Source organism: Psittacula echo (assembly GCF_963264785.1).
Source record: "Psittacula echo genome assembly, chromosome: 2".
In the NCBI taxonomy this organism is placed as follows: domain Eukaryota; kingdom Metazoa; phylum Chordata; class Aves; order Psittaciformes; family Psittacidae; genus Psittacula; species Psittacula echo.
Window position 1 is genome coordinate 107,400,924 of NC_137737.1, and position 1,153,433 is coordinate 108,554,356.

General features: G+C 38.7%; 6 protein-coding genes across 6 annotated transcripts in view; 1 reads left to right on the forward strand and 5 right to left on the reverse strand.

Annotated features, from left to right (window-relative positions):
• Positions 1 to 12,811, reverse strand: part of MTCL1 (microtubule crosslinking factor 1) — a gene marked incomplete at its 3' end in the record, with an annotated part of 96,300 nt that extends 83,489 nt beyond the window's left edge. Inside the window, exons 1-2 of the mRNA XM_080611184.1 lie at positions 12,599 to 12,811; positions 10,931 to 11,089 (exon numbers count right to left, since the gene is read on the reverse strand). Of these exons, the coding sequence (XP_080467310.1) occupies positions 10,931 to 11,089; positions 12,599 to 12,796 (357 nt within the window). The 5' untranslated portion in view covers positions 12,797 to 12,811. The remainder of the gene's footprint in view (positions 1 to 10,930; positions 11,090 to 12,598) is intronic.
• Positions 12,812 to 54,732: 41,921 nt separating this feature from the next.
• RAB12 (RAB12, member RAS oncogene family) lies at positions 54,733 to 81,847 on the reverse strand. The gene is made up of 6 exons (XM_080612020.1): positions 81,459 to 81,847; positions 67,923 to 67,983; positions 59,105 to 59,243; positions 58,514 to 58,603; positions 57,476 to 57,580; positions 54,733 to 56,966 (listed from the first exon to the last, which is right to left on the reverse strand). The coding sequence occupies exons 1-6, from the start codon at positions 81,700 to 81,702 to the stop codon at positions 56,853 to 56,855; spliced, it is 753 nt and encodes a 250-aa protein (XP_080468146.1). The 5' UTR covers positions 81,703 to 81,847; the 3' UTR covers positions 54,733 to 56,852.
• A 39,155-nt stretch (positions 81,848 to 121,002) lies between these two features.
• On the reverse strand, positions 121,003 to 597,817 carry PTPRM (protein tyrosine phosphatase receptor type M; the record flags this gene model as incomplete). Its single annotated transcript, XM_080610125.1, has 33 exons — positions 121,003 to 121,565; positions 125,568 to 125,703; positions 127,632 to 127,795; positions 129,603 to 129,728; positions 132,845 to 132,976; positions 135,336 to 135,509; positions 135,980 to 136,129; positions 136,724 to 136,859; positions 137,161 to 137,315; positions 141,951 to 142,067; positions 154,946 to 155,043; positions 173,271 to 173,307; positions 175,788 to 175,864; positions 181,947 to 182,034; positions 211,735 to 211,937; positions 216,483 to 216,509; positions 216,737 to 216,811; positions 219,360 to 219,511; positions 276,518 to 276,650; positions 295,270 to 295,344; positions 300,308 to 300,344; positions 301,556 to 301,829; positions 335,838 to 335,940; positions 340,452 to 340,653; positions 347,168 to 347,277; positions 349,775 to 350,083; positions 406,445 to 406,738; positions 414,920 to 415,094; positions 431,000 to 431,115; positions 434,207 to 434,285; positions 445,847 to 446,112; positions 485,253 to 485,375; positions 597,745 to 597,817. 33 exons carry the CDS (start codon positions 597,815 to 597,817, stop codon positions 121,512 to 121,514), a joined length of 4,470 nt encoding a protein of 1,489 aa, XP_080466251.1. The 3' UTR covers positions 121,003 to 121,511.
• A 99,167-nt stretch (positions 597,818 to 696,984) lies between these two features.
• LRRC30 (leucine rich repeat containing 30) lies at positions 696,985 to 698,029 on the reverse strand (the record flags this gene model as incomplete). The annotated part of the gene is given in 3 exon segments (XM_080609697.1): positions 696,985 to 697,932; positions 697,934 to 697,936; positions 697,940 to 698,029. Coding segments are annotated over 3 exon segments (1,041 nt in total).
• Positions 698,030 to 721,523: 23,494 nt separating this feature from the next.
• LAMA1 (laminin subunit alpha 1) lies at positions 721,524 to 836,963 on the forward strand (the record flags this gene model as incomplete). The annotated part of the gene is made up of 63 exons (XM_080611385.1): positions 721,524 to 721,602; positions 743,980 to 744,150; positions 744,537 to 744,649; positions 764,233 to 764,475; positions 767,918 to 768,097; positions 769,785 to 769,874; positions 770,330 to 770,447; positions 771,663 to 771,841; positions 773,339 to 773,444; positions 773,941 to 774,101; positions 777,110 to 777,250; positions 777,665 to 777,838; positions 779,430 to 779,531; positions 780,251 to 780,462; positions 781,759 to 781,870; positions 782,769 to 782,879; positions 783,687 to 783,814; positions 784,402 to 784,488; positions 784,734 to 784,945; positions 785,446 to 785,552; positions 786,548 to 786,728; positions 788,003 to 788,139; positions 790,729 to 790,965; positions 791,511 to 791,654; positions 792,027 to 792,206; positions 792,768 to 792,953; positions 793,231 to 793,358; positions 794,417 to 794,537; positions 794,676 to 794,813; positions 796,501 to 796,622; positions 797,525 to 797,611; positions 798,076 to 798,269; positions 799,220 to 799,362; positions 800,682 to 800,780; positions 801,989 to 802,100; positions 802,264 to 802,426; positions 804,699 to 804,909; positions 805,136 to 805,252; positions 805,348 to 805,511; positions 806,664 to 806,806; positions 808,063 to 808,152; positions 809,383 to 809,499; positions 811,403 to 811,585; positions 811,901 to 812,055; positions 814,285 to 814,428; positions 815,229 to 815,362; positions 815,493 to 815,643; positions 816,179 to 816,303; positions 817,243 to 817,393; positions 818,493 to 818,637; positions 819,892 to 820,033; positions 824,495 to 824,609; positions 824,786 to 824,956; positions 825,607 to 825,758; positions 826,267 to 826,452; positions 826,911 to 827,070; positions 828,174 to 828,286; positions 829,355 to 829,544; positions 831,506 to 831,664; positions 832,830 to 832,983; positions 833,579 to 833,712; positions 834,807 to 835,029; positions 836,803 to 836,963. The coding sequence occupies 63 exons, from the start codon at positions 721,524 to 721,526 to the stop codon at positions 836,961 to 836,963; spliced, it is 9,288 nt and encodes a 3,095-aa protein (XP_080467511.1).
• A 4,893-nt stretch (positions 836,964 to 841,856) lies between these two features.
• ARHGAP28 (Rho GTPase activating protein 28) lies at positions 841,857 to 913,097 on the reverse strand. Its single transcript, XM_080611520.1, has 15 exons — positions 912,900 to 913,097; positions 871,864 to 872,066; positions 867,053 to 867,270; positions 861,407 to 861,494; positions 859,274 to 859,431; positions 855,739 to 855,904; positions 855,533 to 855,624; positions 854,139 to 854,216; positions 850,909 to 851,071; positions 849,359 to 849,441; positions 847,885 to 848,082; positions 846,728 to 846,871; positions 844,694 to 844,848; positions 843,972 to 844,036; positions 841,857 to 841,987 (listed from the first exon to the last, which is right to left on the reverse strand). Exons 1-15 carry the CDS (start codon positions 913,028 to 913,030, stop codon positions 841,896 to 841,898), a joined length of 2,034 nt encoding a protein of 677 aa, XP_080467646.1. The 5' UTR covers positions 913,031 to 913,097; the 3' UTR covers positions 841,857 to 841,895.
• Positions 913,098 to 1,153,433: the final 240,336 nt, after the last annotated feature.

Genomic DNA, 1,153,433 nt, shown 5'->3' on the forward strand with positions numbered 1-1,153,433 from the left:
GGCCTTTCAATACTTAAAGGAGGCTTATAAGAAAGATGGAAACAGACTTTTTAGTAGGGTCTATTGTGACAGGACAAGGGGCAATGGTTTTACATTAAAAGAGGCTAGATTTAGATTAGGCATAAGGAAGAAATGTTTTATGATGAGAGTGGTAAAACACTGGAACAGGTTGCCCAGAGAGGTGGTGGATGCCCCATGCCTGGCAACATTCACGGTAAGGTTGGTCGGGGCTCTGAGCATCCTGATATAGTTGAAGAAGCCATTATTCATTGCAGGGGGGTTGAGCTACATGATATTTAAAGGTACCTTCCAACCCAAACTATTCTATGAAGGACCAGACTCTTGAGAACTGAAAGGGGACATGAACAAATAATCCTCAATTATTTTTTTGATAGAAAAATATATTATATATTATGAAAAACATTAAAGAAAAAAGGAACATATAGGCTTTCAGATTTAAATCTGCTTTAGAACTGCTTATCATGTCATTTAATTACTTCATTCCCTCCTTCATCACTTGCAAGTCTGCTGTTTTGACACCACTAGAAATCAGGAATGGGAATTTATACTGAACTCTGCAGACAGCGATGGTGGGGAGAGCTGCCTTCACCAATCTCTGCACAAGACCCAGTTTCTCTTGGCACAGCTGACTGCAGCAAGAGCATGCTGAAGAGATTGGACTGTAACTATTTTGGAGTGATCCCTGAGAAAGCAGCCTTAAATAGACCAATACGTACATCTGGCAATCTCAGATGGATCATTGTGCTCCTTCTGCCCACATAGACATTATGCTGATGTCCCTAAATATCACCACAATTTACCCTCCCCAGCACCAGCTACTGTCACTGTAGCAAGACCTAAAATTTCTATATTCTGGTAAGACTATCTTCTAATGCTTATATTCATTTGGACTGAAGCTTTCATCTAGCAACAAAATAGACAGTAAAAAGAAAAGGAACCAAGAAAACATAGGTAATGTACCCATTAGATGCAGATGGCATATTTTTTATAGATTAAATGAACCTAAAAGAAACTTTAGGCTTTCTCACATCAAGGCACGAACCCAAACCAAGTGAAGGTTTTGCCTTGCCTCCTCCCACAGAACAGAATCTACCTCTTTTCCTGCATTTCTCAGCAGGCTGAGTATAGGAACAAGGTGAAAAACTTGCCTTGCAGTGAGTTCCCTGGCAACAGAACTGCTGGCAAAACCCATGAGGGTGTGGGGATCACTCCTACGGGGGTAAGAAAGAGGCTGAAGTGCTGCATATACCAGCATTCTGGCATGAATTGGGTTTGCAAAAAGACCAAGATGGGTGAAAGTGTCCTCATCTGTGGCATAAAGGAAACAGGTTATTTACAGAAAAGTGCAAAATGTGCTGAATTGAGGTTGCTTGAAGACTCACAAATGCTCAATTCTACCTCTTTACCGCTTAAATCCTTTTCTTGACTTACTTGCATGGACCAACTCCATTTTTCCATTCCAGGGGAATAGAGAAACTACTTGGCGGATCCAGAGGACATGTGACACACTGCCAAGCTGGGCTGCCTGACAGCCAGTAAGGCTTTGGGTGGCAGAGCCACAATGCCAGGGACAGGGCAGGGGAAAACCCAGCGCTGGAGCATGGGGCAATGCTGAACTTACCAAGACCATCAGATCTTCCTTCTTCATTCATTCTTTGACAGCTTGAGTAGTGCAGTGTTAATAATTCATAACTTATCTGTGCAATAAGTTACATGGTCCTCTTAAAAACAGAGCTAGAGAAGCACGTGTAAATAATTAATCTGAGAAGAGAAATAATTAATTAACCCTTTAAAATAAGGACAAAAATCAATAGCTCTGACTTTTTTATCACCTGCCTAAGCATTTCTGGACAGTGCTGTCCCATGGTTGCCAACACTCTTATGCGACACATATTCCTACCCACAGCATCACCAACAACAAAAAACACAGGCAATTTGGGAAATCTGGTAAAAACCATGCATCCACAAAGCTCCTCTTCTCACCCTGACAGACTGTCTCTTCCTCTTTTCCATTCCGCTACCCAGAGCTCCAGATTCTGGGATGAAATTACCAGCAATGTGAGATGAAAACAGTTGGCACTTGCTCACTGTGAGCCAGCCAAAGGGCAGCAGGAAAGCTGTGCCTCGCAAGAGTGGTGGCACTGAGCTTGCTGGCAATGCCAGCTTCCTTTTTTAGAGGTTTATGTACCCTTTCTTCTTTAGCTGGAGCTCCCTGGTATGCTCAAGGCCAGATTCACTTATGATCTGTGCTGGCTCCTCTGAGCCCTGGGAGGAGAGCAGGGTGGGCAGGGCATGGAACATCTCTGAAACCATCACGCCCTGGGTACCTATCTCCACCCCAAGCACCGTATGACACTTTTTGTGTGAGCAGTTGCCAGATGGTGGCTGATCTGAATTTCACCAAAGAGCAGAAAGATGAGGGACATTGCAAATTAACTTCCGTGTACGTTCAGCTGTGGATATTCCAGCTTTAAATCCCTGCTTCTGTTCACAGAACAGCAGCACGCTGCGGAAACTTCTTTGTTCTGGAACAAAGTCTTGCCCACACCTTGGCAAGCAAAGCAAAGTGTACTGACTCCATTGAGGACTTATGCCCCAGTTGAATCATGATTTAGAATATGGAAAGCATGCCCTAATCTTTCCTCCCAAAACAGCACCTGAAGGATTTGTTACCAATTTTTCACAAGGGCTTGCTAAAGAAAACCTTTAATAATGCTGTGCATAGATTAAGGGAAGGAAAAATAAAAAAGTAAAAAATAAGCCCATCTTTTTCCCATGGAAGTTTTGCACAGATGTCACAGAGGTTACAGTTTGTTTGCACTGTCACTGCTGAAGCCCACGTGACAGACAGCAGAATTATTTTTGGTAGCTGGGTGGAGGATGGGGAGACCGATACACAATTTGAGCTTTGTGGAGGTTATCTCCATGCCAGTCTCTGTTATTAAAAGAGTAGCAGTCTTTTAGTTACTGGAAGACTTTTGCTGTATATTAAGAAAAACACATGAGAAGTGGGGCATTTCAGTTCCTACAGAAAGAAGGTTTCCTTATACCTAACCAGCACTTGGACAGCCATGCAGCTATGGTAGGTCATTGTTCCTCATGAAAATGCCATCACTTAAAAGTAATTTCTCCATATGCAAAAGCCACTTGAGACCCACCAAAGTGTTTGAGAGCAAGTGAGTTAGAGGAAGCCCACATCTGGGCTGAGAGGCTGCATTCAGACTAAATGACAGAACAGCATGAAATAAAACTCTGGATCTGATCAGCAGAGTCATTACTGTCTCTCAAAACCCCCCACTTCCAGCATTATAATAGGATTTGGAAGCAGTGTCAGATGATTGCTGGTGCGGACAAATAGCAAATATCTAGAGAGTAAAGACTAGCTGGAGCCTGGTGAAAATTCATTTTGTAAGTCATAAATTTAGACGCAGATACTGTTTGGGGTGGGGGGGGAGCATTTACAAGCATACGAGACTGGCACAAAGCACTTTGAAAATTTCAGGGAAGTGTGTTTAAATCTATGGTTTAAATTTCTAAAAAGAAACATGGACAGTGCATTATAAGACATAATAAAATTCCTTGGAGAAGAAAAGTAATTATATTACTGAGTTTGCTTCTTAGCTGCTATACATTTTGAGCCGAGTGAGATCTATTCCCACTTCTTCCCTCCATCCTGTCTGTACTAACACTGTGCAGACCATTGCACTATCTGTACAGCTCCTGAAATGCCATAATGAGTATAAATCATTCACTGCGGTTTAGGTACCAATTCATTATTTATCACTATGAAAAAAAGATACTGAAGACAAAAAGGTGCTGTGGTAAAATTTTCATGCAGTTAATGGTTTTAGTGATGATTATTGCACGAGACTTCATTACTTATAACTGTCACAAGCAGTAGCTTCTAAGCAGGGTTACGGAGTCAACATGGTGATCTTGCTTAGCCCTTTTAATGCTATTTGAATCTACAGCTTACAAGTGTTTTCAGCGAATTCCCATCATTTAAAGTCATTGATAACTACGAAAAGTCATATATTACAAAAATCAGATTTTTCACAGTATAGCCCCACTTCACCCAAAAGAACATTATGTGCTACCCTAACAAGCATGTATGAAGTCCTAGTTAATGGAAACATGGGTAATACTTTCTACAAACAAGTGTGTTTTCACCAAGAATAATTTCCTTGCCATTTGTGTATTACTGTGCACCATATCTTTATATCAAAGAGAAAAGAGGGAAAAGTGACTTCAGATTGGAATAATCACACTTTACACATGCTACATGATTATGCCCTACGTAAAATGTTCAGACTGTCATGCTCAGCCCTAAGAAATAGCCTCCAAATTTCTTTTTGCTTTATTATGTTTATAGAGTTAAATTCTTCTATCACCAAAATGCTCTCTACCTCTAGTGATGTTAAGTGTAGTAGTATATATGCACTTCAGAACGAAATTTGCCTCTAAATAATATGCCTGAAAGATCTCATCTCGCACATTTCTATTATTTTTATCAGCATCCGAATGCATCTTTTTACTCTGTTAAAAGGAACAGATATTTTAACAGAAAAATTACTTTGACTGTTAAAACAGCAGTTCTTGAACTGTGCCTCAAAAATCAGGAGCTGTAGAAGAGGAGGAGAGAGGAAGCTCAGGCATGACAGCATCCCCATTAGCAAGTAAACCTCGAATGAAAGATCCTTGAGAGAAGGCACTGCCCTAAAAAGCCCACAGGTAACATGGGAAAGCCCATTTACAGTATGTACTGTTTTTCATCTCAGTCTGCGTCCTAAGGAGATGTGCTAGAGACATTACTAACAGCCAGTGGACTTGAATTTCTGTCTTGTCATGCAGAAATGAACGGAAACAGTATTTCTTGCCTTTCCATTTTGCCTCTGCCTTTCTGTAAAAACACCAATGAACAGAAGTTGCAGCCATGGTCCTCCATCAACTGGAAATGATTTCCAGATGAACATGCCTAGAGAACAGCACTCGTGCCTCTAGCTTTCCCAATAATGAGGAGAATTCAAAGCACAAATTATTTCAACTAGTTAGGAGCTGGCCAAGAAAACATCAGCGTCATGGGGGAGGTTCAGCAGCAATAGAGACTGTCACCTACTCGGTATGGCTGTCCCACAAGCAATAAATGCCTCTTTCTTCCCAGTCACACAATTCTCATTCACTTCTTACTAAACCATTTCATAGCATCCACATCAAATCTTTTGGCAGCTGGTAACCCTGTCCTCTGCTCCCTATTCCTCCCCTCTCTTTGTTCAGCCCAGCAGGACCACCCTTCCCAGGCAGTGTCAGCACTGCCATGGCCATGCCTCTTCCTCTTCCCTGGCTCGCACCACCAAACCCAGGCTGCAAACATGCAATGGACTCACTCATTCTCCCCATGGGGAAGAGGAGAGGGTCACATGCTATCTCAGCATACTGCTACAGTAAGTAGCAAAAATGGTTTAGTCTCGTCCAGGTAAAAAGTTATTAGAGAGAGAATTACGCTGAGAGGTATTAACTGCAGGGGAATTAATGATCACTACGCATAAAGGTACCCAACACTTGCCAAGCATTATTTCATGGTTTAAACATACACTCAAGATAGATCATCTAGTTGTAAATTTTCTTTGCTAAGAAAATATAGGGAAGATGTTCCTTAAAGATGCCCTGGTGTCTCCAAGGAAGTGCTGTTTGGTATGGGCTAGAGTGGAAGATGTTCAGATCTCAAAGAAAATCTACTTGCTTTTGTCAAGCCTTTGTCTACTTGCTTTAGTCAAGGAAAGATCTGTTTTGTAGATCTGTGTTGCTAAGGAGAGAATTGGTAAGGGGTTTGCATTGGTGCAAAGAAATGAAGCTTTGGAAAGAGTTTCCTGAATGCTTGCTGGCTGACCACGTTAAATTCTTAATACACATCAGTATTTTTCATTACTTAAATTAGGATATTAAGAAGAGGAAAATTGCAGGGATGTTACTGAGGTAACCTGTTAGTGATGGAACAATTTTTTTCTCTCCTATTGACTCAAGTGGAGATGTTAATAACCTAGACTACCAGACAAAAAAGCAAGCAAGCCTTGGCAGTGATATGTGTACTTATTGAATCAGTGAGGGTACATTGCCTTTGCTTCTAAAGCTATAAGGGAAAAACAGCTTTTGTAAGTCACAGAAAATCCTAGCAAATTCCTAGAAGGGACAGTTCTAAGAAACATCCCAGTTTTGCAAGGATATGCTACAAAGAAGTGTTCACAGTGGTAGGAAAACTCTGAAGCTTTGACGGAGAATGCCACAAAAAAAGCATCAGAGGGAAGCTCAAAACCAGCTGAAAAGTTCACAGAAAAAAAAAAAAAAAAAGGAAGAGTTGAAAAAGGGAGTCTGAAAAAGCAGGTGAATAGAATTGTGGGGGAAAATAACCAAACCCAAACCCAATGAACTACACTGCTGCAGCAGTTAGAGAAGACTGAAACAGAAAAACTTGGTACAGCCAGTAAGGTTAAAAAGTATTCAGACAGAAAACATTATTACCTTGTGAAAGAAGTAGCTTCAAAAGAATTAGTGGAAGTATTTCAGCCAAAAGTAGCAGACTGATGAACCTACACAGTGGTAAACAAGATGTGAAGAAAAAAAACCCAAAATAGGAAACATTATGGGAAAGGAAAGCACTGTATTACCTTTCACGTAAGAGGACTTTAAGAAAAAGGAAGTAGAGTGGCATGATTAAGCAAAGTGAATGCCAGAGTGTTGATGAAGACATCAGAGGAACAGTGTCTGACTGGAAGACATCAGAATTGGATAAAATCCACAAGTATTGGTTAAGAATCCTTACCAGTTGTATCTTAGCTCAAAACACATCTATAGGACATACTGCAAAAGGCTAGAGGGATGGAGCATGCTTATGAATAAAGGGAAGAAAAAAAAAGGAAAGAGGTGGCATTGTCCTAAAAACCTGGCAGTGACTCACTGATGATCTGAGAGCTCCTTATTGAAACGTCTGAAAACCAGAATATTTTAATGATGGGGAGTAACTGGCAGATACCAGAACAAGAGTCTAGATGTGGTTTTGATAGTGCAAAAGCTTCGGAAAGCATGTAATCAAATGGGAATTCAAAAGCATCTGGGACTGGGGAATAAAGTGCATTATCTACGGGACAGCAGTAGGAGATAAGAGCACTGTGAAGGACATGGCAGGTGACTTCTTGTCATCCTTCCTCTGTTGTAACTTTGCTTCTTTTATTTGCAAAGCTGTGATACACTAAGAAGTGTTATTTAGTGGCACAAGAAGGAAGCCTATCTCATATGTACTTAACACAGCAACTGGAAATTACATGGTTAGGAGCAGGTGAAAATTAATTTCCCAGTTAAAACTGCAAGGCTTTTTATAAGGCAATAAGAATTTTATTTAGACAGAGCAACCTGTACGTACTTCACACACACACACAAAAAAACCCTGGTGAAAGTATCAGAGATCAAAACAAGTACTGGGGTGAAAGGATATATAACAGCACTAAACAGCATAAACATTAGAAATTCCTCAAAAGATTCTGATACAAAACCAAGGTGGCTCTAAAGAAAGAGTGCTTTCAGAGATGTGTACAATTCCTAAAGATATTTCATCATGCAAAATACATTACCAACATATATGCCATCCACTGTAGTGAGAAACTGGACCCGACGGAATTGTATGACAGGATGAAGCAGAAGTTAGCATTGAATGAAGCAATGAACATGAACGCAGATGTGAGAAAATCTTTTTGTTGACCAGATGATGATACAAGAAAGAACTGAGAACACTCAAGGATAGGCCAAGTGCAAGACCCTGCACCTAGGTTGGGGCAATCCCAAGCACAAATACAGGCTGGGCAGAGAATGTGTTGAGAACAGCGCAGAGAAGGACTTGGAGGTGCTGCTTGGTTAGAAGCACATGAGCTGGTAGTGTGAGCTTGCAGCCCAGAAAGCCAACCATATGCTGGGCTGCATCAAAAGGAGTGTGACCAGCAGGACAAGGGAGGTGATTCTCCCCATCTACTTTGCTCTCACAAGACCTCCCCTGGAGCACTGAGTCCAGCTCTGAGGACCCCAACAAGAGGGACGCGGACCTGTTGGAGCAAGTCCAGAGGAGACTACAAAGATGCCTAGAGGGCTGGAGCACCTCTGCTATGAACACAGGCTGAGAGAGCTGGGCTTGTTCAGCCTGGAGAAGAGAAGGCTCCAGAGAGACCTTACAGCAGCCTTCCAGTATCTGAAGGGGGCCTATAAGAAAGCTGGAGAGGGACTTTTCACAAGGGCATGTACGGACAGGACAAGGGGTAATGGCTTTAAATCGAAAGAGAGTAGATTTAGATTAGATATTAGGAAGAAATTGGGGAGGGGCTATTCATCAGGGACTGTAGTGACAGGACAAGGGGTAACGGGTTAAAACTTAAACAGGGGCAGTTTAGATTGGATCTAAGGAAGAAATTCTTTACTGAGAGGGTGGTGAGGCACTGGAATGGGTTGCTCAGGGAGGTTGTGAATGCTCCATCCTTGGCGGTGTTCAGGGCCAGGTTGGATGAGGCCTTGGGTGACATGGTTTAGTGTGGGGTGTCCCTGCCCATGGCAGGGGGGTTGGAACTAGATGATCTTAAGGTCCTTTTCAACCCTAACTATTCTATGATTCTATGATTGTGAGGGTGGTGAGGCACTGGCACAGGTTGCCCAGAGAAGTTGTGGCTACCCCACTGAACACTGGCAGTGTTCAAGGCCAGGTTAGACAGACAGGGCTTTGAGCAACCTGGTCTAGTGAAAGGTGTCCCTGGCCTGGCAATGGGGGTTGCAACTAGATGAACTTTAAGGTCTCTTCCAACCCAAACCATTCTATGATAATTCTATGATTACAGAAAATGAGCTCTGGTGACAGTGGGCTATATCACAGACTGAATACTGTCTAACTGAGTCTCAGGCAATGCTCCAGGGCTGGATAGGAAAGACACTTCTTTTAAGTGTCAGCCTTCAGATAGACAAGATGCATAGACAGGATGGATTGGGAAGAAGCTACGTGGCCTTTGGGCCACTTTCTCCAGGTATATAAAGCATTAGTTTTCCCACTGACATATCTATAGTACATTCCTTTCAGGCTTTGTACACATTAAATGTTCCTAAAGAGGCATTGCTTTTGGTAGTTACTTGAATACATCTTGAGGCAAGATTTTTTTTTCCCCAACAATGTCAACAACATTACAAACACATACTTATCTGGCACTCATATGACTGTGTTTCTCCACCTTTTGGCTCATCTGTCCTCGTGTGACCTACTGAGGATCCAAACCTCAGTCTTCTCACCTACTGTGACCTCCTGAAATTCTGACTCCCAGAGAAATCACCATTCATGCTATGAAAAACCAGACTATCTCTACTACTACTATCTTATGCCCTGCTATGCCTCCAGATCAGCATGAACACATACCGTCATTCTACCTGTCATCTCCCCTTTACGCTAGCTCCTGTCCAGCCTCTGCTCTTACAGGGCAAAGTCTACTTCCAAAGTAAGGGTACATTCACTTTGACATGTAATGCAGCAGAGACAGTTGGGCTTCCCTGTCCTGCTAGGCTGAAGCAATCTAAGAAGCAGGGTAAATTCAGCATGTTTAGAGCTAGCTTGGGACTCTGGCACTGCTAGACCAGTTTCTTTCACACTGTTCACCCACAATTTAGTTCCTCAAACTGCTTAATCTTAAAGACTATTAAGCAGTATCTAGCGGACCTGGGTATTAATCAGCAAGCAATATACTGGATACTGTTGATGACACAGTATTTTTGTATGGAATTTAGACTGCACACCCTGTAACATGGTATCATGTCCATTAAGCACAGCATTGAGAAATAAGAATAGTAAAACATCATGCAGACTTTACTTTTTTGTCAGGCTCCTAAGTAATATCTAAGAAACACTGATATTTACACAGGCTGATGATCTGTCCTGTTAGGTACAAATGCTTCAAAACTCTTATGCTGAACTCATAACCCAAACACAGAGAGAAATTAAATAGGGGTTGTCCATATAAAACTGAGTCAGGCACTGTTCCAGTTGACTTACAAGCAACGTTTGAAAGATTAAAATAACACACAGTTGCACCACCTCTCTAAATCTGACCAGAGCTCAGAGGATAAATGCCTTACCTCATTATGTTTAAATGCTCTATCACAACCTGGTTTAAAACAGAGCAAAAGCTGTGAGCTGCCAATCTGCTATACTATTAAAAGAACAGAAATACCACTACAGACTGGGATACGGGCTCTGGTAAAGAGCCACCATTAGTATTTGGCTTCCTTTAGTGATCCCTGCTTCTCAACTCACTTGCTTCCAAGGATCATCACTTCACTCAGTATGACTGTATGTCAGCTCCAATTGAAATGATCTCTTTTCTCAACAGAGAGCATTTCTGTGGCTGAAGGGCAATGTTATTTATACATTACAGACCACATTCCTGCTGCCTAGCTCATGTTGATGGCCCCCACTGTCACCATTGAAAAGCACTAGCCAAAACAACAGCTTGCCTATCTGAACCATCTCTCAGAGACAAGTCATGAACATCTCATTTGACTCTCAAATAGGTAGAAGTCCCAGTTTGTGTAAACGAGAGTCAGACATAGCTGAAGTCAAATGAAAGACAGTTTTACTCCAGTAGGAAAAGAGGCTTTAACAAGACAGTTTAAAATGGGACAGAAGCCCTGTGAGAAGCCCTGAACAAAAGCCCCAGCATTGTTCATGCACCTCTCTATTGCTTCTAAATTACCAACCCACTTGGGACAAATAGCAAAGGAGACCTTGGCAACTGTATAAGCATATCAGCAAGCATTTCATTTAAGAATTAGTCTAAGATGCCTGTGCGTCAAATTTCCCACAACACTAATCTGCATGGCTTCCCTGACTACTGCTTACCTCTTTTAACTTGTCTAGCTCATTTTGCAGTGTCTGCTTGGATACCTCCACCTCAATAATTTGCTGCCGAAGGATTTCATTTTCATCTTCTGCTTTAACACGTTTCTCCTCCACACTCTCCAGCTCATGGTGCAGTCTGACGGAGACATCTTTGGCTACCTGGTCAGAAGAGCACAAACACATGAAAGAGGATCCATGAGGGGCAACAGCTACAGTATGTCTCCTACAGTAAGAAGCATATTACAGCCCTAGACAGCTGAGAGATTTTTAATTCAATTATGAGACTGTTGATGACAGGCTCCAAGCCTTCCAAGTACCAAAATGGATATTCATTTCTAATACAGAAATTTGAAATGAAAACATATTTGATTACCCGTCTCCAGCTCCCTCTCCACATTATGCTAAGGCAATGTCATGAACAGTGGGAGGAAACAAGCAGATACCAAGCCTTCCCATCAAAGTCCTAGCATATCATGTCAATAAAACAAAAGACAAGGAATTGTGCTGTAAAGTTGAGAGGCCATCGATCAAAGCCGCACGCATGCAGCAGTCTCATCCACCCAAATTTGCTGCTCTAGCTGCAGCCACAGCTGGCCAAGAGTGATATGAAAGCATAGAAATATATGCTAGCTTAGGTTTTCTGAGTCCAGCCTAACAAGAATAAATATTTACTCAAAAAACATTTGGAAAGGTGATTCATCAAGCAAAATGATGAATTACTGAATTACAAGAAGTCAGCAAAACCAAACCAAACAAACTAAAAAACCTCAATATCTCTTTTATTCGAATCTATGTACAAGATTTTTACTGAATAATGTATCATTTCTATTATTATAAGGTTATCATTGTTTTCTATCATAAAAGAGAAAACTAGTTCTGACACTTTGAAATGTTTGATGACTTGGTATGTCATTCTTATTTCCATTGCTGGGAACCAATCATTCCAGTTTCAAAGGTTTCATGTTTTGCATTTTTAAGTACAAAATGTTTAATAATTCTAGTGGTAAGCAGTCCCTCCCTACAGAAGATATTTTCAAGAGAGCTACAGGATAGCAATATTAAGAAAGATGAGTAAAGCCAGATAAGCATCGTGCCTATGCAAAGCTTAGCCTTGATGGAAACATTTCTGAAAAAACATAAAAACTGTTTCAGTTTTCTGAACTTTTTTTACAGGATTTTGTGGTTTTATGTGAAAAGCATTTTGATTCTCTATCTGCATTGCTAAAGTATTGTAACAGTCTGTTCCTGTTAAGAGGCACTAAGAAATGCAACTTTGACTACATTTACTTTCCAGTTATTTCGCCTAAGCAAGAAGTGAAAAGGAAGGAAAGAACATGAATTGGGAAAAGCATATGAGGTTTGGTTTCTACAGTTTTGCAAAGCTAAGGTTTTCCGTGAAACTAATGAAACAAGACCCTTTTAATCTTTCAAATGCACAAATGTAACTTGACAGCATTTCTTTCATTCTGAATCTAAGCACATTGTTTTTACTCACTAACACATTTTTTTAGGATCTGAAGCTGAATATTTGTTCTCTACCCTGCAAGAAGGAAATTGGTCCCGACACTGGGAGAACTATTGCCTGTTTCATGTGTCACCTCCCTTCCATTGCAGGGAGCCACATTCTGGTCTGTTCTCTTTCAGTATGAATATGCATCTCTCACCCACCTTTAAATCTTGTTCCAGGCTCCTAATGAGCTCTCCATCCACATGGCCTGTTTGTGCAACTTTCAAGCTTTTCTGTTCTGCTTTCCTGAGACGATATTGCAGAATGCGGCAATTCTTGTTTGCCCGGTCCAGCTCTCGGCGGAGCTCCTGCAGCTGGTAAACATCTTCTTCTAAATAGCTATCACGCATTTCTTCCATTTCAGCCCGAAGTTCATCCAGCTCATCCTGTGGGAAGTCAAAACAGTGCTCTATCATACCTCTAAATCTCACCCATGGGAGCAAAATAGGAAACATGCTTGCTAGGATACCATATTAATGAAGTGATACAGATTGAAACATGCAGCTCCAGAAGTCACAGGCACAGAAGTTTTATCCCAACATTGACTAATTACGCTGAACTAAATTAATGAATATTTCTTGTATTTCTTACAATTGCTTTAATATTTAAAAACAGAACATATGCTTATCTGTCTCCTGAAACTGGTGACACCTTCATTTTACTATCTCTAATTAAACATGCATATCTGAATTTGCATATTATTTATATACATATGAAATGCATATTATTTAGACTACAGTAAACCTATTTAACCAGCTACATCAGCATCTCTGTGTTATGTCCCTTTTAATAACCAGCACTTCCTGAAAACAAAATTGTCCTTTTAAAACTTGAACGAATCTTTACACCAAATACCGAACTGCTCCAAATGAAAATACTGTCCCATCCGAGCCTAGCACCATGAACATGCTTAGTGACAGATGGGCTGGGTGTGGGAGAAACTGGGATTCTGTTGTATGCACACACATTTCAATAACAGGACCACCGGGACAAAATAAAACCTGTGCCCCTGGGAATAACCTGGTCATTCTTTTCTGGGCATCATGAACTGCCCCAGTTTTACATCATGCCATGAGCAGCACATGCTCTCTAAAGTCAGATTTAAAGATTTACGGCTGAAGAGGATAAGCTCTATCACTCCCATTTGTTTAATCTGTGCACGACTGAAGTTCCAAAGCTAAAACTCTTATAAAGGTCTTCCAAGCCCAAAGGTACAAGCCATTAAACTACTGCATGACACAAAAACTATGACTCTACTAACTTTGAACTAAGTTGGGGGAAAAAAAGAAATCAAGAGACAGGACAAGAATATTTGAAATTAACTATTAATTTTTAAATTGTTTTCTTCAAAATTGCATTTGACATTATAAAAACCAAATTTTCTGTGCAAAACATTGTTTGAATAAGTTTACAGGAGAACTTGCACCAGGGCTAGCTGCACCTTCACGTCACTTTAGATATGTAAATGACACTTGAAATACCAAGGATGGCTGGAGAATATTTCACACTTGTATTGGATGGAGAAGGCACTGCTCTGCAGTTAGCTCCCTTGACAAAGCTCTCTCCGAGGCTGGACTATCCCTGTCCAGTCTCTCCATGAACATGTCTGCCTGCATCCCCCTGGTAGTCCTCAACCATTCCACCTTCCCGTGTCCTACTCTGTATTGACAGTCATGTTTCTACCTGTATTCATCTTGCTCCACTGAAGCTTTTGTAACTGAGGGACAGAGGAGGGACAGCTGAGGGACAGATTTTGTCTCTGAGCACAGTCCTGACCAAAGGAAGACTTGTCAAACTTCTTTAGCCTTGTTAGCATGGTTATGTTAGAATTACTGCGTTATTCTGACCAAAATCCCATCCACATATAAAAAGACAAATATATATACAGCTATGTTTTAACTTCAGTCAGTTGAGCCATCATGAGTCAAATTTTAGGTAAGCACAAAGCTTGTTATTTCCAAAATGACCACTCTGGGCTCAGCAGCGAGGCTTTGCCCCGCCAGTACGGCCCTCCCAGGGCTCTACGGAGTTCTCCCTGGGTGCCCGGAAAGGACAGACTTTTTTTTCTCACAAGCCCACTATATCATCATGCATCCCCAGTATATTCAGATTTCAGCTGTAAGGGCATCCTGTCCCACAGTCTCCCTGGGAGATTTGCATGGATGGAGAAGCAAAAGAGTTATTCTCCAGTGAGCTGATAGAAACTGATTAGATAGTAGCAGGGGCTTTTGAACTTAAGAAAAGGAATACACTTTTGTGTTACCAGTTTATGAGCTAGGTATTTTGGCTAAGGTACTCATACCAAAAGTACAGTCTTTACCTGCCAGAGCTAATACAGCCCTCTGGGATGAACAGGACCAAAGTTATTGCTTAGGGCTTTCTGCAGACTCAGGAGTTGAACCTACCTGAACTAAACTTAAGTTCAATTAACTTTTTAATATAATCTTCAGAATGCTGATGTTAGATTAATAATTTGCTTGTAAATTGAGAATTTTGAAGCACAAACCCACAAGAAAGAAAAATATCTGTCAGCAAAAAATTAGTGGGATCTGGTTATAATCTCATGTCTATTATTTAAAAACTAAGCAATAGCTTTCATGTATTAAGTGGCCTGCAAGAAGCAACTATAATGTTACTGCTCATCTCTAACTTTCTTCTTATCTATGTATTTATTAGTAAAATACAGTTGGTTTCTAAAGACAAATAACATACAATATTTGACTTCAAAGCATTTATTACAACCAAATTTGGAAAGTGAAAGTCACAGCATTTTAAACCACCCAATCCCTGAAACAGTCATCCCAGTGAAAATTAATATTCCCAGACCCTTTCAGTGGGTATGGGAGCAATTCCAGCCTTAAGAGTCAGTCTGTCTTGGGACCATGTCCCAAACCCGTGTATTTAGGAATACAGCATAGAATCATAGAATCACAGAATAGTTAGGGTTGGAAAGGGCCTTAAGATCATCTAGTTCCAACCCCCCTGCCATGGGCAGGGACACCTCACACTAAACCATGTCACCCAAGGCCTCATCCAACCTGGCCTTGAACACCGCCAGGGATGGAGCATTCACAACCTCTCTGGGCAACCCATTCCAGTGCCTCACCACCCTCTCAGTACAGAATTTCTTCCTTAGATCCAATCTAAACTTCCCCTGTTTAAGTTTGAACCCGTTACCCCTTGTCCTGTCACTACAGTCCCTGATGAAGAGTCCCTCTCCAGCATCCTTGTAGGCCCCCTTCAGATACTGGAAGGCTGCTATGAGGTCTCCATGCAGCCTTCTCTTCTCCAGACTGAACATCCTTTGGATGAACTTTAGAACATGGCAAAACATATGCAAAAACAATGCAGGCACAGACATTTTGGGTGTATAAGACACGGAAACTTCACCATACGTCTACATGCAGCCCCCTTTCTGTTGTGTTACTGCAGTGCCTGAGGCTGGGACCTACATAGTTGGCTTAGCTCAGGGAGAACAAACCCAAATAGGACAGATGAGTAGCAAGATGAAGTCTCATTTTTATATATTAAAATATATATATACAGGAGCATGTCACCTCCAAACCACCAAAACAGAGGAAAAGAATACGTGATTCAGATTTTGTGTGACAGCACACAATTAAGATACTGGGATACTATTTTACCAGTTGTAGTAAAGATATAATCTTGCTCTCGATACAGGCCACAAAACCACTGGCAAGGCTGTAGATGCTTCCAGTTCATAACAGCTTGTTCTCCTTGGAAGGTACTTGTGAGTCTGCTGTAGATGCTGAAACCTTGTGTTAGCATCTTCTAAGTCAGAGCTGTTACGGTTACACCTACAAAACCAGGACACCTTAAACTCCTCTTCTGAAGTGATGAGTGCACACAAAACAGAGGAAGATAAGTTGAAGACTCAGAGAAGCAGAAATTACAACTGAAACTATGATGGTCCTACTTACTAAACTCGCAAACCTACCTCTTTGACGGAAAACACGTCAATCATTAGAGAAATCAAAGGTAAATCAGAACCTTGAAAATACCGAACTTAACAGTTTCCAAAAAAAAAAAAAGATGCTTTGGCTGTGAGGTGGTTGGAAACACTAGATAAACCCAACCTCTGACTTCATTAAAATGTATTCCTCATATTACTATGATTATTGTGAGTAAGAATTAAAGGTCTCTCTCAGGAGGTATTGTGCTTCATACAATGGATTTTAATATCGTAAAACTGAAGAAAGAGATCAGAATAGGCCCTTAAAAGTAATTAAACCAAACAAGTAAGAAAGCAGCCATCCCTCTTTTGAGTACCTAAAAAAATCAAGAGCCTGCTCCCTTCTTTAAACATGGAGGACCTTCTGCAGCATTCCAAAGTGGCAATTGAAACTGGGAGGTTAAGTGCAGGCATAAGAAGCTTCATTTTGCTGTACATTCCTGTAGGGGATGAAAGCCTCCTCTTGATCCCTTTTAATTTAATGGTAATTACATTATTACTTTCAGTAGGAACAGCAGCAGGCAGAGTCCTGGAATATTGTTTAGGAAAAAGCTAAACTGCTTTGCTTTCCAGATGTCACCCTGGTCATCAGAAAGAACAAATAGAAGAATAGGAAAGAAAACAACCTTCTAACTGACAACTTTTTCTAAATTTGCAGTAGAAATCTAAGTTGCTCCTGAGTCTAACCACTTATAGTTTCAGACACTTGACCCAAATGACTTCCTAGAGGTCAGCTATTTGGGGTGTAATAGGGATCACTCGTCTGAGATTCACAGAGTGACTGTATGAACACAGGGCAACTGCTCCATTTGCAGGATTCCCCTAGATGTCAGTGCAAAGGCAACAGAATTAGGATTCACTGTTTGCCTGTCAATATAAAAAGCCAAGGTGAATTGGCTGAAATGGGAAAGCCTGTGTGCAGTTTACATCACTGCATAGCCCAAATACATACTGATGGTGTCATTTCACATCTGCGCTGTGCAAATTGAAGACTTGCCTGTCAGAAGAGAAGCCATTATCTCATTAATACCTTTAGTGATGTCATGCTTGTTTATTATGGATTTAATTTATAATGAAGTGTAATTAAGGGTAAATTATAGGAATATGCCTTGTTCGGGATTCTGGAAAGAAAAAAAAAGGGAGAGAGAGTGAGGGAGGAAGAGAGAAAGAGAAAGAGAGAGAGAAAGAGCCAGGTCATGTAGCTATTACACTAAGTAACCCATACTCATGAGTCATTCCCACTGAAACAACCAGGCATACTTGTACAACTGATGGGCTGTGCCTACACAGCCAGCCTGGCTGAGATCCGTAATGAGGTTTGAAAGTAAATTTTCCAGTTATCCCCACCAACTACACACTCATTCAGCCCACAGAGCATGTGAGAAACAGATTCCTTCTGAAACAGAAGACAGATCTACACTCCAAGGGTGTACTGAATGTGCTCCATTCTCTTGAGTCCTCTGGACAACTATAAAACATATGTACAATAGGTAATGTTCCATTTAATGGGACAGAATAAAAACAATCCAAAGACCCCATAACTGCATATAAAAGCAGGAGTAAGGGCATCAGCACCTCTAGGTCAGCCTGCTTATCTACCCCCACCAAGCTGAGTTACTGGCTAGTACAGAAAAAGCTCTTAACGCAGAGTGTGAATAGCATAAAAGATGTATGGATACTGAATTCATTATTATGCACTTAGAGTTATGCATATTAGCAAACCAAAAAATTTAAGCCTCTTATGAATTAGAATGCATCAGTTAAATACTAAGTTGGAAATATCTGCCAGCTAGGATGACAAAAACATACAAAACCAATAAAATGTCCAGTATTTAAGAAAATGCAAATGAAGGATGAAATTCAATTGTCTATGTAAAACATAGAAGTATTTATTCAGTTATCCAATAGTCATATTTATAGATTATGCCACTACTACTTTTTTAAAATAGAAAGAAGTTCAATATACATTCAATGATATGAGAGTGGACTGGGGAAGGGAGGAGCGGTGGAAATTACAGTGGGTAGCTGCTATTGCTCTGGCGAATCCAGAACTTCTAGAAAGTCCTTGATAAATCAAAGATTCATGAACTGTGATTTTACATAACCTCTGGTTTTGTATTTTAAACATCTCAAACTGTCTATATGTAGGAGATGCTGCTGCTAAGGAATAAACACATCCCTCATATCACTTTACGGCAGAATTGCAGTAGGGATAAATATGCTCTAAACTGCTTTGTCCGGGAAGAAGGAAATAACCATTATTTTTGTCTCTTGCAAAGTATGTTAATGAACCTAAAGCCCCTGGGCCACTGATGTTATTGTTTAGCTCTCAAGCCAAACTACTTTACAAGTCATACACCGACCCAACATTGTTTGAAGCTTGTGCCCAAAATGAGAACTGAAAAATCACAGGACCACAAGCACCTGTTGACTTCAGAGCTGGTTTAAGTTTGTAGGATCTGAGAGCAAGAGCAGCATCTGGCAGCTTTTCTGCTTCATTCAAGCATTAGCCCCGGTATTGTTTCAAACACACTTCCTCAACTGGGGCGGCTGAAGCCGTTTAAGCAGTCATCTGGCTGGTGCAACACTGATATAATCTATTTAGGCCCACCGAGAGAAACTATTGCCCGGCGCATCACGCAGCTAAACCCCTCCAGGCAGCACTGGGGTTGACAGGGACACAGCTGGAGCTAACAAGGCACACTGTCTTGCTATTCTTCCCCAAAGTGACATCTCCGTCCAACAGCTGACCGCCCCTCCAGCCGGGCCCAACCACACAGGTTTGGTGCCCCAGGCAGGGTTATCACCTCCATTCTCTTTGGGACTGTCAGTCAGCAGGTGGGAATAGCAGCTTGTCAGGCAGAGATGGGGGACTAGCTTTGATTTGTTAGCTAACCCTGGTAACCCTCGCTAAACGGAAAAAATTGGTCCCATCACTTCACATGATTTTTGCCCTGCAAAACCCATTGACATACACAACTCCCTGCAGGTTAACAAAAGAAATGGTGGTATTACTCCTCATGAGTTCATCTCAAGCTACAGACTTGAAGACCTACAGTTTCAAGGATGCCAAGAAATACAATGTAATTGCTAAAATTGCTAAATTTAGAAAATTGCTAAAATTTGGGCCCTCTTCCTTAAGATCCCTTATCCTTTGGAGGGCTCTACACCACAAAGAGCTTCTTTCAAAGTTTCCCAAGGATTTACACAGTGCAAGACGCTTCTGCACATGCTGGACACTTTGAAGTAATCCTGAAAAACAACCACTTGTGAGGGCAGTATTTTGCTATTACTAACAGTACTGACTAGTAATAACTTAAACTTCACCTTTCACTAGCACTTACTGATGACCTCCTGGCTCCGCAACATAATTCCTTTTGCACATCAACAAATAAGCAATACCTTTCAAATGCTACTGTAGGATTACAGTCTTGCCCACAGGTAGCTCAAATGAGGTTAGGCAAGAAATATATGAAAGTGAAATCAATGATGAGCTCTTGCAGAAGTAGTAGAAGAGACACTTCCCGATGTAAACACATCTTCTCGGCCACTTCACTTACAGGCTTAACCTTACGGATAGTTAGCCGCTGCTGGAGCCAAAGTCTCATCTAGGGTAAAATCAAAGTTCCTGGAAATATATAAGGTAGTAACTTGATATCAGGTTGAGATCTAGCTCACAGGATATGAAGTCCGAGATGCTTGCATCACCAACAGTTTGCCCTGCAAAAGCTTCCATTCAGTATTCTGGGAGACCTTCTAGCGCTTCTTGATGAGAAAGAAAACCAAACAATTGTTTGGCTTGTTTTTCTGGTAGCCTTTTAATCTCCAGTAGTCTTTAGCACTAAGTCTGTGTGTGTGTGTGTATATACACACACACTAAGTTCTATAACCTATGTTCCAGACACATGAAAGACACGTGAAAGAGCTTCCTATGTGAAGGACAAATTTCCCTGAAACAGGCTTTAAAATCATGTGCATTTACAGTTGCACTCCAGCTGCAGAGAGGGATAAGGAGAAGTGAAAACAAAAAAAATTCAGCATATGGCTATGCTCAGGAAATTAACAGCTTCTTCTGGGATTTATCTCATTATTTGTCTCTTTACAGCTGACAGCCTCTCTGTTATCCCTTATCCCCCTCCAGTTAAAGGGGAAACAAAACTCTAACAGCAAACTAGAGAACTGCGCTGTAAAAAACACGAGGAACAAACCCACAAGTAAACAACTTGGGCAATTCTGTGGTTTTAATTCACGGAAGGTTTTTATAGGTTTCCCCAGAAAAGGAAAATTAAGTTTGGGAATCCTCCTGATAACTTCTACACCTCTGGGTTGTTTCCAAACATTTTGAGAGAGGAGCAGAACTGTTAGGACTTCATGCACTCAGGTGGCCAAGGAGAGCAGACAGACCATGCACTCATTCCCCTCAGAAGAGATGACAGCGCAAGCTTGTGGCTGTCAAGGCACCAGGACAAGCCCACTAGAAGTCAACTGAGACACAGAGCCCCAAGAAACCAGTCTGTAGCATCCTACTGGTCTGAGAACTACTTGTAGCCCAAAAAAGTGAAAAGAAGGATTGGGAACATCTGTTGTAGATGATGAAGACCTCAAAGTGAAAGACCTGAAGACACTGGTGCACAGGTTGAGAAGTTTGAAACTATGTAGAATAAAGTTGTTTCTAGAGGGGGGTTTCCCTGCCCATGGCAGGGGTTGGAACTAGATGCTTTTTAAGGTCCATTCCTACCCAAACCACTCTATGATTCTACGACTATATCAGTCAGGTCCTGTGATCAGAAAGCCCCTCAGGTGGGACACCCTACAGCGGCTGGTCCTAGACAATTCAGACATGCTCTATTTTTTTTTTTTTCAGTTTCCTATAGTTAAAAATTACTTTAAATATGAAACAAGAAGCTTAAACACTCTTCATAATGGGTTAAAGTACCGTAATTGTGCAAATCCTGTAATGCAAAGAGATGCTCCTGGGCTTCTGGCCTCTATGACTTCTAGTGGCAGTGCCAGTTCACCTACTCCTTCAAAAGCAATACCAGTTCAATACTTTTACCAGTTGTGACTTCATCACATCTCCTCTTCTTTCTGGGCTGTCGAGTAAAACAGCAGCTTATGATAAAGCCCTTCTCTGCTGCTCAGCATTTTATAGACTATTACATTTACCTAACACACCCTAGAGTTTTCCATCCAATAAGTGCTGTTAAAAAGGTTTGCAATGTGCCAGTAATTTTTATTGTTCTAGTTCTGGGTTATTCTTTCATAGGTGACCAGCAGTGCCTACAGTATTTCAGGTACACCTATTGATCTGTGTAACAGCTACAGATCTATAAAATATTATAATACTGTCTTTGTTATTCAAAGAATAACAACATTCATTTCCCACTGAAATCTAACATTTTTTTGCCTGCAGTGTCACATTGAGCAGAGACATTCATCGCTCCTTTTCTCATTATGCTCCTGAGTTAACACAACACATTTAAAACCCAGAAAGTGCGTACTCAGTCCTTCTCTCCAAGTGCTTCAAATTTCCAATACTGAGATTTATTTCTCATCTTTTGCCTTCATTTTTCACCCATTTCTTAGGGGTCAAATCTACAATTAAGTTCTGTCTGATCTTTTCTAGGCTTGAGTTAAGACAGAAAAGCCTTAATGTCATCTGCAAATTTTGCTGTATCATTGCTCGTTGCTTTTCCCACTTCATTAAGCAGCACCAGACCCGGCAAAGAAGCTTGCAGCACCCCCACCGTTAACCTTTTGCTACACTGAACACTGTTTCTTGTCCCTTAGTCAAAAGCCCTTAACAAGCCCAGTCTGTACCTTTACTACCCTTCCCTCCCAAGGTTAAGCCCAACTCCAGTCCTTATCCAAGAAACCTCCCATGGATTTCCGTGGTCATTTTGCTTAACAACAGAGTGTTTCCAACATCAGGGAAGAAAGATTGTTCTCACTAGCAAAAGAGTCAAATGGTACAGTGGATGTGGTTATACAATTATCTCAGCTTATCTTATTTATAGATCTTTATGGACGCAACCTCTTCACTGTGCCAAAAGATCAGATTGTAAGTGCAAGTCCAACTAGAGGTTCCCGCAGGTCACCCCAGCTCAGAGCATGCCTGCATTTAGCTTTTCTGTTTCTCCAAGGATGAATGCATATAGACGTACTTTTCTACCTGCACAAGGATGCAATGACACTTTTTATTGACGCTCTGTTATTTCACTAGTACTTCACAATGACTGCCTTCGCTTCCCCGTGATAAAGCAACACAAGAAACAGACAACATAAACCTGTCACTCTTTCCACAGCAAATGAGCGAACCAGTTTCTTTGGCTTGTCTTTAAACGGTGGTACTGAGAAAAACAGTTCCTGGAAAGCAAGGTCTTGCTAACCACTACAGTGATTGCAGCGCTTCAGAGAGAGTTAGGGTTTGCTGAGCTACCACCACGTCAACCAAACGCAGTGTTGCTACAGCACGTTGCACTGGATTTGGGTTCATCCAGTCTCCAGAAACCGGGCTTTACCGGGAGCCGTGATCCCACGCTGAAGCCCCGTGTCTGCTCTTATGTGGTGCCCTGTCCCGCTCTGGGGGCAGCGCCGAGGAGCCCGGAGGGCTCTCCCTGCCCCTATTTCTCTCCCGCGGGTGAAGTTGGACATTTGGTCTGGCAGGGGTGGCGTGGGGGGATCCTACAGGCGGTGTTTTCAGGCTGCGCGAATGCACTCGCCAACCCCAGTGCGGACCCTGTAGTCCCGGCCAGGAGGGAGCTGCGCCTCTACCGCTTCCTCTCCATCTCCTCCCCTTCCCCGGGCGAGGACCCGCCAACGCCGGGCTCCGCGGGCAATGCTCACCTTGAGGTACTCGTTCTCCGAGCGCAGCTCCTCCACCTCCCGCTGCAACTCCTCAGAGGCGGCCGGCGGCGGCTCCCCGCGGCTCGGGACTTGTCCCCCGCCCGGGGGCGCGGGCAGCGGATCCCTGCTGAGTCTGGTGGTCGGCGGGGCTCCGCGGCCGGCACCGGTGCGGGTCGGCTCGGCGGCGGGCTGAGCGGCGGGCGGCTCACGGTCGCTGGAACCAGTGCCGGACTCGGCATCGCTGCTGGCGGCCGGAGCCAGACGCTGCTCATCGGAGAGCGGCTCGGAGGGGCAGTCGGAGAGATCGGAGCTGCTGTCCGTGTGGCCCACCCGGGCCAGCGCCGCCGCCGCATGGCCGCTGCCCGCCGCAGCGCCCCGCTTCCCCTTCCTGCCCTTGCCGGGCGGCGGGGCCGCTTCGCCACTGGGCTGCCGCCCCCCTCCCCGACCGCCGGGGCTCTGCTCCGGCCCGCGGGCCGCCCGCTTGGAGCAAGGGGCGGCCTTGGCACCCGCCCTGCCCGCGGCGGCGACGGCGGCAGCGGCGGCCTTGCACCCCGTGGCGGCGGGGCGGCGGGAGAGGCGGCCCGGCGCCGCCAGCAGCCCTGCGGCGGGTGGGTGGGCTCCCGGGTGCGGCGATGGGGGTGCCCGGCTGGGGAGGCCAGGGGACTTGGGAGGGGCGGGCGGTGGCTTGGCGGCAACGGCGGCGCGGGCGTGGAGATCCTTGAGGAAGGGTCTGGCGGGTGACGGGGCGCGGTGCAGCCTCTTCTTCTCGGCGTGCGGGTGGTGGTGGCCAGGCGAAGACGGCGGCGGCCGCAACGCGTCGCCGGGCCCCGGGCCGGGGCCGTTCAGCGTCTCCATGTCGCGGGCCGGGGGCAGCGGGGCGGCAGCGGCGGCCGCGGGCGCGCCCGGCGGCGGCAGGAGCGGCGGTCCCCGCGGGGCGCAGCAGCAGGACGGGCAGCCTCCTCCAGCCTCCCCGCTCGCTCTCTCATCACTTCTGCTTCTCCCAGCCACAGCCCTCACACTTTTCTTTCTCGATCCCCCTCTTCCTGCCCCCACACCCCCACCTCCTCCTCTTCTTTCTCCTCCTCCTCGCCGCTCTCTCCCGAACACTGATTTGTTTCAATAAAGCGAGCCCAAATCCCCCGGTGGCAGCCGTCTCCACCTCCTTCTCCTCCCGCTCCCCTCTCTGCCTGGCTCAGCTTGATGCAGCTCAAGTTGTGATGCAGCCCTCAAACCCCCCCTCCTTCTCCCCTCAACCGAAGCAAACCCATGTTTCCCTGCCTGCCTTCGCTTCCACTTGCAAGTCCTCATTCAGCCCACCGACTCCGTTAACCCCATAACTCCCCGCTGCCCCCGACTCCAACCGCCGCTGCCGCCGCCGCCGCCTCCGCTCGGCTCCTGAAATAGCCCCGATGCTGCCGGGGCCGCTCCGGCGAGGCCCGCCTGTGCGCAGGATCCGCCCCCTCTGTCAGCGAGCCAGGCTGCTCTCCTAGCAAACTACTTTCGTTGCACGCTTTATTACAGAGGCGCCTCTGCCAGCCGCTTCCTAGCAGAAAGCCTCATGTGGGAAAATTTTAAATTCCCAGCCATGAGGTGTGTGGCGTTGCCCCTGTGTTATTTTATGTTTTGCTGTCGGAGCTAAGACTTCATGAAAACCCCCTCTCCAGAGATGGGCACCAACAAAACAACAGCCACTGCATTATCCCGTTTCTCAAGGCAGACACAGGTTCACCCAGAGGCAGAGCTGAGTATCCGGGTGAATACCCAGCAAGTTCCTGGCGGTAGCTAAACTACAAGAGGAACGGACCCAACCTTTTGGAGCGTGGGGATTAGAAATTACAGCCCTTGCATTTGCAAAGCACCCGGAGAGTAAATGGGAAGGAGTTGAGGCTCAGGAGTGGGAAAGAGGCGCAGCCCAATGGGCAGAGCAGAGGAACAGCACCGGGTGTTTTGGACTCCTCCGCTCGGGTACAGCGGGACCTTGGACCAGCAGCCCTGGCTCCCCCTTATCTGCCAGCCGGAGGCAGTAAACGCGCGCATAGCTCACGAAGGCCTTGGGAGGTTCAAGTCATCCACGCCTGAACGCCAGTGACCACAGCGCGCCCCGGAAAGGGCACTCCTGGGGTGGAGGGGGGCAGCACGTAGGGGCACAGAGTGTTACCCCGAAAGGTAAAAGCCCTAGGGGCTGGGGGCGCCTTACACCAGCACAGCACAGGCAGGGTGCCCAAGGTAAATTCGGGCAGCCGGCTTCGGCAGAGCAGGTCCCGATTCTGGTCCGGCGTCAGACGACCGGGCCGGGCTGCCTGGGGAATAGCTGGGGCGACGCTGGCATCCCAGAGACCATGTCCCGGTAAACGAAGGGAAAACCGATTTATCCTGCTGAGTGGCAACACCGTTGCTGCCGCATGAGTATGCAACAGGTAGTCCCTTATTTTGCAAAGGCTAAAGAGGTGGTGGGGGAGGAAAATATATATATATTCAATCAGAGCTGTATTTACAGGTCTTCAGGAACTGGGAGCAGCCCTTCGGGCACCTCCCCGGGCTACCGGCGCGGGCAGCGCAGCAGGGAGAGCACGGTGATGGGCGGGCTGCCGGCGGGGCCAGGCACCCCAAAGAAGTCCGGGGCCGGAGGGGGAGGCTGCCGGGGTCCCTCCCCGTCCCTACCAGTGGGACAGACACCCCCTTTCCCCCCCCCCCCCCGGCGGGTTCTTCCGCGAGTGGGTAGGAGATGAAAGCCCTGCTCCAGGGCACCCGCCAGCAGATCTGTTGGTGTCTTTGGGCTTTTTTTTTTTTTAATCTCTTTGTTTATCGGCTTCTGTCACTGCTCACGGTTTTTCCCCGTTGGCATCGCTGCCGGGATGCTTGGTTCCTGCATCCAGATGTGCCCTTTGGGTCACACCGCAAAGTGCCTTCTGTGGCAAAGATGCACTTGCTACTGCCGGGCTGCACATCAAGTGGAGCTCCCGGGAGACTTGGTTTGGCCAAGGCCTTTAAAAATTATGCAAAATACTCTGAGGAAGGGAAAACAGCAATCCTCCTCACAGGTGTAAGCCCCCTCATTCTCCCTCCGTGTACAATGTCAGTAATTTATGTGGTTGGGTGAGATGACCCAATGATGACTGGGTGATTCTGAGGCTACAGAAGCAATATGAAGTGTATCAGGTAGGCTTTGACACAGAAGATGACTTATGAAATATAAACTATTGTTACATTTTAATGACATAGCATTTGTGTCAGGCCATCACATGTTATCGGGGTTTCCTACCAAGCTGCTGTGCTCTTAGTTGGAGTTTCTTCTGGCAATATGCTGCTGGTCAGTTCAAGCAATGCTCCTTTTCAAGAATGCTAGAAGGCGAAAGAGATGGCAATTGCTGTGTTTCATCCTGAAAAATAGTAATTATTATGTAAATACTAAATATTATGGATGTTAACCTAGATGAGAGGTATCACAAAGGTTGTTTTGCTTTACTGTACTGCCACTCACACTTGGTTTTGGTTATAACTTTCAAGAATAGATGAGAATTCCAACTTCATCTATTAGATTTGCAATGTGTTTTATGACTGTGATGAAAAGGGAACTGCACTGTGATAATTTACGAGCACCCTGTTTTGACTTTGCCCCACGAACAGAACAGTTCAATTCAAAAGGAAAATGAAAGGAAAAATTATGGCTCAAGATAAGCCACTTTTCTACAAACAACAGCTGAGAGATAGTGCCAGGCTTCTTTGCACTGGAAGGGAAAAGAATTAGGGATGTGAAGAAAGAAGCACATTCACAAAAGGCTGGGAATTGTCCAGGAGAATTAATCTGAGACACTTGAGTGCCTGACAGAGTCCAGTTTACTCTCACAAATTTACCTTGCAAATTCTACATTGAAAATACATGAATAAATACCATTTTTGCAATTTTATGTTGGTTTTTTTTCTTTACACTAAGTTCTTTGTTTCAGCTGCTAAATGCTTTATTCTTTTAAGATGCCTTGTTCTATTGCTGTGCATCACTGATCACAAGCTCCTAAAGGCAAAGAGGACCAGAACTCAACCTGACTTCTAAGGAGGTGCTCTTGATAAATAAAGGCTCAGAATAATTGAAGGCCCATGACATGGCAGGGTGACCTCAGATCAGAAAGGGTACTGGAAAGCAGAGACTTCTGTAAACATGTATCCTTTTATTCTGTACATCTTCCTCTCATTGAAACATATAGTAAGGTTTGTTATTCCAGGCAGCACCAGTTCAAGTAGGCATCTTAATGAAGTGATTTATTCACATTAATGCTCAAGCAGAATAGCTGTGGAACTGAAAACATGCAGCAGCAAAACACGTTAGACTGAGACAAACGCTCAGTCCCACTAAGATCCCTTTATGTTGTGCTGGCAGTATGAAGCATTTAATAACAAAGAAATGCAGCCTCCATAACCCTCGCTGGGCACGTGCCTGGCTGGGTGCAGATGGCAGATTTGTGTGGTATGAGGAGGCCAGCTGTAGTGTTTTGGCTGTGTTCCTCTGTCCTCTGCTGTCTCTGCGATGCCATTTGGAGTTCCCTGTGAAAGTGGTGTAAATAGGCACGGTGTGAATAAGACCCTAATATGAAAGCTATGTACATACCACAGAAATCTCCACTGGGCTAGGCAAATGCCCAGTAAGGATTACTGATATCATATTTCCAATTTATTTATATCAAACCATTTTTTCCTTTATTTAAAACTCGCTCACAGTTCTCATAGGAATACCCAGTCACAGACGATCACGCCCGCCCTCATTCTCCTCTCCTTTTATTTGCTTGTAATGTCCAATTGTTTTCTCTTATCGTGAATTAGTCATACACTCCCTGGTGGTGGAACGGTTTCTTACATGCTTGTGTAGCTCTTAACATAACAGGACGTCTGGGTGTTGGTTGAATAATACAAATAATCAGACATAACACTTTTAAAACAGATTTATTTTGGCAATGCTGATATCCTTTGTCTGATTAATGCAGACATTTGATAAACCAAGTTGTACTTGAACAAATAATTATGAAAAGTAGATGCTAAGCCTGACTACTTAGATCAGCTATCGCATGTCTTACAAAGCGTAAGGCAGAGTTTCTGGCAGTGCAGGGCTGCCTAAATTCTTCTGTAGGGCTGAGGCATGAGAGAGCTTGCAATTACAGAAGATGTGAAGAGGCTCAATCTAAACGTAAATTTGTTCCTGAGCCAGCCCAGCTTACAGTAGCCTAAACCTAAGCTGTTATTTTCTCCTGTTTCAAATCCTTATTTGAGATTTACTTCAATGACACTGTAAGAACAGCCAACTTATAATGGCCAGGCTGAGAGTTATAAGGAAGCACTGATGCTCATGGGGCTAAAGCAAAATAGTAAATGAAGATGCAAATCCATCCATACTGGCCATATGTATGGATAAACCAGCATATATCTATCTGGTTGAGTCTATCATTTTTCCCCCTTTTTGTGCTGCAGATCATGAGTTGTAATTTCTTGGTGGCCACATTGTGCTCTGTGATTATACCATCCCGGAGGAATCCTAATCAGGGCCAGCAGGTGTTACAGTAACACGTTAACAACCGCAATGAGGCATAGCTGCAACAGACAAAATGTGTGACATTTTCAAGTACACAAATGCTATGGTTTTTTTGCAATCTCTCTCTCAACTGCTATCCCTCCCTGGGGGATTCAAATCCCCAAAGACCTTTTTTAAAGCTTTATTCCTAGTTCCAGGAGTTGTAGCTGGATTCTGCCTGCTTGCTCCTTATTTATACAAAGCCCCACTATTAAAAGTCTCAGTTCTTTACTGGAGCTTCTGTCCTGCAGTAACAATATTACTGATTGCCATAATTCCATCAGGGAATGGAAATAATTGCATGACTAATAAAGGACTTTAGCAGCAGCAGAAGGGTTTAGAGAGACTTTAGTCACCTTCATCCAAAACCGTGATCCTCCAAAGCCCATCACCCAACCCACAGACTCCTAGCTCTGTTTGCCATCTTAATTTTGGCCATAAAGCTCCATGGATGACCAGAGCTTTATCCTTGTGTATGTCCATCCGTACTCACTTAGAGTGCCAGCAATGCAGCCCAGGCATCATGTGTTCATCACTAATGCTTTCTGGTAAGGACCTGATCTGATGAGAAAACAGCAGCATCTCTTGCAGATGACCTGGTGGCCATGTGGCAGGGCAGCAAGTGGGAGGACTGGCTTTGAAGCCTTCTCCATTCTGCAGGGATTAAAGATCAAAACCCCAGATACCAAGGGGCTGATGGGGCTTGCTGACTGCTGTAAGTCATTTCTGCTGGTGCTGAGCCTTTCTGTGCACGCGTGAATCCTCCTGAGACTGGGAAGCAAACACGGCTCTTGCAGCCTTGCTGGGGTGAGAGCTTGGGCCTCCCTGTGCAAGGAGCCCAAGGTTGCCATGAGTGAAGCTCTCCTCCCCTTCCGGAGCATGAAAGAGGAGGAACCTTCCCCAGGTTCCTCAAACTCTGGGTTAACCACCCCTGCCTGGATTGAAATCTGCAACCCTGTCATGGGCGGGCATTCCCAAGTGTGCACACTTTCAATGGCCAAGGAAACACCAAAGAGCCAGAATGTAAAGTCCTACGTGTTCAGTTTTACAAGGCAGGTTTTTTTCCCAGGCTAGTGGCTGCTGGAGGGTCACAAAAGTTCATGCTGAGGCCTGACTTGGTCTATTACCCATTGTCCCATTTCCGCATAGTACAGCCGACTGTAATATGCAATGGGAAAAAAACCCCCAAAATTAATATATTGTGCTATCATACCAAGGGACATCTTTGAACCAAAGAGCACATATTAGGGTTATTGCCTATTTCAGAACTAAACAAGGCAAACATGCAGTTTCCAATATATTAAATGAATTTGTACTTCTCACAAACCATCTGCGACCTCAATAAACACCTACATGCACACTTTAATATTTATCACCCTCTCCCCGTTGTAGGCACAAGTACCTAGGATCTAGTGTTGTCTGTAGCATAGCACTGTGTGCCACTCATTTTCCAGCTCTCTAACTTTCAAGGGATCATTTCTTGCATTTCAACAAGTTTCTCTTAAAGTAGGATTGATACAGGTTCTTCTGTTTCTGGTTAACCCTTACATCCTGCAGGTGCAGCTCAACCCAGTTGGCCACTACTGTTTGTTTTAGGGTTTGAGGATTTTTGGGGGGATGGGGGAATATAACTGTACTAAATCAAGACTTACACAGCCATAAAACATTTGATTGCTTTGAATCCCTGGATGTTTGGTGATATTTAAAAGGGAGAGACCAAATAAATCAAGAATCATTGAGAACCAAAGACTGGCTTTAATCAGAAGCACCAAAGGAGGAACAGTGCATCTTGAGTCTTTCTTCACAGACAGTAAGGAGTGGCACAGAAAGGTAGCAGTAATTTATCAGGCATTCAACAAGGAAAAAGAAAGATGGGTTGTATACTTGTTATTGACTGAAGATAGAGGTTTTCACAGTTTCTTGTTGAAACTTGTATGCATTGGTATACAGTGGATATACTGTTTGTAAGATATAGCTTGATAGTACTTCAACACGAGAAATATTTCTCAGAATTATGTACATATTTGAAAAGCCAAGGGAGCAGACTAATAAGATGACTCCTGTTTGACAGTATTATTAGCTTGGATATTCTGCATGGAAAGTGTCACCTTACAGTAAGCAAAACATCAATCTCAGAATATTAGAAATTATTCATTTCTATTGGTACCATTGGCTGAAGAAAAGTCCAGAAAATATCATTCTGCACACACTCCCACTCTGATAACTAACTGATATCCCAATATAGCAAACATTCAATAGGATTAACTTCCTAGATATATCTGTGCCAAACTTAGCAATTAAAGAGTCAGTATTTTTCCACAGTGCTTCATTCCCACTGTATTATTTCCTCTTACTCCTAGCACCTCTTCAACTGTTTCTTTTCTGACCATTATTAAGAAGACTTAGCAGTATTGTAACTGTTCTCAGCAGTAACTAAATACCAACTTTTATTTTCATTTCCACTTCAATTCCTCCTAAGATGCTGTGGGCAGACATGCTGTATTCTCTATTTTATCTCCTTTCAGAAATTTCAATTAATCTACCTCCATTAGATCCCAAACCTTTAGGACCCCTGGCTTTAGTGCCAGTTCACTTCAAAGCTCTAGCTGGTTTTGATTTAAGTCTGTTTTTTTGAGACAGCTGCTCCCTACGTTTTTTCCTGCCTCTGAAAATCCTGAACAATTGCTTCTTACAAACACGCTGACTGTAATGGTTTAGGAGTTGCTTTGTCCTTGGTACATCTGCTGTTCTGTTAGGGTTCAGGAAAGCTGATTACTGAAGTCTGCTTCCTTGCCTGTGCTTCCACATGGAATTTCCTCTCCAACTCTCCCATCCAAATTTGGAGCATGTCATTGCATCCCTGTGTGACAGTCAAGCTCTTAATTATGCAGCACCTTTGAGGCAAGCCTATAGCTGCCTCCTGCAGTTCAGAGTCAGCCAAGAAGGTTCCACAACCTATTGAGAAATCGATGTTTAAGGAACGTGCAAACTCTCATCCATCAGTGTCTGAGTAGCATAAAACAAAGGCCCAGAAGAAGCAGAAACCAATGAACATGAATATGTTATCCTAACCTAAAGAGAAATGTATGCAAATAAGACTGCTTTCCACACATCAGAGGGATGTTTGGAAGATGGGCCACTGACTGCAGGGGTAGATGGAGGCACTATATACATACAATCTAAGCACAATATAACCCACCAAAAATAGTACTAGTGATACGTTCAGGGTTCCACACTCCTTCAGTAAATAAGTCATTGATGTTAATTTGTGAATTTAAATCATTACTGTTAGCATCTCCTATTCAGAATTCAAAGAACAAGCTTTGCTTGCATTCTTTACTTGCCTCATGGTGTATTACAGCTTGTTTCTGATCAGTAGCAGAATGGATAGTGATTTTTCCCTGCAACTGTAACAAATGGTTCATCAATACAGATTTTCACTAAAACAGGGAGTTAATGTTCACTAAAAAATATGTTCAGATCAGCAGATGCCTGTAGCATATCAAAGAAGTGTCCTTAGCACTGAATTATTAGAATCCCAAAAACAAGGCTGAAAAATTGGACACCCATTGTATTTTTACAACTCTTTCTGGCTCTTCTTTTCTGAGGCTAGTTTGAAGCAGTTCTTTATGTCATTTAGTACTGGAAATGCCTGCATTTTACACAGAATAATATACAATCTGATAACTAATTGATATACTGCATTTCAATTTGTAGAGTTGAACTCAAAACTATGTTGAAGTGCGCTTCCAGGTCAGAAAACAACAGGGGGAGGAAGAAGAGTTTTCTAGTATTTTAACTTGTAAGAAAGCTTGAAAGAAGAAAGTTTTGAACGAAGAAATATTTTCTGTTTAATTTCTTGTCTGGCAGTGGAATTACAGCTCTAATACTCTCTCTTTAATATTGTGAGGTGACAGCACAGTGCTAGCACTGACCAGTCTTGAGATGTTAAATGTACTTGATTGCCTTACCTGTGGATAATTTGTCCAAAATTCATATGAAGATCTTTTTACATTAAAGGCAAGATAAGCCAAAACCTCAGTTTCTTGAATATGTATCTTGGACTGGGAGTGATTACAAGTTCATGCTGCTGCCTTTCTTACACTGACACTGCAACTTCCTAAATGAACTTATTCTATCCGTCAGTAAGAACGGACACTTATTAGAAGGATGCCATAGCAGTGGGTATTTCAGCAGTGTCATTGCTGTGGCAGGAGTGACAACCAGCCCCCTTCACAGCAGGGTGCAGCACCACTGTGGGGTGCAGGCAACGCTGCCCACATCCACAGGTAGAGGCACTTGCTCCAATCCTGACCCCTCAGCCCTGAGCTGGGAGGATATAGGACTGGGGTTTGGTTTTCCACCTTTTCTTCCATCCATGCTGCCATGGGCTTGGCTGTCTGTCCCAGGGTTTTGTGTTGCCCATCTCCAAGGAGCAACTGGTGAGCTGAGTGATTTGCACATGGAGCATGTGGATGATCTGGGAGTGTGGGCTGGGGTGTGAGCTGGAGCCCTGTGTTCACTGTGTCCCTGCAGGAAGTTAAATCCATTGACTATAGTGGGCTAATCAGCTTGTGACCACTTGGGTCAGACTAGATTAAGCCCAGAATAAAGAGATAAAAGAGGAGGATGATTTCCCTACCAAGAGGGGATGTCAGCACTGAGCTGAAATCACAAACCAGCTAACCCTCTGAGAGAGTGCAGAAGGTGATTCAGCATTGGGTGTAGTGTAGACATTTATTAAAAGTAATAAAACCAAACTGTTGAGACTTTCACAGAACAACTAACATTCTTCTAAACACCAGGAGTTCATGAGACACACAACAAAGAGCAGCTGCCATTTATTTAAAGTGTTCTGAAGGGTTTTGATAAAATCTGTCTGTGGAGATTGTCTGGACAATTCACCTTGTGACAAAGTCTGAACTTACTGCAAGGTGGGAACTACACAGGGATAACTGGCAAAAATGGAAAGCTGTTACTTGTTGAATTAGTCAAGGAATATCACAATAGAATCGACATTTTGTTGGCAATTTCGAAGAGGAAGCGAATGCCATCATTCACCAAATTTGATGATGGCAGAATTTCATTCTGGTGGCTCAAGACTGTGACAGGCTCTAGGAAAATCTTAATGAAATTAGGTCATAGACAACTGTGGTAAATGAAATTTAGACCCATGCAAGACTGGGGACCAGAGATGAGCGAATAATTCTTTTTAAAACATATCCAGCATATTTAGCTTTTGTGTATGTCTGCAAAATCCGTTTACGTTTTTCCAAAACTCATCACTTGTTTCAGGAATTTCCAACGTAATTGTTCTGAATAAATCTCAAGTCCTAAATTATTTATAGCAAGTTCTCACCATTTCATTAGGCAGGACCTCGCAACACTTGTCCTGACTCCTGATGCCAGGTTGGTGGTATCTGAAAACAGCAGTGCAAACTGATTTCTGTGGTTTTAACCCCAGAACACCCTTCATTTATGCATGAATTAAATATGCTAAAGAGAGATTTCTAGAAGTTTAGAATTAGGTAAATTAAGTGAAGTTAAAGGGCAATGTATGATAGAGTAGAAAATGTCACGGTAAGACACAGAAAATAGATCAGCCTTTATTCACCTCTTTTGTATAAGAGGAAACCCTACAGGATTTTTAAAACATGAACTAAAATGTGGTCTTTATCAGAGCTTAAAGGAAAACTAAGTTAACACATAAAAAATGCATTTGAGAAAAATTACAGGAGTAAATATGGAGTGGAGGAGAACTGATCCTAGTAAAAATTGTATATTTGAAGGAAAACCATAGAAAGACTGTAGAGAAGCTCAGAAAGTTTGTAGCACCCAAAATGATTGTCCATTTTCACAGGACCCTCTCAGTGCTGTCATTTTACCAGGAAGGTCAAAAAAGCCTTCAATAGTTAAGAACATAATTTCAGTTTGCTTTGAAAAAGAATTAATCTGCGTGTTAAAAGTAAGAAACTACGTTGGTCAACAGCACCTAAAACCCCAGCTAATGGGCATTTTAACTGTGTGTGCTGAGAACATCTCAGAGGTGGGAACTGGATCAAGCTTTCATCATTCAATGAAGATTTGTGCTGAGCCTGTTTTGGCACATATTACAGACAACTAGCATTGGAATGTAATTATATTGCACACCAGATTTCTGTAACACTACTATCACATAGCAACGTGGAGAATTTGGGGGAAAAAACCTGGACAAGGAGAAAAAGAGAAACAAGCCATGTTACTTTCCAACTACTAATACCTCTAGTTCTAGGACATACAGTATATTTGGAAAACTATCCCAGTGCAGTCGAATGACAACTTATACCTTCCTCTCTTCCCGTGATTCACTTGACCTTTCCAAGTGGATGAAGAAGAGGTGGGTGATGGAGGGCAGGGAGAAGGAAGGGGCTGGTGGAGGCCCCATGAGACACCATAGCTGTGTATGATGCTTGCTGGCAGTGCCTTTTTCTAACAAATCCATCCTATGCATCACAGGCCTTGGTCGCATGAGGACACCCCTCTGCTTTCTGTGTGTCGTGGTTTAAGCCCAGGCCGTAAATTAGAACCATGAAGTCCACTTCCCCCCCCCCCCCCTTTCTTCCCTCCGCTTCTGGAGGGACGGGGAGGAGAATCAAAAGAATGCAGCTCCCACGGGTTGAGATAAGAACAGTTTAATAACTAAGGTATAACACAAATCACTACTGCTACCACCACCAACAACAATGATGAGAGAAATAACAAGGGAAGAGAACACGATACCGCTCGCCGGAAAAGAGAGCCCGACCGAAAAGAGAACGTGCCCTTCCGGGTAGCTCCCAGTTACATCCCCCGGCATGACATGCTGTGGTATGGAATACCTCTTTGGCTAGTTTGGGTCAGGTGTCCTATCCCCGCTCCCTCCCGGCCCCTCCTCCTCCCTGGCAGAGCATGAGACTCACAGAGTCCTTGGTCAGTCTAAACATCGGTGTTATCAGCTCTGTTCCCAGGCCAAAAGTCAACAGCTACTAAGAAGGAGAAAAACTGACTGCTACTGCTGAACCCAGGACACTGTGCTAGTGCAGAAGCCACTCACCCCCATGAGAGTAAGCAGCTTTGCTCTGAGGAGTGCCAGTATAACATGGTGGTTCACAGGAAGCACAGCGGTGCAGTTTTATTTCAACAACAGTGCATTTACGTTTGTGCCACCTCTCAGTTTTAATTCATGAATACATTCGTTTTGTATCATTTGCTTCATAAATAGAGCCTTTCCTGCAAAGGACCACTAAAGATCCATTATTTTTATTTCTTCCCCCTTTTCTGCTTTGCTGTTCGTTACCTTTTCTACACGAATCAATCTTGCTTCTCAAAAACCAGGCATGTGGGACTTATTCAGACAAAATGCTGATATTAAAATTGGGACACTTCCCTTTAGCAATAAACAGTGAACAATAACACAAACCATTATAGTATGACAGCCATCATTTGAATGAAGAAATATACACACCTGACTCATTCTTTTTGCTGTCTGCAAGCAGTAATGGATTTGGAGGTGGCAGTGTCATGCCACAGGAGGTGGCAGGAGCATGCCACACACAGATTATGTCCTTGTGTCTTTTGGACCTTTTTACTAAAAATCTGCATTGCCACACTCCAGAGATGTGCATCAATTTTTATAACAGTTGTGTTCTCTGCTGAAGACCAAAAAATATCTTTAACATCTGTTTAAATTGGCACTTGTCTCTCATTATTTTTAAGCTTATCAAAATTTGTAACTTTCAAGCTCTCTTTAATTGCTTTAATTTGGGGTTCTGTACACCATCCTTTTTCCATTCAAGAAAACAACTCACTATCTCAGGAGGCAAAGCCATGTACTATTTTAACACATTCCCAAAGAGATGAGGAAGGTATGAATGGATCCTGCAGTCTAGGTGAACACTCCTCATAAGAATATTATCCAAACAAAGCTATCAAGTATAAGGTTAAGAATTGGAATCTATATTGTTAGCCCAAGGCTAGCACACACTACACGCTACAGAGCAAAGCCTTTTAAAGAATACTATACAATACATTACAGATCTAAGCTTTTCAAAGCAGGATATGCAGGATTAAGGCTATATTTAAAACCAAACACGATAGGAGGGAAAAACCAAATGTGTAAAACATGACTAGTTGTTATGTAAGAACTTACACAGGGAAATAATTCATCCTCTGTAATGATATCAAGAGGGAAAAAGGTATTTCAGAATATTAATTCTTCCGGTTTTTTGTTTTGGTGTTTTTTGAGGTTATTTTGTTCTTATCTAATCTGACACCATAAACACTAAAATACTTTAATCCAAACTGCATGGCTGTTGCTATAACAGTGCAGAGCTCCTTTTGTTTGTGAGCCTCAGTCTTGTATTTTGTTTCAGCACATTTCGATTTCTCTTCAGTACCAGCTCAGGAGCTCAGGTCTGACATATTGGGTGTTTGTGACCACAGAAATACTTATTAGCTTCTTGACTCTTTTGAAATAACTGCAGCATTATCTGTACTACGCTCCATTTTCAAGTTTGTGACAGATATTCTCAGTACTGACTCAGTCTTGAAGTTACTTGTTTTTTCAGGCAAAAATGCTAAGATTAGTCTATCCTTTAGGACCATGTATACTGCCTATGTAATACATATCTATTTTGTAAGTGGCTTAGGATAGGGACTGTGTGTTACAGAGAGTGGAGTGTAAACCCAATGCCTTTATTTAGTAGTAACCCATGTTCTCTCTCCTTCTGACTGTAGTGCCCAGTGGCAGACTGGGATTTATTCGTGAGGAGATGAGCGGTAGCACAATAACATCTATTAAAATACACTTGTTATTCCTGCCGTTCTCATTCAAAGCTGAACACAGTAAACACCCAGCAACATAACCTCCTTTGTAATCGATATGTGTAAGAGGTTCCTAGACCCTATCCCTGTTGTTCCATCTTCCATCCCCAGGAAGAAACGCTGTGACAGAGATGGCAGCATTATCCACAGGAGGATACTGCTTCTCCTCTCCCTCCCCCAGGCTCCTAGAGAAATACATTGCCTTTGAAACTCATGTACCAGGATATTATTCAAAGATCTATGGATTCTGATTCTTGCTATGGTCTGCTCTTATGGCTTTGTTTTCTTGGCAGCGTGGGGGAGGGAGGAGGGAACTGGATTAGGCTCAAAACCACACGACAAAATGCAGAAAAAGCTCTGCATTAGGCATTTAATAATCTGCATTTCTAGAGAATTACTGAATATGATGGAATTATCTCCAGAAAATTCAGTGCATTTTAAAATAGTTATTCATAGCACTTAACAAACACTTCACATCAAAATAGATTTGAAACCAATAGTTTTGTTCCGATCTGGTAACCATTGTTACGTACCGTAAGAGAGAAACAAAACAAAATGCCCAGGTTTACCCTACTTTACCTTTAGAAGCATAAATGTTACACAGATAAAAATAATCAGAACCACTCAGATGGGAGTACTAGGAAAAAGAAGGGGATGGCAATTAATGTTTTCAGTGAAGTGAACAATTATCTTCCCATTTGTAAAGACCTTTACCGCTGGGAGAGGACTACAGTATTTCCATGAACATAATGTGGGGAGAGGGCTGGGGTTTTGGTTTTGTTGATTTATTTATTTAACAGAGGAAGAAAACTACCTAATCTTTGCTCAGGGTATTAGATAGATACCATGCAATGGCTCAAAACACTAATTTGCTTAATTGTATTAGTCCAGTCCCCTCCTGTTGAGGGAATTCAAGCTTCAATGGGAAATTCAACCTCCTAATGAGATTATGGTGATGTTCTCAATATGAAGCTGTAGGATGGCAGCAAGATGGGCAAAGGAGCCACGCGTTTCCTTGGTGACTAGCTGAGTGGTTAACCCTGGTAAGGAGGGGTGGAGGGAAGAATCAGTCTGAGTGACAACATTTCATCCTTTAAACTTCAGTTCATGGCTGAGCAAAGCAGAAACAGTGCCAAGGAACCACTATGGGGAAATTACCCTTGTTTTAATCTGTCTCTTCCAGCTGATGTCAGTAGAAGGGGACAAGACAAAGGACCTCAAGCTGTGGTGAAGATCATTAAAATAGAAGAATATAAAGCCATGGATGTCACTGTGCAATCTATTAAATATTAATTTCAGATGAATGCAGACATTTTTCTTTGTTATGCTGTTTGATTCTATTATTATTATCTTTAATCTATTTTGTATAGTTCTATTCCTTTTTTAAGCTCCTTCGTAATGAAGGTGCCTTTTAGACAGCTCCACCAGCTAATCAGATTGCTTTCTCTTCATTACTCACATTGAGCTTTCAAAGCCTGAAGCCTAAGCTAACTGGTATATATGGTCATGATTTAAGCTCTGTGGAAAAGCTGAAACTATGCCAGAAACACAACACATAGCTATGTTTTTACTGCCATCATATTGAGAGCAGGTGAGATGCTTTTAATTAGGGACTATCTAATCACAGAAATGCCCAATTACTGTACAGGAGTAAACCACATGTGTTTATCATTCAGAGATTGCAGTAGAAACAACTAATAGCCTTTTTTATGCCATTTACTCAAGAAATTGTGTTAAGACAAATTAAGAGCAACATTAAAGAGATGATGTCTGTGTATAGAGAAAGACAAGAATTTTAGGGGGATATATTATTTTTTCCCAAGGCAAAGATATATTTCTGAGTCAGAGGACAACATTGCCCACATGCAATTAAGCAGTCTGTACCCACACACATGGATCCCCTGAGCCCAGCTTAGTTCATTGCACTGCAAATCTAAAGGATTTCCATCACAGCCAGTAAAGTTAACCTGTTGTCAAAAACACTCATAAAGGCAAAATTGCTCCCACATTCACAAGACTGCATATGCAAAGAAAGATGGAGGTGCAGGCCCATGGGATAACTTGGAAGAAGGGCTCCAAAGGTTACATGAAACCTTAAGTGCTAGAAAACTTACTCTGACCACCAAGCAGCACTGGCAGGTGATTTACCTCTCTGGCATGTAGCTGCTGCCTATGAGCGTGGCGTCAGGGAACAGTGTCCTGGTACAAGGGAAAGAAGAAAAGGAGGTACCATTACAATGTAAAACCAACAGCAGGCGCTTCTAATTCCTCTAGGCTCTAATTTAGTACAACTGAGAGTGTCATCAATTGCTGAAATCTTTTCACTATTTTTAAACCTTAGGGAGCAAATGGAAATCACATTTTAAAGACAGAAACTTAATTAGAGTTTTTGAGAGCTAGTCATTTGCCAAAGGAGAAGCATCAAGGCCAGTACTACATTCCTTACCTTTTCTCTCCTCTGGGAAGGCTTCTGATGTCTGCTGCTGATCCAAATGGTGTTTCCTTTATTGTGGATTTGGCTGCAATGGCTCCAGGCAGATCATTTTGATGTAGCTGCTCATCAGGATTAAAATAGAAGAATCAATGGATTTTTCAGTTTGCTTGTGTTCTTGTTTTCCTCAGTGCTTTTAGGAAAGCCTGTAATTCTTATAATCACACCCTGATCTCTGTTCCCAAGATCTTCTGTTTTCAAAGATACCTACACTGTAATCAAAGTTGCCATTATGGCATGGGTAGGTGTACCTCCAGCATCTCACATCTAGCTAGATTCAGATTAAAGGTTTCTGCAACCTTTGGCCTAATGAAGCCAAGGGCAGGGAAGCTATCATAGCAGAGGGGCCCTTACAGTCCCACAGGGAATGCTGGCATCTGCTTGTGAGAGCTGTGATCTTGGTAGCCCTTCCTCTGATGGCTCCTGCCTACCTGGCTTTGCTAAAGTGACACCTCTGCCTCCTACCTCTGCCTCCTAGAAATACCTTGTTACCCCCATTATGATTGGATTGTCTGTAGTTAGGTCTTCAAAACATGACCTTCTTCAGTCCTTCAGCCCAAATATTTATTAAGTGCATGGCCAGTTTTGCTCATTAAGCAATCACATCTCACAGTTTATGTGGGCTGAGAGTTTATGTATCTCCAAACGCAGCAGCTATTGTTGTGGCAGTGACACACATCTGCGGCTCCTCCTCTTCAGCTCTGGATTTTTTCCTAAAACTGTTTCTTTCTTGGCTTTTTTCAAGATTTTTTTTTTTTTTTTTTTTTTTTTTTTTCTGTTTCTTGTTGGCCTAGAGCCCAAAGAAAGACGTTCTGGTGTACTTCTGAAAGGTCAGCAGGAGTAGCAAGCTGGCAGCCTAAGAAGTTGAGAGCCTGGGAGGAAGGCAAGATATTCACAGCACCTTTTTAAGGTATTTGATACATAATCAAATAAAATCAAACATTTTGAAAAATAAATGAGGAGCTCTTTTAACTTCCCTAACAGGGAAAGAGATGACTCCTCCTGACTCCACTTGGTGGAGGAACCTAATTTAAGCATCCAGATTTAGATGAGTTACGTATATGATGTGATGACTCCTTCCCACTCCTGTTCATTTTTCCACTGCTCACATGGGTAGGAGATTCAGATGTATGTTGCTATTTTTTTAGCCATGTGATGTGACCCTTTATTGCTAATGAGAAGAGATTAACCTTTTGAAATGTGAGTCTGAAATTACACTCTCTTCAGGGCTAGAACCAGGAGCTAATATAATCTTGTAGAGCATAGGAAAGAGCTATGGAGGCACCGGAACCTCAGATCTGAGATCTTTGTCTATAATAAGAAAATCTGAACCCTTATTAAAGGGCCATTTAAACTGGCTAAGGATCACAATCCCAACTAATTCTGCTTTGGCCAGGAACAGAGAATAGTTAGAGAGTAAGGATGTGAAACCAGATCTCCACCCACAGTTTCAATGGGAGAAAAAAAGTCGTCTTCCAGATGAGTTTTGCCACTGACTAATCCTAAAATATCAAGAATTTTGATTTTCATGGAGAGGCCTAGGAACTAACATGAGCTCTTAAAACACAGTCCCAATACTGTTTGGAACTGAATTTTGGGTGTGTAACATACACTCATGTCAGTCTTTGGTGTACTATGTTTTGAACAGAGCAGCAAGCACTCATGTAGTCATTCCCTTAGAAATATCCATCTTGGTTACAGAAACACTAGTATTATCAGAAAATAATTACTAGTCATTAGGAGAGAGCACCCTCAGCTGACCATATGCTAAGAGAAGGAGTGGAATATAGGCAATATTATGTGGAAATTTGAAAACAAATGATGTGAAGGCAAAGAAAGGCCAAGATATACCTTTGATGTGTTGCATTACCATAAAATAAATATAAATGGGATAAAATACTCTCATGATTCCAATTCAGAATTTGAGGAATTAACCTTAATTATGGCTCTGCCAGAGGTGGATGGTCAAGGACACAGGACTTCTAATTGCCAGCAACGTTTTCAAACTATTTGCCATATGCTTAGGTGCTTGTGTTTCCACAGGGAGGATTAAGAAGGTATAGTGTAATGGCATTAAATAGGTTTATCCAATCATTGTGGTTTAACCCCAGCTGCCAACTAAGCATCACATAGCCGCTCTCTCACTCCCCCTCACAGCAGGATGGGGGAGAGAATTGTAAGACTCAAACCTGTGGGTCGAGAGAAAGATAGTTTAACGGGACAGAAAAGGAAGAAAACAGTGATGATAATAATAATGTTAGAAGAATTGAAATATGCAAGTGATGCACAACACAGTTGCCCACCACTTGCTGACTGATTCCCAGCCAGTTCCCAGCAGTGGTTCCCGACCAGCTTTCCCTCAGTTTATATGTGAGGCATGTTGCTACATGGTATGGAATATACCTTTGGCCGGTTCGGGTTGGCTGTCCTGGCTGTGACCCCTCCCAGTTTCTTGTGCCCCCCCAGCCTCCTTGTTGGCAGGGCATGAGAAGCTGAAAAGTCCTTGACTTAGGGTAAGCGCTGCTCACCAACAACTGTATCATCGGTGTGTTATCAACATTATGCTTAGACTAAATCCAAAACACATCACTGTACCAGCTACTAGGAAGAAAATTAACTCTATCCCAGTGCCAAGTCCCAGTACTGCAATGGTAGAAAAAGGTTTTGCTGCTGTTACTGGCACAGTTTCAAACAAAGCAGAGGGCTGGTTTCCTGTGCCACCACAAAAGCAGACCTACATGTATATTTTAGAAATAACCAAAGCGCATACAAGCAGATTCTAGCTGAAAGATGCTTCCACTCACATGCTAACAATTTCGTTGGCAAGATCCAGACTATGCTTTTAATATTATCAACATTTGTTTCAGTTTTCCTCTTCCATTTCAGTCTGTCTGCTTCTTTCTTCCCTTTTCTTTCTCTCTTATAACTCTTTTGCACCCATTGCAATAGCGTTCTGCAGGCTCCTGTCAGTCCCATCCTGTAGGTATGAAATGTGCACAAGACTTTCATGCTATGGGTCCTTGGATCCTGGCCTGAGAATCTGAGCCCTGCTTGCTCACCAGGGCTGCCCAGGGAGCACTGGTGTGCAACTTGTATGGTGTTCAGCTACCCCCTCTTCTGACTGACAAGACACAGCTTTGATGGTTCGTCTGGGCACACCAGGACCTCAGCTCAGCTCAGCTAGTGCTGACAAGGTAGGCATCTCCTTCACTAACTCTGACAAGCTGAATGTACAGGTCTAATACTAATGAGCACAATTTCCTCCTCCAGTACCTCAGTAATATTTGCTTGATAATTCTCATGTCTTCTTCGTTTGCTCCCCCACTTTCACTCATCTAAATTCAGTCTACCTGTGATACACTCCCATCCATTCTCCACATTCTCTTTGTTTTTTACTCAAACACTCCTCTAATTCTCCTGCCTAAAGACACAGTAGCCAAGTGCACTGAGAAGTTAAAGCGCAGATAAGCAGTTACAGACCTTCCAGACCCCGGCTAACACAGCCTTGTATGGTGTTAAATGAGAAAGAAGGGTATGGGTCAAGAGAGAGGTCAAGGTTCCAGCCATGACTGAGACATACTTTCTAATTAAGAGCTTTTAAGGGAGGTCAAAGATGAGGCCAGACGGGTTAAGGTTGCAGTGTGCAAAAGGAGGAAGAAAACAGGGCCAGATCCCTGCAGTCAGCCTTCGCTGAAGCCTCCCGCAGGAGACTGAGGGGATGTAAAGAAGATGGAAAGCATAAGGCATTGAATGCCCCAAGCAACACCTGACAGATCTGACTCTTAGCTGAATTACTACTTGGTGTGTAACATTTGAGTTAGGCTTGACTGTCCCACATCCCTACTCACATTTGCATTCTCCCTCTTATTCATTTTAGTTACTCTTAACCTTTTGCCATACAGGAAAATGTGAGCCTTAATGTTTTATTGAAAGGCATAGCACTTTCAGAAAGCCATTATGGCAGCATAACCTCTTTCTCTTCGCATGGCAGAGCTGGGAAAAATTAGTCTTTCTCTGAAACCACTGACTTGAGAAGGGTTTTTAAAAAACTGAAACATACAGAAAAGCCCCATATTTAATGGGAATTCAGTTTCTAGATAGTGGCTGGTTAGAACTGGATGGCTGATGCAGTTAATCAACCCTCATGCCTGTTGATCAAGCTGATAACTGATGTACTCCAGGGACTGCCTTCTGACCCCTCCAAAAATGGACAGGCACCTGGAGGCAAATGTCCAATTTTCATTTGGACCCCTACATTAGACAAAACCCTCTTCAAAGCCTTTTATCCCTCAAACAATGATGTTGACTTAGAGTTGGACAATGCACAGGAAAAGTTGTCTTTATTGCAGAAAACCAGAAATGCTCATTTTCTCACCAACCAAATTGCATGCTGTGTCTATTTACTGGGAAAAGAGAAGTTGAACTGGTCAGGATAGCTCTCTTCCATCCTTTGGGTTCCATTACCAATAATGACATTTTCAATTTCAGCAGACACCTAAACTTTTTTATGAGCTGCTAGCACAGCCTGCCACAATTTAAATCTATACTATCCAAATACATTTTACCCATCAGTATCTTATGACCCAGGAAGACATAAAACTCAATTTACCCATTAACCTCAGCTTCCTGAAACTGCAATTACTGCCCTGTGGACAATCAGTAATTGAATTGAATGAGGGTAGCATGCAAATGCCAGCCAGTGCTAGCTACTGCTAAAAAGATAATCCCACATGCTTACAAAAATTTATGTAGTGCACAGACAGCAGGTAGCAAAGCAGAGTATTAGAAAGGAAAATGCATAAAGTAGCATGTGCAGGGATTAAGGAGATGCAAAAGATCAGACTCACAGGAACCCACCCAGTGGGAATAAACAGCATATTATATTAGCTTAGGTTTACAGTTACATTTAATAGCATGCAGTTATTACTTTTGCATTGAAAAGCATTTTCTGAGCGGATGGTTTCAACACAGAATCAGATCTTGTTTTTCTCCCTGACATTTGTAATTCAAGATGTTAGCTAGCATTTCATACAGCCTCGTGTGCCTTGCCCCAACCTCCATGAAAGGGATCAAGGCATCACAAATAAGGACTGGAGTTAGTAGAATGAGATTCAGTTTGAAGTGCACTTGTCTTTCAACATTGTTACTTTCCATTTTTTTTCCTCCATGACTGTATGCTTTTGAACCATGACTGTATGCTTTTCCAGGTCTGCAGACAGAGCTTTTGAATTTATCAGTTTGATCTAAGTGTAGGAGACCCTAGTCTCTTACAGCTACATTTCATATTTCATGGCCTCTGCAGAGATATCTCACTGGTTGCTTGAGTGCATTTATTATGCAATCTCACATTTCTCTCCCATTTAACTTGTTTTGTTTAGTTTCCTGGTTCCAGTCCTAATTTCTTACTTTCTTCCTTCACTACTGGAAGATGCTCCAGTAAGCAAAAAATGCCAGTTAAGAGCTTTAATCACCATGGTTTTGATCTCATGCAAGGCATGCCTACGTTAGAATTTTAATTCAGATCAAGATTATCCCTTTTACTGCACTTTCATTCACATTGCAGAATTGTGTAAAAGAAAATGAAGTGGATTTCTTCTAGAGGAGTCTAAACCGGAAGATATTCTTCAGAAGCACAAGATAACAAATTCTGACTGCGATCAGCAGTCAGTGTCTAAGGCCGGACCAGAGCAAGCCCAAAGCAATCCCCTCCCTATATCTTTGCAGATCCGTATGAAGACAGGCTGAGAAAGTTGGGACTGTTCAGGCTGGAGAAGAGAAGGCTGCGTGGAGACCTCATAGCAGTCTTCCTGTATCTGAAGGGGGCCTACAAGGATGCTGGGGATGGACTCTTCATTAGGGACTGCAGTGGTAGGACAAGGGGTAATGGGTTAAAACTTAAACAGGGGAAGTTTAGATTGGATCTAAGGAAGAAGTTCTTTACTGTGAGGGTGGTGAGGCACTGGAATGGGTTGCCCAAGGGAGTTGTGAATGCTCCATCCCAGGCAGTGTTCAAGGCCAGGCTGGATAGAGGGTTGGATGACATGGTCTAGTGTGAGGTGTCCCTGCCCATGGCAGGGGGGTTGGCACTAGATGACCTTAAGGTCCTTTACAACCCTAACTATTCTATGATTCTGTGATTTCTGTGATCCTATCCCCAGCACCAATTCAAGGTCTATTCATTTTGGAACACATTACTTGTTAAGACTGACATAACATCCACAGCATACTTAATTGTATACAACTTTATCTTGTTTTGAGTGATGCCTTGCAAGAGCCTACAGAGGATCTACAGTTATCTATAGAAAACAATATGCTTTTTCTGTATTTTTTTTTTTTTGTTGTTGTAAGTGATGTCTCTTTAATGTGATGTTTGACTTATTAGAGTGGTTGTCTGGTTCTCCTCTTTGGCTGAACTTGTCTAGGTCTGACTGGAAACCCTGGTTGAACTCGCTTAGCTGTAACAACACTTCTTCTAGTGATCAGATGGCTACTACCCATTCTGTGTACTTTTGCTTATTTTAATCATGTGATGTAGGAATTTTTATAGATATAGTAGTGGCAGTAGGTTATTTTACATAGAAAGATGTATTTAGGACTGACACCTATAGTGGCTGGTGTAATTAGATAGAAGAGGCAAGGTATGACAGCAAAGGCCTCCAAAATGGGAACATTAGATGCAATCTAGAAAAACAAAGGCCTTGCCTGCAGATAACACTAAGGATGTAAGTACTCACCCATGGTCAATTAAAGATATGCACAATTTGGAGCTGGGCAAAACCAGTGTTAGAAGTAAAAGAATAAAATGCAGTATCCAACACATGTAAAATGCACTGTGTATCATAAACATGGATGTAATGTACTTGCAGACCAGTGAAGAAAGAGCAAGGTGTATGAGAGAGTCAGCAAATACGAAAATAGCCCCAAGTGGAATCCAGAGTGATGAGGTGGCCAACATCATATTCCTCCTGGCAAAGAACAGAATGAAAGCCCATCATCAACATCACACTCCATCTAGTGTGTGTGCTCATTTGTGCTTCTCTGCAACAATTCAAACTGATATTTTTGTAAACAGTGAGAAGTATTCACTTAATTAGATAATTGGGACTGTGAAACCTAGTAACTGAACTAATAGTAGTAACTGTTTACTGCATTTTATTTAACTCTACTACAATTTTTGTTAGACCAACAATTCTCGGCTTTGCGTACAACGCATGTCCCTATTTTTGCCTATAACAAGTTTTTGAGAATAACAAGCTGATTCCAGTTAAGATTTATTTTGTTGCCATTTTGAGTAATCCTTGTGTGGATGCACAGAGTTCATAAGAACCTGCAAAGGTGAGTTATTTCAGTATAGATTTGTATCCAGAAGAACACCAGTGATGCAAGTTAAACATAACCAAGTTTAAACTTTTAAATGCGTGAACATAGAAATTTTCACTGCTTTTAAACTGCTTTCCATCTGTTCTTCAGCTGACAGAAATAGTGCAACCTGCCTGTGCTTTCCTTAGAGCGGTGACTATACACATTTAGTGCAAAACCCACCCATCTTGTCTGTCCTCCCTTGCACATTCCACTGAAGGGAATTCTTGAAGGAACATCAGACTGACATTGATATGGAGCAGTTGGTAGGTATGGAAATCAAAGAATAGAAGACACATAGAAAAATTACATTGGGGATCTAAAAATATTTGTGACATCCAGCCATCATGGACTGCATGAAAAGGGAGATCCATCTGATCTAATTTCCTTGGATGTCTAAAAGCCATTCAACCACATCCCTCATTGAAGGGTCTTAAACACACTAAGATGCCATGGGATAAAAAAAAGTCCTCTTGTTTAAATGATAAAAGACCTATTGTATAAACCTATGCTGAAAACACATTTTTGAATGCAGCACTGGCCTTCTTGAATAAAAGACAGAAATAAAAAAAAACGTACAGAGCAGGGCTGTAGTACATTTAAAGGTATGAAATGGCTTCGATAACACGAACAATTGAAGATATAACGACTTGTCAAGCCTGCAAAGGATATGACTGACGGAAACATTTGATAAAGGATCTTAAATTTATGGGAAGCATAGAAAAGGCAAAAAGAAAACAATTGTTCAGCTGTTTATTCTGGTAAGAACGCTGGAGAATGAGATGAATTAGCAGGTGATAGGTTGAAAGTAAAGGGAAGCACTTTTTCCTGCAATGCATTGTTTTGCTGTAGAACTTACTACCACACTATACTGAAGATATCAATAAGCCACATGGGTCTAAAAAAATGCAAGCAATCAGACCAATTCTTGGAAGAAAAATCCATTGTGCTATTACAATTAATCAGCTCAGGGATAGCAGAAGTTCACCACCAAGATGTCTCACCCAGCAGGGGAAAAACTGTATTTTCTTTAAATCCTTGTCTATTATAGGATGGCAGTATGGAAAAAGCCTCTATTGATGTTTGCCTATGATCATGGGGGATTAAGTTTAAAAGGCCTGAGCAACCCTTTCCACTTTTCTGTTCTTAAAAATTGAAATGGCAATGAAGCAAACAAAGCAAAGCCCTAATGCAGAGGTCATCACCGGCTACAGATGGATATTTTGGTTTCCTTTTTCTCCCAGCGGTTATCAGAGCTCTTTGGATTTTGCCCCCCTCCTGACATGCCACTAGAAACCCCATTAAGGGCAGCTTGAAGTATCCTCCAAGAAGTGACCCAAGTCAGAAACCTGTCACATAAAGTAAGTAAATTCTTGACTTGGCAGGTAACACATTTTGCCCTACTGCCTTCCCTCCCACTTTTCATGCAAGCGTGGACAATTCCATAAAACCTGTGTTTACATCGCTACTGTGAATTTGCATCACTGTCCCTGAGAAAGAAAACTGACTGCTTTCTTCAGTATCAGCCAGCTTCCAGGGATCCCTAATTTCCTGCCAGCTACTGAAGGTGTCTCTAGGATTGTGTTTCAATGTAACACATTGAGATACACCTGGTAGACTTTATAACCCTTAAATGCAACATGAGGAGGCCTTAGAGGATGTGGTAAGGAACTCTGAGTTAGAGAAAAACGTAACGATTTTAATCTAAAAAGCATCTTAATTCCCACAATAAAAATCATAGCAAATACCCAATAGGATTCCTCCTGCTTGACTCCAGGACCAAAATCATCTTCAAGAAATAAAAATTTGAAATTATAAATAAAACCTAAATGTTTCGTTAAGTATTTGTTAGGATCTACAGAAAGATGGATTCTTTTGCAAAGGCGGCACATACCCAGACCGACATAAAATTTTAATAGCATTGCCCCTGTAACCCTCTGTGACAGACCAGCATCCTTGAAGAATAATTTATAGAATTGGACCTCTGAAATACTTAAAATCAAAATTTTACCTTTACAATTTTCAGGAAAAACATCCTTCCCCAGAGATAATGTGGCCACAGATAGAAGGAAAAATAATTTTTCTCAAGACCACCTAACCAAGTAATAGAACAAAGAACAGATTTTAGAGGCAAATCTGAGAATTAAAAAAGATATTATGAGTCCTGATAGAAACACAAGTAATAAAACACACTGTTCGGTTGGGTTGTTTTTACATTTTGATTCATTTATTACAAAACGAAGAAGGCCCATCTGGATACCTAATGATGTCTGAATAGGTCATGGAAGGGGATCCTCAAGAAGTACAGCTAAAATAAATTGCACCTATCACTCAGACCACTGGAAGTTAGATTAAAATAACCTTTCTGTCAGATAAGATACTTAAGGAAGCACAGCTTCACATACAGAAAGAGAAGTGTCTATTTTTAATCCTTCGCTACTTCCTTCCTTGTATCAACACAACACACTCGTGCATTTCTTTGGCTATATTTTCATCGCCCACAGCTATTCACCGCTATTATGCTTTAAGTTGCTGCTTTGGAAAAAGCAGGAGTTTTGACAAAAGGGTCGTTCAGTCGGTAGGAATCAGTGAACAGCAATTCGTAATCCAACGGGCCAGGTAATAGACTCTTTCACAGGTGGAGCTTCAGTGACCCCTAATGGACATCTTCCATCGGTGCGCCTGCCCTTGAAGGACATTCAAGACATGCCACGAAAATTCGCAGTACTCAAAACTTGTCATTTCAGCCTAATCTGAACTCTGGCACTTCGGCTTTTCATTATTTAGCATGAACATATTTATAGCTCACACTCAAGACGGCTGTACCTACTAGGCTGTCGTCACCTTTGTATTGAGACCATATGAAATGTTCTAAATCAGAAGGAAGAGGAAGGTGAGCAAACAGTCTGCGTAATTCAGATATTCAGACAACTAATCAGAGCAAAGCAAATTCAACCTTTTAAGAACTAGAGCCAACTGGTTTTTACATCTTGCAACAAGAAATAAAAAATATCAAGGACCAGTATCTCAAATTGATCCATTTAAACTGTTTGAAAAAGAAGATTTGCAATCAGGACAATCAAGAGTCTGTATAAATGACAGTAGTAAGTTGAAAGACACAGTCCAAGTATTTCTGCCTTTTCCCCCCAGAGTGACACATACCTGCCATTAGTACAGGAATGAGACATTTTCATTACAGGAAAAGGATTCTTTGCTTCAGCAAAACTACTACTGTTTCCACTGAAAGAAAAATTGCCAACACAAGAAGGGAGAATGAATTTGTGCTGGTTAGTGCAGTTTCCTTTTGTCTTTCACAAACTGCAGAGATGAACTCATGTGAATGAACTCCCACTACAGGACTGTGACCAAGCTGGAAATGGGCTACATTCCCTACTCCCCTTTTAGAAAATGTTTTTGTTCATGTTGTCTTTACTAGCTTGGTTTCTCTGTTCTCATTTTCTTACGTACCTTCCTTTCCTCCTCACCTCAAAAACGTACCTGTTACAAATTTTCCTATCTCAGCGAGATTTTGACACACAGAAAGGTAAAGGTGTGGTACCAAAAGATCACAGAGCTGCTGCTAGCACTGCCAGCTAGCAGAACAGCCCCATTTAGACAATCGATAGCACTGGTCCGTAAGACAACTATTGGTTTCCAAGCCTAACTGGAATAACAATAAATCCTTGTCCAAGTTCGAAAGACCTACCAAATTCCCAATCCTGCTTAAATCTAGCATTCTAAGTAATGATCAGTTCATGATATCACCTTCACAAATAATAATGATAAAAATGCAAACTAATTAAGGCAAGCCCTTTGCTGCCAGAAATTCCTGATCCTTCAGTGTGGTAACAGTGAAGCAACAGATCAATTAAATTAATCTCTCATTGCCAGAGTCCCTTGGGAGGCAGTCCTGGAAGGGCAAAGGAGTCCAGGAAGGCTGGGCATTCTTCAAGAAGGAACTCTTAAAGGCACGTAGCAGGACATCACCATTTGCCAAAACATGAGCCAGCACATGAGAAGACTGGCCTGGCTGAAGAGAGAGCTTTCATTGGAACTTGGAGAAAATAAAGAAGAGTTTATGGCCTTTGGAAGAAGGGACAGAAATTCAGGACCACAAGGATGTCACGAGGTTACACAGGGAGAAATTAGAAGGACCAAAGCCCAACTAGAACTTAATTTGGCTACTGCTGTAAAGGACAATCCAAAATGTTTTTTTTTTAAATACGTTAGCAACAAAAGGAGGGCTAAGGAGAATCTCCATCCTTTACCGAATGTTGGGGGAACGTAGTGACAAAGGATGAGGAAAAGGCTGAGTTGCTTAATGCCTTTTTGCCTGAGTCTTTAACAGTAACACCAGCTGTTCTTTGGCTACCCAGCTCCCCTAGGCTGGAAGATAGGGAGCAGAATGAAGACCCCATAATCCAGGAGGAAATGGTCAGTGACTTGCTGCAACACTTAAGACATGCAGAAGTCTATGGGGCCAATGGGATCCACCCAAGAGTACTGAGGGAATTGTCAGAAGGGCTCACCAAGCCACTTTCAGTCATTTCTCAGCTGTCCTGGCTAACCAGGGAGGTCCCCATTGACTGGAAGTGAGCAAATGTGACTCCCATCTACAAGAAGGGCCTGGGGGAGGATATGGGGAAATACAGGCCTGTCAGTCTGCCCTCAGTGCTGGGGAAGGTTATGGAGCAGATTGTCTTGAGTGCCATCACACAGTATATACAGAACGACAAGGCGATCAGGCTCAGTCAACATAGGTTTGTGAAAGGCAGGTCCTGCTTGACTAACCCGACCTCCTTCCCTAAGTGGATGAGGGAAGGGCTGTGGCTGTTGTCTACTTAGACTTTTTCAGTGGAGCCTTTGACACTGTTTCCCACAGGATCCTCCTGGAGAAACTGACAGCTCATGGCTTGGATGGCTGTACTGCTTGCTGGGTAAAAAACTGGATGTCCAAGCTCAAAGAGTGGTGGTGAATGGACTTCAATGCAGTTGTCAGTCAGTCACAAGTGGTGTTCTCCAGGGCTCAGTATTGGGGCCAATTCTGTTGAGTATCTATCAATGATCTGGATGAGGAGATTGAGTGCATCCTCACTAAGTTTGCAGACAACACCAAGTTGGGCAGGAGTGTTGATCTGCTTGAGGGTAGAAAGGCTCTGCAGAGAGATCTGCACAGGCTGGATTGATGCACTGAGGCTAATTGCATGAGGTTCACCAAGGCTCAGTGCCAGGTCCTGCACTTGGGTCACAACAAAATCATGCAATGCTACAGGCTTGGGAAGAGCAGCTGGAAAGCTTGCCTGGCAGAAGGGGGCTTGGAAATGTTGGTCAACAGCCAGCTGAATATGAACCAGCCAAGGCGGTCAACAGCATCCTGGCCTGTATCAGAAACAGTGTGTCCAGCAGGGCCAGGGCTCCATCATCTCCCTGTACTCGGCACTGGTGAGGCCACACCTCAAATCCTGTGTTCAGTTCTGGGCCCCTCACTACAAGAGAGACATTGAGGTGCTGGAGCGTGTCCAAAGAAAGGCAACAAAATCAGTGAAGGGTCTAGACCACAACTCTTATGAGGAGCAGCTGAGGAAACGGGTTGTTTAGTCAGGATAAGAGGAGGCTCAGGGGAGAACTTACAGCTTCCTACAACCACCTGAAAGGAGGTTGTAGTGAAGTGGGTGTTGGTGTCTTCTCCCAAGTAACAGGAGATAGGATAGGAGGAAATGGCCTCAAGTTGTGCCAGGGGAGATTTAGATTGGATATTTGGAAAAATTTCTTCACCAGGAGGGTTGTCAACCATTGGAACAGCTGCGCAGGCAAGTGATGAAGTTACCATCCCTGAATGTATTTCAAAGATGTGCAGATGTGGAGCTTAGGGATGTGGTTTAGTGGTGGACTTGGCAGTGTTAGGTTAACGTTTGGACTTGACCATCCTAAAGGTCTTTCCCAAACTAACCAATTCTATGATTCTATAAATGACGGAATGCTGAAATCTCCAGCAAGAGCACAAACACACAGCCCTCAATTTGCTTTAGCAAGTTCGTGTATCCTGGCTTTTAACTTCCAGTCCTTTTTTTTCTTTTCCCCCCACATTCTTCTCATCCTCCTTCATCAGAAGTACCAAATGTTGACATTAGCTGTGTATTTCTGCTCTGAAGAAGCAGAACATCTGGTGGAAGGAAGATGTGACTGTCACTATTCCTCTAGCACACAGCACCAGTATGTAATTCAAGATGTCCTGGTAAGCCAGCAGTTTTCAGCTTTTTCTGTATCAAGACTCACTATTGCCCAAAAGAGAAATTTCTTGTCTTCCTGCTTTCCTTCTGCTCACCTATGAAGAAGCGGTCTGTTAACCACTGTTGGATGTCCATTATAGGTAGATCTAAAACTTTATGGACAAATACTGTATGAGTCTTTTGACGAACATGAACTTTGGTTTTGGTACAAGACACACTGCTAACCAGATATACCACTGAAATTGTGCAACTGCAGGAATTTAGTAGTTTAAAATCTAAACACGCTGAAATCAGTGGCAAACTACTGCTCAGTGACCATGACTTACTTACCATTAATTCATGAAAGTCAAGAAACCACCACTAATTTGGAGCAGATATTACTACCCAATTTCTGACACTCCTGTGATTTCTGCTTGCCATGCCTGCTTATCGAAAGACACTCCTGTGTATTTTTGTCAGCATGAAGTAACTGCCAGGGACTAGAGGACCTTGGCAGCACCTGATGAGTTTGGTGATAAAGCAGACTGGGCTTGGTATTAAAAGAAAACAATTCCCACACACCCCTGAAGACTGGGAGTGGGCTACCCTTAACCAGGATTCCTAAAGAACAGCCATCTGCTAACATAAGTTAAAACACACTTAAAGCTGCAGCTAATGGTCATCTTCCCTTTTCTTCATCCTGTGATCTCTCAGCGGTTGTGCAGACCATTCAAACGGTCCATCATTAGATGTCAGCAAGGGTTAGGCTGGCTGCTGAACTTCCAGATGAGGATACAGAGCAGCAAGAATAACCTTTTTCCCCACCCATCTTTCCATGGCACACTGCAAATGCCTAACTAGGTAGAACAAGGACATAAATGAACTTTTTTTAACTGATATAAAAGTTGCAGAGATAAAATTAGGAGAGAAACCCCTCTTTGGTCTCACAGTACAATGGATGCAAAGCAAACAGGCTTCCTGAAATGTTTTATGATTTCTAATGAATAATCAAACACATTCAAACACTGTTACATAAGTATGCCTTTCTCAAATGCAATAATTTTTAATTTTTGGTACAAGAGACTGGGATCCCAATCTACCTATAAACAAACAGCACAGAATTACAAAAAGAAAGTTTATCTAAGTAAAATTTCTTAATTTTTATTAAATTCAAAACTGCAGGAAAAAAATCACAAGCTTCTAAGTACAAATAAAAACAAATCAGCTAAAATAAAATAGTTGTCAAATTAAAACTCATTTCCATGATTTTCCCCTCCTTGCTACCGCCCACACTACCATCAGAAATCCTATAAGCACTTTAGAAACTGATTTCATCTTATCAATATGATAGTAAACCGAAAGTTTACTATGTAAAAAAGCAAACCATTTAGGCACAAGGTGGCAGAAGGCCAAATAAAAACCACGCTTCTTTACTTTGCCTGTTGAAATCCAGGTGTGCTAAGGACCTGCATGGTATTGTATTCAGAATGTCAGAGCTTACTCAGTGAAATAAGGGCTCATCTTTCATTTATTTATGAAAATGTTAACAGTTTGCTGTGTCTTTTTTCCTTCTAGAAAAAGAGAGAAGCTGTTTAAGTCAGCGGTATACTTTACTGGTCAATCCCAGTGTTCTCGCTAGAAGAGTGGCAAAAGTGACAAAATGGGTTCCAGCACCAGAGAATGAGAAGCAGAGAAGCTGTAGCGTGAAAAAGACTGGTTCATACTTGTGTTGCCAGTGTAATTAATAGTTTGGTGACCACCTGCTAAGAAAGCATGACAAGCAGTCACATGCTGTTTGAAGGTATCAGCTGGGCTAGGTCATCAGCTGCTCTCCCAACAGAGCAGCGATCAAGGTGCACAACTAACATCTGCTGCTTTTCTAACTACACCTAAAGGAACTGTCAAACTGAAAATTAAATCATAACAAAATTAAACCAAGTGTTGTTCCGTAGTCCAGATTCTGCCTTTTACCCATCATTTGATACTTGCCATTCTAATAACAGGTGCAGTTCCACTGTCATTCATAAATACAAAATTTTATTTGCACTTCATTAGTTTAGAAAGACCACAATGTTTTTCAATACCACAACATTCAGGACACACCAAGTTATTCAAATATGTAACTATTGGTTTACCACAGCTAAACTAAACAGTGCATTTTAATAAAAGATATACCAAAGATATAATTCACAAATTCATTATCAGACCAAAACCTAACACAGTATTTGCTTGATGGGAATAATTTCCATCATTAGGAAGGAAAATAATTTTACCTTAGATTCCCTTCCCCCCAACCCCACAGAAGTCCAGACAAATACACATATATATTCCTTACCACAGGAAAATGTATCTTTTTTTTTTTTTTTTTTTCTTTTAAGAATTTGTCTAGGACAGCAGCATTGCTTTTTATACCTTCTTTTAGAACTTGAATATATCTCCATTCTTTTACTGAAACTTAATGATTCTTGCAACCAAGTTTATGCTTACGCAGAAAATTATATATGCTATCTCAGAGTGCAATCTTAGGTCTGCACCAGATGTGGTACACAAAGAAAGGGTGCAGCATTAAACAAAATAAATAAAAGACTGCCAAAAAATTAAACTTAGCTTTCTAATAAATCCAGTCAGCAGAGGATGCTACAGCCAAAAGCATTTTCACTACATTAAAAGGAAACATAATGCTGATTATGGAAGCTTTGTACATAAAGTCCTCTGTTTTTAAAAAATTTGTCTTTAAAATAGTTAGCAAAGCACCATATACTTATCTTCATACCAGAAGAGCTTCTGCCTGCCTGTTTATAATAACAAAGAACTATTACAACATTTATGTCAAGAATAGGTATAGATTTAATTTTTCCTCCTCCTCGACCAGAAGTGTGGTAAACCCCCCACCGACTGTACAGTATTTATAACACTAGGGCAATGAATGAAACATCATTGTGAGGGAGAGGGGTAATAATTAAATGTTATAGCTGAATCCTATATAGGATCACATATTTGCATATTTACAAGTTAGTGTGTAGCTCTGACTCGAATAACAAAGTGCAACGAGAAACTGCCGAATGATTGTAGTGCAGAGTAGTACAGATACTTTCTTTACCCTCCTGCTCCTATTTTTCTCTCTGTATGGAGTAACAAGTCAACAGCAACGGACATGTGGCCTTGGAGGAGGCAGTTCTGGTGGGATTTCTGGCTCTGGTTGCAGGGACAGGATACTGTTGGACAACTCATTTCTTATAACATCCAGTGGCATCTTAAAGAAAAGAAAAATCACCTGTAAACAGTCATCTGTAAAGAACTTGACACAAAGAACTCGTTTCAAGAGTTCATTGTCAGCCAAAGCGTCTTTTGGTTTGTATGAGTGAACTACATTCAAGTAAGTTGTGTTAATAATTTCTTTCAGAAAAAAGTTACAAGACATTGGTGAAAATAAAGCCACTTCCTAAACTAATTACAACAAATCACAACAGAACTGCCCACAAATGAAAGCAGGCAAACATACAGTCAGCTGCTGATATATATGGAAGTTATAGCAAAGGAGAAGTATAGCAAATAGGAGATGTATACCAGATTTAAAAGCAGTATTTATTAACAAAAGTGTTCAGCAGAGTCTGTGAACTACATCATGCCCACTACATATTAACCAAAAATTTCACCTGATTGTGCACTCGCCCTCTACATCCTCCCAACAGTACCAGCAGTCACTACTTAAACACTGACCATTTTTGTGGTCAGAGGTGCTACCACCTCTATATATTTTACCTTTTTCAGAATGTCATCAACAAGTTTTAGAAATATTTCATCCACATTAAAATTATCCTTGGCACTTGCTTCACAGAACCGCATCCCAGTTATTTGCTGTGCAAACTGATGGAAAAGAAAACAACTACATGAAGATATGCACAAACAGCAACAAACAGCAAAACAAGCACTCCTCATAAAACCTTTAAAGAAAACAAAACCCACAACCTTCCTCAAATATGTGACTAAAGTCTAATTCAATTAATAATTCTGAATCTCCAAGGTACAGCAGATACTGCCAGATATAATTTTCACTTAAAGTCTGTTTACTGGAATAGTGTGCTGCATTTTTCCAGATTTAAGTCTGAGAAACTCATGTCTTCAGTTAACATGGATTGCTGCAGATTGCCAAAAAGTAGGAACTTTTCACAAGAGTTAATCTCAACCTTATTATTAAAATTCAGAAAAGAGAAGTACAGATGTAAGAATTAGCCTTGACTCCAACAGATGACAGGTAGCTGAAGGAAAATGTTTTGAGTATGTCCATGCTGATCGTGTCCTGATGAAGATGGTGCTATGAGGGTCACACTAAGACATATCCTCTTGTGAGGTTCCTTACCACTTTGGGAGTTGGAAGAGAACAAAAGAAACATGAAAATGTGAGCTAAGTAATCAAGCAGGACTGTTGCCTATCCTAAGATACTACTGAAAAGCAAATGTTTCGAAGAAGGCTCACAAAGATGTGCTGAGCACTTGTGAGTCAAGTCTCCACTATATAATGTTTCAGAGCCCAAAAAGGAGTATCCCCTGAACTACTGTGTAGTGCAAGCCAACTTGTAGTTTACTCTTTCTTTAGGTCAAAGACATGCTGCTCCAGTAGCAACACATGTATCTGCACATTCCATAGAATACCATATGGATTGTGACAGAACGCCATCACTCTCAATATGCTTCTCAGGTTTGACAGTCTGAAAAAGACTAGCTATGGACCATCAGCAACAACTCCACAGCAGTTTTGCTTCTAATAGTAACTAAGAATTTGGTTAGACCTTATCTTACCTTTTCTCCCTGCTGTCGAGTAATCTCTCGATCAACTTCACAGTCCAGTTTATTGCCAACTAACAGAAGCTCTGCATCTTCAGAAGCATACTGCAATTAGAACATTTTTAATGACCTAAATCTAGAAATTTAAAGATTTTGTAATGTAAACACAATATGAAAAAAGGGCATTTCTCTACTAAATAAGGAACCACACCTATACAGTTTATAGGTAAACGTTCTTTCCAAAAGGTATTTCAAAAATCTTTAACTTCACTTTTTAAATTCCATTTTTAAAACAAGACTTTAGAACTAGCTGTTCTAGTTTACCTAAGAACGAACAGAATGACCTTATTTCACAGACAGGAAATAAAACTCGCCCCCAGTGTGACTTACAACTGGGACAATTCTAGTTCAAGGAAGTGGGAATGGACAACCATTTTGCAACATCAATGCGTTAATGTTAACTCCTGGCTAAAAGAATCCGCTGAAAATTAGTCAGCATTAGTTTAACAATCCTGTATCAATGCTGTGACAAGTCTTACAGAGTACTTTTGAGGAAAAAATGGCTTCTTACAAAAACTACATAAAAAGAAAATACTTAAGGCCTACCTTATCAATCATTTTCATCCATTTTGGTAAATCGTCAAATGTTTCCTTCTTGGTGATATCATACACCAAAATAATTCCCTTGGCACTTCTGTAATAAGCTGAGGTAATGCTGTTGAATCTCTCCTGACCTGCTGTGTCCCTAAGAAGCAGCAGCAAACATTGGCACAAATATTTCACCAATTTGCAAAGTACAGAATAACTTTGTTTACATTTTAATAAAAACATCCCCACATTCATTAGACACTCTATCTCCAAGTTTTCCTTCTATATGTGGGAATTTCAGGCAAAAAAACTTAATGGAGCAGCACTTTCAAACATAGAAAGTTTTGTATCCGGACTACTTATCCCATACTAACTTCACCAAGAAAGGCCACCAAACAGTTCTACATGTGTTTGAGAATGGAGGTGCCCAGCAGATGAAGCTGGTTTTGTGTTGGTGGGGTTTGCTTGTGAGGTCTTTATGTTTGTTTGGTTTTTTTTGTTTTGTTTTAACAGCTGTGAAAAAAAAATAGAAAAAAAAAAAAAAAATGGATACATGCTTATCAAACACAGCCAGACAGCCAACTATAAAATGAGCAATGCACTGATCACTATGATTCGAGCTTTCAGAGCCTTTCTGGATCAACCACAGCAATTCAACCATGGTTCTAAAACTAATGCTACTGGCAAAACTGAATGAAAAGGGTGAGTAACCACTATGTCATATGGTTTTTGAAAGTAGATGTCTGGCTTTCATGCATGCATCTACTAATGCAGGTGTTCAAATAACATTTCCATTCTCATTTTTATCACTGTAGGCATTTCGGACAAGGTGTATTTACTCTGGAAGCTATTTTCCAGCAATGACACCATGTTGCCTGTACTAGCTATGGCTTATGTTCCAAAGTAGATGAGGCAGAAGGGCTATATTTTACTGAACCATGAAAACCAGTGAACTGCTTTTAATCATATCATCAAGCCTATTTATGGAAGACTTTCGGCAGTTATACTAAAAAAAGTAGCTGGTGCATAATCCCAAGTCTTAAAATGTGACTGGTATCACAACTGGAAAGTAAGTTATATGGTGCCCCGAAGAGATCAAGCATTTGCTGCTTGAGTTCAGTCTCCAGAGTCAATAGATAATCTTGAAATTTCACTGTTAGAGCAAGCCAAAAGATGGATCAAAATTAAGAGTGGGTGAGGGAAAAAGTTCATGTGTGTTGGCACTCAAAAGTTTAAAAGGAACTCTCTTCAGCAGTCACATTTTAGACAAAAGGAGGAGGATGAATTTGGGAATGAGATTAACAATGGAGACCTGAAACACTTGTTACAAAAAAAAAAGCAATGTTCACGACATGCCACACTGATTGTCCTGAAGAATTAATTCTTTTAAAGCCTATGCTCAACAAGCAGTAGACTAAAGTACCACAAACCTATCTTGATCTTAAAAAAGTCTTTAAGAATTTCAACTAAGCAGGTTTGTAAGTGGAATACTTTCTTCTGAAATGGCCACAAGTGTACTCGATAGCAACAAATTTTTGCTAGAGATTTCACAAAGTAAAAGCAGTGTTGATTAGAAATAGATTTGAAACCTCTGCTTCATAGTCTGTGGAAAAATATTGACTAATACTTCACTGCAAGCCAACAGCATTGCAGCAAGGGGCAGAAGAGAATATATCACACCCATTTTTATTTTATTCAAATCCCATTCTCAGAACTTCTGAGTTACATTCATACAAATTTTTGGGACTCTATAGAAGGTGAAAACAGGCAGCCTGTTTCAGTAAGGTCAGACCAACTTCAGATGGTTAATTGGTTGCTTTCTTATCACTAATGAGGCATTTTTATTAAAGCAATGCAAGTTCTGGCAGCTGAAATTACATATGTAATTATTACTCAGAGCTAGTAACTCTACTTGCTCTTCCATCACTTCTTTGCTATGGTCAGATTTAATTTTTGAAAGGTGCTTTGGATGTTCATTCCATTAAATATTTAAAAATTCTAGTACAAACCGTTGATTTTCCACATATGGATAACATTGCTTTAGTACTTATGAACATACTACTCAGAATAAAGACCTTGTAGAGCAGCCCCTGCCACGTCTTCTTGCTAATCCATCCTACTGATCAAGCGTATTAAGGATGAGATCCCTTTAGTTCCATCATTCTGCACAGACATAACTAGATGGCAGGTGGAAGGGCATATCTAATGTGGAAGAATGCATCAATGCCAGCTTTGGCCAGAATGATGGGAGAAGAAAAATGTTCCTTTCCCCCTCCCCCTCCCAACCTCCTGACCAATCTTCCTCATTTTCTCTGTGCCCCTACCAGAACACAGAACTAAAGGGGCTATTTCAGAGTCACTTGGCTGTGCCTTTGGATCACTGCTAAGGACTTACAGCAACTCCATCTCTGAGAGACTACCAGATCAGTCAATACATTAGAAAAACAAAGGAAATAAACACACCAATGTTCAACTACCCTCCCTGAAGACAGTCATCATCACTGGATAAGCCTAGGGGTAAGCGACAGAGCCAGTCATGTAACATTACTCTCTTCCACTCCAGCTATCTCCAACTTCACGTTTCCCAATGCCTGCTGAGTGCTGTATCTCCAAGTCTACCTGGTACTATCAGCCCCTCCTCACCCCACAACACCCTCAGGCTCTTTAAGTTTATAGTATTCCCAGGCTGTTGCTCTTCTCAGCTGCTGTACTCCCAGGTACTGCACTCCCCTTATGTAGGTTGTTCACACAAATATCACACAAAACTTGTAGGCTGGCTTGCTGGCTATTTGAGACACACCACATACTGTGGCCAGTTTAAAACACCCATGGACAGACAGCCTGGCTAATTATAGTGTATTATGGCTGACTTTCGTGGCCTTACTTTAAGTCATTGACTTCCCTACAATTCACGCAACCAATGCCTCTACTGATGCAGCAAGTTTAAATGAAACCAGTCAACAGGTTTCTGACTGCAAGAATGATAATCCTTTCCTTTGAAAAGTGGAAGAAACTAAGATGAATTTGTGGTCTCTAACATTATATAACATTGTACTAGCCTTCAAATAGCAAAGCAAAAATTGGAAAACTATTTCTGCAATAATTTTAGAATGCAACCCCAAGCTACCTAAATAAGTTGCTGTTTGAGAAGAGTATCAAGTTGATCCTTCATGTGGCAAATCTCATCTGGTAGCAGTTCCTATCTTATTTTTTCATGAAAATGTGCAGTAAATTCTTCTAACATTGAGGGGAAAATTACAACCCCTAATACTGAGCTAGTATTAAAAGCATATCCAACTTAAAATGCCTTCTTTCCATGTGCAGTGCTGGAGCAACTAAGTTGGTTACATGATTTTCATCAATGTATTACACTCCTGCAGCTGGAGAATTTTAGTAAGAATAGCTACTGAAGCACTAGTTGAATGCTGGAAAAAGAGTTGAGCACTTTAGTGATGGAACACCTTACCCTTGATGCCATCTTAAGGCATGTCAAGGATAAGAGGGTTATGAGGGGCAGTCAACATGGCTTTACCAAGGGGAAGTCATGCTTGACCAACCTCATAGCCTTTTATGAGGAAATAACATTGTGGATGGATGATGGCAGAGCGGTGGATGTGGTCTACCTTGACTTCAGCAAAGCATTTGACACAGTCTCCCACAGCATCCTCATAGCTAAATTGAGGAAGTGTGGTCTGGATGATCAGGTAGTGAGATGGACTGCAAACTGGCTGAAGGATAGAAGCCAGAGAGTTGTAGTCTATGGGGCAGAGTCCAGTTGGAGGCCTGTATCTAGTGGAGTGCCTCAAGGGTCAGTACTGGGACCAGTATTATTTAATATATTCATCAATGATTTAGATGAGGGAATTGAGTGTACTGTCAGCAAGTTTGCTGATGACACTAAGCTGGGAGGAGTGGCTGACACGCCAGAAGGCTGTTCTGCCATCCAGCGAGACCTGGACAGGCTGGAGAGTTGGGCAGGGAGAAACTTGATGAAATATAACAAGGGAAAGTGTAGAGTCCTGCATCTGGGCAGGAACAACCCCAGGTTCCAATATAGGTTGGGGAACGACCTGTTAGAGAGTAGTGTAGGGGAGAGGGACCTGGGGGTCCTAGTGGATGGATGGCAGGATGACCATGAGCCAACACTGTGCCCTTGTGGCCAAGAAGGCCAATGGCATCCTAGGGTGTATTAGAAGGGGGGTGATCAGTAGGTCGAGAGAGGTCCTCCTTCCCCTCTACTCTGCCCTGGTGAGACCGCATCTGGAATATTGTGTCCAGTTCTGGGCCCCTCAGTTCAAGAAGGACAGGGACCTGCCGGAGAGAGTCCAGCGCAGGGTGACAAAGATGATTAAGGGAGTGGAGCATCTCCCTTATGAGGAAAGGCTGAGGGAGCTGGGTCTCTATAGTTTGGAGAAGAGGAGACTGCGGGGGGACCTTATTAGTGTATATAAATATATAAAGGGGGAGTGTCATGAGGATGGCGCCAGGCTCTTCTGAATGGCAAACAATGATAAGACAAGGGGTAATGGGTATAAACTGGAACACAAGAGGTTCCACTTAAACTTGAGAAGAAACTTCTCAGTGAGGGTGACAGAACACTGGAACAGGCTGCCCAGGGGGGTTGTGGAGTCTCCTTCTCTGGAGACATTCAAAACCCGCCTGGACACATTCCTGTGTGACCTTATCTAGGTGTTCCTGCTCTGGCAGGGGGATTGGACTAGATGATCTTTTGAGGTCCCTTCCAATCTCTAACATACTGTGATACTGTGATACTATTTAACTGGGCTAACAGTACGCAACTTCATTAATTTCATAAGTGATGCTAAGGGCTGCTAGTTTTTTATTTGCTTTGGTCAAAATCAACATAACAGAATAAGACAGTTCAATTTAATTCAAACTCAAGAAGTCCAAATAGTAAGATATTACAACTTGATCAATGCTTCTGTCGTCACTAAAAAAAAAAACCCAGACAACAGATTACTCCTTTTTTAACACTAAAAGCAGTTTTCTTTTATTGATTTTTTTAAAATAAATTGTTCTAATGGAAAAACACTGGTATTTCTAATTGTAATCAGAAGCAGTGTATGACTCCTTGACTATCTATCATCTGCCATAATAAAATCCCCCTGCATGACTGTTTTTCTGCTTCCAAAACAGAAACTAGACACCACTCCAAAAATACAAACATTACACCAAAGTAAATAAAGAAAACACACTATGACCATTTTCAAGTGTTGACATGTCATATTCACACTACTTTAGACTGCATAAAGTACAATACAAATACAGTTGATCTTAATTAAAACAGGTCTGGATAAGTTTTGCTTTACATAAATGTTCTCTCTAAACGAACACATGGACAGACTCAAAACTGGAACAAACAAAACAAACACAAGAACAGACTCAAAACTGTCTTTGGCTCTGAAGTTAAATCAGTTTTTTATGACTGGTGGTGTGAAGCGGCAATAGAAAGGAAATTTTTTAAAACACAGATAAAAATTTAAGACTAATTTAACACTTCCAGTCTCTGTGCTTTTACGGACCCTACAAGCAGTATTTTTTAAAATGTTTTAAAGTTATTTTAGAGGTCGATTCTAGTTGTCAAGCTGAGCTTTCTTCCTCCTATAAAACACAATTATAGTTAAGATCTTTTTTTTATACGAAATTATTTATTTCAGAGGACCTGAACAGAAGGAACTACATTCTGTTTTATTCCAGGATAGCTGATCTTTTCCTCAAACTACTCTTCATCCCAGAGCTTTTCCAAGACAGTAACTATCCATTAGAAAATGCCAAGCTGTCACAATGTGAAGTTTTTATGAGAAGGAACCAATTTAAACAACCTTCAGACGCAAATCAAAACTCTTTCCTTGCCGGGTCACTGGCTTCCTTCCTTGGCATTAAACCTGCAGAGGTACCAGAGAGCCCCTTTGGCTCCCCCGCATGAAACTGGGTGTAGTGGTAGGGAAACACAGCTTCCAGCAACCACATCCTTTCATAGAGGAAGCCAGAAGTGACAGCTGCTTCTGTCAGCCAAGTGCCCAAAAGACCCAGGTAAGAGGGCACAGTCAGACACGCTACTGTCCTGCTGAGCAACTGCCAGCACACCTATTCTTCAAAGCATGAAAGGGGGGCTCCTATTATGGGGTCTAGCAAGCTCTGGAAAAACACTGACTGATTCACAGATGCTCTTAACTCACTTGGACACTTAAGCTATACAATAGTTGTCATTACTTTAACCCACAGCCTGAGCTGCATGCGTGCAAATTTCGTACAGAATATATGAGCTTGTTTCAGCCAGGAACTGTAATGTGAAAGCAAATTTACTCTATTTACGACTTCTGGCAGCCCAAGGCGCACTACTACTGTTCCAGGTGGCACAGAAAATATGGACACTACTCCGTGCTCTCAGTGCTGCTCTACCATTTCATACTCTTAATAAGCAGGATTATGCTCCTATCATAATGTTTCCTGACTGAAACTCAGGGACCAGATAGGAATAGGTAAGCTAGAGGTGAAAGCAGACGCCTCTGTGATCCTTAGCACACAGTATTCCATCAGCAAAGGGATACAGGAGACAAGTCCAATTTGTATACTACTCTACTAAGTGTGAAAGCAGGTGTGAAAGCTGCTTTCAAAAGGATACCTTGCACACCTAACTGCTTGATACATGTCTGACTTGGTGTAAATGTTTTACTTGGTAAATTGCTTTCCTCTTTCGATCTAACAATTGAAGGTACAATAAGGAGCTGAGGGAACTGGGATTGGTTGCATGGAGAACAAGGAGGCTGAGAGGGGACCTATTTGCTCTCTACAACTTCCTACAAGGAGGCTGTGGCGAGGTGCGTTTTGGTCGCTTTTCTCAAGTAACAAGCAACAGGACAAGAGGAAATGGCCTCAAGTTGCACCAGGGAGGCTTAGATTGCATATCTGGAAAAATTTGCCCTGAGACAGTTGCCAAGCCTTGGAATAGGCAGTGGTCTAATCACCATCGCCACAGGTATTTAGAAGACATGTAGATGCTGTGCATTTAATGGTAACACTTGGTAGTTTGGGGTTTACAGTTGGACTTGGTCTTTTTCAGCCTAAATGATTCTGTGATTCTATAATAGTAAGAGTTTATAAATAATCCCAACAACATACACAACATAATTCAGGATAAATTAGCAAAAGGAGTGCTTATCTAATTGCTTTTCCAAAAAATAAGTATGCCAAGACAGTTTTAAGGATAAGAACAGGATTTTAACAGGTATTTTTAACAGCCACTGTTGGAAAGAAGGTGACACTTACTGGCAGAATGTTGTATTAATGGATTTAATCATATTCTAAAATACTACCTTTTTATATTCTATTTTCTCCACCATTTTAGCAGGGCTTCACACAGAAGTAATGGTCACATTTTAGCAACCTACCAATTTTCAGTTTTTAAAGTTTTCTACATCCTACTAGCATATTCTCAATATGTGGAAAATAATGGTTTAAACATATCTTTTCCAACAAGACATCATTCCTATAAAGTATTTATTCAACATGAAGAAATTGTTTGATAAGCTTAGCACATTACATAGCAAGAATTCATATCAGGCATACAGTAGCATCTCCATATCAGAATTTTTTGTTACCTCTGTTAGCTTCAGCAGACCCTGGCTAACAATTGCTGGCTCAACTGCCAGCCTTGTGGTCACAGGTTTCCAAACAGGGACAGATGATGGATGAAGACATGCCACTAACATTCAAGTGTTAGGTGACTGATGATACCAAAGATGAAGCAGCAGTTAACTCAGAGGGAAGCAAGACAGACACATGGTGTGACAAACAGAGTTGATGGTGACCTGCCAAGAGGAGTTAGTAAGCTGAATTTACTGCATCCATGTAATTAATGAGAAACCACCAGAATATCCCAGAAGTGTAACAATGAGTATATTTAGAGCTTCCTCCCCACTATGAACTGTTAGCGACTTTAACAGTTTAACTACAATGCCAATTATGCATCACACACTGTTAATAAACCAAAGCTAAGCTTCTACACAGCAGTATGTAAGATTAATGTATAGAACATAGCTGGTTTATTCTCACATAAAAATGTTTATGTATTATATTACTCTGCATAACAAAGGAGCTCTTAAGCTCAATAATTTCTGAACTATAAAAACTGTATTTATCATTGACATGGAGAATCATTATCAGAAAACATGCAAACTACTCCAGAAAGGAAAACTTAGCTCAGACTTTGAGCATTCTGTCATAGGACAGCGGTATCAGTTAAGGTGTAGTCTTATTTGTATGGGATCATTTTACTTCTCACTGCTGTTTTGAGTAGATATAATTTACTTAGTCTTGAATGCCCTTCACTTTAATGTTCTTTAATACAGCTCTAAAGAGACAGCACTACCTATACCAAGTTTTAGAAAAACAGTTTAGAAAACACTGTACAGTTGTTTTAGAATTGTTGTTACAATTAAAGTCAGTTTTAAACAGCCCAGAAAATAAAAAAATAAAAAACAACAGCAGCAGTGAAGTGTACTTTTAAATAGTGCCTATTTAACACAGTCACCTTTTTTGTTTGTAGAAGTCCTAATTCTGTTCTTATGTATATGATGTCATTCTTTAAGGAAAAGGGGCTTGAGACCTCTTTATCTCCCCTTCTTCCCCTTTCCCCTCATAAAATTCTAAGAACTATTTGGTTTTGCTTAAGTCTTATGGGAATGGCAGAGAGGAGGAACACGGTAAGAGCTAAACCAGCTTATTACAGTTAATAGTATTAGACAAGCATATTAATTCATGCTAGAACATAAAAATTAAAACATACTGCTGGTTGCACATTTGTTTTACTTACCAGATTTGTAATCTAATTTTCTTTCCTCTTAGCTCTACTGTTTTGATTTTAAAATCAACACCTACAAATAAAATACAGTAAACAGAAAAGGAGGAATAAGCAGCAAAACTAATGAGGTTTTTTTTTAATATTTTTTTAATAATTTTAATATCCAGTTATAACAGTAAGGGTTTGCACCACTATGGGTCACCTTAGGAACATCATGGGGATTTGATAATCACAATACAGTCTGTGAGCCTTCCAATTTGGCAGCATCACACCATAAACCTTCCACTTTGTACAACACTTCCAGCAGCAGGTAAATCCAAGGGAACAGTAAAACAACAGGCAGGGTACGTCTGTTTCTTTCCTATTCACCTTGACTGTCAAGTACAAGCTTGCTCTCCTTCCAACTGGCACAGATGCCCTGGAGCCGTGGAGTGAACCACTCCCTCCACATCAGTTTTGCTCTCTGTTAAAAGGAGCAATACACATCTGGTTTCCAAGCTGGATGCTTAGCTTCTGTAAAGTACTTTAGTAGAAGTGCTGGAATAGTGGCTGGTTTATGAAGTTTGTCAGCACTGTCATTCTTAATTCCTGCAAATACATATTAGCAAACTGCTTAGATTTAGAAAGGGTATTTGACTTCTATAATTTCTTTTATACCTGTATGGTACTTTTATCCATCATCTCAAAACTCCAGCCGTATTTTGAATGCATGCTAAATATAAATATAAGATAAAACCATGAAGACCTTGTTATACAGAAAAATTTTTCTTCTATTAAAAAAAAAACCCCGTAAAAACAACCCTACGCTGGCAATCAACAAGTAAGACATACTATGATCAAACAATACCTAGACACAAAAGATTACCACCTCAACTACAAGAATATTTCAGGTTGTAAATGTCCTACAATATCACAGCCTTTGTAGATTGTGAACCTGTTGATTTTAGTATATATGTGTATGAAGAGTTTTGCTTCAGTTCTTTCTGAACATCATCCCTCATAACAGTGCTAAATCAAATAGGGGGAAATGAAAAAAACCAAGAGAACATGGTACAGACTGGTACACTTAAAACTCACACAAAAGTGCAGAAGCATAGTGTGAAACACTTTCACTACTTCACATACAATTGTATAGCAAGGATTGGGATGAAAGTGAAGAGGAAAGAGATTTTTATTTCCTCTAACTACACATTTTCCCAATGTCTGCCCTTGGTAAAAACTGAGTGCCCCTGCTGATGTTGCTAGAATCAAGACTGGATTGTAACTTTGAAAAAAAGGACTGAACTTGGCCCTTATGCAAAGCTTTTAAAAAATCCTAATAATATAGGTATGGGGGGAAAAAAAAAGTGCATTTTACATCCTGAAAACCAGCATTGTTGACTTGGCATATATTTCAAAATGTTTTAAAGACAGTTATGTCTGTAAAGTTGTTGATATGAGACAATAAAATGGAGTAAGTTTTAAGAAACTAGATACCCTTTACTGATTGAAATATAAAGGATACAGTCAATTCTATTTTTATCTTGCAAAACAGGTTGCTACTATTCAGCTAGACTAAACAAATGGAAGGATCACTGATCTTCATTCTCCTTAACAAAAATCCCTTTGAACAGCTTGCATTTGCACATCACATTGTGATAAAAGTATTTGTTATCACCATAACATTTGTCCTCCTTCTCCATGTCCTTAAAAGCATCTAGCACACTTATTCACCAATTCTAGGAGAACTATTCAGGACATATGATACTTGTACTTCACTTACTAAAATGTATCCCATTAAACCCTAGTAAGGTTCTTAGCCAGTACAGCAGCTAAAGAGTTAAACTGATTTGTACTATGGCCTACAATTTTAATGGTAATTTTCAAGTATTCACATGCAAATTGAAAAAAAAAAAAAAAAAAAATTAGAAAAATAGAATGATTATCATTTCAGGGCATTTATTAATCCTAACGTTAAGAAACAGTTTCTACACTTTTGAAAAACCACCATCTGTGTTAGTGTAACAGCTGAAGAGACTGAAATGATTCAGCTATTCTGTACTATCCAAAATATGGGAAATAAGAAAAGCAGTAATTACAAGAATTCTATTAATGAGAGGGTTTTTTATAAAGAGACATACAACCATTTCTACTTTTAAAAGTCTTCTCTACATAAATGCATTCACACTATGAAATACAATCATCTTAATTGTCATAGCTTTGTCTACAGCAAAGACAGGAACTTTACTTGCTAAGGATATAATAGGTATTCACTAAAATTGCTTCAAATCTCTCATTTCTTAAGGAAGTTTGAATTAACCGCCCACATGTCTCAATTCCAACTCTCAATCCTGCCATTACCTCACATAGAACAGAGTATACAACTGGCCTTTCATCTGAGAAGTTAGGTTAAAACAAAAAAATAATCTTGCTGTTCTCTCCCACAGAAACATAAGCAGAAAGAAGGTGGGTATACAGGTGGGTAGACTTGTCTTAGGCTAACAATTATACTGGTAGAGGAGCTTGATCTAAGCGGAGAGAGAATATAGCTCTGCTGTTTAAAGAAAAAGCCCCACTGTCACACACCAAAAGGAGTCCAAATCATCTCTGATCCAAAATTGTGTAATAAAAACCTTCAAAGAAATTTCATGCAAGTTTCACTAACTCCACCAAAAAATATTTTTATTTCTGTAGAAGTGGTTTATACGAACCAAGGAACAAAAAGGTTTTGTTGCATTTTTTAAACAGAAAAATAAATAATGAACTATATAGAGAAAATTCACCTGCTATAATAAATATTCAACTTGGGACTTCCTGGGACTAGCAGGCACAAGATATGAAGTAGAAAATAGCCTACATACTGAAGAGATGGTTTTAAAATATGTCAACAGTGTACTTACTTCAAAGGCAGATCTTTCTGTTAATCATCTTAAAGTCAGACCATGAAACATTTCCCCTGTTAAATTTTGCAACGAACAGGGCAAATCAGTAACAGTTTTGGAAAAGCAGATTCTTCTACAGAACTGTTTGAATTATTTAACACTTAAGTCAGATAGCTTGCCAGAACTAAACAAAGGTTGCTCAACCGCTTTTCATAATCAGTAATGCTCTGCAAGCATCAACACAATACCAAAAGCTTCATGTCTGCCAATACTGAAAGAAAAAATCTGGCAACTTTCCTTTTGCACATGAAGGAACAAATTCCTAAGCCTGTCAGGTTTCATCACCATGTTTCACCACAGACCTGCCAAAGGTAGTGCTTCCATTTTACATACAAATTAGTAATTTAACTAAAACAGCAACACAGTAATTTGTTTTCCACTTCAATTTCGAGTATCATCTTGAGTTAAGAAAAAGTTCAATGAAACAAATTATTTAGCTTGATTAATGTCAGCAAAAATACCTCAATGAAAAGTTTCTCTATCCATAAAATTACTCCAGCTACTAAAAACGATGAAAAACTGTTAATGTTCTCTGAAAGTCAGTCAGAAAACTAACACTTCCCATTATTATAGATAACAAATACTAGTCACACATGACATTCAGAGTTATACAACTGCACCTTTTCATTGTTTGTACCTGCAGTTGTAGAACAGAAGATTTGGACTAACTCCTGAAAACTCTGATTTTTCAGCAAAATAACTGAAAACAATTCTTTTAAGTATCTCTATTTGGCACAAGATAAAGAAGGTATTAAGTCTGCTCTTAAAAAACCCCCAAACACCATTTCCTAAGTGCTTTATAATACTTCAATCAATACAGTGTTGATGCCAGCAATACTTGATAAATTCTTTAAAATCCTTGCTTCAACAAACACTTAATTTACAGTTGCTCTAAGCAAGATACGTGTTTCTCAGTCTTGTTAAACCTAATTCTAAGACATATTAAGTAGAAGCAATTGTCAGAATTTTTTCAGGTTTCATGCTGTTTGTAATGATAGTTGTAGTCCTTGAGCAGTTACTACTCCCGTAAGCCAGATTCCAAAACACAACTAATACCCAAGTTTAATAAAATTGTGCATTTGTTCTGTGTTCAGTCCCATCAGAGGCTACTTGAAGCTGCGTAAACAGTGGTGTGCTAAGACACGTGCACTGACAGACAGGACTAGTATAACACTCTACTAGCACAGCTACACCAACACATTTCCCATCGTACACCTCCAGTTATGGTGGGTATCACCTGAAAGGATGTCAACACCAGCTAACACAAGCCATTTAAGCATCTTGTGTCCTTAATTATGCAAATAGAACTGAGGGCATGGATTTATATATAGTTCAACAAAACAGAGGAATCAATAATTACTGTTGACAACTGCATTAAATCTGAACAGCATGTCTTATAAAAAGAAAGGATTTTAGAAGGCTCTCTTCAGCTGCTACACCGCCATCAAACTATTGCTGGTTTGCATGCTACCTAGTTTGCATTTTAAATGCCTGCTGGATAATTTATTGTTAATGAATAACCAACTGTACCCATGTCAGCAGAGCCAACAAGTGCATGTGCTTATGATCATGTTGAAGTGTGCCCTTTGCCAGGTCACAGTGATGTGAGGGGAACAAAAAGGCTTATCACAACCTCCCCTGCAATTACAAATTCAGCCTCCTATCCACACATCAGACTTGCATAGACCACAGGCAATCAACGTATTCAGCTGTTCTAAAATCATTACACTCACACCATTAGTAAATCCAGATTACCACCTCTCTTTGTATGATTTAAAGGTGTGCATTTCGGATGTCAGAATTTGACCCTCATTTTACTCTGGAAAAGGTTTGGGTTTGTTTTGTTTTGTTTTGTTTCCAACAATCCAGACAACCCATACGCATGTAAGAATTAATGAAAAAGGCACAAAAATACAGATCTCAGCCCCCAGTTTGGGTTTCTGATTTTGTACCTGTTAAGTGTTTCAAAGTATACTTCTTCAGCTTGCCCTACCACTAGGAACTACAAATGAGCTACTTCCCTTTCCCTGCAGGCTAGGTACACATCAAATAAGGCATTGAGTATAGTAACACTTATATGGTGTGTGTAAGGGAAGATTATTAGGTAAGGATTTCCAAATTTTTATACAAAGCACATTGTCTTTGTTAATAGCACATGAACTTTAGATTAAAAATATGCTTCATGCAAATGAGAACATCTATTACGACAAGCACTCAATTGAAACTATGCTTTTTTTTTCCAGGGAAAATAAAGGGCTAGTAGAATAGAAGAGGTTTTTTTTCTTTTTAAAGTATATTAAACACCCTGTTAAGCAAACTGTCTGCACTCCTTTCAAAAATAAACAGCCTTAAAAGAAAGAAAACAGACATTCAAAATAGAAGTGCACTAATGAAGTTCTAGATAAGGGTAAGTCAGTGAGGGTGATTTATCTTGTCACTGAATCAAACCTGAGACCGTTCCAAACTTGAGACTGAAATCCAGTAAAAATGGAGTCTAGCCCAGAAAAGACTATAGCATATTATTTTCTTGCCCCAAACAGGAAATAAAAGTTATCTATGAAAGCACAAACTGAAACATACACAACTGGGTCTAGCCTCTCTCTCTAAAGCCAAAAACATTTGTTTAGGAATAAAACAAATAGTGAAAAAACTTGTTAAAATATATTTTGCATTTATGTTTTCAATACTTTTTTTTTCCCCTCCCCACTAAGTGCCAGAAAAAGGAAGTGGAAGCTGTTTTGCTTTATGCACACAGTGACCTTTCTGAGGCCAAGATTTCCTGATAATAAAGTTAAAGGAAGAACTGGGAAAACAGATGCAAACGGAGCACAAAAAACCCCTCAAACTAAAATCAATTCCAACAGACTAAATTTGCATAGGCCTATTAGTGATTTGCATCAAAGCAATTCGATCAGTGAAAAATAATCAGACTGCATTTAAAGAAACACAATCAGTTTAAACAATCAGAGGTTGTACATTAATTAACCATTAGAACAAACATATAATTCAAAGACCACAACAGTTTATTTAATTTGGACATCTGACAGCATTATATAGACAAATTTTCTTAACTTCTGCTACAACTGATGACTGAGGTCACATGCTTCTTGAGCTAAGAACCAGCTTCATTAGTCCTGGCCTGTAACTAAATACAGTACAACACTTAGACCTACCCAGAAACTATTGAAGTCAATGAGAAGATGCTCAATAGCTTCGATGCTGATTTGTACCATCTTTCTTGAGATGGCAGAAGCCAACAACAACAAAAAGTACATGGGGGGGGAAGATTACAAAAACTGAAGAAAAAAAACAAACCCAAACACATTGTATCTTATTTTAACTTAAGCAGTAGGACATGCAGTTAATTTTAACACACACTAAAGCAGAAACACCTCTTTCAAACTGCATGTTATAAATTAAAGATTTGGAAGCATTAAGTATTAGTCAGATATAAGCCAGTTTGGATATTATTTTAGAGGCAGGTAAAGTACATTGTCCATTAAGCTTCAGCATGTAATTCTAGAATGACTGACACGCAGACATTTGAGAACTGCTTGCCTAAAATAAAAGTGTACCCATATCTCAACTGGCAACTGTGCTACAGACCAGCGTGGAACAGATAAACCAACACCAGGAAAAAACCAATTTATTAGGGTATATGTCATGACTAAATTTTGAAGGTGTAATTTTAATGAGTTTTTGGGACACTAAGGTGATTTTTGAATGTCCATCATACAGCCTTTAAACATCCCAGATATTTAGTACTTCCAAACTCCATGAGAATGGAGAAAGTTACAACTTCTTTACATTCTTGTGGACAGTAAATTCAACCTTTCACAAAATGCAGGCTTTTGGCACTATTTATGGCACAAAGTTCAAAGCGTGCACCAAAATTTTGATAAACAGAATGAGGTGGAAAGGGAACTTGTAAGGAATAAGACTCTGTGTCTTCCTGAACAAGACTTAATTTCAAAACTTCTGATTACAGACAGGAAAACGTAGTGAGCCACTGATCTACCACTACCTGACCCGAACAGAAAATTGCATGTGAAGAAAACCTATTTTATTTAATGAGCAGCACTATCCAGATTTTAAAAAGTGGAATATATTTCAAAATAAGACTGAATTTAGTGTTTTGTTTTGGGTATTAAGTTTCCCAATCCTTGGCATATCAGAAGAAGTAAGTCATAAAGGTGTTGCTATATGCTGTTAAATAGTTGCAATCTTAACAACCGGAAATATTAATCCTCTTGTTTAAGGACAGCCTAATGAAGATAGTTGACAAAGATTTCAGCATGTTTGTGATGAAAAGCACTCTAAAAATCCTGTCTCTTCCATTTTTTAGTATAGGTAAACTACAATTATTCTGCATAGTGCATGCACTATTTTTATCAAATGAACATTTAAGCTCCCAGCAAAAAATAAGAAAGTCCGTAACTGAGACTCATATGGCCTGACTGTATTTTTTTCCTTTGCTACTGACGTGCTCAGCTGTTCACAGCAGAGACTGAGTTTGACAGCTGCATTCCACTCTCCTCGCAAACTAAACTCTACATTCAACACCATTCAAGTGGCCTCTTGATTCTGCCTGTTGCTTTATTTGTGCATTCTCATATATGTACTAACCAGGGTCTAGAAGGTGCTCTGACAGTTCTGTAGTGTTGATATAACCCAGTACCTGCCTATTTCTATCAGCTGAAGTTAACATCTAACTTACAAATGAAGAAAACAAAGTCAATTTCATATTTGCTTTTCTTTGCAAGCTTTTGTTAATTAAAACCCCCATACCTTCCCAAAACTGTGTTCTTGAACCCTGATAATTTGTATCGCCTACCTAGTACATATTCCTATTTTAGAATATAGTTTTGTTACCTTATGAGGATTCAAACCATTATGCACAGAAAACAATTGCTGATTACACCAAATGCTGTAAAATATGCTTAGTTGACACATAAGGTAAACCATGACTTGCCTGGTGCTTTAGGTTGCTGTAGTCTCTTGTGTCAACCACAAGTGGCTACACTGCTCCTAAAGGTAAAATACAGCTTGCAGGCAACAGAGGCTTCTACTGCAAGTTGAATTTCCTAAACTCATGGTTACAGAACTGAAAACAAACAAGTTAAGTTCATAGGTACTCTCTAATTATCTTAAGGTTTTGTGCAAGTCAAAATTGTTTTCTATGAGAGTTTCCAACCTCCTGCTCTCTTATATTTGTAGTTTGTCAAGTAGTCACAGCACCACTAATGAGATACTTGTTTATTTACATTATTCCTCCCTAGCCAAAAATCCAGTATGTAAGAAAATGTATGTATTAACACCCTGGACATGCAAAGATAAGAATGGTTAATTCTCACAGAAATACTTATGACTGATCAGAATTTTCTTCCTTTGTTCGTACAACAGCAAAAATGTATCAGAGTTCACAGCTGATTTTGTGTGTAAAGCAAGAACATCTTTCTGCTATTTTTTCATGATGTGGTAAAGCAAGAGACACCTATTTCTACTTTTTCTTCCCTTTCCCCACCCCAACTAAGTTTTCAGTGCCATCTTATGGAAGGCGAAAAACAAACTTTAAAGAAAAATTAAAACAAATTATACTTATCACAAAGAGCACACACATATACAAGCACAGCAAAAAGATAAATGTTGTTCTAGTTGATATGGGATGTTTTTCGGAAAATTTTATATAGACTGTTCTTCATCTCAGATTGCATGAAGTTACTAAACTCGTTTTTAAAAGAATTTTAATTATTATTTACAGAAAACTATTTTTCAAAACCACATGCCACATTTACAGTGCTTGTGAGAATAAACATTGAGTAGGTAACTGAAAAACTGAGGAGCAACTTCAAGGGCAGTTCTGAAAAATGACTAATTAATACTTTTTAAATGAATAGGCTGATACTTTTAAGTGAATATAATTATGTTACATGACAAGCCTGTGGGAATGGAACTTAACATTTATGTTGTTAGTCCACATTCTTTAAGGATAAGGAGAATGAGGAAAGGGTTTGAATTGTGTCAGAACCCCCAAATATATGTATGCATATATATATTTGTATATATGTATAACATATATATGTGTGCATGGATTAAAACCAGAAGCTGCCTTCCTTAAGATTACCCTGATAAAATATAAAACTAAAGTTTCAGACATTTTGCATGGACTTTTAAAAAGAACTTATAGAGAGGACTGCTTGGAAGAAAAAGCTACGGAGTGCTGTAAATCTAATGAGTTTCCAACTTACATACCATCTCACACTAACATCAAAGTAAGGTGAAACAAGGTCAAAGAGTATTTCTGTGAGTCAAAGGAGTCTTACACTGCAGTACATTTACATGCCACTGATCTGTATCCCACAGGCTACTATTAGTCCAAAACAGATCACAGGTTGCCACATTTCCATCCTGATCAACAACAAATCTTTCCATTACAAACTTAGCTGAGTAACTCAACCTGTGATTTTGCTTGTAAACCAGGACTGAAGAAACCTTCAGTGTTTACAAGTCCAACTGTAGTTTCCTGCGAATAGCTCTGACCTTACCAAGGACAAGGCCTCTATCCTGGGATGCTTTCAGACTTGGTGGAAAAGAGCTGAAGGATAAGACTAGGCCTCAGAAACTTCACATACTAAGCTAGCATGTAAAAGAAAAGCCAAGGAGCTCAACTTGATTTGAGTGGGAGAGCCAGTCATCTGAGAGGTGAGTCACTGCAAGGCCTCAGGGTCAGAGATTAAAACCCAGAGAGAAGGGTACTGCCTGCAGCAAAATTAGGTAGACAGGAAATACTGCTGAGTACAGGAATTTTTTGATCTGTCATGGAAGAGAAACAGAGGAGAGAGATCAGGAATGAGCTAAGATTTGGTGTATGCAGGTAGGACAGACAACTGCGGGACTTGGACAGATGCTGGGAAGAGAACAGAGAACTCTGCTAAATAAAGGGACTCTGATGAAAAAGAGGGTGAGACAGCACCATTAAAAATATATATATATATAAAAATTATAACATCACCACTATGGAGATCTGAATTAAGATGAATTTCTTTCAGAATAATAACTACTTGGGGCAGGGTAAGGAGTGGGAAGAAGCAAAGGCACGCATTCTTCCTTCACTTCCCATCTTTGAATCTTTTTACAAATGAGGCAGTGAGTATTTATCCACTACTTTTGGAAAGATCATCCTTTTTCATGCCAAATTTGGCATTCCTATTTTTAATTGTCAAGTCTGAAAAACCTCCAAGTGACAGTTTTGGGTTCTGCTTCTGTATGAATAATGGAGGTGCATGGGAGTAACGTAACAAATCATAAACAGAGAATCATAGAATCATAGAATAGTTAGGGTTGGAAAGGACCTTAAGATCATCTAGTTCCAACCCCCTGCCATGGGCAGGGACACCTCACACTAAACCATGCCACCCAAGGCTTACGTCCAACCTGGCCTTGAACACCACCAGGGATGGAGCATTCACAACCTCCCTGGGCAAATTATGTTTAAAAAAAAGATGCATATTTATGTTTGTTGACAAAGCTAATATGATGCCAATATTACCCACGGACAAGTGTTAATCCATTATAGAAAAGAAACTACCGTAACTCCCCTGGATTTAACACTGGCAAGAAGAGAGTAATTTTACATCATTGCAGATACAGAGGAACATATCTAAAAACAATTTCTTCACCCAAACAAGTAATAAGAATAGTTATAACCTAGTAGTAAGAATAAACATTCAAACCCTAGCACATAAAATTGGAAACAGCAACATCATTTCTCTGTCAAGCACATGCTAAAATCAGTAAACATTTGAGCATATTGAGTATTCTCAGTACTATGTAAATAGCAGATTAAGTAGACACAATATTCTATGCAACTAACTTAATGCCCAAAATAAATACATCAAAAGAATTTTAGATCAACAGCACATTGTGTCCCGTTACTAATAATGTGCTGAAATCTGCCAAGCTATTTTTGAACACTTTCAAAGAACTTCAGTATTTGAGACAAGACTGAAGATGTGTTGATGTGTTTTTATTACAGAATTTACTTTACCAATCTGGCAACACAGTCTTCTTAAATTAGCATTAAAATATTGTATGTTTCTTAATTGTATCCTCTTTTCAGCAGATACAACCCACTTTCCAAAGACACAGCATTATTATCCTAAACTGCTCTTAGGGGCAGGAGATGGCCAAAGATTTTGGACATGTGCATTTCTTCCACTGTCAGAGAAAGCCTTCAAGTAGCCTGTACACTTTCATACAAAAGGTTAAGAGTTGAAAGTTGTTCTGTTTGGTTTATGCTTCCACGGATTTAGAATTAAATCAGAAAAGGTGGAAACCATGATAAAGGTAAGGGAGTAAATACGTATTCTAGCATGGTATTTAAAATACAGCTTCACTAATATAAGGCAGATACAACAAATTTTAGTTGTTTGCCTGGTTACATCGCCTTTTCAAATTTAATGTTGAGGTATACTCAGTTTACAAAACTTCCCCTGGAATCAGATCAGCCACAGGGTTTTCAACAGCATTTCAAAATATGTTCTCCACTTGTACTTCTTGAAAACCACTGCAGCAAGTGGTGGCAAAGAAAGGGCTTTATGATTTCAACTGTGTATCAAAGTCTGACCTCAGGTCATTTTGGAGTGCGGGTTATTTTAAATTTACATGAAATGTTAATAGCAGAGGTTACTTTTTTTTACTCTGTAGTGCAAAAAAGTAGGGTGCAAGCTGCAAAAAGCTCTTCCACTTGGCAGTCAAAGGATCTGGGGGAATCTCAACAGCTGTCAAGTTTAGTTGGAGGACCTTGAAAGAATGCCGTTAGTGCAGGTCTTTCTAGACGTGTTTTCGTACAAGTTGTTTCCCTATGGTGCTTTACGTTGGCACACTTTGCACATCAAACATTACGTAATCTTCTGTCTAGCAGCATACCACATTTCTTTCCTGTTTCTTTTCTAAAATAAGGAAGCTTCTCTGCTTCAGTCGGTGTCTGAGTTATCTAGTAAATCAGTTTTGCTTACAAGGCACCAGCCTGGAAGTCTGGACTGGGGTCTAGAGCACCTCCTCTCACTTCTCAAGATTGGCATCAGGAAACTAACGCTAGCTCCGGACAGCAGCCCAACCTTGAAGGAACCCTTAATGCTGGTCAATCCAAAGAAGATACATATGAATTCAAAACAACATACAGACCTAGAAAACATAAGTAACACATTTCACTATTAGTTCTACTTCCTCAGCTGTACCATATCTTCAATGAAATCTGTCCATCTACAGAAGTCATCAGTATTTCTCAATTGCAACATATTACTTGAGGATTAATGCTTCTGACACACTACCATTGTCTAACTTCTACAAAGCTACCAGCTTCAAAACAAAAACAAAAATATTGACACTAACCATGCTAATCTGCACTACCAGATTTTGATTTTTAGAGGACCTAGAAAAGAGTGAAATAACTGATAAAATACACATTAAAACTAAAGTAAAAGTAACCGTGTATTGTTTTGTCACCACAAGACAGTTTTGGAGCGTAATAATTCGGCATCTAAAAGGCAATACAACCACTTTCCATCAGATGCTGTTAAGTTTCCTCACATTCCAACCTACAATTAATCTAAGCATACATACTATCCAATGACACAGAGTTAACAAGCACCTTGCTGCAACACTCAGAGTTCAACTCCAAGGACAGGACTCTAATAACAATGCAGACTAACTTGCTTGTTTTCCTTCTTTTACCCTTTTGTGTATATTAAAAGACAGCAGGCCTTAAATTACCCCTAAGACTCATACAGATGACTAAACCATAAATAAGTCAGTGTACTACAGAACCAGGAGGTTGCTCTCCAGTTAGCTACGTGAAGAGTAAACCACGTGGTGTGCTCAAGAGGTACTGCTACTCTTCAAGAAACAAAACATAACTTCCTCAGATCTAACATCGGGGGGGTGGGGTGGGGTGGTGTCTTGTTGAAGGTATAACAGCAAACTGAAGTTAATCAGACTATGGTCTGGAAGAGTGTTTGAAGTCCCGCTGACTACATTGAATGCACACTGTGCAACTTGTCAACTCCCGAAATACTTCTGTTTCCCTATATACAACAACTAAGACAAAAACCCACAAACAAACCCCACAAAACCCCCATTTTACCAACCATCCCTAGTTTACTATTTTTTTTTTAACCTGTGCTTTTCGTATGTCGTTAGTAAGGCTGAAACTGAATACCCAACACCACCTCAAAACTTGCCATGATGTAACTAGGCCGTCCACGATCTTCCCGTCAAGAGAAGGGAAGTTTGGCACCCAGGGCTCCCTCCCCACACTGCCCATGCGGTTTCCACTGTGGAAGTTGGAGGAACCCACCCGGCTTGCGTGAACCAGGGCGGAAGGGGGACGGGGACCACCACCACATACCCTGAAGGGGACGAGGCCTGGGCAGCCCCGAAGGAACACTCTCAGGCCGGCACGCGGGGAGGGGGCCAAGCTTGGGGAAAGGCGGGCGAGGGGCCAGGGAAGGCGGCAGCCACACCTAGCCCCGCGTTCCCCCGGCCGGGCCCTGCAGCAGAGTGGGCACGGTGGGAGGACACCCCCTCCCCCGGGACGGGACAGGCGCGGCCCGGCGGGCTCCCTTACCCACAGTGGACTTGCAGGCCTCGCAGAAGGTGTCGTCGGTGAAGCGCTCCATGAGGCTGGTCTTGCCCACCCCCCGCGACCCGATGATGATCACCTGCAGCTTGAAGTCGGCCGGGCGCGGCGGCTGCTTCCTGCGGCGTGACTGTCCCCCGGAGAGCGCCGGCGACCCCGCCGCCGAGCCCGCCCCGAGGTCTAGCCCGCCGCCCCCCACCCTACGCTGCGGCAGCCCCGAGCCCGGCTCCATCAGCGACGCATGCGGCGGCGCCGCGCTGGCGCCGCGCTCCCTCGCCGCGCCCCGCGCTCCCGCCCTCCCTGCCACCGACGCCGACACTGCGAGGCAGGGGGTAGAGGGGGGACAGCAAGGACGAGAAACGGCCGCCGCCCGGCCCGACCCGAACAGAGCAGCAACACCGACAGGAACGGGAGCGGCGCACCCAGCCCTGCGCCAGGCCGCGCAGCGCCCCCTACAGTGCCGGAGCCGCGGCCCCGCGCCGCAGTGCCGGGGGCGGGGAACGGCAGAGCTCCCGCGCCGCCCTTCCGCCGGCCGCGCGTCCCCGTCGTCCTGCTGGCGCTGGTGGCCGGGTCTTTGCCGACGTGAGCCCTGGCGCGGATGGGGAGGGCGGCCCGGTGGCCTCCCGGAGCGGGCCTTATCCCCGCGCTGCCTCGGCACCTTCAGTGAGGTGATCCGTGGTGGGCTCCGGCCTGGCGTACCCGGAACCTGCGCAGTTAGGCCTCGCTTAGTAGCCCCGTGCGGGTTGTGCCTGCCGGGGCGGCGGGGTTTACCCTAAATTTGCCTTCAGGTGGTCAGAGACCCCAGCCCCGGATGGAGGTCCTGCGTGCGGCAGCACTCGCGGTGCTGGGGTCGGCTGGGGTGGATCTCACTGTAAAATCCAAACCCAGTACTTGAGCATATGGATGACATCCTTGCTCCTGGGCATGGAGATTTCCCTAACCACCGCCTAGTGTAGCTGTTCAAATTCCAAGCAAAGAGGGGGAAATGGCATTAGAGGAAGTAGTGTCATAAATCACGTGAAGGAAAATGATCAGGATGAGCCTTGCTCACTGGGATTTTTGAGGAAATTTTAAGGGTGCACAGAATCCAGATTTTTCAGCAGCATCAAAGCTTGACTTCCAGAGGTAGGAAGGATTCTCAGTTTTAATTGAGATCTGTGGATACACACAGTATTCCTGTGAACATCAGAGGTGAGAGCAGCCAAAAAGAGTGCGTGTTTGCAAAAAATTGTCCCGTTTTCTAGATTCTCACTACTGTTTGTAAGCTAAGGAGGTGCCACAATGTCAAATTGGGTTTTACACATAGGAAACCACTGGCATACAGGAATGATTTCTCAAGAGCTAATTTTATTGAAGAAACGAGAGGCAGTGTGACAGCAAGGTTATGTTGTCAAGAACAAAACCCAAACCCCAACAGTAACAAACAACAAGATAACTAGAACTAGTTTAATATTTTTCTTACTGTCACTAATTTTCATCAGAAAATATTGGTGATTCTTCAAACAAGTAGAATGGTCTAAACCTTAAAAAAAAAATCTTCACAAACCAACCCCAACACTTCTTGTGCATTGCTGTCCCTCCATCCTCTTATTACCTAAAACTCTCTAATTAGGTATTTGAAAGGACAGTCCATCTCTGAGAGTGAAATAATCTAGCAAGTAGAAGATCATAACAAGATAACCTTTTTGTTCTGAGTTGTTGTGTTTTGTTTTCCCTTAGGTCCTTCCCCTAGAGTTATGTTCTCCAAAATCGGGCACTTGCTATGAGCCATTTGCAACACCAATAGATCCTCAAGATCTATCAGCTCTTCCTAAGGGTCAGCTCTTCCCATGAGGATCAGGTCCAATTCTCTGCTCCTCACAGGACTACCTGAAACAAAACCATATGATAGAAGATGTCACCCAGACAATCCTTGAACTCTGGCATTTTTGGTGCCATGGCCACTTCACTGGGGAGCCTGTTCCAGTGACCGACTGCCCTCTCAGTGAAGAGCCTTCTAATGTCCATCTGAACCTCCCCTGACACAGCTTCATTCCATTTCCTCATGCCCTACCGCTGATCACCAGAGAGAGATCAGCACCTCTCCCTCCCTCCGCTGCCCCTCTTGCTGTAGTTGTAGGCTGCGATGAGGTCACAGTGTCAATTGAGTACAGAGCCTTCTGTCCTCCAAGCTGAACAAATCACCCTAGCTGCTCCTCAGAAGTCTTGCCCTCAAGGCCCTTCTCCATCTTGGTCATCCCTCTCCAGATATACACTAATAGTTAGATGTCCTTATATTGAGGTGCCAAAAAATGCACACAGTGCTCAAGGTAGGGCCACCCGAGTGAATGTAGAGTGGGACAGTAGCCTCCCTCGACCAGCTGGCTATGCTGTGCTTGATGCACACCAGGACACAGCTGTCCGTTTTGACTGCCAGGGCACACTGTTGACTTAACCCTAGGCCAACAGACCTAAAGACTTATCATCAACCTAAACCAACCAGTAGAGCAATAGTTCCTTATTTGTCAAGAACAAATTACAAATCTCAGGCAGAAGAAGAAGCATATGGACAACCAGCACTACTGCAGAAATGAGTTTATCAAACCCTCAACTATTTCACTCCAAACAAATATTTTTATTGCAGGATTTTTTTTTATTTATTTATTTTCCCCAATAGCTGGGCTTGGATTTTCTTTAGAAAACAGACAACACCAGCAGTAGCTACTGATGGAAAGGTTTTCAAATAAACTTTCAAAATGGTCTTCTGAGTTCTGCTTATTTATGTCAGACAGTATCACTCACTGCTTGGAATGTAATTAATTTTCCAGGGTATTAGATATGGCACAGTATTAGTTAGCTGGGTGATCTGATTAGCATTTTAATCTCTCTGGCTATGAGGGATGGTTGGGACTGATGTTTTCATCTAGATTTCTTGTTCTCCTACCCATGCCAGCAACTGATTATTAGAGGAAGAGTCACTATCAAAGGCATAGAATATGGGTTCTTTTGCTCAGCTGGAAAGAGGTGATATTTCTGAACTGGAGATGATATTTAGGAACTGTAAAGTATGATCTATGGCATAAACAAATTATTCTGAATTAAGATTAAATACCATTTTAATTAGCTGCATTTCTCTCAGATGAGTTTAACTTTTTTTTGTTTTAAGAAAGTATTTGATTTCAGGGACAGAAGGGGCTGGGATCTGAGCTACACAGTTATAACATGGATCAGTTCATCTGAGGTCATGGGTTTTTTAAACCAAAATACTGTCACCATTCATAAAAAGAATGCTCTTTCACTGTTACAAAGAGATTTATATTGGTATGATTCATACACTTTCCCTAAGTGAGAGTCTGTATGTATGATCTACTAATGAATGTGCGTCAGTAGATTAATACCTACACAGGAAGGATGTGCTGATATCATTATATAAGAAAGTTTTGGTAGACCTATACAACTTCTATGGATACCATAGCCTACAATTCAACTCATTTACGTACAGAAACAAAAGATCAACATGGAAAAAAAACCCCAAAACAATAAAAAACTAGCTCAAAAAATAAAGAGATGGGATTTTGATTTCCTTGTAATTGTTTAGTGAAAAATAATCAATATGCTAGTAGGTGGTGTAGTCTGACTTGCAATGTTTTCGTTACAAATTAAATTGGTATTGTCCAGAAGAAAAAAGCCTGGGGCAATGCTCACAGAATTGGTACAGCAGCATGGTTGAAATGGAAAATGAGCTTCTGACCTCTTAAAAAGCAAAGAAACAAGCAGACAAAAAGTCCTCAAATATCTTGTTTTATTAATAAGCACTTGTATGGGAAAAAGGGCTATTTTTGTGTGTTTTCAAGCTGTGTTCTTAAGGTAAATCATAGTTAATATTTCCATCCCTCCTCTATATCCCAGAACTCTTAGAGCAGCTAGTACATGTGTATGTGTTTGGAAATGTGAAAAGAGACTTATTTCAATGTTTGAAGTTGTCACTTTGTGTCTGTACTGTTAATTTCTGCTCTACAGCCTTTAGCAGATATTCCCTATATATTGTATGTTGTGCCCTAGGCCTCAACTTTATTTTCATGCCGTTTCTTTTTCTTGCCTTCCACTATTCCTTGTACACCTTTGGTTTTGATCCAGGTTGCGTTTATTTCAAGACAAATATTTAAAAGAAAATACATGAAGTGTTCTTTTGGCGAGAGGGAGGAGAGCAGTGTTGATTGAGTAGATCAGCCTCCACGGCTATCAAACCCAATTTCTCTAAGCTTAAAGGATATTAATGGAATATTGACAGACTGGCCATCATTCCAGTGGAAGGAACTCATGCGACTCAATTGAGTACAGTAGTATAGTTAATTTACATGTCTCTCTAATCAGTCTTTCTCTCAGTCCGTTCTGCAATACTTATACCATAACATCTGAACTATGTTAGTGTTATAATTAATTTCTCTTTTCAGTACACATCTAAAAGGATGCCATTATGCCCATATTACAGATGGGGAACTGGGCTGTGTACTGTTTTAGACTGATAAGAAAAATTTTATGTGGTTATTTCATGTGTTAAATCTTGAGGATTTCCTTCATAAACTGGTTAGAATTTGCTGTTTTGGAAAGGGTGGCAAAATGGCAAAATAATTTTTAAAACAATGGCAGTCAAAATCAACACAAAAGAGGGACTGCAAGCTTACATGCACACACTGCCAGAGTAGTCTAAAAGCCAGGTTTCAAGGCTTATGCTATTGTATATTGGAAAAGTTCTAGCACCTCAGAAGAGCAATCCAAGAAATAGTAGTCTAGAGCTACTTTTATCAAAAATGTGAAGCACAGGGCTACAGCTAACATCTCTCTTCTCCACAGAGTTCAAAGTTTTATACAGACTCTTCAAGGTGCATAGAAGATTCAGAGTCTCCGTCCCAGATTAATATCCAAAGACAATCTCTTATCAAATATAAATGAACTCAGTGGGTCCTGTTAGCTTCATTGCTCTTTTTTCTACTCTCTATATTTGTGAAAAGATCAGGGCCGTGGATCTATATGCAACTTTTTTCTTTGGTGGAAATAAACAACTACCTTTTTTGACTTGTTTTCAGAAAATCCATCAGCTCTGAATATTTTCCCCTCTCTTTCTAGGGTGGTCAACTGTGATTCCCATGTGAATTTTTGATACACTTTCTAAACTGCTTTTAATCTGGGCAATAAACCCCCTTTCTAACATGTTTTTTCCTTTCTAGACTTGAATTAGTGTATATTATTATTATTAGTGTATATAAATATATAAAGGGGGAGTGTCGCGAGGATGGAGCCAGGCTCTTCTCAGTGGCAAACAATGATAGGACAAGGGGTAATGGGTACAAACTGGAACACAAAAGGTTCCACTTAAACTTGAGAAGAAACTTCTTCTCAGTGAGAGTGACAGAACACTGGAACAGGCTGCTCAGGGAGGTTGTGGAGTCTCCTTCTCTGGAGACATTCAAAACCCGCCTGGACACATTCCTGTGTGACCTTATCTAGGTGTTCCTGCTCTGGCAGGGGGATTGGACTAGATGATCTTTTGAGGTCCCTTCCAATCTCTAACATACTGTGTGTGATACTGTGTGAATATTGTATTTACTGTGTGAGTGAACTGGAAGAACCTTTTTCCTAGGCCATCAGAACCCATTCTTGGATTTGAAAGGATAGCAATTTTGAGTGATACCGCACCCTGTTTTAGTTCCTTAATATATTTGTTCCCCCTGAAAATTCAATATTAACATTATTGTATCCATATTGTTCTCATTTTTGACAAATCCCATACACACATGAGTTATTTATCATCCAGTATCAACATGTCAGATTGAGTATGATCAACTAAAAGAAGAAAACAAACAAAAATTGGAAAAAGTCCTACTGTAAACAGCTCTGCAGATTCTTTCTTATACTATTGATTTTAAGCAGGTCTCCTCATTGATTTCAGTGTGGAGTTAGGAAAAATCAATAGTGTAAGATGGCCTCCTGATTGTACCTTAAAATTGTACAAAGACAATAAAATGATTTTACGTGAGGGAGGGACTTTTTACTAGTGCCATTAGTGTGAGAGTTAATGGACTGTATTCTGATCATTGTCACTTCTGAATAAGTTTCCCTTTGAGACATTATGCAGATCATGCACATAGAGAAGAGGCTGTATATGTGTGTGTCCTGGATTCAGCTGTAAAAGTAATTTTTCTCCTCTCTAGTAGCTGGTGCAGTACTATGTTTCAGCTTTAGTCTGAGAACAATGATGATAACACACCAATGTTTTAGTTGTTGCTGAATAATGCTTACCCTGATCAAAGACTTTTCAGTCTCTCATGCTCTGCCAGTGAGGAGGGGCACAAGAAGCCAGGAGGAAGCAGAGACAGGACACCTGACCCAAAGTAGCCAAAGGAGTATTCCATACCACGGCATGTCATGCCCAGTATATAAACTGGGGGGGAGTCACCCGTAAGGCCCATATCGGTCTGAGTGTCGGTTGGCGGGTGGTGAGCAATTGTATTGTGCATCACTTGTGTTCATTGGTTGTTTTTTCCCCTTTTTTAGTTTTATATTCTCTCCCCTTGTTATTTCCCTTATCATTATCATCATTAGTAGTATTTTGTCTTATACTTTAGTTACTGGACTGTTCTTATCTAAGCTCATAGGTTTGTATTCTTTTGATTCTCCCCGAGTGGGTAGTGGAGAGGGGGAGAAAGGGAGGAGTGGGAGAGCGGCTGCATGGTTCTGAGTTGCTGGCTGGGCTTAAAGCATGACAGCATGTAATCCATACCTTTCTTCGTGCAGGAGCGAACAGCTTTCCACATTTTTCTGGGAGCAGGATTAATTTCTACATTTGCAGAGAACCTTGGGAGGACTGAAAGGAAATAAGCAGGAGAAACAGGTTTGCCTAGCCCTCATTTTTTAACAAATTTGAAGATACAGAACACCTAATACTCTTTAGCTATTGCCATGGATTTGTGTGGTCTGCTGCAGGAACTGCGTTCTGTCAAGGCAGGCAGCTCCTCATCCCTAATGAAAGGGTCTCTTAGAATTATATTTTGCTAAATTCCTTGGCTCACAAAAGAGCAACATCTTTCTTATTGCCTTCAGTGGAGTGGCTTCATAGCTACCTAGTGGCTTCAGATTTGGCCTTAGTTCTGTAGTCATGCTCCCTATTAAGCTTTCCAGTTCTTTATTTGTTTTAAATGTAGCAGGAGGTTCATTGTAAAAGAAGGCAGTTTTGAAAGCTTCAGTACATGTATAAGAAACACAAAATGCATTCCATTCATCCATCCATCATCCATGTAAAGCTGGCATACTCCAGGTGAACCGTTGGATGTACTGGGGGGGAACAGAGAAGTCCAGGCATGGGCAATAAGTGGCTTATTGCAGTTTCTGGTTACCAGTGTTTGACGCAATTCCCACTCTTCTCTTGGTCCACCCATGTCATGGCCTTTTGTGATACCCAAAAATGGAAACAGAGACTTTGTTCGTTGACTTCTATGAACTCAAACTGGTGCATATGCAATACTTTTATTTTTTTGGATTGAAGTTTCCGATAAAGTTTGGAAGAATACTAAAAAATTCAGAGTGGTTTTGCTGATGCAATCATATTTATCTCAGTCCTGTTTCTACCAATGCTTCAAATAGTCTTAGATATATTTGCTTTTGAAGTGAGAAACTTGGTAGAGAGCAAAAACAAATCCTGCAGATAAATGGATATACAAACAAATTCTTGGAATAAAATTAAAGCTAATGATCCAAAAATCTCTGACTGTTGTAATATGATAAAACATGAAACTTACCTTCAAGGTATGCATTCTTACGGAGCTCAGGTTGTTATAATAAGCTTAACTGACCAAGTTTCCTCCTTACTTTTAATGCTATGCTCTTCCTTGCAATTCTGGAGAGTTATTTGTCCAATAGCTTTCAAATTTTTGATTCATTTCAGCAGAAATAGACTCTGAGGTTTGATAATCAATATTGGTAATTATTATAACTAGCTTGGGGGCTTTGAATTTAAAATTGAAGGGTTACAATTAGATGGAGGCATTAAAGTACTTTATTCACCGTAAAGAATATCAGAATATCAGAATTTTTGTAAAATGTGGAGGCTTTGTATGGGTTGGCTTCATTGTAACCAATAGCTTTTAAAAACTCAAGAGTTTGTTTTCTTCCTTGTATTTGTCTGTGAAGTACTAAAAGATAAATTTGCTCCGGATGAAGATCTAGATCTCAGAGCAAGTCAGAAACTGAATGTTTTCTGTCCCCGGCAAACACATACACACACACTTGCACATGCACATGCACATACACATGTGAAAACCAATATTTAATTTTAGTTCATGAAATGTTTATTTCAAAAACTTGGAAGAGTTAACTTGAACTGTTCATGCATTTCAAGACCACTAGGTGCTGCCTGTTCACTGCAGTAAATCTTAGTCTCTTACAGTGAGTGAGAGGAAATATGTGAATTATTCATAGTATCAAACTGAATTTGAGTATAACCTGAACAACTGAGAATAGAGCTAAAAATGCAGTAGAGGGCTTATGTTATGTAATTAGGAAAAGCATTTCCTTGGCCACTTAGTTTTGAGCCCTCAATTACTGACATAGTGAATAAAAGGTATCAAGAAAATCCTGCAAAAAGCCTTTCCAATGTTTTAAGAAAGGAAAACTCAAAAAGTCTGTGTATTCTGGTCTGGCTGGCATAGGAGGGATTTACTGTCAGGCGATTACTAAAAATTGAAAAATGTAGTTTAGGTTCAGTTAAAAGTTACTAATCTCATTTTAGCTCTGATGCCCATTATAATCTTAAATGCGACGTCTGTTGTTTTTTAAATCACACATGGAGAGCTGGGCTTTTACAGTTAACAGTCAATCCTTCCTAATGTATTTCATTGCCAGCTAATTCTGTACATGCAACTGCAGATTAACAACAGACAGGAACAGAAGAATAAATTTTTTCTGCATGGTTACAAGAGAAATAGTACAAATCATAGAATTATAGAATAGTTAGGGTTAGAAAGGACCTTAAGATCATCTAGTTCCAGCCCCCCTGCCATGGGCAGGGACACCCCACACTAAACCATGACACCCAAGGCCTCATCCAACCTGGCCTTGAACACCGCCAAGGATGGAGCATTCACAACCTCCCTGGGCAACCCATTCCAGTGCCTCACCACCCTCGCAGTAAAGAATTTCTTCCTTATATCCAATCTAAACTTCCCCTGTTTAAGTTTGAACCCGTTACCCCTAGCCCCAACTTTCTCAGACTGTCTTCATATGGGAGGTGCTCCAGTCCCCTGATCATCCTCGTGGCCCTCCTCTGGACTTGTTCCAACAGTTCCATGTCCTTTTTATGTTGAGGACACCAGAACTGCACACAATACTCCAAGTGAGGTCTCACGAGAGCAGAGTAGAGGGGCAGGATCACCTCCTTCGACCTGCTGGTCACGCTCCTTTTGATGCAGCCCAGGATACGGTTGGCTTTCTGGGCTGCGAGCGCACACTGAAGCCAGCTCATGTTCATTTTCTCATCGACCAACACTCCCAAGTTCTTCTCTGCAGGGCTGCTCTGAATCTCTTTACCCAACCTGTAGCTGTGCCTGGGATTGCTCTGACGCAGGTGTAGGACCTTGCACTTGGCATGGTTAAACTTCATAAGGTTGGCATCAGCCCACCTCACAAGCATGTCGAGGTCCCTCTGGATAGCATCCCTTGCCTCCGGCGTATCCACCGTACCACACAGCTTGGTGTCATCGGCAAACTTGCTGAGGGCACACTCAATCCCACTGTCCATGTCACCAACAAAGATGTTGAACAAGACCAGTCCCAACCGATCCCTGAGGGACACCACTCGTTACCGGTCTCCAGCCGGACATGGAGCCATTGACCACAACTCTTTGCGTGCGGCCATCCAGCCAGTTCTTTATCCACCGAGTGGTCCACCCATCAAATTGATGTCTCTCCAATTTAGAGACAAGGATGTCACGTGAGACAGTGTCGAACGCTTTGCACAAGTCCAGATAGATGACGTCAACTGCTCTGCCCCTGTCCATGAGTTTTGTAGCCCCATCATAGAAGGCCACCAAATTGGTCAGGCAGGATTTCCCCTTAGTGAAGCCATGCTGGCTGTCACCAACCACCTCCTTGTTTTTCATGTGCCTCAGCATGTCTTCCAGGAGAATCTGCTCCAAGAGTTTGCCAGGCACAGAGGTGAGACTGACTGGTCTGTAATTCCCCGGGTCATCCATTTTCCCCTTCTTGAAAATGGGGGTTATATTTCCCTTTTTCCAGTCTTCGGGAACTTCACCTGACTGCCATAATTTTTCAAATATGATGGCCAGTGGCTTAGCAACTTCATTTGCCAGCTCCTTCAGGACCCATGGATGGATGTTGTCAGGTCTCGTGGACTTGTGTATGTTTAGGTTTTTAAGATGGTCTCAAACCAGATCCTCTCCTACAGTGGGCCTAGGGTCCTCATTCTCACAGTCCCTGCGATCGCCTTCCAAGACTTGAGTGGTGCAGTCAGAGATTTTGCCAGTGAAGACTGAGGCAAAGAAGTCATTAAGAACCTCAGCCTTCTCCAAATCCTCGGTAGCCAGTTCTCCAGATATCTTCCGAAGGGGGCCTACGTTGTCCCTAGTCTGTCTTTTACTCGCTACGTACCCATAGAATCCCTTCCTGTTATCTTTAACATCCCTAGCCAAGTTCAATTCTAACTGGGCCTTAGCCTTCCTCACCTGGTTCCTAGCTTCCTGGACAGCATCCCTATATTCTTCCCAGGCCGCCTGTCCCTGCTTCCACTTTCTATAAGTCTCTTTTTTCCTTTGAATTTTCCTGAGCAGCTCCTTATCCATCCAAGGAGGTCTCCTGGCCCTCCTGCTGCACTTCCTTCTACTTGGGGTGCAACACTCCTGAGCTTGGAGCAGGTGATCCTTGAATAACAGCCAAGAGTCTTGGGCCCCCCTGCCCTCTAGGGCTGTATCCCATGGAACCTTACTAAGCAGGCTCCTGAAGAGGCCAAAGTCTGCTCTCTTGAAGTCCAGGGCAGTGAGCTTGCTGCACACTCTTCTCACTGTCCCAAGGATCTCGAATTCGACCATCTCATGGTCACTGCAACCAAGGCTGCCCTGGAGCGTCACATTTCCAACCAGGCCTTCCCTGTTGGTGAGTACGAGGTCAAGCATGGCTCTCTGGCTTTAAACAGCCTATCCATGATAGTTGTAAAGATGCTTAAGAGTGAAATGCCAACAGCAATCACAGTATGTGAGTCACCTACCCATGGACAAATGGAAGCTCATGGCTGCATGAAATGGCTCAGAAACCTTTGTAATTTTGCTGTGCTTTGGAAATCTGTATTCCGATCTACTGGAAGATGGACTGGCTTGAAAATAAACATGGGACAAGAAACTGGAGTAAAGTGCATGGATAGTGTGCCTGTATTAGCATACTATGATACATGAAACATTGAAATAAAATGTGCAATATGCAGAAGGCAGGGTTATTGCTGCTACGCATGTTTGATACTACTGTTCTCTTTTCTAATGAAGAAGAGATGACATTTCATTCTTCTCTTGACTCAAATAGGCTTTTTTTTTAGGAGTAATGACAGAGATGTGAAACAAATTTTGAAAGGCAGATTAAGCATTATCAATTTTTTTTTTTGCAAAGATTTAGATAAAAAATTGCAAGAGAACAATTGTTCTCTCCCTGACAGTAAAATGACCCTAAGAATGAAGCTGTATCCACATTATTTTCAAAATCTGGAAAAAAAAAAAACAAACTCAAGTAAATAATGAAATATATTAAATTAGTATTTAATATATAAAATTAGTAACCAAGATCAAGAGATTAATCACTTCTGTAAAATATTTGTATGTTAATAACTCTTGTAAAGATAGTCTTAAGAGGGTATGTAGTAATGGAGCAAGCTGACGGTAAGAGCATGGGTAAGATTCTGAAGCAAAGTTTAGAAACCATAAAACCCTGGATGTTCAGATTTTGGTTTTCCCTCTCTTTAATTGCAAGGTGCAAATTACATAAATCAGAATGATGTTATGATCCAGAAAATGTAATGTGAATCAAAATACACTCAATGTTATATTTGTCAGTGGGAAATCTCAATTCTATTTGAGCTAATGGAAGGTTATTTTTTTCACCTCCAATTTCAGTATAGTGAGGCCTCAACCATCAGCACTTTGGTTGTTGGTTTATGTTAAGTAATGGCTAGGATGTGCAGGCTGCTACCAGTTGTATGGAAAAGGCACGACATTCCTATCCGTGTTACTGAAACCCTTGTTTTTCACAGCCACTGCCAGGTTTAGGACCATGCAGTCACAGTGCCCTCTGTTGCAGATGTTCTCTGCTTTTGCAGAACAAGAGATTTGGCATCAACTGTTCATACTGGCAGTGCTGTGTGACGTTTATACAAATGTGATCGAAACTGAAATGGTATGTACTGGAGGTGGGAACAGTCAAGCTCATCTGGCCCTTGTCACTACTTTATTGTAGCGCACATTTTGTTTCTCAGCAGTAAAAATGAGCATGATTCAGGGAAGACTCTAATTGTTTGCATCATTCCTTTATCCAGGAGGTCCACCAGAAAAACAGCTTAAATCATGTCTGGTGTACTAGTGGCAGAGCCTGCCCCATTGAGCAGTGACCATCTATGTAGTGCCAAAACTTTAAATGCCAAATTCCTGAAAACCTATCAGCTATTTAAAAGTGTTATTTTCAGTTACACATGACAAGCTTGACCAAAGGACATGCTTTGTGAGTGTCACTGTTCAGAGGTTAGTGTATAAATGCTGGCATGTGTCTGATCACACAGTTGCCCAAGTTACAAGGTGTAATGAAACTGGCTTCTTTATGACAGAGATGACAAGATCATTGTAACAAAGGTCTCATTTTCTGGATAGAACAGAACATTTACCTAAGAAAAGTAAAAAGGAGAATATCTGGTAGCATCTTCTAAATTTAAATTATATTTATATCAATAATTTATGTGCTGTTAAAGTTCTTCTTGGAATAATATTAAATAACCATAATTTTCAAATTATCTTGAAACCTGAGACATGCCAGTGAGGATTTCCATCACTGTCCTAGAAAAAGTGAAGGAAACTCAGGGATCTGCTTATTTGCTTGAATCCCATACAAAGTAGCAAAACAGTTAATTTTGTTTAAAATAAAATTATAAACTTAAACTGTCAATCAACATCATTTGTGGAAAGTAGATCTTTCTTTCAAAACTCATTTATTTTGTAGTGAACTATGGATGTGATAGAACAAGGCAGTTGTACTGGATTTTTCCAATTGGTTTGATATAATGCTGTACATTCTGAACAAAATACGTGATTCATGTGGGACAACCAGTATGCACAGCATACAGATTTAAAACTGGATTACTGAGAGGCCTTGAAGTGCAACTGACACCAGGCTGACAGAGCTGGGTGTCTCCAGCAGGCTCCAAAGGGGTCATTAAAGTACTTCAACACTCTTTTTAAAATCAATTGTGTAGATGATGATACAGAATCTTTGCCTGAATGGTTTAAAGATGACATAAAGATTGACTGGGAAGTAGGTGATGAATACAAGTTGTTTTATAGAGAGGACTTAGTTACCTAATTAAATGCAATTACCCAGTCCAAAGAACTGTGATTCAGAAGAGCCTCATCTATAACTAGGTGTCATTACAGGGCACAGCAAAATCTGAGACAGCACTGAGCACTCTTCAGCAGGGCTAGTTTGTCTTGGCATGTGGTTTTGGCTATGCTGTCCTTCCTATTAAAATTAACTCTTTCTGGGTCACCTCAGGTATGTCTATTCCATTGTGCAGACTTGCTAGCTCTGTCTTGGTAAATGAGTGACTCAAAGAAGAGTTGACAGTTCACTGTAAGTGATCATCTCAAAATCAAACATTAATGCTACATTTTAGGAAGAGGGAATAAAGAGAAGCAGGGAGGAGACTTTGCCATTACATGTATCAATAGTAACAGCATTACTAGAATACTGTCTTAATTTTTCACACCTACGCTATGAAAAGAGTGGGGAGATAGAGTTGAAAGATATGAAAGGGTACAAATCAATGTCATGATGTCTTCTGTAGATCTCTCTGCTTGGATTATTGGCTTCTGACTTTTAGGGACTTTGAAAGAAAGCAGAGCACCCTTCCACCAATGGCTCATGTTCACAGCTTCACTTGCTTGGACTGTTTATTACTGAGTTAGAAAAAGTCTGAGCTACAAGTATTCACATTTTTCTAAGAATCACGTGTCTGCTCTCCAGTTGGTGCCCCAAAGCAGTTCCTCTCCATGCAGTTGGAGTAGATGATCATTGTAGGTCTCTTCCAACAGAAATATTCTTGCCTAGGCTGGTTTAGTCTGTGCGTCAGGGTTCACCCAATTGTTGGTCCTCACTGCTTGGGCTTTCCTCTTCCCATTTGATTCCTAAGTGTTTTTTATCTTGTGATCTTTTTATGAAAGCCTGTTGCCCACCCTGAACAAATATCAGACAAGATGAGCAAAAGAGATTAACTAAGTAAGTTCTACAGAGGCAATTGCATAAGACTGTGTTTTTGAAATTTTATAACTGATTTTTTAGGAAAGATGCTAATTATTGTATACTGTTCTAAAGGCCCTCTAGTCATTTCCATTTTCATTGACTTCTCTGATAGCAGAGGGTGGACCAGTAATGATCTTTGGCTACATAGTGCTTTTTTCCTTTCAAGGAAAGGACAATAGATAATTATAGCTTATTAATGGACAAGAGAACAGTTCTATACATACAGGAAAAAAATGTTAAGGTCTCATTCAAAGCTGCAGAGGGAAAACTTTCGATGTATATAGGCATTCTGTTTTATGGAAAGACTTAGGTTTTGTTTTGTTTGCTAAACACTGGTTCTTCAGAGGCCTGGTAATATTTTGCACACTGCATTATTTTCTTATTAAACACTGTATGAGGGTTTACATCTCATGGAAAGGGAGATATACCAAAAATCAAAGCAGTTTCTGAATTGTTTTATGAACTGTTAGTTCATGTGTGTCTATCTTTTTCAGTTAACTACAGATTTGAAAACAGGAATTTTAAGTGGGATGTAATATGTCCTTGCCACTGGAAAACTCTTGCAATCTGCAAGCATCCCAAACAACACTTCAACATATACTTTTGCTATTTTTAAAGATAAGACCCCAGTAACAACAGGTATTGTTTGAATTTAAATGGTTTCCAGAATATTTCGTAGATCTTGTGGATGCAAAAGCTATATTTATCACGTTAATAAAGCCAGACCACCTGCTTCCTACCTAGATCAATACATCAGTTGTTAGGGAAGGGATAAAACTGTGCTGTAAATCGTAGCTGTTTGTTTGCACTCCAAAGCCTTTCAATTCAGTTTTTAAAAAAAGCATAGAGAAATATGTCCTCTTCCCCAGTCCCTAACAAATATTGCTATGACTCAGAAGTGCAATTTGAGATTGGGTTATTTCCATTTCAAAAGGAGTTTTGAGAAGACCAGAGATATGGAAGATCAAAACCACCAGAGTCTTTGTGGACCACAATTTCTGAAGTGTAATAGAGTGGTTTTTACTGTTTATTGTTAATAAGATGCACCACAAGATGGCTGTCTAACAACAAAAATAGTCACAAAATCCAGATCTGGTTCTAAAAATAGTTGTTGAGGTCTGACTAGTGATCAAGTTCACTGACACAGACCTGTGGAGCTGAAGAGGAAGAGTTTAACCACCCGGACAATACCACATGAATCACAGGGGTTTTTTTCTGCATGGGGTTATTTGCTTACAGGAAGCAAGTAAAATATAGTAGCACTTGCTTAAAGGTTCAGCAGTAAATAGCCATGCCCACCTGTCACAAGTTAACGGTTTATTAGTTAAGTGGCTGCTGAATGCGATTGCACAAGAACTTGATGGCATTTTTAGCTGAAGAATAATTTCAAAACAGTTTATACCCAATTTTGAGTGAAAAAGTGATGCATTTGTTCTTATTTTGTGCTATTTTGTTCTCTACTGTCCTGTTGAAAGAAAGAGAAGCATGTCCCAAACTTCCCAAATTTACATGTCCCAAATTTACAAAAACTATGTACATAGCTATTATTTGACCAATGTACAGGTTTGCTTGTTGGAAACAAAGATTTGGATGCAAAAGTGTGGTGAGGGAATATTCATGTGAAGAATACCTACCCAATAAAATTATCAGCCGCAACTTGCGTGCTGTAATAGTCTTCAACAGGTGCAGTCAGAAGTGACTACTCAGAAAGGCCATCTCCTAGGAACTATGCACTGACTTTGCTGGAAACAAAGCACCAATCTTTTGTATTTTTCTTCTTCATCTCATAGGTTACTGTCAAAAAGCAGAGTGTCCCTGCCAGGAGCAAAAGCTAAACCAAACTTCAGCTCTTTTAAAGGCAGCATCCATCCACTTTTGAAGTCACTGGATAGTTCTACACAGTCTCAGCACAGGACATTTCATGTCCTGAACACCCAAGACAAAAAGACTAATCTAAATTGTCCAGTTTAGCTCATTTGAACACCCCTTGAAACTTAAGTCTGAATTAACAGCATACTGGAAGACACAGGGTCAGCAACTAAGACGGAGTTCCCCATTCTTGCTGAGCAGACCAGAACACATGGAACTGAGAGGAGAAAGTCAGACATTGTCCTTAACTGCTGCTCATCTTTTAGTCTTGGCTGATAGCTGTAATTCTGTACTTGTCCACGTGACCACTTATGTTCCGTGTCAGGACAAAAATCAGATTAGTTAAAATTCACCTGTTTGAATTTCCCCCTAGATGGAGCAAAAGAGCCCTTGTAGTCCCTTACCAGCTCTCAGCTAAGTTATCCACTATAGCAAGGCAAAATAACAGATTAGTTTGAACTATCTTCAGTACCTTGTTAAGATAACATGCCCTGAAATGAAGTGCTCCGATAGCCAGGCATAGCAGAGATGTGATGCTAGAATCTCTTTTCCTTCCCCCTCAGCCGCTAGCTGCTGCCTCAGACCCATACCTGACTGTGGAAAGGCTTAAGGAGTACTAATAAATCAAAGGCAGGCACAGATTTAATGTGTTAGTGGGTTTGCTGTGACTGAACTTGGGATAGAAAGCTTAGCTGCAACCCATTGTTATTATGGTTCTGATAGAAACCACTTCACAGAGGCTTGTGGTGCTAGTAATGAAATATAAGAGGATTACTGTTTTGGGCAAAGATCTATATCTAGTCTTCCCAGCTTTAATAAGAAACGGTCCTAAGCTGCATAAAATGGGATCTAGACTTTGCTAAAGTTTAGTGGCATTCTGAATGGGGACTTTAGTTCAGGGAAAGTATTTATGAACTTACAGATCCTGGTTCGTCTACTCTCTGAGACGCCCTTGCCCTCCCTACAGCTCCCTGTGGAGCAGTCCAACAGAATTACTGTGATAAAAGTTCTGCCTTGCAGTTCCTCAACCCTGTCCCTGTCCAGGTTTCTCATAAAGGGCTCCTGTTGCTGAGATGACCTCTTTTGTTATTGGAAATCATGGAGTAGACTGTGTCTGTTGAATGACACCAAGTGAGATGATGTATTAGACACTGAAATAGCTGGATTAAACTGAAAGTCATGGCTGATTCCTTCCCTACTATGCTTATAAGACCCGTATCACTCTTCATTGGAAGGGTAACCTCCAGTTACAATCTGTTGCAAAACTTAATCCGATTAAAATAGCACATTTTAGGTGGTAGTGGAACAAAAAAAGATCCTTAGATCTGTGGAATGGACAAGTCAAACTATACCCATTGTTACAGAATCACAGAACAGTTGAAGTTAGAAGGGACCGTCTGGTCCAACCCCACTGCTCAAGCAGGGCCACCTAGAGCAGGTTTCTCAGGACCATGTCCAGTGAGGCTTTGAATAGCTCCACAGATGGAGAAGCCGCGACTTCTTTGGGCAGCCTGCTCTAGTGTTTGACCACCCTCACAGTAAAAAAGTGCTTTCTTGTGTTCAAATGGAATTTCATGTGTTTTAATTTGTGTCCTTTGCCTCTTGTCCTATTGCTAAGCAATGCTGATAGGAACCTGGCTCTGTCTTCTTCACTCCTTTCCATAAGTTAATTCTATAAATTGATAAGATCCCCCTCATCCTTCTCCAGGCTCAGCAGCCCCAGCTCTCTCAGCCTTTCCTCATATGAGACGTACTGCAGTCACTTCATCATCTTAATGGCCCTTAGCTGGACTTGCTCCAGTAAGTCCATATCTGTCTTGTACTAGGAAGCCCAGAAGTGGACTCATCACTCCAGGTGTTGTCTCATCAGTGCCGAATACGTAGGAGAGATCACCTTATCTGCTGGCAACACTCCTGCTAATGATATGACTAGATTGGTGTACAAGTGGAGAGCAGGAGAACAACCATCTGGTATATTAGTCACTCCATCCTGTTTTTTTATTGTCTGCTAACTTGCTGAGGGTGCCCTCTGTCCCATTGTCAAGGTCATTAGTAAAGATGTTGAACAATATTGGCCCCAATATTGAGCCCTATGGCTTGTGCCACCAGTGACTTGACTCCAACTGGACTTTAAACCACGGTTCACAACCCTCTAGACCTGGTCATTCAGCTAGCTTTTAATCCATCTCACTGTCTGCTTTTTTAACCCATATTTTGTCAGCTTGTGTATGATGATGTTGCAGGAGTTGATACCAAAAGCTTTACTAAAGTCAAGGTAAACAGTGTTGACTACTCTCCATTTGTCCACCAATCTAGTCATATCATTGCAGAAGGCTATCAGATTGGTCAAGCATGTTCTTCCCTTTGTAAATCCTTGCTGACCAGTCCCTATCACCTTCTTGTCTGTTCTGGTTTCCATGTACTCAAAAATGCTTTCCAGAAAGATTTTCTCTATCACCTCCCAGAGACAGAGGTGAGACTGGCCTGTAGTTCCTGGATTTGTTCTTTCCTTCTTGAAGATGGGAGTGATATTTCCTCTCTTCCAGTCATCAGGAGCCTCTCCTAGTTACTATGGCTATTCAAAGATAATAAAAAATGTCTGCTGTATCAGCCAGCTTCCTAATCACTCGTGAATGCAGCTTGTCAGGCCCCATGCAGTTATGTACATTTAGTTTGTTTAAGTGCTCCCTGAACTGTTCCTCCTCCACCAAGTTGTGTCTTCCTTGTACAAGATTTTCCCACTGTTCTCAGGTGCCTGGGATTCCTGAAGGATAGGTTTCCTTGTAAAGACTGAGGCAAGGAAGGCCCTGAGTACCTCAGCCTTCTCCGTATCATTTGTAACCAGTTCCTTGATTCATTCAGCCGGAGACCCACATTTTCCATGGTCATCCTTTTGCTGTTTATGAACTTGTAGAATTCCTTCTTGTTGTCCTTCATATCCCTTGCCAGACTGAGCTCCACGTCAGCTTTGGCTTTTTTAACTCTATCTCTGCATGATCGGACAGACTGTATACTTCCACTTTGTACATGTAACTGGCATAGCCATGTACCTGCTGAAAATATTTAAGCAAACACAGAGAAGAGCAACTCTACCAGCCGTTTGCAAGACAGACTGTGCTGAGTTTGTCAGCTTCTCCTTTCATTTGGACCTAGGGATTTAGCATGGCTTTTGCACCTAGCAGCTTCTGCCACAGAGGATACAGCATCACCAGTGCACCCAGGGGAAACACTGGAAAATCAGGATCTATTCCTACTTACCTGGCTCAGAACTGAACTTGGTACAGCGATGAAAACACTGACAGTTCAGAAATGCCAGCCATGCAACATGCAATCTGCTGTATTGCTCTTTGGCAAGTGATGTTTTGGGATGCACAGGACAAATTATCGTTACAGTTGGTGTATTGTGGAGACAACTGGAAAAAGATACAACACAGTAGAAATCTCATGATCTTGTTCTAGGCTAAGATTCACAAATCTTTGTAGAATTAAATGGAGGAAAAAATTCTTTTTTATTATTATTAAGCTATAGAATATTAATAATGAAAACAACAGCAATGCGTTGTAAATCAAAGTGTAACGGTATACTCTGTGCATGCTCAAAAGTTAGCAGTTTGAGTGAATTCAGTATAAATGAAAATAAACCAATAAATTTAAACTCTGGTGTTCAAATGTATCACTGCTATATTGTGAAATTTACAGTCTGTGACTCAAGTAATGATACTTGAAAGTCTTAAGTGATAAAGCCCAAGAGTGGCTTGTACAGAACACAGAAATTATATCAACGTGAACTCAACAAATAAAGCCACAATAGGGAACATCAGGAAGGAAGATTATGGAGATGGCCTCACTGCTTTTAGAGACAATGTGGGGATGGGAGAGGCAGATACGTGTTTGAGAAAAATGCTCACGTAAAAAAAATAATCTATCAATTTAGTCATCAGTGAACAATATTCTCAGGGTATTAAAGCATCAGCCAATGTATTTCATCTTGTGAGATTGGTAGCATTAATCTATACATGCCCCCAATGCGATACTAGGTTGTGTAGGTGCATGTGGTTTATCAAAGTGTACAATATTTTCTTAGATCTGGCAGTCCCTGGGAAGAAGTCACACTGCTAATCAGCATTAGAGAGGCAGCATTATTTCACTTCTCCACGTGGGGAGTCTGTGTTCCTAGACAGCTGGCCACCAGCACATGCCCAGTTTTAACTGGAAGGTGTAATTCAGAGCTAATGTTGATGAAGACGTCCCCTCAGGGGATACACTGAATGGACAGAGCATCAATAGAAAGGTTAAGAGGCTGCAAAGGCAGCAATAAATAGGTTAACAAAATATGAAAAATCTCTTCATCTAGCAACAAGATCTTTCAAGCTGGTATGCTACCACGTACGCTCATAGCAGGTCTTCCAGGGTCAGTCCTCTAAGCACTGGGGTGCATGAGTTCTTTCATGCAGATAAATAATCTGCAGCATAACTAATCCACTTGAAGGAGTTACTCACATGCCTTAGTGCATACAGGACTTGGCAGTTCTGTATGTGCATTGTGCAAGTTACAGATGTCAAGTTGAATGGTATTTAAGTAGTTAAATTTTTGCATGAAAGAAATACCATAGCACTGTAGTAGACATTTGTGCATTGGTTCAAGGCAGTGTTTTCTACAAAGGTCTGTACTAAATTACAATAATAATACTTTATTTGCTTAATATCAAGCTATCATCAATCCCATGCAAATTGTTTGTTAGCTTTGCAGCGAAACACCATGTAATTGTCTTTACAGTCTTAAGCCTCAGCAGTCTTGATTTTCAAAATACTAGTTCATCAATAAACCATTGTAGAGGCTTTAAGCTCCAAAAGGAAAGCAGTAAGGAAGCTCTTTTCATCTATGATGTCAATAATCTGAGATGAGACAAGAAACTAGATTCATGCGAGTGACAAGTGGATATATATATTTTAGCTCTAATGAATAAATGACTTGCCTATTAATGATTTACCTCCTTTCAACTTTAACAAACAGTTCTAGTGATAATGACTAATTTTTTTTTGCATTAGGAAAGTAAACTGACATATACCTAACATAGTCAAATACAGCCTAGTTCGATATTCATAAATGCTAGCTTTGTATATGGAACCTGAGTTGGCAATTACAACCAGAACTATTCATTTCCTTTTTTAAAAGTAGGTATCGGGGAATGCCATTTAGTCATTACTCAGAATTACTTGTTATCTTTGATGAACTTAGTCTGTGCTTTCATCTGGTACCAGACTGCATGCTAATGCCAATCAAGAGTGTAAATATGCACAGAAAAGGTATTTGGGATGCGAATTTTAAATATGCTTGGTGTCATTTTAATTCTGTTCCCATTTGAATCAGAGACTGCAGGGGCAGGAGCAGCCTCTTCAAAAATGCTACTAATGGGGTAAGAGGGGATATCACCATGCTTAGAGAAATCCATCTTTATTCTTGTGACAAGAATGCACTGCAAATGGGCATTTTTCCTATCCCTTAGTCCATTCCATTTGTTCCTATTCTTAATACCAATTTCAAGCCACTCACCCGTATCCTGCCCATTAGAGCTGGTTAGTACGTGCTGTTCATTTATCATACGGGAAATAGGCTGCTTTACCAGTCAGATGTTTTACAGGATGGTTTCTGTTTCAGCAAGGCCTTTTCTGAAGGCTTGAAAAGCAAGGGAGAAGAGCCCCATGCCTTAGGGCAGCCCTGCCATTGCCAGGAGTCACAGGCCCAGGCATCGGATACTGAAAACTGGTGCTTCAGCACAGCCCTGTTTTGGGCAGACAATGGAAACGGGTTGTTTTTCTCCTTGTAAGGAGTAAAAAAACAGCAGCAACAATAAATGTCACAACCTGAAGAGCAACCGCAAAGCAGAAATGTCATCCTCCGGTCAACTTTTGGAGACATTTAGTCTGGAGATCTAACTCAGCATCTAAGACAGAAGAAAAAAAGAGGTGATGTGGCTGGTTTTCTGCACTTGGCTCCTATTTTTCTTTTTCCACATCCTTATAGTTAAAATACCTATTTTAAGTTTTCCTGTAGTGTCTGTCATCATCCACTTTAGGTACTGCAGGGGAAATTTTGAAACACAAATAATAATAATAAAAATAAAATCAATAACAATAAATATGAATGTCAGCGGGGCAATTACTCCTGTTTTTACCATTGAAAAGTTCTGCCACTGAATCATTACACATCTCCTGTGTTCTTTAACCTCAGTACATTTATCTGTAGGGAGATTAATGCTCTTTTGAAGCTATAGGCAATTTTTCAAAATGTTGGTTTTCTGTTGTTTTCTGTTCATTTTTCTCAAGATGCTTCTACTCCACGACGGTGCCGGTTAGTGAAAAGCTAATGCTTTTCACCTCTGAAGATCTGGATGAAGGATATTAGGCTTTCACGCTTGTCCCTTACATTCACTCAGTCATAAACCGTAGCACAGCTACCAGAAAAACAGTAGGAAACGTAGAGCAGAGCTGGAGCAGGAGGCACAGTGCAAGCTTGAAGAGGGGTAATGTTAGTATAGCTACAAGGGAAACATTTTTTAACATCAGCAGACCTAGTTAAACCTGAGTTAGGCCATCAGCACTGAGGTCAATGCATCAGGTCAATGTATCAGATAGACCAAGGTGAAATGAGGATTTAACCCCTCTTTTTCTGCTGGTTGCAGGTTCAGTGTCTTGCAAGATTGCAAGAGCTCTCTCCCCACTTTCAGAGACCAGACAGTGACCTTGAAGGATAGCTATTTGCATAAAATATGTTGCAAATACTGGATTTCTGAACACAGGCTTCTGTTAACATATTTCTTCTATTTCAGTAAAAGCACATTAAAAAAAGATTGTTATTTGGAATTGTCATGCATTACAGTGACTACAAATACACTCTTTTAAATGAATAAAATGCGAAAGCTTCTTATGTTAGGATCTGTCAGTCAGTCTCAGTGGAACTTTATCCTCTTCGTAAAGGCTTAAATTTTCTACTGAAATAAATATAAATCAGCACCTCATTCTAAGTCACTGAAATGGTGGTTTGCTTTGTTTTTCTTGACCAAAATCAGATGGGATCCAGTTGGCAAGCCTGTGGTAAATACCTTAGTGGTCAGAGTAATCACCTTTAATCATTTCAAGCCCTGAGCCATTCTGACATAAAATGGGAAAATCCAGGCATTGCTGTCTGCACCTTCCTGAGAAAAACAAGTCTTTGTGAGCAAAGCCCAGTGCAGGTCATGGCCTGGATAAGATGGGGCAGAGGGAATAATAAAGTAAGTTCAGCATAGCCTGGAAATGTTCTTTGTCCCTGTGGGGACCCTTACAAGGCTCAGGAGATTGCTTCTGTTGCCCCTGAGACATGCTTTAACCTAACTGAGGAGTTTCAGGGGAAGCATACAGATAAATAGTGCCTCTTGTCACGGTGTGCAATGAGTTGTGCAATTAAGCAGAGCGGTGCTATTCAGGAGCTTCAGAAAGCGAGTTCTGAGAAGGTGGCTGGAAGGAAGAAGCGAGTTGTTGTTTGTGATGGCTCCCTCCCAGCAAGAGAACTCTCAATCTCTTTCCAATGTGGATCTTTTACAGAAAGTCATAGCAAGCATCAGGCCAAGCATTAGCCAGTTCTGTGGCCCCAGTGTCCTCAGATTTCAGAAATAGTGTGTGCAGACCATTTCGTTATTTACACTGAAAATCACAGCTTCCTAGCAGAGACTCCAGAGGTTAAATGAGATTTGTTAACATCTCTGGAATTCCTGCTGGGCTGAGGTCCATGGTCTGCATGCAGGTGTTGATAGTTTCTCTGTATGACAAGGAGACAGCATATAGAAATCAAAATGGTTGTTCAGCGTGAATGTGATTTGCGACCACAGACTCTGTGGTACATATGAACCATCACTGATCTTATAATAACATATAGAGGAAAATTGCCTTTGGAAGAAAAAAATGTTAACAGAGCATTTCAAGTGATGTTTCTACCATTTTGCCCAGCTTCTTTCAGTTATTATGAGAGTTGAGGAATACATGTACTTGCTTCTCCCTCCTCCCTCCCTCTTTTAGCTCTCTTTCTCTTTCAGTCACTAGCTGCTGTGAGGTGCTGTGCCTAAGGTGCTCTTTCAGAACTGACTAGTTTCCAACAACATCTAGGAAAAAACTTCTGGACTGGGACCAGAAGGCAGCAAATGGAAAGGATGGGATAAGGTATGTGTTACAGACCATTTGTTTTCAAACTTTTCTGTCCCCCACGGCATCATGCAATCAGTTCTTGATTATCCACACTAACAGAGACTTAAGCTGGCTCATGTAAAGCAAAATGTAGCTAATGCAAACCATATGGCAATTAGATTGTTGGAACATTCAGTGAAAAATATAATAGGGAAGGGAAATAAGGCAAGTAAAACTCCTGAGACTGAAGCATGACTATCCCCAAGACAGCACTGATTTGAGCTGGTAAGTCGACACTGCCCTGTGGCACCTGCTTCCAGACATAGAATCATAGAATCATAGAATAGTTAGGGTTTGAAATGTTCAAGATCAGGTCGAGCTTTAGAAATCTCCCTCTAAGAGTGGGTTACTTGTCCACACCTCAAACAATGTGCTGAAAAATAATCTAAAGGTAGTGACTCCAAAGATGTAGGGCCTCTTTTCTTCATGCGCTTCGTGCTGATGACAGTCCCCTGAAGTCTGTCCTGTCCTAAGACTGAGTTAGTAAAGAGTTCTTAATAGCCATGTCCTCCTTTTTTAGCTGGTGGATTAACTCGGTACCAATTTGTTCTAGTCTTCGTTTTGACAAAATTAAAGAAAATTTCAGAGAGTCCCTCAGTTTTCTCATCTCTTACCCAGCAGAGTTCAGAGCAAGATTCAACCCCTGGACTTATTGTTTGACACACATAAAGCAAAGGTTGTGATCAGCTGTTCTTTAATGCCAATGTAAAACACAACCCTCAGCCTTCAGTAACTGCATTTCACACCTGCCACTTGAATAAATGGCCTTGGGAGTCATACATCCCCTGTGGCTTCTCTTGGGGCTCCAGAAGAAAAAATCTTTGTCCATGCTCAGCAACCGTCCACTGCAGGTTAACTTGCCCAGTGGTCAGCACAGAGGAACAGTCTGTGCAATCACAACAGGTGAACACCAGTTAAAGCTTGAATGTCAGACATCCAAGCTGCTTAATGCCTAATGCTGTGACTGAGAAATGAAGGGGCCAGGGTCAGAAAAGGTTCCCATATAAAGAACTGAAAATGACAGCCTGTGAACTGTTCATTGTTTAGTTGCACCATCAGGCTTTATAGTGCTTTACTCACTGAGAAGATAAAGCTGAAGAAGTTGATTGACCAGCATGTGTAAGAATATCTACTTTGTTTGCAAGTTTACTGTGTTTATCCTGTCCCAGTACACTCCAGTTCTCAGTGAGAGGAAACAAGAAATAATTCATCTTAAAAATGTTTCTCTTAAAAACTGCTGTCTGCTTGATAGTTTGATTGAGATACAAACAGGCTTTGGAACATTGTGTGTTAGTCTGTGAGATAAAAAGCAAAGGCTTTGTAACACATAGGATTTCAGGAGACAGTGAAAACATTCAGGGGACTTAGATATAAAACTGTTGGGAGGGAATGAAGTAATCAGGACTCTTGCAATGATAGGACTGAACCCACCAAATTCCCAATGTGTTATAGGATGTTACTTGTCTTGAAATCTAGTCTGCTGATCCCCACCATACTGTGGTAAAATGAGTGGAAGGTAAAATGTGACCTCTTTCTATGTGCCATGGCTGTCAGAGCGTGTCTGGTGAGTCTAGTATCAGCCTGTTATTCAGTAATGGAATACTAAGGGTAAAAGAGCTCCATACATGTCTGGGAGATGGAAAATCCCCAGAAAAAAATCTACGCAGGTTTACAAAGAACAAATCATACCCCCCAAGTTAGATTATTTTTTGATAGGATTACTAAATTAATGGATGACGGGAATGACATCGATTAAGCAGTTCTGAGCTTAAGTAAGGTATTTGATACAGTGTGTCACAAAATCTGGTGTGAAAAATGAGTAGCCATCTGAGCTGCAAAGAAACTGCAGTGAGAGTTCACGATTGAATCAAGGACTTAAGGGGAGGGAAAGAAAGTTCGAAAATTAATGACAATGACAAACCAGAAGGAGGTTCTTTGAAATCCAGTGTTCATTTCACTGGTATTTCATGCCCTGTTAGGGAGCTGTTATGAGAGGTGGAGGTGACAGTAAATTAGAACATTCAACTGAGTTAGAAATATGAGCAGGAATTTGTAGGAACATGAATTTCCCCTCAGCCTCAGATTAATTCAGCAACAACATCCTCCATCCCTCTGGAACCCCTGACACCCTGTAAAAACCCAACCCAAACCTAATACACTGGGAGAAGGAAACACAGGAGGACTGAAATGTGTGCCTGGAAGGAGTGGCATGGGGAGGCTGGCACAGACCTTGGTGCAGAGAATGAGAGGAGACCTCTTGACTGGCTGACTGCTGGTCCAACCCATCTTACTGTCCAGCTGGGGACCCTTCAGGCAGTGGGTATTGCTCTTCTCTCACAGCTTGCTTTGACAGCTGTGCTCTGCTTGGGAGCCTGAGAAGCCAGCAGAGACAGACCTGTAGAAATGGGAATTGAAGGGAAATAAAAATAGCAATCTGACTCACATAGGACAGAAAAAGGGTATTTTAAGGGGTATGCAGAAATGTTTTATATCATGTCACAGGAAGGTCCTGTCTGCAGAGTGCTGATGAAATTGAGCTTCAAATATACAGCATTGCTGTACTGACTTTTGCTCCCATTTCTATGCCTCTTCAATAATATATGGCATCTTCTTCCCACCTCTCAGGTAAGCTGCAGCTTTTGAAAAGATTACTTCTTGAAAATAAGCAAACAGGTAACCCACATACTCAGATGAACCAGGCAGGGTAGCAGCACCCTGCTTGCTGCCAGGGGATGGGAGCAAGTAACAGTTTCTATGCCGCACCACGTAAAAGGTTGCTTTGCTTTGCCTTCTCCTGTATTCACTGCTGTTGAATTAAAGATATCTCATGGCTGTGCATATGAGACCTGTACTAGCAGCTTCCAAGAAATTACCAAATAATAGGGAAGGTATGGTCTTCTTTTTCTTTGTGTCCCACAACTGGAGAAATGGGAGGTGACACAGCCAAACTAAAGGACCAGCATGAGTCTGTGGCATAGCACAGAAGAGAGCCCTGAGCCCTTGATGCCTTACAACTGAGCGCCAACATCAATATTTTTCTCACTTCTTACAACTACTTAATTCCCTCCCTCCCCCATAATATTTACATTTCCTCCCAAAAGTGGTTGGCTGAAACCACTTGTAGACCTGGAAAATCCCTTTTATTCCTTTATACATGGTGCAGCAATTTTTTATCTTGAAGGTCCTGGACATTCAGTGATTCATTTTTTCAGGTGTTTTTAGATTTTTGAGCAAGTGTAGTAGTAACTGTGAGCAATAGTAAAACCTTGCCACACAGAGAGACTAATTTTCTTCTGTTACAGAGATTAATGTTACTCTTTTTGGAAACAAAAGAAATCTTCTGGCTGATGAACTTTGCTGTGACACTGGGCGGGAATGGTTCCAGACTGTTATTCTCTCTCTTTCTCCAGAATTGCTTTGCTCAGCAGCTATTTGTAGGATACTGAATAAGCCAAGGAGCTGTGCCAGTTCCTGCTGAGAATCAGCTCTTGTGCTGGGGGAAGAGGCATTAGGAGCTGAGCCTTTCTGAGGAAAAACTGCCTTGTTAAAGACCTGTCAGCAGCTGCCAAAACCAACAAGGCGAACAGCTTTCATAGGCAGCCATGAACCCGTGAGGTTTGGAGGTCTCTACTGGTGGCACAGTCCACTGGGTGGAAACACCTGGGGTTTAAAGGAGCCAGTGGTCCTTTCTGATTAACAGCCTCCTACAAAACACATTTTCATCTAATTTACCTCTTTTGGCTTTCAGATAAGCGAGTAACGTCACACCTGCTAAGCAGCTAGAATTATGCAGGATCATAAATTAAAGTTTTTAATTTGCCAAGATTCTTGGCTTACACCGTTTATCATTCAGAGCCATCCTTCAGGGAGGCAGATCTGTTTCCTGCATGGCTGCACACAAGAGGGGAATCTTTTCCCCTTGGCCCACAGCACAGGATGAGGCACAGGTGGCAGTGGGCAGTAGGTGCCAGCCAGCACCAGAAGCTCTCCAGAAAGATGCATCATTAGTGAAGTCATTAACCCCAGGACACTTGTGTGACAGTGCTGTGTTTTGTACCATGTACCCTCTGCAGCTGCTTTAGGCTGAGCAGCTGGTGATGTCCTGATATTTGGGTCCCCATGGCAGGAACCAAAGCCCTCTGCTGCATAGATGCCCCCGGGAAAGGGAGTGTCACAGAGGAGCCAGTTGCTTTGCTGCTGTCAGATACTCTGACAAGTTCTTACAAATGGGAGCACGATGCTCACATGAGTGATGCTGTTCTAGCTGAGTAGGCTGGCATCAACTACAAACACTGCCATACAGTGAGGGAAAGTGTCCTTATGAAGCTGGGTAGTTTTAACCTCCCTCTTCCTCTACCTTGACTCAGAGCTCAAAGCTACTTAACCCACAAGACAAGGAATCAGAGAAGAGGCTACTTCTGTAAATGGATTTCACTGATGGAAGCTGGGCTTTGAAGATTGATATCTCTTGAAAACTGCTTAGTACAGTGAATATCTTTTAGAAACATATTGATGAGACTGGGTTTTGCATACAAGAGCAAGGTGGTGCTCCTGCTTAGCACAAGCTTCCTGAAGAGAAATCAGAAATGTAAGTTTGTCCCAGGTCTGGTAATTGCGTTTTAAATAGGTTTTACTCCACTGCCTTTGCTTTCAGGCTAAATGCTGAGCCCTTCTCGTTGTCTGGAGAGTGGTGGTGGGTTCTCCTCCAAAAAGAGAAATAAAAACTCGCTCATGGTCTAGAATGGTTTGGGGTGGGACATGTAGAGTGGAAACATTATAGTGAAAAAATAATTTATTTTTGAAGAAAAATGAAATCACCACAATTTGTTTTTTGACCAAGTCTATGAAGAGTCACCTGGGCAGCAAGTAATACAAACTACTCATAGGCAGTTGCCCTTTTCCATAAGCAAAAAATCCATATCTAAACAGATATAGATATATGTAGATGAACTCAGGGTAAAATATCTGTCTTTAGAGAACATAACCCCCAAATGGTAGCACCATACAGTCTAATATAACCGAGAAGACGAGGGCGATTTTTGGTACCTTTTAGTAAGAGACAGGATTTAATTTGTATGCTACCCCTCCTTTCTGTAAAACGTCCACATAGCTGCTGGGAAAGTAAGTTAGGAAGGAGGCAAGAAGAACAGCAGTGATGGCATGAACCCCACAAAGGGAAAACAAAGTCCACCACTGCAGGCAGTGCAGCTTGGCTTCACCTCTCTGCTTTCCCTAGGTGAGAAGCGCAGCCTGTGGTCAGCAGGCAGAAGGTGGGTTTCATGTTTCATGTCTAGCCTGGCTGCTAGACGCCTCCTCCTGTTAATATCTAACAGCCTCCAGAGGACCTGCAGCTTCTCTTGACTTTTTACTGCCCATTTTGTAGCACTGCTCTTCTGGCAGGCAACTGTTCCAGGGCTGCTGCCCCGGAGCTTAGAGGAGATGCCTGTGGAGCAGCACACCGTGTGCTCTGCATGCTGTGACTGAGCCTGCGGTGCAGGGTTGGCTGATGCAAGGTCTGTCCTGTAATAAACTAACTCATAGCCAGATCTGACTGGAAAGGTATCCTAAAAAGGCTATGGTTCTTAATACTCCAGGCACCAACTTCAGCAAGGCTGGAGGCATTTGTGAGTTGCTGTTTGCACTGGCTTGCCTCTGTGTGTCTTGGACAGCCTTCTCCTAGTGGGAAACTGGGCTTGTCAAGGGGAGAGCAGAGGAGCCTTGGAGGCTCAGAGGTGCATGCACTTAACTCAAGGCACCAAAACTGCTCTTCAGTCTCAAGCAATCAAGACAGTGTAGGTTTTATCCTGTGGTCTTTTCTAAGGGAACACAATCTCTAATGAAGTTAAACATCAAAGGGCTGGAGCACCTCCCGTATGAGGACAGGCTGAGAGAGTTGGGGCTGTTCAGCCTGGAGAAGAGGAGGCTGCATGGAGACCTCATAGCAGCCTTCCAGTATCTGAAGGGGGCCTATAGGGATGCTGAGGAGGGACTTTTCATTAGGGACTGTAGTGATAGGACAAGGGGTAATGGGATAAAACTTAAACAGGGAAAGTTTAGATTGGATATAAGGAAGAAATTCTTTACTGTGTGGGTGGTGAGGCACTGGAATGGGTTGCCCAGGGAAGTTGTGAATGCTCCATCCCAGGCAGTGTTCAAGGCCGGGCTGGACAGAGGGTTGGATGACATGGTCTAGTGTGAGGTGTCCCTGCCCATGGCAGGTGGGTTGGAACTAGATGATCTTAAGGTCCTTTCCAACACTAACTATTCTATGATTCTATGATTTTATGCATATTGCCCATGTGATACTGATAAAGAATCTTTTACACTATATCCCTGCTGTTAGGGATATAAAAAGCCTTTGTTTAAATTAAAACTACATTATTGCTGTTCACATCTAAATTAAATAGTGGAGACCAAGTCTGGAGTAATTATATATCTCTTGTCCTAAGGGACTTTTTGCTGTGTTTATTCAGTGTAGGCATGAATGCAGGAGCGTTGAGGTCTGTAGGCATATTCATGGCTTGGATGTGTTTGCACTGCCAAGCCTCTCTCAGTAATGAGGATGCACCACATGGTCAGCAGTGCTCAGTTTGATTCAGCTTTTTGCTGGGCCTGGAACAGCAGTGACACTAATTCCAAGTCCAGTGGTGGAACAATCTCATCTCTATGAGTTGGTAATGTTAAACACCCTCCTGAAGCCAAATCAGACTGGATGCACATACCTCATCACCATGTGAAGTGTATTTAGAGCTTCACACCTGTGAGTTACAGTAAAATATATGCTAACATATACAGCAATAAGGTGTGATTTGTGATGTTAATGACTTTCCCATCTATACATTTACTGACAAAATATATTGCATAATTTATGAAATTGCTTTAGCGCTCAGAGCACAAACAGTGCCTCCTGATTGGCTCAGTTCTGTGCCATATGTTGTATAGAAAATGTATTTATACTCAATGAAGATGTAAATTGTAAGGAAGCCTTGAGTACAATGATAAAATTATAAACATATTTTCTGTCTGTTGAACACAGAATTTATATTTGTAATCTTATCTTGGTTGTGTTGCAACAGTCAGCTTGGCTTTTGCTTTTGCCCCTGAAGGCTTTCTTCAAATATTCCCTTCCTAGAAGTGTTTTTTGGAGCTCTACAACCAGACAATTAAGTAGAGTACAAAGAGCACAATAATTACTTCACACAGCCAGTATAGTGTCATGTGTGGCAAATATTTCTTCCTTTTTATTTATTTGATTTAGTGATATGCTACACCAATAGACTGGTTTCCAAGTCCATATTCAGCTTAGTTACCATCAGTTTTAAGAGAACATTACTGTTCAAAAAATACATTAAAAAAGCTTGAAAGCTGGAAAGAATTAAATTGATTCAGGGATTTTTTATTCTCATTAACTGATAAGAGCATTTCAAATTTAAACTCTCCTGCTATAATCATATATATACATAAACCTCAATTTCTCCAGTTGTTTATTATCATATAGCAAATTTCTTTAACCAGCAGGTTCATTCTTCCTGAAAGGATTTAGGTGTAAAACATACGAGAGGAGAGGTGGTGGTGGCCCTTGTTACCTGTACACCATCTACATCAGCCTGTTGAGACAGATGGACCCCTTAAAGGATGACTTAACCCGTGGCCATCTCTGTCTTCATGGGAAAACAGTCTTGGGGTAGGCACACTCCTAGCAGGGTCCTCGGTTAGGGGGCCATGATTTAATGACTGAGTCAGAGCCTTGGCACATGAGTTTCATTTGAAATACAGCTTTCTGACAATCCTGGTAGACATTGGCCAAATTGGCTAAGTCAGCCAAGTCATTTTTTTCTTCCACCATCCCCTTTTCCAGAGAGAAATGAAGATCTGCTTAACTGCTGCCAACTTTGTTAGGTGATGGATGGGTTTGCTGGCCTGGCCGAGCACTGCTGTGAAGGTTATGTTTCCTGTTAGCAGACGGAAAATCCCCCCATGACCACTCTGGCACTTGTCGAACAAGCAATTTGTCTGACTGGCTGCTGAATGTATTAATATTTGAAGTTAATTTGTCTGCTTGAATAATCTGGTGCCAAATCATGCAGCCATTTATCAGTTGTAATGGGAAGATGCTGCTCTTGCCTGACTGCCTCTGGAAGGTAACCACCATAACCTCGGTACATTTGACACAGCTGATTGTGGAAAATTGCATTGCAATATTGTTCTGTCTGCTTGGTTACAAAAAGTGTTTAGTAGCTTTATTTGCAAGGTTGGACTAAATTATACCTCTGTAGTCCAGATGAAGTGTAACAAATGAATTTGCAGTTGTACCAGCAGTATCAGTTAGGGAGGTTGTCTAATTCTTCTGAAGAGTCTCAGCTAAATGCTTCATGCAACTTCATGCAACAAGTGCATGTGTTGAAAGAGAATGTTCTGAGCAGAGGTTTTGGGATGGGAGAGAATGCTCTATTTAAAAACATGGAAAGTATAGACCACCCAAGACAATAAAACTCTGCCCACCTTCAGCAGACAATGCTCTGCCCCAGGCTGTGGGCTGACAGATGTGGTGGGATGGCAGACAGGAGCGCAATGCTGTCAGCATGAATGAGATCCTTCACTGGAGAAAATGTGTTTGGCAATGCTGCCTGTCGAAACAGACGCAGAATGACCACAAACTAATCCTTGAAGTGTAGTCAGAGATTCAGAATGTGGGTCAGTGTGATTTGGCAAGAGGGGATGTTGGCAGAGGGGAGGGAGGAGGGAAGGGAGGAGTGCCAGCAGGAGAGGAAAGCTTGATTTGACCAGCAGGCTTTGTCATCTGATAGAAAGACAGTACAGTTTAATATAACAAAAGCTTTTATTCAAATCAATTACAACAACACTGACTTACCGACCCTTTTGGCTGTCAGACTGAGGTGTAGCTCCACACTAGGCAGCCTAAAGAAGGCAGAAGGCAGGCTGATAGCAGTTGATTAGTCTCTTGCCATTGAAAAAGGTAGAGATTTGTGCATGTGCTGTCCTCTTGCTAGGTCTTGACAGGGGCTGGTACAGGCAGGCTAGAAGTGTATGATAGGAAGAATATCATGTTTGGGGGATGGCTTGTATTTTGCTCGTGCCCTACCAAGAGAAAGCCAATGTACACACAACTGAATATAATGAAGCAAGAGTTGCAAGCCATCAGCAGATGTTTTTTTCAGCAGTGCTATCTCTGTGGATTTGCTCAGAAGCTGGTGTTTTCAGATGGAGACTGTCATCGTTCCAAAATACAAGCCTGCAGCCCACCAGCATGGCTGAATCTGTGCTGATCTCCTTTAACAGCAAAGCTACATTTTGTTTTATGTGGTGTGTAATATTGATTAAATTCCTGTACATGACCAACTAAGGTTACTCTCCTTAAGCCTGGCTGAGCGGGAGTTTCACAGGCATTCCCAATCAAACTTTGTAAACTGGAGAACACACAGACGAACAGATAATGAAGTCTTCAAGGACCAACATCAAATTTCATCACACTTTTCATGTGGCAAGGCAGTAACTGTATTTCATTCTGACGGCTTTTCATCCCCCGAACACTCTATATTATAGGCTGATTTTTATATACCGTATAAATCAGAATTTCAAGGGGATGCAACAGCAGACTAATTCTCTGGGCATTCAGCTCAACTTCTGAAAGTTACAGACACAGAGAGTTACAAGACTGGGTGCATCCCAGAGTCTTTTCAGAGGCTGCAATCATTAACCTGATGTGTAATATGAGTATTAAGTATGTGATCCAGCATGGTGCTCTGCCTTCTGAGGGAGCAACTCATCAGGGTGAAATGCCACCTCTTTGTAGAGCACCTAGAGTTGTGCAGGTCTGGAGGCTCTCAGGCAGGGCTCTGCTGCTCCTGTAGCATTCATTCATGGCATAGCAAAAACAGTAGCAGAGTTTTGGGGTTTTTTTGGTGTAGTAACGGCTGGTTATAGATAACACTTAAAACTGACTGAATTCAGATACAGAGAAGGCCAAATACCTGCCCAAAATTTCCTGCAACACGGAATTCCATGTTTTTTTCACTTTGAGTGAGTCAATCTGCCTGTGTCTATTTAGGTTTATTTTAAAAATGTGCTTTTAATAACATACATAATATTTTTAATTTTAAGCACCTAAGCAATCCTATTTATTTTATAACAAGTAAGCTCATATTTAAAACTTTTTGTTGAAGCATATTGTGTATTGACAGCTGTAGACCTTAGGCTTCCAAACACTTCTATGCCATCTGTGGTGGGCTGACCCCAGCCAGCAGCTAAATCTCCACACAGTCACTTACACAATCCCTCCACCTCCGGTAGGACAGGGAAAAGAATAGGAAGAACAAAAGCATGGAAATTTGTGGGTCAAGATAAAGATAGTTTAATCAATGAAGGAAAGAAGAAGAAGAGCTGAGGGGAAAAAACCGAATCAAACCACTAATGCAAAGGCATTCACCAGTCACCTCCCACAAGCAGACCAACGCTCAGCCAGTCTCCTAGACATTCTTCCTCCTGCTCCACTCCCGTTTTTCTGCTGAATATGATGTTGTATGGTATGGAATACCCCTTCTTGTTCAGTTGAGCTTAGCTGTCCCAGCTGTATCCTCTCCCAACTTCTTGACCACCTCCAGCCTACTTGCTAGGGCAGAGGCAGATTTAGAAACAGAGAAGGCCTTCATGCAAACACTTATCAGCAATAGCCAAAATGTTGTTGTGCGATTGATCAGCACTGTTTTAGTCACAAATCGAAAAACTAGCACCCCATGAGCTGCTACGAAGAATTGTAATTTCATCCCATTCAGACCAAATACAGCATCATGACACGTAGAAGGACTGATGAGCTCAGATGCAAAATGTGTGAATTGCATTGAATTTTTTTTGTGCAAGTGGGACTAGACAAGAGGATATGAATGTAAATGTTTGTAGGACTAGGAGTTCTGATTGCATTTACTTAGGCCTGACAGAAGTATTAACGTATGTCTAGCATGAGTGAGACTTACGCTTCAGTTGTGGCACCTGAGCACATCTTCACAAAAACCCCAGTTATTAGAAATATCACAACTGCAGAGACACAATTAGAAGTCTTCTAAGGTGCTACTGAAAACACATCAATAGAAGAGCTCCAGGAGTAAAAATACCACTGCTTTGAAAGACTGTCAGTGAACATGAGATATTAATCTCCCCTGGTACATTCCCTCAGACAAGCTACAGCAAGCATTGCTCTCACTCTTCATTGTCAAAGCCCACCTTTTCTGTGCTTTTGTGCATTGAGTACTACCAACAATATTTAACAAAATCATGGCAGAGTATTTACAGACCCCAACCTCTTCCAGCCTCACATCTCTTTTGCACCTACCTCAAGTCATATTTCTAGAAAGAACATCATGGGCTGCATGAGATTTTGTTGCCTCCAAGTTGATAAAATAAGTGTAAAACAAATAATAAAATGTAAACCAATTTGATGACAAATCCTTCTGTTACAGTGATCTGCATTACATAGCTTGCTGTTTCCGAAGGCAAATGCACAACTGCTTGGAGAAATTACTCTGGGAAGCAGAACAACTGAATTACCTTTGAATCAGGAAACTAATGAGGCTCTAAAACCTCACGTAAACAACTTTCACATCACTTACTTTCTTTAGTCATCCTTGATTTGTGGGGGAAGACACAAAACTACCACAAGCAAAAAGAAGCTTAGCAGCTGATCCTGCCATGAGTGATTTGAACTGTGTAATGCCAAGGGGCTTTAGGTTTGCTGCTACCACTACACCCTCTCCAGGCTTCCCCAAGGGAAGTGGTCTGGAACAGCTGCCGCTGAAGGGGTCAATTTGTCTTCATTGCCACACCTCAAAGAAGGAAAACCTATCTATGTCTCTGCTACATGTTGTTAAAGGGCCAGTGCTGACTGAGAAGGGGCATATACAGTTAGACCTGGGGGAGCACCCGTATACAGTGAAACAAGAAGCAAATATTTCAGAGATATTGAAGATGAGCCCTAAGGATCTGAAGGAGAAATCCAAAATGAAGGTGATCTTGATGCTGCACAGCACTTCAGATCAAGTCTTTGTGTCACAGAGACCCTTTTGAGCCACACTGCAAACAGGTGGGTAGAAAATTGTTTCTATGGTTTATTTTTTTTAGTCTTACTATATGTAGTACTTAAGCTTTGCATTAGTACTCTGTGAAGCTACCCTGCCAGTGACAGGCTCATTTTGCTGACAAAGAAGCTCAGGAAGCTGTCAGGAGCATTGCTGTTAAAAAGATGGAGATCACCTGCATGTGATCATGTCTCTTAACCATCCCCATTCCTGTTATTGCAGAATAGCTTAGCAAAAATAATCTACCTCAAGTCCCAGGGAGATGATGAGTTGGGTGATACATATGGCCTACTGTTTAAAGTATCTCTTTAATCATTTATGTACCTCTTGTACACTGAGGATTGAAGAAAACAACCCTTCCTCTCTTCCTCTCGAACTAGGACTGATGTCTCCATTAAGTTCTGCAGCTGTACTGGGCTTGTAATTGCGTAACATTCTTCTGCAAAGGGAATTTGGTTTATGAACACTTAGAATGGCTGTCACTGCTGTTTTCTTTCTGTTGTGTCCTCTAAAATGCCACACTCCAGGGCAACTTTCCTAAGCTCAGTGCTGCTTCTTAAATACCTGCCCCCCACATTCATCTCTTCCTTCTGCTCCTGTCTGATTTCTTACACTCTCTTTTCCTAACTCCTGAAGTCCTCATCTGTTTTTACTTTCTGCCAAAATATTGTTTTACTTAAGCCTGGATTTCTCTATCATTTGTATGGATTGATAGCTGTAGTATGAGAGTGAGGACACAGCTTCTTACTGTGCTTTCTTTAGCTGGCTCCAGTTGTAAGGCATTGTAGTTCACAGAATGCCTTTTGGGACAACATCACACAGACTCTGTAACACAGGTTTGACTGTGCCGTTAGGAGAAGAACAACAAAAAGGTAATATCAGTAAAACAACAGGAAACACTGGAGAACTCCCTCCTTCTCATCTCCTTCTCCCCTTCATCCCCCAAGGCCTACCTGTGCAAAGTATGTCTGCAAGAGTACAGCAGCTGAAATAATGCCTGCCAGACGCTGGCAGTCTCTGTCCTTGGGGAGAGTGCCGTGATTCTTGCTGCATTTCAATAAATCTCATTCACATTTGGGATCACATGGCCTTCATTACCTTCTGTGCTCGGGTTCCTTCAGCACTCTTGTCCGTCTTACACTTCTTGAAAACATCAGAAAATACTGGACACATACATGCATATTTCAATAAATAGATCATGGAACTCAACTTTTACAATTATTACAAAGAAGCATGCCTGGCTGGCATTCCTGGTCTGTCAAACTGATTGTGAAGAATAGGAGGTTTGGATTTTATTTCCTAACAGTAGTGTTTCCAATGTGCAAGAGCATATTCTGCAACACGCTGAAGTGCTACAGGGTTTATCAGAGGACCATAATTCTTCTCAGAACTGGGGTTGTTTTTCATCAGTTTTTGTGTACATCTGTGCAATTTATAGCAATGACTGATACTTGCCAGCTACATTTTAAAGCAGCTTTAAAAGAGATGCTTTCTAGCTGCAGAGGAAGCCTATCCTCATGTCTTCAGATCTGAAGTGGTTTTGAACTGGGAGTTGACAAACGGTGAGTCATTCTGTCCAAGCTGGATGTCTTTAGCCATTTATAGGTTCTTGAAACATTTTGACTGATACATCTATATAGATACTGCCTCCATTCCAGATGGCTAGCACATGAAAGAATCTTTTTAAGAGCTGAGATACTCTGCAGTCTGCCCCTTCCTTGCATTAGGTTTCCCATATAGCCTTGGAAGGCTGCATATCGAGCAGTTATGTCTGCCATATCTCCTTGCCACTTCTGGGTGAGAGAAAGATCTGCAGTTGCAGTGTGATGGCTCATTCCCTCTTCTTTCTACTTTATTGCTGCACTTCCCGCATTTGTGAACATGAGGCAAGTCCCAGCCTGTTCTGGCAATGGTAAGTGCTTGGGAGAACTACCCAAAACACCATGGAAGTGCAGTACAGCCCTTATCAGGACAGGCAAGAGCCCTAATGGTATAAACCTGTCCACTGGCAGTACTGAGAACAGCACTAGTAACAGAGCAGTAGTTTTACTCACTTTTTAACACCCTCTCAGTCATTTCAGTATTGGTATTTTTACCACAAGGAATTACTTTCTCCTCACAGCAGTCATTCTTCCCCAGAACCAATGCACCATCACCCCTTTTGTAGCAGCAGATATAGAGTGAATGGCAGGGCATGCCCAGGGCTGCAGAGGAATGCTGTGGCAAGACTGAGTACTGCAAGCCCAACATCGCCTCTTCATACAGCAGGGAAGTTTTCAGGTTCTGCATTTGTACATTTGTGCATTTTTAAACATACAATTCACCTCTTTTTATGTATTGGCACGGCACATCTTGCTATTGGCTGGATCAACACTGGATCACACAATTCAACGTGCTCTCGAGGTAGCTCAGTATTTAAAAGAATTAATTTGAAAAGAGGCTCAGTTGAAGGCACTCAGATGCCAAGAGATATTAAATTAAACGAGATCTTATCATGTATGTAATTATTTATTGAGCTGAGAATCCATACAAGGTAAACAAATGTTTACACTATTGTACAGTAAGCATTTCCAGGGCTTAATAAAATGATTGTCACTCACTGTGCTTCACAAAAAAATTCATTTTAATGAATAAATAATCTGATGAAATCAAAAAATATTTACAATATAAACAAATGAAAAAGCTTTGGATATATTAATCTGAGCATCCTGTATTTTGCATTTTCTAACTGTATTTCTATCAAGATTCTCTCTCTCTGAAATGGTACAAAGTGGATAGAAATTACAACTCAACAAAGTTAACATGATTTGGTACATGTCTTTCCATTAGTTCAGATAAGCTACATATGATTCATTTATTATGCACGTGTTAGAATACAAATATAACTAAAATCATATATTATCAAAATGCCAGACAGCATTCTCCACAGAACAGAAATATACACGAGGCTGTGACAATAACTGAGAATCACAGGCAACGAAATATAACAGAAAAGTACAAATTCCTTCATAAGAATATAATTGTGCTGTCTTATTTACCAGAGGACTATGCTGCTTCACCACATCAATGGCTAGGTATGAATACGGCGTTCAACAACTGCCACGTGGTTTGGTGTATGTTGGTATGGGTGTCAGGCAGCGGCATTATAGTGGAAAACGGGCAGTGCAAGCAGTTTTATAAACATCTTTTAGGGCTCTTAAAAAGAGCCAATTATACAAAGCAGTATAAGCATAACACTGAGAAGTCTTCGTCTCATTTACACAGGTTTCATGAAGCGACTTGCTTTGTTTGTGGTGCTGAAAGGAGGAACTTTGTGCTGTTTATGCAGTCAGCCAGAATTCAAGTATTCCAAAGCCACTTCATAGCAGAATTTGTATTGATCCTGAAAAATCAAAAGAAAACCACAAAGTGAGTTATCGAAGGGACTTAATTAAGGGGATCAATATTTCTCTTCTGTTAAAATTATTTACTATCAGTTGTTGTCAATGGGAACCAGTTTGCAAATTCAATTTATATTCAGATAAGAAAATCTTTATTTCAACCAGACAACAGACATTACACACAGTAACTTACGCTACTGCTCATATTAGGTATGTATTTAGATGCTCTAATACACTTGTATGAGGAAAATTGACTACACATGAGCAAATTGACTTGCACCCTTTCTGTTGTCTGTCAAACTGCTCACGTAGCACTTCACCAGAACCGAAGATATTGAAATTCCTCCCTGGAAGTGTTTATTTTAAAACAGACCCAGTGTCTACTACTTCCCAGATAGTAACTTTTAGTTTAATGTCATTCATGCACTTGCTACATTTCAGGGTAAGAGCTGGTTACTGTTCCTCCTCTACATGCAGCCCAAACCCATGCCCAAGTACTGTCCTCTCCCAGGGTAATAGGCCTTTTGGATCAGGCCTGAGCTAAATTAATTGGATTCATTACAATTAGTTCTTAGCAATTAATGGTGATGGTTAAGTTAGGCTCTTAACAGCTCTTAACATTTAAATGAAACAAAAAAGCTGAAAGAAATAGTGGCTGTGGGTTCCCTGAATCCAAGAGCTCTGGCTACTAAAAATGCAGTTTGGAAATACCTGCCAGTTTTATGACTATGTCTGCCACTGAAATGCCTCTTTCTCTAAGGCACATTAATCAATTAATAAAAGATCACTAAGCATGTACTATCATATAGGAACAACAACAGACTTAGCTAGCAAACAGCACTCAGCCTTCACCTTCCCAGCATCACAAGTAGGAAGATTACAATTACACTTCAGATATATTCTGATTTTCACCAGAGTAAGCATTTTAAAGGATTAACTCTTTTGGCCTGTACTTGTGATTTTGGGTCACATTTTAGCTGAGAAGAGAGTCTACCTTAACATACAAGAGACAAAGTAATATTACAGCCATCAAAAAGCCATTAACACGGATGGACAATTTCCAAGTTTTTTTGTGGAGAGTTGTCACTTCAAAACAAAACAAACCTTAGGAGCATGTATCACCTAAGCTATGAATGAGTTGTATGTGATGTTTAAATATCCTGCAGGGTTTCACAAACTGCGTCTTCTTTGGAATGAGAAAAGAATAAAAAAGAAAGGATAGAAAGGAGTATTATGTAAATTATTCCTTTTCTGCTGTATTGCATATGTTTCTAAATAAGTGAAAATTGTGCTATAACTAAATAACAGATCAAAACAAGAGATCAGCCACTCATCCATTTCCATTTTTCCCATGCTCATTTTATGCTGATTTACTGATCCAGCAGAATAACTGTCATTTTTAGTGAACTGAATACCTGTCTTAAAGAGCAGTCATATATTATTTCCCACTGTGTTCACTCATGTATGCCCTTCATATGTTTTTATTATTCACTTGGTGGTGGATATTAAAAGTCTCTTTATGTTAGCTAGCTTCAGAGAGGTATATGTATTTTTTTTTGTCTGGGACACCTATTGGTAGGTCCAATAACATTTATCCCAAATGGGCACTCTGTAATAGACATTTTGTAATACCATGTGTTACTTTCCTACAATGGTTGAAGAATTTCACAGATATCCATACTGCATGGATGTGGCATTCTGATTTTTACACTTGCAGGAAAACCAAAGGTTCAATGAAAGTAAGAGATGAATCTCTAAGTATGGACTATAAACACTGCCCTTCATCTAGTCAGAAAGTGCGTAACAGGTATTGATAAAGCAGTCTTGAAACTGTTTTTGTGAAATACTCTTATAATTCTGAGTATTTCATCTTTTACCACAGAATTTTACAAAGGTAGATGAATATTACTGTTCTCACTTTTCAGATATGGAAACTGAGGAAAAGACATGTTAATATAAGAAAGGTCATAAAGGATAAAGTTAGTAACAGATCAGGAAAAGAACTCAAGTGTCCTGATTCCCTTTCACCATGAAACAGTCTACACGGAAATTGGAACCTTGCTAATTCAAATATTTGTTCTTACAAAGTAGCAGACCAAGACTGAATAGATGCGGTTCTAACTCTGCTTTGTCAGTGAATTACGTGCTAATGGCAAAAATCCTGATTATCCCCTGCCTTCTTTCCTCTCTCTGAAAAACAAGGAAAAAAATACTGATCTCCTTCACAAGTGCTTTGAAATCTTCCAATGAAAAGGCCTTATATGGCCTCTCAATGCCATCCAGACATTCTCAATACCATCCTTAATTTCCTAAAAGCTATTTTTATATTCTAAAATAATACGTTTAGCTTTTAATTAAAAAAATTCTCTGTTGAAAAATGGAGACCGCTGCCTGACAGATCTATACCTGGAGAACCGTCACAAATGGGAATTTATAGAGAGCATTTTTCTTCCACTGTACAGCTTCACACTGGTAATTTTCTTTTTATTTCTATAAAATAAATGAATAAGGGATCAGTGAGTTATGTGGACTTAAGCTCTGGGAGAAGGGAGAACAGCAGGCCTGCCAAGTCTCTATCCAAACTATACTATCTGAATGAAGAAGTAGGACATTTTTCTTAATATCTAGGAAGTGAAAATGTATGGCTGTCAGCATGATGATTCTCCTCCGAAGAATATAAACTAGAGGAGGAAAAGGAGCCAACTAAGCTGCCCCCTCCCACCATGGTAAAAGCTTGGTAGTTTCTCACTGATACAATGTTCACAATTCCATATTGCCCACTCATGGCCCTGGTTGTAAACTCCCTCCTTGCTTTGCACAGCTGGCAACATCTGGGTTTTTCCATGAGCAGGAACTAGGGGAGGGTCTGGGACTTCGCATGTAGGCTAGATGGGAGCACGTCAATGGAAGATGTGGTGAGACCTGTTCTTTGACAGGACAGATGAGGTGCAGTGATATGTGTAGTGGCAAAGCGGGTATCTCTGCCCATCTACACATGAGCCTGAAAGCTTCATTCTTCCCAACAGAAATTCCTGCTTTTGGCCCATTTTCCAGTGTGTTTCACACCCAGATCTTAGTAGCTCATCTGAGAGATAGCGATCTCTCCCAAAATTATAAGAGGCTGGACCAGCTGCAAGACACTTCCTGCCTCACCCTGGGCACCCTATAATGTTCAAATATGACCCAGATTTGTTTAACCAGAGCTTGCAAAAGCAGCTCAAATTTGGTCAGCATCCCTGAAGCAGCGCAGATGCTGCCTCCTGACTATGATGCTAAATCAAATACAGCTGCTTCCTAAGCAGTCACTTCTAGGGCAGGATGTTGTAAGCGGGTGTCTTTTATAGTCCCCACTTCAGAATCAGGTATCATGCTCCACCCGCCTCCAAGTACAGAACTCCATGCTGGAGTGTAAGAACCTGATGGTTTAAGCTGGTTCTGCAGCTTTTCTGGCATAGCAGCTGGCACTTGAGCAATGCTCCATTAAAAGAAAAAAAAAAAAAAGCTCATAAAACACTCTCTAGGAAAATAATTGCACGTGGCCCCTTGTTTCTGAACTTCTTAATCTTTCTATGAGATAGAGCAACCGTAATTAAATGCAATATTCTGGATGTCAAACTGAAATTCATAGCTTTGATAAATATTAGGTGATTAAGCTATTTATAAAATATGTAATTTGAAAATCTGGCATTTCATTTTACATAAATATTATTTCTACCATGCAAGGGCTGCTCTCCACTTGGTTCAGCCTGCTAGAAAAGAAAATTAATAAGGATGTTCGGCTGAAAGTTTAAAACTCTTAAAAAATTCAAATGAACTGAGACAAAGTCTCCTTGGGAAGAAAGCAGTGTAAAAATACTCTTACAAGTGAAGTGACTTCATTATCCCCTTTGAAAATTACTTCCTTGCTTTGTGAACAACTCCCACTGCAAATCCTAGAAATCTTACTGAGTCTTCTGAGAAAAAGGAACATCTTCTATTTAGTGATACAGTTAAAAAGCTCATACCAGAAGGTCCACCATGTTAGGCTTATTATTCCTTAGTGTCTTCACAGCATGGAATACGTCAACAGCCCTCTGATGTCGAAGCATTTCACAAACAATACTGATTGCACAAAATGTCCCACTACGGCCACCTCCATTCCTACAATAAGAGAGATGAAACAGCTCAGTTACAATTGGCTCCATATTACAAGTTTGTACAGCACCACGGATGGCTAAAGAAGACATGAGTTCTAGTAGGAAGAAACAACAGAACATTCCTGTCCCAGAAAGCTACCAAACTCTAGGCAAAACACAATTTTTAATTGGAATTAATGGGCCGAAAGACCTCAAGGCTATGATTCAGAATTCAACAGGCTGAAAGCCTAGCGGGAATACAATGGCTGAGTTTTGGACCAGCCTTCAGTGAACATTTAAGACAGCACAAAGAGGATGCTGAAATGATGACAAGTTACTCTTATATTCAACACCCCTTTGCACTGTAAACACACAAGGTTCCAATAAGCATCAGGCCTAGAAATATTAGAGAGAAAATGGATATTTGAGTTCTTTTACTCCAGATCCTTGTGCTTTCCTCCTGGACCAAAAGGCATTTCAAAGGAACAGCAGAAGTTCCAAAAGTCTCATTTGTAACCCTTCGGGCGGCTGCACATTTGGCACGGTAGGAGGTGGTGCTGCCACCTTCCCCTGTCAGCAGGTAGAGGGGCTGGCTGCCTGGCACTGACTACTTTTGAAAGTGTATGTATTCCTCCTTTACCCACAGTATCAGAGGATGAGAACCCAAAGTGACTTGCTAACAAAGAAGCCAGGCAGAAATGTTCATATGCATGATCAAATACAGTATTTGATAATACTTTATCCCCAGTTATTTTTAATCTTCAAGAGAATCTCTTTCTTTCTGGAAACCCTATTATTTCTAAAGCTATTTGAGGCTTTAGGCTACAATCTTTAGGCTGTGCTTCACCGAAAATAATAAACCTTAATAATTACCAAAGTGCAGACTAGTTAGCTAGCAGGTCTTTCAAACCAGCTTCACAAATGGTTGATTTTCAAAGGAAGATACAACATTGCACATCTGTCACATCCAGGCAGTATGAAAAGAATGCTCTCTGCTGCCAAAACATTGCCTGATATTGTGGGACTCTTTGAGAATTTTAATTAAAATAAAGTAATTTAAAGGATTATATTAGAGCTTTTTCTTTCTTTGCTGCCTGGAAGTGACGCATGTGTGATGTTGTACAACTATTTAATATCATCAGCCACCTCAGAGATAACAGTAATTTGCACTTCAAAAGGGTCTTTTCAGCTGAAGATCTCAAAACATTAATTAATCACACTGCACAATACTTCTTTGATGAAAGTATTATTATTCCCATTCTACAGATGGGGAAACTGAAGAGCAATGACTTGTTCAAGGTCAGTGATAGTGGGAGTTATTAATACACTCTTAGATTTTCCTCCATCTATCTAACATTGGGTCCCAACTTTTGGAAGTGTGTTAGTGTGTGCTTTTGCCGTTAGCATGCCTCTTTTCTAAAAGATGGTTAGAAGAAGGATACAACTTCAAGCATTGAAGACTCAGTCTCAAAAGCTCGGCTACTGCTGAGGGCAAACAGCATGTACAAGTATTAAGCCATATCAAAAGAAGGATGCTGACAGAGTGGATGAGAACCGGTGCCAGTGGAGCACAAAGGTCACAGGAAGACAAAAATGTATACCATTATTATAGAATCATAGAATCAACCAGGCTGGAAAAGACCTTTAACAACATCAAGTCCAACCATTACCCCAGGACTGCCAAGACCACCACTTAAGCCATATCACTAAGGGCCTCATCTACACAGTTTTTTTATGCTTTCAGGGACAGTGATTCCATCACTTTCCTTGGAAGCCTGTTCCAATACCTAATTACCCTCTCTGTGAAGAATTTTTTCCTAATATCTAATCTAAACCTCCCCTTGTGCAAAATGTAAAGTGCTTACAGGATCATCATAACTGGTCTATCATGCCACATTCACTGCTGTGCTTTACGTCTGGAAGAGGAATCACTCCTCTGTTTCCAGTACTTACAAGCAATGTACAACTGTGCGCCCCTCTCCCCCATTATATTCTTCTTGCCACTTCTCTACTTGGCGGATGAGCTTCAGGAAGGAGCGTTTAGAAACTGGAGTGTCTCTGTACATGGGCCATCCCAGGAATTGGAACTGCTGCACCATCCGATAGCCATCTTGGGGCTGCAGAGATTCAGGCAACAAGCAGGGAAAATAAAAGCATTTTTTTGGTACATAATTGAGATATTTGCATCAGTGAGGGAGGTTGTTCAAGAAGATCACTGCTGACAAACTACTGATGTAATTTCAACTGCCCCTGAGGAGTTATAACTTTTAATTCCAACAGAGTTATTAGAACAAGAGATTTTAAACAGAGTGCTGTACAAATAGACTAGACTAGCACAATGTTACAGCTGCAGGATAAAGCAAGTAATTAATATCATAGCAGAAACTTGGTAGCAAAGAGGAAGCTGCAACACAACTTCAATCACATACTTTTTTTTCTTTTTATATGCTTCAGCATTTTGAAGAATGCTTGTGTCCTTCTGTCTTTTTATATTAGAAAGGTCAAAACCTCTCAAGATATTTTGAAGCAGGAAACATTTAAAATCCCAAATAAAACCTTCAGATGTTTCTGCTTATAAAAAAATCTAACTACATTTTATTTGATTGTGTGCTACGGCAGCAGTCAGAACCCCTCTGGTGAAATGCTACTGAACAGTTGCTTTATGGTGATTTAAAATAAAAAAGGAGCATAGAACAAGTATTAGTGGCAGAAAATTACAGTCCTTTGAAAAGGGCATAATAAATACACACATGAAAACTGTTTTTTGTAGTCTAGGATTTGCCACTTTCATTTCTGTGCAAAGTGAGGGCATTTTAGTTCCACTTTTAAAATGAGCAATACACAGAAATGTTGACATTACAATTTTTTCTCTAGAGTAAGAGGCAATAGAGAGGATGCAATATTAACGAGATAAGGGAATAAACCAAAGTGGATGCAGCATTAGATATGTTTTTCAATGGGTTTTGTCTGCTTTATGTCAAAATTTGGAATCTACTGATTTCCTGGCCAGTTTCTTTCAGCTGACAGCCCCTCTTCCTAAAGCACATCAGCCAGACCCAGCTCCTGCTAAAGTTCACATTCACACTGCTGGAGATCGTGTTTTTTACATTGCCACAATTACTGTGAATGCCAGGCCTTCATAGTATTAAAGAAGTATCTTGAGGCTTACAGTCTGTTTCCCTGTTTGGATGTTAGTATGGTTTTGGGTGTGGTTTTGGGGCCTTTCACTGACCTGGGAGCTATTGGATCTAGGGCAGTGCCAACTCTTTTCAGCAGGAAGTGCTGCTAATTCCTAGCTGTGGTTCTTCGGTGACTGATACCAGTCCATTGCAAAGGCTCCCTCCATCTGGATGGGAAGAGATGCCTGGTCTGTGGTGGAATCTTTTTTCCACTCAGCTTGGAAGACATGCCTTGTCTCGTCTTCCGTCAATTTTGTGGGAGTGTAAAAGTTGGACATGAGAACATATTCGTCCCTCTGAAGTGCTTACATGTATTACGAAGTGTGATTAGTGGGACAAAGTCTTTGCTAAAAGCCTGGGACTAGTACTGGCAGAGATGCCTAGTACTGGTGCACAGCTTTCTTTGCATGACACAGGATACAAATACGCAAGATGGCTAATTCCACACTGTTGAAAACAGCACTGATTTCTGCATTTCTTGGCTACCATACAATCTGAATACTGCATTTATTTCATTTGCATTTAGCACACTTGAGATATGCATTCAAATATTTTTTACTTTAATTACACACAGAAGGCTTTTTTTCTCATTGATTATGGTGTGACTCAGTATTGCACCATTGCTTCCAAATAAATATGCTATGAAATGCGAATGGTTTTATATGAGTTTAACTTCCATTTTTGTGAGTTGAGTAGGATCGTGTCATCTACTGAGACAGAATTGTTTTGCAATTAATATCCTTACTCTGGCTGCATTATAAATTCGGAATATCCGGCTGATTATGTCTTCTTCTAAATCAGCTGATACAAACTCCACCTGAATAGGACCATGTCGGTGTACTCCATTTTCTGGCCAGTACTGAGGACACAGCTATAGAAGACCACAAACACAAAAGAACACAGTTAATAATTTTGAATTTCTCGCTGCCTCAATATACTTTTCTAGATTTTAATTTGTGCTGCATTTATTACTGAAATTGTCACACAGTATCTTTATAAAATACACAGTGTACCATCTTCCACCAGTTCAGAGCACTCTGCTTTTACTTGTATGGAGCAAGTTTAAACAAATGCCTTTTCACTTAACTGGACAAGCTATTGCTTGCTGCTATACTTGCCATTCTCTGGTATTTGGAGTAACACATCTGACACTCAACATCAATTCTGCAACACGTTATGACAAGACACGGGGGTGCTGTCAAATATTACTGTATCTCAAAGACAGTATGAAGCTGAAGGCTGGTATCGCCAAATGTTCTGAAAAGTTGGTAATAACTCAAACACACATCAGAATGAGTGCTTTATACTGTGAAGGGTGCAGCAGTTCTCAAATCTCAGGAGTTAACTTTCACATCTGTTTCACCTGTGACTGGTGATACTGGCTAATACCAGAATTGCTTCAAATTCTGCAATAATAACTACTCGGTATCATCTTACGAGTGCTACCTGAAAACAGTAATCATGCTTTCTTTAGTGCTCAGAAGACATTACTTCTAGGTATCTAAAGATCACAAAGTAATATTAACATTACCTTGCACAGTTTTAGTCTAATAATATCACGATGCCTTAATCCAGGAACCAATTATCATCTGTGTTAATACTTTAAAGACTAAATCACCACTTTACAAAGAGGATTTTGAAGCCAGACTCTGCTTGTCTGTTTTTTTTCCACAAAAACCCTAATGATTTTTTTTTTTTTTTCCAGGGATATTTAGAGCAGTTCAAGCATGCAGCTTTTGCAAACATTCACTAAAATTAAGCATGAACTCGTGAAATTTTGTTTGCTTGCAGAAGCACTGATGTCATATTTGGAACTTTATTTTATTCAATAAAACAGCTGTGGTCTTCATTCTGCAGCATTGCTGTTGGTGATCCAGAGCTGAGCTGACAAATCACATTTACTCCAGATGTTGTTTTGCATTTCTTCTAACGCTTAGTCCTCAATAAAGATGTTTAGAGATGACTACATTTTAGGAAAACATAACCACTTACTACATCAGTTAAAAAGAGAACAGGGTCTGATTTGCAGGAGTTCACTTTAACAAGTTAAAACCGGAAATTTTGATTTTTTTTTTCCTTTATTTTACCTGCCCTCCGCTCCCCCCCCCCCCCCCCCCCAATTTGGTCTGCTGAGAAAATTACTTTCAAATATTGTCAAATATTACATAAATTTTTATTATGAAGTATGCTTGTGTATAGGGTAGCACCATGCAATGCATACAACTAATGCAAACGCCACTGCTCAGATCATTTAACGTGCACAATTTAGTACCCGTCTTTCAAATACATTGGAATACTGTTCCAACAGATCTTTGAAAAATGCTTGAAAGATAATAAGCAGAGCTGTTTGCTGGAGCTGTTTTAGGAAGCCACAATTTCAGGTTCTAAAGAAACCAAAAGCATTTAGGTCTGCACATTTTGCATGCATGTGATGCTAGCGACACTCTTTAAGTCAGAGGCACTGTGAAGGGTTGAATTTAATTTCCCAATAGAGTATAACAATCCACATAAATTGTAATATCTAAACAGAACTATAAACACTCCACATATACATAAATAATAATGATAATACTGATTATTAATAAACATGAACGTAAAGCGTGTTTTTAATAAGCTCTGCCCTCTCTCCGCTTCTGTTTGCTCTAAGGGTTTTGAGATTTATTCCTAATGAAAAGATTGTTAGTCACATTAGAGGAAAAAGGTTTAACATACTGGGGAGGCAGGTGCATTAACTGCATATCCCAATAGCTTTTAAACCCCGTGAGGCTAATAAATGCTTGAAATAGCCATGCACTATTGTCAATTCAAAACACAGCCCACAAATTAAAAAAAACTCCATTCAGCAGTCCTTAAGAGTCTGACTCCCTTGAGTCTTTCCTTATTCACTCAGAAAATAATCTGAGGCTCATGAATAGAAGTTTTGTCTTTCATTTATATTTTTTTTTCCCTGTAGACAGTTAAGGGCTTGGAATCAGAAATTCAGTCTTTAAAATTGTGTGTGGAATTCTTACGTATTCCTTTGAAAGACAAAATGGCAGATTACTATGTTTTAAAAACAAATTCTTCATGTTAAAAAGAAGTAAGAGGAAACATTTTTCTAAGCGTACGCAATAATCAACAAAGCTAAAAAGAGTCTTGATCATGTCAAGAATAAAAAAGACATGTGGTCTGCTATAAAAAACAACAATTGCTCTTAAACCAATAATTAGCAAATATTTACATATTAAGAATCCAGATTACCACTGTGTTATTCCAGCAGATGGCTGGTGCAGTTTGTTGGAACCAAGGAAATTGTATTTGTGTAAGAACTTAGAATTGCACAGTTGTGAGCCAGGCTCTAGGACTCTCCGTGATTAATGCTAGTGATTAAATTGCCAAACCAGTAGGTACGGTTTTTCAATTTTCTAAAGAACATGTACAGCATGCACAACTCTTTTGTAAGGTAATTACATCCCCCCCCATACATTTCATTGCTCTGTTTTCTCTTCTGAAGGATGTTCAGTCCTCAGTCTTGTTTAGTTCCTATCTCCCTCCTAACAATATAATTTTATGTCAAACATAACAGATTTTTACACTGGGAATACATATCCCCTGGTAAGCAGACCAAGGTCATTGATCTGTTTCAGGTGGGCTAATGAATTGGCTTCTGTTTACAATTTTTGGCTATTGTTAGTGTGTTTCAGACTTGGGTCAAAATTCCACAACCATCATTTTTGGTTTTTAACAGCTCTTCCCAAAGCATGTTCACTTATCAGAATAAATTATGGGTACATGCACTTATGTGTGTGTGCGTTAACATTTTGGTAGAGAAGCTGCTGATTGTCTGATTTATTCCTCTTTCCCTATATGTATCCAGAAGCTACGAATCAATCTTTTAGTGTGTTAGTATTTAATGCTGTTTTATAAAACTAACTACATCCTAAAACTGTTCTGAAATGCCAAGGCACTAGCACTCTTCTTTTGAATGGACCAGTTTTCTTAACTTACTTGTGCAGGATCCACATCATTAAGCATAACGAGTGAAGTGCAGTGATAATCTAGGACCAGTCTCCAGAAATCTTTGACAGTATTTGGTAAGGGATGCTGTGTAACTATAAAAGCTGACGGTTGCTTGTAGCTCTGCAAAGAAACATCGAGTTAGTGAGAGGAATGGTAAGAGGTAAAAATCCATTTATCCTGTCATAGCCCCAAAACTTTGGGACTGAAAGCGTTATTTCTATTTTCTATGTAATTAATGCATTGTTTTCAGCTCTTTCCTGAGATTTTCTATGCTTCAAAGTTAATAAACTGTGTTTGGGCAGAATACAACTTCTGCAGATGTTATATTTCTGAAATTCATTTTATGCCACAGGCACAGAGTAAAATAATCATAAGGTTTTGCCTCCAATGCAACTCCTACAAATATCTGAGCAACAGTTTTATTTTGAGCTGTTAATGGACTGATTAATCTTGGCAGTCTGCACTTAGCTGTTAATTTGAATGATGCCTGTGAAAGGAAATATCTAGTTATTTTTCAGAAATACTGTTGAAATTCTGCTCTGACAGCCATGAAGGTACCCAGGGGATAAATTTCAGTGCTCTTTGTTTTATTTAGTACCAGACTATGTCGTTGACTGAGGTGTTTGGTGAAACTGTTCCATTGTGGATCTCGTACTAGCATTTTCACTTACATTCTCCTGAGTGTTGAAGGCCAGCGTGGCTGTATTGGGGTAATTGTTGGAGGGGTTACTGTTGCCTTCGTTAAGGAAGGCAGGGAAGCCTTCACATGCCTGGAACTGAAATATTTGGTACCACAACCAGAGGTAAAATCTCATCAGCTATTTGCATCTTTCTTTCAGAGACAGTCACTGTAGATACCACAGAAAATTAATCCAATGTGTTTTGGGGTACAGATGAAGACATGCAAGATTTCAGTTCTTTGTTTTCGTTTCAGCAAACTGCAACCAGCAGGTATCGATGCTGCTGGTATATCAGTCAGCTGCTTTCTATCTTACAGGTCTTTTCTTGCTGGAAGTTGCATGCAGATGACAGACGCTTGAAGGGCTCTCCATCACTTCCTCAGTTAGAAGCCCCAGCAGGTTTTTTAGGCAAACCATTCTCAAATTCATTCTGATACTGAATAATGAAAATTATGCTTCCTACCCCTTTTGCCTGAAGTGTGCTCTAAAGGCTTACATGAGGTGAACAGACTGTATCTCAGCTGATGCAAGTGAAGGTGAAATGCATCATCTTGCCTGCTGGAGAGGGAGTGCTGAGTTTTTAGAGAGAGGGACAAATGTCTGTTTCTGTTTGTCAGCACAGGGACATTGCAGGAGCCTCGCTAGGGTGCTTCAGGTGGAAAGAAAACCAAACCATCTCCTCCCTCAGAGCCTTGTGCCAAGACACACTTTTAGATGCAGCTCATCGTTTCAATAGTGAAGAAGGGAAGCACTTTCAAAGCAAGTATTGAGGCACTGTTCTTTCTGAGCAGTACTTAATTTACAGAACAAAACAGTACTGAACTTTCCAGGAAAGAAGACAATGTAATGGCAAAGTTGAAAAATTGCAGATCAAGTAAGCTCCGGTCTAATATGAAATGTTGTTGACCTACTGTGAGAACCTAGAGAGGTTGCTTAAACTTTTGTTCTCAGTTTCTCTACATAGATAAACATAAAGATAATACAGCTACCTTTTCAGAGGAGTGTTTTGAACTTAGGCTTATTTTAGGAAAATGCTTTGAGAACTTGGAAGGAAAGAAATGAAAAAACTGCTATAAACTGTTATTACTCTAGCTTCACTTTTTAAAAAGGCCATTTACAATGTGTTCATTCTTTGCTAACCTCGGGTTTCTTGTTGTTTATGTGTTTGACAACCGTAATTACTATAACTCTAAATTGTCAAAGATAGGCTATAAATATCTACAGACTGTAAAGGCGGTTTAAGTGTCTTTGTACTGATATTCTATTAGCAGGATTAAAATTACCATAGATGCATTAGAAAAAATAATCCACACACATATGAAGAGGAATCATTCATTCAAACAGAAATAAATCGAAAGATTGAAGTAATGGCTTGTGTACTATCTTGTGCTGACAGACAATGATTTTTTTTGTTAATTACTGTCTAAATTAGAAACGAAAGGAACTGAAATATTGCTGCAAACCTTATTATCCTATTTAACTCCCTTAGTATCTTAATAGGTAACTCTATTTTTCCTAGGCCAGATGGTTAAAAATTCAAGCACTAGGGAGAAATCCAGACACATATAATTTATCAAAACTCCCTGATTTGCTCTCTGAGCATGGCTTTGAATCTTGGCTATGACATAACTTATGTGGGATCCTAAATGTACTTGGGAGTTTAAAGATTTTGTGCCATGTTTTTGGAAAACAAGCTAGAAAGATTTCAGCTTTCTTATGCTGACTCCACTTTCTGGCATTGCTCAGTTTGGAGGGCTGCTTATTCCCTTTTTATTATTAATGATGTAGTAGAGACTTACATCCATCAGTGCAGCATTAATGTAGTTACTGCTCTCCCCATCTATCGTTATGAGGAAAGGCAGGCATCTGTCTGGAGGCAGAACATCCATACAGCGATTCTTTTCATGATTTCGTGGTAAAAGTGCTATGCTGCAGTCTTCTACACGCAGCGTCGGAGTCACCATATTTAAAGTCTTTCAAAAAGAGTAAACAATACAACAGAAAAATTAACACAGCAGTGAAAGCATCCCAAAATATTTAAGAATAGATCAGCTCAGCATTCAGTTTCAGTGGGAATCAATATGCAACGAGATGAAAACACATCACAGTCAGCAGGATTTAGAACCAAAAAAATCCTGGAAGCGTACAGATCTGAAAAATAACCTCAAAGACAGCTGCAGAATAACCTGCTTTCTGAAGAAAGAACAGTGGAAGGATCTGACATCCCTTGAGTAGAAAGAAGGTTTTACTGCTTCCTCACTGCATTATTTTATGATTTAGCATAATTCAATAATTCAATTAGTGACATGTTATTTTTTCTTTTTTGCAGTCTTTCCCTCCCAGCCCTAGTCCAAAATTCATATGGCTATAAGCAAGCACTTAAGCAGAAGTCTTTAGTATACCTGAACTGCAGAGCTTCTAGGTAATGCTAGCCACAACTTACCCTAAATTCCTCTTTGATTTGGCTGGAGTTAGTTTGAGGATCCAGTTTATTCATTTCATAGTAAGCAGACCTAACTTGAGAAGCTGGAATAGATGTGTCCCCACAAAGACAGGCTTCCAGGATAGCATCATGGATGAACACATACTGTTCCTGGTAAAGCAATTCAAATACTTACTGACATAGAGTGCATATGATACCAGTATTTTGGTAAATAAACAATAACAATTATTACGGTTGCCACTAATTCTCTCTGACTTTGGCAGCAACAGAAGCAAGACCAGAAGGAACAACAGCAGTTCATAAAACTTTATTCCACTCACTTAGAAATTAATATAGAAGGATTGACTCAAACTAGTTATAAATACAAACAGAAGTGCACTAAAACTCCATAATAAAACTCAGAATGTTTCTGGTTCCTCCATTCCTCTGCACAGTTCTGTAGGTGCTATCACATAACTGGGACTCGACAAGATGTACCCCAGAATGAATCCTTCCCAGAAAGAAAACGCTCATTATTTTTCTTTTTTTAAAAAAAAACCAAACCATTGTGAACCTTAAGTGCAGCATAACCGTGCACTCATTTGGCAGTGGCTCTTCAGGTTTGTGTGTGGATTTTTCTTCTGCCTATGACTGAATAAACTACATTCTGGGTGGTGCCAACCACAGAGGGGCTCTAGTTTTATGGGCCAGGAGAATACTTTTTCTTGCAAAGCATAAGGCACTATTCCAGTTGATTAACAATACCTCAGTCTGCACCATGTTAACTCTTCGAGATCGAAGCTCTCTCACGCAATTGTATATGTCTACAACACCTTCTCTTTCTGCCATATCTAGCATGATGTCAATAACAATGAAGCATCCAGTTCTGCCAGCACCCGCACTAAAGTAAAAGAAGAGCACAGTTAATGTTCAGCAGTGTACTGGAAAGTTTAAAGTGTAAGGATTCATATTGCACGTATTTGATCAGTGGGATGATTACTGAAATTAAGCCTTGCATTTGGGCACTTGCAGGACTTCAGACTCAGTTTTTCCATTCTTGTTTATATTTTAGGTATTAAGTTATTTTGTGCAGAGCTCCAGTGGCTTCAGCAACCTGTGTAGGGCTTACACAGTACAGAAGAAGCGAAAGTACGTCTGGAGTTTAGTGAACAATACAATGGAGGGATTTCTGTTCTACCTACCTGCAGTGAACAACCAGAGGGCCAGCATTTGGTGGGCTCTTGGATTTGACCTGCCGTACAAATCCCAGCAGGCCTGTCGCATGGTACGGTACACCGTGGTCTGGCCAGCCAGTGAAGTGAAACTGCCGAATTTCTCGAATCTCATGAGCACCTCTCTGTTGAAAAGACAAGTGTTGAAAAACAAATTGGAATGTGAAAGAAACTGGATGAGTGACTTCGTAAGAACATAACTTCAAAAGCCTGAGGCTTGCTGAAAAGCATCCACCCCCTACCAATACAATCTGTACAGACTGCTGGAGAGCTTTCTCAAAGCAGAAGAGCAAGTTCAAAGGTTACATATCAACTGGTTTCAAAGTCTTACAACAAAAATGAGTAATTTAGCACTAGATTGCTCAGAAACTTTTAGCAACAAGATAGATCTATGTCTCTACATTTAAGCACTAGGCTGCTTTGAAAACTGCGGCTTTAAGATGCAAGCCATGTTCACAGAACAGGTCAGCAGCAAGGCCATGAGCATACAGCACAGATAACATTTTTTCCTCACTGCTCTCCATGGGAGTTTTGCTGCTGACTTCAAGGAACTATATCTTCAGCCTAATTCTCCTTATCATTTGTCTCCTTCATTGGTCTGAAAGAAATAGCAGAATAGGAAGAAATCCTCCAATCATCGTGTCTGTGTTTGTAGCCCTCCACATGCTCACCCTTCAAGTGATTTGCCACAGTCTAGAAGGATATGGATATGGTGAGACAGGTAATTGAAAAGCTGATTAAGTAATTTCCCATATGGCTTTCTGGAGCAGTCTGAATATTAGAGGTGTGTATGCTAAATTTGGTTTTCTTAATGCTTGTATTTCCTCTTCCCTGTCTAAAAATGTAGCTGCCAGTATTTTATTCTCATTAGAAATCCACAGACCAGAGTCCATCATACATACCTCGTACGCAAACAGCAAAATTATGACATATCATGTTGAGGCTGGACTAAATGTCAGTGATATTAATAACTGGTGGCTTACAGGTTTTCTTCTTAAAGATGTATTACCTATCTTGAACTGATTTGCATATAAAAGGCCTAATTCTCTCTGCATAATGAAGCAATATAAACTTCCTAATTTATTGCTACTATGCAAGCTAAAAGAGTCTGGGATTTTCAATGGTTGTGAAATTCTGGCCATGCTACAGGACTGGAGTGGGCATGATTTATCTTGGAGTCCCGATGCTCTGATAGTTCAGGCTGTGGGTCTGTGGAATCTGGGCATCTGCTCAGAGGAATACTCATCTCCCTTAGAAACTGTGATGCAAAAAGGCAGGCAAGGGAGAAGATGAACAGTAGACACGACACTGATGTGGATTGAGATCACACCCTTGCAACAGAAATGACCTTATGCTCTAAAACCCCGTTTTAAAACATATTGAAACTCAGGAATAGGAAAAAGTAATTTGCATTTTAAGACAGTCTAGCGAACACATTCAAATACAATTTGGTCTCTGTACTCTGGGGATTTCAGAGTGTGTTAGTTAACATGTCTTTTTGCTACTGAAAGCAAGGCCTCCAACTCCATAAATAACTGTGCGTAGGTGGGGTATCCATGTCCCAAACACTTTTATATTGCTCATAACAACTCCCCACAATTCCCCAAGAAACAAAGATCCCATGCAAAAAAGCAATGTTATGACTATACAAACTGAGGACTGAAATGAGTACCCCACACAAATTCTTCATGCTGTACAAAGACTTGATCTTCAAGTGATTTACAAAAAGCAAACTGCCCCTCCAAAGTAATGTGCCCAGCTGTTGCACGATATGTACACAGGATATGTCCTATATATCTTGTGCATTAGTTTTGAAAATGCTGTCTGTCACGCTGACTGCATTTTTGTCTATTGTTGGCAACACTCAGCTGCTTAGAAAAGGTATTGCATATAGGGTACTTTTATAATGAGTTTGCTTATTATGCCTACAAAAGAATGATTTTCATGTCTGTAGCTTGCCTGGTGGTTTTGAGACCCAAAATAGCAGCACAACTGCATGAATCATAAAAGCATATGCTCAGCTTGGAGACTGTATTTTTTACTTTTTCTTTCAGCTGAAACAAACAGAAAAGTGGTATACAGTGCTAACAAACCCTAGGATGTTAGTAAATGCTACAAATACGGTGCTGCTGTATCTAACTATCTGAGTAATCATCTAAGTTAACTGTTGCACTGTAAAGGAACTGCTGCAAAGGAACTGCTTATGTACACAACATGAAGCGCATCTAGGAAGTGGCCTTCAGAATCAGAGTGTAATTCTGGGTTCAGTTTTCTTAGCATTATTCCCCTACTCCTCTATAATTACCAAATAGTCATTAAAAAAAAAGAAAAAAAAAAAGTGGCGATCAGTTTCTCTCCAAACAAATCAACTTCTCCATTGTACCTGAGGAGCAGGCATGAGACGTTCATCCACAAATAGAAAAGATGTTCAAAAGGGACTTCTGGAGGTCAGTAATCTAACCTCACACTCAGAGTGGGTCTATGGCCAACACAAGATCTGCCTAGCTAAGCCTTGATGATCTCCAAAAATCACAAGTTGTGGAGATTCCACAACTTTTTCTGGGTAACTTGCCCCAGCACTGCACTTCCCTCCTCCTGAAGCAGTTTCCATTGCAAGCCTTCCATGCTGCAACTTCTTGGCTGTTGCCACTTGTTTTGCTATCTACTACCATTGAGAAGAATGAGGAGACAACTTTGGTGCCCTGATTTTCTAAACGCCTTTGAAGTAGTTGCAGATGAAATTAGATCTTCCTTACCTCTCCTCCTCATCTCTACCACACTGAAAAAGGCCAGTTCTTTTAATCTCCCTTTCAGCTTATATGTCCTACGTTCTTAATAATCTTGGATGTCACAGCCTGTACTGACACGTGGGGCTAGTCCACCAAAGGCACAGAACTTAGCGTTTTCCCTTGTTGGATCACTAAAGTTTTTGTTGGCCAAATCTTCAGGTCCAAAGGAACTGAGTCTCCAATCTTCAGTGTTCCAATGCCATCTTTCCCTCAGTATTATCTGCAGATTTGGTCAGGGTGCACTCTGTTTCATCATTCAGCTTGTCTTAGGCTGAAAAGTGTAAATCCCAGTAGATCAGAAACATAAATTTAGGAGAATTATGGTGGAAGAGATGTAGAGACTTGACCTTCCAGTACCATTGTAAGAGTTAAAAAATATGGAAAATAAGGTAAAAACAACAGTACTTTACTTAAACTACACTGATGCTGCTTTTAGAGGCTTACCGAAAAACTACCAACTATTAAAAAGCAGTGTCTAAATGAAATCTTTTCAGATGGAGATTTTTTTAAAGAAATAAAATGTTTAGTGCCTTTTATCTCTATCTGTTCTAATGCACTTATTCAAGACAGTTTGGTTATGCTTAACTGTAAAATCCTCTAGGTCTTTTTTTTTTTCATTCCCAGTTAAGGAGCGAAAAGCTAACATCAAAGAATGGGCTTAAAATTTGCAGAATAGAAATCAACCCATGTTTCATCTACTTCAAAGTGTAGCCACCATTTCTTATCTGTTTATTAAAAATATCTAAATGCACAGAAACAACAGGCTTGGATGAATTTGATGTACAGTATGTATAGTGGTAAGCATGATACAATATTTCTGTTCATTCAAACCACATAATTCTATTATCATTACCCTCAGGTTGCTGTATTGATGCATATTTTAGTATTAGATTGAAGAATAAAACAGGAAAAAAACCCCAATTCCTTTGTTACTGTGGATGTATGTACAGAGACGCTGTTGGGTTGTCTCTTTTTGGCAGTTTCATCTACCTGGGTATAGGATTCTTTGATGCTAAAGATTATGTTCTTCAAACCTGCAACTGAATACTATTTCATCATTTGGCAGAACCAGTATATCATAGGTACTGCACCTAAATCAAAAGGAGTTTTTTTCTTAGCTAATTAGTTGAAAATGGAATGTGATACTGAGAGAACACCACTTAAGTGCTCCATTAGGAATATGAAATCTTCCAAAGAGGCGCTTTCCTTGTTGTTCTGCAATGCAAATGAGTCTTGATATATACAATTAAAACATTTCTGTCATATAATGAAGTCTGAATAAAAGCCATGAATTGACACGAAATGCACGACATACTTCAGCACTGACTGACCCTGCTTGTTCTTCCTTTCAGTAAGTACCTTATTTGTTAATTGCATGTTGTCCATATATAGTTAGCTGTTCTGGCAGAGCTATAAGATCAAGCATAGAACAAATTAATGTCATTATTCTAACTATCAGTAGTACAATGTGCTGATTTGAATTCTCCATATGAAGATGATTCCACATGAAAAGTGAAATTGCATTGAGAAGAAAATTAGTCAGTTACAGCTTTGTCACTGCAGACCAGGAACACACCGTCCCAACAGATAACAGTACTCTCCAGCATGGACTTCTAAATGATGGTGCATGCAGCCCCTGGCACAGACAGAAAAGATTGTAGGGAACTTAAGATGGGAAAACAACACAAATGTGTTTCTCAATTGATTGCTGGGAGGGAGGCTTCGATTTCTCCCAGACAAGGAACATCACTTTTTCTAACTCAGGCAGGGGCCAACAGTGATGGAAAGCACAGAAAAGTTGATGCATTGAAAGAAAAAAGTTTACCATAAGAGGGCGGTAGTCGTATACCCAAAAAATAGCTATGAAACCGGGCTATCAGTCAAAAGATATACAAATTCAACATGGAAAAGTTAAATAAGTAACTTAGGCAGACACCACTGTATTTAAGAAAACTGAATTTAGAAACTTACCTTTTCTACTGCAAATGTTCGAATCACATATTCAGCCAGGAGCTCTGTTTCTATTAGGGTAACTTTAATGTCTTTATATATCTCTGTGTCATCTGGCCAGTATTTGCAGCACTTGACCTTTAAAAAATACAAAAGAAATTAAGGGTCATTTATTTTAGAAGGTTCATGCTGAATCTATTCTGTTTTCTGTGAAATTATTTTGGTTTTAAAATTCAATCAGGTGCAAAGCAGTCACATTTTCTGCATGTGGAAATGATTAATGTTTAAGGGACATTGCCTCTTCTGTTTTTAAGACAGCTTTCAGAGTTGCAGGTGAGATTTGTGTTGTGGTTGGTGAAGTAAGGCAAATTTGCATGGAGCACTAGCGATATTTATACCCTGCACAACTCAGACTATCTGCTCATTTCCTGTGCTTTCCAAGACAGGGTGTGCCCAGAGGGACAACTACCACTAGAAGGCTTTTCCCCCAACCTCAACTTGGTGACTCATCCCTGTCGTGGTTTAAGCCCCGGCTGTAAATTAGAACCACGCAGTCTACTTCCCCCCCCCACTCCCCAGAGGGATGGGGAGGAGAATCGAAAGAATGTAACTCCCACGGGTTGAGATAAGAACAGTCCAGTAACTCAGGTATAACACAAATCACTACTGCTGCCACCAATAATAATAATGATAAGAGAAATAACAAGGGAAGAAAATATGATACCGCTCGCCGGAAAAGAGCCCGACCGAAAAGAGGACATGCCCTTCCGGGTAGCTCCCAGTTACATCCTGGGCATGACGTGCTGTGGTATGGAATACCTCTTTGGCTAGTTTGGGTCAGGCGTCCTGTCCCTGCTTCCTCCCGGCCCCTCCTCCTCCCTGGCAGAGCATGAGACTCACAAAGTCTTTGGTCAGTCTAAACATCAGTTGTTATCAGCTTTGTTCCGAGGCTGAAAGTCAAAAACACAGTGCTGCAACAGCTACTAAAAAGGAGAAAAACTGACTGCTACTGCTGAACCCAGGACAATCCCAAAAATATCTTCCTATCTTAAAAAATGAAAATGTGTTTTTCAGACAGGAAAGATCTTCTCTACTGTTAGGAAAGTATGTTTTCTCAGATTAACTTTGCAAAGGAACTGATGAGAGGTCAAATGGCAAAACTCAACACTTCAAGTCAAGAGATGTGTTTTATGTCTGAGCTTTAACATCAATTCACTAGATGACCCCAAACACTATGGGTAGGACTCATCTCACTTAGCTCAAACTAAAATGAGTAGCATTAATGCCTTCTAAAGGTGCCTTTATTTTTATTAACTATGAAAAGAGTTCAGGTGACCGCCTTTGCCTAGCTGTTCGGCTTCTTGATGACTAAAGTTAGGTGAATTGAATTCCCCTTTCCCTCCTACTCATTTCAGTAGGCTTCTGGAGCTCTGCTCTTTTGGCAGATTCATCCTGGGATATGGAGACAGAAAGAAGGTGGGGTTTGTGAACTGTGTTTCAGATTTTCTGAACCCTGATGCGGTCTAGATGGGACAGACTTTATTTAATGCATTCAAACACACACTATTATTCTGTTATTTTTAGAGTAGGTGGTTGTGGGCTCTGTATATGATGATGTAGATAGCTGACAGACTTAAGAACTTTCTCCTCCTTCCCATTTATGTGGACAAGGTGGTGGGCAGGGAACCACCTAACACATTATTTCTACATCTCTCTTTCATTCTGCTCTATCATGGTAATAGCTATGCTATCACCACTGCATCTGGCCATCGTCCAGTAGTGCAGTATGTGCTAGGAGTAACATCTGTTATACATCTGCTGCATGGAATGGTCTCTCTCTTTCCCTCACCAAAGGGAAAACTTAAAATGGATATTTTAATATATGCAAATCTAGTGGTTTACTTAAATATACACTTAAGTGGGTTGGGTAAAAAACCCAGACACTTGAAATACTCAATGGAAAACTGATAGGAAAACAAAAAACTTAAACTTCACAATATGCAGAGTATTTCGCAAACCTACTTTCATGCCAAAATATTAGGATTATTATCATGTCTAGTTCTGAGCAAAAGGTAGAACTGGTGAATGTGTGTGTAAGCATACAGTGAAAACTGTAATGCATGATTCCAATGATATATTTATACAAACTCCAGGTTCAGTTTATAAAGGATTACACAGAGAGTAAAACCTTGTCCTGTCAGGCAGAAGAAAATACTTTCCTTCAAAATTTGCTTCAAGTGACATAGCTGATAATCAGGTATGTGACCCCTCTTTACTGTCTGGACAGAACAGAGGTCTTGACACATCCAAGTAGTAACATGAGCTGATAAAATAACAGGTTTTTCCAGGCAGGGTCAGTAGCCCTTTCCCTTTTTCTGGGTTTAGCAGGCTAAATTTAAATCTGAATAGAACTGAGTTGAAGGGCTAGAAAAACACAGCCCAACACCAGGATCCTCTTCAGAGGAAAAAAAAGTAGCCTAGTTGTAAGCCTTGGCTCCCAGCCCCAAAATTATACAAGCGTTCTAACAGCTTATTCCTGCATACACAGCTGATGGAAAGCTCCTAGGGCAGAGCTGAAGTTCAGGTATCTATAAGCAGGTTTTTATTTATTTCTCTAAGTTTATCTTCAGACCTAGTAACTGCATTAGTATTGGTGAGGAGAAATCCTTTATCTTCTTCACATTTCATCTGGTAATAGGCATGTTTTTAGGACAACTGGCAGGTTATACGGCTCCCTTCCATAGTGAGAGGCTTGGAGCTGAGACACTGAATAGCCCTTACAGTGCTCAGCACTCCTGTAACAGGGGCAAGGGTAGCAAGATTTATCTCCCCAGCCATGCTCACCAGCCAGCAAGCTGACAGGGTGTCAGTGTGGATGAGAAGGTTTCCACCAGCCAAGGGCCAAGCCGAGGGCCAGTCCCAGGGTACCCAAATGACAGGATCTCTGGCAAATGCGTATTCATCTCTAAAGTGTATCTATCAGCTGTTAGCAATGAACAATCATTTCAAAAGCATTAAACGTCGCTGCAAGCACTTCAGTAGTTGATGCTGTTATCTACTGTTGCATCTACTTGATATTTATTCCCATCTTATCTTTGGATGTATTTCCAAAAGTCCTGTGATAGGAGCTAAGAGAAAAACATTTAATGCTTATTGTTTTGCCTGTGTTGCTAAAATAATCCAGAAAATTAATTTTGTTCAAATCCCTTAGACTAGCAAATTGACCCTTTTATCATCATTGCTGGGAACTCTCTGAAACAGAGTTTTCCTACCTATGGCTAAGATAATTTCTTGACTCTCCATGCAGAATAAGGGAATTCACACTTCCTCTAGACTGGAGCAGCACACTGACAACCCCATCTCCGGAAGTGATTCTCTTTTTCTGCCAGTTCATTCATCCTTTCCGTAGGTGGAACCTGAACCACATGAAGTCAGTCAATGCACGTAGGAAGGGAGCAGCTGCAGCAGTGATCTTAGCCACAGCACTACTGATTAACATGTCTCCTTGTTGCTAACTTTAGCCTTGTTTCTTTCTGATGGGTGCCTACCATCCTCAAAACAGCTCTAGTTTGGTAAAATAAACAATCAGAGGTAAAAAAAAAAAGAAACCTGGTTGAATTAAATTGCTCAGGCTTGAAGGAAAACATGCCTGTTTCTAACTTGGTAAGTCTAGACAGTCTGTATTATGACTAAGAACTAGGAACATTTGGAAAGATCAATTTAGAAGTGCACAGTACCATCTTCTTATGCCTCAACTGTTGGATGTTTCCATTCTTTTTTTAAACCTTATTTCAGATGATCCAGTGGAATAATTAGGGAAGCATCAGAGAATGTTGCACAGAAGTTAAAGCCTTTTGTGCCTCATGCAGCTCATGCTCACCGGAGATTTCTTACTCTGCTGCACAGGGGATTTTGGGCATGGCGCAGATTGGAGCTGAGCAGAAGGATCCATGACAACACAATTTCCTGAAAACCCTCCCAAGTGGAATAAGGGGCTGTAACAGCTGTCGGAATGGTGCCAGAGCCACAGTCAGAGCCACAGACCAACACTAAATGATTCACTCACTGGGAGGGGAATTGGGGGGGGGGGCAAATAAACTTCTTCTTTTTTTTTTTTTTTTTTTTTCAATTCAGGCTTTTTTTCTGCTTTTGACTTTTGTTCTGCAACGCTGCTGCATGTGCTGAGCTCTAGACATGGGAACACTGTGGACTCCTGATGAGCCAAAAGTTAAGTAAATGCTTAAATGCTTCAAGACCAGTCTCCCATCTCCCGCAGGACCTCTAAAATAAATGCTAAGGTGTTTTAAAGACACAAGTAGATTAAATAGTGAAAATCAAAATCACATTTATAAATGTTTATTGGATCAGGGCCTTTATTTGCACAAGGAAAGACAATTGCAACAAAATAGAATATGGTTTTACTCATCAAATATGAGAAACACTGCTGGTAACATATGCTCATTTTTTCTTTTTAGCACAGCTTTAGCTACTGTAACTTGACGAATCTCTTTCCTTTTTTATAAACATTTGGTACATGTTTTACAAAAAACCCTACTAACAGAAGGTTTAGCTAAATAATTGATAAATGAATCCAGAACTGAATATTAAATGCATTAGGGTTTTGTGTTTTTTTTTTTTTTTTCATGCAGTTGCTACCATAACAGTAAATATCATCCACAAAGTAGAAAACATAATTTTGAAATCTCATCTAAGCAGAACTATAATTGAGAGTTTGTTCAGATACACCCTACATTTATATCCTAACAACGTGCCAAAAAATACAGATGTTCATCACAAGATGAGATGAAAGGGTGATTGCCAGAGACATAATGAAAATGCTCTGGTTTAATCTATTCATCCCAAGGTACACTGTCCAGTTGTTCCAAACATGTTTATTTTACCAATAATTTTAGAAATTTGGAGAATATGATTATCTACTTTCACCCCTTAGCTTCATCCCCCAGCAAAATACTCTAATGTGAGAAACTAAGAATTAGAAATGAACTTGGAAAGTTGTTCCTACTTCTAAATATAACAAACAATGTAGGCAGCGGACAGCTAATGAACACAAATTGTGACTTCCGAAGCTGTGTATTTAGCCATTTGGCAATGTGACACATCTAGCTAAAGGCAGTATGAAATCCAGGACAGTAATTCATTTACTTAGAGGTTTGGAATAGGAGGAATATTACAGAATTAATATGTGAGCTGGCTGTGAAATATAGCTGTGAAATATACTTTGCAGTTCATACAGAACAGTTTAAATAACACTTATTATTCAAAGTTTCCAATTCCCTTTAATTCTGATATATTCTTATCTAAAAGGTGATATAACTGGCTATGCACTGCATGGATTGTGGTTAGTGAAGAGCAGTATTATACATTCTAATTTAAAATTAATCCTGAGCTAAGTAATGACGATAAGTCAGACATAAATTTTGAAGTGAAACCTCTACGATATAAAATGAAATAGCCAACCAAGCTCACCAGTGAAAATTTTTAACAGATTTCACAGACGTAGCTAGGATAACATCATATACTTTTATTTGGCTGACTTGAAGTAAAAGGACATCCGATAATTGAAACTATTTTTATTTAAATACTTCTCAAACAAAAAATGTATGGTGATTTAAGAACATTTTATAAGTTATGAAACAACCTTTGACAGATGATAAAAAAGTCTTTATTTTTTTTTCATTTTCTTTGTTTGCTTTTGAGCAAATCGGTTAATTGATTTATACCTCATTTTACAGTTTTCTAAAGGAGGTATGGAAGAGAAATACAACATTTAAGATACTGTTTGGCATCATTAGATGAATGGATCTGTATAAAGGCAGCCAGAAGTCTTTATATTGTTCACAACTCCCAGAGGGGGAGAGATGTCTCCATGAATTTTACTAGCTCAGTCTAACTTCTTCCAGTGACAACTCAGAGCTGACATAATTCTTCACCTTTTGCTGCCCTATGTTGCCCCAGCAGCGCAATCATAGGTTGCTTGGTGGATACACTCTCATTCAATTTCTGGCCAGAACAGCTGGTTTTCTGGACATTCCAGTTGTAGCCACACACTCTGCTTTAAGAGGGAATGAGCATGATGCTTTTTTCTTAAGAATACATGATACTGGTAGCATGACACCAACTCAGTGGCTTGGGTTAGATGAAATTAAGCTGATGGGCCAAACCCATGGTGTGGCCTTCCTTTGGCCATAAAACCAAATTAAGTCTACAGGAATTGCTTTAGTGTAAAGGTAACCCAAGGTAAAGCTGTTGTAGTGTTCCTGCCTCCATTGCTAATACCAATAGAAGAATATGGATTACCTCTATTTCATTTCTTATGTTTAGGCAGTTTAGTTTCCCACTGGCCACTAAAAAAGGCTGTAAATTACCTCACCTTAGTCAGGCCCTTGAGAAAGAAAGGCTGAGCACAGAAAGGATGAGAAGGATGGTTCCATGCAAAGGTAAAGGATGGTTACAGGACTACCTGCAGCTTCTCAAAGCCTGCCTTAATCCCTTACACAACTGTGAAAGTATGGGCATATTGCTTAGATCCTGTGCTCTGAGGACCTAATGTGCCTACATTGAGCAGAACAGCCTGTGCTCTGTTCCAAGAGCAGAATCATTACATTAGTTGAGTTACAAAGCATCACCAAGTTAGCAGATTGCCTTCTGGCTCTAAACCTGATCATCTGATGTTAGGTTTGAAAGCTCTACATGTTACTCTACTGGGTAAAGTAAAACTGTGTCAGTGCCTCCAGGATATTTTTTGCTATAGGAAAAGACTGAGAGATTAATGAGAGTGCTGAGGTGAGGAGACTTGCAGTGATGAAGCCATTTTGCTAGCCCCAACATTTCACAGAAGAACTTGAAGCCCTATTCGCAAACTGAACTTAACACTTGCAGCACTTCAGTGGCTAATGCAAGAAGGGGTCAATGCATTTGTGTATCCTTAAACCTCTTATTTATTCCTCAAAGTGAATTATCTCAATTGGATTAGTGAGCATTAAGATATTAATCTCTGTTGATTAGAATTCTCTGAAACATAGCTTTTGCTGGCAACAAGAATGCATCAAAACACTAAGGACTGCAACTATGTCTGCATTGAGTGACATGGGACACTTCTGAGCACTTGTAAATTGATGTCGTGTTTGATGATGATAACAATGCTAATCTGGGGACAACTTTATTAAATGACTGCAGAGTCCTTCTTTCTCTTTGCTGAAGAACTGCCAATTTTTTTTCCCCAAGGGGTCCTCCCCTGCTACACATAATAGAGTAATGTTAACTTGCTATTTCTGGTTAGAAGTCTAGAAACCTGAAATCTGTTTTGCTGACTAGAAGGGTTCAGATTCAAATGACTAACAATAGTTTTAAGTAATGATGGTTTTCTTTTTTTCCTCACTGATACTGTTGAAAGTACAAACTCTATCCAACAAGTGAAACTGGAATGATAGTGACACCAAAAGTGTAATAGCAGAATATATAGTAACATATATGTACCACAAGCACAGGTTCCAGGTTTTCTGGGTAAACATGATTGAGAAAAAAATCTCTAGATGGTGAAGGACGCTATCTATATAGGTTTTTAAAGCTGAGATTAGAATTACCTAGAGGAAGGGAAGGGTTTCATATAGCAACCTTTCTCCTTTTCATTTATAAAATGTGGTTTCTTTCTTTCAGTAGAAAAGTTAAAATGAAATCTTAGTTACCAGTAAGCTTAGAAATTCTTTGGCACATCTAAGGAGCATTAATGCCAGTATCCTGAACTAAAACCAATGTAAGTGATTTGGCTTATTACATTTAGAGGCAGTTTCAATTAGATAGTGTTCTGTTTATACCAAATGCAAAAGTATTGTTTGTGTGACCTGTTAAAGAGTTACCGTGTTTCATCTCTGCAATATCTCTGTGATAGCTGATCTGAATCTTAAATACAATTTGAATTTACCTTTGCTTATTAGAGGGTTCTTCCACATGGAAGATTCTCAAAACTTGTAAATGAGTAAGTTCAAGCTTCATAATAGGTTTGTGTTGAAAAATTCCTTTTTATTCTAAGAATAGCTGGCAAGTCCACTGGAAATTTTTCAGGTTTTATGTTGCTGGAATTTCATACAAAGTTTTCATTTAGTTCTTGCAATATACTTTCAGTTAGAAATCTTTTGACAGGGCCTTAATTGGCAGTTTTTCTTGGATGTCTGATGTCTGTCTATAGCAGAAACAGATCATCGGGTGGATCTGAAGAAGACCTGTTTCAACATAAAGACATCTGGGTTTTGTTTGTTAAGGAAACATATTTGCATATGGTTTAGAAATGTCTCTTGAATGATTATCAAGGCTGCTCCTGAGCACCCAAGGCCCAAGAACATACGACTGTTTAGGGCAGGGTCTATAGAGTCTATCCTGAGAAGAGCAACTCTTTTCTGACACGTTACCTTACAACAGGGAATGCTTTTAAGCCAGCCAGCATCAAGGAGATATTCCCCCTCTGTCAGAAAACCACTGTATGGGTCTCTTCACTCTCATGCGGACCCCAATACTCTTAAGCACGAAAAGTCAAACCCTCAACATTTTTGCAGCAAGGTAGATAAGAGTGCCATGTATGTAACATGTCAACCTCAGGTCCAGTAAAAAAGGCAAAGGAAAAGCTAAGCCACCACTGTGTTCTTTCTTTTTCCGTATGCAGACACAGTCCTGTTGGCTCTGGGAAGGGAAGAGTCACCTGGGAGGACTGTGAGATAGCTCTCAGGAAAGCACAACACAGTTGAGAGATCATATGGCAGTGAGAAGCTGTTTTGGTAATGCTAAGGCATGTGTTTAGGCATAGAGGCTATTTACCAGTCTACAGCTGACCTTCATTCCCCTGTTTGTGTCACATCCATTCTGTTGTCATCAACCTTGCCTCCTTTCAGAAAAGGGTCTTTTGTGTGCTTATTAACACTATTAGCACTGGCAGTTTTCTAATTCTGGATAATAATTGAGAAATTCTAATTACTGTAATTATTATGCTCCTGGGGTGAGGTTTTAGTTTTTGTAATTATTTCTAGTGATTTTGTTTGTAAATACTTTGTTATATTAAAAGCATGATAGACAACCATGAGTCCTTGCAGCACATTTATGTATTAACCACCTCCACTGAATTTCATCAGTGCCTTTCACCACTGATTAATCAGATATTAGGAAATCTCTCCTGCCTTAAGGAAAACAAAAAAAAAAAAAAAAGAGTGGGAGAGACAGTGACTACTGACAAATAACAAATGATGCGACATGCCAAGTCTGATTCTGCCGACCAAGTATTAGCACCAGCCCAACAACAGCAAAGACGGAGGTGACAGCTAGATGGCAAATTGAATACATTCTAAATCTTCCCAAAATAACTTTAAGGAGAAAAGAAATGTTCCAATGTGTGCAAACATTGAATCACTTCAAGAAGCAACCAGAGACTTTGGCCAGTACATAAAGACCTTGATCTAGTTCCCAATGCTTTCCACGGAAGGATCCAGGTCTGTCTTTTGAAGCTTGTACTCGGGAGCAGACTCTTGGAGTAAGCAAGATGTTCTTTTGTGTCCATTTTATGATCACACCTACTCTGCTGGGATAAACAGTTTTGCTTCGTCTAGAATAACCCACCAGAGTATGCTAAATCTCTCAGGAAGAGATTTTGTCTGAAATTACACTTCCACCTTCAGTTGCTTTACCACTTGCAAACCTCTTGCAATAATATAATCTGAAATATATCGCTTTGAAATAGCTTGGGGTCATACTGATATATTTTTATGAGTCTTGGTTTTGCTTTTTCACTTGTTAGGGTGTGGTTTGGAGAATTACGATTCTTGCACTAAAATGCAGCTGTATTATACCCTTAGTTACTTGTCATTCCCTTATTGTGAACTTCATTGTGAGTGGAAAGTTGTTGATTCCAGCATGAAGATGACAGAGCCTTTTTTGTTTTCAAAGGCTGCTTCAAGGTTTGCTTATTTGTTTAGTTTTTCTTGTAAAAGTTCTTGTCAGCCTAGGCCAATCTTAACTAAAAAAACCATCATCACCCATTATCAAAGAACTGTTCATGCAACTCAGCAATGATTTTTCTAAATGACTGTGAGACCTCATTTAGATTTTTAATAAACAGTCACATTCTAATGAGGTCTTCCTAAAACTGACTAAATATGTTTAGAAATCATTAGCTTAAATTACCAGTACAAAAGTCTCCTCTGGGAGCCCTGCAGATTTTGTGATAAGACTTTTGGCAGATGGATTAGTATAACAGCAGAAGTGAGTTCTGCATTTCCATACAAGCAGTGTAAATGTGAGTGACTGGGTAACAGGCTACTAGATAAAGAGCTAAATGTCCCTCAGGTGGATTCATTAAAAAGAGAAAACAATCATAACACATTTCTGTGCCATTTAAATACCAGGTGCACAGCAGTCTGCAGGTGCCAGAAACTCTGACAAGGGTCCCTTGCTGGAACACACAAGAGCTTAAAGGGATGCATGGTTTTGACAAGTGTGCCTCAGATAATGACAGATATTGGCAGATGTACCCAGACCCTGCTGGAGGGTAATTTGGGGACTGAGTCATTTGCAGCAGGTGCTTGTATTAGGGACAGCCTCATGGTGATTCCTCTATCCGCAATTAAAACAGTCCTGATGCTTAATGCTCCAGGGCAAGAAGCAAGTTCCTAGCACTGATTTAATGACTATCCAGCCAGTGCTGGTAAACAAATACACATACGCCCCCTTAATGATTAATTCATGAAGGATGTACACTGTATGGCAAACACGTTAAATAGAAATTCCGCTTCCCTGAAAATATAAAGAATTTTTTCCTCCTCAGCTTACAGTGGGTCAAGAGGGTTAAAAAATATAAATTATGAACCTCTATAAATCTTATACCAGCAATAGCAATTGAAATAGAAAACCTCAAGGTTGGGAAGGTTACAAGGTTTGCCGTGCAGGAATGCTACCAAAAGGTCCATTAAAATCATTACTAATCAAGGTGGCACAGGGCTTGTGTTAGGGGTTGTGGGACAGATGGTGTGTTTGTAATATGCCTCCCTGTTGCTGATGTTTCCAGCTCTAGGAGCGGGACAGAAGCACCGATGGAGGACTGGCTGCATTTTTCTGTGGCTCATATGATCTCATTTCCATTAAAAGCTCATTTCAATTTCTGCTCTCTGATCTCACCTATGTTGGCCTCCAGAGAAAGTGAGAACAAAGTCATTTTTACCACTGCCAGAAAAAACAAAACTGCAGATCTGTATCCCACTAGGATGCCTGCACCCTGAAGAAATCTCCATGGTGGCACAAACTGTTGCTTGCTGCTAAAGGAATGTGCTGCATACCTAAATGTTCTGAGTTGAGGCTGCCAACACCGGCAACAAGACTGGTGTCTCCCTAGCTGATACCTGACAGTTCACTCTAATTGATGCTTTCTAATACTGACTTTAGGAAAACAATCTGTGGTTTCATGCAGTATACTATTTTTGTTCTAAGGCTTGTTTATTCATACCCTGAAAACATTCCTTTTTAAGTTGTGTGCTTAGATACTTATGAATGTGTATGAAGCTTCAGCAAAGAGGTTTGCCTGAGAGCTTTTTACTCTTACAAATCAGTTTTGAATCAATATGGGACCATCCAACTATTTCTACCTTCCTCTTCACTCAAGGGACTGTACTTTTAAGACAGCTTCCATGATCCTTTTTCGTCTATGCAATTAGGTGTGCATATGCTTCTGCAGCAGGTGTTAACTGCAGTCACAAATCCCGTCTTTTTTATATCTAAAAATAATACGTGCACCTGATCTGTTGTCAGGCTTGGGCACACAGATATCTAAAAACATTAGGATTTATATTAACAATTGACAAAGGACATAAGGAAGAATAAATTGAGATTGTTGAAACTGGACTTGCTAGAAAGGAGGCAAGATCCAGCACTTTGACTCACATCACATAAACAGTGCTCTCTCCTCATGCAAATGCCACAGGGCAGAGGGGTATCAGCCACTCCTCCAGTGTGAAATTAAAAACATCTCTTAAAAACACGTGGCTCACACCAAGATATGTGCACTTGACTTCTTATCTCTACACTCTGATGTACAATAATTGCAGTAGTTGCAATAGAAGCAGTGGTTGGTTTTTTGGATTTTTTTTTTTTTTTTTTTTTTTTTTTTTTTTATTCCAAATGAAAGCTTTATGCTCTGTTCCCAAGCAAACTTCCTTGAAAAATACCCATCCCAGATGAGGACTAAGACACCAGTGCATAGACAAAGCAGTAAATTAAAAGACTCAGTTATTGACAGTTACGAGAAACAAAGAAAACAGTTCCTTTCATTACATGTTGAAAACAAAATTAGTATTTTTTGTTGAAAACAAAATTGAGTAGGAGGTCTACTTTAGAAGTTTAGAAAGAAAGAAAGAAAAGTACACGGTATCACCACCAGGTAACTTGAGCTTTCCTTTACTACTCAGCTCCCAAAGAAGACCTCCTGGTTCACAAATTTAGTGTACAAATAAGCAAAGCTATTTTTTTTCTGATTTAGTCCAGGTGGCTTATAGGACAGAAAACCCAAATAAATCACATTAATTTGGACTAATATACCATGGAGAAGGTGTGATTTCATAGTTTAACTACTTTCCTCAGAAATCTGTTTTCTCCCCCTCAGCCTCCCTTAAAAAAATAGATGACTCCATACCTCATTGTATAATCAGTTCCCTGGTTTCCCTTAATAGAAATGGTATGTCTGAGATATATACAAAGATATGACGCTTTCCCTGTTTGGCAGTCTTTGCAGGCTGTGCTTTACAGAATGCAGCTTTATCAGTTACTTTTTCATTGTGCTAATGTTATCAAAGCCAAGCATCCCAGGAATGTTGAAAAATAATTGATAATGAACCTCTTAGCACAGGCAGTCATAAATATTTTATGTGCTATACTCAGAATATAAGCATCTTGTTGGTCTGCTATTTAATTTCCAAAAGCAAACACCTTGGAAGTCTTTCATATTTTTAAGTACAAAAATCACTTACCCGTCCCACTTCTACGAGATTAGTAACCATGATTATGCTGGCTGTGTTTTCATGCCATACCATTCTCCAAAAGTCATATATTGTCTCCTGCATTGGTCCTGAAACAATAAATCAAATGAAAGGTTACTATCTGAAAGTCTTATGATTGGAAGCTTGTCTCTGGGGAACTTTGAGAAACTGTGACTACACACATATATTCATATCACTATAATCATATTTTTCATTTAGGGTCAATTTCTTTTCTGTCATCGCACCTATCTGCATTTAAGTCTTTTTTCCCTGAAACAGTGCTCTGAAAGAAAGTTAGTTCTCCAGCATTTAGGTATTTATCTCTGTAATACCCAGAGGTGGAATTATAAAAAATGGATAACATTACTCTTTCTCTTAACAATTGGATGATAACCTAGGGAAGGGGTATTTGGAATGAAATGAGCCTCATGAGATGATGTGGCTTCCTGGTTTCTAATATTTTTCTTAGTATACACTATCCATCAAATTACCCCAGTTCCCAAATCGCACTTCCTGAAGCGAGGCAGAAGTTAACGGTTTTTTGCAGCAGTATGTCACTTTGCAAAACCAGGGGGAAACTGGTAAAGAACTCTGCCATGCCATGGCAGCCATGTCCTCTGCAGTGCTTTCCCCAACAACCTGTGCCTTTGTAGACAAACACACAGGGCTTCCTCTAGCGTCATGCTCAAGCTGGGTACCAGCCCACAGGAAATGTTAAAGAAACGTAAAATGTTGCGAACCACCACACCACTTTATGTATGCCTCGTCCCATCCACTTCTACATGTCTTATTCATGGCATTCAATGTGCTACCCCAGTCTTAAACCACTACTTTAAAAACACTGAGCCAATAAAAATAAACAAGTGCAAAATACTATGAAGTACTATAAACTGCCACACTGCAGTAAGCAATTAGTGGCTTATCTAGAGGAATGTCTTCAATCAGCTAATTGGAGGACAAATGGAAAATACTTTGGCCTAAATGTTCCCCTAGGGAAGAAACCAACACTCTTAAAACATTACAAACTACATGTTGAAGATTTGGGCAGTTTGGCACCCATGTTTTGGTACTTTACGCTCACTTTGATAAAATTTTCAATCTGAAAGTCAAGTACTTAGTGAAAAATGTAGCAATATATTGTTACTGTATTATCATGGCAGGGGGTTGGACAAGATGATCTTCAAAGGTCTCTTACAACCCAAATAATTCTGTGATTCTATGACTTTGTGATTCTATGATATTACAGGCAAGTCAAAAACAACTCACTAGGCAAATAACATTACAGTTACAACCTAACTTACTTGGAACTCAAGTGTAAGGAAAAGGATGGTAATAGTCTAAAACTTCTGAATTTTCAGCAATTTCAAACGATAATTTTATCATCCATAATTTGCATAGACCAAAGATGGTATGTATTCTCTCCCTTATTTTCTCTGCTTTTAAGAATTCTGCATATATAGCAGATATTTCACAGGTTTCCCTATAGTCTCACAACTTGTCTTTTTCTGGCTTTGGTTGTTCATGTAACAGGAGAAAAAGCCATTTAAAACAACAGGAACCTATGACTGTTAGAACACAAAAGACATCAGAAGGTCTCAGAGTAGAAATAACAGCAGAATCTAAACCTATAGTATTTGAAATTACCAAATTCAAGATGATGTGGATGCAAAACTGGACACCCTTTTTAATTATTTCTTTTTTCTTTTAATTTACAGCACAGAGCAGGTGTTACTTTTGTGAGATTTCATTCTGAAGTGTGACAATTCCTAAATCACTCCCCACCATATGGAAATTTACAGTATTTTACTTACAAATGTCCTAGATACGTAATACATGCATGGTCCAAGTGTCATACTGAATGTCACAGTAAGATAATTAATATACATTACAGTGCAAGTTTAGCTTGCTTGTGTTTTAATATTGTAGGATTCAATATAGCTTTTTGGGTAATTAAAGTCATTTAGAAAGGTTTTGGGCCAACCTCTCCTACTGATAAAAGGAAGGAGAGTATTTTAGTCACTGTAGAAAAATACTTGTTCTCTCAAATCTTAAACAAATATTCAGCAAAATTACTATTGCTACCATCTTTTAAGGAGTGTAGCTAAAAATAAGATTGTGGAAAGGCAGATTTTCACAGAGTAGTGACCTGGAAAGATTCTGCAAGTTCATGACACATTATTAAGATTATTTAGGCTTGATCAAGGACAAAAAATAACCATGCTATTGCTTCGAGAATTCTGATTCACAACTTAGTTTAATGGAGAAAATCTAAATGGCTCCACTGCATTCTGTCAGCACAGGATTATGTGATGTTTCAAGATTGTTCATCTGAATATGTTTTGGGTAAAGCTGCAGGAAAGGTGAGAAAAGATCCTCTGTCTACACAGCCCTCTTCTTTTCCCCTTGTAAGATGCCAGAATCTTTGAGAAACTGAGGGGCAATGTAGCCAGTTTCTTTATGTGTTACTTCACTTTTCTTACAGATTCACTTGAGGTACAAGATGACTGGGCTCTACTTTGTAACAGTCATTTCTTTTTGACAGCCCTGGGATAACCTGGGATAATTTATTCCTGATTTTCTTTTTTTCTATAGACAGCATAATTCATCTCATGATTTAAAGTTTCCTACATCACAAAGTACAACTGGGGAGAGATCCTAAACACTAATTTCTTCCTAAGGATTTTTAATTTGTCGTTCTTTATAAAGAAAAACATTATGAGAAAAATAAATCTTTAGAAAAAGTAATAACATTTTTTCAGGCCAGAGAAAGAGCTGAGCTCTGACAAGTCCTTCAAGCTTGATTCCAGATCTTCTCCTAGAAGAAATGTCCTGTTCTTCAGTGCTGAGTACACTTTTCCCAATCTTACTATCCAAATGATAAGACAATCTAATTAAAAGTGCTTGACAGGATTTTCTGCTTTCCTCAAGTATTCTGAAGTGTTTTCTTGCTTTTCCCCTCCAACTCTTACATACAGCCTCCAAAATTTTTTCACATCCAGGACATCGAAAGGAAAAAAACCCAACCGAAAAACCTACCTTAAATTCTCAGAAAGTAATTCTTTTCTACTCCATTTTTCTTTTCTTCTTGACATTTTTCAAATTATTTTCTGCCATATGAATAAATTATTACTTGTCTCCAGCTAGAATTGAAAAGCGTTAGAGGCTAGGTAGGGTTGAGGATTTATTGTCATGAAGAACTGAACAATTTGATTCCAGAGACTTGTGATAGGGAAAGAGCCTGTAATTGTTCTAAGCATCAGCTTAACAGATGTGTGCACAATAGGCAGGAAGGTTATTCTCAGCAGTTGCCCCCTTGCAGGAGAAGAAGGTGTGAAGAGAAGGAACTGTGCTGCCTAACAGTAAGCCTGTGGTGTACCCCATTAGCTACACAATATAGTAGTTGGTATCAAAGATTTCTGCTGTGAAAAAAAGAAATCAACAACATACTGACACCAGAAGATGAAAAGAAAAGGAGAAATCAACTCTCCAAACCCCAATCTAATTAAATGCATTACTGAAAAAACTCAACAGAAATGATCAGTTGTATATATCACAACCATTAGTTGTATTACCAGTAGTTGTTAGTTGCTGCTCGGGGAATGCAAGCTTATTAGGAAATGGAAAATCACACAGCTTTTAAGAATGGTTTAAACTCTTAAGAAGCTGCTTCTATACACTGAGTTTTTTAGAGCCTTTATTTCTGCTTGTTATTGTGAGACCCAATTCTATCAACTGGTATTGCAAATAGGGTACGTGATCAATACAAATGCGATAAACTAGCCCACAATATAGGAAAAAAGTGTTCAAATGTAGGAAAGAAAGCAAATGCACCAAGAAACAAGTAAAACTGAATCCTGAAATGTCCCTGGCACTTACTGAGATGGACTTGTAAATCTATGGGTAATTTTTCAATTTCTAGAAAAGCTGGTGGCTTAAACAAAGAACAAATAGCTTCTTAAACCTTTTTTTAGTGTAGAATATCAAATCCAAAAGCTGATGTTTGGTCCACCTGAAACCAAATTCAATGACAGATATTAAAACTAGAACTGTGCAGAAAATGAACAGATGCCCTTAAGCTCCAAAGGCTCCCCAGGGACAGTGCATAGGTAGTTGTAGCCATTAGGCATGTCTTGATAGCAGCAGTGGACTGACAAGATGCAAGACTTATACCCGCAGCAGTTAAATTCCATCTTGAAAAGAGTGAAATAAACCTTCTTCCAGTGAGCAGGTGCGTCCACCCTGTCTGAGGAGGTGGTTATAAAATGGTGCCCTTGACTAACACTCCACTTTCTAGTAGCAATGATAACTGTCTTCACCTTTTACGGAAGTATTTTTCCTTTTGTTGCTTGCTGCTGTGGCTGCCTATCACTTGACCATTCAAGGACAACTAGCTGATATACTTGCATAAAGGGAGTGGTGTTCTCAACTATGTATGATCCATCCAACCTGAACTTGAGACATGGTAAATGCTTTCTTAACAGATGCATGGCAAAAAAAGCCAAAAGCAATGATTCCCTTTGCAATTACACTGTCAAAACCTCCAAACCCATTACGTAGCAGAAATTGCTCAAAATACACATGAAAGCATAAAACCAGAGATAAAAAAAAAATAAATATATTACTGGGAGAACAGGCTACAAGCTAACAGATTGAAAAGTTCAAGAATTCTCCTCTTCCTAATAAACCTTTTAAATGGCACAAACTAGCTGTTTATAGGGTAATGAAAAAAGAATTTCACAGATGGCCATAGAAGCTGTGTCTGCTCCATCCCTGGCAGTGTTCAAGGCCAGGTTGGATGGGGCTTTGAGCAACCTGGTCTAGTGGAAGATGTCCCTGCCTGTGGAACTAGATGATCTTTAAGGTCTCTTCCAAGCCAAACCATTCTTTGATTTTATGAAAACTACAGGGTGACTAATGCTCTCTCAGTCCAGTGATCTGATAATCCATAAATGCATGCTACTTGCTCTTTTAACCATGCTAGAATTCAGAAGTAAGAATAAAATGCCCTTTCAAAAGTTATGTAAAAAATTGCAGTTAAATGCTACTTTAAACTATAAATATCACTGACTGTAGGCAAGAGAACATCTCCCTTAACTGAAATACATTTTTTCCCTACTCAATAAGGCAATGTGCTCAAGATTTTAGCAACAGGAACCTTCAGGCGCATCATTAGGTGATCAGGTTTCCATGAATGTTCAGTTCTGTCAGCCTCCCAGAAATCTCATGGGAAGCTCATCAGTGGTCAGCAGCTCTGCAATCCTGGACACTTCTTTGCATGTCCAGATGTAGACTAAGGAGTTTAAGATTAGGTTCTGTTTTTTCAAAGCAAAGTAAACAAAAATAAAATGTCTTGATCTTTCTACCTAAAATAGTCAGCATACTTAATGAAAAGTGACAGATCCCAGTTGTGCTGATGCAGTCAAATAGCAAGTTTAACTGCTAATTCATTGTTTTTTGTAATTGCATTGCCACTGCCCCACAGCAGTACAGCTGTATGCTGGCTCATCCCTGCCCTCTCCAAATGAGGGGGTTTCTGAGTGGAAGACACTGTGAAGATCTGATCAGTTCCTGATAATCTGATTTTTTGAAGAGCAGCCTTTACCATATGCTTGTTGAGTAGATATGGTAGCATACCTTTAACTTTCACTCACATTTCCAGGAGTTCTTAAGGGTTTAGTGCCTCCATGGAGGCCAGCGAAGTGCAGAACAAAGCTTTGCTATAAAAACTTAGAAAATTCGGGCAGTGATCGTGCAGTCTTTCAGCTATAACTTCTCTCAAAATAGGTTTAGACATTTGTTTTCTACCACAACATATAGATTTAAATTAACTTTGAAACTTCTACAAGAGTATGTTTTCATAGGCACAGTATGTATGCTCCTATAAATAATGTGAATAATTTTTAAGTCTGAGATAAAGCTGGTCAAGATATCACTAAATCATATAGGCCCTCCACTCACCAATAGCTATCCAAATGCATACAGATCAATCTTTTGTATTTTCAGGTGTCAAGAAAATAATGATGAAAAAGAATCAGGTCATATAACCTGGATGCTTCTAATGCTTTAATTAAAGTCCTCCCAAGACTGTTCCAGAAACTCAACCAGCATCGAGGGTAAAATGTACCCCAGTGCCATGCATCTATTCACTTTTACTGAACCCTCTTATAGCATTATCATTGTAAATATCAACATACTTAAAAGGCAACAGACGTTTACACTGGCAAAACTTGGCCACAAATACTTCAGTTTTATTTATTAATTGCTGGTTTCTAGCTGCCATACTTCAGTATTAATTATTATTTGTTGCTTCTGCATATTCCAGCCCCAGACACTCTGTGCATTAAAGAATCTCAACGAAACTAAACAAAACCCCTGTGATGAGCTGAAAACCCACATTCTTGATTTTATCACTCTATTTCATTTGACTTATAGTGTTGACTGTGATGGCATTTGAAAAGCACTTTCTAATTTTAGCCTTACAAATATTAATTATTATGTAGTCTTTAGCAGAGCTATATTGTAATTATAGAGCTATGCTGGCTTTCCTGATAGGACTTCCTTGGAAATCTCTCTTGCCTTGGAAAAATGCAAACAAAGCAAGCTGTGGAGAAAGTTCTGTTGAAGTTGGTTCCCTGTAAGTGTGTTAAGCCAGGGGGCAGCCCAAGCAAGAAAGCTTGAGGCTATGGCTACTCCTATGTGAGGTATGGAAAATCCTCCCCCTGAGTTTTAAACCTTATTTTAACTGACTCCTCCGTGGTAGTAGATTCACAGATGGTGCAGAGAAGAGCCACTTCTTTGAAGAGGCAGTAATTAATTCAGAGTCAGGTAAGAAATGTCACCATTTTGTAAGCAAGAAGTCTACCAGAACTTCATTCAGAAACAAATAAAAAATGTTTCTCCTAACATTAGTTTAAACCCAGGCTTCAGAATATACCATGCATATCAATTACATGCAGAATCTATATTTGAGTTGTAGCCAGTCCACCATTTCTTTTCTGTCCTTTTTCAATGATACCACCTTGCAATGCAAAAAACCAGAAAACAGTATGCAGTAACACTATTCCACAGCAAGTCATCTCAGCTACACTCAAGTGAGTTAATCAGAACTGAGCTATGAATTTAAAATGTGTTTTTCATTATTTCCTCATCTTAGATGGATTGTCAATAAGACACAGATCTGACTGAATCTTGTTAGCTTGACATCTCAGGAAAACACTGCTTATAAAGCAAGCTGAAATGCTTTATTGGGACAAATCCTGCCCAATGCAGCTACTAGCACATAGAGGCTCTCTACTGTATCCTTTGCTCAGAGAAAACAGAACTTGCTCTCATTATCAGCCAAGAGACAGCACAGTGAATAGTAATCAGCTGATTTTCAAGCACAAACTAAATCCTACCTTCTTTGAGCTAGCCAGTCAGCAAGCCCTGCTGCCTGTGCATTGCTCTATGTGAAAATTGGCTTTCACAAAATGAAATTTTCAAAGTGCTTTCAAGTCCCATTAGCTTTCAACAAGGCTTAGATTACTTAGTAACTGAGGTGCATATAGAAATTTTATCTACAGCTCCCATGAGATTGACCCGTGCTTTGGCTGGCTCCCTATACCACCTCCTCCTATATTTAGAAAAGTCAGCAGGAGGCATTTCACAGGATGAAGGAAAGGATGAGATTGACCTCTAAATTCTCCATCTCTTTCCAAATGTAAAATAATATAAAAACATTTAGCCTGTAACATGCCATTTAAAATGTACAGTAGTGATGAGCTACAGTCCTATTGTTTTATGAAATATGCACAAGCATCTCACAGCTATCTAAAAAGACCCCAAACCCTCCATTCTAAATTCCCAGTTTAATATAGAGATGCTTAAAAATCATATCCTTTGAGTAACGAGAAAACCGATTATTCCAATGATTTTTTTTTTCTCTGAAATTGTTCATTTCACAAAACTAGATAATCAGTTTGAATACACTTATTTTATAAGTGTGTATATACACATACACATCAACTATTGGCTAGAGCTGGATCATTTCTCTTGCTGGCATTTTCTCTGATCCTATTCTTTGGTGATTCTGTAGGTAGCCAGAAAGTTTCATAGGGACGTGGTATTTATTCTCTAGAATATCATACAGCATTTTCTTTTCTTTATTGATACAGATCTAACTAGGCTGGAACAGTGCACATCTTCATACATTATTTTGTCTGCATTATGGTACCGTCTAGAAATCCCAGTCTGAGACTGAAGCTCCACTGTTGCGGGAACTGTATTACACGTTAAATGCCCATGAATACACGAAAGTTGTTCATGCCCTTCACAGTCACAATCCAAACATACCTTGAGAGGCAACAGGAGGCAAGGTAGGGTCTGAATGAAATGAACAGGCTTGGTATAATATAGAGCAGCCACAATATGCCAGTTCCCTAGTAATTTCTGAATAATTTTACCTATCCCTACTGCATATTAGTGTTTCCACCATGTTCACAAACAAGTCACTGTGGCACTTAAATATATTTTTAAGTCTGAGACCAGACTTTATTTGTGCACTCTTGGCAGGTGCTATTTAAGGCATTTTTATAACACTACAGCTAATTCTACCAGTTAAGCTTCCATCTAATAAACTGTTACGCATTCTTTGACATTCATTATTGACATTTGGCATTCATTATTGACATTTCTCCATGGCTAGATTTCCAATACTAGCTCAGTTTGTTCTGTATCAATAAAATAAAATGAAAATGTCGTACAATTTCCCAAAGAATAAATAGCACATTCCCATAACACCTTTTGACTACTCCCAGAAGTACTGCAGACTAGCAACAAAGGACTGGCAGCAAAAGAAATGCTCCAGATTTAGCCAGTTAGCCTGAGACTAGGCCAAGCTGAAAGCAATAAAAACTGCGTACATAGTACCACTATGCTATGCAAGAAAGCTACTTTTTCTGATCTTAATGGCAGGAAATCAAAAAAACTAATAAAATGATGTAGTTGTAGTTTGATGTAGATAACCCAGCATAACTGAAGAACTCTTACTTTCATAATGATTTGTTTGCTCATGGCAGGGATATTAAATGGTCTGTTCCTCTCATTAACATTTCCTTACACTGGATAAATCAAGTATCCTTCTAATTTTACATTACATGTAGCACTCCCAGGAGTCAGAGATCCCCTAGTGAGGGTTAAGTGGGATACCTGAACAAGGCCAGAGGCTTGAATATTTACCTCACACAGCTTTTAAGAGAGTACTGCTAGGCAATGGCTTGCAGTGAGTGTGTTTCAGTTTTTTCTGCTAGCCAACAGGAATACTTTGAATAACTATAATTGTAACTAGAGGCCTTAATGTATTTTGCAATAGAGCTTACTAGCTACAGAGAAATAGAGTTGGTCTCACTTGCACACGGCCTCTCTTTCTCTCTATGCCCTACAGACATTTAATTGTTTAATTACAGTCAGGCATGTCAGGAGGACAATGGGTAACTCATTTGGGAAACTAAGATGCAGGTCCAAATTAATGCAGATCAAATAGCAACATGAAGTACTGGCTCTCCCTGAGGTCATAGCTCTGACTGAAGGCTTATTCCAGGAGCCTTGAGCCCACAGTTTGAACCTGAACTGTCTTTGTGAAAGCAGTCCAAAAGAAAGTTTCACTTCAGCTGAATCAGTGTTTTCCAGTAAGAAAGCTGGTTTAGTTTTTAGTTTGTGCATTCTTCTCAGTAAGGGTGATTTGCACCATGGTAATATGAGTAACTACTAATCACTCATTCTAAATAACCCAGCTGAGCTTGGGAAGGCTAACAAATACAGAATTTATTTTGAAAAAACATGCTGCCTGTAACATCTCCAACAAAAAAAAAATCTCAGGTAATTGACTTCTTGGACTGGATCCTTCCTATCAACTGGTAATGCAGAATCAATTTTGATGATGGATAAGAAGTTTAAGATCATTTCATCCCCTTCAGTAGAAGGCTCCTTAGGGAACAGACAAAATTGAACCTAATTAGTCTTTCCCATTTCTACTTTCTATTTTCATGTTGAGTCAATCATAAGCATCAGAATGTAATACAATCATCACTATTCACAAGCTTGAAAATATGAGTTCATTTTGGCTACTAGTTTCTTTTATTTTTTCCCCAAGGACCTTACCGTGAAAGAATGTTGCTCATGCGTGTGAGTAAGATATTCAGATGCTGTATGTTTTAAACTTATGATGGGAGTTTAAGTGCATTAACATGAACTCTTTATCCAGATGAACAAAAAAGGTAATTTAGTCTACATTAAAGCATTTTTACAATGCTAGAAAAAACAAATTTGTCATAATTTATGAGTGAGCTCTATCTCTCACAATATATTTTTCTATTTAAGGCTGGAGAACTTTGGTACATTTGTTTCTTCCTCAGTCATAGAAATAGAATGAAACAAACCTTAGATGAAGACACATGTGAAGGTATTAACAAATAAATGTGTACCGGATGTTTTTCCTTTTTGACTTCAAGACAACTATGATAAAAATGAAATCTGCATGACAACAAATTTTCTCAGCTCTATTACTTATTGTTATCTTTGGGAGCACATTGGTTATTTTCACTGCTTCAAGTAGGAAAGAGAAACACTAACCTTTTCAGTCTATTTTTTTTTTGTTATATTTTCATGGGAGACTGCAGTATTCTATGTACAGTGTAAACAAGGAAAGCCACTCTAACATGCTGAGTGTATTTGTGCTTGGTACAGACACAGTAACAGGAGCATGCTTGCAACAGAATGAGATTTAGCAGCAGCACAGGGACTCTCCACAAAGTCTGCATCTGAATATGCAACTGTATGGAATAATACAGATGGATAGGGAAAGAAATTAATTCGATAAGCCTGTATCTTTTTTTTTTTTTTTTTCAAAGGCAGCGCTTCAAAATCACCCAGACTGTTGTGTGCATTGGTGGCCATACCAATATAGAGATTCAAGTTACTACAAAAGGATACAGAATAGAGAAAAGATGACACGTTGCAAATATTTGGATATGGTGATAATACAAACAAACAAACAAAAAAAGCTGCCTTATTTGTTTCTTGTTACATGTGTTTCTGAAATATATCCAGTTTGCCAATTTGCTACACTCATTTTTATCAGCAAATGAGAAGACAAAAAGCCGCCTTACACCTGGTACCAAGCTTCCTCCATGCTTCTGAAGTCCAGCTGGAAAATAAACTTCACAGAAAACCAAGATGCTTTGACTATGTGATTTTCCTGACAAACTGCATGTCTTTGCTCCTTCTGCTTTAGCATTAGGATTCAGGGATTGGCAGGCATGCTAAAGATACCCTGTCAAGAGTGCCAGGTACCCTTCCCATGAAGTCCAATTTATGGATGATTCTTTATGGAGGATGGACAACCTATCATCAAGCATCAGCTTTTCGTAATTTGCATCCCCAAGACATGTGAGATACATTTGTAATGCTGATGTACACACCTTCCTTGGACAAAAAAGTGAATTCTAGTGCATAATCTAGGTAACTAGGAGTCAGGAGCAAATATGCTAATAGACAGCCACCTCCATAATGTTCTTTTCTGAAAGTGTGTTTGGTTTACAAGAATGGTTTGCTCAGCCCTTGAGTTCCAGGAAGATCATAACTTCCTTGCCTGCAGGACATATTACATAGTCACATTTTTGAAAGGAGAACAGCTACATTACTTTTCACACAATCTTCTATTTTTTACAATACAACCTTAAAACATTTCCTTGTGCCTGATTCACCTCTGTCTACTTAATTATTGTAGTCTCTCATTTCTCTTGCTTCTTAATTCTGATATGCAGAAGTCTGTTGTAGCTACTCTAGACTGACTTCACAACAGACAAATCAAACCAATGTCTTGCCTTTGAGACAGAGATCTATGCAGACCTTTATGTCTGATTTCCTGCTGTTCCATCTTTGCAGGGAAGAGGATAGAAGGATTGCTTTTCTTCCTCTGTGGCTTTGACAATAGACTACATAAAAATCATCAGTTTCTCAAACTTTTGTTTCACAAGCCACATTAACAAGTAAGTGAAAAAACAGCCTTGTCCTGGGTTCAGCGGTAGCAGTCAATGTAGTCCTGCTAAACCCAGGACAAGCCTGCACAGCATGTCAGGCTTTATATTAGCAAATAAATATCAAATAATTATTTAACATAATTTCTAGAACTTGTTTGTTCTTATAAAAAACTTCCAAAGGTTTATTAAAGGCAGGCATGTACTTTCTGCAAAATGTAGCTGCACATATGTAAAGAACAATGTAAGTGGTTCTACCTAGCAATGGATCTGTCATCAGCTTTCCAACAATGCTCCTTTTTCTCTTGGTCTGCACACAAAGATTCAGAGAAGTGACACACTTCAACAGAGCCTAAGCCAACTTTGTATTTTTTAATAAAACTATGCTAGCTCTGCATTTACAGCCTTCTACAGGGGCATCTCATTCCCTGTACAGACAAAACTAACACACAGCTCATTAAGACAAAGACAGAAAAATACCGGAATCATGAAAATGGTCAAACTGTTCTAACACAGTTATCAATAAAATATCCTATTATGAACAAAGAGGCAGAGAGAAACTCTGGTATTCTCATGTACCATAATATGGCAACTGTTAAAAAATATGAACTTTTATAGTTACCATTTTTAATACACACTTTTTGTCCTCAACACTAGTATCACAGTATCACAGTATCACAGTATGTTAGAGATTGGAAGGGACCTCAAAAGATCATGCAGTCCAATCCCCCTGCCAGAGCAGGAACACCTAGATAAGGTTACATAGGAATGTGTCCAGGCGGGTTTTGAATGTCTCCAGAGAAGGAGACTCCACAACCCCCCTGGGCAGCCTGTTCCAGTGTTCTGTCACTCTCACTGAGAAGAAGTTTCTTCTCAAGTTTAAGTGGAACCTCTTGTGTTCCAGTTTGTACCCATTACCCATTGTGCTATCATTGTTTGCCATTGAGAAGAGCCTGGCTCCATCCTCATGACACTCACCCTTTATATATTTATATACACTAATAAGGTCCCCCCGCAGTCTCCTCCAAACTATAGAGACCCAGCTCCCTCAGCCTTTCCTCATAAGGGAGATGCTCCACTCCCTTAATCAAAAAAGTAACAATTTTCAAAAGGTGCTCAAATGTTGCAATTGTTATCATCAGCCTTTGGGGGGAAACAGTCATAAGAGAGCTCTGGTGAATTTACCATATGGCTTCACAGTATAACCTGGAGATAACACAAAGGGTCTAGTACTTCTGTATGCATTTGGGTGTGGGAAGAAAAGTAACTTCTTTGCCATTTGTCACCAGTATTGCAAAACAGGTGAAGGACATGTATCAGAAAGCCCCACCTATTCAATATAGTGTTTAAAAATGGGTTTATCTCCTTCACTGAAGACAGATTGCTTCAACCACCTTTTTAAAGTTTTGATGATTAAAAAGTAAAGAATAGAATCAAACACAGTTGAATCTTTAGCATTAATACAGGTATACAGAATTCAATCTCTTTGTGTGTGTATATATATATATGTATCAGGAAATCAGCCTGACTACCCTACATCCTGCAAAAATGACAGCATATGAAACGCTGAAAAGTTGTGCAGAACTACCTTGCTTTGTTGTTTTTCAATTCTCCCTGAAGTAATTTCAAATGTTAATTTTCATCTGGAGGCTAAAAACATGGCAGCAGAAGTTTCTTTGCAAAGAGACGTGTGGGGCTTCCACACTGCTGTAGTTCTGATAACTTTTTGTAACATAAAACCAAAAAATCATGCCACAGAAGTTGAGTATTACTATTCAAAGCAGTATTTCTGCTTCAGATGCCTGAAAGGGAACTTTAAGTTTGAAAGAAAATGCATTTTTGTTTCTGAAAACCCTTATTAAAATGTTCACACAACATACAGTCCTGTGTGGAAGAAAGACATATTTTGCAGAAAAGGGAAGGAATATGAAAGGGGTTATTACAGTGGCAAGTTTATGCTGCTGCAGTGAAGACTGTAAACATTTTCACAGTAAATACTTATTTTCAGAAGTTTTTAACTCATACCTAAAAAACTCCTCCTGACTGAAAGTTGACTTGATGTCTGTCTCCGTATTCAGTGATACACAAAGTGAAATGGTTTAGCATCTGCTTTACAACTGGACACAGACAAAAAAGAATTTGAAAGGCTACACTGCACTATTATATCTGAAGCTGCTTTATTTTCAAGAGCTTTTTACAGTCACTAAGAAATGCTCTGAAGTACTTCCACAAAATATCTTAGATCTGGTTCACCTGCAAGCTGCAGCAAGCAGAGACCATCTGAACCATGAGGAATATTCAAAAGTCTGAGACACACAAGTGAATGCACTTCATATATAAAGACATTCAGCTTGCATGTGAGCGTTTGCTGTTTCACACATGATTGGTCTGCTCAAAAACCAGCCCTGGTTGAAATGGCAATGAGCAATGCTGTAGAAATATATTAACATTCGTTTGTCACTCATAATTTACAGTGTCTGGTGCAGTGGTAAAGGAGGACGCATTACAAAACCTTTGATAGAGACTTGCTAAAAGAAGCTAAGTCTCAGCTAAGCTAACTCTACGAACTCCAGAGGACAGTGAACAAGTAAATACAAAAAAGATTAATTTTTCCTGCTTATTGATCAGGTGAGACACACAAGATTAACAACAGTCATCCAATAGTAAGAACATCCAGCACTGTGTGTGAGAATAAGTACTGTAGAGGTATTCAACCTAATGCTCCTACTAAAGGACCTGTTTAAAATTCATTGATTATCTAACTCCTGGAAAAAAAACCCCTAGCAGCCAGTAAATTGAACAGATCATACAAAAGCTCAATATCCTGCTATAAAAAAAATCTAAAGAATTATATCCATGGGAACAAGGGATACCTAAAACAAAATAGCGAGTTTTAAATCGCATCAGCTTTCTGGTTCTTCATGGCCCAATATGCCGGCTTGTGATGTGGGATTTTTCTAATCACGGTGACTCAGGTGCGGATCCCATCTGTTGATGCCAATTACAGCAGATCACCAAAAGTCTTTATTAGCTGTAAATTCAGTATACCACTCACATTATAGTTATCACATAAAAGAAAATTGATATTAATTTTATAATTGAAATTGCACCCTCTGAATGTATTACTCTTAAAAATAGAAGCAAAATCTTTTTTTATTATTAGTTGAGAAAGCCTCCATTAGACAAGTCTTTTAAAGAATGTTTCTCCCCCTAATTCACATTAGCAACAGGAAGCTACACATGCCAAGGTGGAAAGATACCAGTCTGTATGTCAAACTCTGCTTAGTATGGAAGACAGTAACACTTTAATAAACAGGTGATTATGCAACTCCCAGCTCTGTTAAAAGCAGATTGGTAATCTATTACAAACTGATTAAATTTGCCACTTCTTCACTTCAAACAATTATATTTGCTCATTAACACTTGATATGTTGAATGCAGCCTAAGAAGAACATAGGAAAATTAAGTATCAATCATTCTAACTCCTCAGAGATGTTAAACTGACTCACGTAATGATATTTTCCTTCAAAGAACAATAGGCACGTGCACCTGTGAAAGTTGCAGTGGAGGAGAAAAGGGAGAATGGGAAAAGTTATTTAAAGACTGATGTAAAGTAGACATCAAGGGAATTAAACACGCAGCTTAACTGTTGTACTGCAGTGATGTGTTTATACATATCTATATGAAAGCGTGCTCTAAAACAGTATAAACATCATCGGCTATATTGAAAGCCATGCCTTGTGACAGGCTAACTACTACTAAGGAAGGCATACAAAGGCATAGTCTGTTTGACAAGTGAAGCAAATGTCTTTCTTTTCATAGTGAACATAGAGCCTTAAAGAAGTCCTATAGATTATTCCCAGTAATCTTATCACCTTTGCAAAAGACAGAGACTGTATCTTACTGGAAGTGTTACTATTGTGCAAAAGCTTTGTCAGGAAACCGACATACTGGGGAATCACACTAAACAGGCTTTACACAGCTGCATCTATCAGGACATTGAAGAAAACTATAAAAAGCAGGTGAGTATTTTAAATTGTATTCTGCAGACAGGAAAGCTGAGACAGAGGAAGGAAAAGAAACTTTCTCATGATTCTTCATCAGGCCAGGGACAGAGCCAGAGAGAATTCATCAGCCTCCTGAGATGAGTGATATCAGTGCTCTTCATTCCTCCAAACTGGAGATACAAATCTGCTTCCCAACTGGCCTTAAAAATTAAGATGTTACAGATGTAATCCACCAAAAAGTGACAGCCAGATTATTCTGAATTTGCTGTAAATTGTATGCCCATTTAAAAATGAATTTTATATTCTTCAGAGAGTCAGTTTCTCACTCATTGCTTTGAGGGAAGGGTTACGCATCCCTGTGTCCACTTAGCTGCACCTACACAGAAGAAACTGGTGGGACCTGCCCCAAAGAATGACAGCTGAAACAGACATATTGAAATGCCATACAGAAATGCTAACTGTGTGACTTCTTATTCTAAGGATACAATTAAGGGTGAAAAGCAACAGCTTCATTAGCTAAAGGTTAAATGAAACAATTCATGTATTCTCAGAAGAGGGTGCAAAAGCCCAAACAGAATTAAGCAAATGTTGTATTTTTGTCCTAGTTTTCCTGTCTGTCTCCTCTGTAGAAAGACTGTGGATTGAGGAATGCGGTGGGTGGCTAGCAGAAGTGGAAGAAGCACCACATTTAAATGGCTCATATTCTAAGATCACAAATTCTAATTCTGGTCTAAAGTGTAATACTGACAGTAGTGAGGAGGTTCTAGAAATAAGGCCAGTGTCTTGCCGCACCGTCATCTCACATAAAGTAGCACAAAGGGACCTTTGAGAGCTGGAGTACAGAAAGGCAGAGATATGAATCCTCCCACTGGCAGAAGTGGGGACTAGGGGCTGCAGACTGGGTTACTTAAGGGACAACTGAAATCACAGTAAGAGCTCTTATTTGACATGGCCAACATTTTCTCTGCTTTGATAAAAAGTCATTAAAAAGTATGCATAACCTTTAAATCCAACACATGGTAAGATTATTCTGAGTATTATACTCAGTACTCCAGCTGGCTCTCTTAAAAGGTTGGGCATGTGTTGAAATAACGTATGTGGGTGTAGCTCAGCTTCTTCAGATCCATGGGCAAATGCAGGAAGCTTTGTCAGAGAACACTTATTACAGAGAAGATTCCCCCCAGGCAGTGGAGGAACTATCAAATTTTCACCTGTATGCTATCCAAGCATATGCAGGAGATTGGCATATTGTTCAATATTAGATGAAGCTGTCACAAAAGACTCATCTTTCCCACTTGTTCCAGCTCTAAACTTGACCAAAAATTAATTAAGAACTGCATCAGAATGAGCAAATTATGTCTTTGAAGACAAGTACAAATTGAAAATTAATTTGCGTGTTGACAAAGGGATGGGTTCCTGTCCACAAGCAAGCTTTTTAAAGATGGCCTGTAAAATTGTCTTTCTACATCCCTTTGAAGAATCCCCTCGCAAGCATAATATGTCTTTGGGTTCTCTAGTAAAACTTGCTAAATGAAGTGTTTTCTAGGACCTGAGGCCCAGTTATCATTGAACAATTAAGAGAACTTTCATTTTTATGACCCCATTGTCTCTCTCAAAAGCTTGCTGAACAGAATCATTTTTATGAAAATAGTTAGGGTTGGAAAGGACCTTAAGATCATCTAGTTCCAACCCCCCAGCCATGGGCAGGGGCACCTCACACTAAACCATGCCACCCAAGGCTCTGTCCAGCCTGGCCTTGAACACCTCCAGGGACGGAGCATTCACAACCTCCTTGGGCAACCCATTCCAGTGCCTCACCACCCTCACAGTAAAGAATTTCTTCCTTATATCCAATCTAAACTTCCCTGTTTAAGTTTTAACCCATTACCCCTTGTCCTGTCACTACAGTCCTTAATGAAAAGTCCCTCCCCAGCATCCTTATAGGCCCCCTTCAGATACAGAAAGGCTGCTATGAGCTGCTACGAATATTTATATCATGACTTATTCCTTTTTTCATGAGTAACAACATGCTGAGTAACCTCTACCAAAATGGGTGAATTTTGCTTTTCTACTCAAAACGTATTTGAACACAAAAGTAAGGGGCTGCTTACTTGACATACTTGAAAATTAGAAAATTAGGTAATAATTCAGTTTGCTAGCTTCTGCCTAAGTGATCGAGCCTACCGTGTCCTGGATACTGACTGTGGCAAGAATGCGTATTAGAGCATAAACTGTAATCCAGGCACCAAAACCTCTTAGGCTCACATGACTAACAAGAAAGGGTGATAAACTTACCTTGTGTAGCAATGTAGTGGTTTGGTCTATGATAACCCTAAAATAAATTGGGAAAAAAAAATAAGCAATATGCTCCGCAATGTTGCTATGAATGAAACTTCATTTAGAGTAGTATTCAGTAAAAATCACAATACAGATAATGCATAGATGCAAAAGTTCTTTCCAGTGGGGGAAGGGCAAGGGAGAAGGGGAACAAGAGGCAAATGTGTTTTCCGTAGGATACTTAAGTTGCAGCCTTGTACATTAAGGGACAGAAGTAATATGTTCTTTCAGTCCCTAGTTGACTTTGCTGAAAATGAGCAGCATGAAACCCTCTCTAGCACTTGCAGTTAATGGCATCAGATGCTCATGGAAGCTGAGATATACCTCCAAGCTATTGCTATTGAGTGCAAAGCCTATTCCTTTTTTAACAGCTAAAGAACACTAGATTTGCATTCGGCCTCGGGAATGGTGGGGGGATGTTCACTCTGTCCACTGTGATTTGTTCATTTTCAGTCAACAGCAGGAAGAACTTAAAACTGTAGCTTGCATGCCATTGCAATTTTTTTGTAAAGAGCAAGGGACATTGTGGTGATGCAAGGTGGGAAAGAACTCAAAACAACTGAAGATACCTTGAATATTAGAGAACGAATAGCATGAATTACAGAATTGATTCCTTTACATGCCACTGAAACAAAATTTGGAAGTCTATGAACTGAGAAATGTTCAGACAGCTACAGAGGAGATTTTTTTTCTGCTATGTGTTATCTAACATCCCTAGTGGCTGGGATCAAACAATTCCATTTCCCAGTAAAAAAAACCCATAGGAAAAAACACAGCATAACCATTGCCCCTCTCTTTTATCCAAGAAAATTTCATAGTGTCTGTGACAGTGCCATTCCCTTATTAGCATGTTTATTTTAACAACATGACAACTGTACTGACAAGCACATGCAAGAATAAAATTGCAGCTGCTTCTGTAGTAGAAAAACAAGCATTTCTAATGGAAACCTGACTTACAACATTATAAACAAAAAATGCTGTGTTTTGTGCTAGAGTTCTCTTTGGAAGATGTCTGCAGTCCTCCAAGCTCTGCAATGAAGCCATCTGCTGAGGATGGGGGAGATAATTTTTCGGTTCTCACTCACTGTTTCTTTTAGGGCCACATTCTCTCTTGTGCTTCCATAAACAAAAAAAGTTGCTCTGCAGCTATCTTACCAGCATTTTAAATGAGACTGTATGGTCCAATTCCTTATTACTCACATCTTTTAATATTTTTGAGTCAGATCAAAATCTGACACAAGAACATACTAGTAGCCTAAAATGGGAACAATCATGAATGTTATAGAAAGTGTATTCAGTTGAAATTGAATTCAGACGTAGGCCCCCAGTGTGAACTCTCTTCCTTTCATGACAGAAAATTATTCCCTTCAGAGTTTAGTGAGATGTCTAACTAAATATATTACCATATGTGCCTTTAACTCTTGGCGTCTGTGCTACTCTTTTAAGCAGCAAGGGACTGTGCAGAAATGTAAACTGAAATTAATGGTTCTTGAACATTCTAATAAACATCACTAGAAGGAGGCATCTTCAGAAAGTTACAACTCGAGACTTCAAATTGTTAAAACTGAAGTACCTACTTTTCTGGTACAGCTTTAGTTTCTCCACTCTCTGAGAAAAACATCTGTTACATTTCTGTTTCATACTGGTGATGAGATTTGAACTGCAGACTGTGACACCATTTTTCCAAGATGCCACTGCTGAACAAGACATCTTCAGCAGAGAGTTTCCCATGAAGCAACACTTGTTTTACTTAGCCTAACATCTAGTACTCCGTGTAAACAATAAAATTATTATCTTTGATATCTATAGATTTATGTCTTTAGATACTATTGACTTTCTAATGATTTTCAATTCTACTCTTGAGTTCATTCTTTCAACTAAAACCACCTTGACTCTTAAAGAATTTATTCTAATGTAAAACATTAAGTTAACATGATGCAGAATAAACAAAGAAGCCACCTTCAATAATTAAACAGCCTACATATTTAATGAAATGTCTTGCTTGCATTAGAAGTGCTGGTTAACAGCTGCAGAATATACTTTGAAGGCGACTTAAAAGTGCAGAAATGACAAGAGATTGCAAATATCTGCATTAGGCATTACAGAGTTTTGTCACATTAATATGCAAACAGCTTTCTTTTAAATGTGGAATGATGCCAAGCTGTTGACAGAAAGTGAAAATAACATTTTGTTAGCCTCTATAAGCAACAGCAGGCTAAATAGCCATACAGTGTTTCTGGCAAGGTTTCAGTCTTGTGGCAGTTGGAGGAAATTACTCCTTTCATTTGATTATTGACAAAACCTTTGAGGCTTTTTTTCCCCTTCAGTGTACACCTAACTTCCAAAGATAGTACTTTGCAACAATGTTTAGCATCTGTGATATCTATTACAAATTATGAATAACATGAGAATAATAAGAGCTCCCTCTTTAACTGAACACAACATTAAGTTTGTTGACTACATCAGTATACGCACATCAATATAATTTCCATTGATGTAATCAGAACTTGTTTCTCCTTCAATGGGCTGCAGTCTCACTCGAGAATGATCATCTGAAATGGGAACAATAGAGAGAGAGAAAAAAGTAATTAAAGACACATTCAGTAACAAAGCCTTCATCAAAACTCCTTTAAAGTTAAACTAAAACCTCAGCATTTGCAAGTTCATGCTTGTTTTGTTGTCCATGAAAACTCACATCAGTAATTTATAAGGTTTTACAAATCCCCTCTGATTTTGAGTCTAAATGTCTTATACTGTGAAACCTACTGTAATTATGTTTTTTTTTTTTTTTTTTTTTTTTTTTCTTTGACAGCCACTCCTTTTGTCAATAAAATAAATAACATTAAGTTGACAAAGGTCTAGTAATTTCAAAATGCGTCTGCCAGTACTCAAAATAAGCTAAAGTCATTCTACAAGACATACTGCCACCTCACAGTTTCTGAAGGAAACTCATTATGTTTTCAGTAAGGGAGAAAACAAAGCAATGACAAACCCCAAGCAGTCAGATAATGCCTTTGTCACTGAATTTTGCTCCACTGTGGCCATTTGTGTCTATTCAGAAATGTGCAAACAATTCCAACTCTATTTTCCATATTCCAATCCAAAACACCATGGAATGAATTTGTTTCTTGTCAGCTGCCTCGTTTTCATTATGACACCACAGCAGTGACTAAGAAGTGCTAGAGGCTAGATTCCCCCCTACAAAAGAATCTTTGCATGCTGATATGGCTTTTTCTTCTCTGAGACTTCATATGCTCCTCTTGATTCTTTTGGTTCAAAAGCAATCAGACACAATGGCTTTTCCAAAATGCTGTGTGGCTTGATTATAAAACAATTTGAGGGTATGATCCCAAGAACGGGGAGATACTAAGTAGCCACTTTCCTGTTGCATTGTTTACAAGTTACTCTTGCTAATTAGATACCTGTGTATTATTGTTTTGAATGCTGCTTGCTTGCTGAGCTAGTATTACGTGCAGCTGATGACAGACCTTTCTGTCATTATTTTGTTGTAAATGTACATAAGCATTAGAGCACCTGAAACTTGCCACTCATGTTCTGAACAGCTATTTGTTCAGCTCTAAAAATCCTAAATGTTAACCAATGAATGAATGAAAGAACATGAAGTGGGTTAAAAATCTGGCTTCTTCATAAGTAGCATAATATTGGCCCACATTATGGGGGAGGAAGGAGAGGGCAAGTGGTTCTTAAATTAACAGTGTGTTAGAATTACAAGTCAAAGAAATTTTCAAATGAATGAGTAGGAAAAGAAGAGGCAAATTCTTTATTTCATCCTCTTTTATGTTCTGAGTCTTTGGGACTAAAGATCTCAGAGCCTCATTTGCTTCTCTGAGACTCCCCTGGGAGAGAGAAAAGGCACAGTTTTAAACCAAATATTGGAAATTAGAATGAATTAGAATTCTAGCTCTAGGTTTTACACAGCTCTTATTTTGTTCTTTTATTGTGTTTATTTCACCCAGCAGTCTTCAAGAATGAGTTTTTCCAAACATGTTGCAATATTTAAATCGATTATGTTCATCAGGTCAGCCTTTTCAGTCTTATTCGCTTTTCCATGGCTAAAAATTTATAGAAATGTGACTCTCCATCACATAACCCGTGGTGGTCTGACTCTACCAAGCTACGCATATTCAAATGCTGTGCTATTCTCTGATTAATTAAGCTATTTATCAGCTTCTTCAGAACAGTTCTTTTTTTGTTCTACTTACAGGCCTGTAATTCTAAAACTCCATCTTACTTAAGAAAGATACTACATTAGGAATTACCTAAGCTCCAGACACGGCTGCTGCTTCTACGGTTTGGAGACCTCATCCAACTTCTGCTGAAGTCAGCAGACTCCAGAAGTTAAGACTCATGGTATGTTTTCATCCACATTTTCATAATTTCCTGCACCACTGCCTTAAAAGCATTCTCACCAGGACAAATCAGGCGAGTAAAAACCTATACTTTTGTAGTTCTTGAAGTACTTACGGGCACAATTCAGTTGTCTAAGCAGAAGCACCTCATGCCACTCTATACACCCAGGGATATACTGCCTAGACTTCAGCCGCCACTATGGAATAACACTGTGTCACATTTGCTGGTCCTGCACAGACTAGCTGTCTGTTTAAGGCACTGAATCCCATCTTTGACGACATGCACACTAATGAATTCCATATTGGGCTAAACAAGCTCAAATTTCCCCACTAAGGAACATCTTAAAAATATAACCACCTGTTATTCCTTTTAGATGGATTTATACAACTGAAAAAGAAGCAGTGGTACTTTTTTTGTACCTTTCCTGTTATTTTTTAATTTCCTTTATGTACTCCATTCTTTCCTTGCAATAACTCTTGCTTTGGATTGGACAAAACTAAGTAGTTACTTCATAATGATATCTTTGTACTATCTTTTTTTGCCTTTTTTCTTTTCAAGTGCATCCTTTCTAGTACTGCATTCTCAGTTAAGTTTCTGGGAATTCTGAGGTACTGGACTGTTCAATACCTATTTATTTGCAGTGAGCTGGAGTGACTTGTTTTTTATTGCTTTGAAAACTCTAGCTAATTAGTTACTGCATGGCAACACTCCTTAATTTGAAAAAAATCTTCAGTCAACAAAAAGAAATGTTACAGTGTCTCTGCCTGTGCCTATGTCTAGTAGATTTAAACCGAAGAGGTACCCAAGCCATATATTATTCCATCATGCATGCTGACTCTTAAATAGCCTCTAGCTTAACTGTCTAGAATTTTCAGAGTATTTTTTTCCCTTTAGACTTCACATGCTCTTGACAATTTTCGTAGCTTTTAAATGTTCTCTTTTCCAGCTTATTGTTATTTTGATATCTTTCTATTACGAGATCAAACTTAAGCTTGCATTGATCACTTAAACTTTCAAAATCATTTAAGTTAGAATTCATTTGACTTTGTAGAAAATGATAATAGATAATGAATATTATTCTTGCTCCCCTCACGTTACCTACAATATGTATATGCCAGGCTGCAGACTGTGATCTCTAACAAGCCCCTGGAGTAGCTGGCTGATTAACATGCCTAGCCAATGACCCTTGCTTGGGACGTGCCTTGCTGATTCTTTGCAAATCAAGCCTTTTATAAATGTCTCCCCTAAAATCTTTAGCTGCTTTTAAAAGCTGTGATCAATATTTTCTTCTCATTTAGTCAATATTGAGTTGGGTAAAAATAAATACAGAAGCCCCACCATGCCAAAATTACCTCAGGATCTCTCCTGAGGAAAACCCAATAGATTTTACCAAAACCCATGCATAACCTACACAATTACAGCAGCAACCAATTTTTTCTTAGGTAAAAAAATGTTTCATTTGGCAGATTCATGTCAGTTCTAGTTCCTAATGAGAAAACACAAAGCTTTTTGTGATCAGGAAAGAAGCAGCATGTTTTCTGTGAGTGACTGGACGGTGATCATGATTTAGCTTGTTGATACAGTGGCTCACAAGTTGTACTCACTTTCATACAGTGTGTAGGACGTGCTTGTAACCAATTAAACGCACATCACTTGGGCAATGTAAAGCATATTGCCATTTTGACAAGCTCCTGCAGTGCTGGCCACTTGATGCTATTGTTTTAGCTCTCTCAGGAAACAATAATGATTATAAGCAATAATATGACAGTAGTATCTTGGGGAAAATTTAAACAAAGAGGATAAATGGATGAAAAAAACCCATTAAATACTTAATAGAAAAAAAAAAAAATCATTATAATAATGTACCCATAGTCAGTGGCATCTGAACCAATGTATTTTTAGCTCTTTAAACATAACATAAAAGGACAGTTTAGTAAAATGCTTTCCAGCCAAAGCAAATACTTTATACAACTATCTGGGAGAAATTTTCAAAAGCACACTGCTAAAATTATACTCTCAGACTCTGAGAACAGTGATCATTTACCCAGCAGAAAGCCAGACAAAATAATTAAACAGTTAACTACCCCATTTGCATACATGTATTTAACAAATGACAAACTGCGGACAGTTTCAGCCTCTCTTTTAAGATACTGCCTTTAACGCTAATGGATTTTAATTTTAACTTGCGTTATCTGTGTTTTCACAGCCACATAAATAAGATGCATTATTGATAAAAACTCCATCCAATTCTTTCCCCTTGCTAAATACTGAGGACATTAAAGGTAAATTGAGATCTAAATGATCTGAGTTATACTTGCCCTCTCAGAAAGCCTTCAGTACCACTTGCAATTGCCATTGATTTGTGCATCTAATATCTTTTACTTGTTTTCCCTTGGCTACTCATCACTTCATTGCCTCAGACATAGAGCACTAGTAGTCTTCTGGTTTCTTCTGCCAAAGGGTGTCAGTCTGTAAGGTGATGCCTGACATGACATTAAAGAGGAGACTGACAACACTAAACTCAACTAAAAGAGAAGATCTATTGTCATAGGCTTGGACTGAAAATGAAAATTTCACAAAGGGAGGATTAGCATAAAACTTTTGGGTATTCTTCTTTACGCCTTCAGTGCTTGTACTTAAATGATAAATCATCTAATGTATTGCTACGGTCTCACAAAATAACAAGTTTGTTACACATTAAAGAGTGCCTGGAGGGAAACATGCAAAACCACATCTAGCTAACTTAACTTCTTTTGCATATGCTCCAGCACATCATGATATTCACATTTCCCTAGAAGATTTCATTTCCTGTTTCAGTAAGTAGCACAGTATACACCCAAAACACACAGCAGTACCATCAAGTCCATTCAAACCAATGTGGCATAGTATCTCTTTCTTAATTTGCGTCTGCCTCCACAAGCATTTCCTGTGGGTTCTCCTTCCACAGCAAGTTACAGAGCTGTTTTCTCTTTATAGACAGTTGCAGCCCAGCTGCACCACAGTGCTACAACAGCCTATTCATACCACGTACTGCAGGTCACTATGTTAGGCGTTGGTCTCTCTAGACTTGTAGCACTGCAGAGAGATCACCTGAAGCGGTGATACAGAGACATTCAAGTGGGCTTTTTGAGTCATTTCTCTGGAACAGCTGCTCCTCTCTGTCAGGTCCCTATGGTTCACTGGTAAGGAAACCTATGTACATCTGTACCTGGACAAGCATCTAGACTAGGTGTTGAAGTTAGTCAGTGTAAATATGCACTACATACTCCTACCATAGGATCTCCTAATGTTCAGAGAATCAGCACGATTTATTCATCTATGCTGTCCCATGTAGCCAGGGTTATACATGATTTCTAAACTCCAGCTGTATCATTAAATGATCTGTCCCTAAGGGCCATCATTTATTTTCATGCTTCCAAACCTTCTAATGTGCTGTGGCTGGTACTTATTTCTCTGTTTATACCAGCTTCATGGTTATCTGTCTGGCCGGTAGTAGAAACACATCCACTACATATCTTCAACTTAGATTTTGAAGAAACAATCACGGAAGGGATCATCTCCTACAAGGTCACTGGAAGTTACCCTTTAAGTGCAATACCACCTGTGTGTTCTTATCAAAATTGATATATTTTCTGTTCCCATGTTCATGTGCAGCATCTCTTGCCATAACATTTCTGATAATGCCAGGTTTAGGGGTTGTTCACCAAAACATGCTATAATTTCCTCAAGTTATTTGATTATTACGATATCTAATCTTTATCAAGCTTGGCATTTTTAAGTAAAACATACAGATTCTGTTTTTTTCCTTAGTCTGTCTAGAATTAAGAGGGTAAGTCAGGATAGCTGTCACTGTTATTAAGGAACAGTTAAGCAGCAGAATCGTCCACTCCTACAATATCCAGAACCCAATATCAAGGTACCAATGCAATCATAGGTACTCTTTCACTAAGCTGCCAGGAGCAATTTAAGAGCTGTTAAGAGTCAAATACTGGTTAAAGGTGTCATTCTCCATTAGCCAAATGCTGATCACAGGAGGCAAGTTGACAAAATGCATTAAATCTGACAGCTTTCTTTAAACAAAAACAAGAACAAAACCAACAAAAAGCCAACAATAAAACCAAGCCAAAACCATCTTCCCTCCCTTTTCTCTCCTTAATTAGAGAAGATGAATATAAGCCTGATGTGAGCATGAGGCTGGTTGTCATTCTTATCCAGTTCTGAAGGGAAGTTAACACAGTGCACAATTGTAGTGTCAATACTTACATGCAATAATATTTCCGTATCTATTTTTCATTCTGTTCTCATCTTTCTTAGCTGAATCCCACGGTGCAGACTGTCCTTCAAAGAAACTCTAAAAAAGGAAAGAAAGTGACATTAAGGATAGCATGCAGCAATATTTACTTTACGGATAAACCAAGGAGAAAGCCAAACAGTACTTGTGGGTATTGTTCTTAAAGTGTCATTTAACTGATTCTTTTATTGAGCAAAAATAAGAGTCTCCTGATTAGGTGGTATTTATGCATAGCTTCAGACGTCATCTAAAATTTTACATGAGATTCGATGCGTAAAAGCAAGAAGAATTATTTGCACGTGAAGTGCTATTAAACCTTTCCAAAGTTGTACACTTGCAACATTAAGGGTTCTTCATCTGTGCTATCCAGATCCTCTGCCCAGCTCTCACACATACACACAAAGCTGAAGGAGCTTCATCATCAGTGTTGGAGTTGCTTCAGTAGTTGAGTGCAGAATTACACACCGTACTAACATGTCTTATTTTCGGACATATTTTAATGTTTTAGTTACTTCTAGTAAGTCTTAGTTACTTCTTGGCAGATGACCTCATGGATCAGAGGTCAGATATAGGCATTTAAAAAGTCTGGATTCAACTCACATGTATGTATCTTTTTGTTTAAACACAATTTAGGACACCAATAAAATGATTATTTTGCCAGAGAATAAAAATAATGGGATTCTGTTAAGGATATAATGACATATTCACACAACTTCTGTGCTCTCATTAATAAATATAATGTAAATAAGAAAGTTGAAGGTGCTAAAAATATATTTTACATTCAGAAAACACACGGGCTTCCAAAAGGGCAGCAAAGAAGTTATGTACATTCTGTGTACCTAAAGGGCATTTGAACAACTTCTTAACTTACGCACTGTATCTGTAAGTCATATAACGTAGATGCATTTTATAATTTTTTATTGAAATAGTAATCTTGTGTTAAAAATATTTAATTGCCAAACAAACCAGTGGAATTCAGGACAATGGCCAGTCTTAAGTCATGTTTTGATCTTTTTACTGGAATGATAAGGAGATTAAATGAAGAGGGTCATGAAGCTACATGATTTACTTTTCTTGTAACAGTAGCCAAAAATGGCTAAGTCCCAAACTAAACAGGGAAAACCTCTGGAAGTCTGTATCTCTCACAAGACCTCAACATGTTCTGAGTGGTTTAAAATAGACAATGCCCATTAAAGGGAGTGTCCTCTGCTCTCACACTTTAAATACACTGTTGTTCAAATCCCAATGATTTCTGTTAGTAAAAAGTGTGAGAGTCAAAATAAACCCTTGACCTCTTGCTAAATTCAATGGAACACAAGCATTCATTGTCTGAAATGAGTTTTCTCTTAATAAGTTCACTAGAATGCTGTTTTCGAACTTATCATATGGAAATTCCTGGAAATACACAGATTATTTTTGAAAAGTTTGTAAATAATAACTGAAGTCAAACAGAAGCCTTGTCGAAAGGCTTCAACTTGTTTGTCCTTCATCTCTCCACACTTCCTTAGAAAATTCTTAAAGCTTTGCAAACTGAAATTATTAAAATCTACTAATACAAGTAAGTTTCTCCTTAATAATGTCGTACCATCGTTGGGTACAGCTCTGAGAAATGCTGATTGCTGCCAGAACAGAGAAGTGAAACCCTGCAAATCCTAAGATGGTTTACAGCTTTATGGCTGTTTGCAAAAAAGTTGCCAGTCGTTACCCAATGGCATCTAAAACAAGCAAGCCCTCCCACTCCAGAGCACTCTCAACTCAGGCTGGATGGAAAATATTTTTATAATAAGCCAGACCAAACAGCATAAAGAATTGCTCTCCACGGGCAAAAACCTATGTTGCAATTTCTTGCAAAGGTCACACTCTCAGATGTCTAACACTGGATGAAAGTTCCAAAGGCAGAAGAAACTAATCATTCATCCAGTCTAAAACTTGACCTGGTATCTTCCTCAGGATTTTCCATTTCAGACAGCTAGACAGACTACAAAGAATTCTAGTTTTCTTACAGTCCTTCTGCTTGAGACTAGTTCACAGAATTGACCTGTAAGACACTACCCAGCAAGTGGTCTTGGGTTTAATTCACTAAGCATTATGTGTGCTGTTACAGAGAAAGAGCCCTGCTGATAAGGTTCCAAGCCTACAAAGGAAAAACAAAGGACCCAGATAGACTCCTAAGGAAACCTCGCTTCTTCCTGTCCCACTAATGAACTTCTACAGAATTGTTTTAAATCATTCAATTAAAGTAAATCTCTGGAGACAACTGAGAGAGATTTGCATGGTACTGAATTCAGGTAAGATATACAAGAAGCAATGCACTTGTTTGGGCAGCTTGTCTCCATCTCATCTGCTAACATACAGGTTCAATTTCTTCCACCTGTTTGGAATTTTTGAAAACAATTATAAGCTTGATGAGCCTTACAGAGAAAATATTACCTAATAACGCATCTGCAACATAGATAATTCTATTATTTAGAATACATATATATCAAATCTCACACAATAACAAAAACCAGGAGACTGATTTATGTTTCCAGCTACTGCATATTGTCTTCACTTTCTTTATTAAAAATGTATTCTAGAAAAAGAACCCCAGATCCTTTTTTCTTTGAGATTTTATCAATAAATTAGTGAATGAAATAAACCCCATCACATAAGGAAAATAAATAGACGTAATTTATGTAGACCCATTGTTCTTTTTAATTCATTTTGGGATACACACACGTATTTCAGTGAGAACTGTACAGAAAAGATAACGTGAAGGAAGAGGTATTACAGTGAAAAAGCATAAAAAGAAACAGTTATTGTAAAAGACAGCTGGAGTGTCATTTCCTGAATTCCCTATGTGCTGCCATTACACAAACTGCACAGAATGATAATCCGCAATGAATTATAAGGAGAAATCCCATTTGTCCCAGAAGTAAAGAACAGAGCACCTACCTCATAACAGATGATCTGTCAAGATCTTTCCTTACTTGTGAGAAATATATATTTCATTACAGAAATTTTTTAAATCTCTTTCCTGACATATCACTCTCCAGGGAGACTGCTGCACAGCAGCCCACACATTATCTTAGTGGCTATTCATTCTAATTCATCCTTAAAAGTTTCTTAAAAATGTGGACTATTAGAAAGATACATGCCTCTAAACAGCTTCATTCCACCAAATGTTTGGCAAGGGCAATGGAGAACCGAAAATGAGTGTAGGACATTCTGAAATAATTAAAACCATGTATTTCTTTAACTCAAATCAGAGAAAACCTTGGCTACCCAGCCTCCATGATCTACTTGACAAATGAAACACTTTTCAAGCCAGCTGTTGGTACAGCAGACATTTCAGTATGCAATGTCAGCTGTCATTTGTTGTTAGAAAATATTTCAATAATCAGGATAAAACAGTTTCTGAAAAAAAGACCCAAAACCCCGGAATTATACATAACTGCTGTATATGCAACATGGAACTGGTCAGTGATCCAGCAGCAGGATCATCTGAGTATGAATCATAGAATCATAGAACAGTTAGGGCTGGAAAGGACCTTAAGATCATCTAGTTCCAACCCCCCTGCCATGGGCAGGGACACCTCACACTAAACCATGTCACCCAAGGCCTCGTCCAACCTGGCCTTGAACACCGCCAAGGATGGAGCATTCACAACTTCCTTGGGCAACCCATTCCAGTGCCTCACCACCCTCACAGCAACGAACTTCTTCCTTATATCCAATCTAAACTTCCCCTGTTTAATGTGAAGCTTTTGCTTGCTTTAAATCAATGCTGCAGTGGCCTCCATTAAAAATTAAGTATTTGCTAAGGGCTAATTCACTGTGACCCTCAGACTAGAAAATAACTGCAATATCTCAAATGAGAGGGGAGATAATCATTGCAAATACAGATTTTTTAAATTATCCCCTTTCCTCATTTAAAATTAATAAACCCAGAAAATATTGAACGGGACCTATATAAAAGGACAGTTTGAAGAGCCTGGAATGCAGAGATCTTCAGGATACAATTTGCAGGTCTGTTGACTGTAATTTTTGGCAACATTTTCCATCCTAGATTTTCCTGCTTCCAATTAAGGACAGTAAAGATAATGCATCTTTCTAAGTACTTTCACATCTACAAATGTAGTGTTGAGTGGAATTACTGTTTTTATTATTAAGCAGCAACTTTTTCAAAAAATACTTCACAGTTGCTAGGTGACAACATTGTAGTTTCCTAGGATGTCATTTACAAAATGCCAGCTCTTACAAGCAAAAAAAAGAGAAGTTAAGGACATCATAAATCTACCCTCTTAATAAGGAAGAACATTATTCACAGATACAAAGAAATATTTCACTGTATAACCATCTTACATTTGATCTCTGTATTTGTTTTCAAACGTATGACTCTACGATATCTGATTTTCCCACTTGACCCCAAGTTTCTCCACTGATAACATCAATTTCTCTATGCTATTTCTAGATAACCAGATTAAGATGTACTTTAGCAAAATGAGTAATTTGACCTATTCAGTTATAAATGCCTCAGAGGGTTTTTTTAAGCTACATGCAGAGAGTTATGCACATTGTCTACTTTAGGCCAGACCAGACAACTAATGGTGGTCCTAATGGAAATCCTTGTCTAAACTTAGTTACAGAAGAAACTTATATTTCTACCATAGGTCCTTTGAGTTGCAGCTAAAATAGATGCCTAAAATGCCCTGAATTAGATAGTGAAGAATCATCACTGTTTTACCTAAATATATCACCCTTTACTATTGCTATGTCTGCTTTATACGTGGAGATCACAAACAGAAGAAAATGCAGCCATTAAACTCTGAGTTAAATGCTAGTGTCACGTTAGACTCGTATTTGTATTTACAAACCCTAGTAAACACACATTTTATTTTAAGCAAGTCCATAAACGTTTGGAGGACAAGGACCTTTAGGCTCACTTAATGAACAGTGCAAGATTTATGATTATAGCAAATTTGTCAGTTCATTGGTTTTTCAGTATTCAGAATCTGCAGAATATCAGGCATGTGAGAACGTTCTTGATCCTTAACAACATGATCTGTTTTTTAAATAGAAAACCGATATAATCTTATTCAGTTTGTTGAGGAATTAAGAAGGAAGAGTCATTGACAGTTATATTAAAGAAATCTGCAGAGAGGTCCAAACTATGAAACAACATTGTTAATCTTCTAGCCACTTTGAGGAAAGATTTTGTCATTGAAAATGCATCACCTGCAAAGTAATAGATCACCTCAAGTGCTTGAGAGCAGTGGTGAATGATTTCACTGATGGCAACCCAGTGTATGCAAGTAGCTCTTCATACTTCAATCACTGCTTTGGTCACTGAAAGCATTTGTGGATGACAGCATGCCACTAGGGAACATATTCACCATCAGCTTTTTCTTTTCTGTCAGCTTCAATCATGGAGAATTATGTCCAGTTTTCAAATAATGGAATTTAAAAAAACATTTTACTATGCCTGCCCTTGAAAACTGTCAGTTGCGAGAGCCAATGTGAAAATGTATCTAATCAATGTAAACTGCCTTCAGCAGTTATAAGGCACTTACCAGTGTGTTATTGTAACCTAGATCTGAACATGGAAGGAAAGAAACCAATAAAGACTGTTGCAAATAGTATATATTGATGTTATCACCCAAACCCCCTAGTTCTGCTTGGAATTTTCTCACAAAAATAAGCTGATAGTTTACATAAGATTTTCAGATCAGTCTTAAAGCAGTTACAGTCCGACATATCAGCTCTCTAATATTGTTCCTGCTGCTCCTTTTTGTGCTTATGCCTCTTTTAATGATCCAGAAAACCCCACCAAAACATCTATTCAAGAAGGCTTGCATAGCCAGAGGCAGGAAACAGAGTTTTTTTCCTTCTCAGGTGCATTTATGTTAGTCTACGTTACACATGAGAAGAAAAGTAGGAAAGCAAAAGTCCTCCTCATCTTTTGAGACACTAAACATCATAGTCACTGCCTACATTAAACGCTGAAATGGAAGGGGAACCACTACCTCCTCCACTGACTAACTGCCACATAACTTGCCATTTGGAATTAAAAAAAAAAGGGCTAAAACCACATGGTAAGACAAAATCTGGTACCAATTCTGTCATTGGATTGGTGTGCTCATTTTCTTCAGCAGCAAGATGCTTTCAATTAGTGTATTTTCTAATACATTCGTATTTTTAAAGTCACAGACTTTGGTACTTCCTGGACACTCAGCCAGTCTAGTCAAGCTATTGCTGTATAATGAAAATATATTAAAAGGACTGGACTGCTTTGGTGTGGTATCTAATGACATAAATACTTGTAGGAGTTAGCATGAGATAGCTCTAGTTGACCACAGGGTTAGCAAATGCCTATAAAATTTAGTTAACACTACAGGATAACAGAGTAGCTCAGGTATAAGAATAGAGAAACGACTTGTCAGTCACTGTGAAAGTTGTGAAGATGTTGCATGCCTTCAGAAATAGCAGATCATGAGTGCCAGCTATGGTGAAACCTAGTTTTTAGGTGCCAAGTGCATTTGAACAAGATAACTGAGAATTAGGTATTCTTTTCTACCCAGTCCTATATCTGACAGTGACCAGGGCCTCTCAGGGAGAGTATCCAGAGGACAGGCGAGGAGGTCCTCTGAGAGACACTGTATGAAAATGCACAGCATGGCTGGAACCACTACGCAGACCCAGCCAACTTCACTACTGGACAGCATCATCTCTCCTGTGGAATAGGAAAGCACTGCAATTTATAAAATTGCATATATCTGTGATATATGTGCATATATCTGTGAAATATTTTGGTACCTGAGTACATTTAGTCTCAAATAACCAACTGTCATTTGGTCTTAAACCATGACAATTCCACAAAAGTGTCATGGAGTATTTCTAAAATAACTAACAAAGAATCACTTTCCATATATGCCAACCTGTTCATGACATCTGTTAATGGCATTTATTATCTTGGTATCTAAAACTGCCATACCTGAAGGTCACTTGCAAGATTCAACAGCAGGAATAGAAATCTTTGTAGATTCTGCACAGTGGTCTAAAAATTTGATACATAACCTAGTTTCTATAGGCTTTCAGAGCCATTTCCATTTTACCCACTTAAGTTTTAAAAACTCCATTACTTTAATTTCTTTAAGATCCTTTAAGTCTTCTGTATAAGGAAATATTTTAGAAATACGGTGAAATGTGAATTAGTAAGAGGACTGCAATAGAACATACAATTAAAATTCTAATTTAGAAACTTATTCCCTGGCATGCTAGACAGCAATAACTTAACCTCATTAATCTTCCTGATTTATCTCCATCAGAAAAATATAGTATATTGATGGGATTTTATGATCCTTTTTTTATAGAAAGAACTCTCTGGGTACAATATGCACACTTGCACTATAACTAATGTGCAGGATACGTTATTTTTAACTTGTGTGTAAAAAAAAATTACCATTGGTCTCATGCAGTGCTTATTTCCTATTATGAAAATAGATTTTCTGCTTTTGCAGGATTTAAACAAATAGTTTTCATGTACAGCATGTGGGATTTTCATATCTCCCTATTCCTTTCCCACTTTTAACACAGTATGTAATTAAAAAGTTTTGTCCTCAACTATTATACCTTGTGCATTTTCAAGAAGACAGTGAACTTGAGCAACACACAGCTATAATGTTTGTAAACATAAAGTGAATACACACAGGCTACAGTGAATATAAACTACTTCTGTGTGTTGACAGGAAACCTCTTCTAAGGAAATTACAGAAAGACATCGATCATCACATAGCCACTATCCATACTTTCGTAAACAAAATTATCCACTTCATTATTTAGTAACTCTGCTATCTCCTTGCTTCCTAACTATGTTGTTCCAAAGGATCCAATTATATGTGCTAATTGCATTGTTAAACACTACATGAGTAAAGGATGGTGCAGAGTTGTTTATTTCTTAATGAGAATTCCTACTTACGAAGACAAAGGTATTTCTTCGCTACAGGGGTGGTGAAGCACTGGAATAGGTTGCCCAGGCAAGCTGTGGCTGCCCCATCCCTGTCAGTGTTCAAGGTCAGGTGGGATGGGGCTTTGAGCAATCTGGTCTAGTGCAAGGTGTCCCTGCCCATGGCAGGGAGGTTGAAAGGCAACGATTATTAGAATCATAGAATAGTCAGGGTAGGAAAGGACCTTAAGATCATCTAGTTCCAACCCCCCTGCCATGGGCAGGGACACCTCACACTAAACCATGCCACCCAAGGCCTCATCCAACCTGGCCTTGAACACCACCAAGGATGGAGCATTCACAACCTCCCTGGCCACCCCGTTCCAGTGCCTCACCACCCTCTCAGTAAAGAATTTCTTCCTTATATCCAATCTAAACTTCCCCTGTTTAAGTTTTAACCCATTACCCCTTGTCCTGTCACTACAGTCCCTTTTTCCAGTCGTCGGGAACTTCACCTGACTGCCATGATTTTTCAAATATGATGGCCAGTGGCTTAGCAACTTCATTCGCCAGCTCCTTCAGGACCCGCGGATGGATTTTGTCAGGTCCCATGGACTTGTGTACGTTTAGGTTTTTAAGATGGTCTCTAACCAGATCCTCTCCTACAGTGGGCCTAGGGTCTTCATTCTCACAGTCCCTGCGTTCGCCTTCCAAGACTTGGGTGGTGCGGTCAGAGACTTTGCCAGTGAAGACCGAGGCAAAGAAGTCATTAAGAACCTCAGCCTTCTCCAAATCCTGGGTAGCCAGTTCTCCAGATATCTTCCAGAGGGGGCCTACGTTGTCCCTAGTCTGTCTTTTATTCGCTGCATACCTATAGAATCCCTTCCTGTTATCCTTAACATCCCTAGCCAAGTTCAATTCTAACTGGGCCTTAGCCCAGTCTCTTCCGATCCAAACAGTTCTGTGATTCTATGATTCTATAATTCTACGATATACGTTAAAGGAGCACGAATCAAGGTTACATACAGTGCACTGAATGTGTGCATTTAGGATAAATTCCCAATTAACTCTTTTATACCATCTTTAGAAGGGTAACACGTATATACCTCAAATGATTTGGACAGAAGGAAAATATTCAGCCTGATAACTATGACATGGTTTGAATGTCATAGGCCAGAAAAGAGAGATAAGAATTGGAGTGAAGGCAGAAACATCAGCTTTGAGCTAATGCTGGTATCCAAGACACCATTACAACCCTGGCAGTTTTCAAGGCCAGGCTGGAAAGAGCCTTGGGTGACACGATTTAGAGTGAGGCATCCCTGCCCATGGCAAGGGGGTTGGAACTAGATGATCTTACAGTCCTTTTCAACCCAAACCATTTTATGATTCTATGATTACAGCCATCTAACTATGTGTCCTAACTAAGACTTAATACAGGGAAGTTAATGATATTATTATTATTATTATTACAAGTAGCCACAATGATAAACCACTAGAACTTCCACACTGATATTGCTGATGTCTCTTCTTGGCTTTTGTGTCCAATTTTTAATTAATAAACTCTTTTTCAAGTGCCTTTCTAACAAACAGGAGATTACTTCCACAATACTACTTAGAACTCAGAAGTACATCACTCCTAGACTTTCTCTGTTGAACTCAGAATATTAGCAGGCAGATGGATTCTACAAGGTGTTTTTAGTTACTTCAGAGCTTCCAGAATATTATTGGGGTCTTTTTGCACACTTTAAATTTTAATTCAAAAATATAATAGAAAACTTTTATTCTTCTGAGTCCGGCCCATTTTTCCTCCTAAATATTAGCACTATGATATTTGATTTACTTTACAAATAATAAAAGCTTACCCCAGGGAATGGTTTGAACGAGCTAATGAAACGTTATTAAAGCAGAGCATAAAGATACAACTTGCTATGGAAAAAGTAGGCAGGAACTACAGAATTTTTCCTATAGCAAGGAGAAGAGTCTACCATTGGTTTAAAATAAAACAAAAAATGGAAAGAAAGAAAAAAAACAAAAAAAAAGAGAAATGGAAAAAATACAGAGAGAAAAAGAGAGAAGGGAGAAGACAACACTTTTTTTTTTTTTTAACATCAGAGGAAAAACAATCGTGTGCATTTTACTGAAGTAATAAGCTTTGTGTTGTAGTCATTAAAATATTCTGTTCACTCTTGTTTTATGTAGTGGTCAATAAGAGCTATTCCACTCATTGCTTACATATACCATGCAATGCACTAAACAAGGCTTAAGTATTCCAAGACACTGAAGTCGGAAATACTTTCTATAGAAAAATACTTACTTTCCATTGCTTGATTGACACTATAGGCTGAGATACTACTCTTTGAGCAACTGTATTATTTGAAGAGGTACTATTTATTTAATACTCATGCACTTTTTTATCTGCTTGCTGAAGATTATTTCTAATGAAGGTTGATCAACATTTCACTGGTTGACACACACACTCATAAGGAAGGTGACTTCTGACACATTTATAACTAATCCAGTAATAGTTTTGCCTGATTTTATCTGAATAAATTACTGTAATTGAGACAGGGCACTGAGCTCAGAATTCATAAGAACTGCCTGACTCCAAATTATCAGCTGACCCTAGCATAGAAAACCTGGTAACATCTTCAAATAACCTGTAAAAATAACCTATTTCTGATGTAGAATGACACAACTTGAAAAAACCTTGAATGTAATAAAGTTTACTGACGCAACAGAAAACAGCATGTGAAGAAATGAAACAAAGCAAACAAATGTTGAATCTGAAAAGTGAACAAAACCCCTCTTATCTTCATCCAAGCTGCAATGTACACACAGCTGAACTAACCTTTCAGAAGTGAAAAAGCACCCCTCAGACTTTGCTCACTAAGTAAGTCTCAAGGGTTTTCATGAGTGTATCTAGGCCACTGTAGTTAATACAGTTCAGATAGAAGATAAGAAAGAAACAAAGCTCACATAATAAGGTTTTAATTCTGCTACAGGACAACATTGACATTATATTAAACTATGAGATAAAAGCCAGAGTACCTTGGCATGCACAGATGGAACGCAAACATTTTGCACAGTGTTGTTTTTCCCAGTGGATAAGATAGTACTTTTCAAGGGAAGCAAGAGCAGTAGGGTAGCCTAAAATAGATAAGGGTCTACTTGCATTGCCCTTTCAAAGAAAGGATAGCACTTCATTGTGCTGGTTCATTACATTTTTTGATCTTCACAAGAAACTTTGGTGCCTCAATGTCTGCTTTGCTTGTTTGCAAATACACTATTTGCTAGCATATATAAAGACCATTATTCATTCCTCTAGGCCTGACTTTTAGGCCGGCATTTTCCTTGTTCTAAAAAAAAAGATCTCCTCCTATCTAAAGCTTCATGTCTACTTCCTGCTTTTCCTGGCTGGCATCCAGTCCCCATGCCTATCATCTGCTACACTCTTCTGCTCAGGGGAGAGCAGTAATGGGTCACCACAGAGCCGCTGAGTGCTTCCACAGCAATGGGAGCTCCTGCTATTTCACTATTTAGAACTCCTGGCTTTGGCTTTTCAAAGTTACGCTTCTTTTTCCCAAGCATACCTCTGCAGGCTCTCACTCTATAATTGCTTCCTGCCAATCATCTTCCCTTTGGACAGCTACACACTTACTGGAAAAGAGTGGGTGGGTAAAACCTTTGAAAGAATACGTTGTTGGTCCTAGACAATCCTAGAGCTCTCTGGGAAATTATTGAAAGAATAATACAAAGTATTTAAGAGCATATAGAGATAATCAGCATCAAAATAGTAGTGATAGTAATGGGATTGACAATGATGACAAGCGTTGCTGTCAGTTGTTAGCTAATCATTTTTAGCAGGCTCATTGTATAGTGACAGACAGCAGTGCTTCAATACAGCCTCAAGACTACTTGTTAGAACAAAGAGCATCTAGTTACGTGCACTAATGAAGAGCAGCAAGCTCACGAACCTCAGTTGTCCTATTTTGATGTCTGAAATGTATACTCAGTACTTTCAAATTCCAAAAGAAGTAACCCTGCAGCAACTGATCAACCAGGCTTAAAACTAGACTTAAAACTAGCTTATTCAAACATATAATACATGGGATCACAGGCTGCTCAAATGACCCAGCCTCAGCTAATGGATGAAGTGAAGTGGAAGTACTCTAGATTAAGAATAAGGGAGGGGTAAGAGGGGTTCCTATCTCTAAACACTGTCACTTGAGTTCCACTTCTGTGTTATTAATTTAACATCAGATATACAGTGCTAGTATTTTGTCAATGGGAAAGTACAAACACAACATACACAACAGACTATGGCATATACCCACAGAAGCTTATCAATGGACATTTGGGTTATCCTACTCTGTTTCCATGTAATCAGCTAGTATATCCCTGATGTCTGGGAAAGAAACTTTCAAAAAGGTTTGAGAAGTCTTTCAGATTTGTACTGACCTTATGCAATACAATGGAGATCTCTGAATGCCTCAGCGCAAACATCTCTTCCTTCTGATTTATCACTCACATGGCATGCATTCAGGGAATATATTGCGCAAGTGAAATAAACGTTGGACTAACTAACAGAAAAAAAATCTATCTCTAGCAGTAATGATGGAGATGACAATTTGAGTGCCATCAGCTATTTATTAGGCAGACGTGCAACAAGGATGCCTTTTCTACTCGAGTTTGGTAGTGCTTTACGCTACCAGCACAGTTTAGCAAAATAATAAAACTGGATGTAAAACAGAAAATGGACCTTGTCAAAAAAAAAAAAAAAAAAAAAAAGGAAGAAAAGTGCCATTTTTTGACAGGACAGTCTTTTTATGAAGGACAATACAGTGATGACATGAAAGTTAGTTGTTTATGGAGTAAGGGAGCTAACTGAAAAGTTACAAAGCCCATGTAACACAAATAGATTATGAAATAAGAAACTTAACAAACAAACAAAGGGTTAGTCAGAGAAAAAAATAGCACAAAATACTGTTTACATTCAGAGCTTTAAGGACAGAAAAGGAGTAATCATAGTTCTGCGGTTAGATCACACCCATGTCATTATTCTGTGGGTTTTTTTCCTGATGTGCAGGACCCTTTGCAAACATGTCACCTAGCTACTCCTTTGTTCAGATTCCGATCTTGCTGAGTATCAAAACAATTCTTCAGTAATGAAGATTGAGGTTTAACGACTTGATGTATAATTTTGTTTTTTGCAATCTGCTTCTTCATTTTCTCTTTTGCATAAACTGAGCAAAATACAGCAATTTATCGGCTCTCCATGGACATTTCAAGATTTATATACATTGCAGCTCTACATTTTTATTCTACTTTTCCTTTTATTAGAACACTGCACTCAAGCTAGATTAATTGAGGCAAGCCAACATTATAAAAGCTCTGTTGAATAGTAGCAGATGCCTTTATTCTCTGCATTCTTCTATAAAACAAAACTTTAAAAAATTTGAATCTCTATATAAATATTTACCTTACAAGACAATACAAAGATTCCAGGCATCTGTCTCTCATTAAACCAATTACTAGTTGTTTAAAATAATCCAATAAAGTCCACATTCATCAGATGTCTTATTAAAAAGTATTATTAGGTTCTATGTGCCAAATTCTGCCAATGCAACCAGATAAAACAAAGAGTGAGCTAGATGGACAAGGGTGACTTGGCACTGAAGTGCTTGAGTCTTGACATTTAGTGAAAGTTCCAACTTTGAGACAAACATCCATTTAAACAACAGGTGAAGACTTATTGCTATGAGACTCAGAGACATAGCTCAGCAGGTACTAGGCTTTCAAGCTGGAATACTACGGAAGACATATACTAGTATAGAGCTGGAATGTTAGGGCATTGAATCCTGTTCAACACCCTCGTTAATGACCTGGATGATGGGGCAGAGTGCACCTTCACCAATCATAGAGTTGTTTAGGTTGGAAAAGACCTTTAAGGTCATTGAGTCCAAATGTTAACCCCGCACTGCCAAGTCCACCACTAAACCATGTTCCTAGGTGTCACATCTACACATCACTCAAATACCACCAGGGATGGCAACTTGTTCTGGGTTCAGCTGTAACACTTTTCTCCTTCTTAGTAGCTGGTGTAGTGCTGTGTTTTTGACTTTCAGCCTGGGAACAATGCTGATAACACCGATGTTTTAGTTGTTCAGTAATGCTTACTCCAATCAAGGACTTTTCAGCCTCATGCTCTGCCACTGAGGAGGGGCACAAGAAGCTGTGAGGGAGCAGAGACAGGACATCTGACCCAAACTAGCCAAAGGGATGTTCCATACCACAGCACATCATGCCCAGTATATAAACTGGGGGGAGTCACAGGGAAGGCCCAGATCACTGCTCGGGTTGGGCTGGGTTTAAACCACGACACAACTCCACCACTTCCCTGGGCAGCCTGTTCCAATGTTTCACAAACTTTTTGGTGAAGAAATATTTCCTAATATCCAATCTCAACCTCCCCTGGCGCAACTTGGGGCTGTTTCCTCTCATTACTTGTTACCTGGGAGAAGAGACTGACATGCACCTTGTTGCAAGCTCCTTTCAGGTAGCTCTAGAGAGAAGTAAGATCTCCCCTGAGCATTCTCTTCTCCAGACTAAGCAACCCTAGTTCCTTCAGCTGAAGAGAAAGAAATGTCTCAATTTCTTTTAATGCTGGATACCAGAGTAATTTGGCTGTGGTACTAAAATTTTACCTGAGAGCTCAATGATTAGGATATGTTCCTGATACTAGCAATTTGCTGGACATGCGACATAATGTTCTTTAAGATTAGGTTTCAGCCAAAATTGCACTGCAAGTAGAAATGTCCTGGAATTACCTAAAATGGTACAAGAAAAGATTTGTCTTCCAAAAAATAAAATAGGCTCCTGGGACATGGGGAAGGTAAAAATAGTCAAGTTAGTAAAAGACAGTAAGATACTAAAAGACAGTAAAACTGATTCAGGCTCAGTGAACCTTAAATTCTGGTTTTCTCCCACATGTGCAGTATTCTACTGTCAACCACATTTAAGGTTCCAGAAGAAACCTTCTGGTATCTGTAAGCTGCCTGGATTTAGTGCAAATCTGCCATGTAACATGGTGGTCCCATGCCCCACTCTGGCTCCCTGCTTGGCCCTGTGTCAGCCTCTGTAAGCCGAATCTTAGTTCCATGAGAATATATGTAAAAGTATATCTGGGACAACACCCCCCAAAAAGGTATGGTTTGCTTTTATCATTCTCAGTAACTTCACTATAGTCATAATAGCTGGTATCTAAACTTGACATTTCAGTTAGAATACAAACACTTGCTATGATAGTAGATCAAACTTGAATGTTTTTCATTAGAAGATGCCTAAACTTTTCTAGGCATGGGCAGAACTGTACAGTGAATTGAGTACTTCATTGCTCTATGCACATGCATTTTCAGCTTTTAAAAATCTGGTGTGTATTAGTGTCATTAAAATTAGTCCTTTCTACAGGACTTTTTCTCCATGGAAATAGAGAGGAAAGCAGCCTTTTTTGCTTTTTTATGTTACTTCACTATGAAGCTTGAGGACTCCAACAGACAGCTCCTCCATGCTAAAACCATCATATGGGTAGCACTGTTCAAATCTTTCATGACACCAAAAAAATCATGTTACTATTAAACTTCTAGATTAATCAGTCAGGTTTCCAGGGACTTTGGCACGTGCTATTTTCCAAAATTGGGGAAATAGGTCACATAAACAGGTAACCTTTTCCTCTCTCAATCTCAGAGATGCAGAATCACTACCCTAGTACAACTCCTTCCTGCAGATGTTTTCACACTTTGGCCTCCCAGTCAGCATATCTTCTCCATGTTTTTTTTTCTGGGGGAAAAAGAAGAGTGTTGCTATCTGAAAGGAATAAATCAGGAATATAATCCACCTCCTGCTCCTCACTTTTCCTGGTGTTAGGGAGGAGGACCCCTACCCATTGCCCTACCTGCTGGACCCAGGAGAAGGAGATGGCAATGGCAGAACCTGGGTGATAGGTGCATGGTAGGTCTGGAAGAGGCCAAGTAGTGAAACACAAAAATTGTAGCATAACTTACATATTGTTCAGCATCATTTCCACTGAAGGCAGAATCACTGTTCCACACTATTTCTGTGTTTTAAATTTCCCTCAATAGCTATGTGACTATTTTCACCTTGCCCTCCTGTGGCAGTCGGCAGGTGAGTTGTGGGATCCCCACTTCTAGGAGGGAAGGTAGAGAAAGGTAAAGCTTTATCTGTGGGGAAGGGTCCTGGTAGCAGAAGGAGCACTTCTGGGAATGAGTGTAAATATTGAGTAAGCACCAGCAGACCTCTGTGTCAGTGTGTAGCTAGACAGAAGTTTAGTACTTCCACTCATTTCTTGGAACAAGGCTATTTTAAAAAGATCCGACCTGATACCTTAAAAGGTATTTAAGGCAATTGCACTGTAGCATACTTGAGCTAAAGGAAAACATACTCTATGTTATGTCAACAGGAAAGACATTTGCTTCCCAACTAGACTGTCCTTCTACCTCAGCAATGTTTTAAAATCAATTGATGGCAGAATCATAGAGTTTAGAAAAAAACGCCACCAAAAGAGCAACAAACACATAATCTCAGTAACAAGAAATAAAAAGCAATCCACAAAACAGTTAAACTTTATAGAAGCTCTAAATGCTGCAGATAGCATCGCCTTTTTTAGCTTTCTTTGTGTGCCAGATACATGTGCTTAGTAAATATCAGTAAAATAAACACAAATGCTGTGCAAAGAACTGACAAATGGAGGGAAAATATGTCAATCTCTAATCAGATCTACAATTAAACACATAAAAAGCATGAGTAATTTATGTGATTTTCCTTGGATTCAAACATTCTTGTATGTTCTAGCTACTGTCAGTTCTATAGACTTGATTCACAGTGCATCCATCAAAATGTAACATTCAAGCTGGTGATGTAAAAGAAGAGCCAATTACAAAGTCAGTGATAAAACTGAAATGTGTATATAAATACTAAGAAAGCAGCAAGACACCAAATTTGTTTAGATTTGAAATGTTTTACCCAGTGCAAAACCAAAGCAGATGCTTTGGTGCGGTTTGGAAGCTCAATTTGTTCAATTTCAGAATTCATATAACTGTCTCCCTTTTGCTCTCCAAAAGGCAAGAAATGGTTTACTTCCCATACTAGTTTAATTCCACTACTTCTATGTACTGTAAGTAACACGACTCTCTTGAAAGGGTCTAATGAATGTAAACAGGGTTCTTTGCAGAATAAGCATTATTTAAAATAAAGGCTTGAGGATTAGGCTTCAGCATAGCAGCTACGTACATTTTAAATAAGAACATTTTACAACTGAATTTCTTTTTTTCTCCTTCCATTTACAGCATTTCACAGACCCACAGTAAGACAGTGGACCAGGAGGACAGCTACTAAAATAAAAGAACAAAACCTCACAGAATGCTAGCTAACTTAAAGGGCTCTTTGTGTTCATTCTGAGGTGATGTTAGTTCTATAAAATTGACTACCAGTATGTAAAGAAAAAAAAAAAAAAGATTATCATTTCACATCACATTGTTTGCTTTGTATATACAGAAGGACTGATTTATTTTCGTCTTCTTTATGTCTGTTAGCAGACATACTGGGTCAAACCAGAGGTCCATACAATCCATTATTTTTTCTACAAAAGTACCAGCAGCAGATGTTTACAAAAGTGTATGAAGAATACAGCAAATAAAGAGTGAATCTTTCCCCAACATACCATCTTAACTTCTAGCAGTCAATGGCTTTCCTGAACAATTTCTTTCTCAGCCACACAGTGCACATAGCCATTGTGTTTAATAATGAATTTGTCTAGCCCATTTTTGAACCCATTTATAATTTTGGCTTCACAGCATCTTGAGGCAATGAACTCCACAATGTAATTATGTGCTGTGTAAAAAATATTTCCTTTTGTTCATTTTAAACCTGCTGCTTAATAGATTTGTTGGGTGCTTCTGATTCCCTAGATTATAAGCAATAATGAATAATTGTTGTTAGCATTGCAGAAGTAATACTGTTCTCTGGCACAGCTGAGACTATCCTAAGGGGGTATTACAGCAGCCAGGAACGAGTGATATTTCTCTATCCTGGAAACAAGGTAGAGACTTGATAGACCTAGTAGAGAGTCTTAGTAGAGAGACTGGAGCTGTTAAAGTGGCTCTGTGCCACTTTAAGGATTTCCTTACTCCTAGGATCTTTGCATGTTTTATTATGCCAACCTTACAGAAGCTGTGTACAGCAGTGTTACACAGAGCATAAAAGCTGGAGTTGATGTACGAATGGGTGCATGAACGAAACTAGTAACTGAAAACACAGAGTTTTAATGTAGTTATTTCTCCAGCTTAACCAGAGGCACCTATGACAAATAAAACCAGGCCTGGATAAAAATCAAGGCTAAGTGAACAAAAGCTCAGCTGATATCAGAGCCTAATGCAGAGGACAGTGTTGGGAAATACTCTTCAATCAAACCATAAACTAAAGCATTCTGGTAATGGGTAATGGTACACAGCACTTGGAAGAGCAATATTCAATACAAAAGACTGAAAAATTGTTATATGCAGTCTTTCTCAAAATTAAAAAATATATGTTTCAACTTGACAGTCGTGCCCAGGTTCAGAGGGTCTTGGAATGACCTGAAAATCTAAAAAGAGCTTTGAACCATAAGCATTTCCCCATCTATTTAAGTAACCTCATTTCTATCCTAACTATTCATGTAGGGTTGGAGATGGCTGCCTTTACTGATCTTTCCTGAGTAGAGGATATAGGATCTGACCTACCTTTTTAACATTTGTTCTGTCATACTGTTGCTTTGTTATCATTCCTGGTAAGGAAAAGCACAGTGATTGCTCACATGTAGGTATTTACTGTAAACAGTCTGAAAGCTAGTATTTTCTTATGTCAAAACTGTAAGCTCTGTGATACAGTCAAGTATTTAAGCATTGAAGGCAAAGTAGTCTTGTTGCCTTCTCCCAGATTAATCAGACACTATACCTTTATGAACTTTAGGCTTACTTCAGGAACCAGCACTGCACTGCATGGATGTTCCCCCCATCCCAGAGCAACCAGTAGCAGGCATCCTATACAGAAAGGAATCTTGTTGCTGTTTGGATTGGACAGAGACAAAAAATCTACAATTTTGAACCTTTACTACAGGCTACCTTTTTTAGCAGAAGGCAGATACAGCTGTGTCTGCTTCCAAACAGCCTCAGCCTTGGATCAAAGAAGGTCCTCACTTCTTTTGTCTTCCTCTGGTGTGTTGTGTATGAGTGGAGATAGACTCAGATCACTCTCTCAGAGCTTCTTTTCTGTTATATATCAAGAGCAGTTATTGTTGCACAGGCAAGCACCTTAAAGCTAGACAGGTAATAACTGAACTAAGCTGGTAGATGCATTTTAACCTCACATAGACACATGCTAGCTATTTTTTCCACAGACCAAAGCAAAGCATTGTCAGTCCTGACTCTTTTAAAGAACTTAAAGGAAAGAAACTGTGCCAATTGGGTTGACAGATATTCAAGCTTTGCCACCATTACATGAACGTGTCTAAACTATTATGCGTCTGATGGCCCTGGTGCTGCTTCCGCTTATGTGAATGGTAAAATGTAAAACAGGAAAGAATGTGTATTAAAAGCAACAGTCCCTTATATCCCTTTAAAACTAAATGGTTGAAACACATGCTTGAGGACTCCAAATCATGCTGTAAACCCAAATCTTTCAGCTCTTGTGCGTGGGTTTGTAGCGAGTGACTCTGGTCTGCAGCTTGTGCCTCATGAAGAAGAGTTATTATTACAAACTTTCATCAGTCCTGAACTGAGCTGCAAATCCAGTAACGCCAGCAATTTTACATAGCTGATGTTACCATTATGCAACTTCTGAAATACTGTCTCTTGCTGACAGTATTTCACAAGCCCCAGAAGCCAGCCCGCTTTTCCTACTGCCCACCTCCTGGGCTGCTTTGTTTCCACGGGTACTCCAGTCTTCCCCTCAGTTTTGCCCTGGGGGTGCAATTTTATACCATAGTTGCCCTGCTCATCTTTGCCTCACTGAGATGCCTGATATCTTCACAAGGTTGTTTGAAAGGCTAGGTCCTCTTCACCTCTCAGATGACTTCCTGAGCACCCAGAGTGACCTAACTGCTAATTAATAAGATAGATACAGAGCCAAGCAGTTAGAGAACAGCAGTAGCCCTACAAGAGTGTAGGCAGTGGCATCACTGAGATTCCACATGATGGGTAACTGAGGTAACAGCTATCACACAGAGACAGAGGCGATGGCAGGAAACCAGCAGGAGAGAAAAGAGGCTTGCCAGCCCCCTGATCTGCCCAACTGCAGTCCATCAGATTTTCAGTGGACTTCACGTTTCCCACGGACTCTTTTGTATGTTGTAACAGAAAGATCATTTCAGCTGGAAAATGATGATCATCTGTTCCATTGACAGAACAATTACTAAAGCACTACAGGAAACGCGTAAGAAGTCTCATATTCCAGTTAGAAAACTTCTTAAAAGATACACTGAGCCACAGGCTACATAAGGATACAAATTTTCATTTCTTGAAAAATTTATAATGGCTATTTTATCTGATTTAAAACAAATGCATTATAGAAAATAATGCATATTTTAGGTATGCTGTGGATAAATGTGCTGCTAAATGAAAACTCCTAACAGCTAAATTATGCTAATTTGATTTGAAAAGTGTTCCTCTCACTTTATAAACAGCCAGTAAAAGTGCTCTGGTCATGAAATCAGCAATGGACTAAAATCCTAATTATCTGTAGTGAATAAATACACTTGATAGAAAACACATAAGGTGTACACATAATTACTAAAGAATAGATTATAATTGCATTTAACATCATTTGCATAATTTAAAATGGAATAACTACATGACTGATTTTTTATGTCTTTTTAAAGGGCACTAATAAAATATGAAGGAGGTATGGAGGCTTATATGAGTAAGAAGTAATGAATAATATCTTTCACATTAAAGAACAATATATTATTCTGTGCACATGAATTGGACTAACTCATTTTTGCAGGTGCAATGGGAAAAGTATGGTACATCAGCAGTTTTAAAAAGTAAAGAATTTGCTAACCAAAGAAGGGATTAGGGATTCTGATCAAATATTAAATGTCCTATTTGAATAATTAATAAGTCAGTCTGGTGCAAATATGCAGCATATAGCCTGCAATGTTTCAAAACCTTTTTTTTCTTTCAAATCGTACTTGTCACTAGCATTTAGAAAGTTTAACCTATCACCTTATCGCTGTGAGCATTAAAGCCATTTTTGCAAATTTCCCTCTGGAAGCTCACGTTATGAGTGAAATTAAGTTCAGTGGCCTCATTTAGTTTCCTGCCATAGTGTTCAATAGCCCATAATGATGCACAAATTGGCTAAATCTGAAACTAAACCCTAATTTCAATAGGTACAGAGAGCATAGGTTTGATACTAGCCAAAGCATAGTAGCAAGGTCCCTCAGCAAAAATGACTTGCCTAACAGATAATGAGAGGGAAATACATTCTAAGAAGTCTGCTTAGTACAGTTTGACTGTTTCCCAACCTGTGGCTACTAAAAGGAAGAAAAGACAGACTGGAGAATAATAGTGCAACAGATTTCACATGCTAAAACAGTGGAGTGATGTGTAAGTGTTAGTTATTAAAAGAGTAAGCATATACCTCTGTGTACACCCAACCATGAGGAAGCAGTAAGATGGAAAAAGTTAATTCTTCCCGTTAAAATTATATAACCCCTGTGTTAATTACTTGGACTTACCAGATGTGGATACCGGATTTCCAAAGCCCTGCTCAGTGCCAGCTTGACAACAATCAGTGAAACTTGGAAGCTATTTCCTTTATTGCTCCAATTTGTCATTGCACATGTCCAAAAATCTTTCCAGAATAAACAGCAAAAGATTTTGCAATGCCTTCAGAGAATAAAAGATCCTAATGAGGAAGTCATAGGTTAGGACTAAAATTAAAACAAGTTTTGAAAGTTTGCTGTGGCGGATGGACCTAAGACGGGGAAAAGCCCACAACTTTCTAAAGCAGATTGAAACTTTATCGTTATGGATAATGAAGGACAAGAGGCACAACCACACAACTGCATTCACAGCTAAAATGATTCAATTTTAAATGCTTAAGTAGATTCACTCAATAAGGATCAGGAATAACATCAGAGGTGCTTATCATGCTTTACATTACTTTTTGATTTTCAGTCCAGCTATTCTGAAATATGAAATGAGTGCCTGCTAAATACCTGAACATGGGAAAGATCTTCAGGACCATGAGAACTAACAGGTTACAGCACTTTTTTTATTGCTGTTAGATTTTGTATTCATTCATGTTTGCCACTACATACACCAGGATTACCAGATTCAGTAGAGTCAGAGAATGGTTAGAATAGTTTCTACAGTTCCTACATCAAAACAATCTGCATTCAGTTCATCCATCCAATTGATCAGCTTATGCATCTATATCTCACAACTTTCGAGTGCATCAATGCTTTTCTGAGTGGATCAATACTACCAGCCTCTGTTTTAACTGCTTGGAGGGATACAGTGGTCATGAAAGATGCACTTAAAAGCTACAAGGCTTTCCTTAGGACAGAGTCTAATCTTTACATACAGGACTGAGTCTGGCAAACTCACAGAGTGAGTTAGCGACACTGCAGCAATAGGGCAGTGTCATGTGAATGATGTTAAGCACTGTGACAGCTTTTTTCATACATTTGAAAACTGTAAGAACAGATATTCACAGCTATGAAGGAGAGCTTCAGAACTGCATAAAACTGGCTCATGCACTGACAGACATTCAGCAAACTAAATGCCTCTGAACTGAAAAAAACCCAAACAAGCTCCTATTAACTGCCAGCCAGCCAAAACTGTTGACAACTGATTCTTGCTGATCAACAACTGGAAGTCACCCATCTTGCTACAAGACTTATTTAAGAATTAAATGCATACCTCATGCACTGGGAGTTGTGTCACTAATAACATAGGCTATTCAGTAGTGAATACAGTTTCTGGTTTGGGATGACTTTATTTGAACAATTTGGTATTGATCTGGAGTACCTTAGGATTTCCAAACCAAAACATGCTTCACGGACATGGTAGCTGTTAATTTTTACTACTGCTTTTGACCTTCCTGGATATGATCTCCCCAACGCTCAGGCTTCCAATAATCTGGGATAAACCCAAAAAGGAACAAGTTACTTCGGAATGATGAAAGGCTGCTGCAGATCTCACAGCAATTTGAAGAAACTGGGTTTTTCTGAACACAGTCTTCTGATAAATGAGAATACCTGTCTCATATAAAGGACGTTTATATCACCATTAGTTGTGGTTATCCTTTATGCATGGGAGAGAACGCTTACATAATATATGCCTATAATCAGACCACTCTATTAAAGCGGTATTTCCAGTATTAAAGATTAAAGATTCAACCAGGCATTCAGGTGATTGTTCTGAGCCGCATCTGAACAGATGAAACTTCACAGAAAATAATAGCAATGATTTCTACAGATTAATATTTCCAACAATTTTCCACACTGTTTTCACAGGACAAATTCCTATTTTACTTCTGTTTCTATTTCTGTCATGTCCACAGTCTCTAATAAGTTTTCTCATTATTACTGAAATAGACACAACAGTTACCTGTTCTCGGTTCCGAAGGACGCAGATGCTGCCCTTAGTGTATTTACAGTCGACTAATGCCCCCATTCCCACCCAGTGTTCCAGAATCTTTCTGCTTCGTTGTAATTTGTGTCTTGTGGGATAGAAAATAACCTGCACTGATTGTGGTATTGACTGTCTCAGCTGGTGCAGAATAGCAAATAAAATCAGAGAAAAAACATGATAAAAATGTACAGGTTGTAGGTGAGACAGACCGGTTGCAGTCACAAGGAATACATGCAGAAAAAGCAGCATCAGCTGGGTCCTGCCAGTAGCTATATCAACATAACATCAATAAAATACTGATTTTTCCTACTATACTCAAGGTATCAGAACAGGGGCCCAGAAGCACAGGGCTTAGAAGGGTCATGTAGCAGCAAATTTGTCTTCCAGCTGGAACCAAAGAGAAAGAAAAGCTACAACTGGAGGACTGGGTTGGCGTGACAGGATTCTAGTCTGTTATGCCTTTGCACAACAGCAGAAAATGGAAACTATATCAGACTTTTGCCCTAGGTCAGACATTTATCTAACAGCAGTCTGGAGAAAACAAAACCTTAAGTGGGCATCTACGTGGTAAACTTCCTCTATAAAAATTTCCTGCTTTCCTGCAATATTTTCGGTTCCCAAGAATTTGTATTTCTGCTGGTTTTTTTCCACTGTTGTTTCTTCAAACCATTTTCTGTGTACCCCAGATATTTCACTGCCCAATAGTACATTGCGTGAAAAACTGTTTTTCTCGCCTATCAGCACATCTTCCTGCAGATCTTCTGAAGTTCCATTTTAAGAAATATATTGCTATGAAGAGAGGATTTCTTTCTTACCCCAATTATTTTCAACACTCACCTCCAAATACTCTTGAATTATCCATTTTTTTATGATCTTCTTTGACCATAATCCCACAAGGTATAACTGAACCATGACCACGACCAAATAACCTATTTTAAAATCCTTCTACTAATCTATAATAGGTGCTAAGAAATGCTAAACTGAAATGAATTGCTTAACATACATTAGATATTTCATGTTCCTGACCTTGATAGGCCCTCTGAGCCTGTACCTATCTATTTAACTACTGTGATTTAGGGATTAATACAGCTACACTGGTGCAACCCCTCAGAGTGGAGACCATGCAGCATAAAAGGGGCATAATCAGTACAGTTTATCTTGACAGTATATAACTTCAGAGTATTAGGAATAGTATTGGTTTAATGATATTAATATAGAATAATTTCCTGACTAAAACAGTTGACTGCCACAAAACCTTGAGAAGGTTGCTGTTCGACAGAAGGGGTGAAGAGGGAACACAAGAGAGACAGTGGGGGGAAAGGCCTTAAAGTTAAACCTACATGAAGGAACTTTTTTTAAACTCTGTTATTGACACAGTCCTGTTACTGACAGTACGTGAGGCTGATCTGAACAGGATACCTTTTGCAAATCCTAGCTTTTCAAAGGAACCTCTGGTTCTGAGATAATGGAAGCTCACAACTCCCAGTCACGGAACATAATGTGAAATTGATTTTGTAAGGCTTTATCTACGCGAAGTTGCACTGTTTTAATTAAAGGTGTGTTTTTAAATCAACTCTGTTAAACCAGTCCAAGCTCCTGTGTGGACACTCAGAAACTGATTTGAAACTGTCTTATGTCAACCAACCTTAATTTGGCAAAGAACCAATTTACAATGAACAGGCACGAATTTTTGCTGATCCAAAAACAGGATTAAAAATAAAATCTTATTTTAAATTATAAGATTTTGATGAATATCTCTGTTTCTGCCCTAGCTATGCCAACCTATGCTGGCCTCCAGTAGCCTAGTCCATCTGTATAGGAAGGAGATGAACTTCTGTCCACCTATGTATTTATGGCCTTTTGATAGATACACGTCCTTGCGAAAGGAGAAAGTGTAAAGCACTGTGGAACTAGGGAGTCTAAAACCAAAAAATGGCAGTTGCAAGGAGAAAGAAATGATGAATTGCAGGGACCACTTTCACCCTCCTTTTCTATTCATTTTGTTTCTGTAATGCAGAAAGGTGATAAGCAATGAGCCTCCTTCATGATCAGTAAAAGCACTCTCATGCCATATATTGGGGAGCAGCTTAAATAACCCACAATTAGTGTAGGGGTGCATGTGGAATCAGGCCAATGTTATCCTGTCAGTCTAACCTTGCTAGAACCAAGCTCAAATCTCTCCTTTTTTAAGGGTCTGGCAGGGGATAGAAGGGATTTTAAAGATCTACTGCAGACTAGCTGTGTGGAAATTTCCCCGAGTTTAAGGATTTCTGTGCAATCCCTTCCAATCATTCACACTCCACTAGGCTGCAAATGAAGGTCTGCAAATGAGTCCACAGCTTACCGAAATTTGTCCATGTTATTTCCACACCTGAGAAACACATGGGAAAATGGGCACTAAACTTGTTACCCATGTGCCACTAAGGATACAGCTATATTTGCTCTCATTCTACAGACACAGCTAGACAGAAAACCAGAAGCTGCATTGCTACATCCAAGAGGCAGGGCCTAATCCTGCTCTAGGGAATGGAAGCTTCTGCACATGTCATCACAGGAACAGGGCCAGACTGTGAGATACTCCCCAGCTGATACTCAACCAAAGCATTTTCAGCGATGAGAGACAAAGTATCTCAGTTCATTGCAGAAGGAGAACAAAAGGGCACAATCACGAAAAGTACAGTGTTCCTCCCAACACCCCGTATATTTGGAGCTAAAGATACTCAGTAACTGAAGTGCGTAATCCTAATGCAGAGTTGACCAATTAGTGACTAAGTACCAGCCTAACACTACTTAAAGATAATTTTTCAACCTTTATCCTTTGAGTCAGTTATGGTACTCCAAAAACTCATGCATGAAACCAGTAGGACTTAGAAGTACGTAGATGTATTTAGATTGTGAACTATGGCCCTAATTATTGAGAATAGTGGCCTAATTATTAAGCTTTATTTTAAAGCACTTAAAACTATGCATGACAGTAAGTATTCTGTATCCTTGCACTCCTCTGAAATGCTGTTAATGGGTAATATGCTCCTTTTCTTTCTATTCAGTTCAACAGATTTATTTTCAGTGTGAATCCTGTGTGAATTTCTCCTGAATCAAACTCTTTCCCTGATGAGACTATATAATCCTGCTGTCTTGTTAAAGCAAAAATCATCTATGAGACTTCATTCAAAACAAATCCCCTGCCAAACTATTTCTTCCTTTTCATTTAGACAGTTATCCTTCTGATAATTTATAAGGAAAAAGATTCTTGCATTGTCTTGTTAAACTTTGTAAAGAGGACTGTATCAGTCTGACAGCAGCATAAACAGAGTTTTGCAGTCTTAGCAGTGCTAGAATATATTGGGCAGCTGTTTGTTGCGTATGGAGGAAAACCAGCAATATTGCAGTAGTTCAGTGGAAAAAAAAAAATAAATCAAAGATAAAGCAAGTTATGGTTCATTCTGATTATAAACAATTTCCATATATAAAGAGGGCTTTCTCAAATGCAGCTGCAGTATTTTAAGTCTCCCATCCCTGCCACTATTAATAAACAGCACTCTAGTGTATTGCATCTACTGACATTAGTCATAACTGCACCTACTGTCTGTAATGGGATGCCATTCATCAGCACGGTAAGCTCAAAATTAAGTGATTTTCCTGGAAACTGTTTCTCAGCAGCACCATTTGATCCGCTGTAGTTAAAAAGCCATGTCATTGGTTGCATTATAAATTCCATTTTACAGTCTTTTTTTTTTTTTTTAATATAAATTAATTGTAGCTTTCCTCTAGGCTTAATGCTGGTATAAAAGGTTTTGGCTGATGAACAAATCTTTTCCAAAGACAGGAATTTTCAATTCTATCATTTTTAAATAACGGTGGCATAAATAAACCTCATAGGAACAAACTTGTTTAAGTCAGCTACACAAATGAAAGTTGACAAGTGATTAGCGCCTTCTGGGAATTAATTGTTTTCTACATTTTAGAGGAAAAAATGTCATCAGTGACTATGAAAGTGGCCTGAAGCACGGGCTTTGGAAGTCTAATACTATAAATACCAGTTTAAACGATTACATATTTCAGCAATTTTTGTAACTTGGAGTTGGCATGACAAAGCACAAACTTCAAAAACCCCACCATCCCTTGTAAAATGCAAGCAGTATGCACGTAATTGTATGAGTCATTCTGAAAGGTCTGCAATAGTGACTACACTAGTTCCTACCTTTAAAATTTAAGCATGGTATATTGAACCTGTAGGGCAGCGCATACGTGTGCATGCCCAGAAGATGAAACTGTTGCTCGCCCTACAGGTGGAAGTAATTTAAATTACTTTTGCTGGCTGTCCTTCTCACTTCTCTTTCTATCAGATGAAAGAATGAGAAGGGATCTGGTTTTTACTGGCTTCTGCTTTGAGAAGACAGAGCTAAAATTGAATTTGTTTCATTCTGCTTCTCATCATCTATGTCAGAGTCACTTTACAGTAAGACCCATTTACACCTGTTCCTCTGATTCTAGTTTCACATTCTAGTTTCCAAGGAAAGGAAATTCAGGACTGTGCACTGGGTTGGAGTTGCAGTGCAATTTGGACAGGTTCCTCAAATGGACAAATGGATGGGACAGGTTCCTCAACTGGATAAAGGGAGACTTTCACATAGAGAGGCAGATACAGGCTTTGTTAGTGTAACCCACTCCTGGAAACGGTGGGGATGGGCTGCTGCTGATCATTTGCTTTCTAGACTACATGGCAGGAAATAGCTTTTTGGTAAATCTAATTACATCTTGGATCACAGTCCATATAACTTACTAGAAGTTAACAGAGTCTTTCAGAGGTGACAGCTTCAAGTCTGCCTACAGATCAACAGATCAGACCCCACAAACTTACAAGTGAATCTTCCTGATCAATAAAAATTATCTCATGAATTCTCATACACCTATGTCAATTCTGACAATTTACAGGCCAGATCTGTGGACCAACTTAAGTATGTTTCCTGTGTGAAGTAATATATTCATAATACTTGTTTTTCGGGTTCAAATCCACTGAATTGTAATCTTGTGGGAAACTACTCACTGTAGACATGTTATCAGTCTATATTAGAGTGTTCCCATAAGAATAATCCAGAAGAATAAACTCCTTAAAACCTGAGTTAAAAGACAGAAAAAAGTGGACAAAGGACATTTATTCTTATACCCTAACAATTAAAATACTTGTCCTAAAGTGACTTTAAAGGGCCTTCAATCCTCTCCCACATTAGACATGGAACCAAAGTTGATAAGGCTCTGTTCATTCAAATACATGATATGGATGAGGAGTAGTGCATTCTTGAGACTCTTCAGCAAAACTAAGCTTTTGAAGTTGGGCACAGTACTCCCCTTAATTTTGGGCATGAGAGCAAGTTCTGCTTGCTTTTCACTTTTTCCACTTAGAAAACTCATCTCACAAGGAAGACAGGATCTGCAGTACAATGTGCTGCATTCCTACAGTATTTGCCAGGATGTAGTAGTCATGACATTTAAAATTCAGATGACAACAGGGAGGAACAGGTCACTCTAGCATGAAATGAAGAAACAGAGTTGAATCAACAAAAAACGACAAAAGAGAGGCTGTAAGTTCACATGAAAAATAACGAGGCTTAGAGGTAGCCCCCAGCTAGTGGCAAACAGTTCATTCAGGCACCGCAGAATAAATTTTATAGCCCTACGGGGCACTCTGAAGATTTGCACACTTCTTCTCCATGACAAATATTATTACTCCAAGAAATACTGATTGTAGAAGTTGACTACTAAGCTAATATCGTGTTATAAGGCAACACTGATTAGACAATCTGTGATGCAGAACTTTGGAAAAAGCTCTATTCTTCAGTAGTAAAAGAACAACATGGGAAGTACTAGGAGAACACTAGTGGATCCGTTTCTTTGTATATAGAGCTTTATGCAATTAGAATTAGGCAGAGATTTCCAAGAAGGGTTTTTATGTCTCACTCCTCATTTTTGCAGGTTACAATCAGAAAATTTCCTCACTACAGAGATGATCTTTACCATCAGTATCTTCCCTCACACAGCAGCTGGATTACTGAGTAATTATTTTTCCTGATCTGTGGTACAGGTAGCAGATAGAAAAGCCAACAGTGCAGAAGACATAATCAGATCATTAGACCTGACACTTACTTCATACTCCTCTTTGAATCCATAGCCTTCTGCACATTTCATTTGGGTGATGTGCTGTAGCAAGTCAGCTACACGGATGGCTGGATGAAGCTGTCCAGTCTGGTAGGGAACATCCACTGGATCTCGCTTCTTGTAGGTATGGGACTGGACCAAGCTGCTTGTGTCACTGACCATCGTATGGGTTTCATCTAGAACAAGAGCAACTCATCATGTACTGGCTCGTTTTCACTTATTAATAGAAATATAACTTATACAGATTTCTAGAGGAATGACAGAAATCTGACACCATCAATATTGTTTCTGTCTGTGAAGGCTACACCAGAAGAACAGTAAATCCATGGAGCAGTTTACACAGGGAAATTGCAAGACTAATTGGCATGAGGCAAAGTCCATTGAGCATTGCAGAGCAGTCCGAACTCTAATATTGTTTTAAATATCACTAGCTGATTACAAGCAGGTTTTAAATCAGGCATTTGGTTCTAAACTGCATAGAAGTTTCATTCTGAAACTTCAACAAGTCCCCATGGAATGAAATTGGACTTGTATTCTTTTAATTACTGAAGTGCTATATTTCACACTGCAAATTTAGAGCAAATGTTTGGAGTGAGCAAAATAAAGATGCACAAAATGGCTTATGGTTTCATCAAGCTAGGACTGCAATGGAAATGTAGATCTGAGACAACATTTGGAGATGAACTGCGAGAGGACAAATGCAAAGGATCATCTGATCAGGAAAAATGTCTTCACTGGCTGCTGAACATGCTTTGGGACCATGGTATATCATGAGCCATCACATTAGGCATGGAATGTTATATGTCAACTGACATGCAAGCCAACAAACAGGAGAACCCAGTGGCCTGGTTAAAATTTTTATGAGACACATACTCTCCCAACCCTCCACGTCTCTTCCATGGGGCAAATGGGCAACTTACCATTGATTGGCACTTTTAAGAAGATACATATCAGGAGAAAAAAAGAGGAGGAGAAAAAGGAAACAGGGCATAAGCAACAGTACTACATTAATAATTACAGGTAATTTTATTTTGTAATTTAGTCTTTACAGAGTGGTTTCCTAAATGAGTCAGATTCTGATCTCAGTTTCACAGTATAAAATAAATGTAATGAAACCAAGGTATCTTACTATGAGTGAATTCACACAGATGCAACTGAGATCAAAACTTATACTTAGCAGTAAATAGACAGATGTGAAAGTGCACTCTACCAAAGGAAGCAATATGACTTTCTTCCTGCTTAGGTGGAACTTAAAAAAATTTGTTCAGACCTGACAAGAGAAAAAAAACAGCCCCAATTCTAAGGTCCAAATATCATCATAAATATATTTTCTGTTTACCCAAATAATAATTTTACATATCTCAAAGAGTTTTTGATTTTTAGCTGAAATTTTAAATGTGGTGCTTTGACTTATCCAAGCTATTCCTCAGTGGCTGCACATTAAACACTGCAAGGGGTTTATTAAAATACTATATTTATTTTTAAATTAATACTCTGTAAAATATGTTGTATGGAAGGGAAGTATTAAAATAATATTTCTACATTCATAAGTTAGGCATATTATAGTGGAAAGTTCTGCAAATATTCAGTATAAAAAGGTCCCAGGTTCTCATGTACACACAAAAAATACTGCCTCACCTCATTAAAGGTGCATTTCTGGTCTTAGTTAAATCACTGAAAATTGATGTTAAAGCCACAGAGCTCAAGAAAGCGTATTTCAAGGATGATTTTAGGCTCTCTCAATTCTCACTTATACTAAGACACATAAAAACTGGTCCTCAGTAAGCATACAGTCAATATGAACTACGCATTTAAAACCTAAAACAAAAATTACAAAGAAAAATTTATGGGTATTAGTATGGGAATTTCACTACCTTTCCTGTCAGTTTGCTAACCTGATCTAACGCAGAGGAAAGTGATTCATCTTTTACTCATAAAGTTTGACAACTTTTTCTAATGTGTGATAAAATTTTACTGCAAAGCACCTTGGGATGCATGGTATGAAGCGTGGTATACAAGTGTAGGTACAGTATGTTGCTGTTGAAATGGCACCTGAAAACTACAAGGTGGCTAAGACACAAAAGACAAAAAAAGTATAGGAAGTTGATCATGATTTTTTGTGTGGCTTATTTCAAATTTAGAAACAGGCTAGAAAACTGTGGTTTGGTTTTTTTTTTTTTTTTTTTTTTTTTTTTTTTTTTCCAAACTACAGAATTCCTTGTAACACAGACTGTTAGTAACTAAGATGAAGGCAGTTAACAGGGTCTTGTACTACGAAAGCTGCAGTTTAATCTTCATTAATCTCTTTCCTATGAGCTCCTTTGTTTTAGACTGATTTTTCTCTCTCCATTACTTTACCTCCATTAATACTATTCTTTAATCTTTGGGAGTGATCTTTTAAGATGTTTTAAATAAAATGCTTTCAATCCTTGTTTTATATCGTACATTGGGAGCCACATAATTTTGCTTTGCCTTTGAGCACTGTGGCATGAGCCTTTCAGGCATAACAGTCCACTGTTTTTCACAGGGTGACCTCTTCCAGATGCAGTGTTCAGATGCAACAGGAATTTTGTCCAGCTTAAATACTCCTACAGCAACAGTTGTTCTACTCTCCACTTACTCATTCTCATGCAGCTGTACAACACTTAATAAATAATATATTTATTTACTAGTTATATGAACTCATGGCATGGAAGGTAGCTGGAAACCCAGCCCAATATCTTTTCAGGGCTCAGATGCTCTCAAATTTCAGAAATATGCACATTGCTGATACTAGGCAAACATGAACTACACTCATGATCAGCATCTATAAATTTAGCCACTGCTATCTGAAGTGTTTAAAGCTCATTTAGTTTTAACCACAGGCTTGATTCTGTAGTCTAACACAATTTCTCCGGAGGTTGGAAGACAGCAAAAGCAGGCATTATTTGCAATTAAAACACAGCATATGTAGTTAATTCCTCTATTCCTCTACTGACTCAAGCATACCTAATTTGATTTACCTCAGATGAAACACTATTCCTATACAAGCAGTCATAGACACATTCTGGGAGATTGGAGCACCACTGGTCTGAATGGAACACCAGTTATAAAAAGGGTACTAATTTTTTTACATGTAAGCTTACAAAAACATTAATTTTCCACAGTGAAATTATTGGCAGATTTTCTGAGATGAGTACGCACAGGTTGCCGTAGCAGACCATAAAATACATATTTAACTAATTCAAGATTTTAAAGACTTAGTAAAAGCAAAGAATTTTATTTCCCAGTGTGTGTTTGTGTGATATTTGAATTATTTGCTTAGAGATTATTTCTTGTAGAGAAAAAAAAAAAGCTAACAAATATTTTTACCATTTCTATTATATAGCACAGGATCACAAAAAAAAAAAAAAAATAAATCAGAGAAACCATTAACTAAAATCTAATAATTGAGATAGGAAATCTCAAAGTTTTTCCCCTGATAATAGTACTTTTCTCCTTGCCCACGCACAAGGTCAGAAAGAACATCTACTGGATGAAGTGTTGAATGAATGCTAAAGCACACACAAAAAAAATCTAACATCTCAGGCAGTTAAAAGGCACTGCAAATTTCATTTGCATGCAGATTATTACATTGTTACAGTCACTACCATTACCTTCTTCCAGATTTACATAATGTATAAAACCATGTAAGTTCCTTCTCCAAGTTATCACACTGAAATGCACCGTGCTAAATATTATTTCACAATAACAAATTTTCAAGATCACCTTCCTAAACTTCCTATATGCTTCATTCTACTTAAGCCTGTTTAACTTGCAATTTAAGAGCAGAAATCAGTTAAGGGATCTAACATTTTTTACACTGATTTGAATAAAAAGGAGGAGAAAGAAGAATATTTGTCGTAAACACATCAATCGTTGTAAAAAAAGTAAAGAGGCTTAACACTGGAGTGTGAATTCTTGCTACAGTGCACTGTTACGTTTTAACTTCTTACTTAAAAAAGCAAAATATCTTCCTGTTTAGTTTGAAGTTAGCATGGGAAGGAGGTGTAAATGAAGACAAGCCACAAAGCAGTTAGAGTTACTTAAGCACTGGAAATGCAATAGCGCTTCATGCTTATTGTTTTATCACTGTGCAGAAACCTCTCTTTTTGACATTGCTGGTTTCCCTAAATTCCCCAGGTTTTCCTAGATTTCTTTCCCGTGACACCTGATGCATAATAAACTATATACTCTAAGTCTCATGTTATCATTCAGCTGTTCAAAACACCATCTCTCCTCTGAAACTTCACTTTGACAAGCATGTGCGGTATTGTGAGAAGAAATGATAGCTGCTGGATGGACAAAACTGTATTTTGTCTGATTTTCTGTATCATGAATAGTCTAATTAGGAAAAAATGTTATATTTAAGAAGTGACATCTTCAGTTCTGAGATAAAATGGAAAAAAAAAAAAAAAAAGGAGGGAAACTGTATCAATTGCTGCAATAATCAAATTCTTTTGTATCACTCCAAATACATGCATACACATTTCCTCGCAAATCCACTTGTTAAAATTATTTCTTTTCTCCCCTGACTTGCACTATGACAGTAGTAATCAAGCCTGATAATGTTCTTAGCATTCTCAGTGTAGCCAAGCCTACCACACCTCCCTTTAGGATAAAATTCCAGCTTTTTACATACTATTGTCTGTACCCCGAGAACTGTGACTTTCTAAATTACTTCAGCAATAAACTTTGATAAAGGGAAATGTTCTCACCTAAAATTGCAGTTGGCACAAATGGATCTGTCATACATCATAAGCAGGTCAATGCAGAAAAGGTAAAAAGAGAGAGAACAGTAAATGGTTGATAAGTGTTCCCGAGTTTTCTTTCAGAAAGCTACTGTAAGCAATCAGTATGTTGCTTATGTATGCATTAAATTTCTATGTCAAGAAGTATAAGAACATAATTATATGTGCCTCTATTATGAAAAGACCTATATAGGGTGGAAACCAAGAAAAAAATCGGTTACCTGGGTAATAAGAATTAGGCACTGTTGTGCTCAATGTGTTAGTTTTCATTGTAAATGAAGATGGTGAAGATACAGCTGCAAAGAGAAACAAAGCTGGTTAGTGGCAGCAAAGTGATACGTGGCTATTTAAGCTGAGTGATACAGTGCATGTGATTGACTTGGTTGTTTAGAGTCCATCCTGTTGTGTTTGTTGTGCTGGAATCAGGACCCAGGTAAAACCAGGTATGTCTAGTGAATATAGCTCATCAAATTTGATCAATTCTCTAAAAAGAAATGTCATTAGGGAAAGCATTTTGATCAGTGATGACAAATCTACTTCTTAAATCACAAGATGAGACTGAATAGCAATGCTACTGATACTACTGATACTATGATGACAGGTGTTTTTGACAGAAGCTTTGATCATTAGTAAGTTTAATTAATAATATGGTAAATACTATAAATACTGCAAATATTCTACTATAGTTCATTTTTTCTTCTCCCTTCTTCTTCTATTTGCTCAGACAGATGGATAATGTGTACACAGCTACCATTATGCTCTGAATATGCCTCTTTAACAATCACTTTCAAAGTAATACATAGATCAATGCTCACATTGGTATTTAATCATTTAACTATTTGTAAAACCTATGGGAAAGCCCAATGCAACAAATTAAGTTCAGTTTGTTCCCTGATATGAAAAGACCATGTGAATTACTTTTGTAAAAACAGATACATTCAACAGGTGGGAGTTAATCACAACATTTTACAGGATGTTCAGCCAAAGAGTCAATAAAGGCTTTTAAGCAAAACTCATTGCAAATTCAGCCTCAGTTTCTTGTCTACACTGAGCTCAAAAATCAGTGAATGTAAGCACATTCTGGATACCGATAAACAGACAAACAGGAATCCGCAAAACAAAACTTGAATTAAGGAAAACAGGATCTGCTGGATAAGGAGTGAGGTTACTCCTGCTAGCTTTCATCCCTTTTTTTTTTGGTTGATCTTCTAGGGCATACAGTTGCCAGCCCTTGTTAAGATGGAGCTATCTGAAAACTGGCTTAAATAATGCTGGCAGTTATCACTTGTCATATAAATGAATATATCTGAGACTACTTTCCTTTTATTATGTCTCCTGAACCACTGGATGGAAAGAACAGAGTGGGATTCCTTTTGGGTCTGAATGCAGAGATCAGTTGAGGTCAGGGCCGTTGCAGCTAATAAGACTGGCTAGATACGCAGAATGCAGCCAGGCTAATAAACCTTAATAGGAAGCAGGAATGTTCTAAATCTCTTGAGTACAAGGCCTTACACAAAGTATTTCTAAAGACTGTCAGACTGCTGCTTCTGGTGACCACTTATCTTAAGGGAAGGCTAACTCTCATGTGATACAAAATACTTGCTATGCCAATAATTTTAAACTGGTTTAAGGTGGTTTATATAACTTGATTTAGTTCCTGGGGGAACTCACTGCAGCTTCTCTGGTTGCTGGTGCTTATTCAGTATCACTATTGAAAACTACATCATGATGATGGAAGATGAAGTCAAACCTCTTGATTTCTTCACAGAAGTAATCTCATTAACTGCAATGCTATATTCTCACTAGAAAGGCAAGTCAGATTTTAAAAGATCTCTTTCAAAGCAATTTCAAAAGTACAAATTTCAAACGCAAATTAACATTGCAAATTCTGAGCCTAATGCTGCTGAGAGAAGTCTCACTGTATAAATCTCACAGTGTTTGTACAATTGAGCTTGTCAAAGGTAACTTCTTAAGCATATTATTAAAGAGTGAGATTTGGGCCTCATATACTGTTAGTACTTGAAACAAAATTAAATCTTTGAAAAATTCTGAAGATGTTCAAAACCATTGGTATACAAGAAAAACTGAGGTTCCTTAAGAACTACAAAACCAACAAAGTTTTTCAAACATAGTCATTCTTTCTTTTATTCTTCTTAACAATTATCAAAAACTACTGTTTTTCCTGGTCCCTGCTTAGTGCTAACCCCAAGACACGAGTGAGTCCCTAACTAAAATTTAATACAGGAAATCTTATATCCCAAATTTTGTTTCTTTTCAGGGTAGATTCAGGAATACCCAGGATATACAGAATCTCTTACGAAATTTCAGAACAGATAAATTCACTGAGTTCAGCCTTTGTGCAAGCAACAGAAAAAGCATCATCTAGAATTGGAAATAATAAGACAATCAGATCACCAATATTAAGTTATGACATTCAAAAATAAATTTCACCTAAAAAAAAAAAAAGAAGAAGAAGTGAGCAGGAGAAGCATTTGAAGGACTCAGGACAGCAGGAATGACACAAAATTTTGAACATAATAGAGACTGGAGAAAGGCAAAACAACAGCTGTTTCAGTAATATCTTTGCTCTTCTGCAGAAGAAAAGGATGGACAGAAAAAAGCTCAGTTATCCTTGTTATTTTTAAAGGAGTCTGTTGATGTCTGACTGTCTTGCTCATTCTAATACACACTGTTATGTGCTGCACAGTGGGAAACACTGGGTCCCATGGATTTTCCATGACTGAGAAATGAGGAATATTTTAAAAACCATTTGCACCTTTCTTCTACCTTCCAAAAAAAAAAAAAAAAAAAAAAAAAAAAAGGATAAGAAAAGAAAAAACTTACATCTCCCATTTAAATTGTGTGTGTCCATGAAAGAGAAAGCTTCGTCACAGTTGGTTCCTTGCTCATTGTAGCTTTTATCCATTGAATTCACCATCACTGTCATTTCCTGCCGTGTACTACTCAATGTCTCTTTCCGCTTTTTAGCCAATTTTCTTGAGAAATGAATGTTGAGGTTAAAAAGAAAAGAAAAAAAACATTCAGTGAGCAGACATAATCTTCATGTTTCTTAGATCAGTACTGTAGTTTGTAACCACATTATTAAGTAACATTTAAAATTATTTCTCCATTTCTAGAAACTTAAATTGATTTTGCACTCACATCTTTTGATGGCATCTGATAATCAAGCGATAGTTGCCAATGTCCTGACTTACGCTGGACAGCACTTTAATCCTCTGGGATGACCACTGAATTAAAGGGGACTACTTGGATACAACGGTGATGTGAGCTACTCCATCAGAGGCTATCTCAGTTTATATCCATAAATAAAAATCATAAGACAGAAGATTTTGTTGGAATTGACAAATCAGTGATGATTTTCACTTCATGTGTAGAAATGTCTGGAGCTGTTTCATTGAGACACCATATAATACAGGTAACTGGTTTATATCATACTGTACGGTTTGATTTCTCAACACGCTCTCTACAAGTAAGTGGCATTTTAAATTGAATTACACTTCTGAAGACTTATTTTCTGTCACTCTTCATTTCAGGAGAATTAGTCACAATAGTTAAGTTGCTTCTCAGCAGGAGTGGTCTGTTTGAGACAAGATCTTGATTCTGATACTGTAATAGTGATTCATTTAAGCTACAGAACTGCTTTAGATGCATGTATCTCTTTTTTCCACATCTGTCCGTTTCTGTCTAAACTAAAATCTCACTCTGTCTCCCCAGATTTATGCTTAGCTACCATCACAAAATAACATGTCCAAAACTTGATTTTTATTTCAACATCTGTGAGATGCCTGTCATCCTGATGATGGTGGATCCCATGCCCATTTGTCTTGTATCCCTGGCCTGTGGTTGTGTCTCAGACCAAGCCCTTCTCCTTGCTTGGTCTTGCAAGCAGTCTTCATTTAAATTTTCCAGATTCCATCTGTATAGTATTTTCAAGGTATGGGTTCTATATAGAAGTAACTGCTCTATAGACTTTGATCTTCTCATATATGTTCATTCCTCTGTGGAAAACATAATGAGCCAGCTCATATCCATCCTACAAAAAGATGGTTTAGCTATCTTCAACTAGAACCTACAGGGACTTATTATCTCATGTTTCCTCCTTCTTCTAGAGGCCTACTGCATCAAGCATAACCAATTTGTGCTAACTCTCAAAGCCTTTCTCTTTGTTAACTAGATTTTCAAGTGGGAACATGCTCGTCTTCCCTCACATTGCGTGGGAGGAGCTTTTTGTAAACCTTCTTACCAATAATTCACTGCTCTATTTCAAATCACTGCCTGCAGACACACTTTGCAAAGTACTGATATTTTTGCCCACTTAGCTGATCAGTATTGCCTTGAGTCTCCTCATGTTCCCCATCTACCTACCTGTTGTCTCGTATCCTACACCTAGAGAACATGCCATTTGGGCAGGAGCTATGGTTGTGTTCTATACCAATATAGTACCTTAATAAGTACAGGCTTATCAGAGTGACAACATGAAATGGATATATTATTTCCTCTTTCCACCCTTAGCTTAGATAGCAACACCCTGTCACACAGAGCTCCTCTTGTGATTCTCTTTAGCCTTAAGATGAAAGTACATACAGCTGCTCTCACCACCTGCCAACCACTGGGCAATTCCCACCTATTGGTTGTGAAACCGGAACCTTAACAGTGACAATGATGGCATCCACAGTGTGGTCATTAAAACTTCATAGGTAAGGCACATATCATACTCATTTCATGGCTGTGCAGGCCATATGAAAGTACTTCAGGACAATTCAGCACTAAAGCAATGCTTCGGGAAAGCATGCAGAGACAGCTTTTCTTATGAGACTTCCTTCTTTTCAGGCTGGAATCAGCAGCTTCTCTTTAACCAGCTGTCAATCCAATTAGCTACCTAGACGCTGCATACTCACTAAGCCAGAAGACTGTAGTACAGAGTGGTCTTTCCTTGCCCATCAGTGGACTTGTGAGTACTCTATTCACAAAACCTTTAATCGCCGTCAATGTCGCAAGCTCAGCACTAAGAACCTAAGAACGCTTGCATGTGAATAACGTACTAATGAAGAGGTAACAACTCTTCCTTAACAGCTTTTTAAAGAAAAGTTACTAGGAGAATTGCCCTGGGTTGCATTATAGTGATACTGATCCATATCTGAAAATCCATGAATTTATGGTAGAATATATGATACCAGTCCCTCAATGAGATTGCAGAAAAACCCCACGCTCTGTAGGGTGCACATCTCAAGCATCTGCTGTTACATGTTTTATTTTACAGTAAAAATGGTATCCTTCCCAAAGAAAGCCAGAATTCTTGCTTATTACACCAACAACATGAAGCTCAAATTTTATAAAAAGACAGCTAATTTTCTTAAAGAAATTACAGTAACATTTTCTCATTTCCTTAATTTTTGGGTTTGGTCCCATAGTACAGCTATAGCAGATTGTTTTTATGACAGTAACAACTGTACAGTACTTCTCAATCTGAATCTAATTCTGGAAATAGGTCTTGTGGGAAAAGTTCAAACCTGAAACAACTGTTACAGGAAGAGAGTGATACCAGCCAGACTTTTGTACTGTGAACAAAAACACCCAGTGGACTCAGTCAAGTAAATTTTAGCTGAATATAAAATTTTTTATATCTGCAGTTTTCAGATATTGCTGAAAGTGTTGCAGTGCTGCAGTCTCTGCAAGTCATCCATTCCTTAGATCTCTCAATCCCTGGGAGACTCTAGCTATACAAGATTTAAGAAACGTGTAAACCTGTAGTACTTCACATCACCATCACCACTCATGCTCTTAGATTTGAAGTAAATTTGGAGGAAAAAAAGACTCAAATATTTGATCATCTTCACTCAGAGAAAAGACAACTAGCTACTCTCTGATGTTTCCACCTTCTTAAAGGAAAAGAGATCTACAACCAGAGTTAAAAATAAAACAGATGGAAGCTCCCAGATGATTAGCTAGGATGAAATTCTTTATGGAGGGAAAGCAAAATGCTTATCACTCAAATATTGTTATCATCACTATGTGAGGAAAGAGAACATACTATATTAGTCTCAGAAAAGAGAAGCCTGATATTCAGAACAATCTCAAGACTGGCTAGGAATTGTTGGTATTTTAAGGCACAAGAAATGTTGAGAAGTGAGCTGGTGTAATGGTAAAAATACAGGTAAGTACAGGGCAGAAAAACATATAGACTCCCCCTCAAAAATTGCGTGAGATTTTGGGTATTGTTTACTCTGTTTTGTTGCAAATATTAATAAAATCAGCCTAAGAAAATAGTAAGCTAGAGGCTACATCACAATCTGTTCCCAGTTTTGTCTGCCACCACGAAACTCTTAAATGCTGCATCTTCTCCTGTGCAGTCCCATCTAGTTGAAAGGATCATCTTATAAAACTTCTTCACACCTGACTCAACACCTTTCTAAAAATCGTCTTTTCTCTGTGATTTCTCCCTCAAATCCTCCAACAGAACAATGCCAATAACTAAGCTGCTGCTATATTATCAGCCTCTATTTGGTTCATTTTCCATCGGCTTACCTGTATCCATTTTCTCTTTCCTGTCTTGACTTTAATAACAACCTCTTCAGGACCTAGCTTGCCTTTTACCTTCGTGTTTGTAAAGCACTAGGCATAAAGCACAAGGCACAGTGGGATACTACCATAGTCAGAGGATGCAAATAGTAAAAATAAAAAATAATAAATGGTGACTAGACTGATAACTGGGATCAACTTAGGCTCTGAAAGGAATGTGCCTTCCATTTTAATTTAGAAACAATAAGTAACGCATATTTAGGAATTTAGTGAGAAAAGCATATTTATTTGAATCAGGCAAAAGCACTCACTTCCTTCTTCACAATTCCAAAATGAATGGTACTCTTCCTTTTTGTATCAGTGTGCCTCCTTTCTTCCAAGCAAAGAAAGGAAAAACAAGATGCTGCTACTTTCCAGTGCTCCAGAAACACACTAGCAGTGTGAAATACAAACGCAATGAGATGAAATTTGTAATAGTATTGCTAAAGGGATTTCACTATTTTTTTCCTTTAATTAATTCTGTGAACTATTTCACTTACTGTAACTTTAAATAAAATATCTTCTTCTTTCCTACATATATATTGTTTCAAATTTTGCTTTTCTGTTTGTGAACAGTTTCAGATGAAGAAAGGATTACGGGCTTTAATGCAAGCCTCTGGTGTGGTGCAGCTGTAGTTAAGAAAACTTTTAATATTTTTATCACCACATCCCTGGATGAATATAAACTACAATCAGAATGATCCTTCATAAAATAATAGCTGTTTAAAAAGATAAAAAATACCAAGGGTAGAACTAAATGATCCTCAAGAGAGATACATTACTAGTGGGCATTCTACAAAAGTGCTAGGAAACGGCTGAACAACATTGCTGTCCACAATGGTTTTGGACAACAATTTTTAATTTACAGTAAAAACCAGAAATAGAGTAAAAAAGTTACAAATTTATCTCATGATGTAAAGTGACTGTATATTCGCTTAAGAAAGAAAATCAGTGTTGACAGACATGAAGTAATGCATATGGGAAAAAAAATCCTAACTATATACACACAATACTAGGTCTGTATGACTTTATAAACAACTGAGGAAAGAAATCTGGTAGTACTGTGTGCAGTTCTGGTGTCCTCAGGATAAGAAGGACATGGAGCAGTTGGACTGGGAATATAAAAGAGAAGCATGGAGAGAATAAGAAATTAAGAAAGAAGTACTATTTCTCAACAATATAAGAACTAGAAACAGAGGGTATACAGAATCTTTTTAAAATATGAAAGTAAATACTTCCACACAAGCCAGATAATTATGGAACACATCACCACAGGACTCTACAGGTACCAAAAGTAAATATCAATAAAAGAAGAACTGATTAAGGGCTGAGCAGAGGACAGTGAATACACTAGCTTATCTTTGCTCTGCTGCTGTATTTACCTACAGGTTTGTCCCTGGCCACAGTCAAAGACATGATGTTAAGTCTGGTGGACTTTTAATTCAAAATTTGATATAATTTTTTTATTATATTAACAATCCCTGCATGGATTATGCAAGAAACAGGAAGTAAATACTTTATCTGCTTTTCTAACACTTAGAATTACTCACCTTTCTGCATTGTTTAGACTACTACTGATAAACCAGGCAGGATTAATTAATTTATTAATTAATTACTTTGGTGAAAATGCTTTTTTCACCATATTTTGGTGAAAATTATTTTGGTGAAAGTGCTTTTGTTTGAAATTATTTAACCAGCATCACTGATTCAGTGACAATTAGTCCGAAGATGTAGCTTAAAAAAAGCTCTTCACAAGAGGCATGTAAGAACATCTGTAGCTGACTTAATCCCTGTTTATGGTGGTTTTATACATTTTTCATACCTATGTTGTAATTATTTTGTCTTTGACAACATGCCACTCCTTGTCAATAACTGTGATTGTTTCAGTCTTCAGCAATGGGTCCTCCAGACATAGAATCATAGAATCATAGAATAGTTAGGGTTGGAAAGGACCTTAAGATCATCAAGTTCCAACCCCCTTGCCATGGGCAGGGACACCTCACGCTAAACCATGCCACCCAAGGCCTCATCCAACCTGGCCTTGAACACCGCCAGGGATGGAGCATTCACAACCTCCCTGGGCAACCCATTCCAGTGCCTCACCACTCTCTCAGTAAAGAATTTCTTCCTTAGATCCAATCTAAACTTCCCGTGTTTAAGTTTGAACCCGTTACCCCTTGTCCTGTCACTACAGTCCCTGATGAATAGTCCATCCCCAGCATCCTTGTAGGCCCCCTTCAGATACTGGAAGGCTGCTATGAGGTCTCCACGCAGCCTTCTCTTCTCCAGGCTCAACAGCCCCAACTTTCTCTGCCTGTCTTCATACGGGAGGTGCTCCAGTCCGCTGATCATCCTCGTGGCCCTCCTCTGGACTTGTTCCAACAGTTCCATGTCCTTTTTATGTTGAGGACACCAGAACTGCACACAATACTCCAAGTGAGGTCTCACGAGAGCAGAGTAGAGGGGCAGGATCACCTCCTTCGACCTGCTGGTCACGCTCCTTTTGATGCAGCCCAGGATACGGTTGGCTTTCTGAGCTGCGAGCGCACACTGAAGCCGGCTCATGTTCATTTTTTCATCAACCAACACCCCAAGTCCTTCTCTGCAGGGCTGCTCTGAATCTCTTCTCTGCCCAACCTGTAGCTGTGCCTGTGATTGCTCCGACCCAGGTGTAGGACTTTGCACTTGGCATGGTTAAACTTCATAAGGTTGGCATCAGCCCACCTCACAAGCGTGTCAAGGTCCCTCTGGATGGTCCAGGTTTCATCTACCACCTCTCTTTTGCAATAGTACACATTTGATAACATTGGGTATTATTCTAGTTTGCACTAGAAAATTCAAAACATTACTTTCTGATTTTTAGGATATCCTTTTAGGGCATACCTTGAATCTGCAATGCCTCATCTGCATTATTCATGTTACTTTTCATTGATAAATAGTTTTCATATTAAACAAGTTTTAAACAAGTTTTAGGAACCTGAATATCAAATCCAATTCAACCAAAATGGGAAATTTCTTCAGGTGATATTAAATAACTATCATTATAATTAATTAATACTTTAATTATACTTTATATTTCTTATCAAAACAGCAACAGACTGTACTGAACCCTTTCTATCTCCCCTCAATGGAATGAGACACAGATACGAAGCTATTGAAACCAAGTGGGGAAGTGAAATAAACAAGGTATGGCATTAGTGATAGCAAACTTGTCATTCAATTTCATAGTTATATGCTTTATATTGAAATGTAATATGCTTAAGAATGCAATTTCACAGTGACACTAAACTGTGTACTGTCAACACTCTATCAGACAGAAATAAAGTCAGGAGAAGTATTTTTAAAGGCACTACAATTTGCAGCAAGGACTAGCAAACACTTAATAAAATGCTTTACAAGTTGTCCATACTTCAGGAACTCGCACTTCTAGAGAACAGGGAAAAGTAATTATCAAGAGAATTAAAAAAGAAAAAGCTAGGCAGGATCCCACTGAATTGTGTTGTTCCTTGCTTAGGATCTCTTAGTATGTGAACCTGTATTAGATTATAAAATTACTTTGTCCTAAGACGTCCAACATGTATTTTATATTGACATCCCAACAAAGTAAAGCTACAACAGTATGGAAGAGATTATGAATAGTTGACTATAGCTAAGGGTGAGTACACCCTTTTCCTGAATTTATAAAGTGGTGGTTTATTGTTATTTCTTTTAGATGCCTTCTCTTTGTTTTAATTATCAACTTCCTGCTTCAGAGCAAGTGCTCACTATAAATTTTGTTTTTATCATGCTCTTGCATTCTTTGATAAAGACAAAAGAATGAATTTAAAAACAATGCTGTGATGCTGCTTAAATTTGAAAACAGTGTTCCTGATACCACAGGATTTCATTTCCCTACTTTAGAATCACAGAATCATAAAATAGTTAGGGTTGGAAAGGACCTTAAGATCATCTAGTTCCAACCCCCCTGCCATGGGCAGGGACACCTCACACTAAACTTTCATTCACTGTGTCTTTCATTTTTGCCACAGAGTCTTTACAAGCACTTTCATTAACACCAGAAGCAGTACTGGAGGACCAAGAAGGCATCCCACTGCTAGCAGGACTGGATAGAAAGGGAGAAGAAGAAAGGAATAAAAGGGGAAAAGGAGAATTCACTTACACAATTACAAGAATTGACTTTAAAATCAGGATAAAATTTTTAAATGAATGTGGAGGTTAATGAAAAATGGTTTTGATTTATATCAGCATAAACAAAACCAGCTTTGATTTTCTGTGCCTTTTACTTGCCTTTTTACTCACTGCATATTAGAACTTCAATGGTGTTTTTTTGCACTTTATTGTTATTTATGATAGGTTGGTTCATTAGCATCACATGAGATGAAAACAAAAAGAAAAGTTACTTGGCTGCATCCTGTTCTCAAAATATCAGAAATAGCTCACAGTTAAAGTATAGCATGACTTAAGATAGAGTAGATCAGGAAAGAGATAGAAAATATGGAGGGAAATGGGAAATAAGGAAAGGATGATGGAGAAATATGACATAGCTGCCATTACAGACACAGCTCACCTACCCTTGCTGCTAAGTGTTATTTCTTGAATTTAGGTATTCAGCACGTGCTTTGAGGTTTGGTTATAGTGACATCATTTAAAACTCTGCCTATTTGTTTCTCAGCTTCCACTTTGCATGAACTCCATCAGATTACCTGAGTTTCTGCAAGTGAGGGTTATATATAGCACCAAACCCAAGAACATTTTAGGTCAAAAGAGGCATTGCACTGAGAGATTTTCTTTGCTGATGCAAATTGGCTGAGGGGAAACACTGATGAGTGACTGACAGCGTGAAAAAAATGGAGCTACATGGTGTGTCAGGTTAACGTAACATTTATTTGAAATGGGCTGACTCTTGTCTTAAATTTGTGGTTACAGTTTAGTTCTTGTTTGTCCACCTGGGAAGACCTTGGTGCATTTTACTGTGATTGACAGGATCTTCAGGGAAGGCTTTAGGCTGTGGCAGTAAAAAGGAATTTGAGAAGCTCTGGCAAAAGTATATATCTGCAAAGCTCCTGGCTGCACTATTTCTGCCTCTTGGTCTTTAGAAAAATGCACTCACACACTTTAAAAAAAAACAACTAACATTCCCCTGCCTCTTCAACAGAAGAACAAACCAGTAATGAGATGTGAACAGCAATATTTTTCAAAATTTACCATTATCTAATTTTGACCATGACCTTGATTATGGTGAGTTAAGAATCAGGCAATAAAATGTCCCATTCTATTCAACTGAATTAAGAAAGGAAAAATTAAAAGCCACAAAATCTCTGAATTTGCTTCAAAATTAAACAACTTTGCAATATCAACTTAAATTTGTGCTTTGATTCTTATGATATCTAAATTAATCAAGAAATAATGAATACTATCTTTAATTGACCTATAGGTCCTCTGAATTGTAAGGGTGTATAGGAAAAATACACAGAATATTAACACTTGGGTTTTTTTTCACCCCCAAATGAATTAAAAGGCAAACGCTTATGAATCTGTTCAGTTCACTAAAGACTTAGCCAACTGATTTACTTAGGTTAGAGCAGCCATGTGGAAGAAACTACTTGCAGGATGAGGATCAGTGTGGCACTTAGAACACAGGAGAGGCCAAAGTATGACAGAACCTTTACAAGCACTGGGAGGAACTCAGTAGCCCACCCAGAACGCTTGAAGGCCAAAGATCGCAGAGTGACAACAAACTGTTATGTGCTTGTATTCTCTTTCAAGGAAGAAAAGAGGACAGCTGGACAGTTAAGATGTCTGTTATAGTGAGAACTGCAGGGATCCAGAGCAGCTCAGAGTAGCTAAAACTGCGTAGGGAGATGAGGGATGAAACGACTGCATTATACAAAAAAAAAAAAAATCCCTAAAGTCCTTGACATAGAAGCAGACCAGCACCCAGGTCTCTCTCTCTCTCTCAGCTGACTAAACTAGAAAGTTATGATCTCTGATCTGGTCAGTCTTGAATTACTCTCTCCAAAGCAGTGTATTTTTAATGGCTTTGGGAAGTTCTTCCTATGAAAAACCATGTATAACCAACCAAGAGATTAGGACCTTCTGATAGGAAAAGAAATGGACTTTTAAATATTACCTGACTAAACAGGAAATTGAACCTGGATCTCTCTTGATTGACAATCTTGACTGAGGACATACTGAGAGAGCTGTGCTTGTTCAGCCTGGAGGAGGCTTTCAGGGGATCTTACTGCAGTTTTTAATTATCTAATGGAAGACTATAGAGACAGAACTAGACTCTACACACACGGTGAAAGGACAAGACACACTAGACACAAGTTGCAACTCCGGAGATCCTTACTAGATCTAAGTAAAATTTTGTCACTATCAGGGTAGTCAAACAGTGGAGCAGGTGCTAAGAGAAGTGGGATCTCCATCTTTGGAGGTACTCAAAACCATGCTGAACAATGGCCTGAGCAACTTGATTTAGTTTAAATCTGCTTTATAGAGGGAGGTTAGAAAAGAAGATCTCTAACGATCCCTTCTGATCCAAATTATTCTAGGATTCCCATTAAATGTCCTGGTAATAGGTTTGTTGGTTTTGGGTTTGTTGGCTTTGTGGTTTGGCTTTGGTTTGGGTTTTGGTTGTTTGGGTTTTTTTTATAAAAGGAAGCTGCAGGGATTTAAAGGATTACAGATTTAGAACAAAATTCTCAACTGTGCCCCTTCTTTGGAATAGTAACGCATCTGACAGGCACATTCAGAATCAATATAGTATAATAGTAGCAAAATTATATACAGTCAAATAATTAAATATAATGATAGATATAGATTCTTTTTAGTTATTTATTTAATTTTTTAACGACCTTTTTCTGCCACGTGTACTAAACCACCTTTCTAACTTAAGGAGCAAAGCTTGCATAAATATTTTTACCAATAAAGCTTTTTCAGTACAGAGCTAGCTATATTCAAGTTATATTCATACTGAAATGCATAATGAGACTGTGATCATTTTTCATGAAAAAAGGCAAATTCTATTTTGATTTTCTAATACGGTATTAATAATATACACATTCTCATTTTAATGAAGATGAAATGTTCCATTTTCCATTGTGTTTGATTTCTATTGATTTGTGGCACATTAATTGTGCATAAATGTAAAATGACATTACACTACTTTACATGCTTTCTATTGCCCTATTTCAACGTTATTGAAATGAAGCATTTGAAGTGTCTGAAGAGATTCTCTTCTGAATGTATGGTCACAGGAAAATTCCACACCTGACCTTTCCTTTTGCCTGAGGATACCTTTTTCCCCACAAAAAGAAATTTCATTTTCTTAGCTAACTCTATTAAGAACAGTAAATGAAATTTTATACAGAACCTGGATTTCTTTTTTGTTAGCATATACGCCATTTTACTTATCTATAGTTAACAAGAATATCTAGGTTCTTTTGTATGCAAATGAATATGCATACATGACTTCATTTTAAGTGATAAGACTTAAAAGAAACAATTCAGATGAATGAAAGATGTCTATGTCATATTGAGCTCACAGAGATATATATTCCCTTCATAGTATTGTCTAGATGGGTATTAAAGTCTCTCATTACGGTACGAGAACATCATATTTATAACATATTGTTTAAAAGATATATTTTGCATTTGACTTTGCAAGTCTTCTCCTTTGTCTCAACAGCTTCTCTTTTTCTTCTTTTCCCCCATTGTATTATCATATGATCTGAATAAAGAACTAAACAGACAACACTGGGGCCTACTCAGGAGGAGGTAGCTGTGTGATGTGTAGTGGCAGACAACATGAATATGAAAGCTTTTCACAGGAATACGTTCACAACAGATTTTGAAATTCTCTTCCTGAAACTAATTAACATTTTAGAAAAGGCTGGCTAATGATGAAAGAAAACACCTTCTTATCCCATAGCTGTCAGTTTTAAATAAAGCCTCAAACTCCAATGGGTGGTGTACACCACAGGTGCCCAGAATCCCCCTGCTTTCACAAACGGAGACAAGAGGCAGTGTTAAACTGATGTAAATTTGTTCTGGGATGATTTCCCCACACCAAATTTTCCCCACATTTTCAGAGGTGTTCTCAGCATGAGAAATTACAGAGCTGTATGGCAGATGTACCTATTATGTGGTAGTTTCATCCTCCTCTCTGCCCATTAGCCTCTCTCTTTGAGATTCACTATAATATTCTGAACTCCTTAAGCATGGCCAGGGAAAAGCCTTTCCTTAAAAGTAAATCTGCCACATAAGCATTTCCTTCCACAAACGGAAAATCCCTAGCCCCACAGTGCATCACTACCTGAGGTATGGGGACAGATATTTACTACATGAAATAACTTGTCACTTTCATTGAAAGTTTGTCTTGCAAGTTTCAGTGGAGGAAACAAACTCCAAGGTCTAACGAGACTCTAATGAGTCTAATAGTTACTTACAGGCTTTTGGCTTTATCAGTATAACGGCATACAATACAGTCAAAACAAATTGTTTAAAGTTCTCCAAAACATTCCTTAAAGGAATCTTTAGCATATTTGCTATTTAAATATATGTAAATATGTTGTACGTATTGTATATATTATATGCATACATGGATATATGTAAATATATAACTAAGTATATATAGTGGTGTAGCGCAGAACCAAAAGCAAAGGTTTTGTTAGGCTTAATCTAACCCAACTCATCCATTGGCTTGCTTCTCCCCAGTAACAGAACACAGAACAGCAAAAGGCTTTTTGCTGGTGAAAACTTCCACTGCGCTGGTACAGATGTTCCGGTAGATGGATTAAGTATCTTGACCTAGCTCCTGCAGCAGAGTCCTGCAGTGGGAGGTACTTCTTCACAAAACAGAATTCCTTGCTCAAACTGACTTTCAAACCATAGTCCTACCTACACTTGGCACTTAAATAGATAATTTTTGACTCTCTGCATCCCAGTACAGGCAGCAGTCTGTAGAACATATTTCCTAGTGTTGGTACTGAGCATTCACAAACTCACACACAATTTTTTCTGCACTACCTACACACTATCATGTGCCTTTCACTTTTTCAAGCAATTTTTTCCTTCAAGACACTTTGTTATATTCAATACACCTCAGCAGTTCAAAACAACTGCACAAGGTTTTTAATCAGCTTTTTAGAGGAGTCTATCTTCTTTTTCTTCCACAAGAACAACTCTGTCTCAACAAAAGTCACTGACTAAAAACTCAGAATAGGCAATACTCAGTCATGTAAGAAAGAAACTAACATTTTCCTAAGGGGCTGCTGAAATTGGGCCATCCCCTTAAGGCAGATAGAATAACTAGTGGGATGCATGAAGATACACCCGGAGCATAGTGTTCTTGGTAGTACACTAATTTAATATCGTTCTGTGATCACTGAGGGAAGGAAGGCACTAAGCAGTGGTTCTTTAGCAGCATGTAGCTTGTAAACTATTCAAGTGCTCTCCCAAGCCCTGGGTATATCATCTAATTGGCAGTGAAAGTGCAGTGGCAGATGGACTGCTGATAATCCAAAGCCATGACTACAGGAGGATGCAGCCCAGCTGAGATCTTGTGAGGCTGATACTATTTGGTCAGTTTAAGATGCAGCTGCACCCTCAATCCAATCTTATCCCACACAGAGGAATGGGGCTTCTGGGAGAAACTGTTATCTGTTCCCTTTACAAACAGATAATGAAGTTGTCCAGTCCCTACTTCTCTCTTAGCAGGTATGTGTATTGAGGTCTTATGTCCTATATTCAATGGCTCATTATGAACATGATAATACGAGGCTTGTCTAGCAAGGAAAGTTGATTTATCCACTAAAAGGGCTCTTTATAACACTGCACACCATGTCGGCTTTAGATGAGAACATTTTAAATACATGTATTTAGATCCCTTCAATTCTAATTCTGACAAACTTGAACCTATTAACACCAAAGGCTTTCTTAGTTAAAAGATGTAAGAGAGGTGTGAAGGAAAGCTTCTCTAAATCTTTCTAACACAGTTTCATCTGGAAAAAAAAAAAAAAATCAGTGTTATAGCCACAATAACTTTACCATTGGAGAAGAATGTTAATTAGTAATTGCACATAATATGGGATTTTCATCAATCAAACTTTGGAATCAAAATTTTTGCATGGAACCATGGCACCTTTAAGTCTACATCTCTCTCACAGAAAAACAAAGAGAAAATTAATGCCTTGTACTTTTTCTCAAATCTAAATTCTGTGAAAATACTTTTTCTAAAGACAGAAAGACACCATTTATCCTTGCAAAAGGAAAAATCTGAAACTTCTGAAGAGAGCTTGCATGACATAATTCCTTTTCAGCAAACAGAATACAAGCCATAAATGATGTCATAGTTGTTCCCCGATGGAATCATCTATTATAAGAATACTATATGTATTAACATGAGTTGCTAGGCACTGTGCTGTTCTTCAGAAGGCAAGAACCCCAAACAACTAAAATACTACTACATCATTAAAAATGTCAGTCAGCTGAAATTTGCAATTTAACACAAATAATAATAGCTGCTGATCTTACAGTGCATAGTGCAGTACTTCAAATATATTGGAATATTACAGCTTACAGTAGTGATGCAATACAGGAAGTATGCTGAGCTTTATAGAGATACAGACCTATCTGAAGTGTCGCAGGGAGGTGGCAGTGCAGTCAGAAACAAAGCTATCAGGCTTTTGTGTTGAAAATAACTATTTCTTTGCACTCCTCTAATAATAACAAACAACGATGAAGTTTCTAACTTCTAACTTGGTAGTGCTAAAATTAACTCTCCAACTCATTATTTACAAAGAAAGGATGTACTGTGACAGCTGCAAAGAAAATTGCTCTTTTTTTATTAAAAAAACCCCCAAACCAACCAAACAACAGAATTTGATAAATAAGGAAAGCAGTACCTCTGTAGTGAAACTTAAAAAGAGTTCCATATAAATGCTTCTGCAGCCCTGAATAATTTAATGGTTAATAATACCCTTTCTATGAGTTTACTGAATAATATAGCTAGAACCGGATTCTCTGTTAAACCTTTACAAAACCTGGGAGATGGTACTTGAGAAGGAGTGTCTTAACGCCTGTAATAATCTGCAGGTTAGGTTAGGAGACAGGTGTTGGTGGGAGTCCCATTAACAGAAATCAGAGGGAGAGGTTAGCAGGATATTAACTTACAAGACATCACCACCAGTCAGTAACATTTGGGAATATGTGGAATATATTGAATATATATGAAAATAACGCTGAAATACTTTTCTGAACTTAAAAAAAAAAAAATCAGTGGGTAGGAATGCTTCCAAAACAGTACAGTATTTATTGTGGAACAAGTTCTTTTAACGTTTTGGTATGGGTGTTGGCATATTTTCTACTAGATTAGGATAAGTAATCCATAATATATTAATTATAGCTATTTAATTGTACAAAACCACCTGAAAATACCTGTGGTGCTGTGATTGTTTTCTAAAGCTATACATCACTTTCAGGAACTAGAACATGGCAGTTTCTCTTTAACATTCTGTTTGATTCAAGTTATAATAAATTTAAGACCAGATGTCAAATATTTTGACATTTCCTAGCCTATCTAGACAACTTGTTAAAAAGGTTTATCTTTCAAATGAAATTACAAGACTCCTTACAGTTGTCTCCAGTGGAGAATTAAATGAATGAGAACTTCAGAATGGTGCATTCCACTTCTGACCTTGGAGAAAAGAGTGCTGCCTCTTTCAAGGTGCTATTGTTTCCTAACATTTACTTGTGCAAGACTCAATGTAAACCAAGAGCTTTAGTACATCCATTAAACTTGGTCTTTTAATAAACTTGGTAATGCAATCCTCTTAATGAAAAGATGACCCAAGTGCTGCACCACGGGTACTTACAAAAGCTTTATATTGAAGCATAAGTCACTGCATGGAATGACTTTATCCTTTATTATGGGGTAATTTTTAACAATTGCTAGTAACCTTTAAGCTTACAAACACTAGATAAAAACCAGCATTGTTCTAGTTTCTTCCATAGCAAGGAAATAAATAACCTGAAAACAGATGAGTGGACATCTGTGCAGTTCATTAGGGACACATGTTCACTATTTAAACAGTGTCTTCAAAAAACTGTAACACTATAAAAAATACCCTGTAACTAAATACCAGTGGGCAATGACCTTGTAGTCATATTTCGACATGGACCAATTACAGGTAAGGAGACTCTAGTTGACTTTAGATGAGATGTTATGATAACAACAAGCTAGATAAACAAGAATTTTTCTCAAATCCAGACTCAGAAATGAAGGCTGAAGGAGATAACACACACCTGCTTTGGACACTTTGACATAAATTTGAGTAGAATTTTAAATGGCAGTAGAACAGTATTTCCTCTACTATGACAGCTGATTTCAGAAATTAGGTGAAGTTTCTTAATTACTGCAATTACTGGTTAATAAAATATAAATTTACTCTGCCAGAAGCAGACAGAATGTTTGCATAATTTGGCATATCTTTTTTACACACCAAAATAGCATAAAGATAGGAATGTATTAATACTGTGGCCTGCATCCGATAAGGACATCTTATCTCACCTCTGCAGTCCTCGCCTGAGTTTGTCTCTGCCACTTTTTTCAATTTTTTTTTTCACTACAGTGAGCTACAAAGTTTGTGTTCCTATACCATATATAAGATTCTCATGTTATTTTTATATAACTTAAGCTTGATTCAGGTATATCTAAAAGTGCTGAACTTCAAGCAATGATGTAGTGATAAGGCTTATGGCAGCTATGGACCACTCTCACTGACAGACTATGAGCTAATCATGTCTGGTGTTTTAGATTTTAGGTTCAGCAGTGGTGAGACCTCCACTGATTAGGTGCTTGAATGCCTAATGTGAAAGTGTGACATGGAATAGCTTGAGTGAGGTCTTCAGATTTGATTTTTTTTTTTTTTTTTTTTTTTTAATGAGAAATTTTAAATTAAACAACAGGCCAAAATATCACAACAGAATTTCAGGTGAGCTCAGTGCCCTCTGGAGGTCCTCATCTCTATCCAAATGGAAGCCAGAGATAGTAATATGTTGTATTATGTATATTCATTTTGGATTTATATTAGATGGAAATAACCTGACCCCAATGACTTCACTAGGACATAATCAGGTACACAAAATATCAACCATGTTTTAAGTTTTCTTAGTCTGGGGCAGTTTTCTTAGTCTGGGGCACACTGATGCATCAGCCCTTAACTGCTAAAAGTAGTTAGGGGCTAGAAGTGGTTTGGGGCACAGAGATATCGGCAGATATATTAATTAAATTTTTATTTTGGCACTGATCACAACACTTTTCCTTTAACTGCCAAATAAATTACCATGACTGGCTTAGGTGCACATGCCATACTATTGCTTCCCACCTACTGAAACAGGTCCTGAGAATCCAGTGGAGTAACTGCTGGTAATTGTATTCAAAGAACTATTTTGCATGCATAGCCACATCTGAAATATTTTAATTGACTTCATGGAAATAATGTGGTTTATTACTTGCAGGTACTGCCAACACCACACAAGTCAAGTCATTAAGAAGCAGGAGGTAAAAATAAAAAAGAAGAAATTGTTCAGTTTCTTCTTCACTGTGTGCCATCATCACACTGTCTTTCTACTGGTTTCAGAAAGCAAAAGAAGGGGTGTAATGGTTAATTTATTGTTTATTCAAAACCACCAACAGAAGTTAATAGACAGTTATAAACTAATTGAGTGCGTCTGTAGTGCTATCTCCTCATTCATCTCGCTTATTCGATTTAGCTCTGTTAGTGTTCCATATGGTACAGTGCCCCTGCTGCTAGGAACAGTCATTCATTGCAAAGAAACCCCTGTAACAACAGGAAGCTAATAGTTTAACTGTTCCTCTAAATTTGTTTGACAAAACTGACATTTAGTACGTCACGTCACATTGTCAGTAATCTGCAATTTACCCTTAGGCAGGCAGTGGATGCTCATTTTATTTACCTCTCGTAGTTAAAAGCATAATTAATATTCCACTCTGAAACAAAGACTAGATATTTGACAAACACTGCAATTTAAATTCTCCATTATAGCAAACATTAAAATCAAACATCTTTCACACACCCCATTGCATAAAGGACACGTGTAGCTGTAATTTAACTTTTTAGTTTTTAATACCACAAACTAATTTCTGCTGTCAGTTTAATGAGGTGGAAAACACAAATCTTGTTGCTCTCTGTGTGTGCAGGCTGGGACACTTAGACTGCAGAGAGTGTGAATCAGTTTGCTTCACAATGTTTCAGCCAAAATACCTAGATTATTGTGCGTCTAAAAAAGAAGAACTCTAAAAAAAGAAAAGTCTTGGAGACTTTGTTTAACAAAAGGCTTCAATAAACAAAATGCTTCAGGAACAAAAACACTGTAATACCACAGTAGTTTTCTGAATTGCTGTAGCATTGCTGAAAAACTCCACAGCACTACCCATAACACAAAGCCCGGCTAAACTCCCCACAGATTGTGTAAGCAGGCCATGTTCCCCTTTTCAGTGTTTGACGACCTGCATCCTGCTTTACACCCAGTCTAAGTTAGGCAGTCATTCAAATCATTTAATCATGGGCTTAAAGCAGAACCAATTTACAGGGATTCCTGACCTGGGTCAGCTGCCAGGCTGGAGGCAGGTGCTCAGCTGGCATTCTCTCTGCCACTTTCCCAGTCCCTTCAAGGCGGGGCTGGCATACTCCTCCTCCTCTTCCTCATCCTCCTTCAACCTTCACTCCATGCCCACAAATTTTACACACGTAGCAAACGCAAAAACAATTGCAGTGCTTTCTACTCAGAGTAGTTACGCTCTGTATAAACATCCCATGGCAGGCTGCTCAGTGGCGTCTGCATTACAACTGCGTTGTGTGGCATCTGCATTACAACTGATTTACTGTGCCAGATTCTGTGACAACAGGGCATATTATCAAACTGGCAAAGTAGGGGGAGCTCTCAGAGAAATAAATGACTGCAGTTTTTACTCATGCTAATTTCAGTTGGAATTCAAGCTCCATAAATTCTGTGTGACTGATTAAAATTATTCACATGTAGAACACCTTTAGGCAGCCAGGCTGGCTCATTAAACATGGAAGCCTAGAATTATCCCCACTGTAACAAATGTGTGTGTGAATGTGTGTGTTTCAGAGATATACATCAGGAATTTTTAATTTTTGCTTTTTTTTTAGATTTTCTTCACAGCAGCATTGATAATGCCAAAACAACCCCAAAACAAAACAGCATAAACTCAACAAAGAGGCTGCTGTTACTCTCTTCTCAATCCATCCTATGTAGTAACGCACTGACTCCTGACTCCTTCACAAGACTTCATTAGTCACTGCCAACTTCAATCTGCTTCAGTTATTTTGCATTCAGTTCCCAAAGGAAAAGCACTCTCCCCACTGATCACTGGATAAACTAAACTGGCTCATTTTATAACACATCAAGCTAACATGTTCTGAACCATACTAGCATCACAAACCAGGAATCTCTGAATGTATCTAACCCTGTCACAATACTAAATAAGAGAGATGCATGTTTCTAAAACTGGGTCTTCAAAGCAGGACTTCAGGTTTTAGATGCAGGGAGGTTAGTGTAAGTACATTATTTCTTCCTAAATGTCAGAGGATACTTTTTCTTTCATAATGAATGTCTGCATATAAAAAATTCTTACTAGCAGTATTATACTTTAAAAGAGTGTTGTTGATGCACAATCTGAAATACTGCAAACAAATGATTTGAATGTCCCTGTTCAGAGCAAACATTTGAAAAGGTTATTTAGATTTTCATTTTATTCAAAATGAGATGCAGGTTATGAAGATGTATAAATCAGGAGATAAGCAGCAGAGCCATGAAGGTCAGAGTATCATCTGTTGATAATGGGAATCTCATTAATCTTAAAGTAAGAATTGCCATACTGGATTAGACCTGAACCCAACTGGTCTTATATCCTGTTTCTGTTAAGTTCTGGATGTTTTAGGGAAAGTATAAGAGATACCATAAAGTGCAGAAGTGGAAAAAACTGTTTCAAATTCCCTAATGGCAAGAAATTGCTTGAAGTTTTGAAATATCAAGTTTTACATGCCTTCCAAAAGGCTTTTAAGCAGTATTTGCAACTGAAATTTAACTGAAATTTTACCTCTTCATCTTCTTCAAACCCACAGAGATGTCCAGTTCACTTTTGAGTCTTACTACAATCTTAGCCCAAGCAGCATCTGGCAACTTTCATAACATAATCATACAAGCTATTAAAGATTTTGTTTATATTTTAAATGCAGGTGACTTTAAAAACCTGGTCCCTTTATGCTTGTATTAGCTGATTTACGGAGAATAAAAATTCCTGGTATGATCTCCAGTTTATTAATTTCTTTACTTTTACTGTGCCTATTTTTATCTCTTTCCTTGAACAGTCAATGCCCAATCTTTCAGTCCCTGCTCAAGTACCTTCTTCTGTGCCTGATTCTGACATTTCTCTCACCCTTCAATATTCTTTTTCAGATGAAGACAGATCAAAGTAAGAGTAGTTTAGAGTTATACAACTTGCCCTTCTGTGCACATTCGCCCTTCCGTGTTAAATTATTTCACTACTTTATTCTAGCTTGAATTCTTCCACTTTGTTATGAGATTGATTGCAGTGCGGACTCTTAACAAGATGGCTGAAAGCTTTTTGTGTTTCTGAACTGGTCTAACAACAAGGGCTGCATTTTGTAAGAGCAAATAACAAGACAAACTTGCACACCAGGAGAATATATTCCTTTTCAAATTCTAAATAGCAATGCTTGACTGAACACTGCTAACTTTTCCTATTCCTAGTAAATGGAAAGTCCAGAAGGCCTTCAAGGAAAATCAAAAGGGCACAAGGCTGGTAGTCCTCACATGTAATTAGAGTGCTCCATTGGCTCCGCATGACCAGAGCAAGAAGAGGGAGTGAATTATCCCTTGGGAGGTTTAGAATGACATACAATCCATTCCATCCCTGGGGCACCAAACTGTCCATAGACAGGAGAAATGTGAAAGCCAGACCGTCATTTGAAAAGGTAATAAACATACAGGGAATGCTCACGGTTTTCTTTTGTCAAAAGTGAGGTCCCTAAGTATGAAGGGCTTGTAAAAACCTGTTTTGAATCTGGTGTGGACATGGAGATCACACCATTTTCTGTAAACTAGTCAGAGCTGGTTTTGTCTGTCATCTGAATCTGCCCCCAGGGTCAGTCTAACAGACTTCAAACATGAAGACTAACAATGTTCTCATTAGGGTCTTTGGAAATTTTGTTGTGAGGTTTGCTCTGTTATCACAAAAATCACCTGCAATTATTTTGCAAGGGCTTTGCATGGCTCTCCCTCTCCATAAATTTCCTTCTTCTGATCATGGTACAACAAGCTAGAGAAACCAGCACAGGTTGTTTTATTCAGTCAGGACTTTTATGTATCTTCATGAGAAGAACAGGAGAAAAAACACGGATGCACGTACCAGATGTTTTTTCTTCTTGTCCTACTTCTAAGAAAGAAACTAAATATACAATTGCTGTGGCAACGGAACAGCAATAATTAAATCCTTGGCATTTTCATGCTCTTCTAAGTGACATGCTCTAATCGAGAGACCTTTAACTTCTGTGAGAATGGTCTTCAGAAGAGACAAAGGCAACTGTGAATAAAACATCCACTTTGAAGGTTCCACTTGAAATGTTCCTATCCTTGAATGATGCCGAAGGTTTGTTCACTATGTGTGAACATTTGCACTCTAAATGCTAAGATGAAATTTATGCGGAACAGTCTGGTGGATATCAACACAAATGTCTTTCTTTTTCCTTTTCCTTTCCTTTTTCTTTTTCTTTGCCTAATTGAAACAGCAACAACAAAAGCATGTCTTATTTCCTGAGGCATTCAAGAACTGCCACTCTTCTGAAGTACAATCAACAGAAATCACAGGAGTTCAAGAAATTATAGAATTCCTGATGTCTTTTTAGCCTGGTCCTGGGAATCTACCATTAAGTCATTCAGCTTACTTTGTAGCTGTGATCCATTGCAAACGTTTTGCTAAAACTGACAAAACTAACTTAGATTTCTAATCTTTTTCTGTAAAGCTTCTTCTCAAAGAAATGCAATTTTCTCAACAAGGAAGATGGCACCTAATATAAACTCCACTTAGGAAACTGAAGTTCATTATACACCTAAAATGAGACTGTATCATATTATGCAGAGTATGCCAACATTATGTCCACAGACGACTAGGTAGGCAATTAAGTATGAAAGCTAACTGAATAAACAGAGGAATTCATTTTTGGCAGTCTAGATAACAGCTAAAAATCTCCTTTTCTGATGTGTCAAATTATTTTTGTATGTATGTATAACATACATCAGTGTACATGCATCTTTCTGCGTTACCATGCTAAGGCTACATGGCAATATAATACAACAAGACTTTCTGTATTTCTGTTATATGTCCTCTTAAAGAACCTTTTCCAACTATAAACTCACATTATATGCAAATAGACAGTTAACTGACTGTACTGTTATATATTTCATAGAATCATAGAATAGTTAGGGTTGGAAAGGACCTTAAGATCATCTAGTTCCAACCCCCCTGCCATGGGCAGGGACACCTCACGCTAAACCATGCCACCCAAGGCCTCATCCAACCTGGCCTTGAGCACCGCCAAGGATGGAGCATTCACAACCTCCCTGGGCAACCCATTCCAGTGCTTCACCACCCTCACAGTAAAGAATTTCTTCCTTAGATCCAATCTAAACTTCCCCTGTTTAAGTTTGAATCCATTACCCCTTGTCCTGTCACTACAGTCCCTAATGAAGAGTCCATCCCCAGCATCCTTGTAGGCCCCCTTCAGATACTGGAAGGCTGCTATGAGGTCTCCACGCAGCCTTCTCTTCTCCAGGCTCAACAGCCCCAACTTTCTCTGCCTGTCTCCATACAGGAGGTGCTCCAGTCCGCTGATCATCCTCGTGGCCCTCCTCTGGACTTGTTCCAACAGTTCCATGTCCTTTTTATGTTGAGGACACCAGAACTGCACACAATACTCCAAGTGAGGTCTCACGAGAGTAGCGTAGAGGGGCAGGATCACCTCCTTCGACCTGCTGGTCACGCTCCTCTTGATGCAGCCCAGGATACGGTTGGCTTTCTGAGCTGCGAGCACACACTGCCGGCTCATGTTCATTTTCTCATCGAAATTCATTTAATTTGATGATGCTGAGGGCTTCTTTTTAAAATCTTTGCCACTGAACTAACTCATTCCATAAACTTAAACGTGCTACAATATTACTGTATGGTAAATTTGTTTTTTTCCTTCACAAAAGTATATTAAGAAATTGTGAATCTGCTCTGCCATTGACATTTGGGGATAATGAGTGAAAATCCTGCATTGGTAACTATGTGAGTAGAAACTATGTGTGTAAATACTCAACACATCCTGGGAGTCTGTACCGCAAATCCTTTATGAGAAAATTTGCCTTTATAATAGCTATAGATTCTTGAACTTCCTTACAATACTGAATTATTCATTCAGCCCACTTATCAATTCTTTTAGAATTTTCAGGAATTGAACAAAACTCTCCACACACTCTCTCATACTCCTTTTAGAACAGATGATTTACAAATCTAAAATCTTGGTGTGGAACGCAAACAAAGCTCTGAGGTGAATGTTTATATTCCAGCAAGGCTAATTTAGACATTTATCACTGTAAGAGATAAGTTACAAATACTTATTTGTTGTTTAGAAATGCTGGAAGCCCTATGATTTAATAGGTTGTATCTCAAAAGACTGGCTGAATCAGAGCCATGGCATTATTTTAACACTTTCAGAGCTGATTGTGCCAGTACAGATGTAAACAAAAAGTTCCTTTTGATTTGTCATGAGTGTGCAGTTGCACTGTACAACCGTTCACTGCTTTATCCCAAGAAGGATGTGGATTGAAGCTGTGCTGACTGTATTGGACATAGATCTGCTGTATAGAGTGACACACATGCAGTTTTTCATCAGAGGCATCCAGCGCAAACACATTTTTCTTTAATCTCTAGGTACTTCTAAAGTTCCTGGGATTTTGTAGTTTTCTAAGGAGCCTGGTAGTAAGTTGAAAGCTGGAAAATTTACAAAAAAAGCTCTTACTAGTAAAGCCCTATTCACTTGTGCAGTCCGCCGTGTATACACCGTGTCAATGTTTGTGTGTCTGTGATGGATGAATCACCAGGTAGATAAAACTAATTGAACAGTATAAAGCACAATATAGTTGTGCTGGAAAATTTAATTTTGCCTGTTTCAGATACTACCAAAACGTATTTCCTTGACAAATGACTACGACTGTGATGGTTTGGTACATAAAGCTCTTGCCACATTTCAGTCTTTCGTGGATGCTGTATCGCAGTTCCTGAATGCTACAACACTCTCAGCATTTGAAAACAGTCATTATATTCTGTTCTTCTGGCTAGAATCCTTATCTAATTGACAAGCAAATTCAATAAAATGTAACATTTAACTGGGCAATACTTGGGTCAATAACAGCAGAGAAGCCACTCCATAAAAGCAGCAGTAAAGTTACAAACAGTACAGGTACAAGCAACATCAAAAAATTAATATCTTTTGAAGTTTTCATATAAACTTTTTGAATACTGTGGCTATCTCCATTGCTAGACCTGAGCATTACAGATCACAAAGGAAATTCAAAGAAATAAAAGTAACTTAGGATGAAACAATGTTGAAAAGAATAAATCATCATACATGGAATAATAGGTTGAAGATGATGCCCAGATATAGAACTTCTAATCCAATCACTGCTCTGAATCTGGTGCAAATACAGCTTTAGATGAGTTTTAAGGGAGCTATAGAAGCGTGACACTTCTTACCACACCACCTTCCATTTGTTCATGCACTTCACTGGTGCAGATACTACGTTGGAAGCCATCTCCTTTCACCTCTGAATCTTCCTCTCCCTTCTTTCCTCCCTCCCCCACCCCTAGAAAATTTACTGACATCAAGGTATGCAATCCCTTTTTTCTACTGTTTTGTAGTCTGTAAGCAGCCATTGTGCTTTCAAAACTAATCTTCTTTCTATTTATATATCAATAAAAAAAAAAAAAAAAGAAGGCCTAGACTGCAGCATTTCACTAAACAACTTCAGGGATTTGAAAAAGAAACAAGCCTATTTCACTTCAAAATGTCAAGATACAATTCACCCTACCACGCTATTCAGCACACACAAAGAAGGGATAAAATATATCTCAAAGTGTAGTGAGTGACTACCAATCAAAAAATGTTACATTTAGGTAGACAGCTAGTGATCGTGGGTACTAACAGCAACAACTTTACACTTACACACCCTGAAAGGGGGGGGGAAAATGTGATAATTAAGACTGTAATCTGTGTACCTAGAATAAACATTAACTGACACTAAAGCAACAGAAATGAGTTCAGTATTGTCCCTGTTAGGCATCCACAACACAGTGACAGCATTTGTCTGTGTTCTGTTCCTACAAAAACAGCAATGGCAGTTTAAATAGAGAGACTTTTTGAAGATTTCTGAAGGGCTTTCTCCCCTCCTTTTCTTCCATCTTGGAAGAGTGCCTCTATTCTAAAGAGATCATTGCAAAATAATCTGAGGACACTTTCAACTTCAGTAGCAGCCACTAGAATTCCTTTGTGTCTTTCTTTTTTTCTCCAATTTTCATGACAGCATGTTTACTAAAAACAAATTCATAGACATAAGCCAAGAAAGAATAAATCACTCCTAGATATATAATGAAGGTTGGGCTTGAAAGCACAATTTTTAACAGTCTGCAAGGAACTAAATATGTAAGGAATGCTTTTCAGCCATTAAAGGTATGTTATACATAATTTGGAATATTTAATTAGCTGATTATTTATCACATTGACAATGCCAGCAGCAACCTCCACTGCTTTAATGTAAAGATATTTTTTGATCATGCAGCATGTTTTCAGTACACATACTGTACCACTCATGGATCTACTCTATTCTTGCTTGCATTGTGTTGTAATGACTTCAGGCGGTTCAAAGGGGTAATCCAAATACTGCAAAGCACACACAGAGATGCATGATTATTTTCTGCTGTTAAAATATTACCTTCTATTTAACTTCAGATTAGCACAAGATTGTATGTACAGCCAGGAGAAAGAGAATCTGGAGGAAGACTGACTGTCAGCTAAATTAACAAAGATGGCATCAGTGCAACTTGCTTCAGTGAACCAGTTATGCCTTATTCTCCTCATCACTGTGAAATCTTGCTCAAGTAAAGACCCATGGCTGCATGATTATAGTCCCCTGAGAACCCAGAGATCAAAGGACAACACCTCCAACCAGCATACCATGCCACCTCTTGGTCTCCTAGCTAGCAATTAACATGCATGCTATGCATTGCTTAAAGGGCACTGATTGTAATACAGTGTTCTCTTCACTGTTGAACTCCACCATCACCTTTCCAGTGCTTTTCAAGGTCCCCATTTCACCCTCATTTCCCAGTCCTTCAACATATTTATAATGCTTGCTAACTCATCAGTAATCTTCATTAGCACACTTCTGTGTTTTTGTGACATGATGAGCAATGGCAAATCAGGAAAAAAATCAGTCTTTAGACCAACACTTAAGAAGCTCCTAGGTCAAAAAAGAAGTTTTGCCATTAATATAACCAAGCACTGCCAGCTCTCCTTTGATCGCTTTCTTACATGTCCTACAATTTCTGTAATAATTGCCATCATGCTTACCTTAACTAATAAATATTCAAATGGCACTACATTGTCCTACTAATTCCAGGCAGACTGACAAACGATGCCTGCTGTGTAGAAGAGATTATATTATATATTATATATTATATATTATAATTATATATTATATATATTATATATTATAGATATTATACAAAAATATCTTCCTAATTTGGCAGTACCTACCTTGGTAAATCTATTTTCATATGAACCTATTGACATTTAATCTCATTTCCAAGTTATTTTCTTCAAAAAATCTTCTAAAGCCTTGAATTAATGCAAGATTATCTGAGACAATAGTTGCCTGCCTTTTTTTCCGCAAATGGGCACTACAGTCGATATTTTCAGTCATACAAAACCACTCTGACTCAATAGCCCTAGTAAAGATTTTTGCTAGTGGACCTCTCATTTCATCTGACAATTCTTTTGGAGCTTAAGAAGGTGCATCATTTGCTTTCTCCAGCTTGGGTGTATAGTTGAGTTTTGCTTTCACCTCACAGAGGAATTTCCATTTCTATGTCTTTATTCATGTCAGTCATTCTTCCTGACAGGCATTAATCCCCATGTTAACCATGATCATAGGATAAAACATTGTCTTAGTTCAAAAAACCCCTTTCAGTACGGAGACAAGGAAGAAACAGCATTAGAAGGGTAAATCAACAACAGAGAACAGATATAATGTCAAATGGTTAAAATGATTACCCTCACACCTTTGATGATTTGCTTGGTGAGTTGTATAATAACTGAACCATATGGTAATAACCAGAGCTAACTCAGAGCTAAAGAAGTTATTTTTGAAGAATACTAATTATGTTGATTTTGTGGTTTCAAACATCCCTTGTGGTTTCAATCATACTGCTAAGAAGAAAGAAAATATATTTCCAGTGGTGCTCTGATATAAAATATCACACTATCATGTTCCAGAGAGCCACAGAAAACCTGACTTGTACCAGATCATGAAGAAAATCTTTGGCAGAACCAGAAATTTTAACACAGCCTTGGAATCCAATTTGAAAATAATCCTTCCTTCCTATTCTATGTTCTATAATTTCGTACAAAGTTACATACTTACTCCTAATATTAGGAGTATTTAGTAAAAGCTGAGAGCACATTAAATCAAAAGGACACAGGAGCAAAAAAGACCTGGGTGTATTATTTATCACAATATTGTTATAAGCCATCAATATGATGCAGCCTTAAAAAAGGAAATCCAATTCTTAGCTGTAAGAAGACAGAAATTTCCAGAGATATGGAAGTATTAATGCCAGGGCATGAGGCACTGGCATGACCTCATCTGGACTCTAGCTTGTGACTTAACATTTTACTCGTTGTCAACAAGTCTTACAGCTGAATTAAATTAAAACTAGAAACTAAGTGAAGAATGTTTGGGTTAAACGGAGCTGTCCATCTTGATTAAGGGGAGTTATCTTCATGAAGCAAGGGCAGATGCTACACACAGTTCTACCCTGTTACTTGCCTTGTCTGATTTATTTCAAACGTAAGACTTGTGACAAGGACTTAGTACAACCCTTTGGGAGAGATTTTAGCAGAAACATAGCTGATTTGTAGACAGACATGCAGTGCTAAAAACAGTAGCGGGCATAAACAACGTACGAGTGCAGCAATGCCGATCTCACGTCAGCTTTGAATTTATTGCTTTTGTACAAAAAATCTTTCCCCTTCATTAAGTGCATAAGGCTGAGATTTGCAGATTTAGAATCATCCCCAACTTTCACTTAGTGAGAGTCATACACCCTCAGCTGTCTTGCAATGCTGCTGCCTGAGATAGTGAATGAAAGGAGTTTGGCGATCTAATAATACTGTAAAATGGAAAGCCAAAACTGAATCCAGCTGTAAAGGAACAGAGAGAAGCTCAAAAATGTGCTTACTAAAGCTGAATCTTTGGCGTTTGGTTCTACTTGCAGAGTGTTATGTCTGTATTGAAGAGCTAAAGTGGATTTGGGATGTATACAAAGATGTGATTTAAGCTTGCTATTTTTTTTCCAGAAATCAAGGAGAAAGTTCTCTTCCTACATGTCAGGAGTAGATTGGGAGGATATCAGACACAGAACAGACTTGTATTTCCATTGCCTTTTCAGTGGACCAAGAGAATCACAACTAAGGCTGCTTGTAAAGGCCTTACGTCTAAGATATCTCACTTAGAACATTTGGATCAATAGATTCTGGCTGTATTTTTCTGATTTAGCAGTGGAAAATGGACATAAAATTGACTTAACTGGGTAGTTAAGTCCAATTAATGGCTGATTTGAATCTCCAAAGTATCCCTTGATGCATTGAATAATCTTTGCAGTTATGTCTTTAATAGCAACATTCTGATGAGATTCTCCTAAGTTTAAAGTATATTAATTTATTACCTCAAGTCTGTCTTAAAGTATTTTTTGGGAAATTTATGATGGTGAATTGGATTTTGAGATTAAAAAAACACCCCAAAACAAATAAAATTAATTTTTTCCTACGAAGCCTGTTTCCACCAGTAAAGTCCAAATCTTAAACAGTTAATGTGTACACAAGGTATCTTATTCTTTCAATTTATTATTTTCACGTTTTCATCCCTTCACACCAACTGTAGTGGCAAACAGTTATTTCTTCCACATTCCACAATTATACCAAGTGATGGATTATGAAGTCTGGGGGCTCAGATATAAAACAGAAAATGGGTTCTCATATGTGTAATTAAAGAGATGGTCAAAAATAACTCTCAACAGACGATTTATTTAAAAAGTTAGTTACGTATTTTATTTTAAATACTGCAGTTTTTAAAGGTCAGTGCACACTGGTCTTTAATACGTTTATAGCAACTGGAGGCAAACTGCTGAGGTAGGTCAAGATGCAGTAAATCTGCAGCACAGTCTGGTTGACGGGCTCTGAAAACATCTTGTGAGATGTCTGCTTACACAGTGTATTGCCATGCAAGGATCGTTTGCAAATTAAAAGTATGAAAATGCTGATGCTACTCAAAACTGTATTAGCAGAATCACAAGACAGCATGCGGCCTGATTAATCTTATGAACTTGGCATTAACACATTACTAGATCACAATGTAGATTACTTTTATGAGCACATCAATGTTCAATGCAGAGTAAAATATGCCCTGGAGCACCTTTGAGTGTAATTTTCATTTGCAAATAAAAACAAGGGTTTCAGAGCAATAGCCACTAGCATCTTCAGGCTCAATAAGAAGTAACGTAGTCATATTATTATCAATTGCCACAAATGGCTGCTTCAAAATTCTGTCTCTGGTTAGCTTCAGATTAAGTCTGTCATTACAAAGTTTAAAAAAGGGCTTTTTTGTTATACAATCCCCTTTCAAGACATGCGGAATTCAATACCTATCACGTACAAGTGTTGCTACTGGAAGCAAGAATGGAACACCCTGATTTTATTTCTCTGTGCTGGTGGTATGTAGTTAAACACTGAAGGAAAGCATGCCAGTATATACATATACTACTTAAATGGCTGTTATGCTCTAAAATAACCAAACAGTAAAACCATCCTGCCATCCAACCATGGTTGAATTGTGTGATTAGTAATGTTGCCTATGGGATTGCTACTGCCCAATATTATTCCCTGACTTCACTGTGGGTGTAAGTGAAATTTTCAGAAGATAGGTAACAGCATCAAATCAAAGTCTGATCAGGAACAGAATTTATGAGTCTGAGATCTCAGATCATGCTTGATATAATCTTAATACAAGGTTTTCTATACATCTCAATATATAGATACAATAAATCTTTCTTGCTTCATTAATTCTGGTAAAAGGATTTTCATTGTTTTCTGATTCAAAGAGATAGCCTCTGAGCACAACATATCTACTTTGGGAGTGGGTCACTGAAAAGTCAGCATTCAGCCTAACTCTGAGCATAGACCCACTTGAGCAGTTTCCATGCCCACAGCTACAAAAAGCTCCGAGATTTACCCAGCAACATACAACAGGTCTGACAATGAACATGCCAAAGACACTGTGCCTTGTGTGTGCATACTAACTGTGATGCAGTGGACTTACTGGGTTGGGAACAATCATGCTCAGCACTTCCAGAAACACCTAGGCAGCCCAACTAACCGTGAGATAAATTCACCAGCATCAGAGGGTTTGACACAATGTAGAGCTAAAGTTTTGTCTTGTCCTTACTTGAGTTTCTAGATGCCTACACAGTATTTATTAGGCACTTCCATCTAGACCTGACACCAACTACATATAGGAAAGGAGACTTGGAAACAGGTTCTGGGTCCCCACTCCTTGTGCATACCTTGAAACTACACTGATTGCTTCACTCTAATTCCTTTCACCCTTCATGACCTCATTTTCATGGAAAGGAAACAGTGCATGCATTTTCAAATCATCTTACATATTGCCAGTGTGGTTCATCCTGGAGGAGAGCACTGGCTCAGGATACAGTCAGCCCAGAACTGTGGGAATGCAAAGATGTTCTTTCCAGCACACTTTCATGACAGCTTACCTGAACACTTACAGAGGGCTTGTTGCATAATTGCAACACAACTGATGATAGATTTTTCACATCTGATGTAGTGAAAAAGCTTCATGCAACTCAGCTGTAAGCTGATGAGACAGCTCACCATCTAACAAACTAAACAGAAGAAGTAAAGGTTGAAGGTATTGCTTAGGAGCGGTGAGCTTCAAAGAAAAGAAATAAATTTGGAACGTCATTCAGAATGACAAAAAGTTGCTGAGGTTATTTCCTACTTTCTTTATTTCCAAATATCTCAGGATTTTCTGCTTAGAAAATACATATTACAGCTGCTCCTAACTTCTGTATTCATGATTTACTGAGCGAGACTCTAAATGCTGTTGATATCAAAGGCATTTCTGAGCATACAGGACATTTAGCTAGAACAGACCCAGTGACTTGAAAAGCTGCCCTCACAAGGTCCTTCAAACCTAAATCATTCTGTAAGTCTGTGTCTGCTTACCTACTGCTACTTCTGATGCCTGGAATAGAATCATAGGATATCAAATTTATGAAAGAAATGGCTACAGGTAAATGAAAAACTATAAAAAGGCTTATCAGGAGTTCTGCTGCTCCTCTCTAGAGGTCTGAATATATGGTAGGAATTTGTACGTAGATGTATGTCAGTCCTGAGGGAGAAAGATACTCAGAAAAATATCAACTTGCCTTTCTATTAACTACAAATACTGTATGAAGAAACTCTCTCTTGTTCTGACTGTGTTCAAGCCAAATATTCTTAATGTAACCAAAACCCAATAAGAATTTTACTAAGGATTTCTTTTTTTTTTTTTGTAATAAAATCAGGATCTTTGTCTACCAAGGTTGATAATGAACTCAGATACATGCAATACAAAGACATAGACTGGGCAGAAAGAAATAAATTGACTCTTGCTTTTAGCACGTATGTCAAAATGAAATGTGGGCTTGAAGAGAAGTAACAGCATGACCAGCCTGGAATCCTTTGTTGCTCAAATATTATAAATAATAAAAAGCAAGTTGATTATAGTCACATTCTGCACTGTATCACTGTAAGTACATGCCATTAATGCAGTGGAGTGTAGGAAGAGACCTATTCTAAAAAATAAACATTTTAAATAAACTACCCAAAGGTTCTGCCATGGTCTGGAGCTCCACATTGACTCTCATCAGATAGAAGAGGTGGGTAGGTTTCAGCTGCAGCAGTCCTTCTTGCCTATGATATTTTCAGACTGTGTAGGCAAGAAACAACGCCTTGGCTACAATCACAGCAAATACGCAAGGGCTAATAAATAACTATTGCTATTTTAGACAAGTCAAAGAGTTCATGTTCATAAAGCAGCTTCTGTACATTTTTTCCATCATATATGTCCTTGTAGTTCATAATAGAACAGATGAAAAGTATCCTGCTTTTTACTTGCTAATAGGACAGGTGTTCACTGTGGTGTTACATAAGTTTATGAAACATTGTAAATTGCTTTATTTTGGAGTTCTCTTCTTTTTGTTAATACATCTGCTGACATTCAACTACACAATAAAATACTGTCTTAAAAATTCAGCTTCCACTTGGCTGACATAAAAATACAAACATATTTGATGTGAAAAATACCATTTGCGCAACTGGTCTTCAAACAATTAAATGTTTTTCAAGCACCAGAAAAAATAACCTCTGTGAAAACATACTGCAGCCTTACCATATCACCAAGTATTGTGAATGTCTGCGAAGTAAAGTAAGGTGTTTAGCAAACAAAAAGGATATGAAATGAGGGCTAAGTATAGCTGGAAGATGAGATACAGCCACCTGACTTTGGAAATAGCCTTTTAGAGCGCCAACTGTATAATAAAAGTAAATATCAGGTGAACATGAATTCACTGACAGTTGTTGAGAGAAAAACAGTTGGTATCAAAACAAAGTAGTCCCACAAAATTGCCACGGTAGGCTGCTTTTCTTAATAACTTGTTCTAGCTGGATTCAGCTTTTCTGCAATTTAACATATCTCTTCAGAAAGATGGTCTGTTTCTTTGCTAAAAGTAACCTACTCAAGAGCTGGCCGAATGCGAGGTTCGTTTGCAGTTCTTATTTGTTTGTCTTAGATCTGTTTGGCATAATTGCATATGCGAGAGTAATCATTAAATGCCTGAAATAGTGCTTCATCTATTTGAATAGAGCAAAAAAGGAGAACCTTCATAAATAATAGTGAGGTACAGTATTGATAGTCAAGAATTCTCTGTCCCTGGAGTCAATATGATTATATTTGGATGAAGATTGAATATTGAATATAAGAACTGCAGCATGTGCAAGCCGCACATACGTTAAAAATGAACAGCTGAAGGCCGAGGGACACATTTGGCTCAAACACTTTTTTATGTGAACTGCAGACTGAGATACAGAATGCTGCTTCTAGCTTCGCCTCTGATGTTCTTTGTGAAACGCCATTCTTTTTAAAATCCTCAATGGAATTTGTTCCAGAAATGCAAGCTTTTATACTGCTACATCAAATTCTGGAAGCTGATTCATCTATCACACTTTTAATCTTATTACCATGTGTAACTAAGTAATGATATGAAAAATGCATTTTCTGAAATGAACATCATCTGCAACTGCAGGACCACTGAAAGGACTACAGTACAGTGCTCTTTGCTTTCTTATGGCTGTACTGTTATTTATTTGGGAACTACTCATCCTTCTTGCTCCTCATTAAGTCATTTGCCACCTGAAAATGTCACAAGATGATTTTATACCATTACTGTTCCATGTCAACATGAAAATGTCATTTTCTTTAGCAGTCTCATACTGCCCAGAAATAAGAAAAAAGATGCAGAGGCCTGGTTCATTTAGAGTATCAGTATTCCCTGGCACATTTCTGGCAGAATTCGCTGCAAAATTATGGGTTGGTTTAATGCTGTGGAATAGAAAAATGGCAGCTGCTGCTGCTACAATAAAGGGTAGCAAAAATTCCAGCTGTGGATATGCAATCCCTCTTTCAATGTAATACAAAAAGTGATATTTCCTATGACTAAATGCTATGTGCAACTTTGGCTTGTTTCTCTCTAATCTTGTGTTTTCAGCTACTTAACTTTCTTCAGGATTGAAAAAACCAGATGCTCAATGCACCACTCCCACAAACAAAAGTATCCATGGAATAATTAATGAAAGCTGTGTAATTTCTTTTTTCTATTTGTGAATCAACCCATAATTTCAATCTCTTCTGATTTCTGTATAAACATTTATTTTTAGCTTCAGAGATGAAGAGCTGACAGGCTTGGTAAAGACACATTCAAAAGAAATAAGGCACAGGAAAATTTTAATAGCTATTAGATATAAGCGTAAAAATGCCATCTGTATATAAACTCCAAGATGCATATACAAAATAAAAAATGCAGCTGACATGTTGAAATGTCTATATATCACTGGCAAATTAGCTACTGCAGGAAATTTTCCAATATTCTTAATAAAAGCTATGACACTGTCTTGTAGTGCAGCTGAGCGGATGGTGAAGGAAACATAACATTGTCCCGCTTCCTTAGATATTATAAAGGCAGAATGTAGTAACAGAATGACTTGTTGCATTATATAACGGACTAAACCACTGAGATTCACAACTTCAAATTTGGGCCATCCTGAAGCTTCTGTGGACCTCTGTATCACAGCAAGTCACAACAGTGACAGTTCTCAAGTTCCTGCTGTTCCCACCTCCACTTCAGCAATAGAAGCGTGACAGCCTGGCACAATGTTGTGACAAGGTGCGTGGGTACTGGGTCAAAGAAAAGGATCCCAGTTACTTTTCTTCCCATAGGATACTTTTGCTGCTGTGTCACCAGCAATTTACAGTCCATGTGGTACCAGCTAATTATTTCTCTGGTCAAATGGATATTTGTGGATGTTTCATGAGGGAAATTCGTCAGCACCTGAAGCACCATAGCTGAGGATTTTCAATGCTTTTCCTTCTACTGAAAGTACTGCCTCAGTCTCACAGCTATTTTCCTTCTCTGTATTGACTTCCACTACATTTGTTTTCCTTAGCTGCTCCTCTTCGGGGCACATTTCTTCTTATAAAGCATATAGTTGTCTCCCAGCTCATGGCCCAGAAGTGCTCATTAACCCCAGCAGCCAGGTGCATGCCAACTTCATCCTGACTCTCAGGAGACACTGAGAATGATCATCCCAATGCACAGCAGTTTGGTTTTCTAGCAGATCCAAGTTAACCAACAGACTCAAGAAACTGGCATGTATGGTAGTGTCCACCTGTCCTGCAATAGAATTCCTGCAAGTGACTCAGTGGCTGAGGATGCACCAGCTGTCCAGGAGGTGTCAGGATGTCAGCAGGATGACACGGCCCATTGGCTGTTACCAGTTCATAGCCATTTGCCTCATTACTTCCATCTGGTGCCTATGGCTGCTTCAGTTGTCTCCTGCAGTAAAGCTAGTAAGCTGTAAATGTCTTATGTCTTAAGACTTATAACAAGCAGAATTAAACCCCCTGATGCACCTCAGCACAGGCTTTCAAATATTTTTTTTTCTCAAAAAGTTGTGTTGTGTTACAAGACAGCAATGTGAAGAGCTGAATGGCTTGCTTTGCTTTTTAAAGACAGACATTGCCTGATCTAAAAGGAGTATGAACAAGAAGAAGGAGAAAGCTTGTTCAAAGATGAGGTCATAGCAAGCCATGTGCTCTTCTGCAGTAAAACTTTATAGCTTAAACTCACAAAAAGCCCATTTTAGAATGGGAGAGTGAACATAACCCACACAGCATTACTTCTGCAGTAACCTGCAATAATGATGTTACTAGAGAAAGTCACAAGGCTAAATTAACCCCCTTAATTTTGAAAGGTGGTGCACACAGATTATCATCAAAATGTTGGCAACTAGATATTAGTAAGGCTTCACATAAAAAAAGTCTCAAATTCTCTTCTTCAAATCTTGATAAAAAGCCACAGCTCAAAATCAACAAAAGTAAGACTCAGAGGAGGCACTTACTTATTTACTAGTTCTTGGGACAAAAAACTGAGGTTTTATTGTGTGGTGCACATGTACATGCACACCCACAGACAGATTACAGCTAGCATAGAGGAAAGAGGTATGAAATACCTGACATTAGTACTCTGGCACTTCATTTCCTTCACTTCAGATACATCCTCAGATGATATAAAAATAGGTTAGCATTACTTTCTGACATGACTAAGGATCTTTAGTTTTGATCTACATACAACTGCATTAATAATAGATTAAGGGTTGCTTTCAAAGCATGATCACATGCTCTAGAAGGAAGAAACTACAAAGTACAGCTGTCAAATCACTCTCACTAGCTAAACCAAGGGCAAACTAAATGTAACTGAACTTCTAGGACATTTGCTGGTCTATCTTCAACATTTCATTCCTGAGTAATGACTTCCATGCCAATGACACAAACTAGCATTCTCCTTCTTACTGATCTTGGGCAGACAAGGAAAGAAAAGACTTTTTTCTTTAAAGGTGATAGTATCATTGTAGGACACAATGCAATAAAACAACAGCCTGCAGAGAGTATGAGGAACCATGGCATTAACATTTTATTAGCTGATACCTAAGAAGTAGTATGGGACATAGGTTTATTTAGTATTTCAATCCAGTTTCTCAAGGATTACTCAATACTGGCTGGATGATGCCACTTCAAAATGGTGTAACTCTGAGGAAGGATTTAACTATTTCTTGCTTCCTTGTAGCTATAACATCCCCTTAAATATGCAGCCTAGTCTGGCCTGTAAATGCTTTTGTCCTGTAGCTGTTTTGCTTTACTGTCTGGTAAGCATCTGGCAGCAAAACAAGCAACAAAAAAAAATTACACCCCATCACTGTCTTTCCTCAGAAAGTCAAAGACATTCTACCACAGCGTACTGTAACATCCGCAAAGAAGACATTTCTCAACACCAAATAGAAACCAACACACAGAAGTTACTAAAATGACAATGAATGGCTAATTTGCATGGAAATGCTTTTAGTCAGAAACAGACAAGATCTGCAACAGTATTTATGGAGATGATCCCAGAAGGAAAACCCTAGATCACAGGTACTGTGGAGGCTAATGCAATATGGGGAAGATGAAGATAGGCCAATTTAGCTTTCAGTGACTAATCAGTAGTATGAACCAGGACAGTGAACTTCCCTGCTGTGTTTTCACTCCAGGTTAGTCACTCCAATATATACACCTTTCTGGGCTCCCAGACAATGAAAGGCAGAGCAATTTTTCATTCACAGCAAATTCACAAGTACCAAATAACACCATTAACTTCTTATGGGATTTTACAACTTTCTGGACCACCATACTTCTTCACCCGTATTAAAAGACTTTGAGAAAGAGAACTGATTTGACTATAAAAGCCTAGATTCTCCATGATTAATCAAATGCAAGAGATATATTATGAAAATCCAACACTATAGATTTAGCACAGATTTTCATTAGACTCTGAATCTGGCAAGACACAGCAGGAAAAAACAGGCTCCCAAGAATGTCCACAAAAGGAAAATAAACCCAATATTAAAAAGGAAGAATCATGTGACCAAAACTTTAACCTGTTATCAATATATTTAACCTAAGAGGCAATAATGTAGCAATTGGAAACACCTACAAGAGATTAAGTGATGCTCAAACAGCACTGCTCAGATGAATCTGTTTACAACAAAATATGAAAATACTGACAAATTTGATAGGATATTAATGGATGAGCACCTGAGCACTAGGACCACACTAGGTATTTCTTGTATTGCTAAAAAGCAGTGTAAGTTAGAAAGAAAGGGGAAATAAGTTTTAATATTTGGATCCCATATTAAGGATGTTCATTCCTGTCTAAATAATCAGAATTGCAGTTATATGCATAGCTGGAAGTGAAAGATGTGATTAACCAAGACTAGCATATCTTGCAGAGCTCATAGTGGACAGTAACCTTTCATTTATTGTTGAGGTTAATTTCCCTTCCTAAGGGTCACTATCTTGATCTTATTTGCTTGATTTAACTGTTGATCTTCTTTAATCATAGCAAAAAAACCACTTCAAGTAATGCCTGTCTGAATGTAGCTAATTTAATCATATGACCTTTTCCATCTTATTTTCACCCTATGGCTACCTGACTTCTAATCAGACAGCAAATGACTACACTCTAAGTGGTATAGTATGCTCAGTTATTTTATTTATGCATTTCTGTAAATGAAGAGATGCCAAACAATTCTATTATTCTGGTTTACTGTTTTCATACCTTTATCCAAGGGACCTACTACTGCAGTATCTGGGCTTTAACTAACGGCTTTTGTTTTGGTTTTTTTTTTTTTATTTGTTTTGTCAAAAGAGTAATCCACATGCCCAGGAATTCAAGCAGTAAAACTCTGATGCTGATTATTCCTACTGTGGGAAAGGAGGCGCAGCTCTGCAGCCACTGAGGTGTCAAAGCAGCTAGTGTTAGAGAAAACACTTTACACCTCCCCTGGTGCTTTTGCAGGGGCTACTCATAAGACAACGTGTTTCTGCAAGTATATGTATGTGGCTAATCCTGCCTTAGCTGGTGATATCTCAATCTCTGATTTTAAGGTACTAGTATTCCAACAACATGTATTTTCAGGCGGTGATGGCTTTCTATTTAGAAACACAAAGATCAAATTTTCTCAAATACAAGTGATGATAAAGGAAGCATGAAGTACTCTGCCTCTCTGATTATCAGACCTCCAGCAGCCCTGAAACCACTGCTCTGCAGCAGTTAATGGCAATCAAAATTTAACTAATGTGAAGAATATGGCACCCAAAGGTTTAAGAACTTTCATCAGGAAGCCGGTGGCAGAAACCAGATCTCTTCATTCGCATGCTCTTCCTATAACCTATTTGGAAGCTTATTTAAAAACCAATTTCTATCATTAGATTTTTATGCTAGGAAGGTCCTACAAAAAAGAAGTGAACACAGGATTTCTGACAGGATTATTTCAAAGAACTGCAAAGTTATCGTCCATTCTGGTTTGAAAGGTTTCAGAGACGTATTAAAATTAAAAAACCTCCAGAAACTGTGGGGAAATTGTAGCCATACAAAGACAGAATTTCACTGAATGGCCAAGTTTTTATCTGCCACCACAGCTCCATCACTCAGCAGCTAATTTCTCTTCTATTGCATAGCAATATTTAGAAGTAATCAAAACCTGCTTTAATCAGCTATTATTGGGATCTGAGAGAGGGCAATAACATTGCCATGCCAGAACTATATCTCTCTTTATTAGCAAAATGTACAACTGGGCTACAGATAATTTTCAGAAGTCAGGATGCAGGACAAAAAAAATGACTCTTATGAAATCAAATCCACATTCTACCCATGTCTGCCTTGCAGCTTTACATATTTATACGAAACACAGTAAATCAGCTAATTCATTACACAACACAAGACAGGGATTTATTAGTTGTGCTGTGAAAAAATCTGGAGACTCTCAAATTTTAGTCTCGTGTAGTTAGGTTTTGCAGCATCCTAGCAATTCTGTCTAGTTGAAAACAGCATCTGACACCATGCAGAACACATTCCTCTATTTATCAGGCAGAGAAAAGATGGATCCCTATTCTTTAACCTTTAATTAGTACTTAGCTAAATTATGCACGCTGAGGGCAAGATTAGCCATAAATGCTTCCAGGGGCACTATACACTTACTAGTACCCTTTGCACGTAGAAAGTAAGTATTTCACTCAGAGCCAGCAAGTGGAAAAATATGTAGCAGAGGGGGTTGGACAGCATATAATTAAACTCACTTTGCATATTAGGTGAGCGACTAAAGTAGAAACCATTACTCTCTGTCTGCAAAGTAACTCCCAAGGTTGTTGCAGGCAGAACCACAGAGTATATGTCTTGCAAGAACAGGTATATGCTGCATACGACAAGTGAAAAAATAGGCTTTTTGTTATAGCAGGGTGAAGGCATCCAAATACAGGACCAGATTCTGCAAGGTGCTGAAGTCAATGGGAATTGAGGGCATTAAGCACTTAAATGAATTCACACAGCAGGGTATCAAAATGGTCTTTGTTTTAGATGTTTTACACAACCAAATTTAAGTGTTTATGCTGACTTTGTTTTACTCATTTGATGTTGGCTTTATCATTCCAAGATGTTAAAGCAGTGAAGCTTTCCGCTATCTAGTCAAATTACCAGATGTAAATATGACATTTTAAGGATATGATTTTAGGGAGCATGCTGATTTCATTACATTATATGGTGAGGGAAAAATATACTTATAATCTTAAAAATCTCAACTTCTATAAAGCAATCACACCCCAAACAACTAAAGCAATATGTTCTACTGAATCTTTCTGTGGTTTTTTTTCATGGATATGTCAGCACTTTGTAAATCTGAATACATCACCATGGACTCATACTGCCTTGAGTTACAAATATTTTTTTGTGAACAGTGCTTTCTACTTCTGGACTCCACGTAATTGAAAAGTCAGCTGATAACAATGCTTAGAAATTAATTTATTTCAGGTATGCTATAAAAACCATAATCAGCTATAAATCCTTTTGCCCTATTTGCATTTACCAAATTTGCCTTAATTATACTTCTGCCTAATTATGAATCTCAGACTAGAGGCGAACTTACAAGAAGCAATGATGCAGAAAGCAGAGGACAGTTTATTCCACTTCATGGATTTACAACTTTCTACTACTGCAAACTGTTTGGAACAGACTCTATTTGTGAGGTCATTAACATGTAAACAGTGTTACACTGAAGACGCATGACAATGACCTACCATGCTAATGAAAAGTGATATTGAGTTTACTAATTCAGATAAGGGTACACAGATTGCCTTTTCTCTAAAGCGCAAAGGCCTGTCACAGGAATAAATGCACGGTCCTTGTTGCTATTAATTTGAATCTTGTTCTTTTAAAGCTTTACTTGTAGATTTAATTAAAGCTTTCAGGCAGCATACACTTTCAGAAAGTATCTATGTTTAATGGCTTTTTCTCCTAAATTAAAGAAACGAGTGAAGGTTATGATTCAAAGAACAACAGGCAATCATAAAATGAAAAGCTATTCTTAATACAGTAAGCATTACCTTGTTTTGACATAAGTAAATACACAGTACTGTGGCTATTGATGCACACTTCTTATAATTAATGTTATATTGCAACTTCCATGATGACATCATTTTCAGTCGCTTAAGATGATTTTTTTCTTCTTTGAATGCAAAATATTGCAGGCTAAATTTCAACATGGAGGAGAATATTTTTAAAGCCAAAATTTTTTATTAGATTTATTTTTTTAATGAGAAAAAATGAGAAAACCAGCAATCCCCTATGCAAAAAAATCTTAGGTAGACATATAACTCAGTCTTTCCTTAATTTTACTGTGTTAAATGTTCCCACAGAGTAAGTCTATCTAAGAAATATCACTTTAGTAAATATCAAGAATAAAAAGAATTAGAAAACAAAGGTTGCAGAGTAACAGAAGGATATTCTGATGCTCTCAGATTTGCCTTTCCTTCTTCTGCAGGTTCTGAGGAGAGAGATGGTAGGATGTGGAACAAAACCAATGACTAGGCAGCCTGCCTAGTCTCAGGTGAAAAAGCGAAGTATAGAGAATGAAAACAGACCAATTTTAAGGAAGTTGTTTTCAGGACAGGACAGACATATAGTAGCTGGGGGGGGGGAGGGGGAGAAGGAGAGCAAAAGGGGCTAAAGGAAAGGAGAAGTAAGTAAAAGGAGGAGCAGAGGAAGAGAGATGAAAAAGGAAATGGTCAGTAGGATAACAAGGCAGGCTTAAGAGCTGGACACACACATTAGTGCTGAAAGAGAAAAAGAAACTAGAAGGAAGACATTAAGAGCAGGATCAAAGTTGTAAGATAAAACCCTTTGTGGACTGAGAACTGGACAAGACACTTCTATGAATACACAGTACTCCTGACTCAAAATAGGTTTACCGGGCTTTGGGTTCCAGCAAAAGGCAGCTGAAACTGCAGTAACCCACTGAGCAAAAGGAATAGATCACCTTTTGCTGAGAGTCTGTATTAGGACTCAACATGCAACGTACCTCACTTTTTAATTTATTTTTTTTTTAAGCATACAGTCTATTAACATCCTTGCATGTTTCTCTTTTTTTCTTAGTTTAAAAAATCTTCTCCAATCTTTATTTGGAAAATATTAAAACGCAGACATGACTCTTCCCTATTTGGTAAGCAGAAACTAAAGTTCTACCGCCAGTAACACTTGGATGTTACAGCTAAGGGTCAGGGCCTTATACTATCACATATCAGAAACATTACAATCTTACCATAAAAACCTCAGTAAATTCAAAGCCTTCAATATTTCATCTGCTTTTGAAAATACACTGTAAGCCATGAATGTAGTAGTCCCTTTAAAGTGACACTTCCATAGGCAGTTACTAAATCGAACCATAAGCTGCAAGATATATTCCACTATATCTAAAGCACAATCCAATACACATCTTTAAGCAAACTATCTATCTAGCACACCTAAATCAGTATTTGCTGCAGTCAACAGACACGCATTATCGTACTCAATATGAACATGTTGGCCAATTCCATAGTGGAAGATCTACTTTTCGCTTCTGTCATCACCATGCAGGAGGAAAGTATACTATCACTATACAATGGGCAATAAGGGAGTGGCATAATTGCTCTAAACCAGCTGATCCTCTCATTCATATACAACTGTGAAATGCACAGGTTAAGTGGAGGCTTTGCTTCCCCTTTGCTTCAGACAAGCCAGAGATGCCTCTGGTAGCTCTTATATCTTCATGATCAGGGAATGAGAAAGGAGGAGAGAAGCTAACTTCCTCTGCAGGTGAACTGAGTACAATTTAGTTACCCCTAGACATTTTGTTCAGTGTCTCACCAAGGGATCTCAGATCAAATGCGTAAGTGGTCCTGAACTCCAGCTGCTACAAGACGAAAAACATGTGCTTCTTTGTGTTCACCAGCTCAGTACTCACAGGAGCAAATATTTTATGACACAAGCCCTACAAAACTCTGCTCTGCTCCAACTGCTATTTCTTCATTTGGATCACTGCTGCTCTCTGGTTGGCACAGGAATTGACTTTCTGACAGTCCTACAGATTTCTCTCTGTAGCGTACACTAAAAGCTACAGCCTAATAATAATAACAACAATAATAAAATCTTTCTTGCACATTTGTAAGTGAAATAAACCCATGATTCTAATATCTATGATAAGCCTTGTAAAAGATTTTCTTCTGCAACAGGGTCTCTGGGACTAATAAAATGCCAGGCTTTGCAGGATTTATAAGCACACAGCACTGTCCATTCTGTTTTCTTGCTTGATTAGCTTTTGTAAGGCTCAATTTCAGGGCTGATGCAATCTTCCTACCTACATTTTACATGTGGGCTATTGCTTTGAATTTTGGAGGAACCCTGATCAGACAGAATCCTTTCACAGACTCTCACAATAGAGGCAGACGGCTTGAGTGACCAGGAGGGGAGAAGAAAGCAACTGAGGAATGGCTCCTTATGCTCTCATGACAGAGTCAGGTAATTCATAGCAGCAAAACAATGACCAAGAAAAATGACAGAAAATTTGGAAATGAATGATGATTTTGGTCAGCTAGACAATACAGAGAACAAATGGCCATTGTTCTTCCCTCCAGGGATCTGGCAGTCTAGACTTTAAGGGAGCTCAAGGAATACTGCAGATAAGAACGGAAATGAAAAGGAGTTGAAAGAAAAGGAGCCAAGATGAGAACATTTTCATTGTGAAATTAAGAGTGAACACTGACAGATGCTACCTTGAGGTGGATTATCATTAACCTGGCCATAAACCCTGCAGATAGGCTCAGCAAAGGCATTTCAGCTGAAGCATCTCCCATGGGATTCAGGGGTTAGAGAAAAGATTACAGATAAGAAGCTCAAACAAAACCATAATCAGTCAATAGAAGTTATTGCAATACGACTGACTACAACTCCTCAGTGCCCTCTCCTGACATCACTCAAGGGACACAAGCATCTCTTTACAGTTCTTATCTGTATCACAGAAGTCATTAAGCGTGTGGTTTACTGGAGCAAAGACGTCTGGCTAAATTCTACCCATTTTTCTTGAAGCATTTTTTCTCCTGCTTGTCCTCCTTGAGTCCAGGTGAGCTACAATGCAACATTCACCTTATTCTTTGCAGTCCCAACTTTTACAGACATCTTCTGTCGATCAGTTCAATATTTCATTAAGCCATTTTGAAAACTATCACTTCAATCTTGTAGAAAAAATAAAGGCCTTTAGCAACATAAATTCTGAAGTGAGTTTTAGTCTTAATATGCAGTCTAACTTCTTTCCTGTTAACACAATTACAGTCACACAAAGTGTGATAGCAAGTCTGGGGTTTACAGAAAATAAATTTCCAATGCCATTACTCCTCTTGTACAATAAATACAAATACTAAAATAAGGAAAGGTTCTGTTTTCTATTTGAAGATTTAAAATCATAGAATCTGAAGTCAGTTTTCAGTTATCCATGTATACAGAAATGCAACTTCAGAGTAAAAAGCACATGAATTGCACCTTTTTCCTGAGGTAAAAGTCTTAAACGAAGTGACTGAAAATTATTACCTTACACCCTCTTTGAAACTATAATTCAACAATGATGGTAGACAATGGCAAAATCTCAGTGTCTAGAATGATTACTCTTGACAGTAAGCATGACTTATTTGGGAACGAAATTTCTTAGGAAGCTACAATGTCACAGGCTAACTGAGGAATAATTCAATTCGCAATTTTATAGAGAAGACAGTCCACCCTGGTAAACTGCTAACATTAACTGAACAAGAATCAGCATAGGACAGAAATACTCAAATACAAAGGTAACTTCTTTAATACACGTAACTACCCCTATATTCTCTTCCCGTCCCAAATAGCCCGTTCCCGTCCCTAAAGTTAGGCTATCAGGCTTATCCTACAAGAGTATATGGAATCCACGATTTCTAAAAGCAATTTCAGTATCCAATTCACATCCCCGTATATTAGTTTAGAAAAGCAAGACAAAGGTTTTGTTAACATGGAAGGAATGAAGACGCCTCTAGATTGAACAAGTATTTTTCCTACATTTACATTGGTTCCCACACTAAATGTCTGTTACCTTCACAAAACAAGCAGTGTAAACTGAAACTGCCCCTTTAAGGACAGAAAAATCTCCAAATCCCAGCTCATTTGCAAACTTATTGCCTGACACTGAGGGACCAAGGACAGTAACTGAGTGTGATTGTGTGACCAGCATAGTAATCAACCACTTCTGATACTTCACCTCACTCTCTCTGTAGTACCCATTTACTTTATAAAGCCCAAACTTGCAGCACATTACAGATTACGGTTTCTCACTCAGCACACTGGGCTAATGTGGTTTTAAAAAGTCTGGGTAACTTCAGAAATTACTATGGGTCTTCTACATGTAGGTATTGTAAAAGTAACTTGGAGTGAGTAACTAAACATGCCCAGGAAAGATGAACTAAAGCAGAGCTATTTATCCACATGAATGACTTGATCTCCATTGCACCTCAAGCAAGCTATTTCACATAGTCAGATCACTGCCTTGGGGGACTCACGCATGTCAAAAAGAGGTAGTATAATAAAAATAATAATGAAATAATAATAAAAAAGTATTTATTTACTTGTGGTCTGAGTGTTCAGGATTATATACAATTCTTTTTCAACAGAGTAATGGGAATGTAAGTCTTAGCTGTAAAACGATGCAATCAGATCCAAAAGAATCAGAAGATCCAAAAGGAAGCAGTGTATCAATGACTTCATACATATTTTTAAAAATTACGTGGTGTATTTTAATTAAAAATAACATTCTAATTCTGAGATTGCTTCGTATCTCCACATGAAAGCTAGATATTGTACCTTCGTACTCAAAGCATGAGGCACACAGCCTACAAATGCATTTTTCAGTCATGGCAATTTTGTAAAATACCCTCCTTGCTATTTTCAGCACTGCTTATTATCCAAAGATTTCATTGTTGGCATTCTAGACTTTGCCAGATGCAACAAAACTCATGGGATAGCCCCAAATCATTTAAGTCTAGCTTACATGACAATTATAGAAATTCACGTTTATATTGGGTTACATGATTCTACAATACAAATCTATGTATCTATGCCTATTTAAAGATTCAGAAGAAATCACAGGCATGGTCTAACAGATCAAACACATCAAACAGTTCAAACACACTCATGTTTTTCTGTTCAGTGCTCTCCTCCCTCTGTAAAATGCAAACTGATGAGCTTTTTCTAGTTCCAGGGGCAGCTGAGCATACAAGATTGTTTCTCAGCTCTCTCACTGTTTTCAAATTATTACAGAAGTTTTAAACACAATGACTGCATATTTCCTGGAATTATCCAGAAATCACTGTTTAGAGTTTCAACAACACTGATGTTTTGGAAATTTTATTGACTGATTATTTGGGTCATTTTGCAGATTTGCTAACCTCTGCCTTCTGCCATAAGTACTTGATCAGTCACAATGACACTGGAGAAATGAACCACAAATGAAGTTTCTGTACAGAGCTCCAGAAGCCAGCACTGAAAATCTGTTAGCAAAGCAACAGACACATAGATAACTAAACTGAGAACAGACTCCCAGGCTCCTGAGCTCAAGTCAGATACACAAGTGTACTTCAACTGGGCCCCAAACTATCAAATTCTCATGAAAAGAAGGGTATGTTTTTAATCACTTTTATATGAAAAAGCTTGATGTTTGTAGAATTAATTTTGTTATAGGAGGAATTTTGTCCACTTTTGAATCATATGCAAAACACCAGGCAACAGGATCTCTAACCCTATACAGTCTGTTTTAGTAATGTTTCAACATTGTATTAGGCTTCTGAATTGAGATTTCCATATAGACAACAAACCTGTGATGCACTTCTGTCATAAGTCACCTAATTACATAATTAGTACAGGACAGACAATATCAGATTTCATCTGATCTATTAAGATCTCAGCATGATTACTATTTTATCAGAATACAGGCAATATTTCTCTCCTATTTCCCTACTTCTCCTTTCACAAGTTGAAGTGACTTGTGAAAAGGCACGGAAATAGAATAACATTATGCACCTAACTGCTGTGCAGCACTATTGTTGCGTATTTAATTTCAATAATAATCAGAACATACCATTTCGAAATCAAGTTCAAACTGAGGGACAATACTGAAAGCTACCTTCACAACTTTGTATTTTAATTGGGCGTGCATCCTACTCATAGCAATGTCTGAAGCCTTTTCTTCAAAGCAATTTATAATAGCTACAATCTGTAACTATCTGCCCCAGAATTTGGGGTAAATTGAACTCCCGAAATTCTCTGTCAGGTGCCAGCGTCCTGAGTAAACTCAGATGGTCCAAGCACTCATTTTGCTTCTCTGATGCTTGAATTTGCATGAATCTACCTGTTAGGTCCTGACTAATGATTAATGATTTCCAAGGGCAGAACCTTTCTCAAAATGAAAATCTCAAATACAAAAGTTAATGACCATCGTTCAGCATGGTGGTGCTCATTGTCACCTGAACAACAGGCTTATCTAGTTCATTTAACTGTAATTACACAATAAACTACTAATGTACTTATCCTTCTCTGGTCTTTCTTGAATGGGTTTTTCCCATCAGAAAACATGTCAAGAGAAAGCACTCATACCAGTACTGGCTGCCATGCTGAGAACACCAGTCATTACAAGTGTTGCTAATGACACCATCTCTATTCTTCATTTTTCTCACCTGAAATCGACTGCAAAGTCAAAAGACCTGCTGCAGAGTTAATGAGCACTATTACATTTGCTCTAATCTTAAGAACAAAAGAACTCACAGAGGACTAACTATAGCCAGACAGAAAAAAACCCCATAAAATCTGCTGCCTGACTGAGGTGAAAGGTAAAAAATGCGCCAGTTCTCAGGAAAGTAAGAGTGGGAGGAAAGATGCTGGCAAAGGCACTTAAACCCACTAAAAAGAAGTATCATTCTCAACAGCAATACTCAACTCCTTTTCTGTAATGTCTCTTGACTGGCTAACTGGTAAGCACAAGATAAAATTGGAAATAAGTCTCTGCCAAATCTGCACAGCTGTAGGCCCACCTCTGATGATTCATCAGCAGCTCTAGGAACTGCCAACTTTTTCTTTTTTAATTTTAATTTAGGATGGATCTAGAAGTGGCAGAGATAGCAGTCTACTAGGGAAAAGGAGCCCACAGCTCATAAGGAAAGCAGCACACAAGACAATAGTAACTATTTCAGTGCATAGATGCTTGTTTGGATGTTACAGCTTGCATTTACAATGACAAATCAGCAAATTTGAATATGATACTCAATATAGAAGTGGTAAATTAGCAGTGGCAGAGTACTTCAAATTATGTTTCTCAAAATATAGAACATTTTATAACTGGTACCAACTTCCTCAGCTAAAAATAAAACTGTAACAAATTCTGCATTCATCTAAGATTTCCACCAATTTCAGTGAAATTGCGTGGTGAATAAACAGGTGGAGAATTTGGCCCAAAATATTTCCTCCTGGGGGGGCCAATCTTGTCTGCTTTTTCCCGGGCTTGTTCTTCCCTTCTTTTGCCAGACAGGGAGCAAAACAATACAGAGTTAAGATCACACAGTTTCTTTTGGAAGAGTTAAGGTACCCAAACTACAAAGTCACGCAATTTGTATCACACTAACAAAAAGACAGATCTTTTCTTGAAGCCACTGTGAAAGTATTTCCAATAATCAAGAGAAGCCCTACCCCATCAACTATTAACAGTCTCTATGATTGCAAAACTCAAGACAAAACCTGTCTATAAAAACATTTCAAATCACGTGTTTTCCATTGTTGGTAAAAATGACAAAAAAAGATAGAATCCAATTTCTTTGAGTAATGAAACAGTGTTTCATTTAATGTTTGGGGTTTTTTTTAGCATTTTAATATTTTAAATATTAATTTAAGTATATTTACTTATTACAACTCACTACATTATATTCTATTGACATTATAAAGAACTACATTTAAATGGTCCCAAACGGGTTATTTTTTCCTTTTTAAGGCCTATTTCATGGAAATATGGTCTTTCCATCCTGGGAACAGAAACAAATTTTTAAATACTGTATCTGTGGAAGAGAAATTTTTTTTTCTGACCTTCGCATTAATACAGTCCTTTAAAGAACACTTAAAAAAATTGCACTGTGTCAAATAATGTAATATGAAATCTGAACTACTAAGTAAATAAGTAGTTTTAATGTATTCAGAAATCTTAGGGAATTTCAGCTAAGAGGTTTAAATTTTAGTTGCTTTAATTCATTTCAAGCATGGCTCTGCTTACCAAGTTTTCAAGTTAGAAAACACCTACTAATTTTCCATAAATTCTATAAATTAATGCTTGATGCCTTTTCAAAATATTAGTTGAAAAATATTTTAAAGGTTTGAAGGGCAACTAGAAAGGAATAAAAAATTTACTTACATTTGTGCCTTTCAAGAGCATGGCATTACCATATGTACCTGAAAACTTGTACTAGAATCCGTCTCATGCAAGTAACACCCCATCTTCTTTAAGTATATAAAAATATTTCCTAGTTTCCCATGACTTTTAAATCTGAGCTTTAAAAAACACAGGTTATCTACTGGACAGCTGATTTTTCTAGTTGCCAACAAGATTAAGCTTAAATGAATTGCATTTTGTGACTAAGACCCCTAATATTTTGCTAATCCAAAGCTATCATGCATTTCTTATACCTGGAAAGTGAGAAAAGCCTCAGAAAGGGAATTGCTAAATTCACAGAAGAACCTGTCTCATTCATCACCTGCTGACAGCATGGAATGAAACAAAGGCTTTGGGTAAATAAAGAATCATATAATGGTATTACTAAGGACTGTATCAAAATGAATCATTATTACTTACTGAAAGTTATGCTTCATCTTGCCCTCATTTTTTAGTGATCTCTCCTTTGAAATTCACTCCAGTAATGGCAACTCATAATGTTTATGAATGATCACTATTCATGAACAAGTAATAATATGTACACAGCAACAAATGGAAATGCTTGTACATTTCTAACCAATGCTATATTTTTCACAGAACAGATGAGAAAGAAACCACTAAATATATTCTAAATATAGTTACTTAGGCATGAAAATTTCTCACAGACATGGTAGTGATATTTATACTTAACTATGTTTTGATTAAGAAAATTCATGAATTAAGAAAATTCATTACATAACGATATTCAAAGGACTCTAATGCACAGCAAGATGCAAAAAATTGCTATAAAGCTTAATATTTCATTACAATACTGACCATGCTGGTTTTTTTTTTGCTAAAACTTTTACGAAGTTTGTTTTTATAAAGGAACTTTCAAGATTTGCATTCACTACTTATGCATGACACAACATGGCAGAAAGTGCGTGTCTGATGACAAAGAAGTTACTTACAGGTAGTAAGTGTAGGAGTGATAGCTTCTTCTGCCATGATGGTGGAAGGATTAGGCAGTGGTAGAAAAGATGAAATGGAAGGAAAGAAAAGCCAAATATTAATGTATGAAAAATCAAGATGAAACTGAGACCAGAACTGGCGACACAAATGAAAGGTAGCAAGAATGCATATCTGAGCATATCATGCAGTGTCTGGGACAGATGACATATTCAATCTCCATAAAACATTAAGCCATACAATATATAATGCATGTTCAAATTGAACCAACTTAAAGTAAACCTACTATCTAAGAAATGTGATGTATTTAATGCTCATTTATCTCTGCATGCAAACACTCCCAACTGAAGTGATAAAACACTTCCAATTACACCTCAACCGGACCCCACCTGCAGTACCGTGATCAGCTCTGGGGCCTGCAGCACAAGGAGGTGGACCTGCTCAAGTGAGTACATAGAAGTGCCACAAAGATCATCAGAGGGCTGGAGCACCTCTTGGTGCTGACAGAGTTGGGCTTGTTCAGCCTGGAAAAGACTCGGGGGACACCTAGCACCACATCTTGAGAAGTATGAACCCAGTCAGTCTTTCCTGCATCACCTCTTGCACAACCTGATCCTCCACCTAGACATGCTCTGCATAAGCACAAAGTACAGAAGCCCTCAAGTTACACTGTTCTGCTTTACATCTTTCTCTCCCTCACTTACAAGCCCATTACAAGCAGAATCGCAACCCTCCAACAGAGGCAAGTTCCAACCCAAATGAATTCCATATATTGACTGCAATTAAAAAGAGGCTGGAGATTTTAAAACATATCTGAGCATCATGTCAAGTAGCATTCACATGTTGGTAAGATAAAAGACTGAAAGTAATTTTGTAATTATTACAGCACATACGTACAGCCCTTTGACTACAGAGGAAACATATAAACAGGCCTTGCAAAGGACTATAACTAACGTTAACTTGCCTCTAGCTACATGCTTCAGGCATCTCTTTGAAAACTAGGCTTTCATCAAATTTTCTCTCTCATCTTCTTTGTGTGAAGATGCTGTTAGAAATATTTCCCAGTTTTTATTCCCATTTTTCTGGTGCAAACAGTATTGTTCAAACACAAGAGGCTAGATACTTAATATTTAATCATATGGCACATCTGCAAAAAGGCACACCTGTTAGGGTTGAGTTTTAAAAGATATCTAAGAACAGAGTAATGGGAAAGATGCAAAACAGTTATACGCTTCTTCTAACAGCACATATACCCCATTGCCTTCAGTAAGGAGCAAAGAATCAGGTCCTGTCAAAGCAGATCAACTTACCTGCTCTATTAGCAAGGGGTTGTTTTCTGGTTCAGTCATAATTATATCCCTCCCCACCCTTCTTCTCAGAATAACTCGTTCTCTCACTTTCATTTATTATCTCATAACACTGCCGTTGTTTCTTGCCATATGTTGCCATGACAGAGATTTAATGTAATTAGTACAAATGTTCTCATACTTCTAAAAGATGTGTAATAATTTGAGAAACAACAATAAATACAATTTATCAGTGGAGCACTGCTGGTACTTATATGCAGAATTCTGCCAAATATGTCATAGAGATAAATTATTCCTTATGAAAAAAATGCTGAAAATCCAGGAGCTTTAATTTCTGTAAATGTCCCATTAAAAATTTGTATGAGATGAGTAAAATTAAGTATCAAGATCCAGTTATTTTTATATTGTTACAGTTATGAGATTTTCCATATGAAAGTCCTTGAAAAAGAGCACTGTGTTTTTGGACTCTCAAGAATACCTGACACCAAATAAAAAATAGGCAAAAAGAATAAATTAAAATTCTACAGAAACAGTAAGTTTCAGACCTCCAAGTCCTTGGGCCACATGCAAAAGCAACATTCATAATAGAAAAAGATCTAACTTTTTTAAGAAATATGGACAAGCTCCATTTTACTTACTCCATAATGTACACAAACTTTCTCTCTATGTATGAAACGTCTTTTTCTCTTAACGAGAGTGACCCAAAAACTTTGGCCAATCTTTGCCAAATTTTCTTCTGTGCGTGGCTCTTCAGACACATCCCACTAGAAAGCTTGTCTTACGCCAATGAACTCTTTCTGTGTATAGGAATAATATTAAGCACTTTTATATCATTCAGGACTGAAGACATAAATAAATTTCGTAAGTATCACTTGTACAACAAGGCCCCACTATGAAATTTATCAAAACCAACCCAACTGGCTGCAGGAGGACTGTAGCACTTGAAGCATAAACTTCTGGAACTGTGTAATTACTGCAGTGATTTCTTTCATTCTCTCTCTTTTGCAGTTAGCCTAGAGGGAGCAAGAGGTTCAGGGGTAGCACTGGGAGAAGACTGTAGCTTTCCTTCAGCCCTGTTACCTCCAATTTCTATCCTAACTGCTTTAAATTGTTGGCTGGGGTGTATAACTGAACAGCTTGATTTGCAATCAGGGAATGGGACCAATGTATTCCCAGACCAGCTCCACTGAGTGCAAAAGCCTACCTTATCCTTCTGAGAACTAGGGTCTCGGAGTTAAACAGATACCACAATTACATATATTAGAATCTACTGGAAGACTCAGGCACAGAGACAGCTGAAAACAGAAACTAAAGATAGGCAAAAGAAGAGAACCTTTTCTCATGGAGAAATGCAGTGATCAGAAGAGCTCTAGTCTACAACTGAAGCAGAAGTCAATATAATTAAATTTTAATAACTGCTTCTTTACTTCACTCCCACTGCAGCAGCAAGATGGTAGCCCTGAAAGAAACAGCTGCCTCAAAAACATAAATACTATTAAGCAAACCTTGGACCAACAAATCTAATTTCTCAACTTCTGCATATTTTTTAAATTTAGCTGAAATAGAATATATATATAAAAAACCCCAAAAAACACAGAGAGAAAAGAGTAAAGTAGTAAGATTCTGACTTTTTCCAAGTTTTGATTTAATTGCTGTTGCTTTTCCAAAGGTTGGGAGAACATTTTCACCCCTCTACTTTAAGTTGACGAAAAGGTGAACTTACTTGCTGCATTTTATTTTTTATAAAGTCCTATGCAGGTGTATCAAAGACTGGCAGAGATCAAGGACCTTGCCTGACATTTAATATTCAGGATCAGATTCAAAATCCACTTTATTGTGGAGCAATATTGTGGTAACACATGCATTGGTTTCCACTGATTTTGTGTGACTTTCTATGGGAGAGATTCAGTACACAGCTGAGGAGAGGAAAGCCTACTGGCATTATTCCGACTTCACAGAGATGAATTCCCTCATTGATATGACCATACTGGTATCAGGAATAGCTTGCAGATTCCTAGTCTGCATTACATGACATCTTTATGCAGGAATATGGTTGACCGGATAAAGAAAAGATAGAACAGAACAGATAAAGAACTCTGAACAAACAAGTGGTGAGAAAAACAGGAAAGCACTAATCACTAACAGTCTTCCACTAGCCTTCCACTGACCCAGGTGACAAGCATACAAATCTGGTTTATTTTAGTCAAAGTCTGAGTGTCCACAAAATGTTTTAGTGTACATGATGTTCCTACCCTCACTAGTGATTCCATACCACACACTGAGGCTACCTAATCTCTTTGTGACCCAACTTACAATATAACTATTTCAGAATACCACTATATATTGAAATTAATAATAATAATAATGACTATTGATTTGCAGAACTTCTCTTCCTACTGCTCTGATAGTTGACCATATCCAAAGCATGTCTGTACTGCACTGAAAGCTCTGCTTTGATTGTTGGTCTTTTCTATTTGGCTACTGAATTAAAAGTCAAAGAGGCTGATCTGTGCAAACCTATGGTGCCTGGCATCAACCCTGCAAAGAATGGTTGCTGGATGAAATGAGGTGCCTATTAAAGGATTATACTGGACAAAGTCATGTTTATGAAATACAGTAAACCCGCTTTCCAAATCTCTTGACAACAGAAAGCAATGGTTTGAAATTAAGTTAATTAAGCACTGTGAAGCCCCAGAGACAGAATAAATTTAATCTACTGGTGAGATCTGGAGATCAGGTCTACGATTTCCATGAAAGAATTAATAACAGACAGTATGTGCCTTGGGATACGCCTTGGGATAGAGGAGTGTGAATGGTATACTGCTGTAGCCAACTCCAAGCAAGAAAAGTTTCAGAACATGTAGATCCAGCACAGTGAAACCTTGCACTGCAGCCCAGGGAGTCTGCACATAATAATGGAGAGAGGAAAGTGGCTCCCAGAGGAAAGGTGCCACTGAATTATAAGGTGCTATTTTATTTTTCACTCTGATCTTTACTCCAGTAAAATGCCTGATAAAGTAAATGAAATAAAATGATCAAGCACAGTAGTCAAATGACACGCTAGCTTGATAAAACTGTTTCAGAAAGTAGCACTTAGAGTACCATAAAACTGCAAAACCACTACAGTTATAATAAGCCTGGAGAATGATTTATACATTTTCTTCAAATCCATAATGTATACACTGTAACTGAAACAAGGTGAAACCATAGGGGCTCTTAGCAGCATAGTGAATAAATGCACCAATAACAAACTATTGAATAATTGGCTCATCTTTTGCTTAAGTCATGAGTATAATTGTATTCAGGACCTTCAATGCTACAGCATCTGCTTAAAAGGTCGGGGACACAATATGGCAACCTCCTGAAACACTCATTAAAGCCTAGTCACATCCTGTTACACAGATGAACCATTCTTACTTTTTAATATTCACTTCAACTCGTTTCAGTTTGTTTTGTTCAAGGCTGCAGCATCATTCTGGGATATGTTTAAGTTATTGGTACCACTCTTTTTGCACTATGCAATGAAAATGTTTGCATTTAGTAACAGAGTTCCTGGACTTGTACTTTTAATAGTTTTATCTCCGTCAAAAGCAGATTATTCCAAACCTCAAAGAAGCTCACATAATGCACTTTTCTTCTAACAACAGAAATACTATGAATAATAATTACTGTGCTGTGGTAGACAGAAGGAATCAAGTATTCTTCTGCATTAACATGCAAACACGTAGGATGTGAGCCTTCCTGCGTCTAACAATTAGATTATCAAAGAGCTATTCCCTAGAGAATGAAGCAGGAGTTGGTATAGCATCCATTTAACCAGAGACCCTGACACCTTATTTACTGTGAAACTTTTTGGATCATTTTACAACGCTTTCTCTTCAAGATTAAGAAGAACTTGTCTCCCTCAGCTGAATACATTCTACCTCTGGTGCAAACACTTAAGAAGAGGCTCAGAGCTGGAAGAGAGAGACGGGTGCTGGCCAGAAATTATGAGAAGGATTGGCCAGACAATGTGAGAAGCCTTCCTTCCTCCCTGCATAACAAGTGCTGTGTCTGGCCCTAGGGAGGAGTTTGGGAGTTCAACTGTTAAAATTGAAGGTATGAATGACGCAAGAGATCAGAAGTGGAAAGAAAAAAGTGCTTCAAAGTCAGAACAGATTTTAACTTAGCTACACTTTATATTGAGATTTGGTTACTGGGTCAATTTCATTGCCGCAGCCAGACTAGCCCTGGGGTTTAAGACTCAATCTCTTCTGTATGGTAGCTTTTGACTGTTTTACTTGCCTCTTGTCATGACCTATCCCTCAGCCCTGGCCACAGTTCAGTTCACCTTTCTCTGCAAAGAGCCCTTCTATCTCATGGCCCAGCTTCTTTCTTCAAGGAGAGTGAAAAGCAGCTACTTCTGTTGCCTGCCTGGAGGCACTCTCAGGCAGCTGCCTCCTTAGCTGTGCACCCCCTCTGTTCAAATTCTGGAAGAATTTCAGGCATCTCAGGGGTTTGGACTATCTCAGACCTGCCAAACTAGTTAACATACAGTTAAATCACATTTTGTTGGGATGAGCAAAACCAGACCAAGATTGCTAACCAAGGAAGAACAGGGGATAATACAGAGTGCATAGCAAAGAGGTAAGGGGTTAAGGGACAGTAAGGCAGACATGGAAGGAGAATTTGTGACTCAGCCCCTTTACACAGCCCTCACACATTCCCAAAACCTATCTCTACAGCTGTGCAGGATGCAACCAAAAAACTTAATTCTATTTGCTAATTAATTTCTTCCAATCTAGACTTAGCTCCTATGATCACATGGATTTTCTTCTTATCCAGGCCACCTCCCTAGTTATGAGGTATTTTTCCCTTTATTATTTTTTCCTTTTACAGTGTTGAGAAAGGCAATCAGGTTTATAATCCTTACACTTCTAATGTTGTACTAGTTTTCAAATGTTATTCAGAACAAAACAATCTCAGTCCATGTGTGTGTTGAACCAGCATTTGGAATCAGTCAGCAGCCTTGTAATGTTTTCATATTTTTTTCAGGGAATGACATTTATGCAGAAAATAGAGACCCCATTCTTAGCACAAATTACCTTAGAACTAGTTCTGGTTTGATTGAGGATTTCTTTTACATTCAAGAATGAAACTATATCTAATTTTCAGCTGATCTGTTGAATAGAGTGGAGACTCAGCTTTCAGGATAGAGGTACTGTTCTATTACTAGAGTCTATCATGCAGTACTAATGCATAAAGTGCTAGAACCATTAACCTTTGGCTGTTTTTCTTCTATAACAGAGCCACAAACATTAATTCACAGAAAATGAGGTGGGATGAAACAGATACTGTGGTTTTGTGAAAACTCAACAGAGCTTTGGGGTGGGAGGAAGCAGTACTTCCTAAGCTCTGTGGCAAAGGGCATGAAGGTGGCTGGATACTTTTGCCAATATCAAACTGAGAACTGCTGTAGGAGATGCTGTGATATGAATACATACATAGAAAACATCTACTAATTGCTCACCTCTTCTTCATTACCAGCACGACCCCCAGAAAAATAATGACGAACAGCAAGATGCCAGCAATCACTCCAGCAATTTTAACAGTATGGTCAGTCTGCTTCTCAGGCTCTGGGTCTGGTTTTCGAGTGGCAGCCCCTATGGAATCAGTTAAAGGAAAAAGGAGAGAGAAAAAGAATAAGGATGTTATTCTTTCGATGTTTATCATTTAACCTACCAATGTCATTAGACTTATCCACGGCCAACAGATATCAGTGCCTGGTCTTTTAAGAAAAAAATCCTGCCTCCATATGCGTTGATAAGAATATAATTCTTCATATTGTTCCATGACATTTTGCAAGAGCACAACACAGGTGGGATACCTCTGCCAGCCCTGAACCTTTTATAAGAGGCTCTTCACAGATTCACAGATTTCTGTATTTTTATTATCTGTGCTGGCTCCCCTTTCTTTCTGCCATTTAGAAACTTGCTAACAACACAATAACCAGCCTAAGCCTTTATCCAAATTTGATTTGCTGGAACATTTTCCTCAATTATTTTTCATAAATGAAGCTGTAATTCCATAACATATTAGCTTAAACACCTGGAAAAGTGAGATAAGCTCATTTTCCATGCATTTTACCCACAATTGTTTTTTACACAATAGACTTTTTTTTTTTTTGCCTTTGGAAATCTAAATCTAGGTCACATCTGGTAGGCAAAAAGACTCCTTCTAAGCAAATTATTCACAAAGTGGGAAGCAGCTGATGATCACACCACTGGCACCTACATTTAATATCTGTTTAAATGAGATAACCAGTGCCTTACAGCAGCTACTGTCTTAGCTCTTCCAGCTTCTCCATTTAAAAAAAATAACATCGTTTGTACTGTTTACTGTATAATGTGATGGAACGTCAAATCCACGTCTGATGAAATATCCATTTCCTCCTCTAAATGAGTTCAGGATGAAAAAATGTTAAGGAAGCAACATTCAATTCACTAAACCGATTTTATTTTTTTTATGGAGTTCCATTTTTTTTTTTTTTTTAATCAAAATGTGACAGCATTCGTTATTTGAGGCACCATGTCATGAAGTGGACATAGGGATTATGGATCACTTTCCTGCTACAGCTTTTTTGGAAAAGGAGAAGGAAGAGTAAAGCCTAAGTGAAGTGTAATATTTCAAGAACACATTCTACTCTCATTGTCTGGGTTTCACAGAGCACTTTGATACCACCAATTATATTTTACTTGTTTCTTCACTTCCTTTTCTTGGAAAGTGTATTGGGTTTGCATGACAAGGTTTTAGTAGTGGGAGGGAATACAGGGATGGCTTCTGCGAGAAGCTGCCAGAAGCTTCCCCTGTGGCTGATAGAGCCAATGCCAGACGGCTCCAAGATGGACCTGCTGCTGGCAAGGATGAACCCATCAGCAACGGTGGTAGCACCTCTGTGATAACACAGCTAAGAAGGAGGAGGGAAAAACCTGTGCAGCTGCAGCAGGAGAAGGGATTAAGAATATGTGAGAGGAACAGCCCCGCAGGCACCAAGACCAGTGCAGAAGGAGGGGATGAGGTGCTTCAGGTGCTGGAACAGAGATTCCCCTGCAGCCCATGGTGCAGACCATGGTGAGGCAGGCTGTGCCCCTGCAACCCATGGAGGTCCACAGTGGAGTGGATCTCCACCTGCAACCCATGGAGGACCCCATATGAGAGCAGGGGGACGTCTGAAGGAGGCTGTGGCCCCATGGGAAGCCCACACTGGGGCAGGCTCCTGGCAGGAGCTGTTGCCCAGGCAAGGAAAAATGCAACGTCAACAGCAGGCAATATCTTTATAGATGTAATTTCTAAGACTGGTTCCTTCCAAAGTCTAGTCTTCATTATCTCTCTCAGGCTACCTCACCTTCCTGGAATACTCATTGGCAATTCTTCCTTTAAATCAAATTCTGCCTCATGGTTTTATTCCTTTCGTTAAGACTCCCAATGCTAGTTTTGGGATCATAAATACTAAACATTAACAGTAAGTGAAGGCAGCTTTGCTACATTTTCACACGCAACTCTCAGCTACCCAATGTGTTTTATCTGTCAAGTCTCTCTTTGACAGCACGGGGTCCTCCCTTTAGTGGAACTACTCAGACTTACACCAGGCAAAGGAGACAATACTGAAATCTTTAACAGAGCACACACACTTTCTGTGTATCATGGAGCACAACTTTAATGAAATGCCTTCAATGACACAAAGTATCACTCTCTTGGGAGTCATGGACAAGCTGGGGAATCCACCACTACAGCAAATTCTCCAAAGCAAGCCTGCACAAGAAGAGATATAGAGCCTAACATCAGGACTCTGAACTCACCATACTGCATTATCTATTGATTATTGAAGTGAGGGATCATCTCAAGTTGTCTAAGAAAAGTGCATGTAATGCCACCCTGATTTAAAAATAGAATAAAGCTTCCCACTATGATGGACTCAGCCTAACTTGTAACAGATTGTCTTAAACCGGAAATGTGATGCTTGACATGTCTTTTAAAAACTCCTATCATTAATTATTATAAAACAACCCAAGACTGGCATTATCTTAATTCTCTTTTAGTTCCATTCAGCATCTCATTCATTCCCTGACTGACTGGTGCACCTTTCTTGATATCAGTGGGTTCAAAAATCCATTTGGGTAAATGAACTAAATTTGCCACCTTTCACCTTTCTTGAGCATTCCTTGAGCCTTTCAGTGTTATAAATTCTGGATCAACTTCCTTAATTGTGTTGAATACTGTTTATTCTTTTAACATACTTCAGGTTTTGTACAACAGGATTCGTAAAAATTGTTGTGTTCCAACCATTTCCTTATACCCTTTTGCATTACGTTTGGTTTTCTTTTGACATCAGATGAACACTGAATTGGTCACTGGTGCACTGTTTACAGTGAAACCTGCATCCCTTTCTTCAGTGCAGTGCTCAGTTTTGAAACTTGTATGAGTTAAAAGTAATTCAAATTTAAAGTAATTCAAACTTACCTCTGCTGAACACTACACAACATTTATCAAGACTGAGATTTGAGTTAGCACTACCTCTTTATTCAGTTTGCTTTTTGTTCTGCTGAAAACCTTCAGAGTCCAGTTTGAGTTCTGGTAACCCACATGACTTAGCATCATACTCAAGAGTTGCTGCTTCAACACTCACTCTTCCATATTATTTAACAAACATACTGTACAGCATATAATATTAAACTCTGAAGTGCATTTGCTATGATAAAAGCTGGCAGCTTACTTCTCTCTAGCTTCTGTCTAAAAGGTAGATTTTGGTCCAGAGTAATATTTGACTCTCACACCATAATTACTTCTTAATCACTTTTAACCTATAGCTACACAGGCAATTGCACTGGCACCATGGAGAGAAAGTTGACCATGTGCAAGGGGATTGAAGCAGCTAGGGCAGTAGTTCTGAAATTTGTTTTGTCACTTGATAAAATTCAATGTCAATTATCTCGAATGTCTACAAAAACGATGCCGTGGTTTCACTTTTACTCTGCTGTACCAACACAACTGAAACAGTTAAGTGAAATGTAATCTTTCTTTACAAAATTAATGTTAACGATACACTATTATTTTGAGTAATAATATTAACATACATATATTTGTATATATATGTATATACTTATATAGTTAACATAAATGATGTTAACTGTACAAGGCACAAGGCCACACTGGCTGGGGCTTTGAGCAACCTGGTCTAGGGGAAGGTGTCCCTGCCTATGGCACAGGGGTTGGAACTAGATGATCTTTAAGGATCCTTCCAAACCAAACCATTCCATGATTCTGTGATTCTATTGTATCATGATATTATAGTCCTGGTGTTTTGTTCTATTTATTATTATTGTTTCAACAAGTGTGTCTGACATAGCAATTTTTTATTTCCTTGATCACCCTAGTGCCTTTAACAATATATAACTGCAAGACTAGTGGAGTTCTGTATCTCCATTAAAATACCTGGTTTTAATTAGAACAATGCATATTGCTGCCAGCAGCTGAGCTAAGTCCACTGTCCTTGTAACACGGGATGTAATGACTTACTTGGGGGGTTTTGGTTCTATCCTTGTACGCAAGAAACCTGACTTCAAACCTTGCACAACAACCTCACTTCTGTTTTCTTACTGAGACTGTCAGGGCTAGTATAGTTAGAAGAGTCAATGTCAAAATGACACATAACACTGTGGTCCACCTCTAGAAAGACAATAGGTCAGCAAAGATCAGTGAGCATTGGACAGCTCAAGGTTGCTACTTAGAAAATGAAAGGACAAGGAAATGCTTCCTGCCAGTTTAAAAAGGATTAAGGTGCTGACTTTGAAAAGTCCTTACTTAATGAGAACTAGACTGCTTCCTGCCAGAAGTGAAAAACAGAGATACATTTATAGGTAAACCCCAAGGTGCCACAAAACCCAGTGAAGTATTTCCACAGTCTTTCTGCACTGAATAGAGTGGAAGACAGTAACATTGTTAGGCTTCATACCCTTAGTTATTTACTTTTCTAATTAATCTCAGTGATTTCAATTTCTGTCTTTCTTATTTATTGCCCATTCTTTGTGGCTTTCCCTACAGCAGCATTTTAAATCTGAATTTATTTTTTTTCCTTTGCTCTGAAAAAAATGGTATCCAGCTGGCCTGATTAATGACTTTCCCTCATGAGTCCCATTTTGTTCAGTACTCCTCAAGATCCAGGGATAATATTTTTAAGTAGTGTCCATGAAACACCTAAGAATTTTATTTCATTTTTTTCAACTTTCAGACCTAATCTATTACCTTTTTCTTAATATTAGAATCTCCTTTTCTGAAGTTTAGTGATTACTCAGCCACTTCTTGGATCTTACATCCTCCTCAGATTAAGAACTGAATTATATTCTAGCTGCTAATATTTAGTGTCTGCCATACTGTGAATTCTTAAATTACTTCATGCAATGAAATTTATATTTCTGTACCAAGGGTTACAAGACCGGGTAAAAATTTTCCTGTCTCTGAAGAATTTCTAGTTCTCATTAGAGAATAAGGGTCTGGTATTAGTGTTATAGGAATAATACTTTTCAGAAAAGGGTTCTCCCACTTTCTTTGCTGGAAAATTTCCCTTCTCTTTCTCACTGTCCTGGGTTCAGCAGCAGCAGTCATTTTTTCTCCTTCTTAGTAGCTGGTGCAGCTCTGTGTTTTTGACTTTCGGCCTGGGAACAGTGCTGATAACACCAATGTTTTTAGTTACTGCTCAAATGTTTAGTCTGACCAAGGGCTTTGTGAGTCTCATGCTCTGCCGGAGAGGAGGGTAAGCCGGGAGGAAGCAGAGACAGGACACCTGACCCAACCTAGCCAAAGAGGTATTCCATACCATAGCACGTCATGCCCAGGATATAACTGGGAGTTACCCCGAAGGGCTGGCTCACTGCTTGCTTGGGCTGGTTTTCAACGGGTGGTATCATATTCTCTTCCCTTGTTATTTCCCTTACCATTATTATTATTGGTAGTAGCAGTAGTGATTTGTGTTATACCTTAGTTACCGGTCTGTTCTTATCTCAACCCATGGGAGTTGCATTCTTTCGATTCTCCTCCCCATCCCTCTGCCGGGAGCAGGGGAAGGAAAGAGGGGGGAGTGAGTGAACGAGCTGTGTGGCTGGGTTTAAACCACGACACTCACTCAGAAGGCACAAGTGTCTTACTATTCATCAACCCCAAAACTTCATAAGCAATAATCTCCTGTAGGTAGTTTATGGATAGAAAAGTTTGAGCTGAACTATTCCTCATTAAAATGGAAGCTAAGACTAATCACTGAATGAAGTGTCAAGCAAAATATCATTCTTTTAACTTAAATGCAAGTGTTACTTTGTTTTTCAAAACCAACGAAAATGTTCTTTTGTAAAAGAAATGGACTTCAACCAAATTGAACAAAACTTCTCCTTTTCTCTTTGTAAATGAAAAAAGTTTGGACTTGCTTTTCAATGTTTATTAACCCCTTAAAAAGTGTACTTAGAAATGACTGAGTATTTTATAGTAAAGAATGACCAATAAAGTAATCCTGGTTTAATAATCTAGGAGCTGGTAGTTATCCTTTTGAAGAAAGGATTAAGATCAAAACTGTTTGTTAGTACTAAAAACTAGCTATAGGTTGTTTTATTCAAAGTCATCTTTAAAAGATCCAGACTTTTCCTCTAGTTGAGTTAACAAATATTCCCTTCCTTTAATTAACTAGCCTGGTGTAATTTTATTTTTCTCACTCAGGACTGACCATATCTGCCACCTTTTATACTTCCTTTCTGTAGCTTAGAAGGTTACTTGTTTGGTAAGTCACTTTTAAGACTTTACAACTGTATTTCATTCACAGGTGTTCCAGTGACTGATGTAATGCCTAACTTTACAAGGCCTTAAAGTAATAATGAAGTTAGTCCCCATCATCCTTTTTTCCAGTCAAACTCAAAACTAACTTGTGTTAGTAACTAGACCATGATTTTTTTATTGCCAGCAGTGTGATTCAACTATTTCAGCACCTACTTTTAGTATACTTTATAGAGAGAGTAGAAAAATGAAACATTATACCCCTGTGTGACAGCTACACTGTGATTAGGTGGCAGAAATCATGCAAAATGGTACAAGGCAGAAAGGAGGAAGAGAGGCGTGATGCTTCTTTGGAATACCCATCAGTAGGATCCTATTGTCCCTACCACAAAGTCAAAAGACTGAAAATATCAGAGAACTCATCTTTAAAGTCTCCGCCCATGCTCTCCAAAGACAACACAAATTACAAAGGCCACTATAATTATTATTCTCTATTATTTGTATGCCAGTAGAATCTGGAAACTCTAAATCAGATTGAGAGGCCCACTGTGCTAAGAACAGTGCAAGTACACAGCTGAGCAATCTTTGCCACTAAAAGCATACCATCTAGCTGACCTAGGCTGTAATAGGCAAGCACAGCAATCACAAGGGGGAGTGAAAGGCAAATAACCCTAAGAAAATGCATTTACAATGCCCAAATAAATGAACACTTCTGCCCTTCCTACTCTTTTAGCTAGCTGGCATCACTCAGTATTTCCAATTAGTAACACAGGAGAAACAGATCTTCAAGAATGATTTGCGGGACAGAATTTTTATGAATAATGGAATTTTTATGGATGATGATGGTTAGGGTGTTCCAAGGAAGGAAGGAACATAAAGGTAGGAAAAGCAGAGGTGCTGAAAAGTACAGGGCTGGGATAAAAGGCAGTATGACAAAAGAAGGTACACAAATATGTCTGTCCTACTGATAGGAAAAGAGATGCTCCACAGAGATAGGTCCTTCTCATAAATGTCAAATGATCAACAGGAATGACAGTCCTATGTCACAGACTGCAAAATACACCTGAATGGGGCAGTAGCATAAAATATCCAGTTCCCTCCAGAAGTTTCCACAGCATTTCTATCCCCATATTCCCCATGACTGCAGGAAACTGTACCCTCATTTTTAAGTAAGTCTGTAGCAGCACTACTGGTGTTACGAAAAGACAAGCCAACCCAATATGCTTTTTATTTGAGTTTCAAGTTCATTCCAGATGCCAGGATTTGTGGCTGTCCTGGACAAGACCCAAAACACATACAGATTTGTAGATGAAATGAATTACCACCCTGGTTAGTCTGTTTATACTGTAAGTGACTGGCATTCAGTCCTCGTCTGCTAGCCAGTGTGTATTCCGCTAATGAAGTCTTTGTTTTATTACTCCTGGTAAAACTCCAGCTTAGGGAGAAAGTTCTCCCTCCCCTTTCTCATTGTTAGCTTTCAAATCAGTGTTCCTAGTTCTCCTTCGAAACAGCACTGCTTTTTGTCCATATGGTAGAAGTTACAAGGTGGTGTTGGGCAGGGTATAATTCGTGATAGAAGGTGGTTTTGATCACTATTTTTTTCAGTTTTCTCTCCCTACTTCATGCCTCTAATATACTGGTTTTGTAAATGCCTCAGAGTAAGGTCTGCTTTACTTCACTTTTTACAGTATTTTTCCCTTTCTGTTCCTGGATTCTTTTGGAAATGCTCATGTATACACTGCTTTTCCACGGGGTAGGGATTATGTTTTCTTTCTGTTTTGCTGAGCACAGGAGCCATTTAAATGTTGAAATCAGTGTATCCTGATTCTCCCTCCTATGATGTGTTAGTGTTCCTAAATCCATTTCTTGAATGTCTGGGAAAGATGGCAAATAGCACATATTTTAGCAGGAGAGTACCTTCTATGTAATTTATTATCGTGGGTACAATACATATTGCTGTGTACAGATCTTCCTTGCCTAAAAAAGATTTTTGTACTTCCATAAGATACCCATGGTGATTTTGTACATTGTTTATTGGGTGTTCTTTAAATGCAGGAAAAAACTAGCCTTGTTAAAAGATGTGTGCTAAGAAGGGACTATCAAAATAAGGCTCCACTGTGTAACAGTAATTATGAATTATTAATTTTGTTTTTTATATTCTTTATAAAAATGTAAATATAAGCCACAAAGAACTGCATGAAAAGAAATGCAAAGAACTACTTCACTGATGAATATGACTCATTTAACTGACTATCAAATGAACTCTATCTCTCACTGGTAGATGATTCATGTTGGTGCATGTGAGCGAAAAGACTTTTTTTGCTAAACATCTGTGTTTCTGGTTGTCAAGTATAATAACATTCTTTACAAAACATGCCTAAACCAAATAAAGTTCCCAGTTTGACATCTTTTCATCTCATCACAATCTATTTTCTAAAAGGATTTTAATCCAGGCTCCTTAGACTCGATTTTTCTGGCAACTGTGTTTTTTGAAAAAAGGACAGACAAGAAAACAAGCAAGCAAGCCTTGACAAACAGCTCATTTTCTCCTTTGCAACAAGCCCACCAACCTTCCTGCTAGCTCCTTTTTTTCTCTTTCCTCTTAATCAAGGAAATTTAAATAATTAAAATACATAAAAATTTTCCTCTCCAGTGGGCACCCAAGCACTTGGAAGCCCTCACTCATACTGGAAGAAAGAAAGTGTAAGCTCGAGATCAGAATCAGAATCAGAATTACCAGATTGGAAGGGACCTTCAAGATCATCAAGTCCAACCCATGCCCTACACCTCGACTAAACCATGTCACCAAGTGCCACATCCAATCTCTTTTTAAACACATCCAGGGATGGTGACTCCACCACCACCCTGGGCAGACCGTTCCAATATTTTATTATTCTTTCTGTGAAAAATTTCTTCCTAATATCCAACCTGTACCTTCCTTGGCGCAGTTTGAGACTGTGTCCTCTCGTTCTGTCAGTTGCTGCCTGGTGAAAGAGACCAATCCCCACCTGTCTACAACCTCCTTTCAGGAGGTTGTAGAGAGTGATAAGGTCACCTCTGAGTCTCCTTTTCTCCAGGCTAAACAACTCCAGCTCTCTCAATCGCTCCTCGTAGGGCTTGTGGTCCAAGCCCCTCACCAGCCTCGTTGCCCTCCTTTGGACGCGCTCAATCATTTTCACGTCCTTCTTAAACTGAGGAGCCCAGAACTGGACACAGTACTCAAGGTGCGGCCTCACCAGTGCTGAGTACAGGGGAAGAATAACCTCCCTGTTCCTGCTGGCCACACCATTCCTAATGCAGGCTAGGATGCCATTGGCCTTCTTGGCCACCAGGGCACACTGCTGGCTCATATTCAGCTGGCCATCCACCAATACCTCCAGATCCCTTTCTACCTGGACACTATCCAGCCACACTGTCCCCAACTTGTAACATTGCAAGGGGTTTTTATGGCCAAAATGTAGGACTCGGCATTTAGACTTATTAAATTTCATCTTATTGGATTCTGCCCATCTATCCAACCTATCCAGGTCTCTCTGCAGAGCCCTGCTTCCTTCCAGAAGATCGACACAAGCTCTCAGCTTAGTGTCATCTGCAAACTTACTGATGAAAGACTCAATACCCTCATCCATGTCATCAATAAAAATATTGAACAACACCGGTGCCAGCACAGACCCCTGAGGGACACCAGTTTAATAGCACTGAGATCATTAAGGGATGTTTAAAGCAGGCTCAACAGCCACACCACTACCAGTCTAGAACATACAGACATGCTGTATATCCTTCTTGGAAATAAATAATTTCCTAAGTAAAAAAATACAAAGTTTTTGGTTACATATTTGTAAGTACTCTGTGTGGCCAAAGAAGCAGACACCATGGTGCACATCAGAGACCTCTGTGTCAACAAAGGGAAAAGTCATGGCAGCATATTTGAAAGACAGTAACTGACGCTGAAATAAAAGATAAAATTCTCGTGACTGCTATGGCAAGAAGAAACTGGGCTTCTTTACTAAACTGCTCTCCGACTAACCAAACACAGCAAAGGTCAATATGACTTCATGAGATGCAAATTTCTGAATAAGAGGGTTGACCAAGGAGCAACAAGAACATACCTGAGTCAAATTAGCTTTATACATGTAGGTCTCATACTATATAAGGAGGTCTGAGAAAGAGGCACCAACAAGGGCTGGAGCTGCAGGTGTCTCAGTACTTTGAAATGTAGGGCTCATTACCAGCTGATGCTCTGTGAAAAAGGTACCACCTGCAACCATTAGAACTGCAGCATCATCTTATAAATCTGACTTGTGTGAACAAGAAGTCCTAAAGGTATAATGTACAACAAGGGGAGCTTTTAGCCCTGAAACATTTGATTTTATGGTTCTCTAGATAACCTCAAGTCAACAGTACTCAGGGTAGAAGAGTGACACAAATTAGTTCCAAGAAAATGAAAGCAGTCAGCCCAACTGATCGTGTCCATACATATATTTTCTAAGCAAGTTAGCACCACTTTCTAGCCACTCCATTAGAAAGACTGGGTAATTTATCATCACTCTCACCAAGGACATTTAAATTTCACCTATCACCAGAGGAGACCTCTGGTTGACTCTCATGCTTTCAACACCAGATCTACTACAGAAAGTGTTCTGAAAAGTGTCAAGAAATATCAGACATCCCTGCAAGTTTATTATTTCAGCTATTTTCTGCAAACAGGAAAGGTGTGGATTTGTAGCCTGAAGATGACTCTGATCTCTTCAGGAGATGTAAAATGTGTTTTTCTACTACTCAGTTGGCCTCCATCAGGCAGAGAAGACGTGAAGTCAGACCAGAGTAATGTTTCTGGAGCTGACCTACTCAGGCTGAAGTGAACACACAACTGTTTTATTTTCCATCCATGCATGCAAGGGATCACATCCGGCATGGGAACTGGGTAACCTGAAGCTATGGGTAGGAAATAGTAGAATAAGATACTGTCATCTGAACTTGCTGCCACTGAGGACAGGAACACTGATGAACAGTTCCAAATTGAAAGTCAGTGAGGACCTGGTTACTTTGCCAATGTGTGGGCAGAAGGACAATGTAATATAGGAATCCCATTGGTAGGTCTGCACATCTGAACGTTTTTTTGGCCTGTGCTGCCACTAGCTCATAGATGAGGCTGACATTCCTGCTGATATCCACTATCAGCTTCCCTCTACATTGTATCCCCTATGAAGGGTTCTTCATAAATCCTCCACAACCACTCTCAGAATTTACTTATCATTACTCACTATCTACATATTTTCTTGGAGGAAAGCATAACAGCACATTCTACTCAAAGATACATGGAATTATACATGCAATGATGCACGAAGAAATTAAAAAATATATTTTTCATAAATTCATAAAAAGCAGGAAGAAACACATAAAACTGTTTTTTTAAAGCATTTCCAGGGTCAACACTGTTTTGGGGTAGGAAGGATGGCTACAAGACCTGGAAAGGAGAATCAGCATAAGAAAGGAAAAATAATTCCACAGAGTTTTAACTCTGTGCCAATACAGTGTAGTAATTCTTTTGTTCACGTTTCAGAAGCAGCTACAGTATTGCCAATAAAAAGCCTGTTCAAACCAAAGCAATGTTAGATGCACCAAATCTATTACAGGGAGAAGAATAGACTAGGCCTCCTCTGAATGGTCATCTCTGACCTACATTTCATTTATCATATGTTTCCTGTAGGTTTTAGGGGTTACAGAAAAATCTCCATTTGCCCTATTTGATTAAGAATGCCTTAAATAGCCATTTTTCTCATCAGTTCTTTTCATATCACTTTTAATTATGAACACACTTACATATAACCCGAAGCTAATTCAACCAAAGCATACTAAAAAGTGCAAAATATAATAATTTTGCCTCAAAAAGGTTTCATGAATGTGTTGTTTGCTTCTGACCAGTGACAATTTACTATTTTTCCTGTTTCCCTTTGTATTTCTGATGTGCACTCAAAAGATGAAACAACTTGAATCTGCTGTATTTTCCCTCTTGTCAGCTTGAAACCATGTAAGACAGCAACTTCCATTCACTTTTATGTAAAACTGTGACTCAACTTTCATTTGTATGGAAGTTTTCTATTTGCATAAAAACTTCTTAGTGGTCAGCAATAACAGAAAATCAGATTAAGAGAAGGAAATGAAAGTTCAAAGGTTTAGAAAATAAAGACTTGAAAATGCACACGTATACTTGAATGTTTTTCCTAGAGCTCTAAAATTATTTGCTCTGGCAGTCTAATTTCCATTACTGCAGAAAAGGACATTCTGGTATAATGACTGGAGAAGCGAGTGTTAAAAATTCATCAGTAACTATAGTCACAGCTTGAACGGTGTTTGAGTTTTTACTTCAAGCAGAAAAATGCAGCTTAGATATTTATTAAGATTTCAGTTATTTCAAGGAATTGCTGAAACATGAGTTTGCCCAAGGTAGTATGCTCTGTGTCTCTTGATTAAAGCCAACAGTATTACTCTCCTCTTCACTGTACTACTCTATTTAACTGTAACACATTTTAATGTTCACCTATACATGAACAGAGGAAATCTATGCAATACTGCATTGCACATTTGTTAAAACTCTCCAGTGATACAAACACCAGATTTGCAGTTCCTAAGAAATACAGGATATGTCACCCACAACTGATACCACATTTTCTTTCAAATTAGAATTCTAATTGCTTAGCATTTTATGAATACAGTTCATAACTACAGATGGAAAACACTGAAATTCACAGTTTTTTTTAGTTACTAATTATATCTCTGAATTTCTCTCTCTTCCCTTGTCTCCTTAATTTTTCATTGTGGTACATGCAGAATACGTTCTGCTTTGAATCTAAAAAACAGAGGCATATTTTCTTTTATACAAAAATGGAATAGCACACTATATGATGTGCTCTAAAATTTACATACATTTTCTGCTTCTCTGTGGATTGCTGCTGCTGAAATATTTTGTATTAGACGTTACACTGATCAGTACTACACAGATGGCAGAGATTCCTTCAGTTCGTTAAGAATTTATCCTGGTCAGTTCCCTCATATTGACATTTTTATGACTGGGTTTTACGTTTCCATTCTCTGTAATGAGATTAAGGAGAGTGCCCTCCCCAAGTCCAAACTCAAACATTCTCACAGATATCCTCATATTAAGACTACACGTTACTGTGCAAATTATTTTTTCAAGCTAGGATGAATCAAACAGACTCATCATTAGTGATCTAAGTTATATTTTGTTTCACTTTCTTCACGAAAGGGGGTATTTGACACTGTCACTCGGAATTATATTCTTCTCTCAGTTATAGACTGGAACACTCAAGTCTGCACATCAGTTATGCACTTGAGGGATGTAACACAGCTCCTGCAATGACTGACTATAAACTCTGTTGTAAACAACTTTTTAACACCTCTGAATAAAAGCCAAACAGTTTCTACAATGCAAAACATACCTAATTAGGCCTCTTGTCCTTCCTAAAGGGTAGAGAAAGATTGATACTTTCTTCTAGCTCCTGGGATCTTCTCCAGCTATTCCTGTCCCAGATCTGTAACACCACTGGCTCTGGTGATACAGTGCCAGGGTGGTGATGAACCCATACATCCTTGGCCAACCCTTGGTCAGCATCAATGGCTGGAGCAGAACTGTTGGTATGACCCTCTGCAGTTAATCCTCCCTAGTCTCCTAATTACGCAGGCGAGTTGCAAAGGTCCCACTGTCCCCAGCCCAACTGGTTCAGGGTGAGAGGAGCGGAATGGAAGGAATCCTGCCTCTGGCTTTTCTCTAATGATTTGAACACATTCAAAACTAAGGTTTCATTTTCAGAAAACCTTGTAGGAATCCTTATTATTGTAAAACATAACTGAAGCATTTAATATCTCTGAGAACCTAATTGGTAACTGACCTCATCAGCTCAGGTTCTCTACTGTCTACAGCTGGAAAGGGCTTGTATTTATATTATGGGTTATTTTAGCATTTGTGAATTGTTACCAGGATTATTTTTAGGTCCTCTTCATCTAATTGTTTAGCTTCAGGGTTTTTTTCAGGTTGGAAAATGTACTTAAGTTCAAAATCCTGGATGCTTTGGCAGCACTGTCTTAAAAACAAAAAGCCTCACATTTTACTCTGTAATGTACTAGGGGAAAAAAAAAAAAAAAGAGAAACGGCAACAGTAGCTCCCATGGCACTCCTGTATCCTCTTAACATTTTCTTGTAACTATACTGTTTTATAGATGAAACTGTCACTGCAAAAATTACAAATATAACACATGAAAGAACAAAAATGGGCAGTAAATCATGAGTGACACTCCAGGCCATTGAAATGCATTCAACTGGTGCTGTAGAAAGTAGGAAGATTTCCTCCTGCTTTGCATTTGCACAGCTGAGCAAGAGGACCAGAATCCTCAAACAATCAGTGCAACAGTTTCTGGAACCATCATGTAAAAAACAGGCTTAGAATTTCCCTTTGGAGAGTCAGATCCATTCTCACTCTGATTTCCTCATCACTTAGCCATGCAACAGCATCATAATATGGCTTTGATATTACACCACCTGGGTGTAATATCAAAGGTGCTTGCTTTCCCCTGGATAACTATTGACAGCTCCCACTGATATAAATGCTGTACAGAATAATCCAAGAGAAGAATGAACTCCTAAAATGGTGTATTCAACCTGCAGACAGACAAATTGGCATACAGTTTTTTGTTACAGAAAGAACTGTAGTCTCAACTAGGAAATCATGACTTCTCCATTACACAAAATAGCACTTCAAGTTTCAACATGTCAGAATACATCTAAATCAGTGTTACATGGTTCAGGATGGAGAAAAATGAATGTGAATGTCTGTCCAGCCCATGTTGCTATACCTGAAATGCATTGTAAAGGACAAGAAACTAGGTAAACAGGAAAACATTCCTTCTCAAATTCTCGGTTGTTTATTAACACAAAAAGCAAACTGTATTTTCAGTAATGCAGTATTAATCTGGAATAAATCCCTTGACATAAAGAAAATCCAATGAGGTTGCGATTTAATCAATCAATGATTTCAGTTGCTTTTTTTCACTTTTACAGTGGGATGGCTAAGAGCGGAATCTGACCCAGACTACAGCAATAAATTTTGCTCTGTATTAAACACACTGCGTATTTTTTATTATGCTACTAACTTCATAAGGGAGAAGAAACCCTTTGAGATTATTTTATGTCACTTTTAACATGGTTATAAAATATGCTGCTCATCTAGACCTTAATGTATGTCAGGTAAAAAGAATTTAAGATTGTCACTATCTTTTTTTAAAAAATAATTCTTCCCAATTCTTAGATATCAGTCATTCTGCAAAACTTCTGACATATCTTGCTGTATCTGATTTGTACCAAGAATTTAATCTACAAAGAGTGTACATTACAGAACTCTCTCTTCCAGCTGCATGTTTAATTAACAATGGGTAGTAAAAAAGGGCGTTCTATGGAAATCAGTCTTAATAATATCCAGTAAAGTAGTGGCTGCTCCACTAAATCACAAATGGAAATACTTTAATTTAAATATAAGTAGCTCAGACATATTTCAACAATTAAGAAAATGCCTGAAAGAATGAACACCCTAATCATAATTCCAAGCATGCTATTTTATCAGAATGCAGACAGAACAAAACAGATGAGGGCCAAGTGAATACCAAATACGGACAATTTAAACCTAATACATGAAGTGTCTCTTACAAAATAGTGAAGTAAACTGCAAATGCTTTCAGGCTTTATCAAAAACATGGATTTGTTACTCAACTTTAAAGTCAAGATCATACAGTCACTTATGCATGTGATAGGTTTTCTGTTAACTTTCTACATGATTTCAATCACCCTGTTAAAGTGTATTTGTTTATGAAAACATGGAGATGGTATCATGAGGACTATTGTGCTTCATGTACACATAGTCTTTTCTCCTGGTTGACAGATGGTAGATAGATATTCTCGCTATATATTTGAGGATAGAGTCAACTGAGTGAATTTCAAGTTAGTTACCTTTTGTAAGGTTAACACTGAAAGCTAAACACTATTCCCCAAAATTCCCCAAATTTCAATTCCTTAGTTACTAAGTTAGTGCATCAGTGATAATTTGCCTATTTTGTCTTGTAAGAATTAAAATCACACAGTTGCCTTTACAGCATGTTGTATTTTACTGTAGCCTAAGGACAACTACGTTGTAGGTATTTAAGTCCAACTGCAAGGAAAAGTTCCCTTTGCTACAGGCTGCAAAGGAGTATTGAAGGACTAGTTGTCAAGATATTCAAGGCAAATAGCAGGTAATCCTATAAAGGGAAATAATCTTCTTTTTGTATGAAAAGGAAGGAGAAGAGGAAGATAAAGATGAACTAATAATGCATTGTTTATAAACTGCACCCGTAAAGGCCAGGACGCATTGATGACAAGGGCGGAGGAAATGAGTGCCAGTAGAGTTGTTTTGAAAGCTGAGCTGTATTTTCATGATCTTTCTGAAGAAGAAGATCTTTCAAAATTGGTAACAATATTTAGGAATGCAGCCATGCTTCCCCGTGTCCAGTCCAGATCCTGTAAAACTCCATTAGGAAAATCTTTGGGTTCCTCGTGCATACTGCCAATACCTTTTTTGCTGTACTGCAATATGGTAGAAAAGCCTACCAAATGTATCCCTACACAGTGTGTCTCTGTAGAAAAACCATGAATTGCTGTTGCTGTCATGGGACCAACCATGTGGGTTGGGTGAGGTTTTTTCACTCCCTATTGCATTTGTGGCAACTTGGGAAAGAGTCTTTCAAGCATGAAAAGGTGTTGTGAAAATGATGAGAGGGTTTCAGAGGCTTTTTAAATACATTTCACAGAGAGCCACAAATGCTGTTTGCACATATCATTTGATACTTCTCTTTTTCAGTATAAAATTAGTTTCTGCTAGAACAAATCTTTTTTTCTTTTTTTTTTAAAGGAAATTAAAGTCACATATCTGGCAGACAGCCACAGAGTGCCAACGCTATGAGCCACTAGTGACAAAGCAAACAAATACTTTACTGGCTATCTTGTGCTAGCTATATGTCTGCAAACTCATTTGAATCTTTCCATGAAGAAATCAAAACTCATTGAAGTTCGAGGCTATGGAAGAGATGTTCTTTCTCTCTTCAAAGATTTACTTGTATTCTGAAGTAAAAAAAAAATCAAGCCATAAAAATATATGTGGACTGAGCATTAAGAAGAACAAGCTAGTACTTCCTGGCATCATTTAAATATGTTATTTTGGTTAGTTCATATGTTACTACATAACACAAATATACATGCAACAATTCTGTCTTGACTGACATGGCAGCTTGGCCATTAAGGATCACTCAGCTTTGTTACTATAACACATAGCCCAGAATCAAAAGCTGCAACAGGTATGTCACTAATCCTGTTATCATAAACTGAATCATTTAACTGTTTCTTATTGACTATGCCAGTATCCAGATTCTAAGCATCTGAACTCCTCTTTGACCCTTAGACATCCTGATAGCAACATTTACATGCTTCCCAAATAACTATGCCAGTATTCCTGATAAAAGGTAATGATTTTATCATATGCTAAATGCTGATGGATCAGGTCTTAACTTCCCCTGTTACATATTCCGTCAAACTCACCTTAGATTCTAGAGATTTAATGCTCTTTACGTTTGAAAATAAAGATTTCCAAATCTCTTAAAACCTTTATTCATGTAAGTATTTTCTGACTAAATGAGTACTTTCCCCAGGTTCATAAAGATTTGCTGATACGTTTTGAACCAGTCTTCAAGCCACACACAGACTAATAACTATCTCGCATACTGAATTTATGTTGACAATTAGATTTAGAAACCTTAGTCTCATTCATTCTCATATGTGACCTGCTAGGTTATTTTGTTTTAGTCCCAGAACTAGTGTATGCCATAATTAAAAGGGAATTAATTTTATTTCTTTATTTTGATTTTCTGCATATTGAAATGTTGCCAGAATATATGATCTTCCCAACATTCTGCAGTAAAAAAATTCAACCTATTAATGCAGATCTTTGTCCTAACTTACACATGCAAATCTTGAGCCTAAATGATTTAGAAATTCTAGTGTCTGGATCTATTAAAAGAGAAAAAAATAAACAGGTGCACAGATATATCTCTATATTTAAACTGTCATTTAATTTATGGATGGAGAAAGACCAGATTGCTTTACAACATCAGGCTTGAAGGAACATTCCACAGATCACACACACAATGGGCACATGCAGCGGAGTTGTAGATAGAGGTATGTGTGTGTAAGTTTTGGTGCCAACCACACCACTTAACTTAATGGAGCTGAAGAAAAATGTAAAAACAAAAAGAAACTTTTAACATAGGAAACTATTCATGAGCAGAGAATGACGAAACCGTCAGGGAAAAGAAGCCAAAGAAAATGAGACAAAATGGGCATGATGACTTGTCTATACTTGAACATCTGACCTGTTAGTTGGTCGTCGCCTGCAGCAGGGGCGATGCGAATGTATGGTGTTGTAAGCTGAGTCACGATTATCGCAGCTAAGGCAAAGGAAGATTTCCAGGTCAGCATGCATGAGGGAAAAAAAAGCCAGACTGAAGCTAGGCCAGCAAAAAGAATCTTGGTCAATAGTTTATTGTCTGAACTTCTTACAAAGAAACCAAAAAAACTCCCACAAGTTCCTTTTTATCTTCAGTTGTTAGTTTGGTTATTCTGCAAATTAATAAGCTTTCGTATGTGACTTTCATTCAGGAAGAGGACTAAGGCACATTACTTACATAAAATGCATTTAAGGAACTGGAGACTCTTTGGCTCTGCTAGTCACAGCACAGGTCTTTCTAAGTGAAAGCTAACTGCTTATTCATCTTACCCTAAGTATTAAGTTTTCCAAGTAATTTGAACTAGTTTCACTTCATTTTCTAGTTTGTAATAGTACACTTTTCCTAGAATTATTTTTAAAGGTAATTTTCATATAAAGTATTTTTGAGCTAGGTAACATTCATTTTTCTTGTACCCACTTGGGTCTTTGTTTTGAAAATGCATACGCTGCATGTATACTTAACCTTCATCATACAGAGAATAACCACTGAGAGTTGGCACGTTTTTAGCTAGGTATGTATGTAACTCTTTGGGGTCTGAGTTTCAAGTTCATGTTTTGCCAACTGAGACAAGAAAACAGCTGAAAAACGTGAATTGTTTGTGTGCCTGATGTATTCAGACTTTTCTGTCACAGCTGTAACAATCATTAACTGGTATAGATTACTCTTACCATGGCTGACATTAATAAATTCTTGTATTCCTTTGTTTGCCACCAGTTCTATGATTGCCTCTATGGTTAAGCACACTATGATACATATATATTAAGGAATATAAAAAAAATTAAAAGGTCAGATCCAACATGATGCAGCTGGCGAATGATGCAAAGAAAAAATATTGGAAAATTAAGGACAAAATTATATGAAAGATCACTCATTTACATAGAACAGCCTGGGTGCTATTAGAAATGTGGCAGTGAGTGAGGAAAATAGATCATCTACCATCTGCAGACAATTAAACGCAAAACTGCTGCTGCATAATATTTTGAAATATCCCTCTGCAACACTGAAATGCAGTGTTGATAATAGCTGCTAGAGTACTGGTGCTATTGAATTTAAAATATTATAATATCCTTTTCTCTCTAATAATTAATAATAGCCTTCGAATACTGCAAAATTAGAACAATGATGTCTCCCTTGAGAACTGGATTCCTTGGAGGCAACCAAGATATTTCTATCCAGACAGTGCTGTAAATCACATTAGAAAATATACTCTTAATATAAATCACAAAACACCACAAAGTTGATAGCAATAGACTTGGAGTAGTTTTGGAATGTTTTCAACTTTGTCTGCTGAGATTTTACTGTCATTTAGCTTGAAGAAAGCATAGGTATATGAAAGCCATATTTCAAGCAAAATACAACCTTTATTACCACTGGTACAAAAAATATCTTCCTGATTTTTGTTTGTTTGTTTGTTTAATTATCTTATAAAATATAATGGGAATGGAAACCCTGCAGTTTCCACATATATACACCAAATAGTCACAGAGGTCCTAGAAGCCTTTCTCCATAGACGACTAAGATCAGAAGACTCCGCAACACAAGAATATGCTATCTGATCCTTCCCCTAGCAACGTTAGTGGCAAAGGTTCCCTCTGACTTCAGCAGAAGCAAGAAGAGAACTTTCAGCTCTACAAACCCCAATATTCTGATCCTAAATTACACTTACAATCATTACAATCAGGATTTTTATATGATCTCTAAAAGAACACATTTAACAGAGGTTTCATTTGTAAAAATGTAATGGTCATAAACCAAGAGCATTTTACAAAATGTTACATACTTGATCGAATGAAAAAGTATTATCCAGCTACACATGCATTTGACTCAGTAGAGTTAGGTTGTACTATTCTAACACGAAGCCTGTCAATACAGTAACATGCTGTCTGGCACGCTTTGGCTCTGATCCAACAACGCAGTTTAGTTTGTGCCAGTTGAGCACATACTTAACAGTAATCACATGCATTATTCCCGTTGGCATCAACTGGAGTGAAAAGTGAAGTACACACCCAAGGGTTCTGCTGGAACCAGGGCAAGAACACTGTATCTTTATATTACACTTATTTATTTTTAGTTTAACAAAAATACAGAAAAGCCACTGAATGGACACTGCAAAACTGTAATAAAACAGAACCTCTCTGACCTTCAGAAGGTCTCAAGGGCACCAACAACTCATAGATAATCTGGAGTTGGGATAATTAAAGAAAAGAGCTAGCAAATGATACAGCTACACTCATATCAAGTTCTGAACTCCCATACTGGTCCTGAGAACAGACTGCAAACAGGCTAACCACACATCATTAATACAGACAACCAAGCTCAGCTGGCTCAGCTGAGCAGTCTGAAGGTTGACTTGGGTCACCTGGATCCCATGAAGGGCTGCTGATACTTTGGCAGGATTCCTTGGTGCAATCCTTCTATTCCACAGAAATGGAATTGCAGAAGCTTTCGAGAAACAAGCAGACAGTTGGCTGCATTGTCATGTTCAGTTTTACAGGATATACTTTACGGCACAGGCCTTTTATCCAGTAAAATACATATATTTCCACTTTAAGACAAAATAGTTGCAATTATTATGAGATTATCCTTTGAGCTCAATATTAGGTACACACCTGTCTTGATTAGAGCCTAAATTTCCCACATCCATATTAAATTATAGAGTACATCTGCTAACTCCAGTGGCCTACACACGGCTACAGTTATTTTCAGGATCAGACCTTAATTTAAAAAAATGATCGTACCAGTTTTATACATGAATGGCCTAAAGCACTCCCTTTTAGCTTTAAAACCCACCAAACATCAAACTTGAACTTTTAAAGATGACAGAGGCTCAGAATACAAAAGTTTCAGAAATGTTATTAGTATATGAAAATTAGATGTTGCACTGGAGAGTGTTCGCTACCTTATTTGGAAGAAGCACTGTAATAAATAGATGGACACCTGATTGAATATTGTTACTAAGCTGTTTGGGAGGGTGTGTACAAAAGGGGGAGTGTGAACACGAGAGAGTAATTCTCTCACACCTACAGAGGTCACCACTGTAGGTGTGGTGACTTCTGACCTATAGACATTCAGCATTTTTGCTATTTTTTCTAGGAAAAAGGAAAGCCCAAAAGGGGCACAGAACTCTACTTTTTTCTCAAGTATCTGTTGTCTAAATGAAAAATAAATCTGTACAGACAGCTATGATAATATCATATTGTAATATGCCATGACCACAATTTTTTAAAATTAATATAGTTCAAATTATAGTACATTCAGTGCTTTACAGAAGCCCCCCAAGAAAGTTTTGCAAGGGGGGACTATAAATGCCATAGAGGACACCTCCGGTTTCCAAGTCCTCAAAACAACCCCTCATATAATTTTACAGGCTTCATAAAGGTATTACAAAGTATTCTGAAACATGCTTCCAAAGCAGAAATGTATGGAGATTTGTTTAAAATAAAAGCTGCATTTCTCACATATCTATTGCCAAATGGGTGAGCTCAAAGTAGCTTGTTGCTATGGGAGCTATTCCAATCCATAAAGTTACCCTTGCTTCTCAAATGAGATAGTTAAGGTTTTCAGTCAGTCATGTAACTGAAATAGTTGATTAGGAATGCAATACTTAAAATAATTTAAAACCCATTCGTCTAATCACCTACTATGATTTCTGAGGTAATCTGTTCAACTTATAGTACCACTGGATCTACTCGAAAACAACAACAAAGGATTCCACTTGAATCTGTAATTAGTCTCTCATCTATATTTTACTGGGTTTTAGTTTAGATATTTGAGAGTTTTCTATAGTTTAATAAGCAGTCAGTTAAATTAGAAGTAAAATTACTTCCTTTGGCTTGGAAAAACTACCAAACCAGGAACCACTTCTAAGAGACATAAAAAAAAGAATTTGTCACATTAGGGAGGATCCAGCCTTTCAACAGAGGCAACTGTATGCTAAGATTTCTGTTAAGCAATGAGATTCTCATCCATCCGATTTAGATTTAGTGATGGTGGTGGAACTGTGAAGTCTACATGTAAAGGAAATCATGTTGGCATCAATTACATTAGGGATAGTCACTATGAGACATGCATGGTATCCCACAAGGAACAGTGGTACAGAGGTGAAGTAGTTTTTGCTTCATATTCTTACTAGGTGCCCAAATCGCAGGGTGGCAGTACCTGTTCCTACTCACAACAGAACTTTCTTCCCTTTTCCTCTATTACAAACTCCAAATAATCATATAATCATACTACCGCATCACTTCTTTCTTAGGCTTTGTAGTTGCTACCAGCTAGATGTACTAAAAAAGTGCAAAGATAATCACTGACAGATCGTAGCCTCCAAAGTTCAATATATCAGCAGCATGTTTATCTTTCCCTGTTTGCCGATCAAACCTACAGTTAGCACTGTCTCAATTCCACAAACTTGTCTCACAAATGGTAGTATCATGTGCTGACAGTTCGATAAATAGAGTTGATCTGCACCATGAAAATGAAGAACATGATTTCTCCACTTTTCTTTTATAAAACAATTAAGATAATTGCTTACAAGTAAGGGGTAATTTTTCAGTACAGATGTATAAGCAGCTAGTATGCACTCTGAAATTTGCAATTTTACAACTCTATTATATATAGAAAAGTGTAAAATATTTATTGTGAGATCATATAAAAACCCGCAGGATATATTTTAAAAACCTTGTGTTCAAGTAGACAACTAAAAGTGAGTAATAAGTTTATTATTTAAAACAAACAAACAAACAAACTTCCTAAATCTCAACAAGAGATGCAAATGAATCACTTAAAATTCTGTAATGGTTTCAGTGATGCCTTTTATGAAATAAACACTTCTGGAAGTTTGCAAAGACAGTGTGAAGGGAAGGTCAGCAAGCTGAAATACAGAATACATGACATAATATGAACATACCTTTTGTGGCTACCCTCACACAGTCGATTTTGGTTTCCTGCGTCAAATAAAGAGGAAAAAGGTCACATCATGTGTTTCTAAGAAAAGAAAGTAATCCATGCTTCTATTCTTAAAAGTACTGATAAAATGTCAGAGGACTGTTTATTTAATGTGCCTCATTACATATATAACTGCTTTTTAAGCAACTTCAATGTGCTTTCATGCTATGGACAAACACTGCCTGGGTATGGTACGTAAACATTTCACTTAAGAATCCTCTAAGAATGAAACCTGTATAGTAGAATACGTGAAAGATATTCACAAGAGCAAACATTTCACTTAAGAATCCTCTAAGACTGAAACCTGTATAGTAGAATATGTGACAGATATTCACAAGAGCACAAGCAAGACTTCAGCTTTTTTACTCTGGCAACACAATGACCTTGGGAGATCTTTCTTTTTCTTACAGATAGTACAGTTTAAGGCATCATGCTATACAATTTTAGAAAGAAAAAATAATGGTGTTTCACATTTCTGCACTGTCAGTACACTGTGAAAGAGGGACCATTATGGCTTCTGGCAGAAAACATTTCCAGGCTGTCAGCACAGACAGCCAAAGCTTATCAAGAATTGAAGGGCTCTGGGTAGGTCTGTCCAGGAAATGAAAAACAATTCTAGGAAGAATTAGTCCGATGAAACATGATCTGCAAAGCCCTTTTTACACACTTTTCATTTCGGTCCCATCTACTTATTTTCTTTTACTGTCTGAAGAAAGGGGAGAAAAAAGAGGTTTCTAATTCAGTCGGGGAGCCAAATGAGAAAATGGGTGTTCAAGATGTTACAAACTAAAATAATGGGACAGGATGTGCCAAGACAGATGTGCTAAAATTTACAATCAAGTCTGGCTTAAATTTCACAAAAGACACCACAACACTCTTCTCTTCAAAGCAACAGAACAAAAGAGAAAAAGAAAGAAAAACAACCTAACACACTCACTGGACAGCTTTTAAATACTAGAGATAGAATGGTAGTGCACTAGTTTACCTATTAACTATTGACAAAATGTGCTGTTTTCCCCTCCTCTTTCCTGTAACCTTTAAACATTAAGCAATATTGTGTTACGAAAACTGTTATTTTTTTAAAACCCAGTGTGTTAAATTTCATGGTTACTTCATTTTCTCATTAGCAACTAAAAAGGGTGTCTTAGTAGTTCATGATAATCATATGTTTACACACTGTGTAGAAAACCACACCTGTCATAAGACTTACCCCATTGGCTCTGCTAGCAGCTTGAAAATAGATGCTGTAGCTTTTATGAGGAAGAAGAGGGGTGTTCCAGAAACCACTGTAGGTTTTGTTATCACCAATAGTAAAAGGCTGAGCAGCTTGTAAACCATTGGCTGGAAACTCTGCAGCAAAGTAGTACTGGGAATTCAAAAGTGAGGCATTCTGGAAATGAATGGGCACTGGGTAGCACTTCAGGATTTCCGTTGTCTTTTTGGTCCTCCGTGGGCGTTCTTCTTCAACAACTATTTGATAGACACTAAAAGTGTATAAAGGAACAAACAAAAGAAACACACAGGTTATTTTAAGGCTTGGGCAGTCGACTCATTCTAAAACCATATTAGCATACTGGTATTTATAGAAAAAAAGAACAGTTAAAAGCAAAGGACATAGGAAGAAAATGTAATTTTGATATTCACAAATTTGTGGAATAGATTCATGCTTTCAAACAAATTAATTTTGTTTCGGAAAAACAAATCTAGCCACACACACCACAGCTTTTCATTCCAGCAAATGCACAGAACACTTTCTTATTCTAACTATTGCACAGAAAAGCTTCCTGGATTAGAGCTAAAATGTGAATTATGTATTGTTTTGTTCACAGAAGTATAAAGGTATAGATTCCATTCTTTAACCTGTTTATCTTGTTTAAAGGAAACTGAGTTAGCAGTAAGACAAAAATGAAGAAATAAATTACAGAGACAGGGAATAGTATTTGCTTAACTGTTGACGTTATAATTACTTATAAAAGCACACAAAAGTACAGTTTTTTTATATTTCAGTGGCATACTGATTGTTGCTGAGCAAGAATAAAACACTTTGATGGAAGTTATTTTCACTCAGCAAAGAACTTCTACACATCTGAAAGATAACCATATTTTTAAGTGTTTCTGCATTCTGCAAAGCAGTTTCCACTAGCATTCTTTGCTAGACTGGGACCTAAAGGGAGCAGTCCATCCTTCTTCATTGTAAAGGTGCTATGGACATTCAAGCAAGAACAAAGAAACTGTGATTTCTGCTGCATATGCAAACAGTGTAATTATTATACCCTTGCAGTTGCTGTAAAACCTGAGTCAGTGCTTTCAAATTTGTGAAGTGGGAAGTCCATGTCTCTAAAGAGGACTGGCTTGCAAGTTTATTGCTTCACTGGGGACCAGTGATTCTTAATCATTATTTGTCTCCTGGAATCTTGAATCTTGGTAAGCAAGTCAGTATAGGTAACTGATGTTGAAGTGGCAATGTGTCCATATTTTTGCACATCATCTACATCTAACAATAATTTATGATGTTTCAGGTTGATAATTCATTAAAAGCAGCATTCTCTGCATATGGTATGTTTCTTAAAGTTGAAATATCCGCACAGGCTTCCGACATGTTGTTCCCACTCCATCATACATAGGTACATGATTATGTTTGCAAAAGACTCTGCCAAAGTACAGGGACATGTGGTAGGGGCCCCTGCAGGTCTCAGTTTGGACCTAACAGGGCTTATTGGCTTAGTCATATCACTGCACAGCTATATTTTCTGAAGGCAAATCTGGTTTAGAAATAAAAAGGATGACTTTGTGCAGTCACCAAGCTGGTTCATAGCAAGTGAACTACACCTTCTGGGGCTCTTGTTAGACTCAAGCTGCTTTGAGTGCTGGCATACAGCTCTCTAGCTCTTGCACCCTCTGGAGACCTACTGACTCTGCACAACCAGACTAACACACTGCTTCTAGACTCGAACTGTCTTTGCATGTTTAGATAATGCTGAGAGATTAAATAATGGCCTATCAGTGGAACTGCTCAAGGTCAGGTTGGATCGGGCTTTCAGAAACCTGGTCTAGTGAAAGATGTCCCTGCCCACAGCGGGGGATGAGGGGGGTGGGGGTGGGGGGGTGTTGCCTTTATTATCTTAAAAGGTCCCTTCCAACTGCAACCATTCTATGATTCTATGATTCTATCACAGCATGATGCTAGGTCTGCATAGCCTTCATAGCTGAGTATCACCAAGAGGCAAAAGAATGCCAATTCTCTTGGTCATCTTACTGGTTGTTTTTACCAGACCTACTGACCAAGAGCAACAGACCCTGTTCGTTATGTTTTTAAGACCTAGCATCTCCACTAGGAGATGCTGCACTTCCCACGTTCACAAAAAATGCCCAGAAAGTTAACACTGAGAATGCTTAATACCTGTTCTTCTGCCTGATTTAGACTTTCACTATGGTGGCAATTTAGCCTAAAGTTAAGAGACTTAAATTTTAGTGTATTTATGAAGATGTTTATACATCTGTAAACTCTTACTACAGTCACTGGAGACCTACTCAGCTCAGGCAACGGATCTTCAAGACCTGACCAGACAGGGTCTACTTTTGGGTTCAATTCATTGATTTCTAAGCTTCATTTGACTATATTTAATAACTAAATACTCAGCTCACATGCAGACATCTACAAATGGCCTATGTAAATTTAGAAGTTTTAATCTGTGCTGAACCCCAGGAAGAAATTTAACCATGTTTATGTTTGGTATAGCCAGGAAGACAAACAAATGTCTCTAGGGTCCACTTGGAGGCCACCCTCTGTACATTTTGCAGCTTTGTGAAACAAAGTCTACTCATTTAGTAGAAAGATTTTTATTAGTTGATTAATTCCATGCTGAGTAGTAAATGAAGGTCAATATATGGCAACCTTTCTTTGATCCTGTGAGAACTGATCTGTAAAAACTAGCCCTGAAATAACGACATTAAAATCTTATTTTTTGCTCTTCCAAATCAATGTTTCACACAATTTCAGCAGTTAATTTTCTAGCCCAAAACACAGTTCCTTAGAATGGGATTCTGAGCTACTTTGAGGACAGCATGTTGCCTCCTCTAACAACTAATTTACAGTGAAACTAAAAAAAAATACCATTTGTAAATTTAAAGGGAGTATTGGAAAAAAAGTAGGGTGCAATGTTAACATCTTGAAAGGTAATGAAGCTGGATACACTTGCTAGTAGCACAGCAAACATAAGAATCCCTCAGTTTCACCAAAGTATGATGGACAGTGAACTAAGTTGTTTGGCTGTCACCTTCAGGAGAGTACTGTTACCATTTTTCTGCAACAGGACCGAATATACGAGGGACCTCAGACCAGACAACGTATTTCGCTATGGGTTGAAATGAAGATTCTTTTAATTTTTCACTCAGTGATTGAAGGTAAAGATCGTAGGTATTTTAGAAACATTAAAATGCTACTTTTCGCCTGGGAAATTCATGTTAGTTATACCACGTGTACTACTCCTTGTATATTGCATTTTAAATGACTACCATCTATTCATGTTCAGATACATTAAAGAAAGAACTAAGTTGACTGGAGCAATTTCAAACTCAAAATGTCTTTTCATCCTTACTCCACAAGCCAAATTAGATTTGCAAGCATCTAGACCTCAAATCTATTTGCTCTTTAATAATTTAAGCACTGAAAGGTCAAGCAGTTCTTTTCTGTTCCCCTTTATCAAAGTCCAAGTGCTAATGAAAAATAACTAAATCCTACCTGCTGCCCAATTTCCACACACTGCTGTTCCTCTGATGTAAATTAACACATTATAAGTACCTGGGTCAATGGAAACCTGACAGAACTTTATATGTGATACGTTTTACATTTGTACAAATGAGATGATCTTCCTAATGAATCTTACAAAATTACCCCTATTACAATTATAATCCAAAAGCTTCCTCTAATTCTTACTATTAAATTTGCTTTCTTTAATACATAACAGTTGAATTGTCTACTCTGAAAAGAGTTCAGGCTTAGTGAATTGAGCTAGCACTGCACCAGGACTATATTACTCCTCTTAGGATTTTCTGCTTGTTTGAGGTTGTATTATTCACTTTCCACACCTCTACATTTCAGAGAATAAATTCCTCCTACCTGTAATCCAAACAATAAAAGCTACACTACACTGAAAGGTGCCAAAAGCATTATTGGTTATTGGTAGAACTTCTTTCTGAAGGAAAGAAATGTAATTTAAGTTTAATTCATGTTACACAGATCTCCTGTAGAATTCCAATGCCCTGAAAATTGAACACAAAATCAACTTTTATATAGACTGAAACTTACTTTGCATCAAGAAAGGAACACATGGGAATTACTTTTAACCCAGGATTCAAATATTTCAAATTTGGGGATTAAAAAGGTGATTGAGAAAAAACTGATGTAATTTTTAAGTTAATTTTTACTTTAACAATTCCAAACCAATTCCAAATTTAAATGATTATGCAGAGATACAGATCTGAAAATAATGACTGTAATTTTCATTAGAAATTAGACATACCAGCCTTCTCAGATATTTACTGAAATCGGATTGCTTCAATTAAAATAGCCGGTCAATGTCTGCTAAATATACCAATTTTTTTCAGAGCGGAACAAGAGATATGAAAGAAGAAAGAAAACATGCTGACACAGTAATCAAAGATGCTAAGAATATTTTGCAAATGAACCAGACAGTTCAAACAATTCTAAAGACTTAAGTGTATATCTATTCCTAAGTACATAAACTGATGGGCTTTAGTAACCAGCTGAATCAAGACACTAGTCCACATTACTGGAACACAGTAAATCTAACTTTAATTAATCAAAGTCTTATTCAAAGTGATAGAATAATTTTTCAATAAGGGCCTATTGGATACCAGGATGGACTCTCAGATTCCTAATTCAGAAGTCCTTAACATGAATGATCTAGGCATTTATTACATAAGACTTAAGAATTTATAATTATACCTCCATCAAAAGTAATTTTAAATCAAAAACAAAGGCAAAACAAGCTTGATTACTTCATTATTAAAATGTCAGGTTTATTTCTTCTCTCTTAAACAGTCTTGATTCTTCACTTAACGGAAGCCATAAAGAATTTTTTTTAAATTATTTTGCAGAGGAAAGATGGGCTAAGGACCTGAATTTAGACTAAGATTATCTGAATTTATTTACTAATCTAAATACAACTGTTGTGTGCGATTCTAGGCAAGTCAATTATTTTGTGCCACAGTTCTCCTGCTGTGAAATGAGAATAGGAAAGTTTCTTACTCCCTCTAGCCTGCTTCAACTGTTCAAAACTGAAACCCCTTCAATATCTGCTTTTAGAATTGTCCTTGAAAAATTAATCTGAACAAAACCTGCAAAGTTGTTAAACTGCACAAACAGTGCCCTGACCAGCTGCGTAAACTCTTGGGTTATCTTTGCTGACTATTATGGTGATACTGTGAAGACTAATTTTAAGTTTTCTGCTCATTCTAGTAAGTCTGTTCTTAGTCTTGTACTTTATTATAAACATATAAAACTGGTACTTATAGATCTGTTTCTGCATCTCGACTGGCCTGCTTGCTTTGTTTAAATGCTAAGAGATCAAACAATAGAATAACCCTGAATCTGCATAATGACCATTATTTCAGTTACTTATTCCCACAGCCCTAGTTTATCTGTATGCTAGAATCATTTTACTGCAATCTTCTGATAAAATATTCAAGTTCCAATAGAGGGTAAAATTAAGAGACCCCAAAACCACCTTGTTGTCCCGGTTTTATGTCCATTAAGAAATTGATTGCCCAAATCATAGCAACCTATAGAGTCCCCGCAATTTCACGAATAGTTGTGTAGACAGTGAAAGTCCTATCAGAGAATCGTAGAATCAGCTAGGTTGGAAAAGTTCTTTAAGATCATCATCATACTGCCATTTAATTGCATTTTAAAAATATCAGTTATTTCATTCATGTTTTGCACCCACAGCTTCATCTATCTTTGCTCATTGTATGTTATGTAACAAGTTTATTATTTAACAATGCTTCTTTTAAAAAAGACAATCTTTGGACAATTTTTTAATATAATCTTCAACATAACTTCCTCTTCATCTCTTCATGTCATTAGTTGTCTCTGACATGTTCATAACACATCTATATGGATTAAAATTGAAAATTTTGATCTATTTTTTCCTGTCCTTATATTGCACTATATTCTTGTGATTAACCTATAACTTATGATTTTATAGTTCTGGGAATAATATGTAAACCATATCATGAAATGGAAGAGGGAAATTACTTTTTAAAGGACAGGAATTAATAATCTACAGCTAGCAGGCAAACAGAAGAAGGCCACAAGAAATTGATACTAACTCGCCTCCTACTGAGCAAGAGTCTGTATATTTATCATAGGTGGAATTAAAAGAATGTGATAATGACAATCCCCAATTTATCAAGTGTCTCACCATCACAGGCTTTGCCACTACTTCTGGAGTTGTGCAAAACATAATATATACTGAACAAAATACACTCCATGTGCAGTCATTTTCAGTACAGATGTGAAGCCAGAGAACCTTGCATGAACATAAGATTCAGATATGAAAATACAGAACTTGCAGTAAACAAAACCAGACCAAACCAACCCTCCAAATTAAGACTGCTGAACCAATGCCAGCAATGAGGCAAGTATTGTTAAAGTAATATACTAAGATCTAATTTATAACCGGGAAAAAAGAAGAAGTAGGCAACGTTACAAATAATAGTGGCAACGCAGAAGCAGTCAGGATCCTTGCAAATGTTCACATTTAAGTGCTTGACATGCCAGCTTTAAAGGTGTATTGCCTTTCCTTTTTGTGAGTAAAGGGTTTTAGAATCCTGTAACATTCTTTTTGCATCTTTACTTGAAGTCAGGAGGTTTTATGCAAACCAGAGTTCCATAGGCTAGCAGATTTCTATGTCTGTAGGACAGTTGGTGCTTCCAAAGTGTAAGAAAGGGACTAGGAAGTCCCTTTGTGAAATCAAAAATACTTTGTGCTGGTAGCTTGTTGAAACTTGAATGGAGTGATTCTTTCATACCTGGCTTTATTTACTGGCTTTGCAAGTCAAGAGATAAGTCTGGTTAGATCCTCCAAGGCATGGTCTGTCTTTGTTCTTGGAAAAAACTATTACTGGCACCTGAAATTTTCAGCCCATGGGAAAAATCAAACTGGATAAAGACACAAATCTTTCTGAACCAGACCTGAAGTGAACACAAGAGGGTCAAATATTATACAACACCTCCATTGTCATGCAAGGGCCCCTATTTCTCAATTAAAACAAAGCAGAAATTCCTAAACAGCTGTAAAGGAGGAGATAAGACAGCTTAGGTTCAGCCCCTTGAGATACTGCCAAATGTAAACTCTCAGGTGTCCTAATAGGCTTTATCTTCACAGACCCAAGTCCATTGGGGAATGGTTTCTTGTTTTTCATGTAAAACTCCTAAGCTGCTTTGTGACTGCCCAACTCTTTTGTATGGACAATCTCCAAGACTTAAAAGTCAGTATTTACAAAGGGGATTTTCTGGCAAAAATGCATCCAATCAAACCTCTCCTTAGCATTCCTATGGATTTATACAGGAAATCCTGACGGTTCTCATATGGGGAGCATTGTGTATGGAGTATTGTGTGCAGTTCTGGTGTCCTCAACATAAAAGGACATGGAACTGTTGGAACAAGTCCAGAGGAGGGCCACGAGGATGATCAGGGGACTGGAGCACCTCCCGTATGAGGACAGGCTGAGAAAGTTGGGGCTGTTCAGCCTGGAGAAGAGAAGGCTGCGTGGAGACCTCATAGCAGCCTTCTAGTATCTGAAGGGGGTATATAAGGATGCTGGGGATGGACTCTTCATCAGGGACTGCAGTGACAGGACAAGGGGTAACGGGTTCAAACTTAAACAGGGGAAGTTTAGATTGGATCTAAGGAAGAAATTCTTTACTGTGAGGGTGGTGAGGCACTGGAATGGGTTGCCCAGGGAGGCTGTGAATGCTCCACCCTCAGTGGTGTTCAAGGCCAGGTTGGACAAAGCCTTGGGTGACATGGTTTAGTGTGGGGTGTCCCTGCCCATGGCGGGGGGGTTGGAACTAGATGATCTTAAGGTCCTTTCCAACCCTAACTATTCTATGATTCTATGATTCTATGTCACTGGAAGTTAAAGATATTTTGCCTGTTCTTTCCTCCAAGGACAGTCACCAGGGGAGGATATGACAATGAATTCAATTCCCTCAAGAAGGAAACACTTACTACACAACATCGTAATTGCAGAGGAGTCAGGTGGGCTCTGAAAGCTGTAAAGCAATGGTCACCATAAGTTCATCATGGATTTAAATATTTTTTCCAAACACAGAAGAACTGATAAGTTCCTCTTTTACAAGTCTGAGCAAAGATTTAAGGGAGACACCAGAGTCTGGGCTCCAAAAATTCTTACAAGAAAAACTGCAAGAAAGGAAAAGTAGACAATGAGGCACACTCCTTCCACCTTCCATTGGCCAGATGGGTGCCACTTAGTCCTGATGACACAGTGTATTTAATTTTTTGCCTTATTTCCTGGCATATGGATTCACTGGTTTAGAGAATCTAAGCCCAGGGCCAGAGAATGTCCAGCAGATCTTCAGCCTTGCCATTGCAGGAAACAATGTACCATTCATGAAATGTTTCTGCCTTTGGATTCAATTATCATAAATGGTGACTGAAAATATAACTTTGTTTTGTTAGTAAATAAATCAGAGAGAGAATGAGGGAGGAATAAAAAAATCTTTTAAGGATTTCAGTTTGTAATATTTTTGCTTTTGCAGGATAATAAAAGATTATCAACATGTAAGAGGTAGTAGATACTCTGTATTCTGTTTTACAACATACAGTGTGCTGCTGGACTGCAGTTTTAACTTTGTCCCATCCATCCTTTGCAAAAATCAATAAATTCAATACAAATGCTAATCTAGCCTTATTCAAAGCAAGTATTAGTTTACTACTGAAACAGCATGTTAAAATTGATAAGAACTACTTGATTAACATATTTGTAAGTGGTGGCTAGACATAAAGCCAACAATAACTGTGGTGCAAGAGACTGCTCTGCTATTAACTGAGGTTCGCTGACTGGCAAGGGAATCAAAACTGTTCTCTTAACCCTCCCAACCCCTAAATCCTGGATAAATATTGATGGGTTGTGTTGTGTTTTTTTTTTTTTTTTTTTTTGTTTGGTTTTTGTTTTTCTCCCTGGCTATACAGCTCCACCTGGTTAATTATTTCTAATTATTTAAACACTGATGCCCCAAAAGGACTTGGGATTGATACTATCATACTGGTATGCAAGTGTAAGAGACTGTCAGAAACAGTACAAACAGGAAGAAAAGGACACAACTATGTCTCCACATACTTTTCAACACCCGAAATTCGTTAATCTTGAAATAAAGTTTCCCCACTCCCATTCTTCAAGGGACTGACTACTATTCCGTGCTGATACAATCACTTCGATGAGGCACAATGTATTAGCAGCTCCATACTTCAAAATAACCACATAATTCTTCCTCTTTTTTTTTTTGTTTTAATAGAGGTAAGAATATATGTCCCTTTGTCATTTTGAAGATAAAATTTTTCATTATTATTTCTTCTGCTGGTAAAAAAAAAGAAGCTCTAAAATACTGAAGGCTACAAAATCCTATGATCAGAAACATACTTCTTCAGAACCACTTAACAACCTCTCTGTGGCATGTGTTTTCCATACTTAATATGGATTTATGCAATTGGCTTCTTTCTCTGCAAACTCACAAATGCCAAGAAAATATACAGTTTCTGTACATATTCTGTAGTCTTGCACAGAATAAAGTGAATGCAATAAAATTTAACCTACTTATAATGGTACTGTTTCACACTGACTTCTACATCTTCTACAGGTGTAATTATTATAAGGCAAGAGAACATTTGGCTCTTTAGAATTAAGAGACTGTAAGGAGACATTTAAATAGTTTTAATTTGTAGATAAGTAAATGTGTATGTGAAAAAAGAAATAAAAACTGAGAAAAAAACCCCAAATAAAACTATTGAAAACTATTGAAATAATAAAAATATTGAAACATTTAAGACTACACATGTTAGGAATGTAGAGAAGGAGAGAAGAAGAAAATAATAGGAAAATAAAAGAACAGAAAATATACTGGAAACAGGTTGAGATGTACTTTTACCTTTGATAAAAAAGAAGTGAAAGAAAAAGTAGTAGGAAGAAAGGTAAAATAAAAATGGAATTCTGTCTAATACAGATGTATGTTAAATAAAACATTTTTTAACAGCTTACAGTCAGCTACTTTTTTTATAAATTACATGAAATATGTTTGTAATGCTGTTTGATTTCATAACTATATTATGAAACACCTTTTACAAAGGTACACATTAATAAAATTGCTAGATTTTTTATTTTAGTTATGAAATCATATATACTCTCGTAAGATTCAGGAGGTTGTTTATTCAAGAATGACTGCTACAAGATCTCTTTACACTCATGTTGATCTGCTATTTTTTTAATTGTTCTATAAACTGACACTTGGCTGCTCCTTTCAGCAAAGCATTTGACACAGTCTCCCACAGCATCCTCATAGCTAAATTGAGGAAGTGTGGCCTGGATGATCAGGTAGTGAGATGGACTGCGAACTGGCTGAAGGACAGAAGCCAGAGAGTTGTAGTCTATGGGGCGGAGTCCAGTTGGAGGCCTGTATCTAGTGGAGTGCCTCAAGGGTCAGTATTGGGACCAGTATTATTTAATATATTCATCAATGATTTAGATGAGGGAATTGAGTGTACTGTCAGCAAGTTTGCTGATGACACTAAGCTGGGAGGAGTGGCTGACACACCAGAAGGCTGTGCTGCCATCCAGCGGGACCTGGACAGGCTGGAGAGTTGGGCAGGGAGAAACTTGATGAAATATAACAAGGGAAAGTGTAGAGTCCTGCATCTGGGCAGGAACAACCCCAGGTTCCAGTATAGGTTGGGGAACGACCTGTTAGAGAGTAGTGTAGGGGAGAGGGACCTGGGGGTCCTAGTGGACAGCAGGATGACCATGAGCCAACACTGTGCCCTTGTGGCCAGGAAGGCCAATGGCATCCTGGGGTGTATTAGAAGGGGGGTGGTCAGTAGGTCGAGAGAGGTCCTCCTTCCCCTCTACTCGGCCCTGGTGAGACCGCATCTGGAATATTGTGTCCAGTTCTGGGCCCCTCAGTTCAAGAAGGACAGGGACCTGCTGGAGAGAGTCCAGCGCAGGGCGACTAAGATGATTAAGGGAGTGGAGCATCTCCCTTATGAGGAAAGGCTGAGGGAGCTGGGTCTCTATAGTTTGGAGAAGAGGAGACTGCGGGGGGACCTTATTAGTGTATATAAATATATAAAGGGGGAGTGTCATGAGGATGGAGCCAGGCTCTTCTCAATGGCAAACTATGATAAGACAAGGGGTAATGGGTATAAACTGGAACACAAGAGGTTCCACTTAAACTTGAGAAGAAACTTCTTCTCAGTGAGGGTGACAGAACACTGGAACAGGCTGCCCAGGGAGGTTGTGGAGTCTCCTTCTTTGGAGACATTCAAAACCCGCCTGGACACATTCCTGTGTAACCTTATCTAGGTGTTCCTGCTCTGGCAGGGGGATTGGACTAGATGATCTCTTGAGGTCCCTTCCAATCTCTAACATACTGTGATACTGTGATAAATAACTTCAGTATACAAAAGCTGGTAGTCTTTCTAATAGGTATGTCACCATTATATTTTTGGCAAACATGAAACTTCTTTGCTGATATCTCTTCAACATATATGTGATATGAGCATCCTATTTACATTGATTCAGTACTTGGCTCTTTAAATGCCATTTGGAACAGAAGATTCTTCAAAGCCTTATAAATAGACGGTACAAGTTTTACAGTAAGAAGTTGAGAACGCATGCCCAAGAACATGCCATAGTCTTATCTATACTCCACACACTGCCTGCGATACCCAGCTCCCACCCTCAATATGCTAAGCTCCTTTTAGTATCTCCCAAATACTGGCTGGAAAAGAGGCAACACATGCTGTGGCTGCTTCTGAGCTACATACAGGCTTGCTGGTACGTGAATTGCAGCTCTCTACTGATGGACCAAATGAAATGAACTAACTAGTTCATATCGTAACACAGCCTATCCTTCAGCAGATGCTAATCTGCTAATGTCAGTCTTTCCTCTGTATCCAGAGATGCCAAAGTGTGGGAGAAACTTACTATTCATGCAACCTTTAATCTATTTCATACGTGTTTGAAATCTATTCCAAAAATGTTTGGACCTCTGAGAGGTCCAAAATTAATGAGGGAAGGAAGGAAAATACAGACAGGTGAACAACATGATAAATAAGCCTTGTGGGGTTTTTTTTTGGTTTGTTTTTTTTTTTTTTTTTTTTTTTTTGTTTTTTTTTTTTTGGGAAACCAGGTATAAACTTTACCTTAGTTATGTTCCAGAAAGTTTAATTCTTATCTTGGATATGTTACATAGTGCACACAAGCCAAGGAATACTTCTTTTCTTCATTTTACCAGTGAACAAGTTTTTATTCCTACTGAGTATAAGGGCTCAGTCCCTCTAGACACCAGATACTATTGATCTCACTCCACAAGGCTTTATGCTCTTAATTTACAGCCCAAGCAGCAGTATCACTCACTTAAATGATGCTGGTCTAAACTGAACTAACCTGAGGCTTCAGATTCTCCAGGGCTTTTAGACTGACTACTACAGAGCAATATAAAATAGTGATACATTCTACTTCTTTTGTAGTCTGCTCACAATACAGCTTTAAAATAAGTGGAAACCAGGAGTGGATTGTGAGGATAATTCTACAAAACATTCCACAAAGCCACTACTCTGAGATCTTCTGGTGGGCATCACAGAATGGTTTGAGTTGGAAGGGACCTTAAAGGTCATCCAGTTCCAATTCCCCTGCTGTGGGCAGGACTTTCCACTAGGCTAGGTTGCATCATGGAAGAGGTGAGTAAAAAAACTTTCTCTCCAGCCAGTTAGCTATACATACAGCTGCTTATTAGGACAGTCCTCACCATTGCCAAGTTGTTCAGAACCATACATAGATACATTCTTCTCTTTTCCTTTACAGAGGAAAATGCTATTTCCATTTACTTTAATTTCAGAGATAGGAATGGAAAGAGTGTGATATGTTGATTTGCAGAACACTGCACAAATTGTCCCTACGTGCACCAGAAATAAAAGAATGCTCCCATCTGCATTGAGCTCCAGTGCTGTATCTTCCAGACCATACTTCCCACCATAGTAAGACTATGGTTTTCAGTAACCGGAAACACAGTAATTCCTGGCCATCTGAAAAGGCTTAGCTCTTCTTTATCTCTATAACCCATCTGAGACAGGTTACTCATTATCTGGGTGACTTTGTTGTGCACAAACAAATAAAAACAATTTAAAAAAATGTTTCAGAGATACATTTCAAGAGGCTATTTCTGTTGATAAAGAATGAACAAACCATTTCAAGTAAACAGCTTCTTCTACACCATCCTGATGGTGACCTCTGTCTTGAGTATGTCTTTTTTCGGCAATCACCTGTTCCAAGCAGGGGTGGGAAGAGGAACGGGGTGGGAAGAGGAACAGGGTGAGAGGGACACAATGGCAAAGAGGGAGAGAGCTCACAGATGTAGAGCCAGAGGGAGATTTCTGTAAAATTGTGCCAGGAACAGGAAAGCCAGTTAGTCCCAAATTATGTGTGAGGCTTTTATAACGAAAACCACTGATCATCAGTTATCTAGGTTTAGCAAACATTTCTCTCCAATCTTGTTTACAGTTTTTTATATGGTAAGACTGCCTCCATCTTTCAAAACTTGTACTAAAACCACCTTCTTCCCATCAGAATAGTTTAGAGTAACAAAGACCCCCTCAGTATGCAGTGCAGTGAAAGGAAGGCATTTTGGTTTATTCCACTTTAAAGAACAAATAGTGTATCAACTTCAGTGCTCAGATTTTTGCATCTGTCATGCTGTGGAGCTGTTCTTGCTTACAAAGCTCAGAAAACAATGTGTAACTCTTAGAACAAAAAGTGTATGACCTCAACAGTTCTTGCTCATAAAGTATAATGATGAAAACAGATAATAGCTGGTCTTGCACAGACAATTTTTGTTAGGTGCCATATGATTGCTATAATAACACACTGTTGAATATTTCATTCTTGTAAGTTTAATTTCTCTTTGTCCTGGTGTGATAAAGATAAGATCAGTCCTAAATTGCTTTCGAATATTAGCTGGGTACTATGAATGTATTTTGTGTTCTCTCAACCATAACTCATTACATGGAACTTACCTGACATCACTAAGTCACTATCACTTTTGTATGTGTACGTGTGTATGGAGTGTGCGTGTGTCTCAATACCCTGCTGCTCGGCTATTCAGTGATAAAATCTGATATAATAAAATATTAATTACATCTGAAAGGTTGGGTGAGAAATATGAACTCAATTACAGTCCCATCTTGTGAACAAAGGGCAGGGTGAAAAAATCCTTTAGTTATAGAGGTTTGGGATAATAAAAGAACAACCAGAACATTAAACTAAAGCTTCCTAAAAGGCCACCTGTTATTAATCTTCACATCAGGCATACAATTTCAAGTAAATTAGGTCAAGATGAAAGATTTTTGCTGACGATTTTTTTGACTTAACTGATTTAAAGATTTCTTTATCTGAGCAATTTTTATTTTGATGTCATTGCAATTTAGTAATTAGAAATTTGTAACAAGTACAAGGACACAGCACTTATAATGAAAGGTTAGATATCACACACAGTATGCAAAATGATCACCTTATTTGGTATAAAAAATTGATAAGAACTAGCAGCTGATTCTAAAAGTGTTCGTTTCAGTCAGATTGGCAGTTTCTCAGCACCAAACTGTAGCAGATGTGGTCCTACCATGTTATGAAGCCAAGGCTTTTTTTAAACAAAATACCAGCAATGAAATATAAATAATTTTAAGACTTCTTAATGAATACATTTCTCTTCATGTGCTCAATTTACCTGAGTGTAAGGTCAGGTGAATTACCAAAGACTTAATAGAACAAGACCAGATTGGAAAAAAGCACAACTGTAAGTCAAAGTTAGCCCAAAGCAAATAATATGACCTTGAAATCCTATGTGTAGTAGTGAATCATAAGAACTGAGCAATCTTATCTATTATTGCAGGCTAAAAATGTGCCATTATATCATAAAATAAAATTTTCATTGTCTGAAGAACTGTGTTTTTTATTAACAGTATTTTCTATTTCAACAAAATTTGCTGAGACTATAGCGATATATTTTGGTACCAAGCCAGAAAACATACTTTCAATGAATTTACATTTATGATATTTGGAACAATCCAAAGACAATCTCAAAGCTTCTTAATCAGCTTTATGTTCTTTGCTTAATTTCTTTTAAAAAGGAATAGAAAAAAAAAGGGTAAGTTCATAAATACAAGATAAGAATATCTTGGTACAGCAAGCGAGGTACTTTAATAAGCCAATATTACACCATTTCACTCACTAGTTTTCAGGTTGCCAAGGCCAATTTATAAAACAACCAGAAAAAATGAAAAAAGGAGTAAAGGCTTGTCACAGATTAAAAGAAATTAAAGAAAGCAAAACTGTCTAAAATAATTTAGCCCAAAAAAGAATGAAGCTAGAGGGGATCTGAAGCAAATATTCAAAACTAAAAGCCATGGCAGAGCTGATTGATCCTTTCCTTTCAATCTGTAACAGAGAAAGAAAGTATTGATGCACAATGGCACTGACGTACAGATCAACAAGGAGGAAACAAAACGAAATTCCAGAATTCTGAACACATGCAAACCAATATGCAACACCACGTGAGCTCACACAGCCCATCCTATCAGAATCAGTAGTAGCCTTTCTGAAAATGTAAGCCTGATTCTGATATTCAAAGAAAGCTCACTACTGCATGCAAATTGTAGCTCTGCTTCTGACTAGAATGGAAAGATTGATTACAAAACACTTTCAGCTCCACCAAAGTCATTGCCAGTAGCTGAGCCATTAGATTCCACCTGGTTCCTTCCTGCTATATAAGCCAGGGTGCAAGGAAGAAACAAACTAATTATTTTTCTTACTATAGACATGACACAATGCTATCACCCAGTCTTCACAAAGTAGGTAGAGAACAGATCTAGCAAGGTCTAAATGACTGGCTCACTTGGAATCCCAAGAAAGCAAGAAGGCAGACTTCCACATAACCGGGACATTTCTAGCTCTTTAAATCTACACGGGCTGTGTGTGTCATGTCATCTCCACTAAACAATTTTGAGAATCAAGTATTTTTTTAAGAAATACTATACTATGTTGTTATCATTCTACAATGTTCAGACTTGCTGGGTATAATATGATAAAATACAGTACTGGAATTAAAAGGGATGGAGTAACTGAAAAAGAGGCAAAATGAAGAAGCTTGCCTGCAGAATTTCTACTTTTAAAGAAATCCAGGGCCACCTGCAAACCCCAGGTCTCTTCCCCAGTGGCACTGAAGATCAGTAGCTGCACAAAAATGGAGGATAAGAATAACGGAAAAAAATACTTTGAGAAATAATGTGATTTTCTTAAAGAATAGAAAGATGACAACATACACTATTGCTCATCCTCCTGTATTCAATTCCCAATTTATGTTTATTACATGAGATGCTGCACCCTGGGACAGCGGTTTACATTCTGTTCTCTGCAAATTCCTAGAGATACACAGTCTGCAAAAGGTACGAAAAACAAACCTACAGCTTATATATTTAAAATCACAACAAAATTAGAAACAAATTAGGAACAAATCACTTCTACTAAGAAAAACTGATCACAAGTAAGCAATATGCTACTGCAATACTTTTTAATAAACCATATAATCCTGCAATGCTGTGCCCTGCCTGTGACTGTGCCCTGGAGAGTGTCCATGAAGTGTGGACACTATGCAAATATAACAGCGTTCACGTGTGTGACCATGGCAAGTTGCACTGCTCTTATTTATGAATTCAAAATAATATACACATGTGAATTGATTAAGGAAATTGTATATTACATAGAAATGAAGAAGTAGCACGTAGAGCAGGAGATCGGCTAATTGATTAATGACAATATTAACACTAAAATAAAGAGAACTTTCCATATTCTACAAAGCTGTGCACTGGAAACTCACTACTGAATTGGGCTGGGGACTTAAACAAATAGACGTGTTAAAACGAGCAATTTATAAGTAGAGGGAGAATGTTTATTTTCTACCTTTTTCAAGGATGCTCTGCAACCTGCTGGTTTGCATGCAGCACAGAAAGAAAAATATTTGCTGAGGAAGCTGAATGAATACACAAGCCAATTTCAACAGGTTTTGGATTCAAAGCTTGAAAACTGTTTACTGCTCATTAAAGCACTCACAGAGGATATGAAGTTTTTAATCTATTCAGCTAGGGGATACAACATGGAGCACAGAAAGACTAGCTCCAGCAGATCCACTGTGGTGGTTTAAGATGTTGTCTCATTTGTCCATTTTCTCATTCTGCCAGATGCTATGCTTTCACGGGAGACTTGGTGGAAAGCAGCACATGCCTGTGCTGTTGGAACAGAAAAGCCTAGCGTTATCACTTAAGCAACCCAAGGCACAGATACATTTTCTCCTGCCAACTCTGCTGGGGGAGAGCAGGACCACAGCAAGAATATCCACAACAAAATTCTCAATGCTATCGCTTCTTTCCACAACTTAAATGCAGTGGGGCCTGGTCCAGCAATTTGGAAATGGAGATTACTGTCTGTGTTCATTTTCATCCTTTCTTCCCTACAAAAAGACTCCACAGGGCACTCTAATCAGCAGTGCAGAATGATGCAGGCAGATACAGAAAACCAGTCAGCTTTTGAGGCATCATTCCCAGTTTCTCAGGACTTTTGTGGCTAAATAGAAAGCTGACCTTCTTTTGTCAGTGAAGGTATAACTCTTCCTCTTTCCTGCTCTGGGAACAACTCTGGTAGGATTAGATGGCATAGAAACCTCGGCAGCATGACATTGTATAGATCTTCCCACAGGAAATCTGGCTGTAGATAAAAGATTCTGCACAGTTCAGGATTAGCACAACTGTTAAATACAGATGAGATTTTGGACTTGTGCTTCTACTACCCTACGAGACTAATCTTGAAAACAGCTTCAAACTCTAGATGGGAGAACACAGTTAATTCATTCGCCCTCATCTGATTTCCCCATGGCAATTTCTCCCTAAATTTAACATTTTTATAATGCCTTAGACATCTATGCTACTGCTCTCTGAGACTGTTTCAGGCTGAGGCATTTATAGTGCTCCCGACTAAAGAGCTGCTGCTTTCAGCTGCTGAGCCCAGTAAGTGACTCTAATGTTTCTTTATGTCATTTAATGTAATCCAGTTGAGCAGATTAGCTTTTACTTAGCAATGCTTTAAAGTCATGATTCTTGTTGTAAATGCCAGTGATTTCCTTTCCTACTTAAGTGAACACTGTAGAAGAAAGAAAGTTTTCATGTTAATGTTCAGTAAAATTAATACTCGTTCAGCATCCAGTACAGGAAAAGACAGTGTTGCACTCAGAGCACATCTATAGCTTTCTTTCCTCTTTCCATGTAGCATTTCTCTTTATTCTGTGGTCTCCTTTAATAACACTTAACACCAAATAAAGTATTCACTTGGTTGCTTGCCATCCATGATCAAAATACTTTAGTACACACAGAATACGTCATAGAATCATAGAATCAAAGAATAGTTAGGGTTGGAAAGGACCTTGAGATCATCTAGTTCCAACCCCCTGCCATGGGCAGGGACACCCCACACTAAACCATGTCACCCAAGGCCTCATCCAACCTGGCCTTGAACACCGCCAAGGACGCAGCATTCACAACCTCCCTGAGCAACCCATTCCAGTGCCTCACCACCCTCACAGTAAAGAATTTCTTCCTTAGATCCAATCTAAACTTCCCCTCTTTAAGTTTGAACCCACTACCCCTTGTCCTGTCACTGCAGTCCCTGATGAAGAGTCCATCCCCAGCATCCCTATAGGCCCCCTTCAGACACTGGAAGGCTGCTATGAGGTCTCCACGCAGCCTTCTCTTCTCCAGGCTCAACAGCCCCAACTTTCTCAGCCTGTCTTCATACGGGAGGTGCTCCAGTCCCCTGATCATCCTCGTGGCCCTCCTCTGGACTTGTTCCAACAGTTCCATGTCCTTTTTATGTTGAGGACACCAGAACTGCACACAATACTGCAAGTGAGGTCTCACGAGAGCAGAGTAGAGGGGCAGGATCACCTCTTTCGACCTGCTGGTCACGCTCCTTTTGATGCAGCCCAGGATACAGTTGGCTTTCTGGGCTGGGAGCGCACACTGAAGCCGGCTCATGTTCATTTTTTCATCGACCAACACCCCCAAGTCCTTCTCCGCAGGGCTGCTCTGAATCTCTTCTCTGCCCAACCTGTAGCCATGCCTCAGATTGCTCTGACCCAGGTGTAGGACCTTGCACTTGGCATGGTTAAACTCCATAAGGTTGGCATCAGCCCACCTCACAAGCATGTCAAGGTCCCTCTGGATGGCATCCCTTCCCTCTGGCGTATCAACCGAACCACGCAGCTTGGTGTCATCGGCAAACTTGCTGAGGGCGCGCTCAATCCCACTGTCCATGTGACTGACAAAGATGTTGACCAAGACCGGTCCCAACACCGATCCCTGAGGGACACCACTCGTTACCAGTCTCCAGCCGGACATCGAGCCATTGACCACAACTCTTTGCGTGCAGCCATCCAGCCAGTTCTTTATCCACCGAGTGGTTCACCCATCAAATTGATGTCTCTCCAATTTAGAGACAAGGATGTCGTGTGGGACAGTGTCAAAGGCTTTGCACAAATCCAGGTAGATGACGTCAACTACTCTGCCCCGTCCATCAGTTTCGTAGCCCCATCATAGAAGGCCACCAAATTGGTCAGGCAGGATTTCCCCTTAGTGAAGCCATGCTGGCTGTCACCAACCACCTCCTTGTTTTTCATGTGTCTTAGCATGCCTTCCAGGAGAATCTGCTCCAAGAGTTTGCCAGGCACAGAGGTGAGACTGACTGGTCTGTAATTCCCTGGGTTTTTTCCCCTTCTTGAAAATGGGGGTTATATTTCCCGTCTTCCAGTCGTCGGGAACTTCACCTGACTGCCATGATTTTTCAAATATGATGGCCAGTGGCTTAGGAACTTCATTCGCCAGCTCCTTCAGGACCCGTGGATGGATTTCGTCAGGTCCCATGGACTTGTGTACGTTTAGGTTTTTAAGGTGGTCTTGAACCAGATCCTCTCCTACAGTGGGCCTGGGGTCTTCATTCTCACAGTCCCTGCGTTCGCCTTCCAAGACTTGAGTGGTGCGGTCAGAGCCTTTGCCAGTGAAGACCGAGGCAAAGAAGTCATTAAGAACCTCAGCCTTCTCCAAATCCAGGGTAGCCAGTTCTCCAGATATCTTCCAGAGGGGGCCTACGTTGTCCCTAGTCTGTCTTTTACTCGCTACGTACCTATAGAATCCCTTCCTATTATCCTTAACATCCCTAGCCAAGTTCAATTCTAACTGGGCCTTAGCCTTCCTCACCTGGTCCCTAGCTTCCCGGACAACATCCCTGTATTCTTCCCAGGCCGCCTGTCCCTGCTTCCACCTTCTATAAGCCTCTTTTTTCCTTTGAATTTTCCTGAGCAGCTCCTTATCTATCCAAGGAGGTCTCCTGGCCCTCTTGCTACACTTCCTTCTAGCTGGGATGCAACACTCCTGAGCTTGGAGCACGTGATCCTTGAATAACAACCAAGAGTCTTGGGCCCCCTGCCCTCTAGGGCTGTGTCCCATGGAACCTTACTAAGCAGGTTCCTGAAGAGGCCAAATTCTGCTCTCTTGAAGTCCAGGGCAGTGAGCTTGCTGCACGCTCTTCTCACTGTCCTGAGGATCTCGAATTCGACCATCTCGTCGTCACTGCAACCAAGGCTGCCCTGGAGCATCACATTTGTAACCAGCCCTTCCCTGTTGGTGAGCACGAGGTCAAGCATGGCACCTCTCCTTGTTCGCTCCTCTGTTACTTGCAGAAGGAAGTTGTCTTCCAGTCAAGTATTATTTATACTGAGTCAGGAATTCCCCCAAATTACTTTGTCTTGGAAACCACGGTCCTCCTGCCATACATTTATATATTATTAACATCTTTTTTAATGCATCTATTTAGTGTTTGCTGGTGAATAAAGGGCTCCTGCAAACTTACTCATAAAACACAATACTGGAAGAAAAGCAGGGCCTTGGCACTGGAAGAAAAAATCCTAAGGTTAACAGCAGTATGAAACTGCACAATTGCCAGAAGATCTATGGAAAAGGAAATTTAAATGGTACAGCTTACTTCTGTGTTGTAACTGAGATGAGAAAAAGCCCTGCTGACTTTTCGCTCCTTGATGAACACAATCCTAATTTGTGTGAGCTTCTTGACAAAAGCTTGTGCTTTTTTGTGGGGTGTCATATATAGAAAACTGAAAAGGGACTTTTGGCACCACAGTGCCATGTGACTCTCACACAATACCACACCTCATCATCACTTCTATAAATCTAATCTAGCACCACCTTCCTGACATTAACACCTGTACCTCTTTCAGTGCTTCAATTCACCACTGGGAAGAGGCTACATATTTGAGATGTTTATGCACGTGCTTTCTGAACTGGAATTGTTCTTTTTCCTCTCTGAAGTTTACTCCTCTGATCTATTTTTAGAAAACAACCATGCCTTCTCTTGGCCTTAACTGGCTGGCTGAAACAAGTCTAGTTCTCCTGGTCCCTCCATATGTAACACAGGTTTGCCAATTCCCTGATCATTTATGCCGTAATGGTCTGCTGCTGTGGTGCTGGTAAATTAATATTTCTTGGTAGATCAGATTTAGGCACAGGAGTTCACATGAGGTCCTGCCAAGTGTCTTGTACAATGGCTTTTATAGTTTGTCACCTTTGCTGGAAACCCCATCTGCTGTGTAAAGTCTATTCGACTGTTTCACAGTCATGCCACGTTTTGATGATTTAGTTATACCACAAGTCACCAATACACACTTTCTTCTCTGTTATTTCCAGATATGAGGCTGTATCTTACAACATGCATCCCTGCTATTAGTTCATAAAAAGCAAACTTTGCATCTCATCCTATTTGTAGGAGGTTAATCCTGAAGACTACTCAATATTTTTTGTGCAGCATTCCAATCCAGTGCTGCAGGTAAGATCTACTTTTGCTGCCAAATGGATTATAATGTGTTGTATTTATGTTTGATATCTATAAACAAAACATTCAGAATGTTATCAGGTCTCCTCTCAGTTGATAATTCAGTACTTCACAATACAGCACACTGAACATTTACTTACATAATGGCCGCTGGCTTAGAGCTCTTGTGAGCCTCTTCAAAATACATAGTTAATTTAAATACTTATCAAAGAAAAGCAACTGAATTTCAAGAACAACAAAAAAATTTCAAGTATATGATACAGCTAAAGCATAGAAAGACTGTCTGCAACATTACCAAGGCTTCAGAACTAACAGAACCCAAGCAGCACGACCTGCAAGACTGACTTTTGAGTGCTTATTTAGCCAAATGGGTGAACAATCACTAAATGCAACTCCATTCTTTGCAGTAGCAACATCTCATGGCATCCAGCACTTGAGCACAAAAATATCAATGAGATTCTAACCTCCATGAAAACAAAAGAACTGTAGGGAGATGATAAGCCAGAGTGGAAAATCTAATTTCACATTGACATTAAGGATATGAGAAGTGTACATGCATAATATACAGTAAGATCAACAGTGAAAGCTCCCAAAGACAGTAATGGGTTGTATGTGCCTGGCAATTCCTAACAGTTTTCCAGGAATTCAGAATGGGTCACTCAACACTATGGCTACAAACTAACGTACAGCTACTGTGATACACATTGTCAGAAAATGACTTTAAAATGTTTCCAGAAACTACATCCCCACATAATCCTGTACAACAGCCATTCAGGGAAATGTAGCTGACCCACATACTCCCCCTTCAATCCTCTCACAGCACACAGCTAAATGAAAACAAATCTCTGGCATACTTCAGTAAAAACACGGCAACAGCATCTCTTTCTTACATTTTCAAGGAGTGCTCTGATTGTTCAGTGTTTGAATTCAGGTATGTATAAACCAAATACACTTTTAAAATCATGCAATGCAGTAATTACCAGCAATTTTCACTACTTTTTCATTATGGTCCCTAAGTTAACACCTCTCTCTCTCCCTCTCTCAAGGCAACTGTCCAGAAATACACTTGAGTCCCCTACACACTTTGTGGGAGATAGAAACACATCTCTTTACAACTACAGAGGCTACTTCTGAGATGAAGCTGGTATTGTACCTCTCATACTGTCTCTACAGGGTGATCAACGTGCCCACAACTGAGGAACTACCTAAACACAGCCAGAAGTGGATGCTCACATTTAAAGACCTGAAACACACTTTATCTGGGGCTTTATTGTGTAGGGCTACACCTGCTTAGGATAAATGGCTGAGCTGTCTTAAGAGAGATGTGACAGTCATACCAGCTTTTTCCACAATAACCTAACAACTTAAGCATGTTATCAGAAACTGGAGGCCAGGGTTCAATACTGTTTTCAACCTGAGAGTCTTTCCACCAAACTGCTCCCACTCCACAGCCATCTGAGCAGCATTACTGTGGTCTCCTGCTGAGGCTGGTCTAGTATGCAGACAGAAATACAAGAATCACAGAAGTAGGAGAACATTCATGAAGGAAACTATCTAATCAAATGGAGATTCCCCTTACTCTCTTTGTCCATTATTTCCCTTTTAATTCAATGACCATCTAAAATATAACACATTTAAGGTCCCATGAGAAAGGAGCAAGAACTTCAGGTCTCTTGCTTGCTCAGGAGAAGCTTCAGAAACTTTGGGCTCCTAGTTAGAGGTTTCTACTGGTTTACTGAGATACTCAAGTGATAATTCAGAACAGGCTGGTGGCTTACACTTGCTAACACTGGGCTGCCTTAAATGCATCTAAGCTATATGTCTAACAGGAGACTGAACACAGAAATGCAACATTGTCCTCCCTGTTAAATGGTTTGAAAGGTTCCCAGCAGGGCTTTGGCACCAGCCAGCTACCAGATCCCCAAAATTTCTAGACAAGATCAGGGCCTGTTCTCAACTGGCAATCTAGAGGTGATCCTTGGGCCTGTGAGCTCTGCAGTATGTACATGGACCGTTTTTAGCCAGCTGGCCTCATGACCAGTGGTACAGGGCATACAAAATTCACTAGTAAATACGCACACCTAAAGTCTGAACTCAAGTAGGCTAAGCTGAGCGCTAAGTAGCCATTCCATGGAAAGAGATCATGAAGAAATGACACTGTTTTGTTCCTTGCATACTGAGAGTCTGAGCTGTTCATTTCAGTCAGTAGATTTAACAAAAACATGTTTTATCAATTTTGATTGAAGTTGGCAGTCCAGAGCCAGCAAAACAGGGTATGAGTTCCAAGACTTTATGATTCACCAGTTGAATTGCTGATAGATCCAGTGGTCCAAAGGATGCTAGCAGAGAACTAGCACAGCTGAACTGGACTATCACACTGCTAGCATGAGAGGTGAGCAACTCAGAGATGACTATCATTAGGAATTATGCAACGATATGGTCTCCACTGCATTGTACTTAAGACCAGCATGTAGAAGGAAAGCAAAAAAACCCCAGCCAAATACCCAAAACCAAATCAAAAAGCAGAGCATCGTAACAGTGCAGCAAATGTTTCACGTGTTAATTATAACTGTAACCCACAAGAAATTATTGGTGAGATATGAAACTGAAAAATAATCTCATCGGATATACAGAATAATCTCTTCTCTCTTTTATTCTGGAATCACTATGGCTTGCTTTATTTATAATAGATTAATTTTTATTAGTCATACTTCTAAATGACAGCATTACATGCTAGGCTGTCAGTGACGCGAATAATTACATAAAGAAATCAAGAATTGATGCTCCTTTTACCAAGGGACTATGTGAGAAATCACAGTAAAAGGACCATAGAAATTTCTGAATAAGCCAGCAGGACATGTGAAGCTGCACCAGGCATGCCCAGACAATATATACCATGAATTCTAACTCAACTCCCAGTAACAATCCAAGGGCAAGTTCTACTGCATAACAAAAAAGAATTACAGCATTTTTACAGCATAAGTAATTACTGTACTGTTCTCTCAATGAAACTGAAATTGACCCTTCTGTTGTAAATAATACTACTTGTTGCTATAAAGAAGGACAATTTTGGGTATTAATAAAACCCCATTCCTTCTATATCACAGACATTCTCAAACAAGTTTACTGGCTGCCTTACAGGTTGCAAAACTATGATTTGAAAACACAAGTTGCAGGCAAGAGCTGACCCTACAGCATACAACTCAAACCTTTATGTTTACAGACCCTTAAACAATAGAAAGGATGCTTGTGGCAAGCAAACTGAAGAATGGTCAGTAAGTTCCCTTCATGCTTTTTAGACCTGGTGGTCTCACACTATTTCTAAAGGCTATATTTTGAACATGACATTTCAGAATACTACTGAGTTAATAATGCTACTTGAACATGTACAATAACATTATTTCAACATAACCATTCCTTTATGATAAATCCACCAAATATCTAGACTGTTTTATCAGTGAGCTTTTAAAAGGCCAAAGTTAAATTTTCATTTTATTGGAAAGCTTTCCAAGCCCCTGGTTAATGTACAGTTTTGATATTTCTCTCCTCATCTGCATCTACATGAGGTTTTTTTTTTTTTTTCTCATTACCCTATTATCATATAATGCTACTGGGAATGGAAGGAAATTAAAATAACATGCTAGCACATTACATAATGTGTTAGGTAGGAACTGTGAGAGGATGGAGCTAAAAATACAGATATTGCAATGCTTTTATTTGCATGTGCTGTTGCCATGTTTTTTTCCCACACAGAACGCTAACACATCTTTTATTGTGCAAATCAGCATTCTCTCATTTCAAAACTCATTTGTTCACTTATCCTGAACTTATAATCATACTTAAGATGTCTGCCTCTATAATTCATGCATGGGAATTAATGCTGCATTCTATGCAACATATACACTCAAGACTGATGTGTTGAGAGTGGCATCGTTCCATCCCAACACACCCAGTCAGTTGCCAGCACCTACAATAAATGCTCGGAGCGATGCAGAGATATTCCAGCTGCTCCAGCCAATGAGCCGGCTTCATTTGGAGCTCGGCTCAGATGCCTCTATACAAACGCCCGTAGCATGGGGAACAAACAAGAGGAATTAGAGATGTGTGCACGACTACGGGAGTATGATATAGTAGGCATCACAGAAACATGGTGGGATGGCTCCTACAACTGGAGTGTTGGAATGGAAGGTTACAGGCTCTATAGGAAAGACAGGCCTGGCAAGCGGGGAGGGGGAGTTGCTATTTATGTTAGGGATAGACTGGAGAGTATGGAACTCTGTCTGGGGACGGGTGAGCAGTCGACAGAGTTTGTGGGTCAGGGTTAAAGGGAGAGCAGCGATGGGTGACATTATTGTGGGGATCTGTTACAGACCGCCTGATCAAGAGGAATCTGTGGATGAAGTGCTCTCTAGGCAGATAGGAACAGCCTCACGCTCGCAGGCCCTTGTTCTCATGGGACACTTCAACCACCCTGACATCTGTTGGAGTGAAGGTACGGCCCAGCACAAGCAATCCAGGAGGTTCCTCGATTGTGTGGAAGACAACTTCCTTCTGCAAGTAATAGAGGAGCGAACAAGGAGAGGTGCCATGCTTGACCTCATGCTCACCAACAGGGAAGGGCTGGTTACAAATGTGATGCTCCAGGGCAGCCTTGGTTGCAGTGACCACGAGATGGTCGAATTCAAGATCCTCGGGACAGTGAGAAGAGCGTGCAGCAAGCTCACTGCCCTGAACTTCAAGAGAGCAGACTTTGGCCTCTTCAGGAACCTGCTTAGTAAGGTTCCATGGGACACAGCCCTAGAGGGCAGGGGGGCCCAAGACTCTTGGTTGTTATTCAAGGATCACGTGCTCCAAGCTCAGGAGTGTTGCATCCCAGCTAGAAGGAAGTGTAGCAAGAGGGCCAGGAGACCTCCTTGGATAGATAAGGAGCTGCTCAGGAAAATTCAAAGGAAAAAAGAGGCTTATAGAAGGTGGAAGCAGGGACAGGCGGCCTGGGAAGAATACAGGGATGTTGTCCGGGAAGCTAGGGACCAGGTGAGGAAGGCTAAGGCCCAGTTAGAATTGAACTTGGCTAGGGATGTTAAGGATAATAGGAAGGGATTCTGTAGGTACGTAGCGAGTAAAAGACAGACTAGGGACAACGTAGGCCCCCTCTGGAAGATATCTGGAGAACTGGCTACCCTGGATTTGGAGAAGGCTGAGGCTCTCAATGACTTCTTTGCCTCGGTCTTCACTGGCAAAGGCTCTGACCGCACCACCCAAGTCTTGGAAGGCGAACACAGGGACTGTGAGAATGAAGACCCCAGGCCCACTGTAGGAGAGGATCTGGTTTGAGACCATCTTAAATACCTAAACGTACACAAGTCCATGGGACCTGACGAAATCCATCCACGGGTCCTGAAGTTGCTAAGCCACTGGCCATCATATTTGAAAAATCATGGCAGTCAGGTGAAGTTCCCGACGACTGGAAGACGGGAAATATAACCCCCATTTTCAAGAAGGGGAAAAAACCCAGGGAATTACAGACCAGTCAGTCTCACCTCTGTGCCTGGCAAACTCTTGGAGCAGATTCTCCTGGAAGACATGCTAAGGCACACGAAAAACAAGGAGGCGGTTGGTGACAGCCAGCATGGCTTCACTAAGGGGAAATCCTGCCTGACCAATTTGGTGGCCTTCTATGATGGGGCTACGAAACTGATGGACAGAGGCAGAGCAGTTGACGTCATCTACCTGGATTTGTGCAAAGCCTTTGACACTGTCCCACACGACATCCTTGTCTCTAAATTGGAGAGACATCAATTTGATGGGTGAACCACTCGGTGGATAAAGAACTGGCTGGATGGCCGCACGCAAAGAGTTGTGGTCAATGGCTCCATGTCCGGCTGGAGACCGGTAACGAGTGGTGTCCCTCAGGGATCGGTGTTGGCACTGTTCTTGGTCAATATCTTTGTCGGTCACATGGACAGTGGGATTGAGTGCGCCCTCAGCAAGTTTGCTGATGACACCAAGCTGTGTGGTACGGTGGATACGCCGGAGGGAAGGGATGCCATCCAGAGGGACCTTGACACGTTTGTGAGGAGAGCTGATGCCAACCTGATGAAGTTTAACCATGCCAAGTGCAAGGTCCTACACCTGGGTCAGAGCAATCCCAGGCACGGCTACAGGTTGGGCAGAGAAGAGATTCAGAGCAGCCCTGCAGAGAAGGACTTGGGGGTGTTGGTCAATGAGAAAATGAACATGAGCCGGCTTCAGTGTGCGCTCCCAGCCCAGAAAGCCAACTGTATCCTGGGCTGCATCAAGAGGAGCGTGACCAGCAGGTCGAAGGAGGTGATCCTGCCCCTCTACTCTACTCTCGTGAGACCTCACTTGGAGTATTGTGTGCAGTTCTGGTGTCCTCAACATAAAAAGGACATGGAACTGTTGGAACAAGTCCAGAGGAGGGCCACGACGATGATCAAGGGACTGGAGCACCTCCCGTATGAGGACAGGCTGAGAAAGTTGGGGCTGTTCAGCCTGGAGAAGAGAAGGCTGCGTGGAGACCTCATAGCAGCCTTCCAGTATCTGAAGGGGGCCTACAAGGATGCTGGGGATGGACTCTTCATCAGGGACTGTAGTGACAGGACAAGGGGAATGGATTCAAACTTAAAGAGGGGAAGTTTAGATTGGATCTAAGGAAGAAATTCTTTACTGTGAGGGTGGTGAGGCACTGGAATGGGTTGCCCAGGGAGGTTGTGAATGCTGCGTCCTTGGCGGTGTTCAAGGCCAGGTTGGATGAGGCCTTGGGTGACATGGTTTAGTGTGGGTGTCCCTGCCCATGGCAGGGGGTTGGAACTAGATGATCTCAAGGTCCTTTCCAACCCTAACTATTCTTTGATTCTATGATTCTATGACGTATTCTGTGTGTACTAAAGTATTTTGATCATGGATGGCAAGCAACCAAGTAAATACTTTATTTGGTGTTAAGTGTTATTAAAGGAGACCACAGAATAAAGAGAAATGCTACATGGAAAGAGGAAAGAAAGCTATAGATGTGCTCTGAGTGCAACACTGTCTTTTCCTGTACTGGATGCTGAACGAGTATTAATTTTACTGAGCATTAACATGAAAACTTTCTTTCTTCTACAGTGTTCACTTAAGTAGGAAAGGAAATCACTGGCATTTACAACAAGAATCATGACTTTAAAGCATTGCTAAGTAAAAGCTAATCTGCTCAACTGGATTACATTAAATGACATAAAGAAACATTAGAGTCACTTACTGGGCTCAGCAGCTGGATGATCTTGAGGTCCTTTCCAATCCTGGCTGTTCTATGATTCTATGTAGAAGTAGGAGTAAAGTCCTGCTCTCAGACTATGAGAAAGACAGCAGTCACAGTGACAAAACAGTCACTGAAAGCTGATCCTTATGGCACCTGTCATGCTGAAGGAAAGAGATGAGGCCCTTAGACATGACCTCCTACCTTGCAACATGTGTGGCAGGACTGGGAAGGCAACTGTGACCTCTGCTTAGTGTGGAGTGTGTGGTGGTTCAAGTAGGGAACTGTTTTGTTATATATGAGTCTTTGCATCTCAAAGGTGACCGCCTCAGTTTAGTCTACTCCTTCCTACCACTAGACAGTGTGTAGGAATTGGGTGTTCTCTTTCATTCATTTAAGGATCTTTATACTATGAGATTTGTTGAAACGCCTAAGCCATTTACAGAATTAAACTCTGGACTTGAGCTGACAAGGGATCCTTTACACCATGCATCTTCCTTTAAATCATGCCTTTCCTATCCTAGGGACCGTGTGCAGATGGCCTTAATTCCACCTATGACAATGAACCCAGAATTTACAAGGTGCCTTTAAAGGTCTGCATTAGGCCAATAAGAAATGTAAATCTCGGTGGAATTCAGACATTCTGAACAGATCGTGAAGTGTTTATCTGATGAAGTAGTAGAAAGGAGTGCTCATCACTTTAGATAACATGCAGTTTGAAATTTCTATGGTAGTTTTCAGCTGCACTTCAAAATAATAACTTCATATGGCCTTTTGGGCTGAAATATAGTATACATTACTTCTTCAGAAGGGAAGTAAGAGAAAAGAGATTAACAGTATGATTCAAAACTAAGCACTTCAAGTAAAGAGGTGTTTGCTTTATTTTCCCAGCAGAGTTATCTATGTATGTTGAAGATGTTGGGCACATTGATGATAAAGGGCATGCATTGAAAATACACAGACTGTCTTCACTCTAGCACACTTTCAGCTTTCAACTTACATAATTTGAAGTTTATTTGCTTCCTTCTGCATATTTTCTTTAAGGTACTTTTAAATTATAGTACTTGGCAATTGCTGCAGTTCTCTCTCTCTTGTCTGGCCTTTGCAGCCCCAGGTGCTGTGGGATAGATACCACATACTCTGCACAGGAGGCACTTTGGCATCCTTAATGTCAAGTATTGTACCCACAGGGCGTTGCTAGCTGACACACTTGGCCCTCCTATTCTCTTGCTTCAGATTGGAACAGAAGAGTACCAAGTGTCTATGGTGTCTATAACAGCAGAAAGGGTGTCTGAACGAGCCATTAACTGATTAAAAGGGGCAAATCCAGCTGAGCCAAAGTCAGTGAGAGAGACCAGAAAGCAGAGCAGAACCTGGATGGTCTTGCCTTCTTTCTTATCCTTGCTCCTTTCCCCTGTCTGCTGCTCCCCAAGTGCCTGCCATGTCCAGGTCATTCTGGTGTTACCTGGGCAAAAGTCTTTGGGATGTTTGCTACTAACGTTTTTTGAGGATATGGCACAGAACAGCAGGAAGAGGGTGGTGTGGCAACAGTATTTTGCCGATTATGTAAGCAAGACAAAGGAAGTGGGAACACTCAGCCTTTATTATAGCAAGACTAATTGGAAATCTATGTGACAAAGAAAACTTGCTTCTCCCTGCTGAAGCTTGGAGGAAAACTTTTCCAGAGAAGGTCACAAGAACCTCTTATGGAATGCGGCAAACAATTTAAAGTTCTTTCTAACATAGATAAATATATAAATAACATTAAATAGATGCAGTCAGTGAGCACCACATTTTTAATTTCTGTGTATGAGCCAGATCTTTGCAATAAATCAGTGTTCCTTGGCTGATGTATAAGGACCTGACCATTTTATGAACCTGCAGACAATTTAGCCTCAGGGTCTTTCAAACTTCAGCTTAACTTGCCCTGAAGAAGTAAAAGATACAAATGATACTGCCTTGGAAAAGTGAGTTCTTCAACAGATACTGAAGAACCCTCATAGAAAAAATACTTGCATTTCCATGCTTTTAATGAAAATTCTTTAGAACTTTACTGTAAAATACTCATCTTTGAAAAGAAGACAGAATATCCACAATAGAATCATAGAATCATAGAATAGTTAGGGTTGGGAAGGACCTTAAGATCATCAAGCTCCAATCCCCCCTGCCATGGGCAGGGACACCCCACACTAAACCATGGCACCCAAGGCTTTGTCCAACCTGGCCTTGAACACCGCCAGGGATGGAGCATTCAGAACTTCCCTGGGCAACCCATTCCAGTGCCTCACCACCCTTACAGTAAAGAATTTCTTCCTTAGATCCAATCTAAACTTCCCCTGTTTAAGTTTGAACCCGTTACCCCTTGTCCTATCACTACAGTCCCTAACAAAAAGTCCCCCCCCAGCATCCTTGTAGGCCCCCTTCAGATACAAGAAGACATGTATTATGCAATTCTACAGAACCATCATTTTAGATATAAAAAAAAAAAAGCCTTGAAAATTACAATAATTTTAAAAATCAAAATAGCTTAGCCAGCTGTTAAAGAAGCACCTACACTCATCATTACTGAATGCATTACTGCTTTAAACATATATAATTCCAAAATAATCTCCTTGAAATAAATACAACAGTCATAAAACATGATGGAAATTGAAGACAGAGCAAGCAGTATTTTTTGTATTAAAACTCTGACAAAATACATTTTAATCTTGTCCAGTCTTATGAATTCTAAAACAACCTAGAATGCCATTTGGCCTTCATGATTAATGTGTACTTTATCATTGTAAACAGGGCTTCCTGAACATTCTATAAAGTCTGCTTTTTGAATCAACATCTAAACAATCAGCATTGCCCGTTCTCTCCTTTAATGTTGTGGTGGTTGTGTGCAGATTCTAAGTAAGTTGTAAGATACCAGGATGTTTCATACTAAATAGAGAAGAAGAATTTAATCACAGAAAAAAAGCTGGAATTCTGAATGACCTCAGGTATTGCCTTTGTTGACTTGAACAGCAGAATTTGTGCTCTCCTTATCCATCTCAGGAATTTAAAAGTTTTATGTGACATGGCTGATGTGTTGATCAATAAAACAACAACAATCATTTACACTGCAAGTTTAGTGCAGTTTCAAAAATCTGCATTAACCAAGCTGGTAGTTGTAGCAGAATCAATACACAAGGCATCTTGCTTAGTGGTGTGCATAAATGAAGTACGACTAAACTTTTGAATATAGATTAAGATGATAAAATCCGTATGCAGAATGTGTTCTACAATCTGTGCAATGACAGTGTGCTTAAGAGTGTAATGCACAATAAAATGTTGTAGGTATTACGAAATTCTTTAACTTTCACACTGCTTCACTCAGTATTTACATTGTAAGTTTGCAGTCAGCAATCATTTTAAGACCTGTTGCAAAGGACCTTGGTAAATTTGCCACTCTGTGTTCATCTGTCAGTTCTACAGCTTCATGTTATATTAAATCTTCCCTCCTGTTTTCCTAACCACTCAGCCCCTCATTTAGCATACTTTAATCTCCTAACTAGCTCCTTTCTACTGTCAGAAGTTTCTGACATGTCAATACTGCTGTAGAAGTCAATCATCTTTAGTTTAGGATGCAGATAAAAGGAATGAATCTTTTTTTTTGTTGTTGTTATTATTATTAATGGTCTAATACGTTTGTGTTTAAATAACAACTCCAACTGGTATTATTTTAATCCAGATGCTTGAATTTAGAATGACTACATCATAGTTTTGTGAAATAAAGTCAGACAAATATCATACCATTCTGTTTCTAATCTAACTTGCTAAATCAGTTTCATTAAACCTGCTTTAAATGCTTTCTGGTTTGTTGTTCTTTTTTTTTTTTTTTTTTTTTCTCAGCTGGTACAGAGTTACCTAAAGTCTCACATGTTCTTTTAAAAAAGTTTTCTTAATGACCAACAGGATAGCATTTCCTACATACCTAAACCTACATACGTATAATACATAAGGCAGCAATAAATATGTTGCATAATAAAAAGAAGACCAAACCACTAATTATATGGAACACTGAATATTCTGAAGAAACCCAAAACACATTTATTTTCATTCACACATATACACGTCTACCAGATCTATATTTCCCAAAGAGAAATTTCCAAAGACCTTAGCATCACAATGAAAATAATTGACAATCACGCACTACAGATGGAAACTTCTTCCAGTAATAAAAAAATTCACCATTTTTGATGATACATGGTCAGCCAAAGGGAAGCATCCTAAACCTCTGAAAAATCTGTACTTCTCTTATCTATATTTTCATTATTCACAGTACTGAGCTCATTACCAGTTCGCATTCAAAATAATCTAATCATTCCTTTGTTTTCTTCAGATAAAAGTAGGCATCTTTTATTCCAATCAATGAAGGACTTACACAGTACCATGTTTCTGGCAGTGAAATAAACCTCTGCAAATTGGAAATTCATTAACAGGTACTATATAACACTAAGAACATCAGCTACCGGTTTTCCAGGTTGATTTTTTTCCCCCTATTTCTGCTATCATGGTAAATTAAATGTAAATCCTTTCTGAATGTTACAGTACATATTGTTTAAATGGGCTAACTTACTAGGAGTTTATCTTAAATCTGTGAAGTAAACAAGAAGACTGACTATTAAAGACAGTAGCTCAGCATAAAATATGTGATATGCCCTTGAACTTATAACACTGCAGTAAGCAATTACCTTAGAGAAGCCACCCACACAACCGAACTATGGCTTTGTTCCTTATCTTCAAAGAACAAGCCACTTGCATCTGGATCAAATCCTTTAAACAATACACAAACACTCAACATCAAAGCACTTCATTTTCTTCAGTTATTTCATTTAATTAGAGCTAATAAAGACATGAATTTAGACACTGATTGCTGTGTAGAAAATCCCCAAAAAGCATGTTCAAGAAATTAATCAATTTGGTTTTAATTTTATGAAGATTTTCCCCCCAGTACCTGACAGGAGCGCCTCTACTCTGTGCAGGTTTCAGCAAGACTGTCACAGTGCTGTCAGTTTGATTCAAAGGTGTTTCAAGTTCATATGGTGGCATAGAGGGTGCTAGAATAAGAAAAGAAAAGAGGCAGAAATAATAATTATTCCGGTTTTTCTTCTTTCAAGAGCTATATCTTTATTTGAATAGGTAATTTTAAAGACCTCTTCAAATACGAAGACCATATTATACGTCTAAGATGCTTTCCATTTACAACACAAGTGTGAGACCACTGTTAAATAACTTCGGGGAGGTGTGGGGGAGAAAAAAAGAAAAAAACAAACAAATTTCATCTCGCTGACAATTTCAAGACAGGAAACAGATACTAGTAGGAGTCAGTTTGCAGAAAGTATTGAGAATCCATGACTTGGAAACAGAAAACTTATCTCAAGAAGAGCATCTGCGAACGCGCATGCTGAAGTGACTGTATTTTTTGAAACTGAGCCCAGCTTTCTCAACATGGCAGTTGTATTGGGATGCACTCTCAGAATTTGTCATTCCTGGAATTTTAACTAGTGCTGAAACTGTCTTGGGCTCATTATCCACCACACACATATTTTACAATAATGAATCAGGATTATCACCATGAGAGAGTATCTTCATTTGAAGCCATACTCAACAGCATTTTTGCAAACTATGTTATCATTAAGAACTGCAGTTGGGATAAAATCAAACGATGCCCCAGTTATTGTCTTTTACTGTTGCTACTTTTTTCAGTGCTATCATCTAGTCACGTTTTATCATTATATTGGATGGAAGGCTGCTTGCTTAATTGGTTGTTTAGCAGCCTGTTGTATCCTTAGACTCCAGTTGTTAATGATGACACACAATTAGCAGATTAAAAGACTACAGAAGCAAAAAGCTGTCATCACAATGATCTTTTCTGACCACGAGAATAATGCTGGGCAGTGAACTTCCCTAAACTAATTCATGCTGAAAAACAAAACACATTTAGCAGGGGACAAGATCCTTTTTTTCCAGCAGGTTCTTCTAATGGTTAATTATACTTCATGCTGAATATGGAGACCTATTTGGAATCTCAGTTTGTTTAGCTTAAACTTCCAGGCACTGGACACTTTGTGTAACATGCTGAAGAAGTTACTCATAGTATGCTCCGCATACATATAGCAACCTGTGAGCCCCTTTAGCAAATTAAATAGCTGCAACAACATGAGTCTTTCATTCAAGTGTATTTTCCAGTCTTTTTCACCTTCCCAGGAGCAGCTGCATCTACTTGAAAGGCATATGAACTCTCTCCATTATCCATATTGCCTTACATATCCAAGTAAAGATTGCATTAACATTTTCGTCCACAACGCCTCAGTCTGCTGTGAAAACATTAACACTTTCATTGCTTTTCATTGATATTCACCAGTCTTGAAATGCTTTACAAATGTAAAAAATAGTGTTCAAAAACCTCCTTGTAAGGTGAGAGGGGTTTATTCTGTTTACAATCCTGGATATAAGGTACAAACATATAAACTAATAATTTTAAGTAAATTGGGTACCCACTTTGACAAGTCTAAAGGCTTCAGTATTACAGTACTTTAAAGATTCAGACACATTTTTCACATATTTTAGTTTTGCAGTTCTGAATATCCAGAATTTGTTCACATAATGCCCCATTTTCAAGTTGGCCATCCTGAAGAAAATAAGGGAAGCACAGAGTAAGTGCATCTCCAAAAGCTGTGTGGACTTTCAACGTTTTTGGAACACTGCAAGTTTCATTTCTTGCCCTTGGTCTCCTGCCCACATTTTAACAAGTCTTGTAATCTTCCTAACTTATGTGTCCTAGGTCCCCGCATGCACTCTAAGCTAATCTTAGTGCCTCTCCACTACAGCTGTCTTCCTGACCAGAGTATGAGCTGTGGTTCTCCAAGTCCTACCTTCTAGTCCTGGCTACGTTTTCTCTTCACCACAGATACTTGGACATTATCTACTTTTGCATTTTTCTCCTGCTTAAGTTAGGAGTATTTCTCCTTCACACTGCTGACACGTAAAGAAGGAGATTATCAATAAGCAGAGAAAACAGGAGATATTTTTCCTGTCCACAGTTTTTGCAACTGCATGCCTTCATCTTTGGAAGCAGAAGGCTCAGACGCACTAAAAGGTAATGCCTTTAGAGATTCTCTGTGTTGGGCCACACTGAGTTGATGAACACACAAGCAAGGCTCTCAAAGCTCAGAGAACTTATATCTATTCAGTAAGTATGGTATCTATGGTAATATTTGCTGCCCAATTCTGTCAACTTTCCATCATTTATGTGCAAACTGTAAAAATTACAAATTGCCCAAATCTGGACAGATTTTCAGAGTGATGGTCCAGGTTAATGTCTCTCTTCTTGCTAAATATTTAAATCCCAGTTTGGAAACACTTCAGTAATGTATCAGTCAGCAGAAGTTTTCACAATGTCAGCCACATTCCTCAGATGGATGAAATTCTTCTTAGTATGAAAGGCAGCATACAAAATTTCAGCCCACATAGCTGACTTTTCACAAAGTTATACACAACACAAAACAGCCTTCTAATAGAGTGCCCATCATTTCTGATAGCATGCACTGCTACCAGCTCTGCTTTTGGTAATACATATTTACATACAGATCACTTCATCCATCAGTGCCAATCACACTACTGTAGAATGAAACATACCAACTATTTACAGTACAGAACAGTACTCAAACACTTAAGACAGGAAATTTGAGTATCTTATTCAAATGAAAATGCAGTCTAGAGTTAGACAAAGTAAAATGCAATGACTCAATCCAGAAATTGGTCAGAATGCACTGTTGCCACCTCATCTGTTCTAAAAACCAAAACTCTTTCATTCATAAATGCTCATCAGTTTTGTTTCATGTATCTCCAAAATGGAGAGCACTGGCCACATCAAGAGCCTCAAAGCTTTACAGGAAGACAATGAAATCACAGGCCAATAGCACTGCAGAGGATACCGTATTCAACAGCTAAAATTTCAGCTGTGATTTTTCAACAAGACTAAGAAATATATGCATTCTGCTTCTGTTTTAAATTCCCCAGGAGATTAAAGCTTGTCCATGGCTTTAACTACCCATGGACAAGTCATAAACGTTCCTTGTTAGTGCAGTAACTAACACAAAGTAATGAGAGAGTGGTGTGTAGACAAGATAGCTAGCAAAGCCTCATCACATAGTAGCCTGGAGGTCATCCTCATCCCCAAACATGCCTGAAATGCTTGTTCACACTACTGAGTTTTAGTTGGGGACATATCAAATTTAGAAAAGAAAAAAAATTTAAGATCCAGTACTATTCTCAAACATCTGAATTCTCATCCATTCTCAATAGTCTTCTTCCTTCCTTCCTTCCTCATTCTAATAAGGGCTGACTCTGCTATCTTAAGTCCTATAGAGTCTTGATGTGTCAGAAATTGATTTCTGATGGAGAAAGATTTTGCTCAGTATAGGAAATGGGATGAAAAATGAATCCCATCTTTACTGATCACTATTAATAGTGTTAAGACTTCCTATAAAGAATTATTTTGTAACTTGAAAATTATCAACTAACTTCTGTAATGGCAGTAATTTCCACTATGCATTAACTGCCCTTTCCTGTAAATAACAAAAAAGAAATTGGTCTATCTACCTCTGATTAACACTTGTTACTTGTTTCCATTCCAGTGAGGACAGAAAATGAGTGATGAGGACAATACACAGAATGAGAGCAAAAGAGAAACAAGATGTTGCACCCAAATGCATTCCTTTATCTTTTCTGAAAAGCACAGTTGACCACAAATAGATAAGGCAATTTTCTATAAATATTACTAAGGGGCCATAGTTCAACTGTCAGGTTAATTCCCAAGAAGATTGTAGAGAACTGAAGAGTAAAGGGATTCCAACTGTAACTTTGCAAAACATTTTGTCATCAATTACATAAGCATTTTAGAGGATGCAATTGTATTGCATCCCATCACCTAGAGAAATGAAGTGTTTCTTTGCCTCTGGGAAGGCTTTAAAACATTGTTCATGGATTTGCAGAAGCGACAAAGGCATGCTGCTGCTATTTGAAAACCACTAGTCCTGATGTTCTTGTCTAATACAGTTTCATATCCACTTCAGTCCACACGCCTGCTAGGAACATACCCAGGCTGGCAGTTAGCTACACTTTCTAAGTAAGTGCTAGACATACAGTATTTCTGCTCTACTCTCAATTGTTCATGGCTTATTGAAGAGATTTTCCAGCACCGTTACTGTACTAATTTAGAACCACGTCAAGGCTGACTAAGCTCTGAACGAAACCTTCATCCTCATGTCCAAAAAACCCTATGCTAAATGTTGCAACAGCAGCTGGCACTGAATACGGGCATATAATTCATAGGGTTTCTTGGGTCATAAGTTACAGTTGTGAAGAGGAATATCAAAGTACTAGCTGGTATTTAAGCACTTGGAAGTTTTTCAAATATGTTGATATATGTCACTTTGACATCTTCAGGGATGAACATGCATTTTACTTCTTCAATTTGCTGCTTGTTAAATCCTAAGGAGGAAGTAAACAACAAAAAGAATTACGTGTGATGTTAAGCAAATTATAATATTCTTTAATCAAGTACCTGATATTTTAGTGGTGAATTGATTTGTAATTGGAGGTCCAAAACCTTTAGCTGTGCTGGCTCTAATGGTGAAAGAGTAGGTAGTTCCAGGATACAGTCCAAAAAAGAGATAGTGCGTTTCATTTCCTAGCTTTGAGACTCGTCCACTTTGATTGGATAAATCTATTTCTGGGTCAAAGGAACTGACTGCTTTGTAGGTGATCTGCAAAAGAATAAGAAAGTTATAAACTGCCTTGAACAGATGGAGAGAGATTGCATCTTTATCCAGTAAACCCTTTGGATGTATGCGCTGTCAGACATTTTATGATAAGCTATCTTACTCTCTTGTACTCTTCAAATTCCAAATCCCATGAAGGGACACAGAAATTCAGCTGTAACTGGTATGAGTTATTACTTTTATAGATACAGAGACTTAGAGGCGGCTGGATTACAACTCTAAAGGACAGGCTAAGGCTTACATTAATTCTTTCAAGATGCTGGCTTTAACAGTGTCATTTTTTTAATTCATCTTACTGTTGGTTTCGATCAATAACAACAGGAAAACCAAAACAACCAGGTAAACAGATAAGCAAATAACAGAAGGTGTAGCATCCAGTTCCAGCTGATTTCATTATAATTACACTTTGCTCTGAATAAGATTATTCATAAAAGATGATAAGGGCAGCTTAAGGCAAATTTTTCAGGAAGTGGGTAAAGCTTCCATTTTAGTCTGAAGCTTAGCTAACGTAACTGTTAATTTGGACTTTTTCAGGTTATTATATTGTACCTAGGTCAGATACTCATTGGAGGAAAACAGAGATAAAATGTTAAGTAATATATGCAGAGTGTATATTGTATCCTCAGCTCTTTCTTTGATTCAAACAGTATTTTCAGTTTTCATTAGAAATGTTAATATAAGTTCACAGTAAAACTTGATCCAGATTTCTTCTATTAATTACTAATTTCTATGCTCTGTAATGAGAATTTAAAAATAAGAAATCCATTTAAAAAGTAAAAATGATTCATTCCTCCTTTTTAAAGTTTCATTTTTATGCAAAAAATTCCAAACACTCTTATTATACAAAGTGATAACTGACATTCCTTTAGCTATATTTATTCCATATCATTATACTTAATAACATAGAATATAGAAAATACATAGAAACATCTAAGCGTATACTATTGGTTGTTATTCAAGGATCACGTGCTCCAAGCTCAGGAGTGTTGCATCCCAACTAGAAGGAAGTGCAGCAAGAGGGCCAGGAGACCTCCTTGGATGGATAAGGAGCTGCTCAGGAAAATTCAAAGGAAAAAAGAGGCTTATAGAAGGTGGAAGCAGGGACAGGCGGCCTGGGAAGAATACAGGGATGCTGTCCGGGAAGCTAGGGACCAGGTGAGGAAGGCTAAGGCCCAGTTAGAATTGAACTTGGCTAGGGATGTTAAGGATAATAGGAAGGGATTCTGTAGGTACGTAGCGAGTAAAAGACAGACTAGGAACAACGTAGGCCCCCTCTGGAAGATATCTGGAGAACTGGCTACCCAGGATTTGGAGAAGGCTGAGGCTCTCAATGACTTCTTTGCCTCGGTCTTCACTGGCAAAGGCTCTGACCGCACCACCCAAGTCTTGGAAGGCGAACACAGGGACTGTGAAAATGAAGACCCCAGGCCCACTGTAGGAGAGGATCTGGTTTGAGACCACCTTAAAAACCTAAACGTACACAAGTCCATGGGACCTGACGAAATCCATCCACGGGTCCTGAAGGAGCTGGCGAATGAAGTTCCTAAGCCACTGGCCATCATATTTGAAAAATCATGGCAGTCAGCTGAAGTTCCCGACGACTGGAAAAAGGGAAATATAACTCTCATTTTCAAGAAGGGGAAAAACCCCAGGGAATTACAGACCAGTCAGTCTCACCTCTGTGCCTGGCAAACTCTTGGAGCAGATTCTCCTGGAAGGCATGCTAAGGCACATGAAAAACAAGGAGGTGGTTGGTGACAGCCAGCATGGCTTCACTAAGGGGAAATCCTGCCTGACCAATTTGGTGGCCTTCTATGATGGGGCTACGAAACTGATGGACGGGGCAGAGCAGTTGACGTCATCTACCTGGATTTGTGCAAAGCCTTTGACACTGTCCCACATGACATCCTTGTCTCTAAATTGGAGAGACATCAATTTGATGGGTGGACCACTCGGTGGATAAAGAACTGGCTGGATGGCCGCACGCAAAGAGTTGTGGTCAATGGCTCCATGTCCGGCTGGAGACCGGTAACGAGTGGTGTCCCTCAGGGATCGGTGTTGGCACTGTTCTTGGTCAATATCTTTGTCGGTCACATGGACAGTGGGATTGAGTGCGCCCTCAGCAAGTTTGCCGATGACACCAAGCTGCGTGGTTCGGTGGATACGCCAGAGGGAAGGGATGCCATCCAGAGGGACCTTGACACGCTTGTGAGGTGGGCTGATGCCAACCGTATGAAGTTTAACCATGCCAAGTGCAAGGTCCTACACCTGCGTCAGAGCAATCCCAGGCACAGCTACAGGTTGGACAAAGAAGAGATTCAGAGCAGCCCTGCAGAGAAGGACTTGGGGGTGTTGGTCAATGAGAAAATGAACATGAGCCGGCTTCAGTGTGTGCTCGCAGCCCAGAAAGCCAACTGTATCCTGGGCTGCATCAAGAGGAGCGTGACCAGCAGGTCAAAGGAGGTGATCCTGCCCCTCTACTCTACTCTCGTGAGACCTCACTTGGAGTATTGTGTGCAGTTCTGGTGTCCTCAACATAAAAAGGACATGGAACTGCTGGAACAAGTCCAGAGGAGGGCCACGAGGATGATCAAGGGACTGGAGCACCTCCCGTATGAGGACAGGCTGAGAAAGTTGGGGCTGTTCAGCCTGGAGAAGAGAAGGCTGCGTGGAGACCTCATAGCAGCCTTCCAGTATCTGAAGGGGGCCTACAAGGATGCTGGGGATGGACTCTTCATCAGGGACTGTAGTGATAGGACAAGGGGTAACGGGTTCAAACTTAAACACGGGAAGTTTAGATTGGAAGAAATTCTTTACTGTGAGGGTGGTGAAGCACTGGAATGGGTTGCCCAGGGAGGTTGTGAATGCTCCATCCCTGGTGGTGTTCAAGGCCAGGTTGGATGAGGCCTTGGGTGGCATGGTTTAGTGTGGGGTGTCCCTGCCCATGGCAGGGGGGTTGGAACTAGACGATCTTAAGGTCAATTCCAACCCTAACTATTCTATGATTCTATTCTATGATTCTGACTCTATGATTCTAAGTGTCGGAATTACACACCTTAAAAACTTGCAATTTCCTAGAACCTCTGACTAAATGAAAATTGATTTTTATATGACCCACCTAACATGACACCAATAAAGTGTGGAAAATTGGTAATAAAAACTTTGATATCACCTAGATAAACCCCGGCATTATTTCAGTAGATAGAGGCAGATCTTCTACAACTCCTCATCCATAAACTGCACTGGAAGTGCCTTAAAAATGGCTCAACTCAACATTCACTTATGGCAGAATATTACATTAGCAAATATCTGAACTTTTATCAGTAAAGAAATAAAGGTTACATATTACCCAAAATAATCTCCCTTTCTGATGGTGACTGTTATGTCTGCTTGTGGGAGAGTGGGTCAGAACTTTTTTTGGAGATTTTGAAAGACAGGTTGAACAACTGCATTACAATTACATCTGTTTTGTCAGATAGGTGAACTAAATGATGTCCTGCTGCTCCCTTTAAACTCTGTTTTCTGCATTTCCATGATTCTTAACTGGATTTTCCAAAATCTCATTTAAGTTCTATTCAAATAATGCCAGGATATTGGAGACTCCACAGTCTATGTTAGATTTTAAGATTTTTTTTGCAGCATTTAGTTGTTAGATAGCTAAGAGCTGATGTTCCAGAATGATGGATGAAAAAAAAGGGCATGAGGGTCATTTTCTTACTGGATCCTGACTATTCTTTTCAAATTTAGACAGAACCTTGCCCAAAGGACAAATCCCTTTATTCCTCCAACTGTGGATCTGTACTGGTGCTAGTGAAGCAAAATAGTATAATTCGTCATTATGTCATTTCTTCATCTAAAGGCTTTTTCCTTTAAATATTGGTAAAATAATTGGATTTGCATGTAATTTCACAATAGCAATGAATACTTTAATACCTGATATTTCAACACACTTCTAATATATGTGATATCCACATATATTAAAAGACTGTCTCCTTCAGGCACTGAAAGCAAATGCCTGGCCCCGAGAAACAGGCTAAGTTATGAGATTTTTAACAACATGTAAAGTTAGGTACTCAGTAAGAAATGCTAGATACAGAGGTGAGAAGTTTGAGCTTTCTGGCTGCAGGGATGCAGACTCAGGACTGCACATTAAGTTCATGTGTCTGCTGGGATAAAGACCCTGGGACCTCTCGCTGAAAGAAGGTGTCTACTGCTGTAATTTTAAGGCTACCCCTATAAAAACAGCTACCAGCTAAAGAGCTTGCCCTGGAAAGAACAACTTTGCTCCTAGGTCTGACTCAGGCTTACATACTTGCAGTTTTGCTTCACCCAGGCTATGCCTCCTCAACTCCAGACTTAAGTGTTTGGCACTCTCATAACTGCTTTCCTCTTGGCACTACAATTCTTTTTCCCTTGGTTGTGTACAGACCAATGGCAGGTGACAGGTGAATGGAAGGACCATTTGCCGCTCGCTGCATGCCTCAGTTACTCCCCTGCAAGCATGTTATAATGAACTGAGGAATCCCTCAATCTGAAATGTCCCCTACCCTGACCTTCTCCTTACTAGGTTAGTGCTCATCTGATAGACCATTCTCTGAAAGATGAATGCCAAGGGCACCGTAGTTTTCATGAACATACCAAATACAGCATATGTTTGTATAAGAGCAACTTTAATGACTGTGCTTTTCACTAATAGAATATTTGATGTACACACAGCCAGGGCTTAGATGCCTCTTTTTCTAAGCTTTGGCTTGCAACAAGTTGTAGGCAGGAGTTAGACACCTCACTTCTCCAGCTTGGGTTGGTTGGAGCTGTGCTGGATCCACTACCTTGACAGCACAACGATCAGCCACAGAGGTGCCTACTGAGACATCATGAATAGTCTAAATCAATCTATAAACCACAGGTACATAAATTTCATTTAACTTGTCTGTATCTTACACTGTGACCTGCTTCAGTTAGACAAAATATGTCTGAAATATACTTTTATATTTCACCTCAAGCATACATTTCAAATAGATGAAATGTCCCCATGATTCACTGTGTATATTTGCTTGCTCTGGGTAGTTTAGCAGTCATATTTATAAAACCTTTGTGATACATTTTAGGCTTATAAGCAAACATCAGGGCAGAAAAACTATTGACAAATAAACTTCCAGCAACTAGGTGTCTGTACACATTTAGCCACCTGACTGGACTGAGTCAGCATCTTTAAAACAAGGAACAGTTTGGTTGTTGGTTGTATCAGCCTGTTGGTATCTTCTACTTAAAAAGTAATTAAAACAAGTTTATGACTTAACTGTTTGCCTTGCTCCCTCAGACTCTGCTTTGAGATGCATTAGATAAACAGTATACGGAGATACCGGCATTTACTTTTCAATATTCTGTTCACTGTTGGACTACTAGTTTCTTTTGACTTGTACAGTCCTGACTACCTTAGAAAGTCTGGTCATGCTATTCTTTTCCATCTCTGAATACATCTGCACATCTCCCATTACAGATGACGGAGTTCTGTATGTATATACATTACAGAATGAACTCCATGTATACAGCGCATATACTTCTCAGCAATACAATTAGACGTGCATGCGCGTTTGTAAGTAGAAAGATGGTTCATCATGGTGTGTGTCTATGTACATAAAGCCTAACATCAGTAAGAACATTAACATATTAACTAAAATACTCTGATCCCTGAAGATAGGGAACTGTTGAACTAGCTGGAAAGTAGTTAGTTTTATAAAAAAATCAATTCATACTTTTTCATAACATTTTATCCTCTTACAATAGAGTAGTTTTCAAAACAGTATCAATAGGTTACCATTCAATTCAACTTTTCTTTTACACAGGATCTCATTTAGGTGGGATTTTTTTAAACAAAGCATTTCAATACCAATTTTGTAGTAAGGTCAGGTAAGAAGCTTAACAGTGATTACTGTCTGACAGCTTAATCTGTGCAGTCTTTTGTCAATTTTTCTAAAAGGTATTCAGGCAAAGGTTCTACACGAGGAAAAGCAGCGATTTTTAGACATCTAGCAACATGCAATTTTGGTTAATTTGCATTTAAAAAATGTTAGGGGATTTTTTTTTTTTTAATTATGCCTGCTTGTTTCTATTACAATAGGCTCCCTGTAATGAGTCTTATCTAAACATGATGTTGACTGTCACCACTGTGTAATGCCTCCTGTTTTTCAAAAAATTTACTAAGATCTCTCTTTCAATCTTTATAATATTTGATCCACATTACTAGGTAGAATGCTGTATCACATGGTTCTAAAAATATCAGGTTTCTTAAGAGCTGATAACCCAGGGACAGTTTGCTTCCTGCATAATTCACTCCTACATTACGTATGTGATTTTATTACTTTGCAACCGGTACTATCTTCAAAAAGAAGATTAATTTTACATACACTGTAAAAAAATAAAACTATTTCTTACAAATTATGCATTTTGAAAATCAAAACTATACATAAAAATTTAAACATGGCAAAATGCTAGGTACCTCATAGAGAGTAATTACACCATATGTTTGCGCCGGCTCTCTCCACTGAAGAAAAATCTTCTCTTCAAAGGTGCTCCCTTGAATGGATTCAAGTGGCACAGCACTCGGGACTAATGGATAAAAAGAGGAAAAAAATGATCTTTTAAGAAAAAATTCAGAAGGAGACACTCTGCTTAGTATTTAGGCTGTTGAGGCATAAAACCCGTCCCACTATTAATTCCTTAAGACTGAAGCAAAGGCCATGGCAGCTCAGCAGGAGAATGATTAATTTAACAAAACTGTGCCATAAAGGAAACGTGTCACCTTCAGTGTAAGAAGGAATTAGTGAACATAACCCTTATCCCATAAATACTACTAATGAAAGAAAAGGACAAGCCAGCAATTTATAAGGAATTAGGCAATATCTCAAATATAAATTCCTGCAAGTAAAATCTACTTGAGGTACCTACTTATCAATAGTGTTACTGTCCCACAGTGAAAAACATAGTAAACATTCATATATGAAAATGGACAAGTATTGAAGTAACAAGGTATAGCTTCAACAGACTAAACTAGAATGGTTAGCCAGGAAAGATGAGCCACATGTTGAACAGAACAGCAATGCTGACTGACATCAGACCTGAAGACCTACAACAGGGTGAATGTAAGGAAATTATGAAGCAGCCAAACCAAATATCTAACATTATTAATTTTTCTTAAAAGTCTCTTAATTTATGAGAATGAACTCTGAAGAGTCAGGGATGTCAGACCACTGTCAGATATCTATTTCTGTTTATTGTTTGTCCTGCAACAATTTCCTTATCCCTCAGCCAATCTCAATACAGTTTTCAGAGAAGAATATGTGTAAACAGCACATGGACATGTATTTGCAATTTTATTTTTGGAACACTTGCAATGGAATGAGAAAAGAAAATCCCGAAAAATGCACACAGGACTGCTGTGAGGCAACAGGCATTGATGGATAAGCACTTTTCCACAAACTATATGTGAAAATACAGTAGAACATGCTCTGAGCAAAAGGTTGGACTAAATGAGCTCTGGAGGTCCCCTGCAATCTACACGATTGTGTGATCTGAAAAATTATGATGGTTATTTGGGTCAGTATACTCTGTTGTGTTACATCCAGATTTATGTACCTTACTGGAGGTGTACAGTATACTAAAAAGTAATTTTTGTCCAAGGCATTCTCTCAACTACTGATGCCGGTTTTCAATAGGTCTTGGAATAATATAAAGTTCTACAGGGCCAGGAATAAGAACATACTATGCGAAATTCTACAGAAAATACATGAACAGCCCAGATAACAATAAGGTCTTTAGCTTTGTCATCCTACAGTTGAACTGAATCAAAATTAGAGGATGACAGCAGAATTAATTTTAATTAAGCAATGTTTTGTTAGTTATGCTTTGTCAAATCTTTTGCAATAGCAACTATACATTCCTAAATTGTTTAATTTATTCTCTCATATATTTTGATTAGAAACTGGTAGTTCACAAAACCAAGACAGCAGATGGTAAATGATTTAATAGGTTTAAATGACAGACTCCAAGTATTTGTTATAAGAGGAACGCATCATTGTTGATTTTTTTTCTAGAAATCTTTCCAACATGTTTGCTGTAAATCTATCACTGATCTGGAAGAAAATACAAAGCCATTCCTGTTCAGATCGCAGACGATAAAACTGGGAGGAGGACAGATCTGTTATACAAAGCAATGCCAGTCATTTGATAAGGTTTCTTTGAGCAGTATGCATTTTAAAATAGTTAAAAGCAAGGTCAAAAGACTCGGGTGCACTTGTAGAGGGCATGAAGGGGCTATATCAGTACAGAACACTCTGGGAAGGTGAAACCGATTCTTGATGCATGACCAATTCAACAAAGAATCACATTTTGGTATCATAGATAACAGAGTTCCAGTAAACTCTCTGCAAGTATTATCACAATATCACAATAATGTCACAGAGGACTTAGGAGGACAGCATAACCTTTCCATGTAATATTATTAGAATATTATAGAGCCACATTAGCCAATTCTGCTGTCATGCTTTTTTGAAAAAAGACATTCATAAATTACATTATTGCTCAAAATTTAAAAAATGAGATCTGAAAACCCCCATGTTAGCTGACAATACTGAAAAGGAAGGGAATATATATATATATAGTTCAATGTCAGTATATTGTCTGAATAAGCAACTAACAGTGTCCAGTAGTTGGAAAGCCAAAGCTAGAGAAAAAAAATTAAACCACAAATCAAGAACAAATATTTAATGTTGAGCACATCATTCTATAGGAAAGCTTACATGAAGATACTGTGGGACAATCACCTGAAATTTCTTCAAAATGATACTGGAACTTTTAATAGGCAGAACATAGCTCAAGCATAAGTTATAAGTTTAATGAAAAAATTATTAAATGACATGCAATGTTTTAGGTTATTTAAAAACTCATTTTAATACTTCCAATGGACCTTTTAATACCTTAAAACTGGTGAAGAATTTGGTGGGAAATTTGATACAGATTTGAGTGAAAATAGAACATGCATTTATATGGAAGTGTACTGACTATTAGACAGTATGCATGTATAAGTATTTGTAAATATAAAACTCACCGTCTTCATCAGTTTGTACTACAAGTTCCTGGCTTTCTTTTCGTCCTTCTGGATTCATTAGTACTAATTTGATGCTGACATTTGTATATGGTGATAAATTAGTAATTGTGTGCTGGGGATGTGAACTTTCTGTATCCCAGCTTACTTCTTCTCTCACTTGCTCTTGTCCTCCAGCCTGGTAACGGTAATGGACTGTGAGGTTGTATCGATGGCAACGTGTGACATTATATCCAAATGGTTCCCAACAAATGGTGATTTGTCTAGATTTGATCTCCACAACCTCTAGTTTTCGTGGCCCACGCATTGGATCTGCAAAATTACCAACATAATTCTAGGATGATTATTCATGTTATAGTAGTAAGTAACAGGAGTAGCAAGTTTTACATTTCCATAAATATGACGTATAAGCAGAAACAGAAATTCACTGCTTTATCTCTAATAGTGCAAATGACAACGAAATGACAACACAGATCCCAAAAATCAGGGAAAAAAACCCAAACAAAACATGAGAAAGGGACAGAAAAGTCTTGGATGAAAAATGAAGTGCAAACAAAGCACCAGAAAGTTTTTACGCTTTAACTCAAAGTGCATGATACAGTTTAAATGATGTTTATTATTTTACTTGCTGCCTGCAAAAAACAAATGCATCCATTTTTTTTTTACAAATTAATTTGCATTAACACTTTTAGAGCAAAAACCTTAACAAAACCAGCATCTAACAAGAAAAGTTAATTTAAGGGAAAACTTGCAAATACATGGTGATTTTCTCCCAGGACTGTTTATACAAAGAAGAAGTGTTAAGTGGTTCTTCAGCTATTTCTTATTCATTTGTTTTTAAGTTAGACCGAATGCAATTACTCAACCTCTATTTGGCCAGGACATTAAGTTAATATTTCAATTCCTTTAAAATAGTCCATAGGGTTCTTTTCCCATAAACATCACCTGGTAATAGTCTGTGTCCCCCCCATTCCCCGTCTAAAATAAACAGTACAAATACCTCAGTTTGTCATAGTTGTTTAGCAAAGAATAAAAAGAAACAGACGAGGCACATCAGCTGATACCCTATTGCACGTGTGCTTTCCTGGTGATCTCTCAGTTGATAACCATAGCCATAGATCACATCTAACAGAGTCATACCCAAGAATATGGCTACTTATATACAAGAACCAAAGATTGTCGTTGATGTAGTTAAAATTTTCACCATAGAATCATAGAATCAGCTAGGCTGTAAAAGACCTTTAAGATCATTCAAGACCAGCCTTTACCCCAGGACTGCCAAGTCCACCAATAAACCATGCCACCAAGGGCCTTGTCTACATTCAGTCCTACTGGTCTCAGCAACTGAGACAGAAAAGTGAACCCAAACTTCCACCACATTACAACAAAACCAGTGAGTTGACAACCCCCACAAACGTTTTCAAAACACTGTCATTAATAAAGCTATCATACATATTTAGCAATAATCTGGGTTTTTTTCATATTGGAGCCCTCAACAAGATTAAAGACAATGTCTGGTTTTATCCACTGCTTCACTAGTTAAATACTTAGAAGAGTTTTAATGAGCTAGAAGCCTCTTACATGTAAACAAATTAATATGCATTTTCCCTCTTTTATGTTTATTAATCAACATGTCTTCACTAGGAATGTTCTAAACAATTTACACAGGATTTCATCTTTTTACTTTTTAATAAAATCCCTGCATGCTTGAAATAATTGTTCAAAGATGTTATTCATCTTAACTCCTTGAAGAAAAGGTGTTAAGAAATTGCTTGTTCTCTCTAACATCTACAAAGCATGGTATTTTTTACCCCTTTCAAATTCTCCAGATTCTTTTTTCTTTCTCTGTTTAATTTATTTATTTTTTTTTTTAATTGCCACTACCCAACAGTGTTGATCACCAACATAGAATATTTGACAGTTGGTGACAAAATGGCAAAGTACAACAAATTCAGTAAGAGATCTAATTCTGGTCTCCTTTCCAGTGACTGACTGGCAAAAATATACTCACCAAGGATAAACCACGACAGAGCCATTTACCTGCTTCCACACACAGATACCCCAGCTAAGAATCCTGGTGTCTGGGACATTTTCTACTGCTACAACAATCAAGATTAATGAGGGCAAAGCTCAAAGAATAGCAAGTCCTGGAAGTTTCATCTCTTTATTTACTTCTGCATAATTCAGACATAAACGTAATGAAAAAGTACTTCTATTTTTTTCTTCTTTTTGTTTCCTATTAAGCATTTCTTCATGTAGGTGAGACTGTGAATAGCAAAGGATATTTGGTGGGTATTGTGTAACAGTACTGCTAGCTGGGCTTAATAGGACTAGAAAATCAACAAAATTGAGGTGACCCTGACATATAACATTATGCAGCTGAACAAAGCTCCTAGCTGCAGGAATATGGAACAGCCTGCTTAGCTCCACAGTAGGCACATCAGAAAATTCACACGGGAGCTGAGAAATCATTTTATTAGAGATATAAAACTAATTCATAGCATTTTGAAATTAAAACTGAGTGTTTCCAAGCTGTAAAAAAAAAAAAAAAAAAAAAAAGTAAATGGATCAAAACCTATCCAAGATTTCTGCCCAGGAGGAAAATATTCTTATGTCATGTTACCGTAATAAAAAGCATGAGTTAGCCCTCTAGTTAAATCCTGAAGTCATTGCTATGAGAATGATAGATACATTTTCACTTCTAACAAAACAGACCAGGGTAAAAAGAAATTTGACTGTAAAGATGGAGACAATACAGTTTTTGTTGATATTCACAGGATAAAGCTCATCAGATAAGGCAAATACCCTGATTGTTTTGGTTCCTGTCTTCTGTAATCTGTAGTATCAGACAGCTACACAGCTCATACCTGTTTTTCTTACCATTCATTAAGAGGTTATGGAACTGATAGGGCCCTAATTACCCCTTCATAGGTAAGTGTATAGTGTCAACAACTCAGTGACAGCACGTAGTGGAAAGAAAGGAAGAGTTAGAATATAAAAAGAATCTTCTGGGACACAGCACAGGAAGCCATTAAGGCAACGTCCTGTATGAAGCACCAAGTGGTATTACTGCTGGTTTTGAGGGATGTCTACTGAGAAAGTGAGGTTGAATATTCCAAAGAGGTTTGTCCATGAAAAAGCCTCTGAAGATACAGGCCTGCACAATGAATTTACTCACTTTGTGTCCTCAACATCACTTTTAAATTCTCAAAATGGACATGGTTAGCGGAAAAGATGATGCCTTATTATTTCTTTCATCAAATAAACCTAATTCTTGATGTACCACTACTTCATTCTGTTTATTTTATTTTTCTTTTCAATACCACGCTTCTTTGATTTATCAGACGTGACTTCATTAGAGATCTGAGGATATCAGTTCTCATCTGCTCTATATATTTGAGTTTTTAGTCAAATATAATTTTTGGTTAAGAACAGTTAATTCATACAATAAGCAGGAAAGAGATGAAGGGGAACATTTCTGCTTTTAACCAGAAATAATAGCTAATGCAACACTGGAATTTTTTTATTAAAACCCCACGTGGCTCAAAACAGCCATGAAAAATAGCAGTTACTGCAACAAAAGATAGAAAAAAAAGTTTCCATTTGATCAAGTTAGCACTGAACTTCTCTGGAGGTGTCACTGTATACCCCAGAGGAAATATTTAATGTGACATGCTTCTGAGAGCATAGTAGATCACTTCCTATACCTGGAAAGTATATGTTCTTAATGATGAAGGATGCAGGATACTTGGGGAAAGAAAAATGTTAAGCAACACAAAATGAATGACAGCTAATGACTATGTTTTAAAAGGGGAAGCTGAATTAATTACCACAGCATACTGACTTAATTTATCTGATTTTATTTTCTATCAGATCTTTTTATCACTTTCCCATAGTGAGTTCCCAAATTTAAGTGAAAAAATAAGCATTCGATAGAGATGCTGCTGTTGTGGTCAAGAGAGTTGCCCTACCTATTCATGTGGTACTTGAAGATTGTCATTCTAGAAATGGACTGCTGTTGCTCCCTTGCATCAAGTAAGGTAAGGAATAGCTACATAGACAATTGTCATTTCACAGCGTTAATCACAGCTGAAATCACATTTTTAAGTACAGAAAATGAATAAAGAGATTAATATGTCACACTATTTGTTATGCAACATATATATCTCATACCACAACAGCTATTTGCTGAACCTTTGTTTCTTCCTCACTTGCGAAAGGCCCACCTTGCAGAGAGGTTATGCAGCCACGCTTCTCAACTCACTTGGGAGTTATCCAGATGAACTGAGCCTCTGTCATTCCTCAGTATCCCAGCTATCTTCTTATGCCTCACTGGTAAAATCATGAGGCAAATGGGGAGAATAAGGCCTAGCAATTCATGAGAGACGAGGTTTTCCTCCCAGAGGAGTGCATTGCCTGTCATGCCTGAAGCTTAGCCAGATAGTTCTTACTAATTCCCCTGCTGGCACCTGCAGCATTTTTCATACTGCTCTTCTTCTGCCAGTTTCAGCAGGGTATCCAGGAATGAATTCTGGCAGTTGCAGCTCCGATCTGAGGGACCAGCAAGCCTGGTTCTAGCCCCTGGCACTTTAGCATCCTATTTAATTGGTGATCTTGGCTCCTTCTCTGCTCCACTCTGTTCTCCTGAGAATATGGAGCAGAGGCTGACAGACAGGATCAATTTCCATTGCAGCTGCAATTCACAGCTCATCTCTCTGGAACTTCACACTTTACCTCTTGCCACAAGTACAATGCTTTTTCAGAAAGTCAATTTCAGAATCATGGAGACATTTAGGTGTATTTTTAGGATCCTGTCATTGATCATCAAAACTTGGGTTAGAATGAAAACTGAAGTCTGAGAAGTTTTGTCTTTTCACCACAGACTGCACAGACCTACTGAAATAAGAGATGAAGAAAAGAATGGTGGTGTGGTGATTTTTCTGACACTCCATGCTACTCCAGTAGCTGCAAACATCTGGTGTGTGTTAGATACTATTCAAAGACATCTGAATAGGAATGAAGAATTTATTTCTTGTCTAGGCAAACTATTAGCGTGTTTAGCTCTGTAACAACTCTCATTATTTAAATTCAAGATTGGACTCCACGGTCCTTCCACAGGATGTAAAGTATGAACAGAACAAGAAAATATACATGTTTAAGATTAAAACTGAATCATTTGAGATTTAAGAAATTATCCACTACAGCTTTTTTAAACACAGAGGTTAACTTACTTTAATTGCATTAAATTACAATTAAATGTATAGACTTTGTCACAGATTGCCTTAGCAGTCTTGTTCAAAATGCTTCACATTTTTCACATCAAGTACTCTGGGTAAAGTAATCTGAAGGCAGAGTACTCTAGCATCAGTATCAGAGGGTGTCGCAAACAATTTCACAAATGCCATACTACAGTGATTGAGACCAGAAGCACATACACACTTTAGACTTGATTCTACATGCTAAATCAGGGCTACATCTGATTCAGGAGACAATTTAAGACATACTTTGTTTCAAAAAAGACTACTTGTGTTTTAAGTCAAACACATGTTCTAAGAGCTCACCAGAACTGGCAAAAGTTATCAGGCTGTCAATGCACTTCACTGAATCAGATGTACCTTCCAGGGAAGAACAAAACAGAACAGCTGAGGAGGTGACACAGAAAGTTTAATTCTCCATGCAGGAAAAATAAAACATTAAACAATTAACCAAAAATTAATTGAAGAGATCACAGCTTTAAATATATTTATGCACACCATACTTCATCTGTATTTCTCTTTACTTGGTAAAACTCCACTCTGCAGAGGTTTCAAAGCCAGACCTCTCTACTCACTCTACAGTTCTCCAGATAAACAGATACTCTGCTGTTCCTCAGTAGTCTAGATATTATGTTATGCCTCAGGGGCACAGATCATGAGGTAATGAAATATAATTTCATCTATAGGGGAAGAGACTATATTCCTTCTGAGTCAGCTGCTATCAAAGCAACAATGTTTGGTTTGTTTTTAGAAAACAAATCTCAAGATTTGTATACATCTGTAGTTGACAACAAACAAGAAAGTAGGCAAAATATGTTAGTTGTTTGGCTTGTTCTTATTTGATTTGATATACACAAGTGCAAACAATTTGAAGCTGCTTGCAAACTTGGTCAGACAGTTTTGTAAAAGGTCACATTAAACTGTGATGGAATGATTTTTATCCTGTAATTATTCTTCATCTGCATGCTTCAACAACAGATTGAAGTTCAACAAGAGCTCCTCTTTACTCAAATTCCACATGATTTATCAGATCTGGTAACAGATCTGGCTGTTTCGAATTTCAATTTCCAAAACCTGAAGAATGCTGTGAGGAAATATCCAATGGGCAAGATTTCAGGTGATGTAATTTTATGATTTTTTAACACATTTTTATTTTGGTCAACAGAAGTATTAGATTTATGCAGCTGCATCTCAAAGCCAAAGGAACAGTTAAATCTGTTACTATGAAGAACTGCTTTATAGTTAGGACTAAAGGAAGAAAAGGGTCACTTTACCCTTGTGATTTTTCATACCTTCTGTTATTTGGGTTATAAAAGAAAGGAATCAAACAAAGAGAAGGAAAACAACGAAACAAAGGGACAAATGGCTCATGATCAAAATCAAAATCCTAGTATGACGTTGCTGATGTCATCATCCTCCTTAGTCCCATCATTTTAAAGTGAAACCAAAGACTAAGCTACCAGTGTGCACAAAGCTGCTGAAGATCCCAAAACGAAGTGAAGAGGGGCACATTAGAGAGTGGTCATCTTCCTTATCTAAGAACATTGCTTGTTTGGGCAGAAAGGAAACATATTAAAAGCATTAAAGATCAGTTGTAAATTTGCAAAAAATTTGAAACATTGGTTTCATCTAGGAAATCTCTACTTCCTGGCACGGAGCAGCTATGGAAATTGATAGCAATAGTTACTAAGATTATTCAGGTAAGAGTAACAGAAGATAAAGAAGATAGCTGGAACAGACCACAGAAGATAGCCAGCATCTTCTGGAAAGGTTTCAAGCTATGGTATTTAAAATTCTCACCAGTCTTTCACTGTTACTTCCTAATAGCATTTCCAAAAGAACATGTCTCTCCTTCTGCAAAAATAGATGCCTCCCACAGACAAGCAGCACTTTCACAAGTCTTCTAAACATACTCCATGACACTTCAAAAAATGCTGGGATGCAGAGCTTCAGTGCTAATTGAGAAAGAGCTATGAGACAGCAGAACTGAAATGACAGACATCTGCATCCCAAAAGAGGAATGATCAGGTTTGTATATATATATAAAGTACGATGAAAACTGGACTATGCCTTCTTTTCTTTGAGCAAATTCTGCTGGGGGGGTGGGGGAAGAGAAATTAGTTCTTTTTAATTAAAGTCTTAAAAAAATTATCTTCTTTGGAATTATATTCGTCTTCCACAGTCAAAATGCCAGTGAAGGAAGAGGAACACAAGGGTGTATGTACCCTGAAGTTATCAGAATGCTAACTTTGAGCAGTAGCCTGTGGGGATCCCTTCTGCACCCTTCAAAATTACTGCAGACTTTAGAGCATTCACAAGCAGATGTTTCCTGCACATTTTGCCCAGCACCTTTACTCAGTAATCAGCATCCACTCTGTAACAATGGAGGGGTGTCCACGACAAGACTTAAGTATAAAAAAACGTATCTCAGGGCAACCCACCACAGATAGTTTTCTATCTCTCAATAAACCACTTCCAGCATCTGAAAACTGCAAGATTCATACTGACAGCATGTGCTCATACTCAGCCTCATTTTCCTGCCAGAGATGCCAGCAGGCTAATGGGCAAAAGTGAAAAGCTAGCATCTTCCCAGATATAATGCTGTTAGTCAGATTATAGCTAACACCATTCTTCTTCAGCATGGAACCAGACACAAGACTGTGTTTCCACTGATTTTGTTCTAGCATATACTTCCGAAGTATTGTGTAATTAAAACTTATGTATCTGTATGAGGTACAATAATAGCATTTCTCCTAGCTTATATAGAAAGAAACTCAAGCTCAAAAGAAATTAATTATCTGCTAAAGTTTACAAGGCATCAGCAAAAGCTGTGGAATCCTAATTCTCAGTCTTATTTCTAACTCACTACAGCACAGCACAGCTCTCCACGGGTTTTTCTGTACTTTGTGGCCAGAATTGGTTAGCTCCACAATGTGTGAGCTCAGAAAACAACAAAACACATACTCACCGCTCACAGCACTAAAATGAGCAGGCTAAGTTCTTAAAATGAGCCAGCTTGAATCCTCACTCACTTCTCCACAAAAATTCAAATGTGAAATATAGCAGCAGTCTACTTTTTTCAGGAAGGATCATAAGTACTAATATTACCTTATGACTAGGAAATTTTTCTTAATGATATTTATAGCTGAAACACAACCTAGAAGTATAGGAATTCTTGGGAGAGAATGATGATATTTCACCAATTATAGAAGATTTACTGAAAACACATTCTAATAAGAATCTGAGACATCAGTTCACTGCTTACAAAAATTAAGTGTAGCTGTTGCTTTAAACCAGATGAGGTATTGGATTTAAGCTTTTAGTAATGTATTATTACAAGCACTGGATACTGAAACATGAATGATGTAATCCTACCTGAGATGGTTTCCCTAACTTTTTCATCTCTTATTCTCCAATTCACAGCTACACATATCCCATGAGGCCTACGCCTTCAGGTTGACATTCACAGTTGCGAAATATATTGGTCTAATCATCAACATCCTTTTAATCATCAAAAACACCCTTTTAAAAGTAGCATTTTTTATGTGTTAGCTTCTATACAGCATTTTCTTTTATGAGAGGTGATACTCAAACTTTTCACTTTATTGCAAAATTTGAATCTCAACCAATGCAAATTGAATCTAATATTTCTTTATGTTGTCATTTTATAGGTATACTGTGAATGGTGAGTCATTTAAATTCTAATACATTTAAATAAGGAATGAAAGAAAAACATCAGTCGATATATTTTTGTCAAATTACCTACATTACATGATTACTCCTCCACAATCAAAATCAGATTTTAAGTATGAATGATACAAACAAGATTACATTCCAAATCTGCAACCAAGATTTTAGTTGCTTGTTTAAAATGACATACCTAGCTATTCAGTAATCACTTTATAATAACCCCTTTCATTTCTAAATCTACTTAGCCATCAGCCACCAGTGAGGAAAATGCTGGCAGTGGTTTTTACAACTACACATTAGTTTTACATTTCATGACAAGCTAATTCTAGAGAGTTCGAAAGACAGACAAGCATGTGTTCTTAAGGTTTTCTTTCTTTTGCATGAAGGGAGTACACATCTAACTGAGAAATGAAAAATAAAGAGTGCAGACATATACTTTTCACTTCACAGATATGGCAGTGACAATTTATCCCCACTTCACCCCAGGAACCTCCATGAATATGTAAATCAACAAGAAATAAAAGGTTGTGACAAATAATTCTCAGAAGAATTACTATGGTAATATGGCAAATAAAGTGCCTATTTCTGGTAGATGCTACCTTTGGTAGAACCACCTTTTGTAGATTTGTGGATCAGAATGACCTTTGAGGAAAACTGAAGTCAAATGACCTATACTGTCCCTCCCAATTGAATCTATCAATCACGGTGTTTAATCCTTTTTCTGAGTCGATCACATGGCTGGTTTACAGTATCATTATTGTCCCTTTCTACCACGTCCATTGTATGTTAACAAAGCAGATATAATTATCTCCTGATCTGACACAGAGCCACATTTAACCAGTTATGCACTCCACACCTGTGGCACCCTTCAGAAGCTGGAACAAGTAGCAGAGTTATACATCAATTTATACAGCGTGCAGCCCAGATGCTGCTCATATTGAAGAAGCTGCAAGCAACACAAAGGAACAAGAAGGCCTGAGGAATTGCTCATGTGGCCACCAGACATAATTCCTTTACACAGTTACCACACAACAGTATTGTCTACACTGAACATGAAACCACCTGGTAATACGGGGTCACTTCAGAAACTTCCAGATATATAAAAGTTTGTGCAGGTGGCTGGCTCATAATCATACAGCTGTAATTTGCCCAGACACCATAAACAGTGGAAACAGCATTAATGTAACACACACTCTTCTTCTTAGTGGTCAAAAAATGGGAACCCAGGAGAAGAGTTTAAGTTATAGCGCAAGAGAAAAATCTTTTTTTTTCTAGCCCATTTTCCTGGAAATGGCTAGAATACATCTATGACACTGTAGTATGGCAAACTGTTCTCTTTGTACACCAGTACAGTACACGTATTTTTGTACAGTAAGTGCCCCAATCACCTTCTAATTGTGACTAATATTAATGGCAAAACATGTACCATTTGCCCTGTTGTGTGACAAATTAGCATGTTTGAACTCATTAAGTTTTACGGCGTAGCTGCTTGAGTTGCCCCTGAAGTCAACTGGAGGAAAGATAAACCATTGTGTAAATTAGTGATTGCTTCAGCTGCTCAATATTTGCCCTGAAAGTAGAAGCCCAGTGACTGTTTATTACGTTGTGCAAAAGAATACATGGGCAATGTTGTTTCATAGATCTGTCAGAATAAGATGTAGCAGTATGTTCAGATTATCACTGTGGCCTATTGCTACTGACAAATCACATTAATTCAGAGCTCTTATGTACAGTGGTGTTAGCTACATTGGGGATTGAAAACAGGCCTTTATTGAACCTAGATGACAGGACAACATGGTCTTATAAATCCAAGTAAAAGAGAAAATGCCACCAATCGATGTTACTTGTCCAAAAAGAATATTTACCATTCTTTCTAATCTGACATGTGCAATCAACCTTAACCAAATGATGTAGAGTGAGATCAGTTTTGACAAATAACTCTCAAATGCATAAACCTGATAAATGAATCAGATTCTCTGTAACAACTGGTAAAAGAAACTTTGAACTTACATACATATATGTCAAAAGGGAAGAGAATATTCTGTCTTCCTACTACATTACTATGTGCTAACTACTATTAACATGTAAGCACAATATTAAATGAGAGGTAATTACTGTAAAGCTGAGAAGATCACCTGTTTAATATCTGACAGACCCTTTACGCAAGAGAACCTCATACATAATTCCCAGTCAGTCTAGATACAGCCTTTAACTTTCCTCAGGTTAGGCCCACCCTCAGGACTTTTCCAGGAGCTTCACACAAGCCTGAGGAGTTACTAGCTACTGAGTTAATGAAGATGTTTTTTCACCCACCAATCTAAACTCCCATCTTTGTCTTTCTATATCTTCTGTCACTCATAACTTGGGCCTCAATATCAGTTTAACATTGAACTCCGATTCCTTTCTCAAGCTAGCACAAACAAAACCAATGGTTTACTCAGGCTTTCTTAAAAGAAGCAGAATACAAACTTCCCTTATGCTATCTGGGTAACTTAATGTTTGGGATGTTTTAATTTAGAATTATGTAAGAACTTACATAAATTACGTAGGTAAAGCAATTTTTGTTTGCCTGTGTATCAGGCCACCTTGCCTGAAAGGAGCTTCTTGTTGATTATCTTTTTCACTCAGTAACTGTACATAATGTCTTTATACATTGAAGTATTTGGAAAATACCTGTAATACGAGTATACAGTCTTGAATGTGCTAGTTGAATATAGTCAGCTTTTTTTTTCTTTTTTTTTTTTTTTTCCCCTGTTGCACCACAATATCTAGAAAATTTCTTGAAGAACTCCCCCAGATTGCTCCCTTTCTGGCAGATTTGTTTGAATTTTCCTGTGACAGCTGAATTGCCACCAGCATTCTCTGCTATACCATTCCCTGTAAAAAGCAAATGTAAGAAAACATGCTTGCTCATGAAGGGAATTCATACTGTTAAACTGTACTATTAAATACAGAATAAATCAGCCCATCCTTGCTTCTGACACATTCGTAACAACAAAATAACATTCCAGTGGAGGAGGAAGGAAAAGAGCTGGGGAAAATAGGTGTAGTGGATGGTAAAGTGCTTCAAAGTTAATTCTCTTTTTCCTCATGAGATTTATCAGGGTCCTAAGATTCCCACAAAAATGCATATATCCGGGACTTTGATGGTGTGCCTCAGGTACAGAAATATATGATACTAATGAGAAAAAGAGTAAACAAAGGAATTGCAAGCACAGGATAAAGAAGAAAATATGCTTTTGCGTAATTTGTACCACAGGTTAGTGCTGTTTATTTCTTTTAAGCCATGCTTTATTTCCACACTTGGTCTTGAGTCTGTGTCACTTCCTTTCTCTAGTCATAGAAATTAATCATTTATCAGGACTACATTTTCCTCTTTTGCCTGCAGCATCCCTGGCTTTAACTGCTACAGGTCACTTTGCATTTGGTTATGTCCTTTTGCTTCCTTCCCTCTTCTAAATTTGGTCCTGTCAAATGGATTAAAGAATGTGTGCATTTATGCCAGAACCATAACTGACATTCAAGAACATAAAGCAGCCATCAAATATTCAGGAAAGTGGAGGTTATGGGAGGTTGGTTGCTAAAGTACCTGCAAACCTGAGCAAAGGAGAGAGGCCAGGACTAGATTACAGTTTCACTGGTCCTACACAGACAGTTGCTATCTGTTGAGTCATAAGCCAGTTCCACAGGTCACTAAGGAGCTCTGGACTGCAGTTTTACCAAACATCTCACGGCAAACACATAAAAGGTGACTGGTGAATGTCCACCAGAACTTAAGCTCGTATGAGAAATTATGGAATGGCATATGACAGCAATTACATAAACTTGAAAACTATCTGTCACCAGTGATGCAGGATTCAAAGTCCATTAAGCATTTTTTTTTTCCCCAATCAAACTGAACTAATGGAAAATAATTGCTACTCTGAAAAAGGTCAGACACAATGTAATAAAAAAGCAAGGGCTATACAGCCACTATTTATTTTTTACTCTAGTCTGAATTTATAAATTACTGACATATATTATAAATCATGCAGTTTTCTTCCAAACACCGAAGTATCTCACTGCAAGTTTTCCCCTGTCTCTATCACAATGATGAAACTAAAAAAAATTGAAGATAATAGGTTACACAGTTTGTGAAGTCCTCAACAGGAGAGGCGGACAAGATGGAAAAGCTCATGGGTCAAGGTGAAGAGAGGAAGGCCGCTTAACAGTTACTGTTACAGGCAAAATAGACTCAACTTGGGGAAAATTAATTTAATTTATTGCCAGTTGAAATAGATTTAAGGAGCGAGAAACAAAGGCAAACTGAAACAAGCAGATTCCCCCTCTTCACAGCTGTGTCCTGCAGTGAGTTGGCTGGAGCTCAGTACGTGGCAGCCCTGGCCTCTCCTCACAGAGACCATGCTGCAGCCCGCATTATTCTGTAGTGTATCTAACTAACTGTTTAGTAGGGGTGAAAATGTCTGTGTCTTTAGTTATCAGAAGAAAGGTGTTCTTTCTTGGATATTTCCCTCTTATATATCTTGAGTGTTCTGTTGTCATTTTCAAAATAATACTGTTTTATTTACCATGGCTACGTGCTCCTAGCGATGATAAATCTAAAGTTGCTTTCTGCTCCAGTACTTAATACATTATGGATTCATCAAAAATTAAACAAAAACATTTGTATAGCGTAAAATTTCTTGTTTATTTTAGTCTGCTATTTACTGAGGTCTTGTTACAGTATTCTTCATTCAGGGAACACTCCCTTGTAACTGAATCCAACCTAAATATTCAAAATACCAAACCAATCTGTGGTGGGTTGACCTCCACTGGTTTTGGCTACTAGACACTTACCCAGTTGCTCTCTCAAAAAAACAGAAACAAACAAAAAAACCCCATCGCCACCACCACCAAAAAAACCCCACAAAAAACCAAACACAAAACCAACTACACCAAAAAGAAAACCAAAAGCAAAAAAACTCCAAAACAAAACAAAGCAGCAAGCCCATAAGAAAATCAGGCCAAATCATAATCCATATATAAAAGTACTGCCCAAGAATTCACATAAAATAAGGCAATATTTCTATCTACAGTTTCCAATGACATGAACAAATGACTCAAGATTCAAACCTGTTGTTTATGATGTTGCTAGAATCTCTTGATAAAATCAAAGCCCAATGTTCATAACCATAGACACATTATTCTTTTCAGCATGTTCAGCAGACCATAGGATGGTTTGTATACATGACTGTATGTTGTTGAAACAATTGTACTCTCAGTACAACCAAAAAGCTATTTAAAACTACAATAAATAAACCTACTCGTTTCAGAAGAATTTGCAACTCATTTAAAATCTTAAAAATAGAAATAGCTTTCCTGATGTTAATATACAGCCGTCTCTTAAGTCAAGAGGGAAACACATGGACAACAAAACAAATACAGCAATGCTATGGAGATAAAAGAAATACGTGCATGAAGGCTGTCCTATATACACATGAAGATACTTTATTCTTGCCTAAGGCACTGTTTGGAATGTCATGGAAGAAAATTACTAATAGTTGGTTTGAGCTTTCTTCATTTCCTTAACGAAAAATCAAGAAGAGCATTGGAAACATTCTGAAGGCAAACTACCAAAACCACTGACTAATACAGAGCTCTCATAACACCCAATAATAATCACAAAAGTACTGTATATACAAAAACGCCATTATGAAAACATTATAAACAGGTGGAAAAAGGCCAGACAGTATCAGAAATATCACTGAAAATCCTGAGTTCCTTCACTTGGTTACAAAAATTAAAGAATTCTGTTCTTTCTCAGAAAAGCTACAGAAATGCACAAATAATGCTGGTATCAATCTGAGTGATCTTGTGGTTATCTTGTATATGCCTTTAGCATTACATTTAGAGGTAGGTATAGCTGTTTGTCTTATCAGGAGAGGAATTTAGCAGTGGCTTGCAGGTATCTCACTCCCACGTAAATTTATTTTTACATGCATTTAAGTCTGGCAGTCCATATGGCATCATCAGTGATTGCTGTTCCAATTTAAAATACATTTACATATCCAAAATGTAAGTAACACAATGTCAGGACATTAATTTTTATCTTGAACTCTAACACTAACTAATATAAAAAGCCATATTTAAAAATTTACTATCATTGACTACTTTCTTGAAAATAGACAAAATAGCTCTTGAATAGCTCACCTTTTAGTTGAAATAGAACTGGATCATTCTAGAAGTTATGTAAAGAAAGTAAAGAAAAATCACAAACTGCATGAAGATACAAACTGAAGAAGAGCAAAGAAGCAGTACTACCAGGACTTAGGTTAACACATCAAAACTTTCTTTTTATTAAAAGCAGAATTTCACAAAATAAAGGTTGGGTTCTTTACTCCCATCAAGTTTATAGGTGCAATGTCATGTGAGATACTTATTGATAAGCATGTTTGTTGAAAAAAAATTGGGCTATTCGTGTGACGTCTGATCTTCAGAATTGTCCTATGCCACTGCAGACTGCAGATCACCGCCAGCTTGGTAGTCTAGGTATGAATGTTCAAATTAGCTGCAACGGCAGGAAGAGACATTCCCAAACACCACGGAGCAAAAGGTGGCTTACACCACATCGAGTACTTACAGGTGAGCACCCTTGTTATTGAACAGAATTTAAATAGCAGTAAAGACAAGGCTGAAGCTTAAGGAATGGAAGCCGCTGGCCAGATTGCAGAGGAGAAAAAAAGGAACATCATCTATACAGGAAAATTGAAAAGAAGAAAAAGGATAGAAAAAAGCCCTCCAACTTTAATTACCAATTTTATTTAGCAATTATTCCAATCAGAGAAATATATGTATAGCACAATCTGTTTACTTGTTATGCTGCGAATAGTCACTGCTTTTTTGAGTTTGTTTCTGTAAATAGAGTATTTTTTCAGTAATATTGTAGAAATAACTTTTATAATATAATATCTGAGGTTGAAGAAGAAAAGAAGTCCTTCATATAAATCAAACATTTATAGCTGGAGGTATATGGTAAAGTAAAGCTGATAATTCATAAGGTTATTTCCTTTTTCAACTTCCATTTCCTTTTGCAACTCACTCTACTTTCTAAAATGTGTTTGTCTCACATCCAAAATAAAAACAATTTTATCAGATGGCAAATGGCTCACCTTGTGACCACAGGCTAACATCTCAATCTTGTACTATAGTAAAACATTGCCTATAGGAAAACACACTCTGTCATTTTGGTTCAGGCAACCTGATACCTAATGTACACACCCAGGGGCAGAATTTGGCCATGTGAGTGCAGAGAAATAAATCTATCCTTTCAACAAAAAGACAAATTACAACATTACAAAGCTAAGCCAAGCATATTGCCTACAGTATCTGCAAAGCGCCTGCAAACTGTTCACCTACTAGTTGTAAAGTAAGAAGGCAAAAGACTAGAGGCTCTTCTATCTAAAGCAGACCTGAGGCCCTTGAATCTTCAAAAAAGCAGTACATTTAAAATATTTTTCAACTCATTTCTCTTTTTTGTTAAGTGCATATTTTCACGTAATGGTTTTCCCTTACTCTACATGATGGTTCTTTAATCTTTCATACCAATTTCTAGCATGATTAAACACAGTCAGCATCCACTTCCATTAAATATTTGATGATGATTTAGTTCTCACAAGGTGAAACATTTCTATGATTTTTATTGTAGGTTTTAGATGTTTTGCAAAATCCTAAAAGTACACCAAGAAGTGTTTATGCCTTAAAATCTAACTAGGTATACACTGTGATACAGCTCAGTTAGTCTGCATTTTATGTGAGAAATTCATTCATTCACAATAATGCATAAACATTTAATACAGGGTGACCAAAAACTTGAGCACGCAGCTTTGTTTTTATCCATTCATTTCAATGCCTTCAGGAGTAACACAAATTGTCTAAGCTGTTACACATCATTGGTTTATTTTATTAACAGAAGTTATGAAGGTATTGCCTAACAAATGAAAACACCATATCTAGAAATATGGCGATATGGAATAGCTAGGAGTAGTGAGAAGCCTCCATCAATCTACTTTCCCATTATTTACAGAATAAAGTTGGCAATTGATTTTGTCTGTAAACTCAATCTGGAGACATCTTGTGCTTGGAAAATATTCTCTCCAGTCTTCACAAGCTTTGCTGTCTTTGCTTCATTCGCAGCATAGCCCTTCAAGTTTGTAATTGCTAGCAAATGGATTTGTAATTAGGTTTGGTGCTAATGATATTTCTGTTTTGTATATGCTTTCATATACAAAATGTATGTAACGTTTTGATAAGTTTTTCAAGAAAGCACTGTATCCTTAGGCTTTGGAATGGGTGTAGCACACACCTCAAAAGTCCATGTGACAACTAGATTGTTGTGATTGTCAAGCAGTAAGGCTGTCCTACCAGACTGATTACAAATTTAGTCTTGCAATCTGTCATGACATTTTCCTAGAGCGATTCAATTTCTGTGAGCAAGCCAGTTTTGCTTGGTCATTTTCCTGCAAGGTAGAAGGCTGGCAACTTCATTTACTAAAGATGAGCACATTTGTTCAGCTCTTAATATCCAATCTGAGATGAAATATCAGATCCATATTTATCCACTGGGCAAAAGATTTAATCTACCTGATTCATATGGCTTCTACATGTGATAAAAGACAAGACATTAAGTTTACAGATCACCCTACTGAAAAATGAAACAGCAATGAACAAAGAGTGTTGAAGCCTGAGATTTCATGATGAAAGTCAGTGTTCTCTAGGGAGTCTAAGACCCTAATGGAAGTATCGAAAGCACATTATCACTGCTTGAAGCTAATACCATAAAGTCACAATATCTTAATGCTGTATTCATTTCCTATATGAAATCTTTGCTTTGCAGGCATACAGATATATCAGGAAAACACCATTTCTGGAATACACTGATTTCTCTTACTAAAAGGCATGGAAATAGAAGCATGTTCCCTCTTTTCAGTTCACTGTAAAGTTTCCTTCAGCAGTCCACTGACTAGCTAATGATACCTACAAATATAAGGTGAGAATTGCTTAAAAGCCTCATGGTTCTGTTTTCAGATGAAAGGTACTATTATGAAATAAGGTGAATTGGGTACCTAACTGGAGGCAGGTACCAAAGCCATGGCGTCTTTAGCAAAAGCTCCTGATTTACTAGCAGCTTTGATGAGGAAAGCAAGCAGTAGTTTAAGGTTTATTTAAAAGACAGGCATACTGTAACTCTTTGTCCCATGCCAGGTCTTTTTCTCGGGTGACATGGTGTCTCAGTGAGAAAGCAGCTCTGCACATACTTCGTGTCTTGCTTTGCTTTTGCAAAGAAGAATTGTGCTAGAATATCCAGACTTTGTGATTTATTCAGTATAAAAGTATACTTAGAATTAAAGGTCAAGCACGTCTCCTGCAGAGCACTGCAAGTGTACAGATGTCAGCTGCGAGCCACCAAGGGAGCCCCAAGTCTTCATCAGGACTTGCCCAGGATAGGGCAGCTCTGCTGACACAAGTAAATGACTCAAGGGGTGGCACTAACCCTGAACACTGCTCTTGGGAGCGCAAGTGACCAGGAGCATGGTGTGGCAGCCTGCACAGGCAGGGTGAGTGCAAAGGGCCCAATAGCCCGGCAGGCATCAGAGGTGGGCTCAGCTGGCGGTCATTGAGAAGGTGCTCAAGGATGGCATCCTCTTGACAGAAAGCAAAGAAAACTACATCCTTTCTGCTGGCCAGGAAGGACATGTCAGCACCAGAATTTTGCGGGTTTTGACCATAGGTCAGTCTATACAGCACCAGGGCTGCTGGTGGCAGTTGGGGCACACCTGTCCCAAAGTGAGAAAAGGATTCTAGCCCAGGAGCTAGCAGGGCTTATAGAGAAAGCTTTAAACAAGATTTAAAGGGGGAAGGGGATAACACTAGGCTCACTGGACATTAGCCATGGGCTAGTGTGCCGCTGTTGGAGTCCAGATCCACAGGGCAACTTAAATGCATCTATGCCAGTGCCTACAGCATGGGTAAAAAACAGGAGGAGCTGGAAGCCATTGAGTAGCAGGGAAATCATGACACAATCACCATCACAGAAACGTGGTGGAATGATTTGCATGATTGGAGTGCTGCAGTGCATGGCTACAGGCTCTTCAGAAGGGACAGGCAAGGAAAAAGAGGTGGTGGGGTTGCATTGGGCATGCATCAACTGCCTTGAACTCAATGTTGTGAGTGAGAAGGCTGAACGTTTGTGGATGAAGATCAGAGGGACGGCCAATCAAGCTGATATCCTGGTAGGAGTCTATTACAGATCACCGAGCCAGGCTGAAGCTATAGATGAAGCGTTCTTCAAACAAGTGGGAGAAGTTTCACGATTGCTTGCCCTTGTTCTCATGGGGGACTTCAACCTAACCAGATGTCTGCTGGAAGTACAACACAGCAGAGAAGAAACAATCCAGGAGGTTCTTGGAGGGTGTGGAAGATAACTTCCTAACCCAGTTGGTTAGTGAACCAGCTAGGGGAGATGCCTGCCTGGATTTGCTGCTGTTCTCAAACAGAGAAGGACTTGAGGTGGTGTGATGGTTGGAGTCTGTCTTGGGCAAAGTGATCATGAAATGATTGAATTTTCAATCCTTGGAGAAGTCAGGAAGAAGGTCAGCAAAATCTCCACCTTAGATTTCTGGAGGGCTGACTTTGGTCTGTTTAGGATGCTGGTTGGCAGAATATCTTGGGAAAGAAGGGCAAAGGGGTCCAGGAAGGCTGAACACTTTTCAAGAATGAAATCCTTAAGGCGCAGGAGCAGGCGGTCCCTATGTGCCGAAAATCAAACCAATGGAGAAAAGACCATCCTGTCTGAATAGGGAGATACTGCTTGAACTCAGGAAAAAAACAGAGAATCTATCATCTGCGGAAGAAGGGACAGTCACCCCATGAAAAGTACAAGAATGTTGCTATATTACGTAGAGAGAAAGTTAGAAAGGCGAAGGCACAGATGGAACAAAATCTGGCCACTGCCATAAAAAATACTAAAAAGGACTTTTTCAAATATATCAGCAATAAGAGAAGGGTCATGGAGAACCTCCATCTTCTGCTGGATGCTAGGGGAAAGCTAGTGACCGAGGATGAGGAAAAGGCTGAGGTACTTAATGCTGCTTTTGCCTCAGTCTTTAATAGTCACACCTGCCATCCTCTGAGTACTCAGTTCCTTGAGTCAGACAGCAGAGATGGAGAGCTGATTGAAGTTCCCATAAGAAAGAAGAAATGGTTAAAGACCTCCTGCTCCACTTAGACATACACAAGGGCTATGGGTTACACCCAAGAGTGCTGAAGGAGCTGGCAGAGGAGCTCACTAAGCAACTCTCCATCATCTATCAGCAGTTCTGATCTAGTGGGCAGGTCTCAGAGGACTGGAGATTGGCCAATGTGACACCTTTCTACAGAAAAAGCAGGAAGGAAGAACCTGGGAACTACAGGCCTGTCAGCCTGAGCTCAGTGCTGGGGAAGGTCATGGAGCAGATGATCCTCAGTGACATCATAAAGCACGTGTGGGCAAGCGGAGGGATCAGGCTCAGTCAGTATGGGGTCATGAAAGGCAGATCCTCCTTGACCAAGCTGATCTCCTTCTATGATACGGTGACCAGCCTGGTTGATGAAGGAAAGGCTGTGGGCATTGTGCATTTGGATTTAAGTAAAGCATTTGACACTGTCTCCCACAGTGTACTCCTAGAGAAACTGACTGCTCACAGCCTGGATAGGTGGATTCTTCACTGGGTTGGAAACTGCCTGGATTGCCAAGCCTAAAGAGTGGTGGTAAATGGCATCACATCTAGTTGATGACCAGTCACTAGTGGTGCCCCTCAGGGCTCGGTGTTAGGGCCAGTGTTGTTTAATATGAAGATATTAAACTGATGATCTGGATGAGGGGATTGAGTTACCCTCAGTAAATTTGTGGACACCACCAGGTTGGCTGTGAGTGTTGATCTGCTGAAGGACAGGAAAGCTCTGCAGAGGGACCTGGACAGGCTGGATCAATGAGCTGTGGCCAGTGGTATGAGAATCAACAAGGCTCAGTGCTAGCTCCTGCACTTGGGCCATGACAACTCCATGCAATGCTCCAGGCTTGGGGAAGAGCGGCTGGAAAATTGCCAGTGGAAAGGGACGTCAGGGTGCTGATTGCTGGCTGGCTGAACATGAGCAGATTGTGCCCAAGCAGCTAAGCAGTCCAACGGCATCCTGGCTTGTATCAGAAATAGCGTAGCCAGCAGGGCCAAAGCAGAGATCATCCCCCTGTACTCAGCACTGGTGAGGCCGCACCTTGAATCCTGTGTTCAGTTCTGGGCCCCTCACTACAAGAGAGACATTGAGGTGCTGGAGCAGGCTCAGAGAAGGACAATGAAGCTGGTGAAGGGTCTGGAGAATAAGTCTTATGAGGAACAGCTGAGGTTGTTTAGTCTGGAGAAGAGAAGGCGCGGGGGGGACCTTATCGCTTTCTACAGCTACCTGAAAGGTGGTTGTGGTGAGGTGGGGGTTGTTCTCTCCTCCCAAGTAACAAGTCGTAGGACAAGAGGTGATGGACTCAAGCTGCATGAGGGGAGGTTTAGACTGAATACTAGGAAAAATTTCTTCAGAGAGAGGGTGCTCAGGCATTGGAACAGGCTGCCCAGTGAAGTGGAATCACTGTCCCTGGAACTGTTCAAAAAACATGTAGATGAGGCCCTCAGTGATATGGTTTAGTGGTGGACTTGGCAGACTTGGGGTACTGGTTGGACTTGATGATCTTAAAGGTCTTTTCTAACCTAGCTGATTCTATGATTCTATGTCTGACATCTTCTTAATGTTCGTAAAGAAATAGCACGGTATCATGCTGTTCATATTTCCCACAATTTGTAGATGAGAATTTTAGTAGCTGCTGATGCATTTGGCAATACTTGGAGTTGATAGAGTGGCTAGGATACCTCCTGTTACCACAAGAGGAGGGAGGAAGTGGGACTTGTCAAGTGACGGAAAGACAGCTCCAAAGATGAGCAACTCCCAACATAACAAGAGCAGCTTATCTAAAATGATCACTTTTCCCTGATGCCAGACCTGAACTCTGCACTACTAGAGCTGCAAAGTCCTACAGAGTTTGGAGAGATCCCTTTCCTGAATGATGCCATTACTTCTGTATTAGCATAACTATAAACAGTATTTTTCATCAACCAGTGTGTACTCAGCACATCATCTAAAGTGTTTCCTAGGCTTATAAAGTATAAATAATAGCAAAGACATGTTCTATTCAGTCTCTTCTGTTAAAATGCTTCCTGAGAGATGGGTAAAATTGAACTACTATAGGAAAACAGGCTGCAAAATCAGAGCTTTCTGATACAATGGAGAAAAGCTTCCTATTTTTAATTTTAATACAGCACTTGGTTTTATTTTTCATCACAAATCACACTTTTAGAATTTTTATTTTTGTGTTAGTGTTTGTGGCTGTGATGAAGAAATGTGTTTACATTTACCATCTCTAAGTTCTCTTTCTCTGGCCTCAATGGTTTTTTAATCTTTTAACATCTGCTTAGAGTTTGCATGACCACATAGAGTCACGCACACAGAGACATGCACAGAGTTTGCATGTTCCACTCTTCTGAGCAGGAACTGTTAAGAACACTGACACACTGCACCTCTTTCCTCATGACGTAATTGAACAAAACCAGGTAGAGAACATATATTTTGTATTATGAATTTCAACTTGAAAGAAAAGAGAGGGAGAAGCGATGTAAGATAAAACCAAGAAGAACATATTAGTGAAGAACTCAAGCTCACAAATGAGAACCAGAGTTTCTAATTTTGCCATTAATTCCTCACATACTGCTATGAATTACTGCTATGCTTGCTGACACAATCCACGGGCCTCCAGAGATCACGACAGTAATGCCCCTGCCAAACCTGACACCTGTTTTTCATTTGCAGACATTGATTCTACACCTTATAACCAATGTATTTCACAAGAATAAACTGATATCATTACCAGCAAAATATTGATTAGACTGAAATCCCTACCTGTAAATTTATAGCCTTAATTTTCAGTAGGTTTCACCAGTTATCTTCAAGCAGATGAAGATGTAAGGGAGTCATTAACATGTGTCAAGCAAAATGTTAGCTAGTCTCTCATGTATTTATTAAAGTTTAACGAAAACAGTGAATAAATAATTGCTTCTATGTAATTGGAGAGAAAAAAACCCTGAAGCACCTGTTTAGTGTCAGACAACAGAAACTCAGAATTACAAGCCTGTTAACTGAGTAATAACATGGGCAGAAGCCTACAAGGAAAGAGCATAACTCCTCTAATTTCAGAGCAAGGAAGAAGTCAAAGCTCCCCCATCTCAACCCCTTCTAAGCCCCTCTACATTCAGCCTATTGCCAAGGCCAGTTCTCTCTGTCCTTGTGATATTATTGAAAACCAACTTTTAGTCTCTGGGTTCCTGAAAGCCCTCGTACCTGAATTATCCTGGATAAATGAAATCCTCTCTGTTCTCAACATTTCTTGAATTCAACCTGTAACAACAGAATCACCTTCTGCCATTTGTCACTTTACCCTGGTACATGCTGTTTTCAGTTTGCCGTGCGTGGCTTTATTGTATTTGACCTCCTCATAACAGGGGGATATTAATTTTCGCTACATATTCCCACAGTCAAGATTGTCCTAATTCCCTCCTCATTCACTAAGCTTCCACTAATTATTTTCTTTGTCTCAGTTCCTCACTCTTGGTCTTTGACTTTTCTTTGTGTGAATCAGTGTTCTGTATTCTCTGGGTCTTTTTTGCCACCATTTTCATGTTCTGCCCCTAACACTTTTTCCTGTTATTCTTCAGGGACATGATACTATTTAGCTACTGTAGAAACACTTCACGACACTCTCAAGAACCATCGTGCTTTCAGTGGGTGCCTTATTTTACATGTGCAAATTGAAAACTTGAATCTGAAAACTTATGATCATTGAAGACCAGGGTCACAATTAGCTTCTTAAAATGCGGAGCGATTTGCCAAAGTGGCTTACGAATAAAAGCTCTTCTGAGCCTTAGACACACAGAAGGATACCTTCCACCATACAGTGCACCTCTGAGATGAGCAAGACCTCTGGGAGATCAAGGGTACTCTTGTTTTTTCACTACCATTAAAAACAAATTAATAGATCTTCTCCTTCAGTTACAGATCATCACCATCACCCCACCGAACATCTGAAGAACAAATGGGGCATTTTCAGAGGGAATAAAAAGTAAACTGTATTTCTAGAAATTTCACAGTTTAATTGATCCAAAATGCATTTAAATGACTAAACTAAGGATCAGAAGTTTGCCTTTTTCACCACCACAAACCTCTGTTTTTGTTACTTATAGCTGAACAAAAAAATGCATGTGTATGTACATACTACTTATGTGAACCCTGTCAGCTGTAACCATTGACAACTGGAATTGTAAGTGGAAATTTATGGAGACTGGTCAGGTTATTTTCATGAAACATATTCCAGAAGAATCTGAAATGGCAATACGTCAATGCCAAGGGTTCCATTTACCTACAGGAATACTTTTCTGATAATATATGACTTGTGAGCTGCTTAGTGGATGATGGGAAGGCTGTGTATACTGTCTACCTAAGGTAATAGACTCAAATTGCACCCAGTAAGGCTAAGAATGGATATTAAAAAAAATTCTTCATAGAATGATTGTCAAGCATTGGAACAGGCTACCCAGGGGAGTCACCATCTCTGGAGGTATTTAAAAGATGTGTAGATTAGGGACATGGTTTAGTGGTGGACTTGGCAGTGCTGGGTTTACTGTTGGATTTGACGATCTTAAAGGTTTTTTCTAACCTAAACAATTCTATGATTCTATGATTCTGTGTAATCCCAGAAACATCTGTCTCCTCCCTATAACATGGAATTCCTCTATTTCTTCTTGTTTATCACTTGAGAAGTTATTTTACTTACTCAAAAGAAAAAAATGTTGAAAATATCAATCTAAAATAAATTTATTTAACAATCGCTGTTTTCAGCTGCACATATAATTCTACAGCTACGAATGAAAATCCTATACATTCATTGCACTTTTCATATTGTAAGTAGAAAAACCTACCTTTCATTCATTAACCATATACTATGTCTCACAAATGTGAAAGAGACAAAGTAATTGTAAGAAAAACACTAAATCTTTGGCTATTCATTTTGTCTAGCTCTGCAATATTCTTGAGATCTTTTATAGGGACAGACTCAAAATTCTCTGGAAATAAACAGATAATAGCTAGACGAGATTTATGTGCTGAAACAGCAGACAGCATAAAACTCAGGAACTATGCAGGTTCCTCGGGCAACAAATATACATGTATTTTTCAAATTATACGCAAGTCATTCACACTGCTAATGTTGACATGCATTTCAGTCAAAGAAAAATGCACAGTTTTTGTTGCAACAGACAGTTGTGTCTAAAACCAGAGAGGCACTTTTCAACATAAAAACTTCAGTTTAAAAGTCCTTCAATTTACAATACATAATACAAATTTTGCAACCTGTACAAACATTGTGTTCTGTTCTATTCTGCTGTGCTGGCTGGTTGGACTGTCATTTTTTCTTTTGAATAACACAGAGATTCAATATGCTTACACAGAAGGGTACATACAGCTGGGGACTTGCAGAAAAACTGTACTTGGACTTTGTATATGAAACAACACCCAAGAATCCACAGAGTAATACAGATACCTAAGCAACAAGGTCCAAATCCTCTATAAACTTTTCTATACAGAGAATGGAAGGCTTTTTGCATTTCTTTCTTTTATAACCTATGAAATTCTCATAGGCCTCTAAGTCTTGAAAAGATTTCGTCTTCTTTGGAGCAAAAATAATGATGGTTAATGAGTTACCCAAGTTGTTGGCTGAATATTGATTTTATCCAACAAAAAATACAGAAGTTCAAGTGGAAAATGCTCTTTACTTTCAAACCTTGCATACCAGAAGCCAATGACAAGTCAGCCAGATCACTAAGTACAGATGCCTGGCCACAAAGACAGAATCAGTAGGGTGCAGCAAAAATGTATAATTGATTTAGAAACTATGGTAAAAAAGAATACTAAAGAGAATGCTGGCTTGCTAGTGAACAAAAAGGAAAAATATTCAGCATGCATACTAAGGTAACTGAAGTATGTAATGTCCTTTTTGTATCAGTCTGCACTAAAAAACTCAACTATGACTTACTGATTATCAAAACCACAAATTCAAGGGATTAAGATCTTAGCCTGCAGTAGAGAAGAAAGAGGTATGCTGAAGGGCACTCAAATAACTTAGATCTCAAAAAGGCAAAAGTAATGCTGTTCAGGTGGGGTTTTTAAGGCTATTTCTAAGACTAAAGGAATATACATAAAGAATTATAAGCCTATAGAACAACTAACCAGACTACTTGCATCCCTGCCAAACTAGTAGAAGACAATACAGACTTGCTAAGAAAACATCACATAGAAAATTACAGTATTTTCTTTCTGTGACAAAGCAACAGGCCCTGAGTTTGGAAACTGTAGAAGACAGTCTTGTAGTTAGGATGAAGTTTGCACTGTTAGAGTCAAAGAGTATTGTCCAACAGTTTAACGTCTAATTTATGGCTGCTTAGTACTACACCTTGGGGGATGACAACACAGTTGACATTGTTCACTGTATTCACTGAGGATTTGAAGAAAGTGATGGAATGTATTCCCAAGCTTAGAGATGACAAAATCAGGGGAGAACTTGCTATGTGAGAAGGCATGACTACCTATCAGAGAGATCTCAACAAGCTGAACCTGGAAGAATTGATCAACCTCATTAAGTTCAGCAAAGGAAGTGAGAAGTCTTGCACTGAGGATGGAACAATCCCATGTGTCAGGAACAGCTGGGAAACAATAGGTTAGGCAGCAGCTCTTCAAACCTAGAGATCCTGCTGGATGGAAAGTCAAACATGAGACAAGAAACGTGCCCTTACTAAGTACGTATGAGACTGCATTAGCAGTAGGTGAAGGAAAATGACTATTCCTCTGTATAGGGCACTAGTGAGGCTGTATGTATGTGCAAACGTTTAGGTTGCCTAGTGCATGAGATTTGACAACAAACTGGAACGGCTCAGAGGGTGAATAAAGGGGCTGGAATGCATCAAATAATGAGAAGAAGCTGGGGGAACTGGGCATGTGGGCATGCTCAGTCAAAGAGACATTTCTAATTACTGTATTCCTGCACATGAAGGAGAATTGCAGACAAAAACAGGTCAGGCTCTCGGATGTGCAAAACAAAAGGATGAGAGCCAACTCCCATCTTGAAAACTTCAACTCACTACGAAGAAAAAAAAAGTCCTCCACAGTGGTCAAGCACTGCATCAGGCTGTCCAGAGAGGCTGTGGAACCTCAGTCTTTGGAAATATTCACAACATGCCTGAAAAAGCTCTGAACAAGCTAAGCCAGCCTTTTAAGGATTGCTTGTAGATGGAGATTGGACTGGCTGACCTCCGAGACAAAACCCTGCCATGATTCTTTGATTTTATGATTTAGCAATATCACATGTGAAAAAAGCAAAACTGCTGGGACTGCTTAGGACTCAACCAGAATGTTCAGGAAGGGAATTACCTTTTCTCTGCATCTACAGATGAAAAATAACAGGTTTGTACTGCAGCAAAGAAGACTGAGCTTCAAGATTAGGAAAACTTTTAACAGCATGAACTGCTGGTATTGGTAGGATGAAGAAATTACAAGATCTAATTCCTTTGATAAAGATGGACAAAAAGATGTCACAGACAAGAAAAGAAAAAAAAAAAAAGAAATCTGGCTGACATGCTGCATGGCATATTTCAGAACAGGAAGAGTCTTTCTACTGAAAAGCAAACCATGGTGATACACAGAAATGGAAAATAATACTAAACTATTTAGGCTTTTACTAAGAAATATTCAAATACTAGTACTCAGTTACTAATGTGGTTTGCCTTGGGCAAGCCCCTAAAAAACTCAATTCAACATCATTTCCTTGAAAATAGACTCTTAGTAAAAAACATGAGAAATCCAAAACCAAAGCCAGAGATAGCTGCTTTCTTTCTAAGTAGAAGTTTGCCATTAATTGTTCCCTCCCATGCATACCTTTTGAAATGCAGTGCTATGCGTGGACTAAGAATGCAGAGCTTCCAAAAAATCTAGACAAAGGAAAATGTAGCTTGCCCATTGGCAACAGCTGACATCAGCATTAGAAAGAAAATGTTATGGATTCCTTTGAGACTAAAATATGTGACGAATAAACAGAGCTCTAGGCTGACAGGTGGAATGCAGCAATCTCTTGTATATTTTGTGTTTGTAGCTTCAGAAATCTATCTATAGTTCTATACTCCAGAAATTAAGCTTTAATGTTAGCTTAAAAAAAACCCCAAAAAACCAATAAAAAAAAAAAAAAATCCCAAACAAAAAACCCCCAAAACCACAAAACATGTAAACCATTTTTAACTTGAAGTTTTGAAAACAAATCACAGTGATTACAATAGCCTGTGTAAGCCTGTGTAAGACACACTCTTCTTTAAAATCTGCCAGCAATTTAAAAATAGCTTCAGGAGACTTAAAATCCAAACCTGATGTCAATAAATCCCAAAACCTGTCTACACATCAACATCATTAACTCCTTGCTCTTGCTGACTGGTTATTCTCCTTTCTTTCTGAAGTGAGGCTGATGGCCATTCTGATGTAAAAATCTGGGATATAATTGTTCCAAGGGCTTGTGTGTGAGCAGGAGAATACACACAGAGGTGCATGAACTTGAGTGATCATTTACAAATTAGCACTTCTGTCTGCTAAAAGTAGGTAGTTCATCTAGATATTAAATGGCACCCTAGATACCTCAAGTTAGTATTTTCTTCAACTTTTAAAGAAGCTTGAATGCAATGATGTCATGCCAATAAAAGTTTCATTTCTTTTGATAAGTAGGCCAAAGTAGCAGATGTCTAGTTTAGCCTAGGGGAAAAGATGTTTAATGGTGTGTGACAAATAAGAAGAAATAGAAAAAACAAGTGCCATTTTTTCAATACTACACACTTTTAAAATGTTACTTTACTCTCTTAACTTGCATTAATTAAATAACTTTATCCAACTTGCATTAGAATGACAATAATAACTTCCCATTCAAGAATGGGTATTAAAAATCACAACAATGACCTTTAATATACTTAACAGCTCTCAATTTTATTAAAGTCTTCACCCCCGACTTATCTCTTGAATGGCCATCTACCAAAAGTGAAGGAAGGAATCAATTGTATCGTTCCTTTCAAGCCCTTCGCACATGTACACTGCCAAATCAAGTCAACACACCTGACTGGTTTAAAAAGCAACACTGGTTTCCCAGAGAGGATAACAGACTAATGTATAAACAGAGATTTAAAAATAAGTAAGTAAATACAATCAAAAAGACAACCCAAATGATAGAAATCTTTTGGGGGTGGGGGGTAAATCATCTATTGAAAGAGAACAGATGCTTTAGATACTATATGAATGTAGTCCTCAACAGCAGCCTACTAACAATAACATGACCTTTTGAATATATTAAAATTAATAACTTGTTATATCATTAAATGATCAACAAAGCAAGCAATACTCTCCCAGTAGTGCCTAATCTAACGGCAATAATATTAATCACTTATAATACCATTGGGCCTAGATTGTATAGTTATTCAGTATTTCATTGACCTAAGAGACAAATATATACAAAACTAAATGACAGTACCTGTCTCTGTTGACAATCTCAGTAAAATGGAAGACAAAATCAGAGACTACAGAACAGATTCAGATGCAAGGATTGCAGAGAACAAGTGAAACATCAGATAATATTAGATGCATACGCATCATGTACTTTATGCCAGGGAGGAAAAATTTCTACAGTATGTATTTTAAAACTGTGAAGAAATATATCTTTATATATCTCTGACAAATCTCTTTGATAACTGCATCTTATCTGGAACTCATTTCTTTTCACATAATGAATAACGGATGTTATAGATTTAGATATGGAGAGATTCTCACCATCTTGTTTTTCATTCTGGATAGTCCATTAAAAATACTTAGTATTATATAGAATGCCATTAATTTTTTTTTTTTGCCTCACATACCATTGTTTTTGAAATAAAAAGTCCTTAGTGTGGCAGTCTAGAGTCTTTAATTCACTTAGATTTAAAAAAATCTCTACAGTACTTATGCATATGCTATGATCTCAGAGCAACACAAGGGTATTGGACTCAATGGGCCTGGAAGGAACAATCCTCAGCACTAAATTCTGTCCTCCAGTCTGTATGTAGGCTACATTCCTGCCTTTCCATTCTCACAAGGTATAATATTTAACAAACCTCCTATTTTTCACCAAAAGACATGGACACAGAAACAAAATCTGTCTTTCACTGTTCAACTGCATGTTTTTACATTTCACAAAAATTCATATTCTGATCTCCAAAAGTCCCTCTGGAGAGCAAGGTGGAAAAGGCAGGATCTTAATTTAGGATGCTTCAAAAAAAAAATTTAAGAAGTGTGTTTACTCTTTTTTTATTGTTAAGATTGAAATAAGGAAAATAGTAGCAGGAATTGTGAATAACCCTACTTTATTTTGTCTAGTATGTGTTGCCAATGTTGTGTAAGGCATTCTTTCAAAGCAGTGTTCAGGGTCAGTGTAGATAGAACTGTACACATTGTACTTGTTATTACATACACATTTTATGCCCTCTCATACTGTGATTTAGTTTGCACTGGATGCTCTAAAATAACATGTGTAATTGTAGATTTATTGAAATGAGACAATTTCAGCAGTTCAGTGAGTTTATCAGAATGAGTTTTGCAGAAGAAACTGTACAACATTCTTAGAAATGAAATGTGAAGGACAGAGATGAGCAAAGCCCTTTTCTTCAAGGCTCTGCCTGGCTACCAGAGCATGCAAGTGGATATTTGTAACTGACAATTTTTCTCTGGATTCATAGCAATAGACTACTGGGTTGCCACATAAATGATGAACAGTCACAGGGAATGGCACATATTTTCCACAGTAGAAGGTTTTTTTGATAAGATCTGCAGACTTGCCTGACTGTAGACTCATGCTCTTCATACATAAAAAGAGTTCCTCACTCAGAACACACAAGCAAGGAATAAATTCCCTTCTGTCAAGCTCTTGCCTTCATTATTGCCTGCTTTGGTATCAGCTTTTCACGTTTCACTTAGCAGTAAACAACTGAGGCATAATGCACCCATAAGAGGCAATTATCCTCACAGTTCTAATTGCCATGTAATACTTCTGCACTTCAGAGTAACAGAATACAAATGCTTGACTTCCACAGAAGCAGTATGAGGACGAAGATGCTACAGCACTAATCTATCAAGATTTCACCCACGCAAGTAAATATCAAAATCTGAAAATATAAATGAATGAACAACAAATTCATCCACACAATTTATTTGAGCATGACTCAATAAAGTGTGTTTGGGCACAGTTTAGTTGCCTAAACATAGGTGCCTACTGCTGAAATGTTCCAGCACATCTCATCTGTACAAGGATTTCAGATAAGACAGTCAATGTGAGAGATCGTTTGCCCTTCTGGATTGTCAGAGAGACCAGGAGCGACACTACAAAGAATCTCCAAAGATACTCACTAGTTACTTCTGTTTAGGAACCTGAACTGAGCCTTAAAGTAAACAGAGTAAACACGATTAGTTAGTAGTTTTTAAATATAGTTTTATCATGCTCAGGACCCAGACTATCAGAATCATTCATGAAAAGAAGGAAAAGAAACAAGAAAAATATTCAATTATGTGTTTGACTGCCCCAGATGGCTATTTCTATTATAAACCAATCTATTCTCTTTTCTTCTTTAGTATTACATGTATAATGGGAACAAAATATAAAAATAGGCAATTATATCAACTGCACACATCAATCTGACACATTCTCATTTGAGTAACATTAGTTTTACTTAAGCAAATATACCACAGGTCTAGCTTGACTAAGTAGACTGAAAGGAGTAGGAGAAAATAAAGCAAGAGAATAAGGGAAGCAACTCAGACAACGGAACAAGAGAATCCAGACTTCTTCCTAGGTTTATGATTTCCTTCCATATCCACTGCTGCTTTATTTCTTTTTCTGTTCCCTATGAAGTCATAAAGGTAAACAAAACTAACTCCACAGTTCCAACACACTACCTACAAAATTCCTTTAAGTGCTAGTTTTGCTTCAGCCACGTACAATGTTATATATCTGGCACTAGATAAGATCAAGGTGTGAAATGAATGCACATGAATGGAGGCACACACTAACAAAAGTTAGCTTTATATTCCAAAAAAAAGGCAGCAAATTAAGACAAGGGAAAGACTTAGAAGTAAATAAATTACTCAGGTCTTTCTCTGTCTTCTGTGCAGTTCTACAGTGATATCAATATTAAGCTTTGTAAGCAAAGAATAATTTTGATTCCAGTCACAATACGCAATTACACTCTGCTGGAGGAAATGTATTAGGGAACATAAATATTGCCCTTTGCAGGTCATTAATGTTCTTGACTGCTTGAAAAGTAGTGCTAGAATGAATTATCAACACATGCATTGCTGCCCTAACTGTGTTTTTTCCCATCATCATCCCTTTAGCTATTTCCAACAGCATTTAAAAAGAACCAGTCGCCTTTCAATTTTGCTTTTGGATGGTGACATTAATATGATATGAAGCCACATGACAAAAATCTACTCTCAACTTTTCATGGTGGAGCTTAGAAATGCTGCTGTAGTTGATTGTGTGAGATTCGCAGATGTTCCTCTTTCAGCCCCATGTGTCTGGGTGACACAAGCAAAGTCAAGCTCTACAAGCTCAGTCTGAGAACATCATCTGCTTTCAGAACCATGTACCTTTATGCAGGTAAAATTAATGTCTACATTCAAGTTTTTCAAGCTTTTGCGCAACACAGGGCCATGTGCAGGTGCATTAGCAGTTCTGTACAGTGGAACAAGTAGAGGTGTTCCTTGTTTGTCTTATGGGCAACACCCATTTCCAAAGAAAGGAGTGAAGCTATTAAAGACCCAGAAGCTATTTCTGTTACTATGACTCCATGGAAAATACAACCATCCACTTTTGAAAAGTAAATCATGTGCTTTCTTGAACACTTCCTAAAAGCATAGTTAGAAAAGTATTTGTTTCTTAACACATTCACAGTGCAAAATGAAGAGGATTTGCCTTTTTTTTTAACAGATCTGTTCTAAAAACAATATATACAGACAAAAAGAGGTTTCTTTTTTCCTCAAAAAATTATTTTAAGCTTAACAGTGACACATTTCACCACCTTTCTTCCTCCTCCATTAATTTTCCCATAGTGTGTCAGCAGCTGTTTATTGATTTTCCTTGACATCTATTTTGCATTGTACAGGACTTCACTGACAACCTCCCGCTGTACACATCTGATAGTCTGCAATTTCCATGCTATGTAGGAGGATGATCTGATATTGGTAGTTAACATGGCAGCAATATTAGCACTTTGCTAAGATGGCGAAGACCTTTTATGTAATGTTCCTCTGCTAATTTTACCACATACTCAAATCGTAACTATTCACCTACATTTTACAGTTCATCTCCATACCAAAATACTTGCTGATCCTCCGAGGTGGCCTGTCAGGGCATATGCCATCTAAAAATTTTGCAATCTGCATAACCAGGCATGGATGGTAGATAATTTTTCAGAAGTATTCCAGAACAGTACTGAAAATCTGTCTCTTGTCTGAACATTACAAAGATATCTGACAGCATTAAAAATTAGAATGCATTATTTTCTTACAAAATTTGCATCAGACTTGAGTTAGTGTCATAGAGGTTCATCCAAGTAAGGATTTTAGTTTGTTAACATGCCCCAGAGTCACAGCATGCCCCTATTCATTCAGAAGCTATAAAAGTTAAAATGCTTTGGGGCATTATCTTACTTTGCCCTTCAACATAACTACTGTAGTTTGTGTATGCAGGACATAATTATTACAGAAATCAGTCTCGTTTTAATTTTGCACCTTTCTTGTTTTGCTAACCAAGTACCTCCAGACTGGAGGTAAATCTGACTGCATGACGGAAGAGGTACTGAACAGCCATTCAGTTAAATAGTACATGCCTGGTTCTATAGTACATCACCAAGTCTGGCAATCCAAAAGCTTCTGCTCGGACCTTTACAGCATAAACTATAATCCCAATACATCATACTTCCTGCCACCACTTAGAGCCTATTGCTCAGGAGGAGAGAGATTTGCCAAAGCTTTAGTTTAACTACAGAAGTCATTTTTTGAGAATGGAAAGTGTGTGAATATGGCTTTTCCTCAGGATAACAAGCTTTTAAAAATTTAAAGATCCCAAGGGACTTGTTCCTTCTTTGCGGGACTAAATTCAAACTGACAAGTGGGAGTACACAGCTCACATGAAACCACATAAAACCATAGATTTTGTAGATCATGCCTCAAAAACCAGTCTAAGGCCAGAACTCCAATTAAACTAGTACAGTCTTACAGACATATCATAAGATATAGTGCCAGTCAAATCTATATGGCTGTAAGCAACCAAAAAGCAGATACAATCAATTATCTATTGTTCAGATAGTGGTAAGATGAGATAACCAAGACAGAACAAAAACTCTCCAGGTGATACAAAACACTTTATATAAATTAGGCCACTACCAAGTTGAAATGGGAGTGTGCAATATGGGTCTAAGGCAGAAAAGAGAATGTGGAGAAGCCTCAGGAAGCGATGTCAATTCAGCCTGAGGGCTCCAATGCACAACCTTTCACAAACACAGCCATGTGGCTTCCAGGCCCCACCTAAGTTCACTGGCAGCTAGCTCAGGTCTCTGCACTGGTGGCCCAGCCTACTGTAAAGTTGGATAATTTACCAACAGATAACCACGGGCTGACTGTGGCTCAGTTTCCTGGCAATGTACTCTGTGAGGACAAATTATAACTGGATTGCTGTTGCTAGAAAAATACTAGCTGCAAAAAAAGCAACCAAGCCAGTAAATGTAAAATAAACATTTAGTATTGTGGGCTTCACGTGGAATTTCTTCCTAGTCTACATGTCACATATATCGTATGTTTCCTTCAATGTACGTAACTACTCATTTTATGTGATATAGCTACAATATGTAGCTAAAAGTATAATATTAGGTAATAATATAGCTGAAATATTATAGCAGATACTATATTTTGTATAATATAGCTACCACTTCTATAGCCCATATAATTACTGCTAAAGGATAACAGTACCTTTAGAAACTTGTTTACTTCCTCAGCTTTTGCAGTGAGTTACTGGCTAATGAGACTTTGGTTTTGAAGGGTAAAGAGGAAAAAAAAAATCCAAAAACCAAAAAAAGAATGATAAGGAAGTCACCACATACCATTTTCTTTACCTGAATTTCTAAAATTGTACTGTATCTGTAAAGTGTACAAACTCAAGACGGTTCTGCTGGCATAAAAGAATCTCAACCCTTTTAGCCCAGGCTTGATTTTTATCAAAAAACCTAGAATAGAATACTGCATCCCTAATTAGAAAACTTATTTTCAACTGTAAATGATTTGTCTAGAAAGAACAAATTAACATGGTAAGACACTGGTGCACACAAGCATAAACACAGCTTTACTTGTGTTCATTATTCAGGAAGTATTTTAGAAAGAGTTATACAAGTTTGTAGGATGACTGAATTTTCAAAAGTCTAGTGTCTAAGGGAATTGTGCAAGTAGGGAGTATTTTCAGGATCCGTTCCTTCAACTACAGAAACATAACCCAGCTGGTAAACTTTCTGAAGCATAAACACAGTAAAAGTGCATTTTCCAAATTCTCGTCTGTTTTTCACTGGTAGTTTCTTTTTCCTTGACTAAATTTTTTACAGGTTTGTTTTTTTTTTTTCTTTTGTTGAAGTCAATCATAGTTATCTGATATTCCTTACTGACACCTAGAAACAAGACATATATACATAATATTTAATCTTTGAAAACATCTCTTTCTACTGGCGCTAAAATAAAACTAGCTTAAAACTTTAAATAAATAAAGGCCATCAACAATAATGACATTTCCTTATTCTCTGGACAATGTAACCTCTGCTTTGGTATGGAACAAATTGCAGGAATAACCATAAAACTTCACAATGCAAGCGTACCTGCTTGCTCCTTGTTAATCAAGCTGTACCATATGGAACATCTTTTTTGTGTGCTGAACAATGAGTATCAATTATGACCAGCAATTATGGCATACACTGTTTATCTGAAGTTTAGAAAACCTCTACCACATTCAGGCGAGGTAGCTTTTATGTTGGGTTATTTTAGGTACAATAAATTTAGTATTACAAATGCTTTATGGTAAATAGAGCAAATATGGCCTAACTTTTGTATCACTATTACTGCAGATCTCTGATCTTATCACAGGGTCTTGAAACTGAGGCTATCAGATGAAACTCCTGGTCCCTTGCTTCAAGTTTCCAGTTAATGGGTGTGAGGCATCAGCTGGCCTGTCTGAGCTTTGAGACCTCCTACACTTCACCTGAGGTGCTACTATGAGAGTGCAATACAGCACTGACATAGCGGTTCCAAAGAACACACTGTGTTTTCTAAACAAGGCAAACAGGACTTTCAGCCCAGCTCAGAGCCTACAAGCATTCCTCTCTTAGGAATACTTATACAGACCTAATTTGGGTTAACAGAAATCTTACCTTTCCCCTCTACTCCTGGAATAACGTAATTCAGTTTTTTCTGTTTCCCATTATTCTTTGGTCAGCACATGCCTTTAACCCATGCAGTTCTGAACTGAACATTCAGAGATGGTCAAATGAAAAAGCCTAAGAAGTCTTGTGTTGTACTAAGAAGCTAAAGGCATGGAGATGGATCAGTATTGCTTCCTTTTTATGCAAAATTTAGCCCATGTCTAAACCACTTGCTAGGAAACACACACTAAGCATGGGAGCAACAGTCATGTGGATTTACAAAATTTGTAATTCCCAAAGCAACACTATCCAATTTAGTCTAGATGAGAGAGTTTACCATAAACCCTTCTATAAAACACCAGGATTGGTGTTTTTCAGCTGAGATTTCTGTGGCTCCATCAATTATTTCTGTATAACCCTCAGCAGGTAACTGAGCAGACCTCTGGTCAATAGGCTTATATGCATTATACAGTGTGCTGTAAGCAGTAATGGCACAGCTGTATGGCTGTTAAAATTTGTATGGAGGCCTGGAAATGAAGAAAAAAAAAAAAAAAAGAAATCCTCAACTGTGCTTTACCAAACAAATTAATGAATCATTAAACTTTGTGCCTTTTCATGTTACTTAATCATTCCAAAGCTATCTGATCTGCCAACACCATGAAAGCATAAATTGAGAGCTCTAACCTCCACCTTGTCTCAAAATCTGATTTTTAAATTAAAGAATACATGAAGTTACTAGCCAATGCTGGGGGAAATATCAATTAAACTAGTGAAATTACCACTCTGCCAGCAATGTTATACATATACAAAAGATGTTTTTTACCACTATCTGCACCCGAGACCAGGCAGTTTTGGCATACACTGAACATCAGGGCCTGAGACTTCTCACATTCATAGTGATGCTAATTACACTGGTAACCGCGAAGATTCTGTGGAGAAGGCAAGGCCCCTAGACCTGGACTTTTTTATCTGCAGTCTAGTAAATGCAGTTCAGCACTAACCCTGCATAGTCATCAAAAAGGAAATCCTAGCAGTTAAAAGGAAATCACTAACTGGTAAGAGAACTAAGCACAATAAAATAAAAGCATGAAAAATAGATGAAAAAGATCCACAACCACAGTAAGATTGATTCTACACGAGTTCTTACAGTGAAAGTCACATGGTGTAATCAGTTTGTATATCATTAGCGCTATATGTTTTGGAACCACACTTAACTACAGGTATCATTATAGTTAAGGAATTGCCTTTTTTTATGAGAGAAACATTTGCAGCTCTGCAAACCACAGACTAGCCACCAGGGAAAACATGCTAACATCTGAATTTAATAATATGTTCCTTCCATCTCAACAAATTAACTCCAGAAAAGTCTAGTATCTACGCAGTAATAAGAGTCCAAGCTGTGGAAAATATTCTTGTGGTTAAAATATACTTGGATGAAATATTTCCGATATTTTTGTAGTTGGAACTCCCATTTTCATATGCCAAGCTTCCTTAAAGTGAGTTTATAAAGAAAACGAAAATACTTTTTCCATCTACTTTTCTACACCTATTTTTTTTATTTGCCACTTGTATGCATGTTAAAGAAAGTGAAATATTATGACCTGCAGATTGTTAAAAGGATCACTACGTATCTCCTCTAATTCTTTTCCTTTTGCTATTAACACATTTCCAAGCAATACCTATATTCTCTATAACTATTTTGACAGCAGATCTTTACACGTCACCATTTATGATATAATCCATGACATTTAAGATTTGCAAGTGCTGCTCCTACCTGATGGTGATCCTGCTACTTATTATAGCACAATCTGGTTCTGTAAAGTGTGGCTGAATAAATTTGCTAACTTTTCCAAGAAAGGATAAGGTATCAACTTCTGTATTTTCAAAAGATCTTTCAATCCATGACGTAAGAGAAACTTCGCTATATATTTGCATCGTAATAGGATTTATACAGGCTGTAAATCTCTTTTCATCCCCTTTTAAAATACCGACTTCATGATCCTTTCTTAGAAGACTAGGCACCAAAAATAGCTTTCTCTGAATATCTGAGTTCTGTCAAAATTTGACTTTCAAAAGCAAAGCAGTAAGACTGAAAGAAACTGGTCTGTGAAAAAGGAAAAGGCCGCCAAGCAAGTATTTTGTCTTGTGTCTATCTGATGAAAAAAATCTATAGCTAACTCTACTTGGACGTTTAGTTAGCTGCACGATAGTTTTCAGTTCTACATTTCTAGAGAAACCATGGAACTGGCAAAAAAAAATATAGTAAAACATATGTGCTGGGGCTGGAATCCAACCCTTTGGGAAGCCAATACTCCTCCTTATGTTTTTCTGCAAAAATACTAGTTGAAACTAGTCCAGGAACTATTTCCTAAAAGACTTCTCATTACTAGGACTTTCCTCGCCAATTTAACACTCCCAAATTCCAAGACACCGAGGCTGTGCCGCCTTCTGGCTAACGTTCAAATTCCTAAGCTTACTCCTTTTTTCTATGTGCTCTGAATTCCAGAATGACGCTACCTACCAGTGGATCCCCCCTTGTACACCGGGTCACACAGGTCAACGAGATTATTATTAAGTGGATCCTAGCTACTCCTTTGCATCCAGGAATGGTTCCATGCTAAAGTTAGCACTGATTAAGCAGGTGCAATATCTCTGTGGGGAAAAAAATCATTAACTCTGAATAATCCAAAACTTGATGCATCTCTGAAAATCTGTGCAGAAATACAGCTTTCATTTTTCTAAATCTAATTTCTGAAAGAACAGCTCTGCCTCTTTTGGTGTTTATCTGAATCCCTGGAGGAGTCAGTGCTCTACTGAAGATGAGATTGCTTTAGTCTAGATTTATTGCAAATCAATGTGTGCTGAGTTCACAATTCACCCTGGTTATATTCTAAATGACTTTGCTCTTGGATGATAGCTTGATGAAAGTGTCATCCAAATAAAGAAAAAAGTTCACCACCACAAGTTTCAAAAACTCTTTACTAATTCTTGGGATCACAGAGAAGCCAAATGGCACATATGTATCAATGACAGACGTCCTTTCAGGTTAAAAAAAAAAAATCTTCACTGGTTTGAAAAAACATCAAAGAAACTGTCAAGAGTTTCTTAGATCAAATTCAACTCTGAAGTAGCTCTCTATTTTACAAGGAAGATTAACCAGATGATGCAGGACATTCACATTTCTTTGATTTCTTTGACAGTATTCCCTTTGGGTTTTTCTGATCTGTTTCACAGGCCAATCCTGCTTGAAGCACCTGAGGACGGCCTATGCCAAATATAATTCCTCCACATGACAGAAAAGAGCTGCTTCTCCTTTATTTGTTGGCATTCCCTTTGGAGACTTCAGCAGACCTTGGATGGCCAAGGACAATGGATCATAAGTGAAAAAAGTCACTTAGCCAAAGTTTCAGAGAAGTTTATAACCCCAAAAGTGGAGCCCAGGAGAAACGGACATGCCCATAGCATAATCTATAAAATTCCAGCTCAACTGCCAGGTGTCTAAGCCTGGAATCATTTTTATGGTCATTGCTATGGCCAAACCTCTTCCATCCTGTGACAATTCATATTGCTTTCTGAAAACATTGCAAGGAAGTTTCATCATTGAATTCAGAGAAAGCAATACAATGTATTATTTTAAATAATGCCTCAGTCACCTGTATTTTTAAAGAATTCTTTCAAACATTTCTAGTTTTGAAAATTTTGAAATCCCATAGGTATTACCCTAGATTTTTTTTGTTAAACTATTTCCTATACAAAGGGAGGAAAAAGAAATAAAGATACTGTCCCTTAGATCATCATCTTTGAGTTGCTTTATTTCTAGCATTTCCATTTTCTGGTGGACAGGATAGTAAGAGTAAAGCAAACATAAAATCTGCATCTTAAAACAAGATATATTTTGATATTTTCACTCTTACCATACCAAACACAGTAAAATGGAAAAGCACAAAATTTACTACACTCTTTCAGGTGTGCATATTTACTTTAATGAGACTTAAGTGTAATGTGATCCTAAATGCCATGCTATAGAGGGAGGGGTTGTCTAAACCAAAAGAAAAATATGCAGCAGGGGAAGGAGACTAAAAAAAAGTAAAGAAGATTCTAGAAAAAATAAGCACTCACAAGAAGAAATGAAGAAGCAAGCAGCACAAGATGACATTCTAAGAATTATTTGATGAAAAATAGTAAAACATTTTTAAAAAATCAAACATCTCAGATTTGAACCTACTGAACTTAGTACATATTTTGGTAGGGAAGAGGGAGGTCTGGCATGCCTATGTTTCTTTTTCCATTGTGCCACTCTTTTTTTCAGTCACCTACAGCCTGAAGAATCTTCTCCTGTCTCTCTCGTCAGCTTTGGAGGGGACGTTGCTAAAATTAAGAGATTTGTTCTTCCAGCTGCCAATTTTGTATAAAGGAAGTCTTGTTTTGAACTATCAAAATGTGAGAATGTAAATGTAAGCTATCTCAGTCCAGATACTGTACTTTCTAGTCTATCTTGACTAGCAGTGGTATGGGCCTGCAATGTTTTTTTACCATTCAGCTGTTTACAAAAACCCTATACTCAAAACATACATTGGTATTTGTTCATTGTTTTATAAATAAAATAAATTTTTTAAAAAAGTGGACATATAGGCAAACTATTGGCATATAGCAATCTGGCAATTGATTTAGCTTCAGCAGTATATTACATATATACTCCTTGAAATGATCTTTGAGAGCAAGGAAAGTGTTATACTTTAACCCTGGCAATGACCCATCTAAAAATGAATTAACAAAGTCTGGAAGATTAAGGAGACATTTGTCTTCTCTTCAGAGTAAGAACACATTTTGCTCAGAATCAGAAAGTCAAAGCACCACCTCATATATTATAACACAGAACTTAATCAACAAAGACCTAAAAGCGAGGCTTTAAACAAGGTGCTCCTGACCTTAGTTTTGAATTTGGCCCTTCCTCCGTAGATATGATGACGGACACTATCACTGTGCCAATAGCCTGAGCAGGTCTTTACACATTTTATAATAGCAGCAAATCTCACCTTCATCCTAGAATGTTTTATCTTTATCCCCGAAGATACATGTGGGTATTTACAAAAATGCAGGAGGTTGTCTCCCTTACAAGCATTTTCTCATCAATGAAAAGATAATTAAATTTAAAAAATTAATTTAAAAGCTTCATTAAAAAACAAAACCAAAACCAAAAACAAAAATTCATTTAGAAGACGAATAAGAACACATTGGATACTGCTCTGAATCAGCTTTTTGCAAAGCCTTTCTCTCCATGTTGACTACACTGAGCAGCAAAAGCACAGTTTCTGACAGCATATGTAAAAGCTGGAGGTAATTCTCAATTAGCAACCCATACTTTTGCTAAATCTTAAAAAATACATTTATGGGAGTAATATTTATTGTTTCCATAGGCACTAAGCTGTCTAAGAAACTACAGTGTTCCCTCAAATTACTCACAGCAATTCTTTGGAAAAGTCAGCAGAAAATTTATTGTGAAAATATTGACAAAACCTTTCCAAGTTTGATTGCAGAAGGCAAAATTAGTCTAGTGTTACTGCCTATATTTACTTTCCCCAAAATAAAATCACTTGAAATAACAGCATGATGGCAATACAATTATACAACATAATCAGATTACTTATTAGTACCTTGAAAACAAACATTTCTTTGCTACTCTGATTACTCCTGATAAATACCACAGACTTGCCTTGGATTTTCGTTTTCTGCAATAGATCATTATTAGTGAAAAAAAAAAAAATTAATATTATTTGAATTCATGCTTTATCAGCTGTGGTTTTCAGGATTACACCTACACAGCCTATTTTGTAATACAGTTTATATATGAAATGCTACCTAAAACTAGAGTCAAACATGATGAATAAAATGGGAAAGTTAAGGAGGAAAGAAGTTCTCTCCATGGATATAAGCAAAATAAAATGCTGGAAATCAGCAAAAAAATGCAAGCCGAGGTTGAAATGGATTAATGAGCTTCAGCCAAAGCAACGGACTCAAGAATCTCCTGATCCTCATCTAAAAAGCTTCCATCTGAAATGAGCCTTCAGCCACCCAAGTGTCAACTTTCACAAGTCTTAAGCTCTAAGCAGGTAAAGGCTTAGCGATCCTTCAGGCTGTCTCATTCTAGAGCAGTCTTGAGTTGCAGCACATTTCAGCTTCTTTTTTTTTACTGGAAAAAGTGATTCCAGTCATAATTTCAACATCTAATATCACTGCAACACCATTGAAGCCTTTTTCCCTCTTCCAAACAGCAGTAATTGTAATTTTTGCAATCCATGGAAACATAAAACTGAAAATAAACAAAAATTACTTCTACATCATGTGCCCTGTGCTTTTAATTTAATATGACAAGATTCTGATTTGAATTCATCGTCATTTTTGTACTATCTAATAAAAATGGCATCACATTAAGTTTCTTTAGAAAGGGTATTTGAGTAGCATATATTCTTTAACATTTCATACCAAATAAAATCAAAGCTATTCACTACTACTTTAAATGACACTCAATGTATTTTATTGTAGGCAGGCATCAGACAGTGCATGTTAAACTAAAGCAACTAATTATTTCCTGAATTGATTTGGTAACCTTAAATTTGGTGTTTTGTATGAGAACTAGCACAGTAATAGCAAGCACAGGCCTGCAGACACCAGCGCACATACTTGTCACATATATTTCATTAGTAGTCTCTTACCAACTCTTTGTGTTAATTTTGCTGAATATGAACAATTTAGACTGAAACAACTACTTTTCCTCTTTTATCATGCTGGAAAATTTTAGCAAATATAGTCCATTTTTTTCTGAGAATGAGTTAAAAATAATTTTATCCAATATTACATGTCTTTCCACCATCATTTGATAGCTCCGGCATTCTTTTAAGGCCAGAAATAATCTTGTGCAAAAAATTAAGAAAAAAGAAATTGGTTACCTGGGCTCATAAAAATAAACCTAGATTTAAGAGTTGTAAATCTGAGCTGTAACTCACCATTTATCTACAATCTAAGAATTTTTATAAAGATTTGATTTAATCTGTTGCTGAGCTGTACTAGATGTGCCCATTTTTTATCTAGATAATAAGCTATTCCCTATGAAGAAGTAATTCAATGTTTATGTGTATCTATGATGTACTCATGTTCACTAAATTCCATGAGGGATGCCTTTTTCTGCTTCATGCATCTTTAAGACACTGCAAAGGCAGAATATTGTGTCACCCTGCCATTTCAGTATTTCAACTTGTCAAGTCAACTGATATTAGACTACAGTTGTTACAGAAGACATCTAGGGCCATGCCACTTAAAACTTCTCAATAACAGAAGACAGCTCAAACCTTTAAATTTTAAGGAAAAAAAACCCTCTAGTCTGATCCACTGAAGAACTGTCTGCCTATAAAGCTCCAGATGCAGAATAAACCCTAAGATGTTACCTAATTGCAAATTGTATAGTTTTAGCAATCAGTGTGTGTACCAGTTTGCCGAGTTTAAAGCCTGTTGTCTGAATGGAAAGAAAGACTACAAAACGGCCTCCAGTACCATTCAGAAAGCAGCTATTGCACAGTGTAAAAAGGAATACAGAACAGTAATTTTCTGACAGATTTTAAGATATTAACCCTGACTGCTTTCATAAGCAATGGTCTATAAGTCAAAAGACTAACAGTAAAGTGGTAGTACGCACAGAAGTAAATGATCACTTTGAATTTTAGTAGACAGTCTCTGAAAATTGTTGTTATGAAAATCACCTGTTTTCAAGTCAGTTGTCTCAGGAACTCAGTGCAATATTGTACTTTAACTGCTCAGCAGAGAGTGTGTCACTGTAACACATAATAAAATGAATTAGCTTAGGGAGATTCATGCCAAACTATTCTGTTGTGTTAATCGAGCAGAAATAGATTCATTTATTTAACAGATTCACTGGTAAGATGAAAAGCAGTTTCACTTCGTCAAGAGTCTAACTTTTCTGTATATGCAAGTATCACATTTTGAGATTAATGGCATATACATTTCAAGTAATGAAAAGATAGTATAGTAAGAGGAATCAGTATACAATTAAACTTGTGTCTAATTAACAGTGCTAACAAAAGCACACCAAATAATTCTGTAAATACAGAGCTCAAATGAGCATATGGAAGAAGCATTACCTATTTGTTAGTTAAATGAGAGTGATTCTGAGCTTTGCAGTTGCATTTGAAAATCTGGTTCCAAAACTTTTTAGAATACGGATCTTTGATGGAGCTCCCTTTGAAAGATTATGTAAAAAATGAACAGGGTAGTTTCATAATGTTTTAATTAATTTTCTTTGAGACCTCAGTATCAGAAAGCAAAGGGTCTGTTTCAATCAATAACTGGAAAGTTTGAAAACCAAGATATGTTATCAGTTCTTCTACTGGTAACAACTCTGTTCTAGATTAAACAGAAGTTGGTAAGATGGCCTTTAGAAAGATCCTACTTCTACATGAACAGTCTTAGATACAGACTGAGACAAAGTTAATGTTAATTAACAGAAAAACAGACTGAGCACCTTATCTGCATGATATTGCTCTGAATTACTGCAAGACTTGATTCAACCACCAGAATTTTTCATCTCCTTTTACAGTGAGTGAAAACATAACGAGAAGACATTTTCGATTCTTTTTAAAACAACAATGCAATGCTATTTGTCAGTGAAAGGTTTTTTTGACAAAAGAAATGCTTTCATTGATTATCTTGAATTATAAATTATAGCTCTCTAATTCTTCCTCTTATAAATGAATACTCTTCACAATCTAGCCTTACATGTCAGACAAAAAAGATGAAACTTTTATAATGGAAATTTAATTATAGTACAATTTTTGCCAGTTGTCATTCCAAAGCCATCTATAATTATGCTCGGGTCATTAAAAGTTATTTTTTTTAATTTACTTGGCCAAACATGCCAGTTACACATTGGTTCATCCTCTCAAACTCAAAGCTGTACAACAGTAATTAAGTAAATTATTGATTTTTTTTTTTTTAGCTAAATGCAAACAAAACATCTGTAGAAACAGTCAAAACAAAGAGTAACTGACAGACAATTTGATTTTTGTTTCCAAAGAATATATTTTTTTTAGAAATGAAAAGGCGTTTCTTCATGTCAAGAGTAAACACTTATTATTGCCTTTCTGCTTTATATGCATTTTTCCTGTATGTATAATACTAAAAGATAACAGTCCACTATAAACATCCTTTCTACTGCAAAATTTCTGAACCAAAACACCTTCAGAGGGTTCTGAATCATGAATTAATGGATAAAACTGAACTCTACCTTTCCCAAAAGAAAACCTTTTTTTCTTACCAGGAACTGGATCAAGCTGAACAGAATGAATAATTATGAACTAAATGCACTGATAATTGTTAATGCATTTAAAATAATAAAAAGAGTGCTCAAAGCATGGTATATATTGAAAGACAAATGCAGACATCAGAAGTATAAATTTGAAAACACAACTGTTAAAGTATTTTAGATGGTTGGTCATAATTCTCATTCTAAAAAAGATCAACCTATGGATGAAAAAGCATACTGAAAGGCAAGACCCTTAAATCAATTTCATCGGCAGTCTTATTTTGCTCTCCATTTTCTTCTTTTAATACAGTACTTCACAATAATGCTATGCACAGCGTCTCCCAATTTTATTTATTTCCTTTTAGATATTTAAGTAAGTATTTGTTTGCTCAGTGTCTTCATAGTCAAATGTTCTATTTTCTTTGGGCGAGAATCCATCTAACCATGTAAATACAGTGTAGCGAAAAAGTATATAGAGCAACTTTTCTGTCTGAAATGTCTGTTGCCTGCGAGAGTCTGGAAGAATCTCACTTCCACAGGGATGCCCATCCCTGCATAACCAGCACAATCAGCAGTAACTAGGTGGATTACCAAACAGAAATATTCTTTTAAATCTATCAGAACAGAGGTCTAGTGCTCTCTGAACTGTATGAACTTTCTCAGTTTCTCAGTTAGAAACGTGATGTACACTTGCTGACCAGAAGAGATACTTAACTGTAGGATGGCGTTATCTATGTTCAGCACTGCAGTGAGCCAGCACTCTGAAGAGATTTTTTTCTTCTGAAGTCAAAAAATAACTTCATCAGCATCTGTCCTGATTTCAGCTTTAAAACTAGACACCTCATCTACAGTCCACGCTATAAATATGTAAGTGTAGTTTATGGCAAAAAAGTAGTACCAGAAAAGCCACAACTCACAGCACAGGCTCTTCTTCCTGGGAACTTTCAGGAGGTTGGACTAGATTCAGTGTACAATTCTACATTTGTAAAACAAACAGCTTTGGAAAGCCAAAATGCCTCCCAAGCACTGAAAAAAAGAACAGAAGCACCTGAGTGGTGTCATTGCTAATTTTCCTTTGAAGTGAGGCAGAATTAATGTACCATTCATTCTGCAAACCTGTGATTCTACTTTTTCGTAAAGCACTTACAAAAAAAAAAAAAAAAAAAAAGGAAAGAGAAAGAAAATTAAGAGATTTCAGTGTTTCTACCTAAGTCCTGGACGTTTCATGCTTCACAGATGCTCCAATGGAATTGTGCAGTTCTGTGTTTTTACAAATAGCCAAAGATGCTATGCAAGCTAGCACATGGTCTAACAGTCTCAAACAAAACAGTAAGCCTTAAAATAATAAAATGGAGGAGCATGCCTGTCCATTCATCCATCCATCTCTCAATCCCCTTTAAAACCACTGGCATATTTTATCCAAATTGACTTGGATCAAATTTAAATTTGACGCAGACCTGCTAGAATTTAATTCCAGAAGATAAGAGAGAGCCAAGCTAGAGCACTCATTCAGGAGGCTCAGGGTAGAGAAGCAGAAGTCTTGACATCAAATACTCCATTTGACAGCAGACTCCTGGCTAACTGAGTGCTGCCTCCTGCCTTGCAGGCCTGTCATAAGGGAAAATGGGATTACCATCATAAGGTGATGATACTTAGTTGACAAATCTTTCAGAAATTAGGCTTCCATTGTCCATGGGATATCTTATTTTCCTGGTGTCGTGGTTTAAGCCCAGGCCGTAAATCAGAACCACACAGTCTACTTCCCCCCCCCCCTTTCTTCCCTCCACTCCCAGAGGGATGCGAAAGAGAATCGAAAGAATGCAACTCCCATGGGTTGAGATAAGAACAGTCCAGTAACTAAGGTATAACACAAACCACTGCTGCTACCACCAATAATAATAATGATAAAGGAAATAACAGGGGAAGAGAATACAACACCTCACCACCCGCTGTCCGATAACTCCCCCACCCCGCAGTGATCCAGCCCTTCCGGGGACTCTCAGTTCTACCTCCTGGGCATGACGTGCTGTGGTATGGAATACCTCTTTGGCTGGTTTGGGTCAGGTGTCCTGTCCCTGCTTCCTCTCGGCTTCCCCTCCTCCCTGGCAGAGCATGAGACTCATAAAGTCCTTGGTCAGGGTAAACATTCTGACCAGCAACTGAAAACATCAGTTTTATCAGTATTATTCCCAGGCCGAAAGTCAAAAACACAGTGCTGCACCAGCTACTAAGAAGGAGAAAAAATGACTGCTACTGCTGAACCAGAACACCTGGCTCCTAAAACAGAGGGCTCAGAATTTCACCCAACTGTTTGGCATTTAATTACAAAACCTGTTCTTCAGAGCCTAAATCCCCTTTGGTCATAGGGGTGATATATTCATACACATATGAAGGAAAAAGGGAACTTAATTGATGGGGATATATATGTGTGTATGTATACAGACATATACACAATCTCAAGCACATATAATTAGTTATTCTTTTAGACATAAATTAAAGAAGCAAATACACTTTATCCACTTCAAACATATAAAAGATTTTGCTCTGCTTTTAGATAAAACCCTCTCCATTGACTAAATCAGAGGAAAACCAATCCTTTCCTGTCTCATTTGCTAAAGTGAAGTTTGCCTATAACTGGAAGGCAGTATGACACAACTGGACATGAAAACTGGAATTACTGATGTGTAAATTGCCCTCAGAAGAGGCGAGAAAGTGCTCAGCAGAAAGTTTTTAAGGATAAATTCAAGGCACCCATGGAACTTCACAGGGAAGGCACCTATACCCAAAGCATTCCTTTTTCTGTATTTCTAATTCTTCTTAAAAATAGAGAACAACTGTGTGCATATAAATCTTCACTAATAATACTCCTGAAAAGAGAGGTTCAAAGCATCCATGAAACAGTTCATGTTCCATTTGTTCAGAACAGAATAATCCTAAGTAATGCCCTATCAATATTTATCACAAGTATACCTAATCTACCATTACTATAAAAGGTGCTCACGTACCAGTCTTTTATTTATAACAAGCACACTCCCAGCTTGCCATGTTTTTTTCACTCCATACTGAGAAATTCTTCACAAATCAAAGTTGGGTAACATCGGGTTTTTGAGTGGGGTTTTTTTGAGATTATCCTTAGAATTATTCTTAGAATTAATAAGAGACTGCAACACATGTGGAGATGGAAATATGTCATAAGAGGAATAATATTATCTACTTTTTCTCAAGGGTCATTATGTTTTCTTCACATTCCCTCTACCTGGCAGATGTGAAAGTTGGAAAGCCAACCGTATCCTGGGCTGCATCAAGAGGAGCATGACCAGCAGGTCAAAGGAGGTGATCCTGCCCCTCTATTCTGCTCTCGTGAGACCTCACTTGGAGTGTGCAGTTCTGGTGTCCTCAACATAAAAAGGACATGGAACTGTTGGAACAAGTCCAGAGGAGGGCCACAAGGATGATCAGGGGACTGGAGCACCTCCCGTATGAAGACAGGCTGAGAAAGTTGGGGCTGTTCAGCCTGGAGAAGAGAAGGCTGCGTGGAGACCTCATAGCAGCCTTCCAGTATCTGAAGGAGGCCTACAAGGATGCTGGGGAGGGACTGTTCATCAGGGACTGTAGTGACAGGACAAGGGGTAACGGGTTCAAACTTAAACAGGCGAAGTTTAGATTGGATATAAGGAAGAAATTCTTTACTGAGAGGGCGGTGAGGCACTGGAATGGGTTGCCCAGGGAGGTTGTGCATGCTCCATCCTTGGCGGTGTTCAAGGCCAGGTTGGATGAGGCCTTGGGTGACATGGTTTAGTGTGGGGTGTCCCTGCCCATGGCAGGGAGGTTGGAACTAGATGATCTTAAGGTCCTTTCCAACCCTAACTATTCTGTGATTCTATGATTCTATGAATTAGGGGTGAGGCTGACCAGCCTGTACTTTCCTGGGTCTTCCTTCTTGCCCCTCTTGAAGATAAGAGTGGCAGTTGTTGCAGCTGCATTTACTTTCATGAACTTACCAGACTCACAGAGGGGAATTTTGCACTGTGAGATGGAAAGGATAAGTGGATTGAAAAAAAATGTATTTTTTTTTTGTGGGAGAAATTTATGTTATTTTGTTTTTTTCTTGACTCAAGATCTTCAATAACACCAAGGCAGGCTGTTTTGTAAGACAGCATCAGAGAAATCAGGTCAGTAAGGAACAATGGGGGTCCTAGTTGCCAGGCAAGTGGCTGCCAAGAAAGAACTTTCCGACAGCAGTTACAGCTGGACATCATTTGTATTTTCAGTAGGGCCTTTTCCAAGAAGAAATTTTTCTTGTTTGTTTCCAAATCAGAGGGAAGCGACAACTGACAGAGAGACATGGACATACATCCTACTAGGTAACATTTTCTTTGAATTCTATTAAAATCTAAGAGCTTACCTTCTGCACATCTAAAAGCTGTGATTCACTTGCTACACTGCAAAAAATCCAGCACTAGCCTTTACCCTTATGAGAAAGTGAGCCTTATATAGGAATGATTTGTATATTGGAAAGGTATTAGTAGAAAGGATGGTATACGATACAGTAGGAATTCTCAATTTCAAATTCCTATTAAAACTAACTTATTTTCACAATAAAACCCACACATGAGATGCAAGTTCACTGTGGACTTCCTGTTCAGATAAATCAATCCAACTTCCTCCTACTAAAGTTTATTACATCTTCAGGTTTTGAATGGTGACTTTAGAAATACCATTGGACTTTTCCATGGAATATAACATGGTGCAGTATCTGCAACTCTCCTCCTCAGGGTTCAGGTGTCTGTGATCTGAGGTCTAGCTCTGATTCAAAAAAGCTGCACAACCTTGGTTCAAACTTCTGAGATAAAATTGCAAAGTTCTGAGAAACAGCTGTAGAAAAGAATCTGCAGTACAGCTTCAAGTTGACATTTTCTTATGATCACAAAAGTAAGCCACGGTAAGACTTGGTTATATGCCTGAAAAAACTTGAACTTGTTCACAGGCAGTCTCCCAAGGTATAGCAACAAGAAAGAAGAACTTAATTCCCAGTGACATACAAATTTTCCCTCTTTTCTTGAGACAAAAGGGTCAAAAGATCCAAAGAAGCCTGCAAGGACAGAGAAAGGCAGCCACCATTTTAACCTACAGAAGCTCTTAGGAAGAAACTCATTTCCTAATAGTGATATAGAATGGGGAAGAGCATGGAAATAAGCAGTACCACTGAGACTGAAGACAGGCTACTGCATGAACACTGACAAAGGGAGAGACTAACTACAGAATTAATGCCAAAAGAAGAGGGTGGAAAATAGGGAAAACCAACTACAAAGATGACTGAGCATTCAGAATGTCATACACCAGGGGCTGCAGACTGTCCACCATATAGGACTTGGCAAAGTGCTCCACGTCATGGAACAGGAGGAAAGTGGTGGCATAGAGTACTCTTTGGTGTGCCAGAAGCACATTGACTTTGCACGCAGGGTTCAAGACAGTTGCTGGCCCGTATCACCTGCCTTAAGATACTTTCCTCTCTTCCAATCTGATGCAGTTAGAGAGTGTATGACAATACAGTACTGTATAATTTGTAGGGACTATTTAAAAAGTCCCTACAGTTTTTCAAATGGCTATAGGTCTTATATGCTTGTAAATTATGCCCCCTTTTAATCAATGAAAAAGAGCAAACAGGCAACTTAATTAACATTCCATAGTCAAAATAGGGTTGTTGCTCTGGTCCACATCTGATAATTTTCACAATCTGGTAATAGGAGAGGAGGTCTTCATTGATCAGAGGGAAGAGGATGTTCATTCTATCCCTGTTCATTCACTGTTCATTCCAGTGAGCATTTTGGCACATGTAGATTTTTTTCACAGAGCAAGTAGATGCCAGCACAGAACTAGCTATTTTGACACCTTGGAAAATCACCCAGCTGAAGCCAAAGCAGTGATCAAAATGAATAAAATGAAAAAGAATAATCTTTAAGAGTGGGGATTTGAAGAGTTCCTTTCCTCTGTTCTTCCAGATTGTAACAAGCCTTCTAGGAGCACCAGACAGTTTACAACTAACCTGCAGCAGTGAATCAAGAGCTCAGTTGTACTGTGAGTAACAGCTTTCCTCCTGACAAACTCTGGGGACAGGGTAGAAGAGACAGCAAAATGAACTATGTTAATTAAGACATTCCTGTTACTTCCTTGTACAAGGAATGTGTGAATTCTCTGGCTGGAAAATTATTGGTAAAATTGTCAGTGATTTTTTTTTTGCAAATATCCCAAGTTTTAGTTCTGACTGTTAAAAAAAAAAACAGAAATTGAGAATAGTTCATCAGAAGTTTCTTTCATGGACTCTTTTACTTCTTTTTTCAATTTCTTAAATTACAGTCGAGTTTTCTGGTTTAGGAAAGGAAAATATGCTGATTTTCTAGAATTATTCAAAATGTCACAGTGAAAAAAGAAACATGATGAGAAAAGGTAATGATTTTCCCTAGAACGCCTTAAAAATCCCCTCCCTTAGCAGGAGAAATGATTTTATTTTACTTTTTCTTCCTCCAGTAGCTTGCTTTATGCTATTTCTGTTCACCAGAGGATTCAAGGAATGACATTGTTAAAAAATAAAGTTGCCTAATAGAGAGGCCATAGCAGTTCTGCATTTTCTGGGAGACTGTTTTAATTGGGGCACTGCCTCACCATCAGAGTGCAGGTACATACACTGGATCAAGACTGGTATCATGCAATACATGTCAAAGACAAAACATGCTGCAAAACATTGAAATGATTGTACCCACAGAAATACTGATACGGATAAGGGGAAACTACAAAACATAGTCTACCTTATTAATCCTTCAACATTCCTACTTAGGTTTTACTATGGGTAGTTCTACTGGGTTTGGGTCAGATTTAGAGATTTGATTCTGGATGTTTTCAGGCACAAGAGGATTCCCAGTCTACTTCAGTAAAGGATAAGAGCATTTTTTTCATAACTATTGATTCTCAGATACTCAAACTTATTATATCCCATATGGCAGAGCCACTGTTCGTTCTGTGCTTACATACAAGGTGATTTCTTTTGTTCAAATATTTGTGCAGCTATTTAACTGCTAGCAATGGCTGGGTGGTTGAGATCTCTATAGCAGTAGTTGACATTGTGAGCATCACACCAAGCTAAGAGTCTTAATTCTCAAATAACAGTGTCTTTAGTGTGCAGCATTCTGGTATCCTGACTCTAAATAATGCTAATTGTGTGTGACTACTCTGGAATCCTTATTTTACAACTATGCCAGAGCGGAAATGTACATCAGAGTAATTTGAGATATGCTGTATAATGGAAATGTTCCGTCATGTATCTCCTGATGGATATTCTTCCCCTCTCCCCCTTTTTATTTTTAAGCGGCAGCACTCTTCTAGGATCATAACACCATATGAAACAGCTGTAGGAAGAGAAAGCTTTGGGCACAGCAACTGGTGATTCAAATTCCAGACAACCAGAAGTCTTGATTTCAGATCTTGAAATGAGAAACACTCCTTTTTCTAAGTCTGACTCTAATGTGGTTCCACAAACCAAAATCCACAATGGCCAAAATCCATTAAACTCCTCTTTTTCAAACCTGAACTCCACGGTCTAGGTTTAATCTAATCCAGACCAGAATGTAATTCCTTGGCCTTCCTGAACATTACACTGGAAAAGCACTTACATTTGTATTACATTTCATCAAAAGGAAGCAAAGCACTTTAGAAAGCATGTAACTGCTCCACTGAGTGTGATGCAACCAAGTCTGGAGAGATTGTCTTCCTTTGCATTCTAATTATAGATGCTTTTATTTACTAAAGTTGCAGATAAGACTTGTCTATTACAAGCCTCTGAAATCTCATTTTGCTAAAATGAAAACATATTTCAAATGCTTTGGAGAAATATTAAGATTATTGAATATCTAGCATACTGCTTCAAGTCTCCAAGTGGTTCACTAGACCCCTAGGGAACAGGCAAGCAGCATACAATTATCACAGTAATTAAAAAGGTGCAATGACTCTCCTCTTAAAGACTCCTGCTTTATTAATTCCATGGTATGCTTTGGAGACTGGCATTATTTTACTCCTACCAGCTTAATTATACTGTCATTAGTTTATCAACATCTCTTTTTAAGCCCTTGGGCCACTTATTAGCATGTCACTTGCTAACAGTTAACCAATAACCACTACACCTTCAAAGCAGGATCTTCTGCTATAAAAAAAGACAATTTATAGAGATGGATTTAATACCATCACACAGTTTACATTTTTCAGTCAGCTATCACTTTCTGCTTTTAATTGAAAAGAGTTACCATTTAGCTTAATGAAAACACAAATAAAGCTGATATATTACAAGGCATTATCAGATAATAAAATACTTCCAGTACATAACTGTTTATGAGACTGAAACCATGTTTTAACACTTAACAGTATGTACCACTGAAAAGACCAAAAGGATATGATGCTCTTAAATATACCTAACTTGTGGACTTCTCTCTCTACAGAGTCTGGCTGGGGTGGAGTCAATTTCCTTCACAGTAGCCTGTATGATGTTGTGTTTTGGATTTGTGACTACAAGAAGACTGATAACACACCAGTGTTTTAAATGCTGCTAAGCAGTGCTTGCAGGCTTTCTCTTTTTCCCACTCTGTCCCTGCAGAGAGTAGACTGAAGGTGGACAAGAGTCTGAGAGAGGACACAGTGGGAACACCTGACTCCACCTGACCAAAAGGATATTCCATACCATATGACGTAATGGTCAGCAATCAAAGCACAAGGGAAGGAGAGGAAGAAGGGAAGCTCATTCTTATGGCGTTTGTCTTCTCAAGCAACCATTATGTGTGCCGAGGGCCTGCTTCCCAGGAAGCCGGTAAACATCTGCCTGCTAATGGGAAATGCTGAATAAATTTCTTATTTCACTTTGCCTTCAAGTGCAGCTTTTGCTTCACCTATTACACTGTCTTCATTTCAAACCATAAGTCTTCTTGCCTTCCTTCTGTTTTCTCCCTGTCCTGCAGCAGAGGTGACTGAGTGAAGTAGCTGTGTGGGTACTTGGTTGCTGGCTATCAGCCCACCACACTCTAAGCCTTCAGCACAGACAGGCTCACTTAAACAGCACCCTATGTTATATTATGATCAAACTATGAGAAAAACTGTTTTAATTTAAAAACCCTGAAATATTTGTGTATTAAATACATACTTACCTTGACTAGACAGATAATTTTACATTATGAAAGGCATAGTCATCCAGAAACCCTCCTGAAAGGAACTCTAACTTTTTTATGCCTCACTTTTGACTAAGCTGAAGTTATCTTGGTCTAGTAAATAAAAATCTTATAAATACTAAATACTTAACTGTTATGATAACAGTACTGTTTTTTGGTATTTTTCATTAAATACTTCTTTCCAGTAATGACAGTAAGAAAACAAACAAAAATAATATAAAAGGGCTAGTACTTGTATAAGCTTGCATCTTCAAAACATAACACTGGGATTCTGACAACAACTATATTTCATTCTATGTTTGACATTTCACCAATCAGTTCACCTAAAATGCCATTTAGCCACTGACAGGTGGCCAGGTGACTTTACAAAAAAGTAACTTTACTTTCATATCCAATGGAAATAACATAGAATGACAGAACCATAGAATGGTTAGAGTTGAAAGGGACCTTAAAGCTCATATAGTTCCAATCCCCTGCCATCGGCAGGGACATCTTCCACTAGACCAGGTTGCTCAAAGCCCTGTCCAACCTGGCCTTGAACACTTCTAGAGATTGGGCAGCCACAACTTCTCTGGGCAACCTGTTCCAGTGCCTCACCACCCTCACAGTAAAGAACTGAGGTATGCAATTTTTCCTATTAAAAAGACAAATAACACTAAGTCATTCTTTAAAAGATTAGGATCAATAAGCTAATACCATTTGCTTAGTTCTATTTCCTCTAGATACACTTCTGCCTATCTTCTACCAACTTTACAGCAGCAGAAAGAAAATTCAAAATACTGGGGAAAATACTAATGACAAAAGAAACCCCTCCAGGTCACAGTATACTCTGAGCGGTTGAATCCCAAATTAATATCACTGCCAGTCTTCCTGAAAATTACTGTACAATTGCTTTTGTATAATAGGTCTACTCTGAATTCTTTTTACAGAGGTCAGCACTATTAATTATAACATCCAAAACAGGAGCCAAGACTGCTACACAGCAAAACAAATCACACTACCTCACTTAAAGAAAAGACATGCTGTCAGTCTCTCAAGAAAGCAGTCCTTTGCTAAACCTCAGCTGCTAATTGAGACTTAACAGTGCATAGTTTTCCTGTTACACAGCATCTCTTTCCACTTTGTATGCAAGTTCGATGTATCTGACATTGAAAAAAAGGAACTTTACCCAAAAGAAAGAGAGTTTTTATCAAGCTTGGGATACTAGGGAAAAAAAGAAAAAAAAAAAAAAAGAGAAAAGAAAAAAAACCCCTGGAATCCAAACATAAACTGGCAAGGGGAGGGTGTAATGAATTGGAGAGAGCTCAGCGCATACCTGACAGTAAAGAATGCACAGGCATGATTTCTCTACAGTGGCACTGAAGGTTGGTTTCAAGGTCATTGTAGCTGGCATACACCAATAGCTTATACTTAAAGGCATTCAGTCTTAATTCCTGCAGCCTGATGGTTTAAGGTTCACAGTAAAAACTGCTAGTGAAATAACTTACATTTTCAATCCTAGAAAGATGCTTACAAATTTCCAGTTGCTTTTAAGTACTCACCAGCACATTTTGTTCTTGTTCTGAGAGCTGGGCCAGGAGAGCCGGTTCCTCCTTCACCTGGTCTTGTAAGTAATACGCTGATTTCATATTCTGTGTCAGGATCCAGGTGCCCAATCTTATAGCTTGTGGAGTCCACAGGTTGTATGTCATACCAGCTTCCACTTGAAGTTCGATACTCAACTTCCCTTTGAATAATGGGTCCATCCCCATTGATAGAATTTGCATTCAACTGTATCCACAGGTAAGTTGCACCAACAGAGGACAGCTGAGGTGGAGCAATGGGAACTGGTGGTTCTGAAGCACAGTAAGTTACAAAAAGCAGCAATGATTATACTGGAATTCTTTTCTGCTTCTAAAACATTCAAATAAGCAATGGGGTTTGCGCTATATTAGAGCTTAAGAATCCATAAAACTAGGGTTATGAAGAAATAATCACTAGGATAAACTTATTTCCAATAAAATCCAATATGCAAACTCTGTTGCTTATGCACTTGGAGATTCTAATATGAAAATTTTGTTTTATTCTGAGTAACTTCAAACCAGGTACAACTGGTACTCTAGCCACCAGACATTACATGGCAAATTAGAACTTACAGTTTGAAAATGAAGATGATGTCAGGTTTTCTTATCAAAATATTGTTCTTACTGGATGTAAATATAAATCCTACACAAAACTATATTTTTTAAGCTAAAATTGATATTGTAGTCTATCCTTAGACATAACCAGAATGGTGAGTTTTGCGTGAAAACAAAAAGAATTTTTTATTCATTATTTCTCATGGACTGTGCTACTCAGCCTTCATATTTTCATAGACTTCCATGTAAGCAGAATAAATATAGCATTTTTTCAAGTCCTTTATCCTGGTTAAACAGAAAGAGCTTCTCAATGAAAGCTGGGGGAATTCTTTAGTCTTTAATACGAGTCTGATGCTATGGCTTATTTTTGCTGCCACACAGAAGCAGCACTTGGTCTCATAGAGCAAGCGTCTTTTAATAGTTTGCACTCTAAAGATTTCAAAAGTTTAAATTTTAAAACAACTTTTCTTTATCACATGATGGACACCTCATTTAAAATTAGACTGCAGAAATAATTTGCAGACCTCATCTCCTTTTAAAGGAAAATAAATTCTTTTTTTTTTTCCTATTGATTAACCAGGAAATTACTCTGCTGCTTCATGCATCACAGCTGCACAAAATACCCCTTCCATTGGTTAAATATATTGAAGTAGAATGAAACCAGGCTGCTGTAATAAGGCACTGTTTTATCCAATATTCTGAACATATCTATCAGCAAACACTGCCACCTTCTTAAGGCTACACAGAATATGTAATGAATGTAGAACATCTGTCTTCCCTAAGCTGTAGATTCAGATTTATCCTCTTCTGCTAACCATTTTCCAGCGTGCTGAGATATAGGTAGTCAAATAGAAAAGAAGGTGAATTTATATACTTCATACTCTTTTCAAAGACTTCAAAGTCAAGAGTTAAAGCAAAAAACATACAGGAATGATGCACACAGGACAAACGAACTCTGGAAATTGGTATTACTATTTCCTGAGAAATAGTAGGTTTGCTGGTTTAACAAGCATAATTATCCTGCATTATGATACCTTTCTTCATTTACAGAAAGAGTACTCAACCCACAGAGCACAAAGTACATTGAAGATTAGCTGTGCTTCAGATATAGTCGCTAATTAGCACTGCACACTTGTATGTAAGCTTCGATCTGTGTGACTTGTTAGTAATTGCTGAAATATGCCATCACAAAATGGCAAACATAGGCACCAGCAGTATGTATTTTCATCTTAATAGAGCAAATTGATTATTGTAATAAAGTACATGATACAGTGAGCAACAATCCGGAATGCCTCTGAAAATATCTAACTAATTATCACTGATTGGGATAGACATAAAAATTGCTTATTATATTATGGTAGATTCCAATACATAACGAAAATAATATTGTTTACATTTTCAAATTAGTAAGGAAAACAGGGCTATATGTCAGTAGCAATATATGGCAGACTGATATCTTTTGGTTAGAGTCATACTGCAGTTTTATTGAAATTATTGTTCCTAAAGTATATAAACTCAGGCTTCATACAGTAATAACATGTCTGGAAACAGCTCTGACTTGCCTCAAAATGATTTAGCATCAATTTAAGTCATTAGGCTGTTTTGTGAACCAAGACATGAAATGGAACTTTTATAGAGCATCCTAAGGCATTTACTTAGCCATGCTGAAAGAACAGTTAATTACTTTCAAGTTTCAAATGCTACTAAAGGCTGTTGAAGTGCCATTCAAAATGCGAACTCAGGAGTTAGGTCACTAAGGTTAGTGGTTACAACAATTCATTCCAAGTATTACAAGTACTTGAAACAGACAGTATTTTATTGTCTTTTTATCCCTCAGGGCATATTTTTCATTCCTTTGTGACCACAGTGCAAAAGGTTAATGCAACCTGCATTATTTTACCAAAGCCTACATATACTGCTGTTTAATTCTAGTAACGCAGTTTAATTCTAGTAACGCAGTTTAATACTAAAAGTAGTCTTCTTACCAGAGATTGAGGTTACATAAAATGAACCTTTCATTACAAATATGATGCTCATTTTTAAATGACTGGTTAAAAACATGAGATCCAGAGTTAAGCAGACACTTTAATACAGTGGACTACCAAATATAATGAGCCAATTTCATGACTGAAATATGAAAGTTGTTCTTCTGACTTTTTATTTATGTTATATTTTATTGTTATTTTTTATTTGTTCTTTAGATACGGTTTATTTTTTTTTAGGATACTGAGAAATTTCAATCACTTAACCAGGTAAGTATCAGGCTGCAGCATCACCACCTTTCACTAAAAGCAGTTTTACTGTTGGCCACTAGGGTAGCCTCAAATACGTACCATGCAAATTACTTTGCCATTAGTACCTTTAGAAAAATGGTACAATAACCTGTGTTTTTACAGCTGAGGATAGTCAGAAAAAGAATTTCAACTGATTGCAGAAACAAGTTTGTAGCACATGCTGTTTAGTACAATTGGTTAGCTTAGAAGAAGGTAAGCTCATCCATAATTTCAAATTCAGTGCTTTTAAATTCTGTGACAAATGGCGATAAGCATAATCTCTTATGGAAATAGTGGCCACCCTACTAAATCAGAGATCTGCAGATGTCAGAAGGCTTTAGGCAGATGTTCCAATGTTACCCTACATAAATACATCATTTACAGTAAATATGAGAAAAAGACAAAGCCTTTATGATAAGGAGCAACCCTTCTCATAGGCAGAGAGTAAAAACAAATTTAACTGTACATGCATAGAAACTTTATTCATAGAAACTATTTATTCTTATGCCTTCTATATTAACTGGAAACTTGAAATGTCAACTCCTTCATTTACACTGCTTTGTATTTTAAATTATACAGAATAATACAGAATTTCCAGATATTTTCTATAAGATCCTAAGATCTTTATGTTTTGCAGTTCTTTTAAAATTTTTATAGGGAGAGGAAAGGCATCACACAGAGATGCCAGTGGAGATAATGTAAATCTCTGAGATTTAAGTGAGTTCTAGAACACAAAAAATGCATGTTTCTACTTGGTGGCTCAGAACAGCTAATTTAAAAAAATGAGGAAAAAAAATCTACTTCAATAATAACAATAATATTTTCCAATTTTTCTTCTGAGGTGAGTGAGTGGGAGAATGGAGCCAGGCTCCACTTACAGGAGAACAGGGAAAAAACATTAATCCTGCAATCTGATTTTTTTTTACAATTAAATAGCAACTGTTAGAAAGTCAATACCGTGGTATTCCCATGTGATACTGTTCAGCACATCATGAGCAGGTGAAGTGATAAAAATAAAGTGTCAATCATCTCTGATGCTATGTCCATGTTAATAAGGTCTTAATAATTATAAAACTAATCACATCATCATAATTGTATAGTCTTGAAATCAACTAAACAGCTTTAATACTGTTTTCTTCCATTTTCCTACATTTTTAATACATATATATACACATATACAGATATACATATTATTGTGCTCCTCTTTTGAGCATGCAAATGATTTCATGCCATTGGGAATGATGGAAAGCAGTATCATTTTTACAGCATTTAATTGTGGATGAAGGGCAACAAATATCCCTGCTGATAACAAAAGACATGGAGAACCACAGCTCTTCATGCAATCTATTTTTTTTTTTTTTTTTTTTTTTTCAACAAAAGGCTTTCAATAATTCCTGCCAAAACATTTAATTAAATAATACCTCTAAACAGTATGATGCATAACACGTGAGGTAATTTTACACTATTCCTTTACTGAGATTGTTTAAGATGAAAACTTGACCTGGCCCAGTATTCTAATGTTCTTGAAATTACCTTTAAAGTCATTATTTTAAAAATGTAACTGTTGCATTTTATACCTATTATTTAACTTTGGAGAAAAACAAGTGTCCTTGTACTATACAATGGTAAGCCTATGCACACATAATTAATTAGCTGGCATTCCTGCTAAACCCTATAGTAGTAGCAGTTGTACTTTTACCACCCATGCCAGCAAGGCTCAAACAGCTCTCTTCCTCAAACATGATTTCTTCCAAACCCAAACATTCTGAATTGTCCACTCCTGACTTGCCAACTCTCTTTTTAAGACAGTGGTGCCTCAGTCTGCACTATACTCTTACTCCATCTGCATCTGTTTACCTAAGTGTTCTAAATTCATCTACCCTTCCTGTTCTCAGCTTTGCTCAGTTTTCATTTTTAACCCATGCTATGGTCACCATCACCACATTCCAAACCACTAAATTCCCACTCCAAGTTTTGGTTTTATTCAGTAGCTTTTAAATTGACTTTCACGGGAACAGAAAAACAGTGGGTTTGATCTATCATCCTCCTGAAAAAAAGTTTCTGCTTCAAAGCCAGAGTCTTCAGCACTTTCTTAAGACAAGTTTGCTAAGATGGCTGAACTATCTCATCTGTTTTGCCTGCAGATTTTTTCAAAACCTTCAGGCTGAGGCTCACACCCACAAAGGACAACATCAGCCTGAAGTCAGTTTGTCAAAATAGCAGCATCTGAAAGCAGGACTTCATGACAGGGTTTGTAAAGCAACCATAGAGTCCTCATACCAGCAATTCGTAAAAAAAAGGGGTACAGACAGACTGATGGATCCAGCATAAAAGGGTAGTTGGCAGAGAGAAAAAAGAGATGTTATGTACCTGTGTATACTTAATGTATAAGAACAACTGATACTAAAGATAAGCAACCATTAATATTTTCTTACTGTCTCTTGCTCTGAAAATGATTTTGTCCTCCAGAATAAATTGTTTGCTGTAGATATCCAAAGACGTTTGTTTCTGTTCTTGATGTTAAATCTTCCATTTGGAAAGATGCAGACATTTAAGCTGCCTCCATTACAGATGGCTACCTTTCTATGTCCTTGCTTAAAAACATAACAAAAATCCTTTCAGCCAATCTGACACCTAGGTTTACCTTGTTTGAACTCAATAAGCAGTCTGAACTCTGTAATAATCTGATGTCTGCTCAGACGGACTCATTCTGTTCTTCTAAACCTAATCAGTGCTGGATCTGACCACTTTTAGAAAAATTCAACCTATGGACTGTATGTAGAAGTCTACTTTACTTCACCAAAGACATTTAATCAATTCCACCCTACTATTTTCCTTTTGCTCAATGTTTGATTACTTTTATGTCACCTATTAGATATGAACTGCTGTTTTTTACAATAAGTGGGTGATCTGACAAGGCAAGGGAGACAAGAATTTCATGTCTCCCATTAGATAAAGTGACATTTCAATCCAATTCTCCGACAAACTTAGATGAGGATAGTGTGCAGTTTGAGCACACACAATGACAAGGCACTTGTCTTTTCAGCCTCTCCTATCAGAACAAACACTCAAGTAAATTGAAAACCTCCCCTTCAGGAATTATTTAAATAGATCAATCAATACTTTATTTCACCATCCTCTAAAAGGCAAATAACACAAACAAGTTTTCAAAAAACACCCCCTTTTTTTTCCGCCTTGTTTAAGTCCAGACTACTTGTTCACTGACAGGCTTTTTCGCATTATCTAGACAATATTCACGTTTACAGTTCTTTAATGAGATAACACAGGATTAACTGACAGCTCTTTAATTGCCTTTTTTTTTTTTTTTTTTTTTGTCCTCCATACAGATTAAACCTTGCTATAACTGTATCTGCTCAGGTAAAGAAGCAAAAGAGAGGAAAAAAAGAACATTAGGCAGTTTCTTACATATCTCTTATCTTCAAGGTTGCATTCCTATTCCTTTGTGATTTCAGGTTTATTTTTCAGCACCTGCTACTAGCCCTTCTGCTGATTTCAAAAGTTCTGGTACTTGGCGTCCAGTGCTACACATCACCATGCTACAGCAACACTACAAACCTTCAAGAGGTTTATGTAAGTAATTGGAATTTACTTAGAATAAGTTCCTACTTAGCGAAACTATGTCTACAATGAAGTAGAATGAATGTTGTACAGAGCTGTAACGTGCTCCCTACTTAAAAGATATTTTGAAAAAGATGAATTTACTTATTTCTAACTGGAGTTACGAATTCAGCAACCAGAATGAAACAGCACAGTAACAGTGAAGAACTGATTCTGTTTAATTTACAAAAGCTAGGTTTGATTGTCCCGTCATCCTAGCAATGTAATTCCAGGGCAATTCCTACCAAGTCAGTTTAGTTACACCAGTGTAAATGAGAAGAGAATTAGATTCATTGTTTCCAACAAAGAGTGGGGAGTAATTACACCACTGTTTCTACACATACTATTATTAAGCCATCAGTAATTCCCAAGTATACTAAGCATTACATGCAATATGGTTAAATGTACATTTTCCATGATTTATTGATGGTAATGGATTAAAAAAAGATATAGCTGCAACAAAATTGATCCATTATTTTTGAATTCTGCTAACTAACACTGCAGAAAGGCTGCTGAAAAAAATAGGAAATACAATTTCTTAATTATATGCCATCAATGTAAAAGCATAGTTACTAATTAGCCCCTAATGCTGCTATTTCAGTATAGACATCTAAGGTTTTACAGCACAATGTTTAAAATGGGTCTTTTTAGGTCAGAAGGAATGACCTGCAGGTGGTCTCATAAAAGCTCCAATACAGGCAACAGGGATTACCATAATTACTTCGCCACTCTACAAGTAGTTAATGGGATTACACCCTAAGGCTATCAACATGTCCGCAGTGTCCAGTGCAAATTTTCTGAAAGAATCTGAGTAAGCACAAATGCTGTAATGATACACTTCATAATTTCAACTACTATACCTCAAAAGGAGCACTAATAAATTAAAACTCCCTAAATTAAAGAAATTGGAAAAATCTAACTAACTTCTTCAGTTACCCCCTGTCACTGATGCAGTCAGTCTTCCATCTGCCTTCTTCAGGCAGCCTCCATTCTTCCTCATTTTCACTGCTGTTATGTGTGAAAGATGCTATTCCTATTGGGGCTTATAGTGCACACTTTCTCTCCTTGCTGACATTGCCATTTTTGGCCACCCCTTGTATTTCCCTTTTATTTCTTTTTATTTTTCATGCTTGAACTGAAATAACCTAATTTCTTTCACCATGCCTTATAATTATATTCTCATCTCACCCACTGTTTTGTTCTCCATCTGTCCGTTCAAAAATCTCAGTTTTAATGCTACGAATTGTTTTGTCTTGTTATCTTCATACACTGGCAATTTGCAAGCTGCTTCTCTTTGTCTTGTCCTGTTTCTGTCCATTTTTCCTAATCCACATCCATTAAAACCATATTCCTGCTTTTGGAAAATCGTTTCTTCATTATGATTCTCTTAAATCTTCTACTGGTAACCTAGTATTCCCCAGTCTAACCCATAGCTCAAGTTTCTTCCTTTCCAATCAACACCTGCTCATCTCACAGACAAGCAAGCAAAATGGAATTTAAACATAATGAATGTTAAAAATCGGTTTAGCACAGTTTTCTATAATGAGGATGTACAGACCTGTATGCATTCTATTTAAGTGTTTCCTGCTGTTTTTAAAAACAGCCCTGCATATGTTGGAGTATATATATTTTATGTTCTCATTTTAGTGTAAATCTCTTATATTTTGCAGTAAGTATGTTTTTAGAAAGCAATCTCCACAAAGGAGGTAAACAGCCAGTATTATGCTCATACTTTAAAAAATCTTGAAAGATATACAGTTCTAAACAGTGCATTTTGGGGAAATATTTAAAACAACAATCAACAAGTAACTGGTTAATTAGCCCTGGCTTCTTCTGTCATTCCATTGTTACAGCTGGATAGACTCTTAAGATTTACATAAACAGAGTCTATTTATTGAACCTCTTATCGACTTTAACAGGCTATGGGTGATACTCTTACTGAATTAGCAATTGCAGGTCCTTATTCCATGCACCAAGCATGCAAATAATGAATTTTATTTTGATATACCTTTGACTATCAGTTCTGCATAGTTTGATACACCAACTCCTCCTTCTGTCCGAATCATGCAGCGATAGTTGCCAGCGTCCCGCTTTGTGGCATTTACCACACTGAAAAGAGCTACAAATCGGCGAAAGTTAAACACTTTTATGTCCTTCAGAGGTGCGTCCCTTACATAAATACCCTAGGTAAAGAAACAAAAATAAAAAATATTGTTAGTCATACTTAAGAAAAAAAAACCTGACAACCAATTATATTTATCTCAAGTTCCCCAAGAGGAGAGGCAAGATAAAAGCAGAAGTCTGTATGTTACTTTTACAGATGTTTACTCTGTGAGACTTTACTGCCTTCCCATGTGAGTTAAACCATTTATCACCACTGGGCAACCACTCATCTGGAACAGCTGTTTTCAACTCTTTATAGATTAACTAATAGAAAGATTTAGGAGCAATGTAACATTTACTTGCTTGGCTTGCTTTACACAAATATTTAAAGTTATTTCTTTTAAAGAAACATGAAACCCAGCATATTCAGCGTCTGCTTTCTCTTTCTGCTCTGCATCTGCTACTTGGTGTATGCATCTTGCACAGCTTGCACAGAAATGTCAGTGGGTGGTTCTCATATAGCAGCACGTACAGGTGAGGATATTAGTGACTCAGAAGGAAGAAACTAGGCACAGATTTACCAGGCAAACGACCACAAGGCTGAAGTTGTCTCCGTCTCTCACTTCCTCACTGTGATAATGGGAACTGGGCAGTTTCTACTCTTGTGCAGTGTCTCACCTTCAGTTCAACATATTGTGCATCTTTTGAAGGCAGGGCACAAGAAAACGAGCTGTGTAACAGCTGAGGAGCACAATGCCCAGCGTAAGTCCCATGCTACCAGCCTGCTCCTTCATGTGATCTGGCACATGGCTGGAGGATTGAAAAAGTGAGGGTAGTAGGCATAAGAGGACAGAGATGACATCTTGTCATGTTCTCTGACACAAAGATGAGGGCATTGAGACTTGGCTTTCAGATCCTCATCAGAAAGTGTGTTCCACCTGCCCATGAACACTAGCAAACCTTCAGAAAATATATCATCATCACATTACTAGATTACTAGAATGACTAGAATTACAAGAGCTGGCTGAAAAAACCTGTACATACAAATCTAGCGAAAACATTCACTCAAACAAGCAAACAAGAAAGATGCACTTTTCACAGAAACATATATATTTCAACAAGCTGAAGGCTATAGCCATCATCAAAACATCAAAAGAAACCGGAGAACACCAATAAGCACCTCCCAAAAGGCATTCTTCAGGAAGGTATATGCCCAATCTGATGCTATATAATGATACCAGATCTTTTTAGTAGAATTTCCTGACTTCAGAAGCTTCAAGCAGGGCAAGCCTCCTGCAATACAAAGCTTCTATAAACCATCAACACAAGCTGGTGATTTCTGCTTTTCTGCCCTAGAGTCTGTAGTTTGTCCAGCAGAATTTAAGTTCTATATCAGAAACAGTAAACTCATTTTGTTATGGCATTTACTTAGCACTATATTGAGAGTACCCTTAAAATACCAGTTATAACCCAGAGTTTCAAGTACAAGGTACATAAAATTAAACTCATTCACAAATCACAAAACCACATCAAAATTCATCATGCCATTAAATGCTAAAGAAGCAGCATAAGTAACAGTAAATAGGATTACTCTACAGTAAGGCAGTTATTTCCTCTTCAAAAATCAACATGGGTGATGCACAGCTTATTTAAAAGAAAAAAAAAAAAAAGGTTTGTAAGATGCCCAAAGAAGAATGTACTATTATGCCTTAAAAATTACTTGGTCTTAAATTATTTCTTGGGAAGTACTTCAAGCAGTTACCAGCTCCTTAGAATTCCTAGAATTCTGAGTTGCTGATAAACCGGCCTCTCTGACATGGCATGACAGTTACCAAAAACAACACTCGGAAAGAAACATTTCACACTACTATTTCTAAACTACTGGTTTTACCACTGTAATATCCTTCTAGCAAGAATGGCTGCAGACAGCAGAAAGCAAGTAGAGCAGGTTAGTTATGATTTTGGAGAATTAGTATTTCTTTTAGCAACATTATATTTTACCCAAGACAATAACTGATTGATCCTAATTATCAGAGCTGCTGACCAGTCACAAACCACCTTTTAAGAGTTTCATTTTAAAGTACATTTCTTCAGCTTTCAGGCTCCTTAAGGACTCTATGCATAGCCAAGTCATGTGCTTACATTACATCCACCCACGCTAGTTTTTCCTTTTTACTAGTCACAACATCAGGAAGCTTTACACAGGCTACTTTATCCTGCCAAGAAACAGGGTAATTTATTCCCTAGAGAACAAAATACTGCCACACACTGATTAATTTGAGTACCTAAACTAGCCCAGCTCATTTAGAGTGCTAACAAGCCGCTCTGCGCTCCAGCCTGCACAGTACACCCGCCCTTCCATGCAGGGCAACTGCATTCAGACTTTACCAGGACTCTCACGAGTTACAACACAACTGAAGAACCATATGAATATTTTAAGAATTATTTCTTGCTGTTCCCACCCAACAAAAGCTACAGTATGCTGCTAAAGAGACAAAAAGGTGAAGGGAAAGGACCAGGCAATGCCATGAAGCAGTATAATTTCTGCCTTAGCTGCCGCTCATGAAGAGAAGAGACCATGGAAAGGTATGATGCATGCACACTCCCCACTGGCCCCAGACACAGAGGGGACTATCTCTTACCACACAGGCCCCGACCAGGTCTCCCAGTAGCCAACAACAACACAGCCTGAGGGACACCAGTCCACAAAGGGAACTGCTCAAATACTTGGTCCCATAGGAAATATTTCCCATGGTTTTTGTGGCTATGTATAAGGAATCATAGCATGTATAAGGCTCATAGCAGCCTTCCAGTATCTGAAGGGGGCCTACAAGGATGCTGGGGGGGGACTCTCCATCAGGGACTGTAGTGACAGGACAAGGGGTAATGGGTTCAAACTTAAACAGGGGAAGTTTAGATTGGATATAAGGAAGAAATTCTTTACTGTGAGGGTGGTGAGGCACTGGAATGGGTTGTCCAGGGAGGTTGTGAGTGCTTCATCCTTGGCGGTGTTCAAGGCCAGGTAGGACAGAGCCTTGGGTGACATGGTTTAGTGTGAGGTGTCCCTGCCCATGGCAGGGAGGTTGGAACTAGATGATCTTAAGGTCCTTTCCAACCCTAACTATTCTATGATTCTATGATTCTAAAATTGGAACTATTAAATGCTTTGCAGCTTTTGTAGTAAATTATCATTTCACTGGGGTCCCATAATCCTTTTTACCTTCTGCTGATTCTTGAAAACACTAATCTCACCTGGTTTCAACTCTTTTAACTGCTGTTCTAAAACAGGAAATCTTAAGTTTGACCAAATAATTGACTTATATGGCCATGCAACACATGCTATGCATTCACATCAATAATTTTGACTGAAAAAGAAAGAAGCCAAAGCACATTTCAGAGGCACACATCATTTTGTTCAAATGAACAAACTAAATGAGCCTTATATGTAACTCAGCTTGGTTCTACAGAGAATTTGAGCATTTTTGCCCCCCACCAAAATCCAGATGTGAAATGGTTATAAATGGTGGATTCAAAATTTTTCAAGGAGCTCCAGAAAAAAAGTCTTTATTAGTATTATAATACACTTGTAAAATATATGTGAGATTATTACTCATAAGGATTATCTTGGCTGGCTTCTCTTAAACATTACAAACTCAATGAGACAGTGTAGAGTATCTAATTATAAGACAGAACTTAAATTGATGCACAGAAACCAATAGCATGATACTTCCTACTAGAAGTCATAGGTGAAAAAAACCAACCAAACAAAAAAACCCTAAACAAAAAACCCCAAACCCACAGATTTTCTTTCTTTAGTCTTTTTGGGGAAAATATTTTCAAGGAAAACAGTGTCTGGAATAGACAGAGACTAAGAAATGTAACTGGTTTACTTTCCACAAGAAAAAAAAGAACCACCTCAAGAGAACAAGTCTTCTCTCTCTCCTAGGACTACAGCAAATGAATAGGAGAGTTGCCTAATTGATTTAAACCTGAACATAAAGGAAAGGTAATGAAGGTAATGAATTCAAGTATAAGAAAAGTTCAATCCACAGGCATTGGAGAAGAGAGCTAAAAAGGCTGCACAGAAAAAAAAAATAATTAAAAAATCCTACACCTACAACCTCTCCCAGACTCTTTATTTTAGTAAGGGAAAAATGGCAAAAAACTATTTTTAGTCTGAAAAAAGCTATTTATAATTTGGTATGTATCTTTCATATATAAGTACAGAATGGCTTCTGTTTTAACTCTATGGACATGGCCAGCTTTGCTCCCTTTATTTGTGATTCACATTTGTCTTCAGGAAGCTGCACAGGTATGACAGTGGTCACTTTTATGGTTTTCACTATCCGAAATTTGGAGGAGAGAGTCAATAATATTTCCTTTTCCATATTTAACAGGCATGTTTTGGTTGCGAAAAATGACAAATGGCATGGTGTGAAAAATGACAAGCTCTCAGTAGTGATTGTCAATAGATACTATTGGCTAGAATAACTTACTGATATCAAAGTAACATTCATTTATTGAACATATTAGTTCACCCCACTACACTATTTTTTACAAATTATTATTTTTAGTAGTATTCACAAGAAGTACTTAAAATTAAACAAAAATTGCTAAGTCTGTAATTTACTAATCCCGTTCCACAGGCGACTATAAAACTCATGATCCACAATGCAGCACTGTGGTACTCTATATTAGAACTCATTAAAACAGTTAAGTGGAGCAAACCTGTAGTATGCTTCTCTTTTCTGGATGGGCTTTATTTGTTTAAATACAATTTAAACATAAATAGGGGTTTTTTTACTTTTTTACTTCAGCCCTGCTTTGCCATGTGAAAGACTGACTGAGGCTTTACCGTAGACTAAGCCTGTAAGATCTTCCTGCCTCTGGGAATCAGAGAACTGTGTGAACAGGACTCTTCAGACTTTGGAAAGAGGAAACTGCCATAATCATTTAATGTTAGACCTGCTTGGACTATAAAGGCCACGTCCCCAGGGCAGAGCTATCTAACCTTCTTAGAGCAGAACACTTTTGACCACAATTGTGGTCAAAAAAAGACTGCAAGACGTTGAGACCCAAAACGGAAAATAACAGATTCTACTGGCTGCTGAGCAACCCATAATGTTTTCAAATGCTCAGAAAAAGCTTTTCAAACAAACAAATGCACAACTTTAAAAATACAGTTTAAGACAACTAACAAAAACATGTAAGTGGTAAATCACTTGTAAGAATAAATTTTCTGTTAAACAACGTGTTACTTAATATGTAGAGATATGAAAAAAAAAAAAAAACAACTTAATTTAACTTCAGGATATACACAGCTTGAAAATCCATATATTAAATCCATCATATTAAAATGCATGCAGAGACAGCTTAAAGCACTTTAAAATGCATATTATTTTTTCATTTTAGGCAAGCTAGAAAGAAAATAAATAAGCTGATGGTTATTTAAATGAGACTTAAAGTCTCTTTTACGCAATGAACTAACACTAAGTTTTCTAAATGAACAGCAATTTAACAGCAAGATATATATTAAACCTTTCAGAAATAGTTTTAACAAAAATGCAGCAGTAATTCAAAGGGATTGAAGTTCTGGGATGTTACATCCAGCAATACCATTGCATTAATCACTCTCAGGGTATATTTCAACAATTCTGACAGAAGAGACTTAAAAGGAACCATCAGTCAGTCAGTCACCCTCTGTCCATACAGGTAGACTAAGGAGCTTTTCATATATTTAATAAAAGAAAGGGTCAGCATTGTCCCAATTTCAAATATGCACATTTATAAAATTGTGATTAGAGCCATACTAGTGGGATCTCAAATAACATCAGCAGTGTCAAAAGTAATTTTGTTTAAAATATGTATAAAATCTAAATCAAATAGTAATTAATACCTCAACAAAATTGCTTTGCAGGGTTCATATCATTCCAATAATTAAGACAGTTGGCTCTACCTCTGAATTTCTAGAACTGCTTTCATGACCAAGACAACTGTTTGTCAGTCTATATCAAAACTACCACAGATCCTGTGATTATCCTGTATTACGCATCTGTGTAAGTTAACAAGTGTATTTCATTTAAGTAATGAAGCCGTGCTGGAAGAAGATTAGTATTGTGCTATTTGGAATTATTCTGCTATGAGCCAGAATTGCACTCTGCATGTGTAGCTAATGAGCACTCCAGCAAAATGTTATTATTTTACCTTTCAAAAAATATTTCAGCTTTCAATATTTTAATGTTCGGCAACTGAGCCTTTTCTTTAAATCACATAGCTCTCCATAAATCTCTGTTTATTATGACTAAACCTAAATGCTGGCTGGAGCTGCCAGGTAATAATGTAAAAAAAAAATTACTAAAGTTACACATCATGTAGTTACATTCTCAAATATTAAGCAATGACATCTACTTGAAGATACAATTAAACACACAGAAAGTACACAAAGATATTATTTCATTTCTTGCAGTCATTAAAATCAGTGTAATTTACTTAAAGCAGCTACTCTGCACATACAGAAATTGTTTTCCATCATTCTGACAGGAACAAATCTGTTATTACTACACAGAGATTTTAAGATTTTAAAAGAAAAAAAAAACAAAACCAAATCCCAAAACAACACCCCCCAATCTATTTTTCAGTTTTCCAGTAAATTCCAAAGTGTTTGAGAAGAGTTTATATTATCTAACAATATGTCAGTGCTCATAAAATACATAAAAATTCCAAATCTTCTTTCCATTCATCTTTAAAAGCATGCAATAGAATAAAAAATGACTTGTAGGAAGCTATATCCTCAGAAACATCTGGAGAAAACAGCACTGTGAAATCGCTCTCTAATGAAGAGTTTTATACTTTGGACAGAAATTGCGCCAATGATCCATGTAGCTGCTAAGAATTCTGCTGAACTCATAGCCGTACTTATAAAATCATTTAATCTAATACGGTATCTTAATTCTTTGAAATACACAACACTAAGTACTTCTCATCATCCTTTTATTTGTATTAATAGAGAAGAGATCCAGAGCAGCCCTGTGGAGAAGGACTTGGGGGTGCTGGTCGATGAGAAAATGAGCATGAGCCAGCTTCAGTGTGCGCTCGCAGCTCAGAAAGCCAACCGTATCCTGGGCTGCATCAAAAGAAGTGTGATCAGCAGGTCAAAGGAGGTGATCCTGCCCCTCTACTCTGCTCTCGTGAGACCTCACTTGCAGTATTGTGTGCAGTTCTGGTGTCCTCAACATAAAAACGGACATGGAACTGTTGGAACAAGTCCAGAGGAGGGCCACGAGGATGATCAGGGGACTGGAGCACCTCCCGTATGAAGACAGGCTGAGAAAGTTGGGGCTGTTCAGCCTGGAGAAGAGAAGGCTGCATGGAGACCTCATAGCAGCCTTCCAGTATCTGAAGGGGGCCTACAAGGATGCTGGGGGGGGACTCTCCATCAGGGACTTTAGTGACAGGACAAGGGGTAACGGGTTCAAACTTAAACAGGGGAAGTTTAGATTGGATATAAGGAAGAAATTCTTTACTGTAAGGGTGGTGAGGCGCTGGAATGGGTTGCCCAGGGAGGTTGTGAATGCTTCGTCCCTGGTGGTGTTCAAGGCCAAGTTGGACAGAGCCTTGGGTGGCATGGTTTATTGAGAGGTGTCCTTGCCCGTGGCAGGGAGGTTGGAACTAGATGATCTTAAGGTCCTTTCCAACCCTAACTATTCTATGATTCTATGATTAAAAATTCCAAGAATCAGGATGAACACCTTGCTAAAAAGATGAAGATAACATACTTTTTTATTTTATTATTTATTGATTTTAAATACTCTGGTTTGACATTCTGCAAACACCAGGCTTTATGGAGGGGCTAGGTAGGAGCAAAGTAATGAGGAGAAAATGAGAAAGTAAAGATCATTAGCATAGTTTTCATCTGTATACGCAATGCAAAATATACTAATCCAGGCATTTGTCTGCCTTTTCTATCCAAGCACATAACAGGACAGTTAAAAAACAGTGCCTTCACGTCCCACATTCTCTTCATTGGAAAAGTGTTACCTTGTTGGGAAGAAAAGCAACATGGGATGCAGGAAGACCAACATGTCTTCTGGGGCAACCAAGGTTTTAAACAACCAGAATAGCGGGTAAAACCAAAGAGATACTAAGTCCCACAAAGCAAGTAAGAAGAAGTAGCCAAGAAAGTAGCACACGCATTTCAGGATGAGAAACCATGCCCTGTTAAGTGTGAGGCAATGGCCTACTGAAAAGATTCTTTTAAATGGAAGGAATGAATGGTAAGAAGAGACACATGCCTATGGTTAAAGGGAATTATAGTAAACTCCCCAATGGTGAGAATGCAATTGGTGAAGAAATGCAACCATAGCAATAATAAGCTAAATAAATAAGGTATACATTATTTCATGTAAGAGGGAAGCTAATGCAGAGGGGTTTGGCTGGAGGTCTTTTGGTCTTACTAAGTCAGTTTCACAGCTCCCACCCCCAATACACACTTTCCCCAATGCTCTATTTTTCCTTCCTGTCATTTTCCCTTTGGGTTTAATTTAATTTAATCTTTACTTTCATTCTCCTTGTCTCAAAGAAGTTTCAACAGCCCTTGGTTTTAAAAAAGAACCCCCCATTCAACTCCAATTAGAACATGATACCCTCCAACAGTAAGTTTGTACATTTTAAGTACAGTATTCATTGTAAAGGTCACTCTTTTTTTTTCTTCCAAAGGTCCAAGAGCTTAGCACAGAAAGCTTATCGAATTTACTTCATCAATTGCCTAACTTATATGTGTCCTTAAGTGATTCTACTGCTGCTGAACTGTGTTTCATATCAAGGCAGTCTTCAGAGTCCAGAAACAGGCATACTTAACACACTTTTAAAACACAAGCTGAATTTAACCAGCCTTCCATGGCACAGGTCAATTTCTCCATTATCTCAAGTTTGCTAATCACCATGTACTATGTTATTTAACACTCCAAAATAACCATTAGATTAACACATTACACTGAGTTTCTTGAAAAGAGAATACTACTTTCATCACTTCACTTTCAAATTCAGACAAGAATGTCAAAAAGGTTAGACTAATAAAGGTAATACCAGCACAACTTTTCTTATGGGTCATTTCATCAAATGAGATTATCTATGGGAGTGGAATAAGGTTGGAGGAAAGGAATAAATTTAATTGCATTTCCTCTAACTTGCTTATGTCCACAAATGTCCACAAATTTTCTGCAAATCAGTGTAGTATGTAGTCAATTCATTAGTATCTGGTAGTTTCTGAATACTTGAGAAACGGTTCTAAAATAGGGAAAAAGGAAGAAGAAAAAAGAACAACTACCTGTTACCACAAGATTTTTGTCCAAAGTCCAAGTGTCATATCATCCTTGTTAAAAAAAATAATAATGGCTCTCTTAAGTGGCACTTCTGACACTACGCACATAAGGTGTAAGAAGACATCTTCAGCAAATGAGGAGGATCAAAAGCTACTGACTTTTCAGGTTACTTGCAAACAAACTTTGTCGAGCTGCCACTTGACACTCCCACAGTACACAAAAGCACCTACTGATCAAACCCATACCATTTTTTTAATATTCAAAGGAACATCTTCTTTAGGCCTACCTCATAGTACAGTTTACATTAATGGTTCCACCTGTTTGTGTTACTAAGTTGTTACATATGCATATGATTTAATTTTAACAGGTAAAATACTGCTTCATTATCTTAGCACTCAAGAATGGCTGAAACATTTTTTCCTCAAGTGCTTCCAGATGTAGCAATGAAAATTGCACTTATATGAAAGCATCAGAGTTTACAGCCTAACAAAAAATTCTCCCAAAACTCTTGTACCTTATGGTATACTTCATGTGATTCACATAAAGAAGCATATGTGCACACACAAGCACGTACATACTTTGTATATCCTATAAATGTACTTTATCTTCATAATTTGCCAGGAGTCATTACACTGGTTCTACACTCTCACAAGGATGTTTTTGATACCTCTCATTTGTGTGTGTGTGTGTGTGTGTGTGTGTTCCTACAGAAAGTAATTTGCTTTCCAGAACTCCCTCTGACACAGGGTTAGACCTCTACCTTTGACTAATAATACATAATGCATACAGGTTTTGCAGTTCTGCATGTAGAGGAATAAAACCTTTCATACTCTTCATACCTTCAGCAAAAGATTACTGAAGATACACAAAAATATACATTGAGTAAGGGGAAAGGCAGCTTTCAGGAAAGGCAAGAAGAAAAGTGAAATCCCTTATTAACAGGTTATAAACTGTTTACACAGGGTAGAGTGGCCATGAGAGTGATACTATTCAGTTTGTTGGCTGCAAATGAAGTAGCATGTGTTCCGCAGGTACACATGGTATGGAGGTATGAAAGACTTTACCCGCTCCCCTTCTATCAGAGAATACCCATTAACCTCTTGCTATTGGCAAGTCTGATGATGCCATTTATTACAGCTGTCAGATACATCCAAAGATGCTATTGTTATTTGCTTACCTTCAACAAATTACTGCACTTAGGTCTGTATCTCTGCAATAAATGTTACGTGCCTGAGAATTAAACTTATAAATAATTATTTGAATTTCAACCACGTTTTAGAATGAGGCTAGGAAAAACAGTGCTTCACTGAAATGATGACCTCTCTTTCTCATCAACTGTAGCTTTCCACTATTTGAGGAACCTCGCCCAAAGAAAGGCTACCCACAGAGTCAAGGTACAAGTCCCTGAAAAAGGCAACTGTCACATGTTTAGTGATGCTGTAACAAATCTTTAGAAATTATTATCAAAAGATTCAGTTTTATAGTAAAACTGTGCCTCTGTCATGTCACTTAAAGTGCATCCAAGACTCTTCTGTTTGCTGATATTCTCAAAGCCTTTGAAAAAAACTCTTTGAAAAGGTCAATTCCCCAGAGTACTGGCCACTCATAGTTGCAATTAACATCAGCGGACACATGATCAGTGCCTCACATGCAGAGAATCAGGTCCAGATGTCTCAGAGACTGTTTCCAAACACAAGGAATACACGTTGATTTTGTTTATCAGTGTCTATGATCCTCAACTATTACATGAAGATCATATCAATCCATCCCACAGAAACAATATTGTGAAGCTCTAAGATTATAGTAAGCCATTAGAAAATTAATAAACCTGGTTTCAGAACTGATTTGTATAGTATTTAATAGGCAAAGTGAAGCCCTAAATATACTTGTGTGAAGGAACCCACATACTAATGAGCTACTCATCAACTGAGGATGTCCCCTGTGTTGAATGAGATGGGAATTTTGCAGGAAAAAAGGAAAAAACCCAAAACATTAGTATGTAGCTTAAAAAAGGTAGGCTCAAAAAGTTCAAACTTTTAACTGCAGAGACATGACTTTTCCCAAGTATTGCCTTGGAAACATTTATTTTAACACTTAAGCAATATTCACTTGATAACAATTTTTATTTTGATTACTATTTAATATAATACTTTGTACATATAAATATTCAATACATGATAGTTCAAACCTCATACACTTCCAGAGCAACAAAGTCTATGTATGTGTATATCTCAGGCTTGCAGTGCAAGAAACCTACCTGATTTTAAATAAATCTTTATTTTTCTAAACTTCATTCTAACTTGCAAGCACAATTTAGATTCCTGGCTCAAAGATGTTTCTGGAAAGCAAAATATTTGCTTTTTCAGTCTTCCAGGCTGCATCAAAAGAAGGTTATTTCCAAATAAGAATTCTGCTCTCTTTCTCCTATAATACATATTTGTGTTTCTAGTGCCAATCTACCAGACACTAATAAAAGAACAAGCTTTTCAGAAGATGTTGTCTCAGCTGCTTTCACTTGACTATTAACTGTTCTGTGTTCCACATGTTAATTTCTTCCAAATTCTAACTCTGGCTTCCACCTAAAGATGTATTGGGTTTGTTTGCTTGCTCCTTCTGAAGTGTGTTTCCATTCCTTGGGATTCCTGGCTTCTGTAGTGCCTAGTGCTTTATCTTATTTTTGATGTCAACTTCTGGAGCTTGTAGTATCAAGAAGGCATTTATTTAATTAAAAGAAATAAAACAAAATTAATAATATAGCAATTGCTGTAATTCCCACTGTAAGGGCTATATTGTATCCTTACAGTGGAAGCACAGGAATGCCATTTTTAATCCATCATTCAATAAAAAAGAGAGCTATCCCATACTAACAAATAACCTGTGTTGTCCACAGATGTGTTAAAGAAAATGCAAGCAGAGGGGACACATCTATTAATTACAAACATTCCTTCATTAGTGTCAGCAGATTTATTTTTAAAGTATGTTTATGTTTGGAACATAACCTAATTGGGATGTGAATTCACAGACATCTAGTCAATGACCTTCTACAAAAACAAAAACAGAGTTGTATAATGCAGAGTGGTGTTCTTGAGTCCTTTTGCTTGACTTTAAATGATACCACTGAAAATACCCACAATTTGTTGTCAAATCTTCTGACAAGTTTGCAATCCTAGCTCATGCACTACTGTTCTCAGCTGCCTAGCAGGATCAGGAAAAATGTTTCTCTTGCAAAACACTGCACTGTGGAATAGGAAAACAGCTTTCTGTCTTCCTTCTCCTCAAAGAGTAAATATGGATCACAGCATCATGAAACAAATTTCATGGCTCAGTGGTCTAATTTGGACAGCTAACCTATACAGTGTGGTTCCCTTATCACACTTTTAATTGCAAAAAAAATCCATAATATTCCGTAAATTAGTAGACTTCATATTCCATAGGAAATAAAAATGGGATAGGCTTGAAACGAAAAATAATTAAAAAAACCCCCAAACAACTAATGGACTACAGATTTCACTTAAGACTGCTTCAAAGCCTGGACATTATTACACTAAGAACATCTATGCTGTTTCCAACAACTATTCAGCCAAGAGGAGACTGAAATAACCAACCAAGCTAGGATTATTCATTTGTTTTAAGGAACATCTATCCCTTGCAGTCTCTAAAAGACTGCAAAAAGTAAAATATTTGTTTGCCAGAAAAATTCTGTAGTACTAAACTTAGAGTCTTCTGCTACATACAAGGTGAGAGGTACAAGATAAAAGAGACAGAAGTATAGGAGTAAAATCCTGCCAATGCTGAAGACAATCAGAAATGTCACTAAACTCAGTGGGTTTGTAATTTCACTCTGTCAATTTACCTGTACTTCAGACTAACAATGTGAATCTGAAAACAAATGACAGGTACTGGAATCACTTGGGAGCAAATTATCTCATGATATTTTGGAACCGTAAATTCCAAACAGATTAGGCCTCCTCATATGACTTACATGGCAGAAATGCTCAGGAGGCCCTGATAAAAATCACACAACCATTATTTATTTATGTATTTACTGCAGCTTGCCCTCAAGGTTTTATAAATCTAAAGGAAAAAAAAAACAACAAACAAAAAAAACCCCAACAAAACCAAACAACAAATCAAAAAAAAACCCCACCCACCAAAAATAACCCAACCAAAAACCAAACAAAAAAAAACCAAACAAACAAGACAACACAAAAGGTCCCCACAACGTCAAAATAATTCTAGAAAGGGCTTAGTATTACTGATGGACAAAGTAGGCATATCAGAGAGATTGCATGACTCATTTGTAATACCATAAAACCTATTACCTGCATACTAGCATAAAAGTCTCCAGAGAATGGTGCTCATTTTATTCTGGCTCTAGTGTACATAAGAACATCTTTCATTAAGATGTTTTGTAGTTGAATATTGCTTCTATCTGGGCAGGAAAGGATCTTTAACATCCATTTAACAAGTCATATGACATAGAAGATATCATGTTTCCTGACAGCTATTACAGATAGCTCCATTGTACTCATGGTCCTGTGTCAGTGTCATGAGATGTTATAAGTAGGCATATACAAAATTCCTTAATATCACACCATGAAACCAGATGGTCTCAGGTGATTGATGGAGAACTGCAAGGCCCAGGGATCTGTTACCAAACAGTGACTTAGTACACTAAAATACAGCTAATCCTGTTGGGAACTGTATCTCATAGCCTTCATTTGCAGTGTTCTACAAATGGAGCTGTCTGATCACCCTTACAGTAAAGTTGCAGCAGACATCTGTGGAAACTGGCAAACAAGAACAAAAATAAATCAAAGCTATCCAGGAGATCCTGTCAACTTTTAAAATGTTCTTACACAAAGGCACACCTGGAATTTGCACAACCTTGGACTGATTACCAGAGCGACTTGCATTTTGAATGGGCAGGATAAGTAAATAGTGGCCCTGCAGGAAGATAAAATTCCTCGAGCAGTCAATCTGTCTCTACTTTCTTATTCTTCATATATAGGAAAAAGAAAATAAATCTCATAATCATGTACATGATTATACATTCCATGCAAAAAAGTTCAAGCTGAAGTTATACTGTCCTGAAATATATGGAAAAACTGAATGGAATCAGGATTACCCTATATCGAATTCTACTTTCAATTTTACAAAAGAGCATTATGCAAAGGTTCAAACGCTCTACAAAGGTTATCATTGATGAAATAACAACCCTCTATTTTCCCATACATGCTAAACTCTTTTCATGACTGGAAAAAATCATTCTTTCAAAAAATCTCACTGGCTTAGGAAAGATGGGAGTCTAATTTTATCAATTCAACACTGTAATACTGGCTTTAAAGGGCTGGAGAGAACTATCATTAGAGAAATATCAGCTTTAAATCAGCACAGAGATTAAAAACACCCTGCAAAAAGAAAGTAACAGAGGTTTCCATTGTCCTCTACTGTACTTGATTAGGCTCTTTCTGGACAGACATAACAGTTCATCATTCGTATATGGATAAGTATGTCTTCACTTTTGAAGTGGTTTTACTTATTTGCTTGCGCACTGGTTTCCTTATAACTATTCATCTGTTTAATCTGTCATATTTAAAATGAATCATTTCTGAAATGCTTGATGAAATTTTGCATCAAGTGCAATGTCAAAGGAAGACTATAGTAAAAGTCTGAAACTGTTTAAACAACAAAAACAGAGAATTTCATCTCTAAGTCCCACCTGTTACTACTGCTTCAATATTCCTATTCCACCTTCTCCATATACTGCACTTGCACCTGACTGATCTCCTTAGGCATTATTTTAGGCATCCTTATTTACTTCTCACAGACAATGTCTCAGTTTTAGCAAGCTGTTTTTCACGTATGGAAAGCATAGGGAACTGGAGGTTACTATATCCTAAAGCTAAGTCCAAATACAGACTACTGTTTGCTGTAGAGGACAGACAACTCTGGAATGATGGCAGTAAGACAAGGCAGCAGTTAAACTTGCATGCCCATTACTAAAAGAGATCAAGTAAGATGCATGGTTTTAATACAAGGTTACATATATGGATAAGGGGAGACTGTCTTTACTGAAAAAAAATGAGTTGGAGAGAGTCTTTAAATCAAGATCTGACACCTATCTAGAAGTTACATTACTGAATAAGTAAAACATTACAGACAATGAATATAGGCAAGATCCTTTGGCTCTATAATACAAAAGGTCAGATCTGACTGTCATACTGGTCTTCTCCATGCTTAAAAAGTAACAATGCAATTCTAGCTGAAAATACTAAACAGAGATAGAGGTAAACAGAGAAAATCATTGTATTTAATGTTGCAGTTAGCCAGCATAGACATGAGAAAGTCATGCGCTCTTCATTGGCCTTTCTCTTGGCCAAGAGGAAGAGCCTTCCTTGGCTCTTCCTCTTAGCCTTTATTCATGATCACCACAAGTAACAAAAACAATACCTTTATTTTTAATAAGGCACCCCATTGGAACAAGAGAAGAAAATCTTCCAGTATAATTTTCTACAGTACAACATCTAATATGCGGCAGTGCAAAGCGGCTATAAAAATCTAATACTGATGAAATGGACAGCCCTATCATTTTCATGTTTTACATTCCTTTTAGAGTGGCAAACTCTCCTCCCAGCAGATCATTGCATTAGTAAAGAAATTACCTGTAACCAGAGTCTGTCACCTGAGTCTGTTCCACCATTGGCAGTGCATTGAAAAGTAGCAAATTGTCCTGCATTGACTTCCACACTCTGAAGACGCAAGAAGTGGGGAGTTTTTGCTGTTGGAATAAGATAAGAGTACAGGAGTTATACAACATGGAAGTACTGGCTATGAACAATACACCGAGCAAATTAAATAGCCTTGCTTTAAAAGATTTAAATTATTGACTACACATTAGATTTTACATTGATTTACTTCTGTACCTGGGAAGAGCAGAAGAGAAGGGTGCTCTTTAATTGTTCTTGCTGTGTAAATTATCTTAGCTCAGCGCCCCTCTGGTAATAACACTCTATTAATAAAGATCATATTAGAAACTAATTATGTTTTGAAAAAAACCCACCAAACTATTAGATACTTACACTACCAACTAGACAAAACAGTAAGAAGTTGACTGATGTTGTCAGGGAAAAAAGTTTTTTGTTTTAACCAGGTACTGCGTCTATAGAGGAGATGCTTGAGAAATGTAGCACATAAAACAGCTAAAATACTAACACAGCACTTCTCACCAACTACAGCTGTATTCTTTAAATAAAATTATTTTCAACAACACTGAAGGAAAAAAACCCAAACAAACAAAAAAGACCCAAAACACAATGCATTCTCCTTACCAATTCGCATTTTTCATTTAGAAAAAGAAAACATTTCCAGTAAAAATTTAAGCATTAAAGCTACAAATAACCTAATAAATGAAATAAATATTCAAACAAGAACTATGTTCACTGATGGAGGAAGGATAGTATGAATATTTTTGTTTCATTGGAAAGAGTCAACCACATGACACAGAAAAATATAGAAATTTGATATAGAAACTTATCCTTGAAAAGGCAGCATTCTCAACCATTCAAATCCTACTGCAGGTGACTTTTTTGCACTGACTAATACTAGTAAATAAGCCAGGCTCTGAATATTACTTTCAGACATGGAAATGCTCGTGCTAGAAGTAAACTGGCAAAATAAACATGCATTTTGTAGCAGAGCAGCACAACCATTTACAGTGTTGGTGACATTTTCTTAAAAGATCTCATCACCGGGAGAAACTGCACTTGTTTGTTAGGAATTATAAGTAATCAGCTACCAGAATTCAAGAAAAAGTTGGTTAATATCCAGTGCAAAGCAGTATAAGAAGGAGAAGATGATGGAATAAAATAGTTCAAATTAATATCTAACTACAGAACAAAATCTTTTCATTATAACTGCCCTTAGAGCAAATGATTAGACATACTGTTTCTTTTTTTTTTTTTTTTTTCTGAACACTTCCCAATTAGAAAAGACAGCCTTATCAAACCATATAATGGTGAGGGTTTGAAAGAACCTTAAGATCATCTACTTCCAAACCCCCTGCCATCATTTGGGATGCCTCACCATAGACCATGTCGCCCAAGACTCTGTCCAGCCTGGCCTTGAACACTGTCAGGGATGGAGCCAAAGTCACCTTTTTCTTTGCCTATCTAGCTATTAATGTCTAACTAACCACTACATTCACCAGCAAGTTCCCCATTTCTCAGTCAATTTTTTTTTTTTTTTTTACATCTGCTTTTACCCCACTTGGTGAAGAGGGTGAAGAGGGGCATTAGGTCTTAAAAACAAATACACACACAAGAAAAACCTCACCCACCCACCACAATCTATCCCTTTCAGTTCTACATGCCTAGAGCTTGTGTTCTGCTTGGTCTTCATCCATCCTATCCAGAAAACTGCCTAGCAAATATTTTTCCTATTTCAGTTTGTGTTTAAAGAGTTAATCATTCCATAAGTACTTTTTCTGGCAATATACAGAAATAATAGCATTATGAGTCTTGCAAAGTTTTAGACATACAGTAGCTCTATTCCAATTTTCACACGATTTTCAATTTTCCTGTAGACAATATAACTGGTTTGATGTCTTAATTTCTAACATTTTAATTACTTGATCAAAGAACTTTTCATTAAAGCTTTTGCATTTCAGCACTGCCACGTTAGAACTCGACGCACTATGGCGTATAACTCAGTCTCCACACAAACAAGAGCTATTTGCAGGTTTTGAGAATTGATTGGTACAAATGTACAGATCAAATCTCTCAAAATCTGTATGAGAAAAATTATTAAGCTGATAAAATGCTGCCTTAGACTTACCCTATCTGAACCAAAGATAAAAATTCAAAATGCAGAAGCACAAATACTGTCTAACAACATGAGAGCCTGCTGTGTTTATTAGAACTAAGTGATTCAGAAGTAACAGTTGCTGATTCTGCATAACTCTCTCTGTATTTGAAGAAATGTCTGTATCTTCTTGCCACTAACACTAAAGCCATTTTTATGAGGTGCTCTGTTACTAACAGATAATCACTTCTTATTTTAAATCACAGCTCTTAAAAGCCATAAAGAACTCATGCAAGCACAAGATGCTGAACAATTACACAGAAGTTAGGTGTCTTTTTCCCCACTCTGTCATTTGGTCAGGAAGTTAACAACCTACAATTCCATATATGATCTTAACACATATAACAAATAGCAGCTATGTGAAATCATCATTTATCTTAAGTAGTCTGTTCAATTACGTCTGGATTACTGTATTAAAGCATTAATTTACAAGGGTTTGTTTTGACATCAGTTTTAAAAGAACTTAGGATAGCTAAGTATTACATATCCTTAATAATGGGGTACGGAAACCTACCTGAAATATAAGTAAAACAGTGCAGAAATTAAGCCATGAACCTCATGAAGCACCCTAAGTAACCTTGCTTAGCAAAGCCTCAGCCCTCAGCCAGCTGAGTTTTCTTCTTTCTAAGCCTTGGAAAGAAAAATCATATATATTCGGCTCTTGTAAATTTCATCTGCTCTCACTAACGTCTCAGCTTGTGGTTGCACAGATGTTTTCATGCAGACAGAAAAATGGTCAACAAATCTTGATGACTTTTGTTCTGAAGGAGTCGTTAGATGGCTCTGGGGCTCATGCCAAGTGCTGTACACGAGGTGCATGTAAGAGATGTCTCTAAAGCCAGTAAGGTGCAGTGCTCAAATGCTAGAAACACGTTGTACGTACTCAGCCTACATTTATAGCAATTACATTGTTTTCTGATATTCTTCTTATCTTTTGCTCCACACGTGTTGAAGCATAGTGGCTTATTCATTTTAGGGAGCTAGCTTTAAAATAGTGGATAGGTACTTACTACATGGATGTCCTAAAACTTTCACTTCATCAATAGCCACATATCCTGGATGACCTGAAGTGACCACTTCAAAAACAACCTGAGAAGCAAAAAGAGAATTTCAGTTACCAGCTTTGTAACACAGGGAATATAAAAATATTCTGTTATGGAAAATACATCTAATTTTTTAATATGTTGAGAAGACTTTGAAAACAAAATGCAATCAAAAAAACCCTCAAAATGTGTTGTTCTTCTCATTAAAATTAGCGAGAACATAAATCACATTTTTTCATGTTTATACTATTTTTGGAGATTTGTAAGTGTGATCATATATAGCTCACAACGAGGAATAACCAAATGCTCCCAGTATTTGGTCTGCTAAAGTAGTTACCAAATAATCATCTTAAGATGCGTATTTTATTTTCAATTCTTTGTCTTGCAGAGTAAACTCCTACTTTAAATTTAAAAAATACAGTTCTGCATTATACAGAGATTTCCACAGAGTGTCAGAGACAAACATATCTATTTTCATGAATGTATTTTCCATGCTCTTAATCTTCCACCAAATGTAGTGAATTAAGTAAAGCAGATCCATTTGCCACGGTTTGTTTAATGGCTATAAATAGGTCACAAAATAAATGGACCATTCTTGTAGTCAGAATTAAGTACACTCAAAAGTAAACCTCTCCAAACTTTGACAGCCTTAGCTTTGAATAGCCAAGAATGTTTATGTGGAAAAGAAGAAAATATGCCAGTAACATTAACACGTACATTTCCAAGCCAATGCTCAAGAACTTCAAGATCAAATCCAGGTTGTGATTTTTTTATTATTTATCCTTTTGCTTGGAAAGTTAACTCTAACTGCCTCTTGTAACTGGTCTCAGGAAATGCACTGAGGAGGAAAGTTTAGAAACTATTTTAATGCATATGCTTTACTTGACCTTGGAACAGATGCAGAAGGACACTACGCATCGTATCCTTTATTGCAATTATTTCAGCAGAAAGAGAGCGATACAGAATGGAAATACGTCACAAGGATAACATACAGCCCATAATATTATATCATAGTTTCCTGGTGACGAATAAACACTGATTCTGATTTTAAAACAAGCCTTGAGGTGAGCAAATTCTTCACCGTCTCTTGCCTCTGCCTTCTCCAATCTTTCTCATTGCTATATCCACGGACACCAATCCTGTTCTTGTCCCTCAGACATTGTCTTCCTAAACACTGTCCATTTCTCCCTTCCAATTTCACTTGAATGAAATATAGCTTTAACTCCACATGGCTGACCAGGAAAAAAACTACTTTCATTTTAGTTCTGCCTCCTGCCTACATAGAATTTTCAACCTACAGTGCCTATATTGCTCCTAGATAACCAGGCAGCAACAAGAAAACACAAGACAGCAATGAGGAAAATTCAAAAGCCACCAAACAAACTGCAGAAACAATTTCTACAAGAAAAGAACTGCTCAGTCACAAGCCCCAGTCTGTGGCCTTTTAAATGCCCAATAGCACTCCAATGGCACTTAAAAGTTGATATCACTGATCCGAACAGGGCATGGATTTGGCTTTCAGCATTCATTTGAGCATTCAGAGCAAGACCATTCAAAAATTCACAACATCTTTTTCCTACAAAGAAGAATATCTCCTGGTGGAATAGGTCTTAGGAACTGTCTTGGGAAGCAGAAGTTCTTGAACTAAAAAAGCAGAAGCTGTTAAATAATAACTTGCACTCGAAGACCTGAAAGAGCTTTTCCAACCATGATCATTCTTACGCTCACCTTAACAGCATTACAATGGAAATACAGAGAGATGACTTGCACAGAGTAGCCCTAAGTTTTGACAGCAGTGCAAGACGCCGAATGCAGCTCCTGGCTTCACTCAAAATTTTGGAAAAAGAACAATCTCCATTAATAAATGTGACAAACAGTTGCATGTTTGTGTTATGCTATCTGATATAAAATGGCTATGCTGGTGCCCTTGGAAGGAGGAGGAGACTGCTCCACTTCCTGAAGAGCTACCAAGCCTATTCAAAATGGAGATCATCTGAAAGACTGCAGGGCACGAAAACCATGGCATAGTCCAGGAACCTGCAGTTAATGCAAGGATATTACAACACAGCAGTGAAGAACAGCCAGCAGACAGCCTTGTCTCAGAAATGGTGGAAGTTTCACGGGGAAATATACTGCCACTAGGAAAAGCATTACGTTAACTGAATCTAAGTGTGGAGGCAAAGACCTGCCTATAAAAACACAGTGGGTTTGGAACAGTTACTGATTTCTCTCCTGTATGCTGCTATGAAGGCGGGAAAAAAATAATAACTTTCTAATTTTCATTGAAATACAGCTTATTTAAAAAAAAAAAACAAAACAACACACAAAGAAACAAAAAAACAAAACAACAAAAAACCCAAAACAAAATGAAACACCTCTCTCTCTTTTTGAGCACTTACTATAAGAAGCATATCTGTGCAAAGCCAACTGAAAAATCTACTTGATCCATGAACCCATCACTGCAGAGCAGAGGAGGTTTTATCTGGATCTTCACTTTTAGGTATGCTAAATTCTAGAAAACCCTGGGAGGAACTAGCATATGCACATCTCTGAAGCAGCCAAACCAGTCAGAAGTTTTCTGCTAAAAATATTACTACCAGATAATAGAGTTTAAACTATTTTTAAAAAATGTTGCATAGAAGTATCTTTTCCAAAGTATTACCTGATTTCCAGCAAAACCAAATACCTGAGGCTTTAGAAAAGAAAACATACACAATACCTGAGTTGAAGTTCTCAAAATGATTTCTATAATTCATAACAGGGGAGCTTAGCTACAGGCTCTCCAAGAGCTTTCAGGTAATTCACTATTGCAATATACTTGCAGACAAAACTTGAAGATTTTAAACTTAAATCAGTTCTTTCAGTTCACAGGCAGGAACTGCAACCTTGAAATAACTGAATCGGACCTGTTTATGACAACAGAGAAAGACTCAAAGAGTGATTTAAAATACCTTGCCATATCTCTGGACAATATATCAAAAATATCATTACCACAAATAAGCAAGGCAATGTATCAAGAAAGTGCCAGCTGGACACACTATTAAATTACAATTATTGGCATTAAAGAGGACATGTTCCAAAGAAAAGTAATATAAATTGAAATATTGATAGTTTATTCATGCTTCTATTGAAAGCAATAGCCAACCTGGTATCAACTTTAATAATTGTAAGTCTTAATCTCTTCTGAGAAAAAAATTGCAACTTATAGTAAATGGAGAGAGACACTATAGCCAGTAGCGTCATACCAGTGTCAGAGACATCACTAATGTGCCTTTTACTTCATATATAAAAGAACATGACACCTATTCCAAATACAGTAACATAATTTGTGTTCCGTTCACAGGCTGTGAAATACTATCAAGTGCTGTATCCAAATCCACTGTTTTGTTTTATTTAAAGTAATAAATGAAAATTATTGACCAAAATATCTGCTTAACTAAGCATTTTAGATCTTTTACATTTTAAATTTTTTTATATCTTTTTATATTTTTTAAATTTTTTACATTTTAAATCTTTTACACTAAAAAAAAAGAATTCGATCCTATGCATGACACATTTCTAAAGTCCTAGTAAGTGTGCTGCACAGTGTTAGAGGGGTTAGAAGTTGCTCAGAAATCGACCTAGAAATATTTCTGTTGCCTCATTTATTCACTGAAAAGCATGTATTAAGGTTGTCAAGACTATTCACAACTCTGGATCAGTTTTACTAGTAATTTCACTAGAAATGAAACCTAGAAACTTATTTCACATCCATTTTTTCCCATCACTTCACAGCTGAAAAGTAGCTTGTCTTGTAACATTTTGACTTCCTTGGATTTTCCTTTTTTTTTTTTTTTTTTTTTTTTTTTTTTTGTCTATTATTTCTCCCTCTTATCAGTCCGGAAACAACTGGTTAAAAAATTCAATTCACTTGCTCAGGAAGAACTGCCGAATGTCAGCCTGCGAGCTGTTTTACACCACTCTTCCCCTCGCAGGCCTGCCAAACAGGAACCAGGGAAGCGGCTTAGCACTGCACTGTCCCTGATCCTCCCTGCTTCAGTGAAGAGCAAAATTAGCTTTTCATTCCTGCCACTTCCCCTTGCTACATATGAACAAAGAAAGGGGGTCTGCTCACTAACATAAATGCTTACTGCTGAAAATGTGCGACTCAAGATAACCTGCCTATTCCAAAGAACAATAGAAATAAACAGATTTGGTTGCCACACAACCTCACTCCGTAAATTCCTGCTTTTGTTGTAGACAAATTACGCCTTCAGTCAAAAGGTGGATTGTACTTAATATAAACACACTGTACTTCACAGGACTTAAAATAGCACTTTGCAAAAACAATAAAGAGAAAGGTGTATTCATAAAGCTACTTTACGTCAGGCTGCACTCCTGCTTCCCCGCACCCCCAGTAAGGGGACAGTGATGTATTACATGTTGCTTACAGCCTTTCCTTGACTATATTTTGCAAGGTGTTGGGAACAGTTTCTGTTCAGAAAATTGGCATTGTCTTGTACACATGTGGGTTGAGTTCTTCCGGCCCCTTTTGACTCATCCTAGGACTACCCACTTTACCAACAGTACACAATCACAGCAACTGCTGCCTCATCAAAGACATGGGAGGTTCCTGGCCTTCCCAGGCCCAGCAGAAACCCATCCCAGCTTATTGACTTGGGCTGTCTAATACGTGTTCAGGCCTCCCTAGCTAGGAGTTCACTTTATTCCATTTCCCTCCCCACCCCTCACTCCTGCACAATTACCATTCACCATTCACACAAGCACTCAAGCCCATTAAACCCTTCGGTGGTTGCCGCCAGCCTGAGTGAGACTCCAAAGAAACCTCTTACAGCTGAGCAACACTGAAAACTGAGCTCTTGACATTAAGACTTATTAAATCTTACTTGTCTGTATTTGTTTCTAAATCAGTTGTCATCTTACATTTCTCTACTGAATGCCCAGAAGCTTTCTTGGTTTAGAAACCACAGACGGAAGAAAATAAAAGCCTTGTGTATATGACAAAAAAGCTCACACCTGCTTACTCTTGGCCATTTTTAGACTGCTGGGGTTTTTAAATTTAGGTATGAGGTTTGACATGGTCATATCTTTCTCAAAATAACTACTCCCAAATCACCCAACTCAATGAAGAAGAACTATTTAAGATGCCTGACACAGGGTGGTGATTCAAAACGCAATATGCATTTCAAAGTTTCTTTTGAGTTCAAAGCACAGTTCAGGAACTGTATGCGCACAGCTGAATGCAATACACACAACACACGAGAATGTGAGCCTGACCTTTACCGCACAAGAAGCTTAATTCTCAGTCCTAGCTGATGACTTAAATGCATTGTATGAGCCAAACTCCAAGAAAAGCATGTAAAAAGCAGGTTATGGAACAAATGAAAGTTTAAGACCAGATTTGAAAAGGTAGGTTAGATCTACTGCTTCTTATTCCCTAAACTCCTAATTTACAAGAGAAAGTGTCAGACTGGTAAAGGATAAATCTCATCTCTGTGTGAAGTGATACTGTAACTCCTTTGTGTCCTTACTGAAAAAGATCACGAATTACTGCCAGCCTCTTACCCTATTTTCTCATTCGAGCTTCATAGGAATTTATGTTTAAAGAACATGCAGTGTCATAGAGAGTAGTATTACTTCACTGGAAGCTATTCTTAATCCTTTCAATTCCCTTTCTGGATTTTAAAACTGCAGTGTTTGTTGTTCTATTTAATCAAGATTTGGTTCAGCTCACTGCTGCCATACCTGACTCCCAGAAAAGTACAAAGTACAAAGCAAATAATGCAAAATATAAAAAATGATAGGGGAAAGGTGTGTAACTGGCAATAGCGCTGTTCCAAATTGTTTGCTTAGGAGTAGGGAACACAAACCACTCACCAGACTCGATCCAGCAGTGGCATTTTGCATCTTATAGAGTTCCAAAACTGCAATGCTTCAAAACCATAAAATATATTTTAAATACTACTAATTGCTCTGACAATCATTACCTAACCTAGGGGGGAAAAAAATGAAAAAGAAATTAAAAAAAGAAAAACAAAAACCACCCCAAAGACACAAGCAAGAAACAAGTCTGAAATCAACAGATTTTCCTCCTGCTAAAACATCCAAACGAGGAAAAAAAAATAAATAAAACAACAACAAACCCCCAAAAACTTCCAACCCTTTCCTCACTAGGGAGCAGATTTTTCAGAACTCGTATCTCAAGCATCAATTTTAATGTTTCTTAACCTACTGAGACTGCTCCTCAAGAACGTAAAAACCAGCTCACCATTACCCATAGAAATCTACATGGTATTTAATCCTCTTTTTCTGTGTACATCCTAATTCTATTCAAGTATGGAGGGTGAAGGTCTTAGTAATTATGCGAAGCCTTGTTTTGTTTCAGGCTGTCTCTAATGGCATGATAAACTCCTTGATTCTCTTGCTTAAGATGCACCAAGTAGACAATAGCTCAGCAAAACAAACTTCTCTTGTGACCAATGATAAAAAGAAGGCAGAAATGCGCTCTCTGGGGAGCACTCCTAAAAGGATTTTATAATACAGAAATAAGACAAGCTCCTGTGGAAATATCCCAGCTACTTAGAAACAAATAGCTCAGAGACCAGGAGACCCAGCAGAAAAGAACAAGCTGTACTGATTTCTTTAACCCTCAGAAGGTGTTTGGCAGCTTGAACCTATGTTACTACAGTAATCGGTAACTGGACTGCAATGTAAACGTACCCTAAAGTCAATGGTAGATGTTAAGCAGTAGCACTTAGAGGACCATTAATTATCGAATGAAACATATCCTTAATCACAAGAATACTTGACAATTTAAGTTTAAATAAGCAGTAATTAAACTACAATTACTGTTGTTACATGCCAGTTATCATTGTGATTTATACATGTAGTACAGATTTCATATGGGGTGAAACCTACACAAATAATTACCTACTAAAAAGAAAAGTGCACATTAAAAGAAATCAATTACTTTGTTCGGAGACTGTACTTCCAAATAGTCAATTCTAAATGGAAACCCAACCCTAAAGGTATTAACAAGCTTGGGTAACTGGTGTTACGATAATAAAATACTGTTAATTATTAAATCTTTTGAATGCTTTGCACTTATGTATTAATAATACACAGTTTAAAGAAATAAATCTTTAGAATTTGGAGTAAAATTCACTCCACATTTCACAATCTAATTCACTTTCTCACAGTCTAATTTCTGTCAGCTACCTAGTGGGAGTTGCCTATGTTTTCCATGAATCAACAGCAAAACAGACCACCACTGTGTTTTTAAACATCCCAAATTGTACAAATACTATAACTGTGAAATGTTATCACATGTAATTTGTCTTCAGATTTTTGTACTACATTTTGCTTTCATTTGCAGCTGGACACCTTGTAGGTGTCCTACTAATGGAACAAAATTATAAGGCATTCACAAACATGCAGATGCCTACATGGATATATGATACAAAAACAACAAAGAAAATCACATTTTTACATTGCTTTGCCCCTTCACATACTAACACCGAGTGTGTTCCCAAAGGTTACTCATTGGGAAATTACCAGCTTTCATATATGAATTTAACATGGCCCTATCATTCCTTAAATTTTCTCTTCGACTTTTCTTAATTCTGTTCAATAAGGACAGATAGCCTCAGAAAATCTCTGGGAGGAAGTCTTGTACATTTTGGAGGTTATGTGATAAATGTGGATTTGTGCCAAAAGAGGTCAGATTTTGGAATCAAATTAATAGCAGCTCAGGAAACAGACCTGGGTGCTAGACACCTGTCAGATGGGCCCTCTGCCTTCTCCTACCATACATGCAGTCATCTGAGCTCTCACCTAACTTAGACACACATTCTCACAAAACCACAAACACTCCTTCTCCTTTCCCTGCCCTTCTTCCAGCTGCATGCAGCAAACTTCCTGCCTCCCCCCAAAATAGACCCTGTGAAGAAGGAAAAGCATGAAAACAGATAAAAAGAGTTCAAAAACAATGAGAAACTGCAAGTGTCACTGGGCAAGTGAGGAAACTGCATCACAGATTTCTGAGAGGATGGAGAAAACAAAATGAAGATGATTGACCATAACTTGTCAAAATGGAGACAGAGCTTCCTCAAGAATAAATGAGCTTATCTACAGTGAAACCGGTGAAGTTACACTATTTTACGCTGATTCCCTGGATTGCCATGGATTTACTATAGCACACGACATTCTGGCACATCAGCTAAACTGTGATGCCCAAGGAGGTATTATTTCAGACTATATGCAGTAAATGCAAAGAAAATTACTTACTATATATTCCTCAGAAAGAGAAAGACTATGTAAAAAATTCTGTATTTCCAGAGGCAAAGAGAGAACAGGGAATCCACTACAGACTCACCCAGGTGTTTATTATATATCAGTTGATACATGGTAATTTGCTAAACTACAGTACCCCATCCAAGAATATAAGGGTTCATGTATGAAAAAGGGTGAATCAGTCCAGATGGCAGGTCTATAGAAGAAAGTGGACTAGAAAGCTTATCTTTCTATTTCTATGGCCAAATATCCATATTATTCAGACATCAGTTACATGTATCATACTGTTAGAAATCTGACACAGATTATTACTAATATCAGTAACATTCAAAACAGTCAGAGCTTGCCTAGATTTTTGTTAACATGTTAATTTAGCTTAAGTTTACTAGTCAGAGTCAAGTCTTCTTCTATTAAGATTCCCCTGTCCATATTAGCATTTTGGTTCAGAGCTAGAGTGAGGCTATGAAGCACAATCTTCATCTTCACCAGCTGCTGGTTCATAGACCAGTTACTTCTGTTGCATAAAAAACAGACTCCTTTCAAAAGACAGGAAATTAGAAGCCCCTCTCCAGATTCACTGCAAACACAGATGGGTTCATAGAATCATAGAATAGTTAGGGTTGGAAAGGACCTTAAGATCATCTAGTTCCAACCCCCCTGCCATGGGCAGGGACACCTCACACTAAACCATGTCACCCAAGGCTGAGTCCAACCTGGCCTTGAACATAATGGTCCAAACTGAGGCATGTGCGACAGTCACACATTCACTCAGTGCCTGTGAAATGTACACACACCACATAGCACTCCTGAAACACCCAGCATGCTCACAGAACCCTCCAGTACATTCCATGTTACAAACTGTCCAGAATTATATCCAATGTCAGCCATGAAGTTGTCTGTCAGATGCTCTACTCCCACCAACTACTGAGGCTAATAATAAGACTGGTCCTAATTATTTCAGTCAAGACAGGAAGGCTATTTGGCATCACTGGAGGGCATTCTCAACATCTGCATAAAATTGGTAATGTGGAGTCTTGCAGTAAGGTCATAGAATCATGAAGTATCTTGAGTTGGAAGGGACCCATAAGGATCACTGACTTCAACTCCTGCTCCTCACAGGACTACCTAAAACTAAACCATATGATTAAGTGCATTGTGCAAATACTCCTTGAACTCTGACAGACAACAAAACAAACATTGACCTTTCACCCTGACACATGTAAAGATATGGCTAAATCAAGCTTGGACTCCGCAATCAGGATACAGCCTCATGCTCCAGAGAGATGGGTAGTACACAGCTGCTCCCACAATGCTGAGGTAAACCTCAACTCTGCTAATATGCCTGCCCTTCTGCCAGTATTCACTCATCAAGCCTGCAGCCAATTATACAAGATCCACATCATGACTCCTCCCACTTAAGTTTGCCAAGATGTCCATAAATTTACCCTGAATTGTTTCAGGAAGCCCCAACGATGTAGCAATTCCTAGCCACTTCAGGCACAGCACAGCACACAAATGTGGACCCTGCAAATACCCCCTACACAACCTAGGAACACGCTATCTGACACAAGAAGAGTTAAGTGTGCTCTTTTGGGTCTGCAAATATTGCACTCACTGCCACTTATCCCATGTGCCAAGGACAAGATGGGCTAGGCACTCCAAACTCATCTTTTGGACCAGGCCTTTTGTGTCGATTGTGGTTGAAACAATCACAGAGGGAAAGACCCCAGAAAGTTCTTCAGTGTGTTTTTTCCTTAGATGTAAAACAGTTCAAAAGGAATATTTTCAGTTCACCTGAGATACCCTTACAGAACAGATGCTACAGCCACAGGAAGACAGCCACAGGAAGAAGTCCACTATAATCCCCCCAAAGAACCTTGCAGTGGACATCACCATACCATAATGAGAATATGATAGGGCACCAAACACCTGGTCACCCTAAACATCACATGCAAGAACAGAAAAAAAAACTCTGCTGCTTGTGACATTGGTAATCAGGGTATTGATGTAGGTATTAAAATGTTATCACCCCCTGCAACAACACTATGGAATGACAATACTGTACTTCCTAGGGAGGTCTGCAGTCAAAAAACTCCCATCTATGGGACAGCTTTTCTTTAGAAAACTTCAAACCATATGAAAACAGGCTGAGAAAGTTGGGGCTGTTCAGCCTGGAGAAGAGAAGGCTGCATGGAGACCTCATAGCAGCCTGCCAGTATCTGAAGGGGGGCTGTAGGTATGCTGGGGATGGACTATTCATTAGGGACTGTAGTGACAGGACAAGGGGTAACGGGTTCAGACCTAAACAGGGGAAGTTTAGATTGGATCTAAGGAAGAAATTCTTTACTGTGGGGGTGATGAGGCACTGGAATGGGTTGCCCAGGGAAGTTGTGAATCCTCCATCCCTGGTGGTGTTCAAGGCCAGGCTGGACAACGCCTTGGGTGGCATGGTTTAGTGTGAGGTGTCCCTGCCCATGGCAGGGGGGTTGGAACTAGATGATCTGAAGGTCCTTTCCAACCCTAACTATGCTATGGTGCACAGGACCAAATAAAATCCAACCCAAACTTTCCAAACTGCAAGTGAAGATGAGAGGAGCCCCAATAACATCTTTGATCGACTGGTCTGCTGTTATTACACCAAATAACTTGCTTGTGGAGACAGACTATACTTTCACGTGAAGGAGGAGAAAACTGTTGAACTATTATTCAACAATAAATAACTGTATCATCTGTAAACTTTCCTACAGAAAAGCAGCACCCTTAGGAACTGTCAAGAGAACTTCTAAATCTTTAGGATGTAATCAGAAGACTATTCCTACAATAGCGTTGTGGTTTAAGCTACTGCTATATTTATGTCTACTACTGGCCAACCCAAATGGATATTGCATTCAAACTGAAGACTTAAACTGAGATTTCAAAGGATTATGCTGGTTCTAAAGCAGCAGCTACTGGTGATCTAAATCAAACTTGAGGATTCTACTGCAATCAAAGCTACTGGCATTCAATTCCAGCATCCCTAATGAAACAAATGCAACTGACTGACATCAATGGTTAAATTTTTACATTGGTTCAATTTAATTGTTTCATCCACCTTTAAAACATGTGTTTGTGCATACATGTCATACTCTTCTAAAAATAGATATAAACATATAAACACAACCACATATATGTAAAAGCAATCAGCATTATCTACAAAAAATAATTAAGATAAAGATAAAAAAAAATACAGAAAATATTTTGATTTAAAGTCAGCATTATGATTAAGAACCAGGTAACTACTATGAGAAACAACATTTCATAAAAAATAAAACATACCTGATAAAAATTGGGCCAGAAAGTACTAATTGCCAGTTCTGCTCTGTTCCAAGTAGCAGCGATAGATGTGTTCCAGATGGGGCTACCGATAGGACCATCATTAACTTTCACATATATATTCAAAGTGCCAGGGCTAGATCCAGTCTTGCTTGAAACATAATAGTGGAAATCAATACAATGTGTATCATTTTCTTTCAGATGGGGCAGCAGGAGGTGAGCTTTCTGTCCCGCATATCTCCCAGATGTATTCACCAACATGAAAGAACCTGCAAAACAAAGTCACTCATTCAATTTCTTTATTTTCCTCCCCCTAATATGGTGATCTGTAATTAAAGGGTCACTAAAAAAAACACCCCAAAAACATTTTGCTTTACTTCTACTAACATGACAGTAATTGTATACGGTAGGTATTCAAATCTCAAATTACATTAGAGAATCTCAAGATACTTTTTCAAATCTTATATTAGAATCCTTATTTATAGTTGAACAAAGAAAGAGACAAACACTAAAGTGATCTGCACTGCGCTGAATCTACATGTTAAAAGAGAATCTACTGCAGGTCTCAACTATATGAGCATTTCTATATGAAGGCCCTGTATTGAGTTTTGTGTGGCAAGGTTTTGGTAGTGGAGGAAACACAGGGGTGGCTTCTGTGAGAAGCTGCTAGAAGTTTCCCCTGTGACTGACAGAGCCAATGACAGCCGGCTCCAAAGCACACCTGCCACTGGCTAAGTCTGAGCCCATCAATGATCGTGGTATGGCCTCTGGGATGATAGACTTAAGAAGCTCGGAAAAAACCCAACAACAATTGCAGCTGTGCACAGATGGTGGAATCCAGTATATGATGTAGACAGAGCCTAAAATGTTTTCGATTCCTTAGCCTTACTCTAACTGATCACCAGCTACATCCTTGACTGATTGTGACAATTGTGTGCTGCCTTCAAGAGCTCAGAAAAAAAGGAACAAATAAAAATACTCAGCAAACTAATAAACTTTGTAGGGGAGGGGAAAAAAAAAGGGAGTGAATGTTACACTGTGGTCCCAACTTCAACATCAAACAAGAAATGTGAAGGTAGAGTTCAAAGACTTAGATTCAAACAACCCTCACATGAACAGCTAGTCAATTCATGCCCTATTTTTCAGTGTTATTAATGTGTCTCATTGATGTTTACCTTCAAATAATCATGTTACAGAACACATGCGAATAAAGAATTTGAATGACTGCATAGACATCATATTAAAAAATACAACATGATTTTAAAAACATTAATATTTCTGCGTTGAACAAATTACAAGGAAATAATTCTATTAATACGTATACTATGATATCACAGAAGGAAATAAAATTCAACACAATGTCTACTTTGGAAAGAAAAAGCATCAATAAAATGCATGAGGTAATTTAAACCCTACATTTTTCATAAAAGTCAAGAAATGGATTTGTTGCAATTGCATGCTATAAATGCATAGCTAACTGCTCTCATAAATATATAAGCATACACATTTCTCAAACAGTTATTAGAAAACAATTTTTAAGCCGTTTAGTTGGTTTTCTTTATTATTATTATTTTACTTTGATGGGTGATGATACCTTGGAATTTTAATGAGATACAGCTTCCTCAGCCATTTCTCAAGATGGAATGTGTTTAGAGAACCTTGGTCCAGACTGCACCTTTATCTGAAATAGGTTTACCTATTCAATAGTACAGTTTTGCAGTTACTTTAACCTATTTATCAAGCATAACTTCTCATTAATTTTCATTCTAGAGGAAATAACTGAGTTTGTAAAGTTGAAAAAAAAAAAAAAAAAGGAAATTAACTGTGAAATTTGAAATTTTCTTCCTAAAAGGCATTACTCTGTACTAAATTTACAGACTGCTATTATAACATAATGGGAGATATCCTTAATCATAGGTAATACAAATAGAAGTCATTGAACTAGTATCCATTCTTTCCTAGAGAAAACTTTTAATTTTTAGTTTAGCAGAAGGAAAGAAGGCAAGAAGACAAGATCCATGTGCTTTTCCAAGCAATCACTGTTTTCTAAAAATTTCTGATTACATTATACTCAAATCTACAGTACACACATCTGCAACATTCTATTTCTCACTATGTTTCAGTAATCTAAAATGTAAGAAGGCCATAATCACCAGAAACACACAGTGGGCCAGATGAGCATGAAACATTCACAAAAGAAGTCTCAGGTATACACAACCACCAGCATATGGGTAAATCTAAAATCCAGAGGTAAGCCATTGAATTTTCGTGGGTTTGACCAAGGTCAAACAAAAAGAAAATACAGTTGGTGACAGCCAGCATGGCTTCACTAAGGGGAAACCATGCCTGACCAATTTGGTGGCCTTCTATGATGGGGCTACGAAACTGATGGACAGGGGCAAAGCAGTTGATGTCATCTACCTCGACTTGTGCAAAGCTTTTTACATTGTCCCGCACAACATCTTGTTTCTAAATTGGAGAGACATCAATTTGACGGATGGACAACCCAGTTGATAAAGAATTGTCTGGATGGCCACATGCAAAGAGTTGTGGTCAATGGTTCAATGTCCAGCTGGAGACCAGTAACAAGTGGTGTCCCTCAGGGGTCAGTGTTGGGACCGGTCTTCTTCAATACCTTTGCTGGTGAAAGAGACAGTGGGATTGAGTGTGCCCTCAGCAAGTCTGCTGATGACATCAAGCTGTGTGGTTTGACTGATACACTGGATGGAAGGGATGCCATTCAGAGGGACCTTGACAAGCTTGTGAAGTGGGCTAATGCCAACCTCATGAAGTTTAACCAAGCCCAGTGCAAGGTCCTACACCTGGGCTGGGGCAACCCCAGGCACAGCTACAAGTTGGGTAGAGAAATATTCAGAGCAGCCCTGCAGAGAAGGACTTGGGGGTGCTGGTCGATGAGAAAATGAACATGAGCCAGCTTCAGTGTGCACTCGCAGCTCAGAAAGCCAACCATATCCTGGGCTGCATCAAAAGCAGCATGACCAGCAGGTTGAAGGAGGTGATCCTGCCCCTCTACTCTGCTCTCATGAGACCTCACTTGCAGTATTGTGTGCAGTTCTGGTGTCCTCAACATAAAAAGGACATGGAACTGTTGGAACAAGTCCAGAGGAGGGCCACGAGGATGATCAGGGGACTGGAGCACCTCCCGTATGGAGACAGGCTGAGAAAGTTGGGGCTGTTGAGCCTGGAGAAGAGAAGGCTGCGTGGAGACCTCATAGCAGCCTTCCAGTATCTGAAGGGGGCCTACAAGGATGCTGAAGAGGGACTCTTCACTAGGGACTGTAGTGACAGGACAAGGGGTAATGGGTTCAAACTTAAACAGGAGAAGTTTAGATTAGATATAAGGAAGAAGTTCTTTACTGAGAGGGTGGTGAGGCACTGGAATGGGTTGCCCAAAGAAGTGATAAATGCCCCATCCCTGGCAGTGTTCAAGGCTAGGTTGGATGGAGTCTTGGGTGACATGGTTTAGCATGAGGTGTCCCTGCCCATGGCGGGGGGGTTGGAACTAGATGATCTTAAGGTCCTTTCCAACCGAAACCATTCTATGATTCTATAATAAATTTCATGGAAGCCCCCAGTACATGCCTTAATCCTTTACTAGCCCCTGTCTTTGAAAGGCTGCCATCTCATGAAGGAATACAATATTTTATTTGACAGTATCTGTTTCACCAGACATGGGAATTCTGATAAAGATCAACTCAGCTTCTACACTAACTGTGGATCTCCCAACAAGAAAAAAGAAAAAGTAATAAAATGACAGGGCATAATCATTAGACAGAAATCATCACATATATTTTACTTAAAGCTATACTGTCTGCATACAAAAAAAAGTGAATTGAATGCATTGAAGTCTTTCTTACAATGTTGGGGTTTTTTTTAATCTAGTCAACTTATCTTCAGTGTTAAGTCATGTAGAAATTTCCTCTTTCAGCTTTTACTATTGTCATCTGTTAAAAGGATTGCTGAATAATGGATGCTATTCCAGATGGCTATATAAATCTAAAGCATGTGGATAAAATAAATACACAAATAAACACTTAATATTGACCAAAAAAAAAGGGGTGATTGGGCTGAGGTGTGGGGGGGAAGTACGTCAACCTTTCAAATGGAAAAACAAAACACCAAAACAAAACAAAAAGCCCATGGCATACTTTCTTATGGTGGATCACTTCTCCAGAATCATTTATAACATATTTGAGCACATAAGAAATACACACAAAATATAACTGCATCTGTTCACTTGTATATCTACTAGGAAACAAGTTATCTGCCAGGAATAAAGGATTCAACAAGAAAATGTAAAATTGTAATCAATTCAATACTCATTCATAAGAGGTAGCAAGTTCACATATTACTATAAACATATTCCTTCTAAAATGTCTAATTTCCCTAGATGTACTTTCATGTTTTAACACATGGATGATGATATTTCTTCAGTCAAAAAGTTTAAATGTGATGCAGTAGGTTCAGTGGTTAGGTCTATATTTAGGCACTACATGTAATTTAATAGTTTGAAAGTACACACTGAAATCAAGCTGAGAATAAAATATAAGGTAGCTGATGGCACTCAGCATCCTTTAAATTCAGGCTTCTTTCATCCACAAACTTGCTAAATCATCCATATTTCATCATTTTACCCAGAGGGTTTAAATCAACAAACTGATGAATTTGCTACAGTTGCTGTTGTTGTTTACAATTCCTTACTGCAAAAATGTTTCAGCAGTAATTCAGCAAACATTTGGTTCATTAAAATATTAATTCTAAGGAGGTGCAATACTTGCAAAAGAAAATACACACTAGAGTTGCTCCAGAGTAAATGGGCAATCACACATCCTGGTGAGTCTCATTAGTATCAGTGGCAATTTTCTGTGAAGTAAGCACAGAGGAAAATAAAATTTTGTACACAAAAAGATGCACAAAAGATAGAGTGACACAAGAAGTGGGGGGAAAAAAAGAAGTATTTGTTTAAATAAAAAAACCCAAAACTGACAACTGGAAAAGCAATGTACTGTCCTATGAAAATGATGGAAATGGCACAAGTGAAAAGATCCACTCACTTTTGCAGGTTTTCACCATGTCACATCACCTTGTTAAGAGATACTTTTTATATTTGGAATGTCAAATGCAATGAAATTGAATGCTATATAATTTTTCATGCATGAAGAAAATGTGACTAGTGAGTAAAGAAAGCTACTTTATTCATTTTTCACCAGTCTTATTTATGGTTGAGGACAAATGATCAGTTTTCCCTCAATGTGAAAACAGATATGACGTTATTGCAAAGTTTCATTTCTTACAAGGGGCCTATAAGAAAGATGGGGAAAGACTTTCTAGCAGGGCCTGCTGAAATAGGGCAAGAAGTAATGGTTTTAAAAAAGGGAAGATACAGGCTGGATGTGAGGAGAGTGGTAAAATACTTGCACAGGTTGCCCAGAGAGGTGGCAGGTGCACCATCCCTGAAGACATTTAAGCTAGGCTAGATATGTTTCTGGGCAACCTGATCTAGCTGAAGATGTCTCTGCTCATCACAGGCAGGTTGGACTAAATGACCTTTGATGGTTCCTTCCAACCCAAGTTATTCTAACATTCTAAGACCTATATAGGTTATAGACACAATCCTGTTGTGATTTCATTTAGAATTATATTTATTATTGTATCAATGTAGTGGCATTTAGCTTATTTAAGCATCAGTATTGGTCAATTCTGACTTTCAATATTTGAAAAATGTGGAAAGCAGAAAGTCTGATTTCAAGAACAGATATTCTATGTAGTATCTTACTAATAAAACACCCTTCAGGTGCAGAAACATCTCTATAAGGCTGAAAGGTACCAAAAATGCTGTGATTAGGTGGATATAAGGGGTTACTTTTTATTAACAAATGAGGATTCCCTAAATGCCAGCCAGTACTACTGCCAACACAAACAGGGGCAGCTGCCTTTCACCAATAAAATACCACTGAGCGTGACTACTTTGAGTGCCCAAGACTAAGCATGTCACTGTCCAATATGCTGGAACTGCATATGTGCGGATGAGATGCAAGGCTCAAGTGCCCACTTTCAGGCAAGGCAAAGTCTCTCTCTCTCTCTCCCTATATATGCATATATATATATGTTATTTTATTTATTATACTTTATAAAGATGTGTATGTACTGTCTTGGAAGTATTGCAAAAAGCAGAAGATCTGAATTTAGTAACAGCCAGCCTTGGATTTTAATTCCCAAAGCTAGTAAACAAAAGAGGTTTTGTCTTCAGTATTTTTTCCTACTATTTATTAATGTTACACATAAAGGAATATAGATTTTCAAGTAGCATTTGAAAATTATGGAACTCCCATAATTTGGAAAATCTCTCAAAGCATGACTAGCAGTACCTAAAGAAGCTGGAACTTCTGCTCAGGTGCACCACTTCCAGATACCAAGCACTTGGTACCTGCACATAAACATCAGTGCTGCTTGCACATTCTTGTTTTAATTTCTCTAAGATCTCTCATCCCACAGTTGGCCTAACACAAAATGCTCTGGCAGCTCCACCAGTAGCTCCTACAGCGAGTGAGAACTGTGCTACAAACCGTTACAACAGTAAACTGATCTGTAAAAATCACAAAAGAATCTTCCCACAAACAGTACACAAAGCTTTTTTCAAGTTTTCTCAAAGAGTGTTTATGATGCAGTCAGCTGGATTTTTTAAAGGTGGCTAATTCCTTTTAACAGCTGGATTTTTTAAGTTTTATGCTATGACTTGATCTCAACCATGAGACAGACCTGTCTGCACCTTTTCTTTAAAGTGAACACACAAAAAAATACAGAAAGGGCTTTGAAGAAGCGATGTTTTATTAGAACATAAACTTGAACAAACTCTCTTCTGTCTGACAACCCAGATTGTTTTGGGTGAGAAAGATAAAATACAGCTGTTTGAAAATAAATACCTTTTCTGCCCAACTGTGTCTTTGCAACAAGGGCCCTTTTCCTCCAGAGCTGCTTCTCACACTAGCAACTTTCAATAGCCTCTATAGTTTCAATGAACATTACTTGTTCTACTCTGGGTCAAGAGAAAAATCTCCCCTTTTTTCATCATCTCTGGCCTGGTTTTGTATCTCTTCCCCATCACTCTAAGAAAACTCTCAAAGTGTGAGCTCCCCATTCAGCACCTCTATTACTACTTGCCCTGTTCTTCCCTGGAAAAGCTTCTCCTACAGCCAGGTGCTCTCAAAGAAGAAATCCTCTCTTCTCACTTCAAAGAACCGTTCCTGAGCAAAAAGCACACTGTTACCAACCATAGACTTATCAGAGCATATAACATGCATACAAAAATAATTTTTAAAGACTCCTTGAATCACTGCCTCATTTGTCACACACAAAATGACAATATGTGCATGAAGAATTTTTTGCATGTTCCTTCCGTTTTCAGAAAACTAAGATGAAGTTTCCAATCTCAGAAACAGAATAAAATTTGTTTAGCAAAAAGGCTCTTTCCCTGCCTCCAAGGGCTACACTCATGGATCTTCCTAGCCTTGTCTGTTCCTTATAGGGCACAGCTCCACCAGTTGACTCTTTAGTCTGTGTACCTGCAGTGAGATTGGAAGAGGCTTGCTAGACACATCTGCTAGATCTATCCTAAACAAAAGAAAAAAAGTCAAAATACAGGATTCAGTGAATGCTGGACTAAAGGATATGAATAGAAATAGTAACAATCAACATGGCAACTGACAAACAGGTCTTGCTAAAAATAGCCTGGGTTTACAGATGGAGGGGATTGCAAGTATTGGTGAAAAAGACAGCAGCTAAAGATATAAAAGACTTCAAAATTATTAGAGCAGCAAAACAGAGCACATCAAGTGTATTAAAGCCTGAATCACTGAAGCAACTGTTAATGAAGAAATCCCAGTAAACAAGGGATGAGGTTCTGCTAGTGAGATTCTCTTTGGATCAGCATTAAACTAGATGCTATTTAACTTCTTTAATAAGGGTGTTACAACAGATGTCAAATAGTTTCTAGGAAAAACTGTAATGATACAACAAACTCTGGCAAAACAACACAAAGTGTCAGAGTACTCAAATCTAGGCTCCTCTCAGGACCCAGGGTGAATCCTCCTCTCCCAGCCTGACAAAGACAGGACTGCTGCAGTTCCCTGTCCCCAGATCCAGCTGGTGGTGAGGCTTCCCGATGCAGACAGGCATGCGTACACACAGAGATGGCCTAAAGATCAAATACAGACAAAAATGATGCCTCTACAAGCACCCCTATAAACACACAAAGCACTCACACGAACAGCATGGGCAGCCCTACCCTGTTCCTCCTCTCCAGCTAATGTGAATTTCAGTCTGCTAAAGAAACCTACACCCTGCTCCTCCCCAGATGCTCAGGCTCCCAGACCCGAGTCCCTGACTTTCATGGTCCCACACCAGCTGCTGGCACTCAAACCTTTTTGACTACTCTCTGGTTAGCCTACTTTGAAGCTCATGAGCATTCACACACACACACTGAAGATGAGAGTGCACCTACACATAAGATGGTTAGAAATGGGACTTAATAAGAACACAGGATAGTCTGGTGATCGAGCATCAGGCAGTCACATCAGTACACTGACTAGTCAAAGTTATTTTACACTTGATGAACCTCTTGAATCCCTTTACCCCTCTATTTTTCCCATGCTGGTTCCTTCCCAATCCAACTTTACTTCTTTGTGTGTTGCATACACAATGAGGGGAAGCAAGCAAAATTGCAAGGTGTTTTTCAATGAGTTGCTTACCTATCAACGTGTGTTTTATTATAACTTTGCGTTCAAAGCATGAAACAGTTGTTTTGTCACCGAAGATAAGTAGCTGTAAAACTAACCAGCACATGCTAACAATTAATGCTGTAGCCCTGAAATTCTCCCTTTTTTTCTAAGCACATTCTTTTTGCTGAACCACTAGTAACATTAGTTGTTATTTTTGTAAACCATTCAACCACACAATTCAGCATTTAAGAAACAATGCTCAGGAGACAAGTAGAAATCAGCTTTAACATGTTTCAGGGGAGCTCCTGGGGTAAACCAGTTACTCTTCAGCTAACAGCTTTGGGGAAGTAAATATAATAAGGTCCATCTCCAGGAACAGGGTTAAGTGCTGCTGGTACTCCTCTCCCTTCCTGATGACTGGCTGAAAGGTTTGTTAAACAGAGGTTAAAACAAAAAGCTTCTGAAGGCCCAAAGACAGTGAGCTGTACAACTTTCATAGAAACTCGATTTTTTTTCAGCTTTAGGTTGCTAGGTTAATGTTTGACTAACAATCATACCTTGGTATACTCTTCCAAACTTCAGATCACTTCAGCAATAAGTTACATTTCATTTAAAAGCAGACTGTCTTTCTGCATACAATATTCTCTGGAAAGTATACTGCCAACTGGCCCATTACCAATTTCCTAACCACTAATAAAGGCAAACTGTCATCATAATATCAGGTGCGTAAACTACTACTAAGTTGTTACACAGATTAGTATCTGCAGTAACACTGCACAAGCAAATGAAATCCATTTTTTGAATTTCACCCATAAGTCTGATAGCTTGTCACAGACCTGTAAGACATAAACCAAAACATTACTGTATTGCCTATGGTGCCAAATCCCACAATATGGAGTCTTCTGCAATCTTGTTTGACATACCAGTAATTTTAGAAGCATATTAGCCTCAAGGGCCATTCTGTTACTGGAGTAATTTACTCCTAGTTTAATGAGTGTGAATAAAGATAACTCAATAAGAAATCTACCTTATCTACCTTATCTAAAGAACAGGGCAGAATAAAACCAAAACAACTTCACAGATCTGTAGTAGATGACAATGTAATGCTTAATCTACTCTTTTGAATCAAAGCAACCATCTTTTTCTCATCTGCTTAATACATTCATCTGAAAGCTCCCTTAGCAGGAACTATATACAGCTTCAATTCTCTCACTTCCATGTAAAAAATCCTACTCAGAAATTAGAAGCTTACCCATGTAAGTAAAATCAGAGATGCTTCCCTAGAAGATACTTCTATATTTTGTTCGTTCACTTGTTTTTGTGAACCAAATTACTCATTGAAACTACAAAACACAAGTAGTATGCTTTTTCCCCAGTTATACTACAAAATTAATTTAGATTAGCATTCACAGCATTTTTCTTCCATAGAAACACTTCTGAGACCTGAGGCTTGCTGAGTAAAATTTTAAGCACATCAGAGCCTGTGTTTAGCTGATGAGCAACAGGACGGTGCAGAACCTTTACTCTTGAGCCCATGTACCCACAGGAAAGCACTATGTTAAATCAGCATGAAAGCACTCATGTGCCCCACGGCAACTACACAACAGTTTAAAAAAAAAAACAAACAAAACTTAAAAAAAACTTTTTTTAAAAAAATAGGCAAAACCCACCACCCCCACCCCCCAAAAAAAATAATTAAACAAAACCAACCAACCAACCAAAACCCCACCACCATGAATTCAAAATCTGCTTTTGAGATGGAATTTAACTCTGGTCTACACGAAGATTTATATTTGTGTGTGTATATATCAGCTTGGAAAGTGCATTAGTTGGACTGACTTTGTATAGGAATTGGAGACCCATTACATCTCCATTCCAGAATATCTTTCTCTCTTTTTTAATGCACTTTTACCTTTGCCAAAGAAGCTGCTGGCAGCATTTTCTACAAACTGGTATAGAAAGCCATATTTCACTTAGGTTTTCTTCTTTTAGGGATCCTGTTACACTTAGCAACGACAGAGAAGACTGACATATCTTAAGAGTTCAGATTTCTTTTTTCCTACCTGATTTCCAAATGCTAAAGCAAGTAAAAAGTACAGATGTATTTGTTATCGAAGGCCTAAGTTTTATGACGGGGTTACATGATAGGGTTTCAGTACATGACCAATGAAAAAATCAAAAATAATTTAAGGCATAAGGATCATATTTGTGTCAAGAACATATTTAACTTAATTCCACAATTTTGAAATCTCACCTCTAAAAAAAAATTCTTTTGGAAAAAAAAAAACCAAACAACCAAACCAAAAACCTTCTTGTCATTCCAGGAAGGAAAAAAAAAGACTCAATTATTTTGTTCTAGGCATGTGAATCACTACAGTGCAATCTGTCTTTAAAAGCTCTTATCTAGAAGAGATTACGTCACAGACCACATCACAAGTAATGAATACTGTGCAGGTTGCCAATTTATCAGTGTTTATTCACACAATAATTTCCTTCACTGTGGCAACAGGCAGACTTTCCAAAGCCATCTCCACACTGATAAAGTAGGAATTTTCTTTCTCATTCATTTAAAGAGTCTTTTTCCAAGCCTGAGATGGAATTGGTTTTAAGTCTTGTGCTACTACAGCTATTTGCTGTGTCCTAGTTAGTCTCACATTATCTCCACCTTAAATATAGTGGAAAACATCCCTAAATTATTTAACCAGTGTACATAATGAAATTAACATACTTACCCCATGGAACTACATATCTGTTTTTCCTGTGCAGTCCCATGGAAGATACTGTTTGTATTTTCAAGTTCTAATCTGCTATAAATGCATTAAAGGTATTAATTTGGGCCTGATTCATCACTGAAACAAGCCTTCCAGTTTCCATGACTCACAATCCCAGGAACTAGACTGTCACTCAAGAGAACAGCAGGGTTGGGGTTTTTCCCAAGAAGGAAAGCTTAAGACTCTAATTAACAGAAGAGTTTGATGATGTGCTTAAGTACTGTTCAGGAAAGCACTTAGATACTTACTTAATTTGGCTTCAATAGGATTAAAAATTGAGAAGGTACATGCATAATGCTTCTTCATGATACTTCTGTAGTTCTAAATTCCTGCTGTTGAAAGAACCTGACATTTCACAGCTTATTTAAAAATTGTTAATTGAAATACCATTGTATTCACGCATACAAATTTTCAAAAATACCTAAGTGATACAGAAATCCTAAAGTTGATTTCATAAGAGCTAATTTCTAAACAAAGTACAGTAGCTAAAGAGCAATTTAGGAGCTAGGAGCTGTAAAATGATGCTAGCACGTATATATATATTGTGCACATTAGTAGAACATCTGAACTAACCCTTGCCCTGAGAAGGAAGCACTAATTAATTCAGTAAACTCAGACTCCTAAGCCCTGAAACTATTTTTTCTAACCATTTTTCTTTTTTAGGCACTTCTTGGTAGACCTGTAATTCCGAAATTAACGAAAGTAAATGAACCATGCAGAACCATATTTAGCATCATTCCATATGGTGTTTTCAGTTAAATTTTACATTAAAGTTGGCTGGTGGTCTATAAAAAAAGTTAAGGCTTGGTAGTAATGCTCAAGCCAAAGAAGTTTGGACAACACTGACTTATACTCTTGAAAATGTTTTCAAGACGGAATTTAACCCAGATGTTAAATATTCAGGCATGAGTGGTTCTGAAGAGGGAACAGGGATAAATAAGTGCTTTAACTGCTGTGAAAGAGGAACATGTATTTACATCTATTTAAAATATGCTGCAGCATAAAGCAGAATCAACCAGAAACCAAACTAAAATATAACAGGGCAGAGGTATTTTTTCCTAATATCTAGATTTAGATTTAAATCTACCCTCTCTTTATCTTAAAGCCATTGCCCCTTGTCTTATCCCTACAGGCCCTTGTAAAAAGTCCCTCCCCAGCTTTATTGTAAGCCCTCTTTAGGTATCAGAAGGAGAGGAATTTCAACTGTTTGCTTCAATTAATGGTTACTGCGATGCTGCTGCATGGCATAAAGTGTTCCTTAGCAATCCACCACTAGAGCAACCCATCCCCATTGCACTGCTCTCAGCAGCAGGGAGGTGAAGGCTGACCATGGTAATGATAGCTACAGCCGGGTTTTACTGCAAATACACCTAATGCTTCTGCCTGTTACACATCATTAATGGTTTTTACATTAACAGTTTCTTATTTCTGTCACCCTAATATTAAGAGCAAATTGCTGTGTACAAGCAGGTAGCCTTAAGCTGAGCCTCATACCTAGGTAACCATAAAAACAAGCACTGTAGGCAACAGTTTAGGTCTAGGTATGTCAAACCACTCACGAAGTAATGGTTCTGTGTTTATAACGATTAATGAAAAAAAAAACCCAAACAAACCAGTTTCCAAACTGACTTATTGTGTCTGACTGTAGTTTGTTTTAAGTTCACTTAAAGATACGATTTAAAGTCTCAATTCCTTTAAACTTCCCTTCCTTGTCTGCAAATGGGAACCATTTCAATGTATCTTCTGAAGTATTTTCAAAGCCTGTTTCACATAACCAAATAAGCCGTACTTCCAACAGCATTTTATAAGTAAAAAGTCTTCAGGAATATTACAAAACATTATAATAAACCAGACTATATTAAAATTTTAAGGAAAAATTAAATCCTACAATAAATAATTGCTAGAGTCAATTATCCTTTACAGGGTAATAAAAACTTTCTGTTTCATTCAGACTACAACTTGTTAACAAAAGCTGGAATCCAAAACATAGTGACATAAATTCATTTTTAGGCAAACAACTTGGCTTTACTTCAAACACTGTTGCATTCGTTTTCTCTTCTCTCATTTGTTGACTTCTCATTCTGCCTAATAAGATGATTTTACCTGATATCATTTTGGTTTGATATACCAAAACCAGACTTGCAACACCACAGCTCCTTCTCCTAGAATTTTTGCTGTGATCATTTGAAGGCTGGCTACCTTAGATTTGCAAATATTTTTAACTGGTTTTGCAGTGAAAGTTTAAAATAAATGAAGTGTACACCAATTTCAAAGACTTATCTGCAATCATCCCAGGAATAATTTGCCAAGGAAATATCAGTGGCAGAACATCCTCCAACTAAAAATTTCATTTATAGCCTCAGTATTTTTTTACTCAGCTCCTTATTGCAAGCAATACCTACAACTCTAGTACTTAGCCAAGCTAAAAATAATACAGTCCCTATTTTTCCAGTGTACTTTATATGTTTTAGACAGTATATAGAACATCCAGACTCCCAGCTATTTATTAAAACCAAAATAGAGATGGAATTGAAAAAAAAAAGGGAGGGAGGAGGGGGAGACTGGTTGTAGGTATGGTACCATAAATACACCTTTTAAAGTTAGTTTGGAAGTAGACTTGTTTTAAAATAGATGGCTGCCACTTCAGCTTAAGAGTCCTAGGTGCCTTCTTCAGAAAAGCTAGAAAATAAACTATAAACACAACAACCCCTTAGAAAACACCAACTCTCTGAAGCACAGTGAAATTCTCAGCTCCACAGGCAAACTGGATTGTTTACTAAATCTGTTGGATTAATCTGAACACTGAACACTGCTAACTTGGTCACTCCCTATTACACTTGTAATTTGTCCAAGTCATCTGTCCTCTATTGCTTCTCATCACCTGCTGAACACAGGAAAGTCAAGAATAGTCTGCTGAAAACCAAATGTACATTTAGTTAGCAGACGTCAGCAATCTTTTTTATTTGTTGCACAATTATGGATTTACAAGTTCAGAGATTAAGACTTTGGAACACATTGAAAACATTTAAAATATAATTCTTGCAAACATATCTCTTGAAGTAGGGGGATATTTTAAATAAATATTCTGAAATGCCTGCTGAGACACCCATGTTGCTATGCAAAGCACAACAGACAGCTATGTACTGAACGTCATTTATGCACAGAATGAACTGTCATGCCAAAGATGCTGAGCGCGGCTGTTCACACCTTGTTTAAAGTTTGTGCTAACTTTTGTAACTAAAAAACTCTTCTTACTCTTATGTAAGCCTCTCAAGAGAGAAGTTCTTTGATAATTTGTAATGTACTTACTCTAAAAAGAAAGATTTTTTTTTAGTTAAGCAGCAACATCACCCATTTCATAACATTCAAACTTGATTTTTTGTGCAGACTGTAACTCCATAGATTTTGCCATATGATGAAAAATTAATAGACAAATGCATGTAGGCTATTCCTAGCCTTTGCTCATCATTTTGATAAGGCTTGTCATGATATAAGAGGTAAAACTCACTGAGTTTTAACAGAGTGTAAGTTAATTTCCTGAAAGAATAATGTAAGAGAGATTTTTATTAAACCTTAATTACTTCTACTTCATTATCACTTCAGTAGGTGGATTGGCTGATATCATTATTGTAATGGAGGTCACTGAGAATTAATCAGTCCAGCCTTACAAATATACTGCTTCCTCTCATCTTTTTATAATAGTCTGTCACCTTTTCATGTATTTCAGCAATAAAGTCACAAAAGTCACACTGCAAAACTGAAAAAGCAATGAATGAAAAGAGCCAATGATACACACAAGTTCCTGCTGCCTTTTCTTTAAAAAGAGAAACCTCCAACCAGAACTTCCCCTGGTTGTAGGGGCTGGCAATATTGCTAATATGAAATAATTTAATTTTCAGCCTAGTTTGGCAGATGAGGAGAATTGTGTTATGAATTTCCTTGTTTTGTCAGAAGTCAGTGACAAAAATGCTGGAATATATTCTGACAATGGCTACTCCAGGAGGGACCTACAGCTTTGCAAGTCTAGTTCAAGCAAGTAGACAAGAATAAACTTGAACTTCTGTTTTCCCTAGAATCCTCATTTTTCCTCAACCAAATATTTTAAAACAAACCAAGACCAGCACTAAAATTTACTTAAATTATTACAATTTATATGCCTGTTTCACTGATTTAAAAGTCATTACACTTTATTAGAAAAGTTGCTGTCTTGATACCTCCAGTGTAAACTTTTCAGCAGTAATCCATAACCACTATTTCTGAATCCTTCAGAATAAAAAGCAAAGGAGGAAGCAAAGACCTGGGAGAGGAATAAAATCCTATGAAACCTAATTCTCTTAAGAACTAGAGTCTGTAAAGACTATTTCTTTCTATGAAAATCCAGGATTCCTAAGAAAGAATGCGTTTTTTGAGTATAGCTATACAGTTCATTATGTGTAATTATTAACAAGTACTGATGCTTATTTCACACCTACAAAAATTAGTTTAAGACTCACAGTTTATCTGCATAATTCTTTCTTTACATTTCTGGAGTTTCTTGTACTGCCACATTCTACATAACTTCTTTGCTCCTTTAGGAGCAAACCTCTTCAGTCAATGGTTTCCTCAATCATGTCCCTGTGTACCTTCCCTCTCAGTGTTCAACAAGTCACCCTCTTCCTTCAACTAAATCAGTATGAAAGTGCATTCAATATATTAACAGACTAAAGAAGTTAGTTGTTGAACTTCGCTTTTGCTTCTGTCTTGAATCCTAATTCCTTAATTTCTGTTAATGGGGGTGACAGCTATCATAATTTCTAAAACCTTAGGTGGATTGTATACAGAAGCATTTACACTGTATCGTTTGCCCTGACCTCATGCATACCAGGAAGATTGCTACAAAGTAGATTGAGACTTCAAACTTAATTAGAAGTGAAACTATGCAAATAGCAACATAGACCTGATCTAAGCACACAGTCAGGGTCTGAAAGCTATGGAAAGCATTGACAACCTTACTGCATCCATCAGTTACCTATCTACCGATTATACGTGCTAACATACATATAAAAATCATTCTTTAGATGAATTAATTTTAATAATGCATTAAACAACAAAAATAGTATTTCGTACTTTTAAAATCCCAAATGATTTTCTAACAGATGAAAAGGCAGTGGTTGAGCCAAAATAACAGCACTTCAGCTATTCTCTGTAGCATTCTTTTTATTTCATGGCATCTAAAAAGATTTTTTTTTCTTTTTTCTTTAAAGAATAATACACTAGTTCAGTCCATTAAAAGAAAAGGGGTGAAGAAAAAAACCTGACAAAAAATGTTGCTTAAGGATTCTCAGATGCCCAAGAAAATCCTGGCCAGGAAATTACTTTTTAATCAAGCATGAGAAGAAAAGCAGTAAGTATTTTATTCCCTACAACAGTATAAGAGCATGCTTAAACACTTAGAAAAGATTGTTTGCACTTCAAGAGAGACCATATCCCCAGAAATAACTAAAATTCTCTAATACTTAGCTTATATCCACAAAGAGATTTAAACTCATATTTTCCCATGGCTTACGTTTCCTTACAAATTTCTAGCACAAACACGTAGTCATTCTACTAATTATGATTTTCTATCTGTCTCAGCTAGGACAGCAATTATAGACCAGCTACTTCTCTTTTTACACTTTTGAACTTTGGTTAATAAGGTTACTAAGACCAAGACAGAAACCTGTAATCCTCCACAGAAAGTAATCTTTCATTTTATTTCTTTTTTTAATTGTCTGAGAACAAGGAGTATTAATACTTAGTACTGTAATTATTTAACAATGGCTTAATACTTAGGTAGCACAGACAAGTAGTATTTTAGGGTTGGGTTCTGTCAGGAAAACGTAGCTAATATGATAATAGAGTAATATAAACATTCACTATTTTTAAAAAAATAGTTGTCATTTTAATAGAAAATCCAGTGGAAATAATTCTGCTGCACAGACTACTAAAAGCCCTGTAATTTATATGTTTTCTTTATCCTTCTGCTTTGTTCTCCCATAGACCTTCATGCATTTTGCAGCTGTTAGCCTCAAAATGGTCTAATTGACCCCAGGTAAGAAGAGACTCCCAAGTCTTTCAAATCATCACCAAAAATGCTGAAAAGCATGACTAGTGCCCATGTACATCTGCACAGTGACTCCGTCTCTGAAATCAAAGACTTAGAAACACAGACTTAAAAATTTCAACTGCCAAAGAAAATCTCTAGCCCTTCAAAAGAAATCTGTATCACAAATCTCTATCATATGACCAGACTCAGAAATTAAAAGAATTACATTTAGTACTGTTGGCAAGTAATATCAGAATACTAATGTTTATAAATGATTGCAAAGTAAAATGAACCTCGAGAGAAACTCTCGAATTTCAAGCACTCGAGACAATGCTCTGTCTTTGGGTAAATGCTGAAGAGGTATAGCTCAGGCTTTCTGCAACAAAATTTCCTAAGGAATGACAAGGACTTTTGCCAGCCTTGCACTAATATGAAGAGAAACTTCACCTGAGTCAACTGCAAGCTGGAGCTCACTGGAGTGAGAAAGATACGCAATATAGAAAAAAACATCAATATCTGTTATCTTATATGCAGGGATACCTGCACTGCTTCTAGTGCATTCCTTTAGAATAATCGCCCAGTGCCGAGTTCAAACATCCATTATAAGAAGTTTATATTTTAATAATGGCTTTTTCATTAGGGGTGTTTTTAACTTAAAAATTTTAATTGAAATAAAGGGTGGACTACAAACTTTGAGGTAGCATTGGTGTTTCAGAATGGAAAGCACTATAGGCGTCCTGTTAGGAATCATGAACTAGTCTAAAGCACCTCTCAGCTTTATTCCACACTCTGCCACTGACTCATTATCTCAAGTGAGTCACTTAACCTGTGTAGGTCAATAAGATTGTCTGTAAATTATGCAGGATACCACAGGGCCTCATGGTTGTTACGAGTTATTACTCATTCCTGGAAAAACAGTTGACATTCTTGGATAAATAAGAGTGCAAATTTTATTACTGCCAGTTAATAAGAAATCAGCTTATGAGGGCCAGGCTATGCGCCATTTGCAGTTATTTTGCATGATAAATGATTCTCCCAAATAGTCATCAGTAGTGAATGTCACTTTTCTCAGTCCCTGCCCTGTTTTTCATATTGACAAGCTTTTTTGCGCTCGGAATGCAAGACAGGCATGAAACAAGTACAGTAATCATCAGTTCACATAGAATTGAAACAAAAATTGGGACAATGGCATCCACAAAAATAAGACAGTTCATTTTGTTCTGGAAAGTAAAACAAACAGTAACCTTTTAGTCATGATTACTATGTCCTTGATTAATTTTCTGGTTTAGTAAAAAGTAGAACCATACTCCCTATGTAATACTGAGTCCAAGAAATTACTTTACAGGATACCATTATTCATTTGACAGGTATGTTAAAACCAAGCCCATTTGAGCTGTTTATATGTAGTTTACTATTTTATTATTATTATCTGAAGCCAGAAGCAGAAGACTGCTTACTACACAGTAATATGCTTGCTAATGCCAAATATTGCTTACGAGATAGAGAGATCATCAACTTGTGGTGAGGGAATGCATGTTTATTGGTCAACTCACAGGAAACATCTTACTAACACCATCTTCTGAGCTTTTTCTCTTTTTTTCCCCTTGTCTTAATTAAAATGGGAATAAACTGTTTTCCATTTCTGCTACACAAACAGAAAAAAAGATCATGCTGACAGAAGGAAGAAAAGGTCTTTTCTCAGGAGACATTTCTTAATGCATAACCTTCAAAAAACTTTAGCTTCCCTAGGTATAACATGAAATTTTGTTACAGTCAAATGTAATTGTTTGTTGAAATGGGCAAAGAATTATTTCAACTATTATTGATGAACCATCTGTTAAGCAGCGTATCAGGTGGAAAGCAGAAGCTAGGCTAGGAAGCATTTCAACGCCTATCTCTGTAGCCAAAATTGCTCTTTAAGCCATTAGAGACCAGTACTGCTACAGAAAGCCGTCCACACCTTTCTACTGTGTACTTCTATTTCTGCTCTATGAGGCCACAGAGTAAACCAAATCAAGGACCCAACTGATCTGCTGTTCTTCCTGGCAATGATGGAGGAGTGCTCATCCCCAGCCCTGTCTCTAGGCCCTTCTCCTTCAGCTCCTGCCCCAGGTCTCTAGATGGACCCTGGACCTAGGGCTTTCCTTGGATCCCACTAGCAGGATATTAGTCCTGTTAGTTGCTCTGTCAGCTGTGTTTATATGTTGTGAGGGCATAGCTGGTGCTGGGGTCACCCTTGGCTCCCAAATTCCCTTTTCCTAAGAAGCAGCCAGCCCTTGCTGCTCCCTAACAGGGGAAGGAAGGTGTTGATCAAGTTCATATAAGCATGTGTAAAATGACTGAAACCCAGGCTTCATCTCAGCTCATCCACAGGAAACAATAAGATATGTACTTCCTCTCCAGTTGTACAAACCTCATTAAGAAATGAAATCCTAAGCAACATTTAAAATATCACATTTGTTACATGAGGTAGCGCTTACTAAAGAAACCATGAATTACTGATTCAGGTCTTTTGCAAAAGCAGTTACAGCAGAGTTAAACACTTCCATCACATTTTAAATGTTTGCAATATAATAGCTAAAGAGGCACTTCATTGATAGCAGTGAGAAAACGGATGCAGAAAATTTAACCCTACCCAGACAACTGCATATTGTTGGTAGATCCATCATCTATCTTAAGCAAAACCATTACAGCCCTCCTAGACTTCATGCTAATGTTAAACAACAAAAAAAAGTAAAAAGATCACAGGGATGAACTGATATGGCCTACCTGTAAACCAGAAAGTAACAGCAGTGTGGACCATCACATTTCTTTCAAAGGATGATCTTGTAGTACAGGAAAACAGAAGCTGAAAGCATAGCTATCATGGTTTAAGCTCAGCCTCTCAATTCAGCCACGCAATCCTCACTCACCCCCCCCTCCTTCCCCCACTCCCAGAGGGATGGGGGGGAGAATTGAAAGAATGTAACTCCCATGGGCTGAGATAAGAACAGTCCAGTAACTAAGGTATAACACAAACCACTGCTGCTACCACCAATAATAATAATGATAAGGGAAATAACAAGGGAAGAGAATATAATCGCTCACTACCTGCCGACTGATACCTAGCCCAACCCAGCAGTGATCCAGCCCTTGCAGGTAACAGCTCCCAGTTTATATATTGGGCATGATGTGCTGTGGTATGGAATACCTCTTTGGCTAGTTTGGGTCAGGTGTCCTGTCTCTGCTTCCTCCCGGCTTCCCCTCCTCCCTGGCAGAGCATGAGACTCACAGAGTCCTTGGTCAAAGTAAACATGACTTAGCAACAACTAAAAACATTGGTGTTATCAGCACTGCTCCCAGGCCGGAAGTCAAAACCACAGCACTGCATCAGCTACTAAAAAGGAGAAAAATGACTGCTACTGCTGAACCCAGGACAACAACATAATCTTGAAAAGCTTCTAAAAGCAGGAGCTATTCCACTCCATTTCAAAATGTTGAAGAAAGGTGTTTCAGGATTAGAAAGGTGGATTCATTTGACAGAACCCAGAAAGGCCTCATTTCAACTTTAAATTGATCCAGTAAAAGTGAAACTACTGGAAAACACCTAAAAGAACTGCTCTGGGAATTTTATTATGCATTAGACTTGAATGTTAACATAGAATCACAGAATCATAGAATGGTTAGGGTTGGAAGTGACCTTAAAGATGATCTAGTTCTTCCAGGATCTCATTGGATGTTCTATTTTTGAAACATCTCTTGCCCTCCAAATTCTGTTCCAGCTGCTACCAATGCTATTGACCACAGAGCATGATTTATCAACTTGCCCCACTCAGACTACAATATGATCTTCATCTGCTTATCCAGCACAGTTTCTCCTGACTCCCATCCCCAGATAAAAAGGGACAATATTTATTAATTGGATGGTGTCTTGAACTAGACTTTAAGATTAATTGTTGATGGACAGAGTACTCAGCAAAACAGAAAATTAAGGAAAACTAAGACATTTGTCTGACAGAAACAAAACCAACACAGTTGGTTTTTTTTTTTTTGTCTGACACCAACCAACCAAAAACAAGACCATAAAATGAGTACATACTTTTTCTGTTCTTTTCCAAGCACCCTTTTCCAGATGTATCTCTTGTATTTGTTCTTTCCCCAGCCAATCCATGTCTGTGCTGAAGTGTCTTGCTTCTGATCTAATTTCTTATACTTAAAGAAAGGTTTCAGAAAAGGCTGACTTGGTCATTTAAAAGTTTCCTGCATCCTTAAACAAACAAGTGTTGTTTTGCATACAATGCAGCTAATTAAGAAAGCTTAAACTCCAAGAGGAATTCACCTTTAAGCACTAAGTCTGAGCAACATTTCAGCTCCTCTCCTCTGTCTATTGAGATGTATGGCAAAATACAGACGGGAACTGTAGGAACCTCAACTGTGGCAATACTAGGTTGCATCTAATGTCAGCTTATTTCAGCAGCAGGCATCCTGCCTGTGATAAAAGCAAGTCCTTTAGAGACTAGGACACCCCTTAAGGAGGCCAGCATGAGGCATATTAGTCTTTTCCTGACCTCTAATATTCAAAAAAACCCCAAAATTTTAAAGAGGCAGAGAAATTCCCAGCTTAGAGAAAAAGCCTATGTCCTGGGTTTAGCAGTAGCAGTCATTTTTTCTCCTTCTTAGTAGGTGTTGCAGCACTGTGTTTTTGACTTTCGGCCTGGGAACAGAGCTGATAACACTGATGTTTAGACTGACCAAGGACTTTGCGAGTCTCATGCTCTGCCAGGGAGGAGGAGAAGCTGGGAGGAAGCAGGGACAGGACACCTGACCCAAACTAGCCAAAGAGGTATTCCATACCACGGCACGTCATGCCCAGGATGTAGAACTGAGAGTCCCCGGAAGGGCTGGATCACTGCAGGGTGGGGGTGAGGTACCGGTTGGTGAGCGGTTGTATTCTCTTGCTTGTTATTTCCTTTATCATTATTATTATTGGTGGTAGCAGTAGTGATTTGTGTTATACCTTAGTTATTAAACTCTTCTTATCTCAACCCGTGGGAGCTGCATTCTTTTGATTCTCCTCCCCGTCCCTCCAGAAGCAGAGGGAAGAAAGGTGGGGGGGGGGAAGTGGACTTCGTGGTTCTGATTTACGGCCTGGGCTTAAACCACGACAGCCTACTACAACACTATGCAACCATATTGTACACACAACTTTACTGCCTTGAATTTTTTCTTTTAGTAAATTGTGTAGTAACATTTAATATCTCTTATATATACATTTAGCGCATCAGTATTTAAATATTATGCTACTTCACTACACAATTGTTTATATGAAAGTGGTTGGTTTATCCTTTCAAAACTGAAATGGTTTTGATTTAATGGGGTTTGGGGTTTTTTTGTTGTCGTTTTGTAAAGAAACTTAATATTCCACTTGCATTGACCAGAGCTAATACATATATTTGGAAAGTACAGTTGTCTGAGTGCATAGAATATTAAGGCATGTGGTGTGTTCCTTGTAAAGAGACAAACCCCCAAAAAAACCCTCTCTTTTCCCCTAAAGGAACTCCACTAAAATTAAGAAGTACATTCCCATCCAAGTCTAAAAGTAAAAATATTTCAGGCATCCTTACAAGCAATCTGAACTGCAAAGTAAAACTACACTTATGTTTCCTTAGTGTAACAAAGTTTTAAATATAATCCCCCAAATTAAGGTAAAGTACCTACACAAAATAGGCTACTCTTTCTTTGTTGTTACTGAAAAAGGATGTGAAGGCAGAAGAAGGAGTAAAAAAAGAGCAGGAGAGGAAAGAATGACACAGAAAAGTTATTTTATTGTGTTCTTTTCCTAGAAGTTTACCCTTATTTTGAATTACAAGCAATTTATACTCACAAAATAAAGTCCATTACAATTTTAGTTTCGAGCATTTGCATGTATCTAGCCTAGCATAAGTAAATGAGGCCCAGGTGAAGTCAGGATGGACAGGATAACTGTAATTGAGCTTCAGCCCCTGGTTGAGACACAATGTGTTACTAAAAATCAACATGTTCAAGTTCCAAGTATGCTGTTCTCACAACTTCCATCAGGAAGTTTTGTTTTCTTATAATAAAACATTTCTATTCCAAAAAGACACTTCAAAATTTACCTAGGGTTTTCATTTTAAACGAGATATGTCTCTTTTAAAAGACTGTTAAAATTTTTGAGGCAAAATGCTTTTTGATACCATAACAAAGAATGTACTGGACAAAGAAAAACAGTGATTATACTTTTAATTACTATGCTATAATTAACATGTCTTGTATAACAAACTTCAGAATTGTAGACAAAGAATACCAGATGATGGCAAAACCTGGTGTTATCTGCTACTATTTACACTTAAATAGCAACCCCAAAATCGCAGACAAATTGTATCAATTTCTACAAACATGCTTTCTCACAACTTAATTCTGACATAAAAAGAAGCATGCATTATGAAGCTTTGCATTAAGTATTGAAGGATGCCTTGGAAGAAAAAGCAGCCTGAAACATTATTTATCTTGAATTTAAGTAATGTGTCTGTGCATGGGAAAGCTAAGTTAAACTGAATCTCTTCATGTGTTCATTTCAAAGTAAAGGCAGCTACTTTGCTCAGAATATCCTTTGGCTCAGCACATTTACTGAAAATCATCAACATGGTTACATCCAGTTCTGGAGTTGAAATAAATGCAACCATAAATATTAATACATGTGCTTTTTTACACTTATCTTCAAATGTTCCATCAGATTTTCTTTATATTAGGAAAACCATCAAGGAACACATTTTAATAGTCAAAGCAAAGCTCAGATGGCTATTGAATAAAAAAGGATATCCCTGAATCCTTTAGGGAATTTGACAGTTTGCGCTTCCCTAGACTCCACATCATTGATATGCTAAAACGCAGTACACCAACAAAGCTTTCTTAGGAAATGAATCCTTGAAAAATAATAATGCTTACAAAAAGCATCTCAAGTTAGAGGTGGCAAAGAGAGAAATTTGGAGCACAATAACAAACACAACAGACAATGCAAAACATCAAGTCTCTGGCTACTGGATTCAGCAGACTTTAGGAAGGTGCTATGAAGACTTCCTGACCATAGAAATCTTATGCACATACTGAGCTTAAAGCAGAAGGAAGAGAGAATTAAATTTTTGCAAATATGTATATTCTCTCAAGATGTATCATAGTAGATAAACTGTACAGAATTGGGACAGTAACAGAATCTTGGAAGTAGCAGAACCTCAGAATCAAAAAGTAACAAAAATGAATAAATCTTCTGGTAATTACTGTCTGCCTTCATTACAAAGATCTGTCATTTAACAAATGTAGTACAAAAATTAGGACTTCTGTTAGGCTTCAGCCTAACAGCCATTGAAAAGCTCTTAAAATGCACTTCATCGTAAAAGCCACCTACCTATTAGCACGCAAAATAGAGGCCTCAGGGTACATAATTTCAAATACTTTCCTTGCAATATGAGTAAAATTTACCAGTGAAAGAAACTAGACAACTTAAGATTATACCAGAGGATTTTCTATATTCCCTTACTAGATGATCTAGAACTAGATGATCTTTAAGGTCCTTTCCAACCCTAACCATTCTATGATTACACATGATAAGCTCTATTTGCCAAACACAAAAGATAAATAGCAGCATTCTGAAGCATCATTGCAGTATCAATTTTTATTTCGTCTTCACAGGTAGAGAGTTAGCTTCTCCAAAAGTGTACTTTCATTTAAAGACAGTAATACAGGTAAAGAAAAGATCTCAGAGGAGCTCTTTCCTGGAAAAGAAATTCATTAATGGGAAACAAACTCACTAAACTTTCCATTTATGTCTAGACAATTTCACATGTCGTTGCTAAATATCTTTCACTAGATCACAGCAATTACAGATTTCAGACTCCAGAAATAATCCACTTTTGAGAACATTTTTTAGTGACCCATTTGCTACTGAGTCAAGAGATCACTGCTGTTCAGGGAAAACGATCTCTAGCAGCTATAAAGGGGAATAACTTGATAGAAAAGGATGCATGTAATCTGAACCTCAATGCTACAGAGAACATCAAATCAGCTTGAAGAGGAGGAACAGAAAATAAAGATGAAACTAAAGGGGAGGCTGGACAAGGTCAATTGACATGGATTTGTAACACAAGAGAAGTACTGCCATACTGCTGGTGTTGTGCAGATGTGAAGACTACACCTAATATAAATCCATTTTATACACATAGAAATCCTAAAGATTGACTTCACTTGTAAATAAACACCATACCTAAGGTGTGTACCAAGGGCTATTTCTTTTTTCCTTCTTCATTTTTTTTTATGAACTTTACTTCTTTATTGACTTGCACAGGAGGTAAACTGACCTGGTTTAATACTTTGCATTAACTTACAAGTACAATCGGATGTAGACATACTACAACAGTTAGCATGGGTAATTTAAATTCAACCGGCGCTATAATATATCCTTGCAAAATATAGCTTTTCCTTGCTGTAACTAAAATAATAATTAGCTTCTTACTAATTACATAATTACTGTTACTGCTACACTAAAAAGCAGTGGGAGGGGGTGGAGAGGAACAACGACAGGGCGGGGGAAAAGCTGCCATGAACTCAGTAAATCTGCTTATGTTTTTCAACCCATGCAAGTAAAATGTCTGAATTGACATTTTTCCAAACAACTTTCTGCCTTCACAAACATGCCTCAATGCCAAAATGAAACATCACAAGAAAAGCGCCACAGCACGGTAACATCTAAGTAATACTGCTGAAACATACCACATCTCTGTATACAGGTAAACTGTACAGTCATGAAAAGAACGTGATACTGCCGCTGCCCAACTCCAGTCTAGAATACGGTAACTTTTTGTTTCAGGTACTGAAACAAAACCACTGTTAGTGCTGCTAGGTGATGAGCTTCCAGAACGCAGAACTCAGGACTCTCATCAACCCAGCCTGGACCTTTCAAAGGCATTTCATTTAATATGTGGCTGCATAATAAGGAAACCTCATAAGGAAATACCAAGGAAAATAGTTTTATATCCCTTTCTTCAGGTACCCTGCGAGATTCTAGAAAAGCACCCTTCCCTACCTGGGATACAGAAAGCCCAGAATCCTCCTCTGAAAGCCTGTTCTCTCAGTTCCTTCTTTGGGTACTACTTGTAAGAGATCTCAACACCACCCTTTCAAGTAGCAGTATAGCAGAAGGATCCCTTTCCTAAGATGTGAGAACCACAGGGTCAGTGCTGTCTGCCACTCAAACAGTAATTAGCTTTGATTCCTGTTCACTGAAAACCGCTAAAGTACTGTAGAGGTAAAAGACTGGGCCAGGGACATGCTTCTCTTCACCTGCTGTTTTCCTTTCAGAGCCTTCTCAAGTCCCTGACAAATCTTGATTTCTCTTCTACACACCAATTTCTCATGTTGATTTCTTTTCTACAATAGCTCATGTGCAAAAGGAGAGCTAATGACCAGCTTAGGTTCTCATCTTGGAGACAGGGCCATTTTCTTGCAACTGTAAGATGTGAACTTAAAGAAGCTTCAGAAAGGAGCATCTCTAGCTCATTTGAACAGTGTTCTGATCACACAGGTCTTGTGTAAAAGAGCGAGCTACTTTAGCAAATTACCAGTTCCCCTCCCTTCTTTTTTGGTGGCTTGTAACACATGAGAAGTGAGAGAATATATTAAGGATCATCCCGTTGTCACTACATCTGATGTATTTCTTGTGCAATTGCAGGAGACAGACACCCTGGGAAGAGCAACATTTGACTACTGAGTTCAGGCTGGCACCACAATGCTCAGCAACAGCAACTAGTGAAATGTATTCCACCAGGTCATGCTCCAGCAGAAACCAGAATGACTCAAAAGTTAATTGGCAAGAGTTGTGACAGCAAGGAGAGGCGAAGACTGCAAGAATATGGGGAAATCAGGAACTCAAATTTGTCAGAAGGACATTCTTCCCCTTGAAGGTAAGGGAAAAAATGAAACAGTAACAATATAATCACATTTAAGTAACAATATAATCACATTTAAACTCACTGTAGCATCCATGTTCTAATATGAATATGTACATATTGAAAAGTGTTTTTCAAATCTGTATCATGTGAGAAGCACAGAACTGTGATCAATTGCTTGCATGCAATTATCAAATATTTGATGCTATTAGCTGCTGCAGTATTATGACTTGGATAATTACCTGCACCTGTTTCCTCATAATTAAATGGCTGTGTACATCATTACATTTTCAATGAGGTCCAGACTGGGTAGTTTTTTAGCTTTGTGCTACTGAAATGCAGTTGATTAGAAATGTTGTGACTCCTAGATGACGAATGCATTATTTCAGCTAGTGAGGGAAATAACCATATAGCTTTAACACTGAAAACAAAGAAGTACTGAGCTCTTTAATTCAGCTCATGGAATTCATGAAAGCCTTTTAATTGCTTCTTCTCTGACTCCGAGTTCTGTGAACATATACAAGGGAATTAAGACTCTGTGCCGATATGTTGCGAAATCTGATTGCCTCGAATACAAGAAGACTTCAATACAATAGCAAATATGACCCATCCATCTTGCGTATGTACTAACCTAGCTCTGCAGACACATTTGCCACCTGGCATACTGCCAACATGACTATCCTCAGCTTGGGCGTAGCAGCCCAAAAATCATAGACATCTGGAGACACTTGCAGCCGCACTGCAAGCAGAACTTCTACGTGGCTATACGCAGTCTGCTCAATGTGCTGTTTTTGGCTGAACCAATTCCTTTCATCAGAAAAATGTTGCTTATGCATATTATTCAGTACACTTCTATTGTGCATCAGATTTTAAAATATTACACAGAGTATTTCCTACAAGGCTTGATTAAAGTTAACAGAGCAATTTAAACCACATAATTCCCTGGTAAAAGGGGGAAGACAAAAGGAGATGCTAAAAATACATTGTTCTTAAATTGTGATCAAAAGATGGGTTTGGTCAGAATATGGGCCTCATTTTAGACACTAATGAGGAAGAAGCTTTCTTTATCACTATCTTGTACTTCAGAGCAATTTCAAATTCAACCTAAAGAACAAGTACTCTGTGAATGACAGGTTTGCCAAATAGCTTTCTGATGCAGCATTTAATGACCTCTGCCTCAAATCACTCAAATCAATGACTTTTTGGCTGCTCTAACTATAGTCACAGCTCGAGCCACTAACATACTATCAGTCATCAGTGCCTGCCAACAAATTAAGTGCTGTAAGAAGGGATGAAAAAAAATCTCCCATAAATCTAATTGAGACAAGAATTCCCTCTTTAATTTCAGCAAAAATCCTTAAAATAATATGCCAAGAAAATGATTCCCTGAGGAATCATAACGTTTGCGCTCCTAAAGAGGAATGATAGAGTCCATCTGCCGCTCGCTGGCATTTTAACTGTGACTATGATCTTGTCCTATAAAAGAACTGTCTTAAAAGATAAACTTCCAACTCAGGAAATAACCGACTTAAGCCCTCAAATGGAGGCAGTCACGTTACATACTTTAGAGCCTATAATGCAAGGAAAGGTTTTGATCCACTCTTTATTAGTTTCTAAAGGGCAGGATGGATGAGAAGAAATCTAATAGGATAACCATGAGACTGAAAGAAAAGCCCTGAAGACTGCAAGAAATTAAGAGGCTTTTTTTCCAGGAGATTAATTACTAAACAAGAAAAAGCTTATTTAGGAATACTCTGATTGTTTCTCTTCCTCCTGATCTTGTAATGCAGTGAGTGCAGCTCCTACAGGCACATCTTCAGACTCACTGTTTGCTCACAGTCCCCACAGGCTTTTTACTGGTCACAACTTTTCCTCGAACTGGCTAAGTATCTTCATTCTCCAACAGAAGAAAATAGGTAGGCAAACAAGCACAAAAATTCATATTGTTACTTAAGACAAGTCTGCTGAAACTGGAGCAGAAACTGCAGTGCTTTTACCCATGGCAGGGAATGTACAGTAACAGCCTTCAGCACTGAGTACCGAAGGCTACAGAATGTGCTATTTCATTTGTATTACTATGAGATCCCTAACCACCTAGATTAAAGCTTCCCGGGGTACATTTACATGTCTTGGGCATATCCCCAGGAAAGAAAATTCACATTCTGTGTGGTCTTTTCTGAACCAAGAGCCTTCACAAGAAGTAACTGATTTTTTCTTTTCCAGGCAAATATTCCAGTTTAGAAATGCCGGTTCATCAGAAGGTAATGCAAAGGTAGCTGTCCTGAGTCCCTGCCAAAATACTTTAGCCATTATTTACTGGCTGCACAACACAAAGCACTTTCCCTCCCTCTTGCTGGGATTCACCTACCTCACTTTCCCTCTCTCCAATTGGGATAATCCTACCTCATCCAAAGTAACTCCTCATGAACACCCCCAAGAACATAAAAAAAAAAAAAACAAAACCACACACACACAAAAAAATCCCAGTTATTCAGTGTCCTTTACTTTTCATTTAGCAGGGAAATCTGAAACAAGATTCTGATGCACTTAACCAGCAAGACAGTGTCTGGCACTATGGGCAGAAGATGGAAGGAAGACTGGGTTTCCAATGTGTAACAGTAAAACTTTGCGATCCTAAATATTTTTGTTGTCAAGAAATCCATTTTAAACCCAGCTCCAGTGTCTAGCTTATTATGTTAACTTTTTCAGCATATATGATGGCAGGTGTTATATACTTCAGCAGGAAATATGTAATCACAGCAAGTTAAATGAGTTAGGCTAGAGGGCCTGCTTAGCACTGTGTGGCACTACATGGTGTTACACAGAAACACCCTCAGCAGTCAATTTTATCTTCCAGGTTGCTTTGAGAATACTTCGGTTTAATGAAATGTGAATTCCCAGACCTCTCACAGACTCTCTCTTCTACATGAAAGTTCCTCAAACATAATTTATCATATAATTTTCCAGTCAAACATCTTTAACAAATCTTTATCAACTACTGATAGATTCTAGTGTGCAACATGTTCTGCACTTTTGCAAGCATCAGAGGGCTGCTGGGATGCGTAAGAAAACAGGACAACTGCTCTACTCCTGTTAAGTTACAGTTATAAATGCTAAAGAAAGCCCACTGCTTCAAATGCAAATCTGAAAGTCAGTCATCTACACTGAGCATTACTTCATAAATCACAGTGCTTATATTCAAAATATTTTTCCTACAAAAGAAGAAAAAAGTGTAAAATAAATCATATGTAGAGAACATCTACAACAAAAGATTAAATAATACATTACCATATCAACGCAACTATTATGTCTGAAACTACTAGGTTTGTAGACAAAATACATTCAAATAACTTGTCTAGCTGGTCTATTAAGCAAGCTAGGACCATTGTCCATCATCGATTCAGATTAATCTTCTACTTCCCTTTGCAAGAATACTGGAGGCTCAACATTTGTAATAAGCCCAGTATTTGTGTCAGGTGCTGAAATCTGTTAGGTCAGAAGTTACAAAAAAGACCTCAAGATTCCCATAAGTTATCACAACAAGCAATACTTCAGACATAGCTGGTGGCATTACTTTGGTAGTTGAACAAATCCATGAAGCACACTATCCACTAAAGTCTTCCGGTATGTTTTTAAAGTAGCTAACCCCTTTAGTGCTTGGACTGTAGCCATGGCAGCACAAAGCTAGCTGGGTCCATACTCGGGTGGTTTGCTCAGGCTGACCTTCACGTTGCTCCATATTAGCAGCAACTGATATTAGCTTAGGCAGTTAATTGGAAACTGGCTTGAATATGTCAACACAAGCTGAAGCTGCTTGCAAAACAAGCATGTCCTTAATGTCTGTAGCTATTACCTGGATGTGCAATAAAATGCTAAACATGCCAGTGTTCTAGGTCTAGAAAATTCTATGAAAAAAATGTAACTTGAACACAGTGGCTCAGTGAACAACAACCACACCTTGGCAGTACTTTACTTTATCTCTGAAGAGTATTCTCATGAATTAAAAATGCAGCTATTTAATCTGGGAGAAACAGCACTGAATAAGAAACATTTAATTCTCTTCTGTCTGAATCTAAACAGAAGAAAAGCATCTCTGCTAACACAGGATAAACACATAGTGCAGTGCTAAAATATACTTAATGAGAAAATACTCATCACAATGGAAAGTGACAGCACCATAACTTCACATGTTGAGCCACTGTAGTTGGCTTTAACATAGACTTGCCAACTGATTGCTTTATCTGTCTTTAAAACAGATCACAACTCTTCCACGCACAATAAAACAACAAGGTACATTTTTCACACAACTACTTCACAGCCTATAATATTAAATACTCCTTTAAATCAGTAGCTTGGTTTATGGAGTATCTCCTAGCTACACGTCTGCTAACTAGGTATCAAAAAGCCATTTTAACCAATAATTAATATAAGCATTATATGCATTTTCTGCAGACACTGCACAGATATTACTAAATATTTAAAGCAACACTAGATATTCAGGATACAAATAACAACAGTAGGCCATTCAAAAAATTACATATAGCCATGAAAATCACATATTATCACTTTGAATAGCACAAACAGAATCTTCATCCTGGCTTTGATCAGCACTACATCAAACACATTAGTCTTTATTGCTGAAAATATCCTTTCAATGCACTGAATGGCAGCCTGTGAAGATTTGATTTGTAATTGGTTTTGAACAATTCTAAAATGAATGGAAAGCTGATGCCAGTGACTCATTGCAAATGCAGTGACATCTCTTCAGTGCTATCAAACCAACCTCTGCATCAAAGAAAAATGATGCTACTGTCCTTTAGAAATCAAGTGGAACTGTGAAACATTGCAGAAAGATTTTACACAACTGAACACAGTGTTTAGTAAAAAAATACATGGACAGGAACAGAAAATATATCTAGAAAATGACAAATTCAGCAGGCACTTTACAATATTTAAATTTCTTACTGTAAGCTCTAAAATTCTAATTGCATCGCTGTCTGTGACGACTCACTGTAGCAGTAATTGACACTACGCACTCAAATATGTCAAAAATTCTATTTTAAGTCTGCATACTTACCTGTGGTCGGTTTGTTTGGTTTTTTTCATCATCTGAGTTTTCTCAACTCTCACCCTACTCATCCTTCAGACCACTTCAGATCCTACCAAACTCACTGTTTCAGAGCTCTGATGCTGCGTTCTGTTTGTATGCCAGCTGTTCTCAAACGGTAAACTGGCATCCATATGTACGCATGCATGTGCCCATATACATATTCTTACACACTTCTTCATCTTGTACCTCCCTTCTCTCACCCTTTAATCCAACGAACACCTCTGTTGCTCTCAGTAATTCTGTTCTTCCCTTCTAGGACGCACTGCCAGGTGTCAGAGAGATGGCTTCACTACTGCAGTGTTACGCACTCAACCTGCATCCCTTCCTATAAACATCTAAGAATAAGCAATAGTTTTGAGCTTTAATTTGAAGTACCAGAGTACTCTGTGGGAACGCCACACCACGAAAATGGGGACAGGCCACAATGAGCTGGATGGGACATGAGCATAAATGGGACTATGGAGTCAGGGTAAAGCAGGCATAGGCCAGAGGAAGAAAAAGAGCAACCAATCTTTTATTTTGGAGATCAAGTGAAAATCAGATCAGAAATGCAGGAAGCTCCAGAAGACTGTTTATGCTTATTTTCAGTATCACAGGACCTTAGAACACTAAACAAGAGCTGCTAGGCAAACACAAAATGGAACAAATGAATGAGGAAACAGTACTGATCAGAACAGTGAAAAAGGACTTAAGCACAGCATTTTTTTTCCTCATAGACGTAACAACAAAAGGAAGTTTTAAAAACAATGAGAAAGCATCATATGTATTTACAGGGAGCAGCTTTCAGTGGTGAAGCAACATGAAGGAAATCATAGAGGTCTCTCCCTGAGTTTACCAATTAAATGATGAAGACTGCTGTCATGGTACAGCAGAAAGCAAAACTGGTATAACACCACTTATGCTAATGTGCAATAACTAAGGAGGCAGCAGACAAAGAACTGAGATAAATAGCTCATATTTGATGCAGTACAGGAGGGGAAATTTAAGGAAAAAAAAATAATGTAAAAGCAGCTGGTTTGGAACAGGATCTTTGCAACTACATTTCAAATGCAAAGTGGTTTGTAGATACCAGTGGGACATAAATCTGCAAGAATTTGGCATAAATTGTTATGTCCTAAATTTGCTATTTTCTAAAAGGAAGGCAAAACTGAAGATGCCATCAATGTGATGTAAACAAGGAACGGTGCTACAGTCCACACTCACCAAAAATGTCATTAAAAAGACCCCGTGGCATCCAAGTGATTAATTGGATTGGGGAAGCCTTTACTGGTGGGCTGACCTTGCCTGGCTGCTAGACACCCACCCAGCCCCTCTTCCACTTTCCCTTCTTAACAGGATAGAGGGAGAAGATGAGATGAAAAATCTCGTGGGTCAAGATAAGGACAGGACACTCACCACTTCTGCCAGGAGCCTGCTCCAGTGTGGGATCTCCATAGGCTGCAGCTTCCTTCAGGGCATGTTCACCTGCTACAGTATGGGGTCCTCCCTGTGATGTGGGTGGAGTCCATGGGTTCCACCATGGACCTCCATGGGCTGCAGGGGCACAGCATTATATATGCCCCAGTATATAAACTGGGGTGAGTTACCTGGAAGGGCTAGATCTCTGCTTGGGTTGGGCTGGGTATCGGTCGGTGGGTGGTGAGCAGTTGTATTCTCTTCCCTTGTTACTTCCTTTATCATTATTATTGGTGGTAGCAGTAGTGGTTTTGTGTTATACCTTAGTTACTGGACTGTTCTTATCTCAACCCGTGGGAGTAACATTCTTTCGATTCTCCTCCCCACCCGTTTGGGAGCAGGGAAGGGAAGAAAAAGCAGGAGTGAGCGAGTGGCTGTGTGGTTCTGAGTTACCGGCTAGGCTTAAACCACGTCACTGCCTCCCAGTGGTCTGCATCACAGGCTGCAGGGGAACCTCTGCTCTGGTACCTGGAGCACATCCTTCCCTCCTTCTGCACTGACCTGGGTGTCTGCAGGGCTGTTCCTCTCACTTTTTTCTCTGTGCTCTCTCCCACAGCTGCTGCCCAGCATTTTCTAGCCTTTCTTAAACATGCTATCCCAGAGGGCCACAGCTCAGCTGTGCCCTGAGGTTGGCCTGCTGGAGACAGCTGGAACTGGATTTGTCCAACATGGGGCAGCCCCTGGTCTCCTCTCACAGAAGCCACCAGTGCAGCTCCAGTGCCAACCAGTTGCCAATAGAGTAATCTAATGTTTGGGCATGTTTTTCTGAAGACATCTTTATTGGGCTACAGCTAGAGGGTCTACAGCTGGAGGGTCTACAGCTAGCTGTAATTGTAAACGTGGATTATATATATACATTAATATCAAACTGCTCTAACTGTTCTATAGAAAAATGCAAGATGGCATTAATATGACTGTTTCTATAATTATAGTTTAGAACTCTATTATAAACACCCATTCTTGGAACAGAAAGACAAGGAGAAAGAGGCTGAGAAAAGTGAAGAGCCACTCTTTCTACAGCGTTTACTCCATCTGTCTCACAGGTCACTTGAAACAGAAGAAAAGTGCATTAATCACTCTCATTTTAGCCATACAAATACATATAGAAATACACATGCCATTGCTTTTTGGGTCTGTTTAACAGTTTTAGATTAGCACTGACTCATTAAAAGTGATGCTTATATTTATCAAGAAAATTACAGTGCTATAACCCTACTTACGTTAATAGCACTAAATTTCTTTTTCTCTACTAAAGTAACAATTCAACAAAGATTAAAGTCCACCGTAAGAAACACTTCTAGAAACTTTTTATTATCATCTTTGATACAACTTACCAGTTTTCATCTGAAGCTAGATCTCCTAAAATACTATTAGTTCTCACTAACATTTAAAATATAGTGTGTACATGAATGCATGCACACACATGCATAAATGTTATACGACATTTCTTTTGTCCTCCTGAAATAACACATCAAGCCAAAATATTTATCTATCTGAAGTACAGCTATGCTCTCAACAGTCTCACGTGGATTAAAAGAAATCAAATGCCATAACTAGTGTGCTTCCCCCTGACTGCCACCAAATTATACAAAATATTACATATTGACATCAACTCACTCACTGGAGCATACTGCCTGAAATTAGGAATGTGCATTAATGTTTTCTACTGACAAGGGACTACTGAACTGGGAATTCTTGTTTCAGTCTAGTATTACAACATTGTTGCATAAAGCATTTTGCTTTGAAGCCAAGAATTCCCTACAAACCATTAATCTGAGATGTTCTATTCATTATCATCTGAATTTACTTCTAAAATATGTAGCACAGAAACTGCTGAGAAACTACTTGCAATAATTTTTTAAGTGTATCACATAACCTTTTGGCTAAGGCTAACTGAAAACTAATTAAAATCATTAAGATGATTTGAACAAGAACAGGAAAAAACTGTCTAGATGAAATTATAAGGAAAAATTAGATACCACTTGACTGAATCGTGCCTTTAGACACAGCACTTCTCATTTGCAAAAAATGAGCATTTCTTTCCCTCTCAAAGGGGTTTTTGACCTTTTAAGGCACCAGTATCCAAACCCTCCTCAGACTAACTCGTTCATCTTCTGACCCAAGCCTCCCAAAGCATATTTTACTTGCTCTATGGGCAGAAATAAAACTCCCTAAACTCCAAATATAATTTGTTACCAAATTTAATATCTTCTTAGTTGACCATCAGAACATTATTTTAGTCTTCTGCTAAAAAGGCAGGAAGACAAATAACAAACAAGTTGTATGACATCTGATAAATGAAATTACAACTATATCATTCTTCCTTCATAAAAATACCAGTCCCTAGTCCAGACTCTTGCCCCGGGAAAACAAAACAAACCAAAAACTCTTCATGCCTATACTCACACCACAGAAAAGAACACAGATTTGAATCTCTTCTATCTACCAAGAAGGCTGAACAACATATACCAACAATAGCTTTCACAAAACACAAGTGGGGAGAGTAATGAATGAAGTTTGCAATAGAAAATGAATTTCCAGTGGTGTGATTGAGAAAAAGAATGTATGACTCGTACTGCAAGCCAAAATGTCTGATAAACTATGTGTATTAGCTCCAACTTGAGAAACAATATTAAGCACTAATGAAATAGTCCAGAAATTTTTTAGCAATGTATGCCAAGACCACTGGACAAGATCCAATTTAAAAAGGAATTTGCAAGAACCTCCTTTATCTGTAATGATGAACTCAATCAAGCACAACAATCCAAGCGACGAGACTAAGGCAAACTGAACATTCATCTTGAATTTGGGATTCCTACCTTTGCCAGGGGAAATGAAGTGCTGAAGGAAAAGGCGCTTCTCTTCAACCATCAACCTCAAATGTGATATTGTCCACAACATATAGCAACACTGACAAATCTATAGTGAGCATTTTCAAACGTGAATGATATTTAGGGCTGATTAATGCATATTGTACTTTACTGCATTTATTAGTCCATTAGTGATGAGTGCATACATTCTGGCTTTGCTTATACAGTCACTTCTGAAGATTCACACTGTTTATCTCCTAATTCCCTTATACAAAAATAAGAGAGGAACATTTACTTGAGAAAGACAACTGTTAAAGCGATTGTACACAAATGACAAAGTACATTATGGGTGCTTTAAAAGTATAATTTTAATGGATATGAAACACCAGGACATTCGTCTGCAATGCTTTTAAGTGATCTGGATATATTTATACTAAATTATGAGGCTAATACAGAAGTCGTCCCGTGATGCTAAAACGAGTGATTTTATAATTCTCTTTTATTCTCTTGGAAGGCATGCTAAGGCACATGAAAAACAAGGAGGTGGTTGGTGACGGCCAACATGGCTTCACTAAGGGGAAATCCTGCCTGACCAATTTGGTGGCCTTCTAAGATGGGGCTACGAAACTGATGGACAGGGGCAGAGCAGTTGACGTCATCTACCTGGACTTGTGCAAAGCGTTCAATACTGTCCCACATGACATCCTTGTTTCTAAATTGGAGAGACATCAATTTGATGGGTGGACCACTCGGTGGATAAAGAACTGGCTGGATGGCCGCACGCAAAGAGTTGTGGTCAATGGCTCAATGTCCAGCTGGAGACCGGTAACGAGTGGTGTCCCTCAGGGATCGGTGTTGGGACCAGTCTTGTTCAACATCTTTGTCGGTCACATGGACAGTGGGATTGAGTGCACCCTCAGCAAGTTTGCCAATGACACCAAGCTGTGTGGTTCGGTTGATACGCCAGAGGGAAGGAATGCCATCCAGAGGGACCTTGACACGCTTGTGAGGTGGGCTGGTGCCAACCTCATGAAGTTTAACCATGACAAGTGCAAGGTCCTACACCTGGGTCGGAGCAATGCCAGGCACAGCTACAGGTTGGGCAGAGAAGAGATTCAGGGCAGCCCTGCAGAGAAGGACTTAGGGGTGTTGGTTGATGAGAAAATGAACATGAGCCGGCTTCAGTGTGCGCTCGCACACCAGAAAGCCAACTGTATCCTGGGCTGCATCAAAAGCAGCGTGACCAGCAGGTTGAAGGAGGTGATCCTGCCCCTCTACTCTGCTCTTGTGAGACCTCACTTGGAGTATTGTGTGCAGTTCTGGTGTCCTCAATATAAAAAGGACATGGAACTGTTGGAACAAGTCCAGAGGAGGGCCACGAGAATGATCAGGGGACTGGAGCACCTCCCGTATGAAGACAGGCTGAAAAAGTTGGGGCTGTTGAGCCTGGAGAAGAGAAGGCTGCGTGGAGACCTCATAGCAGCCTTCCAGTATCTGAAGGGGGCCTACAAGGATGCTAGGGATGGACTATTGATCAGGGACTGTAGTGACAGGACAAGGGGTAACGGGTTAAAACTTAAACAGGGGAAGTTTAGATTGGATATAAGGAAGAAATTCTTTACTGTGAGGGTGGTGAGGCACTGGAATGGGTTGCCCAGGGAGGTTGTGAATGCTCCATCCTTGGCGTTGTTCAAGGCCAGGTTGGATGAGGCCTTGGGTGACATGGTTTAGTGTGAGGTGTCCCTGCCCATGGCAGGGGGGTTGGAACTAGATGATCTTAAGGTCCTTTCCAACCCTAACTATTCTATGATTCTATCAGTACATGTGAAGAACTCTTAACATGCCTGGGTAAAAATACGAAAAAAGAATAATTGATATAATTTTAACCTAGTGAATATTTTACAACCAATGGTCAGATTTTATATATTTGTGTGGGTGAAAGGGCAAGCAAACTACTGTATTACCAGAGTAAGTTTATAGCTCAGTGGGTTGTTGCTATGAAATTAGGTCCAACTGCATGCAGTTCATCAAGTGCAGTAAATAATAGTTTCCCAACTGTTTTTTAAGCATAGCAAGCATTGAGGGCCTTTGTTACAGGATACCTCTCTTCTCCTTTTTCATAACTCTTCTTCACTCTCCATTTCTTTTCAGAACAGATTTTGATTAATATATTTTTCAATGAAAATGCCTAAGGCCATCTATGGTTTATCTCTTTCTCCTTCGAGTCCTGTCTGCCTCTTTCTAGTACTACTTCATATTCACTTTCATGCCATTGTTCTGTTTTCTTTCTGCCTTCCCTCATGACATCAAGGTTCTATTTCTACTTTCTAACCTTTACGTTCCCCACGCCACAAAAGAAAACCTTTGATTTCCAAAATACACCTCACAAAAATCACTTGGAAGATCTGAGTATTGCAATTAAACAGAATGCTACTTTGTCCAAATCTAACAATAACTGTCAAGAAATGTTAAATAAACACATAGGCTAAGTCAAGGAGAAACAGAGCAAAATCAATGACCAACCAGATGGGATCCCTTGGCCTGACGAGGGCTTTAGCGGTGCGTTCACCTGATCCCAGTTAAGATCGTCATCATCTGACTGACTATAGCCACAGGAACTGAGAGGCTCATCAAAAGTACAGCATCCTGTAAAATAAACACAAAGATAAAAACTAAACAAGGCATGCAGATAGCAGTCTGTGTAACTTTTAGATGTCTCAATGCAAATTATTATATATTTATTAATCATCACTTTCGGAGAGGATGCAAAACCTTCTTGCCATGAAAACAAAATCTCAAGGGTAAAGGAGCAGATTCAAAACTGCAGACAACTTTTCTCCTATGACACAATCATCAGGTATCAAAAACAAACCAGCAAAATAAAAAGCAGTAGAACTCAGAACAATGTAAGATTGAACGATTAGCACTCTTCAGGGAAAACAAACTACTCCATGCCCGAGAACATTTCAGAAGAAAACTCTGAGGGTGGGAACATCAGCTTCTAGCTGATTCATCCTGGTTTCTGAGTAATGGGAGGCCTACATGCTTCCAGGCGCACTGTGCTACAAAAACATGTACCAGCCTGGGTGTTACTGGGGTCAGTGCCTCTGGTACGATACAGCACATCTACCTCAAAATGCCAATCTACACATAGCCTCAAACTCTCTGAAAGAAAGCAGTATTATATCCTCTCTTTTTCCCACTTTCTTCTAAATAATTTAGAAAAGAGTAACATGTTATAAAAGCTCACACTATCCAAAGCTGGGACAGGGAAAAATCTAAAGTCACAGATTTAGAAGAATGGAATTTAACATTATCCACAAGAAAATGGAAAAGCTTTGCTTTGTTCCTCTGGTACAGAGGAAACTTTTCCAGCTTTTTTACACTGTTCTTTCCTAACAGGAGACTAACACAGGGTTACAAAACTCTGTTTTCTTTGATGATTGAAGTTTCACTCCAGTGAAGAATGACATCTTTCCTATACAGGAAAACAAATATAACCCTAGTCACAGATATTTCTATCCATATTCAAATACATGCTGCAGCTGTTCAAACAAAACTAAACTTTAGGGCTATTTATCATCTTTGCTATCTGTCCACAGGCACAGTAGGCTTAGCCTTGCCAAGCTGTATTAAAATAGGAAACAGACAAAATCTAGCTTTAAGAAAGACTTTATAAAACTCTTTTCTAGTTTTCCTAGAAGTTTATAAATGGCAATACAGAATACCTTATAAATAAGCAGAAGACAAAATTTGGCTAGTGGTCACCCTATACTCTTTCCTAAAATATCTTTGTATAGGAAGTTTTCATTAGCTCTAAGTTTATCAGGGAAATTTTGGCACCTCTGGATGCTGCATCTTTCTGTACAATTTCAGGTGCACAAGATTCAATTAGATAATCTAATGGGAACAGAAAACCCATTAAGGAACTCGCAACTCCAAACTCTAATATTTCACCTCCATGATAACAACACATATAAATTCTCTCTCTCCTAAAGTTAAAAACACTTCACAAATTCAAGAGATTTGTATAAAGTATACCAAACAGCATCTGCAACATTTCCAGTGGGAAAGCTTAGAAAATTAGGCAGCCATTTACACATTTGTTCTAGTACTTGCATAAATGTTATTTCAAACTTCATAAAATATGCCACAAGCTAAGTTTCAGACACAAAAGCAAACCATCAACTCTCACAGACCTATTTCTCCTTTTTTATAAAAATAAAAAAGCCCAAACCACAGGTAAAGCAAAAGGTAATTTCCTTGCAAAGGTACTGCAAGTGATACTAGGAAATAAATTTAAATATCAGGCCATGCAATGTGCAATGTACTCAAGCTTGGCAAAAAATATACACCAAAATAAAACCTGGCATAAGTAACGGTTTATATTCAAACACAGGACTAATGAATATGTAGAATGGCTCCCATACCTCATTATATCATACATATCTCTAGCAATAAGACAACATAAAATAATTTAAGGTGTTTCCTTGCTCAAACCCAGAAGTTCAGTCAAATACTGCAAAATGACCAATACTGGAAAAAAGGGAAGAGTTTGTGATTCTACATGGTTAATAAAGGGTTATCCCTTTCTCACTAGTTAGGAAGATGTCAAAAACATGGATAAATAGAATGACAGTTCTACCTGTCTAGACCATTTTTCTGTCAAAGCAGGACTGTTTCTCACTGCTTGTTTTTCTTCATTTCTGTTGTGAGTCTATAGCTAAATCACTGTCAGGATTTATTTTTTCTTTTCTTTTATCTTTGTCATTGACATCCTTCAAACCTTTGTGAATTTACTATAACTTCTCCAAAGTGGATATCTAACCTTTACATCTGCTACAAAAGGAACTTCTGAATTCCTTCCATTCCTAAGTCATTTCCATCCACAATTAATAACCAAACTGCACGAAGTATTAGCCAGTTCACAGATGATCTCTAACAGAACAGTTGCCAAGTCATTTTTCTTTCTATAGCCAGCCACTAAGATGAATACTAATGAAGGCTATGCCCAACCATGGCTTTCTGGCAAGTCATCTGTAGATTAAAATAGCATACACGGCATATATAAGTGTTAGAAGTCTAGGCAAGTTTATAGACTGGACAAATAATACAGAACATCTTACTGGAACAAAAAAAAAGACGAGTCATCAACCGTCCTAATGGCTTATGCCTGATCCCTAGAGTTCAGACTCTCACATCTGACTGTATCACAAATAAGACGAAGTTCTCTAGAAACCGGTCATGACATTTGACAATGCCCTACATTCACATCTACTCAAGCCCTCCTGCCCTCTTCCACAGCAATTTACCGAGATAGGCAGCTATTTATAATCAACTAGCACACTTGAGAAATTCTGCCCATTTTTGCTATTAGAATTTATAAATTACAATCAAAATACACACTGTCTGCTATATAGTTTAATCAAGCAAAGTAATTTCTCTGACTATTATACTTGCATTACAGTTTGGATAGCCAAAATGTATTTTAAAGGATGAATTCTGGGCTGACTGAAATATTTATAAGTAAAATAGGAGATACGTATCCCATTAAGATTCTTTAGCTTATGCTGCATTTTGTAGATATTTTTGGATTCCTAAGAGGAATCGAATTGACAAATGTACAAGATACACCACAGTCTATTACAGCCTATGGTTCTTTCAAGTGCAATTATCCATTTAACCACCATGAATCTCGTTCAATATAACTATGCCATCATCCAAACATAGCCCTTTTTGCGTGTTTCTATTTTTATTTGGTTAAATTACTTTAGGTCTTGAAAAATTTATGAGCTTAAATGAGGAATATAATTTAAGATGAAAGCAACCAATCAAAGTAAATGGGACAAAGAATACACTACGTTTTTCCTAACGTGAATAAAGTCTTTTTCAGAAAAAGTATTCTGTCTTGCAGATTATGACACCTGTTATGAAGTATTCTCAAAGAATACCTTATAAAAAAGTAGGATAATAGAAGACAAAGACCAGTTAAGTCACAAAAAATTACATAAAACAAGGTTCAAATTAAGCTGGACACACCACTTCCTGCAAAGATCTCAGATCAGTATGTACTTTCCAGAAAAAATATGCTGCCAAATGTACAAGGGCTAAAACTTCTAATGCTTATGAGTATCAATGCTAGCACTGGCAGGGAACATACGTACATACTAGAACTGATACAAGGGCCCTATCTAGACACTTTCATGACAATTAAAAACTAATCCAAGAAACAAAGATTAGGAAAACAGGATCCTGAGTGCCTAAGCTGACAAACCATCAAATCAGAGAATAAACTACTCCCCTGTGGGCAAATAAGAAGTTATAATGTAGAAAATAAAATGCCATTCTCAATTATAAACTGGCTAACAGAGAAAGCAAAAGTGGGAATCAATGGACAATTTTTGATCTAAAAAAATATTAAAATGCTATCTCTAAACCTGTATAATGAGTCTGGTCTGCTGCAGAACCTTCATTAAAGATAGGGTGATAACAGAAATCACCTAATAAGAGATTGTTTAACTCTGAAATCAATAAATGAGCCAACAAAACTTCAAGTAAACTAATTACAGCTACATAAATGGACGGTTTAAGGAACAGATTAGAAACTGGACATAATGGCCTGCCTTGATTCTGCTTCTTGTTTGGGTTCTCAGGAAAAAAGGCCCTACCTGCCTTTTCAAAGGTGTTACAGCATCACATGTTAAAAGGACTGTGCAGACATGCTAGCTCAGAGATAGCTATTGAAAGAAACTTCTCTGTGTGCCCCCAAAGTGCACACAGAGCAGTTGCATATCTGCTGTGGCACACACACCAACAATTCTTATCCAGGCTTTACAAGTGAGCTTTCAACAGTGGGTAGTCTGTTTTAAAGTAAGTGGAACATTTATTTTCTCTCAAAATATACCAAGTTTTTGGTATATTAGAGGTAAGTGTCCAGAGCTCTAAAATCATACTGTAATCCAGATTACTGGTCAGGGAGTCTGAAAAACCATGTGCTGAATAAAGGTGATCTAATTTAAAACAGGGTCTACACTTTGTCAAGTCTGCATATATGTAGGGGTGAGGGAGACAAGCAAGATGAAACTGATTTTACAATTAAAGAACTTCTCTAATCACAGCTGTGCTCAAGAAGAGTTTTAGAAAGGTAGAGGATGAAAAAGCTATCTGGAAAAATCCCATGAGCCAGAGTGAAGATGCTAAGGTAGAAGGAAGTGTTTTGCAACTAAGAAAGGCCAGATATTAATTCTGGCTGTGAGGGAGAGTAAGAGATGGAAAATGATATGAAACTGTGTTAAGATACGTGGAAAAGGTGGTATGAGAATGTTAGTTCTGAATTGACGGATCCAATTCAGCAGTATTGCAGGTGATGACAGTATACAGAGAAAAAAAATATGTTTTGGATAAACATTAAAAGCTGTTATTTATGAGACTTCAAAAGCTCACTACGTGTTCATAAAACATTTACAATTGTTCTGTCTGTTCTCCCTCTGCTCATCAGACAGAACTGAATCAACACAAATGTCTTCAAAATGTTTCAATTTTGGTGACACAGGATACCGTAAGCAAAGTTGCATTTTATGGAAAACATACTTGTTAGTTGTGAGTCCCCCTGGAAACCTGCCCACATTTAGGCAAATAGAATGTTTTCTAAAAAGTTACACTTGCCTAATAGGTACTGAGAATGCTTCAAAATTGGGTTCCTGGACTCTAGTGAAAAGCTCTGAAAAAGAGAAACAGTTTCCGCAGAAAATGCGTATTTAAACTTCTTTTAGATACCAGAATATAGGAACAGATGCCACTCACCAAGGATAAAATATATTAATAAAGGTTCCTAAAATAAATATCGCTCATGTAAGCAAATAATATCCACACATTTGTGTCATTTTTATATCAGTGAATATTTATGAGGAAAAATGAGTGCACATTACTATTATGTGAGCAAACCTATTCCTGGCATTTTTTAATGCCAGGGTGTTTGATTTTACAATATTAGTGATAGCTTCCCTTAATGTATAGTATGGCTTATATGGCCAAGTGTACATGTATGCTTACATACACAAATTATATCCCTACTACAGTTATCATTAATTAAAACAGATCTACAAAAAGAAATATTTGAGAGTGTTCAATCCAGTAAAGAAAGTAGAGGATTATGTAGAAACATATTTAGGAAACCCTATTTCGAAAGGTATTATTAAAACAAGCATATTTGCAGAAATCAGAGTTTATGCTTTAGTTATAATGAAAGATAGCATGATGGGTGTTAAAAGTACTAGCTGGTCTTCCGGTCCTAGTAAACACTGAAGAGAAATTCCCTGTACAAATAACTGTTATGGATAAATATTAGTGATTTAAGGGGTTTTAGTGGTTTGTGTGGGGTTTTGGTTTGGGTTGTTTTGTTGGGGGTTTTTTTTCCAATTTTCATATTTTTGTATCCATACCATTGTACCTTATTAATTTAATGCTTAAACTTAGTTCCAGACCAGGGAATTCACAAAAGTAATAAATATCCTTATGACAGATTTTTTGAAAGGAAGCCTTATAAAAAAATAAATAAATAAATAAATAAATAAAAATAATCTCCATATGATGAGTACTTTGGAATGACTTTTCAGGAACAACTAGAAGTCCAGACTGCAACATATATTTAACTTACAGAAGTATATAGCGTATTAAAAAAATTTACATCAGGCATACCAGTTGCAAAAGGAAGGCAGGTGATATACATGTGTTCTGAAGCTGTTTCAACCTGCCCAAATTCTGGACTGTGGTCAAAACCACTACAAAAATGAATAAGTAGAAGGCAGATTTCCTATATGTTTTGTATCTTGTTTATCACAAATACATGACAAAACCATGCTTCAAAGTGCAGAAATCTCTTGTGTAAACTGCCTGAAACATTTTGACATTAAGCTTTGACCCACGCATAACTAACAAAAGGAACCTTCTCTTCACATACTTAAAAAAGAAGTAATAATTCAAAAGATACTCTGGCAGTGGAATAAACCCCTTGAGAAAAACAAAACCTCCTCTTTTATATAGTTTATATCACAGGATTCACTTAATTTATTTTTATAAATACCACCCAGAAGTGCAAAAAAGCCCTTCATTAAACGTGTAAAAGCATTCAATCACCTTGGTTGGTAAAGAAAGATGATACAAAACAGAGATGTGGGAGAGGTATTTTTTCCTATTTACTTGAAATGCAGACTAGTAGAGATGTATTGGAAGGGTGGGAAACATATACATGCTGCAGTAATACATATAGAAGGCAACAACTGGACATAATTTCTTTTGACACATTAATATGCAGTAGCTCTAAAGGATTTGAAATGACACCTCTGTTTTGAAAAACTACAGTAAAACACAGGACAGTGTTTTCTTTACCTTTTCCTAGGGAAGAAACTAAAGAAGGTAATTTTCAGCATAGCTCCTGGCCCATACATTCAAAGTTTTGACTTTGAAGCAGTAGTCTGCAGCACCTCACCCTTCTGACAGCCGAGGGACAAAATGCATACCATAGGTTCCTCTTTTCCACTCAACATCTATTTATAATTTCTTACACTGGTAACAGAAACTGCTCCTATCAATTTAAGTATTATGAAGAATGCCCTCATCCTTCCCTCACTTAGATTTTATTGCAGTTCTATCTTCACTTCTTTCAGTTCACTGAGGACAGCTATCACCAAAACATAGAATCATAGAATAGTTAGGGTTGGAAAGGACCTTAAGATCATCTGGTTCCAACACCCCTGCCCAAGCACATGCAGTTGGAATTAGAGAAAACATCTAAACATATTAAGAAATCATTAATTTGATTTCTTTTTTCTTGTTTCATTTGCACCTACAGAGCTACTGAGGCATAGTGGCAAAATCCTAAATTGTTTCCTTATGTGAGGTGCTGCCCTGACAAAGGGTAAGCTCAAGAATCACTCACCATTAATTTCTCAATATAGTATTTACAAAGGATCTAAGTAGTTGTTCTGATCTACTGGAGATAAGCAAATTTCAACAAAAGACAACAGAAAGCAGACAGGTGTCTGCTTTCAGTATTTTATATTAATCCTACTTTTTTAAATTGTTTATCCTAAAAACTGCTTACTCCTTCCCATTTCACCTCACCTGAGTACTCCAGCATCATGTATCACTAGAAATCACATGTATCACAGTAGAGCTGCTCCAGAAGCAGCTAGGTAATGGGAGAGGAAAGCAGGGGAAGGCATTTTGGAAACAATACAACTGTACAAGTGGGAAACAATACAAAATTGCACAGATGACATTAAAGAAAAAAAACATAGGGGGAAAATCTGAGATGAAATGAAATGCAATTCAGAAGGAAGGAAAAAGCAGGGTGGGGATATTTAGTCTTTTTTTTCACCCCAGCTGAGAGGGGGGGATTGAAACACATGCCTTGCAGCCAAAATACATCATAATAAAGGGTCTGCTCACCCCAACACTTTATTTAAAACAGTGTAACCTAAGAAACATACAGGCATCAAGACTGAAACCATGAGACCAAAACAGATCATTTCTCTAACATCCGTTCAGGAAAACTATATTAGATATTCAGTTTGTCATGAGGACAAACCTTTTCATGATACACCCATCCTAGGGCTCTGGGGATATACAGCCTAACAAAAGACAGTCAAACCCCAATTTTCCACAACCACCACTGCCAGTCATTAAACTCACAAGGCCATTAAGCTCCTGATCTCAGTGTAATATGATTTTCACTAAGGTACTTTTTAATAACTTTGAGAAATAGCACCTGTGACTTAAAGTTACTAAAATCCAACATCTTCATTAGAAATTGTACTGTACAATTATCTCCCCCATGTTGTAATAAGGGTGCATGAATTAATGGATATGAATGAAGGCAAGAATAAGCAACACAGTAAGCAGTCACTGTTCTTACATCTGTGGTTGTGCCAAGTCATTCAAGTTTTCATAAAACAAATAAGATTTCTGCTGCATACTATGAAACTATGAAAAAAAAAAAAAAAAGACTATGTTGCTTCAATACATTCATCACATAAATTTACAATTCAGATTGAGCTAAAGAACACTTGCTCTGACTGTACAAACCAACGCTACTTCACAGGTCAAAGTCACTTTGCTCACTCCTTGCCTTAACAGCATTAGGTAAATGGGCAGTCAGAGACAAATCCTCATGCTGTCACAGAATAATCAAAACCTGTGATATTTAAAAAAACTTTCCTGTGTACTTGTTAACAGCATAAATTATATCAGAATAAGAAGCAAATAAAGTTCTGGTTTTGAAGTTCAGTATCATTATGTTTTTCTAAGGTCAATAAATACAATAGCGCAAAATAGTTTGAAGTCTTGGAGTAGGTAAAAGTCAGCTCTAAGACAATAGGCCCACAGCAAACTTTAACATACCAGGGCTGGATTGCTAGTAAAGCATAGGATATCCTCGAAGCCCCAAGGCTCATTTTTTCCCCAGCTTCCACAACTTTCACAGACAGTTAATACTCCCTCTGAATTCATCAAGACCGAAGACAACCTGTTTTAGCAAATTGATAGCTGAGAGATTAACTATAATTTCATCCAACTATCATAATATTCTGAGCTGAGAAAGTTTGAATTTTGGTGGGCTTCTTTGCTGTTGTCAAAAAATAACGATAATATCCTATTTATCCATATATAAAGGGATTTCATTGAGAAACCTGACAGCATTCTTCTCATCTGCCAGTTGAGTTTTTAAAACGTATCTTCACCTTTAAACTCTTCAAGCTAAAGAACACAAGTGTACCTGAAGCTAGATCATTCTTCTGGTGTTGCTCATTTTTAATGAGCCTCTTGTCCAGAGATCTGTCTCCCAGGCGACAGACTCCACAAAGCAATCTCAGGTGATGTGAAACCAATGCTTGATACTTCTCCAAAACCCCTGTCTTTTTGAGCCTGAAATCTTTCTGTTAAACCCTTATGGGACTGATGGGCCATTTCAGTCAAACCCGATTTCACTTATTTATCACAAGCTCTACTTAGAAACTCTGCTGTGGATTGCTTGTACACACAATCTGTTTCCAGCTTTGAACTTTAAAAAGGATTTAAGCAGTCAATCTCAATATCATTATAAATCCAGTGTGCATTACTTGCCTATTGACTGTGAGAAAATAAAAGTTTGAAGCTTGATTTCAGGGCTAATCTTTCCATTTGCTTGATGAGTTCTGCAGTTGTTACAGAACACTTAATGCATCCTGTCAGATAACAGCATATTAAGCTTGGATGAGAAATCCAGACTATTTACAACACACTTCCAGCTTTAAGTAAAGAACAAAAGCAGCGTCAGTTTTACTAGTCTCATGAGGCTTTTCAGCTATACCACTATTAAAAAACCCAAAACATTAACCATTTCTGCATAAAGGATTCCACAAAATTAAAATATTTTTATAAAACTAGTAATGTTAAGATGGACTTTATATTTGTTCTGCCCAGTATATCAAATGCCTAGATTTGGACAGAATATACGGAGGTTTATATTACACTTCATGAATGGATAGAACAAATGCAAAATCAGACAGGACACATTGGTATTCACTCCATTTGCTATTAGCCTATCTTACAAATGGTATTTTCCCCTATAAATTTTAAGTGAAATAGTTTATCATCTAATTAAACAGGCTGTTTATGTTCTGAATTGTAATGTGTGTAGTGAGACATTTGAGAACAAATGCACTAAGAGAATTTTATACACAGAAAGAATACAAACAGATATTTCCCTGCAGCACCCTCCTTCCCTGGTGCTTATCAAAAAGTTTGGGTTTTTTTTAAATCTACAGGTTTTCTGCTGTACTTTTCCTCATTTAATCTGGGGGCTGTTTTTCAGCTAAGAAAGGCTGTTAATCATTTTGTTTTGCCTTTTAAAGCTACTGCGTATGTGTTTTCCCATGCAGTGACTATGAACTGCTACAGATGCATCCCAAACCATTTAGTTCCATGATACAGCTCCAGCTATTTGATCAATAATTCAAGAAACTATTCATTCGATTTAGTTCTGCTGTCAGTACAACTCCTTGTGCCTGGATGACAAGCGAACAGGACCTCCATCTGGAGGTTTTACCTGTGCTCCTCAATGAATTAACCTGTAGGAGGTGCCACAGTGACGAAGCAGTCAAAAACTTCCAACAGGCAACTTCATCACATGCGTAATTAGTTTACTACATCAATAACTCCTCCAGTCATTAGCAGCACCAAGGCTGAATCCCAGATTCGTTTGTTAAATTCAGTCAGCACAACAGGCTTTCACTGTGCTACAGGTATAAATAACTTTCGATTTTTAAATGTAGTTAGCTACTGCTTTTTTTTACTCATTTTTAGTCATTATCTCTTGCAATAAATCATACTTTTATTTCATTCACAACATCTATAACCTTCCAGAAAGAGAAGAAATAATTAATTTTAAAAACTTCTGACACTTTCACAAGGTCTGATCAACTATAAGAGAGACACATATTTGACAGCATTAAAAACACTACTGCTGGAACATTGACAGGCCACATCTTGTATGACCCAAGGAGCAAACTCTTGAATTTCCCACATAGCAGAATAGCACACTATCACTACACTACCCAGATAAAATAATTACTTCCAATTCTTGCCTACAAGAGGATTAAGTCATTAGTAAACTCACTTAAACCTTGTACCACAACTAAAAGACAAATCAAGGCCAGAGAGAGCTTCACACTTTCTAACCTTGTAGAAACCATTTCAGGTCTCTGTGTGAGCGACTGCAGTATCTAAGTACCAACAAATCCAAAGACTGTCAGGTTGATTCAAATTATTTTTTGCTTTCTATTAATTCTTGTTCCATGCTGATGAAAGCGATGTTTGGTTCAGGTCTTCACACTGGGCTAAACAACTCCAATACTTTGTGAAAAGGGTCTGCTATTCCTGGGACCTCAGAACATTACTAAACTGGGAAGGTCTTGCCCTCTGTTGCCAAAGTTCACTTCAGGGCAGGATAATCTAAGAAAAGCTAAATGTATGCTCATGTCTCCAAACAGTATAGGTTAGGACAGTCACTGGTTTATAACAGATTAGACTAGCTCAGAGTTTTTTTAGCTCAATTACTTTAAAATACTCCAATTAAAAGTGGAATTTTCATAAATTTTAACTGTTATTACAGTGTATACAGATGTATATTTTACCTGTATTTTGAAGTATCTTTCTTAGTTTAATTACTTACAGAAAGAACAATAACCAGTTGTGCTCTTGACACAATTTTCTTCTTATGTAAATGCATATTACTTAATGTTTGGCCTCTATTTTTGAGGTTGCCAAAAGGTCTTAAGGCTTCAATGGGTGCAAATTGTGTGTCAAATGTCAATGCCCTCCAAATACAGAAATAGTTCAAGTGAATGCAAGACAGTGGTACAGTAATCTGCCATCACCAGTCTAAGGCAATACACAGCACAGACCTCAGGACATAAAGTAATTAATTCCTGCCTGAAGCAGAGCCTATCTTTTACTGACACACGCAAACACAGATTTTAAACATTTTAAATTATAGATGCCAGTTACTAACCTCACTGTGTTCCCTTCTTTCATAGTCTATTTGAGCACCATTACAAGCCTTAGCTCTCAACTTTTTTCACAGGTAGAAGTCAATATTTCTCCTGCTATCACATTATATTATAGACTGCAGTCCTCCATCCTACTCTCAGCCAGCCCAACCTATTCACATCTAAAGTTCCTCTGCTCCTTTTGGAGCCAAGGATGATAGCCCACAGCATCTTGTAAATGCAAAATAGTATTTGTTCAAGTTAAAAACATACTACAACAGTTTAACACAGTAAGTTAGTATGTTTTGCATGGGTTTTTTTCCCATAATGTTTAACAGTTTTAGGACTTGGAGGTAGTCTTTAAAAAACAAACAAACCAAAAAACACCCTGCCTTCACAAAAAGCCTCTCTCTTTCTCTCCCTCAGCCTCCCTCTCTATTAGTGCTGTACAGATCCTGATGAATAGTTCAATCTTTCTCACTTCAGCGAACATTCCTAACTGCTTACAGCCCTTCAAAGTACTGTTCCCATGAACTAACAACACAGTCTTCTTTTCAGCTTCAGGTGTGGAAGCATGATGCTCTCCTACAACTGTCTCCTGATACTAATTTGACAATTATGCATCTAGCTATTGAGTTCTCTTCTTGTTTGTCAGCCTCCCTGGAAAATGAGTTTGGGCAGAATAATCCAGTTATCATCACAACACCATCTCAAAATATCACTTGAATGTATTTGCAATATTACTTCTCAGCATTTTTAGATTCTTTAATCACAGAGTCAGAGAAGGGCTGAGGTTGGAAAAGGACCTGGGGAGGTCATCTCGCATTCCCCACCCCAAACATGGACAACTTAGAACAGGAGACTCCAAAGTGGGGTATGTGCTAGACAATCCACTGCAGTGTGGAAAGAAAATATTAGAACTTCTACTTTTTTTTTCTTTTTTCTTCTTTTTTTACATAAAAATAAGAAATAAATTAAGCTTTACTAATATTTGATAAACAACTAGACACTAGTACTCTCAGTTGTTCTGCATATTAGACGGTCATGTCTTCCACAAAGCAGGTGACAATGACAACCTCACTTGACCATTTGCCTCAAATAAACTGCAATGCACTGCAGTTCAGTTGTCCCTGGATTTATGGATATTATCTAGTTTTAGAAGTAACCCTCACCAAATGGACAAGCAGCTTAAAAAAATCCCTGCAAGAAATTCATGTGAAGATGATACTAATAATGCAAGCACAAGTGATCAAGAAAATGTCAGAGCTGACATTTCTCCTTAGTAAGAGTCAGTCACATTACAAGGTAACAACAGTGATGACCTAATGAGCTCTCACAAGAACCTGTCCCCAAAAAATGTGATATCAGTACTGAAATAGACTGAACTTAAAGGCAGACCTTCAAATTGTTGCTCTCTGTCTGGTGAGAACCCAGAGTGTATTGATGCGTGGGGTTGTTCCTCCACAGACGCAGGACTCTGCACTTCCCTTTGTTGAACAACCCCTAGTGTAACAGTCACCCCTACCAGATGTCTTCTACAAACTTGCTGGATGTACACTCTGCCTCACCATCTAGATCATGAATGAAGATGCTGAACAGGACTGGACCCTGTATAAAGACCCCACAGGTATTCCACCAGTCACTGAGTCACAGTGGGACTTTGCATCACTGACCACCACCCTCTGGGCCTGGCTATTCAAACAGCTTTCTGCCCATCCCACCATCTGTTCATCCAGCCCATACCTCATCAGCTTCTCTGTGAGGATGTTGTAGGAGACAGTGTCAAAAGCCCTACTGTAGTCAGGGTAGACAATATCCAGTGCTCTCACCTCATCTACCAAGCCAGTCATTTAATCATAGCAGGTTATTAAGTTGTTCATGCTCACTGCTCCTTTTTCATATGCCTGGAAATGGTTAACAGAATTAGTTGCTCTATCACCTTCCTAGGGATTGAGGTGAGGCTGACCTGCATGCAGCTTCCTGGATTTTCTGTTTTGCCCTTTCTGAAGATAGGAATGATGTCTGCTTTCCTCCAGTTCTCAGGCACCTCTCCCAGTCGCCAAGCTTTCAAAGGCTATGAACAACGGCCTCACAGTGACATCATAGAATCATAGAATAGTTAGGGTTAGAAAGGGCCTTAACAACAGCCAGCTCCCCCTCAGCACTCATGGGTGCATCCCATCTAGACTGCAGGTACCAAAGAAATACCCACTTCAACTCTTATTTTTTTTCCAAAACTTAATTCACTTAACTCTCAGCCTAAATTTGTTCAGTCATTCAGGCTTGTTTTACTAGTGGCCTGTTACCCCGTGGCTTGCCTCAAGTATCAAACAACGATTCTCTACAGAATGCTTGCAAACCCAGATCAAATGTAGTAGATTTGATTTATTGGATATATTCTATTTGGCAGATTTAAGGAACTTCAAAGGTATGCTTCCAAACACTTAATAGTTCAACATAGCCCTTCTGAGCTCCCTTGAGTTTGTAGTCCTTCATGAGTTGTGATGGTGCATGAGCTAGATGAAGTATTCTTATGACATTATAATAATGCCAAGTATTCCTCCTGTTTCAGATACTTCTGATCAGACATCAAAAAACATGGCTTCCAAGTCTTTTCCAATTACTGTTTGCTTGATAGTGTTTCTTGAGGCCAGAGGCATGTCTTCGTTTCTGTGTCAAAATACGCAGTGCTTTCTCGCACTCCAGCTTGTAAGATCACTCAGCTCACCTCTGATCACTACATAACATGGCACTAACCCTGTTGTCATCTGCCTGCTTTTATCTGTATTTATCTGTATGGAATATCTGTAGTTCTTCCTTATCACTAATAAAAAGGTTAAACACTCCTGAATCTAAAATTAATCCTCAGAGGACCTCTACATACTCCACACTGATTAGCAACTACAATTATGTTATTGAGACCTATTAACCATTTTTAAAAAAACACACTTGATTTATGCTGATGGTTCTGTATTATTCCAATTTCTAGATGTGAAACGGCACCAAATAAAATATTTTGCAAATATTAAATGTCACACATCTTTGAAAAGTCAATCTTGTCTCAAAACATCACATTCTCTTGAGAAAAGATCTATTTCGCATGACCTTGTGTTGATTGGAATTAATTATTGAAGAATTACAAATCCATAACATAGGTGACTCCCAGGCAGCCATTCTATTGTTTTGCACTTTTTTTACAGATGATTACTTGGTCTTCCCTATTTACCCTTTTAATACTTTCTCTTACCAGTTTTAAACAATTCCTAACTTTTTTAATGCACATCCATTTCTCCTTTACCTCTTTCCCCCTCTTCCTCCCCAGTTTTATAACCTATTTTAATTTTCCACTTTACTTAACAAGTATAAATCAAACCAATTATTGCTATTAGTAACATTCTGCATATAAATTTGACTACCTCATTCTCTACTACTTCCAAATCCACATTACTTCTGGAAGCACAAATAAGCACCTATGAATTGTTAGAAAGAAATGTTCTTATGATAAACAAGCCTATCAATGTAGTTATGTGGGTTTATGATTCTAGTAAGTAAATTGCTAACAGTAGTAGTAAGGACAGTATGTGACATTTCCTAAAAAAAAAAGAAAATAAAATAAAATAAAAAAGAAGTCCAAAAAAACCCCAGAGACTTAAACATAAAACCAGATACTTTTATATAGACCCTACCAGTCCAAACGGTTTCATGAAAATAACATATGTAGCACAAGAGTAATGATGTAAAACAATCAGCTATAATAGAAATCATCATCACAATCACTGTAGTCACTGCCCTTTCAAATATTTCCACTAAGATGGATTGAGGCTTTTAGGAACACACACATGCCTTTTCACACACTTTGTTTTATTCGCAAGGGAAAGAAAAATTGTGATATAACTCACCTGTGACATGAAATGATTAGCAGTGTTCTGGGAAACGTGGTATTTTATTTAGAAACACATTGATTTGCGAACAATGGGACTACAGAAACAGAGCTCAACAAAAGTAAATAAAGGACTAAACAAACATTCATGGAGGCAGGAAATTCTGTGCATGAGAACTTTCTGGAGAAAAATTTGTAATGAGCTTTTGTTCTTTTAAAATGGAGACTAGTAGTTACAAGATGAACGGCCAGTTTCACGGTGTTTAATAGTTTCTATTCCTTAGAAAGTTATCGATGTAAAATTTAAAACATAGTTGACAAAATGCACCTCTGCTTCTCTACAGTTGTGAAAGTAATACAAAATAATGGATCTCCTTTCCAAGGAAATTGCCTCATTTACAAGTGTCCCACATTTTATACGCACATTACATTCAGCCATATTTTCCCAGGTCCTTAAACGGTTTTTATTTCCTCTTTTTTCCCTCCTAACCTCAGGTAAGCCCAAGAACAACTGAGAATTAAACTAAAGGAACCACAGTGGCATAAAATTTGTATTTCTTATTTTTCTTAGTGTTGTTTGGCATACTTAGCTTCCCATTTTTTACAAAAATATTTTAGCCTAGCTTCAAATTCATGCATATTGGAGGCTTATTTAAGGTAAATGCAATAATAATACTAATGCTAAAGTCATTTTCCTCTGCTGATTTTCAGTAGTAGATCAATTCTTCAGTCCCAAAGGGCTAGTGGCATTCACCCATACCCCACCTCCTACACCTCATTTTCTGGTTGTTTTTTTTTTATTTTCCCAAGATAAGCCTATTAAAACAGAAGAAATGGCCTACCTACAATCTGTACTTTTAACCAGCTATACTTCAGAGCCAGGTAGACATAGGACATGAGGGCAATGGGGATGATGCACATTCACTCAGCTGCCCTCTGATCATATTCTTCCTTGCAAAGAAACGATGTTAGAGCCTTTTTATCTGCTTGCGTGCTGTTGAATTTATAGCTTATATATGGTAATGTCCCAACTCTGGCATTTTCTTTGCAGGAAACTAATCCCTGCATTACAATATTGTGAGCACTGTGTGGAGCCATCTGACATGCACAAAACCTGACAAGAATGGAATTGTTTTTGAGGTCTTTTTTGGTACAGCTAACAGTAGTCCCTGTGAAGGCCCACCATAAACAGACAAACAAACAAAAAAAAAAATGAAGCAACAAAGATGGCTTCACTATTTTAAAAAGGGCACACCACTATCCCAGAGTTACTCATGCAGACAACCTCAAGATAAAACTTCCAATTAACACTCTGCAGTAGTTCTCACAGATGGTGAATCAACAACAGCTTCTGTACTGTAAATCCTTTACTAAAAACTGTAAATCCTTGCCTTTAAGGCCCATCTCTCTGTAATCATCTTTGTTCATCTTTCACATTGCCAAAAGCCCCTAATTAGTATCATCTTAGGCTGCCTTTGACTGCTCTTCATCCTAATCAGTTGACTAATTACTTGCATATAATCTCAGTGTCAGGTTTGAAGATGTTTTTTGAATTCAGATAAGCATGTGGAAGAAGTCACTTGACTAGGGGGCATGAAAGATGGCCTGTAGACAGCTACAAGAAGATCGCAAGTAGCAGGTAGGTAAAGCTAACTAGCCTTGCTTAAGGGAAGAGGAGAAGTTACAGCCAACAGCAAATTTACAAACGTGATAATCCATAAAAGCCGACAGCAGGAAGCTTTTAGTGAAGAAGGCAAGTCAAGCGAAAGGCTGCAGCATTAACACTCATTCTAGCACAACAGCAGGGAATGTGTTTCTGGATTTCTAATGGGCTGTACAAAGGAACTCCAGCAGGTGCTGCAGTAACTGATGGAGGAGGCGAGGAAGGCAAATACAACGTTTTTCTGCAAAGGCAAGAAAGGAACACATCTGATTTTAGAATTATGTAATATTTGAAGACAATATGCATGTATCAAAGAAAACAAAGCACTAGAGCTGTAGTCCCAATAAAACATCAAGTTTCATTAAATCAAGAAGCATGGAAAAGAGTAGAAAGAACAGTGTAAAGAGCATCATCTAAAATGAGTTAAGCACCTCCCTACTTTCTCAGCATAAGGATGGTGCATTCAAGAGTAGAGGAGATAATCCAGGGAAGATGAAAAGGACTGGATTAAGAATAGACTATTATTCAGACTCTTCTGCAAAGAACAGGGCCAGTGTTGTTTAATATCTTCACTGATGATCTGGATGAGGGGATTGAGTTACCCGCACTCAATCTGTGGATGACACCAAGATGCCTGGGAGTATTGATCTGATGAAGGACAGGAAAGCTCTGCAGAGGGATCTGGAAAGGCTGGATCGATGGGCTCTGGCCAATGGCATGAGGACCAAGAAGGCACAGTGCTGGATCCTGCATTTGGGTCACAACAACCCCATGCAACCTGCTTGGGGAACAGTGGCGGGAAAGCTGCTTGGCAGAAAAGAACCTGGGGGTGTTGACTGATGGCTGGCTGAACATGAGCCTGCAGTGTGCCCAAGTAACAAGTGATTTGACAAGAGGTAATAGCCTCAAGCCTGCACCAGGGAAAGTTTAGATTGGATATTAGGAAAAGTTTCTTCACAGAGAGGGTGATCAAGTCTTAGAACAGGCTACCTGGAGATGTGGTGGAATTATAATCCCTGGAAGTGCTCAGAAACTGTGTAGATGAGGGCCTCAGTGATATGGTTTAGTGTTGGTCTTGGCAGCCCTGGGGTAATGGTTGGACTTGATCCTGAAGGTCTTTTCCAACCTAATTGTTTCTATGATATCATATTATTACACTTCAGAAGAGATGGGATACAATACAAGCTTTTTTTAAAAAAATGTTATGGTGACTTAACAAAAACTCCACCAGGTAGAAATATCTTAAGGATTTCTCTGGATATTTTGAAAGCAGTACTGAACTTGTGAAGAATGAAGAAGAGCATTTCGCAGGCATATTTTTATGATGTTGCTAATTCAGTAGTTACTTATCAACGGAGTAAGAACTGCAAAGACTCTAAGCTGACACGAAGGAAAATCTGCAGGGAAGACTTTTTACTATTAAGATAAAACAAAACTATGTTAATTTGAGTTTATGAAGTTTATATTAGTATATCAAGAAATACTAGTAATTCAAATCCACAAGTTACAGTTCTATGTCCCGCTCTTCTATTATGCTTTTTTCCTTAACTAAAATGCACACAGAGATACTTCCATTTTGTGCTTAAGTGCAACAAGAGTACTACATTCAAAATTAAGAACTCATCTGAAAACACAACTGCAACATTCCAGGAACAACATCTGTCCTCAGCTCAGCTTCCTAGCAGAATTCCCCATGGCACGGACAGTGGTATTTTGCCTGACAGTCTGCTCCATTTAGCATTTCTAGGGGCAGGTCCCAAGTTTCTTCAAGCCAAGTCATACAGCGCAGTGTAATGCTGCTCAATCACACCCATGCCATTATACTGACCAGCAGCCAAGTGCATTTACAATACAGCCAGAATCTCCAAGCTGATGACCTGGGTCTGATGGCAGCTACATTCCAACGGCTTGAAGAAGAAAGCCTGACAGTTAAATTTGTCATATTTCAGATCCTCTTAAGATGGGAAGAGGATGGCAACAGTGGTGCAACATATCCAATATAAGTCGCAGACCTTGGCTATGTTCAACAGCTAGTGCCTGCCCTGCACTACCAGCATTGCTCTTACTGTATCATCTCAATAATTTCTACTGATCTTTGCTAGTCTCTTTCACAGTCAGTGATGTGGTCCAGAAGCAAATACTCATTCTAAATCACCACATGCCAATAAATCCAATATTAGCACACTATAATTTCTTTTCTGTGAAAGTCTCTTGTGGAATAGCAGAACTCAGAAAAAATGTGCTAGCTTTCCCTTACCTAACACATGTAAATCTAATTTAACAGCTAATTGTCACATGTAGCAAAGTACAAAGGAACTACCTGGTTAGCTGGATTTTCCTCTTTATTTAGCTTGTCTCTTATTAATGGGGAGAAAGTTTATTTGGCTAAGCTGTCATACAAGCAACATACAATACTCAACAAGGTAAGAAAGCTGAGGCACATGCTGAACCTAAGGGCTGAAGAGTCTCAGGACTGCAACAGGATTTATGTCTACTTGACTTTGGACACAACTGCCTAAATTAGAAAAATCAGTTCCCTTAAGGCCCTGGCCCCCCATCATCTAATCCAGGAAACAAGCAGGTATCTCTGAAACAGTTCAGATTTACAGCAGTATCGCTTCCAAATTTGGTTGCAGCTATTTATGTTCTAGACACATACAATGTTTTACCTATGCAAGTTTGTTTTTAAAAGAGCTTTGAAAAATATCTAATTCAAATTAAATGCTTTGTAACAAATGTCAAAATTGTGAATCACTGAACAGTAGCAGTAAGCTGATAGAGAAGATGCAACTTGCTCAATACAATCTCCAAATCTGTTAAGCCAAAAGTTGTTTAATACAATTTAACTCACCCTGGAGTGTAGTTAAGTAATTGTGATGGATGGCAGCTTGTCTTAGTCTTTTCCATTTGTTAAATTATGATAGATGAATTATGCATATTACTGAATTTCAATGCATTCTTTCTGTTCACCACCCCTGTTTCATGAAAAAACATCCAGTCAATAAATAGTCTAAATCCATCTCCATCAGAACAGTACAATGTTCTGTAATTATGATAAAGAAGCTGAAGGCCAAAAATGTTGCAGAATAAGTTCCTTGACATTAAGAGCAACAATAAATGTATGTGTCTACTGTAACGAACACTTGCTACTATCTCTATTTTAAGTACAGTAAATGAACCCATATCTGGTAAAAAATGTTTCTTATTAGCCCATTATGAAAACTTGAGGAACGGCAGAGTATAGTGAATCAAACCCCCCAAAAGACATAGGCTTTTCCCCCACACCTCCTTGAGCAATTAGCTAACATGGCACTGAAGTCACATATTGAAAATTATGTAAAAACAATTCTTTCATAAAAGAAGAAAAACAAGAAATACATTGATAATATTTTCTAAGACAACTTCAATTGAGCAGCCATTTCGTAATTATTAACAAGTCCAGAGGAGGGCCACGAGGATGATCAGGGGCCTGGAGCACCTCCCGTATGGAGACAGGCTGAGAAAGTTGGGGCTGTTCAGCCTGGAGAAAAGAAGGCTGAATGGAGACCTCATAGCAGCCTTCCAGTATCTGAAGGAGGCCTACAAGGATGCTGGAGAGGAGCTCTTCATAAGGGACTGTAGTGATAGGACAAGGGGTTATGAGTTCAAATTTAAAGAGGGGAAGTTCAGGTTAGATATAAGAAAGTTCTTTACTGTGAGGGTGGTGAGGAACCGGAATAGGTTGCACAAAGAAGTGGTAAATGCTCCATCCCTGGTAGTGATCAAGGCCAGGCTGGACCAGAGTCTTGGGTGACATGGTTTAGTGTAAGGTATCCCTGCCCATGGCAGCGGGGTTGGAACTAGATTCTGTGTAATTACCTGCTTTTTGACAACACCTGCACAGAGACTCCCAGAATGTACATTTTGTCACTTTAACACATTCCACAAAATCCCAGAGCACTAAGCTTCAGAAAAGAAAATCCATATTCTCTACTTTTTTAAAGGGTTTTTAACTTGCAGCAATTGTTGCATGTGACAGCATCTGACTTCTAGCCATTTCAGTATCCATGCTCAGTGTGCATTTCAGGAGAATGTATTTTTACGATGCATTTTGTCCTTCAACTGGATTGCTCTTCATTTAACCACAGATGCACAGTGTCTGGAGTTCCTCAGTTTGGAAGAAATTATGAAGTGAGAATGGCTGATACAGAGATTTTCTTTAGAAAAAGACAGTGTATGCCTCCATGTGTAACTCCAAATGTATTCATACTACCATAACTCAAAATATCTGGAGGGATGTACTGGGAGATTAACAGAAACCACTTCTGATTTCAGGTGTGCTGACGTTTGCCAAGATAAAGTCTATGAAACCTGTGGGGGTACATCAAGGAAAGACAAGTCTACAAGAAAATCCAGTAAGGCTTTAAAAGTGTCCCTTGAGACTTAAAAAAAAAAAAAAAAGGAAACAAAACCAAGAAAACAAAAGGAATTGATTTGACAAAGTACCACACATTTCAAAGATTACAGAGTATTCACTTCAGCTGTTGGTGAGGTATAATTTAGCACAGCTGAAGAACAGCATTATGTACACAATTCACACTACAGAGTGAGGTACCTTCCACAGCAGGTTTCTGTCAAACAGATGGAAGAAGGACTCAACCTAGAGTGGCTTCTTTAATGAAAAAAGGGCAAAGGAAAAAAAAAATAGTAATAATAATAACAAAAAAAAAAGTTAGACTATTAACTTCATTAGCAAGTTTCTCCATCTTTGATGAAAAGACTTCTGAAAAGTTTATGGAAGTACAGACACGAGGCAGTAGCTCTGTCAAATCTCACTGATGTGGTCTGACTGACAGGTATACAGCTTCATAAATGCATCCTGACAGTTACACACACAGCAGCACAAGGAATCCTATTTTAAGTAAAGTTTGCAAAAACTCAAATGTGACATTTACAAGATTTCTGAGTAAAAAAGCTCAGGGACAAATTCAATTTGTATTACCTTCATTTCATCCTAGCTTTCCTTAAATATATTGTCCCAGGTTGTTCTTCTGATGTTTCCCATCCTGCTACAGACCTAATACATAGGAGCTACCTTGTCACTTTGAGTCTGCCAGGAGCTTTCAAAAACTATTTTTATCTTAAATATGAAGTGTTTTCCTGCTGGTGAAATGGCATTACATCTTGCAGAATTCTTCATTCAGCCCTAGTGATACCACCTACTGTGGAAGGTTAGATCTGAATCATCTTCCTTTAAGGAAGCTTGACAGTTCATTTCAGAGGTGCCTTTTTGTCTCAAATTTCTAAGCAGAAAGTAGTGTACATTCAGAAATTTCAAGCAGCTGTGCACCACTCCAAGTGCCACAGAACTAAAATAACATTTCTTAGAATTAGTCTGTCATAGTTTAAAGCATCAAAATTGTTAAGCAATTCTCAAGTGACATTGTAATTACAGAGTGCAGCCGCAGCAATGCTATACTTAAGGTTGAAAGAGCTATTTCTATCTAAATCACCATTTTTGGTTTCTTGCAACTTTCCCAGCACCCTTCCTTTAAGGCATACCTGACACAGGGCAGACAGAAGCAGACTTTTATAATATGGGCCTCCTTCATAATTCTTATTTCTCTTTGGAGAGATTAATATTCAAAGCGCAGACAGAGGAAACTGCTATACATCAATGTTAGAGAAAAACAATTAAGTAAAATCATACACTCTTGTCCCACTGGGTCCTACTTGGTCAACAAAAGCTATGTGTGTAGTTGAAAGCAGATTACAATACCAGTACAGACACTATGGTAAAGAAAACATCAAAATTCCCTCAATTGGGTGTAGTACAATTTGGAGAAAATTTTAACATGAAAATCAGTTGGTATTTGTTGTTCCTATTTAGCTGTCCCCCAATCCCAAACCACCTAACCTCATTAAGTGACAGAATTTCAGTTCTGCATTCCCTAGAGCTAAGGCTATGATGAGCCCAAACAGGCTATATGAAATGCTTGCATCTGACTGCTTGCAGCAGTCTGATTATTTTGAAAGCTCAGCTGAACTATGAGGTTTCAGCTGCGCCCTGCTACTCTTTCTCCACAAGCCTGACTTGTGGCAGGTGCTATGAGCCCTACTGACGTCCGAAAGTGAGGTGCTATTTGCAACAGAGACCTTGCCTAGCATACACCCTAGGGAAGGAACACCACACAACATAGCAATAGACAAATTTTCAAAAAGCAGCAGAGGGGGCTTGCAATGTTCCTGGTTTAAAACAACAGATTCGATCCCAGTTTACTGGCCAACATAAACCTTAAATGCTCTTGAGGGAAGATATCCACTGTCCCGGGTTTGGCTCATTAAAATGTACTGCTGTACAGAAAAGGATGCAAGACTCACCAGTCCAAAGACAAGAAAAGAGAAGGCTGGCTGATGACACTACAAGAGAAAACAACATAACCAGAAGAAGGGGAAGCAGCAATTGTATAAAGAGCAAGTCCTGGACTGTCAGGAAGATGCAGTTGCCAGAAGACTCACTGAAAGCTTTTGGGCATTCTGTTTTCTTCGGTGTTTCACTGCTGGTTAATTCTAAGCAGAATTGGCAAAGTGAGCTGGTGAAGCTGCCTGCCTACCCTGCCAACCATCCTGGAATGTGTGGCTTTCTTCTTGTCCCACAGAGAATGCCCCAAATGTATTAGGAAGACCATGCATGCCCAACGAGAGTCCAGCATTCACTGCAATACCCAAAAAAGCTCCACAGCATGACACCTAAGCTCTTCAAAGTATTTTTACTGGATTTGAAACTAACACTTCTCACTTCAGGCCCTGAAAATCAGAAAGATGATGGCCCACTGACAAATTGCATTCACTGCTTGTTCTGTCTAGTTTCAGTAGATTTCTGGTAACAGTCAAGACAAAGACTGAACCATGTTTATCCGTCCCTTTCTGCACTAGCCTACACTAGATGAATACAGAGAGCAAGTTTTCTCCTTTTCTTTCCTCTGACCTTTTCATCACTTCATATTATTCAACAACTTCTCGCAGTTCCGTAGCTGCTTCTGGGCTTTCTCAGGTATTTATTATTTTACAAAGCTTCCCAGTGCAGGAATTTGTCAGGTTTTATATGAAGGATAGCTTTTTTCCCCCCACTAACAGTCATCTTCAGTAACAAGTCAATAAGCAAAAAATGTCTATTTAGGCATATAAAAATCCTTCCCAGAAACACAATAACAGTTTCCTTATGAAGAATGCCTTTCTAGTTGTCAAGGCTGATTGAAGAATATCTGTCATTCTTTCCATCCTACTGCATCTACATTGCATTTAATCCAACATGGATTAAATGTTGGAGACATGGCAATTTCTCATACAACACATGTGCAAGATCACAAACATGTAGATTTTGTTATCCTGCTTCCATATTTCAGCAGACATAGTTACTGAGATCAGTCCTTGGACTGCACATTACAAGTGAATAAGCTGAATTTTCATTGAGATAAGAATAGTAAATTCTCTTGGACTTATTTATGTATCTAGGGAGTGGGCACTACTGGGGTACCAGAAGTGAACTTACGCAAGCTCATTTCAAGACTGCTAAATAACAGAACTCTTGCTAGAGCACAGACAACCAATACTTAAAAAGCAATACTGGCTATAAAAATAAGAATAAAGGGAAGTCCTCAGGTCCTTTCTTTCTTAGAAGAAAAACTAAGAAAGCAAAGGGAGATCAAAAGATCCAAGCATGAAAACTGATTATACAGCAAATAAAATAATAACTAAAAAAAAAAAAAAAAGCAAAACCCAAAAAACCAACCCCAACAACCAAACAAAACATTTTCTCAGAAATTGTGAGAGAAATACAGGAATTTGTGAAACACTGATCACATGAAGGCAGATAAAATCATCATTATTATTAGAATGAATAAAAAAAAAAATACTAAATTTGTTCCTTTCCAGCTTCCAATCACATAGTTCTAGCTAAGTTTATGTTAAGTAGCTTTGAAATAGAGCTATTGAAAGAGGATGACAGAATAAAACCAGCAAGTACCTTTTCCATCTGCAAAGGCCAATCACTGAAATGCACCAACACCAACTAAACACTCCATCATTTTAAACTTGAACTAAAACTAAAATTAACATATTATCAACAATAAAATGTATTATGTGAATTTTATTAAGACTTAATAAAAATTCTTCCTCCTTTGTACGTCCAGTCAATGTGACATTTTTCCTTCCTCTCAAAAGCTGGAGACATAAGAGTTAATTTCACCCCATTTTGAATAATCTAGACCTATTTCAATACTTATTATAGTTTGCTGCAATAATTTTTAGGCTGAACACTTGCAGTGACAAACACTAGGCCAGAACTTTTCAGTAAAGTGATGGAAAGAGCACTGTAAGTAAATAACATAAAGTGTTCTCACCAAATAAATTGCTCTCTTAAAAATGTAATCCCCAGTAAATTCTTCAAAAGAAGCCTGATTATAATGGGCAGTCCTTCGGAACAAGTTAATTTTATATAAAGAAACTAGAGGCCAATTTGTTTCACAAACACTGCTAGTTATGTTTCACATAAATCGTGGCAGTAAGAGATGTATCAAATTTAGCCTAGAAAGCTATATCCTCTCTTAGGTTCAGCTACTTTTTCCCCACCCACAAAATCATGTAGAAATACCTATGTGTTGTGGTTTAAACCCAACCAGGCAGCTTGTTCACTCACTCCCCCACTCCCGGAGAGATGGGAAGGAGAATTGAAAGAATGTAACTCCCACAGGTTGAGATAAGAACAGTTTAGTAACTAAGGTATAACACAAATCACTACTGCTACCACCAATAATAATAATGATAAAGGAAATAACAAGGGAAGAGAATACAACACCTCACGACCCGTCAACCAATACCTCGCCCCCACCCCGCAGTGAGCTAGCCCTTCTGGGTAACTCTCAGTTCTACCTCCTGGGCATGACGTGCTGCGGTATGGAATACCTCTTTGGCTAGTTTGGGTCAGGTGTCCTGTCTCTGCTTCCTCCTGGCTTCCCCTCCTCCCTGGCAGAGCATGAGACTCAGAAAGTCCTTGGTCAGAGTAAACATTCTGACCAGTAACTGAAAACATCAGTTTTATCAGTACTGTTCCCAGGCTAAAAGTCAAAAACACAGCACTGCACCAGCTACTAAGAAGGATGAAAAATGACTGCTACTGCTGAACCCAGGACACTATGACATAGATCAATGTAGAAATTTCATACACGTTCCTGACAAAGGCAATCAGAAAGTCAGAATCAATCCTTTCAAAGATGAGTATTTCAAGCTGAGGAACAGAGATGCCCCTCCAGGCCTTCTGCCTGCTGTCAATGATGACAGTAAGAACAGTCCAGGAAGAGGCATTTACAGTCCTTCTGCATACAGATATTTCCCCAGTAATTTTAGTCACTCAAGAGAACTACAAGATGTATAGGTTTCCATACAAGAATAATCTATGATCTGAGCTTAAAAAATTGTTGGACTTCACTCACACCATTTTGAGACGACTTCTACAAAGACTACACTCTGGTTTTAACACATAAAACAAATACAGGGATTTGCAGCTTATTCAGTGACTCTTGGATGTTACTCCTAACTAAAATCTAATTAACAAGAATATAACCCACACATTATGTTTAAAATAACTACAACTGCATAAATACCTTAAAGATTTGTCTTGAATAAAGATCAGAATACTGACATCAATGTTAATGTTTTAAACAGAAACTTTTTTATAGCAATCAAGCTTTTAAGGAAATTAGTCAAAACATTAGAAAATTAATTTTCCATCAATCACTAATAAAGTTTGGAAATAACATGACTGGACCTTCAGCCTTCAAAATTAAAAATGCAACACTCAATTTATACATCTTTTTCAGTGTAACAATGTCATTTATTCCTCCTGTCTTGGCAATTTGCAAAAGGTCAGCTTGTTATACATTAAGGGAAGAATTCTTAGACCATAAATTAATAAAGTGAGTTACATGACATTACTTATCAACCTTCAAGTTATTACCCATTAAGAAGTTTTGTGGAAAAACACTCAATTGCAAGATTTTTATAACTACACCTCTAAACTGTAAATGCCTTTCAAATATATTATTAGAAGCAGAGAGAAGGAAAAAACTTCTTACGTCTAAAAGGCAAAGCAGTGACAGAAAGAAATTGTTTTTAAAAAATTCTTAATTCTCCCTGTGCACTACAGAACATCAGAAATCCATTCTTTGATGATACTGTAATGAAAGAAAGTTGCTCTGGTAATATATACAAAGCCCCAGATAAAAGCTTACAGGATTAAAGGATTACATGAAGGTTATTAAAGGGGTTCGGGAGGGAGGGAGGGAGAAGGATGCACACTCTTCTAAATAGTGATCATCATTCTGTTTGGAAATGTGATAAGTTTGTTTTTAAGTTGCGTTTTAGCTTTACTTTCTTTCTTTTGAGCAAAACCAAATCAGTAATATGTAAGGAAATATGTGTTTAACTTGATCTTCAAATGCACAAGAAAGATTCGTTTGCAACATAAATCTGTTGCACTGGCACAGCTTTATTAAATAGAGGCTTCAGTTCTGCATTGGCACATTATATATTGCATTTTTATCCATAAGACTGTCAAGCACCATATTTTCAGTATTTCTTCTTATGGAAACACAGATCTAAATGAAAAATTAACATATCAGTGTAATTCATTACACCGTTTATTACTTCTAAAATGAATGACTATTGTTAATTTACGTATGTCATCCATATACATTACACATGAGTTTCACAAAGTTGACCCAGATTAAATCCACTGTGGCCTCTTCACTTATTGTTGAAAGTAAAAACAAATCATCATTTGAGCAAAAGTCTTTTAAAAAAAAGAAAATTATTTTTCTCACACATCTCAAGTCATCAGGTTTCAGCTCAACTCCAAAAGAAAATTCCAAACCTAGGTATATATAACTGCCTCCCAAGAGGGAAATCCTCAACATGAAATGGAGTTACTATGGTTATTTACAAACACTGGTTGCACCATACTCACTATGGCTTTATTGACTTTCAGTGTCGTTAAACTGATTTTATTAAATATAAAATACTACCCTCAGACATGTAAGGCATTAGACTAATGGGCTATTACCTTCTAATGCAGGGGTATATTTTACAATTAAAGCTTCCTTGTGAATTACCCGATTTCATGAAACTGTTGAAAATGAGGACGAAAAATAAAAACGCAAACATTATTTGATTCTGAACAAAATCCTGACTTTCCCAGTGTAGCGGGTATAATTGGCATACGAAGAAACTAGTAATGTAATTAGAACAGCACTCCAGCTCTTTTCAGATATAATGAAATACATGACATCTCCTTGGGGACTCATTTGTTCTTAATAATTAAGCATGAACTGAAACTCTTGCTGAGGGCAGATCTGTAAACAAGTATTTACTGCAGCTATCTAAGTAAACAGGACACTGCCTGTTCCGCAACCAGCAACTACTAGCAACTTTTAAGGCAATACATGAGTTTATATTCAAATATTTGGTTTGTACTCACTAAACATATTTAATTTTACACATGCCAAATTATCTTATTATTATTATTTTGAATTAATTATATGGTATTAATATTTTATTGAAAAATTAACTGAGGCAGTTTTATCACTTTCCAAAAGCAGGTTATTTTTCAAGTTCACATAAACAAGCATTTTACAGTAAAGTATTTTTTCTACACCTCATAGTACCTATCAAAACTGGTATGGGAACTAGCTGAACGCTTTGTGACTGGGTTTTTTACAAAGTTTTAAAGCAATCCATGCGAAATATATTCACAAATTATGTAATAACTGAAAAAATCCAGAAATCAATAACATAGGTATGTCTTTGATGTCCTAGTTAAGAGGAATTTACGTCAGTATTTTAAGTCTTTTTGCCAATCATCAAGTCATCCAACAGATAATATGGGGGAAAAAGGCCAGAAAGTGAATATGCACAACAATGGGATATGTAAGAAAGCAAGATAAAATAAAAGCTTTACAATTAACACTGAGAGAACATGGGAAAATTGTTTAAAATATCAATTTTATCCCTCCAATACTCTTGACTTTTAACCTATTATCCTAATACACATGATAGAAAGAGATACTGCAAAGTAAACGCTGGATGGGTACAGTGGATTTACAGCGATAAACATATTAACATTATTGCATGCTACTAGTGTAAATCATCACCAGAAAAAAAAAATACCACTGTAAAACTCCCAGCACAGACACCATATGTACTTACTTTTGCTTGCAACTATAACACAAGAATCCACTATTAAAGCCTTGTGTTGCAGAGTGGCTGCACAAAATCCCATCCAGTACTGGAATCCTAATGTAGAAAATGTTAAAATGGTGGTGAGAAATTTCTGAGTGATTGAGAGCATTTCTCAATTTCTACCTCATTATTTCCTGTGTACCTTAGATTCATCAAGATACATGATAGGCTTTACGTCTGTCTGTAAGTATCAGATACTCACAGGTCATTGGCCTCCATTCTACCAGCAGGGAGAGATGATGAAGAGACACAGTCTGGAGAATATACATAGTTATGCTTTTTCCAAACCATTTTGTCAAGCTCCTGGCAGCAGAAGAACCAGTAGCAAGACTCTCAGCACTCCAAAACTGTCTCCTAATAGAGCTAAAGAGTGGCCTGATAAAAGGGTACAAAATCTAACCACTCATTCTGTGATGCTGCCTTGGACCTTTTCTCTGCTGAAGAGTCCCACATTTCACTTTACCCTATATTTAACTGTAAGCTCAAATACTCTGTATCCCAAGGCTTTTGCCAAAATCTCCTACAGCTGGGCAGTACACATTACCTTGGAAACATTCGAAATGCAGCTTCTTTGAGTAGTTTACTCAAACACATCAGCACAGTAGGCACATTCATAAATTATCTTTGTTGTGCTTTATACTTTTCACTTGCATTACTCGCCCAACTTGCTCCAGTTATAAAGCTTCATACATATGGATAATGCACCATTGTACGTGCCAACAACCCTGGCAGGTTTTCCTTCAATAAACCACTCCAGATGTTAGTCTTGGTAATTATGTCTGACATATTTCAGCTTTGGTAATGAAATACTGCTGATACAATTCCTTGTTTGTATTTCTATGGATCATCTTCAGACATAGAAACTACAGAGTTGAAATAGCCAAATCAATGGGCACAGAATGAAAATCTACAAATATGAATATACAGCAATTGCATGATTAGCATAAACAGGATAAATACGGAAATATATGATTCTATGAGAAAACTATCAGTTACACAGTATATTTCACTCTTCTGTTTAATAAAGATGCTCTGTCAAATAGTATACACATGGATGTATGACTACACGAAAGACAAAATTACCAGCATTATCAATATCATGTAACACCGTATAAGATAGAACCGCTTTCTTGTTTCGAAGAATTAAAACTCAACTTTACGCAATAGAACTGTTGCCAACTAGGTATGAGAAGAAAGATGCACACTGGAATTTCTAACCCAAAAAGCCAAGATTCAATGCTTATATTACCTATTATTATCACATCAACTAAACTGAATATTAGAAGTGCTTAGGCAAGAAGTGTGGTTAAATAATTTTCATCCAAAAAGCCTGAATTTTGCAGATGTGAACTTAGAGAACATGGATTCTGGAAGGTATATTATAAGAACTGTACAGCTCCTATATTGATAAATAAGCCTGCTCAAGAAGTTGTCACTGACTAATACTACTCTCTTGGGGGTTTTAAATTATTATGTTCGATGTTGACACTAACACTAAAGTGATTAAAACAGTACACAACTTCTACTGATGCCTGAAATTTCAAGTATTAGTAGTGATGCCAGTGTTGTATGGGGCGCACAAAGGAACTGAATCATGATCAGATTTTGCATTAATAAAAACATTCCTTATGGTCTTAAGCTGTAATAGGCACCAGGCCAATATTTCTGCCAACATCATTTTATTTCAGATGAATTATCAGATAGTGTTCTTGGTGATAATAGCTTTCCTACATACTACACAGAAATATTACTTATTATGACTGCCTAGCAACACTAAACCCTATCACTAAGAAGCAACTTTTGCCCATCAGCACAAGCCAACTTTCATCTTTTAAAAAAGTAAGAATAACGTAAAAGTCACTTTATTGACTTCTAAAGGGCTGAAATTAAGCCAAGTCTCTTAGATCAGTAGGAAATTAAGTGACTGCTAATTTGGAAGTCTACTTACTTGAAATTCAGGAAGCTATTCATATTTACTGTAATATGCAACACCAACATTTTCACCACATAAACCAGCAGCTTCAGCAGGACAATGAACTTCCCCCCAGTCTACATGAAGAACGTGAAATGGGCTGTTTCCCAAATAGTATTGTGACTGTTCATGCTGTTGTTCTGCAACTTAATGTCATAACTGAAAATAATTTATAAAAAAAACACAACTGCAAGAATGATGTCTTATAACTGAACATTTTATTTATATAAGCATGAGCAAATGTTTTGAACAGAAATATGTGGACATGCTTACAGCTGCCCATCCCCATGGCAAAAACCCCAGACTTAGAAAAGCACACGCAGCACGCTGGATGTGCTTTTGTAAACTCAAGGTCATCCAAAACAGTTAATGGTTTTGAACTTCACCAAGTATTTTTAGGTATTTTAGTCAGCAAAATGTTTGCCTTACTGCAACATTCAGTTAATGATCAAACAAGAAAACCAGTACTAACTGGCTACCCATGGCAAAAATCTCATGACTATAGTTTACTAATGAAACGATAATTATGTTTTGTAAGAAATAAGGAAGTATAGGTTTCAAAGGGATTCACGTATTAGAAAAATCACTTTAATAACTCAGATGAATGCACTAGAGCTTGTCCCATCAAATGAGAGAAGAAAGGTGAAAAGAAGTCAGAGGATCATTATCTGCAATTCTGAACATCTCAGTTTGCTCATCGCATGAACTCTGTTAACAAGACCACAGCATTTAAGTGAAAGAAGCAAATCAGTGCCAATGCTGTCATCTATAACAAGTTATATGAAATGTCCTGATGATAAGGTGATTTTATTTAACCTAGACGGGCTAATTAGTTGGCAGGTTATCTTTTTCCTGGTAGGATGAAAGGATACAAAAGAAAAGGACTAAGAAAAGCTCAAGAGACTTGGAAGGGAACAGTTTCAGCAAAATCTGAACAGTGTATTTTGGTAGGGGAGACATTAGGGGAAATATATCAAATGCTTCTGATGATTCAGAAAGTTCAAGTAGGTAGGTGTTACAGACACTGTATTTTAAGACACCACTGCTATATCTGACTAAACAGAGAACTGTCAAGCTCAGAAATAAAAACACAGTTCTGCACATTTAAGCCACAATTTTAATTCTGCAGATTCATTAAACTCCATGTTTTCTTCTAGAGAAGCCTGGTGAAGTAGGAAAGTAGGAAAGAGCTAACACTGAAGATTAAAGTCTGTATGAGTACGTCAGAACTTACAAAGGCAGTCACTCCTTACAGACAGGAAAGAAAGCCCAGCACAGTACTGGTAAGGCCTTTTCTAAGTCTCAGCTAAATGACTCCACGACCTGGGTAAAAGCTGACATGTTGGTAAATGAAATTCAAAGGCAAACTTTTTCCCTTTGTCCATGCTAACCCTCATGACCCACCTTCAAGGTATACCATGAAGAGGGATAAACTGATTCTCCTAGAAGAAGCAGTGAAAAGTGACACATCAGAGGCACAGACAGAGCTTTTTCTTTAAATAGATTGGGCCACCAACCTGTATTTTGAAATATTCACACCACACAAAATAAAAATGTTAAATCTTTTATGTTGACTATACAAAAAGGAGAGAAGAGCCAGAGAAAGAGAATACAGTAACAACCACTCTTTGTGGAAAGCAATAAACTATGCATTAGGAATACTTGATTATGCAGAGTGCTTAAAACCGTTTTAAATAGCTCTACAGTACTATTTTCTGTGTCTTCTCTGAGAGGAGACCCACCTCCAGCTGAAAAACTACCCCTTGATCTCTCTGTTCTTCACCTTCCACATTTTTAAGACATAAACATGTGGTTACTTAGGATCTAAAGAGCATCATCATTTTGACAGGACTGCCTACATAACAATATGCTTGTGCTAGGCTACTTTGCTTAATTGAGATCTAAAGGCTGAAGTAATGAGAGAAAAAACATGAACCCTGACACATTCTCTGAAGGTAAATTGACTGAATGCTATGCAAGACATCAATTTGAAGAGCCAGAACTTTGTTAAGAACTTTTGTTCTGCAATTCCCTTCGAAACTGCTTAACAGCAGAGCTTGAACATCTCAGTTTAAGAGGACTCTCCAGAGAGAAAACACTCACCACCCTGAAATCTATCAGAAAGAAATAGGTAGCACATGCCATGTCTGGAAATATTCCCCAAACAAGGTTTTCCACAGGATCAAGGCATTATGAATTCAGATATCAGTTTTGGGTTTTGTCATACAACATTCACCAAATAGATACTTTCACCTATTCCCCAGTAAAAAATATTCTGAATTTTCTAAAATACAGACCACAACAATCTTCCATTACTGGATATAATCACTGTAACTAAGTCAGTATGAGCCTCAAGTAAGCTAGCATTAAAAGTTTATAAGTGGTATTAATGAATTCTTCAAAAGCAACATTACCACCTTTTGCCTTTTGAACAGTGTAGGAAGGTGTGCATAAAACAAAGCCACAGCTTTCTCCTTCCCGGCCTATGTGGAACAGAACCAGTCAGCCATTCTTTAAAAAGGCAGATTCCCTATTTGTGCTACTTAATCCCAAGGCTAAGCTAGCTGCATCCAGACAATAATAACTGTTTTTATTACTTGGTTTCTAAGATAAGAGGATTCTGTCATTAAAGTATTCTCTTAAGCAGTGCTTATTCCTGGTCTAATATACTGGCTCAGAAAGTGGGAAAGCTTGGAATTGATAACTTCCATTTGTTTTAATAAACTGCCCTACTTAACTCTCAAGACTGTATCACAGCTTCATTCTTCAAGTCGTTTCAATGCTGCTGATTACTTATGTAATTTTTAGATAATTTCTACCTCTTACTTCAAAAGCAGCATTAATTTATGATGCATTTTCTAGGAAGCTGCAGTACACAGATACCCCATGTAAATTATGATATGTAAAAGCCTTGTTTCTGTTCTCAATAGAATAAATAGTAATTTGGACAAAGTTCCTGTACCCTCAGTGCCATGCGATGCAAAGTATTATTAGCGGACTTGATGAAAGTGTTTTTCTTTCTGTATGTGAAAATATCGTGACAGTTGCATTGCTTGAATATTGTTATGTGTTCACCTCATCATATGGTTCCAGTAGGTTTTGTGTACATTTTCCAAATGAATTTTTTTATCTTATTTTTAACCCAGCAGTCCTGTACCCATGCAAGCTGAACACCACTACTATGTACTTGTACTACGTCTTAAGGAACAACTATAGTTTACTCTCATTATTTCTCCCCACATTAAGTGTGCAGAACACAATAAACCCAACTTCAGAGGATCACAGAGGAATGGGTACAAGGCAACACCACACCACTGAGACTGCATCTTCAAGTACAGACAAAGATGCACATCTTCTGTAACGAAGCAATCTCCTGCGGCACTGATACACAGCACAAGTGAAAGTTGAATACAAAGATCCAGACATGAATAACCGTAAAAACTCCTGAATCTTCCCAGAAGTAAAGAGTTGAGCTGGGATAGAAGGAAGGTCTCATAACCTCAGACTCTCCACCCTTGGCTTTCAGTGTTACTGCACCACCAACAGGTTGGAAATCACTGTTTTTCCCTCTTTCTCCAACCATTCCCACCAGACCGTGCCCATTTCTAAGCTCTCTAATACAAGGAAGACACAGACATATGGGATAGAGTCCAGTAAATGGCCACAAAGATGATGAAGGGATTGGAGCATCTCTCCTATGAGAAAAATCCTACAGCTAGAACTGTTCAGACTGGAAAGGAGAAGGCTCAGGGGGATCCAATCACTGCCTATAAGTACATAAGGAACGGTGCAAGGAGGATGGAGCCAGGCTCTTTTCAGTAGTGCCCAGTGACAGGACCAGAGCCAATGGGCACAACCTTAAACACACAGGAGGCTTCCTCTGGCAGTAGAAAATGCTTTACTACTGTGGTGGTGGCTGAGCACTGGCACAGGTTGCCCAGGGTGATTGTGGAGTCTTCATCCTCCTCAGAGATATTCAAAAGCCATCCGGACACAGTCCTGGGCAATTGGCTCTGGATGTCCCTTCTTGAGCAGTGGCATTGGATCAAATGACCTCCAGAGGTCCCTCCCAGTCTCAGCCATTCTGGGACTTCGTGAATTATGGAGAGGTAGAATACAGGCCAACAATAGTGCCTGGTCCAGCATTTGCCTGGAACACCCAAATGAAGAGAACACTTACTTTAAAATGTCCATTACACACCTGACCAATTCTTTTACATCTTGACTTCTAAGAGATGAATATAGTATTTTATATTACCCCAATCAAATGAAATTAAATGATCTTAGGAAGAAATTAATCTTTTCAAGACAGATGTGAATCCCCACCTGACTTCACCATTAACTTCTGGCACATTCTGAGGCATCACATCAATTTTTAGAAACTCACTGAGACTTATACATAACTAAAGCACCTAATGAAAGAGGACTGAAAACAATTGCTAAGTACGTCAGAAAATATTTACTGTGTTTCTGTAAGAACAAGGTTAAAGTCATGAAAATCATAATTTTTTTGAACTTTAATAACATGGTATCTCTTTTTCTGTGTTTCAGCAGCAAATAAGATTTCTTTATTTTCCCATTAAAGAAATTACCTTTCTATTTGACTATCTCATAATATGAAATAGAAACTTTAAGTCTGATCAGTGTAATTAATTTTATATTACACAGCATTGCCATTTAAATTCTAAATTCAAATAGCTAGCCAGTATCATCCCAAACATAACCCATGTAACTTATTTCCTGCATGTTCACAGGAACATGAGTTTAAGAATCTATTTACCAGAAAATGTGGTTTTGTGTGGACACAGAAAATACACTTCCCTTTGAAACAGTTATTTGTCATAAAGCAAATACTGCAGCCTGTTTTGTAAGCTGCTACTCTCCTACTCAAATTATATCTTTCAGGTTTCTGTAGCTGTCATTAACTTTGGCCTCTCCTTTATCTTCAATCTGAAGTTAATTCTCTGGCCAGCATGTTGCTTGCTGCTTTGAGGGATTAAATATAAGGGTTTATAAAGAAAAGAAGCTTTTCATACAATTCTATTACACCATGATAGCTTTCACAGAAATTATTGACTCTTAAAAATGCATGTTAAACATACATGTTGTTCATTTAAAAGGAATATTATCATATTGCAAAATAATAAAAAAGGATTATTTTAAAGCATTCACTAAACATAAATGCAATCCTATTATAAGAAGCAGATGGTAACATACCCATACTTTCAGTACAGCACACAGCCATTGGAAATGCTACCTGTTGGTTATATACAACGTACAATTATTCTTCTAAGACATATTCAAAAACAATACCTAATTTTTCACTTCTAAAGGAAATTCTTTTAAGAAAATGGTAAATCTAGAGAAGCATTTTACTGTTTCAGAGTTAAAAATCAGTGTTCCTGTTGTTCCAGCCTTTCATTTTATCTTACTTCAGCTGCTGATGAAGAAAGGCATTCATCTACAGACCAATTTGGAAATTCAGGACAGTAATTAAATGGTTTATGCTAACCATACTATAGTGTGTCTGTGCTAACACCTGTCTAACCAATGGATGCAATAATAGAGGAGAAATGTTGTGTATTTCTGGAATGTTGTGTATTTGTGGAGCACATTTCCTTTCATACGTGCTTCAAAACAGAAACTCCCAGTGATAAAAAAAAACATACATACTTTCATTTAGAAAAATGAGCAACTTCAGTTGATCCTGCTGATCTACCTGAGCACCAGTAGAGTATCTCAGGCTTTGCAAGTACAAGCAACTGGGAAAAATCTTAGAAAGGTAACATACATGTGAGATGCTAGCCAGGCTTCACAGAATCACAGCATCCTTAGGGTTGGGAGGGACTTCTGGAGATCATTTAGTCCAACTCCCCTGCCAAGGAAGGGCCACTTAGAGCAGGTTCCACAGGAACGTGTCCCAGCAGGTTTTGAATGTCTCCAGAAAAGGAGCTTCCACAACCCTCCTGAGCAGCCTGTGACTTCACCTGGACCAGGTCACCAGTTTGAAACAATGGCAGTTTGACTCTTCTTTCTCTTCCCAACATATTTTCTATCCCATAAAGTGGTGAATGGTGTAGGAAGCTACTAAAAGTCTTCACAGCTGAGGGAATTTTCCATAGCATTAAGTGAGAGCCTAAACATCATCCATCACTACCTAACACTATGCATTTAAAACCCCAAATTCTGCATCACAAAAAAAAAAAATATAGCAAGCCACCAAAGGAACACTTCAGTCAATGTGCCAGCAAGCCCACCTCTATGGCAAGAGCATGTTGCAATATGATTTTGTTTCACTGAAAATCATATTGTATGCAAAAAGCATGTACCTATCAGTATCTTTTACAAGCAATAATCAGATGTGTTCTTTTGCCTGAAGTGCTCTGAAATGATAGACTATTTCTAATTTCAGTTAATTTGCACTGGATTATAGCTGAGTGACTTAAGTAAAAAAATATATATATTTTATTAATATTACATCTGTTACAGATGGAATAAGCATGGATAAGCATAATCTTTTCATTGTTTTATGGAACCACAATCCACCAACAAGTCTACAAATCCGCATGATATCCCTGAGTGCCGGATTTAAATTTGGGTCCCGGAGAGAGATGAAAGATGTGCAAGAACTTAAGTATATAAAGAATCCTTAGCTGACTAAACATATAAGCTAGCTTCTGCAACTCATTTGCAGGGATAAAGCACATCTTTATTTCATCATAATCAACATGATTTCTCACTTGTTCCTGATTTTCCAGACAGTACAGAGAATAAACACCAAATGGGTACGACTGGGGACTTGGGAACCTGCAGCTCAGTATGGCACATAACAATATACTTCCTGCACACCCTCCAGGAAAACCACAGATGAAAGTTTTGCCGGGGCAGCTCTGCAGGTAAAAGCCCTGCTATGTACTTATATACCTATTCAGCAAGGGAAACAACTGTTAGCAAAATCATCTTCATTCCAATATAACTGCACCTACACTAGACTACAGCAGTTAAGCACTGCAGAACAAGCAGCCTACATAATGTATACATTAATTCATAATCCGCATATTTCAAAGACCTGTATCTCACTTTTCTAGATGACACTTACCTTTGAAAATATTTTGAGTTTAGCACTTTAGACCTTGGTTTCTGATTAAAAACCCCTAATAGTACAAGCACTTCTCCTGAAAGGGCTCCAGAGGACTGATACATCAGATTATGAAAGATGCCAGATAATCAGACAATGAATAGTAGATAGCCTTACAGCCAGACATCTAAAGTATCCATATTTTCCCATTATGTACCAAGTATCTCTCTCCTTCCCCTAACTGTCCACTACTGACAATGACAGTAACTTTCCAAACAGCTCTTCAGTTCACTTTCCATTTTTAAATATGTTGAATATGCAAGCACAGAATTGCCATTATGACCATCCACAAGAGATTTTATTTGGCAGAGTACTGTTCACCTACTTCACATGCACAGGCCGAAGGGGAAGATGGTGTGCTGTCCATCATTTTTACATTCCTTCTTTTGCCTAAATACTTCAGGCAATTAATTCTGAACATTTCTTTAAAATTAAAGTTACATAAAATTCACCTTTCTCCCTGATGACTAGTTATACATTAGACCAGTCTTTATACCACGTGTTCAAGAGATGATGGACAGCATATTTACAATGTGGCTCACAATGAATCTAGCTGCCACTCCGGAAACTTCATGAAGACTGGCACTAATGACCAAGGCAGAGAACTGAATAAGCAACATACTATGAGGTAACCTACGAAGGTTAGCAAAGTAACATGTCCCAACAATACTCACCAATTATTAGCCACTGGAAGTTGGGGAATAGCCCCTCCCCTTCCACTTCTAAATGCAATCATGACCCCTGCACATGTGGCCAACAACCTCCACTATCCGGGAAAGAGGGTTTTAGTACTTCAGCATCTGCTCGTCAACAGGCAGCCTGCTGAAAGCCAAGGGGAGGCCTTTAACACATGGAACTCTACAGAAAGGAAAATAAATGTTGTTTCCTTTTTAAACTAAGTTGCTTAGTGAAGACCTCTTTATTGTGGGTGGTGGGCAGTGTTAACTGAAAAGGGCAAGGTAGTTATGAGGTTCAAAGTGAAATCTAACAACATGTACTCAGTCATTTTGCTTAACCAAGCAACATTCAAGACAGCACTAGTCTCTTGGAACAGTACACTGTTTGAACATTGGCTCAGCCTGTATGTGAAATCCAAACCTGATTTACTTAATTATGATTTTAAACTAGGCATGAAGCAAGTGAAACTCAAGAATACGGGTATAAGAATGGACTGTAAACAAGCTTTTTACAAAAAACACCAGCACAAGACCATACAGGAGAGATACTCTATAGAGTGTTTCACAAATAGCGGATGAATTATTATCTAATTAAGCTTGCCTTGCAAGTGTATCTAAAGAAGCTCTGAGCATCTGCTTCTTACATCAAAGAGCTGAAAAAACAGTAAATTTTTAAGTTGATTATATACCAAATTTTGTCTTCATAATGCTGACTACCCAACTGACAAATGCACGACAACTGAAAATTCCTATCATCATCCCTCTTGGCTGACTACTAACTCTGTCTGCACAACTGAAATAAGTCATGATAGTTAACAGCAATACGGAGACTTGTAAAAGCTCCTCAATGGCTCGAAATAGAAATTTAAAAATAATTTCATAGTCCCAGATCCTAAAGAAACTAAATGCATTCTGGAAAACTTCGAACTTGAAGTGCCTTGCCCAGAAAGTTTTTGGACACCATCAAATCCATAATGTAGTCTTCAAATCATAAGAAAAGCTTGCCCTTCAGAATCACTTGATTTGGACAGGAAAATTTCTTTCTTCCCTCTCCCCACCACCTGCTGGGTCACAAACCATTTGTGATTGAAGCTAAGCCCAACAGTTAGATCTCAAAGGTACTTTAGAGAGAATTAAATAACCAACAGTCAAAAAAACGCAGCCAATATCAAGGAACTTAATGTATCACGCTGTAGTGTCTTCTTCAAATGAAGAACTGAATTCAGTTCAGAACTTCCAGCCGAACAATGTGAATTCAGAACCTCACAAGAAGTACCCTGCCCTCTGCAAAGGCCATCCAGTGGTTGGAAGCCTTTTGCCTAATAGCAACCTGAACTCAGCTGAGAGAATAAGATGAACCAACTTTAAAGCACAGCTTCACGTTCCTAAAATTAAAAGTCTACCAAAATATTAAATCAGTTAAAATAATCTTGTGAGCATAGAAGTTCCAATCAAAATCTTAGTGGAAAAGACAGCAGAAACATAAACATGACACAGCAGGTCAGCTAAGCCTGCTCTTGACAGTATGCAAGAGAAGTGCCCCAGTATGCCCAGCATATGCTCAGTACTCTGAGTCAACAGCCAACCTGAAGCTTGCACAGGATGCTGCAGTTGGTTAACAAGCAGAGCTTCTTGACATAAAATTCAGATTGTCAGGTTTTCCGCTGAAATTTAGATTATTCGTATTTTATAAAAAACCTCATATGGCCCAGTTAACCTTATAGCTCACCTGTCCTCCTCATCCCAGGTTCCTCTAAGAGAACAGATGCATGCTAGTAAGAATTCCCCTGTCAGAGGGGAGAGAATTCATATGACAAAGTTTACTGTAAAAGGCTGATAATGCTGGTACTTTTTCCTTAATTTCCATTTCCCACTACAGCTTTCTTCTTGCAGCTTTACAGATTGTATGTAAAATCTGATTCCCTCTCCACCACCTCGCCTCAGCTTTACTCTGTGGGCTGAAATCCTACTTACCATATTTTCTGAAGACATTTATTCAGTAAAACTAAGGTAAAAATCTTTTGCTATACATTTCTTTGTGTATTCAATTCTTTTATTCACAGGGAAAAAAGTCTAGAGCATTGAGTCTAGAGCAAAATCTAGAGCATTGAGTAAATGCCTTGAGAAAACTAAACAATTTGGAATCAAAATCATTTGGCTCCAGAACAAACTCACCTAGTTTCTCCCCAAAAGTGAACATGCAGTTAGTTTTGTTTGAACAGACAAAAACCAGGAAATTGTTAGATAAAGGAAAAGGAAGTCAATCTAAATCTCAACTGTTCATGAAGCAGAGGATGGCTCAGTGCTGTGTGTCAGGACGATAACCAGTTTCAAGTTTGTCAAGTGTAGTTTCTCTGACAAGGGCAGGTAACAGTTCCACTTTTATTTTTTTACCCCAAGGCCGAGAAAAGAAGAAAATTCTTGAAGGAACATTTAACTGACCTCATAGTGCTAACTTAGTCCACTTTAAAGTGATAAATGAGCAGGCTCCACAGGGGTCCATTTAGAAGAACTTTAAATAGCACAGCTGACCACTAACACTAAAAGGTTCTGCAGTTTTGACCTACCCTTTTCCAGTACAGATGCAGGGAAAGGGAGGGCGGAAGATTTTGTCCTGAGGACAGGGAAGAAACACTGATTGAGATTTTACATGATACTTCCATGCTAAGACATTAGAGAATATACTTTTTTATGTTATTGAGAGCAATAAATATGCTTACTACATGTTTAACCTTGACTACTGAAGTTTTTCTCAAACCACATGAGACAGAAGTATGGTATACATAGGCAATTTTTTTTTCCTGGTATATAACTGCTCAAAGGTTTCCAATTTAATTGAAATTGTTGTTAATTGATTGTCAGTTCCACTTGACTCCACTTTAAGTCCGTACCATTGATTATTTTAAGGAGAAATTTGGTGGGGTTTGAGGTTTTTTGGGGGTTAGGTTTTTTGTTGTTTTGGTTTTTTGTTGTTTCAAGGGAGATTTTTAAACAATTCATATCATTATCATCTACAGTAGATGTGCAAGTCATCAATTTTGCTTATACCCTTGTAAGTACACACTCCTCTTACTTTAGTGAAATGAGTGTTTCCTGCTGACATCAGAATCCAGAGACTATATGTATTTTCAGAAGGTTAAAAAGTATATTTAAGAATATTTATTTTACATATCACAGCTACACAGCAGTATGGCATGCCAGCTATGATTCTATACAAACTCTAAATTGCCTGTTGGAAGGCATTCCTAAGAAAATACTTTTATAAGATTGATATATTTATTAAAGATCTTTCAAAAAATTCCCTTATTGTTCCTATTCCCACAACAACCGTATATAGTAATTCATCTATGCATACAGAAACTAGGGTTATGACTACATAGCATACACTCAGATGTAAATAACAAACATATTAAGGAGAGTTACTGATATTTCATATATTTATTCCACACACTATGTGACGCTTCAGAAGACACTGGAGCATTTTTCCCCACATGAATAAAATTTAACATGCCCTAATCTACTTAAAAAAAAAAATATATATACAAGTGCTTTCACTCAAAAAAAAAAAAAACAAAACAAAACAAACCAAAACAAACAAACAAAAAAAAACACCAAAAAAACCTACATACAAAAGAAAAGTAATCGGGAAGGTGCGGTGATAAGTTACTCTGTCAATGTTCTGCTGGACTCAAAGTGTCGAAGCGAATAATTGATCGACTGCAACACCGCAATAGCTGGGACTATATAGCAAAGGGGAGAGAAAGATCCCTAAGGACCAAAGTGCACATCTTTGTAATGGGAGCAGCTATAATAAATCTAAGCTGACAAGTATTCAGAGACTGAAGCAATGTTCCATCAAATATTTTTAAAGTCAGTTCCACACAAGTCAACCCAGCTTCGCCTGGAGATTTATCAGACATTTAGCTGGTGCACACGTGATCACTTATTAAAGTGAAGAGGAAAGCAACAGAAGTGGACAAATGGGAGATATCAGGCAAGGCACAAGAAGATTTTAATGCCTAAGGACGAATGTTCACATTTTATAAACATCGAAGAAACTGTTCTCATACCTTGCATCTTTAAAATATCTTTTGTTTTCCACTAAAAGTTTATATTTAGGGAAAACAACTATTTCTTTCTTTTCCTAAACTTAACAATATGTTTCAATCAAAGCTCTTGAATAATTTTTTTTTTTGATCTGCACACTGAAGTTGCTCTTTATGTCCTAACACATTTGTACATATTTAACTTTTGAAGTATTACAGACAGGGTTATAAAATTCTGTGGAAAACCTTGACCAACTCAGAGAGAACTGAGACACGAGTAAAATGGACTTCGAAAACAGTACTAGAAAAATAAGATATCATTCACTGAAGAAAAATCAGTTTGCTTTAAGTATCAGCTTAAGCAAAAGAATAAGATCAGTCATTCAGGAACCACCATCCTTAAAAGCAGACCAAGCCTGTTTAATATTGGGAATTCTTCAAAGTACTTATCAAAAAGAACAACTTTATAAATCCTGATGTCAGCAAAACCCCCAGCATTTGGCAACAAAAATAGATACATTAAGTACCTGACAAAATGCCAGGCCAATTCTGTATCTTGCTTCCATCTACACCCACATGAGAAACGTGAACTGAACAGCTTTCAAATGCTGTAACTCAACACAGTTCAAACACAGACACTGCTAGCAAAATTCTGCCAAGATCAAACCTTCCCCAAAATTTAGAAATACGGAAAATGAGAAAGCAGGGAGTGGAAGGAGGAGATGGGTCAGGGAGTAGAGCGATAAGGAGAGGAGGAAGAAAGTTCAGCTGAAGTTAATGAAATTAAACAAGAAGGTAGAAACCTGCGCCATTTCACACAGACTATTCAGGGACAGTGGAGCTGAGACAGTATCAGACACTCTCTGATATGAGCCCTGGATCCTCATTCCTTCTGTGCATATCTCTGGTAATACCACACAGTCCAAACATGACCTTGTTTGTGGTGTTAATGCTTATTTTTGGTTTTATACAAGTGAAAGTTTAAAAATTATGTGGAAAGTCTTCGGGTATTCCAGACTGGAACAGCCTGTCTGTCCCCAAGAACTTCACGGATCTGAGTCAACTGATTTAGAGATCTAGGAGTTTGAAGATATTTCTACAGAAAGTCACTGAGTCTCACTGTCAGGAAATTCTGTGATTCTTCTATTTATTTACATTCACATTTTCATATCCAAGTTTGATGACAGCCATCTACTGACAATTAGGTTTATGGAGTGAACAGAGATGGATAAACTGTCACACAAACTGACATCCACAGTTATACTCATCTGATGATGGAAGCTGGCACCAGCCTGTCTATGTGAATGAGAGAAGACAGCTCAGGGTGGAGATGCATTGTAAGGAGCTGTTGAGGTCCCTGAGCACAAACACAAGCAGTTCATAATTGATGAGGTAAAGATGTAAGAGCCAGATGGATTTCTATTACCCAGACTTTTTTGATCCTCTATGTTCTCTTCTGTTAAAGTATGTGGGATGTTGCTGGTTTCAGTGAGGCAGCACTACTGTACCTAATACTCACTGAAAACACCATTACATCCGACAGACCTCCTATTGCAACTGCCATAGAAAGCTAAGCCCAGTCTCTCCTCAGGAGAGGTAATTCTACCTCTGCTAAACTGAGATTATCTCAGTTTAAAAAAGAAACAAAGACTACAGCAAGGTGACTCATTCCACTTTGAAATATCAGTCTGTTGGGTTTTTTTTCTTTTGAAACTCTAGATTAATTTTAAAATTAATTTATAGTTTCAGAATTTTGAAACCATTAACATATATCAACTACAAACTGATCGATGAAACCTACTTATGAGAAGACTTAAGCACAAAACCACATTTTCTCAAGACCATTATATATCCTTATTAATTTTGTATTTTTGTCACTGGGCCTCTCCAGAGTTACTAAATTATTTACTAGTCTGTTTAGATAGTAATACATAAAGGATGACTTTTTTTTCTTCAAAAGTTCCTAATACAGAATTACATTATAACCACATTTTAATTCAAGCTCTGGAAGGGTCAGGAACAGATCAAGAAAAAGCAAAGAGCACCTATTTATTTCTGCTTTCCAACAATGACAATGATGACAGCATTGATGGTGACACTATGCACCTGCAGCACCATATCTGAAGAGGACTCCCAATGGCTTGAGTTGCAAAAATACTAATATAACCACTCACTGGTTTTCAGCTCTTGGAAAGTCATTATTTTAAGTTAGTCATTTAAACTCTCCCTATAACAAAGAGGAGACAGCCACTTTCTAAGGTAACTCATCCCCAACTAAGAAAGGTGAGACCCGGTGAGACATCTCCTGCTGCTAACAAGTGGAGAAGCCTAAACAACTAGGTTACACAATATGTGTGACTTCAACACACTAAGTCAAAAGAAATAAATTGGTCCCCTATTTTCTAGACTGAGTTGAGGGGGAGGGGGAGTTTGATTTTATTTTAACTGAAGAACTTGCTTTTGATGACTTGCTCTACCTACAAATGGATGACAATGCTTCAAAAGAAGCAGAGAGCACACAATGAAATTGATTTTAAAATTAGTTCCAGCTCTTTGTTGTACTTAGAAAAAATATAATGACACCTGAAGGCTCTTGTCATTCACAGAAATGCTATAAAATCACACAAGAAAGAGGCCAAAATTAATTAAATAGAAAATATGCATTATCTTGCTGTTTTTCTAGTTTTTACAACAGCTGAGAGGCAACATGGACACTGCCTCTACCAGCTATTGCAAAGCACAGAAAGAGCTCTAATAAATTTTGCACTTGTTTTGGAGAGGCTGGAGTATTGAGTCCTTATCTTAAACACCAAACATGATTAATTTTATTCAATGGGACGACTCACATTAGCAAAAACATTTGTATATATGGCTGTTCGAAGAATGAGACCTAAAGCAATTTTGTTCTCCTTGGCATTCTGTTTCAAGCAGAGGCCTTTTATTTTCCACATACAACACTCATATTTTATAGATGGCAGCTTGGAGAGCCCCACTTTCATCAACCTCGGCACCTTTTTGAAATCCTCTGATGCATTACAGCTAGTCTCAGAATATGGCAAGTCTGTATTCTGCAGCTGAGATAAAGGACGGAGTTGCTTAAAAACACAACATGCAAGAGTGAAATAAATTACATAATTTGCTGCAGAAACATTAACACATTATTCATGCATCTTTCATGATTTTTGGGTCACAAAGAAAACGCATACAAAGTATATGTACATTCTATGAGCTGGACGCAGACAATTTAGAATTAAAAACTGAATAAAAGCAAGTAAAATAATTATCTGAATAAGCAAACATTAATAGGAAATAATTTTCTTCATTTTCACTTCTCTGAATAATTATACCTGTGGGCTATGGTGAATAATTTATAAGATGGCATGCAGTTTACATGTAGCCCTGAAAGTCTCTGCATTTATAATACAATCATTCCAAATAATTCTGGGGCAAACCATGCCCGGTGACTTCTGCACAAGCAGTCTTTCAGCCTTAGGATAATTCAAGCTTCTGCTAACAAAGCAAGGCACTCCACTTAAAAAAAAATATATAAAATATTATTTTTAGTTTATTTAAATCTCTCTCCTGCAAGTAGCATTCAATAATTCATTAAAATTTTGTAACTCCAAACTTCCTTCAAGCTTTGCAAAATATTGAATACTTTATATATTGATCTTTACAGTGATTAAATTTTCAAGGCGCTTGAGACTAAATTCTGGTAAAAGCAATATCCTCTTTTTCCCAGCAGCATACAAATTATGTCACGCAGCCCAAACCCAAAACACTCCAAGTACCCCCATGTTAAGTTTTAAAAGTACAACATTGTTCCAAAACCAAAAATGTGACTCATGATTCCAATATTCTATTTTCTGACTCAGTGGAATGCATGGAGACCATTTAAAACAATTACATACTGTTTCTTTACTGAAAGTCCTATTTGCCAAGAAATAGTTTATTGTACACATGCTAAAAAAATCCAAGAATATGCAAATCCCTTTGTTTTCTTTTTTGGTCTATTTCAGTGAATTTCAGTCTCGACCAAAGATGAAAAAGGCACTTGCAAGGGTACAATAGGACTACACATTCTTTTCTCTCAAGATCATTGTGCAGATTTGTAAACATACAGAACTTTGTCTTCCAGCATAAGTAAACTATATTTAATGACTAGAGGAGTATTGTATAAAGAGATAAACTAGAACAAAAGACATTCTGCAAAACACAATTCAGTCTTTATGCATAAATTATGCATTCACAATACTGGCGCCTTTTAACAAATTTTGGCCTTTAAAGTAAAATTTTCTTAGCTTTGTTTCCAACACATTTACTGCCTTTATAGCACATTTTATTCCATCCTCTTCAAGATGCAACTAAATAACAACTACCAATAGAAACTGTATTTTCAAAGCCTGTAAGTTTATTTATGAATTCTTTTCTGCTCAAAGTATGTATCTCTAAAGCACATCTATTGTGTTCCTGTGCACTTTCAGTTCACAGACTGGAGTATGTCTTTTCATCCACATTTCACCTGTATATCTGAACCAATATTTACAGTACACTACAATGTTACTTACTTAAAAAGAAAAAGAAAAGAAAAAAGCAGAAAAAAAACAAAACAAAAAAAAAAAAAAAAAAAAAAAAACCACCAAGAAACATGCTCCTGACAACCAACATCCAACCAAAGCACTGACATAGTTCTATTTCCACCCACTGTATTTTGCTAATTAAATCTCAACAGCTCAGCTCTCTCAAGACAGAGAAGGAAGCAGATGACACTGTCAGTATACTGGGGGAAGAGTAAGCTGAGTAAGCTAAGTAAGCAAGAGAACCCCAGGAGGGAGGAGAATTGAGAGTTGCTAAATTTTGCAGCAACCACCCAAACCCAGCCCAATTGTATGTAACAATCACATGTGCTTTAAATCTGCACTGAAGCCATTGTGTGACAAGATCTACCAGTACATACTGCTTCTGCACAGAAAAAAGGTGGTTTGGACACAGAATATTATGTCAGAGAAAAAGGTGTAAGAAGAAAAGAAAAATTTCATGGTCAAAATAAGAAAAATAAAATGACTCAAAGTTCTCCCCTTGAAATAACTTTCCTTGATCCAACATTCTCCATCTCCTCCTAGCATATACTTTTACTTCTCTCCAACAAAAACATTGCCTTTTGAGGTTGGACTACTCTATCTTTGATATCTTCTCCCTTTCAAGATCTTTCACTAACACTAAGCATCTTGCCTACTTTCATCCAGAGCCACTCTCAACCTACTAGCGCTTTAACTTACTGAACATGTACTAAAAATGCTAATTTTTATAAACAAAGTTGGCACTGGACCGATGACAAAACTTGGTAACCATTACCCCTGCCAGGAAAGGGTGGTGACCCTACTTAGAAGTTCTTGATGTGTTGGAAAATTACATCCACTTCCTTCATGAAAAAGTAAAGGTCACTGTCCAGAGAACAGGATTCCAGATGTCCTTCCTTGGCTTTACTATTTGTTACTTTGCTGCAAGAGTGATTACTCATAAAATTCTTCTTCCATAAACATATGCTACATCATATCCAAGCATATGCTTAAGTTGCTTATAACGTTAAAGTACACTAGCAAGTTTCATAATCAAAGCTCTAGTATCCTCTTCATTATAAATGAAACAAACGTTTCATATTCTTAATTTAGAGACTCATTCAGGGAAGGGAGAGAAGAAAGAACACAGCAATGCAGCACTTACTTGTGAAATAAATGAGAATAAATGAGTTAACTTTGAATGGGGGAGAGAGGCAGCAAAAACAAACATACTATTTTAATTCTGAATTATGAGTACAAGCATCCACATTTCACATTAACCCACCCTTCTCTGGTATCTATTGCCAATGCACATCACAAGAAAACTTCATCAAGATTGGTAATACATATATAGTAACTACAACAGATTTTTATGGGTAAGATATCCCTGCATATTACTTTTAACGCATGAGAAAGCGAGAAAGAGATGATGTTCCATGTAACAACTCCCTTGACAGTATTCCTTAGCTGATTTCATACCCTTCTAGTGGAAAGGGCATGTCAAGAGGAGAGATGACAAGACCAAAAAACAACATGTTCAGCCATATCCTAGCAAATGCCAGTATAAAAAGAGCATGAAATGCAACAATGATTCGGAGGAATTCATCTTAACTTTATGTGAATGCCAATTCTGTTATATAGTAAAAAAAGCAATACGCTGTTCCTCTGCTATCACCTTGGAATTGCAATTGAAATGTGAAATACAACATATGATGCCAAACATTTTCTGTATTACAGGAGACACGGATGGCACCAAACAGTGTGTAATTTCCTACAGAAATACAGAAAAGACTTTTCATCCTTATCAAATAAGTGGCCATTCAAGAAATTAATCTTAAAATAACTTCCATTGTTCAAAAACCAGTTAACAAGAATACTGTAACAGAGCAGCCTTTTACCTTAGCATAGTTTGGAAAATTTAAATGTCTCAGCAGAAGAGCAGCAGACCTAGGAGGTGGCCCGGATATCACATGCCAGATGTTGACAATCCATTATTTCTATGCAATTTCTATAAAAACAAAGCACTGCAGCATTCTGGTGTGCCCCAGAACCAGCTGAGCTATTTCCCAACAAGCAAATGGGTAATTTTCATCTGCTTCTTAGACAAAACTGGCCTCTATTACCTACACCAAACCACACTTCCTCACCTTTAACAGCAAGGAGACACTAGAAGAACAGAGAAGCCGAGTTAGTATTCCTTGCGCCTGAGTTATACCTGAGAGGAAACTGAGACATTGGATTCCACCCATCCAATGGAAGAAGTGTCTGGCACATCACTGGTGTTTAAGTGTAGCATTTTAAGTAAGAGCAGCTTGAATTTCACTCATGTGGCTATTCAACATAAGAAACTCCATCAAATTGGATCTTCATTTAACGTTTTCTTCTAACCCCAAGAAATGCACTATCCTTCAACTAGCTATTCTAGGAATCACATGGGAGCAGATAGATTTCAGAAAGCACAGAGGTCCACTGAATAGTGAAGATCCAGCGAAATGCCAGTTATCAGTTGAGCATACTCAGGAAAGACAACAGTCAGCTCTCCAAATGAGACACACAGTGGCAAACAAACTCCAACATGTTTTTTTGATCTTAAGATGGTAATAGCAAGCAGAAAGATGATGGAAGCTGCTTTAATAATTGCATGTAACCCTTGTACTCCAAATAGGGAAGTATGTATGAAGGCAGTTGCAGAGTAAATCAATTCAGCAAACTCTTGATAACTAAAGAGTTCCCAGAAGTTTTATTGTCATGGGGTATTAAGATTCATATGCTTACAGAAAAATATGATACTTGTAACTTTCTCACCAGTTTTTGCTACCTCCTTAAGAATTCAGGATTATAATTTATTTTATAGACTGGGTTTGCCTTTCTGTCCAATATTATTCATCTAATAAGAAGGTATTAAAAAAAAAAACAAACCAAACTTTGTATTCTGGAAGTTAACCATATGTGCATCATATATAGAGAAGCATGCATGTCTGATTAGAGTATTTATGATTAAGCAAGTTTTATGCCCTCATTTTCTGCAGATACTCGATACGGGAATGTGGTGTTATATCATCACACATGAAGTCTAAATCCTGTCATGTGCTCCTCCTCAGAGTACAAATGTCTGGAATAATACAACCTGAAATAAGTAATTATTTTAATGCAATCAGAAATATTATCTGAAAAACTCTTGCTAGGCACCCTGTACTTTAAATGGTTTATTAAAAAGGAAAGATGACTTATCTCTAGAGATCAGTATTTCAAATTAGTATCTTTTATGTTCTAAATAATGTATTGTAGCTAAGTAGCAGAGAAATTGGAAAATTTATGAGTAACATTATAAATGGTTATAAAAAATTAACCTTTCAATTTTTTCTTGAAGGAATCCACAAACTATTCTCTTTAAACTCACAGTAAAGCATCTGCAAATACTCATGATATTTCTTTTTATATATTTAACTACCATTTCTTCTGCATTAATGCTAAATATGCAGTAGCAGTATTCTTTTGAGACCATATATGACTTTACATGCAGTTTCTAGCCATAAAATAAATTTGGACAGCCAAATCAGTCGCAGATGGACATCCAAATCAGTCACAGTGGCCTGCAAAGCTTCCTAACCCAGTGTAATGAATTTCTCCATGAGAAGTAATGAGAATTTTTGTATTTTCAAGAATGGGGGATTAGAAATGAGAGATGCACATGACTGCAATACCTATATAATGCCCAAACTTTTCTCTGTCTTCATAATCTGTCCCATAGCAGTTCAATGTGCAAGAGGATTAAATAGCACATTTATCATCACATTATTTCTGAAGATAATGTCCATGTTGTCAGGAGGCTATAATGATAGAAGGCAAGAGAGACATAGCAAAGCCATTATAGCTCTTCACGACCCTTGGGTAAGTGAATATATATTGCTAAGTTCTTCAGCAGTCAAAATCCACAGCTGATGAGCTTTCACTTTCCATTATTATAAACCACATAAAACAATACTAATAGTCACTTCACAACTGAGCAGGCTACAGTTTGTCTGCCCACCTGCAGGTGGGACTCTCAGTTTAAATAATCCCATAGAACTTGATTTAAATAAGGTTTTTTAATTCAAATCACAGCCCCACAAACTGTTCTACACAATGCACTAAAGCATCTGAAAGCAGAAGCAGCAGAACACTGGAACCCTCTTTTTCTGTTAATTCATCCTTAACAGTGCCATTTGTACCTTCTTTTCAGTGGGTTTGAGTAGGTAATTATTTCTTATTACAAAAGACTACGTTTCTTCCCTTTTGTGATTACGATAAAACCATGCTCGCAGGTTATGAGACAGAACACTTGATCATAGATTTCTGATGAGTTCAGTATTTCCTTCTTAATGGAAATAATCCTCAGAAATAGAAATGAAAACATAAACCTCAATCCAAGTGTATAAATGGACAGTGATCTGAATTACTGAAGATCTCTAGTATCTTCTTCCTAGTTTACGGTCTCCCCAAGGAAGAACAGATTTAAAAATGAAACCTCTGCATAGTATCAGTGCTGTTAATCAAAAATCTACACTAACGTATACTAGTATCATCATCTAGAATTATGCCTATTTTAATCCAGCCTCATTTCAGAGCATGAGAAGTATCAGTAATAAGTTTCTGAAGATATTTGCAGAAGAGCTTCCTCCATCATCTTACCAGAAAAGGTCAGGAAGAAATGCAGGGGAAGGCTGGATGACCTTATAGATCTCTACAATTACCTGAAAGGAAGCTGTAGTAAGGTGGGGATCGGTCTCTTCTTCCAAGTAACAGGCGATAGGACAAGAGGTCACAGCCCCAAGCTGAGCCGGGGAGGTTTAGATTGGATATTAGGAAAAATTTTGTCACAGAAAGGATAATCAGGTCTTGGAACAGGCTTCTGAGGGAAGTGATGGAATCACTGTCCCTGGAACTGTTCAAAAACTGTGTAGATGACGCCCTCAGTGATGTGGTTTAGTGTGGTCTTGGCAGTCCTGGGGTAATGGTTGGACTTGATGATCTTAAAGGTCTTTTCCAACCTAGCTGATTCTTTGATTGTATGCCAACAGTACAGCTATGGAAAAGCATGTTCTCCTTACTGGTATCGAAGAAGAAAGCTAGGATTTTTGGTGAATACACCAATTAGGAATCATCTCCTGCAATGGTTCACATGGTTGCTGTGGTTCTTCTGAGAACTTCCTCACACTGCTATGAAGAACACCAAACTATGCATCGCCTGGGCCCCTATCAGAGACCAGAATCAAAATTATTATTAAGGCATTTCTCCTTCTCCAATTACCAACCAAGCTGGTCAAGATTCTAACTCCTCATCATCTCTCAGTTATAAGAATATGCACGAAATTGAGATAAATTCTCCCTAAAGCTCTTTCCTCTGCAACATGAGCTTGTATCTTGTAACACTGAATTGGAAAATACGTGCATGCTCACATATTTGGTCTATAAAGGAATTTGTTTTGCACTACAGTTTCTCACTTCCGTATTAAGATTCCACCTGAGCAAAACACAGGAACAAGACAAGAAGATTATTTTATATGCAAAGCATATTTTGGTAGTGGTACTGTGATGGTAGTAAACTCAGGAAAGTTTTACGGAGCAATAAATGAATACCTGCACATTCATGGGTATCGATGCTTCATTAAAAACAAACAAAAAAAACCCCCACAAAACCAGAAAAAAACCCAAAACACAAACAAAAAAATCCAAACAACTTTTTCATCAATGACAGCCACATAAGGTCAGTGTCAATTAAATCTTAAGTGTTCCTCTCATGGTTCAGCTGGTGAAGCTTCCTATATAATCTTAAGTTTTGCTAGAATATGCAGCATATAAAATGAGTAATGGAGATTGTATTTGTATTCTGTCATTCTCTATTAGTGTTGTGTACACAAAACAAGACCCAAACAGTTAGTGATGAGTGAGGTGAAGAAGGGAAACGAAAATGTCAAATGCAGGAAGAAACTGTTAAATGGCACCAAGTGCCTGGGTGAGGTGTTTGTCTATCCATGTGCTGCTTGTCTTTCTCAATCTATCATCAGAAAGGACAAGGAACCTCAGGAGGGATGCATGTCCTAAGTCAGAAGGATGGCGTGGTCTACATCCTTGACTGCCTCAGGCAATAGCATGCTTGCCCTAAACTGTCAGTTTATGGTCTTCACTGCAATCTGCCTCCTGTCAGTGTAAAATTCAGAAATTGAATCCAATATGACTTGTAGCCTTCAACAATAAAGACTTTTTTTTTTTTTTTTTTTTTTTAATGATAGAGCAATGATTACAGCCATTTTCGCGGGGGGGGGGGGAGGGGGGGAGGAGAAGGAATAACAACATGGGAGAGGACACACATTTCAGTGTACCAACTTGCCCCGTTTTTCACTCAGACTGATGCTGAGAGGTAAGAGACTGACTGGAAGCAGTTGGCCCAAATGACCATCTGACCATGAAAGAGAAATATGGTCTAGAATTTGAAAGGAAGTCCTAATGGAAATGTAAACCAGAGAGAAGCAGCACTGCCATTACCACCAGTAAGAAAGGACTGGAAAAACAGAATAAAGTTGATGAAAACAGTTAAAAACTAGAAAAGAGAGACAGAGAAACATGCTTAAGTTTCTACATATCAGTTCATCGATCCTGTTTCATAATAAGCAAAGAGATGATAAACAGGAGGCAAGCTAACAGGTTGTATACTTATCACTGCTCTCAGAGATCAGTAACACTTTACTGAAAGACCAAAGGCCATCTACAAATGATGCCATCATGAACATATAAGTTACATTCTAGTTTATCTTTTGTCTCATGGTAAAATATTTTTATTTTTACATGGGACACTGACTGTTTGACACACGGCAAACAGAAGAGGTCTGTATGAGCATTCAATTCAGAACAGCCATTTCTCTTTTACAGCGTGAAAGCTCACTGAGAGGATTATACCCTATTTCATCAGAACATAGTGATTTAGATTTCATTTTGTTAAATCTTTCTTATACCTGAGGATTTTAAGGAGTTACATATACATTTGCTAAGAATAGTTTATAAATTAAGGCACATTAATATTAAATATTCTGGAATGTTTACAACAGTACCACAAACCACAGATGTCATCCCTCAGTCATCCACAGACACAAAGTCAAAGCATAGATCTGACAGTCTCTTACCAAGGGACCCTAAAACTCACAACCATTTAATGAAGTGCAGACCACACCGGAGTCTTGCACTGAAAATTTTCATTATAGACATTTCCTATTAATTTACCATGTAGTCAATTAAATCAACTGCATTTTGTTTAAGACTTTCACTTACAGTCAGCTAATAACTTCTAAAATTATTTTATACAAGTTCTATAGTAATAAAAATCAACAGCACAAAACTTCACAAATTTTATATTCAGAAGCATCCTAGATCTACTTTGTTTTCAACTGAACTCCACAGTCAGGGTACCATTGAGTTGAATGACAGCACAGTTTAAAGCATCTGAGATCCAAACTCTACACCCATGTGACAAAGACAAACGTTTGAATCTTTTCGGTTTTACATGTAACAGACTGAAGATTCTGCTACAACAGAGCCTATTGGCACTCTCAAGCAAAATGGGAGGTGTCCTCAGAACAAATCACCAAAGCCCAGCCAAACATATGTTGGTAATTTAACAACAGACAGAACAGGCAAGAAGGGTGTTGAAAACACAGGCATGAACACACTAGCTCTGGTGATTTGTATGCAATTTGCCAGATGCTTTAAGCAGGAATCCAGGCAACCTGCGCTCACTGCAGTTAGTGTCTTTAGAGCAACTGCATCGTAATCAACAAGATTTTTCTGAACAACCTCCAGAACCTTATGTGGTTGCTGGGACAGGTTACAACTTGGTAAAGGTGGATGCTTTAAATCCGATACAGTCCTCAGAAGCTGACTGCATATTTCTAATAAGGTTCTGTGCCAAGCCAGGCCATACTTTCACCTTCTTCCCTACAAAGTAAGCACTGCTTCCAATCCAATATCCCTACATAAACAGGAAATAAAACAGTTAGTAGAAGATTGTCACACAGCATGAATATCTGTTCTATATTCTTCTAATGGTGGTGCTTATAATCATGAAAAAACAGTACAGTTTTTACCAACATATGTATTAATGCAAGAATTACCAAACTATTTATAGGTGTTGAGACATAAAAACTGTTTAACTGTAGCATAATTCAAATCAAGGGCTATTTACACACTGGTTTTGGTTTTGCAATGTTAATCCTATTATTTGATCCCATCAGGAGAAAGCAGCTGAAAATGCAGACTCTGAAATTCTATCATTTCTTCACTGTTTGTGTTTTTAAATGCAAAATTGTCTAGTTATCTCAAATAGCAGCCTTTTCCACTTACAGACACACAAATATATATATATATATATGCAGTGGATGCATGCATGCGTGTGTGTGTATCTGTTTCTATCTACATCCTCACTGATCAATAATTCGGTGTGATGTCAGATAAAAGCACCATAACACCTTTTCCCCCTCCCACTCTTCCACTCCCCAAAAAAGAAAGTTAAAAATTAACTTATCCACCTTATGCCCCCCCATTCCTTGGAAAACAAACCCCAGCAGAAGACCAGCCACTTTACTGAAGACCCTCCACTCACCTTCCCTCCCTGGTGACTCCTACCTTGCTCTCCCCAGGCTCTGACCCTTCACAAGCTGGTTTTCCTGCCTCTCAGCAGGCCCTCTACACCCCACTGTCTCTTCCTACCTTCTCCTAGGTCTCTGCTTTTGTACAAGCACATATGGCAAAATATGCTCTGTAAGGCCCACTGATAACATCTGGGGAGTAGGGCACAGGAAGACAAAATTATTTTTCTGAAGGCATAATTATTTTTAAGGAACCCCCTCAAGAGCTTCTCAATATTCACTTTCGCAAAACAAGAGTAACACAGCTAAGATTGCCATTCTCCCTCCATTGGCACAATATTCTCTGTGAGGAAGAAGCGAGAGAAACAGGGCAGGGGGGCAAGGAGGGAGAAAAAGAAATAAGCAGCCTCGATGACTTATAACACAAAATTTCTCTCCTAGCAGGACTAATATCCATTTACTCTCCTAAAATGGAGCTTCTTTATGGAACATTTCATATACAGCAGGAGATTATTGATTCACCATCCATCAGAGGCAGATTTTCTTTTTTTTTTTAAGCCTGCTAGCTTTATAGAGTAAGTTCTACTGGATACGTGGAATAAGATTGTTTCTTATTTAGTGGATTAGTCCCAGGTGCAGAAATAGCATCCCAAATTTAAAAATAATTCAGCTTTACCCTCATGCCACCATAACTATATACCTGTCTTAACAGTACTATCATCATTGACCACAGATCAGATTGCCTCAGGTCAGATGAATCTGCAATGATGTCATGATGCTAAAATAATTTAATGTGAAGGGAAGAGAAAGCCCCAGAAGATACAAGTAAATGGCAAATTGCTCAGTTGTTCCTTCTAATTGCAACAACCTTGGAAAGAACGGCTCACACGCAGCCACAGTTTTCCAAATGAAAATGGGCTATCACCAGTGCCCCAAATGCCCATCAGTGAAGCCAAGAAAGGCTCCCAAACAGCCAGAGGAGGAAAAGCAACTTTCTGATACAGCCCAGTGGAAAACAATCCTGATCAATTTTCCAGTATATGCAGATTATATATTATTACATATTATTAGTCAACTGGATAGTCTCTCCTTATAACATAAGATGCAGCTACAATCTCAGACTTAACTAGCTCATACAGTGCCTATACATTAGGATGTTATTTGGCTACTTTAGAAATGTGGAGATAATACTCTCCATCAGCCAACAAAAACAAAGTGAAAGTGCGAGGGCTAGAATGAGATTGTAGCCACTCAAATTAAGGGTACCAACATTACCAACTTCAGCTATAATAAGCATTTTTATTGTATTTTATTGTAGTCTATTTTTAAAATCAGCTCTCTTGAAATAGAAGTAGTAATTAGATATTGAGCAGTTAAGTGGCAAAGACATCTGCAAAAAATTAAAATGTTTCCATGTATTTTTCATGCTATTTTTATTCCTGCAACCTGCCTCAGTATACAGAACAGTAAATCAGCTTTCCTTGCCAGAAACTATGACTTTCGTATTCTTTCTTGACTCCTCTCTCGTTTACCTGCGGACTTGAAGATTCTGCTAAACACTGTAATTACCTTCTGTAGAAATTACAGAAGGAAATTACAACAGTCAAAAAAAGAGTTAGAAGGTAAAGTCCACAAGTTTAAAGATTAAAATCAGTATTCCAAAACTACTATATCTTCGTCTTTATACATAATACTGGTAACAGGAGGTGGTCATTCAAAAATAGGGAAACCATGAAACCAGGCATCATAGCTAGCAAATTTCTAATCTATCCCAGTTTACACTGACTTGTATTTCTTCCTATGTCCTTCCACAAAAAAAAAAAACCACAGAATATAAAGAAGCTGTGAAGACACAAAACATTTCAGACCAAAGTTAGAAAGGCAACATAGGAACTCAACAGATAACAGAATCTAAAAGCAAATGATTTGTTCAAGCAGTTGTTGCTAATTTCAAATTAAGAATACCAGGTACGTAAGAAGCCAGTGCACTGAATTAAACACAAACAAAATTCTACCTGGCTTTGCAGGGTTGTTACGCCTTCACATCAGCTAATACATTTCAAGATAAGAAATAAAAGCAAAGAGGTTCACTTCCCTCCCACCCACCTCCATACTGCTTCCAAGCAGGGATCTGCTTGGCCTTAGAAAGGACTGGGATAGGATTGTCCTCAACTAGGTCCCCCCCCTAGTGCTTGCAGTAACAGGAGATAAGGCAAGAGTACACTTTGGCAAATGGATTTATATATAGGTGATGGCTGACCTTGAGGCTGTGTTATTTTGGCAGAAACAGGAGGAAGCCCTTAGCTCCTCACTTTCTGTGCAGCACAGCCATCAGCACAACCTGTGCTATGGGCAGTGGAGCCAGCCTGCAGCCAGAGGGCTCAGGAAAATGTTTTCCGTGTTGGGACAGGCCACACATTGGCTGTGGCTCCCTCACAGTCCTCTTCCTGACACAACAGGCAAAGGAAGACAGGCTGCAAGTGCTAATTTTCATTTCATGTAACTTAGCTCATCCTGGAGAAAAGAAGACTACAAGGAGACCTTACTGTGGCTCTTCAGTACTTAAAAGAGGCCTATAAGAAAGATGGGGAGAGACTTTTTAACAGAGCCTGTTGTGACAGGACAAGGGGTAATAGTTTTAAACTAAAAGAAGAGATTGAGGTTGTACATGAGGAAGAAATTCTTTACAATTAGGGTGGTAAAATACTGGCACAGGTTGCCCAGAGAGGCGGGGTCAATGAGCCATCCCTAGAGACATTCAAGGCCAGGCTGAATGTGGTTATGGGCAACCTAAAGATGTCCCTGCCCACTGCAGGGGGGTTGGACTAGTTGACCTTTGAAGTTCCCTTCCAGCCCAAACTGTTCTATGATTCTATGATCTTACAGGTGAGGTCTGAGGGAATTTGGAAGCCAGTGAAATGACCTAAAAGCAAAAGATACGAAAGAGGATAGTGGACCTGGTGTCAAAGCCAGTGGCTGATTTACAACAAGAAGTAGCCTGATAGTCTTTAAGCATTAGTAATACCAACAGGTTAAAACTATCTGGTCACAGTGGAAAACCTCTCCTAACTCTGTCACACAACCCTTACATGGGACTTTGACATTTCTTGATAACAGACCTGATACTGGTAATACAGATGAACTAGAGCTCATTTATGCCTTGTTGTGATTGTACTGTAGACAAGTTGCTATCTGCCATTCAGTCCTGTAGGATCTCTCTCTGTCTCTGCATACGAGCCAAATAGGATTGCGAGGTTCATCACTTCAGCCATTGTGCACTTACAGTGTTCTTGTGACAGTACCATTCAATCAAAAGGAGAAAGCACCTATAAATCCTCTTTTATCTCTCTAATGGTACAATAATTTGCAAGTTCAATATACTGTGTAATTTACAAATTAAATCAACTGCTAGCATTCTGAAGAGTTCTTACTTTTAAAAGCTAGTGCTTCAGCACAGAAATCAAGTACGTCCTTATAAAAGCTTACAAGGAATATAAAACCTCCTCTGGTTTCATACAACTGATGTGTTGTACAAGGAAACACCTCAAATGCATTTTGCATTAATAATAATCTAGATGCATTTAACAATGAAAATCAAAAGTGAGCTCCTTTCAGTGTGAATTTGGTATCAGATCTGCTAATGACACAATGAAAATAACTGCCCATAATGTTTCTTGCTTATGTATGCGTATAAAGCTGTCCAGAATTAAGTCCTATAGGGACTTACCAACATGAATGCTGGCAAGTATTCTGAAAGTTCAGTCTGATATATATGGATATCTTATAAAGTTACTTTGTGGAGTTACATTTATTTTAACATGGTAAAACAGGTATTTAGAGAATACAACCTACTGATTCAAACAACAAGGAAATATAAACACACAGCTATTACTCAAATTTATGTAAGCTGCAATACCTGTTTACCAGCTTAAAGGTACAAAGACAGCACAGCAGTCATTTGACCTTAGAATACCAACCACAGGCCATGTATCTGCTTTAGTTTACCGTTCTGCCACCATTGCTGTTAATGACACACTGCAGCCTGATGCATCAAAGGCTAATCCTGAGGTTTTAACAAATGATTCCCTATTATCTCTTGGTTTTAGAATGTGCCACATCAGAAATCTGATGGATTAATGAAACACTGCTACCGCTAATTGCTGACACAGGAGTATTCAGGGCACTGAGGCAATCACAGGAATAAAAATTATCATTAAAAAAAAAAAGGAAAGAAAAAGAGAGGTTTCCAGTTTTCCTCTGCAGTACATTAATCAGTCAATGTCCTGTTGTGAGAGATCACTAAACATATGCTTTATCATAGAAGAACTAAGCATGTTTTTCTATGTTAAGTGTTTGGTTTAGCAGCTGTACAGCTAACAACCAAAGATACTAAACATTGACACAAAGCAAACTCTCAAACTAGAGAACTTGGGGTCTGATCCCAAGTTTGGGATCTTTTTTGGGCTTCCCAAAAAAGAACTTGGGGCCTGATCCCTAGAAAAAAGTGCTGGAGAACTTCCTAGGTTACACTGCTTTTATTGACATAAAAATCTAAGTTTGATTTTGTTACTAAACAAAAAGACAGGTAGACAGACAGTTTAACTCAGCAGAAATCACAGCTGCTTTTGCTGAACAGTGTTGGTTCACTGTAAAAAGACCTGTAAAAGAGGTGGAGGTGTTATATTTTGTTCCGAGTGAATGACTCTAAGTCTCTAAATACAGACACCTCAATTGTTGATGATCAGCATACTGAGCTCTTCCACACTCTCACCAATTTAGTAACAACATGTTTAGTAAGTTCTGTAAATTTGAATGAAGTTCGCTCTAAAGTCCCTTTAAACGTACACACACACACCCCCTACCCCAAAAAAAGACATCAAAAGAAATTAAATATACGATGGAAATACACAGATTACAGAGATGTATACAATAGATTTTCTTTATACTTCATAAAAAATACCAGTCATTCTTTGCAATCCAGCAAATGCCAATAGGGATTTTCATTTATGAGATCACAACTGATAGAAACAAAAGGACAAACCCAATCTAAAAAAAAAAAAAAATACAAAAATAAAAAAACCCCAAACCAAACACGAACACACACACACAAAAATACCTGTCTTGCTTCTGAGTTCAAGACAATCACCAATTAATGAAATATACATACCAAGTAATCCTCCTGACTTTTTGTACAATGAACATCTGAATTTCAGCTAATGAAAAGGTAACCCAACAGTGGTTTTCCAGTACCATGTGCAGTTTAGGATTTCCAAAATTCAGAAACTTCTCCAGCTGCCAATATGTGCAAGTTAAATGACAAAGCAGCACCGAGAGGCAGCATTTCCAAAGAAAACAAAGGCATGTGCAGCCTTGTACTGCGGGCTGTGCTTCACCACTCCAGCCTCCAATAGCTGAGGTGCAGAACTGATCTGGATTTTTAACTTCACTGCAAAACTTGTTCCACGTATTCAAAGTGAAGTAACCACAGATACCACAGCATTTAATGCCTGGGTATCCCACAGCTGTTATCAGTGCCTTTCCTGTGGTTTTTAAAAAAACTCTAGAGGCTTTTCATGACCAAAAGTGGTTGAAGAAATTAGCTCCCATTACCAGAAGATTAATGTCCATAAAATTCATTCCCATGCATGTAAGAACTCGAATTCAGCAACAGAAGTCCTGAGAGAGCAATTCTATTTTATCACAAAGAGTGTCTAATGGCACTAAACAAAAATCCAAGTGTTAAAACTCTAGAAAAAGTGACATTAAAGAGATCTGCCTCCTCTTACTGATATTACAAAGTAAATGGTAGTTGTTGCTGTACCTTGCTTGTGTTTTGAGTAACTTTTCTAAATGGAATGGGCAGAAAAAATATTTGCTAACTTAGATGATCCACGAAGTAAACCCAAGAAACTGAAGAATGCACAAAACAGAAATATGTTGAAATTCTAACTTATTTCTTTTACCATACACATGTCTACTAAAATGCCATTCACATGCTCTTACACGTTACTTTCCAGATTTTTTGCTATTCAAAGATAAACTGCATCCATCTTAGAAATCAATATGAAATGTCACTGAAGTTACCTATTGCAAGATCAGGTGCTACCTGAAGATTAAAAAAAAAAAAATTAAGAAGTTTTGCTGTAGGAAAAGAAAAAGCCAAAGACTTGCTGTACTGAGATCTTTTAGAATATACACTATAACATATAACAGGCTGGAAAAAAAAAAAGTGATACTGGTATGCTTGTAATGAATGTTAAGTTTCATGTAATTAAATACATTGCATTGCCTTTTTTTTTAATTAGGTATTTATAAAAATTTTAGCACTTAGAAAAGACTAATGCAGTAGAAGCAACCTCCAGATATCAAGATTCCCAGAATATTACAGTGTGTAGTCTATTACCAGAGGTGAATAACATCCAAGTAACACAACTTCTTGCTGTCACCTCCAAACACAAGCAAGTTAGGAAGTGAAAAAGGACTGTTAGAAACCACAAAATTACTGAAGGCAAGACTGAAAAATACTGAATTTACACATAAAAAATTGTTTTGAACTTTAAAGTGGTCATAAATATTTTTACTATCACCTGAAGTTGCTCCCTTCATAACGTCTAGAACTATTAGAGTATTGAAAAAACAGCCAACAGACTTCAGCATATACTGCAGCTCTGTTATGTTACAGGAACTGCTGCACTTTACCAGATTGTTTATCCCAGTAGCAGAAATCAGGATGATCACATATGTTTTGTTAAGTGAAAGTGAAATGTGTTTTGATTCAGAGCATAAGCTAATTCAGTACTCTTAAATATACATTGCTCTTTTTGGTTTAAAGTTACCTTTTGGCTGTAGCTATGTTAACAATGGAACAGATATCTCATACCTTTGCTTTAATGACTACTCTGCAATTTTCCTGAGATATAGATATAAGAGCCAGCAGGTGTGGGAATATCTGAAATAGGCTATTATTACATGCACATACAGCACAGAACTGGAGAAAACACTGAATTACAGACTGGTTTTGATTGTAAGGGATCTTACAGATGATATGTCACAGGCAGGGACACCTTCCACTAGACCAGGTTGCTCAAAAACCCAGCCAACCTGGCCCTGAGCACTTCCACGGATGGGGCAGCCACAGTTTCTCTGAGTAACCTGTTCCAGCGTCTCACCACCCTCACAGTAAAGAACTTCTTATATGAAAGCAAGTCAGAAGCATCAACCACTGCAGCCAGTATGTGATTCCAGCAGATCACCTATGAGCCAGCAACCACAACCATTCCCAGGTTTAACAATGCACTATGTGCCTGGGAAGTATCTAGAATGGAAAAGTGAAACATTGGAAATTGTAGTTGTACAAGCTATGGAAGTGGTTTCATCGCATTATGATATTCTCAACCAGATCTAAGACATTTAGGATCCTAAAATAATGGGATTTTCATCTTCGTACCATAACGAACTTTTGACAGATGCGTAATTTCAATAACTGAAGAGACAGGAACAGAAAACTATTGAAGATATTTTAGCTGTATCATTTTTTTAAAGATAGTAATAGACAACCTCAACACACGTGGCATTAAAAAATTGCAGAAACTTTAGCAATTTGCTAACTCACATTCTAGCGTATGTCCAAATGTTACCAACTACCTAAATAAATGCTTACAATGAATTAGAACTTTTTTCTCACACTACATTTCAACTGATTTTAGTAGCAATTATTTTCTACGCCTGTTGCTGTGGGAATAGTGGCATAAACAACTACAACAGTGAATGAGTAGGTAGACATTGATAGATGGGAGTAAAACTTATGGTCATATAAAAATCTGCAGGACAAAGAAAAAACGGAGAGAAGAAACCTAGAAAAAGTGACATTTTGCAATGTCATTTAAACTGTTAAAAAGGCCTTAAATCAGAAATCTTGTCATTTACAATACTTAAATAAGACAGTGTATTTTACTGCTAAAAAATTCATCCTGTCTCTTTTTTTTTTATTCAAAAGATAAATTAATAGACTACTTATCATATGTCATTGCATTTTGGCTATCTTTCCATCTAATAAAGCTGTAATGGTAATTTTAACTAAAATTATCATCAAAAAATGGCAAATCTGTCATTCTGCAAAGATCAGATTTTCAAGGGTTTTTTTCCAGGACTAATTTGCTATGATTCTCTTTCAGGCTTTTTCAGATCACACCACGATGGAAATACCTTTTCTATTGGGAAACATTTATTAGTGAAACTCCAACTGTGTACTACGAAAAAGATATTATTTCTTCTTATTTTACTACTCTTCTGACAGAGCAACCACATCACCTACTAATATTTAGAGTAATTACTGGTGGTATTACATCTACTCCTGACTAGAATGGTTACATTTTGATTTTAAAAGCTAGTGGGTGGAATATAACCAACCCACTATTATTCAGCAAAACTAAACCACAAAATATGTAGATTAAACTCCCCACCACCATCACCACCCCCCTAGCCAGTAAAAGCTATTTAATTATTTAAAAATTCAATTTTATTTTTGAGGACATATAAACGGGGTGAATCTTCAGAGACAATGGTAATGTCTCCTCTGCTTAATTTAGTTCTTTAAATTAGTATTGCAGTCCTAATGTTTTCATTATTTGGACTTTAATCTGCTGATTACTTTGTTGCTGTACATTTATTAATGGATGGGCTTAGTGCCTCCACTTACTGCCTTTAATTATTGGTTCCTTGCTGGATTTTGTCTTCATTTTGTAGTTGTTAGGCAGCCTGCAATTGTTTGGGTTTTTTCTTCAGTTTCTTCTGCTGTTTTTCTTTAAAGATAGGGCATTTGACTCCATATAAGTACATTCATAACAGCAGTGATCATTCAACCACACTTTCATAACTGGCATTCTTACCAGGGTCATTGTATTTAATTTTGGGTTTGTTCCCTTGTTTTTTGTCATCTTTGTGACTCATGTTCTTATGGCCAGAACCTCATTCACATGTTTTAGATTCACTTGCCTCTTCCCTATGTTATAATGCAGCTCTTGTAAAAGTCATGATGTTATACTGGCCACAAAGTGACACATCTGTTTACTGAGATCGTCTCTGATCTTCGCTATATGACAGCTGATTTCCAAGGGTTCAGTGAGTTATTTGTTAGGGAGAGAGGTGTGGAGGCACAGGATTGGTAGCACTGACATTAATTTTGAGTCAGCTACTTAGGAAAACACTTTTCTTTTTGTATTATGCTCTGGCAGGGCTTTTCAGCAGGGGTGCCCAACTCTGAAATTGGTTGATTCTGCAAAACTACACAATGCTGACCTTCATGAAAAGATGCAAAATGTTCCAGTTCTCTCAGGATTTTTCAAGGAGAGGAAAGCTATTAAGGAACAAGCAGATCAGGAATGCCTGTAGCTTTTCTGAAGACAGCTGTTCTTAATACAATATTTTTGTTCCTTACACAAAGTTAATTGTGTATTTCCACCACTGGTCTGGTAAATATTTGGGGATAGAATTCTATTTCAATTAACTTAAATTGGCTTTCATCTTTGTGAGAAACTGCCTTCAAAGCTCCTTGTATTTTTGAGCATTTTTTTTTCAGTTCAGGGATGAACTCAAACAAGCTAGAAATCCCTACAACATAATTCAACTTCTAAACAGAACGCCCATTAGCTGTCATTCAGTCCACAAGCAAAAATTACAAGCCAGCATCTTGGTCGCAAGCTGCATCAGGACAAAGGTCTTGGATGGTACTGTCCCTGTCAACATGCAATTCAACTCTTCCACTTCATGTCATTCACAACAAAAGGTGAACAACCTACTAAAGTCTAGTTGGACAACTGTAACTAGCAGTGTTCCCCAAGGTTCAGCACTGGGTTGAGTATTATTTAACTTACTCATCAATGACTTGGATGAAAACTGCCCCTCCTCATCAGGTTTCCTGATAATACAAAACTAGGAGAACTGTCTATTGTCCAGAGTGCTGTGCTGTGACTGAGGAGGATCTAGACAAGCTGGAGAGATGGGCAGAGAGGATCTTCTTGAAATTTAACAAACGCAGGTGCTGGGTCTTGCATCTGGGGAGGAACAACCCCACAGCCCAGTACAAGTTAGGGCTGACCTGCTGTAAAGCAGCTCTGCAGAGAGGGATCTGGTGATCCTGGTGGACAACAAGTTAACCATGAGCCAGCAACATGCCCTTGTGGCCAGAGTGGCCTGGGGTGCATCAAGAATAGTGTGGCCAGCAGGTGGAGAGAGAGGTGATCCTCCGCTCTGCCCTGGTGAAGCCTCACCTGGAGTGCTGTGCCCAGATCTGGGCTCCCCAGTTCAAGAGAGACACGGAGCTCCGGAAGCAAGCCCAGCAGAGGGCTACTAGAATGATTGAGCATCAAGAGCATTTCTGCTATGAGGAAAGGCTGTGGGAGCTAGGCCTGTTCAACCTTGAAAAGACACAGGTACTATATCTGCAGTTACTTAGAGTAGCGCGCTCACAAAGATATGCAACTTGACAGGAACGCAAACAGCCTTCATATTTCTTCTTCTGTCCTTTATCTTTTTTAAAAAGAAATTATTTTTTAACTATCATGGAAATATATAATCCATGCTTTGTCATGCAGATGTCCTATTTGTGTTTAGGCCAAGACTTAAAGTCATGGCAGACCAATCAGCTAATCATATTCCTCAGCTTAGAACCTCAGGCAAATGACCTTAAACACTGAAAAACCTAATCTTCATCAAGTCCATATAACAGTAATAATTAATTCAATAATGTTAACATACAGAAGCTTAAGAACTACCCTCAGGACACAGCAGAATATTAAATATACTAAAAACAACTCTGAAAGAAAACACAGCAATGAAGAGCCAAAACATCTTTTGTCAGAAGTCCTCCACACTGCGTGCCTCTTGAAAGCAAATTTTAAACTTGCATATCCGAGTTTTATTGAAGTTACAGGAAGAAAACCATCTCTTTGGCTTCTTCCACAATGAAACAAAGCTCTAGGAAACAGCCCAAGATTTCCTCCTGCAAATTATAACAGCTTATCACAACTTCCACAAACTGGTATCTTCATGTTTCCCTCAATATCCTGATGCTCCCTCCTTCCTCCCATCAGCTGTAACAGAGCATCCCACAGTGACAGTTCCAAGTTTGCAAGCATCCAGCCACGCTACAGCTGAGCTTCTGCAGCAGCAGTTTCCCCCGGCACACACTAATGTGAATCTCTCTCCTTTACTCAGTCACCAGTTTTCACACAACTAACAGGAACTAATTAACTCTGAGGGCTTTTTCAGCTGTTAAATGTGGAGAAGCAAGTTCCCGTGTTGCAATGAGGGACTGACAGAGCAACAAGCAGAGCAGTCACATATACCTCAGCACTTAGGACAGTTAACTGCAGATACAATGCATTTGGCAAAGCTAAAGCTTTTGTTTCTGACTCAAGGTTTACATAAAAAGGGTGTACAGCCAAGATAAACTACTCTTAATTTTGCCTGAGACTTCCTGTCCTTTGTATTCAAATAGCACACTTGGTGACAATAGGGTACAAGATTACAAACCAGCTTTCAGTACAGTTATATTAGTGTTAATCTCACAAGTATAATCCCATGCACCTTCCTTTGCTTCCAATGCATTTCCCCAGTCCAGTTCCAGACGAAGTCGGTTAAAATTACCCAGCTGTATTACTAAGCACAGCCTTATGAACCTGATGAAGTTACTGACTGCTTTTGATCATTTACTAGGGCTGAGGAACTCAAAACCAGAAAATATATCAAGTTACATCAAGTTACACAGTTCATTAAATGAAGATACAACTAAACTTTAGGTTTACAGACTTGCTTTATCCCCAATTTAAGAGCAGCACTAGAAAAAGCATCCAAAGCTGCAGGTATATTACCTGCATTATAAGACAGGGGAGGGATCCTTCTCATACAATGCAGTCTCTAATATTATTTTTGTTTTAGTAAAGGAGAATGTTAATGAATGACTAACATCCCACAGGCAGCTCTACTGAGATCATGTAGTGTAGACTTTCTGAGAGAGATGACTTAAGCAATTTCTTAGTCATGCATTGTTATTTCAGGAAATAATTACGCAAGAATTTAAGTCCTGGAACACCAGCAAATTTCAGAAAATAAAGTTGCAATCAGAAGATAAAGCTGCAATGGCACAATAAATAAATAAATAGACAAGAACAAGAAACCTCTCCGTATCTCCCTGAATTCTGGAACAATCCCCAGTGAGGGAACAGCTGCTACAAAGTTAAATTACATCAAACTTACACCAGTTAAATTACATCAAATTTGCACCAATTTATAGTGAAAACTGAAATATATAGTTAAAAGCAAATTTATCGAAATATAACAGTTTTGATGCACTTTTTTCATGAGGACTTTAAAACACTGTATAAAGAAAATCAGAACACTAAATAAAATTTCTGACGTTTCTTCAATTAACTAAAACCTAGGGGAAAACCTAGTACCTAAAACACATCTCAAGTGGTAACTATTTAGGGGGAAAAAGACCAAAACAAACCAAAACTAACTAGGTGTACAGTGGAAGGTCTTAACAAAAATGTTGAATACGACAGCATTAGTGACCTTTAAGAAAGCTGCACCAACTCCAAATTCAGTTTGAAGATGTCAAAAAGACTGAGAAAAACATTAAGTAATAAAGAGTGTTACACAGCAACCTCAGCTACATTTAGTAAGTAAGAGACTAGTAAATAATCATTTGGACAAGCACATACAAAACCTTTTGTTCAGAGGTAGAGGATAAGTATGGAGAACAAGGGCTTCCATGACAGGAAGGAAGGATCAAAGCTAAAGTATTCAAAAACAAACACATGGAGCTCTCCTCCCCCCTCCAAAAAAAAAAAACAACCAACAAACAGACAATCAACCAAATGTGGGTTCTTCACAGAACGGTGCGGTCAAAGAAACACGTATGAACAGCAGGTGCAAGTTAACTACCTGGACATTAAATGCTGGGATACAAGGAGGATTTAACTGTGGAAACTGCTACAGCCTAGCGTTCACAGGCAGACAGACCCACTTACCCACCCCCAGTACCTTCTGGTAATATAATCTACAAATCATGTAACAATTTCCACAAGCCAAAAAACAGATTAGCTTCCTTTGCAAGGAAAGAGAAACAAAAGAAGGAAACTGGCCTTTAACAGGCAGTTAACAATCTCTTAATCTTTCATTTCTTAGTTAAAAAATACCTTTCAATTTATTATTAAGCCCAAAACAGGGGGAAAAGTTCTTGCCCAGTAAAATCAACCTTTCGCAACAGCAAATTCGGTTGATTTTTTAAATAAAAAAGATCTCCACAAGATTGCCATAGCAAAGGACACAGACTACTAAAGCAGAATTTCTGTTCAGAATTTCAGTAAAGCTCTGACACAGGATGTAGAGGTCAAATGTGTGGATACTATTAAAGCAACAAAACATAGGAAAACAAAAAGCTGTAAGAAAGGGCAACCCTGGAGGTTATACATATTCCACTGACAGAAATATAATTGATATCCTCTGGACTTTTTCATGAGCTCTAGCAGCTTCCAAGATTGTGTATGCCACCGTGTTGCAGGGAAACGAAATACCATGTGTTTTCGTATATATACATAGACAAATTTCTGCTTCACAGAACAATAGTTATGCACATATTTATCTCATGACCATATGTTTCAAAGGCAAATAGGTATGGAAATTCACTGTTTCTGTAGTAAAGGACTAATGGCTGTTAGAGTATGGGTGTGAGAAAGCAACATCTACTTCTGAGTTTCTGAGCATTGTTAATATCCGTAACATGACTTCAGCAATACGAACATAGACCTTTTAAAAACTGGCAGCTAGGGGGAATCCTAATTTTTACGCTATGGGCTCTGCTCAAGTAGTGTTAAAATGCTGGGCAACAAATGAGCCAGGTAACACTGATGTGCAGAAACCACAGATAAAAGACATCCCTGAAATATTCTTCTCTTGCATACTTTAAATAAAATAAACGTATGCAAAATACTAACAGAAACAATACAGCAAAACAAGGAAGGCTGGGTTCTCTCAAAAGTGAACATTTATTTCTCAAATCCAGTACTTGTAAGACTATAAATTGATAACAGAAAAAAAAAAATCCACAAAAAAATACAAACCCAAAAACCCAGTTAGGAGCTCATCTAGCTAGGCTGCCTCTTAGCTTGGGTGACCCTCAGCACAAAATTTCCTGTCATATACTCATAATGCAGAAGGCCTGGAAGACTATCTCAAGACCAGTAAACAAAGATTTCACTCTAATTGGTGATTACCAGCAGAAACAGAACTTTATTATCGTATTTTAGAGAAACTGAGAGTCATGAAGCGCAGTATTTGCAAGCACATGCATATAACCTGCACGTACTAGCAATTTGTTTTTCCACAGTAAAGAGCAATTCATTTGTTTTAATTCATTTAATACCCATTCTTTTGTAAATTAGTTAACACTGCAGAGCATCCATCTATCCGATTTCTCTAAATAGCTATTATATTTGAATTAATGGAGTTCCTTTCATCACTGTTAGTTGCCATGATTTGCTTGTGGAAAACTTCAATCCCCACTACAATGACCTCTGTATATACAACTGGAATTTCAACATAGGATTTCTGATATCCCTCCCATCCTTTTACAAGTACACTGTGAAGTGCTAGGTATTAAACATCAAGGATTTGTAACGATCAGATCACTAAACTATCCAATCTAATACAAGGACACAGAGTGTTGTGCTTGTAAGATTAAGATTTCAGAAGTCAGTGTTTCTTTAAGAAAATTAATTCTCTACCATGCGTACACTCTCACAGCAGTTAAACATCATCTTCTTGCCAATGTCTTCTTAATATTAACCCAGTTATTTCACTAGCATCAATAATCTGAGTGTGTATCCCTCTACAAGTACAGACAACTGAATTGCTAGAATTGTATCTACCTTGCCTATGAGCTTACAGGTGAAAATCATTCACTAGATCAACTACTTCCTGGTTCATGCCAAGGTTCACCAAACCTCCAAATCCACAAGGAGTTCATCCCAAACACTTTGCAGGCATACTGGTAAATACAAAACGCCTTATTGCATTGATTCCCAAAAGATTCGAGCAGAACAAACCTGTCCCATTTCATAGTCTTGATTTCAAAAGTCATGTGCCTCACTGCACAGCTGAGGAAAAAGAGCACTTGACCTGGAAAACAGCCTTGCCTTTCTTTTGAAAGAGAAAAGAAGCTTGTAAAAGTTGGCTATGCCTGAAAACGAGCAGAGTTTTAAGTACGCTATTTCTCAGATAACAGGAGGTGACTAGTCTCTAGGTTCCCAAGAACACGTCAGAGTTTGGCCAAGTAGGTCCCTGAAGAGATACTCATTCTTAGAAGGCAAGTAATTTAACAATGCCTCAGGATGAGGTCTGCTGACCTGAACAAAAGTGCCCTTATCTTCCACAGCAAGAGGCCACAAAATGAAGTGTTACTCAAAGGAAGACCTGACCAGGAAAAAAAACAAAACAAAACAAAAAAAGCCTCACCAACCCCCTCTCCCCCCAAAACAATAATACAAAAAAACCCAAAAAAAAAATAGCAACAAAATACCCCAGGAGAGTGACTAAAACCTACCAATAGGTCATAAGTTTGTCAAAGATAGTGGGAGATTGACATAATTTTTCCATTCTTCCATGGAAACTGTGACTTCATCTACCATTTTGACAGAACCCGTACAGCACAGAGCACATGTCCAGCTGGACATTCGAGACATTATCTGAAAGTGTTTTGGTTTTAATTTGGGGTGCCCCTTATCAATATGGCTCTTTCCTAGAAATAGCAAAATGTGTTCAACCACTATACATCTTCTTTGTATTCAGCCTCCTTGGAGCAAGTTCTGCACAAGATAGTAGTATTCTCTTATCCTGGCAGTAAACCTCAAAATGCCTTCTACTTGTCATTACATTCCACTGACGAATTTTTGCAGAAGACAGCAAAACAAGACCAAATCAGAGTGAATGTGCTTTTTACCTGTAAGGGAACCTAATCAGAGTGATTCTGGCTCTACTGCAGACTAGAAGCAATGTATTAGGTGAGACAGTATGTATCAACTATATGAAGGGACCAACGGAAGATACAGCATATTGGCTTTCATGATGTCACCACTAGCAGTCATAATAGTTGAGCTTTTTCATCAGACAGGAACTTTAGTTTCTGAAGTCTCAGATGTTAACTTTTAATGGGCTGGGTAGATGGTGTAAGAGAGAATCTAAAGAGAAGTAACCTAAAGGATTAAAAGCATGAAGCCAAGCAGCCTTCTACTGCTGATACTGCAATCAAAATATTCATTAACAAAATACAGTATCAGTTATTTTAGCTAGATTAATTAGCCAGCTTCAGTGTACAGCAGACACTTTTGGCAGAAGAAAACAAAGAATTACTAGAGAAGAATTGCAAGCATTAATAAGGTGTGGGAAATCTGTCATTTGATGAGAGACCTATAAAGTCCAAATAAAGAATTTCAGAAAGGTTTAAGAGGTGATTTGCTCATGGTCTAAAGAATTTAAAGAACAGGGAGATTTCTGAGAACAGGCAACTACTTTACCTAGTGAAAGAAATGCATAATGAGATACAACAGAGCAGAACCTCAAAGTCAGACAAATTCAAATTAGAAACAGGCATTCATTTAAATTCTCCAAGTGAGAGTAATTTACCACTGAAACCACTTGGCTCAGGATATGGCTCGTTATCTATCAGATAGACTTTCTATATCAAAACCTTTCCAGATACAGGTCCAAAAAGGGTGCAAAATGCAATGGGAAAGCCATTACATAATGGGAAAGCAACAGAGAGGATTAAAATCTAAAAATCTATAAATTAATCTGTTTGCTCTTGGACCTTCTTACAAATGAGTCATGGCAGAGACTTGATAGCCTTCAGAAGAAAGATTAGAGAAGCTGAAATTTAAGACTTCAGTACAAACTCAGCAATTAGTGTGGGCAGAACTGAGTAGGCAAGGATCTTTTCAAAGCACTGAAAATTAGCTCAAGTTTGTGGGTATTCAACCAGAATAGTTTCTCACATTACATTTTCATCCCTGTAGTAAAGCTTCTAAATAGTAGATATCTCATTGGCAGGTTTAGTAAGAAATTTAAACGGCGAAGGGGAGAGAATGGGTGGGAATGTTTTGTACTTCTTTAAAGTCATAAATAATGCTGTCCCACTTGGCAGAAAAAAAATCATCACACAGTAAGGGAATTTAACAGCAAACATCTCAAACACTGAGAACTCTCAACTTTTTCATATTAAAAATTATGAAATAATTCAGTAATTGTAAGCCATTCCACAAAGATAGCATATGCCTTTTTATGAAGAAAATTTTGGAATCTTAAATCGTTCTGTACAAACCTCAACCCCAACAGACTGGGTTTTGTTTTGGTTTTTAATTATTATTATTTTATTTCCGTATCACCAGTAAATGTTCCCTGGGGTAAAGCTCATAAAAACTACAGAATGTCTCCTAGCACTAAATCTTCTGTGAATCAAGCTTTTAGATACTTGCAATGTTCTGCCATCAAGACGTTCCTACAACTCTGAATTATTTATTCACCAATCCTTGTGCAACTTTACAAACACCAATGGAGATCAAGACAATTTCAGCTATTTGATGTTATACCTTCTCAAGTGGCTAAAGAGGCTATAAAGCACCCCATTGCTTAAGCCTGCCATCTCAGTTCCATTAGCAGTAAAGACCTCTCTATTCAAACTGCTAAGTAAATCCTCTGAGAGCCCAGGGACTGTTTCATGCTTGAAAGCAACTGTTAAGAATTTGACAACAACCAAACTGTTCCTAGTTAATCCTTCTCCCAAGGTAAAAAGAATTATAGGTAAACATATGCCTTCATTATTTGCTTTGCTGCATTTCAATACTCAATCCCACACAAAATTGCCAGCCAAGGATTTAATGCAACCTCTTCTGTATTTCAGAGCTATTGCTTTTACAGAATGGAAAAAGCTTAATAAGGGCTATAGAGTTGGTTAGCAAACAACTCTATTTTCTAACACACACTAGAGATTTTGCAAAGGTAACTTTAATGATGCAAAGAGTTTGGGAACATTTTTTCAAGTTAGGATTTTCAGGTAAACCAAAATAGTTGTTAATCCATTCAGTCTGGCAGCAAATATTTTTCTTTTTAATTAAAAGAAACAAAATTCATCTATTACAGAGTACCATAAGTCTAGTTTTACTATGTACACAGATTTACATAAGCTTTCTTTTGGGTTAGTAACATGTATGTTAATCAAATACTAGAATATCAAGGAAAGCTTCTTAGATACACCCTGGAATGTATTAAAATGAAAATTTCAAGTCTTTGGTCAGGTTAAGTCAGAAAAGAAAGAATTTCAAAGTTTTTCAAAGAGCCCAACCCTTTGTCACTCTCTTAATGATGTACAGTGCCCTCGCCCATGCAGCCAGAGGATTCGTTGTCTAATCGCTAGTTTTTTATGAAGAATGTGAGCCACCAAAAACACAGAATAATGACGGAATGAAAATAAACACACAGTTATGTTCTGTTGCAATAGTCACTAACTGACAACAGGCACATGGGCATCACAAAGCAGCAATGCCTCCAAACATCTGCCACGGTCCTGGCAGCAGCATCGTCATACCCATAAAGGTTTCAAAACGAAATGGTGCTGCATGGTGGGAGGGCCCTGCACAGCAGAACAGCTGAGCAAGGCCATCCGTCCACACTGGACTTGACTTTAGAGTAACGGCAGTGCAGTCTCAAGGACTGGACACCCAGTAGCTTCAGGAGGTGATACAACTCCCGCTTTAGTTTCATCCAAAAAGAATCCAAATCTGCCTCCTCCAGGAGGGTCTTGCAATACGAACTGAGGTGCACAAACCCAGCCAATTCCAAAATTCATGTCAGAGGTACATGCCCAGTTGAAACTAAAACATGAACGTCAGTGCTCTCTAAGAATGTAAGACAGGCACAGATATAAAGGACAGAAAATAAGTGTATTAACGCACTTAATCTAAATTAAATTAAAAAAAAAAATCATTAAAAAAATAAAACCTCCAAAAAGCAGACCACCTTTCAAGCACAAAAGCCTTTCCTCAGAATGTAGTTTTATGCAGTACTGGAGACAAAACTAGGCCTCATATTAAATTTGGGAATTTCTTTAAGCAGACAGAAGAAATTCCCAACTTAAAATGAAGGCTGTGAACAACTCATTAGACATTAGAAACCAAAGGTTAAATCCAGATCTCTCATTAAATTTCATGGATTTCAACCGAACATACAGTACAGCACAACAAATACATCCAAAACAATCTATACAGTTAAGTAACATTCATACCACATCAGAGGAGTTGTTTTGCAATTATCTTTGCTTTACAATTATCTTTGCTTTACTAAGAATCAAAAAGAGCAAGAAACATGTTGTGGCTTCTCTAATTGACACAGGACAACTTATGACTGGAAAAGTTAGACCCAAAAAGCAGAACCTTAAACCTTAATCCTTTTGATGGAATTTAAAACCAAAATCCCCAAACTATTTATCATACTGTGCATCATTTATGGTACTCCCCTTTTTAGTGTGTTTCTCACACACACCCTACTGAGAAAAGCCTGTAAATTATTTTAATAATACTTCTTACAAATAAACAAGCAGGTCATGAAAACAAACATGAGACTTCAAGACACACAGTTACTGTAGGGGTAATTATGCTACCTAGTGGAAAAGAAAGCCTTCTTCCTAGCTTAATTTAAGAAGCAAGAAAAAGCCACTGCTAGCTTTGAAAGCTGCAGCTTTCCCCACCATTCAATTAGGCTTTCCTCTTTTTTCTGCACTTTCACACGTTAAAACTTCTTGTTCTTTTCATAAACATTTAAATAATAAATTCCCTTTTCCGCTCTGTACTGCTTATGGAAATCGGTGTATTACTTCTAAGCTTTCTCGCCATGTCAAGACACTACAGATGTCTTGGTTGTGCTTAACACTCTACTAAAGCACTGCTGAACACATTATGTCTGGAGCAGCAGATTAAAAGGTAGTATCTTAACAGCCATTACTTTTCTTTTACTTCAACTCTTTAGAAACTTCTAAAGCTGATTTTGTATGAGAAACATCATTCTTTTTCCTAACTCATGACATCTTTTTTAACCTGTGCTTCTTCTACAATGACATTTGAGTACTGTAGTGCACAAAATTGGTACCTTTTGAAGGAAACAAAATATAACTAATAATATGTCATCCAATCCATGTGCATAAAAAAGCTGAAATGAGGACTTGTGTGAACAGATGCTTAAGTAAATATACTGAGACTTCTTCAATATATCTAGTATATTTCAAGTTTCTTGTTATTCTTCCTGAGAAGAGCTGCTCCACTGAGGAGCCTGCTTGTTAACAAAGCTCTGTTCTTACGGAAAAAGAGGGATAAATATAGTGCGACAATAAGTAAAATAAATGCGTACAGAAAAATCTTTCATTCAAATGGAGATGGAAAAGGAAGGTGATGATGGAGAGTGAATGATCTTCCTTAGATGTATTTGCAAGGCCTTGTACATTTGTTCCATAGTGTATCATAGAATAGAATCATAGAATCATAGAATAGTTAGGGTTGGAAAGGACCTTAAGATCATCTAGTTCCAACCCCCTGCCATGGGCAGGGACACCTCACAATAAACCATGTCACCCAAGGCTCTGTCCAATCCAGCCTTGAACACCGCCAAGGATGGAGCATTCACAACCTCCCTGGGCAACCCATTCCAGTGCCTCACCGCCCTCGCAGTAAAGAATTTCTTCCTTAGATCCAATCTAAATTTCTCCTGTTTAAGTTTTAACCCATTACACATTGTCCTATCACTACAGTCCCTAATGACAGTCCATCCCCAGCATTTCTACGGCCCCCTTCAGATACTGGAAGGCTGCTATGAGGTCTCCAGCAGCCTTCTCTTCTCCAGGCTCAACAGCCCCAACTTTCTCAGCCTGTCTCCATACGGGAGGTGCTCCAGTCCCTTGATCATCCTCGTGGCCCTCCTCTGGACTTGTTCCAACAGTTCCATGCCCTTTTTATGTTGAGGACACCAGAACTGCACACAATACTCCAAGTGAGGTCTCACAAGAGCAGAGGGGCAGGATCACCTCCTTTGACCTGCTGGTCACGCTCCTCTTGATGTAGCCCAGGATATAGTTGGCTTTCTGGGCTGTGAGCGCACACTGAAGCCAGCTCACGTTCATTCTCTCATCAACCAGCACCCCCAAGTCCTTCTCCACAGGGCTGCTCTGAATCTCTTCTCTGCCCAACGTGTATCATCTGTATTTAGCAACAATCAGTAAGAACAGTGCACAGTATAATAAAATATTTCACACACAGAGTCAAGTACAGAGTAAGGAAACAAACAAAAAGTATCTTTGTAAACAAACATAAAAAAACAGCCACTTAAGATGTTAAGTGTGTCAAGAATGACACTATTACGAAGGCTACTGCTAGACAGAGATTTCTGCTACATAACTAATAGGAAACCATAGAATCATAGAATGATTTAGGTTGGAAAATACCTTAAAGATCATCTAGTTCCATGGGTAGGGACACCCTCCGTAGACCAGGTTGCTCAAAGCCCCATCCAGACACAAACTAACCAGAACCTTGTAATTTATTTTTTTGCTTTTAGTTTATTTTGTTTGTTTGCTTATTTGTGGGGTTTGTTTGTTGAGGAGGGGGTTTTGTTTGGGTTTTCTTTTGCAGAAGTTACTCTAATAAAGCTGCTGTGATCAATGTTTTATTCTGAGTGTGTCTTTAATCTTCAGCTATAGGCTTCTCCTTGGCCAAAAGCATCTACTGCTCTAGCTTACACTGTGTCAGCCATGACACCAGTCTAGGTCGGGAGTACTGTCCTGCTTCTCACAATGAATATACAACAGCTTTCTTGCTTTCTCCTGCTTCCATGATCCTTTTTCCTATGTTGCAGTATAGTAGTCCTAAGCAATAACCAACTGTTCCCTTACACTATGGACAACACTGGGGGACAAGAAACTTGAGAGCTAGACACACACACATGTTGTGTATATCCCTCTTAAAAAATCCAAGACTGTATGAGGCACAACTCATCTATATTCAAGCCCCCTACATCTGTACATTTCTTTCCATAATTATGATATTGTATAGCCCACAAACAGCCTAAGCACTAAATAATACACTCCAGCTGTTGCTAAGGCAGCAGTAGATTTACATGGGTGAAATCCAGCCAGTGTACCACCCTTGTAAATTATCAATAATTAAGCTGCTTCTCCATTAAGGCTGCCACAACTAAAAAAAATCTTTATATGTTATGAAAACTTCACATAAAATGAAATAAAGGTCCATACAGTAAAGACAGCAAATATTTTTCAGATTTTAGAGCATTTATGACAATTGTTTTTTGGAGGCTCAGAGGCAACTGAACTGGAGGTCTATGTGCCCAGTCATACAAACTACCTCAGGAAAGAAAAACACAAACCCAAAACCAGTTATGCCAAAACTGTTTCATAACCAGTTTCACTGTGAACCACCATACTTTATTTAGATTAACTGCATTGAGGGCATTCCCATCTTTGGGTAGTTTCAATAAGCTCCTATTTCTGTCTCTTTTTAAGTCAACAAAAATAAAACAGCAAGAATGTGAAAGACTTTTCTGCAGAAAAAGACATATTCTGAGGAAATAGTGGTTTGTTCATTGTTTTTTCCTAGCTTAAATACTTTCAGAACAAAAACTAAAAATAACAAAAATATTTTATTCTGAAGCAGATCAGGGATAAAGCCTTTCTAAAACACATTACTATTCTAGCATGGAAATCTCTACATATAATCCAATTATACTTAAGACGAACTGCAAATAGTTCAACTATACTTTTCCAGAACTTAGTTCCAAAGAAGCATCTGGGTTTGTCTGTACATAGCTTTTAGAAAATGGGAAACATACTCTCAGCAAGTTGTATACCAGGAAGTGAGCACAACAAACTGTATATGCTCTAACACGGAGTATCAAATCCATCGCAAATTGTTAATATCAGCCATACTGATTTTATTAAAACTTCCAGTGATTATGTTAATAAAGAATTAGCGGCAAATTAGTAAGTCACAGTAGTTGCATTACAACGCAGTGATATCAAACATGATACTTTAAATGAGACTGGTAAAAATATACTTAAGCAGATTATTTGCACAAGGAGCTTCATAACTGATATAAGTCTTGTTTAATTAAAACAAAAATTAAGCTAATTTTTTTTTTGCTATCTCCCCAGATCACTCCAATCTACACATAGCAGATAAGCATTCTAATCTATACTACTTATCATTTGTTGAAAGGATTTTTTTTAATTCTAGATATTTCAAATAAAAATTGTTTCGAGAAAGTTTACATTGCATAACTTTCCCCTTACAAAATGTGTTTGATGAACGGGAAAAAATATAAAAATAAACCTATTATAAATGCCTGCCTTCACTTTTGGAGATAAATGTAAGTATGTGTGTGGATACACATATGTGCAACCACACATCTCCCCACTCCTATTTGACTTGTTTCCTAGCCATTAAGAAGAGTTATCCAGATCTGTCTGGAGACATATATTTTTCTAAAGTTCAGTAGAACATAATAGGGATAGAAAAACTATGCTGAGCATACTGGAAAAATGTATGTAAAGTTCTCCTACAGTATCTTCCAAATTAAGTAATTTTTATAGTAAATAATCCAATAGTATTAGATGGCAGGGATAGTTTCCTTTCAAATTCTACAGGCCTTTGCCACAAGGAAGACCAGAAGTCCAATCCTCTTTTTCTGCAATACAGTAGCCACCTGCCAACTGCATCCTCTTTTGCTGCAGAATGGAGTTGAAATATTGGAAAATAGAAAGCAATAAACAAGCTTGAAGTAGTATGTACTACTGTGGAACTGGACATCAAGGCTGCTTGAGAAAGGAACACTTAAAATTGCCCTGCTGTTAACATCTTGGTTGTCTCATCGCATCCTCAAGCTGCCCTTCAAGTCCCACCTGTGCCTACAGGGTGTACCACAACCTGCTTCCATCCTCACCAACCACTTCTCAACTCTGGCTAAGGCAAAACTTTAGATGTGTACAAACATTAATAGTCCATGCTATGTGTTGGCAATTATGATCCAAACTAAAGATGGTTCTGGATAATCACAGCCTGTCACTCACTCACACTGTAAATGCCATAATACAAGTGTTATTTTGAGGCCATTAGCCATAACTACATCCGATCATTTGGCCTCCTAAAAAGACTCACAAGAGCATACAGAAACCTAAAGCTAATATTGCAAACACAAAGGCAGAGATGAAGACTCGTCTCCAAAACCCACAACATATATTCGAGAGGATTTCCTCACGTAGTTAGCGAGACTACTACATCATGAGATTTTGTGAAGGTTTGCTTCTGCTAACCTTAAAGCATCACTGATCCCTCTAACTGAGCTGACACTATCCTCTATCTTCCAAGGACCAGGAAGGTCTCAAGAAATTCCTAAATAATGCTGCAATCAATGCCTTCCATATTTTTCACATAAAAAGTGTAACAGTCATCTCATAAGAAAGTATGGTAGCTTACCTCTCTTTATCAAATAAAACACCTAACAAAACGTGAAAATGGAACAGTCAAAATGCAATCCAAACATTTTCAGAAGAGACTTTTGGGACATTAGACCCGCAAACAAAAAAAAACAAAATGCATCAGACCTAGAATTTTGAATGTTATAACCAGTGTAAGTGGTCAACATTGTGACTTTCATAATCCTGTGGTACACACATCTTTCTACAGTTCCTCTATTACAGCACTGTCAAGCTATTCCAGTCACAGAAGAAGAAAGCTGAAAGAAGCCTTTTATGTTGCCTTAAATTTATGACTGTAAAATGCTACATTAGAAACCAAGTGTTACATCCATGGAGGTTTATTCAGCTCAGATGTCTGAACTTTTGTAAATGCAGTACTGACGAAACCTGAAATACCTTCTTTGCTCTTTGTTGCATTGGGTAAGGAGAAGGGAAAGTTCTATAGAAGGGCCATATCTGATCACATACATAGGCATTGCACCAGAATGCTTCTGAAAGACAAGAAAATCTCATCATTACTTACAGCCTTCAAGAGCTCTTGAGGCAGAGCTGTTACAACATACTCAGAAAAAAGTATTGCATCGATCAGCAAGGCAGAGGGTCAAAATCGCCTCCATAAAATGAGGAAACATATCTTCCTCTGTAATGTGCTCTGAGATCTGCTTAGAAGAGACAGCTACAGATGATGAGTGTGGAGGGAATAAACAATTGGAACTATTTTACTGTCATTATCTGAGATCTTTTCAGCTTGGCACACGTGCTAAATGGTTTTTAACCTTTAAATCATGTGACAGATTTATATTTCTTATCTAAGATGTATTTTTACATAAGCACCATTTCAACAATATTTAAAAGAAATAAAAATACCTCTGGCTTTAAAAGTGAATATTCTTTTAATATATTTATTGAAAAGTTAAAATATTTTAAAATTAGCCCTGCTAAACTTGTTAGACTGAATTAAGAGCTCACAATTAGCACACTGACAAATAGCAACATACGTTTTATTTATTCCAAGGTTGTACTGTTATTAAGTTATAAATATTTTGCACCTGTATAAAGTATTCTGTCTTATCTAGAACAATATTCTATGATTCTATGACTAAACCATCTGCAAACTGGAAAAGCACCGAGACATCACCAACCTCTTATTCGATTACTACCAATATTTAAGAAGTATTCAGAAAGCAGCAACTCATTTGCTAATATTAGCTAAGCCAAGACAATTAAAAGCTGTTTCTCTAGACATCAGAAACTGTTATTTGCAGTGACATCTAAGGGGGTTCTGTTTCACCCACATCAGCGTGATAGAGAACTTGTCTTCTCACTGCATCCAGCATAACTTTAAAAAGAACAGACTAAAGAAATATTTCCCTTGTACAAAAAAAAGACGCTTTCTTTAACAGCAAAGCAGCATACAACAAGCACTATATCCATGAAGAAGCAGCTACATGAGAGGAAATCATGGGAGATCTAATTAACATAAATTTTGAAAGTCTGAGAATGGAAAAACAAAAGCTGGGGGGAAATGTTATTTTTATAGTGCCTATTCAAAATATACACACTCAAAACCATATGGAATCAATATTAGGCTAGTACTGGGGGACAAAAAGTCTGGTCTCTATTTACAATTTAGGCACAAACTTTAACGGGAGGTAGATGATATGGTATAGTTACTATTCTTGCCTTGAGATCTTCTGAAAAAGGAAACGAAGCACATTGCCTAGCTTCTGGTTTACTTATCAGTTCACAGTTCAGAATTGTATTGTTGCAAAGTAAGAATAAATCAGCGTAAGAATGCCTACTACAGCCCTAAGCAGCAGCATTTGAATTCAAGAGATGAGAACTGGACTGTATAGTACCACAAAGAGGGGAAGAGAGTCACTTGGAGGTTAAACATTGAAAAAACAGAAAATATTAAACAGTCAAAATAACTGTCATATTTACGCATGTTCATCTAACTTTGAACAGCAGTGGCAATGTAATTTGCACCAACAGCAATAAATTCCTGTCTGTGTGTACATCTTTCACACTGTCTCTTGGGTTTTTTTGTTGTTGTTTCTTCAAGTTCTTAAGATGCCAGCATCAGGAACAGCTAGTGCAAGCCACCCCATAACAGATGCAGGGGAAGCGGGTGGGAAATCTGTTATAATAATCATAATCTTTTGACTAACTCAAAAGATTCCCTTGAATCTACTGCAGAAGACAGTAATGCAGTATAATGAAATCAGAACTTTAAATCCTTTTAAAATAAGACATGAAATATACCAAAGAAAAAAATTATCCCAAGAAAATTATAAAATACCACAAAGATTACGGAGATACTTTCCACAGTGCAGTGTGAATATCTTCAAGCTGGGCTGTTTTGCAAGCACTGGTGGCTCATACACCTATTTCACACGCACAGCTCTTCAGGAACTTCCTCTTGTAAGCTAGTAGAGAATTGCCAGTACAATGTAAATTCACACCTTAGTCTAGTGTGCAGTAAATTTATTCATACACAAATCCTAAAAGCAAGGTAATTTACTGTATTTTTCAAACAGTTATCCACATTGTCAGTGTGTATTCAAAAGGGAGTTAGTGCCATCTGAATTTACACACTAACTCCTGAGCACTCCTCTCCTGGTGCTCCTAAGTGCGGCTTTACTTGTTCTTCATTCAGCAGTGATACTTGATCTATGCCCCAGAGATCAGAGGAGATCATGATCTAATGGTCCTCCAAGCCTTAAATTACATTCTATTATACATTTGCAGCAAAAACAATTAGCCACTGGAATGCCATTATGTAGTTAATATTTAAAGTCAAAAGATAATTTTGTCATAATATATAGGGCATTTTCTACAAGAGACAGAATTCTATTTTAAATAACTCATTCTGGATAAATGTACTCATAAAAGACTATATGCAACACCGACTCATATTAAACACGTCAGTTCAATCACAAATTCTCTTCCTGAACGGCTGTACAAACACCCAGATAAGATCCACAATCGTGTTTCAATCATCATCATCATGGCTTGACTTCGCAAACGAAGGTTTGGGAAGGGTTTTACCCATGCTTACTACAAGTGTGCTGATGACTAAAAAGGCCAATGTGGGATAGGCAAATCTGGTTGCAAAAAGCACAATGAAAGGTCTCCTTGGGTGGTATAGGCGGGGTGCGATTCTTTCTACGTTGTCTTTTCTCCTCGAGACTAATTCTGCGTGTGCTCTCAAAGGAGACAACGGCGTTATGTACGGTGTGTCTCCAAGTCTCCCGATTGGAGGCCAAGGTGGACCACTGGTGGTAATCAATATGGCCAAGGCTGAGGTATTGTTTCAAGGAGTCCTTATAGCTCTTCTTTGGGGCACTTCTCTTGCAGTAACCGGTGGCGAGTTCACGGTAAAACACAATCTTAGGGAGGCGGTGATCCTTCATCCTAGAGATGTGCCCTGCCCAGCGCAGCTGTGATTGCAGCAATAAGGCCTTGATACTGGTGACCCCTGCCTGTTCAAGGACAGTAACATTTGACACATAGTCAGTCCAATGGATGTTTAGAATTGTACGGAGGCAGCACTGATGGAAGCGTTCGAGGAGTCGCAGGTGATGGCGGTAGATAACCCACGATTCAGACCCATATAAAAGAGTAGACAGTACAATGGCTCTATAGACACTAATCTTTGTACTTTTCTTCAGGTGTTTATTGCACCAGACTCTTTTATGGAGTTTTCCAATGGCTCTATGCACATTTGCTATTCTGTTGTCTATCTCTTTGTCGATCGTGGCATCTGAGGAAATAATGCTTCCCAGATAGTTGAACTGCTGAACTGACTTAAGCTCTGACTTGCCAGTGGTAATGTGGGGATGATGATATGGTGCGGGTATGAATGTGATGCAGGTTGGTAGAGAACTTCTGTCTTCTTCAAGCTGACTTCCAGCCCAAAAAGGTCAGCCGCCTCCGCAAAGCAAGATGTTAAGCGCTGCAGAGCTGCTTCTGTGTGGGCAACAAAGGCAGCATCATCAGCAAAAAGCAGTTCATGGACAAGATGATTTAGAGTCTTAGTGTGGGCCTTCAGTCGCCTTAGATTGAACAGGATCCCATCGGTATGATATTGAATATAAATGCCGTTTTGTTCATCAAGGTCTACTGTAGCCCTTTGGAGCATCATGATGAAGAAGATTGTGAATAAAGCTGGTGCGAGAACACAATCTTGTTTCACACCATTGGTTATTGGGAAGGGCTCAGAGAGTGCATTGCCATATCTGACTTGGCCTTGCTGATCCTCATGTAACAGAATAATCATTTTGAGGAACCTGGGGGGACAACCTAATCGTTCCAAGATCAGCAATAGGCCTTTTCTGCTCACAGTGTCAAAAGCTTTGGTGAGGTCAACGAAAGTTACATAGAGCCCCTTATTCTGTTCTCTACACTTTTCTTGCAGTTGTCTGAGAACAAATATCATCTGTGGTACTTCTGTTAGCTCTAAAATCACACTGACTTTCAGGTAGAAGTTCTTCTGTGATAGCGGGTACTAATCTGTTCGAAAGTATTCTTGGAAGAATTTTTCCAGCAATGGAGAGCAGAGTTATACCTCAGCAGCTTGAGCAGTCTGACTTTACACCTTTTTTTCTCAATCACTAAACTTACATACACCAAAGAAATATCTTTTGCTGATGAAGTGACAGTAGTGAGGACCAAAGCATTTTTCTACATTTGCCTGAAGAACTCAGACACTTGAAGCAAATATATAGATCTTTCATTGCTGTAGCAATTCAATTTAATAAATACATGTTATATTTCATTAAAATACTTAACAGAATATATTAGCTTAAGTTCAGTAGTATATAATTTTCTACAATGACTGTGACAACACATATAGTCCTACATACAGATGTACGACACTCTTTCAAAACATCCATTATTTACTTTGTACATTCAGCCTGCTTGAGAAGGGGATTGAGCATCAATGATTATATTTTTTTAACCTCACTCTGTGGGGTTTCTTTGTTCATTTGTTTTTTGTTCGCTTTGGTTTTTAAGTTATAAATGGCTTCCAGCAAATGTCAGAAAGAAGAGCAACATATTAGCCTCAAACTTTGCCTCAATGCAGTTTTGCCAGCATCAGCAGGTTGGATAACACCAACTAAATGAGTAGACAAATCTACTTTATTTTCACGGTCAACTAAAAACACAGTGGGTTGCCCAGACTGAGAACAGTGTAGAAAATGGGGGGAGAGAGGGAAGCGGGAGGAATATCCTAATTTTTAAGGTTTTTTTTAAGGGCAAACTATCATTGCAAAGAAAGAGACAATGCAATACCTACTCACTTGAAAATTTAACTTGATGTCCATTACAGCAGCAAATCTACCTGATACCTAGACTGGAAAAGGCATGTGTCATCAGGTGCCCAAAAAAAAAATAAAAAACCTCTTCAAACATCATGTAATTCATTTAGTTGCAACATACTATAACTAGTTTTTATTAAATACACTGAAAACACTGTTTGTTGCTGCCTCTCATTTCATTTTTCCTTTTCTTACACATAATAAATGAGATAAATACTCCCATATGTTCCACATCCACACACATTTTGTTTTTCTTTCTCTTCTGTCTGGCTATGTTCTCAACAATTTTTTGCTCTTCTGCTTTGCAGGGTTTTCCACCCTGCCTTTTCTATTCCCTTTCTTTTCCCAGTTCTGTCAACATCCTCTCTCTCTTCACAATTCCCTAGGTCTCCTTTCTCAATTATCCCTGCAATCTGTCTCTAACACAACTAGGATTGTCTCACAAAATTTCACTTTTCACAACTAGGACATTTTAAATACATTCTGAAGAACTAATGCTAATATGAAAAACTAAGAATAGAGGCCATATGTAACGATGTGCTGGAAAGCAGATCTGTAGGGTCTAACCTATGGACGGAAAGGAAAGGGAAGGGAAAGTCACTGGAAATCTAAGAAAAAGAACAGACAAATGCAAAAAAACCACCTTACTTTTATTGTCTCATTCTTACAACCCTCTGGCACTTGACTGATGTGTGCTACAAGTGTGGAGACTTGCACGCTTGCAGCCTCCCTGCCACAGCCTGCCAGTATTGTTTTTGTCTTCTCCACAGTAAACTACTGCAGTGCCTGCTTCTGCATTTATAGTTAGAAAGCAAAACTGCCCCGACAATTTACAGCTGTACTGGTACCCACAGTGTTACACTGAAAACAGCATCCATATAAGAAAGAGTATCTATAAGCGGAGCATCACTGCAGCAGTTAGCATAGAGTCCATGGTTTCCAGCTTTTCTTTCCAACTATGACACCTAAAAACACTCCTTTACTCCTGATAGCTTAAATTATAAAGACGCTGGCCTAGCACAAGGCTGGGACTGTATTCTGTTCATCAGAATCAGGTGGGTTTCCAACCATGCAATGAAACATAAAACTTCTCAATTGTGTAACTTCTGCTTGCTTGTTTCATCAATGTCCCTCCTATATTACCTTCTCACAATCCTGATGCTCCCTTTTCTCCCAAGTACCAAAAAACCCAAGGCCATTACCACACACACAACCCACAGCACCACCATTTCTGTGAAGACGTTGTTGTCAACTACTGAAATTAAGACAAAGAGATAGTAAAATGGAAATGTAGAACATCATGCATTGTCTACTGTATTTCTCTAACTTCACTCTTACAAGTAACAGTCCATGGCATAAAAAAAACACTGTAAAATTAGACAGAATTTGAAGCTTCAAGTTGTAGAACCATTAGCTGCTGTTCAAAATGCCCTCCTACCTATAAAAAGCAATACTCCAAACAGCCACAATTACTACGTCAGCGAGGAGTATGGTAAAAAGAATGTTAATGCTGAAAAAAAGTAAAGGCTAAAAGTAGCCTGTTGAGTTCTGTTAGTGTCAAATAATGAGACTGCGAATGACAAAAGAGGATCCACACTTCGGAGGTTTCGCTTTATTTCCCTGCTGGCCTGAGTCAAACAGGCTACCTCTGGGAAAATGCTCACAGATACCTTTTATGTACACCAACTCCGATATTCACAATCCTATTGATCTACAAGTACAAAGTGGGTTTGTTTAAAACTACTTATTTTTGTCTTGCTTTGAACTGACAGTTCTTAAAATTGGCACTTACGTGTCCATATACATGCGCACACAGATTCAAATGATAATAGCAGCTACGTGACTACATGCAGAAGCATGCTACTTAGTCTTCTGCATTTTATCCTCTAAGACAAAAATCAGCACAGTTAGCTACACCAGCAGTAATAAAAAATAAAAAGAACCCCTTTGCAATGTCCTACAGAACTAAACAAACAAACAAACAAAAAAAAAAAAACCCTAAACATCAAACCATCAAAAAAGCCACAAACAAGCAACAAAAAAAACCCACTATGCACCTAGATTCTCAGGTGTCACTTTTACAGAGCCTGTTGAGATTCCTGAAACACTCAAAGAAAGAAAGAAATACAGATTTTAGTCATTCATGAAATCTCAGCTATAATACACCAACTCCTAATTAGAAGTCTGACATGGTAATTAATTTAAACACAGAATAACCCATAACCTTTTCACTGTTCAGTGATTATCAGCAAGATGTTTTTACTGTGACTATAAACTCTGGAATTCTCTGAAAACATGAACTTTAATCCCCTGGAATGACCAGCATATGTCATCTCATTACTTTGCACATTTCTGGCAAGAACAAAATTTATTGCAAGAAGGATAAATAAGGAAAGCAGACAGCAATGGAGACTTATGTTAAATAAGTCTCAAATAAACAAATAGCCCTGTGAATACCAGCATGCCTGAGATCCAAAGCATGTCCAGTTGGGCCCATTTCTCTGACTCTTTCTTAATTCGGTTTCCAAACAAAAAGAAGGCTTAGGTTTCTACAGCACTTGGAATGAATAAAACTCAACTGAAAGTCAACAACAGTTAGATAAATTAGGGGGTCGGAGGGAAGCATAGGAGCTTCAGACTTTGATGGAGAGAAACATAATGAAGCTCAACAAAGACAAGTGCAGGGTCCTGCACCTAGGGAGAAATAACCCCACAGCCCAGCACAGGTTAGGGGCTGACCTGCTGGAAAGCAGCTCTGTGGAGAAGGACATGGGGGTCCTGATGAACAAGTCATGAGCCAGCAGTGTGCCCTTGAGGTCAAGAAGGCCAATGGTAACCTGAGGTGCATCAGGAAGAGTGTGGTCAGCAGGTCAAGTGATGTGATCCTCCCCATCTAGTCTGCCCTAGTCAGGCCTCGCCTGGTGTACTGTGTCCAGATATGGGCTCCCCAGCTCAAGAAACACAAGAAACTACTGGTGAGGGTCAAGAGGAAGGCTACAAAGATGATCAGGGAACTGGAGCATCTCTCCTATGAGGAAAGGCTGAGAGAGCTGGGCCTGTTGAGAGAGGATCTTACCAACGCATACAAATAAATATCTTAAGGTTGGGTATCAAGAGTACAGGGCAAGACTCTTTGGAGTGCTGTCCAGCAACAAGATGTATTGCAATTGGCACAAACTGAAGCACAGGACGTTTCATCTGAATATTAAATAAAACTTTATGTTGAGGGTGACAGAACACTGGAACAAGGCCCCCAGAGAGATTGTGCAGTCTCCTTCCCTGGAAATTTTCAAAACCTGCCTGGACATGATCCTGTGCAACCTGCTCTAGGTGAACCTGCTTCAGCTCTGGGGTTGGACTAGGAGATCTCCAGAAGTTCCTTCCAACCCCAGCCATTCTGTGATTCTGTGAAAAAAATCTTTTAATACAGCATAATAGCCTCTAATTCCCCTGCAAGAAGAAAACATGTTTGTGCTTGTTGTTCCTTTCCACAAACTACTCTAGAGGCACCACTTCTCCTCCCTTTCAACTCCCCACTGAGTCTCAATACTAACAACATTTCTTTTGCTGCCAGTGTTATCTGGGATAAAACTGCAGTTCTTATCCTTCAACTACTAATTTCCCTCCACAGGGTTTTTTTTAAATACATTTTTTTCATTTTAGTGGTTCTGCAATTTGTTTTCTGTTTAGTATCAGTGTGTATTTTCTTTTTGTTGAAGTTTTTAATTGAAAAAACATCTTCATTAGGGAGAGCTCCAGTATTCTCTATCATTAGACAAGAATGCTGGTATCATACAATAACAATTACTGGTATGAAAGTAGTTAAGCTTATGCCTTTAAGCTATGTGAATTTGAAAATCAAATGAAAATGTTTTGTGGAACAACTATCTCTTACTTGATATAGGTCATCATCTTATTATTTGAAAGTAACACAATCAGAAGCAGTCACTGGTACAACTGTATTCATTCGGAACAAAACTAGACAGAAAGCAATAACATTTTACATTACTGGCACCCTCAAAATTATTTGTCAACACTATGAAAAGATATTTAGAAAGACCTTCCTGACAGATGTATTTCAAAAACCGTGTATTCAGAAACCTAAAACATCCTTTAGCTTTTACCTTCTATGTTTTAATACACTCTGGAATATCTTCTCTTCAGTTTTTTCCCGTGTATAGAAATATTGCACTAACATGCTGAAAAAAAATTTAAATTTTACAAGTTCATATTAAGCAGAGAGGTTGTGGAACTTCCCACCATCCTTAAAGATATTCAAAATTCAAACAGACAAGGCCCTGAGCAACACGATGTAGCTTTGAAGTCAGCATGCTCTGCACTGGGCAGTGGGCTGGGCTGCAAAGTCTACAGAAGTTTCTTTCTACTTTAATTGTTCTGTGACTCTAATCCCTTCCAAATGTAACTGAAAAAAACCCTGCAGAACATTGATGCGAAGCTTTACAACCAGTCTCAAAATCTGCTGCTTTTACCTACATGGGGTACTGTGAAGGAAAGCCTCTCTCCAACTCCACATCTATGTTTCAAAGTCTCTTAAAGCTTGTAGAAAGCAATATTCATTCTCTGAGGTGGAAAAAATTAGTAAGCATGGACCAAAGCTGTGTTACTGCTCCTCCTTTAGGTTTCTGGTCCTGCTTCTTGAAGGGAAAGTCTGTCAAGAATTATCCATGGAAAAGCTAAGAGAAGAACCTCATAGTTGAGAATAATTTAGCACGTAGTGGCATTTCATGGCTCCATCTTCTACCTCCATCTGGTGAGGCTGCCTTTCAAGATTACAGTATGACAATCAAGCCAAGCACCAACACAACAAAGAGTGAAAGCCACAGCCGCCAGAAGTCAATCATGAGTATGCTAATTCCTTAGGTATCTTACTCTACCTGTCACTGTTCAAAAGCAGTTGACATGTGAAGAAGCCATCTACTCAGTGCAGAGCTCATCATAATGAGAACTTTTCTCATTTATAATTTTTGCCTATTATCTTCTGGTTACATTCTATTCATATATAGACAATTTGGCATAAACATCAAAGTTGTATATGCATTTTGTGTAGAATAGTTAGAGCTGGAAAGGACATTAAGATCATCTAGTTCCAACTCCCTTGCCATGGGCAGGGACACCTCACACTAAACCATGTCACCCAAGGCTCTGTCCAACCCAGCCTTGAACACCGGCAGGGATGGAGCATTCACAACATCCCTGGGCAACCCATTCCAGTGCCTCATCACCCTCACAGTAAAGAATTTCTTCCTTAGATCCAATCTAAACTTCCCCTATTTAAGTTTTAATCTGTTACCCCTTGTCTTATCCCTACAGTCCCTAATGAAGAGTCCATCCCCAGCATCCTTCTAAGCCCCCTTCAGATACTGGAAGGCTGCTATGAGGTCTCCACTCAGCCTTCTCTTCTCCAGGCTCAACAGCCCCAACTTTCTCAGCCTATCTTCATATGGGAGGTGCTCCAGTCCCCTGATCATCCTCGTGGCCCTCCTCTGGACTTGTTCCAACAGTTCCATGTCCTTTTTATGTTGAGGACACCAGAACTGTACACAATACTCCAAGTGAGGTCTCACGAGAGCAGAGTAGAGGGGCAGGATCACCTCCTTAGATCACCTGCTGGTCACGCTCCTTTTGATGCAGCCCAGGATATGGTTGGCTTTCTGGGCTGCGAGAGCACACTGAAGCCGGTTCATGTTCATTTTCTCATCGACCAACACCCCCAAGTCCTTCTCCACAGGGCTGCTCTGAATCCCTTCTTTGCCCAACCTGTAGCTGTGCATGGGATTGCCATGACCCAGATGTAGGACCTTGCACGTGGCATGGTTAAACTTCATAAGGTTGGCATCAGCCCACCTCACAAGCGCGTCAAGGTCCCTCTGGATGGCATTCCTTCCTTCCAGTGTATCAACCGAACCATACAGCTTGGTGCCATCGGCAAATTCTTTGCGTGCAGCCATCCAGCCAGTTCTTTATCCACTGAGTGGTCCACCCATCAAATTGATGTCTCTCCAATTTAGAGACAAGGATGTGTGGGACAGTGTCGAATGCTTTGCACAAGTCCAAGTAGATGACATCAACTGCTCTGCCCCTGTCCATCAGTTTCGTAGCCCCATCATAGAAGGCCACCAAATTGGTCAGGCAGGATTTCCCCTTAGTGAAGCCATGCTGGCTGTCACCAACCGCCTCCTTGTTTTTCATGTGCCTTAGCATGTCTTCCAGGAGAATCTGATCCAAGATTTTGCCAGGCACGGAGGTGAGACTGACTGGTCTTTAATCCCCCGGGTCATCCATTTTCCCCTTCTTAAAAATGGGGGTTATATTTCCCTTTTTCCAGTTGTTGGGAACTTCACCTGACTGCCATGATTTTTCAAATATGATGGCCAGTGGCTTAGCAACTTCATTCGCCAGCTCCTTCAGGACCCACGGATGGATTTCATCAGGTTCCATGGACTTGTGCACGTTTAGGTTCTTAAGATGGTCTCGAACCAGATCCTCTCCTACAGTGGGCCCAAGGTCTTCATTCTCACAGTCCCTGCATCTGCCTTCCAAGACTTGGGTGGTGTGGTCAGAGCACTTACCAGTGAAGACTGAGGCAAAGAAGTCATTAAGAACCTCAGCCTTCTCCAAATCCAGGGTAGCCAATTCTCCTGATAGCTTCCGGAGAGGGCCCATGTTGTCCCTAGTCTGTCTTTTATTTGCAATGTACCTATAGAATCCCTTCCTGTTATCCTTAACATCCCTAGCCAAGTTTAATTCTAATTGGGCCTTAGCTTTCCTAACCTGGTCCCTAGCTTCCCGGACAACATCCCTGTATTCTTCCCAGGTCACCTTCCTTGCTTCTACCTTTAATAAGCCTCTTTTTTCCCCTCAAATTTTCCTGAGCAGCTCCTTATCCATCCATGGAGATCTCCTCACCCTCCTGCTGCACTTCCTTCTAGTTGAGATGCAACACTCCTGAGCTTGTAGGAGGTGATCCTTGAATATCAACCAACAGTCTTGGGCCCCCCTGCCCTCTAGGGCTATATCCCACAGAACCTTACTAAGCAGGTTCCTGAAGAGGCCAAAATCTGCTCTCTTGAAGTCCAGGGCAGTGAGCTTGCTGCATACTTTTCTCAGTGTCCTGAAGATCCCGAACTCGACCATCTCATGATCGCTACAACCAAGGCTGCCCTGGAGCATCACATTTCCAAACAACCCCTCCCTCCTGGTGAGCACGAGGTCAAGCATGGCACCTGTTCCTCTAGGCTCCTCTATATACTTGCAGAAGGAAGTTGCCTTCCACACAATCGAGGAACGTCCTGAATTGCTTGTGCCAAGCTTTTTGTTTGATCTTGTACACTATTTTTTTTTAAGGATTCCTCAGCAGCTTTAATAAGTTACTTATAGAATGGACTGCTATGCAGCTGTATCTAGGAACTGCTGCGCACCACTTCATCCAAACAGCATCCAGCTCCTTCTTTATGCAGAATGCAGAGAAAAACAATTTAACTCACACTTGCTATGTAGTAGACTGACAGTAGAAACAGATGTTTGAAACTTAATTTTTTAGAATACATATTAAAAAAAAATAAACTCAGGCATTCTTCACCAGTGATGATTTTACTTTTTGTATTTAGTCAGTAAAAAAAAAAAAATATTCCTATTACTTTTCAACTACATAAGCAAATACTTATTTCCCAATGCCACAGGATTTTGCATGTAAACACTACAGGAAAATATTTTCACATACAGACTATGTTCATGATGATATTTTTCAGTTTGTTAACTTTCTTTTAGTTATGAAACTGCTTAAGTTTATCACTATTTTATTTTTAAGAACAAGCTGAGTTTAGACTCAAGTTCTTTTTAAGTGTTTGTACTACCAAAGTATGTAAAAATACAACAGTTACACAGGTTTTAGCGCACAGGGTCAAACAACCACATTTTCAAGTGCTGCACGCTGCCTCTGGCAGAAACCATTAACTAGAATTTCAGAAAATAAAATACCCATAATGCCCCTGACTAGTTTTGTAGAGTTTTTCTGTGCACTTTAGAAAAACAATCCTGCCATCAACAAGTCTAAACTACTGCAGGTAACACACTTAGGCATTATTAAATGTTCTTAGTCTTTAACAAGAGCACCCTTAATCAATAAAAATGTCAAAGCCAAATCAGTTTTGTTCCTTTCTTCTACTTGATCATACCAACTCAGAAATTCCCTATGCTACAAATTACCACTTCTGATCCTTCTTCTAGCATCTCTCTTCCTTTACAGGAAGGGTCAAGGTGAAACGCTTATGATGCAGAGCTGAAGCCTGGCGGTTCCCTATTTACCGAGCCCTCCAGACATGAAAACTGGTGCATATGAATCAAATACGAGCAACACTAATGCATTAATGACTGACATGTGGCAGAGACACAGACACACAGATGCAGCTTGACATTAATGGAGAGATTTGCCTGTGGTCATGTACATAGAGTAAGGGGGGAAATAGACCCACCTGCCTCATGTTTTAACCTGAGTATGAAATCAAATGTCAGGCAAGATTAATTAGATGCCTAGAGTTTTATTTTTTTCTGTTGATAGAAAAGGCACATTTCCATAATGTGAGGAAGCATTTATGTGGATAGCAAATCAGCTTGACATTGAGGGAAGGTTTACTTTATTGTGAATGCTAGCTGTGTGGCGCTTGTCAGTGCAATTACTTTCTACTCAAGTGGTTTGCTTTTTAACATTTTATTATCTTAACAATAAAAACCCTGGAAGCAATAATTATTTATTATGCTAATTCTTCAGCTTTTTTTCTTATTAATTTCTGCTAGACTATTAAAACTTGCTGTTTTCCAGAAATGAACCAGATTTATTAATATTCAGGCAATTAAAAAAAAAAAAAAAAGAGAAGGCAAAACCAATCTTTGTACTGGTAATTACTTACTAACCAGTCAATTTGTACACTTATAAGCTTCCCCATAAGTTCTATTTTCATTTATTCAATACCCAACATTTCCAGCATAATTCTTACTGAACAGAGCTTCAAAACACGAAGTAAGTCCACTGCAGCATTTTTTATAAATAATGATTTAAGCAGTCTGAGAGGCAGCAGGGTTTTAGACCACTCTGAAAATGCGCTATACTCAAGGACTACATTTTAATTATGGAAACCTTTTAGAACATCCCTGTTTTATTAACAGTAAGTGAAAGACTATAAACACGGCTTTAGTATGCACCACTTCTTCTCAATCCCGCCTAAAGCCCTCAAGGGGAAACAGCTTCAATGTGCTTTCATTTCTCCCCCCAAGCATTCTCATCTCTGAATGCCTCTTCTCACCAGCTTTAAAATTCATTTAACATAACAACCACACAGTTATGTTTCTTTCTTCCTCTCCCCCCCCTTTTTTTTTCTAATATACAAGTGTTCCCTTCTTTAGGAATAAACACCAAGGCTACAGCTCTCAAACTCCTACAGCGTAAATGCAATATAGGAGACCATAAGCAAGTCTAAGCAGAAAAGCACTGCAACTAAATGTACCTTGAAAAGCTCTTAGTTTGCAATGCTTTTGTAAAGCTTCATGTCCATTCACAAATTGTCCCTACATTTCATGCAGTGACAGTGGTAGTAATCCCTGGAAAACTTCTAGAACAAATTCCCTAGCTCAAAGCGCAGTTCTCTCCTGAGTCAGTACAGCACTAGCTTCTTCTGTGGCAAAGATGCAACTCTTACAAGGTTTTCGTAAGCCCTCCCAGCTCCAACAAACAATACCAATTCCCATGCTGCCATGCACAAGAGCGGAGCCAGGTTTCTCCATCACTCTGCTTCTGAAACACCTTTCTCCTGTACCTCCCACTGGGAGGTTCTGCCCATGGCAACAGAAGGTTCCTTATTAATATGTAACATAAACCATAATTAGCAAGAAAAACACAAACAAAAAAACCCCATCACAACTTACTCAAAGTCATAAGTACTGTTTCCTGAGTTGAATCCCTGGTATGCCATTGCCCACTGGATGGGCAAAACAGGGGACAGATAATTTGCTTTTTAAGTTGTTTAAGCCTCCCTCTTCCCAGATACCTACAATCCAAACCAGGCAACTGTGCTGTTCCTGCAGACAGGTGTAGAAAGAAGGCAGGCATCAAAAGTGGGAAGAAAAAGACATAAAGTAAACTCTTGCTACAGAGCAGTAGCAGGAAGAAGTATGCTTTGCTGGAGTGAACATTCTGTAAGAAGAACAGATTGTGGACGGGGCAACTTTTGCCCAGTATAAGACCTCAAAATTTAAGTCCAGGCTCTACCAAGGTGGGTCCATCCTGACCAGTACTAATGACATGAACCAGTTGCAGGCTAGGGTGTAAGCCAGATGGGCACATAGTTACTGAGTTCAGGACAAATTTTGTTAAAACTATGACTCCTTGATATGGAAGTGCCCTACCTCTCATGTACTCTCCCAACATTATAAGCCACTTGTGTTTGGGGTTCAAAGGGCATATTTACTAAAACCGATATTTTTAAATTTTATTTCTATCTCAGTTCATTAAGTAGATAAGGTCACCACATGGAGCATAGATGTAGAAACATTCAGAGACACTTGTGACCACCACACTCCCCAGCTACTCCATATCTGTAACTCTTGTAGCCCTCTGCTATTTACTGCAACCAGCTTCCCTCCCAGCCTCAGGAAGCTGAAAAACAGCAGCAAAATCTTCAGTGGAGGTAGTTTTTGCACCTAGTTATCTGATTATCATCAGATGAGGCACTATGTCTGCAATGTTTTCTTCAAAGCACCAAAGAGAATATAAAAATTCAAAATGCTGCTATTTGAAGACATGAAATCCATATTCCATTCTCTAACTACAGGAATATTATAACAATACATTCAAGCATCAAGCACAGAAGTTCTCAAAAAATCAATTAAAAGGGCACTTAATTATTGGTTTAAATCAGTAGCTGCAGTTGAAAATGAAGCTGTTACACACAGTGACACCAGCCCTGAAAGACGTAAAGCATGGCAATGCTCTGTTTTCTGTTGTACTACCTCCAGTCAAAGACACTTGTACTTGAACAGTCATGTGAAAGAACACTGACCCTTCTAATTTGCTCTTGCCATTTTCTATGTACAAAAAGAGAACACAAAGAAAACCACCACAGGAATGCTACCGATGCTCAATTACCACTTCTCATCCTAAGGGGAAAAAAAAACCAAAACCCAAACTCAAATAAACCTCACAAATAAATAAAACCAATCAAGGCTAGACTAAGAAAATTACCAAGACTATTAAACAAAGATCAGAGTAGAAGGACACTGTACTTTTTAAGCACAGAGTCTAGAAATCGAGGAAAAGACAGCAAGTGGGCAGGAATGTGGATATAGAGGGTCTCAACAACCTAGTCTGTCCTTTCCTCCTAATACATGTCAACCAGAAACAACATCTGCCTGGTCAACCTACAAACAAGATAACCAGCTTCCTAGATAACATCCACCTTTGCTTTTCTTGACAGAAAGCAAGACTGGGGGTGAGGTGGTGAAATCCTTTCCTATAACGGACTAGAGGTCTCAGGGTGGGCACACAGTAACTCACTTGCCTTTTTTAATACATACAGATTGCTTTAGTCCCTCCCAGAACATCAGGTTAGGCCATTAAGGTTTGTAAGATTAGTTCTGCCTTTCTAACAAAGTATGAGCCTCAGTGACCTGCATTATTCTCTTCTATGGAAGTAGCAGCTTGATTTGGTCCAATCATTACATTCCTAGCCACACCTCTGACAAAGTATGCAAAAAGCTCTGAAGTTCATCATTCCTGGATCCCAAAAATTATTTAATCTGCAAATCTACGCCAATGCAAGTTGTATTTGTTACCAAAAGGTATAAAGTAAATTGTGAGTTTCAACATGACTGCCCTCCTGTCAGCAGAAATTTAGTATGTAGTGCTCTTAAGCTTTTGTCTCAAGGGCGGCTGTGTCTGAATATGGACTGGTTTTCATAAAATGGACAAACAAAAAATCTCTCAAAAACCATTCACCTACCAAAATACTTTAATAAGCATGACAATCAGTTTGGGAGCTAGACAGAAATACAGGCTTCTACAGACACACCTGAAGACAATTAGTTCTTGGCAATGTGCTATGGCAGCTTTACTCAAAGGTAACATAATAAATACACAGTGTGTAGGTTGAGAGAACCAATGCACATGAAACAGAACAATGCAAAAGCCTCTGAATTTTTCTTTCTCAGGACACCGTATGTTTATTAATATACTTTACAAAGTATATTACAAAATGTGATGTAGAAATAGAAAAAAAGCTCTTTAAAACTACAAGATGATATATCCTATTATTTTCATTTATTGCCCATGCATTTCAAATAGCATTAATCTACAATAAAAAGCAATGCCATTAAATACATACAGGGCCCTAAGAGCTTCAGGTGTAAAATAAGAGTAGCTTCTCACAACAGATTACAGTACTGTTGTGTATCAAGTGTGTAAATTAAAACTTGATACTACTGCAACTCTATCTCATGTATACACAAGAAAATGTATGGAGTAGCTGTGACTATTTTCTCTTAAAGAAAATTAATTACTATGGGTGCAATATTTTTGTATCAAAGGCGCAACAGTTCACAGCCATCTTCTACATCAACATAAAAATTTATTGCAAGTGATGTCAAAATCCATTAAGTCTCCCTTTGTTTATTACCAATTTGCCGCTGGAGGCAATCAGCTCTGTCTCCAACCAGGCTGCATTAGCAGGCTGACTCCAGTGCAAAGTCAGAATGGGGAGCATGAACCACCTCTGAAAATAGTTTCAGTTGACCCAGATAGATTTACACAGAAACAGATGAGTGCTATGAAATCTAGCAGCACAGGTGAGTGATAAGTGGAGTATCCTCCATCCTAGGTGGGTAGTGAGCATATTTGGAAATAAGAATCTAACTCCAGTGAGCTGTTGAAGTTAAGAGTTTATCTACCTGAACTCTTACAGGAATATACCTCTAACAGACTCATTATCCTGTTACATAACTATGGCCATTTTAAAGCTTTTGCAAAAAAGTCATCCATAGCTGAACCTCCACATAGTGTGTATACACAAGATCAGAGTAACCCTTCTATATTCCAAATCATGGCCTCACCTCAGCTAACACAGAATCTTAGTCCTTCCACGTAACTGAGACCCTGCTTGAAAATCTTCATCTACTCTAAAAGTCACTCTGCTTTCCAAACTTGTGATTCTACAATACTGTAGAAGGTAGCAAGAGAAATCAGTTGGAAGTCTCAGAGCTATGCAGCTCTGAAGACGTCAGTGAAACTTGCTTCCATCATTAAAGACAAGAGACAGAACCCAACTAGGATTCAGCTTCCCAAAGCTCTGTGATCTAATTCTACACAAAAGGCTTAATAAGGTTTAGACTCATAATACAATTAGTAATTTAGCTCACAAATTAGACTATCTATTAACACTCCAGCAGAGACACCAGCCATACGAGGATTAAGAAGAAATCTTCTGCCCTCAATATGCGGTGAGAACTTGAATGCTTTAATAGATCACTTCAGCTTCTGCGCAGAATATATATTGCATTGTACGCAATGATGCGAGCATGGCCTGCATCCTTATATATTGAACTTTCATCAATAGGAACCACATTAATAATTTGCACAAAGTACAGTGGAAACTTTCAAACTCAAAGCACAATTTTCACTGATAAAAATATGCACTGATAGCACAGAATACACTATGCATATGCATTTATATGCATTAAAAGTGCACATAAAAACAAAGGCCAAAATAGCATGGACAGAACACAGGTTAACCCAAGCTGTATTTCCAGAAACTATACATGCAACTACATTTCTACAAAATGTTGATATTAGTGAGTTCATGCTGAATTTTGTTAACACCTGATTTACTTGCAATTATTGTGTCAACAGGAGCTTTCTGTAATTACTTTCACAGTACGCCCAAAAATGGCCTTATTCATCTTTAGGTTTTGAGCTTGTGTCTGTGTAAATAATGCCAGTAGTACTAATTCATTTTAGCTTGGAAAACAAACAAAAAAATCTTCATCAGTTTACTTCACACTCCAGTAAAACCCATTCACACTCAAATAATATTACAAATAATGTCCATCTGGTCTGAAAACTAGATCTAGCCAACAGTATCTCATTTTCCACTAGCAGCACCTGCTGTTGCTATCAAGCATTCAGTGTGAACGTACTCAGTGCAGAGACTTGAACTTCACTCACTTACTATACTTACTAATAAGCACATGCTTTGCTGCCATGTCTGTTAGCACATGCACAGAATCATTTTGATCTCATCTGTCTCAGGAAAAAAAGACAAAAAAAAAAAAAACAAACCCACCCTGAAAAAACCCAAACCATTTTATTATAAATAATATTGAGGCATTGAGGAATTGTATTCCCACATGTCTGTCACAGCCTCCCCACCAGAGCCTCTCGGGCTCTCTCAAAACCCACACGTAGCTTTCCAAACCATAGGGGCAACAGGGTGGCCCATGGCACGACAGGATATCCTAATGCGGCCTACCATCCTCCAGTCTTTGCTGTTTTCTCAGCTCAGTCACAGATGCCCAAAGGACTGAGGTGGCAGAGGAAGGCACAAATGATTTGCAATTTGTGGCACACAACAATGAGGAACAGACATGAATAGAGAAAAGCAGGGGGAGAGCACAGGAAGTGGCAGGTAAGCAGTATGTTCTTAAAGGAGGCCTGGTGGTTGCAGCTTTGCTAAATATGTATGTTATTTGCTGTAGGATAGCTGGTACTAAAGTGTAATTGTAGATGGAACTGAGAGTAGGTAAGAACCCTCCCTCTTCTTCTGCACAAAATTCCACAGTACACAGCTCTGCAGATTACTATAATTGGCCAATTCTTTCTTTTATTGCTAGACCACTGTGTAGAGTCAAAGCACTGAAATCATGTGAATGGGGCTGCTGGTGAATGCCACATATTTGCTCAATGCCAGTTTCAAGCATACAGATCTCTCTCTCTTTTTTTTTTTTTTTTTTTTTCCCCCTCCAGTTCTGCTCCCAGAAGTCCAGAAATACACATCAGCCAATTCTGGCATACAAGCCAGAATTGAGTTTTCACTGCTGCAAACCTAGCACTCTTCAGCTTGCAAAGACTTTAACATAGCAAGTTCTGGAAAAGTGCAATTTCTCACTTACAGTGAGTGGTTCACACACTGCGGTTTGAAAAATTCCTGTGATCCACCCCCTACAAGCATTGATTTGAAGCAAACAAGCTTGTCATATACTACTTCACTGAGGAGATTTACCGTGGTCCAATTGAGGAAGCTACAAGTTCATATTCATTTTGAAATTGAGATCTTCAAAAATATTGACAGTTTTCATTACAAAGTGTTGGAGTTTGTGCTACACATCAGAAACTGACTCAATTTCTGCAATGAATGCAACAGAAGCGACAGGTAAGCAATGACTTTCAAAATACAAGCTTCAATGCTGCAGCCTAAACTGCAACCCATGTAACCAAAACGTCCAAAGTAAGCCCCCGACTGATGAGTCCAGAGCTGCTTTCTATTTCTATTCATCACTGAATCATAGAAGGTACCTTCCAAATAAAAATTTAGACATCCAAAGATTGTATCTGTTTTCTCAGTAGAAATCAGACAAATAATTTCAAAAGCAGCAGACAATGCATGCACAATTTATGTTCCCTAATTCCCCTCGAAGTAACCTTGGCAATACAGCTAGACCAAACCCAGACAGCCTTTACCTGTACTTCTCAGTCTGAACATATGCAATACCTAAGGCTTTACTCCCAATTTGAAAATCACTACCTGTACTTCTAGACTCTAAGTCCACTATACGACAAAGAAAGGTACAGGTGAATAAGGCTGAAGTGCACTTTGACCAATGGATTTGCCAGTGAATCAACCCACAAGCACAACAGTATCTTTGTCTGCGGTTGAAAATAGAACAGAAGTAGCTGAGTAATATTATTCTTAAGGGGCTATTTCCACATCATTTCCTGGCATGGATAATCTGATGCTAGACACTGGGCTACAACTTGAAGAACATTTTAAGGCTTCTTATGTTCACACCTTTTTGTGGTTGTGTCAAATTTTTTACATGGGTAATATTTAACTCCCAATATTCAGGATGTAAAGAAGTACCAGATCCTAGTGGACAAACTGACTTTCTGTCAAGCAATTGTACATCTGAAAACGCAACGCTGAAGTTTCTGCAAGACTCGTTTACAGAACTCAAGAAAACCCCAATCCATTTCTGCTGTTGCTGAAAGACTGCTGCAGAAGCCAGGCCTTTATTTGTCAAGAGTGTATTTCAACTTGTCTTGGGCTCCTGAGCCCTAGGCAGTTTCAATACATATTCGCTCTAATGGGTGTGTGCTAGTCTCAAACACTCTTAGATAAATAAGTCAAACCCCAGTGTTTTCCAAACCCCTGAATGAAAATGCTATGCTAATTCACATAAATTCCTTACTAGCCTAGATTTATGTAGGCAATTCTAAGAGCAATTCTTAAAATAAAAATAAATAAAACACACCTCATGGGCTTCATACATGCTCTTCAATCCACGTGCTCTGCTGTCACTATAAACAGAGGCTAGTAATGCTTCCATTTCCAATTTTCAACCTCTAACATTTTAACTAAATATTAACTTTAATTGTGTTTTGGTTTTGTTGGTTTCTCATGACACTCACACACCTAACCAAAAGGCTGCCTTCATACTTAGAAAGTTGCTTGCAAAGGTTTTCTTCCAAGCTAGGACCTAGTCAAGTTGACATCTTTCAGACACAGTAAAGAGGGCATCAACTGCAGTGTCTTAAAATTATCGCTGGGACAACAATTTACCTTACATAACTGAGAAATTACTTCAGTAACAGCTGTCTCTGCAGAAGTTAAAAAGAAAAACAGCTTAAGTGATGTGTTATGTAAAGTGCTTATGTTAAAGTGTTGAATGCAGCACTTTGTAAAATAATCTTCATCTACTCTGCAAGATTCAGAAAAGGTAACATTAAAGGAAAAAATGCTATAGCAATTCTCAGTCATTAACATAGGAACTATCCCACCGAGAACTATGGTTCCTGAAAATGTCCACAATTGTCCCTATCTCCTAAACATGTGACATTATTTAAGCACATTGCTAAGGTTTAAGGGAAAACTGAAGTTACAGGTGGTGACAAATGGCTGCTGTAGATTTTCTGTAAATACACTGGGGGATCTGAACTGCCACCTTTCTTTTTTTTCTTTTTATATGAAAGTTTAGCAGATTTCTCAACCATGGGGAAAAAAAAAAAAAAAAACCTAAAACAACCCTACTGATCAAAACTAAACAAAAATCCACAGAAAGAACAGAAAAGCCTGGCTATGAAAATCCTCACCCATAACACAATCAAATGTCAGAGCATAGACTTAAATCCTGGTCTCCCACACCTCTGTAGGAGTTCTGATCGCTAAGCAACTGACTATTACAACTGGAGTTAAAATACATATCTGCCTTTTTCATGCTGTGCACCGGTGATATGATTCATGTTAGGCTATGTCATCCCAATGTGCAACCAGAAAAATTGCCAGGCTCAGAAAGTTCCACTGAGAGAAAATAATTTCCTGGTTCAGATTATATGACACATCTTTAAACAATTAGTGAGAGATTTTACACTATCAAAATAGTAACTACTTCCCAAAATTGTAGTCGTCAGAACTCTGTTGATCCTGAATTATACTGGTTGACATAAACATCACAGTAATTACAACAGATTATATATAGTCCCATACAGATACGCAAACAGTGTCAACCTTGAAACAAATGTATTTCCTCACAAGTTTCTACCAAGCCTGTGAGCATACTCTGAACAGCCTGTAGAGTTCTTAGGAATCATTGGACTTCTCACACCAATTTTATTTACTGGAAGGATGGAAGAGGAAATAGGTAATAATGAAATTTTTATTTTCAAAGAAAAACAAAACAAATAAATATACAAATCACATAAGAAGAAAGAGCAACTATAAAAAAATAATACAGAGAAAACAGTTACATCTGCTCTGGGGCCTAACACAGTTCATTGAGATAGCAATTGACTTTCATGTTTGTTTTCAACTTTTACCTGGACTGTTTGTTAAAACAGTAAAAAGCCATGAACCTGAGAACAGCAGAAGTGAGACAAACAAGAGTTTGTATGCAGGTAGAGGACAACATGAATTCCTTTAGGAAGATCATAGCTTCTTCTTGAGATATATAACCTGGTAATACCCCTTTTTCAAACCTGGAGATCCTTGTTCTCTACAGAAACTATGTAAACTTGGTAACCAAAACTTTAAAATGTGCATGTAGATGACAATTTTTTGATCATAAATTATTGTTACAGCTATAAAAGAATTACTAAGCATCAGCTCCCAAAATAAGGAATTGTTTGACCTTAGAAGGAGAAGAAAAAGAGAAGGAAAAAACAACCAAACCAACCCAAAACCAAAAAACCAAAATAACTCCCCTGCAACCCCCACTGCTGCAAGTACACCATCGAAAATGCAAAAGTCTGCTAAAGTGTAACAATTCATCAACTCTTTCAGACACAAACATACAAACTAGTGCATAGATTACAAGCATGTACACAAGTACAGAAATGCACATTATGGATGGAAATCATTTACTCAGTCTAGCCTATATTCAGTAGAAAAATAAATGTGAAAAGCCCCTCTATTCATTTACCTATAAGAACAACTCCATTATGAAAACCTCAAGACAGTAGAGGTCCACTATCTATTCACCTGAAAGCACACAGAAGCTACTGTAATAACCTCTTCAATCTTACGTTAGAATCTTCCAGCACAACTAAACAGTTCTGTTACCTAATCAACCTACCTTTACGCACTACAGAATTAAAACAAAAGGCCACAGACAAAAGTATTCTATCCAGTATATTAGTTTTGAAAATAGAATCTAAACAATATTTGGTTTTAGAGTTAAGGACAAAAGTGGCAATAGGATCCAAGGTAATAAAGCATGATCTTTCTGAAAACTTCCCCAAAATAATTGTGCCATAAACCTCAAAGAGCAAAACAAACTCCAAACAACCCTGCTCTGATGCAGCCATAAGATGCTCTATTTCCTTTTCCTAGAAGATGAAGAGCTAAAGTGATGAAAGAGGCAATTAGCTGTTATTTCAGAGCAAAAACACATTTCTCATGATTAACAGAACACTGCTGTAAGAGATATTTATAAAAGCTGAACACTGAAGATTAAAAAAAAAAAGGGGAGGGGTGGGTAGGGAAGAGCCAAGCCAACCTAAACCCTACTGCAACCAAAACTTATTGCTCTCTAAATCAGGGCAGGTTACACGTTGGGGGAGCAGGGGGGTAACAAATATACTCATAAGCAAAATGTTGGTTTTATAGCATTCCACAGAAAAAAATTAAAGATTCATTAACATCATTACAGCTAATCACATGTGTAAAGATAATCAACTACTGTTACGTAACACTGTCAGAAGACATGTTCAAGCCTTGAAGATATTATTAAAGACAAACATGTTCAAAACTAAGATGACAAAAATATGTGAATAATTACAAATTAATTTCTGTTTTCCAGATGTAATTTAGATACTTTTAGGACTTCAGATCTCTTTTTCTAGAACATCTTCTCCTTCAGTAAGTTTCATCTCTTACGCTCTTCCAGAAAATATTATACTTTCCTTCCCACCTTTCCTCCTCAAATACCCTAATTCTCAACTGGCTTCAGTACTCCTTCCTGCCAGTCCTGCTATGGGTTTGCCTGAACAAATGTGGTCATTACATTGTTTCCTACCCTTGCTCCTCAGGTGGCAAAGAGTCACTGTGGAGTCAGACTCTTCTGACTGAGACACTTCTTTCCTTTTCTCTGCAGCTACTGAACATGAGTATGTGTTAGAGGCATAAATACACCTTTATTTTTACTATGATTAAACTCAGAAACTACTATTATTACACTCAATCACCATAATTTATGACTAAATGTCTTTCCTTCATTTTTAAAGAGTATGTGGGGACTTACTCTTTGTACCTTCTTGTAACCCTAATGGAAGTCTCGTGGCTTAAAAACCAACACACCACCTTCCAAAAGCAGAACAGAACTCCACTGACACCAACATCATTTCTGAAAAGAATTCTTTTGCATGAAACAGAAAGCTTGGCAGGTTGTGAGAAGAGATATATATACACTCACACAACACTTAAACTTTTCCTTAAGACAAGGATCAATCAAGATGGTTAAGATATACCCTTATTAGATCTCTATAACAATAAAGCTTGCATTTAAAACCACTATGAAACTACTGACAATTTCTTTGTAATCTCATGCATTTTACTATGTATTTTTATTATGTTATTCATTCATCCTTCTGTCGTATACTAACAATGATACTGAAAGTAGCCTTTTTACAAGTAATTAAAAATTCATTTGTATTATAATCAAACCGGTGCAAACAAGCCACCAATGGATTAAAACTCTCTAGGTCAAAAAATCCATCAAATATTTTCACACCTACCCAGCTCCAGATATACCTACATTCTCATAAAGCCCAGTTTACAGCCCTTCCTCTTTCTATGCTTCAAAAAGTGGATTTAGAGATGCAGCTACACCTAGTGATCAGCAGCAGATCACAGCAGGCAAAACTCAGACACTACAAAAATCAGAAAGGAGTATTTATTCACTCCATTATGTTCACATGAAGTGACAATAAAATTTCTCATACTTCTCCTTCCCTCCCTCTCCCCCTTCCCCCCCCCCCCCCCCCCCCCCTCAAATATACAACCATATGCTCCAAATTGGTTTGGGTTTTTCTAAATGCTTTTTAATACATTGATAACATTACACATTGAAACAGAAATACAGATCTAGAAGTTATCAGCAATATCAAACAAAGTAAAGAGGACTCTCTTGATTTTTCCTAAAGAAACTGAGCTAATAATTCAGCTACATTCACATATCAACAAAGAATTTATTCCCTGGAAAATTTTCAGAACTACTTTTTACAATAGTTGTAAATGTGAGCTGAAAGGTTCATAAATGCATGTCATTTTCTGGGGAAACATCTTTAAAATTTAGTGATGTAGCTACCTCACGTAAGTTTTTGACAGTGATACTAATGAGCTTTAAACACAAGAGAGATCCCTCTCAAATAGCATTTCCTTCAGCACAGAGTTGCAACATGTGAAGTGCAGGATCAGTTCACAGGTCCTGACCCCACAACATCACTGGACTTTGCTCTGTCAAGTCTACACCTATTATCTTCCCCTAGATGAATCTAATGATGCGAACTGAACGGACTTGTCTCAGCAATAATGTGTAAAACTGACCTGGCCACTGGCAACTAGGTTGTTCGACACATTTGCTGACCATTTCAGTGCATGAATACACACACATGAAAAATAAATGATCTCCACATTTCTTCAGGTCAGACTCAAATGACATTAGTGAGATGGAGTTCAGAAGCTTACTCGCTCTATCCTAACATGTTCTGTGATTCGCCTGAGGATTTGCTCTCCCTAGCTGTCAATCTAGCAACTCCTTAGAGCACTAAATACATTATTTTTTTTCATAAATTATATGCTCCTATATTGTTTCAGGACACTGATTTGTTTTCTTTGCAGATTCTGACAAACGTTGCATCGAGAGGCCAAATAAACATCACAGGATTTTTTTTCTTCTCCCTGTGTTATTACATCCTTATAATATTTTGCATGATTTATTTTTAATTTCTGATGAGAATTCACCACTAATTTTTGCAACCAGAACAAGACCAGAATCACTAAAAAAAAAAAATAAACGCAACCCACATACCCACTACACAGTTTCTTTTTTGACAAACTGTTCGACTTCCAAAGCCCAGACCCATTTTTTCCTGAAACATTCTAAAGTACATCCCAGTTTATAGAGAAAAACAAACTTCAGTTCCTCTGTTTCTGTCAAAGGCTGGGGGTTTTGTTGTTGGTTTTTTGGGTTTTTTTTTAAAGGGCAAAACTTAGAAGCAAATTCTTCAACATGCTTCCATTAATTTGCTGGACTATTTTAAAGATTAATACCTTTAGGTGTAAAACACAAATCACGTAATTCACCTATTCACCTAACAGCTGTAACAGCAGCAGCAAAGATCTCTGACAGAGGGAAGTTTGGTTTAAGAATCTTCCCCCACAGCTCTCACCATGTAGTGAGGCCAAGTCCACACTATGAACTTTAACTGGAAGAGTTTTGTTGATGAGCTAACAGTGTCAGCCACTAATAAAGCTGTATTTTCAGTAGCATATGTTACTTCCCCTTGGAATACAGACTTGATGGATGGGTGAAGAGGAAGGAAAGCAGGTGGAATAAGCAATGCAAGCAACAGCAGAACTTGTTAAAATGATATAACCACACTTGGAGCTCTTTGCTGTTAAGAGTGATCAGAATATCTATTCAAGATTTCCAAACAGAGATCCTAAATACTCTGAGAAATCTCTTTAAACACGGTCAATTATAAGAGAAACTTTTTATTTTCTATACATTGCTCCAATTGCCAGAAGTTTCATTTCAACTGGGATAGGAGCTATAAAGATTTAACGTATATTCTTTCTTTCATCTTCCCTCTCTGCAATCACCAAGCATCAACTTCATCACCCTAAGTTTCAGCTTCAGCACATCAAACTTCTTCCTTACTTCTGTTTCTGAAAAATGCAGTTCCTGTTTGAGAGCACCCATACCCAGAAATGAAACAGATTAATATAAGACACAACACCCATCCAGAATGCAAGTTTTTGTATTTTTAATAATAGCTTGAGGGCTACTATTCTCTATGTAAGGCCTTTACTAGTCACTATGAAAAGTAATTTTCAATTTTGTACAGCACTTTTCCTCCTATTGTTCTAATAATTGCCACTAGTCCTGGTGCAAAGTTCATTACGAATGGCCTCTGACAAGCACTTTTAGTCAGTCAGTCCACCCATCCAGATCTCTCTCTCAATAGCCCTCCCTTAGTCAGATTCAGGTCATAAGCAAGAAGCATCAATTTCAGTAAGCTGTGTGCAAATCTGCATCTACCTGCACACAATACCTAATTAAAAAACACCATTTCCAAGTTCTATTACACATCTCCTTGCCTTTGATTTCAGCTCCCCATTTTGCTATTTGACAGAAATCTTCTCATCCAGACCCTTTATTTTATATAAGGCCTGATATTTAGGCTTGCAGTGCCCCTTCTAACTTTCCGCATCTCTGTGTTTGACTTAAATCTCTCACAGGAGTGGATTGCTTTCCCTAGCCTGAATAATCTAGCAAGGAGATGGAAGAAGAAACACAGTGGAGTCAGGTGGCATTACGCATGACAGGAATGCCATGTTTCAGGAACTTTTGTAATATTAGCATTTAGTCTTCACATGAGACCCCTTAATATTTATGTTAAAATTATAAAGAAAAGCAGCTAAATCAAGTGTGCTACGGTTTCTCAGAAAAAAAGCTAAAAAAAACCACAACCATATAAAAAAACCCCACCCAAACCTACTCTCGCAGAAAGACTCCAGCTACTTTTAAGATAAGCAGCACTGCCCATTTAAGATACTGCTTGCAGTAACATCTCATGAATTCAAATTCTTGAGACCATTTGCTTCTTGAACTGATGAATCCAGAATTTTAAATTCTTTAGTTAAGGACTCAGAGAAAATCTCATTGTTATTAACTGTTAAGCTGCTTTCAAAAGATTACTCGAAAGCTTCCAGGCCTTAAAAAGCCAAGATCTGATGTTTCAGTAAGATTATTTTCTAAATAAGAAATTTAAATGAAACAATAGCTGAATGCAAACTTAGAACCAAGTTCTGTAAAAGAAATCAGTCATTTTAGAAAAGGGTAAAAATAAAAATGGAAGTAGAAATGCCAGAGATTACTTAGCTCACCACTGCTATTCTTTGCTTAGAACAAGTATCAAGCTAGTTTTGTTTCTTTTTCCTTTGTTTTTAAACTTTTTATACATTACTCATATAACCCATCTGCAACAAGGGATAGCTATTACAAAAGACAGTTACCCAACTCAAGGACAGATTTTTCTGTAATTTAATTTCTATGACACTGATACATCAAGCTTTTAACAAAAGCAACAGCAATTTTTTCCCCCAAGCAAAAATAACTCCCAGGCACACACTTCAAATGGTAAAGTACAAAAACAGAAATTTCATCAGTTTTGTTCTGACCCTAGTATAGTATCAGCATATCGCATGCACAAGTCATTTAAATATCCAGAAGAGTTGCCCCAGCTTATCTTTAAACAAGAAGTAAAGACAGTTCATGCAGGTCAGCAATGAGTTATGGATTTATCTTAATAAAGCAAGAGATTTCACTGAAGTCTGGACACTAGACTTACAATATTAATGAGTTATAGGGCTAATATACATGAGTTCAGTTTCATAATTCACTACAGAGCATAGTTTCTTCCTAACATGACTGTTTGGAAAAGATTTCATCATTGTTATATATCACCACGGTACAAAACATTTTTCCTGCTCAGGGATCTTCTGTCTCATCTGCAGTAAAAATGCTGGAGAGAAATTAGGGGAAATGCAGCTACGTATACAAAAGGTCCCTGGAACGTAACATAAACCCAGAAATGTTTATTTTTTTAAAGCAAGTTTTAAAACAGACCACCAATCCCTAGCCATGAAACTTGATGTAGCTACAGTGTTGCACAGAAGCAACATATAATATACAAAACATAAACTGTTCTGCAGCGTGAACAAGGACAGTCAAACGTATTGCTTCCCACCACCAGATCAAAGCACACTTCGCATGAACCGAAGACCAGATGTCTTCAATTTAACGTGCTTTTCAGTTGCACTAACTTCATGTTAGGAACAAAACAAACAAACAAAATCTGAAGTTACTCTTCGCAGTGAAGCACACAGAACTATTTCACAATCCCAGTTTCTGTCTAAAAATATGGGTTTCTTCAACATATATATAGAGCAGGGGAGCAGGCAGAGGACTCGAGACCAAGATAACCATCTGCAGGTCTAGAACTTCAGGGACCAGATAAAACGCTGTTGACGGAGCACTTTGCCGGGCTCCTCGCTGGAGGAACCCTGACACCCTGCAGAAGAGGGCAGTTGCTACCCTGCCCTCTGAGGTGACAATCCTGGGGGGCTGCAAAACACGAGGGGCCAGGGCTTTACCTCCGGCTCTGCTGGCGTTCCACAGCCGTACTTGGGATAGCGAGAAAAGCGGGGAGCTCCGGGGGAGAGTGCGGGCAGGCCGCCGGGGTCGGGCGGGCGGTGGAGCACTCGCCGGGCAGCACCCCAAGTTCCCGTTTCCCCGTCGTCAGCCCCGCGGCTGGGCGGTGGCTCACCTCGCCCCTCCGCCTCCCGAGCCGGGACACCGGGAAACTTTCGGGAAGTCGGCGGCCGGGGTGAGCCCGAGTCCCGCCCGTCCCTCTCCAGCCCTGCCCTCGAACTGCCCGAGCCCCGCCGGCCTCTCTCCTGCCTCCTTAGCGCCCTTCCCCTTTGCCCGCAGGGGCATCCCGGCACCACCGCCGCCTCCTCCGGGCACTTTTTTCCCCCCGCTATGTACGCAGCGGTTCCGAAGTGTCAGCCCCGGCAGGAGACAGGGAAGGGAAATTAAAAAAAAAAAAAAAATAAATTAATAAAAAGCAAATAAAAGAAAACCCCAAAGCAAAACCCAACCAGCTCCGAAAGCTCAGCGCTTCCCCCTCGCACCTCTGCTGCCCCCGCCCGCAGCCAGCGCTACCGAGCCCTGGGGCAGGCGAGACGGTTTCTTACCTGTGAACGTCTGCGCTCCCGCCGCCAGTAAAAGTCCGGCCAAAGTAACCAGGCAAGTTCCAACTTTCCCCATATTTCCACCCCTTCCTGCTCGGGATCCAGCAAAGTGCCAAAGTGTTTGCCAAAGTAGGAGGCGCCCCTCTCGCCCCCCTCCAAGCAGCGGTGCAGGCGGGGAGGGGGCAGCCGGACTCCCTCACTCGGTACCCCGCGGGCTGTATTCCCCTCCTCGCTCTCTATTCGCTTTTAAGGGCAGGGAAGAGGGGTGCAAGGGGCCGGGGGCTGCCCGCTTTCCTCCGACCGCGCCGCTGCCCTCACCCCAGGGGCCGCTCGTCTCTCTCGGTGGCCGGGGAGAGGGGGGCACCGTGAATCCCAGAGTCTCCTCGCCCGGCGCCGCCGTTAGTCCCGGTTTAGCTCGGCTCCCTGACTGACTCGCGGTCCCCTCCGGCAGGCAGGCAGGCTAAAGGGAGCGCGGGAAGTCACGCCCAGCCGCCGGCTCCGCCGCTCTCTCCCGCTAGAGGGCGAGGCTCGCAGCGGCGGGGCGCCGCGGGCGGGATCGCGGTTACGGCCGTCGCCTGTGGAGGCGAAGTGCCCAAGCCTCCCTTCCCCCCCCTTCGCTGCCCCGAGAGTGGCTTTGTGAGCAGAGGAGGCGGCTTCGTGCCTGGCAGGACGAGGTAGAAAGTTCTTCGGTAGCGGGGGAGAGAAGAACCGGGGGGAAGAGGGAGGAATAACAATAACGAAATAAAATCTCAACCCAGCGACTCGGTAACTTTGCTGCGGGCCGGCCCCGGCGAGAGCCGCGGGCGCTGAAGTTGGGGCCGTCGTGTCTACCTGTCCCGACCCTGAGGAAACGGCTGCCGCCGCCGCGGGGCAAGGGCCCCTCTTTCCCCGCCCCACCACGCTGGCGCTGTGCCGGGGCAACGGGACAAGGGGAGGATGGGTCAGTGAGAGACGGAGAATGAACTGGCTCCTCATAACCGTTTTGTTTTTACAGGCTGCCTGGAATCTGTCGGGAGAACTAGTCCGAGGCCACTACTCAGCCTTCCGCAGAAATCACTAGCATAAGAGCCCAGCTCTCGCAGCGAAAGGCTGATGGTGAAAGGAAATTGAGATGTAAATGGGTTTCTCCGGGCTGGCAGCGAGCGGCACTGCGTTGTAAATAAATTGCTTCTCATTCGTGTGCCGCTAATAAAACTTAAGCGGCTTGCGCAGCCCCCGTCCTAGCCGCTCCGCGTCCCTCCGCAGCGCTCTGGGGCGGGTGGGAAGGGACCGCTGGAGATCGTCCACTCCGTCCCCCCGCTCAAAGCAGGGGCGCAGCTTTTAGCCCTGTGAGTGAAGAATGACGTCATAAGTTGGCAGGGTTAGGCAGTAAATGGTGGAAGTAAAACCGCGTTAAAAAGGCAGTTACCTTTCGTTATTTGCACTCTGTGACTTCTGGCATTTATCTCTACATCACGAATGAAATACAGCTGCTTGACAATCTTTTCCGCTTTGGGGCTTTGTCTCCTTTTGTCCAAGGCACTGCAGGGATGTGTTTGTTGGGTTTAAACCAGTTTCTAAATTGGTCTTCTAAAGGTGGACATATTTTTGTTGGCTATCGCTTTCAGTGCAAGCTTTCTTTTTATTTCAAGAGCACGTGTGGCCAAAATTAATGTCTATTTGTTATTCCCCGTGGGTTACAAATAAAAGGGTAAAAACCAAGATTCTAGATAATTAAGGGTCTGAGCTGGCAAAAACAAATGGGAGAGCTCAAGTACTAGATTCTCCTTTTTTTTCTCCAGCACAGGTCTTCTGTTTTCTATGCTACTCATATACAGTTAGCTGGCTTCACTCCCATTTCGGCTGAAGTCTTAACTCTACCCATCCCCCACATGGTAGTGCAAGTTACAACATATTAATGATTTGTGCATATTTTGCATTAGTTTTACATATAATACACCATCTTCAAACATAAGCACGCAGCTTTATCATTTCTAGTGGTCGCCCAGCCATGCTGTTGTCAGGACACTGCTCTATTATGTTTTCGCTAATGCATCTGTTATGTGATGCAGTCTTCACGAAGGGACGTGAACTTCGAGATGTGTGGGGGTAAGGCAGCTACCTCAGAAGTTAACGCAAGGGGGCAGAATAGCATTAATTGTTGTGTTTCCTGACGTCAGACTTCCTTTGAACTGTGAGCATCCTTTTCGTTTATTACTGCCTGAAAATTCCCAGTCTTCTCCCCGAAAAAAAAGTTACCTTGATCCCCCAAAGCCTTGGTAACCTAGAGGTGTGTTGCAATAAAAAATCCATTTTTTTTTTATTTTACAATTTTTCCTGGTTGCGTAATTTATGCAAATTTTATGTTCTTTAAAAGCTGCTGTTCTTTAAAAGTTATGGCTTCTAAACTTATATAGCTAGTCTTGAAAGTGCTACCTTTCTAACTACAAAACTGTTAAAAACCCTCAAGAAGTCTCGTAAGTAACTCAATTTAAGGTACATTTAACTTTAAAATGTGTGTTCTGGTAGATCTGTCACTAAAAATCCAGAAATGGGCAGTTAAAACCAATTCTTATTCTAACAATGACTTGTCTAGATTCACAATATCCAGACACACGTAAAATTTTATCTCTGGTCAGGCAATGTCAATCCTAACACAGTGTGGTGAGGTATCATGTTCAGACTTAAAACCATAACTTTCAACCCCATATTTGTTACAGGGAATCAAAAACTCCATGCCTATAGCCACAGCAATCTAGCATTAGCTTAGTGAAGATGGAATCGAAAGTGACCGAGTTCTGTGGATTACAGAAGAGTATCTAAGACTGGTCACAGTTATAGTAGCAGTAAGGCTAAAGTGCTTGACCTTCATAGACATAACCATTCTGCTTTAATTACAGTAAATCTAAGAAACAGTTAAGCTCCAGGGAAGAGCTAAACCAGTGAGAACAATAGAAAACACAGGTCATGCGTGGCTGATCAGGAATTGCTAGCTCTGTTTTGCTTTGCTTTAGTACTGGAGCATGTATGAAAAGAGTCCAGAAACACTACCAAAAAAAAAAAAAAAAAAAAAAAACCCACAAAAAACTAGAGCATCAAGAAAACACTAGAGAAAAAAACATGAGTTCACTAGTGGTGTGATTCCAAGAATGCCTTCAAGAGAGTTCATTAAGAGCTAAACCGTGTTTACGTTCCCTGCTTACACTTCAGCTTAGGAACATAGAAGATCACAGATATCACAAGTAGAATTACTCCTGCTTGAAAGGAGTCAACAGAATGAGTAAAACATATGGAATAAAGAGAAAAAATAATCTGGACATTGCTGTGACTATCTCCTAGATTTTAATGTACAGCAATAGGAAATGCACACAACCAGCCTTCATTGCAAAGTTTTTGTTTTATTTTTTAAATATGGAATTTGTGTATATTCCACTGGGGGAAAATGAAACAACCTGATGATAAATTACAAATAATTACATGGTTTATTACACAAACTTCACTGGCTCAGCTGTCCTCTCCCTGCTAATCATTCTCTTGCAGATCTGTTTCCGATATTCCAGATCTCTGAGCTGCTTCTAACAAATAATTTATAAAAATTCCAAACTGAGAGAGAACTGTGTTAATGGTTGGAGAGGTGTAAGGTGCAAATACTTATAATGTGGAAACAGAAGTTCTTGACCAATGTCAAGGAAAAGTTCTTAGGATATGAATACATATATGCTGAACAATTAGACATAGATATTGTTTATCTATTTAGCTGTTGCCTTTCCTGTAAGGTACTAATGATATTCGCAGGGCTATTCATTCTATATTACTGGCACAAGAACAAGTAAACATATCTCAAGTTCTGTAAGACATCAAGGCCGTCCTGCATAATCCGTTGCATGAAGTCACCTTTCCTATAATGATATGAAGCAGGAACATGCTCTTGCTCGTGTTACAGCACAAATAGAAAAGTGAGGAGTCCAACATCCTGCCTTTTTCTGACCTGTGACAATGCTGATTAAGTGGCCAAGAACGTGGGCTACACAGCTGTAACCTGATCTTTTGGATCTGTAGCAGATAACATCACTCACAGCTCGAAGCTATTTTTTGCACTATAAAGTAGTTGGACAAGAATGATTTTCAGTAGCCCACTCCATCTTGTTATGAAGCTCAGACAGACAAGCTTCATGAATCTTTCAATGACACAACTGTTTACATACGAAAAAGTAATTCTGTTCACAGGACAGGGGCACATTTTCTTAGTTAAGTACAGTTAACATGCAAAAATAAGATATTCTTTCTTAGAAGGAATACAGACAATGATTCAGATTCTGTTTTGATTGAAACTACTTCTCTGCTACAGTAAAAGTCCAGAGTAAATCCTTGGCCAGGAGGACCATGCAGGAGAAGTCCCACTATCTTTGTAAGTGGAGGGAGAATATGCCAAACCTAAAAGGTTTTGGGCTTTTTATCCTTTTGTTATTCTTTCTTCTTAAATACAGAGCAATATCATCTCCTTTGCCAATATTCACTTATCTTTATCAGTTAGCTTTATCTTCTCACCCAGATTTGTATTTATATTCTTCTCCTTTCACTGCTGATTTTTTGTTGAAAGCTTTATAAATAAAAAAGTGTTTATGTATGTACCAGGATTTATTGATTGTATTATACTCAATTATATTCTATTTCATAATGTTTAATATATCTGTATCTTTAGCTGCTGTAAAAGCTTCATTTGTTACTGAAGAGCTATTTCAGTGCTAAATGTAGTGTTCTGAATAAATCTAGTGCTTATTCAAAATGTCAGGTGTGCCCCTTTTTTATTTTTGAGGGGTAAAGTGAGGACATAATATTGTTCTTAAAAGATCACATCCATCACATACCCTGTCTTCTCCTGCCTCTGAGGAACAACAGAGGACTCCTTGGAATCTAAGGTCAACATAAACCAGCTGCAAAAGCTGCTGCATACAAAATGTTCCATCTTCAGTAGAGGCTCATCATCTTTCCTGCTTATTGCTGCTGGGGCTTGCTGGCACTGGAATTGATCCCTGATTATTCATTTGGCACTGAGATGTGCTAATCACAACTGTGGCTGCTCCCTATCAGATATTGTCATGTGTAATATGACTGCCTGCTTCTTTCTCTCTCTTTTTTTTTTTTTTTTTTTTTTTTTTTTTGGTACTAATGATTTGTGCAAGCAATGATAATGATCCATTTTGTACCAAGGACACCTTGCCTTATTCTCTTGCTCACACTAAGGTTTGGTGGAATTAAAAACCGAAGTCCTCTCTGTTTCCAACTGTTAAAAAATAACATTTTTTTATGATAGCTGAGGAAATTCTGCATGTCCACTCTTGGCCTTTGTATGAAACCATAGATAGGACTTGAGAGAGAAAACACATCTAGATCTGTGGAAAGAAATTATTTAAAAGACTACAGAGAAGCAATCTTTAATGAGCAACTGCTGAAATAGAGGTGGGAGGTCTGAAATAGCCAAGGAATCAGTGGGGGACCTTTAGGATCTGAAGGTCAGGAAAGAAGCAAAAAGCAACAGATGGCATTGTGGCAAGATGGTTACTTCTAGTTCAAGCCCAAGAACAAATAGCTACATTGTGGAATAGTATTTATTTCATAATGTCACACTTTGCTATAATAAGGCAGATAAGATAGAGGCAGGTAGAAGCATGTAAACTTGTAAAAAAATTAACTCTTTATGCACTGCTGTCCCTTCTGCTGGAAGCAAAGAGCAAAGTTGGAGGGGGGTTTTGATCATTAATCAACATAGTCTCCTACCCACGTGTGATTTGTACAGACAAGGAAGAACATGTAACTCATTCTGGGTTGTGTTTGATGTGTTTTGATGTCTGCAAGCCAAATACTGTCTTCTTGTCTGATTATCGGCATCTTATTAGAAATCTATTGTGTTTAGGTGAAGCGTGGGTAAAGCCCTTCCCAAATGTTTGTTTGCGAAGTCAAGCCATAAGTGAGTGAGTGAGTGAATGAATGATTGTGTTTAACAATCTACAAAGACTTAAAACCACTGTGGCTTTTAACTCTAAGAAATAGTTAATCACTGTATAGTATACATGAGAAGCGGGGCTCTTCAAAGCCAAAGTTCCTGTCAGGGAACAGAAAGGGTCAGCTCGTCCTTAATGGATGGGGAGCCAGGAGCTGAGAGCAGTAACACCTCCCAGCAGGAGAAGGGCCAGGGTCTAATCCACCAGCCCCAGCAAGCTAAGTAGGGCATGCTGAGAGAGCACGGCCAGATTCAACCAAGACTCCAGATCATCAGGCAAGTTCATGTTGATAAGGCAGGTCTGAGATGAAGGCAGGAAGACAATCTACAAGTCAGAATTAGGATCATGTTTGGTGATCACCAAGCAGGTCCACAGTGACAAGACAGGTCCAAGATCAAGCCCAGAAGTCAACCCAAAGGCCGGGGGCTGGGTAAACAGGGTCTGTGACCAGACACATGGAGACCAGTGTTCCTACAGCATAGCACCAGTAGACGCTAAAGGCCCCAGAATGATCTTTAATGGGTCTCCTGGGAAGACCAGGCAAACAGTAGCTCCAGGTGAGGCTGATCAGGACCATTAAGACTTGTTACTGCGCTCAGAGCCATCTCACTTTCTACCTTTGCATCTTCAAATATATTACATGGCTTTCAATATTTTTTTCTAGCTCCTCGTACTTCCCATGCTTTTCTAGCTTTCCCATACAATGAAAATATTTTACTTTGTAAAGAAAAGCATCTTCACTGTTCTTCTTTTACCACTTGTTCCTAGCTTCTCCCCAAAAGTGTATGTCCTTAGCTGTGTCTCTATCAACATTATGAGGAGGTACATATAGGAGAGGAGAGCAAGATGGTTCAAATACCTAATACTATTAAACAAACACCTACTTATGCCAACTGAGAGCAGTATAACCTTCAGATTTGTCTGTGGCTGAATAAGATTGATCAGGAGTAGAAAGAAACAGAAACACAGGATTGATCAAATGCAAATACTTGCAAATATTCATATATTCAGTCTTCAAAGTCTGTACAAATACAGACTGTAATATCATCTTTGTCACTCGTTGCTTTGATCTTGTCACTCATCTGGGTTAACATCCTTTCCTATTACAAATTTAGGCTTAATTTCATTGTCTTCAAAGTTCTGTACTGCTCTACCTCTCCTTACTCATTTGAACTTCAAGTTGCCATTCTTTCTGTTCATTGCTTTTACAATCAACTGTGTCAAAGAGCGAGACCAGAAGAATCGAAATTTAGGAGATAAGCAATATGAAGTTAGCTAACTTCTCAGTCTTTCAAGACAGAGTTATTGTTCCGAAAAAATTAACATTTACTACATAATAGAAGAAACACACACTGAATTATACCAGCAGAGCTATAGCATTATATTTTTTCTGCTAAAAATTAGTCCATCTCTCTCCATAGATATTTCTAAAATGTGTTTTTCTGCAGACTCCCATCAGATGGAATATATTCTTTAGTAGCAATCTCTAGAAATACTTGGCAAAAGTTTGGTTTTTAGTTGTCTTCATATAAGGCAGAGGACAGAAGCAGAGAACTGGAATAGTAATGTCTGATGCCATCAGTGCTAGCATTGACTGATCACATCTGTGAGAGCCCTTCTGATGGTATCTCCAGTAAGGAGAACTGACATCTTGGATTCATTCCACCAAAAATGAACCCAAAAGCCAGCTGAAAAAATGAAGAGAAGCAAAACCAGCTGAAAAGCCATCTTCAGCATAAGGTTAGTTTTCTTTCTGCCTGTTGACTTCCCTTGAGCTTGTTCACTCATATATTTTTCTTATTTTTCTTCAATAGTTCTGAATTAGCATCAGATAATGGTAGCTGTGCCTTGGCATAAGATTAAGTTTTTACAAAAGTTCATTTACAGCTAATTAGGAGTTTGTGAAGCAGAAGTGAAATATGCAGCCTCTTTGTTTCCCTTCATGGGTCTTAAAAACAGTTGTTGATGGATAGAATTAGAGTTTCTTCTGCCTCTTCATTACTAACTCCCATTTAGCAATGTAGCATTCATGTTAACAGCACCTCTAGACAACTTCCTACTATCACTTCAATGCAATTGTCATATGAGATGCATGAGATGTTATAAAATTGGATCCAGTTGGCAGGTGAAATGAAGATTTTTTCCTACAGTTGTAGTTGAAGGAAAGGAAATGCACTTTTTAAATTGTATTTCAACAGGGGAAAAAAAAAAAAAAAAAAAAGAAAAGATTTTTTTTCGATGAAGTCTACTTTAACAGCAATTTATACTGTTGCAAAACACTGTGATACCATCTCATCAGAGGCAATTCTGAGCCCACAGTAGTTAGTGATGCAGAATCCATCAGAGGCAGCATGTGAACGTAGATGTAAGTACAACTGCTCACACCACCACCTGTGCTGACTGCAGGTTTTTACTCTAATGTGTTAAAAAATTCTTGATAAGTAAATTATAAGTTCTACTGATGAAAAGTCTAAATTATGCAGTTTGTGTTAGTCATTTGTGGAATTTATTTCATATTTGTGTATTTGGAAGTTGGGTTTTTTTTTGAAAAATGGTAGTAATTGGTCAAGGGTGGTACTACAAAGCTGAAAGGTTCACATCTAAAATCGACTTATCTTCAGTATTTTTTCTGATTACTTTATTTTTTTATATTTTTGCTTTTTTAGAAAGGGGAGGAATATATTTCGACATATTTATGATTGAATTTTTGTTGATGTTCGCTTGTGCAGAATGATGAAGAGGCGTGAAAGTTAAATGTGCTTCATACCATCATTTTTTCCTCTTGATTGCTTTCATACCAGCAGCAGATGTCCACTGAAGGGACACAAATATTTCCCTTTAGCAAGTCATCCTACTGAAAATAATGGAAGCGTATTTAAATAGTGTGGCCCTGAGAAGGCAAAGAGGGAAGCAAGCACAGGAGAGAATAAGAGCAGAAATGTACTTAATTGAAGAATGACTTTTTTGCATACAGTGAAATTTTTTAGCAAGCTACACATAATAAAATTAGTAAGAATTCAACTACCCATTGATTTGTCAAAGACATCAGGAATGATAACTTGAAATTCTTTGTGGCCATGAATGCTATTGATTCTCCTGCTCCATGTACTATTGTGCTAAAAAATCAATTATTTAATAATTGATTTTATGCTGTTAAATTGTTTTATTAAGCCTAAATTAAGAATTATGATGGGTACAAATGTACGTGCTAAAACATAATACTGAAATGGATTCCTCTCACAAGTTTAAATAACCATTCTAATGAGGCAAGAATGATTACCAAAATAAAAGCATGATAAATAAAAGTCAGGAAGGCATTGCACATGTGGTGAATCATTACATACTACTTTGCTTTTCAAAATGAGTGCTGATCCTGCTGTTGCTTGTTGTGCAGAACTTAGATAAAAGTTAATGGAAATTCTATGCACAGGAAAGCTTCAGTGTGGTAGAATTGTTCTTCTTAGCCTCACATCAGTATTAATGGGAATTATAGGTGTGTTTGGAGGTGAAACCATTACCAATATAAGAACAAAAAACTAAGGTCTACTCACCATCAAAGGGTGGTAGACTTCAAAGGGCTACATAGTAGTATTAGTTAAAGCTCTCAGAAAGGTGAATCTGTGTGGCAAACAATACAATGTTGTTTTCTCCTTTCTCCTATGCAGTGATCAGATGTGAGCATTGCTAAGGAAAGTTTTCTCATGTTGAGGAACTGACCAGTCATTGATTGTCTGAAGCTATAAACTAAAGATACGTTTTTTCCAGAAAGACAGATGCTAAATCAGGGGCAATAAGTTTTCATCATGAAACTTTATTTTTATTACAGTGCAAACAGAATATATTGAAAAAATACTACTAAAATCAAGCACTAGCAAGTTTTAAAACACCTAGATTGAAACATTTCTATAACGTCAGAGTTACTTCTGCCAAATTCAAAGGTTCAGGTGCAAACATTGAATTGAAAGAGCTTTTCGGAATATAATTGCGTGAATTATGTACAATAACTTTGTGGTCACAAGCGCTGCAGATATGAGTTAAAAGTTTCCTAGATTAGAATTTCTTCTATCTAAGCACCAAACACTTTGGAATAATCCATAGCATAAATGGAAGTAACTGCTTCTGTCTATCTCTGAAATGCCTCAAAACCAGGGATACACAGCTCCTGGAACAGAATATCTGGAGGAAAACTGAAAAGCAGAAATCAAAATATTTTTGCTTTTTCGCAATCACACTAGTAAGAAGAACAAGCCTGTGCCTGATTTTTCTGCCTTAACACTTTCACCAATAGTACTGTTTCTGTTTGATCAAGTCCTGTTTCCAGTGAAATCAATAGTAAAAACACAGCTCCCTCAGCACTTAACACTGGATTTCAGGATGCTAAGCTTTCTTACATAGGCATAACTTTGTATTCTTGCATGCTAGCTTGAAAATACAAGGAAATAGCACTGAGGCTATACACTGGCCTTCTGCTTGGTAGAAAAAGGATTGAGGAGAAGGGATAGGCAAGATCACAGCAGTGGAGACTGCCTTGGACCACTGGTCCACAGCTAAGGTTGGCTGGAAGCATCCTGGGCTTAAATGCAAGAACTCACAAGGCAGATGTCAGGTGACCCCAGACTCATTCTACTGCTTCTTTAAGCAGAAAACAATTTTGTAAAATGTGATTTCCAGCAATGGCCAGGGTCAAAGTTGAAGTGTGGATGTTAGCTAGTATGTATGCTAGTACAGCAGTTCCTGTACCTTCTTATCTCTGCTTTTTCCTTTCTTGCTTCATCCTCAGAGTTGTGAAGCTGAACCTCTGGATACTGTGCTATGGTCTATTCTGGATGGTTTGGAATTAGGAACCTCAGAAAGATATTCGCTGGGTCTTGTTTTCCATCCTGCATCAACATCCGTGAGGGTCTGGAGAAGAGGTCCACTGAAAGAGTTTTTCTCTTATTCATTTGTATCTTATAGAAAGCAATGTATAGCTAAAGGCATGCCCCTAACTGACAAAGAGTAGGTCATCTGTATGGCAGGACTGAGGCTACTGGTGGCTCTATGTAATGATACAAGGACAGGTTGTGTAAATCTTGACCTAAGGAGGATGTCTGGGGAAACTTGGATCAATGCAGAGTGGATGGTATTCCTGCAGCTGCAGCAGAGTGGATTTGTGGTAATGTGGATTATGCTTTCCATTGTCTAGGATGATCTGGAAGCTTTTTGCACTAGTCTCTCACCAGTTTGGGAAATAATAGCCTGAAAATGATTGTGAGTGTCAGCATGAGTGGTCTGTAGAGTGCATTTGGCCTTAAGACTGTCTCCAAAGATACTTTCACAGATAGCACAGTGGTAGCTGTTAAAGATACAAAAAGGAAGTCGCTGAGTTTACTCTCATCTTTTTCTAGGTCCAGTTTTGAATTTGTGTGTTTGGTTCTGAAACAGTCACCAAGTGCACTGGTAAAATAACAGATTTGATTTAAAATAAAATCTGACAGGAATTGGGAGAGATTTGAATTGTAAAGATGAATAATTTTTTAATTAATCTAACTTCTATATGCATGTCAATATTTTTGTTAATATTGAAAATGGTGATTTCACAAGAGGATAATGTAAATAATGTTACAGTTTTGTACTGTTCATAATACCTAGCACACGATTAAGTTAGAAGGATGTCACTCTGCACATTGCAAAAGAGAAAAAAAGAACAAAGAATTACATATAATTCCTCCTGTCCTAACTTAACAGGCTTTTTTGTCCACTTAAGGTTACTCTTTCCAAAACCAGTGCTTAAATCTTCAGTCCCTAATTTATATTTTGACCTTTATAAATACCATTTTGCCATAAATATGCTGCAGCTTCTTTAATCTGTTGCAGCTCACATGGCCACAAGACTTTCTTCACTAATAGCAGAACATCAGCTGTATTAGCTATATCTATTTTAGATAAATGTAAGTGAAAATGTCCCTCACATTCACTGAACATTTTATGTTTTACTGAGAAGCAAACATTTCTGCACTGCTCCTAATGCCCTTGAGAACAATTTTTCTCATTTTTCTTAATTCTCTGTGATTTAGTTTCTATGAAGAGGATGAATATTCAAGGAAAAAAAAAAATAGAAATGGCAGGGGAAGGAAAGGAAGGGAAGGATAGAAAAGAAACAAAGAAAGGAAAGGTGCGGTTAAGAAAGAAAACAGCATGCAACAAGAGCACTAATGAAGTGGGAAGGCATGAAGGGGGAAAGGAATCACAGACCCAGAATGAAGGGACCCAGATAATAATGAAATCATTGTGACTGACAAAGAAAAGTGGAACTTACAAATAGCTAAACATGAAAAGGTTATTTGGAATAAAAATGGTCCACTTAGATTTCATGGTCCTTTTGGTCCAGCACAATTGAAAAAAAAAAAAAATTACTGGAGGAGAGCACTCTACCAGGCAAAATGAAAGACACAGAAAGTCCCGATTCAAAATATATATGTTATGCAATTGCTGATCTCAGTTGATGACATTTATCTTTCTGAATTCACTGAGTTCTTTAGGTGAGGGAAATCAGAAAATGTATCAGTGGCATTCTCTTGGCTCTGCTCAAACAAAATGTCAGCGTCATCATAAAGATGATCTTTCATTTGTAATACATGTGTAATAATGGGTTTATGATGAATTATAATCTATAAAATGCAAACTATTTTAAAGACTTTAAGAAATTAATGCTATGGATATCACTCATGTACCAGTAAAAGAAGTTTGCAGAAGACTGACCCAGCATTAAAAGATAAGTTTTCGTGCATAGAATGTTACAATGTTTTAGAATGCTGCAAACTGTAGGAAGAGGGTGTTTTTGTTAAGATATTGCAACAAAGTGAATTGTAACTTAACCAAATTAAGAGGTCTGCTTTGTACCCTGCACTCTGTGTGTATGTTATGTCATCCTCAGGAGCTGGCTTGCTTGAAAAAGACATTTGAAGTTCATCATCATCAAACAGTGAGAGGTCAGAGTGGGATTCAGCTGTGCAGAAGAGAGTAGGACATCATTGCATAAAGAGAACTAAAGGAGGAAAGAAGAGAATGATGAGCCTCAGCTGCCGACAAAAAAAATATAGATGTAGAGATCAGTTTAGATTAGCAGAAAGTGTGCCAGAGCACCTGTGGATGTTGAGAACTTGCAAGTTAAACTAAAGGCTTTTCTTTCTGAACTTGAATTCCATGTTTTTCTGGAACATGGAGCCTGAAGGTTATACACTTAATCTGCAAACCACTCTGTCACAGTACATGACTGGAGGGCTTGGCAAATGTAAGGAAGGCTGGGGGACTATCAGGCTTTTTCTTTTTTTTTTTTTTTTCTTTTTTTTTTTTTTTTTTTAATTTTAAAGGATGTTAGACTCTAGTCAAGAAATCTTAAGCTCAAGAGTCTTAGTTTCAAACTGGAAACCTGAGAAAGTTAGAGGACTCAAGGCAGAAGCACTTTGCCTGAAAGCATATGAAAGTGAACAAATTACTCTATTTGTACCAGTTTAATGGATAATGAGATTAATTTGTAACTGTATAGCTTACACCATATTCCTGTGTACGTGTGTATGTGCTTATGTACAGCTAAAGAAAACAGGCATATTTATAGGGGAATAATTAAAACAGATACATGCATACATGACCTGCACAGACATTCTTGGCAAGATCATTTGCTCTGAAGATTATATTCCTGCTGGCAGAATGTAGATCAGATTTCATTTAGACAAACCTTTCACTGCTTTTTAGTAACAAATGAGAGACAAACCTATGCATTAAGTATGTGGCTAAGATGTCACACATGCTGAGAGAAAATCGTTGTCAAAGTAAATGAGCATTTGGATGATACAATGATAAGAATAATGTAATTAAATTCATTTTCATACCACTGATTTTTATCACCCCATTTTCCACACTGTTCCTTCTAGCCACATGCTTTGTTTCCATCCAGATTTGCTCATTAAGGAACAGTGACTAAAATTTGTTAACAGACAATGCTGAAGATCAGATCCCGGGATTGTCAGAATAAGGTTTAATTCATCTGAAGAAATAGGAACATAGTAAGAAGGAAGAGAGGGGGAAGCTGATATAAAATGGAAAAGCCCATGAACACAGTTGGGTAAAGAACTGTGGGTCTGAGGAGACAAATGACCAAAAGGATTTGGAAAAAAATTAAAGTAAGGGAAAATGAAAAAGACACAAACAAGGATGAAAGGGAAAGAAGGAAAAAGGATAAGAAGGGGGAGACTGAAAAAGAGTCTGTTAATGGTAGCTGGAGATAAAAGTGGAGAGGGAGGGTAAGGCGTAAAATGAAGCAAAATTTAATTATGCATACTTTCTCTAAGTGGCCATCTAGCCTTCAGGCTCATGGGCCAAGTGTCTGTTTCAGTTCAGTTGCTGAGCAAGCATGTTGTGTATCCCAGCTGAAATATTTAGCAACAGTGATACACTGAATAGAGTGCGGTTTCCAGAGAGGGGCTAGGCAGGGTGTGATGCTGGGGAGCGGGCTGCTAAAGGAGCAGGAACTCCAGTAGCATGACTCATCCATAAGACCTGGCTATCAGGATTTCACATGCACCCCTCTGCCAGTGTGAAACTGACTTATGAACTCAAAGGCTCCTTTACTCTTTCCAGTGTGGAGACACAGATTTGACTGTTTTGCTTATAAGGGCCCACAGGGCCAGGGTAGTTGGACCATTTGTGATTTGCAAAAGCTCTGGGTACCTCTTTGATTGTAGCACTCTGCCAAACTGTCTTGACTGCTGCAGCCCTTCCTCTCATGTCCCCACCTCCAACAGCACTCTTTGTTCTAGGCATTAAGAGAGAAACCAAGGAGTCAGAAACAGGCTGGTTTTTGTCAGACATAGTCATTATTGCGCAGTGTATTTACATAATCAAAGGAGCAGAGCAAGAGTTAGGATAAGCCTTTTTCTGTTTGCCATTTTTTAGGACTGCCATCTTGGTGTTATGTTTAACCTATCAACATACCAATGGTTTTCTAATTACTATATTTATAAAAACTTTATATTCCAAATTTGAGAAGTCCAATGCACAGATTAAATGTTTAGCTCCATCTTTATATAAAGAGATCTATCTTTATCCTCTTTGTGTGGTATGCTGGTACTTGAAAGGAGCTTCATATATTCATGTAGGAATAGTCGGTCAGGGAGGGAACCACTACTGCTCTCAGAGAGGACTGACCTCTCCAACTGAGGCCTTTTCTGGGAACAAACCTCAAAAGACACTCTATGAGATGCCTCTTCTCTTTGTCCCAGATATTCTCCGGTCAGAGACTAAAAATAGTTTATTTTCTGCTCTCTCTGCTCTCTCAGAGACAAAACACCATTGTCAGAAATGTTAAAAGGATTGCTCTAGAGTCATGATGACTCACAGCATTGAACCACTCTTCATGATACGGATAATAAGACTTTACATTTTGAGGCCTCTTTTCCAGTTCAATAAGCATCAACAGGTTTTGGATCTATTTTTCTTTTAATAGCTGTGGTACTGTTACAGTTACATTAATGTTACAGTTACATTATTTTTTTTGTATACTTTGGGGGGCATCTTGCTGTCTAGTGCTACCATGTAAATAATATGTACAGGAATGTGCACTACATTTCGTCTCTCCAGGAATGTATGATTTATAACAGGACTAAGCCTGCTAAACAGTGAGGTCATGGCATGCTCTGGCCTCTTGGACCCTCAGCAGAAAACCAGGGTGTGATGTAACACCACTTCTGCCATACAAGCTTTCTCTATTTTGAAAAGAAAGTGCAGAGAAGCTAGTGGATGGTTACGGCAGGGATTCACATGACAGTACAGGATGATGCACATGCTTCTGAGACCAGCAGTTTAGACATAACCAGAAAGACCAATTTCCTTCTTTTTCTACAAAAGACCACTTTGTGTAAGGCTATATTATCTTTCCTTAAGGCTACAAGGCTATAGCTCTAAGGCTATATTAACTTTGCTTTTTCATTAGCTTTCTTTCCCCCTTGCCCTGTCATCTCATTTTTCTCTCTCCTTTCTTCACCTTGTACCTATGATTCTGTCTTCTGTAAGAAGTTTCTAATAACATCCCACTATTCACTAAATGAGCTCTGGCTTAGAACTGAAATGCCAGCAGGCCATTGCTGACTTTTTTAACACTATTTCAGGTTCATCACCTGTGAACCTCTTCTGAACACACTTGCAACATAGGGGTTTAAAAGTCACTAAGGCCTGATGCTGGTGGAATATGCACATTCTGTTGGTACGCAGTATGTACGATACTACCCATTCCGCAGCAGGTTGGTCATGATTTGGAACTCAGGGAAAGCCACAGCAAAAAGAAGGAAGCCACCTATTGTCCTGAACATCAAGAGGTCCATAACAGTAATTTTTTCTACACTTTTGTGGAAGTGTCATAATTTACTTAAGTCTATATATGTGGTATTCTCTTACATAGGTAAGAGAGGTATATAATTATACCATCTGACTTGGCATGTGGCTCTTTAGATGTATATTTTGGAAAAATAAGTGTATCACTGCAGGTAGGAGAAAATCCAGTTTAACCACTGAAAAGTCAGGTTGAGTTCTTTTAGCTATTAGAAAAATAATTAGCAGATGAATTTGTTCTTTTCCTGCTGCTGAGAGGAAAAATAATAACTTAATGATCATAGGATATATAATAAGCCAGTTAGATGTCTGAATTTAAGCAAGTCTGCATCTAAAGCACTTTTATGGACATTATGGCTATCACACCAATCAGTTCTCTGTTTCACTTCTAAAATAACAAAGAAAAAACTAAGAGGACACAGAATGTTAAATTGTTCTCAAACTCAAGTCTAATCTTTGGATTTAAACACAGCCTCTCAAGGGACTTCATAAAAGGCTTTACACTGTCAACTAGGGAAACAATTGAGCCACAAAAAGGGAATTCTCACATCTGAAATTCCTTTATTTATCAGTATTTCATCCTTAGACATTTTGTGGAGCAAGGCTTGGAACCCAAATTTGCTTCTGGGTAAAAGGATACCTTAACAAACAAGTAACCTACAACATGATCTGTTTCTTTTTTCTTTCTATTTGTTTGGTTGTTGCTGTTGTTGTTTTGGAGGGGCAGTTGGTTTTGGGTTTGGAGGTTGGGGGGTTTTTTGCCTAATGGATATTTTAGTATTCCAGGCAAAACAAAACAAATTTACCTGAGGGATTTAGGGAGTTTGCTGTTATTCTAGAAAATGTTGAAGGTAGACACTTCAACAATTTGTTAATTTCCTTCCCAAAATATGTCTTTTCCACAAACAGAATACTTTAAGTAAAAAAGTGTTTTAGTGTTTGATTCTTTCCAACAGCTTCCTTACTTGCAAAACCAGCATGGCTACATTGTTGTATATTTAAGATCATAAACATGCATTGTTCTTCAAGAAGCAGAGGAGAAAATTATTGTTTCTACTTCAGTCAATAAAATAATGTTAAAAATTTCTCACACATTTCAAATTCAGATTTATGGGAGCTTACACTTGTTTTGTAGGGAGTGGAAAACAAACTTTAATAGACCTACAGAATGTGACAAAAGAGTTCAGACCTGTCATTAAATCATATTTTATGGTGAGAGAAAATGGTAAAAATGTTATATGGTAAAGAAATTGTGGAAAGAAAATATAGGGTGTCTTGTCCCCTAAAATTTTCAGAAGTGCAAGGACTAAACTGTCAAGATTCCAATATTTTCATATTTTAAAAGACTATACAGAAATATTCCCTTCAATATGGATGTGGCAATGTGAGTGGTTTGCACATTCTGAGTGGTTTGCACAGGGAATAGTAAGATTTGAAATGTTGCCCGATCTCTATGGTGGAGCTGTAGAGGAGAAGTGCACCTCTTAATTTCTCTCCTGAAGCAGCAAGATCTATAATCAGATCATGAAATATTTTTGTGAATCAAAACTAGTGTATTTCATTCAAAGTATATTGTAAGATAAAGCTATCTGAAAACTGGTTACACTATAATGAGCATGCTTTATTTTCAAAGCAGAGAGAGCAGGGCTGCATTTCAATCAGCACTGAAGTTAAGTGAAGGGATTGTTTCTCTGAATGTAGATGTTTCAAAAAATTAAGCACTAGCTTTGTTACTTTTTAAAGAAAGCTACCTTGGTAATACAATTTTTTTCCCATACAAATATAGAAAAAGGCAGTAGATGTGCAAAGGAATATATTATATTGAAGCAGTAACATGCTTTAGTACCTACGGATATATAAATTAATTTTCTTTTCATTTGTTTGTTTTTCTTACTATACCTTTCCTTAAGTAGCTTGAGGATATATCCAAAGCAGTTATTCCATATTTCATCTATTCTCACCAATGAATTCTGTAGCAGACATAGGCTTCTGCAGCTATAATGATTAAATAAATTCACTGGCTGTGCTGACAAAGAATTGAAATAAGTCCAGTATCTGTCTTTACCACAATTTACATAGTGCAGATATTAATTTCAGAAAAGAAATAATCAGAATACATTCCCAAGTAAAATATTAAAAATATGTTAAGAAATTGGATTGAAGTAGTTAAAATATTTCACGGAATTGCAAGAAGGATATGAATTGTGTTTTGTTTGGGGTTTGTTTTATTTTTTTTTTTTAGACTGTAGGGAAGACATTATCCACAAAATCATAAGAAATAGAGCAAATATAACCTAGATTTATTCCTAACAGAAGACTATGTTAGGAAATTACAAGATAATAAAATCTCCACTATAAACAAATAGGAACATTCTAGGCACATTTTTCGAAAGAACCAAGGGGCAATATTGACAGCATGAGGTTTTACTGGGAAAATGAAAGCTAACCTCTAGAGGACTAGAAGAATTCAATGCTAACTGCTGTGAACAGTGAAAGTTTTCCTTAGAGAGAAAACACCAGCAAAAAATTATGTTTATCTGCTTCCAACTGTAAGTTTGAAAAAAATAAATGCAGAAAACAAGAGGAATTAGTTTGGTAGAAGAAGGCTTCTTGAATGACTTATTGTCCAATTTTAAAACACTGGCAGAAATTAGTAGAGAATTCATATTCAGTATTGCCTACTTCTGTTGTTTATTGCTTATTTTTATAGCTACTTCCTCTCCTTCTTCAAGTAGAGGAATTTATACTCTTCTAGCATTTATAGATTTAGGTTTTTCCATTCCCATTATTAATTCTTCAGAGACTCTGAAAATCCAGCAGGTATTGTGAGCAGTCTCACCATTGTATCAGGCGCAATTGTGTGAAGTGTTATTGTGAAGTAGGACCTAGTGCTTGGGAGTGAGGACAGAGCTTGTTTGTGTCCTGTCTACAAAATAAATATGTTTATACCATACAGGTGGCTAAACAGGCACTGCAACCGTTGTCTGGTGATTGCAGAGGGAAGCAGGGTCTGGCAACCTTGACTATTTATTAGGCAGCTTGAAGTGCATATTGCTCTGTTGAACTTCAGTGGCCACAGTAAAGCTGTAGAAAAAATATGGTCTCTCCCAGTGCACCAGGACTGCAGTTTAAATACTTGATTCTGATGGTGAAGTCTATACTCTGAATCTGCAGCAGAGGAGAGAGTATTTATGGTCGATGACCTTGCTATTAATTGATCCAAGCACAAGTTTGATGACCTTCAGGCATACACGAAGCTTGTTCGCTTACGCTGACTTTTACACTGTAGTGACTGTGGGATTCCTGGAGGCAAGATTTTGAGGAAAATTCCTTTGGGTTGATATTTATTGACGTTTGCTGTGAAATATAACACGAACAGGGTTTGATAGGCACATTTTTATAGACCTTGAGTTAAAACCAAAAATTACTTTAAAATGCAGTATTATGCTTGTTATCCTATCCTAGTAAGCAGTTAGATATATTTAATATGTGTATTCAGGTTTGGGGTTGTGGGCCTTATGTGCTGTCTAGAATCCTGCAATATTAACTGGTATTCAACCATACGTGCTGTCCTGGGTTCAGCAGCAGCAGTCAGTTTTTCTCCTTCTTAGTAGGTGGTGCAGTGCTGTGGTTTTGACTTTTGGCCTGGGAATAATACTGATAAAGCTGATGTTTTCAGTTGCTGGTCAGAATGTTTACCCTGACCAAGGACTTTGTGAGTCTCATGCTCTGCCAGGGAGGAGGAGAAGCCGGGAGGAAGCAGGGACAGGACACCTGACCCAAACTAGCCAAAGAGGTATTCCATACCACAGCACGTCATGCCGGGGGATGTAACTGGGAGTTACCCGGAAGGGCACGTTCTCTTTTCGGTCGGGCTCATTTCCGGCGGGTGGTATCATATTCTCTTCCCTTGTTATTTCCTTTATCGTTATTATTATTGGTGGTAGCAGTAGTGATTTGTGTTATACCTTAGTTACTGGACTGTTTTTATCTCAACCTGTGGGAGTTACATTCTTTCGATTCTCCTCCCCATCCCTCTGGCGGGGGTGGGAGGGGAAGTAGACTGCGTGGTTCTAATTTACGGCCTGGGCTTAAACCACGACACATGTAGACAGTGTTCTAATGTAGAGCTAATTAACTGAGTTGTTCTCTATTCACTTATTATTAAAGCAAAAGTTTTAGTGAGCCATATTTTGCTCTGTCTGAAGTCCACAGGAGCTGTGCGGAACAAGTCTGCATGGAACTCTGCGGAACATTATTTAAAAAGCACCATTTGCTAATGTAATACCAATGGTAAGTAAGTTAATCAAAATGTTTTGTTACAAGAGCTGTAAAATGCAACATTTACTTTCAGTACACCTTTAAATTGTTTTCCTTGTAACTGATTTTTTTGTGCCAATGTTAAATAAACATAAGCAAAATATTCCTTTTTCTTCATTATTTTGAGTTTACTTTAGAGTACAATGACTGCTAACAATCAACTACATGTTTATATAAAAAAGTAGTTTAATAAGATGATTATATTTTAAGTGCTTTTCTTGATACAGCCTCATCACATGATAACAGATGAGACTTTTTAAAGGAAGCTGGATTTCTACAAAATTGTAAGTACTTGATTTTTAAATGATGATACTTTCATTTATTCCCAACTCAAATCAATCAAAGCAAAGTAATCCAGTTGATTAAATTTGAAAGATGATAGACTGATCAATATATTTTTAATATATTACACTTAATGATCACATAATGCCTTTTAAGGCAAGCTAAAAAATCCTGATTTCAGTATGTCAGCACTAGTAAAAGACCACAACTCATAGAAAACTTTTCTTCTGAATTTATAGAAACTATGCCTATTTCAAGCTTTTATCTGTCAAAAAAATCTCCAAAATTATCAAGTTTAATTTTATTTGTAGGATATACGCTATAGTTTTCATATCACTGTAAGAATCCTAATTTTCCTACTAATCAGCATTGAATGGTCTAAAGAGGCATTCACATAATTTGCTTCATGCGGCAAAAAGAATATTGAGTAAAGCAGTAAAGCCTCTCTATATATTAGAGATGTCACCAGACAGTGATTCAGGTCACCTGCAGCTAAAAATATACAGTGTGAATCTATTGCTGGAGGTCTTAAAAATATTCAGACTTAAGTTGTAAATTAGTTCTCTTCCGAAGGGCCTTTTCCATCACCAGTATTTGGTTCACAGTTCAGAAAAAAATTGCCTCTGCACCCTCAAGCACAGGTAACAGCACTGAAAAGTGACAAAACACGTGTGGATGACTAAAGCAAATCCTCTTGGCTATTGCAGCTGCTGTTGTATACATGTATGCCTGGAAATGCTTGCTGTGCTGTCAAACATGAAGCCTTTCTCTCAATCATATTAGCAAATCAAATGTCATTTGAATAATATATTACTTCAAATACCTCATTTCTATTCAAATGCATAATGTAATGCATTAAAACAGTTTTTATCTTTTTCTGTTGCGTTTCTAGTTTGGCCATGCAAGCAAAATCATCCTAAAACAGATAAAATGTAATTCCATTTTACTCTCTATAAATTGATTATGAGATCAGTTTTTGATCAGCAGTTGGCAAAAATCTAATGATCCTCCATGAGAAGGCATAGTTCTTTGAATACTATGTAAGCTGATTTTAAGAGGCTTTGATCTCGATAGAGATCCCTCTTGGACCTTGCTCTTCCATAAATTTTAAGGCTTTTGTAATCTCAACCATTTGCTTTTCTCCTCCCTGATGTTCTTTTTTTTATTATTATTATTATTTTCTTTTATTTTATCTTATTTTACTTTATTTTATTTTATTTTATTGCCTGTCCTATATTTGAAAAGTATATTATGTCACAATAATCCATCACATATAAAGTCGACTACAGGTTTGTGCAAATCCAAATACGTTAAATCTGCTGGCTATATCTATACCAATAGTTATTTCATTAAGTACTATGATTTGTCTGAGATGATTTACCTTTCAGAAATCCACAATGACTCATGCTTATTAAATTGTTCTCTTCCAAACTGAACCACTATTTAAGATAGCCAAAAATAGCATCTCAAAAGTTCTGTTACTGTTGGCTCAGGCTTTGACACATTTAAACAGACGGCACAGTATCTTCCTTCACTAATTTCCAGTTGGGATTTCTTTTCTAAGTAAGTTATTATTAAGCCTGCATAAAGGTGGCAGAATCTTTCTCATGGATGTTTTTCTTAAGATTTAATATTTTGTTAATAACTACAGCTTCTGAAAATGATTAATTTCTCATCTAGGTTACTTTCTTTTCAGCTGGTGAGGCATTTGTAAGTTCTTATTCATGATATTTTAAAGGTATAGCTATCTAAGATTTATTATTTTTTTTCAAAGACATTAGAGATACTTTTCTACTTATCTATGGAGGGGAGAGAGAAGCCTTAAAGCACTGGGAAGAGCAGCTGTAATAAACTATTTGAAAGACTTTGAAGAGTATTTATTTTACCATCTCCCTTGATAAGTACAAAATATGTAAAACTACCATGACTATAATTTATTTTACCATGACTATACTAAGACTTTTTTTAATATTTATTTTACTTGTCACACACATTTTATATGCCTTTCATATGCTGTCCAAGTTAGGGAAAAGTTAGTAATGCTTGTGAAATCAGTGCAAGATTTTTATCACAGTTGCTGTTTAGGCCTTTTTATACAGTGTTTGCTTCTTCCCCTTCTGTACTTGGTAAGTTAAGGACTATTACTTAGTGCAGTCAGTTTTATGTAAGCCATACAAGAATAAGAAGGCAGAGCTGGAGTGGAAAGTGAGCCAATTAGTCTCCAGGACAATGAAAATTAATGTCTTACAAATAAAAGAAGTCATTTTGGAAGAATGAAATCAGAGGATCAAGGGAACAAAAACAAAGCAGGAAGGTGAGGTGACCACAATAAAATGAAATCTTAATGATACAAATTATTTGTTTGTTTGTCCCACCATGCTGCACTGTTCTAATGATGAATTTGCCAAAAAATCTGGAATTGTCTCCAAGACCCCAGGAAGCAGCTCTAATTTGTGCACTGAAACGTCAAAGAGTCAGTCACTGGCACATGTAGAGACTGGAGAATTTGACTTGCAGTGAGTTTCTCATATTTATGAACATATCTTCTAAAACCCCAGAATTTTCTCCATTAATTTTCTTGTCAACATTACTCAGTAGTTCATTGAATCTGACTAGGAAACCCAACAGGAACTCCTGCTTCCTCCTCCCGCAACATTCTCAAGCCATTTTTTTCTTGTGCAACTCATTACTATAGAAACAATATTTCCTAAGGTATTTCAGCTTCAGAAAGCAATGCTGTATTAAAGCCATTCTGCTTATAGAACATTTTGTATCTTACTGAAAATGTCTCAGGTGAAATACTCCATGACAATAAATGTTTCCAGGAAAGAATTTCTCCAAACATAAATGAAATGAGCATTTACTGCTATGGTGGTATTATCACAGTTTCCACAATAACACCAAAGAAGGTCACATAAGCTTTCATATTACCCATTTCATGTTTCATCTAGTTCTAGACATATGTGTGTGTAAGTTTGATATATTGTAGAAATAGAGGCCTGGGAAGATTAATTTCATATAATTGTTTTCACGGAGTGATCAAGCACCACCTTAAACAAAGGTGGTGGCTTCACCTCAGAGTTCCCACAAAGCCTAATTGTTAGGAAATCTCATTAGAATTAGAAATATCGCTTCCACTCTGATTTTATCCTGAGGTAATGGTTGGACTTGATAATCTTAAAGGTCTTTTCCAACCTTGTTGATTTTATGATTCTATGATTAAGTTTCTTCCTTTTAGGTAAGTTCAGTCCTTTAGTTTAATAAATTCTCTGCTCTCCCTGGAATGTATCCTTAGAAAGAAATTACAGACATCAACAAGATGCACACAGTCTTCATTTGGCTAAGCTGTGCATGCTACACGCATGCCACACCTATACATTCTCCATAAGGAGAGATCTCCTTTCACAGTGCATTTTCAAATTTTTCTGGTTCCTTGTTCCTCTTTTCGGTTATGTCACATAGATACCTCTATATTCCTGTCTGTCTCTCCCATTCAACTCATCTTTGCATTCCTCATCTCTTCAGTTTTCTGTCTCACAACCTCATTTGAAAGCTATCTATACATTCACTTTCGTCTGTCCCTGCCATCACGTTAGGCTTCAGGCAGCAGCTGGCAGCCTGTTCCTCAGCTTAATTAAAGCCCACTCTTGAACTTCACAGGAAATACTTGTATTTGTGACCTTAGGACTCTAGTGGTACTTGAAACAGTGAAAGAAATTTTTTGTATGATTCAATTCATTAATACTTCTGGTGCTAAGACTTCCAAAGTGTCTTCCAGAATCCATACGAAACAAACCCCCACAAAACCAGATTTTTTTTTTTTCATGAAATATAAGAATTTCAAGGTACAATGTGTGGAATAGAAAAAAAAAGAAAAAGAAAACCAAACAAAAACCCCAATGCTGATGTTTCACTATGCGAAACCAAGTCTTAAAGAATAATCAGTAATTGCTGTGTTTCTGTTTTCATGTACTAAACTTAATTTTGCACCAGTGGCTCACAAAAGCCTATGCCAAGTAAGATGTTCTGAGAATTAACAAGGAAGGAAAGAAGTCTGTGGTTTGGGAGGAGAAGCAAATCTATTCTCTTTCAAAGGCATCTAAGAAATAAAAGATTCACCATCTTCTGTTTAAAATCACTCTCCAGCTGGATCGGCTTTAAGTGTCACACATTCCAAATCTGTGCCATATATTTGGACAGAAGTGCTTTAATATCATGAGTCCTTCTGAATCATCTCTTCCAGTAGCACATCCAGGACTTTCTTCCCCAGCAGGCTAAGAGCAGCCTGGTCTGGGTCTGGGTTGCCTTGGAAGACATGCACTTACAGTGCACTGTACAGAGAGGAAGATTTCTGCCGAGAACATAAATGGCAGGAAAATCCTGTCCAGCTTTTAGCATCACAAACGGCAAATTAAGAGATGCTCACACATATAATGTCTGTGAGCCAAAGAGAGGAAATTGTAGTAATCACCTATTGTGTTTGAGTAGTACTTTGTGCTGTGAAAAAGCTTAGCATGAATATAGTATATAACACATTGCATCAGGCCTGTCATTTGGAAAGTGGGAGGGAAAGAGTTTACCTCTTCTCCACCCTACCCCTCATTTGAGTTTCTCCTTGCAAAGTCATGTCTATGGCAAACAAAAGCTCACAGTGCAGTAAGTATGAAGATTATCAGCTTACAATGGCCTTTCCCACTGGATTTTAAATAACAGAATCCCCTGAGCATAACATAGTTTTATCAGAGTGCTTTGTTAAAATGGGGGCTCTGCTGTTGATGTTCAAAAGCATCACTGCTCTGCAGGTATATACATCATCTACAAGATCCACTGGCCATGTCAGTCCTTGCAAAGAGAGGTCTTCCACATGTATGGGAAAGCCCAAGACAGACCTTCCATACCCTTGTGGGAACTGATGACATGCTTGCAAGTGGGAAGCTGAGTGGTGATCCTTGAAGTACAAGCAGCTGCCACTATCCTTCACTCCCAGCACAGAACTAGAGCTAATAACCCAGGGAGTCTGCCTCCATAGATGCGAAGTTTCATTTGTTTTCATCTTTCATGTAAATTTTATAATATAAGAAGTATTAAAAGTAAAGGGCAACAATTGGAAGCTCCAGAAATAGTTTATATAAAAAAGCTATTTCCTATTATGTGGACAAAGCTTGTGCTAGATTTCAATTGCCAAAGAGTATATGAGCTGCCTGTGAAAGGTCCAACATTTTCATCTGGAAAAACTTTCAGATTTTATTCCTTTATTTGGCTTGAAAAAGAGCTTTTTTGCTTTTGTTAAATCTTTAACTGAGGTCTGGGACACAGGAAAAGTAAAATGCAACATGCTGGCTACAGGCCATCATTTTACATTTTAGAAGGAGGATTTGGAGTGAAAACAGATGAAAGCTATGGGGGCCCTGATCAGATGGCAGTCAAAAGATCTGCAGGAGCCAGAATGAACGGAGTCCATATTTGAATCCTGGCTCAGAAGAAATCAATGATCAGCTGAAATGGGGGATGATGCAAGGAAAAATAAAAGAAAACAACATTCCTTGAGGTATTGCTTCAGCATTTTGTATAGTGAATAATGGAAAAATACCATCAAGAAAAGATTTTCATAATTCTGGCATCAAGAAATTCTGTGAAGTGTTTGTGTTAACCACTGTCACTCCCATGATATTTCTAAAAGGAACAGAAGCTGCAAAAGCGCAGAAAGCAATGAATGGCACAGAACAAACAAGAAAACCAGAAGACAGCAGACTAAAGAGTTGTATAGAAATCTAGATGGGCTCAGCACCAGATGGGAATTAGAGAAGTAATAAGGGAGGAAGCAGTCATACACACACTGAGTGAGGTAACCCATCAGGGCAGAGGAAGAATTTAGTTTCATGTTAGAGAAGATGTTAGTAAAGGTCATTGTTTTTGTGGAAGCTAATGAGTCAGTTAACATATAGCAACTCCAAACTTGCTGCCTCTGAAACTTCCCTTGCCCTTGTTTAGAAAAGTCATGGAGGTCACAAATTGCAAAGGAACCTTTTAGCTTCACTGTGCAATCTTAAAGAGGTGCACCAACGCAAGAAACGCTTGCAAGGAACAGGGCAATCATAGAATACTTAGGGTTAGAAAGGACCTTAAGATCATCTAGTTCCAACCCCCCTGCCATGGGCAGGGACACCTCACACTAAACCATGCCACCCAAGGCCTCATCCAACCTGGCCTTGAACACCGCCAGGGATGGAGCATTCACAACTTCCCTGGGCAACCCATTCCAGTGCTTCACCACCCTCACAGTAAAGAATTTCTTCCTTAGATCCAATCTAAACTTCCCCTGTTTAAGTTTGAACCCATTACCCCTTGTCCTGTCACTACAGTCCCTGATCAATAGTCCCTCCCCAGCATCCTTGTAGGCCCCCTTCAGATACTGGAAGGCTGCTATGAGGTCTCCACGCAGCCTTCTCTTCTCCAGGCTGAACAGCCTCAACTTTCTCAGCCTGTCTTCATATGGGAGGTGCTCCAGTCCCCTGATCATCCTTGTGGCCCTCCTCTGGACTTGTTCCAACAGTTTCATGTCCTTCTTATGTTGAGGACACCAGAACTGCACACAATACTCCAAGTGAGGTCTCACGAGAGCAGAGTAGAGGGGCAGGATCACCTCCTTCGACCTGCTGGTCACGCTCCTTTTGATGCAGCCCAGGATATGGTTGGCTTTCTGGGCTGCGAGCACACACTGCCAGCTCATGTTCATTTTCTCATCAACCAGCACTCCCAAGTCCTTCTCCGCAGGGCTGCTCTGAATCTCTTCTCTGCCCAACCTGTAGCTGTGCATGGGATTGCCATGACCCAGGTGTAGGACCTTGCACTTGGCATGGTTAAACTTCATAAGGTTGGCATCAGCCCACCTCACAAGCGTGTCAAGGTCCCTCTGAATGGCATCCCTTCTCTCCAGCGTATCAACCGAACCACACAGCTTGGTGTCATCGGCAAACTTGCTGAGGGTGCACTCAATCCCACTGTCAATACTGGAGGTTTATCTGGAAACAAGCAAACCCCCAGCTAAAAGTTTTTCTGTTCTCAAATTGTGAATAAAAACAGTTCCAAGCATTTTTATTAGAATAGTTTAAGTGGCAAAAAAAAAAAAAAAAAAAAAAAAGCTCACAAGAAATGTTTTACTTCTTTTGAAACTAAAACCTAAGGTGATCATACAACACACTAAACATTGCACTCGGGTGGTTCTCAGGTGGATCAGGTTCTCAGGTAGATTTCCTGTTTGGAAAATCCTTCACTCATAATGATATCAAAACGTTGCTTTACATGATATTATAGATATTTACATTTCTATTGTTGGTAGCTGTGCCATTTCAGTCAAATCACATTTCCTTTATCATCCATGTATGGTTAGTGGAAGTAGGATATCCTCTTCATGCTCTGGGGCACTGTTTCGCTTTCCTTTCTCAGTGTTTTTTCAGTGGCAGTTTGTATAACCATGAAAAAGCAGAACTGAGTCCCTGCGTCACTTCTATGCAGTGGATATGACTCAAGAAAACTATCACTAGCTTGAGGTTTTACTGCAGTACTACAGACTCACTTTAAGGTACTGGGCTAAAAAAAAAAGAAATAAAAACCCTAAAACAACCAACAAAGATGACTTTCTGTCACCTAAATATAACCACATGCAAAATTAACTTTGGAGTGTTGTAAGGAAGCCAACTGAGCTTATATAGTTCCTGAGGTGGTGGTGAGAGAGATAAAAAGGTGTCCATCCTTCACATAGAACAGGCTGAATTACCCTCAGAAATACCTCCCTCTGCTGACTATACTTGAAGACTTAGCTCTTCAGGTGTTCTCCTTGCTCTGAAGAACTTAGGTACCAAGAAGAGGCACACATTAGAGATTTATCTTCATCAACTAGTTTGTACCAGTAAAAAAAATTTTTAAAATGAAACAAAACACCTAACCTCCCCCTCAAACTTTCCTGCTCCTATTCATGCTCAATGTATCATGTACCTAATTTATTGTATAAATGCTGAACTTTCAGCTATAATATAAAAATCTCATCTAAATTTACCGGGGGGGGGGGGGGGGGGGCGGGGGAGAGACGGTGCGGAGCAGGGAGGGAGAAGGCTGAAGGAAGTTAGATCTAAACATTCATTGTTTCAGAAATTCATCCCTGACTATTCAAAAAAAATCGCTTAAACACTTTTCCACATATGCTATTGTTAAAGCCCCTGTGTGTCACACAGGAAGATGTCTTGTACTGCTGCACCGGGCCCTTGAAAAGAAATGGAGTCAGTCATTCAGAATCACTTTTTTCAGTTTCTATCATTGTGCCAAGGTTAAGGTTTGTTTTCCTTAAGGATACCAAGCGTAAACAAGCACACACTAACACTGACAGTCTCAAAAAAAAATGTGCTTTTGTCTTTTAACAGAAGTTAAAACATCTGGTAGTCTTTAAGACTGGAGTTATAATGCATGCTTCAGCTTAGCAGCACTTAGCATTGAATTTAAAGGACATTTCCTTCATTAGAAAGTTTCACTGAAAGGAGCAAAAAACATAAATGAAGTCTCTCTGGAGACATTTTGCTTTTAATTGGTACTCGCAACTGCCTTACACCACCAGTCACCTCACAACAAATGCTCCCCCACCTTATTACATGCCTCCGTTTATCTCTACTTTCTCCCTAAAGAGGAACTGAATAATCTTTATATGTAGAAGCAGGGTTTGTTAGCAGAAATAAATTACAAAATGCATATTCACAAACATGTAACCACTGGCTAAAATTTTGGGAAGTACAAAAATAAATATTGACTACAACTTGTTTAGCAGTCAATTTTTTTAGCCCTTGCTGACCTGTAACAACAAAGGAGATAAACACATTTATAACACCTGTAGGTTTTACAAATAGAAACAAAAGAAACTGTATTATTGGAATGTATCTGTATTTAATAGTTACAAAATGGTGAATAAATTAATAAATTTTAGTCTCTTTTTTTTTTTTTTTTTGTCTTTCAGTATCATTTTCCTTGGAAAAAGGAAACTGCTTTATAAATCTAAAATTAATACAGAGAATTTCTCTCTCCCATTTTCTCCACCATCATGGGTAGAATCCTCATAGGAAAACCCTTTCAGGAATATTACATTCTAAAAACCGTTGATTGTTAAACTGTATTACATTCTTTTTCTATCATCTTCCTGCACTGAACAGTGCAAAGACACAAATTGTTATTGCTAACATTATTGTACCATCTCACATTGTTTCCAGTGGCTCATCAAGTCTGTATGTCATCATATCCTTTTCCTATGACTTTACATTAGCACTGTAAAAGCCCAGAATACGGATTACTATTTAGGGCTTAATTTTCTTCTTTTTTGGATTATTTTCCTGAATAACTTTTTCCTTTACATGAAATGTATGTCAGATGAACAGCATATTATTAAATAGCATGTAATCTTTACAGATATAGCCCAACTCATCTTGAGCTGCTCTAGTACAGAGTTGCTCTAGAAGAGGCACAGCACCTTTTTGCCATGCTTATGTTCAAGGTCTTTTTCTAAGCCATCTCTGCTAGTTTCAGCTGCTGCAAGGAAAATCCTTGGAACCAAACCCAAGAATTTGATATTGGCCTAGGTTCACAGAGAGCACTGAAGAAAAGATCAGGAGCTAAAACCAGTATTTTAAACCATTTTCACTGTTAACTATTTCAGTACTGATGAAAAAAGCAACAGGTGTGAATGTACTGGGAACATCTGCCGGTTGGCTAAGAGCTTTACCTTTCAGCTTGTACACTCAGATGGACAGGGCTTCAAGTGCCACCTTCTCTTCTCTCCCAATCCAGGTTAAATATTGACTGCGCTGAGCTTAAGGCCATTTGTTATTTCTGAGCCAAGATCATTATTAATGCAACAGCTCGCAGGGTCCAAAATGTGCTAAATACTTTACAGAACTAAAGGGCAAGCCAGGACTCAATCCCACAAAGCTCATTTATGTCAGTATCAATTTTAAGTAAAACAACCAAACCTGCCACACCTCCCTCTCCCTCCTTCCCTTCCACGTCCGTTTCCCTGGGCTGAATTGCCTCTCGTGTCGTGTGGAAAATCAGAACATGCGTTTAGCTTTAGGAGACTAAAATTTGCCTCAGTGTCTAAGTTCTGAAAACACTCACCCAAACCCAGGTATTTTTGCAAAAAGAATCAATAGCAGACTGTGGAATCAGTCACCTCTGGTTGCATGGTGAGAAGAAAACCTCTTCAGCCATATCAAGGACTAAACAGATATTTGGAATCAGCACTGCCTAGATCTAGCCATGGCTTCTTTGAGTAAAGGCTCCTGCACTTTGTGGCAAAGGCGGTGGGGAAATGGCAGGCTCCATCACTTATAAATCCATCATTAAATTATCTTTTTTTCAAAGAAGAAATATTGCAATGGTACAAATATTATTTTTTAAAGCAGCTTGCAATAGACTAGTTCCAACTTGTCTGTGAGACACTGGCAAGATCATAGCATTTTCAGAAAACAGGTTTTTGCTTCTCACATCTTCTGTTTCTTAGTCAATTCAGTGGAAATGACAGTTCAGGGCAAACTGGCAAAAAGTTATTTAGTCTAGATCAAAGGTTAAATTTTCAGCTCCCCTCTCTAATCATAAATAAAGTTTTGAAAACATGTTTTGGAAATGGCATTTTGTGAAATGAATTTCAAGGTAGCCTTTTAGGTAGTCAGTGTTACAAAAGCCAATATGACGCATATTGTGTAGGAGAGGGAAAGAAAGAGCTCATGTATAAGGGATTTAAGTAAGCTTAAAAACTGCTCTTGTTGAGTTGCATTTTTCTCCAGCTGAATTCCTGCTCAGTAGCAGTTTAACAACTGGGTCCTCCTCAAATTAAATCCACAATTTTCTCTGCAAGGGAAGGGAAAATTAATAAATCAAAACTAATGAGGTATTCTTTATAGTATTGACATCTTCATTTTTTCTTTCTGTGTCACTGTTAGATTTGAAAGGAGAAAACAAGGAGTGATATTGAATGTGAAAAATGAAAACTGCCCACCCAGTGAAAAGAAGAGAAAAAGGAAATCAGGAGCGTGAGTTAGCAATTCCTTAAGCATATGAAATATCTATAATTTTCAAGCTTGGCAATTGCACTGAGACACAGAGGGGGAAGTGAACTGATTGGGAGAGTGTTTGCTCTTTCACAAACAGCATTGCGGGAGAAGTACATCAGTCATTTTGTCCAGGCTCTGGGTAGCACATGCACATCTCAACACAGGAACAGAATGGCAGCCACAGGAGGGAGAAGGGTTCTCACCTGTTTTTCCTCCCCTACTTGCTCTGCCTTCCCTGCAGGGAGAAAATTGACACAGCCTTCCTTTCTCCAAGAGGAGCTGTTAGCTCAAAATCCAGTCAATTAAAACACTTTCCTTATCCTTCTCTAGATGCATCCACAAACACCTGTGTTATTTTTATCCCCCAGATTTTAAAATCATATTATCCTATTTATTTTTTAATTTCTTTTCTTGTTGCTATGTGATGCTCTTCTCTCTGTCCTTCCCCAACCCCTCCTTCAGCTCCCTTTCCCCAGGATAACAGAGTGACTAGACTGAAACAGGCAAGGTAGAGACTGCTTTCAAATGCACAAAAAAAAACAAACCCACAACAAAACAAAACCCCCCACCCAAACAAACAGGAGGAAAGAAAGAAAAATCAATAGGTTTCTTTTTCCTCTTTTTAATCATAGGTGTTATTATAACAATATAGGTAAAATATTTTCCAACGGAGGTGTGATTTTTAAATTGATAATGGCTGTAAGTTCAGACAGTGTTTGAGAAGTTGGAACTCATCAGCTTCTGTGTGCTGAAGCACTGGCATGCTAGGCAAGATGAAGAGTGCAAGGGTTCTGCACAGAGCTGTGCTCACCCATATCATCACACATGATTAAGATCACACGTGACCTTCTTGCAGTTCTGTAGGAAGATATATAGAGAGTTTGACTGTCGCTAGACTGTACTGAATTTAGGAGGCCTTTTTGTTGCACTCATCTTGCATCTTGATTTTTCTGTCTGGCTGCTCCTGATTGTTATCCAGAGAGTCATTCCAATGTCCAATTAATTGATGTTATAGTCTTGCTAGGGTTTGTTTTCATCTGTACACTTAAATAACCATTTGTCTGAAGGCTGTTCTTCAGATACAGGATTTTGAATAAAATTAACAGTGAAAACAGAACATTTTCTCATAAGTAAACATTTATAGTGAACAGACATTAAAAATTATATATAGCATTCCACACGGTTACCAAATTTGTTTTTAATGCAGGCGTGTATATCTAAGCGTCTTGTTCTTACTTCAAAGATGCTGTATACTCACAACTTTGCCTTCAGTGGGGGCTGCAGGACTCCATTTCTCCGCAAACAACCAACTTGCAGAAAGATAACTAACATTTAATCCATCTCTTCTACAAGACCAGGTATGTAAATATATTTCCTCATGACCAGAAAGCTTCCGTTATCTCCTGGTTTAGGATATTTGAATGCTGTCCCTGTGCATATATCATCTCAATAATTAGCTCACACTCTGTAAAAGCCATCAGTTGTTTTGCCTCAGATGTGTGCCTATGTGCACAGTACAGAACATTGGTATACATGAGACATAAGAACTGAAACATCAACCTGTATTTTTGATGAGGCAGTGCAGAGGGTTTGGATATGGGTCTAGGTCCAAGAACAAATAGAATGTGTAAGTAGTTTGGGTGAAAGAAAACTCTTTTCCTTGCACTTTCTGTTATTTTCTTTCAGGACTCAAAGGATCATTGTCTGTAGCAATCAAAAATTCCTCCTTTATATGACAAACTAGAACTAGAAACAGAACCTCTGTTGCTAGACTGACCCACCTGTCTTTCCCAAACAAGAACAATATGTACCTTTATAGCCCCTCTCACTTCATACTGGGTGGATCCTGTGACTGGTTTAATACAATGTGCTTTGCCTTGATGTCTTTCAGACTTTCCAGGAGACATAGACAATCAGAGGTAAAATACACTCTGTGCTAGGATGTCTTTGGCTTTCACCTGCAGGAGAATACCTGCACAAGCTTCGGAAAGAGAGCATTCCTTTGTATTAATTCATCATAAGTTGTGGGCAGCAGCATGTTTTCTTCTAGTAGCCATTACAGATCTCAGCACTTTTTACAAGAGTAAGACATTATACATTGCAGGACAGAGAGAAAGAGTGCAGTGTAGAAACTAGTGACAAGAGCCGACCCTTCCATCAGAAAAAGCCTGATTATCAGCCTATTTTTTATTTGTCTGTGTAACACTCAAGACACCAATTAACTACCTGTCTTTCCCCGATTAGGAATATCTACACTGTGCTATGCAGGAAAAGTGTCTTAGTCAAAATCAACAAGGCACAAAGCACTAGTTGGATAGCAATTAGCAGACAGTTTCATTGCTGTATCTTGCTAATAAGATAAAACAATAGAGAAGGAAATATATTCTGTGTGTCTAATGGATGCTGTAGATCAAACAATGTCAGAGATTTCTGAAGTGGTGAAAACAGAACGATTCCCTGTTGTGATAAGTCATCTTGGATCAGTGGTGGAAGTGGTATAATCACTGGCATGTAACTGATGTGGAGAAGGAAAAAATATACTGAATTTTATGCTATCCGATGAATGGCTTCATTTGAGTCTCCAAGAGTTTTTGACCAACTCTGTACTAGCTAGGAGACAGACACTAATGGGGCTGGTTTGTTTTTGCAGACAGATGTCTACCATTCCACTCTTTCTCCCTCTTGTTGCGCAACCTCAGCCCAAGATCAGCATGATTTAAAAGCAGGTTTCACTTATCTGACATCCACATGTGCTCCTTTAGGGGACAGAGGCTTAGATAAATGGTCTGGGTTTTAAGGTCATCTCTGTAACAGGATTAAAAATATTAACTGGCTCATAAATTTGTTTTAGCAGAGTAGCGTTGCTTGACTGAGCCTGTATCATTTTTATTGCTAGCTACATTTATGTTTATTGACAGACAAGGATTATAAAATGATGGCACAAAGCAGTAGTTATTCTGGATTCCAGCGGGAACAATAAATTCTCTGCTTCCAGTTCTGGAAATGTTTCAAGGCTTTTTCTTTGTGAACAGTTACTCTATAAAGCCACAGTGTTTTCTTGAATAACATTACTCATTTAGTTCACCTGTGTTGCTCCAATCAGTAAAACAGAGATGCAGAAGAAAGTTGTATAATACTATAAAATTTACAAAGCCCTAAGCACACAGATCTGAAATTATTTTTTTTCTGTAAATCTTAGTTACCAACATCAAGAGCAGATTTTCATCTGTCTAGGGATATTTCTAAACACAAAAAGACAAACTACCATAAAGGCAAAGAAGAAAAGTTGATGAACTTTAGGGGCTTCAATTGGAAAAAAAGAAATAAAGAACTTCTACGCTTCTAAATATACAACAAAATGACACAAAATCAGAAGTCTGTTGAACACCAAGTTTTCGAATGTTAGTTACGTGTTTTAATGACGCTAAGAAGTTGTTTCAGATGTTAGGATTTTCAAGCCTCTATCATTTATCTTATGTTCTTTTTGCCCTTTTAATATTTGTTTACATCTTTCCTATAGTCTGAAGCCTGAAACTGCAGTCTAACTGAGGCATCAGTGGTCTCAAGAATAGCTAGATTTATGCAGAAACAGAAAAAGATTGAGGTTGGAAAGGACATCCGGAGGTCGTCTTGTCCAACTCCCCTGCTCAAGCAGGGTCGCCTAGAGCCGCCTTGAGCTCTTGCCCTTTACAAATGAAGATTAATATATCCAAGAAGAATCTTTTTCAACATAGTATCACACTGTTGCCGCTGTTTGTCCCCCTAACTTCTAACTCATTTTCTGTCTGTCCACTGTCACTGCTTCCTAATTTTTTTTTCCCCATTTCATGTATGCAAAGCACTTCTATAATAATTGCATATGCTTGTATTAAATTCCCACCAGCTGATTTCAGAACAACTTTCCAGTTTCTGGAACTTCCTCCAAATTTAAAACGTCCTCATCAATTTTATCATCCAGATCATTGATCAGCAAAGGATTGAACAGAACTGGGCTCAGAAACACCCTATTTTAAATGCCCTCCCAGTTTGACAACAGACCATTGATAGTTTCTCATTGATTTTGTTTTCTCAAACAGCTGTGAGCCTTCTCTGCAGTGATTTAATCATATGCCTTAATTTGCTTATGAGAATGCTATGTAGGAGACTCAAGAGCCTTACTGAAGTCAAGATATATCACATCTACTGCTACCCCCTTATTCACTTATGCTGTCAAAGAAAGAAATTAGATTAGTTTGATACAATTTGTCCTTGACAAATTCGCATTCACTAGGCTATTATTACCCTCGAGGTGCTTATAAATTGATTGATTGGTCCTCCACCATACATCTTCAGTTCAAGGAAAAGCACTTCACCAGCATCTACTCTGATGTGCAGCTAATTTGGCTTGGTTCTGTGATTTCAGATCTGCTTCTGCTGGTTTCATATTGTCATCCCAAAGAGGCCTTCTAACTATCCTGACCATGTGTTATCTTCAGTCCCAAAGCTATAAGCAGGTTATATGACCTTTACCTGCCATTCTCATGAGCACCAGACCTATGAACACTATCCATGCTCATAAAAAGTCCATGCACCCTCTAACTGATCTTTTACTACTCTGCTGTCAAACATGACTACCTGTTGATGAGAGTGACTGACCAGTTCTTGGGGGCATGCTGCTAGGGTGCATGAGCAATAATCTTTCGTCATTCATGCAGAAAGAGTCCAGCTGAAGAGCAGAACTCAGTAGATGGAATTATTGATAACAGTATTTGTTATTTATGTAAATGAAGCCGTCTGGAGCTGTCTCCTTTTCCACTACAAAGGGAGTGGAGAGTTTCAATTTTCTAAGCCATTTGACCCTGAGGCTTACATTTGGAATTCCATGCTAATAGGAGCTACATAATTATTATTTTAATTAGAAAAAGTGCAGAAATATTCTACTGAGTCTCTTAATTCAAATGGTGTCACTGCCACATAGGGCTTAGTCCTACAATGGTTTCGGTACAGTTATACTCAGAACAGTTGGTTTGTTGCTCAAAACAAGCTCAATATCTTGGCATGACATCCTCATAATGCAGAATTAGGTTACTGAAAGGGTATTTGCATTCAAGCTGACCACAGGCAAATACTGCACTATTAAATACTGCAGATTTGACTTTTATATTTACGACCTAGGAGTAAAGGATTTTATTAAAAATGTTAACATGTATAGAGACCTAATTTTAAAGTATTACTTGGGCAAAACTCCTGCTGCAACTATGGAAGGATAGTTCAAGCTCAGTGTGAGGTGATCTAGCTTCAGTCACAGTCCTGTCCTCATTTCTGTTTGATCTTTGTCCTCTGTTGACTCTGCCATTGCAAAACTTATGTGCAGAATTTCACCAGGACCTCTCCCACCAGTAAATAAGATATTTAGGATCACAATACCTCAGTTTCCTATTTGTGAAACAGAAATATACGTTACTTTTCTACATCAATGTTTGAAGAGCTGAGACACATTTTTAGTTGCCAAAGAAGTACTGAAATAATAGACGATTTGTTTCAAAGATAATGCAAAACACTGAATAGGTCATTATAGGATAATTTGATTTGAAGAAACATTACCGCAAAGCAAAATGAACAGATTAATGGTATAATTTCTCTATTTCTTTTCTTTCTCTGTTTGCAAACATATAGCATTTGCAGAATGATAACATTTTTTCTTCCATCATCTGGCAGTGCAAGTATATCCATTTCCTTCATTTTATAAGCTGTTAAATTACTCTGACTCCCTACATACCTGCATGAAAAAGGATGTTTACCTTGAAGTTTACACACACACCCCCCCTTCATTCATCACTAAATGTATGTTTGTCTTTTGCAAAGGAATACAGCATGATGCCTGCAATAGGTTTCATCCCAGCTTGTATGTCCACACATTGCTATATACAGAGGTCTGCTACTAACCTAAAGTGGAAGCAATTGTAGTTCTAAAACACAGCACTGTACCTCCACTGGTAGAGTAGAGCCTCATATCTCAGCAACAGGACTGGGATTCAAGCTGTGATGGGGCTGGTCTGCTTCCTGCTCTAAGAACAGTCCCATCACTGCTTTTATGTTTCTGCCACAGGTCTTTCAGAAAGATATGGAAGCTGAGATTATACAACAGGAAAACAAGCATATTCTCAAATGTTCCATAAAAATTTAAGAGCTTTATAAAAACAGGGAAATAAGTTCAAAGATGCATTTCACCATAATTACCTATTAATTTGAATATGAGACTTGGACTGTATCTTAGTTCTCTGCCATAGCTTTTTCTACCTAAGCAACAGCAACAACATAAGCTTGCTTTGTGATTCTGTAAGTGCAGCTGGCTAAGAACATTGTTCCCAGGGCTGTGTGTGCCCCTCCTGACTGCCAAGGTTACTTGTGAATAAGAATCATGTTTGCTTCTGCTACATCAGAAAACAATTAATCTTCATTGTTTACCAACCAGGAGTAATCAAAAGCAGTAGGGAAATGAACTCTATTTTCAGGTACCTATGAAGATATTACAAAAGCAAAGGCAAAAATGCAAACTAAAGCTCAGGAAAGTTCCTAGAATGTATTTTACAGGAAAATTAAGATTTGGGTATCTTACAGATAATTTTTTCACATTTCTGTGAAGACATATTTGATGGAACAAACTCTGGATGTATGGCAAAGAGATTCACAATTGCTTACCCACTCTGGAAGCAGCAAAAGTTGAAGCACATACACAAAAGCTGTTTTTTTTTGTTTGGGTTTCATTTGTGAAGTTGATTTTAGCAATACAAATGGGGAAATTTGGCTCCTTTGTACTAGAGTAGAGGATAAAAATGTTCTGAGTAACCAGGAGTACACGTGTCAGGTACTGACACACTGCTCACCATTGTAATTACAGCAATAGATAATTATCTAGTTTTGAACAGAGTGCAGAAATTAGAAGAGTTGAACTGCTGACTCTATATTAAACTGAGGGCTAGAAGCAATAAAGGATTTATAAGTCTACAAATTAGACACTGCTCTGCCTGAAACAGAAAACATTCAGTTCACTGAGCAGAAACTAAAATCCAGCTGGTCCAGAGAACCCTAAACAGGTACCTGCTTTCAGCTAGTTAGCAGGAAAGACTAAGCTTCAGATTGTGTGCCAAACCATCCAAGGCCATGAAGGCCCCTCCATGTGGTGGGGATCCAGAGCCTGGTACCTCAGGTGAGGAGCTGAGTTTCTTCCTGAGAAGACCAAAGGAGATGTTCCCTCCATGCGTCTTTTCTGCAACAGCATGTGCTCAAGTACCGGACTCAGGCCTGGCAAGCCTGGGGGAAGAGGAAAGGGGGAGGATATGGAGAGGGACATTTCAAAAGAAAGCAAGAGCTCTTCTGTTTTCTGTGGGGGCCCTCAGAGATGTACTGGTTCCTCAGAGGAAGTAGACTGTCCCTTGATTAGCTTTTGAATATCAGTAGAAAATGAATAAGATCTGGGCCAAACTTTCTGGCCAAAAATAGCCCAGCAAGTTTAGATACTGCTGGCTAGCTTCTGAGTGGGTTTAAAAAGCAAACAAACAAACAACAAACTAAAATCACAGTTTCAGATTTATATACCTAAACACTGCAAATGCAGCTGTTCTGGAGAACAGAAATGAAGGTTCTAGAGAACTCTCTTGGGTTCAGCATCACATGCTTCTCACTATACTTCCAGGCTACAATCCCCTACACTACAGCAGTCCACTACAGTACCCTGCTCTGCAGCCCATGTGAGGTTTCTTCTCCTGCATGCTGCCCATGTTTGTGACAGGGACTCAGTATCACTTTAACTCAGTCATAGCTTCCTTTAACACAGAACATTCAGCTACAGACTGGCTTACTGAAAAAAGATCACAGACTTGGAAAGGTAGATCTATCAATTTTAAGCTGTAAGCTCACCATAGCAGAATGACATTTGGGAAAAAATCCCAAACATGCTGACAGTCAAATAAAAAATGATTCAGCTTGTAGTAAATACCAGCAGGAAAACAGGCTGCTTTCTTAGATTTAAATCCTAGGCTAGTGTTATGCACATTGTTAAAACTTCTTTCTATGTGTAAGTTTTTCTACAGAATTTATCCTGCAGTATCTGAGTCTTGTACAGCTGCTCCCTCACCACTCTCTGATTATCTGAGAAGCCAGTTACAAGCTCAGTTTTAGGTTTCTCCTTTTTCATGCAGTATTGCTTTACTGCAGTTATTTGATGAAATGCTGTGTGTGACAGAGACGTGGTCCAGAACATAAACAGAAATATCACTGTAAAAATATTTAAAACCTCAGGCCTGTCATTAAACTGCTCATCAATGGTTGTGGTCTCCATTGATGTTGCTCCCATGGTGCCAGAATGGTGCAGAGCTTCTTCCCTGGGCACAACATAGGATTTGAAATAGGAAACAAAACCACAAAAAATTAGGAGAGAAACATTAGTAGTTAGGGTGGTTATTTCAAATGGGTTAGAGACAGGGTATGTGAACAGAAAGACAGCAGGCAGGTGTGCAGCAGCAGTCCTTTTCACAACAGTAGACTGTAGAGACATAGTGGTCCTCTACTGAGGAACCATGAGCTGAGACATGGGGGTAGTAAATTATCATGTCCTAACAGATATCTAATATACTAATCATAAACTAGTCCAGCAGACTCAAGCAGGAGCCAGTATCTCCCTGCGTCTAATGGAGCTAACACAGTGAAGAGCTAAGAAAAGAGGGGAAACTATGAGAAGCTTTAGAAATAATTAGGTCTGGAGATGAAACCAACTCAAAGTCTGCTGCCAAAGCATAATTCTCACAGGAAGCTTTGTACTGTTTACCTAACATGCTGCATGGCAAAATTTCTTCTAGGTGACCACTTAAGGGGCTGAAAATACATTGTTTTAGGAAAGATGGTCTCTTCAAATAAAGTGAAGCATAACTAGTCAACAGGCTGGGAATGCTTTGGGACAGTCTGTTAGGACAGATGGCTGCTTAACAAGAATGGTCTCTTGACCAGGTTTCTGTCTGCATTCCAGGTGCCTGCACGTAAGGCAGCAGATCACATGTGCTGTTTCAAATGTGTATCGATTTGCCAGTGGAGAGAGAGAAAACTCCATCTTTGATAGAGAATTTGATTTGATGATCGTTTACAGACCACACCACACGAAATCTTGACGCTGTTTCTTCACCCTAATTACTTTGTGAGCCATATGGTGCACCTGCTGTTGCAGTGAGGCACGAATAACAGTTTTACACCCTCCCTCCCTTTTCTTTTCCTTTTTCTCACACTGAGATGGATCTTTTAAGTGAACATCCACCTGACATGGCCAGACAGTGCAGATGTAGACACAGGTGCAAACTCGGTCAACCATGCCTCCAGATGGCTCTTACTTATTAAGACAGCCAAAGTAATAACCCCAGACAAAGGGCCTCCAAGAAAAAAAACAAGATCATTCTACAGGAAAGCCTTGTGTCAGAGATGGAGTTTATGAGGATCCCAAAGAGGTAATCAGCTTTGTATCTGTGTTGAAAACAGGTCTGGTCAAGCTCCCTTGAAATTTGGATGAAATGACAGATTGATAATTGAGCAATCAGGAAAATGGTTAAAATGCAACAGTTTCTCCTAAAGGCTGATAACATAAGTGCCAGTAGCTAGAAGCCAAGATGAAAGCCATAGCTTCCTTTTCTCCTGCTGAGTAATATGGTCTGTCACTGAGAAAGCCAAGAGACAAAAGCAATAGGATATTTTGTAGTCTGTTTTCTTCTAAACATCAGAGGAATCACACCTCCAATGGCTCAACTCCAAACAAACAAACAAACAGGTGAGCAAAATGCAGCAATTGTGCCCTCCCTCAAATTTTCCTTTTAATATCTTTAATCACTGGCCCACAAAGTGTGAAAGTTCAAAGGAATGAGTTGCAGGCTTGGGAAGCTTCCTCACTAGACAAGTTCATTTGGGCATAAGAGGCTCATAGGAGTCCAGAGGCCACCTCTACTTCTACAACTGAATGAGTTTCTCTTTGTTAACCTGAATACTTTATAGGGGAAAGACATCAGAAAGAAAAACATCTGCTTCACCCAGCTATTCCCAACATACCTTCTTTGGGACTATCACAGGTCGCTTTGGCCTTGAGCGAGAGCATTTAAAAGTACCCTCCTCTCTGGTGATCATCCCAGCAACCATGCTGCCTAAGTGACTGTGCTGCTGAGCAGTATCAATAGCTGCTTTCCACCTGTATTTTCTTGAGAGAGGATTGGTGGCACAACGCCTGGCAGACACTGTGCACTCAGGACAGCGGGTCCAAAAACTCAGCATGTAAAAGCGATGGGAGGTGCGAATCCGCAGGCAGGACTCCCTTGGCCCTGCCGTTCTGATGGTAACACACAAATCTCTTTAGTGTTGCCCGTGGAGCACAGTCCGCCCTGCTCCAGGCCCTTTGCAAAGTGGGAAGGAAATGCAGGGTGGGGGAACTTCACAGTATCAAATCTTAATGAGAGGTGGGCTTGCAATACACACAGGTCATGCCAAGCTCCCCAGGTTTAGTTCACAATGACCATGAAAGTAGCCTAGAATGTATGTCTCTTCTGACAGGTGTTCCTCTGAATTCTTCTGCCTAGAGGGATCCTCAGAGCCTGAGGTCTCATCTGACTCCATCTCTCTGACTTCCATCACCATGAAGGTGATGACATCCCAAAGCTGTCTCATGACACACCCTAGAGAATCATATCAGTTCCAGGTGTCTCATGTATCTGAAAAACATCTTCATCCAGCTTGTTTTCTTCCTCAGTGGCTTACTCCCATTTTTTCTAGAGCAGAAAAAGTTACAGTTTTGACTTTCTCTAAGCTACGTCTGACATTCTGTAAGCTATTTCCTCCCCTCCCCTCCTCTCCTCTCCTTTCCTCTCCTCCCCTCCCTTCTCTCTCCTTTCTCCTCTCCTCTCCTTTCTTCTCTCTCCTTTCTCCCCTCCTCTTCCCTCCTCTCCCCTTCCCTCCTCTCCTTTCCTCCCCTCTATTCCTCTCCCCTCACCTCTCCTCTCTCCTTTCTCCCACTCTTCCCTTCCTCCTCCTCCCCCCCTCCTCTCCTCCCCTCCCCTTCTCCTCTCCTTCTCCTCCCCTTCTCCTCCCCTTCTCCTCCCTTCCCCTCCCCTCTGCCAGTGGGGTCCATGAACGAAGCATTTGCAAGCAAAGAGAAAGGCAAGAGCAGGCTGGGAGAGTTGCGTCTTGGCTCTTTGTGTGAAGGTGTCTGTCACTGCCATAAATACCACTTTGCCAACACAGTTGAGGAGCCTTGAAAATTATTATTATTTCTAGAACTTAGAACTAAGAGTTTTATCCTTGTACCAGTACCTCCCACATAAACCCACAACAGTGAGACATCTCCCTACCACAAGAGGTTCAAATGGTATATATTAGGCAGCAGATGGAGATGGGGATTATAAGGAAGAAGTAAAACCTTCTCCACCAACCTGATAGATGCTGTTCTTAGCACAGCAAAACCTAACTGTTGCCAAGGTTTTGTAGGTACATTGAAAAAGGAGAGTTTTACCGAGGTTTTGAAAGAGGATAATGCAAATAAGAAAAGAAAGGATTATCATGCTTTTTCAAGAATTCTTTGTAACAAAACACACAGGGACAGCAAAGCTACTTCTTAAGTTCTGTACTCCATACTGTGTTTTGAGAACAAAGCTTTCCCCAGAAACCCTGTTTTATTTATTGCCCATTCGTTTTGCTAGCCATATGTAAAGCTAAACCTTTGCTAGTCTTGCTGGAAACTAAGGCAGCCAAACCCCAGAAGAGATATATTTAGGACGGAGGAGATGTAGTGGACAGCTGGAGCATACCTCTTTTACTTTACTGTGGCACTATTTAGTCTTGTCACTAGGCCCAGAGTGAAATAGCTGATACTTATATTTTAATGAATGACAGCCAAGCAGATTCAAGTGATGAAGTGATCAGCTCTTCCATGGTAAAACAAGAATTTGACTAAATCCGTATTTGATTTGGCCTATAAATATATTGTCCCACTAACAACCTCACCCAAAGGCAGCTTTAAAACTGGAGCAATATATTTTTTCTGAAATCAGGGCTTTGATCTGGATGTAAAGCCCAAGGACAATGCATGTGTTTTTTAATGCTAGAGATTCATTGGACAATTTCTGAATTCACTGAGGGGAAGTTATCACAAATACTGGGATTTGCATGACAAGACTGTGCTATATAGATGGATTTGTTTTACAGTGTTGTCTCTCTTTTGGGCTCACTGTGATCTACAGTACATGTATATCGGTTTACATCCTGCATTCAAAGTGGCCTGCACTGACAGCAACACAAATTTTAGATCACTTATTATGATATTTATTATGATTATGTGATATAAATAAAGCATTCCAGCATTTCATTATGGTTAATTTGAGGTCCATAACCAGAAAAAGGAAAATCATGATGCTCCTTTTATGACAACAGGATGATTCTTTCAGCAACTTGTCTCTAACTCCAACCTTTTTCTTCCATTTTTTTTCAGCTTTTGAATTTCCATTTGGAAAAGTAACAGGGCTGAGAGCCTTTACAATACACTGCAGTATGCAAGAAGCAGAAGGAAGACCTTACAGCCTGGCTAAAGCAACCCAACTCTGTAAGTGGGCAGCATCAGAAGTGAGCACTGCAAATTACTCAGAAACCATTTTCAGTAGCACTGAAGTTACAGTTTCCATAGAAGCAAGGTATCCACTGGTTTCGAGTAGCTGGGGGACAGGATTTCCACTGGGCAAGGTTTCAGGGAGTCTGAAAGACTGAAGTCTGCGGTATTACTGCATACAACAATTTGTCCTTTGGTTCTTCACTCACACTCTATTTTCTGCCTAAACCCATGATTTTGTTTGAGTGAATCCTGATTTATACCACCATGAATAAAAGGGAGCTGAGGCCATCAGTAGTATAAATAAAGTCTTAGCTCAGTGGCAGTCTTGCCTGTGTGAGAACTGCAGGATCAGGCTGCATAGTACTTGTAGCTCTTTGGAATTTGATGAGCAAGTTACCTTTATTTATAACATGGTACAGCAGGACGTGTCGTTGCGATTGACTTACAACAGCTGCAAGGTCAGAAGTTTGATACGCTGAGGGAAAAGTGCCCTGGCAATGTGTATCTGGAGATTGTGTTGAATCAGGGATATGTAAAAGGTTAAATAGGGTAAGTCTAGAAGCTTGGGGCTTTTTTATATCTCAGACTAGCTGTTTAGAAACATCCTTGGAGAATGCTAAAGAGCGCCTTCTATGGCAGAATGCTGAATTTACCCTTTTTGCCACCTCCTGTGACCTTTTCACCACCTCCTTCCTTGTACTTTGTAAAACAAGAACCACTGAAACAGCCCTGTCATCAAATCCATGGCATCTATTTCTTCATTGATTCTTGAGAGGCGATAATAAGCTCAGCTAGGAACATATTTTAATAATTATATAGCTATAATTATAATTTTGGCTTTGCTAGGATTTTTGAAAGAATAACTGTACAATCTTTTTATAAGCTTGATAAACAGGAGGACCTAGTGCCCTTTCCTTTTAGAAAATCATTGGGAAGTCTCATATGCAGAGTGAAATAATCTAAAAGAGCATCAAATAAAACAATGGTGCTTCCAATTAAGCATAATCTCGCAGTAAGTGGGTGCAATAAATACCTCACCAGTGAAGGGAAAGAAAGCATTGTATTTTACACAGAAATACAGCTATTTCAGTAAATACTTAGAAAGTAGTAATCTTCCATGAGTAGTCCAATCCATTCTAACACTTATCCCAGGACAAATAGTGAGGGTGAAAAGCTGTTCTAGGAATATATTTGGTGTATACCACAAGGATACATTTTGAAGGAGAGCTCCATTTTGCACAGCTGGTTAGTTACATGATATGTATCTGCTCATTTGCAAAATTCGATTTTGTAAGCAAAAAAAATGGAGAAAAATAGCAGGAAAGACAATGAAAAATGGAAACACAATTTCAAGCATGTCAGAGCAGGGGCTTTGGGTAAAGTATGAAAGCAGTCCCAAAGACAAGGCTTGTGGGGTCCTGATAACTGTTTCCTAGCAACAGGAATACTATTAAGGGGGATGCTGAAGTCCAGTTTAATACGTTTATCCAGTACTCTAAAGGACAAGTAGGTAACATCAAATTCCTCATTTTATACAGGGCTACTCAGTCAGGTTTTGTAACTGTCTTTACAAGAAGAGTTTCTCCAGAAGTCAGTCCTGCATATGTACCTATATGTATGGCTGTTATATATATGTTAGTCCTTTCCCAGCAGAACAGGGAAACAATGTTACTTATTGGCATATTTGCTTTGGGTTATTCAATTAGACACAAGACTGCAAACGAGTTAAACACAATTATGTGAGAGTAAATAACTGGGATATTTAGACTTCAAGGCTCACAAAAAACCCCAAACCTATGATGGTATTTACAACTGACTATCATAAAAGTTAGTTCATGGCAAAGCTTTAATATAATTGAGTATAGACCAACCTGGTCTAGTGGAAGGTGTCCCTGCTCATGGCAGGGGGATTGAAACTAGATGATCTTTAAGGTCCCTTCCAATCCAAACCATTCTGTGATTCTATGAATAACTATTTTCATGAAACAACTGCTATGTTATCCCATTTTATCATATTTTTCCTAGTAATGCTAATCTAGACTACATCTGTAGTTTTTTGTTAGGTTTTTCTTGTTAAAGAGAGTTCAGTATAAGACTGCAGAAGTTACAGATTGAACGCCATGTGGTATCAGAAATTTGTTTTAAAGGTCTGAGCAAATTTTCCACAGAATAATCATCAAAAGGAAAGGCTAACACCACGTAAACTTTTGGGAAGGAATTTGATAACTCTCTTGAAAACATTACGTAATGAAGTAGAACGCCTTAAAATCACAGGTCAACAGCAATTTTTATATATACACTGAAGTGACTAAGACCAATGCAAAAATTGAATCAAAATGTTGGAAAGCATGGAGAAAATGATTCAGGAGCCAAGCACTGAAAAAAGCTAGTTGATGCACGTCATCATGCTTATGTCAGTGCAGTATTACTCTAGTAAGCTTCAAACGTAGGTGATCAACGATGACTGTAGCCTGGGTAACCTCCCAAGCCAGCCCTCAGAGGACTGCTGTCTAATTTGCACTGCAGATGACCTTTGAAATTGATTCTTCATGGTTTGTTTTTTGTTTCGGGTTTTTCTTTTCTTTTCTTTTTTTTTCTTTTTTTTTTTTTTTTTTTTTGAGTGGGGAGGACAGGGAAAGGTGGGGGAACATAAAATAGGACTTTTTCTATATGCTTTTGCTGCTTAGACTCAGGTTCTAGTTGGTAATTGATATCTATGGATTTTCCAGAGCTGTTTCAGGGGTTTGATTCTCTTCTTCAGCATTTGGCAGATCCCTAGACCCAAACAACAAATCCTAAGCTCCTTTCTTTTCACAGCCCAAAATAAACACAATGCAAATAAGCTCCAAGACCCACAGCCATCCTCTGGGAAATTTTCAGAGTAAGCTTAGGTAAAGAACTGGTTTGTCATCTCTCGTTTCCCATTTGGATCAGGATTTTTTGTTAACCAACAGATGCAGAAGGCTTGACAGCAGCACTGTTAGGCTAGAACTGGCAGACTTTTCAGAGTTCTCTCATTAAAGCAAGACAGGTATTTTTGCTGCTTTCCCTCCATTTCGCTCAACACGAATCACTGGCTAAGTCTGCCCTCCTTTTAAGGCAGGGATCTCCAGAGAAGTTGGAGGACCAATACACCCCTGTCCCATCTCATTTGACAGGAGACCTCAGGAGCAGCCTGCAGATATGCCTATGGATAGGCTCTCTAGCTGGGCCTTGCTGGCGTAATAAGCTGCCTCATGGCATACTAAGCAGCCAGGCAGCTGGGAGTGCTTGAGCCATCAATTCAGGTGACTCATATTGAAAGTACCTGTACTTTCAGAAGCTGGGGAGATCAGTCGTGTCACTTTTTGGGCTTTCTGTCAGGAATGGGATAAGACAAAGCTGGCAACCGTAGCAGAAACATCATTTCCCACCTAATTTGGCAGGCTGAAAATCCTGCAACCATCTTTGCTTCTGAAAATGTCTCCATGCTCTCTCTGTATGCCTCTTTGAGGAAGTCAGACTAGAAGCAGGCTTACATCACTTAAAGGATGGGACAGGCACCTTTACAGAAAGCAAGGCAGAAGACAGCTGCTTTCAGACTATGCAATTTCTAGAAGTCAAAGTGCAGTTTTAAGAAATTGTTTTGTCTTTATCCTTCTTGAAGAAGTTCTAGGTTTTACCTGAAATAAACAGATTATTTATTTTAAAGGAAAGTTGAGGTACAATTAAGATACACTCACACAGAAAGAAACATTCAAGTAGTGAAATCATTTTGCCACTTTGAACCCATCTGCAGAATACCTTTGTGTACTTTTTCTATAACCTTCCCACAATAAACAAAACCCCTATCCAAACACATCTCTATGTAGAGCTTTAGGCACTTGAAGTTTTTAGTGGAATTCTTGAGACACTTGCCTGTAGGCTCTACCATCACTCGCAATTAAAGGAAAGCCAAGTACAATTTCTGTAGTGAAATAGGTTTCATACTTGCTACAGTCTTCAGCTTTTATTGCTGTTTCTCACTGCTTTCAGTGTCAAAAACAAGGGCCTGTTCTACCTTTTTATCTTTATACCTGAGCACATGCTCAGAAAATGGTTGTGTTTACGTAAAATAAACCAAAGGAAGGAAACAGCTGAAGAAACAAACTGCATGAAGCACACACGAGTTTACACTTTTGCTGTTCTAGTTAAGACCTGGGGGAGGTTGTCATGATCTGTTCCTCCTTGTGGCCTTATGTTTGAAAAATGACAATGCTTTCTACAGCCGTTAGCTGCCTGCGCTCCTTTTTTTGTGGCAGTAGAGGGAACCGATACTTGGGGAATCTAAAGGTGTCAGGTCTAACTTCCTGCTGAGTTGGATTCCTCACAAAAGCACAGAGAGGAAATGCCAGATGAAGGGTTTTCTGTGTTTGACATTTTTACAGGTTGTTACAGAATGGTTTATAAACCATGAAGTGATAAATAGTCTTTCATTTCCTCTGTTAGCTGCCTAATCCTTGTCTGCCTCCTTAAAAAACTAGGAAATCTTGGCAGACCTAGCTTGCCTTTCACACATTCTTGCAGAAGTTCATAGATGGGGATCTGTTTACATTTGATATGAACATACAATTTTGCTGTCTAAATTTGATCACGTTAAGTCTTGCCTGCTTGCATCTGAGGCTGAATGCCAGAATATCTTAATTGTGGTGCCATTAGCACTTAAAGTTTTTAAGAGACCCAGCAGTTGCACATCCATTTTGGTACTGTGTCTTACTCCAAGTGAACTTACTTACTGCCAGCTCCTGCTGATTTAGAAGCAAAAACTGAAGAAGGCTCCACATGGATTAGAGACCATGGAGCCCATTCTTTAGTGTGTGGTTGCTATTAAAAGTTTATTTAGGGTCTCTCTTATGGGGGTATCTCTAGATTAAGGATTTATGGAGATAGACCAAGGATTTCTTGGTGGGTACTTAATAGTCACATATGTACCATATGTTGCTGTTTTTGAAGTTTCCCTGTGTTTATTGGCATTACATTTTTCGGATTTTCCTAAACATTATTTGCAGTTAAGTGAGAGGTCCATAATCCTAAACCCTGATCTGAAGGCACTGCAAATACAGTGGTGTCTGAATACAGCCGTTTTCAGTAAACCTATATGGATTAATAATCAGCTATTAAGTGAACTTAGCCCATAAACAGATGTGGATTGCAGGAGAGAGATATGATAACTTCAAAAGAAGCGAATCATAGAATACATCTTGTCAGAAAGCCCCTGAAAAGATATTAGGGACTTCATGAAACTCACAGTGAAATTACATTTACTCAAATCAGCATGGGATCACGTAAAGAATTCAGAAGACAAAAATCTCACCACTCCTCAGGCTGGAATGAAAACAATATTCAACTTAACAGTAAGCATTTCTACCACAACACCTTGAAATTCAGTTGGTTAATGATGGTCAGATAGGAGCACTTGATATTTGCATATCCACTTACAATGAAACAGATAAACATGTGTGCGTATCCACAAATGCAGACACCTGTTTCATGTGCATTTGAATACATCCCTCTTTGAATGATAGCTTTCACTTATCAATCATAACCTGAACTTATAATTAGTTTATAATTATGACCCTTACATGTTCTAAAAGTAAGGGCTTACTTTCCACATGTTAAGTTACATACAGAGTTTTGCCTGCAGGAGTGTTTCTCAATAGTAAAAAATGCTCATTCTGTCAAAAAGTGCCTTGATCAGAGTAAGCAGGAGCTTGATTTTCACCTGTTTGCCTCTTCAGTCTGGGTAGAACAGGTGTGAAACACTCTGTAATTGAGCGAGTGGTTACATCTGCTATCGGAGTCCCAAATGAAACTACTAAGAAGAATTAAAGATTGAATGAAATAGGGCAGAATATTTTGCTTTCATGGAGGCTTGGGTTTTTTGATGCTGCTGCTTAGATCAGTTAATGTTCTTCTGTTGTTGGTCATGATCCCTGTCCATGAGTCCTTTTGAAACACAAACATTTCATTAGTTTATTTTGGAAACTCTACTGATTTTTGAGAAGCAAATATCATTACAGATGCTGTTATTGGCAAATCATGGCAGATCTTGCTATGGAGTTCTTTCAGAGAGTATCACTCTATCACCAGTATTACTCTGTGTCAGCTTTGCTGCTGTTGCTGTGACAAATTTTAAATTAAATTTTAAGAAGCACAGGAAGATAATGATTTCCAATAAATTCTGTGAAATTCACTTCCTATGGTAGTAAAAGACACACAAGTTACAACACACTAAAATTTATACATTTGCTGCAATTCACCTTTACGGAACGCAAGAGGAAAGTTAGTGATTTTGAATAGATGATGTGGTTTATTTTATCGGTTGGAAGCATGCCCGTTATTCAAGATAGCAGAACTCATGAATTGATGATCCAAAGGGAGACTCTTTTACTGTTACATCTCCTGCGTTGCCTCTATAAATATCTTTTTTATTATTATTATTCTGCAGTTTTTAGATTTGTTTTATGGTAGTGGTTATTAATGTTCTACCTCTGACTGTTGAGAGAATTCATAGCTCTGTTAGAAGTCTGACATATCTGGGAGATTTGCCTGTGTATGTAGTTTTCTTTCACTAAACCAGTCTGCTGGACAGGGAGGGGAATATTCTGCCTTTGATAGCAAGTATATTTCTGATTAGTTAGTGGGAATATGTGGCTGCAAACAAAACCAGCAGCCCCAAAATTTTAAATTACTGCAAGTGTGGAGTGTGTAAGCTGTTTGTATATGATTGCATAGCCTAGGCAAAGAACAAAGAAATAGCTATTGCTATTTATTCCTGCTGGAGAGTGAGGATTTGGCATGAAAATCCCATGCTCCCAATTAACTTCTCTGGGAATTTAGAGGATTATCCAGACCTTGGGCAGATAGTGTCATGAGCTCACCCGAATGCTACTAAAGGAGATCAGCGTTACTAACAGCACTGACCTTTTGTTGTTTTTAAAACCTCCACAGTTTCTCTCCTGAAAATGCTATTGTGACTATATCAAGGATCCCCTCCCCCTGCCTTTGGGATGTTTCAGAGCCTGGAATATACTAAAATCTTAGTAGATGTTATTTTGTATTTTTCTTGCATCTTTGGGGTGTAGTGAAATGACAAAACACAATGATGAAGAAGAGTCAGCAAAACTATGGCAACAAAGACTTTAATTTCTCTAGCAAGACAGACTAACTGGGAGTCTGCAACCTACAGCAAATCATCTCTAACACACCAAATGATTCACAGACCTTTAGTGAGTAATTGGATAGCTGCTGGTGCCGCAGCTTGACAGTGAGGTCGGTCAGGAGCTGATTTATCCATGAAGGCTACAGTAAAAAAAACAAAAGCATGGTTTTCTTATTATTTTTAAAGAATAATCATCCAGGAGGTTAGATAGCTCCTCCCCTCCAGGCGTGACTTGCAGAATAGAATGAGTTTCTTTTAGGTTATTTCCTCTCTAAGAAATACTCACTGGAGAAAAAGCAGAGGGAGAAAATGCATGCACTGCTTCATACAGCATGTTTTGTCATTCTAAGCGGGGTGAGGAGACCTGGGGAAGCTTTGCACCTAGCAGCTACATTTATAACACACCTTTCAAAGAAAAGAAAGACTGTCTTTAAAAGCCCTAACATCATGTTTAAGGTCCTCTTGACACTGGGCTTGTTTTGCTTGCCTTCCAGCCCTTTCTCTTCCACAAGGAGGGAATATCTCTCTAACAGAAAGCCCCCCAGACAAGCAAGCATGAGAAGGTTGGTTCTTGTGGAAAAAGCTGACAGTATGGTCTGGACTCTGGCTCTCATGGGAGCCCTGCTATTGACTTTAGCTGAGCCAGGATTTCACCCGTCGCTTGTGTCAAGTTTGGCAAGGATTACTGGCTTGAAGCTGATCCTGAGGGAAGAAATCAGACCTCTTTTCTACTGAAATGCCCAAATGTCCAATGTGTATAAGAAAACTGGAAGGATCATAAAAAAGACTAATGTTTCAGATGTGCTTAGCAGACCCGATGATGCTCCCACTGAGGCTATGGAAGTTGACTTGAGAAGCAAGCACAGTACACTAACACAAGCACTTCCCCTCTGTCCCTTGTCAGGTGTCCTTTACAACCATTGCAGGACAGCTATTTCTTTACAGTACAGCTCCAAACAAAAGAAGCTAGAGTGGCCCAGGAGAGATTTAAGCTGGTCACTGCAAATTGATTCACGCAAGTGTCTCTGGTATGAGGATGTGCTACTTCCTAAGCAGCAAGGGAAGGGGAAATGAAATGAAGAGGTTGTATGGCTGCTCTCGGGAGAATGACAAGCTAACAAGAGCAGATTGGTGTTAATTTAGCTGAGAAAAGAAGCCTCCTCTCTTTTAGTGCTGAAGGATTTGAGATTCCAGCAACAGGTTGGTGAGGCAGGCAGGGGGAAGGAGTAGGAGGGAGATAGCTCTTTCTTAAGCAATTGCAGAAGTGTGGAAGTAGGTTATAGCAGGTTAGGGAACAGGAAGAAAAAGGCATAAATGAAAGGGAAACACAAGAAAAGAGGAGAGCACAAATCTGGGAGAACAGCTGACTCTCTGCTGTTTCAAAAGCATCTCCGTTGGGAGAGCAGGGCAGGAAATTGCTGCTCTTCTCCACAATATTAAAACCCAAAAACCGAGCAGAACTACTCCCATTCTCAGCAGGACAGATCCCATATCCTGTCTTTCAAGAGGGTAACATTAATATGGAAGCACAGTAAGGCTTTGGAACAGTGTTTATTCTTATCGGGTAAGACTAGAGCATGGCAGGAGCAAGCTGCAATGTTACTAAGTCAGCCCAAGAAAACGTCCTGCAGCCATAATCAGATGTACAATTTGAGCAGTTAGCACTGCCCGTGAAAAAAAACCAGTTCCTGTCATGTGCTCCCTAGTTACAATACCTAGTTCAGTGCAAAACACCTAAATAGCTTTGCCAACATAAACTTGAAAGCGTAAGAAGTGTAAATGAGTTACTGGGGGAAGGGACAGAAGGTTGAACCACTCTTTCAGAGTCTTGGAGTGTGTGCAAAACTATGGCTCAAGAAAGACTTTTTGTAAAGATAAGAGAATATCCATCTAAGAAGTACTTCCTTCTGGACAGCCATGAATTTCTGATTAAACATTGCATTTAAGAGCTGCTAAATATAACCTTGAAGAGAAGTACTGCTGACATAGCATGTGGGATTTTTTAATACAATATATCATGCATATGAAGATAATAATAATAAAACATAGGTGATTTTGAGTCTTTCTACATCCTAGGGTTACTGTTGTTTGTGTTTGTACTGTCAAGATAAAGCAGAAACAAATGGTTACCCAAGTGCTCAGTATCCTTGAGAGAGCTAAAGAGCAATTTTCTGAAGATGCAGAGAAGGATAGATTGGCATGAGGTAAACGAGACACCTGCTTCAGTTCTTTTTGTTGATCCAAAGCTTCTGTTGATTCAAGCGATAAAAGACGTCCCCTGATGAGATGTGCCAAGAGACACTCTTAATCTCTTTTTGCTGGTGTGCAAGGGGTTCTACTGCCAATGCTTGCAGTACAAATTTCATCCAATGTTTATTGTGTGAAGAGACAAGATGAAGGGGTAGCTTTCCCTCCACCCCTCAGACTTAAATAGAGACTAGGACCTAAACTCCACACACACCCTTTAATCTTTTAGTGGAAGGGTGGAGGAGACACAGGTCCAAATCCATAGGTTCAAATTAATGCCAACATCTTTGGATCTCAGAAGACCCTTATTTTTAATGTGTCCAATCCTCTGAAAAATGGCAGGTTTATTGAAGATTTAACTCAGTGTGGTGAAAAAGCAGCTTTCAGAACATCAGCTGGTGAAACACTGAGTGAAGCAGAGGTCTGGGACAGCTTCATCCTAAATTCAGGGCAGAATGAGATCCAAACACACCATCTGGAAATTTTCATATCACCTGCCTGGTTACATAAGGGAGATTAATGGCTTCTTATGGCTCACTTCTGTGGAGTACAGTAGTTGCATTTCCTTCCATTTCCAAAGAGGTTAACTTGCCTGCTGATCTGAACAGTCAACTGAAGTGCTGCCTGGTAGGAAGCAAAATTCATGCCGAAACTAGGTATCTGTTATGCATTCTAATTTATTTTCTCTGATTACAGCAGGAATCAAACAACAACTACAAAAAAAGGCACACAGCAGTGAGCAAAGAATCTCTTTGAACTAGCACCCAACCCAAAAGCTCTCCAGGCTTTTTCTCTGAAACTGTTCTACCTGTCCTTCTACACCTGATGGTTTCCTCTTTGTTAGTCTGTTGTTTGCTTCCTCCCTTTTTTCAGCTTTTCTGTCCTTGCAGCAGTTTCTTCCTGCAATACAGAAAATTTCCAACAGGACAAGGAGGGGTGAGGCAGCTCTGCTTCTGAGTGCCTGTTCTCCATCTTTGGGATGTGGAGATGAAGCTGTAATGGTATTAACTCCCCCATATGTAAAAGAAATCAGAGCCACTCACTTGTATTCTTGCAACTATATTGAAGTGGGGAACTGTGACCAGACATTCCCTTAGCTACTGGTTTCAAAGAGATTTAACCAGGAGTATAATTACACAGCTATTTCACCTTTACCACTTGAGGCTCATATTGCCAACACTTCCACAATGCAACCACTGGCAAAGCCTTGCTGCATTTTATTTTGTCAAACCTCTTGAGTATTCTGTGGGATGCACTTAATCCCTTTGCATCTGAGAGGGTGCTTCGGACACTTCAACGGAAACAAAACAGAATTCAGTGACAAGAAAAAAAAACCCAAATAATTCAAGACATTGAAATCAATACATTCTTGAGTAGCTTTGCTATTAAAGGTGTACTCCTGTCTGACCAACTTAGTCACCTCTTGTGGCAGCAGCCTACTGAGAGACCTGGATACACTGTTTTCTCCCTGATTTCTTCTCGTCCTGTACAGCGTTTGACCTATCCATTTTTGTATCAGACTCCAATGTAGACTTCTCCATGTTGTAACCTTAGAAATTGGCCCTCACGGTTGATGAAAAGTTAAGCCCACTAAAATTTCTGTTCTCTCAGTATGCTTTGTATACTCCTATTCTCAAGGTACTGTTAGACCAGGCTCTTGCAGTAATTTGGATTTGAATGTCCTATTTTCTGAGCTAGTTTTCTACATCGTGCCTGTATAACACTCAGTAGAATTTTCTCCCAACTTTGATAAAGGCTTTGTGGCCCCAAAATGTCCAGGAGTTTTACAATCATCTTGTTACTTATAACTTAATCTCCCCTGCTCCTCATTTAGCTGCTCTCTTGAAGCATGTCTCAGGCTATATCCTTCCAACTTTGGATGAATGATCAACACTAAACATCAGAGAGAGGCAAACACTGTAATGCTTTTATGAATATTCATCTGTATTTTGAAAAGAACTCTGCATTTCCTTGGTTTTAATTTTCACACCATAAATTTACTGACAAGTGATATCTGTACAGAAATACTTGCTGAAACAGCATATACTATTAGAATAGCATCAAGTAGTACTAGAATGTTAAAATTCAAATGAATAATTGATATTCACATCAAAAAGCTGAATCAAAGAATTATCTAATTGAGGCAAGAAGACATGCCATGTGATCCCTGTGTTAAATTGGATCAGACTGAATTTCTTTTTTGAAAACCTGCAATAAGCTGCCTGTGAATGGGCCTAAACTTGAGTTTCATTCACTGTAAATCATTCAGAATGACAAACAGACTTGCAAAAACATGTTTATAGACAATTTTAAAACAGAAAAAGAGGCAAATACACTTAAAAAAGTATTTACCCTGAAATATTCTCCCCGCTGAGGTCTCAGATAAGTTACTGTCAGGCAATCCAGGATGGTGCTTTCCCTTTGCATTCCCTCTCTCTTAAGTGATGCCAAGTTGAGGAGCAAAAGATTGTGCTTTGACCCTGGCATGTCAATCTTCCGCTCATCTGTGCAGAAGACTACCTTGGAGTCAATGGGCTCTTCTAACTTTAAGTACCCTTCACTTCCTGGCCAAAGTGTGCCCATACAGGGAGTTTAATTATCCACAAGTATTCTTGCTTCACCCACTGACCTACATAGCTATGACCATTACCCAAGGAGATGCATTACTGCTATTTCTGCTCCAGTAAATTACCCTTCTCAGGTCTAAGATGCTCTTTATCAAAACATTACAAGGAAGCAGCAGAATGTACTAGACTGGTCACCCATGAGAAAAAACAGCCTTTTTCTATGGAAGGTGGTTTTACAGAATATCCCCACTCAGTGGGATGAAACGGTAGTCATCAGAGGAACCAGCACTGTTTCGTTCCTATCCTGGAAGAGTAGGGGAAAGGCCAATATAAAAGGAGGTCAAAGGAAAGGTCCCATATGATATGGCACTGCTGGGCTTTTTCTGACTGGTCTCTTCAGCCAGAGGAGCAGAAGAGAAATCAGGGGAAGCCTTGCAGATCTTTGAGTAGCTTGGTCATGCAGGTTAGGCCATTAGTATGCATTACAGACACTGTTTAATGAAGTAGGCTCACAAGAGGATGCAATAATTGAAAAGGGGTGCACTGCTGCAGGTCCTGGAGAGCACCCATTCATCTGCCAGCTGCAATGTGAGGGCTGGAGCAGCCAGCTCATGTTTGGTCATCTTGGGGTATGCACAACCCAGAAAAGTCGTCTTGGAGAAAAGGAGGCGATGGATGCAGCACTGCAGACCTGTTAGAGAAGGGATGCCAGGTTGCTCCAGGCAATCAGACAAGCCATGTGCTTCCCTGGTTGGCAGTGTTGTCAAATCAGGTGTAGTGGACAGTAAGCATAGTGAGGGCAGCAGGAAAGCTGCATTTGAAAGAGGTCAAAATGCCAGCAAGCATGGGAAGAGGTGATATGACTCACAGGGAAAGACACTACATATGCAAGGAGTGGTGGAAAAGGAGTTTGAAGTGGTGGGAAATGCATCCATCTGACAGCAAGAGGTTTATAGACATATCTGGATCACGTTTTTTTTTAAATAAGCCAACCAAGAAAAAAAAAATCCCATGATGTAGGAGAGGAATAATACTTTGGGGGATTGTGGTACACCACCTGGTATGGCTGGATGCAGTGCAAGCCAAGAGCCACCCAGCAGTAGGAGACAGGCTGGCTTATGGGCCTTGAGCTCTGAGAAATGAGGGTGAAACCTGGGACTGTTGGATCAGCTTTCCTGTGCTTTTTCTGACCATGAGCCCTAAGAGGATTAGGGAATCTTGGTATCCTTTGGCTTACCCCATAACCTTTTAGGAACTGTGTGCTGAGAATAAATGTAGGAATCCTGTTATATTCAATAGCTTTTATTACATTATCCACACCTTATGTGTGATAGTGGCCTTGTGTTGAAATTCAAATCCGGTGCTCATGTCTCCCTTTCTTTGTGTCTACCCATGAACTGTATGATATCAGAATTTTTCATAAATCAGTGTCATAACACAAAAATCTATCTTTGATGTTACTTCTCTTGCATTTTCTGTCTCCTAATATTTGAGCTAAGAAAAGAGTGGAAAAATACCAATGAAAACCAAGCCAGCAACAAAATCCTACTCTGAAAACATGTAGCACCCTATTATTTGGTGAGAGACCTTTCAAACGACAGTCTTTGCTTGTTGTATCTTTTCATGCAAAGAATTGTGAGCACCTCCTTTGTTCCCAAATGAGGTAATCCAAGAGACTGGTGGCAGTTTGCTGCAGTTTTTTAACACAATCCACTTGGAAGTATTCAATGCAGAAGGACATTATTGGGCAGCATATTCTGGGAATCATTTCATCTTCCTATAGAAAAGCAAAGCTCGGATACATTCATTATCCTTTTCTATAAGACAATACTTTTCTACCTAGATATTGCCTTCCAAAATTCTGGCAATATTGTATGAAACAATAAACATTGGAGCTATCACTGAAAAGCATCTTTCCTGTCTCTGCCAGCAAAGCTTTTTTTTCTGGGGAAATGTGTGCAGACAGGATGCTCCTCCCTTTCCTTTCCAATGACCTCCAAGCCAGCATCTGTCTGAGGACAAGGGGCCTGCCTGAGTAATGTGATTGCTGTTCAGCTGGGCTTTAAAGGACATGATTAGTCCATCTAAGGGCAAGTAGGATATTTAGTAGGCTTTTGCCATCCGTGTAAATTTTGGGTTATTTCCTCCTCTGCACAAATATTACAATTTAAAAACAAACCAAGCAAACAAGCAAAAAAACCCCAAAAACCTAAAAAAACCACCCCCAACCCACCACATAACAAGAACAACAGAAAAAAACCCAAACCAACAAAAAAAAAAAAAACCCAGAAAAACAAAACCCCTTCTTGCTAATTTGTTTATTCATTGGCTGTCATGTAATACAGGAACTGGCAATTGGGGTCCCTGAGCTAGCTCTTCCAGTATCACCACATCAGTATTCAGGAGTCCAACTGCTGCTGTTTGCAAATCTGTGCAGCTGAACACAGTCCAAACATACAAATTGGACCTAAACATTACATTCTATTTATTATAGAATTAAAGGTAAGTCTTCAACCAACAAAAATTGAAAGATGTGTATCTGCAAATATGAGCAAATACAAAATTCTGATTTTAATATGCTGGGGAAAAGGATTTTCATTGTTTCTGTCTCTGAAATTCTCCTGGTTTACATACATTTCCTCTTAACAGATATGTCTGGACTTTAAAAAATAGATTTGGAGGCTAGGACTTAAGTTGCAACATGAACAGTTGCTTACTTGAGTCCTTGTAAGTTGTAGCCAAAATTCAACAGCGTTGATGTGGTAGATCATGCAATTAAAGTGAAGCACCTTCCCGCTGCCTGGCAAGGCACCTTAGCACATGCCAGACTTCATACATGTGGGTACACACACCAGCGTCCAAAAGGATATTTATGATCCTGCTGTGCAGAGAGGTCTACAATGGCTTGTCATATGAAGGCCTTCAATAAAGCATTATTTTTTCAGACTTGCTGAGTACACCTATGTCAGATTTATATTACCTTTTTTATACATGGTAAACTTGCTTCACTTTGTGTGAAAATCACAGACTCATAGACTGGGTTGGGTTGGAAGAGAACGACCTTAAAGATCATCTGGTTCCAATCCCTGCCATGGGGTTGGAACACCTTCTACTGGACCAGGCTGCTCAAAGCCCTGTAGCTTTTCTAATTGAACACAATGTAATATACTAGTGCACAAATGAAAGAGGAAGGCCATCAGAGGTACTTGGGTTTCCTACTAAAACATTCCCTTGATCTGGATAGAGGAATTTTGAAAAGACATATTGTGTACTAGCATTAAAAATATCTCAACACCTGGAAGATTTGAATGCCAGCCCAAGGTAAAAGTGAGACCTCTAGACACTTGAACTTCACACTGATGGAACTTGAAGAGCATCTTGACAGTGATGGAAATGAACCCTAGACTGAAAGCCAAGGTGGAGAGGAGCAGTTAAATTTATGCACCAGCTATCCAAAGTACTGAACATGACTGGAGCCAACTGCATAACAACTTGAATTGCTTGTGAAGGGAACACCAGCCTCTGAGGGGAAAATCACCAGCAGTGCCACTTCCTTTCTGTCAGATGCTTGGGGAAGAAACATGAATCCATGGAAACATGCATCCATGGAAATACTCTCTTCGTTTGAAAGCTGATTTGTCTCCCCAAAATACACTTCATAGGGCATGGAGCTATCTGAAGTATGCAGAGGTTTTTGTGCAAGAAACCAACCTATTTACCTTTACCAACAGGTAAAAAACTGGTAAAAAATGGAGTCTTAGGAGGAGATTTGCATGCACATTGTGTCATATTCAGCAGAGTGAAAAAAAAGAGTAAATACTGATTGTCAGTGTAGGATTTTGATTATAAAAGCCTTTCTGTGGGTAGGTACTGCACAGAAGTTTGAGCACAGAAGTGAAATCAGTCTGACCCTGACTGTTAGGAAGCCAGGGCCAGACCCAACCAGTCTGTTAAATGCCTGTAACACTCCCTAGGTGCCAACCTACCAAGCTGATTCTGCCCTAGATACCACACTGCAGCTGATAGCCTGCTCCTCTGGACGTGGGTTGCACTTGGATCATTGCCTTCTGGCACACCACTAATGAATTCCTTCTTGCCCTGGATAGAAGTAAACAGTTTAGTTGCTCAAGAGCAATCTACAAACCTAACAACATTTGTTATTGTGTATCAGTCATTAACTGGCATTTGCATGTTTTGCCTAATGTCCACAGTCCAAAAATACATATGCACACAATCAGATTTACATGAGTCTGTTTGTGCTTTCTTCTTCCAGTAACTAAAGAGAACAAAGGAAGTAAATTCTCTTTGGATCACTCCAATTTGTCTGGCTATATGCAACCTTTTGGGGGTGCCAGATCAATCAGCCGGCAGGTGGGGGTCCCTCTTTCTACTGCTTCTCAGAGGAGTGACTCTGGTCTTAATGTTTCTCTGCAAAGATGAGGCACTTCATCCATCTTAGCTCATTTGTGACACAAACCTAGAGAAAGGGTAAGAGGAGATTGGCTAGGCATGGGTCTGACTTGCTTTTAAAGGTGATAAAATTGAGAAACAGTCAGAGCATCCAGTAAACGACTAAATAAGTGCAACTGCAAATAACCCTGTATGACCTACAGGCTCAGCCTAGGCTGTTATGAAATTTTAGCCTCCAGCCAGGAAGAGTGGATGGATGCCCGGCTTTCTATAGATAGTAAGGCTACTTTGGGTGCCTTTGGCTACAGTTTGGCCTAATGTTATGAAATCTAACTTTATAGATTCAGATGTATTTTGCATTTGTTCAGGTGAAGTCTGAATTTAATCAGTAATGAAAAAAAAAAAAAAAAAGAAAGAAGAAGAAGCAGGATGATTATTTAGGAAACTGAAAAAGCCAAGGGAGCTCTTGGACACTCTGCTTCTCTTCCCATCTTACTGCATGCAAATAACAGCTTTCCTTACAATTTCCGACAGAAAGTATTTGGAGCGCTCATTTTGACTTCCTGATTTGAGTGTGTGCTTGACTCTGTGCAAGTGGCTACAGTTACCAAAAGCGCTGAAACATAATGCTGTGCCTCAACATGAATATTCAAATTCTTTCAGGAGGACACCACTAAGATCATTACAATTGCTAATTATAAAAGTGGTAGCCAAAACTCCCGCTTCCTTCTATTATTCTTACATCCTGCAGATGTCCTGATTTAGCCAGTTAATCATCAGATTCTCTTGGGATTCATCTGGTTGTTCAGTTTTCTGTTTCTTTTTTTTTTTTTTTTTTTTCAAAAAAATAAGTTGCTTTGAATTTTTAGTGTGGTGTTTCTCATTTTCTCCAATGTTGTGTTTAATTGCTTAAATATTGTATGTGATGTTGCATTTCTTAAATACTGTGCTTGGCATGTGTGCATGCACTTAAAAGGTCCCCAAGCCACATTTTAGTTCCTGGGAAAACAGTACATATCCCTTTAGTCAAAACAAACATTTCATTTTGCCTTCCATCATTAAACCTCCTGCTCACTGTTAGCCACAGCAGGTCTTCCCATAGCTCTGGCATGTGGTTTCTGTGAGTTTCTCTCACATGAGAAGGTACTGCTCAAGTGTAGCAGCTCTTCTGAGAACCGCACCAAAGACTGGTGTGTGCTTGTGGGCTGGTGTGGTGCCCTCCTCTGCAACAACGTCTTGAAAAGTGATGTTTAGGGGAATAATAAGCAGAGTGAACGGTTGGCCAGAGTCCCTTGGCTGTTCCAAGCACTTTTGTGCTACCTGTCAGCTGTAGATATCCGAATGCTCCCTCATCTTTTCATATGCATTAATTTTCCCACAGCTAATGAGATAGCATGGGACTGTCACACCATGATCTGCAAGTAAAAGGATTTGAAGGGAGGAAAGGTCACCCATTAGGAAACCATAACCCCGAGGCCTAGAAACACATAACTGTTGTGTTCCACCTACTGTTGCAAGAGGCTATATTTGTAAAGCATTTAAGTTTGTAAAGCTGTATTATGTTTGTAACCTACTGATGGTGTGGTATTCACTGCATGGCATAGTCTGACACTGTGAAAACTCATATCCTTTGAAAAGGCCACTAATGGAGAATGGGAATGGAGATAATTACAACACTTGGCGGAGCTAAACCATCAGACCACAATAGCAAATTTGGCCACCAAATTGATTAGCAGCATGAGAGACTCTTCTATACGAGAACAAGTTCTATTTTTACCTCCTCCTCTCTTTCCAATAAGACAGCAGAGCCCAGCTTCATAGTTCCAACAGAGTCCACAGATTATTCTCTGTACCCAACTTTTCTTTTTTTGTATGTTTTTTTCTTCCTTTTTTTTTTTTTTTTCCTCAGTAAATAGTGCAAAAGTTGTGTGTTTATTCCTTCTATGTGGGTTAGGACATCTGAAGATAATCCTCTCCCCCTGCACATGCATAAACCTCTGTCCTGTATTACTACCAAGGATTCAAGTCCCAAACTGTGTGTGTAGGGGTGCAAAGCGTAGGGGTGCAAAGCACGAATCTTGTCATATTTGCATTACTTGCTGGCTTTTCAGTCAAGCCTAAAATACCACAGGTCACCCTCCTGAAGCACTGGAGCTCACTGCTCAGAAGCCAGCCCCAGGGAAACACTACAGGCTCTTCAGAAGTGATAGCCAAAGCCACAGGAAGACAGGATACATGAAAATGGAAGAGGAATGTGAAAAGCGAGATAGGTGGGTAAAGTGGGTGATAAAAGGGATAGTAGGGGAGGGAAATAGGAAACAGAAGTAGCTCTAATGGACCTAAGAAAAAAATCTCACACAAAGAGAGTTTGAGGGAATGGAAATATGTCAATCCTTTATTTATTTATTTATTTTTCTGAGGATGGCATTACTCTGGAATTCACATTATCCAGCTGTTAGGACATTGTTTCCTCATTGCACCCCTATGTCTGCGTGATTTATTACACCATTTTAGAGAGCAGATACTGAAGCCCCAAAGGAACTGGGGCTTCCTCTCCCTGCTGTCTTCCACTGCATCTCATCATCTGCATTGATGTGAAACACTGCCTTTGGGATTCAGTAGTGGGCAACATCTGCTTTGTGTGGGAGTACATACCTGCACAAAGAAGCAGAAGTCAGTGTCCTCAGTATCCTCCCTAAGGTCCTTCAGCATGCTCATGTGCAAACTTTACACAATCTTCCAGGCCTCTCTTATGTGTCTGAGCCTCAGGAGCAATCCTCCTTCCCCAGAGCCATGTGGGGCACCAAGTTGCCATATCCCTCTGCAAGCAGATGTTCTGCAGCACCAGAGTGAGCTGCTCTGCAAAGTCCCCCATGGGGAGTCAAAGTAAGTCTATCCATCCATAATTGCTTTTATTCATGAGTGCTGAGGGTTGAAAAGATACAAATGGGCAAGCAATGAGCACTTATGATGCCACGTGAACTCCAGGCCACTAGTCAGTATATCAACAGGCATTTGAGCTGTCTGCAGTTCTCCTGCTATGGGATGGAATGAGAGGTGAGTACTCTCCTGATTTCATCTGGGATAGAATTATTTTTCTTCCTAGTGGCTGGCACAGTGCTGTGTTTTGGCTTTAGTCTGAATCAGTGTTTCAGTTGTTGCTAAGTAGTGCTTACCTTGATCGAGGAATTTTCAGTCTCTCATGCTCTGCCAGAGAGGAGAGACACAAGAAGCTGGGAGGAGGGAGTACAGGCAGGACAGCTGACCTGAACTAGCCAAAAGGGTATTCCATACCACAGCACATCATGCCCAATGGCTTGGCAGCCATCCAGCATCCATCCCCTAATGCTGGACTATGTCCTCCCACATTGACTATCCTACACATATCTTTTAACCTTGCTTTTGTGCAGCATTTCACATCTATGCTGTGTAAAATCAAATCCTTAGATAGCTTTCTTAATCATGGCTGATTTTATTAGCCAGATTATTCTCTCGGTTACTTGAGGTAAATCCAAACGTTCTCCCAGGTATACCTGAGGGGAAGACATTGTTGATGATGTTTTTGAACCTTTCCCCTTGATATAAACAAACACTGGCCTTGGAAAAATTCATTCCTGCTTTGTGAACTTACTTTTCCCCATTTGGAAAAGTATAATAAATGAATAAACTGAACAACTTGGAGGTACATTAAAGTGTGTTTGAAACCACACATAATAGATTCTGTGCAGCTCAAATGCCAGAGAAATATGTTCACATGTGATTGAACATAATAGTCCAAGATTAGAAAATCTAGCAAGAAGCAGGGGGGATTAAGAGCATGCTCTTGTGAAAACCTTTGTAACTTCAGATGAAAGTCAATGCAATGAGTTACCCAGAGGAGACTAGTTTGCTGAATCTTATCACTCTACTACAAAATAAGCAGTGTAAGAAGGAAAATTGTACTCATTCCACCTCCACTGTTATCCTGCATCTAGGCATGAATATAAATTCTTAAAATCTTGCAGCATTAAAACTGTTTATTTGTGTCAGAAAATTGTACATAATCTGTTTCATAAATATTAAGAGCTCTAAACCCTTGGGCCAAATTCTGTGATGAGATGCACACATACAACTCTGGTAGTCTACAGTTGAAGTTATGCATGAAACATCAGTAAGCATAATTTGACTGAGTCAAATCCATTCTCTTTTACTGGAAAAATAAGTTGGGCTAAATTCTGATCTCAGATGCATTATTATAATTAAGACAATAACACCGTCAGCTAAGTTATTGTCATTTAAAAATATGCTAGCAAAAAAAGAGCTGAAGTCTAGTTGATTTGTTGTAGAGTCTTATAGAATGATTCTCCTTGTTGAGATTCTGGTCTTCAAAAAAAAAAAAAAATAAAATCTATGTTAAAAAAAATAAAGAAATACCTATGTCAAGAATCTTGTGCATTTGGACAGAATAGAACTGCAAAGTAGTAAGTTGTCAAACAGATCTCACAAACTATTATTTCCGGTTCACTCCACCAGAAAGATGAATCTGTGAGATCAGCTACATTGGTGTGTGGTTCAGTGTTGTTACACCTCGCTAGTGTGATTAATAAAAGAGATTAGAATTTTCACCCACCGCATCCTGAAAAAACTAAAATGGTCTATTCCTCATCTAAAAACATCCTACAGTCAGAATTAGCCTCCATCACCATAATGGAGCTTGCTGTTATAGTGGTACATCTTTATTATAATCAAATTAAAACCCCCATGTTTTAGAACCTCTGTTATTACTATAGAACCTCCATTATTTTAGAACCATCCCATACTTCTGTAGTTCTCTAAGCCTCTGGTAAGGTACCAGTTCCAGAAAAAGAACAAAAGGGCTCAAGATGAAATTTATCAAACAACCCATCTCGCATACATTTCCTCTGCTCTGCACTGTCACAGAGCCTTCTACTTGCCATTTCTTGAGCAATAAAACAAACTACGCAGCTCTAAGGATGGCCCTGAACTGAAAAATTTGGTCTTTGGCACAGATTTTAAGGGGGAATTATTTAGATGTTTGGGGATTTTTTTTAAATTTCATTTTCAAGGAGAAATATTTCCTTGTTTATATTGTCTCATTTTGTTTGCAAAATTAACATATGGATCTAGAACTGAATTTTGAAAACTGCAGTAAGGAGCTGTTTGACCAAGGCTGGGGAATTGGCTCATCTCCTTTTATCTCTGTGATTTATAGTGTTTTGTCACAAGGACAATAAAGTGTTATTACAATTCAATGTGTGTTACTACTCTCTAAGGAAAGAGCAACCAATTAGGAAAAAGGCACAAACCACAATGTAATTTGAAAATAACACAGTGTAACTGGCATTTCTTTAGAACAGGCTTATATAGAAGGAAACCAGAGGTTAATTGTGCAAAATAATATTACTGCACATCCAAATGCCATTTCTAAATGTTATAGTACATTAAAGTATACTGCAGTGAATTAATAGTCCTAAAAGTGATGATAAGCACAAGTGGACTTAAGGAGGTATCTTGCAACTGCTTTTTGTCAAATATCATAGAATCAGAAAATCATAGAATGATAGAATGGTTTGGGCTGGAAGGGACATTATAGATCATCTATTTCCAGCCCCCTGCCAGTGGCAAGAACACTTTCGACTAAACCAGGTTGCTCAAAGCCCCAAACCTGGCCTTGAACACTTCCAGGGACAGGCATCCCCAGCTTCTCTGGGCTATCTGTTCCAATGTCTCACCAACCTCACAGTAATGAATTCCTTCCCAATATCTAATCTAAGTCTACTCTCAGTTTAAAACCATTACCCTTCGCACTATCCCTACATGCTGTCCTGGGTTCAGCAGTAGCAATCATTTTTCTCCTTCTTAATACCTGGTGCAGTGCTGCATTTTTGACTTTCAGTATGGGAACAGTGCTGATAACACCAATGTTTTTAGTTTCTGCTCGTAATGTTTACTCTGACCAAGGACTTTCTGAATCTCATGCTCTGCCAGGGAGGAGGGGAAGCCAGGAGGAAGCACAGATAGAACACCTGACCCAAACTAACCAAAGAGGTATTCCATACCACCATTCCATACCATCATGCCCACTATATAAACTGGGGGTAGTTACCCAGAACGGCTAGATCACTGCTCGGTCGGGCTGGAGATCGGTCGGCAGGTGATGAACGGTTGTATTCTCTTCCCTTGTTATTTCCCTTATCATTATTATTATTATTGGTGGCAGCAGCAGTGGTTTTGTGTTATACCTTTGTTACCGGACTGTTCTTATCTCAACCTGTGGGAGTTACATTCTTTTGATTCTCCTCCCCATCCCTTCAGGAGCTGGGGGGCGGAAGGGAGAGGCGTGAGCAAGCGAGATGCATGGCTGACTGGGCTTAAACCACGACACATGCCCTTGTACAAAGTCCCTCTCTATTTTTCTTGCAGGCCTCTTTAGGTACTGGAAGGCTGCTATATAAGTAATATTAAAGAAATATAAAGAATATTAAAGAATTAGAAGTAATATTAAGAAAACAAGTGCATAATTAATGAGTTAATGAGACATTAACAGTGAGTAAAGCAACTTTAAATAAAAAGCTTATTATCTTTTAGAAAAATATTACTAAACATATTTTCTGTAGTGATAGAGGTGAAATGACCTTACAGAGGAATTTGGCAAGCCTGTATAACATACAGGTTGCTTCCCCATTTAAGTTGTCACTAGTAGGGTATCCTCATGGCATGCAAATTGCCACTCAGCCTCACTTGGTGCAACCTGATAATTTTTCCACAGTTTGAAATCACTGTCAATGGTGGATATTGGTGTAGTGTTCCCAGAATGTCTGGACCAGTATTCAGCAACTGAGGCTGAACAAATTATTCTTGCCAATGACCCCATCAGACAGTGGCTTTCTATTGCTGAGTTGCTGTGAGACACAGCATAGGAAAGGGTGAGTGAGTGTCTGTCTTGAAAATCCTGTAGCTTTCAGTGTCACCTGCCTTGTAGTGGTAGGGGTCATCTTTAAAGGAAGTTACTCAGTGCTGTGGAAAGGTAAGTGGACTTTTATGAGAATTTTTCTAAGGTAACCAGAGGACTCAGGTCCCTTTTATCCATTTCTTTTTGAAAGCTTGGGGCACATGCTCTGCTTTTGAAAAGTCTCCCTAGAAATGCTCCAGAAATGTATTCAAAATTCTGTTGCTCCACAACCTCTCCATGGCCCCAGTGCTCATGGCTGCTGGAAAGATCTGAAGGAAGCACAGAGGCAAAGGGCTCTTAATGGATTGTGTAGTGTTTCAGGATACATGAGGATGTGTTTATAAACCAGACTAGAGGAGTGACAGCAAAGGAAGCAGTGTTCGAGGTGGCTGACCTGCCCAATCTCTGTATGAGAGAAATAAAATTTGCTCTGCAGTCTGAAGTTATGTGGTTTTAAATGCGGGTGAAGATTCCAGAGATACTGGATAGAAGAAGCACAGAACTATCTACTGCAGGAGTAACATGTTCTGTCAAAAGAAAAACTTCTCTGAAGGTTGGCATGCAAGTTACCATTGACTGATTGCCGAGAGAAACTCAAATTTCTCTGAGTTTCACTTGCATCTATCTTAAGGAAAGTTCACTCACATAATGAGGCATAACAATTTCCTTTGACTTTCAAATATATGTACTGATGTATTATTGCCTTAAGCAAAAAGGTACAGCATAAATAACTGCATTACAATGCAATGCACACTCTAGTGTGTTGTAATCATAGCACAATTGTACCAGCAGGTCTATGTTGTCCAGCTAAATAGAGATCTGTAATTCAGACCATGCAGAATGGAGTGTGGTTTGCACCTCTCAGTATCATAAATCTAAGGTGGCAAATTTACTGTTACATTGCATCTTTATTCACTGCGCAGTATTGCCATCAACCACAAGGATAAGCTCCTACAGCAATTCAGTGCTAACAGGACTCCCTGGATAACATCACCCAAGTGTCTGTGGCCAATTAAAGTTTTTAACTTTGTCATTCCAGCATAAATAATCTTTAATGCCAATTAACACAAGTCATTAGTATGATAGTTTTATAGTTGTGCCAGCTTTTGCAGACCTTGGAATACATACAGTACAGAAAAAGCCCCACAGCCTGAATGAAACATCATCTTGTTATTGAAATAGAATCCCAATGTTTTTACATGTAATACAATATCAGAAAATGAATGAATGCTCTAGGATAGATGTTCAATTAAATCTCTTGTTTTCATTCCTGAAAGACTGCTGCCATACATTGTAGATTGTTCTGCTGTACTATATTATTAGGAGTAGAATATATTATTAAAAAGGCATCTCTTCCCTTTAAGCAAGTTGTATTGGGAGGGCTTAGGGGTATTTTTTCATCCCCAGTTATATTACCTCCCCTAAACAAGATTGTAATTACAGTGTAAAGAAGAAAAAAACAGATTTACAGTTCGACAACAGTGAAGGCAATAATCCTAACAAATAGAGGACAGAGCCTAATAAAAAACAGTTATGATTTTTGCCTTGTCCCTGACTATGTAATTTCCTTGTTCTATCTGTGGGAGGACACATATTGCCTGAGCTACTACTGAGGCTCTCCAAAGTCATCTTTCACTCTCACATTTCAGCGGCAAGCACTTACAGCAAACTTTCATTCTGTCTAACAGCTGCGTATTACCTAAGAAACCTCAGCTGCAAGATTGTTCAGTGTGATTCTTGGAACATAAAAATGATTGTTTTTCATTGAAATGTTCTGGTCCAATTTGACCCACAGAGACCAGCAAATAGCAAGTGCCTGAAATAAAGCATTTTCAGATGACAGGAGAAAAGGACTGGGAATTATGAGACTGAGGGTATTAGTTCTTGCTCTGCCACTGGCTGCCTGCATGACTTTGGCCAAACTGTTTTTTTTTTTTTCATGTTCCTCTTCCCCTATTCTGTCTACTTTGATTGCAGGCTTTCTGTATTTTTTTTGCACAGACAGTAGCACAGTGCAATTCCATCTAAGAAAGGACACATTTACAAAACCACGCAGGCTTTCTCTCAGTAACTTCAGCAGTTTCATGTTGTCACAGGGTTTGTTGCAGTTTCTTTAAGGATGACGATTCAGAACATCAGTTGCTGAAACTGTATATTTTTGGTTTGGGAGAAAGTAACTTTTCAGGTTTTGAGCCCACTCCCTCCCTTCTGAGCCACAGGCTCAGCGAGATGCTTGTGGACAGGGGTGCATGTAGCTCCTGTGTAGGCAGCTGGGAAGGGCTGCTGGCAGCTGCTGGTGCCTCTTTCCCAAGTTACCTCCCTGTCCCAGACCCACTTCACCACAGCCAAGAGGGCAGTTCCTTCACCTGGCTTCAGGAAAACACTGGGGTTTAGCCTGCTGCAGTTGTTCCCACATTTTGGGGACTTGAGCAATTTTCCTCCATCACCAGATTGATTGAGATGGGGTGAATCATTCTGCCTTTCCCAGGAACATGGCTGGGACCCTGGAGAGGATGAGTTCAGACTGGCCCATTTCAGCAAGTTACAGAAAGCCACTTTAGACACTTATCTGATGAGGAATGTGATCCCTTGCTTGATAAAGCCAAATCAGATGAGAGCACGGTGGAAAGCAGAGCTCCTACTATGTCCCTGAAAGGATACAATCTCCTTTTCCTAGGCTTTTAGTCTTTGCAAGATCAGGGCACCCCAAAGTTAGGCTGGGGATTAGCCACAGAAAGAAGCAAAGGAGGAGATCTTCATACAGTAGGGAGATGACAGGGAGTGGGGTGACAGGGAAGGAGGAAGCAGCCTTTAAGCAGCTGAAAACAATTAAGGAAGAGACTGTGATCTATCCTGCACAAGTTATTAACAGCTGTTCCCAGGTGATTTTTATTAATAAAATTGTGACCTAATTATGGCATCTCACTTGAATTTTGTTTTACTTCTATGCTTCTGGGACAAGAAGCGAAATATGTTCAGGAGAAACGAGAAGATGGTCCTGGAGACAAAAATTCCTGACATTTTTAAAGATATATTAACCAATATACCAGCAGCTTTGCTCATGGGAAAGCAGACAATATAGCAAAAACATGGAGATGGAGACTAGAAAAGAGAAAAAATAGAGTAAACAGAAGAGCAGAGCAATGTTCAAGAAATGAAAGACATAGAACAGCTTCTTAAACTTATATGGGGAAAATATTATTGTCAAATACCATGTACAAACATGTACGAACAATGAATATTTGCTAAATCCTGTACAGAAGCATGAAGGGTATAGAAATGTCTGCCAATACATCCTTTCCTAAAAAGATACACCCAGCCAGGGCAAAATCATGCAGGCAGCCTCACAAAAGCAAGCTCTGAGGAGGCCAGTTATTTCCCTTCCTGCCTTCTGGTGTTGCTAGAAGAAGGCAACCTTGAAAAAAAACCAGCTTTTTTGTTCTTAGCAATGTAGTACACAGATCTTAATTTATAAAGACTCACTTCAAATAGTCCAAGCCCCAATGGACTTGGTAAAGTTGAGGAAGTTCAAAAACACTTCAGGCTGAAGATGTCCTCTTGTTTTTTTCATTTTACTTATTTCTAGTTTGCAGCTTGGTTTTAAAAAGCCTTGTGTTACTCTGGTTATAACTGTGATGGTCAAAGCATATGGGCAAGGTAAAATTTGCAGGTCTTTACTGGAAAAACTAATACAGTGGGAAAAAGGAGATAATCTTCCTGGTGTATGAACCCTTTCTGCCTACATTTTCCAACTATAATAGTTGGCCTAATAAAAGAAGCTCTTCCCACCCACAAACCTTATCTCACCTGCAAAGGGATTGTAATTCATTTACCTCTCTAAAGGCCTCATAATACTATTTTTTAAATGCTGGAACAATCTTGGACATTGTGCCAGTGTATTTGATAGTCTAGATTTGAAGCACTAACGACAATTGGTGACATAACTCACTCAGGCTTTTATTTTATTTTTTCTTGGTCTCAAATGCATAGCTTAACTCACATAATCAGAAAGTGGATTTACAGAAGCCATTGCAGCTTTAATAGCTGGGGAAGCATTAGCAATTTAGGAAAAGGTGGCAGATAAAAAGACTGGAAATTTTAGAAAATGCTAATCCTTTTCCTTACTGAAACACTCTTGCCTTGCCTGAGGCATCATTCCTAGGGAAAAAAAAAGCAAGCTGCATTAAGATTTAACTGCAGGGTTGAATTTAATTTCGGTTTATCACATTTGCACATTTGTACACAGGAAATATATGTGAATAACTAGTTCTTCCTGCAAAAGGTATCATCAGAGCCTTGTCTGACATGTTTGCAATTGCTTATGCAAAGACTGGGGAATGTGATGCGGAATGTAATGTCCCAGCAGTGGTAAACTGTGTTAAAATCCAGTATAAACTATTGCTAGTTGAAGTACTTGAGCAGACCAACTTAAAACACATTCATTGCTGCTTGTGCAAGAACAGCTCCTCCGTGAACACAGAGGAGGCATTTTGCTCAGTTGTAGTATGTAGTTACAAATTATTTACATTTGGGGTGGAATCACATTCTGTTTTGTTTTTATGAGGGTATTAAGCATTTTTTTGATAGTGGATAAGTAGTGAAAACCAACAATATTAAGGACATAGCAATACATCCTAGGTACCTACCACTGCAGTAGACAAGCACCTTGGCAGATATGGATATGGAGACAGAGACTTTATGGAGTCAGCTGTCACTTTGTTGTATCAGCTTACCTTCTAAACCTGTCTGGAAGAGAAAGGGAATAAACTGCTGTTTGACATGCATGCAAGGGAATTTGTTCTGCTGCTTATGTGCATGTAAGATTGAAGGATTTCTTTGGGGTTTATTATTAGCATAATCAGAAACACTGTACTCCATCATTTTGTAATAGTAATCCTTGTTGTTGTTATAGGGACAACATAGACAGCAGGATAAATCACTTGCATTGGGGCAAAGCCAAAATAATCATGTTCATAACAGTTTTACTCTGGAGTTTACACTGGAGTAAATGAAATCAGAAAACATTGCAAACATATGCATTATGGACAGTGATGGGTATCAAGTGTAGAAAACACAGCATTACCATTTGAACTCAGTTTTACCTTTCACAGCATTATTGGGATCCTTTTTTTGCTCATGTCAGCTGCTCATGAGTCTAACATCTCGTAGAAAAAAAAATTCAATTTTTTACAACCAATATCTTTAAGTTCTTGGATTTCCAGATTTCATGCTTTATCCAATGTGATCTCTTCTGAGATCCAAAATCCCCCACCTTTTAAACTGACAATATTATACCTGAGGCAAAAGTCAAATAGAACTCCTAGTACTGGATTAGCTTTTTTTTTTTCCTTTTTTTTTTTCCAAAGAGGTAAAAATACTGAACAAAATTTGCCAATGACTCTGCTACGTGTACTTAAGGTGCAGGCAGTCTGAGAAGCAGTCAGTACCTTCAGAGAAGTGATTCGTCATCCACTGGGTGGTTCTGAATGTACCAGCTTGTTTAAATAGCAAATGATTTTAAATATGAAAGGAGGCTTCTTCCCAGAATTGTTATATTGAGCATCACAAAATTACCTTGGGTTTTTTTGGTTTTTCTTTTCCCCAGTGAGCCAACCTCCATCTGTTCTGAAAGAGCTTAGCGTTCATGAAGGAGCAAATTATATTCCAGAGCATAGCTCTTTATCACTCTCCAGTTAAGGTGGCTAAGAAAAGATTTTAGAAGATTTTTCTGGCTGCAGAGGAAACAAAGGCAGCTGCCTGGAGATGCTGTGAAGACATAGTTATTTTATTACAACTCAACCTCTAGCAATCAGAAAGCAACAGAAAGACACATGGCATTTAGGTCACTACAGAAAACGCTGGCATTAGGCTGGTCAAATTTCAATGGATTTCTGAAGTCTGGAATGCTATTAGGCAAGCAACAGACTGGAAGGAATATGAAGAGAGAAAGCACTGAAAAATGCGAGAGGCCAATAGCGAAGGACAACATATTTTAGAGAATACACAATTTTCAGCTCCCTCCTCTCGAAGTTGAAGAGTAAAAGGAAGCCGCAATCATTTGGTACATCATTGACCAAGATATTTCAGGGACTCAGGATTCTTCTCTGTGTGCATCTGAAACCATTGAAGAATTTAACTTTGTATTAATCATTCAACTTGTTTCTGCCACCAACAGGTTGCTGTTGCAATGTTGGTGGTTTGTTACTGTATATTTGTGGCACATGTGGGAAAATGGGCCACCTTCCCCCTTACCCCATTGCCTCTGAGCAAACCAGTGCTTAGCCAAACCCTCCTCTGTCTTGCTAGGGTTGTTAGCAAATGCCTTCCCTCATTTTCCTTTGGTTCCTTGTCTCAGTGAAGGCACTTGAAGGAAGGTCACCCAGTGGATAAATATTCAGTGCATGTTTCTTATCCAGCCCTTCGGTGGATAGTCCTATATGTTGATTGGTCTGAAACTTAAAATACTCAATAGAACTACTTTCTGAATAGGGTAACTTTTTAAAAAAATATTTTAATAACGGCAAAGAAATATATTTTTCCTTTATTCTCTTTGTCAATGGCTGAGCTTGGTAACAGAAATATTTGCTCCCTCCCATCCCCAAAATCAAGCTCCAGGCATTAAAAAACCCATGAAAAGTTAAAAGCAACTGAAAATCTAGATCTGATAATAGATAATTTTCAGTGTGGCTGTCACTGCTGGTAATACATAAATCCTTTTGTAAACATTCCCACACCTCTCCATAATGTACATAAATGAATACCACATATAGTAGATAATCACAAATGTCTTAACCATGACAGTTTTATTAGTGCTAATGATACTATTTTATATACTTACAAAACATATGGGAAGCAAGTTAATACTTTTAAATTGGCTGACTCTCTCTCATTTGTGCTGTACTTGTCCTGAATTTTCAGAAGGATTTATTGCAGTTTTGGTCTCTCACCTTCAGGGCAACCACTTAGAAGTGCCCAAGAGGGGCTCAGTATTTAGCGGCAGATCAGCATTTCTAAGGGCAGCTCCTTCAAGGTAACTCACTTGGCAGAAGTCAATGCATAACACATACATAGCACTGCCAACAGCATAAGAACAGCTGTGGTACTATTCAGCTGAAACTGGGATAAAGGATGCATTTAAGGAGACACAATACATTTCTCCGGTTGACTTGGCATAACCTGATGCGATTTTCCTTTCAATTTGCTGCAGTCCCACATGTAAGTCAAATGGAGCAGTAACACATGTATCTGCAGAGCTGTAACAGTAAACTTGCTTGGACGTTCCTGGTTTGCATGGGGGGGGGGGTGGGGGGGTGGGGGGGGTGGATGGGTGTTTGAGGTTTGTTTTCTTTTTTAAAGTGCAGCTTTTGCTATGACTTCAGTATAGCGACATTATTTACTCCAGTTTTAATAGGGTATATTTTGACCTGATGATGTGTTGCCCATATAGGTTAACTGGTGTGTGGTTACTAGAACAGCAGCAATGTTTTCCCATTCTTAGTAAACTGAGGGCAAATCACACAAGAAGGTAGGATTTTGGAGGTCATAAAAACTTGTTGCTGCATACCATCTTCTTACTGCAAGCATTCCTGATGCCTCTAAGCCCTCTGGCTGCGCTGCCCACAGTCAGTTAGAAGATATAGTGGAAAGTCTCATCTTTCAGCCTAAAATAGCATCAATCTGTCCCATTGCAAAAGCAATCTGGAGGACTAAAACCATTACAAAAATCAGTTCACTAGGGTTAAGTGAGTGTCACTCAGCTTTTAAATACCATGTTGTGAAATTCCCATAAATGATGGGAGGGGAGAAGGGAGAAGTTTCTTCTTTCTATGTTGCAAAAGCCATGTTCCTGCTCTAGGAATGAGCAGTCCAGTGTAAAAAGGCAGCTGCTGAGGAGCTATGGTCGTAGTCAGCAACCAGCAGTCAAGAGCCCTTGTTGGAAATCCTTGCCTAGAAATCTTTCTGGCTTTACCAATTTGATAAGGATTTCAAACCAGGAAACAAAGACCCCTTAAATCATTTATGTGCACAGACCGACCAAAAAAAATAAAGGGAAAATAAAGCTTTGCATACTGTCCTGGCATGCACATGAAATACGCAGCAATTCTGTTTTTCTTTTGGGTGTGGCAGAAGTGGTTGAAAGCATCCTCCTCCTCCTCCTCCTCAGTGATCTCTCTCTTCAGCATTTGCCAAACAAGAGTTTGTGTCGTTGCTAATGGTATATGATTTCTCATACCATTTAAATATCCCACAGTGAGAATGGGGACAACCTCTAGAGACAGAAGGAAGAGTTGCAGTAATATGGATCATGAAGATACTGAAGTTTGCAGATGTAAATGGTTTTGAAGGAGGGAAACTGAAAACAAGAAGAGTATCAGCTGAAGATACTTTTGGAGTTCTGCAATTTTTATCCTTTGTGAGGGAAAAGAAAGCAGAAAGTTTATTTTATGCAAAATCAGAAGAAAGCTTCAGGCTTTTGATTTTTAGAAAATAAATCTTACTACTATTGTATAGTTAAAAGCTGAAAATAATAGCTTGTAAGAAGCTTTTTTCCTCTAAAACAACAAAAACCTAAAAAATACCACCTAAACTTAATATCCTCCTGTATCCAATGCCAAAAGGATTGAATAGACTAGTAACACTAAACACAAAGTAGCTTTGCACTAAATGGGGAAAATTAATCATTTTACAATTCAGCATATATGATGGCAATTGAAAGAAACGAAAAATACAGGGAGAGAGTGGGAACAAGATAAAACGTGAGCACACATGCACAGGTGTGGGTGTATGCATGTGGGTGACTTGCAGAATGAATTAAGAATACATAAAAAATGCAATATACAATTGACCCTACTGCTGCGATCTTGACAGATAAGGCATTTGGATAGGAGTTTTCAGATGTTATGGGAAAATGTTTCCTCTGGAAATATTTTAGCTGCCTCTACTGAGTGTCTTCCCCTCCACAAATACCACCTCATGTTCCATTTTAGTAAGGAAGAAAGTTTTTCCTTATTTTCTTGGAAAGCACTGAAATGTACCAAGACATATGCTGTTTTAGGGCTTAGAGCTTAAAGAAAATGATAGCTACCTCATTCAGTAGTATTAGCACTGCTACTGTTATTACTGTGTTTCTGCTAAGTAGACGTTTAGGTCAAAAATGATGCAGAAGTAAGTTTGCTTTTTATAAATCATAAAGATGGCAGAAACATTTGCATGGGTTTCCTGCTAGAACTGTAGGGATAAAAAAACCCCACCACCAAAACACAGAAAAGAGAGCCCAAAGAAATTCAGATTTTGCTGCATTGTGCTGTCATGTGAAGAAGTCTACTGGGGTTAACACCTATTAACATACCTTGAATTATATCCATCAGCATCTTGATTGATGAACACGACCAGCAAGCTCATGCCTTGTGCTAACTTAGGGTGAGGCATCCATGCACTGAAGGGTACAGTTGACACTTACATGAGGCTCCACAAGCAGAATTAATAAGCTGACAGGAGCCTTCTGGCATTCAAAGTCCTTCTCCCAAGACAGGGTAATCCTATGCTGTTGCACAGGCTAGGTTTTAGAGGAAAGGCAGTTCTGCAGAAAAGGACTTGAGGCCCTGGTGAGCAAATTGCACAGAAGACAGCAGTGGAGGTGTACTGGGAAATGTGATTATTCCCCTCTACATAGTACTGAAGACGCTGTACATGGAATACTGTATTTATTCCAGGGCCACTCAGTCCAAAAGAGACACGGACAAGCTGGACCATTGTAGAGCCATCAAGGTGTTTGTCAGCTGAGGACATGACACAAGATGAAAGGGAGCTGGGGTTGCTTTGTTTGCAGAAGAGAAAGTCAAGGGCAACGCTAACTACCTTCCACTGCCTAAAGACAAGTTACAGAGAAGGGAAACCGAATGCTTCTCAGAGGCAAAAAGTGAAATACAATAACAAGCTGCATCCAGGGAAATTTGAAGTGGATATAAAAAAAAGTTTTTCTTTACAGTGTAAGTGTTTAAGTCCTGGAGCCAAGAAAGTTTGCGGAAGCTACCACTTCGGATTTTAAAGCTTGAAAGGTAAAGGCCCTGAGCAACCCTAATCTGACTTTGAAATCACTTCTGCTTTGTAGCAGGAGGTTGGACTAGTTGACCCCCAAAAGTCCCCTCTGATGTAACCTTTCTATGATGCTACTCTTCTTTGAAATTATTTATTCACATGGGAAATGTAACTGTCCAGGATGAAAGAAAAACAGAAGTTTACAAAATCCTACAAAACTGAGCAGAAATAATTAGAATTAGAAACCTGTTTCTATATCACTGCCCTAAATTTCTAATTTATATCCATATAGCTAATTTAGCTGATGCAAGCACTCCAAAGACTCCAAATGATCCAGATCCTGAAAGGAAGTTTAATGCAATGGTATGGAGTGGGTCAGTCCAGGCACCAGGAGGCAGGGAACATGCATGTTTTCTGCCCTGTCAGGCTCTGGAGATTGATTAAATGCAATGTCTGAGTGCAGGTTTGAATCCTGACAGCTCGTCTTAGGGCATGGAAAATTTGAACCCTTATTCTATTGTACCATTTGAAATACAGTGAGGAGCTGCCTGTAGGCTTTTAGTGAAATAAGTGTGTGGATCTGGGATATAAGAGAGCTGCCTGCGCCAGGAGACAAAGCAGAGTTTTGTGAGCAAAGCTATGCCTTAGGTCTGCAGTCCTTGAGACAGACGTGGATGGAAAGCAGTAATATTCCTCTTTTCTCACAAGGTTTACAGCCTGCCGCCATCTGAAAGTGGGTATGAACATTCTTTCTTTCAGAAAGAGCTAGGCAAGTCAGAGGACAAACATCTTGTTTTCCCTTTGTATGTTAGCATAGAGGCTAGCCAGCTCTTTGTGGAAGCAGAAGATGTTTTCTAAAAAGCAATACTCTCCCTTCTATTCCCAAACTTGAAGAGTATTCCAGCATCTTAGGACATGGGCTAATCGTCAGTTTACAGCTTTGTGAGGGAAGGAGGAAGCAGGAAAGGGAGGCATTCCCAACTCTGCTGTGAGAGCTCTTCAGCTGCTGAGAAAACAATTTATTTTTTTTTATTTTTTGAAAGGGAGGCAGGGAGAGGAAATTTGGTTTGGTCACATCTCAGAGGTTTCTGGTTTTCAGTTACTTATACACACTTCTAATTATTGCTGGCTCTGTGATCCTTACTAATTTTTGACTGGGCAATTACTTACTTGAAGACATATGTGCAAGCCAGAGATCGTTAGAGATGTGTTTTACTTCAAGCATGTTCACAGAAACCAGCACCCCCAAGCTCAAATATACAGGGAGCAGTATGCAGATCCAGCCACCTCATCCTTGCATGATTCCATGGCACCTTCACCTTCTACATTTAGAGGAGAGACAAGAGGAAGAAGTCATTCATTTCAAGGGTGTAGGCAATTTTTTACTTCAGGGGTGTTTCTTCAGGTGTTTTTGCCAGAGCAGGACACAAGGAAAACTGCAGCACTAATTGAACATGTGAGTAGTGGCTGTGCTACAGAAGATGGGTGGGAGTAATAGCTTCTGATATTCCCTAGTAAGCATGTGCTTGAGTGGTTTTGCTGGTAAACCACTGTCTGTGCTAATGAGTAGTTCAGTGCTGTGTGGTTGTCCTGTATTTTGGCAGCAGCAGCATAAACCAGGGTTACTTCCCTCTTCTGAGATAGGAGGTTTAGCTGTGTAAGTCTGTAGATAACTAGCTCCAGTGTGTTTTAGGTTTGGGTTTTTTTATGTATGTTGAATAAATTATACTCTCATGTCAATTTATCTACTAGACAACATATTTACTTATGTAGCAAACTGCACGGAGAAGTACTGTCTCTGTTACCAGACACTTGTTCTACTAATGCCTTAGACCTCAACAATGAATTATTTCAGGTATTTTATGCCAAATATATTCTTGCTCTGACTACACAAATAATATTGTATAAACTGTTTTGCCACTTTGTGATGGCCTTGTGCAACATTACCAAATATTTGCATGTTTGTTTGAAATTCAGAAGTATTTTTTGATTCAAGAAAACTCAGAACCCAAACTGATTGCAATGAACTTATTTGCAATGGTTTTTTTTTTCAAAAGAAGATGGTCTGAGATGGTTGCTCAAGAGGTAGGAGTGAAAACCATGCAGTCTTAAATTTGCATTTTCATGAAAGTATGTCCTTGCTTCCAGACTTCTATCAAATCTGCTTATGTTCTTCAAAACATGATGCACCACATCTTTTCCTTCTCACAGGTGAAGCCCTGAGCCTGTCAAATGAGGCAGAATGTTAGGTAAGATAAGCAAGGATATATCTTAAAGCCTACATCGCCAACTGGGCTCAAGCTCTAGCTTGCCACGGTTATTCTGACAGCTTCACTCAACCTGGAAGTTCATTATTTCTTTTCAGTTTCTAAAAGCTGCATTCACATTATAAAGCAGAAGATAATCCCTGTGAGTTAAGATAAATCCATAGACAGTGCTCACTTTAGTTCTAATTAGAATCTGCACGTTCATTATGGAACATGCAAGTTGTATGATGTAATCTCTCTTATTGCCAACACTGACCATATTATTTCTGTATTAAGCTTGCCTTTCACATATATAGCAATATGAAAAGGATTATTAACTTAAATCCTGTATTACAAACACTGATCCACATAGTGAAGCAATTACTTTACAGCAGTTAAATGTATAGGGGGATAGAGCTCTTCCCACCACAGTCAATAGCAATTTAGCCATTAACTTACATGAAAGCAAGATTAGGTCTCTATTCTAAAAGAGGCAAAATGCATTGTTATAGCTACAGTTAATGGCAATGTCAAAGTAAAAATAATGAGTCAAATCATTAATTGTGTACAACTGCCACTGCTATCTATAAAAACCCACCCAAACCAAAAATCTTTATTGCTAATGGCATTTATATCATCAATCAGAACATTTACAACATCTGGAGAAGGTAATAATTGCTTCAGCTTGGATCTAAACTTCAGCTTGGATATAAGTCCAAATAGTAATTAGCAGGGGCTCACCTTCATCAGATCTCAGAGACGTCAAATCTCTGCAAGCTGCTGGGACCTGTGCCTGCCAGCTCCCCATGCATGTGGAGCTTGATGCAATAGATGAGTTCTGAAAGTACCATTGGCCAGAGCTGCCTGTCCACACAACCTAGAGCACTTGCTATTTCTCATTAGCTGCTCCTTTTCCATTTTTATACCTGAGGCTGAAAACTCTCACCTTGAAAATTAGAAGCCAAGGTTCAATTTTCTCCTCTGCTGTGACTCTGATAAAGGAGTGATCGGCCTAGCTCATAGATGAGCTCGTAAACTAATCTGGGGTGGAAGGCCCCTTTTCCCTTGCTGTTGAAGCAATACCATCACACACAAAAACAAATGAGAAGATGAAAAGTGAGCACAAAAGAGGCCACCTGTACATGCAGATGCACCTGTATGGCCACCTAGAAGTGAGGTGAAGGAGGTTTCTTGTTAATGGCTCTCAAAGCTATGTGAAACTTGTTCAAGATGAAATGTCTTCACCAACAAGCGTTAAGGCTTTGCAGCCTTGCTTCTCCTTAGCTATTCTGTGCAAGCAGCTTAAATTGAGCATGTAGCAGGATTCCCTGCAAGATGAAAAATTAGAGTTTGATTTTCACAGGCTACAGCAGAGAAATGAACTTGTGTTTCTCATAGCTGGTACTCTGACTTCTGCATGGTGTGGTACTTTCTTATCACGTCAAGGCTTTTGACAATTCGAATACAGATTTCTGGTTCCATCTCTATGTGAAGTGAACTTGAGCAACTTCTCTCTCAAATTATTTGTAAAACCAGGGACTAAAACCTGATGGCTTCCTAGAATGGTGCCAGTAGGTCTAAAACAATGGCTGGGAACTACTAGGAAATAAAAACAAGACTTGGCAGAACTGGTATTAAATGCTAGCTTCCAGCTCTGTGCAGATTCCCAGAGGCTGTTAGGCATTTTGTGTTTTTGCAGAACACTGCCTGTCTTTGAAGTGCTGGAGATGAGGCAGTCTACTGTGCCAATATGAAGAAAATATGGCAAAATCCGGTGTACATAAGAGGAATGAAAATATCAATGTTTTCTGCCCCAAAGAAAAGCTTGAGATTAAAAAAGAACCAAACCAACCTTTTCCTGTCTTTGAAACCAAACATTAGCAAGAGCTTTTTGATGCTTGAAAATAACTCTTTTATTCTTTTCTTACGGACACTGCTGAAGAAATGAGTGGGTGGTGATGTATTCAAAGCATGTCTTGTCATGTCTAATTGGATGCATAAAGAAATCAAATAGCCTCCTTCTTCAAAAATATGTAGCACATTAAAAAGAAATTATAATTTTATTGATTGAGATTACTATTGGCTAGAAGAAAAAAAATGTTCTTGAAACAAATCAAGACTCAGATTTTCCAGAATGTTACAGAGAACAATTGTCGTTCAGCTGTCTAAAGCATCCCTCCATCAACTGAATTAATAGAAACAATATTATTATAATAAAATATTGTCACAGAATATGTCTCATAGTTTGAAAAAAACATGCCTGTGACTTTATTTTACACCTGTTCATGATTTGTCTTGGGCTCTTTTAATCTAACAAATGGAGACCATTCTCTTATGATAAAGTTCTAGCCAATTGACATTATCTCTTAATTATTTTTGTAACATATTCATTGCAGAATTTGCTCAAGTAAGAAGTTATTGTTTAATTTCCATGATGGATGTGCTCATTTCATGAGTATTTGATTAGTGGAGAGTATGCAATTTGTATTAACATCCATATGTCATTAAAGAATACATTGTTTTCCAGCTGTCTTCAAACAAAAGCAAACCTATGAGATACTGATTTGCTTTTGCAACGTCTACTCATGTGAAGAGCTCCAGTTAATATTCATGTGAATAAGGATTACACAATTCAGTCTACAGTTCTTGCATTTATTTTGTTTTGTTTTGCCTGATTTGTCTTTCATGCTCATTCTCCTAGGAAACATATACACAGTTTTTTCTTGAGATTGCTTTCATAGTTGTGATGGTTTAAAGATTAATTTTTAGCTAAATGCAGACACCAACAAACCAAAAGGGCAATACTTCTGGCCTAAAGAGGATGAACATTTCTGTGGTGTAAGGAACAATCCTGCGCTTCCAGGAAAACTGACGGGAGGACATAAATACAGGTCTTTCATTCTCTAAATCCTTTCATGTCAATTTACTCCTGTAACAAAGGACTGAACATTTACAGGGTGACAAGAGGACACCACAGACTTTCAGAATTTCACACCAAATTAGTAGTTCCTATACTTTCAATTGCCCTACCAGCCAGGAAGTTCCTGCACCCAGAGTCATATATGTTTCTGATTCAGCCAGTCCATTGCCCCCATGTGCATCCCCAAAGATCATGTTTTAACATTCTTGCCTCAAAGCTTATTAAGAGTTAAAATTCTGGAAGATATGTGGGCTTCAGGGGGACACAACAATCTATCTTAAGTTGCTGTGGCTCAAATATGCTTCTAGCTCAAATATACAAGGGAAAAGTGATGAGGAAGGTAGTACTTTCAGTAATTCTTGTGCCTACACATTTAGACTGAATCTATGCCGAATTTTACTGCATTACCCTGTAGAAAACTCTGGCACTCAATAGTCACTTAATCCTGGTGGCACCTTTGCCAAGTGCCTCCTTTTTGATCCAAAGTGCTGGGAAGCTGGGGTCCAAAGATTAGAAACACCTCAAGAACATGAGGGGATCCAGGATCTCAAGTCAGGCTGGCTTTTATATTGTAGAGAAAGAAAGTAACTTTTCTTTCTCTACTATTCCACCACTTCCACAGGAAGAGGTAAAAATAGGTAAGAACAATCTCAGCCTGGGGGGAAGGTTTCCTACTTCTCAAACAAATACAACATACATGCCAGAACCCTTACGTCATGTTCCAGAGAAAACCAGTGACACATGTCCAGCTCAAGCACAAGAGAAATGTGGGTCACTAGCCTCAGACAAGTATCCTACCTGTCAGACCCAGGGGCACAGCAGGTCTTGCCTGCAACTTTGGTTCAGGCAACAGGACCTGTGCTGATTGCTGTAATTCAGACCCTCCACTGTGCTCGCAGTTTCTTATTGACTGCACTAGGTGGCTCCCATTGCCCCTGGGGGATGTTTAACTCCCTGATCTCAAACACCAGACTTTTTTTTTTTTTTTTTTTTTTTTTTTTTTTCAGAAATAGTGCCAAATGGTGGGGGTTGGTTTCCACACAGGTGGCTGGGCACCTCAGAGGGTCACATCTGGGCACCAAGCCTGTGCTTTTTAACGGGACAGAATTCTGTCTGGGTGAGCATTTGCCAGGATAGACATAAAGCAGTTGCAATTTCTCAGTTATCTTTTTTTAATGACTAAATCTCCGGTATGTTTCCAGTTGCCTTGATGCTGGTTGATTTTAGTAGAAGCTTTCAGCAGCTTTCAGGATAGGACCGCATTAAAAAGCCAGCTCATGCATATGCAGCTAGTGGTAAATAAACAAGTATATAATTAAAACACATCTATGAAAGTCTAAACTAATTTAACATCTAAATGACTGACAATAAAGGGGTAAGGGAAACCCAGAAATATTAGCCTCTTAAAAAACTGTTTGGCATAACAATTGTAAAATGAATGGAAATAAGCATCAATGCATCTAGCATGAAAAAAGAAAGAAAAATATCACTGAGACAAAGTTAGATAAAAGTCTGTGTGCATTGCAAGTGAAAAGACATGGAAGAAACGTGCTCAGCTTCCCCAACATGCTATTAATGTCTGAGAAAAACACCACTGAAATGTTACAAACTAATTAAATTGGGCATACAAGGGAACCAATGGGAATAAATTATTATGCAAATGTAAGATTTTCCCTACATAAAGCAACTGCCAGGAGTTAGTGTGGTGTTAAGCAAGGAGTGGGGTGGATGTGGGCTGCCCAGGAGGAGATGCTCACACCAAGGGACCCTGGTGCTGCAGCATTGTGCTTAGGTGTGGATGGACCTGATCACAGAGAATGGGGTAAAATCCCACAGAAGGAGGTAGGAAAAATTTACTTGGGACTCCCTACAAAGGGAAAAAAAGAGAGACTGTTGCAGGACTGCTAAAGCAACAGTGCCATCTGCTGCATACTCCTCTGTGAAAGCAAGCTCTGCTCTGATGCGGAGATAGCAGCAAATCTGAAATCCCCAATGTAGCCCTGAGCTGAGCAGGGCAGGCTGAAACCCAGCCTTTCCTCTGGCCCAGCCTTTGTGCCCAAATATGTATACAGGCCTCCTGAAAAAACATTTCTGTTTCACAAGTGCCCATTAAAAGCAGGTTTTCTCTCTCTTGGCACAGCAGGACCCTGTGCTCAGGCAGTTCTGAAGGATCAGTCCACTATAAAGCAGTCCATCAGGGACACACGTATCGTGAAAGTGTAAGCAACCAAATGGCTGCTGTCCAACCTGTTTTCTATGAGGCATTTCTGCCACCTTGTAAAAGGGCTTTCTGTTACTTGTGGAAATTTGTTGTCAGTTTTGATCCATATTTTTATAGACAATTCTTTTCACAGTGTTCATTACATCTCTGAATACCTTTATACATTATATTATCTGAAGCAAAGATATAACATAGAAAGAATAACAAGAAAATAATATAAAAATAATATTAATATAACATATTATATATAAATGTTATAAATATATAATATAATATATAATATATAATATAATAATGTTATTATATAATTATTAAATATTATTTATAAATTTTATAAATATTCTAAATATTAAAATACATATATAATATATATATAAATTATATATAAATATATATAAAATAATATAAAAATAATATTAAAAATATAACAAGAAAAAATAACAGAAAAGTCTAATCAATACTATGAATTTTTATAGTGCCTTTCATCATAGCTCTAAAAACTCATTTCTAAGGACTGAACCTGACAGAACCCATAAAATACAGGTGTAGCCACTCCATGCACAATTCTGGTGAGTTTAAGTCTGTAATCCACACAACCAGGTTTATGCAGGTAACACTTTTTAGCGTTTACTCAAGCATGCTTACATTTTAAGAGTTTCCTACAAACATGTCCAGGGCAGTGTAGGAATGGACTTTCGATAAAATGGTTCTCTGTCCTATGACATCCCTCTGAATGCTCAACTTACTCCTTAAGGACATTTTGCAGGACGGATAGTCTAACATCATGAGCCCAGGTGGTGTTTTATTTAATAGGTCCCATTTAAAAAAAACAAACAAACCATACTAGGACATTCCTCTTCTGAAACCTTGTAGGAAAAAGGCTGTTCTTGACATACTACAGCATCTACTCATTTTCCCCATTACACCATTGCTCAGGCACCTATCCATTTTGCACGTGTGCTACAGAATTCCTGCAATTTGTCTGCTGTAGGTGTTGAACTTCAGTTTCCTATTAATTTGCAGACTTCCAAGCTGTCCTCTAAGTCCTTTGCTACTGTTCCTAGGCTCATTAACAGTGCATGGAGGAGAACTGCTTTTGGAACTAAATGGTGTGGGATTCTGGGGCAACAGATGTTCTGTGGTAACTCAGAGATGCTTCATATTGCAGACCTTATCTTTGCAATCAAGGGTCTAAATTTGAATTTCAGAAAATGGTAAAACTGGTGATGAGGTGTTTGCTTTGAAGAGAGATGAATTCCAAGAACTGAAGTCAGCTTCTGCATGGTTCAAAATATGAATCCCAGTCTCTACTGGTAATGAATGAACACACACTCCATGGCTAAAGTACCTGAATCACTGCCTTAGGACACATAGGCTCTATTAAGGATGTATTTCTTGTGACTTCCTTTCTGCCTCTTTTTTGGCTTCTTGGAACTTTATATGATTACTTTTGATTGGAATAGCTATAAGATCTGGAGGCTTCACATTAATTATTAACCTCAGTATCTGACTCCTATATTTTAAGATCTCCTCTTGCTGGCAGCTACCTTGGGAGGGTCAAAATTTATTATAAATCAAACTAATCTATACTGTCTCCTGCTCAGGAAATTGAATCCTGGGAGTTTGTAAGAGTCAACTCAGAGTTGACTGAGACTCCTAATTCACATAGAAGAGGAACATTTGCATCAAGATAAGAAAAATCTGTTGATCTGATTCTTGTTACAAATCAAATTTTAGTCATTCTGGAATTCAATCTACCATATTTAAATGAGTTAGTGGGACCTTCAAAAACAGAGAGTGGAAACTTTGTTCATTAAAAACAGATGCAACAAGATTGTCTGTTAAAAATAAGGGGTACTAGTTTTGTGCATATTTAACCAACACATACTTATAATCAAAGAGTGATAACAAGTTCCCATTATTTGGTTATGGGCCTCTGCTGGCTGAGGTCCCACAGTGGCAGTTTTTGAGAGAGTTCTTTGTACTCATGAGCTTAGCTAAAAACAAGACTCAGCTCTGTATTTTCCTGCACAGTCAGTGGACTAAACTCATCAAAGTCATGGGGTTAAATTTAGCTCAATGTGTCTTTGTTAAAATGTCTATAATGCAAATGGTGGCTGCTCACAAAAGAAGTAGCAGAGAGTCTGTAGATAGATTTGTTTCTTGCTACCTCACTGAGCAGCTGGAAGGTACCTCCAGAAAGAAATATAATATGTCTTCTTGTGAGTCTGAAAAAACCCCAACCTCCTATTGTGCAAATTCTTGGCCACTAATTTCCAAGGTGATGGCCATCTTTGTGCCGTGCTTATTAGCTACAGTTGAGAACAGTATTAAAAGCTCATAGGTGCGAGTTATTCTAGCCAGCACAATAAAAACTAAATAAAGTAATATATATTCCTTCTGAAGTCAGAAGATTCAGCATTTGCTGTGCCCTACACCTGCTGAGGGAAAGTAGCTGAACTTCAGTGAGGTCTCTGCTGGAAAGGTAGCAGAGGGAACTGCCTCAGGGAAATAAAGAATCACTGTAACCCCATCCAGAGACCACCAGGCACCGTCTCAGACATCTTTGTTACAGCAAATGCCTGCAGAAATTCAGTTTGCCTAGAAACAGTTTTCTGCTGCCAGCAGTCCTCTATTTGGGATGAAGGGATGAACTGGCATTAGCAAAAGAAACAACTGCTGAGACTGTCGAAGCAGACAGTGGGGGAACTCAGACAAGGGCTGGGAGGCTTTATGAAGCTGTTAGTAGTATCTCCATGTTCTCGCTAAACCTGTGTGAGTGCTGCTCCAGCTATTCAAGCTGTTGATGTGCTTTGTCAGCAGTGAGTTAAATTCTTAGTACAAACAAAGCTGAAGACGTCCACATATCCTGATTTCCAGCTTTGCAAACACCTTTGACCAGCATCTCAAAGCATGACAGACTGAGAGCATGTTAATGAGCAGCTACTTCCCAACAGGAACTGTTAGATCAGCACTTCTTCTCCCCATGTTGTTTCCTGCCGTTACCCTGAGAGGTGACACAGAGGTGTATGGGCAGCTCAAAGATGACTGAAGCAACATAGGCATCTAAAACAGCCAGGAGGGCTTGGGATACAGAACCAAATATCCTAATCTTGGACTGACAGCTCTTTTTCCTTTCTAGGTGGGGTTATGAATATAGTATTTACTTTTATACTGTCAAATAAAAACGCTAACATAATGGAGTGGCAATTCTGTTGTTATTCCACAGCTACGAAAGCACATAAACCGAAAGGCCAGGGGAAGGATTCTTTTGCAGTTAGTCTTAATTCCTCTGCAGATACAAAAGTATAATGGGAAGCCAGAAATGGAACTCTACAATGCCCTGTTTAACCTATGGGAATCTTTCACTAGAAGAAGGGGTGGGCACACTATGTGAGGAGTTATATACAATGATAATGATATATTAGACAGGAGATAATAAGCCTTTCAGGGATTCCTAAATGTATTACTTGTTAATTTAGGAGGTACCCTGGGTGCAACTTATGAGGTGGTACTAATTTAGAAGGTATCATGAGTAACTCTCCTTGCTGGAGGGCTGAAATGTAAATTCCATTGTTCATCAGGGAAAACAAAAATGGTCTTTCCATTAAGTCTGTGATCTGTCCTTCACTTGCCATGGGGAATAACATAATTTAGAAAGCTGCCTTCTAGGATGTTGAACAATCATGCCTTATCAGTGAGATCTCTAGATTAAAAATGTGAACATTTTCATGTTAATAGAGGGATTATTATATCCTGCTTAATAATTCATATATTCAACATCGAATGACCATGTATGAGTATAATATATTAAAATGCCCTTCTAGTCATAATATTTGCCTGCTTTTATGTCATAAGACTCTAACTGCATGTATTCAGTGATACTGTGCAGTGATTTGATTTATGTTTTGTAGTGTCAGGCTGAGAAACAACTTCTAAACTGGCATGGCTGGCTCAAATCTATCTCTGATTTTCAGGATCCTGAAACAGGAGGTTGTCCTTGGAGGCAGAAGACTTTTTGTACCCTTCCCTTAAATGCAAAACTGATGCAGCCCGCCTTCATGGAGCTGGCTGCACCTTCAAGCACCCAGTAAGCAACATCACTATTTTCAACCCTGACTGATTCTTTTCAGAATGTGGATAAATTACACTATTATGCTGTTACCGTACCTTATGCCATAAGATCCTGTGTACACCAGCTTTGTCCCTCTTCACTTCTGCATGCCTACTATTCTGACTGTACTCAATAAAAGGTGAGGCTTGTAGCGGCAGTTCTCTTGATCCTGCTTTGCTGGGGTGAGTACCCCATTTAAGGAGAGCCTCAAACCCCTAATTGCCTGACAATCATGGCAAGGCAGTGCTGAGCATCACATCGCATATGCACATCAGCTGAGTCAGTCTAAACTAGGCAAGCAAATTTGTGTTTCTTTACTGGATCCTGTTGTCTTCCTTTTCTTTATCCTACCTTCTTTCCTGTTCTTTCTGTGAACAGTGTGATTGTCACCACTCTTTCTTTGTAAATCGTGGCTATGCATCCTTGCTCCAGCTTCAGGCTACAACTTTTAAAGGACCAATACGAAAGAGTAGTAATGTATTACACACAGGTGAAAGGGAGTGAGGCAGGCAGGAGTATTTTTACAGCAGAAATGGAGAACTAGACATAAATCTCACCATTTACAGCACATGTCAAAATCTGGAGCTAGACAAGTGAATCTGTTCCTGCTTTTATGTGTTTCTAAATCATTCTGTAGCAATGTGACAACCGGGGGGACCAAAATTTCCTCATTTCCAAAATACAGGTAACAGAGGCAGTGAATTCACGTAGAGCTTCATAGGAACCAAGGGGGACTTCTGGATTATAAATCGGGCGAGGACAGGACTTGTTGTTTGTTCACAGTTGTGTATAGACTGTTTCCTATGTCTTGAATATTTGCAATAACCCTTTGGTAACTGGTTAACATAAATGTTCGTCTTGAACTGTATTGGAGACTGAGTATTTATGAGCTACAGGGGCACAGAAAAATGCCACTAAGAGCTAAGTATATTCTGCTGTTCTGGCTAGTTACTGCTTCCTGAGGCTTGTATGCCATTTTTCACTTATTCTATTTGGTTTTTTCTTCCTTTTTTTCCTTTTTCCCTTTTTTTGTTGTTGTCATCCCCCACTGTAGTTGATGAAGAAAGGCCTCTGCTAATGATTAACCTGTTTTGGAGGGCAAATTCAGAAAAGGAGGGTTGAACTGGCATCACTCAAGCCCTCAACTTTAATTAAAAATGTTGCAACTCATTAATATGAAACAAAGAGGCAAAAGAAAAAAAAAGAAATAGAGTGGGTAGCAATAGAAAAGAGACAATATAATAAAACAAAGAAAGGACAAATGAAAAGAAAAAGACAACAGAGTTAATGAGAAAATGCGGATAGCTAGTATAGGAGAAACTGTACTTCAGCTGCCCTGGCTTCTTTCTAGAGAGACTAGATGCCAGCAGTAGCTTCTAAAGTGGTAATTCTTTTCCCCTTGCCCCCCTTTACATTTATTATTTATTTGATATTTTAAAATATCCTGTTGCTGGTATGAACCATGGCAAGGAAAACAAGGGGCATTTCTGCTGTATTTGTTGTTGAATATACACACAAGCCTAGGTCGTGCTCAGAATAGCCAGCTGCTGGTTTGGGGTTTACTAGAGGGAGGGGGGACTGTTGCAGAAATCCCAGTTTGGTGACTCATCACCCTGGCTACACTGGCAAGAAAAAAAGGAATTCTTATCTTTATCCAAATCTTGGCTATGCTAAAGTAATGTGAATGTGAAAATTACTTACTGAGAAGAGCTATTAGCTTCACAGATTAGGTTTGAAATGTCACTGCTTTGCAACATATTAGTCTAGCCTAAGAACATTAAATAGACTCTCTAATGGACACCTCTGATACACCAGGGAGAATTCTGAGTCCCTGGTAAATTTCCATATCCTCCTGTAAGGCTAGTCCTTATGAGGATTTGGACATGCTGGATGAATTTTCCCACCCATGCACTTTAATATCTGCATGCCAGTCCAAGGAAGACGAACCATCTTAACCACTGTAAATTCATAACTTTGAGACAAATGAAAAATGAATCAAATCTATCCCTGATATGGGCTTTGTGAAACTGAAAACTTAGCAAGTGTAACTAAGGACACTCATTTGCTTTCTGTTCTCCAGCCCCTGGGGGATCACCACTGACTTTAGGAGTAGCCCAGACAATTGGGTGGCAAAATTGTCTGAACTTTTCCATTTGAGCATTCTAAAAATATCTGTGGCAAACAGAACTCCAAAAGTACTCAATTTGGTGTCAGATATACAGATTTTCTTAGACAGATCAGGCTGTGTAGAATTTAACTTCTTTTCTTGTTTGATGGGTTAAAGAATGCATTTTAAACAGTTCACTGCAAAAGCTACTAAACTTTTAGTAACTAACAAAATGAATGTACCTGACTTGTATGATTATTGATCAAAATAACCCAAACTAGTCCAAATTCTCCCATATTTTAAATCCCACATTGCTTAGTAAAAGTCCCAATGGACTTTGTGATATCTAACACTTAAAAACACCCAAAAAACCTCATGCCCTAGAAAGTCAAAAGCAGTGTAATTTACCACCATGTGTTTTAAATCCTATTTTGATGCTAAATTACCAGCATTTCATTTGCAGTGGAATATGCTACTTTTCAGTCAGCTCACACATATTCTTCAGATACAAAATTGCAAAGATTTGTAAAAACCTCCCAAATACCTCCAAACATATGCACACGCAAATGCACACACATACTCTCTCAGAGGGGTTTTTCTTTAATGAACTGAATTCAAGGTTAGTATATTTAACTTCATTTGTATGTGGACAGAACACACAAACACCATGTTACAGTCTGTTCTTTACAATGTTATTTTCCAACTGGAAAAAGAAGGTAAGTGTGCTGAAAGATATACAGGACCCTTCTGCACAGAAATGGCTATGGAAAAGAACTATCTTAACCAAGCCACATTCAGTTGAATGAATTTCCCAAAGTGAAGGTTTTATTCTTCCGGATTCTTCAGCTCTCCCATCAGTGCCGTTTACAGGGCAGGATATTACTCTATGCCAGAAGGACTTGCTTACACAGGCAAACAATTTAGGAATCACTAATAGCCTCTGTTTTCCCTATAGGGGAAATGCAAATGCATGCATGGACCAATGCAAACCCCCATATATACATACAGAGACTTCCATGATGCTTCTAAAAACAAAAAGGACCAAAAACAAGACAGGAAAGTATAATGAAAATAGTTTTGTTTTCTAGAAGGAAGTGATGTTTTTTACTGTAATTTTGCTGTAACTCACTTGGTAAATTTTTTTTTTTTAGCTGATTTTGGGATGCCACCTCTAAAAACTAGAGAGGCTTCTTTTAAATGTGTCCTGCTTACCCCTGTTTTGAGGTGGAGCATTTTAATAGCTAGGGAGAAAGCTAGTGAGAATTTTATGCCATTGAAAGCATTTGGCACAGAGTGTTGTAGATCTGTTGGTGTGTTTCTGATGTATCTTCCAACCCTTCTCAGTAAGTCTGAATGTTATACTATATTGAGAGAAAGTGCTTTGTGTCCTTTGCATGCATGCTGCAGCGGGAAGGCCAGGCAAAGGGAGGTATTTGTAAGTCAAAGGAAAGTATTTGTACCCTACAGCTTCACTGGCCTTGCTTCAGATGCCTAAATTAGTCTGCAGATGTCCTGGGGCAATTTCTGGCCAGCAAAGAGAGACCCTGAGACAACATGGGGCATTAGAGCAATACTTCTTTTCCAGTGCCTCCCAAGAGTAATGCATCTATCTTTCCCTATCAACCATAGAAACTGTGTCTGGATACTAACCACTGTCTGAAACCTCTAAGGCAGGTTCATAAGGTTGGTGTTGTGATCATGGAGCCTGTTTTGGGTAGGTTACCAGTCTCATGACCAGTGGTTGTGGAGCCTGCCATACAAGTCCTGCCCTCCTTGTGTACGGGTAAGGGATCAGACAGTTGGTACATTTTCACACCCACTCTCACCTGTCAGCACAGGCTCTGCAGGAGGGGAAAAGCTATTTGCTGTTTCTGTGAATACACCCACGATGCAGAGGCTGGACATCAGATCCAGCGTAGAATGGAGCAGGATATATTTCCCTCAAAGAGTTGTATAAAAAAAAAAAAAAAAAAGAAGAGAAATTTATTATTATTTTATGTCTGGGAAGTGGAAATTAAGAGGCTATACATCAATGAACTTACGGTATCTGAAACTCCTCTGAGCCCCAGGAAAACATAAAGCTCTGCCCTTTGGTCTTCTTTTCAGTCTGCCTGGGTAAGCTCACTTTATGAGGCAGCATAATTTGCAGTGACCTTTTCTAAAACTGTTGCTACACTTCCTGCTTCACTGGAAACCACCTTTTTAGCTATGCATGATGTGACTCCACATACATGGGAGTATGAATTTCAGGCTTTGTCGCTAAACCCTGCAAAGTTATTCAGTGCAGTAGGTGGTTGTATCGGTGCAGGACACTGTCAGCATCACTGGGTTGCAGAAGACAGTGATGAGGGATGCTTTCTGAAGGCTGGTTGGCCTTTAAGGCACCACAGACAAACACATGGAATCAATGGGGGTATGGGAGTGAAAGAAGAGTTTAAAAGCAATATTGTCAGCAGTCTGCTTTTCTCTGGATTGCTGGGAGGGAGAAAAAACATTTCTTATGTAATTCCCACTTTAAAAAAATCTTTATATGAATTTGATTTCCTCTTGGGATAGTCAGGGTGTTCAGATAACCTAATACATTTCTAAAGAGGCCTGCTTCAGTGTCTCTTTTTTTCATCTTTTATAATTATTATTCTGCCTCTTACTTGTACAGAGAAAGGATTATGCAGTTTTACAAAAGGATTTTCAGGCTTACTCCACATATGAATATTAAAGTGTACCTCTGTCCCAATATATCTAAAGCTTCACACCCATTTAAACATCTATTGAGTCTTTAAATCTTTTTTATTGCCACATATAAAATGGTGAATGTATATATTCTCATACAAATGCAGGCCCTTCTATACAGTCAGCAGAGGTTTTACTTTGGCTGTAGGTGTTTCAGTATTTCAGCTCCCACATATGTGGACTATAGAAACACATGTGACGTAATAATATGACTATTTTCTTAATATTTAAAAACCCCTTATATAGTGTTAATCTTATATAATTATTTTCATACCTATTAATTATGCTTAACGGAACTGTGCAAGGCAGACTGAAACACTCCTTGAATCACTCAAGAACAATCATCTGAAGGTTCTGCAGCAAATTTATCCTTGGAATTTGGTGAAACCATACTGACCAGATGTTTAGTTCATTTTCCTTGCTTTTTTTCTTTATCTGTCTTTATTTACCTTTATTTAGCTCTCATCTGCTGAAGGCCTTAGAAGCTTCTTTTTTCCTTTGGTTAAGGACATAAGCTGAAGTATCAATGATTTTTCTACTTCTGTAAATTATATGATGAGATATGGTTTTTTTTCAAGTAATGTGCTGGTCTAGCAAAGTAAAGAACGTGTTCAGATCTCTTCAGGATCAATGCAACACTTCTTTGATGCATCCTCCTTCACTTAAATGATGACGGTAAAGTTCTTAAAAATACTAACTGAAGGATATGGTTTCCTGAAGTTACAGCATAGTAATAAGAAATTCATTTACATCCGAAAAACCTTAAGCTGTAGACTGCATATCATTATAGTAAAAATACCTAAAAATTGTTCTTGAGTTTGAAAAAAAAAAAAAGGAATTTTTATGAAAATGAAAAAAAAACTATGGAGAAAATACTCGCAAGTTAGAAAAAAAAAAAAAAGTTGACATTTTTCAACCAAAATAATAATCATAACATATTTAACCGAAATTTTACGAGCTTCCATCTGGAATCTGAAGAATTCTGTTTTGAAATGCCATCCCAGAGCATCTTAGAAATTGGTCTTTGTAGTTCTTGCTGCTACGCTCACATAACAGGCCACTGTTCTTGGCCAGACTATGTGTTCATGGGTGTCCCGTGGGGTTTCTGGGACATTGCAATAGATTTTGGGAAATCACAAGTGCATGAGGAAGTTTGCCCACGTATCAAGTTTGCCCAGTAACCCCACAGCAGCAGGTACAACTTATTTCAGCTTTAACTTCCAGTAAGATGCTACAGCAACACTTCAGACGAAAACATTTTCCTTTCAGTCAAAGTTGAAGTCGCTAACTTTGGGTAGGCCAAGAGCCGGAAACCTTCCAGTTTTCAAAGGCTTTGTTTGTTGACTAGACTTGAAACTTTTCACAGAAGCTTTCTTTTCGATTTAGAATGAAAATAGATAGAATCTGTTCACCTCACCAAAAGTACCACCAGTGTATTTGATGATAGCTGGGGAACAAATTGTATAGCCCTGTTGTATACTACATTTATCCCAACCTTTTGACCCCTGATTATATTCTTTCGACTTTGTTCTTGTGCTTTGCCCTTTGTTTCATCCACATCAAGAATCTTTCTAAGCTCTTTGAGAGCTTCTTTGAGCAGTAACCATAGAAAAGTCACCCTGCTAAAAGAGTATCCTTTTCCACAAGTGGATCCCACTTCTTCCATTCCTTTGAAGACCAACACCACCAATAACAATAAAAATAATAGATTCATCAAAAGTTATGCTGTTGTGAGCTTCAGGTGAGAAAACTTCAGTGAGTACTAGTAACAAATATAACACTCTGTGTATAGTTCTCTCAAATTTTATAAGTCAAAATTGTATCATTTAATATACACATAGAAGTGGTACTGTCATCACATATTATGAGATATGACTACAGTCCCTACACTGTTCAGATCCTTTATTCCCTGTCGTGTGTACAGCTCATATCAGATGACAATGCTGAGATCCACTACTTCTTTGTTAATGCCCTGCTCAAAACTAGGGCCAGGGTGTGACATCATACTTTCTATCTCCCTCCTGTGCCTCTTGATTGCTTTCTCTATCTTGCTTCCTCTCAGATGCAAATACATATGTCTTTATTTGCCTCTCATGGATATTTCTATATATTAACAGTGATATACAGTATTTTTTAAAGGTAGAATTCAGAACATGACCTTTAGTCATGTGAGATCATTTTCTGTATCTCCAAGAAAGATATTTATAAAGGTCTTGGTTGAGGAATGAAAGACTAAAGCAGTTCAATAGAAATTATCTTCTTAATGGTAAAATCTGAATTATTCATTAAAGTACCATTTATTCAATGAATTTTATTATTCTGTTTAAGAAGGCAGAGACTTTTATGTGTTTCATATGCTTACAAAGGTTTATTAGCTTGAGTAAAAGGTTATTATTATTCAATTGAGTAATTGAATTTTAAATTATTGGTACTGCACTTCATATTATATCTGCTTTTCCAGATGCACTTGATTATGTCAAATTTGCCTTTCAAGCCCCTGTCTGGAGACCATTTTCTTGAATCGTGCACATTTTCTCACCCTCTGTAGTGGTATCCTAATGAACACACACAATCCAGCCTGACATCTTCCATGTAAACGACTGTGCATGCCTCTTCTAGTCAGATCGCATCAGCGGCTATCTGGTGTCATATAATCCTGGATACTGTTATATGGAAAATCTTATCAGGTGATTAATGCCATAGGCATCTAATTTTCCTGCAAAGCACTATTGCAGGACTGCAGTGTTTACATGAATGTCAGGCTCAGGAATATGAACTGGACATTTATAAAAGTTAATAATATGTGCCCAGTCCCCTCCAAGAATTATCTGTTGGTATTTCTATAAATAATTGCAGCTTTATTTCTTGTCGCTAATTGAATCAGATCTTAATTTACTAGGCGTATTCTTCATTTAAAAACTTGGAACTTTGCTATAAATCTCATTGCACGGGTGAAATAAATGTCCTTAAAGCCACACATAAAGTATCTTCGCATTTGAAACATACATTAAGTAAAAAGAGTCACAAAAAATCTGCTTTGGTGTTTGTTTACTTGCCTTGTTTGTTTGTTTGCTTAACACTTAAGCAGATGTGCTCTTCAGAAAGGTTTCTTGTTTGCTAGAAATGTAAGATTTGTCCTTGACTGCACACTTGGAAACTGTGATTCCTGGGCATAACACTGAAATTCTCAATTAAGATAAGAAATGATACACAAAACAATTCAATGTAACAAAATATCAGGGTAAACAGCCCCAGAGCGGAATATACTCTGAGCACCGATTCTTCATTGCTATGTTCAATACTGCACTTAAAATTTTAGCATGGGCAAAGGTGATGCATCTGCTTGCATCTGCCTATGAATTATATAATTGTTGGCTGTTATCAGGCTTCTTCTACCTCTGCTGAAGAGATTTTCCCTCAGCCAGGGGCTGTCCAGTAAGTTCACTAGAAGCAGGCTCAGCCTTCCACAGCATTCCCTAATTTCGAACAAATTATGTTTTAGAAAGTAATCATTGATTCCTGAGATTTGACATAGGATAGGAAGCACTTTAGAAGTGGCTTTGAATACTCTTAATTTGCCCAAGAATTACAGGCTCATTCCTCTTTTATGCTGCCATTACAAGCATTTATCTCAACTGATTTCAACAGAGTTGCTCCTGTTTTACACTGGTGTGAGAGAACAAAAAAACCCAGGTTGCATAAATTGTTAACAGCTCTTTCATACTGTCTCTTTATTACCAGATAAAACTTTGATGAAGGACACTCACAGAAGATCAATATGAGAAACCACATAAGACCTGAATTTTATGCTACTGGCTGATACTGAAAATCACAGAAATAAGTACTTGGTTTTGAAGCGCTTGCTTAAGCCAACAACTGGTTTGAGGCTGCTTTTCCTGAAAGAAATATTTCACCTCTAGACAAGTACTGCCTCCTGAGTAAAGTTACTCCATGGCTCTGATTGCAGGGATGCAGGAAAGGGAATGGAGAGCACTTGTTCATCTAGTAATGAGCAACTTCATCTGACAACCTTCATTTGAAGGAGCAAGGACCCATGTTCTTTTCTCTGCTTCATGGGGGTGCTGCTCCTGGCTGATGTGGTGAACCACTGTCAGCATCCTAGAAGGATCCTTCGGAAAGGCTGCATGTCTCATGAAGGGAACTAGGGACTTTGGGGAAGTTTGGGGTCTTCCAAAAACCTAGGAAATCACCTCCTCAGCAGCGATCTTCACCTGTAATTTATAGAGTCTAGCACAGAGCTGTGGGGTAAACAACAAATGGTATTGAACTGGCCAGGAATACACTGTCTGTGAGCTAATATAGCTCAGGATATATTCACTACTGAAAGTAAATTGAACATTTTCCTTGAGAGTCACTTAGTAGTGTTTGTTTATATTGTGGTTTATATGTGCATGAAGAAGTGAGCAGGAGTTAAAGTGCAAGAGCAATCACATATAGTAAATCCAATTTATATTAATATTCCTCTAACCTAATAACTGGCAAATACACATTTCTTCACTTCCAGCAGTCTGACTTAATTTGTTTCTGTCAAACAAAGAGCAAACATTTTATCACAAGTTTGTTGTTTGATTTTTCAATTAAAAAAACAAACCAAACCAAACAAACAAAAACAATCCAAAAAACCAAACACACCAGAACTAAGGGTTGCGGAGGTGGCTACTTGTAGAAAGTTTACTCTTCATACAGTTAATCAAGACCATCATACTTTACTTGCTTTCCTCCAACCTTTACTAAAGCCATCCACAGTCTTCGACATCCGGGCGTTATAAAGTGAAAATGCCAGTGCAGGAAAGTGCTCCGATACAAGTAAGTCTTGATGACAGGCTTAATCCCAAGTTTGGCAGAAACTCAGCTGTGCTCCTTTTTATTCCTGAGATAGGTGTAGAGGGCATCCAGTCCCCCCTCTATGATCTCAGGCAGAGGCCGGGACAAAGGGTTGTGGGTGATGTGGAGACCTTTGTCCATTGGGTTCCAAGCAATGCGTGGCAGCTGGTGCAGCAGGTAGAGGTCATCTGGGACTGTCTGTATAGCATTGTAATCAACATTTAGTAATTCCAGAGTGGTGATGAAGCAGAGAGACCGTGGCAGAATGCGTATGTTGTTATTCTCTATGATAAAGATTTGCAGATTGACCAGATACTGGACACTGTCTGCGATGTTTTCAAGCCTGTTGGACCCTAAGTGCAAAAAGTCTAAATTCCTCAGTGCAAAAACACAGAGGGGAATTTGCACAAACCTGTTGTTACTGAGGTTCAGTTTCCTCAGACTTGTCAGGTCGCTGAAGCTCAAAGGCAGTTGAGAGATGCAGTTGTGTGAGAGGCTCAAAACCTCCAGCTTCCTGCACAAGCTGAGCTCTGCTGGCACTTCTGTCAGGCAATTCATATTGATGAACAAGACCTTCAGGTTCCTCAGGAGCCCAATCTCTTTAGGCAGATACTTGAGACAGTTGTCACTCAAGTTCAGCACTACTAGCCTGTCCAGTTTCCCCAGTGAAGGAGGAATCACCACCAGCTGGTTGTGTGAAAGGTTCAGTTTCTGCACCTCAGGCAGTCCCCACAAGAAGTCAGGTGTGTTGGTCATCCCTTTCATTATAAGGCTCAAACTGACATAACGCAATCCCTGTTTCAGCAGTGACTTAGGCTCTTTCCCTGAGAGAAGAGAATCTTCCCATGCAGGCAACTTTGGACCTCTCCTCAGAAAACACATGCTCCTTCGCCCCTCGTTCTTTGAGTGCTCAGTTCCCATAACACCCTGGATCCGTTCTGAGAGATGAAGTGAGGTTTTCTTCCCTTGCAAGTGCTTACACCAACATGCAAATGCCAGCAGAGGATGACAGCTTGCAGGAGGTGGGAAAGTCAAAGCAAGGAGACAAGGAGGAGCTTGTGAAGTGCATCTCAGTCCACTGGGGCAGTTTCCATAGCTGCTGAGGGAAAGTTTCACTTCTGGGGGCTTATGTTGGTCTTGGTACACAGACTGTAATGAAATACTTGCTCCTGACTTGTGAGCAAACCTGTTCAATTCAAACTGAATGCCACGAGGCAGCTGTCACTGTCATTTGGCCTGGGCTTTATTGGACAGATATGTATCTTCACTGGAAAAAGGTCACAAGGATGCTGTATATAACTTCACCATGTCAGCTTTCTTGGCTATCTGGTTCATATCATGGCTACAGGACAATTAACAAGAGTGACTTCAAAAAACAAACAAGCAAGCTATAGAAGAAAACAAGCAAACAAAGAAGCCATCATTTCAATTCAGTTTTAAAGGACATTTTCCCATTATTTTTATTTTTGTGTTCCTGATTTCACTGAAGTAGTTACCAGTCCACCAGAAAACTGCACACTGCAAAAACAACGGTAAAGTCTTCTCTTGTGAGTCCTTATTTTTTGTTTACTTAAAAAAAAAAAATAAAAGGGGGGAAGAAAAAGTTAATGTTCATAAAAAGTGTTAACTTTTATATCCCCTTTGAGATTAGGATAGGCCTCTTTCTTTTCCGAAAGGATACCACCCTCACTGCAGCAGCAATGACATTTTCCAGTGGTATCTGAGCCCACTTGGGTGACTGCTTGCTACCCACATCGCCAAGTGTGAGTAGTCATATCACACAGTTCTGCCCAAATTACTCTGTCCTAAATATCCTGTGCTACTTTCACATCTATTAGTGAGAATTTGGGGGTCTGCAATATTTTGTGCCGCTTGATGTTCCTTTCCCAAAAACTTTCCTGTCTTTCTGGACTATTCTGGGGTACAGGAGGACTAGCAGTCAAATAGCTCAAACTATAAGTGACATTTAACTCCAGGATAGAGGAACCGATGGGAGAGGAAGGAAGCACTGAGGTATAATAATACCCAACAACAGCTGAAGCTAGCTCTGCTGATGAAAAGAAATTGTATTGTTACAGGAATCTGCAGTGAATTTAAACTCAAAGGGACCCTAAAAAGGATATGCAAAAACTTCAGGCACCATTTAAACTAGATGAAAATTGCAGCAGATAGTAGAGGACTTTCAGGGCTTTTCCTTTCCAGTGGATCTGTGGTGATGGAGATGCTTTGCTGCTGTCTGAGAGATCTGGTGATGCCTATACCACTCCCCAACACCTCATTTCAGAGCACCTCTCCTTAAAACCCTGCATTAGTTCAGATGCTAAAAGACTACGTACGAAGCTGCAGCTGGGAGTCGGGGCACTCCAGCAACCTCTTTAGAGTCAATCCCTGCAGTCCCTTTGTACTGCCAGTTTTTTTGGGCCCCTCATAAAGCTGTGCTTGCTAGAGAAGAGAGGGGAGAGGGGATGTATCCCTGTGGTTGTGTCTGGCAAGTGGGGTCCTACAACAGGAAAGGAGACAGAACCACAGGAAGAAGCATAAGATGGTGGAAAGCTGAGCAAACTGACCAGTTAAGATGTGCACCTTAACAGGGCTGCATTGCATAAAATCAACTGGTCCTGAGGCTGATGTATCGCTTTCCCTGGAGTGACTGGACAAGCCTGAAAACGGCTGAAGCCTAAACATGCTGCCCCAGAGACACAGAGATAATCCTGATGCTGTAGGCAGAGTAGTGGCTCTGTGGGGAGAGGAAACCCAACAGGAGGGCAAGCTCAGCCAGATTTGGCCTTGCGTGACAAGGGGAGCTAAGGCTAAAATGTGGCCCTTCAGCCCAAGCAGGTGGAGAAGGAAAAATGAGAGCCTCTCACAAGTTCTGACTCTGGGTTGTCTGCCCAGTTGCTGTTAAAAATGCACCTATTATAAGACAGCATAAATGCATTTGAACAAGGCATTCTTTTCTGCAGGGAAGAAAAAAGCCTTTTAGAGACTGTTTACAAAGTTAGGCATTTCCCTTTTAGTCACACTGCTGGAACGAGGAACCTGCCACAGCTTTGCCTGGTGGCCAGCCTCGTTCCCTGTGCCTGGGCTGACACGTGTGCCCATTTCCCCACAGTTGCTTCAGAGCTCTTCCTTCTGGAGGTTGCTTTTAGTAACAAATGAAAATAAAACACAAAGGAAACACAGTCTCCCTGTAGCCACAGTCTCCCCCCTGGCTGGCCAGATACTTTTGGATGAGAATGTCATCCCCATCTCCAAAATGCATTACAGTTCACTCCCTGCAGACTTGGCAGGGTATGGTCCAGCCTTTCAGTACAGAAATCCCCATTTCCTAACAGCGTGACTCAGTCAAAGTGCTCTGTACCCTTCCCTGGTTTTGCATCACACCACTGATTTGAAACTATGCCTGTGATAGAGCCCAGGGCAGTTTGGGTCAGGCTGTTGTTGGAAAGCTTCACCCGGGGCTCTCTATCGAACAAAAATGTTTGCTCTGCTTCAGTCCCGCAGCATCTCCTGCTACTGCACTGCTGTATCTCCACTGCCTGTCAGGCTGCAGCAGAAGCAGCAACGGGGTTTTAAAAAAGAAATTCCACATCTGCAGCTTCCATTGTCCAGTTCCCTTCCTGCCTCCACGACTGCCATAACCACTGCGTGAAACAAAAAATATAGCCATTTCCTTTTCTTTGTTCTCCAGCAGAAAAACAGGCTATTGAGCACGCTTGCAGTTGGGGAGACGGGAAACTCTGAGGTAACCAAATTAAATTCCTTTCTCGACATCGAGATAATAAAACCACAGTGGCCTCATCTGGACATCTCAGGAACTAAATTTCTGAACAAAAATAGCCCCTTATCAGTTGGTGTCCTGGGCTGGCTTTGTCCAAACACTTTTCAGTTCCCTTTTCTCCAAGTTGCCTGCTGCCCTGCCCTGTGTTGTGAGGATGGATCAGTTCTTTTGGGCTGCTTCTAGGTAGCTGGGCCAGTGAAAAGCTGACCTGTGTTGACACAGCCTGTCAGAAAGCACAAATTAATTTCATGCATGCAAGTTTGGCAGGAAAAAAACAAAAACAAAAAACCCCAAACCCCAAGCTAACAGGTAAGATGTACGTGACACTTTGTAGTTGATGATTGTTCCATGGATTAACCAAAAATGTTAGTGTGCAGGGGGAAAAAATGACCCAAAACTTGGCTGAAGAACTCAGTAGTCTAAGTACTATAATAAGAGAAACTGCACTATTGGCAATGATAAAAAACCTGGTAAGCTGACAAAAATGACAAGCTATATTTTCTGATGTTCTTTGACAACGCAAATTATTAGATTTTATTTTGAAGGAAGCAGGATTGTCAGCCCTGAAAAAAACTGTAAGATGAGTGCACAAAGACCTGGAATGTTAAAGTCTATTGTCTATGGGCTCTTTTATTTGCGTGTAGATTTGGAGTCTCTTGAATACACTTGGGAATATTTTTAAGCTTTTCTTTGCAGCCAGGTGGGGGGCTGGACACTTGCATTGTTTTTAAACGAAAGCTGAGATCATCACGTAATTACTTTTCCAGAAGATTTGAGTTTTTAAGGAAATACCCGACAACTCCTAATGAAACCGTAGCTGTCTTGACACACTGAGTTTAAATTTTTTTTTCCTGCAAAACCAAATTCTGACATTGTCTTTTAAACTGGTGAGCATACAAGATACCTATAGTTTCATCAGCATATACATACAGGTTTGTAATTGATTTGGAAGCAAATTTCATGTTCTCTAGGAAGGCAAAATCCCATACATTTTCTCTGGCTCAGCTTTATTAAAAAATGTATTACTATAACAAGGAATATTTTAAATCTCTAAGCATAGCTTTTTCTAAAATGCTGGGAAGTTCAACTCATGCTCTTTCAGAAGAAATTTTCCTTTTCATTCATTATCTGGGTGTCCTTAATAATGACCTGGCTAAAAAAGGATGCAGAAAGTACCTAACCCATCCTTAATAAATACCTGGTTGAAAAAGGATGCAGAAACTGCATAACCTGACTACCTAACTACTTACCTGTGACAAGCAGGATGCTTTGACTAAAAAGGCTTAACTTGTTTCAAGTTCAGCAGAAAGCAACAGCCATGCTGGAGAAATATTCACTACAAACACAAGTGCAGCTCCTGAACCATCTTCTCTTGTACTGTTCCTTTCCTCTGAAGTAAACAAAGAGTTTTAAAAGTATGGGTGCAGCACAGACTCTCAAAGATAGCCTCTGGTCTTGGTGCTAAGGAAGCAAATTTTGTAGGTTTTTAACTACTCTGTAGGTTGTTGGCTTGTTGATCCTGCAGCTATTCTGAAATACTATGTCAAATTTCAAAGGCAAATTGAGATTTATGAGATGTGACACAAGACAGGAACAATTCTTACGGCAGTTTCAGATTTCCTGTTAATTTGTTTTTAATTATGGTGCTGTTAACAGCCTTTAATGACTGCGTGTCCCTGGAGCTTTCCTGGAATGCTTTAGTAAGGTCCCATGTGGAGCTGCTGGATTGCCTGACCCATGAAGAACTGGACCTGGAGGTGAATGACTGCCTGAGCAGGGGCTCATTTAACAAGAGCTTTGGCAATGTTCTTTTCTGCAGACCTCTTGATAGAAGATAAGCTTAAACTATCCATATTTATTTATGGAATAAAAAGACAGAGATTGGGTTTTGTGAGTGTATGTAGACTAGAAATGACAGGCTTGATCCCTGCTGGTATTCAGTGGCCAGAGCGACTCTCATGTTAGATGTAACTACAGGAAGTTTTATTTCTTTTCCACAAACTTGCAGGAGTATTTTGAAATTCCATAAAATGCATAAATGGCTGTTTGGTCAGCTCCTACTTCTGACACAATTTCTCTGTGTGTACACAAGACAAATAGGTAGTCCATCTGGCTATATTAAACAGAGGCTGCCCATGACCCTGCACTGCAGTATTACCTGTGTCCTCTGGGGCACTGATTCATCCTGTGCCTACCACAGTTCTCCCAGGCACCACCAAAACCCACTTGCTTTCCATGCTTTCCCTCTCCTTTGCAGGGAAAGGACAGTTTAGTACATGGACATGTCCCAGGGTTCACCATCATCCTCATGAGTACACTGAGGGCCCTGTCCTGCTTTATTTAGTCATCTGTGCACAGCCTCTGTGTCTCAATCTTCTCCTCCTCTTAACAGTCAGTGTGGTGACAGATTTGACACCATTTATAAATGTATTTGAGGTCATCACATGAAGGATACCATTGCAGTATAGAAAGCATTTGCTGTTCTATTATTCATCACTACATTTATGAGCAGTCACATCTACATTCATAAACACCCATAAAACAGCTTGTACCTGCCTGATATCAATACGGATGTTTGCTAGATGCTACTTGTGGTCTGTGGCTTTCTGAATCAAATTGAAAAAAAAGTTGGAACAGATTCTCCAAACTGTACAAAGTGGGTTTTAGTACAACTGCTGCCACACCACCTCTATTACAGGTGCTCTATTTCACAGAGTTCTTGAAGGTCATTTTGTGAGATTCTGAAGGCATCATAAGAAACAAAACAGCATTTTTGGAAAGCAGAAAAGAGAGCCTGAATTCTCCTTGCCTATATCTAATCTGATCTAAAAAGAGGTATTTCTTGCCTTGCCTCACAGGAGTCAGATCAGTTAACTGTCCATCACATGCCTCTTCAGTTGGCCTTCACATAGAATGCATTGATACTTTTCTTTCTTTGTCTGTCTGTCTGTCTTTTAGATGACAACTCCACCCAGACTTATTTCAGTACCTGGAGCAGGTTCAGTTCAGCTGCCTGTGGCATACAACCCACAGCTCTCTGAAGTATCCTGTGACCAGCGACTTTGCATCACTCTGAGATGAGGGAATATCCCCGCCTCTCCTAAAGCTGTTGCTCAAATTAGCAGGGTTTTCTTAAACATCCGTGGGTGCAGAGAGTCCAAAAATAAGTGTGACTGTATGGTCTGCTGGCAGAACTCCCAGTCCCTCCTCCAAAGACTGTTTAAGTATTTTACATTTAGTGTGTCACTGTAGTTACCTACTTTTCTGGAATCTGAAAATCCATGCTCTGTTCTGGAAACAAAAGGCAGAGATGACTCTGAGGGTCCTGAGCAAAAAGAAGCATTTCCATGTGGTACTGAGTATAGCACCTGCAGTTTAGAGACAGATGGGATTTAAGCTAGACCTAAGACAGATAATTCAGCATTATCTAGTAAGAGTCTTACAGACTCCTTCTGCTCAATCTGCCAATATGCTGACTTTGATAGACTTTTAAAAATAAGTAATTCTCCCCAGGCATTGTTAATGTCAATGTGCATGTGTCCTGGCTCCACGGGGTTCTGCATGCCACAGTAAAGACCAAGTAACTGAATGTTATTTATTGCAAAGTTAATTGCTTTTGCACCTCTTTTATGTTCTTATTGCTTAAGTGTGTTTCAAAATGCTGTTGTATCATAAAGTCTTAAGGGACAAAGCCAGAGGGAAGTTATAAACTTATTTTAGAAATAAAATCAAACACCAAACTATCATTTTTTGTGCCTGATTTTGTGTTTAAAATAAAAGCATGCTTCTCCAATAGAAAGCACAAGCCCTTTATATCTTAGTCCTCATGAAATTTGGCAAATCATTACTGCAAATCAATGTGACCCAGTGTGAAGGGGTTTAGATATTTCCATCCAGAGTCTATTACAATAATGATGCAAAAAAGAACTGAGGAAATAATTGAATCAAAGCTGCTGTGGAGCCTTAATCCCAGATCCATGACTCTTACACAGATTTTACTGATAGAAGAAGAAACTCTGCATTTACTTTCGTATGCCTGACAAATGATAAACCAGAATCTAATTAAAACTCCCTGAAACACATACCAGTGTCTCAGTTTGGGATTTTTCAGAGACATTATCAAACAAAAGGGCAGACAGCCCTCTAGACATTTGAAGACTCAATGCTGACAATTAATAGCTTGACTTTTAAATTTCCAAGCCCTAAGTTAAAGAAAGATATTGATGCTTAGATTCTGGGGCTTGAATGAACAAATAAAACTTTTCAAGCAATCAGTAAAGCAATATATCTTGCTATTATTGGTATGACAGCAATATGTGAAATCCTATGAAATAATACGAGTCACTATGGTCAAACAAAGGCTAGTGAGATCTGAGTCAAGTTGCAGTTAAGGGGAGTTAAGGACACCCCTCAGAGCACAGCCTGGTGGCAGAAGGTATAGCCCAGTAGGTGAAAAAAGCACATGAAAAGTAACTTGCATAAAAAAATTATCTTAAAAGTAATACAGTAGAGCAAATCAAAGGGAAAATAAGATCTTCAAGCTGAAGTATAGGCAAAATTAAAGAGTACAGGCACAAGAAAGGAGAAGAAAGGCTCACCAATAATCATCCTTTCTCTTATTTTACAACCTCTAATGAGCAACTTTCCAATAGAGAGAATCAAACATGTATCTGTTCTGTACCTGAACATCACAGGAGATTAATTGTGGTCTACAGCCACAGGGTTTCAGCAGTTACGGGAGTGCGGGCAGACAGGATATTGTAGTTAATGATTCCACCTGAGGTGGAATGACGGCATATTCTGTAGCTGTGGAGGTAAGTTAAAGGTGAGCTCTGATGCACTGATACGTGGCCAGGTCAGCTAACAACAAGGCAAGCTTTTTTGGAAAGGTGGAAAATGATGTGTGCCAAATGGCAATAGTGAAATTTAAGAATGAAATTAAAACAGGAGGTTGGATTGGGGTTAGCAGGGAGAGGGGGTGGAGTATTTTATTTTTAATCTTATCTTTCTGGACCAGGGAAGATAACAAGCAATATTTGCAAAAGACTTGAAACAACAGTGCCAGCCTGGGCATTTGTCATGAAAATTTACTGCACACAGAGCTCAATAAACTGATAAAAAGCATTCTATGATATGGTTGCCTGCAAGATCCAGAGACTAGACCTGGTGACCCATATTGTCCCTTCTCAAGCTGCGGTCTTAAATCTGACCTCCTCTCCCGCAGTCTTCAGCTCTCTGACACGAGCAAAATTCAGAAGCCTCGGTTCACAGGCCACTGCATTCACATTATCTTTGATGCTGATCTGCACGTTTTCTGCCTCGATGCATTTCACTTTTAGTTTATTGGATTTGAACAAACATAGGCAATTAGAGGAAAATGCAATTATAAGAGTTGCAGCCAGTTGTTTTCCAAATGATAAGGAATCTTATCTGTAGCCAGGGCTGGGTGCAGGCATAAGCTGGACTGGTGGGATCAGAGCAACATGCTGGCAGATGCTAGCAGAAGGTTACAGTCTGTTTCCCTCCCTCCTCCATGGAAATAGATTCAACTTTTACAAGGCTAATGAACTTTGCTAAACCATTTCATGAGTCCAGGCTGAACATACAATGTGTTACAAATGTCTTAACTGAATCTGTTTGGCAATCTAAAGATGAATATGCATGCATCATCTTTGTCAGATATATTTAACCAGCAGCCTGGAAACCACCAGTGCTCTGGAACAGAGATTTTGGCAGCTTCACTTTAAAAGCCGCTTGTGGACGCAGCAAGCAAAATATTTTTTAATACGCTGTTTTTACCTACCCCTCAAATGATAGTGTCATGGATACTGCAGTAATATTGGGTAATATATGATGACAAAGGAACAGTGATATTCCTCCACTGATAAGACAGAGCAAACATTTGTCGGCACCCACCTGTTCTTGAACTTCTTTAACTGCACTTTTACATTGTTTCTGGAGCAAACTATGTGCAATGCAGGTGGAAAAGGGCTATGTGCTCTTGCTTGGGTGGAAACTGATACGAAAATACCGAACATTGTCTGCTACCTGACATAAATACTAATGTAAAAATACATCACTTTCCCCCCAAACCCTCACATCATAAATGAAGCATAAGAAGACCCTAGAAAGATTGAAGCAGAATGTCTACTGAATTTATGATTAATAAGCTTGTCAACTTTTATAACAGCATCCTTATGTGGACACAGCTAACGGCCTTAACATTGCTTCCAGAATCAAAATTGAATGGTTGAGCAGACATAGCCTCAGGAAGGCTCACAGTGATAAGGGAACCATCAGAGAAAATAGGTGTATGCATTTTTCAACCTGTCAAGTGAAAAAAAACCCACAGATGATGATAAGTCAAGGATATGCCCTCTCATATATGAGTTGTATGAATGTATGTGCTAAACAAGATTGCCTCCTAAACAAGAGGGAGAAGGTGAATGTAAGCAGCAGAAAGCTGCATGATTATCTCATAAATTACACTCATCCAAGAGCAATAATTACTAGCATTTAAACAGCGAGAGAGTTGTTTTGTGCTGCTTAAAGCTGTTGTGAATTGCTGTAAGAAGCACAGAAAGAAAGAAGCACACAGGTAGATGCAGCAAAAAGGAGGGGGCAAAAATTTTAGATAGAGCAACACATAGACTTAAGAATGATGTAGAATTTTAGGAGGATTTCACCTGCCAGTGTTATCAAAGGCTCTAGAAAACATCTCAGGCCCCAGGGACTGAGCCAGGCTATAGGTGCTGAGGATTGTAAACTGTAAACTGGAGGGCAACCTCATGACCTGCCAATCTGATATAAGCTCACCTACCTCTGAGGCACCAGCCAGGTTTCATACAGAAAGACTCAGGTGCCAAACATATTTTTTTTCTCTAATTAGCAAAATGATGTGTACCAATATGGACATAGGAAAGCACTGGACATGGCACGTTGTCTTTCAATATCAATAGTTGCTGATATTCTCCTGAATCAGTCTTCTGGGAAGGACAATAATTGGCTAGTTAGACCTGTTATTTGTGTCAGCCTAAACTCTCCCTAGTAAATCTCATAAACAAATCTTAGCTATTACTATAATGCTTACATGCTTTATTAGTTTTCAAATAAATGCTTTCAATAATAAAAAAAAAAAAGTGCCATAAAGGTAGAAGTCATAAATTAAGGGGCATTCTCCATTAGCAGCCTGTATACAGCCATAACATGTCCTTGCAGAAGTGGTGTCTGTATAACTTATTGAACCATCCAGGCAGTCACTGGAAAAGCATTGGAAGAGGGACTGCCCTTTGAGTAGTTTATGTGCAGCATATAGCATCTGCTGCAAAAATGAGAACTGATTTTGCAAGAAATTCTGTTGCTATGTAATAAGCACAGCTCTGCACCACTGGTTCGTGAGATCATCAGCTGTGATAGACTAACAGTCTCTCTCTCATTTCAGAGCCTGGCAAACTTTTTCCCACTTTGCTCTTATTAGGAAAGCCTCACCGATTCCCTCTGTGTTTTACCACAGGACTGACCAGTGGCATTTGACAGTGCTACAGAGGCAGTTTTTTTTACCAAGTAGCTTCTGAAAGGTGTTTGTACCCTCTGATGCAATCAGGGCTATATTTATTCCACTACTATGCGTACAGCCTGTAGGAAGTATTATTTTTCACTCTTATGGCTGAAAAAAAGAGAAAGGAAATAGAATTAGGCAAGACACTGCAGCAGTAACCCCCGGGCTCCTCTTAATGTGCTCCACATTGAGTCCTTCTCAAGCCATGTATGGCCGTAATTTCAGCTGAGGTGTAAGCTTTGGCAGCACCGTGTTTGCTACAGCAGAGCTCTAGTTCCTGATCTGTGCTGACTTGAAGGCAAGAGTGCCCCCTCATGAAGACATAGCTCCTGAGGCATTTAGGTCATTTGGGGGCTTCTAATACAAGTGCTGACAGATAAGCTTTGTTTTAGACATGAAGAATATGTGTGATACAGTGATACAGTGAAAAAAATCTTGCTAAGAAAATAAACATAGTGCTAAGTATTACTATGACCTCTTGTTATATCTCTTTGTAGGTGCCTGCTATTTCATAAAGTATAGACCTGCAATGTATATTTACAGGACAATTACTAAAAATCTTATGTTCTAGAACTGAATAACATTTTTATGCAATCCATTGCATTTAGATGATCTGAGAACATCTGTGACCGTGTGAAGTTATTTTGTATTCTGAGCCTTTGAGCAGACAAAAATATTATCTAAACAACAGGCCAAATTCAGAATCAATGTCAGTCAAAGTTGTTTATTTTGGAAGTCACACCTGTTAATTCTCAGCTGGAATGTGACCCTCTGGCTTTGCATCTTAAGCATTCCCATGTAACTCAAAGTCAAAAATGAGGGAGCTTTCTTACAGACTCTTACAAGCCCATCATTGCATCCCTTCCATACTTCTGACACTGGGAAGAGCTCTGTCTGCTGACTAATACAAAACTATGCCTGAACAGATAATTTCCTTTTATTTAAACTCTCTGTTGACATTTTAGTGGCAAATCCACTGAATTTGTTCAGTTGTTGTGGCAGTTAAGATGGAAATGTGTGAGTCTGTGCACCCTAATTGAATAGAGATTTGCTCACACTCCTGAAGTTATCAAACGTTCATGGCATAATTTATTAACTGAAAGCCCATTAGCTCCTGACAAAAGTGAGGAAAAGGAGACATAGTATAAAAATTTAAAGTACTAATTCAAAGACTTTTGAGGAACATGCAGATGACACTGGAGGTATAGGAATCAGGCTTTGTGTGAGGCTTGCTGTCACAAGATTTGTTTGTGAGATTTCTCCTCTCTAAACCACTGAGCATCCTAGCAAGAACCTACTGAAATACTTCATTGGTTATGTAAGAATGGGTACCTAAATACAGAATCATAGAATCATTTGGATTGGAAGGGACCTTAAAGATCATCCAGTTTCAACCCCCCTGCCACAGGCAAGGACAGCTTCCACTAGATCAGGTTGCTCAAAGCCCTATCTAACCTGGCCTTTCCTATATACCAAAACATGCGTACAGTTCAGTAGTTGTGATTTTGCCAATTGCCTCAAATGATGGTGTGATAAAAATATGCCAATGATGGGTGTTTTCAGGAATACTCTAATTCTGCTTGCATTCAGGTTAGAAAAAATAAGACTTGAAGCCAGTTATAATACTGTAGCATGTTATCAGAGTATCTTTTATTCAGAGATGGTTTGAAACTGGGATCTTTAACATCGCTCAGTGGCTTACGGCATTGCCTCACCACTGCCTCTTACTGTTCCTTGCTCTACCAGCTGGACTGGGGCTGCCTGAAAAGCATGGCCACATGCCTCTTTTTGAAAAGCTATGGTATGCGCTTAATTTGCTGTTTGCAAAACAAGTGATGCCATTTGGAAACATACAACGTTCATCTCTCTGTTCAGTGGGTGTGCTCTGGCCAGAGAGGGGCATTCAGGTCCACAAGCAGCATCTGGCCTGCTTTTATATCATGTCCTGATTACAGCTGCCTCTTCCTTCTCTGCCCCTGGAGGTCAAGAAGGCAAAGCCTGGGCAGCGAGAAGACAGACAGCACAGACATGCTCTGCCTGTTGGCACAGATATGGTTGGGAACCCGGTAGCTGGGAGCAGAGCTGTAGGGTACTTGTTGGGACTTAGTGCCTTTACTTTGGAGGCATTACTCCTGATTTAGCTGGGCAACTCCCAGCTTATACTCCTTGTATCCATGTGACTCTGGTGGATCCCACTCTGTCTTTAAAGCAGGTGCATTTCTGCAACTCCAGCACTTCTGCAAGAGGAGTTTAGTTAGTGTATGGCGACCACTACCCTGTATGCTAATCCCCTCATCCAGTCACTGACCATTTTCTACATCTGCCCTGTGAAATCTTGCCCATAAAGTAGAAATCTGGGACATTGGCTGTTCAGAGAATAGAGGGAATCAAGATAGGAGAAATATTAGTGCTCCAAACCCACTTCCTCCCAGTGCCTCAGCCCTGATTCAGAAAGATCACTTTTCGAGATAAAAGGATAATTCAATCATTGTTTAGTTTCTCTTCCTCTGAGACTCCCAGCCAGGAATGATGTATTGAAAATTGTCAAGATAGCTGTTATGTTTCAGACATTCTTGGAAAGGCTCTTTTATAACACGTAGCCAATTCACATGGGCACGAAAATGAACTTTATTTTAAAGACAGGTGGTTTAAAATACGTATTAGAGAGAGAAAAAAAGACATTTGAATTTAAATTGAACAGCTATTAGCTTCCCTAGATAATCTCTTTCAGTAACAATTGCCTATTAATTATTTACTGCTAGCTAAAGATTTGATCTCAAGCAAATTCTTTGGATTTTGTTGGCTTCACTGCAGTCACTGCTGCAAAATCTGGCATGTGGTAATTCCAAATTCCAGGCCCAGTTATTCACTCTTTTTTTTTTTTTTTCCTGTGGTAAAGTTCAAACTAACTTTAATGAGAGATTTGCTTCACGAAGGGTTGTGGAATTCATTGTCAGTATTGCATAAAATATGTAACAGTTAAACCCGTCACGTTGGCAAAGCAATCACACCCATGAACTACGACAGTGTCCTGCTTGCCAAATGGAAATAAGCTAGCTCAGTATGATGCCAGGAGGAGCTCAATATCAGAATTTTTCAGGGAATAAAAGGCTCCATGAAAGTTGTTTTTCTTTGTTTTTCAAAGAGATGAGGCTCATGTGGCATTTAGATGAAGCAAGAGATAGATATGATAGATCTATCTATAGATAAGTGCTGTGAAATGCTACAGCCAATAAGTCCCCATCGCACTCACATTAATTTTCAAACTTGCACATTAGCTCCTATCTTAGTGCCTATCCTCATCTCTCTCCCATCCACCCTTCTGCCATCTTCTGTGGGCTCTTACAGAAATGCTGTTGGTGGAGCAGTGTGTGAAATAAGCCAGATATTGTCAATCTTCAAGCACTATATGCATGATGAAGACATTCAGACAGCCAATGAGTTACTTAAAATTAAATGCATAAACCTCATGCTTAATGAAATAAGCTAATGCTAAGCTGTTCAGGAGCAGAAAAACTCCCCTACAGACAGCCTGTCTCATCATTTTTTTCCATCAGAGTGACTGTTTTTTCTGCCTGAAGCATCCACCCAGAGCTGGCCAGCCTCCTGCAGGGTACCACGGGCCCCAGCCTGCAGTAGCCAGCAAAAGGCAAAGTGTGGCACTGCACCCGGGACTTCTGGTTTGTTTCGTGTAAGGTGTGGAAAACCAACAGTTACCACTTCAGAAGAAGCTGGTGGGCTCTCCTTGGCAATACATGTTACACTGATTTTATTAACATGTTAAAGTGGGCGTCAGCAGGAAAAGAATTCAAGGTTTTGACTTGCAGGTTTACAGTGCCATCCAGTGGCTACCTTAAATGACTGCAGAATAAAATCGGTAAAACCGGTTTACTGGAGATTACACCAAGCAGTAAAATTTTTAGATTTGAATGAAACCCAACACAGGTTTTAAAAGTGAAATTTTAATAAACTGATTAAATGTAATTTATATGACAGGCTAAGAAAATTTGGACTGTTCAACCTGGAGAAGAGAAGGCTGTGTGGTGACCTCACAGCAGCCTTCCAGTATCGGAAAGGGGCCTACAAGCATACTGAAGAGGGGCTCTTCATACAGGACTGTAGCGACAGGACAAGGAGTAATGGGTTCAGACTTAAACAAGGGATATTTAGGTTGGCTATAAGGAAGAAATTCTTTACTGTGAGGGTGGTGAGGCACTGGAATGGGTTGCCCATGGAAGCTGTGAATGCTCCATCCCTGAAAGTGCTCAAGGCCAGGTTGGACAGGGCCTTTAACAACCTGGTCCAGTGGGAAATGTCCCTGCCCATGGCAGAGGGGTTGGAACTAGATGATATTTAAGGTCTCTTCCAACCCAAACCATTCTATGATTCTATATTTTTAATAACTAACTTTATATTACAAATATTTACTTTTTCATGTTTTTAAGTACTTTTTCTAGCTTTTGAAGCACTTCTTTACTTTTAAAACAAACACATTATGTATATTAATAGTAAAAATTTGATTAAAACCCGAATTAAATATCCTGTAAGAACACAATCCACTAAGGCACAGCCTTGTCACAAATAACTTAGCAGCATCTGAAAACTGAACCAGTGCTATAAAAACCAGTCTCATTAGGAAATTCTTAACCTACATGTTAGTGATCTGTTTATGGATTTAGTTGTTGTTTGTTGCTTTGTTGGTTTTGGGTTTGTTTTTTTCTTTTTCCCTGTACGATCTTGTGTTTGTGGCTTCATTGTCATGCCAATTAATTGAATCTTATGTGGGGTTTTTTGTGTCATCAGCTTACAGTTTATAGAGTACTTTGGAGATGTTATAATAGAAAGTATTCACCAAAAATCACTGTGCAAACTCTATGTGCTGACTCATTAACTCATTTTCAGTCACTCTTTGAGAGAGCAACTTTCAACCATCTGTAGTTCTTGATATTTTAAAACAAATCCCACAGCAGTAATAGCTATTTTTCCTGTTCCCTGATGGCATTTATAAAAAACTTTTATAAAAAAGTTCGCTTGTCTGTACTGTGCATGCAATACACAGGGTTTTCTCTCCCCCCTGTACCAAGAAAAACTGAAATAAAAAGAGAAATCAGTGGCTCCACAGGCAGCTCAAGATTACCTACAAAAGTTATCTTCAGCCTGATGGTGCCTCTAAGCAGGCAGGTGCTCATTCCTGGGAGTACCTGTGGTGGGTCACCTCTGGCTGCATGATAGTGGAAGGGAATGGAGGAGGAGAAATGAGTTTTTGCAGATGGGGAAGAATTTCAATTGCCACTTGCAGGACAGCATCTGCTCCCTGATGAGAAATGTGCAGGAGCAGTAAATATAGCGCTACAGTGTCGCTGCAGATAACCACTGACTGAACCTTGATAATGTTTTCATTTATTTAAACACAGGCATTTCTTGATTGAAGTCAAAGACTAGCTAGAGAAACTCACCCCCTAAGCTCTCCCCTCATCGAGCTCATTGGCTTTGTGTCTCATCCTCCAGAACAAACCTATAATTAGCAATGGAGTTTACACAGACAACACCTTAGTAAATACAGACTGACGATCCTCTCCTTCCTTTCCTTCCTTCCTTCCTTCCTTCCTTCCTTCCTTCCTTCCTTCCTTCCTTCCTTCCTGACGATCCTCTCCTTCCTTCCTTCCTTCCTTCCTTCCTTCCTTCCTTCCTTCCTTCCTTCCTTCCTCCCTCCCTCCCTCCCTCCCTCCCTCCCACCCTCCCTCCTTCCCTCCCTCCCTCCCTCCCTCCCTTCCTTCCTTCCTTCCTTCTTCCCTCCCTCCCTTCCTTCCTTCCTCCTTCCTTCTTCCTTCCTTCCTCCTTCCTCCTTCTTCCCTTTCTTCCTTCCTCCCTCCCTCCCTCCCTCCTTCCCTCCTTTCTCCCTCCCTCCCTCCCATCCATCCATCCATCCATCCATCCATCATGTGTATAATATTTACATAGTGTGGTCTCTTCTTGCTGTGCAATTCAGATTCTAAACATTTCCAGTGCCTCATGAATTTTTTATTATAATTCTTTTTAAAGTGGAGCTGATACCTTGCTAGATATTAAAATATGTTGGACCGCTTCCTCACTGCTGAGCGTTTGTTTACAGAGTACCAAAAAGGATAGCAAAGACTATCGTCAGGCTTGGTAGCATTTAAGACTGACTTTGCACTCAAGTAGAAAGGGAATTAGGAAATGAGTTCTAGTCAGTTCAATTTAACTTGAGAATAATTAAACCATGATTGCCCCATAAACTTTGTCCTTTTGCCCATATTTATTCATTTATGAATTAATAGGGCATCTGATTTCCCCTATTTTGCAAGTCAGGTTATCCTTTCAACACAACTTAAAGACAGATTCCATAACTATCCATAGGTAGTTCAAGGTAAGTGTATTTAATTGAAGATCATATGCTTCAAATAATGCAGAGTTAATTTCAAAGACAAAATGTAAGCATTAACTCTGCTTCCATTTTATATATTAATGGTAATATTGGAGCAGCGGAGGATCTCTCTAAAAAGCATTAGAAAAGTGAAGCACAGAGATTTCCCAACCACATTGTCCTCTTTTAATTCACTAGTGAAAATTCAGTTCAAATACATGTAAGGGTACCTATTAAGTAGTAGGAAGGCATATTCACCTGCTTTTGTAGACAGGAAGAGTTACTGCTGGTTTTGAAATGATAGTCCCTAAGCCTCACCTTAGGACACTCCCACTGTTTCTCAAATTAGGAACCTGATACAGATCTTTAGATTATTATTTTTTAAATGGCTTCTGGTTTCAGTCTTAGGCAGAGCTAATTTCTTGAAAATTGGAGGTGATAAATTATTCAGTTTGCTAATAATGACTTTCCAGATAGGTGTCAGGCACTTTTTTGCAACAGCAAGAATGGCAGTTAAGATTAAAAAATAGCTTGCATTAGGCACATTTTTCCTCCCACGTTAATAAAGTTAAATTACCTCTTGAATTAGATTCTATAGCAAATTTCTATAACAGAAGCTTACAGCTGACATCAAATTCATGTGTAAGTGTATAAATAAATGACTTCATTTTAAAAGCTACAGAAGACAACTGGAGATGTTCATTGTTCCAGAAATTGGGCTAAGGTCACCTATTTAAGCTCCTGGCTTTCATCTTCTGCTTTCTCAAAGCTTTGATTCTTGCATTATCTGTAGATATCCTACCAAAAAGGTGATGAAACATTGATAATCCCACACCAAGATACCTTTCTTTAACACAGATTTTGCTCAGGCAGGTATGTCTCTGAGCAACAAAATCTCAACATTTGCTGTTAAAAGCTCAACCACCAGAACAACGTGAATATCCTATGGATCTTTTCCCAGCTGCATACCTGACTGCACTTGGGAAGAAATGCAAATTCACTGAAGAAAAGAGCAGAGAGTATGATTAACTGATTAACTCCTATTTATTTCTTTATTTTTGCAAAAAAATAAGGAAGAAAATAGTCATAAACTTTAATCTGCTCTCACAAATTAATAATGGTTTGAAAGTATAAGCTTATTTTATAAATTAGTATAAGTTATTTTATAAACTCTCTATCCATTCAGAACTATGTGAGATGTTAGGAACACAAATGCCATTCAGCTTGCATATCTCTGTGAAGTCCAAGTCATACTCCTTCCCCTTCCAAGAAAAATTCGGAAGTGATGGGTTTGGATCCTTCAAGTCCCACAATTCCTTTCTTTAAATCCAAGATCAGTTTGGAGATGATTGGTGAGGTTTTTCCTGCTTGTAACACTTGTTCTTCACATTAAGAATGTAACTGTGGCTGTTCCTTTGCCTACATGAGTCACTGGAGCCTTCAAGCTCTTGCAAACAGTTTTGTCAAAATATAAGGAAAAGTCCCATTCCCAGCCTGGGAACTGCATCATGGAAGGGTTCCTGCTGACTACTAGCAGTGACAGTATTCTATTTCCTATTGCCTATGGGTTCCATTTTTTTTCAACAAATGAAAATGTGAATTCACTGTGATTTTGGGGGAGGAATAAATTCACCATAATACAGTACACCATCCAATCATTCCCGTTGGACAATAATCACAGTTTCCGGCCTGTGACCTGTTCACAGAAAACATGCTCAGTCTTGCCTTCAACACCATTGATGCTGATGCATCAGTTCTAGTAGGAAAACAGCAGAAACCTATCAACAGAAAAACATCACCACTTATTTTGTAATGTGGAACCTATTTCCAAACCATGTCACCCTCTGCAGGCATGGCTTCCTGCTACCCTGTATCTCTTGCCACCAGCATCTCCTGCTTTGGTAGCTATAAAAAGACAAGAGTTACAAGAAGTATCTGCATAGTCAGGTGCCTAGGCATGATCCAGGCATGAAATATTTTTACCACAATACAATGAGATAGTGACATATTTAATTTCAAAATTATCTGGGACAACTATGTTGCTTGCATTGGGTCTATCCAATGCTGCATGAAAGTAGGGTTCCCAAGATGAAGAGATCTAAGAACTACTCACTATTCCTCTTCTTATTCTTCTTATTATTGCCTTATTGTTAAATCACTTTTATTACACAATTTGATATTATGTTATTCTTATTGAGATTAGGGAAGGACCATGCACATTCCCCATGCAAGAACAGCCAGTGACAGTGCTTCTGTACTCTCCTACCTCTACGCACATCTCCTCCTCAGCAGGAGGATGTTGGCCTCTTTGCTGTAGCCCTTAGGACCTTATTCCCAGTGGCCTGGCAGGAGATGGCTGGATCCACTGCCTTTAGCAGCTGGGACAGATTATGGCTGGTAATAGGAGGGGGTGACTGGGTGTTCAGAGCCCTCTGAAAGCCTGGAGGAAAGGGTACCACTAAACATAGGTGCTGTCAGTGTGAGGGATGTGGAAGTGCATGAAGGGGGAGACATATACCAGGCATGGGCAATACCCCAAGGATTAAAACCCCTCTGTGTTATGGCACTTACTGTTGTGGGAGCAGAGTAGGAATTCAGTTTCCCATTTTCTTCTGCTCACACTTTTTTCCATCCAAACTGTCCTAAAGTGCCTGCTTCTCCCCACAACCTGCCCTCCTCTTTGGTGAGCACTTAAGTTCGGGCAACTTCTGAGGTCAGCAAGACTTGTATCATGAAGCAGGCAAACCCTTGAGGGGCAGCTCATGCAGTGCCTTTGCTGGCCTGGCAGGAGGGATTAGATCCACTTCTGCCTTTTCTCTGCTCTGTGACAGCTCTGTACAGTCTCTTGGAGCAGCTGTTTCCCATGTTCCTCCAAAACAGCAGATTCTCTTTAATACTCCTGGAAGCCTTTGTCATCTAAGAGCCAAGCTGTCATAACATATATTCCAAGTTACAGCTGGAAATTACTTTCACGATTAGAAAGGGCAAAGACTTTTGCTGCCAAAGCTGAGTGTTAGGCTACCAGCTGAGGAACACCAAGAGCGACCTGGGAGATGCCCCTGCATACACCTTTTTTCTTGGGTTGCATTTCCAGTCCGTCAAGCTGTGGAAATCGTGTCTCTGCTGAGAGGAAGTTGTGCGCAGGTTGTGCTGTGAAGGGGCTTTTGCTTTGCATTTACTCCTCTCTTTGGTCTGTCACAGCTCAGATTTAGGAACTTCTGGACATACTTCTCCGAGGGAGGGAGAAAAGCACTTGAAAGGTTCTGGGGAACAACTAAAGAGTTATCTAAACCAGCTTTTAGTAGTGGCTCAATGTTTATTAGAGGCAGACCAGCAGTTTATTGCATTGGTTTTTTCCTCTGATTACAAGTGATAATTATTTCCAGAATGCTTTTTCAGAACACTTTGGTGGTGCTCATGAGATAATGGGACAGAAAGGAAGACTGGATAACAGGTGTGTGCAAAAGAGCCCAACAAAAATCACCTAAAAATTAGAGACCCTTTGTTGTACAGTATAGCTATTGATAAAAAAACCTTACTTTGCCATTAAATGTAGTTCTGGGTGGGACTGGTTGTATCACTGTGCCTTCTTCCGGAAACTATTTCAAATTCCCTACCCCAATTCCAGCACATATTGTGTCAATGTATTGTGTCGCTGGTGTTCGCAGTGCAGAAACCATAGAAATATAGAATGGTTTGGGTCGGAAGGCACCTTAGAGCTCATCCAGTTCCAACTCTTCTGTCATGGGCAGGGACACATTCCAGTAGACCAGGTTGCTCAAAGCCCTCTCCAACCTGGCCTGAACACTGCAAGGGATGGGGCAGACACAGCTTCTCTGGGGAACCTGGGCCAGTGCCTCACCACTGGAATTTTTCCCCCAGTATGTCCCTATATCTGGTGAGGAGAAAGGATCATTTTGAGAGTGGGATGGGTGGTACGGTGGGATATTGGAATGTGAAGTTATTAAATACTACAGATGAGGAAAAGCCTGGCACTGCTGACAGCTACGGGTGCCCCCACTGCCCTCTGGGGTCAGGAGGTGACCTCACGCTCCTGAGGGGCCTGAAGGGAACCTGCCATTAATACAATAGTTCAGCCTCAAGCACAGCAACACAGACAAAGGCTGAAAAAACATATTTGGTGTTTACTTGGAGTTTACTTAGGTGCAGGATAGCAGAGTGGTTCTATTCAGACTTTGTGTATTTGGGCTTTCTCTAGTTTGAATTTTCCCAAATCTCCTCTTTTGCCAAAGGCAATGTTTTTACCCATAGGTTGCTATCCACAGATGGCTAGATTAACACATTCACTTTGTGCTACATCATCCTAAATATTAGGATTTTCCATTCCTTTGTAACTGAAACACTTAGCCCTTTCCTAATTCATGAAAATTGGTGAAAAACAAGATTTTAAGAAGTTCCCTATAACTGCTTCTCTGAATATTCTCTGCGTATTTACAAATAGCTTTTTTCTTGTCTTAGCAGTGCTCAGTTTCTGTTTATGCAGATGGTTTTCGGGGACTGTATAAACATGCACGAAAGTGCAGTGCCCTAAAATGCTTCCATTCTCACACATATTTCTTGACTCAAGCTCTTGATTCATGATCTTACCTGTACCATGGCGTTCCATTTTTTCATTGGATTAGTTTGTCACAGACTAAGAAATTTCTAATCTTCAATTTGTAATACCCAGTGCACTCGCTTGGTGTAAATGTGTAGTGGAGTTATACTTGATTAAGAAGCTGAGATTCTCATCTAATGTCATAATCATTCATTAGAAACACAGGTTAGGAAAGAATTATATTAATAGTGCCATGTCTTGAACCAGGGGATATTATGATTGCGTGATACTTCGTAATTCCAGCAATGAACTGTGGAAAAGGGACCATAGTAATCCTCTTCTCCAAGAAGGTATGTACTCAAATGAAATTTGAGAAGAGTCTGCTTTCTCAGGGAATGATTATAATGAATGCTGAAAAACAGCTATGTAGTCCTGCAGAGTAATTCAATGTATATATTTGAGTTACAAGTTGTACACAGAGATGTTTAGTTAAACTATAATAATTGAGTCAGACGATAAAGTCCAGAGCTGGATCTCAAGATTTGTTCTCTAGCTCTTGTGGAATATTCTGATGGGGATAAATGCATGTAGTAATAAACTGGCACTTATCACTGCATGGATGTCAGACCGCACTCTTCAGCATGCTGCAATTTGAAGAAATGGTTAAATGCTGTTATAAAGCTGTAAGCTGGCAAGATTTTACGTTGCACAGATGCTCCCTCTTTGCCTTTTCTTTGTACTTGGCTCCCAACTGGTACTTGTAATCCGGCACAGAGGATTCCTTAACCTGACCTCTATGATTTTAGAACAAATGACACTCTGGCTCTTGAAATTTGTTGACTTTTCCCTCCACAGATGTTTTGCTTTCCTCCTCCTTGCCTGTCCTGAAATTTAAGAAGTGCCTGGTGTGAGCAAACGACAGATCTGTTGGAACGTACAGATGTGGACTGTTATTTATTTGCAGTCTCAAAGGCCTTTGATAAGGTTTTATGGCAGAAATTACTCATTTTTATCTTCTTGACCCACAGTTTTTTCCTGTTTGCCTATGTTTTGAATGTAAATTGCTATGCCTTCTCAAGTATAACTCATAACTCTGAGTTATATGATAAGAAATAGCTTTATTTTACATGAGTATGGAAATTTCTATTATTTCCCTGAATTTCTTTACCCCAATCCATAAAAGTAACCAGCCAACCAAGCTGAAGTCTGAACTCAGCAAGCAGCTGCCTCAGATTCGAAGAACATACTTGCAGCTTAACTCTGCTCATGCAACTCACACCTACTATAGTATTTTAACACACAGTTTCATGTGCAATTCCATGCAGAGAAGCACAATGTTTTACTAAAAAATAAGCAGCGTGCCTTGTAAGTGGGGATTCGCATTTGAGGGACACTTCTGCCTGAAATTCTCCCATCTCAACCAACTTATTTTGGTTCTTTTTCCCAGGAAAACACTGTTCCTTGCTGCAACCTACTTGAAATATTCGTTAAGGAGCATTGTAGATACGAGCTCTGCAACCTGACAAACCTTGAAACAGGAAAGCCCAATAGGGATGCACTCTCCTGAGGTATTAAAGAAATGTATTTATCTTGAGGAATTTCTACAACCCGTTTGTTGTAGTTTAAGCTCGTTTCAAGAGGTAGCTAGGCATTAAGAAGGTGGAAAGGCTTCCTCCAGGACAAAAGTAGTCAACCTCTTAGTTTTCCTACCAAGGAGGGAACTCATTTCATTTACAAACATGGCTGATTTGCTGTGTTTATGTGGAGCGGAAGCTCGAAAAACATCGGCACGGCCATGAAGTTTCAAAGTTGGGGATGACAAATGCCCAAGGAAAGCCTCAGCAGCGGATTGTTTTTAAAGCACATGAAAATATCAGTCGTACAGGAAAGCTGCGTGTTGAATCATCTTAGTAACGCTTTCTCCCCCCACGCACTTTTACCTTGTTATTTCGGACACTCACCTTTCCCTTCTCTCTCTCTTTCCTTACAAGTCTCAGTTCATTAATTACACCTTTCCAGAACGTTTTAAGACACTGGAGTCGGGACTCGCCGCACGCTGCGCATCTACCGCAACGAGCGGCCGGGGCCGCCGGTGCTTCGCGGGCGGTTTTGAGGGAACGCACACGTGTGACTGAGGTCCCCAAGCGTAAAGCGTGCGAGGGGTGTGTGTGTGTGCGACCGAGTCCCGGCGGTGCGGACGCGGGGCGGGGCGGGCGGGTAGGCTATAAGGCGGGCGCGCTCGGCGGGGCGGGCAGCGTCTCTCCCGGCTGCAGCGATAACGATGGGCAGCGGCGGCGGGCGGCTGCTGGCGGTGCTGGCGGCGGCTTCACTGCTCTGGGTGTCGGGGGGCCAGCCCCGAGGTGAGCGGGCGGGAGTGCGCGGCTCTCGGGGTGCTTAGTGCCGTGCAGTGCAATGCAGTGCAGTGCCGTGCGTGCGGAGTTTGCCTGCAGTCCCGAGGCAGGTTTTCGTCCCCGCGGGGCAGGAGGAGCCTTGGCGGCGTGTCGTGGGCAGAGCCGGTGCGGGTGGCTGTACTGTGCGGACAGGGGAGACCCACGAGATGAGGCGGACTTGGGTCCGGCGGTGCTGGCTGCCTCGCTGCCACGCTCTTTCCCCTCCTTCATCCCTCCTTTCCCCCTATCTCTGCACTTCGCAGCCGCCCTCCCCCCCTTCCTGGAGCCCTTTCTTCTCCCTTGGCGGCGGGGGCCACTGCGCCCTGCCGCCTCCGGGGCCGCCCACTCCCTTTGTGGGAACCGAGGGCCGCTGCGGGGCAGCAGGAACCCGGGGAAGGGGCGGCCCCGGCGGCGCGACCGCTGCCCTGCTCCCGGGGGCCGGGCGGGGGACTGGCGGTAGGACCTGTTGCCTACAGCAGCGCGCCCCAACCCGGCGAACCCCCCAGCACAGTCCCTGTCCTGGCGAGAGACGGGGCCGCAGCCACGGGGATCTCGCTCCGGGGAGGGAGGGGGCGCGCAGGCACGAAGGGAACCTCACGCTGCCGCTAATGTAACCTAGATCAAGCTTTGTTGGAAGGAGTGAGAGGATCAAAATCACTTTCCAAGCATGAGGCAGGGGTAGCGTGAGGATGTGATGGCGATAATTCACGACAGTTTTATCTTCTTTTGCACGTGGGGCTGGGCCGTGCATTGCCTTCAGGATGCCGGAGCGCTCCGCGGCGAGGTCTTAGTTTGCGAATAACTTCATCGGAGGCATCCTCTTTGTTCAGAGTGCAGTAGCCTGTATTTTCTTACCGAGACTGAAGGCAGGGAGCAACAGCGGTTCGCTCCCTGTTCCTGTCTCAACAGTAGTTGACTTCGGTACGCTCGGTTAGGAGAGGAAGCGCTGGTAGGCACCAGATGCTTTTACCTTTGGCTTGATTCAGCTTCTGCTGGAGTCAACATCAGAATTTCTGCTGATCCCTACTCCCTGCACACTACTCCCCAGCTGCATTTGTTCTTTCTTAGAAAAAGAGTGTGGAAAATGGTCGGAAGACATATGTTGTGCAGATGCGTGAATGGATTTCTTTATGGTGAATTGTGGTGTTCAAGATGGATACACTGTAAGAGATTAGCATCTGGATGGTTACACACTGCAGTGTGTTTATTAGTATCATTGTGTGTACAAACCATCATCGTCCAGATAAGGACACAAAATCAAGCCCAAGTAAATTGCAGAGTCTGTGTATTTCAGCTAGTAAATACATACACCTTGGTTATGAAAATTCAATCTTAGAAACAAATGAAAAGCCAGAGAAAATGATGCACAACTTACTTTTTACTTTTTTTTTATAAGGTACCATCTTATGCACACCAAAATAACTTTCACTCACTATTGACTCATATTTGAATATGCATGTTAGCACTCAGCTTTAAGAGGTAGGAAATTTCGTAAAGCTGGTCAAGTACAATTAAGAAGAGTCCATACCTTTTTTGTAGAAATTCAGTGATCTTCTGCAGCTTTTGCAAATAGTTTAGTGTTTAGTGCTGATATTCCAGCTTTTATATAGCAGATCACATTGTTAGAGGCATCTTGATAAAATGCATATTTTTATATTAGTGATGGAAGATGCCAGTATCTTTGATTGCTCCTAAGCCACCAACCTGGGGCTATTTAAATTCATAATTACATTTTTTGGAGTTGAAAGATCAGGTCAGGAGACCATTATTCCCATTTGATTAAGTTGATAGAATTTTTTCTTTCTCAGCATGAGAGCACAGATCATCCAAGGCAGCAGTGAGTATCAAACCCTGCTGGTGGATAATTGCCTTACAAAGACCAGAATTCAAGATAACTGATCCTAAAACAATGTGAAGAATGCAATGCAGATTAGAATAGCCCTGTTGCTTTCGAAGAAAGTAAACAACTGAAGCTCAAACTTGTAAGCATTGTGGTGATATGAAAATACAGTTTGTGGTGAGGCTGGAAAGATTTCTCAGAGCCATTGTGAGAACATTGGAGAGGTTTTGGGGAAAGGCGTCTTGGCACGACCATGGAGAGTGCTTCCAGCATTTCTTGGGATTTTTTTGCCCTGTCACTACGTAAGGAAACAAGTGTATGATGGTTGCAAGAGTCTGTTAGAAAGTGCTGAAGTCCAATCTAAGAAAGAGAATTGCAGAATAGTAGTTACTGCACTGAACAGCTCTGAAGATTAATAGTTGGTTCTTACAGCCTAAAGATTAATAGCTACATATGTGTAAAATGTAGTTGATGCTTTAATTGCAGGTATTTTGTTAAAGTGTCCCTATCATGTTGAAAAGTTGAGTTTGTATTTTCAGTAATGTCTTTTGTTTCCACTTACTAACTTTTCCTGAAGCATTTATCACTATGGTTTGGATCTAGATGAGAGTAATTTTACAACCTCAGAAGCAAATAGCCATTTCAGAGGCTTATGTGCAGCTTTGCTCTGCTGGAATGCATTCTTAATTATACTGGAGGTAACAGTTATACAGGCCTACAAAGTAGAAAGGGAAATCAGTTAATGGTTTTGCACATTATTGCCTATATTTCATAAATTTGATTCTGTCCCTGTCAGGTGATTTTTCTATAATTAAGAAAAACTTCCTGCTACTGTAAATGTGTAGTAAGGGTAACTTTCAAGGCTGTAGTTTTAGACTAAATATTTCCTCAGCTGCACTTATCTCAGCTTGTTTGTTAACTGGTATGCTGTAGTAGCCTGCTCAGTTGTTCCTGCCTGGAGGTTTGGAAACAATAGTCTTTAAGTGCTAATGCTGAGGGGATTGAATGGCCCCAGGAAGGTGCCTCAGGTGCTTCATCTGGGCAGAGCTGGACACATGCATTTCTCACACTTCTCATCATTTGGGTTTCAAACCTACCTTGCTTACAGAATCTGGTTTGGTAGTTTAAATACACTTAGGCTATGACTAATACACAAATTATGACTTTATAGTCAGCAGCCACATTTTTTGATGAAACAAGTGATATGGTTTGCATGTAAATCAGATTGTTGGAGCACTTGCCCAGGAAGTGGGAGATTTAGGTTAATCTCCGTAGTTTGAGATAGTTTGAGCCCACATCTCCAAGTTCTGAATATACTACCAAGTTGGTGTAACAGGTAATGCAGGGGAGGAGGAAGCATGTATGAAATCTCTCCAAAATGAGCTACTGTGCAGCCAAGAATGCAAGTTTAATGTGTGCAGAGAATGGGCAAGAAAAAAACCTGATGCTGTAGTTGGATTATTGGGGCACTCAAAGGGTGGAAGGAGAATCCAATTGCAGGCCTTACTTTCTTTTGTTTACTTGCTGCAAGCAGTAATCAATCAGATGTCTGAATTCAGGATAAGAACTTTTTTTATTGTACCCGTGTCTGCTGTATTTTTACTGGGTCAGTCAAGCCTGGCACCACTCAGTAGGATGACTGTGCATCCCACCTGGTAGAGAAAGACTTTTTAGTGCCTAATGGAGGATGGCGAATTAGTTCCTCTGAGGTGATGTGCCTAGGCAAGTAGATTTGGTTGTCTTGCTACAGCCTTATACAGTCAAGGGTGTTCTGTACATTGATACGGTTTCCTCTGACACTTCCAAAACTAAGAGTCGGACCTCCCAGAGTGTATTTGGATGGCCATAAAACTCTGAAGAAAGTCTTCTTCCACTTTCAAGATGAGCTGGATTTTGCATTCCTAAATGCTTTTTGTATGAGATGAAAAAAAATATGCCATAGGTACTTTACGATATTGCAGATTAGTGTATGCTAATGGCCTGAATAGAGCTTGTTTCCACCAGTCTTAAATACCATTTTTTTTCATGAAATCTGCAGCAGAAACGTGAAGTACCTTGAGACTTGTAGGAAACTTCAAGGCAGTGCTGTTTGCAACTGCAGAGTGAGGCAGGAGTTAAAAATATGATGGGAGTCTGAGGCAGAATCACTTAATATTGTGGTAAGCCAAAACCTTTTATTTTTGGCAAAATTGGACGGAATGGTTTACTTGGCTTAAGTTCTCACTTTTTCCCTCTGTCAGAAACCTCAGATACAGTGAACCTATACACCCCTTGTGTCTTCATGCAGGTTAAGTAGTACAGCCACAAGATATTTAACTGTCCACGCTCTATTTAACCTGTTAGATTATGCGATAATTTCCATATCCACACACACAAAGGAGCGCAGAGGAACAAGGTGGGACAACCTAGTAATGAGCCTACAGAAATGAGCTACTGGAGGGAACAGGAGATCCAAGGCAACTACTGGCTAGACCACGGGATCTAGGAGCCAACCAAGAGACCCATCTGCATGTTTGTGTCTGCCTCAGACAACTGGAGATGAGACAGATCCAGGGCCAGCTGCAAAGCAGGCTGAACATATTGGTCAGTAACTAGAGGGATCCATAGTGGGTGTGTTTTGGTGTGTTGGATGTGATAAGGTGATGGTGTTGTGTGTGAGGAAGTCTATGAACCAGTGGCTGGAGTGGGGCTACAGGCATCAAGGGGCTTTACATGTGCAGGTGTCAGCAATGAGAGAGACCCTAGCATCTAAGAAGGGGCAGTTACTGGCCAGACTGAGAGTCCAAGTCAGGCTACTGAAGAAATCGACATTGCATATATATCTTTACATGAATATATGTTTTCTTCTTTCTTTCATCCTGATCAGCAGGAGCAGTGAACAGGATGAGACTTGTTGATGGTTGCGTTCATGTGTTTCTGTTCTGTCTTTGTTGATCTATGTGACTGGGCATATGTATATGCATATATGTGTTGCATTATGTGTGTGTGACTATGTGTGTGCCTGCTGGGATCCTGGCTGGATCTGGGAGCATGTAGCTGCATCATCTGCCTCTCTGTTGGGCTACAGAACTTTGCACACCACAGCAAAACTTCGTATAAGAACAGATGTAATTCTGGAGCTTATGTTTTCTCTGATGCATTTTAGCTGTTGAGGCCTTTGTGTAGTGGACTTCATTCTACATAGTACTCTACAGAAGTCAATTTTAGATGAGCTGTCTATGAAGTCACCTCCAAGGCCACGTTGCACATCCCCAGGAATGCTGCCTTTGAGGGTACCATTGCGTTAAAATGATAAGATTCCCTAAATTCATAGAAAGCAACACAAATATATTTTCAAACTTTTACTAAATAGAAATGGAGCTCAATCATATTAAAAGGAATCTCTAGTGTAAAAAGAGTAATGTAAAAGGTAATGGATCTCAACTAGGTGCACACTTTGCTAACTGGGGTCGGACAAGGATGGGAGAGAGGAATAAAGAACAAGGAGGAAATTTAGTTTTTCTGATGGTCTACAGAGAACATCTTGGACATTCTGTGGGGAAAACGTTGTGCTTGGCCTTGATTAGAAAGTCCTATATTTAAAAGCTGCTTTGATTTTTTTTCCCTGCTTTTTTAAAAGAAAGCATCAGCAAGCCACAGACTATTTCTTCTTTTCTCAGAGTACAAAGGTATGTGACAGACAAATCCCATGAAAGCATTCTAAGTAGACTGAAGATTAAGATAAAAACAAAAAATTGTCTGTCATAAATATTTTCTCCATTCCCTGAGGGCCTAGAAAATGCATCTCTGGAAATTCAGGAATATCAGTGGGTGTTGATCAGTTGTTGGTATTTACAGCAGTCTCACACAGGATCTTCAAGTGGGGTTTGCTGCCTTCTCCTAGATATATTTTTTCTGTCCTTCAGGTATCCCTTTCTGACCAAACAGAGGAATGGTGTATTGGGAAAGTTTTGCAAGATGAGATTGGTTAGGTCAGCTTGCAGGAATTGTGATTTGTTAATTGGCATAAACCTTATATGCACATCAATCTAACTTCTCATTTATATATGTTTTTAGGTACTTGAATGATATCTCAGAGGCTGTGTACAGTGCCTCTGGGAACTAGGATATAGGTACAGCTCTCTCTGACTTTGACATTTGAGGCAAGTGCTTAATTTTCTTGTGGGCCAGAGGAAAAGGTTAGGTATAGCTGTGCTCATTCTTTTTTAGCTACTTCTGCTATTTAAGGGCTTTAATGATTTCTCAGTCATTCTGTGTTTTTTAGAGGGGAAAAAAACTGCTTTTGCCCTGAGATGTAATTATTTTATACCCATTTTTTTGAGTATTAAAAGCTGTATACATCACAATTTTACAGGAAAACTAGATGACTTATTTTGTAGATACAGTACCTATAAATAACACTCTAAAAATCAGAAAGCATAGAAGTGTAAGACTAAAAATACTTTCAAAGTGTAAGCCTTCAGTATCCTTATTGCAAAGGTAGGTAAATGCACATAATTTAGACTTCCTCTCCTGATTATGAAACAGCAGTTACCATTCCTGAGTTTTCCCTTGTGTTCCTGGCAGAGCAAAATGGACTTATAGGATTCTTTGATTTTACCCCAAAACTTGATTTTATTTATTTAATTAATTAATTAATTTTATTTTAAGGTCTCCCTGGAAAATCACTGTGAGCATGTGAGGTCAGAAGGCAGTTGGAAGGGTGTGGGATACGTGGCAGACAGTCCCACCCTCTGCCCTTTCCACAAGTGGTCCAACCTTGCTGGCTGTGTAAAGCAGCAGTTACTGGAGATTGACGGACTGAGTTGTTTCGTCTTGTCTTTTCTGGGCTTTTCCTATCAGGCAACACCATGAAGATCTCACTGCTGCTTTTGTGTAGGCAGAGTAGATTTCAGCCTTCAGCAATCCTTTCTGTTTTATCATCTTTAAAATGTTAGCTTTTGACGATTTTTTTTTTCTTAACTGTCGTTTAATACAGTGCCAACTCCACCGGAGATATTCCCTAACCAATTCTTTTAGGTTAAAGTTTCAGATTTGAAAGTTGTTTTGCAAACAATGTAATTCCTTTCTGTGAGCTCACTTATTGTGCAGTGAGATCCAGCCTCCCTCTTAATTCCCGCATGAGAATAAAGGTTAAAAAGCTGTTTAAGAAATGGTCTTCCCAAAGTGGAAACTTTATTTTTCCCTTTGCTCTTCCTATATTTTTTACTGCTGTTTTGCTCCAAAATGACCATAAAAATAGGCCCATGTCCACTGCTTTTTTTATCATATATCTATAAGCTTTTATTTGCTGAAAGGCTGAGAGGACAGTTCACAAAACCAATTTCTATAGCTTTGATTTGACCACCGGATTTTATTTTCTTGTATATCTGATGAAGCAGAACTTTTCAATAGCAGATTACTAGCTCTTCACAAATCAGTGGCACAATTCATAATAAACCTTGGAATTCAACCATTGAGCATAAATGCATACTGGTGCTTGCTTAGATTCATATTGATAGTTTATTCAGTTTTCTGAAGGCAGAACTGGCATTTTGCCTTCTGTCACAAAACTCATCTAATCAAAGAAGCGTGTAAAGAAATGCTTGTGTGAGACAGAGAGGAGAAAACCTAGTAGTGGCTGGTGCTTCCAGTGCAGTTTGATTTTGGCTGAGTGCTGCCCTTCCAGGGAGGCCTGGAGGAGGGTCTAGGTTGTCCCTCACTTTGTATCCATGTGCGCCAGCAGAATGAGCTCTGCAGCCATGGCATGAGGTGGTGGGCAGGCTGGATGCCTGGGAGGATGTCAAGCTAGTGCTCCTCCTGGCCAGTCACTGCTGACTTCTCTGGGCTATTCCAGATCCATCAGGGCATATCTAGACAGTGATTGAATAGATTTGAGTCTAGCACCAGCAGTAGGCTTGTGCTTGAAAAGCTGATTAATCAGATTATGCCCTCCCTGTTTCTGGTTGTTGCTTTACAGAAGTGAGAAAACCAGCTCCTGAAGGTGCTTCGCTACTAATAAAACTGCGAAAGGAAGTCCAGTGTGTTTCCTTGTCTAGTTTTCTCTTACAAACATAGAGGAACTTTCTCATTCAAATGCATGAATAGCTAATATGTGTTTTGTTATTCTCCATGCCACACCATTCATTTATTTCACTTGCCTTTGCAGTGCTGCCTTTTGTGTCCTATCTTGCACTGTTGTAAGAGGGGACAGCAAGATAGGCTTATAAGTGTGTGCTAATGCCTCTGATAATTAGATTTTCTATTTTATTGGCTGAGAAGGGCTAGATAACAGAAGCTTGAAGTGAAATTCCTTTGAATTGTCAGGATCTGTGGAAACCCTGGTTTAAATTAGGGTTGTGAAATGCATGCTGTTGAAATTTTTAGGATTCTTTTTATTTACTTTAAGTTGAAAAGCCTCTAAAATATGTACTCAATTACTTCTACTAGAAAACACCCTTTAAAATATCCTGAAGAGATGAAAATGAAGGCTCAAATAAACTCCACTCACTTTGGGAGAATTGCTGTAGATTTAAATTTATCTACCAACAATTGTTCATTTATTCCTTCAGTAGTTGCTAACTAGTGCATTAGTTTGGCAAGGGCCTTATTTAATTGCCCAACTAATCCAATTTGTTTTTATGGGGTAGTAGTTCTCATTTGCAGAACTAAGAAAAACATTTTTACAAATAGAAAGCAAATCTAACGTAAAAACAACCAACCCAACCAAAACAAAACCAACCGACCCTGAGTATTTTTTAAGGGTTATTTTGGTTATTAATGATGAATCTCACTAAAAGTTGATCAGAATTTTAGGAGCCGTAATTTTTTTTGCTAATGTAAAAATGGGAGCTTGTTACTGAAATGGTCTTTAGAAGTAAGCAGAATTTTGAGCTAAAACTTACAGGAATAAGGCTTTGCAAGACTTATCCCAATTTATCTTCCTTGAAGAAGGTTTACAGTGTGTCTGCCAACATCATACAGAGCAAGTTTATCATAGCTAAAGGCTTGTAGCAGACGCTAATACTAGAGTCAAATGAATGACCACTCTTTACTTGAGTGGTTACACAAGGGACAGCTTAGTTGCTTGCATTTTTGATAATACTGTAATGAAGACATTTCTAGTTGAAGAAATGATTCTGCAGAGTACAGCACAGGTTTTCTGTGAGGTGGAGGCGGCTGCTCTTTGCAAACAATGAGAAGGAGATGTATGTGGCAGGACAGAGAGCTTCAAGATTAATTGTGTGATGACTAAGGGAGAATAGATCTTTCCAATGTGATGAGTGATAGTATATGGTGTGAAGGCAGCAATGAAACAGTAGGTACAAAGCATGACTGCTAGTGGACAATTGTATTCAGTGTGTGTCTTAATATGAGTTGCCACACTGATCTTTAGCTCCAGGGACATGTCAGGTTGCTCAAACTTTTTACTGTGGGTTCTTGGTATAAGGATCTGCTATTGCTGTGCTGCCATGGCTAATAGAGGCAGTGGACAAGTCCAAGTTTGGGTATCTCTGGTAAGCTGAAAATCCTGCTGTAGTGATAGGAAAAGAAGGCAAGAAGGGGCTTCTCAGTGGTGCAGTGGCATGGAAGATGTCAGGATATTTGTCCCAAAGAAGTACTTCTGTGTACCACATAGCACCAGCTGATGATACATTTGCTCTCTAACTTGAGCAGTCTTCCTCAGCTTTTCTGTTCTTAAGGACAACAAGAAACAAGGCGCCCAATCTGCAGCCCTACCTGTATGATCACTGCATTTCCCACAGTAATCAACAAAAATGTGTGTTTCAGGGTAGGATCCAAAGTATGCTTTGCAACTTTTTTTAGCGTCAGTGTAGCGTTGCTGAATTTTAAATGGAACTGCTTGAACACTCAGTCGTGGTCTTCAGGCTTTTAGATTTTTCTATAAAAATTGCCCTTTGGGTTGAAATGCATCATTCTTGTTTTCAGGCCAAAGGCAAAATACTTTCAGGACCCTTGATTAAAATTCCATGTGGTTGGCTGAGTTATCGAGCACTGATGGCAGTACAGAAGAGAACTTTATAAAAAGTTTGCAATATTGGTTGTTATTTTCCCCTCTTTATTTTTGTGTCCTTAAAATCACACTTTTTCCAGGATTTATCCTGTGTGACACAAATGCCTTTGATTTTCATGAAGGCATTTACTGTAAAAATAATAAAATGAGGGTTTGAATGTGGTGAGGGTTTGAAACATAGAAAATGTGCAACAGGTGACTTGTTATTAATATTTTTAAAACAGTTGCAGTATAGTATGTGCACTGTACATTTGTTAACCTGTGTGCCTGGAGACCAGCAGATGTAAGTAAAGAAGGCATTGTGATTTAGAGTTTTACTTTGTTGCTTGGACTAAAATACCTAGGAAAAAAATGTAGCAGGATATGGTTTTTTTTGCAAAAAGCAGAATGTGTTCTGCAGCACACTGAACAGCTGGTTAGAACTGAAAAAAAACAAAACCCAAACCCAAAGCAAACCCTACAGAAGTTATTTCCCAATTAACTATTTAAATCAGAGATTGCAGAGTCTCCTCAGTAGAGATAAGGGAATGATCAAGTTTTGCATGCCTTCAGTGCTTCACAGTTGCAAATCCTTTCAGTTCCATTTAAGCTGGAGGAAATGTGCTTCCTTCTACCCAAGAAGATCTGGCAGTGATACAGATCTTATGTGCCCGGGTAATAGCTTTGTGCCTGCTGGAATGAAAACGTTTTTCTTCCATGTCTGAAAAAAACAGGTCCTTGTAGAACAGGAGTGCTGGTAGTTCTGAAGCGCTGAAAACTCTTCTACTTGAAATAGCTTTTGTTCAATAATGTGAAAATTCCACTTATTTTAAATTGAAGTTTAACTTCATCTAAGAATTAGATGAATCTAATATTAAGATAATGCATTCATATTGAATGCACTAGTAAAAAAAAAAGTGAAATAAATTTTGTTTTTACATATGGCTGGTGAATAACAACCTTAAATGAACTAAGTGCAAAATACATTTCAGAGTTCCTTTGTAGTGCAGCTTCTTACTGTAATACTTCATTTATGATCACAAGAAGCCAGCTGCCTCAAGGGGTTCTTTATGTTTACCTGGGAAAAGAAGTAGTAACATTTTGTTTCGTTGTGATACTGAGTCACAGTACAAAAGTAACTGGGACCACTAAACCTTTAAAATTCTTCTCAAGCTCAGGTCTCTTAGACTTTACTAATTCTAAATATAAATTCAGAATTAGGAAAGAGCTAATACACGCTTGGGTCATAACTTTCTATTTATTATAATAAATGATTCAGTGTGAAGCCTAAAGCTCACATTTATGCATGCAAATTTAATTTGGATTAAACACAGACAAGATTTCCATTTACAAGGAAGACTGTTGCCTCATCTTGAAGACAGGTTATAGGAACGAAGGGCAAGGTGAGCATCTATTGAGGTAGTCATAGTAAAAGGTAGGGGGGTGGAAAAACGCTGCTTTAGATCCAACATTAGAAAGACCAGAAATATTCTGTCTTGTTGATACTAGGGCATATGAATGACAAATGACTGAGGTCCCTAGTCTTTGACATGCCAATCACACTGCCAGTACTACTGTCACATTGATCTAAGCTAATACGGTGTCTTAGGCTGCATGTAAGCAAAGCTGACAAGACACTTAAGTATTTTAATAGCTGTGGCTTGTATTTACTTCAGGTTTGGGTGAAAATTTTTCCCAGGATTAAGGTGACTTCAGGAAAAAAAGCTAGTGTAATGCTGAAAGAAATAACAACCCCCAAAACAACAAACACAGTGATGTAGATTCCTCAGTGTGTGGAAAAAGCTTTGCGTGAACAAGAAAGAACTAATTTCATGGTCTAGCAGGTTTGTTGTTCCCTGGCAGCCTGCCCATCTGTCAACTTTTGCCTCTTTTGCTTTGGTTTAAATGCTGTGACAATTTCTAAGCAGATTCTTGAACAGGCCAACACCATACAGAAAACCAGTACTTGCAAGACATGACTTGATGGAAGAAATATTGATTATGCTTTGAAAATGCTTGATAGTGCTCCCAAATTACCCACCTTTTATATCAAAAAGTTTACTGTCTGATGCTGAAAACTAACATGAAGGCTAGTTTTCTTCTCTTTTCCAGCCACTCCTTAGTTGTTCTGTTCGAAAGAAAGCAGAGAGTTACTGCCAATATTGAAGGCATTAGAAATTGCTCTGATAAAACTTTTTGATGTTCTTATTCTTTATCCTTAAGAACTGTAACTTATTTTTTTTTTGCCTCAGATCCCTGAAATTTGTGAAGGTCTGAGCCATACTACTAGAAACCACATTCAGAGCTGTAATGTGAGCTATTAGACCTATTGTATTTACCAATGTTTTTCTGTTCTTTTAAAACATGCTACTGAAGGCTGTCAAGGGTGAGGTGCACTCCTTTGGGAGACAAGGTAGCTCATTTGTAGGAATCTCAGGATGGGACTGAAAACCAGTTGCTCAAACTCCTTCAGTGTTAAACATTTGCACATTGACCCTTGTCTTTGCATCCTTATCCTCTCTACTTCCAATTGGAGTACATGTGTTGTGAAATAGTCTATATATGTTCTACATTTGCAAGCTCTGAGTATGAGAGGGCCTGAGAAGGTAGGACATTGTAAAGTTTGCATTAGTTAACTTATTAACACTTAGCTTCATGATCTAAAGGATTAGATTTTGTATTAGTAGTCAGTCTAAACTAGTATTTAACTAGTATCTAAACTAGTGGTATTAAAAACCTTAGTATTTTGTGTAAGAAAATGTTAGTTACTATGTAACTGACAGAGGTGGCCAAGCTTCAGTTTCTTGTACAGATGTATTGTTTGACCTTATTTTCTTGCTAAATATTTAATCTGGGGTTTTTTTTTGTAGACATTTTTCAGTGAGTTTGAGAATTCCCTAATTTTAACTCTCTATCTTTCCAGTACTGCATATTGGGAAACTTAGCATTTTGCAATTAAGTCTAACTTGACATGTAATGCTTTCCTCCCTTAGTTTTGTAATGTTTTCCTCGATTACTTTTCCATTGCCTTTTACATTTAGCATTCTGCTCCTTACACTCTGAAGTTTGAAATCCTATTAGGGTTCAGTTTTTCTGTCCCTTTTCTGGAAAAAACATTTTGCCTTGCTCAAATTCTCTGCTACATTCTGGCTAGCAACCTGGCTGTATGCTAGTGTTTGAAACTTTCAAGAAGTCATGCAAGTTATACCAGACTTTTCTCTTTAACCCTCACAAACTACATGGAGGAAACTAGGGGGGGAGAATAGTACAGCTGATGCTCATTACTGAGTGAGCAAACTTTTGCCTTCTGTGTATGGTGTCTGAATTTAACAGAATGTTATTTATTTGCAGTGTTATACTTCTTTCCAATACATTTCTGAGTACTGAATGTATAATTAGCACATCACCTCACCCAAGCAAACCACAGTAGGGAAATGCCTGTTGCTGCAGTACCCTGTCACCGTCAAAGCTCTCATTAATAATGCTGAATGCACATAAGCAACAGCAGAAAATGTTTGGCAGAGAAACCCTTTGCCATTTGGATGGAGAAAGGGGAAGGGTTTGGTTTTCTCAAGCTTGTTTGTGCTCTAACAGCTTGCAGGGTTCAAGCAGAATATTTTGGGTCACACTGACTGCTGTAATGGATTTTTTCGTTGCTCTTTCTTCTGGTCTCCAGTTGGATTATTTAAGTATGATTTCCAAAAGTTTGGCAGAATCAGAGCTGTAAAATAATCAGCAAATTGTTCTGAAAGCAAGTGTTTATAAGTGTTCAGCAAATGGCTGCACAGTAATCTGTTTTACAGACAACCTGAGCTCATCTCAGGGCCTGATGTGGCATATGCTTCCCTTTCATGACTGAAAGAGAAGAAGGCTGATAGATAGGAGGCTGAAAAGGATGTTTTATTTACGTTGGTATGCAAGGCAAACTGAACTGTAGGACCTCAAAAAGCAAGCAAAACTTATTCTCAGATGTGTTAACAAAACTGACAAGAATTTAAGAAATTAGTCTACTCCAGTTGGTGCTGATGAGGTCTGAAGAGCCGCACTGTTGGAGAGATGCAAACTGCCAAGAGTTCAGAAGGATGAGAGATTTAAAAAATCGACTGTGTAAAGATTGAAAGGATTATTTACTTAGTCTGGAAAAGAGAAAAGGGTGTGTGATAACAGCCTTTCAGGTAATCAAAAGCTGTAATCAAGATAATGAAAGATCATGCGTGCAGCAAAGAGAACTAAAAAAGTTGTAACTTTAAGTGATTAAACATCAGAGTAGACTTGTCAGGGATGTTGAGGAATAACCCTCATTGAAAGCGCTTGAGAGCAGGCAAACTTAGTATGTTCTTATATGGGAAACTGTTCGAATTAAATAAGTGTAATCTTCCCCAGCTAGTGTTTTTATGATTGACTGATTAATCAGTTTTGCTCTACAGTATCAGAAGAAATAGTTAGCAGGTTTTAGGAGAAGATACTGGTGTATCATGGTGGTGAGGTTTCATTTTAATCTGAAGTGGTTTGATCTAAACATAGTAAATTAAAGTTCACAGGGATTCTGCTAATAAAACTATACCCCTTAGTTAGCTCCTGTAAACTTTATATTGTGCTAGCAGAAATTCTCCTCTCCACAGGGCTACAGGAAAACAAGTGATCAGTTTTTGAATTAACTTCTAAGAAGTGCCTTTCTACCTAAGCCTATTGTCTAAGTTGTAGTGAAGCTTTCAGCTTTTCAAATGCATCAATGCTGCAGCTAATGCATGTTTTTAGGCAAGCTTTTCACAAAATGGATTATAAGGCATGTTGAATGTTACACCCCAGATTTCTTGGTGACTAAGAACCAGGAATAAGTGCCTTAATCCCTGCAATTAGAAGTTAGCGATTTCAGCCCTTTTGTTTTAGGAAATCAGCCTGGATTTTTCATTATGATTACAGGATAGGATTCTGATGAAAGTATATAGAAAAGGTTAAGGGGACATTAAGGGACATTTGCTAGCAGAATATAATGAAGGTAAATCAATTGAGCAGGCAAGGAATCTGAACCCAATCCTGCCTGACCAATTTGGTGGCCTTCTATGATGGGGCTACGAAGCTGATGGACGGGCAGAGCAGTTGACGTCATCTACCTGGATTTGTGCAAAGCATTCGACACTGTCCCACATGACATCCTTGTCTCTAAATTGGAGAGACATCAATTTGATGGGTGGATAAAGAACTGGCTGGATGGCCGCACGCAAAGAGTTGTGGTCAACGGCTCAATGTCCGGCTGGAGACCGGTAACGAGTGGTGTCCCTCAGGGATCAGTGTTGGGACTGGTCTTGTTCAACATCTTTGTCGGTGACATGGACAGTGGGATTGAGTGTGCCCTCAGCAAGTTTGCCGATGACACCACGCTGTGTGGTTCGGTTGATACGCCGGAGGAAGGGATGCCATCCAGAGGGACCTCGACACGCTTGTGAGATGGGCTGATGCCAACCTTATGAAGTTTAACCATGCCAAGTGCAAGGTCCTACACCTGGGTTGGAGCAATCCCAGGCACGGCTACAGGTTGGGCAGAGAAGAGATTCAGAGCAGCCCTGCAGAGAAGGACTTGGGGGTGTTGGTCGATGAGAAAATGAACATGAGCCGGCAGCGTGTGCTCGCAGCCCAGAAAGCCAACTGTATCCTGGGCTGCATCAAGAGGAGCGTGACCAGCAGGTCGAAGGAGGTGATCCTGCCCCTCTACTCTGCTCTCGTGAGACCTCACTTGGAGTATTGTGTGCAGTTCTGGTGTCCTCAACATAAAAAGGACATGGAGCAGTTGGAGCAAGTCCAGAGGAGGGCCACGAGGATGATCAGGGGACTGGAGCACCTCCCGTATGAAAACAGGCTGAGAAAGTTGGGGCTGTTCAGCCTGGAGGAGAGAAGGCTGCATGGAGACCTCATAGCAGCCTTCCAGTATCTGAAGGGGGCCTACAAGGATGCTGGATTCATCAGGGACTGTAGTGACAGGACAAGGGGTAACGGGTTCAAACTTAAACAGCGAAAGTTTAGATTGGATCTAAGGAAGAAATTCTTTACTGCTAGGGTGGTGAGGCACTGGAATGGGTTGCCCAGGGAGGTTGTGAATGCTCCATCCTTGGCGGTGTTCAAGGCCAGGTTGGACAGCGCCTTAGGTGACATGGTTTAGTGTGGAGTGTCGCTGCCCATGGGAGGGGGGTTGGAACTAGATGATCTTAAGGTCCTTTCCAACCCTAACTATTCTATGATTCTATGATTCTATGATAGTTCCAGGGCTTTTATTTAGTAAACTCACTTAATTCAAAACTTGAATAAGACAGAAAAACTAAACCAAACCTGTGGTATTGAAAACTGTCTGAGATTGTTATAAAAAAAAGGTGACCTCGAATTCTGCAGTAAAATACTATTACATACTTTAGACATTCTAATACTCTGTGAACATTCTATTACATTTTGTCCTTACCCTTTATTTTCCAGAAGTGCAACAAACTATTCTGAACAACTATCACTGTGTCCTCTATAAATGTTTTCAGTAAATGGAGAATTTATTGCTTGTGAGCAATCTTCAACATTGCCTGCTTGTTATGAACCACTGATTGCTTTAACATTTTTAAAAATGCTAACTTGCAAATGAGAGCAGACCCCTTCAAGTATTTCTGTGTTCCGAGACATTACACAAAAAGCTTATTGTTACTACACACATCAGCTCTTTATGGTTTTTAAGTCACATCTACTTTGTTCACTTGCAGATTACTGCTTTATTATGCTCAGCACAGAAAACGCAAAATACTTGGGGAAAAATCAGGCTGTTGCTTTGCTGAATGCCCTTAAGTCTAGTTGGGAGTCTTCATTGCATACACTGATGAACAGTCCAGGAAATATGTCATCTTCTGGACTCAGTTCTTTGCTTGCTTCAGATAATCTTTTGCCTTCATTCTTCATCGTTTTTGTCTTCTGATTTCTTAAAAAGAACCTCGACAAACACCACCCTACTTTATTCAGCCTTCAGGTGGTATCAGGCAGATTAGCAAACCCGGATTCAAAGGGAAGCTGTCTTAAATGTGGCCTTCCCGTAAGTTTTTCCATCCTCAATGTGTTAATCAGGATAGCAAAAAGTATTATCATCTTTACTGAGTTTATTGAACATATTTCCTGACACAAGGAAGCCTATGTAAAGCAGAACAGTTGTAGGTACCCTTCTGTTTGTACAACTGTGTTTGTAACAAAATGAATTTAATCAGCTCTGCCTCTGTTAAGAAGATTGTTATTCTGGTGACTCTCTCTCCATGTGGCACTGTAAAAAGTGAAGAAGTACAGTTTTACCCTATATTAGTCACATTGTGAGAATCCATACAGTCAAGCATGGTCAAAAACACAGGCAGTGTGTGGATTTTTCCAAAATGCACAAATCCACTTTCTTTCCACCTGAAACAGAACACTGGTTAAATGTTAATTTCCTGAGTGAAAAAAAAACCCAAAAACATTAGTCAGCGATGAAATTGGGATTTCATTCAGATCTAGCTATACAGAATGCAGCCAAGGGTCCTGAGAGTACTTTTTAAAGGGAAGGAAGGGAATAAATATGTCTAAAAAGCCTTTGACAAATGGCACACAACTGTATGTGGTTTCCATATTTCCATTAGCGATGTGTATGTGCTGTGGTCTAAGCATTGAGAGTGAGTCTAATGTCTTTGAAGTGCTTTCATGCTTCTGTATGTGGGCAGGCTAGCTGAGCTAGAAGAAATGTGCACGTCTAGGATACGTCAGATCCACTGTGCAAATACTATGGAATTGATCTACTCATGTGCAGTAAATCACGTATATCCAGAATGTATCAACAGATATGCATTGGTCACAATTGGAGTTGCCGGAAGCTTGGAAATGTTCCAAATCCTCAAAATTCTCTGTAAAAACTCCCGAGGTGCTTGGTAGTCTGTATCTGTAACAAAATCAAAATTTATAAAACCACAAAGAATTAAATTGAGTCTCCAGGGAAGATGATGGTACTTACATCTGCAACAAGGAGCTTGGGAGGACTTCTGCAGACCCTGGTTTCAGGTAGAATAATTCCCAAAGAAGTGTAGGCCACATGATTCATCTGTTATTCTTTCTTAATGTCAAATTAGCATCTATGCACTACTCGTTTTCTAGTATTGGGTGGTGTGTGGTTCTCTGGTTTGGGGAAAATGGGTAGCTGAGTAGCATGAAAAAAATTAAGTTAGAGAGTTTTCCTTACAATGAAAAGAGCTGGGCAGCAGTTAGAAGTAAATGAGTTGAATTTGAAAGTTCTTCCAGCTTTTCTCAGGACCACTGTAGCCTCTTCTAAAATGCTGAACAGTTATTCCCAAACAAAGGTGAGCTTGATGGTGAAAAGAGGAAGTAGCAAGTACTTATGTGCAAAGCTGACCGCAAGGTATTTTAACAAATAGGGTATAGTCAACTGAACTAGATTAGCAAGCTGAAAAGTCTTCTACTGAATTCTGTCAAATCCATATGGATCTGTTGGCATCCATACAGAGGCCATACAGAGATCTCTCAAGGCTATTTCAAAAATATGATTGTCTAATGTTACAATGGAGCCTGACAGCTCTGCAGTGAAACAGTGAGGATTTTGTGTGTAGCACTTGCCTTCCTTTCTAGTGGGAATAAGTATGATAAATAAAATTTGATCAATCATATGTGTTTGACTTTAGATGGCGAACTGTAAAAGTCACATCAATGTCTTCAAGAATGCACAAATCATGTGCTAAAATTTCAGTTTAATGAAACGTGGTATTTTCTATTGGTTTTATATCTGTTATGGCCACTGTCACCACTTATAGCAGGGTGTGGTTACAGTCACCTGTTTATCTGTAACCAGCTCATTTAAGTGACTGATTTTGTGCTCATCTTAATCATACCTACTTTTTTCAGGACAGATAAAAATATATTTTACCAGATGGTTTTATTAGTCTCTGTTATTATTATTATTATTACTATTATTATTATTATTATTATTTTATTTTGGGGGTGAGGGGAAGGGAGGCTGGCAGAGGAGCATCTAAGAGCTCTTCACAATTCTGGGTACCCAGATTTTCTTAAAAGACTGAATAGGATCAATATTGTTTAAAGATACAATTCATTTGTCTTTTCCACATAACTATTGTTTCTTAATAAATCAGCTCCTGTGCTAATCTCATTGTCCCCTGAAATCAATGGCTTCACCTTTGCAGATTGCCTTAAAATATGATTGCATTGAAGAGAATCGAATTAAAGTGAATATAATCAGCTAGGATCATAGAGTTTAGAATTGAAAGGGACCTTAAACATCACCTAGTTCCAACCCCCAGGGACATCTACCACTAGACCAGGTTGCTCAAAGCCCTGTCGCTGGCCTTCAACACTGCCAGGGATGAGGCATCCACAGCTTCTTTGAGCAACCTGTTCCAGTGTCTCATTGCGCTCAAAGAATTTCTTCCTAATGTCTGATCTAAATCTCCCCTCTTTCAGTCTGAAACTATTTCCCCTTGTCCTATTTGTATGTGCCCTTGCAAAAAGTCCCTCTCCAGATTTCTTGTAGGCCCCACTTAGGTACTGGAATGCTGCTATAAGGTTTCCCCTGATCCCTCTCTTCTCCAGCCTGTCTTTATAGGAGAGATGCTCCAGCCTTCTGATCACCTTTATGACCCTCCTCTGGACTCGCTCAAGCAGGTCCACATCCCTCTTGTCTCCCCCAGTTAGGATATCATGTATATATTGATATACGTGGATACCTGCTGGCACCTCCACAGTATTGAGGCGCTTAGCATTGTGGGCAGTAGTGGGTGAGTGTTTATACCCTGCAGGAGTTGGTTAAAGGGATACTGCATCCCCTCCAAAGTGAAAGCAAACTGAGGTTTGTCTTCTTCCTTTAGGGGACCATAAAAAGCATATCCAGCGCCTGTTGTTTTTATTTGGATCCTGGGGCAAAACTCCTGTGCAGCTCAGATGGGTTGAAGTGTTCATTCTTCTTATTTCTGTGGTACCCAGAAAACTCATCATGAGACCTTAATGTTACCATACACTTATTCACTTCATTTTCAGTTGACAAATATATTAGAAGTCAGTGAGATCCTTGATGTTGAGCAGACAAAAGGGCTGAGTCCAGGGTGAACGCTACGGTGACTTGAGCTTCGGGTTTTGGAATGAAGCTTGGCCAGCACAGCACTTGTCATCAGCACTTTTTCTTCAGAGCTTTGCTGTTCCTTTGGCACAAGTCTGTTGACTGAAGGTTATTGTAGGCAAATTATGTCACTGTAACAAATGACTCTGGAAAGAAATGGCAGGGCTGCTGTGTAACATCAGTGAGGGTAATGAATGACCTGGGAAGTAATGGGTAGCTCTGAAGACTAGCTGATAGACCCCTGCATGAAGAGTAGTGAATATTGAATAAGGAAGATTTTTATATCATTAAAGAGTAATCTAAAAAAAGGATACCTTGTTCAAGCACTGAGCTTTATTGTCCATTGGAAAAACGGAGGGCAGCATTTCTACTTTGCTTTCAGCTTTAGGTCTGGCAGCAATAGTGCGCCCATACTGCATGAGATGAAAGAAGACTGTGCAGAAAGCATGTTACTGGCAGAAGAGCCTCACCAAAGTGGCCAATAGGATGTCTTCAGCATCCTCATCTGAATCAGATTTGGATATAATGAGAACAAGGCATCTGACCAGGCCTGGAAATTAATTCAAAATAAAAAAAAAAAAACAAACCAACAAAAAAACCCTCCATCTCCTTTAGGTTAAGTTTTGAGTACAGCACAATTGAAAACACACGGTTATTCATACTCTGGTGCAGAGGGTTAGTATTTATCCACATTTTCAATAGCTGAAGCCAAGGTTTAAATAGCACTAAAACTTTTCTCCAGGATTTCCAGTGTAATGCAATTACTGGGCAGAGACAATTGAAGGGAATATTTAATGTTGCCTTGTTGAGATAAACATCTAGTTGAGCTGTTGAGATGAACCCTCTATGTTCAGAGACTTTTTAAGAAAAGAAAAAAGTTGATAATAGAATCTTATTTGATGAATGTTTTAGATTAATGAAGCAAAATAATTCATATAGCTTTAGTAGTGAAAAGGCATATATTTTCACAAATATGAGTGGATTTTTTTCCCACAGTATTCCTTTCAACAGAAAATACTTCACAATTTGCAACAGTAGCAATTCTTGCAGCGCTGTTAATATGCCATACCAAGGCTGTAGCTTTGATTTCAGCCCATTGTGTTTAATCTCTAAAGACAGGACTCTTTTTTCCCACTGTAGTTTCTGTTTTTTGGAGTTGCTTCTGAGTGAAAATGGATTATCTCTGTTATACCATAAACATGCAAGAAATAAAAGTTTTTAGCTCAGGACAGAAGACTGGAAACTGGTAACAGTGTTGCCGAAAAGCTGTCCTTAACTTCTTTCTGTGGCATGCAGTAGTCTTTAAGTTTTGTGAGTAGATTTCAAGCCAAAGTACAACTTTATTCCTTTTATAAAATACTAATGATTCCAGGCCTGGTAGCAGTAATCTTGAAATGCTTAGTCTGTTGTTTCATTATTCCAGTGCACAAGAGCACTTTAACTGCAGTGCACTTTAACTACAGTAAAGTGTTTGTGTAAAGATTAATAAGTGGCAAGCAAAAAATCCTCTAGACTTTACACAGGCTGCAGAAAAGCCTGGAGCAAAAGTTTAAAGTGCAGTCCTTAAAATTTGTGAGCCCAGAGTGTGCTGTTCAGGGCGGTCCTGTTGCTGCTGTGGAGAGCTCCTGTTGAACACCATTTTCTACACTAGCCAAGTGCCTGCTATACAGTTCCTCCTTGCTTCTGGCAATGGGCCAGTTGTCCTGGTTTTGATCAATGCGAAGAGAAGGTTTGGTAACTGGAAGAGTTAATTTACTAACTAACTCTTGTGTTCTTCAGCAATAAAGCATCCAAAATTGGAGTGAAATGGCAACGTTATTGCGGTCAGGGTGCCATGAGGACCAGGGGCTCCTTGAGGGCCATGGGGGCTCTCTGTAGGGTCTGTCAGGGCAGGACAACCAGTGCCCATCCTACCACCCCATCCAGGAGCAGGGCAGCTGGGGTCACTGGGGCAGCCCCAAGCCCCAGGCATTGGGCACCTCCCTGGGGACAGGCTGAAACAGGGTTGGGATGTGGGCCCATGCTTGGCAGGCTCCATGGCTGGGCTTTGGGGAGCTGGAGGCTGGTTTTGCTGCAGTATTGCTTGGGCAGGGGTTGATGGCCCTTCAGAGGCTGAAATGGAGCCATAGGCAGGGTGAGAGGAGCTCTGGGAAGCTGAAACTGGGCTATAGGCAGGGACAGACTGGGCTGCAGCACCCCAGGAGTGTGCTGGTGTCAGTGCAGTGTGATAATATTTTCACAAAATTAATTGTTTTCTTTGTATTTTTCTGTATCTCTAAGCTAGAAGTTTGTTGTGAAACCCTGTATGTTCAGAGCCTTTTCTCATACCCATGTCTGTATTATGCTTGCTTTATGGTGTGGCTGATAACTGTTATTTCTTTCCAGGCCTGTTCCCTGCCATCTTGAACCTGGCCAGCAATGCTCACATATCCACCAATGCTACCTGTGGGGAAAAGGGACCAGAGATGTTCTGCAAGCTGGTGGAGCATGTCCCAGGACGGCCCCTGCGCAACGCCCAGTGCCGTGTCTGCGATCACCACAGTGCTAATCCCAAAGGCAAGTTTCATATGTTTGGGCTTTTTTTGTGTGTTTGTTTGTTGTTTGTTTTGTTTTGTGGGTTTCTGTCATTCTTTTTGACCCTTCCCTATGAATGCAGGGTGTATTAGGGTCAAGTACTTTTTACTTTTAGCCTCTCTACTACGTGAGTGAAACTACCTTTGAGTAAAGGGCTGACAAGTAGGCTTGAACGTTGAACATCTTAATCACTGTTAATCACTCCAGAGTCCAATGATGGCCTTTTTGTCAGGGAGTAGTTTTCAGTTTTTGCTTGTTTATGACAGGAAGAAACTGTGCTCCATGTGAAATAAATGTGCTGGTTTGGAGAAAATGCAGCAACATGTAGTTTCAAGAGATGTTCAGTTTCTTTTTTTGCCTTGAAACAGAACAGCACCCAATTTCCAGTGCAATCGATGGTACCAATAACTGGTGGCAAAGTCCAAGCATTCAGAATGGGAGGCAATACCACTGGGTCACTATCACGTTGGATTTAAGACAGGTGAGTAATATTTAGGTAAGCATCATTTATTGTATGTAGGATATAAGCCAATGCAATTGATTGCATTTTTCTTTTTAAATTATAGATTATTTAGCAATTAATCATTTAGTAGCACATAGCTAAAGCTAACATGATCTGAGTTTAACTGAGTTGTCAATTATTGTTCTAGAGTATCTTGGAGATTTCATTCCTATCAGACTGGAGTGAAAGTGACTATATTTGTAAGCATATAGGTCACAGTTTGTTACAATTTGTGGCACAGTAACAACTGTGTATGTGTGGATGGGAGTGTTTATACAGGCCTTCCTTCTGTCTCAGTAACGTTCTTCTACCTGACCTTACTATATTTTCCCCAACATTCCTCTTAATATTTTTTCCCCCACTTTTGATTTCATGCAAATTACTTGCAACCGTGTTATCAAAGGCTGATTTTCAAACAGCAAGCAGTGTTTTCAGGGTACTGTCATAAGCACAGATTTTATATGTGAGGATGCATCTGTTTCTGTTTATTAACTTTATCAATCTGTCACCTGATCGCTATGCAGTTTCTTAGTAAAAGAGTAAGTGATTTGGTGTAGGACGTGGCAGAAACATTTGAAATTTACTGTAAGAAAACAGAACAACATACTTCCAAATACAAACTCTTTAGATCCATAGGTATTGTAACTCAGATACTGAGTTTCAGAGGAAGAGAGAAAGGCGACTCGAGGATTATTGTATGCATATCAGTTATCTTACACTAGATCTCAAGTTAAACTCTTCTATTTAAATTACTCAGTATTTTGCATATTTACATTAAATCTGTAAACCTGTTAATGCAACGTAATAGTCAGACTGAAGTGTAAAATGTCAGAAAGTTCAATTGCAGGATCTCCAGAACCCTGGAAACACAAACTTTCCTCAGTTGAGAGATATTCTTCAGGACTAGAAAGTGAAACGTTCATAAAATGGGGCAAAGTTAGTGTTGCTGCAGGAAAAGTTGTTTTGTCACTTTATGTGCTTTTCTTCTAACTGATTCTGATCACCATCTTGCTGGAAGAAGCACTGGGAAGGAATGTTCTATATTACACCTTCTATGAAAGTTTTACTAACAATTGGTCTGAGTTGCTATGGATTATGTCTCTAAAAAGAGTGATTTCTGACCCTGAGGAGGCTGTAACTGTCTGGGCAGTTATGGCAAAGCTTGGAGAGATTCATCATTCTTAGGTAGGAGTTCACTAAACTGCACAGACCATTTGCTAATTTATTAGTTTGTCTGTTAAATATGGAAGAATCAGAAGTCTGTCTCTTTACCCTGCTCCAAGAAAAGGCAAAGTGATTTCTGAAGAACAGATATTTTTCTTAGTTTTTTCTTGTTGTCTTGCTTTGAACAGGTCTGTGCGTTGACCTAAGCTGTTTGAAAATCAACAATCCATTATTAATATGGGGATGCTTCCAAACTCTGGAAGAAGCTTTGCTACCAAGAAATGCATACTTGAGTGTACAGCTGGTAACAAGCTTTTGCAAGATCTGTAGACCTTGCACGAAAGTTATTTTAAAGATTAAAACAGAAGGGTTAACTTTGGTGTTTTAAAATGAACCATAGGTTAAACAAGTGTCTAGTTTGCTTTTTAATTAGAAAGCTGAACTGTTAGGAAAATAATCACAGGGTGTCTTTTGTCAGTAATAGAAGGTTTGGATAGGACTTTCTTGTTGTTTGAGGAGTTGCCTTTGTGTTTGCTTTGTAAATGGACAAACAGGAAGGAAAAATGAAGGAGGAGGGAATGCCTTAGTGTTTTATCCTCATAGAACATTTTCTGCTTTGGAAACAGACCAGCTGAACAGCCTTAATGCTGTTGATGTTTCACCAAATACATATCTTCCCTCTCCTGACCCATGCTCAGTTTCACTAATTCGATTTGAAAAGTTTCCCCCAAGGGGCCTTTCTTCTGTGTTTTCCTTGGAGAGTTTGAGAGAGAGAAGGCATCTAAGGCTATGCAAACTGAATGTAAATTACTGCTCTGTGAGAAAGGATTTGGTTAATAGAGATCGCTTGAAGTCAATGAATTATTAGAGCTGACTTGGTGTGCTTACTTTAAGCGAGTCAGCACAAGCAAAGAAAACACAAAAAAGAGTTTGAAAAACCTTAGTGATTTTAGTAACTGATTACTTCATAAATTTGCTTGAGAATGAGTTAAAATACTCTCTTAGGATCTTTAAAAGTATTCCTGAAAGTCAGTATCTGTATGTTGCAGTATATCTTTAGCATTGGTACTTTTTTATACATTTCAAGCTTTGCGCTCGCCAAGTACTCTTGTCAAGTAATGTATCAAAGTAAATGTCCTTTAACTTTCCTTACCACAGTATAGAATATGTTCTCACCCTTTTGTGATGTGAAGAATGACCATCTGGTCATTATTTATGTTTTTTTAAGTAGAAGTTCTAGCAGTAAGAGGTATGGATTTTTTCTTGGGATCGTTATCAATGTACAGTTTAGAGGTATAATCCAAGCAGTCAGGTTGGTAAACGCTGAACATAGCCTTGGCTGGCATATATGAGGAAGATTCTCTGGTGAAAATTGGCTCCAATCCAGTTTACCCTCGGTGGAGTTCTGGCCACAGTCTGTGTCCTGAATTTGACTGTATTCATCTCTCTGCTCAGAGTTGAAGGGAGTAGAGGATATTCTTTCACCTAATATTCTACCTTGCACTTAGTTTATTTATTCTAAAAACAGCTGGACTGAAGAGCAGTTCAATGCAATCTTATTAATAAAAGAAGGCTAATAAAATCAGTACTGAAATTGCTGTTTAGATCCTTTTCCTTTGCAGAGTCTGTGCTATTTATAACTAATGCTAATAATTTTTTAAGGATAGTCAGTGGGTACGTCATGGTTTTTTTAGCTCACATGGATCATAACAACTAGGTACATGTATTCTGATAATCTTTTCAGTTTTTCCGGGACCCAGATGTATGATAGTCTTGCCTGTCCTTCACCTTTCATTAAACGTATGGCAGAGGTCCAGAACTGGGGAAAGAGTGCTTTAGCAATGAAGTGTAATATTGATAGCAAGATTTTATTTATGACTTTGAGCTTCCTACACTGGCAATTCTACAGAAACAATATTTTAGATAAAACCAGCATTTTTGCCTCTGGACAGCTAATTTGTGAAATTTCAATGCATTAAAATGAATGCTGCCTATTGTAAGGCTCAGCAGCATGCTTGGGCCAGCTGTAAAGTATTCCTCTGTCACACCATTAAATGAAGAACACTTCCCTCAGTTTTATAACCATGCATCAGGCATTTAAAGGTATTCAAGGGTATTTTGTATTAGGCATAGCAAAAAGGCACAAGTTTGTATATCACAAAGTTCTTTAATTATAAAGCAAGACCAGTTTTTCTTGGAAAACCCATAGTATCAAGTTGAGAAAATACCTCCACTCTTGATTAATTCGTAGATCATGAATATTTCGTGAGTACTGGGTTACCACTCGGGGGCTGATGTAAGACCAATTTGTAGTTTCTGCTATTGAAGAGTGGAAAAGAGTGTAAATGTCCTAATACAGAATCATAGAATCATAGAATAGTTATGGCTGGAAAGGACCTTAAGATCATCTAGTTCCAACCCTCTGCCATGGGCAGGGACACCTCACACTAAACCATGTCACCTAAGGCACTGTCCAACCTGGCCTTGAACACCGCCAGGGATGGAGCATTCACAACCTCCCTGGGCAACCCATTCCAGTGCCTCACCATCCTTACAGTAAAGAATTTCTTCCTTATAGCCAATCTAAACTTCTGTCCTGGGTTCAGCAGCAGCAGTCAGTTTTTCTTCTTCTTAGTAGCTGGTGCAGCGCTGTGGTTTTGACTTTCTGCCTGGGAAAAATATTGATAAAATCGATGTTTTCAGTTACTGGTCAGAATGTTTACCCTGACCAAGGACTTTGTGAGTCTGATGCTCTGCCAGGGAGGAGGAGAAGCCGGGAGGAAGCAGGGACAGGACGCCTGACCCAAACTAACCAAAGAGGTATTCCATACCACAGCACGTCATGCCCAGGATGTAGAACTGAGAGTTCCCGGAAGGGCTGGATCATGGCAGGGTGGGGGTGAGGTACCGGTTGGTGAGCGGTTGTATTCTCTATCTTGTTATTTCCTTTATCATTATTACTATTAGTGGTAGCAGCAGTGATTTGTGTTATACCTTAGTTATTAAACTGTTCTTATCTCAACCCGTGGGAGTTGCATTCTTTTGATTCTCCTCCCCGTCGCTCCAGAAGCGGAGGGAAGAAAGGTGGGGGGGGAAGTGGACTGCGTGGTTCTGATTTACGGCCTGGGCTTAAACCACGACAGTTCTATTTTGGCGCCCAACGTGGGGCACGAAGGGTTGAGATAACGACAGATCTGACCGAGGCACAATGCTGATTTATTGGCTCTCAAAGTTGTTTCTCTTGATGCCACAGTTTCAGTATGCTGTAGCTTACTTAGAGCCGGTATTTGCTGTGTTAGTGTTTATCAAGTGTGGGCCTTGGGCTAAGGTTCTTGTTTCATTGTATTTTATGGTAATGGCTTGTAATACGGGGGGGCTCCGGCAGCAGGGCGGGATGGACGTGGCCGTGGACTTGTACCTGGCCGTCCCGCTGCTCTTCACTGTCCTGGCCCTCGTCCTCGCGTCCGTCTTTGTGAGGCTGCGGGGAGCTGAGGGGGAGCGGCCCCGGGAGCTGGCGGCGGCCGAAGCGGCCCGGGAGAGCGGCCCCGGGGACCAAGCGGCGGCGGGAGCGGGGCCGGAGGCCGGGAAGGAGGCGGCTGCCGAGCAGCGGGAGGAGGCGGCGGAGGAGCCGAGCCCCACAGCTGAGCCCAGCCCCGCGGTGGCCGAGAGCATTCCCCAGCAGCAGCCCACTGAGCCCCGTGAGCCTGAGCCGCAGGAGGATGCAGGAGACCCCGCAGCGCTTTCCAGCAAGGCAGAGGAGGAAGATCTGGACTCAGAAAAAGAGAAGCTGGTGGTGAGGGGGCCTTCAAGCACAGCAGCTACACCAGCCCCAGTGACAAGTACAGCAGCAGCATTTGAGAGTTTTGAAGGTTTTGAATGGCCTTTCGGTACCCTTGGGACCTGCCTGCTCATTGTGATGGGGATCACCATGTTGGCACACACACAGAGTGTGTTCTACCCACGACCATTTTGTCTGATCCCGAGAGTTAAGCAGAGTCAGGTTTGGGTCTTGTCTGGGTTTAGACAATACAGGGGGACCGAGAGGTTTTCCCCAAGGCTGGACAGTCATGAGTGTCACGGTGTGTGGGACAGTATGGGCGAGTATCTAATCCACTGGGCCCCTCCAATGCTTTGGAAGCGTCGGAGATGGAAGGCAGCTGTGTGGAGTCCCCGACAACAAGTTGCAGAGACTGCTACAGGGGAGGGTGAATTATTTTAAGCCTGATGGGCCCATCCATCAGGGCGGAGATGCAACATAGAGATGGACTCATGATCGAGGGGTGGACTTTGCAATGGGCCTCACCTGCTCTGAAAGACTGTTACAAGAGATGGAGCCCACCATCATGGACCAAATGGACTCAGCAGTTTTATAGGGATTGGTCCGTGCACTAAGATAAGAGTGCACTGAAATGAGAGTGAGGGTATATTGAAAGTGTGGGATCTGAGCATGACGTGAATGGTATGGAATAAGGGGTGGATACTGTCCTGGGTTCAGCAGCAGCAGTCAGTTTTTCTTCTTCTTAGTAGCTGGTGCAGCGCTGTGGTTTTGACTTTCTGCCTGGGAAAAATATTGATAAAATCGATGTTTTCAGTTACTGGTCAGAATGTTTACCCTGACCAAGGACTTTGTGAGTCTGATGCTCTGCCAGGGAGGAGGAGAAGCCGGGAGGAAGCAGGGACAGGACGCCTGACCCAAACTAACCAAAGAGGTATTCCATACCACAGCACGTCATGCCTAGGATGTAGAACTGAGAGTTCCCGGAAGGGCTGGATCATGGCAGGGTGGGGGTGAGGTACCGGTTGGTGAGCGGTTGTATTCTCTATCTTGTTATTTCCTTTATCATTATTACTATTAGTGGTAGCAGCAGTGATTTGTGTTATACCTTAGTTATTAAACTGTTCTTATCTCAACCCGTGGGAGTTGCATTCTTTTGATTCTCCTCCCCGTCGCTCCAGAAGCGGAGGGAAGAAAGGTGGGGGGGGAAGTGGACTGCGTGGTTCTGATTTACGGCCTGGGCTTAAACCACGACAACTTCCCATGTTTAAGTTTGGACCCGTTACCCCTTGTCCTGTCACTATAGTCTGCAGTTATTTTCTTTTTTCTTTTTTTTTACATATGATTTGTACAGAGCTTTTATACTGAAATCAGTTGGCCAGAAGGTATTTCTCTGAGGACAAATTTTTTGCTGATGTAAAAAGACATTATTCTGTTGACTTCACTGGACCAATGCTAATTTATTGTATGTGACAAGCTTCCTTAAAAGGTTTTTGTGGCTTTGCAAAACTGATGGTGCAAGATTCAGGGTGCTCATCTGTACATTCTTACAGTGCAGTTCTTAAGTAAAATGAATTTTTCTTCTATTCCAAGGCAACAGTTGCACATAATGAATCAATATCAAGTAGAATGTAATTCAAGAGACTAGAAATTCTACTGGATTTAGTTTGTTTTGCACTTTAACATCACAGACTTCTCAGAGCAAAGTGTCACAAGGAATTGCTGGGTCTCACAGTCTCTGATAAGAACGTGGAGCCATGTTTATCCCTTAAGAAGGTATTTTCTGTGAACAATATAGGCTGATACTCAGAATATCATCAAGTTATTTAGGGTAGAAAAGACCTTTGGGATCATCGAACCCAGCCACTTCCCTAGCAATGCTAAGTCCACCACTAAACTGTGTCCCTATGTGAGACTTCTACATATATTTTAAATACCTCTAGGGATGGTAACTCCACCAGTTCCCTGGGCAGCCTATTCCAATACTTGACAACCCTTTTGGCAGAGAAATTTTTCCTAATATCCAATCTAAGCCTTCCCTGGTGCAACTTGAGGCTGTTTCCTCTTGTGCTATTACTTGTTACTTGGGAGAAGAGAGCAGCACCCACCTCACTGCAACCTCTTTCCACCTAGTTGTAGAGGCCCCTTCTCATGAAAGTTGTTCCCTAGACCCTTCACTAGCGTTGTTGCCCTTCTTTTGACACACTCCAGCACCTCATTGTCTTTCTTGTACTGAGGGGCCCAGAACTGAACACAGGATTTTAGGTGCAGCCTCACCAGTGTCAAGTACAGGCAGGTTATTACTTCCCTAGTCATGTTGGCCACCTGCTCTTGTCCTTCTTGGCCACCTTGGCACACCACTGGCTCATGTTCAGCTGCTGTTGACCAGCACTGCCCAGGTCCTTTTCCTCCCTTCATGTAGTCTTCTACTCTTTGAGAGTTTGCACAGATTAATTTTAGACTTTTTGGACTGTAAAACAAAATCTGAGAAAAAGAGGCTTTTCTGGTAACCAGGTTTGTATGTGTTCACAGCTCTGAACAGAATGGATTTTGCAGTTCCACTTAAAATGTGGAGTAATGTTAATTGTAATAAGCATTTTTGCCACAAGGCTTGTCATGCTATTTTGACAAACAGCTCTTTTTTAGATTCCCTTTCTGCACTCATCTTTAAGGAAAAATTCAGCTGAATTTATAAAACTTCAGGAACCAGTCTGCCAAGAGCCTTGCATTCCTCCAGGGTTGTTCATTTTGTGGTCTTCTGCCTTACATGTTTTACATTATGTCAGTGTGATTTCAGTAAGGTATGCAGTAGGACACTAAAAGTGATCCTGAGGTCCTAAAATCGTATCTTTCTCTCAGGTTTTTTCAAGGTCAGGTAGAGTTTGGTTCTGAGTTGGGGTGTAGATTTGAAGTAGCAGTTGGTACCTCTGCTCTCAATAGGTTAAATATTTCTGAAATGTAGGGGTGGGAGGGGGAAATGTTTTGGGACTCATCTTTCCCTTTAATTTTTCACTTCTGAAGTCTGGGGCTCAAATACTCATAGCTATGAAAAGGCAGAATCTTCCCTTATTGTTGCCTGCATTTGCATAAATTGAAAATTATAACTGGGAGTCTGTATCCAAAAAGACTACCAGGAAAACTGCTTAAACAGGGCATGTACCTGTGTGGGTTGTAGAGCACTGGCCATGCCCTTGGAAATGGGGACTTTTGGCTAGTATCTGCTGCATGGCCACTGCTGGCTGAGTTTAGTCTTGAGAATAAAAATGTGCAAAGTTTCCTGATGAATGGGCAGAAGGATTCATTCATAAATGCCCTCCAAGAACAATGCACTTGCTGTTGCTGGATCTGCATTCAGGGAAACAATGTCGTTACAAAAGCTAAGTAAAGCAGGAGTGACTTGCTATGTTGGTATTGCTGCTGAAAAGAAAAGGTTCTTCAGTGCTAGTTTATTTGGCTGGTCTTTACAGTGAGGGCTGAAATGCTGTAAAATGACTCTTTCAATCTATGGCTGCTTGGGAATTGGTAACTTGCTTAGGCTTGTCCTTTTTTACCCTTGTAGCTCAGTAAGGAAATGAGTTCTGGGAAAGCTATACAGTCAAATTAAAGTATACAAATCATTAGCTCTTGCCACACAGGTCAAGTTTGTCACGTGGCTCGTTGGTGGGCACTGGATGTGGAAAACGGAAAGAAACTGCCTTTGGTGATGTTGAAACCTGAAGAACTTATAAAAGTAAAATATGTGAAGAAGTGCTCTAAGGATGTTGGAAAATCAACTCACATTACATAGAATTCCTGACTCAGATCCATTTGGGGTTGCAGAAGCTGTGGGATAGGAGGTCTACGAAACCCCTACCTGCTGCCATTCCTTAAAACAACTTCATACGCAAATACTGGGAACACCTTAATCCCTTCCACCAGTTTAATTCCTTTGCTAGGGAACAGAATCTCTGAGAATGTAACTCCTACTAATAGCTTTTCTTATGACTTGTTGTCTGCAGGAGCATTTATACAAAATCCTTTGATTTCTATTTAACTTGTATTACTTTAAAGACTGACTAATTTTCCTGGTGTTACTGATATTTATTATATTGTGAATTTACCTATGAAATATTTTTGGGAACCTATGAGCTATGTGTGTAAATGGACAAGATTTGAGAGGACTGGGGGAAAGGAAGGCAGTGGTTTGCTACATTTTGCATATGCAAATGCTTATGGAAGCATTTGCTGATTTTTGAATGTGTCTTTTGGGTTTATAGTATCAAATACCTTCATTTCAGCTGTTGATAAACTGTAGGAATGTGGGAAAAATTAATTCCTAGATGTGTTGAGTACCAAATATGGCCGTACTTTTTCTGGAAAAGCATTGACTTGAAAAGATTTAACTTAGTGCACTGTGCATTGAATATGTGCACAGTTGCTGTGAAAGTTTTTAACTGGCTTTTCCCTTCACTCCCCCCTCACCGAGCAAAATGATATTTAAAATAAATTTAACTGGCATACTCTTGTGAATATCTTTTGTTTCTGTAGCAGTGGCTGCAGTTAGTTTCTGATGAAACACAGCTCATTGTTATTAGCTTGAACTGGATTTAAAACTAGCTACATCAGCTGCAGACTATAATGGATCCTGAAAAATCTCACTGTAATCAGAAGTTGATCATTTGTTGTTCAGCCGACTGTGTAATAAGTAGGGAAGTAGTTTAATTGATGACAGCAAGCAGAGAGGAAAAGTAAATAAATAAAAGACATCATAGAAGAGTTTTTCAGGAAAATTTTTTACTGTAGCACTGAAAAAAAATGGGGCTCCACTCTTGCATCTTTTATGCATTTGAGCGAAATTATTGACTTCAAAGGAACTTGGAGGTACATAGCTCAGCCAAAGAAAGTTTCCTAGTTTTAATAGTTTTCAGCAGTTCTCTGATGTGATGGAGAAAATGCCCATACAAGTGACTTGTGTCACGTACGAATGTCTTCAGGTTAGGGGTACCAAGATGATAATATGACTCAGTGTGAAACAAGCATATAACTCAGCTACCACTGACTGAATCAACGAATATATATGTAAGGAATACTGTTGCTTGACTTGGAGTCTGCCGAGTTCTGTTCTTCTCCCTTTAAAAGCATCTACTTTAGATTTTATTTTTTTTTTAGCTGGAGCTTGTTGGCATGATGTAAGTTTTGTGTAAAAGACACTCTTCATGGCAGCTGGATTATCATTCTTGGTATTCACTTAACTTTGAAATTTCAAGACTGTGCTGGACAGCAGAGAATTCACAGACCTCAGAGAAATTTTGTTTCTAAGACTGTGAGGCTGTGACTAAACAGTGAGCAGACTTCTCTCTTTTTTTTTTATTTTTTTTACGTCTTACATTGTTGAAATGTCAGAAAAGTCAGTGGACAAAATCCTCAGTTTGTGTCATTTTTTTTTCTGTTTTTATTGGAACAACTGGAAATATCCTGTTTGTATATGCTTGTTGTCTCAAAGGGTAAAACTGGAGTGCCTGAAAGGAAAATCAGACTAAATGAATATCACGGTTTAAGTTACATCTGATTTTGATCCAAACTGAGATAATTTGACTTTTTTTAAGGTATTAAAACTAGCAAGTCATTTGAAGATAAGTGCCACCATTTTTTTTTCCTTCTCATGTCTGCAAGATCTCCTAAGCAAATCTCTGTTCACTTAAAGAATGTTTTTGTTATTGACAAGTGAGCCAATCTCGTTTTAAAATATAAATTTATTAATTTGAGCAAGCGATAGCAGATAAAAAACAGCGCTGGGTGCGCCGGGAGGCTCCGCTCCGCCCCCCTCAAAACGCACACCGGGTCCTTTTGGAGGCTGTCCCTTATACCTTTTCGGCTCGGGACTTCAGCCAATCCTGTGGTCCCCCCCACCCGGACATCCTGACATGGCTCCTTTCCACTGGTTCTCCCCACCGCTGGGGTCTCACCGTGGAGAAACTTTGAGATGTTTCCAGAAGCCTCGCGAAGCTCCCAGAAGTTTCGAGAAGTCTGCTGGAAGTTTCAAGGAGCTCCCGCCCCCAGCTCAGTTGTCATAGCAACCTCCATCCCCCATATGCTGTAACAAGACACTACCTCAAACTACTCAACCCCCCCCTTTTTCCCTCTCACAATCCCCTGCAGTAACACAACTGACTTCTCCCTCCCAATACAGAAGTCATAATGCAAAAATACAACAGCTACAAAACAAAAGAGAACATGTTTCTACACAAAGTGACAGTCACAGAGAGCTTCCCAAAATGTAACAAACAATTTCCTCCTTTAAAACTTTTGATGAACAAACTCTACACATTACAATTTCCCCCTTTTTCTTTTTCATCATTTTTGTTCATCAAATCGTCGCAACATATCTTGGCTTAACAGCAATGAACGCTCTTGTTCCATAGGTTCACATTCAGCTCCCATCAGCATTAGGCGAGCTGCTTCAAGTCCATTTCGCACAATTTCCAATACTTTACCAAAGATACATGGTCCAAATGTTAATCCCAACATCAGGGCACGTATGGAATCCCAGATACTTCCAACATCGGGGTCTCTGGACAAGCTTACATAGAGTCGCATTAAAGCTTGGTCCTTCCAGTGTTATTTGGGTTGTGATAACCTGTCGATCCTTAAATCGAAGTAGGGTCCAGTTAAAGGGTTGATGGAGTTGGTGATTTATCCCCTTAGCCCACATTTGAGGTAGATATAAGTAGAATAAACAGTTCGTCTAGGATGTGCCGAAAAGGGTGGAATCTTTTCCATTTCCCTGTTGTTAATAATTTTGGATTAATTGTACTTAATATTACCCCTCCAATTAGAACTTCTGGTATGTTTTCTATAAGGGGCTTTCAAGTCCCTTTGAGCTTTGAGGCAGTTCTTCCAGTACTCCCGTGTAGCTCCAATGACAGGAGTCAGTTCTCCACAGTATTTTACCCCTCTACCTCGCTCGTCGACTCGGTTGCCTCGAGCCACGAGGGATAACATCTTCTCGGTAGCAGGGGTAGTCTTCAGGAGAGGGAGTGCTGTTTTGGGTGTTTGCCTCTGATTATATAGCTCTCTTGCCCAGCTCCCTTTTTGGAGCAACAATTTAATTTATATATATAATCCGATGTAGTCTATTACCACCGTTCTCGGCACTCCTGTAGATAGCTGATTTACACCAATATCAAAATGTTAGCGTTATTATTACATATCCTAGTCCCCTTTATGTCCATTTAAACCTTCTTGAGAGTGACTTTCAGGTCTCCAGGTGGGCTCACAACTTCCCAAGACTGTTCTGAATCTCTGATAGGTCCTTTCACACGGCTTGCGTGAGTCCAACCCTTCTCTGCTGTCCAGATGGCAGTTTCTGTAGTGAGTAAAACAAGATATGGTCCCTCCCAACGAGGGGTTAATGAGGATTCCTTCCAAGTTTTAATTAACACTGTATCTCCTGGTTTTATCGAATGAATATGCATATTTAAAGGAGGTCATTGAGATATCATACCTTGTTTATGTAACTCCTCCCTTCGTTTGGTTAGATGAATTAGATATGATTTTAACATTACATCTTCAATTATTGTTCAACTGGCATTTCCATATTGTAAGGCATACCATATAACATTTCAAAGGGAGAGAATCCCAAGTCAAACCTGGGTTGTGTCCTGATATTTAACAAAGCTAATGGTAGACATTTAATCCAAGAGAGTTTTGTTTCTATCATGATTTTAGTTAACTGTTTCTTAATTTCTCCATTCATTCTTTCCACCCGTCCGGAGCTTTGGGGATGCCACGGGGTGTGGTACTCCCATTTTATGCCCAATTGTTTCCTTCCTTAATTATTTTTGATGTAAAATGTGGGCCTTTATCTGAGTCTATGACTTAAACAATTCCTTATCTTGAATTTATTAGTTCTGAAAGAATTTTTACCACAGTTCGTGTCATTGCCCGGGAGGTGGGAAATGCCTCTACAAAATGGGTTAAATGATCTACCATCATTAAGAGGTATTTATAGCTACCAATCTTAAGCATTTCAGTAAAATCTATCTGTATTCGTGAAAAGGGTCTTACAGCTAATTCGCGACCTCCTGGGATTGTTTTTCGTTGATTTTATTTTTTTCATCCTTTGACAAGTTGAGCAAGATCTTAACATTTCCTTTGCTATATCATATATTCCTATACACATATATTGTAGGGTAAATTGGTTGACAAGGGCTTGCGTTCCCCAATGTGGTTTTTTTTTTTTATGTATTCTCATCATAGTTTGTCGGGCTAAGGTTTTTGGGACAACTTGTCTCCCATCTTCCAATTTCCATTTTCCTTGTTGTTCCTTTAGACCCATTTTAGCCAATTTTTGTTTTTCTACTTGAGTAAACTTATGTGTATCATTTATTTTTTCAGACTTCATAAAAGAGTTTTGCATTATTTTTATGACCCCCAGAGCTGCCCGTTTTGCCTCTGTGTCTGCTAAATTGTTTCCTCTTATTTCAAACGTTGTTCCCTTTTGATGTCCTTTTATATGAACTACTGCAATGCTTTCAGGTTCTGTCAGGGCCTGGAGGATTTGAATTATTAGCTCTGCATGGATTAGGCCTTTTCCTTGAGAATTTATCAATTCTCTTTCCTCCCAAATTTTTCCAAAAATATGTATTACACCATATGCATATTTGGAGTCTGTATATATCGTGCCCCATCTATTCTTTAATAGTTTCAAGGCCTGTAATATTGCATATAGCTCACATGCCTGCACAGACCAACTGGGATTAAGGGGTCCCAACTGCACAGCACTAAAGCTTTTCCCATCTGTAATGGCATATCCTGACTTCCTTCTCCCTTCTATCACTCTTGAAGAACCATGTACAAAGAGTTTTTCACCCCCTATTAATTCCTCTTCCTCTAAATCTGGGAGTATTTTTTAGTTGTTCCTCTGTATTATATATACAATCGTGATAATTCTTGAGTCTGTTTCCCATATAAAAATTGGGCGGGGTTTTGAAGGCTCGTACTTTCTAATTCCAATTTAGGAGAAGAAATTAGAATTCCTTCATATTTGAGGAGCCTAGCATCGGTAATCCATTTGTCAGCTTTCTGCTGTAATATTCCCCGGATGTTGTGGAGCGATAGCACTTTCAATTCCCCCCCAAAAGTAATTTTTCTTGCTTCTTCTACCAGAAGTGCAGTAGCCACCACGGCTTGTAAGCAGGTCGGCCACCCTCTACTGACTGGATCTAACAATTTTGATAGATATCCTACAGGTTTTCTCCGTCCTGCCCAATCCTGTGCTAAAACCCCATATCCTGTACCTTCATCTACATTTACAAACAAATAAAAAGGTCTTTTCAGATCAGGTAAACTTAGAACAGGTGCATTAACTAAATCCTCTTTCAGCTCCTGTAACTGAGTCTCATCTGATTCAGTCCATTTTAACAGGGCATCTTTGGTTAATTTTTCATATAAAAACTTAACCTTTTTACTATAATCTTGTATCCATTGTCTACAATAGCCAAGTAAGCCGAGTAGTTGCCACACCTGTCTCTTAGTAGTTGGAGCTTTCAGAGATAATATACCAGTGACTCTTTCTGGATCTAGCTTTTTTGTTCCCTTGCTGAGCCAGTGTCCCAGATATTTTACTTCCTCCTCCACAAACTGTAACTTCGATTCAGACACTTTTAATCCCTGTAAACTTAAAAAAAAAATTAATAATCTAATACTTTTTCGCCGAACATCCTCTTCTTGTGCTCCTGCTAATAACAAATCATCAACATATTGCACTAATGTCACATTACTCCCCTTTTCATATTTTTGTAATATCTGCTCTAAAACTTGTCCAAATAGATTAGGGGATTCTGTGAAGCCCTGAGGAAGAACTGTCCACCTTAATTGCTGCTTTCGATGTGTCTCAGGGTCTTCCCATTCAAAAGCAAAGAAATCTCTAAAATCTCTTGTAAGGGACAAACCCAAAACACATCTTTTAAATTTATTACTCTATACCAACAATCTTTGGGATTTATTTTGCTCAGGATTGTGTATGGATTTGCTACTACAGGGAACCTAGAAACAGTTCTTTTATTTATTTCTCTCAGGTCGTGGACCAACCTGTATTTTCCATCTGCCATTTTTACAGGTAATAATGGAGTTATTAAAAGGGGATAATACAGGGTTCCAACAGTCCCTTTTTAAGTAAACGATCTATTTCAGGTTTAAATCCCCACCAGCCCTCTTCTGAGAGAGGGTGTTGTTTGATCCTGACAGGTTTATCTGGGTCTCTAATTGTTATTGAAAAGGGTTCGATGTCCAATTTTCCTATTGTGTCAGGATTATACCATACTTCCGAATTTATCTTTTCTTGGTCCACTAATCAAAGGGAACGTAATTTTACTTGTAGTTCCTCATCTTGAATTTCTAAACTAATTCCTAATCCTATCATTAGATCTCTTCCCAAAAGATTATAGTCTGCCTCAGGTACAAGCAGCAGCGACTCTACCCCAATTTTAGAACCTGTTTCAAATATTGTGTCTCTTAATTACAGGTACCCCAAAGGGTTCCCCTTTCGCCCCTATAACTTGCACAATTTCTTAAAATTTCTTTTATAGCCGCAAGGAAGTCTTTGAACAGTTGATCTTTGCGCCCCTGAGTCCATAAGGAACTCAATTTCTTGTTGCCAGGGACCCACTTTACATTTTATCAAGGGCTCTTTGGTCTCTTGGGTCCCCAGCAAATAGAGCCCTGACCTCTTCAGCCCTCCTTCCACATTTTCTCATCAGCTATACGCTTCCTACATTCACAATTGTTAAAATGACACAAGTTGGACGAACCTTCGCCCTCAAGCGTAAGAGATGGGTTTGCTTATGCAGCCTGCATAAAACTGCAAGTGCCATACAATTATATCTAGAGATACAGATGCAGATATATCTATAGATATTTATGTCTTGTGCAGAACATCCTCCCCTGTGCTAGAAATTAAATGCTAGCACATGCCTCCATATTTGATCTTGCACCTGTTGACAGCAATGTACCATAAAGGGAGTACAGTACCTGGACTATGAAAGGCAAGAAAAGAAAGACACGTTGCTGCTGACAGTTGTGACAGTCAGCAGCAGGCAGTATTCTAGCAGCTGCCTGGAAAACCTGTGAAGACCACTTAGCATACATTGTATATTCCCAAGTACTTCTTGCAGGCACTGTGTGTGAAGGCACAGCCAAAAAAGACATCAGCAAAACCAAGCTGGAATATAAAGGCATGAATTCAACTGCAAAAAGTGTGACTATGCCTCAAAAAGCAGAAAACTGACACATCCTGACATTAAAGGCTGAGATGCAATGTTTTCTTTTAAGCCCACATAGGCTAAAAACACAATGGTGTAAGTCCGCTCTGCTTAAGCAGTTCTTAGATTTTAAAGACCACCACAGTCAGGCTGTATCTCCAGACTTGCTTGTCACAGGCTATTAAATAGAAGCAAATGAACACAGCAGGTTGCAATCAGCATGTTTCAGGGCTACCAAATGCTTTCTACTACAGTTCAGGCTGGGTTTTTTTTTGTTGTTGTTTTTTTTTTTTTTTTTTTTTTTAAAAAAAAAGAAACCCAAAAGACAAAAAACGAAACACAAAACAAAAAGCCCATGCATTCCCTGTTAGGATGCTTGTCTGCTATGGAAAGCTGTAATGAGCATATATATTCACAGCCCCACAGAGTTCTTAGGTGGGTCTGTTTCTCACGTTTACTTAGTGTGACCGGCCTCTCGGTCTCAAGGGTATCAGGGGGTGCCTCCGGGTACCTCGGAGAACTTGGCACGTTAGAGGGATTCTCCGGTGGAGGCAGAGGCTGAGGTAGAGGAGGGGGACGTATATACGGTGGGGGCGACATAGGAACATTTTTCTCTGCCCTAGTCTTTTTTCATCCCCCTTTTTCCTTTAAAGGATATAGATTGACCCTAGTCTCTGATCCTATCCACAATTGGGCATATTCATTTTCTTCCAAATCAAAAAGCTCTTTCAAATTGACGTATATTCAGGGCCTGACATACCCGATTTTCAAAAGACCCATATACTGGCCAACATAGGTGATCGGCTCTGTTTACCTCCCCATACTTCCATACAATAATTATCATTTTTTTTGCCCTATGCCTCCCTTTCCTGGAGAGAGAATCATTCCAATGCTTAATCATTAAACCTAAAGGACTATCTGGAGATATCTAAGGTACTCTAACCTCTCCTTAGAACCTCCCATGGGACCAGAAACCTTGCTCTTTTTTTTTCTGTCCCATCTTCCGGTGTGGCTTGTTTCACTCAGTCTTTCATATGCCCTCTCCTCGTGGCCCAGTCCCTCGCGGGAGATGGAAACCGCACTACTAAGAGGTCCGCACTCGCTTCGTCCGTACCTGGACGTCTCACTCATGCACACACCAGGATTCCCAACCCCAACCGAACGGATCCCAGTTTTGCAATATACTCACATGTCCTCATGTCTGTCCTCTTCGTTCGGGCTTCGTGCACAAAGATTAAGGGGTTTGCCGGCTTTACCTTTTATCTGCTACCGAATTTAGGTTCGTCGGTGGAGAAAGGACTGAATCACAAACAGGAGGCCACTCCTGGGAGTGGGGCGCCTCCTCCTGGGATGTGAATCCCGTCAGAATTTCTCCATCCGAGTCACGGCACCAATTTGTTATTGACGAGTGAGCCAATCTCGTTTTAAAATATAAATTTATTAATTTGAGCAAGCGATAGCAGATAAAAAACAGCGCTGGGTGCGCCGGGAGGCTCCGCTCCGCCCCCCTCAAAACGCACACCGGGTCCTTTTGGAGGCTGTCCCTTATACCTTTTCGGCTCGGGACTTCAGCCAATCCTGTGGTCCCCCCCACCCGGACATCCTGACATGGCTCCTTTCCACTGGTTCTCCCCACCGCTGGGGTCTCACCGTGGAGAAACTTTGAGATGTTTCCAGAAGCCTCGCGAAGCTCCCAGAAGTTTCGAGAAGTCTGCTGGAAGTTTCAAGGAGCTCCCGCCCCCAGCTCAGTTGTCATAGCAACCTCCATCCCCCATATGCTGTAACAAGACACTACCTCAAACTACTCAACCCCCCCCTTTTTCCCTCTCACAATCCCCTGCAGTAACACAACTGACTTCTCCCTCCCAATACAGAAGTCATAATGCAAAAATACAACAGCTACAAAACAAAAGAGAACATGTTTCTACACAAAGTGACAGTCACAGAGAGCTTCCCAAAATGTAACAAACAATTTCCTCCTTTAAAACTTTTGATGAACAAACTCTACACATTACAGTTTTGTTTCAAAAGTAGTTTCCTGAATTGCACACACATTGCAGTTACTACTTACCTCTGTGTGTTTATTTCCCCTTTGACAAAATCAAAATCTGGTCTTATGTGGCAAGGCTGTTCTTGCTCTGATTTTAATCAGTATTGCAAAAAAGTAAGAAAACTCCAAAAAATTTTAAATCTAAAATGTCTCAAATTGCTGATTGTGGCCAAATTGGAGCTCAACATAGTATTAATACTGCACATGCACACAGGAGTTACGATTATACCAGCTGACCAGGCAGTCTGCTCAAGGGTGGGAGTACATGCCTCTGAGATGGTTGAATAATACAGCATTTTTCATTCATGTAAATATGGCTTGATACTATAGTGTACGTAAGACGTTAAACTCCTCATATAGAAGTCTTAAAAGTTTGCAAAGACAGCCTTTTTAAAGGAGGTGATGTAGTAGGTATTGGGTAAAGAAGAAGATACAGCTTTGCAGTAAGTGCACTTCAGTGTGAGTGTCTAATGCTGTGGCTGGCTGCGGGCCAGTGTGAGTTATCTGTCTGCCATGACAAGGTCATTTAAAAGGTGATACAAACATAATTACTGCCCTGGCTACTCACAGGAGTGATGAACAGTGCTGTTCACTTTGGACCCAGGATTGTTAAAAAAGTAGTCAATACCTGTATAGCTCAAAAAGTACTCATCTTAAAGAAGCTACTATTCTTAAATAAGGTTATCATGCTTATATTTGTCACATTAATCTTATTTGTCTCTGCGTGTTTTCAGCAGTGTCTGTAAATAGTCTTCTGCTTAAATAACTTTAACACAATGAAAATGGAATGCACAGAGAGCTTTAATATAGAGTGTAAAAAGCTTATCAGAAATGCTAGTACTGAGAGGATTAAACTCCCAGCTAAAATCTGAAACAAAGAGTTGTTTAAGTTGCAGCTGTTCTGAAAAGAAAAAAAACCCGACAACCTAGTTCTTTGAAGCCCTCAGTGATGCAGTGAAGCTAAATAGCAATTTCCCATAGAAAGAATGTTAGACCCAAGTAGTGCTGAAACATACAGTGTACATGCAGATTTCAGCTATTACACAGAATGTTGTATGGAATATATTGTCTTTTTTAGTCACATAAACAAATGGTTTGGTGTAATGTTCAGAGTTTGGGCAAAAAATGATAGATGCTTCTGTTAATAAAATATTAGACTGGCCTTTTGTCAAAAGTTTGTGCAAAAAATTTATCCAGTCACTGCATCAAATTTTACCCACTTCCCAGACAAGCTATATACTGCTTTAAAAATTAGAATTTATTGCCCACTTGGCTTCTAGCAGTCTTCTACAGCATAATGAAGTGTTAAAATTTCCTTCTTGCATTTTTTCAGGTCTTTCAAGTTGCATATGTCATTATCAAAGCTGCTAATGCTCCACGACCTGGAAACTGGATTTTGGAACGCTCCATAGACGGCACAGAGTTCAGACCATGGCAGTACTATGCAATTAGTGATACTGAATGTTTAACTCGTTATAATATTACACCAAGAATTGGGCCGCCAACTTATAAGAGAGATGATGAAGTGATCTGCACCTCCTATTACTCCAGACTAGTTCCTCTGGAACATGGAGAGGTATGTTTGGTTTTGAGCTTGCTATTTGTAAGAACATGGACTGATAGCAGTTTGGGTTACAGCTACAGAGTTCATTGCCTTCAGCACTACCAGATAATCTATTATCCTTCTTTAATGATACTGTCTTTACACCATATACCAGTATAGCAAACTTTTAAATGTCAGGATGAAACATGTCTCTGGCTCTATGTATTCCCATTACTAAACATTTTTGTTCTCTCCAGATGATTTGATGATAGCTATTAGCTGTGAATTCTTAGTTGCTTTATCCTGAAAGACTATGACAGAGGTTCTATGTTTTGTCAGGTTTTTTATTTAATAAAGAAAACCCCTGTGTTAGGAGCACCTGGTTGTGTGAGATAAAGCCGCAGGCACTGTTCAAGTGCTTGGCACAGCTGGAACTCCTAAACAAGCGTTGGCATTGTTTCAGGGATGTAGCATAATTAAAAGAGCTACGAGTTGTTCAACCTCGCTGTTGATTGTTCTTGCTTTTAGCAAACTATTTATCGTACTTGTGTGATTTATTACGTAGTGTCAGCCACATAATGAAATGATACATTAAACCCAGCGGTTACTCCATTGTGTATGCTATAATGTAAGGCTGTGATAATAAATGTGGTGTTACCCCATGGAGAATGCTAGTAACTCTTAGCATAACAGAAGCAAATATGTTTTGATTTCTTGGATAAAAAAAGAATGGAGTGTTTGCAGCTAAGGGCTAAAGTGTGTCAAACTTTCGCATAAACTTAAAACAATGTTTCAGCAAGAAAAAAAAAAAACCCACAAAGCAATTTGGTTACATCAAGTCCCATTCACTTTAATCAAATGTTTATTGCAATGATGTAAGCATATACCCCACAGATCAGAAGGATCTAAATGTCTAAATGTAGATGTCACTTACTAATAGCATTTTTTTGCCATATCAGACATTTTGTCAGTTTGGCTGCTAGATTTTTCACAGATTTGAAGAGGCATAGCTGCTCTACTGTAGGCTCTGCTGTCTACCTCATTTATACTGCTTGGAGATCTGCTTCTAGAAATCCATGTAATGAAGTCAGTGCTCATGATGAATTCCAAGGCTTAAAGTACAGTTGTTTGGAAATGGTCTTGAATTATGGAGGACAAGTAAGCCAAAAATATATAGTGCAAATATATCCATGTATGTAAGCCATTTGTAAGCAATATATTAGAGTGCACCAGTGTACATGGAGAAAAAAGTATTTTTCTTCCTTAGTGTCTTAGTTCCTATACCGTTTCTTCCTTTTTCTGCTGGGAAAGATTCCTTTTTTGTCTCTATAGAATTATAGTGCGGTATTAAGGAATTTATCCTGATCAAGCCAGTAGATAACTTTGGAGTTAAAATGTAAATAATGTTTCATATTTCATCATTTGAAGGCACTACTCATGAGTAGAGAGAGTATATATTACCAGAGAATTAGAGGTTTAGTTAGGCAAGACTACGGAAAATGCAATGGCGTGTGTCACATAGGAGGTGAGGCCAGCTGGTTTTAAGAGGCCTTTCTGAATCTTTAAATCTCTAGGGTCTAAGTGATAAAGAGGAAACACAACATGCTAGAACTCTCAATGCCATGGTTAGGTCCTTCTCTTTTTGTTGTAAAAATAGCACTGAGCCCAGAAAATTCTACATCTGTAGTTAAGGTTTAATAAGACTAGGATGTGGTGTTCTGTAATAAAGTTGCGTTTGTCTATAGTGAGTGTATATATATAGAGTATATTTTTCCAGTAGATGTAGTGTGGTGATACTTGAATATTTGGCCAACAATTCTGTCTTGTAGTTCCCAGCAGAATATGACTTCTGAATGAATATTTTGCACCTGGTATGCCTAGAGAGAACAGATTGAGATGGGGCGGGCATGTTCAATCTTCAGTTGTATAAAACATGGGTACAAGGAGGAATAATCTGTTCTGAATGTCTGATGGGATGGAAGAAGTGGTCTGAAATTGCAACAAGGAAAACATTGTTTAGAGGTTAGGAGATTTCTGACAATAAAGCCAGAAAGGGCTGGAATAGATTGCCTTGGAGGATTGTAGAGTCACCACCAACAGTGGTCTTCAAGAACAGATTGGTCAAACATCTAACAAAAGTCTACTAAATTCTACTTTAAAGTAGGAAATGGACTAGAAGAATTCCATGTGTTTTTATGAGAGCTGAATATTACCTAAGGCGGTGTTAATTTGTAGATTCAGACCTGGAAAAAGTTATGTGTCTCATAACTATTATTCTGCAGTTGGAAAATTGGTGATGGGTAGTTTCTGAATGGGCCATTAGAAAAGTGACATTCTGTGAACGCAGTATAGGATACTTTGAACACAATATTAGAATATTTAGAAGGAATGGTAATAGCCCATAAATGGCAAAATTATAATGTTGGGAGTGTGCACGCCGTTATTACTCCCTGTATGTCCTTGAAATAACACAGTTACTGTCTCAGAAGCCCCGAGCTCCACTACAAAATTAAGATTTAAAATAATAACAAAATTACGTAATATTTAGAAACATTTTCAGAGGAACAATTTGACAGTACTAGACAAAGTTGAAACTATAAAGAGTAGCATATGAGACAAAATTACTCCTCATAACTGAAGGTATGTCACGCACTCTAAAACGTAGCTGACAAGCCAAAAGCATGATTCCTTATTTGCTGTGATACTGACTGAACTGTTTAACATTTGTGTGAGGCCTTTACGGTCTTACTTTCCAGTTTCTTGCATGAAACAGTGCAGGAACTGCATGGTCATATGAGACTAAATCCTTGTGTGTTCCTAAGTCGCTTTGGAGAGAAGGAAGGAGCTGTTGCCAGAATAAGTTGTGCAAATCGATGCCAGAAGCCATCACAGTGGGGCCAGTTGGGATTGTGGGAGAAACATGGAAGCCAGATGGGTCGGTTTGTGATGGCAACACTTCGCTTTCAGTTATCTGTGTTGTGGTTTCCCACTGTGGGCTCATATCACTTGTGTAGTCTTTGCTGATTGGACAGCCCTGTCCCCACGAAGCAGTGGATTAATGACCCAGATTGGGCATGTACACCTTAACGGGTTCTGTGATGCAATCTTTGCAAATTCCAGAGGAGAAATTTGGAAAGACAAAACTGTGCTTATGACTAGAGTTACATGTTGCATCTCAATAAGGAAGAGGAAGGAAACCCACGAACTATTTTTTACCTTTATGCTATCTCTTTGAAAGTCCAGGAGACTTGAGGCTGTGATCAGCTGAGAGTGGTGGTTTCGGAACTCCGTGAGTCAGGAAGCGGGAATTCTATCTGCAAGTAGAGGGTGGGAAAAAAAAGAGAATTCCAGGTACTTTAGCATCACACCATCCTGAGTTGCTGGAAAACAAGCTTACATTCTGTATTTTTAATTCTCACACTAAGATGTTTATTGTTGCAGTTATGTTTATGATTGAGCCAGTCTCTCTTTCTAGATTCACACGTCCCTGATCAATGGTAGGCCTAGTGCTGATGATCCTTCACAAAAGCTTTTGGAGTTTACTTCTGCACGGTACATTCGCCTACGCCTGCAGCGCATTCGAACTCTTAATGCTGATCTCATGACTCTCAGCCATAATGATCCTAAAGAACTAGACCCCATCGTTACCAGAAGGGTAAGCCGAATCTTCATAAATGGTATTCGGTATGACTTGATGGGAAAGCCTTTTCTGATCTATTTGAGGTGGAGACAGTACTTGAGCCTTGACGTTCACAGAGCTGTTTTGATAGGTTATTAAATAATTCTTGCCTTCCCTTTGACATTATTAACATCAATACTTTGTGAGAAACAACTTTGAAAATATGCTTTTTAGAGATAGTTTTTTATTTGTTTGCTTTTTTGGTTTATTTGCTTGTGTAAATGATTTATGTTAGGAACATTTTTATAAAGCTTTATCAATAAAATAAAAAATACGGTTTGCCTGATGGAAATGTCATTTGAGGCTGCTTTTGATGCAACTGCAATACCTTTTCTTCTTCAATTGTGTTTAGTTTCCATAGTTTTGTAAAAGGGCTGATGCAGCTCTTTTCTAAGTGTTCAGCAACATCTTTATTTTGTATTACATTTAGGTATTTATTTCTGTCTATAGCATTTGGTTAGCATTGGTTTCTCATTCAACTTCAAGCTGAACACAGCTGCTGTGAGCCATACACTGTGAGTTTTAAGAAAACCGACATAAAAGCAGATGAAGCAGGGAATTCAGTGAGAAACACTGTTCTGCTTTTGTCGTCCTACTTTTCTCAGCCTCGACATTCTTCTCTCCTCTTCTGCAAAGTTAAAGGCGTAACAATTCATGATAAGTCCCTGAATGTTTTCTGCAATTCAAGCCCATAACGTGAAAAAAACCCACCATAAAATACTAAACATTATAAAAAATTTAAAAGCATAAAAAATTAAGTATGAAATTGAAGCTAGTTTGCTCCAGCTCCAAGAACATTCAAAGAAATAACAGTCCAGGAGTCAGCATGTATGACCACCCAGGGCTGCCTTGTCTTCCTGAAGCAGATCACTGTAGGGTTGTTAGGTCTGGGATTCTTGAACTCTTTTCATAGAAGTATCCTCAAAAAGTGTTTCTTTTTCATTCCCTGGGACTTCATGCTTCCCAGGATACCAACTGGCCAATCATGCTGATACTGCAGCTGTAACTGAACCCAGATGGTAATTTCCTGCCTCTTCTTTGCCTTGAAGATTAAATCCTTTCCTTATGTATGTTGCTTTTGCTCACCACCTGGCAATATTAATGGACTGTACTCTGCTGTATCACCGATTTTTAAGCTAAGAATTTGGATAGAATAATACACTGCCTACACACTAGTAGCAAAAAGCTGATCAGGAAGTGAGCGCACAGACTGGTTTTAAGGGAAGTCGAAGTTCCCGTTTTAAGAAAGCATATTGTTACTCCACAGATTAAATTAAAATATAGCAATTTGTTATGCTTCATGGCTTCTTACAGGATCAAAAAGGTTGGATTTTTTTACAAGTAAATTTTTGCTGAGGTTACATTTGGTGGTCTTTCCTGAAGCTGAAGAATTGTGCATACTTATTTAAAGTTAAAAGTCTGTTAATGTTTTGTACCAATGAGGAAAAATAATGGTGGGGGGGGATGAATCACAAAACGGCAGGTTTCCAAAACTGGCAAAAATTCAAAACTTCTATAATTTTCAAGTATTTCTTTTATTTTTCAAGTTGCAAAATAGTTGAATGCTGGTATTTTATTTTCCAGAGTAGGGTGGAAGATGCAAATACAAATAAATGTCTTTTATTCATCCCTTTTTCAACTTTGTTGTTTTTTTTTTTTCTAGTACTACTATTCCATAAAGGACATCTCTGTTGGTGGTATGTGTATTTGTTATGGCCATGCTCGAAGCTGCCCTCTGGATGAAATCACAAAGGTATTCTTTAATCTCATTAATTTATTTTCAGAAAACAACTTTTCCAATTTAAAAAAAAAAAGGACTTTGCCTAAGGAAACCAAGAAAGAGGAGGCTAAAAGAGATCTTACAGTATGGTGTACACAAATTATTTGCTATGATTTCCTTCCTGTTCCGTGCAATCATATCTGGGTCTCTGGTAATGTAACTTTCTCAAAATAAACTCTTTGGTATTAAATTTAAGCAGTTTAAGGGACACAACAGGAAATAATCTCTCTTGCAACACAGGAGATTTGTCCCTCCTGTTCTAGAAGGACTATTCCTGGGTAGATGATACAGCATAGTCAAGCAGTCCAATGCTTATTCTGGGTCTTGACATTTTTTTGAGTAAATCTAATATTAGACAGACTTTTGGCAACATTGATTAAATTATCAATTAGAAATATATTTCAAGAAAGCAAACTTTTTATTCTTAGAAATTGCAGTGCCAGTGTGAACACAACACATGTGGAGAGAGCTGTAACAAGTGTTGTCCGGGCTATCACCAGAAACCCTGGAGACCAGGAACCATTTCTGCTGGGAACAAATGTGAGAGTAAGTGTGCACAGTGGTTTAGACTGTTTCATCAAGGCTTATTATTTTCTTGTTTGAGGTTGTTTTTCATACATATTCATACTAATTCCCAAGAAAAATGTGAAACTATTAACTGCCTTCATGGGATTGTATAAAGGTAGAGAACCTACTTCTAATTGTAACTATTAAGATTGTTTTAAATATTCTATCCAGTGTGACTCCCTCTCTAGTGAAGTTGTCATGTAGTAAAGGTTTCAGAATCTCTTTCTTCTAAAGAGAGTTGGGAATTTATTACGCTCCTGTAAAAATGAGCAGATTTACATCAGTCATTCTGTTAGGCGCTTGAAATGCAAGTTTCTTACATTGGTCATAAATTTTGTCAGATAAACAACTTTGTTCTGATAACAAATGTTTTGAAAGAAACTGCTTATTGGCCAATTGCATTTCAGGTTGTCTGATGGATTGACTGAAGTTGTACCAGTATGGCTGAACGTGTTGCTAGTTAGTGCATCTTCTCTTTTCACATAGCTAACGCACAGTATGAGCTGCAGACAGTTAAGAACCTATTAGATAAAATTTACAGTTGCATATGGAAAAGTGGTCTCTTAGAGGAAGTATTTATTCAAGTCTTAATGTCAACTTTTTTGGAAAGTAAGTGTTTATGACTGGACCGAAGTATCTGCTAACCTAAATTGAGTTTATACTTGTTTACTGGCAATGTTGACTTCTCAGACTTTCGTCTGTAATGCAAATAAGAGAAAAATTAGTCACATTTTCTTCTGTAATGCAGAGGATAGAAAATGAAAAAATAATAGTTATAGCTATATAATTACTAATAGTTATTATATAACTATAAATAGTATGTATAAATAGTTATATAATAGTAAATATAAATAGCTAGAACTATATAGTAACTATATAAAAGTTACTGCTATTAGCACACATCACTATAGACATCAGTCCTGACAGGATTGTCTTAATGGGATCTACAGAATATTGTTAAAAACAGTACTGTTAAAGTGGTGACAGTGGTTTTGAAATGTGCTTACTTGCTAAGAAAGACAGTGTATCAAGACAGCTGAAGCTTATAGCGTGGTTAAACAGAAAAAACCCCACATTTTTTGAGATGGATTGATAAGTTTTTCTGCTGATACTTTCTCCTTTGCAAAATGTCAGTTATAGGAACTGTTATATAATGTAAATAAAACTCCCATATTTCTTTTCCATTCTTCTCAGAATGTAACTGCCATAACAAAGCAGAAGATTGTTATTACAGTCAGAGTATTGCAGACCAGAAAAGGAGCATGGATGTTCATGGCCAATACATAGGAGGTGGCGTATGTTTAAACTGTACTCAACATACTACTGGAATCAACTGTGAAATGTGTGCTGATGGATATTTTAGACCAAACAAAGTAAGATTTGGAAAAGTACCATTCTAATGTTTTGGTGAATTACAGCATGACATGATGATGTGTATTTTATCTGCTTGTAAATAATGTATATATTTTTATCAGTTGCAGAACAGCAAAGAACTATAGAGGTTAGTTGAGGTTTTTTAATATATGATATGCCACCAAAACTTTCAGAGAAAAACAAAATGCTTGAAAAAACGTGTGAGAGGGCAGGTCAAGCTGTTGGAGAAGAGAAGAATAAGTGAAGATAAAACTTGAAGTCCTAGTGTGGAAATGTAGATGTTTTGATAGTAAACCCATTTCTCCTGTGGATAAAGCTCTAAAAAGTGCCAGTATTGGACTTTCACTGTCTTAAGAAGTGCCAAAATTGTGTACCATCCTATATTAGCCACTTTCAAACAGTGTTAAAAAGGACCGTTGCATGGTACTAAGATCAAACTCTTTGTCTCATGAGATGTAACAAATACTCTTCTTGACATGATTATTGTAGAGTATATGCTTCCTGAGCCTGTGTGCTTTCCATTTTATTGACAAGTGTCATTCTTTGGAAAAATGACCTAAACTCCACAAAAGACATTTGTTAAGGTGTGACTAACAGAGTTAAAAATATGAACTTCTTGCAATTTTAGAGGTCTCCGTATAACAAGACATGCTGAACTATATTTCTGCTCCACGAGGTCTTGCTTTTGCAGGTTCATGCATATTTTAAAAACCCATGCTTTAGAAATCCAGTATAAATTGGTGCAGAGAGCAAGGCTGTGTCTATAGGTGTATGGTTAGACAGCAGGTACAGATCATCCAAAGAAGTAAACTGGAGCTGAGGATTCTCTGATTCACTTGCTGTAAGAAGCATTGAAGAAAAGTCTTCAATCAACTGGTAGACAATAAATGTGTAACTAGAGGCCATTACTGATTTGCTTTACATCTGAAGCACCTCAAAGGAAATTTTTCTCTGAAAGAAAATTCAGAAAACTTCCCTTGTCATATGAGTTGTATTGCCTTGTATTTCAAAGCCTATAGATCATGAATCAGAATGAAGCTTCATGTGTAGATGATCTGTCCTCCTATTGAACACAGAGCCAAGGATTTATTTAATTTCCTTCCTCTTTGAACCAGAGTATCTTTGCAAAAAGCATCCATTCTTGTCTTAAACATTTCCATAATCTTTGGCAAACCATCACAGAGATTAATTGCTGCTACATTAAAAAAAAAAAATGCTGAATGTGTCAGGCTTCATCTTCCAACCAATAGCAGTTACTATACCTTTGTGCTATTGAAGACCAAATTTAAATTTTCTCCAGGCTGCAAGCCCTTGATTTTCTGTTTGCTAAAATTAAACTAGTCCCGTGATCTGTTGCTGCATATGAGCTTTTCCAGTCTTTGTTCGTACTAGTTCCAGTGATCTAGTTCCAGACTAGTACCAGACAAGAAACAGATGTAACTTTACTTTTCTCAGTGAATATTGTGAGAATTTGACAGAGAACATTCGTTTTGTAGGTTTCTCCTTATGAGGATCATCCCTGCTATCCCTGTAACTGTGACCTGTTTGGATCTCTGAGTTTTGACTGCATTAAAGATGAGCACCATTCTGACTCACAGCGTGGTAAGGAAGCAGGAAGTGCCTTTTCTCTAAACTTTAAATCTGGCTATGTTCCTGGATGTTGAAGTTGGAGGCAACACTACTTACTTGTGAAGGGCTGCCAGTTAGGTACCAATTCAAAACAATAGCAAATATTTAGGAGGGAGAGGTCAGGCATAACATCCCTTTAGGACTTAAGGTATGTCAGGTCCTTGAATGTGTTCTTGTGTGGGGATGGCAGCCTCTGAGTGTGTAAAACAATGTGAAGGTCTGAGATCTAACACTGTTGTTCGTGAATGCTGTTATAGCTGTCAGAAAATCAATTTTGCTGCAGTTTCTATGCATCTGGTATTCTAAACATGAAAAGTAGATGGTGAGTCTGAGGTTATGCCAAGTCTGAAATGTAACATGGAGTGTAATAAAAAAGAAATGTTAAGTTACTTGCACCCTCTGAAACATCTTGAATGCAATCTGCTGCCTGCTCTTATTTATTTGTTTTTTTCCATTTTTGCTTTTCAAGGCACTTGGCCAGGTCAATGTCAATGCAGAGAGGGTTACACAGGAGAAAAATGTGATCACTGTGCATTTGGGTATCGGGGATATCCAAACTGCCAGCGTTGTAACTGCAGCCTGATTGGTAGCATTAATGAAGATCCATGCACAGAACCTTGTCTTTGCAAAGTGAGTATTAAACTGTCATTTTTGTTTCAAATAATATCTGTGGATTGATTTGTTTTTTAATAAGCAAAATTACCTAATTAACTGGGAAGATCACTGTTTATAAGAAGCAACCTGGTATAACTACACCTGACAATCTAAAACTTAATTACTAACTGTTGTATGGACTGAAAAATGTAATAACTTGAATAGTTCTGTATATTGCTGATAAACCGTTTTCTATAATAACAGGCCAAATGGATGTTAAAATCAAATAATAACTGCACATGTGAGTGTGCACAGAATGATTGCATGCCTAGCTGGGTTTGATTTAGGGATGAACTGGTATTTCTCTGCAAAGTCACTGATTTTTTGTAAAGAAAGAATGTGTTCGTAACATCTGTTTTATGTGAAGAAACAGCATGCGTTTGGAAAGAGCTATTGGAACAATTACATTAGATGTATGTATGAAATATGATTTAATTATTCGATTACAAAATATAAACCATAAAAAAGGCTAAAAAAAATTCCAAAACAAAACCAGAGGGCAGTTTTGCAGCCTTCTTTAGTTTTTGGTAAATATCCAAACCCCTTGAAATACCCTGCAGCTGTAGACTGCTGAACTTTATTACAAAGCTGTGTGTCAATATTTAAAGAAGTTACACTTAATTTTCTGAAGCAAATGTTAGCTAATAGTTTATGTATTTGTTGCCAAGTATGACAGGAGCCAAATACTCGTGGTTTGTTTGACAATTTTTCTGAAACTTCTTACTCCTTTTGCATAATTTATCTGATCCAAAATGTTGAACATATGAATAACCAGAGTCTGGAACAAAGAAATAACTCCATTGGCCAATTAAAATATGAAGAAGGAAATACAACCATTGCCTAATTTTGACCCAGAGTAACACTACAACATAGCTAATGCAGCCAACTGGTGAAGCTTTTGTAGAAACTGAATGAGAAACTGACCCCTTTGAGTGCTGTCATGTGCATGAGCCTGGTGTCACAGAATCCCAAGGGTTGGAAGGGACCTCAAAAGATCATCTATTCCAACCCCCCTGAAAGAGCAGGGTAACCTAGAGTACATCACACAGGAACTTGTCCAGCCGGGCCTTGAATATCTCCAACGTAGGAGACTCCACAACCCCCCTGGGCAACCTGTTCCAGTGCTCTGTCACTCTCACAGTAAAGAAGTTTTTCCTGATGTTCACATGGAACCTCTTATGCTCCAGTTTACACTCATTACCCCTTGTCCTATCACTGGACATCACTGAGAAAAACCTAGCTCCATCATCCTGACACTCACCCTTTACATATTTGTAAACATTGATGAGGTCACCCCTCAGTCTCCTCTTCTCCAAGCTAAAGAGACCCAGCTCCCTCAGCCTCTCCTCATAAGGGAGATGTTCCACTCCCTTAATCATCTTTGTGGCTCTGCACTGGACTCTCTCCAGCAGGTCCCTGTCCTTCTTGAACTGAGGGGCCCAGAACTGGACACAATATTCCAGATGCGGCCTCACCAAGGCAGAGTAGAGGGGGAGGAGAACCTCTCTTGACCTACTAACCACATCCTTTCTAATGCACCCTAGGATGCCATTGGCCTCTTTGGCCACAAGGGCACAGTGTTGGCTCATGGTCATCCTCCTATCCACCAGGACCCCTAGGTCCCTTTTCCCTTCTCTACTTTCCAGCAGGTCAACCCCAACCTGTACTGGTACATGGGGTTGTTCCTCCCCAGATGCAAGACTCTACACTTGCCCTTGTTGAATTTCATCAAGTTTCTCCCCGCCCAACTCTCCGGGATGTTTAGGTAAGATCACAGAGTGTGTCACCAGCTAGCAGCCCACCTATAGAGGTAAAAGGAAAGAAGAAAAGTTGTGTACTCAAATATCAAATGAAGGAGACAAGACTTCTAAGCCTATGCAGCCTTTGTGAACATAGTAGTACAAGCTATTCCTTTTTATACTCTAGTTTCATATTATTTGATCTTTAGTGAAACGTAGCTCTTGAGGTCTAGTCATTGAGTAAGGTTTTTATTTTTCCTTAAGAAATACAAAATAATTTCTGTCTAATAATGTTAGAGACAAAGTGAAATGTGTGATCCAAGTGCATTTTGAAGACTGAGAAATAAAAAGTTTGAGAAGAGCATACAAATATTATTTCTGTAAAAATACAAGATTTAAAAATGTCATTATGTCAGGAGGCCCTTTTCCTGAGATTTTTCCTCAAGTTTGGGTATTAACAAATAGAAAGCAGTCACCTTCAGCCTTTGAATTGCAGCTCGGATCATAAATTTCTTCACATGGTTTGCAAAACCAGTTTGTACTCTGCTGACAAAAGCACATAGCCTACCTCTTTAGAGAAGTCTTATGTAAACCTGACATGCCAAACACTGGTCCAGAAGAGACAGTTGGTAGTGTTGCCACCAAGGGTTTCAGATTTCTTTCTGGTGAAATTTGCTTGATAAGATGTAGTCTGGCAAACTGACAGAAGCTTTTCAAACCCTTCTATGTGCTGACATTTCACCACAATAGAAGCCTTCCCAGGGCATGTTTAGATTTTGATGAACTGTCAAATTCTGAATAATTTTTCAAATTGGTTTTAGTTTTAATGGAATCATAGAATCATAGAATAGTTAGGGTTGGAAAGGACCTTAAGATCATCCAGTTCCAAACCCCTGCCATGGGTAGGGACACCTCACGCTAAACCATGCCACCCAAGGCCTCATCCAACCTGGCCTTGAACACCGCCAAGGATGGAGCATTCACAACCTCCCTGGGCAACCCATTCCAGTGCCTCACCACCCTCACAGTAAAGAATTTCTTCCTTATATCCAGTCTAAACTTCCCCTGTTTAAGTTTTAACCTGTTACCCCTTCTCCTAATCTCTGAGTCTTATTCAAGAATCTTGCTGTGCTGAAATCTCTTTTCTTTTACAACCTTCTGAATGCTGTTATGCCTGAATCCTATCTAATTCACTGTATTTGTTACCATAATAATGCTGATGCGAAACAAATATGCCATTTACAGGAAAACGTAGAAGGTGAAAACTGTGATCTCTGTAAACCAGGATTCTACAATTTGCAAGAAAGAAACCCTCAGGGCTGCACAGAGTGTTTCTGCTTTGGGGTTTCTGATGTCTGTGACAGCCTAACATGGCCCATCAGTCAGGTATTTATATGTTATGTCCATGACCTAATATTCTTTCCTCAGGCAGCTGCAAAATGTGCTATGTTTCTCTTTGACATGTGCCCAAGTTAACTCCAAATTCTGGCATGTGTCTCCTTACAGAGGAATGGATTTTCAGTGTCATTTGGCAGCTGAGGTAATCAGCATCTCTCAAGGAATTACATAAGTATAATGATAATTTTATTAAGAGGATGAAAATCACACTTATTCAATATTTGTCCCTGTGTAACAGACAGGTAGAGACAATCCTTATCTGAAGTGGCATATTTGCGTGTATTGGATGTCAGACTGGGCTAATGAAAGCATTAGAAGTCTGTATCAGTTCAGTTGAGTTTAGTGACTGCTTTCTAGTGACACCAAGTCTGACTCCATTAACGTCACTATTCTTTCTTGCAGATATCAGACATGACTGGATGGCTTGTTACTGATCTGTATAACACAAGGAGTGTGCAACCTCTGCGAAGCCAATTTGACGGACCCCGTCAAATAAGTATTAACAATACTGAGGCTGTGAAAGTACTGAAACACACTTATTATTGGTCAGCACCTGAGACGTATCTAGGAAATAAAGTAAGTTCTCAGAGTCAAAACTCCTTCATAGCTTCTCTCTTTTAATCATAACATATTGATCTAACTATACAGTTTTTGTAATTAAAAATTACACATAAACCACAGTATTACCAGACTTCCTAATCTACCTTTGCTCTTCAAATCATAGTGTTCCTAGCCAGACATTCCCAGTACCCTCTTCTTGCTCTTTGAGCTTTTTATCTCTCCCCTTTCTTCTCTGCCTATTCTTGATACAATATAATCTTCCTTTTTTCTCTTGACTGTTACTAACTTACATGCTCACATTCTCCATACTCTTGGTTCCTATCCAAATCTCACACCCTTCACAACTTGTCCAATGCAATAGAGAAGACCATTAAATTCTTCTTACCTGCCTCTTGGCCATCTTTTATTTCACATTTATTAGTTTCTAACATGCTAGTCTTTAATTTTTGCCCTGACAACTACTTAAAGCTCTGGGTCTGGCATTTTTGCAGCAGAATCACAGAATAGTAAAGGTTGGAAAGGACCTCTGGAGGTCATCTTTCTCAACCTCCCTACTCAAGCAGTGTCACTGAGAGCAGGCTGCTCAGCACTATGTCCTGAGAGCTGCTCCTAAGTACCTGCAAGAGCATAGTCTCCACAAACTCCCAGGACAACATGTGCTGGTGTTCTATCACAAGCACAATAAAAAAGTGTTAACTGGATGTTCAGAGGGAATCTGCTGTGTTTCCATTTGTGTCTGTTTCCTCTTGTCCTGTCACTGGGCATCACTGAAAAGGGCCTGTCTCTATGCTATTTTCATCCTCCTCTCAGGTTTTTGTATACTTCAATGAGATCTCCCTGAGACTTCTCTAGGCTGGTCAGTCCCGTAACTCTCAGTCCTCATATGAAAAATGCTTTGGGCTCTTACATTGTCTTAGTGGCCCTTTGCTGGGCTCTTTCCAGGATGTCCACCTCTTTCTTGTACTGGGAAGCCCAGAACTGGGTTCAGAACTCCAGCTGTGGCCTCACCAGTGCTAAGTACAGGGAACCTTGCAACCTCATCTTTAATTCAGTCCAGCATCTTTGCCCGTGTAGCCCCGTTTCTTAGTGTGGTGACACAGTAATTGAAAACAAATCTCAGAAATGTATAATTAAGTATTAGTTTTGCACAGGGCAACATTCACTCAAAATTCTGATCTCTTTTTCATTTCATATAGGTCTAACTGTTGATACTACTCTTTAACTTACTTTTAAGTAGTCACCAGCAGTTGTGGGACTAAGAAGCCTGAAAGGTGGAATATGGAATGTGAATAATTCCAACATGCTGTGCCCTGTGGCTAGGACAGTAGCTTAAACCTCTGCTGTTTGTCGAAAGTACTGTAGGTGTTTCACTGAATGAGGGCACTTATCTGAATTATCTCTAGAGCCTTCAGCTACCTTTCCCCACCTGCACAGCAGCAAGCCAGCGCTTGTCTGTGTGCTCATACATACACCATGTTAATTTTTCCCTGGAAAGTGGTGTTTGGAAGCCATGTACTCCTATAATTAGGACATTGTACTGTCCAAGTTCACTTTGTTTTGGTTGGAGGTTATGTTTCCAAGACTTTGCTTTTTTTTTTAATTTCAGCTCACAGCTTTTGGTGGAGACTTGAAGTATACGGTATCTTATGACATTCCAATGGAGAGTGTGGACAGTGATATAGTCTCTAGCGTGGATGTCATCATTCAGGTAGATTTTTATTTTCACCTTGTTACTATTCAAGCATTATTAAGAATCTACGAAAGGGTTAAAAAAAGCAAATAAAATGTTTTTATAGTAGTAGTTTTGTCAGTTTTAATTTTGCTACTAATTTTTCTGATTTTCTCATCCATTTGCCTGAAATTGTAGGTATACAATACTAGTTTTAAATGATAAATACCTAGATTTTAACTCATGTGCAAACAAGTAAGATGTTCATTAACAAATGCACAAGTTCTGTTTAGAAAAGGAACTGCAATAAGCTGGAAGGACTTGTATTAATGAAACAGATGCGTGTGCTTACTGGTTGTTTATTTTTCTTGATTTATGTTGCAGTAAAAAATAAGGCTCTATATTGAATCCTGGCACCTCCAAAAAAGCATAATTTTGTAAAATATATATTTAACAGTAGAACAAAGGAGAAAAGACATTCTGTTTTGTAGAGGAGGGCTGTGTTTGATTAGGTTTTTTTAATTTAACCTAATTATTTTTCCAAAAGAGCATCAAGTATTTCTGAAGTCTCTGAGCCAAAATAGAATAGAATCGTAGTCTTCCTGAAGCCATAGAAAAATGCAGACCTTTTAGAGTCTTTTTCCAGTGCAAGAAATCTAGTTTGCCTCTTTTCAATGATACCTGGATGTGTATCTGACACTTGCTTAATAATATTTGTGTACAAATCCAGAAAATTTTTCTCTGTCTTTCAATTTCAGGGTAATGGGCAGATTTTGAGTACAAGAGCAGCAGGCTTGTCATTACAGCCATATGAGGAGTACTCTAATGCAGTGAGATTTGTAGCAGAGAATTTCATAGAGTTCAATACAAAAAAAGCTATAGACCGGGAAAAGCTGATGACTGTGCTGGTAAACATGACCCATCTTCTCATCAGGGCCAACTACAACATTGCCAAAAAAGCTGTGTACAGGTGAGGGAGAGAAAACAATCAAGTTCATCTATGTACTTTTACTGGTTTTGTGCATATGTATAGTCATAGTGGCAGTATTCCTAAAGTTTTACATTAATAATTTCTGGGGAAAAAAAAAATTTCTATTGAATTTTCTCAAAACAGATCTTGTCCCAAAAATATATTCATGTGGAATGTGTGGAAAAGGGCATTTGGTCGTTTTAAAGATATCTGATAACAGAAACGTTGTTTTCTACTTAAAAGGAATACTGCATAAAAGCCCTATTACAATGACTGCTTTGTTAGAGGGAAATACCTCTGAAACTCTCAACAGTATGCTTATTTTAGTATGTGGCAAGTTAATCCATCACTGACTATTGAAAACCTGCCAGTAAAGATGCTCGCTGTAGTTTCTTTTAATGTCTGTTTGTAGATGGTGCTGGCACTCATGTCTAAGGCAGTGCATAATAGGAAAATTGGGCTGGAATTGATTAACTGGTCACTCTATAGTCTCAAGCCAGCTCTAGCAGTATCTACATCAGACCTTACAGGTCTCTGTTTTACCTTTTATCTAAGATAAAGGAAAAAGGTCTTATCTCTCTCAAGGGAATCGATTCCAGTGCTTCGTCACTATTTACTTTCTTAGCCTTACCTCATTTCTTAATTCCTTCTTCCTTATTTCCTGATTTGGTAGCATTTCATGTCAATAACATTGGACTCGATACCAGGTTTGCCTTGTGCCCTTTTTTGCCCTTGAGTATCGGTGGTATTTATGTCCATTTAGAGATAGTGTGTCCACCTTTCTCAAATGTTTTTAAAGGGTTAACTAAATTATTTTACCTGTGGCTGAGAAGATCATCTCTGCTGCAAAATGCCATTGTTTATAGTAAGAGGTTTTGCTTTGTTCTGTTGTGTGTAGCACCAATGAACTGGTGCTGTTTCTCACTACTTACTCATCTGAGATATGTGTCTGTTTTACACATGGTACACACGGCTATCTTATTTCAGGTCAGCAATAGAAGGCTGCCCTACTGATGTACCTCTAATACCATGACAGAGGGGAAAGGTTTTCTTTAAACCTCTCTGTGGGAGAAGAGACAATGGTAATAAAACCAATGATAACAGCAGGAGGGCACATCTACTCCCCAAATTGCAAATGCAGTTCATAAGACTATGATCACAGTCCTTTCACAACAGGGATCTGTGCTTGTTCCTTAGCTGTCCCTTCCAGGGAGCAGCTCTCAGCAATGTTACTCCCCTAGAAGCAAACTATCCTGTTCAAATTCGATGATGTGATGTTTTCATGCTTGATCCTAGGCTGGACTCTGTGACCCTGGATACTGCAAATGAAAATGTTATAGATCTTTCTTCAGCACCAGATGTGGAATTCTGTGAATGTCCTCAAAGTTACACAGGAATATCCTGTGAGGTAACCTCTTACAGTGTTTTATGTATGCAAAATTGTCTCCTACCTGGAAGGAGCTAGGTTTCAAAGGATGCCTTTAATTATACTGCCATAAAAGTGTATCTTCTGTGGTGAAGTGCTGTCTACTATACTGTACGCAGTGCTGTGGATATTTCTTCCAGATAAACTAAATGGGATTTTTAACTTATTTCTTGAATTCTATTTGGTGGCATTAAAATATGATGATAGACTTTAGAACATCAGTGTTGCAGAGGGAACAGCTGTAAAAGCTCTGTAAAGTTGTTTTGATCTTACCTTACTCACTAAAAGCACTTTTCCTGGATCTGAATTGTGTGCAGTTTATTTCTATTTTATGTCATTAAGTTTATGGAGGCAATAAGGAATTTTAGTAGGGAGGAATGCTAGCCTTTGGAAGATCATGCAAGGGTCAAATGTGTCACACCGGGAGGTGTCTTATATATCTGTGAATAGAAGATTAGGGAGGCAGAGCACCATCTGCAGAGTAGCAGAAATTATTTTTACAAATAATTTTAGTATGAAACCTTGTGCCGTAGCATCATTAATGATTCTGCAGAGGAGGTAGAACATCTGGTTTTTATTGTCCCATAATAAAGAACTTCGCATATTCAACTGCACAAAACTTAGCTCACATGCCTTTAGGGGACAAAGGACTGAATCAAAGTTTTATGGAGTTAATTGTTATCCCCTTTATTCAGTGCAAGTAAAAAACAACCACCAGAAAAAAGCTGCAGTGACATCAATAGTGTTGAAAGAGCATTCAGTTACCACAGTGTGAATGAGTCAGATGGTGGGTGGTCGGAAGCGGGCTCTTTGAAAGTGTTTTCATGTGTACTTTTAACACACATAGTGCTACTGCTTTTTCCTCCTGGTTTCTTTTCAGTCCTGTCTCCCTGGGTACTATCGTGTAGATGGAATACTCTTTGGAGGTATCTGTCAACCTTGCAAATGCAATGGGCATGCAACTGAGTGTGATATTCACGGTGTTTGCTTTGTAAGTCATCCTTCAAAGTATTTGTGTTTTAAGCACCTACTTAGGACAGCATGTTGGCTGTGGGAGACAAGTTTACAGTGTATGTAAATTTAAGTCTATGAGTACCAAGTGTTTCATTTTTTTTTTTTTGCTTTTTATTGTTTATTTCAGATTATGTTCAGGGGGGTCGGTTAAAGTGTTCTCCAGTAAAGAGTTTCTTTCAGTTTATCATCTCAAGTGGGGAATAATCAGAACTAAAATAAACTTGTCACCATATACTGGCTGATAAAAGTCTTAACTTTGCTTGCTGCATGTGACAATAAAACTTTTCCTGCACGGAACAAAATTAAGCCGTGTTTTGGGGGAATACCAGTTTTATGATATATGTTCATCCTCCATGACTGACATCAGTGAAAATTACACATTAGCTTCTGAAGAGCGAATTTAGCTCTCAAGATCTCTTCTGAAATATAAAGGACACAGAAATAAAGCAGCTAAATACTAGTAAGAAATATATAAGAAGTTTGTTACTCTAAATGTGTGCAATATCCAAAATATATTTAAGCTTGTGCGTAAGTAATGTGGCTGATTTCATAGTTTAAAGTATATTCTAAAATACAGGAGAAAAACAATTCAGATTAATTGTTACAACTCGGAAGAAAAAAAACCCTCACTTAATTTCAAAGTTCTACTCCATTCTTCATGTCTTGAAGAAGGGCTTCCTCGAACATTATACTGCATGCAGAAGCAGACTCCTGCAGGAATCCCTCAGGGGCTGGAAAAACATCAAGAGTAAGTAAGAGAAGATTTTTTTTCCATGTCTCACAGGCTTGTCAACACAACACGACAGGACCTTTCTGTGATCAGTGCTTGCCTGGCTTCTATGGAAATCCATCTCAAGGAACTTCTGAGGACTGCCAGCCCTGTGCGTGTCCTCTGAGTTCTGCTGTGAACAAGTAAGCTGCTTATGTGAGATTTTCTTTCGCGTCTTCAGCAAAATCAGAAAGTGAGATAAATTAAAAATGACATGAAATCTGATGGAGAGAGAGAAGACTTTTCTTCTCTTCATTTGAGCGTACTTTCTTGAAAGAGTTTTTTCCGGGTAGACAAATGTATAGACTAAGCTAAGACAGGCTGAGTGAACTTGTGCAATTTGTACGTGAAGTAATACTTTGAGCTATCCTTGAGCATGCAGCAAAATCATTGTTATCTTTCATGTTGTTTCTGAAAACAACAGTGTTGCATGTGAAAAAGAGTTCATTACAGAAATTGGACAGATTTGCTAGAAAGAGGGAAAGGTTTTTAGGGAATTTTGGAGTCTTGCTTTCCTTTAGAAGAAAAACCCTCAAGAATCTTGAGGTTTTAAAATGATAAATTTATTTTTACATATTCTGATGTTTATGGCATTCATGTTAATTTAGAAAAATCTGCAATTACGTGGTTAAATAGGTAGGTGCATGGCCTTGAAGGGTGGATATTGAATGCTTGTGGAAGTCTTGTGATTCTGTGTATTGATATTGACTGCCATAACTGTTGTTGATAGTTTCAGTCCTACTTGCCAACTGAGTGAAGGAGGCGGAATTGTCTGTGACAACTGTCTTCCAGGTTATACTGGTTCTCAGTGTGAAAGGTATGTACACTAGCTTAGGGTAAAATATCTATATCATTGACATCACTAACTGTTCACCATCCTACTTGCTTTGAGTTGTTCAAACCACATGTACAGAATATTCCTAATAAAATTTTATTTCCATTTTGTCTTTGCTTGTAATACAGAGATATTTTAGATAAAAATTCAACAGGAAACGCTCCGTTGGGTGGGCAGTGTTTTACATGACTGCATAACAGCTGATAAAGTTTTTAATCTCGGTGCAGGTGTGCTAATGGTTACTATGGAAATCCAGTCATGCCTGGACAATCATGTGCTCCTTGTGAATGCAATGGCAATGTAAACCCTCAGGAAGATGGTCACTGTGATACCTTCACAGGGAGATGCCTGAAATGCCTGGGGAACACAGCAGGTCACCACTGTGAAAAGTGTGCTGATGGGTATTATGGGGATGCAGTGATTGAGAAAAACTGTCGTGGTAAGCTATTATTATTACTCTCAAAATTTAAAGAAAACAAAAATGGGATGTACACGTAGAATAGATGAGGAGATACGCAGCTTTCCTGAAAACGTTAACCTTCAAGTTGTGAGTTTGCAAGTGCAGGTTGAAAACTGGAGTTTGGTTAGCCTCAGGAAGGAATATTTTGTGCTAGGGACTGACACTTCATATTCCTCAAACATACTGGCTTGCTTGACACTGTCCTTCCAGTAACTTGTAGAAATTTCCTACTTCTGAATGTGTACATATAGGGCTGGAAGAAACAAACTTCTCAAATGTATCTATTCACACAGGTTTGGGTTTTTTTTATGTTTTAGCCCAAGTATATAGTAGAGATATTACTGTAGTATATTAACGTCTGTGGGATATAAACAGGTGAAACACATATTGTATCCCAAATTCGGAATTCTGTATAATAATGCATAGAGATAGACATTAATAAAGTTTTTTAATTCGATTTCTTTTTGTCTAAACATAAGCCTGTGCATGCCATGTGAATGGTTCCCTTTCGACCACTTGTCATCATGAAACAGGCTTCTGTCAGTGCAAATCAAATGTGATTGGAGAAAGGTGTGATAAGTGCTTGGTAAGCATGTATTTACCTGTTCCTCATCTCTACTTTTTTTGTATCTTGGCCTTCCTGTTTATCTATAGATATCGATTAGAGCAGGTATTCTAGAGTGAATAGCATCAAATGTATTCAGGGGAGAGGGGACCTGTTACTGGAGTGGAGACCAAAGGTTTGTCTGCATGGGCTTTTATAGTTGCAAATTGCTCTGCCTGTGCTCTTTGCAGATGTGAAGCTATGTAGTTGACTCAGCATCCTTCTGAATAGGGCTGTTCAGGCTAGTCTTGCATTCACTGACAGTGTTGGCTTACAAAAGCCAGGTTGGCTTTCAGAAAAACATGTGCGGCCATGTTGGCTTACAAAAAAACAAAACTGAACGCTGCTAACAGACCCAAAGGAATCCTAGCACTGTGCTTCTGCAAAATGGAGTCTTAGTGGGAATATCTGGAGAATGCGATTGGTGATAATAAATGCATCATGGCTGAACACCAAAAAAGGATTCAGTTAAAAGACAGGACTGTTACAAGAACAAGTAGATATTTACTGGTGATGCAAAACAGCAGTTTCCAGCCTTTGCTAAGTGTAGAACTGCCTCAGAGACCAGAGCAGGAAATCTGTGCCCAGTTACAGCCCTTGTGCCAGCCCAGCTGAATGCCTTTCAATCCACATGTACCATGGGTTACTGACCCTGCTCTGTTCTGGTCGTTCATTCACATTCACAGAAATCTCTGCTTGGTCAGTACAGTAAAATATCCTGGAACCTTAAAACATAAATCTCATTAATGAGATTAGAGGACCACGAGAGCATTTCAATGTTCACATCTTTACCCAAATGCATACTTGTATATGGCTGGGAACAGTGAAGGGATAATGCCAGGGAATCCTGCAGGTCAGGGAATTCATGCAGGTCAGACAGCAAAGAAAGTAAACAAGAGACAATAAGAGTGTACATTGTATTGTTTTTTAAAAAAATATGAAATATAGTTTAAATGTATTTACTTCCTATCCAACAGAACGGTTATTATGGCCTGCTTACTGGGCTTGGCTGCATTCCCTGCAACTGTAGTCAATTTGGCTCAGTCTCCAAGGACTGCAATCATGAGGGGCAGTGCCACTGTGTACCAGGAGTGGCTGGAGAAAAGTGTGATCGTTGTGCTCATGGCTTTCATATGTTCCAGGATGGTGGCTGCACACGTAAGCTCTGATCCATGATCCTTTCAGGGTTTGTTTGGAATTTCTTTCATCAACATATTTTACGTTAAACTCTGTCAAATGTCAGTTCTGATGATTGTATGGAAAAATCTGTTGAATGGTCTCCTAATACTTTGATTAAGCTAGGGAACAAAACATTTCTTTACTTATTGTGTGGTTCCTTGTGAAAGGTTGTGACTATGAAGTAACAACTCATAAAGGTTGTATGAGAGAAATTACATCCTCAGTAGCTCCTTTGTCTCTTTTTTTGGTACAAAACTTTTTATTCCTTTAGACAGAATAAAACCTTTTTTTCTGCAATCATAAAAGCTAAGAGCTATTACTCTTGCATATTTTTACCTTGGTTTTTTTCAATTATTTCTTAAAAATATGTATTATAGTTTTATAAGATGTCATCAACACTATTTTCCCATCATCGTGTGTACAATTTTTCATCATGGTACAGGGAAAAATGTTAATTCAAATGGAAAGTATGCCATCGAAACCCCTTATATATCATGTTAATAAGATGCCCTTTTCAAGAGTATAGCTAAAGGAATACCTACCTTTTCTCCAACCTGACAGAAACATTTTTCTCATGCCTCAAATAGTACAGGAATATGAAATCTGCAGTGAGATTATGTGAAAGGATTATGTTTTGGAACATATATACTGTGTCTTTATTAAGAATCAAAGATCATTTAAATACTTTTAACCATTTCAGTCTTGAAAATTTTGTAAATGTTATTAAAGCAATTAATAAAACCACTTTCCTGAACTTCTGATTTTTAGCAAGAATTGCATTGGATTCCATAAATAGACAAGTGCTTCCTGCAGCAGTTAGTTATTAAAAAATAGTTATCAATCCTTATTATTCACTAATTGGTTCTTGAAAAATATTAATTCCTGTGATTAATTCTTGCACCTGCTTGAGAACATTATCATATCTTCTGATGAGTTTTGTATCCTTAATAATAGATTTTTTTCTTACAAACTTATTCTTCTCCACAATAATTTCATTTAGCTTTATTGATTCACCTGTGGAAATGCCACACTGCTTTTTAAACCACCAAACAGGCTATGTTAAGAAGAAATAATGGGCTCTCAATAGAAAAATGTCACTGTGGTCATAGTTTGTTTCTCAGTGACTAAGGGTGACAAGGAGTTCGTAGCAGAATGGATAAACTGTACGGCATGCTTAAAAAATTAAGACTATCATTGGTATCTGTAGCTAAAGCAAAGATAAAGATAATTACTTGGTCCTACTTCTCTTGCAGCCTGTGACTGTGCTCATACTCAGAACAACTGTAATGCTGATTCTGGCCAATGCATTTGTCCCCCTCACACTCAGGGACCAAAATGTGAACTCTGTGAAGAATATCACTGGGGACTCTCTCCTGAGTTTGGCTGCAAGGTATGTTAGGCTGGCCAAAAAACCATGGCTGTTCAAAACAATTTTCCTTATACTAATGTCAGAATTGGAGTCTTGTTTTGAAAACCTTCCTGTTTATTCTCTGTCTCAAAGTGTTAGGGCAACATGTTTACATTAAAAAAAACCAGACTGTAAAGTGTTTATTGAGGAACCTTCCAAGGAAGCTGTCTTTGAAAATAATGATCAGAGTGTCTTTTCTGGATAGGTATGTAGATCATATTAAAATTTTGAAGTGTGTATTCTTATTTTCAAGTGCTTAGTGGTACTAAACCAGATTCATAGCAACAATTGGCAACAGGGAACATAGTTTCCGTGCTAGTCAAGGAGTGATATTATGGTTTTAAGAACAATGAAATTTAGCTTATCTGGAAAGTCACTGCATGGTTTTGTTCTAAATATTTAAAATTAAAATGGTATAAGGTAACTCCCATTATGTCAGCTTAATATTTATGATTAAGAAGTAAAATGCCAACTCAGTGCAGATCTAAGGAGTAGCAACCATTTATGCAATTAGGTTCATGCACTAAATTCCTGACAATGGCATTGGGCCAATCTTTTTATAACTTGTGAGATTTTAAAATGCCTCAGAATTACAAGAATGTAATAGCTAATTTCAATTGAGAAACCACAAATATAATCAACTTGACAAGGTCTGTCATTATATGCAGTAAGTACTTGACAAGTACAAGTATCAGCCAAAGTGTTTTTTTCTCTCTGTAATTTTTTAAACTAAGGATGATAAAACAGTCCTATAATATCTCTTCAGGGTTTACATTCTTAGAGATTTAAAGAAACTTACTTGACAGCCATTCTTTAATCCACTGCTTTGTCAGCTACCAGCTACTGTTGTTCTTATCCTGGTGTTCTGCAAATTCAGTATGCTGGTCCCTGTGCATTTCTATTTAAGTATTCCTTTCATGGGGTGATTCCCCAGTACTTGTCAATGATCAAGTTGAATTAACTATGTAGCTGCTCACTTCTGCTAAGTTGTTTAGCATTCCTGTTGGTTACAGCATTGCAGTAATAGACACAAATTACTCTAAGGTATTTTAGTTATTTTCTTGATGCAATAAACAGTACTGTGATCTGCAGGTAACATCCCAACAGAGGCTCTCCTGGGCTGAATAGTCAGCTGTGGCAGGTTGAGATCCAGTGCAATGTCTACTGGGCAAACCCTGGAAAGGCTCTTGCGTGCTCTTTACATGGGTGAAATGGGGTTAATGCTATCAGAAACCCAGCTAGTTTGTTTTGCAACACAGACTGCATTAGTGGGATACTTCATCTGGCTCTATTTCTTACTGTTTTCTTGGTATTTAGCAGCAAATCTGAGTGTGTTGATGGAGCAGAGCTATAGTCATATTTTACTTACTACCTATTTCAAGTATGCTGCAGCAGTTAATTGTACCTTGGAGTCCTTATTTATCTTTATCACATATAGGTAGAGATTGAAGTACACTGAAGTTATTTCTATTATTATGATTCCAAAAATAGGGTTTAATATTCATAGCTGTAGACCTTTAGCCAAGCTGTCAACTTGTTTGGTCATAAAGTTTATTAGACTAGGCAGTGTAGTACCTAGTGTTTGCTGCTAGAGTAAAAACTGCTTAATACAAGGAATACTAACGGTGAAAACAGCAAACTTGTGAAGAATGCTAAAGGACGCATAGCGATGCTAATAGATTTTGTGGGTCTTTGTGTAGAGTGCTTTACAAAGTAAGGCTTTGCATCTCAAATGATGAGATTATGAGGAAAGAAGACTGGGGGAAAATTCTCATAGTCAGGTGATGATAGATGGAATGTTCTTTCTGCCTGCACTTTTAGAAATAACTACAAAGCAAAATTGGACTTGTTAGGTAATGACAGATATGAAATTAAGACTGAAGATTAAATCTAGTCTGCTTCAAAAAAGAATGACAAATTAGGTACATCCACTTTGCATTTTGTAATAACAAGTTCATATTACTGATTGCGTAATGAATGTTGGGCTCTGCTAGAGAACGGTATTCCTTTAGTAGTGAGCTGCCAGGCGTGCTGAGCTTCCCACCTTTGGATACAATGAGATTCTTGGTTCCTTACCAAATCGTAAATGAAGTTTGAGCAGGATGTACACAATATTAATGCTTCTTGGAATCTTTAAAGAATGTCAGTATTAAGATTTTTCTATTATATTCATAAAATTATTGTACTTACAGATTTATTTCATGCAACAATTATATAACATAATTTTAATTTATTTACTGTACTCAATAAATAGAATTTTAAGTAAAATCTTCAGACTTCTTTTTTTTCTGGAACAGGTTCCTTCAACTCCTTTGATTCCCAACACAGATTTGATTAGCAATGCTTCTTACTTTTAGCTATCCACTTTTTACTGCAAGTGCAGTTCTTCGCTCAAATACAAACCAAACAACCCCATTTCTCTGTGGAAGTTCTTCCCTTTTATTATTGTATAGTAATTGTTGACAAACATTGAGTTTTAAGAGCTGCTCTAATTTTACTGTGCTGTTTCTGTTGTGACAAAATTGTTTTTAAAGATTTGCTATTTATGAACAATTATTCTCTTCATCTAAGGCTTGCAACTGCAGCAACACTGGTTCAACCAACCTCCAGTGTGATGTCTTGACGGGTCAATGCCAGTGCAAAATTGAATATGGAGGACAAGACTGTTCCAGGTGTGCATTAGGCTACAGGGACTACCCAGACTGTGTTGCCTGTGACTGTGATTTGAGTGGAACCAAAGCAGAGATGTGTGATGACACTGAAGGACTTTGTGGTTGTGAAGAAGAAACGGGCATCTGTACCTGCAAGGTACTGAAGTATTTAGACCCTTTTGGAATAGCACTAGGGTTTTCTGGACACTTTATACGTAAAAGTCATGGAGGTTATAGAGCTCAAAGGGCTTCAGAAGGCAGTCTGCATCCTTTCTTTGAGACGTTTATGAGCTCACCTGTATCACCCCTAGAGGGTTTTCTCTGCCAGTGCTGAACAGGTCATATGTTTCTACATTGAGCTACAAAAAACTATTCCTTGATAGAGTCTAGAAATATATTGCTGCAGGAGTTTTTCTGTCTTGAATGGAAATGTTTAGCTGCTAATTTTTGCTAGAAGTTCAAACAATTTAGTTTCAGTGTTCTGAGTTTGTTTTTTGTTTGTGTTTTATTTTTTTAAACATAATAATTTAAAAATAATTGAAAAAATAATGCATTACATAGTAAAACAAAATAGATACAATAATTGACTTCCTGTTTATGTAATTTACATAGCAACTAGTTTTTCTTCCAAAAAAGAGCAGTCTTTCATTCAGCTAGCAAAGTTACATGAGTGTGCTGTTATGTTCTTCTTATTTCCTCCAGGAAAATGTATTTGGTCTACAATGCAGTGAGTGTAAACCTGGAACTTTTGCTTTGTCTGCCAACAATGCACTAGGTTGTACTCCGTGCTTCTGCTTTGGGATGTCCACATTTTGTTCAGAACTAGAAGATCATGTGAGAATTCCTGTAAGTAAAGTGACATAGATATACAGACACTGGTGTTATCCTCACGTTAGGTACCATGCTGGTGTGCCTAAGGTTGCATAGATTTCATGAATTGGGTGAATGTAATTGGCTACTTTATGGAGGCAGTGGCATATGGCAGAACAAAAAAAGAAAGTAAATGATGAATGATTGTGGTCTTATTTCTGAAACCTGTGTTTCACTCTTCGCTTTTAACAAAAATAAATATCAAACATGTTTCCTGAGTTTTTTGTTGGGGAATTTATCACTCTAAGATGGCCTATTGACTATCTCAGAACGGTGTTAGCAGCGTATTACATGGAGATAGATTTATTTTTTTTTTAATTAACAAATCTATTGCTCCTTGTGTTGCAGATAACCTTAACTCCAGATCAGTCCATTCTGCATGTAGTAGCTCAAAGTAACCTGACTGGAACAGTCGAAGGAGTATTTTCACAATTTCCTGACATTGTACTGGATGCTACCATAGTCAGAAAATACTTAAATACAGAAACATTTTACTGGAGGTTACCAGCGCAGTTTCAGGGAGATCAAGTAAGATAACAATTTCTTTATTGTCTAATAGTCACTCCTTTATTGTATAATAGTCACTTTTCCTGCCTTAGTTCTATTCTTGTAGCTCATAGTATTATAAATGCTCAGTGGCTGAACTTATTTATAGCAAGCACAAGCAATATGTTTACATTACCCTTTCCTAATGAGATTTTTCTTGACCCTGTAAATCAGTAACACCCATATTTAATTAACATATTATTCTTCAGAGATTGTATAGGAGAAAAAGTGATGTATTCAAATCTGCTTTAGAAACCTGATTTTTCAACATTGATTGATGATAGATATATATTTTGGAAACACTATTGCTTAGGAATTAAATGAAAGTTGAGTACACACTTTCAAAGGGCCTAAAAGAAGAAACTATGAAATATGCATTTAACCTTGGTGCAGAAACTGCTGAGTTGAAGTCAGTTTTCATGTTTTATTGCCAACTCTTCAAAGAACTGTCAGTTTTCAAGTCTTCTGATGATGTTAAAATATTTTCAGCTAGTAGCTCTAACCTTGGAGTAAAAAAATATTAACAATTTTTTATCAAAACAGCTCATGGCCTATGGAGGGAAGCTGAGATACACTGTTGCTTTTTATGCTTTGGATGGCTTTGGAACCTCAAATTTTGAGCCACAAATTCTAATGAAAGGAGGTCACACCAGCAAGTTGGTCATCTATGTAGACATCCCTTCTCCAGAAAATGGAGTAAAAGCTGACAAGGAGGTAGAAATGAAGGAGGTAAGCCAAAACATTGGTGGGGAAATATTTCCTTCTGTGAACTTCCTATAAAAACTGGGCGTGAAAGTTGAGCGCATTGAAGGAGAGAAGACATGATAAAAGACCAGGTCTTGTTCTAACACAAAGCAAGATTTTTGGTTTTCTGGGACCTACAGTTTAGATAGAATCACTGTGACTGCATTTCTGAAAGAACACATAAGGAGGAACCTTTTGTGTAACATCATTACCTTAAAGTGAGCTTGAACACTCATGGTTTTAATGAGCTGTTTTTCCCTAGGATTCTTGGAAGTATTTTAACTCTGTGTCTGATGGGCCTGTCTTACGTTCTGACTTCATATCTGTGCTAAGCAATGTTGAATACATTCTTATCAAGGCAGCTTATGGTCAAGGATTACAGCAAAGCAGGTAAAGTAATCTCTGATTGCATTTACTTATTCTATTGCATTTACTATAATTTAACCTAGAAGTATTCCCAACTGAACTATACAGTAAAGATTTAACTCATATTAGAGAAATGTTCAATTTTCTGATTTTCGTTCTTCCTCTGATCACAAAACATTTATGGCTTTTAATGGCAGCAGAATCCCTCTTCAATTCTTTCTGTGAAACAGCAACTGTCTCTGCTGCTTACTTTGATAGAAAGCCCATAAAGAAGCAGAGAGCCTTACAAGCTGATGCAGTATTCTGCAGGATGTTTTATAGTTGGATATTTTCTGAATTATTTCTTTCCCATCTTATTTTTATAAATATTGAATTTTTTTGAGTACTGATTTTTTTTTTTTTTCCTATTAGAACACATGTTCCCCTGAGTTTTAGGGTTTGTACCGATCTAGGTCTCTCCTGTAGCTTTATGCACCCTGGGCAGTGGTAGTAAAATATTTCCACCCCAGAAAGGTAGCATTTTATCTGCCATTTTGAACAGAACTAGGTTACTCATGAGAAGGAGGAAATGCGTTATGGACATCGCATCCGTCAGTGTGGCAACTAACAAGACAAGCAGAGATGCATCCAATGAAAACCCTATATCTGAATTGTCTTCACAGCTGTGAAGAAGTGTGGTTCCACCTAAAGATTTGCGATTATTTTTGATTCACATGCCCTCAACTACGTTTTTGCTAACTGACCAAAAATATGTAGGACAAATTAGATGTATTTCCTTCTGTCTGGTGGTTCTGAGGCGGAAATATGTACTCTTGTATGGTGGGCTTGTTAAGTTATGCAGACCAATGGGAATCAACCTATATTACTTTGAAATATTTCTGATTTGTTCATTGTAGGTCCTGAAATTTCATACATAAGTCAAGAACCTTCAGATTTTATTGAGATATTCGCATGGGGAAAAGGGGACCATGAGGGATTATGTATGGCAACCCTGACCTTGAAACATAAAAAATGTTTGAATCTCAGTTTTGGTGCTAGAACTTCTCTAGACGTTTACACTCTCTTCTGCATATGTCTTGTAGAATTGCAAATATCTCAATGGAAATTGCAGTGAAGTTTGAAGAAATGCATCTAGGCAGAGCTAGAGCTCGTCTTGTAGAGCAATGTAGATGTCCTGCTGGTTATGCTGGATTGTCCTGTCAGGTACAGCATCCTTGATTCCTTTTTATGTGTCTAATAGTGAGATAATTTAAACATTTAGTTAAATGGCTTTTAAAATTGTTTGTAACTGTTGGTAGGTGTGACCATATATTTGTTTCATTTTGCTCCCCTTACAAATAGAGCTGTGCTCCAGGATACTATAGGGGAAAGCATACAGAGCTTGGTGTAAAAGAGCTTCACACTCTGATAGCACCATGTGTGCCATGTCAGTGCCACAACCACAGTGATACTTGTGATCCTGAAACTGGAAAGTGCTTGGTATGTAAAATTTGTACTTTATTCTGTTGGTTTCACCTCAACACACAATAGTGGTAGCCTATGGAAGGAGTTTCTGGGAGAGCTATTTGGCTCTAGTATTTGTTATGGGATTTTCCCTCCAACTCTGAAAACAGGAAAATCTGAGTAGTATTTCCCTTGGGGTCCAGTCAGGAAAATTATCAAGCTCTTTGGGCACTAACATCTTCAAAATAATTAAATTAGTTTAGTTTTAGTTGTACTTCAAAAGTAACTTATATACCAGTTCAGTTTATCTGTTTTTCTGTGAGACTTTTTGGGCTTCTGTTCTTTATCTGGCCAAGGTCTGCTTAGTCACACAAAAAAGAAGTAAAGGAAGCAGTAAGCCATACCACACCACAGAATAGGTCAAAGTCAAATTCTTTGCTTCTCAGGAAGAGAATCCTCTGCACAGCTTTAACTGATGCTTTTTAAACTCATAGAGACTAAATTTGTATAAGGATATGCTTCAGCCAAGTTATTTTGCTTATTTCTTTCATTTTATCCCAAAGGTTGCAAAGAGGGGCCACATCTGACTAACACATTGCTTCTCTCTTGTGGGCTGACAGCCCTGCGAACAGAAAATTTTCAGCTAACCACATAAGGCACATTAAGTCTGTACTCTGGTTGGCTTAATATTCTTTCCTAAAGTTTTTCCAGTTGCTTTGTTTTTCCAATAGTGAGTTGGTTAGTTCAGAGTCAGCATCTGCTGAATTTATTCTTGAAGTCGATTTTTAAAGTGAGTTTGCTTTGTCCTTCAGGCTTCTGTAAACCATTCTTTCACTTTCAGATTTGTCCTAAAGTACGTATCTCATGATTAAGAACTGTGGTTCTCACTTCTACAGGGCAAAAACACATAGGTCTTTCACACTAGTGAATACTAGTCATTCTCAGACTCCTACGTGTTGAGATTACTACTTAGACATTACTGGCTGAGTAGTGTAGGCAAAAGAAATGGTTTTCACCTCTGATTTCTGCTCCCCATACAATAGAAGGCTGCATTGCTACTGCTTACTCTCTTCAAGTAACCTTTAAAATATACACACTAACAAGAATACTTATCAAAAAATAGGAAAAAAGGAGAAACTGAATTTTATTCACTCAGGGGCCTAGTCAGTTAGATTATAACACCAATTTAGTGTTTTAATATTAATAGCACTGGCTGTTGATCAGTAATGATGTCAAATTAAACTGTGATCCTAACTGGGATGGTCCTTGGTTTATAGCATGCAAATGCATTTGCTGAAACCTTAAAAGCTATATTTTTCATTCAGGTAATCTGTTAATTTTTCCATCAGTTGCTTTTTTGGTTTTTGGGGGGTTTTTTGGGGGGTGTGTTTGGGTTTTTTTTGTGTTGTTGTTGAGGATTTTTTGCTTTGTACTATGATTTCCTGGCCTGAATTTGATTAATAGAAGCAGAAATATATAAACCTTAATGAAAATTTAGAAAAGAAATTAGGTCAGCCTGCCTGAGGGGGTGTTCACATAGGAGAAAATATGCTGGCATCCTGCTTATTTTTGCATAAGAGGCTCCTCCACTCACAGAATGCTGACCAATAGGTAGTGACATTTAGAGTTGATTGTTGGAAATACATTTACTGATTGGAGGGAAGATAAAGTTCCTCTTGTTTGTTGTTGTTTTAAATTGTCTGAATTCCTTTTTGTGTATCAGAACTGCAGAGATAACACAGTTGGTGATTACTGCAGTGCTTGTGCCCCAGGCTACTATGGGAAAGTAATTGGATCCGTGAACGACTGCTCTCTTTGTGCCTGTCCCAGAGCCAACCCTGTTAGGTAACCAGAACTTATTAAATCCAATGTGCATTTTAGTAGCCTGGATTTCTTGTGCTGTATGTCCCATCTTCTACTCCTACCATGCTATGACAACAGGAGTTATCATTACATATCCTTAAGTTTTAGGCATTTGAAAACTACCTATTTTAGTAAATGAGAGCTTATATTCTGAGTTGTTCACAGCTAGTGGTAACTCTGTGAGGTTTTAAAATAAAAAGATTAACTGATAGATAATTTTTTTTTTTTCTCTAAGTAGATCAGCCACATAGAATGTTTTACAGATAGTGAAGTTGCTCTGACATGTGTTAAGCTCAAATGTGGGTCTCTTTCTTCATTCAGGAAACAATGCTTTCGTGTTTACAAAGTTTCAGGTCATCTCCAGTCAATGCAGGAACTTTTCATGAGATCAGCCATAGGGGAAGAACAAGTACTCTTCTGTTTGAAATTTCTGTATCTGTTTGTTTGGTAGAGGAACAGTTAACCTCATATTTTGAAAATAAAAATGCTGTGCAGGCTGATTTTTTTTTTTTTTTTACTCCATAAGCCTGAAAAAGGTATTTGTTGTTTGCTTTTGGATAATTGAATTAGAGTAAGAGTCTAGCAACTCTGACATTCTCATGCAAGTCTCAGTTAGATGCATCCTATAGCATAGATCACGCAGCATCCGTTTTTCATTGTCTTATCTTTTAAAAGGAAGGGCATAAGGTGCTTTAGCATGTTGTACAGTAATGGAGTCACTTTGAGAAAGCAAACTTTTTAATCAATAAAGTACATATTCTAGAGCACTGCACCAGATTGAGCAGAGGATGCTTACAGTGTTTAACCTGTGGCTGAAAGTGTTCTCTGTCTTTGTATGGTCTTCCATTCATGTGCTAGCAGGCATTTGTTTATCCTTCCTCCAGCTTTAGTCCCACTTGTGTCCTGAAAGGTGTTCAGGATTACCACTGTGATGCTTGTCTCCCAGGATATGAAGGACAGTATTGTGAAAGGTAAGTTACATGTGGTGTCCCCATTTATTCCCAGCTTCCAAGGACAGTTTGATTAATACAAGTCACAAATCCATGGGCCTCAATGAGATGCATCCAAGAGTGCTGAAGAAGCTGGCAAATGTTATTGCTAAGCCACTCTCCATCACCTTTGAAAGGTCATGGAGAACAAGAGAGGTGCCCAAGGATTGGAGGAAAGCCAGTGTCACTCCAGTCTTCAAAAACGGCAAGAAGGAGGACACAAGAAACTTTGGGGGATGGGAGGAGGTGGTCTTTAATTTTTCCCATTTTCCCCCAGTGTTCATAAGTAAATATATGAATGAGTACGCAAGGACTTAGAATGATCTGTTAGTTACTGTTACAGAAGCCATTAATTAAAAAACTATCAGTGATTCTCAAAGATAAATGTAACATCTAATTTCACAATGAATATCCTGATGTTCTGTGTCCTGTTTTTCCGTGTGTAGATGCTCCCTTGGCTATTATGGTGACCCTCAGCTTCCTGGTGGCAGCTGCCATCCATGTCAGTGCAATCCAAGTGGCTCCATTCATGTCAATTGTGATCAAGTGACTGGCCAGTGCCTCTGTAAGCAAGGGGTGACAGGACAGCTGTGTGAGGAGTGTGAACCGAGACATCTTCTTGTGGAAGACGAGTGTGTTTGTAGGTGTTTTTTAAAATGTTTACTTTCCCAGCAGGCTTTGGTCTGTTCAAGTGATATTTATGTGCACATGATTATTCATTGAATGTTTTTAAGATGTCAGGCCCTATTCTTTCCATGAAAGGAAAGATATCTTAACAACCTATATTTCTGTAAAACAGGAGGTTTGGGCTATATAATCTAGAGAGGTCCCTTCCAACCTCAACCATACTGTGAACACAGAGAAAACTACAATAGAGATCATAACATCACGCAAGCAGTTGATCCTTAAAATTACTTATTTGATATTACAGACAAGTTCAAGGAAAAATAGTTTTAATACTTTTTTCTGTCTGTAGCATACCTTTATTTATTTGAAAATGTTGAATTTCCTATGTCATTGACCCTTTGGACATGAGGTTGCTATAATAATACTTCTGGAGTTATCCTAGGTACATAGGCATTCTCCACCAATAATTAGTCATGTATTCCCTTATCAGAGGGTGGAGAGCAGAAGGACAGTAATTTGCTTTTACAATGAAATAGGAGTTAGGACTCAGGTTTTGCTTTGTGTAAAAAAGCCAAAAATAACCAAGGAATAAATGGAATGACACCATATAGGCTCGAATTTCTTCTCTTCCTAACCTGTTTGAGTGTCAGTGGCATCATTCTGGTTTATAGAAATATAGTTAAATAGTCTCAGTAAGCTTATAATACAGCAAGCAGCTCAGTAGCAAGTATGATCAATAAGGCTTAAATGTGTGCTGACCTAAGGAGAGTATGTTTGAAACAGGTCCTCTCTTGGGTCAAGAAGGGGAGGGCAGTACTACAGGTCTGTATGCTCAAAATTATACTTAATCACTCTTAACTCAAAAAGTGAAGGCACATACTGCATAAATCAAAATAAATTTCAGTACTTGATGCTTCTTTTTAATACTAATATCACTTCCTCCTGTTGAAATTGTGTCTTTAGCTTGTGATGACAACTGCACAGGAGTTTTGTTAAACACTTTGGATGATCTCAACAAGGACATGCTTTCACTGAACCTCACTGGTGTTGCCCGTGTGCCCTATGGGGCATTGTCACAAGTGGAGAATGCAACAAAACATCTGAAGGTAAAATCAACACACAAATAGTGGAAATACTTAATCACAGCTTTCAAGCAAAACTTGCAGCCAACTCATGTATGCCTGTAAGTTAACAGAAGCCGTTCTGAAGTTCATGACTTCCATGTGTGTATGTGTAAGTGTTACAAGATTAAGATCATAACATTTGGTGTAGAAATACACCTTAAGTTATTTATATTCATATTATTTATATATTACTTTATTTTCATTTGTTGAGGTAGCATTTAAATAAATGTATTAATATATTTTTCAGTCTGCACTGTGATTACTGAATGCACTATCTATATGTGCTTCGCCTTTTCCTGGCATACCTAGACATACTTGCTGTCCCATTCTGGGTTCTTGAACTGGGCTTTTAGAGAATCCTTGCTGCACTTTATCCCTGGAGGCTCAAGAGCTTCAACTTCTGTTTCTCTTCATTTGCTCTTTCCTCATGCTGAGGAAAAGACTTTGAAATTTCTATTTGACACAAGGATGTTCTGTACAAGTAATACCCTGTGTATTACTTCTTTAAAAAGTTGGGAAAATGATACTTATAACGGTATTTACAATGGTTGCCTCTGAAACATCTGAAATCTAAAAATAACCTTTCCCAGACTTGCTGTCTTTGTAAAAAATGCCTAAAGTTTCTTTGTGTCTTTACAGAAGTGATACTCTGTTGCAGACCTTGACTGTATCGAGTATGATACACTTAGATACAATGGCCTGTTTACTGCCATATAGAGCAGTTTTGAGGTGACCTTGAAGCCAAATACAACTTATTATTCTCTCTTACTGGTGAGAAGATCCACAGGGCTGTTTGTGTTACCTTACTGTATCTGGAGTGCCAAAATCCTGAACTCCTAAGTGCCATGCACTGTGTTTTGAGATGGAAACATAGACATCTCCAGGGCCATCCTCACAGATGTACTCTGGATGCCACTGTTTTTACCAGACCAGCTGCTGAAACAGCAGCAGGTGTGGGACTGGATAGAAGCATTTAATTAGACAGGCCTTGGAACTTCTCAAAGTAGCTTATTTGGCTCAGACTGTGGTGAAACTGAGAATCAAGAAAGCAGAAATTGTTCTTCCTTTCTTGTTAGCTGATTGAAAGTATGACATGGCCGGACTCTTGCTTTCTTTTTTAAAGAAACACACTGTTGTATGAGCTGTAATTACTTTATGTCATCTTACATGATTTTGCAAATCATTAATTTAAAACATAAATCTTCTAAATAGTGTGAATATTTATTTTCTTCCCATAACTTTTCTGGACACACAACACAGTCATTAAATTCCTGTGTGCTGTTTCTTCTTGTTTCCTATAGGGATCTATAGTCCCTAGAGAAGATCCAGCTTACTCAATAGCTACAGCAGAAGAAAGTCTTCAGAGTTTATCAAGAGGAGTTGATCAGCTACACAAAGAGGTAGGTGCTGGCTTCTTTATTCTTAGCTTTTCTGGAGAAATCCTTTGAGATTTCATAGCATGGTACATAAATACCAGAGAGCTGTTCAGGAATTACTTTAAATCTATAGAGTTCAGTGACCTAAAACTGGAAAAGTGAGATATTTCTCACTGGTCTTAATGTGTGGAGCTTTTCAAAATTACTTCATAGCTGAATATTCACAAAAAAGTCTTTGATACCCATAGTATGATTTTAGCAGGACTAAATCTGTTGAAAACGCACCTGAAAAGCAGACAAGATTTGTATTCTTTATTCAGTTTTAACACACACACACAAAAATGGTAGGATATTGACGATAGTACTTCAGCCATTAGATCTCTTTTGCTGACCATATGCCTGACATTGTAACTGCAATCTAAGTACTTGCACAAACAGTGTTGCTACTGCTGATTGTGATCTATTCAGAATTAAGAAATAGCTCTGGTAATTATGATCTTATTGATTATGAAATTAATTGATAACATAACTGATATCAGAGGCTGGAACCTTCAACATGATTAAGACATCTGCAAGCATGGGAGCATCAGGGATGTATGAACCATAGAATCATAGAATAGTTAGGGTTGGAAAGGACCTTAAGATCATCTAGTTCCAACCCCCCTGCCATGGGGAGGGACACCCCACACTAAACCATGTCACCCAAGGCCTCATCCAACCTGGCCTTGAACACCGCCAGGGATGGAGCATTCACAACCTCCCTGGGCAACCCATTCCAGTGCCTCACCACCCTCACAGTAAAGAATTTCTTCCTTATGTCCAATCTAAACTTTCCCTGTTTAAGTTTGAACCCGTTACCCCTTGTCCTGTCACTAGAGTCCATCCCCAGCATCCTTGTAGGCCCCCTTCAGATACTGGAAGGCTGCTATGAGGTCTCCACGCAGCCTTCTCTTCTCCAGGCTGAACAGCCCCAACTTTCTCAGCCTGTCTTCATACGGGAGGTGCTCCATATATATATATCATATCATATCATATCATATCATATCATATCATATCATATCATATCTATATCATATCTATATGATGCTCCATCATATAGATATGTCTTATCAAAAACCCGTTTCCTGTCACAAAGTATTCTTGATAATGGGGGAAAAAATGTAAAAACATAGACAAATTGTATGTATTGATCAATGGTTTAGAACTGTCAAATATCTCTGATTTTATTCTAGTCATCCAGGTTTTTGAAAAAAGCTTGGCAACTTAACACAGTAACTCAAGCAACCAGGAATAAAAGTCAAGAACTGACTGGATTTATTGACAAAGTACATACAACCATCAAAGGTATCCTGCTTTTAAGATATTTCCTCTTCTTTAAAGCATTTAGAAGGGTATTTCCTTCACAACTCTTAAAGAACTATTTACATGGAAACTGCTGCAGTTTGCATAAGGGATTCACATAGTCTTTTTTTAATGGTATGACTAAATTGTTTACTCTCCTACTTAGTACTTGCTGAAGTTGCTATGTCACTAAATGAAACACTGGGCCTGGATCTCCCGCTGTCCAATGCTACATCACAGAGCCTGCAGGATGATATTTCTGCCCTTTTGGATGCATTGCGCAGGAAAGATTTTGTTCAACAGCACCATAATGCTACCAGAGTCTTAAAGTAAGCCTGTTCTACTGAAAACTATTTCACCTATGTTTAAAATATGCAATACAGCTTTTTGGAGAGATATCTGGAGAAGCATCATGCCATAATAAGAGGCAATGTGATAGAAGACAAGCCCAGGTGGAGCTATATGAACTCTGAATTTGTAGTTACATGATTTGATGATATTTGGGCATCCCACATGATACTAATATAACCAAAGCCTGTTCATTTGAATGTGATACAGAATTCCCTTGCAATAGTGTCAAAATTCCCTTGTGAAAAAGGCTTACTGGTTTTAGTTTGTTTCATACCTGGCCCTAGTACACATCTTGTTGCTTTTGGCTAAGAGGCATCATAGAACTGTCTCAATCAATACCAAGCCCAGGAAATGTCAGATCTGCTGAAGGACATGATGATTTATTGTCACTGGAATATGCATCACATAGATTTGTCATTGAAACCAAGGCATTTGTTTTAGCATTCTTAGCCACAGTTCAGGATTGTATTCTGTTGTCTTGATTTGTCCCCAGTTAAAGGCTATTTTAAAGTGGATTTTCTATTTGTTAGAAGTGCTTATAACTAGACTTGGCAACATGAAACGCTGACTGCTTCAACAGTCAGCAAAATTGTTATTCCAGCTTCAGAAATACTAAGTATTGCCTTAGCCCACCAAAAGCTGTAAGAATGTTAACATTTGCTTTAAGGGCAAAGATTTAGACCAGAGTGGAATATTTCTGAAAATTTTACTTTTCTTATTAAGTGCTTTGGATTAGGCAGGATAGAATGTTTGTGTCAGTACCATGTCTGATTTTGTTCAACAGAGCTTGTCCTGTGCTTGTCCTTGTGCAAATATCAAATTGTATAGAATCTAAATGGACTAGAAATGTATTATTTAACCTGATATTTATTAGGAACTTGAAGTAGCAGTGTTTTTTGACTTATAAAAATGTCTCAAAATGTCCTGTTGCATAGTAACAGAATGTTCTGATTTTCAACATTTTCAACAAACTTTTGAGTTGTTATACAATGCATTTGTAAATTAATCTTTTCAATTATAGGCTCTGTTGAAAGTTCTGAAAGTTCTCTGATAAGTGTCTTTTGACAGATTGAAGAAGAGAGTTAATAAGATTTGTAAGATTGTTTACTCTGCAGAATTTATGATGCAGTGCAGCTGTAAGCTCAAAGCAGATTTAAATAAGCAGTTTGCCAGTCAATTTTTCATGGAGCAAAAGTTACCACATGGCTCACAGTGGACTGAGCTTTTGATGACATACTGTTAAGCAATATTTGCAACACGTCTCTGCGCATTTACCACCTAAGGCAAAGTTCCCAAGCAATTTGGAATTTAACCTTCTTACACTACGCTGAAATAGAGCCCCTTAACGTCTTGTAAAATAGTTTCATTCTTGTAACTTTTTTAAGGCTATGGCTTCTGAGTGTAAAGACCCTGAATTACTAGGTTTTGCAAATGCGCATCTGCTATTCAGCAAAAAAGATGGAATGTGTTATGATAGTGAAATAAATAAGTTTTCTTTTGCTTTGGCTGAAGATCTATATGATTGGAAAACAGATTAAAAGGGACAAACATTTATGTAAAAATATAGTTATAGAAGTTGCAGTGTGCAGCATATGTGCTGAAATAAAGAAACAGACGAAGAATTTCAGGATCATTTTCAGTTCAATTCCTTCAATACTGGAAAGTGTTCAAACAGAGATGCAAATATTCTCCAATAGAACAGCTGAAGTGATTAACAACTGACAAACGATTGCTTATTTCAGTGTTCATTTTAATAAGGCTATTTATTTTTATTTGCCATTTAAACTTTTCAGAACTCTTGAGTATATGTCCTTCACTTCTGGTTCCATCTTTCTTTCCAGTATCAGTCCTAATAATTGATGTTTTGATCCCACAGTCAAAATATGAATCACTACAATTAATATATAGAGCGTTGCAAGTGGAATGTTTCACAGAAGTTTGTATGTAGGGGGATATCCTTAATTAAGTCCAGGCAAATATGATTTATACTAATGCCTTTCCCCTTTAGACACCACATACAAATTTTATGAACTGCATTACTGGCTTCTCCCTCAGGCAGTCATCTTTTTTTGTGGTAAGAGGAGTAACTAAGCTACCACGTGTTTGTATTCTATTATAGAAAAGAATTGCAGACTTTTGTGAGAAGATGCATTTAAATTAATTTCACATGACCCCATTTTCTCCTCAAGAATTCCATGCCTAAGTTTCTCCTTCACTGTTCTTTTATTTTCTGATTTCTCTTTTTGTCAGAGCTGCAGAAAATTCGTTGATCCAGGTTCAAAGAGAGTATCTTAAACCCCAGCAGGAACTCGCTGATCTAAAATGTGATGCACACCAGCTCTTATCAAAGCACAACAGCAGACTGCAAGATGCACAGGACCTGGTGAATGAGGCACTTGCTAACATCAATGAGACCTATCACTTGTTTCCTCTTATGTCTAGCAACCTGGCAGAGTTCAATGTAAGACTCGACAATCAGTGTTGTTGCATAAGAAATATCAAATACAAAATAATGTTTGAAAGTTGCTTTTTAGACTTTAATAAGCATGTTAAGATATATGATACCTTAAAAACTCAAAGGAAATGAGACCCCTGTTTGAAAACCAAAAAATGATAGTGTTATGTGAACTCATCTGCACTATAGCTGACTTTACAGACTATTACAAAATACTTGATTTATGCTGTAGGACAAAAAGCTAAATATAAAGGAAGGTGAAGAAATCTCAACCATACTCATTAACGAAGGAAAGGTCCTAGTGAGCAGTGCTGCTACTCTCGCCCAAGATATGAAGAACTCTACATCTGTAAGTTCTTAAGTTTTAACATCCTCTTTGACACTATCAGGTGTATTTTGATACTGAAAAAAAAATAAAAAAGTGGAAACTATTTTGTTGTGCAGAACCTGGAGGTCCACCAGGATGGGTTAGTCTTATGGAGCACCAAACTGCGACACCATGTGGATGACCTGGTGATGCAGATGTCTGTGAGAGGAGTGCTTGACTTGGTATACAGAGCCGAGGACCATGCTACCCAGATCCAAAGACTTGCAGATGCACTGGAGAGGTGATAAACTCAAGAAATATGAAATTAGGAGAGATTTAGAGTAGTGTCAGATTTAATTTCAATAGGTAGTAGCTTAATCCACTAAAGGAATTCCCTGCCCATGGGAGGGGAGTTGGTCTTTAAAGATCCCTTCCAACCCAAACAATTCTGTGATCAATTTTTATTCTCTATCTTGTGTTTTTTACCTCTAATGTAATGTACCTTTATTAAATTATATGGAGGTGGTTGATTATTCTCTCATTTCATGTGGCTGACTTACACAGTAACTAGTGAATTATTGAATGCCCAGAAAGCATATCATCTTATGGTTTGAAAAGCTTATGGTCTGTATATGAATACTTCTTGACAATATACCTCTGAATCTCATCAAGAAGCTATTACTACTATGCCTCCATTGTTGCTTTCAAAGCATCTTGCAGAAATGAGTGGGTTGCAGTCTTAAATCTATTCAAATGCACTCTTAAAATTTGAAAGTTGGTGAGTCATTCCAGTTAGTTCAGTGGAAATCCTATCCCAGCATAGAAGATTATATATATAGAATATCCCAGAATATTATTCTAGGATTCTTGCTGTGTTGTCCTTTAAAGTCAGCAAATATGGGTTAAAAGTTAAATCATATCAGACTGGAAAGTTTGCATGTAAGTTTAAGAATAGAAAACTTTGCTCTGAGTAACACTGAGCAACTCTGCTGGCTTCACCAGAACCAGATAAATTCAATAAAGCAAAATGTAATAAAGAAGAGTTTTAAGATGCTTGTAATTTCCTCCTAGGTTCTGTATTTCTCTACTTTGCTTTTAAGCTAGTAACCAGTTTCTGTTCTGTTTAGACAATGCAAATTTGTTCTAAGTGACTAAGTGGCTTTAAAAATTGAAAAACTGACCATAAACAAAAATAAACAAATGAAACCAAAATAACAAAAAAAAAAAAAAAAAATTAAAACCTTCTTTGAACTGGTTTGGTTTTGTTTGTTTGGTTTTTTTCCAGTTCAAAATAATAAATTTAAATCCCCTTACACAAAATAAGGCAAGGTGCGCTCAGTTTTTCAGAGTGCATCATGTATTCTAGAAAGACGTGAATGTTGTAACTGAAAATGTTAGTCCTTAATTAAGGTACTCTGATGAAAAAAGAATTACTTGTTAATTCTCTAATTAGTGGCCTCTCAAAAGTAAGAAATGTGACTCTGAACACAACTGCTGCTGTCTACACCCACTCCAGCGTTAAAAGTGTGATTGAAATAACAGAGAGTTTGGCAGATGATGCATCTCGAGTTGTGAATGCCCCCTTGGATTTTGTAAGTATAGATATTAGTATTTTGGTTAAATTCTTTCCCTTTCTCATTTGGAATATTTGTTCTAGTTGGTTTTGCACATGCTGAAATTGGAGTATGGCAGCCTGTCCCACCAACTAGTATATATTGTATCTTGAATCTGTACTCAAGGCAGTAATGGTACCAGATTTCACATTCTGTTTACCTTGCTTTCCTCTCTGCCGCAGTTCTATTTTACGTTTGTTTGGGGTTTTTTTTATTTTGGGGGGGGGGGGGGGTCGGTGTTTGAGGTTTGGTTTTGTTTTTAATGTCTAAAGCATGGTTGACTGGACTTGAGCCTATGAATGCTTATATTAATCATCTGACATGCATTCCTGTAGTTCCCAAACCTCTGGTGCTCCCTTCCACCTTTGGAATTATTCAACCATCTTCTTATTTGACCTGTTCTGCTTCCATTTCTAGCTATGTATTCCCAGCCACAACTATTTTACTTAGTTAAGGACATTTCATGACTTGTATGTATGTCTGTATCTCCTCTGCTGTCCTTCTGCCTCGCAAGATTATGGGGTTGTTGTTGAAACAGTAGATTAAAAAGACCTGACCACTTCCCAGTCTGACCTTATTACTTTCATATTATCCTATTTCCTCCTGTTTATTTTTTTCTGCTTTTCCTGATTGTAAAACCAAGGAAAGAATGGGCTATATTTTAGAAGTGTCATGCACGTTTATACCTGGAGAAACAAATATGTGACAATGTATTTACATGATAATGATCAAAATAATTGGCATGGTTTTGTGAACTTGTACATCGTTTTATCGTGCTCTGTCTTATTAAAGCTTTGTGAGGAATAAATCCTTTAAGGTACTTTTCCAGATTTTCCATTTGGAGAAATGGATTAAAAGAACATTTTAAAGACTGAGATTTTGAGATATTTCACTTTAAAGTGCTCAGTGTTGGGAATTTTGACTTAGGCCTGGAACTGGAATTACTGATGTTCCAAAAGGCAACACTGAATCAGTAGCAGTGTTCAAACTAGAATTTGGTAGGTTTTGTTTCATAGGCATCTTTTCTATTAATTCACAGAGAGATTCAATGTCCCTTTCTTGGACAAATTATGACAACATGTATTTTGTTAATTGATGCTTAATAAATAATAAACAGAGTATCTCATAAACAGTGAGAATGTTCAGTAACTTGAAGTAGACATCAACAGATACTTAAATATTTTCAGTTGAATTTGTGTTTTTCATATCTGGCAATTGATGTCTCTTTTTTTCAGCCAGAGGAGTCTCTAAGTCTTCTTGGAAGAGAAACTCTACTGCTCAGCTCCAAATTTCAGAATGAAGCTAAAAATCTGAAAAAAAGAAGTGATGGTCAGTACTTTAGAGTTCAGATTTCTGCTTGTATTTCTTTTTCCCTATACTGTTCTGTGTTTGGGGTTTTTTGTAGTTCTGTTTGAAGGTTTTTTTAGTAAGTATAAGCTAAGGTAAAATACTGCATATGACTATATATGAGTTTAGGCAAACTTTCATACAATTAAGATTAATGTATTATGGAGTTACGTGGTATTTTACTTTTTGGTAAGAATATAATTTTTCTCTGTAAACATTTAATAAATAGCCTTCACTATCCCTCATTTACCTCCAAGCAGTGCTTTCTTTAAATGGCTGTTATTCAAAATTTTATGAATTAAAGCATTAGAGATTGTGCAGTAGACGAAGAGCAAGCATAATTCTAGAAGAAATTCATTCATCCAATTTCATGTAAAAAATCATGGATTTACACAAGAATGTAGGATGATATATTTAAATCATAATAATTTTTACTTGTTTTCTCTATATAGCTGAAATACAGTAACAAGCTGAACTTTGTCTGTAGAAATGGCCTTTTGGCTCAGAATCCCTCTATAAATTCCAAAATTTGTTTGTTTTGTTATCTCTCGAAAGCAGTGAAGTCTGCACCATGGAAATTCAAAAGCATTGTGAACAGAGTTGTGTAGGAGAAGAGGCTGGCTCTAAGTGAAATTTTGGACAGAATTGGACAGGAAGTGAATGTTTCACAGAGAGAAGCTGTAATTGTAAAATGGTCTTGCTTTTAATATCAATGGCTTCACAAATATGTATACGCTTTATGTAATTCAGATGGACAGAATGCATACCTTTTTTTGTTCCTCTGCTCTACATATTTTTATTTCTAGTGAGAGGATTCTGCAAACAAATCACAAACAAATACAAGAAAAAATACTTTGGGCTCCTGACAACAATCACAAAAATTGGAGGACATCATACAAATTATAAGAGTTCCCAATCATGGAAACGTTCTAATTTATAGCCTTTTCCTAACTATATTTCTACTAACTCAGTCTGATAGAATCGGCCAAAAAGGATAACTTTGAATGCAGGAGCACCCATGGGATCTTATCTGTGTATACTGCATTTATTTTGATTTCCTATTTGTAATATGCTCTGTTGGGAAAAACAAAACAAAAAAAGTTCAATTAATTAAATAAGTGAATGCTTGTTGTTATCCCTATACTTAGGGTTTGTGTGGGTTTTATGGTATTTTTTTATGCATGGAAAAATCACAGTTATTTCTTCCAACAGGCCTTTTATTTGGATTGAATGGGTTGAACAAAAAGGTAGAAAAGATTCAGGAAAGTACTAATAAAATTGTCAACCAGCTTAATGATTCCCTGGTGACACTAAGAGCATTGCCTAATGGTAAGTGAAATTTATATTGACATTCTTCTTATTACAGAACCATCTAGTATAATTGAAATAAAATCCTGCTTATTGTCTGATTGCAGAGACCTAGCCATAAACTATACTGGAGACTCAGCCTTCTCCCTTACAAGGAATATTTTCTTTTTTTTTTTCAGTAAACATTGTAACATAACTGGATTATCATAAGATCTGTACTCTGATTCCCATTTCATACTGCTGTAAAACAGGAGGGGCTCTGATAGCCATACAATTATATTGATGTGAGAAGAGAGTGAAGTCCTAGAATGTTTAATCCCACATGGAGAGAAACTTTTATATAGAATTCTGAGGTTTTGCTTTCTTTGGACCGCTTGTCTCAAAATTGTTTATACTGCACTGTGAATCTTATCATCTGCATCTACATGTTTTCTTGTAAATGCTGACTTCATTTAACCAATTAAATTGTTCTTTCTTTCTGTGCTTTTTCCAAAACAAAAGAATTCCCTTAAAAAAACCCAAAACAAACAAAAAAATTACTATTTTGGATAAAGGCATGATCTAGAGTTTATGGAAACTTAACAGCAGATGTCTTTGAAGTTGCGAGTAACAGGGTCTGAAATACTTTGCCAACCTTAACAACAGTTTTTAAAGATAGAAAAACACTCATAAAGAACTCCTGCCTCATTTGTTGGGTTGTACTGTGTGTCCAGGTTAGAATGCTAAATCCAAAGCTTTTTTAAAATACCTATTTTACAACTCAGGCTGTTAATTCACAGTAAAGGGTGATATTAGTGATAAAGTTACTATGGATATTTATTGCAGCATAAAGCTACACACGGAAAATTAAGGCATTATGAAAATCGTCCTCCTTAACTCACAGCTTAGCATTCTTTGGTTTCAGTTTTGCTGTTACACTTCTGGAAGTTTTCTTTCTCTTTTTGTTTTAATCTGGGCAGAGATTAATGGTGGAATTGCCTTCTGTATAGGGTATTAGTGGTGGAGAAGGAGCCCTGTAGACCTAAATCAGTCCTTTTGTGCCAGCTGCAGCATCTTCCCACTATTCTGGGCATAGGAAGTGTAAGGGGCAGGCTGAGACTGGGATATAATCGGCACTTATGTATAGTACACCCGCTATATATAAGTGATCATAGCCAAAAGCAAAGGGTGTAATAGACTTCTGCACTAGTGACTCTTGGTGCCAACACTCATTCAGGGAACTTAAACACTATAAGCATGATGTATTCATATAATCTTCCTGTTAGGATAGGCAGAACCAAGTTCCCCATCACTGCATTCTGTGTCTGTATTGTATTCAGAGTTGATCATGAAAAATAAAAAATTTTTCCTAGAATTCAAAACTTAGATTAATCAAGTGTTCTGATCAAAAGGCTTGAAAATCTAAACCAATGGGCCTTAATTAAAATTGCTGAAAATTCTATTATTTATATTTGTGTGTAATATATTTTATTATTATATATCTCTGTGTGTGTGTGTACCCGAAGAAGTAACTACATCTATGGCTATATCCATGTGTGTGTCACCTGCTGGGGAACATTTATCATTATTTTTGTTCAGGGCCATAGCTGTGGCCATTTTCAAACTTAATAACTGAGCAAGAGGAGTTGCAGCAGCCTCCTGGCACTCCAGTTTCATAGAACATAAACTTTTCACTCTGTAAGCCATGGCACATTCAAGTTAAGCAAAGTTAGATCACAGTAGGTCTTGATTTCATGCTCCCCTCACAGAATGGAAAATACAGAAACCCAAAAACATAACCCTTACTATTAAAAGAACATAGCTGACAGCATTTCTTGTGTTTTGAATATGTTTGTAATTATGTTGTTATGAAGTCAGGCATTTATTACTCCCAAATATATATGAAAGCTGTGAATTTTTTTTTAACCTATGAACTGTGTTTCAGCTACAAGGAAATACATGCTTGAGGTGAAAGAGCTAGCTGTGTCTGCAAACAGCAGTGCTGTAGTGGGTTTAAATCACTTTGGGGATTTCAGTCAAAAGCTGCTGAATACTTCTTCTGCATTGTCCCGAGTTAATGACACGTTGAGGAAAACTACTGAACTTATAACTGATTCATCAAAAGCTGGTAAGTTTGCTGCTTCATTGCTCTTCAGAAATGTCACTGCTTGCAGAAGCAGTGCTAATACTCAATTTTAATAGGCATTAAATATGAGTCTGATGGACTGAAAATTTCTTCCTAATTCAATAAAAATGTGCTAACTTTTTAAAATACTTCTAGAGGATCCACATGGGATACCCTTAAGTAGGCATATTCCTTACTGATGCTTAAAATTGCTGAAAATGAAATGATCAGAAACAGGCCACCATGGCTAAGTATTTTAGCCATCAACGCTACATTTCTCTTTCAACCTGCCTCAACATTTCATTTATCTTTTGGCAGCAATCACAGCTGAAAAACAAGTTAAAGAAGTTGAAGCACAAGCGAGTCTTTTATTGGATAGGCTGAAACCTTTGAAAATGTTAGAGGAGAACCTGAACAGAAACTTGTCTGAAATTAAAGAGCTCATCAGCCAGGCCCGCAAACAGGCAGCATCTGTAAGTTGAGTTATCCCAGACTTAACTGGCTTCACTTTCATTTTTAGCAGGGAAGTTCTGTGACATAAAGATCCTAAAATCTACTGTCGAAGTACTTGGTTGTTCTGGGGTCTCAGTGAAGTCCAAGAGTGCTGACTGATGCTAAAATCATACTGGCGGGGCTGTTAGAAGATTTTATATTTTTCATGTCAAGTTTCTTATCTCATTTGTGAGTTTGTCTGAACAACAAAGCAGTAATTTAATTACTATTTCCTTTTGTTACTTATAAAAATAATGAAACACAATATGTCAGAAAGCAATCAGAAGAAATACTCTGGTGAGAAAGAAATAAAAGAGGGGATGGTGCTGCCATTCTTTTTAAGACAAGATGTTAATTTCTGAGCTTATTTTAAGGATTGATGTGTGGTGTTCCATATATCAGTATCACTACAAATTTTTTAGCAATAATGTTGATTCTATCAATAAATTTGCCATGTGCAAGAAGCTGCCATGCATCCAGAATACTTTAAGACAAACAATATACTTGGTTTTAAATCTCTGCTCTCCTCTTTAATGACAACAAAAGTGAATAAGCTGTATTACGGACCTCATTAAACTGTGAGGGGAATATGAAAATGAGTTTGCGCTCAATAATTTTTTGTATGCCTTTGGCTTTAGTATGGGAGTATTATTGTAAGATTTAGGGACGGTTTGTTTTAAAAAATAAAAGACTTTCAGTTCTTTCTGCAAATCTCCGTAGTTATATGGTTATTGCTTCTCTGTCACAGTCTACTGAAGCTTAATGAAGCCAGGAGTAGCATTTTTTGAAGTGTCATAAACCATTCCATGCAGTTTGATGCATTTAGCTTGAACTGATGTCCTGTCAGTATGCTGGACAGTGTTCAAAGGATTTACAAAATCATACAGTGGTTAGGGTTGGAAAGGACCTTAAGATCATGTAGTTCCAACCCCCCTGCCATGGGCAGGGACACCTTACACTAGACCTTGCCATCCAAGGCTCCGTCCAACCTGGCCTTGAACACCGCCAGGAATGGAGCATTTCCCACTTCTTTGGGCAACCTGTTCCAGTTCCTCACCGCCCTCTCAGTAAAGAATTTCTTCCTTAGATCCAATCTAAACTTCCCCTGTTTAAGTTTGAACCCGTTACCCCTTGTCCTGTCACTACAGTCCCTGATGAAGAGTCCATCCCCAGCATCCTTGTAGGCCTCCTTCAGATACTGGAAGGCTGCTATGAGGTCTCCACGCAGCCTTCTCTTCTCCAGGCTGAACAGCCCCAACTTTCTCAGCCTGTCTTCGTACGGGAGGTGCCCCAGTCCCTTGATCATCCTCGTGGCCCTCCTCTGGACTTGTTCCAACAGTTCCATGTCCTTCTTATGTTGAGGACACCAGAACTGCACACAGTACTACAAGTGAGGTCTCACGAGAGCAGAGCAGAGGGGCAGGATCACCTCCTTCAACCTGCTGGTCACGCTCCTTTTGATGCAGCCCAGGACACGGTTGGCTTTCTGGGTTGCGAGCGCACACTGCCGGCTCATGTTCATTTTCTCATCAACCAACACCCCCAAGTCCTTCTCCGCAGGGCTGCTCTGAATCTCTTCTTTGCTCCACCTGTAGCCGTGCCTGGAATTGTCCTGAGTTAGTGGCATCATAACAGGAATCTGAATGTGTCTACTTAATATTAAAAAAAATTAACTTGTAATATATTCACAAGTGTGTTTTGTGGATAATCATGTAAGCTGTGTTGTAAAACTTTGAAATAACCACAATTATTGCAGACTGTCTGCCTTTTATATATATATTTTTTTTTACTCTCAACATAGAGTAGAAACTGTTGTGGGGTTGGTTTTTGGTTTTTTTTTCCCTTTCAGATTTTGAATTTCAGTATCTTTATTTTCTGATATTATTGCAGTGGCCTTTTCTGATATATGGGCTTTTGACCCAAGTTTTATTGTTATATTCTGAGGTATTTAAATAGTTTTATTTACTGTCTTTTAATATCTTAACTGAATGAGTGAATTATGACAGATTTAATTCTTTTCTATTTGTAAGTCATTTTGTCAAGTGATACCAAGGAGATTGCTAAGATCAGGTAGCAATACTTATATTGCTTGAAAGTATCTCAGCAAAAGGCTTGCATTTGTTGGTAGAAGCTAAGTACATATTCCAGAATATATGGGCTGTGTACACTGAGACTTGATTATATTCCATTTCCCTCTTTCCCTCTCCCAGATTAAAGTTGCAGTATCAGCAGACAGAGATTGCATTCGTGCCTACCAACCCCAGATTTCATCTACGAATTACAATACCTTAACACTCAATGTGAAAACTGCTGAACCGGATAACCTCCTTTTCTACCTGGGTAGCAATGGAAAGGTAAGTTTCTGGCATACATTTACTGGAGATGATGGTGGTCAAGTATTTTAAATCACCATATATGTCTTTTCCTACTTGACTTCAAACTAAGTATCAAAGTGAGGCCCTTTGAAGACAAATTTGTTCACTAGGGGTTGAAACATTTTTGTGCCTTAAATGATTCCAGAGATCCTCAAAAGACAGAGAATAAAAGCACTGATTCCTTAGCATTGCCTTTCAGCCATGTCGTGAAACTCCCACTTCCTATTCCCATGCTGTGCGTTAACCTCATGGAGTGTAACACAATATGTGATCCTTTCATGTAGCACGTTGAAGCGATTTGCTTGGTATCAGAAAGTAGTTGATTTTGGCCCTCATGATCAAGGTGCATCCACCAACTTCAAAAGGAGATGGTAGCTCACTGTCACATTGACTTCCTCTTCATTCCCTCTGTAATCCTATTACATGCACAGCTGATAGCTCCTTGTGGCATGCTATCATGTGACAGTACTATTTTACAGACTGGTAGGTCACTTCACATGCACTTAAAAGGGCACATTTCTATATGTCTACGTGTGTGTGTGTGTACATCTCATGTTTTTATATAACTATAAAGAAAACATTCATCTTGTATGTAAGCTGAGGTTTTTTTGTTTCATTAAAAGTTAGAATGAGTAAGAACTTACTGGGCCTGGTTTTGCTAAAAGTCAGCTCCTGTAATACGGGATTTAAACATAGGAACCTGGAAAGACTTTTTCAATATTACATGTTAAAATACACATTTGATGCCATGTATTAGAATAAGGCCTGCTGTTTTTCAGGCAGACTTCCTTGCAGTGGAGATGCGACGTGGTAAAGTAGCTCTTCTTTGGGATTTGGGCTCTGGATCAACAAGACTGGAATATCCTGATTTTCAAATTGACAACAACAAATGGCACAGGATACATGCAACCAGGTAACTAAAATGAGAATGACATAAATGTTGAACACCAACCATCTTCTGAGTTTTCCAGTGACAAGTTTTTTCTTGTCCTTAAAAAAAGAAGCCAATAGCATGTGTATTCAGTAGTATTTTTACTTGGCAGGTTTGGAAAAACAGGTACACTTAGCATAGAGGAAATGAACTCCAATCAGAAGCCTTCATCTAAATCTGCAACCTCTCCGGGGACAGCCAGTGTACTGGATGTTAACAAATCAACCCTAATGTTTATTGGAGGACTTGGAGGGCAAATCAAGGTTAAATTTTAATGTCAGCATTCTGTAAAATGATTTTAACGTGTTTGAGATATACTTTTGACTTAGAAATAATTGCATGAATAGGTTACTTCATGCCAGGTACTCTGAACATAAAGCAAAGACTCTATAAGGATGTTCTAGTATCCTGAAGTTAATTTTCCCCGGAAGCTTTCTGCACAAAGTGTTAACCAAAACAGGTTGTGTGTGTGTGCATGATGCATGGACATTACACAACGAATTAGTTTCTAATTTCCTTTTTCCGTGGCTTCTTTCGGTTTGCCATTGTTATTCGTGACATAAGATGTGGAAGTCAGTCAAGGACATAGTTATTTTACTTTTTTACTTGCTGCAAAACTGATCTATTATGATGTAAACCATAATTGTTAATAGTTATGCTAAAACATGTTATTCCTTGATTATGATTTGTATCTAACAAAGTTAGAGGTGAAGGAAAACAACCAAGCAAAAATTTGGCTGCATAATTTTCAGAGTACTTAACTTTAATTGTATTCATTATGTATTTCTTGTCTTTTAGAAATCACCTGCTGTTAAGGTGACTCATTTTAAAGGGTGCATTGGAGAGGCATCCTTGAATGGCAAATCTATTGGTCTTTGGAACTACATGGAAAAAGAGGGCAAGTGCAATGGCTGTTTTGGAAGGTATTTTGTCTCACTCCCTTTTTTTGTAATAGACTGAGTAATTTACATATGTAGTATGTATTTCTGTGTTAGGTAAAAATAATGAGCTTGGACAAATTGCAGTTTTTTACTGATGATTAACTGGCATTGAATGTGCCAGCAGTGTCAAATAATTTCATTGTATGGGATTTTATCACTTATTAATTACTTTTTCATATGAGTTCTGCTGCTGTGGTCTGTTTTGTACATTGGAAGTAGGGACTGCCAGTGAACCAAACTATTTTTGAATGTTTGCTTTCCAGTAATTTCCAGCAAGATAGATTTATTCTCTCCTAGGATAAAAAAAATATAAAGCATTCTTATTAAAACAATCCATAGCAAAACTGTAGCCACTGAGCCTACTACCCTTCTTGTAACTAATTGCAGACTGCACTAATTTTATGTTTAAAGGAATTGAAAAGAAATAGGCTTGACCATATTCTCTTTTGCAGAATGTTTCATTTAGAAACAGCAGAGGGTGCTGCTTGACTGTATGAGAATTTTTTTACAAGTACTATGTTGCAGGAAAAGGGGCTAATAGAACATTATTATAAGTGCAGTTGCACAAAGCATTTTGATAAATGGATGACATGTATTAATTAAGAGGGTGTATGTTGTAACAATTATGTTTTCCCTTAAGAAATGGGGTTTTTTTCATACATCAGGGAAAAACATTTTTTAATCTTGTATACATCCTTCCTTATGGTTAAATTGTGAATTGTGAGACTCTATAATGAAAACAGCCTTTGGCTGGAATCCTTCAGTTATTCATAACATCAAGATTTAAGTCTTTTTCTACACTTTCTAGTCATACTGCCTGGCGGCTGCACCAACTGATCTAACTTTTCATATGTTTTATATAAAAACAGAAAACCAGAAATCTTCAGCTAACATTTTTAATTCTGTTTTTCACTTTTATAGCCCACAGGATGAGGACACTTCATTCCATTTTGATGGCAGTGGATACTCAGTTGTGGAGAAGATGCTCCGCTCAACAGTGACTCAGATAATAATATTTTTCAGTACCTTTTCACCTAATGGGCTTCTTCTATATCTTGCTTCAAATGGCACTGTAAGAAAATGGATCAGATTCTTCAGCTGTCAAAACCTGTTTAGATAGCTTGATGGTTTCTTGCTGTCTTTGTTATTTTTCAATTTATGTGTATTAAACCAAGTTATTATCTTTCTATAGATTATTACATGTGATTGACATCGTAAGACATAAGAGTAAAGACAGGAATCCTAGAGATGGCTCTGTAGAGCAAATAGTCACATATACTAAGGACAAAATTAAGCAATAAAAAGAATTATCTGTGATTTGTTTTAATCCTAGACTAAAATGAATGATTATTTAACTAAAAGAAACAGTAGAAAAAACAAACTAGTTTTGTTTAATTGAAGGAACCTTTTCAGAATGTAGAATCTTTTGGAACTGAGCTTGTAGAAGGACAACGTAATGTTGAGTAGGCATATTGGATTAAATCCATAAGGTGGGAATTCAGTAAACTGAAATAAATGAGATAAAACTCCCTGCAACAACAGTATAGCCTAGACCCATCTCAAGACCTTCACCATCATGTTATGCAGTTTAGCTGGTGGTTTTCTTTTCCTGAAGGAGGTAAAATCTTTGTTTAGATACAGATTGTTTCAGAGTCCCTGCATTATTCATTTGCTTTGTTATGTACTCACTGCCTGTGATGTCTGACTTAAGTTTTACAGTGCAGAGGGGGCACTTTTAGTACAATTCAGAAAGTCTTTTTACTGCATGAAGAAGCTCTTTGCTTCTTGATGAATGAACACTGTAGTGTTTGATCACTATGGTAACAGTCAAATCAAATTACTGTCAACTTCATCCAAAACCAAGCAAATATGACGTTTTATATTTAAACCTTCCCCTGCTGAATAATCAAGCCTCATGATGCATGTAAGTACAAATAGCAACAAAACAAAACAAAAAGACATCCTTGTGAGGTATAAATAAAATAATTTCCCTAAACATAGCGAAGATAAGTATCTTGGGCCTAAAAAATAGTCTAGGTACCAGAGTTACCAAACCTTTTTCACACAGTAGCCCAAACCTGCCAAGAATGCATCCTTTTGGAAGATGTAATTTCCAGGAATTTAATCTGTTTGGTTTTTGTCATTGGTTTGTTTGTTTGTTTCCCTCACAGAGAGATTTCTTGTCCCTTGAGCTTGTTGATGGCAAAGTGAGACTAACTGTTGATCTAGGTTCAGGACCTCTTGCTCTTACAACAGAAAATCGTTACAACGATGGAACATGGTACAAAATTTCATTCAGTCGGAACAAGAAACAAGGTAGGCTGCATTCTAAAAGAAACAGGTGTCTGCACATTTACAAATATCTAAGATATCCACAGGGAACATCACTGCAACCAAATTTGGTCACTTCCAATGCAGTTTCTTTAGCAACCACACTTATGTTATTTTGCTTTATGAAGGACAGCAGTGCAAATCTTGTGCTTGCTTTGACACATTTCATAAACAGCAAGTAGTACAGAAGCTGCCAGACAAAAATATATCAATATTCTTAAAAGAGTGAAAGATCTTTGTCCAAGTCTGTATATGAGGGATCACAATTTTTTATTCTGTGCTTTAAAAATACCTAGTACAGCAGTATTTTGGGACCCATGTTTGGGAAGTAATGCACACAATACAAATAATACATGTATCATGGTTTAAGCCCAGATGATAACTCAGAACCACACAGCCACTCGCGCACTGCCCCCTTTCCCTCCTCCCGCTCTGTGCAGGATGGGGAAAAGAATCAAAATAATGTAAACCCCATGGGTTGAGATGAGAACAGTCCAATAACTAAAGTATAATATAAAACTGCTACTACTACTACTACTAATAATGATAACAGAAATAACAAGGGGAGAGAATATAAAACTAAAAAGGAAAGTTAAAAAAACCAAACCAGTAAACACAAGTGATGCACAATACAACTGCTCACCACCCACTGACCGATACCCATCCTGACCCGAGCAGCGATCTGGGCCTTCTGGGTAACTCCCCCCAGTTTATACACTGGGCAGATGTGCTGTGGTCTGGAATACCCCTTTGGCTACTTTGGGTAAGGTGTCCTGTCCCTGCTTCCTCCCAGCTTCCTGTGCCCCTCCTCACTGGCAGAGCATGAGACTGAAAAGTTCTTGATCGGAGTAAGCATTCCTTAGCAACAACTAAAACATCAGTGTGTTATCAGCATTGTTCTCAGACTAAAGCTGAAGCACAGCACTGCACCAGCTACTAGGAAGGACAAAATTAACTGTTACAGCTGAACCCAGGACAACATGTTAGTATTTATAACATTATTCTTGTGTATATTTTTTCCTGTAGACTTTCCCAGATTTGGTTTTGGCAGAGAGAATGAATGAGATTAACAGAATAGCTGGAAGTACAACAAATTGTTCATTCTAAAAATAAGAAGATTGTCTGTACATGTCTGTTCATGTCAATGAATACATTTTCCCTTATTAGAGACAGGATTGCCAAAGTGAAAAAACGTGTATTTATGTCCTTCTCCAGATCTTTGCTCTCTTTTCTTTGCAGGAATTTTGGCAGTCATGGATGCATATAACCTTAATTATAAAGAAACCAAGCAAGGAGAATCTCCTGGGGTTGCCTCAGACCTGAACCGCTCCGATAAGGACCCAATCTTCATTGGTGGGCTGCCAAGATCAAGGATTGTGAGGTAAAATGTTCTCTTGCTTTCCCCCCTGTCCTGGGTTCAGCAGTAGCAGTCAGTTTTTCTCCTTCTTAGTAGCTGGTGCAGCACTGTGTTTTTGACTTTTGGCCTGGGAAGAGCTGATAACAACTGATGTTTAGACTGACCAAGGACTTTGTGAGTCTCATGCTCTGCCAGGGAGGAGGAGGGGCCGGGAGGAAGCAGGGACAGGACGCCTGACCCAAACTAGCCAAAGAGGTATTCCATACCACAGCACGTCATGCCCGGGGATGTAACTGGGAGCTACCCGGAAGGGCACGTCCTCCTTTCGGTCGGGCTCTTTTCCGGCGAGCGGTATCATATTTTCTTCCCTTGTTATTTCTCTTATCATTATTATTATTGGTGTTAGCAGTAGTGATTTGTGTTATACCTGAGTTTACTGGACTGTTCTTATCTCAACCCGTGGGAGTTACATTCTTTCGATTCTCCTCCCCATCCCTCTGGGGAGTGGGGGGGGAGGGGGAAGTAGACTGCGTGGTTCTAATTTACAGCCGGGGCTTAAACCACGACAGTTCTTTTTGGCGCCCAACGTGGGGCACGAAGGGTTGAGATAACGACAGATCTGACCGGAGTGTGTCTAATCGTATTTGTGATAAGCATTCAGTGTTTTAGATTAATAGTCACTCCTCACAATGCTGATTTATTGGCTCTCAAAGTTGTTGTTTTTGATCTCACAGTCTCAATATGCCGTAGGTTACTTAGAGCCGGTATTTGCTGTGTTGGTGTTTTTCAAGTGTGGGGCTTGGGCTAAGGTTGTTGTCTCGTTGTATTTTGTGGCAATGACTTGTAATACAATAGAAGGATTGATCATGAAACTGATCTGGCTTGTGTTCCCAGTGTGGTCACCACCTTTATACTTTGGGAGGTATATAGTACAAATGCTTAGCAACTATACATCTTTTTTCTCCTTCCTGGGTGGTCAACCTATGAAGGAGACATTCTTTTACCTTCCCAGTGCCCCTCCCAGACCGTTTACAGCATCGTTTGAGAGTTTTGAAATTTTTGAGTGGCCTTTTAATATTGTTGAGACCTGTTTGCTGATTGTGATGGGGGTCACTATGTTGGCACGCATACAGAGTGTGTTTTGTCCACAACCATTACGTCTGATCTCAAGAGTTAAGCAGAGTCGGGTTTGGGTCTTGTCTGGAGTCCTCAACGACAAGTTGCAGAAACTGCTGAAGGAGAGGGTGAATCGAGTCAGTTTGCCGAGGTGAAAGCCATCCAGCTGGCCCTGGACATTGCTGAACGAGAAAAGTGGCCAGTACTTTATCTCTATACTGACTCATGGATGGTGGCAAATGCCCTGTGGGGGTGGTTGCAGCAATGGAAGCAGAGCAACTGGCAACGCAGAGGTAAACCCATCTGGGCTGCTGCACTGTGGCAAGATATCGCTGCCCGGGTGCAGAACCTGGTGGTGAAGGTACGCCATGTAGATGCCCATGTACCCAAGAGTCGGGCCACTGAGGAACACCAGAACAACCAACAAGTGGATAAAGCTGCTAAGATTGAAGTGGCTCAGATGGACTTAGATTGGCAACATAAAGGTGAATTATTTTTGGCTCGGTGGGCCCATGACACTTCAGGCCATCAGGGCAGAGATGCAACATACAGATGGGCCCGTGATCGAGGGGTGGACTTAACAATGGACACTATTGCCCAGGTTATTCATGAGTGTGAAACATGTGCTGCAATTAAACAAGCCAAACGGTTAAAGCCTCTTTGGTATGGAGGACGATGGCTGAAGTACAAATATGGGGAGGCCTGGCAGATTGATTATATCACACTCCCACCAACCCGCCAAGGCAAGCGCCATGTGCTTACCATGGTGGAAGCAACCACCGGATGGCTGGAAACATACGCTGTGCCCCATGCCACTGCCAGGAACACTATCCTGGGCCTTGAGAACCAGATTTTGTGGCGACATGGCACCCCAGAAAGAATTGAATCAGACAATGGGACTCATTTCCGGAATAACCTTATAGACACTTGGGCCAAAGAGCATGGCATTGAGTGGGTATATCACATCCCCTACCATGCACCAGCCTCTGGGAAAATCGAACGGTACAATGGGCTGTTAAAAACTACACTGAGAGCAATGGGTGGGGGAACTTTCAAGCATTGGGATACACACTTACCAAAGGCCACCTGGTTGGTCAACACCAGAGGATCTGCCAACAGGGCTGGCCCAGCTCAGTCAGAACTTTTACATATTGTAGAGGGGGACAAAGTTCCTGTGGTGCACATGAAGAATTTGCTGGGGAAGACAGTCTGGGTTATTCCTGCTTCAGGTAAAGGCAAACCCACTCGTGGGATTGCTTTTGCTCAGGGACCTGGATATACTTGGTGGGTAATGCAGGAAGATGGGGAAGTCCGATGTGTACCTCAAGGGGATTTGATTTTAGGGGAAAACAGACAATGAACTCAATTGTACGCTGTTGCCTGCTATAGCCATCAACTAGAAGTCTGCAGGGCACCAGCGACTGGCCCTGACTTCCCTCCGACCATCATCCCAACAGAGAATGAACTTTGATAGAACCGGATGAGTTCTACAGTAAAGGAATGATCAGCATCAGCAGACAACGATCCAACACTGCACACAGTCTCTCCTGCCCTGAAAGACTGTTACAAGAGATGGAGCCCAACATCATGAGTCGAACGGACTCAGTAGCTTTATAGGAATTGGTCCGTGCACTAAGATAACAGTGCACTGAGATGAGAGTGAGGGTATATGGAAAATGTGGGATCTGAGCATGACGTGAATGGTATGGAATAAGGGGTGGATACTGTCCTGGGTTCAGCAGTAGCAGTCAGTTTTTCTCCTTCTTAGTAGCTGGTGCAGCACTGTGTTTTTGACTTTTGGCCTGGGAAGAGCTGATAACAACTGATGTTTAGACTGACCAAGGACTTTGTGAGTCTCATGCTCTGCCAGGGAGGAGGAGGGGCCGGGAGGAAGCAGGGACAGGACGCCTGACCCAAACTAGCCAAAGAGGTATTCCATACCACAGCACGTCATGCCCGGGGATGTAACTGGGAGCTACCCGGAAGGGCACGTCCTCCTTTCGGTCGGGCTCTTTTCCGGCGAGCGGTATCATATTTTCTTCCCTTGTTATTTCTCTTATCATTATTATTATTGGTGTTAGCAGTAGTGATTTGTGTTATACCTGAGTTACTGGACTGTTCTTATCTCAACCCGTGGGAGTTACATTCTTTCGATTCTCCTCCCCATCCCTCTGGGGAGTGGGGGGGGAGGGGGAAGTAGACTGCGTGGTTCTAATTTACAGCCGGGGCTTAAACCACGACACCCCCTTTGTTAAGACTCCTGTCAGTAGAGGAAAAGACTTCAACAAACTCTGCTATCTCTACTGAAATTAGTGAAAATTAGTGATGTCTGAAGTCTTGTCTATGGCCATGTATACCACCAAATTATCTGTCCTTTGCCTTCAAGCTCTAATACAGTGTTTTTTGCAGATAGGTCTGACAATGCAGTTCAGACCAGAGACAAGCTTCTGGTTTTCCCCTCCATGGATGATTTCCACAACAGCAGCCACTACTTTTTTTGTGTCAGACTGCAGCAAGCATTCTGCTCTGCTGCCTGGAACAATGCTCCTTTGATGTCTACCTGTGTGAGCCTTGTGTTTTCCAGATGGCATTTATGGGCAAAACGGCAGTTTAGGATGAAAATTCTACTTCGGAAAGGAGTGTTCTAATTCAGTTTTGAAACTTGGAAAAGAGGAGAAACAATTGTAAACAACAAAATGCATTACAAATATATATTTTATTAGCATGTCCTTTATTTATACTTTTTTCTATTGCACATCTCTGCTGAACTTGTAAAATCACATTTCTTCTGCTGGCTTCACTTTGCAAGGAAAAACATGGCAAAAGAAATCTAATTAAGCTGTCCACATGCTCTTGACAATAAGGTAAATTCCAGGACAATATTAGTCTCTGTGCAGTTATTGCAGAGGTGCAGACTTGTTAATCTCAGGTGGCATACCAGCCGTAAAGGGATTAAGGTAGGATAGCTTTAGATTTCTCTGACTTAAACCTTGACCCAAATTAGGCATCCTCCAGATTTAAGAAATGCAAAAGAATTACTAGGTAGCAGAGAGCTACAGTTACCCTCTCACACAACAGCCATTACATTTCAGCTGAGTATTCATCTTAAAGTTTTGGAAAATAACCTGGCCTGGCAGCACAGCACTACACGCTTGTATACGTTTCCATTTGGGGACAATGTTAGCTGACTCTTTTTAAGATCAGAATTAATAATAGTAAACCCCAACTTACCTCTGTTTCCACTTAAACTGGGTTGACTACATTCTTCTAAATAGGTCTCTCTTTTTCTTATTGAAGATAACTTAATCTTTTCTCCCAGGAGATTCCAAATACTACTCCTTGGAAAAAACACCATGTTTTGTGTTTCAGGAAAGGTCTTAATAGCAGAAGGTATGTGGGATGCATCAAGAATCTGGAAATATCCCGTTCAACCTTTGACTTGCTTAGAAATTCATATGGAGTAAGGAAAGGCTGTGTATTGGAGGTAGGAGACTTTACGTTTTGTGATTTGATCTTTATTGTTACTGAACAATGAATAGTGATGTTTATAGTAATGAATCTAGGGATTTTAAGATAATCTGATCTCTGCTTGAAATTTTTTGTTCTTCTTACAAAGTCAGAGGACAAAGTCAGTAATTATTTCTCTTCCTCATAAAATAGCCTATTCGTACTGTGAACATCTTGAACAATGGATATATTGAGTTGGTGCCTAAGTCCTTAAGCCCAGAATCAGAACTGATGGCAACTTTTGCTACAAAAAACAGCAGTGGCATCATCCTTGCTGGACTCAGCAGGGGACTGGAAAAGCGGCGACGTAGACAAGCACATTTGGCAAGTACTGAAAGATTTTTTTGGGGTATTTTTTTGCCAGTTTTATTTTGCAATATTATCAGGTTTTTATGGCTGTAACTAGCAAAGAATAAAAAAGAAAAAATTATTTGGCTTAGGAAGGTCCAAATACAGAGTCAAGGTTAGGGAACAGAGGATGCTCATTGTAGCAGAGGAGAGGTGAAGGATCAGTTGAGACCTGGTATGGTTACTAGGTCCTAGAATGCTTTTGCAACAAGGAGGAAAACTGCACATGAAATACAGAGAAGTTACTTTTCGTTTCTGTTAGTCAGAAGTAGTTAATGAAGGATTTGAGATAAACAGCTATCTCATATCTTGTGGGCAGTTTTGGAGCCCCTGGAATGCAAGGACAGCATCTTAGCAGGAATACTTGCCCCTTTCTTACTTTCTTCCTCTAAGAGGATGAGTAGGGTGGTGGACCAAAGAAACTTCCAGCTCTCAGGTTTTCCGTTAGAAGGTTTTGCAGTCTAAGAGGCACCATACAATGCCTTCTAGTCTTTGAGTTTCATTAAAAAGTTTGTTTACAACAAAGTTGGAGGTAATTTTTTCCCAAGTATGTTCTATTTAGACACTGAATGAGTGACAGGAAATTGAACTACAGTTAAAAACTAATATTCTGATTAAATCCACAGCCTTTCTTTTCCATCATGCTGATTGATGGTCATCTTGTAGTGCATGTCAATGCTGGTGATAAAGCAAGTACTAGGAAAGTAGTTCTTCAGTCTGATCATGGAACATACAGTGATGGACAAGAACACTCTGTCATCCTAATCCGGAATAAGAGGTACATGTGACTGCGAAGAGTACTACCTGGTTAATTGTTATATGCTGTTGTCAGTTCACTGTGCTCTCTGAGGAACTGCCTTTGCTAACTTATTATGTGGAATAATCAGGGCTGTGTTTTTATGCTGTTAATGCAGGTGTTCTGATTTACATGGTAACTGTATACAGCATCCAGCCACTGATGAAGTTGTAGTTAAAAGCTCTCAAAATCTCTAGACAGCTTGGGCCATTTGTGTAAAGTATACTAAATAGTATCAGAAAAAATATAACTATCAAAATAATTTTGAGAGATACCTATCAAAATAATTTAGAAAGAAATTTTAAAAACTCCACATGTTAAAAACTGTGTAAAGAGGAAGGTCTTTTAGTTTTAAGACATTGAAAGGATTATCAAAGTAATGGAATCTCTATTTCTTAGAGCAGGACATTTTTTATGCTGAATGATTTTTTATTTGAAAATGAATGTCTAGAGCCCTTGTTGAATGTTTTTCCTGCTTTATCTTTTTCAGGATCATAACTGTACAGGTGGATGAAAGTAACCCTGCAGAATTGAGGCTTGGTGGATCAGCAGAAATGACACCCATTAATATTTCCAACTTCTATGCTGGTGGCATTCCAGCAGTAGAGGGCATCTTAGGGCTAAAAATGTCTGGCTCCTTTTATGGCTGTATCAGCAATATCATTTTTAACAAGGAGTAAGTCAGAGGGGTAACTGCCCTGTTTTTTAAAACGTCATATAGTAATTATTGACTGTAGTTTGTAATTTCTTGCATGACGTCCATTTGCCTGGTTTTTAACCTAAGACAAGCATTGGGTATTGTAACAGGCAGAAAATGGATATTACCAGCTACATACATATCCAAATAACATTAAAAATGTCTTTAATGTGTATAGAGACACAGCACAAAATGTAACTGTCTCCATGACAGTTTCATCTGCATTTACAGACAAAATAGTTTTCCAAGAATGCTGTCTACTAATACTATTCTGTAGATGGATTATTTGCTAATTCTCAATCTTTTTGCTCCAGTATGCCAGTTCTTTCCGTTTCTCCCACGGCTAGTCAAAGACCTGTGAAGTACTCTCCTTGTCCTTGGGAAATGTAGGGAGTTTGAATTTCACCTCTTAAAATGTAGGGTTTTTTAAAATACAGGCTTTTGTATTTCACCACTTCCATGAAGTATGAACATGTGGACATGGACAGCTGCTTTTTGTCAGAGAAGCCTAAACCAGCCATACCAGAAGACATTGAGATTCAACCGGAACTTCGAGCTTTGCCAGTTCCCCTGAGGCCTCTTACAGACACAAAAAAAGTATGTATTGCAGCAAAGCTTTATTAGTTCTTCTAGGAAAGTGTTCAACAACAAGATGTGTTTTAGCTTTGTGGAGAATTTTCAAAGAATGGACAGTGTATATTTATTTCTTCTGTGGTATGGAACGGTTCAAGTAATGTGAATTTGAAATTATTATTTCTCATAGAAACACTGTGATAGAAACCTTTGTAACAGCCTAATGACCTTTTGGAAGGGAAATGTAGTTTGGTTTGTCATTGTTTAGGCAGCAACACTAAAAAAGAAAAGGAAAAGTGGAGTGATAGTTATCCAGCAGAAAGACTTGGAAGTAATTATTACATCTCATGTGTTCCTACCAAAGTGGCTCTGTGCTGATTTTTGTATTAGCTGTGCAGTTCAGCATTCACATTTTCCTGGTCACACATGCTTTGTGTCAAAAGAGGATGTAGAAACCATTCCAGAGACTCACAGTGTCTGAATGCAGCTTGCATGGCACCTGTTTCCTCTCACACAGACCCTGTTCCCAGGAGAGATGGAAGCATTACTTCTCTCCTTCTGCAGCTGCACATCTTTATAATGAAGTGTTTCCAAAGCATCCTGAAATAATTTTTTCTGTGGCAACAGAAAGCAGGATTTTATACATTTCATACAACTGTGGCTATAAAAAGCACTAAGTTGTCCTTCTTAGAGCTAAAGTATAGCTTTGGCTCATACTCTGTTACTCAGCTCTCTATCTTCCAAATCATAACAAAAATGTGCATCTTCGCTAAATGGGAAAATATTTCTACAGGGTCCATGAGATTTTCACTCTGAAATTGTACTCTGTCTTCCAGCATTTGTTATCAAAAAGGCTATCGAGACAAATGGTGAATGAATACTTCTCAAACTGCAAACATTTCTCAAAAAAGACAAGTGCTGTCCATGAGGCATAGCTTAATCATTAAGGACTAGCTCTTTCTGAGCCTAAAGACAGCTCAGAATGATTGGAGTTTAGCTAACTGATGTTGCTATATGCTTTGTAGTTATCATGTGGCTCAGTTTTGCTCCTTACAAAGTTCTGCCGTTCAGCACTTGCTGGTCAGCACCTGACACTATTGTTCTTAGAAAAATCCTTTCATTAACAGGTTGTTTGTGCAAAAGATGAGTTACCTCATCATGTTCAAGGTGCCCATCAGTTCGGACTTGCCAAAGGCAGCCATATGACACTACTCTTCAATCAGTCTATTGTGAGAAAGAAGTGAGTATATCCTGAATCACACACGCACACAGTGTACTACTTTGTATTGAGTTACAAGAAGCGCAGTGATGGTTGTCATGAATGATCACTGCATTACCAGGTTTAAATATGGCCCTCACTTCAGGTTTCTGTGGATTCCTCATTGCAGAAGGCATCACAACAACTGCAGTGTAATTAATGTCTTTCCCAGGTTTGGTCATGAGTTTGACTCATGGTCAAAGTTCTGCTTTTTTTTCCCCCCTCAGACTTAAAAGCCCCACTGTACCACCTTCTGCAAGTATTTTTCCACATACAATGCTCAGCTGGTCCCTGCTCTTGTGACTGATACAGATAACATCTCACCCTCTGCTCACCGGGTTTTCTGCAGTTGCATCTTCCATGTCTGCTTCACTCCCCAGGTCACTGAAGGAGATAAAACTACTGAGACTAATTCTGTTCAGACTTAATAGGTGATAGCCCCTCTGCCACTCATACTTGTTTGAGAGGCTCCCAACAAGGTCCCCAAAACACAGCCTGCATATGCTTCTTTCAATTCAGGAAGCCTCTGCAGGCACTGAGAAAAGAGTTGTTTTTCCCTTCTATCTCTTATGTTCTAATTACTGAACATAAGGACATTGCAGAGAATTGATGCTATGTAGTCTGAACCTAGTGTCTCCATAATAAATGGCTTAATCAACTCCTCTACCTTTTAAGCTGCCTCCTGTTCTGAGTCTGCCCATTATATCCCAGCAAGCCCGGCTAATAGTAATGGATGCTATCCCATTATCCTGGACTTCATTCCTTTCTTGGGGCAATAAGCAAGCCTGCAGTCATGAATGGTTGAGCCTGTCCCTCTTAAAGTCCAGCTTACTCTGGCAAGCACTTTTTCTGTCTCTGACAGGTACAGCACTAATTTCTATTATGAAATACATTATGGGTCATACTTGCTTAGAATCAATTCAAATTCTACTTTTCTGACCTTTGTAATGATAAATTTTGTTTCCTAAGAAGGCTGTTCTCTGCCTCGAGAAAAGCTTTTTATCAGTGCAGAAGAAATACTTTCAGTAACATTGAATTTTTATTGTTTAGACTTTCTGTCCAGCTGAATCTCAGAACCTTTGCCTCCAGTGGCCTGATTTACTACATGGCTCACCAGAACCAAGTTGATTATGCAGCCCTACAGCTTCATGGGGGACAGCTCTATTTCTCATTTGATCTAGGCAAAGGAAAAGCGGTAGCTTTTCACCCTGCTGTTATCAGTGATGGAAAATGGCATACGGTAGGTAGCCACCAATCTGGTACTCCATTTCCTTTTCCCTGGAGTTGCTGGAATGGTTTCTTTCTGCCTTTCCTTATGCTTTCTGTTTTACAACAGCAAACAGGTTTTAACCCAGTCATGAAACCATTCAGATAACTTGTGTTTGAATGTAATTATTTCCTTTTTAAGTTCTTATTGATTTTGCATCAATTTCAGCATCCAACTATCTGAAAGTGTCTCAGGTTATTTAGAAATCCAACTGTGTAATAATGGTCATCTTCAGCAGAGAAGAACCCAACACAGGCCTAGAAATTCTGACTTTTTCCATGCAGAGAGCTTTCCGTGCACTATGCCACCAAACATCTGCAACTGTGTGAGAAGGTGAAAGAGATTTATGGGTGCAGAGTTTCTCCTTTCTCCCACATACGGCTTAATACATGACCATGTCATAGCAGCTAGTACTAGCAGGGAAGCACATTTTCCTTTCCTTTGTTGGTGCAACATGGAAAAGGTAGGCAGTTGGAATTTGGAGGCTGGAGAGGGAGTACTTGGCATAAGACAAGTTTGAGGAGAAATTATGGCTACAGCTTTCAGGTGTCACATTCAGGTGTCACATAGCATTCAGGGCCTCCTATGCAAAGACTCTGTGTCAGCCTCTGTTGGCCCAGTTCCTCAGAGCAGCTCACCTGCTTCTGTCTCGGGCTTTCTTTGTGAAAAATAACTGATGTCTGCATAAATTTTAAAAGCAGTTCTGACCACATTACTTTTCTTTAAGGCAGGTGACGATGCTAAGCTTGCCTTCGCTTGTCCATATCTGAAGCCTTAACTCTAGGAAATGGCTTCTGTGGGACAAAGTGATTGATGACGCAAAGCTACCATCTCTCTTAGGTGCCTAAGGAATCAGCATAGTGGTTTTTTGCGTTTCATATATAATCAGCAGAAGAAAAAGCAGCAAAAACTAACATAAAGAAAACAGATGTGAACTTCTGTCAGAGAGGGATATCACAGTTGAGCTCTGCTGCCTTTCCTGAAGAAAAGTATGCTCCAGGATTTACAGCTGCATGTTTAAAATTAAATATACTCATGTAAAACTCATACTCACACTATCAGGTTTTTAAGAGATGAACAGATTCCATAAAAGAGCTGACCTACCTTTACTACCCAGGACATAAAAGCATGAGCTTGAACCTTTTTTTGAGATTAAAGCTGAGTCACACCACTTCACAGCTGGGGGTGATTATTGCAATAGTTCTACAGTCAATTTAAGATAGTATGCATTGCTGCTGAAAGAAGCAGTTCTTTCTATTCTCTGCCATCTGCTTCTATCATCCTGCTTGTACTACTTTATCCCCTTACCAATGCAAACATTCATGAAACCTGATGTTGAATCTGGTCAGGATTCTGAATGGGGCTAAAAGTAGCCAGGGAAAAATAAATGGCTAGCTGACTTAAAATAAAGACCCTCATCTGCATGTGAGTATTTGTTTTAGTGTAAGGAAGGCATAGGGGCATGAAGAAAGGTGGGACAAAACCGGAAAGCTTGTTGGTCGTGCCAAATTCGGCACTGCCCATCATAAAATTGCAGCATAGGAGTGTGTGCTTCAGAGAGGTGAGATGGCTTCACTGGAGGGCAGCACAATAATTGTAGAAGACCAGCACAGTACTTTCCTCTTCAAACTCATGTACTCATATCCTAAGGCAATAAACTGGTGGATTTAAATAATGCTTGTTAAAACACTGAAAAACTTATGCAGGACAGCATGCAGTCGTCAGCCCTTGGGGAGGCAAGGAAGCAGTTCAGCTGCTCAGTTACATTCTGAAATGGCCTCAGCCTCACCAAGAATTCCGAGAGGATGCCTTAGTACAGCATGTCAAAGCAATCTAAGCATTAAAAATTGTCTTGCTTACTTCTGTGGCAAATGATGACTAGGTAACATATTCAGCTTACTGATTTATGTCTGCATGCTCTCATTTTTTTCCAGATAAAGACAGAATATGTTAAAAGAAAAGGTATAATCATTGTGGATGGACAGGAATTAGTAGCAGTCAGTGCTCTGGGAGATGGTAGCACTTTGGATGTGGAGGGGAAGCTCTACGTGGGAGGACTCCCCTTAGACTACGTGCCGAAGAATCTTGGGAATGTAAGAAGGTTTGAGGTGTTGGGGCGTCTGATATTTTGCAATACTAGAATGAGATACTGCATCAAACCCATCTAATTCAGTGTCCTGCCTCTGATGGGCATAAAAAAAGTACTTAGGAGAGAAACAACAAAGAAAGTAATGACCTTTTACCAGATAGATCTTTCCAACTTTCTATGGCTTAGTGATTCTAGCTTGGTCTTGTATCCTTGTGTTTTAGTAATAGATCTTTTTTCTCTCAATCTCCCTCTTAAAAATGAACAAAGAATATAAATTCCTGTGTTTCATTATATAAAATAAAATATGACCTAGAATCTCAAGCATTTTGGTACCTAAGTCCTCCTGCATTCACATAGGAGTTAGGTACCTTAAATATCTCTGAAAGGCTGGGTTTAGCTGTCTGAGATTAAAACACACTTTTTACACATGCTTTTAAAGGGTAGGTTTTTTTCGGCTTACTCCTTGTGCAGCCCATCATCTCAGGGAGGATTCTGGTGATGATAACAATGTTTCTTAATTCCTGGGCATACTTTTTTCACCCATGCTTTTTAACTGGATAATGGGGCTAACAAATATTTTAATGCTTTGAATCGGCAATTGCTGGAAATAGTAATAGAGAGAAATTCTAGTGAACCTTTTTCCTGAATAGAATTCTGGTGATGTGTATTTGTAAATGTACAAAATTTTTATTTATTTGTTAATTTGATAAAGCATGTTTGGAATGTCTTTAATTCTTGGGTGTATCCCTGCTCACTCTGAGGGTGGTGAGGCACTGGAACAGGTTGCCCAAGGAAGTGGTAAATGCTTCATCCCTGGCAGTGTTCAAGGCCAGGTTGAACAGAGCCTTGGGCGGTATGTTCTAGTGTGAGGCATCCCTACCCATGGCAGGGGAGTTGGAACTAGATGATCTTAAGGTCCTTTCCAACCCTAACTATTGTAGAGAGTGTTGTAGAGAATGTTTTTAAACAATATTTATTTTAAGACATTATGTACATTTGTAACCTTGTATAAGTATAGGAAATAGTAGAAATTGAATTATGTAAATATTTTAGATCCTGCTGTGTTTGGTTCAGAGAGTTTTTTATTTACAGTAACATCAGGTGAATCACTAAGACAGCATTGCAGCAGTTTGCATTACACATTAACTCTTCTATTCTAATATGCTTAGGTGACTCACAGTATTCCTGCCTGCATTGGTAACATGACTATTAATAGCAAACAACTGGACAACAAGAGCCCTGTCTCTATCTTTGCTGTGAATAAGTGCTATGTAACAGTGCAGGATGGTACTTTCTTTGATGGGAGTGGCTTTGTTGCTCTTGGTAAGTGTCATTAAATGAAAACATTACCTTACTGAATTAATGTTAATGAAAACGTACTCTTTTTAGGTCTTGCTGGAACTATGTGTATGTAGTTGACTCACGCAAAGAGTATATGCCCTGCATATTTATTTCTGAGTCCGTTTACTCCATATGTGCAAAAGCAGTCATTTCTGCAAATGGTTATCTTCTACCAATGAAAGAGCTAATGATTCTAGCACTCAAAAGGAAATCAATTGTCTCTTTCTTCAGCTAAGTATATCCATGTTGATGATGTTAAGGTCTGTTAAAAGGGCATGGAGACAAAAGACGTAGGGGACTTTTGAAGTAACATGAATTATTACATTTGTGCTCTTTACTGTTTATTACAAATCAGATAAAATGTATTAAGTCTACATTAATGAAAGAAAGCTTATTTGGAAGTTTACCTTTTCCAGTATAAAATGTGAATTAAGACTCTGGAAAATGGGCTTTCCGCAAGGTTGTATCCCACCAAAGTAATTAGCAAGCTTTTTAGGTCTTTTAATGATGACGAACGTATTCTACTTTGTACTATGGGTTACAAGTCTTCTGTTAAAAGCTCATAACTTCTTTTCAGTTAGAGAAGGTTACAAAGTGCGGTCTGATGTGAACATCACACTGGAGTTTCGTACAACAGCAGTACATGGTGTTCTCCTTGGAGTCAGCAGTGCTAAGGTTGATGCCATTGGGCTGGAGATTGTAAATGGCAAGGTAGGCTGCCCTGTGCTGGCACACTTATTTCACAAGGCTTACTTAAAGCTGGGAGGTTAGAACTGTTTGGTAGCACTAAATAGACACCAGTGAAATGTGGTAGACTTAAAATGTCTGAACCAAATCCCCACAGAAGTAGTCTGGGACAGACTTTCCATTTCAGTGTTTCTCATCACCTTTATATAATAAAATGTGAGATTAGCAGAAGTCACTGGAAGTTTTTTCCTTTTTAATCAGTGTAATTTATGTTGGCCTGTAGCCACTGTGACCTCCTGTACTACACATGTTGGATGTTAGACCAAATATACACCCTCCTTATAGCTTAATACTTTTTCTGCCATAGAGCTACCCTTGTCCTTGATAAACACATTGCATGTACAAAGCACACTGTTTTAAAATTGCTTCTTCAATATTCATGAGCAATTAACTCAGTCTCTATTTCGACTGGCCTGTATGTGCCATAAACCATTTAACAATCAATACATAGTTCTCCACTCATCTCCTGCATAAAAAATGTATATTTTATTGCTCTAAGTATTTCGTTTTCTCAGAAATGGCTCATTTTTTATTCAAAACTTCCTAGCTAGAGACAATTTTAAATGTCACTGTTTCTGTGGGACATGCTTTTTCAGTTAATATTTACATATTAATCCTCACCACAGAGTTGAGGAAATGTGTACTGCTTTGAAAAATATATACATGAAGTAAATCAATACATGTATTGACAATGAGAAGTGCTTTCAGTCTATTCTCTTCCTCTTCAATTAGATACAGTGGATGTTCTTTCATATCTGAAGTCTCAGCTTCTGTGAGAAAATTGCTTGATTTTTATTTGTAAGAAACATTGAAGTCCCAAGGGAAGTATATCCAAGCTGACCCCATGGAACATTGCATGGATAGGTTTAAATCTTTGATTTTAAAGATACTTCAATAAGGGCACACTCTATCCATCAAAGTAAACATTAACTTTGCATAATTACCACACATCTATTCAGAAGGAAGTCTCTGCACCAGCATGATTGTGCTTTTATCTACGCAAATTAGTTCATGCATTCTTACTTTATATCTTTATTGGCATCTGGTTGTTTATACAGGTTTTATTTCATGTCAACAATGGAGCTGGCAGAATAACAGCTACATATGAACCAAGAGGCACAAATAGTTTGTGTGATGGAAAATGGCACAAGCTTCAAGCAAACAAAAGCAAACATCGCATTTCGCTGATAATTGATGGGAATTTAGTCCAAACTGATAATCCCTACATCCAGTCAACATCTGCAGATACAAACAATCCCATTTATGTTGGAGGCTATCCTGGTAGGTACAATAATATTTCTCTTCCTTTCCCTCCCTCCTGGTCTCGCTCTCATGAAAATGGCTCTTGATGCAAGCACTCTGTCCCCGCTTTCTCTCCTTCTCTCCTCTCTTCTCCTTTCTTCCTCTTCCCCTCTCCCCCTCTCCTCTTGTCTTTTCTTCTGCTCCTCTCCTTTTATCATTCCCTCCTCCTCTTCTCTCCTCTTCTCTTCCTTCTCCTCCACCATCCCCTATTCATGAAGTTCTTGATGGAGTTATAAATCATAGTTGCCATTTCCCACGTTGTCACAGACATCACAGCGTATTATTTGTGTATACCATCTTTCTGGAGGACTGCATTTATCTGTTGAGTGTGTTGGCAAGATCAACTGAACTTGTATCACTTTCCTACACAAACCTGCTCCTTAGTTTCTGAGAAGGATTTACTCTATGTGGTTTGTCTTTCACACTCTCTCTCAGACTTTACAATGTCCCTGCCTGTGTATGTTGAGGTATGGTTCTTTTGCAGTCAAATTAAATATCAAGGTTTTTCTTCACATTCATCTAAGTAAGGTTTCCATAGTGGCTTTCTCTGCTTTATTTTTGCCGATGTTTCAAGTCAGGGGCTGTGCAGGCACAAGTCAAGCTGCTGCAGGTGAACATGTATTTCCTACGTTCTGTGTAAATTCCCTTCTGTCTGTCTTTCGTACTAGGATGATAAATAAAAAAAATAGTAACACAAAACATATATAATTGAATTACTTTTCAATTAAGTTGTGCTACTCATTAGTTGATAATTTGTACTGAGACAATGTATTCATTAAGAGGATTGAGTTTTGAACATCTTGAGTTTGGCCTTTCTGCAAGGCATGCTTTTTCATGAACACATCAGTACTGAGAGTAAATAGGCTTTGTATGGCTTTGAATATCTTCGCTTTTACACATAGCATAAAATGCCCATATCCATTTGTCTCTGAAACAGCCATTACAGTTTATCAGTTATGATATTTCCATTTGTGTGAAAGCAGACTGATGCGGTTTAAAGAGCAAACTCAGTTTTTAAATATTTGGAAAGGTTTAGGGATAATAGCTTAAAATGCTACAGAACCTTCTGGTGGACAAGGTTTTGATGCTTTATGAAAAATAAATTAATGCTAATTAGGTAGATTTTGATCAATATTTGGTCTTCCTTGAATACCAAAATGGCCTTATCAGCATCTTGTGAATTTTTTTTTTTTTTTTTTAAGTAAGGTATTGTAATACTAATTGTTCTCTCAGTGCTTTGTCTGTAAAGATCAGGGTTCATAGAGAAAGGAGAAATTCTTCAGTTCAGTGAGTACTGCAGAAGTTGAATGAATTGTTTGACAGGTTGTATGGAAGAAGAGTTGGACTATCTTCCAACCTCATGTTTTGGATTGCTGATGGAGTCCATGACTGTGTACAACTCAGCTGTTGCTTCATATTCTGCCAGTTTCAATTTTAACTTGAAAGATACCTTTCTAGAATGCCTTTCTCCTCTCTTTTCCCCTCTCTCATCTTCCATTTTCCCCTGGGACAAATTATTCCTGCAACCTCTGCCCAAGTTATTCCAGTCCATGGCTTATGGTTGAAGGCAGCAGTGACTGTCCATGGAATGATGTCCCAGATATCCAAACATGAATGGAACATGGTGATACTCATTCATTGCTTTTATCTCTTGTTGAGGAAGGAGGGGAAGCAGGTGAATAATAACCTAGGTCTTTCTATTGTTTCTTTTTACTGGAAATACAGTCTACATATTTCACATTTGTTTTTCAGCTGATGTGAAGCAAAACTGCCTCACAAGCAAGAGCTCATTCCATGGCTGTTTGAGGAACCTCACATTGACCAAGGGCCAACAGGTGGAATTGTTTGACTTCAGCAGAGCTTTTGACCTGCGTGGAGCCTTTCCTCATTCCTGCCCTGGGGCTGAGCACTGAACTGCATCAAAGCCTGTTAGGACTGAGAGAGGGGGGTTTTTGTTGATCTGTGATTTTTCATTCTCATTTTGTAATGAAAAGAAGAATTGGTGAGAGTCTGCAACTCTTTGATTTTCTGGTTCTTTTCCAACTCAGGTCATTTATTTTTTTTAGTCAGAAGCTTTATGTCTGCATTTTAACTAAATGGTTTTAAACAACAAATACCTCTACTACACTGTTAATGGCATTAATTGGATATTTTTCTTTTGGGATATTTTATTAATCAGTGTTGATTACTTGACAGTATTTCATTTTATTGTGTGTTGGGCATTTTAGAAAAAGGTAATAATTTTGGACCACATAATAAAAATACAATAAACTGTGCATTATTTCATGTTGTTCAGTTGTCCGTACATTTCAGTTAGATAGAGACAGAAGGCTAAGAAGTGAAAAGCAGAAGTGGATGTAGTCCAGCAGAGGGTGCAGGAGACTAAAACATAATTTTGAAGGTCTCTGATTCATAGTCTAGTTAATAGACTGTTCTTATTTATACTTTCTGTGGTAGCTCCAGTCCTTTTTACTTCTGCCTTTAATATCCAGTGCTTCTGACCCCCATTATAGCCACACTGTCTAGAAGGATTATGGTGCTGTTTATGCTTTCATGTAATCAGCCGCAGGACAGGCAGCAACTCAACAGCACAGAGATGTATATGAAATTTTGTGTTGGTGAAGAAACTATTTGGGTCTCGTTTGGGAACTAATATGTATTTTGGAAATGAGAACTAATGCATCTTTCCTGGGAAACAGCATTTCTTACAGAATACAGGAAAGCACCTTTGGTGCTCTGTGATTTTTAATTCACAATTTATTGCATACTAATTTGATTCCAACCAGTGTAATTTTGTACGTCCACTTGAGCAAGGATGACAGAAGGTAGTCCTTGGTGTAGCTAGCTATTGAGGTGCTGTAACAACAGAGTTGTTTTTAAGACAGATTCACCACTGCTTTTTGCAATTCCTGTCACCTGCTTCTATCCAAAAACCACGTTTAGATTTGAAGAGCTTTCTTTGTTGGTATTGTTTTTATTTTTGACATGGATACAATACAATGTACACATTCTGCTGGACAAATACACTTACGTGTGGGTTTACTTCAGCAACACATAACATGAGGTTTGTAAGGGAAACATACATACAAACATTTTGCTTTGATTAGTGGCATCGTATTATTTTCCAGAGAAGACACACATTGATGGAAAGCCATTGAAAAATAAAAATTGAAACACAGTATGTATTTTGTCTATTAACCTCAAGATCTGATCTCATAAGGTTCATATTACAAGCAGTAATTGAGGCAACATGTTTTGGATAAAATTTCATCCATGTCCTTGAAATGTGTCTTTCTTTGTGGTTTCCAAATCTTGTCTCATAGAAAGAGAAACATTTTATCGATGTATAGGTCTAGTGGAGTGGTGAACTTAATAATAGAAAGTTTTGGAATAGTAAACCTCTATGCCAAAATATTTTTCCTGGAAAATGTAGAGTGAGGTAGTTAATATTATACGCAGACACAGACACATTGCACACACGCAGACATTCTAATGACATTAGCTGCATAAACAGGGTAGAGCATTCCAGTCTGTTTCCAATACCTACTCCTTGCAATACATTCTCTCTCTCTCTCTCTCTCTCTCTCTGTTGATATGCAAAATGCTGTCTTTGCAGAACCATGCAGTACATAAGTGGTTGAGGGATCTTTGGAGTTTGCTGAAAAAGTTTCTCCCTGCTTGCTACCACTTTCTTATTAACATGCATGTATGTTGCTTTTTGTTAGATGACAATCCTATTATAACTTTGTTTTGACTTCAACTGCTCTTAAGAGGAACTAAATTCCCGCTGCCTCCACTAGCATTTTGAAACATAAGGCCTAAATTTGAGACCTCATATTCAGAAGTGTCACAGAGATTGTTCAGTTTGTCCGTGATATATTAAATCAAGTTAGTGTACCACAACAACACAAAATAACTTAATGTGTAACAGTGTTAACCACAGTACACATGGGTCATTAGGTCCCTTTGTATCAAAAGAGAATTTTGCCATTCTGTTTCAAAGACAGCAGGTATTTGACCGTGCTGTAGTATTCAGGGCATTATACATAGAATCTAGTTCATCTGCTAATATGCATGTCTTATAAAATTATAGGCAATTTTAGTATAAAACAAATGTTCACAGGATGGATTCTATGACATCAGATTTGGCTTTCCTAAGTTGAAAAGTGGTAAAATGTGGAAGTCTTCCAAAAGCCCCTTGTATGCCATACAAAATACAGTGAGATCTACTTCAGAAATAATTCTGAAGTCCTAATTTCAGGGTCCAGAACATGCTGAGCAAGTTACAATGTGAAAACATGGGTGCATTTGTACTTTCCCTTGCACAGCCATTGCAAACGTGAAGTGAGTGGGCAAGACTGAGGAGGTCAGCATATCTGTCTGAAAGTACTGTAGAAGATGGCTCATTTGCTATAACACTTCAAATTCTTTAGTTAATGTTTAGGCTTTCTGTATAGTCATAGAAGCTCTTTTGTTGGCTATAGATACGGTTATGCTTAGCATTTGTATGATGCTCGTCGTATTCAAAGCACTTTACGCATAAAGTCCCTTTTCTGAGTTTGTCTTTCTTGGATGTATGTTTATAACTCCCTTTCTGCTCAGGGAATTGTTTGGCTGCATCTGAGAGCAGAGTTTAACTCAACTAATTCTCATTTTATCTTTATAAGGAAAGTACTAGCCCTGTTTTATACCTAAGAGTAAAGGGCAGCATAGCAGAAAGTGTTGTTCGTTTCCCCAGAGGGAACTAAAGGGAATCAAGAACAAAGCACTTGACAAAACCTTTATGCTTAGTTCTATGAGCAAACCACAGATCTACTGTCTCTCATATACTTAAAATAAATAGTTGTCAAAGTAAGCAGTGTATTTTATAATGCCACTGCCCCAATCTTTTCCTGGCTGCAGATATGCCTCCATTAGTGTTAAGGAAAAAAAAAGGTAAGTTAAAAATTACAGTGTTTTAAAGAAAAAGAAATTACAATGTTGCAAAATTTTATAGTTTTTTATCTCAAGAAGGTAAGGGAGAAGATGGGATCTGCCCTCTGTAGACATTATTGTTGCTGGTAAAATTACTGATTCAGTGTTGGTTTCTCTCACTGAACACTAACAATGAAAGTTATCTACTGGAGAATGCTTTGAACCATAAGTAGCGTTTCTAGAATGTGCAAGCCTTCGTGCACAGCTTCAGCAGAGCATCACAAGTTTTGGGCTTTCTCTTCAGGACAGTTTACTTTATGTTCACCTGGAGGACTTGATTCAGAATGCTTTTATATTGTTACCTGGTAAACAGAGCACTAACTTCTGCCTCGTGTGTCCAGGTGAGGAGCAAAACCCACTGCTGAGACTCTGAGTCAGTTCATTGTGCAATACCATCGCCCAGTGACAGAGACACTGCAGTGCAGTTGAAGGCATTAGTTCCCATTTTCTGCGTAAGACAAAGATGAAGAAAACACTTGCTGTTTTCCAGAGACTTGTGGTTTCCTTGCTCAACAAACATGCTTCAGTTCTGTAAAAGTATAACCCAGAACAAAAGGGTTAGGTGAAGAATAGTGCTCACCCTTGTGACTGGCTACAGTCTAGGCGTACTGTCTTACATTTGCTACGCTGCATTCCCAATGCAGTTGTGGCCCACTGTTCTTTCGTCAGCCTATGTGTTTTCATAGACTACATGCCATCTGTAAAAGGAGCTGCTATTTGCTATGTATTTGTAAAACCCCCAGAACAACTGGGCCTAATTTGGCTGTAGTTTTAAAGCCCCAATGTGTAAATGTTAAATGAGGGTGTTAAATCCCTCTGCTTATTGGAAGCTTTTTCTTCTCTATGCTGTATTGTGCAAGATCTGGACAAAGATCTCTCATTTCAATGCAGCTGAATAGTATAAAAGTTGCTTACATCTTAAAGCTAAAATAAAAATAACTAGGTTACAAATTAAGAAACTATAATGTTTAACAAAAAAGGTGATGGCTGTAACTGGCACCATTAACACATATCATATTATTATGGCATTACACAGGCTTAAATTTGAGAGTATCAAGTAAAAGACAGAGCCAGGGGAATATGCTCCTTCTCACCCAGCATTTGTCTCCCAAACCTTGTGTATGTGACAGGGGAAGGAAGGAGAAAATGGTTTGTGGCACTACAATTGCACACAGTAATGTGATCCAGACAGAGTTTTGGAAGAGTGGTAGTAATATATACAGTGGTACATGGTGAACATACATGGAGCTGTATAGCTGTTTATACAGTACTTCTTCCTCCTGCCTCCCTCCTCCCCCAGTATCAGGTATTCATGAGGACTGACTGAGAGACATAAATACTGCAATAATGCACACTGTACAGGTTTACTTTCAGTAGAAAGGTTTGATTTTGTCACACAGCCATGTCTTGGCACTGCTGCAGGTCGAGCTCCTCTCTTCGATGCTTGACAGACACCTTCTTCTCTTCAACATCTCTGTGATGCTTCTGTGTTATGCTGTGGTCGGTAGTGTTTCATACATCCTTGGATGCTACTGGATTCCCTCACAAAATTCACGTTCTAGGTCAGGAAACAAACAACTCCAGCTGTTTTCTGTGCACCGTACCTTGGTCTGTCCTCCTTAATTCCTGGGCTAACTGGCACAAATGTAATCCATATGAAAGTGTAACTGATATTTTCTGATGGCCCAGAAGTTGGAGTAATAATGCTCATACCAAAAATAGTACATGGTGACCATCAGCTGGACAGTACGGTAGGAAGGAATGATGTCCTGTAGCTACCATTTTGTTTTGTCTCTGGCAAGAGCTTCTTAAAATGACAGGCATCACTCTTGCCCATTTGGCTTTTGTCCAGTACACCGCAGCCTTCTGCTTCAGCTTGCTTTTGGTTTTATCACCCATTCTGCCTGAGGGTTTGCACGGTAAACATCTAACATGTATGCGTCCGGATCCAAACAATGTTGACCTGAAACGGGAATCCACAGCATGAATCATAGCATATTCTGAGCACATTAGTATATGGGAAAGGATCATAGAACCACAGAACAGTTTGGGTTGTAAAGGACCTTAAGATCATCTAGTTTCAACCCCCGTGCCATGGGCAGGGATGAATGGTGTTAAAATGTCCTTGAATACATCTTTGATTTGTACATGGGCAGCCTAGATCGGTGTGTCCACCTAATATCTCGCCTGGATACAGGCAGGGGCTTTGGTAAATTTGCGAGTGATTTTACTCACTGAGAGTCATGAATTCAGTTTCACTTCCAGGCAAGATGTCCTGCATTAAACTGAGTTATGGATGAGACATTTACTCAAATGGTGAACAAACATTGTGGTTTCTTTAGAAGCATTAACAACACTGTTACTGTAAGTGCCACAGTAGGGGGGGGGATTATTTCTTTGGATTTATTGAGCTGGAATTGTAACTCTATGACTTTGTTTCTACACTATTTTTAAATTCTGAAAAAGTAGCTCTGTAAACTATGTGTTCCCATCCGGCTAGGGTCTTACAAAGAAATACTGGGACTACTGCAGTTGCTGTTTTTCTGGTTAAAAAATAAAAGTCCTCCTAAGTATGGCCATTTGGAGGTGGTGACTGGGAATAAGAGTTGGGTGGTTGGGGAGTCCCTGCTGCCTTTGCCATAGGAAGAGGCATTTGGTGCCTCTTAATTACTTTATTACTTAATTGAGTAATAAGACAATAAATTCTTAAGTTAAGTTGATTTGTTGGACTTATATTGCATTTATACTGGGTGATAGAGCCATTTAACTGGTGAGGTTACATTGCTGTGACACAAAGGATTATGGTAAAATTTTTGTACAATTACTTACAAGGTCACTTGGGTCCTAATGATTTTACTCAGATGAAAGCAATAAAAATGAATTAATGCATGATCAGTAGCCTAAGGTACCCTGAGAGATCTAGGATGTCCTGGTTTAGCAGTAGCAGTCATTTTTTATATAAAAATAATTTTAAATGAGGATGGAAATTAAATGTCTAGATTTTAGAAAGAGCGTGGTGGGAATACTCGGGATAGTTTTGCACGGCTTTTAGGATCTTCTCCTGTTTTAGCATTGGTTGGCTATCCTGTTTAGCCAGGCAAAACAAATCACTAATCAAATTTAGCTTTGTATACCTTCAGTAATAAAGACTTTTCTTCTAGACTGCTGCTGAAGCAAGGCTGTGATATTTTGTGATATTTTTATAGAAACCCTTTAGAACTGAATCTAGAAGAATTAAGGCATAATCTAATCAGACAGTTGACAAAAGACTCCAACAGAGCATCCAGAGTTTTAATATGAATAGAGAAAGAAGAGAGTCAGGACTGTGCAATATTGAATTAAAATCTGGGTTTTGACCTTTAGGCCAGAAACTTGTGTGGCAAGCCGATGTTGTTATTACAAAAATATCACTGCATGAAACACGGAAGAAGACAAAATCTGCAAGGAATTTACAATCTAAATAAAGCACACAGATTAGTATGAGTATATTACACCCATACATGCAGGGCCTAAATTCTCAATTCTGTGGGTTTTTTTGGGGGGAGGTTAACGCTTAAATACAGAAAGGAAGAAACAGGTCTTGGGAAAAGGCTTGACAGAGCGGTGGAATGTGCTTGCAAGAAGACGACTAAGGGTCTCTTAACCATGGAAAAAATTCTCAATTATGAGAGTAAGAGAGGAAAGCGAAAGGTCAGATGAATTTGGCAAGACTGTAAGGGGTCCTGCTGAGATCAGCCATCAGGTCACTATCCCCTGCGGGGTGCCCCTCCAGTCACACTTGAGTCAGAAGAAATTGTTACATTGATTTTAACAGCTTTTGGTTCAGGCTTCTTTCCCGCAGATGGACTAGAGAGTAGGAGAAACCCAGCTGTGTGAAAATAGCACTGCTTGAGGTCATTAAGAAGGCTATGGACATTCCAAGTTGAATTTTCAAAATGGAGACGTACCTATATTTCCTCCAATTTCATGTAAACTTTGGATCTGGCCTCTCATGTTCTGTGATGATCCATGGCTAGGATGGAAAAAAACTTTAGTTTGTCTTTCTGTTATAACCACTGCTTTATCAGCTGCCATCTATAGTAAGCTAAAAATTGGTATTTTTGCCCCTGTGGACTTATCAAAAGAAAGGACTTCTACCAAATGGAGCACTGCAGAATACTGAATGTGCTATAGAGATAGATTACTGTGTTGCAGTTAAATAAACCTTCTATTATTTATTTCATATGATTTATTTAAAGAACAAAATTACTGGGTAACATGGAAAGACTTTGCAGAAAAGACTTTGAGATACAATTTACCATTTATCCTAACTGTTAATAATCATTATCTTGCAAAAAAAAAAAAAAAAAAAAAATAAAAATTAACATTTTATGGGCAGATGTAAGACAATCCCTCTGGGTTCCTTATGCAGTGAATCTATAAAACGTATGTTTTTAGTAGTGGCATAACAGAGGGCAGATTGATTCTCTATAGGAGCCAATTATTAAGTACAATATGAAGAATGAAGTCAGTGGTTACAGTTTCTTTGACCAACATAACCATAGATTAGCAACTTTAGATTAGAAAAAAAGTTCTTGTAGCACAATGAGCATTTGAAAAGGGAACAATCAATTCATTAATATTTCGGACATTATTGTTCAGGAAAAACAAAATGTTCAGGTTTACTCACCTGTTTTCACAGTGGAATCGAGCCAGGATGTCTTTGGCTTTTGTTTGGCTGTTGAGTTGAATTGCCATAGAGACTTTTGAATGCAGTGGAGCATAAACTCTTATCACCCCCTCAGGTATGTCAGACTGCAGGTATGGGGGAAAAGTGACAGCTCCCTAAAAACAATATGCAGTGGAGTAAGTCTAAGACAAATATACTTTTGGTCCATTCAGAAACAGTCTGCAACTCTTTCTGAGTTTGCTTGCAAAAATCACTGCCCTGGACTCGATTATTCAAAAAATATATTTACAGTCATACAGATGCAAATTTGTAGGTACAGTATAACGAGATACAACACAAAGATCAAACTTTTTGGTAAGTATTCCATAAATGCACATAGAATAAAGTAAAGCTCTTAAATTTTAACTGCTTACAGTAATATTGAGTCAGGTTGTTATCTGACATTTTAAAAATCATTTCTGTTCACATTGGTCAGTGAACCAACTGCTTATTTAAAAATACATAAAAACTATTAGCAATATCTACTCTTCCTTTCAAAGATGAGATTCTCCTGGGACATGAAGATTCAGCTCTCTGTTTCTGCTTCCTATGGCTTGAACAAGATCAAAGTGTATGTACAGTAAAATATCAAAGTACCATATGGTTTCTGTTAATTTGAAATTTGACCTTGAGTAGGGTTCAAATGACCATCTATGAAGTTTATGCACTCTACTATGATTAATGGAAGATAAATCAATTAGCAAGATTTGCATTCCTGTTCTAATCCAGTTAATACCATGCTGAGCAGAGCACAATGGTCTCTCCAGTCTCTGTCCCTGTGTGATTTAGAATGTCTGAGACCTGGGGATTGTGTTAAGTGCTCTCAGAATTCAACTTAGTTATCCAAACAGAGTTCGCCTCCAATTTACCCTTCATATTTCAGCTACCTGAGATGGCTACTCGTGTTTTTATTAGATGCAAAGCCAATTACGATCAATGAACTTCTCTGCCCGAAGGTGCAATGACTGCAGTAATTGACTATCCTCAGAAGCTCTCACTGTATTCATTCCAGGGTGAATACAGTTTTGAAACACAGTAGTCTGCACCACAACTTTAAACAAACATCTCTCTCTCCATCTGCAGCACAAATGTATGTCCTACCCACAATATATTTCAGTCAGTACTGATGAATAGATTCTCCAAAAAAGCTGGATTAGTATGGATTCACAATCCATACACATGATTTCTTTTAATTTTTTCCCCAGACATTCCCTTCTGCATTTTCTCTGTTGTCTGTATTAGATGGCTTCTTCTCTATTGTTTGTAATCTCTTAATATCATTCTTTCTCAATTTCTTTTTTCTGTTGTTCTTCAAGTCTATTCTTCAATAACTATAGAGACCTTGATCACGCACCAATTTCCATTCTTTTAAACCTCCATGGAAGACTCTAAATACTTTCTCTCTGGGTTATTAAAGGTAGATACCACATGGAAAAACTACATATAAGCTGTTATAGGGAGTGTATATGTTGTGCATGTGTACACAACCTGCTTTGTTGCCCAAATTGTATGTTACACCTAATATGTAAGTTACTTTTAGGTGTATTGAAGTAGCAATACCCCAAGCAAGTTCCTAAACTACATACCTAAGCAGTAGAGAAAAGTTGGTGGCTTTAACACCTCCAAAGGAAGACTTTTTGTGACAGACTTCCCTAAGTCTCAACTGCACCTAGAGCTCTTGAAGTCCTCAAAAGTATCCACCTCTCTGCTCTGACTATTTCAACAACAAAAATCACTTAAGCATTTAAGATGTAGTCCCAGTTTTGATGTCTGTTAGGCAAACTGGAAATTATTCTGCCTTCCCCACATTTTCTCAATCAATTTCCAAAGCTTTGTCTTACCTGGATGTTGGGCTGGAGACTCATATTTCAAGCTAGCTCCCAAATCAGCTTATTTTGTATGTCAAAATTTCCTCCCCCTGACCTCCAGAAGCTTTTATGAGGTAAGAAAAGAGGGAGGCTGGTTAAAGCTGCAATTGATAAGTTTTTACCACACCTCTGGTCTTTCAGGTCTCTCCCGTTCCATGGTCTTTCTCCTCAGAAGTTTTCTTACTCCTTTGTCAAACATCAGCTGCCTTTTGCTGTTGTTTATTGCTGCTTCATTCATTTTTCTCACTTGGGCAATCAGGAAGGATGGGACCTACATGGAGGAAAAAAGGACTAAGAATTTTTCTCCCCATAAAACTAGTGTTGGGGCTTCAGAAAGGCACTAAAATTTCAGCAGTGAAAGCTCTATTCATTCCCAGACAATACATGTGATTAGGAGGTCCCTCTAACAATTAACCCAGTTATTGCTTTGGTGAAACTGTAGATCATCTTTTATACCATGTGATATTTGCAGTTATAGGAACTTTATTATGAGGTAGTCTTTGCAATACCTATCATACCCTCCCTCTGTTAGGAGGAAAGGATCGAAGACTGTCATTTTCGTGCCAACCTTCTGAAGTCCAGCAGGCAGGACACACTTTTAGCCCATATTATTGTGGACTGTATTTTACAGTCATTTAATCTCATTCATAGAATCAAAGAATGGTTTGGCTTGGAAGGGACCTTAAAGATCACCTACTTCCAACCCCCCTGCCATGGACAGGGAAACCTTCCACTAGACCAGGTTGCTCAAAGCCCCATCTAATGTGACCTTGAACACTTCCATGGATGGGGCATCCACAACTTCTCTGGGCAACCTGTTCCAGTGTCTCATCACCCTCACAGTAAAGAATTTCTTCCTTATATCCAATCTAAATCTCCTCTCTTTCAGTTTAAAACCACTGCCCCTTGTCCTGTCCCTACATGCACCGTAAAAAGTCCCTCTTCAGCGTTTATGCAGGTCCCCTTAAGGTACTGGAAGACTGCTGTAATGTTTAGACATCTCACCTAGGCATCTAGATTAAATCATTCTCCTGTGCATTCTTCTGTATAAAAAATGGCGTGGGATAGCTACCTCCATAGGGCAATTTGTACTAAAATGAATGTGTTAGGTGAAGTAAATCTCTGTCCAGAGGTTCTGTCACCCTATCTTTTTCTAGATGTAGAAGACTTCAGCCAGTTTCCAAAGAATAGCTAACGTTCTTATAGGAAGATCAGTTTACTCTGATTTCTGCAGGGCAAAATACTCTGTGTTGGAGCCATAAAGAGGGAACCAGCATTACTCACTGTCCACAGGATGTCCTGGTACCGAATTAAAAGCCGCACAACATGCGCTGTGGTGGCAGCTGCTTGCATTTCTTGTTGGTTTGCCCGTTTCCCTTTGTAGATGAAGAGGTTTGGTGCAACAATCATAGAAACATTCCACAAATTCATTTTATTTTTTCCTTCATTAGCAACCACCTTCTTCAGGAACTGAAGAAAGGCCTGGAAAGCAACACTTGTTATTCTGAGTCTCACAAAACACTTCTTAAATGTAGTATTTTCAAACGTACAACATGCTTGGCTCGAAAGCTGCTATATTTGCACTTGGAGGTGAAATTTAGGGGGTTTTGCATTCTAATTTGGTTTACTGATATTTGCTGGCACAGCCACCTGTGTCAATCATAGAAGAATAGTGTTATGAAAATACACACTAATAAATTATCTATCATTTCGAGCATAATCCAAAATACATAAGTCAAGTACAGTGTCTGCACTAAGTCTCTGAATCCTGTAGGAGAGGAACAAGTATTATGATTGAACAGTTAATTTCTTCATAGACTTCAAGGTTCCCATTTTGATGTATCTGGCCAAGGCTTTTTATATTGCAATCACCAGGGTGATCAGCCTCCCTTCAAATGTGCACCAGTCCCATATGTGATATAATATGAAGATTTTCTGCCAGCAGCCCCCAAACTTTTATTCTGGGATAATGAAAGCAAGAAGGGCTCAGTGGTTGCTCATTGACGTCAATTCTTGACAAAGGAAAATAATTTTCTTTCTGGGTGTTATATTTAGAATTTTGCTTGAGTTGACTGAATAGGAGAGATTGCAGCTGTGGTTAGAGTTGGGGTCTGCCAATGAGTCCTTTTACAACACTGTCCTGGTTTCAGCTGAGATAGAGTTAATTTTCTTCCTAGTAGCTGGTACAGTGATGTGTTTCAGATTTAGTATAAACATCATGTTGATAACACACCAATAAGTTGTAGCTGAGCAGTGCTTACTCTAAGTCAAGGACTTTTCAGCTTCTCACGCCCTGCCAGCAAGGAGGCTGGGGGAGCATAAGAAACTGGGAGGGGACACAGCCAGGACAGCCAACCCAAACCGGCCAAAGGTATATTCCATACCATATGATGACATGCTCAGCATATAAGCTGTGGGAAAGCTGGCCAGGGGCCTCTGCTTGGGAACTGGCTGGGCATCGATCAGCAAGTGGTGAGAAACTGCACTGTGCATCACTTGTATATTCTAATTCTACTATATCATTATTATTATTATTATTATTATTATTATTCCTTCCTTTTCTGTCCTATTAAGCTGATTTTATCCCAACCCATGATTTTTACTCTTTTCCCCATAATTCTTGTCAAGGAAACGACAAAACTCACAGATGAATCATTTCACAGTGCAGTGTCTGATCTCTGACTGTTAGGAAAAAAAGAGTGTCATTTAAAAGTCAAAAGCATCACAGATGGCAGGTGGTAGCAAATTAAGAACTTACCTTGGCTGTGTCTCTGTTGGCTTCAGGAAGCAGCATGATCAACAGATGCAAAGCTTGTAGCTGTAACTTGATCTTGGAGATTTCTAAGAATATGAATAATTAATATTTTTGAAATCTCTGTTGCAATAGGTTCTAAAAACTGTGTTGGTCAGCAGTTCTAGAAACACAGCAAACACTGCCTGGTTAAGACCAGCATGTTTAGGTCCATTTTCCAAATATAAAATCAATTCAATGAGTGGGTTTTTCCTCATCATTTTGGGTCTTTATCATGAGGGGTGACAAGGCTTTCTATCGGCAAGGAGCCAGTAATTTTCAGTACTAAACAGTTTCTCTTTGATATGATGGTCAGAATATCCCGCAAATGTGGAACAAGTGTTTTCCCCCTTTCAAACTGAAATGGAAACTTGTTTTCAGAAAATTTTCAGACTAATGTTATTGAGTAATTTGATGAACGCTTGTGCTGTTGGAGTGGAGATTGATCGCTTACAGCTTAAAAGGTATTTGTCGCAAATCTAGCACTCTAGATAAATACAGAGCCCCTTGTCAGTTACAAATGCCATCATGTTTTCACAATTAGTATATATTGATATTTTGCTATGCTCAGTAGAAGAGCTAGGGTGAAGAAGATGGGAAGAAAAACCCTGTCATTTGCTTCCACTCAGAGTGTCTGAGAGAGTTCTGGAGAAAAAAAGAGTGCGAGATGTGGACAGCATGTCTGTGGTAGGGAGTAAAGCAGACACCTCCTGTTTAGTCTTCTTCTCCAAACTGCTAAGTGATAGTGACTGCATGCAGCCTGAGGCTCGCAAGGAACACACTCAGATATGTGAAGGTTACAGAACGAGTTACCTCCTGTGTGCTTTAAACTACCTCATGGAGACACTGAAAACTTGGCTGCAACCAGGTCCTTAGTTTTCTGTACCGATTTGCATAATAAATTTACCATCCTGATAGTTTTACTCTGTCCTAGCTCAAGTGAACTTGCAATGAAGTCAATAGGTATGGCAAGGTGCTACTGCATTCTTCCTGGAGAGGAAATGAACAAAATGTACTGAGAATGAGAGGCTGTATGTACACTGAAAACAAAACCCAACTGCCTGACGTTTTACGTGATCACACATATCTTTGTACAAATATTCTGACCTCAGCACAAACCTTCAGGGAAAGAAAACAGATCCAACAGAATATCAGCTAAAGGGCAGTGACTTGACTTTACCTTGCAGAAATTTTCATTTGTGAAATCTATAATTTGTGAGAATCAGGGTCTAAACATGAAAGTCATTGCTCAGCCATTGTTTGCTCACAGGTTTCCAGTCTTTCATTAAACAATTACGTCATTCATATGAGTCTATGCTACTAGCTAAATGCAGAGACTATTTTCCATTTGAGAATGAAAACTTGCAGAAAATTTAAATGTTTAGGCAATGCACTCTCTACTTCAGAAAGAGAAAAAATACATGTTTTTTTCTCTGTACTTCAGAGAGAGAAAAAGGTGTAATGTCTATTATTGCATTTTGTCTAGATGAGTCCATACTAACTCCATTTCCACATACTTTCGACTAGTGTGATGAAAGCAGGCAGATATTCTACTGTGAAAAGCGGGCTTGGGAGTTCTCTTATAAACATTTTCAACAGTCCTGCTGCATCATTATTTCGTACTTGGTCCCAGTCAAAAGTGTCTTCATAAAATTTTGCCTCAAGCTCCTGATGGAGATTCTGAAAGATAAAAGGAACATCTGACCTTTAATCATTGCTTCTGACCTGGCAGTTTGAGATCACTTCAGAAATCCCATTACAAACAACAGGCAGGTTTACACTGCAATTCAATTAAAGTAGCCCTAAATCACTATGGTCTAAGTACAGCTGCATGGAGTTCACAGCAGGTCAACAAGTCAGGTTCCTGGGGATATTTTGCAACCCAAGCTAAATTTGGTTTGCTATAGCTACATTTCTGCCAGCAACCCATTTAAACAATTTTAAAGCAAGACAATTTTGTGCAATACCTTAGATGGAGTAACAGAACATTCAGTTAAACGGGATTTTTAGCATAAATGTTCTTTTGTTTTAAAACACTCTCCAAATGTCTTGACCCCTAAATCACAAAAGAGTGACATTTCTTCTTCAGTGCTAGTGAGTTTGCTAGATAGTCTGCTGGCGTCTTGAGTCCATGGATCCTGAACAAATGGCTTTAACTCCAGCTCTTCCTGTCTTTAGAAGGATGTTTTCTTTCAGGTTAGCTATAACTAGATTTGATCACTTCATAGAAAAATGAAAGTATCAAGCGATTACTGTCAGAAAAGTTCCACTTAATACATATACACGCACAACTGATTATACCATTTTGGTGCCCATTTCAACCTCCTGTTCTCCAATGTTAGCATCTTGATCTGTAACAGAGGTCTATTTAGTTCTGGAGGGTAGCTAATCAGTGTTTCATACACGAGTGTGAATTGGAAAAAGTACTGAGTGAGGTTCCTTATGGGAACAGAATTTAGCTTCAAACCCAGATCACTGCTTGGAAATGCAAGCTCCTCAAAAATTTGTTGGGTTAATAAGCTTGAAAGATGAAATTGTATTATAAGGACATTCATAAATAATGCAGCTTTCACAGTTATTACTGGCCAAACACTGCCTTATCCATAGGAAGTTTGTTACTGCTTTTTGTGAGACCATTTATGGTAAAATATACCTGTAGGTAATATTCAGGTTTCAGATCATGTTTTTGACAAATGTATCTTAATATTACGCAAGAAAATTTAGTCTTTTCAGACAGAAAAGCTTCTAAAAATGAATTCCATTTACCATGTCTCACATGAATGGAAGGAAATTACATATCAAATATGTTCACACGTAACTAAGTGGAATGGTTGTCACAAATGGAAATAGAAAGTCATTCACGATTTGGTATATAATGTTACAATCTCATTCTTACTATCATATTTTACTGGTTGTAATCTGGCTATCTCAGCTTCCTCTATATTCACAGCCTTTCCACATAATCCATACGAACACCTGGATTAAATTCTCTCTTGGTAACTGACTGGAAAATGTCAAATAGAAATCCTCCCTTCATCAAAAGCACAAGAGGACAGAAAAACTACTCCACATTTTTCTGCTGAGAACTGGGGAAAAGCCATAGGAACAGAAAGCAAGATATTTGAAACATAAGCATTTTACATAATATATATATCCACAGGGGCAAGCCCATATGTACATTTGATACTCCGCCCTCCCCCATATGCACCTAAGTACTTTTAAAATATGTTTCTTCAATTTTTTTTTTTTAAATGTGACTGATCCTGCATTAGACTATCATACATTTTTGGTTCACTGGAGCTGTTGTTACAAACTAGATTACAGAGGAGAACTTGTATTTATTTCTTCTATTCTTTGTTTTATAGAAGAGTAACCTTTAATCACTTCCATATGACTTTTCTTTCTCCAAGCAAGACTGAAATGAAATTGGAATGCTCTCAAATCCTAATGTCATAATAATGTATGAAGGCTTTGAAGAATGAAATCTGGATCTGCTTTGAAAAAACCCTCTCTCTTGCTTGTTGGCTTGTTGGACAGACTTAAGTGAAGCCAAAACTCAAATAATTTAAAGCTTTCATATGGGCACTTTAACTTACCACCCAGTATACATATAAAGTCACATCTCACAGCAGCTCCCTGGGTATAGGCTGTGAATAAGAAGTGAACAAGACACAATGCAGTATATGCAAGGAATATGAAAGTAATTTAATTAGAGCACAGCCCTGCTGTGTAATCTCCCCGGAGAGGTTGGAAAAAGTTGAGATTGTGTGAAATAATGCTTTAAGTATTTGTAGGAAAAAATGAGGAAGCTGAAAATCATAGGCCAAATTAGGAGCTCCCTTTGGCAAGATGTAGCGCTCAGCAAGGTGCTGGGTGTTTTCTTCAATCCAGAGAGTGAAAGTGAGCTTAAAGCTACTGCCTATCCTCAGTGTGTTTCATGTAATGCTGCTTTTTCTTGTACAGTCATTTTGAGGATCCCCAGCCTATCAACGTTTAGCAATCCCCAACATTTGTGTGGCTGCCACAATGCAGAGACTTCCTGCCCCAGAAAGCAAGACTAGCCTTCCTGAGGGTGAGAAAGTGGGAGTCGGATGCACTGTAAGAAGCTTGTTTTCCTAATTTGCCTCTGCCAAAGGCTTCCAGCTGCTGGAATCAAGTTAGTCTGGAGAAACAATTGCAAGCATTACTGCACCACAATGTCAAGTTATTGGGTAGCAACTTTCCTGTGTTCATAGCCTGCAAGTAGCCTGTGAAAATGCAGTACTTGAGGCTGCCAAACCGTGAAGCAGGCCAATTTTCTCCCACTTGGAACATGAAATTGTAAGATCACAGAAGATAAATGAGAAATAAAATGGTATGAAGGTTAAACTGACATAGAATAAGATCTTTATCTTAAGTTCACTCAGTCTAGTAACTCTGGATTTATGAAATAAATTAAAACAGAGATAAGATCACAGCAATTTTGGACGATAGATATAAACTGAAAGGATCCCTCAGTGTTTACTGGAGCAAAACTGCATTCAATGTCAAGTCTCTGCTTTATGTAGAGCATTAACAAATGCAAAGCAACAGACCACATGTTCTGTGATTTATTGGTTCCCAGGAACCAATATGATCTTTCACTGGTAGAAATAGAAATGCTGAGCTACACAAATCAGTATTTGTATGCAGTGTGAATTTGTGTGTGCTATCTTGTTTTACATAGAGTCTGTGGTCCAGGAGACAGAAAACTGGCGCAAACATGTACCTTGACTCTGGAGGCAGATCCAGGCACGCGTAGAATTCCTTCAGTTTCTAAACCTGTTTCCTCAAGCTTGAGCAGCAACTAAAAAAGACCCGACAAAACCCAGGAAAATACTCAGAAGCAGTTAAAAATACTACCTATCAATCTAGGTATCCTTGAAACTAATTTGAAAAAGATCTATTTCTATATAATTTGCTAATGAAAACAAGCCAGCTCATGTAAATAAACCTTCTTAATTGTTTCTTCATATTCCTGACCTGAAATACGGAGTATGCAGAGTACAGAAAGCCAATAATGCAACAGGCCCCTCTGTCCTTGATTTGAGATTTGGCACTGCTACAGAACAATTAACACATAAACGCATTAATAAAAGGGCAGATACACTGGGTAAAACACAATGGTGTTTTGAGGGAAAATTAACCTCTGAGAAATGTTTAAGTCTTTCCCCAAGGAGCACAATGGAAAGGTCTATTGATAACATACATTTCTGGGAACTGAGAACTCAGATTAGAAAATGATCCCAGGATATTTTATTTTGAAATTTTTGTGAATAGAGGAATAGGCTTTCCACTCTAATTCTTTATTAAAAAAAATAAATATGCTTTGATTTAATGTAATTTAGAACAAGAAAAAAAAAAAATCATTTCCTAGCATTTATTCATACAGCTCTGGGTTTTCACCACCACCTCTGCTTCCTGCCCCAGCTTTTGGATCCTTCTAATTTCCCATGGTATCTTGACAGGAGAGCTGACTGCAAAGTCATGTAAATATTCAAGTCATGTCAGTCTTTCCCCTGATACTTCACACCACTTTCTCTTTTGTCAGTATTTGCAGGGAAATTTGTTGTCATTTCGAGATCATGTGAACCTGTGTAATTGTATGTGTGCTTGTGTCTGTGTACCTCCAAGACAGCCACTGGACGTCATTGTACTGTCAAACGACTTACATAAATGACATCTTGTAAAGCAAGTCTCAGTGAGAATATACCACTTTCATTCTGGACATAATAGCTAAGCAATACCTACAACTTAAGTTCATGTGAAATTAAAACTTCTGAGACAACTCATCTCTGCTGCTTCTGCGCACACACACAATTTTGCATGGCTCTTTAAAGAGAAAGGGAAACAGAAAGCCAGATATATGTTTCCTGAAGTTTCCTGTATGGTATGATGTAATTACAGAAATTGAAAGGGGTCCCCACCACAGATAAAACACACAAAAGGAACAATTTTTTCTCCTTGCCACAAGGTTTTCAATCCACAACACACAGACAGACAACCTGCCGACACCAAGTCTGTAAAGCCTGCATCTTCATTTATCTGACGACTCTTTTTAACTGTCAATGCAAATAATGGAAAAGCAAATCTTAGTGACAGTGCAGGTTGAGTTACACTCACTTTTTGGAAGATGAGGGGAACTTTTATTCCAGGAACCTTCTTTTGATCATTCTCCAGCAGTACAGTGAGAGGGACTCCAAACAGACCATTTTCTTAAAAATAATAACAACAAAGGTGAAAAACAGGAAACACAGCCTCATACATGTCTTCTTTGCAATGTTAAGTGGCACCCGAGTGGCCGCCGCGGGGATGCCACAGCACGATACCTCGTCCCCGCACCCTCTCTGCGCGGTTCCTCTTCAGCTCCACCCCCAGTGCATCGTAGAAAGCAGTTAGCTCAATCAGGGAGAGATAGCGGATCTTCTTCATGTCTTCAGGAGAGAGGTCTCCAACCTCTGTCAGTCCAAACCGGCTTTTCCGTACAATGAATTTCTACAGGAGAGATGGGTTGCATCTTTATTTTCACAAAAATGACAGGAAGTGATATTTTTCTTTTGAAAGAGATAACAGTATGTGATAGGTAGTAATATTAGGGTAGATGGATAATACCAAAGAGCTGAACTACAATACAGTATATTGGCCCAGTATGTTGCTATAACTTGCATCATCTGAAACATAAAATTGAGCTTCTTGCTTATCATGTTCCCTTGCAGTTTGACTAGTAAGTGGTGCTGGAGCAGTAGGATTAACCTCATTGCCTGTACTCCAGCTGGGACAAATGAGCTGTGTGCTACTTAAACTTCGCCCAATTTCAGCAGGATGTAACATTTTTCTCTGTTTCTGCCTCCCCCAGAGTGTCTTTGAATGCTGTCGAAGTAGCTGACACATTTCATCATGGAAATGGTTGTATATCAATTGTGTGTGTGTGTAATGAATCTGTGTCTGCTTTGCATATTACTATTAATTTATGAGGTATTATAGGAGAGTTCAAACTAAAGATCTGAGGAAAAAAACAGAAGCAAAATCACTTAGTCCTGATGCCAACCTGCCATTTGCTGGTAGTTTTAATTACTCAAGAAGCATTTAGGCTTAGAAACAGGACTCCCAGTAGCTAAGAAATAATTTATTCAAGTAGGCTTGAACTAAATGATACTTAGTAATTTGGGGACATGTGAAGATGTCTCCATACTTTAGAAACTGCAGTGTTGTGGACCAGACCCAGGAATGATGAGTCATGACAGAAGCATTTATACAAATGTCAAAAAGAACAAATACCCATCAGTTTTTGACATAATTGTTAGACATAATAACAAAGTTATACTAAACTTCAAAGCTTTCCGGAGAACTGTGGATCTTTAGTATTGTATGGTTTTTTTTTCAATTTAATTGCAATTTAAACCAGTAATTGATAGAGGTACAAATAAATAACATTACAAATTATCTCCTCCCTTTAGGGAACTGAGTGGAAACACAGCCTTTAATAATGTTTTGCTTTGGGAGATTTCAGCCCAGTCCTCTCTTTTTAAAACAAATTTGGACTCAATAGGTCATTTTTAGATTAATCCAGTCACACAGACTAAGAAAAAAGCATATGAGAAAAGGATTAAACTTACACCAGATTTCAAAAGTAAGAGAGGACAAAGGACATCTAGATCAGGGAGGTTAGGACCTCCTATATCGCATTGTACATGGTCTTTTAATAGGGATTAATCATAACTGAGCGAGAAAGAGTGGAGGGGATGGAATAACTAATTTACATGCTGTCTGGGGCATTTTAGACTAGAATCTTCCCTCCCTAGAATGCAGCAATTCCACTGTGACTTTTATGCTGAGACTTAATGTAACAAAAGCTACACAGAGGATGCTCTTCTGAAGACACATAAAATAATAAAGAATATCTATGCATTTTAGTTCCAGTGATGTAAAAACTGTCACAACATGCATCAGTGAAGGAGGCCAGGATAGTCTGAAATTAGATTACTAGCATTTTGGCTAAGGATCATGTCTAATATCGTGTGATATGTTGTTTCTATATGGAACTATACATTATCCTAAGATGGGCCTGAAATGCTTACTGACTCTTAGTTCTCTAATATCTTCAATTAAGTCATGTTGAGCGTAGTCCCATGTTGGGGAAATTATATGCAACCATATGAGGACAGTGATGTTGAGTCTGGTCTTCTGCGAGCTGTAGGAGACACTCTATTTTATGCTATATATTATCTATTTCTGTGCATCTCAGTATATGCTATCCATAAAGCTGATTATATTACTGTGTCAGACCTGCTCTGGAGAAAGTATGATGTTTTGTAGACTTCAGTCTGGCCTCATTGGCCCACCTTGAGGAAGGAGAGACAGTCCTTCAGAGTGTAGGTGACTGGCTTTCTGTGTAACAAGAGGTGATTTTTTTGCTGGGGCCTGTTACTGTCCATAGGTAGGCCATATGGTAAAAAAATAATATGATAGTGACAGCATGTAAAGTAGGATAAATGCCAATGTCAACAGCTACAATTCTTGACTTTATTCAGAAACTCTCTGTCTGTGACGACCTGACATATTTCTCATGTACTCTTCCGAGCGCACAAAATGATGGCCTGCATGAGGAATAGTTCATTTACAGCACAATACTGTCCTTTTCTAATATTAATTAATTATGCATCTCACAAGTCCATGATAATCAATGTGGCGTCTTCTTTCCCTCTTTGTCATCAGTTTCCCTGCTATATCAGCTGGAAATTGTCCAGGCTGTTGCAGAGAACAATCTGTGTGTGTGTGCTGTAGTGAAGGCTGTGGTCCTAGGTTTGCTATTACATGGAGCAAGGAGGAACATTTCTTTTGCCAAAATCATGATGAATGCAGAGATATCCTTACTCTTCACAGGACACCAAATTATCCCCACTACACAAAACTCAGACACACTAAAGCAAAGGAATTTTACACCAGTTGTAATCTACTTGGTGTTTTATCCCTCCTTTCAACATGGGAGCTTACTTCTGCATCTCAGGTTATTCTTCCTTGGTGGTGCCTGAGATGGACAAATGGATAATTCTTAGAGAATTAAACATCTGTGTGGATAGCAACAATTTCAGATTAGTTCAAGACCTCAGGACTTCATAGCATTCAGGAAACGCTCCCAAGTAATTTACAGCCATTTCATACATTTCACTGAAATGATGATATCTGAAGCACAAACCTAATGCTTCAGTTTTCAGTAACGGAAGCTGTGAGGGCTGATGGAAATAGAAAACTGACTTCCTTGACTTCATGAAATAATTCCAGATAATGACACAACTGCTCAGTGTATATCTGGTTGGATGATATGATATGGTATGGTGTGATAAACTTTCCTTTAACCATTCATGTAGTATCTCCTATAGCATAATTGCACTGAATACTAATTGCAGACAATCAGTACTGCTGCAGGACTAAGGCTTGCTTTCCTCCCTTCATCTGTGAAGCAATTTTAAATCTATGTGTTAACAAAGGCAGATAATCTGTGGGGGAATAAAGTAGGAATACAGGCCAGTAATGAAAATGATTGCTAGTTTTAGTGCCAGAAACTGGTCTTTATTTCTTTATGTAAAATGTGTAGATGATGCAATATTTGTGGACTGAGCTACACATATTCATCTGATTCAAGATGAGTTCAAGTCAAAACCAAGCTTCAATATCCAAATTAACATTGGTGCCTCTCTGGGAATCAGTCAGAAGTGGTAGGCAGGCACAGGAGGCAGTCTCTATAAATCACGCAGAGCAAATGACAGCTAATGTCTTAACAGACTCCAATGTGCTGGGGATATAAAGCAGGAAATTACTGCATTAAAGAAAACAATTGAGGAAATATGTTGAGAACAAACTTACAGGCAAAGCAGAGTCTTCCTTTTTGAACCTCTGGTTTTTTGGCCATTCTTGGTTTTTTGGAAGAACTGTAATGGATTCTGAGAAAGAAATCTCATAGGAGAGCTCCTCTGTTACGGATGGGCTGCCTTTATCTAGTCCACAGTCTAGACAGCTATTAGCTGAAAATAAGGGAAATTATATGTGAATGCTGAGTGTATGCTTGCATTTAGCACAGAGACATTAAAAAAGTGAACCAAGATGACAAAAATCTTGAGAAAGTAATAAAGGAAGTGCTTCAAAGAGGAATTTCAGTTTAAACCACAGCATGTTCCTGTTTTGTCTGGAGGAAATAACCCCTTAGAAATAAAATCCCTATTTTCATTTTAGATTATTTAACTTGTTTCTTTTTGTGAGAAAGATAGTCAAGCTGGAACTTCCTGTTTATCAGGAATTTTCAAGATTTTATACTCCATCCTTGTCTACCCAGGCCAGCAAACTGTGGTGGCACTTGTCTAATGAACAATTAAAAATAAGAGTTCCTGAGAGAAAAATACTGTTGACATGGTTTCTTAAGCTACTGTTGACTTACATACAATTATAAGACATTGTGCATATATTTTATATGCTCACATGTGTGTATTATTCACAGTTGTTAGTTTAGGTTTGTAGCACCAAAACAAGATACAATGTATAGACTTCCACTTTGAAAAACACTTTACTGCTGGAATTTCTGGCAGATATTGCAAAATGACTTACTGCTCTACTCTGTTTTAGTCACCTCCTGAAATTAGTAGATTCCAGGGGAAAATTTTCGAAATCAGTAAAATCAAGCACAGAAATACCCTATTATTATGAAGTCCAAAGTATAATAACACATGTGAGTTCCAGTGCTGCCTACTTTTATGACTGATCTCTCACATCTTGGGACAGTTTTTTGGTTTTCCTTAAAGTTCAGGTACTATACACACCGAATTGGAACCAAATCATAATTTTCATTTGAATTGAAGTAAAATTTCAGCCCCCAGGACTGCAGAGAAGAGTTTACTAACATGACCCAGGTGCATTCACAAGCCATGGAAATCAGAAAATGAATTAAAAATCGTGACATGTTTTGTAAACAAGTGCATGCCCCATGACTTGATATGGGGACTTAAACTTTTGCAACGCTGTTTTGCCATTTTGGGATGAAAAAGCTCTGGTTTATTAAGTGGCTCCTGGCTTCTAAACTGTAGCCTTAGATGTTACCTAATGACCAAGCCACTTAAGACGTTTTCCATCTTTCTTTCCACCCTTGGACCTGGGACCACAGACAGTCCATGGTATCCCAGGTCATTTGGTTCCCCAGCTGTTCTAATACAACTTTTTGAGGTGCAGATGTATCAGCAGGGCAGCCTTTGCAACCAAGGAAAATGTTTGTGGCGATACAGGTAAGCATCTAAGGTTCTGGTTTAGAAACTCAGAGGGGTTGGAACTCAATGATCTTAAGGTCCTTTCCAACCCAAACCATTCTACTATAACTATGATTCTATTAATATCCATTTAGTTAAGTTCTGAACAGTGGTGATGGGAAGGGCTTTCAAAACAAACGAAAAGCCTTCCATATTCCCATGGAAGGCTGCTAACAGTTATACAGACACTGAGCAGAGCAGAGTTATCATTCTCACTGGCACTGCCAGCCACTGTCGGAGCAAAGTGTTTAAGGGATGTCCAAAATGACACCATTAATAGATCAGAATAATAAGGCAGAAACAGAAAAATTGTAAATTTCTAATACTACAGTTTCTGCAGTACTGGAGAATAAATGTGAAGGAAATATGCACCTTTCTTGTCATGATTTGCAACAAGTAAATACACTGTTGTCATATTTTGGGCAAATTCTGGACCATATTTTTAGAGGTTATTTTTACATTCACAGCCTTGCAATGATCAGTACTTTTTGGACACTGATGCCTCAAGGGCAGCAGTCTGTGTCTGTACATCACTGCTGTTGAATGGGAAACTTTAGTTCCTGCATGACAATAAGCTAACAATGATTTTAAGGAGATATATGCAGCAACATAAAAGAGGAGACTAACCTCTGAACCACAAAAGGATCTTTCTGTCTATCATTTTCCTAGGAGGAAGTGAACACTGGTTACATGTTGGCATACTCACAGCTAACTGATTTCCAAATTGGCTTCTGCCCAGGAAGCTGGATACCATTAGAAGGAACTGGTGACACTGGAACTGTCTCAAATGTGGGCTGATAGGCAAGGAAAAACGATCAGACTGCAGTGAAGGTAAACGTCTATGGACAGAAACTGCTACAGTTCAAGCAATCATTCTCAGCTTACACTCCTTCGCCAAGTTTAAACAACCTGTTGTGATTCTCCAGAGTACATTTTTCATAGCCAAGCCTGAGAATTAATCTTCCCTAGGCTGCATAGATTTGGATTATGTTGAGGTCAGTAATATTGCAGCTCACTGTAGCTAATGAGTCTTGTCCTATATAATGACTGAAATTAGCCAAGTAAATTGCTGTACATAATTGTACTAAGTGAAAGGTCCTTGTCACATTGTAATCCATCCTGCTTTTAATCATTTTGGCAACAAATCTTTTTGAAGACTCTCTGACACATGTTGTATATCCGCTGCTTCCAAGCACCTGTCAGAAATCAAGCCGATCGCTGCCTTTCAGGATTTGGACACCAACAAATTGTTGGACAGATGTCCTCCCATAGGTTCTATGCTAACGCTTTTTATTGGTGAACTGCAAAAAAAGTTTTAGGAAAAAAACCCCCGACCTTTTCTATAGCCCAGCTAGTTTCTTTCCACTCCAGAAATCATTCTGCACTGTATGAAAATGGGGAAAGTGTGTGTGGCACAGCAGAAAAGGGGCCCAGAAGCCCAGGGGATGACTTTGAAGCACTGCCACCTCTTCTTGGCAGCAGAGTTATGCCCTTGCCTTGTGTGGTTCTGGGACTCATAAAGACAAATCTGAGTGTTTATGTGTACACAGGGCTGTAGCAGCTCATCTGCATTTTCTTGGGTAAAGAAAAAAACCAATAAAGCCAGGAATTTAAAAAATGCTCAGAAGGATACTCAGTGAAAATAACTATGTCCCAAACCAGTTTTGTATTTTGCCTTTTGTCCTCTGAAGCCTGGTGAGAGCGCTTGGAGCTACCCTTTTGTGAAATCTGCTGCCTCTCCATGTCGTTAGCCCCTTTCCCTTTCCCTGCCCCCATTGGAGCTGCTCCAGCTTTCCCTCTGAACCTGGCCCCATGATCCTCCAATACCTGCTCTTTAAATTGCTCTTTAAATTGCTAAATTGGCTGTTTGTCAACAAGCAGCAATGCCTCAGGGCAGAAATTTTGTCTTCCCCACTTGTAGCCAATGCACGGAAGCAATATTCAGGCTGCTAAAAAATGTCAGATATTCAAAAGACAGGCAGCTCTTCCAATTGGAAGCCTGAAATAATATTGCAGTTGTTTTATTCAGTCTTATCCTCTGAGCTATTTGGGTAACAACGTCAAATGTAACATGAATAAAATCTCTCCTGAGAGAGTCCATTCAATGGCCCACAAACTTGATAGCAAACAGGATTTGAGTCATATGGACTTCCTTTGCCAGAAGACTGTAAGGACCATTAATTTTTCTAAAAGGAGAACTGTAGGATGCTTTTGTGATAAAATCGTATAACATTTACACAAAAGGCTTTACGACAATAAAAAAAGCATTACAAATTTCAGGTAGGAATATGTAAGTGGAGGGGATGGTTAAACCAGCCTCAGCAATTTGGGAAAATCAATCATGGAAGTAGTTACTCTGCTGCTTAAGGTCCAGATGGAGAAATTAATGGTAGCAACTGGCTCATGTACTTTCACTGCTCAAAACGCATGACCCTGTGAACTGTAGTCAGAATAGATTTACAGTGAGTCAAGTTTATTAAGGAAGAAATCCTTCCAGCCTTGATATACAGATGAAATCAATAGTGAAGCAGCTGCAGTAACCAGGTTTTGTTAAGCATGGTGAAGCTGGCAGAGGGGAGCTGACAGTACAACTCTGCTTCACCACCCAGTGATGCAGTGTTTGCAACAGTCTGAAGTCTGCTTTAGCTTGTGGCAATTGAATAACGTGAACCATATACAGTATCAGGGGTAGCTATTCTTGGTCTCATTTCCCAGCCTCCACAGTGGGAGTGTATAAAGAAGCCAAATCTATGTCTCTTTTGTGAAAATCTCTTCCAAACAGGACCCCCCTCCTCCCTGTTTTTGGGGTGGTTTTTTTTAGATCTTACGATAATATGATAAAAAGAAAGGTGAGACGGGGAATAAAACCATTTTAATGCATGAATTTTAAAGATCCAGATTATTTCTTCAGTAAAAAATAAGATTAAAAACTTTGGAAGCTTGTGTCTTAATGAATGTGAAAGGCCAAGAGTCAAATTATGTGTTTAACTAAATTGGGACAGCTTTTTTCATTTGGCTGGGGCTTCAGCAAAGGCAAGATTCCTCATATCCTGATTTCTGACTGAAAGTGTTTCATCAGACAGTTCTCGTTATTCAGTACTAAAAGTAAGCCCAGTCTTTACTTGCACAACATACACAGGAATTTCCAATGGGAAGAGGAAACCAGAAAAGCAAGAAAAAGATGGAAATTAAGTAGACAGTTCTTTAGTAGCTATCCTTATTGTAGAGGATGCAATACAAAATCATTGAAGCACCAAAGCAATCAAATTCTATCATCAGTCCTGCAGCTAAGTAAAACAAAGACAGAGGAGGATAGCCTTATGGCTCTGGTCAGGATACAAGTTGCTCATGCTTTGGATATTTTCATATTTCTAAGCACTGTCATCACAAATACCTATTCATGCAAATAGCTCTGGGTTAGTTAGTGATTCTTCTTTAATTAGGACATGATTTCCTCATGCATTGTTCAAGTAAAGTGTTCCTCCACTCTTGCAGGGTTTTGGCTGATCACAACATACATGATTGGGCTGTTAATGAGCACAATGCTTCATTTCCTCCCTCCAATAACAAAATCAATGTTTCGACCCCCATTTATATTCTGCTGTTGATTTTTCTAGCCTTTGAGCACTAGCAAAGCCAATAGCTTCTGATGGAAGCAGCGGGGTACCAGCAATAAGGAAAATCTGGCCACAGTGATTAATAAACCACCCAATTTAAATCTCCGTGGCTGGCTGTTAAGCCGGCTGTGTGTAGGCCTGTCTGAAGCAGATCAGAAGCATCTCCACTGGGGCAGGCTACTCCACCAAGGCATCAGTCTTGAAAAGGCAACGTACTGCAGGTGCTGCATTTTGCCCAGGGATCACAGCACCTTTCCAAGGATGGGCAAACCCAAAAACACCAAAAAAACAAAAAAAAAAACCCCACAAAAAAACCCAAACAAAAACACCGCCCACAAACACAATATGGCTTAATTTCCTTTCATTTCAATCCACTTGGGCTGTTGAGGGAACTCTCCTGCTCTGAGGGGATGAACTTCAAGGCAGGACAAGGGAAATGCACCTTTTGCTCTATGTTGACCCACACAGAGGTAGTAATAGGAAACATCTAGTAGGTAGGTGTTTTTCAGAACACAAAGAAGAAAATAGGGCAAATCTCTCATCCTCTCCTCACTGGATGATAACTATTCTTCAGTGTGCCCTAAATCTCATCTCAGGTAACCCTAGTGAGCTAATCACCTTTTTTCTCATCATTAGCCACACAAGAGAGTAATCCATTCTATGACTCATTCCTCTAGGCTCCTGCAACCCTTAGGTTGTTGGGAAGAAGGTGCAAATCCATCCTCCTAATGGGAAGGATTATAGAGTTATGTGAAACGATTAGAGCTGTTTTGCTATTTGCAGCAGATGTGCTTCTTCCCTTCCCAACTAAAAAGCAGGATGAGAAAGCAAAACTCCTGCACATCATTTCAAGCAGGCTTTTTACCAGCCTATCTTCAGCAGCTGTGCTGAAAAGATGTGCCCCTCCCTGTTCCCTGTTGCTCTTCTTTTTTGGCTGGGTTGTTTTTAATGTGGATTGCTTTCCCAAAGTGATTCACCAACAGCTGCAGTGCCATGCCCAAAGAGGCAGGAGAGCGTGAGGGACTGCTTCAGCTGATACACCTTTACGAAGGACAGCTTGGGAAACCCTCAGGTCAGGGCACAAGCCCCCTTGTAGTGTGTTTGTCCCTGAGGAGCTGATAATTAGGACAAAGTTTCTAAATCCCATAATAAGCAGCAGAGATAGGAGAAATAGTGGGAATGTTAAAATTGTGCTGGGAGCCTTGCAGGCTTTTAGAAATACAAACTGTTTCACAGCCCATTGCAGTGAGGTGGTGTGCTGTGTATCTGTGTTTAACATTTAGGTAAGCACCCTGCAGAACTGCATATTTTTGTGGGAAAAAGAATTAGATGTCCTAATTACTTATGTGGTCTTATCTTTCAGGCTTTCACAGTGCAGAACTATTAAGTGAACTGAATTTCAGAGGATATAAAACAGTGATCTGAAGGGTGATAGTTCTGAAGCTTCTGATTCCTTTAACAAGTAAGAAACAGGAGTTGAAAAATAAGCAGGTGAAAACCAGATCAATAATATGCCAATCTGAGAGAACTGGTACACTAACTATTTGGCTGATTGAAATTTATTAGGAAACTTAAGCTTTTTTATAATTATTAAAATTTTTAAACACATTAAGGTTTACAGATACTTGAATCAGGAGAAGTGTTCTAATCTAATAAGAAGTGCCATCAGCTTCTTAATGTTCATGCAAACATGCCTGATGATTTCTCATGCAAGAAAGTCTGCCCACAGGAAACTACTGGATGCTTCTAGATACATTTGTGGGATATGTGCAAGAGGTTCAAAATAGCCCAGATATGTAAATTGGAGACAATAAGTTACCTCCTCAACCATTATATCTTTGCAATTTTAATATAAATATGCAGCTACAATTTGTTTCCCAATTTTTGTTTTAAATTTATCCAGGATGCCAAACCTTGAGGAGAAGGTAGGACAAATAAAAAAGTACAAAACAATTCATAATGAAAAAATTTCTTGGAGTTTTGTAGTGGCAAGGATTTTAATATTAATTTCAAAGGTAAGCTTACTGGTGACTCCCATTTAAGATATCATGAGTGACATGCATAAGGTCGTGCGTGAGACTTTTGTACATTGGACTAAATTCACACAATTGAATGCATTCACAAAAATCAAGATGTGTAGGGATCATCAGGGGAAAGTGGGTGAAAACACCAGAGGCAATGCTCATTTCTGAAGCCATGAAGCAAATTAACAGTTAATAGATTTTCATTTGCCATGTATGTGAAATGTAACTGCCAGTGTACAAGTTGCAATCATGCTGGCAGGGGTTTAATTGCTTATGCATATTTGAAGCCCAGTTGCTTCATTAGAGAAGTTTTGCTTCACCATTGAGACTGCTGAATAAATAGCAAGTGTCCCCAGAAGCCAGCAAAAATTTGAATAGCTGCCAAGAGTAACTCACCAATTTCCAAAAAATAAGGGAGTAAATGTTAGTCTTGATAGGAGATTGCAGGAGGAAGGCTGGCAACAAATACCACATTATATTATAGGTTAGCTGCAAAACTCTGCACCACCTATTTTTTTGGTTTCTTCCTTTCCTCTCAAAATGTAGAAAGTACAACATTAAAAGGCTAGACTTAGTGTTGGAAACCTCTACTGGCTGTCCGTACATTGTCGACAGAAAAGAGTTCCTGTCTGGTAGAAGCTTTGATGATCTACTTGCAAATGCATACAAATCAAGCTCAAAGGCATTTGGTAGGATGCATTAGCTACTTACAGAGGAGTCACTGGTGCCAAAGATATCTCGCACATCCCGGACTGTGTGCTTATTCTTCTTCCTCAGGGTCTGAGTGTAGGTGTTGTACCTCTTCTGTACAGCAGCAGCTTGAGTTCGGGTCAGAGTGGACAGCAGGGCTTGGCCATCCTCCTCTTCGGCTCCCGAGATCAATGTAGATAAACCTACGTCTTGCAGCCATTCTGCCTCCAACTCCCCTTCTGTGAAGGAAGAGAGTGTGTTACCAGGCCTGGTAAGGGAGGAAGAGAGGACTGAGGGAAGGGTGGTGGCATGATAGACTGCTGCCTTAGCCTTTACCTCAAGAAGACTCCAATTCCAACCTTACTTAGGCCACAAGTGTAAGCAAATTTAGTTTTTTCAACATACTGTCAATTTTCAGTTTGGCAGTGTCTGCACAGAAGAGGCTTAGGAAAAGAACAGAAGAGGAACTTTTAACCTGTGCATCAACATGTTTGTGTGAAGAAGGCAGGAGAGTAACATCTCACATGGCAGGGTCACTAAAAACTAACCCCTCATTTGAGAACATAAATCTCCTCCATTTATACCATGTTTTACAAGTAAGCCATTTGGCAGGTGGAAGTTAAGTTGGTATTCCAATTAAAATAAGCAAAAATACTGAAGTGGTGTATACAACAGAATAACATATTTGCACATTAAATATAATATTTGACATGTCAGAGAGTCAGCTGTTCATCAGACACCTAGTGAAGTTGTCACACTGAGAGAAATGTGATGTCCACCTGGTCCAATAGCCTGTTTTGAACAAGATGAGTAAGAGCTGGAGCTGCTCACTAAAGAGCAAGGATCAGTTAGGGGTAGGTATCAGAGGCTAGCTAGGGATGGAAGATGCAAAAGTAGCTATCCTAGACATCATCCTGATTTCCAAAAAATTAAAGACTGTTTAGCATTCTACACCCCAGCATTTCTTGATATCTTGATTAGTGACTGGTATCTTCTTTGATCCTATTCAATACTTGTTTCTCAACTGGTTCAACACTGCAGTTGGTTCCATAGTGAGATTATACACAGTGTACAAAAGCATTTTCTTTCCTGACTCTATCAGACACGGGGGAAGCTTCTGGCATCTACTCATGGAGCCACATCTGCAGCCCCCTCCCTGCCACCAAAACCTTGCCATGCAAAGCCAATACAGGGCTTCAGCTAGATACCTGTTACATTAAATGTTATCCTCTGTCAACGCAGGACAGATAGAAGCTCCTGATCTACTGTCTCTAAATAATTCAGTAATTTTAAATTTTGGTAAAATTGCTTTTTTGTCTGCTTTTAAAAGTAATCAATCATAGTATTTTAACATTTCTCTTCATTATAGGAGCTTTTGAGGTCTTTTGTTTTAGTTCTCTGAACAATCCCAGCTCAACAATATGCTGCTTGAGACAAGACAATAATTGTATTACATCTTTGACTAAAGAAGAGGTATTACAAACGAACATGTCAAACAGGAAATAGACTAATTTGCAGCAGGTTCTATAAAACAACTAGTCAATGCACTTATTGTTCTTGTCCCAGCACTGGTCATAATGGTAGGTTGGTATTTCCACTCTCCCTTTATTGCCTCTTCTTGACATCAGAATGCAGGCAGATTGATAGATACCAGTTTGCTGCACTTTGGCAGTTAGATACACAAAAGAAAATTACAGGACTGGACCACAGGGACAAATGAAAGCATCTTGACATGTACCATCACTGGCTTCGTTATTAACTGCCTTGTCTCTTTACAAAGCTCTACAACGATATCTGCTTCTCAGCACCCTGCTTTGTGATAGATGGGGGTGTAACAGGCCCTGAATTCCTTGAAACAATTTGTCTCTGCTCCAATCCTTTCCGTATCCACAGTTATGATGACAGTCTGTTCCTTTCCCTTGAACCAAGGGTTCTTCTGCCATCCTCTCCCTTCTTTCTAACAAGGTTTTATTTCTATGTGCTATTGTTCTAGCCGCATCCATTCATGTTTCAATTTCTTAATTATATTCATTTTGGCTTTTGTCCTGACATATTCTTCCCAAGAACTGAGTTTTTAATCAAACTTGGCTTTCATGATGCTATGAAAAATCGTAAAGCAGACATGAAATTCTGTATGTTTACCAGCCACCCCTGTAACTTGTTTTCTTTGGCTTTTGCCTTTTTCCTGTTCCAACCCCTCACAAACAATAGACTAAGGAATAGCAACAACCAACAGAGAAGCAAAACTATGAAAGAGAAGAAATTACTGCATTTAAAACCCTCAGAATTTTATAATACATAGGTTTAAAAAAGGACAACCCCTCCCCATGTTGTTTTACAAAACATTGTTTTTATAGTGGTAGCTACTTATACAGCAGGTTCTTGATATTGCCAGATATGCAAGCCAAACAGAGCTACCCTGTAGTTGATACGTCTCTTTTCCTCTGATGTCTTTCCTTGCTAGAAAAGACACGTGCTTTTCTTTGAATTTGTCAGTTATAACCTCAAGTAACTCATAGCATTGCAGCCTTGTAACACCAAGTTTTAAAGCAGTTCTTCATATCACTGCCATCTTAAATACTCCATGACTTCCTCTTCCCTTACATTTACATTCCTTTTATCACTTGTTATGATCTGACCTTCTTTCTTGTCCATGGTTACTAATGTCAACAGAGTAAGTGTGCTGATGTCTTCCCCTTGCACATGTGGTCCAGCATAAAACGACACTGTGGTTTTGACAATATCAGTGATACCTGGCTGCTATCACCCTTTGGCTTCCTTCTTAAGGATTCTGCATCTCTTCCTCTCAAAGACATCATAAAAGGGTGATGAATATTTGCTTTTATTTTGCTTTGAGGACTTCCACATTGATTTGCAGTGTTTTGATCCTCAGTAAGGAGTATTATCCTATTAGGAGCTTAATAGAACTACTCACTGTTATTTCCAAGATTTATTACCCCAGACTGAATGTATGCCTGAAGTTAATAACTAGGACAAGCACTGCCTGATTTTGTGTGTGTGTGTATGCAATATATATATGTTTGAAACAAAAATATGAAGGTAAATGACTTGTGGCGATGTATTGCAGTTTACCTTTCTGTCTCATTTTCAGTTCAGGACAGAGGGGAAAAAATCGGTGCAGTGTAATGAGATGTAATCAGGCAAAGGGTAACATGGGACTGCACCAGAGTTTGCAGTGTTGTGAAGATTTAGCTCAGGAGTGATGAAGCTGATGGAAAAGTTTCTGAGAACACGGAAAATGGGCTCCTGTATTGCCTTGTCCTACTAACTTACCCACCTGAGCAACTCACAGATATGTGGCATTCCCCCAGTCCTGCAGACAATTCAGTGACACTCAGTTTACACTGACAGTTGTATGAAGGGGACACTGAGAGGTTCACAATTTCTTTCTGGGGTCTCCAAGCTAAAGAGTATGATCAGACAGGAATTTTCCCAACAAGGTCAAACTGATGGAGGCAGATTGCTCTTCTGCCTTCTCATAACAATAACCATCAACTTTCAGTGTTTCACCTCAGCCTACTTTTATTTGAGACCACATGCCAGCACAAAGTAGTGCAGTTTGGATTTAAGCTGCTAGACCATAATCCTCATAGCAGTCCAAGACTTCTGGTAAACAAATGTCTTCTTTTGCTTCTAGGAGACCCCTACTGGGAACTAGGAAGTGGGAGAGATTCCCCATGGAAACAGTACATAGTTGGAGCTAGGTATCTCTGTGATGGATACTTATCATGACTGATTATGATTACATATTTGATTGCTTAATTAAGTTTTCCCCCTTTTTCCTGGTAGCAGAATCAATGACATCCCATTGCACATCAAGGTAAGAAAAATACATTGTCAGTCGTGTTAATAATTGTATAGAAAGAACACACCATTGTTTCAAAATCTATCCCTAGATCAGTAGTTACCAGACTAGTGGCTGTGTTGCACAAAAGTGTTGAAGTAGTTATCGGTGGGTCATGACCCTGTTTTCATCCTATAGTAACACCTGGTATTTTGTGTTGCACAATATAATGCATTTGTAAGTGGGGTCATAACTGGAAAAAATGAGAACTGCTGTTCTAGATGTTACCAAATAATCTAACCCAAAGTTGCATTGCAACAAGCTAGTGCAGACTATTACATGTTTTTCCAAATATATTATGAAAAAGGAGAGGGGAAAACATTAAGGTAACAGAATGAAGTCGTAATACCTTCAGCATAATTTGTGTAAGTGATGAATGAATTTTGACAAGTGGGGAGTCTGAATAATGTAGGCATCCGTATACTCAGACTTATCTCTAATCTCTGTTTGAATTATATTTGAATTGAGCAATCTGAAACAGGCAGTTATCAAATTTCTGATAGCACCAAATGATATCTAACTAAAAATTGTTTCAAGACTTTTGTAACTTATAAATCCAACCAAAAGGTAAAAATTTGAAAATTCCAGTATACTAAAAGAACTTTGTGGCCCTTTTATATGTTTTGGTTTAGTTTATTTAATGCTGGGGATGAAGTTTTCATTTAGTGCTTCTCTGTTCTAAATTACACCATATCCGTCCTCTTGAAGCACAGATCAGATCAATACAAAAAAAACTTACTTCAGAAGTCAATTACCAGCCCCAGTGCATAAACCAGACTGAATTATTGTTTCTTTCCAGTGACATCTTGTAGATTGACTGTGATGTCCAGGAATGGAGCTACAGTGACCATAGACACAGCCTAGCACTTTTGCTCATACTGGGAGACACAGCGAGGGAGACCAGGGCAAGACTAAAGAGACGAGGCAAAGCCAAGGTGTGAGGAAGAAGTGGTATTTGTGTGCTCACCATCAGCAGGTTTGAACTCCAAAAGTGTTGCTTCATCAGATCCATCTTCACTGCTCTCCTTGATGCTTTCGACTTCGCACCAGAAGTCCTCCATGGAGGTGCTGTCCATGGAGGCCTGTGAGTTGGAGCGACTGAATGCAGGAGGAGGTGCTGACTCATTGGAAAGCATCCTGTTAATTCTTCGACAACGAGAGAAAGACTTTCTGAAAAGAGAGAGAAATGAAATTAAAAATGTCTCTCTGTCAGGATAACTTGTACCACGCACACAAAGCACGCAATTAAGGCTTCATCTGTGACTGTGCAAGGGAGCAGGGAACAAGATCTTGGAGGCAAAGTGCACAGTTCCTGTGGTCACCATGATTTCTGCTGCTCATAATAGTTATGGTTGGAAATTTATTTTCAATCTAATCTAATGATTTACCTCTTTAATGTCCTTTAGTGTTTTACACACCTGGAGGGGGACTCACGAGATGCAATTTCTATTTCTAACACTGATATCCATCTGATGAGACACTGGAAAAGTATTTTAAATTCTTTGTGCCTCAGTTTCTCTTTCTATCTCTTCCTTTTTGCTTACTGGTTGAAATGCTTTAGTGCAAACTTATTTGGAGAAAAATAATCAGACCCGGGAACCCTTAGAGATTTTACAAACTCATCTTGGCTCCAGAAAAGAATTAGAAATATTAAATATTTTAATTCAGAAGAAGAATTTGAAAACCCCTTAAAAAGTATTCATTTTTTCTTGAATTAAATTACGTCAAAAGAAACCTTAACAAAATATGTCTTTGAAATGAAGTATGTTTTAGGCCAAACAGGAGGTTTCCATCACAGGTTCAAAAAACCTATGATTCACTAAAAATCGAATTTCAAGTTATAATTCAGTACAGTGATTAAATCAAAAAGCAGTTTGTTCCTTACTCTTTTATTCTCGTCTTTTTCCAGTATAAATCCTAGCAGCTGAAAGCAGTTATATAAGTTCATTCAAAATCTTACAAAACGCCCACCATGAAAGTCTTGCCTGACTTTGCTGTTTCACATTACTATGGCTGCAATATTGTAAGCAGCTTTTGCAAGTATAATTACAATAGTTACAGTAAACAGTAATAATAACCACAATAATATTTGTACAAGGTGTTAGGAGGCAACATAATTATGGCAGAGAGCTAGATTACAGGAATTAACGGAAAATTCTGTCATAAGGTTTTCTGGCCTTCACTTATCTGACTTAATTCAAATGCAGTTTCCCTTTCTCTTCCTTTTCTTTATGGCATCATCCTGCCAACAGGCCTTTGTTTAAAACCACAGGCATCACTTTTACTCCACTAAAAAAATAGATGCTTCCTTTTCAGTATTTCCCTCCTTGTCAAAGTTTTCATAATGGATGTATAAACATATTATTTAATAAAGCTGACTGGACATGTTTCTCCCTCTTCATGCTGCTGCCTGTGCTGAATCCTCCTTTGTCAGCAAAGGACTAGCTGCTGCCTTGAGGCTCCTGGGTGCTCTGTGCTTTGTCTGGATAGTCCCAGGCAATTCCTTCTAGGTTAGGCCCGAGCCCCAGGCTGGAGAGCTGTAGTGGAAACAATGGAGCACAACAAATCCAGCTGTGAACATTATCTGTGCTTTAAAAAGTCACAGCTCAGGCATTTGCCTCTTTTTGACAGCAAGGTAGTACTTTTCCCCGCTTTTTGCCCTTCTTCCTGGTAGCAGAATTAATGATATCCTATTGCACATCAAGGTAAGAAAAATACAGATGATTCAGTTGCTGAACCTGCCTTTGTGCTCTTGATCAGCTGCTTTTTGACAGTGACGATATTTCAGCAGAAGAAAATGGACTATGGTGCTGTAGAGACACATGGCCTCCAGGAAAAGAAGTACTATTTTCAGTGTGTCTATCCTTTTTTTCCTCATCAACAGCAAATGATTGTTTACTTTTAAACATAGCACTGAAACTGTTACTGTTTTAATTAGAACAAGTCACTGTAACCAAATCTGAATAGAATTTGAGACACAAGTGTGGTTAAAGCTATTTAAGTGCTTTCCATGTAGCCCTCTCCCTGGGGAGATGCAAGTGTTTCAGTCAGCTTTTGTTCAGATGACTGTGGTATCTGATGAATCATAAGTACTGAAATTATGTATCTGGATTTTTTTTGCCTCTGTTTTGTTTGTTTTATTTTTATTTTTTTTTTTTTTAATGGATTCACCTATCTCTCTTTGCTGCATCATCATCAGCAAGGAAAAAACAAAAAGCAGGTCTCACAGGACTTAAATATAATCAGTTAGTACTGCATCAAGTGTCCCCAAGAAGAGATTTTAAACAGGAGGAGCAGAACCCCTAAGAAAAAGCCAGAAAACTTAATCTTTTTGGCTGGGATAGGGGAAACACCAATTGCTTACTGCTGTGCAAAGCTGTGCTCTTTTGTTTTAAAGGTGATAGTGAACACAAACAAGGAAAAAGTCAAAACTTCCTGGCACTCCAATGGCATCTGGGGCCCCTTTTCAGTGGGCACTGTACTGCTGGTGCTGGTGCCTATCCTCCAGCTGCAGCCTGTCCCTTGCCATCCTCCTCTTCAGACTGGGGCTCTGCCTGAGACCCCCATGCTGCTGCCTACTGAGCAATTCATATCCCTGTTTAGTACAAACCTTTGTGAAAAATCAGTCCCTACATTTCCTATATAGCACATCCCAAAGCTCCCACACCAGCAAGCACAGGAAGGAATGCTCAACACGTGCTGAGATGAGAAGAGAGTTTTTTCCCTGATAGCATCCCTGACTCCCATAATTTAGTCATGGTCAGGGAATTTAAACATTTCCTGCCCTCCCAGTGTGAATCTTGACCATGACCCTTGTGCTCTTCACACACCACACCAGACTGATTCTTGGGCTTTGACTCCATCAGCATTTCAGCCAGCTCAAACCAAGGCTTTTTATTTCACCATATTAGGAAGAAAGAGGCTTAGTGGGTTGTTCCTTTTTTCCCCACAGTGAGCCTGCTATTTTGTAATATTACCATACCAAAAAGCTAAATGCAAAACAGACCATGTAGCATGGCAACAACTGCTGTGACAACCAGCTTTACCAAATACGTCTAAGGTTCCTGGGCAATTAATGTGCATTTATGACAATATTAAAAGTATGGAGCTTATTTGAAAAATCGGCTGAACAAAGTCTCCTGAGAACGTCATATATGAGGCTTGTTATCTTAGCCCAGATTAAATCAAGCTGTGTAAAATTCCTGTAGCAAGAAAGGTTAGGCAGAGGTGCCTTATCCTTATTGGTAAACAGCTGAAGCTTGCTTCCAGGTGGTCTGGTACAAGCCTTCTGCAATTATTCTGAGTCTGCCTATTAAAAGCCCACATGTCTGAAAAGACCTCCAGCTGCTGTATTGACCCATATACCTGTGGCTTTTGTCCTGGAGGAAGTGGTCTTGCTTTTATGTGATAATGGCAGTTGTCTCCATTTCCTCTAGCCAAAGCTGCTCAAAACAGTTTCAGGACAAAAAAAAAAAAAAGGGAAAAAAATCCTTGCAAGGAAGCAAAGCATATTCTTCATTGCTTTTAATTCATTGTTGAAGGACACTGAATGAGTACTGACTCAGCAAGCTGCCTGCCTTGTCTCAGAAATAGCTCAGGAAGCCCAGGTTGCCTGTCACCTGAGGCTCTTGTAGCAAACCTCTGTTTCCAATACTGCTTCACCCTCGAGGGTTTCTGGCTTGTTTTCTCTTTTTCTCATTGTCTGTACAGATGTTTACAAGAATAAAATGTTTTCACTAAGCTGAATCTGTTGATCTTACAGAAAAGTTGAACCCCAGTCTTACTGGCAAGTAGCAGTCATGAAGCTGATGCTCAGTTTCATTTGCTCCCTCGCACACACGGGCAGTGGTGAGCTAATCTGAAAGGCTGACTAAATTAAACACAGAAGGGATCTCAGATCCTGGCTTCCTAGGTGGAAAATGCTGGGAGAGGAGGATGAAACTTAAAGAGCCAAGTAAATATTACAGACTGCTCCACTGAATGAGATGAAATTGCTTTTGGAGTGAAATGGGCAAAAAGAAAATAAGCCAAACAGACCCAAACCGAGAACCCTGAAAAAAGAAAAGAAAAAAGAAGAAAGGAAAAGTATACTACAAGGGCCAATGTCATCAGAGAACTTCTGTATTACTAGATATTGGTCACAGGAGAAAGGGTTAAAGAGTGCCAGTAAGGAGAAACATGATGATATGACATAGAAAGCTTTCTGTGGAAAGATTTTTGCAAAAAAGCAGGGTACTTCCACAGTGCAGAGGGAGGCTGATTCAGCTGTGTGTGACTCTGGTTTTGCCCTGGCGTATGTTTACAATGCTGATGAAATGCAACAGCAAAGCAGGCTTACTGAACCTATATTTTATACTGCACACATCGTGCAGAAGTGTGCTACTCAAGATCTGACAGCACACATTGATTTCAGGATAGGCAAGCCAAATCCAATAAGCAGTTCTTACCCTATCCCTGAAGTAAAGGTTTGTAAAACCACATGAAGAGCTGGCTTAGTGATGCCTAATGATTGCTCACAGGCTGAGTAATGATAAAGCCAGGCTTGTGTTTTCAGCTTAATTAAGTAATGGTTAGTAAAGAATCCATAGAACAAATGCAAGCAACAAAGCCATCTTGAGATTAAAACCACTATTTAATCCTGTTTACACAAAGAGACAGGACATCTTACTCTTGTGGGTCATTATGTTTCACTTCATTCAGTGGGTCCTGAACCTGTGTCACCACGATTAGTCACATTTATAGGAATGGGGAAGATGAAGGAATCAAATTATCCTGTCATTTTAGGACTACGATCCACCTTTCATATTGCAGTCATTCTATCAGTATAGACAGTTGCTCAGCTCTTCCCAAATGTAAAAAAGGGGATGGTAACTTACATTGACAGCAGAAAAAAAAAGACATTTCTCTTTATTAAGAATTATATTTTTCTCTATTCTGAATTGTCAGGAATCAGTCATGCATCAGTTTCTCTCCTTTTTTTTTTTTTCTTTTTTTTTTTTTTCTAATAAAATGTATACAAATTCCAGGCATATGAAAAACCCTGTAACTGGAAATAGTATTTCTGTGCACAGTTCACTCCTGCCCCAAATTTCTAATCTTCTGGTTCCTTTCTGGTGACCCTATTCCAGCACTGATGCTGTCTGCTTTTTTCTTTCTTTTCATGTTTGATGGCTTCTGCTCACAGAGAGGGGTATATCTCAGACAATATCCCCTCAACTCCCTCTATACTCTTCTGTTTCTGATTATCTTGCAGGTGTTAGGCAAAATAGGCACTTGTAGGCAGTGGATCCTAGAGTTTCCCTGTTCTTTCTCTAACATCTATCCTAGCAAATATTTAAACTATCATGCTGATTGGTTTCACAGAGGTGTCACCTAGCCTTCCTTGTAACAGAGTATTTGAGTGAGAAGCAGAATAGGATTTCATTAATAATCACATCCTGTTGCCTAGCAGAACTTCAAAATCATACAAATCTCATTGCTCTTTTTCACAAAGCTGAGTCTGAAAACAAGCTGAGCTATTGCCTTACTGTATTGTCTAGACTTGAAAACACAGAAATTCAGTACTTTACATTTTTTTGTATTCTACAAAATACGTTTCTGTCAACTACTAATTTTATGAGCTTGTTTAATGACTCTTAAGGTTTAAAGACTTAAAAAATTTAAATTAAGTATAAGAGATTCATTTATTTATTTATAACACTTCTGCAATTCATCAAGGTAGTAACAAGAGATAGGAGATTCAGCTATGGGGTTTTACACATCAGTGCTACCTGCCAGCATTTAGAAATGCAGTTCACCTTGGGTTCTTCAGCTCTCTCTTCCACAACTTTTTCATAAGAGGAACGGAAGTCTTCTGTCTGTAACAAGGGCCACATTGTGACCACCCCATGGCTGAGCATGGAGATCACAGAAGAATCTCTCTCTGTTTGTGCGCTTCAGTGTGAGGGCTCTCACAATCAGACCCTTTGAGCTAGGGAAGTGCAGGGAATATACCCTTTAGGTATTGCCTGATGGCAACAGTGACCTTTGGGGACATGACCCAGACCTCTCCTCCACACAGGCAATCACATCACTCCAGTGCTGGTCCGACGAGACAGAGACAGTGCACTACATGGCTTCAGTGTGTCTGTCAAAATATGAAAGGGACTATTTTTTCTTCTTCCTCCTAACAAGGCTGTTCCTAAAGGGCAGCAAGGATTCCCAAATGATTAGCACTAACAAGAGTATATTCTGTTAATCACTTTTTTTCAAGTGAATTGGAAAAGAATTCTTTTCATATACGTTAAGAGGAAGCAGGATAAACTAGTTTTGAATGCTGAAGACTTAAGGACATCAGCAGATCATGGCAGAGTATGTTAAACATAATTTTCAGGGGGTATGAGCAAGATAAGAAGCATCTGGGCAAAAGCAAAAGCTGTTTGTGAGCAGCCAGTGTAAACATCTTAAACATTTCCAATACATTGTTATTGTTAAAGGTGACAAATTATTTTGTTGTGCTGTGTTTTGGTTAAGTCTGATTGCTTTTATATGAAATAAATAGAAGTATCTAGGGCAGACCAAACTTTTCCAGAAAGAAATGTAGGCATGCGGGTCATGTACTATGGGTTTAGGAAATCCCATATTTCCAGGAAATGTTTGATCTATTGTGCACGTACAGTACAAATGATTTGTGTCTGACCATTGAACCCACTGGATGTGACAGGTCACTGTGCCTATGCCTCAGTGCTGATGAAGGCCTCCAGGAGGAAGCCTCACTCTGTCTGCACTGCACAATTTGTCCTCATGTTGAGTAGATGCCTCCAAAAATTTCAGCTGTCTGGCACTCACCCACAGAGATCACTAGGTAGCTGAGCACCCTGAGACCCAGGGCAAACTGTTCCAATTCCACCTGAACTGAATTTGAAATCAAAAAGTGATAGGATGAAAGGAATCAACCTCAAGCTGCACCAGGGGAGGTTTAGACTGAATATTAGGAAAAATTTCTTCACTGAAAGGGTAATCAGGCATTGGAACAGGCTGCTCAGGGAAGTGATGGAATCGCTGTCTCTGGAAGTGTTCAAAAACCGTGTAGATGAGGCCCTTAGTGACAGGGTTTAGTGGTGGTCTTGGCAGTCTTGGGGGAAAGGTTAGACTTGAGCATCTTAAAAGTCTTTTCTAACCTAGCTGATTCTGTGATTCTTTGATTCCATGTATGGCAGCCCTGGATTTACTGCTATAACATTACCAGCCCTTGGCATGAATTATTCAGTTAAACCATATAGTAAGCACGAGGCAGACGCGTTTTGTTCTGCAGCTTGGTGCAAACAGCTACCTAGTGCCTTACCCAAAGTAGCAAGCAAAGATGAAGCACAGTCACGTAAATGGAAAGGAGAGAAGGAAGCAAAAATGCATTAGATCCTGTTTAAACTCTGGTACTACATGAAGTTTAGTCATGTTCACTGCATTCACTCGGTCCCTCCTCAGAGAGCTATCTGTACTAGCGAGGAAGCTCTCACAAAGGGCAGTAGAAAAGCTGTATTTCTCTTTTTTTTCCTACTGCTCTGGCAGTGTCACTTCTAAGGTAAGCAACAGCCTTGTAAGCACTCCCTGGGGACAGCATTGTCTCAAGCCAACTGGAGTAAGTCAAGCCACTATGCATGCATGTGTGTGCAACTACAAACACCAAGGAGGTTAGGAGGAGGATAATGTGCAGACTAATCCTCAGTCTTCTCTCACAATAAAATTGATAAGTCTTTGCCAGCAACTCACACTTAGCCAGACTCATTATTTATAAGACAACAGGACACAGCTAAAACTGCAGGAAATGCACAGGTTCAAGAGCTCCAGTGAGGCTTAAGCCATTCAGCAAGCAAAGAAGCAAACCAAATAATACCCACAGGGGATGTAAACTGGGCAGTGTTAAAAGATTTTTGGCTCTAGAAACACAAACTAGATTTTCTAGAGAAAAAAAAATTGAAATACTCGTCAGACACAATGAAATACTGGAACATAAGGGGTCAAGCTTTCTATAGCTTTCAGTGCAGCTTCTAACATGGCCTGCATTTATTTGGTAATTGTGGAAGGATATATACTTATTTTTATTTTAGATCATTCTAAAGGAGTTATCCTTTCAACCAGCATGGCTATTATCATTAAAGCACTCACAATCTTTTTATGACTTTCTCTCTCTGAAACACTTCAAAAGACAAATTCAGTCATTTTGGTTGAATTAAAGTGCCAACGTAGAGAACTGGACCCTGCTATCGACTGGAAGGCATCTAATGCATCTACACATATTACAAGTGTAAGCTCTTTAAGCTCATGACCTAATCAATGAAGGGACGCAGATACTTCTAGAGAGTGAACATGTAAACTAAATAGGAGCTTGAAGTTACAAAGTATGTCTTTGAAGTTTTCTTTGTGCTTCGTTTTAAGTGAAGTCCAGCTGTTACTTTCTTCCTTCATATAATTAATGCATCCTTTTAAGTACATGTCACCAGTCCACCCCTTACATTTTTTTCAAAGGCTTCAGGACCTAAGCAAGCAAGCAGCACTTATTTTCATGAGTTACTGGGTTTTCCTTTAAGTATGTTTTAATATGGAAGGCAATGGCTGAGCTACAAACCGTGAATATCTAATTTGTCTGAGGTATTCATTTATGTTTTAGTCAGGAATGATATCGGTTATACTGCAATTCAAAAGAAAACATTTTTAACATTGTGCTTAACAGTGTACACAGGACTGGACTGAAGTAATGTAAAGCAACACATTGAACTTTTAAAGCTAAGTAACACACATCTTACAGAGCTATTTTATTGAAAAAATTGCTTAGGTACTGAAGATACTCTTAAATCTTACAATAGAGTGGAGAGCAACTTCACACTGTCACTATAAAAATCCTGGATCAGATTCTCAGATAGTAATAAACTGTTGCAACTCCACTATCTTAATTTATCCCTTATGTTCAAATTCAGAACATCCTTCTTTGTGGCACTGCTAATGTTGAAGTTATTGCAACTCACAAAAATTTCATGGGCAAATGTACTTCTCACTGTTTAGTTTTTTCTCGGCAGCTCTGGGTTGGCTGTCAGGCAATTCTGAACTCTCAGCGTGTATTTTCCATGGTGTATTGTACTTTGTGGCATACTGAATCAGCCAGAAGGAATGAAATATTTGCTGGAAAATGCTGTAGCCAAATACAAATCAAGATGTGCACATAATTCTATTTTTTTGCCACTCAAGCACATTGGTAAAGATCGTATGAGTTACTTTGGAAAGAGTCCCGAATTTGCTGAATAGACTGTTCCTTTGTTAATGAGACTGCTTAGTAAAACAGTGCAGATAAAGAATGTGGAATGAATAAAGCAATGTAGATGAATCTTGGAGAATATCTCAAAGCACTATGTTCCTATTTTTACCTGAAGAAAAATGGTTATGCATCAGCTGGAAACTGATGGGAAGTACATCAACACGGAAACTCTTCATTCAGTGCTCTGAATAGTCTGCGATTTTATTCTGGATGACTCGAGGCAACATGAGGCCTCATTTCTACCTCTATTTCTCCATCCATACGTCCATCTGCAGCTGTCAGAGAACCCCGTCTCTTTCCCTTCCTTTTCCATTTGAATCAGGTGCTGCTGGACTGGGTGAAAGCCTTGTGTAGAGGTGGAGTAAGGAGGGAAGCGGAAAAGGGCTCTTTCTGCAGAGAAGAGATGATACCAGTGTGGCACGGGAGGACCTAACATGCAGGGAGAGGGAACGGGGTTGCACATGATGGGCATATTCTCACGTTTCTCCAACAGCTTTTGGTCATCATATTTCCTTATCAGAAGAAGTTACACACCAGCCACTTTCTCCATCCAGTTCTAAATATTTATAAAAAACTCAGAGTCAAAGCAACCAGGGCAGTTTATAAAAAAAAAAAAAAATTACTAAAAAATCTCAAACAGCTAGGGAATATTAACAGAAGTTAATCCTCTTGGCACGGCTGAACCAATGGAAGTTTTGATGATGCAGTGCACATTTCACTTTCAAGCTTCAAAAAGCAATCTATATTAGAATACGTTTTTGACCTACATTTTTGAGGGAAGAAATGAATAACTTATTTCTTGGTAATTTGTTCATATTCTTTTTGGTCAAAATTTTAGAACATTTTACTCACTTCAAAATTAAATATGGTATATATTATTTGGTAACCTCTCCCATTCAGGACATCAATAACTATACAATCATAACTGTGTAAGCATAAAACTGAATTTAAAGCAAAAGCTGGTAGAAGACTCTTATCAGGGATTGGTCTAGAGAATTTTCATTTATAATTTAAGTACAGAGATATGTTGGCAGGAATCTCTTGAGTTGCCAGATGAGTCTAGTAGATTTACAATACTATGAAAGTAGTGATGATGGGGAGATGTAAGAAAGGACAGAGCAGAGCTGAAGATGAAGAGTGAAAGCTAAAAGCTGGTGGAGAAAAACACAACAGACAGGGAACACCAGCTAGAAGATCACAGGTCTCCAAAGAGCAGACATTCCTATTTTCAGAGGAAACAGTGGACCACAAAATCAAATTTAGTTTATTATACTCTCAGGTCTTTAACAGAAGAATGAAGAGAGAAAGATAAAATAGAACCCCACAATGTGTTTTCTTATACTTTGGCTATAAAATTCCAATCAATGGCATATAAAAAGTTTTTGTGATCTTAAAGTGATTTCTAGGTTTATGCTAAAGCTATGGAGAGAACATCTTAATGGAAATTGTCAAGGCAACATCCTAAATTTCAATTGGCATTTTTCTAATTTGTGTTCAAATGTTTGTACTATGTGCCTGTGAAAAACATTACCTTTCTATGTAAAGAGCTAAATAAATCAGTGATGCTTCCAAATCACTTGGACTCCAGTGAGAGCTGGATATGTTTAACTAAGTTACACTTCTTTACAATGCCCATAAAAAAGGCAAATAACAGAATGAGAAAAATCACCTCTTAAATGGGAATGCTACTACATGATGTACAGCAGCTTTCCACTTTCCTTCAACTACCTTTATTTCTTCTACTTACAGTATTTTTGAGGTTTATATGAAATACTTCATCTATGAGCACTCTGAGGAAGCACAAGCTTGCCAAGTATTTCAAAGCTAGCTTTTCAAATATACTGCAGCTTCTGAAGCTCTTAGAGCTACAGAGACCACTAATATTTATAAAATATAGTGCCTTTGTTTAGAGTCTTTCAGTGATGTGAGAAATTCCGAATCCTACAAGCAGCCCTACTGAAGCCAGCCAAATGACTCTTTTGCATAGGGTTTGGAAGTTTAAATGTCTTAATATTGATGTTAGGGGAGTAAGATGTAGCTCTTGAAAATCTCTGAGGACAATGAACCCTTGCTGGAAAGAAGTCTTCAAGACTCAGACGACATAGGGGGATGATATCTCAGCTTCTTAACATAGCATCTAAACATAGGTACAAAATGCTCATTCACTTTCTCCTTGGAAGTAGAAACTTTAGATGGCCCAGAACCATGCTCTAGCATGTTCAACAACACCTATTGTAGACATTATGTATTACAGGAAGGGATTACTTTTGTCTAGTTTGACATTTACTGGTTTGCTTTGGCTTGTTTTAAGATCTGGATTTGCACCAGGTGTTGTTGGGAGAATGGAAAGAGGACTTTGGAGAATTGCCTCTTTAAGCTGTGTTGAGTTCTCCTCAGTCACAGCTGGGATCTAAACCCAGATATCAAATCATCGTGTGGTGGATAATAACAGCAGAACGAAGAATTTGGTAACTACTAAAACACCCCAATCACTCCCTGTAGCATTTAACTATATGGGCAAGAGCTAATTCATCATAACAGGACTACAGAGACATCAAATAAGAGTTACAGAGGAAGGTAAAGCGACATCTCTAAAATCATACAGATGTTTTGCCACTGAAGAGGGTTAAAAATACAAGAGTTAATTTGTGACTTAAAGCTATGGTACATCATAAGTAATAGAACTGGTAACCTTTGTAAGTCCTGCAGAGGTTGGCTGAAGTTTCTAACTGAGCTTTGTCAACCCTCTACATATTCTTGGCTGGATACCCTCTAGAAAGTAATTAATATTGCTATACAAACATAGTAAATCATGTTTGAAAGTTCACATGCTCATGTCAAATGAGTATGACTAAGCTGTTGTGCTGTCTGTCATTGTGGATACATGCTCTTGTTCCTGCTCTTGCCTAGATAAAAGCCATGATCCATGATGGGAGATGAAGATTCACCAGGCATTCATACATCTTTTAGTGATCGTGTTAGATCTTTCACTGTGCAGGCACTTTATGAATGCTGTGAAGCTGTAATGCTATCCTTCCCACGAGGACACCGAATTACTTATCCGTGCTTTTGATATAATGCATCTTGGCTGAACTGTTACAGCTCTCTCAATCTGGAAGTTTTCCAGTCAAGGGCTATATTTATGTCAGTTAAAATTGATTCAAAATGCTTCCACAGGATCTTGAACAGGCTAACACATCTTCATGAGTTTAATACAAAACAGAGATGGTATATAGCTTTCCATTATAGCAGGGGAATAATCATGCTTGTGCCTCTAGTTCCTTGGTTTGAGTGTCCTTGGTTGGTATTCAGCCATTGCTTGTACCAGTATCTTTTCTGGGCTTTCAGGCAACTATAGGTTATGCTTCCAAAAGGGACTAAGGTCAGAAGTCACCTAACTCCCATTTTCAGAGCAGACTGAAGGATTCAGGAGCACAAACCCTACGGACTTACAGGGAGAGTAAATGCTTCCGCACACAAAATCAGTTTTGACTTAGGCTTTTACGTCACAGAACTACTTTTGAAAATTTGCCTTCAACTTAATTGTACACCATTACAGTCTTTGTCCTTAGAGTTGTTCTTTTTCTGTGAGCATTAAGCCTGTCCAGTTTTCTGGGATTTCGACCACCTAAATTCAAGCCTTATCTTTTAAATTTGGCTTTGATTAGCACAGCTGTTATTTATTCTTTTGCTTGGCAGGAGTTTCTGCAAGACTGCTATAAAGTCAGCCTGTTTGTATTGTATTGTACTGTTAATCTCCTTTTCCTTTATGACATACATACGGAATATCCTAAGAGGAAGATTACTATGCTTATATACAGATTCATACTCATATAGAAATATGTGTATGAATACACAGCATAGATGGAAACAAAGGCAGGGAATATTTTAGTAATCTCATAAAAGCATTTGCGAAAAAGTCTAGATAACACATAAAATGGAATGTTTTGTACGGCATGAACCAGGGGACCAACATTAATTGGTTGCTTAATGGAAGTGTAATTCAACATAAAGTTGGAACAGATCTTATTCAAAGTAGTTGAAATCATTTGGGTGGGAGAAAGATCTGTCAAATTAAGAGGCTGCTATATCATTACAATCACTTGCTCGCAGCTGACTGCCTAAAGTTTTCCAAAATAATACATTTGAAAAGTCTTTCTAATAAAAAGTAATTGAAAGAATTGAAGAAAATATGATGTTGCTTAGAGCTGCAAGGCTAATTTTCAGTACAATTTAGTCATTATCTTAAAACAGCATCCGTAGTGGAGATTTTCTAGCTATCTAGAAATCTGTGTTTCTCAGAGACTTTCCAAATTAAGAATCACTTTGTAATTGCTTTGCCTGAAAAAGTCCTAACACTCAAGTGAGCTGTCTTTTCATTGTATGGACAGGATCACCTTCACTGAGAACAAACAAAAGCAAACCCAGAAACAGGACATCCCTCAGAATTCTTCCGTTCATATGGAAAACAAGTCACAAAACATAAAAAAGCCCTATCTCCTATCCTTACAGAGCACTTCTGGGACTTGCAATGACACAGTATTTGCTGTAGAAACTCTATTAGTTCTAGGAGTATAACTGTCCAGCAGAAAATTTACAATAATACTGCTGATCTGATTGTCTTTTCTAAACAAATCAATCAAGAATCTAGGTAGCAAAAGTCAGATCTCCAGGGATATTAGTTGCCTGGATTTCCTTTCAGTAAGACTTCATGTTTGACAAGGGAAAACAAAGGTACCTGCTCTTTTATCCTCACAAAAGTCAATTAAAATCTATTAAGTACTCATCATATTGGACTATGATCATGATATTGTGCTGCTCTGCAGCATCTGATACCATTTCTGATGACCCTTTGATTCCCCAGGCCTCATGCTGCCCCTACAGAGGGAATAACTGGGGAAGAAATTCTTGAACTTTTCCCAAAGGCAAGGAGTATTATTTCTGCTGATGGTCATGACCCTAGCTCATGGTATTTTGCTGCAGGGGACTTTGGAACCAGAAAGGTTGTGCTGGCCATTTCAGTGTGTGCAAACTGCCATGGTGCAAGAACTGCTAAAAGATACTGCTCAGACACTCCTGATGTTTTCTCTGGAGGTGCAGAGCTGTGAGTGTCACGCCAGCCCACCAGTGCCAGAGAATCCCCTGGAATTCCTTTGTGAGGGATGAGACAGCCTGTCCGTGAGTGCTGGATTGATGGTCTCTATTGTTTGCATTTATTTAGACTACATAAACACGCTTCCAGTTTCCTCAGAACAAGGTGGATACGTCCTAGTTTCCAGATCTCTTGAATTTCTCCTGTTTTCATGACTAGGTAAACAATTTTAGCTGCTCATCACCACCAGTCACCTGCTGCCTTGAATTTTTACCTGTGTGGTTATCAGACATATGAACCTTCAAACTGAAAGCAGACATTAGAAAAAGCCTGCACTACGTGCAAATCCCTGCCTGCCAAGAGTACAAAATCAAGCCAGATTTGAGTCCAATTCGAAAAGTATAGGTTTGGATAACATATTTGTGAATGTAGAAGCACTTCAACTCATTTAGCCATGTAATATGTATCAATGCGTCACTTAAATTGTCAGACCTACTTTCCTCCCACGGAATGATATGATTCTTCTGTCCTTACAGCTAAGTTTGTATAAAGCTCTACTTGCGCAAGTTAGAGTCTGATCATGACACTGAGCTGAAATGCACATAAATATATGAGAACAAAAGGCAAAAGTTGAAAAAGGCTAATTTCTGACCCCAAATCAAATGAAAGCAAAAATGTGGGAAAAACTGTGATGGATCCAATTTGAAGTAAAGATTCTGTCCCCTCTGGAACATTATTCCAGTAGAACACATTTTTAAAACAGAACAAATTGTGAAAAAAAATTGTTTTATAACTATCATTTTCCAGAAGCACACCTTGATAAGAAAACCTTAAACGGGTTCATGTTAATAGATTCTTGATCTGTATCTTCATACAGCTTGAGTCAATGCAAAGCATGCATATTCCCATCCTTCAGTTGCTTTCTCTTGCACAGTGTCCAGTTGTTTTTCTACAGTGGATTTTTTTTTTTTTTTGTTCCCCCCTTTCCTGCCTGGTAAAGCTGGAAAATTCCACAAGTGATAACTCTGACAGCTTGCTCCCTCTCCTGTCGCTCCTTGTTTCAGAAAACAAGAGGGAGGGAACAGGGTCTGGAAGGCTGAGAAGTCACAGATTTAGTAAATTCTGCAAGTCTTACCTCAGAGCAGGATAAAGCCTGGGTGTTATCCTTAAAAGAGCAGATCAGAGTCCTTCTGAAACCCAACTTCTTCATGCTCTTAGTGGCAGTGAGTCCCTCCTCAGCCTATGATCACCAAGCTGCATATTCTGGGAGCTATCTGACAGCCTGTGATAGGATATTCTGCCTCTAGTCATACAAGGGCTGCAGGAACAAAGAGCGGTGGAGTTTCTGGCCCTTGTGGGAAATGAACTGACACTGCTCCATCACTATTTAAAGAGTAGATGCCTTCAGGATAAATCCTCTTAGTGTGTTTTCCTGTTTATGTCAGAACTTAAACCTTTTATCCATTTCCTAAGAGGAGAAATAAAAAAGTAATCGGCACTAGGCTGCACTGTAACTCAGGAGGGTCCCTGTGGGGTGGCTCAGAAAAAGACAGAGCCAATTTATGTGTTTTCTGCTAAAGGGATATGAGACACTATCATTAGCATAACACAAAAAAATCATAAATGACCAGATGCAAATTAATGAGGAGCTCTCTCTCCATGGAGATGGCTGCTCCACCCAAAGCAGAAGCATGGAGCATAATGCTAGTGAGGAAAGAGAAGAGAGCCAGAGTACAGCTGTTATGAAATCAAATATTTATGGGGAAGCCTTTCTTGTTTTTCCTACAGTGGGATGATCAGTGGGAGGCCTAGACAAATGCTGAAAAAAGCATGCACCAGGTTTTGTATGAACAGTGGCTCAGAATTGGGTTTTGGCCACAAGATAAATAAAATCTTGAAATTTGGGGATGATTTTGAGCTGCAGCTAGCGGATGAGTATGTGCAAGATATTCCCTACCACAGTCTGTTAGTGTCATCAAATGAGCCTAAGAAATAACTCTTAAGCATGGAAAAGATATGAGATGGTCAAACTTTACTCCCTCCACAAACTTTTGTTTATCCATCGAAATGCTTAAACTGGTCTTAAATTAACAGCATTCCTGTCATCATTCCTCTAGCTTGAAATGCATGAGGAAAACTGACTTTCAGGCTATAAGCTTTTTGATATACTTCACTTCCCCCAAAGACATGGCTAAAGCCCTTCAGCAGAATAAAGAGAAAAGAAAGCCTGTTATTTAATCAGAGAAAGAAAAAAAACCACAAAACAAAACAAAAAAAACCCCCACCAAAACTGAAACAAAGAAAAGAGAAGGGAAAGGACTTCCTGAATCAGACACAGATTTCCTAAGGAGACAGAAAAGAGCAAAACCAGAAGTGGTTTGGCTTTACAGTTCATCTGGAAGTTAAATTTGCTTTATGTTTCAAACTGGACTTACTATCACCTTTCTATTTCTTCTGGGAAACTTTTCAGGTGACGTAAATCCTTGAAAATGTTGAAATCTGCTGGACATTTACCACTGTCTGTGGGTCTGTTCAGGGACTGGTAAGTCACCCTTTAAAGGGTGAACTGCAGGGAAGAGTGTGGCTCAGGAATTTAGCAGTGGACTGCGGGGCTGTTCATTCTAAAAATCTGGCTGATGGTGGTGCTGACCAGAAACTGTTTGGCAGCTACTGCTGCTTTGCCTGAAATCTCATAGTGATGATAGTCCATATCATCTAAATACTTCTACAGTGATACCTCCTACAGTTATTCAGACGCAACCTCTAGGCTGGATAGTCATGAGACTGCCCTCCCTACTTCCTTCAAGGACGTCCTCTCCCTCCTTTTAGTTAAGCAATACGCTGCTGCCACCATTACCCTCCTTTAGTGGCTGTGGTACGAAGAAATTAATTTTTTACCTAATCCGAGGATTTGTCTGAACAGTCAGATAAATATAGTTTTAGGATTGCCTTTTCCCAGAATTGCTACTTAAACAAGCTTCAGTAACAGTGACTTAGGTTTTCCTGGGAATTAAGGTGAGGTTTTGTCGCATTTGGGAAATGTGAAGGTAGGTTCCCATTTGCAACCCAAGTCCCTTACAGCTTGCTGCCTGTAAGGTATAGAAAAACACTATCGGAGAGGGAGGGGAGGAAATGGAGGTCAGCTCACTTGCAGCAATTCACAATAAGGGTATCTTCCCTCTGGCTGCTGTCAGTAATTAAAACACTCCCCGTGTTTCAGTAAGCACTGAATCCTTTTGTCTAACATGAGATGCTGAACTGGAATGTGTGAGTTAGGACCCTGCTTACCATGGGCTCCTGATTATACCTCCAAAGAGCAATTCAGCTCACTTATGGATGAGGTGTGTCTCTTGCTGTCCATACAAGGACAAGACAATGAGAGACTCACCAAAGAACTATTAGATGCTGGAAGTGGATAAGTGCTCACTGGGCATCAGGTACATTTAAAATTAAAGGAACTGTGACCTTCTGTCTGCAGTGTCCTTGCACTTAACATATTTTACCTCCAAAATACATTTTTTTTTCTTTAACTACATTTTAAACAAGCCTTCAGTTAAAAGACTTGCCATAAAATATGCAAATACATTTAAACATTGTTTTTGCCCTCACCAGCATAACTGTGAGCCCTAATCACAGCTGTCCTACGAAAAACAAACAGCGGTGAACTTGTATACACAGGTGTCCCATAGAAGCTAGCAAAGATTTGCATGACACACAGCTCTGCCTGCACTGGCATCTTCATTCATATTTGAGTATTCTGTTTCATATTTTGTACAAAAGTAGCTCTGAATTCCACATATGGCACATAATGATGAAATATTTCAGCAGATATACTGAATGTCATACAACTGATAGATACTGACACATGTTTTCATGCTATACTTTTTCTAAAGTTAAATGCTGAGACATAAAATAGTCCTGCTGTTGACTCCATTTTATGACTGCAGAAATACATAGATTCCTTACAATGAGACAAATGTTTAAGGTTTTTGTAGCATCTGGATGTAAGAACTGGTCATAAGTAATTAGCTGTGTAAGTTACTGATTTTTCAGGGCTTTGGACAAACAAGTATTTGAACAAAATCTTCATTTAATCTAAAACAAAGCTGTTTTCTTCTCCTATAGAAATGCAGAACAATAAACAGTTTGATGTCAGAGATTTGGTTTACTTTTCCATTGAAAGTTAAATCCACATAAATTAGAAACAAAACAGTTCATTTAGAAGATGCTGCAATGAAATATTTCAGCTTTTTCTGATTTTTGCCTATTTTTTTTTTCTTGGATCAAAAAATTGCTTTGTTGATTTTTCTGATGAACCGAAACTTTTCTTTTTTTTTTTTTTTCCTGAAAAAGAAATGTTCATTTTGGTTTTTGTTTTATTCCCACTTTTAAATACAATCTCCTGTTTTAACAGGTCACTGCTGCTGGGGAACAGCTTTAAGGACTTGTCCAACTGATGTCATATGGCAAGCACGAAAATAAAACTACAAGGCAGAAACTGGAAGAATTATCGTTGGATTAATTATTCCACAGAAATTAAACTGGCATGATCATAATCATGTGGTGGTTTCTTCTGAAACATAACTGCTATTTCCAGGGACTCTATATATTGATCTATTCCAGCTGTTAGTGAACAAAACTTGGATGCTCTTCTCCAAGCTGGATTTTACATTAACACTGGGATACCTATAGCACACATGCACCAAATTTGGCTTGGTTTTCACAGTAGAAAACTAGAATACCCTAAAACTTAATAAGTGATGTATTTGAAAATAACTATGTAGATAGGAAGAAAATAGTTGTTTGTGGCTAAGCAGTACAGACTTGACATCAGCTCCCCCAATGCCATGAAAGATTAAACCTTCTCTTAGAAGATCCCTGAAGATCTGTTTCTTCTGTCTGGGTTTTTGCAGGGGATCTGTGAAATGTGAAATTTCCTACCTACATCCATGATTGATTAAGATTTAATTGTGGTCTTAGCTCTGCCTAGGAGACCATTAATTTTACAGAAAAGGGATTTTTCAAAAGTGGCTACTTAACCTCAAGACCACTTAGACATAAAACCAGTCAGGCAGAGAAGAGGGTTTACAGAGCATGACAAAAGAATGATTGCAAAATGTGCAGTGCCGACACAGGAGAACTGTGGAATGGAGAACCCCTCCTCACAGTGCCTGTAGGAAGGGGTTTGTTTTGCAATGCCCCTGTGCCTTGCAGGAGGCCTGCGGCCCGCTGCTGAGCTGGGTTTCACAAATACGCCGAGGTGGCATTCTTTATCTGCAGTAATGCCCAGTGTCGGCTGCGAAGGTCACCTTGACAAATGAACTTGCCTGGTGGAAAACAACCTCCTCCGCTGGTAAATTAAGCAGGAAGGCATTGAGCTTGTTTTCCAGTTCCCATTTGCAGCAATAACTGCAAACCAGGGCCGAATGTACACTGGAAACAGCATGTGGAGGTATCTGACTGGGGAGACAATTTTTGTGCTTGATCCACAAACACAGAGGTTTTTCTCAGGTGGTTCTTTGATCTTTGGAGAAACACTATTTCTCACCTTAATTTTCAGTCATCTCATGACTTTTGTCAATATTCTCTTAATAGGTACCTCAGAAAAAAGCCTGTGTTCTTGCACTAAACTATATCATAGAGAAACTACCAGAAATTAGTTATCCTAATCCCAAGGATTTAAAATACAGTTCCATGGGGAAGGCACTTACTGTCCCTTACAGCCATCATTTCTTTCAAAGCTAAACCATGAAGGCTAAGATCAAAAAGGTAACAGCCTGGTGGAAGAGCCACTGAGTGAGGAGGACATGAAAAACAAACCCTGTCAGTCATCTGGCAAGAAGATGAAGAAAATAATTACTTTCTAGTATCTCTGAATTTCAACGCATTTTCACTTGGAAAGAAGAACCTGAGCTGATAGCCTGTAACACTATGATTTCCTACATTTGACAGCTCCAATTTCTGGCCTTTGCTCCTCTGCAGCAACATCCTGACCGCTCTCACACCCTGAATCAGGTGTGGCCCTGAAGAGCTTGAATCACCCTTCAAGAGCAGTGAATTTCTGACCCTTAAAAGTAATCTTTTTCAGTGATCCTTCCCCATTCTGCTTTTTGTCAGCCCAAACCATCTTTCCAAACTGGTCTTTCCACTACTTCTTCTCCCTGATGCTGCTCCATGTCTTTGACACACAGGGAAATGTTAGGGGTAGGGTTTCTGCAGTTTAAAATGATTGCTTACCTCTCTTATCCAAAACAAGAATATTCATAACCTATGATGTGGGCTGAGGGTTCAAAGATTGTTATAAAGTGTATAGAAAACCCAGAAAGCATGACATCAAGGGCTGACGGATTACTGCAGCTTGAGCAAAAGCAGAGGAACTTTGTCTAAACCCAAACAAAGCCAAGCAGTGGGTAAAATCCCTGGCTTACTGATTGCCAAGTGAAAGACATTAATTCCCCCTCCTCCCTTAGATGTTAACCAAGCTCTGCTAAACCAGCTACAGCTAAACCACTGTAATGTATCAGAGATATTTTTATATCAACAGATGTTCTTCACTAATGTGACTTTAAAAGTAACTGTAACTGCCAAACTCATATTTGGCCAGTAACTTTTTTTTTAAGAACTGGGATGATTTTTATGCTGAGTTTCTAATGTCTATTGACCAATTCACTTCTCCTTAAAGGTGAAGATTTAATTTGAACAAAATGTCTTACTAGCTTCACTCATTAGGTAATGTTAATTTAATCAGCAATATTACTTGAGAGGGACTGTAAATCATGAAATGTGTTCCAGTAAACACTTTAAAAAAATTCCTAACTAAAAAGGCATTACATCTGAGAGTTCTGCTGGACACAAATAGACAAAGGAAAAAACCAAGTTTTTACTTTCTTTACATAATTATGGCTCTGCATATGCTCAATCAACTACAAATGTCCAATCTCCAAAGCTCATTCCTTTAACCATAAACATACGTAAGCCAAAGACATATCTGATTACCGTGTATAACATAAATATTAGGTTAGTCTAAAATTTTATTACTTGTTGGACATGAAAGCAGAACTGAGTTTGGCAGTCAGGCAGAACTTGGGATGCCTGTCTTGTACGGTGCAGCAGAAAAGAGGGTAGGAGAAAAGAAAATTTTATTAACAAGTTTAAAAGAAGGAATCTGTTTTTACCACTCCACTGTGAACCATCACAGACATTTCAACATAAAAAATAAAACATGAGAAATTTGAAAATACTAGCATGAGATAAAGGAGAAAAGAAAGAAGAGCATCAATCCCACTCTAAAGTTAATGCAATACTACTGTTTACTATCACCACAAACGGCATTAAGAGACTGACAGTGGCTGAGACCACAAATATCCCTCCCCTGGCTTCAGTTCTGAGATCTAAAGCCTGGCATGTTCAGCCTTTGGCACACCCAGTGTGGCCAAAATCATGCCTGTGCCACCTGAGGAACCAAGACCATCACTAGCACTGCTGGAAGTGATGTTTTGCCCTTATATATGCAGGTCTGAATGGATGCAGCAATTGCCAGGTAGTGGAGACTCGCCCCAGAGGCACTTCTACCTGCTTGGGAAACGGGCATACTTTTCAAATGCAAATGCCTTCACAAGCCTGAATGTGGCTCCTGCTTGATTTCAAGATCAAGGCTTTTATCAAGATTTAGAAATCTCTAGCTTCAACAGCACTGTCCTAACAAGATCTACCTATACCTATGGTTTTCATGAATGACAACATACAGAAAATCACTTCTTCAGAGCCACCCATCACCTGCCATTTCCAGCTTTTCTTTCTCAGTGCCTCTCACACTTGCACAGATCCAGCTGGAAAGACTGAGGACACCAGCCATGTGACAATGTCACAGGTTTCATGCGCTCCTGCGAGATGATTATCTGACAGCTATTTCCTCTTGCAACACTCTCTCTTGCATTGAAGTACTTCAGCTCTCTTGCTGTTCCTGTAACAACTGGTACTGACCCCAGTGCCAGTGTTTTCACCAGGAAGGCTTTTTTGGCATTGACAAGACAAGAAAAATGCTGATTACGACTAATAGAAAGTGCTGGATCAGAGGGAAGCAAAATGCAAGATATTTGATAAGAGAAGGTGTTTCAAAAAAAGGTGTTCCTGGCCACACTATTAAAACTCCAGTAGCAGCCTCCTTTGCCAGCTGTCACAACTGCAGGCAGTGCTCTTCTGGTTCTCTGATGGATAATGTTTCACATGGCCCCAGTTCTTGTTTTTCTGCAGGTTCCTATGAGCTGTGAGGGCAACTTATGTCTTATAGGACATGAGTTATTAACTTAGTGGTGTGTTGTGGCAGATGGGAAAAAGCATATGTTTTAAAGGGGAGGCAGTGATATCTGATGAAGATGCCCTTTACTCCCTGCCTCACCAGCATCTGTGTTGGGGGTTTGAGTGCCAGACACCTGCCAGAAAATCCCATGGGGCTATATCCTGGTAGAGCTGCAGCTCTGCATCCAGTATTCTGGCCCAATTCCTGTGTATATTGAGGCCTGTTTACAGGATTCATGAAATTTCAGTCTGCATTATTAGTATTATTTTTATTAATATTATTATTTTTATTCTTCACTGGAGGTGTAAATCAGAAGCAAAAGCCTCGTGAGGGCTGTACTTTGTACCAGTTCTGTTGAAAAGTGCTGTTTACCCTCAAAAGCCTGCAGCCCACCTCTGCCCATACAGAGCGCCGTGCTCCCTGACCATGTCCTGATTGCAGTTCAGGCAGAAAATGCTGATTTATAATCCCCAGCTACATTTCAGAGATGTAATTGCTTGTTTTTCACTACATAAACTCAAAAGTTAACAACATAAGAAAAGCATTGCAATAATAACAAAAAGGCAGAGTTGTTCCCATATTCAATTACATGGCAATTTTACAGCTGCTGTCTTGGGTCCTATGAGACATAGCACTCTGGCCCAGTAAAGAATTATTTCTAGCCTCAGAGGGCATAGACATATGTGTGGACATACAAAGCTTTAATCTAATCAGTGATCCAAGAACATACTTCATCTCTTTCAGGCCCTGGGCTGATTTTATAACTGAGGAAAAGAGGTAAATATTTTCTTTATTTTTGTTTTTCTTTCTTGCAGGCTGCTTAGAGAATACAGCAGCTCTTTGAAGATGCCTGGAGGTTAGCAATGCTGGTAAAATTTTGTTGGTGGGGATGTGGAGAGTGGGCAGGAGGAAGGTAAGGGACGGTGTTCCTGTGGAGTGTTGTTTTCCATATGGCTAAAATGCTGGGTATCTGTGCTTCAGCTCTGCAGCAGATGCGCTACAGTCTGCACACACACATACGTGTGTGGATACACAAATGGGCATGGAGCACAGGAGAGACCATACCTTGGTGAATGTGCACACCTCAAGGATTTTTACAAGACTGGGTAATGATCAGCTGATATGGGAATTATGCAGCCTGACTCTGAAACTAAAACTTTGAGCAGATTTGCCAGGACAGCAGAAAGTATCTCTGCTTGCTTAACCCCTTTCTCATTAATAGTCTTCAGACTGGTTACAGATCTGGCTATAAAATTTGAGAATTGGCTTAGAAATTGTAATTCACAGTAACTCTTCACAAAGATTTACTGTAATTGGAAAGAGATGGAAGTTGAGTGAATGGAAGGTGCACATCATGATGACAGCTGCATTTAGAGTTATCGACTTGAAGCATTTCATGCAGTGTATGGTGTCAGGCACCCCATGACTCCTGGTTTTCTAGGGATTTCTTTGATTTGATTTAATGGCCCATTGCCCCTTTGGAATATATGCTGACGATGCCCAAGAATATATTACACACTCTCTGTTCTCCTTTATAGCTGATTTTTTTTTCTTTTTAACAGGTTGAGCAAAAGTCTTGAGTAAGTCCAGGTAGAAACTCATCTCAGGCTAAAATATTGTGCCCTGGAGTTTCCTCAGAGGCTGGTGTTCTATACTAGAGTTTCCACAGTGGCCAACCGGTGGCTTAACCTTGCTTGGCACTGACTATTCAGAATAAAAAAGGAGAAATATGGGGTTTGGAGTGGGTTAAGGAAGGAAAAATCTTAGTCAGAAGTGCCAGGGCTCAGAGCTGGAAAGGTTTTTTTCTACAAACCAGAAAAGTTAAGCAAGAGCTGATTCCTTTGAGGTGCTCAGCACATTGGCCACGACCCAGTAAAACAATGTTAAGCGTGCTCTGGAGAGTGCCATAGGGAACAGCCTGAGCACTAAGTACCCAGCAGGAGCAAGCTCCAAATGGGGTCCAGACATAAACCAGATGGCATTATGTTAGCTTTTCCATATTAAGAAGCTCTTTGCTTTGCATTTAAATCCCTGTCTCTTATTTTCTCCTTTCTCGCTTTGCCTTTTCTATAAAACAATCCATATGTGCACTGAGATAGGAGTGCAATGGACTTAAATTGCCCCTTATCACCTTCTCACAAGCAAGGAATTAAAGCAAGAGCTGAGAAAACTGCTGCTTGTTTTTAACTTAAACTTATATAAGCGGTGCTTGGATGATGACCATCAGGAGTTTGGAACTGCTGAGGGAAGGAAAACACTGGCTCTGCACTCTAATGAGCTCCCCAAACATGTATGGCAACTGTGCCATTGCATTTGAGAGTGTTGCCGCCTATGTCAGAGGTTATTCCAATGCCTTCTGGTTTCTTTTGGGATGGCAATGGAAGCAGGTAGGATAACTGAGTAGGGACAATGGGAGACAGCTCCCTGCCTGTTCATAAACTGGGTTCCAACTGAACTGAAGTGAGACTACTGCAATGCAGAGCTCATATATCCACTTAGGTCACCTGACAGAAAGCAGCAGGAAGAAAATAGAACCCTAGTTGCTGCTCTGTTTTTTTAAACAAGCTCCTGCCTTTCCACTTCTTCCTTTCCAGCACAGTTACAACTATCTCCAGAACTTCCCCAGATCTGTGATTTATACAGATGCCAGCTTTTACATGGATGTTTTTGAAACCGTGTGCTGCCTGGCTGGAAGCTGTCCTAGCTGGAGCCGCTTTCCTTCAGGGAGGACATGCTGTAGTGGGACACGTGCCTCTGCCTCTGAGCTACTGGCACTGATGAATCTCAAGACAGAGCAGTCAAGGCTCAAGTCTGAGTCTCTGAGCCTGAATTACAGCAAAGCAGCGGGCTGCCAGGCAGGTTAGGGGAAGTTTAGATTGGACATAAGGAAAAAGTTCTTTACTGTAAGTGTGGTGAGGCGCTGGAATGGGTTGCCAAGGAAGTTGTGAATTCTCCATCCCTGGCGGTGTTTAAGGCCAGGTTGGAGAGAGCCTTTGGTGACACGGTTTAGTGTGGGGTGTCCCTGCCCATGGCAGGGGGGTTGGAACTAGATGATCTTAAGGTCCTTTCCAACCCTAACTATTCTATGATTCTATAATTTCTCCTGTGCAGGTTGCAGCCATCATGTGGGCTGGAGCTGTGCATGCATGTGGGCCATGCAGTGAGAATTAAAAGGAAATTTCTGTAATTATTTTAGCATTCAAGCAACTGGAAAAGAAGCTGACAGAGGCACCAAGCCTTTGCTTTCATGACCGCATTAATCTTCTCCTGGCTATGGAAAAAAAATTTAGATTAACTTAGCACATGTTCTCAAAGAGCTTTCTTTCTTGAAGTTATTTGTGCTGTGGATGCTGCACCAATGAATAAAAATGCCAATGAAATGGCTGATATAGATCAAACTTCACTCGATAATCATTTTAGTGAGGATGCCTGAAGTTGTCGTCTTGTTTATGAAGTTGACAGTTGACTACTGTGGCCCAGAACTTTTGAGATACATGGATTAAAAAAATGCTTTTTTCCTGTCCCAGAAGTTGGCGGTAGAGGAAGCACTAATGTCGCTTTTTTTCATATCTATGTATCACCTAATGAAATTTCTTTCTTAGGTGTAGATATGGAGTTCTTTTTGTCTGGGAGGAAGAGTTTCAGATACATACAATTTTAAGAACTAACGCAAATAATATTATTGCTACTGCTGAAAAAGTTCCTGGTTGGCAACCGAGCTATACCAACAATCATGGGAATGTTTGATCCACAGCATAATTCAGAGTTATTCTGTCATGAAAGTGATAGAAGCCTAGTTACTTTTTATTTGCCTCATACTAACAGCAGGTCCCTGCACAGTTACAAAATTTCACAGTGTAAGTGGTGGCTTGTTAAGTCATCACAACTTGCTTGTGTTTCTGAGACCTAATAGACTAGAATGGAATCAAAGAGGTTTGGAGATAGCTGTCTATCAGACAATGCCTACGGTCTTGGTGGGAATTTGACAATAACTTTTGACCAAACAAGGAACAAATTGAAACTAAAGAATTTTATATATGTGACCTGACTATTTCTCTAAAGTTTTCTTCAGGAAATACTGACATAGATGCACTTGTCATAGCTCCAGGAGATACATGACTCCTTGGGCAGCTATTTTGTTTGGTTTTCCTACACTTTCTGTCCAGATGTTGGCCATAGGCAGAGCTACAGTTCTGAAAACTGACAGGGAAAGCTTTCTGGCCTCACTGTAACGTTCTGAGACAATGATCTGGGGTGGGAAATGGGTCATGAGAAACCTCCCAAGCACATCCCACAGTTAAGCATAGGAGACACCTGAGTCTGTCCTTCCTGAGCAATTCGAAAGCACAATTCCCCCAGGGGTCCACCTGTGACAGAAGTACAGTTCAACAATTTGATATGGAACATTTCTATATGAAAGAGTATGAATAATAATGTGAGAATCAGACCCAGCAAACATTGTGCCCAATGAACGTTAGACAAGCACAGCAACTCAAAGAAAGCACAGATTTGCTCTCATTATTTATCTTATCATAAGAGTCAAAAGCAGCCCATCAATCAAAAGGTTTTCAAAGTGCTTACAAATAGACTAAATTCTATGGTGCAGGCAACAGAAGTGTATAAGTCAAGAATTTCCACTCAAGATATTATCTGACTGGTTTCTTCATGAAAAATAAATTAATTTCCCTTTAATTAGGCAAACATTGGATAGCAGCATGAGGTCACAACTAACTAAGAAGCTACCCTCTTATTGTGATTTCCAGGAAAGCAGGAATTTCCTATTTACATATTGTATAGGATAATACTTAGAACTCAAATACAGTGTAATAAATAGTTTTACCTTAGACATTTCAATGGTTACATCAAAGAAATGTAGAGACTTGACCTTTCAAAAAAGTTCTCTAATCATATCTAGTATGAACATGTATGAACATGTATTTTCTTATGCTTTCTTTGTTGAAATACCTAGTGACATCAGTGTGTTTCAGTTACTTGTTTAGACTTCTGAGTAACTATTTTGATTTCAACAATCAGTATTTTTAGACAATCAGTATTTAATATTCTAGTCACAAACTTTATTTCCCACATAATCTGATTACAGAACTTTTCAACAGTTTTGATTTCAACAAGTGCATGATTAAATCAGCAATTTAAATAAAGCACCACATCAAAACTCAGTGTTGAAGTTGAGAACAAGCTTCAGCTAAAGAATTTTGCATGATCTTTCATCTACTTGCAGCCTGGTTTTGATCTATCTTTCACATTACTACTTAGTAATGAAAGACTGTATCTACTCAGCAGGATCTCTTCCAATGCTGTCAAACATTTCTCATTTTCAGAGGCTGATTAGTCAAGTTTTTGTCGATGACAGGGCAAATGAAAAACAAAGCCCCCTCATCTACAATAGCTAAGGCATTCATGTGAAATCATGGTTGTCATAAATGTATATTTTAGGTTTGTTCTAGTTTTTACTTATGTACTTCCTATTTCCTTAACTAATTGCCACTTTATCCTTAAATTTTGAGTTTCCTCTTGAATATGTTTAGATTGTTAGGGTTCTGGTTAGTACTGTATTATTTTATTTTATCTTTACTTATGCCATACATTTTGAAAATATGTATAGGATGGCATAATTTCCACCAAACTTATCTTAGGCACCTAAAAATGATATACTTCTATTAATTTGAATTGATGCCTGTGGTCAGAATCAATTCAATAATTCATTCCTAGAAAGTAAATATCAACTGCAAAGATGAAAATACCTCCCCCTTCTCAAAATCTTCAAGACACATCGCAAAACTGAAAAAACCAACTCATCAAAAGTCATAATAATATCAAAAGCATAGAGAATATCACAGATAGAGGAAAGAAAATCCCACAGCTTAATACTTACAGAATATCATAAAATCTAGCCCCTCCTTTCCAGCTTCTGGCCAGAGGACAGCTGTGCATGAAGCAGAGACACAAACAGTACATCCTTTGCTGCCTGTCCACTGCTATTTGAAGTCTGCTGGAGATCAAACTTCTTAGTAGTTATATAATGACAAAATAACATGAAGGAAAAACACATACATGATTTTGTGCCAGCTCTTTTGTTTTCTGCACAGCAATTCCCATGAAGGTTGCACTGTAGAATACTTTTTAGCTGTTAGCATTGCTCAATTTGAGTTTTTTATAACTGCTTGGATATCTGCATCATTGTACTTGATTTCAGCTAAACAAGCATAGAAATGAACAGGAATGCAGACACATAGCACTGTAAAAAAATACAGAAGGAAGTTTTTTCAAACAAAATCCATTTATTAGGCAGTGGTTCCAGTGATGCAATCAGAATAGGAAGGAAAGTCTGTGTTGCTTCATTGTTTTGTTTGGATTTTGGGGTCCAGTGCTAACTTGTGATAATATTTCCATTCGTAAGTATATTTCTCTGAGGGCAATCCAGAAAACTAACTGTGATGAATCTGGTAGGAAAAATATCCCATTGAAATTGCTGAATTTTTCCATCATGAGCAACCATTGCAGAATTGCCCCACTCAATTGTCTTTCCTGTGCAGTTCAGGAGCTTTTGGCTAAGCTTATTGTTTTTTTTTTTACCGAAGTCCAATAAATACACAAAGTAGATTCAATAGAAATGCAAATGAAGAGAAATTCAATAACTAATTCATCCCCGTGAGGAATTTAAGGTTTTAAATGAAAGAATGGAGTGAATAGGATAAATGACCACAAAAAAGCACCGCAACATATATCAAGGATATTGAGTTGCTTGCATCTACATGCCGCAGGACATATAGATCCTTAGAAGCAAGACCAAAGCCTACTGCCACCAAGAGAAGTTTTGGATCTGGCCTTACATGTGGTGAGATGTCAACTACATTTGCAATCCAAAGATTCAACTCTCTATAACCTCCACAGTTCAACAATTAAAACCAGCATGTCCTTGCTACAGACACGACTTACCTGATCGGCTCATCACGCCACGTAATTCTAAACAGGATTTTCCAGGTGGCATGTACAGAGCACTGCATTGTCTCTCTGGCTTTAGGTAGCATGGTTTAAATGTGAGAAAGGGCAATGGCATCAGAAAATTTAGCTAAAGCAAACCTTATGTCTCCCAACATTAAATGCATAGCAGCACTTTTGCAAAGTGAACAAACTGTTTTTATAGAAGGTAAAATTCATACTGCAGATTAAGATGTTTCCTCCCATTCTGTAAGAATATGTCACTCCTCCTATCATACTTCCGTATGTGTTGTTCGTTGTTTATCCCTGAGACCTACTCATTGCTTTGAAGTGATTTGCAGAAGATGCTAAAGTTGGTTTGCTGTAACCACATATTAAGGCATTAATCATTTTACAGGTTGTCACAAATCATGGAATAGTGGCATTAAGTTCCTAACTGAATATAGAACACAGAAAAGCACAGACAAATAAATATTTAGTTTATTATCTTCAACTATACCAGTTGCTTAAGTATATTGACGTCAGTGAATGTTGTAAGACCCTGTAAAGATGGCCAAAGCCATAAATATACATTTTCTGTAAAGATACCAGAAAAACTCTTCCCACTATCTAGTATTTTCCTGGCTGTTTCTGGTACCTGATGCAAACTGCTTTACTTAATTTAAAGCTTAATCCAATACTAAGATTAAATTTATATATAATCTTCAAATATTGCCTATCAAATGTTACTGCTACTGATATGTCCAGCAAATTCATGGGATGTGACTCTTGGTGGGCTTTAGGGTAGCCTCACAGACACATATCGTTTCAGCATTTGGTTCATTTCTATTGTTGCACAGCCTGAGGATCCCTTTGGTTCAGATGAAATATAAAATCTATCCCAGGGATGGAAACTCATCACCAATGGTCTCAAAAGAGGTAACTTAATCTAGCCATCTACTGCACTGATATAATTAGGAATGCACTTTGTCAGCCTTTGAGGGTTTAACTACAGCTGGCTGGGTTCAAGGCAGTCTCAGAGACCAATCTGTTCTTAGTAACACCATCTCCTTCACAGAATTACAGACATACTTTCAGCAGATAGACCCAGCTAACTGCTGAATGATGTTTTTCCACCACTTATGCAGTGGTCAATGTCTTTTTCAGCATAACTGAAGCCCTGGATCAATGCCATGAAATGATTCAGAAACCAAAGGCTGAACTGACAGCTCAAAAAGGTTATGAACCTTGTTTACAGTGTTTGATTGTGGCTCAATTCAGCCTCTGAACATCATCATATTCCTGATCCAGCTGATGAGATTTAATTAGAAAACAGATTCTAACCGATATTCAGATGCTGACTGAGCTATATCTTGTTTAAGAAAGAAAAGATATTTTAGGGTTTCTTCTGTAGGAAAATTAAAACTCTACTCTCCACAAGGATTAACTAAGCTAGGGGAAAAAAATATAAGCTAATAAAAATTTTAAGTCTTCTTTAAATATATTCATTCTGGATCCTTGTGGTACCCTTGATTCTTTTGCTGGAGTCTGCAGGAATTCAGATGATGCATACCTTCATAGTATTGTCAATAAGCTTTTCTAACTGAATATCACAAGCACTACTCCTTCGCTCTAGTAAGAATCTGATTTGCACAAATGAATACGATACTCTGCTATGGTTCAGGTAAGTTGGATAAATCTTCCACTGCAGCCTGCAAAATGTTTGAGAAAAATGTAGTATACCTGTATGCCTATTTGCTCCACGTACCTAGACCTGAAAATACCCAGCCTAACCTATTAATCAGCAGACTGGCCTGTTCAGAGAAAAAACATACTTTTTTTTTTCCTTATCAGCCCTGAAGCATTAGTCTAAACACTTTGAATTCCAGCCTTCAAGTTTCCACCTACAGCCTTGTCAGCAGGCTGGTCATAGGCTGTCCTGGAGCCAGAAGCCCTATAGCTGTGGTAGTGCAGTGCTGCGCCTGCCTAATGGCTTGGGCAAAATGCTGTGCTAACATTGCTGTATGTCTCCTGGACACAGGCAAAGAGAGGTCAGATTTGCTTGTGGCCACCCCATGAAAAGATACCCTGAATTCCTGTGTTGTAATAGTTACATGGTAATTGTGAAATTTGCTACAGCCATGGATTTATTACCTTGTTGTTAAACTGTCTGGTGTCAGACTGAATTTTTTTTTTTTCTTTTTTCTTTCTTTCATTGCTTTATTTGGTTCCCTTTTGCCTGTAATACTGAATTTTCAGTAGGTATTGAAATACAGGCATCACAACTAGGCCTTAAATACTAATAGTGCATAAATTTGAGTGTCCTGTGTCTGAAAGCAAACAAAAAAGGACTATGAATTAAATAAAAAATCAATAGACCTCCTTCTTCCTTCAGTAAGTCTCCGTGTAAGTGGGAGAAGGTTAACTGAAAATTGCAACTTATTGTATCTTTCAGAATTCTTGGTAGCACTAACAGTGGTAATTTTAGACATCCTTATTACCCACATGAGTATCATGGCCAGTGTTTGAATCTGAAGCCTCTAAGGACATCCTATGACAATAAATTCCCTCTACAAATGGGTGATTATTAAAACTACAGTGACTCATTGTTGCATCACACGTAACATAATTAACTACAGATTTACTTGTGCTCAGAGTAGATCGAAGCAAGCGGGTTTGGTTTGCATGGTCTTACTGCATTTCTGAGTGTGGCACAGTTCAATTTCAGGCCTGATAAATCTTATTGAAAAAATCAGTAATTAACAAAAGCCACAAGAGATGAAGTCCACAAAAGATGAAATGCATCTTGACCGCAGAAAACAGCTGCAGAGTCAATGTCCTTCCCAAAAATCTGTGGTGTGCTTCCTAAATACAGAACATGTAGTTTTTAAATCAAATTGACATAGTAGCTTCCTTTGTTTGTTTATTTTTGATTACCAGTCTTTGTCAGAGGCAACATATGTCTTGAACAAAAACACCTGAAGAAGATTCTAGTTAATATTTGACTTGTGGCATAAGTAATTCTAATATTTGCCATATACTCTGGGAATTGCCAGTAACATGTAGGTAGCCTTAAGCTTCATGTTGTATCTATGGACTTGTACATATTATACATGCACACATGTATTTAAGAATAAATTAATATTTCCAGACACCTCACATTTCCAGTAATGTTGTCCTTAAGTACCTGTGGATTAATTGCTTTTGCTAATTGAAAGAGAAAAGGAGGAAAGCAAGCAAGCAAGCGAGCAAGGCAGCATCAAAGAATTGTGCAGATCACTGGGGATTATGGTGAAATGCATCCTCTGAGTGGAAGATGTAAGAAGGACCTTATACAAGGAAGACACAATTGTTTCAGCAGGAGACTAAAGACACATTTAAAAACATTTAAAAGACCCCTGTATTTAAAAGACCCCTGTCCTGTGCTTGGCCAGCTGTCTCTGCTTCCTTCTGCCCACCATCCTTCTAAAAGTGAGCAATTTCAGTGTGAAATCCTGCTGCAGCCTGAGTACAAAGGCTTCCCTTGTCTCTGTTCATCAGGAAAAGTTCGCTGCTTCCTTTCACTTCCTTGCACACGCATGATATGGGCACCAGCAGGCCCAGAAATGGCCAAGGACAGCCAAGCCTGCAAAATATCTTTAGAGAATGCCCTGCTCCATGTTTCACCTGTAACTACAGCAAGGATTTTACAGTTGTCTCTGGTACATCCAGACAAATATTTAGAACTGGAGTTTTCAAAATATTTGAATAATGGAGGGAAGTATTGCAACAGGAAGACAGGCCTAGTCACTGCTATGTTTTAATTACCTAAGCCTTCATACTCTGCAAGAATCCTATTAAATAGGAATTCAGCCTGTGTTGAGACAAGAGACAGCACAATCAGATCATACCCTGTAAACAAAGTTATTGACAAAAAGATCTGAGTTCTGGTGGCTTAACCATATTTCCACTGAATTTAGAGGTAAGACCTCCATTGCTACACCTAAGTATCTATTAGCTCAGTCCATGTGTATAAAAAAGGCTCATATCCCACTTGATGATCCATTGTGGGATCTATTATTGATCATTTCTTAGATTAGAATATGAAAAAGGCAGAGCATTTCATGTTAGATTGAATGCTACAACTGTCCAATTCTTGCTGTCATACTAAAGTTAACGTTAAAAAGGATCTGACATGCTCACTTTTCAATTCTCTTTTGACCACTAGGTTGATTATCACTGGGCCAGAAAACAAGCTTGGATTATGTTTTGTTCTGAGCTCTTACAAGACAGACAAAGATAAACTGATGGGGAGTTTGCATAGACTAACCCAGTATGTGGGTAACTGCAGACTGTCCCATGTTTACAGGGATGTGGGTAGGGGGGCATATACTACTCAGTGAGTCAAATTCAGGCTCTGTATAAATTTGTTATTCCCTGACTAAATCTGTCCATAGTGAAGCCAGTATTTTTCTGACTAGCTGTAGTAAAATATGAGGAATTGCAGATCTAGAGCTGCTTCCATCTCTGGCAGAAAACTGCAGAGAGTGACCTGATGTCCTGAGGTTTCACCTATAGATGTTTAAAACAGAGTTCCCCAGCTTTCCTCTTGCTTTACTTGTCCTTCAGCTGGGATGTGATGTCAGCCCAGCTGGACTTCAATATCCAAACCAGGTTTTCAGTACATATTCCCCTCTGGCTCTCTGCACTAGTAGGGCTCTTCTACCATCCACAAAAAGACTTAAGGCATTACTTTGTTCATTATATGCTTAGAGCAACTTCTGCACAAAGAGACACTATAAAAGGTTTGTATAGTCCTCAGGTGGAAATTCAATAATTGTAACACTTAATAGCAGAGATTTCTGTCTCTCCTTTGTTGAGTCTTCTTCTGTCTAACATCCAGCATAAGTTCACTCTAAACTGGATGATTTTGCACATCTGAAAATCCCACAGGCTTACAGTAGCCAGGTATTACATGTAGCGTCCTAAAGAAGAAAACATAACCATCTTCAAATGAGCAGTGTGATAATAGGCTTCTTGCTCCAACAGTTGTTGTACTCTCCTCAGAGACCCTGGCAGTGTCTGGAAAATTAAAAGATACAGGCAGGGGAAAAAATGAATTACAGAGACAAGGAATCCTGCACAGATCATCAGTCTTTCCCTTGCATTAATTACAAGAGATGCCAATTCGAGCACTTCTGCTGACCTCTGCTAAAATAATCCTTCAGGGTAATAAGGGCTCTTTTTCAAACAACCTGTCTTTTAGACCATTTCAGCTTTTGATTTCAAAATTACCACTTAAATGCTCTTCCAAAACCCACTGTCCCATGTGTTTGGTGGGACTTGGAGATCAGCTGTAAATGGCCCTACCACACAACATCCTTTGGGAGACGTTTGTTTTCTCACTCCAGCTCCTCTTATTCGCACACAAGTAGGAGAATCAAGTCATATAACCGTGAAGGTGGTCCCTATCCTGTCCTCCTTTGTTTTCCTCTTTCTCCTGCCCCCTTGCATTCTCTTTTTTTCTCACTCTTCTGAATCCCTGGCACATACAGTAGGACTTGGAAGACCATGATGGGGACTGTTTCCACTGAGACAGAAAAAAGGAGGCAGGCAAAGGGGCCAAAAGGCTAAACAGGATGCCTGGCTTCAGTCACCAGCTTGGGATGTGACTCTGGACACTCTTCTCCAGTTTCCCTCCTGTGCCCTTTTTAAGGTACCTGCCACAGTGGTACCTGAGAGCTTCACAGAGTATGGTCCCACCCTGATGGTGGATGTGCTGCCTGCTAGCCTTACTCCGCTGGGTTGCCTGGCCAGGTGAAGCAGTGGGCCAAGTGGCTTCTGTACTGTGGTTAGCCAAAATCCAGAATGTTAACTTAATTGTTTGCTATGGATACTCATTTCAGGATGTGATTCTATATTTGTACAGCCCTAACCAGATGCTTTTCAGATACTGTTCTAGTTAGGAATTTTGCTAGTATTCCATGGTTGTACTCTTGCAGTTCCCACCGCTGCCCATTTTCCACACATTTACACTGAATTATTTTGGTCTCCTGTGCAAAAATAACACTTTGCAGTAGTTGATTCCTGGCAGTTTGTTATGCCAGAGCTGTCAGACTGCCAGATGCAACCTGGAGGTATCTGTGTAGGGCATGCAGGGCTCTCAGGTCCTACAATTTTTTTTGTTGGCAGCTCCAACTTTCGTGTAACCAGAGATAAGTGACTTAGTTAAAAATGAATGGGGCAGCTGGCTAAATGCTCAACCAAACAAAATGATCAAAGGGACAGTGCCAGATGTTTTCCATCAGCTCTACATATGGAGGTACCAGGGAGAGCAGCAGGAGCACCAAACTAAAAAGAAACCAGAGAAGCCAACTCTGGTTTCAACCATAACATGAGGAACTGGCTATAAATACTACATTCCTCAGTGAGACTCCCAGAGGATATTCTGTAGGTGTTTTTCAAACTTACAGGAAAAGCTTGTCTACTATTGTCTGACTTATTTATATTCATCCTCCTGGTAAATATTTTATTAAGAGTTATCATTCTTAGCAGCTAAAAAATAATACTTTAAAAATCATAGTTTAGAAATCTACTAGAAATGATAGAAAGTTCTTTTTTCCACAAAATGTATTTATTGCTCAATCTCTGCCAATACAGTCTTTTCCTAGACTACTGTTTTGTAGGGTTTTCTTTTACCACTTTTAGTATGTTTTAAAATTTTAATTTCATATGTTTTGAGTCCAAGTTACTGCAAGAGGCCCAAGCCATGTCAAGATTTACTGTAGAAAAGCCAGATTTTTATTTTTGTCTTCTGAGGAAGTTTATGGTAGAGTGAGATAAACATCCAAAATAGTTAAGGTTGTTTATCCTGCATCACTTAGAAGACATTCTTGACATCACTTGTATACAACTGAGCAGGGAAGCTACTCAATCAGTGCTGACAGAAATTAAACCCAGATCACCCAGCCTCAGGGCATACAAACCTTATTTCAGTGTGATAAAATCTGCTTCTGTTGGGATAAAACCTGAAATGCTCATACAGTTCTTTTTGTCACAAGCCAAAGTTTGGTGCATAAAGGCCCCTCCTCCAGTTGTATTCCTTCCATGCATGCAGTCGTTATTTCAGGACACTACCTCACCCTGACGTATATCTGTAGTATCTTGGGACATGCAAAGGAGGATGGATATTGCGAAAGAATCTCTGCCGTGGCTTAAAACACGTTACTTGTTCAGTGTAATGACTTTGCTATTGGCCTCAAATTTGCAAGTCTTACTCTTGGAGAGCAGGGATCCTGGAGGCTACCAGCAGGTAACTCAAGGCAACACAGAATCTTCAGAAATTTTCTTTTCTTTTTTTTTTTTTAACTCCATTGTACATCTACTCTAGTGAAGTCTGCCTGAATGTCACCCTTGACACTAGGAGCTGGGAGACATGCTGAACATGAGGAGATTGCAGAGGCATTTTCATGAAACAACTGGAAGTGCCAGACTTCCTGCTGTCTATGGGAGAAGCTAAGAAAGGGTCTTGGCTGCATTGTTCAGTGATGCTGAAATCCACTTTGTCCTTTACCTATGTAGAAAGCTCCCAGGTTTGGCAACATACATGCTTCTCTTTGAATGGCTATTAACTATGAATATGTTTATTCCATGTATAAAAAGCTTGATGTGCCCTTTAAAAGCTGCACTAAACCATTTTGCAGGAACAGAGTCTGTAAACGTGCTTTTTATTTCCTCTGATTCTTATCTCATGCACATGTAAGCCTAAACCACTCATCACAGTGGAAATATCTGTGATTTGCAGTGCAGTATAAGTTCTTTCCTAGTAGATCTGCTAGTAATAAACTGAGAAACTCACCAGCTCTCATACTTGAGTCAAAGAATCTTGAGCATGACTCACTTAGGAATGCTTTGTACTCCCCTAATTGCATAATTACCTTAGAGAGCTCACTGACCATTTGGCATAGAGGTCATGCCTGTTTCCTCTGAGCACAGGAATAACCCCTCCTAGCTTCTCCTAGCAGGATAAAAAGGAGATACGAGGAAGACATATGGCCAAGGCCCCACTTTTCCTTTGTATAATCCGGGAGCAGTGTTAGTACATGGCTGCAAAGTCCTTCATTCCTTGAAGTGAGGACAGGAATGTTGATCGTTCTGTAACCTAAATCAGCACTTTCACCATTGCTCTGAGACAGTGTTTGTATTGAAAGGGTGATATTCTGTTTGGTACTGGCGCTCGTGACACCTGAGGTGTAATAAATAGGATTAAAAAAAGAGCAATGTCACAAGCAGAGGTATCTTTCCCACCGTACTCTCTCTCTAAGTATATATACTATATGCCGTAGACTTAGTCTGAGTGACAAGCAAAAAAACCAGAAATCTCCCCAACAGCTTGTTCTCAAAAATAGTAAGTAAAACCGTATGGATAATATAAACGTTACCAACAATTGCAATCATGTAAAGCAGATGTCAAGTGAAGTCAAGGGACCTGAATGTCCCATGAGAAAACTGGAAAATGAACTTGCCAGTTGCATTAATGAAGCATCCCTGATGTTCTTTTGCTGTGGGGACCAGCTGGAATTTGTGGTCCCTCTTTTCAACCTTTTATTATCCAACAGTAAATTTGGAAGCCAGAATTCTGCTTTGCAGATCGGTGACAGCATCACTATGTAGTCAAATTTTCATTTCAGTCTCCCCTTTATTACACATATGAATTTACTCTCCTTCATTGCACACTGATGCATCTTCCTTTTGGAGGAGCTAAAACACATCTTCTCCTGCCCTGATGTGCTGTAAAGCCCATCCCCTAACATATAACATATACTGTGCCCCCACTGGGCTTATGGGTGAAAATCTTGCAGATCTTATACTTCACGCTGATGCTAATGCTGCTGGTTTGTTTTAGACGTGCACACAGGATGTCTGCCTCATTGGCCCTTCAAGATTTGTAGATGGATGTGAATCCAAGTGGTCTGATGCACCTAAGTTTCTTTATTAGCGTAACTTCAGTGTCCATGGACATCTCAGCTGTGTACTTGGATTGGCAAGGGTATTCAAGATTACTCATTTGTTTAGACGTTCATGATGGCTACTTAAATCTTTCCTTCTTTTTTATCAATCTCTTTTTAAATAGTGGGAAGCAGAGCTGAGGCATCATTAGCTTCCCCTTTCTGTGAGAAACCTCTGCTTAGAAGGTTCCCAAAGTGAAAGGGTTTGCAGAAAACAACTGGGAGATACATTCAAGCATGGTTCTGGATGAGTGGAGCTGTTCTTCTGATAAAAAGGGAGCATCACTCTAAAGCAAATGAAATGTTTTGGGGAGAGGAAGGAAAATGAAAGATCTCAGTTTCTAATCTGAGAAAGAACTGGTCAGTAGTTTATCAAATTGAAGGCTAATACCCAAGACTGATTCTGTTCTCAAAGATATATGTCTGAAGTATGGACTTCATTACAGCTGCATCTAACTGAACCCAACAGACTTCAGAGGAAAGTCAGGCTCTGGGTTCCTGTTGCTTTTGGTATCAAACAAAAAATAGGTAACACCTCTGTTCTTTGCATGCTTTTTTGAATCATTTTCCTGGAGAGCCAAGGAGTTAGCATGCCATAGTGAAGGTGACTGCCCTAGGGATCAAGGAACACCAAAGTCTGTGGTAAAGCTTCTTGCATTAGGATGGCGGCAGAGGAAACTATACAGAAAATGCCATCCAAGAAAGAGTTCTTAGAAGATGAAGTAGGGATTAAGCCAGAGTCTATTTTACCATTTGCTAAAACACTCAGTGCATTTGCCTTCATGGATTCTGCATTCCAGAGGACTGCATGCTGAGTTAATAAAATCCCCCTCTTGAACAGGCTTTGGAAACTCAGACGGTCGCTGACTGCCCATATGGCACAATTTGGCTATTGCTATTAGACAGCTGCAGCAAGCTGAGGACAAGAAAGGGGAGACAGAACCAAAATCTTATGGACACATAGACATAAAGAGAGACACGTCCTTGTCTCATGGCAGGAGCTTCCAAAATATGTTCCTCATCAAAACGCGAGGATCCTCTTTTCTTTTTCTTTCTCTCAGGAACTGGAATTTGAACTTCTGCTTTTCTTAGGTGATAAGTGTGTGATTTAAACCCTCACAGACCCTGAGCTTAAACTGCAAGAACATTTTAAAACAATTAGCACACCTACAAGAAAAATAGCAAAACACCACATTTCCGTTACTTGCAGACTTACAGGGAGATTGAGTTTAGCATTCTTCCTTGGGGAAGAAATGGCATGCTCCCCAGTAACCCAATGCCAAACCACTCTCTGTTTTGAGTAGCAAATGCCATTCTTACTGCGTCTAAAAGCCCAGACTGTGTTTCTTTTCTTAACATGAAACTGTGTATTTTTGTACTGCTTTCAAACAACAATTTAACAGAACAAAGGAGTTATCTTTATGAGACAGCCAGGGAAATACACAAAGAACAGGAAGATGCAGCTAACCTAAATAATGACACTGAAAACAAAATAGCTATTGGGCTATAAATAAACATTTTGAAGTAAATATCATTATTTATATTAAGAGAAGACACAGATTTAATTCTGGGGATAATGTCATCTACTGTTTTCTCAGACTTAAGTTCTCATTTCTCTGTCAAGCTACAGAGTAACATTTCCTACTTTCTTCAACTTTTTACAGTATGAACTTTCATACCACTTCTTTTGGAGAAAATCACAAAAACCAGACACGTATGTTTAGGAGAAAGGTCAGATTTTCTAAAACAATAAAATTGCCCAAACTACTATTTTTGAACTGTGCAAATGCTTGCATTCTTACAGGGCAGGGAAGTAAACATACACATGGCTACATTAATCAAGACAATACTTAGTTTCCTGCAGCACAAAGGAATTAACAGTGCAATTTACCATTGTGTGTAAATGGGTGAGCAAAGCAGCAACTGCAGTTTCACATAAAAGGCAAAGGCTGGTCTCCTGGTGGGTGAATGGGGAAGGAATTAAACAATCCTCTAAACTAAAGCCAGAATCAACTTTCTGAGTGCCAGACTCAGTCATTCCAGCCATCTCAGTTTTGGTAATATAGTCCTAAATGACCTGAGCAGAAGTCTGATTCATGTGCTTTTTTTTTTTTTCCTGGGGATTGTCTTGTTGAGTATCTTGGGCAGGAAACTAGTCCGAGCTGTTGATTTACAAGATTTAAAATAAGCACTCATGTTTCTCTCTCCCAGTCCTGACCAGCAGCACTGCGCTGGATCACTTTCCCGGTAGAAGCAAGAAAAGTGAGAGAACAAAGTGCTCATGAAGTGGGCAAGTGATAGGGAAGCACTCTCTGGCTGGCATACAGTCAGCAAAACCCACCACTGACCCCGGCAGAATGTCAGGACATGGCACCGGTCCCCGTCCCTCAGGTTTTACCTGCTGGTGGGCGAATGGCTGGGGGGGATGTCCTGCACAAAGCTCTGCTCCATGCCCGGGATCCTGGCCGGGCTGTGGGGATGGTAGGCTGTCAGGACCACGCTGCCCGAGTCCTTCATCTCCATGATCATAGGCACATGATGGCCCCGCTGCTGGTGACAAAGGCGACCGGGGGGTGCTGACAAGCCCCAATGGGAGGCTGAGCTGTCCTGTCACAAGCACGAGTGCATGGCCTGGCTCCGTAGCAGCCTCTCACCACCGTTTGCTGTCAGGAGAGCTGTGTAACTGAGACACGGCTCCTCTCCCTGTCAGCAAAGCTGAATTAGCATATATTCAAAAACACCGCCCACAAAAGAACCAACGGGGAAGTTTCTATGTTCCTAGGAAACTAGAAACCTGAGATAATTCTGCATGGGGCTGAGCGACCACTGGGAAAACTTTGAGTGAATTTCTTAATATTGCTGCTCCTGAAATAGGTTCAACAAAGTGAAACCATTTGCTGGTTAAACAGCAGGACAAGTGGAGAGCACTACTCAAACACAAAACGTGCTTTGGCAGAGCAAGGAGTGATGTTAAGGTGCTTACACGAGCGATTCAGAAACCGGGTGGGCTCTGCCCTGTTTAATTTATCAAGGAACAGGAACTTTGATTTCGTACATTCTGGATGCATTTCTGTGGCAGAGAACTGCATTTGTTTCTCCTGAAAACAAGTTAAGCTTTCATTTTGCCTGACTCTGTACATAATTAGAAAGGCACTGGGAAATGAATGTATTATTTGTACATGATATAAAATAAATACACCCCGAGGCACTTGAGATTTTTTCATGCTTGCACTTGGTCTTTTTCTGCTAATTAAATGCTTTTCACTCAAAAGGAAACCAGCAAGCAAAAATACCAGGGTCCAGTTCTGCAGTAACACCCAGAGAAAACTCTGTAGACAAAGTGAGAAAACTCACACAACCATTTAGTTTGCTCTCCCATGTCTTCAATGTTTTTTTGTTTTTTGTTTTTGTTTTTTTTTTTTTTTTAAAGCATTTTGATAAATCCTTATTCCTGAAAGCTATTGTCCTGCCTGTGAAATGGTAGAAAGGATGTCCCTATGTGCACCTTTGACAGAGCTGCAGGCAGCATCTCTGCCGCAGGTACTGTGCAAAATGCTGATCAGGCTCATCTTTCACAACCCCATTGAGTGAAGGTGCTCTCCCTAGCGTTTCCATAGGGCTGCCTAAATTACATTGCTGATCTGTCTAGCTGGTGAAGGAGCTCAGGTTTTGAAGGGTATAAAAATGATTCATCTCATCTCCAGCTTCCCCTGAACTTGGTATCCTGCCTGGAGGGACATAACAGCTTCAGTCAAATATGTTGGTGCAACTCATGTTAGGCAGTGCCCAAGTTAATTTTAAATTACCTAGCATAGGATGCTGATAACAGTACACTTGGCAGCGCTTCTTGTCAGACACACCCAGGAAGCATAATATTTGAACTTGCAGAGCCTCTAGCCTTGCTCTTGCTACAATGTTAACATATCCTGGCTTAAATATTTCAAAGCCAGGTTGCACAGGCTAAAATCATGGTTGCTTCCATGACAGTGTAGAGGGCCCCTGGGAGCTACCATGCAGCCATGTGCATATGTTAGAAAATAAGGGGAAGGCTCTAAGCTAACTCTGGAAGCATTGCCTACTGCCCACAGCATCAGCACTATATCCCACTGTGCTGTCATTGAGGGCCAGGCTGAATGCAATAACCAGCGAAAACCTCACTGTGCTCTGTGGTTACCAGGGTATTCAGGAAAGGAACAGGGTCTGAAAAATTAGGATAGATGCCATCATGGATCTCATATCCCAACTCCGTGGAGCACTGAATGAAACCAACTTGATGCCTGGCTGCAGGATAACCAGGGATGCTGCGCTTCCTACCAGGCTTTACTTCCCCTCCTGGACCAGAAGGTGGGTACCCAATTCTCAGATGAGAGGAAGTAAATTATAAATATAAATTTATATTTGGCACAAGTGCAAATAGATGTTTTGAAAATTACCCAGCCAAAATGCATATATCAAACTGAGAGCGAAAAATTTACTTTAAGAAACTAAACACCTGAAGAAAAACCTGAAGAAGTGGAAGGCACCAAACACTACCAGAAAGGGAACAGGAGATCAGGGTGTGAACAGAATATTGGCTGCAACTCCAGGAATGTCTTCTTTTCCCTTTCCTAGCACCATAGCATTAGGTTTCTCCAGTACCATCAGAAAATAAAAAGATTGGTATGTGCTTTAAGCTTTATGTAGGTAAAGCCCAAGTTTTATATGTATTTCCTCTCTTCCCATAATAAAAAACCCCAAACACCAATATGACTTAGGAAAGAATACCGTAACCCTCTCAATAGTATAATGCATATAAGGAAAGGAGGCCCACACTTATTAAATGGGGTTTACTTTCTAAGAAAAATAAGCATGTAAGATTTTATTTGGAGATTTATAAAGTGCTGGTGAACAAACTGGAGGCTTGCATGTAAGTAGCAGTCTATTTGGCACAAGTATAAATAGATATTTTGTAAATTAATCAGCCAAAATACACATATCATACTGAGAGCTAAAAATGTTTATATACATAATGGCTCTGGGGATTACACATCTGCATATTATTGAGAACCAAAAATGATCCTACATCAACTAGAGATATACCTTAGTCATTAAACAATGTTTTAACTGGATGAGTGATACATACATAAGAAAAGTGTACAAGGCAACATGTGCCAGATTCCTCCTTCAGTTCTATCTGTGCAATTCTGTTAGTTGAAGGAGAATTTATTCTCCTGGTTTCTAAAGAAAACATTTCATTCAACATGCTTGTGTTCCTACAGGATCCCCTTCAACATTAGATCATGTAGTACTCAAGACTATGACAGTTCTAATTGGGTTTTTTTTTTCACAAAATTGATAGCTCTGTAGATCTTTCAAATACTCTGGAAATGCCATTTTGGTGAGAAATAATACTGTGAGGATTCTTTTGCTGGCAGCCATTAAAGTGCAGGTACAGCAAGAGAAGGGTCTGTGGGGAGTCTGTGGCCAGTGAGTAGCTCCCTTGGGTTTGGTAGGCAAGGACCTTGTGCTTTCAATTTTTCCATTGTGCTTGTGCCAAGGGAAGTGCTTTGCACTTTCACAAATTTGGCAAAAGAATTATTTTATATATGGATCAGTGGGCCCAGCCTTTAAGATCTTGAAGTGAAAACTTGCTATTCAAAAACTTAAGTTAGTGGCTACACAGTTGTATTATCAAGCCTTCAGCTCTTCTGTTGAAGAGTATCTGTGACAGCCACATACAAGAAGTATAAACACACGGAAAGTCACTAGTTAAAGCTTACTAAGATGAAAAAGGAATTGCATTGTTGTTAATAATATTTATGTGTTCACATAACATTAATTGGTAATCATTGTGGCAGTAACATGATGGGCAACCTCTGTGTAGCAGATTTGTTGCTTATTGCTTGGAAAGGAACGAGTAATGCTTTCACATAGATTTTAGACAGCCTTTTCTGGTTAAGTCCAAGGGGGGCTGTCACCGAGAGGAATGGGATTTGTCAGCCAGTGATTCTTGTCCCAAGACAGTGGGGGCATGCACCATTATATATTATAAAAGTAGACCCACAGAGCCCTGGAAAGTGCAGAATTTCCCTTTGAACTACAAATCACAAAAAAATTTCTGGGCATTGAATTTTATTGCTCGCTTCCAGCTTAAATTAACCAGGACAAAGTTGGACAGAACTTGCAAAACTTTGAAGTTAATTTTGGACCAGTTTAATGTGAGCTTGGGTTAGATTAAGTTTTAAAAAGAAGCTGTGTAAAACTCAGCATTTTTCACTGATTAAATAAAAGGAAATAGAGTGGAGCAATACACAGAAAAATGTCATCCTAGTACTGCATCTAAATTTCTTCATCCCTCTTGCAATAAATTTTGTATCTGTCTGTGTGAAAGAAACTAAAGGCAGAACCACCATGTTTTTCCATGCTTTGGTGAAAAAAAAAAAAAAAAGGCATCTCTTGTTTGTCTCTAATCTGTCATTTGGATGGAAAGATGCTTGAGGGGTTGGGGACAGAAAGACTCACTACACCAAAGAGCTGGCATGGGCAAAAAGCACCTGGACACTGAAAACAAGGAGTGCCACAACGTGGCATAAAATTCAAGAATGGCAATGTGTGAATCTCCTACTGCTCAGTACCAACACCTCTCATGAAAAAAGTGTCTGAGAAGGGGCTGACTCTTGCTTTGAGAAAATTTTTCACTGTGGCTTCATGTCTGTTTGCTTTAAAATAATTTTATGCATCATGAAGGGTAATTTCTAATGCTTTATTTAAACTTTGTGCTTTGTATTCCTGTGATGCCAGAAGGGCTGCAGTCTTTTTTTTTTTTTTTCACTATAAAGGTGAGGTGTTTTTGTTTCTCAGTGTGGGCTGCTGGGAATGTGTGTGAATGAGTGAGATTCATAGTAGTATCAAAACACATCCACTGCTTTTAGAACATTGAAAGATTCATAAGCCAAAATATAAACAAAATTAAAGGAAAATCTTTATTATTTTACTTTCTTTGTCTTTTCAAACTGAGATTAAGAACAACAATGAAGAAACTGTTTCTTGTCCTTTACAAACAGGTTAAGTAACAAGGCTATTTAAGCAAAGAGAAGAGAAATCACGTATTGTGGCAATTGGTGGTTTTTCAAAGGTTTTCAATTAGAGTATGAAACAAAACATTCATCTTTGTTAAATATAACCTGACATATTTCAGTTGCAGGCTAAATTTAACTTCACTTTGGTGAACTTTCATATGGTCAATTTCTTATTGAGGGATTTATTATGGGTTCTTTTATCTTTAAAAAGATAGAAAAACATAGAATAAAAATCTTTAGGCAACTTTGTCTAGCTGCTTGCTTAGAAATGACCCTCATTTATTTTCTAGGAGTTCAAAAGTTAGTTCTCCTTATCCCAGATTAGACTACCCATATGTTATTCCCAAGTTACTTATGTACAGAAAAGGAAACTTCCTTAATCTGTCTGCCACAATAGGGCTTTCTAGAGGTTTACTTTAAGAAAAAGCCTATATCTTTTCATTCAGCCATTAGCTTCATGCTTTTACATGACATGTTGATCTAACCACTTGAGCTGGGACAGCTGACAGCCACAGCTGAGCGCTGAGGTATGTTTTCTCGTTCTGAGGCAGTAAGTTAAAATTACATGAAAGAGTGGTAATGTGGTTAAGTTAGGAAGAGTAGCTTTGGGAGAGGCTTGTTGCTTCTCTGGAATGTTTCTGTAATCACAACCTGAAAATGGGAATTGGTCTCTGTGGTATGAAAGGGGAAATGTTGTCAGCGATAGACAGCAATGGATGTTTTCAATACATGTATCTCTATCCTGATGCTTCTGAAACAGCAGAAATGGGTTAGGCATTTGCATTTGTACAAGGAAATTGAGTCCTCATGTTAATATTATATATGCTTATAAGTATTTATATATTCTGCATCATATAATTAGGGTTATAAAAAAGAAAAAAAGATTGCTTCCTCTATAAAAAACGAACCAGACAGAGCTTTATAACATTATACTTTTAAAAGCCACTGTTTTCCAGGGGCCAGCAGCTATATGTATATTTACAATATACCTATTTGCTTAGGATATATATATACACACATAAAGTGCAGTTTTCTGAACATGGTAATGGTTTATGCATCTGTCTCTGCTATTACAATGTCACTTTGGTAGGATATCTAAAGACAACATTATTAAGAAAAGACTAGCCCCTTTCTTGTTACAGTCATAAGTGACTTTACATTCAGTATTTTTGTAACATTTTTAACCTGTAAACCACTCCATTTCTAGAGAAGGCTTTGTGTAAGGTACAGTCAGTATTTCCCTGTAACTTTGCTAATGATTTCTTTCATCCTGCTATTTGGTAACTAAGTCTGTTTCCCAAGGAGCAGCAGTAGACTGGAGGTGCATAGGAAAGTTGTACCAATCAAGACAGTCACCAGAGCACTGCTCTGTTGATTGAACCAGACTTTGAGCTGTGTTCTGAGGGATATACATAAAAATTGAGAAAGCAAGGTAGAGAGGTGTTAACACAAACCATTGTTTATTGGGCACATAATGAGAGATGTCAATATCAGCTATCTTGTATTGATTGAATTCTACTGCTTTTAAAATCAAGAGCTGTGGTTTTTAAAATTACAAAGTCCAATAGCACTATTAACTGGATTTCCCACAACTGCACCCAAGAGAAACCTCAATTTCTCTTCCCCATCAAAAGAATAGGAGAGTATTTAAAAAAAACCATTGCTCACATCTTCAAACTTTTTTGGCATTCTGTGGCTTGATGACTTGAATTCCTGAGGTTGCTAAATTAATTTTTGTCTTTCCTATGCAAAATGAAGAAACTATTCTTCTTATCTGCTGTTTCTTCATACTACCGTAACACCAATAAAGTAGTAATTGAGGTCGTAGGAGTCTTTCTTGTATTGGTCATGCAAGCCCTATCTCAGAACTTCCTGAAATATCTGCGTGAATGCTGAAGAGAGATGAGGATGAAAATAAGCTTTGTGGTCTTTGCATGATAAGATACAGAACAACGCATGTGTTCAGGTAGTAGGCCTAAGCTGTATACAGTGGATCTATCCACCTACTCCACATAGTACCAATTTCTGGAAATGCTGGGAGCATGTTGCCATCACTGTACAGCCAAGCATCCTTGAGCTGACCAGAGGACTTGATGCAATACCAATTTCTCAATTTTGAATAAACTTAAAGGTTGCCATGGTGGCGAATGGGAATCTGTGAACTTCTGCATTCTGAGTTTTGGTTACTCTTTTAAAAAATGTAAGTCATTGCAAAATTAATTGAGTTCTATTCAAGAGTGATATTGCTATTTTAATAGATATATTTTTGTAAGTTAGTAACTTCAAATTTAGATTTGTCACAAAAGTAAATAGATGTTTATTGACTTACACCAACTCTAAAGACTTTCAGTAGGAGGAGGTACAAATAAACTTAATGAAAATATCTGTAAGTTAATTTAATGCTATAATTTATATAACAAGTTTGTTATACATTTAAATCTTAATTCTAATTTATCTATAGTTTATAAACAGTAATAAGAGAATGCTTTCAAATTAAAAATAAATCAGTTTGAACATACCTAAACAATTGCATATGTAGCAGAAAAGCACTGGAATTTACAATTATTAATGGGCATTTAAGTTGTAAAATCGTAGTATCAAAGGTATGCATTTGCTTTATAACATTGCTAAGTTAAACATACCTGTGGGAAAGAAGCATTTCATTAATCTTTGTATGAATACTCTGTGTTGTAGGAGCAGAGACATTGAACTTAATTTTCCAGGAAAATGCAGTATGCCTGTGATGTAACCATAGAAGGAACCTAACCTGCCTGACTCACAGTCTTGTGCCTTAATCATATGTGAGGTAGAAGCTTAATTAATCAACAGTTTGGGAAGTACTATTGTAAAGGGATGAGTGAAAAAGATAATACATTTATTCAGCCACATAAAGAGAACCACAACAGGAGATATCGAGAATATGACATGTGAGAGACAGAAACAACACATCTTCCCTGCAAGTGGCTGCTTAGCAATTTATTCTCTGCAGAGGATATGTGCTAGTTTTGTTGGGATGTCCACGGAGACTAAACTGCATTGCATCTCATGATTATTAAATCATATAGATTGGTCCTAAGCAGAAATACATAAATGAACATTACTTTGTTAAGCATATTAGCAGACATGTTTCTAGGCTACTTTTAGGGTATGGCATTGAACACCATAAACTTAAATATGTTTTAGAAGCACTAGAAACAAATTTTGCCACTGCGTCAAGTAGGTGGTTGCATCACCACAGTGAGATAAATGAGGAATGATAATCAGATGGTGACAGAAGGGAATTTTGCAATATAAAGTATCCGGGAATTACTGGCTTGGGAGATTACAAAGAACATTTCCAATTTTTTTGTTTAACGAGGTCAAGCATGAGCCTTCCTCTCTGTAATACTGGCACCAGGAATTTTGTTTCATAGTTGAAAGGCATATTGGAGTTTGAGGACATGAAAACTTAGCATTAAATTTTGTCATTGTACATTGTTCATAGAAAAATAAGGATTCCCAGGGTTATTGTGCCAATTTTATTAGTACAAATTGCTAGCCTTCTCAACACAACAGAAAAAAAATTGCAGTTTTCCCAAAGGCATTTCTGTTAGAAGAAAAAAATAGCACGTAGATATTATTTATTTGTTTCATTTGGGTTTTGTTGTTATTCACATGTAATTTACTGGTGGCCTCAGTGGGCTCCAATCCATAGTATGCAATCCTGTTAAAACAAAACAAAGTCTCACCAGGGATGAAATGGATCCATGGATCCATTTTCTCCAGATTAATTTGAAAGATGAATTTTTCACACAATGAGGAAGCCAAGACTGCAGATGACTCGGTTTTGGTTTGGAACTTCAGGGAACAGATGGGAAAGCAGCAGCACTAATGTACCTTAATGAATGCACAGGACCGTATTTGTTATTTGGCTTCAGTTCAGATTTCAGATTTCTTTCTTTCTTTTTTTTTTTTTTGTTTGTTTGGTTTTTGTTTTTTTGGTTGTTTTTTTTTTTTTTTCAGTGACTGTGCCTTTCTGAATCACTTCAGAATCTTTTCAGCAGCATTCGCCTTTACTTCTCTACTGCATTTTTGGACCATTTTTTATCCTACCTTTGTTGTCACGCTTGATTATAGGTTTAAGTCTCAAAACAGCATGGGCAACCTCTAGCTATTTTTGCAAAGCAACTATCATACAGGAAGATTCTTGAAGGACGGAAGGCAATAGGCAGAAATGTGCCCTCTTGGTCCGTGCTCTAGGGCTTGTGAGTACTGGGTAGTATGAGAAGAAGGGCTTGCAGAAATTGGCTCAGCTCATGTGCTCTTCCCAACCAGCATCTCCTATTGCTACTGTTGAAGACTGAGGACTGGGCTAAATGGACCAAAACAGATGTTATAAGTAATTTCTTGTTCTCAGAATGGATTTTTATTAATTACTGTAGATTAGGACAGGCACAAAACAGGACAGAATACAGGTTCCATATAAGATAAGATTTTATTTCCAGTAGAATTTTGGTTTGCCAAAGAGATACAACAAACGCAACATAGTAATCATTTAAATACTTTCGTTTGGGGGTATTGTGATATAAGAAGCCAAGAAAAAGCAGCAGTATATTTTTTTATTAAAAAACTGTTTATTGCCAATTCATGATGGTGTATTTGTGCAGTTATAACAAAACAGAAGTGTAGGTCTCAGTCATAGAAATGAAGTTGTAAAGATTTGGTTTGGAACTTTATTTTTGGAAACTTGAGTCTATTCTCTGGTACCTTTGGAACTGGAGGATAAACTCAGGAGACCCTGGAGATGACGTGCAGCTTAGAAATAAAAAAGAAAACTTATGATGGTGGTTCTGTATCTTTTAGCCTTCACCATACTTATCTGGTCCAAGCAGGCTCCTGGTATTAATTAGAAAGGTACCATGAGCTTACCTATAAGTGGAGGCAAAACAGATTCACATATTCACCTTTGAACTTTAATCCACCGATGATCAGAGGCAATACCTCATGACGGACCTTGAATTTGTTTTGTGGCTTTACTTGCCATTTGTTTGGGAAAGTGTTGGGTAAATGGGTATCTTGTCTATGAAAACAGCTTGCCTTCTAAATTTATGAAATCTTGGATTTTCATATGGCTCTACCAAAACACAGCATGAGTGCAGTCCTATCCAGGGATCTACCTTGGCTCATCAAATGTATTTTTGTAACACTACCAGAATGCAGTGCTCCTGTGCAGAGGACTTTTGTCTGCTGTCATCCCACATCACTCACAGTAAGGCTTGGCTTACTTTAAAACACAGCATCAAAAAATCTCTGAATTGCTACTGATAGTGCTGTCTCTTTGCCTATGTCTTCTGCTTGCTATATGCAGCATAATTTTCTTTTATTTCTTGTGAACAGCAATTTAATTAGATCTTTCCAGTTGTTCTGCTCTCTGACATTTCAATCTGTCTTACCTTCTACTGAACCAGAAAAAAATACTACTAAGTGAAACTTGACAAGAAAGAGAGAAACTAGAAAACTCATGATTTATTAAGTGTAGTTCAGCATGATTCAAATAAGGACAGAGAAGCATATTAAAAAAAAGATACTGGTAAATTGGGACTGTTTCATCCTCAAAGTCTCATGGTTTGATGACTGAGATTCTGTTACTGTACTGAAAACACATTTCCTGTGTAATCATGCTGAGCATACATGTTTCAACAAAGACATAATGACAAAGATATATAGATAAATCTCAATCACAGCAAATACAGATTTTACTCAGCAACCAAACTGGCATGTCAAATCTAGCATTTGTTTGCATGAAATAGATAACTGAAACTCTGAGTAAACCACATTTTCCTGGGAAATTACTAATATTGCAACAAACAAAAAGGCTTTCACATGCAGAATGCAAGGCCATGCATTTTCCTGGGTGATCCATTGTATCTATATGCCCAAAGTGTGCCTCACTTTTTCTCAAAACAAGAGCTATAAATAGTCAGGCACTTTGTGCCATTTTAATGCTGAGTATTACACATTCCAGAAACTTCTTTTTTTCAGCTGGTTATTTTTATTTTCCTTTGTTGTGACTGAGCAAGTGAGCCCAGCCTACTGAAATGCCACTCACTCCTTGAAAGAAAAATGTAAGAATAAACTGAAAGATCAGGAAAGGGCTCTACCTAGAAGTATACCTGCAACAAGGAGCAGAGAATGCAAAAAACTGAAAGAGAAGGTTGAGCTGGCAGCAGTGCAGCATTGCAGACAGCAATGAACTTTTGTCTGAAAAGCCCTGTCTTTTCTGGTGTTACAATAAATCCCTGTCCCTCACGAGGAACATCATTAGATTCAGACTCTGGAGTAACGGAAGAAATTTTTAATATTTTGTGGTTAGTCGGAAAGCTGCCTGAAAAAAATGTTCCTTTTCCTTTTTTAATATGGATCCCTATTGTTTCCATGCCCTGGCATCTGGCAGTCAAGAGAGCCAGTAATTTCCTGTGAACACTTTTAGAAAACACCAAGAATCATTTGGAATATAAATGTCTTTTGCAAATAGCTTTAGTTTGTGGGGAACTACTGCAGCATGAAGACACGTTTAAAACACATCACAGGGACTTTCCACTCTACTGTCTTTAGGAATACAGACCTCAAACTTGCAGTCACCATCCTGCTAGTAAAAAATTCCTAAATCTGCATTCGTGTCAGCAACAGCTTCCTGGATGTTCCTTGCGTTAACAGATCCCGGTGTGATGCCAAGTCTTTAGTTTTCCTCTGACTGTTGAAGTCTGGACTGGATCCATGCTCTGGTGTCAACCTGGGCCTTGTGTTGCCCATTTAGGCAGCCTGGGCTCTGGCTGCTTGGGATTCCCATATCCCTTGTGGCAGGCAATGGAAAGACTCTTCCAGGGATAACCACAGGCAGAGCCATCTGCTTAATCTTAGGCATTGCATTAATGGCAAATGTGATGGAAACAGAAAGTCAGGAGAGCTGCATGATGCTGGAGATGTTCATTGCAAACGCAACTGTAAAACTGTGTTTTGGAAAACCCAGGGTGTACGCAACGTTTTTCTGGTAGATTTACCAGCTGGTTTGCCCAGCCTGGTCTCTGAGAGTACTCTGGAGGATAAACACTCAGCAAGTCTGACCTTGAGCTAGCAATAAACTGAATACTGTCCCTCTTCTGAGGATTTGAAAATTTAAGAATGAATTATGGAGAACTCCTGCGAAACACTGTCTATGTGGGATTGTAACTATTCTGCATACTGGCAGACTGTGATCCTTGTGGTCTCATATTGATGTCACTACGGTTTTATTCTGGGCTAAGCTTTTCTGACCAAAATAGAAATACTCTGTATTTATGCCACTGCAAACAGTGTTAGTACAAATGGTTAATTAAAGCAAATGCTCCACCTTATAATGGCTGGGATAGGATGGGTGCTGTGAGCTATGACTCTGTGATTCTGCCCTGTTCTGAAAGAGGCTTGTTTGTACAAAGGTTTGATACCCTAAACTTCAGCTACAGTTTCAGTCATTTGCTAGACCACCCACCTAGGCTTTTGGCTCTCTTCCATTTCTCGTAATTCTCAAGCTTCATAGACAAGGTTGCAGATTTGTTTTTGTTAGTTTTGTTCTTAATTTTGTCTCCATGGTGAATTTAGTTCAAGGTGATTCTCTTCAGGCAAATAGGAAAAGGGCAGTTTGGTGCCCCGCAAAGAACATCACAGTGTTTACAACTGGCAATAAGAATACAGCAAATGCTACAGGCCACTGGACATGTGGACTTAAACACAGGAAAAGGCATGAACATTACTGCATTTCCTGTGCTGCCGCCTGCATTCTAGTAATGGGTGTCTATGGATGCCAACTTTTCTTTCATAAGCTGATGAAAATGGGTATTAGTGCTCGCAGCATCTAGGAGCGCAACCATCCAAATGTGGTCTGCTGTGTAACACATACAGGGCTTTCTCTGCTCTGACAGCAAATCTTGGTGCTGCAGACCCTTTGATAATTTGCCCTCAAAATTTGATAATTTGCCCTTTCATTATTTGCTATCACTACGTCCCTGAAAACTGCGTAATCCTTTGGGTTGCAAAATTATTGCAGCCTATGTGCTGAAAATTAGTTAGAACAAGTTAAAGAAAGTAAAGTAATTTTAAACATTTCTTTCTGATTATGGGTAGCTACCAAGGTTTTCTTGCTTTTCAGTTACTGCACCAGCCAAGGGAGATTGTTTCCAGCAAATCAATCAATAAAACGCCTTTCTCTCAGAAAAGCCTATTCACCTGATTTTTCTCCATTTTCAGAAAGGATCAAAGAGATTTCTTACTGCAAATGATGTACTGATTCTATTGGAATACAGTGTAATTATGATACATATGTGCCATTTTAAGCTGCAAGTAATACTCTAAAGAGCTTTATAGAGTTGCACTTCACAGAGCACCAAAGGTGCAAAAGGGGAGGTGCAATCCTCAAAAATGGTACATGGCTCCCAGTTTTGGCTTTCTGACTGCCATGAATGATGAATTGTGTGTTGTTTCTTTTGGGTCAGATACTACTAAATTTTTAGGAAAGGGCTGGAGCAGTAACACTTACCGTGTTTATGGAAAAAACCAAACAAGAGCAACATATGCCCTTTCACCTGGAGTGTATGATTAGAAAACAGAGAAAGGCAACGTGAGAAATATTCGGCAAAAGGACAGGAAGTGCCTGTCCAATCAACATGCCCAGTCTTTTCTTTGTGCCCTTGTTTATCTGAAACAAACTTCCCTTCTTTTTTTTCACTCTGCTCCTCTAACACATTCTGAACTTGTCTCTAATTTCCAGCACTTTTTCCATTAGCACTACGTAAACTCTTGGCATAAAGTTGTTGTGATGAAAACATTTCCCAGTTTCTTCTAAGTTTTGAACTTGGGGGAAGCTCTAATCTATTTGCCTGTAGTTTTAAAGGGCCATGCAGACAGTGAGCACAAAGCTTTAGTCTGCTAGCTGTCTGTGCATTACAACTTAGCTGAGTTTTAAAATTCTTGTGCCAAATTAGATTAGCCTGAAAACTGTTTAATAAACTTTTAAATAACCAGTTGCTTGTGGCCATAATTTTTGACTAGCATGGCATGGAGCTTCCCCATCAGTCTTAATTCTCTCACTTAAGTGCTGTCAGAACGAGGGAATATTGGAATAAATCCATAATTTTCCCTATGCCATCAGGCTTTAATCAACTTGGAAAATTCTGTAGCATTGCATGAGGCATGTAAATTCACGCTAACTGTGCAGGGCAAAGTGGATATTCTCAGTCAGAAACCATGGCCATCAATTTTTAATAGTCCCTTTCAAATTAATCATACCTCAATATCTTTAGAATGTTTAAAGCATATACTTAGAATCATAGAATCAAATAAGTTGAAAAGGACCATCAAGTCCAACCGTAACCCCAGGACTGCCAAGATCACCACTAAACCATGTCACTAAGGGCAAACTGATCTACCCTCAAGACGTACCCTTATGACTGTCCCTCATTATCTCCACTCACAGTTACCCCTCATCTGCCTCCCATAGTGGCCCATACTGTATCGCTGCCACCCCTACCCCCCATGGCAGCACCTCTCACCCCTGCTCTTCCCTCATGATCTTCCTTCATGATCTCCCCTTATGACTTCCCCTCAATTCAACTAACCCTTCCATAAGTAGTAACTTCTTCTCCTCTTTAAGAATAACTCTGCATCATTCTCTTTTGTTCTTTTCTGCAGGAGATAATTTTATCCTACACAAGCTTTTAGCCTTTGTTCTGCACCTTTTATCCAGTAATCTTTGATGTAGAAAAATGCTATCTTCTGAAAACCTAATTAAATTAGAATTCTGCTTATCTATCATGGCAGTAATATCTTCAAAGAATTTCAACAAGTTAGCTAAAGTTGAAATCTTTTGCTTCAATATAATCCAACTGTCTTGCAATTTTAGCCCCCAAACAGAGCGCTCTCTAACGTAGCTTTCAATAAATTCTTAAAACAGACTTCAAAAGTCATTGAATCAGTCTCTTATCATACATAAGATCATCTTACATGCATACATCCCATGTAACCTTTTTGATGATTGACCTTAAATTTTCTATCTTCATTTTTTTTATACAAGGACCTAACTGTAAGTTAGTGAACTTCATATCAAAATAAAAACAAAATAAAATGTGTGTTCAAAGGTTCTCTTTCTTACCTACCAATGCTCCTGGATATCACCTTGATTCAATGAAATTCTACTAACCAATTACATCATCTATGTAAAATAATGTGTTCTTTCCTCTTTGACTTTGAAGACTGCTTCCTAGCTGAAAGCAGTTTGCTTTGTATTTCCTCTACAAAGGATGAAAACATAATAAATATTTAATAATTCTATTATTTTTAATCCCATAGTAATCTACTAATTTTCTCTTTTAAAAATTCCAGTCAACATGCAAATTTAATATATAGATGGGGGTTGTTTTGTTTTGTTTTCGTAACATTCTGGAAGTCCTGGCTTGCCAACTCCTTTTTCAATTGCATTAACCATAAGCATATCTTAAGTTTACACTGCCCTGGAATAATTTAATTTTTCTTGGGAATATTGCCTGTTCTTGCACAGAAGCTACGCAGTGTTTGGCTCTCCTGAGCTAGAGGGCCAGCTAGGCTGACTCCACTTCTGCTGCTGCCTGGTGTCTGCCAGCACGCAGTGACCTTTCAGTTCCTTTTCTACACCTTCCACATTTACAGTAAGGCTCTGTACTTCCACCAGCAATGAGTTAACCAGACACTTTTGGAGCCCTGCAAATTATGGTAATCAGGCACAATTTAAACAGTGGTTTTAAAGGAAGGGGTAACCCCCTCATCAGTGTCCCTCTTTAAGGGGTTGCAAGAGCCCTGCTCTCTCCTCTGCTGCTCCAGAGCACAGCTCGGCTGGGCTTGTAGAGGCCTCCTCACCTGATGGCTGCCATGTCATGGATGGTGTAATCGTTTCTGTTTAAGCATCCCATAGGAACTTTAATTATGCTTTTGTTTAATTTAATGGTACTTTCCAGTCATTGGCATGAACTAAACAAAAGTTATGAAAAAATTGGGGGTATCTTAAACTGAAAACCTGCTTTTGAGGCTAATGTTTGTTTTGCTTAAGTAGGATATCCTTTCTGGCAGGTTTACAAGCATGTGTCAGACAAATGTTTTACAACAGAAACATTTTGCTACAATCATGGGCTGATAGAATGACTGGTTATCATTTAAGAGACCCTTTGTTCTGACTCCTCAAATGTCTGCTCATGTGCTTACAGTCTGAGATTCATTTCTCTTCAAAATTGAATTCATATGTGCTGGAGAAAAATAATCCATGCCCTCATTTTTCTACCATGAGGTCTTTTTCTTTCCCTCCATGACTGGTTTTCATAGTCCTGTAGCTGATTTTCATAGTCTAAAATTATAATTTTATGACTACAATGAATGTAGCTCACAGAGTGCAGGAGTGATGCTCAGCTCCAGGGATCAGAGAATTGCCTGGACTATCTGTGGAGAGCTATATGGAGACACCCGTGTCAGCTTTGAAAGAGGTGCCTTGAACACAAAAAACAGCAGAGCTGCTGCTTCACAGAGGGGACTTATAGCTCGCATCCCTCCTAACATAGCCCTCAGCCACAGAGATTAATTAGTAACAGCCCACTGAGGTAGTAAAATACTATACCTGCAAGAGTTGCCTGCAGTCACAAGCTGCAGCAGAGCCAGGAGCTGAACCCAGCTTGGAGTTCCAGTCTGATGCCTTTTACCACTTCCTTCTCTCATGACTATGTACATTTCTGACCTTTGGAAAAAAAGACCATATATTTATATATGCTCATATTTGCACACAAGGTTCTTGCTTTTGAAACATCTTTAAAACTTCTGCAGTCCAAACTTCTCTAAACCACAGTATGTCCAAGAAAAAGTACACTGAAAATAAAAATTTGAATTCTCCTAACATTTGAATAGAGGTAAAACTGGCCTGGCAAATCCTGTTTGGCCACATTATTTTCCTTTGGCACAGAATAAAGGAATCTAGGGATAGCTGGGGGGTGGCTTCTAGGAAAACTAAGAGTTTCAAAATTGCTGAGGTGGGAACAGTGGCTTAGCTCTTACAGGGATTTCAGGAGCATGCTCTTAATTGCTCTCTACTTCAGACCTCAAGCTAACCAGCTTTGAGAGGAGAACTCTTCCAAAACTTGACAGTGGTCTCAGCTGCCTCAAAGAATTTCAGTTAACCATATTGTGAGCAAGCTGCCTAATTACTTTATGGAAGTGAAAACACTACTACTTGGTTGTCCTGTTAATTTGTAAAATGTTGAATCTGTGACTTTATTGGCTTAAAATTAAAATTTTTAATTCACTCATTTCAATTAATGTTGCTTTTTGGATATCACACTGTGTAAATTGTTCAGCTAGACTCTGTCACCAAGAGAAGAGTCAGATCCTCTGCAGAGAGCATTCTGTACCCCTTTGAAGAGCAAACACTACTTGTTTTAGCCTGGGTTTGCTGAGTGCAGCCCTAGCTCACTGGCTTCCACCATCAAATAAAGGATTTTGGCTTGGAGAGGGCACCATGGAGGAAATGAACAAATGCAGCCTAGCAGACCTTCAGTTTTCATACAGACTTAGGGTCATTGGAAGCCACTAATTTATAAGACTCCTTATGTCTTCTTGGAGAGTGAAACTTCTGTAAAAGCAGATGACTGATACATAAACGTTCAAATTAGAAATAAAGATCAACAAGAATCTGATTGACATGTCTGGGTTTTCAGAGGTAACGCATCTAGAAGTATTGTTTCATGTCATCAATAGGATGTGTTGCCCTTTTACAGTCTCATTTAGCATAAACTAAACTGAAAATAATCAACTAAATCTGAAATTTCAAGAGAGTTTCAGTTATCTGCCTGCAAAAAGCTTTCTCAGGGAATAACATGGCCATGTTATCAGCTCACATGCAGCATGAACTGGTAGGGCAATATACGTATAATATAAATACTGTACGTTAAAATTCCTACATTCTAATGAAGGGAAGGGTGGTCTGTGAAGAAAGAAAGATCTTTTTTGTATTGTACAGAGGCCAAATGCACAAATGATCTCAGTTCACACATACACAGTGGAATCAAAACACAGCTGTAAGGTCTAATTTTAGGGGCCACTAACCTTGACCATGCTCTTTTAATAATCTTCCTATTTGGGAATTCAAAGATTCAAGGAGGGCATAACCTTGAGAGTTTTAACCAGTCCTTGAAAACAGTACTCACAACATGTCATCTGATTTAGAAACAATATTATCAGACTGCACCGATAGTGGCCTGACCATGAAGTCTTTCTCTGGTGCAGGTACAAAATTAGGATGTTCTGGAAGCTAAGACATCATCTTAAATATAAACTACACAGAGGGTTCCACAAGGATGTTTTAGCTGAAAGAAATGTACTAGGAGTCTAATAACACATTCCTCTGTCAATTGTAACACAGACAAAAAGCAGAAGTAAAAAACCTCCATCCTTCAAATCTCCCACCAAGCTACATCTCTTAACAGTTCATCTGTCTGAGGAGGAAATTTGTTAGGGTTTTATAGTAAATAAATGAGGAATTACTGAGAAAATCCTGAAATGGACCTTGTGCTTGAATCTTCTTTATTTTCCTTCAGCATTCCCAGTTGAATCTCACCAAATTAAAGCTTTTATACATTTTGGACCAGCTGCTGGTTTTACAAAACTGCATGATTTGCTACTTTAAAATGTACTCTTTCTTTGAAGCCTTCTTATGTGACAGACAAAAAATACAATTAAACAGTAACTCTTCCTGTCATTAGTTTTCAGTTAGAGAAACCTTTGATGTGTAAACGGAATGAAATAAACCCAATGTATTCATCGATTAAAACATAAAGCATATTGGAAGTATTAGTCTTGTCCTGCAGTGACACAGCCGCTCCACGGCATCATTTGAATGATGCCCTGCACAACTTCTCTAACAGTTCTAGAAGGACAGTCCCAGGGTATGGTATTTCTGCAGTAAGGAATAGAGCTAAGCTGAGCTCAGGATGAGTTAAACCTTAACCCATCTTATACAGTGTTCTCGGTTGTTCCTGAGAATTTGCTGCCTGAGCATCATCTGCAGTTTTTAGGTTTGTTTATGATAGCATAGATGAAAACATTTCAGGATGGTGTTAAAGGAAAATTCCACAGCAAAATACACTCCGTATCATTTTTCTTCCTTAAGACCACAACTCTGTACGGTCCCTCCCACATAACTGCTCAGTTGTATTTCAACATGCATGATTCCCTACATTCCTGGTTAGCACATTCAGAGGTTAAACATAAACCAGAAACCAACACTGACTATCATTAAGCATTCCTATGCCAAATACCTTGCTGAAGCAAAATGATAAAAGCTCAGCACGTCATTCTTGGCAGGTACAACTGGTTTCTTATTGTGTTGTTTGTTTTTTTTTTTTTCCTTAATGCTTCTATTAATGTTCTTGTTTTACTGTGGTCTCACAATTAGTTTTATTCACCTATATAATTCCACTTCATTTAGTCTTGTGAGCTACTATTTCTGATTCACATACCAAAGAAAGGCAGCAGAAGTTCACAGCTCACTATTCTATACTGCAATGAACTGCTGCGGAGCTAATGTGGTATCACGTGAGTCAGAAAAATGCTATGTGAAATCTAACTCTAAAAGTCAACTGCAGAAGATATTTACTCATTTATTTTTCCCACCAGAATGTGCACAGACTCTGTGTGGTGGACTATAGTTTGGTTTCTGCTTCCTATCCAGATTTATATTAATTAGGACAGAGTGTTCCCATCCGACTGTCCAATACTTTTCCACTGATTGCTTTCTTCAGTATGTAGGGGGGTTTTTTCCTAGCTACTCTCTTCCAGGGTCTCCAGGAACCCCAGAAAAGGGAATTCACAGGCACTGGTCCACGCAGCTACAGGTCATGGAGCTGAACTGGCTTTCAATCAGTGCATTGCCCATACAGTATTTTAAACTCTTTTATAAAAAAGCACACTTATTCCAGATGGTGTAAATTCATGAGTTTTTCTGAACTTAGTTAAAACTGGCAGCTGAGATAAAACCACAAAATTAAAAAAGAATCACTAAAGCCTGTGGGAATAGTATAGACATGTTTGGAATGACATACCGCTAATCTTACATGTTATACCTTGCTGTTTCTCATCTTTTCCATACTCTGATTCACGTAGATTACAGGCTTGACAAGGAGAAGAAGTATCTGTCTCTGGAACATTAACAGACTTGATTACGCCTCTCCAGTACTCAGAAGTGACATACATTACTAGGATCTTTCCTAACCCCATTCCTTCTCTTCTGAAATGTGATAAAAATTAAAATAGTGTCAGTACATGAAGTACTTTATAGTGTAATCCATTAATTTTCTGTCCTTTGATGAGTACATTTATCAGTGATGATATTCATAACATGATGGGTTCTCCTTCTGCATTAAAACCTGCCACCTTATCTGTTTATTTTGAGTCCAACAAGGACTGGAAGATATAATTTCCAAGAAAGGCTGCCACAGGCAGAACAAGTCATGAAAAAAGGTGGAATTCCTCTGGTTTTCTCTTCAAGAAGAAGAATTAAGAAAGTTGGGATTGCTTTTGTGCTTCCTAACATTTAGATTTTCCTTATCTTCTTTATAAAGGATGCTTAAATAACAAGAGGGGATATATTTAAAAAATACAAGAAAGCATATAATAAATGAATTTATGGAATCCACCTGAATATTTGAAATAGTTTGAAAAATTTTAACAACAACCCCTGGAATCCGATTGTCTGTAACAGAGGAATCACAGAGATCTTATTTAAAAACCATAATAATGTGAAAAAAATGTGGCTTGATTAGCTTTTTCTGGATTAAACCAATGAGATGTCAAAGGCGCAAAAGGCTGGCAAACAAAAGGGTTTACATAGATACAGTTTCTTTAAAACATTGATTTCACATCTGATTTTCAAGCTCCTTATGAAAATAGCCAGCCAAAACAAAATTAAATTTATAAGCAAGAACAAATGAATCTTGGCATAACAGGGATTTTTCATCTCACTGTTCTTATGAAAGTAGTTCTGGTTAAAGAACTTTGTAGAAAAAAAGAAAGAGCTCTTGGAAGGGAGAGGAGATATTATCTTTGCTTTTTAATGCTTAAACTATTATTTCTGTCCCTGATGATGTTCTCAAACACACCAAAAAAAAAAAAAAGCAGAATTTCCTTGCCACAGAGAAATCCCCCAAAACACCACTGGAAAAAGACAAAACAGACATAAAAATTCCCTTTACACTTGGTTTTAATTTCTTGCTAAATTCTCTATTGTAAGTTAACTAAAAGAGTTCGCTCTGCTTCTAAAAGATATCTCGGTGTCACTTGTTTCTTTCTCTAGAAGATAGAGAATTCTTGTATACTTTGCTGTTTCTCATGTGTTTGGCTGTGGTCGTCTTAAAGCTCCCATCAGTGTTGTCAGGCATAGTTGTAGAATTTGGGTACTTTAGAACTTACTTAGTTATTGGAGAAATAGTCACAAACAGTGCTTTGTTATCTGGAGTTCTTATTTTATATACCCCTGTTACATATCTGAAGAACTTTTGAAACTCAGAGCACTGATTTTAGAAGGTTTTCTAAGTACCTTTGAAAAGCAAAATGAAGAGAGAAACATTTGGCCATGGACCATAGCTTTAGAAAACAGTTATTTTTAGAAAATAGTTATCTTTAGAAAATAGTTAGCTTTTGAAATAGGCTATTATTATCTGTCTATACACCCTGATTTACATTAGCTTTTGCTTTGGACAGGATTGTTTTCTGCCCTTGTCTGCTTGTTCATTGCTTGCTGTAGTGTGAAAAAAATTAATGTCTAAGCTTTTGAACAGCACGAATCACTGCTTATGGTCTGTCATGCATACAGATAATTTTCTTTTGTTTATTATTCTTGCTATTAAGATCAATACTCTGAACAATAATAATGACAGAAAGGTGTTATCTCTGTTTAAAGATATTTACATTTACCTAACTATTTAAATTTGTTTCTCGTTTTTCTGATGTTAACCAGAACAACTCAGTGGATGTATAATGGAGTGTGATGCATCAACTGCATGGTGCATGAAAAAAATCCTGAAGAATTTGATCAAGAAATAGCATACTGATGTAGAAAGTAGCTCAGTTTTAAATGCAACTAGTGGAATATAAGAGAAGCAGCAGATGTAGCATTAATACTGGTCTTGTCTGAGAGGAGCAACCGTTAGCCAGCCAGGAGACACTAACCTCTACCTGAGAAGCAGATGTGGGTTTTCGCCAAAACACCTGTCTGGCTACTGCTGACTGTGGGCAGAAATACCTGTGACAAATATAAGCATCTGTTTAGGAGCAACTGCTAATGATCTGTCACATAGATTATGAAAAGTAATTGGAAGAAATCAATCGCAGGAGAAAATTCCAACATTAAAAGATAGCTTATTGAACACAGAATATGTTCTTAAACTTTTCTTATCCCTTCTTAGAAAGAAATAGAAATAGATTCTTGCTAGAAAGTTGAAATAAATATTCATCAGGAAAAAAAAGCTGATTTTGATAAAATTTTTGCGAAGGTATTCATGCCTCTTTATTTAATTTTTCTACTTCTAAATGACCTTATTAGGACCATGTAATTTAATCTAGCTAAATCCAGTTCTAATTTAATTGAGTTCATCTCACAAGAACAGAAATCCATCTGTTCACCTACTTTACATTTGAAACCATTACATAATCTAGTTTTGCATGAAATATTAAGCTTAATATACTTTTTAATTTCCCTGGGCTGAAAAGAAACCTGAGCTTGTAATAAAATACAGCAATAGTTGATCTGAACATAATGAATACTGAACAGTAGTCCAATATGCTGCATTTTGCAAAGGACAGAAGTATGTATGTAAGGTGTAAGGACATAATGAAAGCACAGTATTTCCCATTTGGTTTAGTAACAAATGGTCAGTTTATGCTATCCTGCTGTTTATAACAATGTGGGCAGATGGCTCTGAATGTAGGAGAGATCAATCAAACAACTTTGTCAAACTGAACAAAAGTTGTTATATGAATAACCTACAAAATGAGGTCAATGAAATATAGTGACATAAATTAAAGTAAGAATATTATTCTTCTGTAACAAGTGATCTGATATTTAACAGGATCCATATATTTAACTTAGCTTACCCATCCTGTAAAAGAATTGGTAATGACAAATCTTTACAGACTTTATTATTCTATGTAATTATTCTGCTTTTATAATTCTGGAAGAATTTAGAATCAGATTGCTCTGAGACCAGAAGTGATTTCTTACATTGTTAACTTGATCTTTCTTGAAGTACCAGAATGAAAACCTGACAACCTTTTCCAAATGTGATGAAAGAACTAGAAAGCCATAGCAAAACCAAATTTTCTAGATGAGACACCCTTGCCACTGAGAGGGAAAAATTAAAATGTAAAGCATTTAAATTCTTTAACCCATATTGCTATTTTAAGTACTGGTATTTCTGGAGCGTAGAAGGTCATTTTAGAAAGGGAAAAACAGCTGCTAATTTGAGAGCTAGGAAGACAACCAAAGATATTTATGGTAGTTCTAATAGTATGAGGTATGACCTCCACAAAATCTCAGAAATTTGCAGAGAAGCACTCTAGAGTGGACTACTCTAATTATTAACAAAGCTTCAATTACAAACCACACCACATGCCAACAGTTGTCAGTGGCTACCATATCAAAGATACTTAGTAAGCCTATAAGGATGTAGTATTAGCCTGGTTCTCTATATCCCAGTTGTCAGAACCTATTTGTTGTTAATACTCCTATGATATCATTGTAAGTATTTCAAACACAAAAGGAAAGATTTTTGCCAAGCATGAGCAATAATCAGATCAGAAATTTAGAGAACTGACCAGAAAGATGGAGGAAAATGCAATGTTTTGGTGAACATATGGAGTGAATTTTGAACTTCAAGTTAAATTAATGATTTTAACCTGGACTTGCTTCTCTGACATCTACTGTCTCCTAAATGCCTCTACATCCATATGTAGAAATTGCTTCTGAAAGAAATGGTTTGACTTGTCCCAAAGTTGGATATAATAATTAGATATCACATTTTAATTTGTGGTTACTGAGATGAGAATATCTTGAAAATTGGATAGACATGTCCTACGCAAATCAGAATGGCAAATGGGTCTGTAGAGGCTACTGAAGTTGACAAACATTGCATGAGAAAGCCAAGAAGTAAAGCATGAAGTTAATTAGGATACATAAGAAGTACGTTCCATGCAGACATAGAAAACTTTGGACTGAAGGAAAAGAGAAGCAAATGGACCAGCTTTCACAATATCACTGATATCATCCAAGACAACGTGAATCTCCTTCCTAAGTATAGTTGCTGTACCCTCAAAGAGTCCTTTCAGGAAGGACAAATTACTTTTTGCTTTCAAGATGCCTGTTGCTTTTTTAAATTATCTGTGTGTATTTGGATTCTGTTTTTAGACAAAGTACTATAGTTAGACATTTGTGAGTAGCATGTGTGTAAAGCAGAAACATTCAACACTGCATGAGGATCATGAGATGAATGGACAAACTGTCTCTGAGAAATCTGTGCTAGCCTCAGTGTCAGTCAGTTGTATCTCAAACGCCTAGCTGTCAGAGGAGGTCACAGGCAAGGGTTCACACCTGAAGAACAAGAAGGCCCACAAAAAGGAAATGCTCCATGCTCATTGGTTTAATCAGAAGTGGAGATTTTCAGTGAGTGAATTTTGATGAGAAATCAGCCCTGGTCTCAGTTTAGTGTTAATTCATTATGTTCAATGGGTGGCATAATGTCTACCTGTATTCACTTCTCTGTGCCATACATGTATACTTTGTGCTTCTATAGGTTTTTTGATACTGCAAAGCCTTTTTGTAACAAGAATGAATGACCTCCCTATAAACTGTAGAGTAAGCATTTTATCCCTATTTTATGGAATCTGATGCACTGGCTCATTAGACGATTGACCTGGTATCACACCCAATAGAGCTGTAGCAGAACTGAAAGCAGAATGAACATTGTTCTTTTCCTATGGCTTATTACCTTGTGACTTTTTATGACAGTCAAACTATTTAGCTTGCTTTCCCACTGGTTCATGTCCTTAACCTCAGAAATCTGCCTACTGATGCCCTCAATTTCTCATAAAGCTACTAACACCTTTTCTGAGGATTCTCAGAATTTCTCAGCAATTCTAGCTGCCCTCTTTTCTCCATTGGTGCTCTGTTAGTTATGTGCCATAGCTTGGTTGGCAGCTTATGTGCTGATTGGATCATGAGAAGGTTAAACACGAGAGATGACTGTTTAGCTCACACTTTTGCTCAGAAGGAACATGAACTGGGTTTCTATTCTCTAGTCAGGTGACAGTTTTCATGAAATTTGTATGAATTTAGCCGTCTTTAAGATTTTCATTCTTCCGTAACTCTCCCTTGGCCAATTGACCAAATTGATTGGAAGGTGTTTGACATAAAAGATGTGATTACAATGCACCTTGCCTCCAAAGAAATAGGCTAAACCCGAACCTAATCTAAACAAATATAAACTCCATACTCTCAGGAATAAATTATTCTACACTGAAAAAGTAGAAATAAACTTTTGTGACATTATTCCTAAACCAACTTGAGTTTCCTTCACTTTCCTTTGAAACTTTTGGTAATTGTGAATATCTGAGGCAAGGAGTGAAACTTCTAAAGTCAAAGCACAAATCCTTGGCTCTTATTTTCATAGAATCATAGAATCATAGAATAGTTAGGGTTGGAAAGGACCTGGAGATCATCTAGTTCCAATCGCCCTGCCATGGGCAGGGACACCCCCTACTAAACCATATCACCCAAGGCCTCATCCAACCTGGCCTTGAACACCGCCAAGGATGGAGCATTCACAACCTCCCTGGGCAACCCATTCCAGTGCCTCACCACCCTCTCAGTAAAGAATTTCTTCCTTATATCCAATCTAAACTTCCCCTGTTTAAGTTTGAACCCGTTACGCCTTGTCCTGTCACTACAGTCCCTGATGAAGAGTCCCTCCCCAGCATCCTTGCAATTTTCAGCAGTCAGAGGAGAAACTGCAGTGATGAGTAGATTCCATAAGGTGATTGAACTATGAAGCTGACCTAGATCATTCAGGCTTTCATCCCTAATTGTTTTATAGATCTATTACATATCAGGATTTATTTTAGCCAATTTTTTGACTAAGAAAAAGGCCACTGCTTGACAAATGGTCCTTCTGTTCCTGTTCTGTCTGAGCCTCCTGATCCCTCTTTGTTTCCCTGTCTGGCATTAGCTTTCTTTTTGGCTGAGGTGCAGGAGGGTACCGTTATTACACTGGGAGTGCTTGGCTTGTGTAGCTACATTTCTGTCAGTATTTATCATAACAAACATTTTTTCCCTTTCAGCAAATTCCTAATTAGAGTCCAAAAGCTTGCTCAAGGCTATCTTAATATATCAAGGGCCCAATGCAGAAAAGTAAGTCCAGGGCTGTTAATAGAATTGATGCAGATTGATGCCAGTGAGATCAAAGTCTAATCCAAGTTTCTGCTAAGGAATACATTTTCAGCTATTTGTGGGAAAGAAATGATTTGATCTATTTGTTGTGTTAGTAGCTTGATGAGAAAATGGCAGTTTCTTTGACAAAGATGATTTTCCCTCTGCTTCATTGTTACAGAGGATGTCTGGTTGTGATGAACACCTGCAGGTGAGGAGGCTGCAGGCAGCGTTACTGAAGGTAAGGTCCAGATTGGCTGGCTGTAGCTATCATGGGTTAAACATTTTCAAAGAGCTACAGCAAGGAAAAACAGTGAAGATATGCTCACTCCACAGCTGATGACAGGATTGTCCAGAGGCACGAGGTATTTTAGGGCCTCTATTGCTCCTTGCACAGATAATGTCAAGTACAGCAGATTGATAAGGACATTTCTTGCATGAATGCAATGTCTCCTATCTCAGAAACAGAGAGGTAAACTGAAGATCTATTCACACTTGAGCATTCATGCTGGAGTGAGCATGCTGGCACTCCGGGGCTTGCTTTAGGAGAACATAATTCCACAGAAATACCAACAAGAATTTTAGCAACCTCCCCTAAAGGGAATCTGGCATACAGATAATGTAGGTGGGGGGTATTTTTTTCACTAGGAGACAATATTTACAGACGCACTGTGAATGAATCCGTTGAATGTTGATATATTCACGTGATCTACCAACACAGTACAAATGACGAGCGTGGTCCTTTTAGACTTAACAGGATACAGGCTTGTCCAGCACTATCATGCTTTTCTTAAAGCAGTCTGAGATGGTTTTCTTTAACTGCATTAGTTCAGAACAATCATAGTTGATTTTGATTATTTTTCAGTAAAAAATGAAGAAGTCATAATCTCTCTATTGTGCAAACAATTGTAGGAACTTTTTTAGCAAAGTGTCATAAGGAAATAGATTCTGAATATGATATTTCTTCTTCCTTAGATTACTGTGAGTGGAGCTGTTAAAACCCAAGACTGCTATTTTTCTGTTGCTTAACTTGATACTTCAGTTTTAATTCCCAATTTAGTTTGCATATACCACTTTACTTTAATTATTGAACATCTGAAGTTAATAGTAGTTTTGTCATTGAATTCAACATACAAACGTGAAATTAGGGCAGTAGAGCAGGAAGCAGATGTCCAAAAGCTTGCTGCCAAACCAAGGCTTAACTTGGTCCAATACAAATGCTTAGCTCTCTTTGAGTTTCTTTGATCCTGGGTCTGTCTTCTGACCAAAAGGATCAGATTTAGACCAACACTGTGTCTATTTTGACTTTTGATAGCTAGAAAGATAATAACAGGGAAAAGTTGTTGATAAAGGATGAGAAGGTAGGAAGACACTAATGTTTTTACAGACTTGGTAGATGTTCATTTTGAGAAATCTATTAAATAGTCTGTTGATTCACACAGGGTAGGTTTTCTTTTTATTCCCAGAACCTCAGAACTAATTATTGTGTGTGTAATTCTACTTTGTACCTCACTTTACCACCTATAGGCTATTATTTACGGCTGCTGTAAAAAACCATACTGTCACATGGACTCTTACAGCTGTATCTGTATCAATTAAATTTGAATATGGCATTAGCAACTCCAGACACATGAAAATCACAGCATGTAGAGATTTCCAAACTGCTAGAATGTTTTTCAGAAGTACTGTATCCTGATTAAGTGATTCATACCCTAATTTACAGTAACCAATTGATCCCATATCACAATATGCTGAGCAGCACATTTCTGAGAGGAATTTGGTCATATACTAAAAAATGGCGATCCCAAGCTGTCCTGCTTTTAACTGGATCGAGCACTTGATATCCTAGCGACATTTAAAAGTGAGGCTGAGTCCCGAGAAGAAAATCATTCAGTGTAATCATTGAGGAAACAGCAGTGGTATCTTTACGAAAGAAGCCAAATGATGTGTCAGAGTGTTTTCAAAACTTTTCTTGTAGACAGATGTTCAATTGAAAAAGCTCTGATTTTATTCTGCAGATTTGCAGGAGGAGGCATAGGCACTTTGGGAAGTAGATTTGTTCACAAAATCACTTCTGTTTGATGTTATTCCTTCACACTTGGATAACAAACTAGATAATCAAGCGAATGATCATGGCTGTTAAAAAAACAACTGTGTCAGGAAGAAAAGCATGTGCTAGGAATTTCCCACAGAGATGTTTTGAATAATACAGTTACACTGCTGTCTATCATGTAGATGCCTTTTCTCTTTTGCCAAAATTCTATACACAATATAAAGCTATTTTACATAAAATCTACATCTAAAAATACTTATTTTTTAAGGTTATTTGTAGACAGTTATATAAAATTCAGCTTATATAAAATTCAATCCAGAAAGATAGTTTTACTAAGATTTTACAGGAAGCTACAAACTTTCTATCAAAAAACGGAGGTAGGTAACGTACAGGCAAAGTGTCAATCTGATACTTGAGATTAAAATGTACAGCTCTACATTAATTTTAAACCATGAGGATCACCTATTTCCAGAAAACACAACTTCGGGATGGATTTCCAACACGGCTATGTGCACATATGACTCAGTTGAATGTTCAGCTTCTTTAAGAAACTGGTGTCAACTGCAGGTATTGTCATCTAAGTTTCATCCTTCATTAAGTGTCATCCTACTCTGTGAAGCCCTGTGAAGCAGAGCTTCTGTTTTCTTTTCCTGTTTTTATATATTTACACTTTAAGTCATTTTAGAAATTAGATGCCAATGTTTCTCTCCCCAGAATTAGAAAAAACTTTGGCATTCAGTTTTTGAAATGCCTTGAAAAACTGGAGAAATATCAACTAACTTCCTCAAAGCATAAATGAAAACTTAAAGCTTCACAAGTTTCAGAAAGTGATGTCCATATAAGAAGCACTCATATTCTCATGGTGATAAAATTTTGTAAGAAATGTCTCACGTCTGGCAATAAATTCTTTGTGGCCCATAATAAAATCCAACTAATCTGATGTCTCAGTGTTTCTAATAGGTTTGTACCCTAGAATTAAATTTTCTTAGATCTTCTTATTGTTCAGAATTTGTTGCACTTTAAAGCATGTTAAATTTTAAGTCTTATTTAAAGGTAACTTTCTTTCTTAGGACTTTACGTAAGTGTGTGGTAGAAATTTTTTTTCTTGATTTTTGTAGGTCAAATCTTTACCTTTGATTAGTTAGTTTAATAGTACTGTTAAAGTCATTACATTCATTTAGGTAGTTATAGTGCACATACCATCAGAATTTCATCTGGTAAATATTTCTTCTTTTCAGCAAGGAAATGGCTGATCTTTTAGTTAAACAATGTTGGACAGATTTCAAAATGTTTTTTCATGATCTATGATGGAGTTGGATGCAGCCATAGGGAGCTAAAAAGAGCTAAAGGAAGAAGGAAAATTCTACAGGTGATATTTTTCATTTTTGTGCTTTAGAACTGTTGTGGTTTAAGCCCTGTCGGCAAGTCAGCCACGCAGTTTCTACTCCTCCCGCCCTCTCCTGGAGGGATGGGGAGGAGAATTGAAAGAATGTAACTCCCACAGGTTAAGAACAGTCCAATAACTAAGGTATAACACAAACCACTACTGCTACCACCAATAATAATAATGATAAGGGAAATAACAAGGGAAGAGAATATGATACCACCTGCCGAAACGAGCCCGACTGAGCAAAGAGAGCCCTTCCAGGTAACTCCCAGTTACATCCTGGGCATGACGTGCTGTGGTATGGAATACCTCTTTGGCTAGTTTGGGTCAGGTGTCCTGTCCCTGCTTCCTCCCGGCTTCCCCTCCTCTCTGGCAGAGCATGAGACTCACAAAGTCCTTGGTCAGACCAGACATCAGTGTTATCAGCTCTGTTCCTAGGCTGAAAGTCAAAACCACAGCACTGCACCAGCTACTAAGAAGGAGAAAAAATGACTGCTACTGCTAAACCCAGGACAAGAACAAAAAGGCATATATTTTTCAGGAGTAAACTGGCTGTAGATTTCAGCCGTTTCTGGCCACACAACATGTTTAGTTCATGTTTCCTTGAAGCCATTTGGCACACGGAATTTGATTTAAATTTTATCTAAAGTGTAAGAACATCTGGGAGTGCCCCTGAGGTTTTAAGTAGGGATGCACATCTGTTTGATCCTGCCTGAATGTTTGATGCCCCCTTTCCATCTTTGGTTGAATGGGAGCCTGGACACACATACAGGGTTTATAAGGTCTTTGAAGCAAGACTGTATATTTGCTGTGGGGCACACATACTTGTTCAGCATAAAAATAATTTCTGGGACTTCAGTCTTAGAAACAAGTACACCTTTCAGTATAGGACTGTGTATATTTAGAATCAGACTTTTTAAAAGCTGAATTGTTGAAAAATACAGATAAAACTCACACAGAAACATAAATAACTGGTCTATGTGATATTTATAGCATTAAACAATAAATCACCTGGGGTAGCTACCCTCTTTGAAGCAGAAGAATATGCTGTGAGAGAAATCATACCAACAAAAGTGCACTCAGTTTGGTAAATATCGGAGCTGAATCTACACAGACATCCAGACCAATATTGAACATGCAAATATATTAAAAAAAAAAATCTGTTAAGGTAAGAGTAGAAGTAATGATGGCCCAAAACGTATTGTATATCTAATGTTTATAATGAAATACAACATTACCAGTGGTATCCTATGTAATTGTACTACTCTTCCAATAGTGACATGTTTACAACTGATGGAAAAATGACAATCTTTTTGACAGAAATGTTCCCATTTTTCTCCTTTTTGAAAGGAGAGAAGATTAAGCTGGGTTTATTTACATTCACAGAATCACAGAATCCCAAGGGTTGGAAGGGACCTCAAAAGATCATCTAGTCCAACCCCCCTGCAAGAGCAGGGTAACCTAGAGTACATCACACAGGAGCTTGTCCAGCCGGGCCTTGAATATCTCCAACGTAGGAGACTCCACAACCCCCCTGGGCAACCTGTTCCAGTGCTCTGTCACTCTCACAGTAAAGAAGTTTTTCCTGATGTTCACATGGAACCTCTTATGCTCCAGTTTACACCCATTACCCCTTGTCCTATCACTGGACATCACTGGGAAAAACCTAGCTCCATCACCCTGATAATCACCCTTTACATATTTGTAAACATTGATGAGGTCACTCCTCAGTCTCCTCTTCTCCAAGCTAAAGAGACCCAGCTCCCTCAGCCTCTCCTCGTAAGGGAGATGTTCCACTCCCTTAATCATCTTAGTTGCCCTGCGCTGGACTCTCTCCAGCAGGTCCCTGTCCTTCTTGAACTGAGGGGCCCAGAACTGGACACAATATTCCAGATGCGGCCTCACCAAGGCAAAGTAGAGGGGGAGGAGAACCTCTCTTGACCTACTAACCACACCCTTTCTAATGCACCCTAGGATGCCATTGGCCTTCTTGGCCACAAGGGCACATTGCTGGCTCATGGTCATCCTCCTATCCACCAGGACCCCCAGGTCCCTTTCCCCTTCACTACTTTCCAGCAGGTCAACCCCCAACCTGTACTGGTACATGGGGTTGTTCCTTCCCATATGCAAGACTCTACACTTGCCCTTGTTGAATTTCATCAAGTTTCTCCCTGCCCAACTCTCCAGCCTGTCCAGGTCTCGCTGAATGGCAACGCAGCCTTCTGGTGTGTCAGCCACTCCTCCCAGCTTAGTGTCATCAGCAAACTTGCTGAGGGTACATTCAGTTCCCTCATCCAGCTCATTGATGAACATATTAAACAGCACTGGTCCCAGCACCGACCCCTGAGGGACTCCACTAGTCACAGACCTCCAGCTAGATTCTGCCCCATTGACCACAACTCTCTGCCTTCTTCCTTTCAACCAGTTCTTGATCCACCTCATTACCTGATCATCAAGCCCACACTTCCTTAGCTTATCTATGAGGATGCTGTGGGAGACAGCATCAAATGCCTTACTGAAATCAAGAAAAACCACATCTACCACTCTACCATCATCCATCCACCTAGTTACTTCCTCATAGAAGGCTATAAGGTTGGTCAAACATGACTTCCCCTTGATAAAACCATGTTGGCTACTGTTAATGACTCCCTCATCCTTGATATGTCTAGAGATGGTGTCAAGAATAAGTTGCCTTTCCAGGGATGGAGGTAAGGCTGACTGGTCTATAATTACCCAGGTCCTCCTTCTTGCCCTTCTTATAGACTGGCGTGACATTTGCCATCCTCCAATCCTCAGGCACCTCTCCTGTTTCCCATGACTTACCAAAGATGATGGAGAGTGGCCTAGCAATGACCTCCGCCAGCTCCCTCAGCACCCGTGGGTGTATTCCATCCAGACCCATCAATTTATAGATGTTCAGATTGCTTAATTGATCCCTAACCCAATTCTCATCTACCAAAGCAAACTCCTCCTTTATCTTGACTCCTTCTGGGGCTATAGGAATCTGGGACCCCCGGGGAGAGTCTGCAGGAGTAAAGACAGAGGCAAAGAAGGCATTCAGCACCCCTGCCTTCTTTATATCCTCTGTCTCCAGGGCACCCTCCTCGTTCAGCAGGGGGCCTATATTGCCTCTTGTGTTAGTTTTATCTGCTATGTATTTGAAGAAGCCCTTTCTATTGTCCTTAACCCGACTTGCAAGATTAAGTTCCAAGGAGGCCTTAGCTGTCCTAATTGCCTCCCTACATCCTCTAACAACTGTCCTATATTCCTCCCAAGTGGCCAGCCCCTCCTCCCATAATCCATAGATTCTCTTTTTCCACATGAGTTTGCCCAGCAGTTCCTTGTTTAACCATGCTGGTCTCCTGGCTCCCTTACTTGATTTCCTACCCATTGGGACGCTCTGATCCTGAGCTTGGAAGAAGTGGTCCTTGAATGCTGACCAACTATCTTGAGCCCCTTTACCACCTAGTACCCTTTCCCATGAGACTTCCCTTAGCAATTGATTGAAGAGGCCAAAGTTGGTCCTTCAGAAATCCAGAATTGTGGCCTTGCTAGGTATTCTATTCCTCCCACACAGGATCCTAAACTCCACCATCTCATGGTCACTGCAGCCAAGGTTGCCATTGACCATCACCACTTCAACCAGACCCTTCTTGTTGGTGAGTACTAGATCCAGCAGCGCTCCTCTCCTAGTTGGTTTGTCCACCATTTGCATTAAGAAGTTATCATCAGTGCACTGGAGGAACCTCCTAGACTGTGAATGATTGGCTGTGTGAGTCTTCCAGCAAATATCGGGGTAGTTAAAATCCCCCATGAGGACCAAGGCATGTAGTTGCGAGGCTGCTTTCAGTTGCCTGTAGAAAGCCTCATCAACTCCTTCATCCTGATCAGGAAGGAAGCTTGTTTAACCTTAACTCAAACCCATGGAATCAGCAGAAATAAGAAACCATCATTTGAAAACACAATATCTACGAAATGTTACCTGAGTTCTCCAGGTGGGATATATTAGGATGTAGGATATCTCATTTTAGATAAAGATGTAGCTGCTTTAAGTTAGCTGCTATTTCTCCAAGTAAGTGACAGGAGAGAAGTACATCCAGAGGGGCAATAGATGCTTTAAGTTGGTTAGTTCTGTTAAAACAATGTAGCTGCTTAAGTTAGTTGCTTTTTCTCCAAGTTAGTGAGAGAAGAGAGGTACATCTAGAGGAGCAATTTTTCGCAGCTGAAAAAAAAGATTTCTGAATTCACAAAATTTCCGCTAGATGGGTCAGGGAATGAGCCACAGGATCACATTTTTTCATTTGCTCAGAAGAGCAAAAGATCAGTTTTTTCAAACATTAAGTCTTTCAATCAATGCTGAAGAAACTATGCGATGATGATTCAGATCTGTCAAGTGTAATGCAAAATGTAGCAAACATTAATTGCAGAACCGTATGATTTAGAAGTGTATACAAAAGTACAATGTAATGTTATTCTAAGGAAATTGTTTTATTTTAACTATGGAAACAATAGAGAAGTTTTAAAAAAGTTATTTAATGTTCTAGACATAAAAACAGTAAGACTAGGTGTAACTGTTCAAATATGTATTTTTAAATAATATCACTTTCTAAACAGGAGGTGCAGCTGCATTCCTGCTCTTAAGCTATTAAACTTCTGCAAGACAGTTGAAACTGTATTTACTGTAAATGTCAAAAAAAGTTCAGTATGCAAAAACCTTATTCTGCATATACTGACAGTTTCTGAATCCTAAAATGTAATGTACACCAGTGATCCTTCTCAAACAAAAATTTAATTTCCTCCAATCAGCAAAGTAAATGCTAATTGTGATAAGGGAGAAAGTAAAGACCTTTATGAATGAGAAGATAGAAGAGCTGATTGTTTTTGCAAAGACAAAATGAGCCTGGGTGATGCACACAGACCTTAACAAAACTTTTAGTTTAAACATTATCTCAGAAGATTTCCTGTGACAGAACTCCCAGAAAGAGAATTCTCTTCAGTAAATCTAAGTAGAATATAGGATTTGCATTTAGAAAGACAGCTTTCACATTCTAGCTTTTTGTATATATTATTCAAGTATTCTACATTTAAATCAAGTTCCTTTGGTATTTTTATTAGATATAAAATATATTAAAAAGCAATCATGAAGATCTTGAAGTGCTAGTAGACAGTGAAGTTACAGCAAAACAAGTACAATATGGATTAGGAACCATAAAGACAGACTGAAGAATTGAGAAAGATTTTTCAATGAGCAAGAGAAAAGCAAGAAGTTAAAAATCAGTCTAAGAAATCAGTCTACCACACTCTTACCTATTAGAGACTTATTCTGAGCAATGATGGCTTAAGTGGAAATAAAAGTACAAGCAATAGGTACAGTAGCTGAGAAATCTCAGGCAACTGCTGATGGAAGCAAAAAAGGTAAAACTGCAGTTCTGTGAGGCACAGATAAGGCAAGAAGAGAATACAGTCCGTGCCAGAAAAATCATTGCAGGCATCAGTACTGCCATGGCCCTTAGGTACAGAATTATTCAAAAGATCAAAATCACCAGTATTTCCAAATCTGTGTAAGCATGATGGAAACTGAATTATCATCAGTTCACTCAGTATTGATGTGTGATGCATTCAGTGCAAATGTATTGATGCACCTTTAATCAGACGAGAGAGTGTAGGTAAGCACACATAAAATTAACTATATTTGATATAAATAAACTAGAGTTTCCAGAAATCTGAACTTAACTGACTGGTCCAAATTTAGTGCTTGAATGGTTCATAAAAGTGAAAAAGCATCACTGCTGCCTACATCCTGATTCCCAAAGACTTATTGAACATGACATGTTCTACAAGTAAAAATATTTTGCCACATCTAGTATAGCACAGACGGATTTCAGAAAAAATGGTACAACTTGTTAGCTGTCTGTATATAGATTTCATTGGCCAGGCAGATTTCCCAATAGCACAAAAAATAGTTCCTGTGTTGCAATAATAATAATACAAAACCAGTAATAGTACTAGTAACAAATCCAAAATGAATTTTGATTGCCTAGTTCATTCCTTTGATGAAGTATTTCACCTAAGATTTTTCTCAGATAGAAAAGAGTGAAAGGATAGCTCCCTATGTCTTTCAAGAGTATAACACTGCTAATTTGGATTCAGTTTATGTTCCAAACCAGCTACATTGCCTTTTTTCTTGAAGTCCTTTTTGTGTCTCCATTTGTGTAACTAAGCAGTCCTACTGCCATGTTATTTCCTTGCTGAAAGATATTATAAGAACATTTTGAACTCAAATTTTGTCTTCTAGCTTACTTGAAACCCCTTACAGGCTCAGTTTGAAATTTTTCTTACTCTTACTCTTCTTTGAAATTCATCTTACCCGACTGTCCAGACCATTAAAATGTGTAATAGTGTCAAATCCATTACAAATTATGGAACCTTTTTTATAGTTACGGTATTTATCCTAATTTGTACACAATTATGCTTTTTGAACGTTAATCACAAGCCCTCAAAAAATAAAGCTTTTTTGCACAAAAATCTGATGCACTTTGTGCACTTCAAATTAAGCCTTTTGCATTGCTCCAATAAATCCTCATCCATCTGTGGATAAAACTGGATCATGTAAGAGCTGATGAAAATTAAAAGGGAGACACCCAGAGGACAAAAATAAGGACTGAAACCTGCTGAACTATTCAACAAAAATAGACATGTTATGAATAGTGGTAAAGACTCTAGGTGGTGTTTTAGTTGTGTTTTTTGTTTGGAATTTTTTGCTACACAAGTCAAAATCTGTTAATATCATTTAATTTGTCAGATAGGTGAGATCCCTTTTAAATTCTTCATTTCTGTGTAAGTAAATAATGACAATAAACAGCTTTACTTGCCACAAGTGCATATATTTCCAGGATGATCTTCTTCAAGTAACTATATACAGATGGATAATGTTTTGTGCCATTGAAGACAGCAAAATAAAACAAGTTGAGCTTAGTGTTCTCTCTTAGAGGAATCCAATCTGCTGTTAAGTTATCTTAGGAAAAATTCTAACACATGCTATATAATGTAAATGACAAAAAAGCCAGCTGCTATTGTTATGTGATATTCAGTTCTTTAGTTTCAGTACAGGATTTATTTATGGCAGCAAAATGATTACTCTCAATATAACACTAACAATTCACATAATACTAAAAACTGAGAAAATAACTTTAACATCCATTCAGATACAGTTACTGACTGATTCCAGAGAGCAGCAGCATCAACACTCTATTGAAACAGGCATTTGAATTTTTAAACGTGATTGATATCTGGCAAATCTTACATATGTACAAAAACTTCAGCCGTATTTTTTCATAGAAAGTAGATTTCACCTTATGGAAGTAGATTATACTGAGTACTACATTGATTTGCCGATAGTCACAAGCCAAAGTCTTATTCACTCTAAGTCTTACCAAAGTGGATGTGCAAAATAAAGAGAATAGCCTAAAAGACTCTTAAAACAAAGTTCATGTTGTTCCTCCATTTGTGGTTATACAGTCACTGCTGAAGATGCTAGAGTGCTGAACGGTCATAAATTAATGATTATATACAAGCAGCTACAAATAAAATCATGAAATAGCTAGGGTTGAAAAAGACCTCAAGATCATCAAGTTCTAAACCCGCTGCCATGGGCAGAGACACCTCACGCTAAACCATGCCACCCAAGGCTCCATCCAACCTAGCCTTGAACACCGCCAAGGATGGAGCATTCACAACTTCCTAGAGCAACCCATTCCAGTGCCTCACCACACTTACAGTAAAGAATTTCTTCCTTATATCCAATCTAAACTTCCCCTGTTTAAGTTTGAACCTGTTACCCCTTGTCCTATCACTACAGTCCCTAATGAAGAGTCCCTCCCCAGCATCCTTATAGGATTCCTTCAGATACTGGAAGGCTGCTATGAGGTATCCACGCAGCCTTCTCTTCTCCAGGCTGAACAGCCCCAACTTTCTCAGCCTGTCTTCGTAGGGGAAGTGCTCCAGTCCCCTGATCATCCTCATGGCCCTCCTCTGGGCTTTTTCCAACTGTTCCATGTCCTTTCTGTTGAGGACACCAGAACTGCACACAGTACTCCAAGTGAGGTCTCACGAGAGCAGAGTAGAGGGGCAGGATCACCTCCTTCAACCTGCTGGTCAAGCTCCTTTTGAAGCAGCCCAGGATGCGATTGGCTTTCTGGGCTGCAAACACACTGAATCTGGCTCATGTTAAATTTCACATTGACCAACACCCCCAAGTCCTTCTCCGCAGGGCTGCTCTGAATCTCTTCTCTGCCCAACCTGTAGCTGTGCCGGGGATTGCTCCGATCCAGGTGTAGGACCTTGCACTTGGCATGGTTAAACTTCATAAGGTTGGCATCAGCCCTCCTCACAAGTGTGTCAAGGTCCCTCTGAATGGCATTCCTTCCCTCCAGCCTGTCAACCGAAACACACAGCTTGGTGTCATCAGCAAACTTGCTGAGGGTGCACTCAATCTCACTGTCCATGATGCCAACAAAGATGTTGAACAAGATCAGACCCAACACCAATCCCTGGGGAACACCACTCATTGCTGGTCTCCAACTGGACATCGAGCTGTTGACCACAACTCTTTGCGTGCGGCCATCCAGCCAGTTCTTTATCCACCAAGTGGTCCATCTGTCAAATTGATGTCTCTCCAATTTAGAGACAAGCATGTCATACGGGACAGTGTTGAATGCTTTGCACAAGTCCAGGTTGATGACATCAGCTGCTCTGCCCCTGCCCATCAGTTCTGTAGCACTATCATAGAAGGCCACCAAATTGGTCAGGCATGAAAGGCCACCAAATTGGTCAGTCATGAAATATATATTGGGTAGTACAAATACATATATTGGGTATTACAATAAAAAAAAAAAAAAACAGTCACATATAATATTCAGGAATATCCCTGGTAAAAATGAATCACTTTGCAAAAAAAAGAGAAAAGTCAACAACCACCTGCCCTTCTACTGTGGAATTGTGGGAAACATCTGGAACACATGAGAGTGTTGAATAGGGTTGAATAGATGCCTCAAGGTGATTTCCTGTGAAATATAAAATGCAATTTTAAAAGTCATAAATATTAAACTTACATTCATACTCTCTACAAAGTGTAGGAGCTAATGCGTCTTCATAGAGGACTCAGGGATGCATTAACTATGATAACTCTCTCACTGCTGTATCAACAACTTGGCATACTAATGATCCCATCTTCTTAGTTGGAATCTACAAGATCTTACAAAGAATTACTGTTCTGTCCATTGTTAGAAGCTAACAATTATATTTTGAGAAAAACCCATGCATTTTCCTAAGATGTTTCTAACGACTAATTGGTATAATTTTTTTATTTTTAATTTCTCATTCTATAATTTTTTGTACCTTACAGGCATAGATACGTTCATTATTGACCTTTTCTGGTTATTGTCAAGTAGTATATCAATAACTATACAAGGAACTTACACTTTTTCTGGCTTATACCTCTTAGTCTGGGTTTTATTTTCAAAGTAGTACTTTAAGTCTCAAATTTCTGTATTTATAGAACTCAGTTATAACAGTTCAGAATGTGCACTAGCTCTGGAGCATGCATGAGCTAATAATTTTTCCTTTTGTTACCCCCTAAAACTCAAGGAAGAGAAAAGAGGCTGCTGGCAGTATTTATGTCCTAAAGTTGAGAAAGGCTGCTCTGGATGTGATATTATGCTCTCTTGTGGATAACGAATTGGCATGACCTGCAGGCATGAGAGGAAGTGTGGGCCAAAAACTTGGGGCCAACAAAATTTTGAAGTTCTCTTATGAAGCAATATTGTGCTCAAAGGAGAAGTTAAGGACATGGTTATGTCTGTATAAAGTCACAATGGCTGTTGATGAATTGAATTATCTCCTGGTCTCATATATGACCTTAAGGGAAGTCAAGTTGTGGTGTTTCTTGTTGGGGAAACAGCCAGATGACTTTATTAGTCAAGGTTTTACGGCTGACAAAACTGAAAGACAAGTTCAAAATTCCCAAATGCAGTAATGACTGAATAATTATTTATATGCTCAATATTTGTCTCACCAGGCTGATCCTACTTAATCCATTCTACAGCTCTTCCAGCATTATTCTATATTTGAAATAGAACACAGACTCATTTAAGAAAAATAAGAATGACATAAATATAGTAAACAACAGTAACTCAAGATGGACAGATTTTTTTTTCTCAATGAAAAGTGGTAAGTCATCTGTAAAATGTAAATTCTTCCTGAAGCAAAAAGGATATTAAAGATCCCAAAGTGTATAATTACCTAATGAGCTATGAAGTATTATGAAATTAAGTAATTCAATATTAATCTTCAATATAGAAAGGAAAAAATGCTTAGGAAAAGCAGTTTGGAGCTAGAAAAAATATTTATTGTTATAGTGTTTAACATAATTTTTTGGTTTTTTTGCTATAAATTTTCTAGAATGTAAGAGTCTCCTTCAAATATTCTAAAGATTTTTGGGAAGATCATTTTTAGAATCTATAAATAAATTATTTCTAAGTATAATAGCTTCTATCTTGGTTGATAAAAGTGAACCTTGACTTCAGAGGTCTACAAAAGAGCTTAAATAAAGCAATCCCATTTAAAAGACTACTGAAAATTTTTAAATGTCTGCAAATGTAAGTTCTCTCAGATGAACTTGATGATGCAAGTTTGTGCTGTTGCTGATATACTGATTTCTACTTAATGAGGCAAATAAGCCATCTTTTCTGTTTTTTCTTAGACAAAGTCACTGAAGTTTCCTGCAGCAAAATTTGCTTATGTAAATCTACTGATAGCTGCTTTGGAGCAGAAAAATAATAGGGCAAAACTAAGTTTGCTTACATTCTTATGTATCGTACAAATGCAACTTTGGAGAATCATTTATAAATGTCTTTTCCTTGTTTTCAGCACAACTATCATTAAATCCCATTACTATAATCTGTCTTTTAATGATCATCCAGTTCACTTTACCCTCTAACAAAATTCTTCCCTTTAAATAAAAAACCTGGGTGTTAGCATCCATAATTCTAATTTAGGTGGTGGTTGTAATCCACAACTTTCTGGTAGTTCCTCACACTGATTTTACATTTTGTGGTTCTACTATTCAAGCTGGAGTTTTCACCTGTGATTAATTGCATAACATACATCAGTCATACAGTGAAGAACTTTTGAACTTTTATTATATTGAGATGGTTTTGGATCCCCTTTGGAATCCACATGGTTATTTCATAAAGATTCTTAGTGCATAAGAACTACTACAGGAAATATCAGTTAAGTGAGTTTGTACTGGTGAAGGGTAACAGAAGGACAAAGCAAAGCTGTTTTAGCAGCTTGTGCTTTATGAGAAACAGAAGTAAGGGAGAAACCACCCACATGTTCCAGGGTGACAGGGGCAGTAAGAACATATGCTCCCTTTGAGCTATTGAATGAATCAACAGAGGGAAATGAAATGCAGGATTCCCTGGGCTTTTGGCAATGTGAGCTTTCATAAGGACATAAAATTTTCACCAAAAAAAGACCTTAAAATCTTGGTTTTGAAAAAAAAGGTCCTGTCTGCTTTCTCTAGCAGCACTGAGTTGTCCCTGAAGTTGGCTGTGTAATCTGTTTGATCTCCCTTTTTCGGGATTAGATAAGGGAAATGAGGTTTTGATCACTGTGATGCTAGTGTTTATCAATTGGCAACACCAGTTGATATAAAAAGAGCATCCTACTAGTAGAGTGTCATGGTATTATTAAGCTTTTGGGCCAGTGATCAATGAATCTTTCTAGCACTCTCTCCACTGCAATATCCTACTATTTCTTAGGGGGGATTCTTGTAGAAAGACTGCAGAAACCCTGTCTAAAATTCTCTTTCTTGCTTCTGCATGATTTGGGGACCTGAGTACCTGTCAGGTCCTCTGGTCTGATGCCCCTTTACAGCAGCTGTGTTCTGATTCAGATCTTTGCTGCTTCTTTTTATTGATGGAACTCGCTCCAGATAATACCTAGGAAAAAGAAAGGGATTTGGGCAAGAAAGTACAGCCAGCTCCAGCCCCAACTGAGGCACAGAAAGACACAAGATTGTTCAGGATAAAGCAACAGAAACTGGGCCTGAAATGTTCAAAATCATCACTAAAAAATGCTATTTCTGAAAATATAATTTTAAAGAGGCTAGAAGAAAAACATTTCATTAACAGGCCAAACAGGTCATAATTATGAATTCTTTCAAGCTGTTTCCTCTTGCCCAGCATAGTTGAGCTGGAGGGGTGCTGCAGACTGGGAGCAGCATAGCTATAGCTGCGCACTCCACCGGAATGTTTAAGGAAAGCGGAAATGAAGAATAGTTATTCTGCATTCTTAAACCTGAGGTAATTGCATTGTAAAGTGGAACTGCAACAGCTCAAGTCTGATTTCCTGGATAAACAAACAAACAAACAAACAAAGCAAAACACCCAATCAAAAAACCCCAAAAGCTGGCACCCAGAGTTGATTTTCTCGGGAAATAAGTCAAAAAAATGACAGCTAAGCATGAAGATTGGCTGCTTAAATGAAGAAACAATAAATGTAAGTAAATAATGTTATAATGGCAGATTGCTTGAAAGAAGGAGTAGACGGATGCAACTGAAGGGTAATAACATAAAGTTTTCATGTTTTGAAATAATGCACTGCCAGTTTTCCCTTGCCTACTCCATCTGAAAGGAAACACTGAATATAGACAAGTAGGGAAAAATATATGTGTGACCTATGCAACCCATATACAGTCAGGAGTCCTCAATAAATTAAGAATCCTAAGTTTTAATAGAGATTAGTTACAGGGAAAATGATGAAGAATTGTTTACCTCAAAAAAAATGGGAAGTCTCTTGATGTGCAAGACTTGGGTATCTTAGCACAAGTGAAGGCAGGATAGCTCTGCTTGTGCTGTTCAGGGTGTGTAAGAACAATCAGCAGAAAAGGTGAAGGAAGAGAAGTATTTCAATTTATTTTATTTATGTCTATTTTCTTCTAGGATTTTTTTAGGAGAAAACCAAATGAGAATTGAAGTTTTGCGATGCATGAATACTGACAAAGTACTTGCTAAATATCACCTTACTGAAGCCATGCTAATTTTCCTTAGGCAGGCCATATTTCTCAAGGTAAGCAATAATTCTACACTTCATTTGCACTTGTACTAATTTCCCCTGTAAAGAAGTCAGATTTAGAATTTTCTTGATCCCTCTGGAGCTTTTAAAAAATAGCTGATACCACATTTGCTACACTCTAGCCCTCAGGTGCCGTGAGAGTCTTGAGCAGAATTTAGATAATGCTGTTATTAATTTAGCTGCTTCATCCCTGAGATCTCTTAGAGCATTTGGGGCACAAGATCCAGGCCTGCTGGTGTGTTTTAGTGATGTGTTGCTCTATATTCCCTCCTACAATCACTGCCATTTCAGATGGGCCCTTTGCTGAGCTCAATCCAAGAAGGTTATGGAGATGGAATATTTTACAGTGAATGTAAAGGCAAAAAATGTGTAATATTTTATCCTGATCATCAGCTGTCCCTACCAAAAGTGTGTGGGTTTCTTCTCCTGATGTGTTTGAGGGATTTAGTATTAGCTTTTATTTTCTTTGCTAATTATTAGCTTCAAATTTCGGTTTTGTCTGCCTTATTTTTCTTTTTGTTTGATATGCCTGAGTTTCTATCATCCCCTTCGTTATATTAATTTGAATATGCATGTTTTCAGCAATTTGAAAGACGTTTTCTTGCTTCTAGCAAACTCCTTTCCTTGCCATTCTGTCTTTTTTTCACCCCTATTTAAGCCTTTATTGTTGCAATACAATATGTACATCACCTCTAAGAATTTAATTGTCTTACCTTCTCCTTTCAGTCTGCCTTTTCACAGGCTCCCTTATTTTTATATAGTTCTTTTTCTGCATGGCTTCATGAAATAGCGCAGGAACTGGAAGAACTGTTTTGCATGTGGAATCTTTTTCACATTAGTAGAAAGGTATGTGAGGCTACAAATTGTTTGCTAAGAAAAACACGATTCAACAGAAATGGGCCGGACGATTTCTTTAGTGGTAGTTTAATCAGTTGTGATGAAGAATGATGGTCCAGATGTGATCTCCAGCTCAGGAAGTCGTTACCTAATTTCTGAAAACTGAGATGGTCTACCAGGGGAAATATTACCTTTTATGCATTTTCCATCTTATATATACCTCCCTAAGAATACCAATCGCTGTCCAAGACAGGATATTGAGGCAAACGGCTTTTTTGGCATAAATCAATATGCTTGTTTTTATAAAAAGTAAATCTGTTAAGAAGGAAGTGCTTCTTGGAGAGAGTTAGATTTCCCCAGAAATTTATTTCATAGGCAAGTCTTTCCTGGCACATGAGAAGATATTTGGTTATATTGAAATGAAAGGCTACTGCCTTTGGTGTTCTCTTGCATATTTTATTATAAAAAGACACTAAGGTAAAATCAGATGAAGAAATGACAAGTTTAAAGTAAGATAAAAACAAGATGTAGCTCAAAATGCTTTTATTCTGAATTACATGCTTCCCAGTCACACATTACTAAGCTTCATCACTGCTTGATTTTACTTTTGTATCTTGAGTAATGATTCTTCCCTTGAAGGAGCCTGGTTGCCTCTCCCAGCTCTCGTCCTGCTAGCAATGGACACACATAGGCTTTTTTTTCTTTCTTTGGAAAGGCATTTGGTTATAAATGTGAACTGACCTTGAAACTGTTTGATGGTGATCAGTTTGCTGGATTATAGGCTGTTTCTGAAAGGAGGTTGTAGACAGGTGAGGGTTGGTCTCTTTTACCAGGCAGCAACTGATAGAACGAGAGGACACAGTCTCAAACTGCGCCAAGGAAGGTACAGGTTGGATATTAGGAAGAAATTTTTCACAGAAAGAATAATAAAATATTGGAACGGTCTGCCCAGGGTGGTGGTGGAGTCTCCATCCCTGAATGTGTTTAAAAAGAGATTGGATGTGGTACTTGGTGATATGGTTTAGTCGAGATGTAGGGCATGGGTTGGACTCGATGATCTTGAAGGTCCCTCCCAACCTGGTAATTCTGATTCTGATTCTGATTCTGATGGTCTTCCCATACAACCTGCTCCCCTGGTCATTCCTGTGAATTTGGGATAGACTGTTTATTTGACCTATTGTGGAATGTAAAAATTCTGAATTACATAGGAAGTTTTAATTATTAACTCTATGCTTATCAATGCATTCCAAATTGCTTCAGAAGACAAGTCTTGTTCTTGCTGTTTATTAACCACAAACCTATACTGATTTTAATAAAATGAATAACATAATTTTAATAAATAATTTTATAACATTCGTATGTATATCAGAATTATAAACATATTTAGTCTTACGAAGAGGAGCAGAAATTTGATCATTCTTAAAAATCATTACGTGACTCTGATCAGAGTAGCATAGCTGAGATGAAAACTGCATTTAAATTAAATACAATGCTGTGAAATGCAAGCTTGGAAACAAATCAATTTCATTATATCCAGTGAACACTTAGGTTACAGAAAAGACTCAGTACTTTTACTGAAAGAGCTCCCACATTGATGCTTAACCTGTATTGGGAACTTGGCATGTCCTTGGTAGGAAACTTGCTGTGTAGATTTAGTTTTTGTGCATCTTTCTCTTCAAGAGAAAGTAAAACACTGGAAATTTTATAACCAGCCCTGCAGTAATAACTTATTGCCGATATCCACAGCAACACGGATACTTCAGGATCTACAGTGCTGATTCAGTTTTCCCTCTGGGGTCCAGGCTTTCTTAAAAAGAAGGCTTTTTTTCAGAGAAATTGATTTACTTTGGTAAAAATTCTCAGAAGTACTGGATTTTTCCCTTGCTTTTTGTCAGGATGTGAAGACTGCCTTTATATCTTTCCACATTTTCTGTGAAGTCTTGAGCCAGCTCTGTCAGTTTGGCTATAAAGCTGCAGTCAGCTTGTACAGTGATATTTTTAATAGCTCCGATATCTTATGCACAGTCTGCTTAGGCTCCCAGGAAATGCGTGTTCTGCCTTGGATGTGCTCAAGTGCATAGCGGAGTTGTTAGAGTATCACTCCACACTAGCTATCATCATATCTGTTAAATAAATGGGTTTCCTTGAGAGAAGTGCAATGTTTAAAGCACCACTTCTGTTTATTGACTCCCAAGACTTGCACCTTGCCTTGGTCTTAATCTTTCTTTCTTTTTACTTTTTCTCCACTGTTTCTTCTGGGCCCATCTCCTTCATTTGTTCTTGTTTAAATGTGCACATTACTGCACAGGAGACCACGCTGCTATCTTCATAGCAGAGCCCCAGAGAAACAAAGGTTCTTCTTGTTGTCTCCCTTTTTTTTTTTGACTTAAACTTAGTACTCACAAGATTTTCTCTCTCATGGCAAGGGATAAATCACAGGTTTAAAAAAACAAGGGCTCACATTCTCACCTAACTGCAGTAACAAAGGCTTTAAGTAAAGTTTAAGAAATAGTTGAATACTCATGTTAAACTGAAAACACAGGTGCAATAAGACAATAGCATTTTTCTAGCTAAAAGATAAAAAAACCTTTTTGGAAGAAAATATAAAAAAAATATTTTTAAAATAAGACCATTCCTACCTATAAAGAAAAGTCTGTTACATTATAATTGTCACTTGTAGTTGGAGGAATCTTTGTTTAAAAAATTTGTTTACCTCTAGTTTCCCATTCCTTCTTTTACGCAAGGGTAAGGTTTTTTATGTCTCTGAAATACAATAATTTCTAAATGTAATTATTTTAACATGGACATAATCCCTCAAAAGACACTGTCAAAACATGCTAATTATTTAGGTATACATAAGTTCAGTTTCATACCAGATTTCATATGCAGAACCTGATTCAGCCAACATATTAAACAAATACTTTGCTTGAAGCCAGGGATAACTCCATTGACCTTAACAATACTATTAGCAGGTTTACCTTGATTTTAAACCCACAAATGTCCTATTAAAAGAAATGATATTGACTATACAGACTTAACTCACAGCCCAGGCAGATATACATGATTAATCTTTGCTGAGTCAAAACCAGTGTTTACTGAAAATTTTACCAGTTATGTGCAATAAGGTATATAATTAAATATAGGTTCTCATGTCTGGACCAATTTTAAAAAAATAAAAAAATAAAAAATTCCTGCTTTGGAAGAGTTTTGAAACTATCTATTTAGCTTATACAAAGAATATGCTTTCTTTCCTTACCTTGCACTCAATACAAAATCCTTCTTTCATCAGACATTGACATGGATTCCTCCCCTCTCCTTCCCTTCTTAGCGATTAATAGATCTTTGATAGTTGTGACTTCTAACAATTTAAAAATTGGAAGAAAAATGCTATAACGATTTTAGAGGAAGTGTGCATTTAATTTTCAGAACTTCCAGAATATACATTTTATACCTTGCAGTGTGAATGTATTCATAGCTTTGAAATCTACAGTGTTTTAATGACCCTCTCTAGTTACTTACTGCAGTCATAGATTTTGTAACATTAGATAAAACATTTCTAGATGGGTTCTCAAAGAGGAATTCAATAGTTTGATGTGCTGTGCTGCTTATATAAAGCACTGTGCTAACAAACTGGCAGAATTTCCTAATTAAATGTGGCACAACTTGTATAATGCAGTCATTAGTAAATCTATGTTACTGACTCAGGAGCAAGGCACACTGAATTATACATGATGATCACCAGAAATTAAAACATAATATGTGCACGTTTAACAATTAAAAAACAGTTGATTAAATGTAAACTCAATTCACCTTTAAACCTATAGATTGCTTAAAAAAAACCCCTTTCTAAAAAATATCAAAATGCAGGTAAGAAGTATAGTATTGTTTTTAGCAGAACATGTGCTTTTCAGTCTAACATTTTCCAGGAAATATTAGTCATAAAAAAACCCCCATAAAGCTTCAAACTCAGGAACTGTGAATGACATGCATTCCACAAATCAGGAGGTTGCAATCAAGAAGGAAACATCAGCTGCTCTATATGACAGCAGGTGCCACTGATTGTTATACAACTTTTTATTCTTTTACTAAGGAGCTCCTTTTACATGGGGCCAACCAGGTAGAAAACTTCTGAGTATTACAGCTGCAATAGAGATGGTTATTTGGCCTAGAGGTGTCCAAATAATTAACAATAAAGGGTGGAAATTCTTAGTAGTTTTTAATGATAATTGCCCACAACCTACCAGTAACTGATAAAACTTCAGTAATTATCTATTAATTTACAGCACTGAAAGAATGCACATCTTAAACGACTTTCAAACCCAATCATTTTAGAAAGACTGCATAACAAAGGTAAGATCTATTGACATTTCAACTATGTGACATACAGTTTAACCTGATGTAACAGCAAGTTAGTCAGGTTTTCTGCTGAATAGAGGAAGGATGCTCTAGAGGAGGTCGTACTGATGGAAACGTTTGGGGTGTTTTTTAATCTGTGTATTAATGTGCATTAAAATAATGAAACAGAGTGTGATTTTTTAAAACATATCTAGAGCAGTGGTGTGCGTAACACCAATCTAGTCCTAAAAACTTAGGTTAGATAACGCTAATAACAAAACTCTTTCAAGGATTCTATTTCTGCAGAGCTTAGTGATGTTTATAGTGACAGGGAAAGAAGCAAAGGAGGAGATCGTTCTTCCAATGGATGGATTACTAATATTTTCTGCCACATCTAAGGATATTCAGTAGCCAGCAAAGAAATTAAGTTATTAATTTAAACTGTCTTTACTTATTCTGTAGTTACATTTCACTCAGGGTTGTGCTTCAACATTCCTGTGGTATGCCAAAACACTGAAGACACAGTAACGGATTGTATATATGTATATATATATATATATATATGAGTTTATACATGTTTATTAATATGCTTATGTATGCTGACTGACATTTAAACCCCTTGCACTATTTGCAAAAAATATTTAAAAAGTAAGTGGCTATTGAATAGGCTTAAATGCAGAATAACATCTACTCACAGATAGATAAACATTAGATTTACATTATAAAGTCTAATGGCAAGTATTAATGGATTGTATTTTATTAACTTTACCTATGAACCAAAATAGCTGTTTATATATCTAAATATCTAGAATGATTGAGGATGAATCCCAAAGACTGGTGAGTTTTGAATCAGGTCTTCAAAAAACCTGTGTGTGAAATTACACTGATCACTCCATTGATGGCATTTTTATGCTATACCATTGGAAAGAAAAAATGCTCAGAAAAAAAGCTATGGATAGTTTGTAGTGCAAGGTTCTTTCAATAACATTTGAATTATTAATCTATCTATAAAAATCCAAGATGCTTATGATTAAATATTAAAAATTAACGTGCAATATTTTAGACTACAAGGAAATGGTAAAGATACATTAGTAGCTGAGATACCATCTGGTCACTGTCACTAAATGTCCATTCTTATCTGAAAAGCTTACATGTGCAGTTGACAGTAGTTTTTTTCTCCTACAGAAACACTTTCATTTCTTAAGGAGCACCTCTGAATTATCGTACCATTACTTTTTAAATGTCTGCAGAAGGCTAAACTTGCTGTTGTCGAAAGTTTGAATAGAAGCTATTCTTTTAGACAGAATAAGCTTTGAAAAAACAGCTACTGTTATTAGCACACTGATAGCATTTAGCTATTTTAAAGGCTAATCCACAGTTTTTAAGTATCAGCACAGAAAAGGTGGGAATATACGACAGATATCCTTCATAAAGGGGCAGATACATTTTCCACACATAAAAAGCATAACTATAATTAATGAAGGAATGTAGAATAAGGAATAATTAAGAACTAATATTACAAAAGTATACTGAACAATAATTCATGACATATTAAATATATCCATAATTAAATATTTTGGTTTAAGGTGATATGTCATAGGAAAGTACATTCATTATAGCACAGTCATTGGCTATGTACTGTGAAAAAATATCTTGAGAGACCAGAAAAATGATGATTGCTAATCTATTTGCAAAAGCAAATGTGAACTGTCCCCGGATTTCTTTTTACACAAGCATTCTCTATATTCTGTTGAGAAAAACAACTCTAGGGGTAAATGCTATATGTGTTTTGCCTGTACTATGCCAGTGGTAGATGATAACCCCCAACTTTATTAGGTGAAGGTACATAGAAAGATCATGGCATATCCTATAGAAGATTTTAAGTAACATTTCTTAAATGCTCATCTCCTCCTGGGTGACATGACTGCATGAGGCTTGAGAAGTTTATTACGCAGACAGTTAATGGATAAACAAGCAGAGCTGCTCCTTGAAATAGGACTTCTGATGGACCTCAGGTGTTTCAAAAGAAATTAAATGTAGATTCTTTATGCAGAATGCCTTCAAAACCTTGAGAGTGCTGCTGGCAGGAACTTAAAGGGAGAAGACCTTGCTGTGCATGTCCTTCCTTTCTACTTTTCTCCAGCTGTACTCTCTAGATGGTTTGGGTCAAAGAGCTCAGTATTTCTTCAGTTTTTATGTATTTGCTTAGCCACATGGAAGTGTGTAAGACTTTTTCACACTTATTACAAGGGGAACCAAGAGGGTGGCTACACAACAGGAATTGCCCTCAAATAAGTTTTCACCAGGAAGTTGTGCCAGGGCTTTCTATTTTACAGAATGTCTTAAACTCTGTTACCATGCATGCACATTTCTATCCAGGAAGCTTAGGATGGGTTCACTTCATCTGAGAAAGTGGAAAGAAAAAAATATTGGATGCTATCAGAGGAAAGAAAATTCTTGATCAGGCTGTCACCAGAAAGCCTTGAAGGGTCTTGAAATTTTTTTTGCTATGAAAGGTCCGTGAAGCAAATGGCCAACTTCAGTTTCCTGTGGAAGGAAATCCTGAATAAAGTGGAGCTGGAACAACAAAAGATCTAGCTGGTTTTGTAGTCTAGTGTTTCAGAGAAGGTGACAACTGATGAAGGTGTCGCATTGAAGCCTGTTGTTAATATAGTAACACATCTTAAAACATTCTCCACAATCACAGTAAACTCCAGAAGTCCTTCGGCATAATTGTCTAACTGGAAAATGTTGGCAGATAGCATTGAGCAATGATAAGATGATGAAGGGGTAATACTAAAGCAGTTTTAATAAATCATGTGACTTGATTGATTCAGTCTCTTGTTCACCAGAGTAAAAGAATAACCTTTTATGAACTGAGATTTCATTTCTGAAATGAAAAGCTTGAAAAATAATTATAGAATAGTCCTATAAAGAATATAGTATCTTCTGCTAAAAGCAGAAATTTTACCCTGTGTTCAGGGTAAAACACTGCTGCACTGCAAATACCTCTGCAACAACAGAATGTGAAATGCAAACTGAAACTGGTATTTGTAAGCTATAAAACTTACACTGTTTGTATTATATGAATTACCTTGTAATTGCATTAATATAGTGTATATTCATTTGCTAGAAAATATGACAATCTTCCACATGTCTTTTTGCATGATAATATTTCTATCAAAGTTATTTACTCACTACCATAATATGATCTGTCCTGCAATTAATCATTTTAATGATATGCAGGTACATGGTCATTTCATATAAAATAATATTAACAGAGAGAAGTTGTTTAACTCAGAAGTGTTTCTGTCTCTGCATTTAACAGCAAGCTTTTCTATGAAGTAAAACGTTTGTTTCTTAGGGAAAATGGTCTTTATGTAAGGTTTCACTTGTTTTCAGCACAGTGCTGTAACATCCCAGCACATGTTTCCAAGGCCCAGACACAGTCTTGCTCTCTCTCAGGGTTAAACTGCAGATTTCCTTCCTGGTTTAATTTCGGAAGTTGCACACAGCAACCTTGGCCTCCTGAGTGCTGCTGAACCCACTGCATCTAATTTGTAATTTAAGCCATGTTTTATGTGTTTTAATTTTATATTGAAAACCTAAAATCTCAATTTTTAATAATAAAGATACACTCCAAGCAGAAGAACATTTAAGACACAGCATTCAGAAACTTGCATTCCAGTATATTTATTCTAGCAAGTATATTCTTTAGCAGAAGTTAGTGGGTTTTGCTCTAGATTCAACAAAGATTTTGCAGGGAAGGGTTCAGGATAGGTTTGAGGAAAGCAGCACAGTTCTGGGACAGCTTCAACAAGAAACCTAACCAGAGATGCATCCTGACACTTTGAAAACATGTCTGCTTTTGTTTTTCCAGCTTCCCTGAGGTTCAGAAGGTAAGAAAATAACTTCTTTCTTGCCAGGGAGTTCTTGCAGTGGTGTCTTAAAATCAGGATATCCCAATGTTCTGCATGGGCTGCAGAAATAATTCTGAATGCCTCATTACCTTCCAGGAGAATATACTAATAGGAACTCTGTCCTCCGTAATCAGAGCTCAAACAAAATCTATGTTTGCTGTCAAAAATTTATCACCGGCTTGTGGCAAAATTCTTTGTGCTCCTCATTCTTCCACCACCTATAAATCATAGGTACAGAGGTTGTGTAAATATGAGCTACGCTAAATAATATTGTTGTGGAGGTACATTGGGTCACAGAAAGGCAGTTGCTCAGGTGCATTCTCATCTGTGAGCAGCTAGCTGACTCGGCTGTTTGCTAGTGAATCCATTCAAACATTGGCCAAATAAGGCATGACCTCTCTCTCATCTTTCGTCTCCCCTCCGTGTTTGCTAGGATAGCTTGTGGAGATGTCTCTGAATGAAGGAGGCTGATTGAGAATTTAAGATTTTGCTGGACTAACTGGTGGACACAAACCAGTAGGCTGAAGTAATATACCAGTAAAGATGTTCTATGCATAGACATGACCAATGTGAACCTTGCAGAAGAGTACCCAAAGAAGAGGCTATGGGTAAAATGGTTTGTCATTAAGTCTGTAAGATAAAACCCAGGCCACATCTAAACCCTAACCTTCCTCCTCTCTATAATCAACCCTTTTCTTGCTGCCAGCACAGTTAACAGCCCACACATTCAGTGGCCTTGACACTAATGCTTTTCCCAGCTGCCTTCCTGCTAGTCTGCTTTGCCCACGCTTGCATCAACAGTCTGTTGGTAGCGCAGCTGCTATGATCATTATCTGTGCCCAAAGCCTTCAGTGCTCATTGGAGTCAAAGCAGGAGAGAGAAAATGGCAAGAAACTCTGAATCTGGTTAAAAATGAGTTGAATTTGTGTTGAGCAATGTAAGCATTGCAAAATAGTTCCATGATTAACTATTTTATCCTAGATTAACATGACTCTGTGCTGCAAAATATCCTGCAGAGATCTTTCAATGCCTTTTGCATGCGTGCATGGACTTATGGTCTCAGACAAGCATGTTAACAGACACTTATACTCACATATAAGTACTTATGACATATAAAACATATGACCTTTAATTTGTTACTTCTTTTGCTTCTTGCTTTTACTAAGAATCTTTCATGATATTACAGTTAATTGAACATAGGGTTAATTCAATTGCCAGTTTATTAACAAGAGAAATAATGAAACAGTAAACCGGTATTGCCAGGTAGAAGCGTTGAATTTCCTAATTTAACTTGCCATGCAGTATGTTACAACAAAACTGATTGACATTTTTCTAGTTATTAAAGTACTAGTTTTCTATCAGAGACTAAACAATGTGTAGGCCCTACAGAAACCTGAGCTGCTTATATTAAAGTCATATGTGATGTAAAATGGAGAGTTGCTGTTATTCTTGGCTCAGTAATATGCAATTATGGTAATTTCCACCAACATACTCAGCGCCTGTGTTTTTGTGACAAAACAGAAGAGGCATTTGCTTGCCTGTTCCTCTTCCATTAGCAACAGGATGACTTAATAGCATTAATGCAGGCTAGAGACTTTCTGTCTCGGAGATAGCTTTGCTTGCACTTGAGAGGTAGAGGAAATGTATGAAGGGGTTTTGTAAGCAAAGTGCTTTATTATGCACCAAGGCGCATAGGTACATGAACACAAAGGTTGTTATTCCTCCCAAGTGACCAACATCTTCCTCAGTTTAATGACTAGCTCCAAGAAAGAGGTTGCTAAAACTCTACTAATAGCAGCAGGTTCAGCTAAGTTTATCTGTTTCTTAATATAGGTTCAGAAGACACTGACAGGAGCAACGCACAGAACAGAAGGGAGCCAGAGTACCTTGTTGTCCCCTAGTTCATCAAAATTCCTATGAATGTCATGTATGGGTGAAGGAGATAAAAAAGGCTTTATCAGAAACTCCAAAACTCCAGTAAGATCAGCACTGATTTGGAAAGTAAATAATTAAGCTAACAACTAATTGTAAAAATAATCTAAGTAACTTCTCAGTTTCAAGGACATGACTCAATCTGTTGAAATAATGCTGTAGAATGAAAGCTTAGCGATTTTTATTTATGTATTTATTTATTTATTTATTTTTAATATTCTTTGCTATCAGCTTAGCAAGGAGAAAGAGCGAGAAATGAAGGAAAAAAGTTTGCTTTGCATGCTGGTAGAGATGATATTGAGTTCTTTTTACTCACACTACAAGTGTGTAAAGTAGGAGATGAATACCGTATTCACAGGAAAACAAAACAGGTCTTGCTATTTTTCTTTCCACTTAATGTAGAAAATGAAAGCAAACAAAATTCAAACAGAATTATTTTTTTTTTTCTTCACCTAAAATAAGCAATGTGAACAACAGGAGACGAGTAATTTCTTTACCAGAGATTCTCATTACATTTTCCAGAGCTATCTAAGTAATAACAATTTTTTCTATTGTCATAGGCATCATTAAACAGAGAACCTACAATTTGCCTGGAATTCACATTTCCTGAGTCATAATCACCATTAACTTGAATTATAATTATTCATATCTCATAACCTTCATTCATTATAACTCTTAGTATTTTCTAGCACCTACTAATGATTTGCAAAGTAAATATTGTATGAAGATGTTATTTTTTCGTCTAAACACTCTACAAACAAAACTGAATATTGAAACATACATAAGGCTAGAATTTGCATTTACTAAGAAACTGATATCTATTTCAGCAGACAATAATTAGTTTATGACATATAATCAAATATTTCACAACACTAATATACTACCAAGATGAAAGTGTAGTAAGTTTTGTATTCTGGTCACTCATGCCAAGATAGGAAATGCAAGGACTCTTTGCTACATCTGAACATTCACCCCACTGGGGGACTTGCAATATTTTCAATTTTATGAGAACTGTGTGATGGGCAATGGACTGGCAAACTGACAAATGTTACTGGTGTTTGCAAATGACCAAACCCTTACTTTCAAGTAGGGTAACTACATAGGCAGTGGTGAAACATTAACCACGTTACCAACGTACAGTCTGTAGATAATATGAGCACCATTTAACTGTTTTGTGGATTTTAAAGAGTAGCGTCATTGCTGGATACTGTATCTTGTGTACTATGCGGACGTGAGTGAAACTACACTGCAAATTGATGCCAAAAATAGCTGTTATTTATATTTTCTATGTCTAAACATTTTCCTCTCAGAAAACCTCATTTTCACAGTGGATGTTTCTGATCATGATTCATCAGCTGGCTAAATAAAATCTAAACAGATAAAAGAAAAAAACGCTTTTATATAATTTAATGTCTATGAGAACCCACTAATTTTTCTGTGTATTTCTGTAAAGTTTGTGTAAGGCCTCTGTTATTAGGTTGATTCATCTCAGAAGGATGCCATATTTTGCTTTTATGACTACATAATCCTTTGCCCTACAGTGGAAGATGCATTGTCCTCTAACACAAGTGATGAATTACAAGGTAATGCTGCCAATTTTCCAATACACAAGATGAGAGATACAAACAAACGTTTCCTCATAACAGCAACATGAACTAAGCTGGGCTCAACAAAACTAAAGTAAAACCTACACAATAACAAAATTGATTTTTCTTACAGACTGTGAATCAGTATCTTCTTTGGGTCCTGTATTTGAAATTTAGGGTATAAAAAATGCAGAATTCATTTTTATAAGCCACAAACCAAGCAAAGCCAAGTCTGGATAGCATTATTTATACATATGCACATGTATGTACCTATATGCATAAGCATACACACACGCATATCAGTATTATTAATACTCCACATAAGATGATAACACAGAGCCATAATTTCTTCAGTTTTCACGTACCTTCTCACAGCAATTTGGAGAGGTTTAAAATTAAACAGCTCTGTACCTTAAATCAGGAAGATCTCTTTCTTTTGTCATGAGTTCAACTTCTCCTAAAACTCTAAGAAACCTTAGAAATGTTTCCCTTTTCCTCAGAGCCTTATTTCTATACTATATTTCAAATGTTACTATAACAAAACTATCCCTTAGCCATATTTTCTGTGTGTCTGAGGGCTTTGCTTTACCTACCATGATAGTCAGAGGCTTCAGGACTGCTTTACAAACCTTTTGTTTTCACCACTGTTTTATTCAACACCTGCAAAGCTTTGCGGTTTGTGGGACAAATGAAATACAATTACCTGTAAATGGAGACACACAGGAAAAGAAAAAAAAAGGGAGACCTTGTAGATCAGTAGGGCAAAGAAGTACAGACATATCTATATGCCAAAGTGCAGAAATGCCAATGCCTGCATGTGCAAAACTTGGAAAAATTCCAGCCCTTCATGAGTCTTCCTCTCTCTGCCTTCACTGTATTTTTTTTTTTTTTGCAGTAGCAAACGTCACCCTGTTTGACTGTGTTTGACCCTGAAGTATCTTTGTGAATATGAAAGGTTTTAAACCTCATTATTACTCATAGGCAACACAATAAATTCCAGGCTTTCTTTTCTAAGCCTAACAGAGCTGAAATCTCCATGAAGAATAAGGTTTCTCAGGAGGAGAAGAGGACAAATCTAACTCAGAAGTCACAGTGAAGGTGAGCTTTGAAAGTGATCTAAAAAACAGACTGAAACTAGGAGGCTTGAAGAACAAGCCATACCATTGAAGACTAGTAGGAAGTAAGATTTTTGGCTATGATGCTTTGATTGGTCTGAGAAGATGAATGCAGAATAAGTAACTGAAGGAACAGGTTACAGCAGGTGTGAGAAGTGATTAATCATGTAGGAGAAAATGGTGACAACAAAGGGGAGACTGATGGCATTTAGTGAAAAGGGGATTTTAGAGGAGATGAAAAGAGGAATTGGAAGAAATCCAGAAAAAACAGGCAATTTAGTAACAAAAACAAAATAATAGTGTAAATGGATAAAGAAGGGAAAAGAGAGAATAATTTAAGCAATCTTTCAATTTTAAGCAGGCCATAATGATAAAAATCTCCAACAACTCTTGCAAAATACAATATTGACTCAGATCTGGGATCTTAGAGGTAATGTATTCCTTTCATGCTTACAAGCAACATCATACAGAGGGAAGAAAGGTAAGCAATTTTAGAACAGACTGCCCAGGCAAAATGCAACATGAAAGCCATATGTCTTTTGAGCCATGAAGAAGACATGTGGATGAGCAGTAAGAAATTCATACTCCTGTGCACACAGCTGGGTCTTACAGAAGAGGTCTTTTTGTAGGTCACTGTGCATGTGGTTGCAAAATGTTGGATGCAAAAATGGTAAGGAGTCAAGATACAGTATATGCCAGTGACTTATTGAGTAAATGCTGATAGGAAGTTGGGAGTTGAACATGCTTGCCTTCTCTACATGCAAACTGCCATAGCACCAGGAGATGTCTGGGTCAGGTCTTTTAGTGACTCTCCTTATCAGGCTAATTTTTGTGAAACAACAATTTTTGGCTAGGATGTTCTTGGTTAGGTGAAGAAAGTGGAATAAAATTCTGAAAGAAACCAGCTGAGAGATGAAAAGAATACTGCCTGGAGATTTGTGTTTCAGAAGGGTTACCCTTCAAGAAAACTTGTTTTACCTAGATCTCATTTGCAAGCTGTCTGCAGGCTTGAACTGAGATCTGGAAGCTGTTACTCTTGCCAAAGAGGAGATGTATGAAAACCATCACCTTTCTGAAATTCTGAATGCGCAAGGTAACAAATGATAACAGAGCATTAAGAGTTGATACTGTCACTTCACCCTGCAATATTCAATAAAGGTGACTTCACATGTGCTGATAAGATAGGCAGGAGCAAAGTACAGGTGCAAGTGTTGTCCCTCAGTCTTCTATACATAGACTGCCAATGCCAAGTCATCCTCTTCCAGATACACCCTGGGAAGTATTTTTGAGTAGCTTGGGCAGAGGGTGCTGGTTCTCTGAGTCCCTGCACAGCAATTCAGGATGGAAAGCTGCCTTTGCTGTTTCAGCCATGAGAGAAGGGACAGAGAGACTGTGGAAATGTCCTTTTCCTTCTGAGTCTGTTTAAACAAGTATGATTCATTTACATTTGAAAATGAAGTTTTCTCTTTGGCTGGAGCTGCAAATACTTCCCTAAACTGAAACCTCTAACCTGTGTGATGCTTATATTTAGACTCTTGCAAAATTACTAAATTCACAACATAAATTCCAAGTGTGTATAGAAAATTATTCTTCACAGAGGTAACACAAAATGGATGTGATGATTGATACATGTTCATGATGAATACACTTCCTAGTCAATAAAAAAATTCTAATAACTGCAAGAATGAAGCTAAAGTAGGAGGCAGTATTGTGTATCATTTTCTACGCATTCTCAATTTTTATCTTAAAAAAGTTAGGTTTTGCAATTAAGTCCAATGTTCGTTGGAAAAAAAAATGAATATTCAGTAAATGGTGTCTGTAAAATCTTCCAAGTAAAAATGATCCAAGGAAACAATACTCTTTGAGATTCATATATACTTCACTCATCTCGGACAGTAGCCAGATAAAAGAGCCCTTTTCTTATAGTCAGCAATGACATTTGAACTGCCTGTTCAAATGTACTTGGTTTTGCCCAAACTTCCACAGAACCAAGGGAATTGGTTCTGTTATAGAAGCTGAGTTCTGTAACTGCTTCCACCCATGACTTCAACACAGCACCAACAAACAACATTGTAGTCAGCCAGGATCCTTCCTCAATTCTTTGCAAAAACACTGTCATGTTTGTTTATATGTTCAAGTTGTTTGGGAGCATGTCATATTTTATTGTCAGTTCTGAAAAGGGCACGTTCTTTAGTGATGACACACTCTTGGAATCTGTCCCAAAAGTGCATCAGATTGCACAAGATGTGTTGTTATCTGCTCTGTAACACATTGTCGTGGTTTAAGCCCAGGCCGTAAATTAGAACCACGCAGTCTACTTCCCCCCCCCCCAACTCCCCAGAGGGATGGGGAGGAGAATTGAAAGAATGTAACTCCCACGGGTTGAGATAAGAACAGTCCAGTAACTCAGGTATAACACAAATCACTACTGCTGCCACCAATAATAATAATGATAAGAGAAATAACAAGGGAAGAAAATATGATACCGCTCGCCGGAAAAGAGCCCGACCGAAAAGAGGACGTGCCCTTCCGGGTAGCTCCCAGTTACATCCCCGGGCATGACATGCTGTGGTATGGAATACCTCTTTGGCTAGTTTGGGTCAGGCGTCCTGTCCCTGCTTCCTCCCGGCCCCTCCTCCTCCCTGGCAGAGCATGAGACTCACAAAGTCTTTGGTCAGTCTAAACATCACTGTTATCAGCTTTGTTCCGAGGCTGAAAGTCAAAAACACAGTGCTGCAACAGCTACTAAAAAGGAGAAAAACTGACTGCTACTGCTGAACCCAGGACACACATAGACAGTAGATTAACTGCTATCAGGCAGATGACAGACAGCTAAATTAAATCCTTTCATATAGTTTTCTTTAATTTGCTATATTTCTTGATACCTATCTATCTTTTCTGATATTGCTCCCGTATCAGATGTGAGAAGATTAAGTCTGTCAGAACAATGGGGGAAATTATTAAAGATAGCAGAGATATGACACACCATCACTGACAGGCACTTTTCAAATTCAAATTCAAATTAAAATTCAAATGCTGAAAGAACAAGCAGCTGCTGGCAAACAGCTAGAGAAGAATCAGTTTGAGAAGATTCAGAAAGAAACTGCTCTCCTTCAGGAACTGGAAGACCTAGAACTGGGCCTTTGAAACTTCATGGAAATTCAGTGTTAACACGAAATTCATGCAAAGTTTAACTTTTATTAACTTGAACACATGTTTCAGCAAATGACAGAGGATGCTAAAGTCCAGAGATTTGTTGCACACTTGCCTTTTACAAAGCTTTCCTAAAGCTTTGTGCACAGCTGAAACTGTAAATGAGTAACAAATACTGTTATCAGTTAGTTCTGCCATTGTTCAAACCAGAACCGTGATTGTGTTCTCAAAGTATGTATCATACATATTCATATGTATCACACATATTCACAAGCATGTATCACACATATTCCATAGCATGTATCACACATATTCACAAGTTCTCATTTTATGGTTCTACAAGTGTATTTTATCCTATGACAAAAAAGAAATTCACAGCTTCCTCTAACATACCAGCAACCACTTTGAGTCCTTGAGGAGCCTAAAACAATTGTATCTTGAAATGTAATATTTTCACAAATGCACAGAAAATTTGAGAGCACATTTAGAGAGGCTGTGGGTGCTTTTTTTAGGAGGATTTTATGACTTTTCTATTCAGTATGACTGGATTCCTTATAAAAAAATTAATTTTACCGTGTACCTGAAGCTGAAAATACTAAATGCACAGAGTACAATTTGGGAAAATTATCCTTTCAAGCAAAATTGAAAGTAAGGAAATCCAGTAGTCAGAAAAATGCCAAATTCCGTCACTCACTGAAGACTAAATTATATTTTCAGTGCATATCTCCCAGCTATTAGCTTACTGTAAAAAATACTATGCTTCAGCAGCATGCACTAGACTTTTATTTCTAAGAATTTACAAATTTCACTGAAAGTTTCTTGTTACTACCATAATTCAGGATGTAGCTGTATCACTTGTGATGAAAAGTACAATGCTGGGGCAGAATCATGTAACATGAATATGTGTTAATGTAGAACAGTCCCTGTCCTACTCTCTCTGCTCCAAAATCCAAGTAAGCAGAGATGTTATGGCAAGTAATTAGACTGAGGAGACCTATTATAGTCACTAGCAATTATTTCTAGGTGAAAAGTAGATTCTTGAGTTACTGTGTATGATGGTAATTTACCTGGTTTACAAAGGTGGTTTATCTGGAGCATAGGAGGCAATAGTTTGTGATAGAGCATAACTGTATCATGAACCTTATGTAATATGTTTGTAGGTTGTCTGAGGTATGCCCAGGAATCATATGGGGTTTTAGAGGGGACAGTCCTTGTACCATTGAGAGTGGGTACGAAAACACCACAGCATTTAAGGCAAGCACTCCATAGACCAGAAAGTTGCATTGTTTCAAAATGAATACTTAAGGCAGCATCATTTAACATGGTGCATTTTAGATCAAATGTATAAAGACTTTCTATCTCCTCATTGTAATCTGCATCTCTTACTAAAATACTTGCTTTCTTATTTCTGCATCCTTTTGTCATATTTAATATTCATGGCAACATAAAATGGTGTCTTGGTTCAGCAGTAGCAGTCATTTTTTCTCCTTTTTAGTAGGTGGTGCAGTGCTGTGGGTTTGACTTTCGGCCTGGGAACAGCACTAATAACACCGATGTTTTTAGTTACTGCTCAAATGTTTAGTCTGACAAAGGACTTTCTGAGTCTCATGTTCTGCCAGGGAGGAGGGGAAGCCGGGAGTGAGCAGAGACGAGACAGGACACCTGACCCAAACTAGCCAAAGAGGTATTCCATACCACAACACGTCATGCCCAGGAGGTAACTGGGAGCTACCCAGAAGGGCTGACTCACTCCTCGGTCGGGCTGGATATTATCGGTCGGCAGGCGGTGAGCTGTTGTATAAGAGAACAAGATAACAAGAGACCCTTGTTATTTCCCTTATCATCATTATTATTATTGGTGGTAGCAGTAGTGATTTGTGTTATGCCTTAGTTACTGGACTGTTCTTATCTCAACCTGTGGGAGTTACACACTTTCTATTCTCTTCCCCATCCCTCCGGGAGCTGGGAGGAGGGAAGAAGTGGGGGGAGTGAGTAAGCAAGACTGCATGGCTAACAGAGTTTAAACCATGACAAAAGGTAATTTTCATCAAATTATCTTTGCCTATAGTTACTGGTATTTGTGTCCTTCATGGCCAAGTATATATATGCCTGCTTAATAATAAAGTCTTAACTTTTTTATCCCCCCCCCCAATCAGCTTTCTTACTGATTACATCTTCCATGATAGATTTCTTTTCCAGGGGAGAAAAAAGGAATTTTTCTTACCCAGTGAGTCCCCTAAATTATGAATTATTCAACCACTGTATTTAAAAACATTATATGTGATTTTAATTCACAGTACATTAAATGCTGCAGAAACATCAGTCAATTGACATTATTGTGCCGTCCTCAGAACTGTAAATTAATCAGATTTCAGCTGCACAGACCTGCAACTTCGAGTATACCGTTTCTGTATAGTAACACAAAGGAAGATCATTGTAAAGTAAATTTTTGTAGAAAATAGTCAGCAATCAGACAGAATAAAAAATTTTAAAAAAGTTTTAAGAGATTTGTAGTTTGATATAAAAATCCCTTAAGCCTATGTACGGATTGTCATTAGCCTTGACAAGTTCACTGAGCTACATTATATAACTTCATTAGCCATGCACTGTTTACCTCAAGCCACAGATGTTTTTTGGAAGGTTAAAACTGATAATCACTTTTTGGTTGTAAGATTTATGTTAAGAATAAAGGTATGTAATTTCCCTTAGGTCAAAAGTGAAGAATTTCTTGTATGTTTTGTAATATTTTTTCTTTGTTCTTCTGGAAGTAAAAAGCTGAAGATCGGCAACGAACGTGGGAGTTTGAAATGAATAATGCTTCATCTTCTCAAAATATTTCTGTTTATTTTGCAGCCATGTACTTGATAACTCATAAAAACAATAACAATTTCAGTGCCAAAGTACAAAGAAATAAAAACAGCCTGAGGTGATGGTTTTCCAAAGCTACGGATACTATAGATGCTGAAATACGTGGGAAAAGAGAAGGATTGTTGTTGGCATGGAGGGTGCACGGAGGGCAGTGATTAATCTCTGGAAGAAAGGAGCAACTGTCAGACATTCACCAAGAAGTTATAGAAAGGGAACTACAGTTAGAAAAACAAGATGCTTATGTTGTCCCAGGATAGCTCACCTTTCAAGTAAATATGGTACGACCAACTTAGCATTTATCTTCAAAATGTCTTCAGTTATGGATGGCACAATTTTTCTTTACTTCACTCCTTTTTGCACTTCTAAGGGCATGCTGATTTTCTGCAATGAAAGAAAGATAATTTGAATACCATCTCTCATATACGGATTGTACTATGGGAAGAGAAAAGAATCTTGTTCATGCAGATATCTTTGCGAATTCTTTTTGTAGTCCTTGGTACCTGTTCATAGAATCATAGAATAGTTAGGGTTGGAAAGGACCTTAAGATCATCTAGTTCCAACGACCCTGCCATGGGCAGGGACACCTCACACTAAACCATGCCACCCAAGGCCTCATCCAACCTGGCCTTGAACACCGCCAAGGATGGAGCATTCACAACCTCCCTGGGCAACCCATTCCAGTGCCTCACCACCCTCTCAGTAAAGAATTTCTTCCTTATATACAATCTAAACTTCCCCTGTTTAAGTTTTAACCCGTTATCCCTTGTCCTGTCACTACAGTCCCTGATGAAGAGTCCATCCCCAGCATCCTTGTAGGCCCCCTTCGGATACTGGAAGGCTGCTATGAGGTCTCCACGCAGCTCCAGGCTGAACAGCCCCAACTTTCTCAGCCTGTCTTCATAGGGGAGATGCTCCAGTCCCCTGATCATCCTCGTGGCCCTCCTCTGGACTTGTTCCAACAGCTCCATGTCCTTTTTATGTTGAGGACACTAGAACTGCACACAATACTCCAAGTGAGGTCTCACGAGAGCAGAGTAGAGGAGCAGGATCACCACCTTCGACCTGCTGGTCATGCTCCTTTTGATGCAGCACAGGATATGGTTGACTTTCTGGGCTGCGAGCGCACACTACTGGCTCATGTTCATTTTCTCATCAACCAACACCTCCAAGTCCTTCTCCACAGGGCTGCTCTGAATCTCTTCTTTGCCCAACCTGTAGCTGTGCCTGGGATTGCTCCGACCCAGGTGTAGAACCTTGCACTTGTCATGGTATTCATTAGATAGACTTAAATGGCTTTACTTCTCCTGAATCATGAAAGCATCCTCATAAATCTACTGCAAGTGTTTCCATGTAATATTGCTTCTGGTATTTGTGCATTAAATTGCAAGTATCTTGGGGTAGAAGCTGGAGTCACATCTGTGTCATGATAACTGTCCACACATTTATGGGTGCTTCTTACACTTCCCTAGCCTTGCTGTCCATGCTATTCTTGATACAAGCCAGGATGCTGTTGGCCGTCTTGACCACCTCATCTGGGCACACTGGTGGCTCATTTTCAGCTGGCGGTTGACCAATACTTCTAGGTTCCTTTCTGCCAAGCAGCTTTCCAGCCACTCTTCCCAAGCTTGTAGTGTTGCATGAAGTGGTTGTGACCCAAATGCAGTACCTGGCACTTTGCCTTCTTGAACCTGATACAACTGGCCTCACACCATCTATCCAGCCTGTCCAGAGTCCTCTATAAAGCCTTCCTACTCTCCAGCAGGCCAACGCCCCTGCCCAACTTGGTGTTCTCTGCAAACTTACTGAGAGTGCACTTAACCTTCTCATCCAGATCATTGATAAAGATATCAAAGAGAACTGACCCCAATATTGAGCCCTGGAGAACACCACTTGTGACTGGCTGACAACTGGATCTAGCTCCATTTAGCACCACTGTTTGGGCTTTGACATCCAGGCAGGTTTTTTTTTACCCAGCAAAGCATATGCCCATCCATGAGTGCAAAGAAGCCGTGAGTGCAAAAAAAGAATAGTCTCCTCAACTTCTATTTCATATTACTTTGCACTTCGCCAGTCATCACTCAAAGACCTCTCAGTTGAATGAATTTGGACTTTTATAATCAGTAACCCATCCTATAATTTACAATGACTATACTTTGGTTTTGACAGTATTATGCCAGAGGCTTATGAATCAGCCTCAAAAGTTCACCTACAGCTCCAATTTTTCTTGCAGCATTGGTGCAAACCTTCTGCAGTTCACTCAGTTTTCTTAAAAAACTGGAAACTGTTATGACAATGTGCTTAAGGAATAGCCTTCAAAATGGCTGTTCTTATAAAAGGAAATGTCAGTAGCAGGATGGATAAATTTGTGACAGGGATTAACTACAATACAGAACCTAAAAACCCCCTTCATAATCATTAGAAATAGCTACAGCAGAGCTATGATATTTGATGTAGGAACACATGACTCAACAAACTCCCTTGATGAAACGCTGAGAGCGCTTGGAGAAGATATTTCAAATTGCTGCTGATCTGATTAAACCTGTTTTTGTAAATAGATTAAGTGATACAGTCTGCAGGACACCAGAGGAATGACTTGGCTGAAATATTGCTCAATGTGTTCTGAAAGGCATATAGTTGAAATAATCTCTCTGGTTAGGAACAAACAATTCACAGTAAATAACATCACTTTCTAAAAATTTGTGATTCATTGCTAGCAGGCAAACTATCAAAATTGCATCTCTTTGAGCACATTATTTCATGCACAATGCTTAGCGCTCCTGTAGTTAAAGAACAGAGCATTTAAGGCAGTGCGCTTTTTTTCACATATCCCATGTTTTTTGCATCAGACAGGGATCAAGCTTCACACATGATCTTGCAAATAACACACATCTGGAAGTCCAGAAATAAATGCATATGTTGTGTAACACTTGCTGATTACTGAAAGGCTTCACTGTAGAGCTATAAGCAGTCACGCCGAGAACTCACAAAGTCCTACTGCTCTTCCTTCCATGTCTCGTCCACCTCATTTGCACACTTTGGCAAGTTTGGCACCTGGAGTCATCCTGTCTCAGTGTTATATCCATCCAACCTATCCACTCATCCAATGTGCTTGTAATCTAGAATAAATTTAGCTTTCATTAAAGGCAGAATTTATGAGCTGGGATTAGTCTATCTTTGTAGTAGAAACTAGGTGGGTGCTTCTGTAGCAGCATACTATGAAGAGTTTTCTGAGGGAATAACATCCTAAAAGACACCATAGCCATTTTGGAAGAAGAGATTCAAATTCCTTGGAAACCTATAAAACTACTGGAGTTATTCCTATTATTAAGGTTGAGTTTTGTAAAGAACTTAGAGCAGTGCACTACCAAACTCAGCATAGACTGCATCCATTTTTGAACCTGATTGAGGCACTAAAGGTGCCTAAACCTGTATTGCTACTGGCCAAGGCCGAGCCCATCAGTGTCAGTGATAGTGCCTGTGGGATAACAGAAATAAAAAGGAAGAAAAAACCTGTGCAACTGCAGCCAGGAAAGAGGATTAAGAATATATGAGAGGAACAGCCCTGCAGACACCTAGGTCAGTGCAGAAGGAGGGGAGGAGGTGTTCCAGGCACTGGAACAGAGGTTCCCCTGCAGCCCATGGTGCAGACTATAGTGAGGCAGGCTGTGCCTTTGCAACCCATGGAGGTCCACAGTGGAGCAGATCTCTACCTGCAGCCTGTGGAGGACCGCCTGCTGGAGCAGAGGGATGTCCAAAGGAGGCTGTGACCCCATGTGAACCCCAGGCTGGAGCAGGCTTCTGGCAGGACCTATGGCCTGTGGAGAGAGGGACCCACACTGGAGCAGGTTTTCTGCAGGACTTGTGATCCTGTGGGGGACTCACACTGAACCAGTTCAGGAAGAACTGCAGACCATGGGAAGGACTCACTTTGAAGAAGTTCATGGAGGACTCTTTCTAGACAAGGAGCCAGAACTGGAGTTTTAATCCCAGTATTTTCTGTCTCTCCCACTGGCATTCTGAGGAACTGTAGGAGAGGATCTGGTTTGAGACCATTTTAAAAACCTAAACGTACACAAGTCCATAGGACCTGATGAAATCCATCCTTGGATCCTGAAGGAGCTGGCGAATGAAGTTGCTAAGCCACTGGCCATCATATTTGAAAAATCATGGCAGTCAGGTGAAGTTCCCGACGACTGGAAAAAGGGAAATATAACCCCCATTTTCAAGAAGGGGAAAATGGATGACCCGGGGAATTACAGACCAGTCAGTCTCACCTCTGTGCCTGGCAAACTCTTGGAGCAGATTCTTCTAGAAGGCATGCTAAGGCACATGAAAAACAAGGAGGTGGTTGGTGACAGCCAGCATGGCTTCACTAAGGAGAAATCCTGCCTGACCAATTTGGTGGCCTTCTATGATGGGGCTACAGAACTGATGGACAGGGGCAGAGCAGTTGATGTCATCTACCTGCACTTGTGCAAAACGTTCGACACTGTCCCACATGTCATCCTTGTCTCTAAATTGGAGACACATCAATTTGATGGGTGGACCACTCGGTGGATAAAGAACTGGCTGGATGACCGCACTCAAAGAGTTGTGGTCAATGGCTCGATGTCCGGCTGGAGAACAATAACGAGTGGTGTCCCTCAGGGATCGGTGTTGGGACCGGTCTTGTTCAACATCTTTGTCGGTGAAATGGACAGTGGGATTGAGTGCGCCCTCAGCAAGTTTGCTGATGACACCAAGCTGTGTGGTTCGGTTGATACTCCGGAGGGAAGGGATGCCATCCAGAGGGACCTTGACACACTTGTGAGGTGGGCTGATGCCAACCTCATGAAGTTTAACCATGCCAAGTGCAGGCTCCTACACCTAGGTCAGAGCAATCCCAGGCACAGCTACAGGTTGGGCAAAGAAGAGATTCAGAGCAGCCCTGTGGAGAAGGACTTGGAGGTGTTGGTTGAAGAGAAAATGAGCTGGCAGTGTGCGCTCACAGCCCAGAAAGTCAACTGTATCCTGTGCTGCATCAAAAGGAACGTCACCAGCAGGTCGAAGGAGGTGATCCTGCCCCTCTACTCTGCTCTCGTGAGACCTCACTTGGAGTATTGTGTGCAGTTCTAGTGTCCTCAACATAAAAAGGACATGGAACAGTTGGAAAAAGCCCAGAGGAGGGCCACGAGGATGATCAGGGGACTGGAGCACCTCCCGTATGAAGACAGGCTGAGAAAGTTGAGGCTGTTCAGCATGGAGAAGAGAAGGCTGAATGGAGACCTCATAGCAGCCTTCCAGTATCTGAAGGGGGCCTATAAGGATGCTGGGGATGGACTCTTCATCAGGGACTGTAGTGAAAGGACAAGGGGTAACGGGTTCAAACTGAAACAGGGAAAGTTTAGATTGGATATAAGGAAGAAATTCTTTCCTGTGAGTGTGGTGAGGCACTGGAATGGGCTGCCCAGGGAGGTTGTGAGTGCTCCATCCTTGGCAGTGTTCAAGGCCAGGTTGGATGAGGCCTTGGGTGACATGGTTTAGTGTGAGGTGTCCCTGCCCATGGCAGGGGGGTTGGAACTAGATGATCTTAAGGTCCTTTCCAACCCTAATGGTTTTATGATTCTATGATTCTGTGACTGTCGGCCATGGAATGGACCCCACAATGGAGCAGAGGAAAAGTGTGAGGAGTCCTCCTCTGAGGAGGAAGGAGCAGCAGAGACAACGTGTGATCAACTGACTCCAAGTCCCATTCCCTGTTCCTCTCTGCCACTCAGGGAGGGGAGGTAGAGAATTCAGGAGTGAAGTTGAGCCTGGGAAGAAGTGAGAGCTTTGGAGAAGATCTTTAAAGGTTTAGGTTTTATTTCTTGCTACCCTACTCTGGTTTGATTTGCAATAAATTAAATTAATTTCCCCAAGTCAAGTCTGTTTTGCCCATGATGGTAACTGCTGAGTGATGTCTCCCTGTCCTTATCTCAACTCATGAGCCTGCTCTTATATTTTCTCTACCCTGTCCAGCTGAAGAGAGTGATAGAGTGGCTTTGGTGGGCACCTGGTGTCCAGCCAGGGTCAACCTACTGCAAAGCCACAAAAGAAATCTGATGTTGCAGTGGTAACTTGGAGACTCCAGCAGGGAGATAAGGGATTAAGACCTTACAATGAGAAAAATGACCTGAAACCAAATCTTTCCTATACAGGAAGGCACTTTGATTTCCTTACAGTTCACAGGATACAGGTGCTTATCTGCTCTGCCTTCAGCCTCCTACACCCCAATTTTTCTTTAGGATGAAATCTAGTAAGTGTGGTCTGAGAAAGACAAACAAGTTTGGACCCTGCAGGTCTTTTATTCTTTTTTTTTTTTTTTTTTTTTTGTGAAATCTAATGTAGTCTAAATATGAGCTAGGTACCTTGCCCCTCAGCATTACCAAAGTTTTAGGACATTCTTGGCTTGTCAAGAAACAATCTGTGAAGTGTGCAGGGGAGAATACAGATGGCAATTTGAGCACATGGGGAACCCTGTCAGGGCTTTGTTGGATATGGACTTGGACGTACTAACTAGGCATGTTTGTTCTTTCATCTACCTGGTCATTTTTCTCACTCTTACACAGTTTCATTTCCCAAGGCTGCAGAAGCCAGCACAGATCTTATTGAGCTTCCTTTTCTTACTGCCTTCACCTTCCCTGCCAGCCCTGGGCGGAGCAGAAAACAAGCAGAATCCTCTGTCCTACACACAGTTTCCCTTCTTTCTCCTGCTGCTCATCAGCGTTTTCTCCGTCTGACCATTCAAACCTAGCACTGCCTAATGTCCCCAGGCTGCTGACGCAGCGCATCCCAGCACACAGAAAAGGACAAAAGAAGACATAGAGGCTTGAGAGGGCAGAGTCACTGTAACCATAAGTGGTAAGTTCAGTCGTGCCATGTGCACATGTGCACATGTGTATGGATACTTTGCATGCTCATGCTTTCATCACTGAAGGCCCAAATAGCATCCTGAACATGACTGTTACCCTGATACCCTGCCTGCCTGGTGCTTGTGCTTGCTGTCCCTGTTGCAAGTAGAGGAAAAAAACCTCAAGGTGGCTGTGCAGGGATTAGTTTATTCAGAGGATGTGGGGAACATTTGTCTTCAGTCAGTCACGCAGATGCCATCACCTTGTAGGAAGGTCTGTCTTCACAGGAGTGTCTTCCCAGGGTAGCTGCCACCCCCAGATGAAAAAGGTCACCATTCTCTTCCCCATTATTCCCCACCAATGTGTGTTTGGTTGGCAAAGTACCAAACATGAAGCCAGGAATAGTAGAGGCAGCAGGCATTGTGGTTTCACTCCTCAAATAGCAGGCATAGAATGACCAAGAACAGAAACAATTTCTTGGTTCATGTCAGCTTACACAGGAGGCAGCAGCAGTATGAGCTATTATATGTTCTCAGAATGCCAGTGGGAGATACAGAAAATACTGGGATTAAAACTCCAGTTCTGGCTCCTTGTCTAGAAAGAGTATCCTCCAGCCCATGAACACTAATTCTACAGTAACTGAAGCAGCTGCTGGCTGTGAAAATCTGAGGTTCATTTAGACAGTCAGAGCAGCAGCTCCTGGAGTTACTGATGCTGAAACAATACACCTTCAACCTCCTGCAGTTGCTGACAAAATTCACTGCATGTTGTGCTGGATTTTGGTATAGACCCTGACAATCTTAGAGGTTCCCCAGACTCTGCAAGGAGGCCAGCAGTGGTTGAATAGCATCAAATTAATCTTTTGGGGTTTTTTTGTTTAAACATCCATTTTTAAAGATATATCCACCTCAGCAATGCTATTGCTTGGCAAAGAATACCAATGCTACACTATGATATACATAGTGTATATCATACATGAAATAAGATAATGTTGTACGATGGATAGCATACACTGAAAGAAAAATGAAAAGTAATGATTACGAGAGCTTTTAATATTAAAGCTGTCCCTGAGATGAAGTTTAATTGTGGTAAAGCGGAAGGTTGTTTCTGAGTTTCTTCTGAATCACTGCCATCTAGTGGTGGTAGGGTTGGGCTTTTCTCGTTCTGTTTCATGGTCATGAAGTCCACAGCCAGTTTAACACCATCGAAGGTCCAACTAATAAAAAGAAAAAAGTCTTCATGTCTTTAGTACCCTTCTGAAAATCGTCTTAATGTTCCTGCAAGCTAAGCAACTAAAAGCCATTGAGATACAATGATCAAGATAGGCAAAAATTCAGAAATACTTACATTTTTATTTAGTCAGATAACTGTGTGCATCACAGACTAAGACTCTTTTCTATTGAAGGCAGCACCACATCACAATTTACACAACAATCCCAGTTTTAAAAGAACATCTTTGCTCCACTATGCCCTAAGGAGACAGAAACATCAGACTGGCCAATACTAACAACCTTGTATCAGTTTGTGTAACAAAAGATATTTCGTCTAATAATAGACCTCACAATGAGCTGCCTTTTCTTCGCTTTTAATTACAAGCATCAAGTTCCCAGGTGTTTGTCATCACACCTGGTCCTCTCAGCAATAAATTCCTCTATGTCAACAGGAGTTGATAAGAAGAGGAGTTAACAAGAAGGATTTATTTCAAAGCTTCCCACGGAAACAAAGAAGTTCTGAGCTCCCTGCAGTTGTATGTCTGAAAAATGAGCTACTTTGGTGGTCTGTTGTTTTCTTTCAGAGTGCTGGCAGAAGTAAATGTCAGAAACAAATGTAGCCTTTTCTCATTGCCTCTAGAAGCTGACTGCGGTAGTGAGTAGAAATTAAAATATATTCACAGTTTGTGAGTGTTGTACTTTATACTCTTTAGATGGGAATGCTGAAAGCGCATCTTATGTATTAACTGATCACTTACATATATTCCTCACTCCAGAGGAATATATGCTACTTATAGCAGAATAGATGCATAATAGACACATAGATGCATAAGTGCTTGGTATCCTCTTCAGTGCTATGCAGCTCTTGGCTAAGCCATTGCTTTAATTTTTTCCTAGTATCAGTGCTCATCTACAGCTCACCCAGCTACTGAGACAGAGGAGATGAGGGTTGTAGTAAAATGTGAAATGGTGGTGTGCTGAGTACGAAAATTCCATGAAGACTGAGCGCTTGAGACGCAACTAAAAGTGACAAAAGCTAAGGCTGTGGGTGAGAGCTTAAAGCAACCCTGGAAAAATTGCAGTGACAGCTTTCTTTGTGTTTATTATGTTGGGTTTTGTAACATTGTCCTCTTTTTTACATGTTTTCCTTTTTCCCTTATATGTTCCATAAGGCTCTTCAAATTTGTCTTTACAGAGAAGCAAATTCACTCTTATCTAGTAAGCAGTACCAGTAAAGGAGATTTGGCCTTGAAAGCTTGATTGCTTCTGCAAACTTTATCCTCGTTGTAAAAAAAGCTTTCTGGGACTTTATTAAAAAAGTCCAATAGCACTGGAGCTACAGGTCCTTACACCTGGAAAGCTCTAATATGTTTTACAAACATAAGTGAACAAATCTGAAATCAAAGAAATTTTGTAAAACCAAAGTATATTTACATGTGCAGTACACGAAAAATCTGTAATGTGCATGAACATTTGCAACATGCATATACAGACAGTACTTGAAAGAATTAAGAACTGCTGTGGTCTGCCCTTGCAAGCTAGAGAAAATCATCAATAAGTGAAGGAAAACACTGTCAGTGACACATTGCTTTAAATTATATCCACCAGAGGCAACACATTGCTAACTAGAACTGCTGCTACCTTTCAGTGAAATCCATTTTTTTTTTTTAATGGGATTTAATAGCTGAACTGTATGAACAGTACAAACACTCAGAAATGATAAAAAATGCTTACATCACTGAGCCTGTAACATCTTCTTTGCATATCTTCTCAATTGCATCAGCTAGGGCTTCAAAAGTTTATAAGCTTATCAAGCACTTTGATTTTCCTGGGCAGAAAGTCATAGATTTCCTGACTGAACTGGATGCTTGGAAATTACTTCAGAGGAGGCTTTGAGCTTTGGGAGCAAGTCCCTTGAGGTGTGTTTGTAAGAATGTGGTACAAACACAGTATCTGGTGGCAGCATGAATGGACCGTCGTTCTTGGTGCTTATCCTTCCCAGCATTTAACAGCTTCTGCTTTTAAAATCTTGAGAGCTTAAGAAATTAAAAATAATTTTTCCTTTTTTTTTTTTTTCTCCCCTCACCTCTTTAAAGGTAAGTAGGGATTATGCTTGAAGTTTAGACTGGCCTCAGTGCTGAACTTGTCAGGTGCCTGATTTAAACCCAAGAGGCCACTTGTCGAAAAGCTATAGGTGAGCCAGCTAGTGTGGTTTGACCATTCTCTGCTGTCCCTGCTGCATTACAGTGACCTCCAGTGCCCAACACTGGGCAGGTAAGATGGTCTCTGACTTTACCTGCAGTGGTTATCACATATACAAATGAGATCTAATGTTCAAGAGAACAAAAACCCCACTCATTGGTGGAAATTTTTATATTGTTACCAGAAGCTGCTGGTCTTGTCACTGACACATTTGCACTCCCACTAAGCCACTGGAGTTGGCACTCTGGCTTGACCTGTGCCCACCTCCCACCACATTAAATCCTGACATTAAACTGAAATGGTAGAGTTTGTCTATCCAGCTGTAAATTAGACAATGCTCTTTGGTTTTGGCAGCTGTAACCTACTGTCATGAAGCCAAGCTTGGTCAGGTCTGGAAGGCAGCTCTGACACAGCCAGGTCTGTGTGAGGCTATTCTGTACATCCTTGTTTTCTGTAGCTGCCGGCTGCATTAGAGTTAGGCAGCTCAAAAGTGAAAATGTAAAAAAAAAAAAAAGAAAAACACAAATCTTGTCCTTGTCAAGGTCTCATGTAATAACAGGCAACTGAAAGTTTTTGAGCTTAGTTTTAGTCCCCCTCTCTCCTTCTTCTCAAAGCCTTGCACTGACATTGTTCACAATTTTAGCAGAGAAGGGAGGGATGTGGCAAGAACCACCCTTGCCAGTGATGACGGTTATTACGGAATCATAGAATCATAGATGATATTATCAGTTAAATAGCAATGGCCTCTTTTAAATACGTTAGAAGATACTTTTATTTATAAAATCCAATGAAATATCCTTCATGATTTATTAAGAAGCAAGAACTAGTAGTAGTTATTATGAAGAATTTTTTACTGATGAAAGAAAATGATTGTCAAATAAAAGGATAATGAAATGACACTTACTCTTTTCCTCCTGTGAATGAATATGGTATTAAGGTTTCACTTTTGCAGAGCTCCTGGTATAACTTTGCACTGCAGAGAGCTCATTGCAATTCCTCAAAGAGTTACATCAGAATGATATTATAGGGCTGCAGATGTGCCCTACTTATACATAGGATACCCAGGGGCGTTTTCTTGTTCCTCTTCTAATTTCCTTGTGCTTACTCTTTGAAATATACTAAAGAAAGTCCTAAGAAAAATGCCTTGGTGATTAAACATCTTTGAGAATCTTTACAGGGGGCAATTTTGGTCAAATGCATTCTTGTTGTTAGCATCAATTGCACTGACTAGTTCTGCAAAGCCATCTTTACACTAAAAAATCCACTTCTGGTTCTGGAACAAAACTCAATAACCTGAACTCAATATTGCCCTTCTGTTTCTAGCTGGTGACTTTTCTCATCAGGTGTTTTGTAAGAGATGTCTATTTCCCTCCAAAATACCATGTGATTTTTAGCAAATGATTGCCAATCAGACATTACCAAGACAGAATATTTTTAAACCACACATTCAAATGGCAGCTTAATGAACAGTGTTTTGACTACAAAGGATAAGTATCATATAGGTGCAATGGTGTTCCATTCTTCTCTCCCAAGTATTAATTTTCATGGGAAGACAACTTATAAAATGCAATGTAGCAAAATTCACAGAGAAAGCATAGCACTATATATGAATTTAGAAAACATCCCACCTTTCAGGGAATGGCTCCCTCGGCAGTGGAATCCGCTTTCCTTTAAAATCCATTTTCGTTGTTGCATTGGACATCCACATGACTCCATGATTGAAAGGCTGACTACAAACTGTCAGGTGGCTCTAGGGCAGAAGGATTGAACTGATGTAATATGTTTCTGACAGTAGGTGAGGTAAGTCAAATCTCTTTTAATGCCTGATAAATGTTTTTCTTTTGGCAGTAGTGCAGCAGATATCACATTTCTGATTAGACTACACAAAGAGACTTCAGTACATGCTCTTCAGAATAACAGTTGTGACTGATTACGTGTATGTGTAAAGGATGCTGGTAATATAAATAGGGCCTCCCCACTCACCCCCCCACCCCAGCCTATTCTTTCTTTCTTTCTTCTTTCCTTTTTTATTTCTATTTCATGTGTAACAAAGTCTCAGTTATTTTTACAGCAACTTGTCTTCAGATAAATATTCTGACATACAATGCTTTTGCCATTGCATTCTTAGATGAAACAGATTTTGACCTATGTTTCATATGAAATATAAATACGTTTGTATTTCTTTCTGACCTTAGGAAAGTTATTTGCAAATGCTGCTCATCCGCCAGTGCTCAGTTTTCTTGAAAAGAAATCCTACAGTCTTTGGTTAGGAATAACAGCCATATCTCCTCGATGACATTCAAAGGGAATTTAGAGCCATGGGATCAGAATAGTCACTTATTGTGGACAGGGCTTGTTTAGTATGCATGGGTACCTTCCAGAAAGAAAATTACATTTCGTGAATTGTATTGCTCCAGCAACCCTCCTCCCTCCAGATCAGATGCTGCCTCTTCTCTCTACACAGCCACTGAGAAAGGCAGAAATAAAAAGTGCTGTAAGCCAGCCACAGCAGTGGCTTAATCATCAGCAATTGTGTCACAAAAACCTGGAGCTCAGTAACTCTGGGATCATGCATTTAAAGTGAGCTTTAAAATGGAGATTGCAGGAATGTGTCAGAGTTCTTCCAATGCTTCTCTCTCACACCACATTTCCAGATTTCTTCTGTGTTCAAGGACTTCAGATAAGGAACTGTTTAATACCAGCTTTACCCCTAGTTTCTCCCTCTGTGAAGAAAGCTGTAACTATTTGCCATGAAGGCTATAAACATACTTTTGTCCCTGCAACCAAGAAATATCTGATTTCTGCTTCTGTCACTACTGCATTACACAGACAGGTTTTTGGTTTTATTGTTTGTAGGGTTTTTTCTTTGAGCTATTTGTATATAAATATAATTGAATAACGAAATCACAAAAGAAATTCCAATTACATTAAACGGATACACTGAGTTTTACCTTAAGTGATTTGAAAAATAGTTAGGTTATAAAGGTGAGCAAAAATCCTTAGAAAATGCTGCTAGTAAAAACATCTGACAATTTAGCCACATCACGGAATCCTACAATGACAGAAGGTGGTCTCACAACAGTCAGAAAAATACATATACTTGCATTTCTTATACACATTTTCAAAGTGGCACTATACTGCATATACTTAGTGGACATAAATGAATTCACAGCAACACGCTATCTCATATGCCATAACCACTAAAATTGTAACTATGTTCCAGAATTATTCTTACAAAAAGAATCTAAATGGTACCATGTTCAAGGGGAAAGAATGTGAGTTAAAGCCCAGAGTCATTGCACTAAGTGGTGAGATCACTGCAGCAAATCGCAGAAAGTAATGAAGAAAACAGGAAAATGCTACTTAATAGGAATAGAGATTTTAGGGATTTTAAGAATAGCCTGAAAGCTTTACTACACTGGGGAGAATCTAAAACAGCAGGAAGAATAAATAGCAGCCAAAACGCAGGAAGTATTGAGCAAGTTGTTTTGAACTACCACAACAAAAATGCATATTGTCTGCTGCTAACAGTGTTTACTTAGATGTTCACACATTAAATGTTCACTTAAATAAGATCAAAGCAGATAGAAAGTAGTGCAGGAAATGTCCAATGTTGTATGAATTCTTTGTGCTCTCTCAGACCACTGACCACCCAGCCCAATACCATGTCTTCAGAAGTGGTCAGCTACTGATGCTAGTAGACAAAACAAAAGCAAACCAGAAGGTACTGTGAGAAAAGCATCCTTTTTAGCTTTGACAAGAAACTGAATGAAACTCTGGAACTTGAAGGTTACTTATAATACTTGTTTTAACGTAGATCTACCAATGTCAGGAGCATGTTAGGAGCTCCAAAGGAGATGGATGAGTATGGGAACTAAGACCTCCATATTTCAAGCCCAAATAGGCCATGATTATTATGTCTCTAGGCTCTCATCTTACACATTTCTCCACAGAGGTTGGAGAATGTGTGTCTCATCCATGCTCCCACACCCAAATAAGAAGCACACTGAAGCTCTTTCTAAAAATCGTGCTGTTTCTCTCTAATGGTTCTTGGTGATGGCCTATTCACCACTGTCCATGGTGAAACTGATGAATGCTAAACCAGATTAGTTTTCATAGCTTCTAATTGCAGCTGCTGGACCTTCTCATCAGCTCATCAGACACTTAAGAAGACCTCATATTTATTCCTGTACCTAAATACAGAGGTCAAAGTTCTTGTGGTCTTCTTGGGCATCTGAATGAAACAAGGTTCTTATGCACCTATCAGAAGTGTTGCTTTCCAACTCCTGCGTCTTTTAGTGTATTTTGAAATTTCTCCAGTTTTCATAGTCATCTTGAAGCACAGTCAACTGCTGCAAACTGAGGAATAGACCCTTCCTTAATTTTATGTCATCATCCCTATTTAGACAGCTAAAGATTATAGAGACAAAATCAAGTAATTGCTTTTCTTATGAGACATTCTGAGGCAATTACTTAGCATTTCTCAGAGTCACTGTTTTCTGTGACTTCATTTCCCATACCACAAGCATTCTAAACTTCACTTTTAAAATATCCCACTTAAAAGGTAAAATTGTATTAAATGAGTGATTTCCTATTTCTTTAGTTCTACTGATAACTGAAGAAATGTTTAGACAACTGAGCTCATGTATGGGAAAAATTCTTATTTCTAATGGAAATGGTTGAGTTTATTTTGGAGTTCATACTGAGCAAAGCAGGTTTTCAGACTTATTTTTATTCAACAAAATGGTTGTTGGAAGAGGACACCTATAAACAACTAAATTATTTGATTTTATTCTGTCATAATCACATAGTTTTTCACAAGTTACAGTCTATTCATGTGGGGGATTATATGGCTTGAGAAGAAATTAATCTTACTGATTATCTTATCTTATTCTAGGGTCTGCAATATTTTAGACTGAGAATCATAAAAAGCTTGATGAAATAAGTGCCCTAACTTCTAAAGCTGTGTTAATGAAATGTGGCAATTAAAAAAAATATAATTAATTTACATTTGTTTCTAAATAATGATTACTCCATAGTTTAACAAGTGGAAATATGCACCCATTCACAGTTACAGATTCAATTTAAGACCTAATTTTTAGTTCACAGGATTGAGGACTGTATCCCTACAGCTGTAGATCATTATATATAGATATGACGTTCAGTTTAATGTCTTGTTTAGTACAGCAATTATCATAGCTAGAACTTTATTAATACACACAATAGAAGCAGTAGCAAACAACATGACATATTTGACACAGGCAAGCTTTTATCTTATTGAGTATGATGGAAAATTTTTCAGCTTCTATATCTTTTCCACATTTGACAGTTAATTCATAGAATAGTTAGGGTTAGAAAGGACTTTAAGATCATCTAGTTCCAATTCAAAGTACTTTGATTTTATATAGCGCCTACACGGTGATTTAGTAACTAATGATGGTCATCCTTTGTAAATAGACACCAATTCTAAGGTTGATTTGAGGTAATTAATTTTAACACACTTAGCCTGAAGATACACGTGAGATGATGTTACGCTGGTTAAATGTTTCTAAGTAGATATGATGCATGTCCCTAAGTAGCCTACAATAAAATCAGATTTGTGACTCTTCATGATATTTACACAAGACAAACATTATGTAGACTACAACTGTATTAATCCTAATTTCATTTAGTCTCTTTAGTTCAATAGATTACTCTCTTTTTATCATTCCTGCTACAGTTTGAACGCTAAACAGCCAACGAGATTAGCAGCAGCTACAACCATAAGCAGGGCTGAATTTTGATTATTTAGAACGTTAAGAAACTATGGACAAGAGAAGTTTACTAAGTCAGAACAAGATTATAGCTTGTGGTTTAGGGTAGTGGTTTGGGAAATGAAAAATTCGTGTTTCAGTTGCTTCTGCAATTACCCCTTTTTTAAAATATTTTTTACTGCAACATCAGATCCTTCCTGCTGCTGGAAGCCTCTTCCAAGTTCTTTTTAAAGCCTATTTCTTTTGTGGGAAATACTTGGGGATATTTTTTATTCCCAATTTGATGGGATTTTTTTCCCCGTCAAAGCAGCTTTTTTCCTCCTGGTAGTTATCTTATACTTTGCAATGAACTTTGACTGGCTGCCTATTTGCCTTTCTGAATATGGAAAAGTAGGATTTCATACTTGTATCCTCAGTGATGTTAATTAAGAGTCAGGACACAAAAAACAACTGAGAAGGAAAATACCATACACTGGAAAGTAATTTTAACAATTCTGAAAACTTAGAAAATTTAGCCTCCTTATGAGTGGACTGTGTAAAAGCTGACAGTGATGTATGATGAAAAAGGCAAACAAGGAAAGAAAAACATAGCCAGGAGAAGCAATGAGATTTATGAAGGAATGCATCAGTTAACTAAATGATTATGCATTTGAATAATAAACTACTATGAATATTGCTCTTCCAGGAAACTGTGTAATTTGAAAACTGCATTAAAATGTTTTCTGTACTTACACTTTCTGATGAATTTACTGAAGACCAAAAAAATATCCAATTAGTAAACTACTTCTGAATGTGCATGGCATGGCACATTAACATCAAGAACAACTGGAGGTCAGAAATGCAAAACAACATAATATGTGTGAAAACTCTTGCTGTTACTAGTTTTCATATATATCACAGTGGGTTTTTACTACCACTGTTACTAAATATCATAATAAAATAGATTTATTTAATGAAATCCTTTTGTATATATTTTTTCCATAAATAATTAATTTTTTATAATCCATTTGTGTAATATCTAAATCACAGATGTGCAGAATTAAGAATATATTTCACCTTCAGCAACTATTTCTGGAGCATAAGACCAATAAGCATAATAAATAAAGCTTTGATACGCTGAAATAGGGAGTGGATTTTTAAACTAGGAAAGCACTATTACAGAAAGATATGGTTCACCAATTTTTCATTTTACATGAATACTTCCTCAAACAGGATCTATGTGAATTATAATGTTACTTTAAAGAATTCCCATTTTTAAGGTGTTATATAATGAAATCTATTTAAATATTTCTGTACACAGAGTGCACTATATTTAATTAGTTTCCCTAGCAAAAATGTTGAATAAAATTTTCTAACAGCTTCCTAGTTTTCACGAAAGTGAGCAGAAGCACTAATTATGAATAAAGTATAGAAGGAGTGTTTGTAAAAATGTTCCAAAAACGGAAACAGAGAAACATCACACACATTTTAAAAGGACAAAAAGAAGGACTCTGAGAACTGACCTGTCACCCTCATCTTTGTGCCTGGTAAGATCATGCAACAGATCCTCCTGGAAGACATATTGAAACATACAGAAGACAGGGAGGTAATAAGAGACAGTCACCATGGCTACACCATAAGCAAGTTGTGCCTGACTAGTCTGTGGTCTTTTATGATGGAGTAACTGCATCAGTGGTAAAGGAAAGATGTCATCTATCTGGACATCTGTAAGGCCTTTGATAAGAACACCTGACCTAGCAGAAGGTGTCCCTGGCCATGACAAGGAGAGTTAGCCCTAATGATTTTTAAAGGTCCCTTCACCCCAAACCATTCTATGATTCTGTGATTCTAAAAGAAATATAGACTTACTAAGAATAATAATAACAATCAACCCCCCCCAAAAAAACCAGAAAACAATCTCCCCTCTATTAAACACCGATAATTTCTCTACCTTCAGAGTGAAGACTAAATATAAACTGCTGTACACCATAATGCCAATTGTCCAAAGAAAACCTTTTGTGAGTAGATCAGACTTGAACACCAGTGCCCATCCTATATCCCCAACGCATTTGATTTGTAAAATTTGATTTCTAAACTAGAGGTCAGTCAGCCTCATTCACTTTAATTTCCAGGAAAATCATAGACAGTGTCCCCTTGGAACATGCTTCTGGACATGTGAGGGAGAAAGATGTGATGTGAAGGAGAAAAATGTGATGTGAAGGACCCTTCATGGCTCTACTAAGGGTGGGTTTCACCTGAGCAGCCTGACTGCCCTTGGCGATACAATGACTGGAAGGATAAAGCGTGGGCAGCAGATGTCATTTACTTTATTATGTCATTTACATTTACTTTATTTACTTTATTATGTCATTTACAGACTTTAGCAGAGGTTTTGACAATTTCTCCTGCTATGCTCTTGTACACAGGCTGTTACAGTCTGGAAGGAGGGCCACCAGGGCAGTTGGGGCTGGAGCCCTTATCCTGTAGGGTGAAGTTGAGAGACTGGGGTTGATTCAGCCTTGAGACAAGGCTTTGGGAGCAACTAACAGCAGCCCCTGGTACATAAAGTGTTACACAGAAAACAAAAACAACCTCATAGTGGTGGCACATGGTGGGAGGATGAGCGACAACAGGCATAAATGGAAAAAAGAGGGGTTCAGACCAGATTTAAGGAGGGTTTTCTGCCTGAAGATAGGCAGGGGCACAGGGAGGCTGTACAGTCTCCATCCTTGGAGATTTTCAGGACTCAACTGGGCAAAGCCCTGAGCAGCCTGGTTGGATCCTGCTTGGAGCAGGAGACTGAACCAGAGACCTCCCAAGGTCCCTTCCCACCAGTATTATTGTGAGATAAAAATTGATATATATCTGTTTAAAATACTCACTATAACTGCAAAAAAATCAACTATTTTGGGAAATCCTGTTCCCTCACGCTTGTGAAGAAAAGATGATACTTTCAAAGGGTCCTGTTGCTTACTAAGACTGGTATAATATCTGCAGCTTGATCTCTGGAGAAGCGATTGTAGACAGCTTTGATATAAATACAGTAATCAGAATTCATTCATCTGACAGTATAACACAGCATTTCGTTTTACAGAACAAGAAAAAGAAAATATTTCCAAAGGAAGCAGAAATCTTTTCCTTCTCCAGAAAATTAACACAGGCTGGCACTCACAAAGCTTTAAATTAAGTGGAGCAGTTTTACAGATAAAGGGGTGCTGGTGTCACAGTGAAATTTCCAAGGGTTTTTTATATGTAACTCAACAAAAAGGGAGAATAAGCCTAACAAAAAGCAGACTGATTTTCAAGCATGTACTTTAAGTGTTTGCCTAGCTCTTTCCACAGTCTCTCAACCATAGGTGCACATGACAGGTGCTGTCTGTGCCACTGTGTTCTGCACATGTGGGGCAGATATGCATTTAGCTGAAGTACTATCAGTCTTGGCATAAGTGAAAACATGAGAGTAAGTGGGAAAAGTGTATGTGGATTCATTGCGTGAGCCTTGGGAAAACGTGCTAGTCTGTATGCCGTAGGCTTGTATTAAATCGTTGAGAGTCAAACTGATGTCCCTCTTATCAAATAAAACTTTGTGAATGCTGTGTTGTGGCAAGAAGTGTATGCTGGTGGCAATACTACTGTGGCATTATAAAATACAGGCCAGTGCTGACTCTTAGTCTTCCAACACTAAGTAACTGCTAAGTAACTGCTTCTGGAAAAAACACAGGCCACACAGCTCTCTGTTGTCCTCTTTCTTTGCAAGCCTTTAAGTGGCACTAATTGTTTTTGGCCAAGAAAGAATGTTTAGGAGCTTTTAGCTCAATGAACTGATCTTGGTGGGGAACCACATTTTGGAAAAATATTGTCTGTAGTACTTTCACCAGTTACTGACCTGCTAAGTGGGCAAATGGGCTAACAGATTGAACTCTGAAGGTATCATGGGGTGATAATCACAAGCTTACCAAACCAGTCATACAGCATTACTGGTACTTTGCTGGCAAAATCCCAGTAATAGCAAGCATCCATGTCTGGTGCCAGATATATTAACATGCTGTAGCTGTGCTAATTTTGTTTTTATACAGCATACAGGAAAAGTATTATGAATAACAGCTAAGCCATCTTCCAAGAGTAACATTAATACTTTAAGTTTCTGTTAACATAGATATACTCAACAGTGTGGGTTGTTAAATACTCTGTGAAAGATATGAGTGTATGTGTAGAACTGTAGCCATTGGAACATTTATCATTTTTTCAGGACTGTAAAAGGTAAATATGAAGGAGATGGCTGACAAGCTGTACTTCAGGGCTAATTTTTATTTGAACAACATTCTGAAATATGAATTCATGCAGTTGGGAGCAGTTCTACATACACTACCCTTTAACAAAATTGATCCAGCTATACAATTTTGGGTATATGCGCCTGTAACTACCTATTCATTTTTTAGTAAACTAAGAGAAAAATATGGTATTATAAGCAACTGATGGATTGTATCCATATTAAAAACCAGCCAAAGCTATAACAATAAACAAAAGGAAACCATATTAGTAGCTTTAACATTTTCTTGCTTTCACTCAATGAATCTCCCTGAGGAAGTTATTTTCCTTTTTTTAAAGAGCAGTCACATAAGAAATGAACCCTGAATTGACTGAAGTCCATGAGAAAACTCTGATTTACTTCAAAAGGATCAGAATTTCACCCTTGCTTATATTGTGGGTTTGCTGGAAAGGTTTGCAAAAGATGCAAGTAAAAGGCCTAAGAGTTATGAAACGTGATTTTAGCCATCCTGCTTCAGCAAAGGCTGAAGGAGCACATAGCATATTCATAAGTGGGTTCCAAGAACCTCACATTTTTCATAAGTCTAAACAGTCAATAAGCCAGCATTAATGCAAATGATTATTACAAATGCATGTTGGTTTCTTATCTAGAAGAAACTGAATTTGAATCAGAAATATACTTTGATACTTAGTGGCATCTTAGAACATATATTCATCAGTAGATTTAAATGTTGAATATCACAGCATAGCATTTAGTCTTTCCATCTTCAGTCATGTTATTCTTTGCAATTAATGGCAAGAACATCTAGCAAAAGACAAAAACTAAATAGCCTCATAAGTGAGCGTACCAGTTGGAAAGCTTTAAACTAGATTCGAAGGGGGATGGGGTTGTAGCTGGGCTTGCCCCAGTGGGGCAGCACTCTAGGATTGATGAAGACTGGGAGGCCTCCTATAATCCTAGGGTGAAATCGGTGAGCTCAGCTCCCTCCTTGAAATGCCTGTACACCAATGCGTGCAGCATGGGAAATAAGCAGGAGGAGTTGGAGACCTGTGTTAAGTCAGGAGATTATGATCTGGTGGCAATTACAGAGACGTGGTGGGACAGCTCGCATGACTGGAATATAGTCATGGAGGGCTATGTTCTTTTCAGGAAAGACAGGCCAGCCAGGCAGGGTGGTGAGGTTGCTCTTTATGTGCAAGAGCAGCTGCAATGTACTGAGTTCTGTCCAGGGACAGGGGACGAGCGAGTTGAGAGTCTGTGGGTGAGAATTAAGGGGCAGGCTGGCAGGGGTGATACTGTTGTGGGTGTCTGTTACAGGCCACCAGATCAGGGTGAGGAAGCTGACGAGGCCTTCTACAGGCAGCTGAGAGCGGCCTCACAGTCACAGGCCGTGGTGGTCGTGGGGGATTTTAACTTCCCTGATGTTTGCTGGAAGGACTACTCAGCAACCCAGCCACAGCCCAGGAGGTTCCTCCAGTGTATGGATGATAACTTCCTCATGCAAATGGTGGATGAGCCAACCAGGAGAGGAGCGCTGCTGGATCTCATCCTCACTAACAAGGAGGGGCTGGTCGAAGCAGTAAAGGTTGAGGGCTGCCTTGGTTGCAGCGACCACGAGATGGTGGAATTCAGGATCTTGTGTGGTAGGACCAGTAGAATAGCAAGTAGAATTGCAACCCTGGACTTTAGCAGGGCAAACTTTGGCCTTTTCAAGCAATTGCTAGGAGAAATCCCATGGGCAAGGCTGCTTGAAGGTAAAGGGGCCCAAGATAGTTGGTTGACATTCAAGAATTTCTTATTCCGAGCTCAAGAGCAGAGCATCCCGACACGTAGGAAGTCAAGGAAGAGGGCCAGGAGACCTGCGTGGCTAAATAAGGAACTGCTGGGTATGCTCAAGTGGAAGAGGAGAGTTTACAGGTCATGGAAGGAGGGGCTGGCCACTCGGGAGGAATATAAGGCTGCTGCTAGAGGATGTAGGAAGGCAGCTAGGATGGCTAAGGCCTCCTTAGAATTAAATCTGGCAAGAGGGGTCAAGGACAGCAGAAAGAGCTTTTTCAAATACATAGCTGATAAAACTAACACCAGAGGCAAGGTCGGCCCACTGGTGAACGGGATGGGTGCCCTGGTGACAGAAGATACAGAGATGGCAGAGTTATTGAATGCCTTCTTTGTCTCAGTCTACTCTGCTGGAGGCAATCCTGAAGAGCACTGTACTGCTGAGACCTCAGATGAAGTCAGGTCACTGGAGCAGTTTGCCTTAGTCGATGAGGAATGGGTTAGAGACCAGTTGATCAATCTGGACATCCATAAATCCATGGGTCCAGATGGGATGCACCCACGGGTGCTGAGGGAACTGGCGGAAGTCATTGCTAGACCACTCTCCATCATCTTTACCAAGTCTTGGGAAATGGGAGAGGTGCCTGAGGACTGGAGGAAAGCAAATGTCACTCCAGTCTTCAAAAAGGGCAAGAAGGAGGACCTGGGTAACTATAGACCGGTCAGCCTCACCTCCATCCCTGGGAAAGTGATGGAACACCTTATCCTTGATGCCATCTTAAGGCATATCAAGGATAAGAGGGTTATGAGGGGCAGTCAACATGGCTTTACCAAGGGGAAGTCATGCATGACCAACCTCATAGCCTTTTATGAGGAAATAACACGGTGGATGGATGATGACAGAGCGGTGGATGTGGTCTACCTTGACTTCAGCAAAGCATTTGACACAGTCTCCCACAGCATCCTCATAGGAAGTGTGGCCTGGATGATCAGGTAGTGAGGTGGACTGTGAACTGGCTGAAGGACAGAAGCCAGAGAGTTGTAGTCTATGGGGCAGAGTCTAGTTGGAGGCTTGTATCTAGTGGAGCGCCTCAAGGGTCAGTATTGGGACCAGTATTATTTAATATATTCATCAATGATTTAGATGAGGGAATTGAGTGTACTATCAGCAAGTTTGCTGATGACACTAAGCTGGGAGGAGTGGCTGACACGCCAGAAGGCTGTGCTGCCATTCAGCGAGACCTGGACAGGCTGGAGAGTTGGGCAGGGAATAACTTGATGAAATATAACAAGGGAAAGTGTGGAGTCCTGCATCTGGGCAGGAACAACCCCAGGTTCCAGTATAGGTTGGGGAACGACCTGTTAGAGAGTAGTGTAGGGGAGAGGGACCTGGGGGTCCTAGTGGATGGCAGGATGACCATGAGCCAACACTGTGCCCTTGTGGCCAAGAAGGCCAATGGCATCCTGGGGTGTATTAGAAGGGGGGTGGTCAGTAGGTCGAGGGAGGTCCTCCTTCCCCTCTACTCTGCCCTGGTGAGACCGCATCTGGAATATTGTGTCCAGTTCTGGGCCCCTCAGTTCAAGAAGGACAGGGACCTGCTGGAGAGAGTCCAGCGCAGGGCAACTAAGATGATTAAGGGAGTGGAGCATCTCCCTTATGAGGAAAGGCTGAGGGAGCTGGGTCTCTATAGTTTGGAGAAGAGGAGACTGAGGGGTTACCTTATTAGTGTATATAAATATACGAAGGGGGAGTGTCACGAGGATGGCGTCAGGCTTTTCTCAGTGGCAAACAATGATAGGACAAGGGGTAATGGGTACAAACTGGAACACAAGAGGTTCCACTTAAACTTGAGAAGAAACTTCTTCTCAGTGAGGGTGACGGAGCACTGGAACAGGCTGCCCAGGGAGGTTGTGGAGTCTCCTTCTCTGGAGACATTCAAAACCCGCCTGGACACATTCCTGTGTAACCTCATCTAGGTGTTCCTGCTCTGGCAGGGGGATTGGACTACATGATCTTCTGAGGTCCCTTCCAATCTCTAGCATAGAATCATAGAATCATAGAATAGTTAGAGTTGGAAAGGACCTTAAGATCATCTAGTTCAAACCCCCCTGCCATGGGCAGGGACACCCCACACTAAACCATGTCACCCAAGGCCTCATCCAACCTGGCCTTGAACACCGCCAAGGACGGAGCATTCACAACCTCCCTGGGCAACCCATTCCAGTGTCTCACCACCCTCTCAGTAAAGAATTTCTTCCTTATATCCAGTCTAAACTTCCCCTGTTTAAGTTTGAACCTGTGATACTGTGTGATACTGTGATACCAAATTTTTCAGCATTTGAATGTCTTGGTTTTCAAGATGCAACCTGTGTCTCCTCTCTCCTGCTGTAGACATGAGAAGAATAATTGGCCAGTAAGGAAATGAACATTCTTTCACAGCTGGTTCTATTAAATTAATAAATGAACCCTGACTAAATGGCTAATGAAACTCTATTCGAACACATGTGATTCAGTGGATCATAGAATCACAGAAGGGTTTGGGTTGGAAGGGACCTTAAAGATCACTCGGTTCCAACCAAATGCAGAAAATCTCTGACAGAAAATCTCTAACAGCATGTCTTTGTATTTTCAGAGATTTACTGAAGGGAATATTAGGCTGTATTATTGAGCTATTAGTGAGCTGCATGAAAAGAAGCATAGAAATCAGTAAAGGCAGTGACATTATAGAAATCATTGGCATATTTTCAAAAGGAATAGGCTATACTGAATTTTGGTCACTGCATCAAAAACAACACCAAAAGAAACAGAAGCAGCCCAGTAGCTCTGACAGAAAAATTACAGCTCTAGAAATTCTTCACATAAAAAGATGCGATAAACACCAGCACCATCTCTTTTTGAAATAGCATGCATATGAAGTGATATGACAGATACCTAGGAAAATGCATGTCACTTCATCTGTCATTCAGATGTCCTGGAAATACAGAAATGTGAAAGCCTGTGATGAAGTAGAAAGGAAGGCAGAAAGGCAAGCTCTTATTAATAAAATGAATAAATATGAGGACGAAATAGATGGAAAGATTAGGAAAGAATAATTCTTAATGTTCCTAATGATTCCAGTGATAACCATAGTGAGAGCAAGAGGAGCTCTTCTCCTGAGTGCTTTTGTGAGTAAGGTGGCCTCTCCATGAGCCCTGGTACAATGCTCGGATAGCTCTGAGCCACCCTTCACCTACTCTTACAACTCCTGATGAGTTCTGTGTCCCAAATTCAGCCTCATGATCTCACAGATGGCTTGTTTGACCAGAGGCACCGTGTCAGCCTGCAGCTCCTCTTGAAACCAGACTGTGTCACTAATGGATCCAATGTCAGTCACCACTAGCAAAGCTAAAATCATAGCAGGTGTTTGGAGGGTGAGAAGAGATAATGCAGCTGAACTCCCAACTTTACAGCTCTCCAGTTCTAGAAAATGAGTGAGAATAGTTTCAAACTGCTATAACTCATCTCCAGCTGCCTATCACTACCAGGACAATTTTGGCAGCTGAGAATAGATACAGAATAAGGGCCTTGACTTTCTATTTTCCACTTCAGTCTTGCTATCTGATGTCACCCACTGGTTCCATTTACACATGGGAAGTCCTCTAATATTAAGTTCAGCTGCCTCTCTGATTGCTTCACTGGACAAACACGAGGCTCCAATACTCTACACTAGATTTTATACACTATACACTATAGATTTTCCCATGTCTGTTGTACTACCTCTAGGGAAATCTTTTGTTCTACTTTTCATCTTCCTTTCAGCTGGCATTAGTCAGGATTTCTTGTTCTATCTTGTCTTCAATTTGGTCCACGGCCTGAGTGATAATAAATATTTGCAATATACTGAATCCCACTGGCTCCCATTAAAGTACAGTGAGTTCTATGAATCTTTTGGGATCTGACCAGTAGACTGTTCCTCTTTCCAACAGCAACATTTGTAATGCATCGGGAACTTTTATAGAGTTATCAGCAGAAAATATGTAGTACAAACAACTGCACTGTGCAATCCCAACTCCCAAGCCTTAGCCTAGCAACCACTATGTGCCAAAATTTTGCACACAGGAGATTCTGAGCATGTGTAGCATTTTCAAAATAAGATTAGTAGGAAAGTTTTTATTAAAAAATAGGGGTAATTGCATTGAAATAAATTGCATGAAAGTTGATGTCTTTTTGGTCCGAGCTCTTAGTATCTATCATTAAACAGCACGCTTGTTCTCCCCTGCATGACAAAAGCTGTCCTCTGTTTTTTCAGTCAAGGTAAACACGACAAGTGTACATGTCCAATGATTCTGAACTTGGTTTTGGATAGATCTCCACACAGACCAAGGACTTTACACGTACAAACAATGATTTTTACTTACTGATAAATCAGTTTGGATGGTTGCAAAGAAGACAGGCACTTTGTCTTGTGTGGGGACTTTTTTTCTCTTCATTGTTTTTTCAGACTCAGACCTACTTCAGAAGGAAATAATGTGAATGCTTTTGGAAGTAAAAGGACCTAAAACAACCTTTTCTTAACCAATTAACTTTGACACGTGGTGTTCAAACTGTAGTTTTTCAGGATCAAAATTTATTTATTGTTATATTACTGCAGAAATATCCATGCAGATTACTACTCATAGAACCATAGAATAGTTAAGGTTGGAAAGGACCATAAGATCATCTAGTTCCAACCCCCCTGCCATGGGCAGGAACACCTCACACTAAACCATGCCACCCAAGGCCTCATCCAACCTGGCCTTGAACACCGCCAAGGATGGAGCATTCACAGCTTCCTTGGGCAACCCATTCCAGTGCCTCACCACCCTCTCAGTAAAGAACTTCCTCCCTATATCTAATCTAAACTTCCCCTGTTTAAGTTTGAACCCATTACTCCTTGTCCTATCACTACAGTCCCTAATGAAGAGTCCCTCTCCAGCATCCTTACAGGCCTCCTTCAGATACTGGAAGGCTGCTATGAGGTCTCCACTCAGCCTTCTCTTCTCCATGCTGAACAGCCCCAACTCTCTCAGCCTGTCTTCATATGGGAGGTGCTCCAGTCCCCTGATCATCGTCGTGGCCCTCCTCTGGACTTGTTCCAACAGTTCCATGTCCTTTTTATGTTGAGGACACCAGAACTGCACACAATACTTCAAGTGAGGTCTCACGAGAGCAGAGTAGAGGGGCAGGATCACCTCCTTGGACCTGCTGGTCACGCTCCTCTTGATGCAGCCCAGGATACGGTTGGCTTTCTGGGCTGCGAGCACACACTGCCAGCTCATGTTCATTTTCTCATCGACCAACACCCCCAAGTCCTTCTCCACAGGGCTGCTCTGAATCTCTTCTTTGCCCAACCTGTAGCTGTGCCTGGGATTGCTCTGACCCAGGTGTAGGACCTTGCACTTGGCACGGTTAAACTTCATGAGGTTGGCATCAGCCCACCTCATGAGCGTGTCAAGGTCCCTCTGGATGGCATTCTTTCCCTTCAGCGTATAAACCGAACCACACAGCTTGGTGTCATCGGCAAACTTGCTGAGGGCGCAGTCAATCCCACTCTCCATGATGCCAACAAAGATGTTGAACAAGACCGGTACCAACATCAATCCCTGAGGGACACCACTCATTTTTGGTTTCCAGCAGGACAGCTGGACATTGAGCCATTGACCACAACTGTTTGCAGGCAGCCATCTAGCCAGTTCTTTATCCACCGAGTGGTCCATCTGTCAAACTGATGTCTCTCCAATTTAGAGACAAGGATGTCATATTTGATAGTGTCGAACGCTTTGCATAAGTCCAGGTAGATGACACCAACTGCTCTACCCCTGTCCATCAGCTCTGTAGCTTCATCATAGAAGGCCACCAAATTGGTCAGGCAGGATTTCCCCTTAGTGAAGCTATGCTGGCTGTCACCAATCACCTTGTTGTTTTTCATGTGCCTTAGCATGACTTCCAGAAGAATCTGCTCCAAGATTTTGCCAGGCACAGAGGCGAGACTGACTGGTCTGTAGTTTCCTGGGTCATCCATTTTCCCCTTCTTAAAAATGGGGATTATATTACCCTTTTCCAGTCATCAGGAACTTCACCTGATTGCCATGATTCCTGTTTGCAAAATTTAAATTGAGACAAAATAAGAGGTGACTGATTTGTATCTTGATACAAACACTAGATGTAAATGGCTTTGATTTTTGAAAAACACAAGAGACTAATCTATATGATATCAAGAGCTTTTGCAACCCTCTGGCTTGCCTATCCCTTGGTATTTATAATGATGGTTTATATTAATCAGCTATTGATGAAACTTCATGCTAGAGTATTGGTGAGGAAAAAAAGACTGTTAAGAGTGAACACATATTGTAGGTTAGAGAATTATATAGGAGAAAGTAAAGCAGAAAGCAGTACCAGACAAGTAGTTGAGAGACCATGAGTTGTATGCATTTTGCTATTTTGGAAGACTTTTGAAAGTAGTCACACCCAGACTGTGTCAGGATGACAGGTTGTTTCACTATGTGCTAGGAGGGGAGAGCAGATCAGAAGGGGAGGGAGGGTACTACAAGCTGGCATTTCTTCTCAGGTGTCCTTTTCCTATAAACTGCACATACTATATTATATTATGATTTGCAGATCATAGTGCTAGAGCCTAGCTCATCCTGTTTTCTGTTGTGGATAGCTGTCACCTCTTATTTTGCCTAGCACAAGGAAATATTCCGATGTATGTTCCAGTATTTGTATATGTATGTGTGTGTATGTAAGTATATGAAATACATATACACATATATTATATTCCTTTAAAATCCTTTTTAAGGAGTGTGGTAATCACTCCTAACTCTTGTAAATGCTTTTGTTACCCAGCAATTAACTAAATGTCTCCCTGTGTGAGTGTGTGTACACACAGAAGCAGGGATTGTGGGGGACTGCAAGTGTGAGAGCAAGACAGAAGAGCGGAGTGACATTCTAATACCCCTCTTTGATGTGTGCTATAGTTTTGAGCACTGGTTTTTGGTTTCCATTTTTTGAAACAGTGTCTGCCTTACTACTTGCTGCACTTACTTCAGCATAAGCTATTTTTTGCTGCATTTTTCCAACTTATTAGCAGAAGAAGAAAAGCAATAAAGTGAATTCCAGACCAAGGAAAGACTTTTCTGTATGTGCTAATAACTAAATACAGAAACTGAACAAAATAGTAATGTTTTCTGTCCTTTTTATCTTAATGATAAAAAATATCATTTACATTAGACAAGTGGAATTTCTCTTTTTTTACTTTTGAACTAGCATGGAATCTCAAAAATACCCAAACATATAGTTTAATTTTTCTGTGAGATAATAAGATCCCTTTAACAGGCAGTTGCATGGGTTATGCCTTCGATTCTCACAGCCAGTTTGCTCTTTTCATACATATAGCTATTTCATATTCGAAGTACACAACCCTGAAGCAGGCAGGCTTTTATTCATGGCATTCGTATTGCAGAAGTGAATCAGAGGTTGTCTTAGATGTTCAGACATATGCAATCTTTCAGGGATTAAGACCCAGAACTCTGTGTTTGCTTTATTTCCAGCACATTTCTCAAGTAAAAAGTGAAAGAAAATTTCAAAAAGGATTGTATAGAAGTATTAGAACTGATAGAAATATTTTACTGGTGTTTTCCTGTCAAGCTAAAAAGCTCAAAGAGAAATAATCGCAAATTTCTGTACTGAATGAGGAACATATTCCAAATGCGGGATTCCTTTTCTCATGATTAGCACCAGGCACAAGTATGAATTTTTTTTTACTGTGGTGGAATATGCAGTGCTTTGCTTTTCTGAATACTTTAATGATATTTGAAAATGTCAGATGGATCCTAGTCTTTGAAGTAAAGAGATTCTCATCTATAACACCGATAGTCAGCAAAGCTCGTTGTTAGGCAAAATCATGCAAAATGACACTGAGATTAAGTTTTGTTTACAATGGAAACATCAAAGCAAGCAGGTAAAAGTCCCATGCCTGAGAGCATGCTCTTGACTGTTTTTCTTTAAAAAAAAAATCTATTTCAGTTGATGGAAATTTTGCTGCTGATTTTCACCCTCTTCCTTTTGAGAGATTTTATGACATGAAGAAATGTAAGTGCAAGAAGGTAAACAATAGGTTCAGAGGAGGTATGAGAATAAGATGTCAAGAAGGAGCTGATGGTTACTTCCTCTTCAGGACAACACACATATGTAAACTCTAGGGCCCACCTAATCACATCTTTACTTTGTTGCAACCAGAAAACTAAGTCAAAATATGCATATACGTTTGAATTTATATTACATACTTTCAAAAGTGAGCATAAACATTCTTTTCATTGAAAATAAACAGGCTTAATTGATACCAGTTTAGTATTTGTGATGTTCACTGAACTTTATGATTCATGTTCTGATTAATTTTTTTAAGGATCTCCTCTTTATTGCTTTTCACTCAGATGCTTGGACAATGGCAGTAGGCTCATAAATTCTGTGTGTTGTTTCTACATGGGTCCCTGCAGTGAGAAGAGTTTTGGAAACTGGGCCATGAGCCTACACACGTGTAACTCGGGTCTGGATGGGCATTTATACCTCCAATACTTACCTAAGCATGGATTCACCTGGCACTGCAAATTACATTCAGTCATGATGGAAAGTTTCAGAAAACAATCTGTTCTCAGTTGAGGGGCTGTTGTGGTAATTAGTCAAAACAAGCTTCTTTTTTATAATATAGAAGAGATGATTTTGAACACAAATGCTGATAGAAATAACTACAGAAAAAGTAAGCATTCATACATTTATGTTCATATTAATACAACTACACAGTTTAAAAGTGAGCAATTACTGTCCTTAAAGCAAAGCATGGTCATACATGGTCTGACCCTACATGGCCTCCTCAACTAGGAATCAAATTAACTGTCTTCAAATGAAAAAGCTTTTTTTAACACATGCAATGAATCAAGAAGACTTTTTTACTGAAAAGTGGACTATCCCAGTAATCATTTTAGAAAAGACACACACTAGTAATAGTAAACTATTACATGTAAGAGCTCTTCACAAAGAACCACTCTCCTCCAAGACTGAAAATACAAAATATTTGTTCAGCTTTAATGACCAAAAAAATTGCAACTTCTGCACTTAGGTGGCACTGTTTCCTTTTTCTTATAAGAGCTTTTAAGCCTTTGCAGTCACTGGGCTTCAGAAGCACCAAAAAGAAAAGCCTTTTCTGATTAAGGCCTCACTCCGAAAAGGAACTGGACAAACGTTGGTCTGTTTCACAGGTCTGTAATTATTCCCTTCTCTTTGAAGCTGACATGTGTTTCCTACATTCTTTGTCTATCACCTTTTATAATGTGCTACAGTATTTTCTAGCTTGGAGAAGTGCTTGAGGGTGAAATTTCAAGCCTCTCGGATGCCCTGCACTTACTGCTATGCCCTGCTTTCCCTTTCCCTGCAGCACCATGAGAGCCCTATACTCAACTCATGTGTATCTGCCATGTTGAGCATCCTCAGTAGTAAAAAAATGTCATTTCCAAAACCACATACTCACAGTAAAATTATTGTGGTGAAGAGAAGAGTTGGCTCCACTTTAGCCATGGTTATGGCATGATTCATCCTTCTACAATTGTAGGAGGATTATTTTTCCTTGCAAGCAAAACTCTTGATGAGAAAGGAATTTAACATTTTTTGAGGGGCTACTGTACAGATACAAACAAATTTTTTGAAAGAATTTTGATTTGCAGACTTCAAATTTTTGCTTTGAAATGGCCAGTTCAGTCAAGATTAGGAACTAGGCTGCCACCTACACCAAAAAGGTAGTTTGCACTCTCATTGAAACTAGAGTGTAAGAACCTCTGTATCTGTAATAGGTCACAAAGAAGTATTGATGAAAATGTCAAATATTGAGGAAAATATGAAAATCTAAGGTACTTAACATAAGCTAAAGTTAGAATACCAACAACTGCCTCATGTTATTTTACCAATATTTCAAAATTCCCATTGAGGCTTTGGCACTGTACAAAGAAGGAATAAAAAGGCAGTCCATGTTGCTTTCTGTCAAGACAAAAGTATGGTTAAAATATTTGAAGTGGACTGAGAATGTGTTGGGGGGTAGTGCCTTCCTGAAGCACAATAGTCTTATCCCAGCACTTGTAACCCAAGTTGAACTGAGCAAGTGCTAATCTTTGCATGTCTGGAGCTCTGCACCATATTTTCTATATCAAAGCCTGGTAAAATGTCTTAAGTCAAGAAAAGCACTTTACTAGTCAGTAAGGTCCTTTTTATTTTCTACACAGTCACAACAGTGCCATCAATTTAAGAGTAGTTCCTGGACTTCTGCAGTTAAGCTTGAACTTCAGTTTATATTTTACCAAAAAGACTCAGAAACGTGCTAGACTGAGCCTATGGAAAACAAAAATGCTTTGTAATTTCTGAATTGCTTTTTTATGATAGGATTCTAGCATGGTTGCCTGATATAAATCACCCTTCTGAATATTTGCTTAGCCTTAGTAGTAGTGGTCTTTCCCACTTGATACAATTTTACAATATTATATTTCAATGAAACTGCACTATTGAGTCATTGTGCCTTTCTGAGAAGCTACCTTTTATGGATATAGTTTAATCTGATATATAAGTTAATTTTATTTTATAAGTGTGAGCTAAATAGGCTATGAAACTTGGCTTCACTGTGACATCTGAGTGTTCTTCTCAGCCTTTCCTATCCAGCCTTTTCCATATAGCTTTCTTCTGTTCTTTAATTGACAATACTCTTTAGTGTTACTAGAGACTTTATGAACTTGAGAAGTTATCAGCTATCAATATACTACAAGTTATATATATCTGGAACATCTTCAAGAATGTTTTGCTCTTCTAATATGCCATCTGTGAAAATAGACTCCAGGGAATGCAAAGACCTGAGAAGGCACACAGCTAACTACTACTTTTTTTTTTATTTAATGCTTCCTTTCCTGTCTATAGACATTTCTAGAGAGAATTTTCACAGAATTTGGCCAGATCTTCGTAAGTGTTGAAGTTGTTGGCTAATTTTTTTCTTACATGGTAGAGATGTACAGTGTAAGAAAAAGCTTTAAACAAAATAAAAAAAAACCCCAAACTGCTCACAAATCTGTAAGACACTCTTTTCTGAGGATGTCTGCAGACATTTTTGTTAGAAAACCTGGAAGAATGCAAAGGTTTAGAGTAGAAGTTATGCAACTCTCCTTACTCAAAGGAAGATGTTCAGGGTTACCAGGCAGTGGTTCTGAAATTTGTTTTCAAGAAGTCTTCTGAACTCTGAGGGGGTAACAACAGCTCTGGAGCAAGGAATTTGTGGATCTCAAGTTGCTTGGTAAGATCTGCTGATCAAGCTTACTCGTTTCCTCAACTGTCTCTGTGCAACAAAACAAAGGAAGACTCCATAAGTGAAATCGGTTGGACTTTCTGTCCTATCTGCAGGAAAAAGTGTAAGGAATTTATGTACCTTGGGAAGGTCAAAAAAGGAAGTTCTCAGCTACAGTAATATTTCTTTAGAAATCTCTCAATAATAACTTATAATTAAACAATAGAACACTTTTTCTTCAGAAAGGACATACAATTTTATTTATGGTTATACGAATATAATAAAACCAAATTCTTCTCCTGAAATAGCCAGCTAAATACTTAGCTTCAAAATGCCAGGTAGGGAATACTACAGCATTTGAAATGGGTTTCCAGTCTCCCAGTTTCTAAACTGATACCTGCACTGCATATAGTATATGTTAATCAGTCTGTTCAATGCAGCTTTCCTTCCCAACAAGTGTTGGATAGCTAAGCTAAAAGAAGTTTTAACACATATAAAGATATACATATATTATCAAAGTTCCATTTTTGTCTGTCTGTGAATATTACTATATCTGCAATACAACTGAGTTTTGTGTAATGTGTTTAGCAGATATACAGGTCTGTTCTTTTATGCACGAAGTTTCACTGCTCACTAGTACCTAAATAAATTATTTCTTATGCTTGTGTGAAGCATCTGAAGATTGACTATTGTGTAAAATGCATCATTTTATTAAATAAATAAACCTTAGGTATAGTGGATTGCTCTCCATATACTCTGAGGTCTTACATAATTGCTGTTCTGTACTCTGAAATCCTACCTAATTGCTGTTCTGTTTTGTTCTTGTCTAAATTTGTTGCTGTTTCTTGAGATCTGTATGCACATAAATTAATGTAGTTCATCAATATGACAGCTGAATTTTAAATTTGGGGTTATTTTTTCAGCAGTCGGCTATTCACTTTAATGTCAACGATGATGCAGACTTTACATATTACCTACTTTTGGACATCTTTAATTCCAGATATCTGTGACATAGATGAAAAGGAATATATACATTGCTCAGCGGATAAGACATTTTTTTTTTCTAGAGATGTCCCTCTAACAGCATCAAAAGCTCTTCTCAAGTCGTGAGACCTTCCATGTTTAATTCAATCTTCTACAGTGTCATCAAAGTGACATGGGGAGTTACTCTAAGAGCTGGGAGGGCATGCCTCTGCTTCTGTTCCCTGCCAGCAGCTGTGCCTCAAGGCAAAGGTTCAGAATTGTTTTTATGATCTGAATCCCTCTGCTTCCATTCTCTTGCACAGGCTGGCAATACAGTTTTCCTTTTTTTTTTTTTTTTTTTGTCTTTAAGTGTGAACTGTTGAGCTTTTGTTATTAAGCCTTTTTTCCCCCAAGAAGCAAACAAACTAAAAAGAAGATTATGAAAGCCAGTAAGGAGAAAAGTCTTAAACCACTGTTTTTTAGTATTTATAAGTGTAACAGAATTAACTATAACCTTTCACAACACACCATTTTCCTCTTTAGCATGTTAATCTCTTAGGAAAAAAAAACAGATACTCATCCCAAACCTCTGATGGAACCATAGGGAAGCCCACTTCTTTGCTTCTCTGAGAGCAAGACCTGACAAACTGTCCTGAGGCTCTGGATTTGCTGCAGGACATAGACTGTATGTGTGCCGATATTTGCAAGCACTTTTTCATTTTTCAGTGGAAGCTGCTGAGCAAGCAATTATATCAGCTTTCTGTTTGTTTTGAGTAGCACCTTTCCTTCGTTTTCATTTCACTGAATCTGAAGCAGAGACGCAGCACTATACTAAGGGCAATTTTTAGAGTAAACTTTCGACAGAACAACAGCTGTCAGGCTTACCATACTGGAAAAAAACACTTAGTACAAACAACCTGATAATAAGGTAACAGCAATACAAGATCAGTTTGATACCAGGCTAAAAAAAAATAGCTACGATATTAATTATCAATATAAATAGTATTTTGGTTTGAAAGTACTGGATACTTTAATATCTTTTTTGAAAGAAACATTATAATTCAGCTAGCAAAATGATTCCTGATTTTAGATTGCTGTGCAGAAAAGGACCTTACAACATTCAGACAAAATGTCTACGTTTAATTACAATGGCCATGTTCTGCATATCCTTACGAACTTCACCCTGAAATGTGCAGTGAACCTAGCTATAATTAAATATATGCAGATATCACAATAATAAGAGCTTGATTAAGTCCATTCTATAGGAAGCTGCATATTAATTTCCATAATGCTTAAAATTAGATGAGTTCCATCTGAATTTTAACATTTTCCCTTGCCAAATGAAGATGCTAATCGCACTATTCAAATGTTTGAGGAGAGAATTGGGAAGCTTAGTGCAGACAAAAAATCTATGCTGTTACCATTTTAGCAATACTCATGTGCCCAACTTAACCAATCGTGAATGAAGCCCTTTTACTTAAATATTTGGGAAATGTCTAGTACATCTCAACAAATCAAGATTTTTTTATATTCATCTGCAGAGAATTAAAAAGGAATGGATGCCTTCTAAATAGATTACCATGTTATTTATTCTCGAGAGAGAATGTTGGTGCAATTTGGTTGAATATAATATTAGCTGAATTTTAGAAGATGTTTATCTAAATCCTACTTTACAGAAAACATACATTTTTTTTATGTCATTATTGACTATCGGTTTCTTTCTGGCATGAAAGATTTGTTCTACATCTGGATGTTGAATCATCCACATACCAAAAATATTTGATTGAGACAATTTATCTTGTGATTATAAAAATCAATGCAATACTAGATTCAAGATCCCCTTTCTAAGAAAAGATGCTAGTTTCCTATGCTATTCCTTTGGTTTCACTCAGTTCTTGTAGCTAAGCTATAAATCTTACATTCCATACAGCTTGTTTCTAATCCATCATTTGGGGATGGGTTTGGTTTGGGGATTTGTGCTGCTTAATATTGAGTCTGCTAGCTGTAAACAGCTACTGCTGCTTGCAAGACCTTTTCAATTCTACTATTGAGGGAAATATCCCAGCCAATTTCATACCCAGCAGGTGTCATGGGGTTCAGCATTTCAGAGTAGTAGAGTGTTTTTATTTCTTCTGGAGTTACTAGTCCAATATATTGTGGTTTTAAGCAATGTCCAATGAAAAGCCTGTTATGATTCCTTAGTATAACAACAAATATCCTGACAAATGTTAGAGGAAAAATACTGTGACAGCAGTAGAGAATCTATGGCTTGCTTCTCACTGAACAAGTACAGCTGGTTTTAATCCTACTATTTTAGACTTCAAAACCTTTTAGGGTGCCAGTTTCATTTGCACCTTAGACTCCTGCTGAGAGCTGTCTCGATGCATAAAGCTTTATTTGAGAGGATGCAGCAGTGATTGCAACCCACTACAGAGCAAACCAATTCTTTTTTTACTCCTCTGTTCCTTCTGGCTGATGTTCTGGCTTATTGATTTCAGGATATCATCAAGTGTCAGCCATTCATTTAAAAATCATCATGTCTGAACAAGAGCAATGCCACATAAGTGTTGTAAAAATTACACAGGATTTAGTTAAATCTTAATCACTGAATTTTTGAGCAGACTGATGATGACAGCTATCATGCTGAAAAATGTCATAATTTATGACACACAGTATGTGTTCTCTGAAAGACTGTAAACCAGTACTTCTGCTTTTACTAGATATTTAAGATGCAGATTGCTATTTTGCATAATTATGGCTGCCACAAAAGATTAAACTTGTACTAAAAATACGTATCACTAAAAACAAAATGTGGGCTTTTTTTCTCCATCCTATCCTATTTAATCCGCATGTCATTTCCTTTTTGTGGTTCTACCTCCATCCTCTTCATCACTTGTTCTTTGAATTGTTCTATTTTCCTTTACATCTTTATTATTCCCTCCTGCCCCTATATTTCTAAATCAGTATCTATTTAGGGAAAGAAAAGTTCTTTTTAATGTTTTTTCTGGTTTAGTATCATTCTCAACTCTCGTTGCTTGTCTTGTTTGTTTCTTGATATTATTTGATTCTCCTAATTTCACCTGTCTGCATTCTGCAGTTCTCCCCTTTTCCAGAATTCCTGGATTTCTGTACTTCCTCTAACCACTTATTTTGCTGCTTCTTCTATCCATTAGTTACGTGTTCTTCTGCCTCCTTCCAATGAAATACACATTTGGGTTTTTTTTTTTTCAGAATAGTATGTCACTCTTCATTTTAAGCAAGGCTCAAATAACCTAGAATGCCTTATATCAGATTGGGTGCACCTGCAAATATGCTTAAGCAAACCACAGGTACGTATCTAGTACTTTACTGATATGGACAGTGAAAAGCAGCAATGGGATGCAGATTTTGATAATGAAAAACTAAAGAAAAGATCACTTCTAGTGATCAAGTAAAATGAGGCTTCAGCAAAAGCAGAAAAGCAAAACTATCATGAGGAGCTGTTACAGATTTCTGTCTTACCAGTGTAGGTGGACTTTGGATCCAGTCTTCACTTAAGCTTTCTTAAATTCCAAAATATTTAGTATGTTTCCTTCAAGTTCCTTTCTGATCAGCCCTTCCTCTATTGTCTCAACTTTTCCCCTTGAGCCTAAACAGGAAATTAGGGTAACCTTCTTAGGCCTTTAGCTTATATATTGTTTAAATGGATCTAGTTATAATTTTACTGTCCTGATAGGGTATTTACAGTTTAATTACTATTTGCAAAGAGCATCAAGATTTCCAGTATCACCTGTGCCCTCAAAATTAAGTAGTTCAACACTCAATCATGTAGCCCTCAAAGTTACTTGTTTTAGAAAAATCTAAATACCTTCTCTTAGGTATTGCATTTACAAGACACTAAATTTCTTTGCTACTTGCCAACTTGCTATTAGTATGTCATATACCAGTTCTGAAATATTAACATAATGTTAAACAATTGTTAAACAGAGGAAGAAACGGAGGCTTGCAAAAGTAATTCAGGTTTCAAGTCTTGTATTGTGATTATCTTACTTTGTGCACTATCTGCATGCCAAAGCAAAGAAAGTACAGTGGCTTCTTTGCTATCTAGAAGAAATCTAGAAATTAAGTAAAACTTTCAGTCTCTGGTTGGTCTGCTGTCACAGACTGCAATATGAACAGTTCAGTAGCTAAGCAAGAGAGTCACTACTAAAGTCTTGCATCCTGCACAGACTTCTTGGTAGCAGTTTAAAAAATCTTTTAGTACAATCCCTATTTTAAAACTACAGTATTAAAAACCTCGGCTATGAATGTTTAATGTTGCTTAATTAATTTAAATTGTACCAACCATTAGCTTGCTAAGGCATTCAATAAGGACTGAGCTACCAAGGGCCTCATAAGTAGCAATTAAGACTGTGAAATGGGAACTGTGATCAAGAAAGTAGTGCACTTGTTCCTCCAGCTCTATGTTCACTGCAGCACAACAGCCTTGGCCAGTGTAATTGAGCCAGTTGACTCCAGTACATCTAGGCAGTCTCGTCAGTGGTGCTCAGTGGGATTTTTGGCACATTTATAGCATAGCCATCTAGGTATCCTGCTGGGGGCAGTAAAGGGAACATGGCCCAGCCAGCACACAGCAACCTCAATTTAAGCTGCTCACCATGAGGTAGGTGAGCTGCCACCTAAAACTGCAGGCACTTCTGCATCAGGTTGGCTGCCTTCTAAATACACATAAATATATCTTGTATGTAACTGATTTTGTGAAAGAAAATAAATATTATAAGTTTCTATTTGGGAATTAATAGTAAGAAGAATATGGATTTTGAATCAAAATCCTAAAAATGAGTGACTCTATGAATTTGTCAGAGTTTAGTTCAAAAATCGATGAAAACTTAGCTCATAACTGATTGGTTTTAGTCATTGACAGTAACTAATGCATGCTTATGGAACTTTGGTTGCTCAAGATGTTAGTGTTTTAATAAGGAAGACTGCAAGTTCCTGCACCTGGGTTTTGGCAATCCCAAGCACAAATAGAAGCTCATCGAAAACTGGATTGAGAACTGCCCTGAGGAGGACTTGGAGGTGCTGGTTGCTGAGAAGCCCAACATCAGCCAGCAGTGCGCACTCACAGCACAGAAAGTCAACCATACCCTGGGCTGCAGCATAAGGAGCGTGACCAACAGGTACAGGGAGGTGATTCTCCTGCTCTACCTTGCTGTTGTGAGACCCTACCTGCAGTACTCCATTCAACTCTAGGGACCTCCACATAGACAGGACATGGACCTGTTGGAGTGAGTCCAGAGGAAGCCACAAAGTTGATCAGAGAGCTGGAGTTTTTACTGTGAGGGTGTAAGGCACTGGCACAGGCTGCCCAGAAAAGCTGTGGCTGCATCATCCCTAGAAGTGTTCAAGGCCAGGTTGGATGGGGGTTTGAGCAACATGATGGAAGGTGTCCCTGCCCATGGCAGAGAGTTGGAACTGGATGAACTTTAAGGTCGCTTCCAACCCAAAGCATTCTATGATTTTGTAGCATGTCTCTTCCGCATTAAGAAGTAAAGGTAGTCTCATTATTAACTACTTATATATATATAAAACTTATTTATTATGTATATATGTAATAAATTTATGGGACAGTTTATATTCTTGACCTATTGGATTTTGGGGTTAGGTTTGGGTTTTTTTTTATAGTAAGTTCTATGTGAAAAAAAGCCAATCAAAAGAAAAATAATAAATATATACATATTACATTTTTATATGGTTCTAAAATTTTGTTTGAAATATTTCTTGACAAACATGGGGAATTTTAATGAACTTTGCCAATTATAATATCAGTCCAGAGGTCTTACCTAATTTTGTCTTTGAACTACTGTCATTTTCATTTTCTCCACTGTGCCCTATTCTTTCAAAGTTTGAATAGGTCTGAGCTAACAGAAACTAAATTAGTGGAGAATGCAAAGGGGTTCAGTCATGACAAGGAAGTTCCTGTTGGATCCAGGATAGGAGAGATTACCCATATACATAAAAAGCCTAGAGCAATTCTGCCTCTCAGTACCTTGAAAAAGGTATAATTTAAGCAACTTGGTGTTCTTCTGCTATCCTCTTTGAAGTAGTATATCTTTTCCGTTAGCACAACAGCAGTAATTATAGTCCATATGATGTATAACAACTTTATGCTGAGGTAAATCTAATTCAGTGAACTTTGTTCAGAGATGACAATAGGACTCCAGAAATAGGACTCCACTCACCTGAAGTGAAATTTTCTGTGTTAGACCAGGTACATTACTGCATTCTTTCCTTCAAAATGTTTATAACTAATGTGCTCTTTCTACATTAACTGTACAGGTGTTTTTAGAATAAAAACCCCACAAATAATTGGCTAGCTATAATAATTTATTTTCTATGTATAAATTTATATATAAGTACAAACTATTACTCCTTTTCAAAAAGAGCAGAACATCCACACTTGAGCTGATGTAGTATCTAGGGGAACATAAAATCACATCCCAAGAAGGTCACTGTTATAGCATGTATTTAACTTCTGTTGCATCAATATGGCATTTGCCTGACTGTCATCTTTTAGTACTCCCTTCAGCCTCATGCAGAAAGACAACTTCCAGATGATTTATCTGTCAAATAATTTTCCTGAAAGCAGCACAATGCCTGAGAAAGCATAGCACATGGGGCTGGAAAGGCCCCCAATATATCACTCACTCAGTGGAAGGTGGTCCAAGGCAGGACCTAAATCACAACACACGTCTGTCTGTTGTCTTAACAGATATCCTTTTCTGAAAGCCTAAAATGATGGCTCCATATCAGGTCAGGTACTAGGAATTTGTTTCTAACCGTAAGGGTAGTGCAGCAAGGACAAAATTGCCTCGAGAACCTGCAGATGGAAGACTTTTAACTGCAAGTGAGACAAATACTAGCCAAAAGTGATGGAGTTTGGGCAGCAAAAGCCAAACCTGCCTCGAGGCATGGAGGTGGTTTGAACGAGCTTGTCAAAACAGGAAATGGGAATTTTCTGACTTTGCATATTCTCCATCAGCAGCTGTCAGCACTCTCAGTGTCATGTGCCACATAGTATACCTTTTTCCCAAGTGGCTGTGCATCATCCAGATCACTTGTACCGCCTTTGTCCATGCATTTTTACCAATGAAGTGATGTTGTCTTGAAGCCAATGTGCTGCTGCTTCTTGCTGTGATAGCTGAGTCTTGGGGTAAACGTATGCTGTGTGACTCCTACTTCTGAAAATATAGCTAAGCTAGCTCTAAATCAGGTTGTTTACATCCTCCTAGCAAGTCCCAAATATGATTACGGCTGCAGCTGCACTGTGCTTTCCCTGATATGCAAGCCAGTAAGGTTAAACCTATTTGTGCTACTGAACACAAGCCAGCAGTGCACTCCCGCAAGGAGAGCTAAATCCACATTAGGCTGCACAGGGAGAAGCATAAGGAGCAGTTTAAAGAAAACAATTATTCCCTTTTGCCTGACACTGTGGTGAGGTTATGTATTCAGCATTGCATCCTGGTTTTGCTCTCCCCTCCCCAGTGCAAGACTAATATGAACGTGTGAGAGACAATCCAGCAGACAACCACTAAGATATTTAGGGGCATGGAGCATATATCTTACAAGCTGAGGGAGCTGGGTTTTTTCATCCTTGCTAAAGAAAATAGGTTTGAGGAATATATAATTCTGGTTGGACACTAGAGGAAAACTGTTCACAGTGAGGACAATCAGACACTGGAATAATCTCCCCAGGGAAGAGGTGGATTCCCCTACACTGAACCCCTTTAAAATTTGGCTGGACAGGATGGTGGGACATTAAGTCATGCTTTTCCAAAAAGTGTTGACCAGATGATCCTTGAGGTCCCTTCCAACCTGATATTCTACGATTCTACTACATGCTTTGGGAGGTTGTTATAGAGACCAATTGTTCTCACTGCAAATAAATTCTTACATCAAGATGAAACCTCACTCAGTGCAACTTGTGTCTTGCCCCTTGTCTTCCGCTTGTGGAGGAAGAACCTTTGTCCTCTTTGTAGCCACCCTTTAAAGTCCTGTGATGAGGTCCCCCCTTCCTTCATCAGGGACAAAGGACTTCTTCAGTCTTTCCTCATGGAACCTCATGCCGCAGGTTTTCCATCCCTTTGACCATCTTTGTGGCCTTCCTTTGGACCCTCTCCAGTCTGTCTGTGTCTTTCTTGAATTGTAGGGACCAGAACTGGGCACAGTACTCCAGGCGTGGCTTGATCTGTACCGGATGGGATGATCATGTCTCTGTCTCTGCTAGCAACGTCCCTGTGGAAACTGCCCAGGATCCAGCTTGCCTTTGTTGCTGCAGCAATCCTGCTGACTCATGTTTAGCTTGTTGTTCACCTTGACCCTCAGGTCCCTCTCAGCAAGGCAGCTTCCCAGCCGCACAGACCAAAGCGTGTACTGGCCTCTCTCTTTATGTCAACCCAGCTGCAAGACTCTGCACTTGGTAAATGACCTTAGTAAAACAAAAAACTTTGTGTCTTTTGTATGAGAGCTGCTTTAGCTGTGTGTGGGAGGAGAAAACATGAGATGACTGTCTCCTTATTAGAGCATACAATAGGATCCAATAATTCCTGTGACTTCTGGAGTGTATTGCAGGGTATGATTATTAATAATAATAACTCCTGTAACATTTTATTAGGCTCACATTCATCCTCCATAGAGTAATAATAGTTCTGTTAGGCTAATTTTGAAAGGATTTTATCTGATCTGGGTATGAGCTAAGAAACTGGTTATGCCAGAGGAAATGAGAAATCATAGCCTTTTTAAGAAAAATGTACTAAGGAGATCACCCAGAGTTCAAATCAGTGTTTGCCCTATTTCCTGGAATTCATAGTCCTTTCTCTGTGTTATGTTTTATTAGGAAAAGGCAACTGTCTTTTTCCCTATCAAGCAATTTATAGAGTGAGGGTGGTACACATAGCATTTGAAAGGAAATTGTAAATATGAGTGTTTATCATCAAACAGAAGCTGTATCACTTTTCACTGTTGTAATCATTAACCTTTGAAGTCTGAGTTCCCATAATTGTCCAACAACAAAAACAAAAAATCAGTTATGATCTACTTTTGCTTTAACATTGAAAGTTAACGACACTGCAGTTGTGCTTCTCCTCTTCCAGAACGTGTATCTAAGATGTTTCAAGCTTCTGTATTAAAGAGATTTCTCTTTTTTAGAAAAAGGACAATCTGTACTACTGATTATAGACTATAAGTACTGCAGCTAATGGCACAGGAAAATTAAATGCATAGATTTTTGCACACACATGAACCCTAAAAATGTCTATTACATTTGAAGTAATTTGTATTTATTGTATGGACAGTGCATCTGATTTAAATAAAAAGCTGCATTTATTCTAGCCATTTTCAAATGGAATAGGGACTTCTGTGCTTCTGATCTCCTTCCTTGCTAATTGTACGTAACCTCCTTCAAAGGTTATGTACAAAGTACATGTCCTTTCACACTGGTTTTGATGTGCTGGACATTGTGCACATCTCACTGTCTATGAAGTATCTGCCGTTGCTGGCTGAAAAGCTTCAAGTAAAAAGCCCATTTGGGGCATGATGCTCTTCAGTCTTCCTTCCCTCTACTAGTGGTGTACAGATGGAGAGACAGTTTGCTGTATACCTACTTTTATCTTTTATATATCTTCGATATTGAGGAAATGTTTCTAGAAACTGTCACATTGTTCATCAGCACTGCAACAAACAAATCACATTTTTTTCTCCTAAATATATAAAATATTTGGTATTTAAATCAGTGTGAAGGATTTTAAATTGATAATTTTTGTGGTAGAATAAAGAGCGTATTTTTTTATACACCTGTCTCCAGCAAAAGTTGCCCATTTTACCTGAGAAGTTTTGGCATTCCTGTAGTGAAAATCATTTATCTATCTCTCTTGAAAATTGCTTTTGGCTTGTAAAAGAAGTTAAATGAAGCTGAGAAGGTTGAGTTGCACTGAGAATTGACAGAAATATTTTTTATTTGCTTAGGTATGTTTGAATTTTCTGCACTTTTCTGAAAGCACAGTGAAAAAACGCTACATAAAAAGACATATATACTATATTTGTAATTTTACCTTAACACCTGAGACAGTAAACCCAAAATATAACCCATTTATCGTTTGGTACCTTTTCAATTTGCCTTAAATTTCTTGTGGTTTTTACTGCCTGAAGCCTACAGGGACTAGGAAGCTGGGAAACTGAAAGCTCCAGGAGGCAGTAGCTAAGCCAATATAATGCAGTACCAGCTCACAGACTCCATGTCCAGGCTGACACTTGGATGCTGCTGGCGTTGCACCACCAGGAAAATTAATGTTACACTGGAGGAAACTATGTATGATATTTTCAAGTGCCAAGATCTTGAGCAGGTACTTGAGCCACACAGTGGTGTGCGGATTGTTTCTGGGTCTCAATAAGGAAATGGTCCATTTCCTTGCTCTCTACTATAATAAATACAGTCATTTCTGTTTGTTTGGCCTGAGGCGAGAGAAAAAAGTGTGATGGCAAGAGGTAAATAAAAATTTTTCCCATTCTGTAGATGATATAGTTTATAAACTCAGATATATTACATGGATATGTACACATATGAAATTCCTTATGGAAGATTTCCTTTTAATGAACATGTGTGTGTGCACTTCCATACATTTTATTGTGACACTTTCCAATAAGTTATCTAAAGAAACAAGCCTCTGAATAGCCCAACTTATTTCAGCAGCACAATGTAAATGCATGCAGTCAGGTTCATGGCCACATTCTTCACAGTACTGGGCTTTCAGGATGCAACCTAGTGCCGGCTGAATCCACTGAAGGAATGTTGACTGGTGTCGGCGGTTTCGAGTCAGATCTGCTCACTGTGTTTTGTGATTTTTTGTCCAGTCTGTCTGGTAGAGGGCTAAATAACCTGTAGTAATTTGGAGGCGTAGCAAGCACCTATAACAATCTGCATCCTGATGAGCTGCTCTCAGACTGCAGAAGCATCACAGCTGTCCATCCTCAAAGAAGGTTTAATTTTGTCTCAGCGGGGTCAGCAGTGCAGTCATAGAAACAAAGTAGTCTCATGGAGGAGACGGGTGCCTGTGAGCTAGTATCACTCATTATCCAAAGATGACACTGAGGATAGATTCAGACTTGGATTAAATTAGAGATGAGAAAGTGTATGAGTACAGAACAAGAGCTAAACTAGTTAAATTGATATGTACTTCAGTAGTCCTCTCACCCACCACCCTGCCCAGATATCAAATTAATGAGACAGTTCGTAGTGCAATGTGATCTTCCTTTGTCCAGAAAAAAATATTCTTTGAAGATTATTTGAAGAAAGTTGAAAGGAGCTCTTTCAGGGAGTCCTAAGTTTGGTTAAAGTGGGATAGCATGGTGATAATGTATAGTCCAGAGAAAAGACTAAGTTACTCAGAGCTGCTATAATTGGGAAACAGCACCGGCTGTAAACTGATTACTCATGTGCAAAGTTGCTACAGTCATCAAATATGTTGATATCTAATGTAATAATAAGACCTAAGAATTTTCTTAATGTAATCCACCAATATTTTTGATTGAATACATTAGGCTAATACAATCTGACTTCTGTTTAATGAATAAATAACTCTTTGCCCATGCATTAGTGGAGAATGTGAACTATATTCTTATTTACATTTAGGAGAATGAAGTGAAATCTGATTCCAATCAATGGTTTTTCTCTTATTAAGACAGGAAATATTAAAACTTCCTTGACAAAGCTAGTTCTGTTTTCTTCCCAATTTAGTACCAAGCATCCCAGATGACTTAATTCAAAAGGACAACCCATTGAAAATGATAACTCTCTTAACCACATGACTATGGTATAAACTTTATGTAGATCTTCCACACTGCAGATCATCAGGTCTGGATGGTGAAGAGATTTAACTGAAGCTTCTTAAAAAGACAAGCATGGACATCAGCTTCTGGAATGCCCCATCCCTATACATACAAAGAAAAACTAGGGTGCTCATGAATAAATTTGAGTTACTGGTGCTTGAATTATTCTGAGATGATACAGCAGGCTGCTGGCCTACCAGTTCTACTGAAATATTTTCCTACTAATAAACACACCAGTGTCACTTGACACTTTTGATATTAAAACAGGCAACAGACATCATGAAATTGATCAATATGTAGAAAATGCACTGTTTTCTCCCTGGTGCCCATCACTCTTTTTTTCCAAATTAATGTGCATTTTTCATTATTTTACATTCAGTTTCAAATTTTAAAATTAATTCTGACAAAAATAGAAACAGTGCCAAGTCCAGTACTTGCTGCACAAATTGCAGGACTTCTTTTCAAAGTAATTTTTTGTTATAAAAGGCAAAACCACTATTCAGTAGTTAAGATATGAAAGTTATAGCCATGTTGCAAGGCTTCATCACATTTCATGTCACATATTTCAGTGCTGGATGCAACCATGAAGAAAATAAACCCCTGCAAAAGAAAAATTAGTATCTTCCCTGGATAGCTTAAATAAATATGCTGCAAAAATGTAACAAAAAGTCTTTATATTTACCTAAATATGTCAATATTAGTGACTGAATATGAAAATAAAAAGGTACATTTTCTTTTCCAGTGAGAAGGAAGTTATAGTTAATTTATTTTTTTTTTCCTAACATTTAATACGTAAGATCTTCTTCATGGTATTCAGAAATGAACTCAGGTTTGAAATTTTCCATATCTATCATAAATTAAAATAGCTTCCTACTAAATCCTATCACTCTACCCATCATTAACTTCAGTAGGTTGTAATTGAATTACTTTATCATATCGTTTCATCACATTCTATTCACTTAAAAAAATGTGAAGACCTTTCTACTTCACTTTAATTCACTTCCAGTGTTTTAAGCTGGTCTTTTGTTCTGTTCACTTCTGGCTTTGTGTTTGCAATCCAATCCCTATGATCAGCAGACTCTGTTCTTCAGGTATTTCTGTAGGATGGGCAGGTTGCAGACAGTCTTCACAGTATCACAGTATCACAGTATGTTAGAGATTGGAAGGGACCTCAAAAGATCATCTAGTCCAATCCCCCTGCCAGAGCAGGAACACCTAGATAAGGTCGCACAGGAATGTGTCCAGGCGGGTTTTGAATGTCTCCAGAGAAGGAGACTCCACAACCTCCCTGGGCAGCCTGTTCCAGTGTTCTGTCACCCTCACTGAGAAGAAGTTTCTTCTCAAGTTTAAGTGGAACCTCTTGTGTTCCAGTTTATACCCATTACCCCTTGTCTTATCATTGTTTGCCATTGAGAAGAGCCTGGCTCCATCCTCATGACACTCCCCCTTTATATATTTATATACACTAATAAGGTCCCCCCGCAGTCTCCTCTTCTCCAAACTATAGAGACCCAGCTCCCTCAGCCTTTCCTCATAAGGGAGATGCTCCACTCCCTTAATCATCTTTGTCGCCCTGCGCTGGACTCTCTCCAGCAGGTCCCTGTCCTTCTTGAACTGAGGGGCCCAGAACTGGACACAATATTCCAGATGCGGTCTCACCAGGGCAGAGTAGAGGGGAAGGAGGACCTCTCTCGACCTACTGACCACCCCCTTCTAATACACCCCAGGATGCCATTGGCCTTCTTGGCCACAAGGGCACAGTGTTGGCTCATGGTCATCCTGCCATCCACTAGGACCCCCAGGTCCCTCTCCCCTACACTACTCTCTAACAGGTCGTTTCCCAACCTATATTGGAACCTGGGGTTGTTCCTGCCCAGATGCAGGACTCTACACTTTCCCTTGTTATATTTCATCAAGTTTCTCCCTGCCCAACTCTCCAGCCTGTCCAGGTCTCGCTGGATGGCAGCACAGCCTTCTGGCGTGTCAGCCACTCCTCCCAGCTTAGTGTCATCAGCAAACTTGCTGACAGTACACTCAATTCCCTCATCTAAATCATTGATGAATATATTAAATAATACTGGTCCCAGTACTGACCCTTGAGGCACTCCACTAGATACAAGCCTCCAACTGGACTCCGCCCCATAGACTACAACTCTCTGGCTTCTGTCCTTCAGCCAGTTCGCAGTCCATCTCATTCGCAGTCTTTCCCAGCCTTGCTGCTCTCCTTTGCTCCAGGACAGCTTTGAACAGAGCTGAAGTTGAAAACAGAGTCTTTGCAATGGCCATGAAACATCCGAACATTTTCTGACACCATATGAAAGAAACTTGTCTCTATGTTAAGTGTCTTCTGCTGTGAATTTAGCCTGGCTGCATCCTCTAATGGCACTTGCCTATGAAACAGGTATAACATAGTCACCTTGGCTTTCAAACTCCTTGTCTATGGTCATCTATAAGAAACAGATCCATGTTTGGCTTCAGTTTACTTTGTGAGGTGTAGCTCACTGAGCATACCAAAGTCCTTACAAGTTATTGACAGTGAGATTTCAAACTCAGGGGTTTTACTTAGGTAGCTGCACCTCACAGTGTAGTCTGTGGGCTGTCTTCAAAACTCATTTCTTCTGCTCAAAGACAGAGTCTAGGCTTTCCATTCATTTCCCATCTTCATCTTCTGTTATGATGGTCTGGGAACAAAACTTCAGACTCTTCACAGTACTCTTCTTTTTTGCTTTTTTAAAATTCAGACCTTCTGCTTGGGGTACTTGGGTGACTATTCTGTCCAGACTGCTCTAACAATTTTATCTTCAGAGTATTTTGAACCAAATGTTTTCACTGTTATAGTAACATAGTCTGTAGGGTTTGTCCCTCAGATCCTTAAACAAAAATCGCTATACTTACAGGCAGGGCAGGCATTGCTTTCTGCTTCTGCATTGAAATCAATGGAAAAACTCAAAGTATAGAAATACTCCACTCAATCAAATAAGCATTGTCCTTGTTTTCAGCACTCATTATTTTTTCCTCTTTTTGTTTGGCTCAAAGGGGTTCCTAGCACCTTTCAGAAAAAAAAGACTGCAAGTGTTATGCAGCTGCAGTAAAAAGATTTCCTCCTAAACTAACCTAGCAGAGACATTTCCATCTCCATAAGAATTACAGAATAAAAAGAAAGGTGAACTTGAAATTGAAAACATATTACCCTGCAACTGTCACTTACTGTAAGACTGGTGAGGCCTCTTGACCTTTTTTTCTTACTGTGCATGAATTGCTCTCCTGGTGCCCACAACATCTTGTTTCGTCAAGGAGCAACAGATTGCAGGATATTTCTAGGGTTTCTTGGTTATAAGCTGGAAAGACTAAGTTTCCTGACAGTGGTTGGTTGTGCGGGGACACTGAAAGTTCTGAGAAACAGGTCCTGTATTGTGAGTAGGACAACTTTGGTGAGAGCCCAAGCTTGGGTTTACAACAGTATTGTTCTGTCTCCCACTCAGCCTCATGATGACTGTTACTTCATTGTTTTACTTTGTGTGAGTGTCAAGTAAAATATTGTCTGCCTTGCATGGTGTCAGCTGTTTATGATCTTAAAACACTCTTTCTGTTACTTCTACCATTAAAAAAAAAAAAAAAAGAGGCTAGGAACAGAAAGCATTATTCTCTCCGGTAATTATATATTCTGTTTTATACAAGTAAAGGCTATTACACACTATCCATATGATAGTATTTATTTATTTTCAGTTCAAATAAGGAATGTGTTTTTGAAGTGAATCTCCTCTTTGTCCCCATTCACAGCACTTCAAGTTATGCTCTAAAGCAGTTTTAGAGGCCTAGGATCCCTCAATGTGAAAAAAAGGCAGAAGATAAGAACATGCGCAACACATTCCAATGGACAGGGAGTTCAGTTCAATGAGCAAGGCTACAGTCAATATGAATCAAAACCCCTGAGGTGCGTATAAGATAGATGACTGCTTCACCAACAGTGATTTTGTCCTGGAGATCAACTGTCAAAAGGAGGTGCTACAGCACAGGACTAGGACCTGACTGTCACTTCACACTTCCTGGTTAATCAGACGAACTCTTTATCTGCTTCAAATTAGTATCTGCTCTTATTATTTCATATAATCAGAAATAAGAAGTCATGGGGTAGGAGAATGAGGATTCATTTGTATTAGTAAGTGTGTTTAAATTCTCTGTAAGAGTAACTTTCATCTCATACTTTTTATCACATTGCGTGTGTGGTATAAAGTGTTTCATACAAAATTAGAGGTGACCTTTGCCTCTTAAATGTTTTCACATGTTACTTCCTACATTAGTCTTCAGTCTGTGACACTAGTCAGTGCCACAGCCATTACTTATACACATCACTTGTGCTGCTGACATTGGCTCATGATTGATAGCTTTGGAAAGCTGGTTCTGAGAGATCTGAAATGATGCATTATCTCGCTCTTCATAGTGTCTATTCACTTTCTGCTGGCTGTTAATCACTTTTTCCTTGGTCCTTTCTATAGGATTCCAGAAAAATTACTTAATTCTGTTGCAATAATCAGACTGGCACTTGGCAAAACCTTTATTTCATGGACTTATGAAATGAAGTACTGATTGGTACTGACTGGTCAGATCAAAGCAGGCTCCACTATTGCGCTGACAGCGTTGCTTTAGCTGAATGGCAGTAGCTGTGCTGCTGAAAGACTGGACAAGAGATGGGAAAGTCAAATTGTGGTTTTTGTGTTGAACACATTAATGCCTAAGGACAAAGGAAAGAATGCCTGCCAGATTTTTTTTTTTTTTTTCAGAAGTCTGCAAGATGATAATTTTTTCCTAACAGTTAATCCTGTCCTTTCACTCTAAAAGAGGAACATTATCCTAAAGGTGTGGTATACTAGTTGTCTTCTAATTTCTAGTTTTATATTTAGAGGCCTGAAAGTATGACCATGCAGTAGTTGTTATATATTGTTTTGTGCTGTTATCAGTGAAGCTGCTGTATCTCCTGCAGCACTGAGAGTCTTGTAAATTTGTTTTTGGTTTCCAATAATGCCTTTTGGGAGTCTTAATATTTCTAGCATGTCCTGAATAAGCTGGAAGGAGGAAGAGGGAGATAAAATATAAACAAAGACTCTAATTTTAGTGTGACAAGTTCTGGGCTATCAATTATGTAAAGCAAGGCAGGCATCGAGACATGTACTTGTGACACATGGCCCAGGGCTGGCAACCGTGTGCCACAGACAGATTTTAAATTGTTCATTCTACAGAGAAGGGCTACTGCTAAATTGTATTTAGACAGCATAAAATTAATCTTTTGTCATTATATTGAATTTATTCAGTCTTTGTCTCCCAGTCTCAAGAAGTAGAGAGCTACTGAATGTAAATAATAATTAAAGATAAATAAATGCACAAACACACAAAAATCAAAAGTAGTATCTTTGGATAGGGATATTTCTCCTATTGTCTTTTTGGACTTAGAAACAGTATTTTGCATGGTTTGTTGGATTCATAATCACTGTTCCCAGGGAATTCTGTGCATGGACACAAAAATGGCATATATTTAAGTATGACTAATTGTGGGGTATTTTGACCACTAGCACCAAAATATAAAATAAAGAGTGGGCAGTTGCTATGCATTTTAAGTCCTTATTGTGTTTTTTTTTTCCTTAAAATCAAATGTTATTGCTCACTCTTTGTTGTCTGAAGATGTGCATTGTCATCTGCAATATGAACACAAATAGCATTATTAATGTATTTATTCGCTCCTGAACTTTAACAAATAGTAGTGGTATTTTCTTCAAGAACTACATTTTTCACAAGCAATTTGGAAGAGATTTCTGCTCAGTAACAAGAGGTAAAAGAAACTGAAAGAGTTTATGAAGAGACCTGAGTTGAAGTTGACAGACAGTCATAGAATCATAGAATCATAGAATCATAGAATAGTTAGGGTTGGAAAAGACCTTAAGATCAGTTCCAACCCCCCTGCCATGGGCAGGGACACCTCACACTAAACCATGCCACCCAAGGCTTCATCCAACCTGGCCTTGAACACTCCAAGGATGGAGCACTCACAACCTCCCTGGGCAACCCATTCCAGTGCCTCACCACCCTCTCAGTAAAGAATTTCTTCCTTAGATCCAATCTAAACTTCCCCTGTTTAAGTTTGAACCCGTTACCCCTTGTCCTGTCACTACAGTCCCTGATGAATAGTCCCTCCCCAGCATCCTTGTAGGCCCCTTTCCGATACTGGGAGGCTGCTAGGAGGTCTCCACTCAGCCTTCTCTTCTCCAGGCTGAACAGCCCCAACTTTCTCAGCCTGTCTTCATACGGGAGGTGCTCCAGTCCCCTGATCATCCTCGTGGCCCTCCAGTCATCCAATCTTTTACTGGGATGTGTTCTAAAACAGTATTTTAACCTTAAAAAAATGTAAAACAGAACAAGGAAATAAAATTAGTGAGCTATACAATTTGTGAACTAAACAAAGAGTTTCTTATGGTAGATTTGAGCCTAATTGGTAATCTTCTTCAGCCAAACTTTGTGGTCATTCAGATGGGTACACACACTGAACAATAAAACCACAAAACCAACACCACCAAAGCAAAAGAAAACAAAACAAAACCCCAACAATAAAAAATCAAAAATGTTGCTACTTGCTGATTGGAATTGCTATCCATTCAGTTCCTTGAATGTGGCAAGGGACCTTTGGGGAAAAAAAAAGTTCAATAAATAAAGACTGTCAAAATATTTATGGGCATGAATTCCAGCTATGTAGCCAATCTTAATTTAGCATTTCTGAACACTGGATCTAAAACATAAAGCTTAGTGTGTTGTAAGAATTGCATCTTAATACGACTATAAGAACAAAACGACTTTGTGTGTGAAATCAGAAAAATCAAGCAAATACTGAAGTAACTGGATAATCTTAAGGTCCTTTCCAACCCTAACTATTCTATGATTCTATGAATGTATGATGCACATTGTTTCATAGTTTACAAAACTAGCAAATAATACACTACTCTTATGCATCGCTATTCAACTTAATTTTGTTTTCTTATTATACCATTCATTAATGCATACGTATATAACTTTTCTTTTCCATTAGGAGCAAATTGTAAATGAAGCAATAAATAACTTTGTTAGGTTTCCAAAGGATACAATTGTATTGTCTACCTGCAGACAGGTTCTGTAATCATAAGGTCTTTTTCCTACTGTAAATCTTTCTACAAAATCTGTCTTGATTCATGTGAGGTCTCAGTTCCTCTTTAATAAATCCAAGGAAAGAAATAAGGTTTGGAGGGTCTTACATTTTGCCCATGAGACATCTGGAGAAAATCTTTATGGTTCAATGAAAGTCACTCTGTAGGAGATTAGTCTAAGCTATCGAAAGACAAAATGTACCCCTTTGTCTCCCAGACTGGGACTCTTCTTATCTAACTTAAGCACATTAACTATGAAATATCTAGACTTTTCTCATGGTGTGTTTAAACCCAATTGAAAGATATCTGCAGAAATAATTTATCTAAACTTTGTCTCATTTTAAGTTACTCACACTGGGCTCCTTTAACACACCTCACATTCTGGTGTGTGCAGTGAGAAAAGAAGAATCTCACCCCACCTTCTGAAAAGGAATCTGATAATGATGATAAAAATATTTTAATATTATTAACATAAGTAAAGCAAAAATATGTAGTGCCATGTGTCTCAAAATCTCTTCTTGCATTTAAAGCAAACTACCATTTACAGGTACCATGTGACTGGAATGGTACTAGCCTATTTTAAAGACACAAATTTAGACAATATTGGTATTAGACAATAAAGTATAATCTGGACATGATAAAGCAACTTTATTGCTTAGTCTTCATATCATGGCATATCAGAGGTTTAATATCCAGCTACTTAATCTAGAAAAATCAGTTGTCTTTCTTGTCAAGGACAATCACTCACTTGGCATATTTATCAATAAAAATTATGGACACTTCTACATTATTGAAACTCATTTTGTGATTTAAAGACTAATTCTTCATTAATTTAATCAAACTTCTGAAACATTAACATTTAGTCAACTGCAACCTTTAGGCAGAACTCATCCATATGGATCTATTCAAGTTGGAATTTTCTGCATCTTCTGCATCAGCAGAACCCTGGAGACAAGAGAACCAAATCAGTGATGCTATACTGAAACCTATCGCCACTTACGCCAGTAATCCTGAACCAGCCTTTGTGCACTTGTTTCTTTCTTTTCAAGGGAGAAAAATCTTCAATAAAAAATACTATTTTACTTTTCACACTGTGTGTTATTATAGGTTATTTTAGCTAATCAACAAGCTCTAAAAGTTCAAAGGGATAACTTAAAAACTGAAAGATATAAGACACCCTTATAATAAAAAGAATATATAGTAAAATGACAGAAATCTGCCCTTTTCCTTGCTTGCTTTTGTGCACAAGTCCATGGGACCTGATGAAATCTATCCACGGGTACTGAAGGAGCTGGCGAATGAAGTTACTAAGCCACGGTCCATCATATTTGAAAAATCATGGCAGTTAGGTGAAGTTCCCGACGACTGGAAGAAGGGAAATATAACCCTCATTTTCAAGAAGGGGAAAATGGATGACCCGGGGGATTACAGACCAGTCAGTCTCACTTCTGTGCTTGGCAAAATCTTGGAGCACATTCTCCTGGAAGGCATGCTAAGGCACATGAAAGGTGGTTGGTGACAGCCAGCATGGCTTCACTAAGGGCAAATCCTGCCTGACCAATTTGGTGGTCTTCTATGATGAATCTATGGAACTAATAGACAGGGGTAGAGCAGTTGATGTTATCTACCTGGACTTGTGCAAAACGTTCGACACTATCAAATATGACATCCTTGCCTCTAAATTGAAGAGACATCAATTTGATGGATGGACCACTTGGTGGATAAAGAGCTGGTTGGATGACTGCCCGCAAACAGCTGTGGTCAATGGCTCAATGTCCAGCCAGAGACCACTAACGTGTGGTGTCCCTCAGGGATCGGTGTTGGGACCGATCTTGTTCAACATCTTTGTCGGCGTCATGGACAGTGGGATTGAGTGCGCCCTCAGCAAGTTTGCCGATGGCACCAAGTTGTGTGATTTGGTTGATATTCTGGAGGGAAGGGATGCCATCGAGAGGGACCTTGACACGCTCATGAGGTGGGCTGATGCCAACCTCATGAAGTTTAACCATGCCAAGTGCAAGGTCCTACACTTGGGTCGGAGCAATCCCCGGCACAGCTACAGGTTGGGCAGAGAAGAGATTCAGAGCAGCCCTAATTCAGATTCAGAGAAGGACTTGAGGGTGTTGGTCGATGAGAAAATGAACATGAGCTGGCTTCAGTATGCGCTCACAGCCCAGAAAGTCAACTATATCCTGTGCTGCATCAAAAGGAGCGTGACCAGCAGGTCGAAGGAGGTGATCCTGCCCCTCTACTCTGCTCTCGTGAGACCTCACTTGGAGTATTGTGTGCAGTTTTGGTGTCCTCAACATAAAAAGGACATGGAACTGTTGGAACAAGTCCAGAGGAGGGCCACGAGGATGATCAGGGGACTGGAGCACCTCCCGTATGGAGACAGGCTGAGAAAGTTGGGGCTGTTCAGCCTGGAGAAGAGAAGGCTGCGTGGAGATGTCATAGCACGTCTGTTTAGGGACTGTAGTGATAGGACGAGTAATGGGTTAAAACTTAAACAGGGGAAGTTTAGATTGGACAAGGAGGAAGTTCTTTACTGTGAGGGTGGTGAGGCACTGAAATGGGTTGCCCAAGGAAGTTGTGAATGCTCCTGGCAGTGTTCAGGGACAGGTTAGACAGAACCTTGGGTGACATGGTTTAGTGAGAGGTGTCCCTGCTCATGGTAGGGGGGTTGAAACTAGATGACTTTAAGGTCCTTTCCAACCTTTACTATTCTATGGTTCTATGATTCTATGATTCTTGTTTGAAGTTAAGATAAACATTCAAGACCATAGAGCAGTTCACATTGTGTTTCTCATTTATTTTGGGTTTTTTTTTGATATGCAGATTTATCCAGCATTACCTATACCACTTGAGAATAGCAATTAATTAAAATTGCTATCAATAAAATCATGTTCCCTCCTTAGAATATGAAGTGGGACAAAAGTTACAAATGCTATAAATGTGTACTGAGAACTTCAGCAAAAAATTTATAAATAGCATGCAAGAAACTATAGGATGTTAACTGGTTCTAATTAACCCCAGAAGGATGCAAGGCTTTGCCAGATTAAAATAAGGACAGGGCTACCAGTGATGGAGATTCATTCAGGCTGATCAGCAAGATTTTGAACTCCTTTGTTAAAGACCAAATTTGGCCATGTATCACAAAAAACCTCCAATATTTCCATGAAATAACAGTGCTGATTCATCAGGAAAATTCATCTATTCCTCTTATTCCTACAAAATTTTCACCAGGGCATGGACCACGTGGGCTGTTAAAATGAAATTTTCAAGTCCTGTGTAGAACTGGAGAAGTAGGGGCATTTAAGTCCCTTTAATCAGGACAGGAATTCTCCATGTGATGCCCACCCACTGCTCTCCAGTGGCACACCATGTGGAATCCGCAAGGTCCCTTTGCCAGCAAAGGGGAAGTCAGGCTTGCCAGCCAGCCACCCCTAGTGATAAGCACACTTAAGCATTTAGAGAAATGCTTGATAATTCATCTCTTATTATAGAGAACTGCAGCCTGATAACCATAGCAACAATAACGATGTACTCACACTCCAGTGGTATCTGCCATAGGATGAAAATACCTGCTAGGCTGTTACAGACACCCTCCTTGAATGCTCTTGGGTCACAGGTGTTGAGGAAACCAACAGAGCATTAGGATGAATAGGTGTGGTGACAGAAAGTACTACTGAAAACTTAATATCACTGCTATCTAAAATGTTCACTCTTAATCTGAATCGCTTTCTTTCCACAGTGGTTGTCACAGACCAGTCTGAGAAAAGACAGCTCACGTGAAGCATGAAATAACTTCCTCGCATCAGGAAGGGATTATGTGTATTTAAATAAAGAATATGAAAGTTATCCACAAATTAAAGTACAAGTTAAAAGCTGGCCAGAAGCTTTCATTTTTCCTTTTTCTCATTTACCCTTTTCTAGCAGAGAGACTATCCAGCACTACCTGGGAGCTATGTATTGCTATTTTTTATGGTCAAAGAGGAAGAATACCTTACCTACATATGCTTGGAATTGATCAAGGAAACATTTTATAATTATTCTTTGTGAAATTTTTCATGTCTAAGACTTATTGCCACAAGATTTCAGTAAGATGTGAAATCAAATAAAAATGTATCTAGAAATTCCAAAACCTTATCTTTGTATATACGATAAAGTGAGAAATTTTGTTTAAGATTTTTGTTGAATTTAAGACATTATATAGGGTTGGAAAAGATGCATCTTGCAAAGTCAGCAGTAAATGTAGAATTAAAGACATCTGAACTCAGAATTCACCTGGAGATGTCCTGATGTAAACCCTATTGGAATCAAAGGAAAAACCTTTTTCTAATTTAGATAACTCTGGATTAATTGCTTAAAATATTCTCAAAAAAAATTTCTTTGACTTATTTACATCTTAAAAGTGACATTTAAGGGTACTGTATTAAATTAGCAGTTAATATTTAAAGAAAACCACCTATCTTTAAGTATTAGATTAAGTGCTAAACTGTCATATGCCCAGAAGTCTGGCAGCAATTTAATAGAACTCTAATACAAGAGTTAAGCTATATCAGACATGGTGAACTCTAGATATTTCTACCAAATTTTCTTTACTTTAACATGATGAAATGGACTGCCCCGCAACCAGGCTGATAAAACATAAAAATATACTCCAGTTCTCAGGGTCACTAGGGAAATATTATTCAGTATAAAAAATTGTACTGAAAGATTTGCAAAGAGTTTTTAGTTTTGTCCTCTGAATGAGTTACATCTTTCACTGAATGATAAAAAAGCCATCTATTTACCCATTAACTTAGCCGATTTGAAATACTGATAAAAGAATAGCAGACACATTTTGCATTATTATTTAATCCGGCTCTAAGGTGCAATAATGGATTAAGTTTCATTTTATACCTCTGATGAAAAATCAATGGGAAAAGTACCCTAAAATTCAAAGACATTAAATGTGTTTGTAAGCTCCTGATTTTCATACAGAAGAAAATTATTTTCATACAGAAGCAAACAATGAATATGTGATTAGATAACTCTTATTCCAGAGAAATGAGCAAAACCTTAGTACTGACAGCTGTTAGTGAATATCTTCTTGATTGGCCTGTTTGGAATGTATCAATCTTCCCCAATGTAATATACAGTGAGTGGCTTTAAAAGAATATATAAGTACTTTTCTTTCAAATCAGATGTGCATCTCTATGTTGTTCTTTGGATAGGTTCCCTCCTTCATTTTTTTTCCTTCTAATACATTTAATGCTTTATACCTGGGTCTAAGGGAAGTTTTGAGCTTCCCAAAACTTTTAACAAGAATTCCAGCTCCAACAGAGGAAGAAACATTTTTTTAAAAAGCTATACAATGCTGACAGCAAGATGGTGTAGTGTGTTTTTTATAGGTCATGGCAGAGTTCTCTGCAAAGGTGTTACTTTTATATGGCACATAAAAAGAAGACCTCCTTGAGAGTGATTTTCTTAAGGCTTAATATGTAAATATTTCAGGAATTTAAAGAGAGTTTTCATTTCTTTTACCCCCAAGTAAAACGCAAACCAAATGTATGGCCCTATCTGCCACATTGCCTCTGGCCTCTTGGCACTCAGCGTGGGGGAGCATGGTAGCAAAGAGCACCTCACAAAGAACATACCTCCTTGTGTAACTTTGATTATCAGTTCATAGACTACTATGTTATTTTAAACATAATATATAACACTATTCATTTTTCATTACAGGAAAGTTTCTTTTTCTTTAGTTCATAATGGTCTGTGATTTATGTAATGAAAAGCTTTCTCTTTCTCTCTCTCTCTCTCTCCCCTGCTCCTGCAGCCTTCTCCAGCAGGTCTCACTGTGATGGGGGAATTCAGGTCATGCTCAGGAATGCAACACACATTCATGCCCTCGGAAATGCCTTTATACTGTAGACAGCTACACCTCTTCCATTTTCGGTTTCTGCTCTATTGTAAGTAGAAGTTAAAATCTGTTGCCAGGGTAGAAACTCGTTTTTCATGCAATTTATTTTTTTACATAAATGTGAGTAATGTTATTGATGAGGCAGACAAATGATTTTCTACTTATTATAGAGCAGATGTTACATAATCTGTGAACCATTGCAGCCTGTGTTTTCTTTCGTCTTGTTTGCTGGATTTTTGAATGAAGCGTGAAGCTGATGATAAGCAAGCACGAAAGCAGACTGCATGGGTTGCTGCTGGGCAGCTCACTCTCTACAACACAAGCCAGGAAATATAAAGAGAGTTGGTGCATGAGCCAACTATAAGTAAAGGAAGGAAAAAAAAATCAAAGATACTGAAGCAGCCGTACAGCACATGTCTAGAGCAAAACTGAGCACATAGGTACTGTTGATCCTGGTCTGAGTTTGAATGGGGGACTGAATAACTTGGTGAGACCTCCTTTAAACTTTTTTCTGTGGTACAGTGGGAGGCAGAGTTCTGTGCTCTGTTGAATCGTCCTTGGCAGTGAAGATCCTAGGGCAAGCAGGTCCCACATATTCCTTCCTTGGCATGTGTCCCACTTACCACACACAGTTGGGCTGTCCTGAGCTATTTCTGCATATATGTAATAGTATGAACAAAATAACATACCCTGAGCTATTTCTCTACATAGGCAATAATGTTCCTGGCAGATTGCTGCCCATCTAGGTGCATGAAAGCTGGCACCTGGGAATACACTGTGCCCTGTAAGAATGGGATCCTGTAAAACAAGGCATGCTCTGGAAGAACACCTCCCTGACAGCTGGTACCAGAGTATAGGCATTCTATAAAAGGGCATTTTATAAACTGAGACCAGCTATGTTTTGCAATACATAGCTTAGTGAATCCCCAAGGAATGCTGAGCTAAATTATTTCTGGTGTCCCTTTTACATGTATTATTTTTGTCTAAATTGGTGACATTGTATTAAGGCCTCTCAAAAACTCAGAACACTATTGATGTTATGTCTATATAATATTACTTAGCATATTACAACTCTGAAGGAAAAGGAGGGACAGCATCCTATACTGAATTTAACCAACTAAAAAAAAAAAAGTTTTAGTTTTTCAATATCTACAATATCTATACATGACTTTGGATTACAACTCTGTTCCTAGCCACTGGATGCAGATACATTCCCAGTTCTGCTCTTAATTTTTTACACGTCTGTTCAGAAACAAAACATTAGAAACTGTGTTGCATTTTACAGCATAAATGGAAGAAAAAAGGAATTATGGAAGAAAGAGGACCTTGTAAAATTATGTGGTCATTTCTGGATGGCTTGCAAGTTCAAGCTACACATTGAATGTGTTTTTATATCTCTACAAATCTTCAAGGATAGAAGCTGGTCGTCAAAGATTTTGCTTTGTTAAATATCTCCATGAAAATTGCCTACAAAATGTTACTATCCTATGTTAGACAACAATATGTTCAAGGCTTAGGAAATATTCTGATTTCAAACATTTCATTGTGTTTATTTTCTTTATTATACAAATCTTTAGCAAATGAAAAGAAACTGTAGAGCAGTTCATGAAAAGTCAGCAATATATTTTATGCATTATTCTTCAATTTTCCGTGTCAGAACATCTTAACCATGTTACATTCATATATTCCTGAAAACAGTCAGTGATGAGAAGGAACAGTTGCATGTCATGAAGATATCTTCTTTTTCTATTACAGTGTTTTCGTGTTCGTTAGCAACTGATTGTTAGCATTACTCCTACTCATTTAGTGAGTGGTATACTAATGAAAAGACCTGAATAAACTTTGCATTTCCCATGGCAGAATAAACATCAGGTAATGTATGATTTTTAAGGTGTAGCAACAGACATTACAGAGTATTTGCTTTTTGCCAGTACATGAAATCCTAACTGTTTTGAAATCAATATGCATCTTGCCATTGCTTTTAATTAAGTCTGAATTTTACCCTTTATATTATAGAATATGGCAAATGTCTTGCTTTAATACCAGGGATCTTTATTTAACTTTCTTGGGTCCCAGAAGTCTGTTATGCATTTTTATTCTAGTTGAGTAAAATGTCTAATGCAAAAAATGGAGGAATGGCTTTAGAATTTTCTTTTAACAGCTACAAATATTTTAGCATGACCATGGGAGAAGTAATAAATCTGCTGAAGGAGTGTCGTGGTTTAAGCCCAGGCCATAAATCAGAACCACGAAGTCCACTTCCCCCCCACCTTTCTTCCCTCTGCTTCTAGAGGGACGGGGAGGAGAATCAAAAGAATGCAGCTCCCACGGGTTGAGATAAGAACAGTTTAATAACTAAGGTATAACACAAATCACTACTGCTGCCACCAACAACAACAATGATAAGAGAAATAACAAGGGAAGAGAACACGATACCACTCGCCGGAAAAGAGAGCCCGACCGAAAAAAGAGAACGTGCCCTTCCGGGTAGCTCCCAGTTACATCCCCCGGCATGACGTGCTGTGGTATGGAATACCTCTTTGGCTAGTTTGGGTCAGGTGTCCTGTCCCCGCTCCCTCCCGGCCCCTCCTCCTCCCTGGCAGAGCATGAGACTCACAAAGTCCTTGGTCAGTCTAAACATCGGTGTTATCAGCTCTGTTCCCAGGCCAAAAGTCAAAAACACAGTGCTGCAACAGCTACTAAGAAGGAGAAAAACTGACTGCTACTGCTGAACCCAGGACAAGGAGCCAAGCTGAACCTCAGAAAACTGATTCATGTGGCACTGGTTGTGTGCATCTCCTGCCCCCGACATGGAGACACAGCATGAGAGTTGTGTGGTCCCTTACCCGTACTAAATGAGGGGAAAATGCAATTTCAGTTAGAGGCAAAAAGTTAAAGCCTCCCATATTTTTCTTCTACAAATACCTGCCAGGGATCTTGCTGAAAAAGCAAAGGCAAATGAATTTAAGTTTCAGATTTATATAACTGAAGATTCAGTTCTATTGAAAAAAGTTTAGAGATGGTAACAGGGGAATTTCAAAACCACATTTATTACATTTCACTCTAACAATAAAACAGTTCCTCTCCTAATAGAAAAATATTATTTTTATGCACTTTATCACTTCTTTTTCTTATTCTACTACCCTCAAACTATATTAATTGAATAAATAAATGCATATTGTTATTGCTGAGCTCCTCATACTTAGCTTTTTTTTTTCAGATACATTATTACAGCACATTTTCCTCTAAAATTAAGAAAAATAAAAGTGAAAAAGAAAAAGCACAAAGAAAGACGAGCAAATTTGGCTTAGCTGAATTCAAACAACTGTAGTTGATTTTCAATCCATAATTCATCTTTTATATAATCTGATATTGTGATTAACACCTCTGTATGCATTTCTTTATTTAAAATGTGATTCTCTTGCTGCATTCATGCTGCAAACCTTCCTCTGGCTATAACACGAGAAAGGAATCCACATTAGAGCCTGAAAGCAGTACTTTTCAAGGCTTCCAGAAAAAGGGCTGTTTCAGTGAATAATGAGAGAGAATCATTCCTTGCCCATTACAAAGCATTTCGGAAGCAGTTGTGGCAATCTCAGAAACTTGCACTGGATTACAGGAAAGAGGATGCTTTCTCTTATCCTGCAAGGCTGTTCAAAGGAAAGACATTTCTCTTGCTGAATAAACACAATTGCAGAGCTGAGCAGTGATATTCAGTAGTCAGTGGGAAAGAAGAAAACAAAAACAGTCACTGCTTGATGGATTGAGTCAAAAACCAGCTACCCCAGCTAAAAATCTGATGTAGTTGTGTAGGAGAGATGGTATTTGGACTATCCAACAAGAAACATAAAAAGTCTCATTTTAAAAGAAAAACTGCAACCTGCACATCTTCCTCTGAAAGGTTTATGAATGCAGGCTTTTCAGAGCTTTGTGTCCAGGGAACAGTGAATGTAAATTTTTTAAATTCAATTAAAAAAAATTTCCATATATCAGCTACTGTGCTCTTCTCAGAAAAAGTATAGCACATACTGTTAACACTGTTCATGAAACTGGTTATCTTTCTTTCTATAGCACTTGTCTTTGAATGCCTATGTGAGTGTGAGGAACAAATCTAACACACATTTTGTTTCCTCTCATACATTCAGGCAGGGCAGTTCCTCCAGGAGGCAGTGCAAGGTCTAGGGAAGGTAAAGAAAGGTGTAAGGGAGATTGTGAAGATGATGAGCTATTCAGTTGAATAAATAACTACGTAAAGTAGGACATGGAATAAAAGACATGAATCTATTTAAGCATAGCTTGTAAACCAGGAGTAGTTTATGTCTCTAGCGTAATTAATGACAATGAGCAGTGAATACCAAGGGAGCTAGACTGAGGTTACTGCTGCAGATGTCTGATTAAAAATCTGTTTTTAAAGAAAATAAGAAGGAAAAAACTCCTGTCCACTTCAGCAGGGCCTGGATCTGATCTCAGCTGTCTCTATGGCCATACTAAATATGGAATTCCTGTTTGTCTTCAGGTAGGCACACTAAACTGAGTAGGTTTTTTTCAGATTATTAAATGTAGAAAAACCTTTCTTATGTTTTCAGAAAAAAAAATTTAAGCATACACACTGCGCAGTTATTCAATATTTTACCATAACTACATGTTTTATACATGCCTTAATAAGAATTTAAGCACTTCAGATGAGTTCAACACAAACTGTTCATGTAATGCAGCATCAGATGATATTTCAGCACTCAGTGAATGCCAAAGAACTGTGCTGGGCATTGCTTCAGTGGAAGCAGCTGGGGAAGGGTCAGACAGATCCCTTAGAAATACATCTGTAAGCTAAAATCTGATTGTGGTGAGCAGTTCCAGAGTGCAAAAAATTCCTTTGCCAGAATTGTGGAAAACTGTTTTCTCCATCCACATTTCAGAAAATGTAGTGCTTAGATAGTGATTATTAACCTAGGTCTGCTTATATATACTGAATATACACTTTGAGACAACTAGATGTTATCAGTGAAATCTGCCTTTGAGGATGACAGGGTAGATGAGGGTATTCCAGCATCTGAAGTTTTTGCTGACAAGAATTTATTGTTTGGTGTTGTACGGACATTGGAGATGAGTCAGAAAACGTCACATGGCTTTTTGCTATAGCATGACCAGAAGAAGCAGACTGCAGTTCAGAAGAGGGGAGCTGTCAGAAAGGTTATACAAGGAAGAATTCTGGTAGACTGGGAGGAGTCCTGGCTCAAGGTCAGAAGGTTTCTTATCCCTGTGTTTATGGTTAATTTTCTTTCTGTTGTTCTCCAGAATTATGCACTGTTATTCAAAAGGAATTAGATATTTTATGCAAGTTTTTCAGAGACTCAGTTTTGCTGCAGAATCTTTCAGTAAAACTGGGTTTTGATTAGTTTTTGGATTTGGGTTTGGGTTTGGTTTGTAGTTTGGTTTTTTTTTTTAAATAATTCTGCTGTCTTTCAGCCCAAATCTACGTCTTTCTGCACAGAGCATTACTTTAATTATAGTCTAAAATGTATCTACCAAGGTGTTAAGCAGTCATATTTGGAATTGCCAACTGAAATGGTTACATTCCCCTTGGTATTTTTCTTTCTTGCCCAAAACAAGTAACCAAGTGTCCTGGGTTCAGCAGTAGCAGTCATTTTTTCTCCTTCTTAGCAGCTGGTGCAGCACTGTGTTTTTGACTTTCGGCCTGGAAACAGAGCTGATAACAGCAATGTTTGGTCTGAGCAAGGACTTTGTGAGTCTCATGCTCTGCCAGGGAGGAGGAGAAGCTGGGAGGAAGCAGAGACAGGACACCTGACCCAAACTAGCCAAAGAGGTATTCCATACCACAGCACGTCATTCCCAGGATGTAGAACGGAGAGTCCTCGGAAGGGCTAGAATGCTGCGAGGTGGGGTCAAGGTATTGGTCGGTGAGGTGTTGTATTCTCTTCCCTTGTTATTTCCTTTATCATTATTATTATTGGTGGTAACAGTAGTGATTTGTGTTATACCTTAGTTATTAAACTGTTCTTATCTCAACCCGTGGGAGTTGCATTCTTTCAATTCTCTTCCCCGTCCCTCCAGGAGCGGAGGGAAGAAAGGTTTTGGGGGAAGTAGACTGCGTGGTTCTGATTTATGGCCTGGGCTTAAACCACGACACCAAGTTTTCTTTAAGGTTTTGTATGTCTGAGAACAGCAGTTTCAACTCAGACTCTTGCCAGGTGAACCACAGAAAGAACCCTCCGAGGTAACTGCAGTATATTTTTATCTTTGGGAAAAAAAAAAAAAAAAAAAAAAAAAAATTTTGGTCATTGTGCTTATTTGTCTTTTAGATGTCAGGTTGAAAATCTGCCAAAGAAACCCTGGCCATCTTAACTCCCCTCTCTTCACAGACTCTCAGTGACACTTTCTACCTGAGTTCCATTTGTCACTTGAAGATATAACTTAATGAATTTTCAAGTGTAAAATCAGTGTTTCAGATCTGGGTAATTTAGATGTGTCCAGAAAGCCTCAGGCTTAAAAAGTTCACTGAATTCTGGCTTTTCAAAAGGTGTGCTACACCCATCTTTTGTTTCCACTTTGTCATCTCACCACAGGAGAAGTATGCTGTCATTTGCCTATGATGACTGTAATTAATGCCTCAGCTCCCACTTCAGTCTTTGGAGGCCTGCAACTGGATAATTCATCCTCTGCAGTGCTCTAAGAAAATAATGTACCTACTTGTCCAAAATGACAGTACAGCTACTGTATGCATCAGACACTTGTTTGTAATCACTCAAGTGAATTTTTAGTTTGATCTTTGTCTAGGCAACTTAAGTGATTAATCTAAATTTTCCTGGTTGCTAGCATGTGTACTCTACCCAATTTTTCCTTAAAACTTTTCCATTATCTTATAAATAACTTGGTTGTTTTGTGGCTTGTAGAGGAAAGAAGTTCAAAGTCAAAAGTAAGAGTCTTCTTCCTTTTTTAAAAAATATATTCTGCAACAAAAATAATATGTAAAAGTCTGCTACTGTCTGACATATTCCTTGAAATGTATATTGAAGATATATAAAGCAAAAAAAAAAAAGAGTTCATAAATGGGGAGACCATCCCTACAGAAATTACCAACTTTGAGGTATCATTCTTAATTATAAGGTATTCAAACAGCAACAGTGATTGCATAAATACATATAATTCTTCTTCACATCCACAATTAACAATGCAGCAAATAACTGTTGTAACCTCATTACTGTGTATAATACCAATGGTAGGAAATTAACAATACTTGTTGGATAATAATATTATCACCGGAAAAGGGATTCCAGACTTAATGACTATTTCGGCAACTGGTATCAGCAATCACTGTAGTAAGGAAGGGCCTTATGTGAGAAACTAGCAGATGGCATTATGGAATGAATCTTCTGCTGCTGGGTTTGTATAACGTTCTATTCATCTGTTTCCATTGGGTGCACAATGTGCTATTCATCTATTTGGCTTCCTATTTGATGCTTTCAAACCTGTCAGCAATATGGCAAAAATAATTGATACTTTGGGAGTGAAGTTAAAAAATGGGAGAAGTTAGAACTACTGAGGAGAGGAGGGATCCTTAAAGAGCTGCTCTGAGAGCAACAGTGTTGCAGGAGCACATGCTGTCAAGCCATGCAGCACCAACTGCAAGACTTTTCAAAGAAGGTTAAGGAGAGAGCAGGATGCTACAGTGTTGTAATAGAATCATAGAATAGTTAGGGTTGGAAAGGACCTTAAGATCATCTAGTTCAAACCTCCCTGCCATGGGCAGGGACACCCCACACTAAACCGTGCCACCCAAGGCCTCATCCAAATTGGCCTTGAATACCGCCAAGGATGGAGCACTCACAACCTCCCTGGGCAACCCATTCCAGTGCCTCACCACCCTCACAGTAAAGAATTTCTTCCTTATATCCAATCTAAACTTCCCCTGTTTAAGTTTGAACCCGTTACTCCTTGTCCTGTCACTACAGTCCCTGATGAAGAGTCCCTCCTCAGCATCCTTGTAGGCCCCCTTCAGATACTGGGAGGCTGCTATGAGGTCTCAACGCAGCCTTCTCTTCTCCAGGCTGAACAGCCCCAACTTTCTCAGCCTGTCTCCATACGGGAGGTGCTCCAGTCCCCTGATCATCCTCATGACCCTCCTCTGGACTTGTTCCAACAGTTCCATGTCCTTTTTATGTTGAGGACACCAGAACTGCACACAATACTCCAAGTGAGGTCTCACGAGAGCAGAGTAGAGGGGCAGGATCACCTCCTTCGACCTGCTGGTCACGCTCCTTTTGATGCAGCACAGGATACGGTTGGCTTTCTGGGCTGCGAGCACACACTGCCAGCTCATGTTCATTTTTTCATCGACCAACACCCCCAAGTCCTTCTCCGCAGGGCTGCTCTGAATCTCTTCTCTGCCCAACCTGTAGCTGTGCCGGGGATTGCTCCGACCCAGGTGTAGAACCTTGCACTTGGCATGGTTGAACTTCATAAGGTTGGCATCAGCCCACCTCACAAGCGTGTCGAGGTCCCTCTGGATGGCATCCCTTCCCTCCGGAGTATCAACCGAACCACACAGCTTGGTGTCATCGGCAAACTTGCTGAGGGTGCACTCAATCCCACTGTCCATGTCACCGACAAAGATGTTGAACAAGACCAGTCCCAACACCGATTTCTGAGGGACACCACTCGTTACTGGTCTCCAGCCGGACATCGAGCTGTTGACCACAACTCTTTGCGTGCGGCCAGCCAGCCAGTTCTTTATCCACCGAGTGGCCCACCCATCAAATTGATGTCTCTCCAATTTAGAGACAAGGATGTCATGTGCAACAGTGTCAAAGGCTTTGCACAAGTCCAGGTGGATGACGTCAACTGCTCTACCCCTGTCCATCAGTTTCATAGTCCCATCATAGAAGGCCACCACATTGGTCACGCAGGATTTCCCCTTAGTGAAGCTATGCTGGCTGTCACCAACCACCTCCTTGTTTTTCATGTGCCTTAGCATGTCTTCCAGAAGAATCTGCTCCAAGAGTTTGCCAGGCACAGAGGTGAGACTGACTGGTCTGTAATTCCCCGGGTCATCCATTTTCCCCTTCTTGAAAATGGGGGTTATATTTCCCTTTTTCCAGTCGTTGGGAACTTCTCCTGACTGCCATGATTTTTCAAATATGATGGACAGTGGCTTAGTAACTTCATTCGCCAGCTCCTTCAGTACCCGCGGATGGATTTCATCAGGTCCCATGGACTTGTGTACGTTTAGGTTTTTAATAACCTAATTGTACCCATTCTTGAAACACCTGGCTAAGCCCTATGCCCAGCAAAATGGTTACTGAACAACTAGTTCCACAGTAGTGAGAGATTTCAAATCAAAGAAAAACAACTGCCCCAGAGAAACCCAAAGCAAACAGGAGTATTGGTCAAGAGCAGGAAAACAAAAGCAATGGATATTTGAGAACAGTGCAACCTCTTTATTATTAATCTATAAAATTCACATAGAATCATAGAATCATAGTGTCTTGGAATGATTTGGGTTGGAAGGGACTTTAAAGACCATCTAGTTCCAACCTCCCCTGTCACAGGCAGGGACACTTTCCACTAGACCATGTTGCTTAAAGTCCCGTCCAAACTGGCCTTGAAACTGATAAGGATGGGGCATCCACAACTTCTCTGGGCAACCTGCTCCACTTCCTCACCACCCTCACAGTAAAGAATTTCTTCCTAATGTCAAATCCAAATCTACCTTCTTTAAGTTTAAAACTTAAAACTATTCTCCTATGTCCTATCCCTACATACTTTTGTAAAAAGTCCCTTGCCAGATTTCTAGTAGACCCATTTATTTTTAGTGTGAGGTGTCCCTGCCCATGGCAGTGGGGTGGAACTAGATGATCTTAAAGTCCATTCCAACCCCAACTATTCTATGATTCTATGATTTAGGTATTGGAAGATTGTTACAAGGTCAACTGGAGGAATTAGAACAGATGAGTGTGCTGTGGTTACTAATCTGTTTGGATATTTACTAAACTAAAATAATTGGCATCTAAAATGACCAGATAACAATATTTGTAAAAGATAACTATACAAAACTACTGCAACAATATCTAATAAAGGACAGTGTGGTCTAAGAATGTAGGCATGTATGACACCTGATCTAAAGTTATGCAACCATTATTATGCATTATCAGATGTTACCTGTTGGAAGCATTAGTTTAAAAGTATCTCCAGGAAATGTGTTAATAGTTTTTGCTACCAAGTGAAATGCAGAGATGTACATCTAAGCTAAAAATAAAGGAAAGTAAAAGGTGATGAATTGTGAGGTGCATGGTCTTTGTCATTCTTAATAAAAAATATCTGGTGAAGAAACAGATGAGATGAAGAGAAATAGAACAAGTAGTGAGTGTCACAATACCTTACTTCAAGAGTTTAATATAGGCATCTACATATGAGCTAGTCTGTTAAACATCTCTTATGGTACAGAAGATAAATAAGTGCCTCTAGAGTAGTAGTTTTCATCTCATCCTAATTTAAATCTGTGCATTCTAGTTGTTTATACTTGATAGTTATCTTTTTATGATTTCAATAAGCACTGATGGTAAGCTTAGTGTACATGCTGGAGAAAGAGACAACAGAGAGGAGAAGGAATGTAAGAAGAAATGTATTTACAACAGACCAGTTCAAATAGGTGATCTGCAGGTAGTGGAGAGCAAGACATTTTCAAGGACAGCCATTTATCCAGAGAAAAAGCAAAGCAATGAAGACTTGAGAAAATACAAATTATGGAGAAGTAGGAATGCAAATTAAAAATGATCTGCCAAATTTTAATTTTAAGCTTACTGGTTCAAAAACCGTTATTTTAATTATGCTGAGCAGTGAACTGCAAAGGAATATAAAGTAGCTTTCTATAATCTTAGCCAAAAAAAAAAAAAAAAAAAAAAAAGAAGCAAGCATAATTCAGTGTGGGGTTTTTTGTTTAAAATGATTTATTACCATGTCATCAAGCCTTATTTATTAAGTCTCTATTGTCCAGATGACGCCTCCAGTCAGTGTTATCTATAAAGTTTAACATTACTTTGTAATTTTTGTTTCATTAACCAAATACCACATTCCAGAGTTATCGTTATTATTCACATTATGCAGCTTACTTAGACCAGTACAAATAGCAGCAAATGTCATTTAATTCAGAGCAGCTCTTTTGCCTCAAAAGCATTGTAAAAGTCTTCTGAAAAATTGCTGTGTACAGTCAGAACTGGTTTATTTAACTGCACAGACAACATGTTTATTCATACTTGTAACTTCATTAGTGCCAGACAAAGTATTGTACTCTTTTCTTGAGTCTTGTGTGTATTTGTGATTCGATAAAACTGTGGGAATGTAAGCTATATTCTATTACACCTTTTATGTCATTAATAGGATAAATTACTTAATTGAACTTCAGACATCTAATAGACATGCATCCAGACTGTTCAATTCAGGACAATATTAGACATCTTGACTGTTTCAATAACAATCAAACTTCTCAGCTTTCTTATCTTAGCTGCTTCAAGTATCTGTCCTGTGGTTAAAGAATGATCTTGTGGATGTTTCCATTGCTATTAAAGATCGTTATCCTGTAAGTCGTCACACAATGATTTATCAATGTGCCTATTTCAAGCTATTGAGAAGGTGGCCTGTAGATTGTGACTTTAAAAGCTGAGTCTGAATTCATCACAAAGCCAGTATATATGATATAGATGTCAAAAAATATGCCAGTTTGACATACTGGCATTTGAAATTATTGAGTAAATTTGGCATTAAAAAAAAAAACAACAAATCAACCCTGCAAAAAAACTCCAAGTGTTTGTTTAGAAGCTGAAAATCCACAATACATTTTATGCACTAACATTTTTTAGAGTAAAAGCTCAGAAGCTGTGTTTTGTGGACTAATATATATATGTATATGTTAAAAAAAAAAAGGAACAATTAAGTGTAAGAAAACTCTTAGTTATCCAATTTGAGCAGGTCAAAAGAGTTCTTACCTTTGCAGCAGAGATGGAGAAGTCATATAACGACGGATACGTTTGTGTGTGTGAATTAACACTTGTCCATCCTCACTAAGGTATCAATCACTGCTATTCCTTTTCACAACTAATGATCCCCTTCTAGAAACACGTCCTCCCAAACATGGATGACAGCTAGCTCCAGAGGCAAGTTGGAAATCTGACATCTTAAAGTCAAGACATCATCACAGCATGCCTGGTGGCTATTTTAGACATAGGAAAACAGCAGCCACATACGTGACAGGCGCAATACTGTTGCTCCATCAAAGTACATGGTGCTAATTGCAGTAATTTCAAGGAGAAAATTTCTTAACTCAGGCCAAGTTAAGTGTACTGCAAAGCGAAAGATTTTATGCACAGCAATTTCCTCAAGATCAGGCATTTTGAATCTTAATGAGAGAAAATACTGAATATAAGTAACTCCTGCTGCTTGTCAGTAAGAACTGTGTTAGTGCAATATATTTTTTTAAGCAATAAAGCTTATGTTGTTCTTATGACAGCTTATACTGCACATATGACAATGCTTCTTTATTTCAGTTCTAAGGACCCTGTAGCTCAGTAAAAGCTTTATGCACATTTAGTTGCAGGTTAATTTATATTTTGGAATGCAACTGTGGCTTCATGAAATACTTAAATCATCTTCAGTAGAGCAAGAGCAAGTTTTACTCTCTCTGCTTGATGTCTTTGGAGAGCACTGATGGTACCCAAATAGCACAATTATTCTCAGGGAGGTTTCTTTGAGTAGGAAAAGAGCTCTTACTACAGCACTTGAACACTTCTACCACCACTCTGCTCCTCACAGTTCCCAATACCCACCTCCTTGCCACATCAATATTAACAGCTTCATCATCATCAGTCACTGAAATGAATATTTCAAGTGAGCTCTTGGCCTGCCATTTGTACGTGGTTGGCCAGATGAGTACTAAGGCCACCAATGAAACATAGGTTTTTTGAGGGTTTGTGTGTCTGAGGACCAAGATTTGAGGCTTTCCACACACATTCACTGTGTAACGCTAACAAGCCGATTGTCCCTATCCTACCTGCTATCCCCTCCAGGACCCCAATGTCTGTTTCCAAAAGCAGCAACGTACAGGCAATACCTTTCACCGGCTACTGCTTAGTATAAACTAGAAAATAGCACCCCAGAAATATCATGCTCTTAACCTCAGAATCTTGTTCCCTAGGCTGATGACATACCATGTTGCTGTAAGGTTTTTATTAGGACAATAAAGTAGTAACCATTAGATCATTTCAAAATAAAGCTTCCAGTTTTTCAAAATAAGACCAGAGGGACTGCACTAATTACATTTTCTGACATAATTCAAAGGTTGATGCCAATTTTTGAGCTCCAGGTCCCTGCAGAAATGGGTCTCAGGACACAGCAGGGATCTGCTGATCATGGGGAACCAGGTATCTGCCATATTTATCAGTACAATCTTGCATTTCTAATTCATTGCTTCACAGCAGTAGCTTTTCAGGGTGAAAATGGTGTTTGGAAAATTACCACTACGTTGAAGTCATTGAGCTGGCTTCTGTGAACTGAAACTAGACAAAATCAAAGACTCACCCAGCTGGGAGAAGCGGTGGTTTGCTAATGGTTAGCATATGCACCTTAATTCTCTTACCCAGTCATCAAATCTGTTCCTCTTTCTTTCCAATGGGTGTTGTTGTTACCCATCCATCATAGCTACAAAGATTTTTCTTATTTCATTTGTCTTTTAATCATCCCTACAGCTTGCTTTATTTGCATTTTTGGCAGCAGATGCGTCAGAGACTGGGTTGTTTAAAAAAGCTTGTTTTCTTCACAGTTGCTAGACTTCACTGTAACATGCCTCTGGCTTTTGATGGTTTTATTTTAATTTTTTTTATCACACTGTGTGAAACATGAGCTATTTCTAGCTCTTCCTGCCACATAGATGAAAGTTTAGGAAATGTGATTTTCTTCAGACAAGTATAGTTGTTCATTACCAACAAATTTAGTCTTCTGTTTTGGCTACAAATTCATATCACTTTCTCTTAACTACCAGTCTTTAGGACTGGGACAGTGCTTTGTTGACGACAGCACACATCATGTAGGAATTGTCTGTGCTTAATGTCAGGCTGTGTCTAAGCAGGCAGTGCAAGCTGCACAAGTGGGAGGAAGGTATCGCCTCTGGTAAATAGCAATTCTCCAAGAAATTATGAGCCAGCAAGTTGCCTCCTTTCTATTACTCTTGAAGAGTGCTAACAATGCATGATATAAAGTGGCAGAGCTTTGCCAGGCCACCCTTATTGCAGGTCCTTTGTGTAAGCTATGTGTGCCATATAAAAGCAGTAAATAAGAGACATTACTGGGCACCTGGGCATCATACTCCCTTCTTGGATCTCTATATCCCCAGTCCCATCATTTACACACAAGCCTTGCAGAGATCCCAGCTGAGATCTAACGTAGCACAGTCTGTCTTTGCATAATGCATGGCATTTATATACATGCACTAAAAACTCCTTTCATGTTTCATGTTGACATTAGCTCTGGCCTTCATCAAAATCTCTGAAGTAATTCAATCTCAGACAAGCTGTCTCCTCTGATTCAGGGTACAATTTGGTCCTACACTCCAACCACCATCAGGTTATACAGTCTTTTGTACTATTAAGAGGCAGAAGAGGTCTGCCTGTCTTAAAGATTTCACCTCTCAGAGCCCATGAGTTACATTTTTCTTTTCCCTTTTTAGCTTTTAGGCTGTCCTTCAACACCTGGCAGGGCTGTGTCTCTATGCCTCCTTCAAATAATAGCAGTGATTATGTGTAAATGTGGTGTCTGTGTTCCTTCTTATATTGGCAGTCAGTTGAAGTGCTCTCTAACGTGAGAAACACTCCTGTGCCCCCTTCTTTTACAAACTGTGTAAACTTGTAATTTTAAGGCAGTCTAAGTTGCAATAAAGATGTAGGCCATAACATCCTGCGGAACATTTTGGTCTCGTGTCGCTCTGGCGTTTCTTCTGGGCCATTAGGGGTCCTATCTTGGAGCCTGCAGGCTGTAGTGAATCCCAACATACCTTTCTTATACACCTCATAGCAAAGAGTTTAATTGACTAATTAGTGTTTCAAGCTTCATTCCTTGAACCAGCCATCTTGGTCTTAGTCAGTATTTAAACACAACCATAAAGTTTGTGTTTCCTAAAGCTGACCCTTGTTACTTTGTTAATTATAAGACTATCTAGAAATATCTTGTTTTTCAAAATACTTTTCCTCAAACAGACAAGCCATCAAGACTAAATACCACACAGAACTGTGCCTGTCCTTCTGGATTTAACCAACTTAGCTATCTATAGTACAGTTATGTAGATCTGAGCTTGTTTTGTATACCCCTTTTGTACTAAGCAGAGAAAATTAGGCATTTCTGGGCAGTGATTAATCTCACTGTAAGTACAAAATAGGTCAGACAATTACATTCTTGGATTGGGGTGAAATGAAACCAAATAAACTTCAGGTACTATTTCAAGGGCCTGATACCAAGTTTGGATGATGCAAATGTCACTTAAGCTTCTGCGCCTAGTAAGTGAAAGGACAGTCACTTCTTAATTGTCCTGAAGGGTGACTCAAACTTTAATAAAGAAATGGGCAGGGAGCTGTCATCCAGTCAATAAAACCCGCAAGCCATAGGGAATTGGAGGGAGTGTAGTCTGCCTTTGTTTGCAGACAACATATGCCTCAGACAGACATACCAGAGAGAGGTCCTCCTGCTCCTCAGTCGGGCACTGCAGCAGGGGCAGAGGATGACAAGCATAACAGCAGGTGGAGGAAGCAGCAGTGTTGATGGCTAACAGCCTCAGATGAGCCCCAGATATAAAGCTGTACCTTCCCACCCTTACAACAGGGACAAGGAATCTTTGCTGCATAGAAATGGCATATATTCTCCTTGAAAAAAAATTGTGAAATGGGCATAACAGCTTATTCTTATAACCATAATGTATCCGTTTCTTCTGTGTAAACAGCTTTATTCTGTAAGACAGGAAAGGGGGAGTATTTCCTTTATCCCTGGGGGAAATGATGCCCTACTTCTATCTAATGTCATCCTCAGAAATGCATGCAATAACAGTAATCATTCTCAGGAAGAGAGATATTTTTCAGGGCTCTGCTTTGAATGGCCAAATTTCTACATGTTAAAGGGCACGGTTATCAGAAAGTACTTAGCAGTCGCCTTCATTAAATAGATCCCTTCCTCTGGAATTGTGAAGTCAGTCATTGGTCATTCTGACTATGTCAGGCCTGATTCTCCAGCAATTGCTTTGGTGCTGCTGCTTTTTTTCTGGAACTGGAGGCATTGATGAGCATAACAGAATTGCACTGTGTCAAAATGTACTAATGAGAGGAGGGTAACAGGAGATCTGCTGTAAGTTAAGAAAATCCCCACTGACTGGTTGTTTAAAAATCCAGACTTAATTCATTACTGCTTTTTTTTACAAAACAAGAATCATTATTTTTTGTCTCAGCACCTCATTCTAATGAGTTAATCTCCAGAGTAGATCTTTTGTGAAAGTGCGTCCTTGTAATCTTTATGTGTAATACTTTTTCATCATCCTACACCCAGTGAGCCAGTAATAGTACGATTGGTTGACATTTATGTTGAGTAAGATTTTGCTTACTTCGTTGACATCTGTCTCTTTACTTGCTTATAAACGTTTGATTTTTTAGCCCATCCTCCTAACTGTGCTTGTTTGCTCCCAAAGCTTGTTTATATTTTTCCCCTGCTAATTTTTAGGACGAAGTCTATATGGGTAACCAGATCTATTACTAAGGGTCAACAAGTCTCAGCTCTCAGAGGATGAGGCCCTTTGACACCTGGAAGTTACAATCTGTTTTATTTATTTACGTGTGTTGCAGTCCCTGAGTAAAAAGGTCACACTGGGCCAGCTGCAGTAAAGCATCATGAGCCCAGTGGTCTGGTTGCTCGTGCAGGGAGTTGGAGGCCTGCCCTGTGGATGCTGCAGTTCAGGGGCAACTCAAGGACTTGCTTGAGCTTTGCTGAAGGCAGCGCCTCTATGGGCACACAATAAAACTTCCTGGGTGGGATCATGACTTAAAGCCCTCACTCTGAACACCAGAGTTTGCACCTGCCTCCCAAAGGGTCAGACACTTGATCTAACTTCTCTGTCATCCTTATTCAATTTTTTATTGAAAGGCTGTGAGTTTTATTAGATTCAGTCATTGCTGGAAGTACGTCTTCAAGTTCTTAGTTATACAGCAATAAGTCACACTATACACACTTGTATAGATCAAGTTTTTATGTTTCTTTTCAACAAGTATTCTACAAGTGCCAGCTTATCTCATTTGCTGAAGTAACATTAGTTAGGAAAAGAAAAGGTCATTTTCCCTTTGAATTAAACTGTCTGTTTGTTGGAACATTCACTATTATCACAATTACAATACGTTTCATATTAATGATAATTCATTTATGGTTGGTCTCCTTGGATAAGCCATTTATGCATGAAACTGTAAATCAGTGAATTCTAACACTCTGATTTGACTCCAAGTCCCAAATTGTCCCAACTTTACTTTCAAATATACCGGTATACTCATGCATCCTTTGAAAAGCTATAAATTCAACTTTAAATATTCAAATATATGTCATATAACTTTTTGTTTCAGAATTTCCACTTGGTAAGAGATTGAGTTGCCGGAGCAGGACAAGCTTCACTTGGTCCATATATACTGTAGAACAATGACATTTTCTATTCAACAGGTTAAACCACTTTTTTGGGCAGAACATGAGAAATGAAAAAAAAATGTTTCTTTATGGAGCTTGAGAGATTCCCTTTTGAGTTTTAAGAGCTTGTGGTGTAGAGTAGTTCAGTTATAAGCAAACTGCCAAAGTCATGGTTGGACGTATTGACTCAGGAATTCAGCACTTTGAAAGTGAAGTTGGAAAGTGCATGTCTCTCATGTACACATTTCACAATCATTAACATCTACTAGACATGCGTTAGTTTATATGCAGCATCATCAAGTCACCTTATCACCTTGCTCAAATAAGTTCAGAAGCTCTATTAGATTTACCATTACTGTGCTTCATTTCCCAGAAGTCTATATGAGCTGCAGGTTTATTTTCATTTCCCCCCCTGTGATAATAGCAGGGCCTGTTGCATGTTTTCTAAGTAAGTGTTGCATTTTCCTCAATGAATTTTATATCCTTTTGAACAGACAGATTTGCAACTAGAGAGCCATAATAACTAGAACTATAAATACAAAACAATATCACCTGAAATGCTCATGTTTGAGATTGAGTGATAAAACACTCTATTGTAGCTGGTTTTTGTTGGGTCTTATTTTTTTTCAATGGGAAATGTTGAAAAAGAAGTTTGGTTTGGTTTGTTGTTTTTTTTTTTTTTTTTTTAAAGAATATTTATGAGGATTTATTTTTCAGTTATGGTTTGTTTTATTTTATATGTTTGCTTTGTATTTTTTCATTTGATGGAATAGGAACTTTTCATGATGTTCCTGATCCAAAAGCCTCATGTTAATAGCTTCTAAAGAAAGGCTTTTCCTGCCTATTTGAATGTTTCTGCAGAATTTCAAACCTGAGCATTGAATACTACTGTTTTATGAGGAACCCAGTCTCTTCAAAACCTTAATAATTTGCACAGGCAACTGTACTAATTGCTAGAACTGTATGAATGCCTAGAAATAGAGTAGGTCAAAGAGTCTTCCTTAAATAAGCAACTGGACTAAGTGGCAAATTGCTTTACTTCAGAAAAGTTAATGTCAATTAATTCCTTTTTTGTAATCTTTTTGTGACTCTTCTTCTTTCCCCTGATAATAACCAAACAGAGACACTCCTGGAGATGTTATTTATGCTGCAGCAGTTTCCACGAAACAAAGGCTTGGTATGCTTTGTATTGACAATTACAAGAAAACATGGTCACTGTCCAGAAAGCTGCTCACGTTTGTGTTCACTCGCTATAGTCAACTAATCAACATGCAACAGGGGACAAATGAATAAGTAGGGAAATAATATAGCAAAAAAGTGCTAAGAGCTGAAAAGCAGAATTGCAGCTAAACAGACCAGGGGTCTAGGCCTGATTGTGGGGCTGGGCAGGTAAAGAGTATAAATGAAATATCTGTTTTATGAGAAATCTTGTTTCTACACCATTTGGGAGAGCACAGACATTTCGGTGAGTAGGAGATGTTACCCAGAATCTTGTGAACTCTCTCAGAGGTATGATCAAAGGAGGACACGTTCTTCTCCACAGAGAAATTAAAAATAAATCTGTGTATGTCAGATCCCACAGCTGAAGACTTGAAAGAAAAAAACATAGTGCAAATATTCTGCCTGAGACAGACCTGAACTATAATACTAAACACCAAGGAGCTGTGGGAATCTGTAAGTCCAGAAAATGAATGTGTAACGTCATCTGGGCAGCAGGTAGGGAGAAGAAGGAAGACTGTATCTCACGAGAAAGGAGAATATAATTTTGGAGTAAGGGAATGAAAATGATTACACTCTTTAAGGACAGAGCTGTAAAAACATTGGTAGATTAAATGGAAATGGACAAATCAAATTACATATTAAAATTAGGATATTTTTAAACATAAGTTTTCATTATTCCGTATTTATATAGCAGTATGGTATGTGTTGTATTCTGAGACTACCAGAAAGATACGGCTCTACTTGGGAAAATAAAACCTCTACCTTGAACTTGCAACCAGGTCTGTGTCTAAAAATCCTTAAATGTAAATATTAAACAGATCCTTTCCTGCAAAAGAAACTCTGCTGGTAGCTTGAGTCAGGGTCTGAGATCTTACTAGCAAAAGATACACGCAAAGAAAAGACAGCTAAGACCATTGAGGAAATTGTGAAATCTAATAGACATTTTCTTAGAACTGCTCGTTGTCTTTGACAATTTTAAGAAGTCTATTATTGGTGTATTAATATTTACATTCCTGTAAGAAAAGTTGGGTTTTAAGCACCATAATTTGAATGAAAGGAGATTTCCTTCCTTTTCCTGATATATTCACCTTCTGCGGTTTTGGAAGAAAACTAAATAAAAATCACATAAGAAATGTGGCTTTATTTCCTTTTTTTTTTTTTTTTTATTTTATTTTTATTTGAGAGGTTTTATTGTAATTTATCTGATCCATCAACAAAAACAATGTCTAGATTATTTTACCACCCTGAAAATGCTATCTTACTATTGTGCTTTGTTTGCTGAATTCTACAGGAATTATCAGAAATAGTTATTACTTCTGCTTTGCCCCTTATATTAATGCTATAATTCAGTGTACTTCTCTGACAGACTCATTAAGACACAAGGGCAAGCTGGAAAGCAGTGCATCTTCTGCATTTTAATATTGTGAATACATAGCAAATGCTTCACTGCCAGTTATAACTGACAAAATAAGAACCATTTAAAGGTTTTAAAAAACTGACTTTCTCTGACTGTGCCTTGGGTAACAAGGCTAAGGATAATGTCTTGTCATAAATATAGAACAATGATTCTTCTATTTCTTAACAGTTTCTTGTAAGTTTCTCAGGTTTCAAACTCAAACATTTTAATACTTGTACTGCATCCATACAGCTCTTCTGGAGGCGTTGGAGAGCTTGGTTTTGCAAAGAAATTGTCAGCCTAAGATTAACGGCACCACCTTTGTTTACGACCTTGTTTTAATTTGAGCAGAATTGCACTTTACGAAAGAGATGCATTTCCTGAGAGATTTTTCAAGATGAGACAAAAAATTTCTGACATCCTGCATTGCAAGGAATTCATTATCCTCAAAAATCTTTATGCATGTTCAAGCACCACCAACACCATATGATTTCTGTGATAATTTAGCACTTTCCAACTGAGTGAGTTTGTTCACAATATTTTTGTTCTACTTAAATATTGCGTCTCCTAACATGAGAAAAATCTTACATCTTCTTTTACTTCTGCCGAAGCAAACCAGGAAGTTTCCATTTAAGACTGAAAACCAAAACACGGTTACTCCTGTATCCCTCAAAGGAAAGACGTATCTAATTCTATCTAATATAAAATCTAAATAAAGTAATAAACAGGATGTAAACATTAGCAAATCAGATAGGAATCATATTAATCAGCTGAGCACTTCTATTGCAACATAAGAACTGAAGGTCAGGGTGAGTTTAGTGTTCTCTGAATGTGCATAGAGCATAATTGTTCAGTTTAAAAAAGAAATATTGTGAAGACATCTGTTTTGGTGCGCACTCCTTGCTCACACAAGAGTGGTGTTCACGTGATGGCAATAGCCTCAGGAGAGCATCAGTGAAACTTTGTGGAGACCTTGCTGTATTAGTATTATAATGTGAGGTATATGAATATGCATTGGCAAAATTATTTCAACTGAAGGTTGTTGAGGCTTGTGCTGCAGAAGCATTAGAATGTCAATTGTGAGATTTAGATTGGTGTAATGCTTTCAAGTCAAGGCTACAGAGACCACTGGAGGTTTCCATTATGATACTTTGATGAGGTGATTAGTGTAGGAAAATTATTCCGTTTCAAACCTGAACCATTAGAAGAATCATTATGTATTATGGGATATTACACTATATTCTGGTAGTGTGATTATTTCTGTATTGTATTCACAGTATAATAAAAGGAATGGCAAGTTAGAATCTCTAAACATGACTTTTGAACAACATTTTACACAAAGACAGAAAGCTAGGTGATACTACATTGGTTCATGAGGAATTGGAAGAAATGTTAGATGGTGAAGAGAAAGAACCAGAGGAAGAACATGGAAGAAACGTACCTGAGATTGGATATAGAACTAATACCTCTGATATTTTCAGCTTTAAGAAAATGCTGCTTTTTTTTGAGATTTTTTTACACTCTGAAACTTTTTCAATTTTCATTGAGATGACTCTTCAAGAAAAGCATGAAATTGCACGTGAAATTGTATACATATTACTATCTACCCATGTATCTGTTCCAACCACTCTAAATAATATTGGGTTGCCATGAGTCTCCTTTCAGAAACAAGTGTTATATTCAATATATCTCATCCTACTTTGTGTAATTTTGCATGCTTTGGAAAGGAAGTGATTTTTTAGGTGACAAATTTACAGCTGGCAAATACATGCTTGTTACAAAAGTCTAGGAAATGTCTAAAATTTCTGTATAAGCTAACAAAGCTATGGGAGTGCGCAGTGCACAACATGTCAAAGCTGACAATATGTGTTGGCAATGTTCACTTCAATTGCTCATACACATCACCTCATTCAAAATTAATTGCAACCACACAGAGGAAAGGTTTGATGTCATTGTAGAGAGCTCAATAAAAAATGATGTTTAATGTGCACCATCCGCTAGGAAACGGAAGAAATTGCTACAATACCTGAAGGATTAAATGGATTAGAAAGTAGCAAAAGATTTACTGCCATGATTAAAACAGATGCATGAACCATACAGATCCTGAATCTGTTCCCAAAACAACAAATCGAACAGAAAAAGGACAGGGATGATGAGTATGAAGAACATCTATTGATGCCAAAAAGAGAACTTGCACTGCAGATGACATGCACAAAAAAATCCATGATACGAATAACCAAGGCAAAGAATTGTGCTGAGAGATAAGTAAGAAAACTCTGCTCACCCTCTCCTTATGTGAAAAAGGAAAAAAAAGTTCCAGCAGAAGAACGATTGAAAGCAAAGCCAGGCCTATCTAAGACAAATCCTAATATTCCCTGGCTATGTCCAAATGATGGGATGCAGCAACTTTTCCCAGCTCCCAGGAAAGGAGCATGTAACTCACGTGGATCCCACCTAAACAGTGCAACAAGACTATAGATATACACTTTGTCTCCCTGTTTTCCAGAAGAAGAAAAGCCCATTATGCAGGTCAAAATCCAACTACCTTTCCCAGGGATCTCAGTGGAAGATCAGTTGTTGGTGAGCAGCTGCCTTACTATCTGCCAGTAAGTAGTAATAGTCATAGATACTGTGGCAATATGTTGATATAAAATTAATAAGATAATACAAAGTGAGAAAAAAACCACATATGTATAATGACATTCAGATTACTATTAATATTACTATTAGCAAGGAGATAAACCTCACTAGCATGATTTTGTGATTTTACTTTGTATTACTATATTATTATTTTCTTAGCATATTCTTTAGAGCACCTGTTCCAGACCATTATGAGAAATGAAGATGTTAGAAAAGGGATCATCTGTTCAATGCATTTAGGAAAACTTAAAGTTAGATTCATAAAATGTTAAGAATCACTGTTTTAAATGTCTGTGCAATAAGAACTTCAGAAAGCTATTTTCCCCACCAATCTGTTGCTTAATTATTTTTTTTTTAACCTTTTAATCACTTCCATTTCATACCTGTCTAGTGACTAATGTGGCAATGTTTGCTTAACAATCAGAGTTGCAAATGATGCCTTGCTGGGAGGTGGAACCGCGTATGGAAATTTCATTATAACTTAAGAAAAGAAACTGTCAATTTAGATTATGCTATTATGAAAAAAAAAAATGAGCTTTATGCAATGTTAAAATGCTGGCATAGTGACAAGAAAATGCTGTGCTAAGGCTTTCAGAAACTGCTTCACTCTTCTCTCGGAAACTAACATCAGACATGACCCTACACGCTCTCAGAGAAGGATTTCATTTATCATCATGGATGCTGCGTTTCCCATAAACCTTAAACAGCAGGTTCCTTTCACAAATACCTTTCATTTGTCATTGTCACTGCCTTGTGACACTTAAAAGAAATATAAGTTGAAACATTCTGTCTCTTCTATAACAGCACTACAAATTCCTGTTCAACTGTGATGAGGAAATTTTCACCATGATTAGTGCAGACAAATCCATTTTTCTCCTGGTATTCTTACCTCAGACAACTTTACAACTTCCTTCACCACCAGTAAAAATTTGTTACTTTTGAGGCATTTTAGGGATAGTAATATTTTCTTAGGAAACAGCAAGGTGATTTTGCCTTACCTAACTTTGCCATTAATCTGACACAGAGCTGTGCAATACCTGTGGTTTCTACACATGATAAAACGTGTTGCTATGCACATCCCCAGGCCTGAATCTGACTTGCATTTGTACGTCTAACTTCCAAGATCTCTTCACAAGGGCTGGTGGAAGACTGGTCTTCCAGGACAGTAGCCAGATTTCCTCCAGCTGACACAGGCCAAACATGCTTTCTTTGCACCTGGCACTACTCATGTTTTTCATATGGAATGACTACATGAAGAAGAATTGGCTCTGTCGATCTGCCCATCCGCCGGCTGAGGAAAGCTCTAAACCCACACAATATTTGTCGCTTGCTCCCACAAATGGTAATAACAGTAGGGACAAGAGGTTGTGTGCTTGTCTAGAACAGTTTAAAATAATAGTCCTACTGCTCATAATTGACATATATGCTTAAATAGGCTTATGGAAAAGTATTTTTTATAAAAGAAAGCTGGTTTATCTCCTATATTTTTGAATTTTACATAATGCTTTACATTGCTTGAAGTTCATTAGTTGAAATGTGTAGAGATCGTCATATTTCCACTGGGAAGTTTCAACACTTTCTTGCAAGTTGCCTAATATTCAAAATAAGCTTCTTGTTCGGAGCTCTAGTACTTAGACTTAGTAATTAAGTTACATCTCAAAATGCACCATAGCAAAGGGTTTTTCTGGCTTTAGGGGCTTGTGTGCTAATTGCAGAAACAAATTTATTCACAGTAAATTAAGGCAAACAGGAAGGCCTTCAGCTGAAATACTGAAGAGAATGTTTGCTAAAGCTGAAATGGATTAAAAAGCTTCAGTAAGACTTTGTATGAGCAACCTAAATGGAACATGTTTCAGAATTTAAATATGAACAGATAATTCAGTTTTTAAAGTACCTAGGGAGTATTAACCAAGAGTCATGCATGCTAAATCTGGAAGAAATGCTACTGCTTTAAATGCTCTAAGCTTTGATAGCATAACTGGCAGAATATATTTATTTCTACTTAATGGAGAGCACTAAAGTCTGCTGAAATATTTAAATACATATTTTCACAGCCTATGAGAGAGCATCTGCTTGTGCTTCATTTTGTATAGGTTCATCACTAGATTTAGCTTTGATCTTTTGGATGATCATTATATTTTGATTCACTGTTACACAGCTGTAGTTAAAACATAGGTATTACTCATAACAGAAAACTCCTCTTTGATACTGCTGTGTTTATATAATTCTTTTCTATAGCATCCAAATTCCACTGCAAAATCTGGAAACTATATAATCACATAATAAGAAAAGTAGTAATACCTGCTGTCTCATCCATAGATGAGCAGCAGATGTAGAGATTTAAACATTCTGATAATAATAATCTGATAACTTTTGTTAGTATTGCATTAGTTTAGCAAAGATTAATTTTCACTGGACAAAAATAATTTCTGAATGTAATGAGATCAGCCTCTTACTTTAGGTTTTATTTTCCCATTGCTAGATACTTGGTGATGGTTTTAATGTCATGTCATGGTTTTTTCCATGGTTATAGGACTACTTGGTGAATAGGTTACTTGCATCACTTAACTATAAGAAGGACACAGGAATCCTTTGTTTCCTTTCAACTGAAAACCAGGGATCTTATCAGTCCATGGTGTAAAGAGACTTTACTGTCTTCTGGTTGTACATCAAGAGAGCTTGGTGAAGCAGTCCATCAGTGGGACACAGGCTGGTGAGGGGGCTGCCCCATGCACTAGGCAATATAAAGGGGTGCTTGCACCCCCTGACTGCATCATCTTCTCCCTGGGAAATACAATGCAATGCTGTGTGTCTTCAGTTCAGCTGATGAAGAGAGGTCCTGTCTCCCTTTTGACTCAAATTTTTTCTTTTCCTTTTTCAACACTGAGTTTTGTTCCTCCAACTACTGAAACTGGAAAATGAACTAAAATGGAAGATAAAAGGAATGCATGGTTGAGTCCTGCACTAAATTCTAAGAATAGACTATTTGACACTTCCTTATGAACAGTTAAGGCCATTGGTGTGTCCCTGAGGATAGTTAGCTGCCTATGTGAAATGTGTTCTCCCTGCATTTGTTGACCTAGTGATTCACATGCTAGTTGTAATTGGATTTTTCAGAACATCCAGTTTCCTGATTCTGACAAAACCTCCTCAACTTTGAACTCTGAATATCCCTCCTAGAAGTACAGTTTCACTGCAAGGTGTTAAATGTTTCTGATCTAGCAAAGCTTGCATGAATAAAACCCAAAGGATATGCTACTGCAGAAGACAGCTCAGTTTTAGGCAATGAAGTTTTGGCTACAATGCAACTACAATACAATACAACTTGTCCCTAAGCTCCTTTGAAATCCGAAAGCATACTAAGGATATGTATTGTAGAGTGATATCTAAGTTCCTGTTTCTACCCTCACCCCATGGCTGAGTTTTTGTGGTTTCTAGAAGTACATTAGCATAGTTGTATTGACTTCAGTGCAAAATTTAGAAGAATCAGCTCCCATTTTGGTCATGTCCTTTAATAAAATGAACGCAATTAGAAAAGGGGGTTATTAAATGACTGTCCAGTTTGCTCTGTTACTGAATGTGTACACTGTTTGGAGTTTGATTTAGTTACCTTACTTTTCAGAGATTTATTTTAAGCCTTCCTGATTTGTTGAAATAGCAATTTGCACATTGTATATGCTGTTTATAGATTTCAGCTGCTAGAAGGTTGTTATGGATATGAATCTATTATGCCTTCAGGCATGTCTGTCAAACACTGATCTGCAAATGAAAGAATAATTACATACCATTTCAGATTATGTTTTGATGGTAATTGTGATATCAAATACAACTGAAACAGGCTTTTTCTTCAGGGAAGAATAAGAATGGAGAAAACGATTTTGTTCCAGTGGAAGGAGCAGAGTCGTTTATACTTACACTAAAAAAAATAATCAGGATTGGAAGTGCTCTCTGTGAAGAGCAAGGAATATCATATCTGGGAGACAGAATGGTTTGATTTTTCATCTTCCCCTTTCAAAGCCTACCTAAGTGAAACACCTACAGCATTTCAGAAGAGGATTATTTCACCTAATCATCATAGTTGAACAGATGTGTGGCGTAGCTACAGAGGGGTGAGAAATAAACAGGCAGAAATTAAATTCCAAGCTCTGGGTAGCAATACCTGTAAGCAGCTTGTCTGCTCTTCTGTTCCCTTCCTGAAGAGCACCTGTCACAGCTGGATTTGAGGGAGATTTTCAACTCTGACAGTAGAAGGAACAGCCATTTCCCTCAGAAGCAGTAATGGTGAGCTGTGTTTTGCCCATAGTTTCCTATAGTTAGAACACTCATTCATTAAAAAATGCAGAGGGGAGGGAAAAATGAAAGCAGTTTTTGTTAGTAATTTTAGGGGTTTGTACCTGGTTTACATGATTTCTTTAATCTAGCAGGTTTAGCAAAAATAAGGCTGGTAAAACAATAAACAATAATTAGAATCCAACTCTAAACCTGTAAGAAATGAGATTCTTGAAAATGTTTTTCTGGAAGAGAAAAAGTGAACTGAAGGAAAATATGAAAGAATTGAGGTTATTCAGTGTGAAGAAGAGATGACTCTGCGGAAATCTTATTGAGTCTTTCCATACTTAAAATGGGCTTATGAGAATGATGGGGACTTTTTAGGAGGGCCTGTAGCAATAGGATGAAAGATAATGGTTTTAAAATAAAAGAGGGGAGATTCAGGCTGGATGTGAAGAAAAAATTCTTTATAATGAGGGAGGTAAAATACTGAAACAGGTTGCCTAGAGAGGTGATGGATGTGCCATCCCTGGAGACATTCAAGGCCAGGCTGGATGTTATTCTGTGCAACCTGATCTAGTTGAAGATGCAAGGGGGGATGGGCTTCCAACCCAAACCATTCTATGATTCTATGTTTCTAACTAGGAAGTGGGTGAAAAACTGGCTGAACTGCTGAGTGTGGTCCCAAGTGCAACCGGTGGCTGCTTAAAAACAGCATCCTCAGAGGCCACCACGGGAGCCCATTGCATTCATCATCGAGTGAACAAGTGGATAAGAGGGCCTGACTATGAGCAGGAGTCAGCAGCATATCATGGTGGGAACAAAACCAAGCCCTCATTGGCACAATGTTATGCACATGTATAGCCAGTTCTAATTAGGTATGAGGGAAAACATCCTCACAGTGAGAATCCAGGTAGCAGGTTTCCCAGAGAAGCTGTGGAACATGCATCCTTGGATATATTCAAAACTCAGCTGGCCAAGGCCATGGGCAGCACAGGGTGACTTTGGCGCTAGACCTGCTTTGACCAGGACCTTGGTTGCAAAGACTCTTACTACTTAAATTATCCTGTGTTTTCTTCTTTCTAAGTCAAAGAAGAAAAGCATAGTCTATGCCTCACTGCTCGTAAAGGTAAACCTTTATCTGGACTGGGCACATTCTTGAGTGCTCCAGCCCACAGATCAGGAAAATTTCTAACAACAAAGCACATACTGAAAGAGGGGACAGGAGAATGATGGAAGAAAAGGGTCAGCTCTCTTTCAGAGACATCCATAGATGTTCAGAGACAGTAATAGTCTCTCTGGATTGCAAAAACTGAAGCCTGGAAAATGATTGTATCAACCAAACTAGACATAAGATGACCTAAATTATACGAGTTTGGCATAATTTTATCTTTTTTAATGAGCTCAACTCTACGATGAGCTATTTTTAGCTGGTGATAATGAACTCCAACAGCTTACAGGACAGATGAGAAAGATGAGTCCAACTGTGCAGAGACAAGACTGGAAATCAGGAATCTCCTCACAGATCTACTGCATGCTAAATACTTTTCATAACTGCTTTGAAACAGCTCAGATGGAAAATATTGTACAAACATAAAATAATATTGCTAATATTATCATGCTTTGTATCTTCTCGGTGACAACCAACGGTAGGACAAGGGGTAATGGGTACAAACTGGAACACAAGAGGTTCCACTTAAACTTGAGAAGAAACTTCTTCTCAGTGAGGGTGACAGAACACTGGAACAGGTTGCCCAGGGAGGTTGTGGAGTCTCCTTCTCTGGAGACATTCAAAACCCGCCCGGACACATTCCTGTGTAACCTCATCTAGGTGTTCCTGCTCCGGCAGGGGGATTGGACTAGATGATCTTTTGAGGTCCCTTCCAATTCCTAATATTCTGTGATTCTGTGAAATGCTCCTAGGAATAAAAGAAGTTGAGGAACACAATCCTGCTACCTCCTAAAATTTATATTAAGCAGAAGGATTAGCTGTCCTTCATAAGCTATACCAAATGATTAGTAACCCCAGTGAAATAATTTTTGACCTGGAAGATAAATGTACAGGATGTCACAAATGGGCGTATGAAATAATAGAAATGGAGAACAGACAAAGAAAGACAGAACAAGGAGAATTTTAAGATAAAATATGTCTGTACCAGTAGGTTGTGGTTAGCTACTGTTATCAGTTCCCAGAAACCATTGAGTCTTTCCATTACCAGTCAGTCTATTTATAGGTATGATTTTCATTTTCCTGAAAAGCATAATGCTCTTCTAGTCTCTTATGCTTTGAAGACCACAACACTTTCTACCATAGTCTCCAGTGGCCATAGGCTATCACTTACTGCTGTTTGCTAGAGCATATAGATCTGTTTAGTCCTTCATTTTCAAGCTTATGAGATATTTGGATAGAAGAGACAAAAGTAAAATGTGAAAATCTGGTTTGTGATCATTACATGAGCATTTTAGGATGTCAGTGTTCTTTCTGAGATGAAGTTTTAAGACATTGTAAAGATCCATATGTCTGTATTATCTGAGCTGTTTTCAGACTATGTTTCTGTGCTGCCTGCCTAGCCCATCCAAGTTTCAGTCTGAATAACCATTTTCTGCAGTAAGTCTAAATAAAGATAAATTTTCATCTCATGCAAGCTCAAAACTAGTCAGTTGCTACCTATTTTACATCACTGCCTGAATTTCTTTGACAAGGATTACAGATGAACAGAAGCAAGGGAGGAAATGTGAAGTTACAAAGGTTAAGGTGTCATTGTGGTAATTGCTTATGTTTTAAGTAAGCAGCTGAAAAGAGGAAATAATTTATATTATACAACTTTTCCAAATAGACAAATTCCAGTAGTGCAATCACTGAATAGCCATATATTAGAAATGATTGAAAAAGAATAAAAAAAAAAAGAAAATAATTTCTAGTTAAAAGGTTTTGTAGACTAGGTTTGCATCCCTTTCTAATATTTTACTGGAAATGTTTAAGCAAATCAAGATTTATGTTGGTGAACACCCAGGATTTCTTTAATCACAAAGCTATTTTTTGGTGACCACCCAAAATTCACTTGAGTGAAAGCCAATTATCGTTTATAAAGTTAGCTACAAGAAAGAAACAATGATAGTCACTACGCTTAGGTATAAAATCCCAGCCATAGGAGGGAATTGTAGGTGACTAAATAATCACCAAAGTGGGAATTTCTTATTAAAAATCTGTAAAAATTGAAGCAAATTTTAAACAAGAACTGTTTTTTCTCAGAATATTCCCTAAGATTGAGTAAACTCACTAAACATATCATCTTCATAATTTTTTTAGTTCTTCCATATCATCATATCTTCTCTTAGATTAGAAAAGAAATTAATTTATATGCAAAGTCATGTACTAGATCAACTTAAATAAGTGGCAATGTTTTGTAGATTTTATTACTAACTCCATTCTTTTCTTGCTATTTTTTCCAGCTACATCCAAGTTACACATTAATCATTAAGTTTTGCTTTTCCAGAGTATTCTTCTTTAAAGGTAAGAAAGTCCTGTTTCTGAAATACATTAATATTCAGACCCAAAACACATTGACGCCAAGGAGAAGATTTTAGTACATTGTTCCAAACACCCAGTGTGAGTCATATTTCATTATCTGGTAGACCAGATTACATCTAGTAAATGTTGACACAAAAAAGGAACAGGAGGAGAGAAGGCTCCTGGACTTTCCTAGGTCTCCTTCACAGGATTTAAGTGCTTTTACAATAAGTTCACTTTCTGAGGTCACTGTTTCTTTTTTGCTCCTGTCCCCACAAAGGCCAGATGAGCCTTGAGCCTGGAGAGTGAACAGTGTTTCCTATCAGCCCTGCTCTGCAGTGCCTAGGTAAACGAGGTGGTGAGAAAGGAGATTTTCCATCCTTTACAAGGCAGGGTTCATCCTCAGTGCAAATCAATGGATATTGGATATAATCTGCTCTATGATTTGCCATAGGTTGCAGCTGAATGATGTTCTTGATACTCATTTTGGGTCTGCATCATTTCCACGAATGATTTTAGAAGACTCTGGTTTGATTTGTGCTGCTGTTAATCTTTAGCTACAGAATTGCCATTGCTGGTTTCGGGTAAAAACAATACACATTCTACTGCCTGGAGGAAGATGTTTTCCACTCCTATTTGATACCTGACATTGTTCCTGCTGAAATTTATTTGCTGTGATTTCTTCAGTAACCCATTTCTATGCCATGGGGCTTTTTTTGTCACTGTTTTGATCTGCTGCTCTCTCAGTTCTTCAAATCATGCTTACCAAGATATGACAGGGTACAATTTTAAAGCAGAGAAAGCAGTGGTGACCGCATAAATCCTTTTAAATACAATCTGCTGGGTAGCAGAGTAATACCTCTGATTGGTGGGAAATCTAGGCATGATCTCTCTGTAGATAGAAATTCCTCTGCAAGATTTGCATTGCCTTTGCATTTTCATTTTCTGATTTTTAAAGGGATCATATATTTTGGATGAATTAAAAGTAAATAATTTAGTGGATATTCATAGATATTTGCTCCTCATATTCTTGTTTGTGTTTTGAAAAACTTCTGTAGAATATTTTGGTCGGGATTTTAGCAAGATAACAGAGCGAGAGATTTGAACCAAATGTGACCGATAACCAGGTAGCCTATCCTCTATAGACAGTGTTTAGTAATGATTTTTAATTTAAAAAGGTATTATATATTCCATTGAACTTGTATGTAAGATATCAAAAGGTTTGATGATAATCATGCAGCACACAGGATAGAAGAGAGCTTGAAATTGTAGTGTATGTTTACATTTCTGACAGTTCCGTGTAGATTATGAGCTCTCAAAAGAGCAGGACGGTAAGCAAATGGGGCATCTGGAAGTGTGCTGCCCACTGCTGACTATTCTTAACCATTTGATGCTTCCGGCATGCTTCTATTTCCTTTCAGATTGCAAAATATTTTTTAGCTCTCTTGGCATAGCTGTAAAAAGAATTAAAGTGATAATTAAAAGATGATGTCTACACCATAGACTAAAGCAATATATTGGCTCCTCCCTGGGCATACATGAGAATCACATCCAGGATGGAAAATGCAACTATACACAAAAGAAGAAACTAGGCAAGCTCATGAGTTAAGGGTGCTCAGGTAAGTGGCACAGGAGATGGGTTTAACTGGAAAACAGAAACCTGAGTGTATGCCTGACATACCCTAGAGCACAGTACTCCAGCACAGGACAACTGTTATATATGCTGAGTGCAATAGGCATCCAGTTAGACTTTGTTTTGGCTCTACAGTCTAACACACTATTTCCAACAGTGCACAACAGCCCTGCTTCCCTGACAGATGGGTAATTCTGGTATCGTGAAGTCTGCACATAAAAACTGAAGTAAATCTGATGTAATAGCTGAAATGGACACAAAGGATTAAAATCGCAGCCTGTGAAGGATCTCATCATGGAGCAGGGAAGTGGCAATAATAATTTTTCTCTCTGAAGTCTTTCTGTAACTTCACCGACAGTTTCGTGCAGTTCAAGGCATCTCTGTACCAGAAAGATATTGATAGTATAGGAATGTAGAAAAGAACAATGGGAACTGTTACAGAGCTGGAGAGATACATTAAAAGAAGTGGTTTTGAGATGAAGATATTATAAGAGGCTACTATGTCTGAATGAGATTAAAAGAGGGAAAAGGTGGATTACCACTAGGAGCAGCATGTTGTATTGCTTTTAAATCGGGAGTTTAATGGTGAATGTTAAGAAAGTAATCCTTGACATTATTTCTCAGGGAGCCTGTAGCAGCAGCTCCACTCAGCTCCAGCCCATCCTTCGACTTTCACTAATAAACATTGCAGTAATGTTTTGCATTTGTATCATAGTAAGGACCAAAAAATACATCCAGCACAGAAGACATATTGTCTAGGCCCTTTCCCACCCTAACTTCCATATAACAAACAAACAGAAAAATACTAAATGCTCACTGGAGATAACCAGCCAAACTATGCTCTTACAAGTATTAGGTCAGTGAAGTCCATGCACAGAGCCAAAACCTCATTTGATCCATAGTGTAAAATACAAGTAACGTAATAGTAGCTGAGCATTTATACCCCTTAATGAGGTCATATTTAATATGCTGTGAGCGTTTCTGGTCATGTTAGTATAGTACGGTTATTGTAGAAAGGAAGTGACAGCAGGGGGCCATCAGTGTTGTATAATGCAGAGATTTAAGAATTTCAATTTTTTCTGAACATTTGTGAAAGTAGGACTGTGTCAAAAGGAAAAAGAAGAACTGGAGAGACATTGAGGGGCACAAAACCTGCCACCTATTTAAAATCCAGTCAGAGATAAGAGCACAGTTCTGTCATTAATATAATGTGAAGAAAAGTTTAAAACAATGAATTAGCTATGATTTCTTTAAAATGCAGTTAAACATAGCTGCGGTCAGTTTAAATTAGATCATTGATGTTGGAAATAGGATATTAAAAGCTACTTATATCAATGCTTTCCAAACAACTTTTTTCCACCCATAGTGTAATAGCATTTTCTTACGGGTTCAAGGTGTCACTTTCAATGTCACATGAGGGAACTCTGAGGACTACAATGGCTGAAATCCAGTTTAAATTTAATTTACTACAAGGGATGAAATCCAGTTTAAATGGCTTCACTTGGAGTATTGTGTGCAGTTCTGGCGTCCTCAACATAAAAAGGACATGGAACTGTTGGAACAAGTCGAGACGAGGGCCACGAGGATGATCAGGGGACTGGAGCACCTCCCGTATGGAGACAGGCTGAGAAAGTTGGGGCTGATGAGCCTGGGGAAGAGAAGGCTGCGTGGAGCTCTCATAGCAGCCTTCTAGTGTCTAAAGGGGGCCTACTGGGGCGGGACTCTCCGTTAGGGACAGTAGTGATAGGACAAGGGGTAACAGATTCAAACTTAAACAGGGGAAGTTCAGGTTGGATATAAGGAAGAAGCTCTTTGTTGTGAGGGTGGTGAGGCAGTGGAATGGGTTGCCCAAGGAAGTTGTGAATGCTCCGTCCCAGGCAGTGTTCAAGGCCAGGCTGGACAGAGCCTTGGGTGGCATGGTTTAGTGAGAGGTGTCCCTGCTCATGACAGGGTGGCTGGAACTAGATGATCTTAAGGACCTTTCCAACTCTAACTATACAATAATTTCTGATCTATGATCTAAATTGCAGTTTTTTGGAACTCACTCTCAATTCCAAGAGAAAAAAAAATAAATGTTTCTGATGTTGCTGAAGCTGCCTCCCACTCTCACCCTCCCCCTTGGGCACAGCAATTCAGAAATGCAGCAGAATTCTCACAAACATCATTCCCCTCCTTTGGCTGAGGGCAGAATAAATTGGCTGAAGCAGTAGTCTGAAATCTGCAGCCATACTACATGCCTGTTTGCATCTGTAGTTGACCCTAGAGGAGATTTTAAACTTTTTACCAATTACAAGACAGTTACATAGAAAGTGGATAATTTTTTTTTTTTTTTTTTTTTAAACCTAGATAGATTTGATTTAAATATTAAATGACTTGGTTTGCTTTCAAAGGTTTGCTTTACTGAGGACTACGCTGTTCCTATGGATTGTGTCTCCTTGTTCCGGCAGATATTCTGACTCCCTTCAAGCTGCAATTGATTTCAGTGCAGAGAAGTTTAATCTCCATTGTTTTAAATGCATTGTGTTCTTTAAAAGTCTGACATCAGCAGCTGCACATTATTTGCTGCTTGTCCTGCAGGCCGTTGACTGGAGAGGTTGGAAAACCTCTTGCTACCCTGTTGAGAAAGTTTACCACACCACCACTGTGCCTTTGCAAATGCTCTGTTATGAAGTTGTTCCCTTCTCAAACGCAAAAGGTTTAACAAAAACTCAGATTGCATGCTCAAATTGGTATTGGGTTTGGAAAATGTTAAAGATTTCAGGGTCTTGAAAATTAAATTTGAGCATTTTTAACCTTTAGTTTACCATGGCAATAATGTGATTTGTGCTCCATTAAATATCTATTGATGCAGTAGGTATCTGTAAGAAAAATCCACAAGTTTTTTGTTTCAAATCAATCAAACTGATCTTGTGACTGACACCAAACACACTTTATAACAGAAAAGAAATAGAAGTAAAAGTAACAGAAAGCAAATAAACAAAGTATACAAATACAGAATACAAGTATGCTGCTCTATCAGTCATCCATAGCAAACTATTCACTTAAAAACTGAACAGGCATAAAGCATGTCTTATTTAAAGAGAGGAAAAGAAAGAGAAGTGTGGCAGGGAAACATGAAGATCAACACCATGATTCAGACAAATATATCTTCTGCTACTAAGGTCACAAAGCAGTTGATAGTGAATTGAAATTTATTTGGAATTATTTGAAGAATTAACTATCAAAGTAATTTGATTTATTAAGCTGATTCGATTTGATTTATTAAGCTGAACATTTAGCCCAATTAAAAAAAAAAATAAATTTAAAATGTTACAGCTATTATTCATATTCCAAACTAAAAATTATGTAAGAGCTATGGCATACATAACTTTTTTTCACATTGTCATCATTATGTCTACATTCCCCAAATTTTCAAAGATAAAGTGAAGTCATGTCAATTTTGTGTGAAACACTGGGGCTAAAATGAATTACATTCTCTGAGAGAAGACAGTTTTGAGAAATAGGCTTTATGATGACTATGTGAGTCTATAGATATATTTTACAAGATGATATCCCTATCACTAGAGACAATATTATTTGAAAATAATGAGTTTATTTCTTACAATAAAACATTGAACAGATATACTTTTAAAAATTACTTGGTGTTCTTATTGTTATGTTTACTCATTTGAATGTAATAATCCATAAAACTGGATATCTCTTGGTTTAAAAATATGCATATTTTCCTCACTTAGATTTATCAGAAATATTTTTTCTTAAGCACGAGAGGTTTGTCAGTATCTCATCTTACAGATACTTCACATGAAATTGCATGCTTTGTATAGTGCATCAATTACATAATTGCCAGAAAAATGTATAGATAAAAAGTCAGTATATATAGCTAATTGCTCTTCTGAGGCCAATTATATACTTGAAAGTACAGTAGCATGGGCTGAGACCAGGCAGCTGTCCTCAGTGAATTTTGGGGGATTGCAATAAAAAAAAAAAAAAAAAGAGGTCAAAGGAATAAAAGATACAAGAGAAAAAAATTTGCCTTTTTTTTTCTTTTTAACATCAGTAAAGCGATTTATGAAACAATCATAATTTTCAGTTACGCAAATTTATGTCTAGCAGTTGTTTTTGTGCTCTGCTTTTTCTTTTAATAAACATGAGCTTATTTCCTCTAAAATAAATTTTCTCATTTGAAGAAGGTACTTGTATTAAATAATTGAAAGCAAGGAAGATACTAAGGAATATTCAATTGCCCTTTGATTCATAGATATTCTTATTAGTCGGGAAAGGCTTCAGATTATTCATTCTATTTTTTTGTGCTATATATTGTCTACATTTGACTGCTAATACTTGATGAGTGTTTTCTATAATTAAAAACCCTAGTTGTTGCAAAGAACAATAAAATATGCATAATTTCCTTTTGTCTTTCTTTTACCTAACTCAATGCTGTTCATACTTCGTAATTTAGGAGAGGTAAAATGTTCTATAAGTGTCAAGAACAAACATTTCATATTCCACCTAATCAATATTCCACCATAATCATTCATTAGTTTCATCAGACACAATTGTCCTGACGTTGCTTGATTCAGTGCTGAAGCATGTTTATAGCTCACCTGATTCCATAATTGGACAAACTGATGTTGGTAAGTCTACTTCTTCGACAAAATACTTTGTCTGAAGAGTGAAATCTGGGTTAACCTCTAATCCAGAAGGGTGCTGGGATCTGTCCCTGCATCATCACACTATCTTTAAACATTTACAGCCTCCCACACTAAATTCCTCTTTAGCAGACACTTAAAATCTGATGGTTAGAGATAGTCTTGACATACTGATAAACACTGAGTTTGACAGCAAGTTATTTTGTCAGCGCTTGTGAAAGAAAAGCTGGCAGCCTTTGTACAGAAGACCTGTAAGCTTACACTTGCATGACTGCATGCACACTCTGCCTTGCCACTCAGCCACACAGCAGCATTCCCAGTGCTGTGGAATCCAGTGAAGGGACAGAGACAAGGACAGGCTGTGACTGATGCTACAGGAGCCTCACAATTTATACTTTCTTCCTCTTCCCCAAATACCACTTCAGTTAGAAGTCTCCTGTAGAGAGCTACTCTGTGTGGTAAGAGTAATTTTGGCATCTATTCCTAACACAGCTTCCTAACATCCATCTTTCATCAGGGCTATAGATTGAACATTTTTCTTTTTGATGTTGGTTTCCTCATGCAGGGTCCATACATGAGGTACTGTTGGTATTTGGCTTTGGTTGGAAGTATTCAGTACAAGCAAGACTGTTCTAAATCTGCAGTAAAGATCCTGAAACATAATTGCTATTCAGGAAGGGGAAGAGGGCAAAACTGCTTGTGTTCATAGAAGTACGAGGAGCAATCACAATATTGACTGAAACAATTAACGAAAATCAAAATATACTGCAGACAAGAAGTGAGCAGAATAGATATAATTTAAATTGTATGTGACCAGTATCAAACCTCCAACAGCATCATGAGAATAAATGTACTCATATCCCATATCCCAAATGTTTTCTAACGGTACGGGTGAATGTTAACCTGACAGTATCTTAAGCTTATTTGCTTCAGCATCACTGACATATGCATGCCCTCCAAGGTGAGCTCCTGGAGTGCTGGCAATGCAAGGTGCTCAACACACACAGCTCTTGGGGTTAGCATCCTCAAAAGCAGACTAGACTGGTCCATGATATTGGATACCTAACCCTGAGTTTCTATGACTCTAAGATCATTATGATTTTAACTCCTGGGTTTTTTTTGGGAGTTTTGTTTGTTTGTCTTTGTTTTGTGGTTTGATTTTTTTTTTTTTTTTTTTATTTTCCAGCTCCCATAATGAAAAATGTCTTGTGGTTTTATTATAGAGTACTATTTTCACAGTGTGAAATTCAAAATGTATGTTGTGTGCTGTGGAATGTAAATACATTCCTCATATGCTTTCATGGTATGTGAAAACCATGAAAGAATATGAGGATGACTAAGGACTGAATGTTTGATAGGATGGTGCTAGAGAACTGGCTAGAGCAGAAAAAAATAAAACTGATGCAGTTTTCAGTAGATGTTGACTAGAATCAATAGTGCCTTTTAGGAAGAGTCCCAGGATCCTTTAAATCACACCATTTTACTTTTGGAAACATTTCTATAGGCCATGGCAGTGAAGAACCTGTGAGGTAGTGAATATCAGCAACATACATGACTAGGACCTGGGAATGAAATGAAGAACTAATGGAAGCCTGGCTTTGTGGTGCCTAGACTGAAACTAGAACCAGCCACAGCCAGAACCAACTTAGAACTTCTCATCAGTTTTGCTACTCCACTTATGAGGGCAACATTTATCATTTTGGGTGTGGTACACCACTGCAGTATAGAAATCTGGAAGATGGTTATCTACAGATGAATAGTTTCCTCTTCATTGCCCTCTGGGTGCCTTTAACTTTATTTTGTAAATGAGAGAAGGAGCAAGGAAGAGCCAGCTGTTGGAAGGGGCCACCACAGTGATTGGACCCAGCAACCACAACTTGGCATCCATGCGAGGAGATGCAGGCTGGGTAGGCAGGGCTGCTGCAGTTGGGTTTTGCTAACAAACAGAAATGTTTTCAGGTAGAAGAATGTGTGACTGCTTTAATGGCATGCAGTTGTCTCTCACAGAAGAAGCACTTGTTGAGAAAGGGGCAAAGCAAGAAAGTGGAAAAGCGTAATCTTTTTCATTTAGAAAACCATCATGATTACAGAAGCATGCAGAATGCAATAACATATTTCTGTTTTCTACTAACTGCCTCAAAGCAATTTAAACAGCCAAAGGAAATGAGAGAACTGAGAAGATTTACAGTATATGTTGATATTCTTGCTGCAGGCAAAGAGACATAGCTAATTGGCTTTAGACAGTTTTGAAGGGAATCCTTTTGTAGAAGCATAGGCACAACATATTTTATTTTATTTCAGAGTGGTGTGCATACAGCATACAAAAATGAAAAAGCAAGATTTTAAGCATAATTACATATAATCTTAATAAAAAAATGATAATGATATTTTATTTCCTTAACTTTCTTTCCACAAAGTTTCTTGGTAGGGGAAAGAAGTGGTAAAGAGAGCTACTATGAGTAAGAGGTACACTGAAAAAAATGTTTTCTCCTTTTGGGACAGGTTTACTGACATCACCTGAGATTCCATTGAAAAGAAAAACAAACATTAGGAAACAACTGATCCCTGATTGCTGTCATTCCACATTGCAGTGGAGTTCTCTACTCTCAATATGGAAATAGATACAGGAAGCCCAAAAGCTCCTAAACCAAGAAAAAATAATGTAAAGTAACTGCTTGGATTGATCAAATATTAATGGGGGAAAAATATTAAACCTAACTGATTTCTCATGTATAAATATTTCACAAACACCAGTATACATATTCCTTTAACAATCTTAAAGGACCAAGCCTATTTGATACTTTTTGAAAAGTTTAACATTCTTTAATACTCCTGTGGAGCAATCAGTTAGAAACTGAAATGGCACATCATAAAAACCTCACACAAGTTACAAAGAATTCTGGGACAAAACCAAGTTTCAAATTCAGAATTCTCCTAAACCCCAACTAAATTTTATTTTGTGACCGAGACCCCTTTTTTCATCCTTACTAGTTAAGCTTTCAAGACGCTTGTAAACTGTCAAATGGGAAGCACTGACATGAATATGTTACCTTTAAGTTAACCAAGCACACTTCAAACATCTGGCTTGGGGGTTTTTTAGTCTCCTTTAAGCTCCCATAAGACAGCTGGACACTTCCTCTATGCAGGCAGAAGGCTTCATTGGATCAGAGGCATGCTCTCATCCTGAATGGCATCTTTCCCTTCAACTGAATCTGAGTGTCTGCAGAGCCCTTCAGAGCTGCACTGTACTCAACTCTGTTCTGTAGCTTCCTTCCTTTTCCACAGACTTGTCTTGATTTTGCAAAGTGCTTCATATGCTTATCAAAACTGTAAAGATTCCCTTTGATTTCTCTTCCACCACAGTATTGGGATAAGTTTTCCAGCATTGGTGTAGGAAAAGCAGAGCCCCAAGGAATCCTGCAGAAAGCCTCCCCTCGAAAACCACACAAGCACTTTCATGGTGAGGAGACAGTCATGCATTTATGTATGAGTGCAAAGTCAGCTACAATGATTGTAAAGGTCAGTAAGTTATTACAACAAGAGACATAAGGTTACCCTGCCCCTCAACCTCATTACCTTACCAGAAGAACTAATCATGGAAAATAATGTCAACATTTTGCTTTCTCAACATATTGGGGAGGAAAAGATGCTAGTGGATTTGCTTCTTTTTTCTAGGTAAGCATCTATCCCACATTTGTGCTTCCTCTCACATCCCACTTTATGGCTTATTTTTGTTAGCCGACATCAGACAGTTCTTTGCTAAGCACCACTTTTGCAAGTCTATAGAGCCACAATCTCATCTCAGTTTTCTTTTTCCAAATGGGCTAAATTCTGAAACACATCCATGGATCACTCTTTCCAACTTACTTATTTCCTGTTCTTTCAGAAACCGTTTCTGTAGAGACAATAGACGAGAAAGTATAGACTTCTTCCATATTTGACTGAGATCTTGCTCACAAAAAGTTAAGAAAGATAATTAAAAACCATAATTTTCTGCAAACCCTGATAAATATTTTGCAAAATCTGAGTTACTGAAAATCAGTTGTCCTTCAGAAAGTTGCAATAATAGCATGAACTTAAATGGATCACTAAAGCATGAAAATGAAGAAAGCACAACACTGGAATCATTTTCAATAAAGGAGTTGCTCTCATTGTTGACATTTGCTTTGGGTGCCTGAGCCAGGTGAATGTCTCCTCAGCCAGAGGCTCCTGAAGATGCCTTTGTTTCAACACTCTGCTAATGATGGATCTCACAGCTGGACAGTTTCTTTAGCAGACCCGCTGACATCTCAATTAACAAAACCTAACCATGAATAACAGCATCTAGTCATGGGATTTAAGGTTCTTAAACCAAGCTTCTGCCTTTTCTACAGCTTCCAAGTCTCCATCATTTCATCCTGCATTACACACAAACATTAGTTTTAGCTGAATCAAAAAAGGGAGCTGTAAATATTGAAAGGATATATTATCATCTCAGCTGGATTGATTTTACAGTCACCCCAGTACTCTGTCGCTTATAACAGTGCATGCTCAGAATTAAAGAGCTCAATGTGAGGTAAGTGCTAAATCTTTTAATGGAGTGGGGATGTTCAGTCCAGCACTCCCCTAATTGTGGAAGCAATAGATTTGTCACTTAAGACAAAGAGGCACCTCTTGATGCCTCTCGTTTTGTTGGATTAGGCCCTGATTACATTGCAAATATTACTCTTTTCCGGAAGAAGAGAGGAGGTGAGGTATTGAAAACTGAAGGTGTGCCTTTACTGACATAGACAACCATCTGAAGATGTACTGCTGCTGTTTACATGACAGTCACACATTAAAAGTATATCTTTTCATCAGAAGAATATCTTCAAGCTGAGCACACAGCTCTTCTTTTGTCACTTGGCACTTGTTCATGGAGCCGCGAGCCTTGTCTTTAATCAGTCTTCAGAAGAAGACTGAAAAGCATTTTAGGTTAGAAGTATACAGTGAGGTAGCTTATTGTAAATGGCAAAGTAGCTGATGAACTAGTAGTGATGCTTATGAAATATGCATGTGAATGATGAGTGCTGAGTGGAAATGTAAGCTGTTAGGGTCTCAGTTTCATTTAGGGTATTGTAAATCCATAAAGGTTTCATCAGAATTATCTGGACTTGTAATGTAGGATAGCAGGATAAAACATCTTTAATTCCTGCAAATGCAAATGACATCAAACTGAAGTCTATTATTTCAGCATGAATATTTAGGCATTTGATTTTTTTCCTGTCGTGACTAAACTTTACTGCTAATTAAGTAGAAAAGTGAAAAGGAAATTGTTAAGTTTTTGAGTTTTGTTTTGGTTGGGTTTTTTTATTGTTGTTGTTGTTTGTTGTTTGCTGTTGGGTTTTGGTTTTGTTTTACTGTATATAAAATACCTTTTATTTTTGGCCTATCTGATTAGTCCACTGCAGTGTTCAGGATACCACATCTAATTATACTTATATTCTCCAGCATAATGAAAGCACTTAAAAAATGAAAGACATGGTCAGTACAGACAATACAGAAGAGGTTAAATTAAACTTTAAAGCAATACTGAGAAGCACAGTAAAGCTCAGAACTGCAGCAGGATTGTGGAGTAAAAAGTCTTAAAATAGTTGTGACACTGATTTCACAAGCAGTTTTTCTATGATGTTGGATCAGAAATACACTAATATTTTGGACGTGCTGCTCCGTGTCTCTCAGCTGTCTCCCTCCCTTGCGCAACACCACCACTGTAAAGAATTTCTTTCCCTACCAGATCCCTCCATCCCTTGAAAGCAGACTTCCTCCTGACCTGTTTACTGTGAAATGATTGCTAGTAAGTGACAGGATAACTCTGAGCTCTCAACAAGTTTCAGATCAACCTCCTGTCAGCATGGAATCATAATGAAGTTTTTATCTGGCTTTGTTATTTTAAAATTTCCCAAAGATCTCCAGCATCACTGATGATGAATCGCTACCTACAGCCAGCACTGGAGAACAGTTAATCCTATCCTATAAAGATATGCTTACTTAGCCTTGCTTAGAACTGATAACAGAGAGTATAATTCAGGTTTAATGAGATGTTGAGCAACTTCGAGTAATTTTTTAATCCTGTGGGGAGACTGCTTGGCTATTGAACAGTTTGACCACAGGAAATGCAAAAAAATCCAGAGTCCCAAAATGTCCACCCTGGGAGATGTGGAACTCATTGAAGGAAAACAGTTTCCTTTTCCTTTTAGTATTTGCCCTTTCGATTTTAGCTCGTAGGCAGTGTGATTGCATCGAATGACCAGCATGAATGGGGAGGTGGGGAAGTTATAATAAGGATTCAGATCACCTCAGATAGATCCAGCAGCAGTAACAACTAAATAATTAGCAAGTTTGTACAACCAAGAATTTTTCTTTCATCTTGGTGCTAATATAGTTAACGTTAATTATAACGATTTGTTGCAATAATACTGCAAAGAAAATTAAGTCTCCTTTTTTGAGTTTGGGAAATTGGGAGTAATTTACTATGTTGTTGAAGATCCATAGTCAGTCTACATGCAACGCCATACAGTCTGATCTCACTCGTTTATTTTTGGAAGAGGATTACCTGCTACCTCTTTTAATTCAGCACCCAATTGGCTAACATAAAATGATTTAAAGGGGTGTAAAAAATTAATCATTATGTTAACCCTTCACTGTTATTTGTTTGTGCTTTATCACAAAATGATATTTGTGTGAAATATGTGAGTAATTTTCCATCTATTCAGTGTAGGACCTAACTCACCAGCATTTTGCACAGAACTTTTTAAGTACACCTTTCATATGGACGTTACTGCTGCTGTAACTCAGTAGTAGTTTTGGCTCAGATTATGAAATCTTTGCCTGCAAGGTAATTTTCTTCTTTGAAGGTGACACATCCTTAATTATAACTTTTTTTTTTTTAGTTCAATTAATATATATAACATTTTGCCCAGGATTTTTTTTCTGTATTCAATTTAATGCTACTTCTTCTAACTCTGAAATCACTCTTTGCTTTAGTGACACAATATTTATTGTCTCAACTAAATGCTTTGGTTATGTTTGGTACTTTAGCAAAATAAGTACTTTCTATTCATTATCAAAATCAGTAATTGGAACATGTTGGTATTTTGCTGCTATTTGGTTATACATGATGTTGTACAGATAAACATATTAGGTGGACTTAACAGAAGTCAATATTTAATAAATGACTGCCCTATAGGAACTTCATCTGAACTGTGAAATTAATAATAAATGTTTTCAAATAGATGATTTCCAGCATACTGCCTTTTGAATAATTTATATGTTGGGCCCCTTCAGTAAGTCTTTTCATATTTAATGCATTAACTTGGAGTACGTATTGCATTTCTGAAAAGAACAAAGTATAAGGTTCAAGAGGAAAATCACTCAGGTTTTGAATGAAAGGAAACCCAAATATTTTAGGACGCATATACAACCAATTAGAGAGAGACTGTGCCTTTAGGTAAGACCTTAAATAAAATCTTATTCATTCCATTCTCAAGCAAAGGCTGAAGTTCTGCTTTCACATCTGAAATATCACTTCTCCAGCACTCGCTTGTTATACTGAAAAAATATTTGAAGTAGTATGTAAAAAGCTGTGGTAGGCTCTTTTCCTTAGCACAGATAGCAAAAAATCAACCCTGATTACCTGCTGCTTGTCTCCTCCTCACTCTGGCCTCAAGGAGAATCTGAGGTAACACCTCCCAGCACATCTGTGGGCCCCTCTGGTGAGCCCTTCCACCAGAACTGTGCAAGTGGGTTGCAAGAGGGTTATTTTATGAACCTCTTTATAAACTGGATTAAGTTATGGATAATCTGGCTCATAATGATAAATGTATATGAATCATTGCAATGGAAAAGTAGTTTTCTTGAAATGGTACCTAAAGGCAAACCTTCAGGGAGGCTTGGCATTTAGTCATGGCTGGGGTTACCTGGCAGAAAGCAGGTGTTTTGACCATTTAGTACTTGCGTGGAATTCCATTGAAGACACTTGCAGGTTCCTTTCTTACCACTTCCCATCCAGTCTGTGACTCCCCTCATTCCTGAAGGATGCTTGGCAAACCCTACCTGGCACTTTTCCATGTGTGCAACACAAATGGCTGGTGTTCTGCTAACAGGCAGTGTACTTAACAAAACGATCACACATTAGCTGTATAACATGCACTGTTTATCAGACAAGCATGCTAAAGCTGATAAGCACACTAAAGCAAATAAGCATGCTAATGTGAATCAGCTATATATCTATGTAGTAACCAAGCACAACAAAGCAAATCAGATATATATATACATATACGTACAGCACAGAGGAAAATTAGCAATTCATCATTACTGCATAGAGACAACAGTGATTAAGAAGAAATACATTGCCAATTGCCACCTAATCTTCATTATCCAGGCCCACACTTCAGGCTGGGAAGCCCCGTTGCAGCTGATGCCGGGAGTCTCATGTAATTAGGATAATGCCTATACGGTGCATCCATCCATAGGTGAAGCTTCAGATTCAGCTAGAAGAGGGTACTGCTTTTATAGCCTTAATAAAGCAACCTGTTTTATGCCAGATCTGTAATTGTTAACCTGCATGGCCATGCAGTTTCTGTTGATCTCACTCTTGCCAGGTGCCCTGGTAAGACCAAGCATGAAGGTCATAAAACAGTTGTACCCTTATGTTTTCCTGCCTCTTTCTGACAAAAAGCCGCAATGAACATAAATATATATGCTTTGTTGAATACACTCTGTCAAAGCCATACCTTGTTATGTCTCTCACAGTCCTGAGTGGGGATCAAGCCTCACCCATGTTCCCATCCATTACAGCTGGGGACAAGCTCAGGCACCTGTGAGGCTGAAGCTGAATTGCACATGGTTCTTGCAATATGAGGTGCTTGTAAAGATAAGTGTTCAGATTTGGAAAGCACTTCATGGGGACAGGGAGGCCATGAGGAGAGATGGAGGCTGTGCTCCATGCAACAGACTTGGATTTAGATACACCAATAAGAGTGTAAGTGTTTAACCTGGAGAAAATGTGTTTTCAAGAGGTAAAAACCACTGTCATTTGTTATCTATCTTGGCTGGGACAGCAAGACAACTAGCAGCTTTAATTAATAACTAGATTTAATTTATATTCAAAAGCTAGAAACTGTATCAGCAGGCACCAAAACAGGATTAAGACAGCAAAACCAACAAAAAATAACGTGTTTTTTTTTTTTTTTTTTTATTTAAATGAAAATTATGGGTCAATTCCTTTTTACATTCTACTAACAGCACTCTGTCAATTTATTTTGCTGAGATATCCATTTGCCTGAAAAGTACGTTTATGCTGTGGTTACCATTAATAAGATTACTATCTGTTCAAATAACTTGATTTATGCTGCATAAGGCAAATAAGTAACATCAAGTATATCTTAGTCTGATACCTTGCACATTCAATAGGTCCCACTGTGATACCAGGCCCTGATATCATTTCAGTTTATACTAATAGAAGGCAACAGGACTTAGCTGTGTATGAACAAGCTCACTGCTTTCTTGACAATGAATCACGCAGAAATGGTGTAAAAGCAGCAGCTCAGATTTCCATTCTCCATCCTGAACTTGAAATATTTCTTTAATACAGCATAACAGCCCAGACCACAGGGGAGTCAAGTGTTACAGCTCTAAAGCAGAAGAGATGCTCCTCAGGGTGGGGGCAGAAAAGGGTGTGTGAATGCTAACAGCAACTGAGATTTCAGACATATGAAGTATTTGATGTCATTAGCCTTGCAAAGCTCTCTAGTCAGTGTACTGGCACATTCCTATTAGGCTAATCTTCTGATGCACAGAAGCACAAGTGCTGATCTAGACATTGCATATTCTGCCAAGCATCAAGACATCTGGAAATTGACTGTCCCAAAGTGTGGCACCCTGGGGTCCTTTTGGCTGACCCAGACTTTTCTGTTTTTTGCATATAGACATAAAATGGCATGACATATCAAACCTGCAGCAGGCAATGTAGCAGAAATTTATAAGAAAGAGGCTTAATATTAATAAATTATTTCTCAGCACCCTGACTAAAATACAGCGATCGTAGAATCATAGAATAGTTAGGGTTGGAAAGGACCTTAAGATCATCAAGTTCCAACCCGCCTGCCATGGGTGTCATTCAGTTAAGTATAGAGGTATAGAATTCCCTACATTGACTTGATAATTTCATTATGATTAGTTAATAAATCACTCTATGCAAGTATTAATAATATACTAATATAGTATATTATATATTTTAAATAATAACATTTTAAAATGTATATATATAAGATTCAAAGCATAGTTGTATTCGAGCTCTTTGACATGACAAATATTAACTGAAGTCTCAGTATAAAAATATTTTCTATTGATGCTTAAACCTGAGAATACTGAGCTCCCTTCCCTTCGCTTGAGGGTAAAATCCTGCCTGGGATGAATGGGAGTTTTGCAATTCCATTCAGCAGGGCCAGAACCTTGCAAGTAATCATTTCTGAGATACATTTTTAAATTAAGGGACAAATAGTCCAAATCAGTCAGTATAAAATACTGGGGGATGCTTTCAAAGATTTCCCTAGCTTACAAAGAGCTAAGAAAAATTAAACCTAATTTAGCTAAAATTTGCACTATTAAACCCCTAAAAATGTTCTAGGATCCCTTATAATTAAGATTCCAGCAAAGCCTCAACTGAAAGTCTATGCAGTGGGCATGGAAATCCTAGCCATCCTTTCCCCTTTGCTCCCAAGTAGTACCAGCTGATGACACTAATCACACATGAAGTTTCTGAGACTCGTACAAACTGGAACTGTATCTTCCAGTGCACTCCCCATCCAGAGGGCTAGAGCAAGTCTTGGGGGTTTCCTGACAGATGACTATTTGCAAGAAGAGCATGGGAGTAGGCAGAGTGGGAGCTCCAGCTCAGGAAGCCATCAATAATTCTCTTCAGCATGTTCAGTTGTCCTGTGGGCATCATCAGAAATCAGTTATTTCGCATAGAGTGTGATAGAGTTTACACTCAGCTGAGTGTCATTGTGTTTTAAAGAGTTTGGATGACTTGTAAGAATGTTGCAAGGCATGCATCTGACAGTTTACAGCAGGGTTGTAAAGATGCAGGCAAAACCATAATGATGAGCTGGACAAGAGAAAGGCTTAAGCAAATGAGATTAAAATCCTTATAAGTCTGAATGACTGGAATATCTAATTTATAGTTACCCACATTTTGGACTAAAAGAAATCTATTTTCAGGTCACCTTTTACGGTTTTATTTCAGATCCCTTATCTGAAGAAAAGCAGAGGACAGAGTAATGTTGACACATTGGAGGCAAAAATAAATGCAGTGACTTTCTTCAGTGTGTACTGACACTTAAAGTTTCTTACAAGATGTACTCTTCGATTGTATTCATTTTGTCACGGACTTCCAATATATGTAGGCTTTCTGGGAACACACTGAAATATAATGGTTATATATAGATTTTTTAATGAGTCAGCAATGTCAGAAAATTGACATCACAGATGGCACAAATATTAATCCTGTTAGAAGTATTACAAACAGTGAATTGTATTGCATTTTATTGTAGTAGTGAGCATTCATTATAATGAAAAAGCAGAAGTTTCTGACATCATCTTATGGCGTTCTTTTATGCCATCAGGGGAAATTTTCCAGTTGATTTATGAAAGACAAATACAGGAGGAAGTCTGGACTTAGTGATGATCATTATCACAAAGGACAGAGCATATATGAAGTAAAGATACTATCCATCCTAGGTTTAGCATTACACATTATTAATCATGTGAAATGGAAAAGAAAATATGTTAATAACTCTGAAAATGTCATGAAGCAAGGAAAGACTGTAAGGAATTGAAAGAATCTCATGATTCCTGCATGAGATAAGCCTTATTCAACACTATTTTCGCTGACTGGCACTGCTACAGATACCTTCATTTGGAAACACTGTGGAGCTATGGGGCAGTGACCAGTAGAAGGGAGTGGGAATGTCCCACATGTTAGACTTATGAGGAAAAACTGAATAACCTGCAGTTGTTTATACACATGGGAGAAAAAAGCAAACAACAAACAAACAAACAACCTCCCTTAAAAAAAACCCAGCAAACAGTCAACCAACAAACCAGCCAAAAATACCCAAACCTACACTAAAAGCTTAAACAAGAAAAAACAGTAATAATATTCATTGGCATACAAGTCTTCTGCGAAGAGATACCCTTACAGTACAGGAGATGTAGTAATGGGGATAAACTGCAGAAAGGAAAATTCAGCCTAGATAATAGAAAAAAATGAAAGTATTTTGCATCTGTCTTTCTAGGATATTAGAGATTTAAGGATTTTGGTGTTCTGACTTTTAGATTTACAACCAAACTCTTCAACAAGTTAGGGCTTATAGCTCTCCAGATCTGAAGATGCCCAAGACATTTCACATTCATGGGAGCTGAAGATAACCAGAATTAGAATAACAGAGGAAATTCTATCATCCCCTGGTGGGTCATAACAAATAGGTAAATGAAGAGACACCTGCCCAAGCTTTTCTTGTGTCTGAGCTAAATGTGTGTCTGTGTTGAAACAACATATCATATTCAGATATTATAAGTAGACATGTAGGGTAATAATGTGCCATTTTTCTGACCATTGCTAATTTATATACATATACACTTGCGTGTTTATCTGCAGAGGGGAGGATGGAATTAAGCAGCAGGTATTTAAAGGCAAAATTGCACTATTTGTGACTGGTTTTAACTAAAAAATAGTTTACTATTGAATTGTTGCTGAATTTCAATTGAAATTCCAATACAAAGTACATCCGTAACAGCAGATTTTTCATGTAGAAATCTCTTTAGAAGTTGGAATTCCATTTTTTTGTATGCATGTGAATTTGTTTAGAGGGAGGGATGAAATTTTCAGATCTAATTATCTAATTGCAGTCTTGCAGCTAGCTTATTAAAGACAGCACATAATTAAGACAGTAGAGTATTGGTAAACAATGGCTTGATTTCAGTTGTAAATAAGGGAAGGGTTATTTTTAGTAAAACTTCTCAATTGCTTGAAATGTTTTTGTTGAATGTATGCAGCTTAAAAACTGTAATTTGAAAAACTACTTATGCTTTTGGGAAGTTACAATAAACACAGTATTCCAGCATTAGCCATGCACCTGTCTTATGAAGTGGGGCTGCTGCAGTAAATTCTTGTACAGTTTGGAGATAGTAGGCTAGTGGGTTCAAAATATAAAGACAAATTTTCTGCAAAGCAGCACAGATAATTGGATGTAGAGGAGAAAAATACTTGTACTCGATCTGGAAAAGCTGGGGAGGAGGTTAAAACCTTTTCAGCAAAGCGGACAGATTTTGGCCACAGTCCTTTGTCACCATTAAAAAGGGCAGAAGAGAAAATGCTGCACAAGGACTTAAGGATGTTCTGTGGTCCAACACAGCACTGCTAAGAGGCAGGATGCTGGAGAGGAGCCGCATCCTGCTGCTCACTGAAGGCTCCTAAGAGTATCTCAGTGGGCTGGAGCTGGAGAAGTGCAAGCTCTGTAACAGGTGCACAGAGCAACAGTGCAAGCAGAGACTAAAGTTGTGGTTATCACATAGAGGCACCCACAAAAACCTGAGTGATGATATCTGTGCTCCTTAAAGGGGTTGCTATCAGAAACTTTGCCTTTGGTCATAGGAAATACCTGCTGCTGCTCCCAGACCCGTCGAGGGAGAAGCAGGATCCATGAGGGATTTGTGCTGGCTGCCGCAGCACTCACACTGAACCAAAGATGTGTGTTACCTAACACTGCTGGGCAGCATTACCAAAGAAATGTTTTTTTCCTTGTTACCATGGTGATGGTCAGACCAGACCGCTAATGAGTTGTCTGATGCGGCAAGCGATATAATACCATATGCAGTGGGCTGGATGTAGGACAATAACACTGTATATCAGGTACCTACTTACTAGAACTCTTCTAGCTGACTTGTGAAAAAGATGGTGAAAGGATCCTCTAAACTGCAGTCTTATACTTGGAGAACCTGTATTCAAAATTGGGTGTTTCTCACCCTTTGTGAGCTAATACCAGACACTAAAGCCATCTGTTGTATTATTATAGCCTGTTATCCACTATTTCAAATTTTATATTACTCCATTAATTATTAACTTCTAGTACAAATCACTATGATAGCAACATGCTGCACTTAGGTCTAAAAAGAAAACATTAAATCTTCCTTAAGGTGTAAGCTCTTTTATTGATCACATCATTTCAATCCTTTAGCTGCTAGCTGAAGCACTTCTAGCTTCCAGCACTTTTAATACGGTTTCCTGGAAAATCATAGAAGATAAGCACATGTGTCTGCATAATCAAATCAGTTCATCTATAGTGGAATAAACAGAAAGAAAGACTTATGTGCTCATTTTATTAGTATATGCTATTGGAAAATAGGTGACACAATACATATGAAAGTATTTTGAATCTTATAAGAGGTCCAGTTTTGTTTGGGGTTTTGTTTTGGTTTTGGGTTTTGGGTTTTTTTTCTTTTGAAACGGAAGAGCATGGAATGAATCTTCTACTTTGAATTTTATAGGTGATCTGATATTCAGCACTCTTCTCTACATAAAATCCTATGTGGATGAACGCAGAGGTAGGAAGCTGGGATGTCAGACAACATAGGGTGGCAGAGGTTTTGAAAGCAATAGACCAAGGTAAAGAAAAGAGAGTAGCGAAAGCAGGCAAAAAGTCACTGATGCAGATGATACTCACTTAAGGACTTTAGTTTGAGAACTCTCCCTGCTGCAAACAATCTTATCTGCATGATTATAGAATCAGGAGACTAAGGAATGCTTCAGCAACTGCAGCCTTATTTCTCGAAGAAAGCACCAACCACAATCTGGTAATGCAATAGTGAATCCAAGCGATTTTGACAGGCTTCTTATCATCCACATTTTAAATTTAGCAATGGCCTATTTTGAATAATTCAGTTTGGTTAATCACTTTGCAAAATGCTGAAGCATAATGCTTCAGTTCATTATTTACACTAAATTTGTCATTGGGCATATCCTGAGACCAGTCCCACTAGCTACATGTAAAACATCTGTGACAACAGTTACTCAAACAGCTACTCAAGCCACTGTTCTCTTGGAAAAAACAGGACAGAGAACCCATTACTGAAATCTAATTTGTAGTAATAATAGGTTGCCTTAACCACCTGCCTGTCATTAAGTCCATATCCTAAATTGATTATATAGCTCATTACACAGTCACTGTTTGGGCCATGTAGTTAAATGCACATAGATAAACACCCAGATAAAAAGGAGTACTTCTAAACTAGAGATGTGTTGTAGAATTTAAGAAAGGGTAAATTCAGAAAATAGTCTCTTCGGTAATAAAATATAAAACTCTTTATTCCCCCTTTTTTTTTTCTCCATTAAAAAAAAAAAAAAGTATTATATAACTCTTAAAAAAAGGATATAAGATAGGCACTACAGAAAGCAGCTTCTACAGTGAATGATTTTTGGACTTGTATTTCTGAAATACAAGGACTAAATCACTGTCTCTGTTGAAAGGGTACGCTCCTGAGGAGAGATTCCACATGTGTTAGATTAAAAAAGTAATAGAATTAGAGAAGTAGCTCTCCATGGGACCTTTTTTTCCCCTACAAACTCTAGTAAAGCAAGAACTGCCCAATTACGTTGTACTATGTGATGTTATGTTCTTGTTTAATATGCTAATTTTGCACCACACTAATAAGTACAGACAGGTTAGAAGTAGGAATATGTGTGTTGAATTTCAACATGTGCTGATTTCTGCATTCCTAACATCAGTACTGTAGCTCTTTTGATTCTATTTAACTATGTTGCAGTTAAATAACAAAAAATGTTAGCCTTTCTCCATTCTTAGTCTGGGGAATAAACACTGACTGGTTTATGTTGTAAAAAATGTGTTTGCAAAGCTAAGAACCACCTCACTGCATTTCAAAGGGAATTTTTGTCAAGTTCTATAAATCAAACAGTACAAGCAATAATTTGGTGCTCTGAATTCAGCAACTGTTTATATTATTTCTTAGCTTATATCTGCTATGGTGAATTTCAGCTCCAGCTTTCTTTTTACCTCATTCAAATCACAAATTTTCTTCTCAGCCTTTTTCCCCCAAAGGATTTCTTAAACGTGCATATCAGAATTGTAGGGGGAAATCCTAATAATACTCTGACTGTGGCAGTCTCAAAAAAAAAAAAAGCATTATCTCCCTCCTTCTACTCATTAGTCCCTTGTGTGTTATGCTGGAGCTGCAATCAACCCTTCTGGCACATGCTCTGTCAGGAACTGGGCCAGTTTCCTCCTTGGACTCTTAGGTAATTTTCAAGTCATTCCTTACAAGTGTACCATACCCAGTTCTACAGGTACCCACTTCTCTTGGAGATTTGCACATTTCTCTGTGTTTAAAAACAGACTTTTTGTTTGAATGAAGTCTGGCTTACCATGTAATACAGATCCTTCTATGTGATGGGTCTCACATTGATCTTCCAGAAGTCTTTGCATCATTTACAGTCACATTTTGAGCAATGTTTATCACTGACATCTTCGCTGATGAAAATGTACTGTGTCAGGCGGGTCTTAATCCTTCCAGGACCTCTTTTTCAAGAAAACTACCCACTGGCAATAGCTCACAACTGGTCACCTCATTATCCATTTAACACTAAATGGTGAATGAAGTTGCTAAGCCACTGTCCATCGTATTTGAAAAATCATGGCAGTCAGGTGAAGCTCCCGACGACTGGAAAAAGGGAAATATAACCCCCATTTTCAAGAAGGGGAAAATGGATGACCCGGGGAATTACAGACCAGTCAGTCTCACTCTGTGCCTGGCAAAATCTTGGAGCACATTCTCCTGGAAGGCATGCTAATGCAAAGGGAAAACAACAAGGTGGCTGGTGACAGCCAGCATGGCTTCACTAAGGGGAAATCATGCATGACCAATTTGGTGGCCTTCTATGATGGGGCTATGGAACTGATGGACAGGGGCAGAGCAGTTGACGTCATCTACCTGCACTTGTGCAAAGCGCTTGACACTGTCCCACACGACATCCTTGTCTCTAAATTGGAGAGGCATCAATTTGATGGGTGGACCACTCGGTGGATAAAAAACTGGCTGGCTGGCCGCACGCAAAGAGTTGTGGTCAACAGCTTAATGTCCAGCTGGAGACCAGTAACAACTGGTGTCCCTCAGGGATCGGTGTTGGGACCGGTCTTGTTCAACATCTTTGTCGGTGACATGGACAGTGGGATTGAGTGCGCCCTCAGCAAGTTTCCTGATGACACCAAGCTGTGTGGTTCGGTTGATATTCTGGAGGGAAGGGATGCCATCGAGAGGGACCTTGACACGCTCATGAGGTGGGCTGATGCCAACCTTATGAAGTTTAACCATGACAAGTGCAAGGTCCTACACTTGGGTCGGAGCAATCCCAGGCATGGCTACAGGTTGGGCAAAGAAGAGATTCAGAGCAGCCCTGCGGAGAAGAACTTGGGGGTGTTGGTCGATATAAAAATGAACATGAGCTGGCAGTGTGCGCTCGCAGCCCAGAAAGCCAACCATATCCTGGGCTGCATCAAGAGGAGCGTGACCAGCAGGTCGAAGGAGGTGATCCTGCCCCTCTACTCTGCTCTCATGAGACCTCACTTGGAGTACTGTGTGCAGTTCTGGTGTCCTCAACATAAAAAGGGCACAGAACTGTTGGAACAAGTCCAGAGGAGGGCCGCGACGATGACCAGGGGACTGGAGCACCTCCCATATGAAGACAGGCTGATAAAGTTGGGGCTGTTCAGCCTGGAGAAGAGAAGGCTGCGTGGAGACCTCATAGCAGCCTTCCAGTATCTGAAGGGGGCCTACAAGGATGCTGGAGAGGGACTCTTCACTAGGGACTGTAGTGATAGGAGAAGGGTTAACCAGTTCAAACTTAAACAGGGGAAGTTTAGATTGGATATAAGGAGGAAGTTCTTTACTGTAAGGCTGGTGAGGCACTGGAATAGGTTGCCCAAGGAAGCTGTGAATGCTCCATCCCTGGCGGTGTTCAAGGCCAATTTGGATGAGGCCTTGGGTGACATGGTTTAGTGTGAGGTGTCCCTGCACATGGCAGCGGGGTTGGAACTAGATGATCTTAAGGTCCTTTCCAACCCTAAGTATTCTATGTGTCTGTGATTCTATGAGTAATTTTATTAGTGCTCTAGAGTGTTAATTTTTTTAATTGCAATTCCAAACTTTCATAAGTGTATTATGTAGCTGCTATTAACAAATTTTCTAACCTCAAAGAATAGAAATAGGACTTAGCTTTCATAAAATTTTGTTGAAGGAGTTAGGTCTGCTGTACCCTTACATTTCGATTTTGCTGTCAACCAAATCTTCCACCAACCTTCAGCCTTCTCCCTTTAATTTCACTTGGGTCAGCTAACAGCTCTTCAAGTCCTTGCTCTTTTCAGATTTAAGCAAATTATTCTGCTTCTGTTTAAGTTTCTATGGTATATTAAAAGACCAAAGATTATCTCAAACAGATTGGATTCAATTTATCAAAACTGGCTGATATTTAAGATATCTATCTCTGGATAAATGTGACTCACATCTCTCCTGGGTACTAGAAAATTAGAAAGTCTTCCTCTGAAAACAAATCACAAAACTCTGTTACTTTGAAAATAAAAAGCAGGAATATTTACTGAATATATATGCTTGTTTTCATCATTTATGAATAATTTTATCATTCTTTATTCCTAATATACCTTCAATGCCTATTATCTATACTTCTTCTGACCTGGATTTTTGTCTGTATTTAGCCACATTTCTTTCTGTATTGCATTTAATAAATTCTAAACAATATCAGTCCCCCTCTATTCCCATTTCTGAGTTTTTATTAAACATTATATTATTTTTAATGTTATCTGTTGTAATTTTTGTCATTTGATTATCTTTAAAATTCTTTTATTTCATTGTGAATTAATAGCTTCCTGGTCCTCTACCAAAACCTCTACATTTCCCCTTCCATAATTTGTTCCTATTTATAATGTTGCTTTATAACTTTCCTTACAAGACTTCTCAGTAGACAAAATCCATCTGTGATTAGTTAGCTAATACATCAATTCAAATACATTTGTGATTCTGACTTTCTGAGGTAGTCAGTAACTCTCAAAGAAGTAAGTACATTGGTACAGAATTCCGTTCACCAATACTCTTCTAGTCTATTCTTCTAAGACAGTAATTTACAATGTTGTTTTGACAGGTTTTACAGGTCTGCATGACTTTGGATTTTGCTGTTTTGGGCTTTTTCACCTCACCTTGGCTTAAAAATGGGAATAAAATAATGATCATCAAGGGCTGAGTTAGACTGCTTGAATATTTACACAATGTTAATGTGTCAAAAGAGCCACTCAAAGGGCTGAAGAATAGACATGGTATTATTCATTTTTTTGAGAACTATAAATGGTTCATCATACTTGTATTTTCATTATTCTGTCATGTAATCAATATTAAAAGAAGCACAAAAAACCTCTCCATCATGAAAACTACAGAGAAAAATATTTTTGAAGGAAAACTTGTATTTCTTCAAAAATGGTCCTTATTTCTTCCAGATGTGTTCCCCCAGAAGACACTCATGGTAGGTTAAAAGCTTTTGGCACAGAGTCCAAAAGAGAGATGAAACATCTTTTGATAACTAAAGGTAACCATCAAGACTCTGGCATGCAGGGCAAAACTAAGGAACAAAGCTGAGTGACAAAGATTTGTTACAATATATTTGCATTTCAGAATTTACACTGTCATCCCAGATGTGCTTTGCAGTTTAATGGAAGGAAAATATGCACATACATGCTGCTGACTGTGCTGAAAGGCATTAAATGGAAAGAATATTATTCTGAATTGAACAGGTAATTTAACCCATCAGTGAGAAGCCTTGCTATAGCTCCTACTGGAGGAACTGGTATGAAGATAATTGAACAAGAAAACAGCTACTTGGCAGCACTTTCCATAGCTGAGACTGAGCTTCATACTGTATACTGTAGCATAAGTTGTGTGTGAGATCACTAGTGGAGTGGACGGTGTGCACCCCTAGCAATGGAAAACCTGAAAAAGTCTTTCAGACATTTTAGGAAAAAGTGTTGAATAGAAGGTATGTCACCAGAAAAATGTTCTTCTAAATCCAAGAGATTATTAACCACATTAATGCAGTTCATTAAAGAAAAGCAACTGCTTTCTTTAGTAAGGTTTATGTATTTTACCCATTGTAATGTAGTATGGCTATAATACTAAAAGAAGCTCCCACAGAAATATCCAGTAGTGATCTTTAAGGGGAACATGAATGCTACCTGCAAACAGCAGTCCTTTACCTGTCTGTGAATCCAGAGAAACTCTGAATTTGACTTTACTCAACAATATTAAAATAACACAATTTTCCTAGTAATTGTAACACTTATGAAACAGAAATCATGGAATCATAGAATCACAGAATGGTTAGGGTTGGAAAGGACCTTAAGATCATCTAGTTCCAACCCCCCTGCCATGTGCAGGGACACCTCACACTAAACCATGTCACCCAAGGCTCTGCCTAACTTGGTCTTGAACACCGCCAGGGATAGAGCATTCACAACTTCTCTGGGCAACCCATTTCAGTGCCTCACCAGCCTTACAGTAAAGAACTTCCTCCTTATATCCAATCTGAACTTCCCCTGATTAAGTTTGAACCGGTTACCCCTTCTCCTATCACTACAGTCCCTAATGAAGAGTCCTTCCACAGCATCCTTAAATCGATAAATCAAATCACTTTGATAGCTAATTCTTCAAATAATTCCAAATAAATTTCAATTCACTATCAATTTGCTTGTGACCTTAGTAGCAGAAAATAGTAGCAGAAGATATATTTATCTGAATCATGGTGTTGATCTTCGTGTTTCCCTGCCACACTTCTCTTTCTTTTCCTCTCTTTAAATAAGACATGCTTTATGCCTGTTCAGTTTTTAAGTGAATAGTTTGCTATGGATGACTGATAGCGCAGCATACTTGTATTCTGTATTTGTATACTTTGTTTATTTGCTTTCTGTTACTTTTACTTCTATTTCTTTTCTGTTATAAAGTGTGTTTGGTGTCAGTCACAAGATCAGTTTGATTGATTTGAAACAAAAAACTTGTGGATTTTTCTTACAGATACCTACTGCATCAATAGATATTTAATGGAGCACAAATCACATTATTGCCATGGTAAACTAAAGGTTAAAAATGCTCAAATTTAATTTTCAAGACCCTGAAATCTTTAACATTTTCCAAACCCAATACCAATTTGAGCATGCAATCTGAGTTTTTGTTAAACCTTTTGCGTTTGAGAAGGGAACAACTTCATAACAGAGCATTTGCAAAGGCACAGTGGTGGTGTGGTAAACTTTCTCAACAGGGTAGCAAGAGGTTTTCCAACCTCTCCAGTCAACGGCCTGCAGGACAAGCAGCAAATAATGTGCAGCTGCTGATGTCAGACTTTTAAAGAACACAATGCATTTAAAACAATGGAGATTAAACTTCTCTGCACTGAAATCAATTGCAGCTTGAAGGGAGTCAGAATATCTGCCGGAACAAGGAGACACAATCCATAGGAACAGCGTAGTCCTCAGTAAAGCAAACCTTTGAAAGCAAACCAAGTCATTTAATATTTAAATCAAATCTATCTAGGTTTAAAAAAAAAAAAAAAAAAAAATTATCCACTTTCTATGTAACTGTCTTGTAATTGGTAAAAAGTTTAAAATCTCCTCTAGGGTCAACTACAGATGCAAACAGGCATGTAGTATGGCTGCAGATTTCAGACTACTGCTTCAGCCAATTTATTCTGCCCTCAGCCAAAGGAGGGGAATGATGTTTGTGAGAATTCTGCTGCATTTCTGAATTGCTGTGCCCAAGGGGGAGGGTGAGAGTGGGAGGCAGCTTCAGCAACATCAGAAACATTTATTTTTTTTTCTCTTGGAATTGAGAGTGAGTTCCAAAAAACTGCAATTTAGATCATAGATCATAAATTATTGTATAGTTAGAGTTGGAAAGGTCCTTAAGATCATCTAGTTCCAGCCACCCTGTCATGAGCAGGGACACCTCTCACTAAACCATGCCACCCAAGGCTCTGTCCAGCCTGGCCTTGAACACTGCCTGGGACGGAGCATTCATAACTTCCTTGGGCAACCCATTCCACTGCCTCACCACCCTCACAACAAAGAGCTTCTTCCTTATATCCAACCTGAACTTCCCCTGTTTAAGTTTGAATCTGTTACCCCTTGTTCTATCACTACAGTCTGTAATGAAGAGTCCCTCCCTAGCATCCTTGTAAGCCCCCTTCGGACACTGGAAGGCTGCTATGAGATCTCCATGCAGCCTTCTCTTCTCCAGGTTCAACAGCCCCAACTTTCTCAGCCTGTTTTCATAGGGGAGGTGTGCCAGACTTAGCTACTTAGCTTTCCTGACCTGATCCCTAGATACCCAGACTATATCCCTGTTCTCCTCCCAGGTTATCTGTTCTTGCTTCCACTTTCTCTAAGCTTCTTTTTTGCCTCTAAGTTTTCTCAGCAGTTCCTTATCTATCCATGGAGGCCTTCTGGTCTTCCTGCCCCATTTTCTTCTTGTTGGGATGCAATGCTCCTGAGCTTGGCACAGGTGATCCCTGAATACCAATCAGCAGTCTTGGGCCCCCCTTCCTTCTAGGGCTTTATCCCATGGAACCTTACAGATCAGGTTCCTGAAGAGGCCAAAGTCTGCTCTCTTGAAGTCCAGGGCAGTGAGTTTGCTGCACGCTTTTCTCAGTGTCCTGAGGATCTTGAACTCCAAATGAGAAAGCTAGAAGTACTTTAGAAGTTTATCATCCTGTTGCCTGCCTTTGTCTTTTTTTTTTTTTTTTTTTGCATGGCACACTCATCCTCCCTGTGAGAGAGTCAAATCCTCTATCAATTTAATAGAGTTTTCCTTCTGACCATAAAACCTCAATCATCCAGTCACTGAACAAAACAAAACTCGTCATTTAAGACCTGTTCATGAAGTTCTAATGCTGCAGTCTAACCAGCTTCCAGTCCTAACAGCTAATGTTCTTCATGAGCTATGAACTGAAAAATGACCATCCAAAAGAGCTGCCAAATTACACTGAATAAGCACTTAATACATGATTTTTTATTTTATTTTTTTTTTTCAGGGAAGAGAGTAAAACTTTCCCTAAGTGGGAGTTTTGTCTCCTCCTCAGAGGAGATTTTTCTGTGTTCATGTGGTGAATAAAAGGCTCTCCTTTTCTCACTGACTACATACAGAGACATACATTTTTCACTGATCACAGAGCTGCCCCAAGGTTTTTGAAAAGGGTGGGCAAAGCTGATTAGATAGCAGAAAACAGAAAACTTTGGCTGACTGCCGATAGACACTGGAGGAAAAATCGGAAGAGTGGTGGAGACCTCAGATAGCTTTTTCTTCTCCTCCCAGCTCTCTGAGAGGACAGGAGGGTTGGAGAGGACCCTCCTGCCTTGGGTAGAGTCACCTTCTTCAGGAGCTTGGTGTCATCACACCAAATACAACAGCTCCTTCCCATGCACTGAAAGCAGCGGCCAATCTGGCTTCCTAGGGCTCTCACTTGACAAAGGAGCCATGGTAAGTTCATTGCTTTGTCTTACCTGGCTATTTCTTTGGGCAAATTTTTACCTTATCTGTCACTAAGACAGACCCTGGTTATGAGTTTTCTATTCTGGAAGAAGGTATTCCCACCTTTCTGCCGTGCCACTCTCATGCATTTCATTGTTTGGATATCCTTGAAGACAACACATCCAATTCTGGGTAATTTCTTGCTGTCTTATCCAAGCAGGATTTGACAACTATTTTAATGCACCTAAAATCTATTCTACTTTGAAAACACCAAACCCTCCTAACTACACCATCTAGAATGCAGCCTGTACAAAAACACTGAAAACTGAGCCAGTGCCTGGTAGATGGTTTCCTGGACCATGCACTCATTTTGTACCCAGTGCACCTGAGTTCATCCTCTAGTCTATATCTTAGACAACTTGGGATGCCCTCTCATAAACTGCCCAGAGTTGATGAAGAGATGAAGAGAGCCAGGCCTCCGCATAGGACAGTTTACCCAACTCTATAAGCATCTAGAATAACCACTCATATGAGAGACTTTATACAGCCAGCTTAAACTGTGCACCTGATTAGTTTAGGTAGCAGAACAAGGAGAAATTACTCCTGTTCCTAGTGCATTTTTCTGCTTTGTTCTCTGATGCACAAAGCAGAAGTAATCATGTGCCCACAGAAGAGTTTTATATGCTGACAGTTAATGACTGTGAATGACTTCAGTTGAGAGGAACACTATAAAGCTGATCATAAACAATCATCCTGAACTGCCTACGAATTAGCTTTCTCCAATTAAATTTCCAACAAGATTGCTAGCTAATGTTAAGGTTCTTTGATAGCACAGTTTTTGGCAGGATACAACTGAAGTACTGAAAACTTGAAAGGGTGATTTTATTTCTGTATTACAGTTTAAAATAGTAACCAAGAATGAAAATGATTTTTTTATAGCAGAGAGTTTCCCACAGGTGAAAATTAAGAACCTAACATAATATCTGGCTTCTTTATTTTTCATCTCTAAATCCCCTCAACTCTTTTGAAGAATGCTTTATTCTTCTCCAAATCACACCTCTAGCTTGCTGGGAGGTACTGTCTTAGTTTACAAGATCATTTTAGCCTACACAAAATGTAAGACCTAAGGCAGATGGAGGTGACATCAGACACTTGCAATTACTGACTTCTGGCCCAGATTCTGGACCAGAAACTCTTCAACTTCTGACTTAAATGTCTGCTGTAGTTATCAATAGCTAGGGCTCAGAGGGAGCAGCACTGACCAAGGTTCTTCTTTGGTCATAGTCCTTCTGCTGGCAGCACAGGAATATGGTGCTATTGATGGTGATTTGTTAGGTTTGTAGCAGAAAAGAAACTTCCTTCAGAGTCTAGTTAAAGGGGTTTTTGTAGTTATTTGGCACTATGTTTTTTCTTAAAAGTAGGACTAATGTACAAAAAATCAATATTGACAACATTTTAGGGCTTTTGAAACATGATACATACTATAGGACCAAAGAAAATAAATTTTGGAATGAAAGTCATATAGAGAGAATAGTATTTAGGTAAGTACCTGTTAGTTCTGGCATTAATTATTCATATAAATAAGCTTAACTGTGGGATGGAGATTAAAATTTTGGCCCTTACTCCAAGATGTACTGTTTGCAATTCTTTTTTACAAGGACAAATGAACTTTCATTTCTTACAAGTAGTTTAACATACATGAGATCATTATTATTTTAAGTGCTCAAAATATGTTATTGATTGTTCATCAATTCTTATTTTTTATTATTATAAAAAATTAATTACTTTTGATAGCAGACTTTTGTGAAGCAGTGTCCATCTTGTTATTTACTGAGCTTCTCTCATTTCCAGCAAGTAAATAATTGAGTCTTAGTTTTAATCTGAACATCAGGACAAATCTGAGTTTGCCATCCATTACAAAATTGCTAAAGAACACGTCAGAATTAAAAGGAAGACATACTACGCAGAAACTGGTATAAAATACCCTTCACAATCTCTATCCTCATTCATTGCTCAGGTTTGTCATGTACGTTACCAGTTATATTATAAACACATCTATAAGGGATCATGTTTCATTTCCGTTTGGCATTCTAATAATTTGTTGGCATAGAAATATGAACAGAGTGAATGATAAAATGAATTTTCAGAAATCTTGAATATGCAGTGTCTAGAAGACATTTTAGATAATAAAAGCAACAATCTCTTAAAAAGGATCTGTTAATCTGGTCTGCAAGTAATATTGATATGCTAAAATGTGTTCATAGAACATCATATCCTGTTAGATTCTAGCTCCGGTAAGCAAATTCCTCAGAATTGTATTCGTACAGGATGAACAGCCTCAAAACTTCATATGCTGTTTTCATGGTGTTACTGGATAATGATCCTGTTTCATGGGCAGAGCTAGACAAAACTACTATACTGTAGGTAGATATTAAGCAAAATGACTGTTTCATTGAGTAGAGTGCCAATTAGCTGAATTGTATCCATCCTGCAGCTATGAAGAGAAGGGAAAAGAAGTCACTTTAACTTGTTATCCTGGCCCTTGGTTCTGCAGGGCTGTCCATCTTCAACTGAAAGGATGCAGAGGCTGAAATGCAGGTTTTGTTTTCCAAGGCTGGTGAGGTTTCCCCAGTAAATTGTTGCAAGCTTGCACTGAACTCCAAAGCTGCTGCTCACCCATGTACAGTTCCCAGCCTAAAACTGTCTTTTTTGTCCCCTTGTGTATCTTTGCTGTCTCCAGAGGGGTGCTCTGCAGCCCAACTTCATGTGCCATTCTCATTTAGTGCATATGGAAAAAAGTGCCTTACTCAGCACTGTGAGCTACACTGACACTTGGCACCTAGAGATGCAATACCAGGGGGAAGTCTCTTTCTGGATAAAGTCACGAGGTTCAGTGTTTTCAGCTTCTGAAATACAAAACCTAGGGTCCAAAGTTCTTTTGAACTGATACACAGTGTTCCTAGCAGTGTTAGGAACTTCTATTCTCCATATGTTTTACAAATCCTATATAGTATTTTTATATAAAGGTTTCTTTTGTGCTGTTTCATATCACACAAGATTCCCTAGTCAGATGTTCCAAATACATATTTATTGTTAAAGAATATTTTGATTCTTTCAGAGCACTTAATAAAGCTTTTTCTCGTTGTGTCTTTCTTACAGTTCAGGAAAGTTCTACCAACATCTGCCTCTGTGTACAAAACGCAGGTACATTTTTTTTGTACTGAAGAGAAGAGAAAGTCTCTTCTGCTCATGGTGCAGAAGGCTCTAAGAAGCTTTCTCTTATCTTCAGTGTCACATAAGGAAATATAATGTCACCTTGATCCACTCCTCAGTAACTCAGAAAATTCTGGTCAACGCAAAACTCTTTGGCAAATATTCCTGTCCATTCTACTTGGCTGGAGACTGAAGGATATGAATAACCAAGCTCCTGTTCAGGTCAAACAAAGAGAGTGAGAGAAAGCGGTGTAGTGTTTGTGCCGCTGCCTGGCGTCAAGATGAGCTTGCTATTCAATGTAGCTCTGTGGGAACTTGGCAAGAGGCTTAAATCTCCCTCTGCCCTGTCTTTCTCTCCACTTTCATTACCAGGCTGTAAGAGGAGAGCCTACCTTCCAGTCATTTCCTGCATTCATCTGCAGTCCAGAGCCAGGACTTTGCTGAGGGAAAGGGGCAGGTTTTGCTAAATCAGTGTTTAGAGGACCTGCTTATGTCTCATTTGCCTACATGCTAAAGTGCTCTGCTGAATTATAGCCCACAGCAAACAGCTGCCAGCCCTTCACTTCCTGATTAAAAACAAACCAAAAAAAAATTCTGGAAGCTGTTCATGTGGTACGAGCAGTGCCATCCAAGGTCCTCCTGTTATCCCGATTATACCTCCTTGCACACCCAACAAAACTCCATCCAGAGTGACAGGACTGCTTTAGTTTGAACAAACTGTATGGAAAGAACTGCATTTTCTAATGATGTGCCAATTTCTTTTCTCTTGCTTATCTCATCCAAGAAAATAGTGCAGCTTTAAGCAAATATCCTGAGGCAGTACAATTGCCTATTAAGAAGAACTCCCTGTTGATTGCAATGCACTTTCAAAGTGCTTCAGAAGGTTGATGGCACAGTGTGGCCCAAAGGTGCTTTTTACTAATGTGTTATTTGGCACACAAAAAGATAATATCAAAGGAAAAACTGATAGTTTCTTGAACATGACTATCAGCACTGGCATTGCTAGACAAAATAAAGTAATCCTTTCTTAGTAAATTAAAATGTTTGTGTCCTCGATATGCTGTGTATGACACAGAGTAAAATTCTAAACAGATCTGAGAAAAGGAAGTATCTCCTATTCTTAAAAAAATTGGAAAATTGATGTAAAACAATCCAGGCAGTACCTACCACTGAGAATGGAGTGAGATATCAGAATACTTAGTATTCTCTCACAGGCCATGTGTTGTTTTCCAGTGCAATTCCCAGTGCAATTTCTCACATCAGATTAAGATACCTGAATGTTTCTGATGCAAATACATGACAGTAAAGCCACAAAAGGAAGGGAGGAATGGTGTCCAGGTTTTGGGGAGGAGACACTGCCTTCCTTAATACTGCTTTTTCTCAAAGCAGAAATAGTATTTCAAGACAGAAATGCAGCCAGCTTGGGAAGATAAGAGTAGATATTTTTATATCGGCACTCACACTGGACAAGCACATCTGCTATCATCTCTGGATTCAGAGATATTTCACATAAACTAATCACCCATCGGTGAACACTCTGAGAGGAAGAGAAAGGATTTAACAATTGATTGGTTTCATAGTTCTGACACTTCTTCTGTTATAAGTTCTTTTAAGTGAGTGAGGCAGCACTAATTCATTCTTCAGACACGGTTTAGGTGAGCTCACTATGGAACAGAGTCTCACTAATATATCTACGAAAAATTATTACCAAGTTTCGAAAGTTACTGCTGATTTTATGTGCCTATTATTTGGAATAACTTATTTCTTTTGAAAAGAGCTGCTTTTTAAAAAATGTCCCTATTCTTACCCTTTAAAGGTCAAGGACATTCGTTTGGCTACTCCAACTAATGGCAAAAAGAATTGCTAACACACATAGCTGCTGTTTAACTGAGAGAGGTAGCATCCTATCTAGATGAGGCTTTCAGTATCACCCTGATGATTTTGAGCATATGGCTTTAATATATACACCCGGCAACCATGCAGTCTGCAGATTTAGGGATCCCTACAAACTCATTAACTTAATAGACAATTATGCTGCATTAGGTACAATTAAAAAACGTTTTCTAAGAAATCCTTAATTACATATCTACATTATAGATCCTGTACAGTAAATAAATAATGGGCCTCAGAAAGTCTTTAAATTTCTGTATTTGTCTTAATAAATTGCTAAAGTTCTAATTTGCATTTGTACTGTAATTCAATAAACTGAGCAACTTCTGCCATATTTGTATATGTTCACGTATCTTACAAAAATTTGTAGTAATCCTGAACTTCAACAAGATTCAGACTTTGAATAAATTAGTTTGGATAGTAATACGTTTTTCAAAGTTGAGTTTGAAACATGCATCCATTGACTTCCTTTTTTTTTCTTTTTTCCTAAAGAACATTTTTCTTGATTTTTACATAAAATGATGTGAAAATTCTGAACATATATTTTAAGGTAGTGTCTACGGGCTTGAGCCAAGCCCACTTGTTTGAAAACTGAAGACATCAGTGGGGAGTATTTTTGGTATCTTAATATTCAAAATATCATACTTGCATTTAATAGGGTATAAAATCTTGGTACTAGTCAGCCAGAGTTCAGATGGATACTAATTCTTCATCCTACTGTCATACTTGTATCCTAAAAATGTATTTCTCATTTTGGAAGAGTGCCATGGGGAATCAACAAAATCTATTAACATTCATTCTAGATCTGCTAGATCTATACTCCTAGTACTCTGCTAGTCCTGTTAGATTCCTACTGTAAAGAAGATCAAATAAGTTTAAGTTATTCTGAAGCACAAGAAAAAATTCAGAAAAATCACAAAATATTCTACAATAGGAGCAACTGGCTGTATTTTTCACCTTAGATTTAGATTTAAAAAAGAAAAGGATTAGTGTTTTCTTCTGGAACTGTCAAGAAGGTATATTGCTATATGACTAACCTTTTTCCCAGATTTATCTGAAAGGAAGTGAATAAAAATCAACCCAAGGGCAATATAATTACTGGTTTGTAGAACTGCATATTTTTTCATACATTTTCTGTCAAAGTTTTTTGCCTTGAAGTTTTCTGTAATCTCTGTAACTCAAATTGATTCTTTGGTCAGAATGACCCTTACAGAACAGTTTTAGGCCTCTTTAGACCTAAAGCTACAGTTTTACAGACAGCTGACAGTGCTCTGCAACCCTTTCCCTTCTGTGCAAAAATTGTGTATGAGAAAACCAAAGTTATAAATTACACAAAGAAAATGTGCCTAACTGTCTATATCAATAATGTCTCTTCAAGCAGTCCCAGACAGAGGGCTTTCAATATTGCTACTGCTCAGCAGAAGTTGTCAATATTTAATGTCACAGGCAAAGCAAGAGGAAAGGTTTCTGGTGGCAGGGAGCAAATGGAATATTCCTTATTCCGCAAAGATTTACATTGACTTGAGTGCATGTTCCACCTTCTCCCTTACCAGGTGTTTCTGGGCTGACATATTGTTTACCTAACCCGGACTGCCAATGACAATTTTTCTACTTACTTTGCAGAGACTGATCAGTGTCATTATATAATCACTGATGAACTGCAACCACGTTTATTGATGCAATGCTGGTTGATGTATAAATCAATAATTACAACCCCTGAGCTGAGAGTTTATGTCTCAGAAACAAAGTGTTGCTGGTACATAAGGCAAACACATGTTTTCAACTGCATACCATATTTGTTTAAAACTATCAAGGGTTCTGCTGAGCAGAAATGCTTTTCACTCAATTTTTCAGAGACAATTAGTGGAATGTGATACCTCTGAGAAGTTCTTTTGTTTGTCTTGATTCAAAATTGCAACCAATAAACTCAGCATGTTATGTCCTTGTTTGATCAGCAACTGCAGAATTCATTCTTTCATTTTTGGATCCTGGATGTAAGTGGAGAAGCTTGAGGAATCATAGAATCATAGAGTCATAGAAGAGTTAGGATTGGAAAGGACCTTGAGATCATCTAGTTCCAACCCCCCTGCCACGGCCAGGGACACCCCACACTAAACCATGTCACCCAAGGCCTCATCCAACCTGGCCTTGAACACTCCAAGGATGGAGCATTCACAACCTCCCTGGGCAACCCATTCCAGTGCCTCACCACCCTCTCAGTAAAGAACTTCTTCCTTAGATCCAATCTAAACTTCCCCTGTTTAAGTTTTAATCCATTACCCCTTGTCCTGTCACTACAGTCCCTGATGAAGGGTCCATCCCCAGCATCCCTATAGCCCCCCTTCAGATACTGGAAGGCTGCTATGAGGTCTCCACTCAGCCTTCTCTTCTCCAGGCTGAACAGACCCAACTTTCTCAGCCTGTCTTCATAGGGGAGATGCTCCAGTCCCCTGATCATCCTCGTGGCCCTCCTCTGGACTTGTTCCAACAGTTCTGTGCCCTTTTTATGTTGAGGACAACAGAACTGCACACAATGCTCCAAAGGAGGTCTCACAAGAGCAGAATAGAGGAGCAGGATCACCTCCTTCGACCTGCTGGTCACACTTCTTTTGATGCAGCCCAGGATACGGTTGGCTTTCTGGGCTGCGAGCGCATATTGCCGGCTCATGTTCATTTTTTCATCGACCAACACCCCCAAGTCCTTCTCCGCAGGGCTGCTCTGAATCTCTTCTCTGCCCAACCTGTAGCTGTGCCGGGGATGGATCCTACCCAGGTGTAGGACCTTGCACTTGTCATGGTTAAACTTCATGAGGTTGGCATCAGCCCACCTCACAAGCGTGTCGAGGTCCCTCTGGATGGCATCCCTTCCCTCCAGTGTATCAACCGAACCACACAGCTTGGTGTCATCAGCAAAATTGCTGAGGGCGCATCTAATTGCTGAGGTCCATCTATCAAATTGATGTGTCTCCAATTTAGAGAGAAGGATGTCATATTTGACAGTGTCGAATGCTTTGCACAAGTGCAGGTAGATGATGTTAGCTGCTCTACCCCTGTCCATCAGTTCCATAGCTAAATCACAGAAGGCCACCAAATTGGTCAGGCGGGATTTCTCCTTAGTGAAGTCATGCTGGCTGTCACCAGCCACCTTGTTGTTTTTCATGTGCCTTAGCATGCCTTCCAGGAGAATCTGCTCCAAGATTTTGCCAGGCAAAATGGAGCTTCCATTTAAATACGTTCATGTGTCTCTGAGACTATGTCACCAAGAACTGTGATTGCTGATGACATCAGATGATAACTGATAAATTAATACCATTTATTACAGTTACTAGACAGAAGAATGCTTCTTTTGCTGTTTTTAACACAGAGGATATTCAAGTACCAAGTCAATATTCAAATGCTGCCCTGTTCTATAAATGTCTTTTGTAATAGCCAGGTAACTCAATGGTTCAAGTGGGTTTTGATGCTTCTCTTAGTCCTTGCAGAAACACTCATTCAAATAAGTAGCTACTTAAGGTTGCAGTACCCCCTATGTACCCTATACCTAAGGTATCAGCACACTTACTCTCCTTTGATCCTTTCCTTTGATGGGACTGCTGAGTCCCAGCCAACAAAATATGTCCTAGGATCTGTGTAACCACACACAACACACTTTCTATGAACAAAAAAGCTCTTTGGTGCCCATAGCTGTAGTATTTCCCATGGCCTTTCCTGGCAGATGAAGTTGCATATCTAGGATGCCTTTCATTCCGTTGAGGGACTACGGATGTCTGGGGGAAATTAAAGCAGCATTTTGGCTAGTGTCAGGACAGCATTACAGGCAACTGAAGTTATAGGTGATATATTTGAGATACAGGTGACAGCTTTGAGATAAATGAATCACAGCTCAGTCTGCTTCAGTTTTGGAAAGAGACTTACTGCACTTCTGTAAAAAAATTTGTGAAAGATAAAGGAGAATAGAAAATTGGAATGGGACATACAGAAGACAAAAAGGAGAGGCAGAGAAATGTAAAAATCTGAGAACAAATAAATCTCAAGCATTATTGTGTAGAATTTGAAAAAAATGCAATGACTGTTACCAAGGAATTTCTATTAAAACAATATTAAAGAGAGGTTAGACTTGGCATTTAAAATCCTATTTTCCCCAATTAAATATAACGACTATTAAGAAAAGAAGCAAGTGAAAGAAAAGAAGCAAGTGAAAAAAAAGAAGCAAGTGAAAGAAAAGAAAGAATGGCTAAAGTCTGAAGAAATATGACCTACATAAAAAACAAGAATTGACATGCAGACCTTCAAAATAATTTTTGAGGATTAAAATAAAGTGAGACCAGTTCAGTAGCTGTACTTCACTTAACTTTTGAAAAAAAGGAGAATGCTGTCTTTTATATCTGCCTATTGCATTTAGACAATAACATGATTATTTGCTAGAAGTCATATCTATTAAAGTATATTGATAGAAGTTTGTTCTCAAGAGAAATAACATTTATGTCAGGAAGAGTGACAATCTCATTTTATCCTAATCAATATTCTTAGCTTGGTGTAGTCTTCTTTCCCAGAACAAAACATCCTATTAAAATGTTATATAAATCTATTTATGTCTGGTATCCTGTCTATTGAATTAAGAACAAGTTCAGCTGATGCAAAACAATTTTAGAACCATAGCTTTGCATTCTTGGAAATACTTCACAACTCAGCACACTGTATATGTAATCACTAGTATAGAATACTTCTAAGGTAAAAATATTAAAGGAGGACATAGTGTGTTCAAATAGCAGTGTAATTCAGTTTGTTTCTTCATCTAATACTCTTTACTCATGCAAAGACACAGTGGAACTTCTTGAAGAGTAGAAGCACTAATGATAATTACAACCTTCATCCACATGCCTCAGAGTACTTTACAAATGCCTTGGTATCACTTCCCCTCTTTTGAAACGGAAAAGCAAAGGGCATACATAAGGTCTTCTTGCAGGTTACTCATGCACCATGGACAGAGCTGGCAACACGTGCTAGCAACTATTCTCTTTCCATTGCGATTACCAGCAACTATTCTCTTTCTATCGTTCTGGAAGCCTGAGGCACAGAAAACCAAACTTATCTTTTAGGATCATTTATTACTTTGGAGGTAACATCAGCCTTTCTTCATCCAAAGAGATGTGTTTCATTTTATCAAACATAATACAAGACAAACCTACTCTAAGCAAGTAATTAGTATAAACATGTTTCAGATTAACTGATAGTGTCAACAAACTCTGAAGGCTTTTCTTGCTTTGTTTTGATTCAAATTGAGCAAGATTCAAGTATTCACTGTTCTAAATTGTCCCTGAAAATATCTTTGTATCTATTTTGACAGTCCCTTTCTCAAAGCTCAAATGTTCCCACTGGGATTTACTCCCACGATTGCATTTTAAAGACAATACAATGAAAGACAGACTCTGCTTCATGAAAATGAATAAACCTATTATATAGCAACCACTTAACAGCAAAATCAAGGTAATTTTTCTCAGTTGTTCTAATTTTACGATTTTTGAACTGCTTGTTGAGAATTCTAAATAAATCTTGAAAGTGCAGACTTGAATTTCCTTGTTTTTACTCTCTCGTTTACATATGATGTTTTTACTTGCTGGCAGAATCAAGTAAAAAATATTTTTAGTTATATTTTAAATATACAGTCTGAGGAGCTGGAAACTAGAGATAGACCTCATGTGTAAGCTTGTTTGTGTTAATAAAGGTTTATAGGTTATTTTTTAAAATGTACTTTATAATTCATTCTGGTTATGCATGTGCTCTTTTAGGCATTTTAAGATATTAAAAGGCATAGCACAAATTTCTGAGAGATATACGTTGCTTTCTAAACTATACGAATGATCAAGAATAACTGGTTGTCACATCTGATCTTTACTCAGTAGTAGTCATGTGCTTCCTGCAGAGTGCAACCAAAATGAAAAGAAGCTTTGGATGCAGAAGAAATGTGAAAGTTTCCCCTTTTCCTTTTGAGTGAATTATTCCAAAATCTGTGAGGCGATAAGAAAGCTATTTTTCACCTACAGCAGATGAAAATACATAAATCATACCTGGAAGATATCAACACCAACCAATTTCATTGAGACAAACTCTATAAATAAGGAAAATATCAGTTGATCTATTGAAAATCAGAAAGCTGAAGCACTCAGAAGTGTATAAAATGCACCACAAACACTGATGAGGACGATAAGATTTTCAGAAGCGTTTCCAGATGAGTAAGACTGTTGGGAAAGTATCATCAGGACTTTCAAAAGGAATCAGACCGCCTTGTAAAGCTGCCATCATTCATTTCATCTATTGTTCCCTTTTTGTCTCTTAAGGGCCAGGTGTAGTAAGGTATCTGACTACTGAGAAAAAAAAATCAAGGTAAGGCACATTTATCCAAACAAGGTATTTCTAGAGAGTTAGCTGAACAGGTAATTTTAGTTCATAGTGAACTGAATGTACATTTATATTTCCTGTCTTGAAGATCCTATCCTTCTAAAATAAAATCAGGGGTTTTTTTAAATTAAAATCTTTCCTGTAACTGGCCCAATTTTAATGTATCTGGTTAATATCAAACAAAACAAACAAACAAAGAAAATATGAAAATATGAAATTTAACAGGAGCAAGTGCTGGATTCTGCACCTAGAATGGGGTAATCCTGGTTATATATATAAACTGGAAAATGATAAGCTGGCGAGCAGCTCTGCAGTAAAAGATCTGGGGGGCTGGGTTGATGGCAAGTTAAATATGAGCCAACAGTGTGACTTGGCTGCCAAAGTGGCCATCTACGTTTTTGGATGCATCAAGCACAGCACAGCCAGCTGGTTGAGGGTGGTGATTTTCCCACTCTATACTGACTGGCATGGTCCCACCTCGAGTACTGTGCATCTTTAGGCATCTCAATATAAGAAGGACATCAAACTATTATAGTGTGTCCAGAGGAGGGCGACCAAGGTGGTGAAGGGCCTTGAGGGCAAAACTTGTGAAGCGTGACTGAGATCACTTGGTTTGTTCAGCTTGGAGAAGCAAAGGCTGAGGGATGACCTCATCATAGTCTACAACTTTGTCAAAGGGGGCAGTAGAGGAAGATGTGCTGATCTCCTCTCTGGTGACCGTAGGAAAGAAGCTGCATGAGGGGAAGTTCAGATTGGACATTGGGAAAAGGCTCTTCACTGAGAAGGTTAGGCTCCCCAGGGAAGCAGTCATGGCTCTAAAACTGTCAGAAAATGCAAGACAGGCCCCCTGACCAAAGGACCCTTGTTACTTGTTGTAAGACAAATGTCCTGAGTGGTCCAGAAGATTGAAGCATTTGGCATGTCTATGATGACTCCTCTGAGAAAAGAGAGGATCATGTTATTGGCAGCAATGTAACTACTCTTTGGGCACTGGCCTGGCAAAAAGAGAACATGTAGGCTCCATGTGCTCCTCACATAGGCATGAGGAAAGACATACAGTGTGCTCAGTGTTTTACAGCATAGGTGCCAAAGACTGGGCTATTAACGTGAATTCATGATGGGATCTTTTCCTCCTCTTTGTTTTCATGAGTCTTTTCAACAGCAGATCTGGTCTGAAAAGTGTGGCTTTGTTGCTTGCACAATACCTGTTGTTGTAAGATCAAGGTACAAATGCTTCTCTTCATGACTTCTGATTTGTGTTTTGCTAGTAAGAAATCGCCTGCACACTCAGGATCTTTACCAAGATGGTTTGGCATGCTGTGCTCAGATTTTGACAAAACATCAAACACTGGGCCAGTCACAGAAAAACAGGGCTTCATTACAACTGCTATAATGAAAAGGAAAAAGACCGTATCAATTAAAGTTGATGCACCTTTGGCAGGTTGTTAAGGAATTGACAGTTCCATCAGTAAAATATCTGGTCTTATTTAAAGGCACATCTCCAGCCTACCTCAACGTAGTAGCAAGTCAACAAACATTCCTTATTTGTTCTTAAAGCATCAGGGCATGTACAGCTCTACTACCACCTAAACAATAAGAAAGCAAGAAGCAACCAAATTATTTTTTAATTTAATTTTATGTATAGAATAACGTGGGATTGAACTACAGGTTTTATGGTAGGCTAATTTTATACTGACGTTGATATGTATCTTCAGATGCATACCCAGGTGTACCACAAATGTCAGAGAGGTTCTGGGATGGCAGGCCAGGAAACACGCTGCTTGAGTTTTTATGACTATTCCTTAGATATCAAAGGTCTAGTAGAAAGGAAAGCCCTTGAGAAGCAGTTTGAGAAGAAAGAGTATCTTGTCTGCTCTATGCTCCCTCTGTGTCAGGATTGTGGTTCCTTGTCTGATCTATTCTGTACTAAACTTTATTCAATGCCATTTCTTCATTTGTATTATATCTCTCCCAAGATGATGGTGGCTTTGCCCTAATTTTTGGTATAATGCCTGGAAATAAACCCATGCAAGAGCTTTTGAACAGATATAAATCTCAGCATGATGGCCTATAATCTTGAAACACAAATACCTTTCTTTTTTGCCTTGCTATAATTGTTTTCCTCTACAAAGGTCAAAACATACTTGCATAGAGTTGATCTTTTTTTTAATCCTACTGTGTCTTTAGAGTGAAATTAAAAAGAGCAATGAAATATGAAAAGGGGAGCCATGGTTTGTTATCTATTTTTTCAGCTTTCAAGATTACATGATTAACTGTGTAATTAGTGGAGTCATTAATGAAGTTAGAAGAGATCATTCATAAGTGTTTAAAGCACTCTGATCCATTACTGTCGATATCTTTGAAGGTTAATGCATAGGTCTCATTGTGAAGCACAGAGAAATATTCAGAGGAGCATCAATTTTCACCCTGACTGTCAGTTGTAGATTTAAGGTACAGATTAGAGAGTTGAATTTTCAAGCCCTAATTAGCCAAAAGGCATGCCACTGAAGCGTGTCCTTGAGGAGAGAATCAGTATGTAAACAATGCCATTTGGCAGCAAGATGGAGGCAGTAAGACATCCTACTTTTCTGCAATGAATACTTTTATGACATTTCAGTATTGCATGCACAAGGTGCTGGAATTCTTTCCTACATCAAAACTGCAGTTCGGACCAAGGAGACCCAATTTTTGCCTTTCATAACCCAAAATACAAGCCTTAAACATTTTTCTTTCCTTCTGAAAACTTCACAGTTATGCTAACAAAGCAATGTTTTGTTGCAAAATTTCAATTACAAGCAAAATCAATGCACTCTTACCATGCTCTTCTGTCCCTACCCAGCATCCGTGATTTGTTGTATTTCAGAAATTTGTACCCTGCCATGTCAGGACTGGGCTCAACTGACTGGTACTAAATAGTTCAGAGAGTGAACTTTGGGTTAGCTTTAGGTTCTTGACAGTGTTCCCTCTTGTGCAGTCACTTCTCTGTGCATCATTTGAGTTTAAAAAAGAAAGGTGACTGCCATCAGTGGGAAAAAAGCAGTTAAACATTTTCTGACTAAACAATTAAATACCTTTGAATGCTATTCAGTAGCTGTAAATTTATACTGCCTTCATGAGCTGAGACTGAAAATTAGAAATTAATGTTTGGGTTCTCTGCTGTAAGAAGGAGGGAAAGCACAGCTGGAATTCCTCTTCAATCTGGTTTTGGGAGGGAGTACCACAGTCTCCACCATGCAATTTGCAGAACCTTTTGGACCAATCTGATTTCCTATGGAAAGCAGTAGAGCCTGAGCCTCTGCCATGAGATCTGACCCAGTGATGCCTGTCCTGCATCTAACCTGCCACAGATGGTCAAAAGGTTGACGGTGCCCACCTTCATCCTTCCTACCCTGGGAAACCGCACAGCTAAATCAGGGAAGGGGTCTGAGTGTGTCAAACTTGCTTCTTTTTTCACCTTTATCACCTTCAAAAGCCTACCACAAAGGTTTGAATTTTCAGCCTTTTCATTAGCCTGTGCTCAAAGTATAGTGGAGTAGCCATGATGAGCTACACAGTTAAACAAATTGATGTTTGCAGAGGTATTAAAAAAAAAATAATATCTTTTATGAGAGTTACTGAGAGTCTTTCAAACCAGAGGCACAGTGGGAAGGTTTATGAGCCAGAAAGTGGTCAGACTTTTCTTCAGCTACAGCTGATGATCTCATAAAGCAAATTACCCTGACAAATTATGCCTCACCTATGCTCAGAATATGAATTCTTCACCGAGCTTCTTAAAGATACAAAGAATAATAAAGATCATATAACTTTTTAACAGCATTTCATGAAAAAGAAAAACAACTCACAATAAAATACTGGTCTATCAGATGGTCAATATACTTTATGTCCTCAAGAACTGTGTCACAGTGAAGGCAAAACAAATACAGAGGAAGGGACTATAGCTAGAAAAAGAAATGATATGAAAGTTTGAGACAAATTTTGGACTTTATGTTACCACCCCCACTTCCTTACACGCACACAAAGTATATGGGAAGACGGTTATTTATTGTCCTTTTTTCATGTCTTATTGTGAACATCAGGAGTTAAGCATGTTAACTTTGGGTCAGGCCACACACGCTTTACAGACCAAGTCAAATGGAAGCGACAGATCAATTCAGTGCATACTAGATCACATTTACTACTGGTGTCACCGCTGTATATGCAATAATTCCTAAAAAGTTCCAGTTATGATTCTTTTTCTAGTCTCTACTTTGAAAATATCTTTTTAATGATGATGTATAGATAATTATATGTCCTTATGCATTTCCTCATGCAAACCAGTTTCAGCAGAGGTATCTCAAGAAACAGTTTGTGGTAAGCATATTGGACAGTCCATGAGCAGAACAGAGTCCTGAGCTGCCTTGCACACAACATGGGAGATATTTAGATCCCTTCTTTCTGGAAGCAGACAATCTGATTATAAATTCCTTACAAGACCAAGAAATCAAAAATAATTTTCAGCTCTTGAGGCTCAGTGCTTATTTTTTATTAAAAAAGTAATACTGAATCTGATTGTAACTTTGATATTGTCTGTAAACCCAGACTCACTCTTTCCATGCATGGCACCATTAACCTAAAGCAGTGAGAACCACAGACACATATGCAAGAACAATTTTTACTCTTTCAGAGTGATCAAAAATAAATTTCAAATGATAGTTGGAGTAGAAAACAATGATAGAAGATAATTGAATTCATAAGACTATATAATTTTCTTGTAGATAAATAACCCATGGCCTCATGACATATATGTCCTACTTAAATTTATGAATGTCACCTAGTGACAGCTGCATGTACACACAGATGTGTGTGGAGGTATATATATACATATATATATATATAATATATTCAAAACTGTAGGACATCCCAAAGACAGAAAACATTTTCTGCTCTCACAGCACATTAAAGCTGCTCATATATGTCAAGTTATTCCTGATGTATTCAAAGACAGCATGAAAGCAAAGTCACAATTATTCTTCACGTATGAAGCACCATAGCAGTCACACTCCTGTTGACCACATGAATTAGTCCAGAATCTTACCATGCAGCTAGGTAGCTCAGTTTGCCCCATTTAGAAGAGGTCTTTCCTTCAAGCAGCTGAGAGCGATGTTCCACAGCACAGTGGTAATGCTGATCTCACCAGTTCCCTGGGGAACTGCAGCTTGTCAGCTACACTTATGCTAATGCACAGCTCTATTTGCAGCTCCCTATCAGACTGACCCTTAATTTCCACTCCTATACCCATAATTTCTATGCAAAAGAAAGACAAACAAAAATCGGTGGGAGCTCAGAAAAGGATGGTGGCCTGGCTGTAGGTGGACCAAGACTCAACTGCCCTGCAGCTTCCACTAAAAAATGGTTCTGGATGTTGCCAGTAACTAAGACCCATTTAAGCTTAACTGTCAGGGGCTTTTCCCTAACATTGCCCTAAATCTAAGGCTTTGAAGTGCTCACTGCTAATGAGGCAGCAGTGATACAAATACCCTTCAGCCTGCTGAACCTGGAAGAGCTAATAGAGACACAGAGAATATCTCCCTACCTGGACATCTGGGCAAAAGGAAGATTGGGTAGACACTGAAATTAAAATTCAAACCCCAAGCTGACACAGTTCTCTGGATCACAGAACTGGTTGTGTTCTATACCCTTTCTTTGATAAATGTTTGAGATTAAGCTTTCTGAAATTCACCCCAATTTTTTGTAAAGGCTAAAGACTCATGAAATTAACCCTAAAAATTATAACTTTTCCAGATATCTTCACAGAACGTTATACATTAGACAGAGCTCCTTCTGCCTATATATTTCACCATTTCTACTTGCATTCACATCCATTAATAAAAGATCATCAATGAAGAGATACATTCTTTCACTTTTTATCTGCAGTCCCTTTTCCCTACAGATTTCCAAAAGATATGAGGATTGTACAATCATGCCACAGGCATTTGTCTCTATCTTTTCCTTCTCAGCCCATAACTTTGAATTTGTTACTTAGTTTTCATCATAATTCTTGCCAAAGTGGACCAAAGATTTTATACAGGGTATCCTATAAGTGGCAGGAAGATAGACACTATCAGCACTCCCATTCTACAAGAGCTGTGTCTCAACCCTAATCTGATACCAGAGAGCACTCTTACACTAACCCCAAACGAGGTTTACATCAGTAAGAGTATCAGACAATAAATATCCACCGATAACTAGGCTACATTTTTTATTCTGATTGCAGAAGTAGTGGTTCATGAATATTCTAGTTCACACAGGCAGGGAAACAGTCCTGAGGAAAACACAAGGGTTTGAGTGGATTTCTGGCTGAGATGACACCTGACTAAAAAGAACAGCTAAAACATGCACAATGTGAAGATTTTTTTGTTATTGGTTAACAAAAAACATAATAAGCCAAACCAAACCTTAAATAAATACAGCTTAGAAACTTTGAATGGCAAGTTTTGTCATGAATGTGATAATATTTCTAAATACATGCTCCCTTTAGGTAAAAAAAGATGAAAGATGTTGAGCTGAGAATGATGTTGACAGCCATGATAGCCCTCTGGGCTGTGGAGCACACAGTCTCACCAAGTTAAGGTGAGGTGGTAGCTCTCAGACCAAGAAGGGCACTGCAGAGATATGGTACAGAAACAGCCCTAGCATGGGATTGCCACTTACACCTACAAACTGTAAGAACATCTCTCCTTATAATACCATAAGGAATCAAGTCACTCTGAAGGATTTGAACATTCACACTAGAATTATCAGCTTGTGCAATAAAAGTTAAGAGAAATATAGACAGAAAGTGACCTACAAAATATTGATGGAGTTCTGTTCACCTAAGTAATCATCGGTTAATCATGGTGCTTAAATTCCTAAAAACCCCAGCCACGCTTATCCTTTCTTTGAGATCAGCTGCTAGGTAGATATATACCAATCTCTCACAACTAGAATGTGCACCTATGTTTTAATTGGGACCACGTTCCCATGCAACATAATGGATAGATGGTAATGTTTTAATTCCTATAACCACTAGCAGCCTATTTCCTGTCTTCCTTCCATACACACATTAGAAAGCAAGAGCATCTGTAGCTGCAGCAATTGGAAAACTCTGTAGGAGAGTGGTGGAGTTTTTTAGTCCAAGGGGGAAAAATTAAAAATAAAAAAATCAGCAAATAATTCTGCAAGTATTTATGTATACAATAAAAATTAGCAAATGGGATTACGGTTCATTTTCAGTGAATGAAATGTATTGCCCCAGATTTAGCTTCAGACAATTTTTTTTTAAATTCTCATTATAGCACATTGCAGTTTTTCACCAAGCATCTTGGATTGTCCTTTGTTTGAAATATACCATATAAAGGACCAATATTTATAGTTACACAGTGTTGCCATTTTTCTTCTGTAGCCTAGTTTGAATATACTTTATATTTACTGCAATTGTCTGTGATATTCAGCGTCTCATTAGTTCTTGGGTAAAAAAAAAAAAAAAAAAAAAAGGAAAACCAATTTACAGTTCTATTACCAGAAAATGTTTACTTTTCTCATAGAGGGCTAACAAATATAATAAAAAAATTATTTCTAAAAATTTTCTGATGGCAAAATATGATCTTTCTTATCTCACTTTCTTGTATAGCTGTCTCTGTAAATAATTTTCTCATTATTTCACCACATGTAAATGCAATAGTTTGAAAAATTACTTTAAAATTTAAAAAAAATGCCAAAGAGTAGCAGCTGTATTGTGTAAAAATTGTTTTGACAGACACAGTACCAACTCACATTACCTCAGATTTCCAATAGATTAGAAAACATGGAATTAACTTTTTAGACTCCATATCTTAAACTGGGGAATTGAAATATCCTTTCATTTTACACCTAAACTGCTACTGAATCAGAAGATGATCTGTGTTGGAAAACCTGCATGAATGAACAAATCCCAAAGGCTGCTATTTTCCATTTAGTGTGCACAGTACACTAACGTGATTTGCACGACACATGCCTGTTCTTGATTTTCTACAGTATATAACATAAAAAGGGAACTGCAAAAATTCACTGAAAACTTAATTTTACTGAAACAGTGGTCTAGCTAAATGTTTGGCCAACTGCAGCAACGTCAAGAGTATCATATATAAGATGTGAGTCTTTCAAATTTAGGTTCTTCTGCAGCCGGGAACTATGGCAGCATATACCTTCCTGACGGTTAGATTATATATTTATGGCAATTAAAAGGAATTAACTCATTAATTCAGCAGTTAGCATCTACATCTGGTAACATTGCTGATATATTCTTAAGTAAATCATAGGAAACATTCATGTGATATAACTATAAACTATTTTAATAAAAACCCTAAGCTTTCATGTATGTGGGGAAAGGAAGCAGATATTCTAACTTTTCTAGCTACCTACATAGACGACTACTGAAAAAAGAAGGAAAACAAAACTGAAAAAGGAGATACAGATGTATTCAAATAGCTCATCATAAAATGTGGAGTTTCCAGTTTTGAGACAGCTTGTCATTATCTGAGAATTCTGTGCCACTAGTAATTGATGACAGTCAGTGAATGTCTGCTAGATGAGACAAAATATAAAATGAATAATTCTTCATCAACAATATTTGCATTATTTCTATAAAACCTGATTATATAAAATTCTACCATAGAAACCCATTTCCTTCAAAACATTTGTTTTAAACTCTCCTTTCAAAACATTTACCCTATAATAGAAATTCCACATTGTGAAATGTAACTTTATAATACAGTTAACATTTTTTAATTAAATAGTTGAAATTTCCCTTTAATAATACCTAAATGAGAAATGCTCTATTCTCAAGATCACTTTTTCTTTCAGAAAACTTCAAAGAAGTTTTTGGGTTTAAAAGTTTTATAGATTAAGTAATTTTGTCCTTAATCTAGATATAGCCCTCACTATTTTGACACATCATTGAAAAGTGTCCTAGACTTCTGTTTTAAATTTATCTTTCTATATAATAACTTTGGATATATAAAGGCATGCATAAAAAAAGAGATTTTCATCAGAAAAATTCAAATCTGAGCCAGAGACTGGACTAAATGATCTTCATGGATCCCTTCCTAATAACGCTTTGACTCTGTGAAGCTTAAGAAAGTTATTTTATTTTTATATCAAATGTTACTTGCAATGAATTCAAGAAAAGGCCTGTAATTTTGACTAGAATAAGGTTTTTCTCATCAGTTCTTAGTGAATCATCTTTAAAGTTTCAGGTAATAGACCTTAAATGTATTTAATGGAAAAGAAGATGTTATATGGAGTAACTGGAAATATTATTATTGGAAAATAAATAACTCCTATAGTTGCAGTACTATAAAGGTCCAAAGTATGAAGTATACATAAAGGTCCAAATTCGGAAAAATATTCACTGACGAAAAGCTAACATTTGGCTGGGGTGAATGTACTATCAGCAAGTTTGCTGATGACACTAAACTGGGAGGAGTGGCTGACACACCAGAAGGCTGCGTTGCCATCCAGCGAGACCTGGACAGGCTGGAGAGTTGGGCAGGGAGAAACTTGATGAAATTCAATAAGGGCAAGTGTAGAGTCTTGCATCTGGGGAGGAACAACCCCATGTACCAGTACAGGTTGGGGGTTGACCTGCTGGAAAGTAGAGAAGGGGAAAGGGACCTGGGGGTCCTGGTGGATAGGAGGATGACCATGAGCCAGCAATGTGCCCTTGTGGCCAAGAAGGCCAATGGCATCCTAGGGTGCATTAGAAAGGGTGTGGTCAGTAGGTCAAGAGAGGTTCTCCTCCCCCTCTACTCTGCCTTGGTGAGGCCGCATCTGGAATATTGTGTTCAGTTCTGGGCCCCTCAGTTCAAGAAGGACAGGGACCTGCTGGAGAGAGTCCGGTGCAGAGCCACAAAGATGATTAAGGGAGTGGAACATCTCCCTTATGAGGAGAGGCAGAGGGATCTGGGTCTCTTTAGCTTGGAGAAGAGGAGACTGAGGGGTGACCTCATCAATGTTTACAAATATGTAAAGGGTGAGTGTCAGGATGATGGAGCTAGGCTTTTCTCAGTGATGTCCAGTGATAGGACAAGGGGTAATGGGTGTAAACTGGAGCATAAGAGGTTCCATGTGAACATCAGGAAAAACTTCTTTACTGTGAGAGTGACAGAGCACTGGAACAGGTTGCCCAGGGGGGTTGTGGAGTCTCCTACGTTGGAGATATTCAAGGCCCGGCTGGACAAGCTCCTGTGTGATGTACTCTAGGTTACCCTGCTCTTGCAGGGGGATTGGGCTAGATGATCTTTTGAGGTCCCTTCCAACCCTTGGGATTCTGTGATTCTGTGAATGCAAGGCTCATTGCAAATATAGCCAAAAACACATGCCAGAACACCCCATAAAAACACTATTAATGACTTAAACTAGGGCATCTATTAATAAATAATATGAGATGTATCTTCTCTTTGAGCTCTCTTACATGCTTTTCTAGAAAAACTGTGTGCAAATACTGTTACTTGCCCAGTTGCGTTGCATGTGTGCACTAATGTTGTCCACTGATTCAACCCTATGCAACAGAAGTATGCTATTTTTGCTGACTTTGGCGATTTCTTCATGTATTCATTTATTTTTGTGAATGATAAGATTAACCTTTGCATCATTAGAGAAGCTGTCCCCAAGTGGAAAAACATCGAATACAAAACCAATCCTAACCCCCCTGAAATAAATAATGGTATGAAGGTTGGTGAAGTTCATCTATTTCCTGTCTCCTTCCTAAAGTAGTGGACTATCAACTTCCTCTTAGAAGCGCACGATTTTGGCTAAGGCTAGAAAAGTGTTCTTTCTGGTTACAGAAGATATCACCCCACAGTATCTGAGGTGAGAGCTGAGGAACAGCAGTTTCCCTGTGTGAACCATGATAAACCAAACTGAAGGTCAGAAGAGCAATTAAGAATCTGGCACCTATCCATGATGGGGATTTAAACTGAAAACTGAGGCTGGCAATCTTTTGTGTTACAATGTCCTAACCACACACTTGATATACTCAAATAGTTCATCAGGAAAAAAATACCTGGTTAGGAAGCTTTTAACTTTTCCCAAAACCACAGAGTCAGGTAAGCATATAATTACTGGTTGATAAGAACACAGATGGCTTACCTGCCAAACGGCATTTGTGCACTAAAAAAATTGGTTTTGCTTGTGACTTCCTATTGGTAGAAATGTCTATATTTTCTGACAGTTTTCCCAGCCTTTGCCAAAATCTGACCGCAAAAACTAACATGGAAACCACTATTTTAATTAAACATAGCATCTCCTACCTCTTTAAATTGTGCATTTGTTAAAAATTTCATTACTGAAATATTTTGGGAGCAAAAATTAGTATATTTCTGAGAAAAGTCTCTGGAAAGGTTAAAATTTTATGTTTTAATTTTAATTCTCATTCCTTTCAAAGCTGAAAATTTTTTGCTTGCAAAGTATTTCAATAATGATCTGTATGTAAGGTTGTGAAGAGAAATTTTGGATCAGATTTAAGATTTACAGACCATAAGCATTCTGGATAGCCTTCAACCATTGAAATGTCTCTGATCCTGTGTAAAATATTGGTGGATTTAATGGAGCCTGAAATATTTTAATTAGCTTAAGCATGTTTGTGGTGGGTTTACGCTGGCCAGGTGCCAACCAAAGCTGCTCTATCACTCCCCTCCTCAGCTGGATAGGGGAGAAAAAATACAGCCAAAAGCTCACAGTTCAAGATAAAGTCAAGGAGAGATTATTCACCAGTTACCATCATGGGCAAAACATACTCAACTCAGGGAAATAATTTATTGCAGATCAAACCAGAGTAGGACAATGAGAACTAAAAACTAAATCTTTAAACACCCACACACACTTCCCTTTCTCTCACATATTCTCACTTCTCTCTCTGGCCGCAAGTGCTGTTGCCAGGGTTTTTTTTCCCTTCTTAAATCTGTTATTCCAGAGCCACTATCACCATCATTGATGAGCTTGGCCATTGGGTCAGGTCCTGGAGCTGCCTGACATTGGCTTCTAGCAGCTTTTCACAGAAATCACCCCTGTAGTGCTTCTTCTACCAAGCCTTTGCCAAATACAATGCTTTTCTGTAACAACCTATATATAATGCCATGAATCACTGTTCTTTCCAAAGTAAAATTCTTATTCCTTTCTATTAAGTCTTATTCGATATTAACCATTATAAACAAACAAACAAACAACAACAAAGAAAACAAAACCAAAATATCATAAACTGGAGACTTCTTTTAAAGACGGATAATCATTGCATATTTTCCATAGCCACTTAACTGCCTTGCCATAAAATGGAATAAAAGCTTGCACACCTATGTATGCATGTCTGTAAGATCATTTGAATAACACTGGGTGTGTATAACCTCGATGCATCTATCTGCTCAATTTTATATACACTTAGATCACGTCTGTGCCGTATTATGCAGCATTACATTACCATTAAAACATCTTCAAACATGCATCTGGTAGCATAGCATCTTAACTATTAGCAGAAATAGAGGTCACCTAAGGACAGTTACTAACATCCTTTTTGGTGAAGAAATTTGTGTACACATTTTGTAAAATGACATAGTGCTATTTAGAAGAGTGTATTAGGTTTCTTCTTAAACCCTGTTAAGTACACCTATAGGAAACTAAGCAAAGCAAGCTAGTAAATATTCCTTTCCTGTGCTGTTCACTATTTTTTTTGTGGCAGGATTTATCTTTTAATATTTATTTTTTTTACTGCTACTAGGTTTGGTGATTATATTCCATGTGGTTTAGCCAAATAAATAATAATAAATAAACAATATTAAAAGCAATCATAGAATCATAGAATAGTTAGGGTTGGAAAGGACCTTAAGATCATCTAGTTCCAACCCCCCCTGCCATGGGCAGCGATACCTCACATTAAACCATGTCACCCAAGTCTTTGTCCAACCTGGCCTTGAACACTGCCAGGAATGGAGCATTCACAACTTCCCTGGGCAACCCATTCCAGTGCCTCACCACAGTAAAGAACAATAAAATCAATCTTCTAGTTGTTTATTCCTTTCTTCAAGGATTACAATATTGCCGTGATTTTCAACGATATTCTCTATATTCATTGTCAGGTAATGATGCAATAACTTAAACAAACTGATACGTTTCATATTGCTGGATTATATTTCCTACTGTCAAGAAAAAGATGTAAATGACTGTCTTTTTTCTTATCTTCCTGACTGTAACAAATCAAATAACCATAGTAAATGTGAGCGTCTGTCAAAGATTATCAAAGCTTCCTCAGGATACATTATTGAATTTTTTCTGCTTTTGATTCAAATGAGATTCAACAGGAGAATTTTTGCAGTGACTTCCAATATGTGAAAAGTCACATAAAATTGATTTCTAGCTTTTAAGCTTTTGACATAAGAGATATTACATAGGTTACCAAGCTATGATGTTGTCCAATAATTCGTCTCAAAAACTCAATATTTTTATAAAAAATTCATGTCATATTCTGATTTTAAAATCAGTGGGCTTTATACAATTATAGTGATTAAATGACTCAACTGGCATGCCTTCAGTGGACTTTCTTGCTGTGATTTTGAAACCCTCCATTTTGGTAAAAAAGTCAACGCTGATATCTGATGCAAAATCTTATGTCTAAGGTGTTTACTTAAAACCGCAAAATGCACCTTAAGACACTTACAGGAATTTTCTTCTTGTAGCTGTGCTGCCTGTGATGTTGAAGACCATGTTCCTTAGATATTTATTCACACTAACACTTGCTGGGGTCAGAAAATACTTCACATCTCATGCAGAAATCTAGGAAACCAGAACATCTCCGGTCCAAACAGCAATCCGCATTCAGACGGTGATATTCTCCTAAAAACCCAGTAAACCCCTTTCATGGGGATCTAGTCCAGCAAGTACTGTTTAGCAAGGATCCCTCTATAGTCAATGAAGAGAGAAAGAGACACTTTTACACAGAAAACTAAACTGTATGGTATATTGTCCCTGGAGGTGACTATTTTTCCAAACTGCAAGAACCTAGATAATGTGCTTAGTCAAGTCAGCTAACTTTTCAATGTGCAATGTTGGACAAATTCCAGCTAACTCTTCTAATAATATTTCTGGAGTATCACATTTTCTCTTATAAATAAATAACATTGCAAAAGGATATTTCAGCCAATTAGTTCTAAATCTTTATGCATCTTTAGCCTAACTGTAAGCCAAATTCTAGCACTGATTTTGATTCATTTCATCATGCTCTATAGTAATATTTATATTGATTTTCTGGTTTGATTAAAGGCTAAATCTTCAGTTGCAAAGTTTTTGAAGTCTGTGCACTTTTCACTTCTCTAAATTCATACTGGTACTTTCAAACTGTTATTGAGTTTTTCAATATTATAGAGCTTTGCATCTAGAATAACTTTAAGCACTACAAATAAGATGGCAATAGTGGCTCATTTTCCCTGAAAAAACAGTTATTATACTTTCCTTAGGAGCACGGCTCGTTGAATCCTGAACAGTCTTTTTCCTGTTTGAAGTTTTCAGATACTTTTATTTAAGAAAAAAATGTTACCATCTTTTTGTTTTCACCTTCAGAATGGAGAGTGAATAAGTTATTCCACTTTTTGACTTGTAAGTTATTTATTATTCTAAAGCGTTAATATGATGGGGCTGATGAGAATGATGTGAACATAAAGAATGGCAAAAACGTTAGACTGGCACTCACAGAGATTTAAGGTGAATTAACCTATGGGCCTCTGTTGGAGTCCTTGGCAACCGTTCATTTTCCCTTGGGCTTGACTTCTCATTTCTGCGGTGATGGAAATAAGACTTCCTTGCTTTTCAAGAGAATTTGGAATAGTGATTGATACTTTCATCATGGTCAAATATTTTAAAGTAATTTGCCACAAAAAACCACATACATACACCAGCTTACCCTGATCACCCTGTGGTTTCACCCACTACAGTTTTAGCACAAAACATATAATTCTTCCAAATTTTTATCACAAAAAATGTACTGGTGACTCAAGCAGGGAAATAATTCACTTGAAAGCATCTATCTGCCAAATTGGTAATCCAGTAAATAATGACCAGGAAAAGACTGTGTAAGTTTTAGTCTAATCCTAACAGTACCTGAAGCAAGTGATCTGATTTTCGAATTATATAAAAGGATATTACACTATGAAAGAGGGGACTGAAATCTCCATTGTACTACAATGACTGAGATACATGGCAGCCTTATTTGAGTTTCTCCTGTGTGATATGATCATGCTACACAAATATTTTTTGTATTTTTTATTCTTTATTTGATAAAACCAGCTATATACATCTTAATAGTCTGTCCTCTTCTGCTATTCTTATTTGAATTCTTTTGCCCAGGTAGCAATATTGCAATAATTTTAACAACTAAGTCTGATTTCAAAACCAGAATAAAAGCAAGGCTACTTACTCTTTCTAGGGAGTGAAGATATGAACACTAAAAGTTAAAAGTGACTGTATGGGTCATCCATGTAAAACCAGATCTTGTTTTTAACAGTAGCCAGTAAGCAATAAATAAGGAATCAGAATAATCACCATTCGGAAGACTTTGTTGATATAAGAAGATATAAACAAACCAACCAATCTATTTACATTTGAAATTAAATTTTCAGAATAAATGAATCTTGAAATTTACTGAGTGTTTTCTATGACTCTTTAAATAGCAGGGATTTTTGCTTTGACTTGGAACTAGGAAGAGGTGACTAGAAGAAAACAAGCTGTCATTTTTAATAGCCTGCTTTTCTGGCTTCCCCTTAAGAGATGACAGAGGGAAGTTAACAAAGTTTATAATTTGGCCCATAATGATTGGCTAAATCAAAGAGCTGCTAAGGACTTTAGGGAGAGTCTCCAAGTGACTGTAATTTTATGCCGAAATATCATATGCTATTTCAAGTAAACCTGAAGACAGAGTTAGCTCAACTAGCCATTAAATATAGTATTAGACAAGAGGGTTGTGAATCATGTCTAAAAATATTTCTCATACATAAATATTGACAAAATATTTCAAGTATTCTTCTTAATACAGACAGCTACATAAGTATAGTAGCTAAATTGCATGATTCTCCGAAAAAGTTAATAAAAAATACATTTATGTATGTTAGGGCTGCCTTTTGGACCATAACCTAGATTTGTTTTAAAATTTGTGGAAGTGAAGATTGACTTTGGATCAGACTGTTCATCGTTTTCCTAATCACTTCCACAAAAAAAAAACCAACATGTGGTTTTGTAATACAGCCTTGCATAATAATGCCTGTAAAGGTAGAAATATAGCACATCCTTGTAAGTGAGAAAACATGAACTGCAAAGCAAGCAGGGATAAGTGTTCTGTGACTGAAAGACAGGGGCACACATCAGATACAGGCTTTGGTGTCCTACAAATGTCAAATTTGATCTGCAAATTTTTAAAAGAAGGAATTGTACATTTTTCTTTATCCAAAGAGACCCTCAAAAACACTCTGACTAAAGGAGAAAAAGTTCAGTATCATGACAAGAGTTCAGCTACTGAATCAAATATAGGGAGCTTTACTTTCTCATGTAACTTCAGCACACAAAGCAACAAGCATTATCAGAATGGCAGGAAATAGTACAGGCACACTGTGTCAGACACAAAGTGTAATCCGCATTTTTAAAATCATATCGAGAAAAGAATGAAGAAATAATAGAAAGAGAGAAAGAAATAAAATTCAGAAGAAAAAGTGTTATATAAAAGAAAGAGTGTCTTTGCTTCTATGCCAGGCATGCTGAGGAAAAGGTTAATTCTCTGCCCTTAGGAGATATTGGAAAAGATAGACTGCAACAGATTTAATTTCAGAATGGGTCACACCAGAACTGCTTTGTACCTTATAACTTATCAGACAGCTCAGCCTAGTTCAACAGAAAAGACAGAAAGAGATTCCTCTTATTTGTCCTCAGGTTTTTATCCACTGACTGTGGCTCTTTGAAGGAACCTCACAGGTTTAAACAGAACAGCAGTGGAATTGGCTTTGCTGAATTGCAAGCCAAAGAGGGCTGAACTGGAGGAAGATCACTGCGGATTCTGTTATTTGCAGCAGTCTTAAAAGGACATGGTTTCTCTAAGTTATGTTTTTCAGAGGCTTTTAGTTTGCTTACTGAGATCTGCTACTTATATCTTACTTTTACATTACTTTACATGGAGTTTAGCTTGAGTATTCCAGTACCTGTGAGTAACCAGTTTTTCCCTCAGCAAATTAGTAAGAGAAATGGCTGGGAAAGTATTGATGCTTCAATCTCAATGCCAGGACATAAACACCCGGTAAAATTATCATGGTTCACAGGCACAGCACTGCAGAAACCAAAGCAGGGGCCTACATCACAGCAGGACAGTCCTAGTCAGACACTGGGGAATGAAACAGCTGTGGGATTTCTCCACAGGATTTACAAAAGGAAGAATTTCCTGTTGGGGTCAAATGGAAGAAGTGTGGGCTGTTCCTGACAGAGCTTCCTTCTGAAAATCTCCCTTTCAGTGTAATGTAGCTATAATTCTTCCCATTACTGACATGGTAAGAGAAAAGCTGAAGGCTGCCTGATTATGGTGGTTGAATAATGCTGACATCCACAGCACAATCTTATCTAGACTCTGTTGGCTTCAAACTTTTCTCCTTCTACATTAAATATTGACCAAAAAGTGAGTATACTATTGTTAAACTGTGTAGCATCATACAAAACATAGAAAGAGAGACTGATTGTCTTAGCTATTAGGGATGCACCCAGTTGTAGCAATTTTCCTTTGGGTTTGAAAACACCTCCAAAAAGCTTCAAGTTGCATAGAAGGCAAGGGCAGATCAGAGTATGGAGTCCAAACCAGTTCTCTGCTCTGTCAGTTCACTGGTTTAATGTAGAAAACAACTTACATATTAGACACAGTCATTATTACCCCAAATCACCACTATTTGGGCCTAGAAAAGTAAATAAGCGATCTTATTCAGACCAGGATTTCTGCTACTTATCTCATTCTGGAACTTAAAACTATGACAACATTTTTGTTGATGGCTAACCCAAGAGTCAGGACTTTATATAGAGCTGTCCCCACAATAAGAAATTTGGTAGAAGAAATTTAGTGCACTAAATTCAACTGAAATTACAAAAAAAGCTACCACCTCCTCAATAATATGATGAATTTTCAACACCTTGTATCATAAAAAACAGCCCTCTCAGAGCTGATAAAGCAGCACTGGAATAAGGTGGTTTAGTTTTCTTCGTATTTATCTGTTTATCCCACCAAAACAATACAAAAAAGCTCCAAAACCTAATTTTGCTTGAAATTGCTTGCTGTACTATTATTTCCTACCTATGTACCTTAGCAAGCAATACTATAGCAATCATCTATTAATGTTTCTTGCCTCTTCATGTACACACTAACTAGCATCATTGCAACTTACTACATGCTTCAGTTCAGATCAGGACTATTTACACCGCAATCTTGTTCTCTCTTGTAATATGCAACTCTGATGATAAATTTAGTAATGAGAAAAAACTGGCTCCCATTAAATAACTGGAAGTGTTTCCATGTAATTCAACAGGCTCAGGATATCATCTTTAGTTTCTCGTTTCCATTGGTGGATGAAATCCTGATGAGAAAAATGAAGCTGCACTTCGGTCATTAATGAAAAATGGCCTTAGTATGACTTAATATCTTTTTCCAGTACCCACACATTGTTACAAAGGTGTGTGGTTTTCTCCTTAAAAATATTTCTCTCCTTTCCTCTTCCCTAGTTGGCAAATTTCAGATGCTCTTAAATGTAGATGCAATGGCATTGCTGCTTTCCATAAGGAAATAACTCATTATATGAAAGATCATTCTTTCTGAGACCAGGAAAAATTGTAGCTTATCACTGATTTGCTGTTTGAAAGATGCTGCTAACTGAATAGCTTCTCATGGTCTTTTGCTTCTTCCATCCCATTCCCATTACATAGTCACAACTGTGCTACTCAGTTAAATTCACTACTCAGTTACACAAAAAGCCTATTTTCAAAATTATGTTGCCATAAATTAAGAAATAGCAGTACAGCGTTACCATACAGAAGCCAAGGTCTTCGTTAGAGTTCTCATTTTCACATATCTACATTAAGTCTGGAGCTGTGACACATAACTGAAGATACTTTTTACTCTGAAAATACTGCTATTGTTTTCTTTGTTTATACTACCAAGGAAAAGTTTTAAATCTCCCATGTAGCTGAATAATCTACATGGTAATCGTAGCTTGGTTTAGGAGTCTCCGTATTTACCTGTATTTACCCCTTCCTTCAGAAATGCATCTGGAATATATTTTAGTTTGCTAATTCCTAATTTTCAGAATTGCAACTCCAACACTGAAGCTTTCTGTGTCTCTTTTGTGGTTTTATTGCGATCCCTCCATAAATTGGCAATCCTCAGATGGTCTGAAAGAGTAAATATGAAATCATGAAGTGAACTCAATTCAGTATTTTTTTTCCCAGCTGGAGAACCCTAAAAGGTTTGAGATTGTTTTATAAGTGGCAATGATGGGTTTGCTTCTTTTCCACTGAAAGGGTCTTAGTCCCAAAGACAGTAGCACAAATATTAACAGTAATAGCGGAAATTGTAAGTGGTAAAGACAATGGTGTTAAACAAAATCCTAATCCTTTGTTTTACCATCCTTTTATATAAGAATCTCCTGCCCAGCTACAGCAATAGGCAGACCTATTCCAGAAGGTATCTTTAATTTACATCTTGTCAATATATAAAGCTGGTAAAAATATAATCTGAATATAAATTATCAAGATAACAACAAAAAAGGCAATATGAAGACAAATAAGGACAGATAAACTGTTTTAAAATCAGTACCTTACTAATTCACTTTAAACATTTTTAATCTAGAAATCTGACCAATTTTCCTAGGAAAATTTCTAGAAGGAAGAAGCATCCTGTAGCTACCCCATATGTAGCCAGTGAGTGCTACAGGTTCATTCCTGTGCTTGGTCCAACATAATCTGGGGGTTTCCACCATCCATTACAGAGTGTTTAGCAGAGGGTTGTTCTGCCAGCCCCAGAGGGCTGATTCTGTCCCTGCACAGATGTCAGGCATCTACCCTTGATGAGTAATACATGAGACCTTGACTCTACAAAAATCAATCTACTTTCATTTTCATAAAGCATGAAAGGTAGATTGCCTCTGAGAACAGAAGGGTTTTTTTAATTCCAGGGCTTTCAAATCAGCAGGTGAAGAGCATTGTCATCAGATACTTCAGCAGCAAACATGACATGAGCTGTCATCACAGGTAGTGCAGAGTTTTGCCAGCAAATATAGGAGTCATCACAATAAAAAAAGATTTAAAGCCTCCTTATTATTATAATCACTGTGCTCAACACAATAGCTTTTCACCTGTTCATTACTACTTTTTGGGAGTCAGCCATTCTTTGTCATAAAACCTCCCAGTCTGAGCCTCCTCACAGATCCCTAATCAAATCTTGCCAGCTAAAAGCAGCTGGATGGCCTCCCCTAGATCTCATCAGTGTCATTTATTGAATAGATATATCATTCCTGATACATCATGAGACTGTCCTCTCTGCAGAAGAGCTGAGCTTGCTGTCCCCAGAGTGTCCCTAGACCCCACAAATAGGCAGTGAGTTTTCTCTAGCAAAGCCTAGGGGTAGTCTTTACCTTCAGGTATCCTTCTGCAATGCTGATGTTAATACAGATTTTATGTCCTGCCCACATGAGCCTGTGTCACCTCTTACCACAAAATATTGTCTATTCCACCCCTCACTGCCTTCATGTAGGAGATATAACAGGGCACCACTACCAGCCTGCGCTGTCAATTCCCCACAGTGCCCTTGGGCACACCCTCTCCTGTCACTTCAGTTTTGAGGCTGCTCCTCAGAACAGAAATACTTCAGGGGGTGTTTATTCACTTCCAGACCTATTTTACAGCTTCCCTTTGATGAGCTGCCCACAAGCCAAAGTGCATGTTTAAAATCTGCCACACTGATCAGCCCTGTCTTCTTGTCCTTTTGTGTAAGCTTCCCTGTATCCAGGGAATTTACATTTTTAATATTCTTTTAAGAAAGGACAGAAAGTAGTATTTTTATATAATATTTTTTTTGTTTATAATCCTGCCTCTTGGGAAGGCAAGATTATAAAGATTATTGGCTCTGCAATTCAACCCACCCTTAGCCCCTACTGCCTCGTGTCCTTTTCACGCTTTCACTCACCGTTCTCCTTGATTTCACAGGGCTGTCTGCCTCTGTGTTACTCCCACATCTGATCTCACTCAGCTCTAGTAGTCTACATACATACTTATAATTCAAAAAAAGATAAAAAAAAAAAAAGGAAAACCAGAACAGAATTAGTGAAAAATAGGAGTACTAATGCATGAATTCCAGCACAAAAGCTAGATGAATTACTTGTAATCTTCCAAAGCAGCTCCACCACACCAGTGTAAGAACCTTTCAATACAAAATACATAATCAGTATAGAACACATTTTCTCCATAGAAGACATAATCTTTACTGACAGTTAATCTTAGATATGGATGTGCCATGCCCTACTGTTATAGAGGCTCAGCAAGTGCTTCTCAGCTACACTGATTAACTTTGATCCCCTTCATAACTTGGCAGTCACATTAAGGGATGAAGTCTCTCCTTATTTCCTAAGTACATTGTGGCCAGATTTCTATACTTACTGTACTTTCTGCTTTCTATAGATGATAACATAGAAAAGTATAATTTCTATACATTCCAGTTTAAAAATCAAATTCTGAGGTTTATCTTGCAGACTAAAGGAAGTATGAAAAATAACCCAAATAAACCCAGTGTTCTTTAGGGCATACAACTGGAAACAACCTTTAAAAAAACCTTATACTTCCCCCTCAACATTCCTTCTTCCTCTGAGTCATTGTCACACTTCCTGACTTTACTGACAGACAGAAAGCCTGTTAGTATTGTCAGCACTGCAAAGTCACAGAGCTAGGGAAGAGAATCATGCTCTTCATGTGTTACCAACAAATGCAACAGCTGTAATACAGGGACTGAATTTTTTACTTTAACTATATCAAAGAAAATGTCACACTTTTAAGATGCTGGAGAGAAATTCTAGCATTGTAGATTTCAGTGCAAGCTTTCTCTACATTTCTCTCAGACAATCTAGGTATTCTGCTTTCCTACCTTTTCTCTTGTAATCCCACTATATTTCAGAACCTTTTTATTGGAAAAAAAGGGCTAGCTCAGTAATGTAACAGAGGTGCATCTGTAAGTGGAAATTTTATAAAACTAAGAAAATAATATAAAAGAAGTTGCAGATGCCTCATCTCTAGAAACATTCAAGTTAAGGCTGGACAGGTCTCTGAGCAACGAGACCTAGTTGAAGATGTCCTTGTTCATGGCAGTGGGGTTGGAACTAGATGACCTTGGAAGGTCCCTTGCAACCCAAACCATTCTGTGCTTCTAACATTTACCCCAAAATACCACTGAACAGCTAAAAAGACCTCTTATTCCAGAACAATGCTCAAACTGCACATCTGATATTTCATATAAGGCAAAGAAATTTCTTCCAGTGAGAAATAAAAAGCACCCTGTCACATCACCATGGAAAGATTAGTTGACCACAAATCTGAGTTTCATACCGAATAGAGTTATAGAGATGGGTGAGCCTCTTCCAGCAGTGTATGTATGCTGACGCTATCTGGGAGATACAAATCAGCCCAAAGTGGGTGGTCTTCCACACCTCCCATGCACTGCAAAGGTGCATGGGTGCCATTGTGCTGCACATGTTTCTCTCAGTTTTGCTTTCTGGGGACATACTAAGCCACACTGTAGAAACTGATATTCTCTAACCTCCTTGTGTACACCCCTTACCCTGCTCCTCTCTGGAGTGTATTGCTTCCACTGTCCCTGCAGCCTGCCAGGGAGACAAATCAACTATAAATCTCTTCAGGAAAAACCAAGCAATCATTTTTTTTTCGTTTCATTTTCAGAGTCCTGTAGAACTATATTTTATGTGATTATGCGGTTTGCTTCAAAGCCAGCACATCAACCTTCTTCATTCAAAGCTGTCTAAGCTCTATCTAAACAAGAAAAAAAAAGAACCTGAGGGGTTTTTTTCATCTACTTACTTGCATAATATCAGATCTATTCCAAAACCAGCCTTCCACCAAAAGACAAGGAAGTCCCTTGGTACTCTAAGAATTAATTCTCTAAGAATTCTAGAGACAGTTAATTCTCTAAGAATTCTAGAGACAGTTGCACTTCTTTCCTGCCTAAATAGTTCATTGATTGCTTGCAAAATTAAAGGAAAAGGTCAATTACATGATGTCTCTTGTGACATTCGGTGACAGGTTAGTTCTAATTCATATACCTTGTTTCAGGTCAAGACACATTTTGCTTTCTACTAGCCATTTCCAAGTGTGCAACATATTGCTGAATTTTCATGTTTGTTTCACATCGCAACATGGTAGCCTTGAGAATTAATATTAAACCTTCAAAATAAAAAATAAAGAATTGGGGTTTTTTTGTTTTTTTTTTTTTTTTTACTTGCATACCACTTTGTGATTATTGAGGATATTGCATAACAAAGAAATGTAAAAGCTAGAAAGAGTCATCAACTTGACTCATCTTCCTGCTATCTTATTTCAGAAATCTCACTTGGGGCTCTTCAGTCATCAGGAGGAAGGAAAAGTGACATATTTTGATTTTAATCCTACAAGGAAGATTGCTCTTTTGGTGGTGCTTTAAATGTTTGCTTTGCCATAAGTCTTCTGTCGTAGTGGATAAATAGGAAGCTGTCACCTGTTTTTTTCCTCCACATTCCAGTGACACTCATCAACTAGACAATTTCCTCTGTTCTAATGAGATAGCACCCAGAATTGTGTTATATGAACAAAAAGAGTCATTCCACAAACAGAGTCACACGTGCTTTCCATTTCCATTTCATGTATCTTGCAATGAAGTATGTTTTTCAGAAGTTAAAATGTTGCTTTGCAACAAAGATTGCGGGAAAAGCCACAAAATCAGAACTGTAAACCTTCTAGGCTGAATGACAGTCCATTAGAAACAAAGAGGTTCAGCTGTAGAAGAATGTCTCTTATTTTCTAAGAAAAATACTAAAGCACAGTATTAAAAATTTAGTGGAAAAGCATAAAAATTATTATTAAAAAAATTGTTAACAGGGGAAAAATAAAGTTGGTTTTCCATCAGAAAATAGTCTTATTAAAATTATTTCCTTCATTTGGGCCAATTTTGCTTAAATTTTAAACAAAGTAAACTGAAGTTACTTTCTTGTTTTCTTCTGATAATATCAAACATGTTTGGGTTTACATTATTTTTTTTTAAATGTTTCAGTTTTGATATTTGCTACAGTAATATTAAATGAAAAAATTCCATTCAAGATATTAGAGGAGCGGAAAGGACTGAAATCAGCATTTTGATGGTTCTAAATCAAATCATTTTTTTTTTGGAAGTTTTCCTTCTTTTGGAAATACCAATTTCAGGGATGAAAAAAAAAAACAAAAAAAAAAAAAAACAAAAAAAAAAAAAAAAAAAAAAAAAAAACAAAACCCGAGATATCTATTTTCCCCAAAGATACAAGTTCTTGGTTCTCAATTCGCACCAAAATTTTCTTTGGTGCCTAGACCAAAGGCAAACTTTAAACTGGAAACATCAAAATACCTTTCACAAGGTTTCACAGTTAAGCCAAAAGCATACTAACCTCCCCAAATAGTCCACAGACACAGAGTAACAAGATTTATTCAGCAAAGAGCCCACAGTGTAACCTGATATGTTTGGGATTTCAAAAGATGCTTGTATTTCAGAGGAAGACATGTTACTACCTAATATGTGACCAATATAAAGAAGCAGTACCAGGGTAAATAGCCTCCTACATTGTTGCTTAATAAGCCATGAATACATTTTTGTTTGGTAGAAAAAGTTTGACATAAAACATCAATCAGTATATTCAAGAGAGGTAAAAATACAATCAGCTGCATCAGCCTCATTTACATCCCTACTCATCTGCAGGCAGGTTCTATTTTCAACATAGTAAGTCAAGAATAACTCCAGAGGAATTAGTGCCAACATGCCACATGAGGAACTGTGAAGTTATTTTTTGGAGATCATATGTGATTCAGTATATCCATTGACTTTTGTGTTATGATTTATTAGGACTGAAAGTACAAGAGAATAAAGTACAGCTGCTAGGAATACAGGTCCAGTCTACACTGTGTAATGGTGCCCAGTGCAGAGCTCAGAGATTTTGGCAACAGAGCCTGCTTCAAAATTTGAAGCAATATATCCACAATATCATTCTGAAGCAGGGCACAGCTTACCTCTTACCCGCTTGGATGCATGTGCGAGGGTAGCAGTACTGCTTCTGTCACCTGAGATGCTGCTACACAGAACAATTAGAAGCACTGTAGTGCTGTAGTGGTGCAGGCTCTGCGTCGTCTGTAGGGTGTCCCTAGACTCCCCAGGCTGGTGTAGTCATAATTAAGAGCCAGAGAAATACAAATGGTGCAGTGAAAGATAACTAACTGCACATCGACCTAAACCGAGCAGCCACTCAGGAAATGGAGATATGAAAACAGAGGCTGGGATTCATCTCCCTTTAGCTATGGATCAGGAATTGAAGGCTACACACTTAAAATAATTGTCTTGTGTCTTGCAGAAGAGAATGGAAAGAAATGTGCACTTTCAGTGTAACTTACCTTAGACTAATATTTAGAATGTATCTAAATTTTTGTGGTTTAACCCCCACCAGCAATTAAGCACCACACAGCTGCTCACTCACTCTCTTCATAGGGATGAGGGAGAGAATCGAGAGGGTAAATGTAAGAAAACTCATGGATTGAGGAAAGAACAGTTTAATAATTGAAATAAAATAATTTAAAAATAATAATAAATTATTGTAATGAAATGGAAAATAGAAAAAAGGGATAAATAAAACCCAAGAAAAACAATTTATGTAAAAGGAAAACAATTGCTCACCACCAACTGACCAATGCCCAGTCAGTTTCCAAGCAGCAGTCTCCCAAACAGCTTTCCCCTCAGTTTATATGCTGAACATAACATAATATGGTATGGGATATCCCTTTGTTCAATGGGGGTTATCTGTCCTGGCTGTGTTCCCTCCCAGCTTCCTGTGCACCTCCAGTGCATTCACTGGCAGGGGCAGCATGAGAAGCTGAAAAGTTCTTATCTTAGTGTCCTGGGTTCAGCATGAGCACTGTTAGCATGAGCACTGCTCAGCAACATCTGAACCATCAGTGCATTATCAATATTATTCTCATCCTAAATTCAAAATACAGCACTATACCAGATACTATGAATAAAATTTACTCTATCAGATGAAATTGGGACATTAATGCATACTTTTGAGATACTATAGTTAGACTAAATGAATCCCACCCAGCACATCTAAAACAGTAGCAGTAGCGTCTTGGCACAAGAACTTTGACAGATGCAGTGGTGGGAGAGAGAGACTCAAATACTAATGCTAAAGAAGCAGAGGACACTTTCCATATGTATATAAAGACATGTTTGCTTTTCTGCCCTGGTATAAAGATGAAGATACCATATTCTGCTTGGCTAACAAAAACTTGTGCTTTGAAACACTCCCATGTGCCACTGCAGACTTCGCTGCATTCTCATAGCTACAAAGGCAGCTGCAAAGTTTTTATTAGCATTCAGGTTCTCTTGAACCTGCTGAGAGCTGCAGGATGGGACACAGTGCTGAGGTCAAGACAGGGAAAGCTGTTGTCAAGGTCATTTATAGGATACAAATATTGAAGGAAAATGTTGTATACCTAGTAATATGAAGACCTGATAAGATTATATAGATGTATAGCATACCTATGAAAAAAGACAATTGTTATGTAAACAATGAAAATATTTAGTATCCTTCTAAGCAGTCATTAGACACAATAATTTGCCTTTAACTGAATCACCTGTATATGGAGCAGTGCTACAATAGTCTTCTGAAGTCTAGAGACCCTATGCCACAGTTTACTTAGCTAAACAAATAAATAAATGTCAGAGTCAAATCTGTGCTTAACATTGCCTGAGATTTCAAACTTGAAAAAAAAAAAATCCAAATATTTGGTCTCTGCACCCCAGGAAAGCCAAACTTCTGTCACCAGAAGTAAAGCATCAGCAGAATCACTTTATTTCTTTATGTTTACCTGCCCTTGAAATGACTGTTTTCCAGCACACTGCAGTGTGCCATAAAAACCTAAAGCAGCCTTTCCCTTTACTTTTATTGTTAAACACAGTTTGAAGTGTCTGAGTGAAAAAAAGGCCACTTGTTCAAATCACCTCTACACTACCACATCTGTGGAAATGAAAAAGAGAGAAAGGAAGAGAAATCTCTAGAAATGTGATTTATCAGCACCGCATGGCCATTACAAAGAACAGCTTGTGTATATTATTTACAGTGGCCAAATATGTTGTTCAGGATATCAACCCGTGAATATTCAGATAAAATATGTCAAAACAGTCATAAATCTTCAGCATACTAAACCGTCTCTCTATTAAATATGCTATCAGTGATTCCCCCATCACTGCATGAAATTGATGTCTCCTACTGGGATTTCCTCTGTTTTGGGCATCCTCATCAGGCACAGTGCATCATACTGTAAGGAGGCAGTAAGCATGTAAGGGCTGGGGAGCTGCTCCTCAGCTGGAGATCCTCATGGTACTTAGGGCTAGCCTGGATCTCCACAATGATCAGGAGCACACCAAAAGACCCATACACAAGAGCAAATGTTTCTTGCCTTAAGTATTAGCTACAGATGTTCAAGAACTTGGTTGCCCAAGGAAGCTGTGAATGCTCCATCCCTGGCAGTGTTCAACAGAGCCTTGGGTGACATGGTTTAGTGTGAGGCATCCCTGCCCATGGCAAGGGAGTTGGAACAAGATGATCTTAAGGTCCTTTCCAACTGTAAGTAGTCTATGATTCTATGATTCTATAACTAGTTTGGCCTGTGTTAACCTGCCTTTAAATTTGGTAATCTGTAGCAGCTGCCCACAGCTCGTTCATCTTTAGCTTTTATTAGTCAGAACTGTAGTACACAAGAAGATGGCCCCTGTAACTCCAAATTGCCTGTGAGTTTGAATCAGTTACTGCTTTTCCTGTGATCTTATCTTGATAGAATAAGCTTTAATCACCATCCATAAACCCCAGTCAGAAAAATACATATCACTCGAGTTCACTACCACCAACCCCACCATATTTCATCAGTTCCTGGACATCTCCAAAGCATCTTGATTATTATATACACTCTTAGCATCAGCAATAAAATTGCTACAGATGCAGCTATATATTACATGGCCCTTAGTGCTGGTATTTATTAAACATCAGATGCCATGCTTTGGTGATTGTGCCGTTTCCTCTTTACTAGATACTTGAAAGCCTTTCTGACTCTCTCAACTAAATTGTTACCCACCCAATCTGGCAACAAAAGTCAGAGCTTCTGCTCCTGCAATATGAGCTTTCTTTTTTTGTCCAAGATTCCCTGTTCTTTACAAACCCAGAAATCATCCCTCTTAAATACCAATGAATCAATTCTACCAACAGTACACGTCCAGAGTCTTTGCCTTCTGCCTTCATTCTCTTCAGGGACAGACATTCTCATGGATATTTATCCTCTCCGGAATATTTCCCTGCTTTTCTTCCAACAAAAACTCTATCCTCTCTAACAACTGTAAAAAAAAAAAAAAGAAAAGAAATCTCACACAGCTTTTGATGATTATTGCTTTGTCATTTTGATGCTACTGCTGTTCCCTTCTGTGTGGGAAAAAGGGCAACCCACCAGCCTTTTTGCTTACAACAGTTATGTCAAGAAACAAAACACTGTGAAAGCTACAAGACATACAGAAGGAGATTGCTTTTTATTCTTACAAGAATAAAAAAGAAGCTATGAATTAACTTAAAAACAACATCTAAGCATTTATGCCCTTTTAAATAACCTATTTTATGAACATAGATTTTGCTTAAATAGGATTTGGAAGTGTCCCTTAATATATCTCATGTTTCTACTGTTCCACTGTGACTGTTTTTCAAGGCTTGCAAGTGGATTTTACACGGATCTTAACCCCAAGTTAAAATGGAAGACATTTTAAAAAATCTGGTTAGACACCCATACCATCAAATATGAGCATTTGCAATTATTTTAATTAGGCCTTCAAATAAAGGTTAGTGCAGTGCTTATTAATGTTCATACAATGTTATCTATTCAGGTAAATATATGTTCACTAATTTGAATGTGCAATCAGTTATATTTCTGCTTCCCTCTTTCTCTTTTGGCTTTAAAAAGGGATATTAAACCCCAAAATATAATTAGTGTAGTGTCATGATTGAGAAATTACACTTACAAGAGTAAAGAGACTCAAAGGATGGTTTCCAGAGCAACCACAATTCAGCCAGCTTGCACTTTACACATCTCCTGAAGGGAAATTCTGCCTCCTGCTCACAACTGGACTAAATCCTTATGGTTACCTCTAACTGCAGAGTGATTCTGCAGCTATTTCATGTTTTGCCAAGCTGCAGCAGCCAAAGGGGATCCCTAAGTTGTGGAGAGCCCAGCTCAGGACCCTGTTAACAACCTTTCTCCCAACCTAGGACCTTTCTCAAAAGCTCTCTACAGCACAGTCCTCCCTGAGTCCTATCACACATATGCAGCTATACTAAGGTCTCTTCTGTGACTCTTCCTTGGACAGTGCAGTTTGCCTCTAGAGGCTTCCTCTTCTGTGAGGGTCAAGGCCTCCAGATTGCATTCAAAATCATTAAAGATGGAGGCCTGGATTCACATGCATGAGAAATGCTGTCCAAACTCTTATACCCATAGAGAAGTAATACAGAATTCTCCAGTTTAACATCCATGGGAGTAATAAAGGCTCCTAGTCACACCAGCCAAGCCCTCATTAAACACATTCTCCCTACCCCCAAGTCATATATGCAGCGCCTACAAATTAGTACATACGTAGAGTGAATTTTGTCATGTTTATATAAACACTGACTACTTGATTTGGTCTTGGTGCTGAGAGTTTCAAATCAGTTAGATTATGTTATTAACTGCAACCATTCTGTGCCTTTGAAAATGTATAAGGCAGTTTAAAGCTGGCTATTGCATACTTTCACACAGAAAACCAACTAAATTTTAGCATATTTTAGCACAAGAATGTTCTCTCAGTTGGGATTAATACCATTATAAAATAACCTTTAAAACACATTACAATCATGGAAATGGCACCATCCCTGTTAAACTTACTGGTACGTGAGGCCCAGCCCTCCAAAAGTGCGGCCAGGGTGCTGTCAACTTACGTTTCTCTAATACTCTCAAAGCCTGTTTTAGAGTGTCAGATTTTGATCTGAATTTGGGAAGGCTCAAAACTGCTAATGAAGACACCAAGACTGACTAATTCCTAACTGCCTCAGTGGCAATGCCCTTGATGTGGGTATTTGGGAAAAACATTTGATATTTTCCACAAATCAGCCCAATGGGCTTAAACAAAGCAATTTAAAATATAATCTGAAGCAATTAAAATTCCTTCCTAAGAATATCACGAGAATATTATAGGTAAAGTGATGCCCAGATAATATTAAACAAAAATAAAAAATATTTTGAGTGGAACCTGATTTCTAATCTTAATTAGACAAGAAGAATCTGTTAATAATAATTTTGTAAATAAAACCTTTAGTTTCCAGAGTAAAATCTTCAGAAAACCAGTTTTAGAATATAGCAAAACACTAAACAATCAGAAAAACTTATAGCCTAGCTGCCATATGTTATTTACAGTTCTAAACCACTCATATTCTCTCTGTTAAATTAATCTGCATTCATGATCTTGACAAGATTAGTACTGGTGTCATAAATTAGAATATATTCTGAATGTTGGTTATCAAATCCCATGACATTAAAGACAGTGATGTAGAATCAGTTTACAGTAGACAGCGTAATGCCATCTCTACCTTATGTTCAACTGTCATCCAAACACCATTCCCTGTTTATACAGCTGAAAAAAAGAGAACCATGTTATAGCATGAAAAACCCTTGTCTAATTCAAGGTCTTCTTCTGCATTGCTCCAAACTTTTGCTGATGTTACACCATTTTCTCTCTTTTTTTTTCATTTCATCAATGAGACTGCAGGTCCCTGGAGTCAAGAATGAGCTCTTTGATCTCTGTGTAAACCTTCATGCTCAATGCTGCCTTTAAACATTAAATAACAATGCTCAGAAAAGAGAAAAATAATGAAGGTCATGTAAAATGTTTTGTTTCTGTCTTTGGGATCAAAATTTGCTTGAGAGATTGTTCTTAGAAGTGGCTAGGTGTTCTTATTATCTAGAAAATTCAAGAAAGTGTCTTTAGTTGGGATAGCTTACATCCACTGAATTCAGATCAGCTACAGTTTATAACGTATGGCTAAAATTTAGCATAATTTTCTTCAAAGAGCAGGCCCATACACTTGTTGGTCTTCTCCACTGAATCAAAGAAAAATGTTCCCTCTTCTGTAGCACAGGGCCCCAACATCCCATTGCTTTTGTGCTAAGAAATAGAATAAAAAATTAACATATATTTATGGCCATAATAAAAGTATAATATTTGTTTTGTGTGTTATTAGCCAACGGAATTATCCCTAATGCTGATAAATTAATTGCATGTGCCATATGCCAGAATTTCGGTAAATATCTGCGGACTGGAACTGTTTTAGTCTTTTCACTATTGAGCAAGCTCCTCAAAGAGTATTCATCAATACAACTTTGTGATTTCAATGGGAGCATGTTGATTTAAATCCAGCTTTTTGTATGTGCAGTATGGTAATCGATAAAAAGACCATAATTTCAAACTTTGCTCACAATGGTCAGAAACATATCCCTGGAAGAATAGATATTACACCTTGGTGTTATGCCAGAAAGAGATCGCATAACTAGAGAGAAAGCATGTTTCTACTTCTCTTAGAATTCAATGGATTTTTTTTTTTCTGTGTGCCATCAATTTCGTTTAAATTACTCAAGCAATCAGAGTCAAGGTAAGTAACAGCAGTAAGTGTTAAATTCCACAAATTGGCCTTATGCAGACTTGCCATTATCCTGGAGCACCTAAATACGGAACCATTTTGGGAAGGCTAATGTATACATTGTACCTGGTTTGAGTTTCCTAAAGTGGATTTGAGAATTTAAGTGCCTTGCAGCGTGGTGTCTGAACAAATTCTTACACACTCATCATGAAAACAGTATTATGCTTACAAAGAAAAATTTTCTGCAGCAAAAGGTCTGCTGACTCACTGCTGCATGCCCCATGGTGCTCCTTTAGATTAGTGCTGCTACAGTGATTTAGTTCCACCTCAGAAGATAATGAGTCTAAATTTTGTTTCTGTTAGTTGTGCAGGCATTTACTGCAGGATGAATATCTGGAAAGCAAAGGGGAAGGGACGGAAGAAGATGTTCAGTTGGTAAAAATAATTTTAATGTAAAGATGACACTTTTTTCTTTTTACACACACACGCGCAAATGATTACTGGCAAGAAACATCATATAACGATTTGGGATAAGTTTTCCACTCCCTCCAAATGAGAAGGAGCTTAGACTTCTTGGCTTTTTTCAGCTGAGTGATCTGGACACCTTTCAGAAAGATGCTTCTAACTGCAGTTCTGCTAAATACTTCTGCAGTAGTGAAAAAGACACAGGTAAATATGACAGGACTGATACATTTGAGTGTCTTAACTAACCTGTGCACTCAGGTTCAGCTTTCAAGAAAACCCTAAAAAAGAGGTGTTGGTGCATACAAAACTACTTGTAGGAGAAAAGGACCCTGCAATTTCCAGTGTCCCTCTACATGCATCTCTCAAGTGTGTGCACATATTGTGCCCAGAGCAAAATCACCCCCAGTCCATGACTGGTCTGTGTCAATATTTCTTCTATTTGAGTACACAATAAAGGAAAAGCAGAATGCCATTCAAACCATTAAAATAACAACAGGACATGGTCAACTCCTTGAAACAAGATTCAGGCAGTATATTCAGTTTACCAGCTAACTGAAACAGAATAAATGGCAGTAGATACAACTTCTCACTCTTTTCTTTCACGCATACATTTTCTTCCTAATTTTTTGACATCGTGTGATTTTTTTCATTGTTCAAAATAAATGGAAGTGGCATCCAGTGTCCCATTCAGTTACTACAGCACTGAGGTGCTGCTCACAAGAGGAATTTCCAGTTCTTGTAACACAGCCAAGTGGAGTGAACTCTGGTTTAACTCGTACCCACTGGGTAGGAGCAGAAGTATTATTTTGGCAAGTTGGCATTAAAACTGACCATATAAGCAGCTTATATCATTTTACCTACAGATCTCTAAAGAAACTTCTTTTATATCCACCAAATACCTCATTAAGTAATGAGATTTTAGTCCCAGGGTGCATGCAAGACCTCATTCTGCCATGAAAACTTACCACTCACTTAGCTGGTACAAAATGAAGCCCTAAAAATTAAACTGACCTCAGAAGTGTGATCATGTTGCCAAGCTTCCTATTCAATCTGGAGCTTTAATACTACATGAGCTATGTGGTATGACTTTTGACCTTTTCTTTTTTCAGTTAGAGCAATCTGGTTGCCTTCAGATTAAAACATGTGATGGGGCAATCTTATTTTAGTATGCCAGAAGTTATGATGTAAGTACCATAGATATTTATGCTATGATCTTGGCTTTGTCCTAATTTTGTTCTCCTTAGCCACTCTGTTCTGCAGAAGGCTTCCTCCTGTGCATTACTGGCTTACAGGTGGTGGCATCTGAAATGGAGTTCATATTAACATTGGTCTTTCTGCATAAATATTTTGCTTGAAATATTTCACTGCAACACTGATGGATGCAGAGGTAGTAAAAATGATCAGAGACATTCATGTGGTCTTTAAAGTTGAGGACTCCAAAGTAAAATTATTTTACCAGCTCATTAAGTGCTTGAAGGAGCTACTCCACTGGGGCCATAGCTGTCTGCCTTTGACTTATGTTCAGAAAACTGACAAGCTAAGTGCCCCTTTTCTCCTTAGTTTCTCAACAATGTGCATTTGGCAACTGTTATGTCTAACTGTTAAAATGAAATGACTATGCTATTTGATATTTCTCCTTTTTATCAAAAAGGATTAATTTATAATCCTTACTTTCATTGAACTAACAAACCTGTTTTTCAACTGCAACAAAAAAAATCTAAAAACATTTTTTTTTTACGACTACAAGACAGATTGATTTTCCCTTCTTAATGTGTTTAAAACAAAAATAATTCTAGGGTTAACATTACAACTCACATAGAAGCTTTAGCCACTTCAGGATATTTTTACCATCCTGTTCCTCCCCTAAAGTACAATCTCTGGAAACTTTAAGGTTCCAATATAGTATATAGAAACTGATATCCACAACAAATTTTCCAGTGCAATGATAAACATGGTATGAATATGTTTGCCCTTGAAAATGTTTTCCTAACATTGTTTAAAGACACAAAGGTTTAAGATGTGTGCCTAAAACTATCTCCCTGAGACATTAGCTATCTGCAAACATGTCAAAACAACAAAATATTTGGCTTTCTATTGTATGGCACCCAAACTGTGCTACACATACTGCTTTTAATGACTATGGAGTCAGCAGTATTAAATAGATTGCCAAGGTCTCTTTCCTTATGATTTAATCACAATCTGACATTAAGGAAGACATTCTGTATTTATTATTTCTTTCAGTGTACATTAGGTTTTCATAGAGAGTGCTTGAGCAGAAATGAAGCTGTGTCATATCAACTTCCATCCTCTCATCATATCTCCAAAGTGGTTTTCTAAGCAGAATGTGATTTTGCTGTCTTCTATGAGAATTTATAATTGTCCAGTGGTTGAGGCATACAGAAATTCAGTTTGCCTCCATGTAACAGGTCTTCCCTTGCAGGACGCTTTTTTCCTTCTCATGGAAATAGATGGAGTAATGATTACAGAACTGAATATTGAGACAAAAAGCAGCACTGGGCATTTGCTTTGACTTCAAATTCTCCTGTTCAAACAATCTTTCTATAAATGTCTTTGCATCTTTAATTTTGTTTTCTCTCCTGCTCTTTGTTTTTTATCAGAAGGATCACGTCACATTATACAATACACAAAATGTCACTGCTAAAATGGAGCATTTTCTGGTAACTACTGTTACAACAGCGTGATCCAGTGAAATTTTTCTCTATACACAATGAATAACTGAGAAACGTGAGACATCTGTTTACAAATACAGATTTTATAGCAGAGGCCCTCATAACAGGTATAGTCTTTTCCATGTGTTGTGTAAGTTTTAGTTTATTTTGTCTTACAGTATTCTCTGTAAAATAGTTACACAATGTGTAACTATTTTACACAATTTACAAAATGTGTGCTGATTTTGTTTAATCAACAAACAAAATGTTGTTTCAACAAAAATCAACAAAATGTTTGTTGATTTAACTAAAACACAATTTACAAAATGTGTGTTGATTTTACTGATCAATAAACACTCCACCAAAACAGCTGTGGGTCATTACAGACATCCAGAGAAAAGACAACGTTGCTCTAATTACAAGGTGAGTAGAGAAGCAACTGGATGCATTTGCCAGTCCAGAGCAAGGCATTGGAAAATGTAGGTAATTGCTAGGCTACTGCTGCCTTTTGACACAGGCTCAGGAAATTGTGCTGATCAATTGCATGAGAAAACTTCTTTTCTCAAACCTCTCCCACACAGAGCCCCATTTCAGCACCTGGAGCTTTCAAAAAGGGGAAAAAAATAGAAAAAGAAAAAATGTATAACAGCAAATGCTAGAGGAAAAATAGCCAATTAAATGCTAATACTCAGTTCTGGGTCATGGACTTGTTTTATGCAGTTTAGCAAGAAATGGTTTGTAAAATTTCAAGTGCTGAAAGCATACTTTCGTTTTTGGGGGGTAAAACCAGGCTTGTTACATTAAATGCATATTTGTGGGAAGATGAGACTTGAGGTACTCTCAGTCTTGGAATGGTCTTTACTGCACATGAAAGGCTGCAATGGAATCTATGTAGCTACAGTGTGAGCCATGCCAAATTCAATTGAATTATTTATGTATTTTATGACTAAATACTGCCATCCGCGTGGATGACAGTATCAACAAACAGAACACCTAACTGAAGACTTAACTGGATTAGTAGTTATATTAATACAAACCCCCATCACTCCATCTGTTGGATTCAGCAGTACCTGTGGATCTCTTCACCTGCTATGTAAAGGTGCTTTGCCATCAAGTAATGGCTGTGGGCAAACTTAGTGCATCATCTACTAAGAAACCACTTCACAAGGATGCAGTCATCCAAGTCAGAAAATACAGCAACAATTTAGAGGATGGTAGTGATCAATGGGGCAGCAGATTATTATCTGGGATTCCACTGGGAAAGGACTTTAATGAAGTTTATCACAAAACAATTCTCCTTCAGATGGACTAGACGACCCTAAGCTATTCTAGATGGCTACAGGTTTAGAAATCACAGATATTCTGAAACACAAACCCCACAGATCTATGCCACTTTGTTTAACTTTGTGTTTATTTTCCATTCTTCAGGTAGATATGCTTCCGTTTTCAGCAGTGTTTTCAGACAGTGACAGGACTGTCTGAAATATAAATTTTCAAAAGAATGGAAATGTCTCTTTTTTTCTTTTTCTTCACAATTCAGGTGACAGACTGAATATATGTAATATGCACTTTTCCAATACTCTGTGAAACACAAAAGGGGCAATCATTTGTGCAGTACAGGTAGACCAGAGAAGAAGAATAAACAATTCCCTGCAATATAAATGATGGAGTGTGGCACAGTGTGTCACAGGGTGATGAACAATGCCATTTGAAAATTCATCCTGTAATTAAGTCAAGAAATTCTGAATATGACTTGACCTTTAAAAATCACCAGCTATTTATCCATATTTCAAAGAAAAGCCTGAAATTATTGGCATTTATAAATTGGACACAATTTACAGTTTGTCAGCAATAGCACTATTAGCAGGATGGAGACAGAATTGCACTGTTAAATAGCTGAAACAAGCAAGTATCTTCATCTTCGTAAACTAAGGAAAATAAATAGGTCCATAAAAGAGAAGTTTTGATTAGGAGGTGCAGAGACTTAACACATGGTATGAATTCTTCTCAGCCTCACTCCCCTGTGGTTCTTGGCATGTGCATGGAGGATTTAAAGAGCTTTATCCCTCTGCAGTATGAAGAGGTCAGTTTGTTCTGAGGCAGCTGGAAATTACATGTCCTGAGAAATCTCGTATAATTTTCTCCAACTGCAGCCAAGACTAATGCAAGGCAGTTAGAGAACATACAGAGTAATCCTCCTTTTTTAGGTTGTAGACTGAGCGATGTGCAACACTTATATCAAACTAGAATATTGCCTAAAACGCTTCTTTCCAAAAGATGTGAGTCTCAAAAACTAAAATCTTGAAGCACAGAGATTAAAGGACACAGGGGCTGATGGCTATGCCCATCACCCATGTGCTCACACCTACACATACACATCCATATTCTCCTCTCTCACGAAAGTCAAGTCCTTCTGACTTACTAAGTGAGAAGTAACTGTGGCTGGATGCATGAAAACTTTTTTTTTTCCTTTTGGAGGCATTGCAAATATTCTAAAAATAAAAGGATGAGACACGAAGACCACTCATAGCAATAAAAAGACAGCTGGAAAGTCACTATGGTACAAGTATACACGGTGTATGGGTCCATCAGTTATATATTTATATGGCTAATCTGCAGTGAAGACAGCACATGTATCACTGTTGCCATAGTTACAGTGGCCTTGTGGGGCACATATTGTATCACTCTTGTCTTGCACTTATTTACTAGAAAAAGAAGCTATTTCATCTATTATTTATATGATTCCTTTTTCTTTCACTACTTCATCTCCACTCTGAGCTATCATACAGTCACTTCACTTTCCCACAGTTCTTGTGGCTTGTATGATTTCAAATTGATTGATTTCGAATTAGACAACCACAAAAATGACATAATTTTCTATTGAAAAAAATAAAGCCTCCCATGATCTTATGTGAATATGAATTCCAGACTGTGCCATTTTTTGATAAACATTAAACACAGAATTCTCAACATGATTTTCAATTATTTTCCAAGACTGGAAGGAAATACAAGTGAACTCAGTTGTTAGATCATGTGCTATAAAGTAAATGAAGTAATTGTTGTAGTTATTATTTTACTCTTCAGTAATTCAGCCTTCTCTTGATGCAAAATTCATTGCAGTCTTCAGGAATTATATTGATTTAATGCTGGTTTACTGATGATAACAAAGATATAGTTGTCCTGTAGCTGATGTCTTGGGAAGATAAATCAGACAGAGAAAATTAGAAAATGCTTCTTTTAGTTATTTTGGGGTTTATAGCTTAAAATATTTGTCAAATACATTACAATATAGTTGGCCACAACACTGAATAAACAATTTCCTAGGAAATGAAAGTAAAAGAAACGATTACAAATAAGGCTTCATATATTTCAGCTCAGCACTGTAAGCACCTGCCTTATATAGAGTGAGTAAAGGAAAGGCGACTGTGCTTTTTGGACTGTGCTGAGGCATGTGATGGAGATAGAAGGGGCTCTGGGAAAGTGCAGTGTGCAGGCTCTGAGGGACGTGTTTGGCCATAGTTCAGAAGCTGGAAGTTTGAACAGAGCATGGCCACAAACGGGATCTAAAAATCCTCCCTTTAAATGCCTTTTTTTTTCTTTTAAATTAAAGTGGCAGGAATATACAGTAAAGCTCATTTCAGCAGCTGTGAATGGCATTTCTCACTCAAGCAGGTGGCAGTCCTCATAGTTTCACTGTGGCTTCTGCCTGAGCACAGAGTTTTTTGGCCTTGTGGTATTGATTTACAAAATGGTGTGCTGTGATCCTTCTTATATGAAGTAAAAGCATGTTAAAAATTAAAACAAAACAAGCAAAAAAAAACAACAACCAAACACCAAAAAGCACAATAAAAAGCCAACAAAACCCCCAACGGTATATGCACCAGAGAAACAGATTCCTGGTGGCTGGAAAACTCTAGGCTCCAAAATACAAGATATTACAAGAGACCCAATGTCTTTTTTGGGGTGTACCAAACTGAGATATGTTACTGTGCTTCCCTGAAACAGCACTAAAATTTGTATGTCCCTGCCCTTGTCCTGGTGCATTTCCAAGGTCCTGTGGATGTGCATGCCTAGGCTGCACAGGCTGTTTCTCCCCTACAAAGTGAAAGTATACTTATGATATGGACAGAAATACTTACTCTTAATTCCCGTATGAACTGGTAGTAAGAGCAGTGAAGTATAGCAGTACAATATTTGGAACATCACAGCAGAACCAACTTCTGTTTGCTATGTCAAGATATACTCTTGAAAGTCACTCCACTAAATTATCAATTAAATCATTTCTGTCATTTTTCTGTAGCATCCCAAGAGCCTGAATTTCAGCTGAGCTACTTAATTACCATCAGATGACTGCCTAACCCAGTTTGGTTTTAATATTTCTGTAAACATGGGGCCTTTCTCCTATGAAAATGTTTTTAAGAGTCTCCTCCAAACTAAACCCACAGCTCCATGGTGACCCTGCAACATAAAACAAAACCATTTGAATTTGACAACCACCCTTTTAAATCTAATGTCACATCCCAGATTCAGGCTGAACAAGGAGTTTCCGTTTTGCTGTGGTTGGCTTTGCACCATATCATCCTGTCTTGTCAGACTTACTTCAAACTTAATACAGGAAAGGAGACATTGCAGGTACAGCAGAATTGACAGCCTGGGAGCAGGAGGCTGCCACCCAGAACAGTTGTCACCTTGACTTGCACAGCCCTCTTCAAGCACACTCTTTATCTAGGCTGCAAACACACGCTGGTGCTCATCTTGACACTAAGCTGGAAAGAGCTATGAGGGCTGCTAACCTCAGCAGCATCTCATTTCACGTGTGAGTAATAAGTCCATATTCCCCAGGGGGAGATGCATACTAATAGCTTGAAACTGAGAGGTGATGAGCATTTAAAGTCTCTGCTGAAGTCATCTTTTAGTACAGAAGGCATCCTAACAATTTCAGATGCTCCTACTCCTCCTGGGATAAGGACATAAATAAAGCTTTGTGTTTTTCTGTAGTTAATAAAGGAGTTCAAACATCTTCTGTATAGAGGAAAAGTAATAATACACTGTCATTTAGGTGACTGCTTTGTACTTTTAAAAATGTGCTTATCTGTTCTATTTAGCTGTTTTCAGTGAAGCAATATCAAAGGGTTATGAAACAGTCCACCTAATACTGTGAACACACACTGTGAATTTCCACATATTTGTCAAGTTGTATCAAGGTTCAGCTAAGTGTAATACTGTGTTTCTTACTGGTTTGTGGCAATCCTTGAATGTGCTGATCAGGAAATATATGTGTTTCTCCAAGACAATAATGATTGATTACTGAGTTCCAAGAGTGAGAGCTAAAAGGAGTTTTCTGGAGTTTTTTCTATTCCAATTAGGAAAAGCTAAAGTGCTTGAGAAAGACACTTCTAATTAATCCCCCATTCAAACAAAAAATATTTTTAAAAGAGTTCAACCTTTTCTGTGATATGTTTCACCTTTTAGTTCAAGACAATCTAGCAGTTGGCTTTTTATATAACTTATATACAAAAGTTAAATTATATTTGACAAGGCATAGTTAACAATGCTCATCTTATTTTATTCTTACAGTGAGAAGGTGTGAGAATGGAAAAGCAGATTCCTGTCTCATAGCTCTCTAGAAAAAACAAACAAACAAAAAAAAGAAAACAATTAGGACCAGGTTGAATTGTTTTCAGCATAGCTTAAAAGCATTCAAGGTTTTCCACACATCTAATACATTATTTGAAGTTTCAATATATAAAACCTGGAAGATCCTAATCTCTGAATATTGCATACACAGATGAGTTCTCTTCCCCAGCTTTTATGTTATTGCCTGTTCTTTCAGACATCACTGAAATGATATCAAACATTTTTTACTCTTGAGAAAGAAATAATTCTTTTCTTTCCAGCTGAATTGCCTTAGATTCATAGGTTCCTATTTTTTCCAGGTGAAGAGATAATACCAGCAATATTACAATGTTTTAGCAGACAGAATCTCAGAGGAATGGGGTCAAGAAGGAAAAGACTAAGGAGCATTATTTGCATTCTTTTTTACTCTCTTTTCTCCATCAGAACAGTCACTATCAGTAGCAGGTTTATGCCAGGGATATTCAGTGAGTTTAATTAAATATCTGCCTGTCCCCCATGAGCCTTCAACAGTGAGAAACCTTCTCAGGGGGGAATTTCATTCAGTCTAAGGTGACATAACCTCTGCTTTGCCCAAAGACCACTGAAACCCCAGGAATGGGCTGCTGAGATTTCTGTAGAGGTCTGAGGTGTGTGCATGGAAGAAGACCTTCACACCACTCTCAGCAAGTATCACGCAGACTCATATTTAGCTAATGTTATTAGCAAGACTTCTTTGTCAGGCTTGGGGACTTCATACAGTGCTGTGCCACCAGAAATCACAAGCTCTCATTGTTGAAATCCTAGCATTATAAAGACATATCAGCATAATCTAAAAGTAAACAATAACATTTTCCTGTATTTTCAGCAGTGTTAAGTGCTTGCAGCTCCTACTGACTTCACACTGACTTGTGGGTACTCAGCACTTCTGCAAGTCAAGTCATTCAACTTGAAATTTTCTTGCTTTTGTCATTTTTTAAATATCCTTAATGCTAGTGTCACTTCTGTATGAATATGATAGCAAAACAGAAGTAGATTTTGCTTTTGGCCGTATGACCTACTTTGGAGCTACTTTCACAGTCAATTATTCTTTTGGCTTCTCTCTCATTTCACAGTGTTAACACTTTTTATTTTATTAAAACCTAATATTTTATTATCACATAGGAGAAAAAATTCTTGCCCCAAAACTGCCAGGGAAATGTGACTACATAAGTGAGATATAATGAATTAGAACTGAGTCAACATTTTTAAGACTTCAAGACACAAATTAGGCTTCTCCATTATTACTGAATCTCAAAAAGTAACCTTATTGTAAAACACTCAGTAATGAGAAGCTTGCACAGAGGTCAGTGGGAGATTCTAAGCACCGAAAGTTTCAGACATAGAAGTTATATATTGACATGCCTGAAATACTGATTTAGTCTTTTGGTGTTGCTTCTCAATTTGAAAAATTCTGTTACGATTTGTGAGATCTGGCGGGGTGAGATGACAAATTGCTCACTGTTGCAATATAACTTGAGGATAAATTAATGATGGGGAGGGAGGAAGTAGGTTATCGCATCAGTTCCTGCTTTACAATCAGAAATCAATATGATTGTAAAAAGACCCTTTAAAGTGATCATTAAATGTATCACTTAGTGGTTTCAAAAGTTACAAAATTCAGGTCTCAGAAATAACTTCCATTTGTTTCTTGAGTGTTATTTTTATTAATAAATTCAATAACTAGTATATGAATAAAAATTGAAATATTGCATGAGCCAGGGAAGAGGGGCCAGTACATAAGTTACAAGGCCAGAAGACATCAGTGTGATCATGCTGTCTGGCACCCTTTGCAGTCATGTCTCAGACCACCTCCTCTGCACATCCCCAGAAGTGTCTGCCTGGCACGTGGTTCTTAATGTAGGAAAGGAGGTAGAAGGCTAAGGACTCTAAACCTTCCTGGTTAGAAGCCCACTTCTCCACCAGTGGATTCTTACCAGTTGCAGATACCTCCTCCTTCTCATATTTCCCTTTTGGCTTCCACAGGCTTGCCAGGTACCCACTCACCTCTGCCCCCAAAATATTTTCTAAACTCCAGCTTGAGAAGTGCAGTTTGAGACGCGGCTGATGTCAGAGAACTTCCTAAATTAATTCCTGTTTAAAATAGAGCTTCTCTTCAAGAAACAAAACAAAAACCAACAACACCCAAACCAAACGAGATGGGAGATAGCCAAGGGATAGAGAATTCACAACAGTGCTTTGCAAAATCTCTCCTATGGTGAACTCTCAGCAGAGTCAAGAACCTGAAGCTCATTTCCATTGCTTCAGCCACTGGATCTAGTTATACTTGTCTTCTGGACTCAGATGCAGGTCTGCATTTCACTTCTCCATGACAACATTCCTGAGCTTTGGTGAAGTGCTCCATTAACCTTCTCTTTGCAACTTCTCAAGCATTTTACTATGCAGTACATTTCCAGGCTTCTAATTGCAGTCTCCTCTGCACCCACTCTGACCTATTAACACGCTTCCTGACCTGGAGACACCAGACCTAAACTGGCAAGAGTCATATCACATACAAGAGGTGGATTCAATTGCACCTATACCAAACAGACATGTAAAGTCATCTTGACATTTCTTACTCAATTTTTTCCTGAATCATGACAGGGGTGCATTAATTCTTTTGGATGTTGACCTTGTGAGCTCAACAAGAACTTCTAATCAGATGAATATGTGCTAAAACCTGCATTTTCCATTGAAGGCTACTGTGTGCAGTGTTCATATACTTCTTATTAAAGAGGGTTTTATATTATGCAGGTCATGAATTCTTATCAGTTTCATAAGAGATGTTATCTTCCATTTGCCTATATCTAATTGTGTCCAGTATCACTGTTTTGCATAAGACCCTGGCAATTTTCTTCGCACCTAATGTGACCCTTAGAGTGTCAGGCAATTTCACAGTTATTTCAGTCTCTTGTCTTGCATTATATGGTACTGTTGTTACAGAGCTTATGTTGAAAATACTGTTGTAGTAGCAGATTAACACTAATGCCTTCTTCATATAGTCTTTGAAATTAATTCTGTACCTCAAGTCTCTTACAGGAGAAAGCACCTGACAAGAAATGAAGAAAATATTATAAATTAATGAAACACAAGGAAAGAGAGCAGATTTAAAACAAACAAACAAACAAAATTGATTTAGGTGCCTCAGATCATTTTGTAAGAAATTGAGAAATACTGGGCCCTAAGGCTGCCTGGGGCTGAAAACTGCCTGAAAAACAAGTAAGCCAGTTGGTAAAAAATGTCAGAGAGGAAAGTATATTTACAATGCATTCTTTCTCTTAGACATATGCTTTTAGTTGCCTACACATACATCTTAGATTCCTATATGCAAGTAGATTTGTAAGCAGGAATTCATTCACACAGACATCTCACTTGCATAACTGGTACAAAGCAAAGCCTTGTGATCCTTTCAGATATGATGAGAGGAGGGCTATCCATTTTCTGTATGTTGGTTAAAGCACTCAGCCAGGATGGGTCTTAGCTCCTTGACCATACGGGATTCACAACCACAGTTCCTGCTTCCAGACAGGCCTTTCACTAAATGACTTATGCTTTTAATCAGTAATGTTTCAATGTAAATTACACACTTAACCGCAGAAACAAAGACTCAAATCACAGCATCCTTGGCTGGATAGTCAATTTGCATGCGATAAAGTCAATGTTTCTCATTTCATTTGTATCTGCCCAAGCCTTGGGGCTGCTGGGCAGTGTAGGTTCAATAAGCAAGTTGGAGTGACCCCTGGATATAAGGCCCATGTTAAGAATGCTTTTAAAAAATGGGAGTCATTCCTTTGAATTTCTTCCTGCTGCCTGGGTGAGGGATGCTTTCTTTAGTAATGACGTTGGGAATTGACACCAAGGCTATTGTGGGTTCCATCAAGGCTGTTGTGGAAAAGGCATGAGCACCAGTTTGGATGTGGTGCCACATTAGCTGCTGCCTGACAGTACCAAACACAATTCAAGTTTGCCTGCTAACCCAGGCCTTTCATGGTTATAGGGCATCAGACATGGGAACTCTACGTGGTCAAATACAGCAAAGAACAAGCACTTAGAAAAGGATCTCTTAGCCAGCTTGGCAATCTTGGTTTCCTTTGTAAGGGTAGAAATAGCCACCCTTTACCTATTTTAGAGATGGAATGAGTTGGGGGTTTTTTTAGATGCCTGTCAATCTGTGTTGGCTACAGTGACTAAAGTTAAATGAAGTAAACTTCCTTAGGCTATCACCTCAGTTTGTAAAGCAGGTGAACTTCAGGCACAGAGGGAGCTTTCTGAGAAAAAGCTTAGGTCCTTCAGGAGCTAACTGGGTTAGGTCAAAATCTTTTCATTCTCTCATGTTAATTTAGATGTCTATGTTTTCACATTATGCTTCCCTGTTGATACCTAAGTGATTTTTAGTTTGTCTAGATTCTCTAGGCAATATAACAACAACAAGACAACTCCTTTGTCCCTTGAAGCACTAAATAAAGCTAAAACAGCATGACAAACTAATGTCATTTTCTAGAATCATCCTTAAGCACCTTCATTATTTTCTGTCTGTAGTGCATTATACAACAGTATCCTATTTTCCGAGCTGAATTATGTGGGGCTCAGCGTACACCATTTAAGTGAGCTTAAGCGTGTACTTTGACAATTAGTGATCCTACCCTCCATATGACCCAGCTGTCATATGACAGAGGATTAATGTCCTCATAATTCCCATTTGAAAAGTTAAAACGAATTGCATTATTTGTGCTTTGCAATGTTGTACTTCATTTTATCTCGTACAAGCAATATTATCAAAGGCTGCCTAAACAGAAATGCAATTTTAAAGGGAGAACTTAACTGATTTGTGAACATGTCAAGAGTAGTCTTCATATTGAATAAAAAAAAACCCCAAAACCAAAAAAAATTCAAGTTTCTTTCCATATTTTTTGTTCCTTGAACAAAATCTGAGAAGTGGAAAACTCTTACCTTCTCATTTAAATTACAAGAAAAGAAATAGCAAGGATTAATCTTGTGTTCTCAGCAGGTGAAATGCTGATATTTGACTTGTAGAATTAAATTCTTCTCATCAGTATAAATTTACAATTTTTGAAACAACTGATTCATATGAACTCCATGTTCATATCAGATTAATGACTTTTGATTACCAGCCTCCACAGTGAAAATTAGCAAAGATCTCTATCATACATTGCTCCTCAGACAAGTTGTATTTTTATTTGGGAATATTGCACAAGAGTGAATATCTTAGTCAATTCCTCAAGAATATGCTAATAATATGAACAGATTTTAGCTTTAAGAAAGCTTTGTTGACTGTAAAATTAATATATAAACACTATTTGTTTATTTCTAATTGTTTGTCTGAACCTTGATTTTGCCTCCGAGATAAAACAAATCTAGCAACTGAGACTGCCAGTCCCCACTCTTCTAACAAAATGCTGTGCTGGAAAGAAAACAAGTGTATTCTATATGTATCCAAAGCCAATTTTACTTGTTTCTTCAAAGGATATCTTCTACCATCTCTAGATTTGGTAGCTGGGATTACAGTTTTTGCAGTTTAAATGTTAACTTCTTTCTAAAGTAGAATTCAGGTGGAACTAAAGTTTTCTGGATATTCCCTTCAGCTCCATTTAGCATGTTTGGCAGTGATTCACTTGTTTGAAAAAATCTGTAAAGAAGCAAACATGCTTGAGTCTTCAGAGGTTAGAACCATCTGTGATCATATCTGTCAGTAAGCCAGCATCATCTTCCATCTCCTCTGGCTTTTGCAAGTCTTCCAGTAATTTTGAACTGTTGTTCTATGTTTTTTGTCCATCAAGAACTGACACATCTGGCTACTTAA

Excerpts from the sequence above, each read along its gene's own strand:
- RAB12 (XM_080612020.1), bottom strand. The coding sequence starts at position 81,702 with ATGGAGCCGGGCTCGGGGCTGCCGCAGCGTAGGGTGGGGGGCGGCGGG. Across the intron at positions 67,984-81,458 it reads GGCCTGCAAGTCCACTGTGG|GTGTTGATTTTAAAATCAAA; the intron begins GTAAGGGAGCCC and ends TTTTATTTGTAG. Across the intron at positions 58,604-59,104 it reads GGATGAAAATGATTGATAAG|TATGCTTCTGAAGATGCAGA; the intron begins GTAGGCCTTAAG and ends TTCTAATTGCAG.
- ARHGAP28 (XM_080611520.1), bottom strand. The coding sequence starts at position 913,030 with ATGATCATGGAGATGAAGGACTCGGGCAGCGTGGTCCTGACAGCCTAC. Across the intron at positions 859,432-861,406 it reads AATTTGGAAATCAGTTAGCT|CTAATAGCTGTCTAGACTGT; the intron begins GTGAGTATGCCA and ends CCTTATTTTCAG. Across the intron at positions 855,905-859,273 it reads AGGAAGACTCTGCTTTGCCT|AAATTCATTGTACGGAAAAG; the intron begins GTAAGTTTGTTC and ends TCTCTCCTGTAG.